Source organism: Pinus tabuliformis, chromosome 7 (assembly GCF_031772625.1).
Source record: "Pinus tabuliformis cultivar Carrire ecotype Pingquan chromosome 7, CPIR1, whole genome shotgun sequence".
NCBI lineage: Eukaryota > Viridiplantae > Streptophyta > Pinopsida > Pinales > Pinaceae > Pinus > Pinus tabuliformis.
In genome coordinates, this window is record NC_142293.1 from 2,037,418,802 (window position 1) to 2,038,538,787 (window position 1,119,986).

At 39.6% G+C, this 1,119,986-nt stretch overlaps 3 protein-coding genes and 5 pseudogenes across 3 annotated transcripts; 6 read left to right on the plus strand and 2 right to left on the minus strand.

Annotated features, from left to right (window-relative positions):
• The first annotated feature begins 46,408 nt into the window (after nucleotides 1-46,408).
• On the plus strand, nucleotides 46,409-47,435 carry LOC149256688 (glutathione gamma-glutamylcysteinyltransferase 1 pseudogene; annotated as a pseudogene).
• A 93-nt stretch (nucleotides 47,436-47,528) lies between these two features.
• On the plus strand, nucleotides 47,529-48,329 carry LOC149256689 (DNA-directed RNA polymerase I subunit 2 pseudogene; annotated as a pseudogene).
• A 2,932-nt stretch (nucleotides 48,330-51,261) lies between these two features.
• Nucleotides 51,262-52,094, plus strand: LOC149256690 (glutathione gamma-glutamylcysteinyltransferase 1 pseudogene; annotated as a pseudogene).
• Nucleotides 52,095-52,382: 288 nt separating this feature from the next.
• On the plus strand, nucleotides 52,383-53,249 carry LOC149256691 (DNA-directed RNA polymerase I subunit 2 pseudogene; annotated as a pseudogene).
• A 237,156-nt stretch (nucleotides 53,250-290,405) lies between these two features.
• Nucleotides 290,406-783,121, minus strand: LOC149256692 (pleckstrin homology (PH) domain-containing protein). Its single transcript, XM_089460839.1, is given in 65 exon segments — nucleotides 290,406-291,077; nucleotides 291,263-291,371; nucleotides 291,514-291,566; nucleotides 324,052-324,327; nucleotides 325,451-325,732; nucleotides 325,829-325,987; nucleotides 387,931-388,290; nucleotides 388,406-388,627; nucleotides 388,818-388,944; nucleotides 421,309-421,445; nucleotides 421,535-421,712; nucleotides 436,570-437,088; nucleotides 437,196-437,374; nucleotides 437,772-437,927; nucleotides 438,018-438,116; nucleotides 438,210-438,540; nucleotides 438,751-438,824; nucleotides 438,947-439,723; nucleotides 440,468-440,983; nucleotides 441,156-441,292; nucleotides 441,415-441,457; nucleotides 491,157-491,354; nucleotides 491,472-491,729; nucleotides 539,139-539,301; nucleotides 564,451-564,614; nucleotides 564,784-564,942; nucleotides 565,031-565,361; nucleotides 565,479-565,844; nucleotides 565,976-566,335; nucleotides 566,423-566,507; nucleotides 566,676-566,968; nucleotides 594,268-594,371; nucleotides 623,450-623,647; nucleotides 623,821-624,474; nucleotides 624,702-624,992; nucleotides 625,246-625,389; nucleotides 636,906-637,014; nucleotides 637,161-637,345; nucleotides 637,463-637,576; nucleotides 638,927-639,058; nucleotides 639,144-639,500; nucleotides 639,644-640,165; nucleotides 640,347-640,421; nucleotides 640,560-640,724; nucleotides 656,395-656,493; nucleotides 656,680-656,776; nucleotides 657,271-657,380; nucleotides 657,542-657,736; nucleotides 657,863-658,072; nucleotides 658,178-658,298; nucleotides 704,297-704,364; nucleotides 704,455-704,550; nucleotides 704,675-704,779; nucleotides 704,928-705,255; nucleotides 705,368-705,460; nucleotides 721,522-721,692; nucleotides 732,757-732,917; nucleotides 733,055-733,249; nucleotides 733,351-733,452; nucleotides 733,846-733,963; nucleotides 734,451-734,545; nucleotides 762,048-762,098; nucleotides 762,186-762,320; nucleotides 762,456-762,559; nucleotides 782,752-783,121. Coding segments are annotated over 65 exon segments (13,242 nt in total). The 5' UTR covers nucleotides 782,849-783,121; the 3' UTR covers nucleotides 290,406-290,747.
• LOC149256693 (uncharacterized) lies at nucleotides 425,413-427,834 on the minus strand. Its single transcript, XM_089457493.1, has 2 exons — nucleotides 425,723-427,834; nucleotides 425,413-425,591 (listed from the first exon to the last, which is right to left on the minus strand). Exon 1 carries the CDS (start codon nucleotides 427,654-427,656, stop codon nucleotides 425,968-425,970), a length of 1,689 nt encoding a protein of 562 aa, XP_089313619.1. The 5' UTR covers nucleotides 427,657-427,834; the 3' UTR covers nucleotides 425,413-425,591; nucleotides 425,723-425,967.
• Nucleotides 783,122-788,243: 5,122 nt separating the features above from the next.
• LOC149256694 (uncharacterized) lies at nucleotides 788,244-789,953 on the plus strand. Its single transcript, XM_089455434.1, has 3 exons — nucleotides 788,244-789,075; nucleotides 789,249-789,361; nucleotides 789,855-789,953. The coding sequence occupies exons 1-3, from the start codon at nucleotides 788,244-788,246 to the stop codon at nucleotides 789,951-789,953; spliced, it is 1,044 nt and encodes a 347-aa protein (XP_089311560.1).
• A 50,675-nt stretch (nucleotides 789,954-840,628) lies between these two features.
• Nucleotides 840,629-840,997, plus strand: LOC149256695 (putative serine/threonine-protein phosphatase 2A regulatory subunit B'' subunit TON2 pseudogene; annotated as a pseudogene).
• Nucleotides 840,998-1,119,986: the final 278,989 nt, after the last annotated feature.

The window sequence follows — 1,119,986 nt, forward strand, 5'->3', positions numbered from 1 at the left end:
CAATGACTACTGCTGAAACATGACAAACATATCGTTTACTGGAGCTTTATAGTACATCTTATTATAGCATTTACAGTCCACATATACACATATGCACATGTACTAAAATAACAAATAAAGGATACAATGCCCATATCAATCAACAAGGGAATCCAGAGGCTTACATCTCCACCCTCAAAGTAGTATCAGGATTCACCTCCTTCCCAAGAAGTCCAAATTCTAATGCCACGGTTAAATTTGCATCCAATGTCTAGCGTTGCAATCCTGCGCCACTTGTCCTCTCAGTGAACAGTTAACGGTTCATTGTTCCATGGCACACTCCCAATCTTCATCTGATTCAATCTGGCAATGCTCATGACCCAAAAAAATCCATCCCCGACCTTCCCTTCTCTGCTACACAGTCCCTCAGGCAATCCAATCAACCCTTTCGTGCAGTCACTCACCTTCCAAGTTCCGTTGGCACCCCCATCCCGGACAGTCCATCCCTAGGCTAAGCTTCCTCACATCTAAGGATACAAAAACCAAGGCATATACCTACCTCAAAACCACCATACCAGTCATAGCATGCTCCTGGAAATCAATGGACACAATTGGGTACCAGTGTCCCACAATGGCCCTGTTCCTGAAGTGCTTTACCAACATACTGTTGCATATTCCAATTCTTTTCATTGTTGTTGTTGATTATTGCAGTTGATTTTAACCACCCAGACAGTCATTTCTATGCTTCCTGTACCAGTACATAACTTCCATTAGATTCGAAATAAATTGAAATGACTTCAAATCATACCTCATTGGTAGCTTGTCAATAAGGTACACTTGCAATCTTGTTTACTTCTTGTCACGACAAGTCAAACTAGCATCATGTATAAAAACATCACATAAGTTTAGCTCAAAATCATAACCATCATAGATCAAAATCATAAATCACATGTAATCATCATAGACCAGAATCATAAATCATATGCATTGTCAAAACTGAAATAAAATACCGTTACTTATCCTTCATTGATCCTTACTTCTTCCTTTGTTCTTTTTTACACACACCAGATTGGTTGCCACACCCAGTGCATTCTTCTCCACAAGGGGCACATACACATAGTGTGCATCACACAAATACAACCACACATGCCATACAACACCATGCAACACATGCACCTATACCTGACATACAACACATACACCCACACCCAGTGTACAACACAACACAATATATACACCTACACTTGATGCACAACATAACACAAATACGTGTCTAGAGTGCAACACAATGAATGCATATGTCACGATACCATGACTACACAATGCACATACATAGTACCACATGCCTGCAACACATCATGTACGACATGCACTCAATCCCACACGTACACTAGTACCACATGTACCAAGCACCACCTGCACAACGTGTGCACAACATCACATGTACACAACACCACTTGCACAACATGTACACAATGCAATATGTACATTGAACCACTATACAACGCGTACACAATACCACACTCATGACATGTAAGAAACAACACATGTACAACATGCATGCATCATCACTTGTACATAGCACTGCATTTCCAACATGTACATAGAATCATCAATACATAGCACTGCATATCCAACATGTGCACAACACCATATGCACACAACACCACATATCCATCATGCACACAGTACAATATGTACACAATACCGTATATCCAACATGTACATAGCACCATCTATACCCAGCACTGATTATGCAACATTCATACAACACTATCTGTACTACACCATGTATATAACATTACATAATCAACATGTACACACACTAAATATACACCACACCACATGCACACAACATCACAGCTGCAATAAGTGCAACATATATGGCATATGCATAACAGTCGTACCACACATCCAAAACGACACTGACTCTTTACCAAGAAATCTTGCTTCTAGTGTCTTATCCATGCTTGTCCCAGCATGTCGCAGACCACACTTGTTTCACTTTATTGATGTATCCCTCGGTATAACCTGTCTGTAACATAAGCATAGGCATAATACAAGCATACAATATAAATTCATATTCACATGATACTAACCTCATATATGTCATGACTACTCTTCCACTTGATTCCTCATAGACCAGGAACCTCTTCATGTCATTTTCCTGTGTAAGAAATCATTCCTCCACAAGAATGATTCCTGATGACCCTGTCAGACAGTGACATAGATACATGTACACATACATACATCTAAAATAATAATGATTTCATCAGTAAATGTCATACATACATACATATATATGTACATATAAACATTAACATAAAATAACCATGATTCATGATCACCCTGTCAGACATGACATACATACACGCCTACATGTATACATATAACATAATCATGATTACAACAAAATTTCCAAATGTTATTGTTTGAAATAATATTGAGGTGGGGGGGGGGGGTGAATCAGTATTAGCAAGTCAATAATTTTTCATCTCCATAATCAGATTTATATACGCTACTTCAGTTAATGGAACTCGCGGGTATATGCAACTGTGTTTAAAGCAACTAGCGTATATCCTGCAAACTTATGATTTAGTTAATTCATCATATGTTGATCTTTAATCAGTGCATCAGAACCATATAAACAGTGACCAGGTGCAGTAAAAATAGAACAAACAATCACACACAAGAACACAAGATATAAGGTGGAAACCCAATGTGGGTGAAAACCACCTGCTACAATATCTTCTTTTAAATTAGAAACTTCTTTTTACAATTTTGTACTGGTGTAGACTTATACCACTACATAGGCTTCTACTTGCAGAAGGCTACAACCTTCTCTCGTTCTCCAGCTTCTCCTGAAAGGGAGCTACAACCCACTAACTCTTTTACTAGCTGATATGTTTACTAGTACATAGGTGCCGGCCTACAGAAGGCTACAACCTTCTCTTTTCTTCCAGGGACCACGTTTCATAAATTTTCAGACTAGATCCAACAATAACATCATTCAAACATCAAGGATATCTGCATCAACCAATCTCCTGTGCACCAATCACAACTGAATCAATCAATCACTTTTCAGAATGCTGTAACCAGAATACAGTAACCAAAACCCAAGCCAGAACCCAGAACACTGCAACAGTAAACAAAAGCAGCTTAAAACATATTTTATGAGGTATATGCTACTTCCATGTGTCGAACCTACGTGTATACGCACTTTTCTCAAGGCGAACCTACGTACAGATATGTAGATCAAATTTAAGATGTATACACTGTTTTGATATGCAGAACCAGCGTGTATACGCACATTTTCTAAATTGAACCTGTGTACAGATCTGTAAATGATGATTTAGACTATACAACAATTCCAGACTTCAGTTATACCCAGATCATCAAATTTACAAACTACAACATGCGCCAGTTATTCAGATAAATAATCAAACCATATAAAGATACTTCACTTCAAGCCTTAAGATCTTGACCCATCATTAGATCTTATCCTTCATCAAGCACTAAGGTTCATCCTTGGTTCAGATCTAGCTATGCACCATAACCCAATAACCTGTATACCAGATCTTGCTCTTCATTAGATATTCAATTCTTGAGTACATTTTCCTAATGATCTTCTCCTCCTTTTATAGTCTTAGGCCTTACTCAATACCATGGACTAAAACCACTTAGGACCAATACCTTGGACCAAATATCTGGGGTCAACACTTCGAACCAGATACCTTGGACCAATACCATGGATCAAAATACCTTGGAGCAAATACCACAGACCAAAACTTAGTTTTCCACCATGTACGCGCCTTTCCTTCTGTGAAAGTGCGTGTGTACGTTGTACGTGCCTTTTGGTCTGCTAACCCGCGTGTACACGCGGCTTGGTCAATGGGGAACTTGTGTATATCTCTCTTTCTTCATTCTGTGAGTCTGAACTGTGATCTATCATCTGAGTGAGTTTCCATCAAGGACAACACCTGTGCGATAGTGCCAAATCTGTGTCATAATGCCAACAGTCTCCCCCTTTGGACTTGATGGAAACCCCAAGTCACTCTCCCCCTTTGTCATCAAGGGCAAAGGGTTATGATCCACCTGAGTTCATGCTGATTTCTCTGATATGCTGAAGTGTGTTGATTGAGCTCCATGCTCCCCCTGAAGATAACCAAGGACTGCAAAAAGATGTTCTAAAAGAAGAACATGAATCTATACATACATCATAAATTACCTTCCTATCACCAGTGACTCATACATACATCCATCTCCCAACCAAGTGGGATATACCAATTACATGATCCATCCCATGCATAGTGGGGTAACAAAATAGGTCATTTCATGACCTTGACATTAAAAGATATACATGACATATATAAATATCTGAAACAAGACCATGATAGTCATCGACAACAATCATCAACAACATCTGTCAATCAACATCCAAACCAACAACCATGTTCTCCCCCTGAACCTGTTGCACTTGAATAAAAAAAAACTGTGAATTTGTACCAAGATCTTCTAGGATATTGCCAACAATGCATTATTAGAAGTATATGCTCCCCCTGAACCCGTGCTAGATGATCACTGTCAGACCCATATCAGATTCCTTTCATCCTAAGTCCGGCCCACTTTTTTTCCTTCACACCAACATATATGCGACTGTATCCACAGAAACCAACGTATGTATGCGACTATGCTTCATGAAACTTGCGTATAACCACCTTTCTCTGAAACAGATAAGTTTTAACAGCAGGATGATGCATCAACTACTCCCAGCTTCTGTCTGAGATATTCAAATGTCTCTCTGGGTAGTGGTTTGGTGAATATAGCAACCTGTTCTTTGGAGGGAACATACTCCAATTTGACCTTTTGTTCAAGCACTTGTTCTCGTAGAAAATGATATTTGATGGGTATGCGCTTGGTCTTGGAATGCATGACTGGATTCTTTGAAATACTAATGGCACTTGTATTATCACATAGAATGGGGATGGGTGGAGTACATGTGATCTGAATGTCTTGCAATGTTTGCATCATCCAAAGGAGTTGCGTACAACAAGATGCAACAACCACATATTTTGCTTCAACTATAGATAATGCAATTAAACTTTGTTTCTTGCTGAACCAAGACACTAATCTGGAACCCATATAGAATGCACCACCACTAGTGCTTTTTCTGTCATCAATGCTTCCTGGCCAATCTGCATCTGTATATGCATGAAGTGTAAGATCTATATCTCTAGGATACCATAAACCAAAATTCTGTGTTCCTCGAAGATATTTGAAAATCCTTTTGACTGCCTGAACGTGTGATTCTTTTGGATTTGCTTGGAATCTTCCAACTATTCCTACTGCATGCACGATGTCCGATCGTGTACATGTTAGATAAAGCAGATTGCCAATCATGGATCTGTAAATTCGTTGATGTACTACTGCTGATTCATCATTTGAGCTGAGACTGCATCCTATTACCATTGGGGTACATACTGGTTTAGAATCTTCCATGCCATACTTTTTTAAGATCTGCTTGAGATATTTGGTTTGTGACAGAAAAATACCACCTTTATTTTGTTGAACTTGTAGACCACGAAAATATGTAAGCTCACCAAGTAGGGACATTTCAAATTCTTGCTGCATTACTGAAGCAAAATTTTGACTCATGGCTTCTTCATTGCCACCGAAAATGATATCATCGACATACACAACAAGTACTAGCAATTTATTATTGTCAATCTTTGTATATAGAGTGCTATCAGCTGATCCTTTTGAAAAACTTTGTTGATGGAGATATTTGTCAAGACGGTAATACCAGGCCCTTGGAGCTTGTTTTAGACCATAGAGAGCCTTTCTGAGTCTGCATACAAGTTTTGCATCATTTCCAAGAATGAATCCATCCGGTTGCTCAATATAGACTTCTTCTTCTAAGTCTCCATTAAGAAAGGCAGATTTTACATCCATTTGGTATACTTTGAATTCTGAAAACTAGAAAGAGCAAGGAACATTCTTATGGCTTCAAGTCTAGCAACAAGTGAAAATTTTTCTTCAAAATCTATACCTTCTTGTTGAGCATATCCTTTACAAACAATTCTAGCCTTGTTTCTAATAACTTCTCCATTTTCATTCATCTTGTTTTTGAGTATCCATTTAGTTCCTATGATATTCTTATCATGAGGTATAGGAACTAATTCCCAAGTATTGTTCTTTTCAATTTGCTCAAGTTCTTCATTCATGGCCTTGACCCAACATTCATCTTTGCATGCTTCATTTACATTTTGAGGTTTGGTGGAGGAAAGAAATGCTAGATAGCTTGAAGCTTCTGTAATAGTTCTTCTTGTCTGCACACCTGCCTCTTTCTGTCCCAAAATTTGAGTCTTTGGATGATTTTTCTGAACATACCTAGATGGAGTCTTTTCTTCTACCATTCTCTGTTCTTCTGGTGCTTCATTAGTTTCTTCTTCAGAATTAGTCTGAATTGATGCAGAAGGATAATCCTCATCTTCTTCATAATCTTCGGTTTTTACTTGCTTTGGATTTTTGCATGCTTAATCAACCACAATATCAATACTTTCAATAATTTTCCTAAGTATTTTATTATAACATTTATATCCTTTACTTCGAGAAGAGTAACCAAGGAGAATGCCTTCATCTACTCTGGGTTCAAACTTACCAAGGTTTTCATCAGTCCTTTTGATGTAGCATTTGCTTCCAAAAACTTTGAAGTATTTTACAGTAGGAGTCTTACCATACCAAAGTTCATGTGGAGTTTGAGTGCTATTTACCTAAACATTTGCTTGGTTGAGAATAGTGATGGCATCGAATGCAGCTTCACCCCAGAAGGTTGCAGGAGTTCCAGAGTCATTGAGCATAGATCGAGCCATTTGTTGAACAGTTCTGTTCATCCTTCTACCACTCCATTTTGTTGAGGAGTCCTTGCAGTGGAGAATTGCCTTTTTATTCAATGTTCTTCACAAAAGTCAAATAATTCATTTGAGGTAAATTCCCCTCCTTGATCAGATCTGAGGCATTTGATTTTGCGATCTGATTCATTTTCAACCAAAGCTTTGAAGGCTTTGAATTTTTCAAATGCTTCATCTTTATGCTTTAGAAGTCCTATCCAACACATTCTTGAAAAATCATCAATGAACAATATAAAGTATTCTTCTCCACGAGGTGACTTTTTCCTTGATGGTCCACATAAATCAGTATGAACAAGTTCAAGAGGCTTATTTGCTGATCCTTCCTTTTCAGGGAAGTGCGCTCTGGTTTTCTTACCAGATTGACATGATATGCATATTGTATTTTCTAGGATGCTGATATCAGGAAGACCACGAACAACCTGGAATCTGCATGCTTTTCTTATTTGAGAGAAGCTTAGATGACCCAATCTTCTGTGCCATAGCCAGTGTTCATCATTTTTGCTTAGATATCACTGTTGTTGTCCTCCCTTGAGTACGTATAAGTTATTTGGAGTTCTTATACCTTTGATCATGGTTTCTCCTGTATCAAGCTCACAAACAATACATCCATTTGATCGAAATACTACTTCATTTCCTTGATCACACATTTGATTGACACTCAACATGTTATGCTTTAGACCATCAACATACATAACATTCCCAACTTTAACTTTTTCTTTTAAGAGAATAGAACCTTTACCTTTTATGACAACAGGAGTGTCATTTCCTAATGAGACCTTCTTTTCCTTTTCTAAGGCATTATATGATTGAAGTTTTTCTTTGTCACCTATCATGTGTTTTGAGCATCCACTGTCGATGTACCACTAATTTTCTTGTCCTTTTGCATACAAGGCTATACCACATCTTTCTGGTTGCGGTTCTTTCTTTCTCCATATTTTGGGACTTAATAAAGTTTTCTCCTTTTGAGATGTTTGCCGAAATTTACTCCTGCATTCAGATTCTTCATGACCGAAGTTGTTGCAGATAGATCATTCTATTTCATTTTCAAGAAGAGAAAAGTTATTGTAGGTCCGTTTCATGATCCCTGTCACATTCCTTTGATTTCGTGCTTCTCTATTCATGATGGTTTTGTAAGCAACACATTGAGCAACTTTGTGTCCAAAGTTATGACATGAAAAACATTGGCCATTAAAGAAGTTCCTGCGATTATCGAATCTACTGACCTGGTGATTGTAGTTTCTATTGGTATTCATTCTTGAAACAAATTGAGTATGATTTACCTGAGGTTGGTCGTAGCTTCTGTTCATTCTTGAAGAAAATTGAGCTTGGTGATCTGCTTTATGCCTTCGCTGACGATTGTCAAAGTGTTCACTACTCTTTGCTGCATCAAGATAGCTTTTAGTGGAGGTTGACGGCTTCGGTGCTTGAGATGCTTCTTCAGTATATCCAAGACCTGTGTTTATTAGAGGAGAACACTGTACTTTGATAATTTCATTTTAAGGTTTCTGATCCTTTAGCAAATCTAAGATTGAGAGCTTTTGTTTTCTCAATATCCTTTCTTAGACCCACAATTTCACATTCTAATTTTTCGTTGTGTTTTTCTCTTTCAGCAAGTTGGAATGTCAGAGTATATATAATCATATTCTTTTCTTCTAAACAGATTTTGAGTTTAGAGATTTCTTCATAAAGGTCATATTCATCTAAAGCATCGAAGAAATCATCATCTTCAAAAGCCATCAGAAGTCTATAGTCATTACTATTTTCATCTTCATCACTAATAGATAAACCATCACTATCTTCATGCGTATAGTAGCTCTTCTTACTTACACTTTGTTTTCTATTCCATTTTGTTGATTCCTTAACTTTATAAAGCTTATCTTTATGAGGACATTTGGCAGCATAATGACCAAATCTTCCACAAGCAAAACATTTGAAAGGTATTTTACCTCTGAATCTTCTGGAACCCCGTTGAAGGTTCTTGAAAAAGTTTGATTCTTCCTCTCCTTCTGAAATATGTCTTGATTCATTGAGTTATTCTCTTCCTGAAGCTTTAAATGTAGCTTCTCTCATATCTAATGGACCTCCTTTTCTCATTTCGAAGGCAGTTGAGATTTCGTGCAGCTGTGTCATAGTAATAGTCTGAAGATCCTGCTTTTCTTCTATGGCAGATACTTTTGATTCAAACTTAATAGACAAGGATCTTAAAACCTTTTCAACTAAAGTAACTTCTTTTATCTTTTCACCCAGATTCTTCATGCAATTAACAATCTCATCTATATGTAAGAAGTAACTAGCTATACTTTCATCATTGTGCATTTTGAGAGTTTCATATTGAATTCTGAGAGTTTGTAGTTTTGCACGTTTTACCTGATTGTCTCCTTCATAGCTTAGAATGATCTTGTCCCATATTTCTTTGGCGGATTTGAGTTGCATAACTTTGTACAAATTCTGATTGTGACAAACTCCCCAATAATGTATTGACAGCCTTGGCATTGGTTTCATATTGCTTTTTACCAGCCACATCTGTAGGAATTGCTGATGGAAATGTATATCCTCCTTCCACAGTTTCCCAGACATCTGCTCCAAGAGATTGAAGATAGGTTGTGGTTCTTACCTTCCAATAAACAAAGTGCCCCCATCAAAGATTGGTGGTCTGATGGATCCCTCTCTTTCTTGATTACTCATGATGATGGATCTTCCTTCAAGTGATCAAGCTTCTTCTGAAGGACCTGCTCTGATACCAATTGTTGGAAATTGAGAGGGGGGGGGGGGGGGTGCGTGAATCTGTATTAGCAAGTTAATAATTTTTCATCTCCATAATCATATTCATTTACGCTACTTCAGTTAATGGAACTCGCGTGTATATGCAACTGTGTTTAAAGCAACTAACGTATATCCTGCAAACTTATGATTCAGTTAATTCATCATATGTTGATCTTTAATCAATGCATCATAACCATATAAATAGTAACCAGGTGTAGTAAAAAAATAACAGACAATCACACACAAGAACACAAGATATAAGGTGGAAACCCAATGTGGGTGAAAACCACCTGTTGCAATCGTCTCTATCTTCTTTTAAATTAGAAACTTCTTTTTACAATTTTGTATTGGTGTAGAATTATACCAGTACGCAGGCTTCTACCTGCAGAAGGCTACAACCTTCTCTTGTTCTCCAGCTTCTCCTGAAAGGGAGCTACAACCCCCTAGCTCTTGTACTAGCTGATATGTTTACTAGTACGTAGGTGCCGGCCTACAGAAGGCTACAACCTTCTCTTTTCTTCCAGGGACCACGTTTCATAAATTTTCAGACTATATCCATCAATAACATCATTCAAACATCAAGGATATCTACATCAACCAATCTCCTTTGCACCAATCACAACTGAATCATTCAATCACTTTTCAGAATGCTATAACCAGAATACAGCAACTAGAATACAATAACCAGAACCCAAGCCAGAACCCAGAACATTGCAACAATAAACAGAAGCAGCATAAAACATATTTTATGAGGTATACACTACTTCCATGTGTCGAACCTGCGTGTATATGCACTTTTCTCAAGGCGAACATGCGTACAGATCTGCAGATCAAATTTAAGATGTATACACTATTTTGATATGTAGAACTAGTGTGTATACGCGCCTTTTCTAAAGTGAACCCGCGTACAAATCTGTAAATGATGATTTAGACTATACAACAATTCCAGACTTCAGTCATACTCAGATCATCATATTTACAGACTACAACATGTGCCAGTTATTCAGATAAATGATAAAACCATTTAAAGATGATTCACTTCAAGCCTTAAGATCTTCACCCATCATTAGATCTTATCCTTCATCAAGCGCTAAGGTTCATCCTTGGTTCAGATCCAGCTATGCACCATAACCCAATAACCTGTATACTAGATCTTTCTCTTCATCAGATATTCAATTCTTGAGTACATTTGCCTAATGATCTTCTCCTCCTTTTATAGTCTTAGACCTTACTCAATACCATGGATCAAAACCACTTAGGACCAATACCTTGGACCAAATACCTGGGGTTAACACTTCGGACTAGATACCTCGGACCAATACCATGGATCAAAATACCTTGGACCAAATACCACAGACCAAAACTTAGTTTTCCAACATGTATGCTCCTTTCCTTCTGTGAAAGTGCATGTGTACGTTGTACGCGCCTTTTGGTCTGCTAACCACGTGTACACGTGGCTTGGTTAATAGGGAACCTACGTATACCTCTCTTTCTTCATTCTGTGAGTCTGAACTGTGATCTGTCATCTGAGTGAGCTGCCATCAAGGACAACACCTGTGCCATAGTGCCAAATCTGTGTCATAATGGCAACAGTTATATGGTCAAGGTTAAGAGAACTTCCTTTATTCATGCAACACATGTGCAATATTGAGAACAACAATCCCAACATATCCAAGGCATCTGACACCTCAGATCCATTTACTTTACCTTTTATTAATTACCTTTCCCATGATTGTTCTATCATCATCCATTTACCACAATGGACCCAACCAGTCCAATCGACCATCATAGTCTTAGCTTCTATTGCACTTACTCATACATTGAATTTCACCTCTTTCTTACATTACCTGTTGGGTGCCACAAATATCTCCTCGATCTCCTTTAATTGTTCCTCTTTCCCAACCAATTCCCCAGACTCAAAACATAAAAGGAAAGAATGGGAACAAGAAGAAAACCATGAAAACCAATAACAACACCACTCTGCAAACGAAGTGGTATGGCCATACTCTAGACATAAATAAAGCTGCAAATCAAGTGCAAGAAAATAAAAAAAGACCAAAAGCACAAGACTAACAACAAACACCATGACTCAATCCCCATGGTTCCTAAGGAAACTCAACCAGAGCCTTCTTAAAGATTTCATTGCAACCTCTCTTTTCCATGCAGTCCCTGTGAAAATTCTTGAACCCAAAATCCCTACTACAGCGAACTGATGCTACTTCTCCTACTTGTTAATCCATACAAGTTATTTATTGTGTTCTACGGTAAATATCAAAGTAAATACTACTACAACCTTTAATTAATTAAAAGTAATATGCTAAAACAAGAAATTGAACAATAAAGAGATACAATACAAATGACACAGTTGTTTTTGGACAAACGTCCTTGAAAAAATCCAATGCGGGAAAACTAGTGCAACAGATCTGAGGGTTTTATTATTAAACGTAAGTTATTTCTAAAAACAACCTATGCATGCCTTGTAGGAAATCTAGTACAAACAATATCACTTGGAAGAAGAAATTAGTGAGATTACCTCACTCTACATTGCAAGTCTCGGCTGATCCGATAGCTGAACCAATGAGTTGCCAGCTACTTCTGCACTGCCCTACGAAGTCACTATGTGGGCATGTGTCATAGCCTCTAAGGCCCTGCGTCACCTCTTACTCAATCTATTTTCTCTCAGGAGCTGATTCCAGCCCTCTCGGCTCAAAATGTCAAAAACCCCAACAAATCTCAAACTTCTGCGTGAAGGCTTTGTGCTGCTATGTGTGAGCCCTTTCTAGCTCTGCATCACCCTCTTTGGGCACTACATTGCCTCCTCTATGTGTCTATCGGCCTCTCTGCTGAGTATTCTTGGCTCCGAAGAAGATACTCCAGCCAAAACTCTCTCTTCCCCTCTTGAGATGATCACTACGAATTTACTGCACTACCTTTAGCTTCAACAATTTGATCTAACTAATCAACTCTTTGTGTGTTTTACAAATGACCCTCAATCCTCCTTAAATAATGATGCAAAAAAGCCACATCTTTCGCGACCCGTGTATGGTTAATTTTTACCATGAGACGCTTTCATTGCTGTGGCCCATGGTTTCCTTCACAAAAGTCCTTCACAATATCGCAGTTCACACAATTGTATGACTCCTCTTGCATGCAATATGCTTAAACACAACCAAAATGAAATGATTGTTTGACTTGTATGACTAGAATTCAAATAAAATTTAATCCTCTTTGATAACATATCGGTTCACAACAGGTCCGTTAACCTAGGAACACGCTCATGCGCGATTATCATCCGATCAATCAACCAAGGAACAATCTTGATGGCTGGAACTCAACGAGGTTTTAATCTTGTTGTATAAAACCTTATCGCGTCCATTTCTAACGTTAACCTGCGCGCACTTTCAGAAGTGATATGCATCCGATCACCATTAAACAGACAGTCTGATCACTCCAAACCTTAAACTCTTTTTACTAACCACATCACATCCGTTTAAAATGTTAACCTACTTGCATGTTCTGACGCGATATGAGTCGATCTCCTCTGATCGGACGATCACTGCTTCTCCATAATTTCCGTCAATTTTAGTAGTCTGCCAATTTTTTTTCTCATCCGCCACTTTTACCTTGACTCCAGTCTGCACTTTGTGGCCACCATACACCTCAGATTTCACACAATTTTTGTCGATTATCTTCAATCCGCTAGATTTTAGACTGTCACGATTATTCCTTTGCAGCTAATCAATAACCAGAAATGAGTTTACAGAACATCCAACCACCAAGTCAAGGGTAGTTACCAACATAAACTTCTATCACCAAAAGGATTATTACAGAATCAAAACATAACGAACACATGATCATGTGAGTTCGAAACATAAGGAACCCAGGTTCAATCATTTCACAGGGAATCTAAAACCTCTAGAATTTGACCATTCATGCGTATAAATTACAGTGATGCAGCAAGATACCAATTAGGAAATTAATAATCACAGACTCTTGCTACCAATGCACAAATTCAACTATTCAAGCGAACAAACCCCGATTGTCACACAGATATATGCAAATCAACATTGTTTTGGTATTTATAAATTATTTACAAAGGAAACCGTCACATTCGACTGTTTCAGTTCTTTTCCATAAAATCCCTCTACTAGTATTTATAACCTATAGCTAACCTCCAATTCCCTTCCGAAAAGGAAGAACTCTTTATTGAAAAAAACCTCTCGAATGTTTCTAAAGCTTACAATATATAAAAGAAAAGGATTCATGAACCTTTTCAGTTCTAATCCCACAATTCTCTCAATTTCTCCTAAAGTATCTTTTCAGCTCCATTTTTCCCTCAACAAAATCCTAAATTAGATATTTCAAATCCCTAAAATCCTCATTCTTCCAAGGATTACTCGTTCATTCCTAAGATCTCTACAAATCACGAGATATTCCCTATTAATCAAATTACATTCCAATCTCTTTAAAACTCAAAATAAACTTAGGAAAATAAATAATTAATTAAGGGAACCCACTCCCTTTAGTAAATGTGTGATAAGACTCCTAGGTGTTATAAACCTTGAAGAATGCTCCTGCATCAGACTCCCCAGGTTGAAATAATTCATGGACTCCTGTTCATGAGTCTTCCCACTTCCTCTGTTGTAAACTTCATCAAATTTCATCTTCCAATTGGCTGTTTGACCTTTTCAAATTGCAGGTGTTTTTGCTGCATCCTCTCGTTCTCCTGGATGCCAAACTCTATATTGTGGATGTCCTTGTGCTTTGATCTCATTAGCATCTCCACTGCAAGTTTTGATGTTTATATCCTGCATAAACAACTCCTCAAACAACATAAATTTTTGCTCCTTTGTCTGTTGTTGTCTTGTCATGATCTCAATAGAATTGAGCTCCAACTTTATGTATTTTCCACTATCTTGTACCTGACTGTATATTCTGATTTTTGACTCAGTCACTAGCATTTTCTTCTATCTATAAATAATTTTCTTTATGCTCTCCTGTATATCCTTCCATCCTTCCTTGAATTTTTGTCTTTGACAATTTATCATGCTCATCATCTTTGTAGTTTTCATCATCCACCTATCCAATAGCTTGAGTAGAACCCTCTCAATTTCAAAAGATGATTGGTTCTTGTTTGATACAAGAACATATAACCTTTCATCCACATACTTTCCATCAGTTGAAAATATTTTAGTTATTTAACCTTGTTCAATTTCCTCCATATTCATATTAAATTTAACTGAACTGTTCACCCAATTTTCCAATTGCAAACTCAAGATAAACTCTTGACATTCAAATATTCTTTGTATCAAAAACAAAATTTGTTCATGGACTGTAATTTCACATCTTTTGCAATCTTCTTTCTCTTCTGCAATGACTTGTTTAAGAGCTATGCCAACTCTCCTTCCTCTATTCCAAGCTTTTGAGCCAACTAGTTGCTTTCTCCCATCTTCTTGTGTCCATAAGGAAAATTGTTTCTGCAATTTTGGAAATTACATACTCCTTCATGTTTGCACAAATAAACATATCTCCAAGAGCAATTTGTCCTTCATCCTAAAAACCACATTCAACGATTAATAATTCAAAATCAGAAAATACATTACATGTTCCATTAATTTTTCTCCATAATTTCTCTGATTTGTCATTGTTATGAAACCTGCCCAAGAAAAGATAGAAAAGGTAGATCAACGCCTTAGAATTCAGCCTCTTCGAGGGGGAAACCTCCTTTACATTACATAAATGAACAATTATTGGATGATACAAATGACAAAACTTCCTTTCTATATATAGGAGTCTAAGGAGTCACAATATAATCCAGCCGACCTAACAATAATAATATAAAGCCACAAAAATAACAATAGAGGGATTCTATGGGGCACAGAAATAACAATATGGGGGTAATAGGTGCACAACAATATAAATAAGGGGTATAACTACAATAGTAATGGGGTAATCACTAGTATTATAGGGACCCAACATGCCCCTCTCCTTCAAAAAAGTGTTGTCCTCAACACTTGAGTAGTTATGGATACTTCTGCATAAAATTCTCATCCTCCCATGTGGAATCTTCAGCGGATAAGTTCTTCCACTTGATAAGATACTCTGAAATTGATCGATTTCGTAGCTGTCGAGTTCTTGTTTCTGTGACTGCTTCCGGTTCCAATATAATTTTTCCTTCCTCGTCAAGTTCTGGCAATATTGTTTGAATTGGGAGCTTGTCGCCTATAACCTTCTTTAAACATGAAACATGGAAAACTGGGTGCAATCGAGAAGCTGCAGGAAGCTCCAATTTGTATGCCATAGTACCAATCTTTTGCAACACCTTGTACGGACCATAATACTTTGGTGATAATTTATTATCCTTCTTAGCTTGCTTTAGGGACATTTGCTTATATGGTTGTAGCCGTAGGAATACCCAATCACCTACATCAAAACTTCTTTCACTACGATGTTGATCTACCTGTTGTTTCATTCTATTTTGTGCCAACACGAGGTTATCCTTTAAGAGTTGGAGGACTTGTTGTTGATTTTTGATGTGATGTTCCACTGCCTGAACCTTAGAATTTTCTCTTAAATATGATGTGATGGATGGTGGTTGATACCCATAAAGTGCCATAAATGGGGTCATTTTTGTTGCTGTATGGAAGGAAGTGTTATACCACCATTCAGCCAGAGGCAACCATTTGACCCATTGTGTCTGTTTATCAGATACAAAGCAACGAAGATATCCTTCCAAACATTTGTTTACTATCTCAGTTTGCCCATCAGATTGAGGATGATAAGATGAGTTATGAGCTAACTGAGTACCAAGACAAGAAAATATTTCTGTCCAAAAATTTCCAGTGAAAATGGGATCTCTGTCACTTACAATAATCTTTGGGTTTCCATGTAGCTTTTGAACTGTTTCCATAAATGCAATAGAAACTGTATTGGCTTTAAATGGATGTGATAATGCACAAAAGTGTGCATACTTGGTAAGTCTATCAACTACCACCATGATGACACTCTTTCCCTCAGACTTGGGTAAACCTGTGATAAAATCCATTGAAACCTCCTCCCAACGTTGGCTTGGAATGGATAAAGGTTGTAATAGACCCAGTGTCTTAATTGTTTCAACTTTATTTTGTTGGCAAACCAAACATTCTGCCACAAACTTTTGAATATCTGATTTAAGGCCATCCCAAAAAAATTCCTTCTTAACCTTGTGGTAAGTTTTTAAAAATCCTGAGTGCCCTCCTAAGGGAGAAGTGTGCAATTGCATAAGAATCTTTTGTTTTAGCTGGGAATTCTTACAGAGGTATAAGCGATCTTTGTACCATAACGAATCATTTTGCCAGCTAAATGTATCAGAAGTACTGGAATCTTGTTGTAGCTTTCGAATAAGTGCCCACACTTCTTCGTCATTCTTCCATTCCTCCCTTGCTTCGTTTATCCAATCTGGTTGGATAATAGAAATGGCACACAACAATGCTTACACATCCTCATCCTTTCTTGAGAGTGCATATGCCACCACATTTTGCTTCCCTTTTTTGTAGATGATTTCAAAGTCATAACCCAACATCTTTGTGACCCACTTTTGTTGCTCTTCAGAGGATAATCTTTGTTCTAAAAAGTATTTAAGGCTATCATGATCCGTTTTTACCTTGAAGTGTCTTCCCATTAGGTAGGGTCGCCATTTCTTAAGTGCATGGAGTATTGCCAACATTTCCTTCTCATAAATAGCTTTGCTTAAAACTTTCCCTTGATTGGACGACTTTCAAAAGCAATGGGTCTTTCATCTTGCATTAGAACAACACCAATTCCATTTCCTGAAGCATCACATTCCACAATAAAGGTTTTTGTGAAGTCTGGTGTAGCTAAGACCAGTGCTTGGCACATTGCCTCTTTAAGATGTTCAAAGGCCTTTGTTGCTTTTGGAGTCCATGAAAATGAATCTTTCTTCAATAATGTAGTTAGAGGTGTTGCTATTCTCCCATAATTCTTAACAAACTTGCGATAATACCTTGTCAACCCAAGAAATCCTCGCAGATGCTTTATGGATGTGGGGATTTTCCATTCCTTAATGGCTTTAATTTTGCTAGGGTCTACCTTAACTCCTTCATGAGATACAATATGACCCAAATATTCCACCTCCTGGACTCCAAAGAAACATTTGGATCTTTTTGCATATAATTGTTTCTCCTCCAATAGTTGTAGCACCCTATCAACATGTTCAACATGATCCTTCCAAGACTTGTTGTACATTAGAATATCATCAAAAAATACTAACACAAATTTTCTAAGGAATGGTTTGAAAATTGAATTCGTCAAACCTTGAAATGTTGAAGGTGCATTGGTAAGGCCAAAAGGCATGACCAAAAATTCATAATGACCCTCATGAGTTCTAAATGCCGTTTTCAGAATGTCTTCAATCTTCATTATGATTTGATGATATCCCGAATGAAGATCCAACTTGGTGAAGTAAATTGATCCATGCAATTCATCCAGTAATTCATCAATGACAGGAATGGGGAACTTATCTTTAATAGTGAGCTTATTGAGCTCCCTATAATCCGGACACATGCGCCATGATCCATCCTTCTTGCGCACCAACACTACTGGAGCTGAGAAAGAAATTTGACTTGGTTGAATTATACGAGCCTCTAGCATTTCTGCAACCATACGTTCAATTTCACTTTTTTGGACATACGGATATTTGTATGGCCTGATGTTTGGAGGAACACTTCCTGGAATCAGATGAATAGCATGATCATGATCACGCATAGGTGGGAGACCTTTGGGAGTCTCAAATACCTTGGAATGATTGTCCAGGACTTTTTGGAGATCTGGAGAAATAGATGATTCCAATGTGGAAACATCTAGCGAACATAATTGTGCAATTACACCTCTTTGCTCCTTTTTTAGAAGCTTTGTCATGCCATTAGAGCTGATTATCTTTCCTGGTTTCCCTGCAATACCCCTTAATTCAACTTCCTTTCCTTCCGTAGAAAATTTGATGAAAAGTTCTTGAAAATTAAAAGCTATTGTACCCAAGGATTGTAGCCATTGGACTCCTAGTACAACATCAACACCTCCCATTGGAATGGAAAGCATTGGGCTAGTAAATACATATTCTCCCATGGATAGCTTCATATTATGGCACTTTCGAGAGCAATTTATTGTTCCTCCATTTGCAATCATCACTTGACACTCTGGTGCTAGATATAGGAAGCAATTCAATTCTTTTGCTACCCTACAATGAATAAAATTGTGGGTGCTTCCTGAATCAATCAACACTATTACCTTTTTCTTCTTGATTTGTCCTTCTATCTTGATGGTTTGAGGAGTGGTAAATCCCGCCAATGCATTACAAGATATGGTCGGATTTATTTGTTCTTCATCTAGGCTTTGTTCCTAGAGTATATCCTCTTCTTTTGACCTTTCTTGCTCCTTTTCTTCTTCCTCTTCACAATCTATGTAGAATAATTTCTTCTCAGCACACTTATGACCTTTTGTGTATTTTCTATCACAATTGTAACAAAGTCCTTTTGCTCTTTTTTCTTCCAATTGTTGTGGTGTCAACCTTGTAGGTTGTGGAAGACTAGGGGCAAAAACACTTCCGTCTTTATAGTTGTGAATGGTATGCTTCCTAGTTGCCATAATTTTGCTTTCCATTTTTCTTGCTAACCTGAATGCCTTCTCTAATGAATCAGGTTCCCAAAGGCGAACATCATGTTGGATATTATCCTTTAAAGACCCTATGAACACATCAATCATATGCTCCTCTGGAATATCTTTTACCCTTATGTTCAATTTTTGGAACTCCTCAATGTGCTCCATTATTGAACCCTTTTGTTTGGGACTTATCAATTGGCTAAAAAAAGTGTTGCTTTTTGTATCCTCATAATGTGCTATCAATTCTTCCGTAAAAATTGCCCAAGTGATAAATTGTTTACGAGAACAAATCCATTGATACCATACAAACTGATTTGGTTCCAAATATACAGTTGCCATACGTACCTTTTGTGCGTTTTGCACATTATTGAGATCGAATAATTGCTCCATCTTTAATTTGTACAAATATCTCTGTCTTCAATTTTCTGTTGTGCATCAACCTCTCTTTAAGTTCCTGATTGTCCTCTTTTCCTTTCTTCTTCACAGCCTTTAATGGATTAATTGTACCTCCTTGGACTGAATTCTCCTTATATATTTTTGTTTTGTCATCTTCCATAGTAAAATCTTTAATAAGAGTCCTTTCCATTAATGCTTCATTATATCCTCCCAAGACAAATTCTTGCCCATTAACTATCAATACAAGTTCATAATTTTTGAATAAAAATTGAAGAGATAATTCCATTACCTCAATTGTTTGCACTGCACATATACTCTTGTTTTCTCCTGTCATAAGGTTATCTTCATACGTCTTTTCTACTTCTCCTTTTGCAATCCGCAATTTTCTTTTGTCTTCAGACTGCCTGCCATCTTTTTTCCAAGTCTTATTGGACTCATCATCTTCAACTTCCATGTTAGTCTTCAACAATTGTCCATCTTTAGTGTCTTTGAACACATGTTCCACTAAAAACTGTTCTATTACGACCATCTCTTCTAACAACTTCATTTATTCAGCAACCTACATAAACATATCTTCTAAAGGTTGTTCACTACCTTCATACATACACAAATCAGCAGTTTCAAAAACACTAGGCTCCTCTTTCTTTGATGTTTTAATCATTACATCTCTCAGCTGATTCGAACTTGTCCAACAGTTTAGAAAATCATCAATGATTCCTTCCTCATTAAGGTAAACCTCTTGCTCAGGTCTACAATAGCTATCTTTCACCTCTAACTCAGTTGCTATGAGTTCCTCATGTTGGGCATCGAATCCCCCCAAGGCATGTTTTGGGGCTTAAAGCCCAATTTTTGACCAAATCTTGTTGTAAAAGCTTCGTGAATTGCAGGCGTGAAAGTATGATAAAGTCACAAGGTTGTCTACCCTAGTTTTTTGATGTAATGTCGGCTGGATAGACATACCCATGGTCCGTGGACCATGGGATTGTATAAGTAGAGAAAGACTCTAAGTGTAAAAGATAACTAATAAGAGAGATGAGAGGAGAAGAAGTCTAAGGGATTGAGTCGAAGTGTAAAGTGAGTCTGTGGGTCGTAGAGTAGGAGAAGGCTCTGCAATTGTGTGCGCAGAGGCGTAGTAGTCCGCAACTGAGTGTGCGGCCGCTGCAACTGAGTGAGCAGGGCAGGTCGAGTCTGTAACCGTTGGAAGAATCAATAAAGATAAGTTTTGTTGTAATTATGTGTATCTTTTTCTGGGTTAATGCATGATTGAATATAGTTTACAAGTATATTGTTTATTTACTGCGCGAACCTGTATGAATATTTTGTATAACTAAAAGCATTCATGTAGGCGAAGATAATTAACTAATATTGGAATATAAGTAATATCTCGGGTAATAGTGCCAAACGCGGCACAACCCCTTGGTTAGGACTACGCCAAGGCAGGGTATTAGGGCATGATGAATGGAATGTGTGAGAAGCCACCTACCCATAGGGACAAACAATGGACCAGTGGAACTCATCAGACATCTCCAGGGTGTGGAAACTTGGTTCTAGCACCCTCCCATAGTACTTTGGGTGAGACCTCAGTCCGTGCTCCGCGGACTATTGCCGAAAGGGCCAGTAGTACAAGGATTTGTTTGGCTAATTAACTCCGAACCTAGGTGAGGCCCCCAAAAGCCAAAAAAGTGGTTTCATTGCTGGGATCAATATCTGCATAAGGATGTCTGATGTCGTATCACTAGAGTCTGACAAAGAAAGGAATTGAAGAGTGGTTGGATAGAAAGATTCACGAGTTCGCAGTGCAGGAAAATAGGAATGCACGATTATCAAAGGAAGAGTGGTTAGATTGCTACTTGTATACGGAGATCCACGAAATTTTATTTTCATCCTTCCCTACTGAGTTGTACCAGTGGATCACGAAGCTAGAAGATAGCCAAGGAAGGTGTAAACTCGACAAACCTATTGTGTGGACTCCAGATTTAGTGTGCAGACTAGAAGCATCGGAAGCTCAGATCACGCGCGCTGTTGATCATTGGTTTGATCGAATCATAGGAGGATTCATCATCGAATTCACGGTAGATACTTCAGTAAGCTATAGTGAGGCAGAACGATGCTTCCTCAAGGGACCGTGAGGTAAGTACGTTAAATATTTGAACACTTGGATTAAAATGCTACTGTGTGAAAAGAGGGTTATGCGAATAAATTGATGTTTGGGGCTATGTGGAGTGGGAGAATCTACAGAAACAAAGGTAACACAAAACTAGAGATTAGCCTCTTGATTTCACCTCCGCAAGAAGGCAAATAAGAGCTCGCGAAGGTCTCGCTAAGAAGTGTGAACAATCTGACAAGGCAGAGAATTCCGTGCATACCACCCCCACCCACACCACCACCAGTTTCACCGTCTTCACCCCTGACTTTGCCCATCCCACCTCCTCCACCACTACGAAGCAGTATGGCCAGTGCAATAAAGCTACCAGTGTTTAAGGGAGTAGGGAATGAAGATCCGAACCAATTTTGGTTCATGGTAAAAGTTGTATGGGAAGCACAGGGTGTCACTGATGACAAATAAAGAAGGCAACGTAGGTCAGCTCTCTGCAGGATCGTGTGTTGACCTAGTACTTTAAGCATTCCAATGACAATATGAATGCAGGGATAGCGGATATCCAAGCTGTGCTAAACAAGGAATTTAGCAAGCTAAAATCAGAGGCACAATCGAACATTGGATTCAAGGAAATCAAAATGCTACCAGGCGAAACCCCATGGGAGTTGGATCAAAGACTGAAGTGCACAATTCACAAAGCGAACATGACCTTAACAGATGGCCAACATTGCGAATGGTTTGTAGCCTCATTAAAACCACATCTACGAAACGCGCTATTGCAACAAAGGCTAACCACTCATGCTGAGGCTTTGGAGGTCACGATGAGATTGCACGAGACTCCGATACAAAATTCTAACCTAGGAGTCCAGCAGATTCATGCACAGTTGAAAACTTGTGCCTTGAGATGCAGAGTTTGAAACAAGACAGGACAACTCATCCAGAAGTGCACGACAAGGTATGGTGCATAAAGTGCAAGAGCTAGGGGCATGATAAGGAACACTGCCCGGTGTTTTCGAATTACCTCACGGGAGGAGGACCAATTCCATTGAGACCAGAGGCACAAGTATGACCAAGTGCAACGCCTACATTATGGTGCATGATTTGTCAGATAGGAGGAAAGCATGCTATAGATAACTGCCATCTATTACAGAAGTATACGCAGAATTCCCAGTAGTTGTTCTGTAATTTCTACAGGTCAGTAGGCCATGATGAGCGCACCTGTAGAAGTTATGAACTAATGATGGATCGGTCTCCTACCTACAAATTTAGGCTGAAACACGACCCCTCGATTAAAACGTAGGAATGGCACGCACTGGATTTCAGGGGGGTGGATGAGGCCGAGGTGGAATGGGACCAGGAAAAGGTCGCGGACAGCTGATATGTTACAATTGCGGAGGGCCAGGACATTATGCTCATGATTGTATGAATCCAACGTGGCCATCATGCTTGTATTTTACATTGTTCAATCATGAGACAGAGGACTGCCTAACACTAATAGCTAGGTTAAGCGATAAAGGAGCACTCTAACCTCCCCCGACTCAAAACCTGCAACTGAGAGGTTTGAGCTGCGTGAGGAAGACCCTAATGTAAATATCATGCTCCATAGTGGTATTATGACAGGGGATGACAAAGGTAAGAAGCCTGAAGAAAGTACCTGGGTTCGCAAGGCTCCAATGAAGGAACCAAAATTTGATTTGGAGCGTGCTAAGGAGACCTTCATGGAAGTTAAGAGGAGTTTCGTGGATGCCTCCACTTCGGGAAGTAAAGACAGACTAGAACCGGAAATGGACCCATTAATGCTCAGTACGTTCTTAGAGACATGCATGAAGTTGCTGCACGACATCAAGGTTGTAAAGGGGCTACAAGAACTCATAACTAGATGCGTTGGGACTGCGCCAGGAGAACCACGCCTAGTTCGAAAGCTCGGGAAGCACATGATGTGAACATGAAGGGAGATGAGATTGACTGCGCAGATCAGGGAATATTAGATGGATCAAGTGATTCTGGATCTAGGATCAGACGTGAACGTCCTGCCAAAACAGACATGGGAAAACATAGGCAGACATGTGTTGCGATAGTCTCCTATATAACTACGAATGGCAAACCAACAAAAGATCCTACCTATGGGGAGATTGTAGGGAATCACAGTAGATATCTAAGGAGAAAGCGTGCTAGCAGATTTCAGAGTGATAGATATTGTTGATGATAGAAATCTCTACCCCACGCTACTGGAAATAGATTGGGCCACTGACATGAATGGAGTGATAAATTTAAAGAAGCGCAAGATGATTTTTGAGAAAAAGTCACTCCGTGTAGTGGTACCTTTAGACCCTGCGGAAGCATCGTGCTACATAGAGCCCGTGTGCGACTACGACAGTGATGAAGATATAGACTGCATCTACAATATAAATGTGCATGAACAAGACCGAGTAAATCCAATCGCATATGGTAGAATCTCATGGGAGCATGAAAGCTCCTGTACATCAGATTCTGATGAAGAGATAGAACGATGGCAGAATTGGTTACATGAGGTAACCACGCTCAACTATAATATGATGACGAGATCGTTGCGCTATGTAACAACAGAGAGAAGTGATCTGCCTACGTACAATGGGTTAGGTGAAGTGGAGGAGTTCCTGAACAAATTTGAAAGAGAAGTGTCGGAACAACAACGTTTCGACACTATGAAATGGGTACTACGCGCTACGCCCACAAGGTGGTGGGGTATGCACTAGAAGAGTTTTGAGGACTGGCACGACTGCTAAAGGATGATGCGCCTACGATTTGGGAAGCCTTAGATGTGGTTAAAAGACAAGTATGACAGACGAAATGGCCCATGCGCCCACCTTTCCAGGTGGATACAAGCATATGGTGCGAAACTTGCTGGAATGCACACAATACTTGCGGTAGGAGACAAGATCCGTAAGCAGGTGTGGGCAAGATAATTGCATGAGTGACCCCTCCGGTTGGGACCACGAAGTACGAAAAGACTAGGTGCGCAAAAGGATATCCACACAGAAGCCTTTAACAAAATACGAGAAGCGCTGAACAAAGTCCACAATGCGAAGTGAACTGACTGGGACCCGCGCGTACCAGTGGTTCTATGGGCTTATAGGACCGCGTACAAGACCTTGACCATGTAGACACCTCCGAAGCTAAAGTATGAAGCGAACACTGTAATCCCCATGGAGCATGAAAGGCCTAGTTCGTGCATAGCAGCACCGGTAGATATGATGGTTCATGGAGCCTGGAAAGAAGGGATCACATAGCTGCAAGAAGCAGAACGCTTGGGACTTGAGGAAGAAATCCAACAGGGAAATTTTAGGCTCCAGGAAATTGAAAAATAAAGGGCTTGATTAAGGAAGAAAAGCGCTCTAGTAGAAGCGAAAGTCAAAAAGTTGGGGGATGAGATAAGGGATGATTTTCTCAATAAGAAGACCAGGGTGATAAAATAGGGTGTGCATGATCATGCTGACAAGTTTGAGGACTATCGCCATGAATTGATTAGTTTGATGCCTTGGCTTGTACCACATATTTCCAAGAGAATTAACCAGGGCGATGCGCTGCAGATGATAAGGTGTGTGACGCCGCCAGTAAGGGTGAAAGGTGGGTATTTCCCAGGAAGAATGATGGATGACTGAAGGACACCACACACAGGTGGTGCATCCAACCGACTAGCTGAGGGAAGAACAATCTTAGCGCTCCAAGCAGTTGAAAGGAAGCGCATGACTATAAACTATTCTGCCCGGAACTACACAATATTGGAGCTGCGCACAGACGCGAAGAGTCACAAGGTCCATGACCATGCACGGGGGGTAGCGCTACCACACGGGTTGGTCAGAAAGTGACTGTTGAAGTCACTATTCATGATTGGATGCTCAACTTGAGGCCAAATGGAGCGGGCGATAGGCATTTAATACGTGATTTATGGGCAAGAGTTGGAAAATTCTGCTGCCAAGGGAGCATTAATGAACCGGATTTGGGGGGAATGGTCGAATTCAAATTCAAAAAGCGCTATAAAATACAAAGGGTTTCCCAACAAACAAAACTTTGTCATTTGAAAATTGGGCCATTGAGCAGAGCCTTGATTGTTGTGAGTCAAGCATCGATTGAGCCCCTAAGTTCGAGAGTGCTAGATTCCTGAACAAACACGATGGCAACATCTGTAGACGTTATGGACATAATCGAAATAACTGCCGAAGAGGCCACACAGGCCCTAACTGTTGGGGATGCTCCAGAAGGCACCAGGATTGTGGAAAAAATCCCGAAGTCACCGTGCATGCCGAGACCAAAGAAGGAAAAAAAAGCAATGGTCCTCGTATGTGTGTCCCCGCGAAACCCATTGTGCATCAAGATGACAATGAAGGACAAGGGGAATGCCGTCACCATCATGACCAATGAAGAAGAAGAAGACCTGGAGGACCTAATTATCGCAACAGACAAGGAGGAAGGAATGGAGGTGGAAGCTGAGCCTGCACACCCCCCCGAAAAAGTTGCCCGCCTATGTCCCCCCGTGGAAAGGAAATGATAGAGCGCCCAAGGACTTTGATGAGACCAAGAGCTCGCTCCAGATCTTGCTCCTTCCAGACAACATTATTTTTGAGGGCACACACCTGGGGCGGGTGCTGAGCCTAAAATTCAAAGATTGGGACCTTGCTAACCACGAGAAGTTCCCTCACCTCGCGACCTCAAACCTCATGAAGCCTAAGCAGAACACCATGGTAGAGGTTACAAAATTAGAGCCGCAGAAGTGGTTGCGCAGAGTGGAAAAGGTCAGGCTACTTAACCTTCTCTAGGCGTTGCATTTCCACTGCGCCCCAATAACCATTTTCGTCATCAGGCAACTGCTATGCCTGGTGCATGATGGGTGTTTGTGGCTGGAGGAGCCCATCCCCATCACGGCAGACTTGATTCACCGAATTTCCTGGCTTCCATGCAAAGGAGAAGACCTTGCGGTCATATCGGAAGGGAAGAGCAGTGACGTGGCCATCGCGGAGGCCATGAAGAAAAAGTACAAGCAGGAAAAGAAGAAGAGGGGCTACGCCATCTCTAGTATCAAGGACAAAGCAGTACGCGTGGTGACCCAAATCTTGGCAGGAAAGGTTATGTGCAAATGCTGCATAGACGAGGTACCGCGGCAGTGTTCGCATTGGTTGAGAAGTGCGTGGAGGGGGTCTAGTTTAACTGGTCCGAGTTCCTCCACACAAAACTTTTAGAGAATTGTTGTGAAGCCCAGGAATAAGGCAAAAAATTCCACTATGCATGGCTTCTGCTGTCCATAGTGCTTGTTAGCGCTTGAGATTTCACCCTAGGCTGAGGAAGGTAAACCTTCAAGGCAACATCAAACCATTTCACCTCGTAGCTAGCCCTACGGGGTATGAGAAGGCTCTCTCCAGTCAATCTCAGTAAAATATTCAATAGGATGAGCTGACCCAATTAGGAATAAAGATTTTAGGCTAGTAAATTGATAAGGGAGGTTGATTTAAAGATATTTGGGGTTTTTGGTGGCAATTAGAGGGAGTGCAATTCAGGGTGCGGGGATTGGGCTCAGTTTTTGCAGGGGGATCTTTGGGGCAAGGTAGGAGTGAGTGCTGATGCCTTAATCTGAGATGGATGATCAAGAATGATAGAAGAGGAGCTAAAGAGGGAAAACAACAACTTTGAATCGTCTTTAGACAGTGGAAAACATAGATATTGAACAAAATTAAAAGCTGAGCATGGCATGCATGAATTCAAACTTTATCACTTCATCTGTTCAATTAGCAACAAAGAAAGAGATGGAACACATAAACACACTTACAATAACATGTAGAGAACACACCATCAACACAAGAATCCACAAGAATCCACAATGATGTCTGCAAAACCCTGACCTTCCTTTTCCTTAAATTGCAATAATAGATGTACAATATACAATAATGCTTCTCCCACAAGAGTCCAACCATGAAAATGAGCAAGAGAAGGCATAATATAGACCATCTAACTCCTTTCCCCACCTCTAGGGGTCGAGCTCAGCTTCCTAGGAGTAGTTTGAACTAATTCTAAACTTAGCACTAGATAATAGGCAGTCAAAACAACTTGCCTCTAAAACTTAGCTAACTCATCCATGCATTAAATATTCACTATTTACATCAAGGAAGCTTCTAGAAGGGTTAAGAGAGATTAAATCTATCAATGTGCCATGAAAATTATCCATACATCCATCATTTACAAGTACAAATGATCAACCAAGGTAAAAAACAGAGTTTGCAGGCCTGAAAAGTCAAAACTGGCAATTTTAGCTCGAGTGGTCGCGCCCCCTGCTCGAGTGGTCGCGCCCCTTTGCAGCACTTTTTGAGTGGGTTCCAGTTGTCCAAATCAAGTGCAAGATGGCTCATTGGAAAGTTCTGTGTGTCTACTTTCCATCCCAGGTGGAATTTCTGGATTTGGAGTTGATTTGACCCCTCAAAAGTCAATTCTCCCAAGGTCACTTTCTGCAACTCAAAAAGTGGGCAGAAAGTCAAAATTTTGATGTATTTTGAGCTTTTGGAGGCCCAAATCTCAAAATCAAGTTGACCCCAAGTATAGGTAATTCTAGTTTTTGCATGCCCTTTCCAAAAATGTCAACTTTTTGTGATTCTGAGCAGTCCTCCCGAGTGGTCGCGCGCGGGGTGAGACCACTCCAATGGCCAAAACCTGTAAATTGCACAAAAAATTCACAAATGACAAAATTTTCTCCAAATTTCTTGAAATTTGGGCTGGGAGTCCCCAATCAAGTACCATGCTCAGTCAAAGAGGCTTTGGCCAAAATTTGGAGTGGATCGGGCGTTTTCTTTCGTTTTTGTGCTTTGGCCAACCATCCTTGGAGCACCTTCATTCTCGCCGGTATTTTTGACATTTTTCTCAAACCATGACACCTGTGTAAAAAGTGAAGGAGGTTTTTCTTCCTTGGCATGTTGTGGACAAAAAACTCTCTCAGTTTTGAAAAATTCATCTTTGATTGCTCAGAAACAGATTTTGAGTGAAACTTGTCCCGATGTGTGAAACAAGGAGTTTTGTCGAAATGAAGCGGAATGAAGAGGATAGAGGGCTTATAAATTCTTGGGGAAATTTTTGGGAGTGGGGAGGGATGTTAGGAAGCCGGGGAAAGTGGAATCTCAGAGATTGAGTGAGGGGAAGGGGTCGAAAAGGGAAAAACACAGGTCAAACCTAGAAAATTGCCAGGTTGTAGCTAGAAACTAGGGTTTGTGCAAAAATGAGGAATTTGGCGGATCTAAGGGATGGGAAGTGTTCGATAAGGTACTTTAAGGATAGGGGAAGGTGTATGAACATTAGGAAACAAGTTTTGCCGGTGATTTGACCATCCAAGAGAAATTGCCTTCAAAACCCTAGGAGAGGGAAATGACCTTGCCTGGGTGGCAACTGAAGCATGGACAAGGTGTGAAATGACTCATTAGACACTGACATGATAATTACAACCCTACGAATGATGATAAACTCAGCTGAAGGGTGACATGGACTGACATTTGGGCAAACCCTAGACCTAATGCCTAGTGACCAAATTTTGCTTGAAGACTCACTGAAATGACAAAATTTGACCTTGACACCTCAAAATCACTATGTAAGAGCACATTTGATCACTGGAGGAAGGCTGTAAAGACTGACACTAACAGTGCTCATGGCAGGGGAATTACTAGAGGATAGTCAATTCCACATAATTGACAGGGACTTAACGAAGGCTGTGAAGTATGCTTCGCTCTGGGCCACAAAGGATGCCACTAGGATCCGCGATAGCAAAATATTCTGGATGTTCATGCAGATGAACCTCAGAATGGGGATCAACCTCAAGCCACGGTTGTCACCCACTGTCTACAATAGTCTTCAGATTTTTACGGAGCTCAAAGTAGACATGCATAACATTTACATTAGAGCGTGCAAGGACCCGACTAAACAATGGAGGAAGCTACCCTTTGTAGCCGCAGATGATGTCATCTTTAATGTCCTGGAGACATGGCCGTCGGAGTGGCATGCCCCAGACATCATGAAGATAGAAACATCAGCGGCATAGAGGAGTAGAGATGAGGCCAAGCTGTGCATCACACAGTTGGCAGAAAAGAGAAGGAAGAAAGCAACGACATCAGAAGTGCGGGCAACACGGGATGCTACACAGCAAGCAACTGAGTAGGCAAAGGTCACAGCAGCAGCAACAACACAAGAGGTAGTTACGAAGGTGGGCGAGGGCCAAACGACGCCTTCGTATGGGCAGGACGCAGAGGAAGCAGAAATAGAAGAGGGAGGCGCGGACCCACAAACTGCGACGACATAGTTGAAGCAACAACACCCAACAAAGCGGGCAGGGTCATGTAAGAAGGTCAAGGCATTAAAGTTGTCTATTGACCCGATCACCCTAATCGAGGGTGATCTGCATGACATCGACGAGACAATGCGGGATGTCACCTCTGAGGCTCTCCAAGATTTCATGTAGGAGAACCAGATTCTGTTGGGGGGCCCTCAGAGCACAGTTACAAGAATTACAGGTGCGCCCTGCTCATGCTGGTACCCTTTCGACTAGCCTCGCAGTCGGCTCAACAACAGTAGAGAAGATGTTGCACGCATGGATGAAGAATACCATAATCTTGCCAAAAGGCGAACTAGTGACATCAAATGAGGCCGACAGGCCTATGGTTAGTGCGTTGAAAGGTCTCGGTCTCAATATGGCTGCACTCCCACGAGAGACCTTATATGTTTTGCAGGATGGGATAATTGCAGAGCTGCGCGCTAGGGAGAGTCGTGCACTGCAAATCCTCAGTGAGCAGAAAATCAATATGGAGCAACTGAGCTTGAAGCGTGATGAAGTGGTGTCGTGGAATCAAAAAATGGCACAAGTAATAGACGACGCTTGCCAAAGCGTCCCGGAGCTGGCCATCCCAGCAGACATACCAACAAAGGCGTGGATCCACAGGTTAGCAGCAGGGGTATGTGGGGGAAGAAATGACAAAGGTTCAGTTGGAGCTGAACCTTCACATCGCTGAGTTGCAGTTGAAGGTGCAACCATCCACCCTCCGGGAAGTCAGAGAACAACACGCTAGTGCTATCACAGCGGGACTGGAGGAAATTGGTAGTGCAGTACAAGACTGCACCAGTATGTTGGAAGAATCACTTGAGGTCCTCACATATCTGCATGAGGACCCCAAGATCTAGCATTTAGAGACAAAGGCACGAGAACTCTAATAGCAGTATGACAACATTCGAGGAATTACGCAGATGGTGGTCCTCACTCAAAGGCTTGCGTAGGTGCAACAGGTTAAAGCGCTGAAAGAGCAGGTGGATGCGACACAACATAAGGAAGCAGTCCTGAAGGCACACGTTCAGCCTTGGATCGATGAGGCCTTCACCATCACAGCTGAAATTGAAGGCAAGCTTGCACACATGTAGGGGATGCATGTCGTGATGTAGAGAAGCACTCCCGACACAGAGGTCTCAGAGCAACATATGCAATAGATTCAGCAAGGAACAACTTAGTGTGTTGCCGACCTTGCAGCAGTTCGGACCTAGTTGGGGGGACTACACACAATGATCTCCACGCCGATAAAGTGACTCGAGGGTGAGTCATGATGTTTGTGTTAGGGGCCTGTTGGGCATGGAATCCCCCCAATGCATGTTTTGGGGCTTAAAGCCCAAATTTTGACCAAATCTTGTTGTAAAAGATCCGCAAATTGTAGGCATGGGGCGCGAAAGTATGATAGAGTCACATGGTTGTCCGCCCTAGTTTTGTAATGTAATGTCAGTTGGATAGAACTACCCGTGAATTGTAAGCATGGGGCACGAAAGTATGATACAGTCACAGGGTTGTTCGCCCTAGTCTTGTAATGTAATGTCGGCTGGATAGACCTACCCATGGTCTGCAGACCATGGGATTATATAAGTAGAGCGAGGCTCTAAGTGTAAAAGATAACTAATAAGAGAGATGAGAGGAGAAGAAGTCTAAGGGATTGAGTCGAAGTTTAAAGTGAGTCTGTGGGTCATAAAGTAGGAGAAGGCTCTGTAGCTATGTGCGTAGAGGCCTAGTAGTCTGCAACTGAGTGACAAACCCCTCCAACTGAGTGCATAGGGCAGGTTGAGTCTGTAATCGTTGGAAGAATCAATAAAGAGAAGTTCTTTTGTAATTTTGTGTATCTTTTTTCTGGGTTAATGCATGATTGAATATAATTTACAAGTATACCGTTTATTTACTGCACGAACCTGTATGAATATTTTGTATAACTACAAGCATTCAAGTAGGCAAAGATAATTAACTAATATTGGAATATAATTAAGATCTTGGATAATAGTGCCAAACGCAACACAACCCCCTGGTTAGGGCTGCACGAAGGCAGGGTATCAGGCCGCGAGGAACGGAAGGTGCATGAAGCCACCTACGTGCAGGGACAAACAATGGACCAGTCAAACTCATCAGACATCTCCAGGTTGCGGAAACCTAGTTCTAACACCCTCCCATACTACTTCGGGTGAGACCTCAGTCTGCGCTCCGCGGACTGTTGCTGAAAGGGCCAGTAGTATAGGGATTTGTTTGGCTAATTAACTCCGAACTTGGGTCAGGCCCCAACAAGCCAACACCTCACTTAATCTGATATACATTCTCCTCTTTATTTGTCTCTGCAGCAACTTCCATTTTATTTTCTTTCTTTTCATAGTCCAACCATACCTTTGGTATTTCTCATTCCTTTGTAACAATTCAATAAGTACTTCAAGATGGAATATTATCTTAGCCTTCTCCCTCATATTCTTCATCAGTCAACTACTTCCATATGCCATTTGCCTTGGCACCTTTCTTTCTTCTGTTGTGGCTTCTCTTTGAACCCCTTCTATGACTATCAATAGTCATTTTCTCATCTCATTCTATGAGTTCCTCACTCACTATGACCTGCACTAAGCCTCTTGCAACGACAAATCCTCCCTTCTCTCATTTACCTCACCAATCCCCTCTTTGGACTTGGTCTTTTGGTAAACATTTGTTCTCTATCTCTGGAACCTCTTCAACACTCTCTTCTGCTCTCTTTAGGCTTATATCGTCAACTCACCTCTCTTGAGAACACTTTAACTGTCCTCCCTATCTAGCTTTCAGCTGGAATATTTAGGTTCACCGCCACTAATGCAACTCCTCTCTTTCTTTACACAGTCTGCTATTGTGTTTTGTTGCTATCGCTGTCTTCCCTATAAAACAATTCAAATGAAACCAACACCAAAATATAACTCATACCTAAGAGATATTCAAATGATCTATCTCTTTAACCTTTCACTGGCTTGGGCAATACACATGCTGCTTTTCTTTTCACTGTCTGCACTTCAGTTCTTCTTTCAACTAAATTTCTTTTCTTGCTGAGTACATCCATATTCACTTCATTTGTTGAAATTTCTTCATTCGCTTCTTTGTCACATCTACTTGCTGGAACATCTGTTGTTACTTTGCATTCTCATATATATCATTGAAATTTTAAAACCTGCACAACCTCTACCTGATTCTGTCTTTGATGAAATGCTGAAGTCCTCATTGTCTACAACATCTCAGGTTTCCTCTATGCATCAATTATTGTGTCTTGTTCTCCCTCTATATCAGATCCATTATAATGCAAATTATATACCCGCTGGGAATAAAATTCAATATTTGAACAGACTCCATAGAGCATTAGTCTAGCTTTGATACCAAAAAATGATACAACAAAGCCGCATCTTTCGCGACCTGATCCTCGGTCAGTGGGTTATAGGCCCACTGTATGGTTAATTTTTAACATGAGACACTTTCATTGCGATGGCCTATGGTTTCCTTCACAAAATTCCTTCACAATATCGTAGTTCACACAATCGTGTGACTCCTCTCGCATGTAATATGCTTAAAAACAGCTGGAATGAAACGATTGTTTGGCTTGTATGACTGGGATTCAAATAAAATTTAATCCTCTTTGATAACATATCGGGTCACAAAAGGTCCGTTAACCCACGCACATGTTCATGCCTGATTATCGTCCGATCAATTAACCAACGAACGGTCTTGATGGCCAGAACTCAATAAGGTTTTAATCCCTTTGTATAAAACCTTATTGCGTCCATTTCTAACTTTAACCTGCGCACACTTTCAGAATCGATATGCGTTCGATCACCCATTAAACGGACAGTCCTATCACTCTGAACCTTAAACTCTTTTTAATAACCACATCACGTTTGTTTAAAATGTTAACCTGCTTGCATGTTTTGACGTGATATGCGTCGATCTCCTCTGATCGGATGATCACCGCTTCCCCGTGATTTCACTCAATTTTAGCAGTCTACCAAATTTCTTTCTCATTCACCACTTTTACCTTGACTCCAGTCTGCACTCTGCGGCCACAATACTCCTCCGAATTCACACAATTTCTGTCGATTATCTTCAATCCACCAGATTTTAGGCTGTCACAATTATTCCTTTGCGGCTAATCAATAACTAGACATGAGTTTACTGAACATCCAATCACCAAGCCAAGGGTAGTTACCAGCATAAACCTCTATCACCAAAAGGATTATTACAGAATCAAAACATAACAAACACAAAATCGTGTGAGTTTGAAACATAAGGAACATAGGTTCAATCATTTCACAGGGAATCTAAAACCTCTGGAATTTGACCATTCATGCGTATAAATTACAGAGATGTAGCAAGATACCAATTAGGAAATTAATAATCATAGACTCTTGCTACCAGTGCACAAATTCAACTATTCAAGCGAAGAAACCCTGATTGTCACACAGATATATACAAATCCACACTGTTTTGGTATTTATAAAATATTTACAAAGGAAACCGTCACATTCGACTATTTCAGTTCTTTTCCATAAAATCCCTCTACTACTCTTTCTAACCTATAGCTAACCTCCAATTCTCTTCCCAAAAGGAAGAACTCCTTATTGAAAAAAACCTCTCAAATGTTTCTAAAGCTTATAATATATAAAAGAAAAGGATTCATGAACCATTTCAGTTCCGATCCCACAATTCTCTCACTTTCTCCTAAAGTATCTTTTCAGCTCCATTTTTCCCTCAACAAAATCCTAAATTAGATATTTCAAATCCCTAAAATCCTCACTCTTCCTAGGATTACTCATTCATTCCTAAGATCTCTACAACTCACGAGATATTCCCTATTAATCAAATTACATTCCAATCTCTTTAAAACTCAAAATAAACTTAGGAAAATAAATAAAAAATTAAGGGAACACACTCCCTTTAGTAAATGTGTGATAAGACTCCTAGGTCTTATAAACCTTGAAGAATGCTCCTGCATCAAATAATCTTCTTGTTGAAATTCAACTACCCAGATTAGAAGCTAATCAATGGCTAAGATCCTTTATGCTTGATCCTCGTCTTCTTCTAGAAGTTACACCCACAGTTAGATTAATACCCATTAATTATTTTAATTTCCTAAGTTTAGACTTTAGGGTCTAATTAAAAAAATTAGTTATTTTAATAAAACTGTCTCCGGGTGGAATTTCCCAAAATTATTTATGGGTTCTTTGGAATACATGTTTGCAAGCCTCCCTGCAAAATTTGAGACATATAGAACATCTGATGATACTTTGGAATGATTGTCCAGGACTTTTTGGAGATCTGGAGAAATAGATGATTCCGATGTGGAAACATCTAGCGAACATAATTGTGCAATTACACCTCTTTACTCCTTTTTTAGAAGCTTTGTCGTACCATTAGAGCTGATTATCTTTCCTGGTTTCCCTACAATACCCCTTAATTCAACTTCCTTTCCTTCCGTAGAAAATTTGATGAAAATTTCTTGAAAATTAAAAGCTATTGTACCCAAGGATTGTAGCCATTGGACTCCTAGTACAACATCAGCACCTCCCATTGGAATGGAAAGCATTGGGCTTGTCAATACATATTCTCCCATGGATAGCTTGATATTATGGCACTTTCTAGAGAAATTTGTTGTTCCTCCATTTGCAATAATCACTTGACACTCTGGTGCTGGATATAGGAAGCAATTCAATTCTTTTGCTACCTTACAATGAATAAAATTGTGGGTGCTTCCTGAATCAATCAACACTATTACCTTTTTCTTCTTGATTTGTCCTTATATCTTGATGGTTTGAGGAGTGGTAATTCCCACCAATGCATTACAAGATATGGTCGGATTTATTTGTTCTTCATCTAGGCTTTGTTCCTGGAGTATATCCTCTTCTTTTGACCTTTCTTGCTCCTTTTCTTCTTCCTCTTCACAATCTATGTAGAATAATTTCTTCTCAGCACACTTATGACCTTTAGTGTATTTGCTATCACAACTGTAACAAAGCCCTTTTGCTCTTTTTTGTTCCAATTGTTGTGGTGTCAACCTTGTAGGTTGTGGAAGACTAGGGGCGACAACACTTCCATCTTTATAGTTGTGAGTGGTATGCTTCCTGGTTGCCATAATTTTGCTTTCCATTTTTTCTTGCTAACCTGAATGCCTTCTCTAATGAATCAGGTTCCCAAAGGCGAACATCATGTTGGATATTATCCTTTAAAGACCCTATGAACACATCAATTCTATGCTCCTCTGGAATATCTTTTACCCTTATGTTCAATTTTTGGAACTCCTCAATGTGCTCGATTATTGAACCCTTTTGTTTGAGACTTATCAATTGGCTAAAAAAAGTGTTGCTTTTTGTATCCTCATAATGTGCTATCAATTCTTCCGTAAAAATTGCCCAAGTGATAAATTTTTTACGAGAGCAAAGCCATTGATACCATACAAACTGATTTGGTTCCAAATCTAAAGTTTCCATACATACCTGTTGTGTGTTTTGCACATTATTGAGATCGAAGAAGTGCTCCATCTGTAATATCCATGTGGCGGGATCCTTGCCATCAAACTTCCTCATATCGATTTTTGGAATATGGTGAGTCTTCGATCCAACATTAGAGTCTATGGAATCATGATTAACATTTCTTTTGTTCTCATCATGAGTTTCCTTTAGTACCCTTTCACCCTTAGTGACCATTTCTTGTAGCAACTTATTCATATTTATCTTCAATTCTTCCATCTTATCATCCATGCCATCAATTTTAGCTTCTACGCCTTTCTTTAAACAATCCATCTTAGCTTCTACACCTTTTTTTAAACCATCCATCTTAGCTTCTACATCTTTCCTTAAACCATCCATCTTAGATTCTGTTGCTTTTTGTGCAAGTGACACTTGTTGCACTTGTTCTTGTAATTTTGATATATCATATAACATTTCTTCTTCTTCTTCATGAGTCATGCTAGAGATTTTAGGTTCCTTACTAGGTGTTTGCATTTTCTTTCCTCGGGGCATCAGTTACCGATAACAATGCTCTATTATGCCCTTTGAATTCCTTCAAAATAAATTTTGAAACCAAGCTTAAGCAAAAATTTAAGAAAATCTACACACCTTTTTTCACTTTGTAGGAGCTCGATATTGCCTATGATGTATCTCTGTACTTTCCAATCATCTAGTTCTGAATTTGTGATTTGCAGTAGCCCTTTGTGTCCTCTTTCCAATGCCACAAGTCTGACCCAAATTGGATTCTCCAAGGAAGAGTTATGCGAAATCTTCCACATTGACTTGATTATAGACTAGTTCAGTAGAGAAAACTTGTACGACGTGCCACGACTCATTGTTTCGACCTTTGGATCTTAAAATTCATACAAGAAACTACAGTCCGTCCTCTTTTTGTACCTTCTTACGAAATTTCAATCCGATCCCCAGAGAGAAAGTTATGATGATTTTCCCAAGGTCACCTGTTTGGAATGTAATTCGGGAGTCTGCAAAAGACCAACTTCCTCGGATCATATCTCCGCAAATATAGCGCAAAAAGCTCTGAAATTCGGACCTGAGGTTCAATGCAATTTCTTCTCAAATGGGTTTTTTTGAAACTTCTGAAACGTCATAGAAAAAAAGTTATAGCGAAAATGCCACGATGACCTGTTTGGAGCAGTGAAACCCTAGAATCCAAAGCTCTGATACCAAATGTTATGAAACCAACTCAAGAAAAGATAGAAAATATAGATCGATGCCTTAGAATTCAGCCTCTTCGAGGGGGAAACCTCCTTTACATTACATAAATGAACAATTCTTGGATGATTCAAATGACAAAACCTCCTTTCTAATATAGGAGTCTAAGGAGTCACAATATAATCCTGCGGACCTAACAATAATAATATAAAGCCACAAAAATAACAATAGAGGGATTCTATGGGGCACAATAATAGCAATATGGGGGGGGGGCACAACAATATTAATAAGGGGTATAACTACAATAGTAATGGGGTAATCACTAGTATTATAGGGACCCAACAGTGACCCATTTGAACACACCTGAAGCATTTGATCTTTGAGACGTCCTTTTTTGCCTCCACTGCTTCTGCTTCCCCTTAGATGCAAGGGTTGCATTCTCATCCTCCTCCTTGGGCTTCGACACACTACTGCAACTTCCATCAAGCTTGCACTTGACTAGATCTCTCCTCAGCGTTTCCTGCTTGAGATCTGCCCACATACTATCCCAGTCTGGAAAAGTTGCCCTGTCCAGGATGCTCTAGACAAAGACTTGCCACTATTATGAGACTAAGTTTAAGGCCAGTCTCACCATCTCTGAACCTTTAGGTGTAGACCCCACAACTTCTAACTCATCCCAGGTCTCCTGAAGTTTCGTGAGGAATGGATCTATGCGCTCCCCCTTCTGCATCTGCTTAGACATCAGTTTCTCCTCTAAGTACATCTTTCGCTGCTCGGAAGATCCTTGATACAATGTTTCCAAGGCATTCCACATCTCCTTAGCAGTCCCTATGCTAGCAAAACCATGTGATCCTTTACTCCATCAAGGATCATCCTCTTGGCCTTCACCATTTCTTACTTGTACTTCTTTAGCGGATCTACATCTGCAGGCTCAACCACCACATTGTCGACATAGGTCTTGAGAGAATGCTCATCTAGAAGGAATGACATCCTTAACTTCTGGATGACATAGTTGGATGCCCCATTCAACCTGTCATGATCTCTCAACCCACTAGTTTCCATCTCTACCTCTAAAATGTCAAACTTCTCTTCTCTTTTTCTTATTGCTACTGCTAAGCCAATAAGAAAATGAACTTCTTGGCGGAAGTCTACTGAGGAAAAGTTCCCTGACTGTGCTTCTCCTCTCTCTTCTGACATCTTTCAGCACAACAATTTGCTTATTAAAAAAAACTACGTTCCACCAGCTCTTCCCCACGCCGAGGCTCTGTGCTGCTCCCTCTGACATGACAAGATTTTTATTTGGAATCCCTTCCTCTCTGTCGACTCACTTAGAGAGAGACTTTCCTCAAAAATTCATCCCTCCTTTCTTAGACTGCATAATCCCTATGGGGATTCGAACTACTGCTTCCAGTAGCTATTTGAGCTCCTTCTCTGCTCAACACTGGGTTCTATGGCACTTCTCTTCTTGTCTCACTTGCACTGCTCTGATACCATGTGAACATTCCTAAACCCAGAATCCCTACTACAACGAATTGATGTTAATTCTCCTACTTTTTAATCCATACAAGTTATTTACTATGTTCTACGGTAAATATCGAAGTAAATACTACTGCAACCTTCACTTAATTAAAAATAATATGCTGAAATAAAAAACTAAACAATAGAGAGATACAACATAAATGATACAGTTTTTTTGGGACAAAAGTCCCCAGAAAACACAATGCGGGAAAATTGGTGCAATAGATCTAAGGGTTTTATTATTAAGCAGAAGTTATTTCTGAATACAACCTCTAGATGCTTTGCAAGAAATCCAGTACAAAGAATATCACTTGGCAGAAGAAATTAGTGAGATTACCTCACTTTACACTACAAGTCCCCGCTGATCCGGCAGCTGAACCAATGAGTCCCCAACTACTTCTGTGCTACCCCTATACAGTCACTACGTAGGTCTGCATCACAACCTCTAAGGCCTTGCGTTTCCTCTTGTTGGATCGCTTTTCTCTCAGGCGCTTACTCCAGCCCTCCCGGATCAGAACGTCAAATCCTTAGCAAATCTTAGACTTCTATGTGAAGGCTCTGCACTGCCCTGCGTGAGCCCGTCCTGGCTCTGCGTCACCCTCTCTAGGCACTACATTGTCTCTTATGTGTCTCTCTACCTCTCTACTAAGTATTCTTGGATCTGGAGAAGATACTCCATCCAAAAATCTCTCTGCCCCTCTCTGTGTGATCACTAAAAAATTACTGTGCTACCTCTTCAACAATTCAATCTGACTAATCAAGTCTCTGTGTGTTTTCCAAAAGACTTTCAAGCCTCCTTAAATAATCTTCTCGCTGAAATTCAACAACCCATATTAGAAGCTAATTAATGGCTAAGATCATTTCTTCTTGATCCTCGTATTCTTCTAGAAGTGACACCCATAGTTAGATTAATACCCATTAATTATTTTAATTTCTTAAGTTTGGACTTAGGGTCCCATTAGAATTAATTAATTATTTTAATAAAATTGTCTCCGGGTGTAATTTCCCAAAACTTTTTCTGGGTTCTTTGGAATACATGTGCCCAAGCCTCCCTGCAAAATTTGAGACTTAGAGCACATCTAATGCTACCATAAATCAAAATTCCCCTACATCATGTTGCCATAAACACATAACTGTCAGTGTATAAATAAACATAACAATACATTAGTTACCTTATCTTTTTGTGCCAAGCATGTTGTTTGCAACTGAACACATCCATGCCATCTCTCAAGGGACTCCAATTCTTTGACAGATCCACTTGTAACTAAAGGCTAGCTAATATACTTGTCAAGCACATTTTCATGAATCTAGCACATATCCACATAATGTCAAACAAAATCAAGGTTAAGAGACTCCCTGTATTCAAAGCACTCGTTCGTTTGGACATAGGGTTTCCAAACATAGCCAAATGAATTTTACATGATTACTTTATTTTTCCTTTACCTTATTGCAACTGAGCCTTACTATATACTCTCACGCCACCCAACTGTTAGTTATATAAACACATCAATTATTACCTCGTCACGCTAATACCAAGCATGTTTCCTGCAACTGCTTACACATGTCAACAACATGTTCCAAATATCAAGACAATCATATCTATCAGTTTGAGATCAACTTTTACAAACAATCATGTCATAATCTGTAGTCAACTCATAGTCATTAGACATAATGCTACAACTGTCACCTACTACACTCAAGTACATATCAATTGTCTCAACTTGTATGTGTTAGTAAAACCATCTTAAAGAAAGATCATTGGAACACATACTCATATTATGAAATTCATCAAACATTCAACCAACTTGCAAACATACCACGTTAAATAAATCAACTAGGCACCAAACACTCAAACACCAAATAGACGTCATAATCAAAGAACCAAGCACCAATTATACGACATAATAAAACTATTACCTTATTGTATATCAGGGGAGGCTATATTGTCTACACAATAAAGCTAGGTTAGCATGATACAACTTAAAAAAATATCAACTCAAACATAAATCATGATATCCATAATAGTAAATAACTAACATGTTCACGCCATAAGCTCATAAGAATTTTTCATTCATGCATAACAATCACATATGTACGATCAATCTAGATTAGTATGACACCATATCACAAATACGCTGGCTCATACCTGAATATCATAACCATAACGATCTGCATAGATCAAACTAGGTTAACACAATACATATAACATCAATATCTTCAATTCAATGAATATAACCATCACGCATATGACCAAATCAAATTACACCATCAAGATCTCAATGAAATAACCCTAATCATCAAGTTAATAGTACATAACAATAATAAGCTATATATCATGCTCATCAACAACATAAAACCTAATCATCAAGCTAACTACCATATAGCAACAAGTTAACCTATAACATACTCATCAACAACATATCATATACATAATCCTTAAGTTATCTAACCTAAAGCAACAATAGCAATGCATACAACCATAGGTTACTACCATTCTTGACTATCAGACACATGTGCATATGACTATGCTAATCAACTAGCATCTATCAGGTACGTAAGCATAACATCAAAAGACATGTAGATAACCAAATGTATATAACCCTAATGCATATAACAAACCTTAACCTACATACCTGCATGCCCAACATACAACTTAACATGTTCTCGCTTCGAGGTCCAGTGCTGCAACTTCACTTTGATGATCTGCATCTCTTGCTTTACCTCATCCAACACATTAGCATCATAACATACCAATAGCACCATGATGACCTAAATTGCATACAATGACATCACAAGGCATATTTGACCTACTATTCATGCATAACTATAACCAAGACCATACATGCATAACAACTGCATATATACATATAACACATGAGTACAAAACAATGTATACACCATTCTAGCTAGAGTCCAATCATCAGTGCATGACCATATCAACTACACAAACGATGACCTCATGCAAGAAAACAACCATCACTCAATTGTACACATTTCCACATGCAACCATCAATATGTATAAGCAATGTCTAACCAACTACACATATGCATAAACACATGTAGTCGAGCATAAGCGATCAATTCTTGTAATCAACCTACAAGACTGATACATGTAATAAAAATGTTAAAAAATGTAACCTAACATACAAGGATGTAAGTAGGCGACATAAAACCAACATGTAAGCGACATATAACCATATGAAACCAGTCAGATACTGATGACAAATTCATTTCACAAAATCAACATTAAATTATCCATAACAATCATACTACAATCATACTACAACCATAATCAATTATCAAGCCAATGCAACAAGCACATGAATTGCAAGTATAAAAGACACACATGCAACTGACATGCATGCATGACTAATACATTCAACCCATCCAGTCCGAGAGTTGAACCATGCTCTAATACCACTCTGTAACACCCTCCTCCCACATCCACCCAAGTAAACATGCCAACTAGGGTAATCATGAGATGAGAGGCTACTATGATTAGACCTCCTAGGTGACCTTAAGGAAGTGGAATCAATGGAACATCACACATAGTTATCCAACATCATCAATAAAACCCTTAGAAGACAATTTAGACACTCAGACAACCTGTCCTTGGGTCCCACTATTGTTTTATACCTCTGAGGCCATAGTCGCTCTCATAGGCCTACATGCTAGCGATTGTCGACCAAACTTTCCAGTTCTGTGCCAGCGACCCCGTGATTTAAGCCACTTTTTCAAGCCTAGAGCCTAGACCACTACCTAGAATGGAATGAAAGCTTTAAATCAATAAAAGTATAGGGAAACAATGATGTAATAGCAATAAGATCAACAAGGACTTAACCATACCCCTACTAGCCATGACAGGCATTTCGTTAAACATATCATCGACATGTAACCTACATGTGTAAACAACATAATGAAGTGTAGGGATCTCATACTTATCTAAGAATCTTTATAAACCATTGTTTCCTCATGTAATTTGCTGCATATTAATCTATTAGGTCATAAACACATTATCCATTCATATAGAAGTAAAAGCATGTTGAGAACAATACATAACTATTGTCACAAAATGTACATATAACGAGCATAATAGGAACATAAATATGATAAACATATCAACCATCAAAATCCATATATACACCAGTACATTTACACATGAAAATCAAGGAAATTAATTTCTCATTAATGAATACAATGAACCAATCAGCGATGGGACTACCACGTTCCACCCAACCGTCGATTGGTTGAGAAAAGTCTCTCTTCAGCCAATCACCCTCGTGCCATATTCCAAGCATGAATGTGGGACTGATAGAACACATTAAAAACATCATTCAATGTGGATGTCACCGGAGTTCTTCACCTACACCATGAGGAATTTGAGTGCCTTCTAGTCTCTCAGGCTTTATTGTGCATCTGTAGTTCGATCCAGGGATCACTAGGCCGTACATGTTGAGAAATGGCAACAAGAAAATCCAGCTTAATTTTTCCTTGTATTATATTGAGAATTAAAATTGAATTCTATTCTCATAGTAACTTGTAAATGGTTAATTAAGTTTAATTAACTTAATTAGCTTAAGAATTTCGAGTTGGAAGTCTTTCTGTAGTCATGTATATGTTCTCCTAAGTTTTAGGGGTCCAGTATTAGTTTAAAATGAGTTGGAAATTAGATCACTTAGTTTACTGAGTTAAGTTAAGTTAAATTAGTTCTAAATTTTCTTTTTTAACTAATAGAGGACTAATAGTTAGTTGGTGCACCAGTGCATCCACTAGTGCTACTCCAGTTAACTGAAGATTCCCTCATGAGAAACTCATGCATGTTAGTTCAAAGAAAGACCCAGTTGAGACTAGAGTGCAGGGACAATGTACTATCAGTGTTATTATTTGATGGAGTGTAAATATCATGCATACATCACAGATTGATCCCATGTTTGGATTGCACAGTTTTGGAAGCATGAATTCCCTTTAAGTATGGGCTTTTCATCCAAGGAATTACACAAGAGATTAGGGGCTTGGAGAGCTGTTGAATAGGCTAAGGATTTGGCTTGAGCTAGCTTGTGAGCTGAGAGAGTTGAGCATACTTGTGCGGAATTGTTATAGTGAGAAAAATCTCTGTATCTTTACTAATATTTTTGATATATGAAACACAGATAGCAGGGTTTTGAGTAGTGGCTTTCCCCAAATACATCTTTTGTTTTTTGCCATTGATTTATCTTCTTCTTGTTCTTATTGTTTTCATACTTCTATTGGCTTCCACTGGTTGAAAGTAGAAGTAGATTATTTTCCTATGCTTTAGTACATTGCACGAGCTTGTTAATCTACAGGATTTTCTACATGGTATCAGAGATGAGAACAATATACTAGAGGATATTTCGAAGTTTTTAGTTTTGGGTTATAGGAGAAATTCGAATTTGCAACATCCTTCAGGATCAGCAGATGGAATTCTACGATATGTGGCTCGAGTATGCCTTGGAAGTCAACTCGAATTTTATAGCCTGGAGGGACAGAATGGAGGCTGTGCTAGAGGATAATGGCTTGAAGGAATTCGTTGATCAAGAAATTCCTAAGCCAGCAGCATCGAATGCAAAAAATTTAGCTAAATGGAAGAAGTGTGTGGCAAAGACGAGGTGAATAATCCTTGAGGGAGTTCGAGACCACACTGTCTCAAGTCTCCATGACAAGGAAACTCCTTATGCTATGTGGAAAACAATGACAGACTTGTATCAAAACAACAGTGACCAAAGGAAATTGGCATTGAAGGACAAAATTTAAAAAATCAAAATGGAGAAAGGCAAGACTATTCCAAAATACTTGACCAAGTTCACTCAATGTCATAATGAGCTTGTAAGTGTTGGAATCATGGTTGCTAAGGATTATATGGTGAGTCTTTCTCTTATAGGACTCACAAAGAGTTTGTTAGGTTCCTATACTACTAGTGTAAGCCCTTATTGTTATTAGTGCAACCTCCTTATTATATTGTTGTGCCCATGTAGTCCCCATATTGTTATTATTGTGCCCCATAGAAGGCCACTATTGTTATTGTGGTTCCCTTACATTATTATTGTTATGTCGGCTCTGATTATATTACGACCCCTTAGACTCCTATATATATAAAACAGGTCTTGTCATTTGTATCATCCAAGAATTGTTCATTTGTGTGATGTAAAGGAGGTTCCCTCTCAAAGAGGCTTATTTCTAAGGCATTGATCTATCTTTTCTATCTTTATGTGAGCTAGTTTCATAACATTTGGTATCAGAGCTTTGGATTTTAGGGTTTCGCTACTCCAAAACAGGTCATCGTGGCATTTGTGCTGTTAGACTCCGTCTCATTTCAGAGATTGATTCTTCTTCAAAACCCTGTTTTGAAGAAGAAATCGTTAAATGTGTTGTTTTAAATTATGTAATTTATGCTCCAGCTCTTCAAAAGGCAGCAACGACTTCAAGCTCCCATCCCTGCACAAACAAAAGAAACAAAACATCATCAGCAATCATGTCCATTTGTTTGATATGGTCTAGAAGTTGTCTTCAGTTGTCATTTGGTTATACAGCTCTCCATACATTTGGTTGCTCAAATCTGGTTACTTAGCAAAGGAATTGCTGGAATGAAAGGCATACTTTAATCTCTTGACAAGCATATGCCTGCGGCCTTGTTGCTTAACCTCTGCTGCAGACTTCTTGGCACATGGATTTACATATTTTGAGGTTTTTTGAGGCATACTTTAGTCCATCATTGGATGCAAGCAATCAAGCCCTGCTCCCTCACGTATAAAAATAAGGAGAAAAGGTCACCATAGCAATGAACAATCCTGTCAGTAAATTGATGTGGCATTTTGTGATGTGTAAGGAGAAAGTGCATTACATAAATCAGCTTGTTGATGGGCCAATACAGGACTGCAATAAAACAATTGTGTATATCTCTAACTGATTGATTCAAGGCACCTTTTGAGCAAAACATTGGCAAAGAGCTGGGATGTCTGTGCGCGGAGTGCGATAGTTGAGTATGCGCAACAATGTGGAGGAGGGAGTTTCAGCTCAAGATTTGGTGCATGGGAGAGTTGTGCAAATGCTTGATAATGGCGTACTCAAATGATGAAATAAACTCATTTGTGGGGCTCTACAAAATGGGACCATGGAGGGATTCTTTGAACTCATTTCATACTTCCAAACACAATCTGAACCTGCCTACTGTGGATTGGCTACTCTTGCAGTTGTTCTCAATGCTCTTGCAATTGATCCTGGAAAAAAAAATGGAAGGGGCCTTGGCGCTGGTTTGATGAATCGATGCTGGACTGTTGTGAACCTTTGGAAAAGGTGAAAGTTGAGGGCATGCCTAGCTAATTGTTCTGGAGCTAAGGTTGAAGCTTTCCGCTCCAATCAAATTTCTATTGATGAATTCTGAAGATTTGTAGCAAAGTGTGCTTCTTCTGAAAATTTGCCATGTGATTACATCATATCATAGAGCTCCACTAAAGCAGACAGGATCTGGCCATTTTTCACCGATTGGTGGATACCATGCTGGAAAAGACATGGCACTTGTTTTAGATGTCGCTCGATTCAAGTATCCTCCCCATTGGGTTCCACTTTCACTTCTTTGGGAGGCAATGAATACCATAGACGAAACGATTCAAAAATACAGGGGGTTTATGCTAATCTTGAAGCACCGGCAGGGTCCATCCTTACTTTATACTTTGGTTCTGCAGCTTCTGAAAGCAGAAGGTTTTGACAGTGTAGAAAAAATCCTTTCTGTAGTTTTTTAATCATTACCTGCAAATCTTACAGATTTCATCAAGTGGATTAACGAAGTTAGAAGGTTGGACAGCTCTGCGAAAACTATAGATTAGGAAGAAGCTGAGCGAATTGCTATCAAGGGAGAATTATTGCAACAAATAAAGGAAACAGAAATTTACAAGGTTGCGGATAAGTGGTCTTCATCTGCAACCTCGTGCTGCGCTTTATCATGGTCTACTGAAGATAATTCGTTGGAGATAATTGAAAATGTTTGCTGCCAAAGGGAAGTCACCCAATGTGAACTGATTGGTGTATCAAAAGAGTGTTTTTGTAATAAAGCTTGTATGCTAATGAGCAAGTATAATGCAGTGGATGTATGTATATTGTTATTGAGATGTATTAAGCAGAGATAAAGCTTTATCATGCAAGGAGCGTTGTTAAAGTCTGCGCACAAGACATATGGCATATCTTTTCTCGGGTTTGAGCATTGAATTGACAACAAAGATATGGAGTGTGAAAGCAACATACGTGTCTACATGATCTCAAGGACGTGTCTACATGATTTCAAGAAGCACACGAAGGAAATCCATGCCGTCAAGTGGAGCCCCACTGGTCTGTGTACAAATAATCCTAATGAAAAATTAAATATTGGCCAGACTCTTCGATCAGGGGATCCTTATTGCAGTGTAATCGATACTGTAACCACTCAGAGCAAACTTCATAAACTGAAGGGTGCTGAGACTGCTGTTGTTGATTATGTAGCTGCGATTGGAACAAAGTCAAAGGATCCTTTACAAAAGGTAAAAATACGGGTACGCTGCAGCCGAAATCCAATCATTGGTGACAAATTCAGTAGCCGCCATGGACAAAGGGGTGTTTGCTCACAGTTATGGCCTGATGTTGATATGTCGTTTTCAGCAGTTACAGGAATGCGTCTAGATCTTATAATTAATCCACATGCGTTTCCATCTAGAACGACTATTGGAACGTTTTTGGAGTCTATAGCTGCTAAGGGTGGTAGTCTCCAGGGAAAGTTTGTTGATGCAACTCCATTTGCAAGATCGGTGAGGAATCAAGACAATACATCGAAACATACATCAAACTCTACTGTTGATGAATTTGGTCAAGTTTTATCTTTATATGGTTTCAAATATCATGGCACAGAGGTTCTCTACAGTGGCACCCTTGGTACAGAGTTTACTTGTGAAATATTCATTGATCCAGTTTACTATCAACGACTTCGTCATATGGTTTCAGATAAATTTCAGGTCCGTTCCTTGGGTCCCGTTAATCCAGTTACTAGATAACCAATTTCAGGAAACAATTTCCTACAACCAAGATCTTGTTTATCTGAACATGAGGAAAAATCATGATGGATGAGATAGTAAATGCACAGTTTTCGCTTCAATTATTTCACGAGATATGTATGTGCTGATATTGGAAACTATATAGCGCTATTTTTATTAAAGATTAGTTCTTATTCGAAAACAGAGTAAAGTCAAACCCAAATTAAACCCGGATTACCAACCCGAGCAGAAAAATAGGAACAAATTTGCCTATCTTTGTCTTCAGTTAATGAGTCAAAAGGATCTGCGCTCCAGCATTTATCTTTTAATTAGCCAATGATCAGAGGATTTTTAGGGACATGGTTCTGTTTTAGAACAGATGAAAACGCTCTTTTCTATTGTTGTAATTGTAGTTCAAACAACGCCCTGATTGTTGGGTCGATCTGTTGTTTTTGTTTTAGAATAGTTTATAGAAATAATCATTTGTAAAAGTTAGAGAGTGGAGGGAGAGAGTTCTGAGTGCTGAGAGCTGGTGGAGAATAGAGAGTTTTCCATGTACAGTTTTTGGCAGAGACTTTAATGAAATTACACAGCTCTGACTTTTGAGATCCATGTGGTATGTTAATTTAGCATAAGTTTTTCTTCTGTTTCATATGTGATCTGTTATGTTCCATTTCACTTCATGATCATTTCTAATTGAACAAATGAAGTGTTAAAGTAAGAATTCATGCCTGCCATGCTCTGCTTTTAAGTTTGTTCAATTCAATGTTTTCTTCTGTTTAAGGAGGATTGAAAGTTATTGTTTGCCCTCCTTAGCTCCTCACCAGTCTTGCCATCCCATTTAAATTTAGATTTGGTGTTAAATTTCTTGCCTACCTTGCCTCAGTCGATAATCTGTGTTGTTCATTATATTTCTCTGTTCAAGCTGTGATTTTGCCCATGCAACCCAGAAAAACCCCGTCATTTAATTAAAAACCCCAAAACAACCTTTCTAATCAGTTTACTAGCCTAAAATCAGTGTTACCCTGTTGGTCATCTCATCTATTGAAGATTTTACCGAGATAGACCGGAGAGAGCCTTCTCCTGCCCCGTAGGGCTAGCTACGAGGCTAAATGGTTTGATGTAGCCTTGAGGTTTACCTTTCTCAGCCTGAGGTGAAATTTCAAGCGCTAACATACTGGCGACCATACTGGGGAGAACATTCGACTTGTTGATTGTCTTGTCCCAGTACATGCAATCAAGGTGCAGATCTGATGTTGATGGTGGACAGCAGTCAGATACGTATGCAGGCTGAACCATTCACCTGGCGACTCAAATTCGATCCAGACATTCCAACGCTTGCTGATCCATTCATGCAATGGACGGGTATGTGGCAAACCCTGCCCTGTGTGAAGCTCTAAACGAATTTAGAGAATGGTTAGTGGATATTGAAATTAATGAAGAATTTTTCAGTGTCTTCCTTCATATGTTGAAATCTCCAAAGTTCCCTTGGTTTAAAACTGGTGTCTGTGAGTTAGTTGTTGATAAAATCGAAAAGGAGATTCAATATCTAGATGAGCAGATTCAGTCATATGATTTCCAAGACCCTAAAAAGTTCTTGGAAATCCTTCCTCATTCGCAACAAGATATCATAGAATTGCCTACAGTCGTTTACATTGACAGTGTGCAGCTGGAAGTATGCATCACAGAGTTGGGGCAGCCAACAGAGTCCGGCTTCCGTGATCCTATTGCGGCATACATGGACACATTTTTCACTTTGATTGATAGATCAGGCTGTATTTTCCGTGACCAGGCTCAGTACGTGCATGAAGGGCTGCCAGTAATCACATCTGTGTCCTGGTGGAAGCATTCTCAAGCGGCGGCATCATTTTCAGGTTTACTTGAATGGTTAATTTGGCATTTTAGTATTACCTGATCTAGTGTTTGTACAGCAGATTAGGGTAGCTATGTAAATAAATAAGCAGCCATAAGGGAAGCATCTTGTTTTAGTTTGCTTGAAGATTGTTTGAGTTCAGTTTCAGTTTGAAAATAAGTCAAGAGTTGTGTTGATGATGACTCCATTGCCCATTGGGTGGAGGCACTGTCTGCTCTCCCAAAGTTCTGTGGTTCTTGGCACCTCCATGAAGCGGCAGCTGCCATCCCAAGTGGAGCCGATGTTAGACTCCGTCTCATGTCAGAGATTGATTCTTCTTCAAAACCCTGTTTTGAAGAAGAAATCGTTAAATGTGTTGTTTTAAATTATGTAATTTATGCTCCAGCTCTTCAAAAGGCAGCAACGACTTCAAGCTCCTATCCCTGCACAAACAAAAGAAACAAAACATCATCAAAAATCATGTCCATTTGTTTGATCTGGTCTAGAAGTTGTCTTCAGTTGTCATTTGGTTATACAACTCTCCATACATTTGGTTGCTCAAATCTGGTTACTTAGCAAAGGAATTGCTGGAATGAAAGGCATACTTTAATCTCTTGACAAGCATATGCCTGCGGCCTTGTTGCTTAACCTCTACTGCAGACTTCTTGGCACATGGATTTACATATTTTGAGGTTTTTTGAGGCATACTTTAGTCCATCATTGGATGCAAGCAATCAAGCCCTGCTCCCTCACGTATAAAAATAAGGAGAAAAGGTCACCATAGCAATGAACAATCCTGTCAGTAAATTGATGTGGCATTTTGTGATGTTTAAGGAGAAAATTCATTACATAAATCAGTTTGTTGATGGGCCAATACAGGACTGCAATAAAACAATTGTGTATATCTCTAACTGATTGATTCAAGGCACCTTTTGAGCAAAACATTGGCAAAGAGCTGGGATGTCTGTGCGCGGAGTGCGGTAGTTGAGTATGCGCAACAATGTGGAGGAGGGAGTTTCAGCTCAAGATTTGGTGCATGGGAGAGTTGTGCAAATGCTTGATAATGGCGTACTCAAATGATGAAATGAACTCATTTGTGGGGCTCTACAAAATGGGACCATGGAGGGATTCTTTGAACTCATTTCATACTTCCAAACACAATCTGAACCTGCCTACTGTGGATTGGCTACTCTTGCAGTTGTTCTCAATGCTCTTGCAATTGATCCTGGAAGAAAATGGAAGGGGCCTTGGCGCTGGTTTGATGAATCGATGCTGGACTGTTGTGAACCTTTGGAAAAGGTGAAAGTTGAGGGCATGCCTAGCTAATTGTTCTGGAGCTAAGGTTGAAGCTTTCCGCTCCAATCAAAGTTCTATTGATGAATTCCGGAGATTTGTAGCAAAGTGTGCTTCTTCTGAAGATTTGCCATGTGATTACATCATATCATAGAGCTCCACTAAAGCAGACAGGATCTGGCCATTTTTCACCGATTGGTGGATACCATGCTGGAAAAGACATGGCACTTGTTTTAGATGTCGCTCGATTCAAGTATCCTCCCCATTGGGTTCCACTTTCACTTCTTTGGGAGGCAATGAATACCATAGACGAAACGATTCAAAAATACAGGGGGTTTATGCTAATCTTGAAGCACCGACAGGGTCCATCCTTACTTTATACATTGGTTCTGCAGCTTCTGAAAGCAGAAGGTTTTGACAGTGTAGAAAAAATCCTTTCTGTAGTTTTTTAATCATTACCTGCAAATCTTACAGATTTCATCAAGTGGATTAACGAAGTTAGAGGGTTGGACAGCTCTGCGAAAACTATAGATTAGGAAGAAGCTGAGCGAATTGCTATCAAGGGAGAATTATTGTAACAAATAAAGGAAACAAAAATTTACAAGGTTGCGGATAAGTGGTCTTCATCTGCAACCTCGTGATGCGCTTTATCATGGTCTACTGAAGATAATTCGTTGGAGATAATTGAAAATGTTTGCTGCCAAAGGGAAGTCACCCAATGTGAACTGATTGGTGTATCAAAAGAGTGTTTTTGTAATAAAGCTTGTATGCTAATGAGAAAATATAATGCAGTGGATGTATGTATATTGTTATTGAGATGTATTAAGCAGAGATAAAGCTTTATCATGCAAGGAGCGTTGTTAAAGTCTGCGCACAAGACATATGGCATATCTTTTTTCGGGTTTGAGCATTGACTTGACAACAAAGATATGGAGTGTGAAAGCAACATACGTGTCTACATGATCTCAAGGACGTGTCTACATGATTTCAAGAAGCACACGAAGGAAATCCATGCCGTCAAGTGGAGCCCCACTGGTCCGTGTACAAATAATCCTAATGAACAATTAAATATTGGCCAGACTCTTCAATCAGGGGATCCTTATTGCAGTGTAATCGATACTGTAACCACTCAGAGCAAACTTCATAAACTGAAGGGTGCTGAGACTGCTGTTGTTGATTATGTAGCTGCAATTGGAACAAAGTCAAAGGATCCTTTACAAAAGGTAAAAATACGGGTACGCTGCAGCAGAAATCCAATCATTGGTGACAAATTCAGTAGCCGCCATGGACAAAGGGGTGTTTGCTCACAGTTATGGCCTGATGTTGATATGCCGTTTTCAGCAGTTACAGGAATGCGTCCAGATCTTATAATTAATCCACATGTGTTTCCATCTAGAACGACTATTGGAACGTTTTTGGAGTCTATAGCTGCTAAGGGTGGTAGTCTCCAGGGAAAGTTTGTTGATGCAACTCCATTTGCAAGATCGGTGAGGAATCAAGACAATACATCGAAACATACATCAAAATCTACTGTTGATGAATTTGGTCAAGTTTTATCTTTATATGGTTTCAAATATCATGGCACAGAGGTTCTCTACAGTGGCACCCTTGGTACAGAGTTTACTTGTGAAATATTCATTGATCCAGTTTACTATCAACGACTTCGTCATATGGTTTCAGATAAATTTCAGGTCCGTTCCTTGGGTCCCGTTAATCCAGTTACTAGACAACCAATTTCAGGAAACAATTTCCTACAGCCAAGATCTTGTTTATCTGAACATGAGGAAAAATCATGATGGATGAGATAGTAAATGCACAGTTTTCGCTTCAATTATTTCACGAGATATGTATGCGCTGATATTGGAAACTATATAGCGCCATTTTTATTAAAGATTAGTTCTTATTCGAAAACAGAGTAAAGTCAAACCCAAATTAAACCCGGATTACCAACCCGAGCAGAAAAATAGGAACAAATTTGCCTATCTTTGTCTTCAGTTAATGAGTCAAAAGGATCTGCGCTCCAGCATTTATCTTTTAATTAGCCAATGATCAAAGGATTTTTAGGGACACGGTTCTGTTTTAGAACAGATGAAAACGCTCTTTTCTATTGTTGTAATTGCAGTTCAAACAACGCCCTAATTGTTGGGTCGATCTGTTGTTTTTGTTTTAGAATAGTTTATAAAAATAATCATTTGTAAATGTTAGAGAGTGGAGGGAGAGAGTTCTGAGTGCTGAGAGCTGGTGGAGAACAGAGAGCTTTCCATGTACAGTTTTTGGCAGAGACTTTAATGAAATTACACAGCTCTGACTTCTGAGATCCATGTGGTATGTTAATTTAGCATAAGTTTTTCTTCTGTTTCATATGTGATCTGTTATGTTCCATTTCACTTCATGATCATTTCTAATTGAACAAATGAAGTGTTAAAGTAAGAATTCATGCCTGCCATGCTCTGCTTTTAAGTTTGTTCAATTCAATGTTTTCTTCTGTTTAAGGAGGATTCAAAGTTATTGTTTGCCCTCCTTAGCTCCTCACCAGTCTTGCCATCCCATTTAAATCTAGATTTGGTGTTAAATTTCTTGCCTACCTTGCCTCAGTCGATAATCTGTGTTGTTCATTATATTTCTCTGTTCAAGCTGTGATTTTGCCCATGCAGCCCAGAAAAACCCCGTCATTTAATTAAAAACCCCAAATCAACCTTTCTAATCAGTTTACTAGCCTAAAATCAGTGTTACCCTGTTGGTCATCTCATCTATTGAAGATTTTACCGAGATAGACCGGAGAGAGCCTTCTCCTGCCCCGTAGGGCTAGCTACGAGGCTAAATGGTTTGATGTAGCCTTGAAGTTTACCTTTCTCAGCCTGAGGTGAAATTTCAAGCGCTAACATGTGCTATAACTTTTTCTCTGCGACATTTCAAAAGCTAAAACAAAAACCCATTTGAGGTTAAATCTCACTGAACCTCAGGTCCGAATTTCAGATCTTGTTACACTATATTTGCGGGGATATGATCTAAGGAAATTAGGGTTTTTTCAAGCTCCATAATTCCATCTCAAATAGGCCATCGTGGAATTTTTGCTATAATTTGTTTTCTACGAAGGTTTAGATTCTAAAATTAAAAAATATTTGAACCGAAATCTTGGTGAACCTCGGGCCCAAATTTTAGATCATGTTTTGCTATATTTTCGAATAAACAATCCAAGACATTTAGGGTTTTTGCAATATCCCAAATTACATCCCAAACAAGTGACCTTGGGAAAATCGTCATAACTTTCTTTCTGAGCATAAGATTTATGTTTCGTAAGAATTTACAGAAATAGGACGACCTGTAGATTTCTATGTATTAGTTTCAGGTTCAAAGGTTGAAACAATGACACGTGGAACTTTGTACAAGTTGGAACTTTTTACAAGTTCGCTCTTCTGAAAAGGTATATAATCAGGTCATCTTGGGAGATTGTGCACACATATTTCTTAGAGAATCCAATTTAGATCAAACTAGTGGCATTGGAAAGATAACACAGAGGGCTACCGTAGGTCGTAATTTTAGAAATGGGGGATACAAAGTTACAGAGTTACATTCGTTTCAATATCGAGCTCCAAAAATCAAGAAAAGGCGATATGAGGAAGTTTGATGGCAAGGATATGATAAATTGGATACTACAGATGGAGCAATATTTTGATCTACTTGAGGTGAAACTGTTACAAAAGGTATGTATTACATCTTCATATTTAGAACCGAATAAATTTTTATGGTATGAAGGGCTTTGTTCTCGTAAACCACTTGTCACGTGGTCAATTTTCATGGAGGAAATGATAGCACATTATGAGGATACAAAGAGAAATACCTTCTTTAGCCAATTGATAAATCTCAAACAAAAGGGTTAAATGGTAGAGCACATTGAGGACTTTCAAAAACTAAATATAAGGGTAAATGATATTCCAGAGAAGCAAAGGATTGAGATCTTATTAGGGAATTTAAAGGATAAATTTCAACATGAGGTTCGTCTTTGGGAACCTGACTCATTGGAGAAGGCATTCAGGTTGGCAAGAAAAATTGAAAGCGGAATTGTGGAAACAAAGAATCCAACCACTCACAACTATAAATATGGAAGTGTTTTTTCTCCTAGCCTTCCACAACCTACAAGGTTTACACCACAACAATTGGAAGAAAAAAGAGAAAAAGGGCTTTGTTACATTTGTGATAGCAAATACACTAAAGGTCATAAGTGTGTTGAGAAGAAATTATTTTACATAGGTTGTGAACAAGAGGAAGAAAATGATCAAGAAACATCAAAAGAAGAGGATATACACCAGGAACCAACCCTAAAGAAAGAAGAAATTAATCCGACCATATATTGTAAAGGATTGGAAATAATTACCACTCCTCAAACTCTCAAGGTAGAAGGACATATTAAGAAGAAAAAGGTTCAAGAAGTGAAAGATCACATCGTGAAAGAACAAATGAATCCGACCATATCTTGTAATGAATTGGCTGGAATTACCACTCCTAAAACTATCAAGATAGAAGGACATATCAAGAAGAAAAAGGTAATAGTGTTGATTGATTCAGGCAGTACACCCATACTTTTATTCATTGTAAGATAACCAAGGGATTGAATTGCTTCCTATATCCAACACCTCAGTGTAAAGTGATGGTCGCAAGTGGAGGAACCTTAAATTTCTCTAGAAAGTGCCATAATATAAAGCTATCCATGGGAGAATATGTATTGAATAGACCAATGCTTTCCATTCCAATGGGTGGTGTTGATGTTGTAATAGGAGTCCAATGGCTACAACCCTTGGGTACAATAGATTTTAATTTTCAATAACTTTTGATGAAATTTTCTCCCGAAGGAAAGGAAGTTGAATTAGTGAGTATCACATGGAAACCAAGAAATGTAATCATCTCTAATAGAATTACAAAGCTTCTAAAGAAAGAACAAAGAGGCGTGATTGCACAATTATGTTTGCTAGAGGTTTCCACATTGAAATCATCTATTTCTCTAGATCTACAAAAAGTATTGGACAATCATTCCAAGGTATTTGAGACTCCCAAAGGCCTCTCACCTATTTGTGATCATGATCATGCTATTCATTTGATTCCAGGATGTGTTCCTCCAAACATCAGGCCTTACAGATATCCATATGCCCAAAGGAGTGAAATTGAACGTATGGTTGCTAAAATGTTAGAGGTTGTTATAATTATCCAACCAAATTCAATAAATGAAGCAAGGGATGAATGGAAGAATGACGAAGCAGGGTGGGAACTCACTCAAAAGTTTCAGAAGATCCCTGTTCAAACAATATTGTGATAACTCGACAAGGAAGGGAAAATCATATTGGAACCTGAAGCAGTCACAGAACCGAGAAATCGACAACTACGAAATCGATCAATTTTAGAGTATCTCATCGAGTGGAAGAACTTACCTGCTAAAGATTCCACATGGAATGTTGAGCATGGAATCCCCCCAAGGCATGTTTTGGGGCTCAAAGCCCAAGTTTTGACTGAATTGTGTTGTAAAGTTCCGCAAATTGAGGGCGCGGGGCGTGAAAAGTATGTTAGAGTCACAAGGTTGTCCGCCCTAGTTTTGTAATGTAATGTTAGCCTACCCATGGTTTGCAGACCATGAAATTGTATAAATAAAGAGAGGCACTAAGTGTAAAAGAGAGCGAAGTAGAGAGAAAAGCAAGAGTCTAAGTGACTAAGTGAAGTGTGTCTTTGGGTCGTAGGGTAGGAGAAGGCTCTGCAGCTGAGTGGGCAGAGGCCTAGTAGTCTGCAACTGAGTGCGCATACCCCTGCAACTAAGTGCACAGGGCGGAGTCGAGTCTGTAATCAAGGAAAGAATTAATAAAGAGAAGTTTTATCATAATTTTGTGTATCTATTCTTGGGTTAATGCATGTTTGATATAAATTGTGAATATATTATTTATTTACTGCGCGCACCTGTATGAATGGTTTATATTGTTAAGTATAAGTTAAAGCATGCAAGTAGGTTAAGATAATCAACTAACATTGAAATATCAGTGAAGTCTTGGGTAATAACGCAGGAGCGCAGCGTTCAACCCTTGAATAGGGCTACGCGAAGGCAGTATCTCAGGCTGCGAGGTACTGGAGAGTGCGTGAAGTGACTTGTGCGTAGGGTCGAACCGCGAATCACTTGAATTGATCAGACATCTCCAGGGTGTGGAAACCTAGTTCTAGCATCCTCCCATACTACTTCGGGTGAGACCTCAGTCTGCGCTCTATGGATTGTTGCCGAAAGTGCCAGTAGTACCGGGATTTGTTTGGCTAAATCAACTTTAAACCTGGGTCAGGCCCCAATAAGCCAACATGGAAGGGTGATAATTTTATACAAAAGCATCCAGAACTACTCAAGCATTGAGGACAACAATTTTTGAAGGAGAGGAGCATGTTAGGTCCCTATACTACTAGTGTAACCCCTTATTGTTATTAGTACAACCCCCTTATTATATTGTTGTGCCCATGTAGTCCCCATATTCTTATTATTGTGCCCCATAGAACCCACTATTGTTATTGTGGTGCCCTTACATTATTATTGTTATGTCGACTCTGATTATATTATGACCCCTTAGAATCCTATATATAGAAAAGAGGTTTTGTCATTTGTACCATCCAAGAATTGTTCATTTGTGTAATGTAAAGGAGGTTTCCCCCTCGAAGAGGCTTATTTCTAAGGCGTTGATCTATCTTTTCTATATTTTTGTGAGTTGATTTCATAACTAAGTTGGCATAGTTATCATGACTCTTTCAATAGTCGGTAGAAGTTGATGGATTGGGAACGACTGTGGTTAGATTTGATGTAGGAGGAGATCAAGAGGAACACTGAGGATGGTTCTTCATCAAAGACTAATGATGGAGAGAATTGTGCCTTAGGGATTAGGGTGAAGAAGGGGAAAGGGAAAAATTCCCATTCAAAATCAAATTCTTATCATGGAGGTAAGAAGAAAGACATGAAGAAATTTAAGTGATTTCATTGTCATGAGATGGGCCATTTTGATACAAATTGTCCACTCAAGAAGTCCAAGAATAATTCCTCAGTAGGAGTGGCAGGTGAGGCTTTGGCCTCTCAATTCGAATTGGATTTTTCCCTTATTGCATGCATGGTGTCATAAATGATGGGAAGTGTATGGTACTTAGATAGTGGATCTTCATTCCACATGATTGGTGACAAGGAGTTATTCAGTGACCTGGAGGAGAAAGATCTCTAGATGCATATTGAGATGGGTGACGATAGGAGGTATAGTGTTACTAGATTGGGCACAGTTACTCTTTAGAGCGAGTATGGGGCTCCACTCACCTTGAAGAATGTTATGTATATGCCTGTGTTGAAGAATAACTTGGTATCAGTTTCCATGCTTGAGGATAGAGGCTATGATGTGATCCTCTCGAAAGGAAAGGTGTTCCTTCAACACATAGCCACGGGTCAGGTAAAGAAGATAGGGTTTCAGGTGAAGAATATCTATAAGCTGGAGGTAGAGGAGTGTGTTGCTTTGAGCACAAAATCAGAAAGGGTGTAGAGTTGATATGTTAGCGAGTTGTGGCACAGGTGATTGGGCCACTTGCATCACGAGGCTTTGAATATATTGCAGCAGATCTCTACCAACCTTCCCAAAGGTACGCTTGAGCAAGTTGATATATGCAAGGGGTGTACTTTGGGAAAATACACCGTCTTCCTTTCACAACAAAGACAGTCAAGCAGAGACTATTCTAGAGCGAGTCTGTTCAGATGTGTGTGGACCATTATCGACAACATCCACGGCTAAACATAGCTATTATGTTATATTTGTTGATGACTATTCTCATAAATGCTAGATATTTTTCATGTAGAAAAAGGATCAAACTTTCACAAAGTTTTGTGAGTTTAAAGCATTATGGAGAAAGTGTCGGGTAAGAAGGTTAAAGCTCCATCATTGTTGCTGCAACAAGTGATAGAAAACACATCATCACTTATATAGTTTAAAATGCAACACATGATTGGCAAAAATAAGTCCATGACATTCTACCACACCTAGAAGAACCATTTCTCACTTATCAAAGTGAATGGGTCATCTCCTTGTGGTGCATTTGATGGTCGAACAATTGTTTCATCTGGTTCATGCACTAAAGCTTTGTCCTTGCGACGCTGCTCTATATGGAGCCTCCAACATGTGGCCCTTTGGTGACCATTTCTATTGCAATGACTGCAATGAGTCTTCTTCCTCTAGATCTGCTTAACATGTTTCTTCCCCTGCGGTGGATAAGGCCTTTCACGCCTCAGCCTTTTTTGTGCTTCCATTCTCTTCTAGCACTCAACAAATATTTTTTTATGTAAACCACAAAAAATACATGTTTTACGACACCATGATTTATGTCCATCATTAACAAGATGATTGTAATTGAAATCCACATTGGAATATTGAGACTTGTTATACCTTTCCTTGCTGCCTTTGGTGTAGTTATGGCGATGAGAGCTTGCCTCAGCTCTTTCCTTGCAATGGCACTACCATGGGATGATGGTGATGTGCTCCCAACATTCTCTTTCCTCGATGATTTCAACAATGTCTCAGAAGCACCTGACACCCTTGAACATTCTCCTTCGATGTATCCCAAGCCCGCAAATTGAGGTCTTTGCATGACCTCCAGTGGCTGAGTTATTCCTTGGCTATTAACACCAAGTTCTTCTTCTTCCTTATACCTCATCCTGGTAAGGAGCCTCAGGTTTGTCCATGTAGTTGGTATCTCCACATTTCCAATAAAAGGTATACTATGTGAAGATGAAACTGAAGGGAAATCAACATCTTTTACCTCCACTATCGAGTTGGAAAGCACTGATGAGGGCTTCTCATCATCTGTTCTTGGTGGTTCACTAGATTTTTTGGTGCATTCCCCAACTTCCTTCCTGACATACCCAAGTCCTGCCTGAAAAGGTAATTCCTATACTTTGATGGGGTTGATAATGCCTTGTCCATTAATTCCCAAGCCTTTTCCTTCATATCCCATTCTCTCCAGCAGTTTGGAGCCAATTCCTGTGGTATGATTTTAAAAAACAACAAAATCATCATCGGGAAACATACATGAAGTTGAAGAATTACTTTTTACCTCACAAGGGTCACGCTGCAACTTTTCCAAGGCCTTGTCCTTAGCTTGCAACTGTCGTAGAAACCTCTATTTATCCTCTTTCTCTTCTCGTAGAAGCATCTTCAATTTATCGTTATCTGCATGAAGAGTCTGGTTTTTGTGCTTTAGCTCTTCCAGGGCCTCTTCCGTAGATGGCAAATGAAGCTGCAATTGTTGCTTTTCCTTTATCTCTTCTTGTAGAGCTTCATACATTATGTCCATCTTTTTGGACACTTTGAGCATGGTCTCGTACATCTATTTGTCATCCTCCATCTCTACACATTCCATTGTTCACACTCGCAATTCACATCAACGAAAAGACTGCTTTGATACCAAAGTTGATCCGAGTTGACTCAACTTCTAGATTTAACCAAGATCTTTTGCTTCTGTGATGCAGTTAGAATTTCATTTTAACATAGAATAAATGAGCATATATGCATGCTTAAGCAAATGGAAACATAACGACGATCAACAAATCATAAACAAGAGACATTGATAATGGATTTCGTCCAGTGTGGACTACATCTCCAGGCCCGATGTCAAGATGGTGTTGGCCGCTTCATTCAGCGTTCAAAATGGTGAAGATGTACATGGACTATGTTTTATGTTATACAAGGAAATGTGCCCTCTACATGAGTTGCAAAGTCTCTCCACGAGTCATTCCACTAGAGGAACTATCACTCACAATAGACCTCCTATTAGCACGACATAATCTTACACATGGTGGCAATGAGTATCCCACCATTATGGCATCAAAGTATCTCAACCAAAACACCCATGGTGACAATGAATATCCTGCCATCATGGCAACAAAGGGATCTCAATCAAAACATACATAACAATCCATGATGAATACATCTCACATGAAATAGACACAAATATTTTGCATCATACATCAAGTAGGAATCAAAACAACACAATAAATGATCAAAGAAGTACATGACAACAACACTTCATATACCTCAACTCTGATGTTGGTTGAAGAATAAAACTTGGCTATTGGATCTGAATGCACCATCAAAATCGTGGTGTCGAATGGCATAGAATCGACTGTCCATGCTTTGAAATATGACACTGTCACTTAAATATGGAAAATGGCTGAAAAATAGAAGGCTTGACTGCAAAAAATGACTGCACCACTAAATTTGTGTCGTTGAGAGGTGTAGAATCGACTATCCATTTGTCGAATTCTGACACAGGAAAAATTTGGGCCTATAGGAATCTTTTATATTCCCCCATGGTTCTCCAAAGATTCCCTCCTCTGGCTGACTGAAGAACTGCAACTCAAATCATAAAATTGATCCCACCATTGATATACTTGCGAAATTCTTGTAGGTTTTAACCCCATACAGAAATTACCTGCATATGAATTCTAAAACAGAAAATAAACAAAGGAGAGAGCATAACACATAAAACAGATATGCACAAAGATTCTCCCCTGGATCCCAAAACTGGGACTACCAGATTGATTTTTCATTATATAAATGTTACAATACATATATATACATGCTGAAATCATGTGCAAAATCCACGCACAAAACCATAGGTAATACCCATTGACAGGGGGGCTACTGTGCCCCCCCCCCGGGTGACCCCCCCTGCTAGTTGTGGAAAGAATATAACACAACCCAACAATTCTGAGAAGAATGAGTATAAAGTTGGTTGCATTTAGGACCTGGGAAATTTCAGCCTCCAAGGAATCTGGAAGATTCTCTCAAGATTCTCAAATATTCTCCTCTGCTAGGAATCTAAAAATGCATTGCTCAAAAGGCGAATCTAACCTTGCCATTGCGTTCCCTATGAAAATCTGAGAAAAATGACTGTAAACTTGACTACATTTTGACACTAAGAAAAATTACCTCCCAAGGAATCTTTGGCATCAAGAAATATTCTTTGAGAATCTATCTCGAAATGCATGCCATCAATCTGCCTCCTGGAACTGTTTCATGGTTCCATAACTTCATGGTTTCGCCTGTCCACTACCTCGGCTCACAGTTCCGCCTTCGAATTCCCAAAACATTGGTGCGCTCTCCACTCTACGAGTCCTCCTCTTTCCGCTGCACTAAACATTGTGTTTTTATAGCGGCTGGGTGGTAGAGCAAACAAGGTGTGGCCCTCATGGGCCATTGGTAACTCCCGGCGGATGACATGGGGGCGGGCCGAGTTCAAAACCCACCCACTCCAATTTTGATAAACCTTGGTGACCTTTTTTTAAATGCGTCATTTTTGTTTTGTATTAATTTTGGGATGGAGCCGCTGCATGGTGGCAGGCTGATCCACGTGACCGGTCTGGTTTTGATACCTCCTAGCCTCCCATATTTCAATATATGTGTCGTTACCTGGTGGATTTAGTGGGCCCACTCTCAAGAGCTAAGTTTCCACATCGATTGATGGTGAATTTGTAGGACACTTAAACCGGGCCCACATGGAAACTTTGACCAAAACTTTGACTGACTCTATCTCCCTCATACGAGCTAGTATTTGAGTGTCGTTCACACTATTGGAATTAGGATGATGAGCACTTTGATCTAGTGTTGGTTTGAGAGAAATTTGACCAATTTTAATTTTCACCATTTCTGAGCCCTCTTGGACTTTTACATGTTTCTGGAGCCACCCGGATCAGCCTTCGAGCTCAGTGTTCCACCATTCCTTGGTATGTTCCTAGAGTTCAATGTGGACCACCTTCAACCATATTTTCCACCATTTTTGGACACATCCGACATTGCAAAACAACTCACACCAACAAAGTTAAACCCAGACTATATGGAACAAGCCACAACTGATCGAATCATGGACACACAGATCAAGAACACCCACCAACAAAGGATACAGCTATATCGAGTTGTTAAAGTAGGTCAACTCCTTCACTAGGGAAAGTGGCTCACCAGGGACCAAGTTCAGTAGAAGTTTTCGTATGTCATGGAGGAACTCAATGCAATGGGGACCATTTCTTCCTAAGGGGGGAGGAATGATCCAGGTGGATATTGGTGGCTACCTGCCTATTCCACTTGGAGACCCACCATTGTTTCTTTTAGTTTTTCAATTTCCTTAAATAACACAATTTACTATTTTGTGCATTTTTTTCGGGTCCTGAACTTGCAAAGCCATTTTGAGGCCCTAAACGATGTTTTGTGGGGCCCTAAGGAGTCTTCAACCCTAGGAAGTTGATGTACCAACTTACCCCATTAGGGCACATAGTTTGGAATTTCATCTCCTAGGGTTAGGTTTTTGAATGCTTAGGGTTTTCCATTGTTTCTCAATAATAAATAGGCCTTCAAGCCTCATTGTAACAAAGTTCAAAGGCATGTAGCCACCACATCTCTTCTTAGATATAAACTATCATCACCCGAGCTAGTTTTATTTCGATTCTGATTGTAAGCATATTTCAGTATTTGATATTAATGAAATGAAGTGTTATTTTTGCATCATCCATGTATTTATGGTTATATCTGTAATTTTTTGCGTTCCTGTTTAAATTTGGATCAAGATCCTTGGCTTTGGCTTGTAGTATAGTCCACCTCATTCAAATTATTTATATTAAAAAATTGTGCTAATATCAATTTCATTTTATATTTGAGAGCATGTCAATAGCTAAAAAAGGGATAGTGTCCTACTTTTATTCCTTGGTTTAGCCTTTGTATAATTCTTGTAGATATTTATCTCCTCTTCTTATGCATTTTCCACTAACTTTGAAAACTATTTTGCACAAAATCAGACTTACTTTGAGGAGTTTTTCTCACCCTTTGTGTTGGTAGGATTAAGGAAAGTAAGAAGGCTGAACTACTAATATTTATTTTGCAGATTTGTAACACATTTGGGACATAATTTCATCAAGGCCATGAGTACTTTGAACAAAATTATGTATAGGCTATGATCCCTCCTCAAGGAAACCCTCCTTCTTTGATAAGGATGTGAGCTTTTAGAGGCTTAGTCTCTTTCTCCTTGCAAAAATTTTCTCACTCTTGGAAGGATAATTTATATATGTAAAGCAGTCCTTTAATTTTCAGATTTGAAGGTTCTCCTTTTGTGCCTCATTTTCAATCGACGTAGCTTCACCAAGGAGAGGATCTAGTGTCTAAGGTTTAAGAAACTATTGTAAAGATATTCCTTGAGTTTAGTTGATGCCTTTGAAGAGTCCTCATCTCTTGTAACCAAGTTAATAAAAGTTATTTTTATTGAGGGAGCTTGGGATGTTTTTCCCATGGTATCCCATATCCTCATTTAGAGGGAAGAATTCTCTTTTGGGTGGATTAAATTTCTTAGTTTAGTTTCTAATTTACTTGCATGCATTTTTCTCTTGTTAAACTAATCTAATTTGTGCATGGTTTAACTCATAATTTCAACACATAACACTCACATTTTCTATTTAGCAAATCGAACTTGCCAATTTGTTCACTAGTCTCTTGTATTGTGCAATCAATTTCATAGTTGCTTGAGCTACAATATTTTTCCAATCTTATGTGGTGCAACTTGTCTCTCATTCGCTTAAGTTACAACACTCTACAAAGAATTTATTTTATTTCCTTGGAAAATTGGAATTTTTTATTGATTTAGTTCTCTCTTAATTTTGGCATTAATTTCATATGCTTATTGGTACATGCTTCATCATGTCAATTTATGCTTGAGATACCATCTTGAATATCACATTGTTCATTGATATATATCTTGGAGCATCTTATTACCATCATTTACTTGAAACAATTTTCAATTAGCAATTAGGCATTATAGCATTAGAATTACACATTTAACAACTTACCTCCAAGCATAAGCTTGGTTGAATAGATATTCTAGGACCAACTTTTCTTAACTTTTCTTTCATCTGGTATGGAGTAAGGTTCCAAATAGATGACCCTGCAATTATGGAGGTGGCTTATTCCCCTTGTAGGAATGAAGGAACTGTTGATCAGTGGTTGTCATTGATGTCAACCCAAGTAGCACTAGGGGCTACCCTGATCTTGCAAGGTCATTTTGACTTGAAAAATCATATTATTTTGTGTTAAAGTTCTTCTTGATGCATTCTACTCATTGAGATGTTTCCGTTGATATATGGTACACCTCCAAGTTCTTCACAGTTTGATATTTATTTGTGTTCGAAGTCAGAAACCCCCATTAGTGTTCTAAAACCCCAGGGGTTGAGACATCACCTTATTCCCCAACGATTGTCAATATATGACAGGGATTCTCAGCGTAATCTCACCTTGTATAAGTTGAATAAATTGAAAATCTAAAGATAGTAAACCAATCATTGACTTCACACTCAGGTAGGAAATATGATTACATGCCTTAGGCCAATCATTGGTTTGCTTGCAATTAACATCAAATTTAAGAAGAAATATTAAGGGTATGTCACTAAAAAAAATTGATTTAAGTCAATAAATATTAATGCAAATATTAGGAGGAATAATAAAGTGATTCACTTACCTTAGAATAAAATGATACACATTTTAAAATATTTAACATAATTAAGCCCCTCCTTAACACCTAACAATCAAATGATAAATATCATTACATAAGTATGTGGTGCCTCCTAAAATCAAGGATCCCCATCCAACGATTATATGAAATCCTTAAGTCATAAATTAAGAGTGTTATGAACCTTCTAAAATAGAGATGTAATGATATATTAACGAAGTATCCAAAAGATTATTAATTTTGTGATCACTCTACGGAGGAAATCAATGCAGAATATTTATATAAAGGGTTTGGTTCTTGTTTTCCTTTAATAGTAGGTCATTACAGGTCTAGCGAAGGTCATTACAGGTCTAATGAAGGTCAACACAAGCTCGGTTAAGGGTTTTGGTATTCCATTCAAACTACAGTTGAAGCACAAATTAACGCATGAAGTCAATCTGCTTTAGGGACTTTGATTCGTTAGCATTTTTGGTGCAATCTGGTCACAGTTCTGAGCCATCCTTTAAAGTTTTCACATCGGATTTATTACCATGGAAAATCTATAGTAGTATTACTGTGGAAAGGCATGCTATTCTTTTGCCTTCGGTGATATGCAATTGCAGTGAACTCTAACGTTGCATCTCGAATCTGCAATTCTTTAGTACCACAAATTGTTGTCTCCATGCCACAGTGACATTTCACGTAACAACGATATGTCACAGTCTGTCTTTTTATGCCACAGTGAGATGGTAATGTTCCACAATCCATCCTTGATGCCACGGTAATGTCTTTGCACAAGTTCTTGATGCCATAGTGATATGATATATCACAATTAGTATCTTGGATGCCACAGTGTATTTTTACATGACAAAAGGATTCCACATACAGTGTCAAATGCCACATGATAGGTAATTTTTTGATGTTATGTTGTGTGGACAGTGGTATGATTGTTCTGTTGTGTTATAATATTAGAACCTCATCAATGTCTAAATCGGTCACTAGTTTATGGTATGTGTAGTTTTCCTTGTTTTGTTGTCTCTAAGTCTGTGAGTCTAGTCTTAAGTTGATTATAAGTAGAAGTCAAGAACTATCATAAGGGCTGGTTGCGGATATCTCTATTGCATGTAGTCAACTTTGTATATAGTCTTGCATAGAGTCTAGGTATCTACTACTGCAACAAGTTAACTACAATCACAAACAACAAGCACATTTTAGGTACACATTGTATTCATTTGATTTTTATTTATTTATTATTATGTGCTTACATGTGTGTTTGAAGGTAGAGGTAATCTAAAGGGTATTTTGTTTTTCCTTTTGGGATTGGATTTTAATGGGAAAATTTGCATGCAGGTAGAAGAAGACTCAAGGACAACATCAAGTGAGCATTCAAGAGCTAAAGTATCAAATCAAAGGAAGCATTGCAGCGGGACATCCTTTTAAGACATGACAACGATCTGTATATTGTTAAGAAGTGTTAAGGCTAAGAGTCATCATTGTAAAGTTGTAAAGGAGTCATTTGTAAAAGTGTCATCATTGGAAGAGTCATTATTGTAAAAGAGTCAATCTCCCTAGAGTCGAAAAGGCATTGTTGGGAGGTATAAGAGTCTCTGTTGGGATGATGTCATGGTTGGGTTGCAAGTCATAGTGTGATTGGGTGTTCGGTCAAAATCATTGTAAATCATATTGTATCATGGATCGTTGTCCTTGGTATGGGAATCCACACTCTTGTCTCATTTTAGTCATTATAGGGTGGCAGGGAGGTGCTAGGCAAGTACATGAAGTCGCCTACAAGTTGGAGCCTGTGAACACTTCAGGGTGGTAGGTCGGTCTAGGATGTTGGGGCATCCATTCAGTTGACTACTAAAGAAACCAGGGAATTGGGTCGTTCTTCTAGAGGGATATAGAGAAGAATGTTTTTATAGAATTCTAGGAAGTTGTAACTTTCATTTTAATTGGGGCTGGAGATTAAAGAATTTATTAGAAAAGCATTTGGTGGTTTTTGACCCCGAGGGGGTTTTCCACCTAAAATTATTATGCCTACTGTGTTCTATTTTTTACTATTTTTACTGCATAAACATTAATAATAATTGAAGATTAACTAATTCTCTAAAAGATTTAAAAAGTGCTAATTACTAAGGAATATTGATTCAACCCCCCCTCTCAGTATTTCCAACAATTGGTATTAGAGCTTGGTTCCTTCAATAGAAGTCTAACAACTGGAAGTGGATCATGGAGTATACTAAGAATAGAGTTACTTTTTTCAATGGAAATAACTATTCACTTTGGAGTGGAAGAATTCAAGTTCATTTGATGGTGCAAGGATACGAAGTATGGGAAATCGTTGACAAAGGCTTCACACTGAACGAGGATGAACAAGGTAAGCAAAATATGGTATATGATGCAAAGGCTACAGATCTTATTATTAGTGGTCTTATCAAATCTATTTATCTTAAGGTATTGAGTTGCAAAATTTCTAAAGAGGTATAGGGCAAGCTTGAAAATATATATGCAGGTGACTCAAAGGTGAAAGAAGCAAAGATTCAAACGTTTAGGGAAAAATTTGAGCAACTCAAAATGAGGGAAGATATTGCTGCATACTTGTGGTGTGTTGATGGAACAACAAATACATTGGAAGGTTTGGGAGAACCTGTTGAAATGAAAATTGTTGTCCGAAGGTCCTCAGAACCTTTACAGTAAGATTTAACCCTAAGGTATCTGTCTTGGAAGATAGATCGAATCTGACCAATCTCAGCATAGATGAATTGTATGGAATTCTTAGGGCATATGAAATGAGTATTGAAGAAGAGGATGGTACATCTCACTTAGAAACAACATTTGCCACATCCAAGAAGAATAGTAAGGACAAGTAGTCTCCAAAAGCCAAAAACTACAATTGTAAGGATGAGGAAAAGGAAGAAGATGAAGAAGAATTCTCAGATAAAGAAATTGCCTACTTCACATGGAAAATGAGAATAGGTACAGGAAAATTCAAAGGTAAACTTCCATTAATATGTCTTGATTGTGGGGAGGTTGGGAATTTTGCAGCCAAATGTCCTCACAAAAATGAGGATGTTACGAAAGGAAATAAAAGTCCTAGGAAGTTCAACAAGAAAGGCAAGAAGAAATGGTTTAAGAAAAGCTTCTTCTCCAAAGAAGATAGCTCCTCATCCGAAGAAGACAGTGATAACGAAGAAGAATTCAAAAGAAGAGTATTGTTTATGGCCAAGCACAATAAGAAAGATGCACTTGACGAAGAAAGAGACGAAGAATAAGAAATGATTGAGGTTGAATTTCAAAACGAAGTGATCAAGGTTATCAAAGAGCTCAAGGCTGAGAAGAAGCATGTCAACACTCTTGAAGACGAATTAAAGACAGAAAGGGAACATGTCCTAAATCTTAAAATCGAGGTTAAAGAATACAAACAAATCGAACAATCACTTAGGAAAGAATTAAAGGAAAGAAAGAAGGAAAGAGAAGCAATGGAAGTTGAAATCGTTTCTTTACTAAAGGAAGTAAAAACTGGAAAAAATCTTCAAAACTATGCCAACAATTCAGAGACTTTGGATGAACTCATTAGCAACCAGCGATCATTCAGTGACAAGATTGGCCTTGGTTACAAAGACAATTTCGAAAAGGATTCAAGTCCTTCTATGACAACTAAATAAGATGGATATGAAAAATCTACCGAGCAGATAGATCTCCCAGCGAGATCAAGAGATCAAGACCCCCAAGAAGAACCTTGGAAGACAATTCCTCGAAGAATATTTCCTCCCAGGTATCAACCTATCTTTTATGGTCATTGTTATTGATGTGGAAGGTTTGGACATAGAGCTGCATAATGTCGCATGTATGTTTGGAATGAATATAATTGCATAAATGGATATTCTAAAACTCAGCTAATTATCAATAGATTTGATCATTTGAGAGATGATGTTGAATGTTACAAATGTAACAACATTGGACACCAGGCCAAAGATTGCAAACTTGGAATCTCTTCAAAAGAATTCTCGCAAAATCAGAATGGACAAGTATGGAAAAGGAAGACTGAAAGGTGTGCTCTCGCTCTCAAGGCTCAAAGCAGTAGAAATGTATGGTATGTTGACAGTGTTTGCTCAATGCATATGAATGGAGATAGAAATAAGTTCATATCCTTGAAAGAAAAGAAGGATGGAACAACGTCTTTTGGAAATGACAGGCCTTCAAACGTCATAGGAGAAGGTAAAGTCACTCTTGGAAGCAAGGATGCATTAGCAAAGGATGTGTTGCTGGTTGAAAATATGAATCACAATCTGCTCAATGTTGGACAGATGTGTGGTCATGGACACACGATGTTATTCAACTTGAAGAAATGTGAAATCAGGAAAGGCAAGTTTGGTAAAATTATGGCTACAACAAGCAAAGCTCCAAATGACATATATATTTTGGATGAGACACCTAAAGGGTGTTTCTTGGAAAAAGAAGACGAGAGCTAGTTATGGCACAAACGAATGGGACATATAAATTTCGACAATTTGGTCAAGATCAATAAAAAGGAAGCAGTTAGAGAAATGTCAAAAATCTCAAAACCTGCCAATACGATATGTGAATCTTGTTGGCATAGAAAACAAACAAAAGTTGAGTTCAATACAAAGGAACATTTTGTGTCACGTCCATTGGAATTAATACATACTGATCTATGTGGTCCTAAGAGAAAAAAACGTTTAGACGAAGAATTATACTTTATGTTAATGATAGATGATTACACCAGAATGACAACTGTTAGTTTCCTGAAGAAAAAGTATGAGGCATTCGAATGTTGCAAAATCTACAAGGAATTGGTTGAAAATGAAATTGCATTGAAGATAAAATGTCTAAGATCAGATAATGGCAAAGAATTCTTGTCTAAATCATTTCATAAATACTGTGACGAACATGGAATAAAAAGGAAATTCTCAACAGTGAGAACACCACACCAAAATGGAGTAGTTGAAAGAAAAACAGAACCATACAGGAAATGGCTAGAACCATGTTAAAAGACTCAAGCTTAGACTATAAATTCTGGGTTCAAGCAATTGATATTTCCATACTAATTATAAACAAAGGCTCGCTCAAGAACAATTGTAACATGACTTCATACGAACTATGGAAAGGAAGACCGGCTAACATCAAATACTTCAAAATAATTGGAAGTAAATGCTACATCAAAAGAGAAGAACATAAATTGGGCAAGTTCGATTCTCGTGTTGATGGAGGTATTTTTTTTGGTTATTCACGCAAAATAAAGGCTTATAGATGCTACAATCTAAGGAAAAAATAAATAGTTTAAAGTATAAATGTTACTTTTGACAAAGACCGTGTTCTAAAGGATACCAATGAGATCGTCTCTTCAAGAAAATCTGGGGGACTTGAGGTAGAATCTGTGAAGGATGAACAAGAAGCTCCAGGACAAGACCAATCAAATAAGGAAACACCAGTCAACCAAGAAGAAATAAGAAGTGATCAGCATGATGTACAAGAAATTTCTCCAAAAGTTTCAAAAGAATGGTATCAAAATAATCATTTGTCAAATCAAATCATCGACAACATAAATTAAGTAATTAGAACTATAAATCGACAACTTCATTCATCACATCAAGCCCATCTTTCCCTTTTCGTGAGTTTTGAGCCTAGAATTTTTGAGGAAGCTAGTCAAAATGAACACTGGGTAGTAGCTATGAATGAAGATCTGGATCAAATTGAGAAGAACGACATTTGGGAATTGGTTCCACAACCAAAGGATAAAAATGTTATTGGAACTAAATGGGTCTTCAAAAACAAATTGAATGAGGATAGACAGGTTATCAGAAATATAGCAAGATTATTCTGCAAAGGATATGCACAACTTGAAGGAATCGATTTTGAAGAAACATTTTCTCCCGTTTCCAGAATGGAGGTTATCAGGATGTTCCTTGCTTATGCATGCTCGAGAAAAATAATGGTCTACCAAATGGATGTTAAGTCAACCTTTCTAAATGGTGAATTGGAAGAAGAAGTTTACATTGAACAACCTGAAGGTTTTTTGCTCACTGACAAAGAAAACTACATTTGCAGATTAAAGAAGGCACTATATGGTCTCAAGCAAGCTCCTAGGGCTTGTTATTCTCATCTTGATAGGTATCTACATCAACAAGGATTCAAGAAAGGAAGCGCTGACAACAATCTCTATGCAAAAGTGGATCAAGACAAGCTAACGATTATCGAGGTATATGTGGATGATATAATCTTTGGAAGCAATGATGACATGTTAAGTAAAGACTTTGCCACAAAAATGCAAAGTGAGTTTGAAATGTCTATGATTGGCGAGCTGACATACTTTTTGGGACTTCAGATTTCTCAGCAGGATAAAGGAATATTCATATATCAAACCAAGTACATCAAGGAAATTCTCAAAAAATTCGAGATGGAAGGTTGCAAGCCAGTCCTTACCCACATGATAATAGGTTGCAAGTTAAGCTTAGAAGATTCCTCAAAAGATGCGGACCAAAGATTGTATAGATCCATGATTGGTAGTCTCCTATATGTGACAGCCTCTTGTCGTGATATGATGCAGGTAGTTGGAAAAGTAGCAAGATTCCAAGCAACACCAAAAGAATCTCATATTATTTCCATCAAAATAATTCTTCGATGTCTTAAGGGCACAACAACATATGGTCTATGGTATCCCAAAGAAATGATCTCGTTATCTAAACTTATACAGATGCAGATTGGGTAGGAAGTGTTGATGACCGTAAGATTACCAGTGGAGCAACATTCTATCTAGGTGGTTGTCTTGTTTCATGGTTAAGTAAAAAGAAGTCTTCAATCTCGTTATCCACATCAGAAGCAGAATATGTCGCGACAACAGCTTGTTGTACTCAGGTTCTCTGGATGAAGAAAACTTTGCAAGATATTCAAGTCAAGTTTAATGAGCCTATTCCCATATTTTGTGATAACACCAGTGCCATCAGTATCTCCAAGAATTCTGTGATGCATTCCAAAATGAAGCACATTCTGATTAAATATCATTTTGTTAGAGAGAAGGTCACCGAAAACAATATCGAGCTTGAATATATTGGCATAAAGGAATAAATTGTTGACATATTTACCAAACCATTACCTTGTGAAGCATTTGAGTACCTTCGTCAAAATCTTGGGATTCTCCCAAGTTTTTAGTAGACTCTTTCTCTTATCTACTCGAGTAGAAAAAAGGAGTGGAGGTGTGTACAGGACCGCAGGATGGCTATTTTTCAGGGGGAGTTACCCTTTGCCATTGATGACAAATGGGCAGAGAAGGTAGTAGGAAGAGGTGTCATGATTACAAGGGGAATACTTGTGTTTCCATCAATGCCAAAGGGGGAGATTTTTGATCAATGGTTGTCATTGATATCAACCCAAGTAGCACCAGGGGCTACCCCGATCTTGCAAGGGAATTTTGACTTGAAAACTCATATTATTTTGCATCAAATTTCTTCTCGATGGATTCTACTCGTTGAGATGTTTCTGTTGATATATGGTACGCCTCCCAGTCCTTCTTGGTTTGAGAGTTATTTGCGTTTGAAGTCGGAAACCCCCATTACTGGGCTAAAACCCTAGGGGTTGAGAGATCACTGTATTCCCCAACGATTTTCAATATACGACATGTATTCTCAACGTAATCTCACCTCGTATAAGTTGAATAAATTGAAAATCCAAAGATAGTAAGCCAATCATTGACTTCATACTCGAGTAGGAATCAGGATCATATACCCTAAGCTAATCATTGGTTTGCTTGCAATTAACATCAAACTTAAGAAGAATTATTAAGAGTATGTCACTAAAAAAAATTAATTTAAGTCAATAAATATTAATGCAAATATTAGAAGGAATATTAAAGTGATTCACTTACCTTAGAATAAAATGATACACATTTTAAAATATTGAACATTATTAAGCCCCTCCTTAACACCTAATGGTCAAATGATAAATATCATTACGTAAATATGTGGTGTCTCCTAAAATCAAGGATCCCCATGCAACGTTTAGATGAAATCCTTAAGCTATATATTAAGATTGTTATGAACCTTCTAAAATAGAGACGTGATGAGATCTTAACAAAGTATCCAAAAGATTCTTAATTTTGTGATCACCCTACGAAGGAAATCAACGCAGAATCTTTACGTAAAGGGTTTGCTTCTTGTTTCGCTTTAACAACAGTTCATTACAGGTCTAGCGAAGGTCATTACAGGTCTAACGAATGTCAACACAAGCTCAATTCAGGGTTTCGGTCTTTCATTCAAACTGTAGCTGAAATTTGAACATCGGATTTATTACTATGGAAAATCTGCAGTAGTATTACTATGGAAAGGTCTTCTATCCTTTTGCCTTCAGTGATATAAAATTGCAGTGAACTCCAATGTTGCATCTCAGATATGGAATTCTTCAGTACCACAAATTTTTGTCTCCATGCCACAGTGACATTTCACATAGAAATGATATGTCACAATCAGTCTTTTTATGCCACAATGAGATGGTGATGTTCCACAATCCATCCTTGATGCCATGGTAATATCTTTCCACAAGTTCTTGATGCCACAGTGATATGATATATCACAGTTAGTATCTTGGATGCCACAATGTATTTTTACTTGAAAAGAGGGTTCCATAGTCAGTCTAAGATGCTACATGATAGGTACGTTTTTGATGCTATGTTGTGTAGGTACGTTTTTGATGCTATGTTGTGTGGATGGTTGTAGGATTGTTTTCTTGTGTTATAATATTAGAACCTCATCAATGTCTAAATCTGTCACTAGTTTAGTTTTGTTGTCTCTAAGTCTGTGATTCTAGTCTTAGGTTGATTATAAGTAGAAGTCAAGAACTATCATAAGGGTTGGTTGAGGATATCTCTAGTGCATGTAGTCAACTTTGTATATAGTCTTGCATAGAGTCTAGGTCTTTTCTACTGCAAGAAGTCAACTACAATCACAAACAACAAGCACATTTGAGGTACGCATTGTATTCATTTGATTTTTATTTATTTATTTATTATTATGTGCTTACATGTGTGTTTGCAGACAGAGGTAAGTTAAAGGGGATTTTGTTTTTCCTTTTGGGATTGGGTTTTGCTGGGAAAATTTGCATGCTGGTAGAAGAACATTCAAGGATAGCATCAAGCGAGCTTTCAAGAGCTAAAGTATCAAATCAAAGGAAGCATTGCAGTGGGACATCCTTTGAAGACATGACAACCATCCGATATTGTGAAGAAGTGTCCAGGCCAAGAGTCATCATTGTAAAGTTGTAAAAGAGTCATTTGTAAAAGTGTCATCACTGGAAGAGTCATTATTGTAAAAGAGTCAATCTGCCTAGAGTCAAAAAGCCATTATTGAGAGGTATAGAAGTCTCTGTTGGGATGATGTCAGGATTGGGTTGCAGGTCATAGTGTGATTGAGTGTTCGGTCAAAATCATTGTAAATCATATTGTATCGTGGATCGTTGTCCCTGGTGTGGGAATCCACACTCTTGTCTCATTTCATTCATTATAGGGTGGAAAGGAGGTGCTAGGTAGGTGCATAAAGTTGCCTACAGGTTGGAGCCTATGAACACTTCAGGATGGTAGGTCGGTCTAGGATGTTAGGGCATCCATTTAGTTGACTACTGAAGAAACCATGGAGTTGGGGCGTCCTTCGAGTTGGAACTGGAGAAGAATGCTTTTCTAAAATTCTAGGAAGTTGTAACTTTCATTTCAGTTGGGGTTGGAGATGAAAGAATTTATTAGAAAAGCGTTCGGTGGTTTTTGACCCAGAGGGGGTTTTCCACCTAAAATTCTTGCGCCTACTATGTTCTATTGTTTACTATTTTTACTACATAAACATTAATAATAATTTAATATTAACTATTAAATTATTATTAAATTATTAAAGATTTAAAAAGTGCTAATTTCTAAGGAATACTGATTCACCCACACCACCCCCCACCCCCCCTCCCCGGCTCGCTCTCTCAGTGTTTCCATCAGGAATGTGGGATTTATAAGGATTTTGGGAATGGTATCATTAATGAAGGACTAGTGCCTCCTCAACCCATCTTCCTTGAAACTCACCCCAATATTTACCTTGTGGTAAGAATTTGAAAGAAAAATGTCTCAACTTAGATTAGACATAAAAAACTAACCAAGATAATTGTATTTCACATAGCTTAGTTTTGATGTCATCCTATCAAGTTATTTTATGAGCATTTTCTAGCATTTCACCTGTAATATTGTTATATAACTCTTGCACTTTTCATCTAGAGTTTTACTTTCTCATGATTATTTGATGTTGTATCATTCCATTTGGGAATTTCCTTTATAAGTGTAATTTCCATTTACATTTGCAAGGTATATATTTATTTGCTCATATTTCATATCTTGAGCTAAGATTTTGTTTTGCAAGGTTACTTGTCATTGTAATTTGAGATTTTCATTTCCATATTGTAAGTACTTTATATTTCAACTTGAACATTGTTTACAAGGCACTCATTTATACTCTTTAGTATTGAATTTCCATATTGAAATATATTCTCACATTGCTCATCATTTACACTTGCTAAATCTCGAATCAATTTACCTTGAAAAGCACTTCCCTTAACCTTAGTCTCCTAAAACTTTTTGTTCCAACAAGTTTCATTATACTAACCATTTTGAGGGACCACCCCCCTTAGCTTAACTAGGAGAGAGCTTTAATAGAGAGAGTTGGGATTAGGTGACAACCCCTTCTCTAAGTAACGAAGGCCACACCTTGTAGGGTTAAGGATTTTTCCCACATTAACCTAGGTGTGTAATCAAGGCAAAAACAACTCCCTTTGTCACGTGAATCCTTTTTCTCTTATCAGAAACAAGTCATATAATATCAACATCAACCAAAATTTATGAATACCCTTCTCAAGGTACCCCTACAATTTTTCAAACCTTGAATAAAGGAGGGCCGAATGGTGTAAATTCCCCTTTCCATGTCTCATTGAAGATAAATGCCTAGGTGTTACATAATTTCATGTTAGATTCAAGGTTATCTACTAATTTCATGCCTTTGACTATGGTGCATCAACTAGGTATTAATATGACTTTTCCCTATATGAACGTCTATGTTATTGATAGACAAAAGGATAAGGTGTTTGGATCGATCAAGGACTTGGTTGTGAGATTGAATGAGTATCATGATATAACCATCCTTATGGATATAGTGGTCATTGATATTCCTAACTCTTGGGGAGTTCTCTAATTAAGGAATTTTTTAGTTAACTCGGGGGTTCTTTGCAAACGGATTTACCTTATGGCGTTATTCCTAGCTATCATGACACCATTGTTACTCTATATAGGGAGAAATTTAGAAAATTCTATGCAAAAAATATTGAGTCCATAAATGACTTTTTCCACTCTTTGAAGTTTGGATGATGGTGTGTGTAATTATGTGGTTCTTTCATGTTCTTTTTCTCCAAAAAAACGTTGAATAAGGAGTGAAGTATGATTAAGACGAAGTTGAAGGGATATGAAACACAAATGAGAATATACTTTAACACTCACTTTCCTCTTAAGAATAGAACTTAGGGAATTTATTCCCTTTCCAAGATCTTAATATTAGAAAGGTATCATTTCATGACTTTGAGGGGGTGAATTATATGAAGTGGAGACCTTGTTATGTTCTTTGGATTTTCATGGGGTCTCCAGACTTGTTTATCTCATATGGTTTTTCACTTATTTATGAGGATTTTTAAAATGGGCGTGTCTTGGTAAGAATCTTTCCTCTATCCTTGAAGTTGCTTGAAATTAAGCCTCGAGTACCTTGCAACTAGAGTAACCTTGGAAATATTTGTTGTTTGACCATGGCCATGCCATGAGTTGGTTTTTGAAGAAAACAAATTATCATATAATCCAATATTGGTCATATATTGGATTCATGCAAGGTCATTCCCTTATTGAAAAGGGCTTGTGTGAGGTCAAAATTATCAATTTCTTGCATTGGTTACATGACTTTACCAAACACATCTGATAATGCTTAGTGCCAAGCTCACCCTCATAGATAAATAAGCTCTTTTAGCATTATTGTAGTATTTTGGTTGCTTTTTTTTAATTTGATTGCTCTATGTGTGTTTATTTTCATGAATTGTTTGTTGATCGCTTGATGCATATTTGTTTGGACTTAGAATAATTTATTCATAGTATTTTTCAAGAATTCTTTCATGCTTTAGACTTAGAGAAAGTTCAATTTTCTGTAAAGTAAAATTTATTTCTTCTAGGGTGGTAGATTCACCCTCACTAATGTTTTTCTCAATTTAGATGATCTATAAAAGATAGGTACTAACGTTATCTCCCAAGGGATAACTACCTTATAGGCGTTGATTTTTATGGGGTCTTCTAAATTGATAATCACTTACAATCATTAAATTCATTTTCTTATTCTTATCCATCATTAAGCAATTACATAGAAGCCATTAGCCATATAACATATATGGCAACAAGATCATGAAGAGACAACCAAGCAAAGAACCCAAGAGTTTACGTTGGTAAAACCCATTAACCATTTCCTTAGAGAAATTATTTAATTTAACAAGAGACACACCTAGACATCCTTAGTCATTACAAGGTCAACATGACTAACAAATTATGCTTGGTCAAATTTGGTCCATCTGCCTCTTAGTCAACTCAAATCACTTCCCAAGAAATTCAATTTGTTCTTCTCTGCTAGGGAATAATCTCAACCTCAAATTGTGCCTGGAGAAGCTTAACTCCACTACCTTCTAATCCACAGAAATTTGGTCCTTCCACAAAGATTTGCTACCTTATATATTTGATTGTTCCATAGAGTATTTCATAGAGATTTGGTCCTTCAATTAGCCTCAGACTCATCCAATAATCTTCTTGAAATATGTCTTGTCTTTGCCTCAAATTCATATTCTTTTGGCCTCAAAAAGTATGAATTGATTCCACATAAAAAGATATGAGTTATGTGTCAAATGTGGGACGAAGAGTTTCCTTATATAATTATCTATTATGTTGAATGGATTCCATTAAGATGGGGGCTGACTTGACTAGAAGGAGGGTTGAATTTACTAGGAGGAGGGCCGACTTGGCTTTCTTAGAGACAAAAATTCAAATAATAAAAATTCAATTTTCCTTCTTGTTGACAATGCTGGAAATCCATCAACCAAGGGGCTCTCCCTGATGTGAAGTCCTAATTAGACCTCACATTGTTTGGAATAGGACCCCCATCTAGAGTATCGACCTGGTTTCCATATTTTCTTATAGATTTTCCTTGGCTTTACTGTCGGCAAGAGAGAGGAGTGTATATGTGCCTTTATGAAAAGCTAGTAATGGTGCCCAGTGAATGTTCAGTTGTAGGTGTATCCAGGTTCTTCTACCGTAGAGGGAGGAAAGGTGAGCCTCTAAGAGAGAGGTAATAGTACCATCCTAGTAGAGGTGCACACAAGCGAAAAGATAATTGCCTAACATCGAGCAGAATAGTCCACATAGATGCGGCGATTGTCACAACCATTACAACACATTTTAAATTAGATAAACACAAAAATAACTGAAATAGTTCAACTACTTTAGTGGAGGTGAAAGAAAACATGAATCATAAATATTCACAGGACAATCTTATAAATATTCACAATCTATGCATGAAAATGTGTCGACCATTAGGATTCAAGTATTAAGTAAAAGTCCCAAGATACATGAATACAGCAAGCATCACTAGCTCCAATAGTGGAGCATTGGAGCCACGAATTTCTCCCAAAAAATACTAACTTTGTCTCTCTGATGCCTTATGGGAGAAACCAAGGTGAAAAGTCCTTTGCTCATATAATGAGGGTGTATATATAACCAATGGTGTGATACTTCACCTCTCTTGTGACTCTTTGACTACCCTCATGATTGTTCAATTTTACATGACTCTTCATATTTTGTACATGTCCTTTGGACTTCCACTTTAAAATACATATTCAAATAAGAAATTACATAATCCATAAGAATGATGTGGTATATGACGACTCATGACATGACACAACTAACAAAGACTTCTTGATGACCTGGAAATGTCAAGGCATTCTTATTGATCCTTTTTCTTCAATAAGATATGTGAAATGCTTCATATTCATGAGAGATATGATTTTTTCTTCATATACACCCTCCAAAGGGTTGTGAATCAAATGGAGTATTCATGTGGTCCTGATCTTTGATATTCTGTTGTAATCTAGTGTTCCTTTGTCTTCTCGCCTATTGGTCATCTTATCTATTTAGCATGTGTCTTCTAGCATGGTCCCCTTCTCCTTTTCCCCCCTCATCATCCTGTCATGATAAGATAGACTACCTACAACTGAAAACCATTCATGAAAAGCTGACATCAATCCAAAAAAATCCTAACCTAACATGTTTCATGAACTCACCTGTTAGGGCTGGAACTAGTGACTGGTTGAGTGACTAACTAAGGGATTGCATAGTTCCAAAGGCCAAGGACTAGGACTGAGGCTTGAGGCTGTGAAATGTGTAGTTTAAGATGGCCATGTTCAAGAGATTACACATTTGAGGGTCTTAAGAGTTCAAGGCTATGGATTTAGGCTTGAAGATGCTCACTGCACAATTCTGGGAGGAAAGGTTCCAATGAATTGCACAGTTGAGGGACTCAAGGACTCAGTATGGAGGCTTGAGCCTTGAGATTGTGCAATGCGTAGTTATGGAGGTCAAGGCAGAGGAAATCCACAGTTGAGGGACTCAATGACTCATGTTGGAGTCTTGAGCATTGAGTTTTCCCACTGCATAGTCCTTGGAGGCAGGGAGGCCAAGTGATTGTGCAATTGCGCAATTTAGGAGCTCAAGGTCGAGGCTTGAGGACTGAGACTGTGCAATTCATATATCAGGCCTATCTTGAGGGTATCATTGCACAGTTTTGGAGGTCAAGGCCTGAGATTGAGCACTGAGACTATGTAGAATGTACTTTTGGGAGGCAAGAATTGTGCATTGCACAATGTCAAGAGGAAATGTTACATCTTGAGGGTTGATACTACGCAATGCATAGTTCAGGAGGTCCGAATGAGGCTAAGTTACTTGGTCAAAAGTTTTTACGAATTTGTTTAAGTGTGGGATCGATGAATCTTATGTTAACAGTGATAGGACTTGATTGTGATCACACACTTAGAACACTTGACAACACAACATAGATCATCTAGAACACATGAAAAATAAACTTCCTTCAGTGCGACAACTTTGTGACGACAAGTGCAACACCAAAGATACACATTGTGGCAATTGTTATGAAACTTGTGTGACAATGCCTAAAATTTTTGAAATGAGTACGATACATGTTTACAGGGTGAGTACAACTCATTAATGCAAATATTACCCCTTTAAACATACCAAAACTTGCTTTTTTGCATTGTGCGATACTCCACATGCTAAAAGAAGACATTTACTATATGAATGATCCGGATTTAAATAGGAATGCAACAAATTGTAGATATAACCATAAATACAAAGATACAGTAGAAATAACACTTCATTTCATTATTGTTAAATACTAAAATATGCTTAACAACAGAATGGAAATGAGACTAGCTCAGGCCATGGTAGCTTATCTCTGAGAAGAGATGTGGTGGCTACATGCCTCTGAACTATGTTACAATGAGGCTCGAAGGCCTATTTATTGTTGAGAAACAATGGAAAACCCTAAACATCCAAAAACCTAACCCTAGGAGATGAAGCACCAAACTACGGGTCCCGTTTGGATAGGTACATCAACTTCCCAGGGTCGTAAATTTGGCATACGATCTCCGTTTGATGCACACAATACCTCGTTATGGGCCTCAAAATGACTCTGGAAGTTTAGGACCCGAAAAATTGCCAAAAATAGTAAATTATGCTACAAATAAAGAAATTGCAAAAATGAAAGAAATAATGGTTGGGGTCCAAGTGGAATAGGCAGGTGGCCACCAATATCCACTTGGATCATTCCTCCCCCCTTAGGAAGCAATGGTGCCCATTACGTTTAGTTCCTCCATGAGATGAGGAAACTTCTACTGAACTTGGTCCCTGGTGAACGAGTTGGCCTGCTTTGACAACTCAATATAGTTGGATCCTTTACTGTCGGGTGTTCTTGATCTACGTGTTCATGATCCGATCAATTGTGTCTCGCTCCATGCAATCTAGATTTAACTTTGTAGGTGTGAGTTGCTTTGCAATGTTTGATGTGTCTAGCAATGGTGGGAAGTATGGTCAAAGGCAGTCCACATTGAACACTGGGTGCAGACTAAGGAATGGGGGAATGCTGAGCTCAAATGCATTGTCACTCGTAGCCTTGGTAATGGTGTGAGGACCATATCAGAGTGGTCTGAGTTTCCGATAGGCTCCGATAAGGCGTTCCTTCTGCAAATGCAACCAGACTTTGTCGCCCCCTAGAAACTTGTGTGGCACCTGATGTTGATCATGTCGCTGCTTGTACTTGGCATTTGATTTCTCTAGAATGTCATGGACCTGCTGGTGGATATGTTGGATGTGATCAATGCAATTGTTTGCCTTATCGACTTCTGACTGGACATGAGCTGAATCTAGCTGAGTAGCTGCAAATGGTATGGCCACATCAATGGGACATAGTGGCTAGAATCCCAAGCCCACTTGAAAAGGGTTATGGCTAGTCGAGCTATGGAGATCCTGGTTATAACTGTGCTAGACATAGGGAGGGCTCTCATCCCATGTGCAAGTATGCTTTGAGTTGTACATGCACAGAATGTGTATGATCATCCTGTTGACGACCTCTGTCTGGCCATTAGTTTGGGGATGGAAATTTGTGGACTTAGTGATCTTGGTATCGAACATTGACTAGAGACTGGACCAAAATTTACTGAGGAACCTGTTGTCCCGATCTGAGATGATAAACTGTGGGATCTCAAAGTGTACCCACACTCGTTTAAAGAAGAGTTTAGCAGTGGCTTCTGCTGTGATATTCTGCAACCCTCCATAATGGCCATCTTCGAGAATCTGTTGACGACCAGCAAAACACAGTCGTTGCCATGCTTACTAGAAGGAAGGCCTGACATGTAATCCATGGAGATGGATTCCCAAGGTCGACTAGGGGTGGGAAACATAGTATAGAGGCCTTGCTTCTTGATGGTTGGTTTGGAAATGGTGCAAGCAGTGCAGGTTCTGATGTACGTCTCGACATCTTGTCAAAGATTCGGCCAATAGAAATACTTCTGCATTACTGCCACTGTTTTCTCGACCCCGAAATTCCCATTGGCCCTACTATAGTGAGCTTCCAAAATCATCTTAGCTCGCTCGCTTGAAGGAACACAAAGGTGTCCCAGGTGGCATAGTAGGGCATCCTGGAGGTGAAAATCTGGAACTTGTTGACCCTCCAAGAGCATCTAGTATGTGTCACTGAATTTTGGGTCGCTTTTGTAGAGAAGTGGCTAGTCAAAAGTCTCATGCCCACAAGAGTTGAGCACAGTGTTTAATGCCATGATCGGTGGTCGGTTGAGGTAGTCTACAACATTATTTGTGATACCCTTCTTATACTTGATATTCAAATGGAACTGGTGCAAGTATGTGGACCACTTTTGATGGCGATCATTCCGCAACTTCCCTTGCATCTGTATGAACTGCAGGGGTCGGTGGTCTATGTGGATGACCATTTGCTTCCCCAAAATGTAATGCTTGCATTGTTGGTAGGCCTGCATAATGGAATGCATCTCTTTGTCATAAGTGGGATACTTCTGGACTGTTCCTGAAAGTGTCTCACTGTGATATGCCACTAGATGCCCTTGTTGAGTAAGGATTTCAGTAATAGCATAGTCAAAGGCATCTGTCTCGATCTCAAATGGTTGTTGCAAGTCTGGTAAAGTGAGCACTGGTGCAGAGCAAAGGCTATGTTTCAACTCTGGGAATGCCTTCTATTGAGATTCAAACCAAAATCATTTTTCTTTCTCTCCTCCCTTGGTGACTTGACTCGAGGGCCAAGTGATATGAGAGAATCCCAACATGAACCTGCGGTAGAAATTGGTAAGACCCAGAAAGCTACGGAGCTCTGTCAGAGTGGTTGGCGCTAGCCAATCCTGAATGAATTGGATCTTGGTTTGATCCACATGCACCCCTCGTTCATCAATAATGTAATCCAAATACTAAACCTGGGTCATGCCAAAAGTGCATTTCTCCAAATTTGGCACAGAGCTTGTGTTGCCACAGTGTTTTGAGAACCTGTCAGATGTGGTGGAGGTGCTCTTTCCAACTATGTCTAAAGATAAATATGTCATCCAAGTATACCAATACAAATGAGTTGGTGAAGGGCCACAAGATGTCATCCATTAGCCTCATGAAGGTTGCAGGAGCATTCGTCAACCCAAAGGGCATAACCAACCATTCGAAAAGGCCCTCCTTGGCTTTGAAGGCAGTCTTCCACACATCGGAGGGTTCGATTCGTACCTAGTGATAGTCAAACTTCAAGTCAATCTTGCTAAAATATTTTCCCCCCTTTAGTTGGTCCAGAAGGTCATTAATCCATGGGATCGGGTACCTATTCTCGACAGTGATCTTGTTCAGCACCCAATAGTCAATACGAAGTCTCCAAGCCCCATCCTTCTTCTTTACCAACATGATCGAGCTCCCACAGGGAAACGAACTCAGATGGATGTGACCTTTCTACAACAGCTCTTGAATCTACCTCTTGATTTCGCCATTCTCTAGAACGGAGCACTGATAGATTGGTCCATTGGAAAGCGGCGCACCTAGGGCCAGATTGATGGAGTGCTTGACTTGACAGTGCAGAGTCACCCCTGTTGGAGAGGTAAATATGTCCTCGTACTCCTCCAAGACCTTGTCCATCTGTTGTTGTCATGTGGAGGGGCCCTGTCTGGAGGTCGTGGCCACCGTCTTCTTCTTTCCCTGAGGGCATATCATCAGGAAAACAAATTTCTAGGTTTTGGAAATGAGCTTACTGCATTATTTTGTAGTAACCAAAGAGATGGTGGTAGGTGGTGCTACTTTCAGTATCCTGTACAACTTATTTCCCAAAGTAACAATAATAACACGAGGCATTGACTCATACACAACATGTCACTTCCACAAGTATGGTTGACCTAATAATACATCACAAACATCAAGGGGAGAAATGTCAAATAATACCTCATCCTTGAAGGGCTTGATGTTGTATGGAAGGCAACACTGCTGGCTCACGCAAAGATCTCGTCCTTGGTGAAGCCACTCGATGTTGTACGGTTGTGGATGGGTTGTGGTCAGTAAGTCTAGCGACTTCACGACCTCTGCCGAAATGAGCTTCTTTTGGCTCCCGCTGTCGACAATGAACTGTAGTGGGGAACCCTTTACCCACATTTGGGAGTGGAAGAGGCGCTCCTCCTCCTCTGGATCTTCGGGTTCTTCCTTCTGGATCTTTATGGTGGAAACAATGGCGTTGGGCTCTACATCAATAATCTTCTTCCCTTTGTCATTCCCTTTGTCAAGTTCTGACTCAGATTCAAAACATGCATATGATTCTGAAGCCTTTAGATCAGCCACCAGTGACTACCTGGCCCGACACTCACTTGTGTTGTGAGTGGAGCTCTTATGGAACTCACATCACTTTCCCATGTCCTTGTTTGGCTTTGCATCATTTTTCTTTACTTGCGGCTTTGGTGGGTTGTCCTGGGATACCCCGCCTTGGATTTGTCCTTTGTTCTATAGTTTGGGGGCACCTTTACCTCTCTTCGGATTCGTAGATCCAAATTCTCACTTCTTTTGTTTAAACTTTTTCTCGATCTTGACGGCATATCGGTATGCTGTGCCGAGCGAGGATATGTCTAGGAGTTCCATCTCATTTTGGATGTACCTGTGCAGGCAACCTTGATACTTGAGAACCAAATGCTTCTCATAATCCTTGATACCCAACTTCATGTGAAGGGTATGAAAAACATTGGTAAACTCCAGCACATCTTGGTCCCTTCCCTATCGCAGTGTTGTCCACTTTATGTATTTATCATCATAGCTGCTTACATGGTAGTACTACTCCTTGATGGCATCCCAGAACGAGTTCCAAGTGGCTGTGGTTGAAAACAATGAGTTCGTACTTTCATCCTTCTGCTCTCAGTAGGTTTCCCACCGGTCCTTGACGTGGGGGGCTGCTTTGAGAAGTGAAAAAGTGATCTTTTCCCGGCTGGAAAAATCATGAATAGAAAAATATACTTCTAGTAGTTTTAACCATTTATCTACAACATGTGCATCTATCTGACCCTCAAATATGGGAATGTCAAAGTTAACTTGTACCTTAAAGGGTGTGGTGCTTCAAGAGTAGCTACTGGAAGTAGATGAGTCGCCCTTGGGTAACCGCCAAAGGATTTGGGCAAGGTTGTCCATCATCGCGTTCCTTTGTCACTCAAGGGATTCTTCGAGCAAGATTTTTATAGTATCTCATGGCCCCCATCTTTATTTTCATTCACCATGGGAGGTCATCAAGATTTGTGAGGTTGGTCTTGCAGAGGTTCGACAAGTTCAAGATCTAACTCCTTATATCCCGACCTCATTGGGGACATGCAAAGAAAAATAAAGAAAGAGTAGATTGCTCTGATACCACTAATCCATATTTAAACAAGAACACAAAAAATTATAGATATAACCATAAATACAAAGATGCAGTAGAAATAACACTTCATTTCATTAATGTCAAATACTGAAATATGCTTACAAATAGAATGGAAATAAGACTATCTCGGGCGATGGTAGCTTATCTTTGAGAAGAGATGTGGCGGCTACATGCCTCTGAACTGTGTTACAATGAGGCTTCAAGGCCTATTTATTGTTGAGAAACAATGGAAAACCCTAAACATCCAAAAATCTAACCCTAGGAGATGAAGCACCAAACTATGGAACCCGTTTGGGTAAATTGGTACATCAACTTCCCGGGGTCGTAACTAGCATACGATCTCCGTTTGATGCGCACAATACCTTGTTAGAAAGATCTATCCAAGGATTACGACTTTTGAGTGAGCAATATTAAAAAATGACCCATGTTGCTCCCATTTTTCCCCAAAAAACGTCATTTAGGGCCTCAAAACGGCTCCGGAAGTTCAGGACCTGAAAAATTGCCAAAAATAGTTAATTGTGCTACAAATAAGGAAACTAAAAAACTGAAAGAAATAATGGTGGGGGTCCAAGTGGAATAGGTAGGTGGCCACCCATATCCACCTGGATCAATGAAGAGAAAAGTGCGAACAACACTTGTGATATGCGAACGACAGTGAAAGTGACAAAAGGCCGAATGAAGATAACATGATAACAACACTAATTAAAGTGAACACAAGAAAAAATGGCAGTCATCCACATGAAAATGACACTTGCGAAGATTAAAGTGCACAAAAGGCAACAACTGAAGAAACTCATCGAAAAATAAGGACGATCGCAAACAAAGTGAGGGCCTGTTAATGACATGTGCACTGACTGCCGACATGGGTTGAACATTGCACAGGCACTGTCTTAGTGGATTGTGCCATGCCTGTTCAAGCTTGTGTGAAGGAATGCTTTCATGAATGAGCAGGTGACTTTGACACTTATGATCAAAAAGCAAGCTCGAAGACTTAACAAAGCATTGACTGACCAAGAAGTGACTATGGAATGATCGATTGCAAGATCCATAGTAGGCTCCAAAATTCAAGTATTTGAAAAATTTTGGAGGGTGTTTGTCGCAGCGACAACGCTTCTTTTAAAAACCGACATGAAGAACATGTCAAATATTTTTCTCTTTTTTTCTCTTTTGACAATATAATGAAGAACATGCTTTACAAATGCATCAATGACTAAAATAATAATTATGAATACTGACCATAGATACAAAATTCAACACTTCCTCTTAGCTAGGGAGGTATTAATAATGAATATCTAGATGCTCTCATGTTGAAATATCTATCTAAGAAAAGGTTATAACAAATCCATGTACCATAATCAAGTCAATGGTCGTGACACATGGTAAAACAAGTTACCATAATTTGGTCAATACCTTAGACCAATGGCATATTCTCACCAAAATTCGGGTTCTTACTTCAGACACATGGTACATCCTTACCATAATTCTTGTCAGTACTTCAGACCAATGATATATCCTCACCATAATTTAGGTCAGTAATTCAGACACATGGCACATCATTTAGCATCAAATAGCCACCATAATTCGATCCATTTGACACATGATACACAAAATAATCTTGGTTCACCATCATTTTGGTTAATATTTTTGACACATGGTGAATCTCCAAAGGCCACACTCTAGATGAGTGATTTTGGGCCCGGTGCTAAATGAACGTAATGTTGAAATGCCACACTCTACATGAGTAATTCTAGGTCTCTAGGACCATTCTTCCCAATTCTGGTCAATATACTTGACATAAGAAGAATGATTGTCCTCTGCTATACCATTCTCCCTAATTTTGGTCATATATGAAACAAGAATAAAGGTTGTCCCTGGTTCTATCTCATAAGTGCTCCCTCTCAATGAGAGAGGAATTACAAGTCCAAGCTTGTCCATGAACTATACAATCTTTTCCTGGGGATAGAGGCTTGGAAATTTGCTTGACTAAGAATAATACTAGAGCCATATTTCTCCCTCTCAATGAGAGAGTCATTCTCAACAAGTTGAAGCTTGTCCCTAAAGTATACAAAATTTTCCTGGGGATAGAGGTTTAGCAATTTTCTTGACTGAGAATAATATTAGAGCCATATTGCTTCCTTCTTGTACCATGTCTCGGTACTAAAAAATCGTGTAATTAGCCTCTGAACCATACTACTTCTCAACTTTCCAATCCAACTGCAATATACATGGCCTCTACAATATTGAGTGCAACAGGTGTCTACTTCATGCTCATCCAAGAAATTAATCCAAGAAATTTTAATGGAGCCCAAACTAAAGCATTATCTTGATGAAATCTTCAACACTCTCTTCCCAATCTGAATTTTGTAGTTTTACTTCACTATTTGAAACAACCCTCAAATCATAACTATCATTGCCATGACCAATTGTACCATGTTTTTACTGCAACCCATGTTAAGAAACATGCCTTGGCTCATAAAACGGATCAACTTCCACAACTTATTTCTTCTCACCCTTGACTGGGTGCTCCTTCTCACACTAGAACATATATTGTTGTGGAATTTCTAGATGCTTCCTCTGCCACTATTGTCTTCATCATATCAGTTATCTAGTCTAACAATGCCAATAATAGTCCATCATCTTTAACTTAGAGGTCAAATCCCTTTTAGGCTAAAACATGGCTCTTTGATCGCTCTCTCTATAAGTAAATATTTCTTATACAATTTCTCCCTCTTACACAAGTCTTTATGCTTTTGTTGGGAACAATTAATAGGACTCATCAGATATTCATCAAACCCAACGTGTTTTCTTTTCATCTTAAAAATCCTTCTTCAATCATTAGACTTATTTCTCATGCACCTCCAATCCTTGAGGTATCTTTATATACACTTCTTCCTAATAATTTCATTGAGAAAAACAATCTTTGCATCAACTTGGTGCAATTTCAAAGTATTGATAATAGTTCTAATAGAAGAGTACCTCTGAGTTGGAGAAAATTTCTTTTCATGAACCTCTCCCTCTTTCTAGGAGGGCCTTTTATTTTCAATTCTTACTTTGTACTTGTCTATATTATCATTTGTTGCATGCTAGACCATTGACGTCTCTTTGGCACAATCAAAGTATATTTCAGATTTACTGTTTTGATTGCTCTATCTAAGCTAAGATCCCATCTAGTAAAATATCTCTCAACACAAAATATGATTCTAGTAAAGTCCTCTTACTTTTATTTGTTTTTCCACTTCTTCCATCTTTCTTTCCAATGCCTTAGCAACTTTTACTATGTACCTCCAATCCTCACAAGTAGATCATGGAAGAATAATTACAACCAAGAAAATAATACAAAGACAAGAGAATAATTAACAACAACATTAATAATCAAGGAACATAGATATAAGATACTTATTGTTTTAGGATTACAGGGAATGTCAGCTCCATCTTTATCTTAGCCTCCTTGCATCCATCTTGTGACTTTATTAATCTCATCCATATTGTCATCATGATGTCATTTATTCCTTGCATGAGCTAGGGTTTCTACTTTCAGTGGACATATTGATACAAATCTAATCCTATGGTTTTGTCCATAAGCCCCAGAGATTTCTTATTTAAGCCCTTTATGCTTGCCATGGTTTACAAACCCTATATATCCTAGAATTTCTCCATAAGACTTTAAGTTTTTCCAAACCTTAATTTTTGAAAGATCCAATTTGCACTTCTTGCAAGTCCAACATATTTTTTCATATTCCAAAAAACCATACGATCCCCATGCTTAAGAATATTCCAGAAAATATCAGAGATCCCACATAATATTGTTTTAATATTCTCAACTAAACATTGATTCCTATCCTTTCAATCCAAGTAGCCTATCAATGATAATAATAAGAGGTTATGTAAGTGACTCATTTTCTTAAGATGATTTAGATATCCAATCTTCAAGAGGAGCTTGGACTCTTCTTAAAGTAAACTCAGAAGTTTCACACACTGTTGAAAAACCCTAGTAGCAACAAGTGCAGCCTTTTATCATTAGTAGCAAATTATCTTTTCCATGTCCAAGATCATAGAATCTTCATGCCTCCTTGATTCTTCCAAATCAAGTATCTCAACTTTCCTTTGAGAATGATTCAAATCAGTAAATTTATCTAGAATGCATTTTTCCTTAGATAAGAGACTTATAGGAATTTTCTTCAGATCAAATAATTTCCTTAATTTCCTTTGGCTCAAAAACAAACTTCAAAAATCAAATTACCATTCATCATAATGTAATACATTTCCTACATACTTCGATATGAAATTTCCATATAGGTCAGATATCTCTTGCATAGGTCTATACAAAATTTTAATCTAACTAGCCTTCAAATTGTCAACTATTCTTGGCACAGGTGCATTCGATTCATCCTCTGTATTCTACCTTTTAGGATTAGCAATTATGAACTATATTATGAAGCAACCATTATATCTCAAGATGATTTTTGTGCTGTCAAATGTTTAATCTCTAGCAAATACCAGTTTCTTTTACACACATCCTTTAGGTCTTCTAGGGTTTATTACTTGTAAAATTTCTTGTTAGTAGTCATATAGACCATGTCTTCTACCCTTTTGATGACAGGTATAATGTCACTAGAAGTTCAATTTTCATAGATATATTTACAAGGTCCTATATTGTCAAATATTTTGAACTTGTCTCTATACATCCTTTTGAATGAGATTTCAAATTTTCTTGAACATACTTCACTAAACTATCTTTGAGTAAAAGAAAATCACTTTGAAACAATCTTATCTTGAAATTGTATTCTAAACCTTGCTTGATGGACCTGCAATTTGCAATTTCAACCTTGTAATTGTTGCCCAAAATAATTTTTTCTTTGACCAAAATTACTAAGAGAAACAATACATACCTTGTAATGCAAGCAGACTTTGGATATTTTTTGAAAGGCATCTTTGTTGGCATTGTCATTGGCTGAGGGAATTCAAACTTTCTTGAGTTTCTTCGATATTGGTATCTTTCCTTGGCCTTACTATAGCAAATATGTGACCCTTTTCATACCTCCTTAATATCCTCAACCTTTATCTTGCTAATTGAGAAAGGAAAATTTAAACAATGATCTCTCTTTTCCAAAGGTCATTATCAACTTCTATCTAAAATTTTGAGGCATAATATCAAGAGGAACATATCAGGCTTTCTAATTTTGAGATCTTCTTCAAAATCATTGAAATTTTGGTCTTTGATCTCCAAAGCACAACACAGTGGAGACTTTTCATCTTTAGAGATTACTTCAATGGGCATAACATAATGATGTCAAAATATATTCAATGTTCATTATAGGTGACTTCAATGATCTCTTATAGACAACTCCTAAGGTTTGGTTACCTTTTTTACATAGTCTAGATCCTCGACCTATCTTCTTTATCCTGTTATCCACCATTTTGTGGATAATATCCCTGGGAGATTTTTTTTCTCCAAGATGGTCATCAACCGACAACCAACGACCCCTTACATCTGCCATCTAGCTCATGTTCCATTTCTCCACCACCTGAGCCAACCATGTGGTCCCTTGCTCATTTTCCATGATCGTATATTTGAAGGTGGGAATCCTGAACCTAAAGGCATGCCTTGTCATTTGGAAATTGAGTATTGTAGTTTTCTTATCATGGACACTTCTGGGCATGTATTAATGGGGTGGACTCAGTGGAAAGTATAGGCTAGGTCTGTGATTTTTTCCCCTACACCCCTTTTGGGTATTAAAATTGGATTCTAGTCCCGTGGGATCTCTTTTACTGACCATTTGGCTCTAGGGATGGTATTTCATGGAATACCCTGATCTAGGTTGCGTGGTCCTGCTCCCTTATCCACTTGTATTACCCTCTTCAACTCATTATTACCCCATTCATCATTTCTCCAACCTAGGTCCACATTCCTCCATTGGGTCCCCATAGAGTTAGCTTGTCCCTTCCCATTGCCCATGCCTTGGGTCATGACCTGGAATGAAGCCTGGAGGTTGATGTAGCTGAAAAGAAATATCAAAGCATATTTGGCCACATTCAATGGTAAAATATACCACAAAATGCAAAAGATGGTCGAGACAAACACATTTAGCACGTGGGAAAAATCCAATACATGAGCTCTACCCCATCTTCATGGCCATCACCCTAGTTCCTATAGGTTCCATGAAACCCCTTCATCATATAGGAACCCATAATTGTCCCAACCCCTGGTGGGAAATGAACTACCCTACCTTAAAAGGGGGTATTCACTGCTATATCTTATACATCATGCTCTCACCCCTTGAGCCTGAGAAGTTAATAATATAAAATCATAAAAAGGCAAAAGGCATATAAAGAAGGGTGGTAAAAACAAGGCTGGCGTACCTCATGTACCATGATTTATCTCTCCTATACATTACAAACCCAAGTGTGGGTTTCCCTCTTATTAGCTACCCTTGTATCCCAGCATGTGACCCAAGGCTGCCCCTTCTCACCCCCTACTTCATTCACCTATCTGTCACATGTAACCACCTTTTTGAAGGATATACCTTGACTATATTATCCCCTTTAGAAGTAGAAACCACCTAATAGGATTAACCCCTTTTGGAGTTTATGAGACATTGCAACATCCCGAAGCCCATTATGGAAGGGAAAACCATTATGAAGTCCCCACCTGTGGCCCATGATTGGTAAGCTTATTTACATGATTTCTCTAATGACTTGTTGTACTGGAAGGCTAGAGGATGCATCAAATGTTATGTAGGATTGGAGTTGGTTTTCATGTTGGGTTTGGTCTCCCTATACAAGGTCCTAATTTTCTAGAGCGCTACATTGGTACATATAGGGTGTGTGTTGAGAGCCATGGGCCTCCACAAAAGCATATGGCACTCCATGGATCCCCACAACCATTCATAGATTGCTCGTGGTTCACTTATTGGACAAGGAAGATGCACTTGATCCATCATGCCAAGCTGGCCCCATATTTGCACCATACACTTGGAAGATGATCCAGGATTTTCATGATGATGTGGAACCACCTACACCATCATCCTAGCCCTTGCAGGTGATCTACAGGCATCTTCGATTTGTTTGGAGACCCATGAGGACACTTGGGTGCCCCACATCTCATTTGGAGCACCATAGGTTATAACAAGGGGCCAACCCCTTTTCCAATGCTTTTGATGGTCATATTGTTCATTATGGCACCCATGTACCTCATTAGGCCTCTTAGAGAACCCTACAACATGCATATATTATTACTTGACCTCTTGAGAGACTGATTCTTTCATTTGTGAGCTAGTTTGGTGGGCTTGTCACCAAAAGTTGAATTATTAGAACATTATTTTATTTTTGGGGCTTATGTAGGCCAAGGAGGCTAATTAAAACTCCTAAATTGTGTATAAATACAAGTGAGATGAGTTCTTTTTCTCGTCATCACTTTGGATTGGATCTCTTCTCTCTCTTGCGAATTTCACACTTTTTCTAGAGTATTAATTGGAACTTTATGGATGAATTTTGTGTGTGGATATTGGTCTATCTTATCTTGGAGATTCTCTTTTATCAATTGTGGATGGTTGGATATACTTTGCTACATGTAAGTACATTATTTTAATGTTATTCTTGTTTTACTTTGTCATATACATTGGATTGGGATTTTCGCTATTTCTAGGGCTAATTGCTCCATGCATTTACTGCTTAAAATTGTGGAATTTTGTCTCTATTATAGCTTCTCTCAATGTATGGGCCATGTAATGTGAATGAAATATCCTAAGGGTAATTCTATCAAATAATTTGACCTTGATAATACATCTCCTTTGCACATGGAAGTATGAAAGCTGCAAGATTGCTTCTACTTGACCTAGAAGGCTAGTGAAGTGGTCTTGAGGCCTCCTTGACTGAGAATCAAGAATCATACTCATATTTCATCATAGAATCTGTTAGCGCTTGAAATTTCACCTCAGGCTGAGAAAGGCAAACTCCAAGGCAACATCAAACCACTTAGCCTCGTAGCTAGCCCTATGGGACAGGAGAGGGCTCTCTCCGTTATATCTCGGTAAAGATCTTCAAAGGGTGGAGATAACCAATAAAGAACACTGATTTTAGGCTAGTAAACTGATAAAAGGTTTGATTTGAGATTTTTAGGATTTTGGTGGAAAATCGGGGAAAGGCAATTTTAGGTGCGAGGATTGGACACAGTTTTTGCAGGGGGTTCTTTGGGGCAAGGTAGGAGACTGTATTGATGCCTTTGAAAGAGTCAGATGGGCAAGAATGACTGGTGAGGAGCTAAGGAGAGAAAGTAAACACCTTGAGTTCTCCTTAAACAGATGAAAACATTGATATTAAGCAAACTTAAAAGCAGAGCATGGCAATCATGAATTCTACTTTAACACTTCATTTGCCTAATTTGCAGAAGGAAAAGTAAGAAGATGAATCACATAAAAAACTTACAAGTAAAAAGAGGAACACACCATCAATACATGTAACCACAGGAATCCAAAAAAGGACTGGAAAACCCTGGTCTTCCTTTGCCAAAAATTGCAGAGATACAATGAGTAATACAATAGAAGCTTCTCCCTCAAGAGTCCAACCATGAAAATGACCAAGAAAGTACATAATATAGGAAATCTAACATCTTTCCTTGCCTCTAGGGGTCAAGCTCACTATCCTAGGAGCTGTTTCAACCAATTCTAAACTGAGCACTGAAAACTAGGCAGTCAAAACAACTTGCCTCTATAAGTTAGGAAACCAATTCATTCATTAAATTTTTGCCTATCTCATGAATGAATCTTCTAGAAAGATAAATGAGTGTCAAAATATCATAAAATTACATCATTTACAACAAGGAGGATCAAAATCCACTCCAAAAAGTCAAATCCAATCAAAACTGCGTTTTGCTGAGCTGTAGGTGCATTTCTGTGAAAATTGCCCAACGCGTAGCGCCTTGATTCTGAACGCGTAGCACGCCTTTGGAGCAACGTTTGAGGCACTTCCAGGTGTCCAAATGAGGCACAAGTGGGCTTGTTGGAACGGTCTAGATGTCTACTTTCCAACCCAAGTGGAATTTCTGAATTTGGTGTCCATTTGCCCCTCAAAAATTGCAATCTCCCAAGACTGCTTCCTGTGTGTCAAAAAAGTGGCAGAAAGCCATTTTTTGCATGGTTTTTGACCTTCTGAAGGCTCAAAACTTGGTGAAATGTCTTGGAAATTGCTGAGAAAGTGTAATTTTTCATGAAAAATCCAAAAATGCTGAGTTTTCCTGAAATGGAGTTGCTCATCTTAAGGGTCGCGCGCGGCGCGCTATGCGTTGGTGAAGAAAACCTGTTTTTTAGCCCAAAAAATTCACAAGTGACCAAAAATGCTCAAAATTTTCTGAAATTTGTGTTGGAGTTGAGTCATTTAGCAACATGCTCCTTCAAGGAAGCCTCAGCCAAGATGTGGAGGGGATCGGGCCTTTTTCTTCGTTTTAGTGCTTTGGCCAACCATCCTTGGAGCACCTTCGTTCTCGCCTTGCATACGTGCATTCGGGCCCAATAGTGGTTCTTCATGTTCCGGAGCAGGTCCTTATCTTTGTTGGCCTTGGCCAGCAACCTCTCCAAATGAGCATTGACCCGGAGAAGCATAGCCTCTCGCTCAATGGGCACCAAATCACCGGGTCTCTTACGAGCCAAGTTGCGGTCTTCATGGATCCTCCGCAACTCATCAAGAGTGTGCTCATCTTCTAATTTCTTGTTGCGCTGCTCTAAATATGTGATTGTCCATTGTGCCCTCTCTAATGTTTCCTACAACAAGCGATTTTCAGCCTCCCGTTGCTGAGTGATCTCCTTAATCTTCGAGCTAGGAGAACGGGTGTCAAGATCAATGATGTCGATATTTGGATCACCTGAAAATCCCTCCTCAATCATGGGCTGCTTGCCCCTCTCTCATACCTCTGCTGCTGTCGGAAACGAGGCCCCTTCCACCTGATGTGGAGATAACACTCGTGGTGCTGATGAAGATGGCGAGACCCCTTCCACCTGGTGTGGAGAAAATACTCGCCGAGCTGATGCAAATAAGGCCTTGTGGCCTCTCTGATATGTGACCACTGGAGGGGAGCTGACATGTCTGGGCTCAGGGATGTCATACTACTGTGATGGTCCTCCCTCCTCATGAACAACCTCAGGGGGTGGTGGTGCTGTGAAGAAATCTCGAGAGATGAAATCCTCCCATGGGATACCCTGCTGGGCCAACTGATGTATGACCACAAGCTTGATCAAACCATAATGATAGATGCTCCTGTGTTGCTGTGCTGGGCTCTTTCTCTGCATCAAGGGCACCATCCTCTCAATATTCCGGCACATGAAAAATGGTATGTTCATCATCCGTACCCGTGTGAAATGCATCAACAAGCGGATATGGTACGAATACAAACGTGAAAATCTACCCTCACAGGTGAAATAGCGAATGATGAGCCTCATCAAGGGAGCATACTCATCCTTCAAAAATCTGAAAGGAAATACACCAGTCATGTGCCTCATGTACACAGGTTTAATGTAGGGCTCATACTGAAATCTGTCCAACAGTTTGCGCTTGTTCTGCTCTTCTCCAACATTGGGTATCCCTGTTGCTTGAGCAACAACCTCAGGTGACAATGTAAAATCCACCCCTGCAAGATTCACATGCCCGTCATGCAAATGCAAAACAAACAAGCGGACCAATTCCCTATGGTGCTGAATTTGAGAAATCCTCTCGCAAAATTCATAACATGATTGATGGCGGAAACATGTGACTGCAAGTGGACAAGCTTGTAAATAGGTCAAAGAGGTGGGCTCCTCTCTCACATGGTGACCACCCTTACCACCCCTGTGAGGCCTCCTTTGTACCTCAACCTCTGGTGTTGACTCACGGTCATCACTTTGCTCATAGTCGGTTTCGGTTTCTGACATGGTTTCAAGAGCAAAGTGGCTGAAATGTACTGTTGCTTCTGCTCAAAAACCTGCTGTTTTAACTGATGAAATGCTACTTCAAGGGGACAAATAACACAAGGGAGATGTTAGGGAAGGGAGACTTTTGAGGGAACTGAGGGAAAATATAAGTAAAAGAGGATTTAGGGAAGGAATCATGACATATACAACATCATACAATTATAATTTGCAGGGGTTTTATGGGAAGTAGGGTTTAGGGTTATGTTATTGAATTTTAGGGATAGGGGTAGGGTTTTAGGGCTTTTGGTATTTTTGTTAGGGAGATTAGGTGAAAATGACAAGGGAGATGGTAATGGGATGTGGGGAAAAAATGGGGGTGAAAAGGGATGACCTTGAGCAGCAAAAGCAAAACCCTAGCCTTACTTGCACTTTGACATTTGTAAGCAAAATACACATGAACTTCTCATTTCAAAATGATGAAATTTAAATGCTCATTCAAGCTTTAGCAAGCAATATACTTTGATGTTTGGAGGCCTACCTGCAACCTTGAAGAGATTTGGGGTCGATTTGAGGTTTGAAGGCAATTTTTCTGCGTGTAAACCCCAACGCGTAGCGCGTGGGTCCTGACGCGTAGCGCGCGCCCAACGCGTAGTGCCCGTGTCTTTTTCCCACTGCGATGACTGCCCAGACACATAGCGCCTGCCCAACGCGTAGTGCGCAGGTCCTGATGCGTAGCGCGCGGGCTCTCACAACAATTTCGCCCAATTTTTTCACTAAGTCGCCTTTCACATTTGCTCTTGGAGTCTTGGAGGCAAATAATGATAAAATGAAGGGAGGGGGGCTTTTATAAACTTGATTTGAATTAATTTCCCCTCAAACCCACTTTCTAATGTTTATAACATGACACTTTTCAAAATTTAAATGCTGATGACTTATGGTTTCCTTTTTGGCCTGAAATTGGTTGAAATGATGCTTTTTCTTGAAAATTTTTGCAGAGGTAGCTTCTGAGGAGTCTTGGCAAAGGGGACCAGGGCCGCATGCTGACTTCCGAAGAGTTTGAATTTTTACCAATTTTACAAAAAATGAGAAAATGACCTTGTCTTCAAAAATAGGGTTTTTGAATTCAAGGTAAAAATTAGCTGTACAATATGAAATCCTTTGAAGTGATGCTTTGATAGACACCCCTCTGGCCTGCTGGGCATTTATTGACCTTAAAAACATGACCTCAAAGACAAATTGGACTAAACCTTAGACCTAGGACCTTGACTTTCAAGACAAGACAAATGACCCTGTAGAGCATTTATTGACTGAAACAACTTGAACCAGCAGTGCCAAGAGGGGAATAAAAGACACAAGCTCCTCCATCAGGGTTATGGCATGCCTAATGGAATGCAATAAGAGGACACTGATGAGACAGCTACTAATGAAATGCAAAGAGTTTTGATCACTGATGGAGGGCTACTAGACCGACTCTAACATTGGCTCCAATGGGGATGGTAGCTGCTTGGAGGTACCATGAACCTTAGACTTCTGGGAGAGCAGACCAGTGCCTTACAATCATTGGGCAATGGAGTCATTATTTACACATGTGACCCAAACTGGAACAACTTTATTGACTTTGACAACTGAATGAAAATTGGACTAATTTTGACCCAAACTAACTCAACTTTTGGACAGAAAATGGACTGATAAAAACAACATGAAAAACTCACACCAACTAATCTCCATCTTCAGAATTATAGCCTTCACCGCGGGCCCCAGACTAAAGATGAAAGATCAGTTCACACTTGCAGTGAAATAAAAGTAAAATGGTAATTACAATGATAATGCCTAGAGCAGAAAATGCTCATACATGGTACCTTTGAAGCAGCCAGCCATTGACCGACCCTCCAAGACAATCATCACCGTTCATTTCTTTGAGAAGAAAGGCATTTGGACCATGGTATGCCGCAATTTTGTAAGTACCTTTCCATAAGTTGTCAAACTTTCCATGTTTCCCTTTGTCTTCATTTTGGGCATCCCACCTCAAAACAACATCATCTATTTGGAAATCATCCGATTTTTCTTTCCCGTCATAGATTTTCTTTATGCGCTCTTGAAATTTAAGAGTATTTTGAAGAACCTCTTCCCGTGTCTGCTGTAAATGAATCATTTGACTAATCCGCCTTTGCATTGGATCCTCCTCACCATCAGCTTCTTGAAGCAACTTTGCTACCGGAATACTAAGTGAAGTAGGAAACACCACATCTGTCCTGTAAACTAGTTCAAAGGGTGACATACCAATTGACTTTTTCTGACTTACACGATCAGCCCATAATGCATTTACTAACTTTTTGTGCCAGCTCTTCTTATTGTTTTCCAGCAATTTCTTTATGATGTTTACCAAAGATTTATTCGAAGATTCAGCCAGCCCATTTCCTTGCGGATGATAGGCGGTTGAATGCCCCAAGCTGATGTTATATTTGTAGCAAAAATCAACCATCTTCTTTGACTTAAATGCTGCTGCATTATCTGTAATCAACTTATGTGGACAACCGAAACGTGACAATATGTTTATTTCAAGGAAAGAAATAATTACCAAGTCCGTGGCCCTGTCGGGTGGGAATGGCTTCAATCCATTTCGTGAAGTAATTGGTGGCTGTCAATATCCACCGATGCTATCCGGAAGATGCTGGATGAATCTCGCCGATGAAATCCAAGCCCCACTGTTGAAATGGTGCACTGACTTCAATGGGCTTGAGTGGCAATGGCTGTAATTTCTTCTTTCCTTGAAAAATTTGACACTCATGACAACTCTTAACTGCTTGATATACGTCTGAAAATAATGAAGGCCAATAGAAACCTGCCCTTAGGATCTTGTTTGCCGTGGTCTTCCAAAACAAGTGGCCCCCACAGTCACCTTTGTGAAAATCCTCTACAGCTCTCTTAGCTTCTTCCTCGACCAAAAAATTCAGCAATATGCCACCGGGGTCTTTCCAATATATTGTAGATTTGATGATGCAAAATTTGGCAACCTTTAATTTCAATGTCCTAGCTTTGTTTCGAGGCATCCCAGGAGGTGAAGACAAATTTTGAAGCACATATACAATATCAGCATACCAAGGAGAGGAAACAAAGATGTCAGATACCTGTAGCGCTGAATTTTCTTCATCTTCGTTGGACAAGGCAGAAATCAAATTAATGTCTAGGACATGGAGATTTTTTTCAGCCATAAATTTAGCAAGACCTTGGCCCTTGATCAGCTTGGTAGGCTTAATTTCGACATCATACTCCAATAGTGCAGCAATCCACTTACCCCGTCTTCCTTCCGGTTCTGCTTGTACCAAAAGATCTTTAACAGCTGCGTTAGGAACATATGCCAAAATGTGAGAATTCAATATGTACACACGGAAATCTTTCAAAGCTTTTACCAGCGCCAATGCTTGTTTTTCAATGATATTATACTTCAGCGCTCCATCCCTTATAATACGACTGAAAAAAGCTATGGGCTTCTCAACTCCATCTCTCTTTTGCATCAGCACAGTTGCCAATGTATGCTCAGGAGAAAATGAAAATAAAATAAAATCTTGTGTATAAACCGGGCTGATTAGAGTTGGGGCTGAAGATAAAATTAACTTTACCAAATTGAAAGACTTTACCGCCTCTTCGGTCCATTTGAGTTGGCTGTCCTTTTTGAGCATGTTAGTGATTTCTCTGAGGTGTTCGACAAGATTCGGGATGAAGCGACGCAGAAAATTCAACTTGCCATTAAAGGACTGAATCTCCTTCTTGCTTCGAGGCTGCTCTAATTGCTGAATTGCTTCCACACGTGCAGGATCTATACGAATGCCATCTTTGGAAATGATGTGGCCCAACAGCTTGCCTTCACTCATGGCGAAAAGGCTCTTCTTCGGATTCAATGAGATACCATATTTTTTGCACTTTTGAAACACCATTATCAAATGATACAAATTCTCTTCATCAGATTTAGAAAACACAGTTAAATCATCAAGATAAACGACCAAAAAGACATCCTTCTCATTGGCAAAGGCCATGTCCATCGCCCGCTGAAAAGTGGCGCCTGCGTTTTTTAATCCGAACGACATCTTGGCATAATGAAATGTCCCCCATGGGGTAGTGAATGCTGTCTTGTCGCGGTCATCCTCATGCACCAAAATCTGATTATACCCGGAATAACCATCAAGTAATGACATCCTCGATGCCCCAACTACCCGCTGCAATATATGTTCCATCCTGGGCAGCGGATAATTGTCCTTTAGCGACACCTTATTCAGATTTCTGAAGTCTATACACAAGCGGATCTCGCCGGTCTTCTTTCTCACGGGCACCAAGTTGGAAATCTAGTCGGAAAATCTGATTGGCACTATAATTCCAGACTTGTAAAACCGGTTGACTTCCTTCTCAATCAATGGCAACAACTTAGGATTAATTCTTCTCAACTTTTGTCGGAAAGGCTTTTGATTTGGCTTTATGGGAATGGTATGCTGAATGATACTTGTGTCATAAGTTTTCAAATCTGAATAATCCCATGCAAAAACATTAGAAAACGAAGACAACAATCTGACATATTCTTTCTTTACCTTAGGCGACAATGCCTTCGATAGCTTCACCATCTTTGGATTTTCAGGTGTTTCGAGATTCACTTCTTCGACACCTTCTTCCGTTGGCCTCAAGGTTGGTTTGCGGGCCACGTCATCTTGATCAAACAGCTCCTCCAAATGAATTAATCCTTTAGGAATGAAATTATCTTTAAGTTGCAATACATCCATTTGATTTACTTCCTCAGGTTCTGTGTCTATGGAGATGTCTTTGAACTCACCTTCAACTTGCAGAAAATCCTTGATTTCTTCATCATCTAGGAAAACTTGCCAACATCTTTGATTGTCTGGAACTGTAGGACGGTGCTTCACATAAATCTCAAACTTATTGCTGGAATTCATGGGGATTTTTAGATTGCTTTCTGCCTTAGCCAACGCATCCGCAACACCATTTTGAATGCGGGGCACACATGTCAAAGTATGTTCAGAAAACAGTTTCAAGATATCTAGGACATCATTTCGATATGCTCGCATACGAGGATGCTTGGCCTGAAACTCACCTTTCACTTGCTTTATGACCAACTCGGAGTCGCCATATACTGCTATCTTCTTTGCCTTCAACTTCCGAAGTATTTTCAGACCAGCAATGAGAGCCACATATTCCGCCTCATTGTTTGAACAATCAAATGCCAATTTGTAAGAACATACCCGTACCTTGCTTGGGACTTGGTTTCGGACAGAAAATGGACTTCGGATCCACACACCTATACCAGCACCATCGCTGCCCACAGCGCCATCAAAATCCATGGTCCAAAGACCATCTTCATCGTCCTCTAAGTGCTGAAAATGTGTTGTCTCTGCATTTTCTATTTGCTGTCCATTGATTTCAGCTGTTGGCTCCATGACAACGGACCTTTCTTCACTTTCTTTTCTCAAAATTTCTCTAAAATTTTCTGTAATGTCTGGTATATCTTCTGCTTGAACTAACTGACTATCTATCTCATTAAAATTATCCGCAAACAAAACAAATGACTCTAAATCTGTATGTACATAATTTACAGGATGATTAACTATTTTTTCCTTACTAGTGATCATGTATTTCATCTTTTGCTCCCTATATAACTTCCTCATCTGACCAAAGACCGGAATTGTAGCATAGGAAAAATCGAGTTGAAGTGTACCTTTCAACTTAGCTCCCCAAGATCTAGAAAGCAACATTCCGAATCGCGGAGGAATATCCGCCACCACCACATCCATCAAAACATTCTTTGCTGGGATTTGATCTAGGCTCACTACCAAGTCCTTGACAAAACCAATACATTTTACCCGGCTGGAATCAAACGAATACAAGTCATGATATTTCCTCGTGATGTCTAGTCCCAGCTTTTCCATAATTGCTTTCGGCATCAAATTATGCGAAGCTCCCGAGTCAAACATGGCATTATGTAAAAAATACTCGTGCAGCCTCAAACTGATATAGAATGGAGGAACATCACTTTCGGGAGACTCACCATTTAAAGCGGGCCCAAAAATCAATTCCGGCTGATCATCTTCTACATTCATCGTGTCTAGCATTGGATCAAAATTCAGCATCTTGGAGATTTGGCCTTGGTAAGTGCTGTTCTTCATGATTTCCGTCAAAGGAATGGACACTTTCAACTTTGAAATTTCATTCTCCAAACTGAAAGCTGAAATCTTCTCACCTTCTTTGGCCGGAACTTCTCTTTTTTCCACTTTATCTCTCGGTGTACTTGATGGCTGATTTATCTTGCTTGCTGATGATGTTTGACCTGCTGGAGGATCGATTATGTCTTTTCCTTTTGTCTGTGGGGAAGCTGAATCATTTTTTGCTGAAGTATCTTTCCTTTGCTGAATGGGATTTATGGGAACAACTCGGTTTCTTAATTGTCTCTGCTGAGCGGACAAGGCATTGAGATATCCTCTTTGGTATTCCTCCGATTCTTCCTCAAGTACTGCCTCATTTGATAAGATATAATTCTCATCCTGATGTATGACTGAATTTCTCACAAATTCTTCTTCTTCTGTAATATAGGTAGGCAGATCATCAGGAGTGAAAAAGTGATTTTCTTCTCCTATAGTATCACCTTCATCCTCGGATTCTTGGCTAACAAAATTCTGTTGAAAAGGAGGTTTAATTTGCTGCTGAACTGCTGCCTCTTGTTCCCTTGTTTCACGCTGCTTAATTCTGTATTGTGGTTGCTGTGGACCTCGGAAATTAGGATTACGGATCTGCGGTTCCGGCTTGCTGAGATGAGTATGTTCAAGTGCCCTTTCAATCTTTTCAACCTTACGGAGGAGCTGATCTAATGTAGAAGCTTCCTCTTTGATTGTGACTCGCTTTTCCGCCTTCATCCTTGCTCTTTTATCATTCAAATTCGCTTCAACACTAACAACAATTTTCTGCATATCCTCTAAGGTAGGCGGATCTCTATCTCGCAATGAATAAGACATCTCCGGATCAAAGCCATCCGGGAATTTGAGAAGTGATGATTTTCTAGATGACCTTAAATCATCTCGAATAGCATTGTAAACTGTGTTAAATCTGATAATGTAATCTTGGACCGACTCACCATGATTACGTTTGAGATTGTTGTACTCAGCATTTATCTGAAGTGGATCCTTTCTGATTTCCCATCGATCTAGAAACTGGCTCTGAAGTGCTTCCAAGGTGGGTATGCTTCTAGCTGTCAAACCTCTGAACCATTTTCTTACTTCTCCATCAAATGTTTGTACAAACAAACACATAGTTACATCCTCTTCATCTATCTCATATAGATCAAAGAAAGTCGTCATTTTGTCAATATGTTGCTGAGCAGAGATACTTTGTGGAGTGCCATCAAACATGGGAATTTTACTCTGATAATCGGCTGGCATATCATGCAGATTTTGGGGAAGAGCAAGAGGAGCAAACCGGGTGGCCATTGCTTTAGGTAGATTGGGTCTAGGAGTAGCAGGTGGAGTAGGTGTAGCTGTAGTATGAGGAGTATGAGGAGGAGAAGTGGTATGGGATGTGGAAGGTGAACCAACTGTAGATTCTGGATAAGTGATTATAGGAGAAACATAAATAAAAGGAGGATTTCTTTGCTCATGCGCCGTGATAGTGGATCCAATATGAACAAATATAGTTTCAACGAACTCAACAAGATTGGTAGCGTGAATATCTGATTGAAGAGATCTTAGGATGAAATTGTCAACCAATTTGTTGTGTCTCTCAATGTCAAGGGAAGCTGCAAAATCAGGGTTGGAAACTAGAGAATCAAGTGCGCTTTCAGATTTGGTTTTGAACAAGGACAACTCAAAATTCTCGTCAAAATCAATGTCTTCACGATACTCAAAAATAGCTGGACATGAATGAGATTTGAAAAAAGATCTAGGATCTGTAGCCAGTTTGGATATCGAGGAACAAATAATCAATCAACCTGTGAAAACTCTTAACTAATCATCCAAAAGTTCAGAGTTTGCAAATATACTGGGGTGAAATGCAAATGAAGTGTTACATTCACTAGCTCACGGAGGTCGACTGAAGCAGTGTTTATCTACTTGCGCTGATGCAAAGCAAGAGCGTTTTCGAAGGCTACCTGGTGTATCTTCAGAATTCGTCTAAGACTTATGAAATAAACACATCAGTCATCAAACAATTTGTTCTCCCCAGTATGGTCGCCAATATGTTAGCGCTTGAAATTTCACCTCAGGCTGATAAAGGCAAACTCTAAGGCAACATCAAACCACTTAGCCTCGTAGCTAGCCCTACGGGGCAGGAGAGGGCTCTCTCCGGTATATCTTGGCAAAGATCTTCAAAGGGCGGAGATAACCAATCAAGAACACTGATTTTAGGCTAGTAAACTGATAAAAGGTTTGATTTGAGATTTTTAGGATTTTGGTGGAAAATCGGGGAAAGGCAATTTTGGGTGCGGGGATTGGACACAGTTTTTGCAGGGGGTTCTTTGGGGCAAGGTAGGAGACTGTATTGATGCCTTTGAAAGAGTCAGATGAGCAAGAATGACTGGTGAGGAGCTAAGGAGAGCAAGTAAACACCTTGAGTTCTCCTTAAACAGATGAAAACATTGATATTAAGCAAACTTAAAAGCAGAGCATGGCAATCATGAATTCTACTTTAACACTTCATTTGCCTAATTTGCAGAAGGAAAAGTAAGAAGATGAATCACATAACAAACTTACAAGTACAAAGAGAAACACACCATCAATACATGTAACCACAGAAATCCCAAAAAGGACTGGAAAACCCTGGTCTTCCTTTGCCAAAAATTGTAGAGATACAATGAGTAATACAATAGAAGCTTCTCCCTCAAGAGTCCAACCATGAAAATGACCAAGAAAGTACATAATATAGGCAATCTAACATCTTTCCTTGCCTCTAGGGGTCGAGCTCACTATCCTAGGAGCTGTTTCAACCAATTCTAAACTGAGCACTGAAAACTAGGCAGTCAAAACAACTTGCCTCTATAAGCTAGGAAACCAATTCATTCATTAAATTTTTTCCTATCTCATGAATGAATCTTCTAGAAGAGATAAATGAGTGTCAAAATATCATAAAATTACATCATTTACAACAAGGAGGATCAGAATCCACTCCAAAAAGTCAAATCCAGTCAAAACTGCTTTTTGCTGAGCTGTAGGTGCATTTTTGTGAAAATTGCCCAACGCGTAGCGCCCTGATTCTGAACGCGTAGCGTGCCTTGGAGCAACTTTTGAGGCACTTCCAGGTGTCCAAATGAGGCAAAAGTGGGTTTGTTGGAAAGGTCTGGATGTCTACTTTGCAACCCAAGTGGAATTTCTGAATTTGGTGTCCATTTTCGCCTCCAAAATTGCAATCTCCCAAGACCGCTTCTTGTGTGTCAAAAAAGTGGCAGAAAGTCATTTTTTGCATGTTTTTTGACCTTCTGAAGGCTAAAAACTTGGTGAAATGTCTTGGCAATTGCTGAGAAAGTGTAATTTTTCATGACAAATCGAAAAATGCTGAGTTTTCCTAAAATGGAGTTGCTCATCTTAAGGGTCGCGCGCGGCGCGCTACGCGTTGGTGAAGAAAACCTGTTTTTTAGCCCAAAAAATTCACAAGTGACCAAAAATGCTCAAAATTTTCTGAAATTTGTGCTGGAGTTGAGTCATTTAGCAACATGCTCCTTCAAGGAAGCCTCAGCCAAGATGTGGAGGGGATCGAGACTTTTTCTTCGTTTTAGTGCTTTGGCCAACCGTCCTTGGAGCACGTTCGTTCTCGCCTTGCATACGTGCATTCGGGCCCAATAATGGTCCTTCATGTTCCGGAGCAGGTCCTTATCTTTGTTGGCCTTGGCCAGCAACCTCTCCAAATGAGCATTGACCCGGAGAAGCATAGCCTCTCGCTCAATGGGCACCAAATCACCGGGTCTCTTACGAGCCAAGTTGCGGTCTTCATGGATCCTCCGCAACTCATCAAGAGTGTGCTCATCTTCTAATTGCTTGTTGCGCTGCTCTAAATATGTGATTTTCCATTGTGCCCTCTCTAATTTTTCCTGCAACAAGCGATTTTCAGCCTCCCGTTGCTGAATGATCTCCTTAAGCTCCGAGCTAGGAGAACGGGTGTCAAGATCAATGATGTCGATATCTGGATCACCTGACAATCCCTCCTCAATCATGGGCTGCTCGCCCCTCTCTCATACCTGTGCTGCTATCGGAAATGAGGCCCCTTCCACCTGATGTGGAGATAACACTCGCGGTGCTGATGAAGATGGCGAGACCCCTTCCACCTGGTGTGGAGAAAATACTCGCCGAGCTGATGCAAATAAGGCCTTGTGGCCTCTCTGACATGTGACCACTGGAGGGGAGCTGACATGTCTGGGCTCAGGGATGTCATACTACTGTGATGGTCCTCCCTCCTCATGAACAACCTCAGGGGGTGGTGGTGCTGTGAAGAAATCTCGAGAGATGAAATCCTCCCATGGGATACCCTGCTGGGCCAACTGATGTATGACCACAAGCTTGATCAAACCATAATGATAGATGCTCCTATGTTGCTGTGCTGGGCTCTTTCTCTGCATCAAGGGCACCACCCTCTCAATATTCTGGCACATGAAAAATGGTATGTTCATCATCCGTACCCGTGTGAAATGCATCAACAAGCGGATATGGTACGAATACAAACGTGAAAATCTACCCCTACAGGTGAAATAGCGAATGATGAGCCTCATCAAGGGAGCATACTCATCCTTCAAAAATCTGAAAGGAAATACACCAGTCATGTGCCTCATGTACACAGGTTTAATGTAGGGCTCATACTGAAATCTGTCCAACAGTTTGCGCTTGTTCCGCTCTTCTCCAACATTGGGTATCCCTGTTGCTTGAGCAACAACCTCAGGTGACAATGTAAAATCCACCCCTGCAAGATTCACATGCCCGTCATGCAAATGCAAAACAAACAAGTGGACCAATTCCCTATGGTGCTGAATTTGAGAAATCCTCTCACAAAATTCATAACATGATTGATGGTGGAAACATGTGACTGCAAGTGGACAAGCTTGTAAATAGGTCAAAGAGGTGGGCTCCTCTCTCACATGGTGACCACCCTTACCACCCCTGTGAGGCCTCCTTTGTACCTCAACCTCTGGTGTTGACTCACGGTCATCACTTTGCTCATAGTCGGTTTCGGTTTCTGACATGGTTTCAAGAGCAAAGTGGCTGAAATGTATTGCTGCTTCTGCTCAAAAACCTGCTGTTTTAACTGTTGAAATGCTCCTTCAAGGGGACAAATAACACAAGGGAGATGTTAGGGAAGGGAGACTTTTGAGGGAACTGAGGGAAAATATAAGTAAAAGAGGATTTAGGGAAGGAATCATGACATATACAACATCATACAATTATAATTTGCAGGGGTTTTATGGGAAGTAGGGTTTAGGGTTATGTTATTGAATTTTAGGGATAGGGGTAGGGTATTAGGGCTTTTGGTATTTTTTTTAGGGAGATTAGGTGAAAATGACAAGGGAGATGGTAATGGGATGTGGGGAAAAATGGGGGTGAAAAGGGATGACCTTGAGCAGCAAAAGCAAAACCCTAGCCTTACTTGCACTTTGACATTTGTAAGCAAAATACACATAACTTCTCATTTCAAAATGATGAAATTTAAATGCTCATTCAAGCTTTAGCAAGCAATATACTTTGATGTTTGGAGGCCTACCTGCAACCTTGAAGAGATTTGGGGTCGATTTGAGGTTTGAAGGCAATTTTTCTGCGTGTAAACCCCAACGCGTAGCGCGCGGGTCCTGACGCGTAGCGCGCGCCCAACGCGTAGTGCCTGTGTCTTTTTCCCACTGCGATGACTGCCCCGACGCGTAGTGCCTGCCAAACGCGTAGCGCGCAGGTCCTGATGCGTAGCGCGCGGGCTCTCACAGCAATTTCGCCCAGTTTTTTCACTAAGTCGCCTTTCACATTTGCTCTTGGAGCCTTGGAGGCAAATAATGATAAAATGAAGGGAGGGGGGCTTTTTTAAACTTGATTTGAATTAATTTCCCCTCAAACCCACTTTCTAATGTTTATAACATGACACTTTTCAAAACTTAAATGCTGCTGACTTATGGTTTCCTTTTTGTCCTGAAATTGGTTGAAATGATGTTTTTTCTTGAAAATTTTTGCAGAGGTAGCTTCTGAGGAGTCTTGGCAAAGGGGACTAGGGCCGCATGCTGACTTCCGAAGAGTTTGAATTTTTACCAATTTTACAAAAAATGAGAAAATGACCTTGTCTTCAAAAACAGGGTTTTTGAATTCAAGGTAAAAATTAGCTGTACAATATGAAATCCTTTGAAGTGATGCTTTGATAGACATCCCTCTGGCCTGCTGGGCATTTATTGACCTTAAAAACATGACCTCAAAGACAAATTGGACTAAACCTTAGACCTAGGACCTTGACTTTCAAGACAAGACAAATGACCCTGTAGAGCATTTATTGACTGAAACAACTTGAACCAGCAGTTCCAAGAGGGGAATAAAAGACACAAGCTCCTCCATCAGGGTTATGGCATGCCTAATGGAATGCAATAAGAGGACACTGATGAGACACCTACTAACGAAATGCAAAGAGTTTTGATCGCTGATGGAGGGCTACTAGACCGACTCTAACAGAATCCATTCTCCCAAGACTAAGGCACTGATATAACAAGAGGTGGTCACCAAAAATCACATCCTTTCACCTTCTTTCAGGTCTATCCAAGTTGGGGCACTATTGTAGCGGCTACAACACCTTCCAGCCTCTTTTGTGTTGATCTAAAGATGATCAGAGGTTGTCATTGATGTCAACCCAAGAAGCACCAAGGATGACCCCAAAATTCCATGGCACATTGGGCATCATCATTCATGGTTTCTCATCTCATAACCATTATAGTAATACTCTACTCAAAAATATCATTCTATCAGTATATAGCTCTCCTTGTAATTCCTCATGGTTTGTAAGTTATTCAAGGTTGAAGTTAGTAACCCTAATTAGTGGGCTAAAACCCCATGGGGTTGTGGCATGGAATTTATCATTGATTTTGGTCATTGAATAGTCAATAATTAATAATTTTTAATCTCCTAAAATCCCTACAACATTCTCTATAGAAGCCACTCTCAACTCTATAAAAAGAAATCTCATATATCCTCCAAATGTAGTGATCGTGGAATTTTCACTATAACTTTATCTCTGTGAAATCTTAGATGCTGAAATTAAAACCCATTTGTGAAAAAATCTTTATGAACGTTGTGAAAAATTTTCAGATCTTGGTTCGCTATATTTTCAGAGATATGATCTGTGGAAGTTAGGGTTTTTACAGGCTCCCGAATTCCATTGCAAAGAGGTGACCTTGGGAAAATCATCATAACTTTTTCTAGGAGAAGTGGATTGGAATTATGTAAAAAGTGGCAGATAGTGCACGAACTGTAGTGTTTTATTTATTAATTTTAGAGGCGAAGGAGGAAAGAAGGACATGTGGAACGTTGTACAAGTTCGCTCTATTGAACTAGTCCATAATTAGGTCATTCTGAGAGATTGGGCATAACTTTGCCTTGAAGAATCCAAATCAGGTCAGACTTGTGGCATTGGAAATAAGACTCAGAGTGATACTACAATACCAAAGATCACATATTGGGGATCTGAAATCATAGATATACATTAGATTCAATATCATGCTCCTAGAAGGCAAGAAGAAAAACTAGATCAATTGATGTCAAGGGCTGCAAAGGACTAGACTTTCTAGGGCAGAAAAGAGTAAGGTGCAGCAAAATGATGCAACAGAGGTAAGCTCTGGGTAAGTATATTCTGTATATGCATGTTCATCTCATAATTTCCTTAGGTTGTTTTTATTCTAATTTGTTGTTTTTGTTTAGCACTGACATATGCTCTGCAGGATGAGGTAAGTTTTGCTATTATCATGTCTGGGGTATTTCCTTGAAGACTTTTTGCAGGTATTATATATTCATAAAGAGAAGACTCAATGCATAATATAATGTTCTAAGGAGTGATAAAGGGTAGCATGAAAAGAGAAACAATCAAGGTGCAGAACAACAACAAGAAGTTCACCACATGAAATCTTCAAGTAGGCAACATTGTATATAGTCATTGTAAAAATATCATTGTACAGAGTCATTTTAAAAGCATCATTGTAAATTTTTTACAAATGTCTATCTACCAAGAGTTGAAGAGGTAATGTCAAGAGGTCTAGGATCATCATTAGGTGGTTGTGTCATAGTTGGGGTTATGGTCTAGTGTGTCTTCTTCTTCTACATCATTCTATATCATTGTAAAGTGGACCATTTTCCCTGGTACGAGAGTCCATTCTTCTTTTATTCTTATATAGGGTGGTATGGTGGTGCTAGGCTGGTGCATGAAGTCACCAACAAGTTCAAGCTTGTGAAAAATTCAGGGGGGTAGGGTGGTGCTAGGGTGAGTTATAGCTCATTAGATGTTGGGGCATTCATTCAGTTGACTACTAAAGAATCTCAAGCGTTGGAGTGTCCATCGAGTGGGAGCTGGAGAAGAATGCTTTTCTAGATTCTAGGAAGTTGGAGCTTTGTTTTCAATTGGAGTTGAAGATTAAAGAATTATTAAAAAATCATTCAGGTGGTTTTTGTCCCGAAGGGGGTTTCCACCTTAAAAAATGTGTGCATTTGTGTTCCTTTTGTTTACTGCTATCATTGTACAAACACTGATAATAATGAAGATTAACTAATGCAGTGAAATATTAATAATAATACTAACTGAAAGGAACGCTGATTGACCCCCCCCCCCCCCCCCCCAGTATTTCCAATAATTGGTATCAGAGCTTTGTTCCTTCAATAGTAGTTTAACAACTGTAAGGAGATCATGGAGCATACCAAGAATGGTGTACCTCTGTTCAACGAAAATAATTATGCACTCTGGAAAGGAAGAATGTAGGTCTATCTCTTGGTGAAAGGTTACGAGGTATAGGACACTATTCAATGTGGCTTTACACCAACCGCGGATGAACAGGGTAAGAAGAATTTGGTAAATGATGCAAAAGAAAAGAATATTATTATCAGTGGACTTATTGAATCTGCTTATCATAAGGTGTTGGGTTGTAAAACTGCCAAAAATGTATGGGACAAGCTTGATAATATATATGCAAGTGACTCAAATGTCAAAGAAGCAAAGCCTCAAATCTACAGAGAAAAATTTGAGCAACTCAGAATGAAAGAAGATGACAACATTGTTGCATACTTCCAACACGTTGATGAAATAACCAACACTCTGGAAGGATTGGGAGAGCCTATTGATAAGAATACTATTATACGAAATATTCTTAGAATGTTACCAGGAAGATTCAACCCAAAGGTATTGGTCTTAGAATACAGTGCAAATATGGCCAAACTCAGTAAAGAGGAATTACATGGATTTCTCATAGCATATGAAATGAGATTTGATAAATAAGAGGGTACTTCGCATCTAAAAACTGCATTCATTGCATATAAGAAAACCAATAAGGACAAACAACCTTCAAAGGAAAAGACCTACACCTGCAAGTGTGAAGAAAAAGAAGACGATGAAGAAGGTTTTTCATATGGAGAATATGCTTACTTTACGAGAAAATAAAAAATTGGCAAAAAGAAAGGATTCAAAAGGAACTTTTTGTCTAAAGAAGATAGCTCATCATCCAATCAAGATAGTGATAGTGAAGAAGAAGCCAATGAGAAGTATTGTTTATGGCCAAGCACAATAAACAAGAGGTATCAAACAACGAAGAAGAAGGGTTGACCATAGAAGAATTTTCTAAGGAGGCAATCAAGCTTATAAAAGAGATCAAAGCTGAGAATATCTGTTCCAATACTCTTGAAGAACAAGTTCAAGGTTCAAAATTGAAGTTGAGAATATCTGTAGTTTTCTTTATATCAATTTCAGAGCCGAAGGAGGAAACAGTGACACGTGGCACACCATATAAGTTTTCTCTATTGAACTAGTCCATAATTAGGTCATTGTGAGAGATTGGGCATAACTTTTCCTTGAATAATGGAAATTAGGTCAGACCTCTGGCAATAGAAATAAGACATAGAGGGATAAAACATGACCGAATATCACATATTGGGGATAGGAAATCATAGAGATACATCAGATTCAATATCGTGCGCCTAAAAGAAAGAAGAAAAGCTAGATCAAGTGTTGTCAAGGGCTGCAAAGGACCAATCTTTCTAGGGAAGCAAAGAGCAAGGTGCAGCAAAATGATGCAGCAGAGGTAAGCTCCAGGTAAGTATCTTCTTCTTATGCATGTTCAACTCTTAATTGAATTAGGTTCTTTGTATTCTAATTTGTTTTTTTTGTCTAGCACTGACATATGCTCTACATGATGAGGTAAATTTTGCTATTATCATGTCATGGTTATTTCCTTGAAGACTTTTTGTAGGTATTATATATTCATCAAGAGAAGACTCAATGCATAATATAATGTTCTAAAGAGTGAGAAAGGGTACCATGACAAGAGAATCAATCAAGGTGTATAAAAACAGTAAGAAGTTCACCACATGAAGTCTTCAAGTAGGCAACATTGTATATAGTCATTACAAAAATATCATTGTACAGAGTCCTTGTAAAAGCATCATTGTAAAATTTGTACAAGTGTCTATCTGCCAAGAGTTGAAGAGGCAGTGTCAAGAGGTCTAGGATCATCACTAGGTGGTTGTGTCATAGTTGGGGTTATGGTCTAGTGTGTCTTCTTCTTCTACATCATTCTATATCATTGTAAAGTGGACCATTTTCCCTGGTACGGGAGTCCATTCTTCTTTTATTCTTATATAGGGTGGTATGGTGGTGCTAGGCTGGTGCATGAAGTCACCAACAAGTTCAAGCTTGTGAAAAATTTAGGGTGGTAGGGTGGTGCTAGGGTGAGTTATAGCTCATTGGGTGTTGGGGCATTCATTCAGTTGACTACTAAAGAATCTCATCATTGGAGCATCCATCGAGTGGGAGCTGGAGAAGAATGTTTTTCTAGATTCTAGGAAGTTGGAGCTTTCTTTTCAATTGGAGTTGAAGATTAAAGAATTACTAGAAAATTTTTCAGGTGGTTTTTGTCCAGAAGGGGGTTTCCACCTTAAAAACTGTGTGCATTTGTGTTCCTTTTGTTTACTGCTATCATTGTACAAACATTGATAATATTTGAAGATTAACTAATGCTATGAAAGATTAATAATAATACTAATTGAAAGGAATATTGATTCACCCCACCCTCTCAGTATTCCCAACAGTTTTGGAGCCTCCCTACCAACCTTTCACAGCACCTTGTCTTGTTTCGTCAAGTACACACGCTTCAGTGTTTTCTTGCACAAAGGAAGCTTGTTGATCATAGCTTGATGCATTCCCCTCGTAGGCTGTCCACCCGGACTTAGTCCAGCTGCAGGCTAAGCAAGTTCCCCAAGAAAATTATGCATTTCTAGAGGGAAACTAACATTCCCTCCAGAAATTGCACAATCCTTTCTGGCAGCCTGTTGGGCTCCAGAATTGCGCAATTCTGCCAGTCAAAAATTCCAGCAGGAATTGTGCAAATTTCCCCAGCAGGGCTGCTCAACCCAGAATTTGTGCAAATTTGGGCAGCAGTCAGCTGCTCTGCCCATAAATTTGACAAACCTCCTAGGCATTCAGCCTAGCTCCTAGCCAGAAATGTGCATTTTTCTCAAGCAGTTGAGCAGCTTCATGCATGAGCAGTGCGGTTGACCAGTTCCACCCGGGACCAAGGAAACTTGACTTGCATGCATGCATGACTTGCCTTTTCCCAGAATAGAAAAAGGAAACATGCAAATGGCATCCCATGATTCAGGGAGCTATTTTTAGAAGTCGGAGGTTACATTCAAAGTTGCTTTAGAACTTCCCTCCAAGTGTCACCTTTTCCTAGATTTGTGGCATGCATGTCATGAACCCAAACATATTTATTCGACGTAGTAGATATCATTCTTTCACATTGATCTTGGAGCTCTTACATCCCACAACACATCTAGGACTCTTCAAGACATCCGACTCATATATTCACAGGAAATTGGCCTCAACTTGTCTTTTTCAACATTTCTGTCACTTTTTGTGTATTTTCTTGTGTGAGTGTTGTCTACTTGATTTATTTGAACGCTTGTTGTCGTTTACATGTATACTAGCTTGTCCTAGATCTATTTCAGTTTTTGTTTCTATCTCACTGTTTTCGCATGCATGAAACTGTTTTGCACGAACGTTCGTCGAACCAGCGAATCGCTTCACCCACATGCATGTTTATATGTTTGCTTAATCTTTCATTCATGTTTTGCATTCACTGTCAATCACTTCTGCTTTCACTTAGTGTCTCCATGCATTGGTTGCCTTATTTTACTTCAGTTGCCCGTCGATGAGTCAAACCAACCTTGGCTCGAACTCTGCCTTCACTGAGACTATATTGATTAATCTGGGGAAGGAAGGCTTTGGATTCCTCTCCATAAATGTGCATTTCTGAGGGGTAGTGACTGCTGACCTAGTAAATTGCACAATGCAATCCCTGAGCCTACTGTCTCTCCCAGCTGTAATTGCGCATTGCGCAATCCCAGTAGCCAATTTGGTTTGTGCATTGCATAGATCCAACAACCAGTCCTGCTTCGATAGCCTAGACTAACTTTTGCAAAGTTCTGGCAACTAGTCACCCAGCCTCCCAAAAGAAATTGTGCAATCTTGCCCATCAATTTCCCAGGTATGTGATGTGTCATTCCTGAATTTGTTTTGTTTTCACTGACAGATTTATTTCCATGCATGTTTCTTGTCTCTAGATCTTTCAGGTGTTCATCTATCTCAATGAATTCCAAGAGAACAGTATCACAGGACATTGATGGAAATGCAGTTGGAGCAGCAGTTGAGAAAGTGTCTTCTAGTCTGTCCATCTACAAAGATACAAAGTTGTATCTACACAAGGACATCAAACTGAAGTGGCAAGAGGTCAATGAAACATTTGCATGCACCTTTTGGGAACACCTCGAAGACCGTCAGGTGTACATGAACATTCGTAAGTCTGGCTTGTATCAGATTGCATGTAGTTATCTCATGTTCCCATGCGCGGACATGATACACTGGATCGTCTCTCACACTGATCCCGAGACGATGACCTTGAGAAGTGTCAGTGGGACGAAGCTTGCAACCTTCTAGGAACGAGATTATGAAGAGATGTATCAGATGTCAAAGCCCATGATTGTCACAAAAAATCCATTCATCTTACCCAAGAAGAATTCTAACTCCAGAGACATTCTAAAGAATTGGGTAAAGAAGCCAGCTCGATTTAGGTTGACACCCAACCAGATCTACAAGACAAAGACACTAAGGAAGGCATAAAAATACTTGATCATATTTGCTTGTCGATTGTATGGCCATGCAAGCACAGAAACCTTCCCACAGAGTCAGGTGGTTGCACTGGACCAATTGGCTAGAGAATGAAAACTATGTAACTAGTTAGGCATACTGGCTCACTAGCTGAAGGAACAAGTAATGAAGGCTTGATAGTCACTCGAAGGCATGCATGCAGATATTTACATGTCCGCTTACATCTTATATGCAGTCTATGCTTGACAGGAGTTCCCGGGCTTGGAGTGGGCATGGTCACGGATGGAGACTCCTGTGAACACGTATTTCAAGTTGTTGTCCGAATGCAACTTCAAAGGAGTAATCATGCGACTGTCCGATCAATTTGTCACCCCAATGTACAAGATGATATTTGAACATTATCCACCCTTCATCTCAAAGAAGGCAATGGAGGTATTGATAAGCATTGTAAATTGGTATGCCTCATCGTCTGACACTTTCATCTGAATGTTCAGTGTGAAGAAGCCTCCACATGTTCTGCCAAAGTTTTCCTTGGACGTACTTATCATGCCGGAAGTAGCATATCACATCTCGGTAGGATTGACACCTAGACTTCATTAAAGGAAGAAGGCACCTTGGCCCACTCCTCCATTGCAGATTGGGTTTTACAAGATCCTGAGTATCAAGCAAGCAGATGTCGAAGAAGAACTGATGAAGAAGTACCCATTCGACCTCCGAAGCTACAATCCGTATGACGCACATTGCATTATGAAAGATCAGTGCACCATAGTTCAGTTAAACTGAATCCACGGGGAATGTAATTGGGCCAAGAAGGACCCATGGAGATATTGCTACAGTTTCTCTAGACCCAATGAACTAGTTGACTTCATTGTGGAGTGGTTAGCAAAGCAACATGAAGAAGCATCACATAGAGAACCAGCAGTAGCAGTAGTGGTAGCAGAGGCAAGCATACCAGTGTGTGACAAAGGTAAGAGGAAGATTGTTGATCGCGTGGAGGAGGAGAAAAGTTGCAAGTTTCGAGCAGATCCACTTGTAGAGAAATTAGCTATGGCTTAGAGGAAAAGAGGTGAAAAGTGAATCGCATGAAGGCAAAAGGATAAGAAGATAATGGAAGAAGCAGAGAAGGAGTTACATGAGCTGAGGGAGCAACTCCGAAAGGAATAAGAGCCACGAAAATAGGATAGGGAAGCGTGGCAACAACAGATACAACAGGGGTGCAACATGTGAAAACAGATGAAGCAACACCTGTACAAGTAGTTGATTCATCTAAATAGATGCCATCAGGCGAATAAGGTGAACCATCACAGGGGAAATACTTCGCTCACAAGATAGAACAAGCACTTCAACTGTTGGATGCGGACATGGAGCAGCAGGAGTTGGAACAAGAAATCAATCTCATGCCTCGCCACAAAGAGGTTGACTCACCTACTTCAATGCATCCAGATGATGAGAAAGTCTTGAATGACCAAGGAGGCACTGAGATCCTTGGTGATCAACTAGAAGAAGAGATGCACAACATCGTGTTCGATGAATCTCAACATAGGGTTGTGTAGTCTTGTAGAATATCAACTCCAGAGGATCAAACATCTCCTACACAAATTGAAGAACGAGTGATCATGACTGATGTGCACAAACATCTAGCTACCTTGGCTGATACAACCAGATTGTATGCCGAAGCCACTAGCTCAAGTGTTCACTTCCTAATAGCTGAGAATGAGTGAATGGCAAAGGAACTACAAACGACCAAGAAAGGAGGAGACTTGGTGACAATGTTCGCCCGAGTTGAGCTAAAGAAGGCAATACTAGAAGAAGTATTGTCCCTTGACACAGTTATGCGAGCATTGTACTCCATGTTTGGTACCATGCACAAGGCAGTCATCCATCTCAACGGATGGCAGGAACGATGTGCTAGAAGAGCATGTATCTTGTTGAACTTGCATGCTGCTGTTGATAACATGCAAACATGGATGATGAAGTACAAGGGAGCCCCACTTCACTTTTCTAACATGCTGAGGGTCAATGTGGCCGAGTTGAAAGCACGTATTCGAAGTCAAATCTGGAATTACAAAGAACTCCCACAATTCATGACTAGCATATAGGCTTCCCATGCACAAGTATTCAATATTATGGATGGTGTGGTGTGTACACATACGATCCCATCACTTGGGACTCTTACCCAGGTGAAGACAAAGAAATAGGTCTGAATCGAGCTTGACTTGTACTTCGACGAGTTGATGTGCATTGCCACCAGCCTAGACTTGCCCATCAAAGCAGACATCATGCACAAGTATGTTGCTGGTACAACTACTTTGAAGATAATGATGTGGATTCTTTCAGATGAGTTGAATAGAGGAGCTCGAGAAGTGTACCCGGATGCTATGGAGGCAAGGTTCAGGTTTCAGACAGATGTCACCATAGAACACATGGACACCATTAAGGACTACAGATCTAGGCATCAACATGTTACTATCGATCAACATGAAGATGATGAGGAGTTGGAATTCCATGATTGTCTAAGTCAGAGTGATGTCTAGTTTGGCTTGCTCAAGCCGGTTTTGTTCACATGGGTACATGTGCATTGTAATTTTAAGTCATGTCAAGTGTAATTCAAGTGTCAATAGTGGATGTAACAGTCATAGAGTAGGTGAAGAGTCATGAGGGTAGTTGAACAGTCACAAAGGGGAATGTCATGGGCCACCCCACCCTCTGCTATAAATAGTCCCTCATAACTCATTGTATAGGCTTTTGGTCAGCCAAGCTTCTGATATGACTATCTTGGAGAGAGCTTTGACGAAATTGTAACATGCCTTGGCTTCTCCACTATACGGAGCTAGTTCATCTGTTTGGAGGAGCAGGCGGATGTGGCTGTAACGTTCCACTATTAGGGCTAGCGGGTTTACATGGATGTATTGTATGATTGGAACTTACACTTCTTTATATAATAAGAAACAACACATTTTCGTGCATATGTTGTTATTGTAGTTAAATTGTTCTGGTTGTTGTAGCAATTTATTTTGTTTAACTTACGTAGTTGTGTATGAAGTGTTTTGTATGCAATTATATGAATCTTGTTGTAGATGTGCTGTTGGTTTAACCATCACTTTGGATTGTTGTCTGACCTTCTTTCCAGCTTGTGTTGCATCTTCGCTCATGTGTTCCCTTCCCAGCTAAGTACTGTTATAGGTTGCCAAGGGGCACACTCATCTCAACCCCCATGCGTTATAACCTCTCATACACCTTCCCTGACTCACTGTAGTGGTCACACCCTTGCTACTAATAGAGTTATCTTAATTTCGTCTGTGTGACGTTGTGGTCAAGGAATTGCTTTATGACTCACTACTGGGACTCCTACACCAAATGGTCTAAGGTATAATTGGGACTTCTTATCGGGGAGATCCCCTTGACATGTTGGCAGGTCCAACACCGTCAACATTTTTGGCAACAGAAGCAGGGCCTAATGAAAAGCTGTGTCCTCTCATCCAATTTTGAACCTTTGCATATATTTCATGGATTCTTGCACTCTTCTCCCTCACGATGTTTCTCAAATCATGAAGATGTCTCCATCATAAGGGAGTTTTTTGATATCTTGTCCACTTACATGTATGATGGTGAAGGCGAAGTGGCCTGGCCTAAGTACTTACATGACTTTCTTTCCATGCTTCATGAGGAAGATGGGTGTTCTGATGAAAAGACCAGCTTGATGCTTGCACACACACTTAGTGAATCTCCATGTCAATGGCTACTCAGCCTACAGGCTGGCATCATGCACTCACTTGAGCACTTCTGTGATCTTATTGAAGACACATTCTATCATTTTGATCCAGACCATCTTGACTAAAAATTGTTGCAACAACAGAAGGCTCCACATGAATCAATCATTTATTTTTGGCAGTGCTTCTGTGACTTGCAGTTTCAAGCTTTGAGGAGCTAGATGAAATTTTCCTATCTTTGGGACTAGTTTGAGTATTGCCTGAAGAAATCTTCCCGTACCAAGAAGAAGCTTGAGATCAAGCCTCGCTCAACATTCTTCACTGATGGAGTTGCACAATCTCATATGGATGCGGTCACTGTCTCGACTGACTGTCTGCCTACCTCTCATTCTACAGCTCCACCACTGTTGAGTGATGTTGAGGATCATGCTCACACACTTTTTCATCTCCCACATTCTCCCAACATCACTTCACTCAATTTCGCGTAGATTTGGTTGTGAGTCCTTCAAGTTCTCATATGCATTTTGTTCTATGACCTCCGTCTTCGAACTCAAGTGTTCCTCCAGATGATATTGTCTTGTGTTCGTCCATTCCAAACTCTTCACTTGTTGTGAACGAGGGACAACCCATTGACGGAGTTGGTTTTGCAGAACCAACATGCACTGTCATTCATGAAGAGTATGAGTGGGAGCTTGAGCATCAAAACTCAGCGAAGGATGACTCCCTTCCATCTGATCCCCCTCCATTCTTTCTTGATATCTTTGTTGAACCTACCAATTATGATTTTGCATGTGTGTCTTCAACCATAGATGCACCCATTGTTGATCACCCGTAGGACTTGCTGGATGTTGGTCCATCATTCAACAACGAAGAGGATAAGTTATTCGCTGAAAATCCACTTGATCTTTCATCTGTCTTTTCTGGAAACACAATGGATGAGTTTGTTCACTTTTCATCTACCCATCTGTTTGATTCATCTGATCATGAGGATGCTGATGAAATCATTGATTTTTCTGATCATGGCGGTCATGATCCATTTGTTTTTGTATTTTATCATGATCATGACTCTATCATAATTGATCTTTCCAAGTCACCGGTTTATGATGATCTATCTGATGATGAAGTTGAAACACCCAAGACTGTCGAGGAACTTCAACCCAAGCTGATGGTTATGTCAAGTCCTCACTCTCTTGGGGTTAGTCTCATTTTCGATTATGAAACTATTCAATCACCCGAGGCTCCTCATCACTCATATGCATGAATCGAATATCCATCTCACACACAGATCATACTTCTTCCACTCGAACGACACGATCCCATCGCTCATGCATTAGAGGAATCTTACGTTGCAAGCACACATGCACGACACAAGTTATCTTTGTTTCTTTCGTTTGCTTGCATGTCTCAGTCAAGAGTGTTATTATGCTCCAAAGTTGCACACAGTGTCACACAATACCATGATAAGTCCACGGACTGCTCGTCATGCTCTTGCACTGACTCATGTCCTATGGGAATTGTCAAACACAAAGCGTGGTTGTCTTCATTGTTATATCTTTCTTGCTTGTTGGTTCGCACAACTAGGTTGCTCACAGACCAAGCCTTCACTAACATGGGTCAACCAATGCATCGATGGATGCATAGGAAATAAAATTTGAGGTGATCAGGGCTATGCACCATTAGTTTAGGAGTAGGAGTAGTGTTTGCTTTCAGTCAGTTTGCTTGCATCCTTATTTGCTTACTCGCTTTGTTTGTTTATTTGTCTACTTGCCTATTTACTTACTTGATTTTCTTTCACTTTTTCTTCTTCTCTTGCTTTGATTTGTTGTTTGTTAGTTCGCTTGTTTCTTATAGTTCACTTGTTTTGTTCGTAGGTTAGTTTCGCATGAAACCATGTATGACTCTTGAAACGAGTTGGGTGAAGTACAAGAGGACTTGTACAACTATCACTACTTGATTATCTGTCATCTTGCCTTTGTATGAAGAACTTGTTACTTTTAGTCCATGATACATCAAAGGAAAATACGTATTGTTCGAAGTGAACCTTGGTGAAAACACAGCACTTGCATGCTAACTAGTGTCACCTTCTCTAGTCGGTTGTTTTTGAGTTAACCCTTGTCAACTTAGTCAAGTATAGTAAGGTGAGGGGGAAAAATTAAACATGCATGTCAGAGATATAATAAACTAATTCTCTGCTAGAACAACCTCTTCTGCTCTCAATAATTCAGGATCCATCTTCCACCTCTGAAATGAATAAGTGTTATGCACAGATGAAAAAATGAAAAAAATGAAAAGCCAAAAAATGAAAAATGAAAAATGAATAAGGCGAAAGAAGAGAAAGGCTTCTTGCACAGGGAGGTGATGCAAGTAACTCCGCAGGGATACTAACCAGGCTCGCTAGCGTCAGAGCCATGCTTGTGTTCCTATGTGACTCCATCGGGGTACTATCCAGGCCTGCTGGCAGCGAGCAACACCAGAGATGAATCTAAGACTCTGACGACTATACTGTTGTGCATCAATATACCCCTCAACTACAATCGAAACAAATGTGTTTCCTTGGCTTGGAATGTGTGTCAATCGACCAAGAGCTTGGTAAATGCTACATCTTACAATCAAGCTAGTGTGAAAGCAAGATGAGTTGAGAACTGAACAATACTTCCGGAGGTGTCAGACTTTCGTTTCACAAACAAGGTCCATTCAGAGAGCTGGAGTTCTACCAGTGTGTCACCAAGTGTTGTAGTAGCTACAACACCTTCTAAAATTTTGTGTTAGCCTCATTTTGGAGCCTCCCTACCAACCTTTCATAGCACCTTGTCTTGCTTCATCAAGTACACAAGATTCAATGTTTTCTTGCACAAAGACAACCTATTGATCATAGTTTGATGCATTCTCCTCATAGGCTTTCCACCCGGACTTAATCCAGCTACAGGCTAAGCAACTTCCCCAAGAAAATAACGCATTTCCGGAGGGAAACTAGGCTTCCCTCCAGAAATTGCGCAATCCTGTCTAGCAGTTTGTTGGGCTCCAGAAGTGCGCAACTCTGCCAGTTAACACTCCCTATAGGAATTTTGCAAATTTCCCCAGCAAGGCTACTCAGCTCAGAATTTGTGCAAATTTGGGCAGAAGTCAACTGCCCTACCCAGAAATTGCACAAACCTCCTAGTTAATCAGCCCAACTCCCAACCAGAAATGCACATTTTTCTCAAGTAGATGAGCAGCATCATGCATGAGCAGTCCAGTTGACCAGTTCCACCAGGGACGAAGGAAACTTGACTTGTATGCATGCATGACTTTCCTTTTCCCAGAATAGCAAAAGGAAACATGCAAAGGGAATCCCATGATTCAAGGAGATATTTTTAGCAGCCGAATGTTACATGCAAAGTTGTTTTAGAAACCTCCTTCCAAGTGTCGCTTTTTCTTAGATTTGTGGCATGTGCATCATGAGCCCAAACTTATTTATTTGACACATCAGAGCTCATTCTTTCACATCAATCTTGGAGCTCTGACATTCCATAGCACATCTAGGACTCTTTGACACATCCGGCTCAGATATTCACGGGTAAGTGGCCTCAACTTGTCTTTTTCAGCATTTATGTCACTTTTTGGGTATTCGCTTGTGTGAGTGGTGTTTGTTTGATTTCTTTGAACGTTTGTTGTTGTTTACATGTATACTAGCTTGTCCTAGCTCTATTTCAATTTTCGTTGCTATCTCACTATTGTTGAATGCATGAAACTGTTTTGAACAAACGTTCAGCGAACCGATGAATCGCTTCACCCACATGCATGTTGATTTGTTTGCCAAATATTTCATTCATGTTTTGTATGCACTGTCAATCACTTCTGCTTTCGCTTATTGTCGCCATGCATTCAATGTCTTATTTTCTTTCAGTTTCCCGTCGACGAGTTGGGCCAACCTTGGCTCGGACTCTGCCTTCACTGAGACTGCATTGCGCAATCTGTGGAAGAAAGGCTCTATATTCCTCTCTAGAAATGCGCATTTCTGCCCAACATTGCCCTCCAGGGCTGTTTTACGCATTTCTTAGGAGTGATAACTACTGGCCTAGAAAATTGCGTAATGCAATCCCTGAGCCTACAGTCACTCCCAGCTGGAATTGTGCATTACGCAATCCCAGCAGCCAACATCCGGTCTGGTTTGTGCATTTCATATATCTAGCAACAAGTCCTACCTCCCAGACAGGCTAGACTACCTTTGCACAATTCTGGCAGCCAGTCGCCCAGCCTCCCATAAGAAATTGCACAATCTTGCCCATTAGTTTCCTAGGTATGTGTTGTGTCATCCTCGGATTTTGATTTGTTTTCACTCACATATTTCTTGCCATGCATTTTTCTTGTCTCCATATCTTTCAGGTGTTCATCTATCTCAATGGATTCCAAGAGAACAGGATCACATGACACTGATGGAAATGCAAATGGAGAAGCAGTTGAGAAAGTGTCCTCTAGTCTGTCGATCTATGAAGATACAAAGTTGTATCTAGATAAGGACACCAAACTGAAGTGGCAAGAGGTAAATGAAACATTTGTAGGCACTTTTGGGGAACACCTCAAAGACTTTCAAGTGTACGTGAGCATTCACAAGTCTGGTTTATACCAGATTTGTTAAAATTGGAAACTATGGTCAAAATCCATGTGGGTCATCTTATTTATGGAAACTGATATGTTTATTGGATCCCTCTCATCGAGAGGTGTAGGATTGATCTAAATATCATCCGATTCTGATAAGTATTTATGAAGTTATGAATTTATTTATGTTATAAATAAATTGTCAAGTCGGCTAGCAACTTGAGTAGGCTCAGAAGCCCAATGGGCATGTCTATTCATCATCTTAATTTTAGTATAAATAGAAGAGATTTGAAGTCATTTGTCACACACACACTCACTCTTGTGATCTCACTTCATCCTGTTTGGGTTTGATGAAGATGAGAGCTAGAGGGAGTGCCCTAGGGTATACGTTGCCCTAGATAAGATGTCCTAGATCTAAATGCAGTCATGGAAGAATAAGCTCTACATTGCTCAAAAAGCCGGAATTGCCGGAAAATCCGGAATTGTCGAAAAAGACAGAAAAGCTGGAAAAGTCGGAACTAACGGAAAAGCTGGAAATGTCGAAAATGTCGGAAAAGCCATAAAAGCAAAAACTGATGGAAAATCAGGAAAGGATGGAAATGTCAGAAAATCCGAAACTGCCAGAAAAGCCAGAAAACCCAAAAAATTCAAAAATGTCGGAACTGCCGGAAAAGCCGCAACTGCTGGAAAAGCCGAAATTGCCGGATCTGCTAGAAAAGTCGGAATTGTCGAAAGAGACAGAAAAGCTGGAAAATCTAGAACTGTCGGAAAAGACAAAACTACCGGAAGAGTCAGAACAACTGGAAAAGCTAGAACTGTTGGAAAAGCCGGAAAAGTTGGAAAAGCCGGAACTGCTGGAAAAGCCAGAACTACCAGAACTGCCAAGAACTGTCGGAACAGCAGGAGCATCTGTTTCCGAAGGAGAGCAGTATGCAAGGGACAACTATCTAACATTGGGATAGTTGTATGGTACTTAGTATCAAGCTAAGGACAACAGGCAACCAAGGGACAACAAGCAACCAAGGTGCAGCCAACAAATAGGTCAGGATGGCACCATGGTGCAACAATGGCACATAATGCAGTACAGTGATGGGTACAATCATGATTAATGAAGCGTGATGAGATGCAGCATAGTGATGATGGGTGCAACATGGTGCAACATGGTGAGGTGCAACATGATGACGAAATGCAACACAACGATAGGTGAAGCAGTCACCTTGGAGAATCAGTTGGAGCAATATGTCTTCAACTGATCTCATGCAAATATCATAGTGTCAAAATGTTGACTTCTATTGTAAATGTACTATCTCTCTCTCTTTCTCTGTTGAACTTTGAATAACATTAAGGAAGAATTGATCAAGGGTTTCCCCACATTGGGGTTTGTCCCTGGCTAGCGCCACCTCTTGTGTCCTCTTGTCTTGGCTTGTCTTCTGCGATTTATATTTATGTTCTATCTACAGTTTACTTTAATGTTGATGTGATTGCTAATCTAGAAAACATAATGTGAAAATTAAATAAATTTCTCTAGCATAGAACATACCTAAAATTAACATGGTATCAGAGCTGAGGTGAAGACAATGCCCAAGCAAGAGTGAAAGAGCAATCACCAAAGATAATTGGGACAAGACAAAAGGATCAATGGGATCATCATCCCTCTTCTCATTCACTAAGGGTGAAGTTGAAGCAGAGAATATTATTAGAATGGTGAAGCGAAAGTTTCTGATGGCCTACCTAAAGATCACTTCATTGGGAAGTTTAGATCCAAGGGTGGAAGGAAAGGCGGATGCCTTGGTTGCAATAAGTTCGGCCATTATGTGAAGGAGAGTTTGAATAGCAGAGACACATCTCTTGATGAAGATTACAATCATTCCAGGGACATCTTCAAAGGAATGACTGGTAATGCAGATCATCAAGGAAATGGTTGACTGTTCAAAGAAAGCAAGGAACCCCGGCACTTCATCGGATAGAAGGGTGCACTCTCTAATTTGATAGAGATGGAAACAATCGTGGGATTATACTTGGAGCTGATGCCACCTATCCTGGAAAGGGTGTAGGGAATGTTACCCCTCAATTGAAGGAGGGTAACTCGATTCATTTACATAATCTCTTTTATGTACCTGATTGCAAGAAGAACCTGGTGTCCATATCGAAAATGGAAGTCAAAGGTTTCAGGGTGGCACTCATCGATGGAAAGGTACGTGTTTGAAAATAGACTTTTCAAAGATGTTTTTGAGTTCAGGGTTGTATCAAGTTGTAGGAAGTCCACTGGGGACCATGTCCATTGACACATCACCGAAGGTCTGTGAGTCAGATGGTGACAAAGATGCCTGAATTAAAAAAGAGCATGAAAGTACATATCTGAGATGTACCAAAGGAAAATCTGATAGGAGGGACCATTCCCCTCATGTAGCAGGTTCACTGATATGAAACAACCTGAGGGGTTTGAGATTGATGATCAAGAATCTCGCATATGCAGGTGGAAGAAAGCCCTCTATGGCTTGAAGAAAAACTCCCCAGGCGTAGTATGAGAGGACTGATAGCTGTCAGATGAAGCTAAAGTGAAACCGATACAAACCATTACTCAAAGGTTGTGGATGATAGACCTCTCATACCAAGCACCCTCTGAGGGCAACCTATTTCAAACAGGTGCAGACCCTCTCACTTAAAGAAGTAAGAGGGAGTTGGATTCCGGAAGTGGAATGATAAACTGCAAGCCTGTGACTACCTCAAGGATCTCAACTTTTAGAAGTTATATGGTAGTGACGTCGGACCAGATTTGGGAATTGCCTCCGAGTCTCATAAACTCATTCGTGTTGATGTTCTTGGTGAACTTCCATCCGGACATATGTTTTGCAGTTAGCATGGTGAGCTCATATTTGGTTGAGCCTCACTGGATTGGTGCCAAGAATCTTCTGAGATATCTTCGGGGCGCAATCTCTCATGAATTGAGATACACTGCTAGAAATATGAAATTGAATGATTATTCGAATGTTGACTGGGCAAGCAGTGTGAAGGAACACTAGAGCACTTCTCAGTGTTGGTTCTCTTTGGATTCTGCTTCGATATCATGGATGAACAGGAAGCAGAAGTCAGTTGTTATAAGCACCGCCAAGACTGGATACATAACTACGAGTACGATCTCGCATGAAGCTGCCTAGTTGTGGAAGCTCTTCAGTGAGCTGTTTGTACAGATGATGAATACCACTGTGATTCTGTGACAACCAGAGGTGGGATTCGATTATTGAGGAATCCTGTATTCGATGATTACTCTAGCAGATAGATACTACCTTATCTGGGATATGGTAAGTCGATGAGCAACAAGGCTCCATCACACTGAGATGATGTACAGGTCGCTACACTTTGTCAAAGCCCTGGGGAAAGATAAAATTTGTGATTTTCCCGAATGACTTGGAGTCGTTGAGAGACCCTTATAAAAGGGTCCTGCATGTTGTATACATTGAACTCTGGGAGCTCTGGGGGCTTGCGATTCTTACTAGAGCAACATATGACCGCAGGGTGACTCACCCTCCCCTAGTGGTGCACACTGGATAGGATGATTCGCTCTCCTGTGAACAAGACGATTCGCTCTCTTATGTAGCAGGATGATTAGTTCTCCTGTGAGGTCTGGATGATGTGTTCTCCATGACGACTATGTAGTAGGATGATTAGTTTTCCTGTGAGGTCTCGATGATGTGTTCTCCATGACGACTATGTAGCAGGATGATTAGTTCTCCTGTGAGGTCTGGATGATGTTTTCTCCATGAAGACTATGTAGCAGGATGATTGGTTCTCCTGTGAGGCCTAGATGATGTGTTCTCCATGTCGATTGTGGAATAAGATTATTCACTCTCTTGTGGGACAGGATGATTCACTCTCCTATGGACAAGATGATTTGCTGTCCTGTGGACAAGATGATTTGCTGTCCTGTGGACAAGATGATTCGCTCTCTTGTGGGACAAGATTGATTAGTTCTCCTGTCGAGTCATCCTACCCATGCAGTCTGGGACTCATGGGAAGTACCTCTCATCTGATCAATGAGCAGGGAAATGAGGATAGGGACCATAGTAGTACCGATGGACCTATCAATGTATCTACCGTACTCCCTATGCTAGGATGACCTTCATTGATCTGGTATCAATGATACTGGTCTGGGACCAGTGGTAGGAGTTGTACTTACGATGACACTGACTTCAGGTTGGTTGAGGACTGGAATAGGACCAGTGGTACATACTCTGATACTAACTTCGAGTTAGTAGAGTATTGGTCTGGGACCAGTGGTAGGAGTTGTACCTACAATGACACTAACTTCGAGTCGGTTGAGGACTGGTCTGGGACCAGTGGTACATACTCTGAGACTAACTTCTAGTTAGTAGAGTACTGGTTTGGGACCAATGGTAGGAGTTGTACCTCCGATGAAACTGACTTCGGGTCGGTTGGGGACTGGTCTGGGACCAGTGGTACACACTATGAGACTGACTTCGGGTCAATGGAGGATGTTATGACACGTTCTCAATCATTTCTTCTTCTTCATGGTTCAGCAGAGCAGAGCAGAGCCAACAGAGCTGAGCAGAGTCAACAGAGTTGACCAGAGCTGAGCAGAGATGAGCAAAGATGAGCAGATCCAGCAGAGATGAGCAGAGATATCAGAGCTGAGCAGAGTTGAGCAGAGCAGTGCAGGGAACTGATGGTAGAGATAGTACAGTTGGACACATGGATCAACGGATGGAGTTCTCCCTAGTTGAGAGGGAGTGTTAAAATTGGAAAATATGGCCAAACTCCATGTGGGTCATCTTATTTATGGAAACTGATATTTTTATTGGATCCCTCTCATCGAGAGGTGTAGGATTGATATAAAGATCATCTGATTCTAATAAGTATTTATGAAGTTCCGAATTTATTTATGTTATAAATAAATTGTCAAGTGAGCCAGAAACTTGAGTAGGCTCAGAAGCCCAATAGAAATGTCTATTCATCATCTTCGTTTTAGTATAAATAGAAGAGGATTTGAATTCATTTGTCACACACACACACACTCACTCTTGTGATCTCACTTCATCCTATTTTGGGTTTGATGAAGATGAAAGCTAGAGGGAGTGCCCTAGGGTATACACCGCCCTAAATAACATGCCCTAGATCTAAATGCAGTCATGGGAGAATAAGCTCTACGTTGCTCAAAAAGCTGGAATTGCCGGAAAATATAGAATTTCCGAAAAATACAAAAAAGCTGGAAAAACCAGAACTGACGGAAAAGCCGAAAATGCTAGAAATGCCAGAAAATCTAGAAAAGTAGGAACTGTCGAAAAAGCTGGAAAAGAAAGAAATTTTGGAAAAGCCGAAACTACCAGAAAAAGCCGAAAGAGCTGGAAAATTCAGAACTGCCAGAACTGCTGGAAAAGTCGGAACTGCCGGATCTGCTAGAAAAGCCAAAACTACCGGAAGAGCCGAAGATGTCCAGGAGTTCCATCTCGTTATGGATATACCTGTGTAAGCAACCATGATACTTGAGAACCAAATGCTTCTTAGAATCCTTGATACCTAACTTCATGCAAAGGGTATGAAAAACATTGGTAAACTCCAGCACATCTTGGTCCCTTCTGTGTCACAGTGTTTCCCACTTTATGTATTTATCCTCGTAGATCCTGACAGGGTAGTACTACTCCTTGATGGCATCCCAGAACAAGTTCCAAGTGGGTGTGGTTGAAAACAATGAGTTCAAACTTTCATCCTTCTACTCTCAGTAGGTTTCCCACCAGTCCTTGACGTGGGGGGCTTCTTTGAGAAGTGAAAAAGTGATCTTTTCTCGCTAGAAAAATCATGAACGGAAAAATATCCTTCTAGCAGATTTAACCATTTATCTACAACGTGTGCATCTATCTGACCCTCAAATATGGTAATGTCAAAGTTAATTTGTACCTTAAAGGGTGTGGCGCTTCCAGAGTAGCTGTTGGAAGTAGATGAGTCGCCTTTGGGTAACCGCTGAAGGATTTGGGCAAGGTGGTCCATCATCACGTTCCTTTGTCACTCAAGGTATCCTTCGAGCAAGATTTTGATAGGATCTCCTGCCCCCCGTCTTTCTTTTCATTCACCATGGGAGGCCATCAAGATTTGTGAGGCTGGTCTTGCAAAGGTTCAACGAGTTCAAGCCATAACTCCTTATATCCTGACCTCGTTGGGGACATGCAAAGAAAAACAGAGAAAGAGCAGAGCGCTCTGATACCACTGATCCGGATTTAAACAAGAATGCAAAAAATTATAGATATAACCATAAATACAAAGATGCAGTAGAAATAACACTTCATTTCATTAATGTCAAATACTGAAATATGCTTACAAACAGAATGAGAATAAGACTAGCTCAGGCGATGGTAGCTTTTCTTTGAGAAGTGATGTGGCAACTACATGCCTATGAATTGTGTTACAATGAGGCTCGAAGGCCTATTTATTGTTGAGAAACAATGGAAAACCCTAAACATCCAAAAACCTAACCCTAGGAGATGAAGTGCCAAACTATGGGCCCCGTTTGGGTAAATTGGTACATCAACTTCCCGGGGTCATAACTGGCATACGATCTCCGTTTGATACACACAATACCTTGTTAGAAAGATCTATTCAAGGATTAAAACTTTTGAATGAGCAACATTAATCAATGACCCATGTTGCTCCCATTTTTCCCAAAAAAACGTCATTTAGGGCCTCAAAACGGTTCCCGAAGTTCAAGACCCGAAAAATTGCCAAAAATAGTTAATTGTGCTACAAATATTGAAACTGAAAAACTGAAAGAAATAATGGTGGGGCTCCAAGTGGAATAGGCAGGTGGCCACCAATATCCACCTGGATCAATGAAGAGAAAAGTGCGAACAAAAATTGTGCTATGCGAACGATAGTGAAAGTGAAAAAATCCCAAATGAAGATAACATGAAAACGACACTAATTAAAGTGAACACAAGCAAAAATGGCAATCATCCACATGAAAATGACACTTGTGAAGATGAAAGTGTGCAAAAGGCAATAATTGAGGAAACTCATCGAAAAATAAGGACGATCGCAAACAAAGTGAGGACCTGTTAATGACATGTGCATTGACTACCGACATGGGTTGAACATTGCACAGGGACTGTCTTAGTGAATTGTGCCATGCCTGTTCAAGCTTGTGTGAAGGAATGCTTTCATGAATGAGTAGGTGACTTCGACACTTACGATAAAAAAGCAAGCTCGAAGACTTAACAAAGCATCGACTGACCAAGAAGTGACTATGGAATGATTGATTGCAAGATCCATAGTAGGCTCCAAAATTCAAGTATTTGAAAATTTTTGGAGGGTGTTTGTCGCAGCGACAACGCTTCTTTTAAAAACCGACATGAAGAACATGTCAAATATTTTTTTCTTTTTTCTCTTTTGACAATATAATGAAGAACATGCTTTACAAATGCATCAATTACTAAAATAATAATTATGAAGACTGACCATAGATACATAATTCAACACTTCCTCTTAGCTAGGGAGGTATTAATAATGAATATCTAGATGCTCTCATGTTGAAATATTTATCTAAGAAAAGGTTATAACAAATCCATGTACCATAATCAAGTCAATGGTCATGACACACGGCAAAACAAGTTACCATAATTTGGTCAATACCTCAGACCAATGGCATATTCTCACCAAAATTCGGGTCCCTACTTCAAACACATGGCACATCCTTACCATAATTCTTGTTAGTACTTCAGACCAATGGTATATCCTCACCATAATTTAGGTCAGTACTTCAGACACATGGCACATCATTTAGCATCAAATAGCCACCATAATTTGATCCATTTGACACATGGTACACAAAATAATCTTGGTTCACCATCATTTTGGTTAATGTTTTTGACACATGGTGAATCTCCAAAGGCCACACTCTAGATGAGTGATTTTGGGCCTGGTGCTAAATGAACTTAATGTTGAAATGCCACACTCTATATGAGTAATTCTAGGTCTCTAGGATCATTCTTCCCAATTCTGGTCAATATACTTGACATAAGAAGAATGATTGTCCTCTGCTATACCATTCTCCCTAATTTTGGTCATATATGAAACAAGAATAAAGGCTGTCCCTGGTTCTATCTCATAAGCACTCCCACTCAATGAGAGAGGAATTACAAGTCCAAGCTTGTCCATGAACTATACAATCTTTTCCTGGGGATAGAGGCTTGGAAATTTGCTTGACTGAGAATAATACTAGAGCCATATTTCTCCCTCTCAATGAGAGAGTCATTCTCAACAAGTGCAAGATTGTCCCTGAAGTATACAAAATTTTCTTGGGGATAGAGGTTTAGCAATTTGCTTGACTGAGAATAATATTAGAGCCATATTGCACCCTTCTTGTACCATGTCTCGGTACTAAAAAAACGTGTAATTACCCTCTGAAGCCACACTACTTCTCAACTTTCAAATACAACTGCAATATACATGGCCTCTGCAATATTGAGTGCAATAGATGTTGCTTCATGCTCATCCAATAAAAAATTATAATGGAGCCCAAAATAAAGCATTATCTTGATGAACTCTTCAACACTCTCTTCCCAATCTGAATTTTGTAGTTTTACTTCATGATTTGAGACAACCCTCAAACCATAACTATCATTGCCATGACCAATTGTACCATATTGGTACTCCAACCCATGTTGAGAAACATGCCTTGGCTCATAAAACGGATCAACTTTCACAACTTCTTTCTTGTCACCCTTGATTAGGTGCTCCTTCTCACACTGGAACATATATTGTTGTGGTAATTCTAGATGCTTCCTCTGCCACTGTTGTCTTCATCATATCAGTTATCTAGTCTGACAATGTCAACAATAGTCCATCATCTTTAACTTAGAGGCCAAATCCCTTTTAGGCTAAAACATGGCTCTTTGATTGCTCTCTTTGTAAGTAAATATTTCTTATACAATTTCTCCATTTGACACAAGTATTTATGCTTTTGTTGGGAATAAATAATAGGACTCATCAGATATTCATCAAACTCAACGTGTTTTCTTTTAACAATGTAAACTTTGAAACAGGAACTGATAGTGTTACCCGTTTCGTAGAGATAGCAAAAAAGTGACATGATTTTTAAAAGGGGTGATGCAGAACACACATGTTTTTTTTAGAGCATAGTTTTTGGCACTTTAATTTTTTTTTTTTTTTTTTATGTACATTGCGTTTTAGAATGGTAGGGATTTTCATACTGATTTAAAAAAGTGGTAATTCTGCATCAGACCCTTTTTTTAAAAGACCTATTTTATTACTTTAAATTTTCTAATGTATGAAATGTAAATAATTGTTTTGTAAATTTAATAATTTTTGAAGTGGTTGTTTTCTTCATATTTTCTTGTTTTTATTTTAATTTTAAATTTTTTGTAGTGAGGTTTTTATTGTTTTGCATTTTTAAATTAGAAGGTCGATATTTTGAATTTTTTATATTCTACATATTTATACATCCTTAATTAATTTTTCAATCCACATGAAATAATTGTTTCTAAAAAACATTTTTTTTTAACAATGGACATAAAAATAATCATTTTTAACATAAATATAACTATAAAACTACACATTTTGATAATTTTTTGCTAGAATTGACATGTCAAAATCACAATTTTTATACGAAAATTTTAACTAAAAATGGTTAAATAATAGTTTTTTTTTTTTTGTTTTTTTGAATTTCATGTCAAAAAAATAATAATAATCACTTTTTTTTTTCAAAAAATAATGATTAACTTAAAAATTAATGCGAAAATTACATATTACAAATATTGAACGCATAACAGTATCAGTTCCCGTAATCGGAATCGAATAACCACCACCCGACTGCCCATGGGGGTGGCTATCCGATTCTCGGAATTTGATAGCCACCGCTCAGCCACCCCCACGGGCGGGCGACCGGTGGCCATCTAATTCTAAGAATCAGATAGCCACTGCCCGACCACCCCCACTGGTGGCTGGGCGGTGGCTATCCGATTCCGAGAATCAGATAGCCACCCCCATGGGCAACCGGGCAATGGATATTCGATTCCGAGAATTGGATACCACCCCCACGGGCATCCAAGTGATGGCTATTCAATTCCGAGAATCGGATAGCCACCCCCACGAGCGGTCCGGCGATGGCTATTCGATTCCGAGAATCAGATAACCACCCCCACCGGATAGCGACCACCCAACCGCCCGTGGGGGCGGTGGCCGATAAAATTGTTTTTTTTAATAAAAAATGAATTTTGTTATATATATATATATATATATATTTTTTTTATAATTATTTATTTATTTGTAATATATATATATATATATATATATATATATATATATATATATATTTTAAATGTTAATTTAAAAAATATCAAAAATATATTTAGCTTTTTTTAATTTTAATGTTTTTTTGTTTTTTAAATTTTTTTTTAAATCCAAATTTTAAATAATTGTTAAATCTAAATTTTAAATTTTTTAATATAAAATTTGAAATGTTTGTTTTTTAAATAATATATATATGTTTTTTTAATTTGAAAATATGTATTTTTTTAAATTTTAGTTGTTTTTCGGATTTTTATTTTATTTTTAATTTCAACATATTTTTGTTTTTTTAGGGTTTTTTGAAAATGTATTTAATCTTAATTTTTGTAGTTTTTTAATTTTTTTTTTTGTTTCTTTGTTACTTTTCTATTTTTTTAATCTAGTTTGTTTTTAATTTTATTTTATTTTTTTAGTTTTTCTTAATGTTTTATTTTATTTTTTTTCCAAATTTTTTTATAGTTTACCACATTAAAAAAATGTTATTTTTTTGAAAATATGTTTTTCATATTATTTATTCCTTTAAATTTTTTATTTTTTTTGACATTTTTATGATTGATGTTTTTATTTAAATTAATTTTATGTTTTGCTTTTAATATATATTTTTATTTACGTTTTGTTTTTTTTTTTACTTTTTTTTTGTGTTTTTTTCATTGTTTTTATTTTTAATTTTATGTTTTCATTATTTTTTTGAAATTTTAATGTTTTTTGGAGTCATAGCAAAATCTTTTACACCATTATTTCAAAATGTTGAAAATTTACCAAAAAAAAAAAAAGTGATATTCGAGCATCAACACTTTTCTTTTTGATGGTCATACTCTTCATTATGGCACCCATGTACCTCATTAGGCCTCTTAGAGAACCCTACAACATGCATATATAATTATTTGACCTCTTGAGAGACCGATTCTTTTATTTGTGAGCTAGTTTGGTGGGCTTGTCACCAAAAGTTGAATTATTAGAACATTATTTTATTTTTTGGGCTTATGTAGGCCAAGGAGGCTAATTCGAACTCCTAAATTGGGTATAAATACAAGTGAGATGAGTTCTTTTTCTCGTTATCACTTAGGATTGGATTTCTTCTCTCTCTTAAGAATTTTACACCTTTTTCTAGAGGATTAATTGGAGCTTTATGGATGAATTTTGTCTGTGGATATTGGTCTATCTTATCTTGGAGCTTCTCTTTTATCAATTGTGGATGGTTGGATATACTCTGCTACATGTAAGTACATTATTTTAATGCTATTCTTGTTTTACTTTGTCATATACATTGGATTGGGATTTTCACTATTTCTAGGGCTAATTGCTCCGTGAATTTACTGCTTAAAATTGTGGAATTTTGTCTCTATTATAGCTTCTCTCAATGTATAGGCCATGTAATGTGAATGAAATATCCTAGGGGTAATTCTATCAAAAAATTTGACCTTGATAAGCCATCTCCTTTGCACATCGAAGTATGAAAGTTGTAAGATTGCTTCTACTTGACCTAGAAGGCTAGCGAAGTGGTCTTGAGGCTTCCTTGACTAAGAATCAAGAATCATACTCATATTTTATCATAGAATCCATTATCCCAAGACTAAGGCACTGATCTAACAAGAGGTGGTCACCAAAAATCACATCCTTTCACTTTCTTTCAGGTCTATCCAAGTTGGGGCACTATTGTAGCGGTTACAACAACCTCCAAAATTTTGCCTTAGCCTCTTTTGTGTTGATCTAAAAATGATCTAAGGTTGTCATTGATGTCAACCCAAGCAGCAACAAGGATGACCTTGAACTTCCATGGCACATTGGGCATCATCATTCATGGTTTCTCATCTTATAACCATCATAGGGATACTCTACTCAAAAATATCATTCTATCGGTATATAGCTCTCCTCGTAATTCCTCACGGTTTGTAAGTTATTCAAGATTGAAGTTAGTAACCCTAATTAGTGGGCTAAAACCCCATGGGGTTGTGGCATGGCATTTATCATTGATTTTGTTCATTGAATATTAAATAATTAATGATTTCTTAATCTCCTAAAATCCCTCCAACATTATTTATAGAAGCCCCTCTCAACTCTATAAAAAGAAATCTCATATATCCTCCAAATGTAGTGATCGTGGCATTTTCGCTATAACTTTATTTCTTAGATGCTGAAATTAAAACCCATTTGTGCAAAAATCTTGATCAACGTCATGTAAAAATTTCAGATCTTGGTTCACTATATTTTCGGAGATATGATCTGTGGAAGTTAGGGTTTTTGCATGCTCCTGAATTCCATTGCAAAGAGGCGACCTTGGGAAAATCATCATAACTCTCTCTAGGAGAAGCGGATTGGAATTATGTAAAAAGTGGCAGATAGTGCACAAACTGTAGTGTTCTGTTTATTAATTTTAGAGATGAATGAGGAAAGAGTGACACGTGGAACGTCGTACAAGTTCACTCTACTGAACTAGTCCATAATTAGGTCATTGTGAGAGATTGGGCATAACTTTGCCTTGAAGAAACAAAATCAGGTGAGACCTATGGCATTGGAAATAAGACTCAGAGAGCTACTACAGTACCAAAGATCACATATTGAGGCTCTGCAATCACAGAGATACATCAGATTCAATATCGTGCCCCTAGAAGGCAAGAAGAAAAACTAGATCAAGTGATGTCAAGGGTTGCAAAGGACCAGACTTTCTAGGGAAGAAAAGAGCAAGGTGCAGCAAAATGATGCAACAGAGGTAAGCTCTGGGTAAGTATATTCTGTATATGCATGTTCATCTCTTAATTTCATTAGGTTCTTTGTATTCTAATTTGTTGTTTTTGTTTAGCACTGATATATGCTCTGTAGGATGAGGTAAGTTTTTCTATTATCATGTCATGGGTATTTCCTTGAAGACTTTTTGCAGGTGTTATATATTCATAAAGAGAAGAATCAATGCATAATATAATGTTCTGAGGAGTGAGAAAGGGTAGCATGACAGAGCAACAATCAAGGTGCAGAACAACAACAAGAAGTTCACCACATGAAGTCTTCAAGTAGGCAACACTGTATACAGTCATTGTAAATATATCATTGTACAAAGTCATTGTAAAAGTGGTATAAGTGTCTATCTACCAAGAGTTGAAGAGGCAGTGTCGAGAGGTCTAGGATCATCATTAGGTGGTTGTTTCATAGTTGGGTTTTATGGTCTAGTGTGTCTTCTTCTTCTACATCATTCTATGTCATTGTAAAGTGGACCATTTTCCATGGTACGGGAGTCCATGCTTCTTTTATTCTTCTATAGGGTGGTAGGGTGGTGTTAGGTTGGTGCATGAAGTCACCAAAAGGTTCAAGCCTGTGAAAACTTCAGGGTGGTAGGGTGGTGCTAGGGTGAATTTTAGCTCATTGGGTGTTGGGGCATCTGTTTAGTTGACTACTAAAGAATCTCGAGTGTTGGAGCGTCCAACCAGTGGGAGCTGGAGAAGAATTATTTTCTAGATTCTAGGAAGTTGGAGCTTTCTTCTCAATCGGAGTTGAAGATTAAAGAATTATTAGAAAAGTGTTCAGGTGGTTTTTGTCCTGTTAACGCTCGAATTTGCCCCAGGCTAAGGAAGGCAAAACTCAAGGCAACATCAAACCACACTCAGCCTCGTAGCTAGCCCTACGAGGACAGGAGAGGGCTCTCTCCAGGTCAATCTCGAAAAAATATAATCAATGAGGCTCGAGATGACTGAAATTGTAACTAATCTTAGGCTAGGTATTAAGTGCAGAGGTTTAAAGGTGATTTTTTGGGGTTTTTGTTGAATCAAAGGGAAAGGAAATTTTGGGTGCGGGGATGAGACACAGTTTCTGCAGAGGTCTAATTGGAGCAAGGTAGGCAATTGTTTGATGCCTTAAAAGCTAATGAGGTGAGTAGATCAGACAGGTGAGGAGCTAAGGAGAGCAAGGAAACCTCAAGAATTCTCCTTAAACAGATGAAAACATAGGAGATCAAACAAACTTAAAGGCAGAGCATTACAGATTATGAATTCTACCTTAACACTTCATTTGTTCAATTGCAGAAGATGAGAGAAGGAAAATGATACACATAAAAACTTACAAGTACTGAAAGAAGCACACCATCAAGACATAAAGCCACATGAGTTCCAAACAGTGCTGCAAAACCCTGGTCTTTCCTTTGCCAAAATGCTGAAGTAAAATGTACAATAGAGTCTCAAAACCTTTTCCCCAGGAGTCCAACCATGAAAATGACTAAGAAAATACATAATATAGGCAAGCCAACCCATTCCCTTGCCTCTAGGGGTCGAGCTCATCATCCTAGGAGCTGTTTCAACCAATTCTAAACAAATCACTACAATCTAGGCAGTCAAAACAACTTGTCTCTATAAGGTAGGAAACTGATTCATTCATTTAATTTTCACTTTTTAGTGAATGAATCTTCTAGAACAAGTAATAAAGTGCCAAAATTACATCATGTCTCATTAATTACATCAAGAGGAGTGAAAAAATCACATCACAAGTCAAAACTGGTCAAACTGGCTTCATTTCCTGAGCTGAAGATGAAAATTATGCCAAAAAACCCTGTGCGCCATGCGCCTGAGCCCTATGCGCCGCGCGCCTTTCCACTTGTTTTTTGGGCACTTTTCGGCATCCAAATTGAGCTCAGTTTGGCTTGTTGAAAAGCCCTGGATGTCTACTTTCCAACCCAAGTGGAATTTTCCAATTTGGTGTCCATTTTCCTCTCCAAACGTGAATTCTCCCGGAAGTACTTCCTGCTGGTGCAAAAGGTGGCAGAAAGGTGATTTTCATGGTGTTTTTGAGCCTTTTGGTCACCCAGAAATTGATGAAATGCTTTGTCCATAGCTTACCATGTATATTTCATCATGAAAAATCCAACACTACAAGCCATTTGTGATTTGGACCTCCCAATCTTATGGGTCGCACGTGGCGCGCTACGCATTGAGCCAAAAAACCTGTTTTTAGGACAAAATTTTCAAAAATGACAAAATTTTCTCCGAATTTGCTCAAATTCGGAGTAAAGACCCTCTATCATGTATTGTGCCCCGCCAATGAAGCCTCGGCCAAAATTTGGAGTGGATCGGGCTTTTTCCGCCGTTTTAGTGCCTTGCTCAATCGCCTCTTAAGGATCTTCATTTTTGCTTTGCAAACATGCATGCAAGCCCAATAGTGAGTTTTCATATGACGAAGCATGTCCTTGTCTCTGTTTGCCTTCGTCAACAATTTCTCCAAATGAGTGTTCACCCGGATGAGCATAGACTCTCGATCAATCGGTGTCAAATCACCGGGTCTCTTTCGGGCCAATTCTCGGTCTTCCGAGATTTGCCGTAGCTCATAAAGTGTATGTTCATTTTCCAGTTGTTTGTTGCGCTACACCAAGTAGTTGATCGTCCACTTAGCCATCTGCAATTTCTTTTGCAGCGAGTCATTTTCAGCCCTTTGCTGTCGGATGATCTCTTTTAGCTCTGAGCTAGGAGAGCTCGCATCAAGATCAATGATATCCGTGTCCTGACCTCCTGAAGGACCCTCATCAAACATGGGCCTCTTGCCCCTATCCTGGATCTGTACCTGTGCTGAAGAAGAAGGCGAGAACCTTTCCACATGATGTGGAGATAATACTCGCTGTGCTGATGAAGTCAACGAGACCCCTTCCACCCTGGGTGGAGATAGTACTCGTCGTGTAGATGCAAATAAGGCCCTGTGGCCTCGCTGGTATGTCACATATGGAGGATCACTTATATGCTCAGTCTCGGGAATGCCTGGCTGGTGTGAAGGCGCTCCCTCATCATGAACTATCTCAGGAGGTGGCTGTAGCGCTGCGAAGTAATCACGGGAGATGAAATCCTCCCAAGTAATGCCCTGCTGTGCCAACTGATGCATCACTATGATTTTGATCAACACATAATGATATATGATCTTATGCTGATGTGCTAGGCTCTTCCTTTGTACTAAAGGCACCATACTCTCTATGTTGCGACACATGAAAAAAGGAATGTTCATCATACGTATCCTTGTGAAATGCATCAAAAAACGGACATGGTACGCATAGAGACACGCGAATCTGCCCTCGCAACTGAAATATGGAATGATGAGTTTCATCAATGGTGCATACTCATCCCTCAGGAATCTGAAAGGAAAAACTGCGCTCAAGTGTCTCATATACCCGGGTTTGATATATGGCTCATAGTAGAATTTGTCTAACAGCTGGCGTTTACTCCATTCCTCCCCTACATTTGGTATCCTGGTGGCCTGAGCAATAGTCTCGGGTGACAAGGTGAAATTCACTCCGGCAAGGTTTACATGACCATCTTGTAAATGTAGAACAAATAAACGGACTAGTTTCCGATGATGCTAGATTTGTGCGATCATCTCACAGTATTGGAGACATGATTGACGCCAAAAACAATCCATTGCAAGTGGGCAAGCTTGCAATTGGGCCAAAGAAGTAGGCTCCTCCCTGACATGCTGACCACTTTTTCCACCTTTGTGATACCTCCGTGGCACATTTGGCACATTTGCCTCCGGTGTAGAATCACTATCATACTCCTGCTCATAGATTGACTCGGTCTCTGACATGTCTTTGAAAACAAGATAGCTGGAATATATATGCTGATGTATAAACTGCGTGCACAATTGCTTGTAAACTGTTCTTTTGCTCTAAAAATGCTGTGACCAAGGGGACACAAATGCACAAGGGAATATTAGGAAAGGGGAAAACTAAGGGAATTAGGGAATTTGGAAATAAAAACAAGGGACTTAGAGAAGGGAAGGGAAATGATAAGGATAATGTGTTTTGTAATAGAGGTGGGGGACTAGGATTTGAGGGATTATAGTGTAGGATGAAGGAGGGAATTAATGGGGAAAAATAAGGGTGAATTTGGGAATGGGAAACAAAGGGAAATGGAGAAATAATGACAACCTTGGTTACACTCTGTTTTTGAAACCCTTACAACAATTTTTTTGCATTCAAACCCTACAACAATTTCATTGACGAGGAGGGCTTTCCACTTGGATTTCTAAGGAAAACATATCATGAACCCATTACATTTATCTTTCAAAAACCAAGCACAAGTGGTGGATGTGAGCCTACCTACAATTTTGTGCGGAGAGGAGGCGAGTTCATGCGTTTCCAAGAAAATTTTGGGCTTAAACCTCAGTGCGCCGCGCGCCTCACCCAACGGGCCGCACGCCTCTGATGCGCCGCGCACGTGTATTTTTACACTGCGTTTTTTTGCATGATGCGCCACGCGCCCCTGATGCGCCGCGCGCCTAGTCCAATGCGTCGCGCACCCCTGAAACTCCTCCAAATTCCTCACAAACTCACAATTTCGCTTTGGAATGATGTTCTTCACTCTTGGCATGCAAAATGAGTTGAAAATGTCATTAAATATCTTTATAAATACTCCCTTTTGATATTTGCTTGGTCCATGACCCATTTTGTAATGTTTTGTCGTTGACACGTTTTCAGGATTAATAGACTTCTGACCTTTTTGGTTTCCTCCTTAAATTTGGTTGAAATAATGATTTTCTTTGCAATTCTTTGCAGGGATAGCTGTGATATGATTTGGCAAAGGAGACCAAGGCTGCACTTCGACGATTCAAGAACTGAAATTTTTGAAGATTTTTACAAAAATGAGATGACGACTTATCTTCAAAACAGAGTTTTGAAGAGAAGTCCTAATTTATCTGTATAATGATGAAAATTATTGAAGTAACCACTTATCGAGGACATCCCTCTGGCCTGCTGGTCTTCTTAGAATTTGCAAAACAAGACTGACTCAACCCAAGACCTAATGACCAAGAACCATTGTTATGACCCAGAAATTTGAAACAGGACTGTACATGACCTTTTGAAGACTTGTTTTTATGAATAGACCTGAACCAGCAGTGCCAAGCACGAGGGGAATGAGTAACAAAAGCCATTCCGTCAGAGTTATGGCATGCCCAACGAAATGCAACTAATCAAAACTGATGGGACACCTAAACATGAAATGCAAGAAAGAGCTTTGATCTCTGACGGAGGGATACTAGACCGACTCTAACATTGGCTCCAATAGGGATGGTAGCTCCTTGGAGATGCCAAGAACAACAGATCTTTGGGAGAGCTAGACAGTGCCTTCGTCCATTGGGCTATGGAGTCCATTATTTCGGCAAACGACACAAGAATTTGACTCATTTATTGACTGAAACCTGACTCAAGCCGACACAATTATGAAACCAACATGACTGAAAACTGACTCACAAATGACTCATGATTGACTTAACTAAAACAAGAACTTACAAAGCTTATTGAAGCATAGTAGTCCATCAAGATTTCAAATCATGATGACAACCACCTGCATACTAATGAAATATGTACAATCATGTGTAATGAGCTTTCCAATGTAACCAATCCAGCAGATGGCTACATACCAAATTTCTCCTCTCACTTTTCTCGAGCAGGCGGAACGATGAACCTGTAGGAAACTCAAAATAACCACTGAAACCAAAGCTTATGATAATGAACCAGACAATATTTATCTTTTCTAATGCTTGCAGAAGAATGCCGAAGGGATCTTGAAAATCCTGAAGCACTGGCTTATCTTGAGATCCAGCTGCAAAAATACAAGTACTCCCTTCATTTTGATCTGAAAGAACCATTGATTTCCAAGGGATAGGAATGCACAGAGAGGTATGTGCTTTTGCCATCTGAGTGTTAGTTGTAGGTTCCTTGAACATGAAAAATCATGGCATATTGTCTCTCTCAAACTCATATTCCTCAACTTCATAGTCTAGGTTATTCGTAAACAAAAAAAAATCTTCAAGATTATCAAACATGACAACCTTATCATCTTTGTGAAAGAAAATATTATCTGTTTGCTGATCTATAAAACTAATTACAAGTCTGTCATCATTTTCAAAAGAGGAAGAAGTTTCACCAACACTTTCTTGACCATGTGTGCACTGCAAATCTGCTTTAGCTTGGGCTGTAACATGACCTTTCAAGAGTTGATCTATCTCATCTTCAGACAAAGGAGATAATGCTTTTTGTTTTCTTTTGCTCAAATAGTAATTTTCTTCATATGACATGGCAATCAAATTATCATTTATCACTGAATTATTGAAAGAAGACTTATCACTTACTCGAACAAAGATCTCATTCTGTTTTTCATGAACTGACTGGATTACCTCCTCATGAAGGTTGTGTTCTAATGAACTGAGAACGATCTCAACGGCAGAGCTCTCCTTCATGGGATTCAGCACAAGGTATTCTTGATCGTCACTATCTGAATCTAGATCTGAAATAGTTGTCTTGATTTTATCACCTTCTGAAATCGAAACTTGACTTTCCTGCATATCGTCTTCTTCTATGGACAGATCTGAAACAAAACCTTCACTTTCATTATTTTCCATTGTACCAAGATCTTGATCCTGCTGCAAAGTTTCCTGAGCATCTTGATGGGAATCCTCTAGGTTCTCTTCATGTTGCTGAAATGGATTCTCGTACAGAGCCTCCATGATTTCTCCGTCCATCAATTCATTATCCCCATAAAAATTCTCAAGATTTTCAATAAAACTATGAACATGGCTACAATAGTTCTGAACTAAAATCAAGGATGGATAAGATTCTTTATACTTTTCAAAGAACATGGTATGAAAATCCTTTAAATAGTAAATAGAAGCAGATGGCAAACTTTCATACCAAGATCGGGCTTCATTTTCCAGAGTAGCCATAAACATCTTCATCAAACAGTCTTCAGGAAAGTCGATATTTAATTTATGCACATGAATGTGAAATTTCACCAGATGAAGAGCAGCGTCATTACCATCCACATTTCTGAACATAGGCAAATTCTTTGACCAATCTACCTTGGGCATTTTATTTGGAAAACCTGGAATGTGATCTCGGCTCATGGGAGCGTATCTTCTTGCAACCCGATCCATCTTGAAAAGCTCAAAGCTACTAATCTTCCTGCAATGGAGTCACCATGAAGCATTGATCTCTGGATTTTTCAGTGAATGAAGTCGCCAGGTGAATGATTTCAGCCTTGCCAGTGTCTGATAATTGTCCACCATCAACAATTAGATCTGAACTTGATACATGTACTGGGGCAATTAACAAGTTAGATGTCACGATTACAAGCTAGACCGGAGATTGACTGAAGTAGCGTTTATCTACTTGCGCTAATGCAAAGAAAAAGCGTTTTGAAGGCTACCTGGCTAATCTTCAGGCTCCGTCTGTAGCTTATAAAACACATGACATCAGCAAGCAAACCATTTTATTCCCCAGTATGGTTGCCACTATGTTAACGCTCGAATTTTCCCCAGGCTGAGGAAGGCAAAACTCAAGGCAACATCAAACCACGCTCAGCCTCGTAGCTAGCCCTACGAGGACAGGAGAGGGCTCTCTCCGGGTCAATCTCGGAAAAATATAATCAATGAGGCTCGAGATGGCTGAAATTATAACTAATCTTAGGCTAGGTATTAAGTGCAGAGGTTTAAAGGTGAGTTTTTGGGGTTTTTGTTGAATCAAAGGGAAAGGCAATTTTGGGTGCGGGGATGAGACACAGTTTCTGCAGAGGTCTGATTGGAGCAAGGTAGGCAATTGTTTGATGCCTTAAAAGCTAATGATGTGAGTAGATCAGAAAGGTGAGGAGATAAGGAGAGCAAGGAAACCTCAAGAATTCTCCTTAAACAAATGAAAACATAGGAGATCAAACAAACTTAAAGGCAGAGCATTACAGATTATGAATTCTACCTTAACACTTCATTTGTTCAATTGTAGAAGATGAGAGAAGGAAAATGATACACATAACAACTTACAAGTACTGAAAGAAGCACACCATCAAGACATAAAGCCACATGAATTCCAAACAGTGCTGCAAAACCCTGGTCTTTCCTTTGCCAAAATGCTGAAGTAAAATGTACAATAGAGTCTCAAAACCTTTTCCCCAAGAGTCCAACCATGAAAATGACTAAGAATATACATAATATAGGAAATCCAACCCATTCCCTTGCCTCTAGGGGTCGAGCTCATCATCCTAGGAGCTGTTTCAACCAATTCTAAACAAAGCACTACAATCTAGGCAGTCAAAACAACTTGCCTCTATAAGGTAGGAAACTGATTCATTCATTTAATTTTCACTTTTTAGTGAATGAATCTTCTAGAACAAGTAATAAAGTGCCAAAATTACATCATGTTTCATTAATTACATCAAGAGGAGTGAGAAAATCACATCACAAGTCAAAACTGGTCAAACTGGCTTCGTTTCCTGAGCTGAAGATGAAAATTGTGCCAAAAAACCCTGTGCGCCGTGCGCTAGAGCCCTATGCGTCGTGCGCCTTTCCACCTATTTTTGGGGCAGTTCTCAACATCCAAATTGAGCTCAGGTTGGCTTGTTGGAAAGCCCTGGATGTCTACTTTCCAACCCAAGTTGAATTTTCCAATTTGGTGTCCATTTTCCCCTCCAAAAGTGAATTCTCCCGGAAGTACTTCTTGCTGGTGCAAAAGGTGGCAGAAAGGTGATTTTCATGGTGTTTTTGAGCCTTTTGGTCACCCAGAAATTGATGAAATGCTTTGGCCATAGCTTAGCATGTATATTTCATCATGAAAAATCCAACACTACAAGCCATTTGTGATTTGGACCTCCCAATCTTATGGGTCGCGCGCGGCGCGCTACGCGTTGAGCCAAAAAACCTGTTTTTAGGACAAAATTTTCAAAAATGACAAATATTTCTCCGAATTTGCTCAAATTCGGAGTAAAGACCCTCTATCATGTATTTTGCCCCGCGAATGAAGCCTCGGCCAAAATTTGGAGTGGATCAGGCTTTTTCTGCCGTTTTAGTGCCTTGCTCAATCACCTCTTAAGGATCTTCATTTTTGCTTTGCAAACATGCATGCGAGCCCAATAGTGAGTTTTCATATGACGAAGCATGTCATTGTCTTTGTTTGCCTTCTCCAACAATTTCTCCAAATGAGTGTTCATCCGGATGAGCATAGACTCTCGATCAATCGGTGTCAAATCACCGGGTCTCTTTCGGGCCAATTCTCGGTCTTCCCGGATTTGCCGTAGCTCATAAAGTATATGTTCATCTTCCAGCTGTTTGTTGTGCTGCTCCAAGTAGTTGATCGTCCACTTAGCCATCTGCAATTTCTTTTGCAGCGAGTCATTTTCAGCCCTTTGCTGCCAGATGATCTCTTTTAGCTCCGAGCTAGGAGAGCTCGCATCAAGATCAATGATATCCGTGTCCTGACCTCCTGAAGGACCCTCATCAAACATGGGCCTCTTGCCCCTATCCTGGATCTGTAATTGTGGTGAAGAAGAAGGCGAGACCCTTTCCACATGATGTGGAGATAATACTCGCTGTGCTGATGAAGTCAACGAGACCCCTTCCACCCTGGGTGGAGATAGTACTCGTCGTGTAGATGTAAATAAGGCCCTGTGGCCTCGCTGGTATGTCACATATGGAGGAGAACTTATATGCTCAGTATCGGGAATGCCTGGCTGGTGTGAAGGCGCTCCCTCATCATGAACTATCTCAGGAGGCGGCTGTAGCGCTGCGAAGTAATCACGGGAGATGAAATCCTCCCAAGTAATGCCCTGCTGTGCCAACTGATGCATCACTATGATTTTGATCAACGCATAATGATATATGCTCTTATGTTGATGTGCTGGGCTCTTCCTTTGTACTAAAGGCAACATCCTCTCTATTTTGCGACACATGAAAAAAATAATGTTCATCATACGTACCCTCGTGAAATTCATCAATAAACAGACATGGTACGCATAGAGACGCGAGAATCTGCCCTCGCAACTGAAATATGGAATGATGAGTTTCATCAATGGTGCATACTCATCCCTCAGGAATCTGAAAGGAAAAACTACGCTCAAGTGTCTCATATACCCAGGTTTGATATATGGCTCATAGTAGAATCTATATAACAGCTGGCGTTTACTCCATTCCTCCCCTACATTTGGTATCCTGGTGGCCTGAGCAATAGTCTCGGGTGACAAGGTGAAATTCACTCCGGCAAGGTTTACATGACCATCATATAAATTTAGAACAAATAAACGGACTAGTTCCCAATGATGCTGGATTTGTGAGATCATCTCACAGTATTGGAGACATGATTGACGCCGAAAAAAATCCATTGCAAGTGGGCAAGCTTGTAATTGGGCCAAAGAAGTAGGCTCCTCCCTGACATGCTGACCACTTTTGCCACCTTTGTGATACCTCCGTGGCACATTTGGCACATTTGCCTCCGGTGTAGAATCACTATCATACTCCTGCTCATAGACTAACTCGGTCTCTGACATGTCTTTGAAAACAAGATAGCTGGAATATATAAGCTGATGTATAAAATGCGTGCACAATTGCCTGTAAACTGTTCTTTTGCTCTAAAAATGCTGTGACCAAGGGGACACAAATGCACAAGGGAATATTAGGAAAGGGGAAACATTAGGGAATTAGGGAATTTGGAAATAAAAACAAGGGACTTAGAGAAGGGAAGGGAAATGATAAGGATAATGCGTTTTGTAATAGAGGTGAGGGACTAGGATTTGAGGGATTATAGTGTAGGATGAAGGAGGGAATTAATGGGGAAAAATAAGGGTGAATTTGGGAATGGGAAACAAAGGGAAATGGAGAAATGATGACAACCTTGGTTACACTCTGTTTTTGAAACCCTTACAACAATTTTTTTGCATTCAAACCCTACAACAATTTCATTTACAAGGAGGGCTTTCCACTTGGATTTCTAAGGCAAACATATCATGAACCCATTACATTTATCTTTCAAAAAACAAGCACAAGTGGTGGATGTGAGCCTACCTACAATTTTGTGGGGAGAGGAGGCGAGTTCATGCGTTTCCAAGCAAATTTTGGGCTTAAACCCCAGTGCGTCGTGCACCTCACCCAACGTGCCGTGTGCCTCTGATGCACCGCGCACGTGTATTTTTACACTTTGATTTTTTGCCTGATGCGCCGCGCACCCCTGATGTGCCGCACGCCTAGTCCAATGCGTCGCACACCCCTGAAACTGCTCCAACTTCCTCACAAACTCACAATTTCGCTTTGGAATGATGTTCTTCACTCTTGGCATGCAAAATGAGTTGAAAATGTCATGAAATATCTTTATAAAGACTCCCTTTTGATTTTTGCTTGGTCCATGACCCATTTTGTAATTTTTTGTCATTGACACTTTTTCAGGATTAATATACTTCTGACCTTTTTGGTTTCCTCCTTAAATTTGGTTGAAATAATGATTTTCTTTGCAATTATTTGCAGGGATAGTTGTGATATGATCTGGAAAAGGAGACCAAGGCTGTGCTTGGACGATTCAAGAACTGAAATTTTTGAAGATTTTTACAAAAATGAGATGACGAATTATCTTCAAAATAGAGTTTTGAAGAGAAGTCCTAATTTATCTGTATAATGATGAAAATTATTGAAGTAACCACCTATCGAGGACATCCCTCTGGCCTGCTGGTCTTCTTAGACTTTGCAAAACAAGACTGACTCAACCCAAGACCTAATGACCAAGAACCATTGTTATGACCCAGAAATTTGAAACAGGACTGTACATGACCTTTTGAAGACTTGTTTTTATGAATAGACCTGAACCAGCAGTGCCAAGCACGAGGGGAATGAGTAACACAAACCATTCCGTTAGAGTTATGGCATGCCTAACGAAATGCAACTAATCGAAACTGATGGGACACCTAAACATGAAATGCAAAAAAGAGCTTTGATCTCTGACGGAGGGATAACTAGACCGAGTCTAACATGTCCCAGAGGGGGTTTCCACCTTAAAAAATGTGTGCATTTGTGTTCCTTTTGTTTACTACTATCGTTGTGCAAACACTGTTAATAATTGAAGATTAACTAATGCTATGAAAGATTAATAATAATAGTAATTGAAAGGAATACTCATTGACCTGCCCCCCCCCCCCCCCCCCCCAGTATTTCCAACAATCGGTATCAGAGCTTTGTTCCTTCAATAACAGTTTAACAACTAGAAGGAGATCATGGAGCATACCAAGAATGGTGTAACTTTGTTCAAAGAAAATAATTATGCACTATGGAAAGGAAGAATGGAGGTCTATCTCTTGGCGCAAGGTTATGGAGTATAGGACACTATTCAATGTGGCTTTACACCAATTACGGATGAACAAGGTAAGAATAATTTGGTAAATGATGCAAAAGAAAAGAATATTATTATCAGTGGACTTATTGAATCTGCTTATCATAAGGTGTTGGGTTGTAAAACTGCCAAAAATTTATGGGACAAGCTTGATAATATATATGCAGGTGACTCAAATGTCAAAGAATCAAAGCTTCAAATCTACAGAGAAAAATTTGAGCAACTCATAATGAAAGAAGATGACAACATTGCTGCATACTTCCGACACATTGATGAAATAACCAACACTTTGGAAGGATTAGGAGAGCCTGTTGACAAGAATACTATTATACGAAAGATTCTTAGAATGTTACCAGGAAGATTCAACCCAAAGGTATTGGTCTTAGAATATAGTGAAAATATGGCCAAACTCAGTAAAGAGGAATTACATGGAGTTCTCATAGCATATGAAATGAGATTTGATAAAGAAGAGGGTACTTCGCATCTAGAAACTACATTTGATGCATCTAAGAAAACCAATAAGGACAAACAACCTTCAAAGGAAAAGACCTACACCTGCAAGTGTGAAGAAAAAGAAGATGATGAAGAAGGTTTTTCATATGGAGAATATCCTTACTTTATGAGAAAATTAAAAATTGGCAAGAAGAAAGGATTCAAAAGGAACTTTATGTCTGAAGAAGATAGCTCATCATCCAATGAAGATAGTGATAGTGAAGAAGAAGCCAATGAGAGACTAGTGTTTATGGCCAAGCACAATAAACAAGTGGTATCAAACAATGAAGAAGAAGGGTTGACCATAGAAGAATTTTCTAAGGAGGCAATCAAGCTTATAAAAGAGCTCAAAGCTGAGAAGATCTGTTCCAATACTCTTGAAGAAAAAGTTCAAGGTTCAAAATTGAAGTTGAAGAAAACAAATGTCATTGAAGAGTCACTTCAAAAGAAGTTGGAAGAAAACAACCAAGAAAGGGAAGCATTAGAAGCCGAAGTAGTCTCGCTGCGTAAGGAAGTGAAGAAGGGAAACATTGTCCAAAACTATGCCAATAGCTCAAGGGCGTTGGAAAAAATCAATAATACAATAACACGAGACCTCAAGAGAGAATTCCAACAAAAGCAACAAGAACTCGACACAGAATTTGCTGAGATTAGTAGGATCACACAATAGATGCAGGAAGCAAAAATTGAAAGGAAGGAATATGATCAAAGATACATATCTGTTGTTGACCAAAAGTAAAAATAATTAGAAACATCTTCAATAGAAATAAGCAGGCTCAGGATTGAAAATGTGAAGCAGAAGGAATAGATACAGGTTCTCAACAGAGAAGTAGAGAAGACAACTCTTCTCAAGCTACAGGTTGAGGAGGCAGAAAAAAGAAGGAAGATCTTGAAAAGATGGTTTCAAGAAGATCGTGCTCAAAAGCAAGAAAAACTTGATGCAACCCGTGATGAGATCAACAAACTCAAGGGATCGCAAAAAGAACACTTACAAGATAAGACATATGAAGAAGCAAAAATGAAGACAATTAAATATGGTAAAGCTCCAGTTGATGAAGGTACAAGCTCCACAGCTTCACGGGATGATTCCAAGAAGGAAGTTGATATAAGTGAAAATCCAAAGAAGAATGTTACAACTCCAAAGAACAAGACCAAAGCAATCAAGAACAAAGGACCACAACAAACTACAACACCGCCTCCAAAGAAGAATGAAAAATCTTCCAGGTATGTTCGTTTATTTAATGGTTATTGCTTTTTATGTGCTAACTATGGACATATAGCTAGGGATTGTGAATTTTTTGACAGGTACAATCATTATCTACAAAACCCTAGAAGCAAGTTTGCAGGATCACGAGACAGGTTCAACAATGATTTTGTCAGAAGAGAATACATGCTAGATGGGACATATATTGAATGTTTCAAATGCCATAACTATGGACATAGCGGTCGCGATTGCAAATATCAGATGGAATCACCTATGGACAACATTGAATGCTTCAAGTGTCATAACTATGGGCACATGGCTTGAGATTGCAGGAATAATAAGGTATGGAAAAGGAAATGAGTACAGGAAGACAAAGCAAATAACAAGGTTTCAACAATTATGCTTTCAAGATTTGTAAAATCAAAAGGTCATGAGGAATAAGAAGTTGCTTCAAATAATGACTCAAGTCAAGATGGCCCGTTAGGTGACTCACTATTTTGAAAAATTTGGCTTGTTTACTCCTTAATGTTTGTACAGGAGGAGTTTATGCAGCAGTATATTGCACGAGTCTACAGGTGACAGGAAGGTAGTTTGAACAAGATGGTAGTTTCATTAAAGGTTCAGGGGGAGCAAAAAAATTGAAGGATTACAGGTTACCAGGAACATGGCAAGATTAGTCTGAAAAGGATATTCATAGGTTGAAGGAATCAATTTTGAAGAAACATTTTCTCTCATTGCTAGAATGGAATCTATTAGGATGTTTATCACCTATGCATGTTCAAGAAAAATAAAATTCTACCAAATGGATGTTAAGTCAACATTTCTGAATGATGAATTAGAAGAAGAAGTTTACATCGAACAACCTGAAAGTGTTCTACTATCAGAAAAAGAAGACTATGTTTGCAGGTTAAAGAAGGCTCTGTATGGTCTCAAGCAGGCTCCCAGAGCATGGTATGCTCGTCTTGATAGATCTCTACGTCAACAAGGGTTCAAGAAAGGTACTGCTAATAGCAATCTTTATGTACAAATAGATAAAGATAATTTAACAATCATTGAGGTATATGTGGATGATATAATATTTGGTAGAAATGATGATTGACTAATTAAGAAATTTTCCACAAAGATGTAAAGCGAGTTCGAGATGTCTTTACTTGGTGAGTTGACATACTTCTTAGGGCTTCAAATATCTCAACAAGAGAAAAGAAAATTTATATGTCAAGCCAAGTACATCAAGGAAATGCTCAAGAAATTCAAAATGGAAGATTGCAAACCCGTCCTTACTCCGATGGTAACAGGTTGCAAATTGAGCATAGACAACTCATCTAAGGATGTGGATCAGAGTTTGTACAGATCTATGATTGGTAGTATCCTATATGTAACAGCCTCCTGACCAGATGTTATGCAAGAAGTTGGACAAGTAGCAAGATTCCAAGCAACACCAAAAGAATCACATATTATTGTTGTCAAAAGAATTTTTCGATATCTAAAGGGCACAACATAATATGGCTTATGGTATCCCAAGGGAAACAATCTCATTATTCAAGCCTTTACAGATGCATATTGGGCAGGAAGCGTTGATGATCGTAAGAGTACTAGTGGAGCAACAATCTATCTAGGTGGTTGTATTGTATAATGATTGAGCAAAAAGCAAACCTCAATCTCGTTATCTACAGTGGAAGCAGAATACATTGCAGCGACAACTTGTTGTATTCAAGTCCTTTGGATGAAAGAAACCTTGAAAAATATTCAAGTACAATTCAGTGAGCCTATTCCCATCTTCTGTAATAACACCAGTGCCATCAGCATCTCCAAGAATCCTGTCATGCATTAAAAAAAACACATTCCGATCAAATATCATTTTGTTAGAGAACAAGTCGCTAAAAAGAATATCAAACTTGAATATGTTGGTACAAAAGAACAAACCATTGATATCTTCACTAAACCTTTACCTCGTGAAGCATTTGAATATCTTCACTAGAAGCTTGGGATTCTCCCAAGTTCTTTATTCAGAAAATAAAGGAGGAGTGGAAGTGTGTACAGGTCCGCAGGATGGTTAGGTGTCAGGGGATTTACCCTTTTTCATCGATGTCAAAGGGGGAGAGAAGGCAATAGGAAGAGGTGCCTTGATCGCAAGGGGAGTACTTGTGTTTCCATCAATGCCAAAGGCGAAGATTATGGATCTAAAGATGATTTGAGGTTGTCATTGATGTCAACCCAAGAATCACCAAGGATGACCTTGAACTTCCATGGCACATTGGGCATCATCATTCATTGTTTCTTGTCTCATAACCATTATAGGAATACCCTACTCAAAAATATCTTTCTACCGGTATATAGATCTCCTCGTAATTCATCACAGTTTGTAAGCTATTCAAGATTGAAGTTAGTAACCCCAATTAGTGGGCTAAAAACACATGAGGTTGTGGTATGAAATTTATCATTGATTTTGGTCATTGAATAGTCAATAATTAATAATTTTTTAATCTCCTAAAATCCCTCTAACATTATCTATAGAATCCCCTCTCAATTCTAAAAAAAGAAATCTCATATATCCTCCAAATATAGTGATCGTGGAATTTTCGCTATAACTTTGTTTCTGCGAAGTCTTAGATGCTAAAATTAAAACCCATTTGAGCCAAAATCCGGATGAACGTCGTGACCAAATTTAAGATCTTGGTTCGCTATATTGTTAACGACATGATCTGTGAAAGCTAGGGTTTTTGTAGGCCCCCGAATTTCATCTAAAAGAGGTGACCTTGGGAAAATCGTCAGAACTCTCTCTTTGAGAATCGAATTGGAATTCTGTAAAAAGTGGTGGATAGAGCACGGACTGTAGTTTTCTTTGTATCAATTTCAGAGCCGAAGGAGGAAAGAGTGACACGTGGAACACCATATAAGTTTACTCTAGTGAACTAGTCCATAATTAGGTCATTGTGAGAGATTGGGCTTAACTTTGCCTTGAATAATCGAAATTAGGTCAGACCTATGGTAATAGAAATAATACTTAGAGGGATACGACATGACCGAATATCACATATTGGGGATAGGAAATCACAGAGATACATCAGATTCAATATCGTGCGCCTAAAAGGAAAGAAGAAAAACTAGATCAAGTGTTGTCCAGGGCTGCAAAGGACCAGTCTTGCTAGGGCAGCAAAGAGCAAGGTGCAGCAAAATGATGCAGCAGAGGTAAGCTCCAGGTAAGTATATTCTTCTTATGCACGTTCATCTCTTAATTGCATTAGGTTCTTTGTATATTTGTTTTTTTTGTTTAGCACTGACATATTCTCTACAGGGTGAGGTAAATTTTGCTATTATCATCTCATGGGTATTTCCTTGAAGACTTTTTGCAGGTATTATATATTCATCAAGGGAAGACTCAATGTCTAATATAATGTTCTAAAGAGTGAGAAAGGGTAGCATAACAAGAGAATCAATCAAGGTGTATAAAAACAGGAAGAAGTTCACCACATGAAGTCTTCAAGTAGGCAACATTGTATACAGTCATTGTAAAAATATCATTTTACAGAGTCATTGTAAAAGTTGTACAAGTGTCTATCTGCCAAGAGTTGAAGAGGTAGTGTCGGGAGGTCTAGGATCATCATTAGGTGCTTGTGTCATAGTTGGGGTTATGGTCTAGCATGTCTTCTTCTTTTACATCATTCTATATCATTGTAAAGTGGACCATTTTCCCTGGTACGGGAGTCCATTCTTCTTTTATTCTTATATAGGGTGGTAGGGTCGTGCTAGGCCGGTGCATGAAGTCACCAACAAGTTCAAGCTTGTGAAAAATTCAGGGTGGTAAGGTGGTGCTAGGGTGATATAGCTCATTGGGTGTTGGGGCATTCGTTCAGTTTACTATTGAAGAATCTCAGGCGTTGGAGCGTCCATCTAGTGGGAGCTGGAGAAGAATGATTTTCTAGATTCTAGGAAGTTGTAGCTTTCTTTTCAATTGGAGTTGAATATTAAAGAATTATTAGAAAAGCGTTCAGGTGGTTTTTGTCTCGAAGGGGGTTTCCACATTAAAAACTGTGTGCATTTGTGTTCCTTTTGTTTACTACTATCATTGTAAAAACAATGATAATATTTGAAGATTAACTAATGCTATGAAAGCTTAATAATAATACGAATTGAAAGGAATATTGATTCACCCCCCCAGTATTCCCAACAGTTTTCGAGCCTCCCTACCAACCTTTCGCAGCACCTTGTCTTGCTTTGTCAAGTACACAAGCTTCATTGTTTTCTTGCACAAAGGAAGCCTGTTGATCACAGCTTGATGCATTCCCCTCATAGGTTGTCCACCCAAACTTAGTCCAGCTGCAGGATGAGCAAGTTCCCCAAGAAAATTATGCATTTCTAGAGGGAAACTAGCCTTCCCTCCAGAAATTGCACAATCCTGTTTGGCAGCATACTCGGCTCCAGAATTGCACAATTCTGCCAGTCAACACTCCCAGCAGGAATTGTGCAAATTTCCCCAGCAGGGCTGCTCAACCCAGAATTTGTAAAAATCTAGGCAGCAGTCATGGGCAGCCAGCCCAGCTCCTAGCCAGAAAGGTGCATTTTTCTCAAGCAGTTGAGCAGCTTCATGCATGAGAAGTGCGGATGACCAGTTCCACCCGAGACCATGGAAACTTGACTTGCATGCATGTATGACTTTCCTTTTCCCAGAATAGCAAAAGGAAACATGCAAAGGGCATCCCACGATTTAGGGAGCTATTTTTAGAAGCCAGAGGTTACATTCAAAGTTGCTTTAGAAACTTCCCTCCAAGTGTCACCTTTTCCTAGATTTGTGGCATGCATGTCATGAGCCCAAACTTATTTATTCGATGTAGTAGATATCATTCTTTCACATTGATCTTGGAGCTCTAACATCCCACAAAACATCTAAGACTCTTCAAGACATCCGACTCATCTATTCACAAGTAAGTGGCCTCAACTTGTCTTTTTCGGCATTTCTATCACTTTTTGTGTATTTTCTTGTGTGAGTGTTGTCTACTTGATTTATTTGAACGCTTGCCATCATTTACATGTATACTACCTTGTCCTAGCTCTGTTTCAGTTTTCATTTCTATCTCACTGTTGTCACATGTATGAAACTGTTTTGCACAAACGTTCGTCGAACGAGCGAATCGCTTCACCCACATGCATGTTTATCTTTTTGCTAAATCTTCCATTCATGTTTTGCATGCACTGTCAATCACTTTTGCTTTCACTTAGTGTCACCATGCATTGACTGTCTTATTTTCTTTCAGTTGCCCGTCGGTCTGTCAGGCCAACCTTGGCCTGGACTCTGCCTTCACTGAGACTGCATTGTGCAATCTGGGGAAGGAAGGCTCTGGCTTCCTCTCCATAAATGTGCAATTTTGAGGGGCAGTGACTGCTAACCCAGAAAATTGCGCAATGCAATCCCTGATCCTGCTGTCACTCCCAGCTGTAATTATGCATTGCGCAATCCCAGCAACCAGTTTGGTTTATGCATTGCACAGCTCCAGCAACCAGTCCTGCCTCCCAGATAACCCAAACTGACTTTTGTAAAGTTCTGGCAACTAGTCACCCAACCTCCTAGAAGAAATTGTACAATCTTGCCCATCAGTTTCCCAGGTATGTGATGTGTCATTCCCAAATTTGTTTTGTTTTCACTGACAGATTTCTTTCCATCCATGTTTCTTGTCTCCAGATCTTTCAGGTGTTCATCTATCTCAATGGCTTCCAAGAGAACAGGATCACAGGACAACATGATGAGGTAAAATTTGCTATTATCATCTCATGGGTATTTCCTTGAAGACTTTTTGCAGGTATTATATATTCATCAAGAGAAGAATCAATGCATAATATAATGTTCTAAAGAGTGAGAAAGGGTAGAATGACAAGAGAATCAATCAAGGTGCATAAAAACAACAAGAAGTTCACAACGTGAAGTCTTCAAGTAGGCAACATTGTATACAGTCATTGTAAAAATATCATTGTACATAATCATTGTAAAAGCATCATTGTAAAAGTTGTACAAGTGTATATCTGCCAAGAGTTGAAGAGGCAGTGTCGGGAGGTCTAATATCATCATTAGGTGGTTGTGTCATAGTTGGGGTTATGGTCTAGTGTGTCTTCTTCTTCCAAATCATTCTATATCATTGTAATGTAGACCATTTTCCCTGGTATGGGAGTCCATTCTTCTTTTATTCTTATATAGGGTGGTAGGGTGGTGCTAGGGTGAGTTATAGCTCATTGGGTGTTGGGGCATCCATTGAGTTGACTACTGAAGAATCTCGAGTGTTGGAGCGTCCATCCAGTGGGAGCTAAAGAAGAATGCTTTTCTAGATTCTAAGAAGTTAGAGCTTTCTTTTCAATTGGAGTTCAAGGTTAAAGAATTATTAGAAAATTGTTCGGGTGGTTTTGTCCCAAAGGGGGTTTCCACCTTAAAAACTGTGTGCATTTGTGTTCCTTTTGTTTACTACTATCATTGTACAAACAATGATAATACTTGAAGATTAACTAATGCTATGAAAGATTAATAATAATACTAATTGAAAGGAATATTGATTCAGCCCCCCCCCAGTATTCCCAACAGTTTTGGAGCCTCCCTACCAACCTTTCACAGTACCTTGTCTTGCTTCGTCAAGTACACAAGCTTCGGTGTTTTCTTGCACAAAGGAAGCCTGTTGATCATAGCTTGATGCATTCCCCTCATAGATTGTCCACCTGGAATTAGTCCAACTGCAGGCTGAGCAAGTTCCCCAAGAAAATTATGCATTTCTAGAGGGAAACTTGCCTTCCCTCCAGAAATTGCACAATCCTGTCTGGCAGCCTGCTAGGCTCCAGAATTGCGCAATTCTGCCAATCAACACTCCCAGCAGGAATTGTGCAAATTTCCCTAGCAAGGCTGCTCAACCCAGAATTTGTGTAAATCTGGGCAGCAATCAACTGCTCTACCCATAAATTTGGAAAACCTCTTGGGCAGTCAGCCCAACTCCTAGCCAAAAATGTGCATTTTTCTCAAGCAGTTGAGCAGTTTCATGCATGAGCAGTGCGGTTGACCAGTTCCACCCAGGACCAAGGAAACTTGACTTGCATGCATACATGACTTGCCTTTTCCCATAATAGCAAAAGGCAACATGCAAAGGGCATCCCATGATTCAGGGAGCTATTTTTAGAAGCTGGAGGTTACATTCAAAGTTGCTTTAGAAACTTACCTCCAAGTGTCACCTTTTCCTAGATTTGTGGCATGCGCGTCATGAGCCCAAACTTATGTATTCGACGTATTAGATATCATTCTTTCACATTGACCTTGGAGCTCTGACATCCCACAACACATCTAGGACTCTTCAAGACATTCGGCTCATCTATTCACGAGTAAGTGGCCTCAACATGTCTTTTTCAACGTTTCTGTCACTTTTTGTGTATTTGCTTGTGTGAGTGTTGTCTACTTGATTTATTTGAATGCTTGCCATCGTTTACATGTATACTAGCTTGTCCTAGTTCTATTTTAGTTTTCTTTTCTATCTCACTATTGTCACATGCATGACAATGTTTTGCACGAACATTCGTTGAACCAGTGAATCGCTTCACCCACATGCATGTTTATCTGTTTGTTGAATCTTTCATTCATGTTTTGCATGCACTGTCAATCACTTCTGCTTTCACTTAGTGTCACCATGCATTTACTGTCTTATTTTCTTTCAGTTGCCCATCAGTGAGTCAGGCCAACCTTGGCCCGGACTCTGCCTTCACTAAGACTGCATTACACAATCTGGGGAAGGAAGCTTCTGGCTTCCTCTCCATAAATGTGCATTTCCGAGGGGCAGTGACTGCTGACCTAGAAAATTGCACAATGCAATCCCTAAGCTTGCTGTCACTCCCAACTGTAATTGTGCGTTTCCAGCAGCCAGTTTGGTTTGTGCACTACACAAATCCAGCAACCAGTCCTGCCTCCCAGATAGCCTAGACTGAATTTTGTAAAGTTCTGGCAACTAGTCACCCAGCCTCCTAGAAGAAATTTCGCAATCTTGCCCATCAGTTTCCTAGGTATGTGATGTGTCATTCCCGAATTTGTTTTGTTTTCACTGACAGATTTCCTTGCATGTATGTTTCTTGTCTCCAGATCTTTCAGGTGTTCATCTATCTCAGTGGCTTCCAAGAGAACAGGATCATAGGACAACAGGATGAGGTAAATTTTTCTATTATCATCTCATGGGTATTTCCTTGAATACTTTTTGCAGGTATTATATATTCATCAAGAGCAGACTCAATGCATAATATAATGTTCTAAAGAGTGAGAAAGGGTAGCATGACAAGAGAATCAATCAAGGTGCATAAAAACAGCAAGAAGTTCACCACATGAAGTCTTCAAGTAGGCAACATTATATACAGTCATTGTAAAAATACCATTGTATAGAGTCATTGTAAAAGCATCACTGTAAAAGTTGTACAAGTGTCTATCTGCCAAGAGTTGAAGATTTAGTGTCGGGAGGTCTAGGATCATCATTAGGTGGTTGTTTCATAGTTGGGGTTATGGTCTAGTGTGTCTTATTCTTCTACATCATTCTATATCATTGTAATGTGGACCATTTTCCCTGGTACGAGAGTCCATTCTTCTTTTATTCTTATATAGGGTGGTAGGGTGGTGCTAAGTTGGTGCATGAAGTCACCAACAAGTTCAATCCTGTGAAAAGTTCAGGGTGGTAGGGTGGTGCTAGGGTGAGTTATAGCTCATTGGGTGTTGGGGCATCCATTGAGTTGACTACTTTTTGGGAACACCTCGAGGACCGTCAGGTGTACGTGAACATTCACAAGTCTGGCTTGTATCAGATTGCATGCAGATATCCCGTGTTTCCATGCATGTACATGATACACTAGATCGTCTCTCACACTAATCCCAAGACGATGACCTTGAGCAGTGTCAATGGGACGAAGCTTGCAACCTTCTAGGAATGAGATTATGATGAGATGTATCAGATGTCAAAGCCCGTGACTATCACGGAGACTCCATTCATCTTACCCAAGAACAGTGCTAACTCCAGAGACATTATGAAGAATTGGGTAAAGGAGCCATCTCGATTCAGGTTGACACCCAACCAGATCTACAAGACAAAGATACTGAGGAAGGCATACAAATACTTGATCATATTTTTTTGTCGACTGTATGGCAATGCAAGCACAAAAACCTTCCCACAAAGTTGGGTGGTTGCACTGGACCAATTGGCTAGAGAAAGAAAACCATGTAACTGGTCGGGCATACTGGCTCACTAGCTGAAGGAACAAGTAATGAAGGCTCAACAGTCACCCAGAGGTATGCATGTAGATATTTACATGTCCACCTACGTCTTAGATGCAATCTATGCTCAATAGGATTTCCCGGGCTTGGCGTGGGCATGGTCACCAATGGAGACTCCTGTGAACACATATTTCAAGTTGTTGTCTGAATGCAACTTCAAAGGAGTAATCACGTGGTTGTATGATCAATTTGTCACCCCTGTGTACAAGATGATATTTGAACATGATCCACCCTGCATGTCAAAGGAAGAAATGGAGGTATTGATAAGCATTGTAGATTGGTATGCCTCATCGTCCGACACTTTCATCCGAATGTTCAATGCGGAGAAGCCTCCACATTTTCTGCCAAAGTTTTCCTTGGACGTACTTATCATGCCAGAAGTAGCATATCACATCTCAGCAAGATTGACAACTAGACTTCATTGAAGGAAGAAGGCACCTTGGCTCGCTCTTCTGTTGTGGATTAGGTTTTACGAGATATTGAGTATCAAGCAAGCGGATGTCAAAGAAGAACTGATGAAGAAGTGTTACACAGTAATTTGTCACCATCCCTGTTACTCCTCTTGTCGTACCTTGGAGGACTCATTCCAGGAGTTATAAGGAATGACAAAGTCTAAAAACACTTGCATCATGTTCCCTTGAGCATATGCTTCATGTTTCCTGAAGACACCTATTACAGATTATCCCTGAAAAGTGCCCCTTTTCCATTGGCGCAAGTCCACAGTGTCTTTCCCGCGCCAATGATGGAGATCCTCAAAAGAGGGCACGACCACTGGCACTCTGTCTTAGAGTAGCAGTCGCGGCAACCGAATTTAGTCATGCTTTTTGCCTTAATGCACATCCGACTGTTGTTTCCTTCATTACATGGAGCTTTTTGAAGATAAAAAATCAGTCTTATGTCGAGCTCTATCCTATCTCCATCTTTAGTGGCTTTCGGGAAAAAGATGCTAATCCACAATAGGTGTCCCGGTTCGTCGTATCCTCCTCCCTTCTTCATCTATATAAGCTTGTCCTTATGCATTTGACAAGCTAGTCGCTAGTGCTAAGAGTCAGAGTTATGGAGTGCTAGATGTTGAGTTCTTGAGTTCTTGGAGGAATGCTAATGAGAGCTAGAGAGGTTATGCTGCCGGAGAGGAGATGGAGTGCATGACACATATAGTTACTCGCCCAACCAGGAGAGGTTCAACGTCAGAACCATGGTTGTAACTTTTCCTGTTTAATATTAATTAATGAGCGACTGCTATTATAGTTCCAATCTCATTATCATTTATGGTGTTGATTTATTTCCTTTCTGACTGAAATATGGTTGTGCTTTGGTAGATTTTATGTTGGTATCTGTCTCTCCTTTTGCATGTGCAGGTGTTTGTTCATGATCTGCTGGAGCGAGGGAGCGGGAATATCAGCTCTACTTCAAACATAGCGTTGGAATCCAGGTCGGTCTTTCTAATCCATTTTTGATGCATAACTAGGAACTTGCGTGGCAACGTGGTTTGATTGTGGCTAGTTCTGCTTTAGACTAGTGGGATCGCCTCTGTCCGCAAAGGGGATTTACCTGTCCAACAATTTGGCGACTCCGCTGGGGAAGCTATTGAGTTTGTCTTGCATGATTGTTTTTCTCTCTCTTGCCTAAGTTAATGAACTTTCTGAGTCAATTCTGAAATTGCTATCTGCTGTTTGGTTCTTCTGGGCACTGTCAGTCAGACCCTGGGTGGTTATATTTTCTTTTGAGTTAGTAAACGCGGCTGGCGCGTTTTTTCTCCTGACAGTCGCGCCAGTTGGCGCAAGTTTCTCCATAGACACCCGCACCAATTCATTTTTAGCGTGAGTTGCAGTTTCACAGTCGCGCCATCTCTGTGAATTTTTCAGTTTGATAGCTCAAAGCTCCTTAAACTCAGATTTTTTGTTTTCCATATCTTTTTCCTGCTTCTGGAAGTGTGTTGGACTTCTGTGTGACTAGTTGTTACTTTCATCGTTCAGTTGTTTGCTTATTTCTATCGATTTTGTATCCCAGCCCTAGAGTACCTAGTGGCTGTGCATGTCGAGCCTTCTGTGGGACGTAGTGGTTTGATCATCCAGTCAGCTTCTTGATTGTTTTCCGCACTCATCTAGTGATTCACTTTTAGCTTGCTTGGTTCTTGCTTGACTTCGTTTGGTTCATTGAACGTCTTTGCGTTCTCCTTTGCTTTGATAGTTCATCTTCATGTTTCTGAATTGGTCCTATTGAGTAATTGTGTTTGTATTTGTGGATATCTCTTGAGGTCTGTTTACATGCATTATGCTACCTTAAAAAATCAAAAAACAAAAGAGCTTTTTGCATTATTTTAGTTAGCATTTATTGTTATTTGCTGCTTTTAAAAAAGAAAAAGAAAAGCTGTTATTTCTTGTTATTAGCTGCATTAGGATCTTTGTTACTTGCTTGATGATCATTTTGTTCGTGTGAAAAAAAAACATATATCTCTACTCTTCTATAGATAGAATTCATCGAATGAAACGATATACTTTTGGCATATAGATTGCATTTAGGAAGTTTGGAGAGACCACATACGATAGGACCAAAAACCTGAAACATAACCGAAGATAAACTTTAAAATAAACTCAATGAACATAACAACGCATTGGAACATAACGCAAACACTCTAGAGGTCTAGGTTAGAAGACGTGTTCCGGTGTCTTTAAACCTGGTAGTTTATCGTAGAGTGGTTGGGTGATTCCTCCACGGTGAAGCGATAGGTGCCAATACGGACTGAGCTCCCACGTACCGTCGCGTATATACGGGAGACCCCACTAGGCTATTATCCTTTATCCATAGGAAGCCGAGTCTGCCGCCCTACGATTCGCAATGCAGTGAACACAGCATTCACAAAGATTGACCACCCGTACCCTAAAAAGTATTATGTGGTTTTGCGAAAAGTTTGGCAGACCCTTTACCTAGAATCTCCAGAGTAGTCACTTTTGATCCTTTTCGGACTCCCTAAAAGAAAAGGTGCCTGTGAGCGTCTTGTCACTTCGTGCTCATTAAACATTTGAAGGAGACTAGAGTCATCTTTTATCCTTTTCTCGACTCTTAAAAAATGAAAACGTTAAGTTCAGTGTCTTAAAATTTATTGGCCACGATAACATCTACCCGATTAGATTTTATTTGTGCCGGTTTGAGTAGGGTAAGCTCCTTAAATTTGTGAAGTTTCATCCTGGTGGAATCACCAGTTTCGTCCTCTACCGAGACACTACTTGTGAGTCTTCCGGTGGTTCTGAGTATACAACCACTAAGTTCTCGCGCCCCAGGTGACGAAACTTACCAATCTCATTGGAACCCTACGTGGGAACCCTTTGAGGATGGTGTCCCTTTTTGGGACTATACCTCTCCTCGTGTGTCAACCCCACCTGTTTCATCCGACATGGATGATTTGTCCCCTACAACGACCGATGAGTCTGTTGCGACGAGTGGTGAAATTCCCGTCTCAGCGGACCCTATAAACGTTAGTAGTACACCTACTACTACCAATTTACCACCAGGCTATAAAGCTTTAAGAGATACTATGCCGTCTGGAACCCCGTTTACGGGTCCCATTTGGTCGTCACACATTCTTTCTACTACGGAGCCTTTTACTCCACAAAGTCACAGTTTATCTGTTACCTCCGTCACAACCGCCCCGACGGTTTGTGCAGCCTCTTCAACTCCTATTTCTAGTCATCCTTTGGCTTCTTTGTTTGGAGTCTTTGATCCCATGACGAGTGTCCCAATACAGGGGCCATATGATCCATATTTGTCATCTCAACCGGTTGTTGAAGTATCAGTTCCATTGTCAATTGATTGGACCTCCACCTCTTTTCATGGTGGTCAGGTTTCATCTGCGCAATCTCCAAGACAACCCCTTCAAGCCCAACCAGGGCAATCCTTTCATGGGAATCCTTTCGTTACTGGTGCTCCTTTTTCCTCTTCTTATATCCAACCTTCTGGTAACTCAGGTCAGTCGTCTTTTCAACAAGCCCAACCTGGTATCCAGTAAGGTTATCCCATTGGACAAATTGGTCAACCTACTGTCCAGTATTCGCAATCATCTGGGCAAGCTGGGCAGCCTCAAATACAGTTGGGCCAACCAGCTCCCCAGGCTCCTCAGCCATCTAGCCTGTCAGGTCAACCTTTATATGCGCAACAACAGTTCCAGTCTCAACCTCAGTATCAGTAGGTACAACCCTCTGGACAGGTCAGCCAACCTCAATATCAACAAGGTTTTCCTTCTGGCCAGATAGCCCAACCTATAGCACAGCCTACTGGTGCGGCTCAATCCGGTCCGTGGCCCCAAACGGGACCCCAATACCCATCTGGTTTTCAAATGCAGGCTGGGTCTCAGTCACAGACTTTTTATTCAACCCAGCCTGGTCTTCAAACCCAATTTGGAGCCCCACCTCCGTATGGCTACCAACAACCTCAAGGGCAACCTTCGTTTGCCCTATACCAGAACTACCAACAACCGCAAGCGAATCCCTCGCAAACTTATCAACAGCCATATGGCACATCTGCAGCATCGTTTGGTAACCCTTATGCTGGGGGGCAATATACAAATCCCTCTGGACAAAATCCATGGGGGCAACCGCCACCTGGTTGGAACCCTGGTGCTCCACCCTACCAGCAGCCCCAGATGTCTTTCAATCCTCAATTACCATTCTTAGCAACTTTAGAATTACCGGATGTATTCAAATTAACCAATGATCCTATTCTTCATAATCCTTATTGGCCTCCAGTTCCAACTAAGATACCTGGTGACTGTCCAAAATTCGATGGTAAAGCCGATGAAGACCCACAAGCCCATATCATGACTTATCATTTATGGTGTTCATCCAATTCATGGCTTGACGATTCAGTTCGGCTTCGCCTTTTTTAAAGGACTCTCACTGGCTCTGCCGCTAAGTGGTATATCGAACTCCATCGCGGTCTTTTCAGGATTTTAATTCTTTAGCTATGGCGTTTCTCACTCATTTCCAGTTACCCATTCGATACGAAACGGGTACACACCTCCTCACTTCCTTAAGACAAACGACGGCTACGCATATCTCTGATCATATCCATGAATGGAGACGGCGTAAACGTATGATTAAATTTTGGATTCCTGACCATCTTCTTACAGATTGGTTTACAACTTCGTTTGTGCCTCCGATAGCTCGGGATATCGCTATGGGAGCGTGTATTACTGAAGAGCAAGCTATTGCTCGAGCTCAGTACCTTGACCTAGTTTACTCTCAGTCAGGTACATTATATGATTATTTGCCTGATGTCCCAAGACAAGGAATGTCTAAAGCCCCGCCAACACCCACTGTTGACGGTATCATTGGTTCGGTTAATTCATCCTCAAAGAAAAACCCGGCGAATCCTGCGAAGCAAAAAACATCTGCTGCGAATGGACAACCCTCCCAGGCATCGCCTGGTTCGAATGTTACTTCTGAGGTTAATGCCGTCCAATCTAATATGGCAAACAAGGCTTCGAAAGAAAAGAAAAAAGGGAAAGCGAAAAATAAGCCAGAACAACCTAAGCAGGAAATCCCAAAGTCTCCACCTGAGAACGGCAATAAACGCAAACCTAAGTATCCTTGTCTTATCTGCGATGAGGATCACTATACCAAGGATTTCCCGAGGCGGTCCGAACTTAGTCGTTTGTTAAAAGGTACCTCTGGGACTCCTGCGGTGCTCAAAGAGCCCTTTCCCACCCAACATACTCAAAAAACTCAAATGGTGGCTGACCCTACTCAGCCTCCCTCTTCCTTTGGTTCTCAAGTGTTCATGGATGGTACAATACCCATTAATATCAGTACTCGAACGAAAGATTATCCGTCATCTGCCGGGAAGAAGCCTGAGGTTCCCTCAAGTGCTCCTCCGTTCAGTTCAGGTCCACTCCACATCGAGAGACCTACCACTGAAATGCCTCTTCGACCCCCTCCAAAAGGAGTACTCCGGAAATCCTCGTACAATCCGAATGCTCGTGCTGCACAGCATTACAACATCGTTGAGGACTTAGCACAGACTCCGTCAGCTATGTCCGCTTTAGAGGTTCTCCAGAGCTGCCCTTCTCAGAGGAAGTCCATGCTATCTGCCATTGGTGGCATAGACCCGGCCGATTCGGATTTGATAACTTTTGACTTAGAACGACATACTCAGAGACTGCCTCCCCAAATCGCCTTCCTCATACAGGTAATTATTGATTCCAAGACGATTCACCGTATTGTTGATGAAGGTGCCTCAACTTGCATCATGTCTGTTACCTGTTGGAAAGCTATTAGATCTCCAACGCTGAGCCAGTCTCCTACTACCTTGGAAGCTTTCGATGGAAGAGCGCCCCGTCCTTATGGTATACTCCAACGTTTACCAATCTCTTTGGAAGGGAAGACGGTCGAGATGGAAGTTGAAGTCGTTGATGCTACTCTAACCTACAACCTCCTTCTCGGACGTAGCTGGATATACGCAATGCAAGCTCTTGCTTCATCATTCTTTCGAATCATCTGTTTCCCTCATCAAGGGAAGATCGTTACCGTTGACAAGCTCTCCTTTTTTGCTTCTTCTTCTGAAGGCACCATACCATTTGTGGAGCATACCTCCAACTTACCCAAGAGTCTGGGAGCTGGACTTTTCAAAGATCCCGATCTTATGGGTGTTTTCCCACTCCCTCCTCTAAATCTCGCCTCTGTCAGTATGATCACTACTGGCCCTGATCCGTGGTTCATACCTCCCACAGACCAAGTGGATTCCTGGGGCGACCAGATGCCTTTGAGTCCTGCCGAGCTTAATTATGTTGAAATCATTGTTGCCTCGGCTCCTTCTTCTACGCTTACTCCATCCTCAGGGCTTCTCGACGGAGGTTCTTCGGACTCCCTAGGAGAAAAATTTCTCTCCGACGAAGCCATTCTTGAAACCATGTCTCTGAAGGAACCTCCTTGGCATGATTCTCACCATCGTTCTTCATTTCTCCCTACCCCGCAGCATTTTCTGACATGCCTCGAGCAATTTTCTCCTTGTCTCCCATCACAAATCCTTCAAACGTCTATTCAAATTGATCAGGTCTTTTCTGAGGGGAATATGGCGAACATTACGCAAACCCAACCTATCGAAATCTCTGTCAAACCCGGGATAGTCGAGCATCTTCACATTGGAGTCACTTGTACTCCAGAAGAGATTCAACTTTATTCCAAACTTTTTCGCGAATTTCGTGATGTTTTCGCATGGTCCTATGAAGAAATGCCCGGCATTGATTCTAGTATAGTGGTACATGAAATAATCACGTACCCAGATGCTAAGCCGGTTCGTCAACGTTTACATCCTGTACACCCCCGAAAGGCTGCAGCGATTAAAGCCGAGGTACAAAAGCTTCTTAACGCCGGTTTTATTTACCCTATTCCTCTTACAGATTGGGTTTCCAATATTGTCCCTGTAACTAAAAAACAGGGTACAATTCGGGTTTGTGTCGATTATCGTGATATAAATAAAGCCTGTCCTAAAGATAATTTTCCCACACCGTTCATTGATCAGATCATTGATGAGTGTGCCGGCAGTGAAATGTATTCTTTTATGGACGGTTTCTCTGGTTATAACCAGATCAATATTGCTCCCGCTGATCAACACAAAACTGCTTTTATTTGCCCATGGGGGACTTTTGCCTATAAGAAACTCCCTTTCGGCCTTAAAAATTCCGGTGCTACCTTTCAGCGTGCAATGTCTTATGCATTTCATGACATTCGGCATATTGTGCAACCTTATCTGGATGATCTTCCTGCTCATTCAGCTAAATGTCAAGACCACCCTCAACTCCTTCGCGAAATCTTTCTTCGCTGTCGATACTACCGAATCAGGCTGAATCCTCACAAATGTGTCTTCTGCGTTGAATCTGGCAGACTTCTCGGGTTTATCGTTTCTCGAGAGGGCATCCGTCTGGATCCCCTTAAAGTTGCGGCTATCGTAAATCTCCCTTCCCCCGCTTCTTTGCATCAGCTGCAGAGCTTGCAGGGAAAAGCCAATTTTTTACGTCGTTTTGTTCCCAACTATGCCGAGGTGGCCAAAGGTTTTACACGATTATTGAAGCGTGATGTCCCTTTTTGATGGGATGCCACAGCTCAGGAGTCTTTTGAGCGTCTCAAGAGTCTGCTTGTTTCTGCTCCGTTGCTCCGTCCTCCGAATTATTATCGCGACTACACCTTGTATTTGGTTGCCGCCGATACCACTATCGGCATGGTTCTTGTCCAAACTGATGATGATAACACCGAACATGTTATTTATTATCTCAGTCGCAACCTATTAGACACGGAAACTCAATATGGCCGTAGTTTGTGCGGTACAACGCTTCCGTCATTATATTCTGTTACGTACTACTACCGTAATTTCTGATTGCAACCCCATGACGTATATATTATCACGCCAGTTACTGGGGGGCAAATACTCAAAGTGGATTGTTATCCTCCAAGAGTTTGACTTGGAATTTACTACTGCCAAGTCTAAGAAATCCCTTGTATTTGCTGAGTTAATTTGCTCTTTGCCATCTTCTTCCTCTCCCTCGCCTGTAGAGGATCAAATTCCGGATGAGACCCTGTTCCTTATTAGCACCCTCTATCCATGGTACAGGGATATCATCACCTATCTGCAAACGTCCTCCTTTCGCCCCGATGTGTCTAAAGACGCTCGACGAAGGATTCGTCATCAATCTCAACCATACCGTATCATTGGAGATACATTGTATCGTCTCGGTGCAGACTCTGTTCTCCGTCGTTGCCTTACGTTCGAGGAAGCTGAACGGGTTCTCAATGACTACCACTCCGGGGCCTGTGGCGGACATATGTCTGGATATGCTAGAGCCCAAAAAATCCTTCGTGCTGGCTATTTTTGGCCCTCTATTTTCAAGGATTGCATCCTTGCTGTTCGCTCTTGTCATGAGTGCCAGATATACCACCGGAAAATGCGAGCGCCTCCTGCTCCGTTGCACCCTGTTGTTTCCGTTGGCCCTTTTGCTAAGTGGGGCATTGATTATATGACCTGTAACCCTCACTCGGCCGGGGGGCATGGGTTCATCATCGTTGTCGTCGATTACTTTACTAAATGGGCCGAGGCGATGCCTACATTAACTGAAGACGGTCACACTGCGGCACAATTTTTATTTAATCATGTTATTTCGCGATTCGGCGTCCCTCAAGCCATTGTCACGGAACACGGAAAACATTTCTGTAATCATATGATGTTAGAATTAACAACCCAGCTAGGCTTGCAACACGATAGTTCAACTCCATACTACCCTCAGTCCAATGGTCAAGTTGAAGCGGTCAATAAAATCTTGGTTACAATGCTTCAACGTATAGTTGGTGTGCACAAGTCTAACTGGAATTTGATGTTATTTCCTGCCTTGTGGGCTTACCGAACCTCCGTAAAGGATGCCACTGGTTTCACTCCATTTCAACTAGTTTACGGACTAGAGGCTACCCTACCAATTGAATGTGAGATCCCTTCTTTAAAATTAGCTGTCGAGCTACTTCCCAACACTACTCCGTTAGAAGAACGCCTTCTTTACTTAGAACGGTTAGATGAGACTCGTCGCCTGGCCTCTTTGGCCATCGAAACCCAAAAGAAGCGAGCCAAGACTCACTTCGATCAGACCGTCCGTCCACGTTCTTTCGTTGAGGGAGACTTAGTCCTACTCTATGATCAAGCAAAAGATAAGCTAGGCGCAGGGAAGCTCGAGTCTATGTGGCTAGGCCCTTATATTGTCAAAAAAGTTTTGCAGAAAGGGGCCTACGAGCTGATTGATTATGAAGGTAACCCTCTTGGAAAGCCCCGAAATGGGCTTTATTTGAAAAAGTACTATGCATGATGCTGGTACATTTTATTGTGTACATACATGTACTTTAGTGTGTTGTGTGTGTGTGTCAAGACATAGTCACCACTTATTGTGTTTTTCGCTTCTTGTGCAGATGCCGGATACACCTTATGTTGGTTTCGCTGATGGTGCCTGCCGCAGTACCCGTGATTTGTCTTCCGCAGCTTGGGTGATCTACGATCCTCATAGCGAGCTACTAGATTGCTAGGGTGTGTGTTTAGGCCGTACTACTAACAATGTTGCCGAATACTGTGCTGTAATCGAGCTACTCGCTATAGCAATTAATTTCGGTATTCGCGCATTGATAGTGAACCTGGACTCTCAACTTGTTGTCCACCAGCTCAATGGGCAATATTCCGTCAGAAACCGTCATATTCTAAGATTATATTTACGTGTAAGATTGTTAGAAAGGCATTTTGATTTTATTACATATCAACATGTTCCGAGACAATTAAACACATTATCTGATGCATTGGCCAATCATGTGTTAGATAGACATTTGCATAATTTGTAACTAGAACAGTCCATAAGCAAGCACATAAAAACACAATAATGAACCATAAACATATGTATATACGTGTGTATCATAATGTTTGCGCCGCGCGCGTTACATAACTCAAAAATAATACATGTCCAAGTCCTATACAGCCGTAGGTAAACATGTCTCTCAAAATATACAAAAATGAAACCTAGGCGTCTAAGCACGGTGATGCTCATGATAGCATGTCACCGCCCGCACCAAACGTCTCAACAGACGATGGACACGAGTAGAAACTCCCACCGTGTGCCTCTGATACGCTCTCGGCACATCGGCTAATCTACCATAATCTGGTATGCCTCGAGTAAGGGCCTCAAGGTTCTGAACCAGATCGTCCTCACCCTCCACCTGAGGGTCTGCTGCAGGTTGTGCCCTCCGCACGTTGTGAGGCAAGTCGGCCGGTCGCTCTGCACCAACATCTGCATACACATAGGTGCTGTGAGAAACGGACATGTATTACAAAAACTTGATTATGTAAAAACATTAAAGCATGAAGAGTTCTTACCTAGCTCCTCATCCCAGTCCTCTCCCTCGGGTAGCGGGAGGTCTGGATCTCCAGTGAAATCAGTGCCCGCATAGGGCCAGTCCTCCACGACGATCATCTGGTGTTGGAGCCAAATGAAGAACTCGGGCCTCCAGGCCATCTGCTGGCCCCCACCTCCTCTAGGCATAAGTGGTGCCCATCGAGCCAACCTCGGCTCCCGTGGCACTGGATCTGCCACTATGCCTCCCGGGATCCGGAAAATCGGTAACTGCTCCAGGAAAAACGACACTATAATGGATCCATATCCAAATTGTTTGTTGCCATCACGCTTACACTTGGTAAGCTGCCTCTTAATATTTGTTGTCACTGCCGATGCCCAATCAAACAGTGTCGGTTGCAGACACTCAGTTGCCAGCAGTAAGAGATTCTTGCCAGCCTCCTGGGGTGCCTGTATCCCAGCTGTCCGGGTGATAGTAAACAGTACCACTCGTAGCACCAAATCTGGGATAGTGACTATATCTACCTTGGCGACATTGGATCCAAAGTGGGCCCCAGGACAAACTCTTGCCATTACCTCACCCATCTTTTCTCCGGAAGGCCTGCTACCGGACAAGATGGGCCGTGCACCCCGCCGTGATAATCCAGTAATAAAATAGACATCAGAGACATCCAACTCCAATGTCTGTTCCTTCAGGCGGAATACCTGATCCTCAATATCCCAGGCATCCACAATAAACATTAGTAACTCGGGCTGTGCACGCAGATATGAGGTAAGGAAGAATTTTTTCAGGCCACAATCTTGTAGCGCATCCATGCATGCGTCATCTTCCATTGCCATGGCATCTATGGCCTCGTGTCCCCTTTCTCTCCATTCTATTGACATTTTGACCAATACCTGCAACCAAAAACCAAAAATATCATCAATAGATCAATGAGGAAGCCAAATATTAAAGGAAATTGCAAATCCAACGGTGAAAAGAGGGTAAAATTAGGGTTTGCGCGATTGTTTGCAAAACAGTCGCGCCAATGGCGCTTCTCCTTTAGAGAAAATTGCCCATTGGCGCGGACCCATGAAGGATACTCGAGCCAATGGGCGCAGCCCTAATTTTTGCAATCCCCCTTACAGAGGATCATTCAGTGGAAGGAAAGCTAAATAAATAGAATAAAAATGGAGCTAAAGATGAAGCCTCTTACCTGTTTCAAACGGCGGCTCGAACGGTGTCCTGGATTGGTCGCAAGCAACAGTTGAAATTTGCACCCAAAACCCTCCAACGGTAAATTCACAAGGTGAAAAGTGAAAAGTAATTTTATTTTTTACTATTTTACTATTTATAACTAGTTTTGGCTTAAAAATACATTAAAATAATGTTTTACGGAATATTTTTATGTCAAAGTAGGATTTTACGCTGTTTTTTGAATGTTGACAGGATCTAGCGCCACTCAAGCAGCATAACGAGCCCTTTTTTGACCTTTTCAAGCTCGGTAAAACACGAGAGAAGGTTACTTTAAGGTCCGCTTTCAGCTCTTTTCTGACCATTTAAAAAGGAAAAGATTGCCGAGTTTTCCCTCTTGACTCGTTAAATGTTAATAAGGGGCAGTCGTTTTAAGTTCTTTTTATCGACTGTTAAAACATAAAAAGATTACCGGGTTTTTGTCGTTTCAAACTCGTTAATGCTTCCGAAACGACGTGGCTTTGACCGCTTTTTTACTTTTTCAGGTCGAAATCACTGATTATGAAAATTACTCCTCGATCGTAATGATCGGGCGGTTCTTTCGGGTATTATTTTATACTTTTTCGGGCCCGAGAGACACAACTTTACAAAAAAGACACCCCTGGAGTTTTCTTTTCTGCTGTCTTTTCAAACTCTCTAAACATGAAAAGACGCCGAGTTCTTCCTTTGTCAGACTCGTTAAAACTTGATGACATTGGATTTTGTCACACCACAAGCACATGCTATCCCCATCAAGCTTGTTAAAAATAACTGGGGTACTTGCCAGAAATGGCGGGGGGAAAAGAAATTTTTTGACCCATCATTACCATGACGGCAGTATGTCGCTCTTGAACATGGCACTGTTCTGTTTTCGTGTCCAGGGTGGGGATATCTCATCTCACATCTTTCACTTCCTTCCATGGACTTGGGTACCTGATTTGACCTCTCATTCACTCATTGCCCCGTCATCATGACCTTTGATACATTGATGTCAAATACTGCCAATTCCGTTAATGTGCCGCCGATATGTTCAAGAGAAGTTGGCCCCTGCGAAGAAACACCCTCCTTCTGATAGTTCATACAATCTTGCTTCACAGTATTGTCTCTCTGTCTCGCGTCGATGATGTGGGAAACATTATGGCCCACCTTCGATCAAGATCACTTCTTGTCGACTTCAACTCATTATCCAGGAAGTTGATCTAGAGACTCCCTTCCGGTGCCTTGGAGCCTGCATGCCTCAATGGAAGGTTCTTCGTGTTCGACGTGAGGTTTTCATCATTGGCCTCCGATCGAATGATTCTACGGGTGTTCGACTTTAGATCATTTATTCACACGCCGTAGATTGTACCTATAGTACCTTGAGGGCCATCGTCATTATTGGTGGTACCTCTCGCGTCTGTTAACAGTTCCCACTATTGGCTGGTAATCAGACGATGTTCATGCATGTTCGACATCAGCTCATATATTCACATGCTTGAACTTGTACTCTTGTTCGGGTCGAGATGGAGCGCAAGACCCTGGATTGTGTCTGTTGTAATCCAGGCGTGATTCTTGATACTTGACTCATTCACTGGATGGCTGCGACCATACCTGAGTCAATTCATTGATCCTAACTAGATGGCTGCGTCCATACTATGGATCTAGATTATCTATGTACTCTTTTATGGATGGCTGCGACCATACCCCGTACATCATGTAATTGAACTATCAGTCATGTCTCTTAATACAGATCCTCGGCGGCGGTAACTATATGTGTGTTCTTGTAAAGCATTTCACCCCTCTCCACCTCTCGGACTTCATGCTTTAGGGGGCATCTGTTACACAGTAATTTGTCACCATCCCTGTTACTCCTCTTGTCGTACCTTGGAGGACTCATTCCGGGAGTTATAAGGAATGACAAAGTCTAAAAACACTTGCATCATGTTCCCTTGAGCATATGCTTCATGTTTCCTGAAGACACCTATTACAGATTATCCCTGAAAAGTGCCCCTTTTCCATTGGCGCAAGTCCACAGTGTCTTACCCGCGCCAATGATGGAGATACTCAAAAGAGGGCGCGACCACTGGCGCTCTGTCTTAGACCAGCAGTCGCGGAAACCGAATTTAGTCATGCTTTTTGCCTTAATGCACATCCGACTGTTGTTTCCTTCATTACATGGAGCTTTTTGAAGATAAAAAATCAGTCTTATGTCGAGCTCTATCCTATCTCCATCTTTAGTGGCTTTCGGGAAAAAGATGCTAATCCACAATAGGTGTCCCGGTTCGTTGTATCCTCCTCCCTTCTTCATCTATATAAGCTTGTCCTTATGCATTTGACAAGCTAGTCGCTAGTGCTAAGAGTCAGAGTTATGGAGTGCTAGATGTTGAGTTCTTGAGTTCTTGGAGGAATGCTAATGAGAGCTAGAGAGGTTATGCTGCCGGAGAGGAGATGCAGTGCAGGACACATATAGTTACTCGCCCAGCCAGGAGAGGTTCAACGTCAGAACCATGGTTGTAACTTTTCCTGTTTAATATTAATTAATGAGCGACTGCTATTATAGTTCCAATCTCATTATCATTTATGGTGTTGATTTATTTCCTTTCTGACTGAAATATAGTTGTGCTTTGGTAGATTTTATGTTGGTATCTGTCTCTCCTTTTGCATGTGCAGGTGTTTGTTCATGATCTGTTGGAGCGAGGGAGCGGGAATATCAGCTCTACTTCAAACATAGCGTTGGACTCCAGGTCGGTCTTTCTAATCCATTTTTGATGCATAACTAGGAACTTGCGTGGCAGCGTGGTTTGATTGTGGCTAGTTCTGCTTTAGACTAGTGGGATCGCCTCTGTCCGCAGAGGGGATTTACCTGTCCAACAAGAAGTACCCATTCGACCTCTGAAGCTACAATCCATATGACCCACATTGCATTATGAAAGATCACTGCACGAGAGTTCAGTTAAACTGGATCCACGGGGCATGTCATTGGGTCGAGAAGGACCCACGAAGATATTGCTAAAGTTTCTCTAGATCCAATGAACTAGTTGGCTTCGTTGTGGAGTGGTTAGCGAAGCAACATGAAGCAACATCACGGAGAGAACCAGCAGTAGCAGTAGTGGCAGCAAAGGCAAGCATACTAGTGTGTGACAAAGGTAAGAGCAAGATTGTGGATCGCATGGAGGAGGAGATAACTTGCAAGTTTCGAGCAAATCCACTTGTAGAGAAAGCAGCTATGGCTATAGAGGAAAAGAGGTAGCAGCATGAAAAGCGAATTGTGTGAAGGCATAAGGATAAGAAGAGAATGGAAGAAGTAGAGAAGGAGTGGCATGAGCTGAGGAAGTAACTCTGAAAGGAACAAGAGCTACACAAACAGGAGAGGGAAGCGCGGCAACAACAGATACAACAGGGGCACAACATATGCAAACAGATGAAGCAACACCCGTAAAACTAGTTTATTCATCTAAATAGATGGCATCAGGCGAACATGGTGAACCATCGCATGGGATATACTTCACTCACAAGATAGAATAGGCACTTCAATTGTTGGATGCAGACATGGAGCAGTAGGTGTTGGAAAAAGACACCGACCTCATGCCTCACCACAAAGACGTCGACTCACCTACTTCAATGCATCCAGATGATGAGCAAGTCTTGAATGACCAGGGAGGCACTGAGGTCCTTGGTGATCAGCTAGAAGAAGAGATGCACAACATTGCATTCGATGAATCTCAACATAGAGTTGTGCAGTCTTGCAGAATATCAACTCCGGAGGATCAAACATCTCCTACGCAAGTTGAAGAATGAGTGATCATCACTGATGTGCACAAACATCTAGCTACCTTGGATGATGCAACCAGAGTGTATGCCAAAGCCACTAGCTCAAGTGTTCACTTCCTAATAGCTGAGAATGAGCGAATGGAAAAGGAACTACAAACGACCAAGAAAGGAGGAGACTTGGTGACAATGTCCACCCGAGCTGAACTGAAGAAGGCAATACTAGATGAAGTATTGTCCCTTGACACAGTTATGCGAGCATTGTACTCCATGTTTGGTACCATGCACAAGGTAGTCATCCATCTCAACGGATGGTAGGAACGATGTGCTAGAAGAGCATGTATCTTGATGAACTTGCATGTTGTTGTTGATGACATGCAAACATGGACGATGAAGTACAAGGGAGCCCCACTTCACTTTCCTAAGATGATGAGGGTCAATGTGGTCGAGCTGAAAGCATGTATCTGAAGTCAAATCTGGAATTACAAAGAACTCCCACAATTCATGACTAGCATATAGGCTTCCCATGCACAAGTATTCAAGATTATGGATGGTGTGGTGCTTACACATATGATCCCATCACTTGGGACTCTTACCGAGGCGAAGACAAAGAAACAGGTCTGAATCGAGCTTGACTTGTACTTCGACGAGTTGATGTGCATTTGCACCAGCCCAGACTTGCCCTTTAATGCAGAAATCATGCACAAGTATGTTGCTGGTCCAGCTAATTTGAAGACAATGATGTGGATTCTTTCAGATGAGTTGAACAGAGTAGCTCGAGAAGTGTACCCGAATCCTATGGAGGCAAGGGTCAGGTTTCAGACAGATGTCACCATGGAACACATGGACACCATCAAGGACTACAGATCTTGGCATCAATATGTTACCGTCGATCAGCATGAAGATGATGAGGAGTTGGACTTCCATGGTTGTCTAAGTCAGAATGATGTCTAGTTTGGCTTGCTCAAGCCGGTTTTGTTCACATGGGTACATGTGCATTGTAATGTTATTCATGTCAAGTGTAATTCAAGTGTCAATAGTGGATGTAACAATCATAGAGTAGTTGAAGAGTCATGAGGGTAGTTGAACAGTCACAAAGGGGAATGTCAAGGGCCACCCCACCCTTTGCTATAAATAGTCCCTCATAACTCATTGTATAGGCTTTTGGTCAGCCAAGCTTCCGATAAGACTATCTTGGAGAGAGCTTTGACAAAATTGTAATGCGCCTTGGCTTCTCCACTATACGGAGCTAGTTCATCTCTTTGGAGGAACAGGTGGATGTGGTTGTAATGTTCAACTATCAGGGCTAACGGGTTTACATGGATGTATTGTATGATTGGAACTTACACTTCTTTATATAATAAGAGCCAACACGTTTTCATGCATATGTTGTTATTGTAGTTAAACTTTTCTGGTTGCTGTAGCAATGTATTTTGTTTAACTTACATAGTTGTGTATGAAGTGTTTTGTATGCAATTATATGAATCTTGTTGCAGATGTGTTGTTGGTTTAACCATCACTTTGGATTGTCGGCTGACCTTCTTTCCAGCTTGTGATGCATCTTCGCTCATGTGTTCCCTTACCAGCTGAGTACTGTTATAGGTTACCAAGGGGCACACTCATCTCAACCCCCATGTGTTATAACCTCTCATACACCTTCCTTGACTCACTGCAGTGGTCACACCCTTCCTACTAACAGAGTTATATTAATTTACTCTATGTGACATTGCGGTCAAGGCATTGCTTTATGACTCACTATTGGGACTCCTACACCAAATGGTATGAGGTATAATTGGGACTTCTTACCGGGGATATTCCCTTGACATGTTGGCGAGTCCAGCACTGTCAACATTTCTGGTGCCAGAAGCAGGGCCTAATGACAAGTTATGTCCTCTCATCTAGTTTTGAACCTTTGCATATATTTCGTGGATTCTTGCACTCTTCTCCCTCGCGATGTTTATCGAATCGTGAATATCTCTCCATCATGAGGGATTTTTTCGATCTCTTGTCCACTTACACGTATTATAGTGAAGGCGAAGTGGCCTAGCCTGAATACTTACATGACTTTATTTCCATGCTTCATGAGGAAGATGGGTGTTCTGATGAAAAGGCCAGCTTGATGCTTGCACACACACTTCATGAATCTCCATGTTGATGGCTACTCAGCCTACAAGCTAACATCGTGCACTCACTTGAGCACTTATGTGATCTTATTGAAGACACTTTCTATCATTTTGATCCAGACCATCTTGACAAAAATTGTTGCAACAATGGAAGGATCTGCATGAATCAATCATTGATTTTTGGCAGCGCTTCTGTGACTTGTAGTTTCAATCTCTGAGGAGCCAGATGAAATTTGCCATCTTTGGGACCAGTTTGAGTATTGCCTGAAGAAATCTGCCCATCCCAAGAAGACGCTTGAGATCAAGCCTCGCTCAACATTCTTCACTGATGGAGCTGCACAATCTCATATGGATGTGATCACTGTCTCGACTAACTGTCTACCTCCCTCTCATTCTACAGCTCCACCACTGCTGAGTGATGTTGAGGATCAAGCTCACACCCTTGTTCATCTCTCACATTCTCCCAACATCACTTCACTCAATTTTCGCACAGATTTGGTTGTGAGTCCTTCGAGTTCTCATATGCATTTTGTTCTATGACCTCCGTCTTTCAACTCAGGTGTTCTCCAAATGATATTGTCTTGTGTTTTTCCATTCCAGTCTTCACTTGTTGTGAATGAGGGACAACCCATTGATGGAGTTGGTGTTGCACAACCAACATGCGTTGTCATTCATGAAGAGTATGAGTGGGAGCTTGAGAATCAACACTCGGTGAAGGATGACTCCCTTCCATATGAGCCCCCTCCATTCTTTCTTGATATCTTTGGTGAACCTGTCAATCATGATTTTGCATGTGTGTCTTCAACCACAGATGCACCCATTCTTGATCACCCACAAGACTAGCTGGATGTTGGTCCATCATTCGACAACGAAGAGGATAAGTTATTCATTGAAAATCCACTTGATCTTTCATCTATCTTTTCTAGAAACACATAGGATGAGTTTGTTCGCTTTTCATCTACCCATCTATTTGATTCACATGATCATGAGGATACCGATGAAATCATTGATTTTTCTAATCATGGCAGTTGTGATCCATTTGTTTCTTTATTTGATCACGATCATGACTCTATGACAATTGATCTTTCGAAGCCACCGGTTTATGATGATATATCTGATGATGAAGTTGAAACACCCAAGATTGTCGAGGAACTTCAGCCCAAGCTGATGGTTATGTTAGGTCCTCGCTCTATTGGGTTTAGTCTCATTTCTGATCATGAAACTGTTAAATCACCCGGGGCTCCTCATCACTCATCTGCATGCGTTGAAGATCTATCTCACACACAGATCATACTTCCTCCACTCAGACGACATGATCCCATCGATCATGCATTAGAGGAATCTTACATTGCAAGCACACATGTATGATGCAACTTATCTTTGTTTCTTTCGTTTGCTTGCATGTCTCAGTCAAGAGTGTGCTTATACCCCTCAAATCCAATCGAAACAACTGTGTTGCCTTGGCTTGGAATGTGTGCCAATCGACCGAGAGCTTGGCAGATGCTACATCTTGCAATCAAGCTAGTGTGACACCAAGATGAGTTGAGAACTAAACAATACTTCCCAAGGTGTTAGACTTTCATTTCACGAACAAGGGCCATTCAGAGAGCTGGAGTTATACTAGTGTGTCACCAAGTGTTGTAGTGGCTACAACACCCTATAAAATTTTGTGTTAGCCTCATTGTGGAGCCTCCCTACCAACCTTTCACAACACCTTGTCTTGCTTCGTCAAGTACACAAGATTCAATGTTTTCTTGCACAAAGACAACCTATTGATCATATCTTGATGTATTCTCCTCACAGGCTTTCCACTCAGACTTAGTCCAGCTGCAGGCTAAGCAGCTTCCCCAAGAAAATTGCGCATTTCTAGAAGGAAACTAGCCTTCCCTCCAAAAATTGCACAATCCTGTCTAGCAGTCTGTTGGGCTCAGGAATTCCGCAATTCTGCCAATCAACACTCCCTACAAGAATTTCACAAATTTCCCCAGCAAGGCTGCTCAACCCAAAATTTGCGCAAATCTGGGCAGAAGTCAGCTGCTCTACCCAGAAATTATGCAAACCTCCTGGGTAGTCAGCCCAGCTCACAGCCAGAAATGCACATTTTTCTCAAGCAGTTGAGTAGCATCATGCATGATCAGTCTAGTTGACCAGTTCCACTAGGGACCAAGGAAACTTGACTTGTATGCATGCATGACTTGCCTTTTCCCAGAATAGCAAAAGGAAACATGCAAAGGGAATCCCATGATTCAAGGAGCTATTTTTAGCAGCCGAATGTTACATGCAAAGTTGTTTTAGAAACTTCCTTCCAAGTGTCGCTTTTTCCTAGATTTGTGGCATGAACATCATGAGCCAAAACTTATTTATTCAATGTATCAGAGCTCATTCTTTCACATCGATCTTGGAGCTTTGACATCAATTACCACATCTAGGACTCTTCGACACATCCGGCTCAGATATTCATGGGTAAGTGGCCTCAACTTGTCTTTTTCAACATTTATGTCGCTTTTTGGGTATTCACTTGTGTGAGTGGTTGTCAGGCCAGGCAGTAACTCCATTAGGCAGAAAAGATGATTCGATTTATTTCATTAGGTAGCCATTGTTATATACAAAGAATGTGACTGCTCAGTTCATCTTTTGATGACTGTTCACATTCCAAATTCACCCAACCGCAGAGGATTAGGTGTCAACATTCCCCCCCTTAATTTGAAGGGATGTTGGTGAGTCCAAGCGTCGTTCTGAATCTTTCAAGCTTTTCTCTTCCAAGCGCTTTGGTGAATATTTCTGCAATTTGCTCATTTGTGGAACAATGATGGAGATGGATTGTTTTGGCCTCAACATGATGTCGGATCAGATGATATTTAGTATTGATGTGCTTTGTACGATCATCGAACTTTGGGTTCTTGGCCAACTTTATTGCAGAGGTGTTGTCAATCATGAGTGGAGTTGATTGTACTTGTTTTACCTGCAAATCTTCAAGAATTTTCCTGAGCCACACAATTTCTTTCGTTGCTTCAGTTGCTTCCATGTATTCTGCTTCTGTTGTGGAATCTGCTGGAACTGATTGTTTGCATGATCTCTAAGAGACAACTCCTGATCCAAGACTCATAACATATCCTGAAGTAGATACCCCAGTTTCTTTGTCTCCATCGAAGTCTGAATCAGAGTATCCAATCAAGTTGAAGTCGTCCACCTGTGTATACTTGATTCCAAGGTCTTGAGTTTCCTTCAAGTACCTTAGAACTCTTCTTACAGCAGACCAATGTCCCTCACAAGGATTTTGGATAAACCTGGATAGGATTCCAATAGCAAATGAAATGTCTGGTCTGGTAGTAGTGAGGTAGATGAGACTTCCTACAAGTTGTCTATACTTTGTTACATCCTCAAATTCCTTTCCTTCAATAGATGTGAGCTTTAAGTTTTTATCCATTGGAGTAGAAAGAGGATTGCACTCTGTCATGCCAAATCTATTTAACAAATCTCCAATGTATTTCTTTTGAGAAAGAAATATGGATTTTGGATGTTGGGTTACTTCAATGCCAAGATAGTAATGAACATAGCCCAAATCAGTGATTTCAAAACTTTTCCCCAATTCCTTCTTTATGGATGCAATGTAGCTTTCATTGTTCCCTGTCATTAAAAGATCATCTACATATACCACAAGATATACAACTGTTTTTCCAACTTTCTTGACAAATAAAGTTGCATCATCAAGATCAAAATGATTGAAGTTGAGTTTCAGAAGATGCTTAGTTAGTTTTTCATACCAGGCTCGCGGTGCTTGTTTGAGGCAATACAAGGACTTCACAAGTTTGCATACTTTTTGTTCATGTCCTTTCATAGCAAATCCTTCAGGCTGGGACATAAAAACATTCTCTTTTAGATCTCATTCAAGAAGGAAATTTTTACATCCATTTGATGGACTTTCCAACCGTTCTGAGCTGCTAGTGCAAAGAGTGTTCAGATGGTGGCCCATTTTGCTATGGGGGAAAAAGTTTCCTCATAATCGACCCCTTCCTTCTATTCGAAACCTTTTTCCACAAGCCTACCTTTGTTCTTGTCAAGTGAGCTATCAGCTTTGTACTTGTTCTTGTAGACCCACTTGCAGCCAATTTTTTTGGTTCCAAATGGAGGATCAACCAGCTTCCAAGTGCTGTTCTTTATGAGGGCATCATACTCCTTTTGCATCGCTTCTTTCCATTTATCATGAGAAGCAGCTTCTTTGAAGGAAGTTGGTTCAAAATCTGTAGACAAGTTCAATTCAAAATCATAAGAAACATCCATATCAGCAGGTGAATTAGAGTTATCTACATCACCTCCATTTTGTCGGTTTGAATTTCTGGTTCCTGTTTTTCCAATTTCATCAGGATGAACACTTTCAAGTGTCTTTGTCAGCCACTTTGGGGGACCTTTCTGAGATGGTCCAGGCTGCTCTGTTGATTGAGTTGGGACTGAATCAAGATTGAGTCTCCCAATTCTATCAATTACATCACTTAAAGCATCGTCCGTTGTTGGAGTTTCAGTCGTGGGAGAGTATTCTTCAGAAGAAGATTCCACATGTTGATCTAGTATAGGAATCCCCCCTTCAAGATGTGGAATCTAATTATCAAATTCTTGAAATGATTTCGTTTTTGCGAATCTATCCAAGCGATCAAGTTGCCGCTCAACAACATTGTCAGATTTGGATGATTCAAGAAAAATTACATCTCTAGATACAACAAACTTTTTATTTACTTCATCATAGAGGCAGTATGCTTTGGAGGTGTTTGAATACCCCAGGAAGATACACTTATGACTTCTAGCACCAATTTTGTTTCTATGCACCTGTTGAAGCCCCGAAAATCGGGTCGACAAGAAGGGGGATACCCACCCAGTCCGGACCTTGGTTGGCAGCTCCTTATCCGTTTGGTATAGCGGGTCCGACTGGGGATAATGGGACCAGTTTCCCAATCTAAGGGGTGTGTGTGTGTGTAGAGTTGGATGATGTTGATCTAGGAGTACTTAAAGCTAATTTAATTCAAACTTCTAAACTAACTCTATGCTACTTTAATCCAATAGGAAACAACACATCTAATCTACGCTAACCCAGGGTGTATTTCTTCTATTATGCGATCTAAAGAGATTTCGAACAATAACTGGTAATAAAGATCATTCAGCTATCATAAGAATAGAAATCAATTAAGATAAACCACTCTGCATAAAAAGTTAAGAAAAACAGTTGTGAACAGCATATCGCATAATAAGTTATTCATATATCAAACACAAATAAATGACTCCACCGTACAGAAGTGCCAAATGGTAACCCACACATTCATGCATTAACATATAAACAACTAAAAACTGTATATCACTTTAAGAATATAAGCAGAAATGGTCAAGAGATAAAAGTACCATTTATGACTGGTTCCACTCATAAGCTTCAAGCAACAACGATTTATCTCTACTTGTTCTAACATCTACTAAGAGTACAGAAGTGCAACATCAGTAGCAGATATCAAATGCAAATATTGATAAATCTCGATCCAACCATTCATTAAAAAACCCCCTCCGAGGGTGCAGAAGTGCATGTTCCGAGGACAAGTTTTTGACAAATTTCTGGACCCTTCTCCAAATGCCTGAGAAGGGTTTAAATACTGCTAACTAATTAATCTTAATTACATAAATTTAGGACACAGTTTTAAATGACCGCCCTTCTACTAAAGCAAAATTATTTCTAAAAATTGAATCTAATTCCTAACCGTTTCTGTATTTGCTCCTTAGTGCTGTAAGCATGCAACATTCGCCTGGGAAGAGTCGGCTGGTCGTCTTCTCCTTTCGTTTGAGCTACGAAAATAGAAATAACAAGCGCTGGCACCACTTTCTGGAAAATTAGAAGATATTTTCGAAAATCTTCCTTCTGGCTTGGTGTATACACTGTGTGTATACTTGGTAATAACCCAAATTTCTCTCAAACTGATTCTGCTTTTGCTATTTCGGTTTCCGGCCTTGCGAATGACTGAATAAGTCAGGGACTTTGCTCTCTGAACAATTTTCTGTATTGAAAACTGCCTCCGTTCTTTGTTCCGGGCTTTTCTGGTGTGTTTTCCCTCTTTTGCGCCTTTTTCTTTTTGCTTTACCGAGCATAAGCTTCAAGATCTTTTGCAAACATGTTGCTTTCGTGCGCCTTTGATTCTGAGTTTTGGATGGCCTATTGACATCAGTATCTGTTAAGTGATACTCTGGAGTCTGTGGTCCTGTTGCATTCGACATCCGTTTGTGAAGGCATCTCTTCTCTGTTCTCCGAGCATCAACGCTTTCCCCTTTTCCTTAGATGTTTCCTGCACATTGCTTTATGTTATTTGCTGTCTTACAGTTTACACAAAGGAAAGGAGTAAATGAAGAAAAGATTGACATGAAAGCTTTAAGCTCTAATGAATGCATAATTATGACACCCATAATGAACTGACTCTTCGAAAAACACAACGCAATCCTTCCTGGATACTTTGGCGTACAATCATTAAATTCCTTTAAGGCGCACGCCCAATTTTTGGTCTACAGACAACTTTTCTTGAATACTGTGCTGGGGAAATTTTGCGATGGGTGATTTCTGCGACTTGCATCGTAGTATCAAGGATCACGTCATCAAGATGTGTCATCGCAGAAATTGACGATCGCATTCATCGCAGATCACAAAATCGCAGATCGCAAATCGCACATCGCACTTAGTATTCAATCATTGTGTGCTGCTTATGCGATGTTGCGATATGCGACGTCGCATATCGGCCGTCGGAGATTCCTTAAGTTTTTTCATTTAAGAGTGCTTCATAATATATGCAATGCGATGAATTTCGCGTCGCTTCTTCGCAGCTTATTATGTGCATAGGAAAACGTTTCACTCTCTTCTCGCGATGCGATACAGCTTTTAGGGAGTCAAAAATACAAAAACTTTGATAAAATGTTTTTTTTGGATTTTTATTAAGGGTCCCCATTTGCTTGGTGTTATTGCTAATACCAAACAAAGAGGGGGGTTGTTGGTGGCCACAACAATGGCGATTCACTGTGAAGAACCAGTTATCTCTGCTTTTCTATTGAATTTTCACTTCCAGAGCAGAAAAATTTTCATACATCTAAATTTTGTTATGGACAGATAGAGTACATTACGCCTTATCCTATCAATGATATTTTGTCTCAACCTTTTCATATTCCAATTGTTTGTTTCCTCAGGCTTAGTCCTTGTATTCACACCAGACATTACTTGGTCTTTTAAAGATAAAATAAGGTCTTCTCTGTGTGCTGGCTTTTAAAATATGCTCGTTTGTCGTAGGTAGAGCCTCTGCTGCCCGCAAGCATCCATAGCCTCGACAGGGTTACCTGTTACCCAACAATGATCCTTTATCCTGCTTAAGGTTATTTACAACTTTTCAGAGAAAACCCCTTTTGACACTTTTTCCTTTTTTATTCTCTAAAGAACAATGTCTTGGTTTGGTGGCCAAATTATGACACAGTCATTCACTTGATTTACACTTTTGTTGAACAAGATGGCTCGTGATGAGACCCCTTGTCTTTTGATTGCAACAATCTTGAGTCGTTGCCCTGTTTTGGTGGACAGTATTGGAAAAGTCAGCAAGTTATAATATATGTGATCATGATAAGCCGGCTTGTGATGAGACCTCTTATTCTTTGAGATACAGTGTTTTCTCGGATTGTTTCTCTGAATGCTGCGATTTCCTTTAGCAGGGAGGAAGTCATTGTTTTTCCTTAAGAAAGCTCTGGACGACAATAATAGAGTTTGAAAACAACAGTTTTACAGAGAATATTTATTTTATTATTGATACCTTTCATTGTGCTGATATGAAACAATTTTTCCTTTTACCAGAGGTTGTTTTCATCAATTTTTTTTGAAGTTGAGACTAGTATCATATCTAGGCTAAAGTTAACTCTACATGTCAATAATAAAGATCAGATTTTTCAAAAAAATTTGCTACTTATACAAGCGAAAAAGCTCAAAATCTGAAAGAGAATTGGTGTCTTTTTCATGAACCCCTTTAGTAACCATCTACAACTGGTTTTATTTATAAGAAAGAGAAAAACAAATAAAAACTAAACTATCCTACAAATTAGAAGAGTTATCTTCTATGGAAAATATATTTTAAGGTTCTGTCCATTAACAGGCAAAGAATCCCTTCGACCTGCTAAATCCTGCAACACAAATGTTGATGGGCCTATGACTTCTACAATCTGAAAAGGACCAAGCCACATCTTCTGAAATTTTGTATGTTTTCCCTTTTCTTCATGAGCCTTATCCCATTTCAAAACTAAATCTCCCATCTGAAAATTCTTTCTGGTCATTATGCTTGAGTCAAAAGAGGATTTTATCAGCGCTTGGTGATGAGCATGGGTTTTCTTAGCTTGTTCTCGTCGTTCTTCTAATTTAATTATTTCCATTTGTCTTAGTTGTATGGAGGAAGTAGATACCTCATTGATGTGTTGTACTAAAGACAAAGAGGGGATGACTAAGTGAGTTGGAAGAACCACTTCTTTCCCATAAACTAAATTAAAGGGAGAAGTGCCGATTGAAGCTTTCTTCGTTATCCTATCTGCCCATAAAGCATTCACCAAGGCTTTGTGCCAATTATTTTGGTTCTGGTCAACTGTTCTTTTAATAATCCTGATCAGGTTTTTATTTGTCGATTCAGCCAATCCATTACCTTGCGGATAGTATTTGGCCAAATATTTCAGCTTGAACCCTCTTTTATGTGCAAACTCAGTCATTGTATTTCCAGAAAAGTACGAGGCATTATCAAACATTAAGGCCGTTGGAAATCCAAACCTAGTGATTATAAATTGACCTATGAATTCAATAATGTTTTCAGAATTAGCTGTCTTGAGAGGAACTGCTTCTACCCATTTAGTAAAATAATCTGTTGCCGTGAGGATGTACCTATGCTGCTTAGAAGAGTGAGGAACGATCTCACCTATTATGTCCAAGCCTCACTGACTGAATGGTTGCTCGATGTTTACCGGCTGTAGTGGCATGGACAGTTTCTTTTGTCTCCCTGCAGCAGTATGGAAGACTTGGCATTTCCTCACGTAACTGTGTGAGTCTTTGAACAGCGTGGGCCAATAATATCCTGCACGCAAGATTTTATGTGCAGTAGCATCTCCAGCATAGTGTCCGCCTGCTGGTCCATCGTGGAGTTCCTGCAAAACCTTTTCGGCTTCAGTTTTCTCAAGACACCTAAGGAGCACAGAATCATAATTCCTTTTAAACAGAACATCATTTATGAGCTGGTATTGATTAGCTTTCAATCTCAGAGCTCTTTTCTTAGTGTGATGGAGCATACCCGTTCTTAAGATAATAAATGGTGTCAGCATATAATGATTCTGCATCGTTTAGGCTTACCTCATACGTCTGTACCTCTTCAGATGAATTCTCAGGAATTCGTTGACACCTAATCCGAAACGGATGGGTGAACTGGACAGTCATCAAGAAGATGAACTGATCCGTTGTATTCATGTATATAAATGTGAGTTAGCTAATGAATAAAAATATCAATTTTATCTCCTGCTCATTCTGGAGTTACCCTGGCCTGACATGGTATCAGAGCACAGGTCCCAGAAATAGTTGTAACTCCTGCTGTTTTGAGCGCTGCTCATACCTGAGCACTGCTCTCTCCTGAGCGCTGCTCTGCTCTGACATCCTGAGCGCTGCTCTGCTCTGACTGTTTAATTCTCTGCGCATCAGTTACATTTCATTGAGGACGTTGTGGAATTCCGCTCCGCTTCCGACTATCTCTGCCGTTGGCTCTAAGCAGGCTTCCAAGTCTACTTGCAAAAGCCATTGTGCCCCTTTGACATGCTTGTTACACAGTAATTTGTCACCGTTGGTCACCGTCCCTGTTACCCCTGTTTCCATACATTGGAGGACGCATTCCGGGACCTGTGAGCAGTGACATAGTCTAAAAACACTTGCATTAAGTTCCCCTGAGTATGTACTTCATGTTCCCTGAAGACACCTTCTGCAAATTATCCCTGAAAAGTGCCCTTTTTCCATTAGCACGGGTCCACAGTGTCTTATCCGCGCCAATCACTGAGATCCTCCAAAGAGGGTGCGACCATTGGCGCTCTGTCTTAGAACAGCACTCGCGCCAACCAAGTTTGGTAATGATTTTTGGCAAACGCGCACTCATATGTTTTTTCCCTTCGGATCACGAAGTATTTTGAGGATAAAATCCATCTGATAGAGGTCGAGAGTCATCATCTATCCTTGACATCTATCCACAGTGGCTTTTCGGAGATAATGTTAATCCACAATGAGTGTCCTGGTACATTGTATCTTCCTCCCTTCTTCATCTATAAAAGTCTGTCCTCATGCATTAGACAAGCTAGTTTTTGGAGTATTGCTAGTTGTGATTATGCTTGTTCTGAGTGATAGTAAGAGTCTTCAAGCATAGGGAGGTTATGCTGCCAGAATCCTGAGAGAGAGAAGGTCTATTGCAAGACATATATAGCTACTCGCCCAGCCAGAGGATAGGTTCAATGTCAGAACCTTGGTTGTATCTTTCTCTGCTTATTATTTCATTAATAAACGACTACTGTTATGGTTCCAATCTCATTGTTCATCATGATAATGTTTGGTTTATTTCCTTTCTGACTGAAATATAGTTGTATGTTAGTGGATTTTATGCTTGTTCTCGTTTCGTCCTTTGCATGTGCAGGTATCCATATGCGGGGATCGCAAGGATTGTGACCTGCTGGAGCAAGGGAGCGGGATTGTCAACTCGTATTCGACATTAGCGTTGGACTCCAGGTTGGTTTTCGTCATCCACTTTCAATATACAACTAGGAACTTGCGTAGTAGCGTGTTTTGATTGTTGCTAGTCCCATTTTGGGCTAGTGGGATCGCCTCTGTCCGCAGAGGGGATTTACCTCTCCAACAATTTGGCGACTCCACTGGGGAGGAGCTATTTGTTGTTTGATTCATAAACCTTGGACGGAGTCTGAAGCACGGCCAGGCAGCCTTTGAAACGTTATTGCTTTGCATTAGCGGAGTAGATCAACGCCACTTCAGTCGATCTCCGGTTTGGTTTATGAACCAAACAACTTGGAGTTTTGTCTTGCATGTTCGTTTTCTCTTGCCTGCTTGAATGAATGAGCTTTCTGGGTCAACTTTGAAGTTTTTTTCTGCTTTTAAACCTGTCTGAGAACTGTTGACCAGACCCTGAGTTATTGTATTTTTTTTTGGGGTCAGCAAACGCGGTTGGCGCGTTTTTTCCTCTGACAGTCGCGCCAGTTGGCGCATGTTGCATAACAACAAATCGCACCAATTCTTGAGTAGCGCAAGTTGCAGGTTCACAGTCGCGCCAGCTCTGTGAATTTTTCCAATTTGTTAGTTGAAAGCTCCTTAAGCTCAGATTTTAGTTTTTGTACATCTTTTACAGCTTCTGGAAGTGTGTTGGACCTCTGTGTGACTGGTTGTTACCTTTATCCTTCAGTTGTTTGCTTATTTCTCTTGATTTTGTATCATAGCCCTAGAGCATCTAGGGGCTTTGCATGTCAAGCCTTCTGTGGGAAGTTTTGGTTTGATTACCCAGTCAACTGTTTGGTTGTTTTCCGCACCGTTCTAGTAGTTGTTAAAGCTTGTTATTTCGTGCTTCTAAGCACTTCACTTCTAGCTTGTTTGTATTTTGCTTGACTTCATTTGAACTTAGATCACATGGTTCATTGAAGGTTTGTGCGCTTTTTGTTGTTTTGACAGTTCATTTTGGTGTTTCAGATTTGGTTCGCCTTACATTGAGTGATTTTTGTTTGTTTATGCCTGTTAATATCTCATGAAATTTGTTTAAATGCCTTATGCCATTTTAAAAAGAGAAAAACAAAATATCTTTTTGCATTCTATTAGTTAGCATTTGTTGTTATTTGTTGCTTTTAAAAAGAAAAGGAAAAGGAAAAGTTTTATTTCTTGTTATTAGCTGCATTAGGATCTTTGTTGTTTGCTTATTATCCATTTTGTTTGTTTGAAAATCTCAACTCTCCTGTAGTTAGAATTCATTGAACGAAATGGTATAATTTTGGCATATAGTGTGCATTTAGGAAGTTTGAGATATTACATGCGGTAGGACCAAAAAACTGAAACTTAATTGAAGATCAACTGTAAAATAAACCAAATGAACCTAACAACGCATCAGAACCTAATGCACATATTCTAGAGGTCTAGGCTAGAGACGTGTTCCGGCGTCTTTAAACCTGGTAACTATTGCCTCGCTGATGGTGGGTGATTCCTCCTGAGAGGCAATAAGTACCAGTACGGACTGAGCTCCCACGTACCGTCACGTATATACGGGAGACCCCACTAGGCTATCATCCTTTATCCATAGGAAGCCGAGTTTGCCGCCTTACAAGCTGTAATGCACTGAACACATCATTCAGAAAGATTGACTGCAGTACGGGAAGTCCTTGGTTTTCATCTGTTTGCCGAGGTGTATAAGCAGTTTTACGGATTGTTTGGTAAACCTTTTTGCCTAGAGTCTCCAGAGTAGTCACTTTTGATCCTTTTCGGACTCCTTAAAAGAAAAGGTGCCTGTGAGCGTCTTGTCACTTCGTGCTCATTAAACATTCGAAGGAGACTAGAGTCATCTTTTGTCCTTTTCTCGACTCTTAAAACATGAAAAGGTCAAGTTGTGTCTTTGCGTCTTAAAATTTATTTGGCCACAATAACATTTACCCAACAAGATTTTGTTTGCGTTAGCTTGAGTAGGATTCTTTCTCGTTCAATGGCATCCTTCCCTGAGTCCACCGGCCAAGGTGTTCCCCCTGATGGAAACCCTAGTCCATTTCCTGCTGTTGGAAATGTCGGTGTTCAGTATATCGCAACTTTGTCTTTGCCTGGGTTAACCATCAGTTTGCCCATATGGTTGTTTTCAAACTCGGTGGTCTCGAGTGTGATAACCCCTGTTCCACCACCACCTCCTCCACCTGAACAACATCATGTTGATTCCAAGGTGGACCCCTCCCCTTCTTCGCCTATTGCTGCGTCCTCATCTTCTACTTCGCCTGGTGAAACTTTGGATTCAAGTAACCAGGTGGCTAAGAAGAAGAAGAAGAAGACAAAGAAGAAGAAGACTCCTAAACCAGAGGTTAAAGGTATAACCCAAGTCGAGCCGCCTTGTGCTCCTCCGCGGAAGGTCAAATTTCCTTGTAAGTTGTGCAAGGAAGACCACCTTCTCTGCGATTGTCCTGGCATTCCCAGGGTTTTAGAAGTATGGTCTCATGATCCGAACCGCCCTGCATCGTCCTCTGGACATCATGGCGATGTTACCTTATCACCTGGAAACGGTAAGGGAAAAGAAAAGATTCGAATCCCTTGTAAACTTTGTGAAGGCAATCATCCCCTTCACCTTTGTCCATTCATGGATACAGCCTCTATTGTATTGGAAAGTCTTACAGCTCCCTCAACCCAACTTCCTACTGGTTATCAAAGTCTTTCTGCAATTGCAGAACGTTCCCCTGCTGACAAAGAATTCAACCAAGATTCCTCTCTTGTCCAGCCTCCTCTTCCTGAATCTGGCTCTGCCAAGCCTATTCCCGACCAACCATTGGTCGGCAAGAGTGTCGACTCGAGTTCACCACCCGCCGACCACTCTATTTCGGAAGAGCATCATTCTCATGTTCTTCTCGTCTCCTCAGATTCTCCTAAGTCTGGCAACGACTCTCCTATCCCAGCCGTTTCCGAGAGTCCTACTTCGCTCTCTTTAGAGCAGGGGGCAATCATACGATTCCCCCACCAAGTAGTTCAGTCGCTTCCTTCGACTGGAGACATTTGACTACCTTCCGCCTCCCATCCCATGTGCCTTTTTGGGTCACGGTACACGCCTATGACAAGGCCATACCTGGCACTGTTTTGGATGAGGGTGCATCTGTTAGTCTTATGTCTGCCACTACTTGGCAAGCTTTGGGTTCCCCACAGCTTGTGCCCGTAGCATCGAATCTGACTGCTTTTGACGGAGGAACTAGCCAACCATTAGGGCTCCTTCCACAGTTCCCTATTACTTTGGGAGGCAAGACCGTCTATATAGACGTATGGGTTACCCAAGGTGCTTTAGATTTCAATCTTCTCCTTGGTCGTGACTATGTTTATGCCATGGGGGCCCTCATTTCTTCACTTTTCCGTGTGGTTTGCTTTCCACACGATGGAAGAATTGTGACTATCGATCAATTATCGTTCGTTAGTCCACGGGTCCCCCCCCTGCTCAGTCGTCATCCCCTCCTGGTTCCCATCCACCAGTTACATCTGCCCCACCGCAGGTCAACTACGTGGCCACCTATCCCATGCCTGTAACTAGCAATCCCGCTGTCAAGCATAGTGTCCTGGGGGCATTAGGCCCTAATTTCCAAGATCTTGGCCTTCCTTCCGGAGCGGCACCCTTGGAATCCTCCCCTTCCCATTCATTATGATGAAGTTGAGATGGAGCATAGTTCCTTGTCTTGTGTCAAGCTCGCTAAAAAATGAAACAAGGAGTCTCAAGGCTAGTTCATTTCCCGGTTGATACATGAGCTCGTACAATTCGAGCGCAATTACTATTATGTCAACCTTCACTCCATTTTCAATGGACTAAAGCTTGGGGGTCATGTACCTCGAATTGAGACACGTTGCTGGGGGGCATGCCCGTTTTTTTTTACCATCAAGCATAGTTTGCATATGTATCATGTGCTTTTAAGCTTGTATAAAAATAAAATCTCCTATCAAAGCATAGTTTGCATACGTGGTTGCCATGTGTGTTTTCAAGCTTTTGTAAAAATAAAATATATATGTGTGTGTAAATATATTCCATAATGGGTCGTTTGTTATGCAGTAGATACATTAGATCACATGTGTGTCAAACAGTTGCATAACATATAAAACACATCATCATATGAAGAAAAGATCCATCTAGAAATAGGCATATGTATATATATACGGGTATGTCATAATGTTTGTGCCCCGCGCATTACATAATCCAAAAAATAATACATGTCCAAAACTCATACAGCCGCTGATAACATGTTCCTCAAAAAACGTGCAAAAATGAAACCTAGGCGTCTAATCACGGTGATGCTCATGATAGCATGTCACCGCCCGCACCAAGCGTCTCAACAGACGATGGACGCGAGTAGATACTCCCACCGTGTGTCTCTGGTACGCTCTAGGCACGTCTGCCAACCTGCCATAATCTGGAATACCTCGAGTCAGTGCCTCAAGGTTCTGTACCAGGTCGTCACCCTCATCACCCTCTGCCTGAAGGTCGGCTGCAGGTTGTGCTCTCCGTACGTTATGAGGCAAGTCAGCTGGTCGCTCTGCACCAACATCTGCATACATATATATAGAGGTTGTCAGAGACGGACATGTATTGCAAAAAACTTGAATATGTAAAAACATTAAAAACACAAAGAGTTCTTACCTAGCTCCTCGTCCCAGTCCTCTCCCTCAGGCAATGGGAGGTCTGGATCTCCAGTAAAATCCGTGCCCGCATAGGGCCAGTCCTCGATGACAATCATCTGGTGACGGAGCCAGATAAAGAACTCGGGCCTCTAGGACATCTGTTGGCCCCCTCCTCCTCTGGGCATAAGCTCTGCCCATCGATTCAACCTCGGCTCCCGTGGCACTGGATCTGCCACTATACCTCCCGGTACCCGGAATATCGGCAGTCGCTCCAGGAAGAAAGTCACTATAATAGATCCATAGCCAAACTGGTTGTTCCCATCACGCTTACACTTGGTAAGCTGCCTTTTGATGTTTGTTGGCACTGCTGTGGCCCAATCAAACAGTGTAGGCTGGAGACACTCAGTGGCCAACAACAAATGATTTTCGCTGGCCTCATGGGGCGCTTGTACCCCAGCTGTCCGGGTAATAGTGAATAAAATCACCCGGAGTACCAGATCGGGAACCGTGATAATGTCCACTTTGGCACTATTTGATCCAAAATGTGCCCCCGGACAAACTCTTTCCATCACCTCTCCCATCTTCTCACCGGAGGGCCTGCTACCAGTCAAGATGGGTCGTGCACCTCGCCGCGATAGACCAGTAATAAAATAGACATCCGAAACATCTAACTCCAATGTCTGGTCTTTCAGGCGAAATACCTGATCCTCTGTATCCCAAGCATCCACTATGAATCGTAACAGCTCGGGTTGTGCACGTAAATATGAGGTGAGGAAAAACTTTTTCAAGCCACAGTCTCTCAGAGCATCCATGCATGCATCATCCTCCATTACCATGGCATCCACGACATCATGCTCTCTTTCTCTCCATTCTGTAGACATTCTGACGAATCCCTGCAACCACAAAGTTGAAATTTCCACCGTTAGATCATTGGTGAAGTCAAAATTGAAGAGAATTTGCAATTTTACCGGTCAAATTTGTGACAAATTGAGATCGCGCGGTTGGCGCGACTGTTTCTAAAACAGTCGCACCAAGGTCGCGACCCCTTTGGGTAAAAAATGCCATTGGCGCGATCCCGTGCGGGAAACTCGCGCCAATGGCGGAACCCTATAAAATTGCAAATCCTCTTGCAGGGGACTAAATTGTGGATGAAAATCTTAAAAAATGGAATGAAAACAAAGCTAAGGATGAGGCCTCTTACCTGTTCCAGACGGCGGCTCGAATGATCTCTTGGATTGATCGCAATCAGCAGTTGAAATTTGCACCCAAAACCCTCCAATGGTAAACTCACAAGGTAAAAAGTGAAAAGTAATTTTATTTTTACCATTTCACTATTTATAGCATTTTTTGACCTAAAAATACATTAGAAATGATATTTTTTGAGTATTTTTGGGATATTTTTATGTCAAAGTGGGTATTACGCCGTTTTTGTATGATGACAAGGGTTGGTGCAATTCAAAGCAATCAAACGAGCTTCTTTTTTGAATTTTTCAAGCTCGGTAAAACATGAGGAAAGGTTACTTTAAGGTCTGCTTTCAGCTCTTTTCTGACCATTTAAAGAGGAAAAGATTGCCGAGTCGCTCCTCTTGACTCGTTAAACGTTAATATGGGGCGGTTGTTTTAAGTTCTTTTTGTCGACCGTTAAAACATAAAAAGATTACCGGGTTTTTGTCGTTTCAAACTCGTTAATGGTTACGGAACGACGTGATTTTGATCGCTTTTTTACTTTTTCAAGTCGAAATCACTATTTATGAAAAGTACTCCTCGATCGTAATGGTCGGGCGGTTCTTTCGAGCATTATTTTATACTTTTTTCGGGCCCGAGAGACACAACTTTACGAAAAAGGACACCCCTGGAGTTTCCTTTTCTGCTGTCGTTTCAAACTCTCTAAACATGAAAAGACGCCGAGTTCTTCCTTTGTCAGACTCGTTAAAACCTGATGACATCGGACTTTGTCGAAATGACGTACCACAAGCATATGCTATCCCCATCAAGCTTGTTAAAAATAATTGGGGTACTCTCTAGAAATGGCGGGGGGAAAAAAGGAACCATAATTACCGTCGTGTCGGCAGTATGTCGCTCTTGAACATGGCACTTCTCTGCTTTCGTGTCCGGGGTGGGGATATCTCATCTCATATTTTTCACTTGCTTCCATGGACTTGGGTACCCCTATTTGACCCCTCATCTACTCATTGCCTCGTCATCATGACCTTTGATACATTGATTTCAAATACTGCCAACTCCATTAATGTGCCACCGATATGTTCAAGAGAAGTTGACCTCTGCAAAGAAACAACCTCCCTCTGATAGCTCGTCCAATCTTGATTCACAACATTATCTCTTTGTCTCGTGTCGATGATGTGGGAAACATTATGGCCCACCTTCGATCAAGGTCACTTCCTATCGACTTCAGCTCATTATCCAGGAAGCTGATCTAGAGACTCCCTGCCGGTGCCTTGGAGCCTGCATGCCTCAATGGCAGGTTCTTCGTGTTCGACGTGAGGTTTTCATCATTGGCCTCCGATCGAATGATTCTACGGGTGTTCGACTTCAGATCACTAATTCACACGCCGTAGATTGTACCTATAGTACCTTGAGGGCCATTGTCATTATTGATGGTACCTCTCGCGTCTGTTAACAATTTCCAATATTGACTGGTAATCAGACGATGTTCATGCATGTTCGACTTCAGCTCACATGTTCACATGCTTGAACTTGTACTTCTGTTCGGGTCGAGATGGAGCGCAAGACCCTGGATTGTGTCTGTTGTAATCCAGGCGTGATTCTTGATATATGACTCATTCACTGGATGGCTGCGACCATACCTGAGTCAATTCATTGATCCTAACCAGATGGCTGCACCCATACTATGGATCTAGATTATCATGTACTCTCTTATGGATGGCTGCGACCATACCACGTACATCATGTATTGGAGCTATCAATTGTATTTCTCAATGCAAATTATCGGCGGCAGCTACATGTGTTCTTGTAAAGCATTTCACCCCTCTCTCTCTCTCGGGCCTCATGCTTTAGGGGGCATCTGTTACACAGTAATTTGTCACCGTTGGTCACCGTCCCTGTTACCCCTGTTTCCATACATTGGAGGACGCATTCCGGGACCTGTGAGCAGTGACATAGTCTAAAAACACTTGCATTAAGTTCCCCTGAGTATGTACTTCATGTTCCCTGAAAAGTGCCCTTTTTCCATTGGCGCAGGTCCACAGTGTCTTATCCGCGCCAATCACTGAGATCCTCCAAAGAGGGTGCGACCATTGGCGCTCTGTCTTAGAACAACACTCGCGCCAACCAAGTTTGGTAATGATTTTTGGCAAACGCGCACTCATATGTTTTTTCCCTTCGGATCACGAAGTCTTTTGAGGATAAAATCCATCTGATAGAGGTCGAGAGTCATCATCTATCCTTGACATCTATCCACAGTGGCTTTTCGGAGATAATGTTAATCCACAATGAGTGTCCTGGTACATTGTATCTTCCTCCCTTCTTCATCTATAAAAGTCTATCCTCATGCATTAGACAAGCTAGTTTTTGGAGTATTGCTAGTTGTGATTATGCTTGTTCTGAGTGATAGTAAGAGTCTTCAAGCATAGGGAGGTTATGCTGCCGGAATCCTGAGAGAGAGAAGGTCTATTGCAAGACATATATAGCTGCTCGCCCAGCCAGAGGATAGGTTCAACGTCAGAACCTTGGTTGTATCTTTCTCTGCTTATTATTTCATTAATAAACGACTACTGTTATGGTTCCAATCTCTTTGTTCATCATGATAATGTTTGGTTTATTTCCTTTCTGACTGAAATATAGTTGTATGTTAGTGGATTTTACGCTTGTTCTTGTTTCGTCCTTTGCATGTGCAGGTATCCATACGCGGGGATCGCAAGGATTGTGACCTTCCGGAGCAAGGGAGCGGGATTGTCAACTCGTATTCGACATTAGCGTTGGACTCCAGTTTGGTTTTCGTCATCTGCTTTTAATATACAACTAGGAACTTGCGTAATAGCGTGTTTTGATTGTTGCTAGTCCCATTTTGGGCTAGTGGGATCGCCTCTGTCTGCAGAGGGGATTTACCTCTCCAACAATGCTCCTCTCAGATTCCGTTTGATCTCACATTTCCCAGTTTTTTGAAAGGTCTCTTTCGCTTCACGCTTTTCGCTTGAATGAACTAGGGTTTCATCCAAATCTAAAACTATCGTCTTCTTCTGCATCTTCAAATCCCAACCCACCATGGGCGGCAAAATGGCGTTTGTAACAACAGTTGTACTCTCTTTTTTGTCTGTTAGTGCCTGCCTTTGATGGGAAACCCGGTCCAATTCCAGCCATTCTGCTAGCACTCTAAACACCGTGTGATGGGCACCTTTGAATGATTTGGCCACGGATTTCAAACTATCCACCACATTGACGGATTTCAAACCATCCACCACATTGTTTAGAAATCCTTGAAGCTGATTTTTATTCTGCTTCCGCTTCTGGCATTTCTTACCAGGATTCCTCACCCCCAGCAATTTCTTGGTTGGGAGAACCATTGCGAATGGATTTGATTCAAACGCGGTGACCTCCGACACGTGATTTCAGGCCTCGGCTAGCAGAGCTATGAATACCATGAATGGATTCAATGATTGGCAGGAGTTAATATAAGGGACTGTTGGCTCAAACTCGTTTTTTTCCGATTTGCTGAAGCTGTTTGAAGATGGACATATAATGTTATATGGCGCGACAGTGCAATATTTTTATTACTCTCTCGTGTGCAATTTAGATGGAACCACGCATTTTACTTCAAGAATGCTTTCTTTCGGTACCCTTGTTGATACATATTCTCTTGTATAGCGAAGCTTAGTCTCTATAGATACTATTGAAATATTTTTAAGTACAGGAACAGATTGAGCTCTACCGGAACAAGTTCCTGAGAACTGCGCCAATCATATTTCTCTCATAAACTTTGATGTTTCAAAATATGCTCAGCGGGACCAAGGCATAAAGATATTGTATGATGATATTATTGTATGCATGTATTTGAAACGAGTTATTAGCTGTCAGCTGTATAGACATTGAATATTATAGTATGCACACACAGATGCTTATACTTGGAACGGAAAGGATCGAGAGGGTCGTTCTCCATGCATTCTTGACACGAAGCTGCTGAGATAGTTGAAAGTGTTCAGTATTGTTCAAAACATTTGTATCATTCAAAAGTTTTGTTGCGCTGCTTTCATAATAGTTTTGATATATATATTGAAGTGATATATCCCTTGCGCATTTTTAATATATTGAAGTGATATATTAATAGAATGAAGTGAAGTGATCCATTGTGCATTTTTCAAACATAGTAATATTGCAATGAGAAATGCTGATGCTTCTATCAAACGTAGGAAGAAAATAAAGTGCATAAGGCTGTGGCATAAGGATTTTCTTTTTCAGCAAAAGTTTTTTTTATCAACAAAAGTTTTTTTTTGGCAGAGATATTCTTTTACAGAATGCATTCAATCATTTCTATGGTCGGAATAGTTCTCACTGGCAAGGAGAACTATTCTGAATGGTCTCGGATGGTAAAACACACCCTCATCTACAATGAGTTGTGGAAAGGAGTGTGTGTCGGAGAAGAAGACAAAGACCCTGTGCAACCTACATCAGATAAAGAACTTGTCATTTGGGAAAACAAGAACAGTAAAGCCTATGCATTGATCGCAGCATCTGTAAATGAAGAAGTAAGTCGTCATATTTCATCCTATTCCACTGCCTTTGAAGCTTTACAAAAGCTGAAAGAACTCTATGATACACATTCTGCACTAGAAGTTGTTCAACTCATGATTAAACTCTTCACTCTTGAACTGAAAAATAATGATCCTCTTGCTCTTGCATCTGAAATAAAGTCTATAACGCATGATATTAAATCCACTAAGGTTGAGCTGGATATCTCTCTTATTGCCTTTCTCAAAGCACTCTATCCTACCTACTCCAATTATCTTGAGTCTTTACAAGCAAATGGAAATCTTAAAGATATAACCTTTGACTCTCTTGTGAAAAAGTTTGCTGAAAGAGAGAAAGCCTTTGGAAAGAAAACAGTTCCTGAATCTTCTGAAGAGACTGTTTGCCTTGCTCATAAAGAAAAGCATCCTGCTCAAGATTGTACAAGAGGAAGAGGTGGACGAAGAGGAAGAGGAAGATACTTCAGAGGCAGGGGGGCAGACATTCTCAAGTAGAAAAGGCAGATCTGCATTGCATTCGCTGTAAACGAAATGGATCACATGATGCTTCTACATGCAAGCTACCATGGGAAAAGATTGTGCAGAAAAGAAATCAGCAGAAAGGTAAAACTGATGACACAGACAAAGGTAAAGCACCTGAATCCGCTCACTATATTGAGGCACAATGTAACATTGGAGTAAATGAAGATTTGTTTAATGCTTCACTTGCTTCTTCGAAAAATGACTGGTTGCTTGATTCAGGGGCAACCTGTCATATGACTCATAGGAAAGCTTTTTTGAAGATTTCACTGACAATGTTGATGGAGCAGTATACTTTGCAGATCAGTAAAAAATCAAGCCATCAGGGCTTGGCACAATCAGGCTTAAACTGCTTGGTCTTCCAGACTTTCTTCTGGATCATGTTCTATATCTCCCACATCTCAAGAGAAACTTGTTGTCCCTGGTCCACATCCGCCAGCAAGGTCACTCCATTCATATGTTTGATGGAAAGCTTGAGGTAAGAAAGGCATCTGACTATTCACTTGTCATGAGGGGTATAGAAGAAGAAAGACTTCTTAAACTGCAAGGAACCTCTGCTCATGCACAACATTTTTCATATATTTCTCATCATGAAGAAGGTACACTTCCATCAAGTTTATTATGGCATGCTAGATTTGGACATTTAAACTATGATAGTCTCCGCTTGTTGAAGAAAAATGGTGTTGCTGGTTTGCCTACAATTCCTAGAAAACATAAGCAATGTGATGCTTGCATTCTAGGAAAGCATAGCAAACAGTCTTTTCATGATTCACATTCAAGAGCACATAGGAAGCTTGAACTCATTCATTCAGATTTATGTGGTCCAATGCCTGTTTCTTCTGCAAATGGAAATAAATATATCATGACATTTATTGATGATTACACCAGAATGTGTTGGGTTTATTTATTGAAGAACAAATCTGATGCTTTTCAAACATTCAAGAATTTTCATAAATGGATTGAAAATGATGCACAATCTCATATTGGGTCTATTCGCACCGATAATGGAAAAGAATATACATCAAATGAATTTGAACACTATCTTCGCCAACATGGGATTAAACATCAAACAATTGTGCCTTATAATCCTCAACAGAATGGTGTAGCTGAAAGAATGAACAGAACAATTTTGAATATGGTACGATCCATGCTTTTCTTCAAAAATGTAAAGACAATGTTTTGGGATGATGTTGTTCTATGTGCTGCATATATAAAGAATAGATGTCCATCTAGTGCTATAAGAAACAAGACTCCTTATGAATTGTGGTATGGACATGTTCCTTCGGTAAAACATCTCAGGATATTTGGTTCCACCTGTTATGCTTTAATACCAAAGGTACATAGAAACAAACTTGGTGCTAGAAGTCGTAAGTGTATCTTCCTGGGGTATTCAAACACATCTAAAGCATACCGCCTCTATGATGAAGTAAATAAAAAGTTTGTTTTATCTAGAGATGTCATTTTTCTTGAATCATCCAAATCTGAAAGTGTTGTTGAGCGGCAACTTGATCGCTTGGATAGATTCACAAAACCAAAATCATTTCAAGAGTTTGATAATCAGATTCCACATCTTGAAGGGGGGATTCCTATACTAGATCAACATGTGGAATCTTCTTCTTCTGAAGAACAATCTCCCCTGCATGACACTCCAACAACGGATGATGCTTTAAGTGATGTAATTGATAGAATTGGGAGACTTAATTTTGATTCAAACCCAACTCAATCAACAGAGCAGCCTGGACCATCTCAGAAAGGTCCCCCAAAGTGGCTGACAAAGACACTTGAAAGTGTTCATCCTGATGAAATTGGAAAAACAGGAACCAGAAATACAAACCGACAAGATGGAGGTGATGTAGATAACTCTAATTCACCTGTTGATATGGATGTTACTTATGATTGTGAATTGAACTTGTCTACAGATTTTGAACCAACTTCCTTCAAAGAAGCTGCTTCTCATGATGAATGGAAAGAAGCGATGCAGAAGGAGTATGATGCCCTCATAAAGAATGGCACTTGGAAGCTCGTTGATCCTCCATTTGGAACAAAACCAATTGGCTGCAAGTGGGTCTACAAGAACAAGTACAAAGCTGATGGCTCACTTGACAAGCACAAAGCTAGGCTTGTGGCAAAAGGTTTTGCATAGAAGGAAGGGGTCGATTATGAAGAAACTTTTGCCCCCACAACAAAATGGGCCACCATCCGGACACTCTTTGCACTAGCTGCTCAGAACGGTTGGAAAGTCCATCAAATGGATGTAAAAACTGCATTCTTGAATGGAGATCTAAAAGAGAATGTTTTTATGTCCCAACCTGAAGGATTTGCTATGAAAGGACATGAACACAAAGTATGCAAACTTGTGAATTCCTTGTATGGCCTCAAACAAGCACCACGAGCCTGGTATGAAAAACTAACTGAGCATCTTCTGAAACTCAACTTCAATCATTTTGATCTTGATGATGCAACTTTATTTGTCAAGAAAGTTGGAAAAACAGTTGTATATCTTGTGGTATATGTAGATGATCTTTTAATGAAAGGGAATAATGAAAGCTATATTGCATCCATAAAGAAAGAATTAGGAATTTTTTTGAAATGACTGATTTGGGCTATGTTCATTACTATCTTGGCATTGAAGTAACCCAACATCCAAAGTCCATATTTCTTTCTCAAAAGAAATACATTGGAGATTTGTTAAACAGATTTGGCATGACAGAGTGCAATCCCCTTTGTACTCTGTTAGTGTCAGTCTTTACAGCCTTCCTCCAGTGATCAAATGTGCTCTTACATAGTGATTTTGAAGTGTCAAGGTCAAATTTTGTCATTTCAGTGAGTCTTCAAGCAAAATTTGGTCACTAGGCATTAGGTCTAGGGTTTGCCTAAATTTCAGTCCATGTCACTATTCAGCTGAGTCTATCATCATTCATATGGTTTTCATTATCATATTAGTGTATTAGAGTCATTTTACACCTGGTCCATGCTTCAGTTGCCACCCAGGCAAGGTCATTTCCCTCTCCTAGGGTTTTGAAGCCAATTTCTCTTGGATGGTCAAATCACCGGCAAAACTTGTTTCCTGATGTTCATACACCTTCTCCTATCCTTAAAGTACCTTATCAAACACTTCCCATCCCTTAGATCCGCCAAATTCCTCATTTTTGCACAAACCCTAGTTTCTCGCTACAAGCTGGCAATTTTCTAGGTTTGGCCTGTGTTTTGTCCTTTTCGACCCCTTCTCCTCACTCAATCTCTGAGATTCCACTTTCCCCTGCTTCCTAACATCCCTCCCCACTCCCAAAAATTTCCCCAAGAATTTAGAAGCCCCCTATCCCCTTCATCTCGCTCCATTTCGACAAAATTCCTTGCTTCACACATCGGGACAAGTCGCACTCAAATGATGTTCCAGAGCAATCAAAGATGAATTTTTCAAAACTGAGAGAGGTTTTTGTCCAAAACATGCCAAGGAAGAAAAGCCTCTTTCACTTTTTACACAAGTGTCATGGTTTGAGAGAAATGTCAAAAATACCGGCGAGAACAAAGGTGCCCCAAGTACGGTTGGCCAAAGCACAAAAACGAAGGAAAACGCCCGATCCACTCCAAACTTTGGCCAAAGACTCTTTGACTCAGCATGGTACTTGATTGGGGACTCCCAGCCCAAATTTCAAGAAATTTGGAGAAAATTTTGTCATTTGTGAATTTTTTGTGCAATTTACAGGTTTTTCCCAAGAACTGGTCTCACCCCGGGTGAGACCAGTTTGAAGGGCTGCTCGGAATTTTGAAAAATTGGCATTTTTGGAAAGGGAATTCAAAAAGAAAAATTACCAATACTTGGGAGAAGCCTGATTTTGAGTTTTGAGCCTCCAAAAGCTCAAAATACACCTAAAAAATGACTTTCTGCCCACTTTTTGAGTTGCAGAAAGTGACCTTGGGAGAAATGGTTTTTGAGGGGTCAAATCAACACCAAATTCAGAAATTCCACTTGGGATGGAAAGTAGACAGGCCAAGCTTTCCAATGAGCCATCTTGCACCTGATTTGGACCAGTGGAACCCACTCAAAAACAGCTGTGAAGGGGCACGACCAGAACTTCCAGGGGCGCGACCAGAACTTCCAGATTTGCCAGAATTCACATTTTTGGTCAAAAAACACTGTTTTGACTATGGTTGACTATTTTTACTTGTAGATGATGGATAAATGTAATATTTTCATGGCACTTTGGTAGTTTTTATCTTTATTTACCCTTCTAGAAGCTTCCATGATGTAAAAAGTGAAAAATTAATGCATGGATAAGTTAGCTAAGTAATAGAGGCAAGTTGTTTGGCTGCCTATTTTCTAGTTCTTAGTTTAGAATTAGTTCAAACTGCTCCTAGGAAGCTGAGCTCGACCCCTAGAGGTGGGGAAAGGAGTTAGATGGTCTATATTATGCCTTCTCTTACTCATTTTTCAAGGTTGGAGGTTGGACTCTTGTGTAAGGAAGCTTTATTGTATATTGTGCATCTATTTCTGCAATTGAAGGCAAGGAAAGCCAGGGTTTTACAGACATCTTTGAGGATTCTTGTGGATCTGATTGTTGATGGTGTGTTCTCTACATGTTCTTGTAAGTTTGTTTATGTGTTTCACATCTCTCTTATGCTTCTAAATTGGACAGATGAAGTGGTAAAGTTTGAACTCATGTTTTGACATGCTCAGCTTTTTAGTTTGTTCAATTTTAATGTTTTCTACTGTCTAGAGAGGATTCGAATTGTGTGTTTGCCCTCTTTAGCTTCTCCTCTATCATCTCTGATCATCCATCTCAAATTAAGGCATCAGCACTCATTCTTACCTTGCCCCTTAGATCCCCCTGTGAAAACTGTGCTCAATCCCCGCACCTTGAATTGCACTTCCACCAATTGCCACCAAAAACCCCAAAAAATCATTAAATCAACCCCCTTATCAATTTACTAGCCTAAAATCTTTATTATTAATTGGTCAGCCTAATCATATTGAAAGATCTATCGAATCTGACCCGAGAGAGCCTTCTCATACCTCGTAGGGCTAGCTACGAGGTGAAATGGTTTGATGTAGCCTTGAGAGTTTGTCTATCTCAGCCTAGGTGAATTCCAAGCGCTAACATACTCCAATGGAACAAAACTTGAAGCTCACATCTATTGAAGGAAAGGAATTTGAGGATGCAACAAAGTATAGACAACTTGTAGGAAGTCTCATCTACCTCACTACTACCAGACCAGACATTTCATTTGCTGTTGGAATCCTCTCCAGGTTTATGCAAAAGCCTTGTGAGGGACATTGGTCTACTACAAAAAGAGTTCTAAGGTACTTGAATGGAACTCAAGACCTTGGAATCAAGTATACACAGGTGGACGACTTCAACTTGATTGGATACTCTGATTCAGACTTCGATGGAGACAAAGAAACTGGGGTATCTACTTCAGGATATGCTATGAGTCTTGGATCAGGAGCTGTCTCCTGGAGATCACGCAAACAATCAGTACCAGCAGATTCCACAACAGAAGCAGAATATGTGGCAGCAGCTGAAGCAACGAAAGAAATTGTGTGGCTCAGGAAAATTCTTGAAGATTTGCAGGTAAAACAAATACAATCAACTCCACTCATGATTGATAACACATCTGCAATAAAGTTGGCCAAGAACCCAAAGTTCCATGATCGTACTAAGCACATCAATACTAAATATCATCTGATCCGACATCATGTTGAGGCCAAAAAAATCCATCTCCGTCATTGTTCCACAAACGAGCAAATTGCAGACATCTTCACCAAAGCGCTTGGAAGAGAAAAGCTTGAAAGATTCAGAACGATGCTTGGACTCACCAACATCCCTTCAGATTAAGGGGGGGAATGTTGACACCTAATCCGAAACGGATGGGTGAACTGGAGTTACCCTGGCCTGACAGCGATGCTCTAGCCAACATTTTGCAGAAGCCTTGACCTCTTACAATGCTTGCTGGTTTGATCTCAAGATCATATTCTTGTAAAGCGGTGATCCAATTTGCTCTTTTTTCACCCACATCCTTCTGTATTAGAAGATTTCGTACCGCTGGAAATGGTACTATGACCTTAGTATGGACTTTAAGTAAAAAAGGTCTGAAATATTTGATCGCTTTGAAAACAGCATATGCCTGTTTCTCCACGTCTGAATAGTTAAGTTCAACACCTTGTAAATTCGAGCTAAACAATGCGATTGGGGCTTCCGCTTTCTCTTGATTTGCTTGAGTTAGAATCGCGACATATGATTTCTCTGAGGCAAATGTGTATAAGATAAAGGATTCTGAAAAATTCGGGGTTGCTAAAGATGGAGCGTTAATGATAGCTTGTTTGATCAGGTTGAATGCTTCATGCTCATCTTGACCCCATTTAAAACTTGAATTCTTTTTAATCATATTTTGCAAAGGAGAAACAATCCGTGAAAAATCTGGGACAAATCTCTTCACAAAATTGATTTGACTAAGGAAAGATTGCATGGCTTTTTTGTTATGAGGTATGGATATTTCAGAAATTTCTTTGATTTTGTCAAGCTCAGATTTTGACACTATGAATCCTCGAAGTTTTCCTTCACTCAATGCAAAAAAAGATTTCTTTGGGTTAAGTGAAATCCCATACCTTAAGCATCGTTGAAAGATTTGTTTCAAGTCTTTGAGATGGTCGCTTCGCTTCTTGGAGTACACTGTTATATCATCCAGGTAAATCACTACAGATTTATTGACTAAATCCTTGAATGCGATGTCCATGGCTCTCTGAAATGTAGCGCCGACATTGATCAAACCAAATGGCATCTTCCGATATGCGTATGTGCCCCATTTAGTTCGGAATGTGGTTTTTAACTGATCATCGGGATGTACCAGCACTTGATTGTATCCTGAAAATCCATCCAAAAAAGACATTAATTCTGAGCCTGCTACTGCCTGTAATATCTGCTCCATAGGTGGGAGGGGAAAATTGTCTTTTTGACAGGCTTTGTTGAGATTCCGAAAATCGATACAGATTCTAATATCTCCGTTTTTCTTTCTAACGGGTACCATATTGGAGACCCATTTGGAATGTCTGACGAGTAAAATTATTCTGGCTCTTAATAACTTATTTAGCTCAGTTTTTATCTGATTTTCTAAATTGGGGTGAATTTTTCTGAGTTTCTGTTGGACAGGTTTTTCTTTGTCAATCATAGGGATAATATGTTGAATGATAGAAGTGTCGTATGTCTTCAACTCATCGTAATTCTAGGCAAAAACATTTTTGTATTGTCTCAAAAGACGGATATACGCTAATTTTTCTTCAGAGGCTAGGCCGTGGCCTAGATTAATGTTTTGTGGTTTATCATCGGTTCCTAGGTTCACTAATTCGTATTTCAGAGTTGAACTATAGAGCTTAGAATTGGCAGACCTTTTAAACTGACTTTTCAAATCATATAAGTCTTCTAACTTAACCACCGATTTAGGTATAGCATTATCAGTGCTATTTTGTTGTATTTGTCGATCATGATGGTCTTCGTCAATTATTTGATTGGAGTAGGATCCTTCAGAAGTGAGGAAATTAACAATGTCAGGATCGTCATTGAATACTCTCCAGTTTGTAATGTTGTCAGGGATGGATGGTCTAAAGATTAATTCTATTGAGAATCTATCTGGACTAAAATCTTCGGAGGGAATAAGTCTAGAGGCAACGTTAGCTAACAAGTCTGCGCTCGCATTTTGGAGTCTTGGGATTGACGAAATATTGAATGCTATGAAATGTGCAGTCAGATCTTGTACTAAAGATTGATAGTGTTTCAAATGACCTGATATGCAATGTATGGTGTTACGTACCTATTTGACGACAATCTTAGAGTCTCCAAAGACTTGAAGGTACTTAACGTTCAACCCGATTGCTTTGTATAGGCCTTGCACCAAGGCCTCGTATTCCGCTGTATTGTTTGTGCAATCGAATTCAAGTCTGCACGTAAGCATGGTCTTATTTCCTTCTGGGCTAATCAGGACGCATCCTGCTCCTGCTCCTTCGTTAGATTTAGATCCATCAAAATATAATTTCCAAAACAAAGATGTATTTACAGGTTTATCTAAAAAATTAACACACTTTGAATCATTAGTTTGGGAAAAATTTTCGACTTGGGACAAAACTGAATTTTCTAAGTAAGGTGAGGTATGAGCATTGAAATTGCCGAGGAAAGAATCTACCGAGTAATTGCCTATGATACTGCTGTTGTATGCTATTGCTTCATTTTCTCCCTCCAATTCCGTCACTATGTACTTCTGGTGTAACTCTCGTTCAACCTTTATTTGATTCGGTTTACCATTGTAGGGTAACCACATGTGCGACCAGTCTGTTGAGAAGTAGCCATGGAGTTTTTCGGACCAATCCCTGCTAAGAATCAAACCATAGAATTCTGGGATATCAGATACTAGAATTTCAATAACCTGACATACCTTTGGGTTAGACGACAATCTTATGGTCACTTGATTAAGTTCACCAATCACTTCGACCTGAGATCGATCAAGCTGAACTATGCGCACTGCGGATTTTTGTGGTTGAACATTCAACTTGGCACATATTGATCTGGGTAAAATATTCGTTGAAGCACCAGAATCTACCAAACAATTGTGCACATTTTTATTGAAAATTTCATAAGTGAGAAGAAAAGGGGGAGTGTGAGACCTTGATCTTCCTCCAATCAAAGCGATGTCATTTGGATCAACCTTATTGATCGTGTTGGTTGGAGGTCTTCCCATGTTGTGGGAAGCTACAACTATAGGCAAAGATGTAGTAGGCACGGCATGTAATTCTTTCATCATTATCTTCTGTTGATGTTTCAATTTGCTCAATTCATAAAGAGTGATATTAGCCCTAGTCTTTTTCATGTCATCAATAATATTGTACTCCATTTCATCCGACACAATCAGTGTTCTTGATGGAGGTGTTTGGTCTGATTGGACTGGGCTAGATTGAGTCGCTTTAGCGGTAGTTTTCTTTGTTGCGACTTTATCTTTTGCTGCAGGGCTTGCGCCCTTCTGCTTGGGGGTAGTTTGAGGAGGATCAAGTTGATTTTTGCTTCGTGTGCTAATCGGAAATGCTTCTTGATCTTCTTCTTGCGGGAGGATGAAATCCCAAACTCCTTGTAGTTCCACAACTTCTTCGTCATCGGTCTGCCCTTCAATGGTATTCTCTTCTTCTTCCTCTTCTTCGGATTCGACGTTTGAGATAGCTTTGGGTGGTTTCACATCCATTGAAGGACTTCTTTTAAAAGCTCTGTAGGGCTTTTTGGACGAAGTTTCTGCTACTTGTTTTTTTATGTCAATCATCTCATTGGACATGGTTTTTAACACTTTTTGTAATCCTTCCAAATCGAAAGGGTCTTTCATTTATTTCTTCTTGGGTTCTTCTTTGAAGGAGACTTTCTTAGATTTGCGTTCCTCTATCGCAGATCTTTTTTCCAGGGCTACTACGCGTTTCTCTACTGCTATCGCCTCTGTCAAGTTTTCAACTAAGGTTGTCTTATTTGCCCTATCCACGAAGAGTGCCAAATTTGATGGTGAGGCCGTAACATACCATTCACATCTTACTTCTTCGCTGGGTTGGGAAGCAGCGGGAATTTTGTTGAGGATTTTATTGAACCGTAAATTGAAATCTTTGATGGGTTCTCTAGCCTTGGCTTTAAGATTGGATAGGTCATTGATTAATGTCGTCGTTGATCTGTCATCGCCAAACTTGGTAAGGAATTGACTTTGAAAAATGTCCCAACTTGTGATAGACCCGGAAGGTAATGAAAAGTACCATGACCCGGCTGTTCCTTGCATTGTATAGGGAAAAAGCCGAACAACAACATCCTCGTTGGTAACTCCGTTGAGATTGACAGAAAGCATGAAATTATTAATATGCTCTTCAGCTAGCATGCCTGCTTCTGGATTGAATTTGGGTAGCCATTTCTCAGGATGGGCCGATATTTGGCTCAGGGGTGGCGGCATTAAAACTGCCCCAGGATTGTTCCATGGAGACTGGGCCATCATTGAGCTGCTAGCAAATGAAAGTGCAGAGGATGATCCCTGAGGCTGGAAAGATGAAGATACTATGATCTTTGATGATTGAAGAGGAGGGATTGTGGAAGATAGATGAGTGGTTTGGAATGAAGATGTGGGTGGCTGACTTCGCGGTGAGGGAGTTGAAATGGACGACGTAGATGAAAGAGTGTCACTGTCAAACTTTGGTGGTGTTTTCCTTACTCTTTTCCTGGTGGGGAGAGGGAATTCAGTTGGCTGGATGCCAAATTTTTCACTCTTTAATCTGGTCATGGGATGAGCAGGATTGTACTGGGAAGTCACGCTGCTTTGAGATTTATCAGACCTCTGTGTAAAAATAGAAAATCCCTGGAGTTTGCGAATCAGAGTTTGAACTTCAGGGGGTTCAATGGTAAATTGGTCTGAAATATTAGGGTAAGTAGCAGCGGTTGATACTCGAGCGACTTCTGACTCTGGATTTAAACGTACTGGGGAAGTCGGGGGAGTTGATGAGGGTGATTTACTCTCAGAATGGTATTTAGATTTTGATTTAAGTGCCATTCATAGTTCGGGCCCTCCTTCTAGCGCCAAATATGTTGAAGCCCCGAAAATCGGGTCGACAACAAGGGGGATACCCACCCGGTCCGGACCTTGGTTGGCAGCTCCTTATCCGTTTGGTATAGCGGGTCCGACTGGGGATAATGGGACCAGTTCCCCAATCTAAGGGGTGTGTGTGTGTAGAGTTGGATGATGCTGATCTAGGAGTACTTAAAGCTAATTTAATTCAAACTTCTAAACTAACTCTATGCTACTGTAATCTAATAGGAAACAACACATCTAATCTACGCTAATCCGGGGTGTATTTCTTCTATTATGCGATCTAAAGAGATTTCAAACAATAACTGGTAATAAAGATCATTCAGCTATCATAAGAATAGAAATCAATTAAGATAAACCACTCTCCATAAAAAGTTAAGTAAAACAGTTGTGAACAACATATCACATAATAAGTTATTCATATATCAAACACAAATAAATGACTCCACCGTACATAAGTGCCAAATGGTAACCCACACATTCATGCATTAACATATAAACAACTGAAAACTGTATATCACTTTAAGAATATAAGCAGAAATGGTCAAGAGATAAAAGTACCATTTATGACTGGTTCCACTCATAAGCTTCAAGCAACAACGATTTATCTCTACTTGTTCTAACATCTACTAAGAGTACAGAAGTGCAACATCAGTAGCAGATATCAAATGCAAATATTGATAAATCTCGATCCAACCATTCATCAAAAACCCCCTCCGAGGGTGCAGAAGTGCATGTTCCGAGGACAAGTTTTTGACAAATTTCTGGACCCTTCTCCAAATGCCTGAGAAGGGTTTAAATACTGCTAACTAATTAATCTTAATTACATAAATTTAGGACACGGTTTTAAATGACCGCCCTTCTACTAAAGCAAAATTATTTCTAAAAATTGAATCTAATTCCTAACCGTTTATGTATTTGCTCCTTAGTGCTGTAAGCATGCAACATTCGCCTGGGAAGAGTCGACTGGTCGTCTTCTCCTTTCGTTTGAGCTACGAAAATAGAAATAACAAGCGCTGGCACCACTTTCTAGCAAATTAGAAGATATTTTCGAAAATCTTCCTTCTGGCTTGGTGTATACACTGTGTGTATACTTGGTAATAACCCAAATTTCTCTCAAACTGATTCTGCTTTTGCTATTTCGGTTTCCGGCCTTGCGAATGACTGAATAAGTCAGGGACTTTTCTCTCTGAACAATTTTCTGTATTGAAAACTGCCTACGTTCTTTGTTCCGGGCTTTTCTGGTGCGTTTTCCCTCTTTTGCGCCTTTTTCTTTTTGCTTTACCGGGCATAAGATTCAGGATCTTTTGCAAACATGCTGCTTTTGTGTGCCTTTGATTCTGAGTTTTGGATGGCCTATTGAAATCAGTATCTGTTAAGTGATACTCTGGAGTCTGTGGTCCTGTTGCATTCGGCATCCGTTTGTGAAGGCATCTCTTCTCTGTTCTCCGAGCATCGACGCTTTCCCCTTTTCCTTAGATGTTTCCTGCACATTGATTTATGTTATTTGTTGTCTTACAGTTTACGCAAAGGAAAAGAGTAAATGAAGAAAAGATTGACATGAAAGCTTTAAGCTCTAATGAATGCATAATTATGACACCCATAATGAACTGAATCTTCGAAAAACACAACGCAATCCTTCCTGGATACTTTGGCGTACAATCATTAAATTCATTTAAGGCGCACGCCCAATTTTTGGTGTACAGACAGCTTTCCTTGAATACTGTGCTGGGGAAATTTTGCGATGGATGATTTTTGCGACTTGCATCACAGTATCAAGGATCGTGTCATCAAGATGTGTCATCGTAGAAATTGACGATCGCATTCATCGCAGATCGCAACATCGCAGATCGCAAATCACAGATCGCAAATCGCACATCGCACTTAGTATTCAATCATTGTGTGCTGCTTATGCGATGTTGCGATATGCGACGTCGCATATCGGCCGTCGGAGATTCCTTAAGTTTTTTCATTTAAGAGTGCTCCATAATATATGCGATGCGATGAATTTCGCGTCGCTTCTTCGCAGCTTATTATGCGCATAGGAAAACGTTTCACTCTCTTCTCACGATGCGATATAGCTTTTAGGGAGTCAAAAATACAAAAAACTTTGATAAAATGTTCTTTTTGGATTTTTATTAAGGGTCCCCATTTGCTTGGTGTTATTGCTAATACCAAACAAAGAGGGAAGTTGTTGGTGGCCACAACAGTACCTTTGGCATCAAAGCATAACAGGTGGAACCAAAGATCCTGAGATGCTTTACCGAAGGAACATGTCCATACCACAATTCATAAGGAGTCTTGTTTCTTATAGCATTAGATGGACATCTATTCTTTATATATGCAGCACATATAACAACATCAGCCCAAAACATTATCTTTGCATTTTTGAAGAAAATCATGGATCGCACCATATTCAAGATTGTTCTATTCATTCTTTCAGCTACACCATTCTGTTGGGGATTAAAAGGCACAGTTGTTTGATGTTTGATCCCATGTTGGCAAAGATAGTTTTCAAATTCATTTGATGTATATTCTTTTCCATTATCAGTGCGAATAGACCCAATATGAGATTGTGCATCATTTTCAATCCATTCATGAAAATTCTTGAATGTTTGAAAAGCATCAGATTTGTTCTTCAATAAATAAACCCAACACATTCTGGTGTAATCATCAATAAATGTCATGATATATTTATTTCCATTTGGAGAAGGAACATGCATTGGACCACATAAATCTGAATGAATGAGTTCAAGCTTCCTATGTGCTCTTGAATGTGAATCATGAAAAGACTATTTGCTATGCTTTCCTAGAATGCAAGCATCACATTGCTTATGTTTCCTAGAAATTGTAGGCAAACCAACAACACCATTTTTCTTCAATAAGCGGAGACTGTCATAGTTTAAATGTCCAAATCTAGCATGCCATAATAAACTTGATGGAACTGTACCTTCTTCATGATGAGAAATATATGAGAAATGTTGTGCATGAGCAGAGGTTCCTTGCAGTTTGAGAAGCCTTTATTCTTCTATTCCCCTCATGACAAGTGAGTGGTCAGATGCTTTTCTTACCTCAAGCTTTCCATCAAGCATATGAATGGAGTGACCTTGCTGGCGGATGTGGACCAAGGACAACAAGTTTCTCTTGAGCTGTGGGAGGTATAGAACATGATCCAGAAGAAAGTCTGGAAGACCAGGCAGTTTAAGCCTGATTGTGCCAAGCCCTAATGGCTTGATTTTTGACTGATCTGCAAAGTATACTGCTCCATCAACATTGTCAGTGAAATCTTCAAAAAAATCTTTTCTATGAGTCATGTGACAGGTTGCTCCTGAATCAAGTAACCAATCATTTTTCGAAGAAGCAAGTGAAGCATTAAACAAATCTTCATTTACTCCAATGTTACATTGTGCCTCAATATAGTGAGCGAATTCAGGTTCTTTACCTTTGTCTGTATCATCAGTTTTACCTTTCAGGTCAGGCAGTAACTCCATTAGGCAGAAAAGATGATTCATTTCTTTTGCAGCGAATGCAGTGCAGATCTGCCTTTTCTCCTTGAGAATGTCTGCCCCCCTGCCTCTGAAATACCTTCCTCTTCCTCTTCGTCCACCTCTTCCTCTTGTAGAATCTTGAGCAGGATGCTTTTCTTTATGAGCAAGGCACACAGTCTCTTCAGAAGATTCAAGGGCTGTCTTCTTTCCAAAAGCTTTCTCTCTTTCAGCAAGCTTTTTCACAAGAGAGTCAAAGGTTATATCTTTGAGATTTCCATTTGCTTGCAAATACTCAAGATAATTTAAGTAAGTAGGATAGAGTGCCTTGAGAAAAGCAATAAGAGGGATATCTAGCTCAACCTTAGTGGAATTGATATCATGCATTATAGACTTTACTTCAGATGCAAGAGCAAGAGGATCATTATTTTTCAGTTCAAGAGTGAAGAGTTTAATCATGAGCTGAACAACTTCAAGTGCATAATGTGAGTCATAGAGTTCTTTCAGCTTTTGTAAGGCTTCAAAGGCAGTTGAATATGACGAAATATGGCGACTCACCTCTTCATTTACAGATGCTGCGATTAATGCATAAGCTTTGTTGTTCTTGTTTTCCAAAATGACGAGCTCTTTGTTTGAGGTAGGCTGTACTGGGTCTTTGTCTCCTTCTCCAACACACACTCCTTTCCACAACTCATTGAAGATGAGGGTGTGTTTTATCATTCGGGACCATTCAAGATAGTTCTCCTTGCCAGTGAGAATTATCCCTACCATGGAGATGATTGAATGCATTCTGTAAGAGGAAAAAAAACTTCTGCTGATAGAAAAACAATATATATGTTATACCTTCCGCTTCTCAAGCATATAACATATTTCCATAAAAAAAATTAATAAAATTTCATTCCACGCTCACCGCACCAATGAAACAACAAAATTTGAAAATGTATTTGACACCATTCACCATACAATAATTTCACACCTTTGTATATTAACCAGACTTTAAAAGAAAGAAGTATGGCAAAATATTATTCAATCCAGCGCAAAAAAAAATTATTCAAGGCTGCTAAAGCCGCTGTGTTGAATGTAGTATTGAGGCAGCGATGAAACTTGGGCCTGAAACTGGTCACACCTCATGAACCAACAGTCGGACCAGAGGCATTTGCTTCCACTCAAATCACATCCAGTGTTTCAATCATCCACATTAACCAAATCATGTCTCATAAAATCCTACAATGTTTCAATCCTCTCAAACCGATGGCGGAATGCGAGTGTGCACACTGCATTCCGAGCTGTGTACATGTGGATTGATTACAATGATGGCAAATGACTCGACTAGGAGTGCGCTCAGTGGTATGTGCATTCCAGCAGATATGTTAGACTTCAAGCAAACATATCTATCTAATTTTTCAACACAACATTTAATTCTGTTGACGGGAATGTGGGCAATGGAACCAGATTTAACTGTTTTATGCTCTTATGTGGATATGGGCAGAAGTATGATATTGACCAGTTTTCATGGAGGAGAAATTGCACGGAATAGAGGTAGCAAGTTTCCTCTGTAGCTCAATTCGATATTAACGCTAAAACTGTAAGATACGCTCATCAAAAAAACAATGCACAGTCTCTATACAGTTTTACAAAATTGGGACAGAAAAATATCAGAGAACGCAGGAGTTATCTCACACTCCAACAGCACATCTCCAGGTTTCTCAGGTCTTATCACCACAATAGCCAAGCATATCAGATTTATTAACAAAACATGAGCAGGCATATCATGTTGTCTCAAATATGCAGTGCGCAGTCTCAGGCGTATTAACAACAGCAATGTTTTTATTGAAAAAGAAACTATATGCGTAACAGTGTTCAGATATATGAAATTTCAATTGTTCAAGCATATGAGACTGATACCATGTCCAGGCGTTCAAACCAGGCAGTGTGCAATCTCAGGCGTTCATACCATGTCAGTAAGAGAGCACATAGATACCATGTCGGTCAGAGAGCGCAGGTATAAGGGCAGCGCAAACATTCCCATGTCAGAGGAATGTCAGACAGAGAGCGTAGGGATGGCAGACAGAAGCAGGTAATCAGTTATTGAATTATATGGGGAGCAGTGGAGCAGACCAGGAGTTACAAGGACATAAAGGCTAAAAAAAGGAGTTGGCTCTGATACCATGTCAGGCCAGGCAGTAACTCCATTAGGCAGAAAAGATGATTCGATTTATTTCATTAGGTAGATATTGTTATATACAAAGAATGTGACTGCTCAGTTCATCTTCTGATGACTGTTCACATTTCAAATTCACCCAACCGTAGAGGATTAGGTGTAAACAGTGGTGTTTGTTTGATTTCTTTTAACACTTGTTGTCGTTTACATGTATGCTAGCTTTTACTACCTCTATTTTAGTTTTCGTTGCTATCTCACTATTTTCGCATGCATGAAACTGTTTTGCACGAACGTTCATCGAACCGATGAATCACTTCACCCACATGCATGTTGATTTGTTTGCTAAATATTTCATTCATGTTTTGCATGCACTATCAATCACTTATGCTTTCACTTAGTGTCGCCATGCATTCACTGTCTTATTTTCTTTCAGTTTCCTGTCAACGAGTTGGGCCAACCTTGGCCCAGACTCTACCTTCTCTGAGACTGCATTGCGCAATCTGGGGAAGGAAGGCTCTGCCTTCCTCTCCAGAAGTGCGCATTTCTACCCAACACTGCCCTCTAGCACTATTTTACGCATTTCTGAGGAGTAATAACTACTGGCCTAGAAAATTGCGTAATGTAATCCCTAAGCCTACAGTCACTCCCAGATGGAATTGTGCATTAAGCAATCCCAACATCCTGCAGCCAGTCTGGTTTGTGCATTTCATAGATCTAGCAACAGGTCCTACCTCCTAGACAGGTCAGACGACCTTTTGCGCAGTTCTGGCAGCCAGTCACCCAACCTCCCATAAGAAATTGCGCAATCTTGCCCATTATTTTCCCAGGTATGTGCTGTGTCATTCCGTGATTTGCTTTGTTTTCACTCACATATTTCTTGCCATGCATTTTTATTGTCTCCAGATCTATCAGGTGTTCATCTGTCTCAATGGATTCAAAGAGAACAAGATCACAGGACATTGATGGAAATGCAGTTGGAGAAGCAGTTGAGCAAGTGTCCTCTAGTCCACCGATCTATGAAGATATAAAGTTGTATCTAGATAAGGACACCAAAATAAAGTGGAAATAGGTCAATGAAACATTTGCAGGCACTTTTGGGGAACACCTCGAAGACCATCAAGTGTACGTGAACATTCGCAAGTCTGGTTCGTACTTGATTTGTTAAAATTGGAAACTATGGCCAAACTCGATGTGGGTCATCTTATTTATGGTAACTGATATTTTTATTGGATCACTATCATCGAGAGGTGTAGGATTCATCTAAAGATCATCCGATTCCGATAAGTATTTATGAAGTTATGAATTTATTTATGTTATAAATAAATTGTCAAGTCGGCTAGCAACTTGGGTAGGCTCAGAAGCCCAATAGATATGTCTATTCATCATCTTCGTTTTAGTATAAATAGAAGAGGATTTGAAGTCATTTGTCACACACACACTCACTCTTGTGATCTCACTTCATCCTGTTTTGGGTTTGATGAAGATGAGAGCTAGAGGGAGTGCCCTAGGGTATATGCTGCCTTAGATAACATGCTTTAGATCTAAATGCAGTCATGGGATAATAAGCTCTATGTTGCTTGAAAAGCCGGAATTGCTGGAAAATACAGAATTACCGGAACTAATGGAAAAGCCAAGAAAGTCGAAATTGACGGAAAAGCCAGAAAAGCTGGAACTAATGGAAAAGCCGGAAATGCCGAAAATGCCGGAAAAGCCAAAAAAGTTAGAACTGTCGGAAAAGCCAGAAAAGACGGAAATGCCGAAAAGGTTGGAACTACCAGAAAAGCAGGAAAAGCTAGAAAAATTAGAAATTCCAGAACTTTCAGAACTACCAAAAAAGCTGGAACTGCTGGAAAAGCCAGAACTTTTGGATCTGCTGGAAAATCTGAAACTGTCGGAAGAGCCGAAAAATCTGGAAAAGCTGAAAAAGCCAGAACTATCAGAAAAGCCGGAACTGCCGGAAGAGCCGCAATAGCCAGAAAAGCCAGAACTGTCGGAAAAGCCGGAAACGCCGGAACTGCTGGAAAAGTCGGAACATCCAGAACTGCCAAAACTACCGAGAACTACCAAAACAGCATGAGCATCTGTCTTCGAAAGAGAGCAACATCCAAGGGACAACTAACTAACATTGGGACAGTTGCATGGTACTTAGCAGCAAGCTAAGGACAACAAGCATGCTAGGGACAACAAGAAAACAAGGGAGAACAAGCAAGCAAGGTGCAGCCAACACATAGGTCAGGATGGCACCATGGTGCAACATTGGCACATAATGCAGTAAAGTGATGGGTACAGTCATGATTAATGAAGCGTGATGAGATGCAGCATAGTGATGATGGGTGTAGCATGGTGCAACACGGTGAGGTGCAACATGATGACGAAATGTAGCACAGCGATAGGTGAAGCAGTCACCTTGGAGAATCAGTTGAAGCAATATGTCTTCAACTGATCTCATGAAAATATCATAAAGTCAAAATGTTGACTTCTATTGTAAATGTACTATCTCTCGCTCTCTTTCTCTACTGAACTTTGACGAACATAAAGGAAGAATTGATCAAGGGTTTCCCCACATTGGGGTTTGTCCCTGGCTAGCACCACATCTTGTGTCCTCTTGTCTTGGCTTGTCTTCTGTGATTTATATTTATGTTCTATCTACAATTTAATTTAATTCTGATGTGATTTCCAATCTGGAAAAGCTACTGTGAAAATTAAATAAATTTCTCTAGCATAGAACATACCTAAAATTAACATGGTATAAGAGCTGAGGTGAAGACAATGCCCAACCAAGAGTGAAAGAGCAATCACCAAAGATAGTTGGGACAGGACAAAAGGATCAATGGGATCATCATCCCTCTTCTCATTCACTAAGGGTGAAGTGACGTAGAGAATATTATCAGAATGGCGAAGCAGAAGTTTCTGATGGCCTACCTAAATATCACTTCATTGGGAAGTTTGGATCCAAGGGTGGAAGGAAAGGAAGATGCCTTGGTTACAATAAGTTCGGCCATTATGCGAAGGAGTGTTTGAATGGCAAAGACACATCTCTTGATGAAGACAATCATTCTAGGGACATCTTCAAAGGAATGACCGGTAATGCAGGTCATCAAGGAAATGGTCGACTCTTCAAAGAAAGCAAGGAACCCCGACACTTCATCGGATAGAAGGGTGCACTCTCTAATTTGATAGAGATGGAAACAATCATGGGATTATACTTGGAGCCGATGCCACCTATCCTAAAAAGGGTGTAGGGAATTTTACCCCTCAATTGAGTGAGGGTAACTCGATTCATTTACAAAATCTCTTTTATGTACCTGATCGCAAGAAGAACCTGGTGTCCATCTTGAAAATGGAAGTCAAAGGTTTCAGGGTGGCACTCATCGATGGAAAGGTACGTGTTTGAAAATAGACTTTTCAAAGATATTTTTGAGTTTAGGGTTGTATTAAGTTGCAGGAAGTCCACTGGGGACCATGTCCATTGACACAACACCAAAGGTTTGTGAGTCAGATGGTGACAAAGATGCTTGAAATCAAAAAGAGCATGAAAGTACATATCTGAGATGTATCGAACGAAAATATGACAGGAGGGACCATTCCCCTCATGTAGCAGGTTCACTGATATGAAATAACCCGAGGAGTTTGAGATTCATGATCAAGAATCTCGCATATGAAAGTGGAAGAAATCCCTCTATGGAATGAAGAAAAACTCCCCAGGCGTAGTATGAGAGGACTAATAGCTGTCAGATGAAGCTAAAGTGAAACCGATTCAAACCATTATTCGAAGGTTGTGGATGATAGACCTCTCATACCAAGCACCCTCTGAGGATCTCAACTTTCAGAAGTTATATGGTAGTGACGTCGGACCAGATTTGGGAAATGCCTCTGAGTCTCATAAGCTCATTCGTGTTGATGTTCTTGGTGAACTTCCGTCCAGACAAATGTTTTGCAGTTAGCATGGTGAGCTCATATTTGGTTGATCCTAACTGAATTGGTGCCAAGAATCTTCTGAGATATCTTCAGGGCACAATCTCTCATGAATTGAGATATATTGCCGGAAATATGAAACTACATGATTATTTGAATGCTGACTGGGCAAGCAATGTGAAGGAACATTAGAGCACTTCTCAGTGCTAGTTCTCTTTGGATTCTGCATCGATATCATGGATGAACAGGAAGCAGAAGTCAATTGTTATAAGGACTGTCGAGACCGGTTACATAACTATGAGTATGATCTCGTATGAAGCTGCCTAGTTGTGGAAGCTCTTCAGTGAGCTATTTGTACACATGATGAATACCACTGTGATTCTCTGTGACAACCAGAGGTGGGATTCGATTATTAAGGAATCCCATATTCGATGATTGCTCCAGCAGATAGATATTACCTTATCTGGGATATGGTAAGTCGATGAGCAAGGAGGCTCCATCACATTGAGATGATGTATAGGTCACTACACTTTGTCAAAGCCCTAGGGAAAGATCAAATTTGTGATTTTCCTTAATGACTTGGAGTCGTCAAGAGACCCTTGTAAAAGGGTGCTACATGTTGTATACATTGAGCTCTGGGAGCTCTGGGGGTTTGCGATTCTTACTGGAGCAACATACGACCACAGGATGACTCACCCTCCCCTGGTGGTGCACACTGGATAGGATGATTCGCTTTCTTATGAACAAGATGATTCGCTCTCTTATGTAGTAGGATGATTAGTTATCCTGTGAGGTCTGGATGATGTGTTCTCCATGACGATTATGTAGCAGGATGATTAGTTCTCCGGTGAGATCTGGATGATGTGTTCTCCATGACGACTATGTAGCAGGATGATTAGTTCTCCTGTGAGGTCTAGATGATGTGTTCTCCATGAAGACTGTGTAGTAGGATGATTAGTTCTCCTGTGAGGCCTGGATGATGTGTTCTCCATGGCGATTGTGGAAAAGTATGATTCGCTCTCTTATGGGACAGGATGATTTGCTCTCCTATGGAAAGGATGATTCGCTCTCTTGTGGGACAGGATTGATTAGTTCTCGTATCGAGGCATCCTACCCATGTAGTCTGGGACTCATGGGAAGTACCTCTCACCTGATCAATGAGCAGGGAAATGAGGATAGGGACCATAGTAGTACCGATGGAAACATCAATGTATCTACTATACTCCATATGCTAGGATGACCTTCATTGATCTGGGATTAATGATACTAGTCTGGGACTAGTGGTAGGAGTTGTACCTATGATGGCACTGACTTCAGGTCGGTTGAGAACTGGTCTAGGACCAGTGGTACATACTCTGAGACTGACTTCGAGTCAGTAGAGTACTGGTCTGGGACTAGTGGTAGGAATTTTACCTACAATGACACTAACTTTGGGTCGGTTGAGGACTGGTCTGGGACCAGTGGTACATACTTTGAGACTGACTTTGAGTCAGTAGAGTACTGGTCTGGGACCAATGGTAGGAGTTGTACCTACAATGACACTAACTTCAGGTTGGTTGGGGACTGGCCTGAGACCAATGGTACACACTCTGAGACTGACTCTACGTCAGTGGAGAATGGTATGACACATTTTCAACCATTTCTTCTTCTTCATGGTACAACAGAGTAGAGCAGAGCCAGCAGAGCTGAGTAAATCCAACAGAGCTGAGTAGAGATGCACAATGCTAGCAGAGCTGAGCAGAGAAGTTTAGGGCACTGATGGTAGAGATAGTATAGTTGGACACATGGATCAACGGATGGAGTTCTCCCTAGTAGAGAGGGAGTGTTAAAATTGGAAACTATGTCCAAACTCCATGTGGGTCATCTTATTATGGCAGCTGATGTTTTTATTGGATCCCTCTCATCAAGAGATGTAGGATTGATCTAAAGATCTTCCGATTCCAATAAGTATTTATGAAGTTATGAATTTACTTATTTTTTAAATAAATTGTCAAGTCGGCCAGCAACTTGAGTAGGCTCAGAAGCCCAATAGACATGTCTATCCATCATCTTCATTTTAGTATAAATAGAAGAGAATTTGAAGTCATTTGTCATACACACACTCACTCTTGTGATCTCACTTCATCCTGTTTTGGGTTTGATGAAGATGAGAGTTATAGGGAGTGCCCTAGGTTATACTCTGCCTTAGATAACATTCCCTAGATCTAAATGCAGTCATGGGAGAAATAGCTCTATGTTGCCGGAATTGCCGGAAAATCCAGAATTGCTAGAAAAGACGGAAAAGCCGGAACTGATGGAAAAGTCAGAAACGCTGGAAATGCTAGAAAAGCCAAAAAAGTCGGAACTTTCGAAAAACCTGGAAAAGACGGAAATGCCGGAAAGTCCAGAACTTCCAGAAAAGCCAAAAAATCCAGAAAAGTCAGAAATGTTGGAACTGCTAAAAAAGCTGGAACTATTGAAAAAGCTGAAACTGTCAGATTTGCTAGAAAAGCTGGAACTGCCGGAAGAACCGGAAAAGCCAGAAAAGCTGGAAAAGCCGAAACTGCTAGAATTGCCGGAAAAGCCAGAACTGCTGGAAGAGCCGGAACAACCAGAACAACTGGAAAAGCCAGAATTGTCAGAAAATATGGAAAAGTTGGAACAACCAGAGCTACCAGAACTGCCGAGAACTGTCAGAATAGCAGGAGCATCTATCTCCGAAGGAGAGCAGCATGCAAGGGACAACCAACTAACATTGGGACAGTTGTATGGTACTTAGTAGCAAGCTAAGGACAACAAGCATGCTAGGGACAACAAGCAAGTAAGGTGCAGCCAAAACATAGGTCAGGATGGCACCATGGTGCAGCAATGGCACATTATGCAGTACAGTGATGGGTACAATCATGATTAATGAAGCATGATGAGATGTAGCATAGTGATGATGGGTGTAGCATGGTGCAACATGGTGAGGTGCAACATGATGACGAAATGTAGCACAATGATAGGTGAAGCAGTCACCTTGGAGAATCAGTTGAAGCAATATGTATTCAACTGATCTCATGCAGATATCATAAAGTCAAAATGTTGACTTCTATTGTAAATGTACTATCTCTCTCTTTCTTTCTCTGTTGAACTTTGAAGAACATAAAGGAAGAATTGATCAAGGGTTTCCCCACATTGGGGTTTGTCCTTGGCTAGTGCCACATCTTGTGTCCTCTTGTCTTGGCTTGTCTTCTACGATTTATATTTATGTTCTATCTGCATTTTACTTTAATGCTGATGTGCTTGCTAATCTAGAAAAGATACTGTGAAAATTAAATAAATTTCTCTAGCATAGAACACACCTAAAATTAATAGGATTGCATGCAGATATCCTGCGTTCCCATGCGCATACATGATACACTAGATCATCTCTCACACTGATCCTGAAATGATGACCTTGAGCAGTGTCAGTGGGACGAAGCTTTCGACCTTCTGGGAACGAGATTATGATGAGATGTATTAGATGTTAGAGCTCATGGAGACTCCATTCAACTTACCCAACAACAGTGCTAACTCTAGAGACATTCTGAAGAATTGGCTAAAGGAGCCAGTTCGATTAAGGTTGACACCCAACCAGTTCTACAAGAAAAAGATACTGAGGAAGGTGTACCAATACTTGATCATATTTTCTTGTCGACTGTATGGCCAAGCAAGCACGGAAACCTTCCCACAGATTTGGGTGGTTGCACTAGACCAATTGGCTAGAGAAGGAAAACCATGTAATTGGTCTAGCATACTAGCTCACCAGCTAAAGGAACAAGTAACGAAGGATAGACAGTCACCCGGAGGTATGCATGCATTGATTTACATGTTTGCCTACATCTTAGATGCATTCTATGTCCAACAGGAGTTCTTGGGCTTGGAGTGGGCATGGTCACCGGCGGAGACGGCTGTGAACACGTATTTCAATTTGTTGTCTGAATGCCAAATGCAGCTTCAAAGGAGTAATCACGTGGTTGTCTGATCATTTTTTCACCCCTGTGTACAAGATGATATTCAGACAGGATCCACCCTGCATTTCAAAGGAAGCAATGGAGACATTGATAGGCATTGCAGATTGGTATGCCTCACCGTCTGACAATTTCATCTGAATGTTCAGTGTAGAGAAGCCTCTGCATGTTCTACCAAAGTTTGCTTTGGACGTACTTGTCATGCAGGAAGTAGCATATGACATCTTGGCAGGATTGACAGCTAGATTGCATCGGAAGAAGAAGGCACCTTGGCCCGCTCTTCCGTTTCGATTGGGTTATACGAGATCTGGACTATCAAGCAAGAAGATGTCGAAGCAGAACACATTGCATTGTGAAATATCACTGCACGAGAGTTCAATTCAAATAGATCCACGGGGCATGTCATTAGGCCGAGGAGGACCCATGGAGATATTTTTATAGTTTCTCCAGACCCAATGAACCGGTCGGCTTCGCTATGGAGTGGTTAGCGAAGCAACATGAAGCAGGATCATGAAGAGCACCAAGAGTAGCAATAATGGCAGTAGAGGAAAGCATACTAGTGTGCGATGAAGGTAAGTGAAATATTGTCGATCGCATGAAGGAGGAGAAAAGTTTCAAGTTTCGAGCAGATCCACTTGTACAAAAAGCATCTATGGCTATAGAGGCAAAGAGGTAGCAACGCGACATGCGAATCGCATGAATGTAGAAGGATAAGAAGAGAATGGAAGAAGTAGAGAAGGAGTTGCATGAGCTGAGGGGGCAACTCTGAAAGGAACAAGAGATGCACAAACATGAGAGGGGAGCACAACAATATAAGATGCAACAGGGGGCACAACATGTGCAAACAGACGAAGAAACACCCGTACAAGTAGTTGATTCATCTAAACAACTTGCATCAGGCGAACATGGTGAGCCATCGCAGGGGAAATACTTTGCTGAAAAGATAGAACAAACACTTCAACTATTGGATTCAGACATGGAGCAACAAGAGTTGGAACAGGACACCGACCTCATGCCTCACCACAAAGAGGTCGAATCACCTGCTTCAATGCATCCAGATGATGAGAAAGTCTTGAATGACCAAGGAGGCATTGAGATACTTGGTGATCAACGAGAATAAGGGATGCACAACATCTCATTTGACGAATCTCAACATAGGGTTGTGCAGTCTCACAGAATATCAACTTCGAAGGATCAAACATATCCTATGCAAGTTGAAGAACGAGTGATCATGACTAATGTGCGCAAACATCCAGCTGCCTTGGCTGATGTAACCAGAGTGTATGCCGAAGCCACTAGCTCAAGTGTTCTCTTCCTAATAGCTGAGAATGAGCGAATGGAAAAGGAACTACAAACAGCCAAGAAAGGAGGAGACTTGGTGACAATTTCCACCCGAGCTGAACTGAAGAAGGAAATACTATATGAAGTATTGTCCCTTGACATAGTTATGTGAGAATTATACTCCAAGTTTGGTACCATGCACACGACAGTCATCCATCTCAACGGATGGTAGTAGTGATGTGCTAGAAGAGCACGTATCTTGAAGAACTTGCATGCTGCTATTGATGACATGAAAACATGGACGATGAAGTACAAGGGAGCCCCACTTCAATTTCCTAATATGATTAGGGTAAATGCAATCGAGCTGAAAGCATGTATCCGGAGTGAGATCTGGAATTACGAAGAACTCCCACAGTTCATCACTAGCATACAGGCTTGCCATGCATGATTATTCAAAAGTATGGATGTTTTGGTGCACACACATGAGATCCCATCACTTGGGACTCTCACTCAGGCGAAGACAAAGAAACAGGTTTGACTCGAGCTTGAATTGTACTTCAACGAGTTGATGCACATTTCCACTAGCCCAGACTTTCCCATTAGTGTAGACATCATGCACAAGTATGTTGCTGGTCCAACTACTTTGAAGACAATGATGCACATGCTTTCAGATGAGTTGGACAGAGAAGCCCAAGCAGTGTACCCAGATGCTATGGAGGCAAGGGTCAGGTTTCAGAAATATGTCACCATAGAACACACAGACACCATCAAGGACTACATATCTTGGCATCAGTATGCTACTATTGATTAGCATGAAGATGTTGAGGAGTTGGACTTCCATGGTTGTCTAGGTTAGAGTGATGTCTAGTTTGGCTTGCTCAAGCCGATTGTGTTTGTTAGTGTTAGTCTTTCCAGCCTTCCTCCAGTGATCAAATATGCTCTTACAAAGTGGTCTCAGAGTGTCAAGGTCAAATTTTGTCATTTCAGTGAGTCTTCAAGCAAAATTTGGTCACTAGGCATTAGGTCTAGGGTTTGCTCTCACTCTTTTCAAAGTTGCCAAAATTCCAATCTATGTCACTATTCAGCTGAGTCTATCATCATTCATAGGGTTTTCATTATCATCTCAGTGTCTAGTGAGTCATTTTACACCTTGTCCATGCTTCAGTTGCGCCTAGGTAAGGTCATTTTCCTCTCCTAGGGTTTTGAAGCCAATTTCTCTTGGACGGTCAAATCATCGGCAAAAATTGTATCCTGATGTTCATACACCTTCCCCTATCCTTAAAATACCTTATCAAATGCTTCCCATCACTGAGATTCCCCAAATTCCTCATTTTTCCACAAACCCTAGTTTCTTGCTACAACCTGACAATTTTCTAGGTTGGGCATGTGTTTTTCCCTTTTGGACCCCTTCCCCTCACTCGATCTCCGCGATTCCACTTTCCCCTGCTTCCTAACATCCCTCCCTACTTCAAAAAATTTCCCCAAGAATTTAGAAGCCCCTTATTTCGCTTCATTTCGGCAAAATCCCTTGTTCCGCACATCGGGATAAGTTTCACTCAAAAGATGTTTCAGAGCAATCAAAAATGAATTTGGGAAAACTGAGAGAGGTTTTTGTCCAAAACATGCCATATAAGAAAACCCTCCTTCACATTTTGCACAGGTGTCATGGTTTTAGAGAAATGTCAAAATTACAATCGCCGGATCCAAGGAGGTTGGCCAAGGCACTAAAACGACGGAAAAGGCCCGATCCACTCCAAATTTTGGCCAAAGCCTATTTGAATGATCATGGTACTTGATTGGGGACTCCCAGCCCAAATTTCAAGAAATTTGGAGAAAATTTTGTCAATTGTGAATTTTTTGTGCCAAACACAGGTTTTTGCCCTCAACGCGTAGCGTGCTGCGCGCGAACCTTTAGATGGGCAACTCCATTTCAGGAAAACTCAGCATTTTTGGATTTGTCATGCAAAGATACACTTTCTCAGCAATTTCCAAGAAATTTCACCAAGTTTTGGGCCTCCAGAAAGTCAAAAAACAAGCAAAAAATGACTTTTTGCCACCTTTTTGACACACAGGAAGCAGTCTTGGGAGATTGCAATTTTGGAGGGGCAAATTGCTGCCAAATTCAAAAATTCCACTTGGGTTGGAAAGTAGACATCCATAAATTTCCAAAAAGCCCACTTTTGCCTCATTTGTACACCTGGAAGTGCCTCAAAATCAACTCCAAAGGTGCGCGACGCGTTCAGTATCAGGGCACGACGTGTTGGGCAGTTTTCACAGAAATTCACCTACAGCTCAGCAAAACACAGTTTTGACTGGATTTGACTTTTTGGAGTAGATTTTGATCTTCCTTGTTGTAAATGATGTAATTTTATGATATTTTGACACTTATTTATCTCTTCTAGAAGATTCATTCATGAGATAGGCAAAAATTTAATGAATGAATTGGTTTCCTAGCTTATAGAGGCAAGTTGTTTTGACTGCCTAGTTTTTAGTGCTAAGTTTACAATTGGTTGAAACAACTCCTAGGATAGTGAGCTCGACCCTTACTTTTCCTTCTGCAAATTAGGCAAATGAAGTGTTAAAGTGGAATTCATGATTGCCATGCTCTGCTTTTAAATTTGCTTAATATCAATGTTTTCATCTGTTTAAGGAGAATTCAAGGTGATTGCTTGCTCTCCTTAGCTCCTTACCAGTCATTCTCACCCATCCAAATCTTTCAAAGGCATCAATACAGTCTCCTACCTTGCCCCAAAGAACCCCCTGCGAAAACTGTGTCCAATCCCCACACCCAAAATTGCCTTTCCCCAATTTTCCACCAAAACCCTAAAAATCTCAAATCAAACCTTTTATCAATTTACTAGCCTAAAATCAGTGTTCTTTATTGGTTATCTCGCCTGTTGAAGATCCCTACCGAGATAGACCGGAGAGAGCCCTCTCCTGCCCCGTAGGGCTAGCTACGAGGCTAAGTGGTTTGATGTTGCCTTGGAGTTTACCTTTCTCAGCCTGAGGTGAAATTTCAAGCGCTAACAGTGTTCACACGGGTACATGTGCATTGTAATGTTAAGTCATGTCAAGTGTAATTCAAGTGTCAATAGTGGATGTAACAGTTATAGAGTAGGTGAAGAGTCATGAGGGTAGTTGAACAGTCACAAAAGGGAATGTCAAGGGCCACCCCACCCTTTGCTATAAATAGTCCCTCATAACACATTGTATAAGCTTTTGGTTATCCAAGCTTCCGATAAGACTATCTTGGAGAGAGCTTGGACAGTATTGTAATGTGCCTTGGCTTCTCCACTGCACAGAGCTAGTTCATTTCTTTGGAGGAGTAGGCAGATGTGGTTGTGTTGTGGTCACCAACAACCCCCCCTCTTTGCTCGATATTAGCAATAACATCGAGCAAAGGGGGGGACCCTGAAAGAACAATCCCAAAAATATTTTTTAAATTTTTGTATTTTCTCCCTAAGGCTTAAATCGCATCGCAAGGGAAGGTTGAAGCATTACCCAAGCGCGGAGTACAAAACAGCAAAAGAGCGATGCGAAATTCATCGCATCGCATGCATCCCAAGTGCTCTCTAAAAAGAAGACCTTCAAGAATTGCCGATCGCCGATATGCGACATCGCACATCGCAAACGTCGCACTAGGCAGCATAAACCATTGAATAAAATCTGCGATCAGCGATCTGCGATGACAGCGATCTGCGATTTGCGATATCGGCGAACCGTGATCTGCAATCTGCGATATGAAAAGACTCATCGCACGAATTCTCCGACATACCCAATAGACCCAAGATTAAGCGCGCACCTTAAAGGAAATTAATGACCGCATGCTTGAGTATCCAGGAATGATTGCATCACATTTTTCGAAGAGTCAAGTCATGATGAATGTCAGGATTATGCATTCATTAGAGTTTAATGCTTTCATGTCAATCTTTTCATTTCCCTTCTTCTTTGCGTAGACTACAAGACACGCAACTAATATAAATCTATATGCAGGAAATATCTAAAGGAAAAGGGAAAGCGCCAATCAGACAGCAGAGAGAAGATGCCTCCACAAATGGATGCCGCATGCAGCAGGACCGCGGATTCCAGACTATAAGCCAACCGGCACTGATGAAATTAGACTATCCAGGACTCAGAGTCAAAGGCGCACAAAAGCAGCGTGTTCACAAAAGATCCTGAAGCTCAGACTTAGTAAAGCAGAGGAAGAAGCGCATGAGAAGGAAGACGCTCCAGAAAAGCTTGGAACAAAGAGCGGAAACAATTCTCGAAACAGGGGATTGTCCATACAGCGCGACTCCTAACCCACTCAGTCATTCGCACGACCGGAAACCGGAATAGCAACAGCAAAATCAGTTCGAGAAGAACCTGGGTTGTGCTAAGTATAGACGCGGCGAATACACCCAGCTAGAGAAAGGTTTTCGAAAATATCTTCTGGTCTGTCAGAAGGAAGTGCCAACTCTTGTTATTTCCACTTTTATCTCCCGAGCAAAAGAAGAAGGCGGCCAGCCGACTGTTCCCAGGAAAACGTTGCGCTGTTGACAGCACTAAAGAGAATATACAGAAACGGTCAGAAATTAGATTTAAAGATTTAGAAATAAATTTTCTTTTAGTAAAGGGCGGTCATTTGAAGCCGATTCCCTAATTTCGTGTAATTAAGATTAATTAGTTAGTAGTATTTAACCCTTCTCATGGCATTTAGAGAAGGGTCTGGAAATCTGTCAAAAAACTTGTCCTCAGAACATGCACTTCTGCACCCTCAGAGGAGGTTTTTGATGAATGGATGGATCGAGATTTATTTATGTTTGCATTTTAATGTCTGTTACTAATGTTGCACTTCTGTACTCATAGCAGATATTAGAACAAGTACGAATAAATCATTATTTCTTGAAGTTTATTAGTGAAATCAGTCATAAATGGTACTTTTATCTCTTGACTAAATTCTGCTAGTATCCCTAAAGTAATACACAACTGAGTTCTTTATATGTTACTGTATGAATGTCTGTATTACCATTTGGCACTTCTGTACGGTGGGGTCATTTATTTATGCTTGACATATAGAAAACTGATTATGCGATATGTTGTTCACAACTACTCTGCCTAACTTCTTATGCAGAATGGTTTATCTTTATCGATTTATATTCTGATAACAGTTGAATGATCTTTATTACCAGCTGTTGTTTGAAATCTTTCTAGATCGCATAACAAAAGAAAACACCCCGGGTTAGCGTAGACTAGATGTACTGTTTCTCTTTATTAGATTACATTAGCATAGAGTTAGTTTAGCAGTTAAAATTAAGACTAGTTTAGAGAAACCTTTAGATTAATACCATCAAACTCTACACGCACACCCTTCACATTGGGAAACTGGTCCCATTACCCCCAGTCGGACCCGCTACTCCAAACGGGCAAGGAGCCGCCAACCAGGTTCCGGACCGGGTGGGTATCCCCCTTGTTGTCAACCCGACTTCGGGGCCCTCAACAGGCTGTAACGTTCCAATTTTGGCTTGCGGGTTTATATGGATGTATTGTATGATTGGAAATTAAACTTCTTTATATAATAAGAGCCAAATGGTTTTCATGCATATATTGTTATTGTAGTTGGACTGTTCTGGTTGTTGTAGAAATGTATGTCTTTTTACTTATGTAGTTGTGTATGAAGTGTTTTGTATGCAATTATATGAATCTTTTTGTAGATGTGTTGTTGGTTTAACCATCACTTTGGATTTTTGGTTGACCTACTTTCCAACTTGTCATGCATCTTCGCTCATGTGTTCCCTTCCTAGCTGAGTATTGTTACAAGTTTCCAAGGGGCGCACTCATCTCAACCCCCATGCGTTAGAACCTCTCATACACCTTCCTTGACTCACTGCAACGGTCAAACCCTTGCTACTAACAGAGTTATCTTACTTGCCTCTGTGTGACATTGTGGTCAAGGCATTTCTTTACAACCCACTGCTAGGACTCCTACACCAAACAATCTGAGGTCTAATTCAGACTTCTTACCGGGGAGATCCCATTGACATGTTGGTGGGTCCAACACTGTCAACATTTCTGGTGCAAGAAGCAGGGCCTCATGACAAGTTGTGTCCTCTCATCCAGTTTTGAAACTTTGCATATCTTTCATGGATTCTTTCACTCTTCTCCCTCATGATGTTTCTCAAATCATGAAGATGTCTCCATCATGAGGTAGTTTTTCGATCTCTTGTCCAATTACTTGTATGATGGTGAAGGCAAAGTGGATTGGCCTGAGTACTTACATGACTTTCTTTCCATGCTTCATGAGGAAGATGGGTGTTCTGACGAACAGGCTAGCTTGATGCTTGCACACACACTTCGCGAATCTCCATGTCGATGGCTACTCAGCCTATAGGCTGACATCGTGCACTCACTTGAGCACTTCTGTGATCTTATTGAAGACACTTTTTATAATTTTTATCCTATTGGCTTGAGGGGGCTTGACCCAGGTTCAACGTTAGTTAGCCAAACAAATCCCTACACTACTGGCCCTTTCGGCATCAGCCCACGAAGCGCAGATTGAAGTCTCACCCGAAGCAGTATGGGGGGATGCTGGAATCAAGTTTCTACACCCTTTAGATGGTTTTTATGTCAGTTTATTCCAGCTATACCTGCCTTCGCGCAGGTTGTTTAACCCTTTGTTCCACCCTTCAGTACCTTCATGAAAGGGTACAATCGGCTTCTGTGTAGCCCTAACCAAGGGCTGAAGTCCTTTCGCGTTGCTAGGGCAATGAATTGCGATATCTTCCTAACTAGGCTAAGTTACTTTCTTATCTTATTAACCAATATTAGTTAGCTTCGCGTAAATAGATGATCTTACTTGCGGTCACTTATCCAACACAATTACATATATTCGCGCATCATATAAGCATTATAACTGAAATTCATACCTAATATAACAAGATGCATAAATAGGAAATAAAGACCCGGAAATTGTAGAATACTTCTCTTTATTGATAATTCTGAATAGTTACAAACTCGACCCGCCCTGTGCACTCAGCTGCGGACTTGTAGGCCTCTGCGTGCTCACCTGCAGAGCCTCTACCTATGCATCGACCCAAAACTTAGACTTCTACTCTAGATCTATCTCTCATTCATGTTCCATTGATTCTTTCTTGATTGATTCTTATTCTTCTAACTACTTAGAGCTTAGCTCTATTTATACAATCCCATGGTCCGCGAACCATGGGTAGATCTTCTACAGCTAACATTGCAATTCCAAAATAAGGGCAAAATAACCTATGACTCTTTAACATCTACGCGCTCTGCGACCATAAAATGCGGAGTCTTTACACTTGGATTACAAAATTTGACCAAAATATGGGCGTTAAGCCCCAAAACTTCCCTTGGGGGATCCCGCACCCAACAGGCCCCCAACACAAACATCGTGACTCACCCTCGGGTCACTCTGCAAGTGCAAAGATCTTAGCGCGAAGACCTCCCAACACTGTTTGGATCACCGCAACTTCGGCAGCACACTGAGTAGCCGCCTGCTAGACTTCTTCCACTCGCTGCTTGGTGACTGTCGGTGAACTACTGCCCTGAATCTTCTGCTGAGATGCCTGCAGTTGCGCATGCTTTCCTTCAATGGGGGTTGTGATCGTATAAGTCTCATCTATCCATGGTTGTAGGTGTGCTTTTAAGACCGCTTCTTTGTGCTGAGCGACATCCACCTGTTCCTTTAGCACCTTTGCCTCCTGCATCCATGCAAGCCTCTGCGTAAGGGAAACCATCTACGTGATCCCTTTTACCTCGTAATATTTTTTTTGTAGCTCACGTGCCTCTATCTCCAGGCACTCTACATTTGAGTCCTCTTATACGGTGGTTAGGACCTCGAATGACTATTCAAACAACTACATGCAATCTGCCACTGTACTGTCAATCGCCTCTATTGTTGTTGCAACAATGGTGGTAAGTTTTTCCCTAATTTCCAGTGGAGTTGAAGGTTGAGCCAACAACTGCAATTCTGCAATATGTAGGTTCAACTCCAACTGAACCCGGGCCATCTCTGCTCAAGCGTCACGCACCCCTGTGGCTACCTTACGGAAACTTGCCTCAATTAGTTCTTCTACCTGAATGTCCAACTCCGGGACCATTCAGAAAGCTTCCTCCACTACCTGGATTATTTTCTTATTCTTCTCCACTGCCTCATTGCGCTACAAGCCCAACTGCTCAATGTTGAGGTGTTGCTCGTGTATCACCTATAGAGTGCGACTCTCGTGGGCACTAAGTTCTGTGATGAATCCATCCTACAAGAGGTAGAGTGTCTCTCGAGGGAGCACGACCATATTCAATCCTACCCTTTTCAAACTGCTGACCGTGGGCCTGTCGGCCTCATTCTCTATAGTGAGTGCCCAATCTGGTAGCTCTATCATGTTGGTCACCCTTGTGCGCAACATCTCCTCGGCAGTTGAAGTGCCGATCACGAGGCTAGTGGACACTGTACCAGCCTAGGGAGTGCGAACCTACAACTGTTATAGCTCTGTTTGGAGAGCCCCCAATACCAACTGCTACTATTCTTCAAATTGTTGGAGGGCCTCCGCGGTGCCATCCCTCACTATTTCTCCGATATCATGCAAATCCCCCTCAGTGAGGGTGATTAGGTCGAACGATGTCTTTGATGCCTTGGTTTTCTTTCGTAGCACTGCCTGCTCTCGCAGTCATGGATGCTTGAGTTGGGTGGATTTTGTCTGCGAGTCTGCACCACCTTGTTATGTCTCTGTTTCTGCCTCATTTCCGGGCAAAGGTGACTTTTGTCCTTCATGTTCTTCTCCTCCTGCTTTTTGTTGTTTCGCCAATTTCACTGCATCGCGCGCTGCCTGGGCCTTAGCCTTTGCTTCCTCTTTTCAGTGCTTCTCTATTAGTTGCGCCATTCGTAGCCTTGTTTCTTCCTTTTTAAGCTGCGTGATAGACTTGTTCCTTTCCACTACAGAGCTTGCTGGAGCGTGCCACTCCGGCGGCCAAGACTCGAGGACTGTAAAAATAACATCATTAGTCACCAGATATGGTAGGTTATGCCATGTCTTCATAAGATCCTTCTGCACCCTGATAAAAACATGGTAGAAATCCTCTTTGAACTCCGCAAAGTTCTACAAACTGGCGTATACTATGGGTGACAACCACGACTTGCGATTGATCCCCATCCGGATATTCATCTCCATCAATATCCAAAAGATCTTGCTTTATTTTATACGCTACACATCCTTGGTTACCATAGCGAAGCGTACTTCGCTGCCTCTGGAAGGTCCGGCGTGACCAAAGGGAATTGGTTGTCTTCGGGAAACTCCCATGCCACCAATACGATTGACAACAGGAGCCATGCGTAGTGAAACATTTTGCCCTTCTCCTATGCCTTGCGATAGTTTGCAAGGAACTTGCCGCACAGATAATTTTCCCAATTGAACTGCACTCCTTCAGAGCATTGGACAACTAGTGCAATCACAAGTGTGGGCACCTCATCCGTGCAATACTTCCGCATCACTTTCCCTGCTAAAATTTGTGTTGCGACCTTGAATGCAGGCTTGTTAATGTTGGAGATGGCATATCCCCACTTCTTCTTCTCCAACTTGAACTTCTTCATCACTTCCGCGAGGGGCAACTCGCCACCTTTTCCCTCTGATATATTGGCTAAATCCTCCCCTGAGTAAGGTAGTCGTGTGATCCGATGAATCAAGTGATCTGTGATGGTAATGGGCTCCTCCAGCCATAAACATCCATCGTGCACCAAGCAGAGCAACTACCTGATGACGAATACAGTCACTAGGGTGTTGTGGTAATGTGGCACCCAAAGCAGGTTTAGCAACCCAAATTTCTCTACACACTTGAGCCATGTGGGCAGCTCCAATTCAATCATTCCAGTGGTCGCATTCATCTGTCGGTGCATTAGCTGCATTAGTACAAGAACTCACCCTAAGTGGGGCCCCTCAAAAACAATATCATTAGGGAGAAACGAAGTTTGCAGGGAGCTCTTGATCTTGTATAGTTCCTTCGGCACTTTGGCTTTTCACTTGTGCGGAGGAACATATTCTGGTAACCGGGTAATGGGGTCCGCACCCTGGGTTTCAACTTCCATTTCCATGTCCTCCTCATCCACCAGGATTTCTTCAGATTCTTCCTCGTTAGCCTCCAGATTAATGGCCTTCCCCTTTTCCTGCAAGGTGAGCTTGGTCCTCTATGGGTTTCTTGGTGAGATGCGCACTGGGATCATAGTCTGCTTATCTTTCTTTGGTCTCAGTGTTTTCAGGGATTTAGGGACTTCAACTATTGATACGACGTTCTCTAGGGCTTCTACTACCGCAATTTCTTACACGACTTCCTCAAGTGTCGACATCATTCTAGTAAGGAGGTCCTGCGTCTCCTTCAGCAATGTTTCAAACACTGAACTTGCTCTCAAAACCTCAAAATTTGAAAGGTTCATACACACTTGATAGCACAACAACTGAATTTTTAAAAATGACAAATGATGTTTGCTGGATAGCCACTTGTGATTTATAGGCCCTTTTGAATTCAAATTCGACCATTCCCCCACATTCTGCCCATTAATGCTAGATTGGTGGTAGATTTTCAAGAATCTAAGCCATAAATCTCACCTTAAATGCTTGCCGCCCACTCCATTTGGCCTCAAACCGACCATCAAATCGTGAATAGTGACTTTAACGATCATTTTCTGGCGGACCTGTGTGCTAACGCAGTTGTCTTCGCGCTATCGTGAACCTTGTGAGACTTCGCTGCTTCACACAATCCTGAAATTACGCATCTCCCCAACCCATGTAGTGTATTTTATAGTCCCACGCCTCCTTTCAGCTACCTGGAGTGCTAAGACTGTGCTTCTATCAAATAGTAAGATGGTCGGGCCACCCGTGTATGGCTTCAATCAACTACCATTCACCTTTCCTGGGAAGGGATCTCCATTCAACTTAACCAGCTGGACCTTGCCACCGTCGGTAATCTCCTTAATAACGTAGGGTCCCAGCCAATGCATTTGGAATTTCCCTGGAAATTTATCAATCTTACCGTCATACAATAGCACCAAGTCATTCACCTTAAAGGTGCGCAACTAAGTTGCACAAAACGGGGAAACGGGTATGAGTTTCTGAAACGGGAAGCGATACGAAACGCGACCTCCCCAAATTTTGGAAACGGGGAAACGCGAATATATATATATATATATATATATATATATATATATATATATATATATATATATATATATATATATATATATATATATATATATATATATATATATATATATATATATATATATATAGATATAAATATATATACGTGCAATCATAAAGCATAAATGATACATTATAATTTATTACACTTAAACATTACGATTTAATTTACATCACATTTACTCATGAATGATCACATAATGAAAATAAAAATATCGGAATATCCAAAAGCAACCTTTATTATATATCCAAATCTCAAAATCAGCCTTTATTTATATTAATATATGAGGCTGCAAGTACAATAAAGACTATAAGGCTGCAAGAGAGAGATCCAAATCAAGATTTTCTGCATCCACATCCCATTCTTTAGAAGGACCACTATTGTATTGGGAGTCTCCTCCTACATAGTCGAACGACCTTAGTGCTGACTTGATTAAATACACGTTTCATACCCTAGTACCCTACATGATCTTGATTATTGGGAGTTTCCCCTGCATAGAGGGCTTGGTTCTCTTGATTAAATACAAGTTCCATACCCTAGTACATGATAAAATCCAATGGAAACATTGCAATCCCTCCAATCCTGAAATCCTGAAAAACAAACAAGTCTGCTGGATTTTGAGTGAGATCTAAAATTCTACTTTCTCCATATGAAATCCAATGAGGGCGAAACCACTCTCAAACATCCTGAGTCATTTCATGGTAATGTTAAAAATTTAAGTAAAAGGATGAAAATGAAAAATAAAGGAGAATATCACTTTTACTTTAAGAATTTAACATTACCATGAATTGCATATCCCTAAATTCTAGAACATCCTGGAAACCCTAAAAAATTAAAAAAAAAAATAAAAATTAAAAATTAAAAAACAATTGTTTTTTGGGGAAACGTGGCCCGTACGGCCTGGAAACGAGTTTCCGGCCGTACGGCCACGTTTCCCGAAACGGAAATGTGGCCGTACGGCCGAAAACACGTTTCCAGGCCGTACGGGCCACGTTTCCCCAAAAAACAATTGTTTTTTAATTTTTTTTTTTTAAATTTTTTTCCCCTGGTACGGGGAAACGCATTTCGTTTCGTTTCCCCTGGGGAAACGACCCCTAGGGCCACGTTTCCTGCAACTTAGGTGCGCAACTTAATATGTCAGTCATGCCACGCTTTTTCACGTTGCTTTTGGACCTGCTGGTGAAATCCAACCAAAAATCTCTCTTCTTCAAGCTCATCCAACTGCGCGAGCCTCTCTTCCAAGGCTCTGCGATCTTTCATACCTGTGAGTGCTGCAATGCGCAGACTAGGCACGATGTATTCCATAGGCATCACTGCTTCAACACCATAGACAAGCCTAAAAGGGGTTTGTCCTGTCATCTTTTTGCATGTTGTCTGATAAGCCCATAATACTGCAGGTATGCGTAGGTCCCAATCACTTCGTTGAGCATGCAAACCTTGGTCAGTGCATTTTCAAGCACTTTGTTGAATGCCTCGACTGCCCCGTTAGCCTGTGGGTGATAAGGTGTGCTCTTTTGGTGATACACATGAAATTCTTCCATCAACATGTTAATCATTTCATTCAGAAAGTGTGTAACCCGATCACTCATCAAATCTTTGGGCATCCAAATCACATCAGTACATGTTCAAATAGGAACTTTGTAGCTATTGCACTCTTGAAATCCTTCACCAGCTGTGCTTCTGCCCAACGAGTCAAGTACTCAGTCACAGTGATAATGTACCCCGTGCTTGTCTTTCCTTGTGGCTGAATTGGTCCTACAAAATCTATTTCCCACTTATCAAAAGGCTACATCATCATTTGTGGATTCAAAAGCATTTCATCCCTCCATGATGGCCTGCCTGTTCTTTGACATACATAACACGCCTTACAATATGCTTTTGAATCTTGATGAAGAGTTGGCCACCACAACCCAATGCGTAGAATCTTCTGCGCGGTTGCTCTCCCTGCATAATTTCCTCCTGCGGCACCCCCATGCGCGTCCACGAGTATGCTTCTTCATTCAAACTCAGGTACATATCTTCGTAATATCTCATCAGTCCCCATATTGTATAAATGCCCAGCAATGATAGAGAAATCTACCTCACGCACCAATAATTCCTTCTTTTGTTGGACAAAGTATCCTTCTGGCGTAGTTCTTGTTGTTAGGAAGTGTATTATATCCTCAAAATGTCCATCCGCGACGCGCACAGAAAAGAGTTGCACGTCAGGTAATCCTTCTCCAAATTAGTAGGTTCCTCCCATGTCTCGATGTGCGACAGGTGGTCAAGTCCCGCATTCAATCGTCCAGGCTTATCAACAACTTCAAAATCGTACTCTTGGAACAATAAGAGCCATCTACAAATTCACCCCCCCAACACAGGCTTATTGACCAGGTACTTTAGCATGGAGTACAAGTGCACCTGCTCAAGTTGGGGCTTCTCTCCATATGCTTTCGTCCATTTGGATAGATGTGTGCGCAGATCATTCTGCCCATTGTACTTGTCTATCAATCGCATCTTAGGCTTCCCAAATCATGCTATCATCATTCTCCTACATTCGCGCCAATCATCAAAACTTCCCTTGTGCGTACCCCACCATCTTGCGAGCGTAGCGCGTAGTGCCCAGTCCAAGGCCTGGAAGCGTTGCTTTTCTGGCACCTCCCTTTCAAATGCATCCAAAAGGGTGTCTACCTCATTCAGTCCATCATAAGTAGGCATATTTATTACCTCTGACGACACACAGCGCAGCGATCAGGTCATCAAGTTGCAATTCATCATAGTTACTTCGTGTAACCGATTCTACCAGCGTTCTATTTCTTCGTCAAAATCCGCAGTGCAGGAACTCTCGTGCTCCCATGTAATCTGGCCATCTGCGGTGGGATTCACCCAGTCTTGGTCTCACGCCGTTATCTTATAAATGCAGTCCAGATCATCATCACTCTCATAATTTCGGACTAGTTCCGTGTAGCGCGATCTTTCAGCGGGATTCAGGGGTATTATTAGCGCAATGATTTCTTCTCAAAGATCATCTTTCGCTTCTTCAGATTGATTACCCCATTCATATCAGTATCCCAGTCAATTCCCAGGAGTGCAAGGTAGGGATTGCTATCATCCACTATCTCTATTACTTCAAAATCTTCCAGCGCGCTCGCTCCCTCAATATCCATAGTCAATCCCTGTAGCTGCCCCATGGGTATGATTTTCTGCTGATTTTCCATCCTCAGTTGAATCGAGGACCATTACAGTGCAGGTCTCCCCATTCGCTCCCATGTTTTTTCAGTAGAACATTCGCATCTAACCCCAAATCCAAAATGACTTGATCCATTTCTTATTCTCCGATGTGCGCAGTGAGTCTCATTTCACACCCCGTCCTTGTCTTATGCTTACCGATATTTCAGACTATGCGTGATGCAGTCCCAACACACCTATTGATGAGTTCCTGTAACCCTTTCACAGCCTTACTGTCGCGCAGTAACTTCATACAGGTTTCCAGGAAAGTTGCGAGCATAGAGGGGTCCATCTCCGGCTCAGGCTTATACTTTCTTTCTGAGGTGGAGGCCTCAACAAAGCTCTTCTTAGTTTCCATGAATGCTTCACGAGCACGCTCCAAATCGAACTCAACCTCTTTTGTTGGGGCTTTACAAACCCAGGTACTATCTTCTAATTGTTTACCCTGGTCATCTCTTGTTGCGATTCCACTTTGGAGCACTATATTTATGTTCAGACCTTCCACGCGTGGCTCAAACCTCATCATCTGAAGGTTCTGAGTTGGGGGAGGCGGTAGCACTTCTTTTTCATGTGTCCTAGCTATTAGCATAGGACAATATTCTGTTTCATGATTAAACAATGTGCAATACTTGCACGACGGGTGCATTGGATTAGTGCAATAGCGGGCGTAGTGTCTCGGTCCTCCGCGATTGTACCAAATCAACTGTCTGCGACCTCTACCAAGTCCTCCTCCACCTCGACCTCATCTATACCCCTAAAATCCTGTCCGCACCATACTTGCATTCTGGTCAAGGGGCTGTGTTTCAGTCTGAACCCTGTAGGTGGGAGTTCTATCCATCATCAATTCATAGCTCCTGCAAGTCTGCTCATCATGTCCTATCGATCTACAAAAGTTGCAGAACAACTATTGCGGTGTTGCCACATACTTCTATAACAAGTGGCAGTTATCCATGGCATATCTTCCAGCTACTTGATAGATAGCGCACCATAAAGCAGGCGTTGTGCTAGGTCCTGCTTGAGCTTCTGGCCTTAAAGGCATCAGTCCTCCTCTTGCAAGGTAATTTGTAAAGACCGGGCAGTGGGCTTTGTCATGACCCTGACTCTTGCATTTCAAGCACCAGACCTCCTCGCGTACCTCTGGTCGAACTATCCTATCCTGTTTCAAACTTTTCATCTCAAGGAACAAATTATGTAGATCAGAGTCTCATGTAGTCTCATAGTAATCTCCAAGGCCTCTGCCTGTGTTTTTATCTTCTGTTGCAACAACGCACTCCTTAAGTGGGGTAGTAGTGAAGCCACAAACCACTCACGATGTTGTACATATATCAAATTCATATTAGCTTCGCGGATTTGACATTTCAATCTTTGATCCAATTCCCACGGTGTCTTTCTTAGTCGCATCACAATCTCCTTGAATTCCACAATCGACTGCGACTCGTACTTAGGCCTGCTGAATTCCCTATTTAGTGTTGCTTGGATGTCCGCTACTCTAGGATTTGGGTTATTGTTGGAGTACTTAATGTAGCAGGCTAGCGCACGATCTTGCAAAGAACTAACCAGTGTCACCTTCTTTATATGGTCATCTGTAACACCTTGAACTTCCCATACAACCCTTACAACGAACCAGAATTGATTCAGGTCCTCATTTCCCAAGCCTTTGAACAAAGGAAACTTCACTGTATTCGCCATACTGAATCGCAACAGTGATGGAGGTGGTATGGGTGAAGTTGGAGGCGATGGTGGTGAAGACGGTGGTGGTGTGGGCGGAGGTGGTATTCGAGAGAATCCTTGTCGTATCAATTGAATAGCACTTCACAGAGAGACCTTCGCTATCCCTTCTTCGTCCATTCGTGGAGGTGAAATCAAGGGGCTATACTCTAGACCCTTATTTCCTTTGTTTCTGTAACTTTTTCCGCTTCGTGTAGTCCCAAACATCAAGGTAGTTGCATAACCATTTTTTCACACAACAACATTTTAATCCAAGTATTCAAAGATTTTATGTACTTACCTCGTGGTCCTTTGAAAAGGAGTCGCTCCGACTCGCTATAGCTGACTGAGGTGTCAATCGCGAAATCAGTAACAAATCCTCATATTACACGATCGAGCCAATGATCGACAACGCGGGCGATCTTACCCTCTGATGCTTCCAACCTTCACACTAGCTCTGGGGTCCATATGATAAAATCGTCAAGTTTCCACCTTCCTTGGCTATCTGCTAGCTTCTCAATCCACTCATATAGCTCAGTAGGAAAGGAGGAGAAAAAGATTTTGTGGATCCTTGTATATAGGTATCAGTCCAACCACTATTATTTTGACAGTCGTGGGTTTCTATTTTCTTGTGTCACGAACTCGTGAATCCTTCTATCCAACCAACCTTCAATTTGTTTCTTAGTTGGATTCTAGTGATACGACATCACACATCTCTTATGCAGATTTTAGTCCCCGCAACAGAACCATTGTTGGCTTGAGGGGGCCTGACCCTGGTTCAATGTTAGTTAGCCAAACAAATCCCTACACTATTGGCCCTTTCGGAATCAGCCCATGGAGCGCGGACTAAAGTCTCACCCGAAGCAGTATGGGGGGATGATGGAACCAAGTTTTCACACCCTTGAGATGGTTGTGATGTCGATTTATTCCAGCTATCCCTGCCTTCGTACAGGTTGCTTAACCCTCTGTTCCACCCTTCAGTACGTTCACGAAAGGGTGTAATCAGCTTCCGCGCAACCCTAACTAGGGGCTGAAGTCCTTTCGTGTGGCTAGGGCAACAATATGCGATATCTTCCTAAATAGGCTAAGTGCCTTTCTTATCTTATTAACAGATCTTAGTTAGCTTCGTGTAAACAAATGTTCTTACTTGTGGTCACTTATCCAACACAATTACATATATTCGCACATCATATAAGAATTATAAGTGAAACTCATACCCAATATAACAAGATGCATAAACAGGAAATAAAGACATGAAAATTGTAGAATACTTCTCTTTATTGATAATTTTGAACAGTTACAGACTCGACCCGCCCTGCGCACTCAGCTGTCGGGGTCCGCGCACTTAGCTACGGACTTCTAGGCCTCTACGTACTCAGCTGCAAAGCCTCTACCTACGCTACGACCCAAAACTTAGACTTCTACTCTAGAGCTATCTCTCATTCATGTTCCATTGGTTCTTGCTTGATTGATTTTTATTCTTCTAACTACTTAGAGCTTAGCTCTATTTATACAATCCCATGATCCGCGGACCATGGATAGATATTCTACAGCCGAAATTACAATTCCAAAACAAGGGCGAAGAACCCTATGACTCTTTAACATATACGCACTTCGTGACCACAAAATGCGGAGTCTTTACACTTGGATTACAAAATTTGACCAAAATATGGGCTTTAAGCCCCAAAACTGCAATTGGGGGATCCCGTGCCCAACAGATCCAGAACATCTTGACTGAAAAATGTTTTAGAAATGGAAGCCTTTGCATGAATCAGTCATTGATTTTTGGAAGCGCTTCTGTGACTTGCAATTTCAGGCTCCGAGGAGCCAGATGAAATTTTCCTATCTTTGGGACCGGTTTGAGTATCGCCTTAAGAAATCTACCCATCCCAAGAAGAAGCTTGAAATCAAGCCTCACTCAACATTCTTCACTGATGTAGCTATGCAATCTCATATGGATGTGGTCACTGTCTTGACTAACTATCCACCTCCCTCTCATTCTACAACCCCACCACTATTGAGTGACATTGAGGATCATGCTCACACACTTGTTCATCTCTCACATTCTCCCAACATCACTTCACTCAATGTTCACGCAGATTTGGTTGTGAGTCCTTCGAGTTCTCATATGCATTTTGTTCTATGACCTCTGTCTTCGCACTCGGGTTTTCCTCCAGATGATATTGTCTTGTGTTCGTCCATTCCAGACTCTTCACTTGTTGTGAATGAGGGACAACCCATTGACAGATTTGGTGTTTCACAACCAACATGCATTGTCATTCATGAAGAGTATGAGTGGGAGCTTGAGCATCAACACTCGGCGAAGGATGACTCCCTTCCATCCGATCACCCTCTGTTCTTTCCTGATATCTTTGGTGAACCTACCATCCATGATTTCACATGTGTGTCTTCATCCACGGATGCACCCATTGTTGATCACCCGCAAGAATCGTCGGATTTTGGTCCATCATTCGACAATGGAGAGGATAAGTTATTTGTTGAAAATCCACTTGATCTTTCATATTTCTTTTCCGGAAACATAGAGGATGAGTTTGTTTGCTTTTCATCGACCCCTCTGTTTAATTCATATGATCATGAGGATGCCGATGAAATCATTGATTTTTCTGATTGTGGCGGTCATGATCCATTTGTTTCCATATTTGATCATGATCATGACTCTATCACAGTCGATCTTTTGAAGCCACCAGTTTATGATGATCTATCTGGTGATGAAGTTGTAACACCCAAGATTGTCGAGGAAATTCAGCCCAAGCTCATGGTTATGTCAGGTCCTCGCTCTCTTGGGGTTAGTCTCACTTCCTATCATGAAACTATTCAATCACCCGAGGCTCCTCATCACTCATCTGCATGCATTGAAGATCCATCTCACACACAGATCATACTTCCTCCACTCGAACGACACGATCCCATTGCTCATGCATTGGAGGAATCTTACATTGTAGGAACACATGTACGACACACATTATATTTTTTTCTTTCGTTTTCTTGCATGTCTTAGTCAAGAGTGTGCTTATGCTCCAAATTTGCATGCAGTGTCACACAACACCATGATAAGTCCACGGACTGCTCGTCATGCTCTTGCACTCACTTATGTCCTGTGGGCACTGTCAAACATGAAGTGTGGTTGTCTTCATTGTTATATCTTTCTTGCTTGCTGGTTCGCACAACTAGGTTTCTCGCGGACCAATCCTTCACCAACATGGGTCAACCAATGCGCCTGTGGCTGCATTGGAAATATCACTTCACGCGATCAGGCCTGTTACACAGTAATTTGCCACTGTCTTCCTACTGTGTCATGAATCCAAATTAATCATGCTCATGCTCTCTAATGTTGCCAAATGACCCACTTTGCCAAAGTTTTGCTATCATCGCGACTGTTGTCAAAATAAGCGCGCTGATGAGCGCTCCAAAACAGACCTAATGCGCTGTCAGCGCAGAAGTACACGTGATTCCCATGCTGGTCGAATTTCATGAGACAACGCATCTGTTATTTATATTTGATCGCGCTGATAGGACTTTCTTTGTTATTCAGCAGCGATGTCAGCGCTCCAGTGCAGTTATGAACCCACGCTGATCCAGTTTGGGCAAGTTTGTTCTAACAGTTGGCCTTCCAGATGACTCCAGACCGTGTTGTTGGCCTTGTAAATGTTGCCCTCCCTTCTCTGGCATGTCTGTTTTGTCATTTGAGCCACCTTCCTTGGAGATAAGATCATCCTCCCACCATTCATGGAGACTCCTCCTATTTAAGCTTCCACCATTGCCATGAGATGCTAGTTTGGAATTCATAGTGCTTGGAGGGTTGCTGCTAGTGTGTGAGCTTGATAGGTAGCTGGTGTGACAAGTGTGGGATTGCTAGAGAGCTTAAGGAAGGTTGTGGAGTGTTTCTTTCTTGTGTAAACTTGTGTGAGAGAGAGTTTTTGTCTTGGGAGATCTACCTTCAAGGGTGAATGCTTGAGAGACTTGCTGGCTGGACCCTCTTGATAAGGATTTGACGTCAGAACTATGGTTGTATTCTTCTTTGTTTATTAATAATAGATGACTATCATTATGGTTCCACTCTTATTGTCTTTATGATGATGTTTGAGTTATATCCTTTTTGACTGATATATAGTTACATCTACTAGATTTTATGCTTGTGTTTGTATCGTTCTTTGCATGTGCAGGTGTCCGTGCACGAGGATCGTGAGGATTGTGACCAGCCGGAGCAAAGGAACAGGGGCTTCAACTTTTCTACAAGCATTGGCGTTGGAATCCAGGTAGGCCTTCATCATTGGTATTTTATTTGTAATTAGGAACCTGCGTGTTAGCGTTGTTTAATTGTTGCTAGACCTTGTTTGGACTAGTAGGGATCGCCTCTGTCCACAGAGGGGATTTACCTCCACAACAAGGCCCATGCACCGTTAGTTTAGGAGTAGGAGTAGTGTTTGCTTTTAGTCAGTTTGCTTGCATACTTGTTTCCTTACTTGCTTTATTTGTTTGTTTGTCTGCTTCCTTGTTTGATTACTTTCTTTGCTTTCACTTTTGCTTCTTCTCTTGCTTTTCTTTGTTGTTTGTTAGTTCACTTGTTTCATATAGTTCATTTGTTTCATTCGTAGGTTAGTTTCACATGAAACCATGTATGACTCTTGAAACGAGTTGGGTGAAGTACAAGAGGGCTTGTACAACTATCACTACTTGGTTATCTGTCATCTTGCCTCTGTATGAAGAACTTGTTACATTTAGTCCATGATACGTTGAAGGAAAATATGTACTGTTCGAAGTAAACCTTGGTGGAAACACAACGCTTGCACGCTAACTAGTGTCACCTTCTCTAGTTAGTTGTTTTTGGGTTAACCTTTGTCAACTCAGTCAAGTAGAGTAAGGTGAGGGGAAAAGCTAAACAGGCATGTTAGATATATAATAAACTACTTCTATGTTGGAACAACCTCTTCTTCTCTCAATAAGTCGGTATCCCTCTTCCTACTCTGAAATGAATGTGTTATGCACAGATGAAAAAAATTAAAAAAATGAAAATTCAAAAAAATCAAGATGAAAAATGAATAAGGCAAAAGAAGAGAGAGGATTTTTGGGTAGGGAGGTGATGCAAGTAACTCCACCAGGGCACTGACCAGACTCACTGGAAGCGGAGCCATGCTTGTGTTCCTATGTGACTCCACCGGGGTACTGTCTAGGCCTGCTGGCAACGGAGGAACACTAGAGATGAAACTAAGACTCTAACGACTATACTGCTTGTGCATCAATATACCCCTCAACCCCAATCAAAACAACTTTGTTGCCTTAGCTTGGAATGTGTGTCAATCGACCAAGAGCTTGGTAGATGCTACATCTTACAATCAAGCTAGTGTGAAACCAAGATGAGATGAGAATTGAACAATACTTCCAGAGGTGTTAGACTTTCTTTTCATGAACAAGATCCATTCAGAGAGTTGGAGTTCTACCAATGTGTCACCAAGTGTTGTAGCAGTTACAAGACCCTCTAAAATTTTTCCTTAGCGTCGTTTTGGGGCCTCCCCACCAACCTTGCACGACACCTTGTCTTGCTTCGTCAAATACAAAAGCTTTAGTGTTTTCTTGCACAATGACAGTCTGCTGATCACAGCTTGATGCATTCCCCACAGAGGCTTTCCACCCAGACTTAGTCCATTGTAGGCTGAGTAGCTTCCCCAAGAAAATTGCGCATTTCTGGAGGGAAACTAGCCTTCCCTCTAGAAATTGCGCAATCCTATCTACCAGTCTGTTGGGCTCCAGAATTGCACAATTCTACCAATCAACACTCCCGACAAGAATTGTGCAAATTTCCCCAGAAGGGTTGCTCAGCCTAGAATTTGCGCAAATCTGGGTAGAAGTTAGCTGCTCTACCCAGAAATTGTGCAAACCTCATGGGCAGTCAGCCTAGCTCCCAGCCAGAAATGCACATTTTTCTCAAGCAGTTGAGTAGCTTCATGCATGAGCAGTCCGGTTGACCAATTCCACCTGAGACCAAAGAAACTTGACTTGCATGCATGCATGACTTTCCTTTTATCAGAATAGAAAAAAGCAACATGAAAAGGTCATCCCATGATTCAAGGAGCTATTTTTAGTAGCCGAATGTTACATGCAAAGTTGTTTTCGAAAATTCCTTCCAAGTGTCGTTTTTTCCTAGATTTGTGGCATGTGCGTCATGAGCCCAAACTCATTTATTCGACACATTAGAGGTCATTCTTTCACATCGATCTTGGAGCTCTGACATCCCACAACACATCTAGGACTCTTTGACACATCCGGCTAAGATATTCATGGGTAAGTGGCCTCAACTTGTCTTTTTCAACATTTATGTCTCTTTTTGTGTATTCACTTGTGTAAGTGGTGTTTGCTTGATTTATTTGAATGCTTGTTGTCGTTTACATGTATACTAGCTTTTCCTAGCTCTATTTTAGTTTTCATTGCTATCTCACTGCTGTCGCATGCATGAAACTGTTTTGCACGAACGTTTGTCGAACCGATGAATCGCTTCACCCACATGCATGTTGATCTATTTGTTGAATCTTTCATTCATGTTTTTCATGCATTGTCAATCACTTCTTCTTTCATTCACTGTCACCATGCATTCACTATCTTATTTTCTCTCAGTTGCCCATCGACGAGTCAAGCCAACCTTAGCCTTGACTCTGCCTTCACTGAGATTGCATTGCGCAATCTAGGGAAGGAAGGCTTTTCCTTCCTCTCCAGAAATGTCCATTTCTGCCCAACACTTCCCTTCAGGATAGTTTTACACATTTCTAAGGGGCAGTGACTGTTGGCCCTGAAAATTGCGTAATGCAGTCCCTGAGCTTACAATCACTCCTAGCTGGAATTGCGCATTGCACAATCTCAGCAGCTAGCAACTAGTCTAGTTTGCGCATTGCGTAGATCCAACAACTAGTCCTGCCTCCCAGACAACCTAGACTGCCTTTTGCGCAGTTCTGGTAGCTAGTCACCCAGCCTCCTAGAAGAAATTGTGTAATCTTGCCCATTAGTTTCCCAGGTATGTGTTGTTTTCACTCACATATTTCTTGCCATGCATGTTTCTTGTCGCCAAATCTTTCAGGTGTTCATCCTCTCAATAGCTTCCAAGAGAACAGTATCACAGGACACTGATGGAAATGAAACTGGAGCAGTAGTTGAGCAAGTGTCCTCTAGTTTGCTGATTTATGAAGATACAAAGTTGTATCTAGACAAGAACATCAAATTGAAGTGGCAAGAGGTCAATGAAACATTTACAGGAACTTTTGGCAAACACCTCGAAGGTCGTCAGGTGTATGTGAACATTCACAAGTCCGGCTTATACCGGATTGCATGCAGATATCCCGCGTTCTCATGCACGGACATGATACACTGGATCGTCTCTCACACTGATCCCGAAATGATGACCTTGAGTAGTGTCAGTGGGACGAAACTTGCAACCTTCTGGGAACGAGATTATGATGAGATGTATCAAATGTCATAGCCCGTAACTGTCATGGAGACTCCATTCAGTTTACCCAACAACAGTGCTAACTCTAGAGACATTCTGAAGAATTGGGTAAAGGAGCTAGTTTGATTCAGGTTGACACCCAACCAGATCTACAAGAGAAAGATACTGAGGAAGGCGTACCAATACTTGATCATATTTACTTGTTAGCTATATGGCCAAGAAAGCACGAAAACCTTCCCACAGAGTTGGGTGGTTACATTGGACCAATTGGATAGAGAAGGAAAACCATGTAACTGGTTTGGCATACTAGCTCACCAGCTGAAAGAAATAACGAAGACCCGATAGTCACCCGGATGTATGCATGCAGATATCTACATGTTTACCTACATCTTAGATGCATTCTGTGCCCAACAGGAGTTCTTGGGCTTCAAGTTGGCATGGTCACCGGCGAAGACTGTTGTGAACATGTATTTCAAGTTGTTTTCTGAATGTAGCTTCAAAGGAGTAATCACGCGGTTGTTTGATCATTTTGTCACCCCTTTGTACAAGATGATATTCGAACAAGATCCACCCTGCATGTCAAAGGAAGCAATGAACGCATTGATAGGCATTGCATATTGGTATGCCTCACATCCGACACTTTCATCTGAATGTTCAGTGCTGAAAAGACTCTGCATGTTCTACCAAGGTTTTCCTTGGGCATACTTGTCATGTAAGAAGTAGCATATCACATCTCGACAGGATTGACAGCTATACTACATCGGAAGAAGAAGGCACCTTGGCCCGCTCTTCCGTTGTGGATTGGGTTAAATGAGATCCGGAGTATCAAGAAAGCGGATGTCAAAGAAAAACTGATGAGGAAGTACCCATTCAACCTCCTAAGCTACAATCCGTATCACCCACATTGCATTGTGAAAGATCACTACATGAGAGTTCATCTCAACTGGATCCATGAGGAATGTCATTGGGCCGAGGAGAACCCATGGAGATATTGCTACAATTTCTCCAGGCACAATGAACCGGTTGGCTTCGCTATGGAGTGATTAGCGAAGCAACATGAGGCAACATCATGGAGAGAACTAGCAGTAGCAACAGTAGCAGCAGAGGCAAGCATACCAATGTGCAACAAAGGTAAGAGGAAGATTGTCGATCGCATGGAGGAGGAGCAAAGTTGCAAGTTTTGAGCATATCCACTTGTAGAGAAAGTAGCTATGGCTATAGAGTCAAAGAGGCAGCGACACTACAAGCGAATCACGCGAAGGCAGAAGGATAAGAAGAGAATGGAAGAAGCAGAGAAGGAATTGCATGAGCTGAGGGAGCAACTCCGAAAGGAGCAAGAGCTGCACAAACAAGAGAGGGAAGCACAACAAAAGATACAGTAGGGGGCGCAACATGTGAAAATATATGAAGCAGTGCCCGTAAAAGTAGTTGATTCATCTGAACAATTGGCATCAAGCGAACAGGGTGAACCATCGCAGGGGCAATACTTCGCTCACGAGATAGAACATGCAATTCAACTGTTGGATGCAGACACGGAGCAGTAGGAGTTGGAACAAGACACCAACCTCATGCCTCACAAAAAAGAGGTCGAATCACCCACTGCAATGCATCCAGATGATGAGCAAATCTTGAATGACCAAGGAGGCACTGAGAGCCTTAGTGATCATCCAGAAGAAGAGATGCACAACATCTCATTCGACGAATCTCAACATAGGGTTGTGCAGTCTCGTAGAATATCAACTCCAGAGGATCAAACATCTCATGCACAAGTTGAAGAATGAGTGATCGTGACTAATGTGCGCAAACATTCAACTACCTTGGCTGATGCAACCAGAGTGTATGCCAAAGCCACTAGCTCAAGTGTTCGCTTCCTAATAGTTGAGAATGAGCGAATGGCAAAGGAACTATAAATGGCCAAGCAAGGAGGAGACTTGGTGACAATGTTCGCCTGAGTTGAACTAAAGAAGGCAATACTAGATGAAGTATTGTCCCTTGACACAGTTATGCATGTTGAAAATAGCAACAAGAAATGATAAAAATAGAATCTAGAATATTCCAATTTTATTTTGTCTTTGAATTAAAATTGTGAATTAAAATCGAATTTAGTCTCACCAACTGCTTGGAAATAATTCATTAATTAGTTAGAGAAATTGAAGTTAGAAGTCTTTCTACAGTCATGCAACAATTATCCCTTAAATTAAGGAGATTATCCCTTAATTAAGGAGATAAGATTGAGTTATATTTTAGTTGTAATTAGTTAGCTCAGTTTACTGAGTTAAGTCCAGTTAAATTAGTTTCGAACTGTTTGAGGAACTAATTGTGAGTTATCAGTCAGTTAATGCATGCATGCACTCAACTAGTGTACTCCAGATAACTAAAGATTCCCTCATCACAAACTCATGCATGTTTATTCTTAGAAAGACCCAATTGAGTTAAATGTCAAGGACAATGTACTATCAGTTGCATGTGTTTTTCTATAAAGGAAACTCATGCATGCAGTCAAGGTAAGGTTCCTTGAGGATTCAGAGTTTTGCTAGTGTGTTAGAGTAATGTGTGAGAGCAGTGTTCTACTGGGAGAAGGAGATCATCCCAGAGGAACTGTGTAAGGAAATAAGAGCCTTGAGGGTAGAGGAGAAGGCTTGTGAGAAGCTTTGATTGCATGTGAGCATCCAAGAGGATTGTACTAAGATCTGGATAGTTGTGAGAGCTAAGGCTTTGTATAATTATGATGTATTTCCACCTTGTATGATAATACAGATAGTGGGGTTTTTAGCTAAGGCTTTCCCCTAAGTATTTTCTGTGTTTCATGTGCATTGATTCTTCTTCTGGTTATATGTGCTCAACTCGATCTTGCTCAATCTTTAATCTTCCACAAATTGATAGTAGAAGTAGATTATAGTATTTTTCTTTGGTATATTGCATTATCGGGTTAATCTATAGTTAGATTTTCTACATAGGCCTCATAGCGAGATTTGTAGAGAATTTGCATAATTTCTACATGGTATCGGAGCTGTGAACAATATAGGAAGAAGAGAATTCGAAGTTTGAAGTTCGGGGTTGCAAGTGCAAATCGAATTCTTATCATAATTCAAGGTTGGCCAATGGCGTTCTATGGCTTGAGACTCGAGTATGCCTTGGAAGGTAGCTCAAATTACATAGAATGGAAAGATTGCATGGAAGCTGTATTAGAAGACAATGGCTTGAAGGATTTCATTGATCAATAAATCCCAAAGCCAACTTCAATTAATGCACAAGAGTTGGCTGAGTGGAAGAAGTGTGTGGCAAGGACAAGACAGATCATCTTTGAGGGAGTTCGATACCATATTGTCTCGAGTCTCCATGTGAAGGATACTCCATTTTCCATGTGGAAGACATTGAAGGACCTCTACCAGAACAATAGCGACCAGAGGAAATTGGCACTCAAGGATAAACTTCAAAGAATCAAGACGGAGAACGACAATACTATTTCCACATATCTAAACAAGCTCACCACTTGCAAAGATGAGCTTGGTAGTGTAGGAATAACTACTACCAATGATGATACGGTGAGTCTCGCTCTCCTTGGCCTTCCAAAGAGCTAGAATAGCTACCAGGACTCTGTGAATGGAAGGGAGAAACTGTCGGATTGGGAACAACTGTGGTCGGATCTCATGCAGGAGGAGATCAAGAGGAGCACATGAGATGGTTCTTCATCCAAGGATGATGATGAAGAAAATTTGGCCTTAGCGAGTAAGGCAAGGAAAGGGAAGGGGAAGCATTCCCATTCCAAATCGAATTCTTCACAGGGAGGGAAGAAGGGTGACAAGTCTAAAGTGAGATGCTTTAATTGTCACAAGATGGGACATTATGCAACTAATTGCCCATTGAAGAAGTCCAAGAAGGGATCCTCGGAAGGTGAGGAAGGTGAGGAATTAGCCTCTCAGTTCGGAATGGACTTTACCCTCATCGCATGCATGATGTCATCGATGATGGGTAGTGTCTGATATCTTGATAGTGAATCCTCATTCCACATGACTGGCGATAAAATTTTATTCAGTGTTGGAGGATAAAGACCTCAAGATGCACATAGAGATGGGTGACGATGAAAGATATAGTGTTTCAGGAGTAGGCACGGTTGCTTTTCAGAGGGAGCATGGAGCTCCTATCAGCTTGACAGATGTGAAGTATGTGCCTGGACTGAAGAAGAACTTGGTATCGATCGTGATGTTGGAGGACAAAGGCTACGATGTTGTCTTTAGTAAGGGAAATGTTTTCCTTAGACACATCACCACGAGACAAGTGAAATAAATTGGTTTATGAGTCAAGAACCTGTATGCTCTTGAGGTTCAAGATGCATGCAAAGCCTTGAGGAGTAAGGAAAATGTTAAAGACTTGGTGGTTAAGAGGGAGAGTAAATTACCTCTCAACATGCAGTCCCAGAAGAAGTCTCAAACAATTGTGGAGGAGCCACAATTGGAGAAGTGGGCAGAGGGATCACATGTAGCCATACCTCTAGGTGTGAGGTGGGGCGATGTGAAGTGATAGTCCCATGAAGGCTGAAATTGGGCAGGGTCCATTGAGAGGTTTTATCTCATGGATCGTACCTTGCTACGGGAGCCCAAAGTACATAGTAGCGGGAGGAATCAGTGGGAATGATGCAGTTGGAGATCAAAGTGACAGAGGCTAGAGAAATCAGATATTGAAGAGTGCAGAGAAGGTTTGACAACAGTGCAAAAAGGCTGAGTCAGCAGAAGCGCAAAGTTTTTAGTTGATAGAGGAAATAGTAGTCAGAGACTTTGAAGACAAATGCATCACACTAATTTAGGTTGGATGCTTTTTTTTTTTTTTTGTTTCTGGAGTTGTTGGAGCAACAACACTAGAGAGAAGTGTTGCATGCATAACATTCCAAAGGGTCATGATCGTTATCGAGTTAAATTCCTTTCTTGTTGAGAGGGAGTGTTCAAAATAACAACAAGAAATCATAAAAATAGAATCTAGAATATTCCAATTTTAATTTGTCCTTGAATTAAAATTGTGAATTAAAATCGAATTTAGTTTCACCAGGTGCTTGGAAATAATTAATTAATTCATTACGGATTAATTAGTTGGAGAAATTCAAGTTAGAAGTCTTTCTGCATTCATGCAACAGTTATCCCTTAAATTAAGGAGATAAGATTGAGTTATATTTGAGTTGTAATTAGTTAGCTCAGTTTACTGAGTTAAGTCCAGTTAAATTAGTTCCAAATTGTTTGAGTAACTAATTGTGAGTTATCAGTCAGTAAATGCATGCATGCACTCAACCACTGTACTCTAGATAACTTAATATTCCCTCATCAGAAACTCATGCATGTCTATTATGAGAAAGACCCAATTGAGCTAAATGTCAAGGATAGTGTACTATCAGTTGCATGTGTTTTCCTATAAAGGAAACTCATGCATGCAGTCAAGGTAAGGTTCCTTGAGGATTGCATAGTTATGACAGTGTGTTAGAGCAGTGTGTGAGAGGAGTGTTCCACTGGGTGAAGGAGATCATCCCGGAGGAACTGTACAAGGAAATATGAGCTTGGAGGGTAGAGGAGAAGGCTTATGAGAATCTTTGATTGCCTGTGATCATCCAGGAGGATTGTACTGAGAGCTAGCTAGCTATGAGAGCTAAGGCTTTGTATAATTCTGATGTATTTCCACCTTGTATGATAATACAAATAGTGGGGTTTTAGCTGAGACTTTCCCCTAAGTATTTTATGTTTTTCATGTGCATTGATTCTTCTTCTTCTGGTTATATGTGTTCAACTCGATCTTGCTCAATCTTTAAGCTTCCGCAAATTGATAGTAGAAGTAGATTATAGTATTTTGCTTTGGTATATTTCATTATCAGGTTAATCTACAGTCAGATTTTCTACATAGGCCTCAAAGCAAGATTTGTAGAGAATTTGCACAATTTCTACAATGCAGGCATTATACTCCAAGTTTGGTACTGTACACAAGGCATTCATCCATCTCAATGGATGGTAGCAACGATGTGCTAGAAGAGCATGCATCTTGATGAACTTTCATGCTGCTGTTGATGACATGCAAACATGGACAATGAAATACAAGGGAGCCCCAATTCACTTGCCTAAGATGATGATGGTCAATGCGGTCGAGCTGAAAGCACACATCTGAAGTCATATCCGGAATTACAAAGAAATCCCATAGTTCATCACTAGCATACAAGCTTCCCATGCACAAGTATTCAAAAGTATGGATGTTGTGGTGTGCACACATGTGATCCTATCACTTGGGACTCTCACCCAGGTGAAGACAAAGAAACAGGTCCGCCTCGAGCTTGACTCGCACTTCAACGAGTTGATGTGCATTGCCACCATCCCAGACTTTCCCATCAGTGTAGACATCATGCACATGTTGTTGGCGTGACTACTTTGAAGACAATGATGCGCATGATTTTAGATGAGCTGGACAGAGGAGCCCGAGCAGTGTACGTGGATGCTATGGAGACAAGGGTCAGGTTTTAGACAGATGTCACCATGGAACACACGGACACCATCAAGGACTACAGATCTTGGCATCAGTATGTTACTATCGATCAACGTGAAGATGCTGAGGAGTTGGACTTCCATGGTTGCCTAAGTCAGAGTGATGTCTAGTTTGGCTTGCTCAAGCTGGTTGCTTTCACATGGGTACATGTGCATTGTAATGTTAAGTCATGTCAAGTGTAAGTCAAGTGTCAATAGTGGATGTAACAATCATAGAGTAGGTGAAGAGTCATGAGGGTAGTTGAACAGTCACAATGGGGAATGTCAAGGGCCACCCCACCCTTTGCTATAAATAGTCCCTCATAACTCATTTTATAAGCTTTTGGTCAGCCAAGCTTCCGATAAGACTATCTTGGAGAGAGCTTGGACAGTATTGTAACGCGCCTTAGCTTCTCCACTGCACGGAGCTAGCTCGTCTCTTTGGAGGAGCAGGCAAATGTGGCTGTAATGCTCCATTATTGGGGCTAGTGGGTTTACATGGATGTATTGTATGATTGGAATTAGAGTTCTTTATATAATAAGAGCCATCATGTTTTCATTCATATGTTGTTATTGTAGTTGGGCTATTCTGGTTGTTGTAGTAATGTATGTTGTTTAACTTATGTAGTTGTGTATGAACTGTTTCATATGCAATTATATGAATCTTGTTGCATGTGTGTTGTTGGTTTAACTATCACTTTTGATTGTCGGCTGACCTACTTTCCAGCTTGTGATGCATCTTCACTCGTGTGTTCCCTTCCCAGCTGAGTACTATTATAGGTTGCCAAGGGGTGAACTCATCTCAACCCCCATGTGTTAGAACCTCTCATACACCTTCCTTGACTCACTGCAATGGTCACACCCTTGCTACTGACAGAGTTATCTTACTTGCAGTTGTGCGACATCGTAGTCAAGGCATTGCTTTACGACCCACTGTTGGGACTCTTACAGCAAATAGACTGAGGTCTAATTGGGACTTTTTGCCGAGGATATCCCCTTGACATGTTAGCGTGTCTAGCACCATCAATAGGAACCAAGGGCATCAATTTCCCAACTATTTAGCCCTCTAAGAAGTTTGATCTCCGAAGGTCTCTTGCGTTGGTGTTCCCTCAAGGTCTCCTTCAATTTTGAAGCCATTCTGATGGTGGAGTTGGGAGAAAATCCAATCCCTAGCTTCGAGATCAAACTTTACCTTAGCATATTTTATGTAACCAACTCAAAAAATAGAAGGAAAGATAGATCAATGACTTCAAAATCAGCCTCTTTGAGGAGGCAACCTCCTTTACATTACACAAATGAATAATTCTTGGATGATACAAATGACAAAACTTCATTTCTATATATATGAGTCTAAGGGGTCGCAATATAATCAAAGTAGACATAACAATAATAATATAAGGGGACAAAAATAACAATAATGGGCTTCCATTGGGCACAATAATAACAATATGGGGACAATAGGGGCACACCAATAATAATAAGGGATACAATGACAATAGCAATGGGGGAAGCACTAGTATTATAGGGACCTAACATGCCCCTCTCCTTCAAAAAAGTGTTGTCCTCAATGCTTGAGTAGTTCTGGATGCTTCTTTATAAAATTATCACCCTCCCATGTGGAATCTTCAGCGGGTAAGTTCTTCCACTTGATGAGATATTTCGAAATTGATTGATTTCGTAGCTGTCGAGTTCTTGTTTCTGTGACTGCTTCAGGTTCCAATATGATTTTTCCTTCGTCATCTAGTTATGGCAATATTGTTTTAACTGGGAGTTTGTCACCTATAACCTTCTTTAACCATGAAACATGCAAAACTGAGTGCACTCGGGAAGCTACAGGAAACTCCAATTTGTATGTCATAGTACCAATCTTTTGCAACACCTTGTACGGACCATAATACTTTGGTCATAATTTATATCCTTTTAGCTTGCTTAAGGGACATTTGTTTATATGGTTGTAGCCGTAGGAATATCTAGACACCAACATCAAAACTTCTTTCGCTGTAATCTTGATATTCTTGTTGTTTCATTCTATTCTGCGCCAAAGTGAGGTTATCCTTTAAGAGTTGGAGAACTTGTTGGTGATTCTCGATGTTATCTTCCACTGCTTGAACCTTAGAATCTTCTCTGAAATATGATTTGATGGACGGTGGATGATATCCATAAAGTGCCATAAATGGGGTCATTTTTGCTGCAGTATGGAAGGAAGTGTTATACCACCATTCAGCCAAAGGCAACCATTTGACCCATTGTGTTTGTTTATTATATACAAAGCAACAAGGATATCCTTCTAAATGTTTGTTTACTATCTCATTTTTCCCATCTTATTGAGGATGATAAGATGAGCTATGAGTTAACTGAGTACCAAGACAAGAAAATAATTATCTCCAAAAATTTCCAATGAAAATGGGATCTCTCTTACTTACAATAATATTTGGGTTTCCATGTAGCTTTTGAATTGTTTCCATAAATGTAGTAGAACTGTATTGGCTTTAAATGGATGTGATAATGCACAAAAGTGTGCATACTTGACAAGTCTATCAATTACCACCATGATGACACTCTTTCCTTCGGACTTGGGTAAGCTTATGATAAAATCCATTAAAACCTCCTCCCAACATTGGCTTGGAATGGATAAAGGTTGTAATAGACCCGGGGTCTTAATTGTTTCAACTTAATTTTTTTGGCAAACCAAACATTCCACGACAAACTTTTAAATATCCGATTTAAGACCATCCCAAAAAAATTCCCTCTTAACCCTGTGGTAAGTTGTTAAAAATCCTGAGTGCCCTCCTAAGGGAGAGGTGTGCAATTCCATAAGAATCTTTTATTTGAGTTGGGAATTCTAACATAGGTATAAGCAATCTTTGTACCATAACGAATCATTTTCCAGCTAAATGTATCAGATGTACTGGGATCGTGTTGTAAATTTTTAATGAGTACCCACACTTCTTCGTCATTCTTCCATTCATCCGTTGCTTTGTTTATCCAACCTAGTTGGATAATAGAAATGGCACAAAGCAATGCTTCCACATCCTCATCCTTTCTTGAGAGTGCATCTGCCACAACATTTTGCTTCCCTTTTTTGTAGATGATTTCAAATTCATAACCCAACATCTTTGTGACCCATTTTTGATGCTCTTCTGAAGATAATATTTAATCTAAAAAGTATTTAAGACTATTATGATCCGTTTTTACCTTGAAGTGTCTTCCCATTAGGTAGGGTCGCCATTTCCTAAGTTCATGTAGTATTGCCAACATTTTCTTCTCATAAATATCTTCGCCCTGAAATATGATCGAGATTGGATTCTCCAAGGAAGAGTTATGCCAAATCTCCCACGATGACCTAATTATAGACTGGTTCACTAGAGCAAACGTGTATGAAGTTCCACGTGTCACTGTTTCGACCTTAGGACCTGAAAATGATACAAAGAAAACTAAAGGTTTTCCTCTTTCTGTAACATTTTATGAAATTTCAATCTGATGCTCAAAGAGAAAGTTATGATGATTTTCCCCAAGTCACCTATTTGAGATATAATTCGGAAGGCTATAAAAACCCTAACTTCCTTGGATCATATCTCCACAAATGTAGCGAGAAAATATCTGAAATTCAGACCAGAGGTTCAACCAGATTTCGGCTCAAATGGGTTTTAATTTCCGCTTCTGAAACTTCATAGAAAAAAGTTATAGGGAACATTCCACAATGACATGTTTGGAGCACTGAAACCCTAGAATCCAAAACTATGATACCAAATGTTATGTAACCAGCTCACAAAATAGAAGAAAAGATAGATCAACGACTTCAAAATTAGCCTCTTTGATGGGGCAACCTCCTTTACATTACACAAATGAATAATTCCTGGATGATACAAATGACAAAGCCTCATTTCTATATATAGGAGTCTAAGGGGTCACAATATAATCAAAGTTGCCATAACAATAATAATATAAGGGGACAACAATAACAATAGTGGGCTTCCATGGGGCACAAATAATAACAATATGGGGACAATAGGGGCACAACAATAACAATAATGGATACAATGACAATAGTAATGGGGGAATCACTAGTATTATAGGGACCTAACAACATCCCTAAGGCTAGTGCCTCATAGGATCAAATCAACACCTTCAAGTGAAAATTATTTCTTTGATCCTTTCCCCACCTTGTCTAGGATAAGAACATCATTGGTTTCCATACTCATTCCTCCTATCCTAGACTGGATCCACTTGGTCTCGTTCCTTTGAAAAGACAATTCTTCAAGAACCACCCAGGATACCAATCACAATAAGGATTTAGATATTGGGAAGTTCCTTCATAAGTCATATCCCATAAACCTAACCCTTAAATCCTCCCTTCATTTCCCTAGAAGACATTGTACCTTTCTTAGAAAGAAAGAAAGCCTTATCTTTCTAACTCTTCCAGGAAATGGATTTTTCCGGGTCACTCTACATCATTTCATTGACTTATCCTTCATCAGTGACTCCATAATATATCAGGTCTCCTCCCATAGGTGAAAGTTCGTAAATAGAAGGGAGCCTCAGCTGATGTGACAATGAGTTAAGTCTCCATTTGTTGCTATTGGCCTAGCATTTTCCATTTAGGGATCCCCTAGTAGTTTGAGCGGTAACATTTTGGCGTCGTTGTTGGGGACACAACTTTTGTTTTGTTACATACATGACATATTTACATATAATTATTGGCAAATCCATTGGAAGAATGAAGCCCTAGTTCTTCATTGAACTTTAAGGTCAATTATTGTAGGGTGAAGCAAGCACTTTTCTAGGCATCTTTAATTTCACCTTGGCGACTTCTACATACCTTTCATGCATACCTCAAATAGGTTGTCTTTCTTTGATAAATTTCTCACTTTGGACATTGCTAGAATCCTTGGGCATCCTAATCATGTCGTGGGAAGGATGGTACTTGGGGTGCTTGTGTTTGATGGTGATCCACTCTCCGCAATTACCCACATAGAAAGATTTAATGCACATGCTTCAGGAGAGAAGGTTTTCCACCAAGATGTCCTTATGTTATTGTTCATGGGATCTCTCGGTGGTCATAACTCATGGACACATGATCATGAACCTACGAGTATCTCATCTATTGAAGAGTTCGTTTATGGATTTCTTAGACATTTTCAAGTACACCTTGCATTAAGCATCCGAGAGGAAGCCTTCATCGAGCATCATCAATACATCAAGAATCTAGGTAATGAGAAAGAAGACGAGTACTCCTTGGGTCCACATGATGAAAATGATGATTTTGAGGACACGTGTTGGTAAGGATGAATTATGGAAAGTGAAATTGAGACCAACCTTACATTTCTCAAGGATATTACTCCCACTGAATCCTCTTTTGAAAACCTTGAGAAAGATGATCCCATTAGCCCCTTGGAAGATGAAATTGAAGATTATTTCCACATTGAAAAGGAGAAATGGAAACTTGTTGGTCCTCAATTTGATTGTGCTCCCATTTACGACACCGACAAGGAGGATGAGGATGATATTGGTATTCCCTTCCCCTCTGTTAGCGCTTGAGATTTCACCCTAGGCTGAGGAAGGTAAACCTTCAAGGCAACATCAAACCATTTCACCTCGTAGCTAGCCCTACGGGGTATGAGAAGGCTCTCTCTGGTCAAACTCGGTAGATCTTTCAATAGGATGAGCTGACCCAATTAGGAACACTGATATTAGGCTAGTAAACTGATAAGGAGGGTTGATTTAAAGTTTTTGGGGTTTTTGGTGGCAATTGGAGGGAGTGCAATTCAGGGTGTGGGGATTGAGCTCAGTTTTTGCAGGTGGGTCTTTGGGGCAAGGAAGGAGTTTGTGCTGATGCCTTAAGCTGACATGGATGATCAAGGAAGAAAGAGAGGGAGCTAAAGAGGGCAAACAATGACTTTGAATCCTCTTTAGACAGTGGAAAACATAAATATTAAACAAAATTGAAAGCTGAGCATGGCATGCATGAATTCAAACTTTATCACTTCTTTTGTTTAATTAGCAGCAATAGAATAAGAGATGGAACACATAAACACACTTACAATGACAAGTAGGAAACACACCATCAACACAATAATCCACAAGAATCCACAATGATGTTTGCAAAACCCTGGCCTTCCTTTTCCTCAAATTGTAGAGATACAAGTAAAATATACAATAGGAGCTTCTCCCTCAAGAGTCCAACCATCAAAATGAGGATGAGAAGGCATCATATAGCTGATCTAACTCCTTTCCCCACCTCTAGGGGTCGAGCTCAGCTTCCTAGGAGCAGTTTGAACTAATTCTAAACTAAGAACTAGATAATAGGCAGTCAAAACAACTTGCCTCTAAAACTTAGGAAACTAATCCATGCATTAAATTTTCACTATTTACATCAAAGAAAGTTCTAGAAGTGTCAAAGGAGAGTAAATGCATCCATGTGCCATGAAAATTACACCAAAGTTTCTTATTTACATGCCCAAAAGTCATCCAAGAGTAAAAACAGTGTTTTGCTGGCCGAAATGGTCAAATCTGGCAATTTTCCCTGAGTGGTCGCGCCCCTGATCCTGAGTGGTCGCGCCCCTTTGCAGCTCTGGTTGAAGGCCTTCCCGGTGTCCAAATCAGGTGCAAAATATCTCGTTGGAAAGGTCGGGGAGTCTACTTTCCAACCCAAGTGGAATTTCTGAATTTGGAGTTGATTTGACCCCTCAAAAATTATTTCTCCCAAGGCAGCTTTCTGCAACTCAAAAAAGGGGCAGAAAGTCAAAATTTGCATGTATTTTGAGCTTTTGGAGGCCCAAATCTCCATAAAATTTGAAACCCATCCATATCCAAGTGTATTTTGTCATGAAAAATCCAAATATGTATAGTTTTCCTCAATCTGAGCTGTCCCCATGAGTGGTCGCGCGGGGGGTGAGACCACTCCAACGACCAAAACCTGTAAAATTGTACAAAAAATTCACAAATGACAAAATTTTCTCCAAATTTCTTGAAATTTGGGCTGGGAGTCCCCAATCAAGTACCATGCTCAGTCAAAGAGGCTTTGGCCAAAATTTGGAGTGGATCGGGCGTTTTCCTTCGTTTTTGTGCTTTGGCCAACCGTCCTTGGAGCACCTTCGTTCTCGCCGGTATTTTTGACATTTCTCTCAAACCATGACACCTGTGTAAAAAGTGAAAGAGGTTTTTCTTCCTTGGCATTTTGTGGACAAAAACCTCTCTCAGTTTTGCAAAATTCATCTTTGATTGCTCAGAAACAGCTTTTGAGTGAAACTTGTCCCGATGTGTGAAACAAGGGATTTTGTCGAAATGGAGCGAAATGAAGGGGATAGAGGGCTTCTAAATTCTTGGGGAAATTTTTTTGGAGTAGGGAGAGATGTTAGGAAGCAGGGGAAAGTGGAATCTCAGAGATTGAGTGGGGGGAAGGGGTCGAAAAGGGCAAAACACAGGCCAAACCTAGAAAATTGCCAGATTGTAGCTAGAAACTAGGGTTTGTGCAAAAATGAGGAATTTGGGGGATCTAAGGGATGGGAAGCATTTGATAGGGTATTTTAAGGATAGGGGAAGGTGTATGAACATCTGGAAACAAGTTTTGCCGATGATTTGACCGCCCAAGAGAAATTGGCTTCAAAACCCTAGGAGAGGGAAATGAACTTGCCAAAGCACAACTGAAGCATGAACAAGATGCAAAATGACCCATTAGATACTGACATGACGATGACAACCCTCTGAATGATGATACACTCAGCTGAATGATGACATAGACTGACATTTGGGCAAACCCTAGGCCTAATGCCTAGTGACCAAATTTTGGCTTGAAGACTCACTGAAATGACAAAATTTGACCTTGACACTCTGAGACCACTTTGTAAGAGCATATTTGATCACTGTAGGAAGGCTGGAAAGACTGACACTAACACCCTCAAGCATTATTTATGCTATCATACCCACAGATCTCCTTGGGAAAGAGAATCTTCATTTTCCTTTGCATAAAAAGGGGCAATTGGAAGTGATCAATTTTCCCTTTAGGACAGATCCAATCTTTGATACTAAGGAAATTGATAAGGATCCTACTTCTCTCGAGTATGATTATATGTTCAAATCACTTGAGCCTTTAGAATATGATTTTGGGAAAGAACAACCCACTGAATACAATACTTCTTTCTCCTTTTTTCCTATTGGTAATCATCTTGAGTCTTCATCAAGTGATTCCCTCATCCCTAGTCATATGATCTCAAGTAACTATGAGCCCTTACCCCCTCCCGAGTATAGTGTCAAGGAGAAGCCCTTTGTTGATTATACTTTTCCTCCTCAGGCGCATTCTCAGGGTTTTGATCACTCTAGTCTCCCCTCTCTAGTGTAATCATCATGTGCAACCTACTTGTGTTTTTTCATCTTGTCGGCCTCCCTTTCCTACTATTAATCATAAGTCATGACGTAAATAATAAGGACAATGGTGGAAGTGATATGCCATAGGTTCCATCCATGAATAGTTTATGAGCTTGGTTGTTGACATCTCTATATTTTGGCTACAAGAGAAGGTCTCATAGACTAGATTACATCCTTTTCTTACCTCTTCTCACATAATCATCCATGTGAGGGAATCATATCTTCCCACATCCCTCCCACAACATCCTCCATGTGTTTGGGTTTGCATTTGCTTTGGGATTTACTACATCAGTAATCATATAAGCAAGCATATTTATATTGACTTGATGATATGTTGGTTGCATTGGATTTATGATTACATTTAATAATAGCTTTTTCATATGCATGTTAGGGTAGGATGCATTGCATGCTCATTTTCACATTAGAACTGCTGTCAAATGATATTTCTCATGACTGATAGATGTATACTTGCATATTTTATTTTCTGTTGATTTTATGGCCTAACAATAGCATGTGCGATCATGAGACGCCACGAAAGCATGTTGCATCATGTTTTTCCATCTATTATATGTGCAGGTGATAGGTCTACGATAACCAAGAGATTGTTGGAGTTCTCTTGACCCCCTGTTTGAGTAGCTTCGCCCACTTCTTTGAGAGATCACATCCCAGTTGGAGCTAAATGTTACCCACCATTGTACGTAATATCTTTAGGAAAAATGTTTTCTCCAAGATGGTCCTCAGCCGACAGCCAGCAACCCCATGAAGCCACCATCTAGCTCAGTGTGCCATTTCTCTGCCACCTGAGCGAGCCATGTGGTCCCTCGCTCTGCCATGAACATATGTTTGAAGGTGGGCCTCTCGAACCTAAAGGTATGCCTTGTCATTTGGAACTTTATTGTAGTTTGCTTATCATGGACACTTCTGGGCATGGATTAATGGGGGGGATTCAACGGAAAGAATGAGCTAGGTCTGTGCTTCTATCCCATAAACCCCTTTGTTGGAAATACTGAGAGGGGGGTGAATCAATGTTTTCTTTCAATTTTTATTATTACCAGTTAGATTCTTCACAATTTAATCAAAGAAACGTATAAGAATAATTTTATTGAGTATAAAAGGATAAATATGATGTATGATACTTATTCCCAAGCACCAACTTGGTTTTGATGAGGCTCTGACCTCTAGGGATTCGACCCTATCTAATCCAAGACACCTACCTTATGTTTAGGAGCACCGACTCCAAGGACACCAATCCTGTTGTTCTTAAGAGAAAGTATAAATATAACTTACTTGAATGTTCTTATTCCAGAAATACTTGAGATTAACTTCACTTACTTTTCATTGTACCTTGTCCACCACTAGACTTCACTGTTGCTGCAATCTCAGTTCATAAACCATAGCTCAGCTACATAACAAGCTCCAAGCCACTGTACAAATTGGTCATTTCACTTCACTGCATCATAGAGAATCCTCCACTGTCACTGTTGTCCGAGAAGAGTGTCTAGGTCTCTATTTGAAATACCTTTCCATAGTTCGAGCAATACTGGAGCCAAAAAATCAAAGTTACTGTGTTAATGGAGGCACAGTTATGATCCACTGTGATTAAGTATCCATCACGATCAGAGTTTCTGCACCGCAGTCTGAGCCTGAATAAGATGGTCCACCACTTAAACTGTATACAGTTCTGTTTTAAGATGATGTCTCTGTCCGCAGTCCTTAAATACTTCTCCACAGCCTTTTACAGTCCACAGTTCATTGATTTAATCCGCAATTGGACATACCCATATTTAAGTAGACCCTTGTGAAGTATAAGTGCAAACCCCTTATCCGCACTTCAGTGTTTATGCACAACAATCTGCAAATCAGTTCTTAAAGTGGCTATCTCTGTCCTTAGTTCACGGGATGTGAACTATATATCCTTATCTTTTCACACAAAACTATTATGTACTTCAAAAATGCAGATTTCGTTCTGTATATATACTTGTTTGCATATGAAAAACGAAAGGTCGTGTCTCTTAGCTAATCCAACATGAGTTTGGCAAGTTCAGGTTGGCTTACTTACCATAATTATACCCTTTTCTTAAAAATTTCATATCTCCTAAAATATTTGGAGTTTCGGGGCATGTGATAGCTCATTAGAAAGCTAAAAGTATGCTCTAAAATATTAGTAATGTGACTTATCATCATTAGTGTAGAAATGGAGGTATGGCAGAGTGTCTTTGAGTGTTGGGCTTCTCCATCGTTTAGTTCTTTCATTGATTTCCACCAAGTCCCTGCCTTCTTCAATATATTGACATCAATGAATACTAGATTAACAATATAACCCTTTGTCATTGGATGGAAATATTTTTCTTCTCTCCCCCTTTGACATCAATGGCAAAGGATTGCACAAGGACTCCCCCTATCTAACTTCTCCCACTGTCATGCAGCGTCTTAAGAATCAGCTTAGTGTGATGCTAGAGCAATAACCCCCATATTTTGGCGAAGATGTTCAAATGCTTCTCGAGGAAGAGGTTGTGTGAAAATATCAACAATATTCTCCTTGGTATTGATATATAACAACTTTATGTTTCGTTCAAATACTTGTTCACGAAGGAAATGATACTTGATTGGTATATTTTTGGTCTTTGAGTACATCACTGGATTTTTGCTGAGACTGATAGCACTTGTGTTATCACAATAGATGGTGATTGGTTGATTGGTACCTATGTTGACATCTTTCAGAGCTTCCTTCATCCATAATATTTGAGTACAACAATCTGCAACAGCTATATACTCGGCTTCAGCTGTAGATAGTGATATGGATGTTTGTTTTTTGAGCCAAGATACTAGACAATCTCCCAGGAAAAATGCATTCCCACTAGTACTTTTTCGATCATCGACACTTCCTGTCCAATCAACATCGGTGTATGTAGTCGCAGTAAGAGATGAGCTCTTAGGGTACCAAAGACTAAAATCAGGAGTTCCTTTCAAGTATCTAAGAATTCTTTTTACAGCCAACAAATGGGATTGTTTAGGAGCTGATTGAAATCTTCCCACCATTGCTACTACTTGCATAATGTCAAGTCTTGTAGGAATCAAGTATAGGAGGGCTCCAAATATTGACCTGTAATGAGTTGCATCTACCGGAGGAGAGTCATCGTCTTTCTTAATTTGCAATCTGTGGTCATAGGTGTGCTCATGGGTGCACAGTCTTCCATTCCATATCTTTTAAGCATGTCTTTAAGATATTTTTCTTGAGATATGAACATGCCTGATATGGTTTGAGATACTTTTAGTCCAAGGAAGTAAGATAACTCTCCTATCATCGACATTTCGAACTCTTTTGACATAGTTTGAACGAACTCATGGCTCATCTCATCATTATTGCTAGCAAAAATCAGATCATCAACATAGACAAGAGTGACTAGTAACTTATCCTCATCTATATTCATGTAGAGATTACTTCCTGCCACCCCCTTTTTGAAGCTTTTTTGTTGTAGATAATGATCCAATCTTGCATACCAAGCTCTAGGAGATTGTTTCAACCCATATAATGCCTTTTTCAACTTACAAACAAAGTATTTTCCTTCTGCTAGATTAAACCCTTCTAGTTGCTCCATGTAGACCTCTTCCTTGAGTTCCCCATTCAGAAATGTTGATTTTATGTCCATCTGATAGACTTTGAATCCTTTAGAGCAAGAAAATGCCAAGAACATCCTTATAGCTTCCATACGAGCTACCAGTACAAAAGTTTATTCAAAGTCGATTCCTTCATTTTGTGAATAACCTTTACAAACAAGCCTTGCCTTATTTCTGATGATTTGTCCATCTTCATTCGTTTTGTTTTTGAACACCCACTTGTTTCCAATTATATTTTTATCCTTTGGACGAGGTACCAACTCCCATATCTCATTCTTATCGATTTGAGACATTTCTTCTTCCATGGCTTCCACCCAATGTGGATCCTTACTTGCTTGAGTAAAAGTTTTTGGTTCTATCATAAATAGGAGAGCAACATCATTTTTCCTTGGTGTACTTGTCATCCTTCTTCGGGTTTGTATCCCCTCATCTACATTGCCAATAATATGCTCTTCCGAGTGATGTTTTTGAAGAAACTTCACCTTTGGAGGGGTTTGAGATGGTTCTTTTTCCTTTTGTTTTTCTTGATCTTTTTCCTCTTTTTCAAGTTCTTCTTCGTTTTCTTCAATGAGAGTGTCAACTTCATGATCTTCAATTTCCTTTTCTGGAAGGTCTTCATCAATCTTCACATCAATGCTTTCCACTATTTTCTGTAGTCGATTATTGTAGCACTTGCAGGCTTTGCTCCTTGTAGAATACCCAAGGAATATTCATTCGTCAACCTGAGAATCAAATTTTCCTGCTGAGTCATCATTGATTTTTATGAAGCACTTTCTTCCAAAAATCTTGAAGTATTTTACTAAAGTGAGTCTTCCTTTCCATAATTCATAAGGAGTCTTCTCATTATTTGGTCTTAGTTGAGTTCGATTCAAGGTATAAAATGTTGTCCCGACTGCTTCTCTCCAAAATTTTGGCTGCAAGTCAGCTGCTAGTAACATTGTTCTTGCCATTTCTTGAACAATTCAGTTGCTTCCTTCAACTACCCCATTCTGCTTGGGTGTTATAGTGGCAGAGGGTTCTCTTTCAATTCCATGTACTTTACAGAATTCATCAAATTCTTTTTATGTGAATTCTCCCCCTCTATCCGTTCTAAGACATTTAATCTTTAGAATCCTTTTCATTTTCTACAAGAGCTTTAAGATTCTTAAAACATTCAAATGCTTCGATTTATATTTTATGAAATAAACCCAGATTATTCTAGTATAGTCATTAACAAATAAAACAAAGTACCTTTCTCCTTGGAGCACTCGAGTTCTAGTTGGTCCACATAAATCAACATAAATGATCTCCAAAGGTTTTGATGTAAAGAACTCCTTGGTCTTGTGGCTAGTTCTAGTTTGCTTTCCATGTTGACATGGACCACATACACCTTGATTTGGCTTGAATAACTTTGGGATATTTCACACTGCATTGATCTTGGTAATATTGATCAAGTTATCGAAACTTTTATGTCCCAGTCGCTTGTGCCACAACCAACTTTCATTTGTTTGACTTAGATAACATTTATCTTCTTGAATTTTGTTCAGAATGTATACATTATCTAATGTTCTAACTCCTTTCGCCACAAGTTCTCCTGAGGAAGATTACCTTATTTCTCAACCTTTGGTGCTAAGGAAAACATTATGTCCTTGATCATAGATTTGGCTGACACTCAAGATATTGTGTTTGAGCCCATCTACCAACAAATCATTTTGAGCCTTTCCTTTTCCATTAATAAGGATAACAATTCCTTTTCCAACAATTTTGGCAGATCCACTTCCAAAGGATACATTTGCTTCCTCTTTGTTCAATGAGACAAACTTCTTTTTGTCACCTGTCATATGTCTGGAGCACCCACTATCCACAAACCAATGATTTTCATCACTATGAGCACATAGGGCTAGGCCACATTTATTCGTATTGGGATTCTCATTTTTTGCTTCTCTTCTTTTGAGGGAGCAATTTTGTTCATTATGTCCATTATCATTACATAATGAGCAGATTGGATCAAATTTGTCCAAAGGATCAAAAGAGTTGTAGGCCTTGATTTGTCCTTGCCCTTTGAGACCATATGGTTTGTTTGTTTGATCCTTCAATTTTGGTGTTTTATTCTTATGAGCCATGCAATGTTTAGCTTGATGACCAAAATTTTTACAATAATAATAATGCCCAAAAAAGATAGTTTGGTACCTGTTGTAATAGCCATGATTTGAATCAACATTCTTCTTTGGAGTTAATCTTTCTTCATTACTTGAATCTGAGATGGGCCTTTGATGAATGAATTTTCTTCCTTTGGTTTGCTGGAAGTATGTCAGCATAAATTTTCGCATTATCCTTAGTACTTGATGATTCTCCTTTAAAACCTATCCCAGATTTGTCATATTGAGGTTTTTGAGCATTTAGGATAATGTCAAGTGTTTGAGAGCTTTCCCAACTCTTTTTGACATGCTCCAATGCCTTCCTCGGAGATACTATTTTAGCTTCATCATTTTCACAAATTTCTTCCTTTTCTTTTAGCTTAGTTTCCAACCAATTCCTTCCTCGGCGATACTATTTTAGCTTCATCATTTTCATAAATTTCTTCCTTTTCTTTTAGCTTATTTTCCAAGAGGTCTTCCCTTCTTTTTGCTTCCTCCTTTTCTACTTTGAGAGAGATGATTTTATTTCGTAATTTCTCATTTTCTTCAATGGCACTCATTAACAATTCATCTACATTTCCTTCTAGTCATAAATCATCATTATTTGTGAATGCCATGAATAATACTTCTTGGCTTTCATCATAGTCATTTTATTCATCTGATTCATCATTACCTCCATTGCGATGAGGGAAATGATTAGTTGAATTCCATTTGATGACTACAAATTCCTCTTCATCAAACTCATCTTGCTTAGAGAAGAAATTCTTCTTATTGAACCCTTTCTTTTTGTATACCATCCTTTTAGAATCCTCCTCATCGTCACTATCATGCTTCTGAGGACATTTTGCAGCATAATGACATATTCTTCCACATTTGAAACAAATAAGAGGGTACTTACCTTTTATCTTGGATCCTTTATTTAGTCTTCATACAAATTGCGCCAATTCGGATTCAACATTGGAGTCATCACTACTGGTATTCCATCCTTTCCCCTTTTTTGATTTTGAGGCTTTTAATGCTGCATCTTTGGAACTTGGGATTTCATTTCTCATCTCATAGGCAATGAGGATTCCATGAAGTTCATCCATCTTGAGAGTATCTAGATCCTTCATTTCTTCTATAACACTTACTTTGGAGTCAGATCTATCAGGCATAGATCTTAAGACCTTTTGGATAGCAATGTTTTCTTCAATCTTTTCTCCCAATCCTTTAAGAGAGTTGACCACTTCAGCTACTCGGAGAAAGTATGATGCAATATCTTCTTCATCATCCATTTTTAAACTTTCGAATTGCCTTCTATGAGTTTGAAGCTTTGCCTTCTTAAATTTGGAGTCCCCATCGTATAAGCTAACCAACTTATCCCATACTTCTTTGGCCGAGTCACAATTCATGACTTTTGTAAATTCAGAATCAGTGATTCCACTAGTGATGGAATTTAAGGCTTTTGCATTTGCAATGTAAGCTTTCCTTTCATCTTGATCAGTTGGAAGAGTGGAAGGAGCAGTGTACCCATTCAAAACTGAATGCCAAACTTCAGGTCCAAGGGACATTAAGTAGTAGGACATTCTTTTTTTCCAAAAACCAAAATTTGTGCCATCGAACAAAGGAAGCCTTCCTGACACTTCTTGATTTTTCATTGTGACTAAGAATCCTTCTTCCAACTGTTAGGCTGATTATGAAGAAGCTGGCTCTGATACCAATTGTTGGAAATACTGAGAGGGGGGTGAATCAGTATTTTCTTTCAATTGTTATTATTACCAATTAGATTCTTCACAATTTAAATAGAGAAATGTATAAGAATAATTTTATTGAATATAAAAGGATAAATACAATGTATAATAATTATTCCCAAGCACCAACTTGGTTTTGATGAGGCTCTGACCTCTAGGGCTTCGACCCTATCTAATCCAAGGCACCTACCTTGTGTTTAGGAGCATCGAATCCAAGGACACCAATCCTGTTGTTCTTAATAGAAAGTATAAATATAACTTACTTGAATGTTCTTATTCCAGAAATACTTGAGATTAACTTCACTTAATTTTCACTATACCTTGTCCACCATTAGACTTCACTGTTGCTGCAATCTAAGTTCATAAACCATAGCTCAGCTACATAACAAGCTCCAAGCCACTGTACAAATTGGCCATTTCACTTCATTGCATCATAAAGAATCCTCCACTGTCACTGTTTTTTGGGAAGAGTGTCCAGATCTCTATTTGAAATACCTTTCCACATTCTGAGCAATACTGGAGCCAAAAAATCAGAGTTACTGTGTTAATGGAGGCACAATTATGATCCACTGTGATTAAGTATCCGTCACGATCAGAGTTTCTGCACCGTAGTCTGAGCCTGAATAAGATGGTCCACCGCTTAAACTGTATACAGTTCTGTTTTAAGATGATGTCTCTATCCTCAATCCTTAAATACTTCTCCACAACCTTTTACAATCCACAGTTCATTGATTTAATCCACAATTGGACAAACCCATAGTTAAGTAGACCCTTGTGAAGTATAAGTGCAAACCCCTTATCCGCACTTCAATTTTTAGGAACAACAATCCGCAAATCACTTCTTAAAGTGGCTAGCTTTGTCCTTAGTTCACTAGATGTGAACTATATATCCTTATCTTTTCACACAAAAATGTTCTGTACTTCAAAAATGCGGAGTTCCTTCTGCATATATACTTGTTTGCATATGAAAAATGAAAGGTCTTGTCTCCTAGCTAAGCCAACATGAGTTTTACAAGTTCAAGTCAGCTTACTGAGCATAATTTACCTTTTTAAAAAAAAAATTCATATCTCCTAAAAAAATTGGAGAATATTTGGAGTTTCGAGGCATGTGATAGCTCATTAGAAAACTAAAAATATGCTCTAAAATATGGTATGGGCCTCATGATGATATTCTTCCTCTAAGATGGAGAAAAATATTAGTAATGTGACTGATCATCATTAGTGTATAAATGGAGGTAGGGCAGAGTGTCTTTGAGTGTTGGGCTTCTCCATCGTTTGGTTCTTTCATTGATTGTCACCAAGTCCATGCCTTCTTCAATATATTGACATCAATGACAACTAGATTAACACCCTTTTGGGTATTAACCTTGGATTCTAGTCCTTTGGGATCTCTTTTACTGACCATTTGGCTCTAGGGATGGTACTTTATGGAAAATCCCAATCTGGGTTGTGTGGTCCTGCTCCCTTATTCGCATGTATTACCCATTTCCACTCATTATCACCCCATTCATCATTTCTCCCAGATGGGTCCACATTCCTCCATTGGGCCCACATATGGTTAGCTTGCCCCTTCCTCTTGCCCACACCTTGGGTCATGGCCTGGAATGGAGCCCGAAGGTTGATGCAGCTGAAAAGAATGATAAAAGCATATTTTCCACATGCAACAGGAAAATCTACCACAAAATACAAAAGATGGTCGATACAAACACATTTAGCACGTAGATAAAAGCTAATTCATGAGCTCCACCCCATCATCATGGCCATCACCCTAGTTCCTACAAGTTACATGAACTTCCTACATCATATAGGAACCCATGATTCTCCCAACCCTTGGTGGGCAATGAACAGTCCTTCCTTAAAGGGGGTTATTCATTGCTATATCTTATACATCATGCTCTTACCCCTTGAGCCCCGAGCAGTTAATAAAAGAAAATCATAAAAAGGAAAAAGGCATATAAAGAAGGGTGGAAAAATCAAGGCCGGGGCACCTCTTCTACCATGATTTCTCCCTCCTATACATTATAAACCCAAGTGGGGGTTTCCCTCTTATTAGCTACCCTTGTACCCCAACATGTGACCCAGGGCTACCCCTTCTCATCCCCTACTTCATTAACCTATCTGTCACATGCCACCACCTTTTTGAAGGATGTACCTAGACAATATTATCCCCTTTAGGAGTAGAAACCACCTAATAAGATTATTGGTTAACCCCTTTTGGAGTTTAGGAGACATTGGCACATCTTGAAGCCCATTATGGAAGGGGAAGCCATTATGAAGTCCCCACCTATGGCCCCTGACTAGTAAGCTTATTTACTCGATTTCTCTAATGACTTGTTGTACTAGAAGGCTAGGTGACACATTAGATCTTATGCAGGATTGCAGATGGTTTCCATCTTGGGTTTGGTCTCCCTATACGAAGTCCTAATCCTCCAGAGGGTTACATTGACACATATAGGGTGTGTGTTGAGATCCATGGCCCTCCACAGCAATAGACGACACTCCATGGATCCCCAAAATCATTCAGATATTGCTCGTGGTTCACTTATTGGACGAGGAAGATGCACCAGATCCATCATGCCCATCTAGCCCCAGATTTGCACCATACACTTGGCAGATGATCCAAGATTTGCACGATGATGTGGCACCACCTACACCATCATCCTAGCCCTTGTAAGCGATCTATAGGAATCTTCGATTTGTTTGGAGACCCATGAGGACACTTGTGTGCCCCCACATCTCATTTGCACCAGAGGTTATTACAAGGGGCCAATCCCTTGTCCAGTACTTTTGAGGGTCTTACTCTTCATTATGGAACCCATGGACTTCATTAGGCCTCTTAGAGAGCCCAATGACATGCATAAATTATTATTTGACCTCTTCAGAGACTAATCCTTTCATTTGTGAGCTAGTTTGGTGGGCTTGTCACCAAAAGTTGAATTACTAGCACATTATTTTATTTTGAGGGCTTATTTAGGCCAAGGAGGCTAATTCAAAATTCTAAATTGTGTATAAATACAAGTGAGATGAGTTCATTTCCTCATCATCACTTTGGATTGGATCTCTTCTCTCTCTTGAGAATTTCACACCTTTTCTAGAGGATTAATGGGAGCTTTATGGATGAATTTTGTGTGTGGATATTGGTCTATCTTAGCTTGGAGCTTCTCTTTTATCAATTGTGGATGGTTGGATATCCTATGTTACATGTAAGTACATGCTTTTAACGTTATTATTTTTTTACTTTTTCATATACATTGGACTGGGATTTTCACTATTTCTAGGGCTAATTGCTGCATGCATTTACTACTTAAAATTGTGGAATTTTGTCTCTATTATAGCATCTCTCAATGTATGGGCCATGTAATGTGAACAAAATCTCCTAGGGGTAATTCTATCAAAGAATTTGACCTTGATAAGCCATCTCCTTTGCACATCGAAGTATAAAAGCTGCAAGATTGCTTCTCCTTGACCTAGAAGGCTAGCGAAGTGGTCTTGAGGCCTCCTTGACTGAGAATCAAGAATCCTACTCATATTTCATCATAGACTCCATTCTCCCAAGACTAAGGCACTGATCTACCAAGAGGTGGTCACCAAAAATCACATCCTTTCACCTTCTTTCAGGTCTAGCCAAGTTGGGGCACCTAGGGCATCAATTTCCCGACAAGATAGCCCTCCAAAATGTTTGATCTCCTAGGGTGTCCTGAATTGGTGTTCCCACAACATCTCCTCCAATTTTGAAGCCATTCCGACGGTGGAGTTGGGAGAAAAACCAAGCCCTAGCTCCGAGATCAAACATTGCCTTAACATTCCCAAGGCTAGTGCCTCATAAGATCAAATCAACACCTTCAAGTGAAAATTATTTCTTTGATCCTTTCCTCACCATGTCTAAGGTAAGAACATCATTGGTTTACATACTCATTCCTCCTATCCTAGACCAGGTCCACTTGGTCCCCTGTGGTCCCGTTCCTTTGAAAAGTCAATTCTTCAAGAACCACCTGGGATACCAATTACAATAAGGATTTAGAGATTGAGAATTTACTTCATAAGTCATATCCCATAAACCTAACCCTTAAATCCTCCCTTCTTTTCCCTAGAAGAAATTGTACCTTGCTTAGAAAGCAAGCAAGCCTTACCCCTCTAACTCTTCCAGGAAAGGGATTGGTCAAGCCACTCCACATCATTTCATTGACTTATCCTTCATCGGTGACACCATAATAGATCAGATCTCCTTCCATCGATGAAACTCCGTACATAGAAGGGAGCCTTAGCTGGGGTGACAATGGGCTAAGTCTCCATTTGTTGCCCTTGGCCTAGCATTTTCCCTTTAGGGATCTCCTTTAGGTCCCTTGATAGTTTGAGTGATAACATAGCCTACAAAGAAACTTGATTTGTTCTTTAAAGACTCTATTCAACCTTCTTTAGTTAATTTGATGGAATTCATTCTTAAATTAAGGCGCAATCCTTCATCATGTTTTTTGATATTTTTAGCCCCATGGAACTAGCTTTTGAGGTCCTTTCAACCTCCTTGAGAATGGGGCTGAGACTTTTCTGCCTTCTAAGAATTTCGAACTAGGGCTTATGCCTTCTCCTTAGATATATAAAAATTCTTTGGCCTTAAAAATTGGATCAAGGTTCTTCCTTCTATGAATCTTGGCTTCATAAACAGGGGTATTATTTCCACCATAGATAAAACTCAATCCATATGAGATTAGAGCTTCTTTGGACTTTCAAACTATGGACAATAGGGCAAATCCATAGATCTTTTTGAGGATTCTCTTTCACCCAAGCTCTGATACCATGTTGATTTTTAGAGGGTCTTCTAAAATGGTAATTACTTCTGATGATTATCCTTTTCTTATTCTTATCCATCAGTAAGAAATTACACAAAAGACATCAACCATATAAAATATATGACATTAGGATCATGAAGAGACAACCAAGCAAAGAACACAAGTTTACCCTGGGAAATCCCACACGGGGGAAAAACACAACAACCTTTTCCTTAGAGGAATTATTCAATTTAACAAGCGACACATTGAGACATCCTAGTCATTACAAGGCCAATCTAACCAAAAAAATAAGCTTGGAACCTAGTCCATCCACCTCCTAGTCAAGTTAAATGGTTGTCCAAGAACTTCAGTTTGGTCTGCTTTGCTAGGGCATAATCTCGGTCTCATATTGTGCCTCGAGGAGCTTAGTTCTGCTTCTTTCTGATCCACACAAATTTGGTCATTCCATAGAGATTTTCTACCTCAAATATTTGATTATTCAATAGAGTATTTCCTCACAAATTCGGTCCTTCAATTAGCCTCAATCTCATCTAATATTTTACTTAAGATTTGTGTCTCCGCATCAAATCTTTCTTCTTTTTTCCTTCGAAATTCTGAATTACTTCCATAGAAAATGATCCAAGTTGTGTGTCAAATGTGGCAGGACAAGTGTCCTTATATATCCATGTTGTGCTGAATGGGTTCCATCAAGATTAGGGCCAACTTGACTATGAGGAGGGCTGACTTGTCCTCTTGGAGCCAAAATTTCAAATAATAAAAATTCAATTTTAAAAACCGACATGAAGAACATGTCAAATATTTTTCTCTTTTGACAATAGCATGAAGAACATGCTTTACAAATATATCAACTACTAACATAATAATTATGAAGACTGGCCATACCTACAAAATTCAACAATAGGCACCCTCACAAAGGTGCCTATTGCTCAAAACTCTCCAAACTCAAATAGTTCTCTTATTTTCTCCTTCGTACATATGATTATGCTAGCTTATTTGTTGTATATTGGATAATCCACTCTCACTTCTGAGATTGAGAAATGCACCTATTGATAGTACATTCTAGTTTTAACGCACTCTATTTGGCGTTCCATGCATTTGTTTCTTACTTGAATGTGGTGTTATACCCTCTAGGTCATGCCATGAAAGTGGTAAACACTAAATGAGATTTAATAGCACTTAATAAAATTGTAAGTTTTAATATTTTCCTCATTGTACCATTGGTGACATAATTGTCCTTTACAAGTGTCATCATCTCTCAAGTTAGTTTGTACTACTTGAAAATTGGTCAAGGTAGCATCCTCCATAGCCAAATCATACTTTCCATTTCACTCCATCCTACTCCATCCTATGCATAAACTTATGATTTCCCATTTCACTCCATCCTATGCATAAAAAAACTAAGTTTGACTAATTAAAGTCACCCAAAAGGGTATTTAATGAAGAAAATCCAAGTGATTAAGGAAAAAAAGGTTAGAGGTGGAGAGCCAATAAAATTTAAATCCAAAAGATGTAAATCATGATGAATGCCACCTTGTGAACATTTAAAAGCAAAAGTAATCTCAAAGCTAAGCTCCCTACTTCTATATGTAAATTCCTAGCTCTTGAAAGCTAGATGACCAATGGTATAAGGCCTACACAATATTATGTGACCTTGAGGATCATCACATGAAGCTTTCCCTTTCCCCTTTCAAATTATTCATCACATTACCTACTTTATACTTAGGGACTTTGAGAAATACACTTTGTCTTTGGACTTAACACATGTAGAAGGGTTGACGTTATTTCCTATGCTAAAACTTAACCAAATCTCGAAACCAACCTTTATTATGTTTTGTTGGAAGAAATCATTAAAGGTATACTATTTAATGAATCACCAAGAAGTTGGACCCACCATTATAAGTAGGTGCTTTGCATTAGGATCCATATACCATATCCCAAAATCTAAGACACTACATTGGGATCTATGTATATGTATTTGGCCATATCTATTGACATGGGATCAATTCCATTCTTCTCAAAATCCATGTACTTCTTTGGGATTCATGTCATTACATTAGGATTTATGATAGTGCGTTGAGTGATAATGGTAATGTTCAACCTAGGTTAAACATAAGCAAACAAGGTCAACCATGATCAAATGAAGTCGACTATGGTCAACTATGTCAACTATAATCAACCATGATCAACCTAATCAAGGGTGGTGTGATATAATATCATAGATATTTTAATATTATCAATATTGGCATTATAATCCACAAATCTAATAATCCTCCCCGCTCACAGTAAAAAAGTGAAAAATGATGCTTTTCCATTATTCTACTTCTAGGCCATGGAATAACAGTTGAACTCACAAATCACATTAAGAAAGTCCACTCCAAGCATCATAACTATGCTATTGACCTGAAATTCAAGAGTCTATGCCAATAACAATGATTAACAAGTACCTAAAGGAAAGAGAGTTAACTAATTCCACTAAGCCAAAGACATGCGGGTTAGGAAGATTTCTTTGTGCTCCAATATGCACAAGACGACGATCCATTGGCATGAGCTCAAATAAGTGTATTCAAATTGCCCAATGACCCGTTTTCAAAATTCTATCTCAAGAATTGATTTGATGACTATTCTAGAGCTCAAATAAGTGGATTCAAATTGCCCAATATACCATTTTCAAAATTCTATCTCAAGAATTGTTTTGATGAATATGTTATCTTCATATATTTTATCAATGAATAATCTGATCTTGTGTAATCTTGTTTTAATAACAATTACGTATGAAAATTAAGCTCTGTTTCTACAATTCTATATTTCATTGAGCCGAGAGGTTCTCTACAACTCAATACAGGGGAGATGTGTAGACGTTAAATGTTAAACGTAAATATTTTTTAAATTCATTTTTTTTCGTGAGGAAAAATCGTAATTTTTCATTAATATAGAAAAATTACATGTAGTAGATGCATGTATGGCATATTTAATATGTTGGTTGTAGCCTTCAAAAATATATATGTTGGCCGTAGCCTTAAAAAATATATGTTTGTACATAATTTACCACGCAGAGTATACTGAAAAGTTCATGAACAAAATATATACAATGTAATTACTAGTACTGATATAAATCACTGTTGTATACTGCAAAAATTAGGGTATGTCGACCCTCTTATAGGCCCGATCTATATAGGGACGATGATAGTACTGGTAGTGTTCTCCTTGCTGTTCATGTATTATCCACAGTCCTTTGGGATGTGTCGTGGCCTCCTTGAAAAGTTGGTCAGTGACTGAATTACGTTCCCTGATCCAGGTGGATATTGGTGGCCACCCGCTAATTCCACTTGGATCCCCTATAGTGCTTCTTACAGTTTTTTTCAGTTCCCTTAATTATAGCACAGTTTACTATTTTTAGCAGTTTTTCGGGTCCTAAACTTCCGGAGCCGTTTTGAGGCCCTAAACGACGTTTTTGGGGAAATCCACCGCCAACGATTTTTTTGATAAAAATCGTCTTTTCCGTCGTAGTCCTCGGAGAGATCTTTCCAACGGGCTATCATGCACGTCAAACAGAGATAGTACGACCAATTCGCGACCCCGGGAAGTTGATGTACCAACTTACCCAAAAACGGGGCCCACAATTTGGCGTTTCATCTTCTAGGGTTAGGTTTTGGAATGTGAAGGGTTTTCCATTGTTTCTCAACAATAAATAGGCCTTCGAGCCTCATTGTAAGACAGTTCAGAGGCATGTAGCCACCACATCTCTTCTCAGAGATAAGCTACCATCGCCCTAGCTGGTTTATTTCCATTTCTGTTTGTAAGCATATTTGACTATTTTACAGTAATGAATTGAGGTATTATTTCCGTTGCATATCTGTCTTTATGGTTATCTCTGTATTTTATTGCGTTCCTGTTTAAATCCGGATCAGTGGTATCAGAGCGGTCTGCTTTTCTTCTCTGTTTTTTTTGCATGTCCCCAACGAGGTCGGGATATAAGGAGTTAGGGCTTGAACTGGTCGAACCTTTGCAAGACCAGCCTCACAAATCCCGACGACCTCCCATGGCAGATGAAAAGAAAGACGAGGGGGCAGGAGATCCTATCAAAATCTTGCTCGAAGAAGCCCTCGAGCGACAAAGGAACGCGATGATGGACAACTTTGCCCAAATCCTTCAGCGGCTACCCAGGGGCGACGCATCGACTTCCAACAGCAACTCTGGAAACGCCACACCATTTAAGGTACAAGTTAATTTTGAAATCCCCATATTCGAGGGTCAAATAGACGCAGATGCCGTCGATAAATGATTAAATGTGCTAGAGGGTTATTTTTCTGTTCATGATTTTTCCAGTCGGGAAAAGATTATTTTCGCTCTTCTCAAAGCAACCCCCCACGTCAAGGATTGGTGGGAAACCTACTGCGAACAAAAAGATGAAAGTACAGGCTCACTATTTTCAGTTGCACCGACTTGGGATTCATTCCGAGATGCCATCAAGGAGCAGTACTACCCTGTCGTAAGCTATGAGGATCAATACATAAAGTGGACCACGCTACGGTAGGGAAGGGACCAAGACGTACCAGATTTTACCAATATTTTCCATACCCTTCGCACAAAGTTGGGTATCAAGGATACAGAGCAGCATTTGGTACTAAAATACCGTGGCTGCCTGCACAAGTACATCCAAGAAGAAATAGAATTTCTGAACATCTCCTCGCTCGGCATGGCATACCGATATGCCGTTAAGGTCGAGCAAAAGTTTAAACAGAAGAAGCGAGACTTTGGGTCTGCGAATCCGAAACAAGGGAAAGGTGCCCCCAAACCGCAGAACAAAGGACAAAGCCAAGGCGGGGCGGCCCAAGACAACCCACCAAAGCTGCAAGCAAAGAACAGTGCCGCGAAGCCGAAAAAGGACACCAGAAAGTGGTGTGAGTTCCATAAGAGCTCCACTCACAACACAAGTGAGTGTCGGGCCAAGCAGTCACTAGTGGCCGAGCTAAAGGTTTCAAAATCAGATGCATGTTCTGACTCTGAGTCAGAACTCGATAAGGGGAATGACAAAGGGAAGCAGATTATCGATGCGGAGCCCAACACCACTGTTGCCACCACGAAGATCCAGAAGGAGGAACCTGAAGATCCAGAGGAGGAGGAGCGTCTCTTCCACTCCCAGATGTGGGTAAAGGGCTCCCCGCTACAGTTCATTGTCGACAGCGGGAGCCAAAAGAACCTCATTTCGGCAGAGGTTGTGAAACGGCTGGGCTTACCGACCACAGCGCATCCACAACCATACACCATTGGGTGGCTGCACCAAGGACAGGATCTTCGCGTGAGCCAACAGTGTCGCCTTCCATACAACATCAAGCCCTTCACGGATGAGGTATTGTGTGACATTGCACCCCTTGAAGTTTGTGATGTGTTATTAGGACAACCATACTTGTGGAAGCGACATGCTGTGTATGAGTCAAGGCCCCGTGCTGTTATTGTTACTTTGGGAAATAAGTTGTACAGGATACCAGAGGTAGCACCGCCTACCACCATCTCTTTGGTTACTGCAAAACAATGCAGTAAGCTCATTTCCAAAACCAGTAAGTTTGTTTTCCTGATGATACGCCCTCAAGAAAAGAAGAAGACGGTGGCCACGACCTCCAGACAGGGCCCCTCCGCACGACAACTACAGATGGACAAGGTCGTGGAGGAGTATGAGGACATCTTCACCTCCCCCGTAGGGGTTCCTCTGCACTGTCAGGTCAAGCACTCCATTGATCTAACCCCAGGTTCGCCGCTGCCCAATGGACCAATCTATCGACGCTCTGTTCTGGAGAACGATGAAATCAAGAGGCAGATTCAGGAGCTGCTGCAAAAAGGTCACATCCATCCGAGTTCATCGCCCTGTGGGAGCCCGATCGTGCTGGTACAAAAGAAGGATGGGACTTGGAGACTCTATATTGACTATCGAGCACTGAACAAGATCACTGTCCGTAAGAGGTACCCAATCCCACGGATTGATGACCTCCTGGACCAACTAAGGGGGGCAAAATATTTCAGCAAGATCGATTTGAAGTCAGGATATCACCAGGTACCAATCGAACCCTCCGATGTGTGGAAGACTGCCTTCAAAGCCAAGGAGGGCCTTTTCGAATGGTTGGTTATGCCTTTCGGATTGACGAATGCTCCTGCAACCTTCATGAGGCTAATGGACGACATATTGCGGCCATTCACCAACTCATTTGTAGTGGTATACTTGGATGACATCTTGATCTTTAGCAAGACTTGGGAAGAGCACCTCCACCACATCCGACAGGTTCTCCAAAAACTGCGACAACACAAGTTATGTGCCAATTTGGAGAAATGCACTTTTGGCATGACCCAGGTTCAGTGTCTGGGATACATTATTGATGAACGTGGGGTGCATGTGGATCCAACCAAGATCCAAGTCATTCGGGATTGGCCATCTCCAACAACTCTGACAGAGCTTCGCAGCTTTCTAGGCCTTGCCAACTTCTACCGCAGGTTCGTGTTTGGATTTTCTCATATCACTTGGCCCTTGAGTCAGGTCACCAAGGGAGGAGCGAAAGCAAATTTTTTTTGGTCCGAATCTCAACAGAAGGCATTCACAGAGCTAAAAGATCGACTCTGCACAGCACTAGTTCTTGCATTACCAGACTTGCAACAACCATTTGAGGTCGAGACAGATGCCTCTGTCTATGCTATTGGGGTAGTCCTTACTCAACACGGGCATCCAGTGGCATATCACAGTGAGACACTTTCAGATACAGTCCGGAAGTATCCCACTTATGACAAAGAGATGTATTCCATTGTGCAAGCCTGTCGACAATGGAAGCATTACATTTTGGGGAAGGAAACGGTCATCCACACAGACCACCGACCCCTGCAGTTCATACAGACCCAAGGGAAATTGCAGAATGATCGCCATCAGAAGTGGTCCACATACCTGCAACAGTTCCATTTGAATATCAAGTATAAGAAGGGCAGCACCAATAATGTCGCAGATTGCCTCAGTCGACCACCGATCATGGCATTAACCACCGTGCTCAACTCTTGTGGGCACGAGACTTCTGATTGGCCACTGATCTACAAAAGCGACCCGAAATTTGGCCACACATACCAGACACTCTTGGAGGGTCAGCATGTTCTAGATTTTCACCTCCAGGACGACCTGTTATGCCACCTGGGTCACCTTTGTGTTCCTTCAAGTGAGCGTGCCAAGATGATCTGGGAAGCACACTATAGTCGGGCCGTTGGGCATTTTGGGGTTGAAAAAACGGTGGCTGTACTGCAGAAATATTTCTATTGGCCGAATCTTCGACAGGATGTCGGGAAGTACCTCAGATCATGCAATGCTTGCGCCATTGCCAAACCGACCATCAAGAAGCAAGGCCTCTATACCCCGCTGCCTACCCCTAGTCGACCTTGGGAATCCATCTCCATGGATTACATGTCAGGCCTCCCTTCCACTAGGCATGGAAATGACTGTGTTTTTGTGGTCGTCGACAGGTTCTCGAAGATGGCCATTATGGCGGCTTGCAAGAAGAATATCACAGCAGAAGCCACTGCTAAACTCTTCTTTGAACGAGTATGGGTACACTTTGGGATCCCACAGTCTATCATTTCGGATCGGGATAGCAGGTTCCTCAGTACATTTTGGTCTAGCCTCTGGTCGATGCTGGACACCAAACTCACTAAGTCCACAGCCTTCCATCCTCAAACTGATGGCCAGACTGAGGTCGTCAACAGGATGATCGTACACATTTTACGCATGTACAACTCAAAGCATCCACGCACATGGGATGAGAGCCTCCCCTATGTTCAGCGCAGCTACAACCGGGCTCTCCACAGCTCGATTGGCCACAGCCCTTTTCAGGTGGGATTGGGATTCCAGCCACTATGTCCCATCGATGTAGCCATGCCATTTGCAGCTACTCACGCAGATTCTGCTCATGTCAAGTCTGAAACAGATAAGGCAAACAACTTCATTGAGCACATCCAACATATTCGCCAACAGGTCCATGACATTCTGGAGAAATCAAATGCCAAGTACAAGCAGCGACATGATCAACATCGGGTGCTACACAAGTTTCGAGTGGGCGACAAAGTCTGGTTGCATTTGCAAAAGGAACGCCTTACCGGAGCCTATCGGAAACTCAGACCACTCCGATATGGCCCTTACACCATTACCAAGGTTGTGGGAGACAATGCATTTGAGCTCAGCATTCCCCCATTCCTTGGCCTGCACCCAGTGTTCAATGTCGACCGCCTTCGGCCATACTTTCCACCATTACTAGACACGTCCGACATTGCAGAACAACTCACACCCACAAAGTTAAATCCAGCTTGCATGGAACAAGCTGCAACTGATCGGATCATGGACTCACAGATCAAGCAAACTCGCCAGCAGAATATCCAACTGTATCAAGTTGTCAAAGCAGGACAACTCCTTCACCAGGGCAAGTGACTCACCAAGGACCAAGTGCAACAGAAGTTCCCTCATCTCATGGAGGAACTCAACGCAATGGGGACCATTGCTTCCTAAGGGGGGAGGAATGATCCAGGTGGATATTGGTGGCCACCCGCTAATTCCACTTGGATCCCCTCTAGTGCTTCTTACAGTTTTTTTCAGTTTCCTTAATTATAGCACAGTTTACTATTTTTAGCAGTTTTTCGGGTCCTAAACTTCCGGAGCCGTTTTGAGGCCCTAAACGACGTTTTTTGGAAATCCACCGCCAGCGATTTTTTTGATAAAAGTCATCTTTTCCGTCGTAGTCCTCGGAGAGATCTTTCCAACGGGCTATCATGCACGTCAAACGGAGATAGTACGACCAATTCGCGAACTCGGGAAGTTGATGTACCAACTTACCCAAAAACGGGGCCCACAATTTGGCGTTTCATCTTTTAGTGTTAGGTTTTGGAATGTGAAGGGTTTTCCATTGTTTCTCGACAATAAATAGGCCTTCGAGCCTCATTGTAAGACAATTCAGAGGCATGTAGCCACCACATCTCTTCTCAGAGACAAGCTACCATCGCCCTAGCTGGTTTATTTCCATTTCTGTTTGTAAGCATATTTGACTATTTTACAGTAATGAATTGAGGTATTATTTCCACTGCATATCTGTCTCTCTGTATTTTATTGCGTTCTTGTTTAAATCCGGATCATTCCCTATAAATATGTTGACATGAGATATAATTAAATTGTGCTTTTAAGATCATGATTTGATCCAATATGTTCTTGAGAGAGTGCATACGACATGCAGATCTGTCATTGAACCAATTGATGATGATTTTTGAATCTCCAAAAATCTGAATGTGATCGCATGCATGTGCGAGCGCAAAATGGAGGAGATCTCTAAGAGAGATCAATTCTGCATAGTTGTTTGTCCCCATCCCTAAACCCATTTGAATTTTGTATTGATGATTTTCAGTTTTATGCAGTTGAATACCCCCTCCACAACCCTGTGCTTGTGTTGCTCCATAAAAAAAAGGCCAGGGAATATTGTGATATTGTAATTTTTTTTATTAATAAAATTACTAACAATTTTCAGATGAAAGAAAATCATAATATACATATCACATTAAAATATATAACATATAAATAATAGTTATAAATTAAAATCCATTTTACCATATAAATTAAAATAATTTCCATTAAATTTAATTAATAAACACAATCAAATTTAATTAACAAATACAAAAATTTAATACTTACAATATAACAAGATTCTTAACCATGACTCCTATTTTACCAGGGATATTATTAACTTATAAATAAGCTTTGTTACAATACCATAGGTCAATACCATGTCCTATCAATACCACATACCCAAAAACAATAAATAATTTCAAAATCAAAATATTTTATTATATAACATTTTTTAAATTTAATCTAAAAGCAAAAAGGTATTAGGGAGATGTGGTGGTGGTGTAAATGTTTGTAAACATTTACATATGGCTCAATTAAAAAATAATAAACAGTTAAAAATACTCATCTAGAGAGTATGCAAAGACGTTGTAATATCCTATAAACATTTTGTCTCCGTAAAGAAATAAAATAAACAAAATAATAATGATAATTATCACTAAAACATTTGGACTTGGTCAAATTATATAAAACTAAGCATAAAATATAAAATTATAATTATAATTAATAGTAACACCAACCTAGATCCATCTTAATTCGGGTCGGGAGGGATAAAATCTCTTGAAATACAAATATCTTTGAGTGAAAAGAGATTTGATCTTTCTAAGTGCTTGCTAGATCCATAGTTAAGATGAAACTACATTGATATTAGATAAATTGGAAAAAAATATTGTAGATTCACGAGGAATGAGATTTTGTGCTTGGTAAATCTGGAGTTAAGATGGATCTACGTTGACATTAGATAAATTGGAAACAATATTGCAGATTCATGAGGAATGCGATTTTGGCACTGGGTAGAAAATTTATTGTTTTGAACACTTTGTATCACTAAATGTAAATCACACTAGATTATATCGTCTTATTGTTAGTGTTGTGAATATCATCACCCAAGACATCACTACTTTAGTCTTTAAAGAGGGGATTTTGTCATTTCTAATTCTAATTCTAATTAATTAAAAAGGTCACCATCCTAGATATATCTTAGTTCCGGATCTACCAAGCACCGAGAGGGATTCAAATATCTTGAAATGAAAATCACTTTTGGAGTGAAAAGAGATTTGATCCCTCTCAGTGTTTAGTAGATCTGGAGTTAAGATACATTTAGATTGGTATTAAATAAATTGGAAACAATATTGTAGATTCATGAGAAATGAGATTTTGGCACCAAGTAGGCAATTTATTGTTTTGAAAACTGTGCAAGCAACCATAAAAGCATATCACAAAACGTAAATCACACTAGATTCCATCGTCTCATTGTTAGAGTTCTAAAGGGATTTTGTCATTTCTAATTGCACAATGTGTGGGAATCCCAAATGATGCTATGGTTTGAACAATTAGACACTCTGGTTGTTTCTAAATTATGTGAGGACTTGAGGCTGTTCTATCAAACATTTGAAAAGTATTTGTTTCTGTTATAAATTAGACATAAGCAAGCAAACTCTTAAAGCAGAGACTAGCGGTTTTGCAGCGACTGTGTTTAGTACGTGCGTCTGGGTTGATGAAAAACATTGGACCACATTATGGAGGGGCTCTCAAAGTCGAGGAAAGAAAGAAAAATTATTTTAACGTCCATGAGGCTAACGATAGCTTATGGGACATATTGCTTCTTCATCTGCTTGATGTATTCGTCCCTTTTTCTGTGAAGCTTCAAAATAAATGCTCCCAGCTTCTCGACAAACCCCTAGCTAAATAGATTATTCCAAGAGCTAGCTACTAGCATATCTACATAACTTTCCCTATTGTCTTTGAAGGCCTCACATTCTAAAATGAAATATTTTCCTGTTTCCACTTTTCCAGAAGAACAAAAAATGCATACTCTTTCTTCCCACACTTCCTTTGGCCTTTTCCAGTGCCCTGTTTCACAACGAAGCTGATGAGAATTAGTCCTTAACTGAGCAATAAGAATTTTGGCTCTCTAAGAGCTTTTGGCCTCTATGTATGCTTTTGGTTGATGACTATGAGTGGGATTAAACACTTCAATATAGTAATTTTTTTTCTTCCTAGCTCCTTATCCCAAGTACGCTTGTGGAACTTTTCCATAACAAAAGTTTTTATCTCTTTGTTGTTTATGTGACACGCGTTCAAACAAATACCCCATTTACTAAACCATTTGTTATTTGCTCTTGCACAATCTATCATTAAAGACAACCTTAGGCCATCTACCCTCTTCCATTTGCTCATTTTTTTTAAATACCTTATGACTCGCACCATAACAATTGCTTCAATAGGAGCAGTCCCTGTTTCACTTAACAAGATATCATAAGGAACTGCACTTTTAATCTTAAATTTGTTTGTAATCAAACGCTTATGAATTTTCTCAATTTGTCTCCACCACATGTCGGATGTACACTGGCCCATAGTTCACAACCAAAGAGAATCACCAAAATCACTAGAAGCCCAAAAAGAGTTTGAGTGGTTTTCCAGTCCCATAACTCTGCCTCTCTACACCTATTTTGAAAAGCATAAAATGCTTTCCAAACCCCCAAAGTTATTTTCTTTCTACAACCATTCCAGCTTAGATTTTTGTTGAAGTCCATTCCGAGGTATTTGAAATCCGCAACTTCTTCCAGAATGTTGCCTTCAAAGTAGAACTTATGCTGATTATGTTTTCTTTTCTTAGAGAAGACCACTACTTTCGTTTTGCTGATATTGACTTGCATCCCCACACTTTTACAAAAAAGCTCAAGGGATAGTAAGTGCTCTTGCAAACCAAGAGCTGATGTAGCAATCAGAATAAGGTCATCTGCATACAAAAGAAGCCTTATAACAAACTTGCCCAAATATATACTATCACCCCCTTGCGAATTTAACCACTATTCAAGCTCGTCGATATATAAACCAAAAAGGGTAGGAGATAGTGGGAAACCTTGCTTGACTCTGATATCGCTTCTAAAACTTTCAGAAATGCCTGCTGAAGTTCTAATTTTGACTTTCACCTCTTCATATAGCCTATGCACAACTGCTCTCAAATGTTTAGGAACCCCAAGTTCCTCCATTCTGTGCCAAAGCTTATCCCTAGGAACCGAGTCAAACGCTTTTCTGAAATCAACAAAGCAACAAAAGACTTCTTCCTTTTTCTCCCAAACTTTTTCAATGATGTGCCTTAAAGCTATGCAATGATTAACTGTGGAATGTTTAGGTCTAAAATTTGCTTGCCCTTTAGCACACTTATCTCTTTCTTCTGCCCACTTGCTAATTTTGTTTTCTAGCATGCTTCCAAATAGCTTTGCAAACAAAGGGTTTATCATGATGGTCCTATAATTGGAGGGATTATTGACATCAGCGCTCTTGAAAAGAGGTATTGCCAGACTAGTTGTCCAATCTGTGGGGAGCCCTTGTTGTATGATATTGTTGAAGATTTTTGTAATGTGAGGTGCAATAATCTTTGAGCCCCACTTTAGATATTCTGCTTGGAGTTTAGCTAAGTCTTTCGCTTTTCCAACACCCAACTTCTTGATACCCATCTCTACCTCTTGTACCAGGAAGAGTTCAGTATCAATGTTGACCAAGGGGAGAGGGTCAACCTGGGAACCTGCTCATAGAGTTGTCTTGCATAGTCAAACCATTTAGAGTAGGTGACAAACAAGAGTAGGTGCTTAATTATCAGGGGCCAAGTTATTAAGTAGTTTCAGATCTTGTATGAGTGGGGTGAAGATCATAGACATTGAGCTTTTGCAAGAAAAAAGACACCACTCAAATGGCTCTGGAACCGCTATAGACAATATGAGATGTTCAAAATTTTTTATTCACTCAAGTGTCTTGAACATAAGGATCCATTCCTGAAAACACATCAGGACTGTAGCAAACAAATTTTCCTTTCCTTGTATTGTTTCCAATGGATTTTGACAAGGACACATGTAGATACTAGAAATATGCATTTGTACTCGTAATGAGAATGAGCCCAGGAATGTAGCAAACAAGTTCCCTTTCCGTGTATTGTTTTCAATCGATTTTGACAAGAACACACATATTAAAGTATGCATTGATACAGATAATGAGCTTGAGTTCAAATAGTAACATTTTACAATTTGGGCTTCATTTCCTAGCTTTAGAAAATAATTACATGTTACACTGAAGGGTCTCTATACTCGACTACTTTACAAGGCCTCCACCTTGACTCTTCTTTCCTTTGTCTTCGAGCAACAAAGTGCAAAGCCTCACTTTGAACCTGATAAAGGTAGCAAGCCCACGGATATGCACCCGGGGCAGTCCATATTGGTTCATCTTCAAACATGCTGTCTTCAACAAGAGTTGAATGCGCACAGAATATGGTGCTTGGTTCTGGTTCCACATAACCTGCTACAGCAATACAACCAATTGACCTGTACCCTTCTGGGGCTTTTGGAACCCAAATGGATAATGGTCTGATAAAGTCATCAATGCAGTTTCTCCATACCTGTTAAAACACACACACAAGATTCATTCTCCTTTCCGTAGCAATCTCTAAAATCTGAAATTAGGTTCTAAAGTTTTTCATCAAATACTAGAACCAGTAGAAACTATGCAGGAAAAGAGGAATATTGTGTCACAACTTATTGTTTCATTTCTGTTTTCAGGCATATCAACCAAAAACCCTCTTACCAGATCAAAACCTATTGGTGATGCGAAGTCCCTCTTGTTGTACTGGTAAACAGCAGCGATAGTTGGTGAATGTTTTCCAGCGTGAGCAATATGCCCAACAGAGATATATCTGGGTATAAAAATCAGAATTCTACATCAGCCTAGGATGCCTAAAAAATAGACATGGATATAATTGATCAAAGAACAAAAAAATTAGTTTGCTACATGTTAAATAAATAATGAACTAACTAAAATGCTAACTAAAAGATTACCCGTCTGGACAAATTGGTCTCCAAATACTGCAGACTTGTTTATCTTGACCAACCTATACCACCAAGAAAAATCAACTATCAGATAATATGCAAAGTCGATATCTTTCTATATTCCAATGAAACCATACTACCACAACTTCAGCCAAGTCTCAAAACTAAACGATATATATATACACACACAGAGAATCTCACCAAAGCGGAAATGAGATCAGATTTATCAGACACAGACAGTGTATTAGTGCTTGGTACATTGAGCACGTCTTGTCAATGAACATTGAAATTTTGGATTTAAACAGCAGAACTAAAATACAAAAAATTGAAGCACCCATTGCCCTATTTGAAAGTCTCAGAAAACTAACATGAGTTGAAGGAAACAGAATAACGCAGAAACCAATATGAAAAAGGGTAAGGATCGTATCGGTTGCACTGTAGATTATTTCTTTTCTTTTTTTCAATAGAAACATCAGTAAAATAGTTCCAATCACAATACTTTAGAATCTAGCCATGATAACATATCAAAATTAGAACAACATCAATAGGAGTTGGGATTATTACAATGATGGGAAAGATTTGGAGGGGTCATGAGGCAATGGAACCTAGGTCAACGTCTAGAGTATCTTCTCCTTTTGAATAACTTTATTATTTTTGAAAATGTGGTAGTTAATTAGTACATAACATAGAGCAAGCTTAATACAAGAACCTTTTCTTACCAACCAAAGAGTCTACAATACTACTATAACGGAAAAATGTTAAAAGTGGTTCTAATACGCTAAGAGACTTGAATGTTAGATTAAGGAGAGCATTAGATTCACATCTCTAAGTTCCATCATTATACACTTCGAATATGTATAAACCATTACACCCTTGATGAATATAGTGTTGTTTTTTTTTTCTCTACATCAAGAAATGCTTAGATTCTCCACAACATCCTACGTGAATATAAATCCTACTAAAACGGCCAGGAACACCAAGGAGGGTTTGAACGGTCTCGACACGCTTCTTCCGGGAGATTTCTGCACTAATTACTTAACTCATTTTGCAGAACGCATCCCATATCGAGCCGTTCTACCATTGCCAGGGCTTTTGTGGAGCTTCACTGCGAAGCATTCAGTAAATGTGCCCCACAGGTATTGTTAATGCGAAGGAAACCAAGCTCGAGCGTACTGGGGCGGCTTTACGACAAGCAATACCAAAAAAGCAAAGATTTCGAAGGGTGTTGGTTTCAAATCTTGGCAAAACGTAAAGTGGTAACCCTAAGTGATATTGTTAATTCTTGCGAGAGTTTAGTGTTAAACGTATTTTCATCGGAGATCTTTGTAGAATTTTAGAAAAGAAGAGCACGACAACAATTATTTTAAGAATCTGCACAAAGAACTTTGTGGGAACTTTTTTGCTGCAATTTTCTTTGACAGGTTTCTCTTGGAGCGACAATGAGTTCTCATTTGTTCAGTGCAGTTGTCCGAGCAGTGTTCAGCAGTGAGAGCAACGAGCAGTGAACAGTGAGCAGTGTGAGAGCAGGGATCTTTTATGCAACAAAAGTATCGAGCAACGAGCAAGGAGTAGCAAATGCATTCAAACATGACAAAGGAACAAGAAATTTCAGAACATGTGGAGACAAATGATTTAGGACAAGTGAAAATTGCCTCATTCGCCAAAGCTGGGAAGTGGGTTTGGGTCAATGCCAAAACAATATCGAGGCATTTTAAAACGAAGAATAACCCTGCTAAAATGGGAGCAAACAAGGAAGAAATGGTCTAAAAGGAAAAGTACTCGAGCCCTCGCAAAAAGCACTCAAATAAGTCTCCTTTACAAGCACGTGGCAACAAGAAGTCTAGAGGAAAAGTCATTGATGATTCTTCCTTATATAGTCCCACATCCACACCTCTCACTTGGTCATCTGATCTTTATGTGAAAGAATTGTTAAATGCAAAACAAAGGTTGGAGGTTTTAGAAGCTAAAGGGCAGGAAAGAGATCATAAAATTCATATAATAACAACTGAGAACAAGGCTTTAGCAGAAAGCAATAAAGTTTTAAAAGAACAAGTGGCATTGCTACAGGAAGCTCTCCTGATAGGGAAGACAGAATGGCAATGCATGAAGGCGGATGTGCAAAACATAAATAAATCTGTAGTGGAAAGTACAGAGGTGGTGAATGTGAAATCATCCCAGGATAAAGGGAAAATGATTGCCCAAATAAACAACCATGAAGAGAATGCAAGAGAAGAAACGAAAGGATATTCCACCAAAGTTTCGAAAACTTGGGCTCAAGTTATTAGCAATTCTGCTAATACGGAAGGAGAAACAAATATTCAAGTTGACAACATGCAAGAGAGTGAAGGCAAGGAAAAACATAATTATTAAAGGGGAGCAAACATAATTATTAAAGGGGTGAAAGACTATGGGGAAAATGAATGTACTCTTGACGTTGCAAGAGTCTTTTTGAAAGACAAGTTGCTATGGCAAGGACAAACATGCCAAGCATGGAGGGTGGGTAAGTTTAACGGGGAGAGAGCCAGGCCCATAAAAGTCATTATGCCTAGCTTGCATGATAAATATATCATTCTAAGCAAGAAACATCTCTTAGGGGTTCTCGTTTTTTCCTAGAAGAAAATTTAACTGTAAAACAACTGGAGGAAAGACGGGAGGAAATTTCAAAGGTTAGGGCAGCAAGAGATAAAGGCAAGAGAGCATGGATTTACAAAGGCAAAGTTGTGATAGTGCGATTTGGACCTCCTTCCAAAACAGAGCAACAAGATGGTAATAAAGAAGAGGCAACAAACTCTTCAACAGGAAATCAGAAAGCAAGGTCAATATGGGAATGCAGGGACAAAGACTCCAATGTGAGTCTTGCATGTCAAAATAAAGAGCATTCAAGTCATACCTAGGTCTCCTTAAGATTAGTTTGTTGGAACTGCAGAGGTTACCCATGGAGATGCGGACCCGGGTTAGGGCATATTGCGGAAGATAGAGACCTAATTTGCCTCATAGAAACACATGAGCATGAAGGGTGCAAGACACCTCTGTTTGAAGGATACTGGAAGATGGCAGTGTGGAACAAGGTAGCAGGGAATGGAAAAGGGCACAGGGGAATCATGGTTTTAGTAAGGGAGAAAGAAGGTTGTCTCATTTAGTTAGAAAAAGAAGAATCAAATAAGCAATTCATTTGGTTTAAAATATCAGAAAATGGAAACCACATTAGAATTGCAGCATGATATTTTGCGCCACAGGTTTCAAAAATCTACAAAGGTAGAGGGCTTGACCACAAAGATCCATTTGCAGCCTTAAAAGTGGATATTGCAACATATTTGCAGCTAGTTGAAGTCCTTATAGTGGGTGATTTCAATGCTAGGACTACAAGTGAGCAAGCTAGCATTCCTTGTTGTAAAAATGATTGTGACCCTATTTGGCCTACAGAAGAAAGTAATCATTAGTAAGAAAGTAATCTATGTGGGGCCTTTGATTTAGTCACTTGTAATGGCTTGACTAGATGGGCAAAGTCCGGTAATTTCACTTACGATACTTACAATGGAGCAACGGTGGTAGATTATGTAATTTGCTCGCATGGTTTGTGTGAGATAATGGAGGAAGCTTTGATTGGAGATCAGCTGCAAGACTTGAAATCAAATCACAAGCCAATTTATTTATGTTTCTCTTGGATTGGAAAGAAACAATTAGAGTAAAAAATTCAGCATGTCTAACAAAATCTCTCACATGGCATAATTCTTTTGACCCCGGAAAATTGTAATACCTTCAAAATGATGCTAGAGAGGCTCTTCGAGAAGGAGAAAATTACAATTCACAGCCTTCATAGTCATGAATTAACACATTTAATTCAATGCGCACTTGCAAAGTGCAAAAATTAAGAAGTCTGAAACAAATTGCTTTCTGGTTAATGCTTGGTTTGACAAGGAATGCAAAAAGGCAAGGAGAATGCGGAAAGAGTCAAACAAGGATAACATAAAGCTCAAACCTTACAAACAGTTATTAAGCAAGAAAAAGGCCAATTTCATGGTTTCAAGGAGGGAAGAACTAATCTTCATTGGGAGAAATAATCCCAAATTATTTTGGAAGGAGCTCCAACCGAAAAAGATACAAATTGGAAGTAATATTACAACTTCTAAATGGTTTGACTATGAAAGACACACAACTCTATCAGCAGGTTCCCAAGGTTGACCCTCCCCCTTCGGTCAACACTGATACTGAACTCTTCATGGTACAAGAGGTAGAGATGGGTATCAAGAAGTTGGGTGTTGGAAAAGAAAAAGACTTAGCTGAACTCCAAGCAGAATATCTAAAGTGGGGCTCAAAGATTCTTGCACCTCACATTACAAAAATCTTCAACATCATACAAAAAGGGCTCCCCACAGATTGGACAACTAGTCTGGCAATACCTCTTTTCAAAGCGGTGACGTCAATAATCCCTCCAGTTATAGGACCATCCTGATAAACCCTTTGTTTGCAAATCTATTTGGAAGCATGCTAGAAAACAAAATTAGCAAGTGGGCAGGAGAAAGAGATAAGCGTGCTAAAGGGCAAGCAGGTTTTAGACCTAAACATTCCACAGTTGATCATTGTATAACTTTAAGGCACATCATTGAAAAAGTTTGGGAGAAAAAGGAAGAAGTCTTTTGTTGCTTTGTTGATTTCAGAAAAGCATTTGACTCGGTTCCTAGGGATAAGCTTTGGCACAGAATGGAGGAACTTGGGGTTCCTAAGCATTTGAGAGCCGCTATGCATAGGCTGTATGAAGAGGTGAAAGTCAAAATTAGAACTTCAGCAGGGATTTCTGAAAGTTTTAGGAGTGATATCGGGGTCAAGCAAGGTTGCCCACTGTCTCCTACCCTTTTTGGTTTATATATCGACAAGCTTTAGGAGTGGTTAAATTTGCAAGGGGGTGATGGTATCTATTTGGGCAAGTTTGTTATAAGGCTTCTTTTGTATGCAGATGACCTTATTCTGATTGCTAAATCAGATCTTGGTTTGCAAGAGCACTTACTATCCCTTGAGCATTTTTGTAGAAGTGTGGGGATGCAAGTCAATATCAACAAAACGAAAGTAGTGGTCTTCTCTAAGAAAAGAAAACATAACCAACATAAGTTCTACTTTGAAGACAACATTCTGGAAGAAGTTGCAGATTACAAATACCTCGGAATTGACTTCAACAAAAAATATAAGTTGGAATGGTTGTAGAAAGAAAATAACTTTGGGGGGTTGGAAAACATTCTATGCTTTTAAAAATAGGTGTAGAGAGGCAGAGTTATGGGACTTGAAAACCACTCAAACCCTTTTTGGGCTTCCAATGATTCTGGGGATTCTCTATGGTTGTGAACTATGGGCCAGCAATACATTCGACATGCAGTGGAGACAAATTGAGAAAATTCAGAAGCGTTTGATTACAAACAAATTTAAGATTAAAAGTGCAGTTCCTTATGATATCTTGTTAAGTGAAACAGGGACTACTCCTATTGAAGCAATTGCTATGGTGCAAGTTATAAGGTATTTAAAAAAAATTGAGCAAATGGAAGAGGGTAGATGGCCCAAGGTTGTCTTTAATGATAGATCGTGTAAGAGCAAAAAAACTGGTATGCAGCAAAATAACAAATGGTTTAGTAAATGGGATATTTGCTTGAACGCGTGTCCCATAAACAAAGAGATAAAAACTTTTGTTATGGAAAAGTTCCACAAGCATACTTGGGATAAGGAGCTAGGAAGAAAGAAAAATTACTATATTGAAGTGTTTAATCCCACTCATAGTCATCAACCAAAAGCATACATAGAGGCCAATATCTCTTGGAGAGCCAAAATTCTTATTGCTCAGTTAAGGACTAATTCTCACCAACTTCGTTGTGAAACAGGGTGCTAGAAAAGGCCAAAGGAAGTGTGGGAGGAAAGAGTATGCATTTTTTGTTCTTCTGGAAGAGTGGAAACAGAAACACATTTTATTTTAGAATGTGAGACCTTCAAAGACAACAAGAAAAGTTATGTAGATACGCTGGCATCTAGCTCTTGGGATAATCTATTTAGCGAGGGGTTTTTTGAGAAGTCGGGAGCATTTATTTTGAAGCTTCACAGAAAAAGGGCCACATACATCAAGCAGATGAAGAAGCAATATGCCCCATAGGCTATCTTTAGCCTCATTGACATTAAAATTATTTCTTTCTTTCTATTTCTTCTTGTATATGCAATGTTGCCAAAGACTCTCAAGTGTTTTGCAGCAGGTTTCACCCCACCACTCGTTTCTTCAAGTGTCATAACTTTAAACTTTTGTAGGACATGTACCTAATATAATCTATAGTATTAACTGCTTAAGGCCAAAATTCATTGATAAAGTTTTTTTATTCTTTTCTTTTGTAGAACTTCTAGCTAATATAATTTGTAGTATTAACTGCTTAAGCCCAAAATTATTGATTAGTTTATATTTCTCTATTTTTATTTTTTAATCTTTCAACATATTTCCAACCTTTCCAATAGTAGTTCTATTGTTCCTTTCTTCTGCTCCATTTTGTTATGGGGTATAAGAAACCTTAGGTTATTTTGATGTTCTATGCTGTACAATACCAGTAACATCCATTCAATATGAATTTTCATTTGTTACCCATGGTGAAGATTTTAACTCCTTTTCCACTCTACTTTTTAAACATCAGTATGAAGTTTATGAACATTTGAAGGACTTTGAATCTGATTTAAAGAAAATGCAATCAAAACTTTCAAGTACAATTATCAATCAATAAATGTTTAAACAATATCCTACGCCTCCAATCTATGGATTGTTCGCAGACCTATAGATAGCCACACTATGCACAACATCCACTAGAGTTTCCTCTGTGAAAGTTCGGAAACCCGAATCCTACTGCAACAACCAATAATATTTCTTCTATTTGTTAAATTAATTGAACAAATTATTTGCAGTTTTCTATGGCAAATTTCAAAACATATACACTGCAGCCTTCACAAAATAAATACCACAGAAGAAATAAAATCGCTGGAAGAATAGATGCACACACACATAAGTACACAGTTACTTTTGAACCAATGTCCTCGGATAAACCCAACTTGGCAAAACCGGTGCAAGGATAGAGGGTTTATTTATTATGCAGTGGTAAATTTGAGTACAAATCTATGGAAGCTCAAATCTAGCTTTCCATACAGAGAAAGAATTGATAGGAGATCTAGTGAGAAAAATCTAACTCCCACCGGTGATCTGACACTGACCATGGCTCAAGATGAGTTGTCCCTTGCTGCCCCTGCATTGCCTATGTGTCACCCTACGCAGATCTGCATCCCACAACTCGGACCAACATCTTTCTTGCTAACTGATCAGCTACTATCTGGAAAATCGATCCTCCTGGCCTCTGGGCTCTCACTCTGGCTTCTAGCACTGAATTTCGACATCTCAGCAAAATAAGGATCTCCCTCTAAAGCTCTGCGCTGCCTCTCTGTGGCACTCACTACCTCTCTACTATGCACTCACCAGCCTGGAGAAATTTCCTTCCGACCTTACTATCCTTGCCCCTCTCTCACTGCTTTGACTTCATTGAATCACCTCCAGCAACTGACTATTGCTACTCTGGAAATTGATTTCCCAGCAAAATCGAATTGTTGGTGGCTCCAAGTGTGTTCTCCAACCCCCATCGAATTTCTTCTTATAATCTCTCATTGAGGCTTCAAATGGCCAAGATTAAAACATAATCAATGGCTAAGATTAACTAGAAATCGATCCATGTCTTCTTATACAAGATTCTCACAATGACTTAATTAATACCCTTTAATTAATCATTTTTCCTAAGTTTTAGACTTAGGCACCATTAAAAAAAGATTAATTATTTTAATTAAGTCATCTCTAGGTTGAATTTCCAGAAACGATTTTTGGGTTTTGGAGAATAGATGTATTCTAGCCTCTCCACCAAATTTCTGGGCTACAACACATTTGATGCTACAAAAATCAACACTCCCTCTGAGCGAGGAATGTGTTCTAGCGCTGCAACCCATGAAGAAACACTCTGTCTTTGTACCACCTCCTGTTACGCTGCTGAAGTCTCGCTGCTACCGCCCACCAACTACTGTGTAACTCTGATAAACGGTGCATCTGTGCTTCTATTGGCCCTGCTACTGGACTAATGGAACTTCTGCTGACTGATCACCTGCAGGCATTTCTTGAGATCTTCTGAAAGCTCTGTCTTCCATGAAATTTACATCTCACCTCACTACAATTTTCCTGCTGCTAGGAAGGTAGATCATGTATGCCTTTGAGGTCTTGCTATACCCTACGAGGAACCTCTTCTCTGCAGTCTGATCCAATTTACTGCGCTTTTCATCTGGTATGTGATAGTAAGCCACACTCCCGAATATCCTTAAATGACTTACTTCAAGTTTCGTTCTGTGAAGATTTGGAAAACCCCGAATCCTACTGCAACAACTAATTAAGTTTCTTCTATTTGTTAAATGAATTGAAAAAATTATTTACTGTATTCTATGGTAAATATCGAAACTAATACACTGCAACCTTCACAAATAAAATAATGTTGAAAGAATAGATGCACACACACACAAATACACAATTATTTTTGGACCAATGTCCTCGGAAAAACCCATCTTGGGAACGTTGGTGCAACAATTGAGGGTTTTATTATTACGTAGCAGTAAACTTAAGTACAAAACTATGGATGCTCAAATCTAGCAGTCCATACAGAGAAATTACTAACAATAAGTCTAGTGAGAAAAATCTTATTCCCACTAGCGATCCGACACTGACCTTGGCTCAAGATGAGCTTCTCATTGTTGCCTCTATGCAGTCCCTGCATCATCCTACGCAGTACTACCTCCCACAACTCGGAATTGCTGCTCCCACGCTATCTGATCAGTTGTTGTCTGGAAGATGGACCCTTCTGGCCTCAGGACTCTCTCTTCGGCTTCTGGCACTGAATCACTGCTTCTCCCCAACAGAATACGAAATCCCCTCTAAAGCAATGCGTTGCCTCTGCGTCGCTCTGCGCTGCCTCTCTGCATTGCACTCACTGGAACAAGAAAATCTTCCTCGGGCCTTACTATCGCTGCCCCTCTCATTGCTTCGAGCTCACTAGCTCTCTCTCCGAAAACTCAACACTACTACTTTGGAGTTTGATCTGCCAGTGAATTCGAACTGCTAGTGCTTGATGTGTGTTCTCCAAGCCCCATCGAATTTCTTCTTATAATCTCTCGTTGAGACAGCAATGGCCAAGATTAAAACATAATCAATTGCTAAGATTAACTAGAACTCGATCCATGTCTTCTAAAAGATTCACACCATGACTTAATTAATACCCTTTAATTATATTTCCTATGTTTAGACTTATGAAACATTAAAAAATGATTCATTATTTTAATTAAGTTGTCTCTAGGTGGAATTTCCAGAAACGATTTCTGTGTTTTGGAGAATACATGTATTCTAGCCTCTCCACAAAATTTTGTGGCTAGAACACATCCAATGCTACAAAACTAACACTCCCTCTTAGTGAGGAATGTGTTCTAACACTGCAACCCACTGAAGCAACACCCTGTCTCTGCACCACCTCCTATCATGCTGCTGATGTCTAGCTGCTGCTGCCCACAAACTACTGCGCAACTCTGATATATGCTGCATCTGTTCTGTTGCTGGCCTTGCTGAACTGCTGCCAACACTGCATCTGCATTGCAACTCCCTCTCCATCTACCACTGCTGCAACTGAAAAACATCCAAAATATTGAATCAATTGTGATCAGTATGATGCATCTGTCTCCCAAGTCTCTTACTGTTGCTAGTCTTTGTGCTGTCATTGAAGCCTTTGCGCTACTGTTGACTCTGCTCTGTGCCAGCTGCACTACTGCCAACCCTGCACTGCGCTGCTTAGTATTGACCTCTACTGGCCACTACATCTGTCACTCTGGCATTTGACTACACCATCTACCACTGATCCATCTTGCTACTACATAGTACATACTATGGGCTCTTGTAGCAAGGTATTAATTCATGAGCTGGACCTCCTCAAGAATCTTTCTCATACTGTAGCTCCCTGGGGCTACAAAACCAAATCACCCCACCTCACTCCTGGAGGTATATTGTTGATCATGGCAAACTATTCCTCCAATCTGGAGGATAGCTTGTCTATCTCTGGAGATGTAGCCTGCTGATCCTGCTTCTCCTCTTTGTCCTTTTTGAGAGGACATTGAGTGTTGTAGTGGCCAAGCTCATCACATCTGAAGCATTTGACCTTGGAAAGGTCCTTCTTCCTCCTGCGTTGCTTCTGGTTTCCCTTCGATGTGAGGGCCACATTCTCTGCTTCCTTCACTTGCTTCGTCCCATTGCTGGGACTGGTGCCACTAATGGTGCTCTTCACCAAATCTCACCTCATCTCCTCCTGTTGCAGATCAACCCACATTCGATCCCAATCAGACAACTTGTCTCTGCCCAGAATACTCTGGATGAAGCCCTGCCATTCTTGGGAAACACTGTTTAGAGCTAACTGCACCAATTTTGTAGGCTGGGGCGCTGACCCTATTGCAGACAACTAGTCTCAAACATCCTAAAGCCTAGTGAGGAAGGGGTCTATGCGCTCCCTTTTCTGCATCTTGGTACATCTTAGCTTCTCCTCAAGATACATCTTCCGTTGCTCTGAAGATCCCTGGTATAGCATAGCAAGAGCTTCCCACATTTGCCTAGTAGTATCTTTGCCTGCTATGTGAGACACAACGTGATCTTGAACCCCATCGAGAATCAACCTCTTTGCTTTCACCAACTCCTTGTAGGTCTTCATCTGATCTGCATCCGTGGGGATAACCACCACTGCACCGATGTAGGTTTTAGTTCATATTCATCTAGAAGAAAGGAAATTCTTGCCTTCCAGATCACATAGATGGAGGTTCCCTCCAACCGATCCTGATCTCCCAACCCTGCTGAAGTCATCTCTGCAAAAAGTCGAATTCCTCCTCTTCTCCTCTCGCAGTTATTGACTGGCTCTACGCACTCCTTATTGGAGTGGGCAAATCTACTCACAACTATGGCTGCTCGAACTTTTGGACTAGAAGTTCCTTGAGAAAATAATTCCCTTAGTGTGCGCTCTTCCTTCATCCTGACGCTATTTTGCACTAGCAACCTGCTGCAAAATAACTGCGTCCTAGTTGAAGATCTACTCTGCAAGGAAAACACTACTTCTCCCTCTGCCTCTGGTAATCTTTGATCTGGAGAATTTATTCTCAGTCGACTCTCTAAGAGAAATAAACTTTTCCTCAAAAAATTGACCCTCCTAGCCAAGGACTGCGCTGCCTCTGAGGGTTTCGAACTACTGCCTACGCAGAGTTTCGAAATTCCTCTTCACTTCTGCCACTGAACTCTTCGACTTACGATCTATGCTCTAATACCATGTGAAGATTCGGAAAACCCCGAATCCTATTGCAACAACTGATTAAGTTTCTTCTATTTGTTAAATGAACTAAACAAATTATTTATTGTATTCTATTGTAAATATCGAAACTAATACACAACAACCTTCACAAATAAAATACCGCGGAAGAAAATAATGCTGGAAGAATAGATGCACACACACAAATACACAGTTATTTTTGGAGCAATGTCCCCAGATTCCCAAAAAACCCATCTTTGGAAAAACTGGTGCAGCAGCTGAGGGTTTTACTATTATCCATTAGTAAATCTGAGTACAAAACTATGGATGCTCAAATCTAGCAGTTCATACAGAGAAATGACAGACAATAAGTCTAATGAGAAAAATCTCACTCCCACTAGCATAGACACTGACCTTGGCTCGAGATGAGTTGCTCACTGTTGCCTCTGTGCAATCCCTGCGTCAGCCTACACAGTGCCGCGTCCCACAACTCAGAACTGCTGCTCCCTTACTATTTGGTCAGCTGTTGTCTGGAAGATGGACCCTTCTGGCCTCCAGACTCCCTCTTTGGCTTCTAGCACCAAATCACTGCTTCTCCCCAGTAGAATACGAAATACCCTCCAAAGCACTGCATGGCTCTATGTTGTCTCTTTGTAGCACTCACTGCCTCTCTGCAATACACTCACTGGAACAGGAAAATCTTCTTCAGACCCTACTATCCCTGCCCCTCTCTCACTGTTTCGAGCTCACTATCAATCTCTCCGGCAACTTAGCGCTGCTACTCTGGAGTTTGATTTGCCACTGCTGGTGTCTAATGTGTGTTCTCCAAGCCCCATCAAATTTCTTCTTACAATCTCTCCTTGAGATATCAACGACCAAGATTAAAACATAATCGATGGCTAAGATTAACTAGAATTGAATGTGAATTTTTCTAATACGAAATTCTACTGCAGTAACTAATTTATTTCACCTACTTATCTCTCACAATAAGTTATTTACTAAAACCCTTTAGTAAACATTAAAATAAATTCTACTGTAGTTATCACATAATGACATAGAGAAAATAACAGTGATGTACAAGCACAAGAATCAATCACATCAACACAGTTGTTTTTGGACAATTGACCCCAGAAAAACCCAATGTAAGGAAACTAGCAGATGAGGGATTTATTAATCTTCAACAACAATCGCTTTACAAGGAATTATTTCACAGAAAAACTGAGACACTTCTGAGATAAAACACTTGAGACAAAGTTTCTCCTCCTTTTGGAGAGGTTCTGACACCTTGGAGACCCTTCACCCACCTCTGTGTCACTTTGCGTCAACCTGTGTGAGCACTGCGTCTCCATGGCGTTGTTTGCTTGCTCTTCCCTCTGCGCTGTCCTTGAATGCCCTGTGTCACCTCCTCCTCAGTCACTGACTGCTGCTGATGCCCTCCTCTTCCTCCACCCTGCAACTCTCCCTTTGAAATCGAACTCCTCCTTGAGAATCGATTTCCCTTGGGGTACTGAGTATTTTCCTGGTGTCTCTCCAAATGACTCTAAAGTCCACTCTTATACTTTTCCTGTTGATGAATCAACGACCGAGATTAAGTCTCTAATCAACGGCTAAAGATTAAAACAAACTTGATCCTCGTCTCTTAGAAGCTTCTCACACATATCTTTATTAATACCCATTAATATTTTTATTTTCCTAAGTTTAGACTTAGGAACCCATTAAAAATATTAATTATTTTAATAACTCCTCATCCGGGTGGAAATTCTCCAAACGATTTATGGGTCTTGGAGATCTCATGTGTTCTAGCCCCTTCACAAAATTTTGGAGCTAGAGCACATCAAATGCTACCCAAAATCAACACTCCCTCTTAGCAGGAATGTGCCCTAACAATACTTCCCGACAGAAGCATCACACTGATCCATGACATTGGTCCTCTGCGTTGTTGATGCTTGGCCAACTGCCCCTCATCCACTGTGTTGTTGCAACCTGTATTGCTGCACATGATAGTGTAACTGCCATTGCTACATCTGTACCGCAGCTCCCTCTGAATATGATGCCCATAGCATTGTCACTGCTAACTGCTTCACTCCAACTCCTTATACTATCCGCTTCTGCTACTGAAACAGATTCTTCACCATCCCCATCTTCTCCCTGAAGTACACAAACTTGGTTCTTCCAAGGGCCTTGGTGAGAATATTTGCCACCTGTTCTCCTGTTGGGGTGTACCTCAACTGTACTGTGCCTTGTTGGACACGGTCTCTGATAAAGTGACACCTGATATCAATGTGCTTCGACTGATCATGAAAGATTGGATTCTCAGAGAGCTTGATGCAACTCTGATTATCACACAAAATATTGGTCGCTTCCATCTTTCTTCTGAATAGATTCACAAGTAATTTCCTAAGCCATATGGCTTTGCACGAAGCTATGCTAGTTGCCATATATTTAGCTTCAGCTAAGCTCAGAGCCACAGATTTCTGTTTCCTACTACACCAGGAGGCCATTCCTAATCCAATGTTCAAACAGTACCTAGTGGTACTTTTCCGATCTACTAAACTTCTAGCCCAATCTGCGTCAACGAACCTACTCAACCTAATGTCATTGCCTTAGGTGTACATCAGTCCATGCTCGACCGTTCCTTGTATATATCTAAGAACATGCTTGGCTGTTGCCCATTGTGCCCTCTTTGGTTCTACCATGAACTAACTGAGGGTGTTGACAGCGTAACAAATGTCTGGCCTAGTATTGACCTACATTAGGGACCCTATGAGCTGCCTGTACAAGGTTGGATCGACTTCTTTATCTTCAGATGCATCAATCTTCTTCCAGTTGGTGATCATTGGAGTAGCCATAGGTCTACAATCCTGCATTCTGAACCTCTTCAAAATCTCTGTAGCATATTTCCCTTGCCTAAGGAAAATTTCACCCTTCTCCTGCCAAACTTCCAACCCCAGGAAATAATGCATCCGTCCCAAATCCTTCGTGTCGAATTCTGTGGCTAGGTTCTCCTTGCAATCTTTAATGAGCCTGGATGATCCTGTCAGAAAGAGATCATCCACATATAAAACCAGGATTACAAGCTCATTCTCTACAACTAGATAGTAGAGGTTAGGATCTGCGTCACTCTTGACGAATCCCATCTTCTGCAAGTAGTCATCAATTCGACCGTACCATGCTCTAGGTGCTTGTTTAAGCCCATACAAAGCCTTCTTCAATCTGCATACATGAGATTCCTTCTCATGTGTCTCAAAACCCTCTATTTGTTAAATGTATATTGCTTCTTCTATCACCCCGTTCAAGAACGTCGTCTTGACATCCATCTAGTGAATCTCCCACCCCATCTGAGCTACAAGGGATATCATGGATCTAATAAAAGTATGCATAGCTACTGGGGCAAAGGTTTCTTCGTAGTCTATCCCTTCTTTCTGAGCAAACCACTTAGCCACAAACCTGGCTTTGTATTTTTCTACACTGCCATCTGTAGCGTATTTGACTTTGTAGAGCCTTCTTGACCCTACAACTGACCTGTCCTGAGGCCTAGGTATCACTTCCCAGACATCATTGACCATAATGGAACTGTATTCCTCCACCATAGCATCTACCCATACTTGATGCTAAACGGCCTCCTGAAAACTGGAGGGTTCTCCAACCTGAGCCACCAAGGCTTGGTATTTGTTTGGCTGTTTACGCCCCCTTTTCACATTCCTGGGCGCCCCGACAAAATCCTCTGCATCTCGTAGAATCTGTCGAAGTTCCCGGCTCGCTCTACCATTGGTAGTGGGTATATCTATCTGATGCTCCTCTTCCTGAGGCTCCACCTCTGGAGTTTTGTCATTAGGAGAAATATTAGTGCTAGTTTTTGCTAGTCGAAGTGGCTGAACCAATGAATCATCCTTTGAACGCTCTTCGGAAGGCATTTCTCGGCATTTTCTGAAGGCTTTGTCCTCCATGAACTTCACATCCTGTCGAATTACGATCTTTGTATTCCCCAGAAGATAGATTCTATATGCCTTAAGCATTCTCGCTATATCCTACAAGATATCCTTTCTCCGCAGTCCGATCCAATTTCTTCCTCTTCTTTCGGGTACATGGTAGTATGAGAAAATCCCAAATATCTTTAAATGACTCACCTCAGGCTTCTTACCGGTGAAGACACTCTCCAGAGTAATCTTATCTAATGCCCTATGGGGAGTCCTGTTCTGGATATAGACTGTCATGTTGCATGCTTCTATTGATTTGTGGTAGCATTGGATGTGCTCTAGCCATGAAATTTGGTGGAGAGTTTGGGGCACATGAGATCTCCAATAACCCAGAAAGGGTTTGGGCAGATTCTAAGCAGTTTAGAAGATATTAAAATAATTAATATGTTTAATGGAGTCCCTAAGTCTAAACTTAGGGAAATTAAAATATTAATGGAGTCCCTAAGTCTAAACATAGGGAAATTAAAATATTAATGTGGATTAATATAAAACTGCATTAGAATGGTCCAAAAGGCATGGATCAAGCCAGATCTAATCTTAGTCGTCGATTAAGGACTTAATCTCGGCTGTTGATATGTCAACGAGAAAAGTATACGAGGAGGCTTGAGGGTCACTTGGAGAGTACACTAGATGATCAGTCATTCTATTCTCTAGAGCGGGGTTTGCTAAGAGAGATAGAATCGGTGATCGGAGTTGTAGCTGAGGGGCAGTGAGCACAGAGAGGTAGAGATAGTGCCGAGAGATCAGCGTAAGAGCCAGAGAGAGTGACGCAGTAGCAGCCATGGCTCACGCAGGGCCACGCAAAGGCAGCAAGGAGCTGCGCAATGCTTTAGAGAGGCCAGCGTTGCTGACGCAGAAAGCCAGAATGTTGATGCAGACCCATTCAGGGTGACGCAGGGCCAGTGCTAGGCAGAGAGAGGCTGACACAATCCAGAAAGGCAGACACTGGGGTTTCTGGAGCAGATTGGAGCTGAGGAGCTATCAAAGGGTTTATCTGAGGTTTCAACCAGGACATCTATCTCAGACTGAGGGGTACTACTGCCAAGATCATTCTTTGTTGGGTAAGCCAGATTTGGCACCCAGATTGTACTCTGAAATTGCTTAATAAGAAAACCCTCAGATAGCTGCACCGGTTTTCCCGCATTAGGTTTTTCCAAGGACATTGGTCCAAATATAACGGTGTCATTTTGTGTGCTTCTTTCTGTTTCTTTCAGTTGATGATATGTAATATGTTGAGCATGCACTAGTGTTTATTTTCAGTATTTACATTGTAAATAACTTGTTAAGTAACAGAACAAGTAGGTAGGAATAAATCAGTAAAGTGCATGGAGGGTTTCTAACTGGTGGACTTAGAAACTTCAACATGCTATCAGAGCGTGGTTGCAGATCAGAGGAGAACTGAGGACATCAGCCGAGCGGAGCAATAACAGTAGAAAACAGTTGTCCCGAGCGACAGAAGTTGTTTCTAGCAGAGCAACAATAAGGAAAGGGTGACGCAGTGCCTACGTCATCAACGGTGAGCCAGGAAGAGGTAGCTCAGAGGCTAAGGGGGGCAAAGGTAGACTCACGTAGAGGCTAGGAGGGTTGGCATAGTTGGCTGAGGAGGTTGGGTTGCTGGTGCCGGGATTGCGTAGAGCCTAGGAGCTCTCACCTTTAGGTTGCTGGGGTTTAGGAGGTTGTGGGAAAGTTGCAAAGTGGAGCTGGTGAGATATTGTAGTCAGAACAGTGCCTGACAGGCAAGGCCAAGAGGAGGGAGTTGCTACCGAGGGTTTCTAGCCAAGAGATTTGGATCAGTGGTGCGGTTGCACAGGCGATCAAAGTAGGGGGTATCTCGACATCGGCAGAAGGATTTCCAGGAGGGAAATCGAGACTCAGAGGGAGTCACATCGAGAACTTCCAGGAGGGAAGTAGAAGAGCATCATGGCACTACACGAAGTAAGAGACCAAGACAGACTAGACGGAGCGTCAAACATCGCAGTCTGGAAGGCTAGAATCTTATCCGTACTTGATAGAAATCGTGTCAAGCACTTAGCCTTGAAGACAATAGCTATCCCAGTCGACCCAGCTGAGAACAACAAGTATGAGGAGGCAATGGCGAGCGCCAAGAGCATCATCCTTGACAGGGTCAAGGACCATGTAGTACCACACATTGCCAAGAAGGAAACGACAAATGAGATGTGGGAGGCCCTAAAGAAATTGTACCATCATACTTCTGTGCAGAGAAGGATGTTACTAGAAAATCAGCTGAGGTCATATTAGATGAAGGGAGAACCGATTGACACCTTCCTCGGAGGACTGAATGAGATCCGAGATCAGTTGACTTCCATAGAAGCCATGCCTGATCTGGAATTGATGGTGAGGACTGCCCTGAATGCAGTGTCAGAAGACTGGGAGGTATTTGTCCAAAGTATACTAGGCAGAGGGACACTTCCACCTTGGGATGAGATGTGGGGAGCTCTTCACCAAGAAGAGACAAGACGGCGGACAAAGGCGGGAAGCAATAGTAAGGGGATCAGAGTCGAAAAGGAAGAGGAGGAAGATGTTGCCTTAACATCTGAGAGAAAGCAAGAAAAGCGGAAGAAGGATCTCTCCAAGATCAAGTGCTTCCACTATGGGGAGTTGGGTCATTATGCGACCCAGTGTCCAAGGAAGAAGAGTAAGGGAGAGACTTCCAAGACTAAGGCAGCGCCAACAGGAGAAAAGAAGGAAGTGGAGACAGACGATGATTATGCCATGAGTGCACATGCACCACTTGAGCGAAAGTGGGGAGACATCGAACTGTAGTCAGGCGGACTACAGGCGATGAGGGGCAATATCCTCGAGGTACCCAGCCTCTTGGATTAGACCTTGCTATGGGAGCCCCGAAGAGGAGTAGCAGGATTGGTTGATGTTGGTAGAGATGGATGCGGATGAAGCAGTAGAGAGAGCTATAGTGCAGGATTCCCAGGACAATGCAAGGCTAGCAAGCTGCAGCAGTGCGAGAGGCACGAGAGTGCTACACCAGGGCAGGATGGCACAAAGAGGTGTGCAAAAGTGCGAGATGTAGGGAGTTGTTGTAGCAGCTCAGAGGTCAGAGAGGGAGCACTTGCCAGCGACAGAGGGAGCTTCAGCATCAAGAGGGTCTCTAGCCCAACAGAGAGGTAAGAATTGGGAGACCAGTTACTTACTTCTCAGTAACTGAGTTGCAGTGCAGCAATGGGGAGCACGATGCAGCATGATGAGAGGAGATGCAGTGCAGTGTAGCAGTGGCAATGGCAGAGCCATGAGCAACAACACAAATGCAGAGTGAGCTGTCATACAGATGCAGCAGTGGCAGTGGCAGAGCTATGGGCAGTAGTACAGGATGCAGCAGTGCAGAGGATGATGGGCAACAAGCCTAGCATCAACATAGGAACCGATGTCGGATGATCAGAGTAATACTCAGTGAGGAGTCTTGCTAGAGCACAATCCTCACTAAGAGGGAGTGTTGATTTGTGGTAGCATCGGATGTGCTCTAGCCACGAAATTTGGTGGAGAGGTTGGGGCACATGAGATCTCCAATATCCAGAAAGGGTTTGGGCAGATTCTAAGCAGTTTAGGAGATATTAAAATAATTAATATTTTTATTAAAATATTAATGTGGATTAATATAAAACTGTGTTAGAATGGTCCAAAATACATGGATCAAGACAGATATAATCTTAGTCGTCGATTAGGGACTTAATCTCGATCGTCGATATGCCAAGTATAAAAGTATAAGAGGAGGCTTGAGGGTCAGTTGGAGAGTACACCAAATGATCAGTCATTCTATTCTCTAGAGCGGAGTTTGCTAAGAGAGATAGAATCAATCATCAAAGTTGCAGCTGAGGGGCAGTGAGTACAGAGAGACAAAGAGGCAGAGATAGTGTCGAGAGATCAGCGCAGGAGCCAGAGGGAGTGACGCAGTAGCAGCCAGGGATCACGCAAGGCCATGCAGAGGCAGCTAGGAGCTGCGCAGTGCTTCAGAGAGGCCAGTGTTGCTGACGCAGAGGGCTAGAAGGCTGACGCAGACCCATTCAAGGTGACGCAGGGCCAGCGCTGGGCAAAGAGAGGCTGACGCAGTCCAGAAAGGCAGATGCTGGGGTTTCTGGGGTAGATTGGAGCTGAGGAGCTGCCGAAGGGTTTATCCGGGGTTTTAGCCGGGACATCTGTCTCAGACTGAGAGGTACTATTGCTAAGGTCATTCTATGTTGGGTAAGCTGGATTTGGAACCTAGATTGTACTCTGAAATTTCTTAATAAGAAAACCCTCAGATAGATGCACCGGTTTTCCCGCATTGGGTTTTTCTGGGAACATTGGTCCAAAAATAACAGTGTCATTTTGTGTGCTTGTTTATGTTTCCTTCAGTTGATGATCTGTAATATGTTGAGCATGCACTAGTGTTTATTTTCAGTATTTACATTGTAAATAACTTGTTAAGTAACATAACAAGTAGGTAGGAATAAATCAGTAAAGTGCATGGAGGGTTTCTAACTAGTAGACTTAGAAACTTCAACAGCTTTTGCCCATAGAAACTTGGACATATCCTGATCATACAACATTGCCCTGGCTGGTTCAACAATAGTCCGATTCTTCCTTTCTGCTACTCCATTTATCTCCGGATTATAGGGGGTTGTCCACTCTCTTCTGATGCCTTCCCTTGCACAAACATTAGTGAAGTCCTTGTCAATGAATTCTCCACCATTGTCTGAGCACAATATCTTTATCTTCTTTCCTGTCAGATTTTCAGCTAGAGCCTTGAACTCTTTGAATTGACCAAAAACCTCCTCCTTGGTTTTCAGAAAGTAGATCCAAGTATTTTTGGAATGGTCATCAATGAAGGTGACGAAATATTCGGCACCACTAAGAGCTTTTGTGGACATGGGTCCGCAGATATCTGAGTGTATCAATCCCAAAACACTCTTAGCCCTATTGTTTCTTCTAGAAAATGATGCCTTGGCGTACTTGCCTAGTGCACATCCTCTGCATACATCATCTCGTTTGGTACTGAATTCTGGAACTCTTGACACTGTTTTCCCGAGAATTCTCAGAGCCCCATGGTGTAAGTGTCCTACTGTGCCATAGTTCATTCAAATCTTTATCCCCGTTGTTGCCTATCAATGCCATTGGAGATTCTAGCTGTAATCTATACAACCTGTTACTTCTGATTCCAATCTGAGCCTTATTTTTCCAAATCGGGTGTTTGACATATACTTTCTCCTTAATGAAGAAAACATCATAGCCCTTGTTTTGAAGCTGAGATACAAAGAGTAAGTTCATCCCCAATCCTGGCGCATGCAGCACATTGGTTGCTCAAAGCCGATTCCCATCTTCTGTTTGAAAGACTACAATGCCTCTTCCTACAGGGGTACACTTTGCCTTATTTCCCATGGTGATCTGAAAATTCATCCTTTCTTCCTGATAATTCAAAAAAAATTCTTGTATTCCTGTCATATGCCAGGAAGCTTCACTATCTATATACCAAGCCTGAAAGGAGGCAAAACTTGCTCCAGTCTGGAAGCTAACATAGAATAATCGTGATCCATGTTCTTTGTGCTCTCATCTTTCTCTGGAGATCTGCGTGAGTCCCTCTGAGTTGATGCCTCCGCATCATGCTTTTGGCTCATAGGAGATTCTTCTATCCCGTTGCCCGTTCTCTGCTCTGATACCATGTGAAAATTTCTAATACGAAATTCTACTTCAGTAACTGATTTATTTCACCTACTTATCTCTCACAATAAGTTATTTACTAAAACCCTTTAGTAAACATTAAAATAAATTCTACTGCAGTTATCACATAATTACATAGAGAAAATAACAGTAATATACAGCACGAATCAATCACGTTTATGAGAGATTTTTCGGCGAAAATCACATGGAATACCATTTGTCGACGCGTTTCGAACCAACTAGTGTGGTTCATCGTCAGGACATCAACACAATTGTTTTTGGACAATTGTCCCTAGAAAAACCCAATGTAGTAAAACCGGTGTCGCAGATGATGGTTTTATTAATATTCAACAACAATCGCTTTGCAAGGAATTATTTCACAAAGAAACTGAGACACTTCTGAGAGAAAACACCTGAGACAAAGTTTCTCCTCCTTCTGGAGAGGTTCTGACACCCTGGAGATCCTTCACCCACTGTTGTGTCACTTCTGTGTCACTCTGCATCACTCTGCATGAGGACTGTGTCTCTGTGGTGTTGTCTTCCTGCACTTCCCTTTGCATTGTCTCTTGAATGCCCTGCGTCACCTCCTCCACAATCATTGACTGCTGCTAATGCCCTCCAGTTCCTCCACCCTACAACTCTCCCTTTGATATCAAACTCCTCCTCCTTGAGAATCTATTTCCCTTGGGGTACTGAGTATTTGCATGGTATCTCCAAATGACTCTCAAGTCTACTCTTATACTTTTCCTGTTGACGAATCAACGGTCGAGATTGAGTTTCTAATCAACAACTAAGATTAAAACAGACTTGATCTGTAGAAATTTCTGTTTTCCCACCCCGGTTTTCAGTTTCTCCTTATTTCTCCCATGTAGTTAAATGCCCATTCCCATAACCATACATTTAACAGACTGAAAAAATAAATATTGCTGAAAACACAAATTCTAGAAATTTTTCAGAATGCTGGAAATTGCAGAATTAAAAAATCAGCAATCAAAAACAGCCATTAAAACACATTAAAACACTGATATTTTTGGTCAACTTGACCCTGGAAAAACCCCCTACAACTCTTGGGGAAAACCAGTTTGAGAGCTCTTCTTTATTTCTGAAAATTGCCTTTTTACAGTGAGAATTATTCAGCAAAAAATCAGCAAACAAATTTACAACTTATCTCCTTTCCCGTGCCTCACAGCAATCTGGAAATTACAGCAAACAGGACAGCAATAAATGCTGTACGACCTCCGTTTTGTGTGCAGAAAAATCAGCAAACTGCTCCTCGATTTTTGTGCAAAAATCTGCCTTTCACTATGTGCTGAATCAGCCATTAAAACACATTAAAACACTGATATTTTTGGTCAACTTGACCCTGGAAAAACCCCCTACAACTCTTGGGGAAAACCAGTTTGAGAGCTCTTCTTTATTTATGAAAATTGCCTTTTTACAGTGAGAATTATTCAACAAAAAATCAGCAAACAAATTTACAACTTATCTCTTTTCCCGTGCCTCACAGCAATCTGGAAATTACAGCAAACAGGACAACAATAAATGATGTACGACCTCCGTTTTGTGTGCAGAAAAATCAGCAAACTGCTCCTCGATTTTTGTGCAAAAATCTGCCTTTCACTATGTGCTGAATCAGCTGTACAAATCTGCTCAACTGCTGCCTTGGAATGTGTGCCAAACTGCTGTCTCCTTCTCCTCCTTGCTCAGAAATCTCTCTTGCTCTCTTGCTCTCCTTCTCCCAATCTGCTCATGAAAGAATGAATGACCTTTTCCTCCTTTAATATAACTCCAAGTGACTTTTGGGTGATCCAAGTGACTTTTGGGTGATCTCTAAATCCAATGGCTGAAATAGATTTAGATCAATGGCTGAGATTAAATACTCATTTAAATCTCACTTTCTATTTTTTAATTCACCCCACTTTAATAAAGACCCACTTAGTCATTTATTTCCAAAGTCACTTTTCCTTTCTAATTTTTCATTGACTTTATAAAAGTCACTTTAAAATTAGACTTAGTAACTTTATCACTTAAAGTCACTTTTAAATTAGATTTAACTTTATAAAAAAAAATTATAAAGTCACTTTAGGAGAAAAATTAAATTCTTTTGGACACTTTTCCCTAGGCCAAAGATCAAAGCCTAAGGGAACCACCTATCCTCCGGTACCAAATTTCAACACTCCCTCTTACCGAGGAAGGTGTTCCTCACCACACCCATCTTGTCTCTGAAGTAGACATGCTTGCCCCGTGGTAAGGCTTTGGTAAGGATATCTGCAACCTGCTCATCAGTGGAAATATACTCAAGCTTCACAGCTCCCTTCTGAACATAGTCTCTGATGAAATGATATCTGATCCCGATATGCTTTGACCTGTCATGAAATACTGGATTCTCCGTGAGTTTAATGCAACTCTGATTATCACAGTAAATCACTAAAGGTCTCAACGGCTGACCAAATAAGCCAAACAACATCTTGCGAAGCCAGATAGCCTCACAACTAGCTAGACTGGCTGCCATATACTCTGCTTCCGCTGAACTCAGTGCTACTGACTGCTGCTTCCGGCTGAACCATGACACTACTGCTGAACCCAACCCAAAACAGCACCCTGAAGTGCTCTTCCTATCAGAAGCACAACCTGCCCAATCAGAATCAGTGTATCCTGCCAATCTCACTCCATCTCCCTGCCTGTAGTCCAGACCATAATCCACTGTCCCCTGCAAGTACCGCAAAATGTGTTTTGCAGCAACCCAGTGAACCTTCCTAGGCTCACACATAAACTGACTCATCGTGTTGACTGCAAAACAGATATCTGGTCTAGTGTTGACCAAATACATCAAGGAACCAATCAGCTGCCTGTACAATGTGGGATCCACCAGCTCGGAATCTGAAGCATGAAGCTTCTTCCAGTTGGTGATCATCGGTGTCGACATGGGTCTACAATCCTCCATGTGGAATCTGCTAAGGATGTCCACAATATACTTCCCCTGCCCCAGGAAGAAATGCCCCTCCTCCTGCCACACCTCCAAACCCAAAAAGTAATGCATCAAGCCGATGTCCTTCATCTCAAACTCCGTTGCAAGATCTCTCTTGCAGTGCTCTATGAGTCTCTCTGCACCTGTAATGATCAAGTCATCCACATACAGCACCAGAATGAGAGGCTCCTCACCAATCACAATAAAGTAAAGGTTCGGATCTGCCTCACTCTTTGTGAAACCCATCCCCTGTAAGTATGCATCTATCCTGGAGTACCAAGCTCTGGGAGCTTGCTTCAGGCCATAAAGGGCCTTCTTCAATCTGCACACATGGGACTCCTTCCCATGCACCTCAAAGCCCTGTGGCTGCTCAATGTACACCTCCTCCTGTATGAAGCCATTGAGAAATGCGGTCTTCACATCCATCTGGTGGATCTTCCAACCCATCTCTGCTGCTATCGATATAATGGAGCGGATCGAAGTATATCGAGCCACGGGAGCGAAGGTCTCCTCATAATCAACTCCCTCTACCTGGGAGAACCCTCTAGCCACAAACCTCGCTTTGAATTTCTCAATGCTGCCATCTGCAGCATGCTTTACCTTGTAAAGCCATCTGGAAGTAACCACGGATTTGCCCTTAGGCCTCGGCACCACCTCCCAAACATCATTCTTCATGATAGAAGAATACTCCTCTTGCATGGCCTCTCTCCAGACCTGCTGGCTAGCTGCCTCCTCATAGCTAGAAGGCTCAGAGTCAAGGATGCTGGTAACCATCGCCATATAACTACAAAACCTCTCAGGTGGTCTACTCTCTCTGACCGGCCTCTTCGGCTCAGCAACAGATGTGGCATCTCTCAAGGTGTCCTGAAGCCACTTGGGCTTCTTCTTCCCTGAGCGCACTTCTCCCACCAGAGAATGAAACTCCTCCTCCTCATCATCATCAGTAGCCTGAACTCCTAACTGTCTGTCTGCTGTCCTCCTGCCTGCACCTGAACCTGTAGAAGCTGAGGTACCGTGTGAACTGTCCATCAGTGGACTCCCTAGTGAACTGCTCTGTGAACTGCTCTGCATGCTGCTCGGAGCACCACCCTTCTGGCTCGGCGAGCCACTGCTCACTGATGGACCTGACATCCTCATAGATGTACCTCCGGATCCTCCTGATCCCTACCCACTAGATCCCTGCGATTGACTCAACTGCTGCTGAGGGTCTGGTTGATCCAGATACTCTAACTCCCGTGACCTCCTAAAGGCCCTGTCCTCCTCGAACTTCACATCCCGTCTGACAACAACTCTCCTCTGTGCAGGAATGTAAATCCGAAAGGCCTTTGAGGTCTCACTGTAGCCCACAAAGATACCCTTCTCTGCGGTGGGCTCTAGTTTGGTCCTCTTCTCCTTGGGTATATAGGAGTATGTAATGCATCCAAAGATATGAAGATGACCAAGATCAGGCTTCTTCCCAGAGAAAGCCTCCTCCGGAGTCATGTGCCCCAAGGCACGATGCGGACTCCTGTTCTGCAAGTAAACAACTGTGTTGCAGGCCTCTGCCCACAAGAATAATGGCAACCCCTGATCATGTATCATGGCTTTGGCAGCCCCTATGATGGATCTGTTCTTCCTCTCTGCAACCCCGTTCTGCTGGGGGTTGTAAGGAACAGTGAACTCCCTCCTAATGCCTGCCTCCGCACAATAATCAGCAAACTCTCCAAGGGTGTACTCTCCTCCATTGTCCGACCTCAAGGACTTGATCTTTCGACCTGTCTGAGTCTCCACAAGAGCTCTGAACTCCTGAAACCGCTTGAAGACCTCACTCTTGGTCTTCAAAAAATAAATCCAGGTCCTCCTGGAGTGATCATCAATGAATAAAACATAGTACTCATATCCACTCAAGGAAACATGAGACATCCGACCACTCACATCGGAATGAATCAAATCAAGTATCCCCGTCGCTCTGCTGTCACTGCTGGGAAAAGGGGATTTGGCAAATTTTCCCATCGCACAACCTCTGCAAGTATCAAAGTGATCAGTACTGAAATCTGGCACACTTGTAGTGATCTCCCGCAATGTCCTCAAGGCTCCATGATACATATGTCCCATCCTGCGGTGCCAAATCTCACACAACTCAGAACTGCTAGCTCTGCTGTCGGTACTACTGCTCAATGCCAAAAGGGGCTGAAATGCAAACTTATACACCTTTGCATGGCGTACACCTATCACTCTAGCTGAATCAGCTGGAGTGCCCCTGGGATACATCAACACTTGTCCTCCCCTGAACAGTACCTCATATCCTCTGTCCTCCAAAGCTGAGACGGATATGAGGTTCTTCCTCATCCCTGGCACATAAAGAACATCTGACACTTTCAAGGGAGGTCTGGACTCCCTCTGAAATGTCAGTGTACCCACCCCGACTGCTCTAACAACTCTGTCATCACCGAGTACTACCTCAATATCAGTGCCACTCTCTGAAAGCTCTGAGAAGTACTCCCGAACTCCTGTCATGTGACGTGAAGCCCCACTGTCCACATACCAGATACCTGAAGATGCTCCGCTAATCGAGGGAAAAGCATGCTCCCTCTGAACCTGTGTGGCAGGTGATACTGCACTAGAGGACTCACACGTAGTGAACGCAAACTCTCGGTCAAAATGACCAGCAAAGTCCTCAATCTCTGCTGAAGCTGCCACGTCCTGGTTCTTCCCCTTCTTCTTCTTCTTCTCCGGACACACAACTGCATAGTGTCCCATCTTTTGACAATTCCAACACTTCACTTTGGAATAGTCCTTCTGTGAGTTACTCTGTTTACCTTTACCTTTGCCTTTGCCTCCACCACCGCTTGTGGAAGCCTGCTTCTTCCCTTTGCCTTTCTTGCCTCCTGCCACCAGTGCTACATCCTCATCCTGCTCAACTGGCTTGGCTGCCCTAAGTTGTCCTTTCCTGATCTCTGTCTGAATACAATCATCCCAAAACCTCTCCCATGTGGGAAGGGTCTCACGTGCACAAACCCCATCAGCAAAGTTCAACCATGAACGGGGGAGGCCATTCACTGCAATACGCACCAACTCAGTGGATGAAATGGCCTCTCCAATCGCTGCCAACTCATCTCTCACATTGGTAATCTTTGTGAGATATCCAGCTGCACTATCATTCCCCATCTTAATGTTCTTCAGCTTCTCCTTCAGGACCATCTTCCGGTTCTCATTGGTACTCTGGTAGAGATTGGACAATGCTGTCCACATCTCATGGGCATTGCTCTTTCCTCTCACGTGAGGAATGCAATGGTCTTTGATTCCGTCTAGAATCAGCCTCTTACCCTTATTGTTCTTCTTTTTATACTCAGCCAACTGAGTAACATCAGTGGGCACAACAACAGGGTTCTGTGCGGTATGCACCATGATATCCCAGACTTCTACCTCCTCAAAGATACTCTGCATTCTCTCCTTCCAAACACTGTAATTTGTATGCCCATCCAACCTATCCTCCACCCTCAATCCCAATGACATCCTGCTGTCCTAAAACTGAAAGAATAACACTGCTGTAGTAAAGATAAAACTGTTGTTTATGAAAAGTCAGCTTGCTGGAATTTTCTGAGTGAAAAATCAGCAACTGTAATTTTTCCTTTTGCTGTCCCAAACTGGCCTTCAGCACTCAAGCTCTGATACCATGTAGAAATTTCTGTTTTCCCACCCCGGTTTTCAGTTTCTCCTTATTTCTCCCATGTAGTTAAATGCCCATTCCCATAACCATACATTTAACAGATTGAAAAAATAAATATTGCTGAAAACACAAATTCTGGAAATTTTTCAGAATGCTGGAAATTGCAGAATTAAAAAATCAGCAATCAAAAACAGCCATTAAAACACATTAAAACACTGATATTTTTGGTCAACTTGACCCTGGAAAAACCCCCTACAACTCTTGGGGAAAACCAGTTTGAGAGCTCTTCTTTATTTCTGAAAATTGCCTTTTTAAAGTGAGAATTATTCAGCAAAAAATCAGCAAACAAATTTACAACTTATCTCCTTTCCCGTGCCTCACAGCAATCTGGAAATTACAGCAAACAGGACAACAATAAATGCTGTACGACCTCCGTTTTGTGTGCAGAAAAATCAGCGAACTGCAAAGTGCTGAATTAGCTGTACAAATCTGCTCAACTGCTGCCTTGGAATGTGTGCCACGCTGCTGTCTCCTTCTCCTCCCTGCTCAGAAATCTCTTTTGCTCTCTTGCTCTCCTTCTCCCAATCTGCTCATGAAAGAATGAATGACCTTTTCCTCCTTTAATATAACTCCAAGTGACTTTTGGGTGATCCAAGTGACTTTTGGGTGATCTCTAAATCCAATGGCTGAAATAGATTTAGATCAATGGCTGAGATTAAATGCTCATTTAAATCTCACTTTCTATTTTTTAATTCACCCCACTTTAATAAAGACCCACTTAGTCATTTATTTCCAAAGTCACTTTTCCTTTCTAATTTTTCATTGACTTTATAAAAGTCACTTTAAAATTAGACTTAGTAACTTTATCACTTAAAGTCACTTTTAAATTAGATTTAACTTTATAAAAAAAATTATAAAGTCACTTTAGGAGAAAAATTAAATTATTTTGGACACTTTTCCCTAGGCCAAAGATCAAAGCCTAAGGGAACCACCTGTCCTCCGGTACCAAATTTCAACATGATCCTTGTCTCTTAGAAGCTTCTCACCCATATCTTTATTAATACCCATTAATATTTTTATTTTCTATTTTTATTTTCCTAAGTTTAGACTTAGGAACCTATTAGAAATATTAATTATTTTAATAACTCCTCATCCGGGTGGAATTTTTCCAAACGATTTCTGTGTCTTGGAGATCTCATGTGTTCTAGCCCCTCCACAAAATTTAGGAGCTAGAGCACATCTAATGCTACCCAAAATCAACATTGAATCCATGTCTTCTTCTAGAAGATTCTCACCATGACTTAATTAATACCCTTTAATTAACCAAATTTCTTAAGTTTAGACTTAGGAAACATTAAAAAATGATTAGTTATTTTAATTAAGTCGTCTCTAGGTGGAATTTCGAGAAACGATTTCTGGGTGTTGGAGAATACATGCATTCTAGCCTCTCCACCAAATTTTGTGGCTAGAACACATCCGATGCTACAAAAACTAACACTTTCCTGTGAAACCCCCTCTGGCATTTTCTTCCTGAATGCTCTATGAGTTGTTCTGTTTTGAATGTACACCGTTGTGTTGCATGCCTCTGCCCATAAAAATCTAGGCAAATCTTGGTTATACAACATAGCTTTTGCAACCCCAACTATTGTTCTGTTGTTTCGCCCCGCTACTCCATTCTACTGAGGATTATATGGAGTTGTCCATTCTCTTTTGATGCCTTCCTTCGCACAACAGTCTGTGAAGTCTTTATCTGTGTATTCTCCACCATTATCTGAACGTAGTACCTTGATATTTTTCCTTGTTGCGTTCTCTACGAGAGCCTTGAACTCTCTGACCTGATCAAAGACCCCATCTTTGGTCTTTAAGAAGCAGATCCAGGGCTTCCTCAAATGATCATCAATAAAGGTGATGGATAATTTGCCATCGCTAAGAGCTTTAGTGGACATAGGGCCACAAATATATGAGTGTATCAATCACAACATGCTATTTTCTCTGCTGTCACTTCTAGGAAATGTTGCCTTTGTGTACTTCCCAAGTACGCATCCTCTACACATCATCATGTTCTGCGCTGAGAACTGGAACTCCCATTACAGTTTCTCTGAGCATCCTACAAGAAGCTCCATGGTGTAAATGTCCCATCCTCCTATGCCATAGTTCGTTCAACTCCTTCCCACTACTATTATCACTGCCTATCAGTGCCATTGGAGAATCGAGCTGCAACATGTATAACTTGTTGCTCCGAGCTCCAATCTGTCTCACCTTCTTCCAGCTAGAGTGTTTGACATACACTTTCTTCCCCACGGAATCTACATCGTACCCCTTGTCCTGTAACTGGGACACTGAAATTAGGTTCATACCCAATCCTGGCACACGCAGTACATTAGTAGCGTTGGTGTTGGTTCCTGTTTCTATTTGAAATTCTATGGTGCCTCCCCCTACCAAAGCACATTTAGTTATGTTGCCCATAGTGATCTAGAAGTCCATCTGTTCCTCCTGATAGCTAGAGAAATATTCTCTAACTCCTAACATATGAGCTGAAGCTCCGCTATCAGAGTACCAGACACTAGATGATGCCGAACCTGACAAGCACGCAAACTCATCCTCCAAATTGGTAGATAATTCTGAGGCTTCCTAACTGTTGATTCTATCCATGATTTTTTGTGCTATTTCTCCTTTCCTTCCAAACACTGATTTTGCTACTGCAAAATACTGCGTGCCAGCTGGAAATCCACCTTGCAAAAGAAATACTACTTTTCCCTCTGCCTCTAGCAATCCTTGATTTGGAAAATCTAATTTCTCTGTCGACTCTCTCAGAGAAATAGACATTTCCTCAAAAAACTGACCCTCCTGGCCAAGGGGACTGCGCAGCGTCTAGGGTTTCGAGCAACTGCTTACGCAGTGCTGTGAAGCTCGTTCTCTTTGCAATTGAGCTCCCTGGCTTCTATATGTGATTTGATACCACATGAGAATTCCAAAACCCAGAATCCTACTGTAGCGATTGATAATATATCTTCTATTTTGTTAAATTAATTAAACAAACTATTTGCAGTTTCCTACGGAAAATATTGAAACATATACACTGCAGCCTTCACAAAACAAATACTGCGAAAGAAAAATAAATGTTGGAAAATTAGAGAAATTCTAGCACATACATAAAGATATTGACATAGTCATTTTTGGACAATTGTTCCTAGAAAAAGCTAATGCGGGAAAACTGGTGTAGAAGATGAGGGTTTCTTTATTAATTTTTCAGCAGTAATTGAATTTGGACAGCAGAACAGAGGAAGAATACTAAGAGAAATTTAGTAACAAATTTCTCAATCTCCACAGTGACTCCCAGGCCCTGAGATGCACCCTCTGCCCAAACGCTAGTGTCTCTGCATTACCCTTTGCGCAGTGCTCTAGTGGGTTGTGTCTCTCCTCATGCTGTCTCTTCCCGAATTCATCCTGCACCTCCCGGACCACTGTTGATACCCTCTCTCTCTATCCTACAACTCACCCTCTAGCTCTATCTTCTCTGTTGAACTTTAGCCACTGAGAAAATCGATTTGCTTGGGCAATTGAGTAACTGCACTGGTGTGTTCTCCATCTACCATCAACTTCTTCTTATAATCTTCTGTTGGAGCACCAACGACCAAGATTAAAACATAATAGATGGCCCAGATCCGTGTGAGTTTCTAGAACATTCACGCCATGGCTTAATTAATTCTGATTAATTAATCATATTTCCTAAGTTTAGACTTAGGAAATATTAAAAACTGATTAATAAATCTAATTGAGTTGTCTCTAGGTGAAATTTCCAGAAACGATTTTTGGGTATTGGAGAATACATATATTCTACCCTCCACAAAATCTTGTGGCTAGAACACATCTGATGCTACAAAAACTTATAGGAACATGCATGGTATTGCTACCCCACAACTATTTTCTAAACATAACTATTTAGTTATGTTATTGTTGACAATTGCTAGATAACCTATTTCATTCCATATGTTATTGGTCTACTTTCTATTATATGCATTAAATATTTTTATGTTTGTTTGTAATTGATAGAATCCAGATTCTAGATGGTCGACACTTGAGGGATTACTCATTAATGTACTATAATTGAGGATTCTGCATATTGTTTTAAATGTAAGTGCATATATATATATATATATATATATTTTCAGAAGGAATCTATAAATATATATGCTCCCAAGATGGCTCACTCCTGAGAATTTTTGGAAAATGGTACTCCCAACACTCCTGCTCTGCTCCACACTCTAGCAACCTTGATCCAGGGCACTGGCATAAAACATATTATAAGTGTTCGCTAAGTGGTGGGTTGGAGCCATGGAAGAGCTAAGAAGGGTAATACAGTGTTTTGTGCACTGGTCTTTGAAGGATGCGTAGATCTTTGCTAACCTAACCACATAGTTTTTTCTATAGTGTGAGATTATTCATTGCATAAACTATGCATGGTGAGTTTCACACACTTGTATGGGGTGACATAGCAATGCAGAAACAACCATGTATCATTCGTTGCAATTGATATTTTACACATTCAATTAATAATGTATGCAAGCTTCATATCTCTAAGTCCTAAGAGGAACTGCTTCCTAAAATGGTAGAAAGCTACAAAAAAGAGAAGCAGAATAGTGAGGAAATTCAAGCAACAACAGAGCAGATTCATTTGCTTCAGAGATCCTTGATCCTGTCTTTGGGTGCATCAAAAGCAGAAAACTAGAGATACAGAAAATTTCTGCTGGTGGCAAAAAAAAGTATTATTCTTTGTTTCCCATGTGCTTGGAATTCAGCTCAAGAACCTTACCCTTACAAACATAAAACATTTGGACCAATTTATTACCCAAGGATATATTATTGTTTGAATTCAGTGTACAAACACTATAAAGGTTGTTGTCAAGTGAATATAGAACATACCAGTTCAGGACAAAGTGTGCATCGGATTCTCGAATCTTGTTCACTGCTCCAAATATTCTGAAAATTGACAGTATGCACTCTGAATCTGCCATCTTCATTGCATTTGGAACTAAGTCCTAATAAGGGTCTCTTCTTGAATGACTCAATACTGCTGCTATCCAGACACTGAGAACTTATCTCTGCTTGGCCACCAACAACACTGACAGAATCTGCAATTGAACTTCTATCTGATACTCCGTTTGATGAGGAAGCGAATTGTTGTTGATTGCTCAGCATCTGTTAACAAGAGATAATTACATTAGTTGTAGTGAATATTACAATAATATTGATTTCCATATCAAACAAAAGAAAAATATTAATAGTTATAGTACTTCAAAGATCTGTCTTCTGGATCCATCACATAAATCATTTATATTGGCGATGCGTTTTGAACCAGCTATTTTGGTTCATCTAATCGTCCTGAGGATGAGCCACATTAGCTGGTTCGAAACGCATCGACAATTTAAATGACTTATGTAATGGATCCCGAAGATAGATCTTTCAATAACTCTACTCACAAAAGCCTTCATTCAGATAGTTATAGTCCTGTTTATTCAGGACAGTTTATGATTCCTCCGTCAAAATTCCTCTTACAGGTTTACTAAGTTGCTTAGGCAGGGAAGGTCGATGAAATGAAAGCCTTGTATATTAAAAGAGAGAACAATTGCATCACAATTAAGGACATCGTTGGAGGATGCACAAAAGTTTTCCAGACTAGTTCTATTGGTACAGTCACAAGACAGAGAGAGAGGAGAGTGAGGGAGTGAGACAGAATTCACATCTATAATATTATAAATGACCAGTGGTTGATTGAAGACACGGAAACCAGAATATGGCACTTCCCTGTGGCTGCATCCTTAATATATTTCCAATTAAGAGGCTATTTACAACTATTAAATTACTAATACATATCAACATATTAGATAATTTTATTGATGTCTAATAAATGACCACAAAAGTAGGTCAATGAGACTGAAGAGTACAACCAGTATGAATACAATGTGGGAGTGCCCATACAACTCCTAGAAAATTCCAAGAATAATACAAAGAAACCTACATAATGGACAAGAAAAAAAGAAACACATGAAAGAAGGGATAATAAATGGCATATCAAATAACTATCATACGTCAATAAGTCATCCAATATATTATCTCAAATAAACATATTATCATCCTCTTTTAACAGTGTCTCCCTCTTGGTAGGGCCAGAACACAAATAACAGAGAGAGAGAGAGAGAGAGAGTCACTCTTTCTGGCCTTCCTACCAATCTCCTGTCATCTTGATGAGCTTCAATTTTTCTTAATAAGGGGTGTGCACTATATAATTAAATGTCATAGTACACTGGCACATATATCTCACCTTGAAATCACAGCCGTTTTTCCTTGACTGGTAAGTATTCCACAACCTTTGTATAAAAGAATAAATCACTGTTGCTTGGCTTGTCCCTTCTTGGTCATTCTCTGCAAGGACTTTTATAACCCGGACAAAGCATTCAAATTTTTTAAAGTTTCTTAGATGCAGAATTACATGAGAAGGCTTTTGCTGATCTCCTTTAACCAATTCCAAGGCCAGTAACTCATCCCATGGAACATCCCATTGTATTTTGCAAGGCTTTGTAAGTGTCTTGTTCGATGATGAGCACTGAAAAAACAACATCAATCATTTTATGAAAGCCACAATTCTAAAAACAGTTAGTTAAACAGCTAATCTGTAAAAGGACAAGCTCTATATACTAACCTGAACCATTAAGACACGCCTATTTGTGATCAACAGAATCAAACGATGAGGTAAATCAAAGTGCTCCTCATAAGAATCTGACCACGCGAATTTTGAAGGTTCTTTGAAAATCTCTGTGCATCCAAAATGTCTACTTACTTCTGCAAGGTGAAGTACCATCTGCAAAGTCGACAATATCCTTAATATTCCATCTTAAAATAACACTTCTACAGTATAGTCAGTGAATGACTGCTAATAATGTGTAGATACGAATAAATCAGTGCATCCAGTTCTCGAACTACTTTCACCAGTGTTTCTAGGAAACAAGTTAACCCCCAAAAAAATGCATGAAGCCGAGGCAAAAGAGGGATCAAATAACAGTAATTTGACAGCTATTAGGTATAACCGAAAAGATAAGATAAATATATTAATTTTCAACAAATGACCGAAATGGTAGGTTAATGCGACTGAAGCAAAAAGTACAATCAGCAATAAGCACCTGCAGGAATACCTACTGTTACTCCAAAAGCATGATGTAACAGAATTTCACAGTTATAGATGAACATTGACTTGAAATGAAATGAAATTCTTTATTTATCTAGTTTTAATGTGGCACCAAAGCTGGGTGACAGACCCCCTGGAAGACCACTTAGGGCCACTGCATAGGAACCATAAATGTAACATTGTGATGAATTTTCCGGAGCCTATTTTTGGTTCCATTAGCAGGTGGAAATAATTTGTCAAACTCGATTCCCTGGATGGTCTCTAATCTGCCCACTCTTCCACCATCAATGTGCTTAACTTCATAATCAACTGCCCATTTCAAGGCTACAAAATGATGTTGATTTCTTATCCAAAGAATATATTCTACCATTTTTTAACCTTAATGATAAGAGCAACTGAAGCAAGGAAATAATTTCCTCGTGAAAAAATAAAAACTAACAGGTTTGACAGTAAGTGAAACAATGCCATATAATTTTTAAAAAATCTGAATAGAATGTTTCGTATTACCAACATTCAGTCAGAAAGAAGGAAAGTCATACAAGAATAATTTTCCTCGTGTTTTAACTTTTTTCTTCTTATACCAGACTACTGCATCTTGAAAATAGTATCAACAGCATTTCACTCGACCCTACTGGTTGTGGGGGATGGTCTTGGATGTCCAAAATAGATTTTTCTCAGCCTAAAAGTTTAAAGGAGAATAAAACTTTTAATCGTTGTACTTCTTCATGAACCTGATATGTAACAAGGACTTTGTGAAATTTAAAACAATGCTAGTGAAACACTGAAGAATATACAGATTGCTCATGAAATGTAGAATTTCTAAAACCATATTTTAAAACCATATATTTATCGCAATGTAAAATGAAAATGCCGAGAAAACAGTGGAATTTGAGCTTTAAAATGAATGTGTAGACGGTTAAACAGTCAAAACGAGAACACTGTGCCTATTCATTTCAGAGGTTGGTTTAATACTATTTCATTAAGAAATTTGATCCCTCAAGCCTGTAATGTTCAAATTAATCAATTGGCTGGATTTTACTTTAGAAAATTTACCGTTAATTTAAATAAACAATGTGCATAATTTTGAACCACAAAATCAACAACAAATTGGAAATATATCTAGCAACTGAAGAATAAACAGGATAAACATGCAGAATAACTCAGCCTTATTTTATTAATATAGATACTAGATAGTACATGCAAATGCTGAAAATGGCTGAGAATGGCATCCCAAAAATATTTGCTACAACATTGAATCGGGCCACCAAAATAACTGAACTGCTAAGCACAACTTGTGAATTTTGGATGAATTCACCAAGGAGAGAGATGGGTTCTTGCCCACTCTCACTGAATCACCCAAGCGTTTCTGTCCTAGGGCTACTGGTGAAACTGGGAATTCCCGGCTCCCCAAACCTCTCCACAAGAAAAATACTCAACTCAAGGATGTCCGAAATGATCTTCCCTTCCTCCTTTTATAGACTCCATAGATAGATCTCCAAACTTCTAGAAGTATCTTATTTTATTATTATTCTAGAAGCTCCGCCATTGACTATATCTTAAGTGACTTTTCAATGTTATTTTATTTCACTTAAGTCACTTATGGCCCTTATTCCTTCAATTAATTATTTTTACCTTTTTAATTAAATGAATAATTCAAGTCATTTTTTAATATGGGAAAATGGTAAATCATCCACCATACTCTCTTTGGCCACTGGAAGTCACTTCTTCGCATCCCATCCTGCAAATCTCCTTGTTTTGGTTCCAACAAGCTACTACGCTGAGGTGTTTCATCAAATGATCCTCTCGGAATGCCACCTCGAGCGTAATTAATTAAGTTAGGTCTAATTATAACCCCGTTTTTTGAAAGTTGTCGAAATGCAACAAAAGGAAAGGCAAGTTGTGCGGATGATGGAATACATCAAGCGAATGCCATTAGAACCCATAAAAAATCCTCAAAACTCTCCCCGAAACCCTAACAATGTAATCATGCTCTTGCGACCTGGCCATCACATACCCTGAAAACCCATCCTGGCTATATTATAGAGGAAAATAAAAACGGGGACATGATAAATCCTCCCACCCCAAGATTCCTTGTCCTCAAGCAATCCGTATCTGTCCACTGCAAAGGCATCTGCAAACTGATACCAAGATCCCATATGAACCACTGTGCTACAACCTGCCTCCATGCAATCCAAACATGAATAGATCCCCCAATACCTAGATCCCAATTCCATCTCCGACTCAACCTGCTATTAATATATCCACCTAGTGTTGATTTTGGGTAGCAATGAATGTGCTCCAAGCCTCAAAATTTGCAAGGAGGCTTGGACACATGCATTCTACAATACCTAGAAATCGTTTTGGGAAATTCCACTTGAAGACAGTTTTATTAAAATAGTTAATTATTCTTAATGGGTGCCTAAGTCTAAACTTAGAAAAAAAATAATTAAAGGGTATTAATCTAACTGTGGGTGAAACTTCTAGAAGAAGACGAGGATCAAGCCAAAATAATTTGAGCCATTGATTAGAATATAATCTGGGCCATTGGTTTTCAACAGAAGGATTATAAGAGGACGCTTGAGGGGGATTCAGAACATACATCAAGTAGAGATCAGAAGATCGAATTTCTAAAGCAGAGCAGTTGCCAGAGAGAAATACAAATTGATCTTTTGCAGTGAGGGGTAAGGATAGTTCCAGTTGGAGATTTCTCCTAATCCGGGAATACTCAGCAAAGAAGGCAGAGAAAGATCAGGGAGATGCAGTGCTATGGCTAAGCTGGCCAACGTAGGATGACGCAAAGGCAATGAAAAGCCTTGAGGAGGTCTGAAAAATTTGTTGGGGGAATCGATAATAGAGCCGAAAGTCAGGGTGTGAGACCGAGAGGTGAAAATCAAAGTTCCTATGAAGCAAATCAATCAACAGAAGGGGTGACGCTGTCCCTAGAGGTTGTCACGCTGGGCTGACGTAGTGGCAATGCAGAGGCAGCCAAGGGCAGTCCATTCAGTGGCTCGATCAGCCAGGATTTCTAGTGATAGTGTGAGGTAATCTCACTCATCTCTCTGTCAGTAAAATTCTCTGTACTGGATAGCCAGCAAGGCATCTAGAGATTGTATTCAGAAAAACTATTGCATAATAATAAAACCCTCAGCTGCTGCACCAGTTTTCCCGCATTGGGTTTTTCTGGAGACATTTGTCCAAAAATAACTGTGTAGATGTGTTGTGTATTTGTTTCTTGTTCAGTTTATTGTTTCCACATTTTATTTTAATGGTGAAGGCTGCAGTGTATTAGTTTCAGTGTTTACTGTAGGAAACAGTAGATAATTTTGTTCAGTAATTAACAAATAGAAGGAACATAATCAGTTGCTGCAATAGAAATTTGGGCTTCCAAATTTTCACATGGTATCAGAGGTGCAGCTGAAACAAGAGAACAGAGCCGGAAGAACCCCGGAAGAACCCAACACAGAAGGAAGAAGGGAAGTGGAAGTGCTGCAAAGGCAGCAAATCGAATCCCCAGAGGGTTTGCGCAGTCTAGGCCAGGAGGGCAAGATCTTCGTGGAAAATCTCTCTCTGAGTGAGTCGACAGAGAGGTAGAATTTCCAAAACGAGATTTGTCAGCGGCAGAAGGAGCAAAGCAACAACTTTAGCGCATAGGGGTTTCTGGTGTGACGTAGTTTCTGCAAGAAGTTGCTGGGCTGAAAGACGTCAGAAGGAAGAAGAGAGACACCTAATGGAATATTTTCCTTAGAGAATTCCCAACAAGGGAATTTGAATTCTCATTTGCTGAGTGTTAGCGCTTGAATTTGGCCTCAGGCTGAAAAAGACAAAATCCAAGGCAACATCAAACCACTTAGCCTCGTAGCTAGCCCTACGGGACAGGAGAGGGTTCTCTCCGGGTCTATCTCGGCAAAAGGTCTTCAAAGGGCTGAGATGACCAATAAAGAACACTGATGTTAGGCTAGTAAACTGATGGGGAAAGTTTGATTTTAAATTTTTAGGGTTTTGTTGGAAAACTGAGCACGACAATTTTGGGTGCAGGAATGAGACACAGTTTTTGCAGAGGTCTTTTTGGGGCAAGGTAGGAGATTGTCTTGATGCCTTTGAAATAAGTGAATGGATGGATATGACCGGTGAGGAGCTAAGGAGAGCAAGAAACCATCGAGAGTTCTCCTTAAACAGATGAAAACATTGATATTAAGCAAACTTAAAGGCAGAGCATAGAAACCATGAATTTTACCTTAACATTTCATTTACTTAATTTGTAGAAGAGAATAGTAAGAAAATGATGCACATAACGAACTTACAAGTACATGAGAGAAACACACCATCAACACAAATAACCACAGGAATCCCAAATAGTGCTGCAAAATCCTGGTCTTTCCTTTGCCAAAATTGTAGAGATACAAAGTGTAAAACAGTCTAAGCTTATCCCTCAAGAGTCCAACCTCTCCAACCTCTGAAAATGACTAAGAAAATACATAATATAGGCAAGTCAATCCATTCCCTTGCCTCTAGGGGTCGAGCTCATCATCCTAGAAGCTGTTTCAACCAATTCTAAACAAAGCACTATAATCTAGGCAATCAAAACAACTTGCCTCTATAAGCTAGGAAACCAATTCATTCATTAAATGTTTGCTATTTTATGAATGAATCATCTAGAATAGGTAAATAAGTGTCATGTCAACATGAAATTACATCAATTACATCAAGGAGGATGAAAAATCCCACCAAAAAGTCAAAACTAGTCAATGCTGCATTTTCCTAAGCTGAAGGTGCAAAACTGGCAAATTTTCCCAACGCGTAGCGCGCCATTTCTCAACGCGTAGTGCGCCTTTCAGCCCACTTTTGAAGCACTTTCCGACATCCAAATGAGGCACAAGTGGGCTTGTTGGAAAGGTCTGGATGTCTACTCTCCAGCCCAAGTGGAATTTCTCAATTTGGTGGCCATTTGCCCCTCCAAAATTGCAATCTCCCAAGACTGCTTCCTGTGTGTCCAAAAAGTGGCAGAAGGTCATTTTTTGCTTTTTTTTGACCTTTTGGGGGCTCAAATCTCCATGAAATGTCTTGATAGTGGTTGAGCAAGTGTAATTTGTCATGACAAATCCAAAAATGTTGAGTTTTTGTGAAATGGACCTCCCCAACTTAAGGGTAGCGCGGCGCGCTACGCGTTGAGCCAAAACCCTGACGCGTAGCACGCCTGAGCCCTACGCGTAGCGCGACTTTCAGATGCTTTTTGCAGGCCTTCCCTGTGTCCAAATCGGGCGCAGGATAGCTCGTTAGAAAGGTCTTTGAGTCTACTTTCCAACACAACTGGAATTTTTCAATTTGGAGTTCATTTGCCATGTCAAAAATCAAATCTCCCAATACTGGTCAAAATATGCCAAATGAGGCCGCCTCAAGGCAGAGTGCTGTTGCAGGCAACTTTTGAATGCCTTCCTCAACTCCAAATTGAGCTCATGATAGCTCAGTGGAAAGCTCTTTGTGTCTAGTTATCATTTGACTCATCAAGAAAGTCAGTTGGCCAACCAAGCTAGGAGAAAACTTGATTTTCCCAAAGTCACTTCAGAGGTGCATTCGATTCTCCTGAGGCAACAATATTTTTGACATTTCTCTAAAACCATGAAACCTGTGTAAAAAGTGAAGGAGGTTTTTCTTCTTTGGCACGTTGTGGACAAAAACCTCTCTCAGTTTTCCAAAATTCATCTTTGATTGCTCTGAAACATCTTTTGAGTGAAACTTATCGCGATGTGTGAAACAAGGAACTTTGTGGAAATGAAGCGCAATGAAGGGGATGAGGGGCTTGTAAATTCTTAAGGAAATTTTTGGGAGTGGGGAGGGATGTTAGGAAGTAGGGGAAAGTGGAATCTCAGAAATCCAGTGAGGGGAAGGGGTCCAAAAGGGCAAAACACAGGTCCAACCTAGAAAATTGCCAGGTTGTAGCAAGAAACTAGGGTTTATGCGAAAATGAAGAATTTGGGGGATCTCAGTGATGGGAAACATTTGATAAGGTACATGAAGGATAGGGGAAGGTGTATGAACATCTGGATACAAGTTTTGCTAATGATTTGACCATCCAAGAGAGATTGCCTTCAAAACCCTAGGAGAGGGAAATGAACTTACCTAGGCGCAACTGAAGCATGAACAAGGTGTAAAATGACTCATTGGACATTGACATGATAATGACAACCCTATGAATGATGATAGACTCAGCAGAATGATGACATGGACCGACATTTGGACAACTTTAGAAGGAGTGAAAGCAAACCCTAGACCTAATGTCTAGTGACCAAATTTTGCTTGAAGACTCACTGAAATGACAAAATTTGACCTTGACACTCTGAGACCACTTTGTAAGAGCATATTTGATCACTGGAGGAAGGCTGGAAAGACTGACACTAACACTGAGCAGCAACAAGGGGCAACATATCTACTAACACCAGCAAGGAGTGTGTAGGTTAGCCTAGCAGCAGCGCAAAGGAAAGAGGAGGTCATTCGACTTTTTCGATTGGTAGAGATGGTAGCCAGTGGGTTGAGAGATCAAGATCGGTTGGATGGTACATCCAACTATGTGATCTGGAAGGCAATGATGTCATGCCTTCTGGATGAACATTTTCTCAAGATCTACATCAACAGTGTGGTAGTTGACCCCGCGGATCCAGAGTTGCTCAAGAAGTAAAAGGGAGAGATGGTGAAGGCCAAGCGGATGATCCTCGATGGAGTGAAGGATCATGTAGTATGTCACATCTCAAGGAAAGGGACTGACAAGGAGATGTGTGATGCCTTTTGCACACTATATCAGGGATCTTCCGAGCAACGGAAGATGTAGTTGGAGCAAAAGATGAGATCCACGCAAATGAAGAAGGGGGAACGCGTTGATCTGTTTCTTGCAAAGCTTGAGGAAACTCGAGACGTGTTAGCAGCTGTGGGGTCAACACCTCAGCCTACCAAGATGGTAAGGTTGGCTCTAAATTTAGTCTCAGAAGAGTGGCAAGTGTGTCTAAAGCATCATGGGCAGAGAGAGAGATTGCTAGATTGGGAAGGAATGTGGGTCGCTGTGCAGCAGGAAGAGACGAGGAGAGACTTAGTCAAGTGCAAGCTTGACAATAGCAGCAACAACAGTGGGTCGAAGCCCAAGGAGGAGGAAGAGAATGCAACCCTCACATCTAAGGGGTAGTAGGAGTAGCGGAAGAAAAGAAAGATATTTCGAAGATCAAGTGCTTCCGGTGTGGCGAATTGGGTCACTACGCTACACAGTGTCCTCTCAAGAAGGACAAGGACGAGAAGCATGACCCGAATGCTGCATCTGCACAGATCGAGGAGTTTGCCATGATCGCCCAGAGGTGGTGTGATATAGAACTGTAGTTCGAAAGAATTGCAAATGGGCAAGATCCTTGAGGAGTCCACCTCTTAGATCAATACCTTGCTACGGGAGCCCAGATCAGAAGTAGCAGGATGGACCAATCAATTGATGTAGAGGAGTGTTGAAGTGACCGTTGCAGTAACTAGGAGTGCTAGAGACTAAGCAACACAGAGCTAGAGTTGGTAGCAGTGCAGTTGGCACAGAGCAGAGGTCAGTAGCAGCACAGAGGCTTTAGAGGGTCAACGCAGAGACTAGCAACAGTTAGAACTCTAGCAACAAGATGCATCATGTTGAACACTAGTTTAGTAATTTTGGATGCTTTTTCGTTGGTGATGCAATAACAGCTGCAAATGGAGAAGGTTGCAGTGAAGATGCAGTTGGCAGTGGTAGTGCCAGCAGCAGCATGGATGCAGAATTTGAGAGGGATTTGCAGTAAGATGCAGTGTTGGAAGTGGCAGTGTCAGCAACAATACAGATGCAACATTTGTGCAGTAGTTGGTGGGCAGAGGTGTCAGACATCAACGGTGTAGAGGGAAATGTCACAGAGAAGGGTGATGCTTTAGCAGATTGCATTACTACAACACATTCCTCGCTAAGAGGGAGTGTTGATTTCTGGTAGCATCGGATGTGCTCGAAGCCTCAAAATTTTGCAGAGAGGCTTGGATGCATGCATTCCAAAAGACCCAGAAATCGTTTTGGGAAATTCCACCCACAGACAGTTTTATTAAAATAATTAATTATTTTTAATGGGTGCCTAAGTCTAAACTTAGGAAATTAAAATAATTAAAGGGTATTAATCTAAATGTGGGTGAAACTTCTAGAAGAAGACGAGGATCAAGCCAAAATGAGCTAAGCCATTCATTAGGATCTAATCTAGGCTGTTGGTTCTCAATAGATTGATTACAAGAGGAGGCTGAGGGGCATTTGGAAGATACATCAAGTAGAGATCAGAAGATCGAATTTTTGAAGCAAAGCAGCTGCAAGAGGGAATTTCGAAGTGATCTTTTGCAGTGAGGGGCAGGGATAGTTCCGGTTGGAGATTTCTCTTGATTCGAGAATACTTAGCAGAGAACGCAGAGAGAGATCCAAGAGAGGCAGTGTTGTGGCTAAGCTAGCCAGCGTAGGCTGATGCAAAGGCAGCGAAAAGCCTTGAGGAGGTCCGAAATTTGTTGGGGGAATTGATAACAGAGCAGGAATCCCAGGTGTGATACTGGGAGGTGAAAATCGAAGTTCTTAGGCAGCAAATTAATCAACAGAAGGGGTGACACTATCCCTAGAGGCTGTGACGTTGGGTTGACGCAGTGGCAGCGCAGAGGCAACCAAGGGTAGTCCATTCAGTGTCTGGATCAGGCAAGATTTCTAGTGATAGTGTGAGGTAATCTCACTCATCTCTCTGTCAGTAATATTCTCCGTACTGGATAGCCAACAGGGCATCCAAAGATTGTATTCAGAAAATACTGCATAAAAATAAAATTGTCAGCTGCTGCACCGGTTTTCCTGCGTTGGGTTTTCCGGGGATATTTTTCCAAAAATAACTGTGTAGATGTGTTGTGTATTTCGTTCTTGTTTATTTTCTTGTTTCCGTATTTTATTTAAATGGTGAAAGTTGCAGTGTATTAGTTTCGATATTTACTATAGGAAATAGTAAATTATTTTGTTCAGTATTAACAAATAGAAGAAACATAATCATTGCTGCAGTAGAAATTTGGGCTTCCAAATTTTCACACCTAGATCCCAATGCCACCATGGCCATTGCTTGCCCATGTCCCATGGCTCTGACTGTGCTCTATCTCTTGCCAAAGATGTTGCTTTACCGGTAGAGTAACAACTCATCACCTCTCTCCAATCTAATCCTTGGCATAAACCAAGGTCAACCCCACTATGCTAATGCTAGGATGGAATGGTGAAGAGCTGCTAGTCTGCATCTCACTACCAAATGAAACACGGAGTATCTCTCACATTTAAGGGCTCCTGCTGCATTATGTCCCTGACTAAAAATATCACTCCATCAATAAGGTACCAACTCATGATCTCTCGACATTCTATCCTGTTGGAAGGATCAGATGCATAGGCACCTGTATATGGGATGAGTCCCCTACGCTGCGTCATGCCCAACTCACGCCACTCTGTCTGGTCAATCAACAATATGCATCTAGGAAACCCTGCCTCTCTCCCTATAATGGGTATAAGTGGCCAAATTGTGTTGCAAGCCTGTCTATGTAGTCCTGGAGAGGGCTGCTCCCTGAAGGTATTGCATCTTTTCTAGCTTCTTGTGCACCTATCTGCACCTCAAAAGTGGGTAGGCCCAAAGATGGATACGCCATCATCTCCAAAAGATCCTCCCCTCATATGACCGAAAACTCCATGATCCTTCGATCTACTAACCTCCTGCAAAACTATTCTATCAGGCTCTAACACCTCATGATGACAAGTGTCTACAAATACTACCACCTTGTTGGTTGTCTGTACATCTGTCTACTCCTCGCCAATGGTTGGCCCAACAGACTGTTGCTCATTCTCCCCCATCATAGGCTCATCATGGGCCACAAGTTGACTCTCCAAAGATGGCCCATCACTCACATTGTGCTCCCTTATGTGTTGCTGAAGCTTAATGGGGATAATCTGCTGCTCATCAATCTCCTTCATGGCCGCACCTCTGAGTTGCTATCGACAACTCCCTATGACTTTGTTGATTTGTGGTAGCATTGGATGTGCTCTACCGTCAAACTTGGCAGTGAGGCTTGAGCACATGCATTTCAAAGAACCCAGAAATTGTTTTGGGAAATTCCACCCAGAGATGACTTTATTAAAATAATTAATATTTTTAATGGAGTTTGTAAGTCTAAACTTAGGGAAATTAAAATATTGATGGGTATTAATTTGATTGTGGGTGTAACTTCTAGAAAAAGACAGAGATCAAGTCAAAACGATTTGAGCCTTTGATTAGGAGTTAATGTAGGTCGTTGGTTGTCCAACAGGATATAAGAAGGGGCTTGAGGGTCATTTGAAAAATACACTGAGAGATCAAGATATCGAATTTTTGAAGTGAGAAGTTCTCAGGAGGAAGTTCTGATCGAGGAGATTTCTTGCAGTTGAGGGGCAGGGATAGCATCCAGAGAGAGAAAGAGATTTTCTCAGCTGGAGAATCATCAACAGAGAGAGGTAGAGAGTGATCCAGTAGCTCTCACGCAGAGGCTGATGCAGGGCCATGTAGAGGCAGCGCAGAGGGTGAGAGAGACTGAGATTTTGCTGAGGAGATTCAGTTTTAGAAGCTGGGAGTCGGGGTGTGAGACCGAGAGGCTGAGAGCAGAGACTCTGGGCAACAAATCGATCAGTAAGCTTAATTAATCAGTATTAATCAGTATCTCTAGAGTTTCCAACTTCTTCCCATAGGTCCCTCACTATTATCCAAGTCCTGTAAGGTCTCCACTATCAATCTGAAGACTCCCCTCATAATGCCATCACTATAAGGGAATAAAGGAGCGGTTAGCACCATATTATTACTGAAACAGGTGGTAACTAGAAGTTTGATCCCTTCACAAGGGTAGGTAAGCATCACTGATTTAAGAGCTTTGATACCACTATAATGTTGGTAATTGGAAATAATCAACAAATACCAAAACAATTTACAAGGAACAACAAAATAAGTGAAGACCACAACCACAAACCAGTGCAGCAAGGGAGGATTTTATTATTCAACAATTCTTCAGTACAACAGGGTGCCAAACTGGCTTACCCACAGAGAGAAAAAAAATTCTCCAACACTTGTTATGAATATAATTCATAACAAGTAAATAATTAAAATAAATGTAAATATTAAATAATCAAATATTGATTATGTTAAATAGTCATTAAGTTAAGTGAAAAGGCATGTCTAAAAGACATGCCTAGTCACGAAAGGACACCTACTTAGGTATATATATGCGGGTCCTCATTGTAACAATCATCACTTATACATTTTATGTATATAATGAATTATTAATATTAAATACCTCTTGTGTATTTTTACATTCAAGTATACAATCTATTGGTTTTTATGCATTAGTGGTATCAAAGCCATGGCACACAATATAATCATGCGAGTCATTGAATGTTGTGCACCGCACAATGTGCCATTTCGTTCACGTCCTGATTGCGTTGAGCAGTTTAATAAAATTCAAGAAGTATTTTAGCGAGTAGAAAAATCATGTGCAAAAGTTAAAGCATGTCGAAAGAAAATCGATAATAAGGAAGATGATGTTGTCAATAAAAAACGGTCATCGGTGTCTCCAATGTCTCTAGAGCAAAGGAAGGCTTTTGAAGATGTGAATATTACTCATATTGATGATGAAAAGGAAGTGAAAAAGGTTGATTCTGATAATGGAGAGAAAGACGTGGATGCAGAGAGGACTAATGGAAGAAATGAACCCATGATTGATGAAGTGGCAGATTTATTTGGTGTGACTGTTGTAAATGTTGCAACAAAGAAACTACCACCTTCTTTGAATGTTGAAGAGGAGAAGTTGAAGAAGCCAAACAATGTAGCCGCTGAGATCTCGAAGGGCCAAACCCTACACACTTCTGCTAAGCAAAAGGCTAAAGATATGAGAGCAGATAAGGAAAAATTGAATGTGAGGATGTGAGGAAGATGTCAGAGAAGGAACCCAACAAGCCAAGAAAAGGGATGGTTGGGATCCCAAAGAAGGAAATCCCACAGGGTTCTAAGGCCAAGGAAAAACATACATAACAACCAAAGAAATATATATATATATATATATATATATATATATATATATATATATATATATCTTAAAAAAAAAGAAAAAAAAACAAAACTTATTAGAGTTATTAGCGAATTATAGACGCTAAGCCACCAGTGATGGAGACCTTCCACCTTCCACCTTCCATGTGCCGAGAGGACAACCGCAAAGACAATTGCCAGCAATATAGCTTTGAGGACAAACCTTCTGAAGAAAGGGGCTATGTTATGAATATAATTCATAACAAGTAAATAAATAAAATAAATATAAATATTAAATAATCAAATATTGATTATGTTAAATAGTCATTAAGTGAAAAGGCATGTCTAAAAGACATGCCTAGTCACGAAAGGACACCTGCTTAGGTATATATATGCGGATCCTCATTGTAACGATCGTCACTTATACATTTTATATATATGATAAATTATTATTATTAAATACCTCTTGTGTATTTTTACATTCAAGTCTACAAGCTATCAGTTTTTATGCTTCAGCAATTCTCCCAGTCCCAGCGTTAGCTTGCTGACCTCTGCTTGGCTCCCAGACACTATGCATCAACCCCTGCTTGACTGCATCAGCCCTGGGCCTCTCTGCATCACCCAGGCAGGCCCTCTAGTGACTGCGCAGTCTCCTGCTGCCTCTGTGTCTGCCTCTCCTGCCTCAATGACGGTCTCCAGTGCCCAATCCCATATCTTTGTTCTGTACTCGCTGCCTCCTGACTGCTCACTAGACCACTAGTTTGAAATTCTCAGCTAACCCCGCTCCAGAAATTGAACTGACTGGTCTCCCTCAATGTGTTCTCCAAGTGACCTTCAAGCCTCCTCTTATACTTTTCTCGTTAACAAATCAACGACCGAGATTAAGTCCCTAATCAACGGTTAAGATTAACTCTAGCTTGAACCATGACTTTTGGACCCTTCTAACACAGTTTTATATTAATTCGCATTAATATTTTATTTTCCCTAAAAGTTTAGACTTAGGGACTCCATTAAAAATATTAATTATTTTAATATCTCCCACACTGTTTAGACTCCGCCCAAACCATTTCTGGCTATTGGAGATCTCATGTGCTTTAGCCTCTCCACTAATTTTCGTGGCTAGAGCACATCCGATGCCACCCCAAATCAACAATTTTCAACAGATCCAAAGAGAAATTAATAGAAATTTGTGCTTTGGTGGTCTTTTTAATATATTTCTCAAAATCTATTTTTGGTACTACTTTTCAACTCATTTATCAAAAATCTGTATGTTTTGAGTGATATGAATGTGGCTACTACAAGTGTTTAGAGATAGAAAATTGTTGGAAGAAATTGTCATTGAGATCAAAGGGTGAATGGGCCAGCACTTGTTTGATGATATGTGTACAGAAGTTAGTGAATATGGATGCAAGAACACTCTAGATTGGTAGCTCTTGTCACGCCTTGTGGGTACTCCTGGTTGAAGAGATACTCATGTTTGAAGTTTGATGCCCCAAATGGATGGGTTTATCACCAGCTCTTGTCCTAGAAATTCATGGCCTTAATAATTCATTGGTGCCCCTAGGAGGTCAAAATTGTAAGTCAAATTGGCCAAAAGTCCTTTGTCCAAGTCAGCCTTGAAACAATGTATTTTGGAAGACAAATTAATTTTTAAAAATGCCCTAAGCTGTAGGCTTTAACCCCGTACAGAAATTACCTACATACGAATTCTATAAATAGAAAATAAACAATGGCAAGAACATATAACATAAAACAGATATACACAGAGATTTTACCCTGGATCTCAAAACCAGGACTACTAGATTGATTTTTCATTATATTCCTTTCAATGTTATAATACATATATATACATGTCGAAGCATACACCCCAATCTAGTTCCCTTGACTGGATCTACAAAATACCATGGACGGAAAACCATCATACCCAAAACCATGTGCGAAAACAACAAACAAAACCATAGGTAGGTCCGCCCACCTAATATAGGGTCCAAATTCTTTTTCCCCAGGGCGCTACCCCGGACCTTGTAGAGGGGGGCTACCGCCCCCCTCAAACCCCTCGACAGGGAGGGCTACGACCCCTCCTACTGCGCCCGACACAACAAACAGGCATGGGGCTAGTCGTGGAAAGAATATAACACACACCCAACATAAGCCTCCTTTGCTCGTTGTCCTATTAGAGAATTTATTGCATAAAAAAATTGTATCTTTGAGGGCAGGTCGGCCCTCAATTAGGCCTCCCTCAAAATGTGTATAAATATGATAGTTGTGGGCATTGCAAGAGGAAAAATTCGGTGCATCTAAGGCAACACTGTTAGTCTGTGTAGCTCGGAATCCGGATAGGTGTTCTAGTCTTGGATTGTGTCTGTGAGGCTAGGGAACAAGTTATTCGGTGCATCTAAGGCAACACTGTTAGTCTGTGTAGCTCGGAATCCGGATAGGTGTTCTAGTCTTGGATTGTGTCTGTGAGGCTAGGGAACAAGTTTTCTCCAATACCTAGAAAAAGTTTCATGAGAAAAAGCCTTGATTAGATAATTAAATTTCCTAAGTCTAATTTAGGGAAATAAGCTTAATTAATCAGTATTAATTGGGGTAAACCAATAATCCTCTAGAGAGTTCCAAAAAATTCACTTGATGGGGTCAAGATGATCTTAGCCATTGATTGAGATTAGATCATGATTGTTGATTCGTCAACGAGAGATTATAAGAGGAAATCGAAGGGCATTTGGAGAACACATCGAGACACAAAATTGCAGTGATAGCATGGGCGCAGAGGCAGTGCGGTGACATCAGCAGCAAGGGTTTCTGCAAGAAGAATTGAGGAGAGATTTCTTCACAAGATTCCAACATTTTGAGAGAAGGGAATAGAGGCCAAATTATTTTGTTGAGAGGCCGTACTATCCAATGGGAGTTAGCCAATGCGCATCACTGGGTAGTAGTTTGATTTCTGATTGCCGGAGACAATTGTCGGAGGAGGCACGAATAGCTCAATCAAGTTGTAGGCAGATGAAGACGGTGCAGGGACAATTTTCCTGAGGCAGTGCGAATCCTAGGAAGGTAGTACACATCTCCAAAATTTTCCAGTGCGAGTTGTAGGTGTTGTCGCTCAAATTGTACAGAAGAATGCAACACCGCTCAGGGCAAGGGCTGTCACTCTGATCCTGACCCTCTTCGTTTAAGCTGTCTCCTACAACAGGCTAAGGGGGGCAGTCCCTATGGATGAGATGATGGGTTCAGGAGACACAATTGAATGTCCTCGAAATGTGGTTAAGGAAGATTGACAACTTTAATTATTTAGCACAACTTGATTAGATTTATTGAGATTATCAATTAGAGACTAGTGCCTTAGGAGTCGATTTACTTGCACAATATAGATTAAATTCCAAGTTACTAGATGAATAATTAATATTAGGATGAAGAACTATCCTATATGAGATCCAACACCTAAGACTAAGTGAGATGCAAGCTCTTGTCAATTTTAGTTAGAATGCATATTCTAGGTGAATCCTTACTCCCAACTATTTTGACGTTAGTAAAAAATGTAGCCCACAAGGAGGTTATAGCCTCATTAACGATACCTCCTGTGAGGTTCTACCCACCCAAGTGTCTCCGTTCCTACAAGATATTTCCCACAAGAGAACTGCAAGGTCACCTATGTTTACCACAAATGGGGGTTTGAACTTCGCAAGTTGGATGAGAAAGGTTTGTCCTATCTTCTTACTTATGCTTGGAGGTACGTTTTATAGATGCACTTCTAAACCTAGAATGATATGCAAGATATGAGTGAAGACTTCAATGAGATAATTAATTAGATTAAGTACTCCAACAAGGCAAGTTATCTTAGATATTCAATATGAGAGCAATTTGGATGAAGCACTTGACAAGTAGATTGACAATTATCTCAAATGAAGCAAGGGAGATTACAATTAGCCAAAGATGGATTGGTCTACTTGTGATCATGGTTTTATTTCTTCGTTGATTGTCTTCATAATCATGTCCTAGCCTTCTTCAACATAGGATCACCATCATCATGTCCTTGCCTTCTTCAACATAGGGTCACTAGTGCAGAGATATTTCATCAATCAAATGCAACATCATTATGTAGTCTTCATCATAAGGACATCAAGCTTCACATCATTGGAGATTTGTCATGTCATCATCAAATTATCGGAGGTAGGACATGTCATCATGTGGTGTTATCATCAAGATCAGTGATATGGTAGTCTTCCATTATGATCATCAAGATACATGATTGACACTTCATTTGTGTCTTGACATCTTAAACAAGAGTTGTAATCATCCTCTGGCATCTTCAAGAATATTTTCCATCCCGACCACTGACATCAATGACAACCTAGATTAACAATCTCCCCCTTTGTCATTGATGGCAATATTCTTGCCCTTTCAACATTCTCTCCCCCTTTGACATCAATGGCAAACGGGGTGCCCAACTACTCCCCCTGTCAAGATGCTCCTTTTCTTCACGACTAGTTTCTTCATAGGTATGTTACTCTCCCTGTCATGGTGCTCTTCTTTCTGGCAATGTGGTCCATGATATGTTTGCATTTCTTCATGTGGTGAACCAGCTTCTCCTACCTGCACAACCTCCTCTGGCTCAGGAAAGATTACCTGCTTAGTTGATCAAGTGGAAGACATCTTAACAACAATCCATCGGATAGATAAGAGATCATGTTCTTCAATGGAGCTACTCCCGAGAGATGATCTATCAACGGATGATTGTTCAAGTGTGACTCATCAAGGTTCTCATAGGATCCATCCATGACTAGCTTCTGCAAGAATCCTTAATCATCATAAGCTCCCCCTAATTGTATGCATGGTCTTCTTTCTGACAGAGTCTCCCCATCAAATACTTGGAATATCAAGGATAACTTCATTAGATCAACAACATGTGTTGTTGGCTGGAGTGTTCAAAAGACTTATGGATTCGATTTGCTTCCTTCTCCATACTTGTGTAACTTTCTTATCTGGCACAATTCTAGCTTGTGTAGGGGCCCAAGTCAAGTTACAATCATGTGCCATATGTCCAATGTTATGACACTTGAAGCACTCTATGTTGTTCATGAATAAGAATTCATGACTTCTTGCAAAATTGCTTCTCGAAGATTGACGAGGACCATTAAATATGTCTTTGTTATATGCCCTACAATCTTTTGCCATGTGCCCAAAGTTTGTACAAGAATAGCAATAACCAAGAACTATACATTGGTACCTGGGAGAATACGGTTTCCTTGATGTACTTCTGAAGTCTTTTTGCCTTGGGATCCTTTGATGATAACCATTGCTTCTTGCATCTTTGACACCATCTGCATTTCTTCTTGGAATATGATTTCTTCCGTTGTTGTCTTGACTCTTCTCCTTGCCTTTGCTGGAACTGGGAGCATCAACATTTCTTCCTGGCTTCCTCACATCCTTGTTTTTTGAAGCATTTTCCTTCTTGCTTGAGGATTCACCTGCATAGCCAAGGCTTGATTTATCAAGGGGAGACCTTTGATGACTTAGGATGTCATCTAGGGTTTGAGAGATTTTCAAGTTCTTATTCAACAAGTCAACTTCCTTTTTAAGAAAGACAGTTTCTCCTTTTAACTTTTCACAATATTCATCTTTCATAACTAGTTCCTTCTTCATTTCTTCCATCATCTTGGTTGCTTCACATGATTGGGCCTTAAGTGAGATGATTTCTACTCTTAACTTGATGATGTCATCATCCTTCTCTTCTAGTTGGCATGTCATGGTGTTTCTTTCCTTTTCTGCTTCATCAACTTGTCCTTCTATGAATTCCAAAGCTTCCATCACCTTCTCAGCTCCTCGTGCTTGTTTCCTTGCTTCTTCTAGTTGATATTTAAGGGAGGAGACCTCTTCCTTGTATTGACCAATCTCTCCTTCAAGTTTGTTCAAGCTCTTGTGCCTTTGTTCAAGGTGGCTTGACAAGGTGTCTTTCCGTTTCTTTGCCTTATCCAATTGATTTGTCATGGATATGCCTTCTTCATGATGCCTTCTCTTGTTTTGATGAAATTCTTCCTTAATCTTGGCGAGCTCCTCATCTCTTTCTTGTACATGAAACTTGACAAGGTCAACTTCCTTCCTTGTCTTGTCCTGGTCACCAACTTGAACTTTCTTCTTAAGTTCCTCATTTTCCTTTTTCAAATTGTTAATCTCTTCCATGGCAGCCATAAGTTTAGTGAGGAGATCTTCAAAATCTTCTTCATTCTCTTCATCTTCTAGGTATTCTTTAGCCTTGATGTTATCACTCTTATCTTCAGCTTTCTTGACAAACTGTGGATTTCCTTCTTGCTTTCCATCATTCTCTTGACTAAAGATCACTGTCAACGCTCCTTTTGAGTGAAGATCATGAAGTTTATCCCATATGCCTTTTGCTAACGAACATTTTTCAAAATTGGCCTTCATAGAATTAGGAAGTCCATTCAAGATTGCTTTCATTGCTCTTGTATTATGTTCCTTGGATTCTCCATCCATCATGCTATCAGCAATCATCGATTTCCAGACTCCAATGCCTTACGTCTTTAAGAATTCCTCATTCTTGCCTCCCATATATCAAAGTTTCCATTGAACAGTGGAGCCTTCACAAATTGATTGACTTCAATTTCGGGGGTTGAGAGAGACACATCTTTAGGAGGATTAGAGACTTTCTTCCTTGGCTTCGCCATTTGTGTTCTAATGGTCAACCTTCAAGCCGTTAGGCTTTGAGTGAAGGTACTGGCTCTGATACCAATTGTTGGAAACACTGGGGGGGGGTGAATTAATATTTCTTTTCGATTGTTATTTTTACCAGTTAGATCACTTATATTTAGAACACAAAATGAACAATAAGAATAAATGCTTTTATTAATATAATCTTTATAATAAATCAAGTACAATTTATATAGGGCTCCAACCCTAGATGAAGACACCAATCTTCAATCTTTCAGGCTCCAACCTGTTGCCAAGAACCAACTTGGACTTCCAAGGCTCCAACTTTTTCAATTCTGAGGCACCAACCTCAAGGGCTCTGACCCTATATCTCGTACAGGCTTCGACCTGGTTTCTTGAGGACTCTGATCCTCTAGGGTTCCAACCCTATCTATTTTCCAAGCACCAACTTGGACTTTCCACGGCACCAACCTTGAGTTTAAGAGCACCAACTCCAAAGACACCAATCTTATATTTGCCAAGCACTAACTTGGTCTTTCCAAGGCACTAACCTTGTCAATTCTGAGGTACCAACCCCAAGGGCTCCAACCCTATAGCTTCACTTTGTCAAGGTATGTTTGGTTGTACTTCACGACTCCCCAAGTCTTCTTCAAGTGTCTTCAGATGTCGTCAATAATGCCTCAAAGGTGTCTTCAATAAATTGCTCAAGTTTTGCACCAGGTCTTCCAAAAAGCTCCAAGATAACTTTAACAACTTTCTTCAAGTTACTTCTGCTTCAAGGATCTTCAAGCTGCTCAAAGGTGTCTACAATATTGCTCCAAAATGTATTTAATGGTGCTACAAGGAGACTTCAAGAATGCTGCTCAAGAGGAGCCAAGAGATAGGCTCCAAAGATGTCTTCACAAGACACCCTTCAATAGTACTTCAAGATGTTTTCCAGGATTGACTCCAATAGTGCTTTTCAAGGCTGCCCTCAATAGACAAAGATGCTTGGTCTATATTAGCTTATAGACTGAGGTCTTTACTTCAGAGGTCTATAAATGATGCCCATTAGCTGCTATGCCTCTATCCTCCAAACAGGTCCAAAGAATGTGTTATAAGCTTACCAATCCAACAAATCTGAATCAACAAATTCAAGGTGAGTGATGACTGTTCAAAGCAATGTGACTGTCCACCAACTGCTCTCCAAAGTTTGTTGCAAAATGCTTCAAATCTGCTTCTGAATGCCTTTTATGCTGCTCCAAAACTTTACTTCAAGGCCCTTCAAGATCCTCTCCAAGTCTGCTATACGGATGACAAGTCTGTAACTTGGTGCCAAAAATCTGAGCTCCAAAAGACTGAAATTCTGTGGTGTAAGAGCTGCAATAGGACACTGTTCAGCCTTCTGAGCTTCTACAGGAGTCTGGAGACCATGATTCGAGCTGTCCACAGTCCTAAACAACAAATTCGAGCTGTAAGGTAAATGAGAACAGGTTCGAAGTAATTTTCTGTCCACTGTTCCTTTACACAGCTTATCACAGCAATATTCCTCCTCGGCCTCCTTAAATTTGCCCAAACAGTAGACTACTAAGTCCTCTCAGCCTCCTTGCTGTTCTGTATCTTTTCTCTGAAATGATCACCGAAAAATTGATAAGAATGAAGTGTTTAACGTCATATTTATACACCAATTCACTCACCAAACCGAATAGACATGTCTCTTAAGGGCAGGCCGACATGGGAGAGAAGCTCAGGTCGGCTTACTGACCAGAATTACATCATTAACTTGTAAAATCAATAACTTTCAAACCGCTTGGAGTTTCGGGCTGAGTAATAGCTCGTTGGAAAGGCAAAATTATGCTCTTCAAGATGGTGTAGGTGTCATTAAGGAATTTTGCCTCTAAGGTAGCAAAAATTATTTTTTAATGTGACTGATTATTTATGAGTGCAGAAATGGAGGCAAAGTAGAATGCCTTTGAGTGTAGGGCTTCTTCATGGTTTTATTTCTTCATTGATTGTCTTCATAATCATGTCCTAGCCTTCTTCAACATAGGATCACCATCATCATGTCCTTGCCTTCTTCAACATAGGGTCACTAGTGCAGAGATATTTCATCAATCAAATGCAGCATCATTATGTAGTCTTCATCATAAGGACATCAAGCTTCACATCATTGGAGATTTGTCATGTCATCATCAAATTATCGGAGGTAGGACATGTCATCATGTAGTGTTATCATCAAGATCAGTGATATGGTAGTCTTCCATTATGATCATCAAGATACATGATTGACACTTCATTTGTGTCTTGACATCTTAAACAAGAGTTGTAATCATCCTCTGGCATCTTCAAGAATATTTGCCATCCCGACCACTGACATCAATGATTGACATCAATGACTACCTAGATTAACAGAGGCCCACCTTCAAACATACAATCATAACAAGTGGGCGAGGGACCACGGGGCTGGCTTAGGTGGCAAAGATAATGGCACATCGTATCAAATGCAGAAGGGGGAGCAGATAGATCACTTCCTTAGTAGGTTGCAGGACATTCAGGACCAACTAGCTTCCATAGGGGCCACACCGGATCAGGAGTTAATGGTGAGGACCGCCCTAAACGCAGTCTCTGAGGAGTGGGAGACATTCGTCCAAAGCATTTTGGGCAGAGCAAACCTTCCAGGTTGGGAAGAACTATGGGCATCTCTTCACCAAGAAGAGATGAGACGGCTGACCAAGGCGAGAAGTAGCGGCAAAGGAGCCTGGGTCGAGAAAGAGGAGAAAGATGATGTGGCTCTGGCATCTACGGGGCACCAAGGGAAGAGGGAGAAAAAGGACCTCTCCAAGATTAAGTGCTTCAACTGTGGGGAGCTGGGCCATTATGAAACCCAGTGTCCTAGGAAGAAGAATAAGGGAGAGGCGTCTGACTCCAAGGCAGCACCAGCTAAGGCGGAAATGGAGGTAGAGGATGATGACAATTGTACCATGAGTGCTCATGCACCTCTAGAGAAGAGGTGGGGTGACATCGAGCTGTAGTCAAGAGGGCTACAGGAGATGAGGGGCAGGATCCTTGAGGTACACAAACTCTTGGATCATATTCGGCTATGGGAGCCCCGAAGTGATAGTGGCAGGATGGCAGATGTCAGTAGCAGCAGATGCGGATGGAGCGGCAGAGAGTGCTAGAGTGCAATAGCCCCTGGCAGTGCAAAGAGGGTTGCAGTAGTGCGAGAGGCACAGAGGGGGTTGCAGTAGTGCAGGAAGGCACAAAGGTGTTTGCAGTGGTGCGAGAGGCACATAGTTTGTTGCAGCAACGTAGAGGCAGCAGAGGAAGCACAGGGTAGCAACAGAGAGAGCTTCAGCATCAGGAGGGTTTCTAGCCTAACAAGGATGTCACTAGTTGGGTAGATCAGTTACCATTGTCTCAGCAATTGAGTTGCAGTGCAGCAGTAGCAGTGGTAGTGTTATGGGCAGCATGATGCAGCGTGATGAGAGAGGGTTACAGTGTGTTGTCGCACATATTGACACGACAACGCTCAGACCGGAGGCTGTCACTCTGATCCCCTATCTCTCCGTTTAAGCCTGTCTCCCGCGGCTAAGGGGGGTAGACCCTATGAGGTGATGAAGACCAACTGTCGACCAGTTGGGTTGGGAGACACGAAGAAACAAGCACTAAATTGATTTTGTTAAGTTAAAAGACCAGTGCCTTGTGGGTTTGATGTTTAAAAGATTATTTACTAGATGTTGCAGAGATGTAAACCATATACAACAATCATTTATCATCAAATAACTTGAACGATGCAAGATATCCAGTAAAACCACAATGTTCTTATAATGATTAAAGCTCAATAACGATATTCCAGCGATTAAAAATTTCGAAAGATAAATGCTTTAAACAACCACGCAATTTCAAAAGTTAACCAGAGATCACATTCATATAGCTAATCTTTAAGTGATCATTCAAGCATATTTAACCACATGAAAAATGATAAACATTAACCCCACATCAAAAATTTAGCCTCAGCGAAAGAGATAAAAAGTAGCGGATTCTTGGGCTAAAATTCAAACTGGCAAAATATTTCCATTTTTTTTTATATTTTCAAAGAAATTTAAAAAATAAAAAAAACCTATAAAAAACTAAACTAAAAGAAACATTTTCATTTTTATTTTTTTTATTTTTCTTTTAAATAAAAACAAATAAAATGAAAAGGAAGATCCAAATGTTTTTTTTTTAATACCCAGGCTATCCAATCTGCCTGTGCGCTGCCAAAGTTTGCAAAATTATTACGCTGCAAGAACCATTACGCAGCTCATCAACAACTGTTTCCCAGGCATTCTGCGTCCGTTTCCGTCTCCTCATCGCTACAAAACCCTCCCTCACTCAACCTGCATCTCTACCTTGATGCCATCAATCATACTCTCATTCCTGCGTGCTACCTAGTTCGAGCTTCATCGACCCTTCACGCAGCAAATTCATCCAACCTGCAGCACGCCTCTCCCTCAGCACCATTTCGCAGTTATTGATTGTGTGGTTGCTCTGCTCAGATCCCACCATCAAAAACCCTGCAAGAAACAAGAGAAGCGTGAATCTTTTGATTCCACCTGCGTCCAGACGATCACCCAAAGCCTCTTCCGTCGACCTGCGCAACAACCAAGTGAAATCGTGTGAGTTTCCATCTAATCTGCAGGCATAGGTAATTTTTTTTTTTACTCGCGGCTCAGCGTTCCTTCTTGTGCGCACGCACTAGGTATAAACGCGTCTTTTTGTTTCAGGTTTGAAATATACGTCTATTCTTCAGCCATGGTTACGTTTTGATTTTCTTTTTTTTTTATTTCTTTTATTCTAAGGGAGAGGCGTCTGACTCCAAGGCAGCACCAGCTAAGGCAGAAATGGAGGTAGAGGAAGATGACAATTGTGCCATGAGTGCTCATGCACCTCTAGAGAAGAGGTGGGGTGACATCGAGCTGTAGTCAGGAGGGCTACAGGAGATGAGGGGCAGGATCCTTGAGGTACACAAACTCTTGGATCATATTCGGCTACGGGAGCCCTGAAGTGATAGTGGCAGGATGGCGGATGTCAGTAGCAGCGGATGCGGATGGAGCGGCAGAGAGTGCTAGAGTGCAGTAGTCCCTGGCAGTGCAAAGAGGGTTGCAGCAGTGCGAGAGGCACAGAGGAGGTTGCAGCAGTGCGAGAGGCACAGAGGGGGTTGCAGCAGTGCAGGAAGGCACAAAGGTGTTTGCAGTGGTGCGAGAGGCACATAGTTTGTTGCAGCAGCATAGAGGCAGCAGAGGAAGCACAGGGTAGCAACAGAGAGAGCTTCAACATCAGGAGGGTTTCTAGCCTAACAAGGATGTCAGTAGTTGGGTAGATCAGTTACCATTGTCTCAGCAACTGAGTTGCAGTGCAGCAGTAGCAGTGGTAGTGTTATGGGCAGCATGATGCAGCGTGATGAGAGAGGGTTGTAGTGCACATGCATTGTTGGGAGAAAGGACCAGCAGCAACACAGATGCAGAGGGAGTTGTCGTACAAATGTAGCAGTGGCAGTGGTAGAGCGATGGGCAGCGGTATAAGATGCAACAGTGCAGAGGATGTTGGGCAGGAAGGCCAAGCATTAGCACAGGTACCGGTGCCGAATGATTAGGGTGATGCTCAGTGGTGGAGCATTACTAGAGCACATTCCTTGCTAAGAAAGAGTGTTGATTTGGGGTAGCGTCGGATGTGCTCTAGCCATGAAAATTGGTGGAGAGGCTAAAACACATGAAATCTCCAAGACCCAAAAATGGTTTGGGGAAATTCCACCCGGTTAAAGAGATATTAAAATAATCAATATTTTTAATGGGTTCCTAAGTCTAAACTTAGGAAAATAAAAATATTAATGGGCATTAATATAAAACTGGGTGAGAAGGTTCTAATTGACATGGATCAAGTCAAATATAATCTTAGTCGTTGATTAGAGATGTAATCTCGGTTGTTGAAGATTCAACAGAAAAAGTATAAGAGGAGGCTTGAGGGTCAGTTGGAGATACACTAGATTGATTAGTTAGTTCAATTTTCTAGAGTGGGGTTTGCTACGAGAAATCGAACCAGTGATCAGAGTTGCAGCGAGGGGTAGTGAGTGCATAGCAGAGAGGTAAGGATAGTGTCGACAGACCAACACAAAGGTAGAGAGGCAGATGCAGAGATAGTAGGAGCCACGCAGAGGCCAGAAGTGACTGCATAGAGGGCCAAAGGGCCTGCGTGAGTGACGCAGAGGCTGCAGAGGTGACACAGAGGGCCAGAAAGGTTGCGCAGAGCATCAGAGGGTTGACGCAGAGGCCAAGAGGGTTGACGCAAAGCCTCAGAGAGGCGTTAGAGAGAGTTTCGTGGAGCAAACTTTTGAAATATCTACTTCCGAAGAGAGGTATTATTGCCAAATAGATTTCTCTATCGGGTGAGCCAGTTTGGCACCCAGTTGTACTCAAGAAAATCTGCTTAATAATAAAACCCTTAGAACTATTGCATTGGTTTTCCCAAGTTGCGTTTTTCCGAGGACGATTGTCCAAAAATAACAGTGTCCCTTGTGTGTTTGTCTATTTCTTTCAGTTGATGATCTATAGATGGTTGAGACTACATTGTGTTTATTTCAGTGTAATAAATTGTTCAATAATTAAACAAATAGGAGAAATAAACCAGATAGTGCAAGAAAATTTCTAATGGCTTAGATTTAGAAATTTCAACAAAAAGTGCCCATGACAAGTAAGGAAAATTACTCAATTACACTAATGAAAAGCTAGCATAACTTCGAGGTCGGGAAGCCCACCTTCAAACATACAATCATAACAAGTGGGCGAGGGACCACAGGGCTGGCTCTGGCGGCAAAGATAATGGCACATCGAGGTATCTGGTGGCTGCAAGGAATTGTTGGTTGCCGGCTGAGGACCATGTAGGAGAAAAGTTTTCTCCTATATACACTACCCACAGGTGGTGGGTAATAGGGAGGTAACACCATTACGTGACTATTACTGCTCAAACTAGCATGGGACCTAAAGGGGATCCCTAAAGGGAAAATGCGAGACCAAGGGCAACAAATGGAGACTTAGCCCATTGTCACCTCAACTAAGGCTCCCTTCACTTTACAAACTTTCACCGATGGGAGGAGGCCCAATATGTTATGGACTCACCGAAAAGGATAAATCAATGAATGGATATGAGTGACCCAAATAATCCCTTTCCCAGAAGAGCTTGAAGGATGGAGCTTGCTTGCTCTCTAAGCAAGGTACAATGTATTCTAGGGAAGGAAGGGAGGACTAAAGGGTTAGCTTTAGGGCATATGACCTATGAAGATGTTTTCCAATCCCTAAAATCCTTGTTGAAACTGGTATCTCGGATGGTTCTTGAAGACTTGTCTTCTCAAAGGAATAGGACCACACGGGACCAAATGGACCCCGTCTAGTGTTGGGGGAAAGAGTATGGCAACTAATGATGTTCTTACACTAGACAAGGTGGGGGAAAGGATCAAAACAATAATTTTCATTTGAAGGGCTTGAATTGATCCTATGAGCTACTAGCCTTGGGGATGCTAGGGTAAAGTTTGATCTTAGAGATAAGGATTGGCTTTTATCCCAACTCCACCATCGAAATGGCTTCAAAACTGGAGGAGGCCTTGAGGAGACAAAAATGCAAGAGACCCTAGGAGATCAAACTTTTTCAATGGATAATTTGTCGCGAAAATGATTCCCTAGGTGACCCAACTTGGCTAGACCTGGGAAAAGGTTAAAAGGTGTGATTTTAGGTGACCACCTCTTGGTAGATTAGTGCCTTAGTCTTGGGAGAATGGAGTCTATGATGAATATGAGTGAGGGCCTTCTTTCTTGGTCAAGGAGGCCTCAAGACTACTTTGCTAGACTTTTAGATCAAAGAGAAGCAATCTTCCAGCTTTTATACTTCGATGGGCAAAGGAGATGGCTTATCAAGGTCAATTTGTTGATAGAATTACCCCTAGGAGATTTTGTTCACATTACATGGCCCATACATTGAGGGATACTATAATAGAGACAAAATTCCACAATTTAAAGCCGTAAATGCATGCAGCAATTCGCCCTAAAAATAGCGAAAATCCCAATCCAATGTATATGACAAAATAAAACAAGAGTAACATTAAAAGCATGTACTTACATGTAATAGAATAAATCCAACCATCCACAATTGACAAAAGAGAAGCTCCAAGATAAGATAGACCAATATCCATACATCAAAATTCACCCATAAAGCTCCAATTCACCCTCTAGAAAAAGTGTGAAATTCTCAAGAGAGAGAAAAGATCCAATCCAAAGTGATGATGAGCAAATGAAATCATCTCACTTGTATTTATACACTAACTAGGAGTTCGAATTAGCCTGGTTGGCCTACATGAGCCCCAAAAATAAAATAATATTCTAATAATTTAACTTTTTGTTACAAGCCCACCAAACTAGCTCATAAATAAAATAATAAGCTTCTCAAGAGATCAAATAATAATCCATGCATGTCCTAGGGCCCTCTAAGAGACCTAATGAGGTCCATGGGTACCATAATAAAGAGTAGGACCCTCAAAAGCAGTGGACAAGGGGTTGGCCCCTTGTAATAACCTGTGGTGCTCCAAATGACATGTGGGGGCACACAAGTGTCCTCATGGGTCTCCAAACAAATCAAAGATCCATGTAGATCGCCTGTAAGGGCTAGGATGATGGTGTAGGTGATGCCACATCATCATGCAAGTCCTGGATCATCTGCCAAGTGTATGGTACAAATCTAGGGCCAGCTGGGCATGATGGATCAGGTGCATCTTCCTCGTCCAATAAGTGAACCACGAGGAATCTCTGAATGGCTGTGGGGATCAATGGAATGTTGGTTGTTGTTGTGGACACCCATGGCTCTCAATGCACACCCTACATGTGTCAATGTAGCCCCCTAGAGGGTTTGGACCCCATATAGGGAGACCAAACCCAAGATAGAGACCATATGCAATCCTACATAAGATCTAATGCATCCCCTAGCCTTCTAGTACAACAAGTCATTAGAGAAATCGAGAAAATGAGCTTACCAATCATGGACCACAAGTGGGGACTTTACAATGGCCTACCCTTCCATAATGGGCTTCGAGATGTGCCAATGTCTCGTAAACCAATGTTTTAAAACTCCGACTCGGCTGAGGGACGACTTTGACTCCGACTCGGTATCGACTCGGCCGGCTCGATTTCAATGACTTGGTCGTTGTAAAAAATGCATTAGATATTTATTTTTTATAAAAACACATAATTTTAAAGATTTTCATTCATGTTTCCAAACATACAACATTAGAATATAGATAGAAGACAACATATGATCAAAGTAGGCTCATGAATATATCCACTATATCAAAATGGCACCCAATGCACTATCCAATACATACACGATGATGATATAGAGATCAAAATGAAAACACATAACCAAGGAGGCTATAAATGGCCTCTACAACAAAAGTCTGTGACCAGTACTACTGGCTATTGCTAGAGTTGCCAACATCATCTGGTTCAGTGTTACTTGGGAGCGGGAGCGAAAGTAGGGAGCAAGAGCGAAAACGGGAGCGGGAACGACATTTTCAGAAGCTCACGGTTTGGGAGTGAATCCTGGAGGAGTTCGACAACCAATGTCACTAACATCAAGGTACATAGAGGGATTGGTGCTCTTGATTAAATACGAGTTCCATACCATAGTACATGACAAAATTCAATGGAAACATTGCAATCCCCCAATCCTGGAATCCTGAAAAACTAATAAGTCTGTTGGATTTTGAAAGAAATCTAAAATTCTACTTTCTCCATATGAAATCTAATGAGGCCGGAACCACTCTCAAGCATCCTAAGTCATTTCATGGTAATGTTAAAAATTTAAGTAAAAGGATGAAAATGAAGATTAAGGAGAATGTCACTTTTACTTTAAGAATTTAACATTACTATGAAATTTGAATAGCATATCAATACTAGGAGAGGGGAATGGACCCCAAAGACCAAAAAACAATTAATAAAACCGTTTGGAGTCCCCCACACTTAGAAAAAACATTAAAAAAATAAAAAAAAATTGCCTTTTTGGGGTTTACTGGCAGCATGAAGTGACCTGGCCAAGTTGATACGGACTCGGTCGAGTCGGCCGAGTTAAGACTGACCTGGATGAGTCATGCCATGACTCGGCCAGGTCAGTCTTAACTCGGCCGACCAAACCGGTTCGATGGCCAAGTCGCAAATTTTTTTACTGACTCGGACCAACTCGGCCGATTCGGTTCTGAGCCGGCCGACTTTTAAAACACTATCCTAAACTCCAAATGGGGTTAACCAAATATCCTATTAGGTTGTTTCTACCTTTAAAGTGGATAATAATCTTTAAAAATCATAATATGTTCAAGGTACATCCCTCAAAAGGTGGATGAGATGATCCAAGTGGATATTGGTGGCCACCTGCCTATTCCACTTGGACCCCCACCGTTGTTTCTTTTAGTGTTTCAGTTTCCTTATTTGTAGCACAATTTATTATTTTGGCAGTTTTTTGGATCCTAAACTTCCAGAGCCGTTTTGAGGCCCTAAATGACATTTTTGGGGAAAACTGGAAGCATCATGGGTTGTTGACCAATGTTGCTCACTAAAAAGTTGTAGTCCTCAAATAGATCTTTTTAACGAGGTATTGTGCGCGTCAAATGGAGATCATGTGCCAAAGTTACGACCCCGGTAAGTTGATGTACCAATTTACCCAAACAGGGCCCATAGTTCGGCGCTTCATCTCCTAGGGGTAGGTTTTGGATGTTTAGGGTTTTCCATTGTTTCTCAATAATAAATAAGCCTCAGAGCCTCATTGTAACACGGTTCAGAGGCATGTAGCCGCCACATCTCTTCTAAGAGATAAGCTACCATCGCCCAAGCTAGTCTTATTTCCATTTTGTTTGTAAGCATATTCCAGTATTTGATATAAATGAAATGAAGTGATATTTCTACTGCATCTTTGTCTTTATGGTTATATCTGTAATTTTTTGCATTCCCGTTTAAATCTGGATCATGAGAAGGGCAGCCCTGGGTCACATGTTGGGAAAGAAGGATATCTAATAAGAGGGAAGCCCACACTTGGGTTTATAATGTATAGGAGGGAGCAATCGTAGTACATGAGGTGCTCCGGCCTTGGATTTTCCACCCTTCTTTATATGCTTTTTTCCTTTTTATGATTTTCTTTAATTAACTGCTAGGGGCTCAAAAGGTAAGAGCATGATGTGTAAGATATAGCAGTGAATACCCCCTTTTGAGGTAGGGTGGTTCATTTCCCTTTCGGGGTTGGACAACCATGGATTCCTATATGATGAAGGAGGCTCATAGAACCTATAGGAACCAGGGTGATGGCCATGATGATGGCGTAGAGATCATGTATTAGTTTTTGCCCACGCGCTAAATGTGTTTGTCCCGACTATCTTTTGCATTTTGTGGTACATTTTCCTGTTGAATGTGGCCAAATATGCTTTTATCTTTCTTTTTAGCTGCATCAACCTCTGGGCTTCATTCCAGGCCATGACCCAAGGTTTGGGCAAGTTGACCCTGTGTGGACCCAGGTGGGAGAAATGATGAATGGGGTAAGAATGACTGGAAAGAGGGTAATATAAGAGGATAAGGGAGCGGGACCACACAACAACCAAAATCGGGGTTTCTCATGAAATACCATCCCTAAAGCCAAATGGTCAGTAAAAAAGATCCCACAGGACTAGGATGCAAGGTTAATATCCAAAAGATAGCTAGGGGACAAGGGCACAGACCTAGCCCATTCTTTTCATTGAATCCCCCCATTAATCCATGCCCAGAAGTGTCCATGACAAGAAAACTACAATACTAAATTACCAAATGACAAAGCATACCCTTTAGGTTAGGGAGGCCCACCTTGAAACATACGATCATGGCAGATGGGCGAGGGACCACATGGCTGGCTCAAGTGGCGGATTATAGGCATAATGACCTAGTTGGTGGCTACAAGGGGTTGCTAGCTATTGGCTAAGGGCATCATGGAGAAAAAAAAATCTCCTAGGGAAATATCACCCACAAAAAGGTGGGTAACAGTGACTAAGACCCCAATTTTGAAAGGAGAAGCTTTTATGAAGTGTCAAATCGCCCATTAATTGCAAGCTTAGTTCACTTAGATGCAAAAGTGATTAAATGTACCTAAAGTCATAAGTTGCAACACTGGATATTTTGTGAGATTGGCAAGTGGTTTCATCATGGGTTGGGTAACTTAACTAGGGCCCAAGTCCACCAGAGGATCACATTGACACCCACAAGTGTTGAATTGACAACCATGGGTCCCTGGAGATTCATAGATAATCACTTGCATTCATGGGCACCTTCAACACCCACAATTTTTGCACTTTGTCCTTATATTATTCATGAATGATGCACTTGGACCAATTTTCCCCCAAAAGATTTAACATATATATATATATGGTGATGCAGTCGATCCAAGGCCCAAGTGAGGCTTGTCTCATTCATTGCGACATGGGAGGGCTAGACCCATCTTCAGTGCTCACAACACTAGAGCAAAGATAGGGATTCAACCACATGGAGATCCATGAGACCTAGTTTGTGCCCCAAACCATATTAGGGGGTCCATAGGATGATTTGCACTTAAATAGAGGGACGAACCCCTCCATCATGATTTTCGAGGCCCTCTACATCACTCATGGAAACATTTGGTCTCAACACCTTCCCTCTGGAGGCCTACACACGCATGATGTCAACTTTTCTACACTCCTTTAGGAGATTTTATCATTTGTTACATTGGTTACTAGGTCGGCTTGTGACCTAGAGGTTATTTTAGCCCATCACTTTATGATTTTAGGGGTTTGCAAGGAAAATTACAGTTAGGAGGACTCATATTTATTGGAGAGATGTCATTTGAATCTCTCATCATCATCACTTGGGATTTCAACCTCCCTAGAGAGATTCACACTTGTTCTTTTCTCAGATTCTTAAATGATTGGATGCATTTTGATATTTGGAGCTTAATTTTGGACATCTTTGGGAACTATTCTTGGCATAATGGATGGAATTTCTTGCTATATTGTCTTGTAAGTGCCATATTATTGAAGATCTTTACTTTTCATGTCTAATGTATATACTGTGGTATCAATAATTCTAATCTGTGCTAAATTGTGCCCTAAATTGTGATAAGTATTTATTGAATGCTAGCTAGAACAAAATTGAGTGCATTTTTCATACATGGCATTGTAAGAATTATCTTAGTGTTGAAACTCTTTGAAGCTCTTCCCATAAACAATATTATTCCTTGGGTGGGTAAACGTTTGAAATTTCTGCTAGGTCATCAAATTTCAGCCTCCTTATGAGCAAGATTGGCCAATCTTTTGTTAGAAAATCAGAAAGGCAGTTTTTTTTTCTTATATAGATAATTACTTGTGATTCTTTTATTTTTAGTTCATCAAGCAATTACCAAAACAATAACACAAGGACACAGATGTAGGCAGACAGCCAGGGCAAAACCCCTATCTAGGGGGAAACCCAGTCAACAATTTTTTGATTTGGGGTAGCATCGAATGTGCTCTAGCCACGAAATTTGGTGGAGAGGTTGGAGCACATGAGATCTCCAATACCCAGAAAGGGTTTGCATAGATTCTAAATAGTTCAGGAGATATTAAAATAATTAATATTTTTAATGGAGTCCCTAAGTCTAAACTTAGGGAAAATAAAATGTTAATGTGGATTAATATGAAACTGTTTTAGGATGGTCCAAAAGACATGGATGAAGCCAGATCTAATATTAGCCGTTGATTAGGGACTTAATCTCGGTCGTTGATATGTCAACAGGAAAAGTATAAGAGGAGGCTTGAGGGTCACTTGGAAAATACACCAGAGTGATCAGTCATTCTATTCTCTAGAGCGGGGTTTACTAAGAGAGATAGAATCAGTGATCAGGAGAGCAGTTGAGGAGCATTGAGTACAAAGAAACAGAGAAGGCAGAGATTGTGTCGGGAGAGCAGTGCAACAGCCAAGGAGAGTGACGCAGAGCCAGCAAGGGCTCACGCAGGGCCACGCAGAGGCAGCCAAGTGCCGCGTAGAGCACCAAAGAGGTCAGCGTGTCTGACACAGAGGCCCAAAAAGCTGATGCAGGGCCTCCTGGGGCTGACGTAGGGCCAGAGAGGGGCTGACGCAGTCCAGATTGGGCAGACACTGGGGTTGCAGGAGCAGTTTGTGCTGAGGAACTACCGGAAGGATTTTCTAGGGTTTCAGCCAAGAGATTTCTCTCAAACTATGAGGTATACTTGCTAAAGAAATTCTCTGTTGGGTAGGCCAGTTTCAGCACTCAGATTGTACTCTGATATTGCTTAATAAGAAAACACTCATATAGTTGCACCAGTTTTCTCGCATTGGGTTTTTCTGGGGACATTGGTCCAAAAATAATGGTGTCATGTGGCGTGATTGTTCTTGTTTCTTTTAGTTGTTGATCTGTAATGTGTTGAGCATGCGCTGGTGTTTATTTTCAACATTTACTTTGTAAATAACTTGTTAAAGGAAAAATAACAAGTAGGTAAGAATAAATCAGAAAAAGTGCATGAAGGGTTTCTAAGCTAAGTAAACTTAGAAACTTCAACATGGTATCAGAGCGTGATTGCAGATCACAGGAGAACGAAGAGACATCAACTAAGCGGAGTAATAGCAGCAACAATCAGCTGTCCCGAGGTGATAGACGATATTTCTAGCAACGCAGAGGCCAAGAAGTGTGACGCAGAGCCAACCAGAGCCACGCAAAGGAAGCCGGGAACTGTGCAGAGCCTTAGAGAGGCTAGCGTTCCTGAAGCAGAGGACCAGAGAGCTGATGCAAGGCATCACAGGGCTGACGCATACCCATCTAGGGTGACGCAGAGCCAGCGTGGGGCAGAGATGGGCTGACGCAGTTCACAGAGAGGCAGTTGTTGGCGTCTAGAAGGCTGCAGAAATATTGCAGAGTGGAGCTGGTGAGGTACTATAGTCAGAGCAGTACCTGACAGAGCAGGGCCATAGGAGTTGTTACAGAGGGTTTCTAGCCAAGGAACCTGGATCAACAATGCATTTGCACAAGACGATCATAGTAGGGGGCATCTCGACAAGCGGCAGAAGGATTTCCAGGAGGGAAATTAGGACTTAGAGGGAGTCCAGAAAAGAACTTCCAAACGGGAAGTAGAGACTCAAAGGAGTCGAACAGAGAACTTCCAGGAGGGAAGTAGAGGAGCGTCATGGCATTTCACGGGGTAAGAGACCAGCATAGACTGGACGGAGCATCGAACTTCGCAATCTGGAAGGCCAGAATCTTATTAGTGCTTGACAAGAATTGTGTCAAGAACTTCGCCTTGAAGACGATAGCTATCCCAATCGACCCAAATGATAATGACAAGTACGAAGAGGCGATGGCAAGGGCCAAGTGCATTATCCTTGATGGGGTCAAGGATCATGTGGTACCACATATAGCTGAGAAGGAAACAACAGTTGAGATGTGGGAGGCTCTCAAGAACCTATACCAGTATACTTCTGTGCAGAGAAGAATGCTCCTCGAGAACCAGATGAGGTCGTATCAGATGAAGAAGGGTCAATCGATTGACACCTTCCTCGAAGGACTGAATGAGATCCAAACCCAGTTGACTGCTATATGAGCGACACCTGATCAGGAGCTTATGGTGAGGACAACCCTAAATGTTGTCTTAGAAGATCGGGAAGTGTTTGTCCAGAGTATTGTGGGTAGAGGGACTCTCCTACCTTGGGACGAGATGTGGGCAGCGCTTCGCCAGGAAGAGATCAGACGGCAGTCAAAGACAAGTAGCAGCAACAAAGGGATCAGGGTTTAGTAGGAGGAAGAGGATGTGGCCCTAGCATCTGAGGGAAAGCAGGAGAAGCAGAAGAAGAAATATATCTCCAAGATCAAGTGCTTCCACTGTGGGGAGATGGGTCACTATGCGACCTAGTGCCCAAGGAAGAATAGTAAGGGAGAGTCTTCCAAGACTAAGGCAGCGCCAACACGGGCAGAGAAGGAAGTTTGGACAGATGATGACTGTGCCCTGAGTGCACACGCACCACTTGAGAAGAAGTGGGGAGACATCGAGCTGTAGTCAGGAGGACTACAGGCAATGAGGGGCAGGATCCTTGAGGTACCCAACCTCTTGGATTAGACCTTGCTACAGGAGCCCTGATAAGGAGTAGCAGGACTGGCTGAGTTGGGTAGAGATGGATGCGGATGGAGCGGCAGAGAGAGCTACAGTGCAGGAGTCCCAAGACAACACGAGGCTAGTAGGCTGCAGCAGTGCGAGAGGCACAGGAGTGTTGCACCAATGCAGGATGGCACAGAGAGGTGTGCAATGGTGCGACATGCAAGGAGTTATTGCAGCAACACAGAGGTCAGAGAGGGAGCACTTGTCAGCGGCAGAGGGAGCTTCAGCATCAATGGGTGTCTCTAGCCCAAGAGGGAGGTCAGATTAGTATATCAGTAACTTAGTTCTCAATAACTGAATTGCAGTGCAACAGTGGGTAACACGATGCAACATGATGAGAGGAGGCGCAGTGCGGATGCAGTGCTGGGAGAAAGGACCAACAACAGCACATATGCAAAGGGAGTTGTCGTACAAATGCAGCGGTGGCAGTGATAGAACCATGGGCAGCAGTACAAGATACAACAATGCAGAGGATGTTGGGCGGGAAGGACTACCATTAGCACAGGGACCAATGCCAGATTATCAAAGTAATACTCAATGAGGAGTATTGCTAGAGCACAGTCCTCGCTAAAAGGGAGTGTTGATTTGGGGTAGCATCGGATGTGCTCTAGCCACGAAATTTGGTGGAGAGGTTGGGGCACATGAGATCTCCAATACCCAAAAAGGGTTTGGACAGATTCTAAATAGTTCAGGAGATGTTAAAATAATTAATATTTTTAATGGAGTCCGTAAGTCTAAACTTAGGGAAAATAAAATATTAATGTGGATTAATATGAAACTGTGTTAGAATGGTCCAAAAGACATGGATCAAGCGAGATCTAATCTTAGCCGTTGATTAGGGACTTAATCTCGGCCGTTGATATGTCAATAGGAAAAGTATAAGAGGAGGCTTGAGGGTCACTTGGAGAATACACCAGAGTGATCAGTCATTCTATTCTCTAGAGCGGGGTTTGCTAAGAGAGATAGAATCAGTGATCGGGAGAGCAACTGAGGGGCATTGAGTACAGAGAAACAAAAAAGGCAGAGATTGTGCCGAGAGAGCAGCACATCAGCTAGCAAGGGCTCACGCAAGGCCACACAAAGGCAACCAAGTGTTGCTCAGAGCACCAGAGAGGCTAGCGTGTCTGACGCAGAAGCCCAGAAAGCTGACGCAAGGCCATCGTGGGATAGAGAGGGGCTGACGCAGTCCAGATTAGGCAGATGCTGGGGTTGCAGGAGCAGTTTTGTGTTGAGGAACTGCCGGAAGGATTTTCCGAGGTTTCAGCCAGGAGATTTCTCTCAAACTGTGAGGTATAGCTGCTAAGGAAATTCTCTATTGCGTAGGCCAGTTTCAGCACCCAGATTGTACTCTGATATATCTTAATAAGAAAACCCTCAAATAGTTGCACCAGTTTTCCCGCATTGGGCTTTTCTGGGGACATTGGTCCAAAAATAATGGTGCCATTTTGTGTGTTTGTTCTTGTTTCTTTTAGTTGCTGATCTGTAATATGTTGAACATGCACTGGTGTTGATTTTCAATATTTACTTTGTAAATAACTTGTTAAAGGAAAAATAACAAGTAGGTAGAAATAAATCAGAAAAAGTGCATGAAGGATTTCTAAACTAAGTAAACTTAGAAACTTCAACAAAATTCGTCTTTCAATAGTTTCTCGAGATAATCCAAGACTTTAGTCCCAGACAGAGACTTCCTCCAGACCAAGTCAACCCTCAATCCTTCTTACAAATGATAACTCATCCAAAGGAACTTCGACCTTGCAACATCAGTAGCAGCTTTGACCCAGCAGCAGTACCAACAACTTCAACCAAACTTGGAAGACTTTGATCTTCGTTGATACACCTCAGAATTGAGTGAGATTTGTCCCAAAATTTCGATCTTGAGGTCTTCTATGTCCTTCCAAAAACTCGGACTTCTTTCTAGCTCCTTTTCTTGCCCTTCACCAACTTCGCACTTCCCATCTTCCAACTTCAAAGATCAAACTATGTGAGAGAGAATCAAATGCTCCAAATGAATTCGAACTGCCTTGTATTTATAGCCTTCCAAGGAGGTTGAATTACTTGTCTTGAGGCAGACTTGATCTTCTTGAAGCCGACTTGGTGTGGAGGAGACTAAATTCATTTTTACTCAAAATTAATTCTTTTTACATGATTCGAAAGCCCAAGGGTCTCTTTAAATGTACAATGACTCTAATGAAATCCTAGAAGTCCTCAATGGGGACTTTGACCTAAAACATGATGACCCAAGCATGAAACCCATGCTTTAATAAGTCATAGAAATAATAATAAAAATATTTTCTTCATTCTTTTGATAAGTACATCTCAAATACATTTATGAAGACCAAACCTAGTTACAAATTTCAACACTCCCTCTTAACTAGGGAGGTATTCATTAGTACAAGTACAAGGAAGATCTTAGAACACATGAACCATGAAGAATTTTAGGCACCACAATGCCATGGACTAGATTCCTGACCAGGGAAATCTATCTAGGTGGGACTAAGATGGACTAAAGCTTTCAGCCTCTCTAGGTACCATCAAGCTTACTTGCTAACCATCAACCCAGGTATCTAGGTGTGCATCCGAGGTCAGAGCTCTATGACCAACGTCACCATCCCTACGTCGGGAACTAGACATCAACACAAAGTGTTGGCCATATGTCCTCCCAGGCAATGTCTTACACACAAAGCCTCAACTTCTCAATTATTCCAATCGATAACAAATTCTTCTCGATCAAACAATCAGCCACAAATCTCTCCAATCAAACTGATCAACAACCCTAAGTATGTAAAACATGTTATCAAACCATCGAGAGATTTACCAGTACAAACACAACCCCAATTAGTAACAAACTTTCAAATGTACATAAATACAAACCTCTGGGGTCTTTCAGACATCTTGATGTTGCTTCTCAACTTCTCATAGTAGGACTTAGAGCTTTCCCAATGAATCTTGACAGAAGATTCCTCAATCACACAACTTCCTTTCCTACCTTCCATGCAGCAACATATTCCACACATCGATCCAACTTTTTTTTATCTCAGAAACCCTTCAAAATACATTCTCCAATTTCTTGTCTCACTCATGGCCTTCACTAAAACTTATGACTGTTAGACCTAGTCTAGTACATGACACATGAAGTAGAGAACCATATCCATCACTCCCTCTTAATCAGGGAGGATCTAATATACCCAAGCTCCCTTTTAACCTAGGGAGATCAAATTCCATCCAAGCTCCCTCTCAACTTAGGGGGCTCAACTTCTTGTCTACGACATAAGAGAATCTTTCATGGCTTCCATCCTTCTCATCAGGAGGGGCGGCAGGTGTACCTATCCAGAGCTAGAGCATATCCATCTATAGCCAGGTGGCCAAATGAAGAGAAAGAAATAAAAGAAAGAGGTGGGCGGTTGGTGTCCTAGGTGTAGAGGAACCACACCAACCCATCTCGAACTTGGTGGTTAAACTCTACTGCAGTGATGATACTGTAGGGGAAGCCCTACAGGAAAATAGCTTGGTGCCAGAATGATAAAAAGCTCAATGCCTCTTCTTCTCATTAGAAAGTCGTCTTCTTTGAAACCATTTCTGGTGACCTGGATCCCAGCCCATTCGGGGGATGGAGTGTCTCTCAAACAAATTAAGCTTCTCAAAATTGATCATTACCCTAAAGGGGAACACCTTTGACTATGTACTTTTTTAGAGTTATCATGAACATCAACATTCACATCATGCTTATGATATCAACTTTACTTTATGAACACCTTCAGCATCTTGAAGATTCTATACCTGCACAACTTAGATAGCAAGTACAACCAAATCTATAGAAGCATGAAATCAACCATATCAAAATCACAGAAGCATTCAACTTTACATATCAGATGCCCAAACATAATTTCAAACAAGAGACACATACTCTTCAACTTCTTGCTATGGTTTTTATCATAAACCCTAGATTACCTCATTAAGACTTTGAGCATGTCATTGCAACTTTCATTACATCTAGGGTTTCAATGTTACTTCTAGAGGTATGACATACCCTTCTACAACATATTGCAAACCCTAGAAGCAATTCAAACAAATATAGATTTATAATGTATCTAACAACTTCAAAATTCATATGTTAGACTTCTCATTAGGATTTATGTTGATTTGGGGTAGCATAGGATGTGCTTTAGCCACGAAAATTGGTGGAAAGGCTAAAGCACATGAGATCTCCAAGACATAGAAATGGTTTGGGCATAATCTAACCAGTTTGGGAGATATTAAAATAATTAATATATTTTGGAGTTCCTAAGTCTAAACTTGAGAAAAATAAAATATTAATGTGAATTAATATAAAACTGGGTTAGAATGGTCCAAAAGTCATGGATCAAGCCAAATCTAATCTTAGCTGTTGATTAGAGATTTAATCTCAGTTGTTGATGGACCAACAAGAAAAGTATAAGAGGAAGCTTGAGGGTCAGTTGGAGAACACACGGAGAGAGATCAAGAACTCGATTTTCTGGGGCAGGGTTTGCTGAGGAAATTGAGTGAAGTTATCTGAGTTGCAGTTGAGGGGCAGTAAATACATAGCAGAAAGGCAGAGTTAGTACCCGGAGAATCAACGCAGATGCCAGGAGAGGTTGATGCAGAGCCAGCTAGAGGCCACGCAGAGGCAGCCAGAGGCCACAAAAAGGAAGCCAGTTGTTGCGGAGAGCTAGAGAGGGCTAGCGTGTGAGACGCAAAGGCTCCAGAGGTTGATGCAGATCCCCAAGAGGCTGACGCTGGGCCAGATAGGCTAACGCAGGCCCTAGAGGCAGCGCTAGGAGATTTTCGTGGGACAGATTGGAGCTACAAAGCTAGATAGGGTGACACAGTCCCTATCAGAGTGACGCAGAGCAACAGAAGCTACATTGTTTCTGTGGGATCATTCATCCGGTGATTTAGCCAGAATATTTGTCTTCGACTGAGAGGTACTACTACAGAGGGCTTCTGTTGGGTGAGCCATTTCTGGCACCCAGGTTGTATTCTAAAAACTGCATAATAATAATACTCTTTGAATAGTTGCACCAGTTTTCCCGTACTGGGTTTTTCCGGGGACATTAGTCCAAAAACAACGGTGTCACTTGTGTGCTTGTTTCTTTCAGTTGATGATCTATATGTGATGATACTGTACTTGTATTTACTTTCAGTATTTACATGGTAAATAACTTGTTAAGTAACTAAACAAGTAGGAAGAAATAAATCAGATAGTACAGGAAGAATTTCTAACGAATAGACTTAGAAATTCCAACATGGTATCAGAGCGTGGTTGCAGATCACAGGGTAACTGAAGGCATCAGTCGAGCAGAGCAGCAATGACAAAAACAACTGTCCCGAGTAACAGAAGTTGTTCCTAGCAAAAAGCAACAAGGAAAGGGTGACGCAGAGAGCCTGCGTCATCAGTTCGAGCCAAGAGGAGAATCAACATTGAGGCAGAGAGGAGCAGACCTGACCTATGCAGTGCCCAGTGATCTTTGTCAGTCAGGAAGGATCAACGTTGTGGCCAGGAGGTGCATATTTTACCAGTGCCAGGATTGCACAGAGCTTAGAGGCTCAGACCTTTAGATTGTTGAGGCATAGGAGGCTATGGGTGAGTTGCAAAGCGAAGCTGGTGGCGTATTGTAGTCAGAACAATACCTAACAGGGCAAGACCAAGGAGGAGGGAATTGCTGCCGAGGATTTCTAGCCAAGAAATCCAGATCAGTGGTGCAATTGCACAAACGATCACAGTGGGGCATCTCGACATTGGCAGAGGGGTTTCCAGAACGGAAATCGACGCTCAGAGGGAGTCAAACCAAGAACTTCCAGGAGGGAAGTAGAGAGAGTCGAAAGAGGAGCAACGAAATGGCAATGAATGGGCTAAGAGATCAGGCTAAACTGGACGGAGCTTCCAACTTCATAGTCTAGAAGGCAAGGATCTTGTCAATTCTAGATAGATATCGCATCAAGCACTTCGCCTTGAAAACAATAGCGATCCCAGTTGACCCGGCTGAAAATGAGAAATATGAAGAGGCAATGGCCAGGTCTAAGTGCATCATCCTTGACAGGGTCAAGGATCATGTGGTACCACATATCGCCGAGAAGGGTACGGCAAATGAGATGTGGGATGCCTTGAAGAAGTTGTATTAGCTTACTTCCATACAGAGGAAGATGCTTCTAGAAAATCAGTTGCGGTCATACTAGATGCAAAGGGGGGAGCAAAAAGATATCTTCCTCGTGCGATTGACGAAGATCTAGGACCAGTTGACTTCCATAGGGGCCACGCTAGATGAGGAAATGTTGGTGAGGACTACATTGAACACAGTCTCAGAGGATTGGGAGGTATTTGTCCACAGCCTACTGGGCCGGATGAACCTTCTGGACTGGGAGGAACTATGGGCGGCTCTTCGTCAAGAAGAGATTAGATGGCTGACCAAGGAAGGGAGCAGCGACAAGGAGATCAGAATCAAGGAGGAGGAAGAGGAGGATGTTGCCCTAGCATCTATGGGAAAGCAGGAGAAACAGAAGAAGGACCTCTCCAAGGTCAAATGCTTCCACTGTGGAGAACTGGGTCACTATACGAACCAGTGTTGAAGGAAGAAGAGCAAGGGAGAGGCTTCTAAGACCAAGGCAGCCCCTGTGAGGGCGGAGAAAGAAGTGGAGACGGATGATGACTATGCCATGAGTGCTCATGCGCCACTTGAGAGGAAGTGGGGAGACATCGAGCTGTAGTCAGATGGACTACAGGCAATGAGGGGCAGGATCCTTGAGGTACCCAACCTCTTGGATCATACCTTGCTACGGGAGCCCTGAAGAGAAGTAGCAGGACTGACAGATGTCGATAGAGACGGATGCAAATGGAGTGACAGAGGGTGCTACAGTGTAGGAGTCCCAGGATAGCGTGAGGAAACAATGCGATATGCATGGAGTTGTTGCAGCAACGCAGAGGTTAGTAGAGGGAGTGCTCGTCAGCAACAGAGAGAGCTTCAGCATCGGGAGTGCTTCTAGCCTGACAAAGATGTCAGAGTTGGGAGGATCAGTTACTTACTTCTCAGTAACTGAGTTGCAGTGCAACAGTTAGCAGTGGCAGTGTTATGGGTAGCACGATGCAACATGATGAGAGAGGATGTAGTGCAGAATCCAGATGCAGCAGTGGCAGTGGCAAGGCCATGGGCAACAACACGGATGCAAAGGGAGCTGCATACGGATGCAGCGGTGGCAGTGGCAGGGCCATGGGTAGCAATACATGATGCAACAGTGCAGAGGATGTTGGGCAGGGAGGCCTAGCATCAACACAGGGACCGATGCTGGATGATCAAGGTGATACGCAGTGAGGAGTATTACTAGAGCGCAGTCCTCGCTAAGAGGGAGTGTTGATTTGGGGTAGCATCGGATGTGCTCTAGCCACAAAAATTGGTGGAGGCGTTAAAGCACATGAGATCTCCAAGACCTAGAAATGGTTTGGGCAGAATTTAACCAGTTTGGGAGATATTAAAATAATTGATATTTTTTGGAGTTCCTAAGTCTAAACTTAGGAAAAATAAAATATTAATGTGAATTAATATAAAACTGGGTTAGAATGGTCCAAAAGTCATGGATCAAGCCAAATCTAATCTTAGCTGTTGATTAGATATTTAATCTCGTTCGTTGATGGACCAACAAGAAAAGTATAAGAGCAAGCTTGAGGGTCAGTTGGAGAACACACCGAAGAGAGATCAAGAACTCGATTTTCTGGGGCAGGGTTTGCTGAGGAAATTGAGTGAAGTGATCTGAGTTGCAGTTGAGGGGCAGTAAATACATGGCCGAAAGGCAGAGTTAGTATCGGGAGAATCAACGCAGAAGCCAGGAGAAGTTGACGCAGAGCTAGCCAGAGGCCACGTAGAGGAAGCTAGAAGTTCCGGAGAGCCAGAGAGGGCCAGCATGTGAGATGCAAAGGCTCCAGAGGCTGACACAGATCCCTGAGAGCTTAACGCTGGGCAAGATAGGCTGACGTTGGGCTAAAGAGGCTGACGCAGGCCCTAGAGGCAGCACTGGGAGATTTTCGTGGGACATATTGGAGTTGCAAAGCTGGATAGGGTGACACAGTTCCTATTAGAGTGACGCATAGTAACAGAAGCTGCATTGTTGCTGTGGGATCGTTCATCCAGTGATTTAGTTGGAATATCTGTCTTCGACTGAGAGGTACTACTTCCGAGGGCATTCTCTGTTGGGTAAGCCATTTCTGGCACACAGGTTGTATTCTGAAAACTGCATAATAATAAAACCCTCTGAATAGCTGCATCAGTTTTCCCATATTGGGTTTTTCTGGGGACATTAGTCCAAAAACAACGATGTCACTTGCGTGCTTGTTTCTTTCAGTTGATGATCTGTATGTGTTGATACTGTACTTGTATTATTTTCAGTATTTACATGGTAAATAACTTGTTAAGTAACTGAACAAGTAGGAAGAAATAAATCAGATAGTATAGGAAGAATTTCTAACGGATAGACTTAGAAATTCCAACAATTTAGTGCGAGATCCTAGATGTCATACATGAGCTTTTAACAATCAAAACCAATCACAACTCAATTTAAAGTAACAACATGACTAGATTCCACTGGGGTTTGTTGCAAACCCTCGATTTTCTCAGACAATCAAACATTCATTATAACTAAAACTCAGATTATCACATTATCATCATATATCAAAGATTTGGACTTCTACTAAGGTTTAATTACAAAACCCTAGAATTCACAAATACTATCATCCTAGAGAATCAAACTTTGACTAGGGCTTAGTTCTAAACCCTAGGACTCATGACCATCAACAATTAGGTCAACTCATATATCTAGGATTCCATCATCATGCACAAGCATATCATAGCATGTGTTAGTCAAACCCAACTACACAATATCAATAAGAGTTAGACATATAACAAACTTGATTAGACTAGGGTTTGAACGGCCAAACACATACATGCCAAGGATTTCATTTCTAGGAGATATTATAAGGGTCTTTCTTATACACCCTACCAAACCCTAATGATATAGGGTCTAAATACAAAATATAACAAACCTAAATTATCAATACTTCAAAGGTTCGGGATTTCAGACATTACCATTCAACCCTAACAAGTTAGGGTTTCCATAACCATACCAAAACCCCAAACATGACTTCAATAGAACATCAGACATTTTCTTTCAACAATAACCCTAAGTAGGTTAAAGTTTCATACATAATCATCGACATACCCATAAGTTAGGGTTTTTCATAAATGAACCTTTCTAGGGTTACACAAGAGTAATCAAAGATATGAGGGTGGTAGATTTATCTAATGATGAATCACCCAATCAACAATCTTTAAGATTCAAGAATGCTAGACAAAAATATGTTAGTAATAGTTTATCAAGAATGAATATGGAGAGAGCAAAACTTGTAATTCAAAACATACCTCTTGTTTCTTAACAAACCTTGTAATTCCAATGCTTTGTTTTTGTGAGGCCTTCTTCCTTGAGTCTTCAACAAGTTTTCCTAAACAAGGAAAATAAGAGTAGAAACGTGATTAGTATTTAATGCAAACAAAACTGGATAAGGAAAACTAAAAATGAAAATGGTAATAGGACTCTTATCATAGGAGGTTAATGGGGGCTCCCTCCAAGCTTGAGGGATACCTATAACCTTAAGAACCAATAAAAATGTTTTTCCAAAATACGTTAAACCTAAAAACTAGAAACCAAAAAATAAAATAACTAAAGCTTAGATCAAAGGACTTAGTAGTGTAAGTCCCTTAGTTCTTCGAGCTTAGTCTTCTTTGGAGATCCTTCTTCAGCTACATTGGCTTGATCCCTGCTTCTTTTCTTAATCTTTGGATTGTCAGGGCAATCACTTCTATAGTGACCCATCTTGTGCCATTGATAGCATTCTATCTTGGATATATCAACTTTCCTTCTTTGCCCTCTTGACTTCTTAGAGTGTCCATTCTTATTAGAGGCAGAGTATGCATTTGACGCCTTTTCTTCTTCGTTGTTGGATATTAATGAAATTCTCATTTCTTCTTGGGTGCAAACATTCCATAATTTCTTCTGCATGAACCCTTGGCTGCTTCTGTGTCCCTCTCTCTGGCTACTGCGTTGATCCTCCCGGTACTATCTCTGCCTCTCTGCTTCTATATTCACTACCCCTCAACTGCAACTCTGATCACTCTCTCAACTTTCTTAGCAAACCCAACCCCAGAAAGTCGAAATCTTGATCTCTTGGTGTGTTCTCCAAGTGACCCTCAAGCCTCCTCTTATACTTTTCTCATTGACAAATCAACGGTCGAGATTAAGTCCCTAATCAACGACTAATATTAGATTTGGTTTGATCCATGACTTTTGGACCATTCTAACACAGTTTTATATTAATTCATATTAATATTTTAATTTCCCTAAGTTTAGAGTTAGGGACTCCATTAAAAATATTAATTATTTAATATCTCCCAAGCTGTTTATAATCTACCCAAACCCTTTTTGGGTATTGGAGATCTCATGTGCCTTAGCCTCTCCACCAATTTTCATGGTTTGAGCATATCCGATGCTACCCCAAATCAACAACTTGTGCATATGTGATCTTATGTGGATTTTTTCTATTGGAGACTAGTTTGTGCATTGGATATTCTTTTTGGGTTTGAAAGAATGAAGGATCTTGGAAAATTTGTGAGTATTTACTGCATATATTTTATGGTTTTTCATGTAATGAAATATTGTTAGGGGTTTCTATTTGTTCCTTGTCTAAATGCAAATATTTATTGGAAAGTATTTGGAAATTGTTGCATGTTTAATCCATTTTACTTGAACTCCCTAGAAGACCTTTTAGTGAGCATTATTTTCAGTAATTTCTCCCCTCCAAGAAAGATAGCTAGGGTTAGGAAGTGAAAACTAGGGATTTGCCCCCTTACTCCATGCATGTATTTGATATCTCTATGGTTTAGATACCTTAAGACTCCATCACCCAGGTATGGTAAGGCAATGGGATTCAATTGATGACTAAAATTGTTAAAACTCTTACCTTTCCCCTTTTCTTAAATTTTTCGACCCTTCAAGGCAACTTGCTAGGGCTAGGGCAAGGAATGAATTCAACCAAGGCTTGAATTATTGGAACATTGGAGCTGATTTGGCTTTCTCTTACGTTGATTGACCTCACAAACTCAAAATATAACATATTAAATGGTGGAAAGTGCCTCATAAGGGTTGATGTCATCAACCCGGGGTAATTTAGGACCTTACAAAACACTAATTCTATACAAGGCATGAACTTAAGGCTTGTTGAAGGTTTACCATCTCCTATTTGAAGCGAACAAAGTTCCTTCTACAGATTAATTACTCCAGAAGACTTGGAATATAAAGATATCCATGACGATACAAATATTATATATTAAATGTATGAAGAATGATGATGATGATACAATGAGAGCGAGAGGCTTGCTTATATACCAAATAGGTATCTCTTCATGGAGAGTCATGTCTCATTTAGACATGACTCTTCAACCTATCTACTAATTAACTAATCATTATTAATTACTATCATTTACATTATTTCCTATATATTTATTCATAACATTGTGTGCCTCCTCAAAAAGCTTTGTCCTCAAACCTTGTCGACGAAAAAGGCTTGATCTCTTTTTCGGTTTCAAATGTCTTCTCGTCTCAGAACAGTCATCTTCATCAATACAAGTTGATATTATCTTCTAAGTCACAAACAAAATTGTCGCATTGAGAAGGGATAAACCATCCTAAATTAATCTTTTGTGGAATATTCTGATCACTGGAATTTTGTAACGACTTGTCATCATAGGACCGGATTGAGGTTACATCATTATTCTCTGGAACATCAATTTGTTGTTTCTGTTCTGAATGGTCCCGATACGTAGCTTGGTTGAGTTGTTTACTCTCATGATTCAGATGTCAATAGGGAACTTTTTTAGTTTGACTTTTCCTTATTAGGTGTGAGGAAATTTTTCTATTTTCTTCTTGTGAGGATGTTGTCGAGTTTGTTACCAAACCTTCACTTGGGATGTTCATCATCTGAACTACAATATCTAAGTGTGTATTTTCGTCAACTTGCTTGTCTTCTTCTTGAGTTGTGACATTCACTAGATTGGTATCTGCTCCTTTATCTTCAACCTGGACTGCGACGACTGGAGACTTTGATATTTCTTGAGCAAGATGTTCTTGTCTATTAATGACTTTTTGTCATTTTTAAGCTTCTTGATTTGTCTTTAAAAATTTTCACTATTGTTTTTCAGCGGAGAGACTTCTTCACTTTTGTCAGCGGTGATTTTGTCAACTTCCTTTTGCATATTTTGTATCACTTTTATACTTTCTTAAAGAATTAGTTTTGAGATTTCTTGTGTGTCTTCTAGCGTCACTGAACCTGCCTTCAAAATAACATCTTGTAACATTAATTTTTTCTTTTTGTGGGAAAAGGTCAAAAACTTCTTTTTCGTATTTAGAATAAAGGACACTAGAGTTTCCATCTAGAGTGAGCCCAAAACAATGTCACTGTGTCACATAGATTGTCACGACAACACTCAGACCGGGGGCTGTCACCCTGATCTCTCCGTTTAAGTCGTCTCTCACGGCTAACGGGGGTAGACCCTATGGGATGAATGAAGACCAACTGTGGACCAGTTGGGTTGGGAGACAGAACAAGGCAATTTAGCACTTGATTGATTTAGAAATTAATGTACCAGTGCCTTATGGAGTTAATGATGATTATTTATTAAATGTTGCAGAAGTATAAACCATGTAAAACAATCATTTATCATCGAAATATCCCAAGCGATGCAAGATGTTCAACAAACATGCAATGCCTTAATAATGATCCAACAATTAAACTTCAAGAAAAATTAATGCTTTGAACAACCACAAAATTTAAATGCTGACCAAATTTCAAATAGTTAATCTCCAAATATAAACATTTTAAGCACATTTAACTTCACCACAACAGAAAAAAGACTTTAAAAAAGAATTTCCAATTTTTAATTAGCCTTTTTCAAAATTTTTAATTTTTATATATTTTTTTAATAAAATTTTAGGTCTAAAAGTTAAGCAAAACTAAAGTCCTAAATAAAAATCTATTGTAAAACCATAAAGGAACATTTTATATATTTTTTTATTTTTATGAAACAAAACTAATCTTTAAAAAATATCTAATTCTAAAATCAAACCCTCAGTTAAACTATGACCACAATCCAAAAAGGAACTTATTGATGCATTTTTTATATTTTTAAAATGAAACAAGACTAAAAAGAAGAGCCAAATTTTAAACTAAATGAAACTTAGAATAAATATAAATATATACAATTAAACTGAAATTTAAAATCTAATCATAAAAAAAACTAAACTAGCACAACACATAATCGTATCACACAAAAAAAAAATTAACGCACATCTCCTAAAATATATACACTAATCTAAAAATCAAATGCCATCCAACTATACTTACCCTAAGCTTGAAATCAAAATACAAGAAAAAAAAATTAAAATTGTGTATTGCGTGTGCAGGTCCAGGCAGTGGACAGAACTTTGAGCTCGAATAAGGGGCTATGGATATGACACTGGCAGCGTGGTAAATAAAATACGTTTTATTACTGTGTGCAGGTGATAGTGAACACATTGGCTGAGGTGGGAGATGCGCAGTTTTTCCAGGACTGACTTGCATGGAGAGGTTGAAAGAAAAATGCAGATGCTTGTCGCGGATAAGATGAAGGGAGGAGAAGACGGAGGTGAGTTGAAGAAAAACAAGGCAGCGCTGGTATGAGGCAGCTATGAAGGAAGGCGAAATGGCTGCACGCACAGAGCAGGCTTATGGACAGCAAGGGTAATCGAAATGAATATGCAAGTCTGAGGTGGTGAGGGTTGAGAATTTGATGGCCTGAAGCGTGGAAATATCGTAGGCAGTGTGAGGGGTTTGGATAACTGCAAGCAAAGGCGGGACATAGCTTAATGGATGGGAGCCGTGAGGTAATAAAGGCACAATGGAAACAGCGCAAGGAAGTGGCAGTGTTGCAGGGTCTATGTGGTAGGGATGGCTGCGTAAAAAAAATGGCAAAACGCTGGTGAAGTGAGCTACTGCGTGATGAATCCTTGAATGATAGCGTCTTTTTTTTGGCAGGATTTGAAAATGTATTTGCGTGTATAGAAGGGATTGGTAGCGTGGAGAGGGTGATGTGATGCAACGTAGGCAGGCAACGATGAGGATGGAAGGTTTGAACAGTGCACACATGAAACAAAATTATGAAATCCTTCTGCAAGAAAACAATAAGAACAAGAATAAAACAATAAAAATAAAAAAACCCTCCACGTAGCAGCAGAAAACCCTTGAAATTTCCTTAGAAATTGTAAAAAAAATTTAAATCAATCCGCTTTAGATTGCCTGATGGAAAACCCCTGAAAATTTTTCAAAAAAAATGTGTACCTGCAACCTGCAAAAACCGAACACCCAAAAGTAAAATGTGAAAGAAACAAACCTAAAAACCCTAAAACCAGTTAAAAAACTTACAATATTTATAGATTTTCGACTCTTAAGTAGCCAGATTTGTCAATAATCCACAGTAATGTTTTCAGAATTTTAAATTTAATGTGAGATACTTCAGAAAACCCTTCTTGCATTCATAAAAACATTTCAAATGATAAGTCCTGCATGAAAACTGGCTGGGATCCTTCAGAAAACACAATCCGGGAGTTGGCTGGTTCAGCCGAGAACTATCCCTAACGCCCCGGTAAACTAAAAAAAAACTAAGATTTCTTGCACAGCTTAAAATCAACCATTAACATAGAGGGAGAAAACAATAGTGAAATCCAGATCAAATGGAGATACCTGCTATTATATTTCAGAATCTAAACTATCATTCAAACCCCAGAGATCAGACAAGATACCTGTGCCTAAATCAATTTTCATCAAGCTATTATCAATGGTTGAAAATAAAATTATGCAGAAAAATAAATCATCTTACAACATTTCCAAAAGAGTAACACCGGCAAGATTTTCAACCCCAAAGTCTTTCTTTATTGCACAAAAAGATGACTATAAGAGAGCTTTCTTTAGCACTAGACTCTCAGATCGAATCTAATCTCAAATGACCCCTGACACCCTATTTAAAGGAAAAATTCCCAATGGCTAGTTCGAGTGATCCATGTCAAACTAATCTCGACCGTCGATGAGGATCAAAATCCCTTTTAATCTCATCCATCAAAATTTTAAATGCATTTTAATATATTTAAAAATTGAAACTTTGCATTTATTTTGTCAAAATTGACTTATTATTATTTTATTATTTTATTTTATTTTTTTAATTTTTAATTTATTTTTAATTTACTTTTTAAATTTTATTTTTTATTATTATTTTTTTTAGTTATTTTTTAATTTTCTTTTTTTTTCATTATTTATATATTTTATTTTTTATTGTATTTTATTTTTTTTATTTTTGGATCCTTGAACTTAGCCTTTGGAAAAATCACCTAGGACCTAGGACTTAGGACTTATGAGGGCGATTAAAACATTTCCTAACCCTCAAGACACTTTACATCATGAACTTTACAATTTTACATCTCAAGGGGGAAAACCCCTTTGACATAGACCCTCATAGACCACCCAGTTCTACGACACAAATATAATCTAGCAGATCAAGCAATTTGTAATAACCTAACCAAATAGAGTTATTTCCAAATTACTTTTTTATAGACTCGACCAAGTACACTAGGAGTCCCCTAAGATTCTAATGACAAAATCCATTCCAGCTTTGGGGTTAGGCTAAACGAAAACTCTGCCCATCATGGATCGATGAGACAAAAAACCTTCCGAAACGTAGATCATCACTAGAAAATTAGGTTTTTCTAGGCAGTTTACATACATGACTCAAATCTGCTAAGATTATTTATAATTTACACATGCACACTGGGTTTACAACATAACATGATCGGGCTGATGATGATAGTCGAATGGCACGAACACGTCGATCCAGTGTTGTCCCTTTTGTGAAAAAGAGGGTGTACTGCTATGGGTAGTTGACACGTACTGGTCAACATTTGGCTCTACTTTGGGACACGTTGCTGCATTGTAGGAATGTGAGAATCCAGAATCTGCACCCACGCAACACAACAAAAAAAAGTAGCTTCCATCCAAAAACTCATCATATAACATTAAGCACATGAAAGATATAAGCTCTTCATTTATTAACTATCTAGTAACAAGGAAAGTAAATCTAATCCTAAAACAAAAATAAAATGTTGAAAAAACATGGAGAAGGGTTAGAAATACAGAAAATGCCCCATGGCATCAGAGATGTGTTCAATGTAGTGTATATTGAGCATTTCCCTGCTTTCAGGTAAATCTGTCGGTTGCTTGTCGGATGTGCCATGTCCAATTCTGCATACGGTAGGACTTTTCCCTATCCAAAAATCAAACTGCTCGCGACCGTCTAATGTATCAAATCTTCTTCTCATTTTCTTTTTCTTGCGCTTTTTCTTTGTGGCAGGCTGTATCACTGATGACATGGAACTTTCTGCTTCAAAGCTCTCAGATGAAGTATGTAAGATATGTGTGACATGTCTTTCTTCATTCCGCATCTGCCCTGCCAAGGATGATGGATCAATCTCACAAGTGCCATGAGTTATAACTTGATCTTCTATGACTGGTGGATTAACCGTGTGAGCATCAACTTGTTATTAGTTTCTCTTTTATCCAGGTCACCTTCATTTATCCACTTTTCAATGGAACAAAGGACCTCATAATAAGATGGAGCTTGCTGTAACAAATAACCTCTTGATCTATTGATGTTCCCTAGTTTCATTCATCCTCTGACTGCTGTTGAAATTTCTGAAACTGTATTTTAATGGCATCCATCTGACTAGAGTGTTCAACCTTTATAGCACTGATTTCCCCGGCATGGTCAATAACTTATTCTGAAGACATATATGATTAGCTTCCATATCTTTTATTACTCTATCGTCCTTTTCCTTTATGGTCATCAAGCAACGCTGCATAGAGTTTATCTCTTTCTTATGATTTGCTTGCATGGTCGTCATATTTTCCTCTAAGCCTGATAACTTGCTTTGCATAAAACTAATTTATGTGTCATGATTAGTTTTCATGGCCTCAATTTCCTTAGCATGTTGATTTTGCATGTCAATTATGTAATCAAAGTGTTTAATTTTCATGATCTCCATCTCCTTATTACGTTTTTCCAGGTGGGTGCATAAAGTTCTCACATCATTGGCGTAATTAGTTTGATTGATCTCCATATTTTTTACCAGCCGCATTAGTTCTTATATAATTTGCTTTTGATCTTCCTTTTCATTGTCGACACTGATTTTATAATTTGTCCATGCTTTTCCACTATCTTGGATTTGATCTGCAATGGTACAGGTGGATGGCACATTCTGATATGAAGAATTGCCTTGAAATCTTTCATCGACAACTGGACCTTTTATAAGATTATTTTCATTCTATTGCACAATTTTACGGGCACAAGGCAAGCTATCTGGATAGCGATATCTATCTTTAAAAGCATTGACAATGTCTTGTAAAGAAGTGAAAGAATCTTCAGGACAATTATTAAACCAATTCAAAGCATCACCCTCTTAAAAAAAGACAAATAGACGCATTTTGACATCTTCATGATTATATTGAAGAAGTCTACAATATATGATCATTATACAAGTAAACTTGTTTAAATGCTTGCTAACAGCGACTGAATCACCACCTGAGAACAAAGGTAATTTAGAAATGGCCTCTTTCGGAAAATCATGGAGATCATCAGTAAAATGACATGGTTTAAACGAATAATCCATGATGAATAACAAAGGACCAAATGGATGATAGAACGAGATCTTTGCTCAAGAAAACCAATAGATGAAAGAAGTGGAGTCGCTACTTGAACAATGAATCTAATTCTAGGATCCAAAAAGCAACAAACAACCAGATATGAGGGAGGTTTCTTGTCTGGGAAAAATAAATGAAAAGAAATGGAGTCGCCACCCAAACAAGAAACGAACTGAAGAGTAGTTGCTGATATGACGAATGATAAGACGATGAAAAGATCCAAACAATGCCAAAAAATGTTGAGTCTGCCAGCTCAAATGAGAGGTGAGAAAGATGAAAGAATGATGAGAAATGAGAATATGAATGTCGTTGAATGCCAGGTACAGAAAAACTCTTTTCCTGGCAACGGTGCCAAAAAATGTTGTCGCACAGATTGTCATGACAACGCTCAAACCGGGGGCTGTCACTTTGATCCCTGATCTCTCCGTTTAATCTGTCTCCCACAGCTAAAGAGGGGTAGACCCTATGGGATGAATGAAGACCAACTGTGGACCAGTTGGGTTGGGAGACAGAACAAGGCGATTTAGCACTTGATTGATTTAGAAATTAATGTAACAATGCCTTATGGAGTTAATGATGATTATTTATTAAATGTTGCAGAAGTATAAACCATGTAAAACAATCATTTATCACTGAAATATCCCAAGCGATACAAGATGTTCAACAAACGTACAACACCTTAATAATGATCCAACAATTAAACTTCAAGAAAAATCAATGCTTTAAACAACCACAAAATTTAAATGCTGAGCAGATTTCAAATAGTTAATCTCCAGATATAGACATTTTAAGCACATTTAACTTCACCACAATAGAAAAAGACTTTAAAAAATAATTTCCAATTTTTAATTAGCCTTTTTCAAAATTTTTAATTTTTATATATTTTTTTAAATAAAATTTCAAGTCTACGAATTAAGCAAAACTAAAATCCTAAATAAAAATCTAATCTAAAACTATAAAGGAACTTTTTTTATTTTTATTTTATTTTTATGAAACAAAACTAATCTTTAAAAAATATCTAATTCTAAAATCAAACCCTAAGCTAAACTATGACCAAAATCCAAAAAGGAACTTTTTGATGCATTTTTTATATTTTTAAAATGAAACAAGACTAAAAGGAAGAGTCAAATTTTAAACTAAATGAAACTTAGAATAAATATAAATATATAAAATTAAACTGAAATTTAAAATCTAATCATAAAAAAAAAAAAAAAACTAAACACACAGAACACATAATCGTATCACACAAAAAAAAAGAAAATTTAACGCACATCTCCTAAAATATATACACTAATCTAAAAATCAAATGCCAGCCAACTATACTTACCCTAAGCTTGAAACCAAAATAAAAAAAACTATGTGTATTGCGTGTGCAGGTCCAGGCGACGGACAAAACTTTGAGCTCGAATAAGGGGCTATGGATATGACATTGGCAGCGTGGTAAATAAAATATGTTTTATTACTGTGTGCAGGCGATAGTGAACGCATCGGCTGAGGAGGGAGATGCGCAGTTTTTCTAGGACTGACTTGCGTGGAGAGGTTGAAAGAAAAACGCAGATGCTTGCCGCGGATAAGGTGAAGGGAGGAGAAGATGCAGGCGAGATGAAGAAAAATGAGGCAGCGATGGTATGAGGCAGCTATGAAGGAAGGCGAAATGACTGCACGCGGAGAGCAGGGTTATGGATAGCAAGGGTAATCGAAATGAATACGCAGGTCTGAGGTGGTGAGGCTTGAGAATTTGACGGCCTGAAGCGTGGAAATATTGTAGGCAACGTGAGGGGCTTGGATAACTGCAAGCAAAGGCGAGACATAGCTGAATGGATGGGAGCCGTGAGGTAATAAAGGCACAATGGAAACTGCGCAAGGAAGGGGCAGCGTTGCAGGGTCTGCGTGGTAGGGATGGCTGCGTAAAAAAAATAGCAAAACGCTGGTGAAGTGAGCTGCTGCGTGATGAATCCTTGAATGACAACGTTTTTTTTTTTTTTTTGCAGGATTTGAAAATGGATTTGCATGTATAGAAGGGATTGGCAGCGTGGAGAGGGTGATGTGATGTGATGAGGGTGGAAGGTTTGAATAGTGCACACATGAAACAAGATTTTGAAATCCTTATGCTAAAAAAAAACCCTCCAGGCAACGGCAGAAAACCCTTGAAATTTCCTCAGAAATTGTAAAAAAAATCTAAATCAATCCGCTTCAGATTGCCTGATGGAAAACCCTTGAAAAAAATTCCAAAAAAATATGTACCTGCAACCTGCAAAAACCGAACACCCAGAAGTAAAATGTGAAAGAAACAAACCTCAAAACCCTAAAACCAGTTTAAAAACTTAAAATATTTACAGATAAGCAACCAGATTTGTCAATAATCCACAGTAATGTTTTCAAAATTTTAAATTTAATGTGAGATACTTCAGAAAACCCTTCTTGCATTCATAAAAAAATTTCAAATGATAATCCCTAGATCAAAACTGGCTGGGCTCCTTCAGAAAACGCAATCCGGGAGTTGGTTGGTTCAACCGAGAACTTCCCCTAACGCTCCGTAAACTCAAAAAAAACAAAGATTTTCTACACAGCATAAAATCAACCATTAACATAGAGGGAGAAAACAATAGTGAAATCCAGATCAAATGGAGATACCTGCAATTATATTTCAGAATCTATACTATCATTCAAACCCCAGAGATCAGACAAGATACCTGTGCCTAAATCAATCTTCATCAAGCTATTATCAATGGCTGAAAATAAAATTATGCAGAAAAATTAATCATCTTACAACATTTCCAGAAGAGTAACACCAGCAAGATTTTCAACCCAAAGTCTTTCTTTATTGCACAAAAAATGACTACAAGAGAGCTTTCTTTAGCACTAGACTCTCAGATCGAATCTGATCTCAAATGACCCCTGACACCCTATTTAAAAGAAAAATTCCCAACGGCTAGTTCAAGTGATCCATGTCAAACTGATTTCGAGCCAAAATTCTTATTGCTCAGTTAAGGACTAATTCTCATCAACTCCGTTGTGAAACAGGGCGCTGGAAAAGGCCAAAGGAAGTGTGGGAGGAAAGGGTAGGCATATTTTGTGCTTCCGAAAAAGTGGAAACAGAAAAACATTTCATTTTAGAATGTGAGGCCTTCAAAGACAACAGGGAAAGTTATGAAGATACGCTGGCAGCTAGCTCTTGGGATAATCTATTTAACGAGGGGTTTGTCGAGAAGACGGGAGCATTTATTGTGAAGCTTCACAAAAAAAGGGCCGAATACATCAAGCAGATGAAAAAGCAATCTGTCCCATAGGCTATCTTTAGCCTCGTGGACATTAAAATAATTTCTTTCTTTCTTTCTTTCATGAGGATCAAAATCCCTTTTAATCTCATCCGTCGAAATTTTAAATGCATTTTAATATATTTAAAAATTGAAACTTTGCATTTATTTTGTCAAAATTGGCTTATTATTATTTTTTATTTTATTTTACTTATTAAATTTTTTATTTATTTTTAATTTACTTATAAAATTTTATTTTTTATTATTTTTTTTAGTTATTTTTTAATTTCTTTTTTTTCATTATTTATATATTTTATTTTCTATTGTTTTTTATTTTTTTATTTTTGGATCCTCGAACTTAGCCTTTGGAAAAATATCTAGGTCCTAGGACTGAGGACTTATGAGGGCGATTAAAACATTTCGTAACCCTCAAGACACTTTACATCATGAACTTTACAATTTTACATCTCAAGGGGGAAAACCCATTTGACATAGACCCTCATAGACCACCTAGTTCTGCGACACAAATATAATTTAGGAGATCAAGCAATTTGTAATGACCTAACCAAATAGTTAGAGTTATTTCCAAATTACTTTTACATAGACTCGACCAAGTACACTAGGAGTCCTCTAAGATTCTAATGACAAAATCCATTCCGGCTTTGGGGTTAGGCTGAAGGAAAACTCTGCCGATCATGGATCGGTGAGACAAAAAAATTCCAGAACGTAGATCATCACTAGAAAATTAGGTTTGTCTAGGCAGTTTACATACATGACTCAGATCTGCTAAGATTATTTACAATTTACACATGCAGACTGGGTTTACAACATAACATGATCGGGTTGATGATGATAGCCGAATGACATGGACACGTCGATCCAATGTTGTCCCTTTTGTGAAAAAGGGGGTGTACTGCTATGGGTAGTTGACACGTAGTGGTCAACAGTCACTATTGTCAAAAATAAGGTTTTCACGATGAAGTGCAAGGTAAAAGTATAATCCTAATACTTAGTTGTAGATTGTTTATGTCGTATTGTTTGTTACTTGTGTCAGCAATTTTTTTTTTATTATTGTTGATTCAGGAATTACTAGTTGGTTAGCACATTTAGTACTAACATAATTACTATCTTCAATAGGACTAATAGAGATTATAATATCTCTTCCTGCAAGTGATCCTTTGATTTTAAATAGTGTACTAACACATATAATAAAAGATTTTGGAAATCCTTCATGACGGTTGGTTCCTTTTTTTATTTTTTTGCTTTTAAATAAATTAAGTAGTAATGATAATAATTTTTTTTAAATACTTAAATTAATTGTATAGTTAATATATATATATATATACAATTTTAAATACATAAATATATATTTTTAATCTTATATATATAACCTCTAACCTTTATGGCTCACAATTTACCCAAGAAACGTGACCGAAATATTTTCGTAAGGTCATGACATATTAATGCAGGTCGAATAACTGGTTCAATATAATATGGCGGTCTTGGCTGGTAGTGGTAATGGTTGCAGACGGTGGAACCATACAATACGACAGTCGTTGAATAATAGATTGCAGCCGTGTGGTATACAATGATGAAGGAAATTGCAGCGGCGTTGAACACTAGAAGGGTGATGGAAACGACTGGAAAACGGCTGCAGTGTACAGTGTATAGGAGTTTTGTATGGATAGTAGTGGTTGTTGGTCGGTGGCAGAGGCGAACAGTCCGTCGGATAGCAGTGTGGATGGTGAAGTTGTGGGTGGTTGGTGCTACGACTTTGCCAGCCGGGGGCGTCTCGATGGCAGGCAAGTCATTTTATATATATATATATATATATATATATATATATATATATATATATATATATATATATATATATATATATATATATATATATATATATATATATATATATAATATATATATATATATGTTATATGTTTAATATTTTTTTTAATACTATTTTTTGTATTTCTTTTTCTTTTTATTTCTTGTATTTTATTTATAATTTTTTTTTTTAAATGGCCAAAAGCCTAATAGCAAGCTGGAGAAACTCCAAACTGGTAGCGAAACACTAGAACGACAACAATGTTGATGAATTTGATGGCCAAAGACCTGGATCAGAGAATGAGCTTTGTGAAGCGGTGAAACGGCCAAAGGATCGACTGCTCTGATACCAAATGAAGCGAACAAAGTTCCTTCTATAGATTAATTACTCCAAAAGACTTTGAATATAAAGATATCCATGAGGATACAAATATTAAATGTATGAATAAGAATAATGATGATACAATGAGAGTGAGAGGATTGCTTATATACCAAGCAAGTGTCTCTTCATGGAGAGTCATGTCTCATTTAGACATGACTCTTCAACCTAATTACTAATTAACTAATCATTATTAATTATTATCATTTACGTTATTTCCTATATATTTATTCATAACACTATTGTTGATCATACCTTTAAGTAAACCTTTTCATTGTGGCTGTATGCTTGGATGCATTTTTATTGAATCATATCTTGAAACCCTAGGCTTCAAGTACTCCATCCAAGGCTTAGTTTATGATACATTTCTCCTTGACATAAAGATTTGTGCCCTAATCCAACTAAGCACCTTGCTTAAGCCACTCGCGTACATCACCTCGAACCTAATGCCAATTGGGTTTATCTTTGGTGGTTGGGTGGAATAACTATTATTTCCCCTCCCAAGTTCAAATCCCTGCTGGTGACATGATAAGCTATAATTCCTTGATAATTATTGTTGTAATGGCTTCATGCCTATGAATATTGTTGTATTGGCTTTAAGCCTTGTGAACTCTTAAGTGAGTATAGCTCTAGGCTAGCTTGGTACCATCAACCTCACTCCAGCCCTCAGGCTAAGAGGGATGCTGATTTCTTTAAAAAAAATCACCTTGAACCTATTGACTTAGAAAACCATTTAGGTAATATATATTGGGAAGTCTATCGTGTGGTGAAATTCTACTAAAGAGCAGGAGGTGGAGAGCTAAAGTGATAGTGGAAACCACCTCATTGTTGTATGATTGTATCTTTGAAGCGAACGAAGTTCCTTCTTCAGATTAATTACTCCAGAAGACTTGGAATATAAAGATATCCATGATCATACAAATATTATATATTAAATGTATGAATAAGAATAAGAATGATAATGAGAATGAATTACAAAGAGAACGAGAGGCTTGCTTTTATATCAGACAAGTGTCTCTTCACGAAGAGTCATGTCTCATTTAGACATGCCTCTTCACCCTAATTACTAATTAACTAATAATTATTTATGCCTATTATCATTTACATTATTTTACATTTATTTATATATATTTTATTCGTTACATTGCCTCCTTCCTCAAAAAGATTTGTCCTCAAAGGTTGTAGATGAAAAAGGCTTGATCTATTTTTCGGCTTCGAAAGTCTTTCTGTCTCGGAATAGTCATCTTCGTCGATACCAGCTGATATGATCTTCTAAGTTACAAAAAAAATTGTCGCACTAAGAAGGGATCAAACCATCCCAGAGTAATCTTATGTGTAGTATTGTGATCACTGGAATTTTGTAACTACTTGTTAACATCAAACGGGATTGATGTTACGTCATTATTCTCTGGGACATCAGTTTGTTTTTTCTGGTCTGAATGGTCCTGATACGTAGCATGGTTGAGCTGTCTATGCTGATAGGGTACTTTTATGGTTTGGCTTTCCCTTATTGGGCATGTGGCAATTTTTATATTTTCTTCTAGTGAAGATGTTGTTGAGTTGGTTATGGAACATTCACTTGGGAAGTTCATTGTCCGAGCTACAACAACTAAGAGTGTCGTTTCTTCTTGAGTTGTCATATTCACTAGATTGGTATTCATTCCCTTATTTTCAACTTGAACTGTTGTGACTGGATATTTCGATACTTCTTGAGCGAATTGTTCCAACTTGTCTTTTAATGCTTTCTTATCCTCCTTAAGTTTCTTAATTTGAGTGAGTAGACTTCAATTATGGTTTCTGAGACGTAAAAGTTCTTTGGTTTCTAATTCATCAATATTAGTTTCAGTGTTTTCGATTTTAAGTTTTTCATCTTTTAGATCTCTGATTTCTTCTAATAAATTTTTATTGAAGTTCTTTAAACGCAAAGTTTCCTCTTCTTGTTCTGATAAGTGCTTCTTGAGTTCCTTCTTTGTGACCTTAGTCTTCTTCACTTGTGCAAGTAATTTTTCGATGTGGTCCTGGAGACAAGAATTTTCTTCGTCCTTTTCCATTATTTCTTTGTGATGCATATCCACAAATTCAGCGTATTGTCGCTTAAGTATTGCGATTTCTTGTTTTACCTCTCTTTGGAATTGTTTTTGTTCATTACTTAGAAATCCCATTTTTTTCACCTTTTTTTTTTTTTTTTTTATGATGCCACCACACTTAATATACAAAACTATTATGATGTCACCACACTTAATAAATATAAAGGTCACGTCTTTTCATATGACAAGGTCACGATGTTCACCAAACTTTTTAAGTAAAAAGTAGAACTTACCTTTCACATAAAGAGATTTTGTGTCCCTTTTGTTTTATCTCTTTTACTTTTAAAATACCATGGGCAATTAACATGGATTGTTTCTGAAACCATGGGCTTCTCCACATAAAAATTATTAAACATCATGTGGTATGAGATTTTGTATCCCTTTTGTTTAACCTTTTACTTTTAAAATACCATGGGCAATTACCATGGGTTGTTTCTAAAACCAGTGATTTTAAACCTTTTTTTTTAATTTATTTACTTACATTTTTTTTGGTTAATTTTTTTTTTTTGGCCAAAGGTCAACTAGCAAATTGGAGACCCTCCAACTAACAAATTTTCTTTTAATTTTAATTTTAATGGCCAAAGGCCTAAAAAAACGGAGAAAAGGAGAAACTCCCAAATTCTGAGCAAAATGCTTCAATTGAACGGCAACAAGGTTGACGAATTTTGATAGCCAAGGACCTGGATCGGAGAACGAGCTCTGTGCACCGGTTAAGCAACCTAGAGGACCGAACTCCTCTGATACCAAATGAAGCGAACAAAGTTCCTTCTTCAAATTAATTACTCCAGGAGACTTGAAATATAAAGATATCCATGAGCATACAAATATTATATATTAAATGTATGAATAAGAATAAGAATGATAATGAGAATGAATTACAATGAGAACAAGAAGCTTGCTTTTATATCAGGCAAGTGTCTCTTCACGAAGAGTCATGTCTCATTTAGACATGCCTCTTCAACCTAATTACTAATTAACTAATAATTATTTATGCCTATTATCATTTACATTATTTTACATTTATTTATATATATTTTATTCGTTACAATCTTAGTCTAGTTTTTTTTGCTTTGTTAAGCCTCTCACAAAGCCTGCTAGATTTTGAGGCAACAGTCATATTGTACCGCTATCTTCAAATTTCCACATAATAAGAAACTATTCAATATCCAAAATATTGTCTCTTTACAAAAGTTGTTTTAATTTTAAATTTAACCTTACAATATATAAATGAAAGGAAAATGCTCTGTAAGGGAACTATGAGTTTCAAAATAAAAGCACTAACAATAAGGTTTAGATGTAAAAGAAAAGACCTGTCCACGTGCTGCCCTTTCATCATAAACCTCGAGCAGACCATTTCCCCGGATTGCACGCGGGAGCCTGATCCTATTTGAAGTTGATTTGTTTTCAAATATCTCAAAAAATCTTGTACAACTTGCACCAATACCATGCACAGTCAAGGAAACAAAGTCTAAAACTCCACTCACAGGCTGAACAACAAAACCCAAACAAGCTGTCCCAAGACCCTGTATAAAACCAATAATGCCATGTTCTCTGGCACTTGCCCAGGGCTTGGTCAGCACTCCAGAGACACCAAATGCCACACCTTGTGCTAAAGCTTCAGTGCCTTGTAAAATACCATCACCAACTCCAGTAATTCTTCTAGTTGACCCCTAAGGAGAATCCACAAAGTGGTGTGTTAAGGATAATAGATATGCATACATCAAATTCACAATCCTAAATTCTATTGGCATTTAGATCAACTGGAAATTAGATTTTAAAATTCACCTGCTTTGTGCGTAGCTGAAGAAATTGTCCATCAGTGGAAAGTTCAGCAAATCCTTTACTCAGAGTTGCTAAAGTTGAGCTTGTCATACCAAGCACGTCTACTCCAAAAAGCAAGTGGAAAGGATTATGTATCAAATCTCTCCGAATTCGGTTGGTAATAGCTGACATGACAGAACTTTTTCTCATAAACTTGTTTCTGCAAACAACTTTTCTGAAATGAATCTGACAAAGCAAACAACTACAATGAGAACCACTCTTTAGTAAGTAGATATGAAATGTATTTTTAAAATGACAAGATTCTTCGCATATAGTGAATTATGGAGATATTAATAAGCTATGATTTCCACTACTGAGTCATAACTTGTCATCAAAATTACTTTATGTTTAGGGTTAACCAAAACTTCATGCTAACCTGCATTTTCAATACATTCCCTATAGTGTTGATTATTGGAGTCCAAATGCCAAATATGCCATGGGGTCTTTGGTCAGGTGCTGCCTCCAGTGAAAACTTCAGCCTCATTTCTGATATGTCAATCAAACTGTTGCAAGACAAACACACCAGTTAACCAAAGCTGACTATTATGTTGCACTCATATAAAATGCATCTTCCATTTTCTTCATTGACCTAAGAAGAACTATAGATAATCCCCAATAATATCATTATTTCCACATTGTATTTGTATGATGGTTTTAGAACACCTCTTCTATAAAAGGTGTTGCTCTAACACATTCTTACTCCTTGGAGAATAAAGAAGAAGCTTTTGCCTCTACTACATTTTCTTTTCATTGTGCAAATGCTTTAAATTTTCTAAGAAGATCAAATGGCCTTGGCATCTTGGAGCAGTAAAGGTTGTGGCTAAGGTAGAGATGCCCAAAGGCTAGCTTTTTTCTATGTTTTGGCATTTGTAAGTGTTGTCTAAATAGATTTATGATTGTATTTAGGAGAACCATTGCCTCAAGTTTTGTCTTATTACTTCATAATTGTCTAGAGAAGCCCTTGTTTGACTTAAGTTATTTACTTAAACAGATTTAACCCTTTTGAAGAGCTGTTAGTTTTTTTATCTCAGTTTGATGCTTTTCTTTCAACTCTAAGTGTGAGAAAACTTTTGCACTTCAACAAGGAAGCACTGACAAGGAAGGAAAAGGACTCCATGGCCCAACGATAGGCCAGCCTCACCATTTTTTCTTCAATCAAGTTTTATTTTTTCCCTTTAATTTAAGTTTCTGAGCAAATTTGAATTTTTCACGTTTAATTTCTTAAAGAACTTGCTCCACCTAAGCCAAGGTCTTAAAATTTATTTAAATCTTCAATTTGTAATAGAATAGGCAAAGGAAATCAATCAAGGTTCTAATCTTTAAAATCTGAGCTAGATCGATTTAATTTCTTTTAAATGCTTTAAGGTTTCAACTCCAAAGCACACTAGGAAACATCAAATTATTTTGAGAGTACCTTTCCTCACCAAATCCATAGATGGAATCACATGGATAAGATGATAGTGACCTCTAACTCTCAGTGAGTAATGTGCTCTCATGATCACTCGAATGAAAAGAATAAGATGAGAAGACGAGAACTCGAAAAATAATTGGTCACCATCCTGACTACCATTGGACCCAGTATGCCCCCATGTTGGCCTTGACACAACTTGATGGGTAGGAGCTGATTCAGAGCCCAGTTGAGAATGGTCATCCATTCAGAGACTAGGGAGGGCTTGTTGCAACAAAGGAAGCCCTAATTTGGAGAGGAGACCCATGGAGATCCATGGAGACCACTTGATGGTCCCCTAACTACACTTGGGACCCCAAAGGAGAATTTGAAGTGGATTTGAGGACTATCCCTCAAATTTTGGATCATCGAGGCATCTACACATATTTTGGCACCTCAAAACACCTTAGCATGGCATTTGCAGCCCTAATTGGGCACAATGTCAACGTTTAGAGAGGTTGTTACTGTTATGAATAAATATATAGGAAATAATGTAAATGACAATAATCATAAATAATTATTAAGTAGTTAGTAATTAGGTTGAAGAGTCATGTCTAAATGAGACATGACTCTCCATGAAGAGACATCTGCTTGGTATATAAGCAAGCCTCTCACTCTCATTGTATCATCATTCTTATTCATATATTTAATATATAATATTTGTATCATCATGGATATCTTGATATTCCAAGTCTTTTGGAGTAATTAATCTGTAGAAGGAACTTTGTTCGCTTCATTTGGTATCAAAGCAGTTCGATCCTCTGGGCGCTCCAACGTTGCACAGAGCCACGCTCGCTGATCCAGGTTCTTGGTTTATTCTTGCTTGCCTCTTTGCCTACCAACATTTTTCTTCTTCTTGTTTTTTCCATTTGCTATGATTTTCATGCACATGACCAATGCAAGGGTCTTCTCCATATTTGGACAACAAACTCCATTTCTCTTTTAACTTTCAAATGCACCCTCTTATTGTCATTTTTCATTGAATTCACATCGCAAATAATGTAACAAAAAAATTATTTTGTAAAATGAGGTGATTATTACTTATTATTTTTTTGTATGGATGGAGTAACTTTAATCATTAATTCTAATTTATTTTTTTGGTGCCCTACGTTTGAATTAGCTCACTACAAATACGCCAAAAGCCTTGGACCCATTTTGGGAGTATGGGGAGCCTGATGATGGGACAAATTGAGCATATCTATCATGCAAATTGTGTGGGACCAGGATGACAGGAGGGGTTACGCAATTGAAATACCATCTGGCTAGACTCCTTGGACATGATGTTGGGCTTTGTACAGTTTCTAGTCCGGAGCTTATACAAAAAGCTCTTGAAGCAATTGATGAAAAAGACAGAAAGAAAGAAGAGACACAAAGAAACAACACTGAATGTGCAGGTAAATCTTTTGGGATATCTTTTTCTGATTTCGAGGTTGAGGGTAGTGGGAGGGGCTCCACAGCATCACCTGCTACTGCAAGTGCGAGGTCATCATTTTTTGTTCCATGAACTAAACATGGAGCATAATCTTCCATAAAATCAATTGTTAAAGAAAACGAGAAGCAAGAAGCAGATAGAGTTATGGGGAGGTGTCTTTTCTAAAGCGACTTACCTCTCATCATCACCAAAACGAGTCCATTTTGGTATACAATGTATGATGCTATTGTTGTTGTGGGCCCAGGGTACAAAAGTGCTACATATGAGGAGTTGAGGGGGGCAATTCTTCAAGCAAAAAAGTAGGACATCAACTCTAAATTGGCAGAGTTGAAACAAACATGGGAAGTTTTTGGATGCACAGTGATGTCTGATGGTTGGACAGATAGGAAGGGTAGGACCCTTCTAAATTTATTGCTACATTGTCCTAAAGGTACCATGTTTATTAAATCAATGGATGCATTAGCACACATCAAAGATGCAACAATGATATGTGAGTTGTTAGATGGATTCATCCGGGAGATTGGTGTGCAAAATTTGGTGCAAGTCATAACAAACAATGCAGTTAATTATGTGTCTGCCGGCGAGATGCTTATGGAGAGGTACCACACATTGTTTTGGACTCCGTGTGCAACACATTGTATCGATTTGTTGCTTGAGGATATGGGGAAACTCTCCTTCATTAAGGAGGTGATTGATATGGCTAGGAGTGTCCCCAATTTTATTTATAACCATGCTTTTGTTCTTAGCATCATGAGGAGGTACACTAGAAACAACAAGTTGTGGCGTCCTACAATCACACGTTTTGCCACCAACTTTATTACTCTTCAGTCTTTACTTTGATGCCAGTTCAAGTTCAAGCAAATGTTTGTTTCTGATGAGTGGCGTGATTATAAATACAACAGGAGACATGATGGGAGAGCCATTGAAAAAATAGATTACTTTGACAAGTTTTGGCAGGGAGTAGAGAAGCGTGCTTAGTTAGTGAACCCATAGTAAAGGTTCTGAGATTGGTAGATGGGGACAAACCTGCAATGGTTTATTTGTATGAGGCCATGGATAGGGCCAAGGAGGCCATTCATTCTTATTATGCAAACAAGGGTTCTATTGGTCTTGATAGGCATATGATGTTATGGGATGTGATTGATAGTCGGTGGACAGGAATGCTTCATCGACCCATTCATGCAGTAGCACGCTTCCTCAACCCCGCATTTTCGTACAAATGCACCTTTGATTTTGATGGCAATGTGATGGAAGGGTTCCATTCCTGTATTCAAAGGACGGTACCTGATCCTAAGCTTCGTAGCAAAATCAATCGCGAGATATAGTTTTATCGTGATTGTGTTGGCCTATTTGGCTCTAATGATGCTATTAGGGAAAGGACCCTCTTCATGCCACGTAAGTGACAGGTCATCACTCATTAGAATTTTCAATTTAGAATTTTCCTTATTTATAATTCTAGATTTTTAAAATTCAATTATGTAATTTTTATTTGAAAGCTTAATTATGTTTTAAGTTTTTTACTTTTTTATTTTTTTATTTTGTTGTAGATATTTGGTGGCGAAGCTATGGTGCAAGGGCACCAAATTTGCAGAAATTGACCATAAGAATCTGGAGTCAAACATGTAGCTCTTCAAGGTGTGAGCGCAATTGCAATGTATTTCAGAAAATACACTCAAAAAAGCGCAACAAATATAACTTTGAGCCTTAGCCTTCAGTTGAGCAATTAAATTTATTGTATTTTAAAATTTTTATTTATGACCCTCAAGTGTCAAGAGTCAAGACTCAAGACTCATTATTTGGAGTTCGCACGCTTCAATGATTTAGTGTATGTGCATTATAATATTCGACTTCGAGTGAAGCAAATAAAAGCACCAATGGATCTAGATGCCATTTCCTTGGACAATATTGATGTATTGTCTCAGTGGAGGGTGGAGTATGAGGTGCCCATCTTGGAGAAGTCACCTTCTTGGTTAGAGCCAGATGATCCATTAGAACAGGGGCAACGAGAGGAGGACTACTCGGAGGAGGAGCAGGAGGCAAAAGAGGAGGAGGAGGAGACTATGGGAACATCAACCTCAACACCATCTGCTATAGATATAGGAGAGCACAACTCCATACCTAGTACTCATTATTTGACATTAGCTGCAGGGGCAGGGTCAGGGCCTTCTACTACTAGGGGCAGGCCTGGCAAATAGCCCAGCATTTCAGATAGATAGCTACTAGTTTTATTTCTTTTGCTACATATAACGCATGATGATGGGATACTTTTATTTATGTGATGTTATTTTGTATTGGTTCTCCACATTTAAGTCCTTGATTGGACAATTATCAGGGATCAACAAGATTTGGTCTGGCCTTTGATGTAACATTTCTATTTGATACATATATATCAGCGCTTTCTTCATATTTCTGTGCCAATATGTTTATTTCATGTTGTTATTGCTTTATATGTTTAAAAATCTAAAAGAAAAAAGAACAAAAAAAAAGAAAGAATATATTATGCATTTTTTATGCTTGCTAATATTTGTCAATATTTTGCCGATATTTTCGTTGATATTGATGATAAGATGTTTTCTGGACCCTTGCCGATATTTGCCGACACTGATATTATCAACACTGGTCTAACGTTATCCCCTTGGGTATATTTTAACCCATACTCTATTATGTTGTTCAAATACTGCAAAATGTGCCTATTTGTTTTCCAATGTACCCTCTTCGGTTCCAACATAAACTGACTGAGGGTATTGAATGCGAAATAGATATCTAGCCTAGCGTTGACCAGATAGATGAGAGAACCGTTGAGTTGTATATACAATATGGGGTCAACGTCCTTGTGATCTGATGCGCCTATTTTCTTCTAGTTGGTGATCATGGGCGTAGACATGGGTCTACAATTTTGCATTCTAAATCTCCTCAGAATATTTTTAGCATATCTCCCTTGGCCAAGGAAGATCTCCCTATCCTTCTCCCACACTTCCAATCCTAGGAAATAGTGCATCAACCCCAAATCCTTCATATCAAACTTTGTTGCCAAGTTCCTCCTGCAATCCTCTATGGACCCTGATTACCCTGTTAGGGAGAGATGATCCACATACAACACTAGGATGAGTGGCTCATCCTCTACCAACAAATCGTAAAGGTTGTGATCTACGCCACCCTTGATGAATCCCATCTGTTGCAAGTAGTTGTCAGTCCGACTATACCATGCCCTGGAAGCCTGCTTGAGCCCATATAGAGCTTTCTGCAGAGGCAGGTTGACATTGGGACTGTGTGGGCAATCTGATGTTGGGCCAGTGTGGGAAAATTTGACGAAGAGGGACGTACAAGGACTTAGAGGGAAGAGGAGTACTTCTCTTGGATCAGAGATTTATCAGGAAGTGCCTGTAAATTTTCTCACTTCTGTTTTGCTCGTTGTAACTTGTACATTAAATTTTGCTTAAGAATAATAAAGAAACTCTCATCTGCTGCACCGATTTTCCCACATTGGGTTTTTTCGGGGACGATTGTCCAAAAAAAGTTGTCATTTTGATTGTATTTGTGCCAGTATTTTTCTTTGCATTTACTTTCTACAATATTTTAATTATGAAGGCTGCAGTAGAATATATTTCGATATTTTCCATAAGAACACTGTGAATAACTTATTTTTGAGATAAAAAGTAGAAGAAATAATATTAATCACTGCAGTTGGATTTCATTTAGAAATTTTCACATGGTATCAGATCTGAGGTAAAGCAGAAAGAAAGAGCCGGAAGACCCAACTTGAAGGAAGAAAGGAATTCAAAATTCATGTACGGGCAGTAATTTGAATCTCCAAGGAGTTTACGCAGTTCAAGCCAGGAGGATTAGATTTTTGTGGCAAAACTCTCTCTGAGTGAGTCACTAGAGGTAAGTTTTCCTGATCGAAATCTATCAGCGGTAGAAGGAACGGCGCAGCCGAAGATTCAGCAAAGAGGGGTTTTCTCAGGTGGGATGCAACTTTTCTTGCAGCAGTCACTGCGGCATGATAGCATCAAAAATCGGCAGAAGATGGATACCTAAAGTGTCCCAGAGCTGTCTACCAGATTAGAAGAAGAATTTGCATGCCTAGCAAATTCACCGTTAGCAGATGTTTGGTACATTGATAATGGGGCTTTAGCTCATATGACTAGAGTACGAGAACATTTCTCGAGCTATCAAGAAGAACAAATGGACTTCCAGATTACTATGGGAAACAGAACAAAATGTAGTCCAATAGGGAAAGGCACCATAGCATTTCAGACGGAAGCAGAGACCAACATCCAAGCCACCAATGTTCTGCATGTGCCAGGATTATGAATGAATTTGATTTCAGTGTCCTAGTTACAGGACAACGGATACCATTTATACTTCATAGGAAAGAAAGTATACGTTAAGCATCCAAGCTCGAAGAAGAAAAGACAAATTGGCATTCAAAGCAACAAATTGTATAGGTTGCAGCTTGAGTCACCAATGGCACTGATAGGAAACAATGGCACTGATAGGAAATAACTATAATGGTGAGAAGGAACGAAATGAATTATGGCACAAGCAAATGGGACACTTACACCATTAAGCACTGAGGATGCTCAAAGAGACTGTTACAGGGGTACCATCTCTTAGTAGTGAGCATGACGACTTATGCCGAGGATGCGTGCTAGGGAAGTACCAGTTTTTTCCAAAAGTAACAATACAGAAGAATGTGTATTGGGATTGATAGACTCAGATATTTGTGGTCCAACGTCCACAAGATCTCTTAGTGGTGGCGAATACTTTGTCACTTTTATTGATGATCACTCTAGAAAAACCTGGATCGATTTCTTAAAGACCAAGGATGTGGTCTGTTGTCGCACAGATTGTCACGACAACACTCAGACCGGGGGCTGTCACCCTGATCGCCGATCTCTCTGTTTAAGCCATCTCCCGCGACTAACGGGGGTAGACCCTATGGGATGAATGAAGACCAACTGTGGACCAGTTGGGTTGGGAGACAGAATAAGGCGATTTAGCGCTTGATTGATTTAGAAATTAATGTACTAGTGCCTTTTGGAGTTAATGACTGAATGATTATTTATCAAATGCTTAGATAAATATGAGCTCATTAACAATCATTTACCATCAAATAACTCAAACAAAGATTAACTTTTACCAAAAGTGAGATAATCGATAAATGCTCAATGGCTTAACGATATTCCAACAATTAAAATAGGAAAGATTAAATGCTTTAAATAACCACGTAATTTTAAATGCTAACCAGTTATCACTTTCATATAGCTAACTTTAGATAAACATTTAAGCACATTTAACTATAGAGAAGTGGAACATAAGACACCAAAACAATTTTCAATTTTAGTTAACCTTTTTTTTTCTTTTTCTTAATTAAAACAAAACAAAATTAAACTAAACAAAATCAAATAAATCTAACAAATTTAAACAAAATATGAACCCAAAATCTAAAACTTTTTATGATTTATTTATTTATTTATAATTTTTTGATTTTTAAATAAAATTCTAAGATTAAGATAAAACAAAACTAATATCTAAACAAAACTCTAAAAAAAGCCTAAGGATCAACTTTTTTAGATTTTTGGGAATTTTTATTTTTTTTAATTGATTTTTTAAATATTTGAAATAAAACTAAACTAATCCTAATTCTAAGACTAAAACTACACAATCAAAAAAAGGTCTAACTCTAAAGCTAAATTTTAATGTTTTAATGATAAAATCATAAAAATGAAATGGAACCGAATATCACAACAAAAACAAATCAAATCTAATCAAAGTCTATAAAAAAAAAAAAAAAAAAAAAAAAAAAAAAGAGACTTTTTAACCTCTCTTTTTTTTTTAATAGTTCTAAATTCAAAATTTAAATAAAACAAAACTAAAATTAAACTATAACTAGAAAACTATAAACTAAATAAATTAAAAAAAACTAGAACGTGATCTAATATATGCAAAAGGTTAAATTTATGAAATCTAAAAATTAAATTAACACTTAACAATATATGAATAACTAAATACAATTCAAAACCTAAAATCGAATTTTCACTTATGCTTTACTGCCTACGCGTGTAAAAAAACAGGGAAACCCCAACTCGTCATACAAAAACCGAATAATCTCACTTACGCTGTATCATTTCACTGCGTTTTTTGCGCGTGGGTGTGTGCAGGGTGATGGCCGACGGATGAAGAATTGCGGATGAAGGCTTGAGGAGCTTGGAGAGATAACAGAGGACGTTGGAGCTGTGGGTATGCTAGCAACCACTGAAGAGTTGTGCAGGCAGCGTGGGACGGAGAGATGAGCGGTAGAGGGGTGAGGAAAGGTAGCTGCACGCAGGGAGTTGGCACTCAAATAGAGGTTGCGTGGATAGTTTGGACGGAGGAAATTCGCACAGATGAGCAGCGATGATGGACGCAGTGAGGATAGGAGTGAAACGCAGAAGAAAATAAAACGTAGAGAGGGAAGAGTTGCGTAAAAGGTTTGAGACAGTTGCGTAAGGGACAAAACACAAAGCTTGAAAATAATTCTGGGTAGCAAAAGAAAATCGCAACTCAATGAAACCCCCGAAAATTCCAGATTATATTGTCTCAGATTTATTTATGAAATCCCTGCAAACTTTTTTCCAGATAAAAATTTAAAACCCTGGATTGCAAAAACGATGCACCTGCAAAGGCTATTTTCCGGGGCCCGATCTGGTTTCACACAAAAAAAAAATTCTTCTCAGACCTGCAACCTACAATGATAAAGAACAGAAAACCCAAAAATAATATGTGCAAGAAACGACATTGAAAACCCTAACTAAATATTACAATATTCACAAACTGCAAGCTTTAAAATAGCCAGATTTCTCGTTATGCCACATAAATATTTTCAGAACTTTAATTTAATGTGAGATGCTTCAAAAAAACCCTGCATGCATTCATAAAAAATTTCAGATGATAAGCCCAAGATTAAAATTGGCTGGGCTCTTTTAGAAAACGCAATCCGGGAGTTGGCTGGTTTAGCCGAGAACTTCACCTAACGCCCGGTAAACTCAAAACTAAGCTTTCCTACACAACTTAAAATCAACGATTAACATAAAAGGAGAAAACAATAGTGAAATCCAGATCAAATGGAGATACCTGCCATTATATTTCAGAATCTAAACTATCATTCAAACCCCAGAGATCAGACAAGATACCCCTGCCTGAATCAATCTTCATCAAGCTAAAATCATCAACTGAAAATAAAATTATGCAGAAAAATAAAACAATCTTACAACATTTCTAGAAGAATAACACCAGTAAGATTTTTAACCCCAAAGTCTTTCTTTATTGCACAAAAAATGACTACAAGAGAGCTTTCTTTAGCACCAGACTCTCAAATCCAATCTTATCTCAAATAATCCCTAACACCCTATTTAAAGGAAAAATTCCCAACGGCTAGTTCTAGTTATCCATGTCAAACTAATCTCCACTGTCGATGAGGATCAAGATTTCTTTTAATCTCATCCGTCGAATTTTTAAATGCATTTTAATATATTAAAAAATTAAAATTCTACATTTATTTACTCAAAAATTTGACTTATTATTATTTTATTATTTTTTTAAATTTTTATTTATTTTTATTTTATTTTATTTTATTTTAAATTTTTAAATGTGATTATTATTTTTATTTATTTTTTAATTTTTAATTTAAATTTTATTATATATATATATATATATATATATATTTATTTATTTATTTATTATTTTTTTAATTTTTATTTTTAAATGGATCCTCGAACTTAGCCTTTGGAAAAATCACCTAGGACCTAGGACTTAGGACTCATGAGGGGATTAAAAACATTTTCTAACCCTCAAGACACTTTATATCATGACTTTTACAATTTTACATCTCAAGGGAGAAACCCATAGACCCTCATAGACCACCCAGTTCTGCGACACAACTATAATCTAGTAGATCAACACACTAGGATTCCCCTAAAATTCTAATGACAAAATTCATTCTGGCTTTAGGGTTAGGCTGAAGGAAAACTCTGCCGATCATGGATCGGTGAGACAAAAAACCTTCCGGAACGTAGATTATCACTAGAAAATTAGGTCCACCTAGGCAATTTACATACATGACTCATATCTGCTAAGATTATTTACAATTTACACATGCAGACTGGGTTTACAACATAACACGATCAGGCTGATGATGGAAATCGAATGGCACGGACACGTCGATCAAGCGCTATCCCTTTTGCGAAGAAAGGGGGTGTACTGCTATGGGTAGTTGACATCTAGTGGTCAACATGGTCTTTGATCGATTTAGAGAGTTTAAGGCTCTCGTTGAACATATGACAGGGAAAAGGATAAAGGTATTGCATTCAGATAATGGTGGAGAATATACAGACAAAGACTTCACAGATTTCTACGCAAAGGAGGGCATCAAAAGAGGGTGGACAACTCCATATAATCCGGAGTAGAACGGAGTAGCAAAACGAAAAAATAGAACTATTGGTGGGGCAGCCAAACCTACGTTGTATGATCAGGATCTACCTAAGTATTTATGGGCAGAAGCTTGCAACATAGTGGTGTATATCCAAAATAGAATTCCTCATAGAGCATTGGAGAAGAAAATGCCCGAAGGGGTCTTCACAGGGAAGAAGTCAGAAGTCAGTCATCTCAAGATATTCGGGAGTGTGGCATATTGTCACATTCCAGACGAGAAGTGCAATAAACTATATCAAACTACAGAAAAGGGGTATCTCGTAGGATACAACGAGACCTCAAAGGCATACAAAACCTACATTCCTAGTAGCAGGAAGATTGTAGTGAGACGGAATGCAAAGTTCATGGAGGATAGAGTTTTCAAAAAATCTCGTGAGATGCCTATAGAAGATCAGTCAAGAGATGTTCCACTAGTCCAAGAGCAGCAAGGGCAACAAGGAGGACAAGCAAGAGGAAAGACATATGGATCGAGTACAATGACCAGCACCATTATTTCCTTAGAAGGAGGAAATCCAGATAGTTCTCTGCAAATGGAAAAACGGGATCAGGAGGAGTTGATTGAGCCTCCCACCACCAATGGTAGAACTAGTAGAGAAGTACGACAAACACTAATGGAGACAAAGGAGTTTGTTGGAGCTCCTAGATCCGAGAAAAGGCAACGTAGACAACCTAACAGATACCAGGCATTGGTAGCTTAGGTTGAAGAACCCTCTAGCTTTCAGGAAGTCATTCAACACCAATTATGGGTGGATGCTGTTAGAGTCGGTCTAGTAGCCCTCCATCAGCGATCAAAGCTCTTTGCATTTGCATAAGTAGGTGTCTCATCAGTGTCATCTCATTGCATTCCATTAGGCATGCCATTACCCTGATGGAGGAGCTGGTGTCTTTAATCCCCTCTTGGCACTGCTGGATCAAGTTGTTTCAGTCAATAAACTCTTTCAAGGTTACTTGTCTTATCTTGAGGTCAAAAGTCCTAGGTCTAGGGTTTAGGTCCAATTTGTCTTTAAGGTCATGTCTTTAAAAGTCAATAAATGCCCAGCAGGCCAGAGGGATGACTATCAAAGTATTTCTTCAAAAGATTCCATCTTGTACAGCTAATGTTTACCTTGGATTTAAAAACCCTGTTTTTAAAGCCCAAGGTCATTTTCTCAAATTTCTGTAAAAAGTTGTAAAAATTCAAAATTCTTTGAAAGTCAGCATGCAGCCCTGGTCCCCTTTGCCAAGACTCCTCAGAAGCTATCCCTGCAAAAATTTTCAAGAAAAGCATCAGTTCAATCAATTTCAGGACAAAAGGAAACCATAAAGTCAGTAGCATTCAAATTTTGAAAAAGTGTCATGATATAAACATTAGAAAGAAGGTTTGAAAGGAAATTAATTTAAATCGAGCCTATAAAGCTCCTCTCTCCCTCCATTTAGTCATCATTGTGCCTCAAAGCAATAGTGAAGAGTGATTGAAGAGAAATTGGGCGAAATTGCATAGAGTGCCCGCGCTCGACCCGTTCAAGCCTGCGCGCGACCTGTTGGGTGAGCGCGACGTGTCAAGGCACCCATTGCAGTTCAAGAAAAGCACAGGCGCGACCTGTTGGGCGCACGCGAGCCGTTCAGCCTTGCGCGCGACCTGTTGGGAATTCTTCCACCAAAATTCGCCTGTAAACTGCAAAACAACCCCGGATTGCTTCAAGGTTGCAGGTAGGCCTCCCATCATTAAAATACATTGTTTGCCAAAAATTGAAAAGCATGAGAATGTATTTTAAAGTCATCATTTTGAAATAATGAGTCCAATGTATATTTGCTTAAGAATGTCAAAGTGTTAGTAAGGCTAGGGTTTGTCTTGTTGTTTTCAAGGTCATCCTTTTCACCCCCACTTTTTCCCTACATCCCATTTCCACCTCCCTCATCATTTTTACTCAATTTCTCTACCAAAAATACCAAAAGCCCTAAAACCCTACCCCTATTCCTAAAAATCAAGAATCTAACCCTAAACCCTACCTCTCATAAAACCTTTGCAAACTATAATTGTGTGATGGGGTATATATCATGATTCCTTCCCTTAAACTCCCTATTTCATATATTTTTCCCAATTTCCCTTAAAAGTCTCCCTTCCCTAACATTTCCCTTGTGCTATTTGTCCCCTTGAAACAACATTTCAACAATTAAAATAGCAGATTTTTGAGCAGAAGCAGCAGTACATTCCAGCCACTTTGCTCTCGAAACCATGTCAGAAACCGAAACCGACTATGAGCAAAGTGATGACCGTGAGTCAACTCCAGAGGTTGAGGTACAAAGGAGGCCTCACAGGGGTGGTAAGAGTGGTCACCATAGGAGAGAGGAGCCCACCTCTTTGACCGATTTGCAGGCTTGTCCAATTGCAGTCACATGTTTCCGCTATCAGTCATGTTATGAATTTTGCGAGAGGATCTCTCAAATTCAGCATCACAGGGAATTGGCCCGCTTGTTTGTTTTGCATTTGCATGATGGGCATGTGAACCTTGCAGGGGTGGATTTTACATTGACACCTGAGATGATTGCTCAAGCAACAGGGATACCTAATGTTGGAGAAGTGTGGAACAAGCGCAAACTATTGGACAGATTTCAGTATGAGCCCTACATTAAACCTGCCTATACGAGGCACATGACTGGTGTATTTCCTTTCAGATTTTTGAGGGATGAGTATGCTCCCTTGATGAGGCTTATCATGCGCTATTTCACCTGTGAGGGCAGATTTTCATGTGTGTATTCGTACCATATTCGCTTGTTGATGCACTTCACACGGGTACGGATGATGAACATCCCTTTTTTCCTGTGCCAGAATATTGAGAAGATGGAGACCTTGATGCAGAGAAGGAGCCCAACACAACAATACAGGAGCCTCTATCATTATGGTTTGATCCAGCTTGTGGTCATACATCAGTTGGCTCAGCAAGGTATCACATGGGAGGATTTTATCTCTCGAGATTTTTTCACTGCACCAGCATCACCACCCCCTGAGGTTGTTCATGAGGAGGGAGGACCATCACAGCAGCATGATATCCCTGAGACCAGACATGTCAGCTCTCCTCCATTGGTCACATATCAGAGAGGCCACAGGGCCTTATTTGTAGTAGCTCGGCGAGTATTTTCTCCACATCAGGTGGAAGGGGTCTCGCCGTCTTCATCAGCTCAGCGAGTGTTATCTCCACACTAGGTGGAAGGGGCCTCGCCTTCTTCAGCAGCACAGGTACCAGAGAGAGGCAAGCAGCCCAAGATTGATGAGGGGCCATCAGGTGTTCCAGGCATAGAGGTTGTTGATCTTGACATCATTTCTCCTAGCCTAGAGTCAGAGGAGATCATTCAGCACCTAAGGGCTGAAAATGACTCGTTGCAGCAAAGATTTGAAATGGCAAATTGGACAATCACCTACTTAGAGCAGCACAACAAGCAACTTGAAGAGGAGCACACTCTTGATGAGTTGCGGAGGATCCGTGAAGACCGCAACTTGGCGCGCAAGAGACCCGGTGATTTGGTACCCGTTGAGCGAGAGGCTATGCTTCTCCGGGTCAATGCTCATTTGGAGAGGCTGCTGGCCAAGGCCAACAAAGATAAGGACTTGCTCCGGAACATGAAAAACCACTATTGGGCCCGAAATGCATGTATGCAAGGCGAAAATGAAGGTGATCCAAGGGCGGTTGACCAAAGCACTAAAACGAAGGAAAAGGCCCGATCCCCTCCACATCTTGGTTGAGGCCTCCTTGAAGGAGCATGGTGCTAAATAACTCACTTCCAGCATAAAATTCTAAAAATTTTGAGCATTTTTGGTCATTTGTGATTTTTTTTGGCAAAAAACAGGTTTTCTCCACCAACGGGTCGCGCGCCGCACGCGACCTTTTCGTTGGGCAACTCCTTTTTGGGAAAACTCAACATTTTTGGATTTGTCATGCAAAGATACACTTGCTCAGCAATTGCCAAGAAATTTCACCAAGTTTTGGGCCTTCAGAAAGTCAAAAAACAAGCAAAAAATGACTTTCTGCCACCTTTTTGACACACAGGAAGCAGTCTTGGGAGATTGCAATTTTGGAGGGGCAAATGACCACCAAATTCAGAAATTCCACTTGGGTTGGAAAGTAGACATCCAGACCTTTCCAACAAGCCCACTTTTGCCTCATTTGGACACCTGGAAGTACCTCAAAAGCAGCTCCAAAGTAGCATGACCTGTTCAGGATTAGGGCGCGACCTGTTGGGCAGTTTTCACAGAAATTCACCTACAGCTCAGCAAAACGCAGTTTTGACTGGATTTGACTTTTTGGAGTAGATTTTGATCCTCTTTGTTGTAAATGATGTAATTTTATGATATTTTGACACTCATTTATCTCTTCTAGAAGATTCATTCATGAGATAGGAAAAAATTTAATGAATGAATTGGTTTCCTAGTTTATAGAGGCAAGTTGTTTTGACTGCCTAGTTTTTAGTGCTCAGTTTAGAATTGGTTGAAACAGCTCCTAGGATAGTGAGCTCGACCCCTAGAGGCAAGGAAAGATGTTAGATTGCCTACATTATGTACTTTCTTCGTCATTTTCATGGTTGGACTCTTGAGGGAGAAGCTCTATTGTATTACTCATTGTATCTCTGCAATTTTGGCAAAGGAAGAAAGACCAAGGTTTTGCAGTCCTTTTTGGGATTCCTGTGGTTACATGTATTGATGGTGTGTTTCTCTTTGTACTTGTAAGTTTGTTATGTGATTCATCTTCTTACTTTTCCTTCTGCAAATTAAGCAAATGAAGTGTTAAAGTAGAATTCATGATTGCCATGCTCTGCTTTTAAGTTTGCTTAATATTTATGTTTTCATCTGTCTAAAGAGAACTCTTGAAGGTTTCTTGCTCTCTTTAGCTCCTCACCGGTCATTCTCATCCATCCAAATCTTTCAAAGGCATCAGTACAGTCTCGTACCTTGCCCCAAAGAACCCCCTACAAAAACTGTGTCTGATCCCCGCACCCAGAATTGCCTTTCCCCAACTTTCCACCAAAACCCTAAAAAATCCCAAATCAAACCTTTTTATCAGTGTACTAGCCTAAAATCAGTGTTCTTTATTGGTTATCTCTGCCTGTTGAAGATCTTTGCCGAGATAGACCGGAGAGAGCCCTCTCCTGCCCCGTAGGGCTAGCTACGAGGCTAAGTGGTTTGATGTTGCCTTGAAGTTTACCTTTCTCAGCCTGAGGTGAAATTTCAAGCGCTAACAGATGCCATGGTAGAAGAGTGCAACTCTATCATGACAAATGATGTCTGGGAAGTAGTACCTAGACCAGAGGATAGATCAGTTTAGGATCACGATGGATCTACAAGATCAAGTATGTTGCAGATGGTAGTATAGAGAAGTACAAGGCTAGGTTCGTGGCAAAGGGGTATGCTCAAAAAGAAGGAATAGGCTATGAAGAGACCTTCGCCCCAGTTGCTCGATACACCACTATCAAATCCGTCATATCCCTAGCAGTTCAAATGGGATGGGAGATTCATTAGATGGATGTCAAGACAACATTCTTGAACGAGGGGATAGAAGAGGAGGTGTATATAAAACAGCCTAAAGCTTTTGAAACTCATGAAAAGAGAACTCATGTTTGTAGACTAAAGAAATCCCTGTGTGGGCTTGTTGAAGCCCTGAAAATCGGGTCTACAACAAGAGGGATACCCACCCGGTCCGGACCTTGGTTAGCAGCTCCATTTCCGTTTGGTATAATGGGTCCGACTGGGTATATGGGACCAGTTTCCCAATTTATGTGTGTGTGTGAAGAATTGATATTTCATTTCTAAAAGTTCCTAAGTGAGATGCTCTAATTCTAACTCTAATCTAATAACATGCAGATTGTATTCTAATAAGTAGAAATATCTAAGTCTACACTAACCCAGGGTGTAATCCTTCTGTTATGCGATCTAAAATGATTTCAGATAACAATTGGTAATAAAGATCATTCAACTGCTATGAGAAAAGAATTCAATACAGATGAACCACTTCGTATAAAAAGTTAGAAGAAACAATTGTGAAAGGCATATCGCATAATAAGCTACTCATACATTAAGTGTAAATAAATAGCTATCACCGTACAAAAATGTCAAATGATAACTCAAGCATTTATGCATCAATATATAAACAACTGAACATGAATATCACTTTTAACACAAAGGCAGAAATAGTTAAAAGACAGAAGTACCATTTATAACTAGTTCTACTCATGAGCTTCAAGCGATAATGATTTATCTCTTCTTAATCCAACATCCACTAAGAGTATAGAAGTGCAACATCAATAGCAAATATTAAATGCAAATATCAATAAATCATGTTCCATTCATTCATCAAAACCTCCTTAGAGGGTACAAAAGTGCATGTTTTGGGGATAAGTTTTTGACAAATTTCAGGACCCTTCTCTAAATGCATGAGAAGGGTTTAAATACTACTTAACTAAATCTAAAAATAACTTATTACAAAAATGTAGGATGCGGTTTAAATGACCATTCTCATTTTAGGCAAAAATAAAACTAAATTAAAACTAAAACTGAATCTAAAATTAACAACTAACTATTTTTGTATCTGATCCTTGAAATCGCCAGCGTTTGCTTGAGAAGAGTCGGCTGACCGACTTCAAACTTTAACTATCCTGCAAAAACAGAATCAACGAGAGCTCCATCTTCTCGACAGAATTGATGATGCATTTGAGAGTCATGCACTGGCTGTGTGGTTTTACCAAGTATGCCCAGTAAGAATCCCAATTCAACTTGGTTAGCCTTTGGATTGATTCTGCCTTTTCTTGAGCTTGCTGTCTCCAGCCTGTCTGCAATTGCTGTACTTTCGGTAGATACCCTAGAGTGGTTTCTGAGATCAGATTTGCTCTATGCAAATTTTCATTTATACAATCAATAACGTTGTTTGCTACCGTGGCTGTTTCTTTTGTTGCTTGCTCTGCTTTCCTGAGTTGTGCATCCCATTTGTTAAAGAGCATTTCTTTGTGATTGTCGTTGATTATTGGTGCACCTGCTCTCTTCCCCTCCTCTGTTTCTTGCCAAGCTAAGTATTCAATAACTCTTTTATCAATTAAATCATAATCATTTCGTAAATCCACAATTTGATTAGTGATTTTATCGCTTATTTCACAATAAGAGTTCCACTGTGATATTCTTTGGCACAATGCTTCCTGTTGCTGTAGTAGTTGTTCATTCAAGGAAATGGATTCTGTGATGAATTCTGTAAGTTTAAGATCATCCTTGTGCATCTCCTGCATATCCTGTAACTATTTTTCTCTCTCAGCCAAACTGTTCTGGTAGCCTATTTGCATTTGTTAGAAGTCCTATTGTAGTCTTTCAAGTTGTTTCTGTACTTCGTTGTTGGCGTTGGCTTGTTGCAACTGCTGTTGCAAAACTTGTATCTGGTCTTCCTTTTCTTTTAGCAGTTGTTGTACCTCAGATGCTTTATCAATAGTCGCCGAAGCATATGCTCCTGCAATCTTGAGATAATTTGGTGAGATTTTCAGTGGGATCGGTAGTAGGATCTTGCCATAGGACGTCTAATTGCTCTACATCATGAGAGAGCACGTTTTCCAATTTCCTTTTCTTCCTTTGTTGTCTCCCTACTGCCTTGTGTTGTGGACTATAAAATACATCAAGAGGAGGAATTTCCTCTATTTTGAGCATAAGTTCAAAGGATGGGGTGATAGGAATATGTTCCATTTCTGAGAGATTGCTAATTGTCCCTGTGACTATATCTTTTGTTGCCTGTACATCACTTGTAGGTGTCTTTGTACTTGGTCCCTCAACATTGATCATATCATTGAATGTCTCCCATTCTTTATCTAGCTCGGTTTCGACTGATGGTGGCTGGATGATAAGAGGGGGAGGATCTAGCTGTGAAGAGGTCAAAACCTGTTGCTGTGGGAGCTCTTTCGATTGGGCAGTATCCTTTACTGACCCATTGCTTTTACCATGGTCACTTTCTGATCTCTTGGAATGTTCAGATGTTTCTTTCCCGGACTTAGATTTAGATCTATCTGTGCCTGAACTTCCACTAAGACTAATACTTGGAGTTGATTCCCTTACGGGTTCTAAGCGTAGTTCTTCCACAGGGATACTAGCTAACCTCCTTTCCTTGTATATCTTGAACTGCTGAAATTCTGCTGGAGGGAATCGAATTTGGGCCGAATGCAGAACTTTTTCAAGCGTACTTTTCTGTTGGAACATGTCATCAAAAAGATCTTCTTCCTTAGAAAACACCTTTATTTTGACTGCGGTAGTGAAATTCTTAGCAATATCATGAGGGTCGAACAGTCTTCCTGGAAACTTGAATAATTGTAGACATGTTATGTTGTTTACTTCTTTGAATGCATGGCCTATATCAAATAGTGAAAAGGCCCCAAAGGCCACAGCAAATTGTGGCCAAATAGCCTTCTTTTTGTCCTTCAAATCTTTAGTCAAACCTCCTTCTCCCCAAGTTTGATAAGCAATTCCTCGTGCCAAGAGTTTATCAGGAACATACAAAGGTAAGACGTGAGGGGAAGCGGCACTTCCGAATACCCTGACATATGTAAACAGTTCTTCTCTGAACCATCTTGCAACAAGGAGTATGTCTACCTTTGCTTTAGGAGAACATCTTGGAGCATCTTTATCATACAACATTTTGTACAGGGGCAACACAATTCCATGACAAATCTTGTAGAAATACGGAGTAAACTTAGAATCCCACAATTCTTTATGATAAACATGAATGGGTAAGGGGTCTTGAGTTGTCCATTTCCAACCCATCAAAGGAAACTTGGAAATATAACAAATCGCATCCATCACAGATGCAGATAAGTAGAAAGGGGGATAGATTCTCTAGGAAATAGTTCTTTTAGACCGGTAATTTACAATGGCTGTAGCTAAGTTATCAGACAATATTTTAGCCCAGTCCACTATAGTAGCATTGGTGGCGACATCCAATAATGGTATCCATTCATATAAAAATTTGTTAATGTCTAGTTTCCCAAAAAGTCTACAGAGCATAGCAGCATCAAAGCAATAAGGGGAGGTGAGAGAACCAGTGCTATACATACCATGTTTATCTCTTTTGAGCGGTTCGTCTCTCCTTGACCAGTCTTTGATGCATTCTGCCAGGTCTTGATTTTCTTTTGCAGACTTCTCCATGAACTGTTTGTTACAAGTCTCCTGTGGCTCTGGAAAATGATACATGAGCCTCAAATCTTGCTAGAAACAACTTTTGTCACTTCGAGACAGTTGTTTTCTGCTGCTATTGCTCCGCTTGGCTGATGTCCTCAATCCTCCTGTGGTCTGCAATCACGCTCTGGTACCATGTTGAATTTTCTAAGACTACCAGTTAGAAAACATCCATGCACTTTATTTGATTTATTCCTACCTACTTGTTCTGTTACTTAACAAGTTATTTACAATGTAAATACTGAAAATAAACACTAGTGCATGCTCAACATATTACAGATCAACAACTGAAGGAAAAAGAAACAATCACACCAAATGACATCGTTATTTTTGGACCAATGTCCCCGGAAAAACCCGATGTGGGAAAACTGGTGCAACTATCTGATGGTTTTCTTATTAAGCAATATCAGAGTACAATCTGGGTGCCAAAACCGGCCTACCTAACAGAGAATTTCCTTGGCAGTAATACCTCTCAGTTTCAGACAAATTTCCCAGTTGAAACCCCGGATAATCCTTTTGGTAGCTACTCAGCTCCAATCTGCCCCAGAAACCCCAGCGTCTGCCTTTCTGGACTGCGTCAGCCCCTCTTTGCCCAGTGTTGGCCCTGCGTCACCCATAATGGGTTTCCGTCAACCTTCTGGCCCTCTTCGTCAGCAACGCTGGCCCCTCTGAGGCTCTGTGCAACTCCCAATTGCCTCTGTGTGGCCCTGTGTGAGCTCTGGCTGCTACTGCGTCACTCTCCTCGGCTAATGCGCTGCTCTACCGGCACTATCTCTACCTCTCAGTACTCAATGCCCCTCAGCTGCAACTCTGATCACTGATTCTAACTCTCTTAGCAAACCTCACTCTAGAGAATAGAATGACTGATCATTCTAATGTATTCTCCAAGTGACCCTGAAGCCCCCTCTTATACTTTTCTCGTTGCAATATCAACGGCCGAGATTAAGTCCCTAATCAACGGCTGAGATTAGATCTGGCTTGATCCATGTCTTTTGGACCATTCTAACATAGTTTCATATTCATACACATTAATATTTTATTTTCCCTAGGTTTAGACTTAGGGACTCCATTAAAAATATTAATTATTTTAATATCTCCTGAACTATTTAGAATCTGCCCAAACCCTTTCTGGGTATTGGAGATCTCAAGTGCCCCAACCTCACCACCAAATTTCGTGGCTAGAGCACATCCAATGCTACCCCAAATCAACAACTTAGTTAACCGAGTAAGATCAATTTTCTCACTGGTCATAGTTCGATAAGAGAAAATCAAATCAGAGGGAGAGTTGCAGGTGAGAAAGAAAGAGAGGGCATCATCATCTTTTGAGAGTGCAACGTAAGACATAGAGCAAGGAGAGACACCGTGGAAGCAGGATGACGAAGAAAGAGGCAGTGCAGAGGCAAGTTGACGCTGGGACTACGTGTGAAATCTGACATTAAGGGACATAGAAGGACTCAGAGGGAAGAGGAGTACTTCTCCTGGATCAGAGATTTGTGAGGAAGCGTCTGTAAATTTTCTCACTTCCGTTTTGCTAGTTGTAACTTGTACATGAGATTTTGCTAAGGAATAATAAAGAAACCCTCATCTGATGCACCGATTTTCCCGCATTGGGTTTTTCCGGGGACGATTGTCCAAAAATAATTGTGTTATTGTGATTGTATTTGTGGCAGTATTTTTCTTTGCATTTACTTTCTGCAATATTTTAATTGTGAAGGCTGCAGTAGAATATATTTTGATATTTGCCGTAAGAGCACTGTGAATAACTTATTTCTGAGATAATAAGTAGAAGAAATAATATTGATCACAGTAGTTGGATTTATATTTAGAAATTTTCACACAGTTGACACCTTAGTGGAGAGGACAGAGCCTACACCCATAGAGCCATTTGTTGAGGAGGTGCCACCCATGGATGAGATGCCGACAGTTGTTGAGATATCCAGAGTTGTGACCGAGTCTGCAAGTGATAGATTCCGACGACAGTCTCATCAGTTTCATGTCAACCTTCTAGCATTGAGAGAGTAGGCCACGACAATACGAGAGGCCATTCTGCAGCACAACGAAGGGCTGGAGAGTGTGCGAGCAATTTGCGCCAAGTCAACGACCAAACTGTCTTGCGTTGGGGAACGATTGGATTCCCTAATGGTCCAGTTAGAGTGCACATTAGAGCATCGGAGCAACCCTCTTCAGAGGGGCTGGTAGCACTAGTAGGTTGCCTTTGCACATTGGAGAGGGAGAGGCAGAGTCACCTTGACATTGGGGTGACATGAGTTGCGCAAGGTACATCATTTGCAGGATGGGGGGCTTGTTTTGTGTACGGGAGTTCATACATTTGAATCCCTATCTTGGGGTTGGATGGCTAGAGATTTTGAGTTGGTACCCGGTGGAGTGGGTTATGGAGATGGTAGTGGACACAAGTGAAGCTAAGTGGGAGTTTCCAAGCACTGGGGATACCAGAAGCACAGACTGGCATTGGGATCCAGATGGCACTACCTATCATTTCCCAAATATGCCAGTTGACTATGACCTTGGCAGTACAGTTGACCTAGCGGTTGAGCGCACACATTTGCTAGGGGAGTTTCAGTCAGCACCCATGGCCAACCAATTTATGGGTAGACTCCTTGGGTTGTCTTGGTATCACAGTTGTACATGGGATCACAGGATGATCAACATACTCTGGCAAGAGTTTGTTAGAGGAGGTGGCATTGGTAGGCCACCAAATAATGCCTTGTATGGAGCTGGGGATTCTTCACATTTGTGTGGGGCACAAGGGACACAAAGGAGCAAAGCAATTGTGGCATCGCTACTATACCTAGGGAGACTCACTTCTTGGGTCCCTCAAGGAGGATGTGGAGGGGAGATCCACTCATAGGAGAGTATGGTGATGAAATGGTGGAGATGATGATACCAGTTAGGTGCGGGCCGACACATATGAACACAAATTTAGGCCATCACATCCAGGGATGTGTAAAAGCATCTAGTGTTGAGCTATGGTCTGCAGATGGGCATGGAGATGCATGGGGGTGTGTCGTAGTATGTTGGACTGCGTGGTGGAGTAGGAGTGCCTCACATCGCATTGAGTACACGCAAGGAGTGATAGGTACAGTGGCACAGGACGATACAAGATGGTATAGCCGTAGACAAGGGTATCCAGTGGTGTACAAGGATAGGTTGCGGCATACAGTGGCATGTCGAGAAGTGCAATGAAACTGGGTGGTATGCAGTGGCAAATGATGCGGTGCAGTGGGCTCTTGGAGCGTTGCCTCCAAGGAGACTTATGGATAGGAGCAGTAGGTGTACCATTGGATGCAGGTCACCTAAAGATTGATGAGGACATGGTTGAGCATCTAGGAAAACCATGTTTAGCAGAGACAGGGCTTCGAGAGGGTTGTTAGCAATTCCGAGGCGGAAAGAGGGTCGTCCATAGGGTTACTCTCTTGCAACCTTGCGAACTGTCGATCATACCCTTGGGCTATGTCACAAGGTTTGTCGAACTTTAATCTTGAGGTTTGAATTTTGGCAAACCTTAAAAAAAAATTGAGGCTTGACAAACCTCATCGAATCTCATAGCCATTAACCAAGTCCATAGATCAAAACTCATAACTTCATGTCACAACTCAAGCTTATAGTTTATCTTTGCAGTGTCCATGTCAGTGGGCATATTTGATGTTTACTGATGTTGATTTCTTACTATTTTATCCTATAATTGATTTTAAAATATATATATATATATATATGGATGAACCTATTGGCGAACCTCATCAAAAGATTTGAACTCAAACCGAACCTAATCATTGTCAAACCCAAACTCGAACCCGAACCATGAGACATTTCCCTTGTGAACCTACCCAACCATCATCCTCCAATGTTGCTTACATTCACAGGGCGTTTTGTTGTTGCCCATGATGCTCTCCATTTAGGCAGCAGCACATGGGAGGCGCACCCTAGGCAATTGGGTGAGACCCCACGGGTCATGGGCAGAGAGGAAACTCTCTAGTTGAGACATTTGATGGATGCACGAGCTGGTTGATACAAGCTTAGGGATCAAGTGGTTGATTGCCAAGGCAGCATATGTTCCACCATTGGGTTCATGCTTAGGGAGGTGATTTCCAAGGATCTACATGATGCACTTTTGGCGAGACAGTATGAGGCACTACAGGTGCCTGAGGGATGGTGGATGGTAGACTTCGTCTATAGGAGGGTGCCCACACTTTGAGCTGTGTCCAGATGTATCATCAGGAGTTGGGATAGCGAATTTCACTGTATGGGATGGCAGGAGCAGAGAAGATTGGCATGCTTGGGACAAATTCTTAGCACTTAGGGTCCACCTATGGGAAGAGATAAGGGCCAGGCGGGTTCTAGCAGGTAGCAATGTTATGCAGCAGCAACCCATGGGGAGTGGGAGTTGTGAGCTCCTAGTATGGTTAGGGGATCCAGGGATCCGGTTGGCAAGAGGATCCCTCCACTTATCAATGGGCAGGGTTACGATGGAGGGTGATCCAACTTTTTTCCAAGATGACACATGGAGAGTCGTTGAGACCTTCATCATATGGCAAGGCAAGTTCCCGCTCAGGATCGATGCTAGTTGTGGAGTGGTGGACTCAAGCATTGCAGAGTTTCCTTGGAAGGTTGGTCATAGCATTGATCGGGATGGATATAGTGGCCGAGTGTTACCAAAGAAGAGGGTGCGGTACGAGCATGTTGAGCAGTCGGGCATCACCGAGGTGTCATGATATCAGCAAGATAGGTTCCTTTTACGACGAGTAGGGGATTCTGCCATAACATGGTTGAGCAGTTCAACTACCCGTAGAGGTGAGTTGGTTTCTACATGGGAACGTCATCCAAATCTAATCAATGAATGTATTGAATTGATTTACATGAGCAAATGAAGCTCAATAAGTAATACAAAGATATTTACAGAAATAGAAACATCAAGTTTCTATTAGGAAACAAAAACAACCAATTTCTTCTAAGAAACTACTAAAAAGATAAAACTAGAAATAGCTAATAAGAATGAGCATTAAACACTAAATAGCATTATTCTAATACACTCCATTAATGCTCAATCTATTTACAACACCGACAGATCCTCTGAATTTTACAAACTTATCAGGACCCAGGGGCTTAGTGAAGATGTCAGCGGGCTGCTCGATAGTGGGAACATATCGCAACTAAACAGATCCATCTTCAACAAGCTGGCGAATGTAGTGACAATGGGTTTCTACATGCTTTGTTCGTTCATGAAAGACTGGATTCTTGGCAAGTTTGAGCACTCCCTGATTATCACAGAACAAGGGAGTAGGACCTGTCTGGAAAACATGCATATCCGCAAGCATACGTCGAAGCCAAACTGCCTCACAAGATGCCTTAACTGCTCCCTGATACTCTGCTTCTGTTGAGGAGAGAGCCACTGCCTGTTGCTTCTTACTAGTCCAGGTGACAGCACCGGATCCTAGACTAAACACATACCCAGCTGTAGATTTACGGTCATCAACCGAACCGGCCCAGTCAGAATCTATGTAACCACTGAGTATAGGATCGGAACTTCGAGTGTACAGAAGTCCATAATCAGGAGTGCCACGCACATAACGCAGCACACGCTTCGCTGCTATCCAATGATCAGCCTTAGGAGCTAACATGAAGCGGGAAATGTAGCTTACTGCAAAACTGATGTCAGGTCTAGTGGCAGTAACTTAGATGAGGTTGCCCACTAATCGCCTGAATAAAGTTTCGACCACAAGGGGTGAGGATGACTGAGCTGAAAGTTTGAGCCCTAGTTCCATACGAGTCATGGCAGGTTTGCAATCCTGCATTCTGATTCTGTCCACAAGATTTTTGGCATACTTGGACTGAGAGAGAAAGATGTTGTTCTCAGTCTGCCAGACTTCAACCCCCAAACAGTAATGAAGAAGTCGTAAATCTGTCATATCAAAAGCGCTGCACAAATCCTATTTGATCCCATGAATCAAATGTGTTGAGCTGCCAGTAATGATAAGGTCATCCACATAGACAACCACAAACAGAATATCATCACCAGTATGCTTGATATACAGGTTTGCATCAAATGGACTCTGTTGAAAACCATGATTTGTGAGGTACTGATCAATTTTCATGTACCAAGCCCAAAGAGCTTGTTTCAAACCATAGAGTGCTTTGACTAATCTACAAACTTTCTGCTCTTGACCAGCAACCTTGAATCCTAGAGGCTGCTTCATGTAGACTTCTTCCTGTAAGTCACCATTCAAAAAAGCACTCTCTACATCCATCTGATGGACTTTCCAATTGAACTGAGCTGCTAAGGCAAGGACAAGTCATATGGTACTCATCTTGGTTGTAGGAGCAAAGGTCTCCTCGTAGTCAATGCCTTCCTTCTATGAGAACCCTCGAGCTACAAGGTGAGCTTTATACTTGTCTAGGGTTCCGTCTACTTTGTATTTCACTTTATACACCCATTTGCAGCTAATGGGCTTTTTCCTTGCAAGAAGATCAGAAAGGGTCCAAGTGTGATTCTTCTGAAGACTCTGGAATTCAGCTTCCATAGCCTGTTCCCACTCAAGTGTACCCTTAGCCTCTAAATAGGTTTGAGGCTCAAAAATACTATGCAGGTTAGCCATAAGAGCAAAATTTACTGTAGACTGTTGTTTGCTCTTATGTCTAGAAGTTCTACCTTCAAGGAGCTCATTATCCCGGAGATCACCAATGGTTTTAGCCCACCATTTAGGCCGGAGAGTAGAGGAACCAATATCAGGAGGAGATGAAGAAGGCTCAGGAACAATAGGAGAAGCAAGAGGAGGGTTATTTTCTGGAGGAAGCTTAGGTAGTGCATCATCAAATACTGATTCTGCATCATCCCTCCCATCAGGTGGACCTACCGAAAGAAGAACACTGTGAGGCTGATCCTCAGAACACTACTCAGAAGGAGGAGACTGAAAGAATCCTCTGTCTTCATCAAATACTACATCATGACTGAAGCTAAGACGACCAAAGGCTATATCTGTCAACCTATAGGCCTTGTGATGATCATTGTACCCTATCATCATGAGTTTCTGGCTTTTGGAATCCAACTTAAAGCGCTAAGCAGCTGGAATCCAAACATATGCAACTAAGCCAAATACTTTTAGGTGACTGATCTTAGGCTTACAACCAGACCAAACCTCTTCGGGAATCTTCCCCTTAACAGCCTGAGTAGGTGATCGGTTAAGAAGATAGACAGCAGTAAATACTGCTTCAGCCCAGAATTTGTTCGGAACATTCTTGTGTTGTAACATGGAACGAGCCATTTCAACGATCGTATGGTTGCGGCGTCCGACAACACTGTTTTGCTGAGGAGTGTAGGGTGTAGTGAATTGACGTTTGATGCCATGAGTATCACAGAAGTTGGAGAAATCAGAAGAACAAAATTCCCCCCCCCCCGTTATCTGTCCTAAGAGTTATGATATTACAACCAGACTCTTTCAACTAAGGATTTAAACTTCTGAAAGATACTAAATACATCAGATTTATTTGTTAGAAAATACACCCACATCTTTCTACTGAAATCATCTACAATAAGCAAAAAATATTTGCAACCAGTAATAGAAGATTTATTCATAGGACCACAAATATCAGCATGAATTAACTAGAGTACCTTAGATGCGCGCCAAGATTCTCTATCCTTGAATGAAGACCGATGTTGCTCGCCAGCTTGACAGGCGCCGCATACTCCCAACTGCTGAGTCTGAATATCAGGTAACCCTGACACAAGTCCCTCCCGAGAGAGCTGAGAGAGATACTGCATGTTTAGATGCCCATATCGCTGATGCCATAAAGTGCTGATAGGAGAAACACGAGTTGCTAGAGCTACTTCTGGAGAATCTCCGGTGTCAAAGAAGCCTGTATAGACCATGATCCTCTAAGTCAACAACAACCGTAAGACTAGTGTCCCTGTCGATAATGGAGCACTTGTGCGCACTGAACACTACATCAAGCTGAGGAGAGTTCCTCATAATTTGGTTAACAGACAGTAGATTAATTTCCATACCAGGAACATAGTACACATTCAGGAAGATGAGTGTGCGCCCACCAGACTGGATCTGAACTGTACCTTTGCCAACCACTGTGTACTCTTCACCTCCGCCGAATACCACTGAATCACTGAAAGATGAGAAGTCAATAAACCAGTCACGCCTGTGAGAGAAATGGCGTGATGCACCAAAGTCAATGTACCAGGCAAAAGATGGGACATGATCTGAAGACCTTTTAGCCATAAAGGCATAAAAGGCAGATTCTGTCTGCTTGGAATGTTCTGCAACATTCGCTGTCTGATGGGGCCCTCCCTGATTCTTCTGTTCATAAGCAATCCTCTATCGGAAATATTTCTTCATGTGGCCGAACTTGTGACAATAATTACACTGCACATTTTTCTTCCTAGCAGGATTAAAAGGCTAAGAAGAACCTTTATGCTGAAAGGATTGAGAGGACTGATATTTGGCAGCAAAAGCATTTTTTGAGGAGGCTGATGAAGCACCACTACCAAACTGTTGTTTCCAATGATCCTGCTACATGAGTTTGGTGCATAACTCTGGAAACTTCAGATCAACATTAGTGGAGGTAATGTTGAGTGTTTCTATGAAGTGCTCATAAGATGTTGGTAGACTTTTCAGAGTGATGACTACCATATCTTCTTCCTCCATGGTCCGACCAATGGCGTCGAGCTGATCTCGAATGTCTTTAATCTTGTTAACATGTTCCTGTAAAGACATATGTTCGTCCATCATGATGGAGAACAACTGATTCTTGAGAAGAAAGCTTTGCTCTTGTCGGATGTCTCGTGCAATTCCTTCAAATGTTGCCAGATTTCGGCAGCTGTCGTGCCAGAAGGAATCTGTGGTAACTGATCATCAATTACAGAGAGTTTGAGAAGCATAACAGCCTCTCAATTTCGATCATCAAACTTATCTTGATTGGTACCAGCTGTATTAGGACGGAGCTCTTTGTTCAGAACGAGTTGGTCAAGATGCTTATATTCAAAAATGGTCAACATTCTCTGTTTCGATATGTTATAATTGTTGCCATTAAAACGTTGATTGCCTTCCAACATCAGATTGGTTAGTGAGGCCATCTGCACGTTTCCCAAGACACGGAAAATAACAAAGGAGTCTGGCACAGATTTTAATACAGATGCTGGCTGATCTGGACAAAAAATTGATCGGTGCTAGAAACAAAATTTAAATCTGCTGACTCGAAAATTGAGTCTGGAAAAACGATGCACCTAGAAAATTCAGACGATTACCCAGTTGAGATATCATAAAACCCACATCAAATCTGTAATTGGAAAAAAGTTTCGACAAATCAAATAGGTAAAATACCTTGGTCGGTTCTAGTACAGCATCAGATTAGAAATCTCCACAATAAATCACAGTCACAGCGGAATAAATCACGTTGATTTCAATTTTGACCCATAACAAAATTAGAACAAAAAAAAAAAAAAATTGTATCGAAATAACACAACGACTTCCCTATGATTTATAGAGGGCAAAAATTCACCTTTTGATGCATTTATTAGAATCAATCACGGAACGGGCATCTCAGAAAAGAAACGGCACAACGTTCAGATCCCGTAGCCTTTGTTAACATACAGGACAAGATCATGCACTCTCTGAACAGCGAGCAAGTTTCTGAACAGCCGCATAGGAGTCTGGGAAGCGATGCTGAATAAAGTCCAGAATGTATTGTATGGTAAGGTAATCTGCGCTTCAAAATGTATTCTCTCGCAGACTTTGCATATTCGCAGCCATCCACAATGTCGTCTCGGCTTCACGAGCCCGATCTACAAATGCATCCTCGAACCCTCGACGTGCCTCAGAATTATCTTCAATATAGATCTCCGTTTGTATGCAGAAAATACCCAGAACCGTGGTCTTGGTTCACAGATCTTGAAATTCGGCTGGCGGGCTGTAATAAACGCAACGGGAATCAAGTCACAGACCAGCAATCGAATGAATGATCCACAGCAGAGAGCCCGGGTTTCTTAAAACAAATCTTCGGTAGAAGTAGGATATCCACACGGTGATTTTATTACACACAGAAATCTACGACCATGACAATATTCACGTCCAGAGATTTAAAATCTCAACCCCATAGGTTGATTAATAGCGTCGGATCAAAACAATAGTGGCTCAACTAATACTTGGTGAGTCTACCCAGTAAAAAAAATTCCAGACTCTAGAGAGCGTTTTCAAAATGAAGTACAAATTTTTCAAACAGTGAAAAATTATTTTGAAAAATACCTAAGCTCTGATACCATAATCAATGAATGTATTGAATATATTTACATGAAAAAATGAAGCTCAATAAGTATTCAAGTTTCTATTAGGAAATAGAAACAACCAGTTTCTTTTAAGAAACTGCTAAAAAGATAAAACTAGAAACAGCTAATAAAAATGAGCGTTAAACACTAAATAGCATTATTCTAATAAAATATTCCATTCAGTTTTAGTGATTCATTGATGGTGAGGGGAACTTCACTGGTGTGGCAGGGTGATCGGCAGGAGGAGATCAATGGAGGCTCGGGCAAGCGAGGGTTCAATCCCACCATGATTGGATTGCATCTTCAAGAGTCCACCCCTAAGGTGCACGAGAGGGACTATTCGATAGAGAAGTTTCATGAGGAGATGATTAAGATCTTATACTACCATGATGCTCTACTTAGTGGCTTCACGCTGATGCTTCACGCTGAGCAGGATGGCTTGGGATCCTGGGAAGACAAGGCAGAGATCGGAGATGACTCGGTGCTACATTTAGGATCCTAGTATTGTTTGCAGTGACTATCTAGGTCGGCTGATAGAGGGGGTGGTTGTTCATACATTGCTTGAGGACAAGCAATTTTTGGTAGGGAGGATTGTAATGTCGCCAATTAATTAATATGGTTAAGAAAAAATTCTATTTTTGCAATTTTGACCATTGGGAGATACTTTGGCATTAGAACTTCGGAAAGGTGAATTAGGAGGACCCCACTTGGACTTTTAGGAAAAGAAGGCTTCCAAACATTAGAAAACGTAATAAATCAAAGTGTAAGTGGAATATGAGGCCCACTCCAAAGGGAATTTGTACCCCCTTAGGAGAGTTCGAACTTGTTGGGAGAAAGAGGAGGGAACTCTAATTGTGGGGGCCACATGAAGGAATAGAAGGGGCAGCAAAATAAATTGAGGTGGGGGGCCTCATTTTGGGGACCTTTTGCTCATTTGATATCTGAACCGTTGTTTCTTCACGTTGTTAGCTGGGTCAACAGAGTGTTGTTTAGCACACGAGATTTCCAAGGGGAAACCTCAACTCCTACTTCGGAGGACTTCGAGTGCCACCCTATGGGAGCTTTGCTACATTCTTGGAGTTGTTCTGGAGGGGTTTCACAGGGAGATTCAAGCTATTGAGGAGCATATTGGGCGCAATAAGGGACCACCCATTCTTGTGGGGAGTGAACTTCATAACAGCGCGGGTTCCAGGAATTTAGAGGCATATTATCTTGGTGCACTTGTTCCTTATTATTGTACTACCATTTACACCAGAATGAATAAAATGGCTAAGCTTATTCACCCAGTTTCTTGGTGTTTTTGATGGTGCATGCTAAAGTGTGATTTTATTTGCTATTGCCTAGTTGATGTGTCTGTTATTAGCTGTAAATTTCAATTTGGAACATTACACAAATCCCCCCACTAATCCATGTCCAAAAGTGTCCATGATAAGTAAGCAAAGATACCCAACTACATAATGAAAATCCATACTTTCGGAGTTGGAAGACCCGCCTTCAAACATACGATCATAACAGAGATGGGCGAGAAATCATAATGGCTGGCTCAGGTGGCAGAGATGGTGGCACATCGAGCCATCTGGTGGCTGCAAGGGGCTGCTGGTTGCTGCCTGAGGACCATCTAGGAGAAAAAATTTCTCCTATGGCCATCACCCACAGTTGGTGGGTAACAATAATCACTAATTAATTAATCATTATTATGATTATTATTTTTATTTTTATTTTATATTATTTTTATATAAATTATAGTGATAATAGGGTAACCCCATACAAGAAAACTTTTCTCCTCCATTTGACAGCCAACTGGACAGCCAGCCAGCCAACAGCCCCTACCAGCCACTATTTGACAATGAGATGCCATGTGCCTCTCGCCGCCTGGCATTTACAGTTGGATGAAGGTGGGCTGCTGTTCAGAAGCTACTTTGATCATTTTGTTTGTTTGGGGCAATTAGTTCGATGTTACCAGAGGACACAAAATATAACCGTGAAATAATAACCAATTAATTGATTTCTCCATGCAACCTTCACTGATTTCATTGGAAAGAAAAGGATTTTAAATACATACTCTATTCTGATCTCTGGGTCAGCTTCAGTGACATTAGAACTTCCAGAAAACTTATCCAACTGAATATTCTTGTAATAGTCCATGAGAGCCCAAATAATTGGTTCATGGACATTGACGCGCCAACAATTTTGAGTTACCTGTGAATCAACAAGGAAGTTGTAATCAGGTCATTTCAACAGAACCTACTTTATCTACAACAAGATGATCAACGTTTCATGTAACTTACCTGGATGCCGATGTAGGGATACACTTGAGTTCCATCAGCATTGTCATTTGACATTGTGAAGGTTAATTTAAACACAGGATGCTGCATATCACCAGGAACCTCTGGTGATAGTAGTACAGGCATGCTTGTTAACGGAAGTTGGTTGTCTAACTGTAAGTTTTCCAAAAGGAGCTTCAACCTGCAATGGATCAAACCACTTTCTGATTTATTTTGTATGTCAGGATTGGAGGGTTAAAGCTTGTTCTCTGTATGAAACATCAATATAGAAAGTTGATGTTTGCTTTGTCATTTCAAGAATTACATGAACACTAAGAAAATAATGTGTTAAGCACTTTTACAGTTCCCATCAAATTTATTTTAATTAAATAAAGAGACATTAATCATAAACCTCTTGCAAATTTCTTTTGATTTTCAGCTTGCCTAGGCTGTTTTCATTTATTTTGATGTGCTGCCTTCGAACAAAGACCAACTGAACAACATTTGAGAAAATAGAATCATCATGCATAAGAACATAGGAAAGACAAAACTTGCAGGAAAAGTCAGCTTACAGATATTTAAAGAAGCTAATGAACCTAGCACGGACTTCACAAACTATTTGAGATACATTCTGATGTCTGTAACTACAAAAGAATGAATGAATTCCAAGACTTAATTAGAAGCCTATAGGACTGCAAATAGGCCATTCATTTTTATAGGATCTCAAAGAAGAGCCTTCTTGACATACAGCATGACAATGCAAAGGCTATGAGCATAACATAAAGGAAATTTTACTCTGGCTGCAAGATAGATTGTGTCAGGATGCCAAATACTGCACTATGATGACCACCCAAGACATGTAAGGATGTGTGGGTGCAGTAGTATCCTGTGAAATACTGGTTAATAGCTGAAGCTCCCATAAAAGGAGATGTATCTCCTGTAGATAAAACTTCTCTTAAATGCATATAATGAGAATGGATAAAGCACTCATGAGGCATGTCATAGGAATGCATTCAATGCATGCGGTGTATGTGTTTTCAGAAGATGTAATGGACGAAGTTACAGTGAACTTATCCTGAGGTTAAGTGCCACTGCAACATTCTCCACCCCTGTAAACCAGGATTACACCCAGAAGGAAAGAATGAGGCAGAGATTACACACAACTTTCTCCCAAATATCTGTCAAATAGGTATAGAAGCAAAAGGCACAATTTGTCGACAAGTTGGGAGACCAGCTGTAGGAAGAATAGTGCAACCTAACACTTGAGAAGTGGCTGAGCAGATGGACAATTTAAGTCCAAGACAAATAATGGCTCTAGGATGAGCTGATCATCCTTTTAATGACTAGACAGGAGTGAATTGTTTCACTAATTGTAGATTATTGTGTGAGATGCACACACACGTAGCTATATGTGCATGTAAATTACTAAATAGTAAATACATAAGTATATGTTACTAATGCTTTTGAATAAAAAGTTGAAACATGAGGAGGTTGCAGTGCAGATGCATAGTTGACAGTGGCAGGGCCACCAGTAGCCTGGATGCAGCATTTGCGCAGTAGTTGGCGAGCAGCGATGTCAGACATCAGCAGCACAGAGGGAGATGTTACCAAGAAGGGTGATGCTTCAGTAGGTTGCATTACTAGAGCACATTCCTCACTAAGGAGTGTTGATTTCTGGTAGCATCAGATGTGCTCTAAGCCTCAAAATTTGCAGGGAGGCTAGGACACATGTAATCCAGAATTCCCAGAAATTGTTTGGGAAATTCCACATGGAGACAGTTTTACTAAAATAATTTATTATTTTTAATGGATGCCTAAGTCTAAACTTAGGAAATTAAAATAATTAAACGGTATTAATTAAACTTAGGGTGAAACATCTAGAAGAAGACAAGGATCAAGTCAAAATAATCTGAGCCATTGATTAGAATCTAATTTGGGTCGTAGCTTGATCAACAAGAGAATTATAAGAAGGACTTCGATGGGCATTTGGAAGTGGAACCAGGCAGATACTCAATTGCCCAAGTAGATCGATTTTCTCACTAGCTGAAGTTTGGCAAGAGAAAATCGAATCAGAGGGAGAGTCACGGGTTGGAGAGAGAGGACATCAGCAAGATTCGGGAGTACAGGAAGCAGAGAGAAGAAGCAGAGTAGAGGAGGGGTAACACAGACGCATTGACTCTAGGACTACACAGTCACTGCGCAGAAGGTGACACAGAGAGATGCAGTGAGGGCAGCAAGTCCTCTCTAGAGTCAGAATTTCACTATGAAGCGTGCGAAATTGTTTGTAAAATTTCTCACATAAATTTCTCTTCTATTCTGCTGATTGTATCTTGTATATGAGATTTTGTTGAAGATCAATAAAGAAACCCTCATCTGCTGCACCGGTTTTCCCACATTGGGTTTTTCCAGGGACAATTGTCCAAAAATAATTGTGTCGTTATGATTGTACTTGTGCTAGTATTTTTCCTTGCATTTATTTTCCACGGTATTTAAATTGTGAAGGCTACAGTAGAATTTATTTTGATATTTGTTGTAGAAACACTGGGAATAACTTAATTCTGAATTAATAAGTAGAAAAAATGATATCAGTCAAATTAGTTGGATTTCTATTTAGCAATTTTCACAATGTGAAGCTGCAATTAGGCTCCTTGATAGAACAAAACCCTAAATCAATCTCATTCTTGACTCCATTCTCCCAATAGACTAGGCACTAGTCCTACATCCTTGGCGATCACATTAACTTAACAAAATATCATTCTTTCACCTCTTTTATTCCTCTTTTCTTCATCCCCTAAGGATAAGGAGATTTTCTAGGGCTTGGTGCGAAATTTTAGGGAGGAGGAATTTTAGGATTCTGTCCGAACACGTTTCCTCATTTATGTGTCCTCTAGGCATCCTTCAGTTTTGAATGAATTCCAATAGTGGTATTTCAAATAAATTGATGCCCTAGCTATCACAACAAAAGGGAACCCTTGAAGCTCCTTTGACTTAGGGATTTCTTGAAGCTTTTCACTTTGTATTTCATTATTCAAAACCTTTTCTCTTAACTATGGGTGATCACTAGATGAGCCTTTACAACAATACATTTGTCAACCCTTAGCCTCTTATATTATTTCTTCAAGGGGATTTTGTGGAAAGTCACCCTAGCTTCTCCCAAAGCTCAAACTTTAATTGAATCTTTCCATTGAATGAGCTATCCTTGCCTCACTTTGAACCCTAGTATAAACCAGTGTTGCACACATCGTGATCGGGATTTAATCGGCGCCGGGAAAAAAGCGGAAAAAATCGTTAAAATCGGGAAAAAATCGGAAAAAAGCGGGAAAAAATCGTTTGGCACAAAAATATTCATTTTTTTTCAATTTTTTTAATATCTAAACCATCTACAACATAAAATAAATACATTGACACATAAATATGATAAAAAAACTAATATATAAGATGTTTAATATCATTTCTAGCGCTAAAATCACACATAACATTGAATCATGTCCTGAATAGTAAGTCCTGAGTCCCAAGTCCAACTCAGCCTCAAAATATCAACAAAAAATATGATAATGTATCTCATCATGTCATAATGTCATATACAATAAAATGAAAGTCTAATCCTATTGATTTCCTCAGCCCCTCTTGCGAGAAAATGGCACAACTTTCTCTTTCCCTCTAGATGTAGAAGCTGGTGCCTGTGGTGGTGGAAATGGCAGTGGAGTCTGACGTGCTCTAGAAGCTGAAGAACTAGTAGTAGCAGCTACAGGAGGCCGAGGTGGACGGAGACCACGTCCTCTGGTAGTGGTAGCCCGGGTAGCCCGGGTAGGCGGTGTCACCTCCTCCTCCTGCTCCTCCTCCTCCTCCTCCTCCCTCCTCCTCCTCCTCCTCCTCCTCCTCCCCCTCCTCCTCATCCTGCACTAACCAATCCTCAGTGGGATCCATGAGAGGCCTCTCGGTCTCAACCCTCCATTCAGCAGTGGTGTCAATCCCATCCAATGAGATGGCTTCCGTATCAGGTGTCTTCTCTAGTTGTTTCACCCACAATCGAAGATTGTAGTAGACATAGACCATGTCATTAAGTCTATGGGACTCCAACCTGTACAAAGTTCATGAAATAATAAATTAATAATTAATAATTAATATTATAAAAAAAATATTGTTTAAAACTTTAATGAATTCAAAAATTTATTTGGAAATTTGCAATATTTTAAATGTTTAAGTGTTAACCTATTGCGCTTCTTGTTGTGTATTTTTTCAAATACACTCCAATTGCGCTCACATCCCGAGGAGCTGCATGTTTGGCTGAGGATGCGTACGGCAAGATTTTGCAAAAGGGGTACTCTGCCACCATACATCTTCCACCATGCGTCTACAACAAAATTACAAATAAAATTTTAAATAAACATAAGAAAAAAATGGAATTTGAAGAAACAATGAAATTTGAAACAAAGTTACAAAGTACATACTACAAACTAAAAAATACCTGGCATTTTAACCGTCCTATCAATGACAGCCATCTCAAAGCCAAATGTGCCAGCTGACAACTTATATTGCTCAATTTGTCTAGAGACCTCCAATTTTTCTTCTGGAGTTCTCACCATCTTCTGGACACAGGTTAATAATCCTTCCACGACCTCAACATCAAAATTAAACCCACATGCATAAGAAAATGCAGGGTTCAGGAAAAGGCCAGCAGCATGAATGGGACGATGGAGTGTGTTGTTCCATCGCTCATCAATGACGTTCCATAGAAGGAGTTGTCTCTGGAACCCATCATCTCCCTTGTCATCATAGTAGGACCGAATGGCTTCTTTGGCCCTGTCCATGGCTTCATACAAATAGCCCATTGCGGGCTTCTCAGCATCAACCAACCGAAGAACCTTTACCAAAGGTTCTGTAACAGCGCACACCTCCTGCACTCCCGCCCAGAAGTCTTCCTGGTATGAAACTAGTCTGCAGACGGCCTCTCCTTCTGGTTTGCGGCTCATTGACGAAGCACGCCACTCCTCTGAAAGAAACATTCTCTTCAAATCCCACATAGAATTCAAGAGGGATTGAAGAGATATGAAACTCGTCGCAAACCGTGTAATGGCGGGGCGCACCAAATCTTTGTTGTTGGTGCATTTTCTCATCAAGCTAAGCACAGATGTGTGATTGTAAATAAATTTTGTGATGCTTTTTGATGAGTCAACAACCTCTTTGACAAAGGGAATTTTCCCAATGTCCTCTAACATCAAATCAATACAATGGGCAGCACAAGGTGTCCAAAATAAAGCAGGATGCCTGTCCATAAGCATTCTACCAGCAGCAACATAATTTGCAGCATTGTCCGTTATGACTTGGACAACATTTTCTGCACCCACCTCCAAAATAAACACATCCAGCAAATCACATAAAGTTTTTGCATCTTTGATTTGATGAGTTGCATCAACAGATTTGATAAACATAGTCCCCAAGGGACAACTAACCAAGAAGTTTATAAGGGTTCTCCCCTTTTGGTCAGTCCAACCATCTGACATAACAGTGCATCCTGTTTGTGCCCATGATGCCCTAAAATCCTCCAATCTTTGGGTGCAGTCACGCTTTTCATCTTGAAGAAGCCGGCCTCTGAAATCATGAAGAGAAGGGAGTTTGTACCCCGGGCCAACACTGGCAATAGCATCAACAGTAGGTTGGAAAAATGGATTATTCCTTATAATGCTGAAAGGAATATCACTCCAGAGGAGAAATTTTGTCATCAACTTGTCAGCTTTTTCTTTTTCAGTTCTTTTTAGCATTGAACCAATAGTTGGTTGTGAACCAGGTGTGGTTCGAGGAACAAAATATGATGATGCAGCTACCGGATTGACTGACGCTGCAGTAGAACCTGTGCCACTTGGCCCACTTCCGTCAGCTGACCTTTTTAGTTGCCTTTTGAGTTCTTCTTTGGCGTCTCTAGTGTGCTCTAATTCTCCCAATGCTCTCATGGCTTTTTGGATAATTTCAGCATTTGTCTTTAGACAGGGCCCCACATCACGTCCAGGGATTTGTGCAAGGTGGAACTTCAACCTGTATATCCCCCCGAATATTTCCTTTCCACACAACTTGCAATACAAGTTTTGTCTATCATTCGGAGTTTTAGGGTCACCATATTCCCAGAAAGGATCCAATTTCCTTGGCATGTTTGTTTTTGAATTTTGAATTTGCAAACCTATGGAAAAATAAGGATTAGGAAATAGGAATTTAGGATTACATAAATGATAATAGTAAATACAAATTACAATTTAGCATTTGCAAAATTACAAGCTAATTATTTCCAAAATCCCAATTTCTAAACCCAAGTTACCCAACCAAATGCCAAAAAACAATGAAAAATCAAAAAAAATAAACAATGTTTAAAGAAAATGAGAAAATAAAAATAAAAAATTGGTTCTCATAGTCATAACAAACAACCCATCCCAAATCAATGAAAAATTTCCAAAAATTCTTTAAAAACAATGAAAAACAAGGTTTTTATAGAACCAAAACAAAAAAAAATTAATCTACATACCTGGTTTATGGACAAATTGGTGATCTTGGCTTGGATTCCTCCTAAAATCGCTTGGATTCGCTCCCAAATCCGACGGCAACCCTCTCCCTCACTTCTTCTCCTCCTCCTCCGCGCGGACTGCTGAATGAAATAAAAGAAAAATCGATTTTCTATATAAAACGCCCGCTGCCCGCGCCTCTGGCGATTTTAACATAAAAAATCGCGATTTTTTCGATAAAAATCGCTATAAAAAAAAGTGCCGATTTTTATGTATAAAAATCGCGATTTGAATCGGCTAAATGAAAAAATCGCGCTTTTACGATAAAATCGCGATTTTATCGCGATTTTAACAACACTGGTATAAACACATCAATCACAAGTGACAAATTTTGGAAGTTTTGATCTTAGGTATTCATCATTTTTTAATATTCTTAAACCTGAGGTTATCCTTCCCTCAAGACTTTCTTGGAGAGCCCTTCCTCTGCTTCTAAAACAAGCAACCTATTTGATCCAGATTTAAACAGGAACGCAACAAATTACAGAGATAACCATATACACAAAGATGCAGCGGAAATAATACTTCATTTCATTAACGGAAAATACTGAAATATGCTTACAAACAGAAATGGCAATAAACTAGCTAGGGCGATGGTAGCTTATCTCTGAGAAGAGATGTGATGGCTACATGCCTCTGAACTGTGTTACAATGAGGCTCGAAGGCCTATTTATTGTTGAGAAACAATGGAAAAACCCTTAACATTCCAAAACCTAACCCTAGGAGATGAAACGCCAAACTGTGGGCCCCGTTTGGGGGTAAGTTGGTACATCAACTTCCCAGGGTCGTAACTTTGGCATATGATCTCCATTTGACGCGTACAATAGCTCATTAGAAAGATCTATCCGAGCACTATCATTGTTGGAACGGGCAACACCAGTCCATTCCATGGACTCGTGTTGCCCCCGGATTCCCCAAAAAACGTCGTTTAGGGCCTCAAAACGGCTCCGGAAGTTCAGGACCCGAAAAACTGCTAAAAATAGTAAGTTGTGCTACAATTAAGGAAACTGAAAATGCTGAGAAAGACAATGGTGGGGGTCCAGGTGGACTTGGCAGGTGGCCACCAATATCCACCTGGATCACTATTATTTGAGCCTCTCCTTTGAATGGGCAATGCAAATCACATTGTGCATCGCTATTAACCTCATCATTCTAGTGATTTCCCTATACTGGGACTCCTCTTCTATTACTCCGTTCAAGAATGTCGTTTTGACATCCATCTGATGAATCTCCCACCTCGTCTGTGTTGCAAGAGATATAACGGTTCTAATACATGTATACCTAGCTACTAGGGTGAAGGTCTCTTAATGGTCTATTCCTTCCTTCTAAGCATAGCCCTTGGCCACAAACCTGGCTTTGTATTTTTCCACACTGTCGTCTGCAGCGTATTTGATCTTGTAGATCCAACTCGAACCTACCATTCATCTGTCCTGAGGCCTAGGCACTACTTCCTAGACATCATTCACCATTATAGAGTTGTATTCCTCTACCATCGCATCCATCCAAACTTGATGTTGAGCTGCCTCCTGAAACCTATAAGGTTCCCCATCCTGAGCTACTAAGGTCTGAATCCTGATATCTATCCGTCTGTCTTCTCTCCCTTTTATTGTTCTAAGGAGCACTGATGAAATCTTCTGCATCCCGCAGAATCTGTCGAAGTTCCCAGCTCGTTCTTCCCCTGGTAGTAGGTGCATCTATTAGCTCTTCCTCTTCCTGTGATTCCTCCTGTTCTGAAGGAGAATTCTTGGTACTGGCTTCCGTTGGTTGAAGTGGTTTGACTAACAGTTCATCTTTTGACTGCTCCTTGGGAGGCATTTCTCGAGATTTTCTAAAGGCCCTATCTTACATGAACTTCACATCTCGCGAACTACTACCTTCCTTCTCCCTAAAAGATAGATTCTATATGCCTTAGCGTTCTCGCTATATCCCACTAGATATCCTTTCTCTACAGTTTGATCTAACTTCTTCCTCTTCTCCTCGGGTATACGACAATATGCTAAACTCCCAAATATCCTGAAATTACTAACTTCCGGTGTCTTCCCGATGAAGACTTTCTCTGGAGTAATCTTACCCAATGCCCTATGAGGAGTTCTATTCTGGACATAGACTGATGTGCTACATGCTTCTGCCCACAGGAATTTTGGCATATCCTGATCATACATCATAGCCCTAGTTGCTTCCACGATAGTCCTGTTCTTTCTTTCTCCTACTCCATTCTACTCTGCATTGTAAGGAGTTGTCCACTCTCTTCTGATGCCCTCCCTAGCACAAAAATCGGTGAAGTCCTTGTCGACATATTCTCCACCATTGTCTGAGCGCAAGACTTTTATTTTCTTTCCAGTCAGATTCTCCACTAAAGCCTTGAACTCTTTGAATCGACAGAAAACCTCGTCCTTGGTTTCCAGAAAACAAATCCAAGTCTTCCTGGAATGGTCATTGATGAAGGTGATGAAGTATTCGACACCACTAAGAGCTTTCGTGGACATCGATCCGCAGATATCTGATTTTATTAATCCTCGTACACTCTTGGCCCTAATTTTACTTCTAGGAAACGTTGCTTTGGAATACTTGCCAAGAGCACATCCTCTGCATACATCATCTCGTTCTGTACTAAGATTTGGAACTCATGTCACAATTTTCCTGAGAATTCTCAGAGCCCCATGGTGCAAATGTCCCATGCTTATGTGCCATAGTTCATTCAAATCCTTCTCTCCATTACTTCCTATCAGTGCCATTGGTGATTCTAGCTGCAACCTGTTACTTCTGATTCCGATCTATGCTTTCTTTTTCCAGCTTGGGTGTTTGACATATACTTTCTCCTTAATGAAGAAAACGTCATAGCCCTTGCTTTGAAGTTGTGATACGGAAAGTAAGTTCATCCTCAGTCCTAGCACATGTTGCACATTGGTAGCTCGGAAGCGCTCTCCTGCTTCTGTTTGAAAAACTCTAGTGCCCTTCCCTACTGGAGTACACTTTGCTTTATTCCACATGGTGATCTGTAAATTCATTCTTTCCTCTTGATAATCTAAGAAACATTCCCGGATTCCTGTCATATGCCAGGAGCCTCCACTGTCTATATATCATACCCCTGATGATGCAGAGCTTGCTACGAAAGCAACTTCTTCTTCCAATCTGGAAGCTAGCATAGAGAAATCGAAATTTCTATCTCTTGTGCAATTTTCTGAAAATCAGCACAAGTCTCCGGACGTGGATGCCTCTGCATTACAATCTTGACCCATAATTGATTTTCCCTTCCTGTCTCTAATTCTTTCCTCTGATACCATGTGAAAATTTCTAAACATAAATTCTATTACTGTAGCAACTAATTTATTTTAACTACTTATTTTCCAATAAGTTATTTACGAAATCCCTTCAGTAAATATTAAAATAAATTCTACTACAGATATCACACCATTATATAGAAACAAACACATGCACAAGAAACAAACACATCAGCACAGTTATTTTTGGACAATTGTCCCCGGAAAAACCCAATGCGGGAAACCGGTGCAACAAAGGTGGATTTTATTAATTAGCTTTTCTTGAGTACAACTAGGGTGCCAAACTAGCTTTACCCAACAGAGATAACTACATGGTAGTAATACCACAAAATCCTCCAACGCTTCCTCAAGGCTCAGCGTCAGTCCAGCTAGCCACTACGCAGCTTTCAGACCCTCTATGTCAACACTCTGCCTCACTGCGTCAGCACTTGGCCTCTATGTGTCACCCACGCAAGCCCTCCAGTCACTGTGTAGTCCAGCTGCCTCTGCGTCTCTCTGATTTGCTCTACGTCTACCTCTCTGATCTCTGCACTGGTCCTCCGGCACTATCCCTGCCTCTCTATTATTTACTTGTTGCCTCTCATCGCAATCCAGTCCTCTAGTTCAAATTTCTCAGCAAGCCCCGCTCCAGAAATTGAACTGACTGGTCTCCCTCAGTATATCTCCAACTGACCCTCAAGTCTTCTCTTATACTTTTCCCGTTGATGAATCAACGGTCGAGATTAAGTCCCTAATCAACGACTAAGATTAAAATAGAATTGATTCTTATCTCTTAGAATCTTCTCATCCTTATCTTTATTAATACCCATTAATATTTTTATTTTCCTAAGTTGAGACTTAGGAACTCATTAAAAATATTAATTATTTTAATAACTCCTCACCTGGATGGAACTTTCCAAAATGATTTCTGGGTCTTGGAGATCTCATGTGGTTTAGTCTCCCACCAATTTTTATGGCTAGAGCACATCCGATGCTACCCCAAATCAACAAACTTGATAGGCAAGCAAACTCCTCTTCCAGCCTGGAAGCTAATTCGGAAATATTCTTATCCCTATTGTTCTCCATGCCCTTTTTCTTTTCTTCCATATTGCGTGAACCTTGCTTTGATACCATGTGAAAATTTGCTACAATAATTGATTTATTTCTCTTATTTATGATATGTTATTTACCAATACTTTAGTAAATACCAAAATAAATTCAGTTGCAGACTTCACAAACTAGAACTGAAAATTAAACAGCAAGAGAAACATCAGAATATGAACAATCACATTGACACACTTGTTTTTGGACAATCATCCCCGAAAAAAGCCCAATGTGGGAAAACCGATGCAACAAATTTGAGGATTCTTATTATTGGCAGTAAATATCTGAATACAATCTAGGATGCTCATCTAGCAATCCTTTACAGAGAAAATACTAGCGGAAAATCTAATTGAGTTTTACCTCACTTCACCCGGCAAAATTCTAACTGATCCGGCACAACACTGGCTAACCCCGGCTATTTCTATGTTGGCTCTGCGTCACCTTCTCTATCCTCTGTGTCAGCTCTCCCTGTTGTTCCAGTAGTTCCTGGCAATTCCCGGTAGTTCCGACAGTTCTGGATTCTACATGACAGGTAGCAATTCTGCTTTGCACTGGCCCTTCTAGCTCTGCGTCAGGATTGCGTGGGCCCAGACTGGCCTAGCATCAGCTCTCCTAGCTACTGCATTGCCTCTCTCCAAGCTCTTTATGCCTCTCTATTTTGTATTTTCCGGAAAGTCCTCCTCCTGGATTCTCTCTACCCCTCAACTGCAAGATCTCCCCAATCGATCCTCCTCTTGAGAATTTCTCACCTCAAAAAATCGATTTCTTCAATCTCTCTGTGTGTTTCCAAATGAACCCCAAGCCTCCATTTTATACTTTTCCTGTTGAGTCTTAAAAGACAGAGATTAAGTCTCTAATCAACAACTAAGATTAAAACGTGACTTGATCCACCTTCCAGATCATTCTCACCCATATTTTGATTAATACCCATTAATATTTTAATTTCCCTAAGTTTAGACTGAGGAACTCCATTAAAAATATTAATAATTTTAATAAAATACAATCCAGGTGGAATTTCACCAAACTATTTTTGGGTTCTTTAGAACTCATGTGCCTTAGCCTCTCCACCAATTTTCAAGGCTAGAGCACTTTCGATGCTACCAAAAACTAACACGAGACATCCTTCTTCCACCTTCGCTGCTCCTGCTATGCCGTCGATGCAAGGGCTGCATTCTCATCCTCCTCCGGCTTCGACCCACTGCAGCTGCTTCCATAAGGCTTGCACTTGACTAGATCTCTCCTTAGCTCTTCTTACTTGAGTTGCCCACATACTGACAAAGCTACCCTGCCCAGGATGCTTTGGACAAAGACTTGCCACTCTTCTAAGACCGAGTTTAGGGCCATTCTAACCATCTCAGAACCTTGAGGTGTAGACCCCACAGCTACTAACTCATCCCAAGTCTCTTGAAGCTTCGTGAGGAATGGATCTATGCGTTCCCCCTTCTATATCTGTGTAGATCTCAATTTCTGCTCTAAGTACATCTTTAGTTGTTCGAAAGATCCCTGATATAGCGTAGACAACGCATCCCACATCTCCTTAGCAGTCCCTCTACTAGCGATGTAACAGACTACATGATCCTTTAGTCCGTCGAGGATCATTCTCTTTGCCTTCGCCATTTCTGCCTTGTACTTCTTCAACGGATGTTGATCTGCGAGCACAGCCACCACGTTGTCGACACAGATCTTGAGAGAATTCTCATCTAGAAGGAATGACATTCTTTCCTTCCAGATGACATAGTTGGATGCTGCATCCAACCTGTCTTGATCTCTCAGCCCACTGGTTGCCATCTCTGCCATGAAAATGTCAAACTACTCCTCTTTGTTCTTATTGTTGTTGCTCAGCCAATAAGAAAACAAACTTCTTGGTGGGAAGTCTACTGAGGAAAAATTCCCTCACTGTGCTTCTCTTTTCTTCTGACGTCTTTCTACCCAGCAAAACGACTTGCAAAAAAATTACGTCCCACCAGCTCTTTCACGCTTAGGCTCAGCATTGCTCCTTCTTCCACGGACAAATTTCGATCTGGAAGCCCTTCTCTCTATCAACTCACTCAAAGACAGACTGCCTCGAAATTCAGCCCTCCGGCTTGGACAGCTCAATCCCTCTGGGGATTCGAACTGTTGCCTCCTGCAACTATTTCGATCTCCTCCTCAGCATTGGGTTCTCTGGCACTATTCTTCCTGCTTCACCTACACTCCTCTGATACCATGTGAAAATTCCTTAAACCCAAGAATTCCTACTGCAGCACTGATGATATTTCTCCTCCTTGTTAGATTTACATGAACAAGTTAATTGCAGTTTCCTACGGCATACATTGAAATACATACACTGCAGCCTACACCAATTAAATAATATGTTGAAACAAGAAACTGAACAATAGAGAAAGATACACACAAATGACACAGTTGTTTTTGGACAAACGTCCTCGGAAAAACCCAAAACAAGAAAACCGGTGCAGTAGATCTAAGGGTTTTTATTATTAAGCTAAAGTATTTCAGAATACAACTATTAAATGCCCTCCCGGCAATCCAATTACAAAGAAAATCACCTAGCAGAAGAAACTGGTGAGATTACCTCACTTTACACTACAAGTCCCAGCTGATCCGGCAGCTGAACCACGAGTTCCCCGGCTAGTTCTGCGTTGCCCCTGCGTGGGCCCCGCGTCAACCTCTAAAGCCCTGCATTAGCTCAAATGAGAATAGATTTGCCTTCAGAAGCCTTTTCTAGCCCTCCTGGCTCAGAAACGTCAACCTCCTCAACAAACTCAGACTTTTGCGCTGGAGGACTTTGTGTGGCTCTACATGGGGCCTGCTTGAGCCCTTCCTGGCTCTGCATTACCCTCTCTGCCCTCTGTGCTACCTCCTCTATGTGTCTCTCTGCCTCTCTGTTGAGTATTCTTAGCTCTGGAGAAGATCCTCTAGCCAAAACTCCCTCTGCCCCTCACTGTGTGATCACTACAAATCACTGTGTTGCCTCTAGCTTTAGCTATTCGATCTGACTGATCAACTCTCTGTGAGTTTTCCAAATGACCCTCAAGCCTTCTTAAATAATCTTGCCATTGACATTCAACGGCCCATATTAGAAGCTAATCAATGGCTAAGATCATTTTGGCATGATCCTCGTCTTCTTCTAGAAGTTACACCTACAGTTAGATTAATAACCATTAATTATTTTATTTTCCTAAGTTTAGACTTAGGGTCCCATTAAAAATAATTAATTATTTTAATGAAATTGTTTCTGGGTGGAATTTCCCAAAACACTTTATAAGTTCTTTGGAATACATGTGCCCAAGCCTCCCTGCAAAATTTGAGACTTAGAGCACATCTGATGCTACGAGAAATCAACATGGGACTGAAGAAGAGTACAGTCAGTATGACTACAACATGGGAGTGCAAGCACATCTTCTAAAAAATTGCTAAAAGTAGCATATAGAGAGAAAGAAACCAGGGGTAGTGCTGTCGTGCCACGTATATAAGAGAACTGCGGAATGATGCAAAATAATAATGGCCTGCTAAAAAGGAAGCACATTTTTTGAGATTGTTAGTTCATGTGGAAAGGTTGACATTTTGTTTAGGATTAGTTCTGAATTCTTGTCCGTGGAGGATTTTTTGGAGGGTGACCCTTTTAGGTGATTGCAGTTATTTAGTTTGTATATCTTTTATTGGGATTTGGCAAAAGCCTGAGGATCTCTACTCTATTTACCCATTAGAAGATCCAATGTAGTTCTGATTTTGATCATGAGGCTAGTTCTTTATCTGCGCTCTCTTCCATTTAGATGGATGAGGAATGTATTCAGTTATTGGCCAAATGTGTGCTGCTGATAAAGGATGACAAATCCCTAGATGTAGTAGCGTGTTCTGATTTTTTTTTCTTCGTTAGTAATTTTGAGGAAGAAATATAAGTTTCATTGTATACTCCCACCGTTTTGCTTTACTGATGTAAATATTTTTCTGTAAATATATGATGGGATTTAAAACAAAAAATAAAAATTATTGCCTATTGACAGACTATTGTAAACAAGCATAAAACAAAAGATAATTTAGAGTCTACATCCATAAAAGCACACTAAACATAATGCACTACTCCATTTTAACATCAGATCTTTCTCATTCCATGAGGAGAGAGGTTCTTGCTAAACCAAATACTTACCTACTTGTATAACCAATTGAATAAGAAATGAATACTCGCTGCAGATAAAGATATAAAATTTCTTTTGGTCTTTGATCCACAATTGACACACCCACATTTCCTAATTCCAATATGAGTTCTAGAGGTGTTGTACTGGATTGTGTCCTGTTTTGTTTCTGGAGAACTGGCTCAACGTCATTTCCGGCTTGTGCAGTTTCTTCAGACGTATATATTTCTTGAGGATTTCTTTTGTCATCAAAGAATCTCACAACCTTGATATCATGAACTTCAATAACACGAATCCAGATACCAGTGGTAACAGATCCATCTCGGGGATAAAAATCACCAACTTTATCAATGTCCACCGTCAAAATGCTAGATGTATCTGCATGCTCCACAAGAACATCGAGTAGGTGCTGACCATAAGGGTCCTCCCAAGCAAAATTCATAGTTGATAAAGGCTTTAAGAGCTGCCATGCATCATCATTGAGTCCAGACTGGCGATGCTTAATCAGTTTCATATTTGTACGGTTCTCTATCCTGTAAAATAACAATTATACAAAGACTTTAGGAATGATACTAAACAATTCAATGCATGGAGGAAACAAAAGTACCACAGTATATTCATGAACAGCAAATAGAATTACCTAAAAGGACCATTACTTGATCCTAGACGAAACACAGTCAAGAATCTTGATCCCTCCTCATAACCTCGAATTTCAGCTCTTACATTTTGTCTTGTACCATCTTCTTTCCGCACTACCACACTAATGGTATCCTCTTTGATAGCGAAAGCATAAGACCATTTTGTATTCTCCAAACGAACCTGAAAGTTTGGGGTTGAATAGTTTCTCAAATCAATAAATTATAGCTTAGAGAGACAAAAGTCCATCAAGACACTGTCACACTAACTATCTACAACAGACAACAATAAAAGAGATTATTTTCAATATGACACTAAGAAATAGAGTAAAGTTCAGGCGAGAGAGAGTTTAGTGTTACATAAAAAGTGAAAGTATCATTTTCCATGATTATGGAGATTGACAATAGGGTAATCATATTCCATTGCACTTGATTGATTTTCCATATCACTTAACTGAACCATAAAATGAAAACACAATTGTCTATAATTACAATACCCCTTCCTCAGCAGCATTATTGAAAAAAATAGGGCGTAAGGAACAGAATGCATGCATGATTACAACTAATCATTGGCATACTACCTGTAGCTTTTCTGGTTCCTCTGTATCAACCATGCAATAAGCTACCCTCCAGTCTGATGCATGAAGAGGTTTGGGTTGGTCATTGCTGTTCATCTTGATATACAGACATTGGCCAGTTCTATTTGTGAATGTGATGTAAGGATGAACACAAATAACCTGCCATGAACACGGATTAAGCTATCGAAATTTAATGGCTCCAGGTTTTCCAGTATGTGTAAAATAAGTCTGTGTAATCTGAAAAGATACCTTTGTTGGAGCAGATTGATAAGGGCATGGCTTTGTTGAAACAAATAACCTTATACTATGGCCATTTCCATCATGTGCTTTAAGATCTAATGATCCATCCTGAAGGAAACACAACATATCTTCATTAGACAATTATTTAGGAAATCTTAATAGCAAGCATACAGTTAATACACATTTCAATCACGACCTTACCAAATCAGTAAGAGGAGAAAGTGCCGTTGCCGGGCTAAAACAAAGGCTGGGAGAATCACTCAATGCAATTGAAAGACCCATAGATTTAGGATCAAATGTTGAAATGACAGTGCAACCAGCCTGCATCTCCTCTTGATTGATTTGTTCCAGAATCTTTTCATTATTGGCAGTTGTACTAGATATTAATTTCCTTGTGGGGTCCATACGAACAAGCCGAAGTTGCAATGGAGGGCATCTGACACATTCTAGCCAGTATGGTGTGTAGATTCTAAGAATCTTTGCAACTGTGTCCTTACCATCTTTATTGTGTTCAAGAATAACTTGAACCATTCTGCAACAGTTCACATCAGATATATCAAAATGAAATCAGATAATTACTTGTTAGTATGAACATGCTACTTTTATCCTACCATAATCATCTTAGCTCCATCGTGCTTAGAGAAATAAAGATAACATGCTTGACTGTCATTTGCTTGCAATTACTTGACTAGCTTTATTATGAAAGAACAATATTAATATCTGTATATGACAAGAAGCTGACCTGCCAGAGTACGAATTCTTCAATGTTAGGTATTGAGCAAGATCCTTCGTAGGATGTGAAATTAGAGCAGCCTCCTTCAAAAACAGTCATGACTTCGTAAATACATTGCTTTATCTCAGGGAAAAAAATATCTAAAAAATTGTAAATTGAGGAATTAAAATATAAAAAAATACAAAATCTGTTAATAGCAACATACATGTATTGGCTGCCAGCCACCTTGTGGAATCAAAGAAAGATAAACAGGGTTCCGAAGATCAGCAGAATAAACCTGAATCGTTTCTCCAGATTTGACCACCCCCCTATAGCGAACAGACAACTCACCTCCAGAAAGCTTTTCGAGAACAGAAAACTCAGAAGTTACTGGAAGAAAGTTAATTAGAGTTAATGGAGCAGTAAGCACGAGTTTCCAGTCCCTTATCGGGTCCAAATGAACATCTTTTCCAATTTCAGTAGCCTTTACACTCAAGCAAAACCATAAACCATTCCTGTGAGTTGTTTTATTAGCGTTTTTTGCAGGGGAGTACACAAGTTCCTCTGTTTCCATGAGCAAAGAAACAGATATATGGGGCATATTCTCATGCTTTGGCGTATTGTCATGTCTTCCTCTGTAATTCAATACATTGCTCCAAAGATATTCATCCACACCATTTAAACTGCATGGTTTAAATTTCAAAATATATTTTGGACCAAAGCGACCCAAACATGCTGCAGGTAAAGGAGTTACATCTCCTGCCCTTAATATCCCTACAGAAAATGAGTGTCTTCCATCTTTGGATATATGTTGTCTCATCCGTACCCATCGCCTTCTCCTGACAAAGAGCATGGGACCTTCAGGATCAAATGGAGGTGGCCATTTTAGATGCCGAAAATCAACTGCATATGTCCAACCTTCAGGAGAAGATGAGCTTTTGTTATCAATATGCCAATCACTGGCCCACTCCCAGTTAGGTGGCAATTGAATTTCTGGGAAGTCCTGTATCAACTAAGACAAACGTAAGCATGCACCAACAACAAATTATCATCCTAGTTTTCTCACACAAAAAAAATTAAATTAAACTTTGAGGTGTCTTTGCCTGTTTAAGTTACATCACTATTTCTGAGCCATTTTCAATAGAGAGTTACACAGTTGGCCCTTCAATGGGAAATACCAAGTTCTTCAGTTAATTGATGACAAAGGACCTCTGCTATACAGAATTGTTTTACTGGAAAAGACGTTCTATTTCTTTCTAAAGAATTCAAACACAAGCTTGCAAGTCCAAGACTCGGACACATATCGGCCTAAGAGAAAGCAGAATATGAAAAAGGAAAAAGAATCCCATCTGCTAATATTTCGAGTAAATGAAACAAAAATCTTATGATGTCCATGAAGATTTGTGCATTTCATATTTATGCCATAACAACTCCATCTTTTTCTTTCAACAAACACAGCATTCTGTTGATCTCTTCCAAATGTAAATTACTAATTAGGTTGACACTCTGAAGATATGCCAAAATAATTAATATATTGATAATTATAACAGGTGCAAATTGAACAACTATGTTTTTATCTTCAATAGTCAGGAAATCCTTCCTTAGCCGAACTTCCCCTTCTCCAAAAAAGAGAAGAAAATGAGGATTGCTTTATTTTCATGAGCCACATCTACCTCCATCGTGATATTCTTAATACAATGCAAATTTAAAAAGTAATGAAAGGCTTCCGAAAGTAAGAGAATTCTACCTGGGAAGAGGAGTCATCCCGCATACTCCAGCGCCCTGGATCAGAAGGTGAAAGATGACCAGGGAAGCTGCTTCCCCAACCAAGTAAAGGATGATACTTCTCATTTTCAAAAACTTCATCCTGTGCAATATTATCTGAAATTTGTTGCTCATCACACTGCCAATGGTCATTACTGTTCTCAACCTGTGAGTTTGAAGACTCGGAGAAAAGACACAGCTCAATTGAGAAATCCGTTTGATTTAGGACAGAAACAAGAGATCTGATAATTACATATTTGTTACTTCCTTTGACAGATACTTCTCTGGCTATTGAGTCATTTTCCATTCTCCAGCACACTGCTGAAGCAGCAGAGGTCAAATTTACAGTCGTCCAAGGGCCTTCTCTGGTAGGACTAATTTGAATAACTCCACCTTTTGTACCAAACAAATGGTTATTGGCATACATTTCATCAGTAAAAATGGATGAAATAAACATACCACATCTTATTTTCCCTTGATGTATGCTGCTTTTGCTTTCCTGCAGAGGAAAGGAAAACGATCAACAGCAAGATGAAAATGTTTGAGGATTAGAAAAATGACCTCAAGGTCAACAAATTTCAATAACAGAAATGAAATTGAACTCTATATTCTAGATTTGGCATCATCTATAGATATTTGTACTTAAGTAACAAATGAAAATATGAGAATACATCATTTATGGTTTCTGTTGAGCAAAGTTGTCTCCAAGCCAAATCGAGTTCTTCCTTTGGAGCAGAAACATTTGATCTCTTATGGTCCAAGAATATTGCTGTTGTTAACAAGGTTGAATAGGAGCCAATATGTATGCCTGCTTAGCAAGAGGATTTATTTATAATCACAATGAGGCCTAACACAAGATCAGAGAATAGTGCAAAAATAACACAGTGTATGTAGAAACAAGAAGTTTTATATTGAGGGCCATCAACATACCTTTTTCCACATCAGTGACAACGATTTCAATCACGTGTGTTTCCTGTTAATCCAAACGAGTTCATTTTTTTAGCAAGAATGTAGATGGAAATTTTGGAATTCAAAAACTTGAAATGATATATTAGCTCAGATCAAAGGGAACACACACATACACAAATATATGAAAATAAAGCAATATCTCTTCAGTGGAAAACCTGCAACCACAAATTTTTTCTACAATTCACACTTTGTATTATTGTTACTTATATGAAGCAATACCCACCAAGGCGTATCACTTTCCATAAATTGATGGAAGCATTTCTTGTTAATCTTTTCCAATGACCAAGAATGGTCATGACGGTGTGGGGTAGATCAGCATCTACGACACACTAGGGGAGCTCTGAAGCATCTACTTGTAAAACAATATGTAAGTTAAATATAGAAAATAGAACAATCTAATTGGAACAAAACATATCCTTATGATGGGAAATGGAAAAAAGGGTCATATCCTCCACCTCCACAATGCTCAGCTATGTGGGACCTAGAACTAACCATCATTTCTCTTGGGAGGAGAGCCCTTGTGTGGTCTAATGGTGATCCATATCCACATGTTGGAATTATTGGAATAATTTGTAGTAAATCTTGATAGATAAAAGAGAGAATAAACCATAAAACCTCCGAGATAAACCCTTAAACACCCCCATTTATCATGAAATAAAAACAAAAACAAGTTTAGGGTTTTAACTTTTAAGTAGAATGAAACAAATGATAAAGATTACCGCCTTATTAATCTAGGGCAAATGGAGCCCATTGCCCCCTTTAGGATAACCACCTCAGAGACATGTTACCGACAAAAAGTGGGTAACTCGTAGGAAAAAAAATTCTCCTCATTTGACAGCCATCCAGCTAGCAGCCCTATGATGGCCAACATATAGCACTACATTAAATCCATCCACTTATGCTCCAGCCAATGCTCTCTCCCATCTAACATGCTTCTTGAAGGAAGGTGGGTCATTTGTCAAAAGGCACACTAACCATTCTTGTAATGATGTGCTTTCATTTAATGTTTTGGGACATACTAATATGGATCACAGGCCAAGCTCGAAGATTGACCACTCTTGATTGAAGCCTTACTCCCATGCTTCACTTGGGAGGTTGTCCTTCACTCATAGTCTAATGTGACCTCCCTTGAGGTCCGTTCTTTAGGAGGGGCACTAATAGGAAGCAATGATTGAAATATCATGCCCAAGGTAATACATACTTACCACATTCCATGTTTCCCTTATTATCCACATCCATTCCTTTGGTTGATTGTCATTTCTCATTGAGACTGGCACCTTATATCCTCATCTTTGAGTCAGGGGATGAAAATTTTCCTTGTGAGGTTGATGCTGCTAAAAGAATGATAAAATCTTATGAAGCCACAAATAAAAATAAAAAATGCAAAAGATCACTCAAACATGGTAAGCACATGGGCAGAATCCTATTATGAGCTCTACCCCCTTAATAGATGTCACCCAATTCCTCAACATTTCATACTACATCTAAAAGGAACTCTTGAATGTCTCAATCCTGATGAGCAAGAAACTACTACATCTTCAAGGGATATTGGAAAAGCATAAAGTAGGCTTTGTCTCCTAAGCTATGTGTAATGTTCCAACTTAAATAAACAGTGATATCCAAAAGAAAATCGATTTATAACTCAGAAAATTAAAACAATCAGGAAATGCTCAATAAATTCCGGAAGTGAAAACCAGTTGAGTCATTTTATTAATGAAATGGAGCAAGTACAATAGTATGCAGAAATGCACCTGCGCTTGCCTCAAGGGCAATCTTCACAAAACCGAGGTGATAAACATTAATCTCAAAGTTGGAAAATGATTGCTCCTCTAATGCTCTGCATAATCCGTAGAAACTACACTACTAGCTATAAATGAACTGGAAGAAACCCCGTCTTTGGTGCTCAGAAATTGTTGAAACTTTAGCCCCAAGCTCTTTGGTCAAAACCCACAAAAAACCAGAAAGGGTTTCGCCTGAATCCAACCTCCAATATGCCCTATGCCCTCCAAACTGCTCAAGAATATAGCCTGCAAACAACTCCAGCGAAAACCTCCTCTAAGCTATGAAAAATGAAGCAATCGCCTCTCCAAATGTTTCCCTTAACCTCCCCGGTGAAGCTCAACCTCAAAGACAGATACTCTACCCTCCACGTGAGCAGCAAGTGTTGCCTCTGCGTTGGCCCAGGAAGTGTGAAAGTCTCCCTGCAAAGAAGACCACTCCTCCAACTCCCAAACTACCCAAAATGATAGCAAACATCCTATGCCTCCTCTCCAAAACATCTCCCAAACAAACTCCACTACAAGACACCACAAGCAAACTCGGCCTCCTCTTCATTGTGTCCTCTGGTAATACGCACCCCCTGGAGATGAATGCAACTGCTAGAAATCACAATGAGAACCTCGTCCTAAATAATGAAGAAAAAACCTTCCTAGGTTGGCACTCGAAGTCCCCCGAAGAAAGGGTGAGCTCTTCGCTTGAAGAACTCGTGCTAAACAGCAAGTGACTCGGCTAAGCAGCCCGAGCAACCAAAGAGAAATCGATATGCCAAAAAGATGAATGAAATGAGGAGAGTTGCCTTCCTTATATAAATTTCGTGAAGCACATTTCCCTCCAATTCTACCTCCATCATGGGCCCTCACTTAACCATCTCCATGCAAAACTTAACCACCTCCATGTTGTTGAAGAGTCTACCGCAGTTAGAGTAAGAGTGATTCTTCTTAGCATGATAACAATTTGTGAAGTGCTTTCACAATTTATCTTAGCTTGATCTTCTTATTATTAGTGTGTGTGTTTGCTTCATCAAACTGCTACCAAAACAAAGAAACAAAAACACAAGATGTTGGCTTTCTGCCAAGGCCAAAACCTCTCCCTCTTGGAGAGGAAAACCCGCACACAATTCTTCTTATAGAGATTCCAATTGACGAATACCAAGACCTTGACCCTTGACCTACTAGGCCACTCCAAGACCAAGACATCAATCCTCTTCTTACTGTAGAGATCATCATCATCATTATTGTTGCTTCACTGAGATCATCATCATAGTGCCACAGAGGTTCTTGTAGTTGCACCATTGCTTGTACTTCCACCTAGATCACCATATCAACGAGGTATTTTATATTAGCATGTGAGCTACTTTGAGATACGGATCATGACCGAGACCATCATTGCTACTTCACCTTGATCTTGACTGTGTCTAGAATGCTGGAATGAGATCACCGGTATGTCAACACTGTAGCGATACCTAGAGAATAGGCTGAGACAAAGAGTGTTATTTTAGGACCCTTCCATTCACAAGTATGCCGAGACCGTTATGTTGCTATGGTGATGATTGCGAGATTGTAAGAAGGCTAAAAAGATGGTGGACTGACTTCCGAAATACATATTGTAACAACCCTTCAAAACATTATAGGCATCCAAGATTCCTTACTGCAATCATCCCTAAGACATCTGAGATCCTGTACCTCCTGTAGTTCCTGCGCCTATCCGAAATTCAGAGAGAATCTGAAATTTCAGAGATTCCTGCACCATACGAAATTTCAAGGGTGTACGAATATGTTTTCTATGGTGACCCCAGCGGGGTATATATAGAAGTCCGTGTGTAGGTAAGCCGACTTGTATTCATGACTAGACATGTCACTTTAACTGAGCCGACATGACTATTCTTTAATATATATTTTGAGGTCGACTTAATTGTTTTCTTCATTGTTTTGCAAGCAGACTTCTTCGTGCTTGTCTTGGAGGATTGTGCTTGTCTTGGAGGGTTGTTCTTGACTAGTATACATTTTACATATATGCTCAAGAAGAGCTTTTTGCACATGACTTTGACTCTTTGACTTTCCTAGACCTATGGAATGAGCAAGAAACTCATTCATATAATTTATAAAAATAATATTTCTTTTTCTTGACAAGTACAAAGATCAAAGTTATACTAACAAATATGGAACCTAGTTATACTTTTCTTCAACACTCCCTCTTAACTAGGGAGGTATTCACAATGGTACTTGGTTATTCTCAATCTGAAGAATTTCTCATAAGAAGAATCGGATTGGTAATCTCATCTCTACAGCATCATATCAATCAACATTGTCATAGTGCAAGGCCTTGACTAACAGCTCCATCTCTCCACGAGACCATGAGCTACAATGCTAGCGAGACCAATGATTTATAGACACCTTCATCATTATCTCTCAAGGTACATACCCACTCAGGTGTTCACTGAGTATGACTTCTAGGACTATTCTTATCTTGGGTTCCCAACCCTCAAAGAATATCGATCCTCTTGCCTACTCTTATCTTGGATGCCCTACACATCCTCAAAGAGTATCGGATGTCAGATGATTACCCAATCCTCCCATTCTTTCTTCCTAAGTGAAGACAAGAATGTTGTATCTACATTTCCATTCATGGCCTTCATCTAGACTTACGGTTGTTAGTCCTGGTCTAGTGCATGAGACATGACATGGAAAAACACAATTGTCACTCCATTGTAATTAGGAGGGACCTATCAGAGCTCCCTCTTAGCTAGGGACTCTTCTATATATCAGCAACTTTTACTTTGGGGGCCCTTCAGCTGCTTGATCAACTTCTCTCCTTTATGTCATGGAATTTAGCTGAGCTTCTTCCTTATAGGGCAACAACCATCGACCACTTTCCTTCTTATTCCGTCATGTCATTCCTTTCTTCATGGAAAGTAGCCTTCTTGGTACATATCTAGAGCCTTCTTCATATGGCTACTTCTTTTCTCTCCATGCTTCTTTCAGGAGTTTCCATCCATCGCATGAATGTTGGTTGCACTTGTACTTACAAGTCTTGTTCTAGTAGCCCTGCATGAACTCATCCAGATATTATTCAAGAAATTATATTAAATTAAATCATACCTTACGAGATGGCTTTTCATCATGACATCTTCTTGTAGGTATCAACATCCTGCACACATATTGTCACATCTCCCAAAGATATCCATTATCAAGGGTCTTCATTCTTTTCAGACTTTTATTAGAGTCTTCATATCTTTCTGGGAGATTTCCTAGTCAAATTTTCTTGGTCTTTTAGATGTTGATTGCCTTTCGTCATGGTTGCATATCTCATGATCTCTTCCTTCCTCACACATTCTATAGCTTTCAATCAAAGTGTCTTTATTGTAGTCAATCACCTCATACTTCATATGAGGACATATTATGTAAATTTCATCTAGTGTGACCTTTGTGCTTCTCAAGATAGAAGTAATGATCCATGTTACCTGCAACCATATGACATAACATTATAATATTAAACATAAGCATACATACCTTGTTTTACCTTCAGGTCATTTCAATTCCTTGATCTGCTTCATGTCATCACATCATCATCTCATGGATTCCATAAGTTGGAGTTCCTATTGAAACACTTGCTTCCTCTCTAGATTAGTGAACCCTACGATGAGGATTCCATCAAAGAATTTTTTTGAGGATCTTGTATATCCCCAACTGGCAGATGTTTCCTTTTTGACTTGATGTATGATGAGCCTTAGATGACTCCTTTTTTTCCTTCAATGTCCACTGAGGTTCCCAAGAGCTATATATCCTACATGTTGTCTACCATGGATTTTTGTCCTTCATGATCCCTATGGAAATGTTACATGCTCTTGTTTCTAATGCTTCCATGATGCCATGATGCATCTTATTATCATTGTCATATCTTATAACACAAGATCTAGGAGCTTATGATAGAACCTTTTCGTGAGGGATACTATCTTACTCATAGGAGAGATTTGTTACTCCCTCTTTCCTTGGCCCTTTTCTTCAGCTTTCTCCATCTTTCAATGATATGAACTTCCAAAATATTTCAATAGCATTGAATCTTAACTATACTTATTTTGTCTTGCTTAAGGACCAACCTTGCCTTCCTTTTCTGTACATGGTTGAGTTCTTTTAACCTTCACTATTTTTGCCATCAACTTGTCCTTCTTTATCTGGCATAGAGACCACAAGTTGTTGAATGAGGTAACCTTCTTGTTCATGGACATTGTTACCTTGATTGTTAGTGGATTATGGTTATCTTCCTGTCTAGGTCTTGTAGATGGAAGATATCCTACATCCTTTGATACCCTTTACTTTCATGTAGATCAGATTTCATGTGACCTTCTTCATTGCACCTTAAGAGAATGAGTTTATCATCTACATCACTTTAATGTCTCCAATTTTTACTATGTGAGGGAATCTTTCATAAATATCCCTTTTCATAAATTCAGAGGAGATCTTCTGATGACTTCAACTACTTAGAGGACTATGTCAATTCTCCTTCTTCATGCAAGGAATCTTGATAACCCAGCCAATTCATAAATGTCCTTGCAATCATGAAGTCATTTAACCAAACTTGAATATAGAATAAAAAGACACTTACTTGTCACGTGAAGATGAAATCTTCACCTTGATGCTTTCTTGAATGATCTCCTTCAATGGGATTCTTGCTTGAGCTGTCTGGTACAATAGAGTTCCAGAACCTTTCTTGAGACTTCCTTGCATTGCTCAGCACCAAGCACTACTGCCTTTTATGATATGTTAAGATTATTTGATTCCTTGACTGTGAGGGCATGGAATCAAAATCAAGAATTTTGAGAGCACTGTCATGATGTTCACCCGAGATGTGATATTGTGTTCTCCTTCTAAAGTGATGTTGATGTAATATATCTTGTGACTGTATATCTTTGTAACCTTGTTGCAATGCTCCTTGCTGGAGTAGAACCATGTTGCAATCCTCCTTGCTAGAGTAGAACCTTGCTCTAGTTGACTAGCATGAGCAGAGATCTCTGTGGCCTTCGAGCATTGTTCAATACCAATCATCGAAACTGCTTAAGTCATTAAGATTGCAGTGGTATGACATGGGTTGTAATGACACCAAAATTTTGAGGCTAGCACCGAGACTGTGAAAAGTACTGTGTTTTCCTTTTGTTGTAGTGTAGATTAGGACTGCTCCTCGAATTCTCGACCTTCTCCAAGCTGATAATCTTTTCTGATGTAGATTGTTTGTTGTAGACTTGATCCTTTATTCTTGACAAAACTGTTGATTTTGGGTAGCATCAGATGTACTCTAGCTCTGAAATTTTGTGGAGGGGCTTGAACACATGAGATCTTCGTAACCCAGAAATCGTTTGGAGAAATTCCACCCAGATGAGGAGTTATTAAAATAATTAATAATTTTTTTTGAGTTCCTAAGTCTAAACTTAGGAAAATAAAAATATTAATGTGTGTTAATAAAAATATGGGTGAGAAGGTTCTAAGTGACGAGGATCAACCCTGTTTTAATCTTAGCCATTAATTAGAGATTAGATCACAGTCGTTGACTCATCAACAAGAAAAGTATAAGAGGCTTGAGGGTCAGTTGGAGACACACCAAGAGATCAGAGAGTTCGATTTTTCTGGGGTGTGGTTTGCTGAGAAAGTTGAGCTAAGTGATCTAAGTTGCAGTGAGGGGCAGTTCGGCGAGGGAACTTCAGTCTGAGGCCAAAGAACACATAGCAGAGAGGCAAAGCAGCACCGAGAGAGACAGCACAATCCCAGAGAGGGTGACGCTGAGACCATAGAGGCTGACACAGGTGACGCAAAAGCCGTAGGGGCTGAAGCAAGCCCTTAAAGGCAACGCTACGGAGATTTTGTGGGGTAGAGAGGGAGTCGTTCAGCAAATCGAGTTTCTGAGCAAGGGAGGCTCATTATGAGGGTGACACAGCTCCTAGAGGAGGTGGCGCAGTTCCAGCGCAAAGATTGGAGGAGACATTGCTGCCCAGCACTGGGAACAATCAGGTCACCTGTGGGGTTTGATCATCCGGTTGCTGAATTTTCCGGAATATCTGTCTTTAGATAGAGGTACTTCTGCAAGGATTTTTCTCCGTTGGGTGAGCCATATCTGGCACCCTAGTTGTATTCAAGAATCTGCTTAATAATACAAACCCTCTATATGTTGCACCGGTTTTCCCGAATTGGGTTTTTCTGGGGACGATTGTTCAAAAATAATGGTGTCCCTTGTGTGATTGTCTCAATTTATTTCAATTCATGATCTGTATATATGTGTAGGATGCAATAGTGTTTTCATCGATGTTTAAGTAATTAAATAACTTGTTGAATATAAAGAACAAATAGGAGATGATAAACCAGTGATCGCAGTAGGATTTCTGATGTGTAGATTCAAAAATTCTCAAATGGTATCAGAGCGATTGCAGATCATAGGCAACTAAAGACATCAGCCAAGAAATCTGGAGAATTTGCAGTAGAAGAGCAGCTGTCTCGAGTGACAACGTTGTTCCAGAGCCAGAGACGCTAAAGGAGGAGTGACGCAGTGCAGACAAGGTGACGAAGAGGCTCACACAGTGCCTGTGTCAACACTCTGAGCCAAGTGAAGGTGATGCAGTTGTTGGGAGGATCCCACGCAGTAGCTATGTCAACTGTCCAGGCCAGCACAAAAGCAGAGGGGGGCAGATCAAGCTCACCCAGTGCCACATCATCTTTTTGAGCCAAGAAGGATTGACGCAGTTGGCTAGGAGGAGCTGATTTAGCTCACACAGTGATTACGCAGAGCTAGAAGGGCTTAGATTCTTCAGTTGCCGATGCAAAGGGAGCTAAGCAGATTTCGATTTGAAGAGATGGTGGGACGTTGTTTCTATTGGTGCAGAACAGTGTCTAAGGAGACTGAACCAAGGTAGAGGGAATCACTACCTTGACAGATTCCTAGCCAAGAAATCTAGATCCGGGTTGCAGCAGCAAAGCAAGATTGGAGAGGAGCAATTCGACAGTTGACCAGAGTATTTCTGAGAGGGAAATCAGGACTCAGAGGGAGTCTAGAGAGGAGCTTGTTCCTTAGAGGCTTTCTTGCGCCCAAGGAATCCAGATCCAAGTCCTGCTAGATTGACGACATGAGAGGGAGAAGAGAACCAGTCCCATTGTTGAGCGGAAATGGCAATGAATGGGTTGAGGGATCAGGACAGATTGCACGGAGCATCTAATTTTGTCATCTAGAAAGCCAGGATCAATGTTGCACGAAGCGGGAGCGAAGCGGAAGCGTTTTTTGGAAGCGGAAGCGCGGAAGCGTCATTTTCCAAAAATCTAGGAAGCGAAGCGTCCGCGGAAGCGTCTGCTATATATATATATATTTTTATATTTTTTTGCATTTATACTCAAAACAAACATCCCAAATACCAAATTAATTGTAGAAGACATGAAAACATGCATATTTTTGCATAAATCAAGATAGATATGGCATCCATGATTCCATTGTAGTTACTAGTATGTACAACAATCATCTATATTCTAGCTATTACAAACATACATCAAATTTTTAAGCATATTATAAAACATAAAACATTTAAGCATATTATAAAACATAAAACATAGAGCATATTATGATTTATCTAGCAAGTGAGCAACTGTCAACATTTGTCATGTCCAAAATTCAAATAATAATGTTTACAAAATATGTCACTTGGTCACCGCCAAGCCAAAAAGGTTCAAAATTCAAATTCACAAGTCTACAAGTCTAATGAGTAATCTATGACAAAAAGTAGTAGATTGTGAATATATCTACTAATCTCTCCTCCTTCCACCACGAATAGAATGTGGTGGCGGGCCTCCACGTGGTGGCAATGAAGAAGATGGTGCCTGTGGAAGTCGTGGCACTGAAACTGATGAAGAAGAAACCCCTGTTGTTGGTGTTGAACCATGGAACCTAGGAACCAAGGGACCAGATGGGGGTGGGGGTGGTGGCTTATCAACACGGTCATCATCATCCTAGAATCGCTCAAAAAATTCATGCAAAAAAAAAAACACTAGTTAACAAAAAAATTAAAAACATGAATTAGAGAAATGCTTTATAAGGGAAAATTGGAAAATTCATACCACAATGGACATACCTGGATAAGAGCATCCTCTAATTGCTCTAGTCGACCCACTCCATCCTCCAAATTGGGCTCCTCTGGATTCTTGTCCCAAATCAACAATGGGACAACAATCGCACCCCTTGACCCTCTTCTTGTCTTGGATCCTTGTGCTCCTTGACCCCACCTGCACCTATGATGTGTCCCAAGTGAAGCATCTTTGTCAGCCAACTCGCACTTTGACATCTTGGCGTAGAACTGTTGCTCCTCCAATATACGCAAGACTGTATCTAAGTGTTGCAAGTGCTCCTCCCATGTCCTGTTGTAGATCAAGACGTCGTCAAAGAATACTATTACAAACATCCTCAACTAATGTCTGAACACATGGTTCATGCACGACTGAAAAGTAGTTGGTGCATTGGTCAACCCAAAAGCCATGACCAAGAACTCGAAATGCCCATTATGACATCTGAAAGTTATCTTCGGGATGTCCTTCTCCCCCACCCGAGTCTGATGATACCCCGACTGCAAATCCATCTCAGAGAAGTACTTGGTTCCTCTAAGCTCGTCTGTCAACTCATCAATGCACGAAATGTGATACATGTTCTTCAACGTATTCTTGTTGAGGGCCATGTAGTCAATACACATGTAGAGAGTCTCGTCCTTATTCTACACCAACACAACCAAAGAAGCAAATGGATTGGAACTCGGTCTGATGTGACCCAATGCCAATAACTCCCTAATGGCCCTCTCGATCTCGTCCTTATAGGCCTTGGGATGCCTATAGGGTGTAGTAATGACTACCGCACACCAGGCTCCAGCTCTATAATGTGCTCGAACCCCCTGTCAGGTGGTTGCCTTGGCATTATATCTCCAAAGACTATCAGATGTCTATCCAGTATTGTATTGCCTGTATGTTTAGATGTGGTGGCATGGTCTTTCCCCTAGCCTCTGAAATCCTCAGCTCTACTATCCATGCTATGTCTCAATGCCTCAAATCGGCCTCCATCCTGTGCGCCGAAACTGTTTGAGGAGGGTATGAATGCATGCCCCGAAGAACCATCGACTTGCCATCCAGTCTAGCAAACTCCATCACAAGTTGCTTCCAGTCAGTGGTAACCCGGCCAAGGGAATACAACCCTTGGACACCCAGCATCACATTGGTGTCCGATACATCCACCACAAAAAGGTGGTATGTCATTAAATAGTTCCCCATAATCACTATCAGAGTGGGAACATATCGAGTGCACTACATAGTCTTGTCTCCTGGTATTAGGACTGGAAACCCCTCAAACTCTACAATGGTGATGCCACTCCTATGGACCATCTGAGCATCAATAAAATTGTGGGTGGTCCCACTATCTACTAAAACTGAGACACGTTGCCCCTGCATCGTACCTCTGATCCTCATGGTCAAAAATTTGGGAATCCCGTACAAAGAAGCTAGGGCTCCCCTGGTTGGTGCAAAAAATGCTTCTCCCTGTGGTGGTATTGGTGGTGGTCCCCTCCCTGTTGGATCCTTGTTGTCTCATCCACCAAACTCCAACTCCACATCATCCTCTTGATCACCGTCTGAGAAGAACTTGATGTAATGGGCCTTGCCTACTGTGCACTGATGGACTAGTGCCCAAGGCTCTTGGCATGTAAAACACAGCTTCCTCCTCCTAAGGTCTCTCTTGGTCTTGTCATCCAACTGACCCCACCCTTGGGCTGCTCTCTGTATTGCAGGCGCTTTAGTGTCACTTCCCTTCTGAGGGAAGGGAGTGCATGAAGGAAATGCAGCTCGGGTCTTAGGGATGGCCCCTTGCAAATCTCGAGTGCAAGATACTGCCTCCAAAAGAGTAGATGGTTTCCGTGACTTCACCAGTCCCTGCAATGGCTCTGTCAACCCTTCCACAATGTGTATACTCTCCTAGCATTTGAAAAATCAGGTACCATGACTGAGACCCTCAAAAACTCTGAGATATAATGCTCTGGATGCCCTGTCTACCTGAGCTTGGTCAACTCCCTGAAGTGAGCCTCTGAAGCCCTCCGATCAAAGCACTCTAATACTCTCCGCGTGAAGTCCTCATAGGTGGTCATGCTGGCATGCCCTAGAGTGGACAAACCATGAAACCACCAATCGTGTGCCTCCCCCTCTAGGTGCAATGTGGCCATCTTGATGGCCTTTACCTCTGTCATCTGGTTGAGTTGGAAGTATGTGTCCATCTTCTCTACCCAAGCACGTGTTGTGCACTTGGTAGTGTTGTCATAGGTAGGATAATATGTTTTCCCAATAGAATGATGCAGCTCATAGTTCTACGTGACATTGTCCTTCCCCTTTTCTTTTTGTTTAATCTCGCAAAAGTCTCTAAAAGTTATAGCCTCTCTAATGTCTGTCCCCATGGAATGCCACTCCCGGAAATGCTCCCCCATCAACGAGGATCCTCTCCTCCACCAGTTTCACCCTGCGCCAAAGTAGCTCGAGTTGGCTCACTCTAGGATGGTCGTTACGCAATAGGTGAAAGGTGATCGAACTGTTGAGAGGCCCCTGAAGTCTCTCAAAATATAAACTCTCAATGAGTGCTCCGCTCCTAGTTCTACATCTTGATCTCGTCCAACGTCTCCTTCTGCCCTTTTGCCAAATCACTCAAAGCCTTCAAGAGACTGTCGAAAGCCATCTCCTCCCTACTCTTGGGCATATCTTCTACAACCACAGTCTTCCCACGATCCTCTGTGTCTGGAGTAATCTCCAACTCCCTTTCCCTGCTCTGGTACCTCTTCCTCCTGTAAGTAATATTTTGCCAGTCCTCCTCACTCATAGAAAAGTTTTCCCATGGCTGAGCCAAAATCTAAGCTCTGATACCACTCTAAAATTATAAACTTAAATAAACAGTGATATGCAAAACAAAATCGATTTATAACTCAGAAAATTAAAACAATCAGCAAATGCTCAATAAACAAGAGGACTGAGAACCAACTGAGCCATTTTATTAATCAAATGGAGCAAGTACAATAGTATGGAGAAATGTGCCTAGGCTTGCGCCTGGGCTTGCCTCAAGGGCAAGCTTGACAGAACCCAGGTGATAAACAACAACCTCAAAGCTGGAAAATGATTGCTCCTCTAATGCTCTACGTGGTCCCTAAAAACTACATTGCTAGCTGGAAAGGAACCATAAGAAACTTTGTCTCTGGTGCTCAAAAAATGTTGAAACTTTAGTCCCAAGCTCCTTGGCTAAAACCCAAAAATACCTAGAAAGGATTTGCCTTGAATCCAACCTCCAAAATTCGACCTTCAAACTGCACAAGAGTATGGCCTACAAAGAACTCCAGCGAAAACCTCCTCCAAGCTCTGAAAATGAAGCAATCTCCTCTCCAAATGTTTCCCTTAACCTCCCCGATAAAGTTCAGCCTCAAAGACTAATACTCTACCCTCCACGTGAGCACCAAGTGTTGCCTCTACGTTGGCCCAGGAAGTGCGAAAGTCAACCTGCAAAGAAGCACACTCCTCTAGCTCCCAAACTCCCCAAAATGACAACAAACCTCCTATGCCTCCTCTCTAGAAAATCTCCCAACCAAGCTCCATTGCAAGACACCACAAGAAAACTCAGCCTCCTCTGCACTATGTCCTCGAGTAATACACACCCCTTGGAGATGAATGCAACTGTTGGAAATCACAATGAGAACCTCCTCCTAAAGAATGAAGAAAAAATCTTCTTAGGGTGGCACTCGAAGTCCCTCGAAGAAAGGGTTTGCTCTTTGCTTGAAGAACTCATGTTGAACAACAAGTGACTCGGCTAAGCAGCTCAAGCAACCAAAGAGAAATCGATATGCCAAAAAGATGAATGAAATGAGGAGAGTTTCCTTCTTATAAAGATTTATTGGAGCACTTTTCCCTCCAATTCTACCTCCATCGTGGGTCCTCACTTAACCATCTCCATGAAAAAATTAACCACCTCCATGAAAATCGAACTAGGGAGTGCGTATTTCCCTAGTGTGGGTGGCCCCCATGTGTAACTTAACCATAACAAAAATAACTTTTCCTAAGTCTAATCTCCTAATAAAAATGAATGGGGTCCACTATCTCCAAAATTGGCTCCATAATATAATAATTAATCTTGTTCCAAATTAATTTAGGAAGGGACATGACACTATGCATGAAAGATGCTGATTTTATAGTGATTCCATTTAACAATAATTACTTCCAATGATTGTATCCATTAGATTATCTTAATCTTCTTTCATTATTAAGCAATTATACAAAAAAATCACAACAGTAAACAAGAATACCAGTAAGATCAAAAAGAGACAGCCAAACACAACAAGAAACACGAAATTTACCCTAGGAAAACCCCGAACCAAGGGAAAAACCCAACAACTTTTTCTTAGAGAAATTTATCCAATTCAACAAGGAATCAAAACAAAGACAAACTAACCAGTACTATTCATAAGCCAAGTCAACCAGTTGCACAAACAAATTGATCTGCCTCAGAGAAATGGTTTGTCCATGAACTCGTCCAGCCATAGATAGTAACCTAACAAGAACAGAAGAAGAGTGATCTGAATTTCATCTCATAAGAGATCTGAATTCATTTTAGAAGTGGTCTAAATCTTATCTCAGAAGTGCTCTGGAATTTTGTATTTAGAAAGAGGATGAATGGCCTATTTATAAGCATCACAAGAACTCAAAATGGTGTGTCCCTTAATTGGGGCCGACTTGAAAATTGGAGGACCCGACTTTACAATTTAGAGGCAAAAATCCATATTTTGAAAATTCAAATTTTAATCTTTTTGGAGCCGACTTGGAATACATACACATTTATCTTTTCTTCAATATTTTGATGACTTAATGAGAAAACTTCAGTTTCTTGTCTTTCTCCTATTTGATCATTGATGAATCTGTCACAATTATCTTTGTATGCATAACGTTACATTGTACAACTTACAAATTTTAAATTTACAATGTAGAATCTAGATCTATGTCTAAATTTGTATCATGAATGAGAATTTGAGTAAGAAATATCTATTTAGTATTAATTTTTAATATATATATATATATATATATATATATATATGTGTCCTACATGTCTTATTCTGAGGAGTCTATGTACTCGTGTCAGACACTCGAATTTGCGTGTCCTACATATCTTGTGTCCCCATGTTAGGTGACTCAGATGAAAAGTGGGTACCCCTAGGAGAGCATTTATCCTAATCATCTTCTTCAGCCGATAACCAACAGCCCCTGACAACCACCTTGTGGCTTGATGTGATGTGCCGCTTTATCTCCACCACCTGCATTTGCCATCTATTTCCTCACCCATTTGCCAAGAGCAAAAGTTAGAAGGTGGGAAATCCAACCCAAAAGGTGTGTTCTTCGTGTCAGACACTCGAATTTGCGTGTCCTACATGTCTTGTGTCCCCATGTTAGGTGACTCAGATGAAAAGTGGGTACCCCTAGGAGAGCATTTATCCTAATCATCTTCTTCAGCTGATAACCAACAGCCCCTGACAACCACCTTGTGGCTTGATGTGATGTGCCGCTTTATCTCCACCACCTGCATTTGCCATCTATTTCCTCACCCATTTGCCAAGAGCACAAGTTAGAAGGTGGGAAATCCAACCCAAAAGGTGTGTTCTTCATTGTGCAATTGTGTTCGTTTTCTTGTTTTTCATTTGGGCATTTTGGCATGGGTTATTGGCTAAGTTACCAGGATTTGGATACGGATACAGATACGGATTCAGATTCGTCATATTTTTGAAAATCCAGGATCTGGATATGGCAAGGAAACGACAAGTGATGTATATATATATATATAGATATAGATATATAGTTACAATACTTATGGTATATATATATATATATATATATATATAGTTACAATACTTATGGCTACTAACCTAATCTCTCTTGATACAATTTAATGACCTTGACATGCAACTACATCTTTATGTGTAGACAAAACCTAGCTACATAAACTAATCCATTGGAGTTACATAAGGGGCAAAATTCTACTCTTATCAAATGCTTTAAGTCTTTGGTTGTTAGCTTGATTCCTTATGTTTTGAGGAAAAAAAATAGCCATCAAAATTTTTAAGTATAAAAATACGCTTAAATAAAATATTTAAATATAGATAATTTATATTATGTTTATCTATACATTTTAATAAAATATATATATAGATATATATATATATATATAATTTTTTTATAATATACATAATAGACATATAAAACATAGATAATAATATATATAATCTTTTAAATTATTTAATCTAATAATTTCTTTAGTGAACCTGACAGAAAATAAAGCATAAAATAAATTAACATATTTATATTTATACACATTAATAACTATATACATAACCTTTTAAATTAAAATATTTTGTAGTGAACCCGACAAAGAAATTCACGGATAAAGTAAAATAATAATTTAAATATTTAAATGTATATAAATTTGTATTTATATTTGAATATATAAATTAATATATTTATATTAATTTCTTAGTGAACCCGTCCGCATGGGGTAGCTCAAGTGGCAATGGCCGTGGAAATGAAGTCTCACCGAACCGGAGATCTTGGGTTCGATTCTTGTGCTACCCTCCCTGGAAATGGGGTGAATAACGGACATGTAAAAACTCGAAAATGAGAAGGTCCCACCTAAGCTTACAAAAAAAAAAAAAAAAAAAATTCTTAGTGAACCCGGCCGACAGTCAAGGATAAAGTAAATTAATATTTTAACTATTTAAATGTATAGAATTTTTTATTTATATTTTTGAATACATAAATTATATAGTAAGCCATACGATTATATAATCTAATTAATATATACTATATAGACACACTTTAATAACTATATACATAACCGTTTAAATTAAAAAAGAAAGGAAAAATTAGTGAACCGGACAGAAAGCCAACGTATCAACAATTACACCGTTTGGTGGTGACATTCGGGTCTTTAGTGAACCCGACGGAAAAGAAAGCGTGGGGTGGTGAAATTCGGCTTTCCTATACACACTGCTCACCATGTGACGACACTTTGAAAAATTACTATTGAATTTGAATTTCGAATTAAACGCATCCATGATTCGCAGTCCAGCTGTGAATGAGCACAGGCATTGAAATTCAGCTAATACGAAACTGCAGGGAAAACTTGTAATTTTTGTATTTAAAAAACCAAAAAGGACAAGATGCACATATGAATCTCGGGATTCGTTTTATAGTGGACAGATTTCTTTCCATCAGCGCATGAAACATTTATCAAACAGATTTTGGGCGGATCCAGTCGAATCCGAATCCGGTTCCGGATCTGATCCGGGGATCCTTCCCCCAAGATCAACAAGTCAACGGATCCGGTAACATAGGTTATTGGTGACTTGGAAAACTGAAGGGCTTTGATCGTGGTTTTGTTCCCTCACCTTAAATGGGGGGTTAATCTTCAATCCTAGCCCCATTGGATCTCCCCTACTGGGCTATGGCTTTAGGAAGGATGCTTTTTTAGAAACCTCAAGATTTTGGTAGTGTGATTCAATTTTCTTATACCATATTTATCACTTCCCTCCGCACATTACGAGCCCTATTCACTATTTCCCTTCTTCATGTCCACATGACGATTTGGTCCATAGGGCACTAGCACACCTCTTCCCCTTGTCAACATATTTGGGTTAGCCCTAGAAACATTGCCCCAAAGATTGATGCAGCTAAAAGAAAATTAAAAGCATATCATGGCCACATGCAAGAAACAGGAGAAATAGAAAATCATAAAATACAAAAGATAATTGGGACAATAATAAAAGCACTTGGGAAAAAGCCAAGCATAAGCTCTACCCTTTATCATTACAACCATCACCCTAGTTCGTAGGGCCATTGAGTGCCCCATCACATCTCATAATGTTATGAATAAAAAATTCATAAAAAAAACATTAATTAAAAATATAATATTAATAATAAATTAAATAATTAAATTAATTAATAACCCATTAATTATGAAGGCAAAGGTCAAAAGTTGCGACCATTCACCTTCGTGGCCAATCAATACCTATATAGACACACCACTACAAAGGATTGTAATAACCATTCAATTCTATGCAATAATAAAAATTACTTATTACTCATTCAACTACACTGACTACACACAATTACACTCCTGTACTAGTTATTTGTAATAGTGGTATCAGAGCTATGTCGATTACAACTGCGTCCTCTCACTCTGGCACTGCCTCTGTTGCATTTGTTCAAACCGGCCTTGCTCATCCACTGATCATCGTCACCGCATTGTGCTCCAGTACGCCACCATTTGTTCCCTACTAGTGCATCCAGTCTTCCCCGTACAGTCAAAACCCTGAGCTGTCATTGTAGATAATTCACGTGTTTTTCTTCCGCCGCTGACGTGTCGCAGTCCCTCCAATCACATCGCAACATGTTCCCTATTTTCATCGTCCACTCGATCAATCTCTGTCACTCTGCGCAACGGATTCCCTGTTCTCATCGTCCAAGAACATCCGACCCTGTCTACCACCGATTGTGTTTCCATGTCCAATCGTTTCCCTTGTCCCGACATCGTTGTTAAACCTCTGTTCATTGCTTCCCAGTTCTGTTAAAACTTGTCCCTCCGTCGTCGTTCATTTAATTCCTTGCGTCGAACTGTGATGTCATCCTCGTGACCAATCACAACTTTAAAAATGTGGGTTCTGCCAAGAACAAAAACAAATTGAAAATGGGGAATAATAATGATGAAGATGACATTAATAAATATCAAGAAGAATTCGATACAATACGTAGACGTCTTGACAATGTCGAAAAGAAGCAAATAGAGTTAGGAGAAGGACAAAAGTGTTAATCTAGGTTGTCATTGATGTCAATATGGCAGTGTTTGTGATGGAAAATTCTTTTGACGTGTGGTTTCCCATTGATTGAAGCGAACAAAGTTCCTTCTACAAATTAATTACTCTAAAAGATTTGGAATATCAAGATATCTATGAGGATACAAATATTATATTAAATATGAATAAGAATGAGAATGAATTAAAATGAGAACAAGAGGCTTGCTTATATACCAAGCAAGTGTCTCTTCATGAAGAGTCGTGTCTCATTTAGACATGCCTCTTCAACCTAATTACTAATTAACTAATAATTATTTATGCTTATTATCATTTACATTATTTTACATTATTTATATATATTTCATTCATTACATTGTCTTCTTCCTCAATAAGCTTTGTCCTCAAAGCTTATCAATGAAAAAGGCTTGATCTCTTTTTCGGTTTCGAATGACTTTCTCTCTCGGAACAATCATCATTTACATTATTTTACATTATTTATATATATTTCATTCATTACATTGCCTTCTTCCTCAATAAGCTTTGTCCTCAAAGCTTGTCAACGAAAAAGGCTTGATCTCTTTTTCGGCTTCGAATGACTTTCTCTCTTGGAACACTCATCTTCGTTGATACACGCTGATATGATCTTCTAAGTGACAAACAAAATTGTCGCACTGAGAAGGGATCAGACCATCCTAAATTAATTTTCTGTGTAGTGTTCTGATCACTGGAATTTTGTAACTTGCCAGCATAAGACTGGATTGATGTTACGTCATTATTCTTTGAAACATCAATTTGTTGTTTCTAGTCTGAATGGTCCCGATACGTAGCTTGGTTGAGTTGTCTAATCCCATCATTCGGATGCTGATAGGGGACTTTTTTGGTTTGACTTTCCCTTATTGGCCATGCGGCCATTTTTATATTTTCTTCTGGCGAAGTTGCTGTAGAGTTGGTTATGAAACATTCACTGGGGATGTTCATTGTCTGAACTGCAACATCTAAGTGTGTCGTTTCTCCAACTAACTTGTCTTCTTGAGTAGTCATGTTCATTGGATCGGTATTTGTTCCCTTATTTTTAACTTGAACTGTTGCGACTGTAAATTTCGACACTTCCTCTTGAGTGAATTGTTCTAACTTATCCTTTAATGCTTTCTTATCATCCTTAAGTTTCTTAATTTGAGTGAGTAGACTTTGATTATGGTTTCTCAAACGTAAAAGTTTTTTGGTTTCTGATTTATCAACTTTATTTTCAGTGTTTTGAAATTTAAGTTTTTCATCTTTTAGATCTCTGATTTGTTTTAATAAATTTTTATTAAGGTTCTTCAAACGCAAAGTTTCCTCTTCTTGTTCTGATAAGTGCTTCTTGAGTTCTTTTTTTGTGAACTTAGTCTTCTTCACTTGCACCAGTGATTTTTCGATGTGGTCCTTGAGACGAAAAATTTCTTCGTCCTTTTCCATTATTTCTTTGTAATGCATATCCACAAGATTTTTATGTTCGTGTTCTAACGCATTCTTATTTTGTTGACTTTTGGCTATTTTTCCATTCTCTTGATGTTTTAGCTGCACTTTCTCGGTACACAAGATTACATCATTCTGTGGAAGTGATGATGGATGTAGAGAATGGAAGAAGCATTCCATTCTCTTTCTCTCCTCAGCATATTGTCACTCAAGTATTGTGATTACTTGTTCTACATCTCTTTGGAATTGTCTTTGTTTATTACTTAAAGATTCCATATTTTTTTTTCACTTCTTTTATCTCCCTCCTTTATATATATATATATATATATATATATATATATATATATTTCAAATATTCTCCCTTTTTTTAAATATTTTTTTTAAATATAATTCTTTTTAATAATATAAAATCCTTTTTTTCTTTTTTTTAATTTTCTTCTCTTCTTTTATCTCCCTTTTTTTATATATTTCAATATACCCAAAATACTTTATGTAGTCACTTTTGATATATATATATATATATATATATATATATATATATTAAACTCCTTTAATTCCCTGGATATGAATATGTAGATAAAATCTTTATAGATTGTATTTGACTCTGTATCTTTTGACTTTCTGAATACGATATTGTATTCCTTCTTTTTTTTTCCTTTTTTTAATTCAATTATTATTATATATATTAAATATTATAATTTTATTTAATATATATATATATATATATATTCTTAACCTTACCATACATACGACTTCTAATTTCTCCAACTTAGGGACACACAGTATGGTAGAGACAACCTTTCATTGATTCAGGATTTGTTCTGCAATAAGTTTATGCCACAGTGATCAGCGGAAGATGCAATTTTCAGTTACACAGATGTTAGTTGTTGTGGAATCCAGATGCTTGTACAATAGTGTTGACGAGGGTGGTTATGTTTTTTGACAAAAATGGAGAACCCTATCTTGTTCTCCTACAAAATCCAAACAACATAAAATAGCCCGCCCTCTTCTCTCACATTAGACTACCGACCTGAAGGCAGTGTCTGGAATTTTGGGTATGATCAACTTTGCTATGGAAGAACGATGAGTTACGGTAGTAAGACTTGTGAGGCAGTAAGGCAAAAGGGCAGACTAACGACAGAGGATTGCGGCTGTCAGAGGTGGTAATTGCAAATCTGAATGGTGAGACGTACAACAAGAGAGGCAGTGGAGGTTCTTAGGTGATCAGCGGGGAAGAGTACGAAAATGGTGGGTGTGCAGTGGTTGGAACAGAGGTTTACGTCAAAAATAATTAGCGTTGTTTGGGTAGGACTTTATAGCTATACCAATGTTAAGCGGCAACAACAATTGCAAGGTTAGTTGGCAGGGACGGCTTGTCCTCAGGTGTCACTAGATGGATGGTGGTTGCAATAGCAGCGTAGTGGCAATGATAGAACTGAGGACGACTTACAGGAATGGTGACATCGGTTGGAAGAATAGTCGGTCATCGAGTTGTCATGTAGCGGTGTGCATTGCGATGGAGCAGGGATTGGCAGCTTTAGCAGGTGGATGCGTGGCGGAAGAGAAGACGTTTTGTCGGCTGTGTATGGTGGCTGTGGTGCAATTGGCAGAAGTGGTTAGCGGCGTCGTTGTTTGGATGTTGATGGCTCAAAAGATGCAAACGGTGGTTTTCTAGAGTTGATCTATGGGCTACGAGCAGTAGGAAACCCGACAACGACTTCAGGTAATGTTGTTTTTTTTCACTAATTTTCTTTTCTTATTTTTATTTTATTAACTCCCCTTTTTCACTATAATTTGTTTGACTTATATATATATTTCTTAAAATATTAGTATTTTTTTTAAACCTTGTTTTATATATTTCTTTTTTTTTCAAATATGGCCAAAGCCCTGAAAAATGGAGAATCTCCCAATGTGTAGCGAAACGCTTCAACTATGACAGCAACAAGGTTGATGAAATTTGATGGCCAAGGGTCGGTGACCGGAGAACGAGCTTCGTCCAGCAGTGAAGCAGCGGCCAAAGGGTCGTCTGCTCTGATACCAAATGAAGCGAACAAAGTTCCTTCTACAAATTAATTACTCCAAAAGACTTGGAATATCAAGATATCCATGAGGATACAAATATTATATTAAATATGAATAAGAATGAGAATGAATTACAATGAGAACAAGAGGCTTGCTTATATACCAAGCAAGTGCCTTTTCATGAAGAGTCATGTCTCATTTAGACATGCCTCTTCAACTTAATTACTAATTAACTAATAATTATTTATGCTTATTATCATTTACAACATTATTTATATATATTTTATTTGTTACATTGATGCCCATTGATCATAATACTACTCATGGAGGATCCAAGTATTGAATACAGACATAATAGAACAGTGGAACTAAGGAGGAAAGATATCGGATGCCATCAGAAGAGGAGAAAGAGTAAAGAGGAGAAGCCATTGTGAAGCCAAAGTGTAAGACGAAGAGTTTATCGAAAACCATCAAAGAAGCAAGTTATCGGAGCAAGAGAAGCAGGTTATCGCAAATGCCGAAGCGTAACTGCTACCGGAAGAACAAAGAGCAACAGTGATATCAGAGGATTAAAGAAGAAAACATTGGAGAAGCCATATTAGAAGTATCGCATGTAATATATGCCCAAGAAGAACCGATAGGAAGAAAACAACAGAGGAGCATAAACAGAGTTATCAGAGAAATCGTATCAGCAGTATATAATATCGGTGTTTTCTATTATATGCCACTGCTCAAAACCCCCAATGCAATATAATGGAGTCAAGAAATGAACGGCGGAGATCAAACCCAAGTGCTTGCAGAAGAAGAATGGCGAAGGAAAAGATCTGGATCGTCAGATCGACAGATCTGTTAGATCAACGGTGATTAGCAACTACAGGGGTAGGAAAGTACAATTTCCTTGATCGAGGCTAAAGTCCCGCACTCAATCCTAGCCGTCGATCTCATATTCAACTCTTAGATTACAGTCAACTGCGGGGGTTAAGGCCGTTTTAATCTATGTGCCAGTCTAAGTCCCGCAAAACTCCGATTGCGATATAATATGTGGACCCGATCAGTGTATGGTAACAGCCCTAATGTACTATCGCATCTGCCTATCGGAACTTTCATATCGCAAGTTATAAAGGGATGTCACATTAAAAACTGCGATTGTGATAAACCCCCGAACCGCCGACTGGGATAGTATTGCGGACCCGCTGCACCATTATAGCATGACTTAATAAAATATCGCATCCACAGTAATCGCAAGTTTCAAAGGGATGTCAAACCGCTGATTGCAATAGAGTTGTGGACCCGACGGACTTATTAAAAACGGTTTATTAAATATCACATCTGCTATGGGGTGATATGTGAATATCGGTGATATTGAATGTTGCGATTGTGGGATGCTCATGAAGTTGCGATTGCGGGATTAAAGCCATGATGTGTGGGGACCTCTATTAATGTAGATTTTCGTAAAGTTGCAATTGTGGGAGTCTTATGAAATTACGATTGCGATAAATTGGTGGACCCAATGGCTTTATCAAAACAGTTTAATATAATATCGCATCCAGTAGGGGCAATTGGCCATCGGCTATGTTATGGGCACAACTTGTAAAAGACCTCCAAAAGTTTCTATTGCGATTGAGGTAGTGACGTGGCATGTGGGACCTCCCTGTGGGTATAGCCTCTCTTATATGGTTTCTGTGAATAATCAAGTCTATGGATAAAAGACTATCCGATATATATTTTTTATATACAAGTCGGCCTCCCTACAATAGGCGTGTCCTTTGGTCATTGGTGAAACTCGTATAAATACAAGTTAAAACGCTTCAGTTTTGAGTATCGATCTCGGGCATAAAAATAGAGCATAAGGAAGTTCACAACTTGTGAACTTGAAAAGACAAAGGAAGCCGAAGGAACAGTAGAAAGAAAGCCGAAGGTCAAGGGAGCGAAAAAGGAAGCCAAAGGTCGAGCGAACATAAGTGGAAGCTGAAGGTCGAGCAAGCGAAGAAGGATGAAGAAAGGTCCAGCGGAAGAAAAAGGAAGCTAAAGGTCGAGCAAATGAAAGTGGAACCTGTTAGTGTCGGTCTTGAGCCCTCCATCAGTGATCAATAGCTCTTTGCATATGCATAGTTAGGTGTCTCATCAGTGTCAATTTTGCATCCCACTAGGCATGCCATAACACTGAATGGAGGAGCTGGTCTTTGTTCCCTTCTCGGCTTCGCTGGATCAGGTCATACCACAATGTAATTGAGTCATACTTGTTTTTGTTTTTTTTTTGTCTTGAGGTCCCATGGTCTTAGGTCTAGGGTTTTGAGTCAAAATCACTGCAAGCTCATGAGTCATGGTCAGTAAGTGCCCAGCAAGCCAGAAGGAGGTATGTACATATGTTTCATTATTATTTTTATCATCTACAGTTCATTTTATGCCTTGGATTTAAAAAACCCTGTTTTTAAATCCAAGGTCATGAGAAATTTGTAAAAATAGAGAAATTTTCAAAAGTTTGCAAAAGTGCCGGCAACAACCCTGGTTCCTTCGCCACAGTCCATCAGATGGTCAACCTGCAAAAAGAACGGAGTCAAAAGCATCAAAAAGTTAATTTCAGGACAAAAGACTCCAAAACAGTGTTAAAAAAGAATGTCAAAGTGGAAACATTATAAAGTGGGTTTTTGAGTTAAATTTTTTCAAATGTAAGCATATAAAGGTAAATTCCCTCTTTGAAGACCCTCATTGTGCATTTGGGAGCAAGAAATTACAAGGAGAGAAGCAAGAGAGCGATTTGGGCAATTTGCAGCAAATTTCGAGCTTTTGGAGGGTGCGCGACCACCTGGGAGGTGCGCGACCACTCCAGCGCAAAATTCCTTTGTTATTTTGGTCGGGCGCGACCACTCGAAGGGTGCGCGACCACTCGAGGGAGGGGCGCGACCACTTGTCTAGCAAGCTCAGAAACTCGTCAAAACTTCAAATTTCTTCCAAATCGCTTGTGGTTTCTTCAAGGTAGGCCTCCCAAACAATTTTTATGATGGTGCCATGGATTCAATGATTGGTTTGTGCTCATTTTATCATGCAAAAATTATCAAAAGATAGGTTAAGTGACTTGTTGTTTTGCAAGCTTATGTTAGAGTATTTTTTGCTTTTCAAGGTTAATTATTCCTTTGTTTCCCTCCATTTTCTTTTCCCATTATAAATTCACAAATGTTAGAATGTTGTTTTTATCAATCTCATTTGCAAAATTAATGCTAAAACCCCAGCCCAATTCCATGAAACCCTAAACCCTCCCTAAAACTCTATTCAAACCCTAAATTCTACCATGTTTCCTACCCAAACCCTACACTATGACACACAGCAAAATATATGTAAAAAACACAGCAAAATGAAAAGAAACATTTAAAAAAAAAAAAGATATGATGGCAAGAGGCATGCACATGAATATCATAAAAAAAAGAGTAATGTAATTATGCATAGCCTAGTAAAAGACATGAGCAAAAAAGACATGTTGCTGTATAAAAATCAGAGGTTAGATAGCTGTGAGAAGTGTCCATGACAAAGTTTATAAATGTACCAGCTGCAATGTTGTCAAAATGAGCAGTTTACTGTGCTAGGGTTTGCACAATGACATGGTATACCTCCCTATCCCTAAACTCTGTTTTTCCTACCCTTCCCTTCATGAAAACCCTAATTCAATTGCTCATTAATCCCTTCCTAAAAATCCCTATGCAATTGATATCCCTTCCCTTCTGTCAAAGCATGTAAATGAAACCCTATTTCACCTATGACAAAAAGCATTCATGAAGCTGCCAGCATTGTTAAAAGAACTGTTGTTATAAAGTATAGTTGGCAGAGATTGTTAATGTGTTCCCTAGTCCCAAGACCCTAATTTCCTTTATCCCCTCATTTCCCTAAATACCCTTGATACATGCTATCCCATTTCCTTTTCAAACTGTCATAAGAACCCTTCCCCTCCCTTGGTGATCAAATAAACAAGATCCCTGTTTCCCATTAGCATCAATGGCCATTTTAAAATGTTGAAAAAACAGAGTATGTTCATGAAAAGACATTCAAAGACAAAATAAAAAGGAGCAACCTGTAAATTGTTCATGGTTGATGCTACCCTATTCCCCTATGCTCATGCCCTCATTCCCTCCATCATGAAAATTTATATTGTCCTTTCCCTTGGTGATCATAACACATTTTCCCTAATAAAGTATTGATTTGCAAATGATGAGAGATGGAATGACATGTTTGACATTGTGTGAATATTTCCTTCAAAATTCCCTGTTGATTACATATATTTTCCCTTTCCTTATGTAAATTCCCTCCCCTAACATTTCCCTCATGATTTTTCCCCTTGAAAACAGCATACTTCTCAGCATTTTGCAGGCAGGGCAGCAGTCATCTTGACTTATTTATTCCACCTTGCTCAATAACACCATGTCAACCACTGAGACTAATGAGCAAGGTGATGACCGATCTTCATCCACTGAGATTGAGACACAGCGGAGGCCTCGCAAAGGAGGTAAGGGTGGTCATCACAAGAGGGAAGAGCCCACATCATTGGCAGAGTTGCAGGCTTGCCCATTGGCAGTGGCTTGTTTTCAGCACATGGCTTGCTATCAGTTTTGCGAGAAGTTGTCACAGATTCAGCATCATAGAGGCTATTTGTCCTACACCTTCATGGCGGGCAGGTCACCCTTGCAGGGGTGAATTTTGTGCTTTCTCCAGAGGCCATCTCACAGGCTACCGGGATACCCAATGTGGGTGAGGTGTGGCCAAAGCGCAAGTGGCTGGATTTGGTATACTTTGAGCCATATGTCAGGCCTACACATGTGCATAATTTATCAGGGAACTTTCCTATCAGATTCCTCCGAGCAGAGTATGCAGCTATCATGAGACTCATTATGCACTATTTCACATGCGAGGGGAGATTCTCACGGGTATTTGCTTGTCACATCCGCATGCTGATGCACTTCACCAGGGTGAGGATGATGAACATCCCGGCTTATCTCTTTCATGACATTCAGAGGATGGTCTCTATCTTCCAGAAGCAGACCCCAGCACAGCAGCTCCGGAGCCTATGTCATCATGGTCTCATCCAGCTGGTTGTTTCCCATCAGCTGAGCCAGCAGGGCATTTCTTGGGCAGATTTTATCTCCCGTGAGTTCTTCACACAGCCACAGCCACAGCCAGAGGCAGTTCACGAGGAGGGAGGGCCATCACATCAGCCCGAGGCTAGTATTCCGAGACATATGGCTTCTTCTCCTCAGATCACTTATCAGAGAGGTCATAGGACCTTATTTGCAGCAGCTCGACGAGTACTTTCTCCACAGCAGGTGGAAGGGGTCTCGTCATCCTCTTCAGATCAGCGAGTGTTATCTCCACACCAGGTGGAAGGGGCCTCGCATCCTTCAGCAGCAGAGGCAGTACGAGAGGGCAAGCAGCCCATGGTTGAGGATGAGACAGTAGGCGAGGCACATCCTGATTTCATTGAGCTTGATGCTCATTCTCCTTCCTCTTCAGATTTCTATGAGCTCATTAGGCAGAGAGAGGAGGAGAACCTTGTGTTGCAGCGGAAGCTTGAGATGGCTCAGTGGACCATCACTTATTTAGGGCAGCGGAACAAACAGCTAGAGACGGAGAAAGAGCTAGATGAACTATGGAGAATCCGCGGTAACAGAGGCTTGAACCGCAGGAGGCCCGGGGACCCATTGCCCGCTGATAGGGAGTCATTGCTCATCCAAGCAAATCTTCGCTTGGAGAGATTGTTGGAGAAGGCAAATCATGACAAAGAGCTGCTCCGCAACATGAAAACACACTATTGGGCAAGATTGCATGTTTGCAAAGCTAAAATGAAAATTCTCCAAAGGAAGCTGTCAGAGGCCCCGAAGAAGAAGAAGAGGACAAACCCACTCCGTATCTTAGCTGAGGCATCCCTCACTCACCATGGTACTCATTAGCCTTCATCTAGCAGCAAAATCAAAAAAATTTGAGAGTTTTGGAGCATTTTGGAAATTTTTTGGAAATTTACAGGTTTTTGCCTGTGGAGTGGTCTCACCCCCCGCGCGACCACTCGTGAGGATTGCTCGGAATTGCAAAAAGTTGACATTTTTGGAAAGGGTATGCAAAGACTAAAATTACCTATACTTGGGAGAAGCCTGATTTTGAGATTTGAGCCTCAAAAAGCTCAAAATACATCAAAAAAATGACTTTCTGCCCACTTTTTGAGTTGCAGAAAGTGACCTTGGGAGAATTGACTTTTGATGGGTCAAATCAACTCCAAATCCATAAATTCCACTTGGGATGGAAAGTAGACAGACCAAGCTTTCCAATGAGCCATCTTGCACCTGATTTGGACCAGTGGAACCCACTCAAAAGTTGCTGCAAAGGGGCGCGACCACTCGAGCAGGGGCGCGACCACTCGAGCTGAATTTGGCAGTTTTGACTTTTCAGGCCAGAAAACACTGTTTTCACCTTGGTTGATGATTTTTACTTGTAGATGATGGATGAATGTATAATTTTCATGGCACATTGATAGATTTTATCTCTCTTTACCCTTCTAGAAGCTTCCTTGATGTAAAAAGTGAATAATTAATGCATGGATGAGTTAGCTAAGTAATAGAGGCAAGTTGTTGGACTGCCTATTATCTAGTGCTTAGTTTAGAATTAGTTCAAACTGCTCCTAGGAAGCTGAGCTCGACCCCTAGAGGTGGGGAAAGGAGTTATATGGTCTATATTATGCTCTCTCTTTCTCATTTTCATGGTTGGACTCTTGTGGGAGAAAGCATTATTGTATATTGTACATCTATTACTGCAATTTAAGGAAAAGGAAGGCCAGGGTTTTGCAGACATCATTGTGGATTCTTGTGGATTGTTGTGTTGATGGTGTGTTCTCTACATGTTACTGTAAGTGTGTTTATGTGTTCCATCTCTTTCTTTGCTGCTAATTGAACAGATGAAGTGATAAAGTTTGAATTCATGCATGCCATGCTCAGCTTTTAATTTTGTTCAATATTTATGTTTTCCACTGTCTAAAGAGGATTCAAAGTTGTTGTTTGCCCTCTTTAGCTCCTCCTCTATCATTCCTGATCATCCATCTCAGATTAAGGCATCAGCACTCACTCCTACCTTGCCCCAAAGATTCCCCTGCAAAAACTGAGCCCAATCCCCGCACCCTGAATTGCACTCCCCCCAATTGCCACCAAAAACCCCAAAAATCTTTAAATCAACCTCCCTTATCAATTTACTAGCCTAAAATCTTTATTCCTAATTGGTCAGCTTATCATATTGAAAAATCTATCGAATCTGACCCGAGAGAGCCTTCTCATACCTCGTAGGGCTAGCTACGAGGTGAAATGGTTTGATGTAGCCTTGAGAGTTTGTCTATCTCAGCCTAGGTGAATTCCAAGCGCTAAAAGAACCCGAAGGTCGAGCGAGTGAAGAAGGAAGCCGAAAGGTCCAGCGGAAGAAGAAGGAAGCCGAAGGTTGAACATTCTGTTGACTGGGTTATTTATTGAAAAGCTCGGACCTGTGTTTGACAGTGATTGAGATAACAGTTCAAAAGGACACTCTGCGGATCTAAGAAGATTATCTGAGTATGAACAGGGTTGGTTTTTAATTGAACGCACAATATGAAACTGCAATAGACACTCCTCTAAAGAAGTCACTGCTGAAATAGTTACTCCAGAACCAGTCACTCCTGAAGCATTTACCGTGACAGTGAGAACAGAGGCTTGAAACAGAGAGTTGTTTTTGTGCAAAGCTTAGTGCAGTTCATTGTAGACACATTGAAGTTTTCTGAAGACTAATGTAGATCATGATGGCTATTTGAAATCATCATGAGGTAACTTTGCAAACTCTATTTGGGCAATATGAAGAATTGTGAAGACTCCTTCATATGAAGATAGGTTGTCATTGATGTAGCAGTGAAGTTGTAGATTGACAGAACACAGTGAAGAAGATTTTGAGAGCAGTGTAATACAATCAAAACATTTCTTGACAAAGCAAAACTATAGGGTCGGAGCCCTTGGGGTTGGTGCCTCAGAATTGGAAGGATTGGTGTCCTTGGAGTTGGTGCTCCTAAATCCAAGGTTGGTGCCTTGACAAGATAGGGTCGGAGCCCTTGGGGTTGGTGCCTCAGAATTGGAAGGATTGGTGTCCTTGGAGTTGGTGCTCCTAAACACAAGGTTGGTGCCTTGAGAAGATAGGGTTGGTGCCCTAGAGGTTGGAGCCTCACAAAAGACCAAGTTGGTGCTTGGCAACAGGTTGGAGCCTTATATATATTGTACCTGATTTATTGTAAAGATTATATTAATAAAAGCATTTATTCCTATTGTTCATTTTGTGTTCTAAATATAAATGATTTAACTGGTAAAAATAACAATTGAAAAGGAATACTGATTCACCCCCCCCCCAGTATTTCCAACAATTGGTATCAAAGCCAGTACCTTCACTCAAAGCCTAATAGCTTGAAGGTTGATCATTAGAACACAAATGGCGAAGCCAAGGAATAAAGTCTCCAATCCTCCTAAAGATGTGTCTCCCTCTACCACTGAAATAAAAGTCAATCAATTTGTGAAGGCTCCATGGTTCAATAGAAACTTTGATATATGGGAGGCAAGAATGAGGAATTTCTTAAAGACTCAAGTCATTGAAGTCTGGAAATCGGTGATTGCTAATAGCATGATGGATGGAGAATCCAAGGCGTACAATGCAAAAGCGATGAAGGAAATCTTGAATGGGCTATCAGATTCTATAAAGGCCAATTTGGAAAAATGTTTGTCAGCAAAGGATATATGTGACAAACTTCATGACCTTCACTCAAAAGGAGCATTGCCCATGACCACTAGTCAAGAAGATGATGGAAAGCAAGAAGGAAATCCAAAGCCCATCAAGGAAGCTGAAGATAAGAGTGATGCCATCAACTCTAAAGAACACCTAGAAGATGAAGAGAATGAAAAAGATTTTGAAGAAGATCTCCTCACTAAATTTATGGCTGCCATGGAAGAGATTATCAATTTGAAAAAGGAAAACGAGGAATTTAATAAGAAAGCACTAGCTGGTGACCAAGACCAAACAAGGAAGAAAGTTGACCTTGTCAAGCTTCAAGTACAAGAAAGGGATGAAGAGCTTGCCAAGCTTAAGAAGGAATTTCATCAAAGCAAAAGAAAGCATCATGAAGAAGTCATATCCATGAAAAATCAATTGGATAAAGCAAAGAAACGGGAAGATGCCTTGTCAAACCACCTTGAACAAAGGCACAAAAGCTTGAACAAACTTGAAGCAGAGATTGGTCAATACAAGGAAGAGGTCTCCTCCCTTAGATCTCAACTAGAAGAAGCAAGGAAACAAGCACAAGGAGCTGAGAAGCAAATGAAAACTTTGGCATTCATAGAAGGACAGGTTGATGAAGCAGAAAAGGAGAGAAACACCATGATATGCCAACTAAAAGAAAAGGATGAAGAAATATTCAAACTAAAATCCGACCTCAACCTTCTCAAGGCTGAAACATGTAAAAATACAAGGATCATGGAGGAAATGGAGAGCAGTCTAGCTAAGGAAAATGAAGAAATCTTTAAAATGAAATCAAATATCATCTCTCTTAAAATAGAAGCAAATGACGCAACTTGTATCAAGGAAGGGATTGAGAAACAACTTGCTAAGAAGAATAAATGCGAAAGATTGGAAGAAGAAATTGTCTCCCTCAAGAAAAAGGCTGAAGGGATGGACAAATTTTTTAAGAACTCTCAAGCCTTGAATGACATGCTCAGCCACCAAAGATCTCCATTTGCTAAATCAGGTCTCAAGTATGCAGGTAAATCCTCAAGCAAGAATGATAATGCTTCAAACAACAAGGATATGAGGAAGTCAGAAAGAAATGTTGATGCTCCCAGTTTCAGCAAAGGTAAAGATAAGAGTCAAGGCAACAATGAAGGAAGTCCTGTTCCAAGAAGAAATGTAGATGATGTCAAGGATGTGAGAAGCAATGGTTATCATCAAAGGATCTCAAGGCAAAAAGACTTCAGAAGTACATCAAGGAAATCTCCATCTCCCAGGTACCAAAGTTTATTTCTTGGTTATTGTTATTCTTGTACAAACTTTGGACACATGGCAAAAGATTGTAGGGCATACCACAAAGATAGACACTATGGTCCCCGACAATCTCCGAGAAGCAATTCCGCAACAAGAAATCATGAATTCTTATTCATGAACAACATAGAATGATTCAAATGTCATAAAATTGGTCATATGGCATGTGAGTGTAACTTGACTTGGGCTCCTACACAAGGTAGAACCATGCAAAAGAAGAAAGTTACACAAGTATGGAGAAGGAATAAATACAATCCGAAAATCTCTTGAACTCTCCAGCCAACAACACGTTGTTGACTTGATGAAGATATCCTTGATATTCTGAGTATTTGATGATGGGATTCTGCCAAAAGGAGACCATGCATACAATTAAGGGAGCTTGTTATTCTTGATCATTATTGCAGAAGCTATCCTAGAAGGGTCCTTATGAAATCCTCGATGAGCTATACTAACAATCATTATTTGATAAAGATCATTTCTCAGGAGCACTACATTGAAGAACATGATCTTGTAACCATTATTTGGACTGTTGTTGAAGATGTTTTCCACTTGATCACTAAGGATAAATTGGAGCAGCAAAGAAGGCAATCCAATGCCAGAGAAATAGCGAAAATAACTATGTTGTTGGTATTACAGAAGTTGAATGTCTTGACTCAAGGATATGATGTGAGAACAGGGAAATCAAGGACAATAATAGAGGCAACCTTCAAACAAACAAACACATTTGGGAATGGAGTTTGAAGCAAGAGCAATTGGAAGAATCTCGCATAATTGAAGCATTTTAAAAAGTTGTCAACCAGTAGAAAGAATTTAAAAGACAGTCACGGATTAGATATTAAAAAAAAGGGAGAATGTTGTGATGTCGAATATAGCTCAGCGACTTAAGGAGAAGCACAGAGATACAAAGGAATCCTGATTTGAAGAAATATAGCAAGAATGACAATTCCAATGTCATTTTCTCTTGATTCGGACTATGAAGGCCTCTTAATTCTGACTATGGAGACAACATAATACAGTGTAGAAGCAGTTTGACAGGGGAGCAGTTCGACAAGGGGAGTCCTTGTGCACTCCTTTACCATTGATGTCAAAGGGGAGAGAAGAAGAATATTGCCATCAATGACAAAGGGGGTGATTGTTAATCTAGGTTGTCATTGATGTCAATATGGCAATGCTTGTAATGGAAAATTCTTGTGACATGTGTGGTTTCCCATTGATCATAATACTGCTCATGGAGGATACAATGATTGAATACAAACATAATAAAAACAGTGGAACCAAGGAGGAAAGATATCGGATGCCATCAGAAGAGGAGAAAGAGTATAGAGGAGAAGTCATCGTGAAACCAAAGAGTAAGATGAAGAATTTATCGAAAGCCATCAAAGAAGCAAGTTATCGGAGCAAGAGAAGCAAGTTATCGCATATTACCGAGGGTAACTGCAATCGGAAGAACAAAGAGCAACAGCAATATCAGAGGAGTAAAGAAGAAAACATTGGAGGAGCCATATTGGAAGTATCGCATGTAATATATGCCCAAAAGAACCAATAGGAAGAAAACAGCAGAGGAGCATAAACAGAGTTATCGGAGAAATCGTATCAGCGGTATATAATATCGGCGTTTTCGATTATATGTCACTGCTCAAAACCGCCGATTGCAATATAATGGAGTCAAGAAATGAACGGCGGAGATCGAACCCAAGTGCTTCCGAAAGAAGAATGGCGGAGGAATAGATCTGGACCGTCAGATCGATAGATCTGTTAGATCGATGGTGATTAGCAACTGCGGGGGTAGGAAAGTACGGATTTCCTTGATCGTGGTTGAAGTCCCACACTCAATTCTATCTGTCGATCTCATATTCAACTCTTACATCATAGTCAACTGTGGGGGTTAAGGCCGTTTTAATCCGTGCGCCAATCTAAGTCCCGCAAAACTTCGATTGCAATATAATATGCGGACCCGATCAGTATATGGTAACAACCCTAATGTAATACCGCATCTGCCTATTGGAACTTTCATATCGCAAGTTATAAAGGGATGTCACATTAAAAACTGCAATTGCGATAAACCCCTGAACCGCCGACTGGGATAGCATCGCAAACCCGCTGCACCATTATCGCATGAGTTAATAAAATATCGCATCCGCAGTAATTGCAAGTTTCAAAGGGATGTCAAACTGCTAATTGCGATAGAGGTGTGGACCCGACAGACTTATTAAAAACGATTTATTAAATATCGCATCCGCTACGGGGTGATATGTGAATATCGATGATATTGAATGTTGCGATTGCGGGATTCTCATGAAGTTGTGATTGCAAGATTAAAGCCATGACGTGTGGGGACCTCTATGAATGTGGATTTTCCTAAAATTGCAATTGTGGGAGTCTTATGAAATTACGATTGTGATAAAGTGGTGGACCCAACGGGTTTATCAAAACAGCTTAATATAATATCGCATCCAATAGGGGCAATCGACCATCGGCTATGTTATGGGCACGACTTGTAAAAGACCTTCGAAAGTTGCGATTGCGATTGAGGTAGTGACGTGGCATGTGGGACCTCCCTGTGGGTATAGCCTCTCTTATATGGTTTTCATGAATAATCAAGTCTATGGATAAAAGACTCTCTGATATATATTTTTAATATACAAGTCTTCCTCCCTCCAATAGACGTGTCCTTTGGTCATTGGTGAAACTCGTATAAAAACAAGTTAAAACGTTTCAATTCTGAGTATCGATCTCGGCCATAAAAATGGGGCATAAAGAAGTTCACAACTCGTGAACTTGAAGAGATAGAGGAAGCCGAAGGAACAGCAGAAAGAAAGTCGAAGATCGAGGGAGCGAAAAAGGAAGCCAAAGGTCGAGCAAACAAAAGTGGAAGCTGAAGGTCGAGCAAGCGAAGAAGGAAGCTGAAAGGTCCAGCGGAAGAAAAAGGAAGCTAAAGGTTGAGCAAATGAAAGTGGAAGCCGAAGGTCGAGCGAGTGAAGAAGGAAGCCGAAAGGTCCAGCGGAAGAAGAAGGAAGCCGAAGGTTGAACATTTTGTTGACTGGGTTATTTATTGAAAATCTCGGACCTGTGTTTGACAGTGATTGAGATAGCAGTTCAAAAGGACACTCTACGGATCTAAGAGGATTATCTGAGTATGCACAGGTTTGGTTTTTAATTGAATGCACAATATGAAACTGCGACAGTCACTCCTCTAAAGAAGTCACTGCTGAAGCAATTACTCCTGAAGCAGTCACTCCTGAAGCATTTACCGTGACAGTGAGAACAGAGGCTTGAAACAGAGAGTTGTTTTTGTGCAGAGCTTAGTGCAGTTCATTGTAGACACATTGAAGTTGTCTGAAGACTATTGTAGATCATGATGGCTATTTGAAATCATCATGAGGTAACTTTGTAAACTCTATTTGGAATTGTGAAGACTCCTTCATATGAAGACAGGTTGTCATTGATGTAGCAGTGAAGCTGTAGCTTGACAAAACACAGTGAAGAAGATTTTGAGAGCAGTGTAATACAATCAAAACATTTCTTGACAAAGCAAAACTATAGGGTCGAAGCCCTTAGGGCTGGTGCCTCAGAATTGGAAGGGTTTGTGTCCTTGGAGTTGGTGTTCCTAAATCCAAGGTTGGTGCCTTGACAAGATAGGGTCGAAGCCCTTGGGATTGGTGCCTCAGAATTTGAAGGACTGGTGTCCTTGGAGTTGGTGCTCCTAAACATAAGGTTGGTGCCTTGAGAAGATAGGGTTGGTGCCCTAGAGGTTGGAACCTCACGAAAGACCAAATTGGTGCTTGGAAACAGGTTGGAGCCTTATATATATTGCACTTGATTTATTGTAAAGATTATATTAATAAAAGCATTTATTCCTATTGTTCATTTTGTGTTCTAAATATAAATTATTTAACTAGTAAAAATAACAATTGAAAAGGAATACTAGTTCATCCCGCCCCCCGTATTTCCAACAAAAATGAGATAATTGAAACTCAAGAGGAATTAGCAGTTGAGCTAAAAAAGTTAAAAAACATTGAAAAAATGTTGCAAGGAATGCAAAACCACAAAAAAAAAGAATTTTGATTACCACTGACAAGCCTTTTAAGATTAAGGGAGGAAGACAAACAAGAAGTAGCTCTTAGGGTTGAAGAACAAGAGGAATGAATACATTAGCGAGTAGGAAGGGTGAATTCATTTTTTGTAAATCCCATTGATGCTCAAGAACCTACACAAAGTCCCAAATCCCAAGAAAGCAAAGGGCCCCTAAATCATGAGATTCCACAAACACACTTCTCAGGTAGTCAATACTATATACTAAAATTCTAGAAAAAAACTATCAACTAATTAAAAAGGAGCCAACCAAGTACGATGGTAAAGACCACAGAGGCACTATTGTGTGGGTGAATAAAATGGAAGCTATTTTTGAATCAAACCCACCATTAGGTGAACGTGAGAAAATCATGATGACTTCCAACAATTCGGAAGCAGAAGCATATGATTTGTTCTGATGGTGGTATATCAAATGTGATGCCCATTAATTTCACTGGAAGAATTTCATGGATGCCTTGCGCTAAAGATTTTACGATGAAGAAGAACATGATGTCTACAACAAATTTTTCCTTCTCAAGCAAAAGGGGTTTGTAAGTGAATATACTCACAAACGGGAAATATTAGCTACACGACAAAGAGCATTTACTAAGGAAGAACCTCTTAAAATGTATGGATGCAGACTTAAAGATTATATTTGTGCAGAATTGAAATTGTACAAACCACAAATTATCAAAAAAGCTAGACACGTAGCAAGACTTATTGAACAAAAACATAATTTCAATATGTCATCATTCAAGAAAGGCGAAAACCAACAACAATACTTCGGTAAAAAAGAGTTAAACAAATGTAGGTATTGTGGTGACAAATGGATGTCAGGACACAAATGTCTTAACAAGAAATTATATACTTATGAAGTTGAGAAAGAGTCGGATATTTCAAGTAATGAGTAAGAAAAATGGATAAAGAAGAAAAATAATTGTCGCAAGTGTGGAGAAAATTGGACACCAAGACATAAATGTGAAGATACGTCCCTACGTTATTATAAGATAGTAGATGGAAGGCAAGTTGAAGTACGAGAACCTAATGAAGAAATCACTATAAAGCACAATGAGGATTCATATTCTAAAGAATCATCACAAGAAGCATCATTAGCTGCAATTTCATGTGTCCAACAAAATCATGATGAAGGAAGCAATTTTTCAAAAGACCAAAAACAACAAACGATTGCAAAATACCTTCCAACACACCTTCGAAAGCGTAGAACCCAGTCTCCAAGAAGACAAAACACTAAGCTTACTACACTGCCGACAAACATGACAGGGAGATTACGCCCTAAAACCCTGAAGCCTAAAGGGACCATAAGAGGCATAAACGTTAATATACTTGTGGATTTTGGCAGTACTCACAATTGTATAAACATTGATCTTGTTAAACAACATGATCTTTTTATATGCCCAATCAAGGACTTGACCATGACTGTCGCTACTGGGAATAAGTTTGAAGAGATAGGAGAATGTCATAAGGTTTTAATCCAAATACAAGAACTAGAGCTAGAGACCAATTTATTTTCCCTACCACTCATAGAAATGGATATCGTGCTAGGTGCAGAATGGTTAATAAAATTAGGAAGCTATACTACAAACCTTGAAGAGCAGCTTATGGAGTTTAGTTGGCAAGGACAACACTACAAATTATATGGAGTTGACGCTCCCAGCTTCAAGGCAAGTGCAAACTGATACAAGAACTTCACCGACTCACAAAGCACAAACAAAATCAAAATAAACAGATACCATTCCATAGTAGTTTATTCGGGAGAAAACCCTTCTCGTTATGCTTTGAGGACAAAGCATCTCTAAAGGGGGTGGCAATGTTATGAATAAAAAATTCATAAAAACATTAATTAAAAAAACATAATATCAAAATAGTAATATTAAATTATTAATAATAAATTAAATAATTAAATTAATCAATGACCCATTAATTATGAAGGAAAAGGTTAAAAGTTGTGACCATTCACCTTCCTGGCCAGTCAATGCCTATATAGGCACACCTCCATGAAGGATTGTAATCACCATTTAGTTCTATTCAATAATAAAAAATTACTTATTCTCATTTAACTACACAAACTACATACAATTACACTCTTGCATATTGATTCTTTTGTAACATATAAGGAACCCATGCACATCCCAACCCCTGGTTGGTGATGAACTACCCCACCCTTAAAGGTGTGATAACTGTTATAAATCATTCACAACATGCTCTCATGTCCTACAGCTTCAAGTAGTAGTACAAAGAAAAAAATAAGTGTTATACATCATTCACAGCATGCTCTCATGTCCTAGAGCTTCAAGCAATAATACAAAGAAAAAAATCAAGAGAAAGAAAAGGGCGAATAAAGAGGGGTGGAAAAACGAAGGTTGGGGTAACTCATGCAACCATGATTGCTTCCCTCCTCACATCTATACGCCCAATATGTGGACTTCCTCATTATTTCTTTCCCCGTACCCATGGCAATTAACCCTCAGACCCCTTCATCCCCATCTATTTCATCATTATTCACATGCCACCTATTGATTGAAGGATGTACAAGTGACATGTCTTTCCCTTACGGGCTAAGAACACCTAATGGGATTATTTATTAGCCACTCCTACCTAGGGAGGTAACTGTTATGTAAAAAAATAGTTAATTTTAGGTTTATTATTTAATTTAGGTTTAGTTAGGCGAAAGGGCACGATCATAAGATCATGCCCTTTCCTAAAGGGTGTCCATGGCGGTATATAAGCCAGGAAACCCACTGTAAACATCATCATCTGTAATTTTCATCTCTTAATAAAATATTTACATATATAAATTTCTGCGTATCAGGCATTTTCTGTTCCATCTGGTATCAGAGCCCTACGACCCTCGACTTGCACACCATCGCTGTTCTGCTGCCTTCAACCTGCAATCCGTTTTGCTGCCCTCGACTGTTGTCCCTCACCGTCCACGACCACCGCATCGCTCATTTGCCCAACTGTTTCACTGTTCCATTGCCCCTCGTCGTGTTCCCTCTTGTTCCTTCGCTGTGTTATCCCTTCCACTGCCCGTCGAATCCGCTACTGTCCACAGCCGCCCGGTTATCCGCCCTCTCCACTCATCGTTCTACCTGTCAGTCGTTCGATGTACGCCATTCCCTGCACGCCGTCCGCATCAAATCATTAAACCCTCGATTCGAATCAGCGTGGCCATTGATCCCGGCGTAACGTTTCAATTAAACCGGTTGTGCCGTTTCATTTCAACGTATATGTTATATATATAACTAAATTATATTAAATATTTATATATTATATAACATATATTATATATAATTTATTTATATATACGTATATTATATAGTTATATCATTAACTCATTTATGTTATATATATATATATATATATATATATATACATAAATTTATCAAATTATATTATATTTTATATATATATATATATATATATAACACCAACTTCAAAAAAATATATATATATATATATAGATATATATAATAATTAATTAATTAAATTAATTAATTATGAAGGAAAAGGTTAAAAGTTGTGACCATTCACCTTCCTGGCCAGTCAATGCCTATATAGGCACACCTCCATGAAGGATTGTAATCACCATTTAGTTCTATTCAATAATAAAAAATTACTTATTCTCATTTAACTACACAAACTACATACAATTACACTCTTGCATATTGATTCTTTTGTAACATATAAGGAACCCATGCACATCCCAACCCCTGGTTGGTGATGAACTACCCCACCCTTAAAGGTGTGATAACTGTTATAAATCATTCACAACATGCTCTCATGTCCTACAGCTTCAAGTAGTAGTACAAAGAAAAAAATAAGTGTTATACATCATTCACAGCATGCTCTCATGTCCTAGAGCTTCAAGCAATAATACAAAGAAAAAAATCAAGAGAAAGAAAAGGGTGAATAAAGAGGGGTGGAAAAACGAAGGTTGGGGTAACTCATGCAACCATGATTGCTTCCCTCCTCACATCTATACGCCCAATATGTGGACTTCCTCATTATTTCTTTCCCCGTACCCATGGCAATTAACCCTCAGACCCCTTCATCCCCATCTATTTCATCATTATTCACATGCCACCTATTGATTGAAGGATGTACAAGTGACATGTCTTTCCCCTTACGGGCTAAGAACACCTAATGGGATTATTTATTAGCCACTCCTACCTAGGGAGGTAACTGTTATGTAAAAAAATAGTTAATTTTAGGTTTATTATTTAATTTAGGTTTAGTTAGGCGAAAGGGCACGATCATAAGATCATGCCCTTTCCTAAAGGGTGTCCATGGCGGTATATAAGCCAGGAAACCCACTGTAAACATCATCATCTATAATTTTCATCTCTTAATAAAATATTTACATATATAAATTTCTGCGTATCAGGCATTTTCTGTTCCATCTGGTATCAGAGCCCTACGACCCGCGACTTGCACACCATCGCTGTTCTGCTGCCTTCAACCTGCAATCCCTTTTGCTGCCCTCGACTGTTGTCCCTCACCGTCCACGACCACCGCATCGCTCATTTGCCCAATTGTTTCACTGTTCCATTGCCCCTCGTCGTGTTCCCTCTTGTTCCTTCGCTGTGTTATCCCTTCCACTGCCCGTCGAATCCGCTACTGTCCACAGCCGCCCGGTTGTCCGCCCTCTCCACTCATCGTTCTACCTGTCGGTCGTTCGCTGTACGCCATTCCCTGCACGCCGTCCACATCAAATCATTAAACCCTCGATTCGAATCAGCGTGGCCATTGATCCCAGCGTAACGTTTCAATTAAACCGGTTGTGCCGTTTCATTTCAACGTATATGTTATATATATAACTAAATTATATTAAATATTTATATATTATATAACATATATTATATATAATTTATTTATATATACGTATATTATATAGTTATATCATTAACTCATTTATGTTATCTATATATATATATATATATATATATATTACATAAATTTATCAAATTATATTATATTTTATATATATATATATATAACACCAACTTCAAAAAATATATATATATATATAGATATATATAATAATTAATTAATTAAATTAAATTATTAAATTAATTTAATTTAATTATTTAAAAAAAAAGGGAAGGAAAAATATTTTAGCTGGCAAATAAATACACGCCTCCGCAAACCCGCACAATGTCGACAATGACAATGGCGGATTTCCGAAAAAGGTTGTTGGATGCAGAGCAAAAGATAAATAACAACCATGACGAGGTCAGTAAAAGATTAAATGAAGTCGAGAGCAAGCTTGGGGAGCAAGCGGACAAAATCAAAAATCTTGAAGATACGACAAATCGAATAGAGATAAAGATGGAAAGTCAACATGTCCAAACAGGAGTAAACTTCAGAGAAGTCTTAACAATGCTGAAAAGTCTGTGTAAAAAGTCGAATTGTACACCCGAAGAGCTATTAAAAGATGGTGAAGAAAATCAAGAACATCTCTCATCAGATTCAACAAAATCAACAAATTCTCATGAAAAGGTTGAATCCCCAAGAAAATCAGCGGCACCCCACCAAGAAGCAACACTGCCTTTACAAACAAGCAACTTTGGGATACCCTTAATAATCAACACCCTTTTTTTGCTCAACCATTAGCCACATACCAGAAGAGGGTAAAGGTTGAGATTCCTAAATTCGATGGGAACGAAAAAAACAATGTTGCATGGATAAATAAAGCAGAAGAATACTTTGAGATATATGACATCACTGACGATGACAAAAAGCTCAGACATGCATCCATGAAAATGGAGGGAGAAGCATATAACTGGTATATGTGGCAGAAAAAGACAACACATGTCATTAGCTGGAGGAGATTTAAAGATGCATTCTTCAAAAGATTCCAAGGTGTAAAGGAAGAAGAGTTCTTTTCAAAACTCATCAAATTACGACAAAAAGGAAGTGTGGATGAATACACTCAAGAATGGGAGACCTTAGTAACTCGAGTGCCTGGGTTATCAGAATCTCGTTTAATTCAGTCATACATCTTGGGACTTAAAACCCATTTACAAGTAGAACTTGAGATGCATGACATTTCATCAATAGAAGTAGCAAGACGAAAAGCAAAAACAGCCGAAAAGAAATTCGAACAAATATTTTGGTCAAAAGCCGTAAAAACATATTCAAGACGAAGAACACCTTAGTATGCAGACGCAAAAAATACAAGATATGTTCCACCACATCGTCGTGAAGATGAAAAATCTAATGTGGAAGCGCAAAGGATAAAGGAGGGTAAATGCAAGCGTTGTGGTGAAAAGTGGGATCCCAAACATAGGTGTGCTAAAGGAAAAGAACCAAAAAACATATATAATTGTGAAGCAACCAATGACTCAAACAGTGAAGATTCTGACATAGAAGAAATAGGAGATGCCCCAGAATTCTCACCAGAATTAGATGACGAAAGTATTCCGCAAGTTTCGTTATCAGCCATGACAGGTATATCACAACCTCAGACTCTAAAGTTAAAGGGACACATTAAGAAGAACAACGTGGTGGTTCTCATTGACTCTGGTAGCACACACAATTTTTTGGATGCAACCATGGTCAAGAGACTTAATATTTTTTCATTTCCCTTACCAAGCATGAAGGTAATGGTAGCAGATGGTAAGAGGATTGAAAAATGGGGAAATGTCATAAGGTTAAATTGCAAATTCAAGACTTCAGTTTAGAGTCTTCGTTTTTCACAGTACCATTAGGAGGAGTAGATGTAGTCTTAGGTGTCCAGTGGTTACGAACTTTAGGTACTTATGCCGCTAACCACCAAGTACAATTTATAAAATTCAAATGGGGAGGTCAAAAGTACAAATTACATGGGTTCCAAGCACCAGAAAATCAAATTGTATCATCATCTCAGATGATGAAGATGATTCGAAGAGGAGCACCTGCTTATGTAGTACAATGTCATCAGTTAGAAATGTTATCTGCAAATATGACCAGTGAAGAGTCACCAGAGATACAAGAACTAATTAGGAAACATGAAGAAGTATTTCAAGATCTACCTCTAAAGATGCCGCCTAATAGGGAAATTGAGCATACAATAGAAGTCAAGGCAGGATCAGACCCGGTTAACATCAAGCCATACCGATATCCACATCACCAAAAAACAGAAATCGAGAGATTAATCCAAGACCTCTTAAGGTGTGGAATCATCTCGAAAAGTAAAAGTCCTTACGCTGCTCCAGTGGTGTTGGTAAGGAAGAAAGATGGGTCATTCAGGCTATGTATTGACTATAGGGGATTAAACAAAATAACAATTAAAAATAAGTTTCCAATTCCCTTTATCGACGAAATGTTGGATGAGCTACATGGCGCAAGGTATTTCTCAAAATTGGACCTAAGATCAGGTTACTATCAAATTAGAATAAGATTAGAAGACATACCAAAAACCGCATTCCGAACACACGAAGGTCATTATGAATTTAAAGTAATGCCATTTGGATTAACCAATGCACCAGCAACATTTCAAGCAACTATGAATGAATTATTTCGCCCACATCTCAGAAAGTTTGTATTAGTATTCTTTGATGATATTCTAATTTACAGTAAAACTTGGAAGGAGCACTTGCAACATTTGGATAAGGTTCTTACACTACTTAAAGAACACCAATTTTACGCAAAAAAATCCAAATGTACCTTCGGAAAGGAAGAAGTAGAATACCTTGGACACATTATATCTCATGAAGGTGTAAAGGTGGACCCTAACAAAATCAAAGCCATAAAAGAATGGACCAAACCTGTTAATATATCCAAGCTAAGAGGGTTCTTAGGTTTGACAGGATATTACCGAAGGTTTATTAAAAACTATGCACATATAACTGCACCTCTAACAAATCTTTTAAAGAAGAATTCGTTTCTATGGGATGAGGAAGCAGGAAGGTGTTTTGAAAAATTAAAAGAAATTATGTCTAATGCTCCCGTATTAGCAACACCAGATTTTTCTAAACCATTTATCATTGAGTGTGATGCTTTTGGATTCGTTATAGGTGCAGTACTAATGCAACAAGGACATCCCATAGCTTTTGAAAGTAGGAAGCTCAATAAAAGAGAGCGCCTCAAATCCACATACAACAAAGAAATGCTCGCTATCATGCATGCACTAGCTAAGTGGAGGCAATATCTTTTGGGAAGTAAGTTTTCTATTCGAACAGACCATAACAGTCTCCAACATCTCCTTCAACAAAAAACGCTTTCCGAAGAACAACAAAAATGGATTGAAAAAATTGCCGCTTTTGACTTGGAAATACTACATAAAAGAGGTAAAGACAATGTAGTAGCCGATGCCTTATCCAGGAAAGATGAAGAATCAACACTACTTGCAATGTCGGTTGTTGTTCCTGAGTGGCTTAACGAAATTCGAAGTGAGTATGCCAAGGATCCAGAAGTAACAGCAATAATCAATAACCTTCCCAATAACTCAAAATTTGAGTGGAAGAATGATATCCTATGGTATAAGGGAAGAATATATCTAAGTACAAATTCCAAGTTTAAGTTTAAGATACTCAAGGAATTACATGACTCACCGTCAGCTAGACACGTAGGATTCTTTAAGACGTACTACAATGCACATCAATCCTTCTTTTGGAAGGGAATGAATCGTGATATTCAGAAGTATGTAGCAGAATGTGATACATGTCAAAGGAATAAAAGCGAAAATATTACGACACCAGGATTACTTCACCCCTTAAACATTCCAAATCAGAAATGGGAGGAAATCTCGATGGACTTTATTGAAGGATTACCAGTATCTGAAGGCAAGGACAAGATTTTCGTAGTAGTCGACAGACTCACCAAATATGCTCACTTTATGGCAATAAAGAAGTCATACTCAGCAAAAGAAATCGCTGAAATATTTTGCAAAAATATATATAAGTTACACGGTTTTCCAAAAGTCATCGTAAGTGATAGAGATGCCAAGTTCAAAGGTAATTTCTGGAAGGAATTGTTCAACCATATAGGAACTTACCTAAATATGAGTTCCGCTTATCACCCGCAAACAGATGGACAAACAGAAGTTGTCAATAAATGTTTGGAGGCCTACCTACGTTGCTACGCTATAGAAAAACAAAATAAATGGGCTCAATGGTTACACCTTGCTGAATGGTGGTATAACTCCACCTATCATACATCAGCGAAAATGACGCCATTTCAAGCCCTATATGGGTATGAACCCCCGAAATGGAAAGATCTAGCTATTGTCCAAACAAATCTACCTGCTGTTAAAGATCAACTACAAGAAACCCAGAAAATCGTCCAAATATTAAAAGAAAATCTAAATAATGCAAGGAATCGTATGAAGCAACAAGCAGACCGTAACAGAACCGAAAGAGAGTTTGAAGTTGGAGAATGGGTATTTGTTAAGCTCCAACCATACAAACAATTATCCTTAAAACAGAAAGGAAAAAACAAATTGGCAACAAAGTTTTATGGACCTTATCAGATCAACAAAAAGATTAGCCAAGTTGCGTATGGTTTAAGCCTTCCAGAGACAAGTCGTGTTCACAACGTCTTCCACGTATCTTGCCTTAAAAGGGCCCTAGGTAACAATCAAACAGCGCAAACAACACTTCCATCCCTAGATGATGAGGGAAGAGTCATTTTAGAACCAGAAGGTATTTTGTCTACTAGAGAAAGAAAGCTTCGTTATCGTACTATCAAGGAATATCTGATCAAGTGGAAGGACTTGCCCGAAGAAGAAGCTTCTTGGGAGAATGAAGCATTTTGTCAACAACATCCGTCGTTACGTATGCTTTGAGGACAAAGCATTCTTTCGAGAGGAAGGCAATGTTATGTAAAAAAATAGTTAATTTTAGGTTTATTATTTAATTTAGGTTTAGTTAGGCGAAAGGGCACGATCATAAGATCATGCCCTTTCCTAAAGGGTGTCCATGGCGGTATATAAGCCAGGCAACCCACTGTAAACATCATCATCTGTAATTTTCATCTCTTAATAAAATATTTACATATATAAATTTCTGCGTATCAGGTATTTTATGTTCCAGTAACACGATTACGTGATCGAAGCCCAAATATGGAAGAGAAGCCCCGTATGAAGTCTCATTTTGCCCTTGATTAATAAGCTTATTTCACTTCGATTCACTAATGATTAATTGTACCTAATGGTGAAGAGGCAACACTGGGAATCATGTGTGATTGGCAGGGTGGTTTTCATAATGGGGTGGGAAACTTAACTGGGGCCCATGTCCACTAGACGAGTATTATGACCATAGTTTTAAAAAACAGCCGTTTCGAAACGGAAACGGCCAAGTTGGTCCGTTTCATTGCCCTCCGGAGTGACTCGGTACAAAAAATGGCTCGGTTGGACGAGTCAGCCATGACTCGGCCGAGTCATGGCTGACTCGGCCAACTCGGCCGTTTCCCATACTGACTCGGCCGAGTCACAAACAGTGGCCCGTAACCCACTAAAACAATGATTTAACATTATTTTAATGAAATTTTAAGGGGTTTGCTGATTGGTTTGAACTTCAAGGTGTTTTATGAATTAGCTAAATGTTATTTGGGGTCCATTTCCCCCTCCCAAACCCTATTAAACACACTCAAATGCTCTCTACTATTGATATGCTATTCAAATTTCATGGTAATGTTAAATTCTTAAAGTAAAAGTGACATTCTCCTTAATCTTCATTTTCATCCTTTTACTTAAATTTTTAACATTACCATGAAATGACTCAGGATGTTTGAGAGTGGTTTCGGGCTCATTGGATTTCATATGGAGAAAGTAGAATTTTAGATTTCATTCAAAATCCAGCAGACTTATCAGTTTTTCAGGATTTCAGGATTGGAGGATTGCAATGTTTCCATTGAATTTTGTAATGTATTAGGGTATGGAACTCATATTTAATCAAGAGCACCAATCCCTCTATGTACCTTGATGTTAGTGACATTGGTTGTCGAACTCCTCTAGGATTCGCTCCCAAACCAGGAGATTCTAAAAATGTCACTCCCGCTCCCATTTTCGCTCCTGCTCCTGAGACCCATTTTTTGCCCCAAACACAAAACTAGGGTGCACAGGATGATTTGCATGGATATTTGGGGGACAACCCTTAATTCCAACTTTTTAGAGCCCTCTACATTCGACTTGGCACTGGAGGAGCCCAACGCATGCCCTAGAAGGGCCTACGCATGCATGACATCAACATTCTGACCTCTTTTGTGCGTTATTTCTTTTGGTTTACATTTGCTATTAGGTTGGCTTGTAACCTCACTTAGTTTTGCCCATCATTTTACAACTTGGAGGGGATTTTAGGCCAAATTAGAGTTTATTAGACATGTATAAATAAGAGAGAGGTTATTTCACTCTCTCATCATCATCACTTGGAGAATTCGAACCTCATAAGAGGATTCATACTTGTTCCTTCTTGGGTATTAGAGATTTTTGGAATGCATTTTGATGTTTGGAAGCTATTTTCAATTGTCTTTGGAGTTGTTTCTTTGGTGAATGGATGATATACTACATGTTATCTTGTATGTTCCTATTGTTGAAGAGTATCATTTTGAATTTGTCTAATATATGGAATTGTTGCTTCTAGATTATGCTTGATTGTGCCCTAATTTGTTGATAGTAAATTTTAAAGGCTATCTAGTTGAGAATTGCATATATTATTCATTGTATAACATGTAATGAATGCTCCTAACGGAGGAATTTTTATAACCCTCCATCATTCTCCATTTATCATTGAGTGGGTAAATGATGGAATTTTGATACCTAGGGCATCAAATTTCAGCCTCCTTAGCAACAAATTTGGCATCAAAGGACAATGCACTAGTCCAAGTATTCAGTGATCATCTCAAAATTTTCTCCATAAATTTCTCTCCTTACATTTGGTCCTTTTAAGGCTAGGGTGAAAATCTAGAGCTTGTAGCGAAATTTTAGGGACGTGGCTTTTTGGTGATCTGAGAGCCTAAACATCAAGAGATAGGTCTAGGCTACCTAGCCTATTAATTCGGTGGGCATCCACTTATATTTCTTCCATAAAATCTCTTTCCCTAGGTGTTGCTCTAAGAGGGAAACCCTAGCTTCTTCTCCCTCAACTTGAGGACTTTCTTGAAGGTTGTATGAGCTTAGTACTTGTTGAAGTATATCATAAGAAGCCTATTCTCTATTTTGCCTTGACCTCGGAAAATCCTAGACCTAAGCAAAAATCATCAAACCCTAGGCCTTCTGCATTTTCTTTCTAGATCTCGCATAGAAAGCATATTGCTTCTTGAAGCCTCAATACCTGAAATTTGAGTCTTTCTTAAGAGATTCTAGCCCATCACCTTATACCCTAACTTTAGAAAGTCGGATTGGTAAAAGTCCATAAAGAGGAGGGGGTTTAAGTTGAGGTGACATTGGGCCTCTACCCCATTGTTAGCACTTAGTCTAGCTTCTTGCCTTGTTGGGTTTCCCTCTCCAAAGCCTGCTAGATTTTGTGGTAACGGGACTAAGATCGGTATTTAGAGGCAATGGAGTTCTAATCCATCCATTTGAAGGAACATTGTCATTATTGGGAGGGTTAATATTTTGCCTATTTCTTCTTGAGTATTGCAACCCTTTACTAAACATATCCCTAGCTTCAATAGCATTTACTTTTATATTACTTTTGACGAACTCCTTATGTTGTTCTTGCACGAGATGATACCTTTTCTCTAGGCAATTCTGAAGGGTGATTTATATCATTGATCAAGTTAAGATGTCACTACTTGGTTAATTATAAGGGCAATCATGAACATTATGTCATGTTGGATAAAATGCAATCGTTCTAATTTAATCCTAGTCAGGTGTGGCTTTATTCTTGTGAATTATTCCCAATTTTCCTGATTTCCCAAGTTGATGACCACTGCCGGTTTTGAATGATGACAATTATGCTCAATATACCTCTTAATAAAAAAATTGTCTAACAGTGGCACTAGGCATCTGATTTGCCTAGTGCTGCTGTTAGACAATTTTTCTCTTGGACAATATATAACAGAAATGTTCACAAATAAGAATGAGAGAGATGTCAAAGAACAAAAATCAATAATAATAAGAAATATGGCACCTAATAGCTGTCGATGAAATGGCATTGCAATAGTAGAAATAAAATGACTGCAGTTCTAATTTCTCACAATAAAACACAGTATTACACCACAAGCAGAAATTCTAGTATATTTTGGGGAGCAAAAGAGGGAAAGTAAAGGCAGTCTGTGAAATGTTATAATTTATAAAAAAAAATGAATATATCCATTCACAGCTAGCTCTAAGAAAATATCACATTAACATTCCAAAAATTGAAAGAGGATATCCCAATCCATTTTATTTTCCTTTTTCTAAATATGCTCAACAGCGACATAAATGTTCAATTTTGTTCTGGTTAAACTGTCAAGACTCAAAAGTGCATATTTGGCAATTATAACTTTTAATTAACAAGATTGCACATACCACTGCATCCACCTTAAAGTAAAAGACTTCATTCCAGCACACCCTGACACTTCCTGTTGGTGAATCTGGCTCAGCCTTCATACAACGAGTTCTTGCACTTTGCACCTGTGGTTGAACTTCCCCAGACATTAGCTGCTGAGGGACAACACGCACAGCTACCATATACTGAAGAGCACCACTGCCTTCACATTCAGGTAACTACATTTCCAATAAACAAAAATCAGCTTAAAGACTACCTGCAAATAGAATGGTAATTTGACAGCTCCAAGTGTAAATGCACTTATTAGTCACGTTTTTCTCAAATTAATCATGTACCTCTGCATCGCTGATTACTACAGCCACACGTTTTGGCTGTGATCTTCTCATGTTGCCCATCAAGTGTGTGTCACAAATGCTGTTAGATGCAGGTACCTTGATAGTAATCAAATCTCCAGGTGGCAAGATCTTAACTTCTGGCTGCCCATCAAACCCAACAGTACGGAGAAACATATCTCGACCTAGCTTGTTTTGAGGGACAATATAGCATGTCTCTTTATCCAGAACAGACTTCCTAACAGTTGCTAAATCAGAGTCCTGCATACTCGATATTGTTTAGTGCGAGAGAAACTTTATAGAAGATACCAAGTTACAAACTAAAAGAAAAGTAGGCAACAAAATGTAAACACGCCTCAGACTTGCAACACGGCAAGAACAAACACTGGCACAGACTTAATGAGTTAAACGCTGATCGTATATAGTAAAATTATTGTCGACATCACTATTAAAAAAGCCAGTAGATGTGTAGGTTTTACTTGATAATAGATATAGGTAACGATAATTATGTAGCGAGTGCAGATCTTGATACTTGCGCTGTCAAAGAAGATAAAGGAAGCTGTATACTGCTGTTTAACTTTCCTAATAGAATGTAATGTCCCCAATTTATTGAGCACAGAACTATTATTTCCACTCGCCTAACTGTCTCCTTTAGGCTAGCGAGAAGGAAAATCATCAATTTTGATACCATTATAAATAAAAGGAGGCAAATTATGATTAAAAAAAGGGGGCAAAAAGTCACTTGGAAGAAAAATGGCTTCACCAATAACATAATAATAAAGGGAGTTCTAGAATCTTGGAGAGAACTCGGAGAAAACTTATAAAAAGAGGAGGATGATCATTCCTTATTCATTCTATCTTGTGACTTCTCATTATCATTTGGATTGGAGCTCAAGCGAGATCCTCACTCTAGTTTCAGTGGATTTCATTGCCACCCTAGCTATAGCTGCCATCCAATTTCCTTGGACATTATTGCCACCCTAGTTCGTTATTTCATGAGATTATTTTGATGATCTAATCGAGTTTGATTTGCAGGCAATTTTCAGTGCCAAGGAACACATTTGCCAGATTATTTGTTCGCAGGAGGATGAATTTCATCTTCATATTTGTAAGATTCATTTTCTGAAAATATTCAAAAAGTCTAATAAATTTCTGAGTTTGTACTAGAGTTTTCAGCGGTGTTTTTTGTCGAACAGTTAAACTACACACTGTTGTTGATGATTTCTCACAATTGCCACCTCAATAAATACACAGTGAATAAAATGCACCCAAGTGAAGCCTCCAAGGAATTCAATATGATATTTTAATACCCAGAAATTTGCATACAGCTGATATACATATAATTTTTGCCACAATGACCACACAACACTACAGAAAACAAGTTCTGAGAAATACACAGTCCCTTATTATTTAATAGCAGACAAAGATACAAGGAAATTAGAAAATTGGAACCTGGTCTATTAGCTCAGTTCTTCAATGCTTCCTTTTATCACCCACAAAATGGTGGGTAACAGGGCCCCCGTGGATCCGTTTTTCCAATAGCCAAAAAACGGTGGAACCGCGGTTCAGCCAAAGAATCGGTGGCGAATCCATATGGGACATGGTTCCGCCTCCTGATCCTTGGCAGAGGGTACAGCTCCTGCAACTATGGTCCATACAATGTCCTCTCCTATGACCTCTCACCCACTAGCATCCAACCATCAACAAGAAGACATCTACAACACACTGCTGCTGCCTCCTTGCCTTGGGATCTGTGCTTTCTAGAGCACTGGTTAAGGCACACCAGCAGCCCTAACTCCTGCTCAAATCACTGTGTAACCCTTTCAAACTTGCTGCCTACTTTTGTTGTTCCTTCCTAGGCATCCATAGCACTGTTGTAGGCCTTGGGTACCTCTACAATGCTCAAATCAGAACACAAGAGGCATGCACACCAAAGCAAAGGGATTCAGCCTTCTTTCAAAGGTTGACACCCCTATTCAACTGTGCTCTTCTTCTGTGCAACTGTGGCTAGGGTAAGGTGACCTTCACAAGGCCTTACAGTCCTCCAAACAACCTTCCCACACTTGTTGTTCCAACAGCAAGCACTGCAATCCTGAACAGAGACAATCGACCATCAAACTACCACAGAAAACACCCTACAATACTTACCTCTGACTATGTTATGAATATTTGTATTCATAACTTATATCTATATACATAAATCTTAGTTAAATAAAAAAATAAAAAAATATTAATAATTAATAGGTTAATTTAATTAGTGCCCATTAAATATGAAAAGGCACTTATGTCAAGAGACATGATCTTTAAACCCTTGTGGCCAGTCAACTCCTAAAAAGAAGAAATGCCCAAGGGCTTGTAAACCATCTATCGAATATTGAATAATAAAATATACTATTTTACATACAAATGTGTAATTCGTTTGCGAAAATAAGTGAAGAGAAAAATATCTGTTTCAGTGGTATCAGAGCAGTTCAAGTTCCTCAGCTGGTAACTGCACAGTTCGCTGCCCGACAACCCCTGACACCCACTTTCTTCGTGTTGCCACTGTTGCTCGATTTTCCAACCATTGTTCCACAGCATACACAAACCCCCTACATCGTTCTCCTGACACCCCCGTTTCCCTGCGTTTCATTGTTCCATTGTCTTTTTGTTGATTTGTTCTAGTTTGTCATCCGTCTTGTCCGCCCATACTCATCCTTGCATCCGTTTTGTGCTGTTGTCTGCACACACTCGGCATATTGCAGAGGGAACGTTGTCCGACAGACCGACACACAGTTAAAACAACATTGTCATCGCTATCATCAAGTATCGTATCCCGGTCGAAGGGTCAACAAGTGTGAGGTGGTTATCTGGCGTCGTTTCATATGTGGTTCAGTGTGGGTATAAGTATTACAAGGTAGATATAATTGCCTCAATACACCGTAGTATGATAGCCACATAACTGTGGAATGAATATATATATATATATATATATATATATATATATATATATATATCCGGATATAATAATTAAATTATAATATATAAACAGTTCGATAGCCATATATAGTTACGTTATGAACTACGATAACATAATTTAATTAATTAAACATATTTAAATAATTAAATTATTTAATTAAAAAAGGGAAAAAATTGGGTCTACTACAAAGAAAAGAACAAAACGGGGAGTAGCAGTGACGATGCAAATTTGAATAAGTTCCAAGAAGAACTCGATAAGATGCGCAAGCACCTTGACAATGTCGAGAAGATAGTTAGTAATCAAGACCGAATGGTAGATGATATCAAAGAATTGAATAGCATGATGAGCCAGTTTATGGGAGGAGCCAATCCACCTTTTAATCCCTCAGCCATGCAAAGTCCAAAGACTCCAGAAGGCGAAATTTTTCCAAGTCATGAATTTTCATCGATGCACGAAAAGCCACGAGTTCCGCATATATAGTTCGAAGGAAGTCAGTACCATACAAAGTTTCCCAACAACGACTGCCTTAAAATTAAAAAAGAATTACCTACCTAACTTGGAAAGGACAATAAAGGTGCCATTGTATGGGTAAATAAAATGGACGCCATTTTCGAAGCAAACCCGCCAATAGGTAAACAAGAGAAGGTCATGACCGCATCCAACAACCTGGAAGCGGAAGCATGTGATTGGTTCCTATGGTAGTCCAACAAATGTGCAACTCGCTCGTTCAATTAGGAAAAATTTTTAAACGCCTTGCTAAGAGGGTTTCATGACAAGGAAGAAGACAATGTTTACAAAAAATCCGTTCACTTGAAATAGAAAGGATCGGTAAGCGAATACATCCACAAGTGAGAGGTATTAGCTATAAGGCAAAGGGGATTCTCAAACGAAGAGCTGCTAAAAATGTATCAATGTGGCCTTAAGGATTATATTCGGGAAGAATTAAAACTATATAAACCCCAAACCATTGAAGAAGATAGACATGCAGCAATAATTATTGAGCAAAAATATAAACTCCATAAAGCGCCATATGCCAGTAATGAAAAATCAAACAACTACTCAAAAGGGAAGTCAAGTAAATTGTCTTTAGAAAACACTAGTAAGTATGTTCCACCCCCAATGCGTAATGGAGGAAAACAATGGTCAAATGTTGAAATAAAAAGGGATGGCAAGTGTTGAACATGCGGAGACAAATATTCCCCAGAGCACAGATGCACTACACACAAACTTTACAACTGCGAAGCAAAAAAAGAAGAAGAATCTTCAGAAGAAAGCTTCATCGAAGAAAACGAGAACCCTATTCCAGATCCAAAAGAAGAGAATATGCCACGAATTTCTCTGGGAGCCATCACAGTGAAGCTTAAAGGACATCAAGAAACAAAATGTTATCGTTTTAATAGATTTAGGAAGTACAACTTTATAGATGTCAATGTTGCAAAAAGACTGAACATTTTTGCCTAACCCGTAGCAGATTTAAAATTTATGGTAGCAAATGGAGAATGAATAGATGGAGTAGGAAAGTGCCATAAAGTTAAAATGCAACTAAATAATACAAAATGGAGTCCAGTTTTTATACGGTCCCTTTAGAAGGAGTAGACGTCGTCTTAGGAGTACGATGGTTGCAAACACTAGGGACGCATTCGACAAATCACCAAAAAAAGTTCATTAAGTTCAAAATGGATGGAATGAAGTATAAGTTGTTCAGGTTCCAAGCACCACCTAACCAAGTCATTTCTACTCAGCAAATGAAAAAGTTTATTCACAAGGAAGCCCCAGTATTCAATGCACTATGACAATAGTTACAGTTATTATCAATGGAAGGGGTTCACCAACACCCTGAAGTTTTATCCCTAATCCATAAATATGAGAAGGTTTTTCAAGATCTACCGATGAAATTGCCCCCTGAAAGGAAAATTGAACATATCATTGAAGTTAAACTAGATTCAACACCAGTAAATGTAAAGCCATATCACTACCCCCATCATCATAAAACAGAAATAGAACGATTAATACAAGATTTGTTAAAGCATGGAGTCATTACGAAAAGTAGAAGTCCATACGCTGCACCAATAGTATTGGTCAGGAAGAAAGATGGATCTTTCCGGTTGTGTATAGATTACAAAGGATTAAACAAAATTACTATTAAACATAAATTTACAATTCCATTCATTGATGAGATGCTAGACGAGCTCCAAGGCGCAGATTATTTCTCAAAATTAGATTTGAGATAGGTTTACTATCAAATTCGAGTAAGATTAGAAGACGTCGAAAAGACTGCATTCAGAACTCACGAAGGGCACTATGAGTTTAAGATAATGCCATTTGGTTTAACAAATGCACCAACCACCTGTAGGAATTTACAGGGTAAGTTCCTCAGAAAGAACACCAAAAGGACACCGCTCACAACCAGATCACAGATCAATACACCAGTATTTTTGACGTGGTTAAAACCCTCAAAGAGGGAAACAGTCCACGACCTGAGCCAACGCGGCCACTTCAGGCAATTTATTAATCAAAGAATGAAAATTTACATAAGCTTCTCTCATGCACGGATTACCCTACAAATGACCCTCCATGCGCTTTAAATAGAATTCATGGACCAATCGGGTGTCAAGCCACAGATCAAGTGTCAGTAATACCGAGGAGAGAATGAACCGTCGGATCACTACATATCGTGATCGTCGGATTGTAAGTTACAAAATGTACAACGGTAAAGAAACACACTTTACCTAACTCTATACCTAACTCTACACTAGACCAAGTTGTACTTAACTATTTCCTATGTGTTGGAATATCCTAACATCCCCCCTTAAGAACAACTTGGGATAGGATTGAAGGATTTACAAATATGACACAATAGGAGAAGGAAGGAGGCACTAGAGCCTATCCCCCCTTAGTGACAACTTCCTGAACTCCAACCATAAATCGAAGTTTAGTGAACTTCACCTCTGTGAGAGCCTTTGTGAAGATGTCTACAACTTGATCATTTGTTGAACAATATTGCACTTCAAGAACATGGTCGTGAATGAGCTTTCTGATGAAGTGCATGTGCAGTTCAATGTGTTTGTTGCGCTGATGTTGGACTGGATCTTTGCATAGCTGAATGGCACTTTGATTATCACACCAAAGTGTAGTAGGATGTTGCTGCTCAAAGCCAAACTCTGACAGGATCTGACGAAGCCACAAAGCTTCCTTACTAGCTTCTATGGCACCACGATACTCTGCTTCTGCTGATGAAAGAGAAATGGCACCCTGTTTCTTGCAAGCCCATGTAATAGGTCCTGAACCAAGAGTGAACACATAACCGGCAGTAGACTTCCGATCATCAGGGTCACCAACCCAATCGGAATCAGTGAAACCAACCAATAGAGGAGATGCTTTGGCACTGTAATGAATCCCAAACTGAACTGTACCTCGAAAATAACGAAGTATTCTTTTAGCTGCTTTCCAATGACTTTCACGGGGGTTTTGCATGAACCGAGCAACAAGGCCAACAGCAAAGGAAAGGTCAGGACGAGTATGGGTTAGATACAAAAGTTTTCCTACAAGTTGACGGTATAAGGTAGCATCAACTTCAGGAGAAGTACAAGTGACTGAGAGTTTGACTCCAGACTGAAAGGGAGAAGGGGCTGGCTTACAGTCTTCCATGTGAAAATGACGTAGAATATCACAAGCATACTTGGACTGGGAAAGGGAAATACCCTCCTTGGATTGCAAGACTTGAAGACCGAGAAAATAGTGCAAGTGTCCTAAGTCTGTCATTTCAAATTTCCTTTTGAGGCTAGACTTCACATGGTTTATAAGGTTGGGATCACTACCAGTAAGGATAAGATCATCAACATAAAGAACAAGGATGATAAGAGAGTTGCCCACTTTCTTGGTGTGTAGACAGTATTGTCAGAATGACACCTAGAAAAGCCAGATTCTAAAAGAAAGCTATCCATTTTGGCATACCAAGCCCAAGGAGCTTGCTTGAGACCATAAAGGGATTTCTTAAGTCGACAAACAAGGCTGGAGTATGTTTGTATGAAGCCAATGGGTTGTTCCATATAGATTTCTTCATGCAAGTCCCCATGCAAGAAGGCAGATTTAACATCCATCTGATGGACTTCCCATTTGAAAGAGGCAGCAAGGGAAAGAACAAGGCGGATAGAGTTCATTTTCGCAACAGGGGAGAAGGTTTCAGTGTAGTCAATGCCTTCAACCTGTGAAAAGCCCTTAGCAACAAGACGAGCTTTATGTTTATCAACTTTCCCATCTGGTCCATACTTGGTTCTGTAAACCCATTTGCATCTAACAAGTTTTCGTCCCTTTGGTAAAGGAACAAGATCCCATGTATCATTTGCCAATAATGAATGATATTCTTCATTCATAGCTGCTTCCCAATCTGGATGGCCTGAAGCTTCTGCAAAGGTGTCAGGATCATAATTTACTGGAGCTTGAGCCAGTAAAGAAGAGGCTCTCTCGAACTGAGAACATGTGTGTCGCTGATCTGTAGCATCACCGGCAAGATCACCTGTTGCATCTCGAGTAGCACGAACCCATTTTGGAAGCTCAGGAGTTGAAGGAGGATCCTGAGATGGTGGGGGAGGATTGTCATCCTCACTTTCATCATCTGAAGAAGAAATGTTTTCAAAGGTAGAAGACATAGGGAGAGGTGGCACATCTGTCGGACTAGGCTCGCAGGCCGATATATTTTCATCAAATTTTACATCTCTTCTAATGATAACATTTTTGGACTTAAATGGAATAAGTCTATAGCCTTTGACAGCTTCAGAATATCCAACAAAAGTACATTTTTCACTCTTAGGTTCTAAAGCTTTATGCTTTTCATCTGGAATATGGGCCCACGCTTCACTTCCAAAAACACGAAAGTGACTTACATCTGGTTTGATTGAGCTCCATGCTTCTTCTGGAGTGATATTCTTTAAAGCCTTAGTAGGAGTGCGATTTATTATGTAATTTGCACAGTTAATTGTTTCTGCCCAAAAACTAAGACCAAGTCCTTTAGATTGTAGCATACAATTAGACATTTCCTTTAAGGTGTGATTCTTCCTTTCAGCTGCTTGTTGCACAGATTGACACGACAACGCTCAGACCGGGGGCTGTCACTCTGATCCCCGATCCCTCCGTTTAAGCCTGTCTCCCGCGGCTAAGGGGGGTAGTCCCTGTGAGATGATGAGACCAACTGTCGACCAGTTGGTTGGGAGACACGAGACACGATTAAGATAGGCACTAAAAAGATTTGATTAATTTAGCAGACCAGTGCCTTAAGAGATTGGTGTAGAAACGATTACTTGTTAAATGATATAGAAACATAAACCGTGAACAGCAATCATTTATCATCAGCGAAATCACATGACCAAAACGATATCCAGCAATTGAAAACTTCGAAAAGATGAATGCTTAAAACCACCACGAGAATCGTAAATTATTAACCAGATATCAATTTCGTGTCTCAACTTGAAAATTTTAGATCTCAGCATGAAAGATAATAATTCCCGAAAATGACTGGATCTGACAAAGAAAATTTTCCACGATTTTTTTTTTTTTTTTATGCTTTCTCAAAATTATTTTTTATTTTTTATTTTTTTTATAAATAAAATCTAAAAAAAAAAATTATAAAATAAATCCAAAGAAAACTTGAATTAAAATTAATCTAAATTAAACTATATAAAAACAAGCTAAGCCTAAAAAAATTTAAATAAATCCCTTTTTTTTTAAATTTTTTTATTTTATATCAATTTAAAATCCTAAAAAAATCCTAAACTAAAACAAAAGATTTAAATTAAACTAAAGATTTTAAACATTTTTATTTTTTTGATTTTTATGAATCTATATTTAAAAAAAAAAAGAAACTAATTTTTTATTTTTTTTTTTAAATTTAAAATCTACAAAAAATGATATACGCAAATATATAACCTAAACTATAATCTAAAGAAAATACATCAAAATTTAAAAAATCTAAAGTCGTAACTATATTAAAACAATTTAAAATCTAATAAAAATAAATCTACGCTAACCTACGCTCCACTTGAAAGAACCTACGCTTCACTTGAAAGATAAAATCTAAATGAATACAAAATCGAACCCTACGTAACCTACAATGCCACAAAAGAAAAATCGATTTAGCAGATATGTACATGTAATCTGATAAAAAAAAATTACGTTAATAAAAAAAAGCTCAAATGATAAACGCAAGCAGTAAAAAAAATTTGCGGGGTGCCAGTCTGGACGGAAATCGACTCAAACATTTCAATCGTAAGTCCAAATGCAAAAATTTTAAAACATGTTGAAGCTCAATCGAAGTTTTTTTGTAGAAGGTAACGAAACGTCGAAGTTTTATCTGCAATGAAAACCTGGACAAGGAAAACGGAAACGCAGATTGAGATTACCTGGTGAGCAAAGGAGAAGGATCAATGGCTAAGTTGCACGAAACGCTGAAACGTTTCGAAGTTTCCGAAACGGGTACGTTTAGAAACGTCACCTCCCAAAAATGGAAACGTGGGCCGAAACGTCAGCGGAAACGTCATATATGTATATCTAAAAATATATATATAAAGAAATAAGTGAATAACACATTATCTTGCCAGAAAAAAGGGAATAAGACCCATATATGACAATTTAAAAGGAAAAAGAAGTCTATATTAACTCTAATATATGATTACATGATGGTCGAGTTTCCGCCGAGTTTCCGCCAAGTTTCGGAGTTTCGGGTACGGGTACGACCCGAAACGCTGGGTTCTTTGAAGTTTCGTGCAACATAGATCAATGGTTACCTGACGATACATTTACCTGCGGTTCTGAGACTATGCGTGAATGAAATGGCGTGAAACGATATTACCTCAGCTGTTGGCTGCCGACGCATTCACGAGATCTACGCTAAAACAATGTTTGACAGGAACCGGCGTATAACTGAGCACTGAGACTATTACCCTTGAGCTGTGAATCGTTGAAGCTTATGATAACGGTTGCGTAAGATAGGATACGATGAATCCTGGATCACCGAATCGCTGCCATTCTCATTTGGACGCAGAGCTAAGGGTTTTCGATCAGAACAAATAAACAGTAATACGATCCAGCCGATGAATAAAAGAGGCACCGTGACCCTGGTGATTCGGATCCGCATCCACGCACTACGCCGCAAAGGATTTTGACGGTAGATGAATGCTGGGCAACTCTGTCTTGACAGCAACGTGCTTGGATTGGTTTTGCTTTTACTTTCGATGGAGAAATGATGGCAGAAAATCACAGCAAAGGGACAGGATGTGGCTCAGAAAGAGACAACTTGTGAAAAGATCTCAGAACTCGTCTAAAGCTTGGCAGTTTTGATGAGGAGCCTGCGATTTTAAGGAAACAAAACCCTATACCTGTAAACACAAAGAAAACAAAACCTTAATCTGAAATCTGTATATAAGCAAAATTTTGAAACCCTAGATTAGCTAAATAATGTACAAATTTGGCCCCTTAACAGCCAGATTCAGCAATGAGTGCAAAAAAATTTTAAAGATCAGAAAACTCAGATTTTCACTGTGAAGGACTTCAGAAAATCTCCCATGCAAATTAAAAAAAAATAAAACTGAATGATAGACCCAGGATCAAATCCAACTGGGCTCAGCAAAAAATGCTTGCGGGAGTTTGTTCAGCCGAGAACTTCCCCGAACGCCCACAAATTTCCTTCAGAAAATGTTTTCTGCACAGCTCAAAACAACCGTCAATAAAGAGGGCAAAAATGCTGCTAGATCTCAAACAGTAATGGAGATACCTGCCATTACTTCAGAAACCCTAACAGCACTCAAACCCTAGCAAGTGAACAAGATACTTGTGCTCACAATACTCTACAAAAAGCTATTATTAATGGCTGAAAATAACATATGCAGAAAATGAAATGATCTCACAGCATTCCAAGAGAGTAACACCAGCAAGATATGGACCCCAAAGTCTTCCTTTATTAACCAGAAACAGATTTACAAGAGAGCTTCTTCAGTCTTAGACTCACAGATCCAATGAATCGAAAATGACTCCTAGCACCCTATTTAAAGGAAATGATCCAACGACTAGTTCGATTGATCCATGTAGAAATGATCTCGACCGCTGATGAGGATCAAGACATCTCTTGATCTCATCCGTCGATTTATTCACTTAAATTTTTTAATTTTTTATTATTTTATTATTTTATTTTATTTTTTAAATTTTTTAAATTTTTTATTATTTTTTATTTATTTCATTTTTTTTATTTTTTTTATTTTTAAATTTTTTATTATTTTATTATTTTATTTCATTTTTTAAATGGATCATCGAACTAAACCTTTGGAAACATCACCTAGGACCTAGGACTTAGGACTCACGAGGGGATTTAAAACATTTTTCGACCCTCAAGACACGTTACATCATGACTTTTACAACTTACATCTCAAGGGGACAAGCCCGCTTAACACAGACCCTCATCAATCACCCAGTTCTGCGACACAACTATAATCTAGCAGATTAACACACTAGGATTCTCCTAAAGTTCTAATGACAAAATGCATCCCGGCTTTGGGGTCAGGTTTGAAGGAAAACTCTGCCGATCCATGGATCGGTGAGACGAAAAACCTTCCGGGACATAGATTATCATAGAAAGTTAGGTCCACCTAGGCAATTTTACATACATGACTCTGATCTGCTTAAATTATTTACAATTCATACATGCAGACTGGGTTTACAATTGAAATGATCAAGCTGTTGATGACTGTAGGCTGGCACGGACACGTCGTTCAGGTGCTACCCCTTTCTGACAAAGAAAAAGAAGGGGGTGTACTGCATGGGTAGTTGACCAGTAGAGGTCAACATCTGGCTCTACTTGGGGACACGTTGCTGCTTGCAGGAATGTGAGAATCCAGAATCTGCATCCATACAACACAAAAATAAGTAGCGTCCATCCAAAAAAAATCATCATATACGTTAAGCACAATAAAGATAAAAGCTCTTCATTTATTAACTATCTAAAGCAGAAATAAGAATGCTGAAAAAACAAGAAGTTGGGTTAGAAATACGATACAAAGGATGCCCCATGGCATCAGATGTGTTCAATATAGTGCATACTGAGCATTTGCCTGCTTTCAGGCAAATCTGTGGGCTGCTTGTCGGATGTGCCATGTCCAATTTTGCATATGGTAGGACTTTCTCCTATCCGAAAATCAAGCTGCTCACGGCCGTCTGATGTATCAAATCTTCGTCTTATCTTTTTTCTCTTGCGCTTTTTCTTTCTGGCTGGTTGAATTACTGATGACCTGGTACTTTCTGTTTCAAAGCTATCAGATGAAGTATGTAAGATATGTGTGTTATGTCTTTCTTCATCTTGCATCTGATCTTTATCATTCTTAAGTCTGTCTGGATCACCCTCAATCAACCATCTTTCAATCGAATCAACAACCTCCCAATAATAAGATGAATCTTTTTGCAGCAAATGAGAAGACTCCTGATCTGTTGATGTTTGCTGGTTTCTCTTATCCTCTGCCAGTTGCTGAAACCTTTGAACTTGTATTTTAATGGCATCCATCTGACTAGAGTGTTCAACCTTTGTAGCACTGATTTGTCTGGCATGGTGTTCTTGCATGTCTTTTATTACTTTAACATTCTTTTCCTTTATGTCCATCAAGCAATGCTGCATAAAATTTATTTCTTCTTTATGATTCGCTTGCATGTCAGCCACTTGATTATTATGATTGAACGTCATGATAGTCATTTCCTCATCCATAGTTAATAACTTGTTTTGCATAGAGTCAATTTCCTTATCATGATCAGCTTTCATGGTCACCATATTTTCCTCTAAGACTGACAACCTGCTTTGCATGATTCTAATTTCTGTTTCATAATTAGTTTTTATGGCCTCAATTTCTTTAGCATGGTGACTTTGCGTGACCTCAATCTCCCTGTTACGTTTTTCCAGATGGGTGCATAAAGTTTTCACATCATTGACATAATTAGTTTGATTGATTTCCATATTTCTCACCAGCATCATTAGGTCTCGTATAATTTGCTTTTGCTGTTCTTTTTCATTGTCATTTGTCCCTGATTTTTCACTATCATGAACTTGATCTGCAATATTTCCAGTGGATGACACATTCTGACATGATGAATCGTCTTGGGATCTTTCAGCTGGACCTCTTATCAAATTACTTTCATTCTGTTGCACAATTTTAGAGGCAGAAGGCAAGCTGTTTGGATAACCATATCTATTTTTAAAAGCATCGACAATGTCTTCTAAAGAAGTGAAAGATTCTTTTGGAAATTTGTTAAACCAATTCAAAGCATCATCTTTTAAAGAAAGGACAAATAGACGCATTTTGATATCTTCATGATTAAACTGAGGGGATCTACAGTATATGGTCATGATGCGAGTAAACAAGACTATATGCCTTCTAACAGCGATTGGTTCACCATCCGAGAAAATAGGTAACTTAGGAATGGCATCTTCCGGAAAATCATGGAGACGTTCAGTAAAACGACATGGCTTAAATGAATAATCCATGATGAATGATAAGGGATTAAAAGGATGATAGAACTAGATACCTGCTCAAGAAAACCAAGAGATGAAAACAGTGGAGTCGCCACTTGAACAATGAATCTGATTCTAGGATCCAAAAGGTAACCACAAGCAAATATGAGGAAAGCTTCTTGTCTGGGAAAAATGAGAAAGTGGAGTCGCCACCCAAACAAGAAACAAATCCAAGAGATGCTGCTGATATGGGACGAAAAGATGTCAATAATATTGAATCTGCCAGCTCAACTGAGAGATGAGAGATGAGAAGATAAATGTCGATGAAACTCCGAGAAAACAATTTCCCCGGCAACGGCGCCAAAAAATGTTGTCGTTGCCGGCTCAAACGAATGATAGAAAGATGTACGATGAATGATGAAAAGTCGCTGAAACACCAAGGAAAGAAAAACTCTTTCCCCGGCAACGGCGCCAAAAAATATTGTTGCACAGATTGACACGACAACGCTCAGACCGGGGGTTGTCACTCTGATCCCCGATCCCTCTGTTTAAGCCTGTCTCCCGCGGCTAAGGGGGGTAGTCCATGTGAGATGATGAGACCAACTGTCAACCAGTTGGTTGGGAGACACGAGACACGATTAAGATAGGCACTAAAAAGATTTAATTAATTTAGCAGACCAGTGCCTTAAGAGATTGGTGTAGAAACGATTACTTGTTAAATGATATAGAAACATAAACCGTGAACAGCAATCATTTATCATCAGCGAAATCACATGACCAAAACGATATCCAGCAATTGAAAACTTCGAAAAGATGAATGCTTAAAACCACCACGAGAATCGTAAATTATTAACCAGATATCAATTTCGTGTCTCAACATGAAAATTTTAGATCTCAGCATGAAAGATAATAATTCCCGAAAATGACTGGATCTGACAAAGAAAATTTTCCACGATTTTTTTTTTTTTTTTATGCTTTCTCAAAATTATTTTTTATTTTTTATTTTTTTTATAAATAAAATCTAAAAAAAAAATTATAAAATAAATCCAAAGAAAACTTGAATTAAAATTAATCTAAATTAAACTATATAAAAACAAGCTAAGCCTAAAAAAATTTAAATAAATCCCTTTTTGTTTTAATTTTTTTATTTTATATCAATTTAAAATCCTAAACTAAAACAAAAGATTTAAATTAAACTAAAGATTTTAAACATTTTTATTTTTTTGATTTTTATGAATCTATATTTAAAAAAAAAAGAAACTAATTTTTTTTTTTTTTTAAATTTAAAATCTACAAAAAATGATATACACAAATATATAACCTAAACTATAATCTAAACAAAATACATCAAAATTTAAAAAATCTAAAGTCGTAACTATATTAAAGCAATTTAAAATCTAATAAAAATAAATCTACGCTAACCTACGCTCCACTTGAAAGAACCTACGCTTCACTTGAAAGATAAAATCTAAATGAATAAAAAATCGAACCCTACGTAACCTACAATGCCACAAAAGAAAAATCAATTTAGCAGATATGTACATGTAATCTGATAAAAAAAATTTACGTTAATAAAAAAAGCTCAAATGATAAACGCAGGCAGTAAAAAAAATTTGCGGGCTGCCAGTCTGGACGGAAATCGACTCAAACATTTCAATCGTAAGTCCAAATGCAAAAATTTTAAAACATGTTGAAGCTCAATCGAAGTTTTTTTGTAGAAGGTAACGAAACGACGAAGTTTTATCTACAATGAAAACCTGGACAAGGAAAACGGAAACGCAGATTGAGATTACTTGGTGAGCAAAGGAGAAGGATCAATGGTTACCTGACGATACATTTACCTGCGGTTCTGAGACTATGCGTGAATGAAATGGCGTGAAACGATATTACCTCAGCTGCTGGCTGCCGATGCATTCACGAGATCTACGCTAAAACAATGTTTGACAGGAACCGGCGTATAACTGAGCACTGAGACTATTACCCTTGAGCTGTGAATCGTTGAAGCTTATGATAACGGTTGCGTAAGATAGGATACGATGAATCCTGGATCACCGAATCGCTGCCATTCTCATTTGGACGCAGAGCTAAGGGTTTTCGATCAGAACAAATAAACAGTAATACGATCCAGCCGATGAATAAAAGAGGCACAGTGACCCTGGTGATTCGGATCCGCATCCACGCACTACGCCGCAAAGGATTTTGACGGTAGATGAATGTTGGGCAACTCTGTCTTGACAGCAACGTGCTTGGATTGGTTTTGCTTTTACTTTCGATGGAGAAATGATGGCAGAAAATCGCAGCAAAGGGACAGGATGTGGCTCAGAAAGAGACAACTTGTGAAAAGATCTCAGAACTCGTCTAAAGCTTGGCAGTTTTGATGAGGAGCCTGCGATTTTAAGGAAACAAAACCCTATACCTGTAAACACAAAGAAAACAAAACCTTAATCTGAAATCTGTATATAAGCAAAATTTTGAAACCCTAGATTAGCTGAATAATGTACAAATTTGGCCCCTTAACAGCCAGATTCAGCAATGAGTGCAGAAAAATTTTAAAGAACAGAAAACTCAGATTTTCACTGTGAAGGACTTCAGAAAATCTCCCATGCAAATTAAAAAAAAATAAAACTGAATGATAGACCCAGGATCAAATCCAACTGGGCTCAGCAAAAAATGCTTGCGGGAGTTGGTTCAGCCGAGAACTTCCCCGAACGCCCACAAATTTCCTTCAGAAAATGTTTTCTGCACAGCTCAAAACAACCGTCAATAAAGAGGGCAAAAATGCTGCTAGATCTCAAGCAGTAATGGAGATACCTGTCATTACTTCAGAAACCCTAACAGCACTCAAACCCCAGCAAGTGAACAAGATACCTGTGCTCACAATACTCTACAAAAAGCTATTATTAATGGCTGAAAATAACATATGCAGAAAATGAAATGATCTCACAGCATTCCAAGAGAGTAACACCAGCAAGATATGGACTCCAAAGTCTTCCTTTATTAACCAGAAACAGATTTACAAGAGAGCTTCTTCAGTCTTAGACTCACAGATCCAATGAATCGAAAATGACTCCTAGCACCCTATTTAAAGGAAATGATCCAACGGCTAGTTCGATTGATCCATGTAGAAATGATCTCGACCGCTGATGAGGATCAAGACATCTCTTGATCTCATCCGTCGATTTATTCACTTAAATTTTTTAATTTTTTATTATTTTATTATTTTATTTTATTTTTAAAATTTTTAAAATTTTTTATTATTTTTTATTTATTTCATTTTTTTTTAATTTTTTAAATTTTTTTAATTTTTTATTATTTTATTATTTTATTTCATTTTTTAAATGGATCATCGAACTAAACCTTTGGAAACATCACCTAGGACCTAGGACTTAGGACTCGCGAGGGGATTTAAAACATTTTTCGACCCTCAAGACACATTACATCATGACTTTTACAACTTACATCTCAAGGGGACAAGCCCGCTTAACACAGACCCTCATCAATCACCCAGTTCTGCGACACAACTATAATCTAGCAGATTAACACACTAGGATTCTCCTAAAGTTCTAATGACAAAATGCATCCCGGCTTTGGGGTCAGGTTTGAAGGAAAACTCTGCCGATCCATGGATCGGTGAGACGAAAAACCTTCCGGGACATAGATTATCATAGAAAGTTAGGTCCACGGTCCACCTAGGCAATTTTACATACATGACTCTGATCTGTTTAGATTATTTACAATTCATACATGCAGACTGGGTTTACAATTGAAATGATCAAGCTGCTGGTGACTGTAGGCTGTCACGGACACGTCGTTCAGGTGCTACCCCTTTCTGACAAAGAAAAAGAAGGGGGTGTACTGCATGGGTAGTTGACCAGTAGAGGTCAACACAGCTACACCATTTTGTTGTGGAGTATATGGAACAGTATATTGCATTTGAATTCCATTCTCAGTGCAATAGTTGATGAATGTGTTTTTAACATATTCTCCGCCATTATCAGATCTTAACTTAAGAATTTGATGTCCAGATTGTTTTTCAACAAAGGCCTTGAAGGCCAAAAAAGTGTTAAATACTTCACTCTTGAGTTTTAAGAAGTATACCCAAGTGCGTCTGGAGAAATCATCAATGAAAGTTAAGAAATACTTGCAACCAGAGAATGACACAACTGGAAGTGGACCACATAAATCACTATGCACAAGCTATAAAGGGGTTGAGGCATGCCAAGAGGCACGTTTTTCAAAACTGTCCCGATGATGTTTTCCGAGTACACATCCGGAACAAACACCATCTCTGCAAGATACCATAGGAAGACCTATCACCATATTTTCTTTGCATAGATGCTGAAGGGAGCGATAGTTTAAGTGACCAAATCGCTCATGCCAAAGTTTGCTCACTTCATCGTTATGAGCAACAAATACTGAGGGAAGATTTGATGACCCAAAGTTGTGAAACTTATACAACCTTGTAGAATCATCAGCAATGCCAGTAGCCAAAATCTGTTTAGGATCTTTTAAGTCCTTGATTACAACATCATGAGGTGAAAATTCAACGATTTTACCTTCACCTGAATGAGTTATCTGATATACAAATAGAAGGTTGCAGGATAAGGTTGGAACACATAATACATCATTAAACTGACCATTGTCTAGATGAACAGTTCCAGTCCCTACAACATTAAGAGATCTATCATCACCAACATATATATTTTTGGTGTTACAATCATTTAAAGAAGAAAATATGGCTTTGTTTTTGGCCATGTGATAAGAAGCTCCAGAATCAATGAGCCACTCATGAGAATGAGAAGAAGAAGATACATTTAATGCATAGCCAGACCGAGATGCTTGACAACCACATGCAGAAAGTGCCATTCCTGAAGATGAAGTTGAAGTAGAAGATTGCCCCAAATGGATGTTATGCTTCTTCATTGCTGCTTCCAAGGCTTCCATCTTTTTAAAGCATTTTGATTCTAAGTGGCCATCTCGATTACAAAAATTGCAATGTCTATCAGTCTTCTTCCCTTTGTTTTTATATGTCTTATCATTTTGTTGAAATGATTTTTCATTTTGGGGCTGAAATTGCTTAGGACCCTTGTTTGGTTTAGGACCATTCTTTTTAGGATATGACTTATAAGTCAAAGGAAGGGGGCTTGTAGTCTTTTCCTTGAGAAATGAAGACTTCTCTTGTAGAATGGAAGGTGGAAACAAATACAGAGTAGATTGGTCCCAACTTAGTAAGGATGGAATAAATAAGGTTACTATCTTCTTTCTTAACCTTAACACCTTCCAAAAGATATCTAAGGGTCTTGAACTTAGACAAGAAATCTTCAATGCAAGAAAAATTATTAGGGTCCAATGTAAGCAACTCATTTTCAAGTTGATGGGCTCTAATTTCATTTTTAATCCCAAAAACTTTATTGATTTGTTCCATTGCTTCATGAGGAGTTTCAAGTTCTGCAATATGGAATCTAAGATCTGGAGAAATAGACATCCCTATCAAACCACGTGCTTGATCTTGTCTATTTTCCCATTTAGCAGCCTTGTCTTCATCTTTCGGTTTCTTTTCTTGGCCTGTGGCTATTCGGTAGAGACCTTTACTTCTAAGTAAATCCTCCATGTAGGACAACCATTGGAAGTAGTTGGTGCTGTCAAGGGTAACTTGGTATTGACTTTCCATTTCAACAGAAACTGAAGCTGAAGATGCTGAAAGTAAGTGTTCCAATGGATAGATCTCAAAAAATTAGGCTGGTTTAAAAAAAACGGCTCTAAAAAAGGCTTCCGGATGAAGAAGTTATGGCTTTTTTTTTTTAAAGTTGTTGAAGTTGCCGACGAAGTGTGGGAATGTGCGGAAATGAAAAAATCTGCCCCCACAAAATGGAGACTTGAACCCAAGACCTCTACTTTCTTAAAATAGCTTTGAACCAATTGATCTATACAAAAAATTTGAGAGAGAGAGGGGGGGGGCCTTGGGTTGCGTGCTTGCTTTGAAAAACCTCTTTTTCTTACAAAACAAAAAACAAAAAACCCAACACGAACATGCAAAGAAAACGAACCTTATGGCTCGAAGTTAGTTTTACCCAAAAAACTAAATATTTTCAAAAATTGAACCTTGCGGCTCAAAGTTAGCTTTAGCCGAAAAACTAAATATTTTTCTCAATGTTTCTAATTTTCCGAGATCACACTAAGGTGCAGGGAAAAGAGCATACGCATGAGAAAAATCCTTCCTTTCTGTTTCTGATTTTCCCATATCGCACAGAGTCGCAGGGCAAAGAGCATACACAGAAATGAAAGGTATAGATCCGGTTAAAAAAAGCTAAATAAACCGAAACCGAAATAAGCAGAGAGAAAATAACAGTAAACTGCAAATAAACACAGTATACCTCCAGATCTTAAAAATGACGCAACTAGGGCTACCGGAAACCTTTTCGCGTGAAACGAAAGGGGTTCCTCACTGGAACAGATGCTCTGAACACAACAGAGCAGTCCTCTCGGCCTGAAAGCAGTCAGAAACAACAGATCTAGGAAACGGCAGTCGGATGCAGTTCTACCGGCTTCAGATTTGGATCACCAACGGACGCGGCCCTCAAATAGCTCTGATACCATGTAGGAATTTACAGGGTAAGTTCCTCAGAAAGAACACCAAAAGGACACCGCTCACAACCAGATCACAGATCAATACACCAGTATTTTTGACGTGGTTAAAACCCTCAAAAAGGGAAACAGTCCACGACCTGAGCCAACGCGGCCACTTCAGGCAATTTATTAATCAAAGAATGAAAATTTACATAAGCTTCTCTCATGCACGGATTACCCTACAAATGACCCTCCATGCGCTTTAAATAGAATTCATGGACCAATCGGGTGTCAAGCCACGGATCAAGTGTCCGTAATACCGAGGAGAGAATGAACCGTCGGATCACTGCATATCGTGACCGTCGGATTGTAAGTTACAAAATGTACAACGGTAAAGAAACACACTTTACCTAACTCTATACCTAACTCTACACTAGACCAAGTTGTACTTAACTATTTCCTATGTGTCGAAATATCCTAACACCACCTTCCAGGCAACCATGAAAGAACTCTTCCATCCACACTTGCGAAAATTTGTATTAGTCTTCTTCGACGATATTCTCATTTACAGTAAGACATAAAAGGAGCACCTCAAGCATCTGGAGGAAGTACTTTCCATATTAGAGAAGAATCAATTTTATGCCAAGTTATCAAAATGTACCTTTGGGCAAAGAGAAGTTGAATATCTGGGACACATTATATCCAGGGAAGGAGTCAAAGTGGACCCCAACAAAATCAAAGCAATTAAAGAATGGCCCAAACCCAAGAACATATCTAAACTAAGAGGATTTCTAGGTTTAACTGGGTATTACAAAATATTCATAAAAAACTATTCACATTTGATGGCGCCCCTAACCAACTTGTTGAAAAAGAACACTTTTCAATGGAATAACCAGCCAGACGAATGCTTCGAGAATCTAAAAGAAGTGATGTCAACCACACCGATACTGACAACTCCAGACTTTTCCAAACCATTTATAGTCAAATGTGATGCTTCAAGGTTCGGAATTGGAGCAATATTAATACAAGACAACCACACTATAAACTTCGAAAGTGTTACCTATCAAACCAGAAAAGGACCTAAAAAGGATTCCTAAGAGGACAACTGCTAGGTTAAGGGCAACGATGGAAGCTTAGCCCACTATCACCACAGCTAAGTCTCCCTGCTCTTTACGAACTTTCACCGATGGGAGGAGTCCCAGTAGTGTAGGGATCACTTGTAAAGTATATGTCAACGAATAAGTGGAAGGTGTTATGTAACCAGCTCACAAATAGAAGAAAAGATAAATCAACAACTTCAAAATCATCCTCTTCAAATGGGCAACCTCCTTTACATTACACAAATGAATAATTCTTGGATGATACAAATGACAAAACCTCCTTTCTATATATACGAGTCTAAGGGGTCACAATATAATCACAGCCGACATAGCAATAATAATATAAGGGCACAACAATAACAATAGTGGGCTTCTATGGGGCACAATAATAACAATGTGGGGACAATAGGGACACAATAATAACAATAAGGGCTACAAAACAGCAGTAATGGGGGAATCACTAGTATTATAGGGACCTAACATGCCCCTCTCCTTCAGAAAATTGGTGTCCTCAATGCTTGAGTAGTTCTAGATGCTTCTGTATAAAATTCTTTGTTGATATGGGGTAGCATCGGATGTGCTCTAGCCATGAAAATTGGTGGAGAGGCTAAAGCACATGAGATCTCCAAGACCCAGAAATGGTTTGCACAAATTGTACCCGGTTTGGGAGATATTAAAATAATTAATATTTTTAATGGAGTTCCTAAGTCTAAACTTAAGAAAAATAAAATATTAATGGGTATTAATATAAAACTGATTTAGAAAGTTTCAAAAGTCATGGATCAAGCCAAATCTAATCTTAGCCATTGATGAAGATTTAATCTCAGTCGTTGAAGGACCAACAGGAAAAATATAAGAGGCTAGAGGGTCAATTGGAGAACACACCAGAGTGATTAGTCATTCATTTTGCTAGAGCGGGGTTGCTAAGCAAAGTTGAATAAGTGATCAGCAATGAGGGGCAGTGAGTACGAGGTAGAGAGGCAAAGACAGTACTGAGAAACCGGCGCAGAAGCATAGAGAGTGAGAGCAGCAACCAAAGTAGGCTACGTAGAGCCCAGCAAAAACAGCGCAGAGGCCAGAGGGACTGCGTCATCCATGTAGAGGCTGTTGGAGTGACGCATAGGGTCCCAGAGGCTGCGCAGTGCCTCAAATTGCTGACGCAGAGGGTCATGGGGCTGACGCAGGTCAACACGAGGCTGACGCAGAGGCCAAAAGGGCCAACACTGAGCTTTAGTTATGCCGGAGAGGGTTTTGTGGGACAGGTTTTCTGAATACTTGTTTCCGAATATAGAGGTATTGTTGCCGTGTATTTTTTCTCTGTCGGGTGAGCCGGTTAGGCACCCTGTTGTACTCAAAAAGACTGCATAATAATATAACCCTCATAATAGTTGCACCGATTTTCCTGCATTGGGTTTTTCCAGGCACATTTATCCAAAACATAACGTTGTCACTTGTGTGCTTGTTTTCTTTCAATTGATGATCTGTAGATGTTGTGACTGTATTGTGTTTATTTCGGTATTGAAATGTTTTAAATAACTTGTTCAGAATTTACAAGTAGAAGAAATAAAACAGAAGAATACAGATTAATTTTCTAACGGATAGACTTAGAAAATTTAACAGGGTATCAAAGCATGGTTGCAGATCACAGAAGAACTGATGGCATAAGCTGAGCAAAGCATTTGCAGCAGAATCAGTTGTCCCAAGTGACAGTAGCTGAGCCTTGCAGAAGCAACAAGGGAAGGGTTGACGCAGAGGGACTGTGTCATCAGTCTGGGCCAGAGAGAGGCCAGTGCAGAGGCTGAGGAGGGCAGAGAGAGGCTCAAGCAGAGGCCGGGAGGGCTGACACAGTTGGCTAAGGGAGTTGTTTTTCCAATGCTGGGATTGCGCAGAGCCAAGAGGCTCAATCCTTCAATTGCTGGGCGAAGGAAGCTATGGGCAGTTTGCGGGAGTGAAGCCGGTGGGGTACTGTGGTTAGAAAAGTACCTAACAAGGCAAGACCAAGGTAGAGGAAGTTGTTGCCAAGGCGGATTTCTAGCCAAAGAATCTGGATCAATGTTGCAGTTGCACAGACGATTGGAGAGGAGAAACTTGACAGTTGGCAGAAGGATTTCTAGGAGGGAAATCGGGAGTCGGGACGCAAAGGGAGTCCAGAAGAGAACTTCCAGACGGGAAGTAGAGAGACTCAGAAGGAGTCGAACCAAAAACTTACAAGCAGGAAGTAGAGAGACTCAGAGGAGTCGACAGAAGAGCAGCGAGATGATTGTGAATGGTCTAAGAGCTTAGGACAGGCTGGACGAAGCATATCAACTGCCTCGCCTTGAGAGTGATGACAATCCCAGTTGACCTAGTAGCTAATGAAAGGTACGATGAGGCAATGGCAAAGGCAAAATGTATCATCCTTGATGGGGTCAAGGATCATGTGGTCTCACATATTGCCGAGAAGGAAACAGCAAAGAAGATGCAGAACACTTTGAAGACATTGTACCAGCATACTTCCATGCAGAGGAAGATGCTCTTGGAGAATCAGCTAAGGTCACTAGATGCAGAAGGGAGAGCAGATAGATGTCTTCCTCGAACAGTAGAAGGAGATCTGTGACCAACTGACTTCCATAGGGGCCACGCCAGATTAGGAGTTGATGGTAAGGACCGCACTTAATGCAGTCTCCGAGGATTGGGAGACATTTATACTGGGCAGGACGAGTCTTCCGGATTGGGAAGAACTGTGGGCGATTGTTCGTCAAGAAGAGATCAGGCGGCTAACTAAGGTGGGGAGTAGTGGCAAAGGGGTCAGGATCAAGAAGGAAGAGGAAGAGGATGCGGCTCTAACATCTCCGGGAAAGCAGAAGAAGAGGAAGAAGAAGGACCTCTCCAAGGTCAAGTGCTTCCATTGTGGGGAACTGGGTCACTATGCGAACTAGTGTCCAAGGAAGAAGAGTAAGGCAAAGGCTTCTAACTCGAAGGCAACGCTAGCGAGGGCAGAGAAAGAAGTCGAGGAGGATGACGATTGTTCCATGAGTGCTCATGTGCCACTTGAGAAGAAGTGGGGAGACATCGAGTTGTAGTCAGGAGGACTACAGGCGATGAGGGGCAGGATCACTGGCGGATGTCAGTAGAGACGGATGCGTATGAAGCAGCAAAGAGTGCTACAGTGCAGGAGTCCCCAGGCGACAAGAGGCTAGCAAGCTGCAACAATGCGAGAGGAGTGTTGCACCAGTACAGGATGGCACAGAGAGGTGTGCAGTGGTGCGAGATGCAGGGAGTTGTTGCAGCAGCGCAGAGGTCAGCAGAGGGAGAACTTGTTAGTGGCAGAGGGAGCTTCAGCATCGGGAGTGTTTATAGCCTGACAGGGATGTCAGAAGTTGGGTGGATCAGTTACTTCTCAGTAACTGAGTTGTAGTGCAGTAGCACGATGCAGCATGATGAGAGGTGGTTGCAGTGCAGATACAGTGTTGGGAAGATGGACCAGCAGCAGCACGGATGCAGAAGGAGTTGTCCTACGGATGCAGCAGTGGTAGTGGCAGGGCCATGGGCAACAGTACAAGATGCAGCAGTGCAGAGAATGTTGGGCAGGGAGGCCTAGCATCAGCACAAGGACTGGTGCCAGATAATCAAAGTGATGCTCACTGAGGAGTATTACTAGAGCAAAGTCCTCCCTAAGAGGGAGTGTTGAATTGGGGTAGCATCGGATGTGCTCTAACCATGAAAATTGGTGGAGAGGCTAAAGCACATGAGATCTCCAAGACCCACAAACGGTTTGGGCAGATTCTAACCAGTTTGGGAGATATTAAAATAATTAATATTTTTAATGGAATTCCTAAGTCTAAACTTAGGAAAAATAAAATATTAATGCCTATTAATATAAAACTAGGTTAGAATGTTCCAAAAGTCATGGTCATCGATCAAACCAAATCTAATCGTAGCCATTGATTAGAGATTTAACATCAGTCGTTGAAGGACCAACGAGAAAAGTATAAGAAGAGGCTTGAGGCTCAGTGTGAGAACACACCAGAGTGATCAGTCATTCATTTTGCTAGAGTGGGGTTGCTAAGCAAAAGTGAATCAATGATCAGCAGCAAGGGGCAGTGAGTACTGGCCAGAAAGGCAGAGATAGTACTGAGAGACCAGCATAGAAGCAGGGACAGCGAGAGCACCAACCAGTTCAGGGCACACAGAGCCCAACAGAGACAACGCAAAGGCCAGAGGGACAGCATCATCCACGTAGAGGCTGCTGGAGTGACACAGAGGGTCCCAGAGGTTGCGCAATGTCTCAGAGGATTGACGCACAGGGTCCTAGGGTTGACGCAGGTTAGTAGGAGGCTGACGCAAAGGCCAAAAGGGCCAGTGCTGAGCTTCAGTTGTGCCGGAGAGGGTTTCGTGGGACAGGTTTTCTGAATACCTATTTCCGAATATAGAGGTATTGTTGTTGTCTATTTTTTCTCTGTCGAATGAGCCGGTTAGGCACCCTGTTGTACTCAGAAAGACTACATAATAATATATCCCTCAGAAAAGTCGCACCGGTTTCTAGCATTGGGTTTTCTCGAGGACATTTGTCCAAAAATAACGGTCACTTGTGTGCTTGTTTTCTTTCAATTGATGATCTGTAGATGTTGTGACTGTATTGTGTTTATTTCGATATATAAATGTTTTAAATAACTTGTTCACTATTTACAGTAGAAGAAATAAACCAGCAGAATATAGATTAATTTTCTAACGGATAGACTCAGAAAATTCAACATGGTATCGCCCTCCCATGTGGAATCTTCAGTAAGTTCTTCCACTTCATGAGATACTCTGAAATTGATCGATTTCATAGTTTTCGAGTTCTTGTTTCTGATTGCTTCAGGTTCCAATATGATTTTTCCTTCCTCGTCAAGTTCTAGCAATATTGTTTGAATTGGGATTTTGTCACCTATAAACCTTTTTTAAGCATGAAATATGGAAAATGGGTGCACTCGGGAAGCTGCAAGAAGCTCCAATTTGTATGCCATGGTACCAATCTCCTGCAACACCTTGTATGGACCATAATACTTTGGTGATAATTTATTATCCTTCTTAGCTTGCTTGAGGGGCATCTGTTTATATGGTTGTAGCCATAGAAATACCCAGTCGCCTACATCAAAACCTCTTTCACTGCGATGTTGACATGCCTGTTGTTTATGTTGGAATTTCTAAGTCTAACCTGTTAGAAATTCTTCCTGCACTATCTAGTTTATTTCACCTACCTATTTAATTACTTCACAAGTTATTTAACCATATAAATACTGAAAATAAACACAAGTGCAGTCTCAACCATCTACACATCAACAACTGAAAGAATTAGACAAACACACAAGGGACACCGTTATTTTTGGATAATCGTCCCCGGAAAAACCCAACTTGGGAAAATCGGTGCAGCAGTTCTAAGGATTTTATTATTAAGCAGTTTTTCTTGAGTACAATTGGGTGCCAAACTGGCTCACCCAATAGAGAAATCAATCTGACAGTAATACCTCTCTTCAGAAGCAGATATTCGGCAAGCCTGCTCCACGAAAGTCTCTCCAACACCTCTCTGAGGCTCTGCATCAGCCCTCCTGGCCTCTACGTCAGCCTAGAACCTTCTGCGTTAGCCTACAGATGCTTTGTATTGGCTCTCTGGCCCTTTGCGTCACCCACGTAGGCCCTCTGCCCCTCTACGCAATCTCTCTGGCCCTCTCCGTGGCTCCTATTGGCTTTGCATCTGCCTCTGCGCTGGTCTTCCGGCACTATCTTTGCCTCTCTGCTATGCACTCACTGCCCCTCGCTGCAACTCTGATCACTGGTTTGATTTCTCTCAGCAAATCCCGCTCCAGAAACTCAAACTGACTGATCAACTTTGGTGTATCTCCAACCGACCCTCAAGCCTCCTCTTATACTTTTCCTGTTGAGTCTTCAATGGCCATGTCATTTAGAACATTCACACCTCGTTTTATATTAATACCCATTAATATTTTAATTTTCCTAAGTTTAGACTTAAAAACCCCATTAAAAATTTTAATTATTTTAATCTCTCTCTAACCAAGTGGAATTTCCCCAAACCATTTTTGGCTCTTGGATATTTCATGTGCTTTAACCTCTCCACCAATTTTCATGGCTAGAGCACATCCGATGCTACCACAAATCAACACTCCCTCTTAGTGAGGAATGTGCTCTTGTAATGCTCCACCACTGAACATCACATTGATCCTCCAGCACTGGTACCTGGGTTGATGCTGGGCCTGTCGCCCTACATCCATGGCACTGCTGCTTCCTGTACTACTGCCCATGGCTCTGCCACTGCTACATCTGTACTGTAGCTCCCTCTCAACATGCTGGATCATGCTACCCATAGCACTACCACTGTTAACTGCTGCAATGCAACTCAGTTACCAAGATGTAACTGATCTACCCAAATTCTGACATCCTTGTCAGTCTAGAAGCCTCCTGATGCTGAAGCTACCTCTACTGCTACCCTATGCTCCCTTTGTTGCCTCTACACTGCCGCAAACACCTTTGTGCCTCTCGCACTACTGCAACCTCCATTGTGCCTCTCGCACTGCTGCAACCCCCACTACACTGCTACAAACCCCAACACTCTAGCACCGCCTTATCGCTTCATCGCATCTTGCTTCTACCGACATCCATCAACCTACTACTATCATTCGAAGCTCTTGTAGTTGGATATGATCCAAGAGTTTGGGCACCTCAAGGATCCTGCCCCTCATCTTCTGTAGTGCTCCTAACTACAGCTCGATGTCACCCATCCTCTTCTCTAAAGGTGCATGAGGACTCATGGCACAGTCATCATCAGTCTCGTCTTCTTTCTCCGCCTTATTCGAAGTTGTCTTGGAGTCAAAAGCCTCTCCCTTATTCTTCTTCCTGGGACACTGGGTTGTATAATGACCCAGCTCCCCACAATGGAAACACTTCACCTTGGAGATGTCCTTCTTCTTCCTCTTCCCCTACTGTCCCGCAGATGCCAGAGTCGCATCCTCCTCCTCCTCCTCTTTCTTGATTCGACCTCCTTTGTTGCTACTCCCCCCCTTGGTCAACCGTCTGATCACTTCTTGGTGAAGAGTTGCCCACATCTCTTCCCATCCTGGAAGAATAGCTCTGCCCAAAATGCTTTGGACAAATGTCTCCCACTCGTCGGAGACTGCATTCAGGGCGGTCCTCACCATGAACTCTTCATCCATTGTGGCCCCTATGGAAGTAAATTGGTCCCGAATCTCTTGCAATCTGAGGAGGTATAGATCTATCTACTCCCCCTTTTGCATCTAATACAACCGCAGTTGATTCTCTAATAGCATCTTTCGCTGCACGGAAGTGCCCTAATACCATATTGTCAAAGTATCCCACATCTCCTTTGTCGTGTTCTTTTCGGCAATATGTGCTACGACAAGATCATTGACCCCATCAAGGATTATGCACTTTGCCTTCGTCATTGCATCCTCATACTTATCATTATCAACTGGGTCTACTGGGATAGCTACGATTCTCAAGGCAAAGTCCTTGATGCGATGTTTGTCCAGGACTGACAAGATCCTGGCCTTCTAGATAACAAAGTTGGAAGCCCTATCCAACCTGTCCTGATTCCTCAGTTCGTTCAATGTCATCTCCGCTCCTCTTCTGGACTCCCTCTGAGATTCGACTTCCCTCTTGGAAATCTCCCTCTAAGTCTTGATTTCTCGGATGGAAATCTTCTTGCCAACCGTCGAACGGCTCCTCTCCAATCCTCTTTGCAACTGCAACTCGGATTTTGATTTCTTGGCTAGAAATCCGTCAAGGCAGCGATCCCTCTACCTTGGTTTTGTCTCGTTAGCTACTATTCTGCTCCGATAGAAACAACACCCCACCAGCTCCACAATCTGCCCACAGCTCCCTAGGCCCCGACAATTGAAGAAACCGAGCCTTCTAGCTTTGCGCAATCCCGGCAAAGGTTGAATCACCCCCCTGGCCAACTGCATCAAGCCTACCTGGCTGAGTAGGATGACGTGGCTCTTCATGAGCCTCTTCTACCTCTCTCTGCCTCTGTGTTGGTTATTTCTCTAGCTCGAAATGATGATGCAGACCCTTTGCGTCACTCCTCTAATGCCTTCTTCTTAAGAGCAACTCTGTCTCTCGAGACAACTGCTACTGCTGCAAATTTCCGATATTGATGGTGCCTTCATTCCTCCTATGATCTGCAACCCTCTGATACCATGTTGGAATTTCTAAGTCTAACCCATTAGAAATTCTTCCTACACTATCTGGTTTATTTCACCTACTTGTTTAATTACTTACCAAGTTATTTAACCATATAAATACCGAAAATAGACACAAGTGCAGTCTCAACCATCTACAAATCAACAACTAAAAGAAATAGACAAACACACAAGGCACACTGTTATTTTTGGACAATCGTCCCTGGAAAAACCCAACTTGGGAAAACCAGTGTAGCAGTTTTGAGGGTTTTATTATTAAGAAGATTTTCTAGAGTACAACTGGGTGCCAAACTGGCTCACCCGACAGAGAAATCAATCTGGCAGTAATACCTCTCCTCGGAAGTAGATATTCAGTAAGTTTGCTCAACGGAAGTCTGTCCAACACCTCTCTAACGCTCTGCGTCAGCCCTCCTGGCCTCTACATCTGCCTTCATATGCTCTGCGCTGGCTCTCTGGCCCTCTGCGTCACCCACGCAGGTCCTTTGCCCCTCTGTGGAATCTCTCTAACCCTCTACGTGGCCCCTGCTGGCTCTGCGTCTACCTCTCTACCTCTATGTTGGTCTTCCAGCACTATCTCTGCCTCTCTACTATGCACTCACTGCCCCTCACTACAACTCTGATCATTGGTTCGATTTCTCTCAGCAAACCCCGCTCCAGAAAATTGAACTGACTGATCAACTTTGGCGTATCTCCAACTGACCCTCAAGCCTCCTCTTATACTTTTCCTGTTGAGTCTTCAATGGCCGAGATTAAGTCTCTAATCAACGGTTAAGATTAGATTTTGCTTGATCCATGTCATTTAGAACATTCTCACCCAGATTTATATTAATACCCATTAATACTTTAATTTACCTAAGTTTAGACTTAGGAACCCCATTAAAAATATTAATTATTCTAATATCTCTCTAACCGAGAGGAATTTCACCAAACCATTTCTGGGTCTTGGAGATCTCATGTGCTTTAGCCTCTCCACCAATTTTCATGGCTAGAGCACATCCGATGCTACCACAAATCAACAGTTTCATTCTATTCTGCGCCAAAGTGAAGTTATCTTTTAAGAGTTGGAGAACTTGTTGTTGATGCTCGATGTGATCTTCCACTGCTTGAACCTTAGAATTTTCTCTTAAATACGATGTGATGGACGGTGGATGGTATCCATAAAGTGCCATAAATGGGGTCATTTTTGGCGCAATATGGAAGGAAGTGTTATACCACCATTCAGCCAGAGGCAACCTTTTGACCCATTGTGTCTATTTATCAAATACAAAGCAACAGAGATGTCCTTCCAAACATTTGTTTACTATCTCAGTGTGCCCATCAAATTGAGGATGATAAGATGAGCTATGAGCTAATTCAGTACCAAGACAAGAAAATAATTTTGTCCAAAAATTTCCAGTGAATGTGGGATCTTTGTCGCTTACAATAATCTTTGGGTTTCCATGTAGCTTTTGAATTATTTCCAAAAATGAAGTAGAAATTGTACTGGCTTTAAATCGGTGTGACAATGCACAAAAGTGTGCATACTTGGTAAGTCTGTCAACTACCACCATGATGACACCTTCCTTCGGACTTGGGTAAAAAATCCATTGAAAAAATCCATTGAAGCCTCCTCCCAACATTGGCTTGGAATGGATAAACGTTGTAATAAACCTGGGGTCTTAATTGTTTCAACTTTATTTTGTTGGCAAACCAAACATTCCACCACAAACTTTTGAATATCCGATTTAAGACCATGCCACTAAAATTCCTTCTTAACCCTATGGTAAGTTTTTAAAAATCCTGAGTGCCCTCCTAAGGGAGAGGTGTGCAATTCCATAAGAATCTTTTGTTTGAGTTGGGAATTCTTACATAGGTATAAGTGATCCTTGTACCATAACGAATCATATTTCCAACTAAATGTATCAGATGTATTGGGATCTTGTCGTAGCTTTTGAATGAGTGCCCACACTTCTTCGTCATTCTACCATTCATCCCTTGCTTCGTTTATCCAATTTGGTTGGATAATAGAAATGGCACAAAGCAATGCTTCCACATCCTCATCCTTTCTTGAGAATGCATCTACCACAACATCTTGCTTCCCTTTTTTGTAGATGATTTCAAAGTCATAACCCAACATCTTTGTGACCCATTTTTGCTGCTCTTCAGAAAATAATCTTTGTTCTAAAAGTATTTAAGGCTATCATGATCCGTTTTTACTTTGAAGTGTCTTCCCATTAGGTAGGGTCGCCATTTCTTAAGTGCATGTAGTATTGTCAACATTTCCTTCTCATAAATAGCTTTGTGTAAATACATTCCTTTGATTGGACGACTTTCGAAAGCAATGGGTCTTTCTTCTTGCATTAAAATAGCACCAATTCCATTTCTTAAGGCATCGCATTCCACAATAAAGGTTTTTGTGAAGTTCAGCGTAGCTAAGATCGATGCCTGGCACATTACCTCTTTAAGATGTTCAAAGGCCTTCGTTGTTTCTGGAGTCCATGAAAATGCATATTTCTTCAATAATGTTGTTAAAGGTGTTGTTATTCGCCCATAATTCTTAACAAACTTGCGATAATACCTTGTCAACCCAAGAAATCCTCGCAGATGCTTTATGGATGTGGGGATTTTCCATTCCTTAATGGATTTAATTTTGCTAGGGTCTACCTTCACACCTTCATGAGATACAATATGACCCACATAATCCACCTCTTGTACTCCAAAGAAACATTTGGAGCTTTTTGCATATAATTGTTTCTCCTCCAATAGTTTGAGCACCCTGTCAATAGGTTGAACATGATCCTTCCAAGACTTGTTGTAGATTAGTATATCATCAAAAAATAATAACACAAATTTTCTAAGAAAGGGTTTGAAAATGGAATTCATCAAACCTTGAAATCTAGAAGGTGCATTGGTAAGGCCAAAAGGCATGACCAAAAATTCATAATGACCCTCATGAGTTCTAAATGTTGTTTTTGGAATGTCTTCAGTGTTCATTCTGATTGGATGATATCCTGAATCCAACTTTGTAAAGTAAAATGATCCATGCAATTCATCCAATAATTCATCAATCACAGGAATGAGAAATTTATCTTTAATAGTGAGCTTATTGAGCTCCCTATAATCCGGACACATGCACCATGACCCATCCTTCTTGTGCACCAATACTACTGGAGCAGAGAAAGAACTTTGACAAGGTTGAATTATACCAACCTCTAGCATTTCTGCCACCATACGTTCAATTTCACTCTTTTGGGCATAGGGATATCTGTAAGCCCTGATGTTTGGAGGAACACTTACTAGAATCAAATGAATAGCATGATCATGATCACGAATAGGTGGGAGGCCTTTGGGAGTCTCAAATACCTTAGAATGATTGTCTAAGACTTTTTGGAGATTTGGAGAAATAAATGATTTCGATGTGTGAACCTCTAGCGAACATAATTGTGCAATTACGCCTCATTGTTCTTTCTTTTGAAGTTATGTCATTCCGTTAGATTTGATTATCTTTCCTGGTTTCCCTATGATACCCGTTAATTCAACTTCCTTTCCTTCCGAAGAAAATTTCATGAAAAGTCTTGAAAATTAGAAGTTATTGTACCCAAGGATTGTAGCCATTGGACTCCTAGTACAACATTAGCACCACCCATTGGAATGGAAAGAATTGGGCTATTCAATACATATTTGTTGAAATTTCTAAGTCTAACTGTTAGAAATTTTATTTGTATTCTTCTGGTTTATTTCCCCTACTTGTTAATTACAAACAAGTTATTTAAACATATAAACATCAAAATAAACACAATACAATCTCAACCATCTACAGTTCAACAGCTGAAAGAAATAGCAAACACACAACTGACACCGTTATTTTTGGATAACTTGTCCCCAAAAAAAACCAACTTGGGAAAACCGGTGCAGCAATTCTGAGGGTTATTTATTATGCAGTATATCCTTGAGTACAATTGGATGCCAAACTGGCTCACCCGACAGAGAAAAATAAATGGCAGTAATACCTCTTTGTTCGGAAGCAGATATTCAGAAAATCTGTCCCACGAAACCCTCTCCAGCACAACTAAAGCACTACGTCAACCCTCTTGGTCTTTGCATCTGCCTCAAAACCCTATGCGTCAGCCTTCTAAGCCACTGCGCAGCCTCTACGGCCTTCTGCGTCACTCCTGCTGCCCTCTGCATGGATGACGCAGGCCCTTTGGCCTCTGCGCTGTCTCAGCTAGCCTCTGTGTTGGCTTTTGCGTCTACCTCTTTGCCTTCGGCTGGTCTCTCAGCACTATCTCTGCCTCGTACTCGCTGCCCCTTGCTGCAACTGATCTTTAATTCAATTTCTCTTAGCAAACCCCACTCTAGAAAATCGAATGACTGATCACTCTAGTGTATTCTCCAACTGACCCTCAAGAGTCAAGCCTCCTCTTATAGTTTTCCTATTGGTCCTTCAACAGCCGAGATTGCATCTCTAATCAATAGCTAAGATTAGATTTGGCTTGATCCATGTCTTTTGGAACCTTCTAAGCCAGGTTTATTTTCATACCCATTAATATTTTATTTTTCCTAAGTTTAGACTTAGGAACTCCATTAAAAATATTAATTATTTTAGTATCTCCCAAACCGGGTAGAATCTACGCAAACCTAAGTCACCGGATTCGTCCTAAACCCCCTGCGAATCCTGAATCCGGCGAATCCGACACGATTCGGTCCGGATTCGTGTCCAAATCACAGGACACGTCGTGGCCGAGGGCGTGCCGCAATTTTCAAAAGCGTGTCGCGATTTTAGGACACGTGTCCGGTTTCCAGGACTCGCTAAGCTCAGTGCGGGAATGAAAAGGGCGTGTTTGCTCATTAAAATTGTCTTTTGGCAAGTGATTTTTGCTGTTGGCAAGTGATTTGTGCTGTTGGAGCAAGGAGTAAAGCATTTTGGCAACTTCTTGATCAAGTCTAGGCCCTAGTATTGATATGCTATTCATGGTAATGTTAAATTCTTAAAGTAAAAGTGACATTCTCCTTAATCTTCATTTTCATCCTTTTACTTAAATTTTTAACATTACCATGAAATGACTCAGGATGTTTGAGAGTGGTTCCGGCCTCATTGGATTCCATATGGAGAAAGTAGAATTTTAGATTTCATTCAAAATCCAGCAGACTTATCAGTGTTTCAGGATTTTAGGATTGGGGGATTGTAATGTTTCCATTGAATTTTGTCATGTATTAGGGTATGGAACTCGTATTTAATCAAGAGCACCAAACCAAGAGCTTCTGAATATGTCGCTCCCGCTCTCGTTTTCGCTCCCGCTCCCCGCTTTCGCTCCCGCTCCCAAGTAACATTGTTCCTGATGATATGGGTCTGGACACCACTGTTGAGTTGGCATTGGCCAACATGGATCTCAATGATCCAGTGCTAGAGCATGTTAGATTTGATGACTTAGAGGGGTCAACCTCCATACCAGCAGATGCAGAGACGACTATGGATACAGCGGAGTAGGAGGATGTAGAGGAGAGTAGTGGTGACCATGATGATGGGGACAGTGATGTTGATTGATGCCTTGAGGCTTGTATACCTGTAGCTGTTTTATATTTTCTATTTCTATTTGCCATTGGCATTGCACCAACACTACCTATGTAACACATTTTGATTTGATGACTTAATGAGAAAACTACAGTTGTCAGTGTGTTTATCTTACTATCTTGTAGTTGTAAGTTGTCTTTCAGTTATGAATTATGAATCATGATTTAAATTTTTAATAGATTTATCATTTATGTGACCAGTAACACTGACATTTATTTGAATTTTGTATGTACTATGCATGCTAATAGCTATAGATCAAGATCTATGTTTGAAATCAATAAATTTGTATCATTAATTAAAATTTGTGTAAGAAATATGATAATATCTAATTTTTAATATATATGTATATTTTTTAAATATATATATATATTTAATAAAATAATATATAACGTGTCCTGTTCCGGGGGGTCAGCGTGTCTGAGTCCGACACCACGAACCTCGAATCCTACGTGTCCCGAATCCCCGTGTCAGGTGACTTAGACGCAAACCATTTCTAGGTCTTGGAGATCTCATGTGCTTTAGCTTGTCCACCAATTTTCATGGCTAGAGCACATCCGATGCTACCCCAAATCAACTATATTCTCCCATGGATAGCTTGATATTATGACACTTTCTAGAGCAATTTATGGTTCCTCCGCTTGCAACCATCACTTGACAGTCGGGTGTCGTATATAGCAAGCAATTCAATTCCTTGGCTATCTTACAATGAATAAAATTATGGGTACTGGCTAAATCAATCAATACTATCACCTTTTTCTTCCTGATATGTCATTCTTTCTTGATAGTTTGAGTGGTAATTCCGGCAAATGCATTACAAGATATGGTCAGATTCATTTCTTCTTTCTCTAGGGTTTGTTTCTGGTGTATATTCTCTTCTTTTGACATTTCTTATTCCTTTTCCTCCTCCTCTTCACAATCTATGTAAAATAATTTCTTCTCAGCATACTTATGATCTTTAGTGTATTTGTTATCACAATTGTAACAAATCCCTTTGCTCTTTTTTCTTCCAATTGTTGTGGTGTCAACCTTGTAGGTTGTGGAAGGCTAGGGGCAACAACACTTCCATCTTTATAGTTGTGAGTGATAGGCTTCCTTGTTGCCATAATTTTGCTTTCCATTTTTCTTGCCAACATGAATGCCTTCTCCAATGAATCAGGTTCCCAAAGTCGAACCTCAAGTTGGATGTTATCCTTTAAAGTCCCTATGAACACATCAATCTTATGCTCCTCTGGAATATCTTTTACCCTTATATTCAATTTTTGGAAGTCCTCAATGTGCTCTATCATTGAACCCATTTGTTTGAGATTTATCAATTGGCTAAAAAAAGTGTTGCTTTTTATATCCTCATAATGTGTTATCATTTCTTCTATAAAAATTGCCCAAGTGACAATTTGTTTACGAGAGCAAAGTCATTAATTTCCCAAGTGACAATTTGTTTACAAGAGCAAAGTCATCAATACCATACAAATTGATTTGGTTCCAAATACAAAGTTGCAATGCGTATCTTTTGTGCGTTTTGCACATTATGGAAATCGAAATATTGCTCCATCTGTAGTATCCATGTTACGGGATCCTTGCCATCAAACTTCCTCATATCGATCTTTGGAACATGGTGGGTCTTCAATCCACCATTAGAGTCTGTGAAATCATGATTAACATTTCTTTTGTTCTCCTCATGAGTTTCCTTTCCTACCCTTTCGCCACCAGTAAGCATTTCTTGTAGCAAATTTGTCAGCACTGTCTTCAAATCTTCCATGTTGCCTTTAATTTTTTCTTCTATACCATCCATCTTATAGCTTCCACGCCTGCCTTCAAATCTTCGATGGGCACTCATGGCAAACTCATCTTCGTCAATTTTTGCTGAAGCAACCTTTGGATCATGTTTCTCATCCTTATCCTTTTGCTTCAAAGGACACTGGGATGCAAAGTGGCCCATCTCGCCACATCTGAAACATTTCACCTTCGAAATGTCCTTCCGCTTCTGCTTCTGTTGTCCCTTTGATGCTAGATTTGTGTTCTCTTCCTTCTCCTTGGTCTTCGTGCTACTCCCACTACTACCATTGAGGTTAACCTTAACCAAATCCCTCCTTAATTCTTCCTATTGAAGGATTGCCAACATCTCCTCCCATTGAGGTAGTCTTTCCCTACCCAATATACTTTTGATGAACACTTGCCATTCATCTGAGACTCCATTCAAGGTTGTCCTTACCATCGTGGTAGACTGAGTAGACCCCACTGCCGCAAGTTAGTCTCTGGTGTCTTGAAGACGTTGAAAATAGGAGTTAACCCCTTCTCCCTTCTGCATCAATGACCACTACAACTTTTGTTCTAAGTACATCTTCTTTCATTCAGAAGAACCTTCATAAAGTGAAGACAAAGCTTCACATATTTCTCGAGTTGTATCTTTGCCTTGCAAGTGTGAGACCACATGATCTTGAACTCCATCGAGTATGAACCTCTTTGCCTTTCCCTGCTCGGCCTTGTACTTCTTCTTCTAATCATTGTCTACGGGAACAGCCACAACACTCTTGACATAGGCTTCGAGATCGTACTCTTCCAGAACAACTACGATTTTCGTCTTCCATATGACGCAGTTGGAAGCTCCTTCCAACCTATCCTGATCTCTGAGCCCATGTGATACCATCTCACCCAATCTCTCGAATTGACTCGTTTAGTCACTGCACAACACTAGTCTACTGCCCACAAGTGAAAAATTCGAACTTTTGGTAAAAGTCCTCAAAGGAGAAAATTCCCCCTCTATGTGTCTTCGCTTTTTTCCGATGGATTTATGCCCCGGCAAAAGCTGCACCTTCAAACACTGCACTGAGGCTCTATGTCACTCCCTTTGCCTCTGCAAGCTCACGAACCAGAAATCGCACCTCTCTATAGAATCTCTTAGAGAGAGATTTCCTCGAAATCTCTGCTTTCCCAACAAGGACTGTGCAATCCCTTCAAGGGGATTCGAATTGCTGCTAAATGTAGCTATTGCCCTCTCTGCTTAACACTAGATCTGCTCTTCCTGTTTCAAAATCAATGCTCTGATACCATGTGAAAATTCCTATCTTCAAGGAACCCCTACTGCAGCAAAACTGAATTTACTTCTACTTGATTTTAATATACATTATCAAGTTATCTTCTCAAAAAATATTGAAGTAAATTACTTCTGCAGCCTACACCAATTTAATATGATTACATGAAACAAGAAACTGAGCAAAGAACAAGATACATAGGACACCTTTATTTTTGGACAAAACAGTCCCCGGAAAAACCCAATGCGGGAAAACCAGTGTAGCTGCTATGAGGGTTTTATATTATTAAGCAGTAGTTCTGAATACAATGTTGGATGCCCTCCTAGCAATCCTGTTACAGAGAAAAATATAATAGCAGAAAACTGAGTGAGATTACCTCACTTCACTCAGCAGTTTTCGGCTAATTTGGCAACAGAACTGGCTAACCCTGGCTATCACTACGCTGGCCCTACGTAGGCCCTATGTCAACTCTGCGATGTCTCTTCTGCCTCCTGGAGCTTCTGTGTCAACCTCTCCCGGCTGTTTCGACAACTCCCTAGAAAAATTCTGGATTTCTGTGTGAGGGCAATTTCTCCTCTCCACTGGCTCTCCTTGGTTCAACATCAAGCCTGCGTGGGCCCAGACTGGCCCAGCGTTAGTCCCTCTAGGTGTTGTGTTGCGTCCACTAGTCGCTCTCCACCTCTCTGCCCAGTATTCTCGAACTATCTCTACCTCTCTGTTGCAGAATGATCACTTAGTTCGAATTTCTCAGCTTCCTAACCCCAAAACTTTCGAACTCTAGATCAATTCGTTCTCTCGGTGTGTGTTTCTAAATGAACCCCAAGCCACCTCCTTATACTTTTCTCGTTGAGACTTCAACGACCGAGATTAAGTCTCTAATCAATGGCTAAGATTAAAAACTTAACTTGATCCACTTTCTAGATCATTCTCACCAATATTTTGATTAATACCCATTAATACTTTAATTTTCCTAAGTTTAGACTTAGGAACCCCATTAAAATATTAATTATTTTAATAAAATACACTCCAGGTGGAATTTCACCAAATGGTTTTTGGGTTCTTTAGAACTCATGTGCCTTAGCCTTTATACTAATTTTCATAGCTAGAGCATATCCGTTGCTACCAAAAACTAATAGCAACCAGAAGGGTTTGATTTAACAGAAGGAAAAGACTTTGTATGTAAGTTGAAAAAGGCATTATATGGGTTGAAACAAGCTCCTAGAGCTTGGTACACAAGATTGGATCACTTTCTACAACAACAAGGCTTCAAAAAGGGGGTGCCACGAAGTAATCTCTACAGTGAGATGGACAAGGATAAATTGCTAGTCACTCTTGTATATATTGATGATCTGATTTTTGCTAGCAATGATGATGAGATGAGCCATGAGTTTGCTCAAAATATGTCAAAAGATCGAAATGGCGATGATTGGTGAGTTATCTTACTTCCTTGGACTACAAGTATCTCAAACCACAGCAGGCATGTTCATATCTCAAGCAAAATATCTTAAAGACAAGCTTAAGGGATATGGGATGCAAGAATGTGCATCTATGAGCACACTGATGACCACAGACTGCAAATTGAGCAAAGATGATGAATCCCCTCCGAAGATGCAACTCTTTACAAGTCAATAATTGGAGCTCTCCTATACTTCACTACTACAAGACCCGACATTATGCAAGCAGTAGGAATGGTGGGAAGATTTCAATCAGCTCTTAAGCAATCCCATTTGTTGGCTGTGAAAAGAATTCTCAGATACTTGAAAGGAACCCCTAACTTTGGTCTTTGGTATCCCGAAAGTACAACTCTTATAGTGATAGCTTACACCGATGTTGATTGGGCTGGAAGCGTGGACGATCGAAAAAGTACCAGCGGAAATGCATTCTTCATGGGAGATTGTCTAGCATCTTGATTCAACAAAAAGCAATGATCTATATCTCTTTCCATGGATGAAGCCAAATATATAGTTGTTGCAGATTGTTGTACACAAATACGATGGATGAATGAAGCTTTGAAGGATGTCAACATAGAAACTAAACAATGAATCACCATCTATTGCGACAACACTTGTGCCATCAGTCTCTCAAAGAATCCAGTAATTCACTCAAAGACCAAACATATTCCAATCAAATATCACTTCCTCCATGAACAAGTTGCTGAACAAAACATCAAGTTGGAATACATCAATACAAAAGAGAAAATTGCAGATATCTTTACAAAACCTCTTCCATGAGAAGCATTTGAACACCTTCACCAAAAGATGGGGGTTATTACTCTTGCATCACATTAAATAATCATCATCACAAGAGTAGTAGCGGCATGTCAAGCAGAGCGGCATGACAAAGGAAACAGTTTGATAGGGGGAGTACTTGGGCACCCCATTTGCCATTGATGTCAAAGGAGGAGAGAATGGATAAATATTTCCATCAATGACAAAGGGGGAGACTGTTGGCCAATAATTGTCATTCATGAAATATAATTGATGAGTTGGCCAATAATTGTCATTGATGAAACATACTTGATGAGCTCTCCTAATGAATGCTACACTGAGACTACACTAGTACAAACTAACATTGATCTGATGACAATATGATGATGAGAAAGCCCTGTGTTAATTTTAGGTATGTTCTATGCTAGAACAATTTATTTCAATTTTCAAAGTTAGCTCAATATCTTTTCCAGATTAGCAATCACATCAGCATTAAAGTAAACTGCAGATAGAACATAAATATAAATCGCAGAAGACAAGCCAAGACAAGAGGACAAAAGATGTGGCGCTAGCCAGGGACAAACCCCAATGTGGGAAAACCCTTGATCAATTCTTCTTATATGTTCTTCAATAGTTCAGCAGAGAGAGAGAGATAGTACATTTACAATAGAAGTCAACACTTTGACTTATCTAGATAAGAGCATAGATCATTTCTAAGAAGATGATACATGAGATCAGTTGAAGACATGCTGCTTCAACTAATTCTCCAAGGTGACTCCTTCCCCTATCATTGTGCTGCATTTCGTCATCATGTTGCACCTCACCACGCTGCACCATGCTGCACCCATCATCACTATGTTGCATCTCATCACGCTTCATTAATCATGACTGTACCCATCACTGTACTGCGTTATGTGCAATTTCTGCACCATGTTGCCATCCTGACCTATGTGTTGGTTGCACCTTGCTTGCTTGTTGTCCCTTGCTTGCTTGTTGTCCCTAGCATGCTTGTTGTCCTTAGCATGCTTGTTGTTGCATGCTAGTTGTCCCTTGCATGCTAGTTGTAACATTGCATGTTTGGTGTATTTGCTGCTAAGTACCATACAACTATCCCAATGTTAGTTAGTTGTCCCTTGCATGTTGCTCTCCTTCGAAGACAGATGCTCCAACTGTTGCGGCAGTTCCCCGCGGTTCTAGTAGTTCCGGCTATTCCCGGCAGTTCTGGTAGTTCCTGTTGTTCCCGGCAGTTTTGGCAATCCCGGCAGTCTCGGCTTTTCCGATAGTTCCGGCAGTTCTAGCTTTTCCGGCTTTTCTAGCAGTTCCGACTTTTCCGACATTTCCGACTTTTCCGACAGTTCTGGCTTTTCCGTCTTTTTCGACAGTTCCGGCATTTCCAACTTTTCTGGCATTTCTAGCAGTTTCAGCTTTTCCGGCTTTTCCGGCAGTTCCGACAGTTCTGGCAATTCCAGCTTTTCCAGCAATTCCAACTTTTCCAGCAGTTCCGGCTTTTCCAGCTTTTCTAACAGTTCCGGCTTTTTCGACAGTTCCGGCTTTTTCGACAGTTCTGGCTTTTCCGGCGTTTTGAGCAACGTAGAGCTTATTCTCCCATGACTACATTTAGATCTAGGGCATGTTATCTAGGGCATTGTATACCCTAGGGCACTCCCTCTAGCTCTCATCTTCATCAAAACCAAAACAAGATGAAGTGAGATCACAAGAGTAAGTGTGTAAAACGTAGAGGTTGAATAGACATGACTGTTGGGCTTCTGAGCCTACATAAGTTGCTAGCCGACTTGACAATTTGTCCATAATCAAAATAAATTCATATCTTCATAAATACTTATCGGAATCGGATGATATTAAGATCAATCCTACACCTCTCGATGAGAGGGATCTACGAAAAATATCAACTGCTATAAATAAGATGACCCACAAGGAGTTTGGCCCTAGTTTCCAATTTTAACACTCCCTAACAACTAGGGAGAACTCCATCTGCTGATCCATATGTCCGACTGTACTATCTCTACCATCAATGCCCTGCACTGCTCTGCTCTGCTCTGATCTGCTGAGCTCCACTTTGCTCTACTCTGCTCTGCTCAGCTTTGCTCTGCTCTACTCTACTAAACCATGAAGAAAAAGAATTGATTAAGAATGTCTCATACCACTCTCTACTGACCTGAAGTCAGTTTCATTTGAAGAGAGTGTGTCACATCACTCTTACTGACCCGAAGTCAGTTTTATTGATCCCAGATCAATATCACAAGAGAGTGTCTCAAACCACTCATACTGATCCAAGATCAATGGAGGTCATCCTAGCATAGGGAGTACGGTAGATACAACGATGCGTCCATCGATAAAACTACTATGGTCCCTATCCTCATTTCCCTGCTCATTGATCAAATGAGAGGTACTCCCCATGAGTCCCACACTACATGGGTAGGATGCCTCGACAGGAGAACGAATCATCCTATCCACAGGAGAACGAATCATCCTGTCAAAATCATCCTATCCACAGGAGAACAAATCATCCTGGCCCACAGTCGCCACGGAGAACGAATCATCCTGTTCCACAATCGCCACGGAGAACGAATCATCTTGGCCCACAGGAGAAAGAATCATCCTTTTCCACAGTCGCCACGGAGAACGAATCATCCTAGCCCACAGGAGAACGAATCATCCTGTTCCACAGTTGCCATGGAGAATGAATCATCCTGTCCCACAGGAGAACGAATCACCCTATTCCATAGCGCACCACCAGGGGAGGGTGAATCGCCCTGTGGTCATATGTTGCTCTAGTAAGTACCCCAAGCCCCCAAGAGCTCCCAGAGCTCAATGCATGCAACATGCAGGAACCTTATAAGAAGGTCTCTCAATGACTCCAAGTCGTTGAGGAAAGTTACAAATTTGAGCTTTCCCCGAGGCTTTGACAAAAAATGTCTGCAACTTGTACATCAGTCTCAATGTGATGGAGTCTCCTCGCTCATCGACTTACCATATCCCAGAAGGCAGTATCTGATGTCTATCTGCTGGAGCAATCATCGAATACTGGATTCCTCAATAATCGAATCCCACCTTTAGTTGTCACAGAGAATCATAGTGGTACTCATCATGTGTACAAACAGCTCACTTAAGAGCCTCTGCAACCATGCAGCTTCACAAGAGATCATACTCGTCGCTGTGTATTCAGTCTCGGTGATGCTTATAGCAGCTGATTTCTGCTTCTTGCTCATCCATGATATCGAAGCAAAATCCAAAGAGAACCAGCACTGAGAAGTGCTCTAGTGATCCTCCACACTACCTGCCCACTCAGCATTCGAATAATCATGCAATTTCATATTTTCGGCAGTGTATCTCAATCAATGAGAGATTGTGCCCCGAATATATCTCAAAAGATTCTTGGCACAAATCCAGTGAGGCTCAACCAAATATGAGCTCACCATGCTAACTACAAAACATATGTCCGAACGGAAGTTCACCAAAAACATCAACGCGAATGAGTTTATGAAACTCAGAGGCATTTCCCAAATCTAGTCCGACATCACTACCATATAACTTCTGAAAGTTAATATCCTCGAGGTAGTTACAAGCTTGCAGTTTATCATTCCACATTCGGAATCCAACTCCCTCTTACTTCTGCAAATGAAAGGGTCTGCACCTGTCAGAAATAGGTCATCCTCATAAGGTGCCGGTATGAAAGGTCTATCATCCACAACTTTCGAGTAATGGTTTGGATCGCTTTCACTCCTATTGAATCTCAGCTTCATTTGACAGCTATCAATCCTCTCATACTATGCCCGGGGATTTTTGTTTCAAGCCATAGAGGGCTTTCTTCCACCTGTTTACATGAGATTCCCAATCATGAATCTCAAACTCCTCGGGTTGTTCCAAACCTGTGGACCTGCTACATGAGGGGAATGGTCCCCTTGTAATATTTTCCTTTGGCACATTTCAGACATGTACTTTCATGCTCTTTTTTTGAATTCAGGCATCACTGTCACCATCTGACTCACAGACCTTCGGTGCTATGTGTCAATGGACATGGTCCCCAGTGGACTTCCTGCAACTTGATACAACCCTAAAGTTAAAGCATCTTTGAAAATTCTATTTTCAAACATGTACCTTTCCATCGATGGGTGCCACCTTGAAACCTTTGACTTCCATTGTTGAAATGGACACCAGGTTCTTCTTGCGATCAGGTACATAAAAGAGATTCTGTAAATGAATTGAGTTACCCTCACTCAATTGAGGGATAACTCCCTACACCCCTTCCGGGATAAGTGGCATCGGCTCCAAGTATAATCCCACGATTGTTTCCATCTCTACCAAATTAGGGAGTGCACCCATCTATCCGATGAAGTGCCTTGAAGCACTACAATCAATAAGCCAGATTCCCAAAGAATCTGAAGCAGAGGGCCAATACAAGATAACACTTCTTTATCTTATCAAAAACAGGTAACAACATTTGATTCTTCATAACTGGGGTTCCTTGCTTTCTATGAAGAGTCAACCATTTCATTGATGACTTGCATTACCTGACATTCCTTTGATCATTGAAGATGTCCCTGGAATGATTGTTATCATCAAGTAGTGATGTGTCCCTGCCATTCAGACACTCCTTCGCATAATGGCCGAACTAGTTATCTGCCTTTCCTTCCACCCTGAGATCCGGTCTTCCAATGAAGTGATCTTTAGGTAGGCCATATTCCGTTACGCCATTCTGATAATATTCTCTGCTTCGACTTAACCCTTGGTGAATTTGAAGAGGGATGAGGAATCTACTGATCCTTTTATCCTTTCCCAAATGTCTTCAGTGATTGCTCTTTCACTCTTGCTTGGGCATTGTCTTCACCTCAGCTCTGATACCATGTTAATTTTAGGTATGGTCTATGCTAGAGCAATTTATTTCAATTTTCACAATTAGCTCAATATCTTTTCCAGATTAGCAATCACATCCGCATTAAAGTAAATTGCAGATAGAACATAAATATATATCGCAGAAGACAAGCCAAGACAAGAAGACACAAGATGTGGCGCTAGCTAGGGACAAACCCCAATGTGGGGAAACCCTTGATCAATTCTTCTTATATGTACTTCAACAGTTCAGCACAAAGAGAGAGAGAAATAGTACGTTTACAGTAGAAGTCAACACTTTGGCTTATCTAGATAAGAGCATAGATCATTTCTAACAAGATGATACATGAGATCAGTTGAATACATGCTGCTTCAACTAATTCTCCAAGGTGACTCCTTCACCTATCGTTGTGCTGCATTTCGTCATCATGCTGCACCACCGCGCTGCACCATGCTACACCCATCATCACTATGTTGCATCTCATCACGCTTCATTAATCATGACTGTACCCATCATTGTACTGCATTATGTGCAATTTCTGCACCATGTTGCCATCCTGACCTATGTGTTGGCTGCACCTTGCTTGCTTGTTGTCCCTTGCTTGCTTGTTGTCCCTAGCATGCTTCTTGTTGCATGCTAGTTGTCCCTCGCATGCTAGCTGTAACATCGCATGCTTGGTGTATTTGCTGCTAAGTACCATACAACTATCCCAATGTTAGTTAGTCGTCCCTTGCATGTTGCTCTCCTTCAGAGACAGACGCTCCGACTGTTTCCGCAGTTCCCTGCAATTCTAGCAATTCTGGCTATTCCCCGCAGTTCCGGTTGTTCCCGACAGTTCTGATAGTCTCGACAGTTCTGGCTTTTCCGACAATTCCGGCTTTTTCGGCAGTTCTGGCTTTTCCGGCTTTCCAGTAGTTCCGACTTTTCTGGCATTTCCAGCATTTCCGGCTTTTCCAGCAGTTTCGGCTTTCCCGGCAGTTCCGGCTTCCCGACAGTTCCGGCTTTTCCGACAGTTCCGGCTTTTCCGACAGTTCCGGCTTTTTGAGCAACGTAGAGCTTATTCTCCCATGACTGCATTTAGATCTAGGGCATGTTATCTAGAGCAGCATATACCCTAGGGCACTCGCTCTAGCTCTCATATTCATCAAACCCAAAACAGGATGAAGTGAGATCACAAGAGTGAGTGTGTGAGTGTCAAATGACTTCAAGTCCTCTTGTACTTATACTAAAACGTAGAGGTTGAATAGACATGACTGTTGGGCTTCTAAGCCTACATAAGTTGCTGGCCGACTTGACAATTTGTCCATAATTAAAATAAATTCATATCTTCATAAATACTTATTGGAATCGGATGATCTTTAGATCAATCCTACACCTCTCGCTGAGAGGGATCCAAGAAAAATATCAGCTGCCATAAATAAAATGACCCACTTGGAGTTTGGCCCTAGTTGCCAATTTTAACACTCCCTAGTTGCCATAAATAAGATGGTATTTTTCTTTCTATATAGTTGCATATGATGATGAATAATGATGTAAATCTTAATAAAGTTATGATGTTATGGTGTGAACCTAATGCGTTAATAACCTCAATGCGTTAATGTGAATCAAAGCAAAGATGTATGTAAATGACCTCCAAACTCTCCTTTATCTATACACTCTTCATGTGGCTTCAAAAAAGTGTCAAGAGGGCTAAACTAACCCTAGCCAACCTGCTCTCCTTGACAAATTAGTCCACACATAACTTCAAAATTTCATATTTCAAATTCTAGACCTCTGATTTCGATGATTTTCGTTGCCCTAGGTTGCTCTAGAGGTCCTCTGTCATTTCCATCTGTCAAACCATCAATCCTTATCATGGTTTCACACCCACATGCTTGGGTGCAAAACCCATAGGCTTGGGTTTTAAGCCCACAAACATATATGTGTGCACATTCCTCCAAAACCCGACTAGCCTAGGGTTTGGAGTAACTCCAAAGCTACAAATCTCATCAGGACATCAAAACCATCATACACCACAAAGCTCTATAAATAGGAAGATAGGGAAATCAACATTCCCAACAATGATTGGAAGCCCAAAACAGACCATACCAACAATAGCTAATTCAACTCTTAACACTCAAATTCAGTCAATTTAACCTCCTGCAAGAATATCACATTCAATCAAAATCTCATGGGTTGTGCCTTGTGCATTAGGGATTTTATCAGCAAGAACAATTTTGGAGGTAACAAAGTCCCTAGTGTTGGTTGAAGTGGGTTTGCTGAAATCAAAGCTACTCGTAAAAACTCCTCAGACATGAGCTAGTTGAAGGTATTAAGATCTACCATCTTTCCTATTATCAACTGTATTAGTTATTCTACATTTGCAATCAAGATACGCTTGCACCCAAGTTTATTCTAATTTGTCATCCTATTTGCTTTATTTATTTTTCTGCAACACAAAATTAGAAAGAACTTAAATGTTTGGATGTAAAACTAGACACCAAAATGTTCCAAAAATTAGTGAAATCATTACAAAAATTGCTTATAAGAAAGATGTAGTTCCAGAGTGCACGATATTTCTCCTGTTGGATGATATTTAGTCAATTGTTTTTGGCATATATCATTAAAATTAATTTGGGATGACACTATAAATCAATGAATGTCCAATAGAAAAAATTACAGAAGATATGTAGTTTGACAAAGATGAAAAACTGACAAACATATATAAGTGCAATGCCACAGACATACCTTAATCTTTGAGGATCCTTTCATTTCATTCAGTCTATTCCAGCTGGAAAATGCTTCCAGAAGCATATTTACGTTAGAAACTGAAAAATTCATATTCAGATCCCTAGTAGAAGCCATCCGTATTTGTGAAGGTGCACCAGAACCACTCTTATCATACCGGTATCTGAAAAATTAAAAGAACACAATAATGCCAATAAATCCTAAAATACTCTCTTTAAACTTGAAATACGAAGCATGAAATAAAGTTTGTGGGCATAAATTAATGGGCTGTTCGCTCCAGTAGTTAAAGATTAGTGCATCCTCAAAATTTAATAACTCTGCTAGTTTCCAGGCTTGAAAATATTACCCCTCTAATCTAGTATTTAACGGGATGAAAGCATAGGTGATAGCATCAAACTATCAGACTAACATCCAAAAAATAAATTATAAACACTTTGAATCTTGAATTAAGTTTATTTTAAATGGCCAATTCAACTACATAAAGTACACCAATGAGTGAATTTTGAGTGCTAAGAAATCTCAGTGATAACTGAGAAATAATGAAAAGAATACAAGGAAAATGCTAAAACAGATATGAAAACTAGAAAGCCCAAAGGATCATGATAAGAAAAGGTTGGAATGGCATCACAGAAGAAGAGCACAACCAACGAAGTTCTCAACTATCACCTCTTGAAACTTCAAACATGCTACTCAAAACTTTTAACCCTGTAAATACCTGTTACCCTCCCAAATGGTTAACCCCATAGGCAAAAACTTTTCTCCTACATTCGGTAGCAAGCCAGCCAGCAGGCCCTGACATTCACTTCTTGATGATGATATGCCATATGCTTCTGCCATCTGCATTAGCCATGCACCTCTCACCATCTGACATTCATCTTAACTGAAAGTGGGATGCTACTCAACAGGTACTTTGACCATTTTGCAATCAGGTGCTTATACTTGATGTTTTGGACATTTAGTATGGATAAAGGGGTGATCTGGAAAATTGACCTATCTTCACTGTAAATTTGTTCTCTCGCCTCAATCTTTAGCACTAGTCTAATGGGACCCCCCTTGAGGCCTTAGGGTCATTGGATGGGCACTACTTGGAAAACCTGGATTGAAATAGCATGTTCATTTTCCCTCACACCATACTTAGCACTTTCCATGTCACATTATAAGCCCTTTATATACCGTCTTGTTAAAATTGGCAACTAGGGCCAAACTCCATTTGGGTCATCTTATTAATGGTAGATGATATTTTTCTTGGATCCCTCTCATTGAGAAATGTAGGATTGATCTAAAGATTATCCGATTCCGATAAGTATTCATGGAAATGTTGTAACGACCCATCTAAACTAATTAACTAATATAAAGTTCGGTACTTTATATTAAAGCTGATATGATAAACTCATATTAAAATAAATATGAGTTAAACTTTAAAAATAAATATGAGTTAAACTTTAAAAATAAATATTAATTAAACTTTATAATAAATATAAATTTAAACTTTATAAATATATAAAATTAAAGTTTATAATAAAAAATAAAATTTAAAACCTTATGTAAAAGGTAACGCATCAACCAAACTTAGAATATAAAAAAAGTACATAAATCGGATGGATAAATATCTGAGAGTGAAATGCATGCGAAGGCATGTCGGGAGAAGGAAGAGCGGTGGCCGTAGGCAGGAGGGCGGCCACCGCCAAGCCTGCAATTATAAAACCACTGATCTTGAAATGCATGCGAAGGCATGTCGGGAGGAGGAAGAGCGGTGGCCGTAGGCAGGAGGGCGGCCACCGCCAAGCCTGCAATTATAAAACCATTGATCTGAGCCGGTCAAGGGGGGAAAGGAACGCAGAAAAGAAGGAGGAGAAAATCAGGAGAGAAGGGAAGGCAAACCAGAGGAAGACAATTGACTGACCAAGGGAAGAGCTTTAGGAATTCTGAGGTTCTGGGCACGGGGGACAGTGAGCTTCTGCGAGAAGCTTACTGGATTGAGCAGTCAGGCTCTGCTCAGTCTGGCTAGGTGGAATTGGTTTCCCGGTAATTGGATCAGGGTAACCACAACGCCATCAACTACACCAAAGCAACACCAGAGCAGGCAGCGGTTCAGGTAGGTGTTCAAAATCCCTTACGATTGCTGCATTTCAGTTTTGGTTCTTACTATATTTCAGTTCTAGTTCTTACCGTATTTCAGTTAATGGTCATTACAAATGTGAATTTATTTGCGTTATGCGACAATTCATCAAGGTCGGCCAGCGACCAAATAAACCCCACTTGTGCTCAACGTTTTAGTATAAATAGAGGTGGCCTTCAAGTCATTTCTACACACTCACTTGTGATCTCTTCCTCTCTACTTGTCTTTGGGTTTTAGTAGGAGGAGAGATCCTAAGGGATAACGCTGCCCTAATGGAGCAAGGCTCTACGCTGCCCTAATGAAGAAGCCCTAATGCAGTTAATCAAAGAAGGCTCTATGCAGTCCTAGGAGGAGACACCTCTACGCAGTCAAGAAGGGTTCTACGTTGTCTTAATGGAGATGAGATGCCCTAGCCGCAGTCAAATCTAGGAGCTCAAGTCAGTTGTCAGGGAAGGGCTAATGCTGCCCTATACACAGTCCTAAAAGGAGGTAGATCTTGCCTTATCTTAGCCGCAGGTAAGGGAGAGTCTTAGCCGCAGGCAAGGGAGAGATTTGGCCGCAGTCAAAGGAGAGCTCTATGTCAGACCATGTGGTAACTCCTCAAATGAGATTGTGTTATTCATTTAGGTTGTTCATTATTATATACAAGTGGGAGTGACTGTTCAGTTCATCTTCCGATGACTCTCCATTTCTTCTATTATTTATTTACACTAATTACAGTGGTTCACCCAATCCCTATGATTAGGTGTCAACATTCCCCCCCTAATCTGAAGGGATGTTTGTGAGTCCAAGCACTAATCGCAGAAGCCTCAAAACAATAATTTTAACCCTATACGGAAGGGAGAAATTGAATGATGTTCGGGTATTCGAACATCTAAGATCTATGATAGCTAAGAACAAGGCAGATCTCACATTCCAATGAGATCTGTCTTACACAATTATTGAGCTATCCTGATGATGAGCCACGGTGGATGGCTCGAAACGTCAATTCAAACAATTATGGATGTAAGAATTCCGAAAGAAAACTACACACAAAGCACTAATCGCAGAAGCCTCAAAACAATAATTTTAACCCTATACAGAAGGGAGAAATTGCAAGAGGTTCGGGTATTCGAACATCTAAGATCTATGATAGCTAAGAACAAGGCAGATCTCACATTCCAATGAGATCTGTCTTACACAATTACTGATCTATCCTGATGATGAGCCACGGTGGATGGCTCGAAACATCGATTCAAACAATTATGGTTGCGAGAACTCCGGAAGAAAACTACACACAAAGCACTAATCGCAAAAGCCTCAAAACTATAATTCTAAAAATCTGTTTTTGCTTAATTATTTTTTTGTGTAAATCTGGAAATTGAAAAGAGTTTTTTTTGTGAAAGAAATGAACATTGAAGCAATGTTATTTTTTTTGTTTTGATTTTCAGAATTTTTCCTTTCATTTCCAAGTCAAAAAATGGCTCCTAGAGTGAAAGATGTTGATTGGGCGTATGCTGAAATGGTTGATAGTCAAATGCATTGCAAATTTTGCCATAGAAAAAGCACTAATAGCAGAAGCCTCAAAACTATAATTCTAAAAATCAGTTTTTGCTTAATTATTTTTTTGTGTAAATCTGGAAATTGAAAAGAGTTTTTTTTGTGAAAGAAATGAACATTGAAGCAATGTTATTTTTTTTGTTTTCATTTTCAGAATTTTTCCTTTCATTTCCAAGTCAAAAAATGTCTCCTAGAGTGAAAGATGTTGATTGGGCATATGCTAAAGTGGTTGATAGTCAAATGCATTGCAAATTTTGCCATAGAAAAGTTAAGGATGGTCCGGGGGGCATTAATAGGTTGAAACAACACTTGGGAGGGATTAGAGGCCAAATTACTCCATGTGAATCACCACAAATTGTGGACATTAGGAAGGAGTTGTTAAATAGCTTTGAGAAGTTTCAAGAAGAAAAAGTAGGCAAAAAGAAATAGAGGTTGAAATTGGGAGGAAGAGGCGTATACAAAAAATGATGGCTACCAACCCCCATTTTGATTTTGAGGGTTCTTCTTCTATACCTTGTACTGATGCATCCAACCCCTTTTGCTATGTTCCTCCCTCTTTGGAGTCTATTCAAGAAAAGGGTAAGAGTAAAATGAAAAAGAAGGGTGATATGAATATCAAAAGTTATTTCATTGTCACACCCTCCTCTCCATCAGATGCACATGGTCCTGAAGCTAGTAGAACTTTGCAGCCCACTTTAGATGACCATTGGAAGAAAGAGTTGAGGGAGACTGCTTGCGATTACATATGTAGATGGTGGTATGATGCTGATATCCCCTTCAATGCTTCTCGTTCACCATATTATGAGCCTATGTTTGATGCCATATTTGTTGTTGGAAAAGGCTTCAAAGGCCCTACTATGCATGAGATAAGGGCGTATCGTTTGCAGAAAGAAATTTCCTCCATTAATGAGTATTTGAAAGATTTCAAAAGCTTATGGGCAAAAACAAGATGTACAATCATGTTAGGTGGATGGACTGATCAAAGGAACTGTACCATCATAAACTTTCTTATCTTCTGCCACAAGGAACCATGTTTCTAAAATCAGTTGATGCATCTGATAGGGTGAAAGATGGACAATTGTTGTTTCAGTTATTGGATGAGGTTGTTGAGGAGGTGGGGGTGGCTAATGTTGTTCAAATCTCCACAGATAATGCCTCTAACCTTAGTCACCAAATTCGGCGAATTTCAACGAACAAGTTCGAAATTCGGCGAATTTTAATCGAAAACGAATTTATTCGTTTGAGTTCGCCGAATTTTATGGCGAACTCGAATTTCATCACGAATTCGAATTTTTTGCCGAACAAATTCGTTTAGGGTTCGATGAAATTCATTTCGGGTTCGAAAAAGTTCGTTTAAGTTTGTTTTTTTCGTGCGTTTTAGCAAATTGCCTGCAGCCCGCGGGTTTCATTGTTTGTCGGGTTAAAACTTAAACGATAGACTATAGTTCCATTGTTTCATTTATGCCTGGATCGAATCTGTACAAATGTAACTTTCAGAATTTTCAAAGAATTGAATATCCGGACTGATGAGGGCGAACATCCACCAATCGATCACAATCCCAAACGATACAAAAGTTAATTAAAACTTCGTGCCAAATTTTAAAACAGCACGACATAACAAACAAACATGAATAAAAAACTATGTTCGCATCTATTTTACTGTGATGAATGTTTTCTTCCTTCGTGTAACTTCTGCATCATTTATTTATGATATTTTTGACAGTAACATCTGGAGACAAATGACACGGAATCAAAAGCTCAAGTTCACACAATATTCTGAGACGACCCACGCCACAATCTATACTGCGAAGATCACAATGTCGAATACATTTTAGTTTACTTTTTCCATTAAAAGCCAAGAATTTTATTCTGAAGACCTCTCCCAACACAAACATAACAGTCTATATCTACTTTGAATATATGTTATCGCGTACTTGCCCGTTGAAGACCTGCCCTTATTCATATCCTAAAAGGGACAAAAATCTTAAAATCTTGTGCCATCTAATTATTATTATATCAACCCCACCAGCTCTCTGTTCTGCCTATCTATCTGTATTCTGTAAATAACTTTTCTGAGTTAGTTATTCTAAGCCGAAATTTGATAATGGTCATTTTTTTTTCCTGTTGTGCTTTTACGGTTTATATAGATTAGTGAATGTAAGGTAGAATTGCAGAAGAATCTTCCAACATAATAGTTCACTTGTTTAGTTTGATATAATATGATTTTTTTTAAATGAAATGTATGCGAATTGTGTTCAATTAGAAAATTAGAGAATGCTATTATTTCTCTTGCATTAAATTTTTTATTTCTAGGAGGGTGACAATTATTTCTAGGAGGGTGACAATAAATAAATACATTTCCAGCCGGTTGACAAGAAATAAGTGTTGAATAATAAATCTGGTAACTAAGCAAATTATCTAAATTAATTTTTATTTAAATTACTCATTAATTTATTTTTTAGAAAAATGACGATAAATAAATACATTTCTAGAGTGTAAGGAATAGTTTTTTTTAGCAAGATATGCCTTGAGATATGAGAAATTATTGGAAAGCATTGTCAATACACCTATAGATTCTGAAGCATATAATTTGGAGGATAATTACAATGAAGATTAACATTAAAAGGCTTAAAAATGACCAAAATTGATCACACGTAATTTATAAAATTTAACAAAATTTTCTAGTCTCTGTTCTCTTGCTAAGCCAAAAATTTATTTGAATTTGACTTTAAATTGATTATATATATATATATATATATATATATATATTTTTTTTCGAATTTTATGTCGAACTTTATCGACAAAATTTTAGTTGTCGAACTTTATTCGAATTTCATGGTCTCCGAACTTGAACTCGAACACGGACCTGGTGACTTAGCCTCTAACCATCTTCTTGTTGGTAAACTGTTAGAGGAAAACACAAAACCATCTTTTGGACCCCATGTTCTGCACATTGCATAGACCTCATGCTTGAGGATTTGGCAAATTAGATTGGGTCAAAAACACTATAGATCATGCCAAAATCATAACAAAATTTATCTACAACCATTCATGGATTTTGAGAATGATGAGGAAACACACAAGGGGCAGGGATATTATTATGCCTACCATCACTAGATTTGCAACTCATTTTTTGACATTGCAATCTACGCTTTCACAACATAGAAACTTGCAAAAGATATTTTCCAGTGATGAATGGAATCAAAGCCAGTGGTCTCTCAAACAGGAAGGCAAAGAATTGAAAAAGAAAGTTAATGAAGAAATATTTTGGAGAAAGGCAGCAGAGATTGTGAAGGTTGTTGAACCACTGGTTAAGGTGTTTCGGTTTGTGGATGGGGAAAGATTGGCTATGGGCTTCATTTATGGGGTTATGGATCAAGCAAAGGAGCAAATAAAGAGGGCATACAAAGATAGAGTGGCTAAGTATGGGCCCATTTGGGAAATCATTGATTGAAGATGAAACAATCAACTCCATCGCCCTATAAATACAGTTAGGTATTTTTTGAACCCACAATGTCATTATAAAGCTCTGGCGGCAGGAGCTTTGATTGGAGAGGTTAGAGATGGATTGATTGACTGCGTTGATCGCATGATCCCATTGGAGCGTGATCAACAAGAGATACACCGACAGATCACAACCTTCAACAAAGCCACAGGTACCTTTGGGAAGAACCTAGCAAAGATTGCAAGGGAAGCAAATGAGCCAGGTAAACATAAATTTCAATTTTCAAATTCTTAATACTTATTTTGTTAAATTGTTTATAATTTTAAAGTTGGATATAATTTGTTGGAAGTTGAAACTTGAGCTAACTCATTACACTACTATGTTTTTTGCAGCAAAATGGTGGGAGGCTTTCAGTAGCCATTGTCCCCAAAAATTTGCAATTCGTATTTTGAGTCAAACGTGCAGTGCTACTGGGTCTGAGTGCAATTGGTCTGTCTTTGAGAGGATTCACACAAAGAAGAGAAACCGTTTGGATCAAAAATGGTTAAATGATCTAGTTTATGTCCAATACAACCTCTGGCTCAAGTGCAACCAATTGCTGAACAAAAGACCTAATTCAGATCCCATTGTGTTGGAAGATATTGATCCAACATCAGATTGGGTAGTGGAGAGTCATCCAGCAGAGATTGATTCTGATGAGGATCTTGATTTGGATTTACAGGCGGTGCATCACTTCAAGAAAATGTTCAGTTGAATGCAGCTCCACTTGTACCAGCCTCAGGCCCAGCCCCAAGTTCTCCAATTGTAGTCGCTTCCTCTGCTCAGCCACGATGGAAGCGCATATCTCGTCTATCTCAGCGTCCAGCTGCTGCACAGCCTGCTAGTGCTACCACTACTGCAGTTTCAGTTAAAGATGATGAGGAGGAGCCATGGGTTTCCCTATCTGACTCTGATTCAGATGTTGAGCCAGATGATGTTGGCTCCTCTAGCAGTAGACAGTAGTACTGGTCAATGGTGACTAGTGATATTTCACAATTTACTTTTGTTGTAGAGGCCATTTCTATCCTCCTTGGTTATGTATTTTTGTTTTGATCTCTATATCATCATCATGTATGTATTGGACAATGCACTGGGTGCCATTTTGATATAATGGATATATTCATGAGCCTATTTTGATCATATGTTGTCTTCTATCTATATTCTAAAGCTTTGTGTTTGGAAACATGATTGAAATTATGTTTTTTTATCAAAAAATAAAGGTTTAATGACTTTTTACAACAGCTGAATCATTAAAATCAAATCGACCGAGTCGATACCGAGTCGGAGTCGACCCTCGGTCGTTTCCGAGTCAAAGTCGGAGTTTTAAAACATTGCTTTGAATGGGCTTTGGAAATCACCTTCTACTTTGCCACTGAGCCTATCATTTGAGTGATTTTCCCTATACTAAGATTCCTCCCATCGGCGAAACTCCCATCAGTGAAATGTTAAATTTTATGACAAAAATCTTTCCAAGAATCCCAACCCGGTTTTAATTTCACCTTATCACTCCCATTCAGTTAAATGCCCTTTCCCATAAACATATATTCAACATATAGAATTCTGGAAATGAAATTTTCAGATTAAAACACATGGAACTGTCAACACATGTTGAAAATAAATTTGGACATAACTAGACCAACAACACACATAAAAATACACACAGATTTTTGGTCAACTTAGACCCAAACAAAACCCCTTCAATCTTCTCCGGGGAAAACCTGTTGGAGAGCTCTTCAAATTTATTTATCTTTCAAGTTTAGGAAAACTACATTTGCAGACAAAACAAAACAGCAAAATACAACTTATCTATTCAGCCCAAAACTTCTTGAAAATTGTGCCCACTTTGCCTTGATTTTCGTGCCCACTTGAAGCTGAAAATATGTACTGTATGGATACGATTATACGGACTTTACAGATTTTTTTCAAAAAAAATCAAAAACTTCTCTCAAACAGCATGCAGCTTACAGCATTCAATGTTGTTCGTACTATACCTTCTGTTGCCTTCTAAACCTTAATTTCCATGCCCAGCTTTGCCCAAAAATCACTCCTTCAGCTTGTTGCAACAAATTTGTCCTTCAAAACTTTTCTCCAACTCTCAGCCACCTTTCTCGAATCTACTCATGAAGAATCAATGTAGTCTCTCTTTTCTTTTCCCCCTTTTGTTTCCCTAAATGATTTTTGGGCAACCCTAAGATCTAATGGCTAAGATCATTTAAATTAAGGGATGAGAATAAATGTGCATTTAATTCTCACTTTCTATTTTTTAACTCACCCATTAAATGAAGTACCCACATTGTACTTTATGTCTAAAGTCACTTTTCACTTTATAATTTAACATTGACTTTACCACTTATAAAGTCAATTTCACTTTCTAAAGTCACACTTATGAAAAGAATTATTTTGAACACTTTTCCCTAGGTAGAGACTAACCCATGGGAAACCACTTGTCCAAGGTACATTAAAAATCAACACTCCTCTTACCAAGGAAAGTGTTTCTCACTACACCCATTTTGTCCCTGAAATGGGCATGCTTGCCTCTTGGCAAGGACTTCGTGAGAACATCGGCCACTTGCTCATCTATTGATATATACTCCAACTTCAATGCCCCCTTCTGAAAATAGTCCTTGATGAAATGATATTTGATGTCAATGTGTTTTGACCTGTCATGAAACACTGGATTCTCCGTGAGTTTAATGCAACTCTGAATATCACAGTGAATAACCGTTGATCTCAACACCTAATCAAATAGGCCATACAACAACTTGTGAAGCCAAATGGCCACACAACTAGGCAGGCTAGCAACCATATACTCAGCCTTAGAAGAGCTCAAAGCAACTGACTTTTGCTTTTGACTGAACCACGACACAACTGTCGAACCCAATCCAAAGCAACACCCTAAAGTGCTTTCCTGTCAGAAGCATAGCCTACCCAATCTGAATTTGTGTAACCTGCCAACCTCACTTCATCTCCCCGCCTATAGTCCAGACCATACTTTTAAAATTCGGCCGAATCGAATCCGAAACGGTCGAGTTGATCTGAGTCATTGAAGAATTTTATGACTCGGCAGAAAAACCAGTTCGGGAGGCCGAGTCATGACTGACTCGGCCGAGTTATTGCATGACTCCGCCGAGTCAATCATGACTCGGTCAACCCAGTCGTTTCCACATCTACTCGACTGAGTCATTAAAACTAGCCAGTCCCCACAAAAAACAGCGATTTTTCTAAAAAAAAATTAACTTTTTAACATTTAGCTGATTGTTGGGGACTCCAAGGTGTTTTCTAAATTGGTTAAGTGCTATTTGGGGTCCATTCACCTCTCCTAGTATTGATATGCTACTCAAATTTCATGGTAATGTTAAATTCTTAAAGAAATTGTGGCATTCTCCTTAATCTTCATTTTCATCCTTTTACTTAAATTTTTAACATTACCATGAAATGACTCAGGATGTTTGAGAGTGGTTCCGGCCTCATTGGATTTCATATGGAGAAAGTAGAATTTTAGATTTCATTCAAAATTCAGCAGACTTATCAGATTTTCAGGATTTCAGGATTGGAGGATTGCAATGTTTCCATTGAATTTTGTCCTGTATTAGGGTATGGAACTCGTATTTAACCAAGAGCACCAATCCCTCTTTGTACCTTGATGTTAGTGACATTGGTTGTCGAACTTCTCCAGGATTCGCTCCCAAACCAGGAGCTTCTGAAAATTTCGCTCCAGCTCCCGTTTTCGCTCTTGCTCCCCACTTTCGCTCCCGCTCCCAAGTAGCACTGAGCCAGATGATGTTCGCAACTCTAGCAGTAGCCAGTAGTACTGGTCACAGAGTTTTGTTGTAGAGGCCATTTATAGCCTCCTTGGTTATTTGTTTTTGTTTTGATCTCTATATCATCATCGTGTATGTATTGGACAATGCACTGGGTGCCATTTTGGTATAATGGATATATTCATGAGCCTACTTTGATAATATGTTGTCTTCTATCTATATTCTAATGCTGTGTGTTTGGAAACATGAATGAAAATCTTTAAAATTATGTGTTTTTATAAAAATGAAATATTTAATGTATTTTTTACAACGACCGAGTCATTGAAATCGAGCCGGCCGAGTCGATACCGAGTTGGAGTCGGAGTCGGAGTTTTAAAACATTGGTCCAGACCATAATCAACAGTTCCCTGCACATAGCATAGAATGTGCTTTGCAACTACCCAGTGCACCTTCCTGGGCTCAACCATGAACTGGCTAAGTGTGTTCACTACAAAGCATATATCTGGCCTAGCGTTGACCAAATACATCAAGGACCCAATACGCTGCGTATACAATGTGGGATCCACCAAACTAGAATCTGAAGCGCGAAGCTTCTTCCAGTTGGTGATCATAGGTGTAGACATGGGTCTACAGTCTGCCACGTGAAATATGCTCAACACATCCAAAGCACACTGCCCCTGCCCCAGAAATATATGCCCCTACTCCTACCACACCTCTAGCCCAAAAAAGTAATGCATTAGCCCAATGTCCTTCATCTCAAACTCCATAGCAAGATCCTCCTTACAACCACTAATCAGTCTCTTTGCCCCAGTAACGAACAAGTCATCAACATATAACACAAGAATGAGTGGATCATCCCCTACAACAATGTAGTATAGGTTTGGATCTGCATCACTCTTCATGAAACCCATCTGCTGCAAGTAAAAATCAATCCTCAGATACCAAGCTCTCGGAGCTTACTCAAGTTCGTAGAGTGCTCGCCTCAACCGGCATACATGGGTCTCCCGCCCAAGTACCTCAAAGCCCTGTGGTTGCTCAACATACACCTCTTCCTCTATAACTTCGTTCAAAAATGTGGTCTTCACATCCATCTGATGGATCTGCCCAGCCATTTCTGCAGCAATAGAAATAAGGGACTGAATAGAAGTGTACCGAGCTACGGGAGCGAAGGTCTCATCATAGCCAACTCCCTCTAACTGTGAGAACCCTCTAGCCACAAACCTCGGATTGAACTTCTTAATACTGCCATCCGCAACATGCTTGATCTTGTAGAGCCACCTAGAAGTCACAACTGACTTGCCCTCGGACCTAGGCACCACTTCCCAGACATTGTTCTTAATGTTGAATTTTCTAAGTTTATCCGTTAGAAAATTAATCTGTATTCTGCTGGTTTATTTCTTCTACTTGTAAATTCTGAACAAGTTATTTAAAACATTTAAATACCAAAATAAACACAATATAGTCACATCATCTATAGATCATCAACTGAAAGAAAACAAGCACACAAGTGACACCATTGTTTTTGGACAAATGTCCCCGGAAAAACCCAATGCGGGAAAACCGGTGCAACTATTCTGAGGGTTTATTATTGTGCAACATTTCCTTGAGTACAACTGGGTGCCTAACTGGCTCACCTGAAAGAGAAAAATACACGGTAGCAATACCTATATATTCGAAAATAGAAATTCAAAAAACCTGTACCAAGAAACCCTCTTCGGCACAACTGAAACTCAGTGCTAGCCCTTCTGGCCTCTGCGTCAGAACCAAGACCCTCTACGTCAGCCCTCTGAGGCACTGCGCAACCTCTGGGACACTCTGCATCACTCCAGCAGCCTCTGCGTGGATGACGCAGTCCCTTTGGCCTCTGCATTGTATCTGTTGGGCTCTGCGTGGCCTGAACTGGTTGCTGCTCTCACTCTCCCTGCTTTTGTGCTGGTCTCTCAGTACTGTCTCTGCCTCTCTATCCAATACTCACTGCCCTCGCTGCTGATCACTTATTCAACTTTGCTTAGCAACCCCGCTCTAGCAAAATGAATGACTGATCACTCTAGTGTGTTCTCCAACTGAACTTCAAGTCTCTTCTTATACTTTTCTCATTAGTCCTTCGATGGCCGAGCTTAAATATCTAATCAAAGGCTAAGACTAGATTTGGCTTGATCCGTGACTTTTGGAACCTTATAACCCAGTTTTATACTAATACCCATTAATATTTTATTTTTCCTAAGTTTAGACTTAGGAACTCCATTAAAAATATTAATTATTTTAATATCTCCCAAACTGGTTAGAATTTGCCCAAACCATTTATGGGTCTTGGAGAACTCATGTGCTTTGGCCTCTCCACCAATTTTCATGGCTAGAGCACATCCGATGCTACCCCAAATCAACACTCGCTCTTAGTGAGGACTGTGCTCTAGTAATACTCCACACTGAGCATCACTCTAATTATCCGGCACTGGTACCTGTGTTGATGCTAGGCCTCCCTGCCAAACATCCTCTGCATTGTTGCATCCTGTATTGCTGCCCATGGCCTTGCCACTACCACTGTTGCATCTATACGGCAGCTCCCTCTGCATCCGTGTTGCTGCTGGTCCATCCTCCCAACCAGTGTTACTTGGGAGCGGGAGTGGGAGCGGGGAGCGGGAGCGGAAGCGGGAGCGGGAGCGACCATTTTCAGAAGCTCCCGGTTTGGGAGCGAATCCCGGAGCGATTTTTTAAAAATATATATATTTTTTATATTTTTTAATTTTTGATACATATATGTCAACAAAAACATGTAGAATGATGAAATAGACATAAAAAACATAAAAAAACATAAATTGATCATTGAACCATATCACATCAATCATCTAGAAATTATAATCGTCATCAACCTTAGTAAAATAATAAATTAAAATAACATTCAATTTAATAACATTTATCATCATTGATCACCAAAGTAACAAGTTGTACTTGTAAGCCAAGTTTAACCATTACAAGAAGTAATATCGAAGATATTTCTAAGTCCTAACTTGTAACTGTTAACATGATATGAAATGTTAAAAATTTATAAAATGAAACATGAATAATGAGATGAAATGAAACAACTTTAGTCTTTCACAAAGCATCATATTCATAATTCACAATCATTACCAATGAGTTATAATTGCCCAGGCCCAACTTCAAACTTCAAATTTTCATTGTCACAGTGATATAATGTTTACAAAAAATATCATAATGTCATAATGATATGAAAGAGTCAAGAGTCAAGAGTCAAGGACTCAAAACTCAACACTGAACAGTTATGAAAACTAAAGTGACAAGTCTAATAGAAACTAAAAAAGACAAGTAAACTGTAAATCTACAAGTGGCCCTTGCCACGAGAGTCTCCAGGAGTATAAGTAGGTCTTGGCGGTCTTCTAGGAGTCTCCCGCCCAGACCGACGACCAGAACTAGAGCCTCCACGCGAGGGTGTTGATGGAGGTGGCGACAGCAATGGAACAAGACTCGGGCCCCGAGAACTGCTACTGGATGGTGGAGGTGGAGGTGGCATGGCTGCTGCAGCTGCTTCAGCTTCATCCCGTACAAGCTCATCTTCTAGTTCTTCCATATGTACAATGCCATCCTCTAAATTGTCGTCCTCAGGGTGATTGTCCCAAATTTTATATGTGGGATCTTCATTAGCCCGATCACAGTAATGGCTCAACAACCTCAAATTGTAGTGCACATAAACCAAGCTTTCTGCTCGGTTTTCGTTGAGCCTGTTTCTTTTCACATTATGTATATAACTGTAGGTGCTCCAACACCTCTCTGCAGAAGAAGAATTTACAACCTGTGCAAGAACTTTCAATGCCAATTTTCGCAAAAGTCCGTCGCCGCCATATGTTTCCCACCATGTGAGAGAATCAAATTTATCTTTGTCGTCCATTACATGGAAGTTACCATACAAACCACTGCCAGTGAAGTATCTGCCTATTTCAAGGCGCACAGCTGCACATTCCTCCCTGTCAGGCACCAACTTTTCTAATGCATCCAGATATCCTTTAGTTACCTCTCGATCTAAATGGGGTTTGGTCCTAACACCACCCCCTGCTGCAGGTTTGCCCAACCAAGAATCTGAGTAGTATTTTGGCGTAAGGATATACGCCAAGCAATGTAGTGGAAGGTTAAGCTTTTTCCACCGTTCACACACACAATCGTGAATCAGATTGTACAAGTCGGGATCTCTGTTATTAACAATGTCTTTTATTTCCCCCAACATGGTATCCATTTGCTCATACACCTCGCCAATCACTGGTTTGTCTGTATCTGCAAACCGAATCATGTTATAAATTGGCTTGGTGAAATCCAATACCTGTCTCACAGCTGTCCAAAACTGCCCATCAAGAGCGGCCTCCTCCACCGTTTCAAAACCTGCAATGTCAGCTACATTTGTAGCCCTTTCCTTTAACACCTGCCAATTTGGACTTGATACCATGCTAGCTAAACCCTCTCTTACCTTCAAAAGGCGCCTGAAGGTGAGGTAATAGCTACCAAATCTAGTCCTCGCAATCTTCAGCAACTCCAATCTCGAGTGACTGCGGAAAAGGCCATGGGTATTGCTATGATTTGTAATAAATTTTATCATTTTTTTTCCTCTCTTGTACAAATCCCCAATCCATTGGTATTGTTCATTTTTGTTTTTGACAATATCATGCAACAGAAGGTTCAATGTGTGAACCAAACATCCAGACCAAAATATGTTCGGGTATCTATCCTCAATAATTGCTCCCGCTGCCTTACAATTAGGAGCATTATCAGTGATGACTTGGATGACATTGTATGGGCCAATACGCTCAATTGTTTCAAGCAATGCTTCTGCAATGTTGATAGCGGTCTTGAACTTGTCTGAGTAATCATGTGCAGCTAGAAAAATGGGACCACTTCGGGACACAGCAAGAACACTTATCAATGGCTTGCCTTTTACATTTGTCCATCCATCAGATACAATGGACACCCCATTGTCAGTCCAAGAACTTGTCATTTTATTCAAAGAATGTGATATTTTTGCTTTTTCATGATCAAGGCCAACTGTTCTTGCCTTGTCATACCCAGGGCTCTTGTATCCTTTAGGGGCATCATTTATGGCAGAAACCATTTCGTGCCAATAAGGTGAGCGTAGAACATTGAATGGTATCCCATTTGCATAGAGGAACCTGTAAATTTTTGAATCCACATCATTCCTACACCCCTCATCAAGGAAATCTGATATGGTTCTACGGCGTAAAGATGATGACCCTGAGCCTCCATGTCCATATCCACTGCCTTGGGAGGATGCTGAAGGAGTTCTTTGTGAGCTTGGTTCAAAGAAACCCCTTGATCTTTTTGCTTTGTATTGGGCGTCCTCCTCTTCCTTTATGTATTTGGCTCTATCAACTGTTGACACCGCGTCGCAAGTTCTGATTCCTATTTGTTTCTCTCCATCCCATGCCCTTTTCCCGCAAAGGTGTCTTCTCAAACGGGTGTATGAGCCTGTGAAATCACTGTTGCAATGGGGGCAATGAAATTTAGTGGTTCCACCCCCTCTCCCTGTTTCAGGCCTCTGAACATATTTCCACAATGGAGTTTGGTCTTGTTTAGTTTTTTGACCCTCATGTTCACCCTCCACATCCTCCTCACTGGGGTTTTCACCTATTTGACTTCCTCCGGCTTCTTCATCCACCTCTTCAGTTTCAGGCCCCCTCCGTTTCCTACTCTCCACCACCATAATAACCAGAAAGGGGACCAGGAAGAGGAAAATGCCAATAAAAATGCTCAGGTCCATCGTGTTTGATGTTTGTAGGGTTTGAGTCTTGAATCTGCAAATTAATTTAGTTTATTGGGATTAATTCATTTAATTTATTAATTTAATTTAAATTAATGATCTTTAAACTCAAACAGGTAAATGAAACTAACCAAATTAACTACCTAACCAGCTAAACTAACTAAATGATTAAGTTACTTACCTCTGCAAGCTTGCTCCTCGCTCCTTGGCACTTGCTCCTCGCTCCTCAGCTCTGGCTCCTTGCTCCTCAGCTCTTGCTCCTTGCTCCTTTGCTCTCAAACTCAACCTCAATCTCATTGAAATGATTTTGTTTTGGCCCATTGGGCTTATAAATCCAAAAAAATTAGTTTAATTTTTTGTTTTTTTCGGGTCCGCGGAATTTTTTTCCGCCGAATCGCTCCCGGAAATTTAAAATTCGCTCCCGGAGCGTTTTTTAATGCCCGGGAGCGATCAGGGAGCGATCGCTCCCCGATCGCTCCCGGGCATTAAAAAGCGCTCCGGGAGCGCGGGAGCGATCGCTCCCTGAAGCGCTCCCTCACAGACCAGGGAGCGCAAATTTTTTTACGGGAGCGCGCTCCCGAAAATCGCTCCCGTCCGGGAGCGATTTGGGGAGCGCGCTCCTGACCCGCCGCGCTTCGGGAGCGGGTTCGTAGGGGGGGGGCCGCTCCCCCGCATCACTGCTCCCAACATTGCATCCCCTCTTATCATGTTGCATCCTGCTACTGCATACTGCTACTGCATTGCAACTCAGTTACTGAGAAGTAAGTAACTGATCCACCTAACTTCTGACATCCCTGTCAGGCTAGAAACACTCCCGATGCTGAAGCTCCCTCTGTCGATAACAAGTGCTCCTCTTCTCCTGCTTTCTCGCAAATGCCAGAGCTTCATCCTCTTCCTCTTCCTTCTTGATCTGGATTCCTTTGTTGCTACTTCCCGCCTTGCTCAACCGCTTGATCTCATCTTGACGAAGAGTCACCCACAATTCTTCCCAATCTGGAAGATCCGCCCTACCCAGTATGCTCAGGACAAATGTCTCCCACTCCTCGGAGACTACGTTAAGTGCGGTCCTTAACATCATCTATTCATCCGGCGTGGCCCCTATGGAAGTCAGCTGCTCTCGGATCTCCTTCAACCGACCGAGGAAGATATCTATCTGCTCTCCCTTCTGCATCTGGTATGTCCTTAGTTGATTCTCCAGGAGCATCTTCCCCTGCACGAAGGTATGTTGGTACAATGTCTTCAAAGTGTCCCACATCTCCTTTGTCATTTCCTTCTCAGCAATATGTGGGACCACATGATCCTTGACCCCATCAAGGATGATACACTTTGCCTTAGCCATTGCCTCCTCGTACCTTTCATTAGCTACTAGGTCAACTGGGATAGCCATCACTCTCAAGGCGAAGCCCTTGATACGATGTCTGTCTAGAATGGACAAGATCCTAGTCTTCCACACCATAAAGTTGGACGCTTCGTCCAGCTTGTCTTGATCTCTCAGCCCATTCACGGCCATCTCGCTGCTCTTGTGTCGACTCTTGTTGAGCCTCTCTACTTCCCGCCTGGAAGTTCTCGGTTTGACTCTTGTTGAGCCTCTCTACTTCACGTCTAGAAGTTCTCGGTTCGACTCCTCCGAGTCTCTCTACTTCCCGTCTGGAAGTTCTCTTCTGGACTCCCTCTGAATCCCGATTTCCCTCGTGGAAATCCTTCTGCCAACCATCAAGTTTCTCCTCTCCAATCGTCTATGCAACTGCAACACTGATTTGGATTCCTTGGCTAGAAATCTACCTCGGCAACAACTTCCTCTACCTTCGTCTTGCCATGTTAGGCATTGTTCTAACCACAGTACCCCACCAGCTTCACTCCCGCAAACTGCCCACAGCTTCCTTCACCCCAGCAACTGAAGGATTGAGCCTCTTGGTTCTGCGCAATCCCGGCACTGGCAAAACAGCTCCCTTAGCCAACTGCGTCAGCCGTCTTGGCCTCTGTGTGAGCTTTTCTGTGGCCTCCTCAGCCTCTACGCCGGCCTCTCTCTGGCCCAGACTGATGACGTAGTCCCTCTGCGTCAACCCTTCCTCTGTCGCTTCTGCAAGGATCAACTACTATCACTCGGGATAGCTGATTCTGCTGCGAATGATCTGCTCAGCTGATGCCTTCAGTTTTCCTATGATCTGCAACCACCCTGTGATGCCATGTTTAATTTTCTAAGTCTAACTGTTAGAAAATTAATTTGTATTCTGCTGGTTTATTTCTTCTACTTGTAAATTTTGAACAAGTTATTTAAAAGATTTAAATACCAAAATAAACACAATACAGTCACAACATCTACACATCATCAACTGAAAGAAACAAGCACTCAAGTGACACCTTTGTTTTTGTACAAATGTCCCCAGAAAAACCCAATGCGGGAAAACTGGTGCAGCTATTCTGAGGGTTTATTATTATACAGTATTTCCTTGAGTACAACTGGGTGCCTAACCAACTCACCCGACAGAGAAAAATACACGATAGCAATACCTCTATATTCGGAAACAGGTATTCAGAAAACCTGTCCCACGAAAGCCTTTCCGACACAACTGAAGCTTAGCGCTAGCCATTCTGGCCTCTGCGTCAGCCTCCTGTTGACCTGTGTCAGCCCCAGGACCCTCTGCGTCAGCCTCCTGCTGACCTGTGTCAGCCCCAGGACCCTCTGCGTCAGCCTCCTGCTGACCTGTGTCAACCCCAGGACCCTCTACATCAGCCCTCTGAGGCACTGCATAGCCTCTAGGACCCTCTGCGTCACTCCAGCAACCTTTGCATGGATGACGCAGTCCCTCTGGCCTCTGCGATGTCTCTATTGGGCTCTGCATTGCCTGAGCTGGCTGCTTCTCTCGCTCTCCCTGCTTCTACGCTGTCTCTGCCTCTCTGTCCAGTACTCATTGCCCCTCGTTGCTAATCATTGACCTTCAAGCCTCTTCTTATACTTTTCTCGTTGGTCCTTCAACGGCCGAGATTAAATCTCTAATCAACGACTAAGATTAGATTTGGCTTGATCCATGACTTTTGGAACCTTCTACCCATTAACATTTTATTTTTCCTAGTTTAGATTTAGGACTCCATTAAAAATTTTAATTATTATAATATCTCCCAAACCGGTTAGAATCTGCCCAAACCATTTATGGGTCTTGGAGATCTCATGTGCTTTAGCCTCTCCACCAATTTTCATGGCTAGAGCACATCTGATGTTCCCCCAAATCAACACTTAATGATAGAGGCATACTCCACCATAGCCTCTCCCCATACCTCCTGGCTGGCAGCCTCCTCATAGCTATAGTAGGCTCAGAGTCAACAATGTTGGTATCCTTGGCTACATAACTGCAAAACCGCTCAGGTGGCACACTCTCCCTGTTCACCCTCTTCGGAGGACCAACGTACTCCGCTTCCTTCAAGGTGTCTTGAAGCCACTTGGGCCTCCTTCCCAGAAGAAGGTTCCCCATAGGGAACTTCATCCTCTGCCCCCAGTCTGGTGAACCTGAAGGTCTGCCAACTGAACCTGGTGTGCTTGTACCAGCACCTATCCTTGAAGAACCTGTACTTGCATTTGTGCATGTGTCAGCTAAAATGCCATGTGAACTCTGTACCAAGTGGACTCCCTAAAGAAGTTCTCAGTGAACTCACCGCTAGTGCCCCAGATGTCACTGACACTGAAGTACCTCCTATATCAGTCGATCCAAAACCCTGAAGTCCTGCTCCCTGTACCTAACCTCCCTGCTGAGGATTAGTTTGTGACTCCCTCTCATCATACTCTAGTGATCTCTGATAGGCCCTCTCCTCCTCGAACTTCACATCCCTCCTAATCACCACTCTCCATTTAGAAGGAATGAAGATCCAATAGGCCTTCGAAGTCTTGTTGTAACCCATAAAGATACCCTTCTCTGCCATGGGTTACAGCTTCGTCCTCCGCTCCTTGGGGATATAAGAATATGTGAGACATCCAAAGATACGAAGAAGTGCCACATGAGGCTTCTCTCCAATTAAATCCTCCTCCGGAGTCATATTCCCCAATACTCTGTGAGGACTCCTGTTTTGAAGATAAATAGTAGTATTCCAGGCCTCAACCCACAAAAACAAAGGCAACCCCTGATCATGAATCATCGCTCTAGCATCCCCAACAATAGCTCTGTTCTTCCTTTCGGACACCCCATTATGTTGGGGGTTGTAAGGAAATGTGAACTCTCTCCTAATTCCCTCCTATACACAGAAGTCAGAAAACCCACCATTGGTGTACTCACCACCATTGTCTGACCTCAAGACCCAAATCTTCCTACTTGTCTGCTTTTCCACAAGAGCTTTGAAATCTTTAACACGACTGAAGACCTCACCCTTGGTCTTCAAGAAATATATCCAAGTCCTCCTAGAGTAGTCATCAATGAATATAACATAATACTCATAACCACCCAAAGACACATGAGACATACGGCCACTAACATCAGTATGAATCAAGTCTATTATACCTGTAGATTTATTGTGGCTCACTGAGAATGATAACTTGGTGTACTTGCCCAAAGCACACCCTCTTTAGACCTCATAATGCTCGACACTGAAATCAAGAACTCCAGTAGTGATCTCCCTCAGTGCTCTCGAAACTCCATGATGTATATGCGCCATCCTCCAGTGCCATAACTCGCACAAGTCTCTACTATTGGTGGTACTAGTGTGATCGATACCAGATGTGCTACTCACCAATGCTCCTACCGACTGAAAACTGAACCTTTATAGTTTCCTAGAGAGGACTCCAATCACTTTGGCTGAAGTGATGGAAGCTCCCCTGGGATGCATTAATACCTGCCCTCCTGAGAAAGTGACTTCAAACCCCTTCTCCTCCATAGCAAACACTGAAATCAAGTTCTTCTTCATCCCCGGACCATACAAAACATCCATGACCTTCAAAGGAGGCAAAGACTCCCTCTCAAAGGTCACAATCCCCACACAAACAACTCTCACAGTGCGGTCATCTCCTAGTATGATCTCAATATCAAGTGCCCTCTCTGCAAGCTCTGAAGAGCTCTCGTGCACCTGTCAAATGGCGGGAAGCCACGCTGTCTATGTACGACACATCGGATGATGTACTCCTACTAGATGTAGAAGTAATAAATGCAAAGTCCTGGTCAAACTGTGAAGCAAATTGCTCCACATATGTTGAAGTTGCAGTACCCTACTTCCCCTTGCTCTTCCTCTCAGGACACGTAGCAGCATAGTGTCCCATCTTCTGACATGCCCAATATTTGCCTTTGGACATATCCGTATCTTTCTTCTTCTTATTCTCCTTTCCCTTAGGCCCATCTAATGAGGCCCTTTTATTGACCTTCCCTTCGTTCTTTCCCCTGGCTGTCAAGGCTACATCCTCCTCATCTGCTATCTTCACCCCACCACTGCCAGTCTCCCGTATCTCATGCTGCACACAATCATCCCAGAATCTATCCCAATTGGGAAGATTCTCCCTAGAGGTAACAGCATCTCCAAAGACCTCCCAAGACTTAGGAAGTCCCACTACAGCTATCCTGACTAACTTTGTGGGTGCAACTGTCTCACCAATAGCAGTCAAATCATCACGTACCTATTTGACCCTGCCAAGATAATAAACTACACTTTCAACCTTTGTCATCCTCATGTTCTTCAATTGTTCTTGGAGTAACATCTTCCTTCTCTCATTGGTACTCTGATAGAGAGTGGTTAGAGTTGTCCACATCTAATATGCATATGTGTTTCCTCTCACCTGAAGAACCACATGATCCTTCAGACTATCCATTAAAATCCTTTTTGCCTTTACATTATTTTTTGTGAATTCAGCAAGTTCATCTGCAACAGTAGGAGGTACAACCACTTGCCGCACTATGTCCCAAACTGCTACCTCCTCAAACATTGTCTAAATTTTGTCCTTCCAAATGGCATAGTTGGAAATCTCATCCAGTCTGTCCTCTATCCTTAAGAACATTGCCATGACTACTATCTAAAATTTACAAAACCAAGAAAATGGAGAAATGAACTTTCCAGCACAGTTTGTTGTCCCAAAAGTTCAGTCTGTGCGAAATTTCACGTTGTTGTCCCACAATATCAATTTGCGGTCCAAAAATTCAATTTGTTGTCCAAACCACTGTTTGATGTCCCAAACTACTATCTGTTGTTCAAACTGCAATTTTCAGCCTGTCGCTCTGATACCATGTTGAAATTTAACGACAAAAAAAAGTTTCCAACAATGCCAACCTAGTTTTAATTTCACCTTATCACTCCCATTCAGTTAAATGCCATTTCCCATAAACATACATTCAACATATAGAATTCTGGGAATGAAATTTTCATATTCAAACATATCGGACTGTCAACAAATGCTGAAGATAAATATGGACATAATCAGACCAGCAACACACATAAAAATACACACAGATTTTTGGTCAACTTAAACCCAGGCAAAACCCCTTTAATCTTCTCTGGGGAAAACCTGTTAAAGAGCTCTTCAAATTTATTTATCTTTCAAGTTCAGGAAAGATACATTTGCAGACAAAACAAAACAGCAAAATAGAACTTATCTCTTTAGCCCAAAACTCCTTAAAAATCGTGCCCCACTTTGCCTCAACTTCTGTGCCCACATGAAGCTGAAAATATGTACTGTATGGATACGATTGTATGAACTGTACCGTACAGACTATAAGGATTTCCGTACTGCTGTATGGACTGTACGGACCTTTTAAAAAAAATCAAAAACTTCTCTCAAAAGGCGTGCAGCTCACAGCATTCAATGTTGTTTGTACTGTACCTTCTGATGTCTTCTAAACCTCGATTTCCATGCCCAGCTTTGCCCAGAAATCACTCCATCAGCTTTCTGCAACAAATTTCTCCTTCAGAACTTTTCTCCAGCTCTCAACCTCTTTTCTCCAATCTGCTCATGAAAAATTAATGTAGTCTCTCTTTTCCCCCTTTTGTTTCCCTAAATGAATTTTGGGCAACCCTAAGATCTAATGGCTCCGATTCATTTAGATCAAAGGATGAGAATAAATGTGCATTTAATTCACGCTTTCCATTTTTTAACTCACCCATTAAATAAAGTACCCACATTGTACTTTATGTCTAAAGTCATTTTTCACTTTATAATTTAACATTGACTTTATCACTTATAAAGTCACACTTGGGAAAGGAATTATTTTGGACACTTTTCCCTAGGTAAAGACTAACCCATGGGAAACCACTTGTCCAAGGCACATTAAAAATCAACATGAAAGTCTGTAAAGCGCAGCGGACACTGACTAAGGTAATAGTGGGTCATTGTTCCATCGTTGTCATTTGGTTTAGTAGTTGTCCCTTAGGTACCCCTCCTAGGACTCCTGCTAGATAGTGAGGCAACAAGACCCTTGAAGATCTTTGAAGCCTCTCTTTGTGGAGCTACTTGAGCAGTTTTGAAGATTTTTTAAGCAGCATATGGAGCCATCATTAATGCAGACCATGGACCTGAATTAAAGTGATCTTTGGGCAGACCTTGGAGTATCATCCTACACCAGATTGTGAAGCTAGTTCTGTAGCAGAAATAGAAGACCTTTGAAGCATCTTCTGGAGATCCCTTGTTGCAAACATGAAGCAAATCTGGAGACATTATTGAAGCTGATCATGAAGACCCCTTGGAGACATCCTTTAAGCATTGTTGGAGCAATCCTTGAATCATTATTGGAGTTTTGTTGGAGACTTCTTTCTAGACTTGTTGAAGAAGTTTTTGGAAGTCTTGAAGCAGTATAGAAGCCACCTTGAAGGATTGAATTAAATTGAGAGGGTTGGAGCCTAGAGGATTGGAGTCCTCAAACAAAGTTGGAGCCTTGTAAGAAACCAGGTTGGAGCTTGGATTGATTTTTGAATATTGAAGTCCTCATAAGAGGTTGGAGCCACGTTGAGACCAAGTTGGAGCCTGAACTGAATTTGAAGATTGGAGTCCTCATTCAGGGTTGGAGCCTTGAAGGAGTTAGAATTTTATTGTACAGGTTGGAGCCTGATTGTTTGTAAGAGGATTGAAGTCCTCATCATTTTTATTAATAAAATTATTTTTTTGTTGTACATCTTGTGTTCTGGTTTAACTAATGAATTTAAGTATAAAGAAATACTAATTCACCCCCTCTCAATATTTCCAACAAAGTCATTTTCTAATATGTGTATTTCCATAACATAATTTTACCTAAGAAGCTCAAAATACAAACAAATTTGATCATTAAAAGAGATGGTACGCCTTCATCTTCTAGACTGTCATTATATGATAGTCAAGTTCATTGTATAATCAAGAGCTGGAATGCATTTGTGACTGAAACACCTACAGGGATAATAAATATGGAACTAATTATACAGAAGAAATCAGAATAAACACTAATTCAAGATACTGCAGAGCTTACATAATGCCAAAACAGCCCTACCAAATCCTTTTTATTTACAATATATGGATTTTCAAACAAGGTAGGAAAGAAACGTTACTATCAAGTAAATTTGGGAGATAAAAGGTGAATACTGTAGCTGTGTCATTTGGGCACCAATAACGCAAGACATGGATCAAAATCCAGAAATTAAAAGAAAAAAGGAAAATAGACAAATAAAAAATTCAGGAACATAAACCCAAAGAAGCTCACCTTATGAATCCATCCACAGGTTCAATAAGTGGCTCCCAAGAACCATCTTTTTCGTTATATGATCTTGCCATCAATGACAGATTTAGAGTAGAATTTAAGTTGTCAAATCTTCCATGTAAACTGAGTGTTATCCCAGTCAAAGAAACATTCAACAATGGAGCCATCTACAAACACCGAAAAAATTATAAAATTAGTGTTACCAGCTGACATCATTCTGCTATTCCCACTAATTTAATTATCATATCTGCATCACCAATTCCATTCCTCAAAATGCAGTATAATCTACAAGCATTGAAATACAACATATTTCAATTTTATATTTTAAATCCTTACCAAGCCTCCAAAATCATCAAACAGAGTCGCCGAGAGTCCTCCCACTTCTGCATCAACTACTAAGTCATCTGGTTCACCAGATATTCTTTGATCAGCCAGACGTAAACCAAACCTTTTTGGAGGCCTTTTGAATCCATTTCTCACAATGAATGTGCCAAGCTGTAAAAGTATCATATAGTCAGATATTGCAGCATGATATCCAATCCGGATATTATCATTTTTACATGATAAGGCAAACATACTATACCTCATTATCTAGTGTCCATATGCTGAAGCCTTCTCTCGTATGTTTAATTTCAGTTGTGTCCCAAATGCTGTTATCAGGAAACTGACCTCCACTTACCAAATCACTACGAACACATCGTAATAAAGTAGTTTCCTCAGGTTTCATTGTACTCTTACTTGCAATACAGCCTAGCGAAACATACCCCGGAGGTGCCTGGGGAAACCAGAAGGATACACTATCCATGCCTCTCCGTTTGTCTATATGCCCTACTTGTTTTAAATCCAGTGGAGATCTCAAAACAGTCCCATCAATGAGATCACGAAGCACCCGAACCATATTCGGAGGCTCATATCTGCACTCCAAATCAATCACAGCATCAGAAAATATTGCTCAAATTAATAAGTACAACATAGTGAAAAATATAAAAACAGTTGCTATGCACATAACATTTGATCCATCCACTTCTTACCCTGGAACTGCAATATCACCAACATAAAAGCATCCAGGTGGAAGAATAGGACGCCAAATAGAGACCTTTCTCTTTGCACTGTTTCCTCTGTTCCACCACACTAACTCAAACTCTGCTACATTTTGATATCTCTCACTAGATACTATGGGTTCCGGGCTTTCCAACTTCATAACCTCTTCTATGCTATTGCTACCATGTGCAGGTTTCTGCATGGATGGATTGGCACATTCTTGATTGTAACCAAACACAACATAACGAAAATCATAGGCTTTCCACTTTATATGACCAGTTTCTGATTGTCTAGGCAAAAATGATCCTACAGAATTATCAACACGCCAAAATGCATGCATCTTGCTCTCAAAGTTCCTGTTAATTGAAAAAACAAAAAACAAAAATAAAATATGATATCAAACAGAATGATGTGCACATAATGTACATCTAGTGTGATATGAAAGAGGCTCAATACAATATCTGTTTCCTTGATGTAAGCCACATACAATTGGGGATAACTGAAGAAAACGCAATCCTTAAGTGGGCATGGTGTTACTAAAGCAGCTGAAACACATAGAGAAGAAGATAATGATGGTTGTTCCCTCCCTCTTGATACAACACAACCTAGTGCAACATAGCCTTCAGGTGGAATTGGCATCCAAACTCTGCATTCGCTTTGATCAGCATTATCGTGTGAGCATTGAGACACATCAGTCTCTCTAATATCTGATTCTAACAGTTTTATCTGTTCTCTATCTGAACAGTAATTGTCTGATGATGACCAAACAAGTTCAAAATGTAAAGGTCTCTTTACTTTAGCAAAACTTGTGTTTAATGCAAGAACACCTTTTGATGGAGGTTCATCCCTGTTATTTAGAAAGAAAAAAGTATCAGAAAAATATATCAAGACAGAAATATGAAACATTGTCCTAATTACAGAGCAAATAACTTACACAGGGGTTACACAGTCCCCTAGTACAGCAAAGCCGGGAGGAGCTTGGGGTCTCCAAAAAGCATATTTTTGATTAAAAGAAATGCCTGAATCAAAAAGAGCCAACACCAGAATGAATAACATCAATTCAATCTTAACATAGCAGGCCGCTAAGCGAAACTTGACTTTTATAACAAAATGCATTGACAAAAAAGGCAACTGTGCCTCACAAATAACAATTGAGAGGAGTTCAACAAAGAGAACTAGGAGCATACTTTCATCCACCCAGATTCTTTTGAACTGTGAACAAACCACAGTAGCTTTCCTTGATGTCGTGCTGAGGAAAGCCAAAATGTCTTCCTGGAGCCTTATGAATAGTTGCAATATGCTATATGAAAAATTTGTTAACATGTCAGAAATAGCTACATGAATGTTGGTCTTTCCCGCGACCTTTGAGAATTTAAAATTTGTATCAAAAGGCTCAACCACTCTAACACCACTGCTGGCCTGAACTGTCAATCCAAGGGCCTTTGCATTCAGATCTATATTATCTCCTTTTAATATAAGCCTGCCAACAAAAAAAGGTATATCAGGGGTGCAAACTTCAAATATCTGGGCTGCACCAGAATGTAAATAAACTACATTAAGGAATTGAAAGAAGACAAGACAACAAAAATCCATCCATCATATTATATATCACAAATCTCAAACAAACTCCTGGAGAAATGTTTAACACCATTTCTGCCTCCATCTTCTCAACGGAAAAAGTGGAAATTGTACTGGGCTGTGTCACTAGCACATATCCCACATATGAAATTCAAATCTTTCACAGCAAGAACTGCAGAGTCTCTTCCACTCACCTTTCATTACCATTATCATGATGACATATGACATTACTTACACCAATGCCTAAATAATGTGGTTTTAATGATGATTGTCACAATGATAATGTTGTGAGAATCATTTTTCTGTTTTTGCTCCAGTGTTTGCAAATTATATATCTTGATGAAATTTTTCCTTTTTCCTTTATACAAATTCTGCATATGTTATTCCATAGAAAAAATAAATACATCATGGACCACATGAACTCACAAACAATTGGGTATCAGAAAAATCTTGCCCTGAAAAGGCCAAAAAGAAAGCATATGACTGTGCACACTGTAAGAAAGCATATTGAGGAGATTTCGTATGGAGGACTGCAGGCCTATGGCCACACCGATGATTACCAACTGAAAGAAGTTGCATGCTTCTGATTCTAGGTTGGTAGACCCCATTTTATATCGTCAATTGATCAGGTCATTGATGTATCCGGTCAACACTAGACTAGATATTTGTTTCGCAGTCAACACATTAGTCAGTTTATGATGAAGACCAGGAAGGTGCACTGGGTGGCTGTGAAACATGTGTTACAGTACCTACAGGGCACAGCGGATAATGGACTGGACTATGATTGGGGACATAGTCATGTTGACAGGTTGTACAGACTCAGATTGGGCAGGCAGTGATAGTGACAAGAAGAGTACATCCAAATGTTGTTTCATGTTGGGTTTGATAGTGGTGTCGTAGTTCAATAGGAAACAGAGATCAGTGGCATTCAGTTCTGCGAAAGCTAAGTACATTGCAGCTATTCAGGCAAATTGAAAGGCCATTTGGCTTCACATGATGGTGTATGGCTTGTTACCCACCATTTTGTGGGTAATATCCCTAGGAGAATTTTTTTTTCCAAGATGGTCCTCAGCCAACAGCCACCAGCTAGCCCATTGTGCCATTCCTACGCCACCTAAGCCAGCCATGTGATCCCTCGCCCATCTGCCATGATCATATGCTTGAAGGTGGGCCTCCTGAATCTAAAGCTATGCCTTGTCATTTGGAAATTAAGTATTGTAGTTTTCTTATCATGGACACTTCTAGTCATGGATTAATGGGGGGATTCGGCAGAAAGGATGGGCTAGGTCTGTGCTTTTGTCCCCTAGACCCCTTTTAGGAATTAACATTGGATTCTAGTCCTGTGGGATCTCTTTTACTAACCATTTGGTTCCAGTGATGGTATTTCATGGGAAACCCTGATTTTGGTTGTGTGGTCCCGCTCCCTTATCCGCTTATATTACCCTCTTTCCATTCATTATTACCCCATTCATCGCTTCTCCCTGCTTGGGTCCACATTCCTCCATTGAGTCCACAGGGTTAGCTTGCCCCTTCCCCTTGCCCACATATTGGATCATGGCCTGGAATGAAGCCCGGAGGTTGATGCAGCCGAAATGAAAGATAAAAGCACATATGGCCACATTCAACAAGAAAATGTACAACAAAATGCAAAATATGGTCGGGACAAATACATTTAGCACATGGGTAAAAGCCAACACATGAGATCTACCCAATCATCATGGCCATCACCTTGGTTCCTATAGGTTTTGCGAACCTCCTTCATCATATAGGAACCCATGATTGTCCCAACCCCTGGTGGGCAATGAGTCGCCCCACCTTAAAGGGGGTATTCACTGCTATATCTTATACATCATGCTCTTACCCCTTGAGCCTCGAGCAGTTAATCAAAGAAAATCATAAAAAGGAAAAAAGCATATAAAAAAGGGTGAAAGGATCAAGGTTAAGGCACCTCATGTACCACGATTGCTCCCTCTTATACATTATAAACCCAAGTGTGGGCTTCCCTCTTATTACCTAACCTTGTACCTCGGCATGTGACCCGGAGCTGCCCCTTCTCATTCCCTACTTCATTCACCTATCTACCACATGCCACCACCTTTTGAAGGAAGTACCTTGACTATATTATCCCCTTTAGAAGTAAAAACCACCTAATTGTTGGAATTTCTAAATCTATCTGTTAGAACCCCTTCATGTACTTTTCTGATTTATTTCTGCCTACTTGTTCTGGTTAATTAACAAGTTATTTACCATGTAAATACTGAAAATAAATACAAGCACATGATCAACACGTTACAGATCATCAACTGAAGGAAACAAAACAAGCACACAAGTGACACCATTGTTTTTGGACCAATGTCCCCGGAAAAACCCAATGCGGGAAAACCAGTGCAGCTATCTGAGGATTTTATTATTATGCAGTTTCTGAATACAATTTGGGTGCCAAAACCGACTCATCCAATAGAGAATAATATCGGCAGTAGTACCTCTCTACTTGGAAGCAGATATTCCAGCTGAAACCCCGGATAAACACTCCGACAGCTCCCAACTCCAATCTGCCCCACAAAAATCCCAACATCAACCTCTAGGGATTGCATCAGACCTTTCTGGCACAGCGTTTGCCCAGCGTCACCCTAGCTCACCCTGCGTCAGCCTCTGGAGGCACTGTGTCAGCCCTTAGAGCCTCTGTGTCACCCACGCTGGCTCTCTGAGGCACTGCGCAGCTCCTGGCTGCCTATGCGTCAGCCCTTAGAGCCTCTATGTCACCCACACCGGCTCTCTGAGGTACTACGCAGCTCCTAGCTGCCTCTCGTGAGCCCTGGCTGGCTCTGCGTCCCTCTCCCCCAGATTCTGCGCTGATCCTCCTAGTGCTATCTCTGCCTCTCTGCCTCTATATTCACTGCCCCTCAGCTACAACTCTGATCACTCTTTTGACTTCTTAAGCAAACCCTACCCAAGAAAATCGAAATCTTGATCAACTCGATGTGTTCTCCAAGTGACCCTCAAGCCTCCTTTTATACTTTTCTTGTTGACAATTCAACGGCTGAAATTAAGTCCCTAATCAACAGCTAAGATTAGATCTAGCTTGATCCATGACTTTTGGACCATTCTAACTCAGTTTATATTAATTCACATTAATATTTTATTTTTCCTAAGTTTAGACTTAGGGACTCCATTAAAAATATTAATTATTTTAATATCTCCCAAATTGGTTAGATTCTGCCCAAACCATTTCTGGGTATTGGAGATCTCATGTGCTTTAGCCTCTCCACCAATTTTCATGGTCGTAGCACATCTGATGCTACTCCAAATCAACACTAATAGGATTATTGGTTAACCCATCTAGAGTTTAGGAGACATTAGCACATCCCGAAGCCCATTATGGAAGGGCAGGCCATTATGAAGTCCCCACCTGTGATCCATGATTTGGTAAGCTCATTTACTTGATTTCTCTAATGACTTGTTGAAATGGAAGGCTAAGGGACGCCTTGAATCTTATGCAAGATTGCAGATGGTTTCCATCTTGGGTTTGGTCTCCCTATATGGGGTCCTAATCCTCCAGAGGGCTACATTGGCACATGTAGGGTGAGCGTTGAGAGCCATGGGCCTCCACAGTAACAGATTGCACTCTACAGATCCCCAAGCCATTCAAATATTGCTTGTAGTTCACTTATTGGACGAGGAGGATGCACTTAGGAAAATAAAAATATTAATGTGTATTAATATAATATGGGTGAGAAAGTTCTAAATAATGAGGATCAAGCCATATCTAATCTTAGCCGTTGATTAGGGACTTAATCTCGGTCGTTGAATCGTAAACAGGAAAAGTATAAGAGGAGGCTTGAGGGTCAGTTGGAGATACACCAAGACACCGAGAGAGATCAGTCAATTCGATTTTCTAGGGCGAGGTTTGCTGAGGAAATCGAACAAGTGATAAGTTACAATGAGGGGTAGCTCGGCAAGAGGCCGAGGAATACATATTAGAGAGGCAGCGCAGAGCCTTGGAGGGTTGATGCAGAGGGAACAAAGGTTGACACAGAGGCTGAGGAGACCAGCACAGAGGATGTAGAGGGCCAAGAGGCTGACGCATAGACCGTAGAGACTGACACAGTTGATGCAGAAGTATTCAGAGGCTGCGTTGAGGTGATTCAGTGGGACAAACTGAGAGCTAATTGGCTGACGCAAAGCCAGAGAGGGTGACACAGTCCCTAAGAGGAAGACGCAGTTCCAAACAGTGCGCGAAGCAGCTTTCGTTGTCCAGCACAAGGAATAGCCAAAGTCACTGTGGGATCATTCATCTAGTTGTTGATCAGCTGGAAAATCTATCTTCGGATAGAGGTATTGCTGCCAAGGAAATTCTCTGAAGGGTGAACCATTTATGGCACCCTAGTTGTATTTAGAATCTACTTAATAATAAAACCCTCTATATGTTGCACCGCTTTCCCGCATTTGGTTTTTCTAGGGACAATTGTCCAAAAATAATGGTGTCTCTTGTGTCATCTCAGTTTATTTTAGTTGTTGATATGTATATTTGTGAAGGTTGCATTTGTGTTCACGTTGATGTTTATGTTATTAAATGATCTGGAATTTATCCAAGACAAAGAATTAAAGGTTTTACAGACTTATGTGCATGGATGTGCCTATGTTACTTTATGCAATCAGTTGTCGCACGGATTGTCACGACAACGCTCAGACCGAGGGCTGTCACCCTGATCCTCGATCTCTCCGTTTAAGTCTGTCTCCCGCAGCTAAAGGGGGTAGACCCTGTGGGATAATGTGTGACCAACTGGGGACCAGTTGGGTTGGGAAACACGAAGGGAAACAAGCACTTAATTGATTTTACTAAGTTAATAGACCAGTGCCTTATAAAATAAATGATTAAACGATTATTTATCAGATGTTGCAGAGATATGAACTCATTAACAATCGTTTTACCATCAAACAACAAAGATTAACTTTTACCACATGCGAGATAATCAATAAATGCTTAATGGCTTAATGATACCCCAGCAACTAAAATTTCGAAAGACAAAGTGCTTTAAACAACCACGTAAAGTGCTAACCAGAGATCCCATTCATACAGTTAATCTTCAAATGAACATTTAAGCATGTTTAACCATTAATTCCCACATCAAAATTTTAGCCACAGCATAAAAGACAAAACATAAGAAATTCCTGAGCCAAGACAGAAATTGGCAAAAAATTTCCCGAAATATTTTTATATATTTCAGATAAAACAAAATTTAAAACTAAATAAAACCTTTTTTTTTATTTTTTAAACTTTTTTTTTGTATTTTCAAATAAAATTAGACTAAGCAAACTAATGATGAAACTTTAAATCTAAAGAAAATTCCAAACTACAGGACAAAATAAAAAGTCTAAAAAATTACTTTTTATGCTTTTTATTTTTTTATTATTTTTTTTATTCTATTTTTATAAAGTAAAACAAAACTAACCTCTAAACTTAAAAAAAAAAAAAAAAAACACTCAAATTTATTCTAAACTAAACTAAACTAAAGAAAAAAAAAAATATTTTTATAAAACAAAACTATCTTAAATAAAAACCAAAGTAAATAAAACTTAAAATTATTAAACTAAACTAAATAAATAGGTACAAAAAATCTAATTCTAAAAAAAAAACTAAATAAAGATTATAAAAAATCTACCCTAACATTTTATTTTTTATTGATTTTTTGAATTTTAAAGCAAGGTGAAGATTTAATTTAAAACTAAAATCTAAAACTAAAAGATAAGCTAAAAACAAAAAGTGATGTTTGAATGCCTGAAACATGCCCGTATAATTTATTTGTTATAAACTATTCATGGTGGCTTTATTTCTTGCTTGCTAGCTTTGTCTGGCTGGCTGAATGGGCTTTGTCCGGTTGGCGGCTTTATGGCTCCCCAATGAATGAGTAAGTAGCGGCTGACTTTACGTATCCCCAGAAGTAGCTCGCTCATCCACTCACCCAACCTGAAACGGCTACAGCAGTATGGCTTTTCACTCGTCCAGGTAAGTACAGTCTTGCGCTTATCCAAAGAAAGTCTGGTGCTTAAAAGTAAATGTTTAAGCATCAAAGACATCATTCGATGTGTCTCACAAAGACACGAACAAGATGCCTCCTAGTTTCATTCTTCAACCCATACGTGGTTTCCTAAGGTCAACCCATACATAACAAGGTGCGAACAAAGTGAGATGGTTGCACAAGGATATCCCCGGGATATCTTCTTTTTCCCCCGTGATATGGTTGCGATGTGAACCCCGCCTCCACTCCATATGTACTAACATCTAACATATATAACAAAAATGAAAATTTAAATCTAAAACTTAAAAAAAAAATAAAACTCAAACTTAAAAATCTAAACTTACCAAAGTGTTTACCATACGTATCACCATGAAGACTCGTCATAAAAAAATAAAAATAAAGTCGAATTTGCTTTGTTTGAGACTGCAGGTCAGCGTGAGGGATTTTGAGGCACGTGGGCAGTGTTTGTTTTGCAGGCAGAGAGCGGAACGGAAGGGATGGGCAGCGTGCTGATGATGACTGCGTGGGAATTTTTTTTTTGTTTTTGCAGGTGTGAGGATGGAACTTTGGAGAAGATTTGTAGGAGTTTGTTACGGATCTGGAGAAAGCTGCGGGAATGGAAGCTACGTTGGCAAGTTTGCATGGAACATGGAGGAACACAAAGTTGGAAATGAGGGTTCGCTGGCGAGGAAGAAAGGCAGGCAGTGAGGAATGGAGCTGCGTGAGAGGTGAATGGGACAGCGAACTGCGGGTTCCTTCGTTTTATTTTGCAGGCATTGAAAGCAGTGTTGAAGGCTATGGGAAATGCAGAAAGATTTTGAAAGCACCAGCAGCAATGAGAGAGGCCTGAGGGTCTTGAAAATTTTTCGAAATTTTGATGCAGCATGAAACCCTACCAGTCAGCCAATCGATCCAAACAAATTTCACCAGAAAAATATTTTCCAGAAATCTTAAAAAATTTAAACTGATATGCTTCAGATTTCTCAATGAAAACCTTCAAATAACAGTTCCCAAATCCAAAAAAAACTTGGACTGCAGGAGTAATGCCTCTGCAAGAAATGGTTCTGAGGCCAGATCTTACCCTCCAGGGCCTAGATCTGGCTTTCAGAATCAGATTTCGACTTCAGATTTGCAACATGCAACCTGTAAACACACAGCCAGAACCTGAAAATGCTAAAAAATAAATGAAACCCTAGAAACCCTAAGAACAACCAAATAATTACAGTATTTACAAACTGAAGGCTCTAAGTAGCCAGATTTATCGTTATGCCATAGAAATATTTTCAGAATTTTAAACTTAATGTGAGGTGCTTCAGAAAAACCCTGCATGCATTCATAAAAAATTTCAGATGATAAGCCCGAGATTAAAATTGGCTGGGCTCTTTCAGAAAACGCAACCCGGGAGTTGGCTGGTTCAGCCGAAAACTTCCCCTAACGCCTGGTAAACTCAAAACTAAGATTTCCTGCACAGCTTAAAATCAACCATTAACATAGAGGGAGAAAACAATAGTGAAATCCAGATCAAATGGAGATACCCGCCATTATATTTCAGAATCTAAACTATCATTCAAACCCCAGAGATCAGACAAGATACATGTGCCTGAATCAATCTTCATCAAGCTAAAATCAATAGCTGAAAATAAAATTATGCAGAAAAATAAAGCATCTTACAGCACTTTCATAAGAGTAACACCAGCAAGATCAACCCCAAAGTCTTTCTTTATTGCACAAAAAACTGACTACAAGAGAGCTTTCTTTAGCACCAGACTCTCAAATCAAATCTTATCTCAAATGACCCCTAACACCCTATTTAAAGGAAAAATTCTCAACAGCTAGTTCGAATGATCCATGTCAAACCAATCTCGACCGTCGATGAGGATCAAGATTTCTTTTAATCTCATCCGTCAAATTTTTAAATGCATTTTAATATATTAAAAAATTAAAATTCTGCATTTATTTACTCAAAAATTTGACTTATTATTATTTTATTATTTTTTTTAATTTTATTTATTACATTTTTTATTATTTATTTTATAATTATTTTTAAATTTTTAAATTTTATTATTATTTTTATCTATTTTTTAATTAATTAATTTTTTTTATTTTTTAATTTTTTGTTTTTGGATCCTTGAACTTGACCTTTGGAAAAATCACCTAGGGCCTAGGATATTTTATTTTATTTTTTTATTTTTTATTTTTTAATTATTTTTAAATTTTTAAATTTTATTATTAATTTTATCTATTTTTTAATTAATTAATTATTTTAATTTTTCTATTTTTTGTTTTTGGGTCCTTGAACTTAGCCTTTGGAAAAATCACCTAGGACCTAGGACTTAGGACTTATGAGGGGATTAAAACATTTTCTAACCCTCAAGACACTTTACATCATGGCTTTTACAATTTTACATCTCAAAGGGGAAAACCCATTTGACATAGACCCTCATAGACCACCCAGTTCTGCGACCAAATATAATCTAGCAGATCAACACACTAAGATTCCTCTAAGATTCTAATGACAAATTCATTCCGGCTTTGAGGTTAGGCTGAAGGAAAACTCTGCTGATCATGGATCGGTGAGACAAAAAACCTTCCGAAACGTAGATTATCACTAGAAAATTAGGTCCACCTAGGCAATTTACATACACGACTCAACTCTGCTAAGATTATTTACAATTCACACATGCAGACTGGGTTTACAACATAAATTGATCAGGTCGACGATTACTGTCGAATGGCACGGACACGTTGATCAAGCGCTATCCCTTTTGCGAAGAAAAGGGGGTGTACTGCTATGTGTAGTTGACACGTAGTGGTCAACATCTGGCTCCACTTGTGGACATGTTGCTGCACTGCAGGAATGTGAGAATCCAAAATCTACATCCATGCAACACACAACAAAATATAAGTAGTGTCCGTCCAAAAATCATCATATAACATTAAGCACATGAAAGATATAAGCTCTTCACTCTGGAAAAGTAAATCTATACCTAAAACAGAAATGAAATGCCGAAATGACAAGGAGTAGAGTTAGAAATACAATATAAAGGATGCCCCATGGTATCAGATGTGTTCAATATAGTGCATACTGAGCATTTGCCTGCTTTCAGGGAAATCTGTCGGCTACTTATTGGATGTGCCATGTCCAATTCTACATATGGTAGGACTTTTTCCTATCCGAAAATCAAGCTACTCCCGACTATGTGATGCATCAAATCTTCTTCTCATTTTCTTTCTCTTGCGCTTTTTCTTTGTGGCAGGTTGTATTATTGATGACGTGGAATTTTCTGTTTCAAAGCTCTTAGATGAAGTATGTAAGATATGTGTGACATGTCTTTCCTCATCTTGCATCTGATCTTTATCGTTTTTAATTTTATCTGGATCACCTTCAATTAACCACCTTTCAATCGAACCAATGACCCCCTCATAATAAGATGGAGCTTGTTGCAGCAAATGAGAAGGCTCCTGATCTATTGATGTTTCCTGCTTTCTTTCATCCTTAATCCATTGTTGAAATTTATGTACCTGTATTGTAATGGCATTTATCTGGCTAGAGTGTTCAACTTTCATAGCACTGATTTCTCTGGCATGATCTTCTTCCATGGTCAATAACTTTTTCTAAAGACGTATCTGATTAGCTTCCATATCTTTTATTATTTTATCGTCTTTTTCCTTTATGGTCATCAAGCAATGCTGCATAGAGTTTATCTCTTCCTTATGATTTGCTTGCATGGTAGCTAACTGATTATTATGATCGAATGTCATGATAGTCATTTCTTCATCCATAGTTAATAACTTGTTTTGCATAGAATTAACTTCCCTATCATGATTAGCTTCCATGATCGTCATATTTTCCTCTAAGCCTGATAACTTGCTTTGCATAAAACTAATTTCTGTGTCATGATTAGTCTTCATGGCCTCAATTTCCTTAGCATGTTTATTTTGCATGATCTCCATCTCCCTATTACGTTTTTCCAAGTGGGTGCATAAAGTTCTCACATCATTGGCATAATTAGTTTGATTTATCTCCATATTTTTTACCAGCAGCATTAGTTCTTGTATAATTTGCTTTTGATCTTCCTTTTCATTGTCATTTGTCCCTGCTTTTCCACTATCATGGATTTGATCTGCAATGGTACAGGTGGATGGCACATTCTGATATGAAGAATTGTCTTGGAATCTTTCACCGACAGCTGAACCTTTCATAAGATTACTTTCATTATGTTGCACAATTTTAGGGGCACAAGGCAATCTATCTAGATTACCATATCTATCTTTAAAAGCATTGACAATGTCTTGTAAAGAAGTGAAAGAATCCTTAGGACAATTGTTAAACCAATTCAAAGCATCACCCTCTAAAGAAAAGACAAAAAGACGCATTTTGACATCTTCATGATTATACTAAGGGGGTCTACAATATAGGATCATTATACGAGTAAACAAGCCTACATGTCTTTTAACAGCGACTGAATCACCACTTGAGAACAAAGGTAATTTAGAAATGGCCTCTTCCGAAATATCATGGAGATCATCAGTAAAATGACATGGTTTAAACGAATAATCCATGATGAATAACGAGAGACCAAATGGATGATAGGAAGAGATCTCTGCTCAAGAAAATCAAGAGATGAAAGAAGTGGAGTCGCCACTTGAACAATGAATCTAATTCTAAGATCCAAAAAGCAACCAACAAGTAGATATGAGGGAGGCTTCTTGTCTGGAAAAAATAAGAAAATGGAGTCGCCACCCAAACAAGAAACAAATTGAAAAGAAGTTGCTGACTAAGTTTACATCATGACTTTTACAATTTTACATCTCAAAGGAGAAAACCCATTTGACATAGACCCTCATAGACCACCCAGTTCTGCGACCAAATATAATCTAGCAGATCAACACACTAGGATTCCTCTAAGATTCTAATGAAAAAATTCATTCCGGCTCTGGGGTTAGGCTGAATGAAAACTCTGCCGATCATGGATCGGTGAGACAAAAAACCTTCCGGAACGTAGATTATCACTAAAAAATTAGGTCCACCTAGGCAATTCACATACATGACTCAACTCTGCTAAGATTATTTACAATTCACACATGCAGACTGGGTTTACAACATAAACTGATCAGGTCGACGATACTGTCGAATGGCACAGACACGTTGATCAAGCGCTATCCCTTTTGCAAAGAAAAGGGGGTGTCCTACTATGGGTAGTTGACACGCAGTGGTCAACACGATGGATCGATAAGATTGCAAAATACACAGACACTGAGGCAGTTAGAGAAAACATAACAGGAAAACATGTAAGACAACAAGTTTAATAAGGAGTTCACCCAATGCTCCTGGGCTACGTCTCCTAGTCCAGCTCTCAGTGGTGGCCTCTCTATTATGTTTTCAAGCAGAGTTTTTACAACAATGAGCTCGATTCAAGACTCACTAAACAGATAGAAGTCAGTAGGAATGGAGTGCACAGACTCTCCCTACTGAAACTCAACCTCTGAGGGTCACAGTGGTATGACAGGCCTATGTTGAGGAGTTTGCTTGAACCTCTCAAGCCTTCAATGGAGTACACAGACTCTCTCACTGTCTCTGGCTCTGTCTGGCTCGACGCTGCCTTCAGGTCAGCTCGGTTTCTACTCTCTGTTTTATGCTATTAGCTATCTGTCTTCTTGTTGTTTTTTCGCTTCTGTCAGGTCATGGCTTTAAAGCCAGTCTGTTCTTTTTTACTGTTCATTTCCGCTTCCCGGCCTTCTGGTTTCCTTACATCTGTCCGTTTGAATTCCTTTACTCTACGTCATAATCACTGGGTAACGCCTCAAGGGAGGTGGCCACCTGTTTCCCAACGAACTGGGTGACAGATTCCTTGAATCATTTTTGAATGGTCGTTTATTCCGTTTGCTTCAAAATCGTCCGCGAATCATGAATCGTTTGCCAGCTCATCATCCACGTTAGACTTCAAATCCCCTGTGATCTTGCTTTCTGACTTGTCAAATCTAGTCAGTCATCGGGATGCATCTCCGTCGTTGATCTAGGCCCCCCAGATCCTACAGTCGTCCTTCATATCGGGCAAACAAGTCGCACGATGTTTACCCGTCCGATGTGAGTGGTTTTCTCTCTCATCGTCGGACGCGTGTTGCTCGATGTGTGGCATCGGACGGGACTCAGTGAAAACTGCTTACTGCCTCGAGGCCTTCCGATATCTTGTCAATTTGTGGAATCCCGCGCTACGTAACCAAATGCGTTACTTTTTCTGAATTTTATAGCGATTTCCGTTCCAGGCGCTTCAGGGCTTTCCTTCACTGAGGGGGATGCCCTGCGATACACGATTAGCGCTTTAGCGACACTAATCGCGTATCAGAAACCACCCCCATTTGTTGATTTGGCCTCTGATTTTGCTAGTTTGCGCCAGCGCGTGTTACCATGGGCCAACGGTCTGCGAGCTCAACCGAGGGTCCTTGTTGGTCCACTTTGGCCACAACTGCAACTATTACGAGGATTCCTTCTGATAGCTTTGATTGTTCTAAGACTTGAATCTTTAGGCATAATTTGAAACAGTCATGAAAACTTATAGAGTGTTTTTAGGATCCAATTCAGATCACAGCCTTCCCACTGAAAAAGCTTTTGGACCACCAAAAGTTGGTTTTCTTTTAAGCATCAATCAAGTGAGGGTATTGCTTCCTCGCTTGCTCAATTTCTATCCATTTCGCACTGCTTGGCTTTAACCCTTTGAGTTCAATCCTGAGGTATTCAACATCCCCTCTACGCGTAGTTCTTACCTTCTTGTCCAGAACTGTATCTTCCTGCAATTCATTAAGATATTCAGGCAACAGATCATCAATAGAAGGCAATTGACTCTGCTCCTCAGGATCTTCGATTAATGAAGGTTCAAATAGTCTCAAGTTGTCTACATTAACAACTGAGTAGATGTGCATGTAAGCTGGTAGATCAAGGCGAAAAGCATTCTTACCAATTTTCTCAAGTATCTTGAAAGGTCCATACCTTATTGGCTTCAGCTTCTTACCTTCACCTTCCATTTTGTCTTTGCTAATATACAGCCAAACTTGATCACCAACTTGGAAACTATGCTCCATCTGATGCTTGTCATGCCTTGCCTTATACTTGGCTTGGCTCTTTTCCAGCTATTCTTGTATTGCTTGGTGAATCTCTTGGATTTGTTCAATGAACTTGGTTGCCTTGTCCACATCACTGTGTCCATCAACTGCTATGTCTTTACCAAAGACAAAATCCAAGGGAGACCTTGGTGTGAATCCAAAACAGGTCTCGAAAGGAGATCTCTGTGTAGAAGAATGTTTAGCTCGGTTGTAAGCATGTTGCACATAACATAAATGTTCATCCCAAAGTTTGGGATGCTTGCTGCAATAGCCTCTAAGCAACTGGATCATTATCTTGTTGACCACTTCTGTTTGGTCATCTGTTTGTGGATGAAAAGTTGTGTTCTTCTTCATCCTGGTGTCCATCAATTCCTACAAACTTGACCAAAATTTCCCAACAAATCAGGTATCTCGAGCAGATATTATGGAAGTGGGTAATCCAAAATGAACCCATACATGCTAAAATGAACTCATACTTTGCAGTTTGTTTAGTTGTAATCTGTGTGTTATAAAGTATTAAAATACACATTTTGCTGAACCTATCCACAACAACATATAAATAGTCATGACCTTTCCTAGATTTAGGCAGTCCTCCAACAAAGTCCATGGAAACACTTTCCCAAGGATGAGAAGGAACTGGGAGTGCAGTGTACAAGCCCAATTTTCTATTGCTGGGCTTGCTTTTAGCACACATGGTACACCCTCTTACATATCTAGAAACCGTCTCATTCATTTTTTGCCAATAACAAAATCTTTGCAGTTGTGCAACTGTTTTACTTACACCAAAGTAACCTGATATTAGAGAAGTGTGTGCTTCTCGAATTATCTTTACTCTTTCAATTTATGGAATGCATAGCTTCCCAATATGATACAAGAGTTGGTCCTTAACATGATAATCCAATTCTTCTATACGTTTGCCTTGACTTAAAGTTGCATATACATCTTTAAAATCTATATCTTGACCATATTGTTCAATGTAGCTCTCATGCAATACTAAATTATGCTCAAGTATACTAGATGCATTTATAATTGGTCTGGACAACATATCTGCAACTTTATTGTGTATGCCCCTTTTATATCTGATGACTAAATGAAACTATTGTAGAAAACCCATCCATCTATAGTGTCTTGATTGCTGCAACTTAGTTTGGGAGTGTAGATATTGAAGTGTTTGATGATCAGTTTGTATAACTGTCTCTTTGCCCATTAAGTAATGTTTCCACTTTTTCACACTCTGTAGTAATGCATACAATTCTTTATCATATGTGGGATAGTTAACTACTGCAAAATTAAAAGTCTCAGAATGATAACATATGGGTTTACCGTGCTGCATCAACACTGCTCCCATGGCATAGTCATTGGCATCTGTTTCAATCTCAAATGGTCTTTGAAGACCAGGCAGTGCTAGTATTGGTGTTGTACTAATCTTTTCTTTCAAGGTGTCGAAGGCTTTCTGTTGTTTGCCTCCCCACTGAAACACCTTGTTCAATCCTGTTAAAGCATGTAAGGGCGCTACAATTAAGGGAAAGTTAGAAATAAACTTTCTCCAATATTGTGCTGCTCCTAAGAAGCTTCTAACTTCTGTAGCAGATTTGGGTTTAGGCCAGTTTACAATGACTACAACCTTGGAGGGATCTATCTTCAATTCACCACTCCCTACTATATGTCCCAAATAATTCAAAGATGTCTTGCCAAATTCACATTTTGAGAGTTTAACATAAAAAATTTCTCTTTTCAAAACATCTAGAGTCTACTTAACATGCTTTAAATGTTCTTCCCATGTTTTGCTGAATATAAGAATGTCATTGAGATATACAATAACAAAATCATCAAGAAAAGGTCTGAGTATATCATTCATTACTCTCATGAAAGTAGCAGGAGCATTAGTTAAGCCAAAAGGCATAACTAGCCACTCATACAATCCCTGCTTTGTTTTGAAAGCAATCTTCCATGCATCTTGCTCTGCAACTCTGACCTGATGATAACCACTATGCAAGTCTAACTTGGAAAAATAAACAGCTTCTTTCAACTGATCTAATAGATCGTCTATGCGAAGAAGGGGATAACGATTTTTTATCGTTATCTTATTCAGTGCTCGGTAATCAATGCACATTCTCCACGAGCCATCTTTCTTTTTCACCAACACAATTGGAGACCCACATGGTGATGTGCTAGGTCTCATGAACCCCTTCTCGAGCAGCTCTTGTACCTGCTTCTTTATTTCTGCATTCTCTAAAGCGGACAACCTGTACATTCTAATGTTAGGCAATGGAGCATCTTGCTGCAAATTAATATCATGCACTATTTCCTTTTTGGGTGGCAGACCTTTAGGTTCTTGAAACAATATATCATATTCTGAAACAACTTTTTCTAAATCAGCTTGTTGTTTAGCATCACAACCCTCAAATACATTGGTTTTATTAGGTTTCTTTTCATTTACAACCATCAATAAAAATTGTTTGCATGAATTTACAAATCGTTTCATCTACCCTGAATTTATAAGAGTATAATTATTCTTGAGCTTATGAGCTCTTGCAATTCCATCTTTAACAAGTAGATACTTGTTCTCAGCTCTATAGAAAATAGCTTTTCCATCATACAAGTAAGGACTTCCTAAAACAATTCCACATATATCCAAAGGAACTATATCTAACTCAACCTCATCTACAAATGCTGACCCAGAAGAAAACCTAAGTTTACATTGTCTAGTCACTTGTAGCTTTGCTTTATCACATAACCAACCTAATGGATATGGTTTCTTATGAGGTGTGGTTAGTAATCCCAACTTCTTTACAATTGCTTTAGAAATTAAATTTACTTGTGAGTCACTATCAAACAAAGTATCAATCTTTTGATGATTGGAAATAACTCGAATATGAAAAAGCTCATGTCTTTTTCTCTCATTTTCTTCTTTATTAGTAGATTGTGCAAAATTACTAGTAGATGCTTCAGAATTTTTACCTTTTATACCTGTGGCTGCGATTGTTGCTTCATCCCCTGAGTCTGACCCCAAATCCTTTTGAATAGCTGCAGCAGTCTTCTTTTTCTTGCCCTCGTACTTCTTAGGTTTCAGCTCCAAATGCAAAATCCAGCAGTGTTCATCATCATGCCCATCCTTCTTACAGTGAGTGCATGAAGACTTACTTTTCTGTACTGTGTTTGTCTTCCTTTCTTTCCATTTTTGTTTTCTTTTCTCCTTATTTTTGCTTGCAGTGGGTTTGGATGATCGCCCAACTTCTGGGTTCCCATTCTTACCTCTAGCTTCTAGATGTGTAGCCTGAACGGATACCTCATCTATGCTAGTGGGATTAAACATGAGGATAGTGTGCTTCAAGTCGCTGTGTAGACCACCTATATACTTCAACAGAGTCTCAGGTGAGTCTAAAGAGATTCCTAGAATCAAAGCTCTTTTCCTAAATTATTGGGTGTGACCTTGTACACTTTGCCCTTTTAATTGCTGAAGAGTTTCCCAGCTCATCATGGCTTGCTACATGTAGGTTAGTGGATAGAATTGTTTTTTAATTGCAAAAACAAATTCACTCCAGACAGAAAGAATCTTACCATGTCTCTTCATGTCAGCTTGTGTCCTGCCTTCCCACCATACCAAGGTAGTGCCTCCAAGGCGTAGGCTGGCCAACTGAATCTTACTCTTATCTGAATCAATGCTCTACACTTTGCAATAAACATCAATCTGTTTGATCCAATTATCCAGCTTCTCTACATTCAACTCTCCATCATATATTGGTAAATCAAATTTAACATCTAATTTAATCAAAGATGTCTTCTTTTTATTTTCAAGGCTATTAGGAGGTGTGAGAAATTTTTCTTCTTTCCCTTTGCCTTTAGAGTGGTCATGGAGAAGAGATTCTTCTACTCTTTTGTCTTGTTTAGAGTTAGATGAATCTTCATCTCTATTTTTCTTAAAGTCCCTATACATTTCCTCCACCATGGATCTCATGGTCATAAAACTATCCATGAGCTGAGGGTCTAATTCCAAGGGATTTTCTTCTGACATTTTCCTCTTAGAATAGACTTTTCCAATTTCCGGGTTAGTTTCAGCCAACTCTCGTTCTCCTAATTTAAGCTTTTTGATCTAGTTAGCATTCAACAACAAAATCCAGCGCAAGCTTGTCTAACCTTAGTAACCTAGAGCTCTGATGCCACTTGATCTGGAATTTATCCAGGACAAAGAATTAAAGGTATTACAGACTTATGTGCATGGATGTACCTATGTTACTTTATGCAATGGATCAATAAGATTGCAAAATACACAGACAATGAGGCAGTTAGAGAAAACATGTAAGGCAACAAGTTTAATAAGGAGTTCACCCAATGCTCCTGTGCTACGTCTCCTGGTCCAGCTCTCAGTGGTGGCCTCTCTATTATGTTTTCAAGTAGAGTTTTTACAACAGTGAGCTCAATTTGAGACTCACAAAACAGATAGAAGTTAGTAGGAATGAAGTGCATCGACTCTCCTTATTGAAACTCGACCTCTGAGGGTCACAGTAGTATGACAAGCCTATGCCGAGGAGTTTGCTTGAACCTCTCAAGCCTTCAATGGAGTACACAGACTCTCTCACTCTCTCTGGCTCTGTCTAGATCAATGTTGCCTTCAGGTCAGCTCGACTTCTACTCTCTGTTTTCTGCTATTAGCTATCTACCTTCTTGTTGTTTTTTCGCTTTTGTCAGGTCATGGCTTTAAAGCCAGTCTGTTCTTTTTGACTGTTCGTTTCCGCTTCCCAGCCTTCTGGTTTCCTTACCTCTGTCCGTTCGAATTCCTCTACTCTGCGTCATCATCACTGGGTAACGCCTCGCGGGGAGGTGGCAACCTGTTTCACAACGAACTGGGTGTCAGATTCCTTGAATCATTTTTGAATGGTCGTTAATTCTGTTTGCTTCAAGATCGTCCACGAATCATGAATCATTTGCCAACTCATCATCCACGTCGAACTTCAAATCCCCTGTCAGCTTGCTTTTTGGCTTTTCAAATCCAATCAGTCATCGAGACGCATCTCCGTCGTTGATCTAGGCCCCCCAGATCCTACAGTCGTCCTTCATATCGGGCGAACAAGTCCCACGAAGTTTACCCGTCTGATGCAGGTCGTTTTCTCTCTCATCCACCAGACGTGTGTCGCTCGAGGTGTGGCATCGGGCGGGACTCGGTCAAAACTGCTTACCGCCTCGAGGCCTTCTGATATCTTGCCAGTTTGTGGAATCCCGTGCTACAGACCCGAATGTGTTACTTTTTCCGAATTTTATAACGATTTCGGAGCCAGGCGCTTCGGGGCTTTCCTTCACTGAGGGGGACGCCCTACGATACGCGATTAGTGCTTTAGCACTAGCGCTAATCGCGTATTAGAAACCACCCTTGTTTCTTGATTTGGCCTCCGATTTTGCTAGTTTGCTCCAGCGTGCATTATCATGGGCCAATGGTCTGCGCGCTCGACCGAGGGTCCTCGTTGCTCCACTCTGGCCACAACTGCAACTGTTACGAGGATTCTTTTTGATAGCTTTGATTTTTCTAAGACTTGAATCTTTAGGCATAATTTGAAACAGTCATGAAAACTTAGAGAGTGGTTTTAGGATCCAATTCGGATCATTAAATAACTTGTTAATGTAAAGAACAAGTAGGAGATGGTAAGCCAGATATTGTAGTAAGGGTTTTTGATGTGTTAGATTCAGAAATTTTCACATGGTATTAGAGCGATTGCAGATCACAGGAGGATTGAATACACGAGAAGAAGAAATCTGAAAAATTGCAGCAGAAGCAGCTGTCTCGAGAGACAGCGTTGTTCCAAAGCTGAAACGACAAGAGAAGAAGTGACGCAGAGCTTAGAGGGTGACGTTGAGGCTCACTTCGAGCCTGCATCAGCATTTCGAGCCAAGGGAAGGGCCAGCACAGAGGCAGAGAGAGGCAGAAGAGGCTCACGCATAGCCATGTCATCCTTCTCAACCAGGTAGGATTGATGCAATTGGCCGAAGGAGCAGATTCAGCATTCGTCGTGATTGCGCAGAGCCTGAAGGGCTCAGATTCTTCAGTTGCCAAGGCTAAGGGAGTTGTGCAGATTGTGATTTGAGGAGCTACTGGGATGTTGTTTCTGTCTGTGCAGAACAGTGTCTAAGGAGACAAAACCAAGGTAGAGGGAAGCACTACCTCAACGAATTTCTAGTCAAGAAATCCAGATCCGAGTTGCAGCAGCAAAGGGGGATTGGAGAGGAGTGATTCAACAGTTGGCAGGAGGATTTTCAGGAGGGAAGTCGAGAGTCAAAGGGAGTCTAGGAGAGGAGCAGAGATGGTAGTGAACAAATTGAGGGATCAAGACAAAATGGATGGGGCTTCCAATTTTGTCATCTGGAAGGCCAAGATCCTGGCAATCCTGGATAAACATAGCATCAAGGACTATGCCTTGAGAGCCGTAGTTGTCCCAGTTGACCCAGATGCAAATGAGAAGTATGAGGAGGCCCAGGCGAAGGCGAAATGCATGATTCTAGACGGGGTCAAGGATCATTTCATACCACATATTGCTGAGAAGAACACAGCAAGAGAAATGTGGGAGACTGTAAACACCTTATACCAGGGTTCTTCCATGCAACGGATGTTATTAGAGAATCGGCTCAGGTCATATCAGATGCTAAAAGGAGAGGAGATAGATCACTTCCTACTCAGGTTGCAAGGAATTCGCGACCAGTTTACTTTCGTGGGGTCTACACCAAATCCAAAGTTTATGGTCAGGACTGCTCTGAATGCAGTCTCTGAGGACTGGGAGACATTTGTCCAAAGCATTTTGGGCAGAGTGACTCTCCCCAATTGGGAAGAGATGTGGGTAGCTCTTCGACAGGAAGAGATCAGGAGGTTGACCAAGGCGGGGAGTAGTGGTAAGGGAGTTCAAGTCAAGAAAGAGGAGGAGGATGTGGCTCTAGCTCTGTGGGACAACAAGGGAAGAGAAAGAAGAAGGACATCTCCAAAGTCACGTGCTTCAACTATGGGGAGCTGGGACATTTTGCATCTCAGTGCCCCAAGAAGAAAAGCAAGAGAGAAGCTTTCGATTCAAAGGCAGCTCCAGCTAAGGCGGCAAAGGATGTCGAGACTAATGACGATTGTGCCATGAGTGCTCATACACCTCTAGAGAAGAGCTGGGGAGACATCAAGTTGTAGTTAGGAGGACTACATGCTAGGGGAAGCATCCTTGAGGTGCCCAAACTCTTGGATCACATCCGACTACGGGAGCCCATAAAGACAGTAGCATGATGACAGGTGTTAGGTGTGTTAGCGCTTGAAATTTCACCTCAGGCTGAGAAAGGTAAACCTCAAGGCTACATCAAACCATTTAGCCTCGTAGCTAGCCCTACGGGGCAGGAGAAGGCTCTCTCCGGTCAATCTCGGCAGATCTTCAATGGGATGAAATGACCAACAAGGTAACACTGATATTAGGCTAGTAAACTGATTAAATAGGTTGATTTGGGGTTTTTTGGGTTTTTGGTGGCAAATTGAGGAATTGCAATTTTGGGTGCGGGGATTGGACACAGTTTCTGCAGGGGGTTCCTTGGGGCGAGGTAGGAAACAGTATTGATGCCTTAAATCAAGATGGATGATCAGGAAGGAAAGATGAGGAGCTAAAGAGAGCAAACAATGACTTTGAATTCCCTTTAGACAGTAGAAAACATTGAAATTAAACAAATTTAAAAGCAGAGCATGGCTAGCATGAATTCATACTTTAACACTTCATTTGTTTAATGTGCAGCAGTAAAGAAAGGAAATGAATCACATAACAAAGCTTACAAGAACATTGAGAAACACCATCAACACATGAGTCCACAAGAATCCCAAAGATGACTGCAAAACCCTAGTCTTCCTTAGCCAAAAATTGCAGAGATACAAGTGAAATAATACAATTCCCTCAAGAGTCCAACCATGAAAATGAGCAAGAAAGTACATAATATAGATGATCTAACCTCTTTCCCTGCCTCTATGGGTCGAGCTCACTATCCTAGGAGCTGTTTCAACCACTTTTAAACTAAGCACTACAAACTAGGCAGTCAAAACAACTTGCCTCTATAAACTTGGAAACCAATCCATTCATTACATATTTACCCATTACATGAATGAATCTTCTAGAAGAGTTAAAAAAGGGTAAAAGTGTCTTAGAGTTACAAAAATTACATCAAAGATAACCATCTTCAACCCCAAAAAGTCAAACCAAGTCAAACTGTGCTTTTCCGGGCTGTACAGTGAAATCTGGCAAAGTTTGCCTGACGGGTCGCGCCCCTTTGGAGCCCTATTTGAGGCACTTGCAGGTGTCAGAATTGAGTGCAGGATAGCTCGTTGAAAAGGTCTGTGAGTCTACTTTCCAACCCAACTGGAATTTTTGAATTTGGAGGTCATTTGCCCTGTCAAAACTTAATTCTCCCAACACTGGTTTTTGCAACTCAAAAAAAAAAGGCAGAAAGTCAAATTTTGCATGTATTTTGACCTTCTAGAGGCCCAAAACTCCATAAAAACTCAAGTCCATCCATAGGCATATGTAACTTTGCATGAAAAATCTAGAAATGCTGAGTTTTTGCAAAAAGGAGCTGCCATGACAAAGGGTCTCACCGGGGGTGAGACCCGTTGAAGAGCCAAAACCTGTAAATTACCAAAAAATGCCAAAATTACCCAAAATTTTTTGGGATTTGAGCTGTGGCTAGGCTATTGAGTGCCATGATCTTTGAGTGAAACCTCAGCCAAGATACGGAGTGGATTGGTCTTCTTTTTCCCTTTTTGTGCCTTGGCCAAACTTCTTGGATCCGGCGATTGTAATTTTGGCATTTCTCTAAAACCATGACACCTGTGCAAAAAGTGAAGGAGGGTTTTCTTCTTTGGCATGTTATGGACAAAAACCTCTCTCAGTTTTCCAAAATTCATCTTTTATTTCTCTGAAACATCATTTGAGTGCAACTTGTCCCGATGTGTGAAACAAGGGATTTTGTCAAAATGGAGCGAAATGAAGGGGATAGGGGGCTTCTAAATTCTTGGGGAAATTTTTTGGGAGTGGGGAGGGATGTTAGGAAGCAGGGGAAAGTGGAATCTCAGAGATTGAGTGAGGGGAAGGGGTCGAAAAGGGCAAAACACAGGCCAAACCTAGAAAATTGCCAGGTTGTAGCTAGAAACTAGGGTTTGTGCAAAAATGAGGAATTTGGCGGATCTAAGGGATGGGAAGTGTTTGATAAGGTACTTTCAAACACTTTAAGGATAGGGAAAGGTGTATGAACATCAGGAAACAAGTTTTGCCGGTGATTTGACCATCCAAGAGAAATTGCCTTCAAAACCCTAGGAGAGGGAAATGACCTTGCCTAGGCACAACTGAAGCATGAATAAGGTGTAACATGACCCAATGGAACCTAATATGATGATAGCAACCCTCTGAATGATGATAGGCTCAGCTGAATGATGACATGGACTGACATTTGGACAACTTTGAAAAGTGTGAAAGCAAACCCTAGACCTAATGCCTAGTGACCAAATTTTGCTTGAAGACTTACTGAAATGACAAAATTTGACCTTGACACTTCAAAATCACTTTGTAAGAGCACGTTTGATCACTGGAGGAAGGCTGGAAAGACTGACACTAACAAGGTGGAGCAAGGTGTGATGGAGCAGCAAGGCAGTGGTAGAGTGCAGAAATCTAAGGCAACGCAGTGGACGTTGCAGCAATGCGAGAGGCACAGAGGTGTTCGCAGTAGCGCAGTGGCAATAGAGGGAGCATAGGATAGCAGCAGAGGTAGCTTCAGCATCACAAGGCTTCCGGACTAACCAGGAAGTCAATATTTGGGTGAAGTCAGTTACTTACTTCTTGGTAACTGAGTTGCAGTGCAGCAGTTAGCAGTGGCAATGCTATGGGCAACATGATGCAGCAGGATGAGAGGGAGTTGCAGTACTGATGTAGCAGTGGCAGTGGCAGTGTCATGGGCAGGAGTACAGGAAGTAGCAGTGCAGGGGATGTGAAGCAGCAGGCCAAGCATCAGCACAGGTACTGATGTGGAGGATCAGTGTGATGTTTCTGTGGTGAAGAATTATTAGTGCACATTCCCCAGTAAGAGGGAATGTTGATTTTTGGTAGCATCGGATGTGCTCTAGCCATGAAAATTGGTGGAGAGGCTAAGGCACATGAGATCTTGAAGACCCAGAAATCGTTTAGGAAAATTCCACCCGAATGGAGAGATATTAAAATAATTAATATTTTTAATGGGGCTCCTAAGTCTAAACTTAGGAAAATTAAAATATTTATGTGTATTAATATAATATGGGTCAAAAAGTTCTAAATAACGAGGATCAAGCCAGATCTAATCTTAGCCATTGATTAGGGACTTAATCTCAGTCGTTGAATCGTCAACAGGAAAAGTATAAGAGGAGGTTTGAGGGTAAGTTGGAGATACAACAAGACACCAAGAGAGATCAATCAGTTCGATTTTTTGGGGTGAGGTTTGCTAAGGAAATCGAACAAGTGATCGGTTGCAGTGAGGGGCAGATTGGCAGAAGTCGAGGAATACATATCAGAGAGGCAACGGAGTGTAAAAAGAGGCAACACGAAGCCTTGGAGGGTTGACACAGAAGCAGCAAGGGTTGACGCAGAGGCTGAGGAGACCAGCGCAGAGGACGCAGAGGACCAAGAGGCTGACGTAGAGGTCGTAGAGGCTGACGTAGTTGACGAAGAAGGCTTCAGAGGTTGCTGAGGTGATTCAGTGGGACAAACTAAGAGTTGATTGGCTAATGCAGAGCCAGAGAGGGTGACGCAGTCCCTAAGAGGGTGACATAGTCCTTAAGAGGGTGATGCAGTTCCAGAGAGTGTGTCGAGCAGCTTTCTCTATCCAGCACAAGGAGTAGCCGAAGTCACTGCGGGATCATTCATCTGGTTGCTGATAAGCCGGAATATCTGTCTCCGAATAGAGGTATTGCTGCCAAGGAAATTCTCTAAAGGGTGAGCCATTTTTGGCACCCTAGTTGTATTAAGAATCTGCTTAATAATAAAACCCTCCATATGCTACACCGATTTTCTCGCATTGGGTTTTTCCGGGGACGATTGTCCAAAAATAACGGTGTCCCTTATGTTGTCTTAGTTTATTTCAGTTGTTCATTTGTATATTTGTGAAGGCTACATTTGTGTGTACGCCGATGTTTATGTTATTAAATAACTTGTTAATGTAAAGAACAAGTAGGAGATAGTAAACCAAATATTGCAGTAGGGGTTTCTGATGTGTTAGATTCATAAATTTTCACATAGTCATGTCCTTAGGGACATGTCTCTTCAATAACTAATTATTATTTAATTACTCATTATTATTTATATTATTTATATTATTTTCATCTATTATATTCATAACTTAGACAATTCCATAAGATTAACACCTCCACTTCAAGTAACCCTATATCAAGCATTAGTCTTGTTTGCAATCATTTAGGGTTTATCTTAATGACTCCTCCCTTGGTCATTAAGAAGTTATTGAGCCTAAACGAAGGGGGTTGAGGCCAAAGTGACAATGGCCACCTATCTTATTAGTGCCCATCCAATAGGTTGTCATCAAGACGTTAGTAATTTTGCTAATCAAATTGATAAGAGGACCAGTGTTCCTTCACTAGGTTCTTACAACCCGACACAAAATCAGATAGGCGAGTAACCTTTTGCAATCATTCGAGGCTTCAATATGATCTCCATCCCACTCAATCATGTTAAAATCTCCCCCAATGACCCACTCAAGGGGAGGCATTACTTGGGCCATCCAAAGCGAAAGCTGCAATTGACCAAGAAAATTATTGGTGGCATAAAACAGGAACCCCATACCCTTCCAACAAGGAAAACAATGAACCAAGAAGATTGCACCATGGTGCGAGCCAACAGTGCAAATAGCCCACTTTACCTTCCTCATGAGAAGAAGCAATATAATCCGCATTCCAACAATTTATTGGTAAATATAGCTTGAAGCGAATAACCTTTACTTCTTGAAGGAAAAGAAACTCAAAATGCAAATTGGTCACACCTATCATCCCTAATAGCCTAATAAACATTCCAAGACAAAACAATTTAAGTCTTGCTTAAGGACTATAAACAAGGTTTTCACAAGAATGACCTTTAGTGCGGGATCTATCCTATGTCACAAAGTTTGTCGAACCTTAACCTTGAGGTTCCAAAATTGGTGAACCTAAAAAAATAAAGTTAGGCGAACCTCATTGAACACCATGGCAATTGACCAAGTCCAAAGCTCAAGCTCATAACATCATATCACACCTCAAGCTTGTAATCTATTCTTGTAGTTTCCAAGTCCATGATAGCGTTTTTTATGTTTATTGATATTGGTTTTTTATTATTTTATTCTATATTCATTTTAAAGTTAATATACGTATATGACATATGTATATAGAAACTATATACAGACGAGCCTAATGCTAAATCTCATCAAAAAATTTGAACTCGAACTGAACCTAATCATTGATGAACCCAAACTCGAACCCAAACCATGTGACTATATTAAAGAAATTTTGAGGTCGAAAATGGGCCTCAAAATAAAAATTATAACAAAAATCAACTTTATAAGAACTAATAGGATTCAATATGATGATGTCAACCAGGGGGGGTGATTCACCATTTTTAGAGTAAAAAGGTATAAAGATATAAAAATAAATTAAAAAAAAAAAACAATTTTTTTAACTTGTATTTTCAACTTATCTCCCTATGAGTTTACTCAAATCTTGAGCGAGAGCACTCGTTGGATGCGAAATTCAATTTTGCATCCAAAGAGTATCCATGTTGCATACTTTCGATGGACTCTACTACACAAAAAATGTGAAATACATGAAACATGATTGCAGACACTTTTTTTCATACATTTCACAGTTTTTGTGTAGTAGGGTCCATCGAAAGTATGCAACATGGGTACTCCTAGGATACAAAATAAATTATGCATCCAATGAGTGCTCCAGCTCGAAATTTGAGTAAAATCATTAAGAGATAAGTTGAAAATACGAGTTGAAAAAATAATTTTGTTTTCCCTCCAAAACTCGATGAGGTAATCTAATCTTATTTTATTATTTCCACTATTATGTATAATATTCCTTAGGAAGCCCATTTTAGACATCAAAATTTCTCTAATGAAGATCCATCCAAGAAGTCACACAAACCCATCAAATTAATCAGTGGAATATGAATGTGAACAAGGATGGTACTTACTGCTAAAATGTGCTAGGAAGATTATGACAACCCCTATAAATGGACATCAGTTTTATCCTCTACACTGAAATCAATACCTATTGAACCCCGCGGGGGCATACTACTCTGACCACTCTTGCTTCACACCCATTTTTACTCCCTGTGTGCACTATTAACAGTCAAACCTGCACTACCAAATACAAAATCTGGTATATCAGTCAGAGCGAGTGCAACTCTAGATATAATGCCCACTGCTAACTTGACATTCGTCTCTCTCACATTGGGTTGGCTCATACCAATTCTAGGAGGACTAGCCCTTGATGCTGCTTCCAATCTATCAATCAAACTTGAGAACAATACAGTAGATCAATAAACAGAAAAAACTCATGAAACATAAACCAATGAAGGTTTTAAGATGAATTTGAAAACACATGTAAAAATATAAAAGTATTGTGTAGAATAGACAGAAAGAAAAATATATATATATATGAGAAACTTTCTTCACTCATAAGCATGCCTGCATAGCAAGACAAAGTGAGGTTAACTGACAGCATAGGCAATCCTATTCATCATTCTACCGGTTTTATTTATTTGATGTACATACAGAGATATACTATTGTAAGGAAAAGTCAAGACAAGCAGAAAATGTGGAGAAATCCACGAAATGATTTTAGCTCAACTACTTAGAGCAGAAGATGCTCTAAAACACTACTAAGTGGAGATGAATGTATTCCGTTGTCATTCTAGCATCTCAACTATTTCATGTCATATTAAAAGTTATTTTCAAAACAATAAGTCTGCAATTTTAATTAAAAGTGTGATGCAGATGATAGTTACAACTAGCAGCTAAACTAATTCCCTGTCTTACAACAATTAATTTCCGAGAAGGGTCTCTCTGGTACCTGGAGAATATGTCTACTTCAGCATGCAAGAGCTTCTCAGAAGGAATAGTTGATACTTCGTTGTCCTTTGATGTGTTATAAAATGTGAACTCAGGACCGACAGCCTGAAATCATCATTGTACAAAAAAGTACTATCACAAGCTGATTGTTGTGAAATAAGAAAATGAAAAGTGCGAACTAACTACTATGCAATGTGATCTAATAACTATATGTATGCATTAACAGGAATAATGAAAAAGTATGATGCAAACACACATGCAATGCACCTATCTACTCTAACTTACGCTAGCATAAAATACATCAATTAAGTATAATCATATAACAAATCTATTGATTTCTGTTACAATGATTTCCTTAAATGATAATTACTTCCAATTATTTTAACCATTAGTTTATCTTATTTTGTTTTCATCATTAAGCAATTATACAAGAAAATCTTCAACAGCAGAACAAACAAGAGACAGCCAAACACAAGAGAAACAAAATTACCCTAGGAAAACCCCAAACCAGGGGAAAAACCCAGCAACCTTTTCTAACAGAATATGTCCATTTCAACAAGGAATACATCTGTTCTTTCCAGTCAAACAAGAAATAAGAATAATCAGAATCACGTCCAGGTCAAACCAGCATAGTCTCAGAAATTCCGTCCTTTCAAGCCCTAGATTAGGCCTCAGAATCGTCCTTTTCCTGCCTCAGATTAGCCCAAAATTCTTCCTTCGATTGGTCCGAAATTCTCCTCAGATGTGATCTGAAATCTTGCCTCAGATAACCCAAATTGAATGTCCAGATTGGAGAGAATGAACACCAATATATAATTGATAAAAGCGCTGAATGGGTGTGTCCCTTTATTGGAGCCGACTTGAAGCCAACATTGTTGGAGGGAAAATTCAAATCCCATTCTTTTTGGAGCCAACTTGTAGTGCAGTTTGTATTAGACAATTTTGAAGGACTAATACAAATTAAGAAGACCGACCAAAGCTACAAAACTTCAACACTCCCTCTTAGCTAGGGAGATATTTGTGAAAAATCGGAAACCAGATTCCTATTGCAACAACTAGAAACAGGGAAAATTTTATGGGCTAATATTCGCAGGTGGACTAATTTTCCATACTTTTTCCAAAAAAAGGATTCGCCAATTTCCATTTTTTTCTAAAATTTTTCGCCCAAATTTTATAGTACACCATTATTTTACCTTGAAAATCGCCAAAATATTATATCAACTAATATTAAATCATTGGAAATATAATGAAAATCGCCAAAATATTATATCAACTAATATTAAATCATTGGAAATATAAATATTTCTACACAAGTATCACCAAAATTTTTTACAATTTGCATATTAGGGACTAGTAAGATTAACCAAGCTTTCTAAACTTTAAGAAAAAATTCCATCCTTAAAATTTTCCCTGACTAGAAATAATTCTCCTAATTGTTAATTAAATTTAACAATTTATTTACCGTGTGCTACAGCAAATATTGAATCAATCACATTGCAATCTACACAAATAAACTGCGGAAGAAATAAACATTGGAAGAAATACTAGCACACACATAAAATAACACAATTATTTTTGAACAAATCTCCCTGGAAAAACCCAACTTAGGAAAACTAGTGCAGCAGCTGAGGGTTTTATTATTAAGCAACAGTGAAATCTGAGTACAATAATTTGGATGTCGAATACTGGCAATCTTGCAGAGAAAATACTGGCAAAAATATCTTGAGGGAAATTACCCTCACTCCGAGCAATCCCGACACTCAACAACTCTCTGAAAATCAAGTCGTCCTCCTAGCTCTGTGCAGCGACTACATCACGCCAGCGTAGTCTGCTACACACTCTGCTCGGAACAACTAAAGATCAAGTTGTTCAACCTTCTGCTAACTGGGAAACTGGTCCTCCGACACTCTGGAAATGCTTTCCTAAAGAAATCTTTGCCTTTCTCTGCAATTGCACTCGCTGGATCTCGAATGTCTCCTCTAGCCTCACTGTCTCTACCCCTCTCACTACTTTGATCTCACTAGCTCTCTCTCTTGCTGCTACTCTGGAAATCGATCTACCAAGAAATCGAACTACTCAAGTGATTTCTCCAAGCCCCGTCAACTTCTTCTTATAATCCTCTGTTGAGAATTCAACGGCTAAGATATCTTAATCTATGGTAGGATTAACTTGAAGTCAATCCGTGTGAATTTCTAGAAGATTCACAACATAACTTAATTAATTTTGATTAATTAGTCATATTCCCTAAGTTTAGATGTTATATAAAATTAAATAAATTGTAATTAGTAAGTAATTAAACAAGAGGCACCCATGACCCAGGGTTGTATTTAAGCCAAGGCCTCCCACAACGTAATCATCAATCAATAATTAATAATATATATCCTTATTATTTCAATCAATGAACTGTGTGCTTCATTTGGTATGAGAGCAATACTAATGCAGGATGGTCACCCAATCGCGTTTGAAAGCAGGAAGCTCAATAAGCAAGAACGTCTCAAGTCAACATACAACAAGAAAATGCTTGCTATTATGTGAAGTAAGTTCTTAATACGAACAGATCATAATAGTCTTCAGCATCTCCTCCAAGCAGAAAACACTATCTATAGAACAACAAAAATGGATTGAAAAATTCACTACCTTCGACATGGATATGTTACATAAGAAAGGGAAAGATAACGTAGTCGTTGATGCTTTGTCAAGGAAAGATAAAGAACCATCATTACTTGTAGTTTCAGTTGTTGTTCCCGAATGGCTTAATGAGATTTCGAAATGAATATGCAAAAGATTGAGAAACAAGTGCTATAATCAACAACCTACCTCAAAATTCAAAATTTGAATGGAAGAACGATATTCTATGATACAAGGGAAAAATTTATCTGAATTCAAATTCCAAATTTAAAGACAAGATTCTTAAAGAGTTGCATGATTCACTGTCAGTCGGACATGTAGGATTCTTTAAAACCTATTATAATGCACACTAGTCATTCTTTTGGAAGGGAATGAGTAATGATATTCAAAAATATGTAGCAGAATGCGATAAATGCTAGAGGAATAAAAATGAAAATATTATGACCATGGACTACTACATCCTTTAAATATCTCGAATCAGAAATGGGAGGAAATACCAATGGACTTTGTCAAAGGTTTACCTGTATCTAATCGTAAGGATAAAATTCTTGTAGTAGTCGACATAATCACCAAGTATGCTCAGTTTATGGGAATGAGGAAATCAGACTCAACAAAACAAATTGCTGAGATATATTGCAAAAATGTTTACAAACTACATGGATTTCCCAAGGTCATTGTGAGCGATAGAGATGCCAAATTTAAGGGTAATGTTTGGAAGGAATTTTTCAATCATATAGGAACCTACCTCAATATGAGTTCAATCTACCATCTTCAAACAGATGGCCAAACAAGAGGTTGTCAATAAATGTTTAGAAACTTACCTATGTTGTTATGCCACAGACAAACAAAATAAGTGGTTTCAATGGTTACATCTCGCTAAATGGTGGTACAATTCTACTTACCGCACATCAACGAAAATGACTCCATTTCAAGCGTTGTACGATTACGAACCTCCAAAATCGAAGGACTTTGCTATGATCGAGACAAAGCTTCTAGCTGTTAAAAACCAGTTACAAGAAACACAAAAAGTCGTCCAAACTCTAAAAGAAAATCTAAATAATACAAGGAATCGAATGAATTAGCAAGTTGACCGAAATAGAACTGAGAGAGAATTTGAAGTTGGAGAATGGGTATTTGTTAAACTCCAACCTTACAAGCAGTTGTCCTTGAAACAGAAGGGAAAAAAGAAATTGGCACCAAGGTTTTATGGACCGTACAAGATCAACAAAAAGATCAGCCAAGTAGCATACAGTTTAAGCCTTCCCGATAAAAGTCGTGTTCACAGCGTTTTCCATGTATCCTGCCTTAAAAAGGCACTCGGTGAACCTCAATTAGCGTAAACAACACTTCCAAATTTAGATGACGAAGGAAGGGTTATTATAAAACTAGAAGGTATCATCTCCATAGGGAAAGGAAGTTGCGATCACGAGTAATCAAAGAATACCTGATCAAGTGGAAGTACTTACCAGAAGAAGAATCTTCTTGGGAGACAGAAGCATTTCGTCAACAACACCCGTCATTACATATGCTTTGAGAACAAAACATCTTTTCAAGGGGAAGGCAGGGTTATATAAAATTATATAAATTGTAATTAGTAAGTAATTAAAGGGCATGATCTTCACCAAGAGGCACCCAGGACTGTATTTAAACCAGGGCCTCCCACAATGTAATCATCAATCAATAATTAATAATATATATCTTTATTTTGTCAATCAATGAACTGTGTGCTTCATTAGACTCGGGAAATATTTATAAACTGACTAATAATCTAATTAAGTCATTTTTAGGTGGAATTTCCAGAAACGATTTATGGGTTTTGGAAATCTTATGTATTCTAGCCTCTCCACAAAATTTCTTGGCTAGAACACAACTAATGCTACAAAACTAACAATATTCATAATGACTTCAACAGATGTTCCCTTGTTGAAAAAAAATTCTCTATCTCGAGAAAAGGTTGAATGAATCCATCCACCATATGTTCAACACCAGAATCATGTGGAAAGCATCCCACATCAGCATCACACACAAGGGCACAAGCTCAACCCACTAACCAAAACCCATGGCAATAAGGTCAGAACCAACTCACCGAGGGAGCAATGTATGTTACTTATAGGAACAATATCCCCAACCATAAGCAACCTGGTCAAACACCATGACCTAAGGGAGCATTCCAGGTCTCAGGGCCAATCTCCCCAACCATAAACAATGGTTTCTCGATCAAACTCCATGACCTGAGGGAGTACTCCAAGCCTCAATATACATAGAGCTAATTTCCCAACCAAACTCCATTGCTTCCAGGTCAAGCCTCATGACCAAGGGAGAAATCCAAGCTTCATGGTTATAAAGCCAATCCTCCCGACCAATAACTATGGTCTCCTAGTCAAACTCCATGACCTAAGGGAGCGATCCAAGCTTCGATGTATATAGGGTCTGTTACCCACCACCTGTGGGTAGTGTATATGGGAGAAAAATTTCTCTTAGATGGTCCTCAACCAACAGCCCCTTGCATCCCCCAGATAGCTCGATGTCCCATTTTCTCTTCCACCTGAGCTAGCTGTTATGAATATAATTCATAAGTTATAACAAATAAATAAATAAAATAAATGTAAATATTAAATAATCAAATATTGATTATGTTAAATAGTCATTAAGTTAAGTGAAAAGGAATGTCTAAAAGACATACCTAGTCACAAAAGGACAGCTGCTTAGGTATATATATGTAGGTCCTCATTGTAACATTCATCACTTATACATTTTTATATATAATAAATTATTATTACAAATACCTCTTGTGTATTTTTACATTTAAGTCAACAAGCTAGCAGTTTTGATGCTTCACTAGCCATGTGGTCCCTTGCCCATTTGTTATGAATGTATGTTTGAAGGTGGGCCTCCTGACCCCAAAGGTATGGCTTTTCATTGGTATAGTTGAGTAGTTTTCCTTACTTGTCATGGGCACTTTTGGGCATGAATTGGTGGGGGGATTCGGCAGAAAGAGTGGGTTAGGCTTGTATTCTTGTCTCCATTGCCCGATTTCGTGGTTGCCCTTGTATCCTAGTCCTGTGGTATCTCCTTTACTAGCCATTAGCTTTAGGGCTGGCACTACATGGGAAAATCCCGATTTTGGTTGCATGGTCCCGCTTCTCGACACCAACTACATTACTCCCCTTCCACTGATTTGAACTCCATTAGTGTTGTTTTCCACAACCTTGGTGTCTGCGATAGAATCTTAAATCACTGACGCTACCGAACCAAAGATCACAATGAAACTACTTTGCATAATAGAATATAAACAACAATAAATCTACCAATGCACAAAATATCAATGTTGTTAAAAGCGCGATCGGGATTAAATCGGCGCCGGGAATAAAGTGGAAAAAATCGGCAAAAGCGGGAAAAAAGCGTTTGGCACAAAAATATTCATTTTTTTTCATTTTTTTTCAATTTTTTTAATATCTAAACCATCTACAACATAAAATAAATACATTGACACATAAATATGATAAAAAAAACTAATATATAAGATGTTTAATATCATTTCTAGCGCTAAAATCACACATAACATTGAATCATGTCCTGAATAGTAAGTCCTGAGTCCCAACTCAGCCTCAAAATATCAACAAAAAATATGATAATGTATCTCATCATGTCATAATGTCATATACAATAAAATGAAAGTCTAATCCTATTGATTTCCTCTGCCCCTCTTGCGAGAAAATGGCACAACTTTCTCTTTCCCTCTAGATGTAGAAGCTGGTGCCTGTGGTGGTGGAAATGGAAGTGGAGTCTGACGTGCTCTAGAAGCTGAAGAACTAGTAGTAGCAGCTACAGGAGGCTGAGGTAGACGGAGACCACGTCCTCTACTGGTGGTAGTGGTAGCCCGGGTAGGCGGTGTCACCTCCTCCTCCTGCTCCTCCTCCTCCACCTGCTCCTCCTCCTGCTCCTTCCCCTGCTCCTCCTGCTCCTCCTCCTCCCCCTCCTCCTCCCCCTCATCCTGCACTAACCAATCATCAGTGGGATCCATGAGAGACCTCTCGGTCTCAACCCTCCATTCAGCAGTGGTGTTAATCCCATCCAATGAGATGGCTTCCGTATCAGGTGTCCTCTCTAGTTGCCTCACCCACAATCGAAGATTGTAGTAGACATAGACCATGTCATTAAGTCTATGGGACTCCAACCTGTACAAAGTTCATGAAATAATAATTAATAATTAATATTATAAAAAAAATATTGTTTAAAACTTTAATGAATTCAAAAATTTATTTGGAAATTTGCAATATTTTAAATGTTGAAGTGTTAACCTATTGCGCTTCTTGTTGTGTATTTTTTCAAATACACTCCAATTGCGCTCACATCCTGAGGAGCTGCATGTTTGGCTGAGGATGCGTACGGCAAGCTTTTGCAAAAGGGGTACTCTGCCACCATACATCTTCCACCATGCGTCTACAACAAAATTACAAATAAAATTTTAAATAAACATAAGAAAAAAATGGAATTTGAAGAGACAATGAAATTTGAAACAAAGTTACAAAGTACAAACTAAAAAATACCTGGCATTTTAATCGTCCTATCAGTGACATCCATCTCAAAGCCAAATGTGCCACCTGACATCTTATATGTCTCAATTTGTCTAGAGATCTCTATACGTTGTTCTAGAGATCTCACCATCTTCTGGACACAGGTTAATAATCCATCCACAACCTCAGCATCAAAATCAAACCCACATGCATAAGAAAATGCAGGGTTCAGGAAAAGCCCAACAGCATGAATGGGACGATGGAGTGTGTTGTTCCATCGCTCATCAATCACTGCCCATAGAAGGAGTTGTTTCTGAAACCCATCATCTCCCTTATCATCATAGTAGGACCGAATGGCTTCTTTGGCCCTGTCCATGGCTTCATACAAATAGCCCATTGCGGGCTTCTCACCATCAACCAACCGAAGAACCTTTACCAAAGGTTCAGTAACGGCGCACACCTCCTGCACTCCCGCCCAGAAGTCTTCCTAATATGAAACTAGTCTGCATACTGCCTCTCCTTCTGGTTTGCGGCTCATTGACGAAGCACGCCACTCCTCTGAAAGAAACATTCTCTTCAAATCCCACATAGAATTCAAAAGGGATTGAAGAGATATGAAACTCGTCGCAAACCGTGTAATGGCGGGGCGCACCAACTCTTTGTTGTTGGTGAATCTTCTCATCAAGCTAAGCACAGATGTATGATTATATATAAATTTTGTGATGCTTTTTGATGAGTCAACAATATCTTTGACAAAGGGAATTTTCCCTATGTCCTCTAACATCATATCAATACAATGGGCAGCACAAGGTGTCGAAAATAAAGTAGGATGCCTGTCCATAAGCATTCTACCAGCAGCAACATAATTTGCAGCATTGTTCGTTATGACTTGGACAACATTTTCTGCACCCACCTCCAAAATAAACACATCCAGCAAATCACATAAAGTTCTTGCATCTTTGATTTGATGAGTTGCATCAATAGATTTGATAAACATAGTCCCCTTGGGACAACTAACCAAGAAGTTTATAAGGGTTCTCCCCTTTTGGTCAGTCCAACCATCTGACATAACAGTGCATCCTGTTTGTGCCCATGATGCCCTAAAATCCTCCAATCTTTGGGTGCAGTCACGCTTTTCCTCTTCAAGAATCCGGCCTCTGAAATCATGAAGAGAAGGGATTTTGTACCCCGGGCCAACACTGGCAATAGCATCAACAGTAGGTTGGAAAAATGGATTATTCCTTACAATGCTGAAAGGAATATCACTCCAGAGGAGAAATTTTGCCATCAACCTATCAGCTTGTTCTTTTTCAGTTCTTTTTAGCATTGAACCGATAGTTGGTTGTGAACCAGGTGTGGTTCGAGGAACAAAAAATGATGATGCAGCTACCGGATTGACTGACGCTGCAGTAGAACTAGTGCCACTTGGCCCACTTCCTTCAGCTGACCTTTTTAGTTGCCTTTTGAGTTCTTCTTTGGCCTCTCTAGTGTGCTCTAATTCTCCCAATGCTCTCATGGCTCTTTGGATAATTTCAGGATTTGTATTTATACAGGGCCCCACATCACGTCCAGGGATTTGTGCAAGGTGGAACTTCAACCTGTACACCCCCCCGCTTATCTCCTTTCCACACAACTTGCAATTCAAGTTTTGTCTATCATTCGGAGCTTTAGGTTCACCATATTCCCAGAAAGGATCCAATTTCCTTGGCATGTTTGTTTTTGAATTTTGAATTTGCAAACCTATGGAAAAATAAGGATTAGGAAATAGGAATTTAGGATTACATAATACAAATTACAATTTAGCATTTACAAAATTACAAGTTAATTATTTCCAAAATCCCAATTTCCAAACCCAAGTTACCCAACCAAATGCCAATGGCAAATGCCAAAAAACAATGAAAATTCAAAAAACATAAACAATGTTTAAAAAAAATGAAAAAATAAAAATAAAAAATTGGTTCTCATAGTCATAACAAATTACCCATCCCAAATCAATGAAAAATTACAAAAAATTCTTTAAAAACAATGAAAAACAAAGTTTTTAAAGAAGCAAAACAAAAAAAATTAATCTACATACTGTTTTTATGGACAAATTGGTGATCTTGTCTTGGATTTCTCCTAAAAACACTTGGATTCGCTCCCAAACTCGACCCAAACCCTTCAGCTCCTCTCCTTCAGCTCTTCTCCTCCTCCTCCGCGCGGCGACAGTCAAATGACATAAAAAAATTCGTTTTTCCCTATTAAAAGCCCGCTGCCCGCGCCCTCGGCGATTTTTTCGGAAAAAAATCGTTATAAAAAAAATACGGCGATTTTTTGGGATAAAAATCGCGATTTATGCGGGATGGTGATAAAATCGCGATTTTAACAACACTGCAAAATATAGACAACTTTTACAATTTTCAACCCAACTTCGTTATATTAATCAAACTGAATAATGCAACAGTCTAGGGCTCCCATAACAGGGATAATGGCCCTCATATAGCCACTGATACAAGAATACAAACTGGGGCTTGGTGTCAATCCATCGACAACCAATCTACACTCAACAAGACACTCTGACCGTTTCGCTGATGTAGAGCTCCTCACAGCTGCCTTGGTTGTACCATGTACCTGCCCAGTCCTTCAACCCCCAATCTGCAACACTGCCTCTATCAACAATCCAAGTCCATCTAACCACTGAACCTCAGCTCTCCAATCTGCTCACTAGTTGATCATTCGTCCATCAACAGATCAACACATCAAGACTCCTATCGAGTTGTTCACAACTTTGTTTGTGAACAACTCACAACTACCCACTGCTGCTCCTCAGCTACTCATGGACTTCAGCCCACTAAGGTCTTCTTGTGCTGCTCCAATGAAGACCAACATAGGAGATGGAGGGTTGCCACCTATCACTGCAAGATGTCCATCTCCCACAATGAACACGGGCTCGGAGGACAGCCCATCATTTGTTGTAGAAGTCCTTCTCCACACACAAGTCTAGGGCTACTCAACTACTCCTCTGGATCATCAACCCTTTAGCTCAACAACTACCACTCTAGTAACCACCTAAGTCCATGAAGACGGTGCACACCGACTCCAACTTGGGCACTATCACGTTGTCCTCCAGCAAACCATAGATTCCCAATCCAATGTCCACACTTTGCCCACTCTCATGCTACCCTCCAACAGACCACGAGTGACCAATCCTGTTGTAGCATCTGCTCCTAGTTAGGGCATCCTTCCACATGGTTGCCAACAGACTTCACAAGTTGTCCTCTCCTAGGACACTCATCCTCTACCATCCACACATCATCAAGTGACCATCTGCAACCATATTGTTGTTGCCCTCTTGCCTCGATTTCTGTTCACTCTAGAAGACTGGTTAGGGCACACCACTAGCCCTAACTCCTAACTCAATACTTCAAATTACTTTGTTCCCTTGCTCAACCTTGCTACCACCTTCGTTCTTCTACTAGGCATCCAATACATTGTTGTAGGGCCTAAGGTTCCTCAAGGCTATCTGCAATCCATGGACCTGTTGCAACTAGGGTCTCGGCCTCCTAGCAAGGGTTAACACCCTTGTTCCAGCTGTGTTAAGCTTGCAGAGGTTGTGGCTATGGTAGAGGAGCCTTTCTAGCTCACTCGGACCACAAGACAGACCTCCCACACTTGATGTAGCTACAGCTACCCCTATAGTCCAAAACGGAGACTAAAATCACCCTTAAAATATGCACAAAAATCCCTAAAATTACCTTTGAAATTGCGCCCTAAGAAGACCTCCCTTGAATCTAACCAAGACACCTCCCAACATTACTTGTAGGTTGCCTTAATCCTACGACACTTCTCTCCCAAGAAATTCGCACTAAATCACAGGGATAACCACTCTAAACTTGGCCCCTGTTCTTGTCCCAGCCCCAGATCCGTATTCTATTTCAAAGACGTATGTTGATGTGAATGCTCCCTTGGATGTGTTCTAATACATCACACTTGATCTTTATTTATACGCATCAAGTGGCTCCAACGAATTAATCATGTGAGCTGGCATAAGGTCACTTAACCACTAAGCGGACCTTAACTTTGTGCCATAAGCCCACACACAAACTTCAAAAATTCATAATTCCACTTTGACAACTCAGAATTTGATGATTTTGAAGCAACAAAACTTATAGCTTGTTGACTTAAACGTAACAATACACAAGAGGTATTTGTAATAATAATTTATCATATATATAAAATGTACAAGTAATGATGAATGTTACAATGAGGCCCTGCATATATACCTAGGCAGGTGCCCTTTCATGATTAGGAATGTCTTCTAACATGCCTTTTCACTTAAATAATGACTATTTAACATAATCGTTACTTGATTATTTATTGTTTACCTTTATTTACATTTATTTTATTTTATATAATTTATATTTATAATTCGCTGGTGATATTATTTTGGAATTAAGGTTTTTTTTTGACCTTCCATTTTATTTTCTTTTTAATAACTCTAATTTTATTTTATTTTATTTTGATATTGACCTTCCATTTGATTTTTTTAATATATATATATATATGAATAATTATAACTATTAATTATATAAATATTATAATTAATTTGATTATAATTAATAATTATTATTAATAATAATATTTATTATTATTATTATTAATTATTATTATTATTAATTAATTATAATTATAATTATTAATATAATTAATATAATTATAATTATAATTATAATAATTTGATAGTTTATAAAGCGGATACAACGTAATGAATAGCCATGTGGTTGACTGTTTAGAACATGCGGTCCAGGTGGCAAGTATTGACCGTCACGGTGGGGGCGTCAGCCGTCGGAGGGGGGACATGATGGAACGGCAGAGATCGAAACAAAATGTGGGTAATTTTCACTGTCGGAACCGTGGAGCGGCGTTGAAAATGTTTGAACCGACATGCGATGTGGAAGCATTATCATGTGTCAGATGAGAGGGTGGACTTTGCCCACAATCATGTTGCCCTCCAACAGACCACGAGTGACCAATCCTGTTGTAGCATCTACTCCTAGTTAGGGCATCCTTCCATATGGCTGCCAACAAACTTCACAAGTTGTCCTCTCCTAGGACACTCATCCTCTAACATTCACACATCATCAAGTGACCATCTGCAACCATACTGTTGTCCTCGATTTTTGTGCACCCTAGAAGACTGGTTAGGGCACACCACTAGCCCTAACTCACTGCTTCAAATTACTCACACATGAGGTATTTGTAATAACAATCTATTATATATATAAAGTTTACAAGTGATGATGAATGTTACAATGAGGCCTTGCATATATACCTAGGTAGGTGCCCTTTCAGGATTGGGCATGTCTTCTAGACATGCCTTTTCACTTAACTAATGACTATTTAACATAATTGTTACTTGATTATTTATTGTTTACATCTATTTATATTTATTTTATTTTATATAGTTTATATTCGTAACATTGCTCCTTTTTTCAAAACCTTTGCCCTCAAAGCTTAACGATGACAATTTTCTTCACCTTAATCTCAAACAATTGTCTTCACTTTGCTCATGTCATTTTTGATATATGTGACTAGTGAGTGATACCTCAACATGAATAATTCGTAGGTGATATTATTTTGGAATTAAGGTTTTTTTTTACCTTCCGTTGTATTTTTTATATTTTTTTAATAACTCTAATTTCTATTTTATTTTATTTTTTTATTGACCTTCCATTTGATTTTTTTAATAACTCTAAATTATATATATATATATATAATTTTAAATGAATAATTATAACTATTAATTATATAAATATTATAATTAATTTGATTATAATTACAATTAATTAATTAGTAATTAATAATAATTATTCTTATTAATTAATTATTTATAATTATTAATATAATTAATTTAATTATAATTATTATAATTTGATAGTTTAAAAAGCGGATACGACAGAATGAATAGCCGTGATAAATAATTATTAATATAATTAATTTAATTATAATTATTATAATTTGATAGTTTATAAAGCGGATACGACAGAATGAATAGCCGTGATGGTTGACTGTTTAGAACGAGCGGTCCAGGTGGCAAGTATCAACCGTCACAGTGGGGACGTCGGTGGACATGCTGGAACAGCAGAGATCGAAAAAAATGTGGGTAATTTTGACTGTCGCAACCGTGGAGCGGCGTCGAAAATGTTTGAACTGGTGTGGGATGTGGAAACAGTGTCATGTGTCAGATCAGAGGGTGGACGCAGTGGCTTCTTTTTTTTTTTAACTGTGTATCAGATGGTCGCGTCGGGGTTCACTCTCAACCTTGTGCTTTAGTCTCTAAAACATAAATGGTTGCAAAACTTGATGAAGACAGTTTATAATCAAAAGATTTTCTTCCTCAGACAATAGAGCCTGATCTCCTCAATTGTTTCATGTATTTTCGAAAGGCTTGTTAAACCACCGAGAAAAATCTTTTGACGAATTGAAAATGCTTGGGAGCAGGAAATTTTGAAGTGCCCAGAGTTCCTCAAGATTATTCTGGAGTGGTGTTACCGTGAGTAACAATCGATGACTGCTTTGATAGTGCTTCAACTCAGCATTCAGTTTGCAAGATGCATTTTTTATGCGATGTCCCTCATCAATTATGATATAATGCCATGAAATTTTACTCAGCCTTGGTAGATCATGTTTGTTCATCAAGAGTATATGTAGTTAAGAACACGTTAAACTTTTGGTAAGAAATGTTATCCCTGAATAATCGACGGCGATCATCAGGAGAACCTGTATATGCAAGTTTATTGATTTTAGGGGCCCAAAAGCTAATTTCACTCAGCCAACCAGACAATACAGAGGAAATCAATACTGCCAAGAAAGGTCCTTTGTCATTCTTTTGTTCCATCAAGTAACATATTAATGAAATTACGTTTACGTGTATATAGTCGTAATATATATATCGACCACGAATGCTCCTGTGTATCGAACCAATGTATCAAAGCACCCAATTTCAGCAGACTTGGATAAATTTCAAGAAATTGTGGAGGGTGTTTCATAACTTATTTAAGGCTGTCATGGAGGAGACACAGCTTCTTATACACTGCCATGGAGAGCCCTAATTACAGTCAGGGAGAAGCCCTAGACATGGAGGAGAAAGGGTCTTCTAGGAGTGTCTACGCTGCCCTAATTTACAGTCAAATGCAGTCATGGAAACACAACAAAGGAGAGGCTAAACGCAGGTCTATAAGAGACCCTAAGACGTTGTCCTTAAATACCCTAAAGGTTGTCCTAGGAGAAGTCATCTAGACTCAGAGGAAGGAGGGTCTGGTTATGCCCTAGCCGCAGAAAATAGGACTAATGCAGCCCTCTAAACACAGTTGAACGACTGTATAAAGGAAACCTAATTTGCTATGAAAGACAGGCCTTAAACGTTGTCAAGAAAGGGCTCCTATAGGTAGTCAATCTGCTCATGTATGAGGCTCTATAATCTGCAGTCAAATAAGGGTTCTATGCAGCAAGAAGAGGATCCTTAAACACTGGGAAGAGGAGGCCTTAACCAGCCCTAGACACAGTCAACGAGAAGTCTATATAAGCTGCCATAACCGCAGTCCTCAAGGGTGATCCAATCCGCAATTAAGGGTGACACTAAAACACTATGAAAGGAGCCCTAACGCAGCCTACTAATCTGTTGTTTGATGATGCCCTAATCAGCAGTTATGATGAAGCCCTATTCGCAAAAAAAGGAGAGATGATCAGCAGTGAACCTATGCACTGTAATAAGGACCCTAAATACGCAATTTAGAAAGGCTTATATTTGCTGTCACCTAGCTGCAGCAAAGTAGCCATCATACAGCATGAAACTGGAATAAGTTAAGGGATTGTTTGAGCATCCCTCTTGCAACTATGTGAGGATGGTTTCTTCTTGAAAGGAAGCCGAGTTAAAAGTAGTGGATCAAACATGTTGGGATATCATTGGAAGATCAAGAATAATGTTTATGCTGCTACAGGAAAACTGTGTGTTAGGCCGCAGGCCACAACACCACAGTCAAGTATTTCTTATGGGTATTTGAGGGCTCAGATCATTAGCATAATCTAAGCAGTTGTCGTGTATAATGCTGCTGAGATCTAAGGCTAATTTTGATGACTATATGATGCTGCTGTAATATGAGATGGACAAAGCTATTTTCATTAGTTAAGGATTAGTCAGCTAGCAAAGATGCAGCATCATGATGGATGGAGCATGGTTGGTGCAGCATGGTGATGGAATCACCTTGGAGAATCAATTGAAGAATGTTTGCCTTCACCCGAGTTCAGAACTGCAGTCCATGTCATTAGATCTGCAACCTCATTATGTTATCTTCATGGTGAAGATCTCTGCTCTTATTTTGACAAGTCAAAGTGTTGACTTCTGATGTGTATGTACTATCTCTCTCTCTGCTGAACTACTGAAGAATCTCTGCTGAACTACTGAAGAATATAAGAAGAATTGATCAAGGGTTTCCCCACATTCGGGTTTGTCCTTGGCTGGCGCCACATCTTGTGTCCTCTTGTCTGGGCTTGTCTTCTGCAATTTATGTTTATGTTCTATCTGCATTTTATTATCATGCTAAATGTGATTGCTAATCTGGAATTGATATTGAGCTAAAATGTAAAATTGAAGTAAATTGCTCTCAGCATAGAACATACCTAAAATTTAAGATAGTATCTAAGGTGAGGTGTAGACAAAGCCCAAGCAAGAGTGAAAGAGCAATCACCGAAAGCAGTTGGACAAGGTCAAAGGCTCAATGGCTTCCTCATTGAAGGGTAAAATCCTTGAGCCTCCATCAAATGCACCAGCTACTACAAAGAACAAGTACACTAAGGGTGGAAGGAAAGGCAAATGCCTTGCTTGCAATAAGTCTAGCCATTATACAAGTGAGTGTTTGAATACAAGGGACACATCACTTGATGATGATAACAATCATTTCATGAGCATCTTCAATGATTAAAGGAATGACATGTACAATGGCAAAAGAAAAAGGAATGTAGGTCATCAAGGAAATGGCCAACTCTTCAAGAAAGCAAGGAACTCCAGGTATGAAGAATCAAATGTTGTTTCTGGTGAGCAAAAAGAGTATTATCTTATATCGACCCTCTCCACTACTTCTCCTTCAGACTCTCTCGGAATCTAGCTTATTGATAGTAGTGCTTCAACACACTTCATCGGATACAAGGAAGCTCTCTCTAGTTTGATAGAGAAGGAGACAATCGTGGAAATTATTCTTGGAGATGATGCCACCTATCCCGGAAAGGGTGTAGGGAATGTTAACCCCCAATTGAATGAGGGTAACACGATTCATTTACAAGAAGTTCTTTATGTCCCTAATCTCAAGAAGAACCTGGTGTCCATTTCGGCAATGGAAGTCAAATATTTCAAGGTGGCAATCATCGATGGAAAGGTACATGTTTGGAAAAGGAATTTTAAAATGCTTTACTCTTGGGTCCAGGGTTGGAAATTTGTATCAAGTTGCAGGAAGTCCAATGGAGTCCATGTCATGTGACACTTCTCTTCTATGGCACCGGAGGTTTGCCCATCTTCATTATGGGGCTCCCCGATATGAGACAGATGGTGACAGGGATGCGTGAATTCAAGAAGAGCATGGAAGTACATGTCCGAGATGTTGATTTGAGGTAGCATCGGATGTGCTCTAGCCATGAAATTTTGTGGAGAGGTTGGGACACATGAGATCTCCAATACCCAGAAAGGGTTTGCCTAAATTCTAAATAGTTCGATAAATATTAAAAGAATTAATATTTTTAATGGGGTCCCTAAGTCTAAACTTAGGGAAATTAAAATATTAATGTGGATTAATATAAAACTTTGTTAGAATGGTCCAAAAGACATGGATCAATCCAGATCTAATCTTAGCCGTTGATTAGGGACATAATCTCGGCCATTGATATGTCAACGAGAAAAATATAAGAGGAGGCTTGAGGGTTACTTGGAGAGTACACCAGATGATCAGTCATTCTATTCTCTAGAGCGAGGTTTGCTAAGAGAGATAGAATCAGTGATCAGAGTTGCAGCTGAGGGGCATTGAGTACAAAGAGACAGAGAGGCAGAGATAGTGTCGGGAGATCAGCGCAGGAGCAAAAAAGAGTGACGCAGTAGCAGCCAGGGCTCACACAAGGCCACGCAGAGGCAGCCAGGAGCTGCGCAGTGCTTCAGAGAGGCCAGTGTTGCTGACGCAGAGGGCCAGGAGGCTGACACAGACCCATTCAGGGTGACGCAGGGCCAACACTAGGCAGAGAGAGGCTGACGCTAGGGTTTTTGGGGCAGATTGGAGCTGAGGAGCTGTCGGAAGGTTTATCCGGGGTTTCAACCGAGACATTTGTCTCAGACTAAGAGGTACTACAGCCAAGGAAATTCTCTGTTGGGTAAGCCGGATTTGGCACCCAGATTGTACTCTGAAATTGCTTAATAAGAAAACCCTCAGATAGTTGCACTAGTTTTCCCGCATTGGGTTTTTCCAGGGACATTGGTCCGAAAATGAAGGTGTCATTTTGTGTGCTTTTTTCTGTTTCCTTCAGTTGATGATCTGTAATATGTTGAGCATGCACTAGTGTTTATTTTCAGTATTTACATTGTAAATAACTTGTTAAGTAATGAAACAAGTAGGTAGGAATAAATTAGTAAAGTGCATGGAGGGTTTCTAAATGGTAGACTTAGAAACTCCAACATGGTATCAGAGCGTGCTTGCAAATCACAGGAGAACTGAGGACATCAGCCGAGCAGAGCAATAGCAGCAGAAAACAGTTATCCTGAATGACAGAAGTTATTTCTAACAGAGCAGCAACAAGGGAAGGGTGATGCAGTGCCTACGTCATCAAGGGTGAGCCAGGAAGAGGCAGTGCAAAGGCTAAGGGAGGCAAAGGGAGACTCACGCAGAGCCACACAGAAGCTAGGAGGGCTAACGCAGTTGGCTGAGGAGGTCGGGTTGCTAGTGTCGGGATTGTTGGGGTTTAGGAGGCTGTGGGAAAGTTGCAAAGTGGAGCTGGTGAGGTACTATAGTCAGAACAGTACCTAACAAGGCAAGGCCAAGTGGAGGGAGTTGCTACCAAGGGTTTCTAGCCGAGAAATATGGATCAGTGGTGCGGTTGCACAGACGATCAAAGTAGGGGGCATCTTGACATAAGAGAAGGATTTCCAGGAGGGAAATCGAGACTCAGAGGGAGTCACATCGAGAACTTCCACGAAGGAAGTAGAAGAGCATCATGGCACTACACGGAGTAAGAGACCAAGACAGACTAGACGGAGCATCAAACTTCACAGTCTGGAAGGCCAGAATCTTATCCGTACTTGACAGAAATCATGTCAAGCACTTCGCCTTGAAGACGATAGATATCCTAGTCGACCTAGCTAAGAACGACAAGTACACACATTGTCGAGAAGGAAACGGCAAATGAGATGTCGAAGGCCCTAAAGAAATTTTACCAGCATACTTCTGTGCAGAGAAGAATGTTACTAGAAAATTAGTTGAGGTCATATCAGATGAAGAAGGAAGAACTGAATGACACCTTCCTCGCAGGACTGAATGAGATCCAAGATTAGTTGACTGCTACAGAAGCCACGCCGGATCAGGAATTAATGGTGAGGATAGCTCTGAATGCAGTCCTAGAAGACTGGGAGGTATTTGTCCAGAGTATACTGGGCAGAGGGACACTTCCACCTTGGGATGAGATGTGGGCGGCTCCTCGCCAAGAAGAGATCAGACGGCAGACAAAGGTTGGAAGCAGCAGTAAGGGGATTAGAGTCAAAAAGGAAGAGGAGGAAGATGTTGCCCTAGCATCTAATGGAAAGCAAGAAAAGCGGAAGAAGAAGGATCTCTCCAAAATCAAGTGCTTCCACTGTGGGGAGCTGGGTCATTATGTGACCTAGTGTCCAAGGAAGAAGAGTAAGGGAGAGTCTTCTGAGACTATGGCAGTGCCAGCAAGGGCAAAGAAGGAAGTGGAGACAGACGATGACTATGCCATGAGTGCACACACACCACTTGAGCGGAAGCAGGGAGACATCGAGCTGTAGTCAGGCAGACTACAAGCAATGAGGGGCAGGATCCTCGATGTACCTAGCCTCTTGGATTAGACCTTGCTACGGGAGCCCCGAAGAGGAGTAGCAGGACTGGCTGATGTGGGTAGAGATTGATGCGGATGGAGCAACAGAGGGAGCTACAGTGCAGGAGTCCCAAGACAACACGAGGCTAGCAGGATGCAACAATGCGAGAGGCACGAGAGTGTTGCACCAATGCAGGATGGCATAGAGAGGTGTGCAACAGTGTGAGATGCAGGGAGTTGTTGCAGCAGTGCAGAGGTGAGAGAGGGAGCACTTGTCAGCGGCAGAGAGAGCTTCAGCATCAGGAGGGTCTCTAGCCCAATAGAGAGGTCAGAGTTGCGAGATCAGTTACTTACTTCTCAATAACTGAGTTGCAGTGCAGCAGTAGGCAACACGATGCAGCATGATGAGAGGAGATGCAGCAGTGGCAGTGCCAGAGCCATGGGCAGCAGCACGAATGCAAAGGGAGTTGTCGTATAGAAGCAGCAGTGGCAGTGGCAGAACCATGTGCAACAGTACAGGATACAGCAGTGCAGAGGATGGTGGGTAGCAGGCCTAGCATCAGCACAGGGACCGATGTCGGATGATCAGAGTAATACTCAGTGAGGAGTATTGCTAGAGCACAGTCCTCGCTAAGAGGGAGTGTTGATCTTGGGTGGCATCGGATGTGCTCTAGCCACGAAATTTGGTGGAGAGGTTGGGGCACATGAGATCTCCAATACCCAGAAAGGGTTTGGGCAGATTCTGAACAGTTTGAGAAATATTAAAATAATTAAAATTTTTAATGGAGTCCCTAAGTCTAAACTTAGGGAAATTAAAATATTAATGTGGATTAATATAAAATTGTGTTAGAATGGTCCAAAAGACATGGATCAAGCCAGATCTAATCTTAGCTATTGATTAGGGACTTAATCTCGGCCATTGATATGTCAACGAGAAAAGTATAAGAGGAGGCTTGAGGGTCACTTGGAGAGTACACCAGATGATCAGTAGGTAGGAATAAATCAATAAAGTGCATGGAGGGTTTCTAACTGGTAGACTTAGAAACTCCAACACGAGATATACCGAAGGAAAACTTGCAAGGGGACCATTCCCCTCATGTAATAGCAAGACCACAGATGTGGATCAACCCGAGGGGTTTGAGATTCACGATTGAGAATCTCATGTATGCAGGTTGAAGAAAGCTCTCTATACTTCGAAGCAAGCACCCTAGGCTTGGTATGAGAGGATTGATAGCTATCTGATGAAGCTGAGATTCACTAGGACTAAAGCTGATCCAAACCATTGCTTTAAGGTTGTGGATGATAGACCTCTCATACTGGTACCTTATGAGGACGACCTCTTTCTGACAAGTGCAAACCCTCTTATTTGCAAAAATAAGAGGGAGTTGGATTCTGAATTGAATTGGTAAGCTACAAGCCAATGACCACCTCGATGAATCCTAACTTTAAGAAGTTATCCAGTAGTGATACCGAACCTGATTTGGGAAATGTCTCTGAGTTTCATAAACTCATTCTAGCATTGATGTTCTTGGTGAACTCCCGTCCGGATATATGTTTTGCAGTTAGCATGTTGAGCTCATATATGGTTGAGCCTCACTGGATTGGTGCCAAGAATCATTTGATATATCTTCAGGGCACAATCTCTCATGGATTGAGATAGAATGTCGGCAAATGTGAAGCTGCATGATCATTCTGATGTTTATTAGGCAGGAAGAGTGGAGAATCGCAAGAGCACTTATGGGTGTCAGTTCTGCTTCAATATCATGGATGAAGCAGGAAGCAGAAGTCGGTTGTTTTGAAGACCGATGAGGTTGGATACATAGCTGTGAGTATGGCCTCCTGTGAAGCTGTTTGGTTGTGGAAGCTCTTCTGTGAGTTGTTTGGACACGTGCTGGATACCATCGTGATCTTTTGTGACAACCAGAGGGGGATTCAATTGTCTAGGAATCTTGTGTTCTATGATCGCTCCAAGCATTCAGACATCACGTACTATTTTATCTAGGATATGGTACAATAGGGAGCAAGAAGGCTCCATCACTCTAGGACTGATGTGCAGGTCGCCGATATTCAGATGAAGCCCCTGGGAAAGGTCAAATTCTTGACTTTCCGAGAACGACTAGGAGTCGTGGAGAGACTCTCTCCTCAAGGTCCAGTATAATATCGGCATTGAGCTCTGGGAGCTCCGGGGAGCCTGGGCGTACTTCTTAGAGAAATGAGCAACCATATGGTGAGTGGTTCAGCATTCCCCTAGTGGTCTTCTATGTAGGCAGGATGAGTGGTTCATCCTTCTCCTGCCAAGATACAATCATAGGGTGAGTGGTTCAGCCTTCCCATGGGATACCCTTGGCAACATGTAGGCAAGATGAGTGGTTCATCCTTCTCTTGCTGAGACATCCTACCCATGCATTCTGGGACTCATGGGAAGTACCTCTCATTTGGCCAATGAGTAGGGAAATGAGGATAGGGACCATAGTAGTACCGATGGATGCATCGTGTAACTACCGTACTCCCTATGCTAGGATGATATTAATCTAGGGTCAATTGTAACTGATTTCGGATCAGTAAGAGTGGTATGATACACTCTTTATTTGGAACTGATTTCAGATCAGTAAGAGTGGTATGATACACTCTCTTTATTTGGAACTCAACTCAGATCAGTAAGAGTGGTATGATAAACTCTCTCTATTTGGAACTGATTCTGGATCAGTAAGAGTGGTATGACAAACTCTCTTTATTAAAACTGACTTCAGGTCGGTAAGACTGGTATGAGACACTCTCTTTTATATGGGACTGACTTCGGGCCAATAGAAGATGGTATGATACATTCTCGATCACTTCTTCTTCTTCATATTTCAGCAGAGCAATGCAGGGCACTGATGGCAGGGATAGTACAGACTGACAGATGGATTAGCAAATGGAGTTCTCCCTACTTGAGAGGGAGTGTTAAAATTGGCAACTAGGGCCAAACTCCATGTGGGTCATCTTATTCATGGCAGCTGATATTTTTCTGGGATTCCTCTCGTCAAGAGGTGTACAATTGATCTAAATATCATCCGATTCCAACATGTATTCATGGAGATATGAATTTATTTGTGTTATGTGACAATTCATCAAGGTCAGCCAGCAACCAAATTACCCCCACTCAACCTCAACGTTGCACTATAAATAGAGGTGCCTTGCAAGTCATTTTTAGACATACCTCTTGTGATCTATTCCTCTCCACTTGTCTTTGGGATTTGGTCGAAGGAGAGATCTAAAGAGGATACGCTGCCCTAGAGGATGCCCTAGACCCTAACGTTGTCATGGAGGAGACACAGCTTCTTATACGCTGCCATGGAGAGCCCTAATTACAGTCAGGGAGAAGCCCTAGACTTGGAGGAGAAAGGGTCTTCTAAGAGTGTCTATGCTGCCCTAATTTACAGTCAAATGCAGTCATGGAAACAGGCTAAACGCAGGTCTATAAGAGACCCTAAGACGTTGTCCTTAAATGCCCTAAACATTTTCCTAGGAAAAGTCATCTAGACGCAGAGGAAGGAGGGTCTTGTTATGCCCTAGTCGTAGAAAATAGGAGGACTAATGCAGTCCTCTAAACGCAATTGGATGACTGTATAAAGGGGACCTAATTTGCCATGAAAGACATGCCTTAAACGCTATGAAGAAAGGGCTCATATACGCAGTCAATCCGTTGATGTATCAGGCTCTATAATCCGCAAACAAATAAGGGTTTTATGCAACAAGAAGAGGATCCTTCTACGCTGGGAAGAGGAGGCCTTAACCAGCCCTATACACGGTCAAAGAGAAGTCTATATAAGCTGCCATAACCGCAGTCCTCAAGGGTGATCTAATCTGCAATTAAGGGGGACACTTACACGCTATGAAAGGAGCCCTAACATAGCCTACTAATCTGTTGTTTGATGATGCCCTAATTCGCAGTTATGATGAAACCCTATTCGCAACAAAGGAGAGTTGATCAGCAGTGAACCTATACACTGTAATAAGGACCCTAATTTGCTATGATAGACAGGCCTTAAACGCTATCAAGAAAGGGCTCCTATACGCAGTCAATCCGCTGATGTATCAGGCTCTATAATCCGCAGTCAAATAAGGGCTCTATGCAACAAGAAGAGGATCCTTATACGTTGGGAAGAGGAGGCCGTAACTAGCCCTAGACACAATCAATGATTAGTCAATATAAGCTGCCATAACCGCAGTCCTCAAGGGTGATCTAATCTGAAATTAAGGGTGACACCTAAACGCTATGAAAGGAGCCCTAACGCAACCTACTAAACTATTGTTTGATGATGCCCTAATCCGCAGTTATGATGAAGCCCTATTCGCAACAAAGGAGAGTTGATCAGCAGTGAACCTATACACTGTAATAAGGACCCTAAATATGCAATTTAGAAGGACTTCTATTTGTTGTCACCTAGCCGCAGCAAGGTAGCCATCATACAGCATGAAACTGGAATAAGTTAAGGAACTGTTTGAGCATCCCTCTTGCAACTGTGTGAGGATGGTTTCTTCTTGTAAGCAAGCCGAGTTAAAAGAAGTAGTGGATCAAACATGTTGGGATATCATTGGAAGATCACGAATAATGTTTATGCTGCTACAGGAAAACTGTGTGTTAGGCCACAGGCCATAACACCACAGTCAAGTATTTCTTATCGGTATTTGACGGCTCAGATCATTAGCATAATCTAAGCAGCTGTCGTGTATAATGTTGCTGAGATCTAAGGCTAATTTTGATGACTATACGATGTTGCTGTAATATGAGATGGACAAAGATATTGTCATGAGTTAAGGATTAGTCAGCTAGCAAAGATGCAGCATCATGATGGATGGAGCATGGTTGGTGCAGCATGGTTGATGCAGCATGGTGTTGGGTGCAGCATGGTTGATGCAGCGTGGTGTTGGGTGCAGCATGGTGATGGAATCACCTTGGAGAATCAATTGAAGAATGTTTGCCTTCACTCGAGTTCAGAACTGCAGTCCATGTCATCAAATCTGCAACCTCATTATGTTATCTTCATGGTGAAGATCTCTGCTCTTATTTTGGCAAGTCAATGTGTTGACTTCTGATGTATATGTACTATATCTCTCTTTGCTGAACTATTGAAGAATATAAGAAGAATTGATCAAGGGTTTCACCACATTGGGGTTTGTCCCTTACTGGCGCCACATCTTGTGTCCTCGTCTTGGCTTGTCTTCTGCGATTTATGTTTATGTTCTATCTGCATTTTACTATCATGCTAAATGTGATTGCTAATCTGAAATTGATATTGAACTAAAATGAAAAATTGAAGTAAATTGCTCTCAGCGTAAAACATACCTAAAACTTAACATTGGCTCAGGTGGCAGAGAAATGGCACAATGTGCTAGATGGTGGCTGCAAGGGGTTGTTGGCTGCCAGTTGAGGACCATCATGGAGAAAAAATTTCTCCTAGGCATATACCCACGAAATGGTGGGTAACACGGCCCTTGCTAGTAAAACACTTGAGGAGTTTGTACTTCCTTCCAATTCATCTAGTAAAATTGTATGTAACCATACATAACGAAGCATTTGTTGAGAGATATCTTCTGTGCATTGTCTTAGATGTGATGATTTGATGAATGCTTGTTAAATGGCTGATGCTTAATGTGAATTTCGGTTAATAAATGACAAGGAACTAACCAATTGTGAAAAAACGATGAAATATTGATCCACCCCCCTCTCAGTGTTTCCAACACATCTACCTCCTACCACCATAATCTAACCCCTTGAGGGGGTCAAAACCATAATCCATATCCAAGATAAACACATATACCATATCATAATGAGATAGCATGGTTGTCAAATATGCAGCCAGGTGATCAACAAGGGAAGTATGTGTGACAAGACTACCAAAAAAGCAAAGCACAATCATCCAACCAAGGAGAATTGACCAAAAACCTCCATAGAATGTTTTGAAGAAAAGGGGATCCATGATAGGGTATCCCTCCAAGTGGGTCCATGGCTCCAAGCTTATAGTGACGAACAGATCTGTTTTGTATCAGGAATATTGAAAATAAATAGAACAACATAAAAGAATCCATCTAGAATAAAATACTATAATGAATAAAAGAAATATAAGAGATGATGATAGAATAAAATTACAATGAGGGCTCCATATATAAACCTGAATGACTGCCTTTTCACTAAGACATGTCCTTTCATTAGGATGTCTCTTCATTGATTATTAATTATCATTATTATTATTCATTGGCATTTATTATTATTATTATTATTATTATTATTATATATATATATATATATATATATATATATATATATATTACATTGTCTTCCCTTTTAGAAATGCTTTGTCCTCAAAGTATGTTTATAGGAAGACTTATCCTTTTCTTTGGCCTGGAATGCAATTTCACAATTCTCTATTCTTGTAGTTGTAATTGATAATGATACAAGATGTATTATCTTGTACTAGTGGATGTATGAGGGCCATTATCCCTGGTACGGGAGCCCTAGACTGGTGTATTATATATTGTTTAATATAACGAAGTTGGGTTGAAAAATGTAAAAAGTTGTTTATATTTTGTGCATGTGTGATTTACTGTTGTTTATATTCCACTGTGCAAAGTAGTATCATTGAGATTCTTGGTTCGATAGTGTCAAAGATTTTAAGATTCTATCCTAGACCCAAGGTCGTGGAAATTCAACATGGTACCAGAGCATGTCTAACCTACTTTGAGGGACAGTGAATCAGAGTGTGCACAGCGAAGCAACTCAGAGGGAGTTGTTAGTGTCTAGATCATGGAGCAGAAGGTTCAGCTAAAGACATGGAGATGTGGTCTTGACTGGCTTGGCAACGAGATTGGCTGGGAGTTCTGGTGGATTGGTGGTGAGCCTAGTGAAAAACAGTTTGTTGTAGGGCAGATTGTTGATTATGGACTTCCGTTGATTTTTCATGGATGGTTGGGACAGCTCGAGGGTTTCTTTGGCATGGACGAGATCAGATTGATCGATATGGCTTCATGTGATGGACTACAGATTGGCAGGCTAGAGTCTTCATCGGATCGTGATGTTGCATATCCAAGATTGGAGGGATTTGCATGAATGGTATTTGATCCAAGAGGATGAGTGCTTGCAGGACTGAGCTAGTGGAGATCGTGTAGGCTCAGAGGGAGTCTAGCCTCAGAAGGAGCAGCCCTATGGGGGTTTGGGATCTTCAAGTTTGTATGTGATGAGGCAAAGGCACTACCGAGATTGTCGGGTTCATTCTACAGAGCATGTTGTAGTGATGGACCTCAGATGGGCTAGTGTCGTTGATGTTGTTAATGGTTACTTCCTAGTCTTGGAAGTACCTCCCTCACTATGAGGGAGTGTTGATTTTTGTGTAGCTTGGGAGGTACTCCAAGCCCTAATGTTCGAGGGTTAGAGGTCAAAGCGGCACAAGTAGGCTTGTGGGCTTAAAACCCAAGCTTAAGGTTTTGCACCCAATCATGTTTGGAGCAATTCTGGAAGCACATTTCTACATGTGATGGCATGAGATGATAAAGGCCGGAAAGGAGAATCCAACGCTTTGAGAATCGTTGAATTCCGAGTTGTAGAAGTGGAGAAATGAATTTTTTAAGTTGACAAGTAATTATTGGTTTTCAAGTCATGTAGGCTTGAACTAAAATTTGGCCAATAGATGTGTCTCTTCACTAATTTGTGGAGCCCTTTCTTTTGTGTATAAAAGAGAGGTGATGGAGTCACTTTAGACTCATCCATGTGTGCAACACTTGCCTCACAAGAGCTCGGTGGAGAGAGGTATTTCTGTTCTAGGCCGCAGCAAGGAGGACTGGACCAGCGTGGGTTAGAGGGTTGTTTTGATGCCATTTCAGGAGCACCGAGATGCTGGAGTGAAGGCCGCAATGCCTTGCTGGAGGGCCGCAGGAGGAGGGGTCTGTTTGAGGGTTTGTTTGAGGTGGGACAACCCTCAAAATAGGCTGCCGCAGACTATTTGAAGGAGTGAAGGACAGCCGCCAGGGAGGACAGTCCTTGTTAAGGGCTAGAAACTGCCCATACATTGCAGCGTGGAGGGAGATCCTTTCACTAAAGGACAGCCGCAGTCCTTAGGGGCAATTCTGGGCAGGAATAAAGGCTGAGAAAAGGGACTGTCATGATGCCCTAGTTTGCAGCGGTGGAGCAACCTTCAAACAGTGGACAGAGGTATGTATTTTAGTGAATGTTTGCAAGTGTTGGATCCTAGTTTGAGGATCAGTCTTGGATCGTTTATAGGGAAGCCTGTGGAAGTCAAAGAGGAGGGGCAAACCTCATGGTTAGATGCCCTAAACCAGTGACAGTTTCCACAGTGATTGGGCAGCAGACTTGGAGCAGAAGTTTGATGTGTGTTGGGTCAAAGAGTTTGACCATTGATTGGATCGATTGATGGGCAGCTTGAGGAGACCTTAGGAGTTGTTTGGAGGAGCCCACGTGGACTATTGGGAAGCCTACCAAGCAGCCAAGGTGACAGCAGGCACATCAGATTGGAAGACTCTATCCTAGACCCAAGGTCGTGGAAATTCAACAGGCCCCATATATAAACCTGAGCGAGTGCCTTTTCACTAACACATGTCCTTTCATTAGGATGTCTCTTCATTGAGTATTAATTATTATTATTATTATTATTATTATCATTATTATTATTCATCGGCATATATATATATATATATATATTGTCTTCCCTTTTAGAAATACTTCGTCCTCAAAGTATGTTTATAGGAAGACTTATCCTTTTCTTTGGCCTGGAATGCAATTTCACAATTCTCTATTCTTGTAGTTGTAATGGATAACAATACAAGATGTATCATTTTGTAAGCATTGTGCATAATTGTCGAACTGTAAGAAGATCTAACCATTCTAATTCATTATTCTTGGAACACTGCACTCATGTGATTCCCAGGGTTAATTGCTATTATGATACTCAATTGCACTGGCATCAATATTCTTCAGAAGATAAATCAATTTGTTTTTGTTCTGAGCAATTTTGATACACTAACCAGTTATGTTACCTAGTGGTTACAATGTCGATAAGGTCCCTTTGTAGCATGAATTTCCCTTATTGTACCATAGTGCTTTCTCGATTTACTTTTGGTATTAAACTTCTTGCACTAGCAAGTACATTTGGAATTTCAATTGTTTGTACTTCAACATCTATAGATGTCCGTACTTCAGCTGGATTTGCACCTTGAGTTGTGATGTTGATTGGATATATATTTGTTCCTTTATCCACAACTTGGACTTTTACATCTAAATAATTCGATGCTTTCTCCTTGAAAATTGTTCTAACATTTTTTACTCTCATTCTATGTTCAAGTTGACCTTCATTGGCATATTTGGCATGTGATTCTCTTCAATAAATACTCTTTGTTTACTGAGGAATTAGGCAGTCCTGTACTATTTGGAACACAAAGGATGCCAATTAAGTGTTTGATATGAGCACAGCAAACAGCACTGTGAATACTAATTCATGAGCAGGAATGCAAGAGATCAAGTATGCAAGAACAAAGTAGGTTCCTGAACTGTACATATCTGGTACACTCTATATTGTATTGGATATATAGCAGTAAAAACATTAGTGGAGATTGATCATCTTTGACAAAGTATCCTAGATGTACAACAATAGGATATAGAAGGTAGGTGAGTGATCATCTTTGACTGAAAACATAAGTACAAAAAAGATCAAGTGCAAATGTAATACATGTTTGGGCAATCATCCACCAAACAGCCTCAGCGATTCTCAGTTGGACTCCAATTGCCATTATCATAATTGAAGGACCCTCAAAAAATAGACTAACATATATGAGTATTATGGTAATGCAATATCTATTATATTTCCAAATGTAGCATTAGTTGCAGCTTGTGAATGAATACAAAATAAGTTCAAGCATTCACTCCAAATACAAGTTTTTATGTTGAATGATAACATATGTCAAATTAAGATAGGCACAAGTTACCTGCAACTCAATTACCAAATCCAGTTGAGAGTTTTTGTATTGACTGTCACTTGCAGAGGGATCTTTACATGATGACTCCTGCAGAGTATCTTCACTGAAATGATTGGTCTCTGTTAGCAGGAAAACACCATCATCCTCCGAAGCAGAATAGCTGCTGTTAGCGCCTAGTGAAATGCATGAATCTAAGTATTCTCCATTCTACAAAATATTCAGATGATGAATATGTCAGAATAAAAAAAGAAAATCACAACGTGAGCTTAATTGAGCAAGAAGTATTTGATCCATAAAATGATGTAGAAAATTTAAAACATCAGGGATAGCTCAATTCATGCAAACTAAGAACCTATTTCTCCTCTCACACAATCTCACACCTGTATAATCACATTCTTGAATTGAAGGTTCTTGCCGCTCCCTATGAACAATAAAGCTTCCTGTGAGGGCTCTGCCAGATCTGCTCCATGCCTGTCCACCAAACGAAGCCTGCCCCCTTTTCCATCATATATAAAAGAATCATATCTTTCATCATCAACAACTAGGGGCCTTGTAGGTGAAATAGTCACTTCATCATGACATTGATAATAAACAGGCTGATCAAGAATTACCCAACTCATATCAACAGGATTTTCAACATTATCATCTGATGAAATGTTCATGATAGATGGCACGAAAAATTCTGCAACAGCAAGCAGGAAATCAAGTGCCACTAATAATTGTGGCCTCTGAATGCAAAACGAAACTTTTTGTGATGATTTATTGAGCTTGACATCAAGAATAAGCATAGTTGTAACAGGATTGCAATCACGGCCGCTTAATAGAGTTTTATTTTGTTCTTCAGCTGAATTTTGTGAATCTGTATGAACCCAGTGGAAAGGAGCATACTCAATGTTGTCCGCTTTTCCTATTGCACGTCTGAATTCCTGCTCAGTGCCCTCACGATCATCTGTTACAGAGAAATTTTTGAGTGTCACCATGATTAAGCTTTCTTCATCTGAAGTAGATTTGTACAGCAACCACATGCCACTTATCTGCAAGCCAGGACCATTCAGTAAGAAAAGGAAAATCATTTACCACTGTTTAGATAGATTACTTGACCAAAGCTTGGATGTTGCAAACATGAAAAATGCAATAACGAATAAGGTATGTCCACTGTTCTGTTCATCTCTTTATCGAACAAGAGCATGACAAAAGGACACTTGCATGGATTAAATGGATATTCTTATGTTTTATCATAATAGAACAAGACTAAAAGTACCTGCGTGGTAGCAAGTGGAGCATCTCTTGATCTTCCTGTATAAAGGCTTAGCTCAACCAAATTAATATCAACAGTTACTTTTATCGTAACCCAAGATTCCAGAGATGATGATTCCCCACTCGCCATATGTGGAAGCTCACTGTTCTCATGCTCTATCTCATGGCCTGGTGAGGTTTCCACAACATTATCCAGTAAAGGGGGATTGTTTGGTGTCTCAGACATGTTGGTCATTGCACACTCTGTTATTATCTCGTATTCCTTGTCCGACATAGTTGCTTTAAGCTCTTCTATCTGTAATGAAAAAAATATTAAAACATTATAGCCAAATATACTCAGAATATCTGCTATATAAAACTCCAAATTACTTCAAAACATCAACAGCAGTTTACCCATAAACCACAAGGGAATTAGTTAAATTTAAGTATAGTTACTTAGGAAGTGCTATTGGAAGAAAAGTTATAGATACCACGCCTTATTCAGAACCACGTAAAAAGGACAATTCAAATTTCAAAACATAATGAAATATTCAAGTGTTATAACATACCTTGATGGCTGCCTCAATATTAGGAATTTGATGCCACAGATCACGAAGTGATCTCCTTATCACAAGAGAAAGGCCACTGACATCTTGAATAATGCTCTCTCCAGGTTGCCCGCTTACACCAACAGTCAAATTTACATCTTGGACCTGCATACCTCAAGATCCAATGGAACTTAAGAACACAAAAACTCAATCTAAAAATAAAAACTATTCTATGGGTTTCAATGAGTGCCATGGGCATAGCTGCAGTTCACCTGCTTTCTTATAGAAGATTAACCAGTTAAAGGCATGTCCATGTAGCAAAACTCTATATTTACTTGATTACAGTACAAAAATTAACTTCCTCTATAATACTATTTATTTATCAAAGATGTAAGCAATACAAAACAAGTGTTATTAGTTTCAGAAACTTCAAACTAAGAACATGGTGGAACTAAGAACTTCAAACTTGCATTCATCTTGGCTGCTGAACATGGTGGAACTAAGAAATTCAAACTTGCATGGACCAATCCTCCCAATGGGTTGCGTCCAAAAATGGCCTTCTACGTGGAGCATTGCCTGGAGATCAAGAATGGGCTCATCATCAGACCCCAGTACATGTTCCAACATTGGATGCATGCCCTTAGAATCCCCCTCAGGCAGCTCAGAGTTGGGTCTCACAGACTCCGGGTGGACACAGATCACCACATCGATAGGGCAAATAGGATTTGCCAGCTCTGTCACTTACAGGAGATAGAGACAGAGACACACTTCATCTTTGGATGCCCTGCTTACTACGAGATTCGAGGTCGTTTCCATTGTCTCTTCAGGTCTTCTCAGACTTTGACTAGCTTCCTCAGATATGTTGATCAGATATGCCTTGCACTTTATCTCCAGGAGGCCTTCAGATTTCGGGCCTGTTTTCTTCAGCCCCCCACCAAATTGGACACCACACAGAAGATCACGGACTTCTTTAGGGCGCTACCATCAGCACGGGGCACCAAAAGAACCACTAACCGACCCACAGACATTGAGACTAGATCAGTGCGGTCCCGGGGGGGCGACCCACCACACTGCACCAGCGCTCCAGGATTGGACCCACCCCTGGGAGGTGCCCTAGAACCTCCAAGCGACAGCAGCGACAACCCAGTATGCCCACAGGATAGCAGACTTTGACAAGCTTCTCTCAGTTTTCTTCTCTCGACCTCGGATGTTAGGAGTAGGAACTGGGTAGGAGACTCCTTCCCCCTTTCTTCTTCTTCTCCTTCTCTGCTTCATCGCAGTGCTTTGTTTCAAAGCCGAGAGCTTCTAGCTTCTACATTTACATTTACTTAGATTATAGATGTATTTTCTGCTTTTTAAGAAATGTTAAAGGGGACCGTTTGGTCCACCGACTTGGCATGATGTAATCATTGTAACTGACAGTCCCGTTGATCTATTATGGTCATTTGTTGGACATTAATAAAATTATCTTATCTTATCTTATCTTATCATTCATCTTTGTTGGTGAACGTTGTGGAACTAAGAAAGAAAAATGGAGAAATAACATATGTTCATGTAGCGAAAAAGTTCATACTCAGCGAAAATATTCAAAATCTCTGAAATATAAGAATGTCCATCATAGGGTGAGTAATATATTTATATAAGAAATGTTGAATACACAAGAGATACGATATATGATTACAAATGAGGGCCAACTTATATACCTAGGCAAGTGCCCCTTCATGAATGGTCACACTATATATATAGATATATATATATATATATATATATATATATATATATATATATATATATATATTTCTTTTCTTTTTTAATATTATATAATTTTATTTATGGCCAAGGCCTGAAAGATGAAACTAGTAGAACGGAGAAACTTCATAAGCTATGAAGCAAAACACTTGAATTCTGACGGCAATGAAATTGAAGGATGGTCGATGGCCAAAGGCCAAATCAAATTGGCTCAGTGCAGCAGTTGAGTAGTTAAAGGGTCGAATAGCCCTGATACCAATGTAACAACCAAGGTTCGTATACACAACGGAATATTCAGAATATCTAAAATATATAAAGATCCATGATAGGACAAGTAAAAATTATATATAGAAATGTTCAATGTACAAGAGATATGAGATATGATTACAAACAAGGACTAGTTGCCCCTTCATGAATATTCATGTCCTTATAGACATGCCTCTTTAGCATACTAATCATTATTTAATTAACCATTATTTATGATTATTATTATTTTTATATATATTATATTCATAACAGGTCAAGTCCTTTAAGACATGCCTCTTCACTAACTGCTCATTATTTAATTAATTATTATTATGATAATTATCATTTATATTATTTAGATTATTTGTATATATTATATTCATAACATTTCTTCCTCTTCAAACTTTGTCCTCAAAGCTTATTCCTGACAAGGCATGACATATGTTTCTTTGTCTTGTAACCTATTCGTATTTTTCACAGTTCTTTGAGTTGTCATCTTCGATGATACAAGATGATAGTGTTAGTAAATCAGAAAGGCAGAAAGAATTTCCTATGTTCATAATTACTTGTGATTTTCTTGTATTCTTTATTAACTTTGTTTATGTTCTTTTTTTATCGTGTTCTCATCAAGCAATCATCAAAATAAAACATGAAGATCAAGGACACCATATGTAGGCACTCAACCATGTTCGAAAATCAAATATATTGTATTAGGGTTTGATTCTCCTTTCTTGATAATTACTTGTGAGTGTGTTGGCTTCTTTTACTTCTTTATTATCTTATCTTTCATCAAGCAATTATACATGTATGAAGATCACAAAACAAGAGACACAAGATATAGGCACATGCCAGGGAAAAACCCCCCTCGAGGGGAAAACCCAGTCAAGATAATTTTTCCTTTTAATAGTATTCTTTGAGACTCTTTACCCTAGACCAAGACCAGACTTTCCCTCCACACCATGTCAGCCTCCTAGATCTTCGACCCCTTCCAACAACTTCAACTAGGCAGCAGCTTCCAGAACAGCGAAATCTTAGGAGACTTCAATCTCCCAACACAAACCATGAAACAGAGAGAGAGAGGCACCAAAAGTTCGATTTTCTTCTTCTCTAGAGACTCCCCCAAACTTGCACTTCTTTCGTCCTCCCGGCAACAGACTTCACACTTCTCCAACTCTTCTTGAGATATCGAACATGCTTGAGCATGAGTGATCCAAATGACTTCGACCTCCTTCAATATATAGGCTTCTTGTTGGTCGAATGGGGGTCCTTAGGCTGATTTGATCTCCCTTAGGCCAGCATGATGTGGAGGGTACTTAATTCATATTTGAATTGATATAAAACCTTTTTACATGGTTTGAAAGCCCAAGAAGGGTCTCTTCGAATATACAATAACTCTATAATCTCAATATTAATCCTAGGAGTCCACAATGGGGACTTTGACTAATATAATGATGACCCAAGCATGAAACCCATGCTTTAATACGTCATTGTCACAATAATAAAAATTCTTTTATTTATTCTTTTGACAAGTACACTACATGCTGACTCAAGTACATTATTGAAGACTGAACATAGTTACATTTTCTAACAAGCTAGGGCTAAAACCCCTCTATAGGGGAAAACCCAGTCAAACTCCTCCACTAATCAAATTGAGATAGATCAAGACCTTAGACTTGACCAAAAAGGCCTTCCTCCACCACCAAGTTAGCCTTCCAATATGATTCAGCAAACTTCAGTAGTCTCTTCTTGTCCAACAACTACAACCCAACAACAATCCAGAATTTCGACCCCCAACTTCTAGAATTCCAGCCCTACTGCAGATCTGAAATTTCGGCCTCCCCAACAACTTCAGAATTTCGCACATGTGAGAGTAGAGAGAGAAAATTGATCGAACTTCTTGTGGATATGTTCCAAATGAGGTCGAGTTGTTGCCTTCACATAATAGATTATGCCTCCTAATTAGGGTTACTTGTCCAGGTTGAGGCTAACTTGGTCGAAGAGGCCTAAATGACTTATTTAACACTAAAATAAATTTATTTCTTGACTCAAGAAGCCCAAGAAGGGTTTATTACATAATGACAAGGGCAAGGACTCTTGACACAAACCCTAGAAGCCTACAATGGAGGCTTTGACCTATTAACCATTGACCCAAGCATGAAACCCATGCTTTAATAAGTCAATTTATTTTACAATAAAATTTATTTTTCTTTCTTTTGACAAATACATTACATCATGACTCAAATACAATTATGAAGACCGACACTAGTTACAATTTTCAACACTCCCTCTTAACTAGGGAGGTATTCACTATTACATATATACAGAAGATCTCAAAATGATAGCCTCTATGAAGAGTCATAGCACACATAGTGTTACAAATTAGATACCTTACCAGGGTACTCTAATCAAGTGGGACTAAGGTGTACTCAAGCTTTAACCACTCTAGGTACCAGCAGGCATTTAAGCTCTAACACTAACCCAGGGATTTAGGTGCGCATCCAAGGTCGGAACTCCATGACCAATGCCACCCTCCCTACTTCGGGATCTAGACATCAACACATAGGCTGGCCAGATGTCCTCTCAAGCATCTTGTTGCCACAAGATGCTTCATCTCTCCTTATCAGCTAAATCAGATATATATATATATATATACACACACTAATCCAAGCATGCTTCAAACATTCAATCTTTTTACGGAGAGATCCTGCACAATCACAACCCCAATCAATAATATACCTTCAAAAATATGTACAAGTAAACACAAACCTTCGAGGTCCTCAATCATTTTGACTACTTATATCCTCATCAAGTTATCAAAACACAACTTCTCGAATGCTTTCTTCTTTCATTTCTTCCGTAGCACCAAATACAGCCTCAGTACTTTTCAAGTCTTTTGTTTTCAAATCCATCGATATTCATTCTTTGGTTTCATTCTTTCTTCAAGGTATTTACTTTCAACTATCATAATATGTAGTCACTCTTAACTAGGGAGATATACCTTTTCTTTTATCCAGGCTCCCTCTCAACTTAGGGAGACCAACGATATCGAATATACTTCATTCTTTTTTATGCCATTAAGATCATCTTAATCATCATCATTCTTATAGCTTCATTTATCATGCTCATTATTATTATCATCTTCAATTATGAACATCTTCAATATCTAATATAATGCACTGCGTAAATCCCCCATACTTAAATTCAAAAAGAGTCAAGGGATCTCTACTTGAATGGTTCATGAGGCACAATACTTGCTAAGGTTTTGCAAATGGGGTAGCAAGCTAAGTGGGCTTGATTGTGGGGAAAAACTCCACAATTAAGCGCGCTTGAGCCAGAGGAGTTCTGGGATGGGTGACCTCCTGGGAAGTCCTGGTTACCGGGTGCAAGCCCCGGAAGTGATGATTGATGCTATGTGATTCGTTCTCCACATTTCACTAGTTTCAATCCCACTTCTTCACCCCTGTGAGCATCACCCGATGCAATGAGTGCTAAGTGAACTATTCAAAAATCATGAGAAATTAGTCAGTTACGACTACCTCTCATGGAAATGGTCATACGTTTGAATGACTTACTTAACGCAGTTGAATCCCAAAAATGATATCTAATATCTTGAAGATTATGTACCTGCAAAACTTTTATAGCAAGTACAACCAAATACAAATATATAGAAGCAAGCAATCAACTATATCAAAATCATGTTATTATAATGGAAGCATCAAAACATTCAAGCATTAGGCATCAAATACCTAAACCTAGTTATGTTCATAATTAGCAAAGGTAACATATTTTATATACTAGACTTCAACATCTTGCTAGGGTTTTGTCACAAACCCTAGAATCCATCATCAAGACTTAAAGCAACTCAATCAAGATATCAATCCCATCATAGCACTCTACATCTAGTGCTTCAACAATATGCTTTTAGAATTTCATGACAGATTCTACTAAGGTTTTTGTTACAAACCCTAGATTTCATTAATCAGCAATCAAGTTAGCATACTCGGATATACATATCTAGGATTTCATTATCATGCACTAACATCTCATATCAATATTTACGAGGTAAACCCAAGATACAAACATCAAAACATTGAAGTTAGATATACAACAATTTTGATTAGGCTAGGGTTTCATTCCCAAGATCTTACTTTAGTTATCACAAGGGTTTTGTTCATAAACCCTAATTCACCAAACCCTAAAAATCTAGGGTTTCATTATATAACCTAGACATTAACAGTAAACCCTAAAGAACTAGGGTTTTATCACGACATTACCAAAACTCTAAACTTCAAAAGAATAATTTTGAGAGGTCAGAATTAGCCCAAAACATTTTTGGGTTTTGCTGGAAGGAGTCTGGTCCTAATTTTGTAGAATTTTTGGAGGGGTTTTGGGCCCTCAAATCTCAGTTCACCTACAGCCGCAGTTGTAGAATTTTCTAGGTTTAACGCACAGCTTGGAGGAGCCATTTTGAGTGGAGATTTTCAACTATTCTCACCTAGGTAATTGCTTGCTTACAGTCTAAGTCACCAGATACGCCGAATTTGAAGCATTAAATTCGAAATTCGGCGTTTTTCAAGGGAAAACGAACATATTCGTTCGAGTTCGCCATTAAATTCGGCGAACTCGAATTTCAACCCGAATTTGATTGTCTGTCGAATAAAATCGAATGAAATTCGTTTAAAATCGTTTAAATTCGGCTACATTTCATTAAATTCGTTTTTTTTTTCGCGCGCCCGCGGGTTTTATTGTTCCTGTTTGGGACGGCCTGGGTTTCATATGGATTCGTTACATATGGATTCGTTACATAATCGTTAGTAACATATGGATTCGTTACATATAAATTTATAATCGTTTACGGTTTCCGTTTATCTATCCCAGCATTCCCAGCATAACATTTGATTCCTCATCCTACGGCACAAACTGCCTCGCGATTCGCAACAATTCTGTCGGGTGTATAACTATTGCCGTGCTGATTGACTGTACCAACTCCCCCGTATAACTGAACAATCACTTTCCATAATTAATTAGTCTGTGAAGGGTGATTTTGACCCCACAATAGCTGGGCACATGTATCGCAGATTTGCATGTTATCATTGCATGTGCATCGTTTATCGGCCCCCAAGCATTCTGTCAATCTCTGCAAAATATTTTCTAAAGCACCGTGTGAATATCTGCAAGATAAGAATCACGAGATCGGCAAAATATACTTATTTATTTATTAATCTAACTTATTTTAAAGTTTAATTTGATCATTCTCAAAATTTCATTATATAAAAAATATATGTTAGAACATTAAGTACAACGGTGGTGAGATTCAATATCAACAACCCATAAATATTTTATGACCATAGACCTCACAAAAACAATCTTAGAAAGTGAACACAGTTTTAAGACAAACGCTTTTTAACAATAACCATGCGTTCCCACAAACATCTTAAGGAAAACATTAAAATTTGACCATTATAAAAAGTTCATTATGTAAAAAATTATATATGTTAACATATTAATTGCAGCGGTGGTGATTTAACATGAACAACCCGTATATATTTTATGACCACAGTCATCACAAAACTATGACTACGACTTCCCAAAAAGAATCTTCAGAACAAACATTAAGCTTAAGAATGTTACAAGATTATGGCCACAAAGAGAACAAACATTATAAGATTATGTTATATTGTTATAATGTTATGGCCACTAAGAGAATAACCACTCAAATAATGTTATAAGATTAATGTTAGATTGTAAGTGTTACAACTTTTAATAGTCTGATTATAAGGATAATCATGATAAAACTCACTCCATACCATTTCTCATATGCATATGATATATCTATCTTTAATATACATTTTTTTTTCGAATTTCTATATGTCGAATTTTATCGACAAAATTTGAGTTGCCGAACTTTATTCGAATTTCATGGTCCTCGAACTCGAACTCGAACCTGGTGACTTAGCTTACAGTAGCAAGCCCAAGTGCACACTTTCCATCTCTATTTGTACTTAGATTCCATGATTATTAATAAAATGGCTCAGGGTTATTATTGCTACCTTATCGAGTTTTAATGTGTCTCTGCATATGTTGTTTTAAGAATATTCATGGTTATGCTTATGTTGTAACTTGTAGCTAGTGCATGTTCTGGTATTTCACTGTAAATTTTCTAGATAGAATATTACAGTGGTATCAGAGCATGTTCTTGGCCCGTTGTGGACTCAGGAGCATGTCATGACTAGACGATTTGGGGGAGCAGTTTACCGACCTAAAGGCAGAGGCAAAGGTAGAAGAAGAGTTCGTGGTAGAGAGGGTGAGACGAAGCATCTCTTAGATACAAAGTTTGACAATACCTGAGACTACATGCAAGACAATGGTCAACATCATTCTAGGTATGGAGGTTGTAACCCATTACTGGAGGAATTGGCCAAAACGAACCAGCAGATGATGGAGATGATGACGCAGATGATGGCCCTGCAATTGCAAAACATGTAAGGGGGACCTCAAGATGGAGTTGGAGGAAACAATGATGGAGAAGGGAGCTCACACACAGGAGAGGGGAGCCAGGCACATCCTTGCACCACTCACACGTATGGCCAAACACCCAAGCCCACTATGCCACGCTTCACAAAGGAGTCAGGGCATGAGAGAGGGCTTGATGCTTTCATGGAGCTAATTAGATCGTTCACTGATGGGATTAACGAGTATGAGGCTTTGGACCCCAAGATTAGGATGACTCTCCCCTTTGGAGATTATTGCCATTTGAAGGAGAAATATAGAGGATTTGGCACTTCACCCCAAGGAGGGAAACATAATCAGAATTGGGACAACCAGAGAGTGGTCGGGAAGGTGACCTTAAATAGCTATGATGGGTCATCCAAGAGTTCAACGAGGGCATGGGTTCAAAAGCTAGACACATATATCACCTTGACCAAATGAGGGAGACTGATGCCATCAAATTTGCCACGACCCATCTGGAAGGAGAAGCACAAGAGTGGTGGTCCCACGAATTGGTCATGCTTGGGCATACTTCCACTACTTCTTACAACAAGTTCACTAACCACCTGGTGGAGTGATTTGACCAGAAGGATCCATAACTGCACTTCAGGGAGTTGGCGAACCTGAAGTATACTGGCAGCGCAAAGGCCTTTATAATTGATTTTCAGAGGCTTGCAATGATGGTCTCTGAAATATCAGAGGCTAGGTTCATCATGTTATTCATAGAGGGGTTGGCCGTGTTGAGAAATTTAGGGGCAGCTAGATCAAGTGATTTCTCTTACTTTTGATAACTTCTTGTGATATATTTTCATCATATGATAACTACTTGTGAATTGATTTCTCTTATTTTTAGTTAACTTGATTAGTTTCTTCTTTCAATTGTTTATTATTATGGTTCTTTGCATCAAACAGTTACCAAACCATAAAGAATAATAAGACAAGAGGGCACAAAATATAGGCAATCAGTCAGGGCCAAAACCTCTCCAATTGAAAGGAAAACCCACAAGAATTCTTCTTTTATAGAACTTCAATTAACGAATTCCAAGACCTATGACCCTTAGACCCTTCAAGACCAAGTAAAATCTTTCCTACTTTCCAGCAACTTTGACCCTTAGCAACTTTTGCAATTTTGATCCCCAGTAGATTCTTCTGCAATTTCGACCTGTCCAACAGATTCATCTGCAACTTCGACCTGCCTAGCAAATTTTTCTACAACTTGGATATGCCCAAAAAATTGTTCTACAAAAACCCTAGCCCTTGCACGTGTGGAAAATAAAGGTAAATTATTATCCTTTCCTCCTCGCTAGAGTTGATCCTCTCTCCTAGAGAACTCGGAATGCAAGGTGTACTTCTTGATGCCCTAACTTGGCTTTTGCAACTCGGCCTTTACTGTTGCAATAGATGCCCTAATTCCTTCACGCGTGTGGACAGTATAGCCCAAAAAACAAATCAGAAAAATTTGTTTTCCTTGTCTTCTTTTAGTCTCTCTTCTTCACACTTCTTACCCTTATACGAATTGGTATGTGAATTATATCTCTTCCAAGTGAGGTCAAAGCCTCCTTTATATAAGTCTTCCACTACGTCGAATTGCACCTTTTAAGCCAACTTGTCCATGTGTGTAGGCCAACTTGATCTTTGCACCATGATGAGGTCTTGGAGGGCCTTTTTGACTCATACTTTGACTCAAATAATTTTCTTTACAATATGTAACATGCCCAAGAAGGGACTTTCATACATGACAATGACTCAATTGACTTGTAGACTAAATAACAAGACCTAGAAGCTCTCAATGGGAGCTTGACCTATAAATGGGAGCTTGACCTATAAAATAAAATTCTCTTGAACATGTAACCCATGCCTCTAATAAATTTATTTTTCTCTTTACATTAAATCATGATTACATATGTCATTAGTCGGAAAATTTTATGTTCATATATTTGGTAAATTCCATGATCTAAAGTGATTTCTATCATAAGTCTAGTAAGTGCTGGAATTTTCTGAAATATTACTACTGATTTGGATATTTGAGATCTAACATTTGCTTGTCTTACTCTAAGTTACAAGGATTTCTTAATCTTAAACTTAAAGCACTCATACATTTAAGCTCTATTTTTTTTATCTTGTGGTTGGTAAAGTTTTTTGACACTTGGAATCTAATTGGCATTGTAATAAGAACATCTTCAATAAATTTTATTGGCATCGTGTAATCATTGGCTAATTGACAATTGGATAATTTATTCTAAGTATCTTGTGGATTGATTCATTGGCACTTGTATCCTTAAGCACTTGCCTTGTATTAAGATTGTCCTCTAATTGTTGTTAAGTATTATTGTCATAAGGAGTAATCATAATTTGAGTACTTAAACACTTAAACAATATTAACTCAAGTAATTTCACTCATCATCTTTGCACGAGCATTCTAGGATCTAGCTTGCACTAAAAACTTACCTCCTAGCATAAGCTAGGTTGATAGACTCCTAGGGCAACCCTTTTCCGATTAGCTTGAGGGATTTAGCCCTTCTTAGTGGTTAACACGGTGACCTTTCACTCGTCAGAGCCACAATCTCTGTAGCGCCAGAGGCACCGGGTGGTTGGAACTCATGGGGAGGTATCATTAATCAGGCCTTTGCCTGTTTCCCATTGGCTTCCATCCCACAACATACTCTGAACACTGTTTATCAAAATAGTTAAGGGAGAGGTTCAAATTACAATAGGCATTTAATCTAAAATATACCAACATTTTTGCATCACACCTAGCTCTTAGGACTTGCATCCCATATAGGTTAGTCTATCATATCAAGTAGTGGGTGTCCAGCCGGTTACTTGGCATTAATTTACATTAAGAAAGAATTGTGACTCCATAAGGCATTGATCTCATACTTAAAATCTAATCTAATCATTAATCTTGCTAAATTTAACCAAGTAGCTAGGGCACTCATCCCATAGGGACTCCCCCCATAGCCTGTTGTTGGGAGACAGTTAGAACGGAGTGGACGGGGATCAGAGTGACATCCCTCGCCCTAAGCAGTTTTCCGGTGTCTGTACAATCTGAGTGACAACAAGGTCAAAGAAGGAAAATAGAAAACTGAAATATGTCTTAGCTAAGTAATTCCATAACAAAAGTTGAAGTAAAATATATCTTTAGTTGCAAAGGAAAAGAAATTAATGCTATTATTTGACAACTTCAAAAAACATACCATCAGAGACATAATCTCTAAGTGAATAGCACCAGCTTCGTTATTGTCTCCACCAAGCCACTCAAAAGTATTTTGCACAGTGACATGAAGCACATCTAACTTCAAAAAACTGCACCATAAATAGAGGTATAAAATATCTACAAATGCTTAGACTAATTAGTCAAATTGGCTTGAATGTACTCATTCTTCTGAAAATAACCTGCAACGGTAAGCTAACACAATTGATATTCTATATTTAAACACTAGTCCACCTACTCGTTACTATCTGTTCTGCGAGGCATAATTATTATAGGCTTGCTCAAAGAGAGATCCAGCCTTAATGCAGGTGACCCTTCAATTTCAGATTTAGTGAACCACTTTTCAGAATTTGATACCCTGTCCTGTAATTTCACAGCATTATTTGAGTCCTTCGGTATAAGGCCCATAAAATAGGCTACAATCTGCAAAAAAACAATGCAACAACAGTGAATGTCTACTTTTAATATTAATTAAACATAAATTCAAACTATGATTTGAAAGACACTTAAATTCAAAATGATCACAAAATAACAACTTACCTCCTGAATAAAACGGTTCAAATACACTACTTGAACTTGTGATAGCTCTCCAACAAGACTATAGTCATAACCTTGATAATCGTCATCTTCAGAATTGAAGGAAATAAACTCAAGCTGCAAATCTCAGATGATTCTTCCATTAGTTTTCTCACTACGCACTCAAATGTTTTTTAACATGGTTCTTTTCAACCTCTAGTCTACATAAAAATACAAAGTCTTCAGTCTATAAGTTCTTGGATAATTATTCATAGTTTGTTTTTGTTTTTTCTATAGATAGGATTCCGGGAGTTTCTCCTACATATATGATGTTTGGCTACATATTGTAAAGTTTCTATGCAGTTAGAACTGTAACAGTAACAAAGTCAGAAAATTGTTAAGAGTAACAAAATTTGTTTAGTTCTCTCTAGAATCTGAATGCAGGCAAGGGGCCTCTCAAATACTACATTCAGGATACGATGTATATCCATCTGACAACAATTCCAAATTACCAACTCCATATACAAAGGAAGCCAGTCTAGCTATGTATGCACAATGGTGCCACGTATCCAATCAAGAGCTCAAGAGAGGTGTGACCTAGTACCATGTGCAAACAAAGTGCTAAAACCACTAAACCAAATGCAAATATTATGTCTCACAATACGACATTTTATATCTGTTATATCCTTGGAAAGTGTGCCCTACTGGAATGTAGCTTTGTAGCATTGAATTTTACAGCCTTTGTTCAGTATTTATTCCCTTGGGCTGCCTAGTGAATTGGGCGGACAGAAATGAAATATTGTAGCCGTAAATTGATATTTAAAGATTCAACACTGAGGTTTAAAGTTCACTGGAAACAGAATACAGCCATCTAGAAGAAAGGCACAAATCCCCCCTTACGTTCTCTGCATCATGCACTCATTGCAAAATGTACATAATCATATCAAAGCTTGTAATCGAAACAACCTAAAAAGGTTATCATCTCAGAAACCTAATTTCTAGCTTCCATTTATGTCAAAATCAAAATGTGACTTTAGTTGGTAGAATATCAAGATACTATTAAATCTAGGAAATACTAAATAGATCTACAGAATTGACCACAAAATTGGAATTGGTGTATTTAGACATGAAATAATAATAAAAAAATATCAAATCAAATCTTAGTCTTTGGACATTTGAAAAGGCAGATGGAAGCATGCTTTACTGGCTGACAAGATGGCATTGATCACCCAACTTTGCATTGTTATCAAAATTGTACATAGTGAACAACATACACACCTTTTATAATAAAGCAAGCTCTAAACATGCAAAAATTCCATTTTAATTTTAATCTAGAGATCTCCTTCCCAAAATAAATTTTGCACAAATCTACCAATCCATCAATATCTTTCCTCAAACGTTCTCACTTTCTCCTAGTTAGTTTCCCAGAGTCCTGTTCTCAGTACAATACATTAATCAAGAATTTACTAAAAGTGCAGTGTACTGTACCTGGACAAAGGATGAGCCACCAGGATCACGCATATCACAGATCCAATAGTATGGGTGGGCACCATCAAGGCTGTTGTCACTTACTTTCAGATTTCCCAAAGAAGCCTTTACACCAAAGGTGGATGGAAACACCTGGAAATAACATAAACTCAGCTCAGTGTTATAACTAAATGAAATACTCTCCAATTAGAAAACCTTGATGGTACTTATGGTATACCTTTATATCAGCATGTAAGTTATCTTGATACAAAGTAGCAAGCTGGGTTTCATTTTCATTGTTCAGAACAAACTGCGCCCGTGCCATACTCAGGACTAGTGAGAAAATCACTCTATCTTTGCCTTTCCCAAGCAGCCCTTTTACAATAGAATCCTTCCGGTATATTGTCGCATTTGATTCTTCTTTAATGTTCTTTTCATCAGTTTCTTGCTTGATAATCGTCGTGAGTGTATCATTTTGTTCTTCATCAATATTTTTGTCTGTGTCTTCAATGTTTATAGCATTCACAAAATTCAACAATGCCAGAATTGTTGGCCTGTTAAAGTAAAAGGAGAGTGTAGCTAGTGAAAGCAATACCTGTGCAAGATATTTGCCATGTATACATTGTCAAATTAGACACATGTTATGTATATAGTGTGTCATTAACATGACTGGTTAACACAAATTCCAAACCTGCATGACTGAAAGTGAAACAAAAAATTAGAGAAATAATGTATAACCTGCTTGTCAATATTAGTATATGCTGGAGAATCCTGATCCAACAGAATAACCTGTGCCTTCACAAAGCTATCTAAGTATCCTGGTTGTTCCAAAACATGGCTTTTTTCTCTTTCCTCAAGGTTCGGTAACAAGCCAGGAATCCGTCTAAAACTTGGTATTTCATCATGGAGCTTCTCATTAGCGAGTGAACTCGCTGCATCAAAGAATTCTGAAGCTGTGTCTGATGGCTGTCTTGAACCTTGAAATTTATGCTCTGAAGAATCTTCAAGATCTTCTGAAGTCTCAAAAAAATAATCACTTCCCTTAAATTGTTTTTCACCCCATGAATTCCTAGACTTTTTTTGCTTTACACCGCCAAGAGAGTTCTTCCTCGTTCCACTGGCTTTGTTTGAATTTTTAATGAAAGACCGAACTAGAAATTGACATGATGGACTTCCTTTGCCTACAAATGCATCTTCAATTTCCAATGATTCTAAAACAGCACCAATGGCCATATCATGCTCCCTCATAGAAAATTCCACCTACATAAATAAAAGAGAAATCGGTTCATTATAATTATACAAAATTTCTAGAAAGGAATTAAGATTATCTAATTTACATGATTCGTAATAATATCCTCAATTTGATAATTGTCTACAATGTGTGCTACATTTTGGGAAACAAAAAGATCCTTGATAACATCTAAAGCCACTTTGTAATTACCTTGCTACCTAAAGCCCGAAATTCTAAGAGGCACTGCTCATCACTGAGCAAAACATTTCTCAAATTTTGTTTACCCTGGCAATGTCATTGAACCAAGAATATAAGTCCATATCTTCACATGATTTCTAACAGTTCAGTAATCAACTCTATAATTTACTGCAGGGCTTGAATAAATATGCGGTATGGAAAGGAAAAGGTTACATAGGTTCTTACATGAAGGCTACTAGAAAAGGAAACCTTCAAGTCATCAAGTACTCTTGTGAATAATACCTTTTACCTCGTAGCAGGATCTACTACTTTGAAATCTTCCAAAGACTCATGAGTAACATTATCTTCACTTGATGGAATTTCATCTGGCAAGGTGACTGCAGAAGAAGCCTGAAAGAAAATTCCAGTTGAGAAGTTTAATATAATAGTGATTACATGTACATAAAAAGCATCAAGACATTCCCAGCATTCCTCAAACATCAGCCTGCTCAGGAACCCTCTATCCATAACAACAGTTCTTCCTTGGAATTTTAAAATGGCAAAAATAATTTCTTCAAAACAGCCATCAGTGCTGTAATAAACACAAATATATGAAAATAAATATAAATAAATAACAACTAAAAATGAAAAAACATCATAATGAAAACTTAAAAGATGTGTCTTTCAAAAAAGGACACATCTCTTAAGGACAGAACACTCCCTCTTAGGTATTTATATGGGGTCCTCATTTGTAATCAATCATTATGTAAACTCTCATATATATATATATATATATAGATGGAATTCTTTATATTGTTCCAAATATTTTGGATATTTGTGATCTAAACCAGATTAGTTCTTCACATTTGATATCAAAGCTTTGTTTTCTCATGCTGGCCCTTGTCCACAACTGAAACTGGGAGGTAATCTGACAGGTGGGAGGTGCCCTGCTTTGGATCCATCTGGAGCTAATCCCTCTAACGTTCTAAGGATGTGTGGACAGATGTATGGTTTGACACCTCCGAACTGGTCTTAATGATATCAGTTGGTCTCTAGAAGGGTAAGGGTGATAAGAGACCCAAGATCTCACCATTCTACTATCTTGTGCACTCTGGAACTCTGATTTCTTCTTGTTGCTAAGGGAGATAATTATGCATATGGTTAAACTGAATATCTTATCATGAAATATTTGAAATGGTTACCTAAATCTATATCAAGCGACCTGTTGTACAATACAAACATATAGGAACGGAAAAATTAAACAGAATTACTCCTTCAGCTTTTTTTAGTGCAAGGAAAAGGTGTCCCTTGATGTAAGCAACTGATTTATTTTACCTACTTATTTTCCAATAAGTTATTTACGAAATTCCTTCAGTAAATATTAAAATAAATTCTACTACAGATATCACACCATTATACAGAAACAAATATATGCACAAGAATCAAACACATCAACACAGTTATTTTTGGACAATTGTCCCCGGAAAAACCGGTGCAGCAGAGGAGGACTTTATTAATCAGTTTTTCTTGAGTACAACTAGGGTGCCAAACTGGCTCACCCAACAGAGATAAATCCTCTGGTGCTTCCCCTAGGCTCAACGTCAATCCAACTAGTCTATGCGCAGCTCCCAGACCCTTTGCGTCAGCACTCTGCCTCACTGCGTCAGCGCTTGGCCTTTCTGTGTCACCCACGCAGGCCCTCCAGTTACTGTGCAGTCCAGCTGCCTCTGAGTCTTCCTAAGTGGCTCTGCATCTGCCTCTCTGATCTTTGCTCTGGTCTTCCGACACTGTCCCTGCCTCTTTGTTAAGTACTCGCTACCTCTTGCTACAATCCAGTCTTCTAGTTCGAATTTCTCAGCAAACCCCGCTCCAGAAATCGAATTGAATGGTCTCCCTCGGTATATCTCCAACTAACCCTCAAGCCTTCTCTTATACTTTTCCTGTTGATGAATAAACGGCTGAGATTAAGTCCCTAATCAACGGCTATGATTAAAATAGACTTGATCTTCGTCTTTTAGAAGCTTCTCATCCTTAACTTTATTAATACCTATTAATATTTTTATTTTCCTAAGTTTAGACTTAGGAACTCATTAAAAGTATTAATTATTTTAATAACTCTTCATCCCGATAGAATTTTCCAAAAAGGTTTCTAGGTCTTGGAAATATCATAGTGCTTTAGCCTCTCCACCAATTTTCATGGCTAGAGCACATCCAATGCTACCCCAAATCAACAAGTGGTTGTTTAGGCAAACTTAAACTTGACCATTTGATTTCAGAGAAATAGCAGTAAAGTTATGTGCTATCTTAGGAGATTAAAGCCTGCTTCAGATGAACAATGAAGACCTATCAGCATGTTGATGAGCAAGCCTATATTCTCACTCTTAAGAATCTATGATTGCAGCCAAGTTGAGGTTAAGGGAGATAGTTATGCATATCGTTAAACCAATATCTTATCATGACATATTTGTTATGGTTACCTAAAGCTATGTCAAGGGACCTGTTGTACAATACAAATATACGGGAATAGAATAATTAAATAGAGTTGCTCCTTCGGTGTTTTGTTTTAGTGTAAAGAAATGGTGTCCCTTGGCGTATGTTCAAGTGTTTTTTTCTGCCAAACTTAAACTTGACCATTTGGTATAAGAGAAATAGCAGTAAAGTTATGTGCTATCTTAGGAGATTAAAGCCTGCTTCAGATGAACAATGAAGACCTATCAGCATGTTGATGAGTAAGCCTATATTCTAACTCTTAAGAATCTATCCTTGCAGCCAAGTTGAGGTTAATCATTTGAAGGAGCAAGGGGTCCGAGTGTTGAACTTAAGACTACCTAGCATGTCAAACTGCTCTATCCAATCCCTACTCTTGAGACCTCAAAGTTCAAAGCTATCTGGTTCTCTACAGCATAAATGAGTGGTTGAATACCATCTCTTGTGGTCACTATCTTTTACTGTGTAAGATCAGTCTCCATCTTATCTCCTGACAATCATTACAAATTTCACTGTCAATCTTGTTATAGATTTGAATCAAGAGGACATCCAAAATAAATTTAAAAATAAAGTAAAAGAAATTGAAAAATCTAGAGTTGGAGTTCTTGTTGCAAATATTTAACATGAATCTCTAGGGGCATTTCATCCAGACTATATGAGGTTTCCATATCCAACCCAGCAAGTGTGAGATTCTTCGCATGTTGTATTAAATCAATCAAACCGCCATCTTCGTAATACCTCACGAAATTCATTTCATTTTTAAATGCTTGAAGAGTAGAGCTGATATATTATTTGTGTAGTGCTTTTTTTCAAGGGCATACAAGAGAAGAGCATGCTGCAATCCATTTCAATCTTGGCAACCATTGAAATCTTTGCAATAGAATTATGAATCGAAATACAATTTTGTACACACTCAATGACAATCAAATTATAAAGGAAGAGCGAGTGTAGAAGAAAATTTTGCGTTAAAAGGGAGTATTCAAGGGAAGGAGATTAATATTGTTACCAGCACAAGCAACGAGGAAAATTACATAAATATAAATTTGGTGAATCAACCATAAATTCCAAAGCTAATTATAGGTGAAAAAAAAGATATTTTGGGAGAAATAGTATGAAATTAATGATTTACAAGTGACAGTTGATCATTATAAATACATGTCTCAATTCAATGTCGTAGCTATCTTTAACAAAGAGATTGACCTACTTCTCAGTCGACCTTGGTTTAAAGAACTAGGTACATTCATGTTAAACATAGAGAAAAGAAAATTGATGTTTCCTTATAAGAAGATGATCACATTCCAAGACATGACAATAAAGTCATAATCTATAATGCCTTCATTAGAAGACTTTAAGGATATTTAGAAACTGGTGCTTCAAGAGAATCAAGAAACAATATCAAAGAAGTAGGAGCTCGAAGAAGTCATATCCAATAAAAACAAAGAAATTTCTCATTTCAAAGATTATAGCCAGAAACTACTTGCACGAGTCAGAAAGTGTAAAACTACGAAGCACAAATTAGAGCAAGAAAAGGAAAGTCCTGAGAAGAAACTCAATGAAAGTCTATCATATAACATAAGAATCAAGATCCTCAGGGCCCGAGTAGCAAGGGTACTAAGGACACCCATCTTCTACGCCGGGAAATGGTGGGAACTGGCATGAAGATACTGCTCCGTATGAGTTTTCTTCCGGAAAACTCGATGGGCGAGGGAGCCATCATCATTCCTAAGTTTTTTTTTTTATTTTTTTTATTTATTTATTTATTATTATTACTTTTTAAGGTCTTTTTGTTTTCTCATCATTAATTTTTCATTATAAGGTCCTTTGGGTCTAATTTTTCATGTGAATTCGAATCAGCTTATTATTTTAATATTTCTCCCGTTTCATTATTTTTATATATGTAGAAGGTCCTTTATATAACCAATTCTCCTTTTTAATTCTAATCTACTTATAATTTTTAACTAATTTCGTATTAACTTTACTTTATTTTATATTATAAAATCCTTTATGTAACTAATTTTCCATTTAATTATTATTTAACTTATAATCTTTGATTTATTCATATACTATTTGGCCCTTTATTTAACGAAAATTCCTTTTAAATTATATTTAACTTATAATTTTTGATAATATTTTTTGAACTTAATACCCCTTAAAAATTATATATATATATATATATATTCTAAGGGATTGGTCCTAAATATTATTTTTAAATTTTATATATATATATATATATATATATATATATTATTAAATAAATTATTTAATTACTTTCTCAACCTATGATTAATTATATATATATATAGGTATGTATATATATAATTTTAATAATAATTATTTAAATAAGTAAATAAATTATCTTTTTAATCTAACCATTAATCCTAACTTTCACCTTAATAACCGAATATTTTAACTTTAATTATAGAATATATATATTTATATATTTGTTAATAAATAAGTTAGATAAATAAATAATTACATCTTTAACCTTAAAATTATTTTATTTTTATTTTAACTAAAAATAAACTAACCATTGAATTATTATTGAATAAAAATACTAGTCAACTTATGATTTTAATTAATATATATATATATATATATATATATATATATATATATATATGTAGAATACCAATAATAATTATTTAATAATTTGAATAAAAAATAAATAAATAAATTATCTAAATCCTACCTTTATAACCTAAAATATATATATATATATATATATATTTTAATTTAAATAAATAAATAGATTCCCTTTTAAAACCAACCTTTTACCTAATTTAACTTATTTCCATAAGAAAGATAATAATAATTATAATTATAATAATATCATTAAATTAGTAAATAAGAATTTGACCTGGGTCCTAAGGTCAAAATTAGCTGTTAATTTAGCCGTTGGAGACTCTGCTCAGACTATTTATCATGCTAAGATGGATCTGTTTCTTCAACTTGTCCTGACGATGAACCACACTAGTTGGTTCGAAACGCGTCGACAAATGATATTCCATGTGATTTTCGCCGAAGAATCTTTCTTAACTTGATATGGATCACAGAAGCCTGAACTCTATTATAAAGTAGGATGCCTGTCCATAAGCATCCTACAAGCAACAACATAATTTGCAGCATTGTCTGTTATGACTTGGACAACATGTTGTTCACCCACCTCCAAAATAAACACATCTAGCAAATCACATAAAGTTCTTGCATCTTTGATTTGTGCAGATGCATCAACAGATTTGATAAACATAGTCCCCTTGGGACAACTAACCAAGAAGGTTATAAGGGTTCTCCCCCTTTTGGTCAGTCCAACCATCTGACATAACAGTGCATCCTGTTTGTGCCCATGATGCCCTAAAATCCTCCAATCTTTGGGTGTAGTCACGCTTTTCATTTTGAAGATTCTGGCCTTTGAAATCATGATAAGAAGGGATTTTGTACCCCAGGCCAACACTGGCAATAGCATCAACAGTAGGTTGGAAAAATGGATTATTCCTTACAATGCTGAAAGGAATATCACTCCAGAGGAGAAATTTTGCCATCAACTTGTCAGCTTGTTCTTTCTCGGTTCTTTTTAGCATTGAACCGATAGATGGCTGTGAACCAGGTGTGGTTCGAGGAACAAAAAATGATGATGCAGCTACCGGATTGACTGATGCTGCAGTAGAACCAGTGCCACTTGGCCCACATCCTTCAGCTGACCCTTTTAGTTTCCTTTTGAGTTCTTCTTTGGCCTCTCTAGTCTGCTCTAATTCTTCCAATGCTCTCATGGCTCTTTGGATAAGTTCAGGATTTGTATTTGTACAAGGCCCCATCATGTCCAAGGATTTGTGCAAGGTGAAACTTCAACCTGTACACCCCCCCCCCTCGAACATCTCCTTTCCACACAACTTGCAACTCAAGTTTTGTCTATCATTCGGAGCATGAGGTACAGCGTACTCCCAGAAAGGATCCAATTTCCTTGGCATGGTTGTTTTTGATCTTTGAAGTTGCAAACTTGAAGTCTTGAATGGTGTTTTGGTGCAGTTGTGAACCTATGGGAAAATAAGGATTAGGATTACAATTTAGCATTTAAAAAATTACAAGTTACAAATTTACAAATTACAATTTAGTATTTTAATTTTTAATTTTTACATTGATGATTGTACAATGAAAATCCAAGTTACCCATAACCCAACCTAAAACAACCATTCCAAAGTTCAAAGTTTCGAACACAAATTACCCAACCATTCCAAACCCAAGTTACCCAACCAAATGGCAAAAACAATGAAAAAAACATAAACAATGTTTAAAAAAAATGAAAACAAAAAAAAAAATGGTTCCCATAGTCATACCAACTTACCCATCCCAAATCAATGAAGAAATACAAAAAATTCTTTAAAAACAATGAAAACAAAAGAAATATGGTGCCCATACCAAGTTTCCCAACCAAAAACAATGAAAAACATACAAACACAATGTTTTTAAACAATGAAAACAAAAAACAAAAAATTAATCCTCATACCATTTTTATGGAGAAATCGGTGGTCTCCTCTTGATTTTCTCCTCTAAGCACTTAGATTTGGCTAAAAACCCTCTTCAGCTTGGTCTCCAAGAGCTCCTCCTCCCTCCGCGCGCGACTGTCCAAATGAGTGCATGAAAAACCAAAAAAAATGTTATAAAACCACGCTGTCGCGACCCCCGGAGATTTTTTCGTAAAAAATCGCGATTTTTTCAGTAAAAATCGGCAAAAAAATACCGGTGATTTTTTCATATAAAAATCGCGATTTGATCGACAGAATGAAAAAATTGCAATTTTCACAACACTGCTCAGGAGTACTCCATTGAAGAACATGATCCTGTAACCATTCTTTGGACTGTTGTTAAAGATGCTTTCCACTAAATCTCTAAATAGTATCTGGAACAACAGAGAATGGCATCTAATACCAGAGAAATAGGGAAAATAATTATGGTGCTGATATTACAGATGCTAAATGTCTTGACTCAGGGATTTGATGTGAGAACAGAAATTATGGACACTAATAGAGGCAATCTTCAAACAAACAGATACATCTGGAATGGAGTCTGAAGTAAGAGCAATTGACAGCATATAACAAACTGAAGCATTGCAAAAAGATGCAAATCAGCAAAATGATTTTTAAAAGGCAGTCACAGATTGGATATCCAAACCTGCTAGGGAAACAACTTGCTGAGATATGTACAAGAACACAAGGAAAAGATGGCTCATAGAAAGGAGAATGTGGCACAGTCAAATATAACTTATGCTAAGACTAGTCACTGAGAAAATATAGCAACAGTAAGGCACAACCTCTCACCATTTCATCCAAATGCAGTGATGTTGAATACTGGATGGCAGTGACTCAAGGAGACACAAAGGAACTCGGATCTAAAGAAAGATAACAAGAAAGAAAATTTCAGTGGCATTTTCTCTTGATTCAAACTATGAAGGTCTCTCAATTCTGCCTGTGGAGACATCAATACGGTTTGAAGCATAAAAACCTGGACTTGGATACTTGGTGTATGGCTATTTGCAATCTGATTGAAAGCATTGAAGTAGAGCATCTTTAAGCATTGTTGAAGCCATGATAGAGTAGTTCTGAGGCATGAAGAGGGAATAATGTGCTTATTGATGATAAAGCATCAATCCTTCTATCTTGTGTAAAAAGAAGAGGAGCACTATGACAGGGGGAGTCACAGACCCATGAAAATCTACCATTCATGAAGAACAAAAGCGGTTTGATAGGGGGGGTCCCAGAGCACTCCTTTGCCATTGATGTCAAAGGGGGAGAGAAGAAGAATATTGCCATCAATAACAAAGGGGGAGATTGTTGACCTAGGTTGTCATTGATGTCAATATGGCAATATTCTAGATACCAGATGATGATATGAAGCCAAGGGGAAGCAGAGCAGATACATGAAGAGACAAAAGCAAGGCCATCAGGATAGACAAGCCATAGAGGAGTTAACAAAGGAGGCATATTGCAGAATATCAAAGCAAGAGAGGTATATTGCAGAATATTAGAGCAAGAGAGGCATATTGCAGAATATCAGAGCAAGAGAGGTATATTGCAGAATATCAAAGCAAGAGGAAACATATTGGAGGAGCATTGCATGTAATACATGCCCAAGAAGAAAGGAGCAGACAGAGCCACCAGAGGAGCAAACAAAGCAAAGAGCAGACGGAGCCATTGAAGGAATAAATCAGAGCTATCGGAGCCATTGGAGGAAGCAGACAGAGCCATTGGATGAAGAAATCGGAGCTATCGGAGCCATCGGAGGAAGCAGACAGAGCTATCGGGAGCTATATAGTGTATATGCATGCATTTACACTATCGGAGGCGCAAACTTATATATATATATATATATATATATATATATATATATATATATATATATATATGTATATGTATATATATATATATATATATGTATATATATATATATATATATATATGTATATATATATATGTATATGTATATATATATATATATGTATATATATATATATATATGTATATATATATATATATATATATATATATATATGTATATATATATATGCATTTACACTATCGGCAGCATAAAAATATATATATAGGCTATATACACTATCGGCGGCAAAAACCATACATATATGCAAATACACTATCGGAGCGGAAAGGCAGAGGTTATATATGTGTGCACAGAATACACTATCGTGCGGGCATATACATATATATCAGCAACAATGATAATCGGCGGGTTCGGTTATGTGCCACTACCCGAAACCCCTAATTGCAATATATATATATATATATATATATATGTGTGTGTGTGTGTGGACCCACGAACCATTACAATGTGATATAACATAATATTGGCGGAAATCAAGTTATGGGTTAAGTCAAAGAGCGGAGGAGTATATACATGGACCCGAACAAGTTATAGCAACAACCCTATATAACATCGCGTCCGCCCATCGGGACTCTCATATCGCAATGTATAAAGGGTTGTCACCCCCGAATCACCGACTACGATATATATGTATGGACCCGACGGAGGCATTAAAAACAGCCTATAATAATATCGCGCCCGTCATATCAGGAGTCATGTATCACATACATTGTAAAGCCTTGTCACTCCCGCAAGCGCCAATGGCGATTGCAAGGCTGGACCCGATGAAACATTGCAATTTGGCTTAACGTCATATCGCATCCATCGGCCATCAACCATTGGCGACTGCTGATTGTGATTACAAGGCGGACCCGAAGCAGTTATAGATGCGAGAGTAATATTTTTGAAGTCCGCCCTTAGCGCTTCGCTCGTGGTTTTTCATATATTCCCTGTGTAATTCAAAAATGTATTGCGCGGGGTTTGAAGGGCCAAAATGCATATGATAACGGTTTCGATAGTTCAGGAGGCTTGAATGATCGTTCAGTAGGTAGACTGATGCCGATTGTGATTGCGATGGTGACGTGGCAGGCAAGGTCCGTCCTGATTGGTACAGTCATCTCCGTTAAACTGGAAAAATCCTGTGTATGTCCATGATGATGGAAAAAAAGGAGCACTGTTACAGTTTTAACTTGGAATATGTGTTCTTTGTGTATTATTCGAACCTCGTCATTGAATCAACGTGTATCAGGAGAGTTGGTGAGCACGAAGAGACAAAGGAAGCCAGAACGGCCAAGGAGAGAAGAAAAGGGATCAAGCGATGCAGAGGAAACTACAGAGACCGAGGAGGAAGCCGAAGAGCCAGTGAAAAAAGGAAACCGATAGACAGAGGCATGAGGAATGCATAAGAACAAGAAAAACAGAGAACAGAGAGCAGTTGAACATTGTTAAAATAAGCTGGAGGAAACAGAGGCAACGTGAGGGTCTAGCAGAACAAGAAAGGGCCGAAGGACCAACAGGAAAGGAGGCACTCAAAGAATAAGCATCTCTGCTGATTGTATCACCCTGTGAAAGACTCAAACCTATGATGAATAAATCAGGTATACACTGGAGTGTGAAGAATAACTCTGTGATGTAGTGAATAAAGTTTTGTCTAACATTGTTTGAAGGGAGAAGTAGCCAGCAGAGAAGCAGTCACGTTGAAGCATTCACTGTGACATTAGAACAAATGCTTGAACAGAAAGTTGTTCTTTATACAGAGCTTAGTGCAGCTAACAGTAGACTGACAAAAGCTGTGTGAAGACATTATCAAAGAGCACAAAGGCTATTGGAGACTTTGTGTGGATAGTATGAAGAGTTGTAAAGACTCCTTCATGAGAAGATTGGTTGTCATTGATGCTATAGCATGGAGACTATAGTGAAGCTGTAAACAGACAGAACTCAGTAATGAAGAGTTCTGAGAGCAGAACATTACTATCAAATGTGCCTTTACAAGATTGGGTCGGAACCCTTGGGGTTGGTGCTTCAGAAGTAAGTAGGATTGGAGTCCTTGGGGTTGGTGCCTCAAAAGTAAGAAGGATTGGAGTCCTTTGGATTGGTGCCTTAGAAGTAAGAAGGATTGGTGTCCTTGGGACTAGTGTCTCAGGAACTGGAAGGATTGAAGTCCTTGGGAGTTGGTGCTCCTAAGTCCAAGATTGTTGCCTTGGCGAAATAGAGTTGGAGCTCTGGAGGTTGGAGCCTCACAAATGTTCAAGTTGGCGCTTGGCAACTGATTGCAACCACTTATATATTGTATCTATTTTACTGCAAAGATTATATGAATAAAAGCATTTATTCTTGTTGTTCATCTTGTGTTTTGAATATAAATGTTTTAACTAGTAAAACAATAGTCGAAAAAAGAAGTATTAATTCAACCCCCTTCTCAGTATTTCCAACAGCAAGTATCAATTAATTAATTTTTCTGGCAAAAAATTAAATCCAAAAATTAATTAATTAAAGTCAAAATTAAAGTCCTAGGGAAATTACATTATCCAAGTGGAAAAATTCGTGGGTATCAAAGAAATTAATTTTTGGAGGTCCCCCACCAAGGGAATATTGGAAATTTCAAGAAAAATTGGACCCTTGGGCCCTAGTGGTTAAGTCAGAGTCAATTTTTTGAGGAAATTAGCTCAAAATAATTATTTTTGAGCTAATAAAAAATGGGTTTAATGAGAAATTCGAAAATTCCTCAAAAATAATTATTTCAAGAGTAGAGATTAAAAGACCATCAAAGATTTATCCACGACCAAGATTATTTTGATGGGGATCAAGCCAACTAGCCGTTATTTTTCCACTTGGAGAATTTATCTATAAATTAAGAGTCATTTTTGTCTCAAGCCATCTGATGTTTGGCTAATGTAATTATGCAAAGAAGTTGATGTAATGCTATTGTTCAGTTGGGAACGTTTTTTGAATCATAATAAAGACTTTGGGGTGCAATTGATAGTATCTATTGTGTACTGATTTGTGGTATTTGTTGGGTACGGGCATTCCTATATTTGTGTTTAAATTTTAAATCAAATCATTATTTCATTGTAGATAATAGGAACACTCTATTGATAAGTTGTGGGCTTATCTTAGATGCTCTGATTCATTGTTGTTCTAACAGTTTATGCTTAAAGAATTATATAGTGTTTCCAGGTTCCCATGTCCTTGGGCTCCAAGTTCACAAACTGTGGGCACTATGAAAATTTCTGAACATACACATCAGAAATCCTACTGCAATCACTGGTTTATCATCTCCTACTTGTTTTTACATTCAACGAGTTATTTAATTATTTAGACACTGATGAAAAACACTACTGCAGCTAAACTGACATACATATCATAACTTGAAAGAGATATGAGACAAACACACAAGGGACACCGTTATTTTTGGATAAACGTCCCCATAAAACCCAATGCAGGAAAACCGGTGTAACAGATAGAGGGTTTATATGATTAAGCAGTAGTTTTGAATACAACTCTGGATGCCCTCTTGGCTATTCAATTACAGAGATAAAATATATTGGCAGAAACCTGAGTGCGATTACCTCGCTTCACACTGCAAAACCCTCTGATCCGGCAACTGGACTGACTATCCCCTGCTACAACTGCATTGCCCCTTCACATTAGTTGCGTGGGCCTACGTGGAGCACACTTAGACACTGCGTCAACTCTACGCTATCTCCTCTGCCTAATCTCGGTTTTACAGTTGGGGTTTTGAAATTTTGTATATATTGGGGTTTTGGATATTTTTATTTTCATTTGTGCAGGTAAGATCAAGTGAGAAGAGTTGGATTAGAACTAGATCTAGGCCCTTGAAGGTAACATCTAGTACCCAAAATTTTTGCAGGGCCAACCTATGTGATCTCAGACTTCATCCAAAATCAACCTCTTTGCCCACGTCATCTCCTTACCATATTCCTCCAGTTGATCCGCATCTTGGGGAACTTCCACTACATTATCAATGTAGGCTTTCAGGCCATATTCATCTAGAAGGAAGGACATCCTAGCCTTCTAGATGACATAGTTGGATGAGCCGTCCAATCTATCCTGATCATGAAACCCAATAGTGGCCATCTCAATAGACTTTCAAAAACTCCTTTCCTTCTGCTTGGTGTTGTAGTCAATCTGTAAGGAAAAATGGAATTTCTTGAGACTAGAAGTTCCCTAAGATAAATTTTCCCTCTATGTGTGCTTTTCTCTCTTCCTCCCGAGGCTGGCTCTGCTCTAGCAAGTTGCTGCAAAAACCACTACGTCCATCTAGAGATCTGCGCAACAAAAAAACTAAGTTTCTCCCTTTGCCTTTGGAATCGCTCGATCTGGAAGGATCAAAATTTTCTACCACTCTTGGAAAAATTGAACTTCCTCAAGCAAATCAGCCTCCTGGCAAAAAGACTACGTTGCCCTTGGGAATTTCGACCTGCTGCCCCAACTGAGTGTTGAAGTTTCTAAGTTTACTTAGAAACCCTCATGCACTTTATCTGATTTATTCCTACCTACTTGTTATTTTCCTTAACAAGTTATTTACAATGTAAATACTGAAAATAAACACTAGTGCATGCTCAACAGATTACAGAACAGCAAATAAAAGAAACAAGAACAAACACACCATATGACACCATTATTTTTGGACTAATGTCCCCGGAAAAACCCAATGTGGGAAAACCGGTGCAGCTATCTGAGGGTTTTCTTATTAAGCAATATCAGAGTACAATCTGGGTGTCGAAACTAGCCTACCCAATAGAGAATTTCCTTGGCAGTAATACCTCTCAGTGTCTAACAAATCTACTAGTTGAAACGACGGATAATCCTTCCTACAGCTACTCAGCACCAATCTGCCCCAGAAACCCCAGTGTCTGCCCAATCTGGACTGTGTCACCCTCTCCTAGCCCAGCGTTGGCCCTACGTTAGCCTATCCTGACCTGCGTCAGCCCCAGGAGGCCCTGCATCAGCTCTCTGATCCTCTGCGTCAACTACGCTGGCCTCTCTGCTACTCCGCGCAGCACTTAGCTGCCTCTGCGTGGCCCTGCGTGAGCACTGGCTGCTCCTGCGTCTCTCTCTTTGGCTGCTCTCCCGGCACTATCTCTGTCTCTTTGTCTCTTTGTACTCAATGCCCCTCAGCTGCTCTCCCGATCACTGATTCTATCTCTCTTAGCAAATCCTGCTCTTGAAAATAAAATGATTGGTCACTCTAGTGTGTTCTCCAAGTGACCCTCAAGCCTCCTCTTATACTTTAACTGTTGACATCTCAACGGTCGAGATTAAGTCCCTAATCAATGGCTAAGATTAGATCTGGCTTGTCCATATCTTTTGGACCATTCTAACACAGATTCATATTAATACACATTAATATTTTATTTTCCCTAAGTTTAGACTTAGGGACTCCATTAAAAATATTAATTATTTTAATATCTCCTGATCTATTTAGAATATGCCCAAACCCTTTCTGGGTATTGGAGATCTCATGTGCCCCAACCTCTCCACCAAATTTTGTGGCTAGAGCACATCCGATGCTACCCCAAATCAACACTGAGCAACGAAATTCCTTCTTTCGCTTCTGAGCTCTCCGTTGATCAACTGTGTTTTGATACCATGTGAAAAATCCAAACTAGAATCCTCTTCAACAACTGGTATCATTTCTCCTAATTGTTAATTAAATTTAACAATTTATCTGCAACGACAAATATCAAAATAAACACACTACAACCTTCACAAATAAAATTCTGCAGAAAAATACACATTGGAAGCTGAGAAATGCCAGCGCACACACATAAAATCAACACAATTATTTTTGGACAAAAGTCCCCAGAAAAACCAAACTTGGGAAAACAGGTCCAGAAATGAGGGTTTATTTTATTATGCAGCAACAAAAAATTTGAGTACAATCTGGATGCCTGAAATTGGCAATCCACAACAAGGAAATCTGGGCAAAAATACTTAAGGGAATTTCCCTTCTCCCACAGGAAATTTCTGGCACAACTTGCCTTTAGAAAACTCGACCCTCTAACCCTCTGCGTCAACCTCTGCACTGCATTGTGTAGACTACTAGATGTCAAGTCGTTCTACCTCCAGCTGCTAATAAAATCATCTCTCCAGCCTTCTGGAACCATTTCCCGACCCTCTGGAACTGAGATCAATTTTTCTCACACGCAAATTGATCTTGCCTTGCTGAAGCTACTGCACGGAATCTTGTTGTTGCCTCTCCAGATCTAAAAGTATTTCCTTTGGACTCACTGTCTTTGCCCCTCCAATCACTACTTTGATCTCTGACTCTCTCCGGCAACTAACTACTGCTACTCTAGAAATTGATTTGCCAAGAAATTGAACTGCTCAAGTGTATTCTCCATCACCACATCAACCTCTTATAATCATCCACTGTTGGAGCACCAGTGGCCAAGATTAAAACTTAATCGATGGCTAGGATCATCTCTGGATCGATCCATGCGAGTTTCTAGATAATTCTCGCCTTATCTCAATTAGTATTGATTAATTAACCATATTTCCTTATAGTTTAGACTTAGGAAATATTTAAAAATTGGTTAATAATATAATTGAGACAATTCTAGGCGGAATTCCAGAAACAATTTCTGTGTTTTGGAGATCTTATGTATTCTAGCCTCTCCACAAAATTTTGTGGCTAGAACACATTTGATGCTACAAAAACTAACAAGGTTTTGGGTAACAAGTCCCAACAACCTACTTTTGGGTATCATTCATTGGTCATTAATAAACATATCTTATCTTACAAGGTTCCATAGGTCTCGAATTCTACAAGGAAGAATCCCATAAAACATCGATGCAAGGTCTAACAATCAACATGCATGTTAACTCCACCATGTCTATCCATCATGGAACAACAAGGCTCATCCATACACCTGTATGCCTCATCACATGAAGCACCCCCAATCATGGTTTGAAAACTTTTAGAGTATGCCCAAAAGCTAACACTTTTGAATCCTGATGACCTACTTTTGTTGTCATTCATTGGTCATTAATAAAATTATCTTATCTTACCAAAGGCCAATCGGCTATGTAACAAAAGTTATCAATGTATCTATTTCTACATAACCATGTTATAATGTGTGTGCAGTCTTTTGTATATAGCACAAGAAGTAATTTAGAAAATGAAATTTTGGAATTCCACGACAAATGCTTGCACTAAAAATTATAGACAAAAAATGTCAAGCAAGATTGTGAAATAGACCGATGCTCGATATATTGCTCCTTGGAGCCGACTTTGCCAATTTCTTCTTGAGGTATCATCATCACATCGCAAAATCAATGCATTAACCATCTCAGCCACCTACAAGGATAGAAAACACTGAGTCAATATATAGCATCATTCATGTTGAGACAAATTCAGAAATGAGAACTTCTTAAAGGCAAATAAGTAAAGAAACTAATTTTATCTCCTAACCAAGCAAATATAAACAAACTGTGAAGATAAATTGTTAAAGCAGATGAGCAATGCTGTTGATGATGTGCATACCTTACTGTTGAACTGTCCTGTATCACAAATAGCAAGAACATTTTCCACATCACCAACTGATTCTGCAGGCACATTATAAGCCTGTTTTCCCCCAAGGCTGCACAAGTAGCATCGAATAGAATGTTAATTGTCAACTTATACTTTAATCCAAGGAACTTTTTAACTGGCACAGCTTATTGTGTTAACATTATTTCGTAATGCATGAATTATAGCCAACCATGTTATCTTTACCTTAAAAATATATAAAGGTGTGTCTTACTAAAGAGACGTGTCTCTTCATATGAATAGGCACCCTGCCTAGTATTTATAACCAGGGCCCTCATTGTATCAGCATCATTATTCATTCTATCAATAATTATATATTTTATACACTTCCGTTTACACATATACAACTGAGATATATATAATAGAATATCCCAATGACATTTAAATGACTAAACAAGAAAAGACCATATACCAGCAAGTAGTCGTGCAGTGTTCCTATCCTGAACTCATGTTGTATCCATCTTTTGATACTTCATATTCATAACAAATAAACAAAAAAGAGAACCACTAAATATCAATAATCAGAAAGGTTCAGTTTTAATATACCTGATCCGGTGCTTGTAAGAACTAGCATTAGGTGATTCCAGAACATAAAGAAATGGGCCCACCAATGCCGCATACTGATACTGCCATACAGCTTCTCTATTGCCAACTCCCTGCAGGAACGAACACAATAAATATACACTAGAATACTGATAACCAGTTAATGAGTTACACATATTGCCTATATAACTGAAAAGTCCATTTTAAAAGACAAGAAAGATCCTTCATCCAATCAAGTTCCAACAACAAATAAAGGTTAGAAAGAAACTCACACCTTCCAGGACAAAACAGATAAATAGCCATCAAAATCAGCTGGATCCCAAGGGCGAGTAGGATCAGAAGTTTCATTTTGAAATAATTTAGCAACTTGCATAAGCCGGTGGTAACGAGCTGGAGAAAAGTGAAAACCTAAAGAAGGTAATCGCACAGCAAGCCTGGTTGGTGGGTAAAGAGGATGAGGGACACGAATCTGCAAGGCAGTAGAAAACCATTAAGAAAAAAATAGTGTTGTCTCCTGCAGATGGTCAAGCTGATAGACCAATGCTGGTTTATAATGAATTTGTTAACTAAAATCAATTCCAAAATTAGGAAATACCTGTTGTAGTGATATAGTAATACCACATTCATCAAGAACAGGAAGATGTGCACTAATTTCTGTGTGTAGAAGCTTTGTGGCTGACTTATGGTGAGATTTTCCCTTCCAGTCATAGTCCCCATCAACTAAGAAAGCTGAGATGTCTTTTAATCCCAACTTAAAATGCATATAAATCTCATTTTCCTCAGAATTTTCCAATCCATCCGCTCCCTTTTCACAGTAAAGGCCACCTCATGTCAGGAATTGGATACAAATGCATGATCTTATTCCAAACCGGAAAATAAAGAAGACAACATAACTCGTGAAAAAAACCACCTCTGTGTTTAGTGTGAAGTAACCCAAATCAAGCAGAAGTTTGGTCTCCCGTGAACCATCAGGAAAAAATTCAGTGGGTATTGTGATCTTGGGAGCCGCAATATCCATGTTCAACGAAAACCTATCATTCAGACAAAAAATTGTTAGTCTAAACACAAGAATTAACAGCCTTTTGGACTTCTAATGATCCAATACTACCACTTAATACCACTGACAAGAACAAAGATGAATTTATTATGATCCAAACCCTTTGCTATTGTAGAGAACAAAGAAACCACTTTTTCTTTCTTTTTTTAGAAAAAATCCTGTCATAGTGTTAAGGATCACTATAAATATTGTAATATTCCATGGTCTATAAAGTACGACAAAATAGCTAAAAGGTTCCATATAGGACAAAATGGCCAAAAGATTTAATAAGTTTACATATGTGAAAGGTTAGGTATTTAAAGGGTTAAGAAAACATATAGTCATTCAGATTCAACGAATCTCAAAGAATAATGTATGGGTCATGTGCCAGCCTTCTCACTTTGATATGTAATCCATTTCATAATTTTGATATTTTGTTAGCATTTCATGGCATTGCCGTAATGCAGGGTTTGTAAAAGAACAACAAAAAGAACCCAAGGTTCTTTTGATTTCAAACCATCGCAGTGTTTATTTTAAAATTTCTGCAGTGTAAATATCCATTATGGTTGGATAAATATTTTCCATGCTCGCTGGAGAATTGTATCCACAAAATAAAGGATCCTCCTTAGAGGTGCAATAAAATGAAAATCTTATAGACACAGAAAGAAAAGCAAAATGTAGCAGAAGAGTGATGCTGAGACAAAGAAACGTAAAATAAGATGTATGTAGCATAAAAATTATGCTGAAGCACGAAAAGACTGATAGCTTGTAGACTTTAATATAAAAAAGGTATTTAAAATAATAATTTATTAATATATATAAAATGTATGAGATGATTTGAATGTACAATAAGGACCTGCTTTTATACCTCATCAGGTGACCTTTCGTGAATGGGCATGTCTTTTAGACATGCCTTTTCACTTAATTTAATGACTAATTAACCTAAATAATATTTAATTATTTAATTATTTATATTTATTTTATTTAGCTAATTGTTATGAATTATATTCATAACATAGCCTCTCCCTTCGGAAGCTTTGTCCTCAAAGCTTTAACACTGGCAATTGTCTTTGCGGTGGTTGTCGTCTTGGCATATGTGAGGCGAAGGTCTCTGGTGGCTCAGAGTCTATAATTCGCTTAATGACTCCATTTTTTGAGTCCAATGTTGTCTTCTTTTGTTTTCTTTCTCTTTCCCCCTTTTTTTTTAATTTAAGAATTTTTAATTTTTTTATTATACATATATATATATATATATATATATATATATAAATTAAACTAACGTAGATTTATATTATATAAATATAATTTGAATTAATATTACTGCCACATTCGATGACAACTCGCCTAACCCGTCACAACCGTTCGATATTTTTCAACAACGATTATTTTTTCTTTCCCTTTTTTTTTACAGCGTCTGCGCGAGGGTGAGGACACGCAGCAATTGACGACAATGATACAAACCGCTGGTTTTGTGACACAGGAGAAGGGTGACGTATTGTAACATCTTAATTGGCCAGTCACCTTCTCGCCCTCCGCAGGTTGCACCAGGGCCTTGGCAGCAGTAATCCTCTTGTTGCGGCATCTCCGTAACAGTCACAACTATCTCCAACTTTGGCAGAGGCGGGGTCAACTGGTCCTTTCTGAACTCAAATCCAAGCTCCATAAAACCTTTTACCTCTTGTAATTCTGGACCCACTCTACTTTTGGGGCATCTCTTCTCCGCCTCCTCCTGCGGCATCTCCATAACAGTCGATATGTCCAACTTTGGCAGAGAGTTAGCTTGTAATTCTAAACCCGTTCTACTATTGGGCCCTCTCATGTTCTCTTTATCTGGTATCTTCGTCCCAGTCAAAATGGTCTCCATAGCGTTTGGTTGCAGCAGATTAATACACAGATACTGAGCCGAGGACTTTGTATTGAGGTCTTTCAATAGCGTGACACAGGACTGGATAGGAATGAATACGTTTCTAACTCCCGTCATATTAAAATGCCTTCGCAGAGCTCCGACCAGAGTGTCAAATACATTCACGGAACGGAACTGGTTCGTGTTGGCATGGCTATACTGGCAATTGAGGCGAAGAAGGTTTACCTTCTTTCGAAGGGTTTTTGAATCCTGAGGAATATGAATTTCATGTACAATCCAATGAACAAGTGAATTCAAATAGTCTCGCATATGGTCATTGGATATCGATTTATTGTCTGCTTTTGCACTAAAGATGGCAGCTGATAGATTTTCATGTGATGCCAGAAAATGGGAAATTGTTGGCATTATGAGACAAGTGTTGTCCTTGATGGCAAATCACACAAATGATAAATTATAGCGCAGCAAATTTATTTGATAAATTATAGTGCAAAAAAAAAAAAGTTTATTCCATGTAGAGAAAAGTTCACGCACTTTTATGCAGAGAAAAGTTTATTCCATGTAGAGAAAAGTTTACGCACTTTTATGCAGAGAAAATTTTATTCCATGTAGAGAAAAGTTTACGCACTTTTATGCAGAGAAAAGTTTATTTCATGTAGATAAAAGTTCACGCACTTTTATGCAGAGAAGAGTTTATTTCATGTAGAGAAATGTTCACGCACTTTTATGCAGAGAAAAGTTTATTTCATGAAGAGAAAAGTTTACGCACTTTCATGCAGAGAAAAGTTCCCTTCATGCAAGAGAAAAGTTCACACACTTTCATGGTTGGTTCATGGTATTACTCCGACAGTTTTTGATCCTATGGTTTTGGTCCGTGGTATTGCATCCAAAAGTGTTGATCTCACGCACTTTCATGGTTGGTTCATGGTATTAGTCCGACAGTTTTTGATCCTATGGTTTTGGTCCGTGGTATTGCATCCAAAAGTGTTGATCTCACGCATTTTCATGATTGGTTCATGGTATTAGTCCAACAGTTTTTTGATCCTATGGTTTTGGACCGTGGTATTGAGAAAGGACTAAGGCTATAAAAGAGGAAGGAGATCATTTGGCAAAGCATCTTCTGAACTATTGAATATATGATAAAGTGCTACATCTGGAATATGGTGATTGGGTTATGGTGCAGATCTGGATCTGAATGAAGAAAGAACCTGAGCGTAAGGAGAAGGATAAGTTCTATTGATGGGTCAAAATCTTAAGGCTGGAATAGTGGTATCTCTATATGATTTTGATATGTGATATGTGGCACACGCTTGATCTATAAATCTAATAATCTGGGTTAACTAATATCTAAATATTTGAAAGAATGAATTTATAGATCTGAATTATTGATGCATGTTTTATTGTGCACATGTTATGATCTGGGTATGTCTGATGTATGGAACAACTGCAAAGTTATAAGGAAATATTTGCAGATCTGTATGCGGGTTGGCTTTGGTGAAAGCATTGATTAAGTATTGGATAAATCAGAGATTGATGATGCAAGTGTAGTTGATGGGTTTTTGATGTTCTTGGATCCAGTCTGAAAATTAATGAAAAGTGGTCCTTGAATGAAAAGAAGTAGGGGGTTGTAGCTCCCTTCCAGGAGAGACTGGAAAACGAGAGAGAGAGAGTTGTAGCTCTCTGCAGGTTGTAGCCTGCGTACTGGTAAAGGACTGCACCAGTACAAAATCATTGTAAAAGGAGTTTCTTATTAAAAGAAGATAGAGACATATTGCAGCAGGTGGTTTTCACCCACATTGGGTTTCCACCTTATATCTGGTGTTCTTTTGTGTGACTATTTGCTTTTCTTGTTCATGCTCATTATTTTATGATACTGACATACAAAGTAATGATCAATATTTGAAGAATTATTCAAAGTATAAATAAGGAAGATATGTTGAAAAGAATTTGATAATACTGATTCACCCCCCCTCTCAGTATTATTTCCAACAATTGGTATCAGAGCAGGTCCTTCTGAAGAAGCTTGATCGCTTGAAGGAAGATCTAACATCATGAGCAACTATGAGAGGGAAGCATCAATCAGGCCACCGATTTTTGATGGGACAAACTTCGTATATTGGAAGGTAAGAGTTACTGCCTATCTTCAATCTTTGGGTACAGAAGTATGGGACATTATAGAAACAGGGTATACTTTTCCATCAACTACTCCTACAGATTCAGCTGAGAAGAAGAAATATGAAACAAATGCAAAGGCGGTTAATACTCTTCTAGGATGTCTATCTCAATCTGAATTCGTGAAGGTTATGCAATATAAATCCGCAAAAGAAATATGGGACAAGATTGCTTTGAGCTACGAAAGAGATGAACAGGTAAAACGTGCAAAACTTCAAACCCTCAGGATTCAGTATGAGAATCTCAGAATGTATAATGATGAAAGTGTGGCTAACTATTTCCTTTGGGTAGATGAGATTGTTAATTGTATGAAAAACTTGGGTGAAGAAATAAAGGAGGCTGTTGTGGTTGAAAAAGTCCTAAGATCATTGTCCCCCAAGTTTGAATCTAAAGTATCTACAATAGAAGAAAAGGAAAATCTACGAACTCTTACTATGTCTCAGCTACACGGAATTCTAACTGCTTATGAAATAAGAAAAGGAGGTCCATCAGACAGGAGAGAAGCTGCTTTTAAGGCTTCAGGCAAAGGAGACTACTGCCAGAAGAAGAAGAAGAATCAAATTTTGTCAGAAATCTTCAACGAGGTACTGGAAGGTTCAGAGGTAAGCTACCTTTTAAATGTTTTGCTTGTGGAAGAGTAGGTCATTATGCTGCCAAATGTCCTCATAAGGATAAGATTGACAAAGGAAAGAAACCTGCTAGATGGAACAAGAAACAAAATGCAAATAAGAAAAGCTACTACACTCATGAAGACAGTGATGGTCTATCAAATAGTGATGAAGATGAACGAGGTAATGACTATAAACTTTTAATGGCATTTGAAGATGATGATTACATGGATGCTATAAATGTGGATAGTTTTTATGAAGAGGTTTCTAGAGTTAAGACATGTATAGAAGAAAAGAATATGATCATTGATACTCTACAATTTCAAATTGATGAAAAAGAAAAATATCTTGAAAAGTTAGAAGGTGAAATTGTTGACCTTAGAAAAGAAATTGAGAAAACAAAGGCTATTAATCTTAAGTTTGTCAAAGGATCTGAAACTCTGGATGAGATCGTCAATGTACAGTGTCCTCCGCTAAACAAGACAGGTCTGGGGTATAATGTAGAAACATCTCAAGCATCCACCTCAAAGAGTTATCTTGATGCAGCAAAAAGGAATGAGCAAAAGCACAATGGAGATCACCAGGTAAAGCAGGGACGAATTACATCAAGAACGAACAAAGACTATCAGGTAAACCAGGAGCAATCTGTCTTAAGGATGAACAAAAGCTACAACCAGCCACAGGTAAAATCTTCTCAATTTGCTTCAAGAATGGATGACAATAGAAATTACAATCATTTGACCGGTAGATTTGATAATCGCAGAAGTTTCTTCAATGGGCAATGTTTCTCTTGCCATAACTTCGGTCACAAAGCAGCTCAATGTGTTGCATATAAAACAATCATGACTAGAGAAGCTAAAAAACAATGAAGTATGATCAGGATTACAAAAAGGACCTATAACAACTTTTCGGCTCTTGAAAATGAAGTTGAATGTTCTATTTGCAATAACTTTGGTCATGAAGATTCTGAATGCAGGAGCAGGTTTCAGCAGACAAAGGAACAAGCCTCAAGCACCAGAACATGGAGAATAAAGGAACCACAAACAGAAAGATGTGGGATAGCATTTTATGAAGAAGGACAAGAAAATCTATGGTACATTGACAGTGGATGTTCGAAATATATGACAAGTGATAAAGAAAAACTTGAATCATATTCTGCTTTAGAAAAGGGAAAGAAAGTTTCTTTTGGAAATGATGCTCCTGCAGCTATAAAAGGAAAAGGCACTGCTCAGTTAAAAGAAAAGGTCAAAGCTGGAAATGTTTTGTATGTTGATGGATTGAAGCATAATCTTCTAAGTGTCAGCCAGATGTGTGATCAAGGAACCGAGGTGATATTTAGATCAAACGGATGTCGTGTTCGTGATCTTGATACAAGTGAAACAGTGATCAAAGGTAGAAGAACTCCAAATAATCTATACATATTTGAAGGACAACAACAATGCTATTTGAGCAAGGATTATGAACACTGGTTATGGCACCGGAGGTTGGGGCATCTAAGCTTTTCACAAATAAGGAAAGCATGCAAATATCAGGCAGTTCGTGGTCTTCCAGATGTCAAAATTCCAGACAACACCATATGCAAATCATGTCAGTTTGGAAAGCAAACCAGAACTAACTTTCCAGAGAAGGAAGGATCAGCTAGCATGCCTCTTGAGCTAGTCCATACAGATGTATGTGGTCCGTTTAGGAAAAGGACACCTCGAGGAGAAGAATACTTGATATTATTCATTGACGATTTCTCCAGGTTTGTTTGGTTAGGACTTATGAAGCACAAAGACGAAGCATTCGAGAAATTCAAATCCTTCAAAGCCTTGGTTGAAAATGAATCAGGTTACAAAATTAAGTGCCTCAGGTCTGACAGAGGTGGGGAGTTTACCTCAAATGAATTTTTCGATTTCTGTGAAGAACATGGGATAAGAAGAGAATTCTCTACAGCTAGAACTCCTCAGCAAACTGGAGTGGTGGAAAGGATGAACAGAACAGTCCAACAAATGGCTTGTGCTATGCTGGATGAGTCTGGAACTCCCGCAACTTTCTGGGGTGAAGCCGCATATGTTGCGGTTGTTATTCTCAACAAAACAAATGTCCGAGTGAACAGCACTCAAACTCCTCATGAGCTCTGGTATGGTGAGACTCCTTCGGTAAAGCACTTCAAAATCTTTGGGAGCAAATGCTATATTAAGAATACTGATGAGCAACTTGGCAAACTTGAACCTAGAGCAGATGAAGGCATTCTTCTTGGTTATTCTCCACACAACAAAGCATGTAAGTGCTACAATAAAAGACTTGGAAGAATTGTTGACAGCATTGATGTAGTGGTTGATGAAAAGGGATACATTCCTAGGCAAGTAAATCATGAAAATATCGAAGAAGATGAAGACTACCCTCAAAGACAGAATGATGAAGAAGAAGAACCTCAAGGAGCACCAGAGGAACAGATAAGAATAGAAGAGAAGACTCCATCCCGGTACGTTCAGAAGAATCATCCAGAATCTCAAATTTTGGGGCAGAAAGAAGCAGGTGTACAAACAAGAAGAACAATTGCAGAAGCTTCAAGCTATTTGGCATTACTCTCCTCCACTGAACCACAAAATGTAAAAGAGGCATGCAAAGATGAATGTTGGGTCAAAGCAATGGATGAAGAACTTGAGCAGATCGAAAAGAACAACACTTGGGAGTTGGTTCCTAGACCAAAGGATAAGAATGTTATAGGGACAAAATGGGTCTTCAAAAATAAGTTGAATGAAAATGGGGAAGTAATTAGAAACAAGGCAAGACTTGTTTGTAAAGGGTATGCGCAGCAAGAAGGAATAGATTTTGAGGAAACTTTTGCTCCTGTTGCAAGACTTGAGGCCATCCGAATGTTCCTTGCTCTCTCAAGCTTTCAAAAGTTCAAAGTATTTCAAATGGACATGAAATCAGCCTTTCTGAATGGAAACTTAGAAGAAGAAGTATACATTGAGCAGCCAGATGGGTTCATTCTTGGAAATGATCCAAATCTTGTATGCAGACTGAAAAATGCTCTCTATGGTCTTAAACAAGCTCCAAGGGCTTGGTACTATCGTTTGGACAAATATCTTCATCAACAAGGTTTTTCAAAAGGATCAGCAGATAGCAATCTTTTTATAAAAATTGAAAATGACAAATTGCTAATACTTGTTGTGTATGTAGATGACATTATCTTTGGCAGCAATGAAGAATCTATGAGTCAAAGCTTTGCCTTGGTGATGCAAAAAGAATTCGAAATGTCCTTGCTTGGAGAATTGACATATTTTCTTGGACTGCAAATCCAACAAAAGGAAGGAGGGATCTTCTTGTCTCAAACCAAGTATCTCAAGCAGATTTTGAAGAAATATGGCATGGAAGATGCAAAACCAGTATGTACACCCATGGTCACAGGATGTAGCCTCAGTGCAAATGATGAATCAGCAGCAGTACATCAACCAACCTACAGATCTATGATTGGAAGTCTACTTTATTTGACAGGTACCCGACCAGACATCATGCATGCAGTGGGAATAGTTGGAAGATTTCAGGCAAATTCAAAGGAAACTCATCTTCAGGCAGTAAAGAGAATCTTCAAATATCTTCAAGGGACTCAAAATTGTGGCTTATGGTATCCTAGAGATACAGATCTCACACTTCATGCTTATACTGATGCAGATTGGGCCGGAAGCGTGGATGACAGGAAGAGCACAAGTGGTGGTGCATTCTTTATGGGTTCCATATTAGTATCTTGGTTCAGCAAGAAACAGAGTTCGATTGCCTTGTCTACAGCTGAAGCAGAATATGTTGCTGCTGCATCTTGCTGCACTCAACTCCTTTGGATGATGCAGACCCTGCAGGATTTTCAAATCACTTGTACACCACCTATCTCCATCTTATGTGATAATACAAGTGCGATCAGCATTTCAAAGAACCCAGTCATGCACTCAAAAACCAAGCACATACCAATCAAGTATCACTTTCTCCGAGAACAAGTGCTTGAACAAAAGGTCAAGTTGGAGTATGTTCCTTCTAAGGAACAGGTTGTTGATATACTCACCAAACCATTGCCTAGGGAGACCTTTGAATACCTCAGGCAAAAGCTGAGAGTTGTTGATGTATCATCTTATTGTTGAATCTCTTCTGATTGTTGGTTGTACGCAAGGTTCATCTGAAGTATATGCGTACATTGGTCGAAGATCGAATGGCACAGGTTCAGGGGAGCATATCATGCATTGTTGGCATTATGGAGGAAGTACAGAAGGAGATCATGGATGCTGGTCTGAATATTGCTGCAATACGTCTCTATCTCTGTATAAGTCTTGGTTCTTCTTGAAGAACATCTTTTGCATATCTTTCCTACAGTCAGGGGGAGCATGAACAGCACAATTCAGAAAGAGCAGAGCTTTCAGCATGTAGCATGAACAGATTGTGTTAGGATATTCCGACACATAGGAAATAGTTAAGTTCAACTTGGTCTAGTATAGAGAGTTAGGTAAAGTGTGTTTCTTTATCGTTGTACATTTTGTAACTTACAATCCGACGGTCACGATATGTAGTGATCCGACGGTTCACTCTCTCCTCGGTATTACCGACACTTGATCCGTGGCTTGACACCCGATTGGTCCATGAGTTCTATTTAAAGCGCATGGAGGGTCATTGTTCGGGTAATCCGTGCATGAGAGAAAGCTTATGTAAATTTTCATTCTTTGATTAATAAATTACCTGAAGTGGCCACGTTGGCTCAGGCCATGGACTGTTTCCCTCTTTGAGGGTTTTAACCACGTCAAAAATGCTGGTGTATTGATTTGAGATCTGGTTGTGAGCGGTGTCCTTTTGGTGTTCTTTCTGAGGAACTTACCCTGTAAATTCCTACATGGTATCAGAGCTATTTGAGGGCCGCGTCCGTTGGTGATCCAAATCTGAAGCCGGTAGAACTGCATGCGGCTGTCGTTTCCTAGATCTACTGTTTCTGACTGCTTTCAGGCCGAGAGGACTGCTCTGTTGTGTTCGGAGCATCTGTTCCAGTGAGGAACCCCTTTCGTTTCACGCGAAAAGGTTTCCGGTAGCCCTATCTGCGTCATTTTTAAGATCTGGAGGTATACAGTGTTTATTTGCAGTTTACTGTTATTTTCTCTCTGGTTATTTCGGTTTCTGTTTATTTAGCCTTTTTTTATTACCGGATCTATACCTTTCATTTCTGCGTATGCTCTTTGCCCTGCGACTCTGTGCGATCTGGGCAAATCAGAAACAGAAAGGAAGTTTTTTTTCTCATGCGTATGCTCTTTTCCCTGCACCTTAGTGTGATCTTGGAAAATCAGAAACATTGAGAAAAATATTTAGTTTCCGGCTAAAGCTAACTTCGAGCCGTAAGGTTCGTTTTTCTTTGCATATTCGTGTTGGGTTTTGTGTTTTTGTTTTGTAGGAAAAAAGAGCTTTCTCAAGGCAAGCACGCAACCCAAGGCCCCCCCCTCTCTCTCTCTCTCAAATTTTTTGTATAGCTCAATTGGTTCAAAGCTATTTTAAGAGAGTAGAGGTCTTGGGTTCAATTCTCCATTTTGTGGGGGCGTTTTTTTTCATTCCCACACATTTGCGCACTTTGCCGGCAACTTCAACAATTTTTTTTCAAAAAGCCATAACTTCTTCATCCGGAAGTCTTTTTCAGAGCCGTTTTTTTTAAAACACCCTAATTTTTCGAGATCTATCCATTGGAACACTTACTTTCAGCATCTTCAGCTTCAGTTTTTTTTAAAATGGAAAGTCCATGCCAAGTCATTCTTGACAGCACTAACTACTTCCAATGGATATCCTACATGGAAGATTTACTTAGAAGTAAAGATCTCTACAGAATAGCCACAGGCCAAGAGAAGAAACCAAAAGATGAAGACAAGGCTGCAAAATGGGAAAATAGACAAGATCAAGCGCGTGGTTTGATAGGGATGTATATTTCTCCTGATCTTAGATTCCATACTGCAGAACTTGATACTCCTCATGAAGCATTGGAACAAATCACTAAAGTTTTTGGGATTAAAAATGAAATTAGAGCCCATCAACTTGAAAATGAGTTGCTTACATTGGATCCTAATAATTTTTCTTGCATTGAAGATTTCTTGTCCAAATTCAAGACCCTTAGATATCTCTTGGAAGGTGTTAAGGTTAAGAAAGAAGATAGTAACCTTATTTATTCCATCCTTACTAAGTTGGGACCAGCCTACTCTGTATTTGTTTCCACCTTCCATTCTACAAGGGAAGCTTTCATTTGTCAAGGAAAAGACTACAAGGCCCCTTCCTTTGACTCTTTTTGTGATTCTTTAATAAGAGAACAAGAAAAACTCTTACACCTTGGTCTTCTTAATCTTGGAAACTCTTCCAAGAAAGCGTTAGCCGCCCAGCAGCAACCAAATTCAAAGAATCCTAAGAAGTCATATCCTAAAAAGAATGGTCCTAAACCAAACAAGGGTCCTAAGCAAACTCAGCCTCAAAATGAAAGATCATTTCCGCAAAATGATAAGACCAATAAAAACAAATGGAAGAAGACTGATAGACATAGTAACTTTTGTAATCGAGATGGCCACTTAGAATCTAAATGCTTTAAGAAGATGGAAGCCTTGGAAGCCGCAATGAAGAAACATAACATCCATGTGCTGCATTCTTCAACTTCAACTTCAACTTCATCTTCAGGAATGGCACTTTCTGCATGTCGTTGTCAATCATCTCAGTCTGGTTATGCATTAAATGTATCTTCTTCTTCTCATTCTCATGAGTGGCTCATTGATTCTGGAGCCTCTTATCACATGGCCAAAAACAAAGCCATGTTTTCTTCTTTAAATGATTGTAACACCAAAAATATATATGTTGGTGATGATAGATCTCTTAATGTTGTAGGGACTGGAACTGTTCACCTAGACAATGGTCAGTTTAATGATATATTATGTGTTCCAACCTTATCCTGCAACCTTCTATCTGTATATTAGATAACTCATTCAGGTGAAGGTAAAATTGTTGAATTTTCACCTCATGATGTTGTAATCAAGGATCTAAGAGATCCTAAACAGATTCTAGCTACTGGTATTGCTGATGATTCCACAAGGTTGTATAAGTTTCACAACTTTGGGTCATCAAATCTTCCCTCAGTATTTATTGCTCATAATGATGAAGTGAGCAAACTTTGGCATGAGCGATTTGGTAACTTAAACTATCGCTCCCTTCAGCATCTATGTAAAGAAAATATGGTGACAGGTCTTCCTATGGTATCTTGCAGAGATGGTGTTTGTTCCGGATGTGTACTCGGAAAACATCATCGGGACAGTTTTGAAAAACGTGCCTCTTGGCACGCCTCAGCCCCTTTACAGCTTGTGCACAATGATTTATGTGATCCACTCCCTGTTGCTTCATTCTCTGGCTGCAAGTATTTCTTAACTTTCATTGATGATTTCTCCAGACGCACTTGGGTATACTTCTTAAAACTCAAGAGCGAAGTATTTAACACATTTTTGGCCTTCAAAGCCTTTGTTGAAAAACAATCTGGACATCAAATTCTTAAGCTAAGAACTGATAATGGTGGAGAATATGTTAAAAACACATTCATCAACTTTTGCACCGAAAATGGAATTCAAATGCAACATACTGTTCCATACACTCCACAACAAAATGGTGTAGCTGAAAGGAAAAATCGCACCTTAAAGGAAATGGCTAATTGTATGCTGCAATCTAAAGGACTCAGTCTTAGTTTTTGGGCTGAAGCAATTAATTATGCAAATTATATAATCAATCGCACTCCTACTAAGGTTCTAAAGAATATCACTCCAGAAGAAGCTTGGAGTTCCATTAAACCAGATGTAAGTCACTTTCGTGTTTTTGGAAGTGAAGCGTGGGCCCATATTCCAGATGAAAAGCATAAAGCTTTAGAACCTAAGAGTGAGAAATGTACTTTTGTTGGATATTCTAAAGATGTAAAAGGTTATAGACTTATTCCATTTAAGTCCAAAAATGTTATCATTAGAAGAGATGTAAAATTTGATGAAAATAAATCGGCCTACGAACCTAGTCCAGCGGATGTGCCACCTCTTCCTATCTCTTCTACTTTTGAAAACATTTCTTCTTCAGATGATGAAAGTGAGGATGGCAATCCTCCCCCACCGTCTCAGGATCCTCAACTTCCAAGATGGGTCCGTGCTACTCGGTATGCAGCAGGGGATCTTGTCGGTGATCCTACAGATCAGCGACGTACACGTTCTCAGTTTGAAAGAGCCTCTTCTTTACTGGCTCAAGCTCCAGTATATCATGATCCTGACACTTTTGCAGAAGCTTCAGGCCATCCACATTGGGAAGCAGCTATGAATGAAGAATATCATTCGTTGTTGGCAAATGATACATGGGATCTAGTTCCTCTACCAAAGGGACGCAAACTTGTTAGATGTAAATGGGTTTACAGAACCAAGTATGGACCAGATGGGAAAGTTGATAAACATAAAGCTCGTCTTGTTGCTAAGGGCTTTTCACAGGTTGAAGGCATTGACTACACTGAAACCTTCTCCCCTGTTGCCAAAATGAACTCTATCCGCCTTGTTCTTTCCCTTGCTGCCTCTTTCAAATGGGAAGTCCATCAGATGGATGTTAAATCTGCCTTCTTGCATGGGGACTTGCATAAAGAAATCTATATGGAACAACCCATTGGCTTCATCCAAACAGACTCCAGCCTTGTATGTCGACTTAAGAAATCTCTTTATGGTCTCAAGCAAGCTCCTCGGGCTTGGTATGCCAAAATGGATAGCTTTCTTTTAGAATCTGGCTTTTCTAGGTGTTATTCTGACAATATTGTCTACACCAAGAAAGTGGGCAACTCTCTTATCATCCTTGTTCTTTATGTTGATGATCTTATTCTTACTGGTAGTGATCCCAACCTTATAAACCATTATTCTTACTGGTAGTGATCCCAACCTTATAAACCATGTGAAGTCCAGCCTTAAAAAGAAATTTGAAATGACAGACTTAGGACACTTACACTATTTTCTCGGTCTTCAAGTCTTACAATCCAAGGAGGGTATTTCCCTTTCCCAGTCCAAGTATGCTTGTGATATTCTTCGTCATTTTCACATGGAAGACTGTAAGCCAACCCCTTCTCCCTTTCAGTCTAGAGTCAAACTTTCAGTCTCTTGTACTTCTCCTGAAGTTGATGCTACCTTATACCGTCAACTTGTAGGAAAACTCTTGTATTTAACCCATACTCGTCCTGACCTTTCCTTTGTTGTTGGCCTTGTTGCTCGTTTTATGCAAAACCCCCGTGAAAGTCATTGGAAAGCAGCTAAAAGAATACTTCGTTATGTTCGAGGTACAGTACAGTTTGGGATTCATTACAGTGCCAAAGCAGCTCCTCTATTAGTTGGTTTCAGTGATTCTGATTGGGCTGGTGACCCTGATGATCGGAAGTCTACTGCCGGTTATGTCTTCACTCTTGGTTCAGGACCTATTACATGGGCTTGTAAGAAACAGGCTGCCATTTCTCTTTCGTCAGCAGAAGCAGAGTATTGTGGTGTCGTGGAAGCTAGTAAGGAAGCCGTGTGGCTTCGTCAGATCCTATCAGAGTTTGGCTTTGAGCAGCAGCATCCAACCACACTTTGGTGTGATAATCAAAGTGCCATTCAGCTATGCAAAGATCCAGTCCAGCATCAGCGCAGCAAACACATTGAACTACACATGCACTTCATCAGAAAGCTCATTCATGACCATGTTCTTGAAGTGCAATATTGTTCAACAGATGATCAGGTTGCAGACATCTTCACAAAGGCTCTCACAGAGGCAAAGTTCACTAAACTTCGATATATGCTTGGAGTTCAGGAAGTTGTCACTAAGGGGGGATAGGCTCTAGTGCCTCCTTCCTTCTCCTGTTGTGTCATATTTGTAAATCCTTCAATCCTATCCCAAGTTGTTCTTAAGGGGGGATGTTAGGATATTCCGACACATAGGAAATAGTTAAGTTCAACTTGGTCTAGTATAGAGAGTTAGGTAAAGTGTGTTTCTTTACCATTGTACATTTTGTAACTTACAATCCGACGGTTCACTCTCTCCTCGGTATTACCGACACTTGATCCGTGGCTTGACACCTGATTGGTCCATGAGTTCTATTTAAAGCGCATGGAGGGTCATTGTTCGGGTAATCCGTGCATGAGAGAAAGCTTATGTAAATTTTCATTCTTTGATTAATAAATTGCCTGAAGTGGCCACGTTGGCTCAGGCCGTGGACTGTTTCCCTCTTTGAGGGTTTTAACCACGTCAAAAATACTGGTGTATTGATTTGAGATCTGGTTATTTGGTGTTCTTTCTGAGGAACTTACCCTGTAAATTCCTACAGATTGGTACACCTTGGCATATACAAAGGGGGAGCTCATTCAGAGATTTCAACAGGTACTCAGGGAGAGTATGAACAGCGGAATGCCTTTCTAGGAAAGAGAATATCTTGGTTCGCCCTTTGCCCTTGATGTCAAAGGGGGAGAGTGATTTGGTATTGTTGCCATCAAGTCCAAAGGGGGAGATTGTTGGCATTACGAGACAAGTGTTGTCCTTGATGGCAAATCACACAAATGATAAATTATAGTGCAGCAAATTTATTTGATAAATTATAGTGCAAAAAAAAAAAGTTTATTCCATGTAGAGAAAAGTTCACGCACTTTTATATAGAGAAAAGTTTATTCCATGTAGAGAAAAGTTCACGCACTTTTATGCAGAGAAAAGTTTATTTCATGTAGAGAAAAGTTCACGCACTTTTATGCAGAGAAGATTTTATTTCATGTAGAGAAATGTTCACGCACTTTTATGCAGAGAAAAGTTTATTTCATGAAGAGAAAAGTTTACGCACTTTCATGCAGAGAAAAGTTCCCTTCATGCAAGAGAAAAGTTCACACACTTTCATGGTTGGTTCATGGTATTAGTCCGACAGTTTTTGATCCTATGGTTTTAGTCCGTGGTATTGCATCCAAAAGTGTTGATCTCACGCACTTTCATGGTTGGTTCATGGTATTAGTCCGACAGTTTTTTATCCTATGGTTTTGGTCCGTGGTATTGCATCCAAAAGTGTTGATCTCACGCACTTTCATGGTTGGTTCATGGTATTAGTCCAACAGTTTTTTGATCCTATGGTTTTGGATCGTGGTATTGAGAAAGGACTAAGGCTATAAAAGAGGAAGGAGATCATTTGGCAAATCATCTTCTGAACTATTGAATATCTGATAAAGTGCTAAATCTGGAATATGGTGATTGGGTTATGGTGCAGATCTGGATCTGAATGAAGAAGGAACCTGAGCGTAAGGAGAAGGATAAGTTCTATTGATGGGTCAAAATCTTAAGGCTGGAATAGTGGTATCTCTATATGATTTTGATCTGTGATATGTGGCACACGCTTGATCTATAAATCTAATAATCTGGGTTAGCTAATATCTAAATATTTGAAAGAATGAATTTATAGATCTGAATTATTGATGCATGTTTTATTGTGCACATGTTATGATCTGGGTATGTCTGATGTATGGAACAACTGCAAAGTTATAAGGAAATATTTGCAGATCTGTATGCGGGTTGGCTTTGGTGAAAGCATTGATTCAGTATTGGATAAATCAGAGATTGATGATGCAAGTGTAGTTGATGGGTTTTTGATGTTCGTGGATCCAGTCTGAAAATTAATGAAAAGTGGTCCTTGAAAGAAAAGTAGGGGGTTGTAGCTCCCTTCCAGGAGAGACTGGAAAACGAGAGAGAGAGAGAGTTGTAGCTCTCTGCAGGTTGTAGCCTGCGTACTGGTAAAGGACTGCACCAGTACAAAATCATTGTAAAAGGAGTTTTTTATTAAAAGAAGATAGAGACATATTGCAGCAGGTGGTTTTCACCCACATTGGGTTTCCACCTTATATCTGGTGTTCTTTTGTGTGACTATTTGCTTTTCTTGTTCCTGCTCATTATTTTATGCTACTGACATACAAAGTAATGATCAATATTTGAAGAATTATTCAAAGTATAAATAAGGAAGATATATTGAAAAGAATTTGATAATACTGATTCACCCCCCCTCTCAGTATTATTTCCAACAGAAATGTCATTCCAAATAAGTCCCTTGTTACTTGAAATGTGGAGACAATTCAACCATTCCAGCTGACTCAAGCCTTTTATCCTCTTTAGCATCCAACAAGCCTCCGCTTTTATTTCTTCCAATGACGTCAAACCTTCAACATTCAAGGTTTCCAGCGCAATGCATCCATTGATGTTGAGAAATTTAAGGTTAAACAGATTTGAAATATTTGTCACTGTCTTCAACCTCAGGCAGCTTTGCAAGCTTAGTCTTACTAATCTGGACGGCAACACATTTATCTGCATTAGCCGAAAATTTTCTGAGAGATCAAGAGTTTCGAGACTGCAATAAAAGCCTTCAGGAATGGATATCTTGGATATGGATGTTTTCTTCAAAGTAAAATCTCTTAAACCACAAAAGCCAACATCCCTGGTGTCTCGATTCTCAACAATGAAGTTCGCTACTGGAGAATCCTCTATAACCAAAACTTTGATATTTGGCCCTGAAATTTCCTCTGTTAAGATGTGCTTTAGAGAGTGGCATTCAATCAGAATCAACTCTTCTAAATGCACCAAATCACCAATGTAATGTTGCAACTCTTTTAACTGTGAACTCCCTATTCTTAGATGCTCTAACATGTCCAGTAGTTCCAACTTCATGGGCAATTGCATCAAATTAGTTCGTAGTAAATTTAGGTACCTTAAAGACCTTTGATATGCCATTGCACCTGGCAAATGTACCAATTGAGCACAGCCTTCCAAGTGCACATACTCGAGTGTGGACATTTCTCCCAAAATATCAGTTGGCATCAATAGATTGTTGCAGTCTCTCAATGCTAGATATTGGAGGTGCGTTAATTTGGAGAAGGAATTTGGTAGTTTGGTCAGATTAATGCAGTCGGATAGATCTAAATGTCTTAGGCTTTTAAGTTCCGAAAAATCAATAGGCAGTGACTGTAAAAATGTGATATTTTTCAACACTATCTTATTCAAGAATTTCATGCTAGTACCTATCCACTGAAGAAAACAGAACTGGAAACAATAAGGTGTTGCCTCGCCTTCCTCTGCAGCACCATCTAAGATATTTTTATGGGAATGTTCAACTGCATCGAAGGCGGCTGCTCGAGGTACTTGGAACTGTCGCTTACATCAACACTCAACTCGCTCAAATGCCAAGGTGGCTCATCAAATCTACGGAAAAACCGCTCTACGTCACCTTGACCCTGTAGTTCCAAAACTCTTAATCTTCGCAGTGCTACAGCTTTGCCTTCGTTATTGTTCTTCGTAGGCACATTAACATCATTGTCATTACTATACTCATGACAATCTCCACCGAAGACATAACTTTCAGATTTATCATTTCCAGTTTTCATATAACAACTTTTACTATCTTCCTCATCACAACGGTTGTTGAGATTTTCTTCATGTGGATCTTCAACATTATAATCTTCTTGATCTATATTAGCTATATCAGAATCATTATCTTCATCTAAATCATTTTCCTTGTTATTGCTTTCCTTTCAACTAACTTCTACAAATGATTTTTTAAACGTTGTAATGCTTCTTGAATACTAAATTGTTCAACATAATCAAGATGTGAACGTAATGGCACATTGCGCGGTGAACTACGTTCAAAGGCCCGCATGATGATATCATGTGCCATGGCTCTGATACCACTATAGCATAAAAATTATGCTGAAGCACGAAAAGATTGATAGCTTGTAGACTTTAATATAAAAATACACAGAGGTATTTAAAATAATAATTTATTAATATATATAAAATGTATGAGATGATTTTGAATGTACAATAAGGACCCTGCTTTTATACCTCAGCAGGTGACCTTTCGTGAATGGGCATGTCTTTTAGACATGCCTTTTCACTAATTAACCTAAATAATATTTAATTATTTAATTATTTATATTTATTTTATTTAGCTAATTGTTATGAATTATATTCATAACATAAGAAAAGGGAGATATGCAGTGAACAATTCAAGACATGCAATGTGAAAGGCTAAGTTACCGGATCTGGCACGTGGGGGTCTAGGATTCACGGATCCATGAATCTGATCCGGATCCGAAACCACCTTGATCCATCTAGGAAACGTTGTTCATCTAGTAAGGCTGCCACCTATTACTGCTGCATGTCACTTCTACTACAATGAACACAGGCTGATCCAATCTACTCCTCTAGGTTGGCCAATCTGAGCTCCAATTTTCCAATCTAGTAGCTTCTTTCATCCATCAAAGATGCTGCACATTAGGGTCCAATCTTCACCCAATCACGCAACAATCAACGTCCTTCTTGTTTTTTGCTCTAGGGCTACTTTCAGCTACCTACACGCTGCCCTCCAACACTCCAAAGGTGCCCAATCTAATCACTATAGAATCTGCTCCTAGGAGAGGCTTCTAACCACCAAGTCAAGCCCAATCCACTTGGCTTCCACAGGCTCCAATTTGTCCACAACTTGAACACCATCCAACTAGCAATCTATCTCAACATAAAACCATCACCTAGTCACATACCTTGTTCTATTATGGGCTAATATCTTTTGTTGTAGGTTTGTACCTCTGGTTAGGGCTGCAACAACACTGCTACAACTTCCCTCCTTCACGTCCAAGCCTCTTTCTCAGTTGCGGTTCCTCTCCAACCAAGTCTAGGCAGCTTGCTGTAAATCAGCCCCAAACATGCCTCTTTGCTTCCATGTTCAGACCTGCGGCTTACTTGTGCACTTCAACACCTTTTGGCCACCTTGTCACAAGCAAGACAAGGCCTGCGGGCTACTTGTAGGTGTCTCCAAACATTGCGGCTTAGTCAATAGAGATAAAACCAACACAGAATGCCTCCAAATAGCTACCCAAGTCACCTTTAGGTATGCGGCTACCTTTCTACTCTTCAACAGTCCTACCAAGTCAACAAAGGATCCACAAAACAATTTCCAATCAAGGTCGGCTTCCTCTTCTAGACCTGCGGCTTCCTTTGTTGAAAAATCTAGGGCAAAGCAATCAAGTGATTTCTCTTCAAATGATAATTGTTTGTGAGTGCTTTTTACTTCATTAAATTATGATCTTCTCCTTAGTTAGATTATTAAAGTGTTCTTCTTCATCAAACAGCTACCAAAGCATAAACAATAAAGAGACAAGAGACACAGAATACAAGTGATCAGCCACAGCCAAAAGCTCTCCACTCTACGAGGAAAACCCAAACGAATTATTCTTTTTACAAAGACTTTGTTAAAATTGGAAACTAGGGCCAAACTCCATGTGGGTCACCTCATTCATGGCAGCTGATATTTTTCCTAGATTCCTCTTGTCGAGAGGTGTAGGATTGATCTAAAGATCATCCGATTCCAACAAGTATTTATGTAGATATGAATTTATTTGTAATTACTTGGCAAATTGTCAAGGTCGGCCAGCAGTTAAGTGTGTGGCACTCTTGCCCAACGTTGCATATAAATAGAGGAGAAGTTGAGTCATTATCTCAACTCATCTCACCCTCTCATCTCTTCCTTGTCTCTTGGGTATACAAAGGAAGCAGGATGCAGATCTCACGTAGGAAAGAGGACGCAGCTAGGGCAGCATTGGAGGAGGACGCAGTTAGGGCAGCAAGGACACAGGAAGACGCAGCAAGTGGCTTAGGCCTGTATTGACTAGCTATATTGCCTCCATTGACTGCGGCCTTGTGTGGGCAACCTCTCCTAGGCTAGCCGAAGAGCTGAACAAGTTTGCGTTGACTGTTTGAGGGCACATTTATTGTTGAAGTTTCTAAATTAATTTAGTTAGAAACCCTCAATGCACTTTATCTGATTTATTCCTACCTACTTGTTATTTTCCTTGAGTTATTTACAATGTAAATACTGAAAATAGGCACCAGTGCATGCTCAACATATTACAGATTAGCAACTAAAAGAAACAGAAACAAACACGCCATATGACACCATTATTTTTGGACTAATGTCCCCGGAAAAAACCCAATGTGGGAAAATCGGTGCAGCTATCTGAGGGTTTTCTTATTAAGCAATATCATAGTACAATCTGGGTGCCGAATCTCGCCTACCCAACAGAGAATTTCCTTGGCAGTAATACCTCTCCAGTTTCTAACAAATCTCCTGGCTGAAACCCCGGATAAACCTTCCGACAGCTACTCAGCCCCGATCTACTCCAGAAACACCAGCGTCAACCTCTCTTTGAATTGCGTCAGCCCCTCTCTACCTCACGTTGGCCCTACGTCACCCCTAGATGGGTCTGCATCAGCCCTGGGAGGCCCTGCGTCAGCCCTCTGGCCCTCTGCATCAGCGACGCTGGCCTCTATGAGATTCTACGCAACTCCCGCCTGCCTCCACATGGCCCTGCGTCAGCCCTCTGCGTCAGCAACACTGGCCTCTTTGAAGCTCTGCGCAACTCCCGATTGCCTCTACGTGGCCCTGTGTGAGCCCTAGTTGGCTCTGCGTCACTCTCCTTGGCTATAGCGCTGCTCTCCCGGCACTATCTCTGCCTCTCTATCTCTCTGTACTCAAATGCCCCTCAGCTGCATCGCTCGATCACTAATTCTATCTCTCTTAGCAAACCCCGCTCTAGAGAATAGAATGACTGATCGCTCTAATGTGTTCTCCAAGTGACCCTCAATCCTCCTCTTATACTTTTCTTGTTGACATCTCAACGATCGAGATTAAGTCCCTAATCAACGGCTAAGATTAGCTCTGGCTTGATCCATGTCTTTTGGACCATTCTAACACAGATTCATATTAATACACATTAATATTTTACTTTCCCTAGGTTTAGACTTAGGGACTCCATTAAAAATATTAATTATTTTAATATCTCCTGATCTGTTTAGAATCTGCCCAAACCCTTTCTGAGTATTGGAGATCTATGTGCCCCAACCTCTCCACCAAATTTCGTCGCTAGAGCACATCCAATGCTACCCCAAATCAACACTCCCTCTTAGCGAGGATTGTGCTTTGGCAATACTCCTCACTAAGTATTACTCTGATCATCCGGCATCGGTACCTATGCTGATGCTAGGCCTTCCTGCCCAACATCCTTTGCACTGCTACCTCCTGTACTGCTACCCATGGTTCTGCCACTGCCACCGCTGCATCTGTACGACAACTCCCTCTGCATCCTTGTTGCTGCTGGTCCTTTCTCCCAGCACTACGTCCGCACTGCACCTCCTCTCATCAAGCTGTATCATGTTGCCCACTGCTGCACTGCAACTCAGTTACTGAGAAGTAAGTAACTGATCTCCCAACTGACCTCCCTGTTGGGCTAAAAATGCCCACTGATGTTGAAGCTCCCTCTGCCACTAACAAGTGCTCCCTCTCTCTGACCTCTGCGTTGTTGCAACAACTCCCTGCATCTCCCATCGTTGCACACCTCTTTGTGCCTTCTTGCACCGGTGCAACACTCCTGTGCCTCTCGCACTGCTACAGCCTGCTAGCTTTGCGTTGTCTCAGGACTCCTGCACTGTAGCTCTCTCTGTCGCTCCATCCGCATCCGTCTCTACCCACTCAGCCAGTCCTGCTACTCCTCGTCGGGGCTCCCGTAGCAAGGTCTAATCCAAGAGGTTGGGTACCTCGAGGATTTTGTCCCTCATCGCCTGTAGTCTGCCTGACTACAGCTCGATGTCTCCCCACTTCTTCTCAAGTGGCGCATGTGCACTCATGGCACATAGAACAGACAGGATCCTGGCCTTCCAAATGACAAAGTTGGATACCTTATCCAACCTATCCTGATCCCTCAGCCCATTCATGGCCATCTCTCTGCTCTTCTTATCGACTCCTCCGAGTCTCTCTACTTCCCGCCTGGAAGTTCTCTGTTCGACTCCTACTTAGTCTACTTCCCGTCTGGAAGTTTTGTGTTCGACTCCTGCTGAGTCTACTTCCCGCCTGGAAGTTCTCTGTTTGACTCTTGCTGAGTCTACTTCCCGTCTGTTCTCTGTTCGACTTCGGTTGAGTCTCTCTACTTCCCGTCTGGAAGTTCTCGGTTCAACTCCTGCTGAGCCTCTACTTCCCGTTTAGAAGTTCTCGATTCGACTCCTGCTGAGTCCCTCTACTTCCCGTCTGGAAGTTCTCGGTTCGACTCCTACTGAGTCTCTCTACTTCTCGTCTGGAAGTTCTCTTCTGGACTCCCTTTGAGTTCCGATTTCCCTCCTGGAAATCCTTTTGCCGCTGTCGCGCTGCCCCCTACTCTGATCGTCTTGTGCAACCACACCACTGATCCAGGTTCCTCGGCTAGAAACCCTCGGTAGCAACTCCTCTAGCCTTGCCCTGTTAGGTACTCTTCTAACTACAGTACCTCACCAACTCCACTCTGCAATATTCCCGCAGCCTTCTAAACCCCAACAACTTGAAGGTGAGAGCTCCTAGGCTCTGCGCAATCCCGGCACCACAACCCGGCCTCCTCAGCCAACTACGTCAGCCCTCTCAGCTACTGCGTGGCTCTACGAGAGGCTTCTCTTGCCTTCCTTTGCCTCTTCTCGGCTCACCCTTGATAACGCAAGCACTACGTCACCCTTCCTTGTTGCTGCTCTACTAGAAACAACTTTTGTCACCTCGGGATAGTTGTTTTCTGCTGTTATTGCTCCACTCAGCTGATGTCCTTTAGTCCTCCTGTGATCTGAAATCACGCTTTGATACCATGTTGAAGTTTCTAAAAGTACTTAGTTAGAAACCCTCCATGCACTTTATCTTATTTATTCCTACCTACTTGTTATTTTCCTTAACAAGTTATTTACAATGTAAATACTGAAAATAAACACTGGTGCATGCTCAACATATTACAGATCAGCAACTAAAAGAAACTGAAACAAACATGCCATATGACACCATTATTTTTGGACTAATGTCCCCGGAAAAACCCAATGTGGGAAAATCGGTGCAACTATCTGAGGGTTTTCTTATAAAGTAATCTCAGAGTACAATCTGGGTGCCAAATCTGGCCTACCCAACAAGGAATTTCCTTGGAAGTAATACCTCTCCAGTTTCTGACAAATCTTCCGACTAAAACCTACTCAACGCAAAATTGCTCTGCAACCCTAGCATCTACCCAATCTGAACTGCGTCAGCCCTCTCTGCCTCACGTCGCCTGCATCATCCCAGATGGGTCTGCGTCAACCCTCTCTGCCTCACGTTGGCCCTGCATCACCCCAGATGGGTCTGCATCAGCCTTGGGAGGCCCGCATCAACCCTCTGGCCCTCTGTGTCAGCAGCGCTCTGAGGCTTTGCGCAGCTCCCGGCTGCCTCTACATGGCCCTGCGTGAGCCCTGCCTGGCTCTGCATCACTCTCCTTGGCTATTGCGCTGCTCTCTCGACACTATCTCTGCCTCTCTGTCTCTCTGTACTCAAATGCCCCTCAGCAGCATCTCCCGATCACTAATTCTATCTCTCTTAACAAACCCCGCTCTAGAAAATAGAATGACTGATCACTCTAGTGTGTTCTCCAAGTGACCCTCAATCCTCCTCTTATACTTTTCCTATTGACATCTCAACAACCGAAATTAAGTCCCTAATCAACGGCTAAGATTAGATCTAGCTTGATCCATGTCTTTTGGACCATTCATTCTAACACAGATTCATATTAATACACATTAATATTTTATTTTCCCTAAGTTTAGACTTAGGGACTCCGTTAAAAATATTAATTATTTTAATATCTCCTGATCTGTTTAGAATCTGCCCAAACCCTTTCTGGGTATTGGAGATCTTACATGCCCCAACCTCTCCACCAAATTTCGTCATTGGAGCACATCTGATGCTACCCCAAATCAACATTTATGATAGCGTTGACTGGTTAGATATCGCTGCAGTATGTTGTAGCATTCAATGTTGTTTTGACCATCTTACTTTGACTGTTTTGGGCTGTCACTACTTCTGTTGGAGACCGAGTTCTCCTAGGTTGTCTTGAGGACATTTTGGGAGCTGATTGATCCCTTTTGCTATTGTTGTTCAAGGGTTTCGTTACTGCTGTTGTGAATCACCGAATAATGATATTGTACTATCTCTCTCTCTACTGAATTATTGAAGATGAAAGAAGATTTGATCAAAGGGTTTCCCCGCATTGGGGTTTGTCCCTGGCTAGCCGCCACATCTGGTGTCTTTTGTCTTGGCTTGTTTTCTGTCGATCTTTTAATCTTCTATCTGCACTTTACTTTCTGTTTATGTGATTGCTAAACAGTGGCTAATAAGAAGAAAAGAAGTAAATTGCTCTAAGTATAGAACATACCATAATTTAACATACTTCAATTGACAAATACCAAGACCATGACCAAGACCCTTAACTTATTAACCTCTCCAAGACTAAGTCACAAGGCTTCTTAGCTTAACCTCTTCTTCTTTGAGTCAACAATGGTCAAACTGCTAACTTCTCTCTCCTTCTTGGCTACCCTTCATATTTTGGCTTCCTACAATTCTCGGCCTATTTCAAAAGCCCTAGTTGCAGCACATGGGAATTGTCACCACCTAGATTCGTGCCCTTGTTTCCTTTGCTTTGGATGGAGTCTTCTTTTACTTCAACTCGGCTTCCTTCTTGACATGTCCTCTTCTCTAATTCGGTTTCTTGCAATGCTCTCGGTTTCTTCTGCAGCAGATGATGCCCTCCTTGTCGCACGTGACAGATAATAGCCCTAAAACAAATCCAAAGTAACTCGACTTCTTGTTCTTTCTTCTTCTCTTGGATGGAGGCTCTTCTTATATGATTCTCGCACTTCCTTTTTCACTTAAGATCTTGACCGAAAATCTTTTCTACAAATGAAGGTCAAGCTTCTATTTATAGTGGTTTGCCCATGTAAATAAGCCAACTTGAGAGAGTCTTAAGCCAACATGTCATTTGGTGTAGGTTATTACTCCATCTTAAGGCCGACTTGCTGGAGGTTCTTGAGCTTGGTCTTGGAGGGTCTTTTAACTCTTTCAATGACTCACACATATGTAACATGCCCAAGAAGGGGGGTCTTTTATACATGACATTGACTCAATTGACTTTATGGCCAATCCTAAGAGCTCACAATGGGAGCCTTAACTAAAAAAAACTCTTGCTCATGAAACCCATGAGACAAGCATTACAAAAATAATTTTATTTTCTTCTTTTTCATCAATTACATAAAATCATAATTACACATCATTATGAAGACCAAACCTAGTTACAGTTATCAACATCCTTAGGGATGATTTTCCATGAGAAGATTCACATTTGGATGATGAAAATGATCTTCCTCGCCTTAAATTTATACCAATACAAGGGCTCCACGAATTCCTTGAAGAGACATGTCTTTTGGCACATTTCATTTCAAGCCTACATGACTTATGTTCCAAAAACCCATCCTTAACCTTCAAAAATTCATATCTCATCGTAGACAACTTGGAATTCGACAATTCTTGTTGCATTGGATCAGTGTTGCACGAAGCGCCCCCCCCCCGGATCGAAGCTCCGAAGCGCGCCCCGTACGGAAGCGCCGTACGAAGCGCGCTTCGGAATTTTGGAAGCGCGCTTCGGAATTTTGGAAGCGCGCTTCATGAAATTTTTAGCGCTTCCTGGAATTTCCGAAGCGCCGGCTCCGAAGCGCGCTTCGTACGGCGCTTCGGGCCGCCGAAGCGTGGCGCTTCGGAGCAGGAAGCGTGCGCTTCACGCAACACTTCCGTACGCTTCGGCGGAAAGGGGCGCGCCCAAGGGAGAAAAACACATTTTTTTTTATTTTTTTTTGAAGTTATGTTCACTCAACCTTAAGGGGGTGGGTTAGGGTGAGGTTAGAGTGAGGTTAAGGTGAGGAATGAAAAGAACAAAGCCCCCATTCATTCCTCATTTTCTCACTTTGAGTTTATGAGAGTTGGAGAAGAGAAGAGAGAGAGGAGAGGAGAGGAGAGGAGAGGAGAAGAGAAGAGAGGAAAGGAGAGGAGAAGAGAGGAGAGCTTGGAGGAGTGAAGAAGGAGGAGCTAGGAGAAGGAGGAGGAGCTTGGAGCAAGAGCTTGGAGGACTTCATCTACAAGAGCTAAAGAGGTAAGTTCAAACCCCAAACTCCCTTGTTTTTTTGAAAAAAAAATTGTATTTTTCTCCTCCCTCTCCTACTCTTTCCCATTGTTTCTACTTGCTCCTTTATTTACAGGTTGTCGTTGTCCACCACCTATATCCATATTCCAAGATGGTGTTCTTTTGGCTTCTATGTATCATTCCACTCTTGGTTTTAATGATGGCAAGGGTGAGGAATAGAAGGGAAGAAACAGAAGAGGACATTGGTGATGGTCCTAATAGTAGTGACCCAATGTATGATGAGGAGGAAGGGTTTGAAGAGGAAGGGGATGAACTTGAAGGGGACACTGAAACACAAGATGGGAAAGCTACATCAACACCCTTGTGGGACTATGTGACCAAACTTGATGGGGGAAAGGGTGGTGGATCTTACAAATTTGTGTGCCCTCATGGTTGTCATGGAGGAAAACCATATTGTGGTTCATATACCCGTCTGAGGAGGCATCTTTGTGGGGTGCTGGACAGTGATGAAAAAAAGGGTTCTGTGGGGGTACAAATTTGCCCAAACATTTCAACTGAAGAAAGAAGAAAATACATCCAAATAGAGATGGCTGCACAACAAAAAAACAAGAAACAAAAAACTCATTCTGAATCAAGTGCAACCTCTAAATTTGGTAGTTGCTCATCTCCTCATGGTACTTCTGCAAGCTCTGGAGGTAGAAGAACAATAGGGGATTTCCTTAATGTTGCTGGGAGGGATGATGTGGATGGAAAGATAGTCCGTTTTCTTTGTGCTTGCGGTGTACCATTCAATGTGCTTCGCTCTCCCTATTGGCATGACATGGTAAAGGCCATCAATGAAGCCCCAAAAGGATACAAGGCCCCCAACTATGAGAAAGCTAGAACAGTGTTATTAGAAAGAGAAAAAGCTAAGGTTCAAAGAGCTTTGACACGTTTTACAAATGAGTGGGTAGATTCTGGGGTATCCATTGTATCAGATGGGTGGACAAATATTAGAAACCAACATTTGATAAATGTTCTTGGTGTTTCTTCTAGTGGTGCAGTATTTATTGCATGTCATGACGCCTCCTCCATCACTGCATCTGCACAAAACATTGCAGATCCCCTATTGAAATCAATCAAAGATGTTGGTCCGAATAATGTGGTTCAAGTGATCACAGATAATGCAGCAAATTGTAAGGCAGCAGGAAAAATTATTGAGCGTACTCATCCACACATCTTTTGGTCTGGGTGCCTGGTTCACACATTGAACCTTTTGATGCATGATATTGTGAAACACAAAGAATGTGGGTGGATTGCTGAGGTTTACAGGAGAGGGAAGCAGCTCATTAAATTCATCACAGGGCATACAAGGGTAAACTACTTCTATGGCACTTACTCCAAGTTGCAATTGCTTAAAATTGCAAAGACAAGATTTGCTAGTTATTACCTCACCTTTAGGCGGCTAGTGAAGGTGAGACAAGCTTTAACTAATCTGGTGTGTGCTAAAACATGGGATGAAATTAACACTGACATAGATGGTGCTAATGCAGTCAAGGAAACTGTTCTTGACAGTTACTTTTGGGGACAGGTTAAATATGTTTTGCAATTCACCAAACCAATTTATTACATGATCAAGTTTGCAGATTCAGATCGACCAGTAATTGGGGAGGTGTATGAGCAAATGGATAGCATGTTGGGGCAGATTAAAGACATTGTTGAGCCTAGAGATATCAACTTGTACAATTATATTCGTGTAGAGGTGCAAAACCGATGGGAAATGCTAAATATTCCATTGCATGCATTAGCATATGTTTTGACAACTAAATACTATCATCCATCATGGCTTTCAACACCAGCACCTGGGGGGGGAAGCAGGAGAAAACCACACCAAGATCAAGAGGTTCACCAAAAATATATGGCTGCATTGAGTAAATTAATCCCTGATGAGGAGGAGGCTGCATTGGTACGGAGACAGGTGAGCAACTATACGCTCAACACTGGTCCATTTGGGAGCATGCATGCAATTAAAGATCGAGAGACTTTTTCTGCTCTTGAGTGGTGGAACATGCATGGAGGGGGTACTCCACTTCTACAGAGTTTGGCATTGCAGGTGCTATCACAGGTGGTAAACACTTCTTCTGCAGAGAGGTGTTGGAGCTCTTATTCTTTCATCCACAGTGTTAAAAGGAACAGGTTGAATTTAGACCGGGCAGAGAGCTTGGTTTATGTTCATTACAACTTGCGATTGTTGTCCCATTACTGTGAAGATGCAAAGTCTAATAAAGACTTGTTGATTTGGGACAAGAATCCAGAGGAGCCCAATTTGGAGGATGAAGTGTTGCGACTAGAGCAATTAGAGGATGCTCTTATCCAGGTATGTCCATTGTGGTATGAATTTTCCAATTTTCCCTTATAAAGCATTTCTCTAATTCATGTTTTTTAATTTTTTTGTTAACTAGTGTTTTTTTTTTTTGCATGAATTTTTTGAGCGATTCTAGGATGATGATGACCGTGTTGATATGCCACCCCCACCCCCATCTGGTCCCTTGATTCCTAGGTTCCATGGTTCAACACCAACAGCAGGGGGTTCTTCTTCATCAGTTTCAGTGCCACGACTTCCACAGGCACCATCTTCTTCATTGCCACCACGTGGAGGCCCGCCACCACGTTCTATTCGTGGTGGAAGGAGGAGAGATTAGTAGATATATTCACAATCTACTACTTTTTGTCATAGATTACTCATTAGACTTGTAGACTTGTGAATTTGAATTTTGAACCTTTTTGGCTTGGCGGTGACCAAGTGACATATTTTATAAACATTATTATTTGAATTTTGGACATGACAAATGTTGACAGTTGCTCACTTGCTAGATAAATCATAATATGCTCTATGTTTTATGTTTTATAATATGCTTAAATGTTTTATGTTTTATAATATGCTTAAAAATTTGATGTATGTTTGTAATAGCTAGAATATAGATGATTGTTGTACATACTAGTAACTACAATGGAATCATGGATGCCATATCTATCTTGATTTATGCAAAAATATGCATGTTTTCATGTCTTCTACAATTAATTTGGTATTTGGGATGTTTGTTTTGAGTATAAATGCAAAAAAATATAAAAATATATATATATATAGCAGACGCTTCCGCGGACGCTTCGCTTCCTAAATTTTTGGAAAATGACACTTCGGCGTCCCCGCTTCCAAAAAACGCTTCCGCTTCGCTCCCGCTTCGTGCAACATTGCATTGGATTCTCCTCAACGCCCTCTATCTTCTCCATCCATCACATGTCCAAAATGCTCCATGGTTTTGGCCCAAACATCAATGGGTGCAAAACCCCAACGTTGGGTTCCAAGCCCACAAGTGACTTTTGTGGTGCTTCAACTTCCAACCCCCAAACCCTAGGGCTTGGAGTACCTCCCAAGCTATCAAAAATCAACAATTCATATAAATGGAAGTGCAATGAATGTCAAGATATCAAAAATGGATCATATACCAGAGTGAAGGCCCATCTGACTGGACAAACTAACACAAGGGTGCAAGTATGAACCGAGCCAAAAGATACAAATGGCAAACTTGGCCAAGGTTTGAGTCCTACAGAAATTAAATTCTGCGCATCTTTGCAAGATGTTAATGACAGGAAGCTTGCTAAGGGAAAACACCTTGTGCAAAGCTCTACAACTAGGCCTCCATTGCCATCTAGACTTGTTGCCACAACTAATAAAAGGCCCACTCTAGGCCCTCTTGAAGCAGCTTTCAATAACCATGGTAAAGACACAGTCGATGAACATGTAGCTCGTTACATCTATGCAAATGGGCTAACCATTCAATTTGGTGTGTTCCCCTTGTTGGCAACAAATGATTAAGGTGGTTAACGAAGCGCCAAAAGGGTACAAGAGCCCTAGATATGAAAAAGTCTAACTATTTTGTTGGCATCAAAGACAGAATCTGTGGATAGACAGCTATAGTCAATCCGGGATACATGGGCAGAAACACAGGTGTCCATCATTTTTGATGGATGGAGAGACCAAAGAATCTGCCCATTAATCACTGTTATTCCAATATGCCCTCAAGGGGCAATGTTTTTGAAGGTTGTTGATTGCAGTGGAATAGAGAAAGATGCATCTTTCATATCCACAATTATTATTGATGCAATAAAAAGTGTGGGGCGACATAAGGTTGTCCAAGTCATTACGAACAACGTACAGGTTTGTAGGGCTACAGGTTTGATTGTCGAGGGTCGATATGATCACATCTTTTGGACTCCATATGCAGTACATTCATTGAACCTTATGCGTGCCAAGATTTGTGAGATTGAATGGATTTGTTTGTTGTGAAAGAAATGATAGAGGTAACCACAAAACTACTTTGGAGATTAGGATCTAGCCTTCCTAATGCTCAGAGAGGGCTCTCTCTTTACGATTTAAATTTGTTTAGTTAATTGATTTTACGCTAGTTATGATTGTACTTGGGTTTTGATTTTTATTTGGTGGTGGAATCACTTACTTAGATGGATAGACGGATGTCTTTTACCATTGGGCTATGGGGTTAAAAGTCAAGCAAACAGGATTGGATCAAGTTCTAAAAATAGTGTTTACAGGGCAAGGTAGCTGAGTAAATTCAGATCTTAAGGTTGGATGGCGAAATGGTTTCAATCAAATCCAAGGAGCAATTAAGGGTTCCTTAAACTGAATTATGAAGGAAGTGAAAGAGGTCAACTGGGATGGGAGAGCAATTAAGGATTCTCAGATCCGGATATCAAAAGAAAACATTAAAATGATTAACTGTTCAAGACAGAGTGTACTTAAACAAATTCAATTCATTCAATTTAGATAACATGCAAGTTTTGAAACACAAGAAAATAACAATTTTGACAAAAAAAATACTTCATTGAAGTAGCTCAACACATGAATCCTGTAATGCAATATCTTTATTACTCAGTCCAGTCTGCTGCCTTGAAAAAATGATACAGTGAACCCTTAAGTTTCAGATCAATACAACTCTACAAATGTCTAGCAATCCACTCAATACTTCGAATTATGAAGTATTTATACAAAAACAGTTTACAAAATATCCCAAACTATCTTGGGAATTAATCTAGGAAAAAGAAATATCTTCATGCAAGAAGATAGAGACAGATGTTCAACTGTTGTATGTTGTACTTGTTTATTTGGTTGTGTTGTCTTTATATTTTTTATCTTTTGTTGTTTATTCTCTGCCTTGTTGTTGGTCTTCTATGATGGCTGTTCTTTTTACTTTGCCCTTTCAACTGATACACTTTCACCTGATACTCCTTCATTTGGCTGATCTGTCACTTTTCTTTCACTGTGGTGCTTTCACTTTTACCGTGCATTTTTACAGTAAGTCGTTTAACTTTTCCCACGTGTCTGCATCTGGTAATTGAATATTTACCATCTTCCTGTAGATTTCATCTGCTTCTGTGTACTTGACAAAAGTGGGTCTGTTCACAAAAAGGTGTTTTACCTCATGCTGGAGGTAGAACAGGTTCTCAAAAGTTTGGTACAGAACCTTTCCTGTAGGCATCCCCTTCATAGATGAATTATTGGCTTGATCTCTTGCCACCTCTCTGATTCTCCTGTTGTAGTATTCCTGTGGCATCAATTTGTCATTTATCACCAATGGATTTGGCAAACCTTTCTGCCTTAGAGCATCAAACTTAACCATGAACCTGTCTATAGCCAGCTGCATGGTTTGGCATTTGTCTTTAAGGTTCATCATTAAATTCCTCTTAGTGAGCACCCTTTTCACCTCTAGTATGGCTCAAGTCCTATCAGGTATGTCTAGCTCCTGCAACTCATATTTGTTTTTAGAGTTAAGGAAATGGATTATTCTAGTGGCTTCTTATGGCATGTCTCCCAATTTAGCCTTAACTCTTTGAATTGCTTTTGTAGCCTCTTTGACTAAATCATTTTGTTCAAAGATGACTTGAATGGATGGCCAAATATCATTGACAGAGTCAATGATATTGGCCCATAACTGTTCTTTAGCTTGGCCAAGTGGTTCCTTTAATGTCAATTCTTTTTCCAAGCTCTTCATTCTTTCAATCAACCTGGTTGACTTTTGAACTTCATCCTTGTGCATAGTTTGGGCAATTTTCTTCTCATCCTCCAGACTCCTTAACAGTTCTTTGAGTCTATTTATCTCAGATGTCTGAATGGACATGTCCTCCATTGCTTTGACCAATTTGCTTGCCTCATCACTTGGCTGAGCTGCTGCTGTTGTCGAACCTATTTCTGATATAAATGTTGTTGCAGCTGGAAGTGTTGTAGCTAGTGGAGCTGTGGGGGCCAATGAAGCTGCCAAGGTTGATGGAACTGTTGTAGTCACTACTGGAATGGCAATGGCAGTGGTTGTCTCAAAGCTAGCCTGTTTCAGCTGTATTAAGTTGTCCAACTCCTTCTCCATTTCTTTTAACTGATCATTCAATTGCAAAATGAGGTCCATCATCTCCTCTTGCTGAGTTTGGCTTTCAAAAAGTTCCTTTGTCTTTGGATGCTCTGAATGAGGCAAGTTCAGTTGCTTCTTCAAAGCAGCAATATCCTCATTCTTCTTCTTTATTAGTTTCTCAGGAGTTTTGACATCATTGGGATTATATCCCAGCTCAATCACCAAGTCTTCTAGTGACTTGATTCTGTCGTCCTTGGCCTGTGAGGAGGTCTTTTCCAGCTTGTATTGTGTTGTGATATTATCTAGTGAGCCTTGGAGTTTGTGCTCAGTCATAGCTTTATTTGCCATAGTGGAATAGATCATCTCACTTGCTTGTTTGTGAAACTCAATTTGGTCAATGGGGTGAACATCCCTAGCCAAAACTTCAAAATCTGTTTTCTTATAGCGTGTTGATGATCTTGGCTGCTGGACTGTAGGTTGCATGAATGTCATTTGCATCTTCCCAGTGTGAATGTCAAAGGGTAACATTAACCTATTTTGATTTGCAAGTGTTTGTTTAAAGTACTGGGCATAAGTCTCAGCGTTCAATGTCTCATTCCTCAACTTAATTTCCTTGTATTTTTCATTAATATCTTTCTCTTTATCCACAGGTCTGGTGGATGAAGAGACTTCAACGCTGAGTTGTTTCTCAATAAGTTGGGTATTTGAGGTAGAAGGCTGGTGTGTTTCTTCTGAAGTTGTTGGGCTTTTATTCCATCCAACCATTGTTTCAGTGCCAGTAATTTCCATTGTGTCAATGGTGTCTTCTTGTTCAGTTACAGGGTTAAGCTTGGACCTCTTCCTATAACTGATCTCAAATTGTTCATCTGTAGTGTCCATTGTTGAACTTGAACCTTCTTCCCTGGTTCTTTTCACATTCTTGTCTTCATTTGCTGGAGTTTGTAGGATGGGAGTAATATTCATCTGTTCTTCTAGGGTTGGAACCTGCAGAAAGGAATTAGTATCAATCTGCTTTTCCACATCTATCAAAGTGTTCTCCACATCTACTATAGTATTGTCCATGTCTATCAAAGTGTTTTCCAACCATTCAAACTAGTTGGCAAATCTCTCAATGTCTGGCCTGGGATGATGTATGAAAGGACCCAATTTGACTTTAAGCCTTAGTTTATTTATGACTCCATGAGGGTCATATTGCCACATAAAACTATTTTTGAAATTCATCTTATCAGCCTTTGGTCCAGCTTCCTTATTATTACAAATAAAGGGGCCCAATTGGTTTTTCATTTTGAACTGGGTCTTCTTCCTAGCTGATAGGAAATTGACTTCATTAGAGTTTATAATCTGCCTAAAGTATTGTGAAGTTTTATAGATGTTCTATGCTAAGAGCAATTTCACTTTTCTCACAGCAATCATACAAGTAGATAAGCAAAATGCAGATAGAACATATAAGAAGATCTTACAGAAGACAAATCAGAAACAAGAAAAATGCATGTGTTCGTTTCAGCGGTCAACAGGATGCTTCAACCAGCAAAGTCTCCTTTGGTCAGCCAGCCCAGCATGTGTCACAACAACCCTCCAACCAGTAGAACTTCTGCGAAACCCTAGCAGCAGAAACCCTATTCGTCCTTCCCACGTGTGGCTGAAATTCGTTCTCCAGATAGCTCGTACTTTTAGGATGAGAGAGGAAGATGTGAGTTGTTTTTTTTCCTAAAATTCTCTCCAACTTTTCCTGTATATATATCCATCAATGAGGGTGTGTGACACATCTGTTGGGCATGTGAGCCTACATTACAAAACTGGCTGACCTTGCACATATAATTTATTAAGAATAATAAATTCAAAATATAAGTTCTACTCATCGGATTAAGACTATTTTTATATGGATTTTACACCTCTCAGAAAGAGGAATCCAACAAAAATATTAGCCTCTTAATCTGAGCATCAGAACATGGAGTTTGGACCTAGTTGTCCAAATTTAACACTCCCTCTCAACTAGGGAGAACTCCATCTATTAGTGCAATTAACATCGTGAGTCATCCCGCCGAAACTTGCTTTGTTGGCTTCTTTATTTCAGAACAGAAGTGGGTCAGTCACAAAGACATCATTCCCCGACTGACATAATCAGTCCAGAGGTCCCAGACCTCACAAATCTTGATCCCAGATCAAGTGGTTGGACCATGCCATCCTAGATAGAGAGTACGGCAATCTCTGATGCGTCCATCAGTCTTTGCTAATAGTCTCTAGCTTTTCCACACCTCATTGGCCAAATGAGAGGTACTTCCCATGAGCCCTGAACTCAATGGGTAGGATGCATACGGGGCACAGATTAAATGAGTGGCGAACCAGCTCAATAATCACAAGGGTGGGGCAGAAGCATTATGAGTGCTTATAGCTCCGAGAAGCTATCCCCAAAGCCCCCCAGAGCTCATCGTCCAACAGGACCCACATCATAGGGTCTTTCCACGACACCAAGACTCTCACGGAAGGTTAGGAACTTGACCTTCCCCAGGGGCTTAGTGAGAATATCCGCGACCTGCTCATCAGTTCCTATATGATCGAGCCTTATGACGCCTCGCTGTACCATATCCCGGATAAAGTGGTACCTGATATCAATATGCTTGGATCGGTCATGGAACACAGGATTCTCAGTCATACGAATCCCACTCTGATTATCACAGAGTATTACAGTGGTATCTAGCACATGTTGGAACAGCTCACTAAAGAGCTTCCTCAACCAAATTGCTTCACAACAGGCCATACTAGCAGCAATGTATTCGGCCTCCGCGGTGCTCAAAGCCACCGACTTCTGCTTCCTGCTCATCCATGAGATTGAAGCAGAACCAAGATAGAAACAGCATCCAGATGTGCTCTTACGATCCACCACACTGCCAGCCCAATCGGCATCAGTATATCCCCGAAGTATCACACTCCCGGCAGTGTATCTCAGCCCATGGTTTATCGTGCCCCGAAGATATCTCAAAAGATTCTTGGCACCAACCCAGTGAAAATGATGAGGCTCAACCATCTGTTGACTCAAAGTATTCACTGCAAAACATATGTCCGGACGGGTGTTCACTAAGAACATCAAAGCTCTTATGAGTTGACGATACTCAGTAGGATTGGCCAAGATAGGCCCTGCAGTGCTGCCACTCAACTTCTTAAAGTTGAGTTCCTTTGGTGTCGACACGGACTTACAGTCCACCATCCCAAATCTTTCCAGAAGCTTCACAATATACTTTCCTTGAGAAAGGAAAATCTCTCCAGGTCTCTGCCAGACCTCCAGGCCTAGGAAATAGTGCATCAGTCCTAGGTCTTTCGTCTCGAACTCAGCAGCAAGCTCCCTCTTACATTGATGAATGAGAGGGTCATCACCTGTCAGGAAGAGGTCGTCCACATACAGCACTAGAATGAGAGGCTTTCCTTCCACAACCTTAAAGTAAAGGTTTGGATCAGCATTGCTTCGAGTGAAGCCCAGCTTCATCAAGTAACGATCCATCCTCTCATACCAAGCTCTGGGTGCTTGCTTTAACCCATAGAGGGCTTTCTTCAACCTGCAGACATAAGTGTCTCGATCTTGAACTTCAAATCCCAGAGGTTGTTCTACATACACCTCTTTCTTTATTGCACCATGCAGAAAAGCGGTCTTGACATCCATCTGATGAAGACTCCATCCTTGCGTAGCAGCAAGGGCTATGATGGATCGGATGGTGGTATATCGAGCCACAGGTGCAAATATATCGTCATAGTCAATTCCTTTCTTTTTGAGAGAAGCCACGGGCAACAAATCTTGCCTTAAACTTTTCAGCACTCCCATCAGATCCATGTTTAATCTTGTAGAGCCATTTAGCGGTGACAACAGATTTGTCCTTCGGTCTCGGGACCACATCCCAGACATCATTCTTCATAATAGCCTCATATTCTTCATGCATAGCATCCTTCCAGACTTGATGCTTGATGGCTTCCTCAAAAGATCCAGGTTCAGATTGTATAATAGTACTCATCGCAGCTAGATACCCTTGGTATCTACACGGCTTCTTGCTTTCTCGGAATGTTCCCCTTTGTCTTGGATGACTTCTTCCTTTCCTTTAATATCCAATGAGATTCCCAAGAGCTATGTTCTTCATGATTCCAATACGAGCTCTTGTTTCCATGATGCTATGATGCATCTTCTTATCATGATCATATCTGCAAGGACTTCTGATAGGATCCTATCGAAAGGGATACCATCTCATTCATACTGGAGATTTATTACTCCCTCTTTCCTTAAGATTCCTCTATCCTTCAGATGATATGAATTCTTCTTCATAACCTTCCCATAGCATTGAGTCTTAGCTATACTAAATTGTCTTGTTTGAGTACCAAACCTTTATAACAATGAGGTCTTTATGATAGCTACACCTAGATAGGGATCAGGACCTTACCTTCATCATAGCCAGGATCATGCTCAGGACCTTGTCTTCATAACAGAATAAGATCATGACTGCTTGTTTTACTGTAACATTCTTACTGAGAACTTTACTGTTCTTTTACTGAGATAATCTCTGTGCTTTTACCGAAGCCATAGCTATAATACTGAGATCTCAAGATCTTCTCATAATCAATACTAGACCGAGATCATGATACAGACTTATTCTGCCACTCCAAGACCAAGATCATCAATCCCTTTCTCAGACACTGCTGAGACCATCATCATTATTGCTACTACACTGAGGTCCCTGTTATTGCATCATTAATATCATTACTGCCTGTATCATCGATGTTATCACTACTAAACTGCTGCACATTCATCCAAATCAGCACTGCTTCTTCGCATAACATTTTCTGCCTCAAAATTTCAGAGATCTATACAGAGATTTTCATCAAGAATCTGACCAAGATCATGATTACCATCGACCATACTATATATAACAAGACAGAGTATCATTATAAAAACTCCACATATGCTTACTGCATTTATATGTCGAGACTAGGTGAGTCACTTTGTGAGATCTTTATATCACGCGAATATACTGAGACCTTAGTCATTATATGTATTGCGTCTATCTGGAATCATCATAACTGTGACTGCGAGTATGCCGAGCTGTGATTGTGACTATAGGATCATTGTGATCTTTCTTAAACCGAGACAGTGAGACTATGCAAAAGCAGTGAGGGATCCGAAGATCTTTCCATCACATATATATATAGTGACTGTTAGGAAATAGATCCATCGAGATGTGATACTATTCTTTATTGCATTGAGATCCTTACTATCCCATATATGCCGAGACTGTAATGGCTCTTCATTATGCAGAGACTGTATCCTCCGAGGCTGATCATCTCTGCGACTTATCACTATGCCAAGACTGTTCCAGTAAACCACGCAACTGCTAACAGTGCTATATCATGTACCGTGGCAGTCTTCAACTACGAACAGTCCGCTGGTTATACTCTTTGCGTTGTTGCCTGCCTCGACTGCGCCTTCGTATAACTGGTCTGCTGTTCTAACCTGCGCATATATATATCTGTCTACGTGTTTGTCGTCTGCTCCAGCGTGCCAGCATACGTATATTCAAACCTGGGTTTATTTATGACTGTTCACGCGTCAGATCAACAACCTGACCGCGTGTCATTGCCAAGCCCCGACTGCTTTACCGCCTCTGCAACTTCAGCACTCGTGGCCTTCTGTCCACGTGTTGTTGGCGCAACTCCCTTGCTGCTTGCCTTAACACTCCAGCTTATAAATATAAACCCGCAACTGATCATACGGCGTTTTATATATATAAACCCGCGTGTATATCTAACTGCCCACGCGTCAGACCATTAACACTTCTGTGCCATATATCTCTGACCACGCGTCGTCCCGACTGTCCACTGTATGCAACTTCAGCGTTTGCCGTCTTCCGTTCACGTGATGTCCACCAACGTCCTGGAGATATCTGTCCACGTTACAGATCGTCAACAAACCTGCGCTTCACATACACCCAGCCGCCCACAGATGTAATGCTTCGATAGTCCGTCGTTCGGGTATCTCTCTGCGGTCCTGTCAATTCCTGGCCACGTGACAGTCGTTCAACTGACCTGCGTTTTAACACAGATTTCTGTCCACGCGGCGACCCTTCAACAGACCTGCATATTATATCACAATTCTCGCGTTCGTCAACGCTTCAATTATATTGGATCAACAGCCGACAACGCATATGTAATTCTGCGTATTGATTCGAGAACTCCAACACCCGAATGAGACTGCGCTACCATATACGTAGTCTTGTCTACCCAACACTATTCGGTTCATAAGGTTATGCCATAGATAGCCTGCGCAAACTCCTGTAAGCTTTACACTTGTGAACCGCTTCCAACGACCACGACAGTTCGTTGTTTAGACATAAACTTCTGCGCTGTCCTCCGAATGAACCTGAGCACTCGTCCGACCTGCGCAACCCTAAAATCATCTCTCACTGTCCCACCGAATTTCGAACAGGAACTCTATGCGACCACCGCATAGATTAGACACATTAGAACTGTGCCATTTCTCCCTTGAGATCTAAAGACCCGATGATTGATATAGATAGAGTTTGTCTTCACCTCAGCTCCGATACCATGTGAAGTTTTATAGATGTTCTATGCTAAGAGCAATTTCACTTTTCTCACAGCAATCATACAAGTAGATAAGCAAAATGCAGATAGAACATATAAGCAGATCTTACAGAAGACAAATCAGAAACAAGAAAAATGTATGTGTTCGTTTCGGCGGTCAACAAGGTGCTTCAACCAGCAAAGTCTCCTTTGGTCAGCCAGCCCAGCATGTGTCACAACAACCCTCCAACCAGCAGAACTTCTGCGAAACCCTAGCAGCAGAAACCCTATTCGTCCTTCCCACGTGTGGCTGAAATTCGTTCTCCAGATAGCTCGTACTTTTAGGATGAGAGAGGAAGATGTGAGTTGTTTTTTTTCCTAAAATTCTCTCCAACTTTTCCTGTATATATATCCATCAATGAGGGTGTGTGACACATTTGTTGGGCATGTGAGCCTACATTACAAAACTGGCTGACCTTGCACATATAATTTATTAAGAATAATAAATTCAAAATATAAGTTCTGCTCATCGGATTAAGACTATTTTTATATGGATTTTACACCTCTCAGAAAGAGGAATCCAACAAAAATATTAGCCTCTTAATCTGAGCATCAGAACATGGAGTTTGGACCTAGTTGTCCAAATTTAACAAGTATTCTAATGCACATATCCTCATGGGGAGGTATTTGGCTAGTTTGTAGGGAGCTAGTTGGCATCCATATATCCTTATCTCTGTGTGGTCTTGGTATAAATACTAGTCTCCCACTTTACTGTTCTTTGCCAACTGTAAAACCCTATTAATTTCCTGACTGATCCTGGGCTAGTAGCTACTAGTTAACATGTTTATAACAGGATGCACAAAAGAATCAATGAAGTCTTTATAAGAAAAAATAGTGGAGTATTTTTGGATCAATGGTGTCCAATAGATGATTGATCTTGGATTGCCTTTGGTGTCTAACTTCTGAATGTTGACTGGAAATTTGTCTAACTGGTAATACAGGAACATGTGAAACAAAACTGAAGAGTATTTGAAGACTCTCTCATTTGGTAGTCTGATAAACTGCTCATGGATTCTGTCTGCTATAAACTAAGCATAGTTGTAAATGGTAGCAAGAGGCTTGCCTGGGCAAAAGATAGAAAGGAAAGCAAGGACAACCTCATCCACATGTTCATCTGTGGTGTACCCTACAATGCAAGAGATCATGGTTATAATTTGTCTTCCTCTCTCAGAAAAAATGATGGCAGCATATAGAGGACTTTCTATTAGAGTATGAGACTCCTCTAGGATGAAGGTTTGAAAAATCTGAGCCTTCTTGGGAAGGTTTAGGTTTATGTAGAGTTCCAGTAAACCTTCAATGCAAAGTGGGGTCTGATTTGGGTTTGGTTGGATTTGCAACATTTGATTAATGGATTCTGCAGTGATGGTGAATAAAACTTGCTGGTCAGGGGTGACTATGGCTCTTTGACTGTACTTTTGGGAACAAGTACTTGGGCAAATTGGACTCCCATAGGTGAATGTCATCATTCTGGTTCAAAAACTTGTCTTTACTCCAGCAGTGGAGTTTCAGTAGGTAGGCAGGAGAAGCGGTGTCCTTGATTTGATATTCTTTATCGACTAATGCAAGGTGGTCAATATCCAAGTGAAGGGTTTGCAGAGGTTTTACATCCAGAGAGGTTTGGGAAGCCATAATTGGGTTTAATGAATTGAATTATGCTTTCTGTGGCTTTGGGAGTAAGGTTTAGGAGCTCTGGCCAATGGGAGGGTAATTTAAATCTGTAAAAAAGGGTTTGGATGCACAACAAGTCCTTTTTCAGTTTAGGAAAGTTTCTTAATTAATTTAATTAATTAACCATTCAATAGTTACTGTGCATTTTTCAAATTCACAAGGTCGTTCTGGTTTTTCCAAGAATACCTCGAAATTGGCGATTTGGTGTGCAAACGGGAATCTGTGGTAGCTGCAGAGGGTACTGAGGCTTGAAATGGCTATTTGTTGCTTTAATTTGGTGTCCACAACATCTTCAGGGGGCAAAAGGTGGTCAAATTGGTTGCTCAGAGGTTCAAGGTGTCAGAAATGGCTTAGCAGAGGTTTAGAGCAAAAATGAACGAAAAGAGTGAATTGGGGCTTTTTTGGCCTTTTAACCAATAACGGTTACATTTTGGCATGGAATTTGACAAATGAACAGTGAGCAGTTTTGTCTTTAGGCAAGTAGGTGGTTTTGTGCGCCATCGCACCGCTTTTGGATGGTGGGCGGTATTTTTCGCAAGCACGCGATATAATGTGGTGCCACCACGTAGCAAAACAGTGCCCGGCCAAAACCGCGAATCTCGCGTGCTCTCAGGCCGTTAACTATCGGATAGTGAATCTGCGCGATATGGTTGTGCACCGTTGGATCTGGGGGTGGGAGATCGGAGGGATATCACAAAATTGACTTGCACGGACGGAGTCGAGAAAGTGGTTGGCGGGGCCTGAGGTTTAATTACAAAGAATTGTAATTAATTAACGAAAAATGTCGGGATTTTTAATATAAGAAAATAGTTAATAAGGTGGGACCATGGGTTATATAGCAGGGTTTTTAAACTGCACCAAGGGTTGGTGGGTTAAAAAGGGTTTCGAGGAATATAAACATGGGGGAGTTATAAAGCAGGACTTTAGGAAAAACTTAGGATAAAGGGTTTTTGTGGGTTTTCAAGGGAAAATGGAAATTAATAAAGAGGGAAAGTGATATTTGTAATGGGAAATGGGTTTCACACTAGGGAAAGTGGTTTTGGGAAGGGGAAATGATTTTTGTAGGGTAATAGCTAGGGAAATGTGTTAAACCAAGGGGTAAAGGTCAAAATGAAGGGAAAGGGTATTTATAAGTAATGAAGGGATAATGGGGGAAATTAGCAAATAAGTATGTGGTGGTGTAGTGAAATGAGGAGAAATTAGTAAACAAGCTTGGTGAATATCCTTTCTTTTTCTCAATTTCTCCTACACATGAAACATAGGATTAACATGATAAATGTGCTTTTGACTTAGCAACCTTGTGCACTTGCAACATTTCTTCTACCTACCCTTTATCTACTCTAGTATTTTCTTTTCATTTTAATGGGTGCATTTGAGCTTGTTGATCCTCTATTTCTTTTCTTTTGATAGGCAAACTAATTCTAACCTTATAACTCCCAATGGCTCAGATTAAACTGATGCGCTCATTATTAATCTCTACTTAACAACTGATCTGTCAAGATTAAACAGTTTGGCTAGATCTTTATTCTCTATCTATCAACATGAAATTTAAAGCATAAATGAGTCAAGATTAAACTATTTGACCACCATGGATTGTGGCGTTTTCGACAAGCTGCACACAATTTTATTTTGCAAAGTATAAAAGTAGTGACATTTGAATTTGCACACATTCCTGATCTATTTTTATCTCTTTTTGGGGTTCATATTTTTCCCTTTTTTTATCTTTTTTCTTTCTTTTTGTCCTTTCATTATTCTTTTAGGACATACCCTCTTTACATTTTTTACTTTTAATATGGAAAACATTTTGCAGAAAGCAAAAGTATGTACAATATTACAAGACTAACCATAGCCAATTCAAAATTATGAATCCTATTATTATAGGACCCTAACAGAATTAATGAAATATATGTAGCAGCAAAAGAAATCAAAATGTTCATAACCAATCACTCAATGTCCCAGGCCATATATCGAGGTTTTGCAAAGTTGGATCTACTAAAAGCACTCTTTTTTTAATCAATATTATTTGTATTGGAAATTCTTAATTTTAATTACAAATTTATATATGATTTCTCATTTGAGATTTGACTTTTTGAAACTTGTGGTTTGTTGAAACCCGTTTTCCCCCCACGCTCTTGTCATAAAGAGGCTTGTGGAGATGAGACAAGCATTACAAGCAATGGTCATTGACCCTCTTTGGGAATCATGGAGAACTTCCACTTCTGATAGAGGGCAAAAAATCAAGTCCATCATTCTTGATGATGCATTGTGGGACAAAGTCCAATACCTTCTATGGTTTACTAAAACAATCTTGACCTTGATCAAGACATTTGAAACAGATACACCTTGTTTGGGGGAAGTTTATGAAAACATTGATAGCATGTTGGAGAGGATAAGGGAAATTATCAAGGCAAGTGAAAATGACCCTTTTGAAACATTTTATTATTTACTAAAGGACAGATGGAACAAAATGACCACACCATTACATCTTTTGGCATATGCAATGCACCCCAAATATTATCATTCCAAAATTGTCTTTGCCGGGTAGAACAGCACTAAACAAGGATTCTGATGTGGTACAAGGATACGAGACAGTTTTGAGGAAAATGTATAAAGATGTGGGAGTTGTAATAGAATAACATCAAGAATTTGGAGGATTTGTACAATCCAGTTGTAGTTTTTCAGATCCAATAGCTATGGATGATCAAGAGAATCTTAATCCTATTACTTGGTGGGGCTTCGATGGTGGGGATAGCATTCAACTCTCGACTCTAGCCACAAGGTTGTTATCACAGGTTGTTAGTTCCTCATCAGTTGAGAGGAATTGGAAAACATATGGCTTCATCCATTCAGTGAAGTGAAACAGGTTGGGAGTAGTAAAGGTTGAGGATCTCGTGTGTGTTCATTCCAACCTTCGACTTCTATCACATGTTGAACCAGAGTATAAAGAAGGTTCGAGCAGGATGTGGGATGTGGAACCTGAGATCTCTGACTTGAACCTAACACTGAATGCCATGACTCACCTCAACCTACTTGAGGATATTGTTCCACCACCAGTCCAACCTACTGATGCAACTTCCTACATTCCAGGACCCCCATCATCTATTCATGATGTAGAGTTGCAATATGCAAAAGAGAATGTAGATCCATTTGAGGATATGTAGTTAAACCTACTGCACATTATGATATTAGTAGAGTGATCATGGATGAGACACTCATTTTTGTACTTACTATTATCATTTATGATATTATCCTTTTTGTATGAGGGAGGATGCATCATTTCAGTGTTTCAATCTTCATATTTATAATATATCTAATGGTTTCAGTTCTAAATGTTGTGATTTATAAATGGATTTGATTTTTGAACTCTAAAAGTGTTTTTATTTTTTAAATTTAAAAAATATTATTATATTTTTTGTACTTGACGTATCTTTGTCGTATCTGGATCCTAGATTTTCAAAAATCTAGCGAATCTGGATACAGATCTGTATCTATATCCGTATCTCAATCCTGGGAAGTTAGGTGAAAGTAGAATGAGAAAAAGAAAAACAAGATGCAAAACAACAGAGGAATTGCAAACCGTCAAGAAAGTGATGGCAGAAAAGGTAGCATAGACAGTAAATAGAGCATGAGAACATGAAATGGTTGTCCATAAAAAATATGAGAATTAGACAACAACATGAGGAAAGCGGACATAGAAGGAAAGAAACTTCTATTCTAAGTCGCATGGTCTGGGTTCGAGTTTGGGTTCAGCAATGATTAGGTGATCTAGGAATTCTCGTAAATGACTTTGGTTTAAAAATAGCCTCCAGACTTCGGACCATTGCATAGCCTCCAGACTTCGGACCAGTGCAGAACTGTATGTACCTTTTTTCGGACCTGTGACAGACCTTAAAACCTTAGTCCTGTAGCTCTATTTCGATCTGAGCAGTAGCATTGGAGTAGTATAATTCGGCACAGGAATATTGATATGATCTTTGTGTAAGAATAATGGAGCTGTGTGAACAGTGGTCTTGGTGCAGGAGTGATTAGGTTGTCTTGAGATACTCTAGTGATTAAAGCAGTAGAGAAGTAATGGTGCAAACTTTGGTGCAGTATTGATAAAGAAGTGGAGATGATGTGGTATGGTGCAGACTGATAAAATGAAGCATCCTTGAACTAACAACTTCAGTAAAGCAGCAAGGAAGGATTGGTGTCCTTTGGTTAGGTGCCCTAAACACAAGGTTGGTGCCTTGGAGAAGATAGGGTTGAAGCCCCAGAGGTCAGAGCCTCATTAAGTCCAAGTTGGTGCTTGACAATAGGTTGGTGCCTAAATTTTCAAGGGTTGGAACCCTCACATCTTACTGTACTCTTTCATTTGATAAAAGGATTTTTATCCTTCTTGTTTCTACAATAAGATTATTCATTTCTCTGATTTTACTATAGATTATGAGAGTTGAGCATTGTAGAACAATCACCTCTACCCTATGAGGCAATCAACTTTTATCTTAAGGAATATATTTGATCTGATGCCTGGCATGAATGCTTCCTATGACTTCCTTTTCTGTCATATTCCTTTGCTATTGTATTGAACCAATTCTAGCAGCAAACAGATTTGTTTTATTAATCTGAAAAGGAAACGTCTGAAATAAGCAAAGAATAAGATCTCTAACCTGGAACGGTCCTCTAATGCTTTGCTCAGCTGTTGTTGAGCACTGCGCCTGAATTGATTTAAGGTCATCTGTTATATTGAAAGTCAGCAACAGATATCCGATGTTTGAAATTTAGAACTGTCATCCATGAATATGTAGTAAAATCAAAGGCTGCCAACCTGTACAGCAGCTGCAGTCTCCAACGCAACAGTTTGACTGACAGCACTACTACTTTCAAAAAAGCTTGTGATCTGGTTAACAGTGTCCTTCAAATACTGTTACACATGAAAGCATGCTCATCAAAATCATCAATCATAAAATTTAACCACTGGTTTGTTATCAATCATAGAACATAAAAAGCCTAAAATCAGTAAGAAGCTTGAAGTCGATAAAACATACAGTCATATAACAAGGGGAAGCTTTGGCAGTCAAACTCCAGTCAACCTGCCTATCAAAAGGCATGTAAGAAAATGTTGCCTTCAGGGATTCATCTTCTGTTGCACTCTGCATGCAAAGCAATCGATGTGATATTTCCATAACAAGACGAATGGTTTTCATGGGAAACATATAATCATATAAACAAAGAAAACAATACAATATAGTTGCAAATAAAATTTGTTAACACTTAATAGTCCCTAATAGTTAATACAACCTCCAAAAGAAGCCCCTCTGGGGAATTTAGCTGGTATGACTGCAGTTGCAGATCAAAGATTTTTGTTTCTGGATACAGTTTCACGGAGCACTGAAACCCTTCACAAGACAGCTCAGTAACATCGTGTCCATCAATGGTAAGCTTTGAAGCATTGTGCTGCATATGCACCTCAAGAAGAGTGTGAAGCATATTTTGTATACCCTGACTTGGGAAGAACGAACTTTCCATATCCTCCTTGTAACCAATAAGTTGATTGATTTGTTTCCACTCCTCTTCACTTAAACTCTTGGCTTCACTTTCATGATTGTGCTCACCAGATTGTGCACCCCTGGAAAGAAATATTAAGAAAATGGAAGCATAGGTGGTTATGGTACCCTTCTAACAAGAAAGAATGAAGTGACATGTGAAAGAACATGGGATTTCTTAGTTGAAAAACTAACCAGCCGAAAAATGACCAGCCTTTTGGTGCTGGCTTTCTCTTACGAAGTATATCATTCCCAGAAGTCTGTTTCACAAAATTGTGGGCCAACATTCTGCACATGTTTCTAGCAACAATTAGAAATATGACCTTGAACAGACAAGATAAATATCATATTATAAGCACCTCAAACCATAATAATACTTCTTGTTAACCTTCGAGTTAAGCTTTATTTCTGGGAATTCAAAGACAACCTTTGACCGGCAAGGTGACTGTGGTCTCAAGAATTAATAAGCCTCTCACGTTTATCATGTTATATATTGTCTCCATGGAAAGACTTAATTCACAGGGTTAGAACAGATTCTCCTGTCTTTTTGTCATCATAATATGGTGGAGAGAAAGGTCTTGCTTTTGTGACCTGGGATGTTTATATTATGCCCAACAAAGAGGGGCGTTGGTCCTTATTGATGCTGCCTAACAAGGCAGTATTATTTCTGCCAAGTGGGTGGTGAGACGCCTTGAGGGCTCCTCTCCATGGCAGATTCTTTTGCACAACAGGTTTAACTCAGCACAAGTGTCTAGGTACATGCAATGTTTTAAAATCCGACTCGGCCAAGGGTCGACTCCGACTCCAACTCGATATCGACTCAATCGGCTCGATTTCAATGACTCGGTCGTTGTAAAAAATACATTAAATATATTTTTTTATAAAAAAAACATAATTTTAAAGATTTTCATTCATGTTTTCAAACACACAACATTAGAATATAGATAGAAGACAACATATGATCAAAGTAGGCTCATGAATATATCCATTATATCAAAATGGCACCCAGTGCACTGTGCAATACATACATGATGATGATATAGAGATCAAAACAAAAACACATAACCAAAGAGGCTAGAAATGGCGTTATCCTCCAAAATAGATTGTTAGTCATCACGGAACTAATACAAGGGTCCAAGAGTGTTCCTCACTCCAAGAAAGTCCCAAAGTGCATGTGTATATCTTCAATAGGTGCATCCTCCACCATGATGTCATCTAGGAGAGACCCTATGTCACCCTTTTCAAGCATGTGAGTGACATGGCACCCCTAAGGGTAAGCATTGGCATCAAAGAGGGATGTGCTAGCCCTCCTAAGTCATCTCAATGATAACCATCCTCATCTGTGCTTTGGAAGAAGGCATCGTCCACCAAAATAGGGTCAAGGCCAACCAAGGGGGCATCTTCAGTCCATTTGGGAATATCATCAAATAGTCCAACATCCAAGCTTTTAAGTTTAGTGTTTTAGCATTTGGAGGCTCATCAAGGGGTGTAGCATCACGTGGAATCAACTCAAGGCTCGATGCTCATCTTTGGAGGGCCAAGGTTGGGGCCACAAAGTTAGGTTTGCTTTAAGAAAGAGGCAAAGAACCTATTGGAAGGTTTTGAAGAAGAATGAAACTATCCCTTAAGGAATCTCTACTACATATGTGATACCACCTAAACAAACCTTCAAGATCAAGCGAGATAAACTTATTTAGGGACAAAAAACCATTAAAGTATCATCGTGAAAACCTTAGAGTCCCCCAAAAGCAAAAAAATTAAAATGAAATCGTTGTTTTTTAATTCACGGGCCGTTGTCATTAAATCCTACCTACTTGTTATGTTAATTAACAAGTTATTTACCATGTAAATACTAGAAATAAATACAAGTAAATGCTCAACACATTACAAATCATCAACTGAAGGAAACAGAAACAAGCACACAAGTGACACTATTATTTTTGGACTAATGTCCCCAGAAAAACCCTATGCAGGAAAACCGGTGCAGCTATCTAAGGGTTTGACTTATTAAGCAATTTCAGAATACAATCTAGATGCCAAATCCATCTCACCCAACAGAAAAAAATCTCGACAGTAGTACCTCTCCTTCGGAGACAGATGCTCCAGCTGAAACCCCGGATAAACACTCCAGCAACTCCTCAGCTCCAATCTGCCCCATGAAAAACCCCAACGTCAGCCTCTAGGCACTGTGTCAGCGTCTTCTGCCCTCTGCGTAAGCTTTCCTAGCAGTTCCGGCTGTTCCCGACAATTCCAGCTTCTGCCCTCTGCTTCAGCTTTCCCGACAGTGCCCGAAGTACCAACTGTTCACGGCAATTCCGGCTTCTACCCTCTGCGTCAGCTTTCCCAGCAGTTTCGACAGTTTCGGTTGTTCTCGACAGCTCCGGCTTCTGACCTCTGCGTCAGCTTTCCCGGTTATTTCGGCAGTTCCAGCTATTCTCGACAGTTTTAGTTTTTGCCCTCTGCATCAGCTTTCCCAGTTATTTCGGCAATTCTAGCTTCTGCCCTCTGCATCAGCTTTCCTGGCTGTTGCGTTGATCCTCCCAACACTATCTCTGCCTCTCTACTTCTATATTCACTTCCCCTCAGCTGCAACTCCAGATCACTCTCTCAACTTTCTCCGCGAACCCAGCCCCAGAAAGTCGAAATCTTGATCTCTTAGTGTATTCTCCAAGTGACCCTCAAGCCTCCTCTTATACTTTTCTCGTTGACAAATCAACAACCGAGATTAAGTCCTTAATCAAAGGCTAAGATTAGATCTAGCTTGATCCATGCCTTTTGGACCATTCTAACACAATTTTATATTAATTCACATTAATATTTTAATTTCCCGAAGTTTAGACTTAGGGACTCCATTAAAAATATTAATTATTTTAATATCTCCCAAACTGTTTAGAATCTACCCAAACCCTTTCTGGGTATTGGAGATCTCATGTGCCTTAGCCTCTCCACCAATTTTTGTGGCTAGAGCACATCCGATGCTACCCCGAATCAACATATTGTTGTAGCTGCTAGCATTGACTGTTGTTTTGACCTCCTTCCATTGACTGTTTTGGGCAGCTATCTACTGATGTTGGAAATCGAGTTCTCCTAGGTTGTCTTGAGGACATTTGCAGCTGATTGATTAGCCTTGTCATAGTAGTTCAAAGGTTTTCATTACCACGATTGTAAATCATAGATTTGTGATATTGTACTATCTCTCTCTCTCTACTGAATTATTGAAGAATATAGAAGAATTGATCAAAGGGTTTCCCCGCATTGGGGTTTGTCCCTGGCTGGCGCCACATCTTGTGTCTCTTGTCTTGGCTTGTCTTATGTTGTTTTCATTTGTGTTCTATTAGCATTTTACTATCATGTAATGTGATTGCCATTCTGGAAATTGACATTGGGCTAATAAGAAGAATTGAAGTAAATTGCTCTTAAGCACAGAACATACCATAATTTAACATGGTATCAGAGCTGAGGTGAAGACAAAGCCCAAGCAAGAGCAAGAGGAATCATCGAAGACAGTTGGAAAAAGTCAAAAGGCATCATGGGTTCCTCATCACACTTCCCCACCAAAAACAAGCTCTGTGAGAAGTCTGACTATCACGGATGGAGGATGTCTCTTGATCTAACATTGGAAGGGCAGGAAGTGTTGGACTATGTGAGGGGCAGAATTACAAAACCTCCATCAAATGCACCGGATGCTACAAGGAACAAGTACACTAAAGGTGAAGTCAAAGCAAAGAAGATCATCCAGGACTCAATTGACAACATCTAGTGGCCTAGATTTCCAAGTTGAACACCTCCAAGGAGATATACGAAAGACTGGTAAGCTTGTTTAAAGTTAGTGATGCAAATCAAGTTTTGTTCCTCAAAAATAAGCTGAAGGATATTAAGAAGGCAAGGACGAGGATATTCAATCCTGATTCTTAAGGATCACTGAGATCAAGAATATCTCCTATCAATTGGAGAAGTCATTTCTGACAGGGAGCTAACTATCACTACTCTTGGAAGGCTCCCATCCAAATGGTATGTATTTAGAACCACTCTTCTCAACAATGATCGAATTCTGGGATTTGAAGCATTGATGGCGAGATGCATTCAAGAAGAGACAAGGATGGTGGAGCAAGAAATGCCTTCAAGCAAAGGCAATCCCACTGCTTTCTCCTCTCATGCCAAAAGGAGAAATAATTTTGGGTTTAAAGGTCACTTCAAAGAAAAGACCGGATCGAAAGGTGGAAGGAAGGGAAGATGCTTCGTTTGCAATAAATTTGGTCACTATGCAAGGGAGTGTCCAAATAGAAAGGACTCATCACATGACGATAATCAAAATTACTCATGGGGCAACTCCAACCACAATCAAAGGAATGGAAGGTTTAATGGCAAGGGAAAGAGAAATGTGGAAAATCAAGGAAGTGGTCAACCCTCCAAGAAAGCAAGGAAATCGGATATCGGCCCTCTCCACTACCTCAACTCCAGATTCATTAGCAATTGGCTTATTGATAGTGGTGCCTCAAGGAACTTCACTGGTTACATGGAAGCTCTCTCTAATCTGATAGAGAAGGAGACCAACTTGGAGATTATTCTTGGAGACAATTCCACCTATCCCGTAAAGGGTGTAGGGAATGTTACTCTTCAATTAAATCAAGGTAACACAATTCATTTTCAAGAAGTCTTATATGTACCTGATCTCAAGAAGAACCTGGTGTCCATTTTGGCAATGGAAGACGAAGGCTACAAGGTGGCCTTCATCGATGGCAAGGTACGTGTAGAAATTTACAGGGTAAGTTCCTCAGAAAGAACACCAAAAGGACACCGCTCACAACCAGATCACAGATCAATACACCAGTATTTTTGACGTGGTTAAAACCCTCAAAGAGGGAAACAGTCCACGGCCTGAGCCAACGCGGCCACTTCAGGCAATTTATTAATCAAAGAATGAAAATTTACATAAGCTTCTCTCATGCACGGATTACCCTACAAATGACCCTCCATGCGCTTTAAATAGAATTCATGGACCAAACGGGTGTCAAGCCACGGATCAAGTGTCGGTAATACCGAGGAGAGAAAGAACCGTCGGATCACTACATATCGTGACCGTCGGATTGTAAGTTACAAAATGTACAACGGTAAAGAAACACACTTTACCTAACTCTATACCTAACTCTACACTAGACCAAGTTGTACTTAACTATTTCCTATGTGTCGGAATATCCTAACATCCCCCCTTAAGAACAACTTGGGATAGGATTGAAGGATTTACAAATATGACACAATAGGAGAAGGAAGGAGGCACTAGAGCCTATCCCCCCTTAGTGACAACTTCCTGAACTCCAACCATAAATCGAAGTTTAGTGAACTTCGCCTCTGTGAGAGCCTTTGTGAAGATGTCTGCAACTTGATCATCTGTTGAACAATATTGCACTTCAAGAACATGGTCGTGAATGAGCTTTCTGATGAAGTGCATGTGCAATTCAATGTGTTTGCTGCGCTGATGTTGGACTGGATCTTTGCATAGCTGAATGGCACTTTGATTATCACACCAAAGTGTAGTCGAATGCTGCTGCTCAAAGCCAAACTCTGACAGGATCTAACGAAGCCACAAGGCTTCCTTACTAGCTTCTACGGCACCACGATACTCTGCTTCTGCTGATGAAAGAGAAATGGCACCCTGTTTCTTGCAAGCTCATGTAATAGGTCCTGAACCAAGAGTGAACACATAACCGGCAGTAGACTTCCGATCATCAGGGTCACCAGCCCAATCGGAATCAGTGAAACCAACCAATAGAGGAGATGCTTTGGCACTATAATGAATCCCAAATTGAACTGTACCTCGAACATAACGAAGTATTCTTTTAGCTGCTTTCCAATGACTTTCACGGGGGTTTTGCATGAACCGAGCAACAAGGCCAACAGCAAAGGAAAGGTCAGGACGAGTATGGGTTAGATACAAAAGTTTTCCTACAAGTTGACGGTATAAGGTAGCATCAACTTCAGGAGAAGTACAAGTGACTGAGAGTTTGACTCCAGACTGAAAGGGAGAAGGGGTTGGCTTACAGTCTTCCATGTGAAAATGACGTAGAATATCACAAGCATACTTGGACTGGGAAAGGAAAATACCCTCCTTGAATTGCAAGACTTGAAGACCGAGAAAATAGTGTAAGTGTCCTAATTCTGTCATTTCAAATTTCCTTTTGAGACTAGACTTCACATGGTTTATAAGGTTGGGATCACTACCAGTAAGGATAAGATCATCAACATAAAGAACAAGGATGATAAGAGAGTTGCCCATTTCTTGGTGTAGACAGTATTGTCAGAATGACACCTAGAAAAGCCAGATTCTAAAAGAAAGCTATCCATTTTGGCATACCAAGCCCGAGGAGCTTGCTTGAGACCATAAAGGGATTTCTTAAGTCGACAAACAAGGCTGGAGTCTGTTTGTATGAAGCCAATGGGTCGTTCCATATAGATTTCTTCATGCAAGTCCCCATGCAAGAAGGCAGATTTAACATCCATCTGATGGACTTCCCATTTGAAAGAGGCAGCAAGGGAAAGAACAAGGCGGATAGAGTTCATTTTGGCAACAGGGGAGAAGGTTTCAGTGTAGTCAATGCCTTCAACCTGTGAAAAGCCCTTAGCAACAAGACGAGCTTTATGTTTATCAACTTTCCCATCTGGTCCATACTTGGTTCTGTAAACCCATTTGCATCTAACAAGTTTTCGTCCCTTTGGTAAAGGAACAAGATCCCATGTATCATTTGCCAATAATGAATGATATTCTTCATTCATAGCTGCTTCCCAATCTGGATGGCCTGAAGCTTCTGCAAAGGTGTCAGGATCATAATTTACTGGAGCTTGAGCCAGTGAAGAAGAGGCTCTCTCGAACTGAGAACATGTGCGTCGCTGATCTATAGCATCACCGGCAAGATCACCTGCTGCATCTCGAGTAGCACGAACCCATTTTGGAAGCTCAGGAGCTGAAGGAGGATCCTGAGATGGTGGGGGAGGATTGTCATCCTCACTTTCATCATCTGAAGAAGAAATGTTTTCAAAGGTAGAAGAGATAGGGAGAGGTGGCACATCCGCCGGACTAGGCTCGCAGGCAAATATATTTTCATCAAATTTTACATCTCTTCTAATGATAACATTTTTGGACTTAAATGGAATAAGTCTATAGCCTTTGACATCTTCAGAATATCCAACAAAAGTACATTTTTCACTCTTAGGTTCTAAAGCTTTATGCTTTTCATCTGGAATATGGGCCCACGCTTCACTTCCAAAAACACGAAAGTGACTTACATCTGGTTTGATTGAGCTCCATGCTTCTTCTGGAGTGATATTCTTTAAAGCCTTAGTAGGAGTGCGATTTATTATGTAATTTGCACAGTTAATTGCTTCTGCCCAAAAACTAACACCAAGCCCTTTAGATTGTAGCATACAATTAACCATTTCCTTTAAGGTGTGATTCTTCCTTTCAGCTACACCATTTTGTTGTGGAGTATATGCAACAGTATGTTGCATTTGAATTCCATTCTCAGTGCAATAGTTGATGAATGTGTTTTTAACATATTCTCCGCCATTATCAGATCTTAACTTAAGAATTTGATGTCCAGATTGTTTTTCAACAAAGGCCTTGAAGGCCAAAAAGGTGTTAAATACTTCACTCTTGAGTTTTAAGAAGTATACCCAAGTGCGTCTGGAGAAATCATCAATGAAAGTTAAGAAATACTTGCAACCAGAGAATGACACAACTGGAAGTGGACCACATAAATCACTCTGCACAAGCTGTAAAGGGGCTGAGGCGTGCCAAGAGGCACGTTTTTCAAAACTGTCCCGATGATGTTTTCCGAGTACACATCCGGAACAAACACCATCTCTGCAAGATACCATAGGAAGACCTGTCACCATATTTTCTTTACATAGATGCTGAAGGGAGCGACAGTTTAAGTGACCAAATCGCTCATGCCAAAGTTTGCTCACTTCATCGTTATGAGCAACAAACACTGAGGGAAGATTTGATGACCCAAAGTTGTGAAACTTATACAACCTTGTAGAATCATCAGCAATGCCAGTAGCCAAAATCTGTTTAGGATCTTTTAAGTCCTTGATTACAACATCATGAGGTGAAAATTCAACGATTTTACCTTCACCTGAATGAGTTATCTGATATACAGATAGAAGGTTGCAGGATAAGGTTGGAACACATAATACATCATTAAACTGACCATTGTCTAGATGAACAGTTCCAGTTCCTACAACATTAAGAGATCTATCATCACCAACATATATATTTTTGGTGTTACAATCATTTAAAGAAGAAAACATGGCTTTGTTTTTGGCCATGTGATAAGAAGCTCCAGAATCAATGAGCCACTCATGAAAATGAGAAGAAGAAGATACATTTAATGCATAGCCAGACTGAGATGCTTGACAACCACATGCAGAAAGTGCCATTCCTGAAGATGAAGTTGAAGTTGAAGATTGCCCCAAATGGATGTTATGCTTCTTCATTGCTGCTTCCAAGGCTTCCATCTTCTTAAAGCATTTTGATTCTAAGTGCCCATCTCGATTACAAAAATTGCAATGTCTATCAGTGTTCTTCCCTTTGTTTTTATTTGTCTTATCATTTTGTTGAAAGGATTTTTCATTTTGGGGCTGAAATTGCTTAGGACCCTTGTTTGGTTTAGGACCATTCTTTTTAGGATATGACTTTTTAGAATTCTTTGAATTTGGTTGCTGCTGGGCGGCTAACGCTTTCTTGGAAGAGTTTCCAAGATTAAGAAGACCAAGGTGTAAGAGTTTTTCTTGTTCTCTTATTAAAGAATCACAAAAAGAGTCAAAGGAAGGGGGCTTGTAGTCTTTTCCTTGAGAAATGAAGGCTTCTCTTGTAGAATAGAAGGTGGAAACAAATACAGAGTAGGCTAGTCCCAACTTAGTAAGAATGGAATAAATAAGGATACTATCTTATTTCTTAACTTTAACACCTTCCAAAAGATATCTAAGGGTCTTGAACTTAGACAAGAAATCTTCAATGCAAGAAAAATTATTAGGGTCCAATGTAAGCAACTCATTTTCAAGTTGATGGGCTCTAATTTCATTTTTAATCCCAAAAACTTTATTGATTTGTTCCATTGCTTCATGAGGAGTTTCAAGTTCTGCAATATGGAATCTAAGATCTGGAGAAATAGACATCCCTATCAAACCACGTGCTTGATCTTGTCTATTTTCCCATTTAGCAGCCTTGTCTTCATCTTTCGGTTTCTTTTCTTGGTCTGTGGCTATTCGGTAGAGACCTTTACTTCTAAGTAAATCCGCCATGTAGGACAACCATTGGAAGTAGTTGGTGCTGTCAAGGGTAACTTGGTATTGACTTTCCATTTCAACAGAAAATGAAGCTGAAGATGCTGAAAGTAAGTGTTCCAATGGATAGATCTCGAAAAATTAGGCTGGATTAAAAAAAACGGCTCTGAAAAAGGCTTTCGGATGAAGAAGTTATGGCTTTTTGAAAAAAAGTTGTTGAAGTTGCCGACGAAGTGCGGGAATGTGCGGAAATGAAAAAGTCCGCCCCCACAAAATGGAGACTTGAACCCAAGACCTCTACTCTCTTAAAATAGCTTTGAACCAATTGATCTATACAAAAAATTTGAGAGAGAGAGAGAGAGAGAGAGGGGGGGGCCATGGGTTGCATCCTTGCTTTGAGAAAACTCTTTTTCCCTACAAAACAAAAAAACACAAAACCCAACACGGACATGCAAAGAAAACGAACCTTATGGCTCGAAGTTAGCTTTACCCAAAAAACTAAATATTTTCAAAAATTGAACCTTGCGGCTCAAAGTTAGCTTTAGCCGAAAAACTAAATATTTTTCTCAATGTTTCTGATTTTCCGAGATCACACTAAGGTGCAGGGAAAAGAGCATACGCATGAGAAAAATCCTTCCTTTCTGTTTCTGATTTGCCCAGATCGCACACAGTCGCTAAATAAACCGAAACCGAAATAAGCAGAGAGAAAATAACAGTAAACTGCAAATAAAACTGTATACCTCCAGATCTTAAAAATGACGCAGCTAGGGCTATCGGAAACCTTTTCGCGTGAAACGAAAGAGGTTCCTCACTGGAACAGATGCTCTGAACACAACAGAGCAGTCCTCTCGGCCCGAAAGCAGTCAGAAACAGCAGATCTAGGAAACGGCAGTCGAATGCAGTTCTACCAGCTTCAGATTTGGATCACCAACGGACGCGGCCCTCAAATAGCTCTGATACCATGTAGGAATTTACAGGGTAAGTTCCTCAGAAAGAACACCAAAAGGACACCGCTCACAACCAGATCACAGATCAATACACCAGTATTTTTGACGTGGTTAAAACCCTCAAAGAGGGAAACAGTCCACGGCCTGAGCCAACGCGGCCACTTCAGGCAATTTATTAATCAAAGAATGAAAATTTACATAAGCTTCTCTCATGCACAGATTACCCTACAAATGACCCTCCATGCGCTTTAAATAGAATTCATGGACCAATCGGGTGTCAAGCCACGGATCAAGTGTCGGTAATACCGAGGAGAGAATGAACCGTCGAATCACTACATATCGTGACCGTCGGATTGTAAGTTACAAAATGTACAACGGTAAAGAAACACACTTTACCTAACTCTACACTAGACCAAGTTGTACTTAACTATTTCCTATGTGTCGGAATATCCTAACATTACGTGTGTGGAAAAAGAATTTTAAAGATGCTTTCACTCTTGGGTTTTGAGTTGACTCTTTAAATCAAGTTGGAGGAAGTTCGTTGTGAGTCATGTCTTGTGACACATCTCTTCAGTCTGAACTAAGGCACCAGAGGTTTGCCCACCTTCATTATAAGGCTCTACCCGATGTGAGACAAATGGTGACAGGGATGCCCAAGTTCAAAAATAGAGCATGAAAATGTATGTCCGGGATGTGCCGAAGGAAAGCTCAAAAGGGAACCATTCCGCCTTAGCCATAGCAAGACCTCTGACATTTTGCAGTTCGTTCACTCCGACATATCTGGTATGATGCTTGTGAACTCTTTGGGAGGATATCTATATTATCTCACTTTTACATATGATTATTCTCGCAAGACTTGGATATACTTCTTGAAAAAGAAGGAAGAAGTGTTCTCCTGGTTCCGTCACTTCAAAGCCTTGATTGAGAATCAAACCAAGAAGAGGATCAAGATCTTAAGGACTGATGATGGGACCGAGTATGAATCCAAAGAGTTCCATGACTTTTGCAAAGAAGCTAGCATTAAGAGGGAGACCACAACACCACACACTCCTGAGCAGAATGGTGTGGCGGAAAGGAATAATCGTACGATTGTGGAAGTTGTTCGTGCCATGCTCCATGATCAAAGGTTGTCGAAGTTTCTATGGGCCGAACCTGCAAATATCGTCGTATATGTTCAAAACCGATGCCCTCATCAAGCATTGGATTCCAAGACTCACAAAGAAATGTTCACTAGTAAGAAAATTGATGTCTCTCATTTTAGAATTTTTGGAAGTCCTGTATATTTTCATGTGCCGAAAGACAAAAGAAGCAAATTGGGTTCATCTGGAAAGAAGGGAATCTTCATGGGTTATAGCAAAAATTCTAAGGGCTATTGAATCTGTGGTTGGTCAAAGGGAAGTCGAGATAAGTCATGATATCACCTTTGACGAAGATATGGCCCTTAGCAAGGTTGATAATCTTTCTATTCTAAGGAAAGATAAAGAAGTCGACACTAGGAAGTCAGATGAGAAGGAAGATGAGACGATGCCCGATGTGGAAGAACCTATGGATCCTATTGATCCCCCTCCGCAAGAGCCTTCCTCTTCTAGGAAGAGACCCTCATATCTTAGGGGGACACTTGATGATGCCGAAAGACATATTACACCCAGAGCGACTTTCCGTGAAAGTATGAAGCCAACCAGGTATCAAGGATACTTGACCATTATGAGCACCATCATTCAAAATAAGCCTACATCTTTTGAAGAAGTCGTGAAGCATCAAGTATGGAAGGATGCTATGAATGAAGAATACAAGTCCATCATGAAGAATGATGTCTGGGATGTGGTCCGCAGACCCTTGGACAAAACAGTTGTCACCTCGAAGTGGCTTTACAAAATCAAGCATGGAGCTGATGGGAGTGCTAAAAAGTACAAGCCTCGCTTTGTTGCTCGAGGCTTCTCTCAAAAGGAAGGTGTAGATTATGATGAGATATTTGCACCAGTTTCCCAATACACCACCATCTGCTCGATCATAACCCTTGCCGCTTCGCAAGGATGGAACCTACATCAAATGGATGTCAAGATCGCAGTCTTGCATGGTTCAATTAAAGAAGAAGTCTATGTGGAACAACCCGAGGGGTTTGGGATTCATAATCGGGAATCTCACGTATGCAGGTTGAAGAAAGCCCTCTATGGGCTAAAGCAAGCACCCCGAGCTTGGTATGAGAGGATCGATAGCTACTTGATGAACCTAGGATTCACTAGGAGTGAAGCCGATCCAAACCTTTACTTTAAGGTTGAGGAAAATAAGCCTCTCATATTGGTGTTGTATGTTGACGACCTCTTTCTGACAGGTGCAGACCCTCTCATTCACAAATTTAAGAGGGACTTGCCTTTTGAATTTGAGATGAAGGACCTAGGACTGATGCACTATTTCCTAGGGCTGGAGGTCTGGCAAAAGCCAAGAGAAATTTTCCTATCTCAAGGAAAATACATGGTGAAGATATTGGAGAGATTTCGTATGGTGGACTGCAAGCCCATGACTACCCTGATGGAGCTTAACTTCAAGAAGTTATGCGGTAGTGTTGTCGGACCTATATTGGGTAATGCTTCTAAGTATCGTCAACTCATAGGAGCATTGATGTTCTTGGTGAACTCCTGTTCGGATATATGTTTTGCAGTCAACACGTTGAGCCAATATATGGTTGAGCCTCATCACTCACATTAGATTGGTGCCAAGAATCTTCTGAGATATCTTAGGGGCACAATCACTCATGGGTTGAGATACACTGTCAGAGATGTGAGGCTACATGGATATTCCAATGCTGATTGGGCAGGCAGTGTGGTGGACCGAAAGAGCACTTCCGGGTGTTGTTTCTCTTTGGGTTCTGCCTCGATCTCCTGGATGAGCAGGAAGCAAAAGTCGGTGGCTTTGAGCACCACTAAGGCAGAGTACATCGCTGCGAGTATGGCCTCCTATAAGGTTGTTTGGTTGAAGAAGCTCTTCAGTGAGTTGTTTAGACACACGCTGGATACAACCATGATCCTCTGCGACAACCAAAGGGGGATTAGTTTATCAGAGAATCACGTATTTCATGATTGCTCCAAGCACATCGATATTAGGTACCACTTTATCCGGGATACGGTACAACGAGGAGCAATAAGGCTCCATCATATTGGGAAAGATGAGTAGGTCGCCGACATTCTGACAAAGCCCCTAGGAAAGGCCAAATTCTTGGCTTTCCGAGAACGACTAGGAGTCGTTGAGAGACCCTCTTATGAGGGTCATGTATGATGCATACATTGAGCTTTGGGAGCTCCGGGGGGCTTGGGGTACTTCTTGGAGCGACGAGCGACCATAGGATAACTCACCCTGCCCTAGTGGTGCGTTATGTACAGGGTGAATGATTCAGCCTTCCCCTGTGATACCTCGTGGCTACATGTAAGCAAGATGAGTGGTTCATCCTTCTCCTGCTAAGACGTCCTACCCATGCAGTCTGGGACTCATGGGAAGTACCTGCCATTTGGCCAATGAGTAGGGAAATGAGGATAGGGACCATAGTAGTATTGATAGACGCATCGTGTATCTACCGTACTCCCTATGCTAGGATGACATTGATCTAGGATCAATTGGAAATTTGGCACTAACTTCGGGTCAGTAAAAGTGATATAACTCACTCTCTTTTGGAACCGACTTCGGGTCAGTAAAAGTGATATAACTCACTCTCTTTTGGAACCGACTTCGGGTCAGTAAGAGCGCTATTGAACACTCTCTTTTATCTAGGACTGACTTTGGGTTAGTAGAGGATGGTATGATACATTCTCGATCATTTCTTCTTCTTCTTCATAGTTCAGCAGAGCAGTGCATTTGATGGCAAGGATAGTACCAATAGACAAATGGATTAACAGATGAAGTTCTTCCTAGTTGAGAGGGAGTGTTAAAATCGAAAACTAGGGCCAAACTCCATGTGAGTCATCTTATTTATGGTAGCTGATATTTTTCTTGGATTCTTCTCGTCAAGAGGTGTAGGATTCATCTAACGATCATCCGATTCCGACATGTATTCATGGAGATATGAATTTATTTGTATTTCTTGACAATTTGTCAAGGTCGACCAGCAAGTAAAATAGTGTTGCACACCCCCAGCTAAACCTCAACGTGGCATATAAGTACAGGAGACCTTGAGGCATTATCACTCATCTCATCTCCACATCTCTTCTCTCTCCTTGTCTCTTGGGTATGCGAAGGAGGAAGAAGACTCTCTCTCACATGGGAAGAAGAAAGAGGATGCAGTTAGGGCAGCAGCTGTAGGAGGACGCAGGAAGGTGCAACAACTTCGTTTTGGGTGCTAAAGGACTGCGTTGACCAGCGTATAGGCTCCCTTGACTGCGGATTTGTGTGGGCAACCTCTCCTAGGCTAGCCACATTGTTGGACAGCCTGCATTGACCTGTTGGAGGACATCTTTGGGACTGCGTTGACTGGTTAGGGCTGACTGCAGTATTGTTGTAGCATTGACTGCTGTTTTGACCTCCTTCCATTGACTGTTTTGGACTGCTATCTACTGTTGTTGGAGGCCGAGTTCTCCTAGGTTGTCTTGAGGACATTTGTAGCTGATTGATAAGCCTTGACATAGCTATTCAAGGGATTCCATTACTGCTGTTGTAAATCACAGATTTGTGATATTGTACTCTCTCTCTCTCTGCGGAATTATTGAAGAATATAGAAGAATTGATCAAAGGGTTTCCCCACATTGGGCTTTGTCCCTAGCTGGCGCCACATCTTGTATCTCTTGTCTTGGCTTGTCTTTTGTTGTTTTCATTTATGTTCTATCAGTGTTTTACTATCATGTTAATGTGATTGCTATACTGGAAATTGACATTGGGCTAATAACAAGAATTGAAGTAAATTGCTCTTAAGCATATAATGTACCATAATTTAGCACAAATACTAGGTGAGAGCTTGAATTTGAAAGTTTCATAATCTGATTTGCACTTTAAACTTTAAACTTTAAAGTCCAAAGTAAAACTTTAATTCACATTTCAATGTCTCGTGATAATGACAGGTTTGGATCATTCACCAATCGACCTTAAAGAGATAGATCTGCAAACTACAAATGCAACAGATTGGGTCCAATTAGAGGAGGCTCCTCTTTTAAGCCTACATGACTTGGAGAACTTTGAGAGTCAAGCAAGCGAAGTAGTGGGAGGAATCGCTTCTAGTTCTCACTCTTAAGAGTCTTAGACTCTTAGTTACTGATTTTTTTCTGATTAGGATGCAGTTTTTTGTAAACTTTTAGAAGCAAATGCTTCTGGTTCTATATAGTCACTGGTTAGGAGCCAGGACTCAGTACTTTGGCTCATGTTTGGACTCATAACATATATGAGATACTTATTTATTCATGATATTTTGGACATCATTGATATTATGCATTGTTTGGACATGGCTTTATTGAATATCAATAAAAAATGTGTTTTTTAATTCAATAAATGTGTATTTTTTTATTTATTGAATTCACCGATTTTTTCCCTATTTATTCCCAATCCAATTAAAACTCTTTGCTCTTTTGCCTCGCCGATTTATTGCTGATTCCGAGTCTGGTAACATTGGTTCATATACTTGAAAAACTCTATAAGTGGAAGACAAAAACAGTCTGCAGGGATTGCAGAACTAACATCATTCAAGTATACTGTGCTGAAGCACTATTTGTCAGTTCTGCTGAAGTTTAAAATGCCACACATTCTTGTCTGTAAAAGGCCCCACTTATAAAACTGATATGGAATGATACTCAAATAAAGGTAGACCACACAAACAAAATCAATAGAAGCAGCCAATTAAATCTGTTGGGTGTCTTAATAAGAATTTGAAAGGGCAATTGAAATGACTAAACCTTATAATAAAGTTAAGATTTGGCAGAAACTCTCCAAATACACGATGTCAGTGTTACTCAGAATTTGAAAGGACAATTGAAATGACTAAACCTTATAATAAAGTTAAAGATTTGGAAGAAAGTCTCCAACTACATGATGTCGGTCTTACTCTTCTTTGTACTGTCTCCTTTCCCTCAATCATATGAATAGTATTTCGAAACCACAGAAGAAACCAATCAATCTATATACATTCTAAGAAATGTTTTGCAATACCTCCACTGCAAAATGACTTCAGCTTCAAGCTCCCGATCAATTTTTTGAATCTCTTTATCATCATCAATTGTTGTCCGCTCAGGATCAGCTTGTAAGCAAGAAACATAACGTGACACATATCTCTTACGCAACCGTGCATACTGTAAGACATGTTCCCAGGAAACATGGCCACTGCACAAAAAACCAGCTTTTAGAGTAAACAAATAGTGAAGATAATAAAATATATACAAGTTATCCTTTAAACATTCTATGCCAAAGGTGCAAAGAAACTCATCAGATAAAAAATAAATAAAAAATAAAAAGTAAAAGTCTTGCTAAAAATGGAAAAAGAAACACACTAGGTTTGACAAATACAACACACTTTATAGAATTCAAATGTGATTAGATCATAAGATGAGATAACTTTATTAGTGTCCAAAAAATGACCAGTGACCACAAATAGGTCAATGGGACTGCTAAGTACCTCTTTGTCAATAAAAAGTGGGAGCACAAAAGCCATTGTAACACATGTTATAATGGTCGTATGGTATGCTATAGGCTAACTTAAAATAGTAGTATTTATATTATATAGTCATGTTATGTTTAAATAAACTCATGATATTGTTAGATAATCTTCGGCAAAATCACATAATTGTCCTGACGATGAACCACACTGGTTGGTTCGAAACGCGTCGACAAAAGATTGGTTATGTGATTTTGCCGAAGATTATCTAACAATATTATGGATCACAGAAGTCTAAATTCCTTAATAAACTCATGATGTAAGAAAAGTTGAGTTTTAATGACTTAACATTAATTGTCATAACTTAGTAGATGGGTGTTGGTGATACACGTAACATGTCTACTTCGTTGCAACATGACTAAGTAATGCTTCATGATCCTCCTAGTCTCTGCTACACCTCATATTGTATGAGGTTTCACTTTCTGATATTCATCAGATTGATCTTGATTCCTCGAAGCTACTCGGGAGGCAAAAACATAGAGAAAACATTGAAAAACAGGCTTATCGACAGTCAAAGCAACTTTGAATTGGAGCCGTCGGATCTGGCCGATCAACGGTCCAGATCCGATCGGCGAATCGCAATTGGCGGTGGCAAAGGGAGGCTATTGGCAGAGACCACATGGTATATGCGACTGCGATCAGCAAGGTCAACAAGGACTGTCGATCAAGCACGCAAATCGATGGCCCAAGTTGAATCGCGATATCGCAATCGGCGATTACAAAGGAGTGGGGCCGATATAAACATAACTCGCGATAGCCAGACCCAGTAACATTATAAACGAGATTTGATATAATTTCAAGTCCGATGCAAGGATATTTTCAATGTAAATCGCAATTTTCGTTAAATAAACGAAATACAAAGGATAAAGCACCGATGTGATGAACCGGACCCGAAAGGGTTTCTTAATGCTATCGTATGTATTAAGTTAAGGTATGTTCTATGCTAGAGCAATTTGTTTAAATTTTCACAGTTAGCTCAATATCTTTTCCAGATTAGCAATCACACATTAAACTAAACTACAGATAGAACATAAACATAAATCGCAGAAGACTAGCCAAGACAAGAGGATACATGATGTGGTGCTAGCCAAGGACAAACCCCACAATGTGGGGAAACCCTTGATCAATTTTTCTTTTATGTTCTTCATAGTTCAGCAGAGAAAGTGAGAGAGATAGTACATTTACAATAGAAGTCCATACTTGACTTTTGATATCGCATGAGACAATTGAAGACATATTGCTTCAACTGATTCCACCTATCTTAGTGCTACATCTTGTCCATTTGCCGCACCTTACCGTGTGGCACCATGTTGTACCATCACAGCGTTGAACCTAGATTAATGAGTTGCTCTCATCTGCTCTCATCATCATGCAGTTCCTTACTCAACAAGCCCATTATGCTGCATCTTTCATCATCATGCAGCCCTATTCATCATCATGTTGCTCCTTTCGTTGAGATCATCATTGATGTACATTCACATTAGTGTCGTTGAGATCAAGTTGGAGAAATCATCTTTTATACCATCCTTCATGGAGATATGAGAGTTATATTGAGATCAAGAACATGATCCTATAACTGCCATAAGACTGTAAGTATATCACGGAGATCACACATTGATCAAATCATTGTGATCTTCTATACTGTTCTAGTTATGCCGAGAACGTAGCCCTACTGCTCCAAACCACTGCTAGTCATTATGTTGAGACTACTACTGTCTCTATGACCTGTGACTAAATGTTTCCATGAACTGTGATTAAATGTCATTATGACCTGCTTATAAATGATTCCATGGACTGCGTATAAAGAGTCTCCATGATCTGCGTATTAGAGTCTTCATGATCTGCGTATAAGGATCTCCATGACCTGTGCATAAGAATCTTCATGAACTGGTGTATTACTGTCTCCATGATTTGCGTATTAGTGTCCCTCATACCAGCGTATAAGAGTCTCTATGACTGCGTTAAGGTGTCATCATTGACTGTGTATCTGCTCCTCTCATTGACTGCGTTAAAGTGTTTCTATGACCAGCGTATAACATCCTCTGAGAACAGCGTATATCATCCACTATGAACAGCGTATATCATCCACTATGAACAACGTATTTGTACAGCGTATAAGGTCTCCATTATCTGTGTATAAGAATCTTTATGACCTGCGGCTAGGGCATGTTTGTATTGCGGCTAGGGCATCATACACTTAGCCCAGCTTACTCTTTTTATGTCTCTCCTTCACCAAAAACCCAAAACGTGGAGAGGAGGAGATCACTTGAAGAGTATGTGTATTTCTAAATGATTTCAAGTCCTTTATATTTATACTAAAAATGTAGATGATGAATAGACACGACAATTGGGTTTCTGAGCCTACTCAAGTTGATGGCCGACTTGACAATTTGTTTTATAACATAAATAAATTCAGAACTCCATGAATACTTATTGGAATTGGATGATCATTAGATCAATCCTACACATTTCGATGAGAGGGATCCAATAAAAATATCAGCTGCCATAAATAAGATGACCCACATGGAGTTTGGCGCTAGTTGCCAATTTTAACAGTATGTTATTTCAAGTCCAATATAAGCGGGATTTTCATATTTTAATGTATTTTCCAATATAAATGGAAATCACAAAAGAGAGAAGATTTCGGGAGGACCAAAGGCGGTAAGTGGTTTGGTCCGGGCTCCGCCCGATCCCACACACCGGCTGCCACGTGTCCAGGCTAAGGAAAGAGAAAACCACCCTTATCGGGCGGTTAACCCCCGTACAGAAAAGCCGCCCGAAATGAACCACTGTCATTGGATCTGGATCTCCCAGATCAATGGTGGAGATGCGATGTCGATATACAGGCATAGGAGTATAAGGCGGATTTATGGATATTTGAAGTCCGATAAACAGTGTTTGGCAGACTTTTCCGGTGTTTGAACGTATTTCTCTATGTAAACAGAAAACAGCGATTTCAAAGGATTTCAAAGGCCCGATGGCCCATTCCGTTACAGTACAGCTGGCCACCATCCCTGAAAGCGTTTAGCAATGATTGCTAACGCTGAGAGGGGAATCTGAGCGAACAAAGGTCGGGAAGCCAGAGAGCCCGAGAAGAGGAAACGAACAGGCAGCGCCGATTGGCTTTAAAGCCACAGATTGACAGAAAACAAACAGGCAGTGCTGAGACAGAGCAAAGACAAAGACAGAGAGTAATAGAAAGAGTCTGTGTACTCAGAGAGGCTTGAGAGGTTCAAGCAAAACTCTTGCTGTTGTATCTGTTGTGTATTGAGACTCAAATTGAGCTCATACTTTTGTAAAACTTTGTTTTTGAAGACATAATAGCGAGGTCACCACTGAAGGTTGGACCAGGAGATGTAGCCCAGGAGTTTTTGGGTGAACTCCATATTAAACTTGTTGTGTTTATGTGTGTTTGTCTATTATGTTCTTTAACTGCTTTATTGTCTATGTATTTCGCAATCTTATCGATCCATTGCACAAAGTAACATAGGAAAATCCATGCACATGAGTCTGTAATACCTTAATAATTGTCTATGATCTCATCATCAGATCAAGTGGTATCAAAGCTTTAGGTTTGCTAAGGTTAGACAAGCTTGTGCTGGATTGTTGAATGCTAACTAGGTCAAAGCTCAAATTAGAAGAAGGAGAATTGGTTGAGACTAACCCAGAAATAGGAAGAGTCTAGCCTAGGAGGAAAATGGCAGAATCAGACTCTCAGTTCATGGACAATTTCATGACCATGAGAGCCATGGTAGAAGACATGTATCGAGAATTTAAGAAAGGTCGAGGTGAAGATACTTCAACCTCCAAACAAGACAAAGGAAAAGAGGAACCTCTTCTAGATGGCCATTCAGAAGGCAAAGGGAAAGGGAAAGAGCCTCCTCTATCAACACCTCCTTCTAGCCCATTGATTAAATTGGATGTAAAATTTGATTTGCCAATATATGATGGAGAATTAAATGCAGAACATCGATTCAAAAAGGAGAAAGATTCAGTTGGCCAACCTTCACCTTGGAGGAATTGCCCTAGTGTGGTGGGGAGGCAAGACACAAGCTGATTTGAAGAAGCATGGTAAAATTCTTTCTACCTGAAGTGAATTTGTTTCTGCCATTAAAAGACAATTCTATCCACTAGCTTATATGCAACAAGCAATGATGAGTTGGCAAACTCTTCGCCAATTAAAGGGGCAAAGTGTACAAAGCTATACCCAGAAATTTAGAAAAAGAGCTTTAATTCTAGGCATTTCTCTAGACTCACCTAAAACTTTGTAAAAGTATATAGGTGGTCTACACAGCTATTTGAGGCACACCATTCTCATGTTTAACCCTACTAACATAGATGAGGTATTGGTTCAGGCTACACATCTAGAGGCTAGAGGCAAGAATGTGAACCCAAAGATTGGGGGATCATCAAAACCCACTGCAAGCAAGAACAAGGAAAAGAGGAAGCAGAAATGGAAAGAGAGGAAGGCAAACACTGTACAGAAAGACAAACCTTCATGCACTCACTGCAAGAAGGATGGACATGATGATGAACATTGATGGTCTTTGCAGTCGAAGCTGAAACCCAAGAAGTTTGATGGCAAGAAGAAGAAAACTGTTGTTGCTATTCAGAAATATTTGGGGTCAGACTCAAGTGATGAAACAACAGTCACAGCGACAGGTATAAAAGGTAAAAATTCTGAAGCATCTACTAGTAATTTTGCACAATCTATTGATAATGAAAAAAATGAAAGGAAAATACATGAGCTTTTTCATATTAGAGTTATTTCCAAACATCAAAAGATTGATACTTTATTTGATAGTGGTTCCAAAGTAAACTTGATTTCTGAAGCAATTGTAAAAAAGTTGGGACTACTAACCACACCTCATAAGAAGCCATATCCATTAGGTTGGGTATGTGATAAAGCAAAGCTACAAGTGACTAGACAATGTAAACTTAGGTTTGCTTTTGGGTCAACTTTTATAGATGAGGTTGAGTTAGATATAGCTCCCTTGGATATATGTGGTATTGCTTTAGGAAGTCCTTACTTGTATGATAGAAAAGCCATTTTCTATAGAACTGAAAACAAGTATCAACTCACAAAAGATGAAATAGAATATATTGTAAGAGCTCATCAGCTCAAAAATAACTCACTAAATTTGACCTTGCTCCTTGAGTCAACCTCTTGCCCAGGTAACCGTTGGTGTCTCTGCTCTAGCTATTTAAACATGCTAAGATGGATCTGTTCTTCAACTTGTCCTGACGATGAACCACACTGGTTGGTTCGAAACGCGTCGACAAAAGATTGGTTATGTGATTTTGCCGAAGACTATCTTAACAATGTTATGGATCACAGAAGTCTAAATTCCTTAATACACTCATAAACTCAGGGCAGATGAAAAGAATTGTAAATTCATGCAAGCAATTTTTACTAATGGTTGTAAAGGAAAAGACCCCTGATAAATCCAATGTATTTGAACGCTGTGATGCTAAAAAAAAAGTTGGTTTAGAAAAAGTTGTTTCAGAATATGATATCATATTTCAAGAACCTAAAGTCTGCCACCCAAAAGGGAAATAGTACATGATATTCATTTGCAGCAAGATGCTCCATTGCCTAACATCGGAATGTACAGGTTATCCGCTTTAGAAAATGCAAAGATCAAGAAGCAGGTACAGGAGCTGCTCGACAAAGGATTCATAAGACCAAGCACATCACCATGCAGATCTCCAATCGTGTTGGTGAGAAAGAAAGATGGTTCATGGAGGATGTGCATTGAGTACAAAGCACTGATTAAAATAACAATCAAGAATCGTTATCCTCTTCCTCGCATAGATGATCTATTAGATCAGTTGAAAGAAGTTGTCTACTTTTCCAAGTTGGACTTGCGTAATGGCTACCATCAGGGCAGAGTTGCAGAACAAGATGCATGGAGACTACTTTCAAAACAAAGAGAGGGTTGTATGAATGGTTGGTTATGCCTTTTGGCTTAACTAGTGTTCCTGCCACTTTCATGAGAGTTATGAATGATGTACTCCGACCTTTTATTGATGATTTTGTAATTGTATATTTAGATGACATTCTTGTTTTCAGTAAAACATGGGAAGAACATTTGAAGCATGTAAAGCAGACTTTAGATGTTTTGGAAAAAGAAAAAATCTCTATGTTAAATTATCAAAATGTGAATTTGGCAAAACATCTTTGAATTATTTGGGTCATATTGTAGGGGGTGGTGAATTGAAGATAGATCCCTCTAAGGTTGAAGTCATTGTGAACTGGCCTAAACCCAAATCTGCTACAGAAGTTAGGAGCTTCCTAGGAGCAGCACAATATTGGGGAAAGTTTATTGCTAGCTTTTCCTTGATTGCAGCTCCCTTGCATGCTTTAACAAGATTGAACAAGGTGTTTCAGTGGGGAGACAACCAACAGAAAGCCTTCAACACCTTGATAGAAAAAATTAGTACAGCACCAGTACTAGCATTGCCAGATCTTTAAAGACCATTTGAGATTGAAACAGATGCCAGTGACTATGCCATGGGAGCAGTGTTGATGCAACATGGTAAGCCCATATGTTATCATTCTGAGACATTTAATTCTGCAGTAGTTAATTATCCCACATATGATAAAGAATTGTATGCATTAGTGCAGAGTGAAAAAGTGGAAACATTACCTATTGGGCAAAGAAACAGTTATACATACTGATCATCAACCACTTCAATATTTACACTCACAAACTAAATTGCAGCAATCAAGACACTATAGGTGGATGGGTTTTCTACAACAGTTTCATCTTGTCATCAGATATAAGAAAGGCATACACAATAAGGTTGCAGATATGTTATCCAGACCAATCATAAATTCATCTACTATACTTAAGCATAACTCGGTATTGCATGAAAGCTACATTGAACAATATGCTCAAGATGCAGATTTTAAGGATGTATATACAACTTTAAGTCATGGCAAACAAGTAGAAGAATTGGATTATCATGTTAAGAACCAACTCTTGTATCATTTGGGAAAGTTATGCATTCCTCAAACTGAAAGAGTTAACATAATCCGAGAAGCACACACTTCTCTAATATCAGGTCATTTTGGTGTAAGTAAAACAATTGCATAGCTGCAAAGGTTCTGTTAGTGGCCAAGAATGAATGAAACAGAGTCTAGATATATTAAAGGGTGTACCATGTGTGCTAAAAGCAAGCCCAGCAATAGAAAACTAGGCTTGTACACTCCACTTCCAGTTCCTTCTCATCCTTGGGAAAGTGTTTCCATGGACTTTGTTGGGGGATTGCCAAAATCTAGAAAAGGTCATGACTATTTATATGTTATTGTGGACAGGTTCAGTAAAATGTGTATTTTAATACCTTGTAATAAGCAGATTACAGCTGAACAAATAGCAAAGTTGTTCTTTCAGCATGTATGGGTTCATTTTGGGTTACCCACTTCTATTATATCTAATCGAGATTCTCGATTTGTTGGGAAGTTTTGGTCAAGTCTATGGGAGATAATGGACACCAGATTGAAGAAGAGCACAACATTTCATCCACAAACAGATGGCCAAACAGAGGTGGTCAACAGGACAGTGATCCAGTTGCTCAAGGGCTATTGCAGCAAGCATCCCAAGCTTTGAGATAAACATTTGTGTTATGTGCAACATGCTTACAACCGTGTTAAACATTATTCTACACAGAGATCTCCTTTTGAGACTTGTTTTGTTTTATACCAAGGTCTCCCTTGGATTTTGTCTTTAGTAAAGACATAATAGCTGATGGACACAGTCATGTGGACAAAGCAACCAAGTTCATTGAACAGATCCAAGAAATTCACCAGGCAGTGCAGAAACAGTTGAAAAAGAGCCAAGCCAAGTACAAGGCAAGGCATGATAAGCATCGAATTGAGCATAGCTTCCAAGTTGGTGATCAAGTCTAGCTGTACATCAGCAAAGACAGAATGGAGGGTAAAGGTAAGAAGCTGAAGCCAATAAGGTATGGGCATTTCAAGATACTTGAGAAAATTGATGAGAATGCTTTTCGCCTTGATTTGCCAGCTTACATGCACATCTATTCAGTAGTTAATGCAGAGAACTTGAGACTGTTTGAACCTTCATTGATTGAAAATCCCAAAGAGAAAACTCAGTTGCCTTCTATTGATGATTTGTTGCCTGAATATCTCAATGAGTTGCAAGAAGATACAGTTCTGGACAAGAAGGTGAGAACTACGCGCGGAGGGGATGTTGAGTACCTCAAAATCGGATTCAAAGGTTCAAAACCAAGCAGTGCAAGATGGATAGAGATTGGACAAGTGAGGAAGTTGCATCCTCACTTGATTGATCCTTAAAAAACCAAATTTTGGTGGTCCGAAAGCCTTTTCAGTGGGAATGCGTGATCCAAATGGATCCTTAAAAACCCTCCAAGTCTTCAAAATCTTCTAAACATTCAAAACTATCGCCTAAGAAAAACTTTTAAAGAATGCGGATAACACTATCGGGAGGCAAAAACATAGAGAAAACATTGAAAAACAGGCTTATCGGTAGTCAAAGCAACTTTGAATTGGAGCAGTTGGATCTGGCCGATCAACCGTCCAGATCCGACCAGCAAATTGCAATCGGCAGTGGCAAAGGGAGGCTACCGGCAAAGACCACATGGTATCGATAACAGAGGAGTGGGACCGATATAAACATAACTCGCGATATCCGGACCCGATAACATTATAAACGAGATTTGATATAATTTCAAGTCCGGTAAAAGGACTTTTTCAATGTAAATCGCGATTTTCGTTAAATAAACGAAATACAAAGGATAAAGCGCCGATGCGATGAACCGGACCCGAAAGGGTTTCTTAATGCTATTGTATGTTATTTCAAGTCCGATATAAGCGGGATTTTCATATTTTAATGTATTTTCCAATATAAAGGGAAATCACAAAACAGGCAGGATTTCAGGAGGACCAAAGGCGGTAAGTGGTTTGGGCCGGGCTCCGCCCGATCCCACACACTGGTTGCCACGTGTCCAGGCTAAGGAGAGAGAAAACCACCCTTATCGGGCGGTTAACCCCCATACGGAAGAGCCGCCCGAAATGAACCACAGCCGTTGGATCTGGATCTCCCAGATCAACGATGGAGATGCGATGTCGATATACAGGCAGACCCGATAGGAGTATAAGGCGGATTTATGGATATTTGAAGTCTGATAAATAGTGTTTGGCGGACTTTTCCTATGTTTGAACGCATTTCTCTGTGTAAATAGAGAACAGCGATTTCGAAGGATTTCAAAGGTCTAATGGCCCATTCCGTTACAGTACAGGTGGCCACCATCCCTAAAAGCGTTTAGCAATGATTGCTAACGCTCAGAGGAGGATCTGAGCAGACAGAGGTCGGGAAGCCAAAGAACCCGAGAAGAGGAAACGAACAGGCAGCGGCGATTGGCTTTAAAGCCACAGATTGACAGAAAACAAACAGGCAACGCTCAAACAAAGCAAAGACAGAGACAAAGAGTGATAGAAAGAGTCTGTGTACTCTGAGAGGCTTGAGAGGTTCAAGCAAAACTCTTGTTGTTGTGTGTTGAGACTCAAATTGGGCTCATACTTTTGTAAAACTTTGTTTTTGAAGACATAATAGAGAGGTCACCACTGAAGGCTGGACCAGGAGATGTAGCCCAGGAGTTTCTGGGTGAACTCCATATTAAACTTGTTGTGTTTATGTGTGTTTGTCTATTATGTTCTTTAACTGCTTCATTGTCTATGTATTTCGCAAACTTATCGATCCATTGCACAAAGTAACATAGGCAAATCCATGCACATGAGTTTCTAATACCTTAATAATTGTCTATGATCTCAATATCAGATCAGTCACTCAGGTCAAAAAAAAATTATTTCAATTATATTCGATTAAAGAATCACTAATTGGTTAGCACATTCAATACTAACATAATTATTATCTTTAGTAGGATCAATAGAGATGATAATATCCCTTCCTGCAAGTGATCATTTGATTTTAGATAGTGCATTAACACATTTACTAAAGGTATAAGAAATCTTCCATTACGAGTCTCTATTTCACTTTTTCGAGGTGAGCTTAGGGTTTAAAAGTAATCCTTTTTTATAAACCCGTAAAACTTTATTAATTTTTCAACATTTTGTAATAAATTTTTTATACCTTCTCTTTTAAAAAGAACCTTATATAAAGGTATCTTCTTTGTTTTAAACAAATACCTCCCACATTTTAATTATCAACCTTTCGAACTTTAATTAAATTTATTTTATTCAACTTTATGAATATTTATTTTTCTTTTTTTAATACTGCTGGTTTTGAATACCCTTTTGCCCCATACATATATAAGGTTCTTGATTTTATTTTTTAATTTTATTTAAACTGACGGATATCACCATTCAGAAAGGACACAACCTATTATTTTTTCCCTTGCTATTAACAATAACAACAAATAAAAAACAACCCACAAAGACGCTACCCAAACAAAATAATAGATGGAAACAACTAACTTGTTCTCATTGCACAGTGGTTACTAACTTACTACCCTATGTTAAGTATTATTAAGCCTGATCTACTTGAAAAATATAGTAATATTATTAATAAGGATAGGCGAACTCATGACAAGCAATGACCTTCAATGATGAAAGCAACCACCATATGTCAAAAGTTCAAAACACATTGAATTAATCATGATGTTTATGATTTTAACGATTTATGACAATGTACTCTAAAACAAAAAATAAGAGCGAATAGTAAATCTACCTTGCCTTCTTTTGTTCTTCAGTTAACACTTTACAAGCATATTTCCACCAGGACTTAGCATCTTCATGGATCCCCACAAGAGGCCGATAGTGGGCATACTTTAACCGACGATTGAAAGCTGTAATATTTTCAGCTAGCTTTAGTATGTCGCGGTATTCTTCCTGTCAACAAAAAAACCCTTATTATTTTATGAAAATATTGAATGTGTAAGCAAGACAATAACACAATCAAATACAGAACTGCCCCAACAGAAAAACATTAGAATTAACCAGAATAAAACAGTGAAGAAAATCCTTACTTGGGACAGGGACAAAGTGACATCATCCAAATTTATGAGAGCTTTTTGTGCTGGTTGATCTGCACTTCTTAAATCCTTGTATCCAAGTTTTGTATATTTTGCATACCCACGTACAGGAAGCAAGAGATAACTGTGTTCTTGGAAACCCATATTCCCATTTTCAGACTCCTTCGCCTTTATTCCAGGTTCAAAAATCTTAAAGAGAAAAATTTATTAGTATATTTTCCCGAAAATAACATAAACCATAGTTGTAAAAGGCAACGCATTTTTTTCCAATTCTACGATCAAATTCACACCTGGCTCCACTGTGATGGTAGCAACTCCTCCCAAGGTTTGTCCGTCTTCCATGGCTTTATGTCAGAATCAAAATATATTGCCAACCTTTCAAGCGCTATGGACTGCATGAATAATCATGGAAGGAAGTATCCTTAGAGTCTAGATCAAGTTTTCCCTTGTTCATCATTTCCTTCCAGAGATTTAAGGTCATTCCATGTTTGCACGTACTTGGTGATATGGTTGCATGAAATAAACATTAAATGAAAAAAAGCAAATGATTTGAAGCCACACTATATAATGGCATGCACTAAAGGTGATCAAGTTGTAAGCCACACGTGACACAACCAATAATGAAAATGAATGGTGAAATATTCCCACCCAAGATTCACAGTTCAGACCACACCAATCTCTATTTTCACCCATATTCATTGAGATCAAAAGGAGAAGCTGTATACAAGAAACCACTGCGCTTAAAATATTATCAAATCTTGGATTTCGAAAAAAATGAAATTTACCTTCTGCATGTGTTCTAGCGCTCCCCCAGTAATAAAAATTTCATTTCCATTATCATCAATCGTCACTGATGCAAGTTTCTCCAAAGTTATCCCTGCTGCAAAAGGGTGTCCAGGATTGCTGAAAGAAAATCCTTGTCAGAACAAGGACGAGAGAAAATCCTTTCAAGTATGTTTTGGCTGTATGAGTTTTGGTGCTTCTTTCTATTGAACTTATTCCAGAAAATTTTGGACTTCTATTTTGAAGAGGTTTTGTTCCCTTCTTTAAGGCATGTGGCCCTATCTTGCTATGGTATATTTTGGACTGTTGTGATTCAGCTTTTTGATGACTCTTCTATGAGATGCTGTGAGTTGGTCTCATATAGATTTTCTAGAACTGTGACAGGTTGGTCATGCTTCCTTCTTGAGCAGGTTTATGTGCTTCCAATGGCGGTAGTTTGATGTCAATGCTTTCTCATAAACATCCAAAAAATGTAGTTTTGTTGATGTAATAAAATTATGATTTTTTTCTGAGGAAAAAATGAAAAATATCACTTATAACAGGCATCCAATGAGACAATACAGCGTACATGAAACATCCAGCAATTAACAGAAGCATGGATCCATACCTTTCAGTGTCCTCGTATCTGATGTGGATATTTGTAATAGAGACCTTGATATTCCCAATTATAGTGTTAATAAGAGACCCCAACCAAGATGTGTTCTGAAATACACATCACAAAAAATAAGGCTAGTTCCTTAAAAAATGAACGATAAGGTCTAGACAGAAATCTCATCCCAACGCCTTCCTGCTAAATTCTTTCGAGACTAAAATATCTTCATAAGAAAAGAGCATTTTATTTGTGTTCAAAAGGGCACAAGAATAATAAACTAATTCACTAGAAACAAAATTGAAGCCCAATTAGTACTTCCAACAATGCTTTTTCTATTGATTGTTTGACATGGTACAGGTAAGAAAGATTAAGTTTATTCATTTCCAGCAAATTGTGAAAACTAGGTTGATGGGACTACTTAATACATAAGTAGAAATACAAAAGCCGGAGAGTGATGGTCACTCCTGTAAAACCAAGAAACAAAATTGATCTCAATGATCTAAGCACAGCTACCATTGTTTAGGAAATACAAAAGAAAATACAATGCTCAAGAGCCTAGCTCATTGGCAAAATCTGGTACTCGAAAAGCCTGCTGTCAGTCCAAGGAGGGAACGGGTCAACCTTTAAAGTCAAGTGTGAAGCTCTCCTACCATTCAAGGCCAAAGGAAAGAATCTGTATAAAAATCTGGTTGGAAGAACTCGAACCAGCCGAAATAATGTCTATCTATCTAAAAGAGGTGAGCCACTGTTGGGCTTTGGTGGAAGGGGGGGCTGCTTGCTAGTCTGGAAGAATTCAAAGTGACCTGGAAGTCATTGAAATAGGAGTCGCATTTTCCATAGAAGAAATATTAAAAGGAGCAACTCAAAATAAAGGTCTAGAAGAAATATTACAAAAATTCAAATCCAAGAATAAGCATCAATTAAAAGGAAAGTGAAGATATTAGTAAGGTATAAGAGCAATTGCAGGTGAAGAAAGAAAACTAAACAGCAAATAAAGAGTTTGGGGGATATGAGTGAGACCAGAAAAAGTTGTAAATAAAGACAAATTTCTGTTCACATCAAAGGTCTTTGACTTTTAATGCAAAACTGAAATTTAACCTCTTTGACTAGAGGTTTCCTGGATTTTAACCCTGTGAATTTTCAGCCTTGTTGCTGTTACGAAATGAAGTATAAAACAGCAACAGAAGAAGTACAATATCTCACTTTCTAGCAGCCAAATCTTCAAAGCAATTCGACGAGAAAATATACCAAACAACCTGGATAAGGTTCAGCCCTTAAGGGCAACTTATCCCACATAAACCAGATCTGAAAATGCACTTTACAGCACAGCGGGTATGGCAGCAGCAAAACAGACCTTAGATTCTTCAATGATGATGTCAAATCACTTAAATTGTCCTTTTAAGTATGTCAAATAATCAAGACATATATAGCCGTAAATAACTGTTGCTGTTTGTAGCTCAGGCAGGTAATTCTGCACAGGCCTAACTGTCAAGGCATGCAGAAGTCACCTAATGGACCCTTACACCTTAGTTACTTTAATAATTAAAGTAATTTCTTTTATAAGAAAAAAGTGAGTATAACCTAATCTAATGCAAAGGTTTTTTGCATTAATAAATTAGATGAATATCAACCAATCTAATCTCAGTCATTAATCACTTTGGAGATTATGGTTGTGGATTCAGTCATAACTCAAGCTTATAATAGAAGGGATAGGCCAAAGAAGAAGACACAACAACACAAAAGGGCACAAGGCATTGAGAGAAGCATCTCAATGGTGGGTGCAAAAGGAATTTCACCCAACTGTGTTGGGTCCAAGGAAGGAGCAAAGGGGGCAGCAATGAGATCCAAATCAGCCAAGTCTAGGGCTTGATCAGCTAGATCAGATCCAGATTGTCGTATGTATTTTGTTCAATTTGGATCATTTTCCTAGTAAGGGAGCCCAAGTAAGTTCTGATTTATAAAATGAAGAGTTGTTGATTGGACAGGAATTTGTCTATGTGATATTGGTTATTTTACGTGCTTTCATTGAATAATTTATGTTTATGTTAATAACTCAAATGTGTTTTTATTTGATAGACATAAATCTGCTAGGAATTAATTGTTAGGGTGAAGGGTTTAGAAATTAACATGGTATCATAGTGTAAACTCTGAGAAACCGATCTCATTATCATGGTGTGAGGGTCGTACAAGCATTGCAAGAAGGCCAAGTACCATCATGACCATATGAGGCACAAATTTAATTTTGCAAGGCTTCAGGGTCTAACATACGTTGCAAGGGTTGAGACCGTTGGCCATATGTTGCACAAGGCAGACAGGTGCACTTGGTGACTGCTGAGGTGGCAGAGCTGAAGACAAAAAAAAAGAATTGATTGTGGTGGCTGACAGTCGTGGGGGTTGTCAAACCCAGCATCAGAGATCAAGGGTTGTCCGACTTAACAAGGCAGGAATAAAGAGCCACCATTTCAAATCGCAGTGGCTAGTTGCTAGACAGGGTTGGCGCAAATGAGGATTCAGCTATCAGATAGATTTAACAACACACGAGATAAATCAAGGGAATAGGTGTGTGGGTTCAGGGGTCAATGAAAATAACAATTGGCAGAAGTTGTGAGTGGGACCTACAAGTGAACGTGATAGCAACAGAGCCGCCAGCCAGCTGCAACTCTAAGTGTAGGAATACGAAGGAACTATGTCAAGACTCGGTAGTGGGCAAAGTCATCGTAGTTGGTGGTTGACAGTCCCTAGATAGGCACAACCACCACACCTGTCAAAGGTTGCAAGGTTGCAGAGCAAGTGCACGGGGCCAACATTATGGAAAATTTGTCCACGACAACAAAAGAAAGGGGACGAATCGAGTAGGACCCAAGCAGGCAACTGCCAGTCGAGCAAGGCTAAGTAGTGGTGTCATAGGGCCGAGGACCAAGACCATCCAACACAAGATATAGGGCCCATACCGAAGAAAAGGTGTTGGAAAACACACCTGTTGGTCCCAACCAGAGTCAACACAGTGATAGGTCCTAGCGCAAGGCTGGCAAAAGAAAAGCACCATAGAAATAGCAGTTTACTGCAACCACTAGGGTTTGTAAACTTTAGTGGTATACTTTGATACCAATGTAACGACCAAAAGTCGTACACACAGTAGAAATTTAAAATACTTCAAAGATGTAAATGTCCATTGTAAGACACGTAACTGTATATTGAATATTGGATATTGAATTGATGTAAGATATGAGATGATTACAAATGAGAATGGGGGCCTGCTTATATACCCTACGTAGGTGCCCTTTCATGAATGGTCATGTCTCTAAGACATCCCTTTTCATTACTAACTAACTAACCATTAGTTAATTAATTATTAATTATTATTAAATTTATATTTATATTTATTATTTTTATATGAATTATATTCATAACATTGTCTCTCTCTTCAAGAAGCTTTGTCCCCAAAGCTTACTGAGAATATCTTCTCGTCTCCAAACTTTCATCTTCGTTGACACAAGATGATATGATGCTCTGAGTCATAGACAAAATTGTCATACTGAGAACGGATTGGACCATCCTAGATTAATCTTCTGTTGAATCTTCTGATCTCTGAAAATTTGTGATGAATAGTTATTGTAGGACTGGATTCTGCAAACTTCAATATTCTTGGGAACATAAATTTGTCGCTTATGTTCTTAGTGATACTAGTACGTAGATTCATTGGAAAGTCTGCTTTTGTGATTTAGATGTCGATAAATAGTTCTTCTGGTTTGACTTTCCCTTATCATGTGTGTGGTAATTTCCTCATTTACTTCAGGTTCTGTTGTTGTTGAGTTGGTTACTGAATCGTCACTCGGAATTTCCATTGTTTGAACTGCCATATATGCATAAGTTTTAACTTCTATTGGTTTCTCATCTTTTTGAGTTATAATATTGACAGGATCGGTATTTGCTCCTTTATCTTCAACTTGGACTAAAGGCTTAGATATTTCTTGTGTAAGTCGTTCTAACTTCTAACTTGTCATTTAGTGTCTTTTTGTCACTTTTAAGCTTCATTATTTGCGTACGTAGGGCTTGGTTATGATTCCTTAGACGTAAAAGCTCTTTGATTTCTGGATTGTTGGATTTATGTTTAATATCTCCTCATCTTGTAAACTTTTGATTTTTTCTAATAATGTTTGATTAACGCTCTTTAAACGTGAATTTTCCTCTTCTTGTTCTGATAAGCGCTTCTTGAGTTCCTTCTTTGTGGCTTTAGCTTCCTTGACTTGTTCAAGTAGTTTTTCATTGTGCTCTCTGAGGCGCAAAATTTCTTTGTCTTTACTGTGTTGGAAATATTGAGAGGGGGTGAATTAGTATTTTCTTTCAATTGTTATTATTACCAGTTAGATTCTTCACAATTTAATCAGAGAAACGTATAAGTATAATTTTATTGAGCATAAAAGAATAAATACAATGTATGATAATTATTCCCAAGCACCAACTTGGTTTTTGATGAGGCTCCGACTTCTAGGGCTTCAACCCTATCTCATCCAAGGCACCTACTTTGAATTTAGGAGCACCAACTCCAAGGACACCAATCTTGTTGTTTTTAATAGAGAATGTAAATATAACTTACTTGAAATGCTTCACTGTCTTCACCGTTCAGCGTTCCTAGAATCTTCACCGTCTTTACTTCATTGTACGCTTGTCATCATGTCCTAGAGTTTGTAGGGAAATCTGAGCTTCCAAGGTGAATAAACGAGCCACAAATCTGAAGGTGTTAATTTTAGGTATGTTCTATGCTTGGAGCAATTTATTTCAATTTTCGCATTAAAGTAAACTGCAGATAGAACATAAACATAAATCTCAGAAGACAAGCCAAGATAAGAGGACACAAGATGTGGCGCTAGCCAGGGACAAACCCCAATGTGGGGAAACCCTTGATCAATTCTTCATATATGTTCTTCAATAGTTCAGCAGAGAGAGAGAGATAGTACATTTACAACGAAAGTCAACACTTTGACTTATCTAGGTAAGAGCATAGATCATCTCTAAGAAGATGATACATGAGATCAATTGAAGACATGTTGCTTCCACTGATTCTCCAAGGTGACTCCTTCACCTATCGTTGCGCTGCATTTCGTCATCATGCTGCACCATGTTGCACCCATCATCACTATGTTGCATCTCATCATGCTTCAATAATCATCACTGTACCCATCACTGTATTGCATTATGTGCCATTGTTGCACCATGTTGCCATACTGACCTATGTGTCGGCTGCATCTTGCTTGCTTGTTGTCCTAGCTTGCTTGTTGTCCTTTGCATGCTTATTGTTGCATGCTAGCTGTCCCTTCCACGCTAGCTGTAACATTGCATGCTTGGTGTATTTGCTGCCAAGTACCATACAACTGTCCCAATGTTTGTTAGTTGTCCCTTGCATGTTGCTCTCCTTTAGAGTCAGATGCTCTGGCTGTTCCGGTAGTTTCGACAATTTCGATTGTTCCCAGCAGTTCCGACAATTCCAATTATTCCCGGCAGTTCCGGCTTTTCTCGACAGTTCCGGCTTCTGCCCTCTGTGTTAGCTTTCTCGACTGTTCCAGTAGTTCCGGCTGTTCTCAACAGTTCCGACTATTCCCGGCAGTTCCAGCAATTCTCGGCAGTTCCCGGCAATTCCGGCAGTTCCGGCTTTTCCCAGCTATTCCCGGCAGTTCCGGCTATTCCCGGCAGTTCTGGCAATTCCGGCTATTCCCGGTAGTTCCAGCAGTTCCAGCTTTTCCGGCAGTTCCGGCTTTTCCCAATCGTTCCGGCTTCTGCCCTCTGGATTAGGGCAGCGTTATCCCTTAGGATCTCTCCTCCTACTAAAACCCAAAGACAAGTAGAGAGGAAGAGATCCCAAGTGTGTTGAAATGACTTGAAGGCCACCTCTATTTATACTAAAACGTTGAGCAGAAGTAGGGTTTATTTGGTTGTTGGCCGACCTTGACGAATTGTCCCATAACACAAATAAATTCATATCTCCCTGAATACTTATAGGAACCAGATGATCTTTAGATCAGTGCTACACCTCTCGATGAGTGGGATCCAAGAAAAATATCAGCTTCCATTAATAAGATGACCCACATGGAGTTTGGCCCTAGTTGCCAATTTTAACCCTCCCTCTCAACTAGGGAGAACTCCATCCGCTAATCCATATGTCCGATTGTACTCTCTGCCATCAGTGCCCTGCACTGCTCTGCTCTGCTGAGCTCTGCTTTGCTCTGCTCTGCTCTGTTGAACCATGAAGAAGAAGAATTGATCGAGAATGTCTCGTACCATTCTCTACTGACCCGAAGTCAGTTTCATCTTAAGAGAGTGTGTCACATCACTCTTACTGGCCCGAAGTCAATTTTATTGATCCCAGATCAATATCACAAGAGAGTGTCTCAAACCACTCATACTGATCTTAGATTAGTTTCATTGATCCCAAATCAATTGAGGTCATCCTAGCATAGGGAGTACGGTAGATACATCGATGCGTCCATCGATAGTACTACTATGGTCCCTAACCCCATTTCCCTGCTCATTGATCAAATGAGAGGTACTTCCCATGAGTCTTAGACTGCATGGGTAGGATGCCTCGACAGAAGAACTAATCATCCTGTCCATAGAAGAACAAATCATCCTGCCCCACAGTCGCCACGGGAAAACTAATCATCCCGGCCCACAGGAGAACTAATCATCCTGTTTCACAGTTGCCATGGGAGAACTAATCATCCAGGCCCACAGGAGAACTAATCATCTTGTTTCATAGTTGCCACGGGAGAACTAATGATCCCGGCCCAAAGGAGAACTAATCATCCTGTTCCACAGTTGCAACAGGATATCACAGGGGAAGGTTGAACCTGTCATCTTGTACATAGCGCACCACCAGGGGAGGGTGAGTCGTCTTGTGGTCGTATGTTGCTCCAGTAAGTACCCCAAGCCCCCCAGAGATCCCAGAGCTCAATGCATGCAACATGCAGGACCCTTATAAGGTCTCTCAACGACCAAGTCGTTCAGGAAAGTCACAGATTTGACCTTTCCCTGGGGCTTTGACAAAATGTCTGTGACCTGTACATCAGTCTCAATGCGATAGAGCCTCCTCGCTCATCGACTTACCATATCCCAGATAAGGAAATATTTGATGTCTATCTGCTAGAGCAATCATGGAATAAGAGATTCCTCAATAATCGAATCCCCCCTCTGGTTGTCACAGAGAATCACAGTGGTATTCATCATGTGTACAAACAACTCACTTAAGAGCTTCTGCAACCATGCAGCTTCACACGAGATCATACTCATAGCTATGTATTCGGTCTCGGAGGTGCTTATAGCAACCGACATTTGCTTCCTGCTCATCCATGATATCGAAGCAGAATCCAAAGAGAACCAGGACCCTTATAAGAAGGTCTCTCCATGACTCCAAGTCGTTCAGGAAAGTCACAAATTTGACCTTTCCCCGGGGCTTTGACAAAATGTCTGCGACCTGTACATCAATCTCAATGCGATGGAGCCTCCTCGCTCATCGACTTACCATATCCCAGATAAGGCAATATCTAATGTCTATCTGCTGAAGCAATCATGGAATAAGAGATTCCTCAATAAGCGAATCCCCCCTCTAGTTGTCACAAAGAATCACAGTGGTATTCATCATGTGTACAAACAACTCACTTAAGAGCTTCTGCAACCATGCAGCTTCACACGAGATCATACTCATAGCTATGTATTCGGTCTCGATGGTGCTTATAGCAACCGACTTCTGCTTCCTGCTCATCCATGATATCGAAGCAGAATCCAAAGAGAACCAGAATCCGAGAGAGCACCCTTCTATCCGATGAGGTGCCTTGAAACACTACGATCAATAAGTCAGATTCCCAAAGAAATTGAAGGAGAGGGCCAATACAACATAACACTTCTTTATCTTATCAGAAACAACATTTGATTCTTCATACCTGGGATTCCTTGCTTTCTCTGAAGAGTCGGTCGTTTCCTTGATAACCTGCATTACATGTCATTCCTTTGATCATTGAAGATGTCCCTGGAATGATTGTTATCATCATCAAGTTATGTGTCCCTACCTCAGACACTCCTTCACATAATGGCCGAACTTATTACCACCAAGGCATCTGCCTTTCCTTCCACCCTTAGACCCGGACTTCCCATTGAAGTGATCTTTAGGTAGGCCATCAAAAACTTCTGCTGCGCCATTTTGATAATATTCTCTGCTTCGACTTCACCCTTGGTGAATTTGAATAGGGATGAGGAATCCATTGATCCTTTTTTCCTTTCCCAACTGTCTTTTGTGATTTCTCTTTCACTCTTGCTTGGGCATTGTCTTCACCTCAGCGCCGATACCATGTTAATTTTAGGTATGTTCTATGCTTAGAGCAATTTATTTCAATTTTCGCATTAAAGTAAACTGCAGATAGAACATAAACATAAATCACAGAAGACAAGCCAAGACAAGAGGACACAAGATGTGGCGCTAGCCAGGGGCAAACCCCAATGTGGGGAAACCCTTGATCAATTCTTCTTATATGTTCTTCAATAGCTCAGCAGAGAGAGAGAGAGATAGTACATTTACAACGGAAGTCAACACTTTGACTTATCTAGGTAAGAGCATAGATCATCTCTAAGAAGATGATACATGAGATCAGTTGAAAACATGCTGCTTCAACTAATTCTCCAAGGTGACTCCTTCACCTATCGTTGTGCTGCATTTCGTCATCATGCTACACCTCACCGTGCTACACCATGTTGCACCCATCATCACTATGCTACATCTCATCATGCTTCAATAATCATGACTGTACCCATCACTGTACTGCATTATGTGCCATTGTTGCACCATGTTGCCATACTGACCTATATGTTGGCTGCATCTTGCTTGCTTGTTGTCCTAGCTTGCTTGTTGTCCTTTGCATGCTTGCTGTTGCATGCTAGTTGTCCCTTGCATGCTAGCTGTAACATTGCATGCTTGGTGTATTTGCTGCCAAGTACCATACAACTATCCCAATGTTAGTAGTCCCTTGCATGCTGCTCTCCTTCAGAGACAGATGCTCTGGTTGTTCCGGTAGTTTCGACAATTCCGGTTGTTCCCAGCGGTTCCGACAATTCCAATTATTCCCGACAGTTCTGGCTTTTCTCGACAGTTCCAGCTTCTGCCCTCTGTGTTAGTTTTCTCGACTGTTCCAGTAGTTCCGACTGTTCTTAGCAATTCCGGCTATTCCCGGCAGTTCCAGCAATTCCGGCAATTCTCGGCAGTTCCCGGCAATTCTCGGCAATTCCGGCAGTTCTAGCTTTTCCCAGCTATTCCCGGCAGTTCCAGCAATTACGGCTATTCCCGGCAGTTCTGGCAATTCCGGCTATTCCCGGTAGTTCCAGCTTTTCCGGCAGTTCTGGCTTTTCCCGGCAAATCCGGCTTCTGCCCTCTGGATTAGGGCAGCATTATCCCTTAGGATCTCTCCTCCTATTAAAACCCAAAGACAAGTAGGGTTTATTTGGTTGTTGGCCGACCTTGACGAATCGTCCCATAACACAAATAAATTCATATCTCCATGAATACTTATAGGAACCAGATGATCTTTAGATCAGTGCTACACCTCTCGATGAGAGGGATCCAAGAAAAATATCAGCTTCCATTAATAAGATGACCCACATGGAGTTTGTCCCTAGTTGCCAATTTTAACACTCCCTCTCAACTAGGGAGAACTCCATCCGCTAATCCATATGTCCGATTGTACTATCTCTGCCATCAGTGCCCTGCACTGCTCTGCTCTGCTGAGCTCTGCTTTGCTCTGCTCTGCTCTGCTCTGTTGAACCATGAAGAAGAAGAATTGATCGAGAATGTCTCGTACCATTCTCTACTGACCCGAAGTCAGTTTCATCTTAAGAGAGTGTGTCACATCACTCTTACTAGCCCGAAGTCAGTTTTATTGATCCCAGACCAATATCACAAGAGAGTGTCTCAAACCACTCATACTGATCTTAGATTAGTTTCATTGATCCCAAATCAATGGAGGTCATCCTAGCATAGGGAGTACGGTAGATACATCGATGCGTCCATCGATAGTACTACTATGGTCCCTAACCCCATTTCCCTGCTCATTGATCAAATGAGAGGTACTTCCCATGAGTCTTAGACTGCATGGGTAGGATGCCTCGACAGAAGAACTAATCATCCTGTCCATAGAAGAACAAATCATCCTGCCCCACAGTCGCCACGGGAAAACTAATCATCTCGACCCACAGGAGAACTAATCATCCTGTTTCACAATTGCCACGGGAGAACTAATCATCCAGGCCCACAGGAGAACTAATCATCATGTTTCATAGTTGCCACGGGAGAACTAATGATCCCGGCCCAAAGGAGAACTAATCATCCTGTTCCACAGTTGCAACAGGATATCACAGGGGAAGGTTGAACCTGTCATCTTGTACATAGCGCACCACCAGGGGAGGGTGAGTCGTCTTGTGGTCGTATGTTGCTCCAGTAAGTACCCCAAGCCCCCCAGAGATCCCAGAGCTCAATGCATGCAACATGCAGGACCCTTATAAGGTCTCTCAACGACTCCAAGTCGTTCAGGAAAGTCACAGATTTGACCTTTCCCTGGGGCTTTGACAAAATGTCTGCGACCTGTACATCAGTCTCAATGCGATGGAGCCTCCTCGCTCATCGACTTACCATATCCCAGATAAGGCAATATTTGATGTCTATCTGCTAGAGCAATCATGGAATAAGAGATTCCTCAATAATCGAATCCCCCCTCTGGTTGTCACAGAGAATCACAGTGGTATTCATCATGTGTACAAACAACTCACTTAAGAGCTTCTGCAACCATGCAGCTTCACACAAGATCATACTCATAGCTATGTATTCGGTCTCGGTGGTGCTTATAGCAACCGACTTCTGCTTCCTACTCATCCATGATATCGAAGCAGAATCCAAAGAGAACCAGGACCCTTATAAGAAGGTCTCTCAACGACTCCAAGTCGTTCAGGAAAGTCACAAATTTGACCTTTCCCCGGGGCTTTGACAAAATGTTTGCGACCTGTACATCAGTCTCAATGCGATGGAGCCTCCTCGCTCATCGACTTACCATATCCCAGATAAGGCAATATCTAATGTCTATCTGCTGAAGCAATCATGGAATAAGAGATTCCTCAATAAGCGAATCCCCCCTCTGGTTGTCACAGAGAATCACAGTGGTATTCATCATGTGTACAAACAACTCACTTAAGAGTTTCTGCAACCATGCAGCTTCACACGAGATCATACTCATAGCTATGTATTCGGTCTCGGTGGTGCTTATAGCAACCGACTTCTACTTCCTGCTCATCCATGATACCAAAGCAGAATCCAAAGAGAACCAGAATCCGAGAGAGCACCCTTCTGTCCGATGAGGTGCCTTGAAACACTACGATCAATAAGTCAGATTCCCAAAGAATCTGAAGGAGAGGGCCAATACAACATAATGCTTCTTTATCTTATCAGAAACAACATTTGATTCTTCATACCTGGGATTCCTTGCTTTCTCTGAAGAGTCGGTCGTTTCCTTGATAACCTGCATTACATGTCATTCCTTTGATCATTGAAGATGTCCCTGGAATGATTGTTATCATCATCAAGTGATGTGTCCCTACCTCAAACACTCCTTCACATAATGGCCGAACTTATTACCACCAAGGCATCTACCTTTCCTTCACCCTTAGACCCGGACTTCCCATTGAAGTGATCTTTAGGTAGGCCATCAAAAACTTCTGCTGCGCCATTTTGATAATATTCTCTGCTTCGACTTCACCCTTGGTGAATTTGAATAGGGATGAGGAATCCATTGATCCTTTTCTCCTTTCCCAACTGTCTTTTGTGATTTCTCTTTCACTCTTGCTTGGGCATTGTCTTCACCTCAGCGCCGATACCATGTTAATTTTAGGTATGTTCTATGCTTAGAGCAATTTATTTCAATTTTCGCATTAAAGTAAACTGCAGATAGAACATAAACATAAATCACAGAAGACAAACCAAGACAAGAGGACACAAGATGTGGCGCTAGCCAGGGGCAAACCCCAATGTGGGGAAACCCTTGATCAATTCTTCTTATATGTTCTTCAATAGCTCAACAGAGAGAGAGAGATAGTATGTTTACAACGGAAGTCAACACTTTGACTTATCTAGGTAAGAGCATAGATCATCTCTAAGAAGATGATACATGAGATCAGTTGAAGACATGCTGCTTCAACTAATTCTCCAAGGTGACTCCTTCACCTATCGTTGTGTTGCATTTCGTCATCATGCTACACCTCACCGTGATACACCATGTTGCACCCATCATCACTATGCTACATCTCATCATGCTTCAATAATCATGACTGTACCCATCACTGTACTGCATTATGTGCCATTGTTGCACCATGTTGCCATACTGACCTATGTGTTGGCTGCATCTTGCTTGCTTGTTGTCCTAGCTTGATTGTTGTCCCTAACATGCTTGTTGTCCTTTGCATGCTTGTTGTTTCATGCTAGTTGTCCCTTGCATGCTAGCTGTAACATTGCATGCTTGGTGTATTTGCTGCCAAGTACCATACAACTATCCCAATGTTAGTTAGTAGTCCCTTGCATGTTGCTCTCCTTCAGAGACAGATGCTCTGGCTGTTCCGATAGTTTCGACAATTCCGGTTGTTCCCAGCAGTTCCGGAAATTCCGGCTATTCCCAACAGTTTCGACAGTTCCAACTTTTCCCGACATGTTCCGGTTTCTGCACTCTCCGTCAACTTTCTCGGCTATTCTGGCAGTGCCGGCTATTCTAGGCAGTTTCGTCTATTCCCGGCAATTCCGACAGTTCCCGCAATTCCCGGCAATTCCCGACAGTTCCGGCTTTTCCCGGCTATTCTCGACAGTTCTGGCAATTCCGGCTATTCCCGGCAATTCCAGCTGTTCCCGCTATTCCCGCTATTCCCGGCAGTTCTAGCGGTTCCCAGCAATTCTAACAGTTCCCGGCAGTTCCGACAGTTCCGTCTTTTCCGGCTTTTCCCGGCAATTCTGGCTTTTCCGGCTTTTCCGACAATTCCGGCTTTTCCCAGCTGTTTTGGCTTCTGCCCTCTGGATTAGGGCAACGTTATCCCTTAAGATCTCTCCTCCTACTAAAACCCAAAGACAAGTAGAGAGGAAGAGATCCCAAGTGTGTTGAAATGACTTGAAGGCCACCTCTATTTATACTAAAACGTTGAGCACAAGTGGGATTTATTTGGTTGCTGGCCGACCTTGACGAATTGTCCCATAACACAAATAAATTCATATCTCCATGAATACTTATTAGAATCAGATGATCTTTAGATCAATCCTATGCCTCTCGATGAGAGGGATCCAAGAAAAATATCAACTTCAATTAATAAGATTATCCACATGGAGTTTGGCCCTAGTTGCCAATTTTAACAGAAGGTACCCGAGGTCTGCTGCTAATAATACTGCCACAAGTCCAAGCATAGGTTTGTCCTTAAGTCACCACAAATGACTGTCACAGGTCCGAGGTTCCAAGCTGACTATAATCTGAGTTGTTATTCCTCCACGACCTAATATTCTAGGTTTTCCAGGTCTGTGTTGTTTGAAACACTGGGGGGTGAATCAGTGTTTCTTTTCAACTGTTATTTTTTCCAGTCAAAACATTTATATTCAGAACACAAGATGAACAAGACGAATAAATGCTTTTATTAATATAATCTTTGCAATAAAATAGATTCAATATATATATATGGTTACAATCTATTGCGAAGCACCAACTTGGACTTTTGTGAGGCTCCAACCTCCAGAGCACCAACTCTGTTTTGTCAAGGCACCAACCTTGGACTTAGGAGCACCAACTCCCAGGACACCAATCCTTCCAGTTCTGAGGCACCAACCTCAAGGGCTCCAACCCTCTGCTACCAAGGCACCAACCTTGGATATAGGAGCACCAACTCCAAGGACACCAATCCTTCCAGCTTTTGAGGCACCAACCCCAAGGGCTCCAACCCTCTGCTGTTAAGGCATGTTTGATAGTAATGTTCTGCTCCCAAAACTCTTCTTTACTGAATTTTGTCTGTTTACAGCTTCACTATAGTCTCCATGCTACAGCATCAATGGCAACCAAACTTCATATGAAGAAGTCTTTACAACTCTTCATACTGTCCACATAGAGTCTGCAAAAGTTACCTCATGATGATATCAAACAGCCATCATGATCTCCAATAATGTCTCCACACCGCTTCAGTGTGTCTACAATTAACTGCACTAAGCTCTGATTAACCCAGCACTGGTCTGAGCTTTTCAAAGGTGAATCCAATCAACAGAGTTGCTCGTCCTTCAGCTTCCTCCTGTCCTGCTAGACCTTCGGCTTCCTCCTGTCCTGTTGGACCTTCGGCTTCCTCCTGTCCTGCTGGACCTACCGCTTCTTCCTTTCTTCCAGTTCGCCAACTTTAACCACTTTTTTTCTGTTATATAAGCCTTATATGCTGACCTTTGGCTTCCTCCTTGCTCGGCTGACCTTTGGCTTCCTCAACGCTCGCTCGACCTTTTGGCTTCCCTCCTCCGGTTGCTTTAGCTTCCTCTACGCTCGCTCATCCATCCACACTCGCTTGATTCTTCAGCTTCCCGATCCATGGCTTCCTCTATCTATTCGAGTGTTCCAATACTCACAGGACACGTAAATTCAGAAGAGAGTCTGAATTACAAAGAAATGTTGCATTTTAAACAATATCAAAGAGGCCCTTTTTTCTTTAATATTTATACAATAGACTCTAATCATTATTTACGGAGGATTTCATTGGTGAGGTTGTACCAACAGAGAGGTCCCACATGCCACGTCACTATCCAATCACAATCGCAACTTTCTAGAGGTCTTTTATAAGTCGTGCTTATACCATCGCCAATGGCCGATTGCTCCTACTAGATGCAATATTATATATAGCTCTATCGCAATCGGAGGTTTGCACATAACATGACCAATTCCCCTTCTGCCGACGGAGCAGATGCGATTATGTTATTAACCAGTTGTTAATAACTCCATCGAGTCCATCACCTTATCGCAATCGGCAATTTATATCGTTACACTCCTTCAAGACTTGCGATCGAACCGGATGCGATATTACATTAAACAAAAGTTAATACACCCGTCAGGTCCGTGTATATATATATATATATATATATATATATATATATATCGCAATCGCAATCGGCGGTTTGACATCCCTTAGAGACTAGCGATACAGCGGATGCGATATTACATTTAGTCATGTTAAATGGTGCATTCGAGTCCGTAATATATATCGAAATCGGTGGTTCGGGGGTGACAGCCCTTTATAGCTTGCGCTATGAGAGTTCCGATAGGCGGATGGGATATAATATTTATTAATTAGGAATTTGTTCCTAAGGGTACGGTTAGGGTTTCTTAGCATGATTTTTTTATTAGGGTATATTTATGTATTAGGGTTTCATAGTCTAGGGTTAAGGTTCCAAAGCAGTGTTCCAATCATGTTCATCAAGTGTGATCCACATAAGTTATCATGTAGACATGTCATAGCACGATTGACACTTCACCATCTTAAGCAAGAGTTGTAGTCATCTTCTAAAATCTTCAAGAATATATTCCATCCAGTCACAATTATATCAATGATCAACTATTGGCATCAATGACAACCTAGATTAACACACTGCAGATGACATCTTTAAGCTCCTTTTGTTTTTCTAATTGGATCTCTTGGAACACCAATTTCGAAATCTCCTTGAGGTTTTGTGATGAGGGTGTTGTTGATTCTGACTTTATGGTCATGTCTTGGAATGTGATCATCTTCTTCTTATAAGGGAAGATCAACAAAAAAATTATAATAATAATAATTCAATGTTTATAAAAAAAGTACCCAATTCTTTAAACCAAGGTAATCTGAAAATTATGTCAATCTCTTCTCTAAGCATAGTTGCTACACCAAATTGAGATACATACTCATATTCATCAATCGTTACTTGCAAGTTTTAATTTTGTATTCGGCATCGAAATAAGAGGCTTCTTTCTTCTCGATTATATCTGATCCTGAAATTAATAATTGATTTGCTAAATTAACATAAATGTAATTTTCCTAATGATTCTCGTTGATAATAATATTAATATATTTTCCTTGGATATTCCCTTTCAATGTACATCATCTATAACATGGGATCATGCCATGTTTACAAGAGAATCTTCCTTCCATCATTTTCGAATTAGACTTCATTCTTTTCTCTTCAATGATTGACTCCACGAATGTAACCTTGTAATCTTTTATGTAGCCACAATTTTTAATATAATCCCTTGCACTTTGTACTTCAACTTGTCTTTTAACTTCTATAATAGTATTTTTCCAAAAACAGAATTATAATATTATTTTTTCTTAAACTCTCTTCCTTTTTTTTCTTTTTTTTTAACTTTATTTTGTTTTATTTTTTTTATAAACCTTTTTTCTAGGAACAGAACCCACTTGGAGAAGTCTAGACTCTAGAACCTCATTCGCAGTTAACAATGGTGACCTTGCAGTTCTCTTGTGGGCAGTCCCTTGTAGGAACAAATGTATCTGGGTCGTTGGAACTCCAAGGGAGATATTGTTAATGAGGCCTTAGCCTTGTTCCCGTGAACTTCTCTCTACAACTTGTGTTTGTGACTAGTTTCAACATAATTGAGAGGAAGGACTCACCTACAATAGGCATATTAACTAAAAGCAACCAATATCTTGCATCTCACATTAGATTAGATCCTGCATTTCATCTTGGAGAGATTTTGGATCTTATCATTGCAGCACATGTTTCACCCGTTAACTTGACATATTGATCTTTGTTGTGCAAGTAATTAATCTTGAGGCACTGGTCTATCATTTATATCTCAAGAAATCTAATTAGTTGTGCTTAATAATTTACTTGTCACATAATTCTAATTCAAGTTGCTAGGATATTCAGTTGTATCTCCTTAACTTTTTGGTCTCCAACAAGTCAACAGGTTCCTCATCATTCCATCTATAGGAACTACCGCCTTAGCCTACATTTAGGAGATAGCTTAAACGGAGTGGGTAGGGATCAGAGTGACAGCCCCTATCCTGAACATTGTCACATTGGATGTACAATTTGGGCAACAACAAGGCCAAATAAATTTTTTCATCTATAGTGCGGATAGGTGAAGGTTTTCTTGTCATAAATCACTACAAGAGATGCCCAAGTATGTGCCTCAAAAGGAGCCCAAAGCCTGCTTCAAAATTTGCCTAAAACAACTCAAACAAGTACCTTGAACTAACTTCAAAAGGACCAACATATATGTCACAGAGGAGGTCTATAGCACCAATGAATAAGGTCATAGAAGTCGCAGAGAACCATGCCAAAAGATGTCGAAAATAGGCCTAGAAAATCTGCTTGAAGGTTTGAAATGATGCACGGATAAACCATTATCCAAAATAGGTATTTAAGGCCAACCAAATTCCCAAAACTCGACCTCAACAAGCTTTGACCTTTTCTTCACATAATCATGACTATGCTAGTCTACATAAACATCAGATAATATGTGCGAGTTACTCACTTGTCCATGGAGAGTAGACGACCCTTGTATTTATAGAGGCCGAAGGGCATTCTAGAGGGGCAAGCCGACCAGCTTAACGAGGGAAGGCAACCTTAAGTTTAAAATTCAAATTTAAATTCTTGGAGCCAAAAGTAAATTTATTTTTGGAGGTCGACTTCAATTCAAATTTTTGACTATTTATCCTTGATAAAATCCCTCTCCTTTTTTTGACTTTAACTAGGGTAGTCCATTTTAATTTTAATTTCCTTATATAATGTAAAATTGATTGTAGCACCTCCTTTGGGGTTCCTTGACCAACAAATGGGATTTCAACTTCAAGAACCATATCTCCTCAATCGAGAGAACCCATGTGATGTGCCACTTATCATTGGAATAGGCACGACGAGGAGAATCGAATGATAATGATCATGGGAGCAAATCCATTAGTCTTCATCCTCAGATTCTTCAACAAGTGTGAAGCATCTAGGGCTTCCCATCCTCTCTACCAGGGCTTCTTGTTATTTGGAGCTTCCAATCAAAGCAAACTAAACAAATATTAAGAGCATTCAAGAATCAACATTGGCATTAATGATAACACCATTCAACATAGTCATGGGTTTGGCAACAAATTGATTTTGTGGGTGCCTAAAGGACCAGGCGGATCTTTTCCATTAAGTTTCTGAATTGGAGATAACCACAATAGGTTTGAGGAGAAGTTGGAGGGTGCCTATTGTTGAGAATGTTGTCACTAATGTCAAACAACAGATGCAGCAGGTGCAGGAAGCAGAGTAAGTGCAGATATTTTCATTGATCTTATGGTTTCCACAAGATGATGCAACCTGACCATGTAATGATGAAACCCTAGCTCTAGGGTTTGACTTCTTGGACAATGGACACACCCCCCTAAAATTTTGAGGATTTTGATTATGCAGATTAGTTAGTTTATCTTGCAAACTCTCGCCATCAAATTCTCCTCGTCATGTTGATTCCAGTGGTATGTGGAGCGTTTCGTGGGCCCTCACCGTTTGAGATAAATGCTCAGTCAAATTTGAAGACCCAATCTATGGCCCAAAACCCCATAGGTTGTCGATGTGGCAGCATGCTATCGGTCAAATTTGGAAGGCAAATTTTAATCAACCCTTTGGTCCAAAATTTCCTCTTTAGCTCAAAGTTCATAAAGGATGTTGGTCCAAAATTTTCTTCTTGATCCAAATCGTGACCAAGTTTGTTAGGCGGCAGGCCTAGAGTAGTCGGTCCATAAAGGTTCAAGGCAAAATTAAATTCTATTTTATTTCATGATGGTTCTCTAGAAGCCACCACTACTAGCAAACCAAGTCTGGTAGGCTTAAGGTAAAAATAAAATAAAAGTCCAAGTTGGTCCATAAAAGTTAAAGGCAAAAATCAAATTCTAATTCATGTCAGTTCTCTAGAAGGCATCACTGGTAGCCTCCAAAAACTATTTAATGACGTACACGGGTGGTAAATGGATTATCAAAAAACAAATCTGAATTTCCTCTTTCTGATATGAGGAACAGCGTGAAGCAATTATCGCCTCTCTAAGGGAAGGAACTTGTGTTTTTCTCTGTGATGTAATGGAGTTCGTAGAAATTTTGAGTTTTGTCCTCTGATTTTTAACTTAATTAGAGTTTTTGGGCTGTTGATTTTTGGGTGTTGGGATTTGCTTGTGATTTCCATTGTAGATCTCAAGAAGTTTCGATGAGATTCTTCAACCTCATGACTATAGCTAAGAATGTTGAGTGTTTTCTTTCAACCAAGAATTGAAGCCCGTTCCTCAAACTGAATCAGATTCATTGGGCAAGGGTTCCATTTTATTGCAGCATGGTGCAATCTTTATATGAAGGTTTCACTCTTTATTATCTATTTAGGCCTGTGGTAGACGCAAGGTAGTTCTCAAACAAGCCTTTGGGACACATTTCTCTAACACAAGTTGAAGATTTCGCTAGTTTGCATTTCACCTATAGTCGATCTATCCTAAGCCATATCTTCGACCTAGTCTAAATCAAATATAAGGAACCCTAGAGTTTGATTTGATTTGCTCCATTTTGGAAGTAAAATAACACTTTGATGAGGCAATATGAATTTTGTACGCAAAGATGACGAATTCCTTGATCCTAATCTATGTTGCATGGGTTCCCGCACCCAGGGGTGGGGTTCTCGAACCCGTCCCGGGTTCCCGCACCCAAGTACCGGATTGGGGTACGGGTTCTTCCCAAAAGAACCCAGAAGAACCGGGTTCTTCAAAAAAAAAAAAATGGGTTCTTTTCCTTTAATGGGTTCTTGGATTCTTGGGTTCTTCGGGTTCTTCGGGTTGGGTTCTTTTAAAGGCTTGCCGGAATGAATGTCACAATTTCTTGCTGTTTCGGATTGTCTGCAACATGAGCCACAACTGTCAGTCCACTTTTATACACTCAATTTGCCTCCTACAGCTGCGGCATAGTCCCTCCTCCTTGTTGTCAAACGCTGAGCTGTAGGACTTGATTCATGCCACTGTTTACACAAAACAACTCATTGTTCACTAAGGAACAGACCTCGGTCTCCCTATGCAGACTCCTGTACCCAACCGAAGCCCTAAACAGAGATGACAATGCCACAAACTTACCTCTACTCAGCCCAGACTTGTTAAATTTTTAATTTTTTATACTATATACTATAATATGAGAAGTATACGTTTCAGTGCTTTTAGCCTGAAATAGTTGCAATTAGATTAATAAAACACATAAAATCTTCATCATTTTTTGCATTAATGAATGGCATTACATAAATGCATTCATACACTGAATATAGCTCTGTGCTATTCTTTACAATATAAACCGTTCAGTGAGAATGTATTTCAAATCAACCATCTACACAACATTCAAGCCAGTTCATTATCTACCCTCTAACAATGGTGTTGCTTGCCCTTGCAATGTAATTTCACCATGGATCAACAAAATCCAATTAAATGGTTCAGAATTTGTTCAGGAAAAAGTAAAACAGTTCATAGTATATATATTTTAATTTTTGAAAAATTGAATCATTACATTAACATATAAATTCTGTGGTTTTTTTTAAGGCTTGTGGCTACATTAAAGTATAAATTATGGTTGCTGGCAGCATATATTTCACTGCTGTCCCACCAAACACACAAGGCAGCCCAATAAAATAAAGTTTAAAATGTTGAGTCTTTGAGAACTCAGAATACTTTAGGATTTTTGAGCGTACTCCTGAGTTTGTAGGAAAGTTGGCTAGTGTATCTCAGTCAGCTGTGTGTGACAAAATCTGTCCCATATCATGATTCGTGTTAATATGTAAACAATGAACAGTTTTTTGGTGATAGATTTTGAAATTTCAGTGTCAATCTTGAATGTTCAATGGTGTGCAAGTTTAAATGATTATCATTAAAGTTTTCTTGTTTAAAGTTGAAAAAATATACAAATTCAAATTTCATATTTATTATTAATTATAAATTTATAATTTATAAATTTATAATTTTATAATTTATAAAATTTAATTATTAAAATTTAATATTATTATATTACCCGACGAACCCACGCACCCTGTTTCCAAAAATGTCGTCCCCGTCCCCGTCCCCGTTCCTGTCCCCGAAACCACGTTTCCTGGGAACATAGATCCTAATTCAACACGCATCTTGGTAATGAAGTCTGTGACACTACTTTAACCACCTTCAACTCCCTCAAAGACAAATTTTGGAATGATCTGGAGCAACTCGTCTGAGGCAAGGATTAAACGCATATCTTTTGAAGTTATCCTCTGAGGTTTTTGGCCTCTTTTTGGAAGATTCGACCTGGAAGTTGCTTGGATGATGGTTTTGCTTTTGGGCTTGATTTTTAATTCTAATTGCAAGTGTTTGGGTACCAATCTGTAGTAGTGTGGCTGCTTAAAACAAGTGAATGCACATCATGGAAGTCACAGGATGTTATGCAGAAGTGTCATGAAGCAAACTCTAACAAGGGTAGAATATCATCTTTGGTCACTAGGCAATGTGAAGAGCAACAGCATTAACAATTAGTAAGGGTAATGTAAGATCAGTTCACTATTTGAAAAAGAGAACAAGAACTTTCTGTGGAGCTTTGTAGGAATCCAAATGAATGGAATGTTGATTTCTAGTTCGAATGTGCTCTAAGTCTCAAATTTTGCAGGGAGGCTTAGACACATGCATTCTCCAATACCTAAAAATCATTTTGGGAAATTCCACCCAGAGACGGTTTTATTAAAATAATTAATTATTTTTAATGGGACCCTAAGTCTAAACTCGTTGTGAAAGAATATGAAAATTTAATAACCAGAGCATCGTTTGGTGTAAATTATTCACAGAAAACAAAATGGAGTTTATAACTGAGAAGAAAGGAAGATTTTCAAAAACTTTATATAGCTATGTTTCAGTGCTATTTAGAATTAAGGTGTTAAAATTGGCAACTAGGGTCAAACTCCATGTGGGTCATCTTATTTATGGCAGCTGATATTTTTCTTAGATCCCTCTCATCGGGAGGTGTAAGATTGATCTAAAGATCATCCGATTCCGATAAGTATTCATGGAGTTATGAATTTATTTGTGTTATAACACAATTCGTCAAGGTTGGCCAGCAACTAAATAACACCCACATGTGCTCAACGTTTTAGTATAAAAGGAGATGACTTGTGAGTCATTTCATACACACTTCTCTCTTGATTTCTCTCCACTCGCTTTGGGTTTTAGTGGAAGAGAAATCTAGGAGTGGAAGCCCTAGACATTGGAGGAGAAGAGGGCTGCTACAGGAGGCAGAGTTTTGTAAGTCTTAAGGCTGAAACTAGGCCCGAGAAGACAGGTTGCTAGGCCGAGTGGAAGAGAAGTAAAACGCTGGCTGTTGGGGCACATTTGGAGGAGGTCGTATGCTACAGCAAGGTTGTGTGGTAGGCCGCAGGCCATACCACCACAGCAAAGGAAAAGCGTGGTAAGTAAGGGTTGTTCCATGTGCATAATGTTGGGCAGATTAGGCCGAGGAACAGCTATGTGGACAACAGAGTCATAGCTACAGTATAAGAGGTCAAAGGAACAGCGTGGAGGCTGCCCTAGACAACATGAAGGGGTTGTAGGGACAGCGTGGCCTTCGCTGCAGTCAGACAAAGCCTAAAGGGACAACATAAGGAGACAGCGTGGAGGGTTGTGATAGGAGCACCTGCTGTAGGTGATAGCAGATCTATTAAGGGCTAGTTTAGGGCTGTTTCTAGAGAAGAAAAGGCAACAGCAGGGCCGAGGAGAATAGGAGCAATACGTTGCAGTTTGTGGACTGATAGTTGGGTGTGTAAGGGTTGCCAGATACCGTAACCAGTCACCATATAAGCAGCAGTGAGGGCAGCAATGGAACAGCAGTGTTGTGGACAGCAATGCTAGTAAATGGAACAACTAGGACCTTGGTGGAGCTAACATGCACGGGACAGCAAGGTGACATAGTGCTGCTAACATGCACGGGAGAGCAAGGTGACATAGTGCTGCTAAGACATATGGGACAGCAGCAATGCATGGCAAGGCAAAGTGGGACAGTGGCTATGACATGGCAGAAGGAGCATGGTTAGCAAGCATGGACAGCATGGCTATCAAGGACAGCATGGATAGCAGTGGCAAGCATGGTGTTGCAAGCACATGAGACATTCAGTATGACAACATGGTTCAACCATGGCACATGGGACAACAGTGCAGCATTAGGTGCAGCAGTCATGAGGTCCAGCATTGTGATGATGGGTTCAGCATGGTGCAGCACAGTGAGGTGCAGCATGATGACGAGATGCAGCACGATGATAGGTGAAGGAGTCACCTTGGAGAATCAGTTGAAGTAGCATGTCTTCAACTGATCTCATAGATCATCTTCTTAGAGATGATCTGTGCTCTTATCTAGATAAGTCAAAGTGTTGACTTCTATTTTAAATGTACTATCTCTCTCTCTCTGTCAAACTATTGAAGAACATATAAGAAGAATTGATCAAGGGTTTCCCCACATTGGGGTTTGTCCCTGGCTAGAGCCACATCTTGTGTCCTCTTGTCTTGGCTTGTCTTCTGCGATCTATGTTTATGTTATATCTGCAATTTACTTTAATGCTGATGTGATTGCTAATCTGGAAAAGATATTGAGCTAACTGTGAAAATTGAAATAAATTGCTCTAAGCATAGAACATACCTAAAATTAACATAAGGGGACTCTTGCAAAAAAAGATATCAATATTTCTATCGCCACTGCTAAAAATAATAATTATATAAAGCTTAAATTCACTAACCAATTGGTGATTCCCGAATCAAATATAATTGAAAAATTAGACCACTGGGACACAAAATAATATGACATGACCGATTTACAATTAAACATTGGAGATTATACATTTATGTTGCATTTTTTTGTTATATCCCTATGTAGCGATCAAGGTGACATTATTTTGAGTTCACCCTAAATGGAATCACTAGAGTCTATCATGATAATAAGAAGTTGTTTTTTACATTGTCCTATAAGAAAGAAAAAATAACACTATAGGACGTTACATTGGAGCCAAATTCAGTAACAGTAAAAGATATAAAAGATATCTCAAAAGTAATTATTCAAGAAACCAAAACTCAAGGCAAAATATGCAAAATGTTGACAAAATTATCACAGGTAAAAATGAAGAAATTTCTCACCCCTAGGACCACAGTGAAAAATTACTTACGCAGTTTAAGAAGGTTAAGAAGGACAAGAAGTCATTGGAAAACAAACTACAACAATTTATCGAGAAAGAAGTATCAAAATCTTCACATGTGGAAATTCAAGTTGAAGAAAGGGGAACAAACACAGACCCTTGTAACCTCACATCTCAGTCAAATCAGCATCCCATTGAAGTAAAGACATACTCGGATATTGCAATTCAAACTTCAAATGACAGAAATTCCAAGAGAAGATCCAATAATCAAACTAGCAATATCAATAGGCATAGAAGATCATGTGCCAAAAATAACTAAAAAAATGCTACAACTACATTAAAAGAAAATTAAGACACAAGAACTCCTTATCGACACCCAGATCATAAGAGAAGACATCTCAACCAGCCATCAAATCCATATCACTTAGAACAAAAACAACTAATTTACATTCCAAAGAATATCGATGATGGCACAATTTAGGTCCTATGATAACAATTCATCTTTAGAAGCCTATAAGCGCAAAGTTCCACAAAAGATTGATTTGGGATGGTTAGATCATGTTACGTTTCAACAATTTTGCTCAATGCTTAGGACTTCATATCATCTAGTATCATCAACCATGACAACATCAAGATCATGCAAAAACATTACAAGTGAAAGTACAAATATAAAAGCTTTTCATCAATATGCTTGAGGACAAAGCATTTCTAAAGGGGAAAGAAATGTTATAAACATAAATATGTATAAATAAATATAAATAATAATGATAATAATAATTAATACAATATAATTAATAATTATGAAAAGACATGTCCCAAAGGACATGACTCTTTACAAATTGGCGCTCTCGCTTAGGTATATATATAGGACCCAATTAAATTGTATAAAATAAATATAAACAACAATGGTAATAATAGTTAATACAATATAATTAATAATTATGAAAAGACATGTCCCAAAGGACATGACTCTTTATGAATGGGCACTCCCGCTTAGGTATATATACAGGACCCCAATTGTACTCTCATCATCATATTTTCTACTATCAATTACTTATATACTATTTATATATTGTCCATGGATTTCTTTATATTCTGGACATTTTAAATATATTTGTGTAATAACAAACTTTGTTTGTATCATCCCTCCACAAGACCTGCTAGGTTTGATTGTATCATTTCTCGTACATTTATTCCATATATTATTTTATGCTAAATGGATTGATTTACATTCCAAATATTCAGATATTTAATTGGTGAGCCAGATTGGTTGCCACACCCAAACATGACGTAAACACTTTGGCAATTCTCAAAAGCTAACATGACGATCAACATAGCAGCCAACAACAACATCATCTTCATCTCGTATGGTATTAGCAACACCACCTATATAAATGGAAACATTGGCACCAAGACAAGAATCAATAGGTGTACCTCAACAGAGGGAAAAGCAACAATTGACTTATTCCTTGAGCAGAATACTCAAGTAGTGGAGGGGACAAACATATCTCGAGTTTTTTTATTAAGTTGTATTTTTCCTTTTATTATATTTAGTCATGTTAAAACTTTAGCATTGTAACAAAAATACATATGGTCCATAAAAGTTATGATGTGCTGAAATTATGTCATTTTGTTGAGTTGTAAAAAGGACTATAAAGTTAAATAAAGACGTCATCATTAGAAGATCATGAAAAGGGATTCCTGGTTATTTGAAGTTGAATGATTCCATCCCCAACCTACACGAGCTCAAGATGTCATAGTAAATTGGGGACATTAAGATGTCAAGGCATTTTGAAGACAATCTATATAAGACCAAACAATATATAATTTCACATGACAAATAATGACCAGAAATTTGTACACCTAGGTAGATACATAGCAATACCTTCTCCACCAATCGATTTTATAAAGTGAGGTAATCATGGTAAGGCACATTGAGATGTAAAGAAAGTTGTAACTTAGGTTCACAGACAACTTTTGGGAAAGGATAAAACGTGAGTTTAATCATTTTTGTAGGCCTTCCAAAAAAAAGAGCATATTAACCACGAATCATTGAAAGAAAAAATAATATGCCAAACAAGACATGGGTCATGGCCAAGAGCTGATTTCAAGGGTATTTCAAATAGTAGAGCAGTGAGACTGCAAGTCTCCCCTCAGCCCCTCCCTTTGGGAGACCAACCAATACCTTCGAGACCATTACAGAAGTGTCGAACAGCACATCAGTTCACTCACACCCAGAGCATCAAATGGTTTAGTACTAGAGGATTCGCGAATAGGCCCCGCCCTCTACCCCACCCGCCCCGCCCCCCCCCCCAAGACGAGTTCCTCCCTAGCCCTAGCGACGCAGCCAAAGACTTATCCAAAGCTTCTTTCCTTTGGCCTTGGATGTTAGGTGTATCTCTCGCTCCTACATCCCCAATAGGATCATGCAACCACACTCCTCGTTGGATCCAAAGGGACTCCAATAGCGAGCCAACTCTAGATGAGTCATGAAGATCTATGTTTGAATCAATGAATTTGTATCATGAATGAGAATGTGTAAGAAATATATAATTTTTAATATATATATATATATATATATATATTAATAAAATAATATATAATGTGTCTTGTTCCAGGGGGTCAACGTGTCCGTGTTTGTGTCCGACACTCGAATCCCCGTGTCCCGTGTCCCCGTGCCAGCTGACTTACCCTGGCAAGTAGTAGCTTGCAGAAATAAAATGAGGTAGGAGCCTCTTGTAGGTAGAATCTTGCAGAAAATTAATGTAAAAGAGGGAGTAAGAGCTTCCCAGCAAGTTGTAGCTTGCAAAATAGTAGAGAGGTTGGGGTCTCCAAAAGCTGATGTAATAAAGGAAGTAGGAGCTTGTCTTTGCATCACAACAACAACAAAAATCTTGGTTTTTCCCTTTATAGATTTCCACTTATATCTGGTGTCCACGTATGTTGCCTTCTTGTGTTAGTTCTTATGTTGTAGTTGAATGTTGTTGATATATTAAATTTGTTTTTCATATAATGTTATGCTGCTCATTTAATAGTTCAGATAAATATTGAAAAGAAAGTAAACAGAAAATTGATGTCCATGAATGCACTATATGATTCACGCGCCCCCTCTTCCCCCCCCCCAGTATAGTCAAGTTTCCAACACAAGTTAGGTGAAAGAGATCAATCTTGTTTTATCCACTCTATGTCTATACAAAATCCTATAGGGTCAGCACTAGAGCCAAAAGCATGTCAGATATCCACTATTCTAAAGATGACATATGCCCAAGTTGACAATGGTACAACTGAAATGTGAAGTAGTTGACAAGTACCACCCGAAAGATTAGAAAAACCTTGATCCACTCTATTCCACCATATAAGTAGAAACATTATAAATGTCATATCTCCACCAATCTAAAAGATTCCCTTGTTAAAGGCATACCTCTTCAGCTTCTTGCTTATGTTTTGATTCCAGCAACTTTGTTTCCATTTCCTGCAAATTAAGCTTTTCTTTAGCATATTCATTAGAATGTCTAAAGACTAAAACCTATTCAAGTGAATGAATTCTCACACAACTCACCCGTACTCTAGATCTCTTAGCTTCTTGTACAAAATCATCGGTAGATCCCTCAACCTTGGTTGCAGGCTCTACCAAGAGGAAAATGCGATCCAAATAAACTAAAACTGGTTCTTGACCCAATCTGCTCCATGGGACCTAAAATTTAAGCCAAGAAAAAGAATGAAAACATCTATTAAAGCATGATTTCCATAGTGAGAAAATTTACACGTCTGTAATTTTCAATCTAGTTACATATTAGATATGACATTAACTAAAGGACAAAGTTCAAACCTTCAATTTGATAGAGCCCAAAAATCCTGATTTCACTTTTACAGGCAGCTTAAGAGCATTCAATGCCTCCGGCTTCAATTGCATATTTGTCAATTCAACATCCCCTGCAAAATCCACATTCTCAAATATGCCAAACTTTAAAATGCAGAACAGACATTCTTTGAACAAGTTCAAACTTAACATATAAGCCAAAATTATGTGGACTCTTAGTTTTAACTTTAATAAACCATACAAAATGCATGCACTGCAACTCATAAATGATTGATGTTGCCTTTTCTTAACATACATAAGTACATGAAATAATCCCAATTCATGATCATAATAACTGCAATGACTAGTTGATATAGCTTGGTTGTTATGTATCTGTTCTCAGCACACAAGTGACAAAACACAATCACAAAGAAAAAAGCATGATAGTTATTAGCATGGATGTATGCCTACTCAAGCAACCAGTGATAATCAAATCCAATATCTTCTAGATGGTGGATGATCCTCATGCTTCTCAAGAAAACAATATGGCCAACTAAACTTTCCGACACTTCCAATGGCTGTCATTATTTCATCAAACACATAAATCTCTCATATGTGACTTCGCCTCTTCACCAAATAACTATGAACATAAGCTACTGAACTATAGAAAATCCTTGAAATTCTGGGCCATTATAATGAACAATCTGAACACTAATTTCTTTTAAGACACACAATTTCTCTACTCTTTTACAGCAGAATAGAACAGAATTAAAAACACATTCGCACAATACAATAACACAGAAAAAATGTCTAGGGAACCCAACTGGGAAAACCCTCTGCTTGCTGTAGTTTTATTATTACAGTAATTTGATCAAATACAAGAAAATATGTCCATGAGAACAGAGACGTTCTCCTGCTGACCTAGCATAGACTTGCCCAAATCCTCGACCTATACTCCTATCCTCTGCGTACAACCAGGCCCAAATTCTTCTACGCACTAGCCTTCCTTCCTGCACACAAAGTCTCCTACTTTGCAGTGGACTGGGCTTCTAAATCTGTGAGCACAGAACTCCCTATTTTGCAGTGCAAATCCCTCAATCTATGCGTACTCGATACTCAAGTATATGCACACCACAAGCAAACTCTCCTCACACAAACTCGTGATTTCTAATGTCTTGTCTCTCAACTGCTGATTTTTGTAGCATCGGTTGTGTTCTAGCCACGAAATTTGGTGGAGAGGTTAGAATACACGTATTCTCCAAAACCCAGAAACCGTTTCTGGAAATTCCACCTACAGACAACTTAATTAAAATAATTAATCTTTTTTTAATGGTGCCTAAATCTAAACTTAGGAAAACTGATTAATTAAAAGGTATTAAATTATTAATTAAGTCATGGTGAAATCTTCTAGAAGAAGACATGGATCTAGTTCTATTTAATCTTAGTTATCGATTATGTTTTAATCTTGGTCGTTGAAGCCTCAACAAGAGATTATAAGAAGGAATTCGATGGGGGTTGTAGAACACACTTGAGGAACAAGGAATTCGATATTGCTAGGAAATTGAACTCCAGAGTAGCAGCTATGTGTTGCCGGAGGTGATTCAGTAGTTTCGAACTAGTGAGAGAGGGGTAGGGATAGTAAGGTCGGACGGAAGTTTTTCCAGTACAATGAATGCATAGCAGAGAGAAAGCGTACTCCACAAAGAGCCTAACACAATGCAAAAAAGCAGTGCAGAGCTTCAGAGGGAGATTCATATTTTGGTAAGGAGAAGTCGAGATTCAGTGGCAGGCTAAGTGTTAAATTATGGTATGTTCTATGCTTAGAGTAGTTTACTTATTTTTCTTCTTATTAGCCACAGATTAGTAATCACATATACATTAAGTAAAGTGCAGATAGAACATTAAATGATCAACAGAAAACAAGCCAAGACAAGAGACACAAGATGTGGCGGCTAGCCAGGGACAAACCCCAATGCGGGGAAACCCTTTGATCAAATTTTCTTTTATCTTCAATAGTTCAACAGAGAGAAATAGTACAAAATCTGAATTCTGTAATTTTATATCAGCAGCAGCAAACCCTAGATCAGCAAAGTCAAACTTGGTCAAACTAGCTGAAATTGACCTCTAAAATACTTGGTCAATTTCCGGTCAACTTGTCCTCGAACAGCCTAAAGAAACAGCCCTTGAACAGCCCCAAAAGTTCAGTCAATTTGCAGATTTCTGAAGTCAACTTGCAGCCCTAAACTAGGGCAGTCAACACCGGTCAAACCAAAGGTCAAATCACCTCAATTTTTGTGCCAAAAATTGCGGCCTGCCTAGGAGAGGCAACCACACCCAATCCGCACTCTTGAAAGGTCAATGCTTGGTCAACGTTGGTCAAAGAGATGACCTGCTGCCCTAGCATCCTTCTTTCTGTGTCTTCTTTGCCCTAGGACGTCTTCCTTTCAGCCACACATGTGAGAGAGAGAGAGAAGATGAGTGAATTGAATTGTCCAAATGAGGAGAATGCTCCTTGTATTTATATGCAAACGTTGAGGTTGAATAGACATGACTGTTGGGCTTCTGAGCCTACACAAGTTTGCTGGCCGACCTTGACAATTTGTCAATAATCAAAATAAATTCATATCTCCATAAATACTTATCGGAATTGTAACGACCCATCTATAAATATAAAGAACGCAAGAATAATAGCAAGCATACAGTACATGCATATGATAACTACATATGCATGTGTCGCATACACCGCACTAGTATTTTATACTAAAATAATAATAAGTGCTAAATACCATGACACTTCTTTGAATAGAGGTTCTACTCATTCATCAATATTGCTTAATGTATGGGTAAATATTAAAAGAGGACTATATAAATTATATATTCCAGATTATTGATAAAAATTATATTAATAATTTTTAAAATATGTATAAGAAATTTATTAAAAGGGGCTCCAAGTATAAAGTTATAATGTTATATTAAAACAAGTATATAATAAAACAATGTGATATTTAAATATAACATTTATAATGTTTAAATGATATATTAAATCATAATCCGGTATATACGATATAAAGGTTATATTAAAAGAATATTTAATAAAAATATCATATGATTTCAAAACATAAACATATACATTCACGACCTTAAATGAGATAAGGGAGGAGCGTGTCACCAGCAGGATGAGCGGTGGGCTGCAAATGGAAGAGCGGCCACCGCCAAACAACAGGATAAAACCACGGGACAGTGATTTGGGAAAGGAGGAAAAAACAGGAGGAAGAAATGGGAAGGAGGAGGAACATCATGTACGGAAACCATCCACAGGAAGAGCTTGAGTTGTTCTGAGGTTCTGGGCACGGGGGAATAGTCGGCTTCTGTTAAGAAGCTTACTGGATTGAGCAGCCAGGTTCTGCTCAGTTTGGCTGGGTGGATTTGGTCTTTTGGTAACTGTAGCAGCGTAGCCAAAGGCATCTTCAACCGCAGGGGCGCAGGTAGGTACCTCAGCAGTTCTGTTAATTGATTTTGTCAGATTTCAGGAAATTGTTTACAGGTTCATGATATAAATCCCTTACTGTTTTTTGCATCTGTTTACGGTCTTTACATTTGGTATCAGAGGCGGTTAAACGCTTTCGACCTTACCGGCCCTACACATGGTGTAATTCGCTATTGAAATTTATTTTTGTTGAATTTGTTGTTTGAAACTGTTGAAACGTCACCTGGTGCAGAAAATTATTTTTCCTTGACTCTGCATACATAAATTTATCTCCCTGGCCTTTTGAAGATACATAAACATTGTTGATAAACATGTTTTAACTGTCTCGCTTAGCCAGTAATAAATCTTACAGAACTCATTCTATGTTTTGACTTCATTTTCAAATTTCCAATACTCTAATGCTGGTGGCAAATTTTTCCAATAGTCTACTGGAGTCAGTTTTGTTCTCCCTGATCACACCTCTAGTCTCTGAAAATGAGTGCCTCTCTTTTGTTGCATGTGAAAACCACTTTGCACATGCTTCCACGCTTTCTGGACTGTGTGCTCCATCCAAACAGAAAACCAACCGACCAAAAACAGCATCTCCATCTTCTTTCATATTGCAGTGTTCATTGTGCATCGTGTATGAATCAGGAATAACCTGTGCACGACCTAGAATATTGGCCATTGAAAGCCCTTCTTTGAAAGCCTCTGGCAAGTAACCTTCTTCAATTGCCTGGAGCATGAACATCATGCCTCATGTCAGTTAGAGCCCTTTCATTTCAAACCTTGCAATAAACCAGAAATTCATAAAAATAACAATCAATATTTCCAAAAAGGACACATGAACAAACACTCTCTGTCAGATTAAAATCTTCTGAATGTCCAGTTCTCCTGAGCCAAGAATGACAAAGGGCAACTGCTAGGCTTGCATTAATATATTGATGATCACCAGCCAAGCCTAGCTTCATACTTCCAAGCATTCTAGTCTCCAATGGCAATACTACATGGAGAGGAATCGATAACTGGGATGTTGTATCTTTCAGAACTTCCATTGCTTCTTCAGGTTGAGCTACTGTGAATGCTGGAACTTGAGGCTTCATAAGTCTCACAAGGCATCCAAATAAATGTGAGACTGTGTTTGAAAAATAAGAAGAGAATTCAGTGTTTTAAGCTAAGAGAATAGAGACAGTACTAAGAAATAGATTGGGAAATATTGATGGTTTAGAGTATCAAGATCTTTAGTTCTTGGATGAAACAACATACCTTCATAATTCCAGCTTTCTCTCGTGCGATTTTTGTGAGGGAATTCCATGTTTACAGATAAATACAAAGGACAAAACATGTTTTGACCCTATATCGTAAATTTCCTGGATTTCTATCACTAGGAAATCAGCTTGAACAGGTACACAAATTGTTTGACAAAGATTAAATATCTGGCATCTACAATTTATCATATTGTCTACTGCTTCTGAGGAGTCAGGACCATGCGAGAGAAATTCTGAAGTGGAGAAGATGCAAAACACAATCAAACATCTATTCATAGTATCTTCATATAAACCTGCTTCCAATGATTTTTGCATGGCATACACTTGTGGACGTCATATATTTTGTCCTACGTATCTGCGTACCGTGTCAAAGTATCAAGTTAACAAGCTAAGTGATGAGCCACGAGGAATATCATAAAATAACCAGACGCCAACACCTCCGTAAAATATGTCGACGTGTTATTTTAGGGATGGCGTACCAAATTTAATTATAGTGGAATCCTGAAAAAGCTTAACTATATTAATTATATTATTTGAATTAAATTATTAATAATCAATAACAATCGATATGAATATCAATATATACATCAAATGGCTTAAGATATAGTTTAATATATATTATATGATATATATATATATATATATATATATATTGATATTTTCATAAATACATCCGTGACCCAATACTGAAAACAGTGCAGCAAGGAGCCCTCCCTCAGTAACTTGGTTCCGTTGATACCTGAGCGTACACGATGTTCATCATCAAATTTGTGGGAGATACGTCATGTAGTTTTATCCATATTTAGATTAGTAATATATATATATATAGTTTATAAAAAACTTTGGTGACACAGATATAAATTTATGGGAAGTTATTATAACCCGGAAGCCTATTCAATGTTGTGGCTCTCCATATTCTGATTTAAAACTAAAATAATATCTATTTTATTGACCTTATAGTTACTAAAATAATTGGTATTTTCAGTCTCTATCTTTGAGCCACCGATACTGTTATAATTTTAAAAGACATTTATGCAATTTAGTGGTCAATATTGAGTTCGATTGGATGTAATTCACAATGATTTACTGTTGAGTGAGTAAAACTATTCATAGAAAAGACACATTCACGGATTATAAGTAAGGTCAGTTGGTTGGAGCCTTTTACACCTATGTTAGTACATGGAGAGTAGTGTCTTATCAGATAGAAATTGTATACCAACTCGTTTTTTTATATTGAAATTCCCCTGCACACCAGCAACCATGCTTACATAAACCTACTAGTCATCATGATACTATACTGAAATCTTACTGAAATCCAATCAAAAAAAAAAAAAACTTTTATAAAATTGCAATGAATATGTTATAGTTATAATTGATATTCTGATAGTATACATCTAAGTAACATATTCAACATTGTAACTATGTGAGTCCTTCTGTAGAGGTAATAGTTTGAGGCGTGATGAGTGTGTTGACGATGTTCACTATAACGAGATATTTAATATTTAAATATTTAATTTTGTGAATGTTACTTAGTAATTAATTTTGGGTGATCTACCCTAGGCATTAATAACCATACACTTCTGCATTATTTCATATTAGGATCGAATACCCTACATTAGGACAAGGAGGTCGCTAGACCACCCTCCTTGACCTCGGTACCAGTAAAATCTGCCTAGCAGATAAAAATAGCAAAAAAAACTATACCCGTTTATGAATGTGAAATTGCAAAAAGAAAACTATATGTTAAATTCGAATGTCTACCTCAAATTTTTATAGAATTTTATTATGTACACAGGAAACATTACAATGGTAAAGACATATGAGCGACGACGACGTGATCGGGCAGCATCACTGTTATTAATGTCGCCATCGTCGCCATTATCATCCCCATTGCCACCACTATCATCATTGTATCCACCAAGACCATTATCAACACCAATCGCTCCGGCACTAGAGTTGACCAGAATAATGAACTCATTGGAAGCCTTATTGGAGACATTAAAATAATCAACTAAGGCTAAGACCAAAGAAAAACTTCAACCCTTAGCTACCAGTTCAACGGAACCAAAGAATTTTGAGCACAAAAGATCAAAAGAAGATATTTCTGGGGAGCTTTAGAAAATTAAACTCCCAGAATTTTCAGGAGGTCGAGCAGGTGAACGCATTGAGGCATGGTTAGAAGGAACGAACAGATGTTTTAGATTAAGAGAATATTCTTCTTTGGCAAAAACAAAAATTGTTGTATTTCAAATAAAGGAAAGTGCCTTGATTTGGTAGGGAAATCTAGAAAAGCAATTGCACCTTACATCGGATAATGTCCCTTGGGAATTGTTTGAGGAAAGATTCGGCACAAAGTATTTACCTCCATACTTTCAACAACAGCAAGCCAGAGCCTTCCATACCTTAGTTCAGGGTAATAAAACAATGGAAGAGTATGAGATAAAGTTTATGGAGCTTGTAAAATACATTCACTACTTAGATTCTGATGAACGTCAAGCTGAACGCTTCATATTTGGGGTTAAATCCTCGCATCAGAGCCTTGGTGAGCATGTGGAAACCATCATCAGTAGTTGAGGCGATAGAATGTGGTCGTTAAGCAGAAGAACATATAGGGATCAAAAAGGATGTAGGCCTAGCAGAACCTTTACAATCAGGATTTCCAGGAAAGACTCCCCGAAATTTCTTCAGAGGAGGTAGCTCGAGGCCACCTTATGGTAATAGATTTACCCCAAGAAATGTAGGAACAAGAGCTCTCATAGCAGTAAACACTATAGCCGCGGAATCATCAAACACCAGTCCATGGACATCTCGTGGAACTGCTAGTAGAGGAAAAAATTCGAGAGGAAATAACATGAGAGGACGAAGCTCTTTATCCAGAAATTCACGTCCTGATTCAAGAGGATCAACACAGCTTAATTGTTGGGGATGTGGAGGACCGCATTTTCAACGTGATTGTCCAAAAGCTTCGTCAAATATATTGCATAAGACTGGAAAGGAACCTATATCAAATAATCAAGGTAATCATAGAATTCATGCAGTAGTCAGCAACGACCAAGTAGCACATCAATCCACTGTAGTGGAATCTTCAGGTATTATTAATGGTATAAAACTCAAAATCTTATTTGATACTGGTGCCACAAATAGTTTCATTTTGTCATATGAATTAAACAAATGTGGGTTGGCAGCTCACAGACAAAATAACTTCAAACAGGTGGAAATGGCCTCATGAGAACTCCAATCTGTGGGCTTAAGTGTGGATCAATGCAAAATTGACCTAGGGGTCTGTACGACTAAACTGAAAGTTTATGTCACAGCATTAGGAACTTATGATCTTATCATAGGTATGGATTGGCTAGAAGCTCATCAAGCTTGGGTAGACTATTATGGGAAAAGAATTCTAGGTATAAATGATGAAGGAGGAGCAATACAAATTCAAGGAATCAAGAGAAAAGTATCTTTACACTACATATCAGCAATGAAAATGAAGCGTTGTTTAAGGAAAGGTTGTCAGGGATATGTAATTCAAGAAGTAAGCAAAGAAAAAGGACCATCCATAGAACAATATCTGGTGTTAACTGAATTTTCGGATGTATTTCCAAAAGAACTACCAGGATTACCCCCTGTAAGAGAGTTGGATCTCACTATTGAATTAAAACCTGGTACCCAACCGATCTCTAAAATGCCTTATAAAATGACAACTCTAGAACTTCAAGAATTGCAAATTCAATTGAAGGAACCTCTGGATATAGGACATATTCAACCCAGTATATCACCTTGTGGCGCTCCTGCAATTTTTGTGAAGAAGAAAGATGGATCTTTAAGATTATGCATAGATTATCGAGATTTGAATCAGGCTACAGTAAAGAATCAATATCCTATGCCTCGAATCGATGATCTTTTCAATCAAATGAAAGGAGTTGCTGTCTTTTCAAAAATTGATCTTTGATCAGGCTATCATCAGCTAAGGATTTCTGAAAACGATATTTCTAAGATTGCATTCCGGACACATTTTGGACATTATGAATTTACTGTGGTACCATTTGGATTAACGAATGCACCAGCAGTATTCATGAACCTTATGAACAGTGTTTTCCGCGAATATCTTGATCAATTTGTATAAGTCTTTTAGATGATATTCTCATCTATTCCAAGAATAGGAAAGAGCATGAAGATCATTTACGGATAGTATTGTCCTACCTTAGAAAACATCAGTTGTATGGAAAATTATCCAAGTGTTCATTCTTTCAGGAAAAGATTCATTACTTAGGTCATATCATATCAGGGGAAAGGATTTCAGTAGATCCTGAGAAGGTAAAAGCAATCATGGAATGGCCAATACCGAAAAACGCACATGAAATACGAAACTTTATGGGTTTAGCCGGTTACTACCAAAGATTTGTGGAGGGATTCTCCAAAATTGCAAAGCCGATTACAACCCTTCAGCGTAAAGGTGTTAAGTATGAATGGACTGAGGAATGTAATAAAGCATTCTCTGAACTCAAAAGACTACTCACCAGTGCACCAATCCTAAGAGTCCCTGATATGAACAAAGATTTTACAGTATGTACTGATGCATCCAAACAAGGGTTGGGTGCAGTATTGATGTAGGATAGAGGAGTGATAGCATATGCTTCCAGAAAGTTAAAACCTCATGAAGAACTCTATGCTACTCACGATTTAGAATTAGTCACTGTAGTGCTAGCTTTAAAGATTTGGAGACACTATCTAGTGGGACGAAGTTTTATACTTAAAAAAGCGACCATCAAAGTCTACAATATTTGTTCACCCAAAGAGACTTAAATACCAAGCAAAGGCGATGGAATGAATTCCTAAGTGAATATGACTTTGGAATATCATACATTAAGGGAAAAGAAAATGTAGTAACAGATGCTTTAAGCAGAAGACCACGGATATTTTCTCTCATACCTATCAAAGTAGGCTTAAGGCAACGACTACTAGAATATCTCATAAAAGATAGCTGATATTTAAAAGTGAGATCTGGTCTTGAGGGTAAAAAGCCAAAAGAATCTAAAGTTTGAAGGATATGAACTAGAAAATGATGGAATCTTACGATTCCATGGAAGGATGTATATTCGTGATAATAAAGATCTTCGAGACACTATCCTTAGGGAAGCCCACAGAGCAGTCTATTGTGCACATCCTGGAGTAGGGAAAATGTATGCGGATACCAAGAAACTCTTCTTCTGGTCGGGCATGAAACATGATATCGTTCAATTTGTTGCAAAATGTTCGGAATGTCAACAAGTAAAAGCAAATCATTGTCACCCAGTGGGTCTCTTACAACCTCACGACATTCCTATGTTTAAATGGGAGATCATTTCTATGGATTTCATCACTAGACTACCTCTTACTTCTCAGAGACACAATGCCATTCTGGTAGTAGTGGATAAGTTAACGAAAAGCACACATTTCATTCCCATAAGAGATACTTACGAAATTGCTACCGTAGCTCGAGTATTCATAAATGAAATTATCAGATTTCATGGAGTACCTAAGAATATTATATCCGATAGAGATTCAGGATTCACTTCAAGATTCTGGACTTGCATGCAGTCAGCCTTAAGAACTCAACTAAATTTAAGCACAGCTTATCATCCTGAAACCGATGGGCAAACAGAAAGGGTAAATCAAGTGTTTGAAGATATGTTGAGAATGTATGTTATGGATCAGCAATCACACTGAGAAAAGTACTTACCCTTAGTCGAATTCGCATACAATAACAAAACCACAGTTCGATTGGAATGCCTCCATTTGAAGCATTATACGGCAGACCTTGCAGAACACCATTAAATTGGGACAGGTTAGAAGATCGAGTGATAATAAGACCATAATTAATCCAAGAAATGGAAGAGCAGGTAAGACAAATTAGACAATGATTAAAGGAATCACAGGATAGACAAAAGAGTTATGCTGATGCTCACAAAACCGATAGGAAGTATGAAGTAGGGGATCAAGTTTTCATCCGCATCAAACCGAATAAAAGTACTATTCGATTCGGAAAAGGGACAAAGTTTTCACCCCGATTTATTAGACCATTTAAAGTCATGGAAAGAGTTGGACCTGTCGCCTATCGTCTTGCCCTGCCACCTCACTTGCATAAAATTCATAATGTATTTCATGTATCTGTATTAAGACATTATATAGCTGATCAATCTCATAACCTTCAATGGAAGGAATTGCAGGTATCGGACGAGGGAATCGTATCGGTCGAACCATTACGTATACTGGAACGTAGGGTTCGACAGCTCAGGAATCGCCTGGTAGACCAAGTTAAGGTCCAATGGGACAAGTATAGTCCTGGATCAGCTACTTGGGAAGATACAGAGGACATATGTCAAAAATACCCTAATCTGTGTCAATTTTGAAGAACTTTAAACTATGTTTAGTATATATTTACTTCACTGCAAATCAGAGACTCAGAACCATTTTGAATGATTATATATAAACGTGAAATTTTGTGACATAATATATGTTTAAATTCTGCTGGTACATGGATACCAAAACGAAATATGTTATTGATCTTACTAAATTATAGTTGTCAAAGTAAAGTTTAAGACAATTAAATGATTTTACTTCTGATAGGAATTAAGATATTATAAATCTGTTTTATTTATACATGTCAATATGATCGATGGAATAGAAATCAAGGAATAATTACATTTTAAATGAAAGTCAATGACATCAATAAAACATGGCAAAATATGTTATATTGTAGTTGACATATGTGAATTATACATAAGTTATTTTGAATATGCTAATGCACATTTTATAAATGCATGGATAAGTGTATGATTGTAGTTAAAATACAGTTACCAAAATGACCACGTGAAGACAGAACCTCAGAACAATTAAGGCTCGAAGAGATTCTATGATAGGGTATTAACCCTAATTCTACTGGGAGGGTGGAGGTGTTGCCCACTGTTTATCCTCCAAACCCTGGAGTCATGGGAGGATTGTGCGAATCACGCTCCCCTAGATGTGTGATGATGACTGCCGGATGCCTACTGGAAATTAGGTCGATATAACCGACGTTGTCACCCTTAGAGTTTATGAATGGTTAAGTCAGTAAAACTGACGCCATTGCATACTCCAGTAGAGGACAGATAGGATGGGAGCAGAAGAGATTAGGAAGGATAGGATGATTTTAGAATAGCTTGGGAACCTGGTTAGGGCAAGGCATGACCATTAAAATCATAAACCCAAAAATATTCAAAACATCGATTTTATAGTCTCCTTATATTAAATAAGAATTTTAACCACGGTTTACAATCCTAAGAAGAATGTACTAATTGTTATCATAGGTAATCAGATAAGATAAACACTCTAACTTCGGGACAAAGTTTTCTGAAAGGGGAGTGTATGTAACGACCCATCTATAAATATAAAGAACACAAGAATAATAGTAGGCATACGGTACATGCATATGATAGCTACATATGCATGTGTCGCATACACCGCACTAATATTTTATACTAAATTAATTATAATTGCTAAATACCATGACACTTCTTTGAATAGAAGTTCTACTCATTCATCAATATTGCTTAATGTATGGGTAAATCTTAAAAGAGGACTATATAAATTGTATATTCCAGATTATTGATAAAAATTATATTAATAAATTTTAAAATATATATAAGAAATTAATTAAAAGGGGCTCCAAGTATAAAGTTATAATGTTATATTAAAACAAATATATAATAAAACAATGTGATATATTAGATATAATGTTTAAATGATATATTAAATCATAATCTGATATATACGATATAAAGGTTATATTAAAAGAATATTTAATAAAAATATCATATGATTTCAAAACGTAAACATATACATTCACGACCTTAAATGAGATAAGGGAGGAATGCATAAGGGAGGGGCGTGTCACCAGCAGGATGAGCGGTGGGCTGCAGATGGAAGAGCGGCCACCGCCAAACAACAGGATAAAATCATGGGACAGTGATTTGGAAAAGGAGGAAAAAACAAGAGGAAGAAATGGGAAGGAGGAGGAACATCATGTACGAAAACCATCCACCATCCACAGGAAGGGCTTGAGTTGTTCTGAGGTTCTGGGCACGGGGCAACAGTCGGCTTCTGTTAAGAAGCTTACTAGATTGAGCAGCCAGGTTCTGCTCAGTTTGGCCGGGTGGATTCTGTCTTTTGGTAACTGTAGCAGTGCAGCCGGAGGCATCTTCAACCGCAAGGGCGTAGACAGGTACCTCAGCAGTTCTGTTAATTGATTTTGTCAGATTTCAGGAAATTGTTTACATGTTCATGATATAAATCCCTTACTGTTTTTTGCATCTGTTTACTGTCTTTACAGGAATCGAATGATCTTTAGATCAATCCTACACCTCTCGATGAGAGGAATCTAGGAAAAATACCAGAAGCCATAAATAAGGTGATCCACATGGAGTTTGGCTCTACTTACCAATTTTAACACTCCCTCTCAACTAGGGAGAACTTCATCTGCAATCCGTCAGACCATCGTTGCTATCCATCCATCAAATGCACTGTCCTGTACAGCTTGACCCCACTCTGCTCTGCTCGAACTATGAAGAAGAAGAAATGATCGAGGATGAATCATACCATCCTCCACTGACCCGAAGTCAGTCTCAGAGTGTGAACCACTCTCACTAATCGTAGATCAGTATCATTGATCTCAGATCAATGGAGGTCATCCTAGCATAGGGAGTACGGTAGATATAGCAATGCGTCCATCGATAGTACTACTATGGTCCCTATCCTCATTTCCCAGCACATTGATCAAATGAGAGGTACTTCCCATGAGTCCCAGACTACCTGGGTAGGATGCCTCGACAGGAGAACTAATCATCATGTCCACAGGAGAACAAATCATCCTGTCCAATGGATGCCACAGAGAACTAATCATCTTGGCCTACAGGAGAACTAATCATCCTGTCCACAGGAGAACGAATCATCCTGTCCAGTGGATGCCACAGAGAACTAATCATCTTGGCCTACAGGAGAACTAATCATCTTGCCCCACAGTCGCCACAGAGAACGAATCATCCTGGCCCACAAGAGAACTAGTCATCCTGTTCCACAGTCGCCACGGAGAACGAATCATCCTGGCCCACAGAAGAACTAATCATCCTGTTCCACAGTCACCACGGGGTGTCACAGGGGAAGGTTGAACCTTTACCATGTACATAGTGCACCACCAGGGGATGGTGAGTCGCCCTTGGGTCACATGTCGCTCCAAGAAGTATCCCGCGCCCTCCTGGAGCTCCCAGAGCTTAATACATCATACTCAACCCTCACAAGAGGGTCTCTAAACGACACCAAGTCATTCTCGGAAAGTCAGGAATTTGACCTTCCCTAGGGGCTTTGTCAAAATGTCAGCGACCTGTTCATCTGTACCGATATGTTGGAGCCTTATTGCTCCTCGCTACACCATATCTCGAATATAGTGGTACCTGATATCGATATGCTTGGAGTGATCATGAAATACGGGATTCTCTGATAAACGGATCTCGCTCTGGTTGTCACACAGAATCACGGTGGTATCCAATGTAAATCCAAACAGCGCACTGAAGAGCTTTCGCAACCAAACTGTCTCACAGGAGGCCATGATAGCAGCAATGTACTCTGCCTCAGCAGTGCTCAAAGCCATTGACTTCTGCTTCCTGCTCATCCAGGATATCGAGGCAGATCCCAAAGATAAACAGCACCCGGAAGTGCTCTTTCGGTCCACCACACTGCCTACCCTATCAACGTCAGTATACCCAAGTAGTCTCACATCTCCGACAGTGTATCTCAACCCATGAGTGATTGTGCCACGAAGATATCTCAACAAATTCTTGGCACCAATCCAATGTGAGTGGTGAGGCTCAACCATATGTTGACTCAATGTGTTGACTACAAAGCATATATCCGAACGAGAGTTCACCAAGAACATTAAGGCTTCCTAGAAGAGGAAGGCTTTTGCGGAGGAGGATCAATAGAATCCATAGGTTCTTCCACATCAGGCATCGTCTCATCTTCTTTTTCCTTCGATTCTTCGACGTCAACTTCTTTAGATCCCCTTAAAGTAGGAAGATTGTCTACCTTGCTAAGAGCCATATCTTCGTCAAAGGTAACATCATGACTAATCTCAACTTCCCTTTGACCAGCTACATAGATTCTATAGCCCTTCGTATTTTCGCTATAGCCCACGAAGATTCCTTTCTTTCCAGATGCACCCAATTTATTCCTTTTTTCTTTAGGCACGTGAAAATATACAGGGCTTCCAAAAATTCTAAAATGAGATACGTCAGGTTTCTTACAAGTGAACATTTCTTCAGGAGTCTTGGAACCCAATGCTTGATGAGGGCATCGGTTTTGTACATATACGTCAGTATTTGCAGCTTTGGCCCATAGAAACTTCTAAAGTCTTTGATCATGGAGCATAGCACGGACAACTTCCACAATTGTACGATTCTTCCCTTCTACCACACCATTCTGTTCAGGAGTATATGGCGTAGTAGTCTCCCTCTTAATGCTAGCCTCTTTGCAAAAGTCATGAAACTCATTGGATTCGTATTCAATCCCATTATCAATCCTTAAGATCTTGATCTTCTTTTCGATTTGATTCTCGATCAAGGCTTTGAAGTGCCGAAACCAGGAGAACACTTCATCCTTCTTTTTCAAGAAGTATATCCAAGTCTTGCGAGAATAATCATCTGTAAAAGTGAGGTAATATAAATATCTTCCCAAGGAGTTCACAGGCATCATACCAGATATGTCTGAGTGAATGGTCCCCTTTTGAGCTTCCCCTCAGCACATCCTAGACATACACCTTCTTGTGCTAATCTGAACTCGGGCATCCCGGTCACCATTTTTCTTACATCAGGTAGAGCTTTATAATGAAGGTGAGCAAACCTCCGATGCCACAGTTCGGACTGAAGAGATGTGTCACAAGACATGACACCCAATGGACTTCCACCGACCTGATATAATGAATCAACTTGAAACCCAAGAGTAAAAGCATCTTTGAAGTTCTTTTTCCATACACGTACCTTGCCATCGTTGAAGGCCACCTTGTAGCCTTTGTATTCCATTGCCGAGAACAGGTACATATAATACATCTTGTAAGTGGATGGTATTACCCTGATTCAATTGAAGAGTGACATTTCCTACGCCTTTCACGGGATATTTTGAATTATCTCCAAGAACAATTTCCAGGTTGGTTTCCTTCTCTATCAAATTATAGAGAGCTTCTTTGTAACCAGTGCAGTGCCTTGAGGCACCACTATCAATAAGCCAATTTCCCAGCGAGTCCGGGGAAGCAGTAGTAGATAGAGCTGCTGGTAGATAATATTCATCTTGCTTATTGTTAACAATGTTAGATTCATACTTGGAATTTCTTGCCTTCTTGAATGGTTGTCCTTTTCCTTGATTTTCGGCACTTCTTTTACCTTTGCCATTTGACCTGCCATTCCTTTGATTGCCTTGAGAGGGATTTTGATCATCGTCCCAGTGTGAGTCCCTTTTATCAGGGCACTCCCTAGCATAGTGACCCGTTTTATTGCAATTGTAACATCGTCCTTTTCTTCCACCCTTTGGTCCAGCCTTTCCTTTGAATTTAGCCCCGAAATTGTTTCTTCTTTTAGTATGAGAAGAAAACGCAGAGGGATGACCTTTAAGTATGGGCATTTCTTGCTCTTCCATCCTCGTTTCTTCTTGAATGCATCTGGCCATTAATTCCTCAAATCCAGGAATTACGTTATCGTTGAGAAGAGTAGTCCTGAGTATATACCATTCAAATGGCAGTCCTCCAAGAGTTGTGAGTGTCATTTCCCTGTCAGGAATTACTTCCCCAATAGATAGGAGATCGTTCTTGATCTCGGTGATCCTTAAGAAATATGCTTGCATACTCTCATCTTTGCCCTTCTTAATTTCCTTCAGCTTATTTCTAAGAACAAGACTTGATTTGCATCATTAACATTAAATAAACTCACCAGTCTATCGTAGATTTCCTTAGAGGTGTTCAACTCGGAAACATAGGCCACCAAGCGTTTGTCGATAGAGTCCCGAATGATCTTCCTTTCTTTGACTTCTCCCTTGGTCCACTTGTTCCTAGCAGCAGCGGATGCATTTGATGGAGGTTTAACAATCCCGCCTCTAACATGGTCCAACACTTCCTGCTCTTCTTATGTTAGATCGAGAGACATCTTCCATCCGTGATAGTCAAACTTCTCACGGACTTTGTCTTCAACAAGGAAGTGTGTTGAGGACCCCCTGATTTCTTTAAGATAGCCTTGCCAACCTTCTCTTCGGTGATTGCTCTTACTCTTGCTCTTGCTTGGGCTTTGTCTTCACCTCAACTCCGATACCATGTTAAATTATGGTATGTTCTATGCTTAGAGCAATTTACTTATTTTTCTTCTTATTAGCCACAGATTAGTAATCACATATACATTAAGTAAAGTGCAGATAGAACATTAAATGATCAACAAAAAACAAGCCAAGACAAGAGACACAAGATGTGGCAGCTAGCCAAGGACAAACCCCAATGCGAGGAAACCCTTTGATCAAATTTTATTTTATCTTCAATAGTTCAGCAAAGAGAAATAGTACATTTATATCAGCAACAGCAAACCCTAGATCAGCAAAGTCAAACTCTGCTTCAGATTTGAGGAAATTCGTTCTCTCCTTTTTGCAATATCAACCCTCAAAGAATATAACTTCAAACACCTGAAAAATGACCAAGGTACTGGAAATTGCCTGCAAATTAGACACAATTAGATCTTCAATAATCTCTGGAAATTAATCCAACTAGGGTGGCAAAGACCATCCGTCAAAATTGGAGAGGAACTAGCTAGGGTTGCAATGAGATCCACGGAAACTAGAGTGAGGATTTCACTTGAAACCCTCGATCTAAAACTCGTTTGAGTTTTTCTTCAATGACAATGAGATAGAATGAACAGCAAATGATCCCCAACCTCCTTCTATGAATTCTCCCCAAGCTTCTAGACTCCTTTTTAATATTATTTTATTGGTGGGGGCCACTTTCCACTAAATGACTTTTTGCCACCCTTTTTAATAAAATACTATTTGCCGCCATTTCCTAATAAAATAATATTTGCCTCCTTTTTTCTAATAAAATAATATTTGCCCCCTTTTATTAATATCATCAAAATTGGGCAAACTCCTTCGTAACTTCCACATTCACAAATCTAGCCCCGAGGGTTAGTTCAATTAGTCGAGTTCCCGTCACTAAAGCACCTCGCTAATGGGAGGTCACGAGGTCAATTCTCTTCAATGCCCTTGGGGTTAAGCTCTGCTAATAAGCCGACCAGATGTGATTCCTTTGGGTTGATCTGCCCAGGTATCTCCTCGAGGAAAAATAAAACTTCCACATTCACAAAAATCAGGGACATTACACACACATGTGACCTGTCTCACACAGACCCAACAAATGTGCAGCCCCATATGCTATTCTCCTCACACATGCAGCCTCTCTACATCTCAATTTACTCACACGTGCGGCCTTCAGCAATTTCTGGTGCTCAAAAAATCAATTTGGCATTAGCCTCCACTCAATCTTTCTTCTAAAATTTCCTGTGACTACTGCGACACTTTTTTTCTCTTCATCCCTGAGTATCACACACTCTTGTTGTATCTTTCTCTTCTCCTTGGCCTTGCTTTTATAATTTCTCATTGAGCTAAATCCCTAACATTAATCTCCAAAGTGATGGATGGCTGAGATTAAATCTTAACCCAGTTGAAATTAAAACAAAATTCACTAAGGTAAATAATTTACTTTTCCTTTGTTTCTTTAGCTCAATAGCCAAGATAATTAATTATGTGCTTTTCCTAAGTTAGACTTGGGCCAAGTCTGCTAAGGAGACATTGGACAACTCTACATGCCACACTTAGCCAAAGTCCCCATCCGCTGCTACAATCATCAAGATTCAACACTTCATTTGCGGTCTTTGACTTTTCTTGCAGCTATTGTAAACTCTTTGGGTTGTTTTATTAAATTGGATGAACATCGAATTGCTCGTGGTCTTATTTCCTTTGCCCATATGTGTGTAGAATTCAATCACAGTCATGGTTTACCCAACAAGATGCTCTGAGAATGGGCTGATATCATTTACCCAGCTGTTTGAATATGTAAACACAGCTTTCATATGTAGTTCTTGTCAGCAGACTGAACACCACCAGGAAGGCTGTCGGTCTTCTCCTGTCGGTTCTCCATCCAATGCCCACAGGAGAGAGCCCAAACGATGACAAGCAACAAAGAAAAAGTCTCCGAAACAACCCCTAAGCCACATTCTGAGCAACCTCATGCCACAACATCAGAGAAAAGGGCTCAACTGATACCAAAGGTGGCCATTTGGGTTACCCCTGGCAGTGGTGGGGAGATGGAGTCGCCCCTCTGGGGGCTTGAAGCGGCTCCACGAATCAGAAAACTCAGATACAGATAAGGAGGAAGACCTTAATCTTCTTGTCGACCACATGGAGCTTCCGACTCTTTCCGGTGAATTGGTCTCAATTCTGATGCCACCAGCCCATGTCAATACAGCTGGGTGGATCAATGTTAGAAAGAAAAAAAGAAAAGATAGCCACTCACAACACTCAGTTACAATGTAACTTCTCTGTTTCTCTGTTATACAGTCAAGCTGTGCTTGTCTGCGTTGTAACACTATTTTCATTTTTATCAATAGAAGCTAACTTACAAAAAAAATAAAGCTTAAGATCTCTGGCCTGATCATCGGGGAGAATCTTGAATCTGCAATTGCTAATGGTTGGTTTACTTTAATAGGTATGCAACTGAATCCTATTTACGCGAAGAGTCAAAAGATAAGCGTTTTCCTGATATGAATAATTACACCCGCAAGATCCTCTCTGACTTCAGCATCCTCACATTTGCACTATTCATTCTACCGCTGATAATTAAAAACCCATCTATCTATGCAACTACAGTTCACGAATAGCCCTAGATGTTTCAATAAGTGGGGAATTTTTGTATTCTGCCTTACATTTAGATATTCAGAGTATATGTAAGCATGCAAACAAAACTCTCATTTTCTATTGCAGAAACCATCAATGGCCCGAGAGTGGATTTAAAAATCATCAATGCCAAAAAAAATTAAAGAGAACTACTGGAAAAAATTGAAGTTGGACAATAATTTAAAATGAAAAACAGCAAAATTTTATGCTTGTAAAGATAAAATCAAGGAATTAATATTAGTTTAGAACTCTGTTTTAGAAGAAACATCTTTAAAGGACTTTATTTTTTTACTCATATTGGTTATTTTTAGATAGTTCAATCGAAGTGCCAATGGGAAATACGAAAAGCAAACTTCCAAAACTTTCTTGGCTCGATTTTTTCTGTAATGTCGACAAAGTTTATTCGAAATCGGTCCGCTTCCGTTAAAAGATCGACAAAACTATCAATCACAGAATCCATTACAGTTACAGCCACGGAACACTAGAAGTAGCTTTCCACACAATTATCTAAATGTCTCGAAAAATGCCTCAAATTCAAATGACTAAAGCATTTGAAAGTTGTTCAAATACAGAGCAAAGTAAAGGTCAGCTACATTTAAAATGAATTTACCTCTCCATACGCTGATCTTTAAAGCTTCCTTCGACAGTCCTCTCACATAATTGCCGAGGTATTTCTGTAACAGATCCGCTACTTTGTCCTCCAACATTTCAACTACTGAAATTTACTGGAATTCAAGAGGCCTCTGCCTGATACCCCTCCAAACGAAATTCTTAAAAACCTCAAACTCTTCGCAGATTGCTGTGATTCTTGGCCATAAATGCACAACCCTCCGATCCTATCATTCAGGAACAAATTCATTCAAAAATTCATCGGTCTTTACACATCGTAAAACGCACGGAACCGAAACCAGTGCAGTGGGCTCAATGGCTTCCTCCAACTTGAAGTTGCACCGGGTGCTTTCCAGGACGATCGCTGCAAGTCGGTGATTTAGCGTCATGATTTATCCCTCCCTCATCTGACGTCATATTAATCGAGTCGAATATGTCCACCGTCCAGATTTCGCAACGTGCACGTCGTTTAAGGAGAGGCTAAAGCGGCTTTAACAGGTTTAGACTTGCACGTTACCTTTGCAACGTGGGTATCAATAGAGAGCGTTGATTTCCGACGTGGCAAAAGATTTTGCCAAAATTGAAACACTTGGCAAAAATAATTTTTTGGCTTGTTTTATGGTAAGAAGATCAACAACGGGGATATTCGCCAAAATAATGATTTTCTCTAATAATAGGAAGTAGAGTTAGCATATATTTTTTTTGAAGGTAAACACTCTTGAAGAAGTAAATGAATACAAGTATCTCATGATCGATTTCAACAACAAACTTAATTGGGAGGACTGCGGAAAGAAGAGAATTTTAGGAGGGTGGAAAGCATTATATGCTCTTCAAAACAGATGTAGAGAAGCAGAGTTATGGGATTGGAAAATGATTAAAGTGCTTTTTGTACTCCTAGTTTGTCTAGTGATATTATATCCCTGTTTCAAAATGGAAACAAATTGAGAAAATCCAAAAACGTTTGATCATGAGCAAGTTCAAAATAAAAATTTCAATTCCTTATGTGATAATGTTGAGTGAAATAGGAGCAGCTCCCAACGAAGCAATTGTTATGGTGCGCCTTATAAGCTATCTAAAAAGAATTAAGTAAATGGGAGTAGATAGATGGCCGAAAGTTATCTTCAATGAAGGCATGAGTGAAAGAAAGAAATCATGGATGAGACAAAACAACAAATGGATGCAAATGAATTTTAGTATGATAGGGAATACATTTGGAGGATGGCGACAGGGTTAGGGTTACTCTGCAAAGACCGTCTGCAGATCTCTACATCTGTGGTACGACATCGACTGCCCCCGTAACTTTTTTCTAACGTCGTTCCCACCCCCGTTTCCCCACTACCCATAACTGGAACAGGCTCTCCACGGGCACTTTTAGCTCCATGCAGTTAGTTTTACCTTCAACCTACCCTCACCACACCGATTTACCTCTATTTTTGTTAGCATCAAGCTGAAGGCAACTGTTAGCGGGCAGTCTAGACAGTTATGGACGAATTGGTTGATTATTCTGCGGATCCTTCGGAGTATGTGCCCGTCTGGACAACCCCCAGGACCACAGCGGCGGGGTACTACACCTTCAAAAGCGAGCTCTCCGATGAAGTCGATGCCCTCCAACCCTTCTTCCGCTCCCGCATATCCTCAGTGACGTTGCCTGAGGACGCCCCTTCGCATCTTGATCTCATCTCTCAGCCACTCTCTCCACACACTCTGGCTTTTGCGGATACTTTGACTAACCCTAACTAAAAAACCCTCGAAGCGGTTCCGATTACAAACCCTCCTTCGTCCGCCTCCGACAAACCCTTGGCTGACCACCCTTTGGTCTTTGCTGCACAAGAACTCGTTTCAGTTGCTCCCCTGACCTCTGAGGCTCCCCCTCTAGGAAATTTCACCGAAATTGGTCCCATCCCTCGTTTCTTTGCTTCCATCCCATCAGCGGCTGCTGCGGGAACTAGGGCATCCCCTTCATCGTCGACTGCACAACCTGCCGAGGCACCAAAGATTACAGTTGCAAAAATTTTTGGGGCTTCTAAGAAGAAGAGGTGCTTGAAGCTCCAGAATTGTGAGGTTTTCCTAAAACTCATCGAGGACACTCAATTACTAGAATCCATGGAGACCGCAGAGAAAGTGCTTGTTGGGCGGGTTTGCGGCAGACATTACAGTGTGAAAAAGCTTCAACAATGGACATCAGAGGTCTAAGGAAATCCCCTGAAAGATCCCCCAAATGTCCAAACATCCGTTAAAGGTTGGTTTGCCCTCCGGTTCAACTGTCTTTCTCACACCAATTGGGTATTTTCAACAATTTGGCACATTGATCAAGCACCAACTTTTCTCAGAAGATGGGCACCTATGTTTGACCCAAAACAGGAGAGGGTCGATGCTGGACCCATATGGGTACGCCTTCCAGGGCTACCTTTACATTTCTAGACAAAGGATGTGTTCAAACGGATTGGGAATGCCATTGGTAACTACCTCACATATGATAATTATTTTCAGAGTACAGGGCGCATGGCTTTTGCCAGGATACTAGGGCACCTGGACCTCTCAGCCTTCTGGAGTACATTAACATACAATGGCGGAATGCTACAAGAAAGCAGATACTGGATTATGAGGGTGTCCCTTTTAGGTGCAGACGATGTCACAAGGTGGGTCGCTTGTTTAAAGATTGTCCACTTAATGGCAAGGGTTTCAAAAAGACCCCGATATAGGAACCTGTGGCACAGGATCCCCCAATTTAGGAGGAGCAGCCTCAGAATTCAGAGCCTACAAAAGGGATGGTCGAGACGTAGAAGGCCTCAACAGGCAAGGCTACGGACCCACCATCAACCACTCAGAAGAAGCGTGATAGACCTCCCCATCGGCCTCCTCCCCCGCCTCCAGCACGAACTCGGGCGACCTCCAATGACTCTCCTTCTCCAGGTAAGAACCTCCCCTTAACTTCATCCTCTCCATGCGGCACATCTTTTCTTGATAACATTACTACTGGTTTATTTTCCAGTTTATCATCTGGTGTTACGTTTGGTTTGGGTCCAGCCCCTTTTATTGTTGCCTCTTCCCCGATTTTCTGCCAAGTTACATCTAGACCCGTTTATACCCCCACTCCTTCTTTCCCTTCGATCTCCACTCTCCCTCCATCTTCCATATTTTTTTAGGCACCCCCTGCATCTAGTTATATGACACGCTCAAAAGCCAAGAGACAGGCCTTGGACCATGTCGGGCTTGATATAGTTCCCACCCCCCCTGGCCGCATAAGCTCCATAGGGGAAGACCACAATCGCTCAATCTATGGCGGGAGATGAGATTGCATTGGGCAAGTAATCCACTATACTTGGGGTACTTAGAGTCAGAGAAACCCCCACTAAGCCCCCCCCCCCCCCCTCGGCCGCATAAGCTCCATAGGGGAAGACCACAATCGCTCAATCTGTGGCAGGAGATGAGATTGCATTGGGCAAGTAATCCACTATACTTGAGGTACTTAGAGTCAGAGAAACCCCCACTGAGCCCCCCCCCCCCCCCCCCCATGAAGATCATCTCCTTCAACTGTTGGGGGCTTGCTAGGCCTAACAAACAATTAGCACTTCGTTAGTTAATTACAATCGACTCGCTTGATATTATCTTTCTACAGGAGACTCTTGGACCTGCTACTGTCATTTCCCATACCCTTCAAAATATGTTCCCGGGGTGGTTATTTTTCGGATTGGATGCACATGGCAAATCTAGGGGCATTGCCATGGGATATAACTCCCACTCCATAAAGCTATTCAATTGTTGGGGAGGGACTGGCCATATTGGTGCTGACATACATTCAGCGGATCTGGGAATCAATTTTAGGATTTACAATATATATGGACCTTGTCAAAACAGACCTGAATTCCGGGAAAACCTCCTGGGTTCGGAGCAGTTTTTGGCAGACCATCTGATTGTTGGAGGGGATCTCAATTTTTCCATCGATCATGTTGAATCTTGGGGACATAGAGCACAGAGGGACTCCCTATCTGATTATTTCTCATCCATCCTGGATACACATCAGTTGATTGGCATCCCTTCAGCGAAATTACAAACGACTTGGTGGAATAACAGACAAGGGAACACGGTCTGGCTCGCAGACTTGATCGCTTCTTGGTCAAAGAGAAGGTACTTGATCTGGGTTTACACATCATACAATGGGTTGGATCTGGGGGGATCTCTGATCATCTACCCATTTATATGGATATTGAAGGAGGTATAACAAAGCCCAAGGGACCTTTTAAATTATGCTCTGCTTGGCTCAAGGAAGACTCTTATATCAGCATTGTCACTGAATATTGGAAAGCAAATCCGCCTAGGGCTGCGGGAAATACCACACAAGGTTTTATCCAAAATCTTACAGAGTTGAAGAAACTGTCCAAACAGTGGGCACACAACAAAAGGGTACAGGATGAGCATTCCTTGCAACAGATAGAATCTGAATTATCTGTCTTTGAAAATGATCAGGGAGGATTATTCACTTCTAATGATCACAAGGAAAAGATCACATCCCTATACTCTGCTAGAGGGAAAATACTTAAGGACCATGAAGAAGCTTGGCGATAAAGAAGCAGGGTTATATAGATGAAGGATGGGGATGCAAATACCAAATTCTATCATAAGTTCGCCAACGAAAGGAAAGCGATCTATACTATTTGGCAGCTTCGGAACGAACAGGGACAGGATGTCAACACATTTCAACAATTGGCTGAGCTGGCAACCTCTCATTTCAAACAAAATTACAGTGCCCCGCAGGAAGCAAACCTAGTAGACATCATAAGAGTGGCTCAACTTTTTCCGAGGTTCGTAGATCACGAGGAGGAAGGGGACCTGACCAAAGCAGTTACTCTAGAAGAGTTGGAGGCCACCCTGAAGTGGTTTAAAAAAGACAAAAGCCCAGGACCTGATGGATGGTCAATAGAGTTATACTTGGCTTTCTTTGACATCATAGGTGAGGATCTGCTAAAAGTAGTTGAGGATACCAGAATCAGCGGGAATATAGCAGCATCCATCATGTCTACCTTCATAGCGCTCATCCTGAAAACAGATAATCTAGTCTCCTACGAAGAATATCGCCCTATCTCACTCTGCAACTTCATTTACAAGATTATTGCAAAGATCATTGCCAACCAGATGTGACCCATTCTTTCCAACCACATCTCACTGGAACAATTCGCTTTGTTACAAGATCGACAGATCCATGAGGCAGTGGGCACTACTCAGGAAGTATTACATACTCTACATACCAGGAGATGCAAAGGTATGATTCTGAAAGTTAATTTATCCAAGGCATTTGACAGAGTAAATTGGTTATACATTAGAATGTTTTTAACCCATCTGGGTTTTCCATTCATATTCATCAAATGGATTATGAGTTGTATAACTAACATTCCCTTCAGCATTCTAGTCAATGGAAGTGCATACCCCTTTTTCTTCTCTGAAAGAGGTTTGCAGCAGGGATGTCCGCTGTCACCATTGCACTTCCTTCTAGTCATGGAGGGCCTCAGTAGACACTTAAAGGATGAACATAGAAGAGGCAAATTACAAGGCATAAAGATATCAGACAGTTGTATGCTAACACATTTACTTTTTGTGGATGATGTCCTAATATTTCTCAATGGCAGCATTGGTGACCTTACCATCATCAAAGCCTCTTTCTCCCTATTTCAATTGGCTACAGGAATGTTGATAAATGATGCAAAATCTACGTTGACAGCAGCGGAATGCACACCACACGAGATCCTATTTGCACTTCAACGCTTTCCATTTACTCAATTGAGCCTGACGGAAGGACTGAAATATCTGGGGTATAAGTTAAAACCCCTGGGCTACAAGATCGCCAATTGGACTTGGCTCATCTCAAAGATGGAAAAAAGACTCAATATCTGGTACCTCAAATATCTATCGCGTGCTGGGCGACTCACACTCATTAAGAGTGTCCTAGAAGCCACACCAGTTTACTGGATGTCTCTGGCTTGGATACCCAGGGGTATCCTCACCAAGATTCAATCCCTCTATTGTAGATTTCTCTGGAAGGGTAGCATGCAAGGCAAGACTTTTGCTTGGGTAAATTGGGATGCCCTTAATTTACCAAAGAAGTGGGGGGGATGGGGCTTAAAAAAGCTTGATGATTTCTCATCTGCTCTGGCTGCTAAGCTAGGTTGGCACCTGGTAACAACAGACAGTCTATGGTCAAAGGTTACTGTTGCAAAATATATTGCCCCGTTACACATTATGGATTGGATTAGGCGACCACACAGATGTACATCCCGGATTTCTATCATTTGGAAGGTGGTTATAAAGGCTTTAGACCCTATCAGAGCTGGTATACCTTGGAGAATACACTCAAGATATAAAGTTTGCATTGGTATTGATCCGTGGATTGGCTGCGGGAACATGCATAGACTACCTCATTAACTCATACATCACCTACATAATCAAAATACCACTCACATAGCCCATATTGCAAATGATGATAATACCACTTTCCTACAACAGGCCTGGAAACTGCACTTCATCTTCGTATACCTCCTCAATGGGCTCAGCTATGGGATGATTATACACAGGGACGTACAGAGGCTCACATTCACATTACTGAAGGAGATGATGAGGTAATTTGGGCCCTATCTAAATCTGGGAGATACTCCCCCAAGGATGGCTACTTGGCCTTGTCTGAATCTAGAAGACCTCAAATCATTGCAGAATGGTGGAGGCATCTATGGAAACTAAAGGCCCATCCTAGGTCTCGGATGCTAATGTGGACTATCTTACGAAATAAAATACCTACAAGCGATAACCTCCTTAAGCGAGCACAATATGGTCCTCACTAGTGTCACCTTTGAAGAAGTGAAAATGAATCCATTCAACACCTATTCCTCAACTTCACAGAAGCTCAAAAATTGTGGGATATCATTATTCCTGTTGTTGCTCCATCGAATATGGGCAGGCTTAACTATTATTTAGGCCTGACAGACCTGGTATACATCCGCATCTGCACATAAGCATCGCAATCTTCCCCTTCTAATATGTTGGGCTATTTGGATCGCTCGAAATCACATAATTTTTCAGAAGCAACCACCACGCTAGTCTATTATTGTTGCCAAGGTTCTGGCTGACTACACCCTTATTCCAGATGACCCACCCCCACGGAGGCCTGGGAATATTGTACCTGAACGTATTGATGATAGCAAGCCATGGGCTTAATTTGACGGGGCCACACAAGAGACTGCGTGTGGTGGGGGTGCTATTCTACATATCAACCATCATCATTCTTACAGCATGTGCATGGGTTTCAGAAGAGGAACTAATAACTTTGTAGAACTACTAGCCGCAAAACAACTCATACATTTTGCTTTAGAGAAAAATGTAAGAGACATACAACTATTTGGGGACTCCAAAATCATATGTGATTGGCTAAATAGGACGTCTAGATGCTCTTCTTTTTATTTGAGTCATATTCTGGATGAAACTCTGAGATTGACTACATCATTTGACTCCTTCACATGTAAACACATTTTCAGGGAGCGGAACGGGGTTGCTGATAGCCTATCCAAAGAAGCTGCGATCGGGGAGCCGGGCATCTCGATGATCCAGGAACTGCACGATGGAGAACACTACCAATATTATCACCGGCCGTTTATGGATATAATAGATTAATTTTCTGTTGGCATATGAACATTATCATTTTGTGTATATATTTATTGCATGAAGAACTTCACAGTTTTTTATATCTTGTAATTTTTACAATTTTTATATATATTGCTACCTCCCTGCGTGGATCAAGGCAACATTTTTTTGATCATTGTCGATGATGACGGTCAGGTTTTTGAAAATGATCTGAATATGCATTTATGCATCTGCAAAATGTAATTTCATTTTATTAATGAAATTACGATTTTTCCCATGGGAAAAAAAACAAATGGATGCAAAAATGGGATATTTACCTCAATTTTTGTCCCACAAATAGCAAGGAGTTAAAGAATTTTGTTATGGAGAAGTTCGATAAGCGTATATGGGGAAAAGAGTTGGTAGAAAGAAGAAGTATTATGTTCAGGAATTCAACCCCACTTGTGTTCTCCAACAAAAATAGTACATTGGAGCTAGCATTCCATGGAGAGCAAAGATTCTTATTTCTCAATTAAGAACTAACTCACATCAACTTCGGTGTGAAACAGGACGGTGGAAGAGACCTAAAGAAGCTTGGGAAGAACGGGTGTGTACTTTTTGCACTTCTGGGGCAGTGGAATCGGAAAAGCATTTCATTTTGGAATGTGATGCTTTTAGAGACATCAGGGACAGTTATGGCAATATGTTAGCATCAATTCCTTGGCATTGTCTTTTCAGTGAGGGGATTGTTAGAAGGTTGGGTCAGCTCATCATCAATTTGAGTAAGAAAAGGATTGAATTGCAAAAGGAAAAAAACAGGGAGGCTAGTAGTCCCATAGACTATTTTTAGTCTCGTGGATGTTAAAATATCATTCATTTCATACAACTAGGTTTAATCCCCTTTAGAAAATTTGGAAAATTGGATGCACTCCAATATTCATAATCATAGTTAAATATGAAATAGTTGGCATATTGCAATTTAGAAATTATTTGGGTTATGTGGAATTATATTATTTATTTTATGGGGCATAGAATTGACGGTGATAGGGTGTTTTGTTAAGGTACTATGTGGTGAAAGGGTCACTCGTTCGAAGCTCCATGGGCAAAAATCCGGCCATGTTAAGGGTTGGTGAGGCCCAAGCCAGGTGTGATCCACAGTTCATTTTTATAGGTCAGATGCCTCGAGTTGTGGCTACTAAAGCCACGGGTTAGGGGTGTGAGTCATCTCAAGGCTCACATTACCTAATAAACAAAAAAGGTTAACATTATTTAAAAGTATATGATTACATTGTCATATTTTTAATGATGATAAGAAAGATGTTGACTCTCTTGTAGCTAATATACAAGTTGCAAACATGTTTTGGCATTAAGTTATGGTTTAAAATAACAACTAGTTTGTTAAGAGCTTTATAATGACATTGAGGTAAGGATACACGGTAATAGTTCAAAATGCAAAAATATTTAGCATGAGTGGAAGTTTGTGTCTTTATGAACCATTAATATATAATTTTTTTCATGTGAACTGCAACAATATCTTGCTATTCATATGGAATCAAAGATACATACAAAAGCATGGCTCTACGATATGAAGGAAACCACAGAGAGTCCAGCTACAATAGTTGTTCATATTTACATGACTCAAAACTGATAAGAGAGCCACTAAGAAACTATTAAAAGAACTAGGTTATCATTCATACAATGACGGTCTCGAAAAGAAGACCCATAGATACTTCTAGCGGTAATCTGAGAATTTTCTAGGACATAAAACATAGATACATACATTATTTTTATAGCATTGAAATACATGATCAACATATGATTCATTTAGAGAGTTATAACTAGCCGTAGATACAAAAAACAAAATGAAATTAATCATAATTGATCGTTGGCTCAAAAAATCTGATAAAGACTAGAGAAGAGGCATTCTCCTCTGATCCATTCTTCAAGGTGGATTGATCCAATCTGTAGATGGAGTCCTTTCTTTGAGAGACCGTCAACATGCTTGTTGAACCCCCTGTAGATATGAAATAAGGATAAGTATTGGAACTCCTGCAATAATTTCTTTATCTTTGACTTCCAATAACATAAATTTAAAACATGTAGATCAAATTTCTTGCATATTCAGTCAACAATACATTTAGAGTCTTCCCCAATCATAAGTTTAGGAATGTTTAATGGTTTTGTCATAAACAAGAGAGTCCAAGTAGTTAAGAGTTCAGCTTTAGTATTGGTGCCTTGACCAATACCAAGACAAGTTTCCAAGTAATGATTATGACGTAGCAAGATGATAAAGCCTCCACTACACGCGCCAGCCTAAGAAGCACCATCATAAAAAATTTGTGGGAAAATCAATATTTAGAGTGGGAAAGACAACCATTCTATTCTAAAACACTTTTTCCTTAGGAGGATATTCTCGTAAGGAAGCCACCACTTTGGAAGTAGCCTGCACTAGATTTGGGGGAATATTTTCAAAGTTTTTTTATTTCTTAAACCCCACAGACTCCATGCTTGGAAAATTGGAAGGGTATGTGCCCTTTTCATATTGTTGTGTCATAAAAGAAGGCACTCTTCAAAGGCCCTAAAAGAAACTAGAACAATGATTATGGTCGTTGAAAGAACATTTAACCAAAGTTCTTTTGCAGTCTCATAATTGAGAAACAGGTGGGTTATGTTCTCTTCATCTGCCTGACATAAACAACAGGAATTGGGACCTTGTATTCCCCTTTTTTGCAAGATGTCTCAAGTCAAAATTTTATTTCTCAAGACTAACCATAAGAAAATTTTGAGCTTAATGGGAAGATTCCACTTCCATATTTTAGTAGACCACCAATGAAATGTTGAAGAACATAAAGATGTGGATATGGCCATGTAAGTTGATTTGGCTTCCACACTGCCAGATGCATTATTCCAAGCCCAAACTAAATTATCATCCTCATTTGTGAGATAAACTCCACTTTGAGACAAGGTATTGATGAAGCTTTTCCATTCTAAATTGAGGTTACCTTGCAATTAAAGATCATAAGAGGTAAGCCACAGACCATTGGAACAGTCGAAAGGAAAGGATTTGTTGGCTTGGGCAAGTAGATAAAGGTCTTTCGAATTGAGAAAATTAATAAGAGGCTCTGAAAGCAAACAACAAGAAGAACCACCCAAAAAAGGGTCTTTAACTAGGCAAATTTGGCAACCATTCCCAACCTTCCAAATCAACTAGTTAAATATTTCAACTAGTTTGTTAAGGATGTTGAGGTAAAGAGTAATAGTTCAAAATGCAAAAAATATTTAGCATGAGTGGAAGTTTGCATCTTTATGAACCACTAATTTATTATTTCATGTGATCATGTTTTTGTTTACACATAATGATGTTATTACACATCAAAACCAATAACTTGGAATATTTAGGCTTTTATCTTCTTTGAAAAATACAACAATAGTGGTTAGTGCAAAAGTAAAGTATATCTAAATGCCTAGGCATTACAAGTAATATGCATTTATTATTCAATGTTTAACATATGTCTTAATGGTTAATGATGTGTGTTTCCTCCTAAGAGGTCATAGGTTTAGCTCTAGAGGGGGATATAATATGTACACCTCCATGAACTTTAGTAGTCAAATCACTACATGGAGGGTGTCCCTTGTTCCACAAACAAGGGACTATCATATACCAATTCGGTGTCTAGCTTGACCATGACATTAAAATTAGACTATTGTTTTTATTGTATGCATAAGAGGGTATTGAAAATCATAAAGGTTTTAGAGTAACATTAATTTTTTCCTTGAATATAATTCTTGTGATCCAATCCAGTGAAAATATATATTCATGCAACCCCAATTAAGTGATATTATTATCTGTGCAACCCCAATTAAATGATAGTACATATAAATTCCAAGCCATGATAAGTAATATGCATCCATCATTCAATGTTTAGTGTGTGCATAAAGAGGTATTTAATATAAGAGAGATTTTAGAGTATATTAATCTTTTCCTTGAACTATAATTCGTGTAGTTCAATCTAGTGAAAGTATTTATTTCTGTAACTTCAATTAAGTGAGATTGTTCAATCTCTTTATTTGGCTTCCTCCTCCATTTATGCATGTGTGAATAATAAATAATAAGTATTACACAAAATAATAAATAGATGGATACATTGAGTTTGGCATCTTATAATAATCTCTACAACTTTAATATATTTTTCCTCCTATCTTTATTCATACTGTAGCAAAATTTTAAGAAAGTCAAAAATATTTTCAATAAAACTTCTCAGTTCACTTTTACACATTTAAAATTGGTATCATCAATAATATGTGAAGAGGTTTGCAAAAAGTGAAAATTTATTTGATCATTAATGGTGCCTATCGATAATGTCAATTCATAGATGATGAGGACACCATTTCTCTTATCAACTTGTCAAGAAACAAACATCTACAAGACCCTCATGTGGCAATGCCTATCATTTCAAGAAAAATAAATAAAACACTAAACAAGAGTGTGGTGGTTATTAGAAAAGAAAGACTTCATCAATAACTCCAAAGAAGCATGTTAAAAGGCTAAACCCTTAAGTAACACCGAATTTTCCCACCATTTATTTTAAAGGTTGCGATAAATATGGATTACACATCTATCTCTTATTTGTCAATAGTAATGATTAAAAACCGATTATGTAACATGAAGAGTATCATATATTAGAAAATTCAAAGTTAAAAAAAGGAAACGATTTCTCTATTAAGTTATGTCAAAGCTAGGAATTTGGAATCAATAAAGCCTTTATTAGTTCTAGAACTTTTGGTTGATTGGAAAGAAACCAAAAACATAATGCAAGGGGGTGGAAAATTTTAGTCAACATTATCTAACCCAAAGAATTAGCTCAACTTGTTGTTTCCAATATTGCTAGGAATTTGGTTAGCTCTACATTCACAAGTGCCTAATTAGAATCATGTTAGTTGAGAAATTGTGCCATGGGAAGAGTTGATAGGAGAGACGTAGGACAAGGTTTTGCAACAAGCCAATTCTTTAACATCCAACATTTATACCTAAACAAAATGTTCTTAAAAGTCTCATTACAACTAGAACAAACTTAACAACCATGACTTGGATTCCAATATCTCTATATTTCGAAAGAGTTAGATATCCCTCTACCATATCAATTAGTTTAATTTCCACCTATTATTTTTCCAACACCAAAATAACCAAAAGCTTTAAATATATAAATCTATCCTATAATTTTTTATTATTTATCCTTATACAAACACAACTTTCTCAACTTATAAAATAATTTATTTTACACAAGATAATTAATTTTTTTCCACTTCATTAATTTCAATTTAAAAAATTATTTATATATACATTTTAACTCATATAAATTTTAAATTTATAATATTTTTTATTATTTATATATACATTTTAACTCATATAAATTTTAAATTTATAATATTTTTTATTATTTTTATTTTAACTCATAAATTTTAAATTTATAATATTTATTATTATTATTAAAAATAATAAAGAATGAGGGGATATTTTAAACGGTGAGCCATGGACCTTTCAACGGCCATTCTTTCTCCGCTACCATTCTAAGTAGAACTTATAGTTTAAAAAGAACAAGAGCAACACTTTAAATAGCATAAGCAGAAGACCCATGGGCTAGTCAACGTCCATTACCTCTTTTCACTAGAGTTTAATATAGAAATGAAGTTGTTTTTAGTGTGATTTTTTGGAGATTTAGGTGACGGAATTCAGCGGAAAAAATTGAGGTTAAATCTTGATTTTTATTATTTAAAATAGTTTTTTTAACTGCATATTTGGATTCAACACCCTGAAAAACCCTTAGGATGTTTTGATTGTGCTGAAATTAACTATCAAACTTGCGATTTCAATAAATTGCTACCAAATTTTAGAAAAATTTAGCCAAAAAATCCCACCGAAAATTTTTCCAAAAAATCACACTAAAGATAACTCCGATAATTCATGATCCAAATGGTTGTTGCTTCATAAGAGTTTCTAAATTCATACGATATTTTTAGATGGGAGTAGAAATGAATCTGATACGTGTTTATGAAGAATATGAATACGAAGGAATTTAATTTTTAAATCGATATGTTCTTGTCGATAATCAAGAGATGGCGGAGGAATTTTCGAATCAATATGCGGTGGATTTTAAATTTATAAATATTTGTATTTATATTTAAATTGATATGTTCTTATCAGGAATCAATATATGGTGGAGGAATTTTAGAATCAATATATGGTGGAGGAATTTTAGAATCAATATATGGCGGAGGAATTTAAATTTATAAATATTTATATTTTTAATGAACGTGGTCTACAAAAAAAAGTAGAAGTGATGATAAAGAGTTGTTATTAATCAGTGTTATATAGTTGATATTAAATCAATATATGGTGGAGGAATTTTAGAATCAATACGCGGAGGAATTTAAATTTATAAATATTTATATTTTCAATGAATGTGGTTTACAAAAAATGTAAAAGTGAGGAATAAAAAGTTGTTATTAATTAGTGTTATATAGTTGATATTAAATCAATATATGGTGGTGGAATTTTAGAATAAGGGAGGAATTTAAATTTATAAATATTTATATTTTTAATGAATGTGGTTTACACAAAAATGTAAAAGTGATGAATAAAAAGTTGTTATAATTAGTGTTATATAGTTGATATTATGTGTGTGATAATTTTGTGAAAGTATTATTTGGAATTAATAATTTATTTGTGTGTTTCACTTGATGGATTTTTTTATTTTTATTTTTTAGATTTAGATTTGTTATTTGGGTAAAATGTACATGATGTGGGTTATTTGAACTTGTAGAATTTTTAATTTCAAGCTAGATAAGTTGTGTTTTTTGTTTTGTTGTTGTTGTTGTTTTTTGGTTTTGTTTTGTTTTGTTTTTTGTTTTTTGTTTTTTGTTTTTGTTTTTTGTTTTTTGTTTTTGTTTTTTGTTTTTTTTTGTTTTTTACCAGAAAAATTGTAATCTTTCATTATATGTTGAAAAATTACATATAGTATATGCTTATCAGCATATGCGTTTATATCAATATGTCCATAGTATCTACAAACCCATTCCTGTGAATGGCCATATCAAAAACCAAGAAATCATCACGCAGGATGATGCTGTATAGTGTTCATATAAACATATTTACACCTCGCAGGGTGTTGAGCATAAATAAAAACTAGATATCTACATCATCATATATGGTCGATAATTCTGCAAAAATATTTAGGTGCCATCCACCTGATGGTAGGTCTGATCTATATAAGGCCTGTGATAGTACTGGTACTGTGTAGTACCCCTCTGTTCGTGGATTATCCACTGTCCTCTTGGCAGGTGCGTGGCCTCCTTGGAAAGGCCATCGGCACAGTAGTTATGTTCCCTATAAATATGACGAACAAGGATGGTATTAAATAGAGATTTTAAATGCATCGCTTCATCTAGTATATTTAAAAGTATGTGTGCGTGACATCTAGTGTTCTTGTTGATCTAATTTATAATGATATTTGAGTCACCAAAGATCTAAATATCTCTGCATTCATGATTTAGAGCAAAGTGAATTAGATGTCGAAGAGTGATTAGTTCTGCGAAATTGTTCGTTCCTTCGCCCAATCCCAACTTGACTTTGTAGTAATGCTGATCTGAAAGGTAGAGAATGAAGCCCCCCCCACATCCATGTTGTTGGGCTGCTCCATCGAAAAAGGCCCACGGAGAGGAGTAGTCTATAGGATCAGGAGCAGTGGGTCTGCGTGGTCGTGGTGGGGAGTATTCAGGGAGTTCAAGGTAGGAAGCAACGATTTTTGCAATTATGTTCTACCATCTGATCGTGCAATCCTCGAAAGTCAATTTATTTCTAGCCATCCATATTGCCCAGCAAATGATCAGGGGTAGGCATGGCAGATTTGACCCTGTGTGTGCGTTGTTCCAAGCTTCCCATGCTGCTGTTATACTGTCTCCTTCCCATGCTCCCATGAATCTGATCTCAGCAGCAACGGCTCTCCAGATCTGTTTTGTAGTATTACAGGTGAGGAACAGGTGCTCGGTCGTTTCGGTGCTCTGTTTGCATAGTATGCACCAATGTGGACCATGCATGGATATGTGAGTAAGCATATCCCCTGTTGGTACTTTGTTTCGAAGGATGCACCAGAAAAAAAAGTCTGGTTCGGGGTGGAGATTTTAATTGCCATATGTGCTTCCACCATTTTTGAATGTTTTCAGGTTGTTTGTCTTGAAGCAGACACAGGTAGCCTTCCTTTGGGGTATAGATTCCAGATTCTGCCATACACCACATGAGCTCGTCTGGTCCCTCCTTGATGCGGATATGAGATTCACTTAATGCATTTGTATATTCATTCCAGATGTGGTGCCAATGAGGAGGCAGATTTAGCTGAGTGGCCAATTTCCATGCTTGAGTAAAAACATAGGTATTCTCTTGATCCACAATATGAGCAATTACCTTGATGTTATGTTGGTTAACCAATAGAGTGAGCTCTCTTGGGAGGTAACATCTACCCCCTCCCCCAGTCCATGGGTCCAGCCCAATGCGAGCACCGGTTCCTGCATTTATTCTCCATGCAAGGTGACTTCGAATAAGAGGGAGCGAGAACAATAGAGCTTTCCAAACCGAGGATATGCCTGTCCTATTCCAACCGGGCAATCTTATCCAATCCATTATTTGGAGGGGCCAGATATATTTGTGATAGGAGATGGATGTCCAGAGATTATGCTTGGTAAGAAGTGTCCATCCCATTTTTGCAGCCAGAGCTTGTGCAAATGAGGGTAGATCTTTGAGGCCCCATCCTCCCCACTTTTTGGGCAAGGCAATTTTGTTCCAGCTTATCCATGCAAAGACTCTTTTGTCCTGACCTCCATTCCATAGGTATCTGCAACAAATTTGCTTGAGACGAGCCAGGATTCTTCTAGGGATCCATGCTAAAGCCATCCAGAATACCGGAGTAGCTTCCAGGACAGATTTGATAAGCACCAGCCTGCCTACTCTAGATAAGAAATGATGGCTCCAGTGGGATATTCTTTTCTCTAATTTGGTGATCAACCAAGTCCAGTCAGCTATCTTATGACTCAAGGGCTTGATCCAGAATCCTAAGTATTTGAAGCCCTGGTCAAGAGGACGGGGATTATAAGGGAAGTGATGCAGGGCAAAGGTGGATTCCTGAGCAGAAGTGAAAGCCTGAGTAATGGTAGATTTTGCATGGTTTGCCATCATACCAGTGGCCCTGTAAAAAGTGGCAAGGATCTTGTCAAGGGCAACCGAATCACGAATACTTCCATCCAAGAAAATGAGGACATCATCCACAAACAGGAGATGAGTCAGGAAGCACTGATCATTTATCTTTAATCTTAATAATTTGCCATTTTGTTTTTCATGGTAGATTAGCCTGCTTAGACATTCCATGACAATCAGGAAGAGGAGGGGGGAGAGAGGGCAACCTTGCCTGAGTCCTCTTTCAGCATGGAAGAAAGGAGAGGCAGAGCCATTGATGAGGAGGCTGTAGGTGGGCGATGATATGCAGGCCATGATCCATGTAGTAAAATGATGGGGGAAGCCCAGGTGAATAAGAAGCATTTTTATGTAAAGCCAACTCACCCGGTCAAAAGCTTTAGCCAAATTGATCTTGAGGATGATTCCCTTTAGTCTTCTGGATCGAATGGAATGAATGGCTTCTTGTGCAGTACCGATGGCTTCATGGATTTGTTAGTCTTCGAGAAATGCAAACTGTTCAAGGAGGATATGCTGAGATAGGATAGGCCTGATACGATTTGCAATGATTTTGGTAATAATCTTGTAGAGACAGTTGCAGAGAGAGATGGGCCGGAAATCATTGAAGGATGCAGGGGAATCGGATTTGGGAATGAGAGCGATAAAGGTAGTATTGATAGCATTGTACATTTTGCCAGTAGACCGACATTCCTCCACAACCTGAAGAAGGTCCTGGGCCAGAAAATCATAAAATGCCAGGTAAAACTCGATCGTCCACCCATCTGGGCCCGGGCTTTTGTCTTTTTTAAACCACTTTAAGGTCCCTTCAAGTTCCTCCAGGGTAACCGAAGAATTGAGTCCAATATCTGCCTCCTCCCCCACATATCTAGGAAATAGACCTGCCACTTGTATGATATCAGCCAGATTTGCTTCTTGTGGGGATCTAAACAGATTCTGAAAGTGAGAGGTGCCTAACCTAGATAGTTTGTTGAAATTGTCAGCTTGCTCTCCATCTGGAAGAGGCATTTTCCAAATAGTATTGGCTATCTTCCTTCCTTTTGCAAAGTTTTGGTAGAACTTTGTATTTTCATCTCCTGCCTGTAACCATATAGCCCTACTCTTCAGTCTCCATGATTCTTCTCTCTCCTTTAGAATCTTATCTTTCTGTTTTTCAAGCTCAATCAGCTTTGCTTTTTCTTCTGCTGAGGTAAAGCCAAGATTTCTGTCATCCAATAAATTGATCAGCTCAGCTTCAATAGCTATAATCGACTGATCATCCTTGGCATTTTTCTCCTTTGCCCATGTTATGGTTAAGTGTTTAAGCTGTGATAGGTTATGGCAGAAACCTTCAGCCGCCGATCTGTGATTGGATATAGGGTGGGAGGTCCAATAGTCCTTGACTAAACTTGTAAATCCCGCATCTTGTAACCAAACATGGTTAAATTTGAAAGGGGCCTTTGGCTTGGCATCAAGTCCAAGAATCTCCAGAAATATAGGAGAGTGATTTGATATTCCCCCAGACCCAACCCACTATCTATATCTAGAGAGTGTTTGAAGTAGAGGAACTTTGAGTAGGAAACGGTCAAGCCTTCTAGCGAGAGCTACCTCCCCTACTCTTCTATTTCTCCACATGGGTAGAGGCTTGATCATAGGGACATCAATAAGATTATGTTGGTCCAGAATATCCTTGAAGAAATCAGACAAGGGGTCAACTTGGGCTTGTGACCCCCAGGATTCCCCATAACCTATGGAGAAGTTTAGATCACCCCCAATGATTACCTGATCCACTGATGTAATATTAGAGTGAAGAAAGAACTGCCAGAATTCTTCTCTCCACTGGCAGGGGCCATAAACATTGATGAATCTGATGGATAATCCAAGCTCAACCGAGAATAGATCCAGTCAAATAAATCCCACTCCTCCCCAAGTGGCAGATACATTAATGGAGCGAGGGTTATATCCTATGGCTAAACCCCCAGATCTACCTATGGCATCCAGAGCGTGAAATTTCCAACTAGGTTTGATGGTGGATAGGGTTTGCTCAATAGATTCTGCATTGCCCAAGGTTTCCTGCAGCATTATAATATCAGTAGGCTCATTTTCAAATAACCTCCTCAAGGCTAGTTTTTTGGAGGCACTAGCTAGACCTCTACAGTTGAAGGAGAGGCATTTCATGGTGGAACCCCTCCCAGGGTGTTTAGTGCTCTAAGAACCCCGACCATAGTGGACTGTTTGCCAGAGGCTACTTCAGCCCCGACCTTCTGTATGGCTTTGGTTGGGTTAGATTTTCGGCCTCGGGTTGATTGAGTAGTAGGTCTGAGGAAGGAGAGACCTAGACCAGATTGGATACAGGGATATAGTGTAATCCGAGAGCGAAGATTGCAAGGGAGATGGTCGAGGCCCCGAGCAACCATGGGGGCAGAGGCAAGGTAGGGGCGGTGGAGGAAATGATGGGCGGAGGTAAAGAAATCTCACATGTGATAGCAGGTGTTAGAGGAGAATATATATCAATTGATGAACATACAACATGTGACAAAGAAGTAAATTGAGAGGAAAGGGGAGAGAGAGGTGTTGTACCCGCTTTTCTTGTGACCTACGCAACAGCGGCAACTCTTGCCCAAGGTAGAGGGGTCGAGGGTGATCTGTGGAGCTCCTCTACTATCTTTGAGGATTCACCAAGATTAAGTTGTTTAAGGACTGGGGTGTTGATCCGAGATGCAGTAACAATAGCTTTTCCTTTTTGAGGTGTTGGTGAGCCGAGAGGTTTTGTTGATTTCGTGAGCAAAGGGCATTCCTTGAATACATTCCCTACCTTGTGGCACCTCCTACAACGGAATGGAACTCCCTCATAATCCAAAATCTGAACTCTAGTATAATGCCTCCACTTGAGGGTAATCTTCTCTTCTAGGCCCTCCCTTGTGTCCAAGTGTACCAGGATTCTTGCCAGCGCTCGATTCTTTGTCTGCACATAGGTTTTATCGTATTCCAAATAGGTGCCTAGGGCATTTCCGATCCTTATAAACACTGCTTCAGACCAGAATTGAAGTGGAAGGCCTGGTAGTCGCACCCATATGGGACCTGCTCCTATCTGCTCCCGTTCTGGATCAAATAATGGAGACCAGTGCTTGAGAAGGACTGGTGCCATCTCAATATGCCAATATTTCGCGAGTATCAATTCAGTGTAGTCCGCCTTGGAAAAATGCAGTGCGAACCATCCTCTAGCTAGGCTCTGAACCTCTAGTAGTTCCTGAAGCATGCCCCCCCAGATTTCTTTTACCTAGTTGGTGAGCCTGGTCGCTGAGTATGCTCTTCCTCTAACATGCCCGACAAGAACCGTGTTAACCTTGTCCACCACCTCGCCCATCGGGATATCTTCGCCGAATGTAATGGTGAGGTCCTTCATTGAAGCTTTCACGCACTTAACCTTTCTTTTTCCCGTTCTTGGCGTCGATGGGTGCTCTTTCAGCGGATCTGATCCCGCATCCGTCTGTGGAGTCGAAACTTTGGCCTTAATGACCGGGGAGTCGAAGCAGCTTGAGGGGAGGGAATTAGGGTTAGATGAAGATTGGGGGATAGAACATGGAGGGGGCGTAGGGTTGTGGGCAGGTAGTGGATCGAAAGCGGGTGATGGAGGCGAAACAACGGTGAGAAGATTGAGAGTACCGGGGGATAGAGGGGGATAATCAAGGCCCGATGTTTCCAAGGAGAGCGATTCGAAACGAATAGGTGATGAGGAAGATCCAGGCAGCGAAACAATCAGAGAAGAAACCAGATATGAGCCTATTCAGAGAAGGGCATTCTATGTTAGGGTTAGGGCTGCGACTGCCGAAGATAGACTGACCCTCATATGGGTCCAGGGAGTAATCTAAAGCCTCCTCCTCGATATCCATTCTGTCCATAGACGGAAACCGTCAGAGAGTCAGTTGACCGCGAGCACAGAGACCGGATGTCGACAGGTTGGGAGAAATGTAACAACTATCGCAAGAACCCGTAATTACTGTGGTAAAATGTTTTAATTATGTCTCTGTGCAGGTGAAGTGATGCGCGCGTGCCACCTGCCCGCCTGCGGCCACGTCAGAGCCCAAAGCATCGTGCCCTCCGTTTCTCCCGCATATCTCTCAACCAAGATAAGTTATACACACATGTTGTAGCTATTCCGATCATATTGATCAAAGTTATCTAGGCCTGCACCTCATTCATTTTCCTTATATTATTTTACCCCTTTAGATTCCAACATAGATTGTAAGTGAGGAAGCTAACTTCAAAGGGCACTCAAGGTCATTTCTCCGTATGGAGTCTAAGCGAGGAAGCTAACTTTAAAGGGCACTCAAGGTCATTTCTCCATATGGAGTCTCATGATATTGTCACTATCTTGAATCAAATAATGATCATTTATAAGGATATGTGCCACAAAAATTGATTTTTGGTGGGATTACTTAGCTTTGGAAGGTCATGTAGTTGCATATTATTGCCTACAAAAATAAGAGGCATATGTTGTTATGGGAAGAGTCTTCACATAGCCTTGGCAAACCATTTTCACACTTCTGACAACATGTTGTATTATATATATAAGTGTATTCTATTATTTACTATGAATTCCTAGCTACATATACATAAAAATAAAGTATTTGATATTCATAAGCATTGAGGTATGAATAAGCATACATATAATGATAATAAAACACCCAAGTAACAATAATGAAAGACTTGAAAGCATATATGGCAATAATTAATTCAATTATTCCTTGTAACTTTGCATCATTACAAAAATATTCAATTGGTAAATAGAGTGAACTAAGTCATAGAGATATTATAATTAGATAATTGTATTAAACAATGCAATCAATTAGGGACAACCAATTGATTATAACCATGGTCAATGGTCAACAAATGATGATCAAGGAAAAAACATAACAAAGGTCTTGTAACCATCTTTACAACAATACAAATTCCTTCCTTGTTTGAGTGGCTATAGTGTATTCAAATTCTATAGTCGAGAGTGCAACTACAACTTGCATCTTGCTCATCTAACTAATTTCTTTGCCAAATATGTTAAACACATAACCACTTGTAGAGCTTTTGTGAATAAGATATCCATTCTAGCATGCATCAATGAAACCATGTACATATATCACTTTATTTGGTCCAAGTATTCCTTGGGAATAAATTGCATAATATAAATTGCTAATAAAATATCTAAAGACCTTCTCTACAAGTGTCTAACATTCCTTCCTTAATTTTGACAAATATTTGCTCGAAAATCCAATATATGGGCAATTCTTGCTCTAATATAGACCATACTATACATCAAACTTCCAATAATGCTCAAATTAGACATGTCTTCTAGCTCTTCATATGCCTTGGGAGACTAATATATAGATAAATTTACACCTATAAGAATAGGAACCTTGATCATTTTCCATTCATGCATATCAAACATCTGTTATATTGTCTCAAAAAATTTCCTTTAGGTCAATGACAATTTCCTATTTACACAATTTCTTTTAATTTTCATGTTTGTAATAAAATATGTGGTGTCATGGCCCTTCATATCAAACTTAGAGGACAACTAAGATTTAACATCATTGATGATTTCCTCGTTGTTTCTATTAGCAACATATCATCAACATATAATACCACATAAACAAAATGATGACCAACTTGCTTAAAACACACTTAGTGATCAACCCTGGGTCTTGAAAATCTAAGACCCAATATATAGGTATCAAAATTTTGATGTGAGATTCTTGGAGATTACTTTAATCCATAGAGGTGCTTTTGTCATCTTGAAAACCAACATCTAATTTCCCTTTACTATAAAACCATATGGTTTTTTCATGTAGATTTTTTCTTTAAGATCCCCATGTAGGAATGTTCTCTTCACTTCCATCTACTATACTTAGGGATCAAATGCAACAATTATAGAAAAATAAACATAATTTATCTTAGCAATAGGGGAAAAAATCCCACTAAAATTAACTATCCCCACCTAGAAATATCCCTTTGCTACCATGTGAGCTTTGTACCACTTTTATGGCTTAAACTTATTCTTAAACGCCTATTTTTCTCCAATGGGTTTTTGTAACAATCCTCGTGAAAAGTTCATGTAACAAAATTTAATAAAGGCAACATAAGACCACGATTAAGGGTCACTTATTCCAAGCTGAATATTGGGCAAAGATATCCTAGTGGGCATCATTGGATGTGTGCTTTGGCTAAGGAAAATTGGCAAAGGCTAAGGCAAAGGCTTGGAAAGGCAAAAAGGCATTTTTAGCACATTTATTTATGAAAATAAAGGAAATTAGGAGAAAAGTAAGGTGAAAGGTCACAGGTTGCATGTGAGGAGGAAATTGAAGGAAAATAATGAAAAATGAAGAAATTAGAGGCCTCATTAATAAAAAGGCTTTTGAGGATCAATTGGTAACCTTTTGTCAGTTCAAGTTTGGAGCTCTCTCATTATTCTCTTTGTCTCTCACTCTTGGTCACTTGGAGTTTACTTGGTGCACTCTAGCTTTGGATCAAGGAAGGAAAAGAAAGTAAAGGGAAAGGAAGGAAAGCAAGGATCAAGGAAGAAGAGTAGGATTAGGCAGCTTCAACAGGAATACTTGCAAGTAACCTTTTGCATGTGTGATTTCCTAGCTGGTTTGGACATGCATGACTTTGCATGTTGGTATATGGTTCTCTTGTTGTCGGTGGCATGGTTTTGTCAGGTTATGATAGTGGTTTTCAACCTAGCCTTGCCTTTTTCTAGATGCCATGGTATGTTGGGATGTTTATCTTGGTTTTGAGCTTTGGTTTTTCGGATGGATTTCAGAATCTGGGGCGGAGGTGGTCTCAAGTTTCATTCCCAAAGGCCTAGGAATCCCTTGACCGTTTTGGTGGGATACATAGTAAAGCTTGAGGGAGAAGTCTTGGTTTAGGGCCTAGTGATCCGGGTTTGGATTACGGTAAATCCTGAGAGACTAGTCTCGATTTAGGGCCTAGTGATCCAGGATAGGATTGCGGTAAAGCATGAGAGACAAGGAAACGAAAAATTCCTCAAGGATAGTGATGGATTTTGGATGGCATTCCAAGTTCGGTTCTGTGTGATCGAAGCACCAATTTCGGTGTGATCATGGTTTGGTGAGGGTGGAGGTGGTTTAGCCTTTGGATTCCCTTGGTTGTTCTTGGATTATTTGTTCTATGAGATCCCGCATTCATGCTTGAAATATGGCAGGGTGACTGACTGAAAGAGAGATTTGGTCCAGCCATGTCTATGGTCGGGTGGTATGTGGAAGTCCCGAACCTGGTCAGATTTTCCAATGATTAATAAAACCTAAGTTCTCTTACTTTTGCACTGATTTATATGTGGATTTAACGGTTGTCCTATCTCTAATATTTATATGGTTTTATGTTGGTTATATGCATGGTTAAATGATTGCTTCATGTCATAATTCTTTCATGTATTTACTTGTAATTATTAAATGGATGGATGCAATACGTAATTAATGATATAATAGTTCAATGGAGAAGGAGGCGATCCTTCTGGTTATGTTCCATAAGTTCTTTTAGTCATTTATGCTTTGTCTTGTATCCTAGACATGTAGTTTGCATTGATGCCAAGTGTTTGACAGAATGTCAGTCCCAGTTGGGGATGCTCAGGCCTAGTCATGATGTTGACTTTTTATTTATCAGCATTGTTATCATGTATTTGATGGATTTTGAAGGTTGTATCAAGTTCTGGGTAGAGGTCAAGATTCTGGGCTAGAAAAGTGGCTCAAATCTCAGGGTTTCTGGCACAGGTTTGCTGAGAAAATTCCACAGTCGATGGTACATAGGCATATAAGAGTGACTTTGCTTTTTTGGACGCTGTCATGCCTATAGCATGAGAGCGACCAGGGGTTAAAAGGCTTAAATCATCGGTGGGACTCAGGGACAAGATGTCTGAGTGGCCGACATATCTCCTGAGGGTGTTGTTCCTTGTGTGGACGGTTGTTTGATATGTTTTGTTGGTTCCATTTCCTTAAGGTCACCAAGGAATTTGAATCCCTTATAGTAGCCTCTCTCGTCGCATGTTTACCTCGACTGGGCGGTTGCTTGGATGGACCTGGGAAGAGGGGGCGTTACAGATTTCTTCTGGTATGCAACTTGACCAAAATCAATGACCCATTTTGTCTAAGGCCTCTATTTCTTAATGATGGCCTTCTTCAATAGTTTACTTTCTTATGAATCTATTGCTTCATAATAGTCCTAATAATAAGATTAGTAGCAAATAAAACAAATGCAAAACAAAAACTATGTAAACTATACCTTTCTATTTTCCTTCTTTCTCATGTTGATCTCATCAAGATTATAGTCTAAGGATCCTCCTTGTCTAGTTCATGATATTCTATTGTGTTAGATTTTTCATCTTTCAACTCAAACTAAACCCTTTTTGGTTCTTCCTCTCTTGGTTTCTCTTCCTACTTGCGAGCACTTTTAATCTTAAAGATTACATATCAACTATAAATATACTTCCTTGTTTCTAAGTTCCATAACTTATAGCATTTTACACCGTCTTTATAACCAATTAAGATAGATTTTATTTATGTATTGTCCATATTTCTTCTTTTCTTTTTTGAAACATACACATAAGCATCACAACAAAAAAAATTGATACGTTCGACGGAGAGCCTCTTATCAGACTATGCCTCATTTAGAGTTTTATCAACTCGCATTCATGTAGGTGATATTTACCAAGTAATATGAAATACCCATTTCCTCCAAAAAAACTCTTGTAATAGTCTTACACCAGTGAGCATGTTCCTTTCCTTTTCCATCGATGTCTTATTCATTCTTTCTCCAACGACATTCTAAGCAAGAGACTGTGCATGGAGTCATCTTCTACCTTTCTATCATGCACTATTTACAAAACTCATTGAATTGATTTTCAGATAACTCTTCAACATTATTAGTTATCCACACCTTTATCTTTCTCTTTGTCCCATTTTCCATAAGAGCCTTAAACTCCTTGAGTTGAGAAAAGCCTCAAATTTATACTAGAGGAAGCAATTTTATGTAATCCTTGAAAATCATCAATAAAAAATACATAATATAGAGGAGTAACTAATGATGGAATGAGCATAGGCCCATACACATCCTTATGTATTAGTCACATGATACATTACTCTTCAAGCAACAATAGTGACTTCCCCTTGATTCTATTTACCACAAGCACAATGTTGAAAGAAATTGAAATATAAGCAACAATAAGAAATTCCTTCAACCATACCTTTATTATACAAAAATTGAAGGCCCTTCTCTCTAGTATGTCCCAATCTTAATGTCAATGCATTTCCTTCTCAACAAGGGCAAGAAAGGTTGATTCTGATCCTTTGCACACCTCAAGAATGATGGAACTATTATATCCATTAGTTAGAGTACTTCCCAACAACTTGTACTATGTTCTACGTTGAATTCCACGTGCCAACACCATTGTTGCTTTAACCATCTTGCATGTTTTTCGGTCAATTATTACTTGCACGCCTATATCATTCATCTTAATCATTTATATTAGGCTTATATCCAAGTAGCCTAGAATATATAGTACTCTAGGGATGTTTTAACCTTTCCAACCTTAAGCATTAGCTTGACCCTTCCACATTGTATGATAATTTATTTTACGTCACCTCCTAAGAGGAAATCACCTCCATCATACTTTCATATTTAGAAAAACTCTCCTCATGGGGAGTCATATGAGAGGAATCTCTCAAGATGATCAACCATGTATCATGATCTAAGTGTGTACTTTTAGATACCAAGTACAAATCCCCTCCTCCTTTTAAGTTGTTCATTTTTTGGAAGCAGTAACATCAAATCCCTTACTTCTATAAATATTTTAGATTTTTAATGTTTCTTCACATACCCAACTTTATCGCATTTCCAGTATTTCCTTATAAATGTTCTAGAAGATATTTTTCAATCAGGTTTATCTCACGTGGTTGGGAGGAATGATTGGGATCCTCCCACCCAAGTTCAATTCCTGCAAGTGACATGATGATATTTGATGTAATGGCTTCAAGCCTTGTTATTGCGAATGAATAGTCCTTCAAGTACCAAAACATGTATATTCCTCATTTGGAATATAAATATATTTAAAAAAAAATGTTATAAGAAATTTAGACCTCCCTCTAGAATTTGGTGTATCACTAGACTTATTTTATTTCTTTCTTGGCGATGAGCTCCCACAAAAAATGAATATTTTTTTAGACCCTCCATGGATGTTTGTCTCATGTTATGATAACAAGGATGCAATTGCATCCTCGAACATCAATGTAGATTGATCATTACTACAAATGGCTACAACTATGTCATCCCATGAATTTGGTAAAGAACATGATATGGTAATGTACCTATGCTCTTTCGACATATTAATATCAACAAAGGATAATTGAGTCACTACCATATTAAAATCATTTAGATACTCTATCATAGAATCATTACCATTCATCCTAAAGAGGTAGAATTCCTTCCAAATAAAGAGTTTGTTTACCAAGGATTTTGACTGATACATGACCCATAAATTCTCCCATAGCCCCTTAGCATTGGCTTCTCCAAATACATTCAACAAAACTAAATCTAAAACATATGACTGAACAATACTCTTCACCTTCCTATCCAACTTTTCCCGATCTTCATTTCCCATACTCATGGGTATTTTCCTAGACAAAATAACTGATTATTCTGTGTCCACAAGAATGACCTGTAAACTATTGTGTATATTCCATTGGACAATTCATCATAACATATTTACTAAAATATATTAAAAAATATGAAATCTACATTATGAAGGTTTATTTCTCCTTATATTTATGGATATCCTAATTATTGTTTACTGCATATGCATGCAAATTATAATTATGCAGAAAATAGAGAACAAATAGAACAATCACTCACAAACCATAATAACACAAGATATGAGTCGGGAAACCCTTTCAGGGTAAAACACAACTGGAACTTGATGAGGTTGTTGCGCTCTCTCTTTTTCTGAATGGAAATGGATGCAAGTACAAAGAAGTGAGGCATGTGTCCTATGGGCTACTACAGTGCACAAACCATCTTTATTTGATCAATCCCTATCCACTCTCATCTACTCTACTCATCTCTGGAACACAATGCACTCCAATAGAATGGAAACCATTTTCCTCTTAGTGGCTTAGTTATAACACAACTTGATAGACTACTGGTGGTTTAGTTGGACTTCTTAAACTCTTAACTAGAGTTACAATATTGACTCTTATAGAGTCTTCTTCATCATGGTCACATGGCTAGCCTTTTTTCCATGAACAATGGGGGTTGACATAGCATCCTCTCAAATCATTGTGGTCAAAATATGAAGGTTAACTTTTGGGTGGCATAATTTTTGCATATGAACTCCAATTGAGGCGATTCTTGCATTATTGAAATATATTTGTGTAGAATAGTGCTAAGGTGTGTCACACTTAAGTGGAAATGCTTTACCTCACAAAAAATGTTGTTTGATGCCTCAAAATTCTTCCATAAGGTTTCAAAGCCCAATTTTCCAAATTAGGACCCACCAATAAAATGGTCTTATGAGTTGGTTCCTCCACTTTTTCCACTCTTAAAGCATCAATATAGATGATAAATAATATAATGATACAATATGGACCACACCTCCCCATTTTGGGAGGCTTTTGGTCCCCAAAATCTTTTACTAATTAGGTGAGTAAATTTTTCCTCCACCTTCTCTCGGGTGTACCATTTAGCTTTGCCTATAAATTTTCCTTTTAACCCAATCTACCAAAGGTCATGCTACCCCTATCTTGTAGTTTTGGACCTCTTTTGCAAAAAATTATCCATTGTCAACTCTGCCTAGGTATATGGTGATAAGTCCTCTAAAGAAGGTAGGACTTGTTTCTCTTCTTGATTTAGCATGGAAGGCTCATAGAGTTTCATATTCTCTAAATTCACCACTAAGTGCATGTGTATGGGGGTATATTAAGTCTACAAACATTATCTCCAACCTTTTCCAATATCTCAATGGGACCACATCATGAAGCCTTCATTTTCTTGTTATGACCTGGTAGCCTCTCCTTGTTCAACTGTAATCATAATCTATCTCCCAACTTGAAAAACTACTCTATTTTATGATGATCATGCCTGGCCTTGTATTTTTCCTATGACCTCTGCAACATTTCCTATATTTGTAAATGGATCTACCTAATCTTCTCAACAATTTTTTCTACCCTTCGGGTATCCCCTGTAAGATCCTCCCTCGCTCCTCCTTGTTATCCATATGTAACATCCAAAGGTGAAGGTAGAAAATGTCCAAAACAAGTTTCAAATGGGGGTTTACTAGTAGAAGTTTTGACTGCGTTGTAATAAGAGCATTGCATATATACTATACTTTCATCCCAACTCTTCAGATGTTTTTGATTGTAACCCCTCAAAAGTTGCACCAAAGTCCTATTGGCTACTTCTATTTTCCCATATGTTTATGGATGGAATGTTGTATATCTATTCAACTTCATCTCCATCTTCTCCCACAATAAAGTCCAAAATACATTGATAAACATTGTGTCCATGTCTAAAACGATGCTCCTTGTTATCACAAAGTGCATCCAAACATGTCCAAAGAATAAGTGTGTTGCTTCTTACCCATTTATGGTATTTTTATGGCTGAGAGGGATTGATGGGTGTTGGCAACGGTGATTTGAGTCCCGGTTGCATGTCTGCAACAATGTTTCCTTATGGCCAAGGCATATTACAATTATGGCGCCCCTAGTGGATATGATGCAAGTTATAGTGAGATGGTCACAGTGAAATGTATGTCAAATATGTTTGTAAAGTGGTTGGTAGAATGATTCAGTGAAATTATGGTTTCATCGGTGCAATGTAGCCATGGAAGTCAACTCTTGAGGGGAGAGCATGAAACTCAGAGCATGTCAAGGAAAGAGGATGACCATATAAGGAAATCAAGAATGAAAAATAAAATAAAATATTATAATGGAGTCAAAACTATTGCATGTTAATGGGCATATTGTTGTAAGACATGGTAAGGAATTCGTACCCCTGGGAAATTGCTAGTAAATTTTGGTGTTAGACCTAGGTGATAAGGGGTATGGCGAGTTAACATACACCCTATGTAAAAAATTTGAGAGGGGTAAGGGCTAGAGTGAGCGGGGATGACTCACTTGGCTGGTTTGGATGGATTTTGTAAAGGGAAATCCCAAGTCAAGGTTTAAGGAGGGGTTGTTGGGTAAAATTGACTCAGGGAAAGAGTCAAAGTTGACTGGATCATTAGTAGTGGTTTTTGGCCCATGGTTTTTTGGTTTCCCATGGTTTTGTGCCTGTGGATTGCATGTAATAAAGCCTTTAAAAGTCTAAGAGGAACTATATTTTAATCAGCCAGGTGATGTAAGTGGTGAAGGCTCACTTGGTCGGAGTTTGGCTAAGGGATCTAATAAAACTCCGTTAGTTGGGTTTTTCCTTCGAGTTGGGGTTTTCCTAGGGTGAATATTGTGTTCATTATATTTTATGCTTTGTGTTTTGTTTCTAGTTTAAGTTCGGATCAGTGGTATCAGAAGGGTCTTCTCTTTCTCTGTTTTTCTTTGCATGTCGCCAATGAGGTCAGGGTATAAGGAGTTAGGGCTCGATTTGGTTGAACCTTTGCAAGAGTAGCCTCACAAACCCCGATGACCTCCCATGGCAGAAGAAAAGAAAGAAAATGGGGCAGGATATCCTTTCAAAATATTGCTTGAGGAAGCCCTCGAGCGACAGAGGAACACGATGATGGATAATTTTGCCCAGATCCTTTGACGGCTACCCACAGGCGACACATCTTCATCCAATAGCCACTCCTTTTAAGGTACAAGTTAACTTGGATATTCCCATATTTTAGGGTGAGATAGATGCAGATACCATAGATAAATGGTTGAATCTATTGGAAGGATATTTCTCAGTTCATGACTTTTCCAATCGGGAAAAGATTACTTTTTCACTTCTCAAAGCCACCCCACACGTCAAGGAATGGTGGGAAGCCTACTTTGACCAAAAGGACGAGAGGGAATCCTCATTGTTTTTAGCCTCACCCACTTGGGATTCTTTTTGAGACACCATCAAGGAACAATATTACCTTGTCAGGAGCTATGAAGATAAATACATAAAGTGGACCATGCTATCACAGGGAAGGGACAAAGATGTGTCAAAGTTCACAAATGCTTTCCATACCCTCCACATGAAATTGGGTATTAAGGATTCTGAGCAGAATTTGGTACTCAAGTTCCGTGGCTGTCTACACATGTACATCTAGGACGAGATGGAGTTCCTGGACGTCTCCTCTCTCGGCACGACATACCAATACATGTCAAGATCAAGAAAAAGTTTAAATAGAAGAAGCAAGACTTTGGATCTGCAAATCTGTTGAAGCCTCAAAAATTGCTACGACAACATGGGGGAAAACCACCCGGTCCAGACCTTGGTTAGCAGCTCCTTTCCGATTTGGTGTAGTGGCTCCGACTAGGGGTAATGGGACTAGTTTCCCATAAAAGATTTTGATAGTGTTTGTGGGGTGATGTATGATGTAACAGGAAAATGATTGAGCTAAGTGTAATCTAATCAAAATAATAAACACATACATATATCCTAGTTTAACACTATTTAACTATAGATATACCCAGGAATTAAATACAATATGCGATCTACAATGATATCTTATAGCAATTGGTAATAAAGATCATTCAACTGCAATAAGAAGTTAAATCATTTAACAATAATCGTTTTGGATAAATAGTTAGACAAAACGATTGAGAGAAATATATCGCATATAAAATCATTCATGTATTCAGAATAGAATCAAAGCTAACATCATACAAAAGTGCAATAATGCTAAACTATAATTCAGACTTTCGTACATAAAACAATTGAAAGAAGAAGTATTGCTTGATACATAAATAAAACATGATCATAAGATAAAAGTACCATGTATGATAAGTCCTGCTCATGTGCTTAAGCAATACTAACCCAATTTCAATCAATCCAACACATTCTAAGAGTACAAAAGTGCATTTTAGTAGAGCATGATAGATATTTGAAAGAAAATAGATTATGTTCCATTCATTTCATCAAAACCTCCTCAAAAGTACAGAAGTGCAATGTTTTGAAGAATGTTTTTGATAAAATTTATGGACCTCTCTCTAAATGCATGAGAGGGGTTTAAATACTAAACTATATATCTTAAAATAGATTATTACAAAAAATAGCCGAGGAGGTTTAAACGACCTTCCTCATCATATGCAAAAATAAAACTAAAAGAAAAAAAATTAAATGACTAACTCCTTTGGATTTGATCTCTAAGATCGCAAATATTAGTCATTGGCTTGAGCTAAGTTGGTTGGTCGATTTCAGATTTTAATTGCCTAGAAAATATGGCATTTGTTAGCGTTGGCACCATATTTTGTGTAGAGGTTGTTAAGCAACTCAAGGTCATCCACTCATTGTGTGGTTTCACTAAAAACTGCCGGTATGCTTCTCAATTCAGCCTGTTTACCTGTCTGATTGCCTCCTCCTTTTCTTGCGCTCCCTGTCTCCACTGCTACTCTAACTATTTGACATTTAGAAGAAATCCTGATATACATTCCGTAACAAGATTGGCGCCATGAAGATTTTCGTTGATGGCTTCTACTATGCTTTTTGCTTCTATCGTTGTTGCCGTTTCCGCTTGTTTCAACCGAGAATCCTAATCCGTGTACAGGATGTCTTTATGAGATTCCTCCAGCTTCGGGAGGTGAGCCTTTCTCCCATCCTCTGATTCTTGCCAAGTGATAAAGTCAAAAAATCTTTTATGGATTTCGTCATACTCAAGTCTCATGTCAATGACTTGGTTTGTTAACTTGTCACTGGTCTCACAATATGGACTTATTTGCGAGATTTTCTGGCAAAGTACTTCCTTTTATTGCATTAGTAGGGAATTAAGGCTGAGTGCTTCCTTCATGAACTCATTGATTTTCGGATTATCCTTAAACTTATCTATCATAGCTTCTATCTGCGCATCGCATTCTGCTAAGCTGACATGATGTTGTATTCTCATCTATTCGAATTCCTTTTGGAGTTGCGCTACTTGTAATTATGCTTGTTAATTGGATTTTTCTTGAGCTAATTGATGTTCTAACAACATAATTCTTTGTTACTTTTCTTTGAACAACATTTGGACCTCTGTTTCTTTGTTAATAGTTGCTATGGCATAGGCTCCTACGATTTGCGACAGTTTTGTGAGATTTTCAGATGGGTCCATGGGCGAGTCCTTCCATACGATGTTGATTGGTTCATTTTTCAGAGTCGTAACAGCTACGACATCCAACTTTCTTTTTTTTCCTTTGTCTCTTGACTACAAGTTTGTAGGTAGGAATATAAAATACATCTAGCGGAGATATTTCCTTAGTTCTCAAAACAATTTATGAAGTGGGAGTAGCAGGAATGATCTCAACATCCCGAGTGCCCATAGATCCTTCCCCTGTCGTTTCTGGATTTGACTTGTGTTGGGTTTGCTTAGAAGTTTGTATCTCAGATGTTTTCTCAGGGTTTGAATCTGTGTGAATGTTTTTGTTGAACTATTCCCACTCCTGTTCCAAATCAATAATTGGGCTTTTACCTGAATGAGTTGATGTAGAGGCAACTTCTGCTTGTTTCTTTGTTGAGGTTTTCTCAACCGTCTCTTCTGTAGTTCCAGCTGTGTCATTCACGGTCTCTTTATTTGTGTTTCCTCCCCCATTTTGAGACTTCTACTCTGAGTGCTCTGACTCATGCGTTGATCTCTCTTGGGTTTCTTCTTCAGAGTTTTCTTTGGAGCTGCCCTCCAAGCTTACACTAGGAGTTGGCTCTCTTATTGGTTCTATCTGCAATAGGTCCAATGGGACCTTCAATAATCTCCTTTTCCTATAAACATGGAAAGCCTTAACATCTTCCGCGGTTAAAAGTACCGATGCCAAATGCAACACTTATGAATATGTTTTTGCCGGTTGGAAGAGGTCATCGAAAGCGTCCTCTTCGTGGGTGAACTGTTTTACTTTTACCATAGAAGTAAAATCCTTAATAGTGTCATTTGGGTCATACTGTCTTCTCGAAACGTAGCTAATTTCAGTGACTTAATGATATCTGCTTCTTTGCATGCATGTCCAAAATCATGTAGCACAAATGCACCACATTGTAATGGAAATGTAGGCCAAATGACCTTCTTTTGCTCTTTCAGTCCTCTGCTTAATCCACCTTCCCCTGCTGTTTGGTAGGCTATTTCTCTAGCCATTAATTTGTCGGGGACATAATATGGGAGAACATGTGGTGAAGAAATGCTCCCAAATACTCTGATGTAGGTAAAGGTCTCTTCCCCAAACCATCTGGCTACTAGCAAGATATCTACTTTGGCCTCTTTAGAAAACCTAGGGGCGGTTCTATTGTACACTTCTTTATGGATGGGTAGCATAACTCCTTGACAAATTTTATAAAAATGGGGGTGAAATTGAGATTCCCACAAAATCTTATGGTACATATGGATGGGAAGCAGGTCCTGTACAGTCCACTTCCATCCCATATTGGGAAATTTAGAACTAAAACAGATTGCATCCATTACAAAAGCACTCAAGAAAGGGGGGGAACACTCTTAAAGAAGAATTTATCTTCCTTTTATATTCTATAATGGCCTTAGCCAAATTGTCTAATAGAATTTGAGCCCAGTTCATTATTGTTGCATTCACTGCTGCATCTATCAATGGGAGCCATTCCAGGGAAAACTTGGTGCTATTGGGTTTACCGAACAATCTACATAGCATTGCTACTGCGAAACTATGAGGGGGAGAAATGGATGTCGTAGAGTACATACCCGTTTTATCCCGTTTGAGCTTGCCTTCGCTTAATGTCCAAGTCTGTGTGACGTCTACCAGGTCTTCAGTTTCCTTGGTAAATTGCTCAAGGATCTTTTTGTTGTAAAAATTTTGTGGCTCAGGTAACTGGTACATTAGTCGTATGTTGTCTGCTGAGAAATACCCCATGACCTCTTGCATGTGATATTTGAATGTTTGGTCTGCAACATCTACCTCGTCAATTACCCATTTGACCATGTCTGTGTATGGGATTATTTTTGTTTGTGCAGCTATGCGAAGCAGGAAAGAACATGTCGTTTTGAAATACGAGGCATCAGATGACTCTTGAGCATCTACCGTGGACTTTGTTTCCAATGGCCTGGGCTGCTCCTCTTCTAATAAGTTGTACATGGCCTTCCATGTCGTAGTTCCTCCGTCTCTACTGCATGTAGTATCAGAGAAAAGAGAGATCATTTCTTATTTCTTGAATGCAGCTGCCTTTCCCTTTTTTCCCATTGTTTCTAACGATGCTCCCTACGGATTTTTCCTGAAATGGAGCAAAGCAGAAGTTTATCGGATAAACACAAGCAATAATGACAGTGAGAATGAATGATATTGATAGCCTGAAAAGGTGACAAGAAAGGAGTTTTAATCAAACACAGATGAAAAGATATCGTATCACGTCGACTCGGTTTTTAACATAAATGCCATTAACCTATATTAAATAGCCACTAATGGTTCCTTATTGTTGCCTTTATCACTCAGTGATGTACCACATCGCAAAATGGGAAGGAAAACGTTAAGGTGGCAGGCTTAAGTTGCGAGAATGTCGATTTTGCGATTGCGATGCAATATCGCAAATCACATTATTGCATGTTTGATTGTGCTCTTTCTCAAAGTTCTTTAGGATTATGTGGGATGCGGGATAAGCGGTATATTCTTTTTCACTTAGAGCGTAGTTTGTTTGATGGAGTAATTACCTTATAAAGTGCTTTTCACTACGTGGCAGACTTAATTACCATTTATTGCATTGGCTTTTATCGGGTCTGGGCTTTTATCACATTTCGCAAGATTGCGCAGTTCATAAGATTTAGACCTTTTTTTTTAGTATTTTGATGCAATGCGATAAGGTGGACTTGTCCTATCGCAATATCGCATCTTGCACATTTCATCATGCTTTGTGGGTTTGCGTCCTTTGTGAGCGCCTATGTGTGATTGCAATAAGGGCTTTATTTAATAGGAAATGCCTTAGGTCTTAGCTTTAAATGAAAGCCCACTGATATCTAAGTTAAGTGCGGAGATCCTTTTGATCGAAATTCACGGGTTTTGCTTGTTAATAATGCTTTTGACACATTTGATCCAACGATATGCGAAAAAGCGAGAATGACTAATTTTCAAAGGGTTTTGACTTGATATTTTGTTTTATTCTTTAAAAGCTTTAAAGAAAGTGCCTAACTGCTAAATTTCTTTTTTGAAGGGTCCCCATTTATTAATAGAGTATTAGCTATTACACCAATAAATGGGGGGTTTGTTGAATAGCACAACAATTGGAGATTCGTTGGAAGAAAACTAGTTATCTCTAATAGTTTTTTGAAATTTCTAAAAACTTCCAAAATAAAGGTAGTTCAGAAAATAAAAATACATGAAATATAAGATAAGTAACATTTCTCTAAATAATAAAAGAAAACAAAATCTACCTAATTATCATCCATTTGATTATCCTCTTCAATATGAAAATTTCTTTGTATACATCAGTCATTACTTGGTTTTAAAGATAAAAATAGGGGGTTCTCGCAAATTAGCTTTTAGATGTACTTAGTTGTCATAGGTAGAGCTTCTGCTGCTAGTAGGAGTCCATAGCCTCTACATGGTTACCTTTTAAACAACAATGATTCAGTATCCCACCTAGACAAGAGTGCAATTTGTAGAGATAAATTCAGATTTATATACTTACTCCTTTTTCCTTTCTTTTCTAAACAATCCCTTTTTATTAAAAATTTCTCTTTTTCTCCTTAAAGGTCATTGTCTTGGTTTGGTGGCCAAAATTGACATTTCCATTCACTAGTTGTAACTTAATTGAACAAGTTGGCTCGTGATGAGAACCCTTGTCTTTTGATTAACATAATCTTAAGCCATTACCCTGTTTTGATGTGCAGTATTGGTAATGTCAGCTTGTTACTTCCCTACGATCATGGTAAGTCGGCTCTTAATGAGACCTCTTATCCTTAAATTTTAAGCATATTTTAGAATTACACTCTAAAAAGAGAAAAGCTTACTAGATGGGGAGAATCATTGACTCCTTAAGAGTTTTTGGATGACAATTTTAGAGTTAAGGATGCTTTTCTGTAGAGTTTCTTTACTTTGTTATAGATACTTTTATTGACTAATGATAGAACAAAGTTTCCTTTACAAAGTTGAGTTTTAGCAAAGGACAAGTAATTTTGGTAGAGAACAAGCATATTTCAGAGTAATAGAACTTAGCTTATGTTTCAAATGTGAAAATCATCTTCTTAACAATCCCTACTTATACAAGCGAAAAGTCAAAATATAAAAGAGATTATCATTGTAAAGGCCAAAAGTAAATGCTACTCAACTTTTATGTTCCTAGAAAATTAAAGACAATACTGTACAAGGGATAGAAGAGGTTATCTTTTATGATTTTTTTTTTTTTTTAGAATCTGCCCATTAACAAGTAGTGAATTTCTTTTGCGTGATAAATCTTGCAATAAAAAGGTTGATGGGCCTATTCGTTCCACAATCTGAAATGGGCCAAGCCACATTTTTTGGAATTTGGTATGCTTACCTTTTTCCTCGTGTGCTTTATCCAACTTTAATACCAAGTCTCCGAGATAAAAGGATTTTGAACTTACTGAATTCACATCAAATGATGATTTGACTAACTATTGATGATGTGCATCTATAATCTTGGCCTTTTCCTTTTATTCTTCGATCTTAAGAATTTGTGATTGTCTTAATTGCATGGAAGAGGAAGGAATTTCTTCAATAAATTGAACTAGGGCTAGAGAGGGAATAGCTAAATTTGTAGGGAGGACAACCTCTTTCCCATAGACCAAATTAAAAGGAGAAGTGCCTATTGAGGCCTTCTGTGTTATTCGATCTGCCCATAGAGCAAATGTTAAATATTTGTGCCAGTTTTTCTGACTTTAATCAAGGGTGCACTTAATAATTCTTATGAGATTTTTGTTTGTTGATTCGGCCAAGCCATTTCCTCGAGGATAATAGTTAGCATAATATTTAAGTTTAAAACCTCTTTTAAGAGAAAATTTTGTCATAGCATTGCCTATAAAATAAGATGCATTGTCAAACATGAGGGCAGATGGTAGACCAAATCTGGTAATAATAAACTGGTCAATAAATTTAATGATGTTTTCATAATTGGCTACCTTAAGTGGAATTGCTTCCACCCATTATGTGAAGTAATCGGTTGCTGTAAGGATATATTTATGCTTCTTTGAAGAGTGAGGAATGATCTCACCTATTATATCCAGTCCCCATTGTTCAAATGGTTGTTCATTGTTGATTGGCTATAATGATCATGCGGGTTTCCTCTGTCTTCTAGCTGATGTCTAACAAATTTTACAATTCCTTACATATTTGTGTGCAGCTTTGAATAAGGTTGGCCAATAATAGCCAACATGCAGGATTTTATGTGCTGTTGTGTCTCCTCCAAAATGTCCACCAGTTGGCCCATCATGGAATTCCTACAAAACCTTTTCTGCCTCAGATTTTTCAAGACATCTAAGCAAAACAGAATCATAATTCTTTCCAAACAACACATTATTGATGATCTCATATTATTTAGCTTTTATCCTCACAACCCTTTTTCTTTTGTAACTTAGTTGCATAGGGGCATATCCATTTTTCAAGTAAAAGATGATACAAGCATATTTGGATTCAATGTCGTTGAGGCTTACTTCATATACTTGTATATCATCACTTGAATCTTGTAGTGCTGGTAAGTTGGATGCTCCTGCTAACATTCTGCAAAATCCTTGACCTTTTATAATTCTAGTTGGTTGGATCTCAATGTCATATTCTTGCAGTGTTGTTACCTAATTTTCTCTTTTATCACCTGGACTCATTCCAAATTTGGCACAACTTCGGGACATGCCTTCAGCATTTTTGCAAATGTATTGCCATACTACAACCCACAAGTTCCTTTTCTTTTGTGATCCCTATCGACAAGGAAATTTGTGCATAAAGAAGTTTTTGTTGAGTAGTTGTCTTGTAGAACTAGTGGAGCTACACTAGGAAAATAAGGAGGAAGTTATTGATAGTGAGCAGGGTGAGAACTGGTTTTCTCTTACAACAGTGCAGAGGACTTGTGACATGTTTCTTGGATTGGATAAAGACATGAATGGGGCATTGAGCAAGCAAGAGCTTTGCGAGTATGCTGATGGAACCCTTACATATATTTTTATTAAACGAGTTTTCGATAAGCATATTCGTCGAGACGCAGATGACCTGGACAATATGTGGGTTTGCTTACGGGAAAATTTTGTCATTAACAATTCAACTAGTGCTGAAAAGATGAATTATGAAGATTTTTTTCAGATAACATCTATTTGTGCAGAGAAAATTGGTCCGAAATACAAATGCTCTTCTTGTCTATCAAACTTTATGGAGTGCGTAGACTACTCATATCTGGACATCACTCAGCCCACATTCAAATAACAGTTTGGGGAATAAATTGATTAGTCAAATTGCACTTTCTACCAACAACATCATCCCTGGAAAAGAGGAACGATTTACCAGAATCGGTCCTTATTTGACATTTAGTTGCAAAACCAATTTTATTCCTCACAAATTGTTAAGATTGATAATCCGCCCTCCTGTATTTTAATTGGCTGTTAAAAGCCGCAAATTGTATTTTGATGCCTATATAAGTTTAGAGATCGTCTGGAGAAAAATTAATTAATCGATCAATTTATCGATAGATATACATGAATAGATACGCACAGGAACAGAAGGAGTAGGCAGAAGGGAAGAGGAGACAGTCCCGATGTAGCATCACGTAGTTATCACCTATGGATCACTCCCACTATTCGCTGGAGTTAAGTGTTTGTCTACACAATGTAAAGACTGTGATTTTAAATATTAATTGAAGCATTTCTTACCATTCTTTGTTTATTTATTTCATGCATCTCATGGCTTTCATTCTTGTGTGAACCAGGTCACTCATAGAGGGTGCGAGCTAGCTGGGTTGGCCACCAGACTAGCTCAACACTGCTCAACATCTTTTAGATTAAATTTTATTTAAATTATTATTTGTTGTGTGTGAAATTCATATCGCAGGATTTAATTATTTCCAGTCTCTTTCCTTCTTCAAATTGATGTTATTTAATCTATTGCAATGTTTTCTTTTCAACTTCAAAATTGATTTGACTTGCTGCATTAAGAATTGTTCTTGCACTTGAAATATTTATTTATATCGAATGAGATTGAATCCCTCCTGATTATCTGAATTTACGAGATCGGCTTACACATTGATACTCTGCCTTTATGAGCTATATTGTGCAACTTGAATCCTTTGAATTGATCCAAATCCATTTATTTATTTGTTTTTTTTCCCGTGGAAAAATTGTAATTTTATTCATTAAAAATTATCAAAATTACATGTTGTAGATGCTAATGAGAATATGCAGTAATAACAGGTCTTGATTTCTCAAAATCCATAAAATACTAATCTATTCTTTCCTACCCTTCTTCTTTTCCACTTTTCGTCAACCACTAGGGTTGGGAGTGGAAGTTACAATAGACATTTGATTTTCATTGGTATTAGTAAGTTGTTCTTTGTCTGAATCTGATCCCTCTAATCCATGGATTTGTTTAATGCCACTAATTTCTTTTCCTATTGTATGTTGTTGATTTTGTTGCAAAGGGTTGTTGGACCACTGTATTAATGTTGAGTTGTGCTCTGTGTTGTCCTTCTGTGGATAGATTTGATCAGTCTGCTCAATATTGTCTGCAGTGTTCTTTGCTATCTCCTCTTCTTCTGTTGTTTCATCTAGATGCTCTGTGCGTTGCCAACCTTTTGGTTTTTGTGGTGGTTTCTTATTTCTTTTGGAATGTGGGCAGGTGCTGAGGAGATGACCTGTTTGTTGACAACCCTGACACTGGAATGCCGTATTTTCATAATCTAGTGGCTGAGTCCACTGTATATTGTTGTGGATCAAAATAATGTTGTCAGGTAGTCCTTGACTAAGATCTGCCTCAACACATATTCTGGCGAAAGTGAAAATACCTCTAGAGACTCTGTCTGTATCTGTCTTGAGGTATTTGCCTATCGAATTCCCAATTCCTTCTAATACTTTGGGATGCCAGAAGTGTAGAGGGAGATTGTGTATCCTTACCCAGACAGGTATTTTAGATACCACCATAGTAGTGGCATCAAATCCTGGGAACCAAGGGATTAGGAATAGTCTTGCATTTCCCCAGAACCATGGTCCCTCATTGAGTGCATATTGCTTGTCTTGGACTGTGTCAAATTTGACAATAAAGAACCCCTTAAAACATAGATGGATATCGCAATTTTTAGTCCATGTGGTATTGATCCACTGATGCAATGCATCTGATTTGGGCCAATAACCATTGAATCTACATATGGAAGCCTTCATATGGAAATCTACACAAAGCTCATTTACCTCAGGTAGAGAGACTGCCAAGGCTGGGATCTGTGATTTTTGCTCCACTATGTAAGGTCCGAATAGATCTAGTGGTGGTGTTGGTTTGGTGTTGGCTTCTCCCTTCCCTTTGACAACATCTTTAAAGGAAACCTTGCCCTTTGAGCTAGATCTAGAGCATCCTCCTCTCAATCTCATATTTAGAATGATGGTTGTATCTGTGACAATTCCATAGTCCTGTATAGTGTAATTTTCCTGCAAAATTTGTCTTGCATATATCAAACTTTGAATATTTGCAACTATACATGTATGAGCTTGGATGTCATACTTTAGTTCCTTTATTGTCCTCCCCTTCCAGATTTTCATGTAGATAGTCCTCTCATGCTAATGAATATTTGTATGAGATCTGGGTCTGTGTAGGATAGATCTGGTCTTGTCAAAGCTAGATATGCTACATGGGGTACTGGATCTAATATATCTGGGCAATTTATTTCCCTCTTCTTCATTAGAAGTAGCACTTCGTCACTGAGAAGGAGCATACCGGAATCCTCTTCTATATAATAGTCATTAGTGGGAGCTCTGCACAATAGGGAGGAGCTGGAGGTTGTGTTCAAGCGATTCAATACCAATGACGACGACAAGATCTCATCATCGGAGCTGGGAGAAATTCTGCGATCAATGGGCTGCCATGTTGAGTCGTAGGAGTTGTGGCTCATGATGAAGGGGGCAGATGTGGGCAGGGATCATCAAAAAGGGTTCACCAATCCCGTCTCAGAATTTAGTATCTATCTCCTCCGCAGCACCATTCTCAATTTTGGTCCTCCTTTTTAATTTTTCTATTATATCTAAAATACAAATTTTAAAATGTAAAAAGTTGTCCCTAGATCCATTTAATTTATATTCTAGAATATGAGATCAATTTAAGTGTTTATGGTTCTGAGGTCTTAACATATTCATTCACTTGATGTTACAGAACCCGTGCAACACTCAGGAAGCAACAATCACATACAAATTTATGTTATCTAAAGTTGTGAATTTTATACTGCAGAGCCGACATCGATAAAAAGGAAATTGCACTATGTTTGAAAACGATGATGGTTCTTTCCCATTGTTGTTGAAAATAGCAACAAGAAATGCTAAAAATAACATTGCCATAAATAGAATTTCAGGTTATACTCCATCTCTGTTGGAAATAATAAAAAATAGAAATGTTAAAAATAACATTGCTATAAATAGAATTTTTGGATATATTCCAATTTTGATTTGTCCTTGAATCAAAATTGAGAATTAAAATTCGAATTTAGTCTCACCAGCTATTTGAAAAATAATTAATTAATTCATCTTGAGTTAATTATTTGGAGAAATTCAAACATGAAGTCTTTGTGAAGACATGCAACAATTATGCCTTTTATTGAGGAAGTTATCCCTTTTAAGGAGATATGGATGAGTTGTAATAAGTTAGCTCAGTTAACTATGTTCAATCTAGTTAAATTAGTTCCAAACAGTTGTGTTAGCGCTTGAAATTTCACCTCAGGCTGAGAAAGGTAAACCTCAAGGCTACATCAAACCATTTAGCCTCGTAGCTAGCCCTACGGGGCAGGAGAAGGCTCTCTCCGGTCAATCTCGGTAAATTTTCAATAGGAAGAGATGACCAATCAAGGTAACACTGATATTAGGCTAGTAAACTGATTTGAAGGTTGATTTGGGGGTTTTTTGGGTTTTTGGTGGCAAATTGAGGAGCTGCAATTTAGGGTGCGGGGATTTGACACAGTTTCTGCAGGGGGGTCTTTGGGGCAAGGTAGGAGCCTGTATTGATGTCTTTAACTGAAGTGGATGATTAGGAGGAAAGATAAGAAAGCTAAAGAGAGCAAACAATGGATTTGAATTCTCTTTAGACAGCAGAAAACATAGAAATTAAACAAATTTAAAAGCAGAGCATGGCAAGCATGAATTCTAACTTTATCACTTCATTTGTTTAATATGCAGCAGTATAGAAAGGAAATGAATCACATAACAAAGCTTACAATAACATGAAGAAACACACCATCAACACATGAGTCCACAAGAATCCCAAAGATGACTGCAAAACCCTGGTCTTCCTTAGCCAAAAATTGCAGAGATACAAGTGAAATATACAATGATAGCTCCTCCTTCAAGAGTCCAACCATGAAAATGAGAAAGAAAGTACATAATATAGATGATCTAACCTCTTTCCCTGCCTCCATGGGTCGAGCTCACTATCCTAGGAGCTTTTTGAACAACTTCTAAACTAAGCACTACAAAATAGGCAGTCAAAACAACTTGCCTCTATAAACTTGGAAACCAGTTCATACAGTCAATTTTACCCTTTTACATGAAAGAATCTTCTAGAAGAGTTAAACAAGAGTAAAAGTATCCAAAAAGTGCCACAAGTATAGTCAAGAGGACCACCATCGACCTCAGAAAGTCAAACTGGAGCTAAACTGCAATTTCTGGGTTGAACTGGTCAAATCTGGCAAAGTTCCCTCAACGGGTCGCGCACTTTGGAGCCTTGTTTGGAGGCCTTCCCGGTGTCAGAATGAGGTGCAGGATAGATCGTTGGAAAGGTCTCTGAGTCTACTTTCCAACCCAGCTGGAATTTTTGGATTTGGAGGTCATTTTCCCAGTCAAAGTCAATTCTCCCAATACTACTTCTGCAGCTCAAAAAAGGGGCAAAAAGTCAAAATTTCGCTGTATTTTGACCTTTTGGAGGCCCAAAACTCCATGAAAACTCAAGTCCATCCATAGGCATGTGTAACTTTGCATGAAAAATCTAGCAATGTTGAGTTTTCGAAAAACGGAGCTATGATGACAAAGGGTCTCACCGGGGGTGAGACCCGTTGAGAAGCCAAAACCTGTAAATTTCCCAAAAATGCCAAAAATGAGCCAAAACTTCCAAATTTTTTTGTGTTTGGTGCTGTGAAGAGGCTAGTGGGTTTCATGATCCTTGAGGGATGCCTCAGCCAAGATACGGAGTGGGTTGGTCTTCTTCTTCCGCCTAAGAGCCTCGGACAACCTCCTTTGGAACATTTTCATCTTGGCCTTGCAAACATGCATCCTCGCCCAATAGTGATTCTTCATGTTCCTTAGCAGCTTTTTCTCTTAGTTGGCCTTAGCCAATAGCCTCTCCAAGTGGGCATTCTCCCGAATGAGCAATGACTCCCGGTTAGTAAGCAATGGATCACCGGGCCTCCTACGGTTCAAGACTCGGTCGCTACGAATCCTCCATAACTCATCAAGTGCCTTCTCCTCCTCTAGCTGTGTGTTCCGCTACTCTAGATAAGTGATGGTCCATTGGGCACCCTCAAGTCTCCGCTGCAAAACATCATTCTCGACCCTGAGCTGCTGAATGATCTCCTTTGCCTCTTGGCTAGGAGAACTGACCTCGAGATCAATCACCGGATCCTCATGAATCATGGGCTCTTTGCCCCTCTGCAATACCTGTGCTGGTGAAGAAAGTGAGGCCCCTTCCACCTGCTGTGGAGATAACACTTGCTGATCTGAAGATGAAGGAGAGACCCCTTCCACCTGTTGTGGAGATAGTACTCGCCTAGCTGCTGCAAATAAGGCCCTTGGGCCTTTCTGATAGGTGACCAAAGGAGTGGAGCTGACATGTCGGGTGACGGGAGCATCAGGCTACTGAGATGGTCCTCCCTCCTCATGAATGGCCTCCTGATGTGGCTGAGGTGGCACTGTGAAAAACTCACGGGAGATGAACTTCTCCCATGAGATGCCCTGCTGAGTCAACTGATGAGAGACTATGAGCTGGATCAAACCATAGTGACAAAGGCTCATGAACTACTGAGCCGGGGTCTTCCTCTGCAACATGGGAACCATCCTCTGAATGTTATGAAACAAGAAGACTGGGAGGTTCATCATCCTCACCCGGGTGAAATGCATCAACAGGCGAATGTGATATGAATACACCCGTGAAAATCTACCCTCACAGGTAAAGTAATGCATGATAAGTCTCATGAGGGGAGCATACTCGCTCCAGAGAAATCTGAATGGGAAAACACCCGTCAACAGTCTCACAAATGATGGCCGGACATAGGGCTCAAAGTGAACAAAATCAAGTAATCTGCGCTTAGGCCACACCTCACCCACATTCGGTATCCCTGTAGCCTCTGAAATCACCTCAGGTGTCAATATGAAGTTCACCCCTGCAAGAGTGACATGTCCATCATGGAGGTGTAAGACAAACAAGCGGGCCAACTCTCTATGATGCTGAATCTGAGAGATCCTCTCACAAAACTGATAGCAAGACATGTACCAGAAGCAATTCACTGCCAAAGGACAAGCCTGTAATTCTGCCAAAGAAGTAGGCTCTTCCCGCTTATGATGTCCTCCCTTACCTCCTCTACGAGGCCTCCTCTGTTCCTCAACCTCTGTAGATGATGAATGGTCATCACTTTGCTCATAAGTTTCGGTTTCTGACATGGTTTTGGAGCAAAGTGGACAAAATGAACTGCTTTTTCTGCCTGCAAAAGTGCTGAACTCTATGCTGTTTCAAGGGGAAAAAACATGAGGGGAATGTTAGGGGAGGGAACTTCTTAACAAGGAATGGGAATATATGAAAATAACAGGGAATTTCAAGGGAAATTTTACAAATGATCATGCTTATAGGAACATGTATTTGAATTTAGGAAATCATTTGCAAAGATGTTTATATATGGGACAAAAAACATGTGTGATAGTAAACATGGAAGGAGCATACATGTATCAATAGGGACATAGGGAAAACATAAGGAATGGGAATATATGAAAATAACAGGGAATTTCAAAGGAAATTTTACAAATGATCATGCTTATAGGAACATGTATTTGAATTTAGGAAATCATTTGCAAAGATGTTTATATATGGGACAAAAAACATGTGTGATAGTAAACATGGAAGGAGCATACATGTATCAATAGGGACATAGGGAAAACATACACCAAATTTACTTATAGGAGTTCATGTGTATCATAAGGCAAATTTTTTGATAAGGAGTACATGTACATTGTTTTAACATAGAGGGAAGGTTTTCATGTACAAGGGGATGTCAAGGGCATGTAGGGGTTATGTACATGACTTTAGATATACAACAACATTTATTTTCACATGACTCTTTTCTTTATTTGCAAATGTATCTTTTATTTTTGCTTTTATTTTTGCATGTGTATGGTAGAGGGAATTAGGGTTTTGTGTGCTTGGGAGAGGGGTAGGGTTTATAGATTAGGGATGGGGGAAAAAGTTTTCATTTTATGTACAAATAATATGGGATAGAGATGAAAGCATGACTGTGAATGAAAGGAGAAAAAGGGAGGGAACCAAATGGGACAAAATCACTTGAAACAGTCACAAAACCCTAGCATTTTACAAACATTAACAAGCAACCATTTATGTCTTTTCATTCGCATAATGTGAGGTTAAAATCATAGCATACAACCTTACATTCACCATACAATCTTGAAAACCATGCATAAGAGCCTACCTCGACCGATTGAGAAGATTTGAAGGGAGATGAAGAAGTTTGTTTGAAGTTTGATGGCAAACAGATGAACGGGTCGCGCAGGCTCCCCAACGGGTCGCGCACCGCCCAACGGGTCGCGCCCGTTGTAAATTTGAACTGCGGGCAGAGTCTGGACGGGTCGCGCACCGCCCAACGGGTCGCACACCTCCTTGAACGGGTCGCGCACCTGCTAACTGCCCGAAAACGCTGTGTCTTTGCCTCTTTCGCCTATCACTCTCTCACAACCTCTCTTGCAAGCTTCGAAATGCACAATGAGAGTGAAAGGAGGGAATGTGACCTTTTATAATCTTCATTTGAAAAAATTTATCCATAAACCCACTTTATAAAGTCTATTTTGACACTTTTCTTTAAAACACTGATTTTTAGTTTCCTTTATCCTGAAGTTGACTTTTTGAGTGCTTTGACTTGATTCTTTTTGCAGGTAGATCATCTGAAGGACTGTGGCAAGGGGACCAGGGTTATTGCTGCCTTTTTGAAGACTTTTTGGGAATTTATTCTTTTTACAAAAATTTATCATGAATTTGGCTTTAAAAACAGAGTTTTTAAATCCAAATTTAAAAATGAACTGTACATAATGAGAATATCAAAGAAACAAGTTTGCCATCCTCCTTCTGGCTTGCTGGGGACTCAAGGATTTTCAGAGACATGACCTTGCAGAGGCAAATGACCAAAACCCTAGACCTAGAATTTTGACATTAAGACACATCAAGACAAGCTTGAAAAACTCAATGACTGATATGACCCGATCCAGCAAAGCCAAGAGGGGTATGAATTGACCAGCTCCTCCATCAGGGTTATGGCATGCCTAACGGGATGCAAACTTTGACACTGATGAGACACCTACTAATGCAAATGCAAAGAGCTTTGATCACTGATGGAGGGCTTTCAAGACCGACACTAACAAGTTGGAGGAACTAATTATGAGTTCAGTCAGTTAATGCATGCATGCATGCAACTAGTGTTCTCCAGGTAATTGAATATTCTCTCATAAATAACCAATGCATGTCAATTCAGAGAAAGATCCAATTGAGATTAAAGACAGGGACATTGTACTATTAGTTGGAGGAATTTTCCTATAAAGGAAACTCATCCATGCAGAAGGAATTAACTCCTTCAGGATTGCACAGTTATTTCAGAGGTCAGTGTTGTGTGTGAGGTGAGAATCACACAGGTGGCAGCTGGAGGACCCAGGAGAAACTGCGCAAGGAAATAGGAGGCTTGAACAACTGAAGGAAGGCACATGTGTTGTCTATTCTGTCTATGAGCAGCAGTGAGGGATTGTACTGAGAGCTGGATAGCTTGTGAGCTAAAGCTTTGTGTAATCCTGAGATATTTCCACTTGTATGATAATATAGATAGCGGGGTTTTTAGCTGAGGCTTTCCCCAGAGTATTCTTCTGTGTTTCATGTGTATGATTTCTTCTTCTCTGTTATATGTGTTCCGATTGATCTTGCTCAAATTGATTAAGCTTCCGCAAAGTTTGATAGTAGAAGTAGATCAAGTATTTTGCTTTAGTTACATTGCATTATCAGGTGATCTACAGTGAGAATTTCTACATGGTATCAGAGCTAGCTGATCCATAGAGAAATTTCTACATGGTATCAGAGCAAAGGTGATCAAAGCGGAGAACAGTATACAAAGAAGGGAGAAGTTCGAAGTTTGAAGTTCTTGATTGTAGGTACAAAATCGATTTCTTATCACATCTCAAATTTCACCAATGGCGTTCAATGGCTTGAGACTCGAGTATGCCCTGGATGGCAGCTCGAATTACATAGCCTGGAAGGATCGCATGGAAGCGGTATTAGAGGAAAACGGTTTGAAGGACTTCATTGATCAAGAAGTCCCCAAGCCAGCAGCAACTAATGCCCAAGAATTGGTGGAATGGAAGAAATGTGTGGCGAGAGTGAGGAGGATTCTTATGGAGGGAGTTCGACACCATATTGTCTTGAGTCTCCAAGAGAAGAAGACTCCATTTTCAATATGGAAGACATTGAAGGATCTATATTAGAACAACAACGACCAAAGGAAGCTGGTGTTGAAGGACAAGCTTCAGAAAATCAAGTGTGAAAAGGGCGACACGATCTCTACATATATGAACAAGCTCACCACATGTAGAGATGAGCTTGGAAGTGTAGGAATCACAACAGCCAATGATGAATGGTGAGTCTTGTTCTCCTCGGTCTTCCTAAGAGCTGGCATAGCTACCAGGACTCAGTGAATGGAAGAGAGAAACTGCCAGATTGGGAACGACTGTGGTCGGATCTGATGCACGAGGAGATCAGGAGCACCAGAGATGGTTCTTCATCCTAGGAGGATGAAGAAAATCTAGCCTTAGCCAGTAAGGCAAGGAAAGGGAAGGAGAATGATTCTAATTCCAAATCGAGTTCTTCCCATGGTGGGAAGAAGATTGACAAATCTAAAGCGAGATGGTTTAATTGTCATGAGGTGGGCCATTATGCAACTAATTGTCCATTGAAGAAATCCAAGAAGGGATCCTTAGAAGGATCTGAAGGTGAGGCCCTAGCCTCTCAGTTCGAATTGGATTTTACCCTCATCACATGAATGGTTTCATCGATGATGGGTTGTGGTTGGTTTCTTGACAGTGGAGCCTCATTCCACATGACCGGCGATAAGAGTTTATTTAGTACCTTGGAGGAGAAAGACCTCTAGATGCGCATAGAGATGGGTAATGATGAAAAGTATAGTGTTTCAGGAGTGGGCACGATTGCTTTTCAAAGGGAGCATGGAGCTCTCATTACCTTGATAGATGTAAAGTATGTGCCTAGACTGAAGAAGAACTTGGTATCGATCGTGAAGTTGGAGGACAAAGGCTACGATGTTGTCTTCAGTAGGGGAAAGGTTTTCCTTAGACACATCACCACGAGACAGGTGAAACAGATCGGTTCACGAGTCAAGAACCTGTATGCTCTTGAGGTTCAAGATGCATGCAAGGCCTTGAGGAGCAAGGCAAATGTTAAACACTTGGTGGTTGAGAGGGAGAGTACATTACCTCTCAACATGCAACGCCAGAAGAAGTCTCGGGCAATTGTGTAGGAGCCACAATTGGTGAAGCAGCTTCAGGAGGTTGTGGAGCAGCCACACCTAGAGAAGCCGAGAGGAGATCGAGTGGAGGCATCCACTCATGCAGAGACCTCCAGTAGGGGGGAATTTCGAGCCAAGTGGGCAGAGGGATCACATGCAGCCATACCTCCAAGTGTGAGGTGGGGCGATGTGAAGTGATAGTCCCAAAAAGGTTGAAATAAGGGCAGGATATTTGAGGTACCCAACCCCTTTGATTAGACCTTGCTACGGGAGCCCCAACGAGGAGTAGCAGGACTGGCTAAGTGGGTAGAGACAGATGTAGATGGAGCGACAGAGGGAGCTTCAACATCAGAGGGTGTTTCTAGCCCAACAGGGAGGTCAGTTGGGAGATCAGTTACTTACTTCTCAGTAACTTAGTTGTAGTGCAGCATTGGGCAACATGATGCAACATGATGAGAGGAAGTGCAGCGTAGATGCATGCTGGGAGATAGGACCAGTAACAACACGGATGCAGCAGGAGGAATTAGTGGGATTGATGCAGTCAGATATCAAAGTGACAGAGGCTAGAGCAATCAGATACTGAAGAGCACAGAGGTGCATAGTTTTCAGTTGACAGAGGCAATAATAGTTAGAGACTTTGATGACAGATGCATCATACTAATTCAGGTTGGATATTTTTTGTTTATTGAGTTGCTGGAGCAACAACACTTGAGAGAACTGTTGCATGCAGAACATTCCAAAGGTTTAGGATCGGGTTCGAGTTGAATGCCTTTCTTGTTGAGAGGGAGTGTTGAAAATAGCAACAAGAAATGCTAAAAATCGCATTTCAGGATATACTCCAACTCTGTTGGAAATAGCAAAAAATAGAAATGCTAAAAATAACATTTCGAGATATATTCCAATTTTGATTTGTCCTTCAATCAAAATTGAGAATTAAAATTCGAATTTAGTCTCACTAGCTGTTTGAAAAATAATTAATTAATTCATATTGAGTTAATTAGTTGGATAAATTCAAACATGAAGTCTTTGTGAAGACATGCAACAGTTATCCCTTTGATTTAGGAAGTTATCCCTTAATTAAGGAGATAAGGTTGAGTTGTAATTAATTAGCTCAGTTAACTAAGTTAAGTCCAGTTAAATTAGTTCCAAATAGTTGGAGGAACTAATTGTGAGTTCAACCAGTTAATGCATGCATGCATGCAACTAGTGTTCTCCAGATAACTGAATATTCCGTTATAAATAACCAATACATGTCAGTTCAGAGAAAGACCTAGTTGAGATTAAAGACAGGGACATTGTACTATCAGTTGGAGGAATTTTCCTATAAAGGAAACTCATCCATGCAGAAGGAATTAACTCCTTCAGGATTGCGTAGTTATTTCAGAGGTTAGTGTTGTGTGTGAGGTGAGAATCACACAGGTGGCAGCTGGAGGACCCAGGAGAAATTGCGCAAGGAAATAGGAGGCTTGGAGGACTGAAGGAAGTCACATGTGTTGTCTATTCTGTCTATGAGCAACAGTGAGGGATTGTACTGAGAGCTGGATAGCTTGTGAGCTAAATCTTTGTGTAATCCTGAGATATTTCCACTTGTATGAAAATATAGATAGCAGGGTATTCAGCTGAGGCTTTCCCCAGAGTATTCTTTTGTGTTTCATGTGTATGATTTCTTCTTCTCTGTTATATGTGTTTCGATTGATCTTGCTCAAATTGATTAAGCTTCTGCAAAGTTTGATAGTAGAAGTAGATCAAGTATTTGCTTTAGTTACATTGCATTATTAGGGGATTTATAGTGAGAATTTTTACATGGTATCAGAGCTAGCTGATCCATAGAGAAATTTCTACAATTGTAGTTAATTTTAAACTTCTGGACAGTTTTACAATATTTATTTTTAGGGACAAGGAAGGCGAGAAAATCTATATTAAATCAATTTCTTTCATAAGTTTATTTACACAATAAATTTACTTGTTATGTTTGTTGATGCTTTTAGTATGATTTTGTTACACAGAGGTAGATGCACCAGCATTAGTGTAGACTTAGAATGGTTTTTGAATTCATCCCAACATTTACAGTCTTTTTGATGTTTTGCCAACACCACTTGGTTTCTAGTTCAGATTTACCTTATGTTTACCCATAATTAGGATTTCCTTTCGGTGCAGGATTGTTTTTATTTCCTGCATGATTTTGATTTCCTGGATTGGTGTTTTCTCAAGTTCCCTTTTAAGTGCAGGATTTCATTTATTGCGTAAGTTGGACTAGAATTTGTTTTGTAGGTTGCCAGGGACTCCCTCTGGCATTTCTAGTGCTGCGCCTCGAAGTTCACGAACTCTCCAGATTGACAAATTAAATGTTGGTACATTTATAAGCCCTATACTTCACCCAACATTTTGGCGTCGTTGTTGGGGAGGCGCTTAGGCGATTGACCTTGGTGACCTGATGCATTTGGTTTTTTCCTTCACCTAGTTTCTCTTGTAATTTTATGTTCTTTGAATTTATTTCTTTCCTACACAATTGCTTTAAGGTTTCTCATTTTCTCTGGTGTTGTAAGAACTCCCCACCCTACACACACACACACACACACATAGATATATATATATATATATATATACACTATTCTTGTGGTAACGAATGTACCAGTTGGCTTGTTAAAAACAGGAAAATGGTATTTTGAGGAATCATCCAATGAGGAGTTTTTATGCTGCTACAGAGACATACAACTCATCCAATGAAGAATTAACAAGTGAAAAATTTAATATTTTGATTGAACATAAGCATGATATTATTAAAGCTTTGATTTTAAAGTTGGATGATTTGTAGGAAGAGTAGAAGAAGGATGATAAACCACTGCTTATCTTTTTTTTTTTTTTTTTTTTTTTTTTTTTTTTTTTTTTTTTTTTTTTTTTTTTTTCTGAATACGTCTAATTCTATTATCATACAAAACATAGATACATATGGAATACAGTGGGCAAGGCTATGGAGATTTGCCTATCAGCCTTCTTCTTGCCCTGATTACAGTTCCAAAATTGAGCAAAATCCAAAATTGGAATTTGATACATGGACACTGAAGACACATAAACTCTGAACAGGACACCAGGGCCATGGACTGACCCAGACAAAGACAGACATGAACATTTATAGCCGACATACAGACAAAGAAGCTGATACCAGATGGCGAAAACATAAACAGAAGACCCAAAAATTCAGCTGAGGTTACCGGGAGCGAGATCATTCTTCATCGGTGGTGTAAGGCACCTCTTCAATGCGGCATCCGAAATGGAGAGAAACCTCGGAGTCGGAGAGAGGGATGACCGCTCCAGAGGTCCTTCCCTGAGCTGGCTTGCTTGGACCAGCAAGCGCCGAAGGACCGGCGGCAGGGATGCAATCCATGACTGGGCGCTCAAGGTCAATCTCCAACTCGCGTCTAGGGGCCAGACGACTGGGAACCGCATCGACCGGAAGGCACGCAATTGGGGAATCCTCTCTGCTGAAGCGCTGCCAGTCCGGAGCTGGCTCTGCCTCACACACAGGTTGGCTTGCAACAATGTGAGTTTCCTCCTCCTCGCTTTGTGAGACTCCCGGCTCAATCTGAATGGAAATTACCAGAGTAGAATTGGCTTGAGGGCATGGGAGCTTGTATCTGAGCGTTGGAAGCTCCGACTGACCCTCCTCTGAACGAATGCTTCTACCAGCACGCTCGCCTCCTTCCTCATTGCTTCCGTGGAACCTCTGAGGCACAGACGTGACTTCAATGGAGGAGGAGGGCGAATTGTGGCCTTGCCGCTGCGTGAAGGCTCTGCCTCTGGTTCCCCCTCTTCTGCTACACATACGCGACCTCTCCCTCTGCATATCTAGCTTTTCCAAATGAACCCTTACGCTAACACCCGGAGCTTCTTTAGCACTTAGGACAAACCCAATCTCTGCGAAATTATAGGGCGTGCTCGTCCCTTGCCCTGCAACCGTCGTAATGCTCGTCTCCTCCGGCTTCTCTGAATTCAACAGGGCATAACCACCATTCCTCTGCATAACCAACCTCTCCCCCTTAAAATTCTCCATGGCACCAATTGCCAAGCCACTCACGCGAGCGGAGAAGACTTGCATTAAAGCCCTCTACCATCGATTTGCATGCGGGTTGATAACCCGCCTCGCCTGGTACCTCCCTTCTTCATGGGCCTGCCACCTGCCCACGTGACGCCACATACCATCAACACATATAATCTGCACCCGCATCGGGAGGGTGGAAAGTGTCCACTTAATAGCCTGAGAGTTTGCAAATTTTGTGAAGAGGACCATTCAACAAAACATTGCCCATCACTACTAGGATTACTAAAGGCGCTCAGGAAATCAAGTAAGGAATCAAATCGACTACTAGGTATAACTCAAAACCCATCACCATTTGATACTTGGAATAATGTTTATTATCCTGGGTAGGTTCCTCAACATGTTTATAATCCCGCAGTTTCATAGAAACCTTTTAATCCTCCTCCAATTGAACACCCTGCTTCATGGCCGTAGTGGCCCTCTCCTTGGCCCTCATCCTCGAGCCTAATATCTCCATGGCCTCAATAATCATTTGGGTCCTTCTCTCTAATGCAATCTCCCATGAAAATTCAAATACTTGAGCATCAACAACAACCACAATTTCTTTCCAATGCACCATCAAGTCATCCTCCTCCATGGTCCCAGCTGCATGTGCAACCTTACCCTAATCCTTGCTCTAACCCTAGTCCATACCCTAACCCTACTCCATACCCTCATCCATACCCTAACCCTAGTCCATACCCTTATCGATACCATAACCCTAGTCCATACCCTAGACCTAACCCTAATCCATACCCTAGTCCTAACCCAAACTCTAATCCATACCCTAGACCTAACCCTAGTCCAAAGCCTAATCCCAATCCAAATCCAAATCTTAGTCCAAGCCTTAACCAAAACCTTAGCCCAAACCATATCATAAACCCCAATCCAAACCATCAGGTTTCACAATAGTTTGAAACACCTATTCTTCCCGCTATCGAACAAAATGTCACATCTTCCATGTTGGGAAAGGGAATGAATTTTGAAACTTCCCCCATTACCGCAGAACATTTACCCAAGGAAGATATAATTCAAAGACCACCAGAGGAGCAATCTTTCATTGGAACTTGTTCTCAAAATGTTGTTAAAGCTCAAAACCCTAGAATCTCTCTCAACCATTCTTGTTAATCTGAAAATCAAATATTTGAGCCTGAACTTGAGGGATTTATCTTTTGTCTTTCATCAAATCCTTTGTGCCTCTAGGAGAGTGACTATCAAACTATGGAAGACTTGCATTAGTCGGAGAATCATAAATATGTGGATTCCAATGAATCCTGGTTTTGAGTAGTCATCAACCCATCTTATTTCCTCATCATTTGGAAATTTTTGATACCATGTCAATTGAAGCAATTGGTTTCTCATGCTTTGGTATGTCTTGAAGTTTATTCTTTAAAACTAAGTGAGTATAATCAACATTTTGTTACACACATGGCTTCATTGGAAGTATGCCTACACTTAAAGGTGATATTTCTGTCTTTAAAAACAGGGTTGGGTAATATGAGAGTAATGAATAAAAATGTATAACAACACTTTTGAACTTGTGATTCCCTAAAAGCACAACTTTTGAAATTTCTATTATTATGCACTCTCATGGTAAGACCTTTTAGAAGAACTTCACACTTAATGCCTCATATTTTAAAGTGACTTTGATTATGGATTAATATGTCAGTGAAGGGTATTGTTATAAGTTACATGTAATAATTTTCTCCTATTCTAAATAAACTATCATCCAAAAAATCCTTTCAAGTCCCTCTTCGAAGGGATTGATGAAAAACCTCCTATGATGGACCATGCCTACAAAACTCTAATAAGCTTTCATAAAGAACCCTGGCATGACCAACTCAAGGAATATTTTTAGTCATTATCCAAGATGTTTTTTAAAGTCTTTAGGGTAGCAAGACCAACCAGTAAAGAGTACTAATTAAAAAATTTTCACGCCATCCTGCACTCTTAAGGAGTATATTTGCTTCCCCACCTATTAAGTAACCTATCTGAGGTTAATCGTAATCAGAGTTTTGTTTTAAACATAAACGAATTAATTGAAGGATAAGAGGTCTCATTGCGAGCTGACCTACTATGATCATGGGTCCTAAGGACAATGACATTACCGCATTGGTCACCAAGCCAGGGTAATGGCTTTCAGTTGAACAAGCCGGAGGACAAGAGGTCTCATCGTGAGCTAACTTGTTCATTCTTGTTAGTTCTTGTGAATGGCACTGTCGTTAGCTGTTTACCAAGCCAGGACAACAACCTTCAATTAACTTTCAAAAGGAGAAAAAGTAAATTCTCTTCAAATAACTTTGAATCTATATCTAATAGGTGGGATACAAGCATTTCATGAGGTTAAAAGGTATCCGTATCAAGGCTATAGACACCTTCCGGCAGTAGGGCCATGCCTATGGTATTACAGTTAATTTTACACTATGATTTACCTGGTTGTTTTTTCTTTCCCTGAACTCATTATCAATCTCTTTGAGAATGGCTTTAAAATCCTTCTGGTGTTACGCCTTGGAGTTCTATCTTTTTGGAAAGATTTTTATAGACATGGAACCCTTAGTGCAGGTAATTCACTGTGCCTAGGCAAGAGGAGCTTCAACTATACATGGATAATGGTAAAATGGTCATTGTGGGAAGGTATTACTATGTTTACTTTTAACACCATGGATTTTAAATCATGTCACTCATATTTACAATGAGGATATTAAAGTGTAACTTCTGATGAGGGATGCTTCCGAGATATTCTTTTTTTTGGAAATTTTAAAAGCTGGCTATTTTATTCGAGTAATAACACTATCCTTGAAATTTAGTATTCCCATGGTAGCCTTTTTGTTAGTTCTTCTTGAAATGAGTCTAAACAAATAAAGAGTCCAACAGACACTTTGTGTTTTCAGCAAGCTTTATCTAGAGCAGGAAATGTGATCACACAAAATTGCACTAACATCATTTGCGAATGCCTATAAATGGTTTTTTTTTTTTTTTCTTTTTGCAAGGGAGTGACAGTACCTGATTTCCTTGCATGAGGACACGTAAGATGGTTAGCATGGGGGATGTTGGGCCTCCATTTTATCCTATTTTTACTTGAAATCTCTCATGCCTTTGTTTGGTTAAATGATTATTGCCGTGAGTATTTGTTACTTCCCTAGTTTTAACATGATTAAAAGATAATTAATAGAGGTTTGTATGTTGCAGGTTTAAAATTGATTTGATCATGCTTTTATACAAGCCTTGGATATGCATTTACCTTCTTGGACTATGCAGCGATTCCTGTACCATGCAACAGATTCCTACACCTTTTTACGATGGCTTCCTGCACTTTGAGGAATTCTTGCACCACTACCACCATCTACTTCCAAAGATAATGATCCTCCTTTTTCCAGCAAACGTTACACAAATCCCATGGATTCTACTCTTCTGAATTCTTTGAAAGCGATTTGAGCACAACGAAGACACGAGGTGGTGGTAGAAGTGATGATTGTAGAAGGAAAGGAAAAAGGACCCACCATACTTCACAATGCCGAGAGGCATTCAACTTCTCTTCTGGTTTTAGGGTAGCCCAAACCACCATTACTACACAAATTGTGATCTCTGTGGTTAGATGGAAAGTCTGAGGGTAAATCAGAGGATTTAGCGGCGATAGCAGCAGTGGTGGAGTACTATATTCAAAATTCAGAATGCATGCGTGTTGCAATGAGAAAGAAGATCCACAACCACTTTAGTGCTTGCAAATGTTTTGCGCTTAAGTTCTTAGTGTGAAGCTGTTACGATCAGGCAATGAGAAGATAGTTGTAATATCTCCTAGTGCATTGATTTTTTTAGATAAATAAGATTCATGCACTACGTATCAAGTTCTTACACCATACTTACATCCCTGCATTGGAGTCAATTTATGTTATGCAAACGATTTCATTGACCCAAGCATGCATAGACATGAGTGAACTTGATGAAGATGGAGATGGTTTCTTGCAACTACATGAAATGGAAGCCTACATAAGAGGACTCATTCCAAATTTGGCACAACTTTGGGACATGCCTTCAACATTTTTGCAAATGTATTGCCGTATTGCAGCCCACAAGTTCTTTTTCTTTTGTGATCCCTATCGACGAGGGAATTTGTGCATAAAGAAGGTTTTGTTGAGTAATTGTCTTGCAGAATTAATGGAGCTACACCAGGAAAATAAGGAGGAAGTTGTTGATAGTGAGCAGGGTAAGAACTGGTTTTCTCTTACAACAACGCAAAGGACCTGTGACATGTTTCTTGGATTGGATAAAGACATGAATAGGACATTGAGCAAGTAAGATCTTCGCGAGTATGCTGATGGAACCCTTACAGATATTTTTATTAAATGAGTTTTTGATGAGCATATTCGTTGAGATGTAGATGATTTGGACAAAAAGTGGGTTTGCTTACGGGAAAATTGTGTCATTAACGATTCAACTGGTGCTGAAAACATGAACTATGAATATTTTTGTCAGATAGCATCTATTTGTGTAGAGCAAATTGTCCAAAATGAAAACACTTTTTTTGTCCATCAAACTTTATGGAGTGTGTAGACTACTCAAATCCGGACATCACTCAGCCGAAAATCGAATAGCAGTTTGGGGAAGAAATTGATTAGTCAAATTGCACTTTCTACCAACAACATCATCCCAGGAAAAGAGGAGCGATTTACTAGAATCGGTCCCTATTCGAAATTTAGTTGCAAAACCAATTTTATTCCTGGTAAATTGTTAATATTGATAATCTGCCCTCCTATATTTTAATTGGTTGTTAAAAGCCCCAAATTGTATTTCAATGCCCATATAAGTTTAGATATTTCCTAGAGAAAAATTAATTAATCGATAGATATACATGCATAGATACGCACAGGCACAAAAGGAGTAGGCAGAAGGGAAGAGGAGAGAGTCTTGATGTAGCATCACACAATTATGGCCTGTGGATCGCTCCCCTTATTTGCTCGAGTTAAGTGTTTGTCTGCACAATGTAAAGGCTGTGATTTTAAATATTAATTGAAGCATTTCTTTCCATTCTCTGTTTATTTATTTCATGCATCTCATGGCTTTCATTCTTGTGTGAACTAGGTCGCTCATAGAGGGTGCAAGCTGGCTGGGTTGGCCGCTAGACAAGCTCGACACTGCTCGCATCTTTTAGATTAAATTTTATTTAAATTATTATTTGTTGTGTGTGAAATTCATATCGTAGGATTTAATTATTTCCGGTCTCTTTTCTTCTTCAAATTGACGTTATTTAATCTACTGCAATGTTTTCTTTTCAACTTCAAAATTGATTTGATTTGCTGCATTAAGAATTGTTCTTGCACTCGAAATATTTATTTATATCGAATGAGATTGCATCCCTCCAGATTATCTGAATTTACAAGATCAACTTACGCATTGATACTCTGCCTTTATGAGTTGTAATGTGCAATTTGAATCCTTTGAATTGATCCAGATCCATTTAATTTATATTCCAGAATATGAGATCAATTTAAGTGTTTATGGTTTTGAGGTCTTAACGTATTCATTCACTTAATGTTACTGCAACACTAAGGAAGCATTAATCACATATAATTTTATGTTATCTAAAGCTGTGATTTTGATACCGCAGCGCTGACATCGATAAAAAGAAAATTGCAATATGCTTGAAAATGATGATGCTTCTTTCCCATTGTAGTTACTTTTAAACTTATAGACAATTATACAAGATTTATATTTAGCGACAAGGAAGGCGAGAGAATCTATATTAAATCAATTTCTTTCATAAGTTTATTTACATAGTAAATTTACTTGTTATGTTTGCTGATGCTTTTAGTTTGATTTTGTTACACAGAGGTAGATGTAGAAGAATTAGTGCAGACTTAGAATGGTTTTTGAATTGCTTTTGAATTCATCCCAGCATCTATAGTCTTTTTGATGTTTTTCTGGCACTGCTTGGTTTCCAGTTCGGATTTACCTTATGTTTTCCCATAATTAGGATTTCCTTTCAGTGTAGGATTGCTTTTATTTCTCACATGATTTTGATTGCCTGGATTCGTGTTTTCTCAAGTTCCATTTTAAGTGCAAGATTTCATTTATTGCGTAAGTTGGACTAGAATTTGTTTTGCAGTTTGCGAGGGACTCTCTTTGGCATTTCCTGTGTTGCAGCTCGAAGTTCACGAACTATTTAGATTGACAAATTATATGTTGGTACATTTATAAGACCTATACCGCACCCAACACAATTCCGCACAAGTATGCTCAACTCTCTGCCTCACAAGCCCGCTCTTAGCCAACATTTATCCAATTTCCACTGCCTGCCAAACCCATATTTCCTTACACAATTCTGAGGCTGAATAGCCCATATTAATGGGAATCGAGTGCTTCCAAAACTATGCAATCCAATCTAGGTCCTCTTCCTGATTGCATGCATGATCTATACAACTCAGTAAATCATACAACTGATAGTACATTATCCTTGCACTCTAGTTTCAACTGGGTCTTTCTTAGAACTTACATGCATGAGTTTCCGATGAGAGAATCTTTAGTTAACTGGAGTAGCACCTGTGGATGCATGAGTGCACCAGTTCACTACTAATCCTCTACTATTTCAACAAACAATTAGAACTAGTTTAATTGTCTATAACTCAATAAACCGAGTTATCTAATTTCAACTCAATCTAAACTCATATTGGACCCCTAAAATTTAGGGAGAACACTTACATGACTTCGAAAATACTTCCAACTCGAAATTCCTAAGCTAATTAAGCCAATTAAACTTAATTAACTATTTACAAGTTGCTATGGGAATAGAATTCTAATTTAATTCTCATTTTAAATTCAAGACAAATTTAAACTGGAATTTCTTGTTGCCATTTCTCAACACTCCCTCTCAACAGGAAAGGGATTATCTGCTACCCTGATCCTGTCTCTGTGAAACTCGAATTTACATCTTGACAATGCATTTGTAAAAATGTCAACGTCTTGCTCCTCTATGGGAATGTACTCTAACAACATGATCCGCCTCGATTGATACTCTCGTAGATGATGATATCAGATATCAATGTGCTTGGACCTATTATGAAAAACTAGATTTTTAGAGAGTTTGATACAACTTTGATTGTCACAGTAAATCACTGTCGGATCCATCTATTGACCAAACATACCAACTAGTATCTTGCTAATCTAGATGGCCTCACATGTTGCCTAACTTGTAGCCATGTACTTTGCCTCTGCTAAACTGAGTCCAACTGGTCTATGTTTCCTGTTGTACCAGGAAACTGTCGCTGACCCAATACTGAAAATCCCTCTTGATGTGTTTTTCCAGTCAAATGTACTCCCTGCCCAATCTGCATTCGTGAATCCTTGGAGCTTCACTTCCTCTGTCTGTCTGTACCATAATCCATATTGAGTAGTGCCCCTGAGGTATCTCAATACATGCTTTGCTGCCTTCCAATACAACTTGGTAGGCCTAACCATCGCTTGACTCAGTTGGTTAACTGCATAGCATAAATCCGGTTGTGTGTTCACCAAGTACATGAGTGAAACCACAAGCTCCCTATAAACAATAGATTCCACTACCTCTCCCAAAGTAGCATCCTCCTTCCTCCAGTTACCAACTAGAGGAGTCTCCATAGGCTTGCAGCTCTCCATGAGGAATCTCTTGAGTATCTCGTTGGCATACTTGCCTTCAGACACAAACAACTCCCCATCACCCTACCATACTTCCATGCCCAGAAATTAATCCATGATCCCCAAGTCCTTCATCTCAAACTCTCTTGCAAGGTCCTCCTTGCAAGGTTTGATCAGGTGATCATCAGCTGTTAGTATGAGATCATCAACATAAAGTATAATGATGAATAGTTTACCTTCCACCACTATGTGGTATAGGTTCTCATCCACTTCACTCTTCATGAACCCTAGCCTGGTGAAGTAGTTATCTATCCTGGTGTACCAAGCACAAGGTTCTTGCTTTAGGCCATACGATGCTCTCTTGAATCAACACACATGCTACTCATGGTTGAAGGTTTCAAAAATGTCAGGCTGCTCTATGTACACCTCTTCCTCAATTGTGCCATTAAGGAACGCTGTCTTCACATCCATATTATGTATCTTCCAACCCATCTACGCTGATAGTGCCAATATAGATCTGATCGATGAGTACCTAGCAACAGGAGCAAAGGTCTCATCATAGTCATTCCCCTCTACTCGTGAAAAGCCACAGGCCACAAATCTAGCCTTATGCTTCTCCACACTACCATATGCAACTTGCTTTACCTTATAAAACCAATGGGAACTTACCATAGACTTATCCTCTGGTCTTGGAACCACATCCCAAACACTGTTACGAATTATGGAGTCATACTCCTCCACCATGGCATCAACCCATACCGGCTGCTGCACTTCTTCCTTAAAGGAAGATGGCTTTGTCACAATACATCCGCTCATAAGAGCCATGTATCCAGTGTACCTATTAGGTGACCTCCTCTGCCTACACTGAGATGTGGGTGCTTCCATATTCTCCCGTGCATCATGCAATAGCCTGTGAGCCTCTCTGGTGTGATTTCTCTCATCTCTGGGAGACTCTGCCTGAGTGGATGTCTCCACTCCCAGATCCTCTTCATGTGGCTGCTCCACATCAATATGAGGATCCTCAACCTTAGGAGCTAAAATCTCCTCAATTGCATGTAGTTGAAACTCCCTCTCAAGGGAAACTCACATGGAATTCTCCACATCGAATGTGACATCTCTGTGAACCATTGTCATCCTACGGACTGGCAAGTGCACCGGATAGTTGTCAGGTGTATCAGTGTACCCAAAAAAATATCCCCAACTCTGCTGTCAGCTCAATATTCTTCCATGCATCTTTGGTCACATGGAAATATACCGATGACCCAAAAATCCTGAACTGACCAACATTTGGCCTCTTACCGAAATAAGCCTCCTCTGGTGTCTTCATCCCAAGGATCTAATGCGGGCTACAGCTCTTCAAATAAACTGTTGTGTTGCATGCCTCAACCCACAAGTGTAGTGGGAGACCTTGATCATGTAACATCTCCCTTGCTGCCCCTACTATGCTTCTATTCTTCCTCTTGGCCACCCCATTCTACTGAGGGTTATGGGGTATCATCAACTCCCTTTTAATCCCTTCCACTCCACAAAAGTTCTTAAACTTGTTTGATACATACTCACCACCATTATCACTCCGTAGAGATTTAACCTTCTTGCCCGACTCTTTCTCCACCAATTCTTTAAACTCACAAAACTTTGTAAAGGTTTGATCCTTTTTCTGCATGAAAAATATCCAACATTTTCGAGAAAAGTCATCAACAAATATAACATAATACCTGTGTTTAGCCATGGATGCTGTCGAGAATGGTCCATATACATTTGAATGGACTTGATCTGAATTTAAACAGGAATGCAACAAATTACAGATATAACCATAAATACAAAAATGCAGCAGAAATAACACTTCATTTTATTAATATCAAATATTGAAATATGCTTACAAACAAAATGGAAATAAGAATAGCTCGGGCGATGGTAGCTTATCTCTGAGAAGCGATGTGGTTGCTACATGCCTCTGAACTGTGCTACAATGAGGCTCAAGGGCCTATTTATTATTGAAAAACATGAGAAAACCCTAAATAACCAAAACCCTAACCCAGAAGATGTAATGCCAAGATTTTGTGGGCCCCATTAGGGTTAATTGGGCATCCAACTTCCTAGGGTCATAACTTGGTCATACTATCTCTGTTTGGTGCGTATGATACCTTATTGGAAAGGTTTTTCCTAGTAATACAAGATTTGCTGCAAGCCACTACTTTTGGTTATGAGCCTGCATTGAACCTCAAAAAATGCCTTTTAGGGGGTCAAAACTGCTCTAGAAGTTCAGGACTAGAAAAACTACTAAAAATAGTAAACGCTGAAATAAACAAGGAAAAAAATAAAACTGACTGGAGGTCTAGGTTGGATAGGTGGGTGGCCACCAATATCCACCTGGATCATTCCCCTCCCCCCCTTAGGAATCAATGGCCCATTACGTGTAGAGCCTCCATGAGGTGAGGAAATTTCTGTTGAACCTGGTCCTTGGTGAGCCACTTGCCTTGGTACAGGAGTTGGCCAACTTTGATAACCCAATATAGTTGGATATTTTGCTAGTGTATGTTCTTGACCTATGTGTCCATAATTTGATTAGTTGTGGCCTATTCCATGCAGTCTGGGTTTAAATTTGTTGGTGTGAGCTGTTTTGCAATGTATGATGCATCCAACAATGGTGGGAAGTATGGTCGAAGGTGGTCCACATTGAACACTAGGTGCAGGCCAAGGAATGGGGGAATGATGAGCTCAAAATAATTGTCTCCCACAACCGTAGTAATGCTGTCAGGACCATATTGGAGCGGTCTGAGCTTCCGATGGGATCTGGTAAGGCATTCTTTCTGCAAATGCAACCAGACTTTGTCGTGCACCTGAAACTTGTATGGCACCCGATGTTGATTATGTCGCTACTTGTACTTGGCATTTGACTTCTCTAGGATGTCGTGAACCTGTTGGTGGATGTGTTGGATGCGTTCAATAATTCTAGTTGCTTTATCAGCCTCAGACAATACATGTGTGGATTCTGTCTGCATAGTCGCATGAGGCATGGCAACATCAATCAGACACATTGGTTGAAATCCTAGACCCACTTGAAAGGGATTGTGACAAGTCGAGATATCGAGAGCTCTATTATAACTGTGTTGCACATATGGAATAATCTCATCCTAGGTTCAAGGATGCTCAGAGTTGTACATGCGAATTAGGTGCACTATCATCCTATTGACGACCTCTGTCTGGTCGTTAGTCTGGGGATGGAAGGCAGTCAATTTGTTGAGCTTGGTGTCTAATAGTGTGTAGAGGCTTGACCTGAATGTGCTCAAGAACCTGCTATCCCGATTTGATATAATGGTCTGCAAGATTCTAAAAAGTACCCATACTCATTCAAAGAAGAGTTTGTCAGTGTCCTCTATTGTGATACTCTTCTTGCAGACTGCCAATATAGCCATCTTATAAAATATTTCAATGACCACAAATACACAGGCATTACCATTCTTGGTAGAAGGGATGCCAGACATATAGTCCATGGAGATGGATTCCCACGGTTGGATGGGAGTAGGCAGAGGAGTGTACATGCCTTGCTTCTTGATGGTTGGCTTGGCGATGCGCAGGAAGTGCAAGATTTGATATATTTCCCAACATCTAGTTAGAGTTTGGGTCAATAAAATTACTTTTGTAGTACAACCACAATTTTCTCCACACCAAATTGTCACGCGACCCGACTGTAGTGCGCCTCCCAAATCAACTTGGCATGCTCACTTGAAGGAAGAAAAAGTGGCACAAGTAGCATAATAATGCATCCTAGAGGTAGAAATCAGGAACTTGCTTGCCAGCTACTAGCATCTGGTATGTCGAGGCGAATTTTGGATCATTTTGTATAATTGTGGCCATCTAGAGGTCTCGTGAGAACAAGAGTTGAGAATAGTAGTCAGTGCTACAACTGGGGGCTAACTGAGGCAGTCTGCAACATGATTGGTGCTACCCTTTTTGTATTTAATGTTCAAGTGGAATTGTTGCAGATATGTAGACCACTTATGATGGTGATTGTTCTGCAACTTCCCTTGTGTCTGTATAAACTGAAGAGGTTGGTGATTGGTGTGGATGACCATCTCCTTCCCCAGAATGTAGTGCTTCCATTGTCGGCAAGCCTGCACGATGGAATACATCTCTTTATCATAGGTGGGGTACTTCCAAATTGTATCAGAAAGTGTCTCACTATGATAGGCCACTGGATGCCCGTGCTAGGTGAGGACTACACCAATAACATAATCTGAGGTGTCTGTCTCAATTTCAAATGGTTGATGTAGGTCTGGTAGTGTGAGTACCATTGCAGATCAAAAGCGATGCTTCAACTCAACAAATGACTTCTGTTGGGACTCGTACCAGGAAAACTTTGCTTTCACCCCGCCCTTAGTAATATGACTCAAAGACCAAGTGATATGGGAGAATCCCAACACGAATCTCCGATAGAAGTTTGAAAAAAAAATCTACATAGCTCCATTAGAGTGGTCGGGGTTGGCCAATCCCGAATGACTTGGATCTTGGTCGGGTCCACATGCACGCCATGCTCATCTATGATGTAACCCAAGTATTGGACCTGACTCATGCCAAAGGTGCATTTCTCCAAGTTGGAACACAATTTGTGCTGCCGAAGGGTTTGACGGACCTACTGAATGTGTTGCAAGTGTTCTTCCTAACTCTTGTTGAAGATGATGATGTTGTCTAGATAAACCACCATGAACAAGTTGGTTAAGGGTCTCAAGATGTCATCCATTAGCCTCATAAAAGTAGCAGGGGCATTTGTCAACCTAAAGGACATAACCGACCATTCAAAAAGGCCTTCCTTGGATTTAAAGGCGGTCTTCCATACATTTGTGGGCTCTATTGGAACCTGGTGATAACAGACTTTAATCGGTCTTGCTGAAATACTTGGCCCCCTTGAGTTGGTCGAGCAGGTCATCAATCCCTGGGATTAGATAGCTATTCCTGACAGTGATTTTGTTGTCTAATAGTCAATGTAGATCCTCTAGGTCCCATCCTTCTTCTGTACAAGTACAATCGGGTTCCCATAAGGCGAGGAACTTGGTTGGATGTTCCCTTTTCGCAACAACTCCTGGATTTGTTCTTGATCTCTTCATTTTCTAGAATGGCGTGATGATATATCAAACCGTTGGGTAGAGGTGCTTCGGGAGTTAGATCGATTGAATGTTTGACCCGACAATGCAAGGGTAACACTGTGGGTGAGGATAATATGTCCCTATATTCGTCCACGACCGTATCCACCTACTTTTTCTGCTTGGAGGAACCCTTCTTGGGGGCCATGGATGTGGCTACTACCTTCCTCTTACTTTGAGAGCGAATCATAAAGAAAACAAATTTCCCAGTCTGGGAGATGACCTTACTACATTTCTTATAAGAGATCAAAGAGATGGAAGTAGGTGGGGCTACCTCCGATATCTTATATAACTTAGTACCCAAAGAAATGATAATAGAGTGAGGTCTAGATTTATATACAACATGTCACTTCCATAAGCATGGTTGTCATAATAATACATCACAAACTTCAAGAGGAGAAACATCACATAATACCTCATCCGTGAAGGGCTTGAGGCTGTAGGGAAGGCGACAATGCTGGCTGACATGGATATCTTGTCCTTGTGAAGCCACCTGATGGTATATAGTTGCAAATGTGTTATAGTCGGTAGGCCCATTCACTTCACGACCTTTGCTGAAATGAGGTTCTTTTGGCTCCCGCTATTGACAATGAATTGCAAGGGAGAACCCTTCACCCACATCTGTGAGTGGAATAGGTGCTCCCCCTCTTTTGGATCTTTAGGCTCAATCTTTTGGATCTTGGTGGTGGCCACAATGACACTAGGCTCTACGTCAATGATTTTCTTCCCTTTATCATTCCCTTTGTCAGGTTTTGACTCATAGTTGGAACATGCGTTAGACTGAGAAGCCTTCATCTCATCCACCAGTGACTACTTGGCCCGACACTCACTTGTGTTATGAGTGGAGCTCTTATGGAACTCACACCACTTTCTTGTGTCGTTGTTTGTCTTCGTGGTGTTGTTATTTGCTTGTAGCTTTGGTGGATTATCCTGGGTTGCCTCGCCTTGGCTTTTCCCTTTTCTTTGTAGTTTTAGGGTGCCTTTCCCTTTCTTCGGATTCATAGATCCAAAGTCTCACTTTTTCTGTTTAAGCTTCTTCTCGATCTTGACAGCATATCGGTACACCATACCTGTGTAGGAAACTGCGGTACTTGAGTACCAAATGTTTCTCAAAATCCTTCATACCCAACTTCATGCGAAGGGTATGAAAAATATTGGAAAAATCCAACACGTTTTGGTCCCTTCCTTGTCACAGTGTAGTCCACTTTATGTATTTATCCTCGTATCTCCCAACAAGGTAGTACTACTCCTTGATGGCATCTTGGAATGAATCCCAAGTGGGTGCGACTGAAAATAGTGAAGGTGTACGTTGGTCCTTCTGCTCAGTAGGTTTCCCAATAGTCCTTGACATTCGGGGTGAATTTGAGAAGAGAAAAAGTAATCTTTTCCCTGCTGGAAAAATCACGAACAAAAAAATATCCTTCTAGCAGATTTAACCATTTATCTACAGTGTCCGCATCTATTTGAACTTAAAATATGGGAATGTCAAAGTTAACTTGTACCTTAAAGGGTGTGGTGCTTCCAGAGTAGTCGCCAAAGGATCTGGGCAAAGTTGTCCATCATCACATTCCTTTGTCGCTCGAGGGCTTCTTTGAGCAAGATTTTGAAAGGATCTCCTACCCCCTCGTCTTTCTTTTCTTCCCCCATGGGAGGCCGTAAAGATTTGCGAGGATGGTCATGCAAAGGTTCAATCAGTTCAAGCCCTAACTCCTTATATCCCAACCTTGTTGGAGACATGCAAAGAAAAATAGAGAAAAAGCAAACCCCTCTAATAACACTGATCCGAATTTAGACAGGAATGCAAAAAATTATAGATATAACCATAAATACAAAGGTGCAATATAAATAACACTTCATTTCATTAATATCAACTACTAAATATGCTTACAAACAAAATGGGAATAAGACTAGCTTGAGCAATGGTAGCTTATCTCTGAGAAGAGATGTGGCGGATACATGCCTCTGAACTATGTTACAATGAGGCTCAAGGGCCGATTTATTATTGAAAAACACGAGAAAACCCTAAACAACCAAAGCCCTAACCCCAAGAGATGTAACGCCAAGAGTTTGTGGGCCCCGTTGGGCGTAGTTGGGCAACCAACTTCCCAGGGTCATAACTTGGTCATATTATCTCTGTTTGGTGCATAGGATACCTTGTTGGAAAGGTATCTTTGAGTACTATAAGATTTTTTGTATGCCCTTGTCATTGGATGTGGGCCTGCAACAGACCTAAAAAACGCCTGCAATGGACCTAAAAAACGCCGTTAAGGGGGTAAACATTGCTCCGGAAGTTCAGGACCCGAAAAACTGCTAAAAATAGTAAATGCTAAAATAAACAAGGAATCAAATGAAACTGACTGGAGGTCTAGGTGGGATAGGTGGGTGGCCACCAATATCCACCTGGATTGAGACTCTCTCTAGAATAGCCTCTGCTCGACTGCCTCTGTCGTGAAAGGAAGACTTGGTGTATTTACCCAAAGTACACCCCTTGCATGTATCAACTTGCTCTAGTGTACCTTTGGGCAAACCAGTGGAGATCTACTGCATGATCTTCAAAGCCCCATGATGCAAGTGACCCAATCGCCTGTGCCACAACTCACCAACGTTTCAACTCTGTACCATGTCTACTTTCGTGCTCAAAGTAGCACAATCCTCTACCTCCAGCTTATAGAGATTCTTCACCCGAATCCCTATCTTCTTTACTTGACCTGTGGCTATGTGTCAAAGGAACACCTTTCCTTTCGAGAAGATCACATCATAGCCTCTATCCTCATGCATGGAAACAAATACCAAGTTCTTTTTCAACCCAGGCACATACATAACATTCTTCAAGGTGAGTGGATCCCCATGCTCCCTCTGAAAGTAACCATGCCCAATCCAGTAGCACTATACCTCCTGTCGTCACCCATCTCGATATGCATCTAGAGATCTTTCTCCTCTAGGTCATTGAATAACTCCTTATCACTAGCCATGTGGAATGAAGCTCCATTGTCTAAGTACCATACACTTCACATCATTGATGACACCATGCATGCAATGAGAGAAAAGTCCAATTCGAATTGAGAGGTCGAAGCCTCACTCACCTCTCCTCCTAAGGAATTCTTCTTGGACTTCTTGAGTGGACAATTTGTAGCAATGTGTCCCACCAAATGACAATGAAAGCATTTCACTTTCGCCATGTCTTTCTTCTTGCCTCCATGACAATAATCTGATTTGGAATGGGAAGCTTTCCATTTCCCCTTCTCCACCTTAATTGTTAAGGCACAATTCTCTTCATCATCAGTCTTTGATGAAAAGCCATCCCTAGCATTCCTCCTGATCTCCTCTTGCATCAAATCTCACCACAGTCGTTCCCAATCTGGCAGCTTCTTCCGACCATTGATAGAGACCTAATAACTATGCCAACTCTTTGGGAGTCCGATAAGAGAAAGACTCCCCATATCATCCTCATCAACTGTGATTTAAAAAATTCCAAGTTCATCACAAAATTGAGTGAACTTGGTCAAGTATTTTGGAATAGTCTCGCCTTTCTCCATTTTTATTTTTCACAGTTTGTGGTTTAGTTCAAATTTACTTTGGTCATTGCTATTCTGATACAAGTCTGTCAATGCTTTCCACATAGCATACAGAGTTTCCTTGCCACAGAGACTTGAGACAATGTGGTCTCAAACTCCCTCAAGGATTATTTGCCTCACCTTCGCCACACACTTCTTCCATTCGACCAGATTATGTGCATATGATGCTACTGGCTTAGGAATGTATTGATCAACGAATTCCTTCAATCCATTATCCTCTAACACAACCTCCATTATGTCCTTCAAGGCTATATAATTCAAGCTACCTTCCAAGGCATACTCGAACCGAAAACCATAGAACACCATCGGCTGATCCTGAGGTATGTGTTAGCGCTTGAAATTTCACCTCAGGCTGAGAAAGGTAAACCTCAAGGCAACATCAAACCATTTAACCTCGTAGCTAGCCCTACGGGGCAGGAGAAGGCTCTCTCTGGTCTATCTCGTAAAATATTTAATGGATGAGATGACCAATAAGGTAACACTGATATTAGGCTAGTAAACTGATCAAAGAGTTTGATTTGGGGTTTTTTTGGTTTTTGGTGGCAAATTGAGGAGAGGGCAATTTTGGGTGCGGGGATTGGACACAGTTTCTGCAGGGGGTTCCTTGGGGCGAGGTAGGAGACAGCGTTGATGCCTTTAACTGAGGTGAATGGTCAGGAATGAAAGATGAAGAGCTAAAGAGAGCAAACAATAACTTTGAATTCCCTTTAGACAGAAGAAAACATTGAAATTAAACAAACTTAAAAGCAGAGCATAGCAAGCATGAATTCTTACTTTAACACTTCATTTGTTTAATGTGCAGAAGTAAAAGAAAGGAAATGAATCACATAACAAGCTTACAAGTACATTGAGAAACACACCATCAACACATGAGTCCACAAGAATCCCAAAGAGGACTGCAAAACCCTGGTCTTCCTTAGCCAAAAATTGCAGAGATACAGTGAATAATACAATGATAGCTTCTCCCTCAAGAGTCCAACCATGAAAATGAACAAGAAAGTACATAATATAGATGAGCTAACCTCTTTCCCTGCCTCCATGGGTCGAGCTCACTATCCTAGGAGCTGTTTCAACCACTTCTAAACTAAGCACTACAAACTAGGCAGTCAAAACAACTTGCCCCTATAAACTTGGAAACCAATTCATTCATTTAATATTTACCCTTTTCATGAATGAATCTTCTAGAAGTGTTACATAAGAGTAAAAGTGTCTAAAAATTACAATAATTACATCAAATTACATCAAAGAGGATCACATTTCATCCCAAAAAGTCAAACTGGGTCAAACTGTGCTTTTCCGAGCTGTACAGTGCATTTCTGGAAAAAACTGCCTGACAGGTCGTGCGCCTTTGGAGCCATGTTTGGGGCACTTTCAGGTGGCCAAATTGAGCAAAAGTGGGCTTGTTGGAAAGTTCTGTGAGTCTACTTTCCAACCCAACTGGAATTTTTGGATTTGGAGTTCATTTGCCCTGTCAAAACTCAAATCTCCCAAGACTGCTTTCTGTAATTCAAAAAAGTGGCAGAAAGTCATTTTTTGCTAGTTTTTTGACCTTCTAGAGGTCCAAAACTTCACCAAATCTCAAGTCCATCCATGAGCATATGCAACTTTGCATGAAAAATCTGGAAATGCTGAGTTTTGGTCAAAAGGAGTTGCCATGATGAAGGGTCGCGCGGGGGGTGAGACCCGTTAATGGGAAAAACCTGCAAATTGCCAAAAAATGCCAAAATTCACCCAAAATTCTCAAAATTTCTTGGGATTTGTGCTGTGGCTAGGCTATTTAGTGCCTTGATCCTTGAGTGAAGCCTCAGCCAAGATACGGAGGGGATTTGGCCTCTTTCTCCGTTTTAGTGCCTCGGTCAACCGCCTTTGAAACATCTTCATTTTTGCCTTGCACACATGCATCCTTGCCCAGTAGTGGTTCTTCATGTTCCTCAGCAATTTCTTCTCTTGGTTTGCCTTAGCCAACAGCCTCTCCAAGTGCGCATTTACCCGGATGAGAATAGACTCTCGATCAGCGGGCAATGGGTCACCGGGTCTTCTTCGGTTCAAGATCCGGTCACTACGAATCCTCCACAGCTCATCAAGCGCTTTCTCCTCCTCCAACTGTTTGTTGCGCTGCTCCAGGTATGTGATGGTCCATTGTGCACCCTCTAATCTCCTCTGTAAGGCATCATTTTCAGCTCTGAGATGCTGAATGACCTCCTTTGCCTCTTGGCTCGGAGAAATGGCCTCAAGATCAACAAGCTCAATATCTGGAACTCCTGATGGCCCCTCATCAATCTTGGGCTGCTTGCCCCTCTGTGCTGCCTGTGCTGCTGAAGAGAGCAAGGCCCCTTCCACCTGATGTGGAGATAACACTCGCTGAGCGGATGACGAAGGCGAGACCCCTTCCACCTGCTGTGGAGATAGTACTCGCCTAGCTGCTCCAACTAAGGCCCTCGGGCCTTTCTGATAGGTAACCAAAGGTGAGGAGCTGACATGTCTAGTGACAAGGATGTCATGCTGCTGTGATGGTCCTCCCTCCTCATGAATAATCTCAGGATGTGGCGAGGGTGGTGCTGTGAAAAACTCATGAGAGATGAACTCCTCCCATGAGATGCCCTGCTGAGCCAACTGATGCAATACTACAAGCTGAATCAAACCATAATGGTATAGGCTCCTAAACTGCTGTGCCGGGCTCTTCCTCTACAACATGGGAACCATCCTCTGAATGTTCTGATAGAAGAAAACAGGGATGTTCATCATCCTCACTCGGGTGAAGTGCATCAAGAGGCGAATATGATATGAATATACCTTTGAAAATCTGCCCTCACAGGTAAAATAGTGCATGATGAGCCTCATCATGGGAGCATACTCGCTCCTGAGAAACCTGAACGGAAACACACCTGCCAAATGTCTCATGAATGGTGACCGGACAAAAGGCTAAAAGTGAACATTATCCAACACCTTGCGCTTATTCCACACCTCCCCAACATTAGGTATCCCTGTGGCATGTGAGATCACCTCGGGTGTCAATGTAAAGTCCACCCCTGCAAGGTTGACATGTCCATCATGTAAGTGTAAAACAAAAAGGCGAGCCAACTCTCTGTGGTGCTGAATCCGAGAGATCCTCTCACAAAACTCATAGCAAGACATATACTGAAAACATGTGACTGCCATAGGACAAGCCTGTAACTCTGCTAAAGAGGTGGGCTCCTCTCGCTTATGATGTCCACCCTTTCCACCCTTATGAGGCCTCCTCTGTACCTCAATCTCTGAAGCTGATGACTGGTCATCACTTTGCTCATAGGTTTCGGTTTCTGACATTGTTTAAGGAGCAAAGTGGACAAAATGTACTGTTGTTTCTGCCTGTAAAAAGCTGATTTATATGCTGTTTCAAGGGGACAAGGAACATGAGGGAAATGTTAGGGGAGGGACATTTTTACAAGGAAAATGGGAAAACAATGTATACAGCAGGGAATTTAGGGAAATACACTGTAAACATCATTGACATCATTGCATATACATCATCAAATTCATATGCTTACATGGGCATAAGGAGAGATAGGGTTAGGATGTGATTTTTTATTTTTAAAGGGAAAAGGGGTAGGGTTTATTTTCTTTACAAATTTAAAAGGGAAATTGACATGGAGATATAGGGAAAATGAAATGGGAATGAGGAAAATAATTACAAGGGGAAAAACCATGAAACAACAATAAACCCTAGCACACTTTTACAATGTAACATACAGCCATATGGAGGTCTTGCTCTTGTACATTTCGATCATTAAAAACACATTCATAATATCCATCAACCATAACCAACAATCATAACCAAGATTAGGGAACCTACCTCAAGCAATTTGATGGCTTGGAGGGCGTTTGAGCAAATTTGAAATAGGTTTGAAGGGAGGTTGGCTTGACGGGTCGCGCGGGCCTGACGGGTCGCGCCCGTTGAAAATTTACACTGCAGGAAACCCTCTGACGGGTCGCGCGCACCTGACGGGTCGCGCACCTAGCCTGACAGGTCGCGCGCCTGTCACTCGCCCGAACTTGCTCTGCTTTCGCTCCTTTCACTCTATCACTCACTCAAACTTCTCTTGCAAGTTTCTTGGATGCACAATGAGAGTGAAAGGAGGGAGATTGGGTTTTTATAAGTTTCATTTGAAAAAATTTCATGCTCAAACCCACTTTCTAATGTTTCTCTTTGACACTTTATAAAATTGACTTTTTGGTTTCCTTTGTCCTGAAATTGACTCATTTAGTGCTTTGACTTGATTCTTTTTGCAGGTAGATCATCTGAGGGATCTAGGCAAGGGGACCAGGGTTGCATCTTGTCCACTGAAGTCTTTTGAAATTTCATCACTTTTTACAAACATTTGAAAAATGACATTGGCTTTAAAAACAAAGTTTTTAAATCCATGGTGAAAATTAACTGTACAAGATAAAAAACTTTGAAAAAATATCTTTACAATCATCCCTCTGGCTTGCTGAGCACTAATTGACCTTCAGACACATGACCTTGTAAACATATTTGACCAAAACCCTAGACCTAGGAAATTGACCTCAAGACAAGACAAGACAAGTTTAAAAGAGCTTAATGACTGAAATGACCTAATCCAGCAATGCCAAGAGGGGTAAAATATACCAGCTCCTCCATCAGGGTTATGGCATGCCTAATGGGATGCAAAAATTGACACTGATGAGACACCTACATATGCAAATGCAAAGAGTTTTGATCACGGATGGAGGGCTCAAGACCGACTCTAATAGTATGTATTGCAAATTCGAATTTCACCTGTAACCCAAAACTCAAGACTTCAAAATCTCCTCTAGTATAATGTCTTCAGCTTTGATACCATGTAGATTTTCTTGTAGATTCACAAGCTCATGTAATCTACTAAAACAAGAGACAAGAATCTACTTCTAGGTTCAATTAGTGGAAGCCAATAGATCGATGAAAACAATACGAACAAGAAGAAGACAAATCAATGGCACATAACACAATAAGTTTTTTTGGGGAAAGCCTTGCTCAAAACCCCACCTATATGTGTTGCATTAATATGAAATATGAGTGAAGATACAAAGCTTGTTCTCACTAGAACAATTCCGCACAAGTATGCTCAACTCTCTACCTCACAAGCCTGCTCTTAGCCAACACTTAAGCCAATTTCCACTGCCTGCCAAGCCCCTATTTCCTTGTGCAAATCCTAGGATGAATAGCCCATATTAATGGGATCCAATGCTTCCAAAACTGCACAATCCAATCTAGGTCCTCTTCCTGATTGCATGCATGATCTCTACAACTCAGTAAATCATACAACTAATACACTGTCCCTACACTCTAGTCTCAACTAGATCTTTCTCAGAACTGACATGCATGAGTTTACAATGAGAGAATATCCAGTTAACTAGAGTAGCACCAGTGCACCAACTCACTACTAATCCTCTACTAGTTCAACAAACAATTAGAACTAGTTTAACTGTCTATAACTCAGTAAACTGAGTTATCTAATTACAACTCAATATAAACTCATATTGGACCCATAAAATTTAGGGAGAACACTTACATGACTTCCAAAAGACTTCTAACTTGAAATTACTACGCTAATTAAACTTAATTAAATATTTACAAGTTGCTATGAGAATATAATTCTATTTTAATTCCCAGTTTAAATTCAAGGACAAATTTATACTGGAATTTCTTGTTGCCATTTCTCAACAACCGTTTCTGGGGAGGTGTAATAAACTAATGTTAAGGAGTTTATTTGTTTCATAAAAACATAAAAATAAAAATAAAAAAAATTAGAAATTCTCTTTCTTTAATCCTTACAGTATGATTTTTATTATTATTATGGGGAAGTAGGAATATAAGATGGGAGGTAAGAACTTGCGCCACCACCATAGTGTGTCTTACATATCCAATTAAGCTAAATACTATATATATAGATTAAGAGATAGTAGAGGAATGTTTATTAGACCACCTGTAATTGGTAGACATAGAATTCCAGATAATTTAGAATCCCCACCATATTCTCATGTGATTGTAGAAGAAGAAACATGATCTGAAAGCTGAATGGAAGTGCAAAAAGGATCAAGTTCCACAAGTGACACATAATTTTTTTAACTAAAACCACTGATTGGTTCCCCCCTATAAAGTGGAACACAATTTACACTGTATTGTGGAATGAAAATATGACAAAAGAGGAAAGAGGATCTAATATAGGAGGTGACCTTAGAATTGGTGGAGGAGGCCGAAGAGATGGTGGAGGAGGCCGAGGAAATGGAGGAGGATGTAGAAATTCCTTGTAGATTCAAATTTCTAATTGTAATTTACTAAAAAAATAGACTTGAATCTACTTTACTCATCAACAGAAACAATTAAATGATCGATGAAATCACGAAGCATAAAAGAGAAAGAATTCAATCAAACATAACACAATGATTTCTTGGGGAAAGCCACAGCTAAAAACCCTTGCTATATGTATATTGCATTAATCATAAAATATGAGAAGATTACAATGCTTTTCTCAAGCCCGAACAATCTCTTAACTATCTCTATCTATCTCACTGCTTCCTAGATAATCTCAAGCCAATACTTAGCCAATTCTGCTGCCTGTCAAGCTCCTATTTCCTTGCACAATTTCCCTGGGAATTAGCCCACATTTAATTGGAAAATTCCACAAATATGAATTGCACAATCCTTATAGGCCTTCCTTTGATTACATGCACCATCTGTACAATTCATATGATTATACAACTGATAATACACTGTCCCTAAACTCCAATCTCAACTGGGTCTTTCTCTGATCTAACATGCCTGAGTTAATTATGAGTGAATCTTCAGTTTACTAGTTGATCATTATTAGTTACACCCCATTGCTAGATCTCCCACTAATTTCTCCATCAGTTGGAACTAGTTTAACTGGATTTAACTCAGTTAGACTGAATTAAATAATTACGACTCAATAAACTCAACCAAGGCTCCTAAAAAGTAGGAGACACTCTACATGACTATAGTTAGACCCTCAACTCGATTTAACTCAGCCAACTAAGTCAAATTAACTTAGTTAACTATTACAAGTTTTCATGAGATGTGGAACTAAAGTTTAATTCCTAATTTAATTCAAGGACAAAATTAAATTAGGATTTTCTTCTTGCATTTTCAACACTCCCTCTCAACAAGAAGGGGATTATTTGCTACCTCGATCCTGCCTTTGTGAAATATTGATTTGGGGTAGCATCGGATGTTCTATAGCCACAAAAATTGGTGAAGAGACTAAGGCACATGAGATATCTAATACCCATAAAGGGTTTGGGAAGATTCTAAACAGTTTGGGAGATATTAAAATAATTAATATTTTTAATGGAGTCCCTAAGTCTAAACTTAGGGAAAATAAAATATTAATGTGAATTAATATAAACCTCTGTTAGAATGGTCCAAAAGTCATGGATCAAGCTAGATCTAATCTTAGACTTTGATTAGGGACTTAATCTCGGCCGTTGATTTGTCAATGAGAAAAGTATAAGAGGGGGCTTGAGGGTCACTTGGAGGAGACACCAAGAGATCAAGATTTCGACTTTCAGGGGCTGGGTTTGTTGAGAAAGTTGAGAGAGTGATCTAGAGTTTCAGTTGAGGGGAAGTGAATATAGAAGCAGAGAGGTAGATATAGTGTTGGGAGGATCAGCACAAAATCCGGGAAAGATGATGCAGAGGGCAGAAGCTAGAACTTCCAGAACAATCGGGAAAGCTGATGCAAAGGGAAAAAGCCGGAACTGCAGGGAAAGCTGACACAGAGGGCAGAAGCTGGAACTACCGGGAAAAACTAGAACTATAGGGAACTGCCGGAACTTCCGAGAAAGCTGACGCAGAGGGCAGAAGAGGTTGACATAGTCCCTAGACGCTAACGCTACGATTTTCATGGGGCAGATTGAATATCAGGAGCTTCTAGAGTGTTTATTCGGGGTTTTAGCCGAAGCATCTGTCTCCGAAGGAGAGCTACTACTGCCGATATTTTTCTCTATTGGGTGAGTTGTATTTGGCACCCAGATTGTATTCTGAAACTATTTAATAAATCAAACCCTCAGATACCTGCACTGGTTTTCCCGCATTGGTTTTTTCCGGGGACATTAGTCCAAAAACAATGGTGTCACTTGGGTTCTTTTTTCTATTCCCTTTAGTTGATGATCTGTAATGTGTTGAGCATGTACTTGTATTTATTTCCAGCATTTACATGGTAAATAACTTGTTAATTAACAGAACAAGTAGGTAGGAGTAGTAAAGTGCATGAAAGGTTTCTAACGTGTCAGACTTAGAAATTCCAACATGAAACTCGAATTTGTATCTTGACAATGCCTTTATCAAGATATCTGTATCTTGCTCCTCTGTAGGAATGTATTCCAGCAACATGATTCTCCTCTACACACAATCTCATAGATGGTGATACTAGATGTCAATATGCTTGGACCGATCATGAAAAACTAGATTCTCAGAGAGTTTAATACAACTCTGGTTGTCATAGTAAATCATTGTAGGATGCATCTATTGACCAAATAATCCAACAAGGATCTTCCTCATCCAGATAGCCTCACAATCTGCTTGACTAGCAACCATGTACTTTGCTTTTGCTGAACTGAGTTCAACTGATATCTGCTTCCTGCTGTACCAAGAAACTGATGTTGACCCAATACTGAAGATGCCCAATCTGCATCTGTGAAGCCTTGAAGCTTCACTCCCTTTGTCCGTTTGTACTAAAGACCAAACTGAGTGGTGCCTCTGAGGTATCTCAACACATCTTTAGCTGCCTTCCAATAAAGTTTGGTTGGCTTAACCATGGCTTGACCGAGTTGGTTATTGCAAAACACATGTCCGATTGCATGTTCGCCAAATACATAAGTGAACCCACAAGCTGTCTATAAATAGGAGCCTCCACTACTTCACCTGAAGTAGAATATTATTTCCTCCAATTACCTACTAGAGGAGTGTCCATGGGTTTGCTTTTCTCCATGTGGAATTTCTTCAGTATCTCGTTGGCATACTTGCCCTGAGAGACTAACAGTTCCTCATCTCCTTGCCATACTTTCATACCAAGAAAGTAGTGCACGAGCCCCAGGTACTTCATCTCAAATTCTCTTGCAAGATCCTCTTTGCAAGATTTTATCAGCTTCCCATCACCTCTTAGAATCAAATCATCGACATATAATACTAATCAACAATTTATGTTCAACCACAATATGGTAAAGGTTCACATCTTCTTCACTTTTGGTGAAGCCCAACCCGATGAAATAACTATCAATCCTCGTGTACCAAGCACAGGGTGCTTGTTTTAGTCCATACAACGCTCGCTTGAGTTTGCACACATGTGACTCTTTGTTGAATGTCTCAAATCCTTTTGATTTCTCAATATGCACCTCTTCCTCAATCATACCATTGAGGAATTCTATCTTGACATTCAACTGATGTATCTTCCATCCCATCTGCACCACTAACTTGTAAATACATCTCGAACTCACCACTTCTTGTCTGCTAGTCTTGGGACCACTTCCTAAACACTGTTTATGATAATGGAGTCATACTCCTCAACCATGGAATCAACCCATATTGGTTGTTGCACTACTTCCTCGAATGAGGATGGCTCAACCTCTACACTCTCGCTCATCATAGCCATGTAGCAGTGTACTGATCTAGTGACCTCCTCTACCTGTGTTGTGATGTGGGTGCTCCCACACTCTCTCTAGCATCATGCATCAATCTGTCATCCTCTCTGGTGCACTTCCTTCCATCTCTAGAAGTCTCTTCATGAGTGGGTGCCTCCACTCTCTACTCCTCTACATGTGGTTGCTCCACATGATCCCGAGGTTCCTCCTTTGGACCTAAAAGCTCCTCATCTGCATGTAATTGAATCTCCCTCTCAAGGGAACATCTCATGGCCTTATCTTCATCGAAATTCATATCTCTATGAACCACTATCATCGTGTTGGATGGTAGGTACACTTGATAGTTGTAAGTTGCATCAGTGTACCCCACAAATATGCCCAACTCAGCTGTTGGCTCTAGCTTTTTCTGTGCATCCTTGGTAACATGATAGTAGACTGATGAACCAAAGATCTTGAAGTGTGCCACGTCTGGTTTCTTACCTGAAAAAGATTCTTTTGGTGTACTTGTCCCGAGAATTCGATGAGGTCTTCTATTTTGCAAATAAACAATTTTGTTGCATGCTTTGGCCCATAAGTGCAACAGTAGGCCCTGATCATGTAACATCGCCCATGCAACTCCCACAATACTTCTGTTCTTCCTTTCAGCGAACCCATTTTGATGTGGTTTATGAGGTACCGTTAACTCCCATCAACTGTCTTCTAATGCACATAAGTTCTTGAATTCATTCGACACATATTCTCCATTGTTATCGCTTCTGAGAGCTTTAACTTTCCTACCAATATATTTCTTGACAAGTGCTTTAAATTCACAAAATTTAGCGAACGTCTAATCTTTCTTCTGCATGAAGAAAATCCAACACTTACGAGAAAAATCATCAACAAATATTACATAATACCCATGCTTGGTCGTGGATGTTGTCGAGAACGGTCCACACACATTTGAGTGAACTCTATCAAGGATCGCTTGCACTCGACTGTCTTTATCATGAAGGGAATCTTTGGTGTACTTACTCAATGTACACCCTTTGCATGTGTTTCTTTAGTCTAGTGTACCCTTGGGAAGTCCTATAGAAATATGTTGCATGATCTTCAAAGCTCCATGGTGCAAGTGATCCAATCTTCTATGCCACAACTCACCGATGTCAGCTCTGCACCTTCTCTTCTTTTGTGCTCAAAGTAGCACAGTCTTCTACATCCAATTTGTAGAGGTTCTTCACCTGAACCCCAATCCGATTCACCTGTCCTGAGGCTATGTGACGAAGGAAACCCTTTCCCTTGGTAAATATCACATCGTAGCCACGATCCTCCAACATGGAAACTGAAACCAAATTCTTCTTCAAACCTGGAACATGTATGGCATATTTTAATGTGAGAGGAGAACCAGAATCCCTCTAAAAGGTAACAGTACCGATGTTGGTTTCACTATACCTCCCATCATCTACCATCTCGATGTGCATCTGGAGGTCCTTCTCCTCCAAGTCACTAGAGAAGTATTTGTTGCCGGTCATATGGGATGAGGTTCTAGTATCCAAGTACCACACAGTACCCATCACCAATGTCACCATGCAAGTGATGAGGGTGAAATACAAATTAAATTGTGAAGCAAGAGCTTCACCAGCTGCTCCTCTTGAGGGCTTCTTACCAACCTTCTTGTGCTGATACTTTGTGGCATAGTGTCCCAGCTCATGACAATGAAAACATGTAATCTTCCACATGTCCTTTTTCTTGCTGTCCTGACTAGAATCTGATTTCGAATAGGATGACTTCCCCTTGAATTTATTTTCCTTTCCAGCTAAGTAAGACCAATCACTCCCACTCTGGTAGCTTCTCCCTCCCATTAACCGAGTCCTATTACTAGTTGTGCCAACTCTTGGGAAGGCCTAGAAGTGCTAGGCTTGCCAGATCATCTTCAAAAACTATAACACTAACACTTCCAAGCTCATCCTGACATTGGGTGAACTTGTTCAAGTACTTTTGTATTGAGTCGCCTTTCTCCATGTTGATATTTTTGAGCTTGTCCTTCATTGCGAGCTTCTTGTGGCCGTTGTTGTTTTGAAATAGGTATGTAAATACCTCCCACATTGCAAATGGAGTTTACTTTCCATGGAATTTTGAGATAATACGATCTCGAACTCCTTCTAGGATAATCCTTCTCACCTTTTCCACACACTTTCTCTGCTCTGCCAGATCCTGAGCGTCGACTTGCTTAGGAATATATTTGTGTATGAATTCCTTAAGAATGTTGTCTTTCAAAAATGCCTCCATCTTTTCCTTCCAAGAAATATAGTTCAAACTACCCTCAAGGGCATATTCGAGTCACAATCCATAGAATGACATCCTGCTAGCTCTGAAGTATAATACTACAAATTTGATTTCTTTTGCAAAAGATAAACTTGTATTCTCCTATTCTATAGTGATTTCAAGTCTAATACCAAGTAGAAATTCCTTGTAGATTCAAAAGGCTAATTGTAATTTACTAAAACAATATACTTGAATATACTCTACTCATCAGCAGAAACAGTTAAACAATTGATGAAACCACGAAGCATAAAAGAGAAAGAATTCAATCACACATAACATAATGATTTCCTAGGGAAATCCATAGCTAAAAACCCATGATACCTGTATATTGTATTAATAAAAAAATATGAGAAGATTACAGTGCTTTTCTCAAGCTTGAGCAATCTTTGCACTATCTTTATCTATCTCACTATGTCCCAGACAAGCTCAAGCCAATACTTAGCGAATTCTGCTGCCTGCCAATATCCTATTTCCTTCCGTAGTTTCCTTTGGAATTAACCCATATTTAATTGGGAAATTTCAAAAATATGAATTGCGAAATCCTCACAGGCCTTCCTGTGATTGCATGCACCACCTATATAATTCAAATGATTATACAATTGATAGTACAATGCCCCTGAACTCCAATCTCAACTGGGAATTTCTCTGATCTGACATGCATGAGTTAATTACGAGTGAATCTTTAGTTTACTAGTTGATCACTGTTGGTTACACCTCACTACTGCAGATTACACCCCATTGCTGGATCTCTCACTAATTCCTCCATCAGTTGGAACTAGCTTAACTGGCTTTAAATCAGTTAGACTGAATTAAATAATTACAACTCACAATAAACTCAACCATGGCTCCCAAACTGTAGGAGACACTCTACATGACTCTATTTAGACCCTCAACTCCAATTAACTGAGCCAACTAAGTCAAATTAACTTATTTAACTATTACAAGTTGCTATGAGATGTATAATTACAATTTATTTCCTAATTTAATTCAAGGACAAAATTAAATTAGGATTTTCCTTTTGCATTTTCAACAGAGAAAATGGACCACCACCACTACATAATGATAGGGAAGCAACATTTGGCTTTTCTATTATGGCATTCCAGGAGCTGAAATTCAAATGAAGAACATTACACCATCCATACTTCTGACATTTTATGGTAGGATCATTGAAGACCCTAACTCCTTTCTATTTGAATTTGATATTTTATGTTGCAGTTATGCTGTAACATTGATGCACAAAAATTATGATTATTTCCTACAACATTGAAAGGGGATTCTCTATGTTGGTTCATGGGTTTAGGTGAGGGTACTATTGCATATTGGGATGATATGAAAAAGGATTTTCTAATGAAATATCAACCCTATTGCAGACCAAGAGATTCTCAAGAGGATATTTTCAAAATGATGCAACAAAAAGATGAAAGCTTAGAAGATTATTTAGAAAGATTTTTATATAATTCTCATAAATCTAAGCAACATGATTTAAGTTCTAAACAATTCGTACTATATTTCTAAAAGGCTTCTGTGATGAATATATATATATATATATATATATATATATATATACATATATATATATATATATATATATATATATATATATATATATCTATGTATGTATGTATATATATATATATATATGTATGTATGTATATATATCTATATATATATATATATATATATAGATATACATACATATATATATATATATATATATATATATCTATGTATGTATGTATATATATATATATATATATATATATATATATATATATACATATATATATATATATATATATATACATATATATATATATATAGATATACATATATATATATATATATATATATATATATATATATATCTATATATATATGTATATCTATATATATATGTATATATATACATATATATATATATATATATATATATATATATATATATATATATATAGATATATATATATATATATATATATATATATATATATATATATATATATATATATATATATATATATATATATATATATATATATATATATATAATGGGTTTTGGTGATATTTCACATCTTTCATTTGACAAAATTAGTGATTTGTGCAAGAAATATTCAAGAGGAAAAGCTAAAACTGGTGCAAGCATAAGAAATCCACTCTCTAAAGTTACTAAATAAGCTATTGGTAGTGTTAGTTGGGTAGAATTAGGAAATTTATTAGAGGGTTTTAAGTCTGACCTTTTAAATACTCTTACTTCTCAAATAGATGATTTGGAAATTAGGAAAAAGAAAGAAGAGGAAGAGTTAGTCTTATCTACATTTTGCACTAAATGTCAAAAAAAACATCCATTAAGGGATTGTCCTCTTGATAATATTCAAGTTTGTTTGATTTGTGCAGATTTACACAAAACTGAAGAATGCCCTACACTACCTAAGTTAAAGACAACTTATCGAGAAGATTCTGGAAATGTAGAATCAATTTACAATATTGCACCCTGGAGACCATGTCAACCACGTGGAATAGGTATGTATCAAGATCCTAATAAACAAAATTTTCCTTTATAAGAAGAGTTTCGGCGAAAATCACATGAAGAAAACCTTTGTCGACGCGTTTCGAACCAACCAGTGTGGTTCATCGTCAGGACAAGTTGAGGAGTCAGATCATGGCTGCAACATAAATAGGGAGAGCAGATCTTCAAATGGCTAGGTCTACCATCAACGGCTATAATGTTAAAAAGTCAAAAGTAATTACTTCTAATAATAGAATAATATCCTAATTATAATATATTAAAAATTAGAATGTTATATTTATTAAAATTTTCCTTATTATAATGCTCCTTAGAATACATGAAATGCACCTATGCAATGGAAAGCATGTAATCCTCAACAACCACAAAATAAACCCTATCAAAAAACCTGTGGAGGATTTACTTATGGAAATATACCTCCACATCCTTATCCTCCACAATCTCAAGCTCCATACCAACAACATTCATATCAACAACCTCAACCTCCATATCACCAATAGCCATGTCAACCATATCCTCAAATTCCATAAATTCCACAACAACCACATCCTTCATAAGAACCTCAATTAACACAGCCTCAATTAACACTACCTCAACAATTACAACTTCCATCCAACCAACCACCTCCACGACCTGCACAACTTCCTTCTCAATCAGTTGCAAAACCAAATAATATGATAGAAAAACCTATTTATAGTGTTGAATCTGAATCATTTTCAACATATCTTATATCTCCAGTAAAATTACAAGAATTTTCTGTACAATTACAGGAAGAACCAGTAAAATTACAGGAATTTTTTGTATAATTACAAGAAAATCCAGTGAAATTACGGGAATTTGCTGTAACAGTAACAGATAGTCATGTAGAATTACAAGAGATTAATTTACGACTTGGTAGAGTTGTAAGTCCAAAATCTACAATCATAATTGAAGAGATTGATTTCTGAAAAATAAGATGTGCCAAAAATCATAACTGAATTTGATATTATTGATTAATTGAAAAACATTACTATAAATATTCCCTTACTAAGAGCAATAAAAGATGTATCAATCTATACCAAAACTATAAGGGAAGCTACACTAAAAGAATTAGAAAAAGGAAACAAGACCCATCAATAATACAAGTCATAGGTAAATTGGCAAGTGTAATGACCACACAAATTGTTGCAGAAAAATATGTCGATCTGGGTATTCCCATTGTAACAATGCCAGTTAACAATTTTATTATTCCTAACACACTTATTGATTTGGTTGTTGCTATAAATGTTATGACCAAAGAAACCATGGATATCCTAGAAGTAGACAACATTAGACCAACTCCAATAGTGCTAGAATTGGATGACAGATAAAAAATTAACCCTGAGAGAATTATAGAAGACATCATTATTTCTATTGACTCTTGGGCATATCCAGTTTATTTTATGATCCTTCAACCAAAATCTACATTAGGAGGACATCCTCTAATTTTAGGAAGACCATGGTTAGAAACTGTTGACGCTTATATTAGTTGTCGTTCTTGAAATATGACAATAACAAATAGTGATGAAATTAAAAACATTACTTTATACCCCCTTGCCAAAACAGAAGGACAATTAAAGAAATTTCATTTGTTTGACGAAAATGAAGCAAATGATGAAATAATTCAACCTTTTTTAACCATTGAACAATCATTTAATCTAAAAGAAAATACTGATGAAAATAAAATTGATCATTTTATTTCTCATCCTAATTTTCTTCAGTATTTTAGGGGGTAGTCATCTAGAACATCAACTATAGTAGAAGGTTGTGAACCATTTGGAAATTCTGCAATTTCTGAACAGATCGTTATTCGTGTAAATTCTGATCAATCTGCAAAATTTCAACAGTCTGAAATTCTTGTAATCTCTTAAAATTATGAAATTTCGTTATACCTAGAAATTCCTGCAAACGCTGTAATTTTTCCTATAAATTCTGGAATTTCTGTAAATATGAATATTTTCTTGTAAATTCTAAAATTTCTTCACACTCAGAAATCCCTGCAAACTTTGTAAATTTTCCTGTAAGTTCTGCAATTTCTGTAGATCTTGAAAATTTTCCTTAAAATTTTGAGACAACTTTGTTAAGAACCCCAAATTTTCCTTTGCACTCTCTTTAAGGATAACTTTTTCAAGAAACATGTACTGAAGAGGGTTTAAAATCAACATATCTATAAGTTTTTCCACTACATTCATCCTTGTGATAAAATTTTGAAATATCTCCGGGAAGGACTTTAAATATCAATTCTAAATTGGAAAATTTCTAGCAAGATTAATTGATTGAGTTATTGCAAAAAAAAGTCTAAAGTCTTTGCTTGGGAATATACTAATATTGCGGGAATACATCCTGATACATGCACACATCATATTTACATTCAAGAACATGTTAGACCTATTACATAACCACAGAGAAGAATAAACCTTTCATTGAAGGAGATTGTCAAAAAGGAACTCCAAAAACTATTAGATGTAGATTTTATCTACCCAATATTTGACAGCCAATAGGTTTTCCCCTTGGTTATCATTCCTAAAAGGAATGGTAAATGGAGGGTATGTATAGGTTACAGAGAACTTAATAAGGCCACTTCAAAATATAATTTCCCTCTACCTTTCATAGATCAAGTCATGGATAAACTAGCTGGAAAGAAGTAATTTTCTTTCCTTGATGGTTTCAGCGGCTATAACGAGATACAAATAGCCTTGGAATAACAAGATAAGACAACCTATACTTGCCCACGGGGAACTTATGCTTATAAAGTACTACCTTTTGGACTTTGTAATGCACTTGCTACATTTCAAAGGGTAGACTTGGCTAATTTTTATTTATTTTTTATTTAATTCACGATTGTGTAAAGGTATATATGGATGATTTCATTGTTTACGGAATTTTTTTTGAGGAAGCCCATGATAACCTAGAAAAAATATTTAAAATATGTCAAGATTCAAATCTTTCTTTAAGCATTGCTTTTTTTAATGTTTAATGAAGGAGTTGTCCTTGGACATCTTGTCTCTTTCTTGGGTATCAAGGTAGATCCACAAAAAAATGAAGTAGTTGTTAACCTACCCATTCCATCTTCTCAAAGAGATGTAAGACGCTTTTTGGGACATGTAGGGTATTATAAGTGTTTTATTAAAAAAATTGAAAAATCACCTCATCATTGTTTAAACTTCTTGCAAAGGATATTGAGTTTTATTAGAATAATGACTCCCAAATTGCTTTTGATGTTCTTAAAGAAAAAATTTCCACAACTCATGTGTTAAGAGGACCTGATTGGACATTACCTTTCCATATCTACAAATGCTTCTGATTCAACCATAGGATTAGTTTTTTGGCAAAATGAACAAGAAAGAACATATGCCATTTACTATATTAGTAAAAGCTCGTCTTCAGTTGAAATTAGTTACTCTGTTACGGAAAATGAATTTTTGGCAATTGTTTATGCAATTAACGGATTTTATCATTACATTATAGGTTATGAAGTCTTTGTGCATACTGACCATTCTACTCTTCGATATCTAATGAATAAACCAATAACAAATGGAAAAATCACAAGATGGTTGCTACTGTAATAGGAATTTAATATCATAGTATTAGACAGACCAAGAAAGGAAAATCAAGCAATAGATTTCCTTTCTCGAATCAACAATTCTGGTGAGACAATTCCTGTAGTAGATAGTTTTCATGATGAAAATTTATTTGCAATTTCTGTTATAACATGTTGGTTTTATGATATTGCCAATTATTTGTCTACAGGAAAGTTTCCAACACACTTTTCATCAAAATAAAAGCATAAAGTAATGAGACAAAGTGTTAGATACTCCTGGATTCAAGGAGACCTTTTCTATGCAGGAGTAGATATGGCCATCTAAAGATGTGATAGAGAAGATGAGATGTTGGATATCTTGAAAGCATGTCATGATGAGCCATGTGGAGGAAATGTTTCAGATAAAAGGAAAACCTAAAAAATTATCTAGCTTGGATACTATTGGCCATGTCTCTTTAAAGATACCCGAAAGTATGTGAAAAGTTGTGACAGTTGCCAAAGGATCGGTCATCTAGTTGCAATAGATGAAATTCCCCTTCATCCACAATTTCTTGTAGAACCATTTGAAAAATGGGCCTTAGAGTTTGAGGGACCCATTAATCCATCATCAAAGAAGAAGAGATACATATTAGTTTGTATAGAATATGTGACAAAGTGGGCAGAGGCAAAGGCCTTGGTAAAATCTAATGAACAATCAACAACGTATTTTCTTTTTGAGGATATTTTTGTTCTTTTTGTAGTACCTAGAGAAATAGTTACTAATCAGGGGGCTCAATTTACATCAAATCTAGTTGAGTCAATCATGAAGGAATACAAAATTAAACACCGGAAATCAACTCCTTATCATCCACAAGCCAATGGCCAAGTGGAATCTACAAATAAGCTTTTGGAAAGCATATTAACAAATACTGTTCGACTTCACTGAATAGATTCAGTAGAAAGACTTCCTTAGGTCTTATGGGCATATAGAACAACATGGAAGAGTACAAGCGGTCATACTTCGTACAAACTAGTCTAGGAAAATAAGTACTTTTTCCCATTGAATTTCAAGTTAAAACTTTTAAAATTGCAATTGAATTGGGATTAAACCTGTTTGAAGCTCAACATCAAAGAGTCATACAATTAAATGAATTAGATGAAATTAGATTAGATGATCTATAGAATACCACTCTTATACAACAATAGAGAGCGAAATGGCATGATAGATTCATAAAGAAGAAGGAATTCAAGATTAGAGATTGGGCCCTATTGTTTGACTTAAGGTTTAAAGACTTCAAGAGTAAGTTTACTACTAATTGTTGGGACCATATGAAATTCAAAATGTGTTTGATAATGATGCTATAGAAATAAAAATTATTTCTGAATCAAACATTTCATTTATAGTCAATGGTCATGGGCTGAAGCTGTATCATCAACGAGTTTCCAGGGATGATTTTATTTCAAATTTTTAGCATGCAAATATGGACATTGTGGATAAATGGGGTAATACCCCTCATCCAATTTTGTCCTGAATTTACATTTCTAAAATAAATAGTTAACTCTGTTCCTTTTGGTTCTCATTAAACAATGAGAAGGACATCTATCAATTTTAGGTTTATCCCTTTATATAGATTTGATAAATTAAATAATGGAAAAGGAACCCTTTAGAGTTTTCTTTAAGTTTTTCTGACTCTCTATAATTGAAAATACCAATGAGCATCAACCATCATGGGCACGAGAAAAATCCATAGGATAGTAGTTGAGTTTTCTTTAAGTTTTTCAAACTCTTTAAAATTGAAAATATTAGTGAGCATTAAATATCTTGGGCTCCATAAAAATCCACATGATAGTGTCCTAAATATTATGTAAATATTTTAGTTTGGTAATGAATGGCAGCCACTCAGAGAAAGAGCCTCTCACTTTTAAAAATAATGTGAAAATTGTTTCCTGTAAATACATAATTAAAAGGAAAGGAGGTAGAGGAGGAAAATGATGGCAGACGGGAGAACACCTAGGGTTTTGAACAATGGAACCAGGTGGAGATAGAAGTAGGACGACATGTAGGTGGAGGCCACGAGGCCTGGATAATGACAGGGCTGAGTACGGAAGGCAGCCGGCTGGAAGCAGCTTGGGCAGGGACGTCATAGTAGGGCCCGAGAACGATGACAGCTGGGCCAGGACGACGGTCAAGCCCCAGGCCGAATCCGGGGAAATCCCACGCGTGGTGTAAGAGGGAAGAAATGTGCATGAAAACCGGATTAGTAAAATAGGTTTCAAGATTAACCGTGCCTAGTCTACAGCTCGCAAACAGTGGGAATGGTGGAGGGTCGATCAACAGAGAAAATTACGGGCAACAGTTACCAAGGCGCAATTAGCATTTACCAAGGAGCAGCCAACGAGAGGATGGGCTACCCGAATGACAACGTTGATCTAGACCCCGAACCTGGCGATATCCTGTCGGCTTGGGGGCTGGAAGTCACAGATCATAATATTGAACTATATATCCGTCCAGCTGGAAGTCTAGGGAAAGAATCGCGTGGCTCAGAGGAGGTCTGGAACTTGAAGGATACCCCAAGGCAGCTATAAGGTAATTTTGGCCTACCCTTCCTAAGCAGCCAGAAGGATTTCCCTCTCATTCAAGAGAAGCAGACTCAGGCGATCGGCAGAAACGACAACAAAAAACCCATTTATAAGTTCATCAAACCCCCACCCCCTTAGTCTATTCTTCTCAGGAGGGTTAGAAGACATGGTAATCAGTTGTGGGTTAGGGACCTTAGAAGGGCACAACACTGAGCTAAAACTGGGAACGGCACTACAAGCTGTAAAAACCCAAAACTCCACAGTCGCAGGTAGCCAAAACAAAAATTGCTGAGTCCGGGGCCAGGGTTTGTGGGGGTCCTAAACCTTGCAGATGGACTAGGCAAAGGGATGACAATGGAGTAGGGACTAAAGCTTAGGGAGAAGGTTACACTCAAGGGGCCCAAGGGGAGAAGATAAAAGAGACAAGCAGAAGGCAGTGACAAGGATGACAGAGCCCTCACCCAGGAGGAGAGGGGAATGAATGAGATCCACCGAGAAGTGGCAGATGTGGAAATAGTCGTTCCAGACAGGGAGGAAGGGCCACAACAGAGGCAAAAGGGGGAGAAGAGGAAAAAACCTAAGCTAATTAAAAGGAAAGAATTGGTTTTAAACTCGATACTGGGGGCAAATGTGTCAATAGATGAAGCCACGAAAGTCACAGATCTGATGTTGGTTGGAAGGGCAAGGGGGGAAAATATTTAGTGAAATTCATCCCAGAATGGGCTTCCCAATAATGGAAGGAAGGGCTGGACTCAACCTTCCAGGTGTTGACGCTTGCAAAGGGATGGTTCTGGTCAAATTCATAAACAAAGAAGCAGTGAACTGGGTACTAGACAAGAACTGGGCCTTTGGAAGGACACCGATCTTATTCAAATGTTGGAACCCCCTTTTCGACACCCAGAGGGAAATAACCGAAGAGCTACTAGTCTCGGTCCACCTACGAGGGCTCCCACCTTTTCTCCAGGTCGAATTGTCTTCAGATCCATCGGGAACCATCTCGGGAAGTACATGGAAATGGACATGTCCTTCCTCCAAACCAGAGACATGGGGATGGCTCGCATTTTGGTCAGCTTCATTGCTCGGGCAAGCCTAGCTGAAGAAATTCAGCTTCACTACAAAGAATTCAAATACCTACAACAACTTGATTATGAACATCTGCCATTCCGATGCCACAGGTGTCACATCTATGGAAATTTGCAAAAGAATACCCAATGGCCCACAGACGTAGAGGCGAGAAGAAGAAGGCCGGGACAAGGGGAATAGCAGCGGAACCTCTCAGAACCAGGACAGAAGAGGAGAGCAAGGAGGAAGAGCCAATGGACCTAGATATGGAGGGACCCCGGAAGGAATCAGGAGAGGGATCTGAACAGCAGCAGCAGGCTACCCAGGATCAGTGGCCTCCCATCCAGCTCGAAGGGATGGAAACGATCCAGGACTCTCAAGCTCACATGGATAGAAGCCATTCGATCGCCAAAGAGGGTATGGATCTTGCACCAAATCCATCATCTTTATGTCTAACAATTTTTTTAAATAAAATTGAATCAATGCTTGGTCCCTCTAGGCACCAAAACATGGTAACTCCTTTGCTTCATTCAAAATCCATGCAAATGGAAAGTATAATTACTTCCATCCCTAACTTAGATCTGAATTGTAACTATGGCCCTTCCATTTCTGAGTCCCCAAGAGAGGATCCCACCCCAACCACCAATCCTTATAACCTCGACCCCGTGAGAAAAAACCTCCCCCACGGGGAACTTTGGAGATAGTAGGAGGCATTGACATGCAAACCTCCCAGCCAGAAGATAGGAAAACAAGAGGGCGGAAATCAAACATATCTAAGGCTCAGCTAATATACAAGATAGACATTGCGGATGGTAAATAGATGTCCATTTCAAGGGCGCTTAGAGCAGCAAATCCCCTCCCAGAGGTTATCCAATGATCATTGTCGCCTGGAACTGCATAGGGTTAGCCAACAACCCAAAAAAGTTGGCCTTAAAAGAAGTAATTAGGAACTTCAATCCAGATATGCTTCTCCTTTAAGAAACCCTGGGAGCCGGAGATGAGGTTGCTAAAACTCTAATAAAAATTCTTCCATCCTGGATCATCCTGTTTTTGGATGCAAAAGGTCACTTCAGGGGCCTAGATCTGGCCTACAAGCAAGAGAAGTTCAAATGTCTAAATTCCTGGGGGATGGATCAAGTGATAGGGATGGAGGTATACTCCTAAGAACTCTGTACCTCTTTGCTGATAGTAAACATTTATGGACCCTGCCAATGAAGAGCCCACTTCTGGAAGACCCTACTCTCCAAATCTTCATTGAATAGCCCCAATGTGGTTATTGGTGGAGACTTAAATTTCTCCATAGGTTCTTCTGAAACCTGGGGTCCCTTGGCCAGATAAGATCAACTATTAGACTTCTTCACCAACCTTTTCAGAGACAACAAATTACTGGAAATTAACTTACTGAAGAAAATACCAACCTGGAGGAATAGAAGACTAGGGAAAGGCCATGTAGCAAAAAGACTAGACCGATTCCTCCTCCAGGAGGAAATTGCTGCCAAAATACCAGTCTTTTGCCAGTGGGTTGGGGAAGGTGGAAACTCAGATCATCTGCCAATTCTGCTTGAACTATCCAAGCCCCCTAAAAAACTAGCTGCCCCCTTCAAATTCAACACCACTTGGCTTCAGAGGACTTTTACAAATCCCTCTTCAAATCCACTTGGAGACCAACCAACTCTAGTGAGATGGACAACAAAGCCTTCCTCTTTATGGAGAATCTAAAACGCTTAAAAAAGCCACAGTGAAATGGGCCAAGGATAAGAAGATGAAAGAAGATGAGGAACTCAGCCAAATAGAAAGGAATCTACAGTGGCTTGAAAGCCCTGAAGCTGATGGCTATGAAACTCAAAGGAAGAAAGAAATAATCATGCAGCAGGAAGGTAAAAGGAATAGAATCCTCCTGGCAAGGGAAGAGCAATGGCGATTGAAAAGTAGGGCTATCTGGCTAAAGGCAGGTGATGAAAACACTAAATTTTTCTAGAACTATGCCAGAGCAAGGAAAAACATAAACACCATCTGGCATCTAAAAGAAGAAGGAGGCAATGAGGTCTGCTCCTTCCAGGATCTCTCCTAGATGAGCATAAGACACTTTCAGAACCTCTTCTCTAATCAAGGTGATATCTCCTTGGCAGGAGTGATCCAGACTGTCCAGGCCTTTCCCCATTATGTGGAAGACGAGGACTCACAGTACTAATGGGCGAAGACACTAGGGGGGAGGTGGAAGGAATTGTAAAAGCAATGCCCAAAGACAAGAGTCCTGGTCCAGATGGCTGGACAGTGGAGCCGTTCCAACATTTTTTTGAATAACTAGGGCAAGATCTAACCGATGTGGTTGAAGAATCTAGAAGGAAAGGTGTAATCTACCCACCCTTCAACTCGACCTTCGTAGCCCTCATTCCGAAAAAAGAAGATCCCTCCTCCTTTGAGGACTTCAGACCGATCTCCCTTTGTAACTATATCTATAAAATAATAACAAAGGTGATGTTAAACCTATCCTATCCAGGCACATGTCAAGGGAATAGTTCGGGTTTTTGAATGGAAGGAAGATCCATGAAGCGATTGGAGTAGCCCAGGAAACCATCCACAATATTACTCAAAAAAAAATCAAAGGAGCAGTGGTGAAAATTAAATTATCTAAAGCATTTGACAGGGTCAGTTGGATGTACATTAGGATGCTCCTCACACATCTGGAATTCCACATAGAATTCATAAATTGGGTAATGGGTTTCTTAACTAGTGTAGGCTTTGCTATTCTAATTAATGGAGTAGCCACCTCCTTCTTCCAAAGTCAAAGGGGACTTCACCAGGGATGTCCCCTCTCGCCCCTCCTCTTCCTACTAGTAGCGGAAGGACTCAGCCAACTGATCAATGATGGTCGTAGAAAAGGCAATATTCAGGGGCTGGAAGTGGCAGCCAATCTGAAAATAACTCATCTACTATTTGTGGATGACATCCTGCTCTTCACTACAGGAAGAAGATCTAAAACTCTGGAATTAAAAAGGATACTAAAGCTATTCTTAAAAGCAACAGGCCTTCAAATAAACAGTGCTAAATCTCAACTTCTGTTGGAAGGATTCAACAGGCTCGAAGTTGCCCAAATCAAAGAGGACTTGCCCTTTGAGGATCGGAAGCTCCAAGATTGCTTCAAATATCTTGGGTTTTATCTAAAACCCTGCTCGTATAGGAAGCAGGACTGGCATTGGCTAATAGCAAAAATAGAAGCAAGAGTCACCCATTGGAGCTTCAAATGGCTATCTAGGGCTGGCAGACTGACTCTAATCAAATCAGTCCTTCTGGCTATCCCAATTTACTGGGCTGCACTAACCTGGGTCTTGAAAGGGATTCTGGAAAAAATCAGAAGAGTCTGCAACAAATTCTTATGGGAAGGATCAAAGGAAGATTCGGTACTCCGATGGGTGGCATGGGAGAAAGTGGCAAGGCCAAAGGAATGGGGAGGATGGGGCTTCAAAGATTTAATAGAATTCGGATCAATGCTTGTAGCAAAGTTAGGATGGAGGCTCATCAAATCGGAGAACCTCTGGACTACAGTGGTAAAAAGGAAATATATCGACCCTATGTCGTTAGAAGACTGGATTAGAAGTCCATCCAAAAAGAAAGGCAGTGCATCAGTGGTGTGGAAAGCAACTTTGGAAGGCTTTAAGATCATAGAACAAGGCCTATCATGGCAGGTAGGAAATGGTGAACATGTACGCATAGGGAAGGATCCCTAGGTTGGATGCAATGAAGACTTCATATTATCTCAGGATCTTACCATCCACCTCAATTCTAGAGGCATAAATAACCTTAGCCAGATAGAGAACTATGGACATTCCTCCATATGGGGCCAAGCATTTCTTTCAGGATTGGACCTAAATATTACCCCCTAATGGACAAGGGAATGGCATACATTCACCTTGGAGCTGTCTCGATCAAATGTCAGACTAAGAGACAGACCAAATCAATTAGTTTGGGCCCATGTAGAGACAGGGAAATACTCCCCAAAATAAGGATACAAATTCTTAATGACAAAGAAAGGCTAGAGGATCCAAGACTGGTGGGTTGCCTCAATCTAGAAACTGCAATGCCCGACAAAAGCCCGCATGCTCTTCTGGTGTATACTAAAAGAGAAGGTTCCTACCAGGGACATCCTCTAGAAGAGATTCAAATCAGGACCAGGAAGATGTGCCCTTTGGAAAGCAACCTCGAAAACAATTTCGCATCTCTTTATGGACTGCTCCTTCTCCAAAGAAGTTTGGCAATCGGTAGGGGACCTGATACACAAAAGGACTGCATGGAACGGGCAGTCGATAACAACAACCTGGAAAGTGGACCCAACATTCAGAAGGGAACCTGAGGAACCTACCCCTTATCATCTCCTGGGGATTATGGATCACAAGAAACAAAAGCATTTTTCAAGACCATTCCCCAATGGTGGAAAGCATAGCTATTGGAAGTGCATCTATACTCACAAGTATCCCTGAACCCTCTCATGAGGAGCTTCCCCGACGAAGAGAACATTAGGGAAGGGATACCTTGGGCATACTTCGACAGGGCCTCCAACCATGAAAATAAATGCGGAGCAGGGTTGATCATCCACTTAAACCCCCATAGAAGCCTCAAAGCCTCAGTAGGCTTAGGGACCAGAACCAACAATTTTGCCGAGTTGACAGCCTTAAAACTCCTCCTTTGCTAGCTTATACATTTGGGCATATCCATGATTCAGATCTTCAGGGACTCACTGAACATTGTCAAATGGTTCAATGGATCAAACAGATGTCAGAATTACATGCTATCATCACTTCTAGAGGAAACCTTGAGCTTAAAATATCATTTTAACATCATCTCACTATGTCATATATACAAGAAATGCAATGATTCCATAGACAAGCTTTCTAAAGAGGGTCTGCAAAAAATATGGGCAAATTGCGAATAGAGGACAAAGAGATGGACGAGATCCGTGTGTCGGATTGTCCACCATATGCACCAAACTTCTCTCTCTGAAGCCTCAACTAGGGCTGACAATTTTTTGTTTTTCGTTGTTGGGTTATCTTATTTCTTTTGTTTAGAACAGACTCTACAGACTTTCATAAAAACTCTCAAAAACTTCAAAATACATTTCTGTCTCATTCATGTTTGGGTTGTTTTCCCTTCTGAGGAGACCCGGGGATGGAGCAGCCATAACAGGAAACTAAAATCTAGAAACTGTGTTTTGTTTTTTGTTTTGTGGTTTATCCATGATGGATTGGAAGTGATCGTTTAGACGGGGTTTCTCCTCTTTAAGGAGACCCCATTCACACAACGGATCAGTGAATCATAATCAAAATTTCGAGATGGCAACAAGGGATATCCCTCATGCAAAATCTTAGCAACTCTATGACCAAAAGTCATACAGTCACTTGAATGCTTACAACATATACAATGTAACTTTTTGTCTTGCAATGAAAAGTTCGATTTTTTTCTCATGAAAAAAAAAAACATAATTAAAATGTTGCACATTCCTATAGACACAAGAATTTCTGGAAATATGTATTCTCAATCCCTGTAAAAACAAAACCAGAACAGTTTCATGTAAAAGCCTTTAATTATAGGGATCTGTAAGCTTAAATAAATTTCAATATTTATTGGAAGAAATATCGTTTTTATGATTGATTATGTATGCTAGAAAGCTAGATGAAAAAGAATTTACATTTGATATCAGTTGTAGAAATTTTGAGCAGTATTAGTAAGAGAAATGCCTCTTTTCATATTTCCTGTAAATAAAGAAAAATTTCTGTAATAGTAAGCATCGAGTTCAAAGTTTTATGTAACCAAAAACCAAACTCTTGCAAGCAAAATTTAGATTCCTATGAGTGAAGTTCAAAATCCTGCAAGCAAAAGTTCAATTTTTTGCAAACAAGCAATGATTTTCTTTAAAATCAACATCAAAGAAAGAAGATGGTCGGAACAAAAGGAACATTACCTCATAATGACAACAAAATTGAAGGTACTAGCAAAGATTAGATGCTATACTTCCTTGCAAGGTAATGAAAAGGTAACAAATTTATTTACATTTAATTATTAAGTTGAAAGGAATTTTAAAAACAGGTGATTTTGTTTTTAATTAAATTCTACGCCACTCCCCATAACCTATCATTACTACCATGATTCATGCCTTTTTATGTAATTATTTTTTTGATGACCACCTGTCCATTGTAAATTATTATCTTGTAATGTCTAATGGTGTCAACCTACCTCGTTATGATAAACATGTTATGGATAATGATTATAAAAAAATGACATTTGTACCTACGGATACAAATATCATTTCTATCTAAGATCGATTTCTTCCTGTCATTACATGATATAATTCACAGTACTTTTCAATTTCAAAGTCCAGTAAAGTTTAGTGTCGCTACTTTGTAGCTACCTTGTATCCTCGAAACCAAGTCTAAGTATTTTGATCATAGATAAGAGTGATAATGGCGGGCTTGGGCGTGGTGCATATTGAACCTTATGGAATTTCTATCCTAGAACCTTTTCTAAATTGTAGAATACACTTTCATAAAACTTGACTACTTCAATCTTTGAAAGGATTCAGGGGAAAAATGCTATGGTCACAAAGCAGTTTTCTAGTACATTTAATGGAGAAACAACAAGAGTTGCGACATTACATTAAAAAACTATGAGGAAACCATAGCTAGGGTTACAAGGCTACCATGAACAGGTGAAAACGGTTTAAAGGGAAAAGAATAGAAAAATAAGCAACTACCTAGTTTTTGAATAGACCGCAGGGGAATGTCGGCTAGGCCAAAGGAGTGTCAAGATTATGCTTAAAAGACTCATGGGGTGATATCATTTATTTTATGCAAAAGTATGTGACCTGCGAGGGCAAGTACATTATTATATTCCTTTATCATATACGATTAATGGAGCATGTGAAAATTAATACTAGAAGGATATATTTTCCATTTTTCTTGCATAAAATCTTGGCAAAAATGGTAGTCAAATTTCAGAAATGCCAAGGAAACAAAGAACAATTCATGTATGATCATGGTTTAGTTAACTTAATTATGTTAGATAAATTGTTTAGAATGAATTAGACACGGAGTGATTTCCTACAAAGGAACCAATTTGGAGTGGAAGAGGCACAACCTCTTAAAAACCTTGATGAAATTAATCCGGGCCCTAATGAAGAACAAATTCAGGAAGACATACCAGAGGGACCAGAAAACCCAATGTCCCAATAAAAAGATAATTTACAACCGCAAAACCAAAGTAAAATTAGGGAAAACAGGGATATAGAACAAAATACAAATGAAGAAACTGGGAAATAAGGGTTATTGGAGAAACAGGGGGATCAAGAATCTCCACCATCCATTGAATTTATTGGCTCCCCATCTACCGGTCAGAAAGTGAGAACTAGTTCTAACTGAGTGCAAACATCCAGTAGCAGACTTACTAGGAGACAAATGCAATTACTAAAATACCTATGGAGAAGAATACACTTATATAAAATCGCAAAGTTCTTCTAAGAAACCAAAAAGTAAGGCTCAAATGTTGTACGAAGAAGCTCTCAAAGAACTACAAGTCAAACAAACTGAAGAGCTTCAAGAGGAAATTCTCAAGAAAGTGCAAGATGAACAGACATGAAAATTTCAAGAAGAACAACAGGTATACACTGGTGGAGACTATGCTGAAGAGGCCCATGTCAAATTAAGCCAATTACCTCAACAGGAACTAGAGGAATACTCGCTTCAAAGTCAGTTACAACAACAAGAGAGGGAAGCATATGAAGGACAATCAACTAAACAAGTTCAAATGCAAGAAATCCCTAAAAGTAAGGTAGACATGATGTTGAATAAATTGAAGAAAAGGAATAAGAACATTAAGGAGTTGAAACAAAATTTACATAAGGAAGAAACAGTCAATGAAACAATAAAGTCAGAGAATGAATTATTGAAGGACAGGGCTTACAGAGACAAGGAAAAATGCCAAAGTCTGAAAAGGAAATGTAAATATCTATATTGAGAAAATATACACAACATTAAAATCAATAAAAGGTTGGTAATAAGGATTATGGGCTTGAAGGCAAACTGAAAGAAAAATCTGACATAGTAGAACCCTCTAGCACTAGCTTGAATCTTCTCATCCAAGCAACTGGAGCAGTTCAAGACAAAATGGATGTCAAATTATGACAAATAGGTAAGGAAGAAAAACAATTGTGGCCAATGATCAAAGTAGTAGCATAAAAGTTTCCAATTTTGGTTGCATAGGGTCATGCAAAAAGATCAGAGTGGGGGAAATGTTGGGCTTTAATTTCCATATCCATGACCATTCCATTTTTGACATCATATCTTCATTTGAACCTTCACTTTACACCATTTTACCCATTGTTGGCATTTAACGAAAGGGTTTAAGGTAAAAATCGTTTGCAATATTATCCTTTTCTTTTTGATATTTAAATGTTTATAAAAAGTTATTTTGTTACTAATAAGGATGAAAGGTACAAAATTTGTTGATACAAGAGTTGAATCACAAATATGTTCCACATCAACAAAGAGGATCTTTGTACTAGAAGACTGATCCAAGTGAAGGCAAGGTGTATCAAATCATCAGAATATCTGGGGGTTGTAATAATTTTCTCCAACGAATTCTAAAAGCAGAATATGCATTCTAGATTTGGTTGTATTAAGTTGTTTTAAGCATAAAATATGGAATTGACCCTAATTTTTTGGCAGCTTTATTAAGCAATTGTATTTTGTATAAAAATAGATAGATGGTACATATAGAGGTTAGAGAGAAAAATATTCATACATACTCTTTTGTATTAAACTCTGTTTTTTTCCAATAATATCAAAAGAAATTTTTGATATAGTTGCAGTAACTATTTGAAATCTTCATAGGATCACTTACCAAGAGGGCACCTTGGTATGTGATGCTTATATTTTTCTATGTTTTTTAAAGTTTTAATATGGTTTGGTATGATTTTTATTTGAAAGTTGTGAGTTTTATGTAATGAACAATATGCTATGTTTTCTTGTAATAACTCATTGTTCTTGTAATTGCATGTTTATAATTCTTGTATTCACGTGCTTAAACTCTTGCAAATTGAATGTTTAGAATTCTAGTAGTGATCCTGTAATGACAATAGGAATTTCTGTAATAACTATTAGAATTCTTGTGGTGGCCCTGTAATCACACAAGAATTCCTCTAGTAATTACATGATTTCTTGTAGTGATCCTGTAATCACACATGATCCTACTTATTTGTTGTAATTACATATTTTGGTGTTTTTGAGTAAGTTTCTTAGATTGATGCTTCAAAACATTTAATTAATTAGATTTTTACTATTTGATTTATGTTTTTAGAACAGAAAGAGTGGTTGTAATTAGGATTTGATTTTGAAACTTAGAACAATGATTTTACTTAAATTTATTTTTAGAACAATTTTAATTGATTTTGATGAACAAATTATTCTGATGGAGTGTCTGGTGAGGAAGTGTGATATATCCTACTAAATTTGTAACTTTGTGTCAACAAATCAAATTTCAAATTAAGAATCTAAAAATCAGTATAAGGTGAATAAACTATGAGATCTACCTGTATATGTCTTGCGATTGATTTGATAGGAAAACACTAAGAATCAACTTTACACACACTGTGTTTCACCTCAAAGTTACCTACCCGGATTGACAAAATAAATATTAAATTATTTATCCCACTTTATGACTTGGCAAAGATGCTACAAAATAGTTCAGAAATGGTTGAATATAAGACTTAGAAATAGGGTGAGTTTTTTTCTAGAGAAAAGGCCTAATTAATGCATATAATCTCCATAAAAGATAAAATCTTAGATATTTGTGAGTACTTTAGGTTTGTCTCAGAAAGAGGGATGAAAGGACCTCAGAAAGGGCTACAAAAATGCCACGGTTACATGCCATAAGAGGGTCAAAAAATCTTAGATCAATGATGTGAATAACCCTGAAAAGTCCTTAGAAGTGCCAACAAAATGAATGCGGATATTCCTCAGTAAGGAGGCTGAAAATACCTTCAACCTGGACTCAAAAGATACTTCAAATTAGCCTTAGAGAAGTCTGAATTAACTCTCTCAAAAATCCCAACGAATAACCATAGCCCAAAAGGATAAAATGTTAAGCTCCAAGACCTTCAGAACTTCGACCTTTACTTTGGATGTGCTAGACTATTCATGGCTTTAGATAATTACAAAGATAAGTAAATTTTTAGATCAACGTTGAATCCATGCCTTTTTGGAGGAGACGAGTTCGTTTTTGTAGATGTTGAAGGGGGTATCATCAAGGGAGCCAACATGTACAAATTGGAGGGAAAAATAAATCTAAAATTTTGATTTTTAGAGCCAAAAAATTTTAGGTTAACTTGCATTTAGAGGGAATCATTGAATTTTGAATTTGACTCGGAGCCAAAAGCCCATAAACAATAGGACCAAATTAATTTTGATAATATTTTGATCTCAAAATATTCAATTTAATCCTTCAATGAAAATCATTCTTGGTCTTAATATTCTAGCTAATGATGGGTTTCCACATCATCTTTTTTTGGGGACTTTAACCATAAGAAGGGGGCTTTATTACTTGATCAAGCATATCTCTCAAAATGGGATGAGCCATGATTCATGCTATATATTTTTGGAATTAACACGACAAGGAGAATCAAATGAAGGTGATCTTGAACCCAAAAGTTTTGATTTTCGTTGTCATCCTTGTAATCAAAGGAGGGGTTTCTTCTGTAGCTGCTTAGGTTGACATCAATGACAACCAATTTTCAATATTTAGAAGATTCTAATTCCAACGTTGTTTGGGTTGACATCAATGATAACCAATTTTCAATATTTAGAAGATTCTAAACACAATTTTTTTCGTTGATTTCTATCAAGATGATTAGGACATTTTTTGTTTTGCAAGTAATAAATCAAGTCCTTATACTAGGGTGTTGTAGCGGCTACAACCACCCTCCAAAATTTTTCCTTAGCTTTGTTTTGGAGCCTCCCTACCAACCTTTCACAATAGCATGTATTGCTTCGTCAAATACACAAGCTTTAGTGATTTTCTTGCAGAAAGGCAGCCTGTATATCAAAGCTTGATGCATTCCCTTCACGGGTTGTTTCTCCGGACTTAGTGTAGCTTCATGCTGAGAAGATGCCTGAAGAAATTGTGCAATTTTGGAGGGAAACCAACCTTCCCTCTAGAAATTGCATAATTTAGTCTGGCAGCCTGCTGGGCTCCAGAATTGCGCAATTCTTCCAGTCAGGCTTCATCCAGAAGATTGTGCAATTCCTTCGAGTAGGGCTGCTCATCCCAGGAATTACACAATCCTGGGCAGCAGTCAGCTGCTCTACTTAGAAATTATGCAAATCTCCTAGGTAGCCAGCCCAGATCCCTTCTAGAAATGCACATTTTCTGCCAACAGTTGAGCAGCCTCATGCATGTGTAGTTGAGTTGACTGGTTCCCTCCGGGACTGAACCAAACTGATTTGCATGCATGGGCTACTTCTCCCAAGGCAACATGCAAAGGAATCCCTCGATTCAGGGATCTACTTTTAACAGCTGGAGGTTGCATGCAAAGATCATTTTGGAAACCTCCCACCAAGTGTCGCTCTTCCTAGATTTGTGGCATGCGCGTCACATCTTTGATTTGATCAAAAATCATGAACCAGATACTACATAGCTCGTTCCTCACATCAACGTTGCAACTCTGACATCCCACATCACATCTAGGAGTCGTTGACACATTCATCTCAACTATTTTGGGGTAAGCTTGACTTTCATGACTTGTGTTGCATTTCTGGCGCTTTATGTGTTTCGCTTCGTATGAATGTTGTCTGCTTGATTTCAGTGAGCGCTTGTTGTCTTTTTGATACATACTAGCTTGCACTAGCACTGTTTTAGTTTCCGTTAACATCTCACTGTCGTTGCATGCATAAAATTGTTTTTCACGAACGGTCGCTGATTCAGCGACTCGCCTCACCAACATGCATGTTGTTCCATTTTCTGAATCTTTCATCCACTGTTTGCATGCACGATCATTCACTTATGTTTACACTCAGTAATATCCATGCATTCACATTCACATTCACTTTCAGTTGCTCGTCAGTAGGTCTGGGCAGCGTTATCCCAAAATCTGCTTCACCAAGACATCATTGCGCAATCCTGAGAGGGAAGGCTCTATCTTCCTCTCAGGAAATGCACATTTCTGCCCAGTGACTGCCCTCCAATCTTACATTGCGTAATTATGAGGGACAATGACTGTTGGCCCAGAAAATTGCACAATGTAGTCACTGAGCCTGCAACCATTGCTAGCTGATATTGCGGATTGTGCAATTTGAGTAGCCAACAGACAGGATGGATTGTGCATTACACAGTTCTAGCAGTCAGTCAACCTCCTGACAGCTCGGACTATGCCTTGTGCAATCTTGGTAGTTAGTCTCCCAACCTCCCGGCGGAAATTTCACATCCTTCATGATTAGTCACATAGGTATGTTGCAAGTCAGTTCTCAAGTTCATTTTGGTTTTTGACTGACAAATTGCTTGCCATGAGTGTTGCCATGTCTCCAAGTATCATAGGTGTTCATTTGCCTCTCATCAGTACAGGTACAATGGTTTCAAGGAGAGCAGAGTCGAAAACACCATTTATAGCACTTGGGGACGTAGTCGATCAAGTGTCTATGGAATTGCCTACCCACGAAGACATCAAGTTGTTCGTAGATAAGGAAATCAAGATATGACATAATTAGCATCACAACAAGTAGCACCATGAACAACAACTGAAGGCAGCATACCAAATGCAATGAATGTAAGAGGAAGGTTGTTGACAACACAGAGGCAGAAAAAAGTTGCAAGCTCAAGTAGATCCACTTGTGATGAAGGAAAATTTGGAGACTTGAGCTATCAGGTGACGATGCGACATGCAGATCACGCGAAGGTAGAGAACGAGATAGAGAAGGAGTTGCATGTGCTCAAGCAACAACTCAAGGAAGAACAAGAGCTGCATAGACAAGAGAATGAGTTGCAGCAGGAACATGTACAGTAGCGGGCACAATATGCACAGACGGATGAAATTGTGCCTGTAGAGGTTATAGATTCATCCTAGCAGCTGGCATAGAGTAGACATGGTGAGTGGTGTTGTTGATTGCATGCAAGGGAATTCAACAGCATGCATGTCATAGTACACACACATGCGATCTAACCCATTTGGCACACTCACTGAGGAAAAGACAAGAATCAAGTCCATCTGGAACTGAACATGTAGTTGACAGTTGATGTGCATGATCACCGGCACACACTAGAAGATCAACACAGACACTATGCATCAGTGTGTTGTCGGTTCAGCCACACGCAAGGAGACCATGCACATGTTAGCAGACGAGTTGGATGGAGGATCCACACCAATGCACCCGGATGTAACAGAGGCAAGAGTTTGCTTCAACAATATGTCACCATGGAGTGCATGCACACCATCACAGATGACGAAGCTTGGCATCAGCTCACCACCTTCACCATCACAAGCATGTCAAAGAGTTGGTCTCACCACAATGGACTGAGTGCCAGTGATGTCTTGCATGGTTTTCTCAAGCCATTTTGTCTCACATTGGCACATGTGCATTGTGCATTGTAATGTAACGTCTTGTCAAGTGGAAGTTCAAGTGTCGATAGTTGGATGTAGCAGTGATAGAGTAGATGAAGAGTCATGAGGGTAGATGAACTGTCACAAAGGGGACTGTCAAGGGTCACCCCACCCTTTGCTATAAATAGAACCTCATCACTCATTGTAAAGGCTTTTGGTCAGCCAAGCTTTCGATAAGACTATCTTGGAGAGAGATTGGATAGTATTGTAACGAGCCTTGGCTTCTCCACTACACATAGCTAGGATATCTCTTTGGAGGAGAAGGCGCTTGTGGCTGTAACGTTCTACTATTGGAACTATTGGTTAAAGTCCATGGATGTATTGTATGACTGGAACTTACACTTCTTAATATAACATAGCCAACACGTTTCATGCATATGTTGTATTGTATTCTATGCTATCTGGTTTACTCTAAATGATATATGTATTTGCTTGCTTACGCATGCATGTATGGACTATTCTATATAAGTATGTATGAATCTTTTTGAAATGTTCTGTTGGTTTAACCATCACTTTAGATTGCTTGCTAACTTTCTTTCCAGCTTGTGATGCATCTTCACTCGTGTGTTCCCTTCCAAGCCACATACTATTACAGGTTTCCAAGGGGAAAACTCACCTCACCCTCAGCATGTTAAAACCTCTCATGCACCTTCCTTGACTTACGGCAGCTGTCACACCCTTGCTACCAACAGGGACATCTTACTTGCCTTTGTGCGAAATCGTGGTTAAGGCATTATCGTAAGACCCACTGCTGGGACTCCTACACCAAATGGTCTGAGGTTTAATTGGGACTTCTTATCGGGGAGATCCCCCTACATATTGGCGGGTCCAACACCATCAAAAGTTTGGCGCTAGAAGGAGGGCCACATGACAAGCAGAGTCCTCACATATATTTTGAATCTCTACACATCTATCATGACTAACTACAAAGTTGCTCTTCCAGAAAGTATGTCTTATGGAAACGACTTCATTATCTCGAAAGAGCTCTCGAATAACTTGTCACATAAAATATATGATGGTGCAGGCCACGTAGCCTTGGTTAGGCATGTGGTCGTTGTTGTAGGCTCATGCGAAAGACATGGATTCTTTAAAGAATACACGAGATACACATTGTTCGTCTACATGCTTCGAGGGCACCCAATGCATTGGTGTGCCACGCTGCCCGAAAAATCTATTCATTCTCTTGCTCATCTAGTCGCAGAGATAGACCGTGCTTTCAATAATTTCGACCGTAAAACACTCAACAAAGAAATTATAAAATTACGATATTTCATACCGATTCCCCGAAGATGATATTGATTGTGAATTTCTCGATGGAAGATTTGAGTATCTTGTTCACATATCCGAACCCCGCTCAACACACTTCAGTGATGGAGATGTGCAATCACATGCAGGCACACTTGCTGTCACAAGTGACTATCCACCTTCACCTCATCAAACAGCTCCACCACTGCAGACTAATGTGGGAGATCTTGCACACACCTCTGTTGAACTGTCACATCCTCTCACCCCACCTGCTCTTGATATTTGCGCAGATTTGGCTTGCAAGCTTGTTGGTTTTCATGTGGATTCATTCCCTCGACCTCCATCCTCGTGCTATGTTGATCCTCCAGATTGTACTGTCTTGTGTTCTCCCATTCCGAACTCCTCACCAGCTGTGAACGAGGATCAAGTTTTCGAAGAAGTTGGTGTTATGCAGCCAACCTACGCCATCATTCATGATGAGTGTGTGCGGAAATCTAAATAGGAGCCCACGGTGAAGGATGACTCCCTTCCAACCGTGCCTCATCCGCTTCATCCTGACATCCCTTGTGATTCTACCACTGCTTATTTACCCTGTGAAAACTCATTTCCAGATGTTTCTACTTCCGATCATTCACAGGACAAGTTAGATGCCAGTCTGTCATCACAATGTGGAGAGGACACATCTTCCTCTGGAAATCCGTCCAATCTGTCATCTGTCATTTCTGCAAACACAAAGGGTGAAAATCTTTGCTTCTCATCTACCCCTTTGCCCGATTCAGCAAATCACGAGGATGCCAACAAACATCCTAAATTTTCTGATCTTGGTTGTCGTGATCTCTCTACTTCTTCATCTAATCACGATGTTGATTCAATCATTGTTAATATGTCTAAGAAACTGGTCTATGATGATATATCTGTCAACGAAGTCGAAATCCCCCAGACTGTTCAGGAACTTTAGCCCAAGTTGATGGTTATGTCAGGCCCTTGTTGTCCCGAGGTTGGTTTCACTTCTGATCAGGAAATTTTTGAAACACTCAAGGCTCCTCATCACTCTCTACTTTGCATTGAAGATCAATCAAACACCCAAATTTCACTTCCTCCACTCGAACTACACAATCCCATCGCTCATGTGTTGGAGGAATCTTACACAACAAGCACACATGCACAATGTAAGTGGTATACCTGTCTCACGTTTGCTTGCATATCACAGTCAAGAGAATGCATACACTCAACATATACACGCAGTGTAGCACAACACCATGGCATCTCCACAAAATGCATGTCATGCACTTTCACTCATCTTTTTTCTGTGGTCGCTTGTAAGCTCGGAGTGTGTCCGTCTTCATCGTTATATCTTTCATGCTTACGGGTTCGCACAACCGGTTTGCTCGCGGACCAAGCCTTCACCAACATGGGTCAACTAATGCGTTAGTGGCTGCATTGGAAATATCACTTCAAATGATCAGGCCCATGCACCGTTAGCTTAGGAGTAGGAGTAGTGTTTGCTTTCAATCTGTTTGTTTGCATGCTTGTTTTCTTACTTGCTTTGATTGTTTGTTTGTCTGCTTGCTTGTTTTGTTACTCGCTTTGCTTTCATTTTTGCTTATGCTTTTGCTTTGGTTTGCTTGTTTATTTTCTTACTCACTGTGCTTCCGCATTTGCTTCTGCTTCCTCTTTGCTTTTGGTTTTTTTACTTGTTATTGTCCGTAGGTTAGTTTCACATGGACCGTGTGCGACTCTTGAAACAAGTTGGGTAAAGTATAAGAGGCCTTGTGCAACTATCACTACTTGGTTATTTGTCATCCTTCCTCTGTATGAAGAACTTGTTACTTATAGTCCATGATATGTCGATGGAAAATATGTACTATTTGAAGTGAACCTTGGTGAAAACCATGCTTGCGTGCTAACTAGTGTCACCTACTCTAGTCGGTTGTTTTTTGGGTTAACCCTTGTCAGCTCAGTCAAGTAGAGTAAGGTGAGGGGGAAAACCTTAACACCCACGCTAGACTTATAATAAACCACTTCTCTACAAGAACAACCTCTTATGATCTCAATAAGTCAGGATCCCTCTTCCGCCTTTGAAATGAATAAGTGCTATGCACAGTTACGAAGTTGAAAAATGAAAAAATTAAAAAGTGAAAAAAGTTTGAAAAAATGAAAATGAATAAGGCGAAAGAAGAGAAAGGCTTCCTACACAGAGAGGTGATGTAAGTAACTCCACTAGAGTGCTGACCAGGCTCACTGGCAGCGTATCCATGCTTTTGTTCCTATGTGACTCCGCTAGGGTTCTGTCCAAGCCTACTGGCAGCGGAGCAACACCAGAGATGAAACTAAGACTCTGACGACTATACTGCTTGTGCACCAATATACCCCTCAACCCTAATCGAAAAAACTGTGTTTCCTTGGCTCGGAATGTGTTCCAATCGACCAAGAGCTTGGTAGATGCTACATCTTACAATCGAGATAGTGTGGAAACCAAGACGAACTGAGAACTAAACAATACTTCCGGAGGTGTTAGAATTTCTTTTCATGAACAAGGTTCATTCAGAGAGCTGGAGTTCTACTAGTGTGTCACAAATTGTTGTAGTGGCTACAACCACCCTCCAAGATTTTGCCTTAGCTTTGTTTTGGAGCCTCCCTACCAACCTCTCACAACAGCATGTCTTGCTTCGTCAAATACACAAGCTTCAGCGATTTTCTTGTAGAAAGGAAGCCTTTCTATCAAAGCTTGATGCATTCCCCTCACATGTTGTTTCTCTGGACTTGGTTCAACTGCAGGTTGAGCAACTCCCTCAAGAAATTGGCAATTCTAGAGGGAAACCAACCTTCCCTCCAAAAATTGCGCAATTCAGTCTGGTAGCTTGCTGGGCTATAGAATTGCATAATTCTGCTAGTCATGCTTCATCTAGAAAATTGCGCAATTCCTCCCAGCAGGGCTACTCAGCCCAAGAATTGTGCAATCCTTGGCAGCAGTCAGCTGCTCTACTCAGAAATTGCACAAATCTCCTGGGAAGCCATCTCAACTCCCTTCCAAAAATGCGTGTTTTCTCCTAGCAATTGAGAAGCCTCTTGCATGTGCAGTTGAGTTGACCAGTTCCCTCCAGGACTGAGAAAAATAGATTTGCATGCATGGAATGCTTCTCCCAAGGCAGCATGCAAAGGCATCCCTCGATTCAGGGATATACTTTTAGTAGCTGGAGGTTGCATGCAAAGATCATTTCGGAAACCTCCCACCAAGTGTCGCTCTTCCTAGATTTGTGGCATGCACGTCACATCTTCGATTTTATCAAAACTCATGAACCAAATATTGCATATCTCATTCCTCACATCAACCTTGCAGCTCTGACATCCCACATCGCATCTATGAGCCGTTGGCATATTCAGCTCGGTTGTTTTGGGGTAAGCTCGCCTTTCATGTCTTGTGTTGCATTTCTGATGCTTTTGTGTTTTGCTTCGTATGAATGTTGTCTACTTGATTTCAATGAGCGTTAACTGCCATTTTGATACATACTAGCTTGTACTAGCACCGTTTCAGTTTCCGTTAACATCTCACTACTGTCGCATGCATACAATTGTTTTTCATAAATGATCACCGATTCGGAAACTTGCCTCACCCACATGCATGTTATTCTGTTTCTGAGTCTTTCATCCACTGTTTGCATGCACGATCATTCACTTATGTTTACACTTAGTATCGCCATGCATTCACATTCACATTCACTTTCAGTCGCTCGTCAGCGGGTCTGGGTAGCTTTGGCCCGGACTCTGCCTCACCAACACAACATTGCGCAATCCTGAGAGGGAAGGCTCTGTCTTCCTCTCAGGAAATGCACATTTCTTCCCAGTGACTGTCCTCCAGTCTTGCATTGCGTAATTCTGAGGGAAAGTGACTGTTGGCCTAGAAAATTGTGTAATGCAGTCACTAACCTTGCAACCATTGCCAACTGAGATTGCACATTGCGTAATTCCAGTAGTCAACAACCAGGATGGACTATGCATTGTGCAGTTCCAGCAGTCAGTTAGCCTCCAGACAACCCAGACTGTGCCTTGCGGAGTCTTGGGAATCAGTCTCCTAACCTCCCAATGGAAATTGTGCATCCTTCATGATCAATCGCACAGGTATGTTGCAAGTCAGTTCTCAAGTTAATTTTGGTTTTCTACTAACAGATTGCTTTCTATGAGTGTTTCCATGTCTCCAGGTATCACCGTTGTTCATTTGCCTTTTAGCAGTAAAGGTACAATGGTTTCAAGGAGAGGAAAGTCGAAGACACCATTCAAAACACACTTGGGGACGCAGTCGATCAAGTGTCTATGGAATTTCCTACCCATGAAGACATCAAGTTGTTCGTAGAAAAGGATATCAAGATATGACGACAGCAACATCACAACAAGTAGAACCATGAACAATAGCTGAAGGCAACATATCGGATGCAATGAATGCAAGAGGAAGGTTGTTGACAACATAGAGGCGGAACAAAGTTGAAAGCTCAAGCATATCCACTTGTGATGAAGGCAACTTTGGAGACTCAGATTATCAGGTGACGATGTGACATGCAGATTGTTAGGGTCCTATAATAATAGGATTCATAATTTTGAATTGACTATGGTCAATATTGTAATATTGTACATACCTTTGCTTTCTGCAAATGTATTCCCAAATTAAAAAATGTAAAGAGGGTATGTCCTAAAATAAAAATCAAAGGACAAAAAGAAACAAAGATAAAAAAAGTGAAAAATATGAACCCCACAAAAAGAGATAAAAATAGATCATGAAAGTGTGAAAATTCAAATGCCACTACTATTTTACTTTTTCTGCAAATAATGATTATGTGTAGCTTGTTTAAAATACCATAATCCATGATAAATCAAACATCTTAATCTTGAATTTTCATGTTTTAAATTTAATGTTGATAGATAGAGAATAAAGATCTAGCCAAACAGTTTAAACCTGGCAGATCAATAGTTAAAATAAAGAATGATAGGGAGCTCATCAGCTTAATCTGAGCCCTTGGAAGATATAAGGTTAGAAGCAGATAGTTTGTTTTATAAAAGAAAAGGAAAGAAAATGGTTTGCTAGCCTAAATGTACCCAAATAAGTTAAAAAAAAAATGTCAGGGTAAGTAATGGGTAAGTAGAAAAAAGGTTGCTAAAGTATAAAGTTGATTGGACAAAAGCACATTTATCATGCTTAGTCATATGTTTCAATATGCATGAGCAATTAAGAAAGCAAAAACAGAGGTTTACAAGTTGATTTAATTAACTCCCCCTCATCCATTTCATCCCTATACTTACTAATTTCCCCATCCACAAGTATGTTCTAGTACTAAAAATCCTTCAAGTCATAAAGGCTCAGAGCATTTCTCTGACTTTTGGTGGGACCAGACCCTCAGCTTAATGACTTATGGACATCAACTGTTAGAATTCCCTTCATAGAAGTCATTTCCCTTCATTACCCTAATAAAACCCCTTTTCCTAAGGTTAAACTCCATTTGCCTATGAAAAGTAAAAAACCCCCATTTTAAATTCCATTACTCAAAATACCCACAAAAAGATTTTATCCTAAGTATAAGTGTATGTAAAGGAAAGCACAAATATTACATTATACTTAGTATTATTTTCATTCTGCTCATTTCAGTTCATATTAATTTCTAACTTAATAATATAGCTCCTGATATACCCTTTTTCCTCGTATATAAATAAATCCCCGTATATATTACCCCTGCCCTTAGTTTAACTATAAACTATATTTTTACCCTATCCCCCCAACAAAATCCTCTTAACTCACCAATTCTTCGTAAAGTTAAGATAATCCCTCCATTAACCCCATCCGATCATTTAATCTCGTGTTTAACTCCAGAATAATAAAAAAACACCATTAATTAAAGCCTTGGTCCCCCCAAAACCTTTGCCCATTTCATTCGTGCTAATCTGTCACTCGACTGTCATCCGCTAGTAAGCACCCGAATCTAACAATTCATAGCCATATCGGGTTCACCCATGATCTGACCTTTACCTGCCCGATAAAGTGGTATTGCCCGGACCCCCATCTGCTATGTGTTAAGCGTTAAGGTAGATCGGGTGACCTCGCCAAAATACCACATCCTTGATAAAGCAATGTGATGGCTTGGGAAACCACCTCCCCGCCCAACCTGAAAAACAACCCAATATTCATTCGTAATTCACCCGCCAAAAAATAACTGTTGTTCAATAAAAAGGCCAAGAAGCCCTATTCGGCCTTTTTTGATCAATTTATTTGTAAAACCTCTGTCCACCTGCCAAAAAAGACCCTTGTTCAATAAAAAGGCAGACAAGCCTTATTCGAGCTTTTTCGATCAATTTCTTTGTAAAACCTCTGCAAGCCATTGCAACACCTTCAAACCTTGAAATTACCAGTTGACCTCAATTTCACTCTTGAAGAAGTTGCAGAGAACCCAATCAAGCTCTCAGTCCGTACCAGAGCCCTTTCAACCTTTTGTAGTTGCCGAGAACACCAATTTGAAGTTATTTCACCCAAATTCTAGGTATTTTGAGAAAAAACCAAAACGACCCTCTCATTTGAAGATGTACAGTAAAAGTTAAAAGGTTACAGTGAAAGTAAAAAAATCACAGTAAAAGGAAAATGATAAATCAACTAGATGAAAGAGTATCAATAAAAGTGTATTATATTGAAAAATCAAAGAGAATAAATGTAGCCAACGGGAAAACAAACAACATGGAAGACAGTTACAAAACATACAAATAAAATAAATTCATGTCATAGATGAAAAAACAGAGCAATCAAGGTAACCAATAAAAGTAAACATGGAGGCAGTAAGAGTTAAATAGAGATGAAGACACTTTCACCAACAACAATGAAGTTTATCCAAAGTAAAGGTAAAAACAGTTAAAATCAAATTAAGGTTAAAAGATGAAATCAGAGCAAGAATGGTACATTTTCCAAAAATTTCCTTTTTAAGTCATAATTTTTCAGAAACTATTGTGGCAAATGCAAGATGATTTTTGAGAAAATGGAGGAGGTTTGTGTTCTTAGAAGGCCAATATACAAAAACCTATCTCACTTTTTACACAGGTATTACAAAAAGGGAGATAAATGCATATCTTCATAGCCTATTTTTTGGACTGTGCAAAGTCCTGTTTTTGACATATTTTTGCAGAGAATATTGTGAACAGCTGGAGCTGAATTTTTGGAAACTGAAAGAGTTTTATCTTAAAAACATACTTATATACAATGACCTCTTTCACTTTTTACATATATATCTCAGATTGAAATATACAAAGGTATCACTGGACCCTAATTTTGTAGAAGTGTTGGGGTAGAATGCATTAAGGAAAGAGGTAGTTAGTGACTTGGAAGCCTCATCATCAATTAAGAGTTGCTATCAAATTCGAATTTCTCTTCTTTGTCACCATCAATGAATAAATATAGTGCCGAATAGATTCATTAGTTTTGAGTGTCCTTTATTTAAGTTCTATTAATGTAAAACAGTTTGAGATATTTGTAAAACCAATCTTGATATTTTTTTCAAGATATTTCAATTTAGAATTTGTATAAATACTTCTTCATTTGAAGTATTTTGAGGTGGCTTCTATTAGACTTTTCTATAGAATTTTTGATTAGAAAACCCAGAAGGTTATTGTATCATTTTCCGAGCTAGTAAGCTGGATTGATAAATAAAGATCATACGTTTCAAAGGATTCATGTGTTGAGCGAATTTCAGACAAGTATTTTCATGTGTTATTGTTATTTTTTCTCAAAGTTATTCATAATCTTTAATGTGTTTCTCAATATAAATGTTATAACTAGAATACTATTTCAGAACTTATTTAATTACACTTTGTCTTAACAGTTATACATTTAAATGTTTTCTGCTGATATCTAAATTAAAGAATTCCTAATTGCTCTTTGGTTTAGATTGATTTCTTGAATATCCAGGTTAAAGGATTCTTAATTGCCCTTTGATCTTGATTATCCCTTCATTCCTCATTCATTATCTGGGTCTGAGAACCCTTAACTTCTCTCTCACCCCGAGTGAAACCCTTTCACCCCTCTGTCTCAAAGATCTGAAAAACACTCTGCTATTATGCCCTTGGAACATTCACTTTAGTGAGCTAATCCAGTTTTGCTTCCTTATTGTTTGACTCCATAGCCCAATGGTCTAAAAGACATCATTTTATCCATCTGTCTAAGCAGATCCCACCACCCAATCTCAAATACAAATAAAAAACTCCTTGAACAACCATAACTATCCTAAAATCATCTTAACTAAAACAAAGTTAAATTTTAAAGGGAGAGCCCTCTTTGAGCGTTAGGAAGGCTAGGTCCTGATCTCCAAAAGCGGTTTGTGGTTACCTTTGGTTTTTCTTTCTTTTTACTTCAAAAGAATTATCAGAGTGATAACATTTCTGGCGACCATACTAGGGACGACTAAAATTTTCCTCAGAAATATTTTATAGGCTCAGATCGTATCTATGATGGTGGATGGTGATTAGACACACAAAGGTTAAAATCATCCACCTGGTGACTCCAAATCAATTTCACAATCAAGACTCCACTGGAGGAATGAACCTGAAAGAAAAATATGAAAAGATCAGGATTTTAACTTGGATTGTTATCCAAGACATTATGTTCTTTCTCATCAAGAAAGTTTTTCAATGTATATTGTATTTTAGAGAAGATCTTAGATTAATTTTTGGTTATTTTCCTTTGAAAATTGTAAATATATATCCTCCTTATCCATTTGAGCAGCATTCTTCTAAATCTTATGATGATGATTTTCTGATTGAGGAGCATCAAATAATCAAGACTAATCATACAATCCCTGTACATATTCTTGTACCTTGTAAAGTTCCTAATAGATATAAGCCCCTCATGCTACCTCCTATACTCCATGTTTTCCCTAACAATTATTACAAGTATCTCCCTAGGTTTGATGGAGAAGATGGTAAAATCACTACCCAAAAACATATTCAAGGTTTTGAGAATTATCTAGACTTATTTGAGACTGATGAAGATGATGTTAGAATCAGATTTTTTGCTCTCTCTTTGCAAAGTAGAGTAAAGAGTTGGTTCAAGAATCCACCTATTGCAAGCATCTCAAATTTCCAATAGTTTGTCAAAATTTTCCTTGATGGATGGATAATCAAAGTCAATATTTTTGTGATCATAGAAGAATATAATCAGTTAAAAAGATAGCCAAATGAAACAATACAACAATTTTATGACAGATTTAATCAAATATATTATTCAATGCCATCAAATATAAGACCTCCTCCTGATTCAACTCTCTTGCATTATCCAAAAGCATTTGATCCAGAGATAGAATTTCAGTTAAGAGAAAGAAACCCCTCAACACTGGAACAGATGCAGAACATTGCAGTAGATGTAGAAGTTAATCTGCAAATTAGAAGAGAAAAGTTGAAAGCAGGAGTAGAGAAGAACAACATTGTAGAGGTAAAACTCGACATTTTGGTAAGAAAAATAGAGGAAAGGATACATAAGATCATCATGAAAGATATTTTTTTTGTTTAAAATCACCATGACACATTTATTTCACAAAAAGAAGAGGTTGATAGCCATAAACAAATTCCTGCTAATTCCAACTACCATAGATCGGAAGATAGATTTATAGAGCAATATGTGGAGAAGCAATCTACTGATCTAATGTGTATGTTTGATGACATTACTTATTTTAATGATTTGCCTAAATATGATCAGTATGATGATAATTATGTTCTTCAAATCCAAACTAACTTTACAGAGCAATCATAAACCAGTTTGGGAAATAAAGAAATTCAGTTGCAACAACTTGAAAACAATGATCATCTTATTCATATCAGCTATGAAAGTGAGGAAGAAAGTGCATAAAATTTGGAAATAAGTGAAGCTTCTTTGCCTCGTTGTTTTGTTTCATTTCATTTCATCAGAGAAAACTTTAAAGCAATAAAAAATCAATAATCTTTAGGTATTGATATTGACAACAAAGAAGACAATGAAAATCTTAATCAAGATTCTTCAGTTTCACAAGTGTAGTTATCAAATTCTATTGAGACGCCTAATCAGATGACATAGGAAAGTTCTATACCACTATGTTGTGAATCATTTCAGTTTTTAAAGGAAATATGGTATAATATCTCCAAAGAAAAGGATGAACAGCATGCAGAAATCGATGAAGTCCCATTAAAACCCATATGTACTAGGTTGCAACAATCCTTCCCTGTCTTTTATGATCCAATAGCTGATATGTTAGATGATGAATGCAATCAGAATTTTTCTCCATTAACTAACTATGAGATTCAAAATCAAGATGATAAAGGTTTCACCAGACATACATTTCAATCAGTAGAAATATCATCACAAAGCTTATCTGAAAATCTGCAGGGTGATAAAGATGAAAATGACATTTCACTTTCATGGCATGGAGGCCATCTAGAAAAATTATATAGTTGCTTAGATCAGTTAAACATTAGTGTATATATCTTGGAAGATCCTTTTGTACAGTTTCTAGAGTCAACAAAGGAAATCAAGTATTTCCTTATCTTCTCATTTGTTGACAAGGTTATAATTGGTTTTAGAATCTCATTTTTGATCACAAAAAAGCAAATGAAACAAAATACATCAAATTACATAATGCTTGAATGGTTGCATTGGCTGTTTCATTTTAGCTAACCAACAGTTGAACAACTGATTAGAGTAAGTAGGTAGGAATTCAGTTTATTTTAGTTTTCAGTTTTCAACAAGTTATGAAATAATTCATTAGAAGTTGAAGCCCACAAAGAAGGTCCTAAAGATCTTGATGATCTATTAGTTTGGTTTGATAATTGCAGTACCTTCTTTTAGTTTCAGATCATACTTCAGTTTGCAGAATATGGTGTATTTTCAGTTCAACAGTTTCAGTCACAGAGATTATACAAGAAAACATATACATGTTTGGGATTGGCCCAATGGATCAGGCTACTAGTTGACGATGTTCTTGACATTTCACAAGGAGATGCCATCCCCATGTGGAGCCACTGTTAGGGTCCTATAATAATAGGATTCATAATTTTGAATTGACTATGGTTAGTATTGTAATATTGTAGATACCTTTGCTTTCTGCAAATGTATTCCCAAATTAAAAAATCTAAAGAGGGTATGTCCTAAAAGAACAATCAAAGGACAAAAAGAAACAAACATAAAAAAAGTGAAAAATATGAACCCCACAAAAAGAGATAAAAATAGTTCATGAAAGTGTGAAAATTCAAATGCCACTACTATTTTAATTTTTCTGCAAATAATGATTATGTTTAGCTTGTTTAAAATACCATAATCCATGATAAGTCATGTTAGCGCTTGGAATTCACCTAGGCTGAGATAGACAAACTCTCAAGGCTACATCAAACCATTTCACCTCGTAGCTAGCCCTACGAGGTATGAGAAGGCTCTCTCGGGTCAGATTCGATAGATCTTTCAATATGATTAGGCTGACCAATTAATAATAAAGATTTTAGGCTAGTAAATTGATAAGGGGGTTGATTTAATGATTTTTTGGGGTTTTTGGTGGCAATTGGTGGAAGTGCAATTCAAGGTGCGGGGATTGAGCACAGTTTTCACAGGGGGATCTAAGGGGCAAGGTAGGAATGAGTGCTGATGCCTTAATTTGAGATGGATGATCAGAGATGATAGAGGAGAAGCTAAAAAGGGCAAACACACAATTCGAATCCTCTCTAGACAGTAGAAAACATTAAAATTGAACAAACTAAAAAGCTGAGCATGTCAAAACATGAGTTCAAACTTTACCACTTCATCTGTCCAATTTAGAAGCATAAGAGAGATGTGAAACACATAAACAAACTTACAAGAACATGTAGAGAAACACCATCAACAATCAGATCCACAAGAATCCTCAAAGATGTCTGTAAAACCCTGGCTTTCCTTGCCTTCAATTGCAGAAATAGATGCACAATATACAATAAAGCTTCCTTACACAAGAGTCCAACCATGAAAAATGAGAAGGAGAGAGCATAATATAGACCATCTAGACCATCTAACTCCTTTCCCCACCTCTAGGGGTCGAGCTCAGCTTCCTAGGAGCAGTTTGAACAAATTCTAAACTAAGAACTAGAAAATAGGCAGCCAAACAACTTGCCTCTATTACTTAGCTAACTCATCCATGCATTAATTTTTCACTTTTTACATCATGGAAGCTTCTAGAAGGGTAAAGAAAGATAAAATCTACCAAAGTGCCATGAAAATATTACATTTATCCATCATCTACAAGTAATAATAGTCAACCATAGTCAAAACAGTGTTTTTTGACCGAAAATGTGAATTCTGGCAAATCTGGAAGTTCTGGTCACGCGGAAGTTCTGGTCGCGCCCCTTCACAGCTGTTTTTGAGTGGGTTCCACTGGTCCAAATCAGGTGCAAGATGGCTCATTGGAAAGCTTGGCCTGTCTACTTTCCATCCCAAGTGGAATTTCTGAATTTAGTGTTGATTTGACCCCTCAAAAACCATTTCTCCCAAGGTCACTTTCTGCAACTCAAAAAGTGGGCAGAAAGTCATTTTTTTTGATGTATTTTGAGCTTTTGGAGGCTCAAATCTCAAAATCAGGCTTCTCCCAAGTATTGGTAATTTTTCTCTTTGCATGCCCTTTCCAAAAATGCCAAGTTTTCAAAATTCCGAGCAGTCCTCCAAAATGGTCGCGCGCGGGGCGCGACCATTCCAATGGCCAAAACCTGTAAATTGCACAAAAAATTCACAAATGACAAAATTTTCTCCAAATTTCTTGAAATTTGGGCTGGGAGTCCCCAATCAAGTACCATGCTCAGTCAAAGAGGCTTTGGCCAAAGTTTGGAGTGGATCGGGCGTTTTCCTTCGTTTTTGTGCTTTGGCCAACTGTCCTTGGAGCACCTTCGTTCTCGCCGGTATTTTTGACATTTCTCTCAAACCATGACACCTGTGTAAAAAGTGAAAGAGGCTTTTCTTCCTTGGCATGTTGTGGACAAAAACCTCTCTCAGTTTTGCAAAATCCATCTTTGATTGCTCAGAAACATCATTTGAGTGCAACTTGTCCCGATGTGTGAAACAAGGGATTTTGTCGAAATGGAGGGAAATGAAGGGAATAGGGGGCTTCTAAATTCTTGGGGAAATTTTTGGGAGTGGGGAGGGATGTTAGGAAGCAGGGGAAAGTGGAATCTCAGAGATTGAGTGAGGGGAAGGGGTCGAAAAGGACAAAACACAGGCCAAACCTAGAAAATTGCCAGGTTGTAGCTAGAAACTAGGGTTTGTGGAAAAATGAGGAATTTGGCGGATCTAAGGGATGGGAAGTGTTTGATAAGGTACTTTAAGGATAGGGGAAGGTGTATGAACATCAGGAAACAAGTTTTTCCGGTGATTTGACCATCCAAGAGAAATTGCCTTCAAAACCCTAGGAGAGGGAAATGAGCTTGCCTGGGTGGCAACTGAAGCATGGACCAGGTGTGAAATGACTCATTAGACACTGACATGATAATGACAACCCTATGAATGATGATAAACTCAGCTGAATGGTGACATGGACTGACATTTGGACAACTTTAGAAGGAGTGAGAGCAAACCCTAGACCTAATGCCTAGTGACCAAATTTTGCTTGAAGACTCACTGAAATGACAAAATTTGACCTTGACACTTCGAAATCACTTTGTAAGAGCATATTTGATCACTGATGGAGGGCATCATGACCGACACTAACATTGGCTCCAATGGGGATGGTAGCTCCTTGGAGGTGCCAAGAACCTTAGACATCTGGGAGAGCAGACCAGTGCTTGCAACCATTGGGCGATGGAGTCATTATTTCGGCAAACGACACAAGACTTTGACACATTTATTGAATGAAAACTTGACTGAAAACTGACTGAAACTTAACTCAAGCTTGACTCAAACCGACTCGATGGCAAACTGAAATAACTTGAAAAAACTCACTCAATAGACCAAACACAATTGACTCATGACCGACTTAAAACAAAACTTTACAAAGCTTTTGGAAAAACGGCAGCCATCCATCAAGATTTGGAATCATGATGACAACCACCTGTGTTTCTTACAAGACAATATACATCAAACTGTATCAAAATGCCAATGCAACCAATCAAGCAGATGCCTTCTTGATTGATTCTTCTTATCAGATCTTCTGGTCAACAATACAAACCTATAACTGAGCATCCAAAAACATAGCTGACCATGACCTCCTTCATCACTGAACACTGCAATAAACACTATCACTGCTGGCTGCAACAAACTTGCTAGAGGATCGTGAAAAACATGAAGATTTGCCACTACCACCTCCTGCTGAAAGATCAAAGTGTCCTTTGTTTCAAATTCTGATCTACCTTCATCATGTGCTTCGGTAAAAGTATGCTCATAAGCTTCAAAAAATTCCGAACAAATGGATGAGCAGATCTCTTCTTGGAAAAACATTTCAGCACATGAAACATATGAAGAATCTGAAAGGTAATCGTGTATGCTATGATCTTCGGTAGTCAGACAATATGGTGGGTCATTCTCAAACAGAAAACAATCCTCAAGATCATCAAACATGACAGCCTTATCATCTTCATGAAAGAAAATATTATCTGTTTGTTGATCTATAAAACTAATTACAAGACTGTCATCATTTTCAAAAGAGGAAGAAGTTTTCCCAACACTTTCGTGACTATGTGCGCATTGCAAATCTGCTGTAGCTTGGGTTGTAACAAGACCTTTCAAGAGCTGATCTATCTCCTCTTCAGACAAAGGAGACAATGCCTTTTGGTTTCTTTTGCTTAAACAATAATTATCTTCATATGACAAGGCATTCAAACTATCATTTATTACTGAGTGATTGAAAGGAGATTCATCACTTACTTGCATAAAGATCTCACCTTGCTGTTCATGAACATCTGAATCCAAAACTCTGTCTATGATCTCAACAGCAGAGCTCTCTTTGATGGGTTGCATGCTGCTGTCTTCTGTTGGCAGATCTGAAACAAGCTCTTCTCTTTCATCAATTACAACCATATGACCATCTTCAACCTGCTGATCTTGACAAATATCCTCTAAGATTTCTATGTGCTGCTGAAATGGATTTTCATACAGGGCTTCCATGATCTCTTCATCCATGAAATTATCATCTTCATAAAACTTCTCAAGGCTTTCAATAAAAGTATAAGCATGTTGGCAACAATCTTGAACTAGATTTAATGATGGATAAGAGTCCTTATATCTTTCAATGAACATAGCATGAAAATCCTTTAAACAGTAAATACAAGCAGGCGGAAAACCTTCATACCATGATTGGGCTTCACCTTCGAGAGTGGCCAAGAATATCTTCATCAAGCAATCTTCAGGAAAATCCACCTTCAACTTGCGAATATGCATATGAAATCTAACCAGATGTAAAGCAGCATCCTTCTTACCATCATCATTAAATATAGGCAAAGTCCTTGACCAATCTACCTTCAGAATTTTATTTGGAAAACCGGGGATGTGATCTCGGCTCAAGGGAGCATATCTTCTTGCGATTAGGTCCATCATGAAAATCTCACAGCTACTGATCTCTCTGCAGTGAAGTCACCATGAAGCATAGGTTGCTGGATTCTTCAGTGAAAGGAGTCGCCAAGTGAAAGATTCAGCCTGTCAAGTGTCTGATCGTTGTTCACCATCAACAATCAGATCTGAACTTGATACATGTACTGGGGTAAAATGCAAATGAAGTTCTGTATTCACAAGCTCACGGAGATTGACTGAAGCAGCGTTTATCTACTAACGCTGATGTAAAACAAGAGCGTTTTCGAAGGCTTCTGGCGTAACTTCAGGCTCCGTCTAAGACTTATGAAACAAACATATCAACACACCAACAAGTTTGTTTTTCCCAGTATGGTCGCCAATATGTTAGCGCTTGGAATTCACCTAGGCTGAGATAGACAAACTCTCAAGGCTACATCAAACCATTTCACCTCATAGCTAGCCCTATAAGGTATGAGAAGGTTCTCTCGGGTCAGATTCGATAGATCTTTCAATATGATTAGGCTGACCAATTAATAATAAAGATTTTAGGCTAGTAAATTGATAAGGGGGTTGATTTAATGATTTTTTGGGGTTTTTGGTGGCAATTGGTGGAAGTGCAATTCAAGGTGCGGGGATTGAGCACAGTTTTCACAGGGGGATCTAAGGGGCAAGGTAGGAATGAGTGCTGATGCCTTAATTTGAGATGGATGATCAGAGATGATAGAGGAGAAGCTAAAGAGGGCAAACACACAATTCAAATCCTCTCTAGACAGTAGAAAACATTAAAATTGAACAAACTAAAAAGCTGAGCATGTCAAAACATGAGTTCAAACTTTACCACTTCATCTGTCCAATTTAGAAGCATAAGAGAGATGTGAAACACATAAACAAACTTACAAGAACATGTAGAGAAACACCATCAACAATCAGATCCACAAGAATCCTCAAAGATGTCTGTAAAACCCTGGCTTTCCTTGCCTTCAATTGCAGAAATAGATGCACAATATACAATAAAGCTTCCTTACACAAGAGTCCAACCATGAAAAATGAGAAGGAGAGAGCATAATATAGACCATCTAGACCATCTAACTCCTTTCCCCACCTCTAGGGGTCGAGCTCAGCTTCCTAGGAGCAGTTTGAACAAATTCTAAACTAAGAACTAGAAAATAGGCAGCCAAACAACTTGCCTCTATTACTTAGCTAACTCATCCATGCATTAATTTTTCACTTTTTACATCATGGAAGCTTCTAGAAGGGTAAAGAAAGATAAAATCTACCAAAGTGCCATGAAAATATTACATTTATCCATCATCTACAAGTAATAATAGTCAACCATAGTCAAAACAGTGTTTTTTGACCGAAAATGTGAATTCTGGCAAATCTGGAAGTTCTGGTCGCACCCCTGGAAGTTCTGGTCGCGCCCCTTCACAGCTGTTTTTGAGTGGGTTCCACTGGTCCAAATCAGGTGCAAGATGGCTCATTGGAAAGCTTGGCCTGTCTACTTTCCATCCCAAGTGGAATTTCTGAATTTAGTGTTGATTTGACCCCTCAAAAACCATTTCTCCCAAGGTCACTTTCTGCAACTCAAAAAGTGGGCAGAAAGTCATTTTTTTGATGTATTTTGAGCTTTTGGAGGCTCAAATCTCAAAATCAGACTTCTCCCAAGTATTGGTAATTTTTCTCTTTGCATGCCCTTTCCAAAAATGCCAAGTTTTCAAAATTCCGAGCAGTCCTCCAAAATGGTCGCGCGCGGGGCGCGACCATTCCAATGGCCAAAACCTGTAAATTGCACAAAAAAATCACAAATGACAAAATTTTCTCCAAATTTCTTGAAATTTGGGCTGGGAGTCCCCAATCAAGTACCATGCTCAGTCAAAGAGGCTTTGGCCAAAGTTTGGAGTGGATCGGGCGTTTTCCTTCGTTTTTGTGCTTTGGCCAACTGTCCTTGGAGCACCTTCGTTCTCGCCGGTATTTTTGACATTTCTCTCAAACCATGACACCTGTGTAAAAAGTGAAAGAGGTTTTTCTTCCTTGGCATGTTGTGGACAAAAACCTCTCTCAGTTTTGAAAAATCCATCTTTGATTGCTCAGAAACATCATTTGAGTGAAACTTGTCCCGATGTGTGAAACAAGGGATTTTGTCGAAATGGAGGGAAATGAAGGGAATAGGGGGCTTCTAAATTCTTGGGGAAATTTTTGGTAGTGGGGAAGGATGTTAGGAAGCAGGGGAAAGTGGAATCTCAGAGATTGAGTGAGGGGAAGGGGTCGAAAAGGACAAAACACAGGCCAAACCTAGAAAATTGCCAGGTTGTAGCTAGAAACTAGGGTTTGTGGAAAAATGAGGAATTTGGCGGATCTAAGGGATGGGAAGTGTTTGATAAGGTACTTTAAGGATAGGGGAAGGTGTATGAACATCAGGAAACAAGTTTTTCCGGTGATTTGACCATCCAAGAGAAATTGCCTTCAAAACCCTAGGAGAGGGAAATGAGCTTGCCTGGGTGGCAACTGAAGCATGGACCAGGGGTGAAATGACTCATTAGACACTGACATGATAATGAAAACCCTATGAATGATGATAAACTCATCTGAATGGTGACATGGACTGACATTTGGACAACTTTAGAAGGAGTGAGAGCAAACCCTAAACCTAATGCCTAGTGACCAAATTTTGCTTGAAGACTCACTGAAATGACAAAATTTGACCTTGACACTTCGAAATCACTTTGTAAGAGCATATTTGATCACTGATGGAGGGCATCATGACCGACACTAACAAGTCAAACAACTTAATATTGAATTTTCATGCTTTAAATTTAATGTTGATAGATAGAGAATAAAGATCTAGACAAACAGTTTAATCTTGGTAGATCAATAGTTAAAATAGAGAATGATAGGGAGCTCATTAGCTTAATCTGAGCTCTTGGAAGATATAAGGTTAGAAGTAGATATTTTGTTTTATAAAAGAAAAGGAAAGAAAAGGGTTTGCTAACCTAAATGCACCCAAATAAGTTAAAATAAAAATAAAAATTGTTAGGGTAAGTAATGGGTAAGTAGAAGAAAGGCTGCTGAAATATAAAGTTGATTGGACAAAAGCACATTTATCATGCTTAATCATATGTTTCAATGTGCATGAGCAATTAAGAAAGCAAAAATAGAGGTTTACAAGTTGATTTAATTAAGTCCCCCTCATTCATTTCATCCCTATACTTACTAATTTCCCCATCCACAATTATGTTCTAGTACTAAAAATCCTTCAAGTCATAAAGGCTCAGAGAATTTCTCTGACTTTTGGTGGGACCGAACCCTCGATTTAATGACTTATGGACATCAAGTGTTAGAATTCCCTTCATAAAAGTCATTTCCCTTCAATACCCTAATAAAACCCCTTTTCCTAAGGTTCAACTCCATTTGCCTATGAAAAGTAAAAAACCCCAATTTTAAATTCCATTTCACTCAAAATACCCATAAAAAGATTGTATCCTAAGTATAAGTGTATGTAAAGGAAAAACACAAATATTAAATTATACTTAGTATTATTTTCATTCCGTTCATTTAAGTTCATATTAATTTCTAACTTAATAATATACCTCTCGATATACCCTTTTACCTCGTATATAAATAAATCCCCGTATATATTACCCCTACCCTTAGTTTAACTATAAACTATATTTTTACCCTATCCCCCCCAAAAAAACCCTCTTAACTCACCAATTCTCCATAAAGTTAATATAATTCCTCCATTAATATTGTTTGATCATTTAATCCCGTGTTTAACTCCAGAATAATCACAAACCACCATTAATTAAAGCCCCGGGCCCCCCCAAAACCTTTGCCCATTTCATCCGTGCTAATTTGTCACCCGACTGTCGTCCGATCGTCAGCACTCGAATCTAACGATTCACAGCCATATCGGGTTCACCCGATATCTGACCTTTACCCGTCGGATAAAGTGGTATTTCCCGGACCCCCGTCTGCTACGTGTCAAGCGTTAAGGTAGATTGGGTGACCTCGCTAAAATATCGCGTCCTCGATAAAGCGGTGTGATGGCTTGGGAAACCACCTCCCCGTCCAACCCGAAAAACCACCCACTATTCATTCGTAATTCGCTCGCCAAAAAATAATCGTTGTTTAATAAATAGGCCGAGAAGCCCTATTCGACCTTTTTCGATCAATTTCTTTGTAAAACCTCTGCAAGCCATTGCAACACCTTCAAACCCTGAAATTACCAGTTGATCTCAATTTCACTCCTGAAGAAGTTGCAGAGACCCTAATCAAGCTCTCGGTCCGTACCAGAGCCCTTTCAACCTCCTGCAGTTACTGAGAACACCAATTTGAAGTTATTTCACCCAAATTCCAAGTATTTTGAGAAAAAACCAAAACGACCCTCTCATTTGAAGATGTACAGTAAAAGTTAAAAGGTTACAATGAAAGTAAAAAAAGCACAGTAAAAGGAGAAAGATAAATCAACCAAATGAAAGAGTATCAATAAAATTGTATCAAATTGAAAAATAAAAGAGAATAAAAGCAACTAGCGGGAAGACAAACAACCTGGAAGATAGTTACAAAGCATACAAATAAAAATAATTCATGTCAAAGTGAAGATAGATGAAAAAGCAGAGCAATCAAGGTAAACAGTAAAAGTAAACATGGAGGCAGTAAGGGTTAAACAGATATGAAGACACTTTCACCAGAAACAATGAAGTTTATCCCAAGTAAAGGTAAAAACAGTTAAAAGAAAATTAAGGTTAAAAGATGAAATCAAAGCAGGAATGGTACATTTTCCAAAAATTTCCTGTTTAAATCATAATTTTATAGAAACTATTGTAGCCAATCCAAGATGCATTTTGAGAAACTGGAGGAGGTTTGTGTTCCTAAAAGGCCAATATACAAAAACCTATCTCACATTTTACACAGGTATTACAAAAAATGGAGGTGAATGCATATCTTCACAACTTATTTTGCGGACTGTGCAAAGTCTTGTTTTTGACATTTTTTGCAAAGAATATTGTGAACATATGGAACTGTATTTCTGGAAACTAAAAGTGGTTTATCTCAATAACATACTTATATACAATAACCACTTTCACTTTTTACATATCTATCTCGGATTGAGATATACAAAGGTATTACTAGAACCTAATTTTACAGACGTTCTGGGGCATAATGCACAAAGGAAGGAGGTAGTTAGTGACTTGGAAGCCTCATCATCAATTAAGAGTTGCTATCAAATTCAAATTTCTCTTCTTTGTCACCATCAATCTATAAATATAGTGCCAAATAGATTCATTAGTTTTGAGTGTCCTTTATTTAAGTTCTATTAATGTAAAACAATTTGAGATATTTGTAAAACCAATATTGATATTTTTTCAAGATATTTTAGTTTCGAATTTGTATAAATACTTCTTCATTTGAAGTATTTTGAGGTGGCTTCTATTAGATATTTCTATAGAATTTTTTATCAGAAGACCCAGAAGGTTATTGTATCATTTTCTGAGCCAGCAAGTTGGATTAATAAATAAAGATCAGACATTTCAAAGGATTCATGTGTTGAGCGAATTTCAGACAAGTATTTTCATGTGTTATTGTTATTTTTTCTCAAAGTTATTCATAATCTTTAATGTGTTTCTCAATATAAAAGCTATAACTGGAATAATATTTCAGAACTTGTTTAATTACACTCTGTCTTAACAATTATAAATTTTAATGTTTTCTGTTGATACATAAATTAGAGAATTCTTAATTGCTCTTTGGTTTATATTGATTTCTTGAATATCTAGGTTAAAGGATTCTTAATTGCCCTTTGATCTTGATTATCCCTTCATTCCTCATTCATTATCCGGGTCTGAGAACCCTTAACTGCTCTCTCACCCTGAGTGAAACCCTTTCACCCCTTTGTCTCAAAGATCTAAAAAACACTCTGCTATCTTGCCCTTGGAATATTCCCTTTAGTGAGTTAATCCAGTTTTGCTTCCTTATTGTTTGACTCCATAGCCCAATGGTCTAAAAGACATCATTTTATCCATCTGTCTAAGCAGATCCCACCACCCAATCTCAAATACAAATAAAAAACCCCTTAAACAATCATAACTAGCCTAAAAGCATCTTAACTAAAACAATGTTAAATTTTAAAGAGAGAGCCCTCTCTGAGCATCAGGAAGGCTAGGTCATGATCTCAAAAAGCGGTTTGTGGTTACCTTTGGTTTTTCTTTCTTTTTGCTTCAAAAGAATTATCAAAGTGATAACACATCACGCAAAGGCAGAGAACGTGACAGAGAAGGAGTTGCATGTGCTCAAGCAGCAACTCAAGGAAGAACCGGAACTGCATAGACAAGAGAATGAGTTGCAGCAGGAAAAGGGACAACAGGGCACGCAAGATGTACAGATGGATGAAACTGTGCTTGTACAATTTATAGATTCATCCCAATAGCTGGCACGGAGCAGACATGGTGAGTGGTGTTTTTGATCGCATGGAAGGGAATTCAACAACATGCATGTCATAGTGTGCACGCATGCGATCTTACCCATTTGGCACCCTCACCGAGGAAAAGACAAGAAGCAAGTCCATTTGGAGCTAAACATGTAGTTGAAAGTTGATGCACATGATCACTAGCACACATTGGAAGATCAGCACAGACACTATGCATCAATGTGTTGCTGGTTCGACCGCACCCAAGGAGACCATGTGCATGTTAGCAGACGATTTGGATGGAGGAGCCACACCAATGCACCCAGATGCAACGCAGGCAAGAGTTCACTTCAACAAGATGTCACCATGGAGCGCATGCACACCATCACGGACAACCAAGATTGGCATCAGATCACCACCTTCACTGTCACAAGCATGTCAAAGAGTTGGTCTCACCATAATGGACCGAGTGTCAGTGATGTCTTTCATGGCTTGCTCAAGCCATTTTGTCTCGCATGGGCACATGTGCATTGTAATGTAACGTCTTTTCAAGTGGAACTTAAAGTGTCAATAGTTGGATGTAACAATCATAGAGTAGACAAAGAGTCATGAGGGTAGATGAACTGTCACAAAGGGAAATGTCAAGGGTCACCCCACCCTTGGCTATAAATAGAACCTCATAACTCATTGTAAAGGATTTTGGTCAGCCAAGCTTTCGATAAGACTATCTTGGAGAGAGCTTGGACAATATTGTAACGAGCCTTGGCTTCTCCTATGCACAGAGCTAGTATATCTCTTTGGAGGAGTAGGCGGTTGTGGCTGTAACGTTTTGTTGTCGGAACTAGTGGTTAGACATGGATGTATTGTATGACTGGAACTTACACTTCTTAATATCACAAAGCCAACACATTTCATGCATATGTTGTATTTTATTCTATCCTATTTGGTTTACTCTAAATGATTTATGTATTTGTTTGCTTACGCATGCATGTATGGACTATTCTGTATGAGTATGTATGAATCTTTCTGAAATGTGTTGTTGGTTTAACCATCACTTTGGATTTCTCGTTAACTTGTTTTCCAGCTTGTGATGCATCTTCGCTCGTGTGTTCGCTTCCAAGCCGCGTACTATTATAGGTTTCTAAGGGGTGCACTCACCTCACCCTCAGTGTGTTAGAACCTCTCATGCACCTTACTTGAATTACTGCATCTGTCACACCCTTGCTACCAACATGGACATCTTACTTGCCTCTGTGCGAAATCATGGTCAAGGCATTACCGTACGACCCACTGTTGGGACTCCTACACCAAACAATCTGAGGTCTAATTGGACTTCTTATTGGCGAGATCCCCCTACATGTTGGCGGGTCTAACACTGTCAACACAGGGGTGATTTATAACATCAATATGTTGTTCATTTATTAGAAACATAACATATAAGGATTCATTGTCATTCTCTGGCTCAAATGGTTCAATATATTGAGCCAATTGAAGCGCTATATCATGTCCCTTTATTGTTCTGTTAGTGATAATTGAAAAATCATGTTATTGAATTTTGGTAAGCCAATGGGCACGTTTCCCTAAAAGATAAGTTTGTGAGAGCAAAAAATTAATGACAGGTAACGAGACTCTTACCTCTATATGTTTTCCTAGGATATAGTGTGGAAATTTCTCAATCACTTTGACAAGACAAAAGGAATGTTTCTCAATAAAAGAATATCTGAATTCATCATCTAAAAATATTTGACTCATGAAAGCAATTGGTTATTATATTCCTTGATCATTTTTTCACATAAGGATGCCAAAAATGGTTTCCTCTGCACGGGTACTAGAAATGCCAAACTTCTCTAAAGAATTGTCTATCTACACCAATGCCCTCCCACCCCCTAACTAGAAAAAGGAAATCCAATCTTTCTGGATCAATCCTAATTCCAGTATCATACACAATATGTCCTAGAAGCTTACCATCGGTGACACCAAACACAAACTCCTTTGGATTGAGAGATATACCATATCTTCTACACCTAATGAAAACTCACCTTAGATGCTCAAAATGATCTTTGCGATACTTTGAATATACCGTCATATCATCTTGATATATATGAATTGTCTTCCTGATAAAGTAATTGAAGGTTAACTGCATAGCCCTTTGGAAAGTGGCACTTGCATTGATCAAGCCAAAATGTATTCGTTCATAAGCAAAAGTTCCCCAACAAGTGGAAAATATAGTTTTGCATTTGTCCACCTTCTTCATGCGGATATGGTTATAACTAGAAAAACCATCTAAAAGGGACATCATTTGTGATCCCACCACTTGCTGCAAAATCTAATCCATGTTAGGTAAAGGTAAATTAACTTTTACACTTTCCTTATTTAAAGAATGATAATCTACACACAAACGTATGTCACCATTATTTTTCCTAATAAGGACCAAGTTAGCCACCCATTTTGAGTATTTAACTGGAAAAATGATTTGAGCTTGAATTAATTTATCCATTTTTTTTTCTAATATTGGCTTTTAGAGAGGGTTTGACCGATCTTTGTCTCTGCCTAACTGGTTTGGCATCTTGTTTGATAGGAATATCATGTTGAATGTGTTCGAATTATGGTGTGCATGGATCCAACTAGTTGATGTTTGCATTGGTTCATCGTGGCAGCTAGCTCATGTTGGCATTGATGTCAACCCTTATAGCCTAGATGATGTATGGATGTCTTTATTATAGCATGGTTGTAGCTAGTTGATTTGAAAATGAGATGGTTGTGATGTCAACTGTATGATGTCACACTCATGATGGTTAGATGTTGGCATTGATACAATCGATGGTTTGTTGGCACACTAGTTGGGTTGGAAACTAGGTTTTCATCTAGGTCTTCATGCTTATGCTCATGGAGATGACTGGTTGTGGTGTTATGGCCTTATATTGATGATGGAGATGTGCTACAGAGTATTGTAGGTCTGTCAGAGGTGTTGCATCTTGTGGAGATGATTGTTGGAGAGTGGAGGACTTATTGGCACTCTTTCCAACCTTGTTTGTTGGCCCTTTTAGGTAAACTTGGTAGTGAAACTTTAGAGACATGTTTGATCCACTTGCATATGTGTCAGAGGCTATGTCAAAGGTTTGGAGGCATGTATAAGAGATAAATAAGAGCATCCAACATGTCGCAGAGGTTCTAAGCTGAAGCCTTGGTGTTTTTCTTCATTCTTTGCCCCAGGCACATGGAGCAGGCCCTATGGGGGTGACTATAAGGCTCTAGTCACTAGAAGACAAGCATATGGGAGATACTGAAGGTTCTAGTCGAGTTCAACCAATATCCACATTCCTCGTGCAAATCAGAAGAAAAATAGTAAGGAAATTCCCAGAGGCTTCAAAAATTAGTTGTAAAGGTCAGGAATGGTTTGAAAAGGTCCTCCAATGATGCGAACACCTTTAGTGCACAAGTAGTGGTGTTAGTGAATTGATTTGGTTCAATTTGTGCACCCTTGATCCTAATGCCAAGGTCAATTTCACCCTACATGTTTTATATTCTTCATTTTGGAGCTAACAAATGTAGATGTTTGAGTGTATGTGTGTAAGAGAAGGTTGCAAAGAGTGAATCTGCTTCAAACCTATTAGAAAGCATAGATTCTTCAGTGTATGAGTGTTAATGGCTGCATAGTGAGCAGATATGAAGCATGCTGCAAAATAGATAGGATTTGATGCTAATGGAGTAGAGATTATTTGGAGAGCTTTTGTATGTTGTTGGATAGTTGTTGTTGGTGACTCTTACACTTGTTTTTGCAGGATATGCTATTGAATTTGGCACATAGCCATTGTGTTGTATGTTGCTAAATGTAGTATGCAATAATTATATTCTAATGTGAGGGTTTGATATTATGTTTATTCTATTGGTTGGTGATGGTATTCAGTTTTGATGTGGCCACTATTTGCTTAAGTTGAGAAGCATACTTCTTGTGGTGATTTTTGATATGATTTGATGATGATAGCTTGATGCTGAGAGCATGATTGTAGAGCTGAATTATTGTTGAGCATAGAGTATTGGATCCAGTTTAAAAATAGATGAAAGGAGGTCTGCATAGTGTAGAGGAGTAGCGACTTCATCGACGTGGAGCAGTGATTGCGAAGTTTCAATGAAAGGAACAATTTCTCAATCCAATGGTAGTTGAGGTGGGTGTGTGTTATATTCTTTCCATGACTACCCCACACATGGGGGGGGGGGGTAGCTTCCCTTAGACGTTGGGCTGGGCGCAATGCCTCGAGAATTTTTTTTTGGACCCTATATTAGGTGGGTGGACCTACCTATGGTTTTCTGCATGGATTTTGCACATGGTTTTGGGCATGATGGTTTTCTGTCCATGGTATTTTGTAGATCCCGTCAAGGGAACTACGATTATGTTATAATCTAGGTTAATGGATTGGGGTTTAAGGATGCTTTGACATGTATATATATGTATTGTAACATTGAAAGGAATATAATGAAAAATCAATCCGGTAGTCCCAGTTTTGGGATCTGGGGGAAAATTTCTGTGTATATTTGTTTTATATTTTATGCTCTCGCCATTGCTTATTTTCTATTTTTCAGAATTTGTATTCAGGTAATTTCTGTATGGGGTTAAAACCTACATTTGGTATTAGAGGTGTTTTGGATTCAAGGGGACGCCTTTGCTGCTGAGGGGTTTTTCTCGGGCCTGTGGTAAACCCTATTCAGTGGGAGATCTACGGGACCGATTTTTGTTGTGAAAGAAGATGGTGAGTAGGGGAAATATAGGGATCGAGAAATTTAGTGGTCAGAGTTTTGAGTTGTGGAAAATCAAGATGGAGGATATGCTGGTAGATAAATATCAACATATTGTGGTAGATCCAGGTACTAAATGAACAACAATTTCAGTTGAAGACTGGACGAAGTTGGATCAGAAGGCAAAGGGCTCAAATTCAGTATTGATGAATGTATCAGGGGAAGCTTCAGTTAAGGATTTGTGGGACAAGTTAGGGACTTTGTACCAATCTAAGTCTCTGGTGAATAAGTTGTTTCTACGGAAAAAAATGTATAACCCGAGGATGAAAGATGGAGACTAAGAGACAGAGCATCTGAACACCTTTAATATTGTGGTAATCTAGTTGTTATCTGTTGATATTAAAATTTTAGATGAAGATAAGTGCATCAGATTGTTGTGTTCTCTACCAGATTCGTGGGATAATATGGTTTTTACAATAAGTAGCAATGCAACTGCCTTGCAGTTTGATGAAGTAGCCTCATCCTTGTTGTTGGAGGAGATGAGACAAAAAAATATGGAGGGCCTGAATGGTGATGATTTTTCTGTACAAGGACGGTCCTAGAACAAAAATAAAAATAAGTTCTCGAGTGGGAGATATAAATCTAGAGGGAGATCTAAATCTCCAGGAAAACTTGTAAAGGTGTGATGGAAATGCGGAAAGGAAGGGCACTTTAAAAGGGATTGTAAATCTAAATCTCCTGAGAAAGGAAAGGGATCTAATGATGCTCCTTCTGCAGAGGCGAAAACCACCTCAGATGAAGGTGGGGATGTGTACTTGTCTTCTTCTTTAATTACACATGTAGATAATGAGGCATGGTTGATTGACTCATTTGCATCCTTTCACTTCACACCCCATAGGGAGTGGTTTTATGAGTATGAGAAAAATGATGGTGTTGATGTCTTCTTAGGGGATGAAAGGAAGGCTAGAATCGTTGGTCGTGGAAAATTCAAGTTGAAGTTGCTAGGTGGAAGGATTAGAACACTTCCGGGTGTTTTGCATATTCCTGAATTGACCAGAAATCTGATTTCTGTAAGCAAGCTGGATGATGCAGGTGTAAAAAAAATGTTCAAGAAAGATACCCGAAAGATGGTTCGGGGAGAACTAGTATTGATGTGGGGAGTTCAGATGGAACTATGTACAAGTTTCAGGGTAGCATTGTTATTAATGGGTGCAACAGTTTTGTGGTTCCTGAAAGTGGAGCAAGAAATCCAGTGGTATCTGGAGAAAAGACCATGTCGTGGCATCAAAGGCTTGGACATATTGGAGAGAAGGGCCTTCAAATACTTCATGGTAATGGTATGGTAGAAGGTATGCCTAATTTCTCTCTGGATTTTGATTTTTGTGGAAATTTTGTACATGGGAAGCAGAATCGGGTGAGTTTCCAATTTGGTGCTAAGAGGGCGAAACAAATATTAGAGCTTGTGCATAATGATGCATTTGTACCTGTGTCAGTTCCATCACTAGGTAAGTCTGTGTACTATGTATAATTTATAGATGACTTCTCAAGGAATACATGGATATATTTCCTCAGGAAGAAATCTGAAGTCTTTGACAGGTTTAAAGAATTTAAGGCTTTGGTGGAAAATCAGATAAAGAAGAAGATAAAGGTGCTGAGGATAGATAATGATGGAGAGTTTTCAAGAAGTAATTTGAATAGTTCTGTAAGAAGTGTGGTATAGCACGACAGAAGACTAATCCATACACACCTCAACAAAATGGAGTCGTAGAAATAATGAACCTGACATTGATGGAAAAGGAAAGAAGCATTCTCAGTGGTGTCGGGTTAGGACAGGAATTCTGGGCAGAGACGGTGGAGACTACATGTTACTTGGTCAACAAATCACCTTCATCAACATTGGAGGATAAGACTCCACAAGAGGTATGGACCAGTAAGAAGCTTTCTCTTTCACATTTGAGGGTATTTGGATGTGATGCATATGTAGATGTTCCAAAGGAGAAAAGAATAAAGTTGGATAATAAATCTGAAAGGTGCATCTTTATTGGGTATAAGGATGGTTTAAAAGCTTATAAGCTTTGGAGCCCAGAAAAAAGGAAGGTTGTGTACAACCGAGATGTGGTGTTTAGAGAGGTGAAAGATGTTATTAAACATGAAGTCCTCCCAAAGGAACCTGAGAAGATAGAGTTTGAGCTAAAGGAGGAAGAATCAGACTCTACAACAGAAGAAGAATCAGAAGATGAAGAGCCACAAACTCTAGCTATGAGAAGATCAGTTCGAGAAAGAAGGCAACCATAAAGGTACAATCCATCTACTTTTTGTTCAAATTTTTCTTTATCTATTACTAATGATGATCCCAGAACTGTGAGGGAAGCAATAGATTGAGAGGATGGAAAAATATGGAAAGAGGCCATGGTTGATGAAATGACATCGTTACACAAAAATGCTTGGGATATGGTGGAGTTTTTGGCTAGAACCATTGGCAACAAATGGGTGTTTAAGAAAAAGATGAATGCAAAAGGCAAGGTGGAGAAATACAAAGCTCGGTTTGTAGCAAAAGGTTATTCCCAAGTGTCGAGAATTGATTTTGATGATATTTTTTTCTCCTATTGCCAAGGTAGCTTCTATTAGATCACTTTTATCTGTGGCTGCTTCTTTTGGTTTTGAGGTAGAACAGATGGGTGAAGACAACATTTCTTCACGGGGATCTGGAAGAAGAGATCTACATGAAGCAACCTGAAGGCTTTGCTGTAAATTGTAAGAAAGAACTGGTATGCAAGTTAAAAAAAGTCTTTGTATGGGTAAAAATAGTCATCAAGGATGTGGTATCTAAAATTTGATACATATATACAGGGACTTGGATTCACTAGAAGAAAAGCAGATCATTTTGTGTAATTTAAGTTAATTGGTGACTGTGTTATTTATTTGGTCTTGTATGTGGATGATATGTTGCTAGTTGGAAATGAGAAAGAAATTATCCAGGATTTGAAGACCCAATTGTCCTCCAAATTCGACACGAAATATCTTGGTGCCGCAAACTATATTTTGGGCATGGAAATTAAATGAGATCAGGCAAAGTTGAAGCTCTGGTTAAACCAGAGGAAGTATGTCAAGACAATACTAAAGAGGTTTAATATGCAGGATGGTAAACCGGTAAAGGTTACTATTCTTGTATGTGTCAAGTTATCTGCTGAAAAATGTCCCAGGACATAAGAAGAGGAAGAGGAATGTCCCATGTTCCATATGCAAGTCCAGTCAATAAGCTGATGTATGCAATGATCTGTACTAGACCAAACATTTCACAAGCAGTGGGAGTATTGAGTAGGTTTATGTAAAAACCAGGGAAGGAGCATCAAACAACAGTGAAGAGGGTTTTCAGGTATTTGCGTGGCACTAGTGATTATAGTTTGTGCTACCAATGAAGACCAGGATTGGACATAATTTTGGAGACCCATGGCTTTGTTGATGCAGACTGGGTTGGAGATCTAGATCAAAAAAGATATACAAGTGGGTATGTGTTTAACCTATTTGGAGGTGCATTCAGTTGGATGAGTAAAAGACAGTCTGTAGTGGCGCTTTCAACTACAGAGGCAGAATACATGGCAGCCACTCAGTAAGTAAGGGAGCAGTTTGGTTGTATAGATTGTGTTCAAGTATGGGGTTAGTACAAGGAGCTATAAGGATAGACTGTGACAGTCAAAGTGAAATTTTATTGGCAAAGAACTTTGCTTATCATTCAAAGACAAAGCCAATTGATGTTCAGTATCACTTTGTGATGGACATGGTTGAGGACAAAAAGGTGTTGCTGGTAAAGGTGGACACTTTGAAGAATATTTCAGATGCATTAACAAATTCTGTGAGCATTGAGAATTTCTCTTCGTGTAAAGAAACAATGGGTGTTGCAGGCGCTAGATCAATGACTAAGCTCTCCTGCGGCCCCATGTGGAAAGAAAACAACAAGTGGGAGAATGTTGGGTGTGTGTTATATTCTTTCCACGACTACCCCATGCATGGGGGGGTCACGGGGGGGAAGTAGCTTACCCTGTACGTTGCGTCAGGTGCAGCGCCCCAGGACTTTTTTTTGGAACCTATATTAGGTGGGCGGACCTACCTATGGTTTTGTGCATGGATTTCACACATGGTTTTGGTCATGATGGTTTTCTTTCCATTGTATTTTGTAGACTTGGTCAACTAACACATAAGAAACCACGTGATTCCTTCTGTCAGCTGCATGTGCCACATCTGTAGCTCAAACTGAAGTGCTCCAAGAGAATAAGATAATGTTTAGAGTCCAAATATTACTAAGGGCTAATAATATTTGACTGTTTCTATTTTTAGCCTAGAAGTCTAAAAATAGACTCTGATCACTCCGCTCTGAACCAAAAATAGAAGTCCATCTATTTTTCCCAACATGACCAATCATCCATAAACAACATCCTGCAACTCATAGACTCTGTATCCTCTGAGCGGCAAGCCCGACTTACCATAGAATGTCTAAAAAGACTTTACTGCCTCGTCATCACAGTTTAGCATCACGGGCCCTTCCATTAGGATCATGATCCATATGTCTAAAAATAGACTTTGCGCCAAAAATAGCTTGCGGGCCCACTTAGTGAAGGCGACTCCTTTCCACTAAGCTCCATCATCTTGTTGCATTTTCAACACTCCCTCTCAACAAGATATGGATTATCTGCAACCCCTATCCTACCTCTGGAATGTTCTGCATGCAACACATTTTCCCGGTCCATTTGCTCCAACAACACTTGGAACAAAAACACTCCCAACTGACCACTCTGTTGGGCTAGGAACATACTCTGATGCTGAAGCTCTACCTGCTGCTGACAAGTGCTCCCTCTCTGACATCTGCACTACTACAACATCTCCATGCATCTCGCACCATTGCACACCTCTCTGTGCCACCTAGCACTGTGCAAAACATTGCACTGTCCTGGGATTCCCTACACTGTCGCTCTCTCTGCCGCTCCATCTGCATCTGTCTCTACCCAATCAATCAGTTCCTGCGCAATCCTCATGGGCATACTCAATCCATGCATGTGAAAGATCTCAAGCACAACTGATAGTCACAACTCACCCTTTCACTTACCTCTAACACCTGTCTCTGTTGAACTGTCCATGCACTGAGTTAACTGATGTATTCTTCAGTTGCTTTATGAGTTAATAATTAGTGAATTAATTGAACCATTCACGAAAACTCAGCGTTTTGCAGCAATAGCAGCTCAAATGGAAGCAGAGTCGTTTACACAGCTGAAACGGACAGCGATGGCGAACTCCCGCTCCAGGCCGCGGCCCTGACCTCCTTTGAGCTTGCCCGAGCTTGGCAGCTCTGCTGCTGGGCTGCAGCATCCTGCTGCGGGCCCCCTCCGCCCGAGACCTCCTGCCCTCCCCTCTTTCGGGCCTCCCGCCCTGACCATCTTGATCACGTTTGGCAGCTCTGCAGCTGTCGGCAGCCTCTCGCTGCTTCCCATTTCTTAGAGCCTCCTGCCCTCTCCTCATCCGGATCTTCTCGCCAGTCGTTAGAGTGCCCCTGCGTGGCTCAATGGATCCACCCTCTCAAGAGCAGGCTGAACTGGAGAAAGCCTTTGCATCTCTTATCCCAGAGAATATCACGGAAAGGATTCGGCCTTCAGCCTCAAAGTTTGTCAAGAAGCTTGATGAAATCCCGGAAGTCTCTCTTCCCCCAGCACTTCCAAGGAGAGCTGCTGTGGCCCTGGCTGAACGCGGCCTGGTTGGCCAGTTCACGGGGTTATGGCCTTCCCCTCGCACGATTCAGCGCTGGGTAGAAAGAAACTGGAATGCTATGGTCCAGGGAAAAATCGCAATAAGGTTTTGTGGAAGGGGATTCTTTACCTTCCTTTTTGAAACAGTGGAGGACCGTAACCTCATCTTCAGAAACGGACCCTATTTCATGGACACCAGAGGCCTTTATCTCAACCGCTGGACCCCTGACTTTGACCCAGAAATGGACGTTCCCAATGCAGTTCCTGTCTGGGTTCGCCTCCCGCATCTTCCGCTTCACTGTTGGGGTGATGAATCTGTTCGGGCCATTGGAAACGCAGTAGGGAAATACGTGGACAGATCGGAGCCAAAGGAGAATATGCATGCATGCGCAAAGATTTGTGTAGAAGTGGATTTGGGCAAAGGCTTACCAGAGGCAATCAAACTCAAAGTGGATCAGTGGACGCACATTCAGCAGGTGGACTACGAGCAGCTCCCTTTCAAGTGTAACGTATGTCATGAGTACGGTCATTTTGCTAATAGGTGCACTAAATCTAGATCAGAAGATAACAGCAATAACGAAACCCCCGAGGAAGCATGGGAAATAGTCAGGAAAAAAAAGAAGTCAAACCCTCCCCCTGAATCAGCAGAGCCCTCCTCTGAAACCCCAATCCTCTCCACTCATCCTTCAAGCTCGGGCCCTCCCATCCCCACATCCTCCAATCCCTTTGAATCCCTAGCTTCAGAGGAACCCTCATCCCCCCCTCCATCTCCCAAGGGCCCCAGAACCTCCCCCTCTTCTCCCCTCCAGGTCTCCCCACCTCAAACAGTGGAAAGGATCCTAACGAGAAATAAAACAAAGGAAAACATAGCAGCCATAGATCCACCAAGAAAAGTAGGAAGAAAATCAAACAAGGAAATAAGAGATGAGAATGCTGCTAAAGAAATGGCTACAGGGACTCAGCAACCAATGGACACATACCTGGATAGGAACAAAGGAAGTGGTGAGAAGATGAAGGAGAAAAGTGGGATCCACAATAAATCAGGTAAATGATGATTTTGGTCTCTTGGAACTGTAGGGGGATGGGCTCCTCCCTGAAAGCAAATGCAGTCCGAGACCTTATTAAAGCAGAACAACCAGACTTCCTCCTACTCCAGGAGACCAAAATCAGTGAACAAGAATTCCAAAACAGCCTGATAAGAAATAGAAAGTACGAAGGAATAGCCATGAGTGCAATAGGAGCCTCAGGAGGTATAGGAGTAATATGGAACAAAAGTAACTGGAATCTCATAGATAACAAACAAAACAGATGGTGGATTAGAATAGATATGCAAAGCACAGATATGAAGGAGGAATACACAATCTATAACGTGTATGCCCCCCCACACTTCAGAGACAAAGCTACTTGTTGGGAATCTTTGACTGCAGATATTGAGACTACCCAAGGGAGGAATATCTTTCTAGGAGGAGACCTAAACTTAATAAGGAATGCAGAGGAGAAGCTAGGAGGGAAGTTTTTCATTGACCCATATAGAGAAAAACTGGAGGATATCATACAAACTCACAATTTCATAGACATTCCTCCCCAAAATGGCCATTATACATGGTCAAATAAAAGGACAGGCAGGAATAATATCAAAGAAAGACTTGATAGAATCCTCGTACAGGAGCGAGCAGCTGCCAACTTTCCGAGGATTCGCAGCACAATCATTCAGGGATTCATTTCTGATCACAAACCCGTGGCGCTGTATTTAGACAAAGAGGAAGACTTGGGTCCGCTGCCATTTAAATACAACAAAGTCTGGGATTCCAGCGAGGATTTCAAAGCCATGATAAAAGAAATCTGGAGAACAGAGATAACAGGCTCCCCGCACTTCGTTTGGGAAACGAAGATCAAATTGCTGAGGGTTGCCATAAAAAATTGGGCGAGGAATCACGTGAAGGAGGAAAGGAAGGAAAAAAACGATCTGCAAATGAAACTAGAGCAATGGAATCAGGAAAAAGAGGCAGTCCAAGAAACGGAAGAAGACCAAAGGAAAGAAGGTGAGATGTATAAAGCACTGTACAATCAGCACCGTAAAGAAGAGGAAGAGCTAAGACAAAAGTCAAGATGTCTCTGGCTCAATTCTGGGGATAAAAACACCTCGTTCTTCCATAACTGTCTCAAAGTAAGGAGAGCTGGAAATAACATTGAAAGGATAATGTTTGAAGGGAAAGAGCTAACGGATAAAGGGGAAATCAAGGAGGCTGCCTCAAAACACTTTCAATCTCTACTCACAGCTGATCCCCACTATCAAGAAAATACAGATTTCGCCAACATCATTGAGAGAAAGGTCTCAGAAGCCCAAAACTGTGAACTGGACAAAGAAATCTCAATAGAGGAGGTTGAGTGGTCAATCAATAGTATGCCTCTTGACAAAGCACCCGGGCCGGATGGCTTCACGGTGAGCTTCTACAAAACACACTGGGACATCATCAAGAAAGACTACATAAGAATGGTGAGAAATTTCCACTCAAAAAGTAAAATGGGCAGCAGTATCAAATCTTCGCATCTAGCGCTAATCCCAAAAGAGCCCAACCCTCAATCCTTCGACAGGTTCAGACCTATTTCATTATGCAATGTCTCATACAAAATCATCACAAAGATTCTGGCAAATAGGCTGAAAAAAATCCTTCCCTCACTCATCTCGGATAACCAAGGAGGATTTCTCCCCAAGAGACACATAACAGATAATGTAATTCTGGTTCAGGAGGCGATACACAGCAGCGTTGCTAGAAATGAGAAGGGTATGATAATCAAGCTGGATATGGCGAACGCCTTTGACAGGGTAAACCACACATTTCTGAGGACTGTGCTTGCAAACTTCGGGGTATCAGAGCATTTCATCAGCAGGATTATGGAATGTGTTTCACACAACTGGACAGCTCCTTTAATCAACGGTAGGCCATGCAGCGCCTTCAAGAGCACAAGAGGCTTGAGGCAAGGCTGTCCTCTTTCCCCCTTCCTCTATATCATCATGGCAGAGACTTTAAGTTTGCACTTGGAAAACAAGCGAAAGTTAAAGGAAATAACAGGAGTGGACATCATCCGAGGAGCCAAGGGGATCAATCACTCCTTATTTGCAGATGACACCCTTTTAATCGGCGGTGCCTCAAGCCTCATGGCCAGGAGATTCAAGGCCATCCTGGACCTCTTCCTTCAAGCCTCGGGGGGCAAATTAAACAACAACAAATGCATGATTTACACCTGGAATGTTCCAAGATACATAACCCAAAGGATCTCTATAATCATGGAAATCCCAGCTCAATCAAACTGGTCTCACTTTATGTATTTAGGACTGCCTCTGGCCAAAGAGACAATCAAAAACGAAGTTTGGGTCAAGCTAATTGAGAAGCTGAGAGGGAAACTACAGAGCTGGGGGATGTATTGGCTTAACCTGGCGGGCAGAACAATCCTCATCAAAGCAATCCTTTCAGCCCTCCCTATCTACCAATTTGCCATTACCCTCGCACCATCAAGCATTCACAAGCATATGGAGCTGATCTTAAGAAGCTTCCTCTGGAAGGGAGGAAAGCAAGACACAAAAAAATTCAGTTTAGTAAAATGGGAAAAGGTCATCCTCCCCATAGAAAATGGTGGACTAGGAATTAGAATTCCCAGGCTGGCAAATATGGCAATGGGCTTCAAACTAACCTGGAGAATCTTAAAAGAGAAGGGATCCTGGTGGGCAGAGGTACTCAAAAAGAAATATCTGAGTGGGAGCAATAGCAACATCCTCTCTGATGTAATCACAGAGAGGCAATGTACCCCTGTTTGGAAATTGATCAAAAAAACCTTACCCCTTCTCAAGTCTCACATCTCTAAAGTCCCAGGTAATGGGAAACATATCAGCATATGGAGGGATAGAATCATGGGTTCGGAAGCCAAGGAAAAGTCCATCAATTTGAGGCCACTGCAGCTGTGGATGTCAGAAGCTAATCTTAAAACCCTTTTCGACATCTCACTTTGGGATCAAAACAGCTGGAAAGGATGGAAAACTATGCACCTACCTAAAGATTTAGAAGACCTATGGAACGAACTTAAGCTATCTCTTACAGGGGCAGCCCCTACAAGCAGAATGAGAGATGATAGTTACGCTTTGGATCCAACTGGAGGCAATTACACAGTCAAGGAAGGTTACAAGGCGCTTCAAAACCTAGCAGCACCCAACAATTGGCAATTCTACAAAGCAGCTTGGAAAATTGAAAGTCTTCCGAAGATCAAATTTTTCAATTGGACCTTGCTTCATGGCAAAATCCTAACAGCAGAAAATCTAAGGAGAAAGGGTATTCAGGGTCCTTCAATTTGTTTTATGTGCAGGAAGGCGGAGGAAAACATCAACCATCTCTTCATTGAGTGTCCGGTAGCAAGGTCCTGCTGGAAACTCATAACTAGCCCTCTAGATATAGGAGATCTACCCAATCAGATTTCTCTCCTTCAGAAAGGTTGGGGGAAACTCTTCCCTTATGCAAGCAAGAACATGATCCTCGCAAAGAGATTATGGACCAGCATCCCTTCAAACCTCTGCTGGCAATTATGGTTAGCCAGGAACGAAAGTATATTCAAAAACAAAAAACCTAGTATAACAAGTATTCTGGCTAAAACAACTGCGCTCATAACAGAGACTATTGAAGCTAATGGGATCCCTCATGCTGACCCGGTTTACATAGATGAGAGGGCGAAGGAATGGGTCCGAAGATTCAACCATAAGCCAAAAACAAAAAGCAAATCAATAAAAGGAACAGGGCAGAATGAATGGAAACTCAGAGGGACAAAGGAGGAAATCAATAGTTGGATCCAAAATCAAAAGAGGTCCACGCTTCACTTCGACGGGGCTTCAAAAAACAACCCAGGCAGAGCTGGAGCAGGGGGAATAATTAGAGATCCTGAGGGGAAAACAATCGTCACTTATGAGTGGAGTTTGGGTACCATGTCGAACAATAAGGCTGAAGCATACAACCTCCTATTGGGGACCTCCATTGCCCTGAAGCTGGGCATTCATGATCTCTTAGTGTTAGGGGACTCTGCAATTCTTATAGCAGCCATGAATACTGGGAAAGACTTCAACCAAATTGCTTTAAACAGAATCAAAGGAAGAATAGCGGACCAGACCAGGGGCATCAACAAAGTGACCTTTAAGCACGTCCTAAGAAGCAACAATACGGAAGCGGACGAGCTGGCCAACAAGGCCACGGGAAGACCCACGGGTAAGGTAAAGGAAAACAACGAGTGCTATGACAAAGATATTCCATAGTCAGCACGCTATCCCCTTGCACCAGATTATCAGTCACCTCAGGCATCCGCTTCAATACTGCTGGCCTGCGCACATCCGATCCTCTTCAAACCATATCCTTCTCGACTGTCGAAGTTGGGGATATAGGACAGCGTATCGCCCTCCGGAATCGAGGAATGCAGGAAAAGGTAGGAACTCATCATTGTACACGATAGACAAAAACAGAGGGCGTGATCACGCCCATGCTGGCTTCAGGCTCCAAGGACCGGTAAAGATCAACTCAAAAGATCTCACGACAGCCAAGATCAGATTCACCACTCCCCGATACAAACGTGAGCAAGCCCGCTTCGCTCTTATAAATCAAAGCGAGTCTCTCAGCGCTACCACATCTCATTGCAATCTGAGACAGAGGCGAAGGGCTCTTAGGAGGTGGGGACAACAGTCAGAAGGCCTCTCTCAAGACCGCAAGATCAGTATCTGGGTTAAAGGAAACACCGAGCTCCTCTCGGTTGGCAGCAAATATCAGACTCCCTCTGCTTACACTGCCCTCTCTAATCTCAAGCAACGTTCGAAGGCGCCCTGCCCGTCCCGGGATACAGTTGACACTCCACTGCCCAGGGTAACCAACTCTCTTTATTTCTGTGCATTTATTAGTGCTAATAGTTTGGTTTATGTTCTCAGCTGCGCCCTCACACAGCATCTGAGCTTCCCGTCACATATTCCTCCGAACAAGCATCCCTGTAGCATCACCCTCACGCCCTCCATAACTCCAGACACTCCTCGAGGCACTGCTGAACCTGATTCATACAGGATGGCTGAGCAGCACAATCAGCCTGCCAATCAGTCTCAGCCTAGAAACTCTATGGGCAATATTTTCAACAACAAGGAGTGTAACATGTGTAAAGCACATGTAGTCATGATCAATGCCCTGAACAAGCAGGTGAAGGAGCTGACTGAGGACTACCACGCTGATAGAAATTCCAAACGCAAAAAACTGGAGAAAAGGAAGAAAGAGATCGAAGATTTAAAGGATCGTTGCATACATATGGAAGCTGCCATAGACCATCTTCGTTCCCTCACCGAAAGCCAGCAGGCTGAAGCCTCAACTAGAGTAAGCAGGAGGGAACACCTCCCGGATGACTCGGTCACCCAACACTCTCCTTAATACTTATGCACTGTAAATTTAGTTGGCTAGGAGGCTCGTTCGTCAGGCAATATAGCCGTTGGCTTTTAGTTTTATGTTTAATCAAGAGAAGTTTTGAGGATTATGGGTCTGCGCACCCACTTTTGAACCTCAGCTCTCAGAGCTTTCCCTTTTTTGTTCTAGATTTCTGAATTGCTGTTTTATAATATACAAGTAGACGACTTTGTTAAAAATAAATAAAAAAAATTAGTGAATTAATTAACAATCAATTCACAAAACTCATCACTAGTGTATTCTTTAGTGAGACTAAATACAACTAGTTCAACTAAGTCAAACTGAACACAACTCCATCAACTCCACATCCAACTCCACAGAACTCACATGCATGAGTTCTAACTGAAGTCCTACATGCAATAGCTCAACTAACACATAAGAAACCACATGATTCCTTCTGTCAGCTGCATGTGCCACATCTGTAGCTCAAACTGAAGTGCTCCAAGAGAATAAGATAATGTTTAGAGTCTGTTGGGTCCCTATAATACTAGTGATTACCCCATTACTATTGTAGTTATACCCCTTATTTATATTGTTGTTCCCCTATTACCCCCATATTGTTATTTCTGTGCCCCATAGAATCTCTCTATTGTTATTTTTGTGGCTTTATATTATTATTGTTAGGTCGGCTGGATTATATTGTGACTCCTTAGACTCTGTTGGTATCATCCCAAGACCCCTTTTTCCTCCCAAAAACATATCATTTATCCATTCATTTTCATCATATATCCCTTAGAATCCTTGAAAATTGATTATTAATAGTCTTATAGTTATTAAATTGCATAGAAATTGATTTAGGGGTTTTATGTTGAAGAATTAGAAGTTTTTGATGAAATGGTTACAGGAAGTTCCCACATCCTGTAATAAGCTTATCGTTTGACATGTGGCGCAGCAGTTGGGCTAGAACGAAAGGCATGGACGAAAAGCAGAATGTCCAAGCATGGACAAACACCTATCTCCCAGCCGAATCGATCCTCCTATATGCGCGGTCAACTCAAGTCAAAGCATGGCACCTGGCAGACAAAAGCAACAACAGCAGCTCGTTCTATTTTTATTTGGTTTTTGTTCTTTTTGAAAACACTTAGGATAGAAACATTTTGAAAAGGCTTGATGTAATAAAAGCGGCAACAGCCGAATGTACATTCATTGTAGCAATGACATGGCTGTGGATATACATATGTAAATACAGTCCGGTTAATGGTTAATGTTTAATCGTTGAATCGTTCCAGAACAGAGTTTTCAAGTTTAATACTAAGACCTATTCACAGTTACGACTTGTGTATCTCGTGCATTGATTTGGTAGCCGGTCGATTATAAGCCAGTGTACCCTTGGAACGCGGACGGGCCCTGCGTTCAATCGGTATACTGTCCATTTATTTCATTTACATTTCGGTTATCGTATGGTTTGCACAGTGATTGGATTTCGATTTCAATAGGTTTTATATGGTTTTCATAACAGTTACAATTACATAGCTTTTGATTTCCATTGAATGTATATGGTTTGCGCTTATGGTTGGTTTGCGTTTATGGTTATGCTGCATAGTCATCACTGAGATTTGGAAGTGCGTCCTGTAAGGGATTCGATCCCTGTGTGTCTTGTAAAAGCACCATCATAAACTCTGTTTTTATTCCACAATTCATTTATGCTCTCTATATAGTTTGATATAGTGTAAATATCATTGAATGTTGTGTGTTTACTGAACAAGGGTTTTCTGGGTAATATCTTTGTAAGGAGATTAAAATCATTGTTACAGTCATACACAGTGCTTAGGTTTGCACAGTCATACACAGTGCTTAGGTTCAGGATTTAATTTGGTAAATGCATTTAATGATAAGCATTGTAATCAGGTATATTAGTAGGGTAATCTGAGTGTTTGAATGATAGGTGACATATCCCAGCCTTCCGTAAAGAAGCCTTGTAACCTACATCATAATCACTTGGCCAACAATCCTTTATGTCTATATATTTTAGACCATGCCTCTAAGCTTACGCACCTTGGTCGATATTAAATATAGAGTCTAGCCTAGTACCCTAGCTAGAACACTACATTTTGGCGCCATTGCCGGGGAGGCGTACTTAAAGGATTCAAACAAAAAAGAAAAAAATTTCAATACACAAAAATAAATAAAAACACAGTTAGAAATCATGTTCATTTATGCCTAGACTTAGAGACAATCAAGGGAGATTTGTAAAAACCTCCCACCATCTAAAAACTAACCCATCATCCTCAGGAGCAGACTCTCTAGGGAATACAACACCAGCTGAGGAGGATATCCAAAAATTGGAAGAAAGATTTTATTCAGGACAGCAAATTACTCTTGCTGAGAGAGAAACTCTATTTGCACATAAATCACACAGAAGCCCTTTCCTAGATCTTCTACACAAGGGAAAAGTAGTACAATTACCAAGCAATCTTCCTTTCTCTCTTTTCCACCAAGTGACACTGACACAAAGAGGCCAATTAGAATGGCTGAGGAGGGATCTGGATCAGTTCCCCACCAAGAGGAGGAGGAGTCAACTTTTAAGTTCCCTATACAAGAACCACAGGAGGATGAGGAGATCAAAATGAAAAATATACCCCCATCCGTGCTACCCAATTTCTATGGCATGGCTTCAGAGGATCCGGACTCATTCTTATTCGAGTTTGACATTGTATGTCGAACTTATGGCTATACAGATGATGCTCATATGCTCAGATTGTTTCCAGCCACATTAAAGGCAGCAGCCTTGAAATGGTTTATGGGGCTAGGTGAGCATGCCATAGTTGATTGGGATGGCATGAGGAGAATATTTCTAAGGAAATATCAGCCTTATTGCAGATCCAAAGACTCTAAAGATGACATCTTTAGAATGAGTCAGCAGGAGGATGAAACCTTAGAAGAATATTTAGAACGGTTTGTCTATAACTTGCAAAAATCTAAACACCGAACAATGCCTCCTAATCTGGTCTGCACAATATTCTTGAAAGGTATCCGGGAAGAATACATGGATGATCTCAACTTAATGGGCAAAGGTGACATTTCTGCCTTACCCTTTGAAGAAATAGCTGAGCTATGTGAAAAATATTCAAGGAGTAAAGCTAAAATGGGAAAGAGAACCTTGTCATCAAGGGTCACAAAAATTGCCTCTGCTAGTGTCACCCGGGCTGAAATTGGTAATCTTTTAGAAGAGTTTAAAACAGATTTGTTGAGGACTCTAGGGAACCAAATTGATACCTTAAAGGCCAAAAAGAAACAGGAAGAAGAAGATAATATCATGGCTATTTTCTGCCCCAAATGCCGCAAGAAACATGCATTAAAAGACTGCCCTCTAGAAAATATCCAAGTTTGTGCTTTCTGTACTGAACATCATGATATGTTTAACTGTCCTAAAGTTAAAATTTTGCAGAACTGTAACATGGCAGCCAGTACAGAGATGGAAAACGTGTATTACATGGGCGCAAAGCAACCATGGCAGCCAAGGCAAGCACCCCAAGATATGTTTCCTAATCAAAATCTGCAATTTCCTATGAATGATCAGATGTATGCACAAAACTCATGGAATGTACCCATGCCATGGCAGCATGGAAACCAACCACAAAATCAATGGAGACCGTCTCAACAATACTCACAATCTTATCATCCATATCCTCAATCATACCCACCTTACTCACAGCCATATCAACAGTACCAACAGCCATATCCATCACATTCTCAAACATATCAGCAGCACCCTCAGCAAGTTGTTTATCAGCCCCAACCTTCTCAACAAGCACTGCCTGCTCCTCCACCAATAAATGTACCACAACTGCAATTTCCAACTAACCCACAACCTCCCAGACCCACTCAAATACCTGCTCAAACTGTCCCAAATCCGAATAATAGAGCAGAGAGGCCAGCCTATAATGTAGAGGAAGGAACTTCATACTCCACACTGCCTTTGCAAAACATTAATCTGAGGTCTGGTAGGGTGCTCCAGAAGGATTCTCCAATAACAGATCAGCAAGAAGAAAACTCAGAAAAAGACAATGAAATGACAACTCAAACAAAACCAAGCAGTGATACCAAAGATAAACAGATGCAATCACTGCATCCACCTTTTCCAGACCGATTGGTCCAAGTAAAACCACCACTGCCTCCACCACAATTTGATGTCTTGGATGAACTTAAAAATGTCTACATAAAAATCCCACTGCTGCAAGCTATAAAGGACATTCCTATCTATACCAAAGCCATCAAAGACATGTGTCTCAAGAAGCCTTCTAGGAAAAGGATTGATCCTCAGACCATTCATGTTTTAGGAAATTTAGCAGGCCTTATGACCAATACCATCTCCATGGAGAAGTATGTTGATCCTGGCATTCCCAAAGTGACCACCATCATTAACAACATACGGATTCCAAACACTTTGATAGATCTTGGAGCCGCAATCAATGTCATGACCCTTGAAACCATGAGAACACTCCAACTCATGAATTTGCAACATACCACGATTGTTCTTGAACTAGCTGATAGGTCCAAAGTCATTCCTGAAGGGATTTTGGAATACATCATTGTCTCACTGGACTCTTGGGAGTATCCAGTGGATTTCCTAGTCCTTCAACCCAAATCCAATTTAGGAGGACACCCTATCATCCTAGGTAGACCATGGTTAGCGACTGCTGATGCATTCATTGGATGTCGATCAGGTAACATGATTATTTCCAGAGGGACCGAAAGAAAACAACTCACCCTCTATCCATCGGCACAATCACCAGCAGTAACACATAACTTGTGGCTTGATGATAAATTTAATGATAAAGAAGAAGTACAATCTGTTTTTAGCATTGACCAGATCTATGATTTCGACGAAGACAATAATGATTTGGTAGAATTATTTCTTTCTCAACCCGATGTATCTGAAAATTTGAGAAATGAACAATATAATGCTGCAGATGTACTTTTGGCTCAAAAATTTCAAGAAACATGCACTATCCACTCTTTGCAATCTACATTTCACGACATCTTTCCAGTTCAATCCATCACCAATACACAGAGTCAGGTCATAGAGATCAGTCCAGGGAAAACTTTGAACATAGGCAACCACCTAGACTCATCTCAGCAAGAGAAATTGATTAGACTCTTGAAGAAGTACCAAAAAGCCTTTGCTTGGGATTACATTGACATGCATGGGATTCACCCCGACACATGCACTCACCATATCTACACAGATAGCACCATTAAACCAGTGAGGCAACCACAAAGAAGAATGAACCCCATGCTCCAAGACATTGTCAGAGAGGAATTGCAAAAATTTTGAGAGTCAACTTTATATATCCTATTTCTGACAGTCAGTGGGTATCCCCATTGGTTATCGTGCCCAAGAAAAATGGTAAGTGGCGCATCTGTGTTGATTACAGACAGCTGAATAAAGCAACGCTCAAAGATTACTTCCCACTGCCATTTATTGACCAAGTGTTAGACACCCTAGCTGGCAAATCATCATTTTCTTTTCTTGATGGTTTCAGTGGCTACAACCAGATCAGGATTGCTTCTGAAGACCAGGACAAAACCACATTCACCTGTCCTTGGGGAACCTATGCCTACAATGTTTTGCCATTTGGACTTTGTAACGCTCCAGCTACATTTCAGCGAGCTGTGTTAGCTATTTTCGCTGATTTAATTCATGATTGTGTTGAAGTGTATATGGATGATTTTTCAGTATATGGCAATTCATTTGAACATGCATTAGAAAATCTTGAGAGAGTTTTGAAAAGGTGTATTAAAGCTAACCTGTCCCTCAGCAACGAAAAGTGCTTTATGATGTTAAATGAAGGGATAGTGTTGGGCCATTATATCTCTTTTCAAGGCATCCAGGTTGACCCAGCCAAGATCCAGATTATTGCCGATTTGCCTATTCCACAAAATCAGAGAGAGGTAAGAAGTTTTCTTGGGTATGCAAGCTATTACCGCAGATTCATTGAACATTTTAGCAAGATAGCTTTACCTTTGTTTAAACTTCTAACCAAAGATGTGCTTTTCAACTGGACTGAGAACTGTCAACATGCATTCGAACAACTCAAAAAGAAACTATCTACCGCACCAGTCTTGAGAGGGCCTAATTGGAGTTTACCATTTCATATTTTTACCGATGCATCTGACACTGCAGTAGGTGCATCATTAGGCCAAAAAGAGGAATCTTGTACTTATGCCATTTATTTCATTAGTAAAAATCTAACACCTGCAGAGCTAAACTATACAGTTACAGAAAAGGAAACGCTTGCCATAATTTATGCTGTGAATAAATTCCGACATTACATAACTGGTTATGAAGTCTTTGTACATACTGATCATTCTGCCATTAGACATCTCATGAATAAACCAATAACTAGTGGCAGAGTTACCAGATGGTTACTATTGTTACAGGAATTTAACATCACAGTGTTAGATAGACCAGGCAAAGAGAACCAGGTGGCTGATTTTCTCTCTAGACTGCAAAATCCAGGTGAGGTTGTTCCAGTTGAAGATTCTTTTCCGGATGAACACTTATTTGCAATTTCCATAGTAACTCCTTGGTATGCTGATTTGGCTAATTACTTGTCTACAGGAAGGACACCTCCACACTTCACTGCAAAGGAAAGGAAAAGACTAATCAAACAAAGTGCTAGATATTCATGGCTTAATGGCGATCTATTTTATACTGGTTTTGATATGATCATTAGGAGATGTGTAAGAAATGATGAGGTAATTGACATTTTAAAATCTTGCCATGATGAACCGTGTGGTGGGAATTTTGCAGCGAAGCGGACAACCTTCAAAGTTCTTACTCTTGGATACTACTGGCCATCCATTTTCAAGGATGCCAAGAAGTATGTAAAGAGTTGTGACAGCTGCCAAAGAATGGGCAGATCAACAGCTACCGATGAGATGCCCCTTCAACCCCAAGTTCACTTAGAGCCATTTGATAAGTGGGCTCTGGACTTTATAGGACCTATTAACCCAGCCTCCAATGGTAAGAAGTACATCTTAGTATGTACTGATTACGTCACAAAGTGGGCAGAAGCAAAAGCACTGGTGAGAGCAACCGAACACACAGTAGTCAATTTCCTTTTTGAGGAGATCTTTGTGAGGTATGGAGTACCAAGGGAAATTGTAACTGATCAAGGTACTCAATTCACCTCAAAGCTCATGAAGGACATCACAGACAAGTACCAAATAAAGCATAGAAAAATTACCCCTTATCATCCACAGGCCAATGGGCAGGTGGAATCAACAAACAAAACTTTGGAGGGGATCATTACCAAAACTGTTGCAATGAACAGGAAAAATTGGGAAGAAACGCTCAAAGAGGCACTCTGGGCTTACAGGATTACTTGGAAAGATACCACAGGATTTACACCATACCAATTGGTGTACGGTAAGGAGGTCATGCTTCCTATTGAATTCCAAATTCACACTTTTAAACTGGCTGCAGATTTACAAATTGATTTGGACCAAGCACAAAAAGAAAGAATCCAGTAGTTGAACCAGCTGGATGAGATGAGGAAGCAAGCAGAACAAACCACCATCCTCATGCAAAAACACAGGAAGCAATGGCATGATTCACACATTAAGAAGAAGCACTTCAAGGAAGGTGACTGGGCTTTACTTTTTGATTCAAAATTCAAGGATCATAAAGCCAAGTTCACCACCCATTGGATGGGCCCCTATGAAATTATTCAGGCTTATGACAATGGTTCAGTTAAGCTCAAAACTATTGATGGCGAAGGTCACTCCTTCACAGTCAATGGTCATCGCCTGAAACTGTACACCAAGCCCATCAGCAAGCAAGATTTTCTCCATACACTATCTCAACAAAGAGAGGTTGAGATACTGCAGTCCTCAGCTGTAGTATCACTGCCTTAGTTTCATTTCCTTTCAATTTCAAAGTCAAAAAGAAAAAATAATAAAAATTATATATATATAAATTAAAAAAAAAAAAAAAACTAAAAATAAAAATAAATAAATAATGGGTTAGATGTGAAAACCAGTATCTGGCACAATCTAACCCCGAATTCCTACTTGAAAACCAATTCGTTGGCGGGTATGAATTCTCTTTCTTTTGTTCATTGTTTAATTTCTCAGCTGAATCATGACTTGAGGACAAGTCAAACTTTAAGTCGGGGAGAGAGGCATCAGCATTCTGTTCTGTTACTTTTATCTCTCCCTTGTAAATTCTTCAAGATTTCTTATTCTATATTTTCACTGTAAATTTCCAACAGCAGCTTGTTCCAGCATTCCAGACTTCAATAAATAAGTTGTTTTGTCATGATTTTATTTCAGAGGGACCTGGTTATAAACATTTTGCAGGGGGACCTGTTCTGTTCAGATATCTACGCTACCAACACCAGCAGTAATGGGACCTGTTTTAAGACATTCAGAAGGGACCTGTTAAAGAAATTGACACCAAGGCTACTTCAACAGAATTTCATCAAGCTTCTACAAGGATTTGGGCACCAACACTCCATCAAACGCCAAGCTCAGTGAACCTGTAACAATATAAGGAGCTGCATGAACATTTTCAAAAAATTTCTAAGGGACCTGTTACATCTTCAAAAAATTTCTAAGGGACCTGTTACATCTTCAATTTTTCTCAGAGGACCTGTGCATTCAATCTTCCTCAGAGGACCTGTTACAACAAGCAAAAGAACAGTCCAAAAAGGGACTAGCTACTCAACATGTCAATACAATAACGATCAACAAAAGAGTAATGTGTTTCTGTTCTTAAACATTTAATTTCCTAGATTGATTTTTAATGTAACTTTGATGACTATGAACTGTTATGATTAGTTTCAAGGACACCTACATCAATCTCCTATCACCCCTTATCCCACCGATTCTCATCATCCCCATACATCAACCTATTCATATCCCTAAAACCCATTACCAACACATCCACCTTGTCATATATCCTACAGTCATACCAACATCCTCTATACGACCGAATACCAACTGAAAAGGGCACGTGGTGAGTTGTGTTTTTAAATACAAAGGAAGAGACAGATGTAAAGCGGCCTATATATATTTCACTCCACACAGCCAAATCATAATAAGCGGCCTATATATATTTCACTCCACACAGCCAAATCATAACTTCACCACCCAACGTACCCAATGATCAAAAGGGGCTCCCCGAAATCATACCCAGCATTATAGATACGCTACCAGCGCTCTTGTGGTGACATCCATGCAAGCATACAACACTCCTCTGTTTTTTTTTTTTTATGAATGGTTACGTTGTGAAGTGAGTACAGGGTTATCTCACCATCATTTCCACCTTCGATTCCCATAACTTCCAAAGTGAGAACCAGAAGCAAGGAGCGCCGAAGAGAGTATTATCATTTGGGTAGATTTACACAGTGGAATCAGAAGCAAGGAGCGCCGAAGGGAGTATTACCGTTTGGGTCGATTTACACAGTGAAGATTGAAACCAGTGAGTGCCGAAAGAGGAAAGTATCACCATTCTATTTTGACTCCCATCACAGTCATATCGACCGGCCGAGCATCATATTGAAGACTGAAGGAAGCGATACATCAAGTAACCAACTCGAAATTTCTTTGTTAAAATTGTAAGAATATAGACAGAGAAGGGTTAGAAGCACGACCCTCTGCCACCACCATGACTAATAGGGTCGAACCGAGTGTGTTCGACAGTTCACAATACCATGAGGATTGCATTGAAATTCTCAGAGAAATACAGTGGTTACCATTTCTAGAAAAATTCCATGGAAGTAATGAGGAAGTTACCAAGCAATTTGCCTTCACCTTTAATGGAGAAAAGGCCCTAATAGGTAACTTCTCCTTCAGAATTTCAGAGGATACTATAGCTCAGGCAATAGGGATTAGTCCAGAAGGGGAGAAGTACTTTAAAACCAAGCAATTTAAAGAGAAATCATGGACACAGTTCATGTCTAGATCTAGAGTCTCCTCAGTAAACTGGAAGAAGGGTGTTCCAAGAAGCTGGTTAGTTCATCCTTGGGATGAAATGGTTTACATCCTTCAAAAATTCATAACCTGTGAAGGTAGGTACAGTATTGTTTATCTATACCACATCAAACTACTCCTCCATTTGAAGAAACAATGTGTAATTAGTGTGCCATATTTTCTGCTACAAAGCTTAACTAAGATGTCCAAGACTATCCAGAAGCAGAAGGGGAATGAAGACAAGAGCTTGTACCATTTTGGCTTAATTAAAATCCTCATTGAGCATGAATTGCAGAAAAGAGGGAAACCATGGAAAGAATTCCTAGCTGTCAATCAAATTAGAGATGAGGAAGAAAAAGAAGAAGTGCAAGAGGACTCAGGGTTTATGAAGGACATTGCTGAAGAAATTCCAGTATCCAAAGCCAGCAAAGCACCTCTATCTGTGGGCAGCATAAGGACCAGGAACATGCAAAAAGGAGATGCTAAGAGGGCCGAAAAAGAGAAAATTTTTACCACTTACTCACGAAGAACAAGGCGGACACCAAAAGCCCAGTTGCAAGAAGACCAGTTTGAATCTCATGCACCTGCACAAATGGATGTTGAGAGTGGTGACCATTCACTACCAGCACCAGAAGTTGACATGGAGGTAGAAAGCAATAACAAACAGGAAAAATGTTCACCACCTCCCATCAAAAGACAGAAGAAGTTAGAGAAACAAATTGAAGAATTGAAGGAAGAGCTCATGGAAGCTAACATGTTGGAAAAAGTTATTAAAAGAGAAAATGAAATGCTCCGGGCGCAAAGCAAAGAAACTCAGAAGAAAAATGAAAAGTTAAAGGAAAGAATCAGTGAATTGGAGACTGAGAAAACTGAGATTTCTAACTGGGCCACTAAGTGGTACAATCAGAAGAAGACCCTTAAAGAAAAATATAAAAAGTTAAAGCAGGAGCTCAAGGGACAGAAAGATAACCAGGTGAAAAAGAATGTAGACACCTTGCTCAAGGCAGCAAAGATCCAGGTAGGGACAGAGTTCAAGGGAAGCACTTCGGGGGTAGCATGAGGACATGCTAATCCTTAAGTCGGGGAGAGATGTTGGTATCATCCCAAGACCCCTTTTTCCTCCCAAAAACATATCATTTATCCATTCATTTTCATCATATATCCCTTAGAATCCTTGAAAATTGATTATTAATAGTCTTATAGTTATTAAATTGCATAGAAATTGATTTAGGGGTTTTATGTTGAAGAATTAGAAGTTTTTGATGAAATGGTTACAGGAAGTTCCCGCATCCTGTAATAAGCTTATCGTTTGACATGTGGCGCAGCAGTTGGGCTAGAACGAAAGGCATGGACGAAAAGCAGAATGTCCAAGCATGGAAAAACACCTATCTCCCAGCCGAATCGATCCTCCTATATGCGCGGTCAACTCAAGTCAAAGCATGGCACCTGGCAGACAAAAGCAGCAACAACAACTCGTTCTATTTTTATTTGGTTTTTGTTCTTTTTGAAAACACTTAGGATAGAAACATTTTGAAAAGGCTTGATGTAATAAAAGCGGCAACAGCCGAATGTACATTCATTGTAGCAATGACATGGCTGTGGATATACATATGTAAATACAGTCCGGTTAATGGTTAATGTTTAATCGTTGAATCGTTCCAGAACAGAGTTTTCAAGTTTAATACTAAGACCTATTCACAGTTACGACTTGTGTATCTCGTGCATTGATTTGGTAGCCGGTCGATTATAAGCCAGTGTACCCTTGGAACGCGGACGGGCCCTGCGTTCAATCGGTATACTGTCCATTTATTTCATTTACATTTCGGTTATCGTATGGTTTGCACAGTGATTGGATTTCGATTTCAATAGGTTTTATATGGTTTGCATAACAGTTACAATTACATAGCTTTTGATTTCCATTGAATGTATATGGTTTGCGCTTATGGTTGGTTTGCGTTTATGGTTATGCTGCACAGTCATCACTGAGATTTGGAAGTGCGTCCTGTAAGGGATTCGATCCCTGTGTGTCTTGTAAAAGCACCATCATAAACTCTGTTTTTATTCCACAATTCATTTATGCTCTCTATATAGTTTGATATAGTGTAAATATCATTGAATGTTGTGTGTTTACTGAACAAGGGTTTTCTGGGTAATATCTTTGTAAGGAGATTAAAATCATTGTTACAGTCATACACAGTGCTTAGGTTCAGGGTTTAATTTGGTAAATGCATTTAATGATAAGCATTGTAATCAGGTATATTAGTAGGGTAATCAGGTATAGGTGACATATCCCAGCCTTCCGTAAAGAAGCCTTGTAACCTACATCATAATCACTTGGCCAACAATCCTTTATGTCTATATATTTTAGACCATGCCTCTAAGCTTACGCACCTTGGTCGATATTAAATATAGAGTCTAGCCTAGTACCCTAGCTAGAACACTACAGACTCCTATATATAGAAAGGAGGTTTTTTCATTTGTATCATCCAAGAATTGTTCATTTATGTAATGTAAAGGAGGTTGCCCCCTCGAAGAGGCTGAATTCTAAGGCTTGGATCTCTCTTTTCTATCTTTTTGTGAGCTGGTTTCATAACATTTGGTATCGGAGCTTTGGATTCTAGGGTTTCGCTGCTCCAAACAGGTCATCATGGAATTTTCGCTATAACGTTTTTTCTGTGACGTTTCAGAAGTCTCAAAAAAACCCATTTGAGAAGAATTGGCGCTGAACCTTGGGTCTGAATTTCAGATCTTTTCGCGTGATATTTTCGGAGATATGATCTGAGGAAGATGGTCTTTTTTCAGACTCCTGAATTACATTAAAAACAGGTGACCTGGGGAAAATTGTCATAACTTTCTCTCTGAGGATCGGATTGAAATTTCGTAAAAAGGTACAGAAAGAGGACGGACTATAGTTTCTTGTATGTGTGTTTCAGATTCAAAGGTTGAAATAGTGACTGGTGGCACGTCGTACAAGTTCGCTCTACTGAACCAGTCTAAAAGAAAGTCACTGTGGGAGATTTCACATAACTCTTCCTTGGAGAATCCAATTTGGCTCAGACTTGTGGCATTGGAAAGAGGACACAGAAGGCTACTACAGGTAGAAATTTCAGAACTGGATGATCCGAAATTATAGAGATACATCAGATTCAATATCAGGCTTCTATTAAGTGAAAAAAGGTGTGTAGTTTTTTTTTTTTAATTTTTATGTAAGCTTGGTTTAACGGAATTCAAAGGGCATAGTAAAGCATTATTATCGGTAACTGATGCCCCGAGGAAAGAAAATGCAAACACCTAGTAAGGAACCTGAAAGCTCTAGCATGACTCATGAAGAAGAGGAAGAAATGCTACATGATATATCAAAGTTACAAGAACAAGTGCAACAAATGTCACGCTCACAAAAGCTAACAGAAGCTAAGATAAGTGGCGTGGAATCTAAGATAAATGGCGTGGAATCTAATATAAATGGTGTGGAATCTAAGATAAAGGGAATGGAAGCTAAGATGGAGGATTCGATGGTAAATTTGAAGACAGACATGGAAGAATTGAAGAACTTGCTACAAGAAAGGGTCACTAATGGTGAAAAGGTAGTAAAGGAAACTCATGATGAGAACAAAAGAAATGTTAATCATGATTCCATAGACTCTAATGTTGGATCGAAGACTCAACATGTTCCAAAAATCGATATGAGGAAGTTTGATGGCAAGGATTCCGCCACATGGATATTACAGATGGAGCAATTCTTTGATCTCAATAATGTGCAAAACACACAAAAGGTACGCATGGCAACTTTATATTTGGAACCAAATCAGTTTGTATGGTATCAATGGCTTTGTTCTCGTAAACAATTTATCACTTGGGCAATTTTTACGGAAGAATTGATAGCACATTATGAGGATACAAAAAGCAACACTTTTTTTAGCCAATTGATAAGTCTCAAACAAAAGGGTTCAATAATGGAGCACATTGAGGAGTTCCAAAAATTGAACATAAGGGTAAAAGATATTCCAGAGGAGCATAGGATTGATGTGTTCATAGGGTCTTTAAAGGATAATATCCAACATGATGTGCGCCTTTGGGAACCTGATTCATTAGAGAAGGCATTCAGGCTAGCAAGAAAAAAGGAAAGCAAAATTATGGCAACTAGGAAGCATACCATTCACAACTATAAAGATGGAAGTGTTGTTGCCCATAGTCTTCCACAACCTACAAGGTTGACACCACAACAATTGGAAGAAAAAAGAAGAAAAGGGCTTTGTTACAATTGTGATAGCAAATACACAAAAGGTCTTAAGTGTGCTGAGAAGAAATTATTCTACATAGATTGTGAAGAGGAAGAAGAAAAGGAGTAAGAAAGGTCAAAAGAAGAGGATATATTCCAGGAACAAAGCCTAGTTGAAGAACAAATAAATCCGACCATATCTTGTAATGCATTGGCGGGAATTACCACTCCTCAAACCATCAAGATAGAAGGACAAATCAAGAAGAAAAAGGTAATAGTGTTGATTGATTCAGGAAGCACCCACAATTTTATTCATTGTAGGGTAGCAAAAGAATTGAATTGCTTCCTATATCCAGCACCAGAGTGTCAAGTGATGATTGCAAATGGAGGAACAATAAATTGTTCTGGAAAGTGCCATAATATCAAGCTATCCATGGGAGAATATGTATTGACTAGACCAATGCTTTCCATTCCAATGGGAGGTGCTGATGTTGTACTAGGAGTCCAACGGCTACAATCCTTGGGTACAATAGCTTTTAATTTTCAAGAACTTTTCATGAAATTTTCTGTGGAAGGAAAGGAAGTTGAATTAAGGGGTATTGCAGGGAAACAAGGAAAGATAATCAGCTCTAATGGCATGACAAAGCTTCTAAAAAAGGAGCATAGAGGTGTAATTGCACAATTATGTTCGCTAGGTGTTTCCACATCGGAATCATCTATTTCTCCATATCTCCAAAAAGTCCTGGACAATCATTCCAAGGTATTTGAGACTCCCAAAGGTCTCCCACCTATGCGTGATCATGATCATGCTATTCATCTGATTCCAGGAAGTGTTCCTCCAAACATCAGGCCGTACAGATATCCATATGTCCAAAAAAGTGAAATTGAACGTATGGTTGCAGAAATGCTAGAGGTTGGTATAATTCAACCAAGTCAAAGTTCTTTCTCAGCTCCAGTAGTATTGGTGCATAAGAAGGATGGATCATGGCGCATGTGTCCAGATTATAGGGAGCTCAACAAGCTCACTATTAAAGATAAGTTCCCCATTCCTGTCATTGATGAATTACTGGATGAATTGCATGGATCAATTTACTTCACCAAGTTGGATCTTCGTTCGGGATATCATCAAATTAGAATGAAGATTGAAGACATTCCGAAAACGGCATTTAGAACTCATGAGGGTCATTATGAATTTTTGGTCATGCCTTTTGGCCTTACCAATGCACCTTCAACATTTCAAGGTTTGATGAATTCAATTTTCAAACCATTCCTTAGAAAATTTGTGCTGGTATTTTTTGATGATATATGTTGAAAAGTGTGCAACAAGAAATGCTTGTTGAGAGTGCAACAAGATGATGGAGCTTAGTGAAAAGAGTCGCCTTCACTAAGTGGGCCCGCAGGCTATTTTTGGCGCAAGTCTATTTTTAGACTATGTCTATTTTTAGACATATGGATCATGTCTATGTTTATGGATGATTGATCAAGTTGGGAAAAAATAGATGGACTTCTATTTTTGATGAAAGTTTGAGTGATCACAGTGTGAGTGATCAAAGTCTATTTTTAGACTGGCTGTCAAAAATAGAAAAGTCAAATATTATTATCTCACAATAATATTTGGACTATAAACTTAATCTTATTCTCTTGGAGCACTTCAGTTTGAGCCACAGAAGTGGCACATGCAGCTGTCAGAAGGAAATACGCTTTTCTTATGAGTCAGTTGAGTTGTTGCATGCATGACTTCAGTTAGAACTCAAGTGAGTTGAGTTTAGTGGACTGGAGGTACAGTTGATGGAGTTGTGTTCAGTTTGACTTAGTTAAACTAGTTGTAGTTAGTCTAACTGCAGATAGACTAATGATGAGTTGTTAAATTAATTATTAACTCATAATACAACTAAAGAATACATCAGTTAACTCAGTTGCATGTCCGTGCATGTTCAGTTCAACAGGGACAAGTGGTAGAGAATCAGATTGCTATCAGTTGTGACTATAGTTGTGCATCAGATCTTGCACAATCAAGGGATTGAGTATGCCAATGAGTTTGCTCACGTATTTGGCCCGCATTTTAGCCTTTGCTCACGTCCACAAAGAGTGAGTGACTATTTTGCAGGTGAAAATCGAGTTTGGGAAGCTATTCTCATCAGTTCTTGAGCAGTGGAGGCAGGCAAGCAGTGGAAGAGATTTGGAGATCAGATCTGAGCTGTATTGTGTGTAACAGAGGTGGAGATACTTGTGAGAAGTATTATTCTGTGTATTGTTACATGATTCAATCAATATAATATACAGATAGTGTGGGGTTTTTAGCGAGATGCTTTCCCCGGGATACATACTGTGTTTATGAGTTTGATTGATGCTTCTATGTGTGCCTGTGAATGTTTCTGCTTCTGTAAATTGATGATCAACGTAGAGGAGATTATGTATTATACATGTTCCGCTTATAATTGTATGATCAGGATAATCTCTGTGAATATGTGTTAAATTATTCAAAATTTCTACATGGTATCAGAGCAGCTTGATTTGTAGAAGAGATTTTTACAGGATATCAAGCGAGGATTGATCATCAGATCTACTATTCAGGAAGTGTTTACATTCTATTTCTCTAGGCAGAGCCTGTAATCGGGCCAGCTAGCCTCTGGATTCATCCTTCCTTTGGAAGGTGAAATATCCGGTAAAAGCCCATACAGTCAATCTCTGTACGAGAAATATTTTGTTCTCACGAATTCTAGATCGGAAGCAATTGAGTTGGTTGCTGGTGGAATTCGAATTTGCAGCAGTGTTTTCTTGGTGACAACGCAGCAATGTCTTTCAACGGATTGCGATTGGAGTATGCTCTTGAGGGCAGCTCAAACTATATTGCATGGAAGGACAGGATGGAGGCAGTATTGGATGATAACGGGCTGAAGGAGTTCATAGATACGGATATCCCAAAGCCTACTGATGCTACTCAAGCTGATGCTTGGCAAAAGAAGATTGCAAAATGTCGAAGGATTCTGTTGGAGGGCGTGAAGGATCACATTGTGTCCAGCCTCCATGGAAAGGCTACTCCATATTTGATGTGGAAATCATTAACAGAATTATTCCAAAGCAAGAGCGATCAGAGGAAGCTGGCGCTCAAAGATAAACTCAGAAACATCAAATGCGAGAAGGGAGACAGTATTCCCAAGTATCTCACGAAGTTCACTCAGTGTCGAGATGAGCTGGGAAGTGTGGGGGTTACTGTCGATGATGAGGACTTGGTGAGCTTGGCTCTCCTTGGTCTTCCGAAGAGTTGGCATTCCTATCAGGACTCTGTCAATGGTCGGGAGAAATTGCCAGGATGGGAGAGACTTTGGTCGGATCTTGTGCAGGAGGAGATCAGGCGGAGCACCAGAGATGGTTCTTCATCCATGCAGGATGAGGAGAACTGTGCCTTAGCGAGTAAGGCGAAGAAGGGAAAGGGGAAGGTTTCTCTTTCCGAATCCAGTTCTTCCAATGATGGGAAGAAGGTTGACAAGGCGAAGGTGAGATGCTTTTGTTGTCATGAGTTGGGTCATTATGCTACTAATTGCCCAAAGAAGAAGTCCAAGAAGGGATCCGGGGAAGGATCTAAAGGTGAGGCAGCCTGACTTGCTTCACAGTTTGAGTTGGACTTCACACTCTTCGCATGCATGGTTTCATCCATGATGGGAAGTGGTTGGTTTCTTGACAGTGGAGCTTCTTTCCACATGACCGGTGACAAAAGTTTGTTCAGTACTTTGGAGGAGAAAGATCTCCAGATACTCATAGGGATGGGTAATGATGAGAAGTATAGTGTCTCAGGTGTAGGCACGGTTATTTTTCAGAGGGAGCATGGAGCTCGCCTTACCTTGACCGATGTCAAGTATGTACCAGGACTGAAGAGAAACTTGGTGTCGATCGCGATGCTGGAAGACAGAGGCTATGATGTAGTCTTCAGTAAGGGAAAGGTTTTCCTTAGACACATCATCACCAGACAGGTGAAGAAGATTGGTTCACGGGTCAAGAACCTGTATGCTCTTGAGGTTCAAGATGCATGCAAAGCCTTGATCAGCAAGGCAACTGATGGAGACTTGGTGGTTGAGAGGGAGCGTATATTACCTCTCAACATGCAGAGCCAAAAGAAGTCTCAGACGATTGTGGAGGAGCCACGATTGGTGCAGCAGCTTCAGGAGGTTGTGGAGGAGCCACAACAGGGGAAGCTGAAAGGAGATCGAGTAGAGACATCTACTCATCCAGAGACCTCTAGTAGGGGGAAACTTCAAGCCAGGTGGGATGAGGGATCGCATGCAGCCATACCTCCAGGTAGGAGGTGGGGTGATGTGGATTGATTGTCCCAAGGAGGAGGGGCAGGATCCTTGAGGTACCCAACCTCTTGGATGAGACCTTGCTACGGGAGCCCCGATGTGTAGTAGCAGGAACTGACTGATTGGGTAGAGACAGATGCGGATGGAGCGGTAGAGAAAGCGACAGTGCAGGGAATCCCAGGACAGCGCATAGCTAGCAGGTTGTAGCAATGCGAGAGGCACACGTGTTTTGCACAGTGCTAGGTGGCACAGAGAGGTGTGCAATGGTGCGAGATGCATGGAGATGTTGCAGTAGCGCAGATGTCAGAGAGGGAGCACTTGTCAGCAGCAGGTAGAGCTTCAGCATCAGAGGGTGTTTCTATCCCAACAGGGAGGTCAGTTGGGAGGTGCAGTGCGGATGCAATGCTGGGAGATAGAACCAGCAGCAGCACGGATGCAGTCAGAGATCAAAGTGACAGAGGCTAGAGCAGTGAGATACTGAAGAGCACAGAGATGCAGAGTTTCAGTCGACAGAGGCAATAGCAGTCAGAGACTTTGATGATAGAGCAAGTGGACCGGCCAGATGTGTTGCATGGAGAACATTCCAAAGTTACAGGATCGGGTTTGAGAGGAAGCCTTTCTTGTTGAGAGGGAGTTTTGAAAAGTGTGCAACAAGAAATGCTTGTTGAGAGTGCAACAAGATGATGGAGCTTAGTGAAAAGAGTCGCCTTCACTAAGTGGGCCCGCAGGCTATTTTTGGCGCAAGTCTATTTTTAGACTATGTCTATTTTTAGACATATGGATCATGTCTATGTTTATGGATGATTGATCAAGTTGGGAAAAAATAGATGGACTTCTATTTTTGATGAAAGTGTGAGTGATCAAAGTCTATTTTTAGACTAGCTGTCAAAAATAGAAAAGTCAAATATTATTATCTCACAATAATATTTGGACTATAAACTTAATCTTATTCTCTTGGAGCACTTCAGTTTGAGCCACAGAAGTGGCACATGCAGCTGTCAGAAGGAAATACGCTTTTCTTATGAGTCAGTTGAGTTGTTGCATGCATGACTTCAGTTAGAACTCAAGTGAGTTGAGTTTAGTGGACTGGAGGTACAGTTGATGGAGTTGTGTTCAGTTTGACTTAGTTAAACTAGTTGTAGTTAGTCTAACTGCAGATAGACTAATGATGAGTTGTTAAATTAATTATTAACTCATAATACAACTAAAGAATACATCAGTTAACTCAGTTGCATGTCAGTGCATGTTCAGTTCAACAGGGACAAGTGGTAGAGAATCAGATTGCTATCAGTTGTGACTATAGTTGTGCATCAGATCTTGCACAATCAAGGGATTGAGTATGCCAATGAGTTTGCTCACGTATTTGGCCCGCATTTTAGCCTTTTCTCACGTCCAAAAAGAGTGAGTGACTATTTTGCAGGTGAAAATCGAGTTTGGGAAGCTATTCTCATCAGTTCTTGAGCAGGTATTGAGCAGTGGAGGCAGGCAAGCAGTGGAAGAGATTTGGAGATCAGATCTGAGCTGTATTATGTGTAACAGAGGTGGAGATACTTGTGAGAAGTATTATGCTGTGTATTGTTACATGATTCAATCAATATAATATATAGATAGTGTGGGGTTTTTAGCGAGATGCTTTCCCCGGGGTACATACTGTGTTTATGAGTTTGATTGATGCTTCTATGTGTGCCTGTGAATGTTTCTGCTTCTGTAAATTGATGATCAACGTAGAGGAGATTATGTATTATACATGTTCCGCTTATAATTGTATGATCAGGATAATCTCTGTGAATATGTGTTAAATTATTCAAAATTTCTACAATATACTAATCTACAGCAAGTCTTGGAAGGATCATGTTGAACATGTTGACAAGGTGCTACAACTATTGGAGGAGAAACAATTATATGCAAAAAGATCAAAATGTTTCTTTGGAGTCCAGGAGGTGGAATATTTGGGTCATATTGTATCTCATGAAGGAGTTAAGGTAGACCCTAGCAAAATTAAAGTCATTAAGGAATGGAAAATCCCCACATCCATAAAGCATCTGCGAGGATTTCTTGGGTTGACAGGGTATTATCGCAAGTTTGTTAAGAATTATGGGAGAATAGCAGCACCTCTAACAACATTATTGAAGAAAGATTCATTTTCATGGACTTCGGAAGCAACAAAGGCCTTTAAACATCTTAAAGAGGCAATGTGCCAAGCACCGGTCTTAGCTACACCGGACTTCACAAAAACATTTATTGTGGAATGTGATGCTTCAGGAAATGGAATTGGTGTTGTTCTAATGCAAGATGAAAGACCCATTGCTTTTGAAAGTCGTCCAATCAAGGGAAAGTTTTTAAGCAAAGCTATTTATGAGAAGGAAATGTTGGCAATACTCCATGCACTTAATAAATGGCGACCCTACCTAATGGGAAGACACTTCAAGGTAAAAACGGATCATGATAGCCTTAAATAGTTTTTGGAACAAAGATTATCCTCTGAAGAGCAACAAAAGTGGGTCACAAAGATGTTGGGTTATGACTTTGAAATCATCTACAAAAAAGGGAAGCAAAATGTGGTGGCAGATGCACTCTCAAGAAAGGATGAGGATATGGAAGCATTGTTGTGTGCCATTTCTATTATCCAACCAGATTGGATAAACGAAGCAAAGGAGGAATGGAAGAATGACGAAGAAGTGTGGGCACTTATTTGAAAGCTACAACAAGATTCCAGTACTTCTGATACATTTAGCTGGCAAAATGATTCATTATGGTACAAAGATCGCTTATACCTCTGTAAGAATTCCCAGCTAAAACAAAAGATTCTTATGGAATTGCACACTTCTCCCTTCGGAGGGCACTCAGGATTTTCAAAAACTTACCACAGGGTTAAGAAGGAATTTTTTTGGGATGGCCTTAAATCAGATATTCAAAAGTTTGTGGCGGAATGTTTGGTTTTCCAACAAAATAAAGTTGAAACAATTAAGACACCGGGTCTATTACAACCCTTATCCATTCCAAGCCAACGTTGGGAGGAGGTTTCAATGGATTTTATCACAGATTTACCCAAGTCTGAGGGAAAGAGTGTCATCATGGTGGTAGTTGACAGACTTACCAAGTATGCACACTTTTGTGCATTATCACATCCATTTAAAGCCAATACAGTTTCTATTGCATTTATGGAAACAGTTCAAAAGCTACATGGAAACCCAAAGATTATTGTAAGTGACAGAGATCCCATTTTCACTGGAAATTTTTGGACATAATTATTTTCTTGTCTTGGTACTCAGTTAGCTCATAGCTCATCTTATCATCCTCAATCTGATGGGCAAACTGAGATAGTAAACAAATGTTTGGAAGGATATCTTCGTTGCTTTGTATCTGATAAATAGACACAATGGGTCAAATGGTTGCCTCTGGCTGAATGGTGGTATAACACTTCCTTCCATACAGCAACAAAAATGACCCCATTTATGGCACTTTATGGGTACCAACCACCATCAATCACATCATATTTAAGAGAAAATTCTAAGGTCCAGGCAGTGGAACATCACATCGAACATCAACAACAAGTCCTCCAACTCTTAAAGGATAACCTCGTGTTGGCACAAAATAGAATGAAACAACAGGCAGATCAACATCGCAGTGAAAGAAGTTTTGATGTAGGTGATTGGGTATTCCTACGGCTACAACCATATAAGCAAATGTCCCTAAAGCAAGCTAAGAAGGATAATAAATTATCACCAAAGTATTATGGTTCGTACAAGGTGTTGGAAAAGATTGGTACTATGGCATACAAATTGGAGCTTCCTGCAGCTTCTCGATTGCACCAAGTTTTCCATGTTTCATGTTTAAAGAAGGTTATAGGCGACAAGCTCCCAGTTCAAACAATATTGCCAGAACTTGACGAAGAAGGAAAAATTATATTGGAACCGGAAGCAGTCACAGAAACAAGAACTCGATAGCTACGAAATCGATCAATTTCAGAGTATCTTATCAAGTGGAAGAACTTATCCGCTGAAGATTCCACATGGGAGGATGAGAATTTTATGCAGAAGTATCCAGAACTGCTCAAGCGTTGAGGACAACACTTTTTTTGAAGGAGAGGGGCATGTTGGGTCCCTATAATACTAGTGATTACCCCATTACTATTGTAGTTATACCCCTTATTTATATTGTTGTGCCCCTATTACCCCCATATTGCTATTTCTGTGCCCCATAGAATCTCTCTATTGTTATTTTTGTGGCTTTATATTATTATTGTTAGGTCAGCTGGATTATATTGTGACTCCTTAGACTCCTATATATAGAAAGGGGGTTTTGTCATTTGTATCATCCAAGAATTGTTCATTTATGTAATGTAAAGGAGGTTGCCCCCTCGAAGAGGCTGAATTCTAAGGCGTGGATCTCTCTTTTCTATCTTTTTGTGAGCTGGTTTCATAACAGAGTCCAAATATTACTAAGAGCTAATAATATTTGATTGTTTCTATTTTTAGCCTGGCAGTCTAAAAATAGACTCTGATCACTCCGCTCTGAACCAAAAATAGAAGTCCATCTATTTTTCCCAACATGACCAATCATCCATAAACAACATCCTGCAACTCATAGACCATCATCCATATGTCTAAAAATAGACTTTGCGCCAAAAGTAGCTTGCGGGCCCACTTAGTGAAGGCGACTCCTTTCCACTAAGCTCCATCATCTTGTTGCATTTTCAACAAGGGGAAATTCAACACATAGAGCATCAATACCGTAGATGGATTCTATGTTTCTTTAAGAATCAAAACATTGCTAACTTTGAAAACCAAATCAAAGCACCATGAGGATGAATTCTGAATTAAACATATCGTTTTTCCAAGCAAGAATATATACATCTAATAAATGTAAACACATGAGACAACTTACAAGATCAAAGGAGCACAAACCACCAAGATTCTGACAAATGAATCCTTAAAAATCACCTTCTAAGATTCATTCATTCACTAGAAAAGCTTTCTAGAATACAATGCACAAAAAGTATGTTCTTCTTGTAGGTTTTAACCCCATACAGAAATTACCTGCATACGAATTCTAAAACACAGAAAATAAATAATGCGAGAGAATAACACATAAAACACATATACACGGAGATTTTCCCCTGGATCCCAAAACCAAGACTACCAGCTTGATTTCATTATGTTCCTTTCAATGTTACAATACATATTTATACATGCTGAAGCATCCAATACCATGGACCGAAAACCATCGCGTCCAAAAAACATGTGTGAAAATCATGTACAAAACCATAGGTGGGTCTGTCAACCTAACAAAACCATAAATTGGGGTTACAGGTGCCCTTCAAACCCCCTATTAACTATGTGGAAAGAATATAACACAACCCAACATTCTCCCACTTGTTGTTTTCTTTCCAGAGGGGGCCACAAGAGAGCTTAGTCATTTTCCCAGCCCTGAAATGCCCATTATCTCTCTACACCAAAAGAACTTCTCAGAGCTCACAGATTTTGTCAATGCATCTGCAGTATTCTTCAAAGTGTCCACCTTTACCAGCAACACCTTTTTGTCTTCTATCATATCCCTCACAAAGTGATACTAAACATCAATGTGCTTTGTCTTTGAATGATATGCAGGGTTCTTTGCCAAGAAAATTGCACTTTGGCTGTCACAACCTATCCTTATAGCTTCCTGTACTAACCCCATACTTGAACACAATCTCTGCAACCAAACTGCTTCCTTGCTTGCATGAGTGGCTACCATGTATTCTGCCTCTGTAGTTGATAGTGCCACTACAGATTGTTTCTTACTCATCCAACTGACTGCACCTCCAAATAGGTTAAACACATAACCACTTGTAGATCTTCTCTGATCCAAATCTTCAGCCCAGTCTGCATCAACAAAGCCACAAATATCCAACACTTTGTCCAATCCTAGTCTTCCTTGGTAGCATAGACCATAATCATTAGTGCCACGCAAATACCTGAAAACCTGCTTCACTATTGTCCAATGCTCCTTTCTTGGTTTTGACATAAACCTGCTCAATACTCCCACTGCATGTGCAATTTCTGGTCTAGTATAGACCATTGCATACATCAGGCTACCGACTGCACTTGCATATGGAAAACGGGACATGTCCTCTTCCTCTTCTTGTGTCTTGGGACATTGTTCACCAGATAACCTCACACCTACAGGAATAAGAACCTTCACCGGTTTACTATCCTGCATATTAAACCTCTACAGTATTGTCTCGACATACTTCCTCTGGTTTAACCAGAGCTTCCTCTTTGCCCGATCTCTTTTAATTTCCATGACCAAAATATAGTTTGCAGCACCAAGATCTTTCATGTTGAATTTGGAGGACAATTGGGTCTTCAAATCCTGGATAATTTCTTTGTCATTTCCAACTAGCAACATATCATCCACATACAAGACCAGATAAATAACATGGTCACCAATTAATTTAAAATACACACAGTGATCTACTTTGCTTCTAGTGAAGCTAATTCCCCGTATAAATGTATCAAATTTCTGATACCACATTCTCGGTGACTGTTTTAACCCATACAGAGACTTCTTTAACTTGCATACCAATTCTTTCTTACCCTTCGCTGTAAAGCCTTTAGGTTGTTTCATGTAGATTTCCTCTTCCAGATCCCCGTGAAGAAACGTTGTCTTCACATCCATCTGTTCTACCTCAAAATCAAAAGCAGCAGCAACAGATAAAAGTAATCTAATAGAAGCTACCTTGGCAACAGGAGAAAAAATATCACCAAAATCAATTCCCGACACTTGGGAATAACCTTTTGCTACCAACCGAGCTTTGTATTTCTCCACTTTTCATTCTGCATTTGTCTTCTTTTTGAACACCCATTTGCTACCAATGGATTTCCTTCCAGCCGGCAACTCCACCAGATACCAAGCCTCATTTTTGTTCAAAGATGCCATTTCATCAACCATGGCCTCTTTCCAGAGTTTTCCATCCTCTGAATCTACTACTTCCTTCACAGTTTTGGGATCATCGTCAGTAACAGATAAAGCAAAATTTGAACAGAAAGCAGATGGACTATACCTTTCAAGCTGCCTTCTTTCTCAAACTGATCTTCTCATAGCCAGAGTTTGTGGCTCTTCATCTTCTGATTCCTCCTCTGTTGTAGAGTCTGATTCTTCCTCCTTTAGTTCAAACTCTATCTTCTCAGGTTCCTTTCGTTGGACTTCATGTTTAATAACAACTTTCACCTCTCTGAACACCACATCTCGGTTGTACACAACCTTCCGTGTGACTGGGTTCCAAAGCTTATAACCCTTTAAACCATCCTTATACCCAATAAAGATGCACTTTTCAAATTTACTATCCAAGTTGGTTCGTTTCTCCTTTGGAACATGTACATATGCATCACATCCAAATACCCTCAGATGTGAAAGAAAGGGTTTCTTACCAGTCCATACCTCTTGGGGAGTCTTATCCTCCAACGTTGATGAAGGTGACCTGTTGACCAGGTAACATGCAGTATCCACCGCCTCTGCCCAGAATTCCTGTCCTACCCCGGCACCACTGAGCATGCTTCTTGCCCTTTCCATCAACATCTTATTCATTCTTTCTGCAACTCCATTTTGCTGAGGTGTATATGGAGTAGTCTTATGCCATGCTATACCACACTTCTTACAGAATTCTTCAAATTCCTTACTGCAAAACTCTCCACCGTTATCTGTCCTCAACACCTTTATCTTCTTCTCTATCTGGTTTTCCACCAGAGCCTTAAATTCTTTAAACTTGTCAAAGACTTCAGATTTCTTCTTAAGGAAATATATCCATGTATTCCTTGAGAATTCATCTATAAATGATACATAGTACACAGACTTACCTAGTGATGGAACCTTCATAGGTCGAAACACATCACTGTGCACAAGTTCTAATATCTATTTCACCCTCTTACTACCAGAGGGGAAACTCACCCGATTCTGCTTCCCATATACACAATTTTCACAGAAATCAAAATCCAGAGAGCTATTACTCATACCTTCTACCATACCTTTACCATGAAGTATCTGAAGGCCCATTTCTCCAATATGTCTAAGCCTTTGATGCCACAGCATGGTCTTCTCTCCAGAGACCACTAGATTTTCTGCTCCACTTTCAGGAACCACAGAACTATTGCACCCATCAATAACAGTGCTACCTTGCAGCTTATACAGAGTTCCAATCCAAACTCCCTGCATCAATACCAATGCTCCCCAAACCATCTTGCAATTATCCTTCTCAAACATTGTTTTTACACTTGCATCATCCAGCTTGCTAACAGAAATCAGATTTCTGGCTAATGCAGGAATATGTAGAACACCTAAAAGCGTTCTAACCCTTCCACCTTGCAACTTCAACTTTACTTTTCCGCGACCAACGATTCTAGCCTTCCTGTTATCCCCCAAGAAGACATCACCACCATCATATTTCTCATGCTCGCAGAACCACTCTCTATGGGGAGTGAAGTGAAAGGATGCACCTGAGTCAATCAACCATGCCTCATGATCTACATGTGTACTTGAAGAAGCCATGTACACATCCCCACCTTCATCAGAGGTGGTTTTCACCTCTGCAGAAGGAGCCTCATCAGATCCCTTTCCTTTGTCAGGAGCTTTAGATTTACAATCCCTTTTTTAGTGCCCTTCCTTTCCACATTTCCAACACACCACCTTTACAGGTTTTCATGGAGATTTAGATCTCCCACTCGATGACTTACTTTTGTTTCTGTTATGGGTCCACCCTCGTACAGAAAAGGCATCACCATTTTGGCTCTCCGTATTTTTCCGTCTCATCTCCTCTGTCAGCAAGGATGAGACTATTTCACCAAAATGCAAGGCAATTGCATTGCTACCTATTGCAATAACCAAACTATCCCACGAATCTTGTAGAGAACACAACACATTGATGCACTTATCTTCATTTGAAATTTTAATATCAATAGATGCTAACTGACTTACCACAGTATTAAATGCATTTAGATGCTCTGTCACCGAGTCTCCATCTTTCATCCTCAAGTTATACAAATTTTTCCGCAAGAACGGTTTATTCACCAGAGACTTAGATTGGTACAAAGTGTAGAAATTTTGAACAATATGACACATATTCAATGGAGATTATCCTGATCATGTACTATTGCGGAATACATACACAATACATAAGCTCCTCTACGTTGATCATCAATTTACAGAAGAAGAAACATTCACAGGCGCGCATAGAAGCATCAATCAAACTCATTAACACAGTATGTATCCCGGGGAAAGCATCTCGCTAAAAACCCCAACTATCTATATATTATATTGATTGAATCATGTAACATTACAAAGTATAATGCTTATCACAAGCAATCCAGTACCAGCTCCACCTGTTACACACAATACAGCTAAGATCTGATCTCCAAATCTATTCCACTGCTTGCCTGCCTCCACAGCTCAATACCTGCTCAAGAATTGATGAGAATGGTTTACCAAACTCGTATTTGACCTGCAAATAATCACTCACACTGTGTTGGACGTGAGCACAGGCTACAATTCTTGATATTGGCCAATTCATTGGCATACTCAATCCCTCTGATTGTGCAAATCATCATGCACAGCTATAGTCACAACTGATAGCAATCTGATCCTCTAACACCTGTCCCTGCTGAACTGAACATGCACTGACATGCAACTGAGTTAACTGATGTATTCTATAGTTGCATTATGAGTTAATAACTTGTGAATTAATTAATAACTAATTCACCCAACTCATCTCTAGTCTATTGATCAGTTAAGTTTAACAAAGCTAAACTGAACACAACTCCATCAACTGCACCTCCAGTCCACTAAACTCAACTCACTTGAGTTCTAACTGAAGTCCTACATGCAAATATTAGTCATCCCATAGGTAACCACGTATTTCCCTCTGGGATCTGCATGTACCACATCCGTAGCTCATCCTGAAGTGCTCCAAGAGAATAAGATCAAGTTTATAGTCCAAATATTATTATGAGACAATAATATTTGACTTTTCTATTTTTGACAGCCAGTCTAAAAATAGACTTTGATCACTCACACTGTGATCACTCACACTGTGGTCACCCACACTGTGATCACCCACACTGTGATCACTCATACTGTGATCATCCCTGCTGGGATCAAAAATAGAACTTGCGCCATAATTTGCCTGCGGGCCCACTTAGTGAAGGCGACTCCTTTCCACTAAGCTCCATCATCTTGTTGCATTCTCAACAAGCATTTCTTGTTGCACACTTTTCAACACTCCTTCTCAACAAGAAAGGCTTCCTCTCAAACCCGATCCTGAAACTCTGGAATGTTCTCCATGCAACACATCTGGCTGGTCCACTTGCTCTGTCATCAAAGTCTTTGACTGCTATTGCCTCTGTCGACTGAAAACCCTGCATCTCTGTGCTCTTCAGTATCTGACTGCTCTAGCCTCTATCACTTTGATCTCTGACTGCATCCGTGTTGTTGCCGGTTCTATCTCCTAGCATTGCATCCGTACTCCACCTCCCAACTGACCTCCCTGTTGGACTAGAAACATCCTCTGATGCTGAAGCTCTACCTGCTGCTAACAAGTGCTCCCTCTCTAACATCTGCGCTACTGCAACATCTCCATGCATCTTGCACCATTGCACACCTCTCTGTGCCACCTAGCACTGTGCAAAACACTTGTGCCTCTCGCATTGCTGCAGCCTGCTAGCTATGCGTTGTCCTGGGATTCCCTGCACTGTCGGTCTCTGCCACTCCATCCGCATCTATCTCTACCCAATCAATCAGTTCCTACTACTACACATCGGGGCTCCTGTAGCAAGGTCTCATCCAAGAGGTTGGGTACCTCAAGGATCCTGCCCCTCCTCCTTGGGACAATTAATCCACATCACCCCACCTCCTACCTGGAGGTATGGCTGCATGCGATCCCTCAGCCCACCTGGCTCGAAGTTTCCCCCTACTGGAGGTCTCTGGATGAGTAGATGTCTCTACTTGATCTCCTCTCAGCTTCCCTTGTTGTGGCTGCTCCACAACCTCCTGAAGCTGCTGCACCAATCGTGGCTCCTCCACAATTGTCTGAGACTTCTTCTGGCTCTGCATGTTGAGAGGTAATATACGCTCCCTCTCAACCACCAAGTCTCCATCAGTTGCCTCGTTGCTCAAGGCTTTTCATGCATATTGAACCTCAAGAGCATACAAGTTCTTGACCCGTGAACCCTCCTCATGACAATGAAAGCATCTCACCTTCGACTTGTCAACCTTCTTCCCATCACTGGAAGAACAAGATTCGGAAAGAGAAACCTTCTTCTTCCCCTTCTTTGCCTTACTCGCTAAGGCACAATTCTCCTCGTCCTGCATGGATGAAGAACTGTCTCTGGTGTTCCGTCTAATCTCCTCCTTCATCAAATCCGACCATAGTCGTTCACAATTTGGCAGTTTCTCCCTTCCATTCACCGAGTCCTGGTAGCTATGCCAACTCTTAGGAAGGTCAAGGAGTCTTAGACTCACCATCCCCATCCGATAGTCACCCCCACACTTCCCAGCTCATCCCAACATTGGGTGAACTTCGTGAGATACTAGGGCATACTATCTCCATTCTCACACTCAATGTTTCTGAGTTTTTATCTCTTGCTTTGGAATTAAATTCGAATTCCACCAGCTCAAAAACTCAACCACTTCCGATCTAGAATTCGTGAGAATAAAGTATTTCTTGTACAGAGATTGACTGTCTGGGCATTCACCGGATATCTCACCTTCTAAAAGAAGGATGAATCCAGAGGCTACCTGGCCCAATTACAGACTCTGCCTGAAGAAATAAAATGTAAACACTTTCTGAATAGTAGATCTAATGATCAATACAACACTGATATCATGTAGAACTTCTTCTACAAATCAGCTAGCTCCGATACCATGTAGAAACTTTTTCTACAATTATCTAGCTCTGATACCATGTAGAAATTTTGAATAATATGACACGTATTCACAGAGATTATCCTGATTATACACTTATAAGCGGAACATGCATAATACATAACCTCCTCTATGTTGATCATCAATTTACAGAAGCAGAAACATTCACAGGCACACATAGAAGCATCAATCAAACTCATAAACGCAGTATGTATCCCGGGGAAAGCATCTCGCTAAAAATCCCACACTATCTGTATATTATATTGATTGAATCATGTAAAATTACAAATTACAATGCTTATCACAAGAAATCCAGTACCAGCTCCACCTGTTACACACAATACAGCTAAGATCTGATCTCCAAATCTATTCCACTGCTTGCCTGCCTCCACAGCTCAATACCTGCTCAAGAATTGATGAGAATGGTTTACCAAACTCGTATTTGACCTGCAAATAATCACTCACACTATGTTGGACGTGAGCACAGGCTACAATTCTTGATATTGGCCAATTCATTGGCATACTCAATCCCTCTGATTGTGCAAATCATCATGCACAGCTATAGTCACAACTGATAGCAATCTGATCCTCTAACACCTGTCCCTGTTGAACTGAACATGCACTGACATGCAACTGAGTTAACTGATGTATTCTATAGTTGCATTATGAGTTAATAACTTGTGAATTAATTAATAACTAATTCACCCAACTCATCTCTAGTCTATTGATTAGTTAGACTAAATACAACTAGTTTAACAAAGCTAAACTGAACACAACTCCATCAACTGCACCTCCAGTCCACTAAACTCAACTCACTTGAGTTCTAACTGAAGTCCTGCATGAAAATATTAGTCATCCCATAGGTAACCACGTATTTCCCTCTGGGATCTGCATGTACCACATCCGTAGCTCATCCTGAAGTGCTCCAAGAGAATAAGATCAAGTTTATAGTCCAAATATTATTATGAGATAATAATATTTGACTTTTCTATTTTTGACAGCCAGTCTAAAAATAGACTTTGATCACTCACACTGTGATCACTCACACTGTGGTCACCCACACTATGATCACCCACACTGTGATCACCCATACTGTGATCACTCATACTGTGATCATCCCTGCTGGGATCAAAAATAGAACTTGCGCCATAATTTGCCTGCGGGCCCACTTAGTGAAGGCGACTCCTTTCCACTAAGCTCCATCATCTTGTTGCATTCTCAACAAGCATTTCTTGTTGCACACTTTTCAACACAAAGTACCTAACTTGTCCCACAAAGCCTTCGTCGTAGCTTCCCCTGATACATTCAGCAATACTGAATCTGAGACACACAATCGTATTGTGCTCTTTGCCTTCCGATCCAACTTCTTCCATTCTTCATCGGACACTCCCGTTGGTTTAGTACCTGGATCTTGTAGAAATTTTGAATAATATGACACTTATTCACAGAGATTATCCCGATTATACACTATTGCATAATACATGCATAATACATAACCTCCTCTACGTTGATCATCAATTTTGCGAAATTAAAAACAATGAAACATCAATTGCATGCACACATTAACACAGTATGTAACCTGAGGAAAGCATACAACTGAAAACCCCACACTATCTGTATATTATAATGATTGAGAACATGTAACAATACTCCTCACAAGTACTCAGTACTATCTCCACCTGTTACACACAAACTAGCTCATATTTGAATCAACCACAGGTTCAAATCTCCTCCACTGTCTGCCTGCCTCCACTACACAATCCTACATGAGAATAATGATGAATGGTTGAAGAAAACTCATAGTTCCTTGGCTGAACCACGCAATCCTCATTGGAATTACTCAATCCATTGATTGTGCAAGATCTCATGCACAACTATAGTCACAACTGATAGCAATCTCAACCTCTAACACCTGTCTCCACTGAAATGTCCATGCACTGAGTTAAATGATGTATTCTTTAGTTGTTTTATGAGTTAATAATTAGTGAATTAATTAATAATTAATTCACATCACTCATCATTAGTGTATTCTGCAGTTAGACTAAATACAACTAGTTTAACCAAGTCAAACTGAACACAACTCCATCAACTCCTCAATCAACTCCACCAAACTCAACCACATGAGTTCTAAATGAAGTCCATCATGCAATAGCTCAACTGACCCACAAGAAAAGCATATTTCCTTCTGACAGCTGCATGTGCCACATCTGTAGCTCAAACTAAAGTGCTCCAAGAGGATAAGATAATGTTTATAGTCTAAATATTATTATAAGCTAATAATATTCGACTGTTCTATTTTTAGCCTGGCAGTCTAAAAATAGAAACCGCCCATATGTATAAAAATAGAAGTCCATCTATTTTTACCAACATGACCAATCATCCACAAATAGCAACTTGCAACTCATAGACCATGATCCATATGTCTAAAAATAGACTTTGCGCCAAAAATAGCCTGCAAGCCCACTTAGTGAAGGCGACTCCTTTCCAATAAGCTCCATCATCTTGTTGCATTCTCAACACTCCCTCTCAACAAGATATGGATTATCAGCAACCCCTATCCTACCTCGGTGGTATTCGAATTTGCTCCTGGTGAGCGCCTTCGTCAAGATATCAGCATCCTGATCCTCCGTTGGAATGTATGAAAGTAACATGATTCTCCGTTGCACACAATCTCTTATATGGTGGTACCTGGTGTCAATGTGCTTAGATCTATCATGAAATATTGGATTAGCCGAGAGTTTAATGCAACTCTGGTTATCACAATAAATCGCAGTAGGCTCCAAGTATGAACCGAACAACCCGACCAGGATCTTCCTCATCCATATAGCCTCGCATGCAGCCAAACTTGCTGCCATATACTCAGCCTCTGCTGAACTGAGTGCCACGGATCTCTGCTTCCTGTTGTACCAAGAAACTGTTGTCGACTCGATACTGAATACCCCTCCAGATATGCTCTTTCTATTTGTTGGGCTTCCTGCCCAATCTGCATCCGTGAAGCCACATAGCTTCACCTCATCCTCCTGTCTGTACCACAATCCATGTCCCAATGTGCCTCTAAGATAACGCAATACATGCTTGCCTGCCTTCCAGAAAAGCTTGGTTGGCTTAACCATAGCTTGTGAAAGTTGGTTAACAGCATAGCATATGTTGGGTCGTGTATTGACCAGATATATAAGCGACCCCACCAATTGTCGATAAACAGTGGCATCCACTACTTCTGCTGAAGTAGCATCATCCTTCTTCCAACCTCCTGGAAGAGGAGTATCAACAGGCTTGCAGCCATGCATGTTGAACTTCTCCAGTATCTCCCGAGCATATTTACCTTGAGAAACAAATAGTCCATCACTGCGCTGCCAAATTTCCAATCCCAGGAAATAATGAAGGAGGCCCAAGTCCTTCATCTCAAACTCCTTAGCAATATCACCCTTGCATGAATGTATAAACAACTGATCACCTGTTAGAATCAAATCATCTACATAAAGTACAATGATAAGAAACTTACCCTCCACCAAAATATGGTATAGGTTCGGATCCACCTCACTCTTGGAGAATCCAAGTCCTGTGAAATAACTATCTATCCGTGTGTACCAAGCACGTGGTGCTTGTTTCAACCCATACAGTGCTCTCTTGAGCCTGAACACATGCGACTCGCTGCTGAAGATCTCAAAACCTTCGAGCTGCTCTATGTACACCTCCTCCTCAATGACTCCGTTGAGGAACGCAGTCTTCACATCCATCTGATGAATGTGCCACCCTATCTACGCTGAGAGAGCAAGAATCGTCTGTATGGAAGAATACCTTGTGACAGGTGAAAAGGTCTCCTCATAATCGATCCCCTCTATCTGTGAAAAGCCTCAGGCAACAAATATTGCCTTGTACTTCTCCACACTCCCGTCAGCTGCCTGCTTCACTTTGTAGATCCATCTCGAACCCACCACTGATTTCCCTTCCGGTCTTGGGACAATCTCCCATGCACTGTTTCTGACAATCGAATCATACTCTTCCACCATGGCATCTACCCATGCGGGATCCTCCACAGCTTCCTCGAAAGAGGATGGCTCAGTCACAACACATTTTCTCACAAGAGCCATGTATCTAGTGTACCGATCAGGTGGCTGTCTCTGTCTACGTTGAGCTATAGGTGGTCCTACAACCTTCTCTGCATCTTGAGCCAGTCGCTCAACTTCTATCATGCGCTTTCGCCCTCTGATGGTTGGCGCTGCTTGAGTGGTCTCTTCCACTCCTTGAACTTCGTCCTGTGGTTGATCCACGTCCTGAAGCTCATCCTTAGGAACTAATAGCTCCTCATCTGCATGCAAGTGTGGCTCCCTCTCAAGCGAACACTTCATGGCTTTCTCCTCCTGAAATTTTATATCCCGTCGCACAACAGTCTTGTGACTGTCTGGAAAATACACACGATAGTTGTGGGGCGTATCAGTGTACCCCACAAATATCCCAACCTTTGCGGTCAACTCCAGCTTCTTCCTGGCATCCTTCATCACGTGCATGTAAACGTTAGAACCAAAAATCCTCAAATGAGAAATATCAGGCCTCTTACCAGAATAAGCCTCCTCGGGTGTACTCATGCCAAGTATCCTGTGAGGACAACGATTCTGCACATATACTACAGTATTGCATGCTTCCACCCACAATTGAAGGGGTATGCCCTGATCATGCAACATCACCCGTGCAGCACCCACGATCATTCTGTTCTTCTGCTCAGCAACCCCGTTCTGCTCTGGGTTATGGGGAGCTATGAGCTCTCTTCGAATCCCTTATGCGCTGCAAAAGTCCTTGAACTCACCAGAGATGTATTCACCACCATTGTCGCTCCTAAGAGCCTTCACCTTCTTCCCCAACTCCTTCTCAACCAGTGCTTTGAACTCACAGAACCTTGAGTATGTCTCTCTCTTCTTCTGCATGAAGAAGATCCAGCACTTCCGAGAGAAATCATCAACAAAGATCACATAGTACCTATGCTTTGTTGTCGAAGCTACTGAGAAAGGTCCACACACGTCTGTGTGAATTCTCTCAAGGATCGTCGTGGCGCGACTAACCTTCTCGTGAAAGGTGGCTTTCACAAATTTTCCCAAAGTACACCCCTTGCACTGATCTGACTGCGCAAGAGTGCCTTTAGGAAGCCTAGTAGTGATCTGCTGCAGTATCTTCAAGGCTCCATGGTGAAGGTGACCCAATCTCCTATGCCATAGCTTGCCATCATCCCAGCTTACCAATCCTTCTGCCTTGCATGCCATTATTGCGCAGCCATCTACATGCAACTGATAAAGGTTCCTGACTCGAACCCCTATCTTCCGGGTTTCTCGAGTTGTCTTACTGCGCACGAAAACCTTTCCCTCGCTGAAAACAACATCATATCCCTTGTCTTCTAACATCGCCACAGAGATAAGATTCTTCTTCAATCCTGGAACATGCATCACTTCCTTCAATATGAAGGGTTTACCAGAATCCCTCTCAAAGGAAATGGTACCGATACCGGTCGCACTGTATCTACCATCATCACCCATCTCGATGTGCACTCCAAGATCTTCCTCCTCCAGATCAGAAAACAAATCTCGATCTCCTGTCATGTGAAAAGATGCACCACTGTCCAAGAACCATACCGATCCCATCATGCTTGATACCAAGCATGTGATCAACGAAAAATCAATCTCAAACTACGAGGCTAAGGCCTCTCCTGCTGCAAATCCAGCAACTTGCTTATTTTTCTTCTTCTGCAGACAATTTGTGGCATAGTGTCAGTGCTGGTGACAGTGAAAGCACTTCACCTTGGACATGTCCTGCTTCTTTCCTTTCGCACCAGAATGAGAAGCTTTCTTGTTCTTCCCCTTCTTTTCTTTGGTAGCCAAAGCGCAATTTTCTTCATCAGATGCCTTTGATGAAGATCCGTCCCTGGTATTCCACCTGATCTCCTCCTGCACAGGATCTGACCAAAGTCTCTCCCATCCTGGCAATTTCTCCTGACCATTGACAGAGTCCTGATAGGAATGCCAACTCTTGAAAGACCAAGGAGAGCCAATCTCACCAAGTCCTCATCATCGACAGTCACCCCCACACTTCCCATCTCATCCCGACATTGAGTGAACTTCATGAGATACTTGGGCATACTATCTCCCTTCTCGCACTTAATGTTTCTGAGTTTATCCTTGAGCGCCAACTTCCTCTGATCGCTCTTGCTTTGGAATAGATCTGTCAACGCTTTCCACATCAAGTATGGAGAAGCCTTTCCATGCAGGTTGGACACAATGTGATCCTTCACGCCCTCCAACAGAATCCTTTGACACTTTGTTGTCTTCTTTTGCCAAGCATCAACTTGAGCAATATCAGTAGGCTTTGGGACCTCAGCCTCTATGAAATCCTTCAGCCCATTGTCATCTAACACTACCTCCATCCTGTCTTTCCATGCAATATAATTCGAGCTGCCCTCAAGAGCATACTCCAATCGCAATCTGTTGAAATACATTTCAACTTTGACACCAAGAAAAACATTGCTGCAAATTCGAATTCCACCAGCTCAAAACTCAACCGCTTTTGATCTAAAATTCGTGAGAACAAAGTATTTCTCGTACAGAGATTGACTGTATGGGCTTTTACCGGATATCTCACCTTCCAAAGGAAGGATGAATCGAGAGGCTACCTAGCCCGATTATAGACTCTGCCTGAAGAAATAAAATATAAACACTTTCTGAATAATAGATCTGATGATCAACTGCTCTGATACCATGTAGAAATTTTGAATAATATGACACTTATTCACAGAGATTATCCCGATTATACACTATTGCGGAATACATGCATAATACATAACCTCCTCTACGTTGATCATCAATTTTTCGGAATTAAAAACAATAAAACATCAATCGCATGCACACATTAACACAGTATGTAACCCGGGGAAAGCATACAGCTGAAAACCCCACACTATATGTATATTATAATGATTGAGAACATGTAACAATACATAGTACAATACTCCTCACAAGTACTCAGTACTATCTCCACCTGTTACACACAAACTAGCTCAGATCTGAATCAATCACAGGTTCAAATCTCCTCCACTGTCTACCTGCCTCCACTGCGCAATCATGCATGAGAATAATGATGAATGGCTGAAGCAAACTAGTATTTCCTTGGCTGAACCACGCAATCCTAATTGGCATTACTCAATCCATTGATTGTGCAAGATCTCATGCACAACTATAGTCACAACTGATAACAATCTCAACCTCTAACATCTGTCTCCACTGAACTGTCCATGCACTGAGTTAACTGATGTATTCTTTAGTTGCTTTATGAGTTAATAATTAGTGAATTAATTAATAATTAATTCACATCACTCATCATTAGTGTATTCTGCAGTTAGACTAAATACAACTAGTTTAACCAAGTCAAACTGAACACAACTCCATCAACTCCTCAATCAACTCCACCAACTCCTCAATCAACTCCACCAAACTCAACCACATGAGTTCTAACTGAAGTCCATCATGCAATAGCTCAACTCACCCACAAGAAAAGCGTATTTCCTTCTGAAAACTGCATGTGCCACATCTATAGCTCAAACTAAAGTGCTCCAAGAGGATAAGATAATGTTTATAGTCTAAATATTATTATGAGCTAATAATATTCGACTGTTCTATTTTTAGCCCGCAGTCTAAAAATAGAAACCGCCCATATGTCTAAAAGTAGAAGTCCATCTATTTTTACCAACATGACCAATCATCCATCAATAGCAACCTGCAACTCATAGACCATGATCCATATGTCTAAAAATAGACTTTGCGCCAAAAATAGCCTGCGGGCCCACTTAGTGAAGGTGACTCCTTTCCACTAAGCTCCATCATCTTGTTGCATTCTCAACAGATCTACCACGATCCACTAGTCTTTATCCACCAACAGATCCTCCATCTTGACTTTCCACAACTCAAAACTCTGACCATTAAATTTCTCGATCTCTATCTTTCCACTGCTCGCCATCTTCTTTCACCACCAGAATCGATCTCGCAAATCTCCCACTGAACAAGGTTTGCCACAGGCCCAAGCGAAACCCCTCAGCAACAAAGGTGTCCCCTTGAAGCCAAAATAGCTCTGATACCAAATGTAGGTTTTAACCCCGTAGAAAAATTACCTGCATACAAATTCTAAAACACATAAAATAAACAATGCGAGAGCATAACACATAAAACACATATACACAAAGATTTTCCCCTGGATCCCAAAACCGGGACTACCAGCTTGATTTTTCATTATGTTCCTTTCAATTTTACAATACATATTTATACATGCCATCGCATCCAATACCATGGACCGAAAACCATCGCATCCAATACCATGGACCGAAAACCATCGCATCCAATACCATGGACCGAAAACCATCGTGTCCAATACCATGGACCGAAAACCATCGCGTCAAAAAAACATGTGCGAAAATCATGCACAAAACCATAGGTGGGTCTGCCCAACCTAACATAGGGTCCAAAACCAAAATTTTCCGGGGCGCTGCCTCGGACCCTATAAAGTAGGGTTACGGGTGCCCTTCAAACCCCCTGTTAACTACGTGGAAAGAATATAACACAACCCAACACTTCTCTAATCTAACCAACATAACCCATTACCATGTTTTTCATCTCTATACACATCATTAGGTTCGATATCCCACTCTAGGTGGTTGAAATAATTGACCAAAACAAACTCCTGACTAAATAAATCAAAGTTTTAGTGTATATACTGAAAAAATAGGAGTGGTTTTCCTTTCAACCAATCGAAGCCTAAAACATCACCAACTTGGATTATTTGAAAATAAACATTAACTACACCTCCTAATACAATATGCCACCTATCACATGGTTTGAAATACTTCTAGAAGCCAAAAATTGAAAATTTGAAATGGAATGGTGCTAACTGTCTAGACTTGCAGTGCATTAGCCATTTTTGCAGCAAATTGAAGTAGAATCCATGTTTTGTATGGTTGCAACCTTTCTTTGTCAAAATGGAGCAAATTTTCATGCTTCAAATATCGTTGTGATGGTACTGAACCTCTTTGATAAGATTCAAAGTGCTTGCAGAACTCCCTTTAGACTATCCCCTACTTTTGTAGGAAGACTGTGTGCTTTTGCAACACCTTCCAGAATCTAGACATATGGCGACTTTTATCTGATATAAAGTGTTGGAAGCATAAATTTGAATGTTTTAACCTTCATATAAATCCCCTTATGACAATGAAAACTTAAAAACTTCACCATCCCACCAGTTCCAAAGATACAAAAGTGCAACAAGACCTTGTTGTGTTTTACAAACTTCACCAAAACTAACTTATTTTTTAGAAAAAGACAAAACTTTATAGCTGAGTGGTACCCTCTTCTTGAATATTTATCTTTGTACTAGCCTCTGCTGGTATGTCCAACTTGCCTCTCTTCCTCTTGCTGAAGGAATTCGTATTAATGAATGCAAACACCAACCCGATATGGAACTATAATTGGAGAAGTGGAGAGGAGACCGGGTGGAGACATCCACTCAAGCAGAGACCTCCGATAGGGGGGAATTTTGAGCCAAGTAGGCAGAGGGAGTGTGAAAAATTGGTTACCCGATTCCTACTGCAGCAAACTGATAATATTTCACCAATTTGTTAACTTAATTGAACAAGTTACTTGTAGTTTTCTATGGCAAATACTGAAATACATACATTGCAACCTACACAAAATAAAATACTGCGGAAACTAAATATTGCACTGGAGATAAATAAACACAAACATAAACGCAGTTGTTTTTGGACAATGTGCTCGGAAAAATCCAAATTGGGAAAAAAGGTGTAGTAGTTGAGGGTTTTAATTATTATGTAGTTGTAAATCTGAGTACAAATCATTGGATTCCCAAACTGGCTACCCAATACAGAGAAATACTGGCAAAAAGTTAGTGAGAAGAATCTCAGACTAATTTGGGAGGTCCAACTCTGGTCAGGGGCTTGCTAACTAGCCCCACGATGCCTCTGGGCAGCTTCTACATCACACTTGTTGGGCTCTGCATCAAACCCTCTAATGACCTACTGTTGTCTGGGAATTCTACCTCCTAGCCCTTTGGTGTCACACCCTGGCTTCTAGTACTGAATATCGTCTCTCCTAGCTGGAATTCGAACTCCCTCTGAAGCTCTGCGCTACCTCTACATGGAACTGCACTACCTCATTGAACTAGTCTCTACCTTCTGTGGATCTAGAAAACTTCCTCTGATCTACTATCCCAGCCCGTCTCTCACTGCCTCAAATTTACTGAATCACTTCTAAAAACTCACAGCCACTACTCAGGAAATCTATTCTCTAGCAAAATTGAATTGCTCAAGTGTCCTTCTCCAACCAAATCGAACTCCTTCTTATAATATCTTGTTGGAGCTCCAACGGCCATGATTTGAACATAATCGATGGCTAAGATTAACTTGGAGTTGATCCTCCTCTTCTTCTAGAAGATTCACACCTAATTTAATTAATACCCTTTAATGAACTAGATTTCCTAAGTTTAGACTAAGAGAATCATTTAAAAAAAGTTATTTATTTTAATTAAATCATCTCTATGAGGAATTTCCATAAACGATTACTAGGTTTTAGAAAATGCTTGTGTCTTAGCCTCTTTGCAAAGTTTCAAGGCTAGATCACATCTAATGCTACAAAAATCAACACTCCCTCTTAGCGAGGAATGTGTTATAATGTTGTAACCCATTGGAGCATCACTCTGATTCTACAACACCTCCTATCGTGTTGTTGATGTTTGGCTCTACTTCCCACCAACTACTGCGCAACTCTGATATGAGTTGCATCTGTTGCTGTTGAGGGTGTTGAAATGTTGTCAACTACTGCATCTGCACTACAACCCTCTCTCCATATGTTGTTGCTGCAAATGCAACATATGAAACAGAAAAACATCCAAAATATTGAACTAACTATGCTCAATATGATGCATTTGTCATCCAAGTTCTGACTGTTGCTACACTCTGGCTTGTCACTGAAGCCTCTGCGTTGCTGCTGACTTTGCTCTATGCCAACTGCATTGCTACTAACTCTGCTCTGTGTTGCTCAGTATCTAACTGCTACTAACCACTGCATCTGTCACTCTAGCACCTGATTGTACCACCTGACACTAGTCCATCCTGCTATTATTGACTATGGGCTCCCATAACAAGGTCTCGATCCAAGAGGTGGACTCCTCAAGGATCATGCCCATCATGTAGCTCTTTGGGGATACAACTCCATATCACCTCACCTCACCCCTAGAGGCATCTCGAAAATCATGGCAAACTCTTCCTCCAGCCTAGAGGAAATCTTGTCAATATCAGCGGATGCAGCTTGTTGATCCTGCTTCTCCTCCTTGTCCCTCTTTCTAAGAGGACACTGATTATTGTAGTGGCCCATCTCACCACACTTGAAGCACTTGATATTTGAAATGTCCTTCTTTCTTCTACAATGCTCTTGTTTCCCCTTTGATGCAAGGGGCACATCCTCCTCTTCCTTCACTAATTTCACCCGACTACTGCTACTGCCACTAATCATGGCCTTCACCAGATCATGCCTCATCTCCTCCTGTTGTAGATCAGCCGACACATGTTCCCAATCTGGCAAGTTTTCTCTGCCTAGGATGCGCTAGATGAAAATTTTCCAATCTTCAGAAACATTATTTAGCGCTAATCATACAAAATTTGTAGGTTGAGGCCCTGACCCTACTAAAGCCAGTTGATCCCAGACTTCCTGAAGCCTCTTAAGGAAGGGGCCTATACGCTCCCCCTTCTGCATCCTCATACATCTCAACTTCTCTTCTAAGTACATCTTCCGCTGCTCGAAAGATCTTTTGTATAACATAGCTAAGGCCTCCCACATCTAACGAGCAGTATCCTTGCTGGCTATATGGGATACTAAATGATCTCGAACCCCATCGAGAATGATCCTCTTAGTCTTCGCCATCTCAACCTTGTACTTTTTAAGTGGATCAGCATCGGCGAGCACAACTACCACACTATTGACATAAGCTTTGAGATCGTGTTCATCTAGAAGGCAGGAGATGCTAGCCTTCCAGATCACATAGTTGGAGGCTCTGTCCAACCGATCTTGATCTCTCAATCCTGTTGATGCCATCTCTCCAGAAAAAGTCAAATTGCTCCATCTTCTTCTCTGCGCAGCTGATACCCAGCTATTCACACTCACTACTAGAGTGAGAAATATCGCACACAACTACTGTTGCTCTGCTAGAAAAAAACAGACTTCTTGGTTGGAAGTCCACTAAGGAAGAAACTCCCTCAGTATGTGTTATTCTCTCCCTCTGACACTATTTTTCTAGCAACTACTGCAAAATATCTATGTCCCAGCTGAAGATATTCTCTACAAGGAAACATTGTTTCTCCCTTCTACTCTGGAAAACTTCGATCTGGAGAATCAAATTTCTTTGTCGACTCTGTTAACACCCAGGTTGTTCCCTATGACTCCCAAGGGAATACGGACGGGGTAACCACTAACCAATCTTTGGATCACAGTTTCTAGCCAAACTGTAATCAGAGAGGGCTCCCTCTTTATGATTTGTCTTTGTTATGATGGTATTTTAGGCTAGCTATTATGCTCAGGTTTTGGTTTATGTTTTGGTTGAAGGATTTCTTTCAGGTCTTATGATATAGTGTTTAGATAGTGAAATACCATTGGGCAATGGAGTCTGGGGGTTATGAAATGACTTGATATGCAGGATTGGTGGTGTTCAAACTGCAGGGCCTATTGTGTATCTTAGACAAACAAAATTAGCTTAGATGGTGATGTATGTCAACTAATAGAAAGCAATTAAGAATTTTCTATTAAGTTGGTGAGGTGAAGGTGAGCACACTGCACAGGAGCATAACTTGAATTCCTGTGACAAAGGCCACTGTGAAAGGTGTATTCTGAAAGTGCAGCAATTAAGAATTACACTTATCTAGATTACAGCTGAAGAAAACATTCATAAACAACACAGATTGAACTCAGGGTACTCAGTGAATAAATCCTGAAAGTTATTCTTTTTCCTTGTTGCTTAGTATTGAAAATCAGATAACATATATGGATTTTTAACAAAACAACTAATTAACAGAGAGAGTTACAGAGACTTATTGTATGGTGAAATACACAGGAATCCAGCAGTCATCAACAGACACCAGAACGCATTCAACACTTCAGAAATCCGAGAAATTCCATCACTTTCTTTATTAGACTTCAGAAAGGATTACAGCATAAGAATTTCTTTAGGAGAAATCAACAACAACCCTTGCAAGCTCATGCGAAGGGGGCTTTATAGCAATGCTTATACAAAATATCTCAGGTATTGAGTCATCTGAGAGAGAAAATATCTTCATAAATGCGTACAGAAAGTAGGAAAAGAAGTTATTGCACTTTGAATGCAGCATAAATGCTCTTTATGTCTGTCAGAGGGTAATTTGACCTTTGGAGGTCATTGAGTCGGTTGAGCCGTTTTGCTTTAACGCTTAATGATGCGTCTTTATTTCTTGCTGCGCTGTATTTTCTCGGCCCTGCCACCTGTAGTCTTCTATTTCTGCTTTGTTGGCTGATCCATCTGCTGAGTTGGCTCAGCTTTAATTCATAATGCATGCTGATTTTGTTGAACTGTGCTCTGCATGACAACTGATACTCTTTAAGAAACAAAATTGTTAAGTGACTCCCTGTTTACAAATCTTCTGTATTGCATTTTTCCACCATTCTTGCGTAGGGAGTTGATGCCTGAGAATAGCATCCATTGTCTCCTCTGCCTCTGTGTATTTGAAGAAATTGGGAGCCACCCCAAACAGGTGATTGATCTCATTTTTTATAAAAAACAGATTCTCGACTCTGTTGTAAAGAGACTGTCCTGTGGCTGGCCCTGTTTCCTCTGAGGTGCTGGGCTTATCATTGATCTGGCTAGTGGCAAATGTATTGACCCTTTTAGCATACTGGTCATGTGTGAACAATCTCCCTGCGTTGTTCAGTAAGCCAGGGAGTCCTCAGCTTTCTAGCACTTGAAACTTTTCTAAAAACTTGTTCACCTCAGTCTGCATATCCTGGGTTCTTCTCTCCAAGGTCTGCACAAAGTTTCTCAGTGTGAGAACCCTTTTGACCATTTGGATAGTGTCAGTTCTGTTTGTAATTCCTATGGCAGCTAACTGGGAACTTGTTCTGTGGTTAAGTACATTGATCATTCTGGTGGCCACTTCAGGCATATTGCTCAATTGAGCTCTTGATCTGTGAATCTCCCTCTGTGCCTTTGGGATGAGCTCTAGTTGCTCATGGATAGTTTCAATATATGGCCACTGCTCATTGATAGACTGGCCAATGTTAGCCCATAGCACTATTTTCAGTTCGGCCACCACTTTATCTAACTTGAGCTCATTCTCTAGCTCTTTTATTTTGTTTTTGAGGGCTTTCACCTCCCTGTCCTTCTCTGCCACAGTCTGTTTGGATTTATCATATCTATCATTAATTTTAGCCAAAGATTCTTTGGCTGAATTGAGCTCCAACATTTGAGCTTCCAGGACTTGGATTTCGTTCTTCAGCTTTTGCATATCTAGGCTTTGGGCCTGCTCTGTAGTTGTTGGCGCTGCTGAAGTAGATGTTGCTGTTTTTTCGGTCTGTTGAGGAGGTGGGGCAGTGATAGGAGCAGTTTCCTCCAGATTGATGATCTGAGGAGGAGGCTGAGAAGTCTGCCCTTCTTCTCTTTGTTTCAGAGATGCCTGTAATGCTGCCTTTGCAGCCTCTGATTCTCCCAACTTCTCCTGTGCTTGAACCAACTGTTTATAAATGGAGATCAATAAATCCGTGGTGTCCTTCTCGTGTCTTTGTTGGGCTACCTCATCTGTCTGAGGGTGAATGGTAGCTGGGATCTTGATTTTCTTTCTCATGGCAGCCATGTCAGCATCCCTCAACTTCAAGATTTCCTGTATCCCTGAAATATCTTTGGGATCATGCCCAATCTCAATGATTATGTCTTCAAGGGACCTTATTTTGTTGTCCTTCGCCTGGGATGATGCCTTCTCCAATTCCAGTTGAGAGGCTGTGGCATTGAGGCTGCTCTTTAGCTTATAATTTTCCAATGTTTCATCTGCTAAGGAGGCATACACCATCTCACCAGTCTGTTTATGCAGTTCAATTTTGTCCATTGGGTGTATGTCTTTGGCCATGACCTCCAGGTTGGTCCTGAGGTAATCTGAGGCAGATTGGGGCTGCAGTGCTGTAGGCATAAAATGACTCATGATCATCTTGCCTTCCCCTATATCAAAAGCAGACATAAGTCTCTGCTGATTGGTGGGAGCCATGTTTAGTAGATGATTGTACAGCTGTATTTTGATAGGCTCATTCTTCCTTTTGATGTCTATAAATTGTTGTTTAATGCCTACTTGTCCTTCTTTTTGCTGGCTGGAGGAGCTGACCTCCCCTCCCATAGCCCTGTCCTGTTCCTGCTGGTAGGAACTTGCTGAAGCTTCTCTGCTGGGTGGGCCCATGCCCAATGCTTGTCTGATAGCTATATCATCCTCTGAAAAATCATTCAATCTTTGTCTTTTTTCTCCCTGGTTAATAGATGAAGTCAGGGGAGTTTCTCTATCCCTTTTTCTGCTTAAGTCCTCCTTTTGAGGAGTTTGGAGGACCGAGGGATCAGTGGTGATTTCTGGCCTAGGAGGCTCTATGTTCTGAGCCTGTTGCTCAGTAGAAGTTGGAGTATCAATTACTCTCTCCTGCTGTAAGGGCTGCTGTCTGTCATGTTGCCCTTCTTCTTGCTGCAAATCTTGTTGCTGTTGTTGCTCTGCCTGCTGCTGCCCTCCTTTATCTGTTTGCTCTTGAGTCACTGGAGGTGACTGCTCCTTCTCTTGATGTGTCTGCTCTATCTCCATTTCCTTTTCTTTGCCTTTGCTGGATATATTCTCAGTGTCCTTGGTAGTTTGCTGCCTGGCAGTCGAGGAGGATTCAGCTGCTCCCGTTTGTGTGCTTGGAAGTGTGAATACCTGTGAACAAAGCTCAAGGTCAGCCATCTTCTTTAGATTCCTTAGTGCCCTCTTGTTCAGCTCTTCTTGTGACAAGGGCTCTTCTAAGGTCCCTCTCCTCCATTTGTCTTGGTTTGCATACTTTTCAATGTGAGGGATATTATGGTGATCATAGGCAGATAACTTGTATTTGAGCCTCCTCGAAGATATGAAATGATTAGGGTCATAGGGAACCCATAGGAAACTGGTTTGCAGGCCAAGGGCCTCAAGCATTCTCTCTGCTTCCCTCCATCCTTGCTCCCTCTCATTATAGATAAAATGGCCAAGTTGGCTTTTGACCTTCAACTGTGCTTTTTTACCTTTTCCTGAAAAGTGAAGCACATCAACTCTGCCAAATTGCCTAAAGTACTCTAGGGCAAATAGCCTCATAGGCACATACTTGGGTAGTTTGAAAGGAGGTAGATCACACCCATATATCCTGATGACAGTGTGGTTTTGGTAGAAGTACCAATCCCCAATGCTATAAGCTTTGGACAGCTGAAGAATCCTTTGCATATCATCAGTGAGTCTTGGAGGAGGTGAGCTCATCAGCATTGCCATAGCTGGATGGATGAACAGATCCATGAATTCACAGTAAGTGTATGGAGACTCAGGTCTAATGTGGAAGACGGATGACCAGTAGACCACTGATCTGGGATTGCCTTGGGCATCCATTCTTTTGATTGAAAAGTGAAACCTCTCATGTTGATGGTACAAGATCAAATGGTAAATGTAGGAGGTGTATCTGAACATCCTATCTCTCCTTAAATTCATCAATTGCTCATGAATCTTGTCTGATATGTAGGTGGCATAGTCATAGCAGATTGGTGACTTGCCAAGAGCAAACATAAGCATCATTACTAGCACAGTTGCATCAATATGCTCAATTGAACTATATCCCAAGATGGGAGAAATCATATCTGCAAGGTCTCTGCCCAGCTCATTGAGATATACATGAAGAATTGGAGGGCCCATCACAATCTTAGTTTTGATGTATAATTGATTAAATTTGACAATTTGAGCATCTGTGAGTTTATCCCCTTGTTTTATCAGGTTTACCAGTGATAAAGGAACCAACTTCTTCTGAGGGTTGAAGCAAAGCATATCTCTGATAGCTTGAGGGGTAACATTGAAAAGTACAGAACCAGATGGGTCAAAAACAGCTCTCTGAGAAACATCATATTGTTCAGCACAGAGGTGGATTAGTTCAGGGAACTGGTTGACCTGAGGGAGTTTGAAAATAGGGAGGAAAGAGTCCCATAAGCCCAATATATCTGTCCCATTTTCATGCTTGGCTTTCAACTCATTCAACAGATGAATGTGGAATTTGCTGCTCATAAGCTTCTCTTCTGTAATTTGGTAATCCATATCTGCCAATGTTTGCCATTTCAAGTTCTTTTGAGGGGCATTCAGAGGTTGAACATTTAGTACTACAGGTGTCTCCATTGCACAGGAGGATTTTGAATCAAGTGCAAAGTGATTTTGATTGAGCAAGGCAGTACAGAGGAATGCCTCTGTGCCAGGGAGGTGAAATTATTAGGAACAGAGAGTGGTTCTAGGAAATAGCAGTTGAAATACTATTTATAGTGCGACTAGGATCAATGTTTGACCTTTCCTTGTCTCTCTCAGTGGTTGAATTTGGTTTGAATGAGTCTGCCGCGATTGCGCAGACAGAACTTAGTTTTTCAATGAAATGTAGGTAAAACAAGGCTCGGCTGGTAGTTTTCGAGGTGGTAGTTGAAAATTAGAGGCTCTGTAGAGGAATTCACCGGTGAATTTATAAGTTTTACCGTCTTTGAAAGCTTGTTGAGTGATTTATAGAGAATTCCAGGCGTACGGAGGATAAATGATGAAAATACCTGGTAAAACAGCGAACAGAGGTTGTATGAGCAGGCAGGATTGGCGCTCTGGAGGTCTCCTGGTTGATTTTAGCAGGTTGGCGGTAAGTCGGACGTGAACAGCATGCAGCAGAAAAAATGAGCGAAAAGAACGTAAAAAAACATGTTTTACGGCCATAATATAGACTTTTTGACAATTTGGCGCCTTTTCTGTGATGACGTCAGCATGACGTCATTGGTGGGGTCAAGGTCGGATGACGTCATAGGTGAGGTGGCGGGCTCTGATTGGTCCACGGGGATGGTGAAGTGGCATGCCAGGTCGGCAGGTGGTCGGGCGCAAGGGTTGACGTGACGACATGGTGGCAGTGACGTGGGATGACGCGGAGGTGACGTAGCATAGGCGGAAAAGCCGAAACCAGAAACAGCCAGCGGTTTCATATCGCACCGCTTATGGTACGGGGGGGAATCTGTCAGACGTACCTCCGACGAACTGTGGCGAGGACGCGTGGCAGCCAAATGACGTAACCATTTTACGGATATCGGACGATATCCGTCGGGCGTGAGACCTGCTCCGATATTGATGCTGACTGTCGGATCTGGAGGGCTCGATCCAACGGCTATCGGGGAACTGATGTGACCGGGGAATAAGGCGGGTAAACAGCGGACGTCGGAATAACTCCGCTGCGAATAGAGCCGTTGGATCTTCAATCTTTTAATCGGACGGCTGTCGGGAGAACGAAATAGTCAACGGATATGGTGGGGGGGGCGGGGATTATTTAATGATTATCTTCGGCATATGTGCATGAGCGGAGAACATTGGACTTATGGGTTTTTCGTGAAATTTTTGTGACTATGCGCCCGATCTTTGAACTTTAGGTAAGGGGGAACAAGTGGGTTTTGATGTATTTTTAGCAATTTTGAGCGGGTAAAGGTAGAAACAAGGTTTTATAGGTTTTATGTGTAAATGGGGGCCAAAAGTGAGAAAATGGATTTAAAAAAGGGGAAAGAGGGTTTGGCTTAGGCTTATCAAAATGACCAGATGTCATTTGATCCCTAACATAGGACTTATTGGCTATAATGCCAAGGGGGTGGGTATTTATATAAGATTTGGGGTTTATACACCATGGTGTTATCGTTAGTAGGGGAAAGGTGAAAATAGGGGAGTTACATAATAGAATTAGAGGTTAATATGGATGAGGAGGGTAAGTGAGGGGAATACCACTAAGTTTGTTTGAAACTTACTTAGTTTAGAGAGTAGATCAAAATGAAAAGATTTTTAGACAAGAAATGTGGCTTTTGAGTGAACAAGAACCACCATGAAACCATGATCTTCCTCCATGAATCTCAGCTGATAAGGGGATGTTAACAATGGAATGAAGGGGGAGAGGGAGGTTAGTCATGCTCCTTGCTGTAACTTGATGAGGGTGAACACCTTGTCAATTGATAAACTTTGCCTTGGAAAACACAGTTCACACATCTGTAATGATAAAGATAACCTTTCTGCAACCCCCAACTACTTACCCCAGTATTTGCCTAACATTTTTTACTTCTTCTTGGAGGGTGCACTTGGACTTGCAGACCCTTTACTTGCCTTTTCTTTTCTTTGGCTTTTTCTTTGTTATTTCTATCTACTTCTACCCTTATCTCTTCCAAGGTCCCAGATTAAGCTGTTGGGAGCCTTTTCTTCTCTACCTGAACTACTTGTCTGCCAAGATTAAACAGTTTGGACAGACTTTCTTCTCTATTCTACAACTGCAAATTTAAACCATGGAATGATCCAGATTAGACTGTTGGACCATCCATCAAAATCTTAAGTCCATACCTAGCTATATACATAGATTGGATTCTCTTGAAAATATGTGATCTTTGGGTTATCAAAGCAGAGCATATTTGGTCCTTTCATAGCCAATCATGAAATATGAAACCTATTGGTATAGGTAGCTAACAGTGGCTCCACATGGGGATGGTTTTTCATTTGAAATACCAAGAACAGCAGGTCAGAATGCCTTGGCCTTTTACTGCTTTTATGAACTTAAAGTTTTGCTGCTTTGAAGTGCCCAACTTGTGTGCTTTTCTTCTTGGTAAACCTCTGATTTTTTTCTCCTTTTGCTGACCAACTAATAACACTTGAGAAACTGCATTTTACAAATTTTAAACAGAAAGTAATATATACATTTGGGTATGTACAATGGAAGCTCATGCTGCACTTAGGGGTGGTATTCAAAATAGTGCTTCAGCATCCTGCCATTCACAGGACCTTCATCCAAGTCAGTTTCACTAAGACTTTTTAGGAAATAAGTGTTGTTACCTTGTACTGCTTGGACATCAAATGGTCCTCTCCATAAGGAATCAAATTTTCCATGTTTTCCTTTCTCTTCTCTTCTTTCATCCCACTTGAGGACTTTATCATCAACATTAAAATCTTCTGCTTTGGTTCTTCTGTCAAAGGCTTTCTTTAGTTTTTCTTGTAATACCTGAACTCTGCTGAAAACTTGGTCCCTAGTTTGCTGCAGACAAATTATCTGATTGATCCTTCTTTGCATATCATTTGGTTTTGCTTGGCTTTCTTGAAGAAGCTTCATAACAGGCACTCCTAGTGAAGAGGGGAATTTGGCCTCTAATCCATAAACCAACTCATATGGGCTGGTCCCAATTGATCTTTTTGTTGTTAGTCTATCTGCCCATAAGGCATTGACTAGTTTCTTGTGCCAGTTCTTTTTGTTCTCTTCAAGTACCTTCTTTATAATGTTTACAAGGCTTTTGTTTGATGATTCAGCAAGGCCATTTCCTTGGGGATAGTATGCAGTAGAATGGCCCAAAGTAATATGGAATTTGTGACAGAAATTCACCATTTTCTTGGATCTGAAAGCAGCAGCATTGTCTGTAATGATTTTATCAGGGCAGCCAAATCTAGCCAGTATGTTGTTCTCCAAGAACTGAATGATTACTGAATCATTTGCTTGTCTGCATGGGGCAGCTTCAATCCACTTAGTGAAGTAGTCTGTGGCTGTTAAGATCCATCTATGTTGGCCTGAAGATGAGGGATGAATTTCCCCGATGAAATCCAATCCCCATTGTTGAAAAGGTCTCTCTGTTGCAATAGGCCTTAAAGGAAGTGGCAGCAGTTGTCTCTTTCCCTCAAACACTTGGCATTTATGACATGATGTGATGAATTTTTTGACATCAGAAAACATGGTGGGCCAGTAGTATCCAGCCCTTAGTATTTTATCCACAGTGGACTTCCAATACAAGTGTCCACCACAATCTCCTGCATGAAACTCTTGCATGATATTGTTAATCTCATTTTCAATTAAACAGTGCAGCAATATACCTTCATGGTTCTTCCAAAGCAGATTTCCATCCATCACACAAAATCTTGATGTTTTCATTTTTAAGAACCTACACTTAGTTTTGGACAGTCCTGGGGGAGCACACAGGTTTTGTAACACATAACAGATATCAGAGTACCAGGGGGATTGTTCAAAGGCTACATTGATCTTTGGAGTCGCCAGCTCTGTTTCACTGTCCAGCTGATTGATGTCTAAGGCTTGAAAATTTGTTTCTGTCATTAATTTGGCCAAGCCTTGCCCTTTTATTAGTTTTGTAGGTTTTATCTCAATGTCAAATTCCAAGATGCTGGCAATCCATTTTCCTCTTCTGCCTTCTAAATTCTCTTGGGTGAGAATGTCTTTGACAATAGGACTCGGCACATATGCTTTGACATGGGAATAAAGGATATAAATCCTAAAGTCTTTGATTGCTTTGACTAAAGCATAAGCTTGTTTTTCCATGATTTGATACTTCAAAGGTGCATCTCTGAGAGCTTTGCTAAAGAAAGCAATTGGCTTCTCATTTCCTTGGTCATCCTTTTGTAATAAAACAGCTGCAATAGTATGTTGGGAAGCGAAAGAGAAAATGATAAATTCTCTGTCAAACTGAGGATTGGTCAAGACTGGGGTCTGGGTAAGGGCCAATTTTATACCCTCAAATGCTTGATTGGCTTCAACAGTCCACTTCACTTTTGAATCCTTTTTCAGCATGTTATTTAATAATCTGGTTAGCTCTGCTAGGTTTGGGATAAACCTTCTCAAGAAATTGATTTTTCCCAAGAATCCTTGTAATTCTTTGACATTCCTAGGGTGAGGCATTTGCAGGATAGCTTGTATCCTATCTGGGTCAATTCTAATGCCATCTTTTGAGATGATGTGTCCTAAGAGCTTGCCTTCTTCTAAACCAAAGAGGGATTTCTTAGGGTTCAAGGAGATTCCATATTTTCTGCATTTTAGGAAGATCTGTCTTAGATGTTTTATATGTTCTTGGTCTGATTTTGAAAAAGGTGTTAGGTCATCTAGATAAATGACTAAAAAGTCATGAATCTCCTTTGTAAAAGCAATGTCCATTGATCTTTGAAATGTTGCCCCTGCATTTTTCAAGCCAAAAGGCATCTTTACATATTTGAAAGTTCCCCAAGGGGTTGTAAATGCTGTTTTGTCCTGATCATCAGGGTGAACTAAGATCTGGTTGAAACCGGAAAATCCATCCAGTAATGAGATCCTTGAGGCCTCTACTACCCTTTGAAGAATGTGATCCATCTTGGGTAAGGGGTAGTTATCTTTTAAGGATACTTGGTTTAGATTCCTTAAGTCCACACACAGCCTGATCTCACCTGTCTTCTTTCTTGTAGGGACTAAGTTGGAAATCCATTCAGAGAATCTGATTGGTGCTATGATGCCTGCTTTGAACATTTTATGTACCTCTTGTTCCATTGCTGGGAGAAGCATAGGATTGATTCTCCTCAGTTTTTGTTTAAAGGGCTTTTGATCAAGTTTGAGAGGGATAGTGTGTTGGATTACAGAGGTGTCATAGGACTTTAGGTCCTCATAGCTCCATGCAAAAACATCCTGGAACTCTTTGAAGAGGTCAATGTATTTTGGCTTTTGGTCAGGAGGTAAGGAAGCAGATAATTTAATTATCTTGGGTTTGTCAATTGTACCTATGTTGCACTCTTCAATGGCTGCATTCAGGGGCTGCATTTTTGGTTTTCTGGGAATATCATTTGAATCAAAAATGTCTTCTAGTGGGGTTAGGCCTGTTGGTAGAAAATTGTCCTTTAGCTCAATGATCTCAGTTTCAGCATTGGGCACTCCCTCTTCCCAGTCAACTTGTTGAATTTGCTGGATGTTTTCTATATTGAAAATAGTTGGATTCAACATTTGCTTTGCAGTCCTAGGTGATATTGGCTGAGCAGTCTGTTGAAACTGTATTTGTGATGGACTTGCTCCATTAAATATTTGTGATTGACATGTTGTCTCAAGTATTTGTGATTGACATGCTGACTCAAGTATTTGTGATTGACATGCTGTCTCATTGTCAATATTTAATCCTGCAAATTCTTGCTGTAGAGTTAAAAAATGGTTTATTTGCTTGTCATCCTCAAATACTTGCCAATCATTGATGTTGTTTGGTATGGAGGGTCTGTGTTTTACCTCAGCTGTAAAACAATGGTGGGGCTCAAAGGGCAACTTGCAGGTACTTGCAAAGGTGGCTAAACTATGAGCATGTAGATTCTGGGTTCTGGGAATTTTAGTGATTTGGAATTCAGAGAAGAATTTTAGTACCTCGGCAACAGCAGACCTATAAGTCCTTAGTCTTTTGTCATTGGTGACAAAGTTTCCTTTCACTTGTTGGATAACTAAATCTGAATCTCCCATGATTGAAACCCTGGCAGCTTGTAAGAATTTTGCCAACTTGAGTCCTATTAAAAGAGCTTCATATTCTGCCATGTTATTAGTACATCTGAAATTCAATCTATAGGCTCTGCCTTCTGCATGACTACTTTCTTTATTGTGTATCCAAACTCCAGCTCCTGCCCCTAATTTGTTGACCGAGCCATCAAATTCAAGGAACCATAGAATATCTTGTTGGGGAGGAGGTTTTATGATCTGTTCATGGGCTGGTAATGTAAGTAACAATTGTGGTTTTTTCTCTAGCTTGTCTTCTAGGACAGCCTCATCATTTAATTGGATGTTCTTGACAATTAAGGCAGTGGCACTATCAAATGTTTGATTGACTGTTGTTTCATGAGTGATACTACTCTCATTTGCATCTTCCTCCTGTATGAATATCTTGGTTTCAACTTCACCTTTTGAGGGAGTGGTTGTATCATTGAAGAGAATGTATGAGTCTATGTCTGAATGGACAGCATATATAGGGAAATTTTGAGGTTTTTCTTCACTGCTGACCATGTACTTCATTAGTGTTTCTCTGTACAGTCTTTTTGGTTGCCCAAACACAGAGATGGTAGCATATGACATGTCTAATTGTAGGGAACCTTGGAGTTTGGCTCCCCATGATCTTGATAACAGCATTCCATACTTAGGTGGGATATCAACAACTACCACATCCATTAGGATTGTCTTGTTTGGGTATTGAACTAGAGAGACACATAAGTCCTTTATGAGGCCTAGACACTTGACTTGGCTGGAGTCAAAGGAAAACAGATCCTTGTATGGTCTTGTTATGTCTAAATTCAATCTCTCCATGACTGCTTTTGGCATAAGATTGTGAGAGGCACCTGATTCAAACATTGCATTATGTAGTATTTTGTCATGAATATGTAAACTGACATAAAAAGGCAGTACCCCTGTGACTACTGTTTTTCCATCCACTTCTGGGCCAAACAGGAGTTCTGGGGTGTCATCCAGTACATTGACATCATCTTTGTTGCTAGTGAGTTGTAGGGACCTTTTGATTTGCAATTTATAGCTGTCATGCTTGGCTAATTCCAAGAGAGGAATAGCTATTTTTATTTTGCTAATTTCTGTTTCAAGATCAAAAGGTTTTTCAGATTGGGTTTTGGGGTTATAGGTGACAGTTCTTTCCTTGTTCATTACATCTTCTTCTTGATTTTTGTTTTGTCTTTGGGATTTATCCTTCTTAGCCATCTCTTGAGGAGTAACATTTGAATTAGGATGAGAAGATGAAGTGTCCAGAGACTGCTGTCTTAAGGGCAGTGGCTCAGTGATTTCTTCAACAATCACTTCTTCTGTAGGTGAATTTAGTTTGTCACTAGGTTGTGTGACTATAACTCTTTCAGGCTGCTGATTATCCTTTTTCTTTTCAGGCTGGTTGATATTCACAGTTCTGCTCCTTAGCTTGTACTGTTTATGGACTTCATAAACAGCAGTGTCATAGCCTTGTTTAAAGTCAAAGGATTCCCCTGATTTAGTGTGGAACAGTTTGATTTCCTCATCCTCATGATCTTCTTGTGTTAAGAAAACTTGACTTTCACCATCCAGCCCTATTAAATTAATCTCAGGATCTTCATTGGGCTCGGCTGAAGTGGAGGTTTCAGCATAATTTTCTTGGAAAGGGGGTCTTATATCTGGATCAGGGTTGGCCCTGCCAACATTCGGGTTTGGATTTCTCCTAAAATTTGGATTCCTAGGAGGATTGTTTTGTGGTGCTTCCCATGATGCTTTTCTTTCAACTGATTCCACCCTGTCACCCAATCTTTTCATGCTGTTGAGTATGGCATCAAGCTTTTGATCAAAGGCTGTGGGTTCTTCTTTGTATATGCTTCTCTTTTCTAACCTTGCCCTGTTTCTTTTGGCAATCAGGTTTGCTTCTACTGTAACAGCAGCTTTCTGGGCGTCTTCAAGGGTCTCAGGTTCCCTTTCCTTCAACTGATATGCCATGTCAGAATCAAATCCATCAGGGAATTTGTACAAGGCCAAGTCAGGAGGAGGTCTTAGGTTTTGTGGTATTGCATTGTACACATTGTTGAATCTAGCACAGTACTCCAGAACGGTCTCTTGAGGACCTCTCTTGATTGTTTCATATTCACCAAGTATGTGCAGGGGATCTTTCTTCTTCTCCCATCTGGTAGTAAAGGCCTGATAAAGCTCATCAGGGGTCGTGATAGTATTTGCAGCAATCAACCTGAACCAGGTTCTAACATCACCTGTCAGGCTTTGGACAAAAATTCTCATCCTCACACTGTCATCATCTATTTCATAGTTTTCAAAGTGATCTTGCATCCTCTTAGCATGTTGAATAGCAGAGTAAGGGCCAGTGGAGTCAAAATATGTGATTTTGGTTTGATAATCCTGGGGTAGAGCTGCAGGATTAGCAGGTAGCTGCAATGGTGCATATCTATTTGCCATATTAGGAGGGTTGAGTGTATTGATAGGTGCTGCTGGGATAATAGGAACAGTGGGTACCACAGGGGTAACAGGTGAAGCTGAACCTAAAGTGTGGTTCAAGGGGGTATGTGCAGTGGATGAAGATGGGGGATGAGGGCTTTGAGATGTAGATGGTGAACTAGGGGAACTTGGAACAGAACGAAAGAGGACTTTAAGGGGAGTAGAAAGGTTAGGAAAGTCTGTAACTGAGGTCAAAATAGCAGGCTGATCCTGCCTTTGTTGCTTCCTGATGTTTCTAGGGATGGTATTTGGATTATCAACAATGATGGGTGGATTTGGGTCAGGATTAGCCCTAGTATGCCGTGGATTTTTCTTAGGAGCCAGTTTCTAACTGTTTTTGGGATTTTGTGGGAAATTTTTATATCTGAAGGGACTGGATGAAGATTTTTGGAATGGTTATGTATTCTCAGAGCTAAGATGAAGATTCCCTAAACAAGCTCCTCCCTAAACTGCTAATGTTATACAGAAATAGATTCAAGGCCTCTTGACTTATTTCAGGCTTGATCGTAGCTATATGGAAGATATATAGTAATTAAAAATCTCAAGCAGTCCCCAGTGTAGTCGCCAATTATGTTAACACCCAGGTTGTTCCCTATGACTCCCAAGGGAATACGGCCGGGGTAACCACTAACCAATCTTTGGATCACAGTTTCTAGCCAAACTGTAATCAGAGAGGGCTCTCTCTTTATGATTTGTCTTTGTTATGATGGTATTTTAGGCTAGCTATTATGCTCAGGTTTTGGTTTATGTTTTGGTTGAAGGATTTCTTTCAGGTCTTATGATATAGTGTTTAGATAGTGAAATACCATTGGGCAATGGAGTCTGGGGGTTATGAAATGACTTGATATGCAGGATTGGTGGTGTTCAAACTGCAGGGCCTATTGTGTATCTTAGACAAACAAAATTAGCTTAGATGGTGATGTATGTCAACTAATAGAAAGCAATTAAGAATTTTCTATTAAGTTGGTGAGGTGAAGGTGAGCACGCTGCACAGGAGCATAACTTGAATTCCTGTGACAAAGGCCACTGTGAAAGGGGTATTCTGAAAGTGCAGCAATTAAGAATTACACTTATCTAGATTACAGCTGAAGAAAACATTCATAAACAACACAGATTGAACTCAGGGTACTCAGTGAATAAATCCTGAAAGTTATTCTTTTTCCTTGTTGCTTAGTATTGAAAATCAGATAACATATATGGATTTTTAACAAAACAACTAATTAACAGAGAGAGTTACAGAGACTTATTGTATGGTGAAATACACAGGAATCCAGCAGTCATCAACAGACACCAGAACGCATTCAACACTTCAGAAATCCGAGAAATTCCATCACTTTCTTTATTAGACTTCAGAAAGGATTACAGCATAAGAATTTCTTTAGGAGAAATCAACAACAACCCTTGCAAGCTCATGCGAAGGGGGCTTTATAGCAATGCTTATACAAAATATCTCAGGTATTGAGTCATCTGAGAGAGAAAATATCTTCATAAATGCGTACAGAAAGTAGGAAAAGAAGTTATTGCACTTTGAATGCAGCATAAATGCTCTTTATGTCTGTCAGAGGGTAATTTGACCTTTGGAGGTCATTGAGTCGGTTGAGCCGTTTTGCTTTAACGCTGAATGATGCGTCTTTATTTCTTGCTGCGCTGTATTTTCTCGGCCCTGCCACCTGTAGTCTTCTATTTCTGCTTTGTTGGCCGATCCATCTGCTGAGTTGGCTCAGCTTTAATTCATAATGCATGCTGATTTTGTTGAACTGTGCTCTGCATGACAACTGATACTCTTTAAGAAACAAAATTGTTAAGTGACTCCCTGTTTACAAAATCTTCTGTATTGCATTTGTCCACCATTCTTGCGTAGGGAGTTGATGCCTGAGAATAGCATCCATTGTCTCCTCTGCCTCTGTGTATTTGAAGAAATTGGGAGCCACCCCAAACAGGTGATTGATCTCATTCTTTATAAAAAACAGATTCTCGACTCTGTTGTAAAGAGACTGTCCTGTGGCTGGCCCTGTTTCCTCTGAGGTGCTGGGCTTATCATTGATCTGGCTAGTGGCAAATGTATTGACCCTTTTAGCATACTGGTCATGTGTGAACAATCTCCCTGCGCTGTTCAGTAAGCCAGGGAGTCCTCTGCTTTCTAGCACTTGAAACTTTTCTAAAAACTTGTTCACCTCAGTCTGCATATCCTGGGTTCTTCTCTCCAAGGTCTGCACAAAGTTTCTCAGTGTGAGAACCCTTTTGACCATTTGGATAGTGTCAGTTCTGTTTGTAATTCCCATGGCAGCTAACTGGGAACTTGTTCTGTGGTTAAGTACATTGATCATTCTGGTGGCCACTTCAGGCATATTGCTCAATTGAGCTCTTGATCTGTGAATCTCCCTCTGTGCCTTTGGGATGAGCTCTAGTTGCTCATGGATAGTTTCAATATATGGCCACTGCTCATTGATAGACTGGCCAATGTTAGCCCATAGCACTATTTTCAGTTCGGCCACCACTTTATCTAACTTGAGCTCATTCTCTAGCTCTTTTATTTTGTTTTTGAGGGCTTTCACCTCCCTGTCCTTCTCTGCCACAGTCTGTTTGGATTTATCATATCTATCATTAATTTTAGCCAAAGATTCTTTGGCTGAATTGAGCTCCAACATTTGAGCTTCCAGGACTTGGATTTCGTTCTTCAGCTTTTGCATATCTAGGCTTTGGGCCTGCTCTGTAGTTGTTGGCGCTGCTGAAGTAGATGTTGCTGTTTGTTCGGTCTGTTGAGGAGGTGGGGCAGTGATAGGAGCAGTTTCCTCCAGATTGATGATCTGAGGAGGAGGCTGAGAAGTCTGCCCTTCTTCTCTTTGTTTCAGAGATGCCTGTAATGCTGCCTTTGCAGCCTCTGATTCTCCCAACTTCTCCTGTGCTTGAACCAGCTGTTTATAAATGGAGATCAATAAATCTGTGGTGTCCTTCTCGTGTCTTTGTTGGGCTACCTCATCTGTCTGAGGGTGAATGGTAGCTGGGATCTTGATTTTCTTTCTCATGGCAGCCATGTCAGCATCCCTCAACTTCAAGATTTCCTGTATCCCTGAAATATCTTTGGGATCATGCCCAATCTCAATGATTATGTCTTCAAGGGACCTTATTCTGTTGTCCTTCGCCTGGGATGATGCCTTCTCCAATTCCAGTTGAGAGGCTGTGGCATTGAGGCTTCTCTTTAGCTTATAATTTTCCAATGTTTCATCTGCTAAGGAGGCATACACCATCTCACCAGTCTGTTTATGCAGTTCAATTTTGTCCATTGGGTGTATGTCTTTGGCCATGACCTCCAGGTTGGTCCTGAGGTAATCTGAGGCAGATTGGGGCTGCAGTGTTGTAGGCATAAAATGACTCATGATCATCTTGCCTTCCCCTATATCAAAAGCAGACATAAGTCTCTGCTTATTGGTGGGAGCCATGTTTAGTAGATGATTGTACAGTTGTATTTTGATAGGCTCATTCTTCCTTTTGATGTCTATAAATTGTTGTTTAATGCCTACTTGTCCTTCTTTTTGCTGGCTGGAGGAGCTGACCTCCCCTCCCATAGCCTTGTCCTGTTCCTGCTGGTAGGAACTTGCTGAAGCTTCTCTGCTGGGTGGGCCCATGCCCAATGCTTGTCTGATAGCTATATCATCCTCTGAAAAATCATTCAATCTTTGTCTTTTTTCTCCCTGGTTAATAGATGAAGTCAGGGGAGTTTCTCTATCCCTTTTTCTGCTTAAGTCCTCCTTTTGAGGAGTTTGGAGGACCGAGGGATCAGTGGTGATTTCTGGCCTAGGAGGCTCTATGTTCTGAGCCTGTTGCTCAGTAGAAGTTGGAGTATAAATTACTCTCTCCTGTTGTAAGGGATGTTGTCTGTCATGTTGCCCTTCTTCTTGCTGCAAATCTTGTTGCTGTTGTTGCTCTGCCTGCTGCTGCCCTCCTTTATCTATTTGCTCTTGAGTCACTGGAGGTGACTGCTCCTTCTCTTGATGTGTCTGCTCTATCTCCATTTCCTTTTCTTTGCCTTTGCTGGATATATTCTCAGTGTCCTTGGTAGTTTGTTGCCTGGCAGTCGAGGAGGATTCAGCTGCTCCCGTTTGTGTGCTTGGAAGTGTGAATACCTGTGAACAAAGCTCAAGGTCAGCCATCTTCTTTAGATTCCTTAGTGCCCTCTTGTTCAGCTCTTCTTGTGACAAGGGCTCTTCTAAGGTCCCTCTCCTCCATTTGTCTTGGTTTGCATACTTTTCAATGTGAGGGATATTATGGTGATCATAGGCAAATAACTTGTATTTGAGCCTCCTCGAAGATATGAAATGATTAGGGTCATAGGGAACCCATAGGAAACTGGTTTGCAGGCCAAGGGCCTCAAGCATTCTCTCTGCTTCCCTTCATCCTTGCTCCCTCTCATTATAGATAAAATGGCCAAGTTGGCTTTTGACCTTCAAATGTGCTTTTTTACCTTTTCCTGAAAAGTGAAGCACATCAACTCTGCCAAATTGCCTAAAGTACTCTAGGGCAAATAGCCTCATAGGCACATACTAGGGTAGTTTGAAAGGAGGTAGATCACACCCATATATCCTGATGACAGTGTGGTTTTGGTAGAAGTACCAATCCCCAATGCTATAAGCTTTGGACAGCTGAAGAATCCTTTGCATATCATCAGTGAGTCTTGGAGGAAGTGAGCTCATCAGCATTGCCATAGCTGGATGGATGAACAGATCCATGAATTCACAGTAAGTGTATGGAGACTCAGGTCTAATGTGGAAGACGGATGACCAGTAGACCACTGATCTGGGATTGCCTTGGGCATCCATTCTTTTGATTGAAAAGTGAAACCTCTCATGTTGATGGTACAAGATCAAATGGTAAATGTAGGAGGTGTATCTGAACATCCTATCCCTCCTTAAATTCATCAATTGCTCATGAATCTTGTCTGATATGTAGGTGGCATAGTCATAGCAGATTGGTGACTTTCCAGGAGCAAACATAAGCATCATTACTAGCACAGTTGCATCAATATGCTCAATTGAACTATATCCCAAGATGGGAGAAATCATATCTGCAAGGTCTCTGCCCAGCTCATTGAGATATACATGAAGAATTGGAGGGCCCATCACAATCTTAGTTTTGATGTATAATTGATTAAATTTGACAATTTGAGCATCTGTGAGTTTATCCCCTTGTTTTATCAGGTTTACCAGTGATAAAGGAACCAACTTCTTCTGAGGGTTGAAGCAAATCATATCTCTGATAGCTTGAGGGGTAACATAGAAAAGTACAGAACCAGATGGGTCAACAACAGCTCTCTGAGAAACATCATATTGTTCAGCACAGAGGTGGATTAGTTCAGGGAACTGGTTGACCTGAGGGAGTTTGAAAATAGGGAGGAAAGAGTCCCATAAGCCCAATATATCTGTCCCATTTTCATGCTTGGCTTTCAACTCATTCAACAGATGAATGTGGAATTTGCTGCTCATAAGCTTCTCTTCTGTAATTTGGTAATCCATATCTGCCAATGTTTGCCATTTCAAGTTCTTTTGAGGGGCATTCAGAGGTTGAACATTTAGTACTACAGGTGTCTCCATTGCACAGGAGGATTTTGAATCAAGTGCAAAGTGATTTTGATTGAGCAAGGCAGTACAGAGGAATGCCTATGTGCCAGGGAGGTGAAATTATCAGGAACAGAGAGTGGTTCTAGGAAATAGCAGTTGAAATACTATTTATAGTGCGACTAGGATCAATGTTTGACCTTTCCTTGTCTCTCTCAGTGGTTGAATTTGGTTTGAATGAGTCTGCCGCGATTGCGCAGACAGAACTTAGTTTTTCAATGAAATGTAGGTAAAACAAGGCTCGGCTGGTAGTTTTCGAGGTGGTAGTTGAAAATTAGAGGCTCTGTAGAGGAATTCACCGGTGAATTTATAAGTTTTACCGTCTTTGAAAGCTTGTTGAGTGATTTATAGAGAATTCCAGGCGTACGGAGGATAAATGATGAAAAATACCTGGTAAAACAGCGAACAGAGGTTGTATGAGCAGGCAGGATTGGCGCTCTGGAGGTCTCCTGGTTGATTTTAGCAGGTTGGCGGTAAGTCGGACGTGAACAGCATGCAGCAGAAAAAATGAGCGAAAAGAACGTAAAAACATGTTTTACGGCCATAATATAGACTTTTTGACAATTTGGTGCCTTTTCTGTGATGACGTCAGCATGACGTCATTGGTGGGGTCAAGGTCGGATGACGTCATAGGTGAGGTGGCGGGCTCTGATTGGTCCACGGGGATGGTGAAGTGGCATGCCAGGTCGGCAGGTGGTCGGGCGCAAGGGTTGACGTGACGACATGGTGGCAGTGACGTGGGATGACGCGGAGGTGACGTAGCATAGGCGGAAAAGCCGAAACCGGAAACAGCCAGCGGTTTCATATCGCACCGCTTATGGTACGGGGGGGAATCTGTCAGACGTACCTCCGACGAACTGTGGCGAGGACGCGTGGCAGCCGAATGACGTAACCATTTTACGGATATCGGACGATATCCGTCGGACGTGAGACCTGCTCCGATATTGATGCTGACCGTCGGATCTGGAGGGCTCGATCCAACGGCTATCGGGGAACTGATGTGACCAGGGAATAAGGCAGGTAAACAGCGGACGTCAGAATAACTCCGCTGCGAATAGAGCCGTTGGATCTTCAATCTTTTAATCGGACGGCTGTCGGGAGAACGAAATAGTCAACGGATATGGTGGGGGGGGCGGGGATTATTTAATGATTATCTTCGGCATATGTGCATGAGCGGAGAACATTGGACTTATGGGTTTTTCGTGAAATTTTTGTGACTATGCGCCCGATCTTTGAACTTTAGGTAAGGGGGAACAAGTGGGTTTTGATGTATTTTTAGCAATTTTGAACGGGTAAAGGTAGAAACAAGGTTTTATAGGTTTTATGTGTAAATGGGGGCCAAAAGTGAGAAAATGGATTTAAAAAAGGGGAAAGAGGGTTTGGCTTAGGCTTATCAAAATGACCAGATGTCATTTGATCCCTAACATAGGACTTATTGGCTATAATGCCAAGGGGGTGGGTATTTATATAAGATTTGGGGTTTATACACCATGGTGTTATCGTTAGTAGGGGAAAGGTGAAAATAGGGGAGTTACATAATAGAATTAGAGGTTAATATGGATGAGGAGGGTAAGTGAGGGGAATACCACTAAGTTTGTCTGAAACTTACTTAGTTTAGAGAGTAGATCAAAATGAAAAGATTTTTAGACAAGAAATGTGGCTTTTGAGTGAACAAGAACCACCATGAAACCATGATCTTCCTCCATGAATCTCAGCTGATAAGGGTATGTTTAACAATGGAATGAAGGGGGAGAGGGAGGTTAGTCATGCTCCTTGCTGTAACTTGATGAGGGTGAACACCTTGTCAATTGATAAACTTTGCCTTGGAAAACACAGTTCACACATCTGTAATGATAAAGATAACCTTTTTGCAACCCCCAACTACTTACCCCAGTATTTGCCTAACATTTTTTACTTCTTCTTGGAGGGTGCACTTGGACTTGCAGACCCTTTACTTGCCTTTTCTTTTCTTTGGCTTTTTCTTTGTTATTTCTATCTACTTCTACCCTTATCTCTTCCAAGGTCCCAGATTAAGTTGTTGGGAGCCTTTTCTTCTCTACCTGAACTACTTGTCTGCCAAGATTAAACAGTTTGGATAGACTTTCTTCTCTATTCTACAACTGCAAATTTGAACCATGGAATGATCCAGATTAGACTGTTGGACCATCCATCAAAATCTTAAGTCCATACCTAGCTATATACATAGATTGGATTCTCTTGAAAATATGTGATCTTTGGGTTATCAAAGCAGAGCATATTTGGTCCTTTCATAGCCAATCATGAAATATGAAACCTATTGGTATAGGTAGCTAACAGACTCATTCAGAGAAATCGATCTCACTCAAAACTTCGACCTCTTTGGCCCAAGGACTATGTTGCCTTCTGGAGTTTCGAGTTGTTGCCTCTGTAGTAAATTCAAATTCCCTCTTCCTTTCTGCTATGAGCTCTCCTGCTCACAATCTGTCCTCTGATACCATGTGAAAAATTGGTTACATGATTCCTACTGCAACAAATTGATAATATTTCACCTACTTGTTAAATTACTTGAACAAGTTACTTGCATTTTTCTATGGAAAATACTGAAATACATACATTGCAGCCTATACAAAATAAAATACTGTGGAAACTAAATATTGCACTGGAGAGAAATAAACAAACACATCAACACAGTTGTTTTTGGACAATGTCCCCACAAAAATCCAACTTGAGAAAATTGGTGCAGCAGCTGAGGGTTTTAATTATTATGCAGTAGTAAATCTAAGTACAAATTGTTGGATGCCCAAACTAGCTATCTAATATAGATAAATACTAGCAAAAAATTAGTGAGAAGAATATCATACTAATCCGGGAGATCTGACTCTTATTAGGGGCTTGGTGACTGGCCCCATGCTACCTCTACGCAGCTTCTACATCAAGCCTACGGAGATTTGCATCACACTAGTTGGGCTCTGCATCAATCCCTCTGCGGACCTCCTACTGTCTAGAAATTTGAACTCCTGGCCCTCTAGTCTCACACGCTGGATTTTGGCACTGAATCTCATCTCTCCCAACTAGAATTCGAACTCCCTTTGAAGCTTTGCGTTAACTCTACATGGCACTACACTGCCTCACTGAACTGCTCTCTACCTTCTCTCTCTTGCACTCTCCGGATCTGGAAAACTTCCTCCGGTCTATTATCCCTGCCCCTCTCTCATTGCTTCAACTTTACTGAATCACTTCTGGAAACTCATAGCTGCTACTCAGGAAATCAATTCTCTAGCAAACTCGACCTATTCAAGTGTCCTTCTCCAACCACATCAAACTCCTTCTTATAATCTCTCGTTGGAGCTCCAACGACCAGGATTATAACATAATCGATGGCTAAGATTAACTTGGAGTTGAACCTCATCTTCTTCTAGAAGATTCACACCTGATTTAATTAATACCCTTTAATTAACCAGATTTCCTAAGTTTAGACATAGGGAATCATTTTAAAAAGTTAATTATTAACTAAATCATCTCTAGGTGGAATTTCCACAAACGATTTCTGGGTTTTGGAGAATTCATGTGTCTTAGTCAGCTCTCTACAAATTTTCAAGGCTACAACACATCCTATGCTACAAAAATCAACAGGGAGCACATGCAACCATACCTCCAAGTGAGAGGTGGGGCAATGTGAAGTAATAGTCCAAAGAGTGTAGAAATTTGGGCAACGTCCATTGAGATATTTTGTCTCATGAATCATTACCTTGCTACGAGAGCCCACAATACATAGTAGCAGGATGGATCAGTGGTGTTTGATGTAGTGAGATGCTAGAGTGACAAAGGTAGAGACTAGCAGCAGCCAGATACTGTCGAGCGTAAAGCAGAGTTGGAAGTAGTGCAGATGGCACAGTGAAGAGTCAGATAAGCTGACTTAGTTGGCTCAATAAATTCAATTTGGAAGTCTATCTAGAGTCATGTACAGTTATCCCTAAATTTTTGGGGCCTAGGTTGAGTTTTTATTGAGTTGTAATTATTTAATTCAATTTAATTGAGTTAAATTCAGTTAAACTAGTTCTAACTCTTGGAGGAACTTGTTAGTGGTCAAGTGAAATAAATTGGATTTAATTCACATGTTGTGATCAATCAGATAACTGATAATTCACTCAAAAAATAACTCATGCATGTCAGTTAGGAGGAATACCCAGTTGAGATTAGAGTTTAGGGATAGTGTACTATCAGTTGTATAATTTTTCGAGTTGTATAGATGGTGCATGCAATGCGTAGAAGGCCTATGATGGATTGTGTGGTTGTGGTGAGGGATTTTCCTAATTAAATATGCGCTAATTCTCTCAGGAATTGAACAAGGAAGTAGGGGCTTAGCTGGCAGCATAATTGCCTAAGTGTTTCCTTGAGCTGGTTTTTGAAGCAGAGAGATAGATTGTACTTGCACAGGAATTGTTTAGGTTAAACAAGCATTATATTGTCTTCTCAGATCTTCTGGTTAATACAATATAGATAGTTGGGGTTTTGATCATGTCGTCTTTCCAAAAAAATTGCTACTGATTCAGCTTCGTCAATTTTTTTCCTATGATTTGTCTTCCTGCTCTATAAAAGGATGGTGATCATATTGGAAGAATTGCACACCTATGTGTTCCATGATAATCCAAGAGCCAAGGTCCTACTATGCACCTTATTTGGAAAGCTGATCAGAAATTGTGTTCCTTTCCCAGTATATATGAGTACAAGAAATGAAGTCAAAATCAACTTATTCTTCTTCTTCTTTTCAACCAAAGTTCAATCATTATATTAACATCAAAGTGCAGAGTATGAAATGCATCTCAACATGCCTCTTTCTCTCAGTCTGACCAGACTTGTTGAGATTGGGACTTGGAGGATAACATGAGCTACCGGTTTCATGCATTATTATTTGGCAACCTAGGAGCCATGACATACATACTGTAAATAAAAAGAGAAACATAATAGTGTCATCCAATAAATTCTTGAGTGTGTGTGTGACATTGTGATATCTGATTGAAACAATCTATGGTAACTTTATTTTAGCTAACATGCTATCCAAGGAATATTTAGTGTTAGATTTAGGTGAGTGCTCCATTTTGGAGTTTTATGATGATGCTTCGATATCATATGTTTCTTTTAATATTTTATGTTAAAGCTTAGTAGTTAGTATGCTTATTTACTCTCGATCTAAGTTAAGTTATTATTGTTTTTGTAAGTGTTATGGTGCACAAGATTATGGAAGTGAGTTGTTTTTAACAACCATGGGATTGTACTCTTTTTTGGTAATGAAATATCAAAAGTGTGGTTTTTCTTAACAAACAAACAAAAAATGCCACCATGAACATGTCACATTCAAGCATTGAGCATAATTGTTTAGGAGAGAATAATCTCCTAAAATTATTTTTCCTTTGTGAAAAATATATTTTGTACCTTAGGTTTGATGTTAACAAACTTAAATTCAAATTTGGCATTATTTTTATCCGATTGAAAAATTACTTTTTATAACAATTCTTAGTGTTAACTAGAGCTAACAAGGTCTTTAAAGGCTGCCTTATTAATAACTTTAATTGATTGACTAAAATTTATCTTTACTTAAATTCTTTATTGTATCTCTTTGTGAAATCCTTATAGTGGAATTGATACCACAAAATTTATTACCATAGTGCTAGGTTGTACTAGATCCCCAACAATAATGAGATCCACCACCATTTTCACCTTTACAGTGAAATCCCCTGTTGTTTTGTGCGCAGATTATATCCCCACAAGGGAGGCTTACCCAGAAAGACCTAGAGGTTAGATCACCAAAGGGATCCTAGCCAAATGGCTCTCTAAGGAGTTTGCAAATTTTACAGCACATAAAAGTCATCAACAAAATATGGCTATGGGTGAGATAAAGTAGGTAGGTCAAAGAACTAATGGCTCAAGATAGGCATTGAATTTGCTTAAAATAATTCCCAAACACATACCACTTTGAATTTAATGATTTTCAAAAAAATTAAAGTGATGGAACATGGAACGCCAATGCCTTGACTAATTATTGAATTTTCGAGCATATGGAGTCAAACAAGGAGTAGGTATATAGTTGAATACCTTGGATGGCATGAAACGTATCCTCCAAATGAAATTCTACACAAGGTTTATATAATTTAGTTTAGTGTGCCCTTTTAATCATGCCATGTTAGTCTAATGTTGGTCATCATAATTCACGCGTTGAACTCTTCTACACAAGTGTCTTTATTTATGCATCCATTGAGGCCTCACTGTTTTAAATCTACAATAGCTTCTTAGAAATTCCTTTCATATAAACCAATATGATTTGCTTTCTTCTTAACTTGCTCACACCAACTGTGAAGGTATTTCTCTTATTTCTTCTGTAATTATGGCCTTCTTGATCTAGGGAACCACCTTTGTAATAGTTGTACAAAGAGAAAGGATGCCCTAGCTACACCCACACCCAAATGACATCCTTGAAATCCAAATTGTTTAAACAAATGCATGGTGCTTCATTAAAGAAGTATGAACTTTCCCACCAAGATCAAATGAATATTTCCATTTTAGTTACAAATTCCTCACTTACTAGGGTTTGATACCCCTAAGGTTACCTTATACCTTGGTGGGTAACAAGAATAACATCACATTCTAGACACATGTGAGGTAGAATGAACTCATTTATTTTTATCCTTGGTGTTAAATAAAATACATGAAATTCCTTCAATATATTTGACATTTAGATTTGTCTGTATTGTGCAATAGATTCTCCAAAGGTTAAGTGTGCATGGAATTTGACAACTTCTGTACCATTGAAATGTTGACACCGCTTCCAATATAGGTGTAAATTGTTTTCCCAAACCATTGACTATCCAATATTAAATTACAACCATGGATGTCAAAGAGCTTATATTCAACCATCATGCCATATTTTACAACAATATCATGAAGCGAGTCCATCTCCATTAGCTTTCCAAACTACTCAAAGGAGAAATCTCAGTGTTTTTCCTATAGTAGTGGTTGTCTTGGTAAAATATTCCTTGCTTACTCAAACTAAAATTCACTCCTTGAGACTAGTTATCTCTTGGTCTTTGGCCTTAAGGTTAATGTACATCTCCTAAAAAATTTCATGGGACATTTGGGTTAATGTGACATGCGATTCTCCTAGATCAAGTGCATGTTCGTTTTTAATAATGGTGACTATTTCTTCGATTGTTTTTACAACAACCTTTATCTGTGTATTCATATTCATGCTTCCTCTTATATGCCAATATATTAATATATTTACCTTTGAGGTTAAATGCAAAGATTCGATCTAACCTCAACTTCATCATCTTTAGAAGAAAAAAATGTAGGCTCCTACCCTAACCCCCATATGTAGACAAATAGGTTGGTATGTATTCAAACCATCACTATTAAACTAGACCCATGTAGTAAATAGTGTGAAAACAATTAATGTAAGGCTTACTAGAAGGTTATGCCTAGTAGAAAGTTCCTATGAGATTAAATAGAAACTATATAAAGAAGTGGAAGAAAGCCTAATGAGATGTCTTGTGAAGCATATTGTAATTGGAGCTCTTGTCAACTGGAGGCCACCCCCTTATAGTGGCAAAAGAGCAATGCTTCCACCAATAAAGGTATAATTTTTTCTTTTTGGTATTGGTCCTTCTAAAATTGCCTATTGTTGTTAATCTATTGCTTCCACTCTAAGTCTTTCTATATGCTATCATTTTTTCTCCGAATATTCTATTTTGCTAATAAAGAATGTTACAAAAAGAGCCTCAAATGTTCCACAAACCATGGTTCTATTTTGAGAATTTTGATCTACTACCTCAACTATATCTCCCTCATTCTGTTTGTGTCAGATTGCATGCTCCTCAATCATTTGAATACTCTTGAGCTATTGTTGTTCTACTACAAGAAATTATGTTGTTTCTACTACATCAAAAAAAATTATGTGTGCTTCATTGTATACATGTTGTCAAACATGGAAGTGTCATTCTATGCATCTTTTGAAGTCATTTGTGAAATGGCCTTTATGCTATCTATTAATTGATTACTCTGGACCTTAATGACTTTCCTAAAAGTAGCATGAAAGACACTAAATGTTTTCAAAATCATTAGCCTTAATTGTTCATGTGGTTTCTTCCCTTTCCTCACCTCAATTTTTGTAAAATTAAGGCTTGCCTACAGAAATTTTCTTCCTCAAAGTGTTGATGGCAATATAACCAAGAAATCTAGTAGGATCTAAAATTAGCATTCACTATGCCAAAGGGGTCATGTACTTTGAGAGCCATCTCCCACAAGCAATAAGAGGCGATTTATTTTCCCAAGTTCGTCGCATGTACAAACTCTATCAATTCATAAAAATGATTTTTGATTTAGAAGGTTGGTCATGGATTCTTTCCATATTTTTTCAAGGATATAATTCCCCTATTTATAAATGGTTGGTGGGCATTATAAAAATAACTATTATTCTTGGCACATGCTTTGTCAATACGTGCAGATGCTTTGTGAGTCTATATTGTTACACGTCATTCTGTCGCATTAGGCAAATGATCATCAAAATTGGAACTCTCGTCATCCATCCAAGTGTCATGAAGCACTCCCTTGCAAGTCAACAACTTATATACCTTGAATAAAGTGAAGTTTCTAGATCTCATGGTACAAAACCCTGCTTTTGAGCATCTACGCAGTTTTTCTGAACAAAAACCACACATGTGTAGTTTCTTCCACTATAAACTGTGCAGAATTGCGCTCTATTTCTTAACAGAAACTGCGCAAGTAAATCAATAAAAAGTAAAAATAAAAAGTGAAATCTAGAAGCACTATTGGTTGAATCATTCCCAACAGAAAGCCTCAAGCTCATGTTTATTTGGGCCTAACCTCATTTTTTATGGAACTAATTCCCATTCTTCAAGGAGCCCTCATCCCTCTTTTAGTGGATCTCAAATCACTTACTTTTGGCCTATTAATCAAGCCATAGGTGGGGTAGTTGAGGGAAGCTGCTGAGAGTAAGTTTATGCTAGGGGAATTAGGTTGGAGAGGTTATCATTCTTGGAGAGGATTGAGATCAATGGGAGGAGCTTCACAACATCAAGGCACGGGTTTTGTAGCTCCTTTATGTTTCTGAAATTAATACAAACAAGCATTTATTCTCACTTCATTGTTTAATGGATTAATTGAAGAATTTCATGGATGTTTTATGTTATTAATATGTGTCCATTGGGATGATGTTATTATATTTGTCCACTGGAATGATGTTTATTACTAGTCTCATTGATCACTAGTATGAATTATTGAATCATTTATGTTGCATATGCCTTTGATCCTTTATTGTTTCCATGTGTGCAGGTCTAGATTCAAGGATGGAGGAGTTGCACTGAAGCAAAAAGGGGCATCTTCATCAAGCATGTCATAATAAGGTATGAAGTTCCATTGCTCTCCTTGTTAGCTTATGATTCAAGAAAAGATAGATTCAGAGAAGGAATTACCTTTATTATCTGTTTGTTTCTAGTTTCTGTCTAGGATCTAGGGATATTGCTCTTGTCTGCAAGAGGGATTTATCCGTTGTAACAAATTGGCGACCATACTGGGGAATGTCCTATTCTCTTCCATCTCCTTTTTTTTATTCTCGAACCTTTTTTGATAGCTTTATCTGAGTCTTGACAAGTTAATGTTCTTTCAAATTTTGTGATTTGTTTGGATACTTTTTTATTTTTTCTATTAAGTTTCTCTACCTGTGTGGTTTTTGTTTAGAAATAAAGTGCATATCTGCACAGATTACCTTTAGAAATAGTGCACATGTGCACATTACTATAATTTCTACCTGCACATACTCTGAGAATTTTCTGATAAAAAAAATTCCTCTCATTAAAGTTTGAATTTTTGTTTTTTAAGGTTTCATTACATTTGTCTATGACTCCAGTCAGTGTCCATGTGTTTGATTTTGTGTTGTGAAGGAGTTTTCTTGAGATTTTTCGACTTTCAAGGATTCAAAGGTAGGGTTTCTCAAGAATTAGTGTTTTGATGAGATGTGCTACTTGAACTGCATTGAAAATATGAGTCATTTTTATTCTAGTACTAAAGTTTAATCAGAATTACACTTTAAGCGTTGATATCCTCACATTCATTCAAGAGTCTTCATTTTTAAGGATTTTATTGGGTGTTTTGAATTGGATTTCATTTGATTATTGGTCAAAGATTTCTCTCAATTTCCTAACAACTTTTTGCATGTTTTTGCTTTCATTTTTCCAAAAAAAATTCCCTAAATTGTCTCTAAGTGTTAATCGCCTTTGAGTGTCATTATTTTTTATCTTTGGAATTTTCACCCGATTTCCTTTACTTACACTTGATTGGTTCTTTAGTTGTATTAGTGAAAAGAATAGTCTTGTTGTTCTTTCGTTGCTTTGGAATCATCTTGTGTTTGTTTTGAAGAATTCTCTTGCATAGATTACATTTGCATGGTTAGAATTCTCATTTCATGAACAGAAATTGTGCATAGATTACATTTGCATAGTGTTCACAGAAATTGTGCATAGATTACATTTGCATAGTTTTCAAGAAAATTGTGCATAGATTACATTGTGTGGTTTGCAACTTAGAGCTTTGAATTGCATTGAAAAATTAGAAGTGGTACATTTTGGAGTTAATATTTTAAAGAAGAACCTCTTTACTTACTCTATCTAGAATTCATCAAAATGAAGAGATTAAAAATTTCATATTTGATGCATTAGAGTTTTGAGTCAAGTCATAATACCATCAGTTTCACGTCCATTTACCCTTGAGTAAATAACAACTTAATAACACAGTGTTAATAAAATTCATCTAGAATTTTTATTATTTTTAGGGCTCTTTCCACCTACAGTAGATTAGGTTGTAGGGCTTTGGAATAGGGAAGGAAGTAAACTTTCCAAAGCTACAGACAAACAATAGAATCTTTAGTTAGGGAGAGAAATCCAATTAGTTCATTTTTTCTCAGGGAAGCTCTTCTTATACATGAGTGTTGGGTGCGGGATCCCCGAGGAAAGTTTTGGGGCTTAGAGCCCATATTTTGGTCACAAATTGTAACTTCGATGTAGAGACTCCGCATTTTGTGGGCGCGGAGTGCGTAGCTTGTAAATGAGTCATAGGATTGCCTGCCCTTAATTTTGTAATGTAATGTCGGCTGTAGAGATCTACCCATGGTCCGCGGACCATGGGATTGTATAAATAGAGTGAGGCGCTAAGTGTAAATCAATAATGGAATAAATCAGAAGCCTAAGGATGAAGATTTGAGTCGTATCTAAAGTGTAAAGTCAAGTTTTGGGGCATAGAGTAGGAGAACGCTCTGTAGCTAAGTGTGCAGAGGCCTAGTAGTTCGCAGCTAAGTGCGCAGACCCCTGCAGCTGAGTGCATAGGGCAAGTCGAGTCTGTAATAGTTGGAAGCATTAATAAAGAGAAGTTTTATATCATTCCTGTGTATTTATTTCATGTTTTCTGCATTGAATGTGTTAGGCCCCTATACCAATAGGTGTCATATGTCATGATTGACTTGATGAGATATGTAATATGTTCATACCTTTTCTTGTTGCAAAGGTTTTCCATATTTTCAAAAAAATCAAAAAATTTAAAAAATGTAAAGAGGGTATACCCTAAAAGAAAAATCAAAGAGTAAAAAGAATAAAGATGGTCAAAAAATGAGGAAAAATGAACCCCAAACAAAAATATACCAGGAAACTGTGCAAGTTTAAATGCCAATACTTTTTCATTTTCTGTAATAAACAAATTGTGTGCAGCTTGTCATTTATGCCACAATTCATGAATAGTCAAACTATTTAAACTTGACTCATTCATTTTTCAATTTCATGTTGTAGAAATAGAGAATAAATATCTGACCAAACAGTTTAATCTTGGCAGATAAGTAGATAGGTAGAGTAAATAAAAGGAGCTCAACAGTTTAATCTAAGCCCTTGGATGTAATAAGTGTAGATTTAGATAGATATCATTATGTAAAAGAAAAGGAAAGTTGAAAAGGGTTTGCCAGTTTAAGTGCACCCTAATAAAGAAGAAAAAATGCTAGGTTAAAGTAGGTAGGGTAGGTAATTGATGTTGCAGAATCATATGTGATGAATAATGTCTCTAAATGTGTTAATATTTCATTTTTTTCATCGCAAGGCCAAGACATACACTACATTGAAGATATCTCAAGCAAAGCAAAATCACAATGATTAACTCCCCTTCTCATTTTCCCTAGTTATTCACTAATTTCCCCTAAGGACTAAGGCATTTGCTAAACTGGAGGGGCTCAGAGCATTTCTCTGACTTCTGGAGGGACCGGACACTCGGCCTAATAATTTAAAAAGCCTAAGTACTTAGAATCATCCATAAACCATTCATTTAATTTCATAAGTCTTTTCCCTAAGTAAAATCCTATTTTACTTAGGAAAAATTCACAATATTACATAAAACCCCTTTTTCCACTTTAAGCCTAAGTTTAAATGTACACTCTAATGTTTTACTTAGTACTTTTTCATTACATGTTTTCATATTAATTTCTAACTCATAATATATAACTCCCGAGTAGAAGTTCACATTTTCCCGTATTATTTAAATATATTAAAAAACCCTCAAATTACTATATATCCTGCCCCTTTGGTTAATTATAGCCATAAATTTGTTTAAAGAGGATTAACTAGTTAACCCGTAACTAGTTAACAGCCTAATCCCCCCACTGCACAAAAATGGATTAATTAACCCTCACGGTTAATTAATAACCTCCCCGTCCATTCACAAATAACCCTGTTCCGATTAAATAATTCTTAATTGGGTTGGGCCCGCCGTTGTTAAACCATGTCGTACCATGCCTCCCGTCAGCCGTTCGATCACGCTCCCCTCATCCAACGCTGATTATCCATATCGCGCACCACTTGGTGACCGCACGATTGCGCGTGATCACCAAGCGGTTTTCGCACAGCGCCCCCACCACGCATCACAAATCCTGTGGAATCGGTAGCTCCCGGTCGAATACCGCCCAACTCCAAAAAGGTGCGACACCATACCACTTACCGCCCTCCGCAGACGACAAAACGTCATTTCATTCCCCGCGCACGTCATCTGTCTGATAACCAAAAAACCCCGCCAACCTTGACTTTGTTAATAAAACCAACAAAATGTCGTTTTCATTGCTTTATACTACGAACCTGTGTTCCCATGCAAAGGACGTCCAAGTCAACTGTCCAAGTTATCTAACTGCCACCTTGCTGAGAAACTCGCAGACGACGCCGCCCGGAACCTGTTAGCCACCCTCAGCACCTGCATTACACTTTTCATTCCCCAAATACAGGTATTTATCCAATTTCCACTGAAACCCTGAGATTTTTGGTTTTACACTGTAAATTCCATAGAAAAAGGCCAAATTCAGTACAAATTCAGTCTTTATTTCACCATATAAGTTCCCACACCTGTTGTTTTGCCCATTTTTCACAGAAAACCCAAATTCCTTTTTGAATCCACAAGAACCAGAAATGGAAACCCCCGTTGTTTTGAATGTCGCACCAATCAATGCCCCTCATAAGGACCAAGACTATCTACCTCTTGCAGATAAAGACTTCCAAATAAAGGACCTATCCACTGACCAGAATCACCTTAAGGTCTTTTGCCAAGCCAGAGACAACTACCTAAATGGCTCAAACATCTTGGGACTGTGGGAATCCAACCTTCCCAGGTATTTTCTCCCCTCAGTCCATGTTTTCCCTGATATAATTCATCAATGTTGTGCCAATTATGACCCTAACCGCAGAGTTGTTATGTCCCCAAGTCAAACAGTCCTATTCTCCATAACAGCTGCATCCATTAATGAAATGTTGCAATTTTCCCCTGGTCAAGCTCTCACTCCCCTTTCAGTTGGATATTTACTTGAGAAATCCACTAGACTATCACAATCAGAACTTATTCACCTCTGTCAGACCTTCATGTTAGAAAAATATCAGCCCAAAGGCCCACCCCCTTATGGACATACCTTCTTCACAGATATGGGAAGACTTATAGTGGATATGATATCTTTAGTTATGGGATTTAACACTAGTGAATATGTTGATGAGGTAACCCTAGTGTTATTGTCAATCTTTACTCCTGGACAGCCCCCTGCTGTTAAATATGATTATGCCCCTTATATTGCCAATAAAATTCATGACCAATTCCTGAGACTGGACAATGAAGGAGTCTTCAAATACACCACTTTCATCTATCATCTGATGTTGTATTATCAGTCAGAGAACTTCCCTTTCCCTGTCAGGAAACTTGACACCAAAGGAAATCCAAGGTCTATTATCTTTTGGAGTCCCATTTTCCATAAATCCCTTGAGACCCCTTACACCTACAATGAGTTCATTGATCTATTTGTGCATCCAACAACCACCTTATTGACAGGAGTTTCCCCTCCTAGGATCAGTGGTGATATAAAGAAGATCCTCCAACTCTCCAAGCAGTACAGAATAGGTGATTGGTACCTATACAGGAATCATACAGAAATCAGGATTTATGGGTGTGAGCTCTGCCCTTTTAAGCTACCAAAGTATGTTCCAATGAGACTGTTTGCATTGGAATACTTCAGGCAAATGATAAATTCAGACTTGGTTCATTTTTATAATGCCAAGAAGAAAGCTCAGCTTAGAATCAAGAATCAGTTAGGCCCTTTTGTCTGCAACACTAGGGAAGCATGGAGAGAAGCATAAATAATTTTAGAAGATCATCTTAAGTTACAAAAGAGTTTTGGGTGGATACCATATGACCCTAACAACTTTATATGTGATAGAAGAATGAAGAACAAATTGTCACCATACATTCACCATAGGATTCCAGAGATTGAACAATTTGCAAATATGGATGAATGGAGGGAAGGGACCCTAGTAGAAAATGATAGTGAACAGGTCAATTTTGAGAATGTTATGAGAGATCTTGAGAAAACACTTGACCTGGATTCTTTTGGGCAGGTACAAAGATCAGGAATTGGTGCATCCATTGCTGGAACCTCTCAGCAACCTTCACAGGAAACCAGCGCACCAGCGACAGGGTCATCCAAAGGCAAAGAATTAGAAACTAGCATTCAAGTCACAAAACAGTCTATAATGTCTAAGCATCCCGAAACTTCCAAAGAACAGACCCAAATTCCAACTCCTCCAACTCAAAGCAATGTGGGAGAACCTCCAATCTTACAGAATCCTCTGAATGAGGAAAGGAATAAAAAAAGAGACAGGGAAGTAGCTACCCTTGCCAGTGGACCCTCAAAGCAGCCTAGTACAAAAAGGCAAAGGTTAAATCCTCTTTCAAAAGAGGAATTTTTTTTAATAGACCACTGATAGTCAGAGGAAAGAAGGAGTAGATAGCCAGCGAACTTTTCCATTGGGAGGAACATCCACTAGCTCACAGAGACAAGAGCTAGAAAGACAACAAAGTGCAGAGGTATCATCTTTCAGGCCACCAGGGAAAGATGCCTCAGATATCAAGAAAACATTTACAGAAATAAAAGCCAGGAATGATCCATTGAGGCTTCAAATTTACAATCAATATTTGAAAATGGCCCCCACAAATCAACAGAGATTAATGTCAGCCTATGACATTAAAGAGGGAAAAATGATAATGAGCTACTTCAAGCCTAAAGTGCAACAACCTCAATCAGCAGCAGATTATCTCAGAACAAATTTGGAAGTCATGGCAAAGGATATTCATCCTATGGATCAGATTGAATTGCATAAACAAACTGGAGAAATGATTTATTCAACCTTGACTGGTAAGGCAATGATGGCCCATAGGTTGCAAAATTCTTTGGATAACACAACTGCCCAACTACACTTAGAGAAAGCCTCCTCCCAGGCTAAAGATAATAGAATAAAGAAATACCTTTGTCGACGCGTTTCGAACCAACAAGTGTGGTTCATCGTCAGGACAAGTTGAAGAAACAGATCCAGCTTAGCATGTTAAATAGTCTGAGCAGAGACTCCAACGGCTAAATCGAACAACGGCTACTTTTGACCTTAGGACCCAGGGCAAATTATTATTCATTAATTTAACATTATTATTATTTTTAATATTAATACATAAAATATTTTAATGGTTAGTTTTTAAAAAATTAATTAATTAATTTATTAATAATTATATATATATATATATATATATATATATATATAAAGTTATAAAATTAGGTTATTATTAAAAAAAAAAAAAAATTAGAGGTTAGTTTAAGAAGATAATTTACTTATTTATTTAAATTATTTAATAATATAATACATATATAATAATAGGTTGTTAAGGACGAGAATAATTTCAATGGTTAGCTTAAAAAGTAATTTATTTATTTATTTATTCATAATCATATATATATATATAAAGTTAGGGTTAAAAATATAAATAAATAATCTAAATGGTTAGTTAGAAAAGGTAATTTATTTAATTTAATTTAATTATTTATTATTGATGATGATGATGATGATTAACGTCTGCTGAGACAAATAATGGTCTATCAGACCTAAAGAAACAAATTATCTATTTTGATTTAAGATTTTATTCCTATGCTCAAAAAGCTTGGAGAGAAGCCTCCCGAGCTCACTATAATTTTGACCTTGTAAAAAGCTAGGAAGGTCAGTGTTGTAACAAAGATTGTGAAACTGAGATCTAATGTGGTTATACGCAGGGCATTCTAAGAGGAAGTGGTTTTCATCCTCGATGTTCCTATTCTCACATATATGGCAAATCCTTTCCGTCCATGGCGTTTTAGGAACTGCCCAACGACCTGTTTCACTATGGAGCTCATGAGAATTCGTTCTAATCTTTGCTATATTAATTTTCTTCTTTGAGCTAGTTAAAATAGAGAGATACTTTTGATCTTCTAGGGTGGGGTTGATGGCTATATTAGACTATATTATTATATATTAATAATATAGTCTAATATAGGTAAAATTTTTAATTAAATTATTTATTAAATATAATTAATATTATATTAGTAATATAGTCTTGATATTAATACATAAATAATTTTAGTAGTCAAATTATTATTTATTAATTTAATATTATTATTATTTTAATATTATTATCATTATTCTTATTTATGGAAATGAGTTAAATTAGGTGTTAATGGTTAATTTTAAAAACTTTAATTTAGTTTATTTATTTAAATTATTTATTAATAATTATATATATATATATATATATATATATATATATATATATATATATAAAGATATAATTTTAGGTTATTAAGATAAAAGTTAGGTGGGAATTAGTCAAATTGAGGACCTAACTTTTTTTACAAACAATGTAAATGAAAGATGCTAGTTAAATCAAATAAATAATAATAATAAAAATCAGCAAATAAATAAATAATAATAATATATAATCGTAAAAAAAATAAAAATTAATAATAATAATAAGAAGAAGTAAATAAATATTATTTATGATAATAAATACCAAAACCAATCAGGGAAAAACGAAGCTACTCAAAATACACATGAGAAGGATAGGAAAGAGTTCAGAGCAAGAAGGATAAACCATAGGAGATAGGAAAGCTCCAGGGGAACGACGAAAGCGAAAAAGATGAAAGGGGGGGAGGGGAGACTAAGATGACAGGGCAGGGATCCAACATCTACTGATCTTCCATCCGTCATCTCTATTGAGATTGTTAGGCCTTCTTTCGATCTCAATAGCTTACCTGAGTTTACGATGATGGAACATGGCAACTTTGGCAACAACCTTAGCCTCCTCAATACTAACGTGATGCTTGGTCTTATCCACATGCTCTGCTAGCGCTGAAGACTTGGTTCTCCCATGTCTTAGGTTAGCTGCATGTTCGCTAATCCTCTGATGGATGGAACGCCCTGTTTCCCCGATGTAGGGGGTCCCACAAGAACAAGGGATCAAGTAGACACCCTTCATGTCCTTGGGGTCAACGGGATCTTTAACCGATCGGAGGGAATTACGAATAGTTTTGAGGGGTCTAAATGAAGAGGGAATATCATACCTCTTAAGGATCCGGGAAATCTTGTCCGTGGTTCCTTGGACATATGGAAGGTGGACACCTAGTCGGCGCTCCTTAGGCTCCTTCCTAATAACAGCATTTCTAGAAGCTTTAAGGAAAGCCTTCTGACCTAGGCGCCTACTATATCCATTTTCCACAAAGACATCAAGGAGATGGGATTTCTCCTTATCAAAGCTCTGATTATCAGAAATCCTAAGGGCACGAGTAGCGAGGATGTTAAGGACACCCATCTTCTGAGCAGGGAAATGATGGGAATCGGCATGAAGATACTGCTCAGTATGTGTTTTCTTCCGAAACACAGAGTGGGAGAGATAGCTGTCCTTATTCTTAGAAATAAGAATATCTAGGAAAGGGAGGCAACCATTAACCTCTTTCTCCATGGTGAACTTAATGGCAGAGGACTGACCATTGAGGTGATTGAAGAAGTGATCCAGCTCCTCTTGGCCATGGGACCAGATGACGTTAGTGTCATCCACATACCTTTTCCAAAGCTTCGGAAGGAGACGAGCCGAGGCTAAAGCTTTGGCTTCGAAATCTTCCATAAAAGGATTCGCAACAATCGGGGAAAGGGGGGAGCCCATGGCAACACCACAAGTTTGTTCAAAGAATTCACCCTCGAAACAAAAGAAAGTGGAAGTGAGACAGATCTCAACCAGATGCACGGTATCGGGATCTGTTAGGCGATAGATCACTTCCAAGGCCTCCTTTATAAGGATGCAAGTATAAAGAGAGACCACATCAAAGCTGACAAGAATATCCTCAGGGTCCAGCCTAATATCCTTAAGCTCCTTAGTGAAGGAAGCAGAGTCTTTAACGAAGGACTCAGTGCAGCCGACAAGGGGCTTAAGTTTGAGAGCAAGGAACTTAGCAAGAAGGTAGGTTGGACCACCAATGGTGTTGAAGATAGGCCTCAGAGGGGCCCCTTCCTTGTGGATCTTAGGTAACCCATAGATCCTAGGAGTAATGGGACTGCTCTCAATGAGTTTGTGGCACAGGGAACTCACCGAGCTACTAGAATTGATGGTGAGAGCCACTGTCCTAGAAATCTTCTTCAGAGGGTTCTTGGGCAGTTTTTTATAACTGCCACTATTGTGAAGATGATCTAACATCTTCTTACGGTAATCATCCTTGTTAAGGATAACCGTAGCCCCTCCTTTATCAACCTTCAGAATGACAATATCTTCATTCTAATTTAAGGATTTCAGCGCAGAGAATTCCTCATTGCTGAGGTTCTTCCGAGGGGGCTTAGCCTTTCTAAGGATGACAGCACAATCCTGCCTAATAGTGTCCTTGATATTATTCGGAAGATCCCTAATCCCGTATTCTACGTCGCAAATAATGTCATTCACCGGGATGCTTCTAGGGGCAAGGGAAAAATTTAAACCCTTGCTTAAAAGGCTAAAAATTTAAGCAAGGGTTTAAATTTTTCCCTTGCCCCTAGAAGCATCCCGGTGGATGACATTATTTGCGAGGTAGAATACGGGATTAGGGATCTTCCGGATAATATCAAGGACACTATTAGGCAGGATCGTGTTTTCGTCCCTAGAAAGGTTAAGCCCCCTCGGAAGAACCTCAGCAATGAGGAATTCTCTGCCCTGAAATCCTTAAATCAGAACGAAGATATTGTCATTCTGAAGGCTGTTAAAGGAGGGGCTACGGTTATCCTTAACAAGGATGATTACCGTAAGAAGATGTTAGATCATCTTCACAATAGTGGCAGTTATAAAAAACTGCCCAAGAACCCTCTGAAGAAGATTTCTAGGACAGTGGCTCTCGCCATCAAGTCTAGTAGCTCGGCGAGTTCCCTGTGCCACAAACTCATTGAGAGCAGTCCCATTACTCCTAGGATCTATGGGTTACCTAAGATCCACAAGGAAGGGGCCCCTCTGAGGCCTATCGTCAACACCATTGGTGGTCCAACCTACCTTCTTGCTAAGTTCCTTGCTCTCAAACTTAATCCCCTTGTCGGTCGCACTGAGTCCTTCGTTAAAGACTCTGCTTCCTTCATTAAGGAGCTTAAGGATATTAGGCTGGACCCTAAGGATATTCTTGTCAGCTTTGATGTGGTCTCTCTTTATACTTGCATCCCTATAAAGGAGGCCTTGGAAGTGATCTATTGCCTAACAGATCCCGATACCGCGCATCTGGTTGAGATCTGTCTCACTTCCACTTTCTTCTGTTTCGAGGGTGAATTCTTTGAACAGACTTGTGGTGTTGCCATGGGCTCCCCCCTTTCCCCGATTGTTGCGAATCTTTTTATGGAAGATTTTGAAGCCAAAGCTTTAGCCTCGACTCGTCTCCTTCCGAAGCTTTGGAAAAGGTATGTGGATGACACTAACGTCATCTGGTCCCATGGCCAAGAGGAGCTGGATCACTTCTTCAATCACCTCAATGGTCAGTCCTCTGTCATTAAGTTCACCATGGAGAAAGAGGTCAATGGTTGCCTCCCTTTCCTAGATATTCTTATTTCTAAGAATAAGGACGGCTATCTCTCCCACTCTATGTTTCGGAAGAAAACACATACTGAGCAGTATCTTCATGTCGATTCCCATCATTTCCCTACTCAGAAGATGGGTGTCCTTAACACCCTCGCTACTCGTGCCCTCAGGATTTCTGATAATCAGAGCTTTGATAAGGAGAAATCCCATCTCCTTGATGTCTTTGTGGAAAATGGATATAGTAGGCGCCTAGGTCAAAAGGCTTTTCTTAAAGCTTCTAGAAATGTTGTTATTAGGAAGGAGCCTAAGGAGCGCCGACTAGGTGTCCACCTTCCATATGTCCAAGGAACCACGGACAAGATTGCCTGGATCCTTAAGAGGTATGATATTCCCTCTTAATTTAGACCCCTCAAAACTATTCGTAATTCCCTCCGATCGGTTAAAGATCCCGTTGACCCCAAGGACATGAAGGGTGTCTACTTGATCCCTTGTTCTTGTGGGACCCCCTACATCGGGGAAACAGGGCATTCCATCCATCAGAGGATTAGCGAACATGCAGCTGACCTAAGACATGGGAGAACCAAGTCTTCAGCGCTAGCAGAGCATGTGGATAAGACCAAGCATCACGTTAGTATTGAGGAGGCTAAGGTTGTTGCCAAAGTTGCCATGTTCCATCATCGTAAACTCAGGGAAGCTATTGAGATCGAAAGAAGGCCTAACAATCTCAATAGAGATGACGGATGGAAGATCAGTATATGTTGGATCCCTGCCCTTTCATCTTAGTCTCCCCCCCTCTTTCATCTTTTTCGCTTTCGTCGTTCCCCTAGAGCCTTCCTATCTCCTATGGTTTATCCTTCTTGCTCTGAACTCTTTCCTATCATTCTCCTGTGTATTTTGAGTAGCTTCGTTTTTCCCTGATTGGTTTTGGTATTTATTATCATAAATAATATTTATTTACTTCTTCTTATTATTATTATTAATTTTTTTTTAACGATTATATATTATTATTATTTATTTATTTGCTAATTTTTATTATTATTATTTATTTGATTTAACTAGCATCTTTCATTTACATTGTTTGTAAAAAAAGTTAGGTCCTCAATTTGACTAATTCCCACCTAACTTTTATCTTAATAACCTAAAATTATATCTTTAAAATATATATATATATATATATATATATATATATATATATATATATATAATAATTATTAATATATAATTTAAATAAATAAACTAAATTGAAGTTTTTAAAATTAACCATTAACACCTAATTTAACTTATTCCCATAAATAAGAATAATGATAATAATATTAAAATAATAATAATATTAAATTAATAAATAATAATTTGACTACTGAAATTATTTATGTATTAATATCAAGACTATATTACTAATATAATATTAATTATATTTAATAAATAATTTATAATGCGACTTTTTGGAGATTCTGGTGACGGAATCCGGTGGAAGAAATTGAGGTTAAATCTTGATTTGTTGCAGTTAAAATGGTTTTTTAACTGCATATTTGGATTCAGCACCCTGAAAAACCCCTGGGACGCTTTCATTGTGCAGAAACTAGCTATCAAACTTGCGATTCCAATAAATTCCTGCCGGATTTCGACCGGAAAAACCCGCCGGAAAGGCTTTCAAAAAGTCGCATTATAGACAACTGCTATAATAATAAATAATTTAATTAAATTAAATAAATTACCTTTTCTAACTAACCATTTAGATTATTTATTTATATTTTTAACCCTAACTTTATATATATATATATATATATATGATTATGAATAAATAAATTACTTTTTAAGCTAACCATTGAAATTATTCTCGTCCTTAACAACCTATTATTATATATGTATTATATTATTAAATAATTTAAATAAATAAGTAAATTATCTTCTTAAACTAACCTCTAATTTTTTTTTTATTTTTTTTTTAATAATAACCTAATTTTATAACTTTAATATATATATATATATTAATAATTATTAATTAATTAATTAATTAAATTTTTAAAAACTAACCATTAAAATATTTTATGTATTAATATTAAAAATAATAATAATGTTAAATTAATGAATAATAATTTGCCCTCGGTCCTAAGGTCAAAAGTAGCCGTTGTTCGATTTAGTCGTTGGAGTCTCTGCTCAGACTATTTAACATGCTAAGCTGGATCTGTTTCTTCAACTTGTCCTGACGATGAACCACACTTGTTGGTTCGAAACGCGTCGACAAAGGTCTTTCTATATGTGATTTACGCCGAAGCTCTTCTTATAACTGTTATGGATCACAGAAGTCTCAATTCAATAATAGAATAAAGTCATTAGAAGAAATAATTATTGGATTGGGACATGATCCCAAATATGTGAAGGTTGTAGAAGCATTAATCAAAAAGAAAGATGAAGATATTACTGCTTTGAGGAAGCAGTTAAAGCTGCCTCCTTCAAGGCATCCACAGACTGACGAGATCATGAAACAAAAATCTGAAGAAGAAATGATGGATTTACTCTTAAAACTTAATGAACAACTAAATGAGACTGAGCAAGAACTAGAAAAAGCATTGAAGGACAAGCAAGGAGAGTCGACCTCTCAGCCTCCCAATGTGATACCAGTAGTCTCAACAGTAGTCCCTTCTACACTTGGGATAACACTAGCACCAAACATCCCAACAGCCACAGAAGAAGTGGTCACAAGTACAACAACAGCAGGAAAAGCAAGAACAACACAGGGCAACATTGCCAATTTGAGCACAGAGAAACTAATAAAGTCAATGGAGGACATGAAACTTCAAGTTTCAGAACTAAAAAAGGTAAAATAACAGTATGCCAACTTAGAGCAGAGGTATGATCACTCAAAGATAAATGTTGCATAAAAGACAAGGGAGATTAAAGGATTGGAAAACAAAGTGAAATCATTAGAAAATGATCTTACTTTTGATAAACCTCTGACAGAAATTAGGAAAATTCTTTGGGCCAACATCACTCAATCAATAAATGATGTTTGGCCATCCATCCAAATAATTTTTTAGCAGATTGATCTAGTAAAGGCATCCCAAGAAGAAGTCCAAAGGACAAGAGCAGAATTAGGAAAAATGACGAAGGAAGCCAACAGGCTCATAAATTTTTTGAATACCAAGAATAAGTACTAGCTTGAAGAACTTGGCATTAAAGACAAAACATAGACCATTTTAGAAGTCAAAAGGGTACTAACCAAAAGAACTTTGATTCAAAATTTAGAAAGAAGATGCCATGACATGCAAGCAGAGATTAATGCTTTTATGAAGAAATTTTCCATTTTGCAGAGCAGAGGGCTGCCTAGTCCTTTAGTTATCAATGACAAATTAATGAGGCATAAAGATTACGTGGAAAAATTGAATCAATATGCAGGCCATCAAGCAAGTTCATCAAAAAGTGTATCAGGAATAAAAGCACTCCCTACAGGCAGAGTTCTCTATGACTGCCTAGAGAACTTGTTCTATGTCGAGCATGAACTAAAGCACTTGTTCCCAATTCATCCTACATTCTTCAGGTATACAGAAACAGATGAAACCCTCCAAAAGCTCCAGAAAACCAGAATACCACAGCCAAAATGGTGGGAAGATATGCTTGAAATTTTGTAATTTATCCTTGATAAAAGGTAAATTTCTATTTTTACCACAGTCAATGAGGGTAAAGAGGATAAACCGAGATCAAACAGATAAAGAGTATCAGATGCAGGTAAAGTGTATCAGTAGGAAGATAAAAACAGAGCAGCTAGCACAGAATTACACCAAGGACAGCAAGAGGCCAAATCATAGGGCCTAACTCCAGCACACTCTCAAGAATAGGGACAGCAAACCATTCGGTTGCCTCATCTGTCATCTACGAAGTCCTCTGGCCCTATTTCCTTGTAAAATGTGATTAGTCATCTCAGATTATATCTCACTTTGTTATGAGATATTTCATTGTAAAGTTTTTTGTATAAATACACCCCCATTCGGAGTATTGAGTGTGGATTCTTAGACATTGCTGTAAAACTGATTATTTTGGAATAAAGTGTTGTTGGACAAATCTTTCATGGCTGGCTGGATGAAGAATTAATACAAAGGACTTTTCATAGGATTCATGTGCAATACATTGGACAAATAAGTATTTATAACTCATGTGTTACTGTTCTCTTGTTTATTATATCAATTATGTTTCATATCTGAATACTTAAATGAAAATCTTAACTCAGAAAGTGCTTCAGTGCAATCTGTTTTCAATCGTTTATATTCTTGATGTTTTCCTCTAAACTAGCATAAACAGTGAATTCTTAATTGCTCTTGTTTCCTGGTTTAATCATTTTGATCATTTATTAAAGAATTCTTAGTTTCTCTTTACTGGTGATCATTCAGTTTCTTTTCTCTTAAATCATGTTGAAGGATTCTTAATTTCCCTTCATCTCTTTTAAGTCCATCCCATCCTATCAAGTTGTCATTTGATCCTTGTTTTAGCTATCTTGCCCTGTGAAACCATCCTTTGCTGAGAAACCAAATCCAGTTGAGCCATTTCTTTTGACTCCATTAGCCCAATGGCCTAAACTACTCAGTTCTGCCCCTCTGCTATTGAATTTCACCAAACTCAACCAAAATCCCAAAGCTTTCATAACTAGCCTAATATCTTCCAAAACAAAGCTAAACCTTAAAGAGAGAGCCCTCTCTGGATACAGATTGGCTAGACTCTGTATCTAAAATTTGGTTTGTGGTTACCTTGGACCCTTTTCCTCTTCTTACAACTTCTAGGAAAATCTGAGTGATAACAGAATGTATTAGGTATGAATTGCAATTCTATTGTTTATATGATGCGCGCACATATGTGACTGTGATAATTAAGTGAATGTGAGATAAAGTATCGTTTTACGCGAAGTTAACTATGATATTTAAGAAGATAAGTAAGATCTGCGGTATAGTTTGGGGAAATAGCGCAAATCGCTGCCATAGCAGTGCAAAAGCACCTCAGCCCTTGGTTAGGGCTACGTGAAGGCGATTATAACAGATCATGAATGTTTCGCAGGTCAGCACAGTGCGCAAAGTGACCTGCATGAAGGTAGGCATAGTTGGACTAAATTGACACCTCAGACATCTCAAGGGTGCGGAAACTTGGTTCCGGCATCCCCCCATACTACTTCGGGTGAGACTTCAGTTCACACTCTATAGGCTGATGTCGAAAGGGACAGTAGTGTAGGGATTTGTCTGGCTAATTAACTCTGAACCTGGCTCAGGCCCCATCAACCCAACAAATGGTTCCATTGCCGAGACCAGAATCTGCATAGAGATGTCCGATGTTGTATCATTGGAATCCGACTAAGAAGGAAATTGAAGGCTGCTTGGACAGAATAATTCACGAGTTTGTGGCGTAGGAGAAAAGGAACTTGCAACTGACAAAAGAAGAGTGGTTAGGCTGCTACCTGTACACAGAGATCCATGAAATATTCTTCACATCTTTCCCTACTGAGTTGTACGAGTGGATCGCGAAGCTAGCAGATAGCCAAGGAAGGTGGAAACTCGACAATCCTATTGTGTGGACCCCAGAATTAGTACGAAGGTTGGAAGCATCGGAGGATAAGATATCGCGTGCCATTGATCATTGGCTCGATCAGATTATAGGAGGATTCATTACTGAGTTCGCGGTTGACACCTCAATTAGCTACAGTGAGGTAGAGCGACGCTTTCTCAAAGGACCGCGAGGTAAGTATGTAAAGTCTTTGAATACTTGGATTAAAATGCTATTGTGCGAAAAGAGGTTTATGCAGTTACCTTGATGTTCAGGGCTACACGAAGTGGAAAAACTTACAGGAACAAAGGAAGTAAGGGACCAGAAACTAGCCCCTTGATTTCACCTCCGTGAGGGGACGAGGAAGAGATCACGAAGGTCTCGCCGTGACATGAAATCCATCTGATAAGGCAAATAATTCCATGAATACCACCCCCACCCATACCGCCACTAGCTTCACCACCATCACCTCCATATTCACCCATACCACCTCCACCACCACCGCGATTCAATATGGAAAGCACAGTGAAGTTTCTTGTGTTCAAGGGTTTGGGAAATGAGGATCCGAACCAATTTTGGTTCATTGTAAGTGTCGTATGGGAAGAACAAGGAGTTACAAATAACAATATAAGGAAAGCGACACTGGTTAGCGCCCTACAGAACCGCGTGCTGACCTAGTATATTAAGAACTCCAATGATAATCCAAATGAAAGAATCCTGGATATCCAAGCAGCTCTAAACAGAAAATTTAGCAGGCCAAAGTCTAAAGCATTGTCAATCATTGGATTCAAAGAGATCACAATGCTACCAGGTGAGACTCCTTAGGATCTGGATCAGAGACTAAAATGCACGATTCATGAAGCTAATATGAATCTGACATATGGACAACATCGCAAATGGTTTGTAGTGTCGCTAACACCACATCTGAGGAGTGCACTATCACAAGATAAATTAACGACTCAGGCAGAGGCCCTAGAGATCACGATGAGGCTGCATGAGACCCCGATGCAGGATCATAACTTGGGAGTTCAATAGATCCACGCGTAGCTGAAAACTTTATGCCTTGAGATGCAGAGTCTGAAACATGACAGGGTAGCTCGACCAGAAGTGCGCAAAGAGGTGTGGTGCGTAAAATGCAAGGGTCAGGGACATGACAAGGACCATTGCCTGGTTTTTGCAAATCACCTTGCAGGAGGAGTGTCGATGCCCTTAAGACCGGAAGTGCAAGCAGGACCTAGCGCAGCACCTGCTTTGTGGTGCGTGATTTTTCAAATAGCTAGAAAACATGCCACAGACAACTGCCATTTGTTACAGAAGTATACGCAAAATTCACAACAATTGTTCTGCAACTTTTGTAGGTCGGTCGGACACGATGAGCGCACTTGTAGAAGTTATGAGTTAATGATGGATAAGACTCCCACCTACAGAGTTCAGCCCGAAACGCGGCCCCTTGATCAAAATGTAAGAATGGCGCAAACAAGATTTCAAAGGCGTGGACGAGGTCGAGGCGGAGGAGGACTTGGAAGAGGTCATGGACAGTTGATATGCTACAATTGCATAGGGCCAAGACATTATGCCCACAATTGTACAAATCCAACACGTCCGTCATGTTTGTATTGCAACTTGTTCGATCATGAGACCGAAGATTGTCCCACACTGATAGCTAGGATACGCGACAAAGGAGCGCTACCGCCTCCCCTGACTCAAAACATGCAAATGAATAGGTCTAAGCCGCACGAGGAAGATCTGAATGTAAATATTGTGCTCTGAAGTGGAATCGTGACGGGAGATGACAAAGGCAAACAACCAGAGGATAATACTTGGGTTCGCAAACCTCCAGCAAAGGAAGCAGAGTTTGATTTGGAGTGCACCGAGGAAACCTTCATGGAATCTAAGAAGAGCTTTGTTGAGGCCTCCACTTCAGGAAGTAAAGATAGACCAAAGTCGGAGATGGACCCATCCATGCTCACAGCGTTCCTAGAAACATATATGAAGCTACTGCGTGAAATTAAGGCGGTAAAAGGGTTACAGGAACCCATTAACAGATGTGTTGGGACTGCGCTAGGAGAACCGCGCATAGTCATAAAGATCAAAAAACATAAGACAAGAACAGGAAGAGAAATGAGGTTAACTGTGCAGATTGGAGAATATGAAATGGACCAAGTAATTCTCGAGTTAGGATCGAACGTGAATGTTCTGCTGAAGCAAACATGGGAGCGAATGGGGAGACCTATGCTATAGTGGTCTCCTATTCAACTGTGAATGGTGAACCAACAGAAAATAATACCCATGGGGTGATTGCAGGGCATAACCATAGACATTGAGGGAGCAAGCACGCTATAGAATTTGAAGTGATAGAGATTGTTGATGATAGAAATCCCTACCCCACGCTCCTGGGAATTGATTGGGCCACTGATGTGAACAGGGTGCTTAATCTAAAGAAGTGCAAGATGATTTTTGAAAAGAAGTCACTACACGTAATTATACCCCTAGACCCTGCTGAAGGATCGCGCTATACAGAGCAGGTGTGCGACTATGAAAGTGATGATGATTTGGACTGCATCTATAAGATAACCATGCGAAAACAGGACTGGGTGAATCCCACCGTGGATGGGCGGATTGCATGGGAGTGTGAAAGCTCCTATACTTCGAATTCGGATGAGGAAACAGAGCAATGGCAGAATCGGTTACATGAGGTAGCTACACTGAATTGTAATATGATAACAAGGTCACTGCGCTGCGTATCGACAGAAGTAAGAGACCTACCTACTTATGATGGCCTAAGTGAGGTAGACACCTTCTTAAATAAATTTGAAAGGAAGGTGCCAGAAAAGCAACGCTTCCAAGCCTTGGATTGGGTAATGCGCGTTACACCCGCAAGGTGGTGGGGTATGCACAAAGGGAGCTTCGACGACTAGCGCGAATGTAGAAGAATGATGCGCACATGATTTGGGAAGCCTAGGGTGCGATTGACAGACAAGTACAATGGACAGGATTATCCGCGCACGCATCTGGCCAAGTGGGTGCAGGCATATGGAAAACAGCCTACGCAGATGCACATAAACTCCGCGCTAAAAGGTATGGTCAATAAGCATGTGTTGGGGGGGGAATGTGCAAATGGATCTTAATGTTGGGAACCATTACATAGGAATGACAATCGCGTAGAAGGTTATCCACACGGGAGCATTCAACAAGGTATGCAACATGCTGAACAAAGTATGCAATGCACAACAAAATGATTGGGACCTGTGCATACCCGTAGTATTATGGGATTACAGGATGACATGCAAGAAACTGATGGAACAAACACCTTTTCGGCTTGTCTATGGAGTGGAAGTTGTAATGCCTATGGAGTACATCGTGCCTAGTCAGCGCATAGCAGCGCTCACAAGTATGACGGACCACGAAGCCCTAGAGGAGAGGCTCACGGAGTTGGAGGAGCTCGAAGAAGAACGATTTTTGCCCAGATTTCACCAGTAGGTCCAAAAGCAATGCGAAAAGGCTTGGCACGATCAACATATTTAGTTGCGCACCTTCAAGGTGAATGATTTGGTGTTTCTATATGATAGTAAGTTTGATCAATTCCTGGGGAAGCTCAGAATGCATTGGTTGGGACTGTATGTTATTAAGGAGATCACAGATGGTGGTGCAGTGTAATTGGTGAAATTAAATGACGAACTCTTCCCAGGAAAAGTCAATGGAAGTTGTTTGAAGGTGTACACAGGTGGCCTAGCCATCTGACTAGCCAACAGAAGCACATTCTTAGCACTTCAGGCAGCGGAAAGGAGGTGCGAGACTATAAACTACTCTGCCTGGGAGCTGCGCAATGTCCGGTCTGCACGCAGTAGCGAAGTGTCACAGGGTCCGCGACAACGCGAGGGTAGTTGCACTGCCGCACAAGTTGGTTGGAAAGTGACTGTTACAATCACTATTCATAATTTGATTAATGGCTTGAGACAAAATGGAGCGGGCAGCAGGAATTTAAGGCGAATTTTATGGGCTAGATTCTTGAAAATCTACCGCCAAGTGAGCATTAATGGAACGAATGTGGGGGGAATGGTCGAATTCAAATTCAAAAGGTGCTATAAATTGCAAAGGGTTGTCCAGTAAACAACACTTGGCCATTTGAGAATTGAGTTGTTGCATGCCCAAAAATTCATGAACCCAGATTTGTTTGATCTTTTGAAGTCGAAGTCATTGTTTGAGAACTTACCTGAGTCGTTAAGAGAATTGTGGAATAGCAGTATGGCAGCACCTGAGGAAGCCATGGATACCGAAGCAATGATTGCTAAGGAGGCTACGTAGGCCATAACTGTAGGAGAAGCCCCAGAAAGTATTGGGATAGTCGCAGAAATCCCTAAATCGTCGTGCATGCCAAGACCCAAGAAAGACAAGCATCATATGGTATCGGTGCACGTGTCCCCCAGGAATCCATTAAGAACGAGGCTCACCATGGAAGAAAAGGGGAAGGCGATCAACTTGGAAGCCGATGAGGAGGAGGAATACTTTGAAGAAATCCTAGTAGATGAGGAGCAGGACGTAGAGATGGAAACCCATGGTGCGGACCCTCTGACCAGGCTGCCCGCGTATGTGATGAGCCTAGGTATTGCAACAATAATGTTGCAACTCCCAAGGCTAGCAGCTTTACTTATCAACCTGAGGTTCATACAAACTTGGAGGTGACAGTGCTATATGCACAAGTAGAAGTGAAGGTCCTGCCTGTTTTCACTGTTTGTCTGGCAAGAGACCCCAGGGGTTCCAAGCCAAATTTCTATAGGGTTAGAAGAAGCTTAATTCTTTGATGGAAGGAGAGCAAACTTATTCTAAGAGAGAGCTACTCTACTGCAATAATGAAGAAAACAGCATGAAATGCTAAACTTACACCATAACCTAACTAACCAATTAAACAGCTATGCTAAGCAGAACTGCTAAACTAACACTAACCTAATGCTAATTATCTAAGTTGCAGAAGTAAATAGCATCTAAACTAGACTAAGGTGTAACAAAGAAACATAGGATAAATTGGGTTTCAAGCGGAAAAAGCAATTAGAGGTCGAAATCAGTGAAAGGATGACGTGAGGGCACAACAGTGCATAAGAACCGTTGGATCAGTCAGGTGAAAGGCAAATGAACGGTGGAGATTGGATCGTAGGAGGTTACATAGATAGATGGGCGAACAAGGTTAAATAACAGGATGAACAAAGGGGATCTTATCACGAAGGCTTAAGTGAATGGATGAACAAACAAGGGAACAAAGCAGATGAATGGCAGAGATCGTGTCGTGATGGATTAAGTGAGTGGATGGACAAACGAGGTTAACAAGAGGTGAATGGCCGACATCTAATCACGCGGGTGAAGTCAAGAGATGAATGGCGAAGATCATATCGCAGGGAAAAGAAACGTGCGGAAATGAGGGAGTTGGTTTCTAAGGCAGTAAGTAGTTTCTCGCGCACCCTTTAGGATGTAAGCAGTATTTGGAAATTTCACGCGATTAGCCTTACTACACGACACGTAGCATGAGAATACCACTTTTCTCGTGTGCTCTCGGGTGGATAACGTTCGTGCACTAATTTGCGCGAGATTGCACGATAGTCGTTGGATCAGGTGGGGTTGATCAACAGTGGATATTGGCCAAGCTAGTTGGTAATCGGGTGAAGCGATAATCGTCGGATCAGGCAAGGCAGATCAACAATGGGGACTTAAAGTTCATAAAGTAAGTGGTGGACTCCACGCGAGGCAACAATTGGAGAAAATAGTGAATTAGATAGTGATTGTGAAGGTTTGTTGGTGATCGGATGGCGAGGAAGCGATGCATGAGGAAAGTGCTCGAGGTGGTTTCAAATGAAAATGACAGAGAAAACCAGTGTAGGTGAACAAATAACTACATTAAACAACGAACTCCATAGCCCATGTGAGAACCAGAGACTGTGTTTTAGGGGTTGTTGAAAGGTCTCTTCCTCAAGTCATGGTCCAAGAGGGAGGAGATGAGGCCGAGACACCTGTGCACAACCTGATAGTGATCTTTTTCCTCTAACTAACGAGTGAATTGAAAGAAGGCACAAATGGGAGTAAACTGAAGCAAATGCAGCTACTGAAGCAAATGAACAGGAAGACCATGAATAATCTACGCTATATTGTTGTAATGAAAATGCAACTACTTAAGCAAATAAACAGTGAAAACCATAAGGCTACTTAAGCAAATGAACAGAAAACCGTGAAACTACTTAGGCAAATAAACAGAGCATAACTCTATGCTAGCATACATGTACAGTAAAGAGGAGTTGTGGCTGCTTGGGTTGGGCCCTAACCCAAGAGCTTCAGCCCTCGGAGTTAACTCAAAGTTGGCTTAAATAGAACTCATTCTTATTATAAAAACCATGGATTACAAAGCAAACTGTCACAATTCTTTGCAGCTCATAAATAAAACATAGTTATACAAGTGAAGTCTCTAACGACTTTCTTCCCATTAGGGAGGCTTGGCCTCTAATTCAAGAAAAACTGGTTTTTGTCCTTTTCACTTGCTCGGCTATCTTCTAGTCTTCAAAGTGATGGTTGTTTGAAATCTGAGCTGGTGAAGGAATATTCGAATGGAGGGGTAGTAAATGAGGAGGATTTACCTCCTATAATTACTCTCCCTTGTCCCATTCTAGTTTTACCAAGGTATTTGCCATTGTTCCTTGCTTTTATCCTTTATACCTGCATTTTCCTTACTTTTATCCTTTATTCCTGCATTTCATGCACATTAGACGACAAAGAAACATATCCAACTCTAACTCATTTCATAAACAAAATATAATCAAAAGCTAAGTTGTGAGCATAGTTGGTTTGACTAAGCTAGGAGGTGAATTAAGGCCCATATACTTACTCAATGATGAGGCTCATCAGTATGATCCTCCATGGAAGGGAAAAGCAAGGGTGCCTAAGGACATAGATGAGAGCAAAAGCTCCCTGTAGACTCCATTGCTCCCCGACGACATCATTTTTTATGGAGCGCACTTGGGGTGAGTGCCTATGCTGAAATTTGAAGACTTGGATCTCATGAACCACAAGAAGTTCCCACTTTTGGCAACCGCGCAGCTAATGTGCCAAAAGAAAAAAACACCACCCGGAGTCATTGAGTTGGAGACGCGTGAGTGGCTAAGAGGTGTAGAAAAGGCAGGACTCTTAAACCTACTCTGGGTGTCGCATTACCATTGCACCCCAGTGACTATCTTCGTCATCAGGCAACTGCTATGCCTAGTGCATGATGGGTGCTTGTGGCTGGAGGATCCCATCCCCATCACAAACCACTTAATCCATGAAATTACTCGACTCCCTTGCAAAGTGGAGGATCCAGCGAATATCTCAGAGGGTAAAAGTGATGATTTGGCCATAGCGGAGGCCATGAAGAAAAAGTTCAAGTTGGAGAAGAAGAAGAGAGGGTACGCGATTTCCAGCATCAACAACGCTGCGGTCAAAGTCACAACGCAGATATTGGCCGGAAAGGTTATGCGGAAGTGCCGCACGAATGAGGTGCTTGCGCTGGTAGTTGCACTTGCCACGCAATGCGCAGAAGGGGTCCAGTTTAACTAGGCGAACTACTTATGCAGGGAGTTCCTTGAGAACTATCGCAAGGCATGGGAGTAGGGGAAAACTTTCCACTATGCATCGCTCCTGCTATCCATAGTGTTGGTGGCTTGGGAATTGCCCAAGGACAACCAGTTCCCAACGATTGCGCAGGATATTCAAGAGGCAGTGAAGTACACTTCGTTGTGGGCAACCAGAGATGTGCAGCGGATCAGAGACAGCAAAATATTCTGGGTGTTCATGGAGATGAACATCAGAATGGGGATTAATTTTAAGTTGCGGTTATCACCCACTATTTATAATAGTCTGCAGAGCTTCGTGGAGTTCAAGGCATACTTTCATCACGTATACATCAGGGCAGGGAAGGACCCCGCGAAGGCATAGAAGGAGCTACCTTATCTAGCGACGGATGATGTCATATTCACCATGCTTGAGTCGTGGCTGCCGGAGTGGTGCGCTCCAGCCAGCTCCACGGTGGAAGAAAATAAGTCCGTCGTGCAGAGGAAAAAGGACGAGGCAAAACTTCATATGGCGCAGTTGGCAGAAAAGTGAAGGAATGAAGCAGTAGCAGCCAAGGCGTAGGAGGCACGCGACGCTGCGAAGGTAGCAAAAGAGCAGCAGAGAAGGAGCACTAAGGCCAGAATTCGCCTTCGCCCGAACAAGAAATAGATCCCGAGGAAGGTGGTGTGGACCCACAGAAAACGTCCACACAATTGAAACGACAGTGCCCAAGAGTGCAGGTAGGGACGTAGAAGAAGTCGAAGGCTTCCAAGACTTCTTTCGACCCAACCACCCTCACTGAGGGGGATCTACATGACATCGGGGAGACGGTGAGGGACGTCACCATGGAGGCCCTCCAGCAGTTTGTGAAGGAACACCATACGGTGTTGGGGGCTCTCCAAGCACAAATACAAGAGTTGCAGGTGCGCACTCCACAGGCTAGTACTGTATCAACCAGCCTCACACTAGGCACGACCGCGACTGAGGAAATGTTGCGCGCCCGAGTGACTAACACTATAGTGTTGCCGGAGGGAGCACTCGTGACAGAAAATGAGGCTGATAGGCCTATGGTCAGCGGGCTGAAGGGAATTAGAATAAATATGGTTGCGCTCCCTCGAGAGACGCTCTATGTTTTACAAGATGGAGTTACTATAGAATTGCGAGCCAGGGAAGGTCGTGTGCTCCAAGTAATGAGCGAGCAACGCATTAACATCGAACAGTTGAGCCTGCAGCACGACGAGGTAGTGGCATAGAATAGACAGCTAGTGCAGGTGGTCGAGGAATCCTTCCAGATGGTCCTGGAGTTTCCCATCCAAGCAAAGGAACCAGCGGAGGCGCGCATCCGGAAACTAACAGCAGGGGTGCACGAGGCAAAGGATGAGATGGCCAAGGTTCAATTAGAACTGAACCTTCAGATAGTCGATCTACAATTGAAGGCGCAGCCTTCAACTCCGCCAAAGGTCAAGGAACAACGCGCCAGCGTGATTACAACGGCAATAGTGGAGATCAATAGTGCAGTGAAAGACTGTACAAAGTTTTTTAAGGAGTCGTTCGAGGTTCTCACCACTCTGCAGGAGGACCCAAACATAAAGTTCATAGAGACGGAGGTGTGTGAGCTACAGCAGCAATATGATGAAGTAAAAGGGACCGCACAGATGGTTGCCCTTACACAAAGGCTCACACGAATGCAGCAGGCGAAAGCGCTAAAGGAGCAGGTGGATGTTGCTCGACACAAGGAATTCATTTTGAAGGCACGCGTACAAATTGCCCCACAAATTGAGAAACCTCCCCTTGTTGTTTTGCTGGGCTGTCTGGATAGCTCACAATTTGTTAATCTTCCAAAATACCCCCCCCCCCCCCCAGGTGGACTATCATTGCCGCCAAGATCAAAGTAGATTATGATCTCATCCCTGATGACCGGCCCCCCCCTCGCACAAGGAACATCACTCAGGAACAGTTTGACCCCAACATGCCCTGGGCATATTTTGATGGGGCTGCACAAGAAGAAGGTTGTGGTGGGGGAGCTATCCTTCACATTTCAGAGAGGCACTCATTTAGCCTGATTATGGGATTAAGGAGGGGAACTAATAACTTTGCAGAACTTTCAGCAGCTTTACATATTATCCGCTTTGCTTTGGAGAAGAATTGCCATGCTTTACAACTGTTTGGAGACTCTAAAATAGTCTGCGACTGGTTAAATAAAAGTTCTTATTGTTGGTCTTTCTCATTGAGACACATTCTAGATGAAGCATTAAGATTGATATCCAATTTTGACTATTTTTCATGTAAACACATCTACAGGGAGCGGAACACAGAGGCTGACCGTCTTTCCAAAGAAGGCGCGATCCAGGAGCAGGGCATCTGGCTGATCCATGAACAGAATGATGGAGTTCACTACCAGTACTATCATAGGCCTTTTATGGACATTATGGACTAATCTCTGGACTCTGATTTCATATTATTGTACATATTTCTTTTTGTTGTTTCTGAACTGATATGCTGCCATTTATATGAATGGCACAGTACATGGTTTTGGAATTATCTCCCTGCGTGGATTAAGATAATTTTATCCTATTTTGATCTTTTTGTTTTATTTTGGATACTATTCTCAGACTCTGATTGGGCTATTACCTCCCTGCGTGGATACAGGTAGTTGGCTTTGGTGCTTCTTCGGAAGCTGTTATCTATCGATAGAAATATCGGAATATGCATATGCATCTACAAAATGTAATTTCTTTTTTATTAATGAAATTACGAATTTTTCCATGGGAATATATATATATATATATATATATATATTAAAAATTAAAATAAATAATATTTAAAAAGCAAAAACAAAAACAAGCAAACAAACAACAACAACAACAACAACAACAACAACAAAATTTAAGAAAGAAAAAAACAATTAAAAAATACAACAACCCACGCCCCCGTCCCCTCTCCCCTTCGTCACCCTGGTTCCCTCTCTCACCCTTCCTGCCCTCGCCCACCGAACCCCTCTCCCTCACTCCCCTCCAGTCCCCACCCTCAGCCCTCCCGCTATCCTCCTTCCCTGTCTCCCCTCCCCGCCCGAACCCCCAGCGAGGAGGGGGAGGGTTGAGGGTGGGGAGAGAAGAGGGGGAGGAACGAGTGGGGTGAGGGAAGGGGCGAGAGGGGACGGGGGTGAGGGAGGAGACAGGGGAGGAGTCGGGAGGGTGGTGAGCGAGGGCAGGGGGCAGAATTTTTTTCGAATTGTGTTTTTTGAATTGTTTTTTTATATTGTTTTTTTTTTAATTGTTTTTTTAAATAGTTTTTTTTTAATTGTTTTTTTAAATAGTTTTTTTTTAATTGTTTTTTTTATTTTTATTTTTTTCAATTGTTTTTTCTTTTATTTATTTTTTAATTGTTTTTTTAATTGTTTTTAATTATTTTTTAGTGTTTTTTTTTGTTTTTTTAATGTTATTTCTTTATTTTTATAATATATATATATATTCTTAAATTTTTTATTTTTTATTTTGTTTATTTAAATTATTTAATTAAATATTTTTTGTTTTTTATTTTAATTCAAAAAATCTCCTTTTTTTATTTTATTCTTTTTTGGTAATTATTTTAAGTCTTTTTTTTTGTAATGAGGTTTTTATTTTATTTTTTTTAACTTAAAAAAAATGTTTTTAGAATTTTTATTTTTATTTTTTTGTGGATCAATTTGTTTTTCTTTAATTTTTTTTATTTTTTTCATTATTTTTTCATTATTTTTTTTTTTATTTCTACGAGTTAATTTTGGTTTTTTTGTTTTTTACATTTACTAACATGAAAATCACCAACATTTAAAAAAAAAATATCCACACTTAATTCATTAGAAAATTCAAAGTGTAAAAACTAAGCCCTCTAAACAAAAAGGGTTGATGCTTATCAACACTTTTCAAAATCAAGATGAAAATCACTAACAAAAAAAAAATCACACTTGATACATAAAAATATTTAAAGTGTCAAAAATAAGCCCTCTAAAAAAATATGTTGATGTTGCATTAACACTTTTCAAAATCAGCATGAAAATCACTAACATGGAAAAACAATTCATGATGATGATGATGGTTAACGTCCACTGAGACCAAACTTTGGTATATTGGACATAAAGAAACGAATTATTTAGTTTGATTTAAGATTTTATTCCTATGCTCAAAAAGCTTGGAGAGAAGCCTCCCGAGCTCACTATAATTTTGACAACGTAAAAGGCTAGGAAGGTTAGTATTGCAACAAAGATTCTAATGTGGTTGTACGTAGGGCACTCTAAGAGGAAGTGATTTTCATCCTCAATGTTCATATTCTTATAGAGATGGCAAATCCTTTCCATCCATGGTGTTTTAGGAACTGCCCAATGACCTGCTTCACTATGGATCTCATGAGAGTTCATTCTAATATTGGCTATATTAATTTTCTTCTTTGAGCTAGTTAAAACAAAGAGATACTTTTGATCTTCTAGGGTGGATTTGATGACCTCCTTATAATATATTAATTTTCTTTTAGCTACTAAATCTTTCTCACACCACATTTTTTCTTTGAACTTAGAAGTAACAATAGTTTTAATGTTATTAATGTTTTGCAATGCAACATTATCGTTGATCTCCAAATGGTTTAACCAAGCCCTGGTGTCTTTATACCAACCCCATTTGAGCCTTAGGTGGTTTTGGCTGGAATTTAAAGCTAGCTTAGGAAGTCTATGGTTTCCTATGTTATTGAGCTTGTGCTTATACAGCAGAAGCCTAGTCATAGCTAGGCTCTCAATAGGGAAAAGACCCACTTCTATAAGGAGAATAGGATAAGATGTATTGCTTTTAATTTTGAGGTTATACATTATAAAACGCTTCTGGATTTGCTTAATATTTCTCCAGGATTCTCTAGATATGCTGCAACCCCAAACCTCACATCTATATAAGATAACAGGAGTGACTAAAGTTTCAAAGAGGAACTTCTTTCTATCCCACATTACGATGTTTGTCGTTTTACAATTATTTTCAAGACCAAAATAAGCTTTCCACCCCCTATTAATCCTTTTCTCAATGCTATAGTTCCAATTGAGCTTGTGATGAATATCAATTCCTAGGTACTTATAAGAAGACACTTCCTCTAAGTTACTATTGTCATACATAAAATTAGCGTAAGTGTCCTTCTTGGATTTGATAATCATAACTTTTGTTTTGTCGATGTTAACAATCATACCCATCGTAGAGTATAAATCCTTAAGAATTTTAAGTTGCTTATCAAGATCAGATGGGCACCTTGCGAGAAGAACAATATCTTCAGCATAGAGAAGAAGGATGATGACTATCTCAGCTAAGATCATGCTAGCACAACCTATTTCCTCTAAACAACCTTCTAGCTTGTCGATGTAAATGCCAATAGGGTAGGGGAGAGGGGGCAACCTTGTTTAACTCTGATATCACACTTAATATCTTCCGACTAACCCTCATTTCTCTTTAACTTGGCAGTTATATTCCCATATAACCTTATAGCGGCAGCTCTCAACTCGAAAGGAACCTTTAGCTCTTCTAATTTATTCCATAGGTTGTTTCTAGGATCCATATCGAAAGCCTTTCTAAAATCCACAAAGCAACAAAAGAGATTGGATTTATCATTGTGGCAATCCTCCACAATGATCCTAAGCGTAATGAGGTGGTCCATTGTTGAGTGTTGCCTTCTAAAACCCGCTTGGCCTTTAGCCTGATTACCTTCACTTTCAAGCCATATGCTGAACTTCTTTTCCAAAATAATACCGTATAACTTGGCTAAGAGAGGGTTGATCATAATTGTCCAATAATTAGAGGAGTTATTTGTATCCCCGCTTTTAAAAATAAGGATAATGAGGCTCTGATTCCATGGTTTAGGGAACCCTTGCTTGACTGCTTGATTGAAAAGTTTGTGGATGTGGGGGATGACGACAGGACCTCCAATTTTTAAGATTTCCACTGGGTAACCTTTAATATCCTTAGCTTTCCCATTTTCCAAGCATTTAACCCCAAAATAAATGTCTTCTAATGAGAAAAATTCTTTCGTTGTGAGTAGGGTTTCAAAGTTATCCATGACATTTGGAGATTCATAAAGCTTTTTAAGATAGGAATTCCAATCGTGTAAAGCAATTTTATTATTATCTTTAGTTTCCCTAGTTAGAATCTACCTCCAAAATTTCTTAGGAGCTACCTTAGAAACGTGTAAGAGATTCTCTTGCATTTTACAAATATACTGCCTTTTCTTCTTTTTAGTTAGGGCTTTGTATATTTTTATCTTGCCAATTTTAAGAGATTCGTCAACAGCTTCCTTAATTGCTCTCTTTGCACTTTGACAATCTTTGTCATACCATGGGTTGGTTTTTCTATTTCTTTTATTACTTGAAACTTCAATTGAGAACTTGTTAATAGAATATGAGAGGGTTGTAGTAAAAGGTCTTCTATGTTGTCTATATTAGATAAATGAAGCAAATTAGTTTTTAATTCATTTAGAAAAATATCGTTTTTATTTCTATCAAAGATTAAGTTCTTTTGGCTATAAGGATTATCTTTTATGGGATCTCTATGCATGACAAAATTGAGAGTTATAAGTCAAGGCCTGTGATCAGATTCAAGCTTGTGGTCGTTTAAGATGTCAAAATTTATTATTTCGTTGTATAAAGGGAGATCGGAAATAACATAGTCTACTACGATGCTACCAAGCCCATGGATGCAGGTCATCTGGCTAGAATTGGGCCACTTCTTTAGACCGTTGCAAATTATGAGATCCTAAGCACTACAAAGCTTGACTAGCTTCGACCCACACAAATTCTCCCCAAGGTCTTCAGAGTTCCTTTTGTACCGGATAGCCAGAGTAAGGTCTTCGTCTAACCAAAGAGGATTAGGGTTGGACTGATTGCTTAGAAGAATAGCTTGGTTTCTTGAAGTTCGAGCATTAAAGTCACCCATTAAAAGGATATTACCTTCATTCCTTAGCCTAGAAATATCATTCTCTAAACCCTTGTAAGGACTATTTTTATCTAGATTCTTTTTCTTATAGAAGTTAGAATTGATGGGGGGGAATAACAGATTGCTATGTAGGTCTTTTTATCATTAATGCCAGTAATCTCTATCCAACTATATTGGTTGTAAGGGTCGTTTTTATAAATCCTAGCATGGGGGGAGATGTTCTTCTTAATGTAACAAGTATACCCCCAATGCCTCTACGGGAGGATCGCTTGTTCCATGTAGACCATAATGCAAAGCCATCTATGTTAGTGACCTTAGATTCTTCGTGCTCCCAAGTTTCAACAAGCAATAAAATATCAACATCATTTGAGATCTAACTTAGCTTGGGGCCTTTGTTCCATGGAAAGCCCTGACAATTCCAAGAAAGAATCCGGAGCATGTTGATTTGCTATTTATTACTAGCTTTTTGGTTTCTATCTCGAATAACGGCTTTTCTATTTCTGATTATTGCCCATTTTCCTTCCTTCCTAGCTTCTTTTACCTTTTGAACCTCCTTTACTAATTTTGCTTGATCTTCTCAAATGAGATCTTCATTTATAAATATTCACGTTCCTTTTAGACTTGACATTTTACTAAGTATGTCATACTTATGGCCAGTGGAGCTCACCTTTATTCGGATCAGCCTTCCTTTATTCTCAGTTGATTTCCCCAACCTTGTTGCTTCTGTGAGACACGTTGCTTCAATTTGTAATCTATTATGTAATTTTGTCTGGGCTATGGCTAAAGTATCCTCGTCTACCTCCTCTTTCAAACTGAAGAATATAAGGTTCAAGGCCCTTTTGTTACGCTCATGGTCTAATTCTATCAATTTTTTCATTTTTGGTTTGACATCTAATTTACCCGCCACACTATTTAGGGTGAGGTGGCTATTAACTTTTTCTTCTAGTTCTATAATCATGTCCCTCATTTTAAGACTCTCTAAAGTATCAGCATCTCCTTGCTGGGATGTTTGGTTTGTATCTTGGTTTTTTTTTTCTATAACCTGCAACCTAGTCTCCATTGCCTCCATTTTATTCTCCAATACTTCTATTTTATTTTTAATTTGTTTTTGGATCTTGTATTCAAGATATGTGAATTTATTTTCTAGCATGGCTTCTAACTCTGTTTGTAGCTTGACTTCTCTTTCTTCTATATGTTTCTCTATAGACTCTATATACTCATAAAGGCTCTATAGAGTAACTGTGTTAGGTCTACCTTTGGTAATCTTGGTAGTTGTGGTGAATTATTCATACTTGAAAATATATGAGTAGATATGTATTAGAAAAAGATAAGGAATGTGTGCACCAAATATCAGCAAACCAGACCGCAGACCGCATGTGCCCTGACGAACCGCAACTTGCAGACCGTATTAGATCTGGAAATATGAAAGGTTAAGACCACAAATATTGGAAAAGTATTTGGAAAAATCACACCACAGACCTGATTCGCAGAACCGACACAAGAATTTTTATAAAACCAATTTTTGAACTGCAGTTCTAAATAACCCAGGTTTTGTAATTCTTCGTATGATCGCACCCTAAATCCTAAACCCTTTGGTTGTTTTCGTTTTGTTTCTGTTAATTAGGCTCCACTGCAGAAGACAACTTGAGCAGGATATGATACTCGTGGTAGTTGTACAATGATTCAAGGCAACCTCAGGGTCTCCCGTCAGACTCTGATTGCTTCGATTTATATAGCGCTTACCCAGGATCTGCTGCTTGTTTTGCTGATGTGATTCAATACTCAAAATAAATTATGTTGTAGAGATTAGGGCTTAGCTCTTCCAACAATTTCGTTACTTTTCATAACTCCGAGTCATATAGGAGGAGTCGTTCAGCCACTAGGGCGTGTTTCGTTGGATCATTGAATAATACCACCTTTCACAATAAAGTACATGAACCAGTGAATGCTCATACGTCTGGTTAGATACGATCTCTATTGCTCGATCCTGTCAAAATTTAAAGTGCCAAAAAAAAGGTGTATTCTAGCATCACTAGTTTTTAAAATCAGCATGAAAATCACTAACATCAAAAAAAAAAGTTCATACTTGATACATAAGAAAATTTAATGTGTCAAAAATATGCTTAAAAAAATGTATTATGGCATCACCACTTTTCAAAATCTGGTGATTTTTTTCTACCTCAAAAAAACGGGTACCAGTTCACTTTCTCGTTTGATCGGTAACTATGTTATAAATCTTATGACTCAATAAATCAACTAAAAATTGTTAATATAGTGATATGTATAACAAATAATACCAACAACAATATGTAATATTTAAAATAAAAATAATTCAACAAACTTACTTTTGAAATTTTGAGCACATCTCCTTCGATGACAATTCAACTGACTTCACACGACATAATATTGATTTGACTATTTTGTCATCCTTCATTCTTTGCGATGTTCTCCAAGGTGAGATAGTCATATTATCTGGAAGTTGCTTCATTTCAGGACGTGTCTTACTGTTGGTACATATTATGGGTTTAGACTTTTTAACCTTTTGATTTTTTATGGCAATATTCTCCCACATGTCAAAAATATCATCAATCAATTCTCGTATCTTCCCTGTTCTAAATGACAACTGGAAAATGTTATATATGCCTATGAACAGTTCTGAATTTACTTTGCCACCTTTTGATTTGATTATATCCTCAGTTTAATAACCTATTTCCATACAACATTCCTTCTGAAAGCTTAAACTCACTTTTGTCTTACCCCCGCCACATTTTTCTACAAATTCATTATGAATAAATCTGACCATTTTGATGAAAGTCATAGACATTCTATATTCATTATCTGCATTATGATCCCATGCCAATAACTTTGCCTCTGTTTCTGTTAAACCAACATAAATGATGCATTTCACTGTTTCAAAAAGACAGTTTACGGGATATTCCTCAATCAATTGTCTTTTGGCCTCTGCTGAATGGTTCCCTCCAATTACATAATATTTGTAGTCAAAACATTGTGTCCTATCAAATTGCCTCCTTGTTGGGAACTTGATTTCGATCAACAAGAACCACATAATCCACCACATGTGCATATGGATTGTACTTGAACAATGTTTTCAAATTATGGACATGTAGGTGATGTGCCTTTCTAATTTGATATTGAGATTTTCCTTCATCTAACCTATGCAATTAGGTGACATTAAGCTCAATTTTTTGCCACCATTAATTAATTTATTCTTCCTCAAGTGATTTCGAACGGCTTTTTGTTTTGTTTTCATAATGCCATCCTCTAAATCAGCACCTGGTGTTATGATTTCTTTCTTGCCTTTAAAACTTTAACTTTTTTCTTCACTGTTGTTTATGATTTTAACAGATTCACCAATTTTTTATTTCTTCTTCTTCATAGTTAACATATCTTCTTCTACATAAATAATCTCCTCATCATTAAGTGGAAGAGAGACATCCATGGGCATTTTTCTTTTTGGTGTTTTATTTCTTTTCTCCTTTTCAACAACAGTTCTAACCTCCTCCTCACTAATGGAAACATATTTTTGAGCTTCAACTTCAGCTACAATTGCCACATCTTCAAAAGAAACATGTTTATCTTTGTTAGATTGACCCACTGTATGGATTCTTTGTTGATCCCCTATATGTACCATTGCAGTGTCATGGATTGTTGATTTTTGCTTCATTCTCTTTTCTTGTTCTGACTCTATATGGAAATTGTTGATCACATTCATAATATTTGGCTCTACATAATAAATACCCTCCAACATCATTGAAAGACTCTCAGCAAAATCCTATCAAAGAAAATACAATATGTCAATGATCAATCATTTATAAAAAAATTAATGATCCTTACAATAATACATAACACATAAATATAAATAAGCATACTTACAATGTTATTTGAAATGTTGGATGAGATTTCTTCACATGATGGTATATATTCTTCATATGTGCCGTACTTGACATTTCAGAGACAATATATAACATTTCCATGTGACTTGGGCAATTTTGCAAGAACATAAACATTGTTTGAATTCGGTGCCAAACATATGTCTCGTACTTTGCTATCACCTCATATGGTTCACCCATGTAAATCATACCACAGTATAGATAGAGATGTGTAATATCATCAGATTCAGCATCTCTTTTTTTGTTAAGCTTGGCAGGACCCTTCATTTTTTATTTATAAACTAAAAATTTACACCACATATATATGTTAGGTGACCTCAACTTGCCCATTGGGAAACCAAGTACGTTGGCCACCTATCCTCGTTATAAGCCATCCAAAAACAGTAAAGTTTCAGTCTCTCTAAACACTCTAAGTATCTCTCAATTTCATGACAATACGATATATGTCTATCTATCATATGCATGCATAATGTAAAGTAAATGATACCCACATAAAAACCAAAAAGAAACCAGATTAATTCATTATCCCTATTGCTCTTCTGATGCTTATTCCACAGGTATCGGATCCTTGATAGTTTCCCCAGGCATCTCAGTCAATTCAGTGATGCATGGGATGTGTCTTTCAATTCTCTCCAGTCAGATGTCCTACTTGTGAAGTTGGAATTGGATTCGCTGCAAATCATGTTTGTAGTTGGGCATGTCTTGGAGGGACAGGGCCATCCCCATCGAGATTTGTTCCATGGCCTTCCCTAGTATGCTTTTCATAAGCCAGTAGAGATATAAGGTATGTTTGAATTGGATTATCCTTCCTCTAGTATTCCCAAGATCCGGGACTAATGTCCTCTAGTTCTCTATCTCCTCCTCTGTCTCACTGTTTTGCTTAATTTCTTCCTCCCATTCTTCCAATAGATTACAGATTCCTACATTTTTTTCCTCTCGGTATGCCGCAGCAGCTTCACGGATGGGATGTTTGACTAACTTCCTTCTTGTTCACGATTTCGAGGTGCTCAGATCTTTGGCCTTTGTAGGCTCCCTCCCTCGTCTTCCACCTCCCCTTCCTCTCGCCGGATGATCCATCTCCACTCTATTCGAAATCTGTTCACATAAAAGAGGTGTTAACCTCTGTCTTTGGTTCTTATTGCTGACACTCTCCCTAATCCTTATCTTGACCCAATTATGTTCGGAGCAGGGAGCAGGTTGGGTGATAGCCCAATCGTAAGACGAGGCTAGCCTCCTTATCATGTTGGGCTACTCTCTTCTCCCTCCCTGGTACAGCTCTGATCTGAATTTAAACAGGAATGCAAAAAATTACAGAGATAACCGTAAACACAAAGATGTAGCGGAAATACTACTTCATTTCACTAATGTAAAATTTTGAAATATGCTTACAAACAAAAATGGAAATAAACCAGCTAAGGCGATGGTAGCTTATCTCTGAGAAGAGATGTGGTGGCTACATGCCTCTGAACTGTGTTACAATGAGGCTCAAAGGCCTATTTATTGTTGAGAAACAATGGAAAACCCTTAACATCCCAAAACCTAACCCTAGAAGATGAAACGCCAAATTGTGGGCCCTGTTTTGGGTAAGTTGGTACATCAACTTCCCGAGGTCGTAACTTTGGCACCCGATCTTCGTTTGACGCATACAATAGCTTGTTAGAAAGATCTATCCTAGCACTACAACTTTGGGAAAAGGAACGTTAGTACATGAATCTATGTTGCTCCCAGATTTTCCAAAAAATGTCGTTTAGGGCCTCAAAATGGCTCCGAAAGTTCAGGACCCGAAAAACTACTAAAAATAGTAAATTGAGCAATTTTGATGTCTAGGAGATGGGTAGGTCCGCACATAGTTGATGTCTGGCAATTTTGGTGGAATGAGGCAGCCTCTCAAAAAGTCAGAAATCTCCCTCTAATTGTTTGTTGGGGTATTTGGCTGACCAGGAATGGCAGTGTTTTCCAAGATGCTCTGACTCATTGGCCAACCACGTGCAATTATATCATTGTTATTTATAATTTGATTCATGAAGACTCTGACCACCACCATGCTCGGATCATCATCCCGGAAGTAATACACAAGAGCATACCCTAGGCATACTTCGATGGGTTGGTTCAATTCGCTAGTTGTGAGGGGCATTGTACTTCATATAAATGACTATCACTTCTTCAAGATCAAAGTGGGCTTAGGGAGAGGCACCAACAACTATGTTGAACTTAATTGCCTAAGATACCTTCTCATATTTTCACTGGAACAAAATTGCCACAAGATACAGATCTTTGGGGACTCACAGCTTGTTATAAACTAGATCAACTATGCTTATCATTGTCACTTGCACACATTCAGGGGTTTAGTAGATGAAGTCATCACTCTAAAATAACATTCTGATTTTATTGTATGCTCTCATCTATACAGGGAAAGGAATGTGGTCGCTGATTTTCTTTCCAAAGAGGTCGTGCAGCAAAACAAGGGGCAATGGTTGATACAGGAATTCAGAGATCGAGTATTCTACCAATTTTTTCATCGACCATTCATAGAGATGGATGGGAATATATCGAAATGATGTTCATAAAGATCATTAGGTTTTTTTGCTTTTTGTTCTACCTTTAGTTCACACAACGATTATGCTTTTAACTTTTTATGTAAATATTATGCTGATATTGTAAATATTGAACTATGATATTGTATTGATCTGAATGGTTTTTCCATTTACTAGTGACTGCATCTCATACATGTTGAAGATACAACATGTAATTTTCTTATAATTAATGAAAATTACGTTTTTTTCTTGGAAAAAACAATATAAATTAGTTAATCAAAAAACCATATATATTACTTAAAACAAAAAACAAAAAATTAACAGTATAATTGTTATTTAAATATAAAACAAGTTTAATTATATGTAATTTTTAAAAATTATTATATACAAATTATTATATATATAATTTTAACATTATTAAATATGAAATAAATAAATAAATTATTTATATCAACACTTTTATAAAAATATTATTATAAATAAAAAAATTAAATGATTGAAATCAATAATTTATATATATATATAAAATAAAATAAAAATGATTATATATTAAAAAAAGTTATATATAAATTTTAATATTAAATTATAATTATATATGTATATATATATATTAAAAATATTATATAAAAAAATTATATTTAGAAAGGTTTTTCTTCGATGTTTCGAGGAACCCTGAAGAAAGCTCGAGGTCGGCTCTGCAAGGGAAGAATGAGCTCTACAGATCTCGCAGCGGATGAGGCCAAGCACCAGGGCGCTGTTGTCTGCCATGAAAACGCATCGTCGTCCCCGCCTGTGGCTCTCCGCAAGTTTTTATCTGTCATACCGGCCCCGGGATTACGATGAGGAGATCGTGGTCCGCGGACCATTTGGCCAGCACAGGAGTCAAGACCTGTGCTTACGCTCCCACCACGCACGCCGGTTCTCTCTGTGGCCGTCTCCATCGCCAGTCTGCTGTTCACCAGGCTTACGCTCACGCCAACACTGGCCCTCTACCCTCGCCCTCTGCATTCAAAGATGGGGGACTGCATGTTGCAGATCTGCTCCATCACTCAATAGATTGGCCCAAACTCTGCAGATCCGGGCCAGATCTATCCGATCTGATCAAGATTCAAGAATACCCAGAAACCAGGCAACAGATCCGTGGAAATATGCATCGATTGAGCAGAGGGTACGCAGCTCGTGACATGCAAATGGAAGAACGACCCAATAAGAGGTTAGATTTGGAAGATTTCTTACAGCCATAACACATGGCAATCAGTAGCGACACTGGTTTAGGCAGATCAGGAACTCAGCCAAAACGCAGACATCAGGTAACAACAACTCGGTTTCAGATTTTTATTAAAACCCCTGAGGGGAAATCCTGTTTAGTATGGGTACATGCAGAAAGCACTATTTTGCAGCTAAAACAGCAAATTTGGGCATTGACCGGATATCCTGGTCAGATCCAACATTTAGTCAGTGGCAGGTGGTCTCTCCAGGACAACAGAACCTTGGGAAGCTATGAGATTAGTCCAGGAAAAACCATTGTTTTAAACCTCAGGCTGAGAGGAGGGGCCCTACCTCAGGGACAGCCAAGCATCTCAGGAGGAGACAAGGGGAAAAAGACAGCACCTCAGCATCAACCCAAGGGAGGTTCCTCCTACAAAAACATTCTTCAAGGTAACAGAGATTCAGGGTCCTCTCCAGATCAAGGTGGATATACACCCAGGCCATACATAGTAGATCAGCTAGGGCAAACTCCAGCCCTTAACTTTGATTCTACAGGGCTTGATGATTTTGTTAAGTCCTATGAAACGCAGGCCCTAATATGTCGTTTCAACAGTTTTTGGCCAAAACCAATGGATCTATTTCATTGGATTTTCACCACTTGGACCATGGAATGTGATATACATTTATGCTCCAAAGGGTTTTTCATAGTTAGATTTGCATCCAGGGAAGTCAGAGATATAATCATCAGTGCTGGGCCTTGGTTCTGGGGAACGTCGGGGCTGTTCATGACTCCATGGTTTCCAGATTTCGATCCAAACAAAATGACTGTATCCAAAGTGCCGGTCTGGGTTCATCTATATAACCTTCCCCTTCATTTTTTGAGTGAACGAGCCTTGGAAGGAATTGGGAACAGCATAGGGAAATACATCAAAACAGATCTGGAAAGGGTTGATGAAAGGGTCTACACTTTTGCACGCATTTGTGTGGAAGTAGATCTAAGTAAAGGGCTGCCAGACAACATAAGGCTGATCTACAAACAACAAAATTGGTTGCAAGCACTAGACTATGAAAATATTGCTTTCAGATGCAGGCTCTGCAGACAAACAGGACACTTGCAAAGCACATGTCCAGAAGCCAAGAAAGCAAACAGCAAAAGAAAGCAGAAAGGGAAGCAGAGGAAAGGATGGCAATTCCCCCCTCCTAACTCAGAGGACGAAGAATCAGAAGCAGAAGAGGAAGATACCCCCGCAGAGAATGCTGAGGTATCCCAAGAAATGGGGACCCAGAAGGAAACCACATCAGACAACAAGGCTTCACAGCTTCACCCAAATCAGGCAGAGAAGACAAACGAGGATCAGAGCATGGGAGGGATCAAACGGCATCACCACTCAGATACTTCAGATTCAGACAAGGAAATAGGCTCGCAGAAAGCAGAAACACAGTTAGTCATAGCTTCGATCGAGCCCACCCAAGGAGAGTGGCGCAAGGTCGAAAAGAAAAAGGGAAGAAAAACTTGAAGTGTGAGTTTTTACTCACTACTGAAACTCAGTTTTTCTTGCCTCCTCCTTTCTTCTCTCTTTCCCTTTCTTTTTCTTCAAATTGCACGTTAGTTTTGTAACGTTGCGTGGGGTGCGAAAACACTCAAGCCCAATGGGCATCTTATGAAAATGCTTCAATGCATCTGCTAGTATAACTTTTCATTTTTTAAATAAAAGGTTACTGATTTTTCCACTAGAAAAAAATAAAAATAAATAAATTAAAAAAATTAAAAAAAAATTAAAAAATTAAAATTAAAATTATATTTAAACTCTAATATATAAAAATTAACTTAAATTTTTAAAATTATATTAAATTTTAATATAATCTGAGCAAACGAGAGTGGTGGTGGAAAAAGCCCAATGTTACTGAGGTGGGTGGGTAAGTGCACCAAAATTTAATATAATGTATAAAAAATTAAAATTAAATTAAATTAATTTTTTATTTTTTATTTTTATATTTAATTTTAAAATTTTAATTTTATTAAAAAAAATTACCGCGAACCCTTTGGCCGCTGGCCGGGGGAACCGGGCGGTTGGGGGAGGGACGCAGCCCCCTTCGACCAAAGGGCAAGCCATACATTTCTTTTGTTTTTTCTCTTAAAAAAACTAATATATTTTTTTTAATGATTTTTATTATTTAAAAATAAAAACAAACAAAATCTAATTTTTTTTTAAATAAATTTAAATTAAATAATTTAATAGTTTCAAAATATATATTTTAATTTAACAAAAATAAAAAAATAAAAAAAAAATAATAACAAATATATAACAAAAACAATAAATGGATTTTATTTTTTTAATTAAACAGTTTATTTTTTAATTTTTTTTCCACGCAAGCATTTTAATGCTCAAAAAAAAATTAACACCCATTTTTTATTTCAAAAGCCTAAAAAAAAAAAAAAAACTTAAATTTTCTCTTTAAAATCCTACAAATTTGAGGTTTTTTTTTCATTTTCTTTGCTATAAAAATATATAATAAAAAAAAAAAGACTTTTTATGTGGTTTTCCTCGTAAAATAACAAAATTTCCCAAATTCCTCTTTAAATAGTCAAAATAGAAAGAAAACTAACCTTTAAAATGCGTAAAACTCCCGTTGAATGTGCTATCGATGACAATGCAGCTCCTCCGCAAAATTGCTCCAAACTTTTTAACAAGACCCAGAAGACTTAATGTAATTGATGAATAGAAACAATGAATGTTATATTATAGCGATGATTGTGGGATTGTTTTAACGTTTCTTGAAAGTGGGATTAAATTTAAAAGTTTAAATATATATATAGTTAATATCATAGCTTTAGGTTAGTTTTATTTATTATGGGATAGAAATAAAATATTAATTATAAAAGTTAATTTAGTTACATAGCCAATGTTAAATAATTATAGAGAAATTATTTTAATTTCGAATAAATGCATTAAACAAAAATTTCTATCAATATTTTGAATAGAAACTAGGGTGAAATTTTTCAAAACCAAAAGTTTAGTAATATGTTTTCAAGTAAATTATAAATGAAAATTTTGGAGGGAAATATTTCAAAACAAAATTTTCGGATGGAAAATCTTCAGCGAAATTTTTTGGGTGGAATCTTTGGAGGGAAAATTTTCGGCAAAAAAAATTGGGGGGGAACTTTAGAGGGAAATTTTCAATCTCTAAGCTATAAGTTATCATTGGGAGAGAGTACATTTGTATCATTCGACATCTTCTAGTTGAAGTTCATGGATTCTTCTGGTTGAAGTTCATGGATTCTTCTGATAGTGAAGTTTTTCTTTCTTTAGCATCGACATCTTCGTCATGCAACAACTATATTCATTTTGATGAATGTAACAGGAATTCTTTTTTTTTTTAACAGAGTCGTCTACTTGTATATTATAAAACAGCAATTCAGAAATCTAGTACAAAAAAGGGAAAGCTCTGAGAGCTGAGGTTCAAAAGTGGGTGCGCAGACCCATAATCCTCAAAGCTTCTCTTGATTAAACATAAAACTAAAAGCCAACGGCTATATTGCCTGACGAACGAGCCTCCTAGCCAACTAAATTTACAATGCATAAGTATTAAGGAGAGTGCTGTGTGACCGAGTCATCCGGGAGGTGTTCCCTCCTGCTTACTCTAGTTGAGGCTTCAGCTTGCTGGCTTTCGGTGAGGGAACGAAGATGGTCTATGGCAGCTTCCATATGAATGCAGCGATCCTTTAAATCTTCGATCTCTTTCTTCCTTTTCTCCAGCTTTTTGCGTTTGGAGTTTCTATCAGCGTGGTAATCCTCAGTCAGCTCCTTCACTTGCTTGTTCAGGGCATTGATCATGACTACATGTGCTTTGCACATGTGACACTCCTTGTTGTTGAAAATATTGCCCATAGAGTTTCTAGGCTGGGGCTGATTGGCAGGCTGATTGTGCTGCTCAGCCATCTTGTATGAAACAGGTTCAACAGTGCCTCGAGAAGTGTCGGGAGTTATGGAAGGCGTAAGGTTGTTGCTACCGGGCTGCTTGATCGGAGCAATATGAGACGGGAGGCTCAGATGCTGTGTGAGGGCGCAGCTGAGAACATAAACCAAATTATTAGCACTAGTAAAATCACAGAAATAAAGAGAGTTGGTTACCCTGGACAGTAGAGTGTCAACTGAATCCCGGGACGGGAAGGGCGTCTTCGAACGTTGCTTGGTATTAGAGAGGGCAGTGTGAGCAGAGGGAGTCTGATGTTTGCTGCCAACCGAGAGGAGCTCGGTGATTCCTTTAACCCAGATACTGATCTTGCAGTCTTGAAAGAGGCCTTTTGACCGTTGTCCCCGCCTCCAAAGAGCTCTTCGCCTCTGTCTCAGATTGCAATGGGTTGTGGAAGCGCTGAGAGACTCGCTGTGATTTATAAGAGCGAAGCGGGCTTGCTCACGTTTGTAACGGGGAGTGGTGAATCTGATCTTGGCTGTCGTGAGATCCTTTGAGTTGATATTTACCGGTCCTTGGGGCCTGAAGCCAGCATGGGCGTGATCACGCCCTCTGATTTTATCTGAGGTGTACAATGATGAGTTCCTGCATTCCTCGATTCCGGAGGCCGATACGATGTCCTATATCCCCAACTTCGGCAGTCGAGAAGGATATGGTTTGGAGAGGATCGAGTTTGCGCAGGCCAGCAGTATTGAAGCGGATGCCTGAGGTGACTGGTAATCTGGTGCAAGGGGATAGCGTGCTGACTATGGAATATCTTTGTCATAGAACTCATTGTTTTCCTTAACCTTACCCGTGGGTCTTTCCGTGGCCTTGTTGGCCAGCTCGTCCGCTTCCGTATTGTTGCTTCTTAGGACGTGCTTAAAGGTCACTTTGTTGATGCCCCTGGTCTGGTCCGCTATTCTTCCTTTGATTCTGTTTAAAGCAATTTGGTTGAAGTCTTTCCCAGTATTCATGGCTGCTATAAGAATTGCAGAGTCTCCTAACACTAAGAGATCATGAATGCCCAGCTTCAGGGCAATGGAGGTCCCCAATAGGAGGCTGTATGCTTCAGCCTTATTGTTCGACATGGTACCCAAACTCCACTCATAAGTGACGATTGTTTTCCCTTGAGGATCTCTAATTATTCCCCCTGCTCCAGCTTTGCCTGGGTTGTTTTTTGAAGCCCCGTCGAAGTGAAGCGTGGACCTCTTTTGATTTTGGATCCAACTATTGATTTCCTCCTTTGTCCCTCTGAGTTTCCATTCCTTCTGCCCTGTTCCTTTTATTGATTTGCTTTTTGTTTTTGGCTTATGGTTGAATCTTCGGACCCATGCCTTCGCCCTCTCATCTGTGTAAACCGGGTCAGCATGAAGGATCCCATTAGCTTCAATAGTCTCTGTTATGAGCGCAGTTGTTTTAGCCAAAATACTTGTTATACTAGGTTTTTTGTTTTTGAATATACTTTCGTTCCTGGCTAACCATAATTGCCAGCAGAGGTTTGAAGGGATGCTGGTCCATAATCTCTTGGCGAGGATCATGTTCTTGCTTGCATAAGGGAAGAGTTTCCCCCAACCTTTCTGAAGGAGAGAAATCTGATTGGGTAGATCTCCTATATCTAGAGGGCTAGTTATGAGTTTCCAGCAGGACCTTGCTACCGGACACTCAATGAAGAGATGGTTGATGTTTTCCTCCGCCTTCCTGCACATAAAACAAATTGAAGGACCCTGAATACCCTTTTTCCTTAGATTTTCTGCTGTTAGGATTTTGCCATGAAGCAAGGTCCAATTAAAAAGTTTGATCTTCGGAAGACTTTCAATTTTCCAAGCTGCTTTGTAGAATTGCCAATTGTTGGGTGCTGCTAGGTTTTGAAGCGCCTTGTAACCTTCCTTGACTGTGTAATTGCCTCCAGTTGGATCCCAAGCGTAACTATCATCTCTCATTCTGCTTGTAGGGGCTGCCCCTGTAAGAGATAGCTTAAGTTCGTTCCATAGGTCTTCTAATTCTTTAGGTAGGTGCATATTTTTCCATCCTTTCCAGCTGTTTTGATCCCAAAGTGAGATGTCGAAAAGGGTTTTAAGGTTAGCTTCTGACATCCACAGCTGCAGTGGCCTCAAATTGATGGACTTTTCCTTGGCTTCCGAACCCATTATTCTATCCCTCCATATGCTGATATGTTTCCCATTACCTGGGACTTTAGACATGTGAGACTTGAGAAGGGGTAAGGTTTTTTTGATCAATTTCCAAACAGGGGTACATTGCCTCTCTGTGATTACATCAGAGAGGATGTTGCTATTGCTCCCACTCAGATATTTCTTTTTGAGTACCTCTGCCCACCAGGATCCCTTCTCTTTTAAGATTCTCCAGGTTAGTTTGAAGCCCATTGCCAAATTTGCCAGCCTGGGAATTCTAATTCCTAGTCCACCATTTTCTATGGGGAGGATGACCTTTTCCCATTTTACTAAACTGAATTTTTTCGTGTCTTGCTTTCCTCCCTTCCAGAGGAAGCTTCTTAAGATCAGCTCCATATGCTTGTGAATGCTTGATGGGGCGAGGGTAATGGCAAATTGGTAGATAGGGAGGGCTGAAAGGATTGCTTTGATGAGGATTGTTCTGCCCGCCAGGTTAAGCCAATACATCCCCCAACCCTGTAGTTTCCCTCTCAGCTTCTCAATTAGCTTGACCCAAACTTCGTTTTTGATTGTCTCTTTGGCCAGAGGCAGTCCTAAATACATAAAGTGAGACCAGCTTGATTGAGCTGGGATTTCCATAATTATAGAGATCCTTTGGGTTATGTATCTAGGAACATTCCAGGTATAAATCATGCATTTGTTGTTGTTTAATTTGCCCCCCGAGGCTTGAAGGAAGAGGTCCAGGATGGCCTTGAATCTCCTGGCCATGAGGCTTGAAGCACCGCCTATTAAAAGGGTGTCATCTGCAAATAAGGAGTGATTGATCCCCTTGGCTCCTCGGATGATGTCCACTCCTGTTATTTCCTTTAACTTTCGCTTGTTTTCCAAGTGCAAACTTAATGTCTCTGCCATGATGATATAGAGGAAGGGGGAAAGAGGACAGCCTTGCCTCAAGCCTCTTGTGCTCTTGAAGGCTCTGCATGGCCTACCGTTGATTAAAGGAGCTGTCCAGTTTTGGGAAACACATTCCATAATCCTGCTGATGAAATGCTCTGAAACCCCAAAGTTTGCAAGCACAGTCCTCAGAAATGTGTGATTTACCCTGTCAAAGGCATTCGCCATATCCAGCTTGATTATCATACCCTTCTCATTTCTAGCAACACTGCTGTGTATCGCCTCCTGAACCAGAATTACATTATCTGTTATGTGTCTCTTGGGGAGAAATCCTCCTTGGTTATCCGAGATGAGTGAGGGAAGGATTTTTTTCAGCCTATTTGCCAGAATCTTTGTGATGATTTTGTATGAGACATTGCATAATGAAATAGGTCTGAATCTGTCAAAGGATTGAAGGTTGGGCTCTTTTGGGATTAGCGCTAGATGCGAAGATTTGATACTGCTGCCCATTTTACTTTTTGAGTGGAAATTTCTCACCATTCTTATGTAGTCTTTCTTGATGATGTCCCAGTGTGTTTTGTAGAAGCTCACCGTGAAGCCATCCGGCCCGGGTGCTTTGTCAAGAGGCATACTATTGATTGACCACTCAACCTCCTCTATTGAGATTTCTTTGTCCAGTTCACAGTTTTGGGCTTCTGAGACCTTTCTCTCAATGATGTTGGCGAAATCTATATTTTCTTGATAGTGGGGATCAGCTGTGAGTAGAGATTGAAAGTGTTTTGAGGCAGCCTCCTTGATTTCCCCTTTATCCGTTAGCTCTTTCCCTTCAAACATTATCCTTTCAATGTTATTTCCAGCTCTCCTTACTTTGAGACAGTTATGGAAGAACGAGGTGTTTTTATCCCCAGAATTGAGCCAGAGACATCTTGACTTTTGTCTTAGCTCTTCCTCTTCTTTACGGTGCTGATTGTACAATGCTTTATACATCTCACCTTCTTTCCTTTGGTCTTCTTCCGTTTCTTGGACTGCCTCTTTTTCCTGATTCCATTGCTCGAGTTTCATTTGCAGATCGTTTTTTGCCTTCCTTTCCTCCTTCACGTGATTCCTCGCCCAATTTTTTATGGCAACCCTCAGCAATTTGATCTTCGTTTCCCAAACGAAGTGCGGGGAGCCTGTTATCTCTGATCTCCAGATTTCTTTTATCATGGCTTTGAAATCCTCGCTGGAGTCCCAGACTTTGTTGTATTTGAATGGCAGCGGACCCAAGTCTTCCTCTTTTTCTAAATACAGCGCCACGGGTTTGTGATCAGAAATGAATCCCTGAATGATTGTGCTGCGAATCCTCGGAAAGTTGGCAGCTGCTCGCTCCTGTACGAGGATTCTATCAAGTCTTTCTTTGATATTATTCATGCCTGTCCTTTTATTTGACCATGTATAACGGCCATTTTGGGGAGGAATGTCTATGAAATTGTGAGTTTGTATGATATCCTCCAGTTTTTCTCTATATGGGTCAATGAAAAACTTCCCTCCTAGCTTCTCCTCTGCATTCCTTATTAAGTTCAGGTCTCCTCCTAGAAAGATATTCCTCCCTTGGGTAGTCTCAATATCTGCAGTCAAAGATTCCCAACAAGTAGCTTTGTCTCTGAAGTGTGGGGGGGCATACACGTTATAGATTGTGTATTCCTCCTTCATATCTGTGCTTTGCATATCTATTCTAATCCACCATCTGTTTTGTTTGTTATCTATGAGATTCCAGTTACTTTTGTTCCATATTACTCCTATACCTCCTGAGGCTCCTATTGCACTCATGGCTATTCCTTCGTACTTTCTATTTCTTATCAGGCTATTTTGGAATTCTTGTTCACTGATTTTGGTCTCCTGGAGTAGGAGGAAGTCTGGTTGTTCTGCTTTAATAAGGTCTCGGACTGCATTTGCTTTCAGGGAGGAGCCCATCCCCCTACAGTTCCAAGAGACCAAAATCATCATTTACCTGATTTATTGTGGATCCCACTTTTCTCCTTCATCTTCTCGCCACTTCCTTTGTTCCTGTCCAGGTATGTGTCTATTGGTTGCTGAGTCCCTGTAGTCATTTCTTTAGCTGCATTCTCATCTCTTATTTCCTTGTTTGATTTTCTTCCTACTTTTCTTGGTGGATCCGTGGCTGCTATGTTTTCCTTTGTTTTATTTCTCGTTAGGATCCTTTCCACTGTTTGAGGTGGGGAGACCTGGAGGGGAGAAGAGGGGGAGGTTCTGGGGCCCTTGGGGGATGGAGGGGGGGATGAGGGTTCCTCTGAAGCTAGGGATTCAAAGGGATTGGAGGATGTGGGGATGGGAGGGCCCGAGCTTGAAGGATGAGTGGAGAGGATTGGAGTTTCAGAGGAGGGCTCTGCTGATTCAGGGGGAGGGTTTGACTTCTTTTTTTTCCTGACTATTTCCCATGCTTCCTCGGGGGTTTCGTTATTGCTATTATCTTCTGATCTAGATTTAGTGCACCTATTAGCAAAATGACCATACTCATGACATACCTTACACTTGAAAGGGAGCTGCTCGTAGTCCACCTGCTGAATGTGCGTCCACTGATCCACTTTGAGTTTGATTGCCTCTGGTAAGCCTTTGCCCAAATCTACTTCTACACAAATCCTTGCGCATGCATGCATATTCTCCTTTGGCTCCGATCTGTCCACGTATTTCCCTACTGCGTTTCCAATGGCCCGAACGGATTCATCACCCCAACAGTGAAGCGGAAGATGCGGGAGGCGTACCCAGACAGGAACTGCATTGGGAACGTCCATTTCTGGGTCAAAGTCAGGGGTCCAGCGGTTGAGATAAAGGCCTCTGGTGTCCATGAAATAGGGTCCGTTTCTGAAGATGAGGTTACGGTCCTCCACTGTTTCAAAAAGGAAGGTAAAGAATCCCCTTCCACAAAACCTTATTGCGATTTTTCCCTGGACCATAGCATTCCAGTTTCTTTCTACCCAGCGCTGAACCGTGCGAGGGGAAGGCCATAACCCCGTGAACTGGCCAACCAGGCCGCGTTCAGCCAGGGCCACAGCAGCTCTCCTTGGAAGTGCTGGGGGAAGAGAGACTTCCGGGATTTCATCAAGCTTCTTGACAAACTTTGAGGCTGAAGGCCGAATCCTTTCCGTGATATTCTCTGGGATAAGAGATGCAAAGGCTTTCTCCAGTTCAGCCTGCTCTTGAGAGGGTGGATCCATTGAGCCACACAGGGGCACTCAACGACTGGCGAGAAGATAGGATGAGGAGAGGGCAGGAGGCCCTGAGAAATGGGAAGCAGCGGGAGGCTGCCGACAGCTGCAGAGCTGCCAAACGCGATCGAGAGGTCAGGGCGGGAGGCCCGAAAGAGGGGAGAGCAGGAGGTCTCAGGCGGAGGGGGCCCGCAGCAGGATGCTGCAGCCCAGCAGCAGAGCTGCCAAGCTCGGGCAAGAAAGGAGGTCAGGGCCGCGGCCTGGAGCGGGAGCTCGCCATCGCTGTCCGCATTTTTCTCTTTTCCGTGAAGATCATAGTCCAATGTAACAGGAATTCTTTCACAATGAATAGAGAGACAAAATTTCCACTTGGTGTTAATCCTAAGGATGATGAAAGCAACATTGATGAAAGGCAGCAAAAAGAATTTCCTTTGAATAGAGAGTCAATTTTTCCACTTCCTCCTAATCCTAAGGATTATGAGAGCACCATTGATGAACGGGAGATGAATAATTTCCAGAGTCAAAGTTTCCACATAGTCCTAATCCTAAGGATTATGAGAACACAACTGATGAATGGGGGATGAAGAATTTCCAGAGTCAAAGTTTACACTTCCTCCTAATCCTAAGGATTATGAGAGCACCAGTGATGAAGGGGGGTGAAGAATTTGCAAAGTCAAAGTTTCCACATAGTCCTAATCATAAGGATTATGAGAGCACCACTGATGAAGGGGGGGATGAAGAATTTGTAGAGTTAAAGTTTCCACTTCCTCCTAATCATAAGGATTATGAGAGCACCACTAATGAAGGGGGATGAAGAATTGGTAGAGTCAGAGTTTCCACATATTCCTAATCCTAAGGATTATGAGAGCACCATTGATGAAGGGGGGGTGAAGAATTTGCAGAGTCAAAGTTTCCACATATTCCTAATCCTAAGGATTATGAGAGCACCACTGATGAAGGGGAGGGTGAGGATGAACAATTTCATGTAAATAGACATTAAAAGTTTCCACTTAGTTCTAATCCTAAGGATTATGAGAGCACCATTGACGAGGGGGAGGATGAAGAATTTCCATTAAATAGAAATTCAAAGTTTCCACTTATTCCTTATCCCAAGGATTATGAGACCACCACTGATTAAGGGGGGGATAAAGAATGTCATGAAAATGATAATTTGACTATGAATAGAGAGTCATATTTTCCACTTAGTCATAATCCTAAGGATTATGCGAGCACCAGCAATGAATGTGAGGGTGAAGATTTTCTTGCAAATGATAATTTTAGAGGCACAGATGTGAATAATGCATTTTCTTTAAGTGGGTGTTTCAAACGTAGTCATGGTGATGACGAATTGAATCCTAAAAGAGAGGTTTTCAAAGGTAGGGATGAGGATGGTGAAGAATTTCGTTTGAGTCAGGATTTCAAAAACGCAGATGTTGGTAGTGAAGAATTTCCTTCAAGTGAGGATGGTAATGAATATTTTCCAAGCAATGATGGTGATGAATTTTCTAACTATGTTCGTTAGTGTATAATATTCCTCCTAATGTTGATGGAAATGCTTCTGCAGAGAATAATAAAATGAGGGATACGTTGCAAGCAAATATTGTATCTAGGAGTAGGAGTAGGCCTTTTCATATCAATCCAAAATATATCAATTATACAAGGGTTAGGACAGAATATCTCACATGTAGAAGTTCTATCGGTGATGTGATTTCAAGTGAATGTTATCGAAAGGATTGCTTGAAAAAATGGATTTCAAGTTTGCTTTGGAGCAAAGGAAGAAATATTTTTCCAATGAATAAAAGCATGCAAAATTGATTTTTAGTGGGTTGCATGCAATCTACACTAGCATGTTATGATTATCATATTGGGAATGTATTGATTTGTAGAAAGGCTTTCAAAATGTTGCATTCAATTGGTAATTTTCGTTTGTCAAGAATCCAAGAAAGGCTAGAAAAAGACCCTACATATTATTCAGAAGTATGTTATAAAAGAGAGGTTGGACCATTAGCAATTACTGCAATGCCATGGATGAAAGACTTGTTTTCAAAGCATGGAGAGTGTGTGCCAAATAAAGACACAATACATATTCCAGATAATTTCTCCAGACGAGAAATCTATAGCTTATACAGAGAATATGCAGAAGGTGTTGAAGGAGATGGTAATTTTATTACATATTCATATTTTACAAGGATATGGAAGAAAGAATTCAACAATGTTCATATTCCTAAGAAGACAAAGATGGGGGTTTGCAGTACATGTGTTTCTCTTAAATAAAAAACGGATAAATTTCAAGGGGCGGAAAGAGGTATGCATTCATAACATTATTTTTAAAAATTGGTTAGTTATCAACTATGAAAATATATTTATTAATAAATTTCTTTTATTTTATGTCCAGATTCCATAGTCAAAGCACTTCAAGAGCATCACAATCAGCAAACAAGTGAAAGACAAAAATTGTATAAGCATAGAAAAAAGTGTTATGATAATCCAAATAAATATTTGGGTTTGATAATTGATGGTATGGACCAAAAGAAAACACTTCTACCACATTTTGTCCGCACACCAAAAAAATTACAGCAAGAAAAATTTATTTAGTTTGACTTGGTTGGTTGTATGGTCTTTAATGGGAAGATGTTTCCAAGGGTTTACTTCACAACTCCAAATATTCATAATGATGCAAATCTTACCATAACTATAATCCATGATGTGCTTTCTCATTGGTCTGGTATTCTTCCTGAAGTTTTGTATCTGCAATTGGACAACACAAGCCGTGAAAATAAAATCAAGTTCTTTTTGGATATCTAAACATGCTTGTTCAATTGGGAATTTTTAAAAATGTAAAGGTTGGTTTCCTTCTTGTTGGGAACACTCATGACCATATTGATCAGATGTTTAGTCATTTTTCAGTAACATTGAGGAGGAAGAATGTTGGGAGCCTACCATCATTAATTGAATGTATTAAGAAATCATACATTCCAGAGCCTGTTTTTCATGTGTTGGAAGAAACTATTGACATGCAAAGGTTTATTCTGGGATTGCATGGTGAGGAGAAATGCATTGAACAACTTAATGACATTAGCTTCCAGCATCAAATCTATATAAAAAAAAATGATGGCAAAACATTTATATGGGGCAAGAAGTATTCAACTGTTGCAGAATGGGGGTCATCATCATGTTTAGAATTTTTAAAGTTCATTCCAGGGCATCCAATATTTGCGTCAAAGATAATATTATTACAATCAATTATTGATCTCCATAATGCACAAAGGCATAAGAGAGAGATAAATTATTCTGAATGCCTGGAAGAAATAAAAAGATGTATTAGAGATACATATGAGTACTTTGATGTTGTTGATTCAGTTTGGTGGGAGAATTTTTTCAATGATCAAAGTGATATTATTTCAATATGAGGCAATCAATATACATTTTTTAAGACTCCATTTATTTGACCTCAAAATATGCCAAATGAAAAGGAGGAAAGACACATTGTTGAACAACAACAATCTCAAGGCATTATTAATCTCAACGGGAAGAGTGTTAGGTCCCTATAATACTAGTGTATTCCCTTATTATTATTGTCATTGTACCCCTTATTGTTATTGTTGTGCCCATGTTGCCCCCATATTGTTATTATTGTGCCCAATAGAAGCCCATTATTGTTATTGTTGTGCCCTTGCATTATTATTGTTATGTCGGCTCTAATTATATTATGACCCCTTAGACTCATATATATAGAAATGAGGTCTTGTCATTTGTGTCATCCAAGAATTGTTCATTTGTGTAACGTAAAGGAGGTTGCCCCCTCGAAGAGGCTATGTTTTAAGTTGTTGATCTATTTATTTCTTCTATTTTGTGAGATGGTTGCTTAACAATTGGAATAAGAGCTCAGAGAGAAAGTTATGATGGTTTTCCCAAGGTGACATGTTTGAGATCCAATTCGGGAGCTTGTAAAAACCCTAACTTCCTTAGTTCATATCTCCGAAAACATAGTGAAACAAGATCTAAAATTCGATCACGCGGTTCATCATGATTTCGTCTCGAATGGGTTTTAATTTCAATTTCTGAAGCTTCATAGAAATATATATATATATATATATATATATATATATATATATATATATATATATATATATATAGCGAAAATTCCATGATGACTTTTCGCTCTCACAAAAAGAGGCAACAAATTTTGTGAGAGGCAACAAATTTCGCTGAATGGTAGTATAACACTTCCTTCCATACTGCAGCAAAAATGACCCCATTTATGGCGCTTTATGGATATCATCCACCTTCCATCACATCATATTTAAGAGAAAATTCTAAGGTTCAAGTAGTGTAAGATCACATCGAGCATCAACAGAAAGTTATCCAGCTCTTAAAGGATAACCTCACTTTGGCACAGAATAGAATGAAACAATAGGCAAATCAACATCGCAACAAAAGAAGTTTTGATGTAGGTGACTAGGTATTTCTATGGCTACAACCATACAAACAAATGTCCCTCAAGCAAGCTAAGAAGGATAATAAATTATCACCAAAGTATTATGGTCTGTACAAGGTGTTGCAAAATATTGGTATTATGGCATACAAATTTTAACTCCCTGCATATTCCCGAGTGCACCAGTTTTCCATGTTTCATGCTTAAAGAAGATTATTGGTGACAAGTTCCTAGTTCAAGCAATATTGCCAAAGCTTGACGAGGAAGGAAAAATCATATTGGAACCTGAAGCAGTCACAGAAACAAGAACTCTACAACTGCGAAATCGATCAATTTCAGTGTATCTCATCAAGTGGAAGAACTTACCCGCTGAAGATTCTACATGGGAGGATGAGAATTTTATATAGATGCATCCAGAACTACTCAAGCATTGAGGACAACACTTTTTTGAAGGAGAGGGGCATGTTAGGTCCCTATAATACTAGTGTATTCCCTTATTATTTTTCATTGTACCCCTTATTGTTATTGTTGTGCTTGTGTTGTCCCCATATTGTTATTATTGTGCCCCATAAAAGCCCACTATTGTTATTGTTGTGCCCTTACATTATTATTGTTATGTCGACTCTGATTATATTGTGACCCCTTAGACTTCTATATATAGAAAGGAGGTCTTGTCATTTTATCATCCAAGAATTGTTCATTTGTGTAATGTAAAGGAGGTTTCCCCCTCGAAGAGGCTACGTTTTAAGTCGCTGATCTATCTCTTTCGTCTATTTTGTGAGTTGGTTGCATAACAAAGAGGAAAGAGAAATATATATTGGTTCTAGAAGATCATGTGCACAACGTAAAGCCATGGAAGCCTTTACAGGGGTTCTACATAGGATGTTAAGGAGGGTTGCATGATAGCAGTATTAGAAGATGGAGACCACTTAGTTATCCATTTTGGGTTGCGAAGGTTATTAAAGTCATTAAATAAAATGAAGATATTACAGTTGTTAAGGTACATTGGTATGCCACAAATACCCACCCATTGAATGGTGTGTACAAGCCAGAGATGGTAGTTGATAAACAAATTTGCAGAAAGAGAAAAAGAAAGGGTACAAATATAAATCGTCACCACACAGACCTCTTAAAATTGGAGGATGTTGACATACTTGTTTAAGACTTCAATTTAACAAAGAAAGGAACTCTTCACTTCAAGAGCATATATATTTTGAAGAAGTTGCTACCAAAAGGAACAGCGTTGACATGGGAGTCTATTGAACCTAGTCGTAGATCTAGAAGTCTCTTGAAACCTGAAATGGTGGGCATGCATGTTGACTCATATGGGGCACTAGTTGATGAAAGAGAAGAATATGGGTCATCTTCATCTGCATCCAGTCATTCATCTGAAGATGTATATTCTGATGATGTGCCAGATCCTATGGATGATTCTGAATAAATGTCTAAGACATTTTATGTAAATGATGTTTGCATGGTAACTTGAAATAAATATTTTGACTTCCATATGACCTTACATAAAGTTATGATTTATTTCTATGTTTGTTGGATTTAATGTTTTAATTAAAAGAAATTTGTGTCTTTAGAGATGTTTGCATGGTAACTTGAAATATATATTTTGACTTCCATATGATCTCACATGAAGTTATGGGTCATTTCAATGTTTTTTGGATTATATGTTTTAACATATGTGATATTCAATCTACGAAAGTTTATATTTTGATTAAAAGTAAATAAATATTAGAAATTAATGCTGATTTTTTAAATTATACAATGATATTGCAGTGGTATTATTTATTGTTATCATTTGGTATAAGATAGTTTTAAAATTATTGAAATTTTAATACCTTATTAAAAGGGACACTTCGTTTTGATGGTTGAATTTTTGGTTTCTGTTGCAATAGGATAAGTTGTCTTATGCTAAAATTTGAAAAGAGCTATAGTTTTAGCCTTTGAAATAAAAATTACTCTTAGAATAATGAATCTTTCATATACTTGTTCATTTTTTAAAATTGTTTTAGTCATATAATTTGTCCATAATTTCATGGTTGAAATATGTTAAAAACTAAAGGTTTTTAATTACAAGGTTGAAAATGTGTCAAAATCTTAAGGTTTTTCTGAATTATGATATTTTATCTTTAATGTTATGGTTGAAAACAATTACAATTTCAAAGTTTTTTTACAATCAAGATATTTTATCTTTAACAACATGGATGGAAATTGTTGGAATTATCAGGATTTGAGACATGATATTTTATCGTTAACATCATGTCCGAGAATTGTTGGAATTTTACAGCTTTTCAAAATCCGGATATTTTATCTTTAACAGCATTTCTAAAAAATGTCAAAATTGTAACCTGATTTTTTTTTTGTTATTCCATACTTATTTTTTAAGGGTGTTTTTTCATCCATTTTGCAAAAAAAAAATGGTTTTTACTTCCATTTAAAAAAAAATGTTGAAAATTTACCCTTAAAAAAACATCATTCTGGCATACACAATTTTCATTTTTGGGTTGTTTTCATGTTTTTTTTGGGGTTTTGGGCTAGAGTACCTGTTTTGAGGTAATAGTTCCCATTTGATTGGTAACTATGTTATGGCTGGATTGATTAGAGATGAAGGATTTGGATTTTTATAGAGATTCTTCTTAATGCAAGCCAGTTCTTCATGTTCTTTCACCCTAGCGGGGTTTCTTTCACTTTGTTAATTAGATCGATAAGTCTCGATCTATAGTCCTCCCATAAGTGACTCCTCCAGTGTAAGACCCTCCTCCCACATTTACCAAAGCTAACCGGTCCACTGGGGTAAACATGTGGTGAAGAGTTACTATGATATGATTTAACTCCCCAAGTACAATTAAGGAAGTGGAATCGACTAAGAAAAACCAAACTGACCTTCCTTGGGAGCTACAAAACCTTCAGGAGTCAACTGACCCCTCCAGGTGTCTAACCCTTGAGAGAACTTGATGTTTTGTTGAACTAGACCCCCAGTCGCTCCCATGAAAAGCCTTCCATGCGAATGAGACCCTCCAGTTGCTTCCACAGCAAGGCCTCCATGCTACTGTGGACTTTTTCAAGAAATTCTATGCCAGTGACCCCAGATTCTGAGCCACTTTTTCAGGGCTAGGACTTGGGCCTCTGCCCAGAACTTCATGAAACTTCCAAAAATGATAAGTAACATTATGATAATGTCTATAAAGAAAAATTTGAATAAGGACCTAACCTGACAAGGCCTAGCCATGACAGACATTCCATCAAACACATCATGAACATATATTCTATTGATCATAAAAACACACCTCAACATAGGGACTTCATACTTATCTAAGAATTGTCAAGAAGGTTTGATGCCCTCTCATAATAACTGTAATCTCATCTATTAGGTCATACATTCATTAACATTTCATTTACTAATAAAAACATGATGAGAGCCATAACTCAAGTCTATCGTGAACCATGTTTATAACCAGCAGAATAATAGTAATAGAAAAACCATTATAATCACATAATAACAAGCACATTTACACATAATACACAAGATTAAAAGAGATCTTAGTAGCATATGCAAAATCCAACCAAGCCAGGGACTTCCATGTATCATCCGTCCATAGATTGGGATGAACCAAATCTTTTTTTTTTCAGCCAATCACCCCCGTACGATATTCCAAGCATTAATGTGGGACTTACTACAAAACAACTAGGGCTTCCTCACGCTTTACCGCAATCCACGAATGGATTCCTAGGCCCAAGCCCTCATCTATACAACCATGCTTTACCCCAATCTCGCCAATGGATTCCTAGGCCAAAACAAGAAACATACACTACCAGCCTTTAGCGCAATCCCACCATATACCGGTCCAGGGATCACTAGGCCTATACAAGCATGGATGTCTTTGGATCTCTCCACCTATATCGTGAGGAATTTGTCTGTCTCCACCTTTGGGCTTTAACGTATATCCGTCATTCACCGGTCGAGGATCCCTAGGCCCAACGAGGCTCCAGCCTCTAAGATTTACCGTATATCCCGTCATTCACTAGTCAAGTATTCCTAGGCCCAACGAGGGTATACACAATCATGCTTTACCACAATCCCACCTTCACTAGTCTAGGGATTCCTAGCGCTTGTGTTTCCTCCTGAGATCACCCCACTCAGTTTCGAAACCATCCGGAAATCTAGCTCAACCAAGTAAGAGAAACTCCATCACATTATGGCTATCTGGAAATGGCAAGGCAAGGTTGAAAACCATTGTCACACATGGCAAAACCCATGCCAATGACAACAAAAGAACCAAATACACACATGCATGTACCATGCATGCCAAAACTAGAAAGGAAATCATACATGCAACTTGATACCTACGAGTAACCCCATTGTAGCCGCTAGATCCCACTCTTCCATAGTTCATCTTTTCTTCCCTTTTCTTTCTTTGTCCTTCCTTAGCTTTTCTTCCTCCAATGCTAGAGTGCTCCAAGAATGATCTAAGTGTCCAGGAGTATGAGAGAGAGAAAGTAGAGAGAGAGCTCTAAGCTAAAACTGACAAAAGGTTGTGAACTGATCCTGAGAAACCTTTTTATTAATGAGGCCTCTATTTTCTTCATTTTCCATTATTTTCCTTCATTTTCCTCACATGCAATCTATGACCCTTCACCTTCCTTTTCTCCTAATTTCCATTATTTTCATAAATAAAATGTCAATTAATGCCTCTTGCCTTTCCAAAGCCTTTGTCATTGCCTTTGCCAATTTCCTTAGCCATAAAATGCCAAATGAACACCCACACTAGGATGTTTTGCCCAACATTCAGCTTGGAATAGTGTCCCATGACCTTGGTCTTATTTTTCCTTTATTAACTTTACTACATGGATTTTTAACCCGGGGTTATTACAGACCCCTCCCCCTCAAGGGAACATCGTCCTCAGTGTTCAATGACACCTACAACCAGCAAGACCGCTGAAAAGAAAACCAACATGACAAACATAACAACATGACAACCATACCGCTTATTAGAGCTTTATAATACAGTTCACGGTGGTATATATATATATATATATATATATATATATATATATATATATATATATATATATATATATATATATATATATATATCTATATCTATATCTATATCTATATCTATATATCTATATCTATATCTATATCTATATCTATATCTATATCTATATATATTGTACGAATTTACAAGGTAAGTTCCTCAGATATAACACCAAACGACACCGCTCATAAACAGATCACAGATCAATACACCAATATTCTTAACGTGGTTAAAACCCTCAAAGAGGGCAATAGTCCACGGCCTGAGCCAATGCGGCCACTTCAAGCAATTTATTAATAAAAGAAAGAAAATTTACATAAGCTCATTCATGAACGATTACCCTACAAATGACCATCTATGCTCTTTAAATAGAGATCATCGACCAATCGGGTGTTAAGCCATGGATCAAGTGTCGATAATATCAAGGAGAGAATGAACCATCGGATCACTTCATGTCTATAACATATCGTGACCATCGGATTGTAAGTTACAAAAGTACATAGTAAAGAAACACACTTTACCTAACTTTACACTAGACCAAGTTATACTTAACTATTTCCTATGTGTCGGAATATCCTAACTTCCGCCCTTAAGAACAACTTGGGATAGGATTGAATGATGTAGAAATATGACACAATAGGAGAAGGAAGGAGGCATTAGAGTCTATCCCCCCTTAGTGACAACTTCCTGAACTCCAACCATAAATCGAATTTTAGTAAACTTCGCCTCTGTGAGAGACTTTGTAAAGATGCTTGCAACGTGTTCATCTTCTGAATAATATTACACTTCAAAAACATGGTCATGAATGAGCTTTCTAATGAAGTGCATGTGTAGTTCAATGTGTTTCCTGCGCTGATGTTGGACTAGATCTTTGCATAGTTGAATGGCACTTTGATTATCACACCAAATTGTAGTCAGATGCTACTGTTGAAAGCCAAACTATGACAGGATCTGACGAAGCCACAGGACTTCCTTACTAGCTTCTATGGTGCCACGATACTCTGCTCCTGTTGAAGAAAGAGAAATGGCACTTTGTTTCTTGCAAGCCCATGTAATAGGTCTAGAACCAAGAGTGAAGACATAATCGGCAGTAGACTTCCGATCATCGGGGTCACCAGCCCAATCGAAATTAGTGAAACCAACCAATAGGGGAGATGCTTCTACACTGTAATGAATCCCAAATTGAATTGTACCTCGAACATAACGAAGTATTCTTTTAGTTGCTTTCCAATGACTTTCATGTGGGTTTTACATAAATTAAGCAATAAGGCAAACAACAAAGGAAAGGTCAGGACGAGTATGGGTGAGATACAATTTTTTTCCTACAAGTTGACGGTATAAGGTAGCATCAACTTTAGGGGAATTACAAGTGACTAAAAGTTTGACTCCACACTAAAGGAGAGAAGGCGCTGGCTTACAGTCCTCCATGTGAAAGTGGTGTAGAAGATCACAGGCATACTTGGACTGGGAAAGGGAAATACCTTCCTTGGATTGCAAGACTTGAAGACCAAGAAAATAATGCAAGTGTCCTAAGTCGGTCATTTCAAACTTCTTTTTAAGGTTGGATTTCACATGGTCTATAAGGTAGGGATCACTACCAGTAAGGTAAGATCATCAACATAAAGAACAAGAATGATAAGAGACTTTCCCACTTTCTTGGTGTAGACAGTATTGTCAGATTGACACCTAGAAAAGCCAATATCTAAAAGAAAGCTATCCATTTTCGCATACCAAGCTCGAGGGGCTTGCTTGAGACCATAAAGGGATTTCTTAAGCTGACATACAAGGCCGGAGTTTGTTTGTATAAAGCCATGAGGTTGTTCCATATAGATTTCTTCATGCAAGTCCCCATGCAAGAAGGCAGATTTAACATCCATCTTATGGACTTCAAATTTGAAAGAGGCATCAAGGGAAAGAACAAGGTGGATAGAGTTCATTTTGGCAATAGGGAGAAGGTTTCAACATAGTAAATGCCTTCCACTTGTGAAAATCCCTTAGCAACAAGACGATCTTTATGTTTATCAACTTTTCCATCTGGTCCAAACTTGGTTTTGTAAACCAATCTACATCTAACAAGTTTTCTTCCCTTTGGAAGAGGGACAAGATCCCACGTATCATTTTCCAATAATGAACGATATTCTTCATTCATAGTTGCATCCCAATCTGGATGACGTAAAGCTTCTGCAAAGGTGTCAGGATCATAATACGTTGAAGCTTGAGCCAGTAAAGAAGAAGCTCTATCGAACTGAGAACGTGTACGTCGTTGATCTATAGGATCGCCTTCTAGAGCACCTGCTGCATCCCGAGTAGCACAAACCCATTTTGGAAATTGAGGAGCTGAAGGAGGATCCTAAGAAGGTGGGCAAGGATTATCATCCTCACTATCATCATCTGAAGAAGAAATATTTTCAGAAGTAGAAGGGATAGAGAGAGGTGGCACATCCACCGAACTAGGCTCGTAGACCAATATATTTTCAGCAAACTTTACATCTCTTCTAATGATAACATTTTTGGACTTAGGTGAAATAAGTATATATCCTTTGACATCTTTAGAATATCCAACAAAAATACATTTTTCACTCTTAGGTTCTAAAGCTTTATGTTTCTCATCTGGAATATGGGCCCACGCTTCACTTCAAAACACATGAAAGTGACTTACATCTGGTTTAATTGAGCTCCATGCTTCTTCTGAAGTGATATTCTTTAAAACCTTAGCAGGAGTGTGATTTACTATGTAATTTGCACAATTAATTGCTTCTGCCCAAAAATTAAGACTAAGTCCTTCAGGTTGAAGCATACAATTAGCCATTTCCTTTAAGGTGTGATTCTTCCTTTCAGCTACACCATTTTGTTGTGGAGTATATGCAATAGTATGTTGCATTTGAATTCCATGTTCAGTGCAAAAGTTGATGAATTCCATGTTTCTCAAAAAAGGCCTTAAAGGCCAAGAACATGTTAAAGACTTCACTCTTGAGCTTTAAGAAGTATACCCAAGTGCGTCTGGAGAAATCATCAATGAAAGTTAAGAAATACTTGTAGCCAGAGAATGAAACAACTGGAACTGGACCACATAAATCACTATGCACAAGTTTTAAAGGGGCTAAGGCGTGCCAAGAGGCACATTTTTCAAAACTATGCCAATGATGTTTTCCGAGTACACATCCAAAACAAACACCATCTCTGCAAGATACCATAGGAAGACCTATCACCATATTTTCTTTGCATAGATTTTGAAGTGAGCGATAGTTTAAGTGACCAAATCACTAATGCCAAAGTTTGCTCACTTCATCATTATGAGGACAAATACCAAGGGAATTGTTGATGACCCAAAGTTGCTAAACTTATACAACCTTGTAGAATCATCAGCAATGCCAGTAGCTAAAATCTGTCTAGGATCTCTTAGGTCCTTAATTACAACATCTTGAGGTGAAAATTCAATGATTTTACCTTCACCTGAATGAGTTATCTGATATACAGATAGAAGGTTGCAAGATAAGGTTGGAACACATAATACATCATTAAATTGACCATTGTCTAGATGAATAGTTCCAGTCCCTACAACACTAAGAGATCTATCATCACCAACAAATATATTTTTTGTGTTACAATCATTTAAAGAAGAAAACATGGCTTTGTTTTTGGCCATGTGATAAGAAGCTCCAGAATCAATGAGCCACTCATGAGAATGAGAAGAAGAAGATACATTAAGTGCATAACCAGACCGAGATGCTTGACAACCACATGCAGAAAGTGTTATTCCTGAAGATGAAGTTGAAGTTGAAGAATGATCCAAATGGATGTTATGCTTCTTCATTGCTACTTCCAAGGCTTCCATCTTCTTAAAGCATTTGGATTCTAAGTGGCCATCTCAGTTACAAAAGTGGCAATGTTTATCAGTCTTCTTCCCTTTGTTTGTATTTGCCTTATCGTTTTGTTGAAATGATTTTTCATTTTGAGACTGAAATTGCTTAGGACCCTTGTTTGGTTTAGGACCATTCTTTTTAGGATACTGCTTCTTAGGATTCTTTGAATTTGGTTGGTGTTGGGCAGCTAAGGCTTTCTTATAAGAGTTTCCAAGATTAAGAAGACCAAGATGTAAGAGTTTTTCTTGTTCTCTTATTAAAGAATCACAAAAGGCATCAAAAGAGGGGGACTTGTAGTCTTGTCCTTGAGAAATAAATGCTTCTCTAGTAGAATGGAAGGTGGAAACAAACATAGAGTAGGTTGGTCCCAACTTAGTAAGAATGGAATAGATAAGGCTACCATCTTCTTTCTTAACCTTAACACCTTCCAAGAGAAGTCTAAGAGTCTTGAACTTGGACAAAAAATATTCAATGGAAGAAAAATTATTGGGGTTCAATGTAAACAACTCATTTTCGAGTTGATGGGCTCTAATTTCATTTTTAATTCCAAAAACTTTAATGAGTTGTTTCATTGCTTCATTAGAGGTATCAAGTTCTGCGATATGGAATCTAAGGTCTCGAGAAATAGACATCCCTATCAACCCAGGTGCTTGATCTTGCCTATTTTCCCATTTGATTGCCTTATCTTCATCTTTAGGTTTAGTTTCTTAGCTTGAAACTATTTTGTAAATACCTTTACTTCTAAGTAAATCCACAATGTAGGACCACCATTGGAAGTAGTTGGTGTTGTCAAGAATAAATTGGCATCAACTTTCCATTTTAATAAAAACTAAAGTTGTACATGTTGAAATTAAGTGTTCCAATGGAAAGATCTCGAAAAATTAGGCCGATTAAAAAAAAAAACGGCTCTGAAAAGGGCTTCCGAATGAAGAAGTTATGGCTTTTTGAAGAAAAGTTATTGAAGATGCCGACAAAGTGCATGAATGTACATAAATGAATGATAATGTTATATTAAAAAAAATAAAAATAGAAATCTGCTCCCCTCTCCCCATCTTCCCCCCACCCCTTTCCAAACTTAATCTAATTAGCTCACTTTAAAAAAAAAACTTATGTGATCCACTTTTATGAATAAGTGAAAGTCACTTTTACAATGGTGCTTTATGAGCTACCCACTAAATTGTAACTTAAATAAAAGATAAAGAGACTTTAGAATTATAAGTGACTCACTTTTTATAATGGGTGAGAACACTTTTACATAAAATAACTTTAAAACATAAGTTACATGTGCTTTTTGAAAAAATAACTCAACAAAAAGAAAGACTTGAACTAAAGACCTAACTTTGAACCAAGTGAGCTAGTTTAAAATGTTAGTAATTTTTGGAAAAGATGAATCTTTTTTTTTTTTCACTGGTGCTTTGGGGTGTGTGCTTACTTGTAAGACTATTTTTGCCTACAAAACAAAAAACCACACAACTCAACATGAACATACAATAAAAAACAAGCCTTATGGCTTGACGTTAGCTTTCATCGGAAACTATATATTTTCCTCAATGTTTCTTGTTTTCCGAGATCACACCAAGGTGCAGCGGAAAAGAGCATACACATGGGAAAAATCCTTCCTTTCTGTTTCTGACTTGCCCAGATCGCACACAGTCACGGGGTAGAGAACATACACAGAAATGAAAGGTATAGATCGGGTAATAAAAAACAAAGAGATAAATAGCTAAAACTACAAATAAACTATATACCTCCAATCTTAAAAATGACGTAGCTAGGGCTATCAGAAACATTTCGCGTGAAACGAAAGGGGTTCCTCACTGGAACAAATGATCCTAACACAATAGAGCAGTACTCTCGGCTTGAAAGCAGTCAGAAACAGTAGATCTAGGAAACGATAGTCGGATGCAGTTGTATCAGCTTCCGATTTGGATCACCAACGGATACGGCCCTCAAATAGCTCTAATACCATGTAGGAATTTACAAGGTAGATTCCATATATAGAACACCAAAGGACACCGCTCACAAACAGATCACAGATCAATACACCAGTATTCTTAACGTGGTTAAAACCCTCCAAGAGGGAAACAGTCCACGGCCTGAGCCAATGCGGCCACTTCAGGCAATTTATTAATAAAAGAAAGAAAAATTACATAAGCTTCTCTCATAAACGGTTACCCTACAAATGACCCTCCGTGCTCTTTAAATAGAGATCATGGACCAATCAGGTGTTAAGCCGTGGATCAAGTGTCGGTAATACCGAGGAGAGAACGAACCGTTGAATCACTTCATGTCTAGAACATATCATGACCGTCGAATTGTAAGTTACAAAAGTACATAGTAAAGAAACACACTTTACCTAAATCTACACTAGACCAAGTTATACTTAACTATTTCCTATGTTTCGGAATATCCTAACATATATATATATATATATATATATATATATATATATATATATATATATATATATATATATATATATATATATATATATATACCAAAATTGATTTGCCTCAACCAGTAAACAAGGAAGGATACATAGCCTGCATCTGGTTAGCCATATCCCATGTAGCTTCATCAGGCCCAAAATGCTTCCACTGTATTTTAACCTGCTTGATTTCTTGGTTCCGAAGCATCAACATCTTTCTCTGCAAAATACATTGAGGTTCCAGCTAGAATTCTCCTTCTGGCTCCACCTGCAACATACCAATCAATAACATGATCAACATCCTTTACATGTCTTTTAAGCAATGGAACATGGAAAACATCATGGACTTTCACTATTGAAGGTAGTGCAAGTCTATAGGCCACTGGTCCAATCCTCTCAAGGATCTCGAAAGGCCCATAATACTAAGGTGCTAACTTAGCACATGACCTAGTCCTAAAGGACCTCTTCCTAGGCTTGATGCGCAAGTACACATGTTCCCAACCTGAAGCTCCGTAAACATGTGTTGATATGCATAACATTTATGCTTATCCTGTGTTGCCTTTAAATTCTCCTTGATTACCTGTATTTCTTGTTCCATCTCTGCCAACATATTCAGTCCTATCAATACCTTGTTCTCTAGATCACTCCAACTGATGGGAGTATTACAACTCCACCCATCAAGTCCCTCAGACGAACTCATCCTCAGTGACTCTTGATACCCATTGCTGTAAACAAACTCAACCAATGGAAGGTACTCCTCCCATCTTTTATGTTGATCCATCACATGCATCCTCAACATGTCCTCCAAGATCCTATTGACGCTCTCTGTCTATCCATGTGTATGTGGATAATAAGTTTTGTTAAAGTCCAACTCTATACCCAAACCTGCAAACAACTACTTCCAAAACATGGAAGTGAACTTAGCATCCTAGTCTGACACAATCTTCTTCAGAACACCATGCAACCTCACTATATCTCTAATAAAGACCTATCCTATGTCACTAGTTGAATAAGTATAATTCATTGGAATGAAGTGTGCTACCTTTGTCAACCTGTCCACCAAAACCATGATGGAATCATGCTATCTAGATGTCCTCGAAAAATATTTAATGAAATCCATGGAAATGATTTCCCATTTCCACTCTGGAATCAGAATCAGTTGTAGTAGACCACCTAAACGTTTACACTCTGCTTTTACATGTTAACAATCCAAACATCTAGCCACAAACTATGCCACTTCCCTCTTCATATTCGACTAATAATAGAACTTCTTCACCGCTATCAATGTCTTATGATATCTAGGGTGACCTGAATATGGTTTAACACGAAATTCCCTCAAAATAAGCTTCTTGATCTCACTATTGTCAGGCACATAGATCTTGTCCCTAAATGTGACCAAACCATCTGTTGTGAGATGATAGTCCACATCCTGATCGCATGTACCCTAGTGTAATCTATGCAAAAGCTACCTATACCTGTCATACTATTGTCCTGCTTATAAAATCAATCTTGTGGATATGTCCGATAAGAGCTCATAGTTGTTATATGATTCACCTGCACTCTTCTGCTAAGAGCATCTACAACCTTGTTTTCCTTTCCCTTAATATACCTGATATCAAAATCAAACTCATTGATCGTGGCCAACCATCTAGCTTTCTTGTCATTCAAATTCAGTTGGTCAAACAAGTTTCTAAATCGACTATGATCACTCATCAGTACAAACCTCTTGCGAAGAAAATAGTGCCTCCACATCTTTAAAGCATGAATTATCACTTCCAGCTCAAGATCATATGTAACATAATTATGCTCGTGCTCATTTGGCTTCCTTGATTCATAGCATACCACATGTCCCTCTTGCATCAAGACTCCACCAAGTCCTCTCTTGCAGGCATCTGTACACACTACAAACTCTTTATTTGGATCTGCAATCTTTAGAACTGGAGCATTTGTCAACAACTGCTTCAATTGTTCAAAACTTGTTTCACATTCCTCTATCCATTCAAATCTATTGCCTTTCCTTTGCAATGACGTGATGGGATAGGAAATCCATGAGAAGTTTCTGATGAACCTCCTGTAAGAACTTGTTAACCCCATAAATGACCTTACCTCATCCACATTCCTAGGAGCTGCCCATTCCATGATAGCTCTTATCTTTTATGGATCCACTACTATGCCTTCCTTGGAAACAACATGTCCCAAGTAATGTACCTTTTTATGAAAGAAATTGCATATGTTAAGCTTGGCATGCAATTGATGCTCTCTTAGAAACCTTAGTACTGCTGCTAAATTTTCGAGATGCTCTTCCTCATTCTTAGAATATATCAATATATCATCAATTAATACAATAACAAACTTATACAAATAAGGATCAAGCACATAAAAGTAGCTAGAGAATTAGTCAAACCAAATGGAACTACAACAAACTCATAATGCCCATACCTAGTCTTGATAGAAGACTTGTAGATTTCCTCTTCTTTAATGCATACCTGGTGATATCATGATCTTAGATCAATCTTCGAGAACATTGTTGATCCCTTCAATTGATCGAACAAGTCATCAATCCTCAGAAATGGATACCTATTCTTGATTATTACCTTGTTCAATTGCATGTAATCAATGCACAACCTGAGAGTACCATCCTTCTTCCTGATCCAAAATGCATCTTGTAGGTTAAGTCGAAATTTACTTAACGACTAAGATGGTCCCATGTAGCAAATTTGTTTTCGACTTGTGTAGAATATGGGTAGTCCTAGATCATCCTGAAAACAACATCAAGTTGAAGTGTCTATCATTCTGAATCCAACACTTCTTATGGTTTATCATTTGGACTCCAAATGATGGAGAAATCATCCGCCAAAGTTTAAGAAGCATAGGCGCAAAAGAGGCCTCATTGGTCATATGGAGTTTCCATCACTCGACATGGTATTTCCATCATTTGACACGTGGCTTCAACTTGAATCCTATCTCAAGTGCACATCTAAAAATTGAAAGGTAAATTTTGGGTTTATACTTCATAGAATGGGCACATGATATTTAAATATGTTGTGGCACAAAACTTTGTCACAAAACCATATCATAAAGTGTGAAGTCGGAATTATTTCAAAAAACCTTAGTGCAAAGGTTGAAATGATAATAGTGCGCATATATAGAACCATGGTGGAAAAGGTTGTGTCGCATTTAAAATGTCATATTCAAGTTTATGTGGCAAAACTACATGTTGTAATACAATAATGGCAAGGAAGGCGCACATGTAAAAACCTTGGTTGTAATACCTTTTTACATAGCGCATTGTTATAGTTTATAAACTATATACAAAAACAAATGTTGCATTTTTTTAAACTATGTCATTTTAATGGCATATTCAAAATGCATATGACAGAATGTAATATGGTTACGTCAATTGCCACGATGGAGTCCATTGTCAAAGGTGAATTCGAAGGTTATATGCAACGACAACGAACATGCCTTCACAGAATGTTATATTGCCAAGTCAGCCCATTCAGCGTCAATCAAGTGTGTCATGGGGGATAGTCATTGTTACGTCTACGTCAATAGGATTGCAATGGAGTCCACGGAAGGGTCCATGTAGCATGGATATCAGGAACAACTAAACGAAGGCGTTGGAAAGAATTCCAATGTAACCACCAAGGAGTTATAATTGTGCCATGGAGATATGCCATAACATCATCGCGAGACTAACATGCTAAGACACCAGAATAGGTATGCCAACAGTTAAGCAACGCGGAGGTGGCACCATGGAGATATACCAGCACCAATTCATCGATGGAGGATTCATCGATATTGCATCAGCATCATGAGATAATGCAGTAGGATTGCATGCACAGGGATTCTATCGGATTTGATGCACCAGAATGGTGTCGACTAATGGAGTTGAGGCAACCAAATTATGATTGCGCCAGCGTTGAAAATGCTCCATTACGTGGCTCCACCGATATGCAGAGGATTAAAATTAATGTGGTTATATATTGCGAAATGCAGTTAGCATAGGGTTCATTAAATCCACCATACGTTATTTGGAGCTATATTATGATATAGTTTGTTAAAACTATATTCTAGCCATTTCATTTGACCATCACATAGTTTGTTAAAACAAACACTCCAAAATTAGAGTTTTGAGGGATTATAAGATGGAAGGAACACATCAGCCATAATCAGAGACAGTGTAGCAGACTCAACTCAATTAGAAGAGTTGAAGTTCATATTTAAGCGCAGAAGGTAGAGAACCATTGCGCCAAATCAAGGCACCGAGAAGTTTGGAGTCGTGAGCCAGTCAGTGTTTGGTCTTTTTGGAGTCATACAGAAACCAAATGGAGTGATTCAAAAGCCTAGACAGGGGTTTCAAGGTGCTCCAAAGACATTGACAGGGTCCTTTCGGTGAATGAAGCAGCCAAAATTCTATATTTTAGTACATAGACAATCTGACTCCTATGTCAAGTTGAGGGAGGTTTGATTTGTATTCTTGTTTCTATTGATGTTTGCTTGTTTTCAGTAGAGGTACGAGTCAGCATTCTAAGACTCTTTTATTTTGCTGAATTTGACTAATTCACTTGAAGAAAGTCTATGTAAAGTTGTGAGATCTCTCTACACTAGAGCATTTCCAATTTGAGGAAATATTTGTAACTATGTCAACAATTGTCATGTGCTTCTTTTTCCACTGAAATACAAGCGGCCTAGCCTTTTTGTGTAGGGCCTAGAGATGTGGCCCAGGAGAGGTGAACTCTGTAATAAACATTGGTGTTCTCTATCTTGTTGATTTGCGTAACTTTTGTTTAAATTTCTCTACAGTTAATTTCATATGTGATGAAGTCATCTGTAATGAAAAACTAATTAACAAAGTTGCATGAAGCATCATTTAATCATTTTTGCCAAGGAGAGGAAGTGCGATCTAATTTTTCCCATTTCAGATCACTTCCTTACGAACAACACTGGTGCACTCCAAGGTGATACACTTGGCCTTATGTATCCCTTGTCAATCATTTCCTTGAACTGCAACTTCAACTCTACTAAATCTAGTGTGATCATCATTTATGATGCCTTTGATGTTGGTGTTGCTCCTGGTACCAACTCAATGAAAAATTCCACTTCTCTATGAGGTGACAACTCTGAAATCTCTGCAGGAAATACATCCTAAAATTTCTATAAAATTGGGTACCTATTCAATACCTCTGCATCCTCAACATCCTTACATTTATCACTAGAAATATGTAGTGCAAATAACACACACCCTTTTTTGCGACTACGCTTTGACTGCATAGTTGTGACCATTCTAACTGATGTTGCCTTATTCTTACCTTGTAATATCCTTTATTCTCCATTTTCATCCAAGCATTCAATAGCTTTGTCATAACAATCCACCTTGGTCCTATGAAGATACAACCAATCCATAACCAACAAGACATTGTATGATCTCAATGGAAGCACATTCAAATGTGCTAATGTAGGCATTCTGTTCAACTCAAATGCACAAGCTCTTACCCAATGATGAACTCTTTTCTTTGTACCTGTATCCAACTACAATGACCAAGGTTCTATATACACTTCTTTATTCAAACCACACTTATCTGCCAGGTCAGGATTAATATAACTATAATTAGATCCAGGGTCAATAAAAATAGAAACCACTTAATCACAAAGCTTACCATCCATATCGATAATAGATGCTTGATGATCTGCCTGCCTGTTATCCAACATTGCACAGATACGAAGAATGATCTTCCCAACAACCCAAACAATCTACGCTTCCTATGCACTATAGATCTGAGGTATACCACCCTGATTCTACGGATAATATTTCTTTAGATGCTCCTTACCACATGTCCAACACTGCAACCATCCCTTACCACCACCTCGATTCTACGGATAATATTTCTTTAGATGCTCCTTACCACATGTCCAACACTGCAACCATCCCTTACCATCACCTTTATTCTGTTGTTCTCCAGGCTGAGGTCCATTAAAATTCTTGTAAGGTGCAACATTTTATTTCTCACCTGCATCCTAGGGTCTTGTTCACTTTGGTTTTCATTTACCCTTACCCTTGTCTTTCCCTTTCTAACCTTGTTGAGACTTTGTCTTGTGCTTCGATTGCTCATAAAAATGCTTCAACTTACCAATGACTTCTTCAAGTGACCAAGGCTCATCATACTCAATCTGATCTCTAAATGCTAATGGTAATCCACTGACAAATATTTGAACTTTGGCTTTCTCATCCTTAAGATACGGTACATACCTCAATAACTCCAGGAACTTGGACATATACTCCTCATCCGTCATTTATCCCATCTTTAGCTTGTATAATTCCTTTCCCTTACTGTCATAGTACCTCTCTAACATGTACTTCTTCCTTAGAAGTGTCTTGAATTCATGCCAACTCAACTCTTTTGTCTTGATGTATCTAACCTGCTTTGCATTCTCCCACCAGATGTTTGCTTTCCCTTTGAGGTTGACAATAACTATTTTGGCCTTCATGTTCTCTGTGTAATGATGCAATGCAAATAACTTCTTCATCCCACATAGCCATGTCTTTGCAACTTCCGGTTTCTTCAAATCTCCATCAAAGGTAGGTGGCTTGGATTTCATAAACTCATCTGGAAAATATCCCTAGTCACTCCTCCTGTAAGGATGATAACGATGATGACCATGATGCCTGTCATAACCAAAACTAGAATATAACCTATGTCCATCACCTCTCCTATCTGATGTATCTAAGAACTTGCCATCTTTGATCGTGTCATCTCAATCTGACATGTGCCCACCATGAGACCTACTGCCATATGACCCATTAGTCCTATCCTCCTACCCATGGTTGATCCTAAGCAGTCCTTGCCTCTGGAGATCTGAAAAACTCTAAAGGATAATTGCATTAACCTATGATTGTTTCTCATGTGCCTGAATGATTATGTCATTATCTCCTTTGCAACTTCTTATTTTTGCCTTCAAACATTCTCAATGTGTCTAGTGCCCATCAACATGATGTTCATCTGATCTATAGGGAGAGTCTCATGAACTGTAGTCTACCATATTGATAATCATCTTTGATCTTCTTCCTGCAAGTGTAACATGTCAGTTAAGACAAACTATAAACATAATTAACATACCTCAGTATAGTTAAGGGGAGGGTATCTCGTCTGCAAGATCAACCAAATTAGCACAATACATATCTATAAACATAAACACATCCGTATATAGACATCATTTCAACCATTATCCAGTTACCATGCATGACTATACCATAACCATGACAATGCATGCATAACGACATATAGACATTGATATGCATAACAAATGCATAACCGACATGCACTCATGACGACCACATCCAACAACAACACCATCATCTTCCACATGGTGACATAAATGCAATAATGACCACTACCATGCATACACAACAAGCACATAAACCACAAACATAAAGAGCACATATGCAACTGACATGTATGCATGAAAAACACATTCCGCATATCCAGTCCAAGGGGTGAACCATGCTTTGATACCACTATGTAACACCCTCCTCACACATTTACCAAAGCTAACCGGTCCACCGAGGTAAACATGTGATGAAGAGCTACTATGATATGATTCAACTCCCCAAGTATAGTTAAGGAAGTGGAATCAACTAAAGAAAACCAAACTAACCTTCCTTGGGAGCTACAAAACCTTCACGAGCCAACCAACTCCTCCAAGTGTCTAAACCCGGGATAAATTGATATTTTGTTGAACTAGACCCCCAATTGCTCCCATGACAAGCCTTCCATGCAACTAAGACCCTCTAGTCACTCCCACAGCAAGGCCTCCATGCAATTGTTGCCTTTTTCAGGCAATTACGTGCCAGTAACCCCGGATTTTGAGCCAATTTTTCAAGGCTAGGACTCATTCCTTTACCCAGAACTTCACAAAACTTCCATAAATGATAAATAGCATGATAACAAGGCCTCTAAATAAAATCTTGAACAAGGACCTGATCTGACAAGGCCTAGCCATGATAGACATTATGTCAAACACATCATGAACATGTAATCTACAGGTCATAAAAACACACCTGAGCATAGGGACTTCATAGTTATCTAAGAATTGTCAAGAAGTTATGATGCCCTCTCATAATAACTACAATATCATCTATTAGGTCATACATTCATTAAAATTTCATTTACTAATCAAAACATGATGAGAGCCATAACTCTAAGTCTATCATGAACCATGCTTATAACCAACATATAACCGGTAGAATAACAATAAGAGAACAACCATTATAATCACATAATAACAATCACATTTATGCATAATACATAAGAGGAAAAGAGCTCTTATTGGCATCTGTAAAATCAAACCAAGATAGGGACTTCCATGTACCACCCGACCATAGATTGGGTTGAACCAAATCTTTATTTCATCCAATCACCCTCGTGCCATATTCCAAGCATGAATGCGGGACTTACTACAAAACAACCAGGGCTTCCTCGGGCTTTACTACAATCCACCAAGGGGTTCCTAGGCCCAAGCCCTCATATATATAACCAGGATTTACTGCAAACTCGCCAAGGGATTCCTAGGCCCAAACAAGAAACATACACTGCCAAGTTTTATTGCAATCCCACCATATATCGATCCAGGGATCACTAGGCCTATACAAGTATGGATGCCTCTATATCTCTTCACCTAACTTGTGAGGAATTTGTATGTCTTAACCTTTAGTATTTACCATATATCCCATCATTCACCAATTGAGGATTCCTAGGCCCAACGAGGCTCCACCCTCTAGGCTTTACCATATATCTCACCATTCATGAGTCAAGGATTATTAGGCCCAACAAGGGTATACATAATCAAGATTTACCGCAATCCCACCTTCATTGGTCTAGGGATTCCTAGGCCTTGTGTTTCCTCCTGAGACCACCCCACTCAGTTTCGAAACCATCCGATAATCTAGCTCAACAAAGTAAGAAAAACCCCATCACACCATGGCTATTTGGAAATGGAAAGGCAAGGTTGAAAACCATTGTCGCACATGGTAAGACCTATGCCAATGAAAACAAAAGAACCAAATACACACATGCATGTACCATGCATTCCAAAACTAGCAAGGAAATAATACATGCAACTTGATACTTGCAAGTAATCCCGTTGTAGCCGCTAGATCCCGATTTTCCTTGCTTTATCTTTGCTTCCCTTTGCTTCCTTAGCTTTTCTTCCTCCAATGCTAGAGTTCTCTAATAATTCTCTAAGTGTCCAAGAGTATGAGAGAGAGAACAAGAGAGAGAGTAGAGAGAGCTCCAAGTTAAAACTAATAAAAGGCTGTGAACTCATCCTCAAAAGCCTTTTTATTAAAGAGGCCTCTATTTTCTTCATTTTCCATTATTTTCCTTCATTTTCCTCTTCACATACAACTTGTGACCTTTCACCTTCCTTTTCTCATAATTTTCATTATTTTCTTGAATAAAATTCCAATTAATGCCTCTTGCCTTTCCAAAGGCTTTGTCATTGCCTTTGCCAATTTCCTTAGCCATAAAATACCAAATGAACACCCACACTAGGATGTTTTGCCCAACATTAAGCTTGGAATAAGTGTCCCATGACCTTGGTCTTATTTTGCCTTTATTAAATTTATTACGTGGATTTTTAACCCAGGGTTGTTACATCCAGCTTGTCGAAAGATGAAGGAGAATGTCTTTGCATCCCAAGTTGGCAAAAACTTCTTCTACCTTATGTGTGTTCTCCTAACTTGATAGGGAATAATGATTAGAATCATATGGATCAAATGGTTAATATGTGTGATATATTTTTCCAATTTCCAATTGTGGCAATTTTCTTATGGAAAGCCTCCATTGGTTAATTTATTTACTCTTAAGATGACCAAATGAGAATCACCCTCCACAATCAACCTAGAGAATCCTTGTGATCATGTGCTAACAAGGCTAGTCTCTAGGGTTGCAAATCTAGTTGCATTGTTACTTGAATGTCTCATACTATCTACAAATAGAAACACTGGTTTCCCATAGTTGTCATGGAATATTCCTCCAAGACCAGCAGAATCTGGATTGCCTTTAGATACCTTGTCAAAATTAAGTTTAAGGAACCTGGGGAAACGAGAGCTCTAGGAGGTTGGAGGAATAGAAGTTGAGCTTCTTAGATGTAAAGTATTGATAGAAGGAGAGGGAAGCAATTAGAGATTACACAAAATTTTAGCATCCAAACCTTCAGTTTCCCAGTTTGACGATGATAAGGATGAAGTAGTACTATTACATGAAGACTCTGCAATGATTTTCTCCAAATTACCTCCCCTTCTGATGATCAATTTTTAAAGATGTGATTGTTCCTCTCCTACTATATGTTCTATAAAAGAAACCCTAGAATGAGGGCCCAAACTCGATTTACAATAGGTTATTTTTTCATAGAAGATCTCCAACCTTCAATCCTTTCTATGATGCCATTCCCATTCCTATCTATTTGTCTAAATAAGCAGAAGAGTTGAGACCATAGAGTTCCAGAAAAAGAACATATATTGAGTAAGTGATCCATGTCCTCTACATCTAATCTATAGAGAAAATAGAGGGAAGGGCCTTCAAATCCTCTATAGGTCATTTTATCTCATGAAATGACTCTTTTATGTACTAATAACACAAAAAAAAATGGGAAACTTTGGGCCATAAGTTCTAAGCCTAGACTTGTTTCTAAATCATGATGAGGAAGATTAGTGTGACCTAAAACTAGATAGTATGCCTCTTTGATTGTGAACATACCCTTTTCATTATAGATCCATTGAAGTTTGTCTTGTGCATCAAAGAGTGGAACCTTTTGTTTGTGAAGTTCTTCCATTAACGTGTCCAAATTGACTTAATCAAGAGTTTGACGCCCACTTTCCTTATTTTTCCATTCTCTTCATGAGGTGTTCCTTGTTGTCTGGTTCCAAAGATATTGCCTAGAGACATCTAGATTTCATTAGCTCTTATATAGCAATAAATTTCACCCTACTACTAATCTTTGGATAGTGCCACCATTAGTCCATCCAAAACAAGGCATCCTTTCCCTCTCAATCTTCCCAGAAACAAAGTTGTTGTATGTTGAATTTATTAGTGTTGGCTAAATTCCATATTAAAGATCCTTGAATAGGTTTTGAGCTCTCAATGTTATTGCCATGATTGAGAGGGGTTGCATTTCTTTCTCTAAAGCTACCTCCATAACCTTTGGCCACCGTTTGGATCCACCTCCACCATAAGTTTGCTCCCAAAACATTATTTATAATTTTTTTTATTACGAAGACTAAGACTCTAACCATTTTGGGGAGACATAATTTATCCCAGGATACAAGGGCCCATTTTCTTTCCCACATAACCCATCCCCAAAGAAAGGATCCATAGATAATCTTGATGGATATGACAATTCCTTTGGGCACTGTGTTGACACTTAATCTTTGGGATTAGGAAATCCATGTACATATTGAAAATAGAAAAAATAAAAGAAGCTAGAAGAAAAAAAAACATTGGGAGATGAAACCCAATAGTCTCTCTCTCCTTGTATATATTCATGTTCTCTCTTAATGCAAAGGCAACAATTTCATTTGGAGTTACTCCTGGCTTGACATGATTTTTTCCCGTAGAAAAAGTCGTAATTTTATTCATATGAAAAAATTACATTTTGTAGATGCTTGAAGCATATTCAAATGGTTGTTCTTGTAATGCCAGGAATCAAAAGATTACAAAAAAAGAAAAAGGAAAGAAAATAATTTCCAACAAGCCTATACTTTTCGGCCCTTCTTCTTCTCCACTCTTCGCCAACCTCCAGAGTTGGGAGAGGGTGCAGTGATAGCTAGCTGGTTTTCCGATGTGTTCATTGAATTTTCTTTGTCAGATTTCGATCCTTCAGATCCATGAGTTCATTTGATGCCACTTACTTCCAGTTGAGGTTCTTGTCACTGTTGCGTGTTGTATGGCTCTAGCTGCGTGTTTGGGGCATTCTCTTCCTGTGTATGTTTCTGTCCCTTTTGTGTGCCAGGTTCCGAATGGTTCCCTGTAGGATCTATCTGCATGTCCTCTTCTTCCAGCGGGTTGGTATGTTGCCACCCTTTGGGATTTTTTTGTTGTTTCTTGTTCCCTTTGGGGTCTTTTTTGGCCAGTGGGCAGGCAAATTGGAGGTGCCCTGTTTGCATACACCCTCGACAACTAAATGTTGTATTCTCATAGTCCAGCAGTTGTCTCCACAGAGAATTATTGAAATTCAGTGTGATGTGATCAGGTAACCCCTGACTCAGGTCCACTTCTACACATATTCTGGCAAATGTGAAAATTCCCCTAATAGCTCTATCTTCATCGATTTTTAGGAATTTCCCCAAGGAATTCCAGATGGCTATTAAAACTTTTTGATGCCAAAAATGTAGAGGGAGTTTATGAAGCCTAACCCAGACAGGCATTGTTGACACTTTCATAGTATTGGCATCAAAATCAGGGAACCAAGGGGTGGTGAAGAGGCTAGCATTGCCCCAAAACCAAGGCCCCTGATTGATAATACTATCACGTTCCTGTTCTGTGTCAAATCTAACTATAAAAAAAAACCTTTTGGGCGCAGGTAAATTTCGCAGTTAGATGACCATGTGGAGAAGATCCACTTATGCAGAGCATCAAATTTTGGCCAAAAACCATTAAATCTACATATAACAGCATGCTTGGATAGATCTGTGTGTAGAGCAGTTACCTCTGGCAAAGATACTTGAAGCGTTGGAGACTCTGGTTTTTGTTCCACAATGTAGGGGCCTGGTAGTTCTGATGCTGGTGCTAGTTTGTTTTGAATTTTCTCCTTTCCTTTGACTGCATCACAGAAGGAACCTATATTTTTTGAGCTAGCTCCATTACATCCGCCGCGCAGCCTTATATTAAGAATGATGGTTTAATATTTGGTTATACCATAGTGCTGAAGTGTGTGGTTATCCTGCAGACTATGCCCTGTATATATCAGATTTTGGTATTCTGTTGGGGTTCCCAGTTGAATCTGGATTTCTTTCTTTAACTCTTGAATACACATCCCCTTCCTAAGCCACATGCAGTAATGTCTGCCCCTTATCATTTTGATGAAGATTTGAGTCAGATCTTCATCCATGCAAAGTGGAGAGACCTTGTTGAGGCCCCGATTTGTTGGATCTGACTTTTTCTCTGTAAGTCCTAATGCATCACTGTGTTTTGTATTCTGTTTGTGCCAAGGTTTCTCCAGATCTGGCTTGTAGGGGTCGCTTTTCATAGCCCCAGTTGCTATCTCTAGAAGATCTGCGATTCACCGGAATGTTCGACCCTCCGAGATCATATCCCCTTTGGCTGGATTCGCTCTAGCTCCTTGCTTCCATCCATTGGTGCCAAACCTCGCTTTCCTTTGTGAATGAAGGGACGCAGCAGGACAATCAACCCAAATCCTTTCCCTCGCAGTTCGATCCGGCTCATGAAGGCCTTGTGGGAGAGTGAAGGCATGGAGTTTGCCAGCTTCCGACCTGAGAGCATTTCGTTGTTCGTCAACGAGAAAATAACTGTGATTACAAGAGTAATCGTGCAAAACGGTAAGGGTTGCATGCCAATACAGAATGTCTGCGGCCTGGAGAAAAAGCATCATTCGCATTCCCTGCTTCATTTCCCACACTCCCAGCACGGGATCCGACTCGCAGACCATCAATTTTTGGCCCCTTTGTGAGATGTACTGAAGCCTGAAGCTCAGAGTGATCTTGCAGATGCGGGTGAGCGGCGAGGGTTCGAATTCGTTGCTTGCCATCGGTCTCTCCGCCATCCTATCAGTGTCCATTTTCCGCTTGACATGATATTAGAGTCAACTCCCCAAATTTTGGCATCCCTTTCTGTCCTTATAACTCCCTTTTGACATTTTTTTTGCTGTCTGTCATATCTTCTAATCCCTTCAATCCTCTATCCATGTGCACTTGGTGCGTTGAATTGTATATATTTCTAAAAAGGCTGTGACCTATGCTAGTTTATTTTGAGAAGGGTTGTGTTCGATTGCAGTGATATGTATGGTGTGATGAGCAAGGAAGTCATGTCTATGGTGTTGACCGGTGAGCTTCGTGGTTTATTCTCTGCACGTTAAATATTTTCGTTGAGTGCTAAATAAAATACTCGACATTGTTATTGAATGTTGAACAACGAATGTCAAGCTTTGTGCATTGAAGAACCTCCATCATCATTGTGCATGCGGAGCACCTCTGTACGTTGAGTTTTTGAAGGCAGTTCGTTTCGAGCCTTGAAGTCCATGCATAACTATCGGTATGTTACGTTGAAATTTTATGAGGGTTGTATGGTGTTATTTGTCACATGGTATAGTCATAAAAGGGTCGAGAAGTATGTCGAATAGTTTTTTTTTAAAAGGCATGTATGGTGAGTGTCTATGATGATTTGTTTTTAAAAGCCATATGTTTAAAAGGAAAATATGGTATAAGTGGTGTGCATGAAGTGACATATAAAGTACGTTGAGTGGTTGTTAAAGGTTTGGTATTAATGTGTGAGCTTAAATTCTATGAAATTCATGGCATATATATTTTATGGAGTACATATCATATGTCATATAATATATAAAGTGGCACATTAATATACATTAAAGAGTGGTGACATGTTGTGAAGTTTTTTTATCCACATAATTAAATCAATCCATTACCTAATAGAAGACATCAAGTAAGGTTGTGGTTTTGAATTAAAAGTAGATAGCCTTTTTTATTATGCATTCACTCATCTCCATTGTGGGAGTAGTTCTCTCGGGAAAAGAGAACTATCATGAGTGGTTCCGGAAGGAGAAGGAGACAATGCACATGAAAAGCCCACTTCTAACAAGGAACTTGTTTTCACTATTTTCAAATGCCTTTGAAGCCTTAAAGAAGTTGAAGGAACCGCATGACTCGCACTCTGAACTTGAAGTTGCTCAATTGATGATCAAGTTGTTCAATCTTGAGTTAAAAAATGATGACCCTCTTGCCTTAGCATCATAAATAAGATCCATTGTACATGACATAAATGCCACCATTGTTGAAATAGATGTTCCTCTCACAGCTGTTGTCAAGGCTCTATATCCCATTTATTCACATTATCTTGAGTCGTTGCAAGCAAGTGGCAAACTTAAGTAGATTTCCTTTAACTCCTTTGAGAAGAATTTTGTTGAAAGAGAGAAGGCTTCTGGGAAGAAGACAACTTCTCAGTCTCCTGAAGAAGTTGTGTGCCTTGTATAGAAAGGAAATAAGTATGCACAATATTATTCTAGAGGAAGTGGTGACCAAAGAGGAAGAGGAAGGAAGAATTTTAGAGGCGAGGGGGGAGACATTTCCAAGGAGAAAGGTTTGATCTCCATTATATACGAAGTAATAGATATGGACATGATGCTTCCACATGTAAGTTGCCTTGGGACAGAATCAAACAAGAAAGAAATGAAAAAAAGGGTAAAACGACTGGTAAAGGGAAAGGAAAAGCACCTGAACCCACTCATTATGTTGTGGCACATTGCAACATTTGTTGAAAATGCAACAAGAAATTCCTAATTTAATTTTCCCTTGATTAAATTAGGAGAAATTAGAATTTCAATTTCAACAGGATACTTGGAGGTAGTTAACTGAGGTGACATGGCTTTTTTTATATGTTGATTGCACTAGTATTATCGCACTTAATAGATATTGGTTCACTAAAGGTTACCTTCATATCTTGTAGAGTTTGTTTCATCCATAGCACTTGTGTGCAACAAACAACAACTATTGTGTATTCAACTTCTGTTGTAGAGAGAGATACTGAGGATTGCTTTTTGCTTAACCATGCAACTAATGATTCTCCTCAGTAGAATGCACCACCACTCATACTCTTCCTGACATGATCTATACAAATTCCCCAATCTACATCTGTGTATGTTGTCAATGTGAATTCTTTTCCTTTTGGGTACCATAGTCCATAGTTTGTAGTCCCTTTCAAATATTTGAATATCATTTTTGTTGCTAGTAGATGACTCTGCTTAGCTGTTGACTGATATCTTACTACCAATCCTACTACCAACATTATATCTAGTCTAGAGGTTGTTAGATACAATAAACTTCATATCATATATATGTAAAGCTTCTATTAATCAACATAAGGTGATTCATCATTTGCACACAACTTACATCTAATTGCCATGGGGGTTGAGACAGGTTTGCAGTCTTCCATTTTGAACTTCTTCAACATATCCTTTCGATACTTCTCTTGATAAATGAATATACCTTCTGGATTTTGTAAAAATTTCAACCCCGGGTAAAAAGTAATCTCTCCAATCCTTGACATCTCGAGCTCAGATTTCATCTCATCAACAAACCATTGTACTAGATGAATTTTGTTGCTTTCAAACATAATATCATCCACATACACTGCTACAATAAGGAGTTCATATTCATTGGCCTTTATGTACAAGTTACTATCAACTACACCTCTCTTGAAACCTTGATTTTGAAGGTACTTGTATGACATAGAGTACCTTGCATGTGGTGCTTGTTTAAGTTCATATAGTGCCTTATTCAATATATATACATCATTAGGATTATCTAACAATAAGAAGCCCCCACGTTGTTCTATATAGATATCTTCCTCGAGTTCTCGGAAAAGTAGTCTTTACATCCATATGGTACACTTTGAAATCTATATAACAAGCAAAGAAAGAAACATTCTGATTGCCTCTAGCCTTACCACTGGAGCAAAAGTTTCTTCATAGTCCAGTCCTTCTACCTATGAGTAACACTTGAGTACTAATCTTGCTTTATTTCTAATAATTTGCCCCTGTTCATTCAAGTTATTTTTTAATACCCATTTTGTACCATTAATATTCTTTCCTATTGGTCTAAGTGTTATTTCCCATGTCTTATTCTTCTCAATCTGATCTAGTTCCTTGTTCATAACATCTATCAAGTGTTTGTCTTTGCCATCTTTTGAAAAATTCTTTGGTTCAATCTTTGACAACATTACAATTTGGACTTGATCTATTGTTTTCATAAGTTTCCTCCACATTTGAAATCCTACATTTTTACCACAAATAATTTGACCATCAAGATGGTTCTTCTGCACATACTTTAAGGGAGCCTTTGAATGAGTCTTTGATTCTTCTAAACCTTCAACATATTCTCCTTTTTCATAGGATTGATGAAACCAATTTCTTGTTCTTGTTAGGCAACTCTTCATCAAAATTCACATCTATACTTATGCAGTCGTTTATTACAACATCTGTATCCCTTACTTTTTGTTGAATATCCCAAAAATATTCCTTCGTCTGACCTCGAATCAATCTTTCCTAATTTTTCATCGTTGTTTTTGTATAGCACTTAATTCTGAACACTTTAAAATGTTTGATAGATGTTGGCTTACCATGCCACAATTCATATGGTTTCTTATCTCATTTTGATCTAAGGTGTACCTTATTTAGAATGTCGATTGTTGTATGAACTGCTTCTAACCAATACGTTTGGCAAATGTTTCTCTTTTGCATCATGGCTCTCGCCATTTGTACATACATGCTCTATCTCCTTACAACTCCATTTTGTTGAGGAGTGTCTGCAATAGTATATTTCCTTTTTATACCAATTTCATCAAGCATAAATTCACCTCCTTTGTATGATCTTATACTCTTTATCTTGCACCCTGTTTGATTTTCTGCTAATGCCTTGAAGACTTTTAACTTATCAAATGCTTCTAACTTATTTCTTAGGAATATACACATGTCAATCTGGAATAGTCATCAATTACCAGCATGACTTATATCTCTCCTCCAGGTGATTCTGTTCTAGAAGGACCACACAAATCCATATGTACTAATTGCGTAGGCTTGCTACTTAATAACTTATTCTTGATCTTGAATGAAGTTTGAGCATGTTTTCGCATTTAAGATGATTTGAAAATAATGTTTTGGAGTTTATATATATATATACACATACATATATATATATGTGTGTGTGTGTGTGTATATATATATATATATATATATATATATATGTATACGTATACATATACATACATACATATATATAGATGTATATATACATATATATATATATATATATATATACACACACACACACATATATATATATATCTATATACATATATATATATGCATAGATGTATATATATATATACATAGATATATATATATATGTATGTATATATATCTATACATAGACATATAAGTACATATATATATATATATATATATATATATATATATATATATATATATATATCTATGTATATATATATATATATGCATATATATATACATATATATATATATATGCATATATATATATATATGCATATATATATACATATATATATATATATGCATATATATATATATATGCATATATATATGCATATATATATATATATACATAGATATATATATATATATATATATATATATATATATGTACTTATATGTCTATGTATAGATATATATACATACATATATATATATATCTATGTATATATATATATACATCTATGCATATATATATATATATGCATATATATATACATATATATATATATATGCATATATATATACATATACATGTATATATATATATATATATATATATATATATATATATATATATATCGCACACACACATCACACGCATAGAAATACGCACTCGCGCATTCAAAGATCACATAACACAGAATTCAAAGATCGCAGAACACAGAATGCAGATGTTTTGAACTTAAAACTCAAAGAGAACCTCTTTCATATTATAGAAAAACTCAGAAATTTTACAAGTGTCTTGAGTTGAGGCTCATGCTTCCTTATATAGGATGGACCCTCGGGGTGTTGCTCCAGCTTTGGAATCTTTCCCTTCCCCAAGAGATTTTTCATATCACATAAAATCTTAATGATATGATACAAAGTGGAGATTCTGACTGGGGGAATCCACGACAACCATAATGCATGTACTAAAAGGTTATATACAGTAGATGTTTCTTCATGGAAGAAATCATATATGTACTAAAAGTTGATACACAGTGGATATTCCAATATCTTGAAACCCACGAAAGCAAAACTAAGTACAATGATTATTGACACAGAGGAGATTCCTTTTAGGGGAACCCTCGAAAGCCTAAAATAAAGTAAACTAGGTACAATGATTATCAACACAGAGGAGATTCTTTTAAGGAGAACCCTCGAAAGCCTGAAATAAAATCTCTTTGAAGATTTGGTCACCAACCTTTAGGGCTATGGTCAGAGTCATAGTCAAATTCATATTCTTCAACATACCTGTCAATACTTAACCAAGGAAGATGTTGTAACCATGATGGTTCCCTTCCGAAGCTAGATGAAAAAGCTTAGAAACACATGAATGGATCTAGATTATCTGGGGGAATTCCGACTTCACCAAAATAGTCAATTTCAATAGTAAAATTATAACTTGTAGGAGAAGTACTATCCTAGTTGATCTTCATGTTAGTGCCCTTATATAATAAATCAAATTCAAATATATCATATCTTTATGCTCCATCCTGCATGTCATTATACAAAATAGAAAGGGCAAACTACTGACATAGGTTGCCTTGATCTTCTTTTCTGGGAACAAATGAAACAAGTAGGAGATTCATCCAACTACTCCAATGACTGAATGGAGACATGATGTCTTCACAATACATGATGATTCAAACTCTTTCATAGGCACGAGCATATTGAAGAATGGCATAATAATCTATCCATCTCAGATTAGGATCATAAATATAAACAAGTCTGTGATATGGATATCTTATTGCACCAAAATAAGCACGGTTATTGTTGATAGGTGCTAATGGAATATCATAGTTGTGTCTTGTATCTGAGAGCCAAAATCATTTCTCAAGAATGATCTTTTGGATTTCCATGGGTAAAGACATAACTTTTTCTAAAAGACAATCCACACAAAAAGAATAATGGCAGGAAGAGCATAATGTAACTTGGGATTTGTTCTGGGAGGATGATGAACATTCACCAAATTCAAATTTTTTAACTGCATATTCTGTTTGTATAATTGCTCCTTCTCTGGTCATTAAATCTACAAGATAATTCTCTTTACCAACTTTATATATGATATCAAAATCATATCCATCTAACCACAAAGCCCATCTTAAAACTCTGGAATTACCTTGTTCTAGCAACCTTTTGTTTTGTAGCATTCCTTTCATGTGCCTGAGATCTATCTTAACAATGAAGTGGACACTTTTAAGGAATAACCTAAATCTTTTTATACCTTTCTTTACTGCTAGAATTTCTTTATGGGAAGAAGGATAATTTTTTTCAGTGTCTGAGAATGTGCTAGAGGCATATGCACATACTTCTTCCTTTTTTCCATGTTTCTGCAATAAGATTGTTACCCAATAATAATCTGAGGCATCTGTTTCAAGAATGAATGGTAGGTCACTGTGGGGAAGAGCCAAAGGTGGTAGCTGTTTGATTTTCTGCTTTATGTTTTTGACTGCTTTGCTCATCTGGTCATTCTAATTGCTGCCTTTTTTAAATATTTGTTGCAGAAGCTTTGTATCTGTGGCCTGCTCTGGATAAAATTTCTTGATGTAATTCAAACATCCTAAAAATATTTGCATAGTCTTAACATTTGGAAGATAGTTTGGAAAATTTGATAAAGAATTCAATACATGTGGTTGTAATTCTATTTTCCCTTGGGATATGATTAAACCCAAGTACTCAATCCGGGTTTGTGCAATGATGAACTTATCTGGGGAGGCAGAGAGAACTATACCATGCTTGAAAACAACCTAATAAAATTTCTCTAAGTGTTTCTTATGTTCACTAATATCTTTGCTGAAAATTAACAAATCATCTATGTAGACAATAATAAAAGAATAATCTTTGAAAATATTTTCCATTCTCTTTTGGAATTCTAATGGAGCATTCTTCAAACCAAATGGCATAATTGTCCATTGAAACTGTCCTCCAGGTACCACGAATGCTATTTTATATCTATCCTCAATTTTAATGCCAATTTTCCAAAACCCACTTTTAAGATCAAACTTACTAAACACATTTGCTTTGGCGATCTTTGATAACAACATTTCTTTATTAGGCAGAGGATATTTAATGGGCACAAGAGCTTCATTCAGAGCTTTGTAGTTGATAACTAACCTCTTTTTTCCACGTTTTTGTTTTGAGTGCTTGTTGACATAAAAATTTGGACATGCCCAAGAACCCTTGCATGGTTTTATCAGTTTTCTTTCTATCAAACTGTTAATTTCTGCTTTGCAAAGCTCTTGTTCAGACGGGCTCATGTGATTTGTTGATGCCTTTTGTGCTTTAACGGAGCCTTGTTTTTGGAATGGAAGTGAAACAAAATACTTTTCCCTGAACTAAAATGCATCAGGATTTTTTGTTGTACAATCGTTTTTCCCTGAGTGTGTATTTACTCTTAGTAGGGACTTACACCTTGTCTCCTTGTTGAGTCTTGAAAATGTCATTCATTTCCATTACACTTTCACTATTATGTCCATTATATCACCTCCATTTCACTACTATGTCACCACATTCATCCCACTTTCATTATCATTGGGCCACATTTATGTTTTTCCAATCTTTATTAATTCTAAGCCTTTTAAGTGAATTTGTGGTTAAAAATTAGAAAATAATGTGCATATGCTTATACCTAACAAATGGGTTGAGGTTGTTGACATGTGTAGGTTGAAAGGAGACTTCTAGAAGACCCTTATGTGGCACTCTATGGCCAAATTCGAATTTGGTTGGAAAGAATCATGGGATCATGAGGATATGTGTCACATCTCCTAATTGTATTGTAACTCTAAGAAGACATGTGTCTTATCAGTTCCTATTTTGATTAGGACTCTAGAGGTAGAGGGAGAGATTCATGGATTCTCATTAATGAGATGGCTTCTCATCTTTTTGTATAAATAGGAGATCTCTCTCCTTCATTTGGGAGCTTAGCTTATTAGTCTTTTAGCTTGTGAGTTCTTTAGCTTGGAGTTTGTAGTTCTTCCTTGATGGCTTTTGAAAGCTTTGGAGAGCTTTTTTGTACTTTGTAATTTTGAAGAATTTGAATAAAGCTTTGATGTTCTCAACATGGAAGGAAATGTGAAGTAGATTTCATGGAGCATATTAGAATGTAAGGTAGAGTAGATTTCATTTTGTAAATTTTGCTTTGATTTCATTATGTCATTTGATTGCTTTCAAGTTGGTAGATTAGATTTTTCATTCATGCAAGTGTGTTCAACCGGTTGATTGTAGGTTAGTAATGCACATAGCTTTTTAATGACTAATGACATGACGGAATCATCTTGTCCTTCTGCTGATTTTTTTTTTTGAGTTCTAATTCCAACATTGTTATTTCAATCAGTTTTGTTTTGCTCATTTACTTTCTTGCAATTTAGATATCATATTGCTTAACTTGTTCATGATTGCTTCCCATAAGGTAGATTGAGCTGAAGGGTAAAGGATCAGAAGAGTTGAAGTAGTGTGATTAGTTTCCTTTATGCAATTTAATTTCTTGCAATTTAGATATCATATTGCTTAACTTGTTCATGATTGCTTCCCATAAGGTAGATTGAGCTGAAGGGTAAAGGATCAGAAGAGTTGAAGTAGTGTGATTAGTTTCCTTTATGCAATTTAATTTCTTGCAATTTAGATATCATATTGCTTAACCTGTTCATGATTGCTTCCCATAAGGTAGATTGAGTTGAAGGGTAAAGGATCAGAAGAGTTGAAGTAGTGTGATGAATTAGTTGCTTTGCTTTCAGTCTTTGAGTTGCTTTAAGTTCAGTTTTTACTTTTTTTTTCATACAACAGCAAGGATACTGGGCTTCATAGTCACTAGCTCATTGATTGGTTGTTGCATTCCATTTTGATTGAAGTAGCTGCATATTTACACTTTTTAATTCCACCAATAACATGTTTTGAGATCTTTTGAAGTGCTAAAGTTTTGGAAGTTACCATTAGGGACTTAGGCCTTAGGCCTTGTCTTGAAATCTCTATCCATACTTGTCCTTTAAAAGTATTCTTAAGACCTTAGAATAAGATTTCCATTTGCATTAGACACTTTAGGAAACCAACAAAAACAAAACCCCAAAACAAAATAAAATCTATAAAACAACGAAGTAAGAAAAAGGTTCACTAAGCACATATGGTGCACCACACTTCATCAGTTTACGATACCCGGATTGATAATTTATGTAGAGCAATTTAAGACGTTAAATTGACTAGACACTCCTTGAATGATGAAAATTATCAGATTCTTTTCAATGGTGATTGGCATGAATTTCTTCATAAAATCCTGTCCAAGTAACATATCAGCACCAGTATCATAATTATATAAGGTGACATATACTTCTTGTGAACCTAAGAGTATTGGGAAGTCTGGAGCAATATATGGGATTTTTATCAGTTGTTTGTTAACTGCTCTAAACTGGACTTGAGTGGGTTTCCAATAGTAAGCAGGAATGGCCTTGAATTTGCAACAACTGCTCATAGCTCCAGTATCAATCTGAGCATCAAGAGTATATTCTTTGTAGCCTGGCACTTTTATTTTTATAGGGATGACCATCCTATCATCAATACCACTGATGTCATGAATGTTTTCATTACTGTATTGACTAGATGATAGTAATGGAGTTTGAGAGGAAAGGAAAGTAGAAGAAACAAACTGTGAATTCAGACTATCAAGTTCTTGCATGTTGGCTTGAATCCGTTGTGCAAGCTGCTTCATCTGGTTTCTATCTCTTTGGAGATCTTCTTCTACCCTTTTAATTTTATCCAATAATTTTTTTGCAGTATTATCTGTGGATTCTTGTGATGCTTCTGGTGTTATATGCCAATCTAAAATCTCAAATTCTTCTCCATCAATTATTTTGTGAGAAATAGAAGCCTGCAACTGGTCAATATTTTCTTGGAGATGTCTCCAAGGAATAATCAAGCTGGGATGAATAGAGGCCTTTTATCTCTGGATTTCTTCAATTTGATGTTGGAGATCGTAAAATGAAAACATAAAACAATTAGACAGATATGTACATTCGTTGTTGTCACTATTACTGTCTGAAAGAGAAACCTTTTGGAATTTTTCATCAATGTCATAGCTATTATCTGAATCAGTACTATGTACAGAAAAACATTCAAAATCAGAATCAATCTGGGAAACTATGTCCCAGTCAGCTGGGTCATAAGAGGATTTAAAAACTTTTGCAATCTTTTTTTGGATCCCTTTCTTTCCTTTGTTGGGACATCTGTTAGCCCAATGACCAGTCTGACCACAAATAAAGCATTTGGATTGCTTAGCTGGTTTAGACCTTTTCTTGAAAATAAATCTTGATCTTCCGATTGTGGGAGATTTTGACCGATATTGCTTTTTCTTAGTAGGAGGTCTCGACCTACAAGAACACTTACCACTTTGGTCTTTTTGAGAACCCTTTCTGGAGTGGTTCTTATAACACCCAAAATGATATGTTTCAGTAAAGGAGTCATAGATGGTGGGGCTGAAATGCAACTGCTTTTTGACATTCTTACGAGTTTTTTTGGCGGCACATTCATTTTTCAGAATGGTAAGAATGTGTTGGTGAAGTGCGGCTAGTGACAATGTATCTATGGCAATGTGTTGTGCGGACAGTGACTATTGAACTAATTCAGGTATTTTTCTTGGCATGGAGGCTATGTAGTGCCTGAGATAAGCCACATTATGGTGATCAGGGATTTTATAATAAAGATTTTGCATTGTGCAATAATATTCTGATAATAAATCTAAATTGCACAATCTTTGACTCATAAACATTTGGGCATAATGTTCACTGTCAGAGGAAATAACTCCCAGAAATTCATGGGAGAGAGCCATCAAGATAGCTTCCAAAGGATCATCATTTTCAAGAATTTTTGTTTGCTCTTCTTTCTTAAGTGTTTCCCACAATAGTCAGGCATTCCTTGCTAGATTCCATGTGAATAATATGACTACCTCTTTCCATGAAGCTTTAGTGTCTGGTTTCTTCTGAGAAGCCCATGCATTAATCTGTTGCAGGAGAATTAATGTATGATCCTTGATTAGACAATCAAAATTGATAAAGAAAGTATTGTTTTAACTTCAAATTTTTGTTTGGACATTCATATCGTCTCTAGCTTATGCAAAGGAAAGATGTTGAGTCCAAGAATGGAATGGACTCTTTTTATGATGAGAGTTAATACCATCTTCTGATGTCTTTGCAGCTTTGTTAGAAAATTTGAAATAACTTGTTCTTTTCTGCTTAGTTGTAGAGGATCCACCTTCATCCCCTAACTGGCTTGCCATCTTTATTTCTCTCGTGTAAAATTCTGAAATTTTCTTTTTCAAAAGGTTTAATTTTTCTCGTGCTAACTCGGTACCCTTTGCTAAGGCTTCAAACTGACTTTCATCCTTTTCAAAAACTTTGAGAGAGAGACTGGATGAGGACTGGGAAGATTTTATCAAGGTGAATTTGGGGCCTTCTTATCTATATATATATATATATATATATATATATATATATATATATATATGCATATGCATATGCATGCATGCCAATACCTTCCCTGTTGTTGTTGACCTTATCTCACAATCCTGAGCTCTGAAGAGGAAATGACAACCTTTGTCACACATCTGACTAACATTTAGCAAATTATGTTTCAGTCCTTCAACAAATAATGCATCTTGAGCCTTTCCTTTGTCATTATTCAAACTGATTGTAACCTTTCCTTTAATTCTTCTTGTTGCGTCATTTTTGAAAGTGACAATTCCCGTTGTATTTTCATCTAAAGATAAGAACTAACTTTTATCCCCTATCATATGTCTAGAACAACCATTGTCAACATACCATTGACTATTCAGGGGTTGAAGGAGGGGCAGGGTGGATTATAATAAATCCTAATGGAACCATTGAAACCATATATGCCTGGGGACTTGGGAAAAGATCAAATAATCAAGTGAAATGTACAGACTTCTTCAGGGTTTACTCATTGTCAAAAGTAAAGGTGTGAAGGATCTAATTATCCTTAGGGGTTCCATCCTTTTAATTTAGTATCTCACCAATGGGAAAATCCAAAAAGACAACTCCCTAAATGGGATCCTTCAAAGAATTAGAAGTTTATTGTCCATGCTCCATTCAAAGAATTATTTTCATATGCTCATATCCCACAATAAGGAGGTGGATGAGAGGGAAAATCATGCATGCACAATGACAGGCTCAGAGATTGAAATCAATAACTCTAAACCCATATTCCTAGTACCTTAATGAATCAATTTCTTATGAAAAGGATCATATGTGGATCTTAGTGTATTATGGTATATCCTGTTTTCATGCATGATTACCCCTTTCTCAAGATTTGCAATGTTGAGCAATGATGAAAGGGAGCGTCAGAGGATCTATATGGGTCGGTACGTGGGCATTCCATTAAGGGGAAAAGTGTCACTTAACCTCATCCAACATCATGCAATGCCCTTAATTTTGACTTTGCATGCTCGAGTTTTCATCACTTTCCCTTGGGGGTATTGGAATTGCGCTTCACTCAATCTAGTGATGGATTTTTCTCATCAATTTGCAGGGAAATCAAATGTATGGGTTGTTGAATTTGTGTGGAACGATAGATTGGGAAGAATTAAATTGATTAGATGCACCCTCCCTTTGAGGCGCCTACTTATTTGGCTCTTAACTTTGCTTTGTGTTTGCTTTTTTTCTCAAGTGTGGCACTTAAGCATCTTCCCTCTTGGAAGCTCTACAAAGAGCTTTGTCTAAGGCTCACTAAATTATCATGATGGAAGTTAGGGTGGCCAAAGCATCATAGTTTGTGTATCATCTAGTGTTCAATGTTGGTCAATTTAAATTCAAATGCAATGAGGCTAAGGGGTTTCAATTCAAATCTTGACAACTAAACTATTTCGGGAGGTTGAAACATAGTGAAAGGAAAGGTTCTTAAAAGATTTTTTAGCAGCTAGGATTCTTGAATTGGAATTTGGATATTGCTAAGGAAATAAGTTATATTTTTAAAGTCTCGCTTCAGTTTTGAAGCTTGCTCAATTTATAGTCTTCAGTTTCCTCTCCTTCTACTAGGTTTGAGTTTTCCTTGGCTTCAGAACGACAAAATGAGCTTCGACTCAGACAGACTCTTCAGATAGTCCATGCTTGCACTGCTTAGAAACTTGTGACACTCTGCATAGGGCCAACTACGACCTACAAGTGAAATACTGGAAAATGTCTCATTCACATATTGAGCTCTCTGACAAGGTTATGCTTCTTCAATTTCAATTCTCATGTTTGAAGGATAAGTGGATTCCCTCAGGAGTATTGTAGTGGATCTTTAATTGAACAAATATGTTGCAGGGTCCATAGAGAAGCAAGAGGATGCAAGAGCATGTCAGGACATTGACCTAAATAAGTCTGCTCTTGTCAATGATTGATTTTGTCAGCTTTTTGTTTGGGTGGTTGTTTTGTCCCTTAGTACTATCCGTTAGTATATGGTTATGGTCATATTTCTTCTGGGTTAGTGTCTATGAAAATGTATGTTATGTACAAATTACCATATGTAAATATGTCTTTAGTTCTAAGGCAATCTTAGGAGTCCTAGAAAGCCAGTCATTCTAGATATTAGGTATGTGATGTTTTGATACTTGGTCATATGAGATTCTTATAGATGTATCCCCCGTGTACCATGTTGCGACTAGGCGCACATTTTCTTTAATACATACTCATTTCTGTTTAAAAAAAAAACATATCATTGACTATTCTAATTCTGAGCATACATGACTAGACCACACTTATTAGCTTTATTTTCTTCATTTTCTTTTCTCTAATGCATATGTTCTTTTCTCTTACAATTTTCTTGAGATTGTGACCTACTGCTTCTAAGCTGGCATTCATATGACTTATACCCGAAATTGTGGTAGTAGTAACATTCAATGATATAAAAAAAAAGTGGAACAAATGCATTTTTATGCAAATTCATGTTTGTTTTGATATTTTCATATCTATTGCTTACTTCACTTCATTTAATATTTCTTATTTCATCTCTTCTAACATATGCTTTGCAATTTATAGTTTTGTGTCCAAAATGCTTACAAGGGTAACACTATCCATAGAAAAGGTTTCCATACTTGGGAATGAACAATACTTGAGAATAGATCCTCCTTGGCATTTGATAACTTTCACTCTTGAAGAAGTACGATCTTTGGTAGATTATTGTTTGTTTGTCCACTCTTTTTGTTTGTTGCAGTTGAATGGAACTGGTTCTTTGTTGTTGCTCCTTAGGTGCAATGTTTTCTCGTTGGTTAAGTGTGTTGTTGACCTCCTTATTCTCAGGTTGATGTGCACTGTCATTGTCTCCTTTGACTGCTTTTACAAAACTAAAGGTTCTTTTTCCTTATGTCTTCCTTTCATTGGATTCTCCTTCATAGTCTAACCCATTTTTTTTTTTGTAAGCTTGGTAGGACTACATCTTCATCATGTCCAACTTCTCACCCCGATGAGGGGATAGCACAAGATTTGAACCCAAGACTTCCGGTTTGGCGAGACTTCATTTCCATTACCAACTGAGCTACCCCAAGCAGACTAGCCTAACCCAACTTTCATAAGTGGAGATCTCTAAGAATTTAATATCCCATCCAATTTTTTCAGATTCTTTTATAAGTTGAAGGTTCATATTTAAATCAGTTTGTGCTTTCTCTAGCTTCTTCTTTAGGGTTACTATTTTTTCTTCTAGTATTTCACACTCCTCGTTTTTCTCTTTTAATTGTTGTACAAAATTTCCTCCACCTTCTTGGCTTCTTCCAGTTTAACTTTCAACTTGATAAACTCCTCTGAATTAAACTCTTATTTTACATTTTTTAGCAAAATATATTTATGTTTATTATTATTCTATTTGAATATATTTATTTCCTCTAGGGGAATGATCATCTCCCCCCCCCCAAGATCTACCTCACCTTCTTCTTATTCTTTATATTCATTATGTTCTTTTGTCAGGTTTTCTAAGGCCATCAGTAGAAATTCCCTAGCTCCATCTTCACCAGAGGGTTCAATGAAAACATCAGATGTACTACTATCTTCTTATGCATAAAATCTCTTCTTTTTAAACTTTTTATCTTTTTGTATTTTATTAAGTTTGTACTTTTCTTCCCCTCTAAACTGTTTTTCTTCTTTCTTATATGGAGATTTTAAGGCATAATGCCCCACTCTTCCATAATTAAAACATTTAAATGGGAGTTTGTCTTTGTACTTACCTATACCTTTCTTCAATCTTATGATAAATTTCACTTCTTCTTCGTTAGAGTTTGAGCATGAACATTCCTTATTTTTTGTAGACTTTTCTGCTTTGAAAGTTGCATCTTTGGTAGTTGACTTTCCTCTTGTATGTTGTCAAGGAACCAAGTAGTTGATCCCTTGTTAGTGTCTCAAAATTGGTTGTTTCTTTAATTACTGATACCTTGGGATTAAACTTAGTAGATAGAGATCTCAGTATCTTTTGAACCATTGTAGCCTCTTTAATCTTCTCACCTAGTCCCAACATGACATTAAATATTTCATCTATTTTGAGGAGAAAACTTGCATATGTCTTCGTCATCATTCATTTTGAAAGATTCAAACTGCATTCTATACACTTGTATCTTGGCTTCTTTCACTTTTTTATCTCCTTCATGCATCTTAAGTATTTTTTCCCACATTTCTTCCATTGTCTTACAATGCATTACTTTAATAAACTATGATTCAACTAATCCATTCAAATTTGCATTCATAGCTTTAGCATTACATGTAAATTCAAGTGTGTGGTCCTTTGTACCTATAACATGTAGTTCTTTATAGCCATTCTCCATTGCAACCCACACATCCACACGAAGTGACATTAGGTGTGCCTTCATCCTAATTATCCATAAATCATAATTTGTACCACTAAACAAGAGAAATTTGTTTTTTTAGCAACCTTCTTGACTGGCCATTCTCATGCACTATATCTCCCTTACACCAAAGAGATATTTCCATATATAAACATAATTCAAAAGTGTTCACACAAGTGAGACATCCAACATCCAACACATGAAGACGTTAGATATAAGTGGAAACCTCTAAAGGGAGAAAATCATGAATTTTTTGTTGAACTGATGTGAAGGCAAGCTCCTACTCCCTTGTTACATTAGATTTTATGTAGGCTTCAAACTACAGGAGGCTACTACCTCAACTCTCCTACAAGCTTAAACTTGCAAGGAAGATCCTACTCCCTTATATTTTTTACAGGCTACAACCCATAGGAGGCTCCTACATCAATAGGATTCAACCTATTCTTTTCCAAGCTACAACTTGAAGGGAGACTAATATCCCCTGATCAAATTACAAATCAAATTTATTGGTTACTTGGTCTTTGTCTTTGTTCTAAAACTAGTTTACGTCCTCTTTTCTGCTACTCATCCTTTCTACTTCACTTCTTCGAGTTTTCTCCGCTTTTGCTACTCTTTCTTTTCCTCTTTCCTCCTTACAAGGCTTGTTCAATAACTCTCTCATAAAAATGTTCAATTCACAAAACTTGATTCTCATTCAACAATGCATATTTTATAAGGATATCTCTTTGACTGTTTGCATTCTATGAAGGTAGTTGAAATGAGGAGTTGTCTCTTGGTATTCCAGGACTATTTGTGTCTTGCCTCTTGATTTTTAGTTGAGTCTCAAGTTAGGACAAATTTGTTTTATATTGTTTGCACATATGAAGAATCATGGTCAAGCATTAATTATTGCATAAGACTACAAAGCTCAAATAGACAAACAAAGATAAGGTGCATTTTATGTAGGGTAACGCAGTTTACAGACTAGATGACCTGCATTATAATGTTGGTCGTGGGAGAAACACGAGTGTTAGGCCAAAAAATATAAATTATTTTGTATAACTGAATATGTTCAATAAAAGCAATATGTTCTTCAACCTTTGTTCTTTGGTTCTTTGGTTTATATGCCTTATCTTCATTTTATTTGAAGGATAAACATCAAAGCAACATCAATGGAAAAGCATCAAATCCTTTGCACGTCACAACACTTAATTAACCTTTGCATGTTAAGAAATCAACACAATCAACCTTGCAACATCAAGCATCCTTGTCAACATGACAAACTTATCAATATGCAACATCAAGTAACCTCATCAACATGATTATGATCATTTGACATCAATGACAACATTTCCAACATTGCCAACATTTTTTTGGGACTTGCAAGTAAGGATAGTATTTAATGTTTATTGGCACCAAAGTACTTGAAAATAAAATTAACTCTCGAAAACCACAAAGCAACTAAATTTTCCTCTATTTCTTTTAGAGTGTCACCTTCCACACATGCTGCAAACTTTCCCTCTTTAGTAAGGGCAAGATAGGGTTCTTGGGAACTTGGCCCTTACTCCAAACCCATTTCTTCCTCAACCTCTATGGGAGTGGCCCAATAATTCTACGTGTTCCTAAATGGTGCTCAATGAAGACGAGACAAACATTTGTACGATATATTTCAATACATATTGGAGTAGGTAGTAATAGATTGTCTGTGTAGCAAATAATTGATGCCATTGGCTAAAAAATTAATGTTGAAGGTTTTTTTTTCTTCCATTGAATGAACTATTACATGCAATAAAGCAAGGAAATGGGAGAAATGGTGGAATATTTAGAACCAAATAAATATAAAATGTAAAGCAAGAAAATGAATGTTAATGTTATTATGTAACACAATAAATAAAAAAACATTGATACATAGAAACAATGGTTGTTTGTTTGGATATGTCTTATATGAATTCACACAGTGAAGCCATAGAATTACGGTGATGAGATCCTCCCTTATCTTCCATACATTATCAAAAGCATGACATGCACAAACACAAACACATAGTGTCTAGTGAGTGACACCAATTTTTAAATGGCATAGTATACCTTTAATATGTGATCTTTTTAGTTCCAAGAAACCCCATGCGAATTAAATCATGTTATTACACTTAAAATTCACCACTCCATTGACCTTTCAAAATTCCTATTAGGTTGAGATTACTTGTGGCATGGATAACTCCTTATCGTACTAGAATGAAATGAATGCAAGAAGTCTTTTTGAAGGCTTGGGCATAAGCCAAATTCCAATATCTTACCATTTGCTAGATGAGTAGATTGAAATACTAAATCAAGTGATTGAAGACATGCTTTTCTTTTATGTGATGGATAAACAATCCAAGAGGGAAGATTATTTACGCATGATGGAGTTTACATATAACAGGGCATCAAGCATTATTTAAACTGGGTATGTTTGATGAGGGTGGTAGGTGACGGTGGGAACCTTCATGATCTCAAAGGAAACATGGTGTACTATGCTCGGGATTTGAAAAGTGCTTCCAATGACCTAGCAAAAGCTTATTCATGATCATAGGGTCTCACCATTTCTAAGGATGATGGCATAAGACCATTGAAATTTCTAGAGGACTTAATGATTATAATTAAAGCAATGTTGGATTTAGTCAAAAATGAAGGAAATAAGTACAACTCTATTATTTTTTAAATCAAGCCAATCCTAATCCACCATGACCAAGTTTCATTCTTTCACATTCAGAGAGCTTTGAATATTGAAGTAGACCACTGGGCCAATGTGACCACCTCTTTGGTGCCAGGGTTTTGATTAAAAAATTGTTCTAATAGCTATCATTTAGTCCCTTAATCAATGGAATTAAGTCTAATTACCAAACATCACATCAATTGGTATCCAATGCATTTGAATATATGGACATGTCATGGATTGGGTGGAGTTATGTGGTATACCTACTACTCTCACTTGCTTAAGCCAAACTCACTTATGGTTCTTTAGTGAAAAAACTCAAGCTTCTATAATATATATGAGATAATTAGGTTTCCATGCAATATTTGATTCAAATGGATGGATGGGACTATGTTGTTGTTGCGAAGTTTGGTTCTTTCAATCATGTTGTCTTCGTTGTTGCAGGGCATGATTCTTAGAATTGTGTATCACAAATCGATGAGGGTATTAGTCGGCCACGTTTTATGGTACTATGGGTATTTCCTTGGTCTAAAATCAAGGTCTTAGCTCCAATTCATACACTATATGTAGAATCTAGTAGCCCCTTGTGGTATTTGTAGGATCTAGCAATCCTAATACACTTTAGTGGTTTTAGCAATACTTGATGGTATTTGCTTTGTTTCTAAATTTCTTTATTTATTGGCAGATTCTCAGTCACAATTTGAATGATTTTATCTTCACTTGAATTTTATATATGGTGTGAGTATCTCTACCTCTACAATGATAGATTATTTTGCTTTGTTATAACATTATTTGATACATTGGACATGGAGAATCAAACAATAAAGGAGGTCCAAAATGCACTTCAAAGGAAAGAAGAAATCAATTAGACAACCAATAATGATTTGGTCACAATCTCCACTAAATTAACTAAGATTTAGCAAGCCAATGCCTCACATAATGCCAATGTGATATATATCCTCCTCCAATAGCAATAGAGAACCGAAAACCTTGAAGATAAAGGCAGTTGTCTCAAATCTCCTTTTGTTGCATAATGCATGGACCCTTTCTCCTTGACTTTTAACAGTCTTCACTATATCCAGGACCAACAAAAGAGGACTCAATCCTTCAAAATATAAATCCTATGGATATGAAGGAACCAAGCTCCCTCCCTGCTAAGGATCAAGAAGCAAAAGGTAGTGCACAAATTTGAATTTTATCTTCTTTTTTTCTTTTTCTATGTAGTGTGTATTTTAGGCACATATGTGAAGCAATTTTCCTATAGGAAAGCTTGTAATTCCTTCTTGGAAAGGATGCTAGAGGACCTAGTGGAATGTCTAATTTTTTGTATTGTCCTTCTATAGTATTGGAACTATTAATTTTTTATTGCTATTAGCTTTGGTGCAATCTCTTTGGACTAAGATAATTTTGTTTTTCCTATTTTTGTAATTAAGAATGTTTAAGGCTTTATATGGAAAGAGACACAATACTATAATAAATTGGGGTAACCCAATTAATAGCATGATGCTTATGCCATGAATACTTAAGGAAATGAACCAAGAAGTTGCCAAGGTCCAACATAATTTGAAGTTAGTGTAACCACCCCTCCCATATTTACCTAATTTCACCGGCTTGCCAAGGTGAACATGAGACAAAGAGTTACTATGACATGAATTGGCCTCCAAACTCTAGTTAAGGAAGTGGGGATGACAAACTGATGACAAACTGATAACTCACCTCATCCCTCAGGGCTACAGGGCACTTAGGGGCCAAAGAACCACCACCTCAAGTGACCAAACCTTCAGCTAGGGCTCGTTTTCACATAACTTAACCCTCAACTTCATGCATGACAAGGCCTCCATGCAGTTGAAGGCCTCCAACCACACTCACAAGCCCGTCTAAGTGAGGTTGTGACCCAAATTGTCCAGTTTAGAGGGTGCAGTCCCGAAATATGAGCCACAATTCCAGGTTAGTCTCGAGAACACTGCCCAGAACTGCCCAAGACTTCTCAGAATCATAAGTGACATAAAAAAAGGCTACACATTCAAACTTAGAGGTAGAACTTGACCTAGACGACCTAAAAAATAACAAACATTTCATCAAACACATGGAAAACATGTAAGTTACAAGTCATGAATGCATATCTGATCATAATAGTCAAAGATTCATCTGAGAATTACCAAGAAGGCCATGTGTCCTATTCACATAGTTACAACAACAATTATTAGTCCATACATTCATCAACCAATCAATAACTAAATCATCCATGACAAGAGCCATAGATGATACACATTATATAACCATCATATAATCAGAAAATCACCAGCATAGAAACCATGGAAACTCAACCATAATATCACTAACATAATCACTACAAATATACATGAATCATAATAGAAGAGTAAATCTTATTAACATATGAAAAAACCAACCACGTTAGGGACTTCCATGTACCACCCGACCATAGACTGGGCTGAACCAAATCTCTCTTTCAGCCAAACACCCTTGTGCCATATTCCAAGAATGAATGTGGTATCTCATGGAATCAACCAAGATAACCAAACTAGGGCTTCTAGAGGCCAAACCACCTCAACCAGTGATTCCACCTCACGGTCAAAAATCACTAACACCAACTAGATTGGTCTCTACCCAACCTGTTTAGGGCTCTAGGAACTATTAACTCAACCCACAACCTTCTAAGGCTCCAGATCGTTTGTCCAACCCGACTCCAGGGACTAGTAACTCAACCCACCAAGGGCTCCAAAGCATTTGTCCTAACCTAGGCTCTAGGACTAGTAGCTCAACCAAAGTTGTTCCAGGGCCTTCAAAGTGTTTGTTCAAACCCCACAACCACAAGGAATTATGAGCACCAATCACAAAACAATCAAGTGGAAAAACACACAACAACATGGCTATCTAGGAAGTGGAAAAGAAACGATAAAACCACTATCAATCAGGCAATCCTCCATGCCAATGATAACACATAACCAAATAATCACATGCATATACCATGCATCCATAAATCAGCAAGGAAATCATGCATGCAAACTGTTACCTGCAAATCAATCCACTTGTAGTTGTTGATCCACGTGTTCCCTTGCACTTTCCTACTTTACTTTGTTTTCTTTCTCCAAATCCAAGTGAGTACTAGAGTGCTCCAAGCATGCTCCAATAATGCTCTAAGTGTGTAAGAGCATGAGAGAATGAGAGAATAGAAGAGAGCTCCAAAACTGAATTGACAAAAAACTAAAACTAGCAAAAGTTGTGAGTTGATTCTCATAAGCCTTTTTATCATTGAGGCCTCTATTTTCTTCATTTTCCTTCATTTTCCCTCTCATAAAAATATGTGACCTTTCATCTCCCTTTTCTCCTATTTTCCTTTATTTTCATAAATAAATGTCAATTAATGCCTCTTTGCCTTTGCCAAATTCCATAGCCATTAATTAATCACCAGTAATAACCATCGCTATGTTTTGTCCAACATTCGTCTTGGAATACGTGTCCCATGACCTTGGTCTTATTTTTTTATATAGGAAATCAACCAAGGGTTGTTACAAACCCCTCCCCCTTGGGGGAACACAATCCTTAGTGTTCAATGACACTTATAAACCAACAAAACACATGATACCCATGGAGCTTTATAACACAACTCGATGCAACATTTACATCATACCATATTGCTAAGACCATGACCATCATACCATGAACACCATACTGCTTAATGGAGCTTTATAACATAGCTCGATGCAATATTTACATACATATGCATATATATAGACAAAACCAAAACACATCATCAATGCATATATCATAATACATCTGCTCAACTAGCGAATAAAGAAGGATACATAGCCCACATCTAATCAGACATCTCCCATGTAGCTTCATCAGGCCCAAAGTGATTCCACTGCACTTTAACTTAATCGATTACTCAATTCCAGAGCATGAGCATATTTTGCTGCAAAATGCATTGAGGTTCTGGATGGAATTCTCCTTCTGGTTCCACCTGCAATATAGACCAGTCAATTACATGATCAACATCCTTCACATACTTCTTAAGCAATAAAACATGGAAAACATTGTGGATTTTCACTGTTATAGGCAGTGCAAGTCGGTAGGCAATCTCTATGAGTTTTGGTGGAGTTTTGATGCAAGAAGGATAGATAGTATGTTATGAGTAAGGGAAATTGAATGAGCATAAGCAGAATTATCTGACTTATGATCTTGAGTTGGCAACAATCATTCATGCATTGAAAATGTGGAGGTATTATCTTCTTGGTAGGAGGTTTGTGTTGATGAGTGGTCGCAGTGGGCTAAAGTACTTGTTTGACCAACCTAATATGAATGACAGGCAAGCTAGGTGGTTGGCTACGCTTAGTGAGTTTGACTTTGAGATCAGGTACATTAACAATAAAGAGAACATGGTTACAGATGCTCTTAGCATAAGAGTGCAAGTAAATCACATTGCAGCTATGAGTTCATATGGGACAGACTTGTAAGATCGAACCTTGTAGGCAGGACAACAAGATGACAAGTAGCAATAGTTGAGGCATAGGTTACAAGAACAAAGTACTGGTGCTCAAGATGTGGATTATCATCGCACAACAGATGGTTTGGTGAGATTTAGGGACATGATCTATGTGTCAGACAACAACGAGCTCAAGAAGCTTATCTTAGGGGAAATTCATTTTAAGTCATATTCAGGTCACACGGGATATATAAAAAAAACTTTGATAATTGTGAAGAAGTTCTACTATTGGCTGAATCTGAAGAAAGAGGTGGCTGAGTTCGTCTCTAGGTGTCTATATTTTTAATAGGTAAAAGTAGAGTGCAAGCATCCAAGTGGTTTGTTGTATATGATTTCGATTCGAAAGTGGAAATGGGAGGCCATTTCCATGTATTTCATCATAGTTTCCGAGGACATCTTGACAACATGCTTCCATTATGGTTGTTATTAATAGGTTGACAAAGCTAACTCACTTCATTCCAATGAAGTCTACTAATTAAGCTAGTGAGGTAGCTCATATTTTTAGTAGGGATATAGTGATATTGCATGATGTTCCTAAGAAGATTGCGTCAGACATAGATGCCAAATTCACTTCCAGGTTTTGGAAGGAGTTGTTTGCAGGTTTGGGGACAAAGTTAGCTTTCAGTACAACCTATCATTCACAGACAGGTGGACATACAAAGAGAGTTAACAAGATTCTTGAGTATATGTTGAGGATGTACGTCATGCATCAACAATGGAAGTGGGAAGAGTATATACCATTGGTAGAGTTTGATTACAATAATGAGTATCGGGAGTCCTTGAGGATGAGTCCGTTCCAGGCACTTTATGGGCGAATTTGTAATACTCTCGTCAGCTGGAGTGATCTAGTGAACATGATATTAATTTGACCATGTATGTTGGTAGAGATGGAACAATAAATGGGCAGGAAATGAGAGGATTAGACCAGTGGCCTACTAACAGTCCTCTGTCCGTTCAAATTGCTTTCCTTTCCTCTGCAAAGATGTAGTATGATAGAAAATCCATGAGAAGTTCCTGATGAATCTCTTGTAGTAACTTGATAATCCCATAAATGATATAACATCATCCACATTCCTAAGAGTTTCCCACTTCATGATTCCTCTAATATTTTATAGATCCACTGTTATACCTTCCTTGGAAACGACATGCACCAAGTAATGAACTTTTGTTTGAAAGAAATTGCACTTACTAAGTTGGGCATACAATTGATGCTCTCTTAGCAATCTCAACACGGTTTCCAAGTGTTATGCATGTTCTTCTTCATTCTTAGAATATATCAATATGTCATCAATGAATACTATCACAAACTTGTTCAGATAAGGACGCAACACACTATTCATAAAACACATGAAAGTAGTTGGAGCATTAGTCAAACCAAAAGGAACCACAACAAACTCATAATGCCCATAACTGGTCTAGAAAGCAACCTTGTATATGTCATCTTCTTTGATGAGTACTTGATGATATCCTGATCTCAGATTAATCTTCGAGAACACGACTGCTCCCTTCAACTAGTCAAACAAATCATTAGTCCGCAACAAAGGGTACATGTTCTTAATCGTTACCTTATTCAATTGCCTATAATCAATGCATAACCTGAGAGTATCATCATTCTTCTTCACAAACAACACTGGTGCATCCCAAGGCGATACACTTAGCATAATGTATCCCTTGTCTAGCATTCCCTTAAGCTGCAACTTCAATTCCACCAATTCTGGAGTGTGCATCATGTATGGTGTGTTAGATGTTGGTGTTGGTCCCGACATCAACTCAATAGAAAAGGTCCACTTCCCAATGAGGCGATAACTCTAAAATATCTACTATAAACACATCCCGAAATTGTTGCAAACCCATATACCTCTTCAAGACTTCAACATCCTCAACATCCTTAGCTTTGTCACTTGAAATATGAACTACAAACAATACACATCATTTCCTGTAATTGCGCTTTGCCTGCATAGATGTAACCATTCTCACTAAAGTAGGATTTTTCTTACCCTGTAAGATTCTCTTCTCTCCATCATCATCCAAGCACTTAATAGCCTTATTGTAGCAATCTACCTTAGTCCCGTGAATGTACAATTGATCCAAAACCAACAACATATTGTATGATTCCAATGGAAGCACACTTAGATATGCTGATGTAGGCATATCGTTTAGCACAAATGCATAAGACCTTACCCAATGATGAACTCTTTTCTTGGTATCTGTAGACAACTGCACCAACCAAGGCTTTGCATGTATTATTTTATTCAAACCACACTTATCTACCAGGTCAGGTCTAATATAACTATAGTTAGATCTAGGACCAATCAAAATAGAAACAACTTGAGCAACATGAACCCAATGATGAACTTTTTTCTTGGTACTTGTAGCGTAACACATATACATATATATTACATCAACATATGAATCATCACAATAGACCAACATCATCAACCTCTACATGACTATACAATTGCAACAATGACCATCACGAGAAATAACCAACATGCATGCACAACAGACACATAAAAAATCAAACATGCATACATAACATTCACATCTACCTCAAGGTCCAATGTTGTAACTTCTCTCTGATACCAATATGTAACCACCCTCCCACATTTACTCAATTTCACTGGCGTGCCAGGGTAACGCATGAGACGAAGAGTTACTATGACATGACCTCGACCTCCAAGCTCCAGTTAAGGAAGTGGTGCCAACAAACAAACCACATACGAACAACTCACCTCATCCCTTGAGGCTACAAAACTACCCCAGGTGACCAAACCCTATGTTGGGGCTCCTTTTCACACAACTTAACTCCCAACCACATGCATGACAAGGCCTCGATGCAGTTGAAGGCCTCCAACCACACTCACAAGCCTGCCTGAGTGCGGTTGTGACCCAAATTGTCTAGTTCAAAGGGTGTCGTCCCGAGATATGAGGCACAATTCCAAGGCAGTCTCTAGAACACTACCCATAACTGCTCGAGACTTCTCAGAATCATAAGTGACATAAAAAATGACATAAAAAAAGTCTACACATTCAAACTTAGAGATAAAACTTGACCTAGACTGCCTAGAGCGCAACAAACATTTCGTTAAATACATGGCAAACATCTAAGCTACAGGTCATGAATGCATTTATGACCATAATAGTCTGAGATTCATCTGAGAATCACCAAGAAGGTCCTATACCCTATTCACATAGCTGAAATAACATTTATTAGTACATACATCCATCAACCAATCAATAACTAAACCATTCATGACAAGAGACATAGATGATACACATCATATAACCAGAAAATCACTAGCATAGAAACCATGGAAACTCAACCATAATATCACTAACAAAATCGCTACAAATATACATGAATCATAATAGAAGAATAACTATTATTAACATATGAAAATACCAACTAAGACAGGGACTTCCACGTACCACCTGACCATAGATTGGGCTGAACAAACTCTCTCTTTCAGATAATCATCCACGTGCCATATTCCAAGCATGAATGTGGGATCTCATGGAATAAGCCAAGACAAACAAACCAGGGCTTCTAGAGGACAAACCACCTCAACCCTCAACCAATGATTCTGCCTCACAATTAGACATCACTAACACCAACCAGATTAGTCTCTACCCAAGTTGTCCAGGGCTCCAGGAACTAGTATCTCAACCAACAACCTTCCAGGGCTCCAGAGTGTTTGTCCAACTTGGCTCTAGAGACTAGTAACTCAACCCACCAAGGGCTCTAGAGCATTTGTCCGAACCTAGGCTCCAAGACTAGTAACTCAACCCAAGCTATTCTAGGGCTTCTAGAGCATTTGTTCCAACCCAAATCCATTAGGAATTATGAGTACCAATCACAAAAGAATCAAGTGGAAAAACCCATAACACCATGGATGTCCAGGAAATGGAAAGGCAAGGCTAAACCCACTTTCAACCAGGCAATCCTCCATGCCAATGACAGCAAATAACCAAATAATCACATGCATATACCATGCATCCATAAATCAACAAGGAAATCGCACATGCAACCTATTACCTGAAAATTAATCCAATTGTAGTTGTTGATCCACCTTTTCCTTATGCTTTCCTATTTTCCTTTGCCTTATTTCTCTAAATCCACGTGAGTACTATAGTGCTCCAAGCATGCACTAAGAATGCTCTAAGTGTGCAAGAGTATGAGAGAATGAGATACTATAAGAGAGCTCCAAAACTGAACTGCAAAAAGCTAAAACCAACAAAAGCTGTGAACTGATCCTCAGAAGCCTTTTTATCACTGAGGCCTCTATTTTATTCACTTTCATTCATTTTTCCTTTAATTTCTCTCTCATGCAAATCTGTGACCTTTCATCTCCCTTTTCTCCTATTTTCCTTTATTTTCATAAATAAATGCCAATTAATGCCTCTTTGCCTTTACCATTTTCCCTAGCCATTAATTAATCACCAGTGATACCCATCACCATGTTTTGCCCAAAATTCATCTTGGAATACATGTCCCATGCCCTTGGTCTTAATTTTATTTACATAGGAAATCAACTAGGGGATATTACAAGTAGCACAAGATAGGTGGAAAATTTATTTAGATAAGAACATGTTGCATAGATAACTCAAAGTTGGGGATCATGTGTATGTCAGAGCAAATTTAAGGAAGATGATTTTGAAGCTTAGAAGTTATGCCAAGTTGGAACCAAGATATTGCAAGCCATTTGAAGTCCTTCATAGGATATGGTCATTTGTGCATAGACTTGCATTACTTGTTGACATTAAAGCTCATAACGCTTTCTATGCTTGTTTGCTTAATAAATACAAGCACGATTTTAACCATGTGATTGATTGAGATGTGATCTAGGTGGAACCATTCCAAAATAGAACTGCTTTTCAATCTTAACAAGAAAGTAGCATTGCTTCAGAATGGAGCCGTCGTACAAAAAATGTTGTAATGGAAGCACTTTGGCCCTGGTGAGGGTACATGGGAGTTGAAACATACCATGAAAGGGGCATAACCATTTTTGTTCTAATATCAAGTTGCATTAAGGTTGATGCAATTCCAAGAGGGGGAAATGTAATATATTGGGTTTGACCTTTAGATGTATTTTATTAAATTGTGTATAAATTGTAACAAAGTGTTTATAGTGGTGAGAGTCAAGCCATATGAGCTTAGATAAAATGACCTCATCTGTAAATGATATGAATATCTTGTATGGTTCCTAGCATGGACCTCAAGTCCATGCTAGACTAGTGAATTACTAAGCATGTAATTGTAGTGATTTTGCTTTTTGGGTATTATATGGTAGACTTCCGAGATAAGTAAATATTATTTCAAAAAATGATATAAAGGTCCAAGATGGCTATAAAAATCATGAGAAGAGTTATGAGTCCACTAGAGGGGGAGAGGAAAAGAGTCCCGAGGGGAAGGGGAAATAATAATGTGTTATATAAGAACTCCTACCTTTTTTTCATGTGCTTTATTGAAATCTCAAGCACCATCTTTGAATTAGAAGCCAATCATTGAATGCACGCGATGGTTGGTGAGGAAGTCTACCTCACATAGTCACGAGGACATAAGGGTTAGGTATGATAATCATATAGAAGTGCAAGAGACCCTATCGAAAACTAGAACTTCTCCATTCCCGTGAATACTCTTGCATTCCAATTCAAATTTGTTCATTCACACTCACCATTTCATGCTCAATCACCATTAAAGTTTTGAAAATTGCATCCTCGTGTTCTGGATTGATATGCAAACTTGTAAAATGACCAAATCCATCTATGGGAGAGTAATTCATGGACATGAAAAGAGAGATTGATGGTTACAAAGAAGTATAGACATTGCATTGTTTAGGAAACCTCCCTTTCCCTATTAATTACTTCTCATTGGGTACCATAGAGCCATGGTATAATTTTGCTAGGTTATTCCAAATGGTACATAAGAGGATGGGTTCTTCCTACCTACTTTGAAACTACTTGTTGGAAACTAGATCACTACTGGGAGAGGTGGGGGGGGGGGTGAATCAGTAGTGACGACCTTTATATCAATTTTAAATCTTTTGTTGAATTAACAATTTGCAACACACATCCATAATATTAGTTTAACAAAACAAGAAAGCAACAATAAACTCAAAGCATAATAAACATGGAAGGCATCACCACAAACATGCACACATAAGAACACAAGTATTTATGGTGGAAAACCTTTCAGGAGAAAACCACCCTGCTATTATTGTGTTGCTCAATTTTTTTTATTAATCTACTGAACAAATTGTACATGGATTAGCTTACACCCATAAGCTGGAAGACTTGGCTTCCTCTACAATATGTTGAGATCTATCAATTCAGAAATTTGTTTCTCTTGCGTGTCTTTGAACTACCATCCATTGTAAGCTCCCACGACCCCCGATGCTCGGCCAACTACCATTGGGCTGTCCAACTCACGTTGGATGGAGAAAACTCTTCCTACTACCAAATGCCAATCACTGTCTATATTGAAAGCGCCCATGCCTTCACTTCCTCCATGTGAACTATGTTTCATAAATGTTTCATACTGGGTACTCAATTCACTCAACATGAGAAACCCAACAACACCATCGATTTGCACACAAAAATTGAATCAAAACTCTAACCCAAAGGAGGGAAATTCTTCACTTCTTCTCACACCAAAATAATGCTCTCAAACACACTGCAAGTTGCCAATTTTCTGCCACAAACTACATACAAATTTTGAATCTTCTTCCCAACTCTATCTCTAATTTCAGCTCACAAATCTATGATATATCTCTGCACAAACTATGTGAGCAGTTGTTGCATACTCTACTCACTCACAATGCTCTCACAATGGCATGCTCACACACTCTCCAAGCAACCAACCATACTAGCAATGAGAGATTTCTCCAATATATGGATGAACTCAAGGACTCAACCTGATAATTACACATAACTATTGAGCTCAACAATCATGTTCATATGCTTGATTTGATCCAGGTTCAACTCATTGACTCAATCAACCACTAACTCCACTCGCCTTTTTTATATTTTCAACTTGAATTAGCTTATAGAGGTCCCATGAACTTTTATGATCATAAATTGAAAAGTTTTGATCAAGGATGTCATCTCAACAAAAAATAGTTGAGGAGCATGAGAAATCCAGAGAAAAGCTCATAAAAATACTTCAGTCACTACCACAACATTGTATCCATGTGAATGAACCTACAACTTCTCCCATAGGCTACGTTGTCAACGATTGGAGTCTTCCAGTCGCTCCCACAAGCTTTCATCCATGCGACTGAGGCTAAAGCTAAGGTAAAACATCAATCTTTCAGGCCTGAACCTCTGCCACCTGATGGAACACCTTCCGCAGATCCTAAACACTTGTCCAAGCCACTGTATCAAGTTTGCAACTGATGAAATGGGCTAAGAACAAGTCAATGGCATGCAAGATCTATTATGCCAACCTTGGGACCAATACCAACACCTCTAACTCCTTAAGCAGCAACCATGACATCTCTAAACACCTCCAGGACTTGTACTAACATCTTTGACTCTTGTAGCAACATATCCAACTCTTGTAGCAACAACATCATGTCATACAACTGCCTCCAATACTGATAGAGGCACCTCCAACACATACAACTTCATCTCATCACATGTAGCAACAAATCAACTTCTAGAGGGTCCATGAACTATTTTGACCATATGCCGAAAAATTATGATCAATAACATCGCCACAACACCAAAATTAGTTGAGCAATGCGAGGAATGCGAAGCAAAACTCTTGAAAAACCTCAGTTGCTCCCACAACATAGCCTACATGCAACTAGAAGTCCTTAGTCGCTCCCATAGGTTGGTCTCCATGCGGCTAGAGATTTTTAGTCGTTCCTGTAAGTCAACGTGTATGCGACTTGGGCTAAGGATGGTCAAAACTCAGTCGACTTTGCTAAGAAACTGCTCAAACTTCTTCCAGATCTTGACAAGCCTTTGTAGGACCTCTGGAAGTCTCTGACACCTCTCCAACACTTCATCAAGTCACTGCAATATCACAATCATAATCACAAGTCAAACTAGGCTGACTAGGATGCCAACCAACAACCATATTAAACATCTGGGCCATCATCCTTCTCTACAACATCTCTGCCATCAGTATGCAACTCCAAAACCTGTTAGACATCCTCCAACACCTGCACAACCATCTCAAGCATCCACAAACACATGTAGATCCTCTTGAAGCCCAAAGGATATCATCATCAACATGAGAGACCTAATTTGGGACATGGATACCAAACAACAAGGCTCCTCAACTCTAACTCATATAGAAACCACTAACATTTGTATGCAACAACATGATCAAGGAGATCATCATCATCTCCAAGCTAGCCTAGGCTAGTAGACATGCCAAGACCATCTACACCTCAACTATATGCAGCCGCACATGCATGTGCATAACCAAATCACATGCAACCTAAGCAACAAGATTGACATTAATGCTAACCAACACACACTTGCAACACTGCAACACACATCAATGCCAACAATCTCCTCCTATGGCATTGATGTCAACCTTTGCTGAACTAATCATCTGAAACTGTCCTCTGAAAATTGATCAACATCTTCACATTCTCCCCCTTTGACATAAATGGCAAAGGGCTAAACATATCAAGGACAAGTGCTACATACTCCTCTACATGCAAGGGGTTCCATAAAAAACATAAGCTCCACTAAAAAACCATATGTAGGTGATGAATAACGGAGTGCAATATTGAAGGATAACAACAACACTCCCCCTGGAAAATATGTGCACTGAACTCCCCCTGGACACAAGCTATGTCCAAGCATCAACACACTAGAGCAACAATATACATCTCCTACCAACAACAACAATAAACTCTCTCATTCAGCAGCAGAAAAAACTGAAACACATGCTCTCTCTCTTAAAGCAACAACAACATAATCCATGTCATAGTGACAACAACAGATCAAATCACCAATACATAGCAGCAATAACATAATGTGACCAACTAACAAAAATAACTTTGATCAACTCCATAGTAGAAGCAACATATATCCAACCAACTCTGAAGCAAAAACAACAAATACATCCTCTCCATAACGTATTCTCCAACAACAAAAAACTCATAGCAATCACTGTCTAGAAGAAACGTTTCTTTGAAGCCGACATGGTAGCAGCGAATACATGATGACAAGTCATGATAGTATGACCAATCATACTCTACTGAACACAAACGTCTCCATGGTTGAATGTAAACTGATATATATGGTTGCCAATGCCTCCTTGCCATATGCAATAGACTACTCCACGTAGACCAATGATTATGACTCAATGATATGCAATAAAGTACAAGGCTTCATGAGCCTATTACTTGGATTCAAAATCATTGTACAATGACAACACAAGCCCATACATGGCTAAACCAACTCTCATGACTCACTGCGCAACATATGCCAATCACAGCTCCAGACTCTATGACTCATATCATTTGATTTACAATAAGAATCTGTGATCTCATGAGCATAATACCAGGCTCCATCAATGAGATATACCACTGATAAATGGCATCAAGTGATGAATCATCAAAATACATGGCTGAAATATACACTCACTACAATGGCCATACACCATGGCTCACCTCTATGCATGACATAAATGATCAACAATATGTGCCTTATATGACAATAAGATGATAACAATACATATCATATGAAAACATGTGACAACCTCTCCAAAACACCAGCCATGAATCATGATATCAGTAGTAGTAATCAACAACAAATAAAAATACATAGTGGCCCAACAATAGTATGCATCAACAAATCATGAATCATAAAAATACCAATAAGCTCAATATATCAGCACTTTGTAGCTATGCCTGGTAGCAACAATAACCATCATATGGAGCATGATCCTCTATAATACTCAAACACTGATAGCAACATATTACGATGTAATGACAACAACAACATCTCATCAACAACCATGCTCAGAAAAATAAACATCATCTACCCTCACCATATGTAGTAGCAACATCAACATGAAACACATAAATATAAGCATCATGCACCATCATTATACTAATCTCCATGGCACCATCACATGCATAAAATCATCAAACCAAGATGCATAATACATGCCAACTGCATGTCAAACCATATAAACAACATATATGATCAAACATAAACATATGCAATGGATGAGCACATAACATGAGATGCATATCCAACTCCTCCAAGGAGCCATAATGCCATCAAAACATTGGAAGCATAAAAAGTGCCCCCCCTGAACATGTGCCATCTCTCCTCCTGATCACATTTTAACAAGACAACATTAGTGGCAAAAATCCATCATTAAGAAAAAACATAATCAAAGAGATAATCATAGATACCATCACAAACTAATTGCATTCAAAAACAAAAAGTGCCATATACTCCCCCTAAGCATATGAAGGTCTCACATCCATTTTGCAGTCTAAAAGATCTAACATGCAAGAGCGGGCTGCGAAATGTGTTGATCTCTTCGACTCTGAATCTGAAGAGGAAGAGTATTCTCTTGGTCTCTTCTTACTTTTCACTCTTCCTTTCAACACATACACATTACCTGGGGTCTTGACTCCTCTTATAATTACCCTATTTGATCCTTCTTTCCTAATGAAGAAACCTTTGGAGTTGAAGACCACTTCCTTACCTCCATCAACCATTTGGCTCACACTTAGAATATTGTTCTTTAGACCCTCAATGAGCCATACATCTTCAACATTGGTCCTCTTTTCACCAAGGTTGGCTTTTCCACTTCCCAAAACTCTTCCTGGTTCACTTCCTTAAAAAACAACATGACCACTTTTGGTTTTCTTCAAGAAGTGAAATTTGCTCCTATCTCCTAACATGTGATGTGAACATCTGCTACTAATATACCATTTATCACCCTCATCATGTGAACAAAGAGAAATACCACACTTGCCTAATTGTTCCTCCTTTTTCTTCCACATAGCTCCTGGTTGGTTCCTTTGTTGTGCATGTTTCTTTGGTTGCTTCTTTTATACCGAAGGTCTCATGGATCTAGGCATCTAGAAATCCTTGGCCATGTGTCCAAAGTTGTGACACATATAACATTCTACATGACCAAGATAAGAAGCCAAAGGATCTAATCTTTTGTTCCTCATGCTAGATTTCCAACTTCTCGTACTAGACCTGCAATCAATGGCCTTATGGCCAAAAAGGTTACAAGCATAACATAAACCATTAAATAAACTTGTATACCTGAAGGAAGATCTCATTCTTTGTTGTCCAAACTGCTGCATGGATGTGTCCAATTTGTTCCTACAAAAAGTTGCTATATGTCCAAACTAATGACAATTAAAACACTCAATCTCGTTCATTAAAGGAGAAAATGAATTATGATTTCTTCTTTGAACTTTGCTACTATCAACTCTAGGAGTGAATGATTTTCTTGGCATAGAAACTCCTTTCGAATCTCTTCTTTATTGTTGATGAAATCACTACCTCTTTTCTCCAACATTGTTATGGCTGCTCACAAATTTCGTTGTAGGATTCTTTGAATCTATTATGTTAATCTTTCCTACATTCTAATTTGCATCTCCTTTTTGAAGGTTAGAGCTAGATTTTTTCATTGCTATGTTTCTCTTAACCTTTTCAAGCTACTGGTCTTTTTCTTCAAGTCGCTTTCTTAATTTATCTGCTACATTTTCAAGTGCTTCTACATAATCTTTCTTTTCTTTTTTCTTGTGGCACATACTTCTTCATTTCTTTTTGAATCCACCAGCTTGGTTCTCAAGGTAGTGAGCTCCTCGAGATTTTTCTCCTTCTCATCACAAATTTGCAACAATTTCTTATTATATTTACATGCCACTGTTAGTTTATCCACTCGAGCAACTAATTATTTGATCACAAACATTATTGATTCATATTCAACCTTAATAACAAGAACATCCTTCTCATCATTACTATCAAACTCAATAGAATCATCAGAATTAGAATTAAAAAATTATTTCAACATATTACCTCGTGAGACATCCGATTTGGATGAAATTTCAGATTTTGTTGCTTCATTTTCAATGGACTGAATTTCTTCCTTATTTAAATTCTTTGCCTTTTGAGACATCCTCCTCTTAACTTTTTCCATGATCCACGATCTACTCTCCAAGCAGTCAAGCTTCACTGAAGAGCACTTGCTTTGATACCAATTGTTGGAAACTAGATCACTATTGGGGGGGGGGGGGAAGGGTGAATCAGTAGTGATGGCTTTTATACCAATTTTAAATATTTTTGCTCGATTAACAATTTTCAATGCACATCCACAATATTAGCTTATCAAATCATGAAAGCAACAATAAACTCAAAGCATAATAACCATGGAAAGCATCAACACAACACATGCACACATAGGAACACAAGTATTTTTGGTGGAAACCCTTTCGGGAGAAAACCACCCTTCTGCTACTGCGCTTCTCAATTGTTTTTATTAATTTTCTGAACAAATTGTACATGGATTAGCTTACACCCATAAGCCAAAAGACTTGGCTTCCTCTACAGTATGCTAACATCTAATATTTCAGAAATTTGTTTCTCTTGTGGATCTACAGATTAACATCTGCTGGAAGCTACCATGACCAACGATCCTCACCCAACTAGAGCAACCCAACAACACCATCGTTCTACACACAAAATATGAATCAAACTCTGACCCGGAGGGGGGCAATTCTTCACTTCTTCTCACACCAAAATATTGCTCTCAAACACACCACAAGCTACCAATCTTTTGCCACAAACTACAAACAAACTATGAATCTTCTTCCCAACTCTATCTATGATTTCTGCTCACAGATCTTTGATATATCTCTGCAAAAATTATGTGAGTAACTGTTGCATACTCTACTCACTCACAATGCTCTTACAATGGTATGCTCACACACTCTCCAAGCAACCAACCATACTAACAATGAGATTTATCCAATATATGGAAGAACTCAAGTGCTCAACTCAAAAATTACACAAAACTATTGAGCTCAAAAATCCTGTTCATATGCTGGATTTGATTCAGATTCATCTCATTGACCTAATCACCCACTAACTCCACTTGCCTTTTTTATATTTTCAACTTTAATCATCTTCTGGAGGTCCCATGAACTTTTTCAATCATAAACCAAAATGTTCCAACCAAGGATGTCACCTCAACACAAAAATTAACTGAGCAACATGAGAAATCCATAGAAAAACTCATAAAAATCCTTCAGTCGCTCCCATAACACTGTATCCATGCGACTGAGCCTATAACCGCTCCCATAGGCTTCTTTGCCAACGACTAGATTCTTCCAGCTACTCCCACGGGCTTTCCTCCGTGCAACTGAGGCTAAACCTAAGGTAAAACATTAATCCTTCATCCCTAAACCTCTGCCACCTGATGGAACATCTTCCTCAACTCCTGAACACTCCTCCAAGCCATTGTATCAAGTCTGTAACTAATGAAACATGCTAAGCACAAGTCAATAACATGCAAGGCCTATTTTGCTACCTTAGGACCAAGACCAACACCTCCAGCTCCTCAAGCAACAACCATAACATCTCTAAACACCTCTGGGACCTATAGCAACATCTCTGACTCTTGTAGCAACATATCCAACTCCTGTAGTAGCAACATCTTGTCATACAACTACCTCCAACACTAATAGTGGTAGCTCCAACACATACAACGTCATCTCATCACATGTAATGACAATTCAACTTCTAGAGGGCCCACAAACTTTTTTGACCATATGCCGAAAAATTCTGATCAACAACATTGCCACAACACCAAAATTAGCAGAGCAACGCGAGGAATGAGAAGAAAAACTTATGAAAAACCTCATTCGCTACCACAACACAACCTCCATGTGACTAGAAATCCTCATTCACTCCCATAGGCTTGGCTCCATGTGACTAGAGCTTTTCAGCCACTCCCATGACTCAGCATGCATGCGACTAGGGCTAAGGATGGTCAAAACTTAGTCAAATCTGCTCATAAACTACTCAAACTTCTTCCAGAGCTTGACAAGCCTCTGTAGGACCTCTGGAAGTCTTTGGCACCTCTGCAACACTTCATCAAGTCACTGCAATATCACCAACATCATCACAAGTCAAACTAGGTTGACTAGGATGCCACCAACAACCATACTAATCATTTGGGCCATCAACCTTCTCTACAACATCTCTGCCATCAATATGTAACTCCAAAACTCGTCAGACATCCTCCAACACTAGCACAACCATCTCAAGCATCCACAAACACATGTAGATCCTCTTCAAGCCCAAAGTATAACATCATTAACATGAGAGACCTAATTCGGGACATGGAGACCAAACAACAAGGCTCCTCAACTCTAACTCTTGTAGCAACCACTAACATCTGTATACAACAACATGATCAAGGAGATCATCACCATCTCCAAGCCATTCCAGAGTAGTAGACATGCCAAGGATCATCTACACCTCAACCATAACCAACTCACATGCAACCCAAGCAACCAGGTTGACATCAATGCCAACCAACACACATTAATGCCAACACTATTGAGTAGACAAGAGATATGTCTTCCTTGTGCTATGTGAGTAGTGGATGAGAATGCCATTAATGTTTGAAGGCTAGATGGTTACCTAAAAGGTTTAATTATGAATATATTGTTGATCTTGGGAGAAAATGGGTTGGATGAGTAACCTGTGGCCCTATAGCTAGCTTTTCTTTGCCCTGATGACATCATAACTAGGTTGGGTGTGAGATTTATAGTAGATGCTTACAATTGGGTGGGAAATTACTTGTACACATCCAATTTCTTGAACCATCTCAGTGAAAAGATAAGTGTTTAATCTCTACTATAAAATATTTCTTTGTAACTTTGCGATTGAGTTTTATCCTCTCCCATGAATGAAATTTGAAATGGAATCCTCATTTTAAATGAGTTTATGTATGTATTAAGTATTTCAATTTTTTGTAGTGTCCCTTCTTCATGGGTTTGACAATCTTTCAAAGGGGAATGTTATAGGACAAAACCACAAATGGGAGGTAAATGTGTCCTTTGGGGAGCTACAAATAGACAAGGGATACTAATGACGCATTAGTCTACAACCTCCTAACATTGCTTGATGATGCCTTGGTTCAAAACATGCTAAAGTTGAGAAAACAATGAGGGCAATGAAGGAAATTAACTTAGGGTTACCCATGACTAATAACTGAACAATATGAAATGGGCTTTTGAACTAGTGGAATAACCTCAAACTCATATTAGAAGACATTGACTAAGGAGAGGATAATGTTTACTTCCCTCCATTAACCCCTTGCAATAATTGCAAGAATGTGAATGAGACTTATCACTCTCATTGACAATACAAAGATCTTCCTTCTGGCTTGCGTACTCTAAAAGTGATGACTTGGAGATTCAGGTGTGATGTGAATCTTTCTCACACCCTTTACATATGCATGGTGGGTGGCATGTTGCTCAAAATCTTGTGATTTTGGGTTGTTTAGTGAGGCTAGGAAACTTGAACACCATAAGGTGGTAAAGTAAGTTGTGTGTGATGGACCACCACTAATATGTTAAGGTGGAGTTGTTATATATAATATGGATTGTCACATTTGATGATCTCTATTGCCACTTGCTACCTCGAGGTGGTTTTCATTGACTCCACAATTTCAGCGCCACACATTTTTATACTCCTTCTACCCATGGTTATGATCCTTCCCTACTCCCATAGAGTTTTACATTCTCCATACACTTTTACTCAAGATCTCTCCTATATGTAGTCCAACTACCAACGACTTAGAGTATTTTTCACAAAATCTAAAGCTTGTATAGTCATTTGGTTTCCCAATCTAGAGTTGTAGGATAATCTAGTCTTGCATCTCGTCCTAGAGGAAAGAGCACTAGTGCCCTAATCAAGAGACATTGCCCAAGTGTTGAGATGACAATGGGTGCGAAGGTGAAGATAGCAAAAGTCAACAATATTCCCTTGAGAACGATCTTATACACCATAGCTTGCGTATCTGGGAAGCAGGCTTTACACGAGACTTCGAAATCTCGATTCCAGTATGCAGTAAAATACCTTACTCCAACAGTATTCAATTGGTGTGGGAGGTTATTGGCCAATATGAAGAGGCAACTGACCAAGGTAAGTGAGGAAACTTAAAATAGTTTGTCTTCGGTTCGATTATGGGTACTTTCTTTTTGGAGCATGTGCCCCTATTTTGGTATCAATGGACAGAGGTATCAGATCCTGCTCCATAAGATCTGAGGCTGGACAAATGGAGTGAACTCATGCCTCGAGGAGGAGGGGGCCAATAGATGCATTTCCCTTCGTAGTTTTTTATTTGGTTGCATCGCCAACTGATTGTTGTGGACAACTAGGCCTATGCAGGCAAAAATTTTAGATGGAATCCGGATCTACCTCTACCACCGGGTGAACAGTGGACTGGTGCTAGTAAAACTTGGTTTTGGATTTTTCAAGTTTTATGATTTTTTTTGTGAAAGTGTATCTGAGATTTAACTTGTGACGAATGTGTATGTGTTGGACCAGAAAGGCCTCCTGGCATGTCGCTAATAGCATAGCACAACAGGTAGAAGTTGCTCCCTATGAGGAAGGAGAAAACCCCATGGTGTAGATGGAGCGCAATTTGGAAGTGATCACCTGTGGGATTCCAGAATATGCGACTAAAGACAACGTGCCATTGTGATACCAGAGGCAAATAGTCAAAGTGTCTGCGAGACTACGCCGGCTATTAGAAAGAGTGATTAGGGAAGTATCTTGTTATCACGAGCATCATGCAGGCGCATAACCTTTCTAGCTGTTTTTTGCACTGTTGTAGGCTTTTGAAAGCCATGTGTCTCAGAACACTTTACTTAAGATCTCTCCTATATGTAGTCCAACAACCAACGATTTAGAGTATTTTTCACAAAATCTAAAGGTTGTCTAGCCAATTGGTTTCCCAATCCAAAGTTGTAGGATAATCTAGTCTCGCATCTTAATGTTTTAGCATCAATGTAAAAAATTACGATTTTGGATTAAATTTGGGTATTTTTTTTTTTCAAATCTAACATTTTGAATAAAAACTTTGCAAACAAAAATAGATGTTACTTATAATTTGTTTGAACATGTCCATTTTTTTTAGTAGTGCACAATTTATCACATATGCAATCATGATCCTATTTACAAACACCATATCATCCATAGTATCATTATCATGTAGAGCTTCCTATACAATTTGTTGTATGTGAAAACATGATCCTATTTTATAGACACCATATATCCATAATATCATTGTCACATAAAGCTTCTCATACAATTTGTCATATATGCAAACATAACCCTATTTATAGACACCATATCATCCATAATATCATTGTCACACAAATATTACTCTATCATCCCATACCTATCACACACATACTACTATCAAATCCTTAATATTACTAATTAAAATGTACATATATCAATAAAACTGTAAATAATATTATCCATGTTTAATTACTCTAATAAGGGTATTTAATTTAGAATAGAGTTTCCATAATTTTAATTTAATTACCAATATTTAAAAAAAATTGAAAAAAGTATTTGTATTATATGATTCCGTGCTTGGTTCATAACAAATACATGAGGCATTATAGAGCTAATTCATAAAAAAAATCCAATTGTTTTCTTCTTTCCAATATGAATACATGATTTTCCTAAGGAGAATGTATCTAAACAACAAAAAGGGGGGTTTTGTAGGCAAACACCTTACAAATTTTCCCCAACAAAACACAAAATTTACAACACATAACACTACTAATTGACTTAATCCACCATTAGGGAATTATAATAGGCTCGATTTGGAAATTAAACTTTAATTCACCTATTTTCAATTTGCACCCTTCGTTAGCATACTTCTTTGCTTCTCTGTTGAAGTCTCTTAGGACCTGAAATTATGGTTTGGATGAGATATCTTTCACAATTTTCCTAATTATTTTAATGATTTTTTCCATATATTTCTCCTTTGGGAGGGAGCCTTTGACTATATGATGCAAGATTAGGAGAGAATCTCCCATAACTATAAGGGTGTCCACCTGATGTTCTTTGGCCAATAAAAGTATCTCGTAGAGACCATATACATGCGTTTGACTATTTGTCATATGACCAAGACCCCATGAGTACATAAACACTTTGTCCTCTTTAGGGCTATATAGTACCCTTCCCCCTCTAGTTACCCCTAATAATCAATAATTAATAGGTGGATGGTATGGATTTACCTTTGTGGAATATTCGCATATTATTTTTTAGTATTACTCATTGACAAAGGGTTAAGGTTTATTTCTAAGGTATTTGTGTTCGTTTTGTTTTTCAATTTAATTAAAAAAATTTATCAAAAAAATAAAATTATATAAAATAATTTAACTACGAAATGAGTTATGGTTTTTTGGGGCATGCGATATTGATAAACCATGGTATTGTAAAAAAAACTATTTACAAGTTAAGAATCTCCATAATGAAAGAGAGTGAATCTTCATGGTTA

What these genes read in the sequence shown, in the direction of transcription:
- LOC149256693 (XM_089457493.1), bottom strand. Translation starts at nt 427,656, where the DNA reads ATGCCAAGGAAATTGGATCCTTTCTGGGAATATGGTGACCCTAAAACT.
- LOC149256694 (XM_089455434.1), top strand. Translation starts at nt 788,244, where the DNA reads ATGGAGGGCCTCAGTAGACACTTAAAGGATGAACATAGAAGAGGCAAA. An exon ending in TTTAGACCCTATCAGAGCTG is followed by an intron (nt 789,076 to 789,248) that starts GTATACCTTGGA and finishes TTCCTACAACAG; the next exon opens with GCCTGGAAACTGCACTTCAT. An exon ending in TTACTGAAGGAGATGATGAG is followed by an intron (nt 789,362 to 789,854) that starts GTAATTTGGGCC and finishes ATTGTTGCCAAG; the next exon opens with GTTCTGGCTGACTACACCCT.